The 1,153,433-nt window shown below is 40.4% G+C and overlaps 10 protein-coding genes, 1 long non-coding RNA gene, 3 other non-coding genes and 1 pseudogene across 20 annotated transcripts; 10 read left to right on the forward strand and 5 right to left on the reverse strand.

Annotated features, from left to right (window-relative positions):
- Window positions 1–8,772: 8,772 nt before the first annotated feature.
- Window positions 8,773–9,684, forward strand: LOC134349769 (sin3 histone deacetylase corepressor complex component SDS3-like; annotated as a pseudogene).
- A 1,208-nt stretch (window positions 9,685–10,892) lies between these two features.
- On the forward strand, window positions 10,893–42,391 carry actr10 (actin related protein 10). The gene is made up of 13 exons (XM_063049534.1): window positions 10,893–11,063; window positions 17,008–17,080; window positions 20,737–20,819; window positions 21,721–21,829; window positions 25,183–25,290; window positions 26,818–26,885; window positions 26,975–27,054; window positions 27,330–27,365; window positions 28,695–28,774; window positions 28,857–28,930; window positions 31,621–31,702; window positions 33,148–33,349; window positions 41,475–42,391. The coding sequence occupies exons 1-13, from the start codon at window positions 10,987–10,989 to the stop codon at window positions 41,654–41,656; spliced, it is 1,254 nt and encodes a 417-aa protein (XP_062905604.1). The 5' UTR covers window positions 10,893–10,986; the 3' UTR covers window positions 41,657–42,391.
- A 2,068-nt stretch (window positions 42,392–44,459) lies between these two features.
- Window positions 44,460–57,521, reverse strand: LOC134347229 (F-box/WD repeat-containing protein 7-like). The gene is made up of 7 exons (XM_063049548.1): window positions 57,408–57,521; window positions 55,875–55,947; window positions 55,066–55,177; window positions 53,474–53,598; window positions 49,568–49,643; window positions 46,531–46,646; window positions 44,460–44,625 (listed from the first exon to the last, which is right to left on the reverse strand). Exons 1-7 carry the CDS (start codon window positions 57,476–57,478, stop codon window positions 44,497–44,499), a joined length of 702 nt encoding a protein of 233 aa, XP_062905618.1. The 5' UTR covers window positions 57,479–57,521; the 3' UTR covers window positions 44,460–44,496.
- Window positions 57,522–64,211: 6,690 nt separating this feature from the next.
- LOC134350474 (uncharacterized) lies at window positions 64,212–69,268 on the reverse strand. Its single transcript, XM_063056119.1, has 4 exons — window positions 69,041–69,268; window positions 68,229–68,407; window positions 65,412–65,500; window positions 64,212–64,243 (listed from the first exon to the last, which is right to left on the reverse strand). Exons 1-4 carry the CDS (start codon window positions 69,146–69,148, stop codon window positions 64,212–64,214), a joined length of 408 nt encoding a protein of 135 aa, XP_062912189.1. The 5' UTR covers window positions 69,149–69,268.
- Window positions 69,269–69,539: 271 nt separating this feature from the next.
- On the reverse strand, window positions 69,540–69,612 carry trnak-cuu (transfer RNA lysine (anticodon CUU)). Its single transcript has one exon. It is a non-coding gene; the product is annotated as a tRNA-Lys (tRNA).
- Window positions 69,613–78,897: 9,285 nt separating this feature from the next.
- On the forward strand, window positions 78,898–78,983 carry trnay-gua (transfer RNA tyrosine (anticodon GUA)). The gene is given in 2 exon segments: window positions 78,898–78,934; window positions 78,948–78,983. It is a non-coding gene; the product is annotated as a tRNA-Tyr (tRNA).
- A 264-nt stretch (window positions 78,984–79,247) lies between these two features.
- Window positions 79,248–79,320, forward strand: trnak-cuu (transfer RNA lysine (anticodon CUU)). The gene has a single exon. It is a non-coding gene; the product is annotated as a tRNA-Lys (tRNA).
- Window positions 79,321–88,957: 9,637 nt separating this feature from the next.
- psma3 (proteasome 20S subunit alpha 3) lies at window positions 88,958–125,738 on the forward strand. The gene is made up of 11 exons (XM_063049585.1): window positions 88,958–89,109; window positions 100,856–100,938; window positions 101,468–101,591; window positions 109,066–109,167; window positions 111,495–111,568; window positions 111,829–111,901; window positions 114,835–114,900; window positions 116,849–116,895; window positions 124,793–124,860; window positions 125,314–125,378; window positions 125,462–125,738. The coding sequence occupies exons 1-11, from the start codon at window positions 89,089–89,091 to the stop codon at window positions 125,504–125,506; spliced, it is 768 nt and encodes a 255-aa protein (XP_062905655.1). The 5' UTR covers window positions 88,958–89,088; the 3' UTR covers window positions 125,507–125,738.
- On the reverse strand, window positions 91,032–158,059 carry LOC134347247 (uncharacterized). Of its 4 annotated transcripts, none has more exons than XR_010018113.1 (4): window positions 157,862–158,059; window positions 141,921–142,092; window positions 97,974–98,097; window positions 91,032–92,839 (listed from the first exon to the last, which is right to left on the reverse strand). It is a non-coding gene; the product is annotated as an uncharacterized LOC134347247 (long non-coding RNA). The 4 variants fall into 4 exon arrangements; XR_010018116.1 differs by having other exon boundaries at window positions 97,917–98,097; XR_010018117.1 differs by lacking the exons at window positions 91,032–92,839; window positions 97,974–98,097 and adding an exon at window positions 125,511–127,126 and having other exon boundaries at window positions 157,862–158,057.
- A 161-nt stretch (window positions 158,060–158,220) lies between these two features.
- On the forward strand, window positions 158,221–277,864 carry arid4a (AT-rich interactive domain 4A). Of its 2 annotated transcripts, none has more exons than XM_063049562.1 (25): window positions 158,221–158,291; window positions 159,287–159,345; window positions 181,329–181,435; window positions 181,567–181,632; window positions 186,464–186,554; window positions 195,491–195,570; window positions 195,648–195,745; window positions 203,665–203,800; window positions 206,135–206,214; window positions 207,249–207,325; window positions 209,419–209,567; window positions 213,697–213,769; window positions 214,335–214,429; window positions 221,664–221,761; window positions 228,708–228,924; window positions 253,916–254,187; window positions 254,801–255,079; window positions 261,026–261,110; window positions 261,721–261,925; window positions 262,354–262,416; window positions 266,114–267,247; window positions 268,698–268,802; window positions 268,886–269,089; window positions 274,176–274,322; window positions 275,981–277,864. In XM_063049562.1, exons 2-25 carry the CDS (start codon window positions 159,336–159,338, stop codon window positions 276,082–276,084), a joined length of 3,975 nt encoding a protein of 1,324 aa, XP_062905632.1. In that variant the 5' UTR covers window positions 158,221–158,291; window positions 159,287–159,335; the 3' UTR covers window positions 276,085–277,864. The 2 variants fall into 2 exon arrangements, with proteins under 2 accessions (XP_062905632.1, XP_062905642.1); XM_063049572.1 differs by having other exon boundaries at window positions 158,240–158,287.
- An 8,137-nt stretch (window positions 277,865–286,001) lies between these two features.
- LOC134347266 (mitochondrial import receptor subunit TOM20 homolog) lies at window positions 286,002–305,363 on the forward strand. The gene is made up of 5 exons (XM_063049646.1): window positions 286,002–286,266; window positions 301,884–301,933; window positions 303,017–303,098; window positions 304,682–304,824; window positions 305,162–305,363. Exons 1-5 carry the CDS (start codon window positions 286,017–286,019, stop codon window positions 305,213–305,215), a joined length of 579 nt encoding a protein of 192 aa, XP_062905716.1. The 5' UTR covers window positions 286,002–286,016; the 3' UTR covers window positions 305,216–305,363.
- A 151-nt stretch (window positions 305,364–305,514) lies between these two features.
- timm9 (translocase of inner mitochondrial membrane 9 homolog) lies at window positions 305,515–318,947 on the reverse strand. 2 transcript variants are annotated; one of them, XM_063049669.1, is made up of 4 exons: window positions 318,927–318,947; window positions 308,569–308,646; window positions 308,363–308,458; window positions 305,515–305,653 (listed from the first exon to the last, which is right to left on the reverse strand). In XM_063049669.1, the coding sequence occupies exons 2-4, from the start codon at window positions 308,605–308,607 to the stop codon at window positions 305,516–305,518; spliced, it is 273 nt and encodes a 90-aa protein (XP_062905739.1). In that variant the 5' UTR covers window positions 308,608–308,646; window positions 318,927–318,947; the 3' UTR covers window position 305,515. The 2 variants fall into 2 exon arrangements, with proteins under 2 accessions (XP_062905739.1, XP_062905730.1); XM_063049660.1 differs by lacking the exon at window positions 318,927–318,947 and adding an exon at window positions 318,288–318,425.
- A 10-nt stretch (window positions 318,948–318,957) lies between these two features.
- On the forward strand, window positions 318,958–857,616 carry kiaa0586 (KIAA0586 ortholog). Its single transcript, XM_063049620.1, has 31 exons — window positions 318,958–319,209; window positions 321,152–321,234; window positions 341,212–341,287; window positions 350,291–350,357; window positions 354,207–354,384; window positions 358,523–358,759; window positions 372,088–372,292; window positions 374,580–374,747; window positions 420,807–420,927; window positions 528,794–528,950; window positions 534,449–534,487; window positions 570,033–570,259; window positions 589,779–589,851; window positions 604,691–604,954; window positions 624,996–625,182; window positions 626,927–627,127; window positions 641,466–641,644; window positions 647,517–647,633; window positions 715,239–715,322; window positions 733,761–733,951; window positions 737,506–737,618; window positions 739,185–739,372; window positions 746,448–746,610; window positions 757,989–758,226; window positions 768,331–768,575; window positions 770,815–770,891; window positions 775,753–775,881; window positions 792,075–792,258; window positions 800,939–801,069; window positions 807,596–807,680; window positions 857,208–857,616. Exons 1-31 carry the CDS (start codon window positions 318,993–318,995, stop codon window positions 857,345–857,347), a joined length of 4,764 nt encoding a protein of 1,587 aa, XP_062905690.1. The 5' UTR covers window positions 318,958–318,992; the 3' UTR covers window positions 857,348–857,616.
- irf2bpl (interferon regulatory factor 2 binding protein-like) lies at window positions 445,407–448,828 on the forward strand. The gene has a single exon (XM_063049634.1). It carries the CDS (start codon window positions 445,566–445,568, stop codon window positions 447,546–447,548), a length of 1,983 nt encoding a protein of 660 aa, XP_062905704.1. The 5' UTR covers window positions 445,407–445,565; the 3' UTR covers window positions 447,549–448,828.
- A 64,296-nt stretch (window positions 857,617–921,912) lies between the features above and the next one.
- dact1 (dishevelled-binding antagonist of beta-catenin 1) lies at window positions 921,913–934,030 on the forward strand. 2 transcript variants are annotated; one of them, XM_063066837.1, is made up of 5 exons: window positions 921,913–922,516; window positions 924,393–924,525; window positions 925,388–925,453; window positions 928,517–928,672; window positions 931,936–934,030. In XM_063066837.1, exons 1-5 carry the CDS (start codon window positions 922,175–922,177, stop codon window positions 933,804–933,806), a joined length of 2,568 nt encoding a protein of 855 aa, XP_062922907.1. In that variant the 5' UTR covers window positions 921,913–922,174; the 3' UTR covers window positions 933,807–934,030. The 2 variants fall into 2 exon arrangements, with proteins under 2 accessions (XP_062922907.1, XP_062922983.1); XM_063066913.1 differs by lacking the exon at window positions 925,388–925,453 and having other exon boundaries at window positions 921,915–922,516.
- The last annotated feature ends 219,403 nt before the right edge of the window (window positions 934,031–1,153,433 follow it).

The raw sequence follows: 1,153,433 nt of genomic DNA on the forward strand, positions 1-1,153,433 counted from the left end.
AACCCGACGTCGGCATGTAACATCATTTACACTGTCATAGCCAGATTACAAACCCAGCACCAGAGTGCCCTCATTACCATCTCGGCTGACTTCAACCATGATACCATGGCTAAAACACTGCCCAACTTCACGCAGTATGTGAGCTGTACAACCAGAGGGGAGAGGACTCTGGATTTGATGTACGCTAACGTTAAGGATGCATACAGCTCCTCTCCCCTCCCCCCATTGGGAAGGTCAGATCACAACCTGGTGCATCTAAAACCCTGCGACGTGCCTCTGGTGAAGAGTAAACCTGCAACCTCAAGGACAGTGAGGAAATGGTCGGCGGAGGCTTATGAGGAGGTCTAGGGTTGTTTTGAGGTGACAGACTGGCAGGCACTCTGTGAGCCACATGGAGAGGATATTGATCACTGATTACATCAACTTCTGTGTGGACTGCAATGTTCCGACAAGAACTGTCCTTTGTTATTCAAATAACAAGCCATGGATAACAAAGGACATTAAGGACATCCTGAACGCTAAAAAGAGGGCGTTTAGAGATGGAAACAGGGAGGAGCTGAGGGCAATACAGAGGGACCTGAAAGCCAGGATCAGGGAGGTTAAAGACAGGTACAGAAGGAAGCTTGAGTGGAAACTCCAGCAGAACAACATGAGAGAGGTCTGGAGTGGGATGAGGACCATCACTGGGTTCCGGCAAACTAGCAACAGAGGAGCTGAAGGCAGTGTGGACAGGGTCAACGAACTTAACCTGTTCTTTAACAGATTTGACATTGTGGCCCCTTCCCATCCCCCACATGAGTCATCTGTGGTCGGCCCCCAACCAACACATATTCCACTCTCCCTCCTACCCCTCCTCACAGTCCCCCACCCTGCTCTCATGACTATACCCCTTCCCCACACGAAACCACCACTGTGGGCTTCACGGCTGAACAGGTGAGAAGACAGCTGAAACGTCTCAACCCAAGCAAGGCTGCAGGACTGGATGGTGTCAGTACCAGGGTGCTCAAAGCCTGTGCCCCTCAGCTATGTGGAGTACTTTGCCATGTATTCAACCTGAGCCTGAGGTTCCAGAGGGTTCCTGTGCTGTGGAAGACGTCCTGCCTCGTCCCTGTGCCAAAGACGCCACGCCCCAGTGGCCTCAATGACTACAGACCGGTGGCATTGACCTCCCACATCATGAAGACCCTGGAGAGACTTGTTCTGGAGCTGCTCCGGCCTATGGTCAGGCCACACTTAGATCCCCTCCAGTTCGCCTGCCAGCCCCGACTAGGAGTTGAGGATGCCATCATCTACCTGCTGAACCGTGTCTACGCCCACCTGGACAAGCCAGTGAGCACTGTGAGGGTCATGTTTTTTGACTTCTCCAGTGCGTTCAACACCATCCACCCTGCTCTGCTGGGGAAGAAGCTGACAGCGATGCAGATGGATGCTTCCCTGGTATCATGGATTCTTGATTACCTGACTGGCAGACCACAGTACATGTGCTTGCAAAACTGTGTGTCTGACAGAGTGATCAGCAGCACTGGGGCTCCACAAGGGACTGTCTTGTCTCCCTTTCTCTTCACCATTTACACCTCGGACTTCAACTACTGCACAGAGTCTTATCATCTTCAGAAGTTTTCTGATGACTCTGCCATAGTTGGATGCATCAGCAAGGAAGATGAAGCTGAGTACAGGGCTACGGTAGGAAACTTTATCACATGGTGTGAGCGGAATTATCTGCAGCTTAATGTGAAAAAGACTAAGGAGCTGGTGGTAGACCTGAGGAGAGCTAAGGTACCGGTGACCCCTGTTTCCATCCAGGGGGTCAGTGTGGACATGGTGAAGGATTACAAGTACCTGGGGATACGAATTGACAATAAACTGGACTGGTCAAAGAACACCGAAGCTGTCTACAAGAAGGGTCAGAGCCATCTCTATTTCCTGAGGAGACTGACTGAAGTCCTTTAACATCTGCCAGATGATGCTGAGGATGTTCAACGAGTCTGTGGTGGCCAGTGTGATCATGTTTGCTGTTGTGTGCTGGGGCAGCAGGCTGAGGGAAGCAGACACCAACAGAATCAACAAACTCATTCGTAAAGCCAGTGATGTTGTGGGGATGGAACTGGACTCTCTGACGGTGGCGTCTGAAAAGAGGATGCTGTCCAAGTTGCATGCCATCTTGGACAATGTCTCCCATCCACTACATAATGTACTGGTTGGGCACAGGAGTACATTCAGCCAGAGACTCATTCCACCGAGATGCAGCACAGAGCGTCATAGGAAGTCATTCCTGCCTGTGGCCAACAAACTTTACAACTCCTCCCTTGGAGGGTCAGACACCCTGAGCCAATAGGCTGGTCCTGGACCTATTTCCTGGCATAATTTACATATTACTATTTAACTATTTATGGTTTTATTACTATTTAATTAATTATGGTGCAACCGTAATGAAAACCAATTTCCCCCGGGATCAATAAAGTATGACTATGACTAAGAAGCTGTGGCTGTCACCTGTAGTCTTGAACACAGTTTTATAGAAGGCCTTGTTTTAAAGATGGAGCTATATCTGTAATATTAAAGGATTATAGTTTGCTAAAATCATTAATGATCTGAATGGCCCTGAATTGGGTCCAATTCACAAACCTGCATTTGCAGAGTTTAACCACCTATCCTAAACTGTTATGGAGATCGAGGCCAAAACAATCTCATAATCCATATCTGGGTGACGTCCTCCCAGGCTGAGACTTGGCTTTTGACAGTGTCTTTGCTGGTCACTGATATTTAAAAATTAAAGCTAAAGCTGGAGATTAATTTTAAGAAATCACACTCTAGCCCTTAACTTTTGACTCGGGTTTGATAAACCATTGACATGATTGGGATTGTGCTTCTTATACCAACCACCCTAAATGTAAAACTGAGGGCGAATTGCAGGTTATTATCTGCACTCTGCTCTGGACTCCGTGGTATCGAGAGCAGAAAGAGAAGTTGAAAGTTGCATTACTCTCCTGTTTTAGCCAGTTCTCAGGTTATAAGCTGAATTTACATAAGAGTGAACTTTTTCCTTTGAATAATTGGATATCAACTAATTCTAACCTTCCTTTTAAAATTGTAAGAAACCAATTTACTTACTTAGGTATAACAATTACTAAAAATTATAAGTGCTTATTTAAAGAAAATTTTCTTACTCTATTGAATTATGTAAAAAGGACACTATCAAATTGGTCACCTCTTTCATTATCATTGATTGGTCAAATTAGTTGTATTAAAATGAATATTTTACCTAAATTTATTTATCTTTTTCAGGCATTATCTGTTTTTATCCCAAAATCTTTTTTTGATTCTCTTGATTCTATTATATCATCCTATATATGGAAAAATAAGTGTTCTAGACTAAACAAAATTCATCTTCAGAAAGCTAAAAAGAATGGAGGGCTAGCTTTACCAAACTTTAGGTTTTATTATTGGGCAGTTAATATACGCTATCTTACATTTTGGTTATATTACATTAATCGTGAGGATTGTCTGATGTGGGTTTCTTTAGAAGCTAACTCTGTTAATAAATTTTCTATTATTTCTCTTCTTGGATCCTCACTTCCTTTATCCCTGAGTAAGTTAACTGCTAATCTGGTAGTTAAACATACTATGAGAATTTGGGTACAATTCCAAAAATACTTTGGCGTATTGAGATTTTCTCTTTCAAGTCCCATTTTCTCTAATTATTTTTTTAAATCTTCTATGACAGATGTGGCTTTTAAAGAATGGGATAGATTAGGTATTAAATACTTCCAGGACTTGTTTGTGGAGGGAAGTTTCCTTTCGTTTGAGCAACTGTCAGCTAAATATAGCTTACCCAAAACTCACTTTTTTCGATACCTACAAATAAGAGACTAATCACGGTCTCAAATATGTACACTTCCTAAAAGTCCTGATAAGAATCTACTAGATGTAATTTTCAATTTGAAACCTTTTTATAATGGATCTATATCTAATATTTATAATGTGTTGCTGGGAATGAGAAGTGTTCCTTTAGATAAAATTAAAAATCTTTGGGAACAAGTCTTACAGACTTCAATTTCTGAGGGAACTTGGAATGAGATTTTTAAATTGGTTAACACTTCATCGTTATGTGCCCGTCACTCTCTCCTTCAATTTAAAGTGGTCCATATGACCAAGGATAAGTTGTCTCACTTTTATTTGGATATATCTCCTTATTGTGATAAATGTAATAATGGAGAAGCTTCACTCATTCATATGTTTTGGACATGTCCGAGTCTTGAAAAATATTGGAAAGAAGTATTTCAAACCTTCTCGGTACTTTTTAAAGTAAATTTTAAGCCTAATCCTTTGACCATTTTATTTGGTATTGTTAGAGGAAAGGATATTATTTTGGAGGAAAGGATATTATTTTGGAGAAATCTGATTTGCACGTTTCGGCTTTTATTTCTCTTATTGCTAGGAGGACGCTCTTGCTTAAATGGAAAGATGCAATCCCGCCCACACACATTCAATGACTGCGTGATGTGATGTCATGTTTAAATTTAGAGAAGATTCGATGTTCAATTTCTGAATCTAATCAAGACTTCCAAACATTGTGGGGACCTTTTTTGAATTATTTTCAAAACCTTTGATTTGCCGTTAAAGCACAGATGATGTCTAATAATATACTTTTCTTCTTTCTTCTTCTTTACTAATCAGCTTTGGTCTTGGTGGTGGGTTAAATTTTTTTTCCATATAATAAATTTACTATACTGTATTTCAATATTATGAATTAATCAATTTGTATGAATATAGAGTAAAGAGTTTATATGTGCGATTCAGTATAATATATTTGAGATATTTCTTTCTTGAACTCTGTATTCTCCTATGTAGAAAATCAATAAAAATATTGAAAAAGAAGGTTGCATTGCTGCCACCCCACCTCCAGTTTCCACCCTTCACTGCAAAAGCGTATAAGTGAAGAAGAGATAAAAAAGAAAACGGAAGGTAACCAGCGGTTACCGAACAACCCTAACCAAAGAAATGTAATTCACTCCCATTAAAGCTTAGAGAGAACTATTGGTTATGTCAGGATTGCCAATAGTTTCCATTTTGCTCAAACAATGAATGAGGGAATAACTTTCTGCCCTTTCTCTATTTCCCTATATATTATATACCTACATGATTATTTGAATTATCTTCTGCATTAAGACAGCGACTACTTCTGGGCGGCAAAAAACAAATCAATAGAAACAACCATTTGATTTATTAGTAACACTTTATTAATAATGATCAATGTTAAGGAGGAACATTGCCAATGGAAAGGCAAGCAGAGGCAAGCGGCAGAGGAGAGGGAGGCGCAGGCAACGCGTGGCCATGACCAGCAGACACCGAGTGATGGTGAAGGCGCAGGGAAGGTCTGGTCGTGGCCAGCAGACTCAAGACAGAGTTGTGGCATCCCCGAGAGCACGGGAAGTCCTGATATCCGATCGACTTAAACACCGGACTTAATTAGAAAGGTCGGGTAAGGTCCAAGTTGTGGTGGTGGGGTCTGGGCCCCAGAGCAATCTGAGAGTGCGGAAAATCCCAGTGTTTGGACGCTTTAAGTGCTGGGACAGATTGAAAAGGCTTTTGTGTCGGGACTGGAGGCAAAGCGACGGCCAGTTCTACTCACAGTTCTGCAAAGCTTACTCAGCTCTCCGCTGAACTACAATGCAGCTAGCGTGATGCCTGGCTTCACACCTGTGGTCTTGCAACTTTTACTTGGCTTTGTGATGAACTAAGGGTGTTGCCCGCACCAGCGCAGTGATGCCTGGCTTTGTGTCTTTCGTAAAACTCCAGTTCTGCAGCTATTTGCTTTCTTTTATTGTTTGCACGAGTTGTTTTTTTCTCTCTCTGCATATTGGATGTTTGATGGTCATTTTTTAATCAGTTCTTTTGGGGCTCCTTTGTTTGTGCTGCCTGTAAGGAGACAAATCTCAAAGTTGTATAATTATACATACTTTAATAATAAATATACTTTGAACTTTGAAAGCCATAACTGGCTTAGTTTTCTACCTTAAGAGGCAATGAGTTTATGCATAACAAACTTGAATTCCAAAAAGGACAGGCTCCAGGACAGCTTCTTCCACTAGGCCATCAAACTGATTAACTCACGCTGATTTGAGTGTATTTCTATGTTACATTGTCTGTTCTATTTATTATAAATTACTATGATTGCACCTTGCACTTTAGACAGAGGCGTAACATAAAGATTTTTACTCCTCAAGTATGTGAAGGATGTAAGAAATAAAGTCAATAATATTCCATTTCTACCATCCTTAATTGCCCATGAAAGGTGGTGGCAAGTTGCCTTCTTAAACTCTTGCCTTTCTTTGTGCTGGGCCATGGAGTGTTAGAGCACAATGAGTGAGTAGCTGCAGTATATTTTTGTCGATAGTATACACTGCAGTATATACAGAGAAGGAAACAAACTCTCAAGGGATAAAATCAGAGCTTAGCTTTCCATTCAAGTCGGGTTTATTAGCATATGTGCAAATATGGTGAGGTACAGGGACAACGAAGAATTTGCTTGAAGCAGTATCACAAGCATTTAGGTTCAGACAACAGTAAATATTCATACATTAATATACTGTATGGCCTGCAGTATAATAAGGGCCTACTTTATGTTGTAGGGACACGTCGTTGCATGCACTATTAGGCACGTATTGATCTGTATGTGTGTGCTGAGTTCGGTTTCTGTCAGTAAAGAACCATGAACCTTTACTCCCGTCTCCAGTGTATTTATTAGTAGCATTGCTGTGTAACCAGGCCACATACACAACAAATTGGTGACGAGTTTAATGAACCTACATGGTATTGGAACGCCGTGTTTTAGTTGATAACGACACTCAGAAGAAGAGCGCGAGGAACGAGCCAAGGAGTGGGAGAAGGAGGCAGAGCGAGGCCATGGGTCTGAAAGGAAGCAGGAGCACTGCTGGGGTTGGGAATGTCGGGAGACTAAGAGACACAGTCGGAGCCGCAGCACGTCAAGGCGAGACCACAGCCAGCGCTGACCCCAGGGACTGAGGGTCTGCCTGCCCCAGAAGGGAGATAAAAAGGAACGACACACGCACATCTAGACGGAGTGCGCTCGTGGCGCTAGCAAAAAGTACACGTGAGTCAGAAAGGAAAATAAGGGGAGAACAGGGCTTAATTAACATAACAAGGATGGTGATGATTGGAACCATTACAGCATTTGATAGTGGCATTGAAGACTGGGCAACTTACATTGAAAGAGTGGAGTTATATTGTGAGGTTAACGATGTTAAGGATGAAAAGAAAGCCAGCGTCTTACTCAGTATTATGGGAGCAAAAACATACGGCCTGCTGTGGAGCTTGTTAACTCCTGAAAAGCCAGCTGACAAAACGTTCAAGCGAATAGTAGACACTCCAACAACATTTAAACCTCAAACCACTGGTCATTGCTGAAAGATTTAAATTTCACAATCGGAATCAGAGTAAAAATGAAAGCACTTCTGAATATTGTGCTGAATTGCACAAACTATCAGAACATTGTCAATTTGGAGCTGGTTTATCAGACGCATTGAGGGACAGATTAGTGAGTGGCATGCACTGTGAAACCACCCGGAAAAAGCTTCTGTGTGAAAGAGACCTTACATTTGAGAAAGCGCTAAACATTGCAATATCATTGGAAACAGCAGCACGGGGTGCTTCAGAGATACAACAAAAATCTCTGGAATATGCTACGAATAAAATGTCACTGAACAGAAATGAAGGAAAGAAACGTTACCGTTGTGGGAACATGTCACATGACCCTGAGGACTGTTGGTTTAAAGACAAAGAATGCAGAAGCTGTGGCAAATGGGGCCACATTGGCAGAGTATGCAAAGCTAGTCAACAGCAGAAAAAGGTCAAAATACAGAGAAACAAGAAACCCCAGAAGGGAAAATACAACAATGTACACAAAATGAAAGAAAGCAGTTCTGATGAAAACGACTCAGACAAAAGTGAATTGTCCTGTCTGCAACTTCACAGCGTGAAAGAGACAGATGATCGAAGAGTAATATGGATCACTCCACAAGTGGCAGGCGTGAGACTGAAAATGGAGTTGGACACAGGCTCAGCTTTAACAGTGATCTCTGTACACGACTACAAACGACCGTTTTCTCACATACCTCTGAAACGAACTAAACTACTGCTAAAGACTTAAACACGAGGAATTCTGCAGATGCTGGAAATTCAAGCAACACACATCAAAGTTGCTGGTGAACGCAGCAAACCAGGCAGCATCTCTAGGAAGAGGTACAGTCGACATTTCGGGCTGAGATCCTTCGTCAGGACTAACTGAACTCCCATCGAAGAGAAGATTTAAACTTCTTCAGTGTAGGCACCACAGAAGAGGCTGTCTTCTCCTATCATTTTGGATCTCCCCCTCCCCCTCCCACTTTGAAATCTCTTACTAGCTCTTCCTTCAGTTAGTCCTGACGAAGGGTCTCGGCCCGAAACGTCAACTGTACCTCTTCCTAGAGATGCTGCCCGGCCTGCTGCGTTCACCAGCAACTTTGATGTGTGTTGCTAAAGACTTACATAGGACAGAAAGTGCACCCCAAAGGTAAAATTAAAGTGATAGTGACCTACAGAGACAAAACACAGCAGCTGAACGTCTATGTACTGAAAAATGGAGGATCACCATTGCTGGGACGTGAATGGCTCAGGAAAATCCAGTTGGATTAGCACACCATCAAGGCACCAGATGTGTCAACAAAGGAGGGCAGCTCAGCGGGGAAGATGTCCGCAGCTCTCCACTCACCCATTGTCGACTATTACAACGATGAGGAAGAGCTAGAGAGCATCGACAATGAGGACAAACGCAGTATCCATGGCCGCGACTCAAATGAAGATACAGAGGATGCAAGGAAGACAGATATTGCCAATAAGTAGGATGATGAAGACTACCTGGAAGTAAAAGAGCAGATGTACCAGGAGAAGTTGACGTCTCTCAAAAGACAGCTACAGCAGTTACAGGAAGGCACTTTACAGGAGTACCAGAAAAGGATGAAGAAACTAGGTCAACAACACATGGAAAGAATATGAAATGCTGAGCTTTTTCTGCAACTGGAGACAGAACAAGTTGAAAGGAATTATATTAAAGAGAAGAAAGCAGCAGTGAAGGAATCTGAAAATAAAAAGATTGAGTTAGAAGAAAAGAAAAAGATGATTGAGAATGAGAGGCTAACAATGGAACTCACAGGAGATTCTGTGGAGGTAAAGCCAATAATAACTAGGAAACTAAGGAGGAGACCTAATGACCCTGCTCCAATTACAGACAAAAGATGAAAACCTGCACCTGTGCAGTTAAATTACTTGTTAGCAGATGAACAGATAATGGAAGATCTTCGAACTCTCAATAAGCTTAAATCTCCGAAAAGACCAGCACCTCCGTCTTCTCCTGAGCATCTTCCCAGCACTCCTGCTGAATCACCAGCACAAAGATATGAAGCACAAATAGAAGATGGAAAGTTATATTGCGATAAGAGATGGTATCATAAAGGTCAGGCTATCTATTTGGAATCTAGGGAGAATACGAAGATTGGCTGTGTAATTAGCTCAGTTGGAACAAATGAGATATTGCTAAGGAAGACAAGTGAAAGCACAAAGATGCATATATATGTAGGACAGCTGCACAGAGGAGTCTTCATTATACGGAGGCGATCTACTGCCTAGAACTCTTAGCAAGTTGGAGGCGCACATCTTCTTAACTCCCTATGCTCATAGGTCAACTTTTCATGACTTTTATATGGAAATCTGTATTAAAACAAACAAATTTATTGACAGACGTTACCCAGAGAGGCAGAGTATACCCCCCTCCCGAGACTTGAGTTATAAATGAGTCTTAGACTAAAAGTAAAAAAAAGGCTTGTTATAATGATATTATTATGTTACTTTGTTGTGATTTGATATTATTAAGTTACTAAGTAAACAAATTGTAGGTGTTTGTATGTTAAGGGTAGACGTATTTGTTTAGCTTAATGACCCAGTAAAAAAAGTTGATACACTATTAAAATAAAAGGGGAGGAGTGCACTGTATGGCCTACAGTTATAATAAGGGACTACTTTATGTTGTAGGGATATGTCACTGCATGCGCTAATAGGCACGTATTGAGCATGTGCTATTAGGTGTGTATTGATCTGTACGTGTATGCTGAGTTTGGTTTCTGCCAGTAAAGAACCATGAACCTTAGCTCCCATCTCCAGTGCTTTTATTAATAGCATTGTTGTGTAACCAAGCCACATACACAACAATTAAAGTTATGCAAGTTATACTACATTATACAAGGCAATGAAAGAAATTGAGGAAAACAAGACATTGGTGCAACAAAAAACAGTTAAGTCCACAGTAGTACAAGAGATGTTATGTGGCTAAGGTGTGGTTCGTTTATGGAGTCATTGAACAGCAATATTCCTGTGACATACTTATAACATGCCCTCTGCTAAGCAATCATCACTATCTCACTGATCCAATTCGAGTTATATTTTTTTAAAAATGAAGCCATTTCGTTCGATAAGAAGTGCACTTGTATAAACATAAAATTGCAAGTTACAGCTAAACTTCGAGGAAAATCAATACATTGCTGGTCCTGTACATCCTTCACAAAATAACGCACTGCATTCAACCATCCAACAACCTGCAGCCATCAGCAGGTTGAACTTGACACTCCAAAACTCCCGTTCCACGTGACGCTCCACACTCGCCTCAGATGCAAAGAGAAGCTGATCTTTTAGTCTACATTAGTGCCTGAAAAAGTCGAAAATTCTCGATAAGTTAATCAAAAAAATTCATTGAGAAAGAACGCACACAAAGAGGAGAAGCTCTTGAGCAGTAGTGGAAAACGCAATCAGGCAGTAGGGAAGACAGATCAAGCGGAGGCTGAGGGTCCTGGGTGGGGTGGAGGACGGGGCCTACAGGTTCAGGCGGCTGCTGTTGTGGACGGTGTCTGCGGACCGGGGTGGGAGCGCAGCTGCAGCATGCCGCTGTTTGAAGGGCTGGGCACCGGGGGCGAGAAGACGGCTGTAGTGATCGATCTGGGAGCCGCATACACAAAGTGAGTCGCGGGATGCACGGAGGGTGGGCGCCTGTGGGTTAACACCGAATGGCCAGTATCCCTTTGTTTTCCAAATAATATATTAACATCAAACGTTATTGGAGACGGCGAAATTGGAAATGAATGGTAAAACCTGGGAGCATTTGCCACAGTTTCACCAGAGTGCGTTGTGCACAATTTATGGGCAATTGTTTATGATTCTCCCTGTTTGACACCGGTGTTATTTAACAGAGACCGGTTTAGTAAACATTACTGGATTTTGAATTTATTTTATCATAACGGGGTTTTCCAAGTTTATCGTTTTCTTTACGGAACATTTCGGTCCTGATTTTGAATGCAGTGACAATAGACAATAGGTGCAGGAGTAGGTCATTCAGCCCTTCGAGCCAGCGCCACCATTCACTGTGATCGTGGGTGATCATCCGCAATCAGTACCCTTTTCTTGCCTTCTCCCCATATCCCAGTGGAAAGTGGTTGTTGAAAATTTAACTGAAATGTTAATTATTGCGATGAATAGCTATGTTAGTATGCTGTTTATTGACCATAACTCAGCATTTAGCACCATCATTCCCACAGTCCTGATCGAAAAGCTACAGAATCTGGGTCTCTGTACCTCCCTCTGCAACTAGATCCTTGGCTTCCTAACCAGCAGACTATAATCTGCGTGGATTGGAAATAACATTTCCACCTTGTTGACGATCAACACTGGCACACCTCAAGGATGCATCCTTAGCCCACTGCTCTACTCCCTCTGTACCATGAATGTGGCTAGCCATAGTTCAAATACCATCTGTAAATTTGTTGATGATACAACCAGTTTTGGCAGAATCTCCGATAGTGACAAGAGGACGACAAAGCGTGAGCTAGTTGTGTGTTGTAGTAGCAACAACCTTGCACTCAACATTGTGGACTTCAGAAGGGGTAAGACAAAGGAACACAAACCAATCCTCATAGAGGGATCAGAAGTGGAGAGAGTGAGCAGTTTCAAGTTCCTGGGTGCCATATCTCTGAGGACCTAGCCTGAATGCAACAATGCTGCAGCTATAAAGAGAGCAGAACAGCGGCTATATTTTATGAGGAGATTTGGTATGTCACCTAAAACACTTGAAAACTTCTAAAGATGTACCGTGGAGAGCATTCTGACAGGCTGCATCACCGTCCGATATGGGGAGGCCAACTGCACAAGATTGAAGTAAGTTGTAAAATTAGTCAGCTCTATTATGAGTTCTAGCCTCTGTAGTAGCCAAGGTATCTTCAAGAAGCGGTGCCTGAGGAAGGTGGTGTCCGTTGTTAAGGACCCCCACCACCCAGGACATGCCCTCTTTGCATTGTTACCATCAGGAAGGAGGTACAGAAGCCGAAAGACACACACTCAGCGATTCAGGAACAGCTTCTTCCCCTCAGCCATCCAAGTTCTAAATAGACATTGAACCCATGAACACTACATCAACTACTTTTTATTTCTGTTTTTGTACTACTTATTTAATTTAACTATTTTATATATACATATTTTTAAAATTAATTATATATATATATATGCACATTTAATGTAATTCAGTTTTTTCCTATATTTATCATGTATTGCATTGTACTGCTGCTGCAAAGTTAACAAATTTCACGTCATATGCCGGTGATATTAAATCTGATTCTGATTCTAAATAAAGTTTTGAACTATTAGTAGAGACATTACTGGAGGAAATTCTGCCACATGTGATCTGCCAGCATTTGGATTGACAGAGTCTGATTAAGAGTCCACGTAGCTTTGTGTGTAGAAAGCCGTAGGTGGTGAATGTTTCATGGGTTTTCAAGGAGCTAACTGAAAAGGTAGATGACCGTTCGGTCTGTTTGAACATTTGCAATGCTTTCGACTAGATTCTGCTGGTTTGGAAGGTTAGGTTGCTTGTGGATCCAGGGTGAGCTGGTTTGATGGATTGAAAATTGACATGGAGGTAGGAAGTGGGAGGAGGTAACTGAAGACTTTCTCAGAATGGAGGCTGGCAACTTGTGTGCCGCGGGGGTTGATGTTGGAACCCTTGTTATTTGGAGGTTTTGTTGACCGTGAGCAAGGTTATCGTAAATTACAGGGGGATCTTGATCAGTTAGGGAAGTGAGCTGAGGAGTGCAAGTGAATTTTAATACAGTTAAGTGTGAGGTGATGTGCTTTAGAAAGTCAAACCAGCGTAGGACTTAATTGAACTATGAATGGTAGTAGGAAGTGTAATGGAGTAGAAGGACCTACCTAGGAATAGAAGTGCATAGTTCATTGAAAGCAGTGTCACTGGTAAGGTGATGGAAAAGACATATTTAGTGTGCTGACATTCAGCAGATGGGGGGGGGCAGAGGAGCAGCATCTTAAATTCAGTCTGGATAGCCTCCAACCTGAGGTATCAATACGATTTTTCCTTATGGTAAACAAAATCCATCCATCCCCCCTCTATTCCCCACTCTGACCTTTTACCTCTTCTCACCTGCCTATTACTTCCCTTTCTCCTATGATCCATTCCAGATTCCAATTTCTCCAGTCTTTGACCCTTCCTACTCACCTGGCTTCACCTATCACCTTCCAGCTAACCTCCTTCCCCTCCCCCCACCTCTATATTCTGGCATCTTCTCCCTTCCTTCTCAGTTCTGAAGAAGGGTCTTAGCCCATAACATTGACTATCTATTTATTTCCACTGATGCTGAGTTCCTCAATCATTTCTTGTGTGTTGCTTTGGATTTCCAGCATCTGCAGACTTTCTTGTGTTTATTGAGTATCGGAGTCAGGACATCATGTTATGGTTGTATAAGTCATTAGTGAGGCCGCACTTGGAGTAATGCATACTGTTTTGGCTACCATGTGGAAAGAGTGCAGAAAAGATTTGTGAGAATGTTGCCAGGACTAGTGTGCCTGAGATTGTCCAGGTTAGATCTTTCTTTGTAGGAGAATGGGAGGGTAACCTTGCCTATGCCTCTCAAAGTTTTAAACATTTCTGTGGGTTGGATGTTGGCAGACCTTTTTTTCCCAGGGAGGGGAGTTTAAAACTAGGAAGCATAGATTTAAGGTGAGAGGATAAGATTTAAAAATGATCTGCAGGGCATCTCTTTCTATGCAGAGGTGGTGAGTATGTGGAACAAGCTGACAGAGGAAGTGTTTGAAGCAGGTTTTCTAGGAGCCATGTATCTATTTTATGTCAGTATTTTGTGTTGCACATTTATCATGGGTAATTTGCGGTAGAAGCAAATGAGTATAGCTGCATGTTCTTGCTTTGTTCAGTTGAGAGGGAGTGAGCTGGGGGTAATTTTTTTTGTTGACTGCTTATTTTGCTTAGTTACGCATAATTACACTAATTTGAACACTAATTGCTTTTAATTCATTAAATCGCTAATTTAGTTTTGTTAGTTTTATATCGTCGTGCGATTGTCTTTGCTGGTTTCATAATAAGGGATCGAATAGAACTCAGTTACTTGGAAGTGCACTGTGCAGTGTCAAATCCCATACTCGGTCTCTCAGCGATTTTAGTATAATAGTTTTATAATAAGTTTTAGTATAATAGTGTCATTTAAGAAACACTTGGAGGGGTGGGGCTGAGAGAGATACAGCCCGAACAAGAGAAATCGGGACTAACTGAGTGGCACCATAATTGAAGTTGCTGGTGAACGCAGCAGGCCAGGCAGCATCTCTAGGAAGAGGTACAGTCGACGTTTCACGCCGAGCCCCTTCGACGGCCTGCTGCGTTCACCAGCAACTTTGATGTGTGTTGCTTGAATTTCCAGCATCTGCAGAATTTCTCGTGTTGGCACCATAATTGGTATGGACTCATTGGGCCAAAGAGTCTGTGACCATGCTGAATTACTCTATGACTTTATGACCCCAATTGTAACTTAATTAAATTGTCCTATTCTTTACTTTGGAAATCAAGACACCAACTAACGACCTTACCAATATACCTCAAAAAAGAGCTTTGTAATCATGTTTTCAAAAAGCAGTTTTGATTCTGTCAGTCATATTGAATGTTTTCTTCTGGCACTTTCACCATGTCCTTCAGATAACACATTCTAACATTGAAGTGGGAGAGGTGGGAGTTGTGTAAGGAGCAGATGGAAAATCTAGTATTGAAAATCTCCATAACAAATAAGTAGTTCAGAGTTCAGAATAAGGCTATGTATGTGGGGGAAGGAGTTATGAACAGGGCAGATGGAAGATCCAGTACTGAAAATATATATTAGCAAAAGAGGGTTAGGGTATTCATTTTGTTTCAATTGGTATTCTTTTGCAAAGAAGTGTTGTGCCATCACCAGTGTACTGTAATTCTTGCATTGCACTGTTCATGTGTTAGTCAGATATGGTATTTAGCAATTTCAGATACAGATTTCCCCCGCCATCCGAAGGTAGAGCGTTCCTATGAAACGGTTCGTAAGCCGAAATGTGTAAAACGAAGAAGCAATTACCATTTATTTATATGGGGAAATTTTGTGAGCGTTCGCAGACCCAAAAATAACCTACCAAATCATGCCAAATAACACATAAAACCTAAAATAACAGTAACATTTAGTAAAAGCAGGAATGATACGATTAGTACACAGCCTATATAAAGTAGAAATACTTTTCCACAATCATTGCCTGAACTGTTCTCCATAGCAAAAATCTCACGCAAGCACCGTCGGCAGAAAATCTCACGCAAGCGCTCTCCAGTAACCTTTAAGCTATGAAGCTACCAAATCATACCAAATAACACGTAAAAATACACAGCCAATATAAAGTAGAAATAATGTATGCACAGTGTAGTATCACTTATGGGAATCGGGAAGATAGCTTGCCGAGCACACTGATGATGGTGTGTTATACTGAGTTGGAGTTTGGGTGGTGCAGTGGCCCCCACCCTCCAGGCCGCCGAGCGATACATTGCTGCGAAGCATGCAGGGATACAGCGGTAGCTGGGAGGCACACAGCACATCCTTAAGAAAAAAGCCGAAATAAACAAGCTAATTAATTAGGTGCCGCCCAACACGTAATTGTCGGCCCAGATCAGTGACGTTTGCCGATTGCATCGCCTTTGATCTGGGCCGACATTTACGTGTGGGGCGGCACCTAATTAATTAGCATGTTTACCTGTGTGCCTCCCGGCTACCATTGCATTCACCACGAATCGGTATCTGTCCGTGGCCCGGGGGTTAGGATGGTGGGACACTGGGGTGTCATCTCGTCATCGTCTGTTTCCATTAGAGCAGGCAGGTCATCTTCTATCTCTGCCTGCCTCGATGTCGAAGGTCGAGGTTCATTGTCTGCTGTGGCTGATGTGGAAGGCTTGCTTGGCTGCTGAGCCTCACGCATTTTTCTATCACACAGTTCTTTGTAAGGACTCAAACCATCCTGCAAATATCCCCTAAACTGACGTACCCTTTCAAAATTAAAGTCGTACTTTATCATTACTCATTTGGTTTTGATTGTTATCCTTTTTTCTTCCAATTGCATCAGCTCTTCATCTGTCAGTTCTTGGTCATGGGATGCCAAAACCTCTTCAACATCATGTTCGTCAGCTTCCACAAGCCAAACTCACGTTGTCCTTACTTCATTCACTACAATCAAAACGCTTAATTATGTCTAGTTTTACACTAAGTGTAACACCCTTACGAGCTCTTTCAGGCTTTTCCGATACCTTAGAACTCACCTTGCAAACGGCTGCTCACAGGCTCGTGTTTAAGCAATGCCGGCGAGAATGCTGTTCCGAATCCGGGGGAGAGCGGCTGCTCGGGGCGCACGCTGCCTTTTATCGCGTGCTGATTTTTTCGCAGGCTGATTTTTAATCGTGCACTGATTTTATTTTTCGTAACAGTGAAAACACCTTCTGAAAGCGAAAACAGGGTACTAATGTAGGTCTTTCATAACAGTGAGGTTTCGTAAAGCGAACGTTCGAAAAGCGGGGGACACCTGTACATTGAACATTTTTTCTTCAATCTCTAGATGTGGTTTTGCAGGAGAAACTGGACCAAGATGCATTATTCCCAGTGAAATCAAGAAGCCAGGTGTATCCCAGGTAAGTTTTTCACCTCTATATTCTTTTAGTGTGAGAAGTTGCACACAAAAACAATATTTATAGCAACCTTGGAAACTAGACATTTTTAAGTTGCTTGCCATTTCAAACTTTGCATTTTTATCAAAACAATTGTATTTTTAATATCATTAGTTATTCATTTAATTTTGCCTACTCATGTTGGATAAGGTTAACATACACACCAGCACAGAATTTCGAAATGTGATTTTTTTTTTGTGTAGACTTGTGTCAGCAATCATAAAAATGATTATAACCTTGTAACCTACAACAATCTTCTACACCACCACCAACCGTCATGTCATCAGCAAACTTACTAACCCACCCTTCCACTTCCTCATCTAAATCATTTATAAAAATAACAAAGAGCAGGGGTCCCAGAACAGATCCCTGTAGAACACCACTCGTCATGGGCCTGTCAACAGAATACACTCTCTTCACTACCACCCTCTGCCTTGTGAACACTTTCATCAATTTGTTTTATCTCTTCCTTGAAAAAAATCAGTCAGGCTTGTGATACACAACCTGCCCCTTACAAAACCATGTTAATTATCCGTAATCAAACTATGCTTCTCCAAATGCTTGTAAATTCTGTCTCTAAGAATCCTCTCCAGTAGTTTGCTCACCACTAATGTAAGACTCACTGGTCTATAATTCCCAGCATCATCTCTATTACCTTTTTTGAACAAATGAATAACATTTGCCATCCTACAATCTTCTGGTACTACTTCAGAGATTCAAAGTACATTCATTATCAAAGTATATATGCAGTATACAATCCTGAGATTTGTCTTCCCACAGACAGCCATGGAACCTATTCACAGAAAACATCATGCCCCCAATACGCAAGAAAAAAGAAACCAAACAAACAGCAAAATGCGAGTGAATAACACACAGTATTAAACATCAAACCACAGAGTCCTTGAAACAGTGTGGGAATGTTCAGTTTAGATCAGTGACTGCTGGTCACAGAGCCAGTCCAGCCCAATCAATATCATGTAAAATAGCAGTTTTAAAAAAGGAGTAACCAGAATCACATAAACTGCAGAATCCTTTTTAAAAAAAAAATTGAGTCCAATCCACAAACCTTGGCCAAGACCCAAGGCTCCTGCACTTTCCTTTGGCTGCAGATATATCACTTGCGCCTCTCTTTTGCACTTTACGTATGTAAAGAAACTTTTGGTATACTCTTTAATATTATTGGCCAGTTGTAATTTGAAGATCACACCCTTACTACTGTTTGGGGTTCTGTATATAACTCCCATCAGGGTCTTTTTACCCTTACAATTCCTTAGCTCTCCCCAAACAATTCAACACCTTCTGACCCTATGTCACTGTTTCCAATAATCTAACTTCACTTTCTACCAACAAAGCCACGCCATCCCCTTTGCCATGCTGACTGTCCTTTTGATAACAATGTGTATCCTTGAACTTTAAGCTCCCTGCTGTAATCTTCTTTCGTCTGCAATTCAATGATGCCCACAACATCAAGCATGCCAGTCTTTAACTACAAGTTCATCTACCTAATTCCATATACTGCATGCATTCTATTGTAAAACCTTCAGTCCTGTATTCAGCCTTTTCGATTTTGTCCACCTTTTCGTTACAACTCATTGTGTTGACTGCAATTTTGCCCTATCATTGGCCTCTCTTTGTTGGCAGTCTCACTACACACTGCTTCTGTTTGTAAACCAACTACCTTATCACTCCAGTTTCCTTGCCTTGCCAAATTAGTTTAAACCCTCCCGAACAGCTCCGGCAAACCTGCCCACAAGGATATTGATTCCCCTCGAGTTCAGGTGTAACCCATCCCTTTTGTTCAGGTTGTACATCCCCAGAAGAGATCCCAATGATCCTTACAGCTGAACCCCTGACCCCTGCACCAGTTTCTCAGCCACACATTTATCTGCCAAATCATTCTATTCTTACCCTCACTGGTGTGTGGCACCGGCAGCAATCCAGAGATTACTACCCTGGAGGTTCTGTTTTACAGCTTTTTACCTACCTCCCTGAAATCTCTTTTCAGGACTTCCTCACCTTTCCTATCTATGTCATTGGTGCCAATATGTACCAAGACTTCTGGCTACTCACTCTCCCCTTTAAAATGTCATGGACCCTATCCAAGATATCCCTGACCCTACAATCCGGGTGTCTCTATCGCGCCCACAGAATTTCTCCTCTCTTCCGCTGACTGGAATCTCCTATCACCATAGCAGTCCTCTTCACCTGTCTACTCCTCGAAGCCACAGCAACAGACTCAGTTCCAGAGACCCAGGCACTGCACCCCCCCCCCCCCCAAGTAGGTCATCCCAGACATCCCACCTCTCCCGGAAGTTCTGGGAGTCTCCTGCATATTAATAGTGGCTCCCTGATGCCTGCAAATTATATACAATATCACAGAAATCAATTTTTTTGAGAGCGAGCAAGAGAAAGCGAGAGAGAGCACGGGAGTGACCACGAGAGAGAGTGCAAGAGCAAGCAAGCAAGCGAGAGAGCGAGAGTGGAAGCAAGCGAGAGAGAACGCCGGCGAGAGAGAGTGAGAGCACACCATGGCAGAGTGTTCCAAAAAATATATGAAACGTACGTCACCCCAGGCTACACTAAAGTGTACCCCTGCCTAATAGGGCTCAAAATAATGATGGTGTTGCTCGCTGCGCTGTTTGCAACAGTGACTTTTCTATTGCCCATGGTGGGTTAAGACTGTAAAAGACATGTTGAGGTGAGTTTGACAGGTGCCATTCGTTCATTAGCATAGCTAATGTTATTTAATCTAGCTGGCTAGCTGCTAAGGAGCTACTCTATTGCAGACATCCCACCTCTCCCGGGAGTCTCCCGCAAGTTGATGGTGCTACCTCCCTGAAATGAGTTTTTGCAGGGTGGGATGTCTGTCATCCCCCTCTACCTAGGGCTGACTACCTCTCTGTAGCTACTGTCTATCACCTCCTCATTCTTCCATGTGAGCCAAAGGTCATCGAGCTGCAGTTCCTGTTGTTTAATGTGTTTTCTGAAGAATTGCAACTCAGTGCGGCTGGTACAGATGTGTTTATCTGGGAGTCTGGAGGTCTCCCAGACTTCCCACATCCCACACACAGTACAAAACACTGCCCCTGGAGCCAGTCTCACTACACTACTAGGCCCTAACAGTTGAAGAATGAAGAATTAAGAGCAAAAAGACAAACTTACTTCACTGAAGCCTGATGGACAAAAGCCACACTAAACAATGTCCCACTCACAACAATGGCTGCTTTGCCAGCGCTTGCATTATTTTTATTCGCCCTTTCTAATGAATCCCGATCAGCGATTGGTCACAGTCCAAATCCAAAAAGCTGCCTCAAAGTTCTGCATTTTTAACCTCAAGTGTGAGCCTGTTTGAAAAGATAGCTCTCTTTATGTACTGTTGTAAACAACCATACCTTCAGTTTCTCACACAGCTTGTAAATGAGCAGCATTGCAGTGCTTTATGGCTAAGTAGTGGCAGTAATAAAGATGATTTGGTTGAGAGTACTTTAACTGTGTGGAATAGTTCTTCTCTGACCAATTCTTTCGGGACTTTAATCAGCATGGACCTGTAGTGATTTAAAACTTCCAAATAATCTTGAATGTTGGTAATTCGTATTTGTGCATGCATTTCTGTTTTGCAGGCTATTAAAGTAGTTCAATATAATATCAACACTGAAGAACTTTATGGTTATTTGAAAGAATTTATTCACATGCTGTACTTCAGGTAGGGTATATTAAAAAATTGATTTTACTAAGTTGATGTTTAAATATTATGCTGCATGCAAAACATAAATTTTAGTTCAGAGTAGAATCTTAATAACTGTAAAGTTTTTATCACACTCCAATTTAAAAAATGCATGCTTTCCTAAATCTCTATACAGTATACTTCATCGAGCTGCTGGAGTGTGCTTCATCTAGCTGCTAGAGCACGTAATTAAAATAAAGTACGTAATAAAATTACAGGTTGGGGTTGTGTGAAGGAAAATCTGATCTCTTGCCACAAGTCCATAGAAGATGGATACAAAAGGCCATATAAGATTTTTCTCCAGAGCCGTTTAAGCTATGGAAGAGCCCTTGTGGAATTTCTTCGTCACAATTTTTAAGAGCATCTAAGGACTGAAAACTTGTAATGGAGAATAGTGTTTTAAGACCTGCTCGGCTCTGTACACCACTACTCTCATCTCTAGTGTAAAATAAACAGTAACAACTGAACGTTTTTTAATATTCTGGTTACAGTGTACGTACTTAAGTCCATCACCCTACTGGGCATAGGCCACTGATAGCAGCTCGCCAGAGTCCTCTGTCCCAGGCCAGTCTTTCAAGTTGTCCCCAGATCTAGCCCATCTTCTTGGTGTATCCTCCCCTCCCAGGGATGGGGTCTCTGGAGCTTCTGTTGGCACTTTTGTAGCTCTAGGTTTTTATGGGATGGGGTTGCTAGCCCCATACCCAACCTGGTTTGGGACCATCTATGGTGGAGTTAATTACACTGTAGTTGCACCTTAATTATATGTCATCCATTAAATTTTTTTTAACTTTTTAAGCACATTGTTTCTTATTGACTGAGTTTTACTTGATAAGGTTTGTTTCATGAATGGTATCATTTTTTTTCTCCTTTTCCATAACAGACACTTGCTAGTAAACCCAAGGGATCGGCGAGTTGTTGTCATTGAATCAGTTCTGTGTCCATCACACTTCAGAGAAACACTCACTAAAGTTTTCTTTAAGCACTTTGAGGTAGGAAGCTGATGATAATGTTGTTCTAAGACCAAAAGAAGTAAAATGCAGTCAGATCAGTTTTTAAAGATGTATTAAAAAGCCACATGTAAAGTATAGCATACAGTTCTGGTCATCCTATTGTAGGAAGGATGTCGAGGCTTTGGAGAGGGTGCCAAAGAGGTTTACCATGGTGCTGCCTGGATTAGAGGGCATTTGCAATAATGAGAGGTTGAACAAATTTTGGTTGTTTTTTCTGGAGAGGTGGAGGCTGAGGGGAGATCTGATAAAGGTTTATAAGATGAAGGGAGGCATAGATAGAGTAGACAGACAGTATCTTTTCCCCAGTGTTGGAGCGTCTAATAACAGAGGGCATGCATTTAAAGTGAGGGGGGTGATTTCGGAGGAGATGTGAGGAGCAAGTTTTTTATGCCAAGAGCGTTGAGTGTCTGGCATGCACTGCCTGGGTTGTTAGTAGAGGCAGATACATTAGGGGCTTTTAAAAGATGTTTCAATAGACACATGAATGTGAGGTAAATGGAAGGATATGGACATTGATTAGGCAGGAGATTAGTTGGCCATTTGATTACTAATTTAATTGGTTTGGCATAACATGGTGGGCCACAGGGCCTGTTCCTGTGCTGTTCTGTTCTATTTTCTATTAACCCTTATGCAGTCATGAGTATGGCATATTTATCTGGAATTATGAAAAAATATTTTTCAGTAGAAGGTTGGTAAGCAAAATTTTGGGGCCACTTGTGTTCTCAAGGAAGTGAGATTTTTAGCATTAGGAACTTCTGAGAACAGATAATGTTCTCAGGCAGGGGATGGGAACCAGAGTGATAGAGCTGAGGATGAGGCAGTTGGCATACAAGTCGATGCATTGTTAGTGAGACTGTGAGGAAGGGCAGGCAGATGACCGGGCAAAATTGCAGTCACTGGGATGAGTTGAAGTGTAACGTAGTGACAAAATTCAAAAAGGGTGATGAATACAGGACTGAAAGTGTTAATATTTAACTGTACACAGCATGCAGAATAAAGTAGGTGATCCTGTGGTGCTGTTGGGGATTGGCAGGTATGATGTTGTGGGCATCACCAAGTCATAGCTGAAAGAAGATCCTAACTGGGAGCTTAATGTCCAAGGATACACTTGTATTGAAATGACAGACAGGTAGGCAGAAGGGGTGGAGTGGCTCTGTTAGTTTAAAAAAATCCTTAGAAAGAGGTGAATTGGATAGGGAGGTGCAGAATCCTTTTGGATAAGTACGAAATTACAAAGATAAAAAGACCCTGATGGGAATTATGTGGTGGCCTCTGAACAGTATCCAAGCTGTGGGATACAAATTACAACGGGAGATAGAAAAGGCATGTTAAAAGGGCAGTGTTACAGTAGTCACGGAGGATTTCAGTGTGCAGAAAGATTGGGAAAATCAGGTTGGTGCTGCTTGACTCCAAGAGAGGGAATTTGTAGAATGCCTACGTGATGCCTTTTTAGAGCGGCTTGTGATTGAGCCCACCAGGGGAATGCTAGTTTGGGGTTGTGTAATGAATCAGATTTGATTAGGGAGCTTAAAGTTAAGGAACCTCTTTACCTTACAGGAGACAGTGTTCATAATATGACAGAGTTCACCCTGCAATTTGAGAAGATAAAATCAGAGGCATCGGTATTACAGTGGAGTAAAGGGAATTATAGAGGCACGAGAGAGGAGCTGGCCATCGTTGATTGGAAGGGAACGCCATCAGAGTTGACGGCAGAGCAGCAATGGCTGGAGTTCTGGAGGCAATTCAGAAGGTGCAGGATAGATACATCTTAAATATAAAGATGTATTATAAAAGGAGGATGAGGTAAATGTGGCTGACAACAGAAATCAAAGACGGCCTCAAAGCAAGAGAGAGGGCATATAATATAACAAAAATTACTGGGATGTTAGAGGATTGGGAAGCTTTTAAAAACCAACAGAAGGCAACTAAACAAGCCATAAGGAGAGGAAAGACAAAATATGAAAGGTAAGCTGGCCAATAGCTTCAAAGAGGATACCAAAAGGTTTTTCAGATATATAATGAGTAAAAGGGAGGGAAGATTGGATATTATAATGCTGGAGAGGTCGCAATGGGGGCAAAGGAATGTTAGGTGAACTTGATAAGTATTTTGTGTCAGTCTTCACTATGGAAGCCACCAGCAGTACTGTATGCCTGAAATTCGAGAGTACTGGGGCAGAAGTGATTGTGATTGCTATTACTAAGGAGAAAGTGCTTGAGAAACTGAAAAGGTCTGAAGGTAGATAAGTCACCTGGACCAGATGGACTACACCCCAGGGTTCTGGAAAAAAAAGTAGCTGAAGAGATCATGGAGGCATTAGTAATGATCTTTCAAGAATCAATAGGTCCTGGAATGGTTCCGAGGCCTGGAAGAATGCAGATGTCACTCCACTCTTTAAGAAGGCAGAGGGTGATTTTCAAATAAGGAAATTATAGGCCAATTAGCCTGACTTCAGTGATTGGGACGATATTGGAGTCCCATTATTAAAGATGAGGTTTCAGGGTACTTGGAGGCACATGATAAAGTAAGCCTTAGTCAGCATAGAACAGAGATGAGAAAAAATTTCTTCAGCCAGAGGGTGGTGAATCGTGAATTCATCATCATGAACAGCTGTGGAGACCAAGTCACTGAGTACATTGAAAGCGGAGGTTCTTGATTAGTCAGGGCATCAAAAGTTATGGGGAGAGGGAATGAGAATGGGGTAGAGAAGGATAATAAATCAGACACGATGGAATGGCAGAACAGATTCAATGGGCCAAATGGTCTAATTATGCTCCTGTGTCTTATTATCAAGTAGCTAAAAAGATTACAGAAAATTTTAAGTTTTAAAATGGAACTTGTCAGTGGCACTAGTCTGATGCAAGTGCTGATACATGCTACTGCTTTCAAGGAGTTTGCATGTTCCTGTGACTGTGACTTTCCTCCGGTGCTGGAGTGCCTCCCACAGTTCATGGATGTACTGTTTAGTAGGAACAACTGGCCATTGTAAATTGTCCTGTGATTAGGGGCGGATTGAATCAGGCGATTGTTGGGCAGCGTGGCTCAAAGGGCTGGAATGGCTTGTTCCACGCTGTACCTCAATTTAAAAAAATTAAAAATCAATATTATATTTTATCTTGCAAGTTGTAGTTCTTTGATGTGCCACTAGATGGAGTGTTGCACATAGTTCCCTACGTGACTGGAATGCAAAACATGGAAAAAAAGTTTAAACAATCGTGATTTACTATTGAATGTGCTGCATTTATTGAAAAGTAAATATTTCAAACAATTGCATTTGAATTTTCCCTAGAAAGTCATCAATAAGTTGTATTAATTCCCCACTTTGTGTTTTTAGGTTCCTTCAGTGCTCTTTGCTCCATGCCATCTTGTGTCGCTGCTGACTCTTGGTATCAATTCTGCTGTGGTTTTAGATTGTGGATATACAGAAGCACTAGTATTGCCTGTATCTTTTTGAAAACAATTTTATGAAGGATGAGATGATTACTGGTTACTGAAAATAACTTGTTTGATCATCATCAGTGTACATTTTCTAAAAATTATGGTAATGGAAAAGCATGGTTGCAAACTAATGGGATTCTGATGTGGTTTTACAAAAATAGATATTCCTATAATGTGCCCAAACTTCCTCTGATTTTTTAAAAATAAATTCATTTACCCAAAGCAGCTTAATAAATATCCTCCTAGCCTCATTCTTAATGCGCTGTTGTATCTGCCAGTCACATTTGATGCTAATTGTTCATTACCTGCTTTTCCAGTTCTACAATTTTTAAAATTTTTTTAAAGTTTAAAAATTGTTGAGTACCAATTATTTTAAGAAGAAAAATAAAATAGATTTAGAAAAAGACAATATAAATGTATGAGAATGAAAGAGGATAAGGGAAGGCAGTCATTAGATGTAAAGGCTTTATACAGTATACTTAACTACTATAATTTTTTAATTGGTCTTTAAACATAAGTGATGTCCAATTTAGGAGTGTGCCAAATGTGACTTTTGTTCAGATTAGGAGACTGATCATGCTGAGACATTATGTACTATCCAGTATTTCTTAAACTGGTAAAAATATGTAGTATGAAGTAAAGCTGCTAGGTAGTTCAGAGGATGTGGAGATATGGAGTAGTGTGTAATACAGTGAGAACCAGATGGTACTTACTAAAAGACATTTGTACTTAAAATGTTCTGTAAAGAAACAGGGTAGATGAAGAAAATATAGTTAAAGAGTAAATAGATTTAAACAAGAGCTTCTCTGTTTATAAATAGAACAAATTGAATTATTTGTTTTCTAGGTCTATTGGAGAATGCAGAATCAAGAATGATGAACTTGTGCAACACTATGGTTAACATTATTGTAGTCGTTACTGTTTACATTCCAGTAATTTACATTATTACGGGATAGATATAATAGAAATTTTGGGTGCAACATCACTGGGATGTTTTCAGACATGAAAGATTATAAGAAGAAATGGGGTTTGAGAATTAATAATTGACTTCTGTGCCAGTGCTCAGAAGATTGAGCAGCAGCCAACTGGGGTTATTTAACATTTAGAAGGCTAATAATATAGATAGATAAAAGGTAATTGAAGGAACATCACAAAAAATATTCAAAATAAGTTAACATAATTTAGACAACTAACTTGCTGAATTATGTGCCACTCATCTTTATTGAACTTCCCATAAATTATTCTCAATGTTAATTGCTTGGAAAAAGAATATTTTAGAGTTTTGGGCAAACTGAGGAAATCATGAAGTCAAGGTGGGCCCTGAGATATTGAACTTTATGCAAAATTAAAATTAAAAGAATTGTTGGAAATCCCAAATAAAAATTTGCTTGGCACAATTGCCTTTATGGTACTTAGAGGGGAAAGATACCCCTGAGTCTGAGGGGAAATAGAAACTATAAGGCAATCAAGAAATAGTAAATAAATGTATTCACATTATATTCAGTACAAAATATAATCTTAGCTTTGTCAGATATATGAAGGAATTCTGATTTTGAATGCATGGGAAGCACTTCCACTGGGAGGAAAAGCAATCCATACGTAAGAATTTTAAATTATAATATGCATTCATTGTATTTGAAATTAGTTATGATTAAAGCTAAAAAAAGTTCAATGTTTTATTACTGAAGGGAGTTACAGTCTCGGTTATTAGAAGAATGCACTGTGGACACTGGAACTAACACCGGAGAAGGCTTAGCAGCTGTGATGAGTAAGGCTTAAGTGACATATTTTGATGGTATATTTTTCATAGTGGTAAAATTTCTAAATTTTAAAATAGAAAAGAGATGTCACTTTTTAATTTCAAAATGTATTGCATCTGAATAATCCATCTTTGGTAATTGCAATTTATAATTGCTTAAGATATTAACTCTATTTGCAAAGAAATCAATCTATTTTATATAATTGTCATTCATAATATAAATTTTAAATAGCGTAATGTTACACAGCTTCGGTTTAAAATTGCTCTGAAATGTTTTTTAACAGGCTCACTTCCAGAAGATACAATAGAGGATATAAAAGGTAAAAAAAAACACGTTTTGGAAAAAACAAGCTGCTAGAGGAACTCGGCAGGTCAAGCAGCAGCTATGAAGGCAAAGGGATGATGTTTTGGATTGTAACCTTCAAAAGGCCTGCGTTCCTCTGGCAGTTTGTGTTTTTTTTTCCCTCTAGATTCCAACATCTGGAGTCTTTCGCCCCTCAGTCTTAAGCTGCATTGTTGTTATATCTAGAACATTGTGAGGCAAATACAATTCCTTATCAAGTGAAAAAGACCACAATTACTGTAAATCTAGAATAAATCAATGTGGGGCTAAAAAATCATGATATGAAAGAAAAGAGAAGATAATTGCTTCTGATGTTTTTATTGTGAGTGTTTTGGGCTGACGTAGAAGTTAATATCTGCAGTTCTTAAGTTTGGACTTGCTATCCTCTTTCTTCAAATGCATGAAATAATTTCACAGACACGGAGCAATACAGCACAAGAACAGGCACTTCAGTCCATGATATTTGTGCTTATCCTGATATCAAACTAGTTTCATCTTGTCTGTACATCATCCTTTGCCTGTTTATATGCCTATCTAAAAGCTACTTAAATGTTATCATCTTATCTGCTTCCACCACCTGTCCTAGCAGCAGTGCATTCCAGACAAAAACCTCTCTCTCTCTATTTTAACATTCACAAGACTTTAAACTTCCCCCACTCCCCTCCTTAAAGCTATGCCCTCCTGCATTTAATATTTCTACACTGGCAGGGGAGAAAAGTAAAGCTTCTTGACAACCTACCGTATCTGTTTTTTAAAATAATTTTATATATACTTTTGTCAGGTCTCCCTTAGTTTCTAGTGCTCCAGAGAAAATGATCCAAGTTTGTCCAACTTCTCCTTGTAACAAATACTTCCCAATCCGGGCAGCATGTTGCCGAGCCTCTTCTGTACCCCTCGCCCCCCCACCAAGCCTCCACTTTCTTCCTGATTTTCAGCGACCACCGCTCACACGGTACTCCAAGTATGACCTAAATAAAGTTTTATACAGTTGCAGCATAACTTGGTGATTTTTATGTTCAGTGCCCTGACCAACCAATGAAGGCAAGCATGCTGTACCGCTTTGCCTACTTTAGTTGCCACTTTCAGGGACTTGCACCCCTAGTTCCTCTCTTCATCAATGCTCCGACCATTTACAGTATTCTTTTTTTCTTGCACTTGACTTTGTAACATACTGATATAAAATCTGATAGACTAAACAAAAATGGATAAGTTGTATGAAAGTAAAAGTACTCAATAAAACCTAGAATGAAGCAAAGTAGTGTTTTCAAATTTAGTCCCTAATTGTTTTGTTATGGATATTTTACAGTTCGTACTTGCTTTGTCAGTGATCTCCAGCGGGGTCTAAAAATTCAAGCAGCCAAGTTTAACATTGATGGAAAAGCTGAAGTAAGTATTAAGTAGTGGTGAATATAACTGATAAAGTACACATCTGACTATTGTTTAATTTTTATTTTGTATTTATTCATAGCGCCCACAACCACCACCTGATGTGGCATACCCATTGGATGGAGAGAGGATTTTGCATGTCAAAGGATCTATCAGGTTGGATCACTTGGTCAAATATTATAAAGTAAATAGTTTTTCCTGTAGGTTTTGATCTTTCAAAAATCTTTGGACTTTGGCATGGTGTCAGAGGACTGGAAAATTACAAATGTCACTCCACTCTTTAAGAAAGGAGGAAGGCAGCAGAATGAAATTGTAGACCAGTTAGCCTTACCTCAGTGGTTGGGAAGACGTTGGAGTCAGTTGGTAAGGTTAAGGTTATGGAGTACTTGGTGACACAGGACAAGATGGGATAAAGTCATCATGGTTTCCTTAAGGGAAAATCTTGCCTGAGGAGCCTATTGGAATTCTTTGAGGAGATTACACGTAGGATAGATAAAGGGGATCCAGTGAATGTTGTATATTTGGACTTTCAGAAGGCCTTTGACACGGTGCCTCATATGAGGCTGCTTACCAAGTTAAGAACCTGTGGCATTACAGTAAAGTTATTGGCATGGTTAGAGCATTGACTGATTGGTAGGAGGCAGTGAGTGGGAATAAAAGGATCCTTTTCTGGTTGGCTGCTAGTGATTAATGGTGTTCTTCAGGTGTCAATATTGGGACCATTTCTTTTTTGCTGTATATCAATGATTTAGATGATGGTATAGATGGTTTTTGTTGCCAAGTTTTCAGATGATACGAAGATTGGTGGAGGGATAGATAGTGTTGAGGAAACAGTTAGGCTCAGACGAACCAGACAGATTAGGAGAACGGGCAAGAGAGTGGTAAATTAAGTATAATGTTGGAAAACACATGGTCTTGCACTTCAGTAATAGAAATAAATGTGCAGACTATTTTCTAAAATCCAAAAATCTGAGATGAAAAGTGACTTGGGAGTCCTTGTGCAGAACACCCTAAAGGATAACTTGCAGGTGGAGTCGGTGGTGAGGAAGACAAATGCAATATTAGCATTCATTTCAAGAGGTCTAGAATACAAGAGCAGGGATGTGATGCTGAGGCATTGGTGAGGCCTCACCTTGAGTATTATGTACAATTTTGGGCTCCTTATCTAAAAAAGATGTGCTGGCATTGGAGAGGGTTCAGAGGAGGTTAACAAGGATTACTCCAGGAATGAAAGGGTTATCATACAAGGAGCATTTGATGGCTCTGGGTCTGTACTCATTGGAATTTAGAAGATTGGTGGGGGGGGGTGGAGAATCTCATTGAAACCTTTCAAATGCTGAAAGCCCTAGACAGAGTAGATGTGGAAAGGATGTTTCCCATGGTGGACGAGTCTAAGACAAGGGGGCACAGACTCAGGATAGAGGGGCGTCCATTTGAAACAAAGATGTGGAGAAATTTCTTTAGCCAAAAGGTGGTGAATTTGTGGGATTTATAACCACAGGCAGCTGTGGAGGCCAGGTCGTTGCGTGTATTTAAGGCAGAGCTTGATCGGTTCTTGATTGGACACGGCATCAAAGGTTACAGGGAGAAGGCTGAGGAGGGGGAGAAAAGGATCAGTCATGATTGAATGGCGGAGCAGACTTGATGGGTCAAATGGCCTAAATCTGCTCCTACGTCGTATGGTCTTACAGACACGGCGTTAAAAATGGAATGTAAAAATAGCCAATGAATTTAGAAGTAATTGAAAACAAGGGAATACAGGAACAGGGTTAATATGTATTAATAAAATATGTCTAAAATTCTCAACGTAGTAGGCCCATAAAGTACTGGAGGAACTCAACACGTCAGGCAGTACTTATGGAAATGACCAGTCCCAATGAAAAGTCTTGGCCCAAAAAGTCAACGGTTCATTTCCCTCCATAGATGCTGATTGGGAGTTCCTCCAGCATTTTGGGTGTTGTTCAGAGTTTTCAGCTTCTGCAGAATCTCTTTTCTCCTGTATAGAGGACTTGTCTTCTCACATCATATTCAGGTGGAAAATCTACAAATCATTAGAGCACACGGAATTGCTTTTAGAGCAAACTGAATTCAGCGGTTCCTGCTATGCCATCCATCTACGTGGAATTTGCTCATTCTCTTTATGCCTATATGGGTTTTCCCTGGGTGTTGCAGTTTGCTCCTGCATCCTGAAGATGTGCTGGTCAGTAGCTTAATTTGATGTCTTTGTCATAGTTGGCTAGAAGGAGAATCAGTACGGATTTGATGAGATGAGAGAGAAAATGAGTTGCAGGGAAATAATTCAGACATTTGGAGTTATGAGAATGATCTGAGAACGAGCATAGACTTGCTGGGATGATTCGCTGCTTCCCATTCCAAAGAAAAATTTAAAAATATGTAAGACCAGGGTTATCTTGCTCATATTGATCTGTGTATTAAATATGGATTTAAAGAGGAAAAGTAGAAAAAGTGTTTTCCATTTAACTTTACAACTTTAGGGGAGAAATGAACATAATATTTTGATATAATTGTCTTAAAGATGTCATTCGGTCAACAAAAGGTAACATTTTTATAATTAAAATTCAGTAATCAAATAAAATTTTCAAAAACTGACTGACATTTTATATCAAAGCAAATTGATTTGCTACAATTAACTTGGGATTTTTGTAACCTTAAAGTAACTCCATAAATGTTTCCTGCATTATTTTTTAATTGTAATTAAGGAATGGTACTGCTTCAAGTTTAATTGTAACCATTGACTTTTGGAGTAATTAAGATACTAGCTTACAGCCAATGTCAGAAGTAATAAGATTGAATTTTAAGGATATTTTTATTCCTTTTTGTTATAGAGATTCTGTAATTGAAATTCTTTTTGAACAAGATAATGAAGAAAAATCTATCGCTGCTTTAATCCTTGACTCACTTTTACAGGTAACATGGTACATTGTGCTGAATTTAATCTTTTACAAAGATTCTCAATTTCTTGATGCTATATTCTAGCTGGTCATTGTAGTATATGAAGAAATGACCCAAGTTAAAATCTTGTAATCAAAGTGACTTGTATTTGGGATAGATTGGGTCAGTAACCGGGGACAAGATGTTACACAATTTCCCCCAAACTTGCTCTTTAGTGATATTCTAGGTTATAAATCTGCATCATAAAGCATCAGCAATGCATTGTACTTCAATAATGATAAATTGTACTGGTAATGTACTTTGGTTACTGTTACTGTACAATAATTGAAGCCTCATGAGCAAATAATTCAGTCATTCACTGAAGGAAATTGTTGCCAGGAATACTGTCTTTCTGATGACTGCCTGGTTTTAATATATCAAATAGTTATAAAGAGTTTTATCTCAGTTTAAAGAGCAGTTGTAATTTTTCCCAATCTCCCTTTTGGACAAAGCACCCATTATCATTCCCTAAAATAGACGTTTCTACTTCCCCAAAAATTAGGCTGATAACTTATTTCATTTACTGTTGTTAGATCTGTCCTTTAACACTCACTACAAAATAAGTGGTGGACTCACAAATATTTTGCTGGGAGGAGATCTGGGAAATCTTGATGGCATGATAGGTATTATGTGAAAACAGGTTCTTGTAAAATGTAAATCAAGCCATACCCTAGAGCAGCATAATGTGGCAAAAGAGCCAAAAAAAAACGGCCTCCACTGTTTTGCTGGGGAGGTACTAGATATAGTAATACTCATTAAGGAGAATACAAATAGCATTTTGCAACAGAAAATAACAAGGGTTTCCTGGATAAATATACATGCATTGAAACACGTCCCTGGTCAGTTGTGCTGAATACATGTTCTAGCAATCATCATAATTTGTCCCTGCAGTTTAAATATTATTATTGAAGTCAAATGCATTGCTGCTGCTTTATAGTACACTTAGCACAATCAGCAGGGGATGAAGTAATTTGGGCAATAATATGTTACTATTTTTTCCCCTGTTGGAAAGCATTGCGAAGACTTCAACTTCACTTTACCCCACTACCTTTATGATTAATATTAAAGCTTCCAAGTATCTCTCAGTGGGGGATGAGGACACACAATATAATGAAAGCAGAAGTATGCTGCCTGTCTGTTTTCTAATATAATCATGGTTCATGTGTCCCGAGTGTCAACACCTCCCATAAATTTCCTTATATTCCAAAAATGTATTTTCCTCTTTAAATACCTCCAATAATCTAACTGCTGAATAGAGATGAAGATTTTGAATTATTCTGAGTCTGTTGGCCTCTAGCATATGTATTTCTGCCAGAGTGTGGATTGATCACTCATTTGGGCATAGGCAGAACATAGTTTTGAGAAAATAGGGGGCGATTAATGATATTTCTGTTTTGTTTTTCTGTAAACATTATTGTCAGTGCCCTATTGACACAAGAAAACAACTAGCAGAAAATCTTGTGATCATTGGTGGAACTGCTATGCTGCCCGGCTTCCTGCATCGTATTCTGGATGAAATTCGGTATCTGGTGCAAAAACCAAAATACAAAGATGTGTTGGCTACAAAGACTTTTAAAGTTCATACTCCACCAGCAAAACCAAATGCTGTGGCTTGGTTGGGAGGTGAGAATGAGTTCTGTGTAGCAAATGTATCAATAGACTATTTGTTTCAGAGAATGTAATGTGTGTTCAAAGTGGAAATGATACACAGTTCCACATCTGTCTCACTAACTGTGTGGTTATTTCTGTAGATCTCTGTCCTGCTCAATACTGAGTATATAATGGGGTCTCTTCTTAATGCATTATACAAGGGGTGATTGATAAGTTTGTGGCCTAAGGTAGAAGGAGATGAGTTATTAACTTCAAACTTTTTGCGTTATCCCTCAAAGAGTTGAACTGCACCTGCATGTAATGAGAGCTTCTTGGACCTCCAGGTGGTCCACAGCAGGGTTCAGGTGGTCCACAGCAGGGGTGATTGATAAGTTTGTGGCCTACGGTAGAAGGAAATGAGTTGTACAGCTCTCCTTACATGTACGTGCAGATCAAATCCGAGTGATTATACAGAAAGTTTGAAGTTAATAACTCATCTCCTTCTACCTTAGGCCACGAACTTATCAATCACCCCTGATGAATTATTACCATAGAACACTACAGCATGGAAAATAGGTCATTCAGCCCTTCTAGTCTGTGCTGAAACATTATTCTACTAGTCCCATTGACCTGCACCCAGTCCATAACCCTCCAGACCTCTCCCATCCATGTATCTATCCAATTTATTCTTAAAACTTAAGAGTGAGCCCGCATTTACCATGTCAGCTGGCAGCTCATTCCACACTCCCACCACTCTCTGAGTGAAGAAGTTTCCCCTAGTATTCCCCCTAAACCTTTCCCCTTTCACCCTAAAGCCATGTCCTCTCGTATTTATCTCTCCTAATCTAAGTGGAAAGAGCCTATTCACATTTACTGTCTATACCCCTCATAATTTTGTAAACCTCTGTCAAATCTCCCCTCATTCTTCTACGCTGCAAGGAATAAAGTCCTAACCTGTTCAGTCTTTCCCAGTAACTGAACTCCTGAAGACCTGGCAACATCCAAGTAAATCTTCTCTGCACACTTTCAATCTTACTGATATCCTTCCTATAGTTAGGTGACCAGAACTGCACACAATACTCCAAATTTGGCCTCACCAATGTTTTATACAACCTCCCCATAACATCCCAACTCCTATACTCAATACTTTTGATTTATGAATGCCAGGATGCCAAAAGCCGCCTTTACCACCCTGTTCACCTGTGACGCCACTTTCAGGGAATTATGGATCTGAACTTCCAGATCTCTTTGTTCCTCCGCACTCCTCAGTCCCCTACCATTTACTGTGTATGTCCTACTTTGATTTGTCCTTCCAAAATGCAACACCTCACCCTTGTCTGCATTAAATTCCATCTGCCATTTTCTGCCCCATTTCTCCTGTTGGTCCAGATCCCTCTACAAGTTTTGAAAGCTTCCTCGCTGTCCACAACACCTCCAATCTTAGTGTCATCAGCAAACTTGCTGATCCAATTTACCACATTATTATCTAAATTATTGATATAGACAACAAACAGCAATGGTCCCAGCACAGATCCTTGAGGCACACCACTAGTCACAGGCCTCCAGTCTGATAAGCAATCATCCACTACCACTCTCTGTCTTCTCCCACACAGCCAATTTCGAATCCAGTTTACAACCTGTCCATGGATACCTAGTGTCTGAACCTTCTGAACTAACCTGCCATGTGGGACCTTGTCAAAGGCCAAGTCCATGTAGACAACATCCACAGCCTTTCCTTCGTCTACTTTCTTGGTAACCTCCTCGAAAAACTCTACAAGATTCGTTAAGCACGATCTACCACGCACAAAGCCATGCTGACTATCCTTAATCAGCCCTTGGCTGTCCAAATACTTGTATATCCGATCTCTCAGAACACCTTCCAACAATTTACCTACTACTGATGTCAGGCTCACTGGCCTGTAATTACCTGGTTTACTTTTGGAGCCTTTTTTAAGCAACAGAACAACATGAGCTACCCTCCAATCCTCCGGCACCATACCCGTGGCTAAGGACATTTTAAACATTTCTGCCAGGGCCCCTGCAGTTTCTACACTAGTCTCTCTCAAGGTCCGAGGAAATATCATGTCAGGCCCGGAGGATTTATCTACCTTTATTCATTGTAAGGCAGCAAGCACCTCCTCGTCTTTAATCTCTATATGTTCCATGACACTGCTGCTTGTTTCCCTTCCTTCCATATACGCTATGCTAGTTTCCTGAGTAAATACCGATGCAAAAAAATTGTTTAAGATCTCCCCCATGTCGTGAAGCTCCACACATGGACAACCACTTTGATCTTTTAGGGGACCAATTTTGTCCCTTACTATCCTTTTACTCTTAATATACTTGTAGAAACCCTTCGGGTTTACCTTCACATTATCTGCCAAAGCAACCTCATGTCTTCTTTTTGCCTTCCTGATTTCCTTCTTTAGTATTTTCTTACATTTTCTATACTCTTCAAGTACCTCATTTGTTCCTTGTTGCCTGTCTCTCTTTACACCTGCTTATGCATCTAGCAGGTGTACACTATACACCTCTAGTGTATAGAGGTGTATACCGCTCTCTTTTTCTTAACCAGATCGCCAATATCCCTTGAAAACCAAGGTTCCCTATGCATGTTAACTTTGCCTTTAATCCTGGCAGAAACATGCAAACTCTGCACTCTCAAAATTTCGCCTTTGAATACCTTCTACGTACTGAACACGTCCTTGCCAGAAAACAACTTATCCCAATCAACTCTTCCTAGATCCTTTCTCATTTCCTCAAAATTGGCCATTCTCCAATTTAGAACCTTAACTCGAGGACCAGACCTATCCTTATCCATAATTAACTTGAAACTGGACATTATGTTCACTGGACCCAAAATGTTCGCCTACACATACTTCTGTCACCTGACCTGTCTGGTTCCCTAATAGGAGATCAAGTATTGCATCCTCTCTGGTTGGTACCTCTATATATTGATTTAGAAAACTGCTCTGAACACATTTGACAAACTCCACGTCACCTAACCCTTTCACGGTGTGGGAGTCCCAGTCAATATGTGTAAATTTAAAATACCCTACTATTACAACTTGCTGTTTCTTATTTCAGTCTGCTACCTCTCTACAGATTTGCTCCTCAAATTCTCTCTGACTATTGGGCGGTCTATAATACAACCCTATTGGTGTAGTCACCTCTTTCCCGTTCCTCAGCTCTACCCATAGACAAGCCCTCCAGGCTGTCCTGTCTATGCACAGCTGTGATATTCTCCCTGACTAGTAATGCCACTCCTCCCCCTTTTATCCCTTCCCCTCTGTCACGTCTGAAACAACGGAACCCCGGAAGATTAAGCTGCCAGTCCTGCCCCTCCTGCAACCGTCTCACTAATAGCAATAATGTTGTAATCCCACGTGTCAATCCACACCCTGATTAATTGATGAGTTATTAACTTCCAACTTTCTGCATAATCACTCTGCATGTAACGAGAGCTGTATAGCTCATCTCCTTCTACCTTAGGCCACAAATTTATCAATCACCCCTGCTGTGGGCACTTTCTGGAGGTCCAAGATCCGTATGCTCCACGACCGCTGGACTAAGTGTGTAAATGTAAGAGGAGACTATGTTGTAAAATAAATGTGCTAGGTTTTCTAAAATTGACTTCTTCTACCTGAGGCCACAAATGTGTCAATCACCCCTCGTACATTGTAGTGAACCAAAACTTTGCATAAATGATTTTTAACTACTTGCACATCAAAGGCTGAATATAATAATAAAAGTCCAATAAGGTGGATTTTGGAGCTGGACTAGCAGATTTTCCTGAATATTAGATGTTATTTCAACCCTTTGTAATTTTATTGCTTTTTTAGATGTTAAAGTAAGTTCTCCAGTAAACCAGGCATATGGGAAGGGTATGGAGGACTTCAGTCTGGGTGAATGCAAAGGGTGTATGAAACCTGGGCTTCAGTAAGTGGGAAAGGAGTGTGATAAACATTACCTATTGAGCTGGGTATCAAATCACTGCACAGCAGATTACTAGAGTTGCTATAAATAATATTTTTGTGACTCTTTTAACACTCAAAATAGAAACCATGGAACCATAGAAACTACAGCACAGAAACAGGCCTTTTGGCCCTTCTTGGCTGTGCCGAACCATTTTCTGCCTAGTCCCACTGACCTGCACACGGACCATATCCCTCCATACACCTCCCATCCATGTATCTGTCCAATTTATTCTTAAATGTTAAAAAAGAACCCGCATTTACCACCTCGTCTGGCAGCTCATTCCATACTCCCACCACTCTCTGTGTGAAGAAGCTCCCCCTAATGTTCCCTTTAAACTTTTCCCCCCTCACCCTTAACCCATGTCCTCTGGTTTTTTTCTCCCCTTGCCTCAGTAGAAAAAGCCTGCTTGCATTCACTCTATCTATACCCATCATAATTTTATATACCTCTATCAAATCTCCCCTCATTCTTCTACGCTCCAGGGAATAAAGTCCTATCCTATTCAACCTTTCTCTGTAACTGAGTTTCTCAAGTCCCGGCAACATCCTTGTAAACCTTCTCTGCACTCTTTCAACCTTATTTATATCCTTCCTGTAATTTGGTGACCAAAACTGAACACAATACTCCAGATTCGGCCTCACCAATGCCTTATACAACCTCATCATAACATTCCAGCTCTTATACTCAATACTACAATTAATAAAGGCCAATGTACCAAAAGCTCTCTTTACGACCCTATCTACCTGTGACGCCACTTTTAGGGAATTTTGTATCTGTATTCCCAGATCCCTCTGTTCCACTGCACCCCTCAGTGCCTTACCATTAACCCTGTACGTTCTACCTTGGTTTGTCCTTCCAACGTGCAATACCTCACACTTGTCTCCATCTGCCATTTTTCAGCCCATTTTTCCAGCTGGTCGAAGTCCCTCTGCAGGCTCTGGAAACCTTCCTGTCTACTACACCTCCAATCTTTGTATCATCAGCAAATTTGCTGATCCAATTTACCACATTATCATCCAGATCATTGATGTAGATGACAAATAACAATGGACTCAGCACTGATCCCTGTGGCACACCACTAGTCGCAGGCCTCCACTCGGAGAAGCAATTCTCTACTACCACTGTTTGGTTTCTTCCATTGAGCTAATGTCTAATCCAATTTACCACCTCTCCATGTATACCTAGCGACTGAATTTTCCTAACTAACCTCCCATGCGGGACCTTGTCAAAGGCCTTACTGAAGTCCATGTAGACAATATCCACTGCCTTCCCTTCATCCACTTTCCTGGTAACCTCCTCGAAAAACCCTAATAGATTGGTCAAACATGACCTACCACGCACAAAGCCATGTTGACTCTCCCTAATAAGTCCCTGTCTATCCAAATGCTTGTAGATTCTGTCTCTTAGTACTCCCTCCAATAACTTACCTACTACCGACGTTATATTTACTGGCCTATAATTTCCCGGATTACTTTTCGATCCTTTCTTAAACAACGGAACAACATGAACCACTCTCCAATCCTCCGGCACCTCACCTGTAGACAACGACATTTTAAATATTTCTGCCAGGGCCCCTGCAATTTCAACATTAGTCTCCTTCAAGGTCCAAGGGAACACCCTGTCAGGTCCCGGGGATTTATCCACTTTAATTTTCCTCAAGACAGCAAGGACCTCCTCCTTTTCGATCTGTACAGTTTCCATGATCTCACTACTTGTTTCCCTTAATTCCATAGACTTCATGCTAGTTTCCTTAGTAAATACAGACGCAAAAAACCTAGTTAAGATCTCCCCCATTTCCTTTGGTTCCGCACGTAGCCAACCACTCTGATCTTCAAGAGGACCAAGTTTATCCCTTACAATCCTTTTGCTCTTAATATACCTGTAAAAGCTCTTTGGATTATCCTTCGCTTTGACTGCCAAGGCAACCTCATGTCTTCTTTTAGCCCTCCTGATTTCTTTCTTAAGTATTTTCTTGCACTTCTTATACTCCTCAAGCACCTTATTTACTCCCTGCTTCCTATACATGTCATACAACTCCCTCTTCTTCTTTATCAGAGTTGCACTATCCCTTGAGAACCAAGGTTCCTTATTCCTATTCACTTTGCACTTCACAATCTGAAAAAATGCTGTAAAAACAAAATTGTTTCTGATTAATCCCATATATTAATGAAGTTTATAAATAAAAACCAATAGATTTACTCAGTGATAAATGCAAGCTTACATGTCTAGCAAACTGAAACAGAATAATTCAACCAGTGTATTTCATTTTCTTTGTCTTGTAGAATAGGTCTGTGTGTATATCAGCTGTTCAAAGTGGTTTTTCTCCATAACCATGCAAGCTTAGTTCTGTTCAAATGGATATCCAATTACCTTGAGAGTTTTTTGGGAATTTTACTACATCACCTGTGCTCTAGCCCGTAAATAGTCTCTACTTAAAATAACTTTGCCTCTTTTCATTCTAGAGCTATTTGGTAATTACTTTATATCTGTGACTGGTTATTAACTCACTTGCAAAAATAAATATTTCTTACTACTTGTTTTATCAAAACACTTTTGAATGTTCTTGCCTGTTTTGATCCTAGGAGAACTTTTCCACCCCTTCAAATCTTTTTTACAATTGTTGCTGATTTACATTCATATTCTAATTTTGGTTTTGCTATCTATCTTATCGTTCCCTTTTAAAGAGCCTAACATATATGCTGTTATTTTTGGTAGTGTAAGCCTTTTTCTTTAAATTAATACTGACTTCTCTTGTTAGTAATGGGTGTACCACTTTTCATGGAAGCTTTTGTGTTTTAAAGGAACTTATTTGTATAAACTATGTATTCTTTAGATGGCAGCTATACCTTTATGATTTTTACTTTTGCTTTAAAAGTAGGATGTGTTAGTTGACTATAGTAGATTCAGAAACTTCCCAATTTACTATAGTCAACTAATGCTTTATAATTTTATAATTCACTCAGTTTAGGAATTAAGTCTGTGGTTTCAATTGAATTAAATCACTGTCAATTTTATTATTAATTAACCCTCATTGATTCCTCTGACTACAAATCTAAAAATCCTTATAGATACACTATAAATTGCTTCTGTACAATATTACTGCGAACTCAGTCTCTTCCATAATTATTGCATTAACCTTGTTATATGCGCCCATTTCCAGATTTATATTCCATCCTTTGTACTTGCTGGTAATGCTATCCACAGATCTGTATGTTCATCCCAGGCCTATATTGATTTCTTTCAAATAAATGTATTTACATATCAAGGAACCGATTTGTAATAAAATGATGTATTGGGTACATTGTAAAGTGCCTTAAAGTGTTTGTTTATTATCTGCAGGAAATTGTGCATCTTTGCTGGCAGATAATAAGGACTTATTAATCAGGACTAAGGATAATAAAGATAATTAGGCCCTAACAGCATTTTCTGTTTTTCTACAGTAGTTCCACCAAACTGATCCTGTTTATTTTTATGAGTGAAACTATTCTTTTTTCATTGCCTGTCTCTATGTTAAATATACTGAAATAATTAAATCATAACTGTCTCAGTCTTAGATATTATATCTGTATTGCATTTCTTCATACCTTCAGCCCAAATACATAATCTCACAACTACTCTTAAATTTCATTTGCCGCCATGTATCTACTGATGCAGTCAATCTGTATTATGTTCATTCTTTTTCCATATGTCCAAGTTTGCTCTCATTGATAATTTTTAAAATACTTTTCTGTATACCAGTATCCATTTCATTTTTAAACCTCCTTGGAGAACGCTATTGTTCATTATCCTCTGGTTTTGAGAATTAACCATTGATTATGACTCATTATTTTCTGTCCCTTAAGTCATTTTTTTTTGTCTGAGCTGTCATTGCCTCTCCAATTCCATATTATATATCAGCTTTTGATGTGGTACTTTGTCTTGTTGGTTAGCTTTATCTTTGGTCTTCTAATATAAATGTATTTGTTCATTCCTAAGAGTTAATTATGTCGATCAATATGAAAAAGAACTAATTCAGTTTTTAAAAATCACTTTCCTTCTGCAATTCAGCTATCGTACACTATCGTATTAATAATTGAACAATATCAGATAGAAGACAGGATAAATGCACTGAGATTTATAAGGCAGAGAATATTATTTTTGATTGAATTTTATCATTAATCATTATTTTATTTAATTCTAGGAGCCATTTTTGGTGCTCTGCAGGACATATTAGGTAGCCGTTCAGTCTCCAAAGAATATTACAACCAGACAGGTCGTATTCCTGACTGGTGCTGCTTGAATAACCCACCGCTGGAAATGATGTATGAGACCAGTAAAGCTCCTCCTCCATTGATGAAGAGAGCATATTCCACGGAGAAGTAGAGAGCTTCATGGTCTCTGGCAAACTAGTTTCTAAGTTATGTACTGTTTTAGAATTACATTGTATGCCTAGATTTTCATAATAATGTTGCTCAAAATATCTACATATTATATAAATATGTTTGATCAGTTACTTGATATTCTTTAATGTTCTTAACTAAAACATTGCATGTTTCCAAAATGTATGTTACTATCTAAATGCTAAAAGCTTAAGAGAAGTATGGCATTAAATTAATGCTGTAAGTGCTACTGAAGATAATTTTTTTTGGGCCCGGTTGATGATAATAGTTTGAATTTGCAGATGCTTGACTGGAAGTCTATTCTGCTGCATAAATACTTTTTGGGTCCAAAGTTTACAAAAATAAAAGTTCTCAAGACCACACAAAATTTATCTTAGTTATGAAATGTAAAGCCATGTTTTCTGAATATTTGTTTGTTACTGTTCTGTGGAGTACAACATTTTCTTAATTGGGAAAACCACATTTTAAACAAATACGTACATTTACAAGATTTACATTCCTAAAAAATCAATCTTGACTAGTCAGTACATATGAGTATTGAAATTTTGCAGATCTTTCCATGACAAAGAAAGTTGGATTCCATTTCCTTATGTTTATGTCCCCTTTTTTCAAAAACCACTTCTTTCACCAAGGTCTTAGTCATGCCTCAGTCATCTCCTTTGATGTCTATTTTTGCTTTTTGAGCGATGTTGATTAAACCACTGAAGTAACCTATAACATTATGTCTTTCTTTCCTTGTATCACGAACGAGGCAGATTTCCATGGAACCTGAGTTATCTGATTTGGCTGAGTGCATATGGTATCAGACTTTACAACAGGTGGAAAATAGTTGTGGAAGTAAACAAGCACATTACAATTATCCTTGCTAAAGTGAAAAAACTGGGCAAAGGACAGTTAAATGCTCTTACTTATCCTGATTTCTGTTTTTTGGCAAACCACAACAGCCCTTTGATTTTGCAAAGTAAATCAGATTTTAGATCTTTAGATTACATATGATACCCATATAGATATTTTTAAGGATTATTATAATTGTAGCCTAAATGTAAATGAACCCAAAATAACTGATGTGGCATTACATCTTTGAGAAGTTGTCATGCATTTAATGCCAGTTCATCACTAGCCTCACTTCATTAAACTAAACTATAAATTGGACTTCTGCAGCAATTATTTCAGTCAGGACAATTCACTCAATGTGAACCCAATGAACACATTGCTTATAGTAGTACATCTAACAGTACGTAAACAATCATTCTTTCACTGGTTGATACCAGAACAACAACTTCCTGATTATTAAACCGTGTAAATCAAAATAATAGGGCAAATACTATTGTAATTTCTTATCTTGGATGAATGTCAAACTGAGGAAATGCATTTACAGCAGGTTGATCAGTTGTATAAAAATCAAAAGAATAATTTGTTAACGTTTTTAAAATGTGGAAATAATCTACAAAACTTCTTCAGTTCGTTTTTTTTTGTTTTACTGAATTATTCTGATTATATTGTGGCCTGTGTGTTCATCAATATTTCCATTTCAGAATTTCCTAATCAGAGATTTAAAATCACTGAAGTTACTACAGCGCTTAAGTGACAAATATGCTTTTGAAATTATGATGTTTTCCCCCAACAAAGTGGAACACCGTGTGCAGGATGGGTACAGTTTCATGTTTCACATATTTTCTGAATTGGGTTTGATATATGGAATAATATATTGGGCTGCTCACACTTTGATAACTGAATTTTGGAAATTGCAGGGTAGGCGCCGATAAACTGGACTCTGAAAACTTACACTCGTTCCTCAGTCACACTTTATTTACTTGCACACAAGGAGAACAGCTTGGCCCCTGTCACCAAACTGTTCTAAAGTTTAAACAAAAAAAGTGACATTTTTATACAGATATTAATCAATTGGTAGCCTTGTGGATGTTCAAATTCCTTATCTGCATAATCAGTCACAAGTTGCACTATAATATAGGTATTAATAACAAATAGAAACTACAAGCTAATAGCTAATTCTTCCTTAATTTTAGTAAACTAATGACCATTTGTCTGTGTGCCTTGCATCGTTGGCATGTATTCTTATCATGTCTTGGTGTGCCACATAGCTTCAGTCCCCTGCTTTGCAAAGAAATTATGCTTTTCAAAGATCTTTCTTACTTGGATTAATTGAACACTATCTGTAAATATTTTTGCCTGCACATTATCTTAACCCTTGTTTTGCTATAAATTCCACAATAGGTGTACTAGGTGTTTATGCTAAATTTGTGACACAATTATAGCTGAGCAGGAAAGGCCTTGTTGAAATTCAACTTCCATAAGGTATTAATTTATATTGGAAAATTGGTGATGGGGTAAGTGTCCTTCCTAGATTATAGTGGCTAATTAGAAGAACATCTGAGATTGCATAGTTGTTTTGGAATAGCCTTCATAATTTATTGTGCTATTTTACACACTCAAACCCTGTTGTTTATTGGAATTATTATTTATGAAAGCCCTGTTGAAGTGAATTAGGAGAAGTGACAGATTTTGGAAAGAATGTTTTCTTGATTTGCATAGCACAAAACTTGAAAGTTAGACTTGTTCAATACTAAGGAAAATAATGAAGGAAATCCACTGGAGTTTTGACACTTTGAATGAAAGATAACTTATAAATATAGATTTAAACAATTCTGTACATTATAGTCATATAAAAGAAAATTGAGGAGAGGGGAAAAAAAGCAAAGCCTGGAAACTCCTTTGGCCTTGTACAGAGTTAGGTATGTTTAAAAATCCTGTTTTTACAAAATAATTAGTAACTGATATCTCTAAACATCTAACTACAATAATTTACCAATAGCTCAGAATAGTTAAAATCCCAGGTGATTCTGGAGAAGCTGTAATGACCTTTGTCTCATTGACCCAAACTTTATGCAGAAGAGATGGATTTCTATGGATTACGTTAACCAGTTTCCCTTCCTGGGGGAAAAAAACATGGAAATCAAGGACATGAAGACAGCATAGAAATACAATAAGTTTCAGGAAAGTTTATGAACCCTCTGCAATTACCTGGTTTTCTGCATTCATTACTCATAACAAGTGGTCTGATCTTCATCCAAGTCACAATAATAGACAAACTCAATCTGCCTAAACTAATAACTTGTCTTTATTGAACATATTGTTTCATCATTCACAGTTCAGGCTGGAAAAAGTATGTGAACCCTTGTGTTTAATAACTTGTAGACCCTCCTTTAGCAGTAGTAACCTCCACCAAACATTTCCTGCTGCTGCTGATTAGCCTTGCACAACGGCGAGGAGAAATGTTAGATCATTCCTCCATACAAAACTGTTTCCGTTCATCAGCATTTTTGGGATACTCGCATGAGCAGCCCTCTTCAGGTCATGCCACAGCACCTCAATTGGATTAACATCTGGGCTCTGACTTGGGTCATTCCAAAGCACGAGTTTTCTTCTTTTTAAAACTTTCTGTTGTGGATTTACTCTTGTGTTTCAGATCGTCTTGTTGCATCATCTAACTTCTATTCAGGTTTAGGTGACAGAGTGCTACCCTGACATTCTATAAAATGTCTCGATACAATTTTGAATTTATTGCTTCCTCAATGATTGCAAGTGTCCAGGCCCTGAGGCAGCAAAGCAGCCCCAAACCATGATGCTCCTTCCACCATGCTTCACAGTTGAGATGAGATTTTGGTGTTGCTGTGGAGTGCCCTTATTACTCCAAACAAAGGGGTGTGCATTTCTGCCAAGAAGTTCAACTTTTGTCTGCTCTGTCCACAGAACATTCTCCCAAAAGTGCTGTGGAACATCCAGGTGGTCTTTTGCTTACTTGACACGTGCAGCAATGTTTGTTTGTTTGTTTGTTTGTTTTCGGAGAGCAGTGGTTTCCTTTGTGGTATCCTTCCATGAACACCAGTATTCAGTATTTTTCTTACAGTGGACATATAAACAGGGACTTTAGCAAGTTGTAGAGATTTCTGCGGGTCTTTTGCTGTTACCCTTAGGTTCTTTTTCACCTCCTTCAGCATTGCACATTGTGATCTTGCAGGACACCCAGTCCTAGGGAGAGTAGCAACAGCACTGAATTTCCTCCATTTGTAGACAATTTGTCTTACTGTGGACTGATGAACACTCAGGTGTTTAGAAATGCTTTTGTAGCCTTTTCTAGCTTCATGCATGTCTATATTTCTACTTCGAAGGTCCTCTGAAAGTCGTTTTGATCAAGGCATAGTGCACATAAGCAGATCTTTCTTGAGAAGAGCAGGCTCTGTCCATAAGCTGACTTTGTGTGCCTTTTTTACAGGGCAGGGCACCTCTACAACCCACACCTCCAATCTCATCTCATTGAGTGGAACACCTGACTCCAAATAGCTTTTGTAGAAGGCATTACCCCAGAGGTTCACATTCTTTTTTGAACTTAGACTGTGAATGTTTAAATGGTGTACAGAGTATCGATGAGAAGTAGTACAATTGCTTGTGTGTTATTAGTTTAGGCAGGCTGTATTTGTCTACAGTTGTGACTTAGATGAAGATCAGACCTCATTTTATGAGTGATTATTGTAGAAAACCACATAATTGCAAAGCATTCACAAATCTTCTTGCAACTGTATGTGTTGCAATTATTAAACTTGACAATTTAGTATAATTCAATTTGAAGCTAGTCAATTTAGTTAGATGTTTATTTCAGCATCAAAGTATATTCTCTCAGTAAGGCAGCTGAGAATGTATATTATATGAAGTTTCAAAATTAGAATGAATGTTATAGGTTCTTTGAAGGAACCCAAAACACAGGCAGGATAATGTAGATCATATAGAATTGGGTAAGATATGCATATGTGTTACATTTACACAAAGAAATATATTTACCACTACATCCCAGACTAATATCTTCTTTCTGTCACCTCCACTAACAAGTCGATTTCCATTCAGGTGTAGACTCCTCACCACCCCAATATGTTCAGACATAATGAAACGACATTTTCCTGAGGAAAGATTGGATATTCTTAAAGTACTTCCCTATTTATGGCACTAATGTCAATATCAAAAATTATTTTCAGTGCAACATTTAGTCAATTAAGTGTGAATTAACTCTTTAATATATGAACACCAAATGTTTTCCTCTTTTTGTTAGCAAGTGAAAGGGAAAAGATGGCAATAAGAAATTGTAATTTTCTTTGCTAGGATGAATTCTGAGTTGGTTGGTATTGTTCATCTACAATCAGCAAAACCATAGCTTTAAACTTTCTGTTTTCCTCATCGCTTTGGTTTATGTCAAATAACTACTCATGGCCAAGATAGGAGATGTGACTGCTCTCACTTCAGCCAACTGCAGTGTTTATTTAAAATCCCTTACTTACATAAGAAAATGGTACATGTTATTCATTATCCAGTATTACTGATAATATTATTGTCAAATTCTGATTTTGCTTTCTGGCTGAGATGTTTCATACTAGGACATGAGATGGATCTATATAATGTTTCTACTTACAGATAGCTTTTAAGTTCTTCATGAGCAATAGAAGCAAACCCCGAGGTTCCCTACTCTCCAAATAGCAATTGCACTTATTTATCAGAAATGTTTGCTCACTAGTTGTAGTTATGCAATAACCTACTATTAAAATAATCCCTCTTTCATCTTTGCATTTTATTTATGAACATTCTCATCACATATATGTGCAGGAGATCGAAACAACCGCTCCGGGGTGGGGGGGGGGGCGGGGAGTGGAATCCACATACTTCTAGTAAACATATTCAAAATAAAGGATTAGGAGATGAAGACCCATTTGGGTTTGATCTCAGTATAAATGCCAGGTGACCTTAAAAACTGATCCCATCAAAGTGCGAAGGATTAAGCTTTGCCATTGCTAATGGGGTTACATCTTTAAGATCTACCAATGTGGAGAGGTTTAAACTACTTTACACAGATTTCTTTGGTGATTAAAAATGAAACAGTCTGGGTACTAATGTTTCATAAATGTTAGAACTTTGTAAATCCTTGGACGCCCAGTCCAGGTTAACTGCAGTTGTCTTCTCGTGTATCAATATCTGTACCTATTTATATCCAGTAATATCAGAGGTTCTCTCCCTAAGTTTATACAAAAAAAAATGATAGAGCAGCAAGGAGCCTAACCAGCTCCTCATATAACTTGCACTCCTTTTGTAAGTTACCGTCTCCATATGTTTAAAAAAAAAACGGGAATAATCAACAAAATATTTGGTGGGCAGGGCTCTCCTGCATTCTTATCTTTCTCCAAATAGGTAGCCTCTCTGTTACAGGTTTACAATTGCGAGAAAATTCAAATATGACAATAGAGTTTGAGTATTAAAACACAGGATATTTTCTCTCTGAAAAATGATTTGATAAGACTACTTGTTTTATGTGTCTTTGAGCATTGTGAGATAAAAGTGGAAAATGATGGAAATCTTCTGCAGGTAAGGTAGCATCTGTGGAAACAGAGACCCTTCCACAATTTACCAATCTTGATGAAGGAACATTTAAAATTTTTATCCAGCAATTTCTATTTTTTATTTCAGGTACAATATTTACTGTTTGGGGATTTACAATTTTAAAAACTGAATTGAGATTCTGTATTTTGGATTTTAATATTATTCCCATAAGGGCAAGGTTGTATGGAAGACTGGCAGTTGCCCATGCTGCAAGTCTTCCCTCTCCACAACACTGATGTTGTCCAAGGGAAGGGCAAGGGCCGATACAGCTTGGCACCAGTGTCGTTGCAGAGCTCTGTGTGGTTAAGTGCCTTGCTCAAGGACACAACACGCTGCCTCGGCTGGGGCTCGAACTCACAACCATCAGGTCACTAGTCGAATGCCTTAATCACTTGGCCACGTGCCCACAACATATTTATTGTTTTTGCATATGTATGATAAAATAATAAAGCAAAATGTGAAACTCCTGGGAAATGGTAATTGAGATGAGAATTCATATTAATATAAACACCAATAAAGTGTTTGGGTTTTATTTGTTGTCCTTTGTAATTCTATGATCTTAAAAAGATGCGAGCCCATGGTATTACAGGACATATATTATCATGGATAGAAGGCTGGCAGGAGGCAAAGACTCAGGATAAAGGAAGCCTATTCTGGTTGGCTGCCAGTGACTGGTGTTCCACAGGGGTCAGTATTGGGACCACTTCTTTTCAACATGAAATCTTGAGAATTGATGGCTTTGTGGCCAAGTTTGTGGATGATATGAGGATAGGTGGAGAGGCAGGTTGTGTTGAGGAAGCAGGGAGTTTGCAGAAGGACTTAGACAGATTGGGAAAAATGGGCAAAGAAGTGGCAGATGGAATATGAGGAATGTTTGATGGTTCTGGGCTTGTATTTGCTGGAGTTCAGAAGAATGAAGGCGGATCTCATTGAAATCTATAGAATATTGACAGGCCTAAATAGAGTGGATGTGGAGAGGATGTTTCATATAGTTGATGAGTCGAGGACCAGAGGGCACAGCTTCAGAATACAGGGACGTCCATTTAGAACAGAGGTGAGGAAGAATTTCTTCAGCTAGAAGGTGGTGAATCTGGACTTCATGGCCATGGATGGCTGTGCAGGCCAAGTCATTGAGTATATTTAAAGGGGAAATTGATAAGTTCTTGATTAGTTAGGGCATCAAGGGTTACGGGGAGAAGACATGAGAATGGGGTTGAGAGGGATAATAAATCAGACATTATGCAATGGCAGATCAGTTCTGCTCCTGTGTCTTTAATGGCCTTAGTGTAGGTGCAGAGAAGGAATGAGGCCAAGTTGATCATTGTCAATGTTGCATAGCTTTTCAAAATTGTTCAATTTTATTTTTGGCTAAAATTAAGAACAACTTGCCCTGTATCTCCCATGCAAATATTTATGGCTTGAAGAAAAAGGAACTTGCAAATTTTTTTTTTCACACCTGTAAAGTCCCAGACTCGAATGGTGCTATCTGATGAACCAGAGCAGATTGACTTCTCATTAAACTTCAAACAGTACTGCAGGGAATAAAATCAAGAGGTGTGAGAAAGGTCATATATAAATTCCGGATAAGAATTCTGCGATTTTTGGAAAATAACAATCAAAATATCAAAGTATAACAAGGAGTATTTCTGGATGAAACTTAGAATGGAATTCTCAAGCAGAAGATGATAGGGAACAAGTATTTAAAGGATAGGACTCAAAGAAAAGTACACAAAGAAAAAAATCATGCTGAATATATAACGAGTCAGAGGTATAATTTGATGGTAATCATCAAGCAGTCAGTATGACAGATAGAATTTAAGTTAGGAAGAGTACTGGTTCTTCAGTAACAAGGTATAATCACCTGAAAGTCAAGGTTCTTCCACTACCATGACATCAATGGACAAAGCTTATAGTTACTGAGGGATCTTGTTTCTGAGTGATCTGATGTTCCCAAAGACTGGAAGGTGGTGAAAGTTTCATTGTTTAAGAAGGGTAGTAAGGAAAAGCCAGAGAATTACAGGCTGATTAGCCTGACATTAGTAGTGGGAAAGTCACTGTGGGATAGGATCTATCAGCATTTAGTTCGATGCAGTTTGATTAAGATGAATCAGCTTGGCTTTGTCAATGTCAAGTTGTGCTCAGCAAGCCTTTTAGAGTTTGTTGAAGAGGTAGCCAAAAAGGTAGATGAGGGTTCAGTAAAAGATGTAGTCCATTTGGTCTTTAACAAGAACTTTGACCAGGTCCCATATGGAAGGCTGGTCTGGAAGGTTAGGTTACTTGGAGTCCAGGGAGAGCTAATACATTTTACTTTAACATCTGAAGGTTGCTTCTTGGAATAGAAGCCAGTAACTGGTAGTGTGCCACAGGGGTTGGTGTTGAGACCATTATTTATGTAAGTAATTTGGATGAAATACACAAAGCTTAATCAGTACGTGTGGGTGAAACAAAATTGGATGAGTGCCAGAGGAAGTGGTTGCTGGATCACAGATGCTTTATGTTTGAAGAAAGAAAGAATACAGTAGTTATTATTATATAACCATCAGGTTTCTTAACTGGAATGGATAACTTCACTCACTACAATTCTGAACAGATTCTACAATCTACAAACTCACTTTCAAAGACTGTACAACTTCTGTTCTCAATATTACATTTTTCATTTGCATGATTTGTCTTTTACACATTGGTTGTTTGTTTGTCAGTCTTTATTTACAGTATGTATAGTTTTCTATCATTTCTATTTTATTTCTTTATTTTTCTGTAAATACCTGCAAAAAATGAATGTCAAGGTAGCAAATTGCAACTTGTACATACTTTGATAATAAAATTTACTTCTGTCTCTTTGTGGCATAAAATACTACAGGAATCACATGGGACTATGACTCAAGATAATCTTTAGAAGATCATTATTCTGAAGACTCCACATGTTGCTGTGTTTCAGCAGTAAATAAGCAGATGCAAGTCCTAAAGTGTGAGCTCAATATTACAGTGGAATGCTGTGTAAAGATTTCATGAGTTGTATTGATGCATACCACCTGCTCTAGGAAAATGCATATGTGATGTCAGCTTGGAGACAGTTGAGAATTCTCTTTTCAGAACACTGGGGCACTAATTTGGCAACATGATAATATTATGACAACAACCGCGAGAAAGTGAAATCCTTTCTTTATAATGGAAAAGAACAAGTCAGAATGTAGGTCCAAATCAGCACAATTTAAAACTCCTATAACTTCACCACTTTTATAGTATCCTACTGTGTCACTTGTGGTTGGTTGAAAGTCCATATTACACAAACAGATGCATTTTTGACTTTTTGTGTATATCTGTACATAGATTGCTGTATAATGTTAGTGATAGTCCAAGTAGCAAGAGTATTATACAAGGGAAACTCCTGCTTGAGAACTGACTTGTATCCGCTCCAATTTGCTTTACTGGATCAACAGGTCCACAGCAAATACCATCTCATTGGCTCTTCACTCAACCCTGAAATATCTGGACAGCAAAAAATGCATACACCAGGATGTTCTTTATTGACTACAGCTCAGCGTTCAATACCATCAACCCCTCTAAACTAATCAATATCCTTCAAGACCTTGGCCTCAATACCTCCTTGGGCAATTTCCTCACTTGCAGACCCCAGCCAGTTTGGATTGGCAACAACATCTCCTCCACAATCTGCTTAGCCTCTGCTCTTCTCAGTTTACATTTATGACTATGACTACGCACAGCTCCAATACTATATTTAAGTTTGCTGACAACAGCACTTTTGTTGGCCAAATCAAAGGTGATGAATCAGCATATAGGAGGGAGATTGAAAATCTGGTTGACTAATCTTAACCCTATCCCTAATGGATAGTGCCTCAACAACAACCTCTTACTCAATGTCAGCAAGACCAAGGAGCTGATTATTGACTTCAAGAGAAGGAAACCAGAGGTCCATGAGCTGGTCCTCATCGGGGGATCAGAGGTGGATAGCTTCAGCATTTTTAAATTCCTTGGTATTATCATTTCAGAAAACCTGTCCTAAGCCCAGCACATCAGTGTAATTATGAAGAAAGCACTTCCTTAGAAGTTTGCAAAGATTTGGCATGACATCTAAAACTCTGACAAACTTCCGTAGATGTGTAGTGGAAAGTATATTGACTGGCCCCATCACAGCCTGGTATGAAAATACCAATGCCCTTATACAGGAAATCCTACAAAAAATAGTGAATATGGCCCAGTCCATCAGGGGTAGAGTCATCCCACCCTGGAGCACGTCTGTATTTGCAGTTTGTTGTCCTTTACACACTGGTTGTCCACCCGGTGGTTGCAGTCTTTCATTGATTCTATTATGGTTATTGGATTTATTGAGTATGCCCGCAAGAAAATTAATCTTAGGGTTGTATATGGTGACATATGTACTTTGATAATAAATTGACTTTGAACTTTGAGTTTTGACTTATTCAGTTGGTATGTTAATTATAGTCAATGAGATATTTAGTGTCAATACATCATTGCAATTTTTTTCAATGCACCGGTAAATTTAGTGATGATGTCATTTCATGTTTCCTCTTCTTATCTGTCCAAGTATTATCTCAAAATGCAGGCTAGTTTTGCTTGCATGTTTTTGATCTTGTTTAAGAAATAATTTCAATATAGTGAGTTAATGACTATACTAAAATAGGAATCTTGCACATTATGTTAATATTGCACAGTGTGACTTCACCTTATGAGTGTTTTTGTGAAAATGTGAATGATGCAGGATACTTAATTGGTAATGTTTTGTGCTTATATCCTTCATATAAATGTCTATAAATGCCTCAGACAAGGTAAGTTCTAAAATAGAAAGACATTGTGTGATGCCATAGAGAGCAAAATATTGCTACAGGCACAGGGTCAGAATACTGGATTCTCCCTCGTACACTAAAATAAGAACAGAAAATGAAGGAAATGATTAAGTTAGGTAATACTAGTGTCTGTAGAGAAGAAAAGGAGATGAAAATGCTGAGATCAAATGTTATTGAACGAAAACGTTATCTCTCCCTCCAGATGCTGGGGATTTTCAGCATTTTCTGCTAGTACTGTCCTGATTTTCTTACAGCACACTCAGTGACTAGAAATGTGAATTTGTGGCGATATCATTACAATGTAATTTCGAAATTTGGCAGTGCTTCAGTTTTCATGAATACCAGTGGATGAACAGTACGTAAATTATTGGGTCTACAAATGACAACACATTTGACGGTGCTATCTCTTGGAGGAGATGTTTGTAACACTTTGTTTCACGTTGTCTTACTTTGTCTTTATATTCTCTCTTTAAATTTGAGAAAAAACATTACACTAATATATGGTTTTCATCTGCCACCTTATGGAAGCTACTTACCACATCTCCCGTGTGTCCTCGACACCTATGCAGCAATTTTCCACTGTCTACTGACCAGATAAGAACTAAGCAATCCCCTGCTCCACTCACCACGTATCGACAGTCAAATTGACAACAGTTCACCACTGTAGAGGAAAAAGTACACAAAATAACACAATACATTGCATATTTTAACTTTGATTTTTGTTAAGCTCTTTTCTGTTTTGGAAAAGGATGTGAATTAGTTTAACTCTGAGATTTACTGCCAGAGTTTGCTCTCAGTTTAACTTAATCTCAGGTCATACTTCTATGCAAAAGGTGAACTGGTCACTCAAGGCGACTTGATCTTCTAAGGTAAAAGAATAATTGTTCCTAAGCTATGTTATGAAGGAATACAATCAAACCCTTCATAAGGAATCCAAGAAATGTTGTGTGGGGCCTTATAAGAATATTAAGTCGAGCTTTCCTCCCAGCAACAAAAAGGCTGGAGGTGCCATTAGCCACTGGAGAACCACAACCACTTAGGACAAGATCCTGTAGGATTCTGTAAGACTATGTTCAACTAAAATCCACAGAAACGTCCATTTTTTTGGTTTTCATATTTTATCATTATTATTGGGTAGAATGTAAATAGACTGTATGCCATTTGTAATATCAGCTGGTATCTCTTAAAAATTGCATCATGTAACAATTGCCTTCTAAAAAGCTGCAACATTGTTTAGTGTAGAATTTTCCAAAATATCATCTGCCTTTGTGGGGAAAACAGATAGTTTCCATTGTTCACCTATTAAAGCGACAAAGGTGATTGAAGCATCAAGACAAGTACGGAAGTTTGGGGATCATTTGGGTGTTCTAGTGCTCTGCAGTCTCCGAGAGGATTCTGAGAGGCAGCAGCAGTGTGTACGAACCTCATAGCAGGCAGGACAGGGCGCAAGCCGATGTTTGGCTCCATTTGGCCGACTATAGCTTCCGTTTTTCATTGATTAAAGCGACGAGGGAGATTGAAGCATCATAGTGAGTGCAGAGGGTGAGCGCCAGCTGGTTGCCTTTTGATCAGTTGCTCTGGACCGGAGAGAGGAGAGCCTGCCACTCCGCCCAACAGGTCTTTTTCTGCATTTTGGATGTGGACTTGAATTGTAAACTCTTTTGTTCAGTCTTATAGTTATTATATTGTGCTTTTTCACCCGATCTTCTCGGGTTTTTTGTGTGGGGAGGGGATTTGGATGTCGACGTGCCTGATTCATTTTGTTTGTTTTTTTTTTGCAGGAGGAAGGATTTGGGGTTCAATGTGCCTGATCGGTTTTGTTTGTTTTTTTGTGCAGGAGGAGGGATTTGGGGGTTGATGTGCCTGATCCGTTTTGCATGGTTTTCGTGCAGGAGGAGGAATTTGGGAGTTGATGATCATGCTGCCTTTCTTTTTGAACTGAAGAATTTCAGAGATGTTTACTTTGATAATAAAATGAACCTTTGAACCTTTGAAAGGCACAGTGTTCATACAGGAAGCTTTTCTTTGTTTAGTAAAGTACCCTTGCTGTTGGTAATTTAAACTACTGTAGATTTCCAGCATTTTAGGGAAGGAGATGCTGAAAGAATGCCTACTTCAGTGTAATTACCTTCTGTATGGCCTTTTAGAACAGCTGTACATACTCCTCTCTGTACATTCCATATTCTTACTGTGTGGTCCCAGGATGTGCTGGCAACTAGATGCTCTTTCATCGTCAAGTGCTGTTTAGCAAGCAAGTGGTTAGTACAATCTCAAGCAAACATAAATATCCTCATCAAATGCAATGTAAAATACATTTACATTGGAGTGTGCTTCATAACAGTCCTGAGCCCATGAAGGGACACAGCTGAGAAATATCACTGCAGTTTCTATATCAATCACTAGGAAGGAAACAAGAACATGGAAAATGTTTTAATATTTTAAATATATATTAGAGTTATCTTATAACCCTGCTTAAAATACATCTGCCCTGTTGGCTATTATTTTAGACAAACAATATATAAACATTCAATGTTCACAAAATGATTTACTTAAAATCTCAATGTGAAATACTTTGGAACACTAGAAGACTGAGGATATTTGTAAAAGATTATCATCAGATTAGGAAGGATAAATAGGAGGTTGCTTCCACTTGCAGGTAATTAAAGGCTCAGGATACAGATTTAAAAATCTGGAGCAAAATTAAAAGGGAGAAAAACGTTTTAACTTTGAGAATAGCTATAGAATGTAATTCACTGACTTACAGGGCTGACATATCCACTAGCTGACCAGAGCAGGGTCTAATCTAATCTGTCTCACTGATGATAAAGTGTTAGAAGCAGAAAGAGATTTAGAATATAATGAGAACATTTTTGGAAAACATTATTCGAATTTTTGAAATGAATTTGAACTTACATAGTAAATTGATGATGACATTACCTGAATCTCATCTTCATGACCTCGGAGTATTTTCCCACACCGTCCATCCTGAACTGACCAAACTCGAAGAGTTCTGATTATCAAGAGATGATAGGATAAAGTAGTATACATCCTCACAAATTAATATAAGATTTCCAATTTTATACAAATATTCATTGTTGTATTTTGGTAATGGCCTTTTACTTAAAATTAATAAACATTTTAATGTAATTTGTGTTTACACAAATTTTAGTTGCATTGTACAGTTTATAATATAGCATAAAAAATTAAGTGCCAAGGCCCAATTCCTCTAAAGAGTTAACTGGTACTGATACACACAAAAAATGCCAGTTTTGACCTTTGATCTGTGCACCAGCCCAGCTCATCAAGAAAGGGAAAATATGTCTGGAATTCATGTTTCTGAGAACCGCATAATAATGCTGTATGGAAATATTCTTGTGTGTTTTGTGTGTTTGCAAAGATCCAGCATGACATCTAAAACTTTGACAAACTGTTATAGATGTGTGGTGGAGAGTATATCGACTGGCTGCATCACAGCCTGGTATGGAAACACCAATGCCCTTGAACGGAAAATACTTCAAAAGGTAGTGGATAGGGCCCAGTCCATTATGGGTAAAGCTCTCCCCACCATTGAGTACATCTACACGGAGCATTGTCACAGGAAAGCAGCATCCAACGTTATGGACCCCTACAAAACAGGTCATGTTCCCTTCTTGCTGCCTTCAGGAAGAAGGTACAGGAGCCTCAGGACTCACAGCACCAGGTTCAAGAACAGTTATTACCCCTCAACTAATAGGCTCTTAAACCCAAGGGGATAACTTCACTCAACTTCACTTGCCCCATCACTGACTTGTTCCTACAACCTTTGGAATCGCTTTCAAGGACTCCATCTCATGTTCTCGAGATATATATTTTTTTGCTTATTTATTTATTATTAGTATTATTATTATTGCTTTTTGTATTTTCACAGGTTGTTGTCACACTGCTTGAACATCCAGTTGGTTGGTTTTTCGTTGATTCTATTAATGTTATTATTCTGTCATGGATTTATTATGTCCACAAGAAAATGAATCTCAGGGTTGTATTTGATGACATATATGTACTTTGATAATAAATTTACTTTGAACTTTTGTGCATGTGCATAAATTATTGTATAAGTATGTATAATTGATAAGATCCTCAGCTGTAATGTTCTCCTCAAGTGTTAAAGCCAGTTATATTGCAAGGCTGAGAGAGTAAGAAAGTGGCAAGGCAAGAAAAAGATAGTTAGTTTACCTGACCTACTAGATTTTATAAGGCTGCAAGATGGACATAATATCTAAGTCTGAACGTACTATGCTGTCAATTTAAAAGTTGTTTTGTTCATGAATTGCAAACAGCCCTCCAGTTTGGTCTCAGATTGCTGTAAGGTATGAAGAAAAGAAAACATAAAATGAGGTCACATGTTATCCCTTCTGAATTTATGGACCCATTATTAACAACAATTTGTTAAGCTGTTGACAATGTTACTTTATTGTAAAATTTGAGTATTACCTATCTAAGCCGGCACTGATCACTTGTGTTCCATCAAAACATAGATGATCAATTCCTGAGCTGTGGCCCATCAATGCTCGTAGACAAGTCCCTGTTTCCAATTGGAAAATTCGAATCAAGCTGTCCGCACAACCTGTTACAATGACCTCTCTCTGAAAAACAGAAATTATTTCTTTAGCTTTTTTTAAATAACAATCATATTCAAAATTGGTTGCATCATAAAGTGAGTATTTTAAAGACAATTTGAGGATAACAGTTTTATTCAGTTTTCACTCTCAACCCATTCATCAGGTTATCAGTGAATTAGATCTGAGAAGGAATTATTTGGTGAGGTTCTGTTGGCCATCAGAGAACCAGGACCAGATGTGAGAAGAGGGGCAGAGAGCATTCCAAAGGTTAAAGGCTATTACAAAGGAAAACGTGCTAGGCAAACTCAATGGTCTTAAGGTGGATAAGTCATCTGGGCCAGATGGACTACAGGCAGTGGATGTCAATTACTTGGATTTTCAGAAGGCATTTGATAAGGTGCCACACATGAGGCTGCTTAACAAGATAAAATCCTATGGCGTTACAGGAAAGATACCGGCATGGACAGCGGAATAGCTGACGGACAGGAGACAGCAAGTAGGAATAAAAGGGGCCTTTTCCGAGTGGCTGCCGGTGACTAATGGTGTTCCTCAGGGGTCAGTATTGAGACTGTTGTTTTTCATATTGTTTGTCAATGATTTAGAAAATGGAATTGATGGTTTTGTTGCAAAGTCTGCGGATAATATCAATTGGTCGGTACAGGTTTTCAGTGCCCTACCAGATACACAACTAAAGCAATGAAAAGAGTGCTACGGTAATGTGGCGAATTGTGCAAAGCTATTAGACTTGGAGCATTGGAGTTCGGGAGTTCAATTCCAGCGTCCTCTGAGTGTTATACATGGTATATGGTAGGGCATTGAAGAATGCAGTAGAACAGAGGGATCTAGGAATAATGGTGCATAGTTCCCTGAAGGTGGACTCTCATGTGGATACGGTGGTGAAGAAAGCTTTTGGTATGCTGGCCTTTATAAATCAGAGCATTGAGAATAGGAGTTGGGATGTAATGTTGAAATTGTACAAGACATTGGCAGGGCCAAATTTGAAGTATTGTGTACAGTTCACCGAATTATAGGAGAAATGTCAACAAAATTGAGAGAGTACAGAGAAGATTTACTAGAATGTTACCTGGGTTTCTACTAAGTTACAGAGGTTGAACAAGTTAGGTCTTTATTCTTTGGAGCATAGAAGGTTGAGGGGGGACTTGATGGAAGTATTTAAAATTATGAGGGGGATTGATAGAGTTGACGTGGATAGGCTTTTTCCATTGAGAGTGGGGGAAATTCAAACTAGAGGACATGAGTTGAGAGTTAAAGGGCAAAAGTTTAGGGGTAACATGAGGGGGAACTTCTTTACTCAGAGAGTGGTAGCTGTGTGGAACGAGCTTCCAACAGAAGTGGTTGAGGCAGGTTCGATGTTGTCATTTAAAGTTAAATTGGATAGATATATGGACAGGAAAGGAATGGAGGGTTATGGGCTGACTGCAGGTCGATGGGACTAGATGAGAGTAAGAGTTCGGCACGGACTAGAAGGGCCGAGATGGCCTGTTTCTGTGCTGTAATTGTTATATGGTTATATAATACAACGATAGGTGGAGTGGTAGGTAGTGCTGAGGAAACAATGTGATTGCAGCAGGACTTAGAAAAATTGGAAGAGTGGGCAAAAAAGTGGCAGATGAAATACAGTATTGGGACATGTATGGTAATGCATTTTGGTAAAAGAATAGTGCAGACTATTATCTAAATGGGGAGAAGGTTCAAACATCAGAGGTGCAGAGGGACTTGAGAGTCCACATGCAAGACTCCCAGAAGATTAATTTACAGGTTGAGTCTGTGGTAAAGAAGACAAATGCAATGTTGGCATTTATTTCAAAGGGAACAGAATATAAAGCAAGGAGATAATGTTGAGCCTTTGTAAGACACTAGTTAGGCTGCACTTGGAACATTGTCAACAGTTTTGGGCCCTATATCTCAGAAAGGATGTGCTGTCATTGGAGAGAATCCTAAGGAGGTTCACGAGGATGATTCTGGGAACGAAGAGGTTAACATATGAGGAACATTTGGCAGCTTTGGGCCTGTACTCACTGGAATTTAGAAGAATGCGGGGGGATCTTATTGAAACCTAGAAAAGACTAGATAGGGTGGATGTGGAGAGGATGTTTCCTTCAGTGGGAGTATCCAGAACTAGAGGCCACAGCCTCAAAATTGAGGGCGACCCTTTAGAACAGAGGTAAGGAGGAATTTTTTTTTTTAGCCAGAGAGTAGTAAATATGTGGAATGTTCTGCCACAGACTGAGGTGGAAACCAAGTCTGTGTGTATATTTAAGGTGGAAGTTGATTGTTTCCTGTTCGATCAGGGCATTAAAGGATATGGCAAGAAGACAGGTGTATGGGGTTGAGTGGGATCCAGGATCAACCATGATGGAATGTCAGAGTAGACTTGATGGGTTGAATGGCCTAATTCTGCTCCTATGTCTTATGGTCTTATGGCTACGGAGGGAAAGATAACTGGTAATGGTCCATCAATAGGAAATTAGGGGTATTGGGGCACCACAAATTAGAACACTGAGACTTGGGGTCATCAAATAGAAGCCTCAAGGAATTGGGAAAGTTTCAATATTTAGGAACAGATGTTCAGGTCATTTGAGGGTCATCCCATCAGAGTAGCAAGCTATTGGGAAGGCAGGACCAGAGATAAAAGCAAAGCCAACTATATAGTTGGAATTGGTGCCAACTGGGGATTTGGGAAGGATGGTGAGGGAGAGGGGTAGATGGAGTGAGATCAATGGATAGAGAAGGGGTGGCTCAAAAATGTAGCTAAGTATGGATTTAACTAAAAATTTAATCTGTCACTGAGAGAACGTGTTTGTTCTTGGTCTAATCAATGACAATCCCTCCTGAGCTTAATCTCTTCAGCAATACTTTACTAGGCAGTGCATAAATTTCCCAAATTACCAGTGGAATTTCCATCCTTACAGTGATTTGGGCTTGAACCCAGCCCTCAAAATGAAACAGACATTGTGAAGCGACAATGATGCCCAACCATATCAATCATTTCTTTTGAAAATTTCTCATTGAATTGTATCATCTCAGAAAAAAAACAAAGAAATAAAAGGAGAGTTTGAAATACAGATCTGTTTGAAACTTTCCACACATAATTTCTCTGTAGTCTTTTAACAATTGTTTTGACTGATTTGACTGTGTCTTGATTCTGCCTTTTGAACAAGTTAAAGCCTGCTATCATTTTTTTGTTGTATAGCTATTCTTGCAAATAGCTGCATGAGAAATATTATTCTACCTTAATGCAAACACAGGTGACAGCATCTGTATGGTTATCCAGAACATGCAGACAGCATGCAGTGAAGAGATCCCATACACGGGCAGTTTTGTCTGAACTTCCACTAACCAGCCATTTCCCTGTGATAATGGAAGAGGCAGGAAAGATTTAAAATGGAGACAGTGGTGGAAGAAATCACTAATAAATTCAGCACCTTGTTCAAAAGATAGATTCCACATGGACAAGTTTGACATTTTTAATTTGCCATTAAAAGAACACTATACTTAGCAAAGTTATACAGCTATTAACATATCAATGTGCACCTCATGAAGTCATTGCTTTGCATGTGCAATTCATAAGAAAGTTTGACGCAAATTAGACTAGGCAGCTCTTGTGATCTTGTGTATGAAAGAAATTGAAATAAATAGAAAGAATAGTGATATGCAAGGTAGTTGTACTAAAATAAATGACACATATGGAACATTCTTTGCTTAGTGGTGTTATGTACTGAAGAGGGAACAGGTAGCATCATCCAGCACATTCAAATTGTAGAATTTATGGACTTAACATCATTGATCGCCAGAACAACATTTTAAATTTATGGCTTTATTCTTCCTTGAAAAAGCATAAGGCACCCAAAACAAAAACAATATACAGTAGTTGTAACTTCTTTTTACTCATTAACTATCCAGCTACTCTCACAGTCTTGGTTCTCATCTGAATAACAACTACTTAGTAAACTTAATTCAGAGTAACCAGTCTCCATGAACAATATACATAAATAAACTTACAAAAGGAACTTACCAGGCCAGGCAGAGTCTAGGAAAAGAGTACAGTTGAAGTTTTGGCCTGAAACATTGACTGTACTCTTTTCCTAGATGCTGTCTGGCCTACTGAGTTCCTCCAGCATTTTGAGTGTGTTGCTCAGATTTCCAGCATCTGCAGATTTTCTCTTGTTTATGATTAGTCCCTTTGAGACTTGTTTTCCAAAACAATTCACATGTGCATTATGTCATCAATTCAACAGCATCGCTTACAATGTGTCAAGCCACTTATGTTTTGTCCTTAAACAATGCATTCAGTTGAGAGGCTGTTACACTAGCCCAATCCTTCAGTATTTGGCAGACTATGGATACAAGAAAGAAAAATCCTTGCAATTCACTTCACTGTCTCTGTTCTTGCTGATTATCACTCACCATCACAATCTAGGCAATCCACTCTTTCTTGATGGCCTCGAAGTAAAGGTAGAACCGTATATCTGCCCAATTCCCAGTTTTGATTTAAGTGACAAGCCCTAATGTATATCTCCTTCCATCGACAGGTTGGAGACAACGATGGAAAATCAGAAAAATTAGGTCTGTTGTACCTGGGAGATGTGAGACCTGACAAAATAGAGAAGGAATTAACAGTATATTACTAAATCAAAGAATGAAATACTGTATGGTACTTCAGACTAGGCTAGTCCTGCTGATGTGATGTACTGACTGTCAGTGAAATCCTAAGATTACCTAATCACCACTGGAAATATCCAACTAAATAACCAGCTTTGCTGGAATGTTATTAATCTATAATGATATTTTGTTATAATGTCACCCAGATCTTGACAGCACAGATAATGAGCTTGAAACTGAAAACATGTAATATTTTTGATACAGCCTGATATAGGAACACCAATGCCTCTGAGCTGAAAATCTTACAAAAGATAGTGGATTTGGCCGAATACATCTCAGGTAAACCCAACCATTGAGAACATCTACATGAAACGTTGCCATGGAAAAGCAGCATCCATCATCAAAGATCCTCACCACTCAGGCAATACTCTTTTCTCGCTGCTGCCATCAGGTAGAAGGTCCAGGTGCCTCAGGACTCACACCACCAGGGTCACGAACAGTTACTACCCATCAACCATCAAGCTATTGAACAAAAGGGGATAACTACACTCATCTAAGGACTCTTTTAGTTTGTTATTTCATGCTCATTATTTATTGCTATTTATTTATACTTACATTGTCCATTGATCCTGTTTACAGCTATTGTTCTATAGATTTGCTAAGTTTTCCCACAGAAAAAGAATCTCTCTATGTGGTGGCATGTAGGTACTATGATAATAAATTTTACTTTGAACTTTGAATTTTTTTTGACACTGGTAGTTTTTTGTATTCTTAATACAAATGCAGATAAAAGCAGCATGCTGTATGCAGGTATAATACCACTGTAATTTGTTCATAGTGAAAACATATTCTTTTCTGATCATCTGACTGCATATCTGATGCTGTGAAACCACTTGCTGAATCCGAATAAACATAGAAAACCTACAGCACGATACAGGTCCTTCGGCCCACAAAGCTGTGCTGAACATGTCCTTACCTTAGAACGGCAGAATGTGGGATAACACACTGGAAGATTTGCCTTCTAATGCTGATACAGACAATGAGGTGATTACTTTGTTACTTGCTGTATCTATGGGTCCTTCAGTCTTAAATATGTCACTGTATTTGTTCCGTACTCTGCGGATTACATTAGCAATAGTATTCCATAAAAGAATTAATCCGGTCTGATATTGGTTGATTTTGGATATGAAGAGATTGATCGGCTGGCTAAGTGGTGTCACAACAACAACCTTGCATTCAGCATCAGTAAGATGAAGGAATTGATTATGGACTACTGGAGAGGGAAACAGGGAGAACACACAGCAGCCTTCATCAAGAAGTCAGCAGTGAAAGGGTGAGCAACTTCAAGTTCCTAGGTATCAACATCTCAGATTATCTATCCTAGGCCCAACACATTGATGAAATCATGAAGAAGGCATGCCAGCTGCTGTATTTCATTAGGAGTTTGAGGAGATTTGGTATGTCACCAAAGAGCATTCTGACTGGTTACACCACTGTGTGGTGTGGAGACACTGATCCACAGGATCAAAAAACGCTGCAGAGGGCTGTAGGTTCAAACAGCTCCATTCTGGGCACCAGGCTCCCCATGACCAAGGACAACTTCAAAGTGTGACGACTCAGGAATGCGGAATTCATAACATAAGAACCGCACCATCCAGGACACATTCTCTTCTCATTACTACCATCAAGGAAGAGGTACAGGGGGCTCAAGATGCACACTTTAGGAACAGATTCTTTCTCTCTGCCACCATATTTCTAAACGGTCCATAAGCCCATGATCTCCCTCCCTCCCATGATTGCTACCTTACTATTTTGCTTTCTTTTTGCACTTAATAAAAATATATATATTCTTACTGTAACGTAGAGTAATTTTTAGGTATTGCACTGTACTACTGCCACAAAACAATATATTCCATGATATATGTCAGTAATAATATACCTGATTCTGATTATGACTCAGGCTAACTCACCTCATCAGCAGCACATCATTTGGTTGGAAGCAAAATAAAGTGGTTGGAGAGTGCCCCCTCCCCGCCTCCATCTAACTCTTGCTCTACTCTAGAATATGCTTTTTCATTGCAAAGACTGAAAGTTTTTAAAAATTATATCAGAGACTTTAAAAGGACTGTATCGTTAATACCATCTGTGAACATACTTCTGCTATCCCAGCTATCACTCAGGAGCAGGATAAATTTCCCAACTCACTGTTGTGCAGGGAATGAAGTAACGTATGGGATTGCAAGGATGCAGACTTAATGAGCTCCAGCATAAAATGAAAGGGATACAAGTAGAGAAGGTAAATATCTTTGAATAAGGTACACTGTTTCACAGAGCTAAATGTGATATTGGGTCTTTATTATTTTTCCATATCAGCATAAATTATATTTTACTTGAAGATATTTTCAATAATTCAAAATAGCAGTTCATAATATTCAGATATTATGAATATAAGAGTAGAATTACCTCTTTGGCTGCTGCTGGCAAACAGACTCAAGTTCACTGTGCTTCTCTCAAGATTCAATTTTATTAACTATAATAATATGTATAATATTGGGTGTATAATAGGCAATTGATACTCTAGAGCCCATTAGCAATTGAAGATGGGTGTCTAATAAATTGTTTTGCTTCATTCAATCAATAGTGCAGTAACAAGATACCAATGACTGCAAGTTATCAGGATTTATGTGTTTATTTTAAATCAAAAATCTTCTTAACTTTTAATCAAAGACTATTTGGGATATTTATCACCTTACCATTCTGTACAAAATAATAGTCATTCTAGAGGTTCCAAAACAGATTCTCAGTCACAATCGACACTTTGTATTTCCAAAATATTTTCTGAATAATTCAACAATATTTAATGCAGTAATTTCCTTTTTGTTATGCTAAAATCCTTTTTACGTATAATTAAATATATCTCATACTTTAAAAGATGGTGGCATGCCTAGCTGCAGTGTCCACTCCTACTCCAACTAATGGTGTAAGTTGTTCGTCCTTTAAGTCTTTGCTATGCTTGTGTCATAACTGCACTTAATTATTTGTTAATTTATTAGTGGTAATATTACTTTATGTGTTGTGTTTGTGGGTTATCTGTAACCTGTAAGATACATCTGTTGTGCATCTTGTTCTGGAGGAACATTGTTTCATTTGGCTTTATACATGTGGAGAGTTGAATGACAATGAACTGAACGTGAAAATACATCCAGAAGTGAAATTTGACAAAAGTACTTGTCAGGTAATGTATGGTGGTTACCTGTGGGACTGTAACTGTACTGGTTTTTAGAGAAGAGTTGCTCGTCAGTGTCAAAGTTAAGCCAGTTTTTCAGAGCACATAATGGTTGCCTATCAAAAATAATTAAATAGCCAAAGATTACTTATGACAAATTTACTAAAAAGTAAACTTAACATGTAAACTATTTCTTCCTTTTCAGTTTTCAAAACTTTAATAGTGCAGAGACAGAATCTATGAACTTGAAAGAAAAAAACTATTAAAATTCTCCCTATCAAGGCCATAATTTATTCATCTGTAATGTTGTTATTTTCTATAAGGAAAGAACCTCATAGGTTTGTCTGCAAAAAAAACATAATTATTTTACCTTGATCAGCATTGAACATTTAAAGTATTTCTCATACTACAATATGAGTATCTTAAATTAATAATTTACACTTTACAGTATTAATTGCATATTCTTCTTGTGCACATCAGACATGACAGCAACTGACAGAAGCCGCCATAGTGCACTGACGAAATCCCACCAACCTGCCTTCATAAAACTCCAAATTCACTGACAAGACAGATGTAGAAATATCAGCATCCTCTCCCAGACTGACATTACCATTGTTGAGGCTTAGATCATATTCAACCTGATCCAATGCATAAGCTAGTGTATTGTCTGCGTACCTGACACCAGGCTTCCAGAACAGGCAATCCACTCTAATTCTGTCATGGAAAGCAGATCCAAATAGGACAGAGAAATCATTTCAAGACATCCTCAAAATCTCCTTGAAAAAATGCAACACCGTCAGAATCCCAGACCCAAAGCCACTAAACTGAATGGGAAACAAATGGGAAAGCACAGAGCTCTTGGAAGCCAAATACAAACAGTGGGAGGAACACACAACATCCCAAACATCCAAGCTACCCACTCCATCAAAACCATACCTGCCTCCCCGATACAATGTGTGGATATCAGACCCCACAGAAGCAACTCTGAACTCTGAGAAACTGCTTGAAAAGAAGATAATATTGTAGAGAGGGTACGTTGAATTTGTTTAATTGAAGTCAATGTATTTCAAAACATTTAGGCTTCACCTAAACTACTGTGGCTAATTATGACCATACAAGTATACAATTTAGGAGCAAGAGTAGGTCCATGGCTCTTCAAGCCTGCTCTGTAATTCAACAAGATCAGACTGCAACCACAACTCAGTATTCCAATCTATTCCCAGTAATGTTTCATGTCCTTGCTTAATGGCTCATTGCACCTGTGCATATAACAATAAACTCGAATTTGATCTTGAAGAATATATCTGAGACTGCTTTAAAAATATTCAAGCACTCTGTTTCCACTGCCCTTTGTGCAGATGAGTTCCAAAGATTCAACTCATTGTAAGAGAAAGCATTTTGCTTTATATTTTTCTGAACTGGTTGACCCACTACTTTTAGTGGCCTCCAGTTCCAGATTTTCCTACTAGAAAAGAAACATCTCCACATCCACCTTATCAAATCCAACTGAGATCTTAATATTTAAATTAAGTCACCACTTGCTCTTCAAAATAGGTGAACCTTTATTTATTTATTTATTTAGGGCAGAGTAGGCTCTTCCAACCCTTCATACTGCTCTAGTAACCTCCAGAAAATTCGATTAACCCTAACCTAATAATGGGACAATATACAGTTAACCTACTTGGTGCGTCTGTGGAGGAAACCAGAAACATATAACCTCCAAACTGATCATACCCTCCAAACTTTCGTTTTCACCACATCAAGGTTTATAAAGGGTGCTGAGGAGATACAACAGAGATAAAAGTTTTTAGCTTGGTGATGACCAAGAGAAGCTGCGATTGCCCTCTTTAGAGCAAAACTGAGATTTAATAGAAGTGTTCAAAATGATGAGTTTTAATAAAATAAGAGGATCTGCAGGCCACTGGTTGGAGAAGTAATAGCCAGAAACCTGTAATTAAAATGTATATTTACAAGCAACACACACAAAATGCTGGATGAACTCAGCAGGTCAGGCAACATCTATGGAAAAATACAGTTGATGTTTTGGGCTCAGACCCTTCAATCCTCCTTCCCCTCCCCATACCTTTTTATTCTGGCATCTTCCCCCTTCCTTTTCAGTCCTGAAGAAGGGGCTTAGTCTGAAACGTCGACTGTTTGCTAATTGCCATAGATGTTGCCTGGCATGCTGAGTTCATCCAGCATTTCGTGTGTGTTGCTTTGGATTTCCAGCGTCTGCAGAATTTCTTGTGTTAATAATGATTAGGATCTGTATTAATACTGTATACTTTCATTTTGTCTTCAAACTTTGTTTTTCAATAGATGATTTAAATGACCAAGATTCAAACTCAAGTTATCAGTCATCCAGTTATCCTGTTGCTTCACTTGTGGGCTAGGCATGCTGCCAGATCTGGGGTTGGATCTGAAACACCAAGGGTCACAAACATAGTAGGTTTGTGGCTATTGCAGGAGTCCAGAGTATTTGAATATTCCAATTCTTTTAAATTTGGGTTTATTGGAACACTTATGATATTAGCATGTAACATGTAAAAAAGATGAAACAAAAATGTGTTTGGGTATTGATAGGAATAATGTCCAATGGTTTGGGAATTCTGCTGATCTGACGTAATCAAAATATCAAGTGTGCTGAGTTATTGGAGTTTTACTGTGTTATAGAATAGGCTAGCATCAAACCCAATCTGTGCTGTTGTAATCTGTCTTTAACTGTCCTTTAAACTATGGTTGAAGAGTACAGTAAGTTTTTTTTCATGCCCAATAAGTACACGTGTTTGTAAAAAAAAACCACATGAACATGTAACAATAAAATGCTTAGAGATTTTAATTTACCATAGAATATTAGTGTTTGCGAATTCCCTCCATGATTTGTTACAGCACGCCATTCTGAATAGATCCTCTGCAGATAAATATGAAAATATTCTTTCCACCAACTCTCGGGGTAGCGTTGACACAAAATCAATGGATAACATGGGACACAATTCATTGTAGATCTCTTTCAGCTGTGGCAGCTAGAAAATAAAGGCCATCAGATGATTAGATATTCAAAAGTGGTGTGTTATAAAGTAATATTCAAAGACACTCAAACTCACTTATCTTTCTGTTGTCATGGTGTACAATGACTGACACAGACTTCTAGTAATAGTTCAATTTTAATATTCTCAGCCTTGCTTTAAAATCTCTCTTTACTGCCTCCCTTTCTTTACTCTGCATTCTGCATCACCGAATCAGTTCAGAGTTGAGTGAAATTATCCACGTCGCTTCTGGAGCTGATGTTGTAGGCTAATGACCTTTCCTGAACTTGGTGGTGTGGGACCTAAGGCTTCTGTACCTCCTGCTTGAAGGTAGTATCGAAAAGAGGGCATGGCCTGGATGGTGAGGGTCTTTGCTAATGGATGCTGCTTTCTTGTGGCAGCGCTCTATGTAAATATAGGGAGGGCTTTCCCTATGATGGACTGGACTGTGTCCACCAGTTTCTGTACAGTTTTTATACTTGAGATTTGGTGTTTCCATGCCAACCTGTGATGCACCCAGTTGGGATCAAACGATATTTGTTCAATCCCATTTGTTTGCAAGGTTTAATATGATAACGACTGTTTTACATTCCGCTACCGATCAGTGCACGACCTGAGCAAGACTCTCACCTGACAAGAGCGAAGTAACCGCGACATCACCTCACTCTGCTGCTTTACTGTCAGAGAGCTGAATGCAGAAGCGATCAGGTCCATTTTCTCCTCGGGTAACCCCTCCATTTCTGGACCCCGCACCTATGTGCGGCCGTACCGCCTCCAGGGCCCAACGACCAAACGACCAACCGCTCCCATAGCAACGGGCGACTTCGGCCCTGTACCTACCGCAGGCGAGTTCCGGGGCAAATCAACCCACTTCACAAGTAACACAAGTCGCTGAAAGCAATAACTATTTGTGTGACGCGCATTGGATTTTCATTCTGGTGTTTCCGATTAACTTCGATCCAGGGCTAGAGGGAAGGGAGGAATTCATATTTTGTTCTCTGCCCGGACACAATCGTCTGTCTTTGTATATGAAGGATGTGATCAGTGTGTTTCATATATTGAGACTTTTTATTCAAATACTAATTTTTTTTATTAAAAGTAGGTTTAACTATTTTTTAAAAAACCTCAACGCCCAACGTGGGGCTCGAACCCACGACCCTGGGATTAAGAGTCCCATGCTCTACCGACTGAGCTAGCCGGGCTCCGAGATCTTATTAGAAGGACTATCTGTGGTATATGAGGCATCTGATTTTTAATTGTATGGAAATATCAGTACTTCAGATATTTCACACCCCAAGCAGTTTTTTTCCCCCATTAATTTCTTGTGATGTGAGCATCAGTCTCAAGGCCAATCAAGTACTCTCATGAAGAGGGATATTAGCTGCCATGAAAAACTGCAAGTCACAAGAGATTCTGTCGACGCTGGTAATTCAGAGCAACACACTCAAAATGCTGGAGTAAACTCAGCAGGTCAGGCAACATCTATGAAAATAATAAAAAGTCGACGTTTCAGGCCAAACCCTTCATCAGGACAAAAATTGCAATAATTCTGCTAAAGGTATTATCACAGTCTGTTGCACTGGAATTCTAAGACTTAGATCCAATGAAGATAAAGGAAGCGTGATATATTTCAAAGTTGAAAGTAACTTTGTTATCAAAGTGCATATACTTGAGATTCATTTTCCTGCGGTCATTTACAGTAAATACAAAGAAATACAATAGAATCAATTAAGGACCGCACACAACAAGAAGGACAAACAGCCAATGTGCAAAAGACAACAAACTGCGCAAATACAATAATAATATTTTTTTCTCTCTCAGGGGAAGCCGGTAAAACCTGAGGTACCAGCATAGCCTAGCACACTCAGTTCTCAATTGCTAGGATCTTTTGGACTATTCTAGTTGTTAAAAAAAAAATCTAGTGGTGTTTAATAGTATTGTGGCTTTCTGAAGATTAACATAAATATTGCTGAGTAGGCCTAATTGTTTAATGCTATTGTGAGGTGACATTAGAATGATAGTAGTTGTAGATACTTCTATTAGGACGATGTTCCAGAGGCTTTCAATTTCCACTTTTAAAGTCAGCATATTTCTGGTGTTTTTCACTTATTAATTTCTGTATGTTGTGTGTGTTTGGAGTGGCTATATCTATTAAGTAAGCTACTTGTTTATCCTGTAATAGTATATCCAGACAGTTTATATGGATTGTCCTATCTGTAATAATGGATTGGTCATAATATAATTTGTAGGACTCTTACTCTAAAATTGGATCAGTTTGTATTTATAGTAAGGTATAGTGTCTTTTACGAGTTTGATTTTTAAAGCAAGATTTCGGTGCATGATGTTTGTCAATTGATTGTGTTTGTGTCAGTAATCAGATTGAGTTAAACTGCTGCAGGATCTTTTAATTTGTTAGATTGTTTCTAGTTCCCTTGGCATTTTTTGCATTTATCATCTTCAATTTGTTGGTCTTTTATTATGGTGTATTTTTGATAGTTTTTTTTTGTGTTAACCAGCTTCCTGGTCCTGTATTGCCAAGGAAACCCTCTGTTTCTGGGAAGAGGTCTTCAACTCTGAGCCAAGCGTTCTATACTTTGTTGTTGATGCCTAGTATGCTCAGATCATGGGGATGTCTTCCATGGAGGGTCATGCTCTTCCATCGGTTAACTTTTTCTTCTGTAGTGAAAATTTCTTCTCTTTTTGGGTTGTGCTTTTATATAAGTTTAGTGGTGTGTACTTCTTATCAGAATTACATATGTTCGCATGGCATGCTGAATCAGGCTGCTCTGTTTTATATTCTGCTAGCTATATTGCACCTTTCTTTGTGTTTAATGTTCTGCACTTATCTAGTCCAAAGTTCATGTTTATATCTTTAGAAAATAGTTGTACTATTTGAATTAATTGCTTCAGTTTAACTGATCAAGGACCGTATAATTTCAGATCATCTGTGTGTAGAAGGTGCATCAAGGTATAATTCATTCGTTTTTGATTTGATACCCTATTTTTGTCTGATTCAGTAAATTAGAGAGTGGGTTTAAAGCTAGACAAAATCATAGTGGGCTTAGAGAGTCACCCTGAAAATTGCCATGGTTTATTTTGATAATGGTGGTTGTTCTTTTTTGGTTGCCAATAGATAGAGTGATTATAGTACACCAAAGATTCATCAGATGTTATAGGAATTTCACAAGTCTTGGGTGTAGTTTATATACAGTATATTAAGAACTTACATTAACCATGAGTGTGAGACAGAATCAAATGCTTTTTGGTAGTCAATATAACAAAATGAAAGATTTCTGCTTTTCCTCCGGGCTTGATTTAGAATTGCGGGATCTATTATCAGTTGTTCTTTACATCCTTTCATACCCTTCCTGCTCTTTTGCAAGTATATTGTGGTTTTCTAAATGAGTGGTGATTAGATGTGAGATGCATGATGTTACAAATTTGTATGTAGTTTGTAAGCAAGTAATAGGACGATATTTTGTTGGGTCATTTGTGATTTCTCCTTCAGATAAAAGATATATTTTACTTTCAAAAATTCAGGCACCTTTTCAGTATTTTTAAGAAAATTGTTGACATGTATTAATAATTATGGATGAAGGCAAGTACATTTTTATACCAATAATTATGAGTATTATTACTGCCAATACTTGTCCAATTCTGGGTATTTTTTATAACTTCTTTTAGCATGTTCATTTTAACTTCAAGTGGTTGCATGTCTTCAATTGTGTGTGTGCATTCTTTCTTCTTCCTAATCCAACTTGCTTCTTGACTGTATCTGTTTGACCGGATATTAGACCAAAAGTTAATTATCTTGGTGTTTGTTGGTAATTCTGTGCTAGGGTTGGTAACATTTTGATGCATTGAATTTAGTTTCAATGTATAAACCTTTTCTGTATAAAACTTCTTCATTTTCATTTCTGTATAAACCTTTTTCATGTCAATAAAATTGAGAGAGTACAGAGGAGGTTTACTAAAATGTTGACGAAGGGTCTCGGCCTGAAACATCGACTGTACCTCTTCCTAGAGATGCTGCCTGGCCTGCTGCGTTCACCAGCAACTTTGATGTGTGTTACTAAAATGTTGCCTGGGTTTCACCTCCGAAATTACAGAGAAAGGTTGAAGAGATTAGGTCTTTATTCTTTGGAGCGTAGAAGGTTGAGGGGGGACTTGATAGAGGTGTTTAAAATTATGAGGGGGATTGATAGAGTTGACGTGGATAGGCTTTTTCCATTGAGAGTGGGGAGATTCGAACAAGAGGACATGAGTTGAGAGTTAAAGGACAAAAGTTAATGGGTAACATGAGGGGGAACTTCTTTACTCAGAGAGTGGTAGCTGTGTGGAACGAGCTTCCAGCAGAAGTGGTTGAGGCAGGTTCGATGTTGTCGTTTAAAGCTAAATTGAATAGATATATGGACAGGAAAGGAATGGAGGATTATGGGCTGAGTGCAGGTCGGTGGGACTAGGTGAGAGTAAGAGTTCGGCATGGACTAGAAGGGCCGAAATGGCCTGTTTCTGTGCTGTAATTGTTATATGGTTATATTTTTCCTGAACTGATCATTCTGTTTTCTTCATCTGTTGCATTTCATGTATCTATTGAGTCTGGCTTTGTATGCACCAAGCTTTTGTTTTAGTGTATAAATTCGACAATGCTTTAGTTAGGCTGATCATATTTTGTATGGACATTATATTTCCTTAGTATTTCCTGATCTTTTCTCTGAACTTTCTTGCTCAGGTCATCCATTTTATCCTTATCTGGATCAACTTTATCAACAGCATTCTGTGGAGGCTGTACATTTAAGTTGTTGCTATTACCATCAGGTTGTAGAACAGTTGTTGAAGTAATTCTATTTTCATCATTGGGGTGGGGGGGGGGGCGGCAGATAGCATCTTCATTATTTTCCTGTATAGCATTGTCGTTGTCTTCAGGTTGGTTTCTTTCTGGCTCTTGTGCAACTCAATGTATTACTTGGTTTAACATGTCTATAAAGATTAAGTATTTTTTAGAAACATAGAAAACCTACAGCACAATACGGGCCCTTCGGCCCACAGTGCTGCACCAAACATTAATTATCACTTTATGTTGATCTGCTATTTGTTGTAAGAAAGATAGATACTTTATTGATCCCAAAGGAAATTACAGTGTCACTGTAGCATTACAAGTGCACATATATTAGTATTAGAAGAGAAGCTGAAAGAACAAAAAATAAAAAAATACAAGTTACCACAAACAGTCCAACAAAAGGTGGTCATCATTTCCCCGGCTATAGATTGACTCATTATAGAGCCTAACGACGTCTTATAGCACTGTTTGGAGAAGCGCAGTTGTCTTAGTCTATTACTAAAAGTGCTCCTGTGTTCAGCCAAAATGGCATGCAGAGGGCGAGAAATATTGTCCAGATTTGCCAGGATTTTCCATAGGGTCCTTTGTTCTAACACAGCCTCCAGTGTGTCCAGTTTGACTCCTATAACAGAGCAAGTCTTTCTAATCAGTTTTTTGAGCCTGTTGGCTTCACCTGTGTTGATGCCCTTGTCTGAGCACACCACCCCATAGAAGACTGTACTGGCAACAACAGACTGGTAGAACGTGTGAATGAGAGGCCTGCATACTCCAAAGGACTATAGTCTTCTCTGGCCCTTCTTGTATCCAGCCTCTGTGTTGGCGCTCCACTCAAGTCTGTCATCTAGGTGCAGCCCCAGGTACGTGTAGGTCCTCACCACATCCACGTCCTCGACATCAACAGTAACAGTGAGCAATGCAGGCTCAGTCATCCTAATGTCCATCTCCATCTCCTTTGTCTTACTAATGTTGAGCTGCAGATGATTCAGCTTGCATCATTTAACAAAGTCCTCCACCAGGGCCCTGATTCATCCTCCCATCCTCCATTTATACACCCAACCATTGCTGAATCATCAGAGAATTTCTGCAGACGACATGACTCTGTTATATTGAAAATGCAAAATGTAAACAGGAATGGAGCCAATATAGCCCCTGTGGGACTGTATTGTTATAATATAGTAGTAAGTGGTCAATTGCGTTAAACTACTGCAGGATCCTGTAATGTGTTGGATTGTTTCTGGTTCTCTTGGCATTTCATGCATTTATCATTTTGATCTGTTGGTTTTTTTTTGATAATTTTTTATTCAGGATTCAGCACTCCATGCAAGCATATGTAACTCTGATAAGAAGTACACACCACTGAACTTAAAACGAAAGCACAACCCAGAAGAATGAAGAAATTATCACTAAAGAAGAAAAAGTTAACCAATAGAAGAGCATGACCCTCCATGAAAGACATCTCCATGATTTGACCAAAGTAGATGTTGATAAGAATGTGTTGAACACCCAGTTCAGAGTTGAAGTTCTCTTCCCAGAAACAGGATGAGTGTCATAGGGCAGTGGCTGGGAATGGGCCCAAGTGCAAGATACAGACACTGAAGTACTAGGGACAGGACTAGGATATAGGGTGAGAGCAAGGACATGGACATGAAAACCAGGAACCCGGAACAGGACTGGACAAGAGAGCTAGGAGCCCGGGCTTGGACTCCGAGCCAGAGACTGGACAAGGACCCAGTACCTGGGTCTTGCCTCTGGCTCGGACCCCAGAACTAGGCAAGGACGAGGCTTGGCTGGCAGGCAGGATGAGGCTGGAGTCTTAGAGACTTGAGGCGAGGCTTGGCAGGAGGCAGGAGACGAGGCGAGGCTGGAGGCAGGAGGCAGGAGACGAGGCGAGGCTGGAGACTTGTCCTGGGCAGGGCACGGAACACCGCCCGACAGAGGCAAGGGACAGGAAGGGACAGAACCAACCATAGGTAACGGCAATACGGCCTGACTTACCCGTCAGAGGCTAGGGACAGGAGGGACAGAACCAACCATAGGTAACGGCAATACGGCCTGACTTACCCGATGGAGGCAAGGAACAGGAAGGGACAGAACCAACCGTAGGTAACGGCAATACGGCCTGGCTTACCCAACGGAGGCAAGGGACAGGAAGGGACAAAACCAACCGTAGGTAATGGCAAGACAGCCTGACTTACCCGGCAGAGGCAAGTGACAGGAATGGAGCTAGGTACGGGGTGGCTACAGGACAAGACTGAAGGTGAGACAAGGTGAGAGTTACCATCAAGACCAGGCAAGGCTTCAGGCAAGGAAACAGAAGGCAGAGCAAGGGATACAAGGAGTAAGGACAAGAACAATCCAGCAACCACACCCTGGTCTCTGGAGGTATTTATGCAGCCAGCCCCAACGAGCATCAGCTGCCTCAATTAGAGCTCAACAAGAACAGAAACAGGGTAGACAGGAAAACCTGGAGCAAGTGTCAATGGACCGGACCGTGAACCGGAATACGGACTTCACGGACCAGACCATGACAATGAAATGGTTAACACAAAAAAACTATCAAAAATACATAATAAAAGACCAACAGATTGAAGATGATAAATGCAAAAAATGCCAAGGGAACTAGAAACAATCTAACACATTACAGGATCCTGCAGCAGTTTAACTCAATCTGATTACTGACACAACACAATCAAGTGGCAAACATCATTCACCAGAATCTTGCTTTAAAATGCAAACTCATAAAAGACACCCTACCTTACTATAAATACACGTCTGATCCAGTTTTAGTATCAGAATTCTAAAAAATTTAGGGTCTCGCCTCGCCTCGCCTCAAGTCTCCTGCCTCCAGCCTCGCCTCAAGTCTCCTGCCTTCAGCCTCCAGTCTCGCCTGAAGTCTCCTGCCTCCAGCCTCGCCCCGCCTCAAGTCTCCTGCCTCCAGCCTCACCCCGCCTGAAGTCTCCTGCCTCCAGCCTCAGCTCACCTCAAGTCTCCTGCCTCCAGCCTCACCTCAAGTCTCCTGCCTCCAGCCTCACCCCGCCTGAAGTCTCCTGCCTCCAGCCTCAGCTCACCTCAAGTCTCCTGCCTCCAGCCTCACCTGAAGTCTCCTGCCTCCAGCCTCACCCTGCCTGAAGTCTCCTGCCTCCAGCCTCGCCTCGCCTCAAGTCTCCTGCCTCCAGCCTCGCCTCGCCTCAAGTCTCCTGCCTCCAGCCGTGCCCCGCCTCAAGTCTCCTGCCTCCAGCCTCGCCCTGCCTCGTCTCCTGCCTCCAGCCTCGCCCTGCCTCGTCTCCTGCCTCCAGCCTCGCCTCAAGTCTCCTGCCTCCAGCCTCGCCTCAAGCTTCTGCCTCCAACCTCGCCTCAATTCTCCTGCCTCCAGCCTTGCCTCGTCTCCTGCCTTCAGCCTTGTCCCGCCTCAAGTCTCCTGCCCCCAGCCTCCAGCCTCGCCTCGTCTCCTGCCCCCAGCCTCCAGCCTCGCCTCGTCTCCTGCCTCCAGCCTCGCCCCGCCTCAAGTCTCCTGCCTCCAGCCTCGCCCCGCCTCAAGTCTCCTGCCTCCAGCTTCGTCCCGCCTCAAGTCTCCTGCCTCCAGCCTCGCCTCAAGCCTCCTGGCCCCAGCCTCCAGCCTCGCCTCAAGTCTCCTGCCTCCAGCCTCACCCCGCCTCAAGTCTCCTGCCTCCAGCCTCGCCTCGCCTCAAGTCTCCTGCCTCCAGCCTCGCCTCGCCTCAAGTCTCCTGCCTCCAGCCTCGCCTCGCCTCAATTCTCTAAGACTCCAGCCTCGTCCTGCCTGCCAGCCAAGCCTCGTCCTTGCCTAGTTCTGGGGTCTGAGCCAGAGGTAAGACCCAGGTATTGGGTCCTTGTCCAGTCTCTGGCTCGGAGTCCAAGCCCAGGCTCCTATCTTTTCTGTCCAGTCCTGTTCCAGGTTCCTGGTTTTCCTGTCCATGTCCTTGCCATCGTCCTGTACCCTGGTCCTGTCCCTAGTACTTCAGTGTCTGTGTCTTGCACTTGGGTCCCATCCCAGCCACCGCCTTATGACAGGTATACATTATCCCAATAGTAGTATCTCCAACTGGTATCATTCCAAAGTCACTACACAATAGTATTAGTCAATGTAGTCCTGTAGTCAATAATCAGCTCCTTGTTTCGCTGACATTGAGTGGGAGATGGTTGTTGTGGCACCATTCGGCCAGATTTTCAATCTCCCTGCTATATGATGATTCATCACCATCTTTGATTCGGCCAACAACAGAAGTGTAGTCAGGAAATTTAAGTATGGCACTGGAGCTGTGACTAACCTCACAGTCACAAATATTAAGCGAGAGCAGGGGGTTAAGCACACAGCCTTGTGGTGCGCCTGTGCTGATGGAGATTGTGGAGGAGATGTTGTTGACGATCCCTACTGACTGGGGTCTGCAAGTGAGGAAATCAAAGATCCAGTTGCACAAGAAGGTATTGAGGCCTAGGACTTGAAGCTTACAGATTAGCTTTGAGGGGATGATACTGTTGAATGCTGAACTAAGTCAACGAGGAGCATCCTGACGTATGCATTTTACTGTCCAGATCTTCCAGCGCTGAGTGAAAAGCCATTGAAATGGCAGCTGCTGGTGACCTGTTGTGACGACAGACACAAGTTAGGATGCTACGTGACTTAAAGAAAAACCCCTATGTAACATTTTCGTGCATCTATATTTCTATCCACCTGCTGCCCGTATCCTGAGTGATGGAGGTGTCGGTATTTTCAGAATGGCATTACTATCAAGCTGTGCTTAGTATTGGAATTTTGCTCCGAAATACATTTCCCACCCATGGATTAGCTCTGATTCTTCATCTGAGGAAAGGTAGTAGGTGATAATCAGAGGATATTTCATGGCTCGCGTTTGACCTGACACCATGAAACTTCTTGCGATTAGTGGTTCATGTTGAGGATCCCAAGGACATTCCTTCCTGCTTGTGTACTTTAGTACCATAGATGTTTGCTTGTCGGGTGAATTGCTATCTTAACTTTGAAGCGTGGTGGAGACTCAGTTGAACCCTGTGGAAAATTGGCTCCTGGAACTCCTAGAGGTAGGGGGAATGTAGGAGATGGAACAACTCACTGAAAGCCTTCATATTATGTATAGTTTATTCGGAAATATTGGCCAGTGTCTGGACTATAGTGGGTTCACACAGGATCTTTTGTCCTTGCCTGTACGATGAAACAGAGTTGGTTTTGCCAGATTATGCTCCAGACATTTTTTTTGGCAGGGAAGGATTTATGAACCTATATCCTGCAGATCTAAGGTGTGGCGGGGTGGTGGGGAGGGGGGGAATAGAAACTGGATTAGAATGATCTGCTGAAAAAGAATGAGTTGAAGCGGCCTTTTAGTGTATTGGTTTGTGATAATACAGTAACAATAGCAAAATCTACAAAGTATTAGGAAAACAATCTTTCGAAAATGGGGAAAATCAAATTTATGTTCGGTATTTAGATTTAAAATTCTATTAGTATGTACAAAAATAGTGTAATTTGACGATTAATTATTAAACGAACAAACGGCAGTTTGCAAAGAGTAGCAAATTCTTAGATAAGTCAATCAAAAACTATTGTGCAACACACTGAATAGAAATGAGTTGGCTTCATCCTTCTTAAATTCTTCTGAGCACGAACTTTCCCAGGCCTTCGATAGCTCAGCTGGTAGAGCGGAGGACTGTAGGACTTACAGAGATATCCTTAGGTCGCTGGTTCGATTCCGGCTCGAAGGACTTACTTTTTCCTTCCGTGAGAAGCTTAACTATGCTCGTTTTAAACATTTAATTTTTAGTATTTTTTTTCTCGCAATATTTATTTCATGCTCCATCATTCACACGGGCTAAAGACCACCAGCAATATCCTAGCGGCGACATCGGAACAGCTAAGGACACAAGTTAAAATTCTGTCCAAATCAGAATCTAAAGATCAGGAAACTAACGTATGCAATGACATCATAGACATCTCATTAGAATAGTGCGTTGAACTCCACATTCAGAGCCCGGCTAGCTCAGTCGGTAGAGCATGGGACTCTTAATCCCAGGGTCGTGGGTTCGAGCCCCACGTTGGGCGCTGTTATTTTTAATATCTTTCATTCTCAGTTTATCGTCTGTATTTTTAAAATGAGAATAAAGAACATTGATTTACTAATATTTAAATATTATTTTAATTTAAGATTTCCAGTATCTATCGTATTTAGAAATCATAAAATACTGAAAACAGCTAATTAGTAGGTATTTGTAGAAAGAGTGTAGGGTAACATAATTGGGAGAAATATACATAATTCACAAACACCGCTATTGAGCTGGGGTTTCGCTTTAGGAGGCTGGTGTCTGACGTGATGACGTTTTACGTAAGAAGTTTCAGCGCGTTTTTGTGTTTAGGTTTTGGAGTTGAATAAAATGTGTTACCGGTTTCATTAAACATAAAACGCCTCACTTCGTTTTATTTGCGAAAACAGGAGAAACAATTGATATTGCAAACTCTTCTTCATGTTAGTTGTCGGTCGCAGAAAAAAAAAGAGAGAACTAAGGAAATATCTCTGATACAGGGAAATCAGATGACCTAATGTGATTAAATAACAGTTAAAATAAAATTAAGCCCGTATAATATGTCGAAGCTTTCTCATATGGCACCTTTGGGGCCTGATTGGTGCCTCAACACAGAAAGTGCCTCGATCAGCTTCCTCTAAGCGCGAGAACTGTTTTTAAATTTGTGGGTTAGTTGTGGGACTCAGAGCCTACGTAAATTAAAATGCTGTCAGTCAGCTGAGATTGCAACAGAGCTATACTGTACTAAGATTGGGAATGCCTACCATTCCGTGCACAGACCGCATTTCGGGAAATCTGATCACTGGGTTGTCCTCTTACCTGCAATGCAGGCAGACGCTAGGGAACAAGGAACCAGAGTGTGACGATAAAAAGGTGGTCGCGAGAGGCAGAGGGATGGCTGCGGGATTGCTTCCAGTCGGTGGACTGAGCCGTGTTCAAGGAATCATCTGTGGATCTGAATGAATACACCACGGTCGTCGCGGACTTTATAAAAGTAGACAAGTGTGTTCCCACAAAATCATTCTGTCTTCACCAACCAGAACCCCTGCGTGTGCCGTGAGATCGCAATCTGCTGAGGGCAGATCGGAAGCATTCGAGTCTGGTGACTAAGAAGGTTACAAGTGGTCCAGGTACGATCTCCAGAAAGCCATCTTACGGGGGAAATGGCAATTCCGGGCTGAACTTGAAGGATGCTCAACAGCTGTGACAGGGCTTGAATGCTGTCACCTCCTACAAAGTGAAATCCAGCGACATGGGTGACACACAAAGCGCTGGAGGAACTCAGCAGGCCAGGTAGCATCTATGGAAAATAGTCGATGTTTCAGGCCGAGACCCTTCATTAGGGCCTGTCGAATGTTTCATCTTTTCCATAGATGTTGCCTGGCATGCTGGTTTGCATTTTGTGTCTTCCTTTAGATTTCCAGCACCTGCAGATATTCTCGGGTTTGTGACATAGGTGACAAGAAGACAACACTTCCAGATGAGTTCAATGCTCATTTTGACCATCAAAACGCACTCGCACAGCCCGCGATAACCCTGTGATTTCAGTCTCTGATGCTGATGTGAGAGCATTGCTCAGGAGGGTGAACCCACGGAAAATATCCAGCCCAGATGGAGTACCTGGCCGTTGCAGATCAACTGGCTGAAGTGTTGACCGAGATGTTTAAGATTTCGCTTCGGCAGTCTCAGGTGCCCACCTACTTCAAACAGGCTTCAATTATACCAATGCCTAAGAAGAACTTGGTAAACTTCCTCAATGGCTATCGTCCAGTAGCATTTACACCACAGTGAATGTGTTTTGAGAGGTTGGTGACGTAACATATCAAATCCTCCCTGCAAAGTGACTTGGATCCGCTCCAAATTGCTTATCGGCACATCAGGTCCACGGCTAGTGCCATTTCATTGGCTCTTCACTCAGCTCTGGAACATCTGGGCAGTAAAGGTGCACACATCAGGATGCTCTTTATCGACTACAGCTCGGCAGTCAATACTATTATCCCTTCAAAACTAATCAATAACTCTCAAGACCTTGGCCTCAATACCCCCCTGTCCAATTGGACCCTCTATTTCCTCACTTGCAGACCCCAGTTATTTCGAATTGGCAACATCTCCTCTACATGTCCATCAGCACAGGTGCACCACAAGACTGTGTGCTTAGACCGCTGCTCTACTCGCTTTACACGTATGACTGTGGCTAAGTACAGCTTTGATGACATATTTAAGTTTGCCGATGACAGTACTGTCGTTGGCCGAATCGAAGGTGGTGACCAATCAGCATATAGGAAGGAGACTGGAAATCTGTTTGAGTGGCGCCACAACAACAACCACTTAATGTCAGCAAGACCAAGGTTGTTGACTGCAGGAGGAAGAAGCCGTAGGTCCATGAGTCAGTCCTTAGCGGGGATCAGAAGTGGAGAAGGTAAGCAATTTGAAATTCCTTGGTGCTATCTTTTCAGAAAGCCTGCCCCGGCCCCAGCATGTAAGTGCAATCATGAAGAAAGCATAACAGCACTTCCTTAGAGGTTTGCAAACATTCGGCATGACGTCTACAACTTCATCAAATTTCTATAGATGTGCAGTGGCGAGTATATTGACTGGCTGCATCACAGACTGGTATGGAAGCACCAATACAATACTCTTGAACAGAGAATCTTACAAAAAGCCAAAAAGCAGTGGGTACGGCCCAGTCTGTCATGGGTTAAGCCCTCCCCTCCTTTGAACACATATGCACGTAGCATTGTGGCAGGAAAGCAGAATCCATCATTATGGACCCCTACAACCCAGGTCATGCTCTTCTCTTGCTCGCTGCTGTCATCAGGGAGGTCCAGGAGTCTCGGGGCTCACACTACCAGCATTCAAGAACAGTTATCACCCCTCAACCATCAAGCTCTTGAACCAGAGAGGATAACTTCACTCAACTTCACTTGCCCCCATCGCTGAACTGTCCTCGCAACCTATGAACACAGACACGAGGAAATCTGCAGATGCTGGAAATTCAAGCAAGGCACATCAAAGTTGCTGGTGAACGCAGCAGGCCAGGCAGCATCACTAGGAAGAGGTACAGTCGACGTTTTGGGCCCAGACCCTTCGTCAGGACTAACTGAAAGAAGAGATAGTAAGAGATTTGAAAGTGGGAGGGGGAGGGAGAGATCCAAAATGATAGGAGAAGACAGGAGGGGGAGGGATGGAGCCAAGAGCTGGACAGTTGATTGGCAAAAGGGATATGAGAGAATCATGAGACAGGAGGCCTAGGGAGAAAGAAAAGGGGGAGGGGGGAAGCCCAGAGGATGAGCAAGGGGTATAGTGAGAGGGGCAGAGGAAGAAAAAGGAGAGAGAGAAAAAGAATGTGTGTATATAAATAAATAACGGATAGGGTACGAGGGGGAGGTGGGGCATTAGCGGAAGTTTGAGAAGCCAATGTTCATGCCATCAGGTTGGAGGCTACCCAGACGGAATACAAGGTGTTGTTCCTCCAACCTGAGTGTGGCTTCATCTTTACAGTAGAGGAGGCCGTGGATAAACATCAGAATGGGAATGGGAGATGGAATTAAAATGTGTGGCCACTAGGAGATCCTGCTTTCTCTGGCGGACAGAGTGTAGGTGTTCAGCAAAACGGTCTCCCAGTCTGCGTTGGGTCTTGCCAATATATAGGAGGCCACATCGGGAGCAACGGACGCAGTATATCACCCCAGCCGACTCACAGGTAAAGTGTCACCTCACCTGGAAGGACTGTCTGGGGCCCTGATTGGTAGTGAGGGAGGAAGTGTAAGGGCATGTGTAGCACTTGTTGCACTTACAAGGACCTATGCAACCTATGAACTTAATTTCAAGGACTATTCATCTCATGCCCTTGATATATGCACGACCACAGTTTGAGCCGCTTCAGAGCTGTGTGTCAGACATGTCTAAAAGCAGCGCTGGGGCCCCCCAGGGGACTGTATTGGCTCCCTTTCTGATTGCCCTGTACACCTCGGACTTTAGATACAACACTGAGTCATGTCATCTGCAGAAATTCTCTGATGACTCAGCAATAGTTGGGTGTATCAAGGGGGGACGGGAGGATGAATACAGGGCCCTGGTGGAGGATTTAGTCAAATGGTGCAAGCTGAATCATCTGCAGTGCGGCTCAACAGCGATAAACAAAGGAGATGGTGATGGACTTTAAGAAGACGTTATTGAGTATGACTTTACTGGTAGGATGCTGGAGTCAATAATCAAAGAGGAAATAGATGATCATTTAGGAGATCCTAACACAATTACACCTCATCAACATGGTTTTGTTAGGTAAGTCATATTTGGCATAGTTGCTCAAATTCTTTGAGGATGTAACAAGAGGTCTAACACTTGCAGTGCATTTAGATTTTCAAACGGCATTTGTCAATGTACTACTATTAAGCTGGTGCATAAGTTAAAAGCCCATTAGAAGAAGTTTGTTCGTACGGACTGAAAGTTAGCGGTTTGAAAGAAAACAGAATTGGGATAAATTGTCTTTTTCAGACAGGAAGTAAGCAAGTAGTAGAGTACTGTAGCAATCAGTTTTTGGCTCACAGTTGTTCACTATTTACCTGGAGGAAGGAAAAGTATGTACATTTTCCAAATTTGCAATGATACAAAAATCAGTGAAAGGGCATGTTGTGACAAGGGTACTATGATTCTGCAGTGGGACTCAATGGCACCTTTATTAGGTAACCGCTACACCTACTCATTAATGCAAATATCTAATCAGTCAATCATGTGGAGGCAACTCAGTGCATTAAAACCTGTAGACATGGTCAAGGGGGTCAGTTGAAAGGGGTCCTTCCTGTTTAGAGTTGGCTTGATGTGTGCTGGTTGGTGGTGTTGGACTGTGAGTGGTGTGGGGATGTTGGAAATAGTGTAGGTTCAGGTAAAGGGAGGATCTGGAAAATGAACTGGAAATGGGGTGTTTGGGAGAGTGTGGAATGATGTTGAATCTAGGTCTGGAAAAAGATACATAATATTGGAATGATTTCTAGTGATGGAGGGGAAGGGTGGGAGTTTTTGGAGTGATTGCAGAAGAATTTTTATATATTTCTCATCTTGTGTCTTAATGATGGGAGGGAGGGGTACATGATTTAATGTTCATAGTGGTTCTGAAACTGCCGTAGATTTAACTTTAGTTTCAAACATACTGGCTGGAGTGAGTATGTGGGATATTATGGGTGATGAAACATTTGGGGAGTGATCATTTCCCTACATTTATAAGTTTGGGTTTGGATTTATATAGGTGCAGGAGGCCAGTTTTAGGAGGTGGAATTTTGGTAAAATAAATTGGGAGAAGTTTAAGGTTTTATGTGAAGAATGTCTCTCGGGGCTGAATGTTGAGGATGATGTAGATTTTTGTAATGAAAGGTTATGTCACATTATTCATCAAACTGATTTCTATTAAAAACAGCATAATAGGTGAAAGGCTGCACTATGGTGGACTGAGGAGTGTGCAGAGGCAATTAGGAGTGAAATGAGGCATTTAGGAAAGTTAAGAATTATTAATCTCCAAGTGATTCTAAGTATAAAAGTGCACTGGCTGCAGTGAGGAGAGTGACAAAGGTTTACTGGAGGTCATATCATGATAATGTTGGAAGGGATATTAAACTTGGTGATGTTTGGGGAACGATTAAGAAAATGGGTGGGATTCATCAGGATAATAATATTCCAGTATTGACTGATGAAGGTAAAATGATTGGTAATGGCATAGGGAAGGTTGTGTTACTGGCTAGGTCATTTGCTGCAATTCATAATCAAGATAATTTAAGTGCAGAAGTAGAGATAAGATTCTAAGTGAATACCTGATGTGCTGGAAGCCAGCTGTAGCAATAATAGTATTACTGATGAGTTCTCTTTGTATGAATTTAAAAAGGCTATTATTAATGCAGGTCAGATGTCTCTGGGAAAGGATGATATATGTTATTGTATGATTAGACATGTGATTGACAACTCTCTTGAGATATTAAAATTTTTGAATCTTATTTGAAAGTTAGGCCATCTTCGTTCCTCATGGAAAATGGCAGTAGTAGTGCCTCGTCTAAAACCTGGGAAACTCCCATTGGATCCCTCAAGTTATAGGCCTTTTATCATTAATGTTTCATTCATGTAAACTTATGGAATGTTTGGTAATAGAACTTTTGAATTATATTTTGGAAAAGAGGGGTGATATAGCATTTTATCAGCGCGGATTTCAGAAGGGTAGAATGCCATTTGATTCAGTTTTATGTTTGGAAGATGATATTAGGAAAGCACAGGCAAATAAAGAAATTGTAACTGCAGAGCTTTTTGATATTGAAAAGACGTGAGATATTGTGGAAGGAAGGATGTTTGATTAAATTATGGAAATTAGGAGTGAGGGGAATTGTATATCTTTTCTGTGTTTTTTTATTTGGACCGATCTATGTAGGTAAGGGTAGGCAAGGTATACTTGGGTTTCTATGAGATAAAGAATAGGTTACCATAAGGCAGCATTATCTAATATCATGATTAATGATATTTTCTCTCAGGTAGGTCCTGAGGTCAGTAAGTCACTATATGCAGATGATGAAGCTTTATGGATTAGAGGTACAAATTTCCATTTTACTATATAGGGTGCAATTAGTGATTAGCAAGGTTGAACAGTGGGATTTAAGATTTCAGTAGCTAAAACTCAAGTTTTGTGTTTTACAAAGAGGATTAATAGACTTGCGCTTGATTTTAAATTATATGGTCAATCTCCTTAAGTGTCAGTGGTACAATTTCTATCATCGGACTAGATATGTCCAAGCATCATCCCCGAAGAAGATGGCAGAGATTGTCATCAAAATGTCAGTTATAATCCATACCTGTACCTGGCTGGAAGCCTGAGAAGAGTTTATCAAATGATCATTTTGTTTAGTTTTGGGTGGCTAGGTTCTTATCATGCTAGGAATATGGGCTTGTTGGATCATGCAATATGTCCCACTGTAGTTTCTCGGTAACCCGTCTTGTTTTTTCCAATGACCTTAGTTGATTTTAGGTTACACAATTTAATAAAATCTAAGGATTCTGTTATGCCTGAATCTGTTGGTTCTTCAATATATTAAGGAAAATCATATTGTTAACCATTTTTACAGAGGGATCAAAAGATAATTTAACTGGGAATGTAGGTGTGGCTGTTTTTTAGCTTGAATTACAGGTAACAATAAAGAAACTACTTACCAACCATATATCAGTATAAACAGCTGAATTGGTTACCATCACTTTGGGCTTATAGTGGATGGAGGAAATTTGTCCTTACAAAGTTGCAACTTCTTCAGATTCCTTTTCAGTTTTGATGAGTCTTAGAACAGGTCGTTCTAGCAATAGGTCAGATTTACTGTTGGAAGCTCATCAAACATTATTTCATATTCAAAGTATTAGTTTACATGTTTGCTTCTTGTGGATCCCTGCACATAGAGCCGTTGAGGGGAATGAGCGGGTTGATTATTTAGCTAAAAAAGCTGTTTAAAAACTCAACAGTAGACATAGTCCTTCCTCTTGGCAAATCAGAAGCTAAGGGGTCGGTGTGGCTAAGAAAAAGGGGGTTGTAGCAATACATGTGGGGTAGTGGGCATAAGGGGAGATCCCTTTATAGAATACACAAAACTGCTGGGTTGATGGGAAAAGGGGGTAAAACAAGAAGGGAAGGAATTATGTTGACATGACTTGAAATTGGGCACACTATGCTTAATTATTCATTGTATCTTGGGGAAACATCATTCTGGGTTGTATAGATCTTGTCATCATTATGAAATGAAGATATATTATTACAGTGTGAAGCATATAAGGTTGAAAGAAATCAAATGCAGGCTTCATTACAATCTTTGGGACTTGATAGTTTTCATTTAAAAAAATTGTTAAGTTATGGGCATTACTTTAATTCACAGTATCATTTTTCACTACTTACAATCTATAGGGTTTTCTGGGGTAATTTAGCTTTCATTTGAAGAAAGTATTAAGGGTTTTCCCCCAATTCTCTACATCACACTCCAGTCCAGTTGGTGGTGGTAATGCACCTTTATGTTGGATTGCCAACCGCCATTAAAAGTCAGAAGAAGGTCAGTTATTGTTCAAACCAAACCTTAAAATGGAAGAAATATGATCTAAGTGACTGAGTGTAGAATGATTGTTGGTGCCAGATGAGGTGGTTTGAGTATCTCAGAAGCTGGTGATTTCCTGGGATTTTCCACACAATGGTCTCTACAGTTTACAGAGAATTGTGCTAAAAACATCCAGTGAGCAGCAGCTCTGTGGGCATAAATGCCTTCTTAATGAGAGAGGTCAGAGGAAAATGGTCAGACTGGTTCAAACTAACAGTAACTCAGATAACCAGTGGTGTGCAGAAGAGGATAAGCTGTAGTAGACCAGAGAGGGTTCACTCTGAACCTGATAAAGTGGCTACTGAGTGTAGATAGATTGAGTGAGTGGGCTAAACATTAGCAAATAGAGTTTAATGTGGGGAATGTGGTGAAATATGAGGTTATGCACTTTGATAAGGGAAATCTAAAAGCAAGTATCTAAATAGTGATAAGAGTATAAAGCAAGTTAAATACAGAGAGATCAAGGTACAGTGTTCTTGTGTCTGAAGCACAAAAAATCTAACAGGCAGGTCCAACAAATAGTGAAGAATGGAAATGGTGTTTTTCCTTCTTTTCAAAGGGGTTGAAGTTTTGGAACAAGATAATTTTGTTGCAATTGCACAGGGTGTTGAAGTTCTACCTAGAATATTGTTTTGGTTTCTTTACCTAAAAAAAAAGTTTAAATATTACAGGACATACTAAGGAAACTCATTAGTCTAATTCCTGGAATAAGAGGACTTACAGATAAAAAGTGACAAAACAATTTGGGCCTGTATACCTTGGAGTTTAAAAAAATGAGGTGAGCTTATTCAAACATAAATTATCTTAAAGTGGCCCAACAGCATAGTTATTTCAATATTTTTCACTACTGGAAGAGTCTTAAAGACGTCGTAATTAGAAGTGCCATTTAAAACTGAGGCACAGAAATTCTTCCATCAGAGTACTACCTAGATTATTATAAATACTTAAAATGGAGGTGACTAACTACTTGACAGGTCGAGAAATAGAGGTTTGGAGAACTCTCACAGAAGAGAAATAGATATCAGATGTTATCATAGTAAATAGTGACGCAGGCTTTATGGGCCCGATGTCCTATTGCTGCTCCTATTTTCTTGTGTTCATGAATGAAAACGAAGACGCAGTAACACCAGCAATTTCTGGGAGGAAATAAGTATCGTTTAGAAATCCGAACTAGATTTTTCTGAAACAAAATGCAGTTAGAACCCTGCAAGTCAGGCAGTAGGGGAATAAACAGTCAACGTTTCTGGCCGAGGCACTTCATCAAGACTGTTTTCATTTCTCTCCACAGATGCTGCCTGATTCTCAAAGTTCTTCCAGCATTCTGTGCGCATTGCTGCAGATTTACCGCATCTCTGCTGTCTCAGATTTCTCTGAAACAAGGATACCTGCCTGTAAGGTTGTCTAGTTCTCATCGACTGACAATCTTATTCATAAAATTGACTACAAGAAATTGAATGCAGTCAGTACATTTTCTTCCAGAAGATTTCAAACCATCGCAAGCACTTTGTCCCGACCTGGGATTTCCTCCCGTCAGGCGTCAGTTCGGCCCCAGCGTGTGCGTGCTGTTAATAGGCTCGGGGGTTTGCGGCCCGCGTCCAATCAGAATGCATGTTATTGGTGAAGCGGTCGGACCGGTGGAAAGGGAAGCGGCGGTTTGAGTTAGATTCTTGTTATATTCTTGGTCCGGAATGAGCTCCATTGGTACCGGGGTGAGTAGATGGGCACGGTGGGTTTATTTGGGATGCAATTGAGCCGTCTAGCAGGGAAATGGTTTTGAGAGTTGGGTGTGGGGGTTGATAATTGGGGTTTGGGCCTGCCGTGGGCATGGCTGCACGGTGCTGGGCCCTGGGCAACCGGGCTTCCCCGGACTCTCACTGCGGTTCTGTTCGTAGTAACGCGGCAGACACCGGCAGATCGGGGAGTCGGGCACCGCAGATAACTTGGCTGTGGACTTGACCCGATTGTCGCGATTCTGCGAATGAAGTTGCTGAGTCACTTAAAGGTCCGTGATGAAAGCGAAAGTGAGGACATGGACTCGGCTTCGGTGATGAAGCTAAGCAGCAAATTATTGCTGAGTTTGTGAACAGGGTGGAGAAGGCGAACTAATGTTGAACTGATGTAAATTTCATGTTGAAAATTCTGCTTCCCGAAATCTATTCGTGTTTAAAAATTCACAGGAGTGTCGATGGCATTTGTTTATGTACATTCTACGTTGATAGATTCATTTTTATAGCCCAGTTTATTGTGACAACTAAACATCTGTATTTTAAAAATATATACATTCCCAATTTTATATGTTACCAGTTTTTTCCCCACTTGTGTTGGACGTCATTTATGGAATTTTCGTCATCATTCGTTAGGCACTGACAAAGGTCGATAATACTGTTGCATGGAACAGTGTACAAAATTACATTTTTAAAAATCTTGAAAGAAGGGATTCAGCTGACTCTGCAAGCATAATTTTCTCTGGTCCCTCTCCCTATAGAACTACACTTTTCTCCTCTTAGGTTCTCAGTTTTCTTGTGAATACCTTAATGAATCTAATTCTGCAACATCACTTATGATGGATTCCAGATTCTGAACACTTGTATTAGATTGATCTTCAACTTATAATTAATTTCTTAATGTAAAACTAATTTGCCTGTATTTTTAGTTTCAAAGTAAATCGATGTTGTCTGACTGACAAATGGTACATACTGGAATATTATAGTATTTGTTTCAATAGTATGTAGAAATGTGCTTAGCTGGGAATTTGAAAATTGGAATAGCATTATCTGTTTGAGTAAGGAAGGTATTTCGTGCAGAGGAAAAAGGGAGCTTCAATTCAGAACCAAGATCCAGTGTTTGCATGTGCAGAGGCTGATCTTCGATGTTGATTTATTTGCTCCATAGAAGAGAACAGGCCTTGCCCTAAGCATTTCAAAATAAAGTTCCTTAGTGAACCTGTTCCCACAGTATAACTTTTACAAAAATAACATTTGCATTGGTACCTTGGTGATTGGAGGTACTGATGTGTTGTCATGGAAGCCAATTTCTTGGTGAAGGCCAACATTGATGAAGCAGTTTCACTCATCTCTACAATGATGAAGTGCTTTGAGAGGTTGGTTATGGCTAGAATCAATCCCTGCCTAAGCAAGGACCTGGACCCACTGCAATTTGCTTTTGCCACTTTAGGTTTACAGCAGATGCAATCTTACTGGCTTTCTACTCGGCCTTGGATTACTTGGACAATTGTAATGCCTATGTCTGGCTGCTGTTTTTTGATTACAGCTCAGCGTTCAACGCAATCATACCTTCAGTTCTAATCAGTCAGCTCTAAAACCTGGGCCTTTGTACCTCCCTTTACAACTGGATCCTTGACTTCCTCATCAGAAGACCACAGTCTGTGTAGATCGGAAATGACATCTCCTCCTTGCAGTCGATACTGGCATACCTCAAGGATGTGTGCTTAGCCCACTGCTCTACTCTTTCTACACCGACTGTGTGGCTAGGCATAGCTCAAACACCATCTGTAAATTTTGCCAATGACACAAGTATTATTGGTAGAATTTCAGAGTGACAGGGAGGCGTACAGGAGCAAGATAGATCAGCTGGTTGAGTGGTCAACAGCAAATCTTGCACTCAACATCAGTAAGACCAAGGAATTGATTATGGACTTCAGGAAGAGGAAGTCGAGGGAACACCTACCAGTCTTCATCAAGGGATCACCAGTGGAAAGGGGGAGCAGTGTCAAGTTCCTGGGTGTCAACATGGGCACCGTGGTAGCGTAGCGGTTAGTGGGACACTATTACACTTCCAGGTGTCGGAGTTTGAAGCTCAATTCTGATGACATCTGTAAGAAGTCTGTACATCCCCTCAGTGGGATGTATGGATTTTTTCCGGCTGCTCTGGTTTCCTCCCACAGTCCAAAGATATTCTGGTTAGCTGGTCATGGTAAATTCTCCCATGATTAGGCTCGGGTTAAAATGGAGTTTGCTGGGTGGCACGGCTTGAAGGGTCTGTTCCATGCTGTATCTCAAAATCAGGGGTTCTTAACCTTTTTTATGCCATGGGCCCCTTCTCAGAGTAATGTATTTAAATATATCAAATAAATATATAGGATACAAAAGAAATCAATTATATTGAAATATGGGGAACAACATTTTTTCTTTTCTTTTTTCAATATTTTTATTGATTTTAGGAATACAGGTTTCCCCTGCCATCCGAAGGTAGAGCGTTCCTATGAAACGGTTCGTAAGCCGAAATGTCGTAAAGCAAAGAAGCAATTACCATTTATTTATATGGGAAAATTTTGTGAGTGTTCGCGGACCCAAAAATAACCTACCAAATCATGCCAAATAACACATAAAACCTAAAATAACAGTAACATTTAGTAAAAGCAGGAATGATATGATAATTACACAGCCTATATAAAGTAGAAATACTTTTCCACAATCATTACTGAACTGTTCTCCTTAGCGAAAATCTCACGCAAGCGCCATCGGCTGAAAATCTCACGCAAGCACTGTTGGCAAAAACACGGCGCAAGCGCTCTCCAGTAACCTTTAAGCTATGAAGCTGCCAAATCATACCAAATAACATGATTGTGCCGTCTCTGATCTGGGCCGACAATTACATGTTGGGCGGCACCTAATTAATTAGCATGTTTATTTTGGCTTTTTTCTTAAAGATGTGCTGTGTGCCTCCCGTCTACCTTTGCATTCTCCGCGAATCAGTATCTCTCCGTGGCCTGGAGGTTGGGGTGGTGGGACACTGGGGTGTCATCTCATCATCGTCTGTTTCCATTAGGGCAGGCAGGTCATCTTCTATCTCTGCCTGCCTCAATTTCGAAGGTCGAGGTGCGTCGTCTGCTGTGGCTGATGTAGAAGGCTTGCTTGACTGCTGAGCCTCGAGCATTTTTCTATCATGCAGTTCTTTGTAAGGACTCAAACCATCCTGCAAATATCCCCTAAACTGACGTACCCTTTCAAAATTAAAGTCGTACTTTATCATTACTCATTCGGTTTCGATTGTTATCCTTTTTTCTTCCAATTACATCAGCTCTTCATCTATCAGATCTTGGTCATGGGATGCCAAAACCTCTTCAACATCATGTTCGTCAGCTTCCACAAGCCAAACTCACTTTGTCCTTACTTCGTTCACCACGATCGAAATGCTTAATTATGTCTAGTCTTACGCTAGGTGTAACACCCTTATGATCTCTTTTAGGCTTTTTCAATACCATAGAACTCATCTTGCAAATGACTGCTCACAGGCATGTGTTTAAGCAATGCCGGCGAGAATGCAGTTCCGAATCCGGGGCGCGCGGCTGCTCGGGGCGCACGCTGATTTTTTTTCGTAACAGTGAAAACACCTTCTGAAAGCGAAAACAGGGTACTAATGTAGGTCTTGCGTAACAGTGAGGTTTCGTAAAGCGAGCATTCGTAAAGCGAGGGGCACCTGTACAGAGTCCAAGAGAATACATATTATAAAACAAAAGAAAAAATATAATAATACCAGGTACAGTATATTGAATCACATTAACGAACTCCTTACTCTATATTCATATAGATTAGATTAATTAGTGTATTAGAATATAAACAATTTTATTTTTAAAAAAATCTACACCCACTACCAAAGTCGAAGCTGTTTGGGGGGAAAAAAGAAAAAAAGAACTTATCAGATAATAAAATATACTATTAGCCAACTTCTGTACTTTAACAAGAAGTCAAAGGTTATGAAAATAATTTTAAAAAGGCCATAACATCTTGTAACCACTGAGCATGATTAGGTGGAACAGCATCCTTCCATTTAAACAAAAGTGCCCTTCTAGCCATAAGAAAGATAAAAACCAGAATGTGCAGATCAGATGTCTTCAAAATGATATCTTTCCTTCCAGCAACACCAAATAGGGCAGTCAAAGGATTAGGCTTAAAATTTACTTTAAAGGGTACAGAAAAAGTTTGGAATACTTCCTTCCAATATTTTCCAAGACTTGGACATGTCCAAAACATATGAATAAATGAAGCTTCTCCATTGTTACATCTATCACAGTAGGGAGATATATCCATATAAAAATGAGATAACTTATCCATGGTCATATAAGCCCTATGAACCACTTTAAATTGTAGGAGGGAATGACGAGGACATAACGATGAAGTATTAATCGATTTAAAAATCTCATTCCAAGTTTCTTCAGAAATTGAGGGCTGTAAGTCTTGTTCCGAAAGATTTTCAATTTTGTCTAAAGAATAATTTCTCATTCCCAACAACATATCATAAATACTGGATATTGAACTATTATAGAATGATTGCATATTAAGAATTTCATCTAATACGTATATGAGATCGCAGAAAATCCCTAATATGTAAGTACCAAAAAAAAAGGGTTTTTAGTAAATTATATTTAGTTGACAATTTTTCGAACGAAGAAAGATTTCTTCCCACAAACAAATCCCGGAAACATGTAATGCCCAATCTTTCCCATTGTTTAAAAACTACATCAGCCATAGAAGGCTTAAAAAAAAATTTTTAAAACTGGGACTAGAAAGGGAAAATCCCAATAAACCAAAATGTTTCTAAATTGTATCCAAATCCTCCAAGTATGTTTGACTACCACATTTTCAGTTCTTACTTAAGGATAAAAGAAGTGAAGATCCCAAAAGGGAGATGATAGAAAATTTATTAACCGAGTTAGCTTCTGAAGAAACCCCCCTAGGACAGTCCTCGTGATTAATATAGTATAACTGCAGTGAGATCAGCTCTGGACTTGGGAGCAAAGGTTCCCGAGTTTGAATCCAGGTCAGGCCACCCCCGAGCACGCTTTTCATCCGTGCTGGGTTGAGTGTCGAGCTAGCCGCTTGGCCTCGTAAAAAAAAATACAGGGGTCGTGTCAGGAATGTTCATAACGTGACCCTGACACCACATGCCAGACGAGAATGGCTGAATGTCTGGTATGACACACTTAAAAAAGAACCAAAACATGAGATTCCGTATATTAGCTGCCCAGTAATAAAACCTAAAATTTGGTAAAGCTAAACCTCCATTCTTGTTAACTTTCTGGAGACGGACTTTATTTAATTGAGAATGTTTATTTTTCCATATGTAGGAGGATAAAATAGAGTCCACAGAAAAGGATTTAGGAATAAAAATGAGTAATGCCTGAAAGAGGTATATAAATTTAGGTAAAACATTCATTTTAATAGAATTAATTCGACCAATCAATGATAACAAGAGGGGCGACCAATTTGATAATGTTCTTTTTATATAATTTAATAAAGTAAGAAAATTTTCTTTAAATAAGTATTTATAATTCTTAGTAATTATTACACCCAAATAAGTGAATTGGTTTCTTACAATTTTAAAAGGAAGGTTAATATCAGTTAATAGCAAATTATTCAAAGGAAAAAGTTCACTCTTGTGTAGGTTCAGTTTACATCCAGAAAATTGACTAAAACAAGATAGTAAAAAAAAAAGCACAGAAGGTAATGAAGTTTCAACATTAGAAATGTAGAGCAATATCATCCGCGTAAAGTGAAACTTTGTGGATAGGCCCTTCCGTTAAATACCAGTGATATCATTAGATTCTCAAAAAGCAATAGCTAAAGGTTCTAAAGCCAGGTCAAAAAGCAAAGGACTCAAAGTGCAACCTTGTCTGGTTCCACGTTGAAGTTTAAATGGTTTAGAATTCTGAGAATTAGTAAGAACCCGAGCAAAAGGAGATAAATACAGTAATTTAAAGTTGGACCCAAAATTAAATTTTTCTAGGATTTTAAATAAATAATGCCATTCAACCCGATCAAAAGCTTTCTCAGCGTCTAAGGATATCACACACTCCGATATCTCCTTCAGAAGAAGAATAAATAACATTTAATAGTCGACGAATATTAAAATGAGAATATCGATTTTTAATTAAACCAGTCTGATCATCAGAAATGATAGATGGTAAGATATTTTCCATCCTACGGGCCAGAACTTTAGATAAAATTTTAGCATCAACATTAAGTAAGGAAATTGGTCTGTATGAAGAACATTCAGTTGGGTTCTTATTTTTTTTTAAGGATAAGTGAAATAGAAGCTTCATAAAAGATTGCAGCAACCTACCTGACTTAAAAGAATCTGAAAAAACTGAACATAAATGAGGTATAAGCAAAGAAGAAAAAGCCATATAAAATTCTCCAGAAAATCTGTCAGGACCTGAAGCTTTCCCTGAATGCAGTGAACGTACAGCCTTGGCTATTTTTTCATGAGAAATACATTGATCCAGCTGTTTTTGGTCATCAACTGAAAGCGTAGGGATATTTATTTGGTCTAAAAAATTATCCATTACAGTATTATCTTTAAGAAGATCAGAACTATAAAGTTTGGAATAATATTCTCTAAAAGTATCATTTATTTCTAAATAATCAGTTGTCCTAATACCGTTAGCTTTATAAGTTTCTTTAATCTGTCATTTAGCACTAGGAGTTTTAATTTGGTTAGCCAATAATTTACCTGTTTTATCTCCATGAATATAAAATTGACTTTTATCCTTTAGGAGTTGAGTTTCAATAGGGTACGTTGATTAAAAAACCATATTTAGTTTTAATTTCAACCCATCTTTTATATAAAACAGGATCTAAAGTCAAAGCATATTCTTCATCTAATTGTTTCAGCTGATTGGCTAAATTAATTCTCTCTTTATTAGCTTTTCTCTTAACACTTGCAGTGTAAGAAATGATTTGTCCTCTAATATAAGCTTTAAAGGCATCCCATATGACGAGGATAGAAGTCTCCTCCACCGTATTCTCAAAATATTAAAAAAAATAAAATTTGTGATAGTAAGATATGTGCTTTAGTTACACATTAAATAACAAGACTACATTTTAAAATATAGGCAAGTTTAAAATTTAAATTTTAAAGACTTATCAGTGTGAAGTTATTAGTTTAATAAGAGCAATAAACTGTGAGGTGATCTTTGACAAAGCAACTTACATGTCATATTTACAAGGTGAAGATATACTTCTCTCAAGGAACACCAGAATTTTTGAAGGCTCTTTGAGTTAAACTGCAAGAAGTTTTTTTTTGTCCTAAAATCAATGACGTCACCTTTGGCTAGATTAACGTTGTCGATACATTTATATCAGAAAGAAAAGGATTGCGGATCCATGGTTGAACTTTAATGCCATCAAGATGGAAATAACTTTTGAAATAGTTCTAAAGTGTTTCCAGGTGTTCACAGATGTCTCGCTTCTAAGAAATTGACAGCGAATTTTGTTTCTCATCTCTATCTTGGTAAAGCACTTCTCCAGCATTTGAAAGTTTGCAAAGTGTTGGCCTCTACTCTCTGCTTCCATATTGGCAGCTAGACAAGAAAGATTGTAATTTTTCAGTAGCATTGATAATGGTGACTTCACGACCTTGAATTGACAGATTTATTTCTTTCCCATGGTTAAAAATATCTGCCAGGTAAGCCAACCCATGGATACAGTCCTTTTTTTTTCCAAACCGTTCCAAGAGTGGGTTTTCTTTTTCTTTCAGAAAATGTGAAACTTCTGCCCTTGGTTAGAGGTTAGTGAAAGTAAAGATGTAAAATTTTTCTCCATTAAAATTCATGGGCTTCCAGAATCTATCCACAGACCCCCCTGTTAAGAACCCCTGCTCTAAATTAAATAGATAAACACCTCTGAGGATCTATCCTGGGTCCAACATATTGATGCAGCAACAAAGAAGGCATGACAACAGCCATGTTTCATTAGGAGTTTGAGGAGACTTGGTAGGTAACCATAGACACTCACAGATTTCTATAACTGTACTGTGTAAAGCATTCTAACTGATTGTATCACTGTCTGGTATGGAGGGGCCATGGCACTGGATCAGAGAAACCGGCAGAAAATTGTAAACTCGGTCAGCTCCCTCATGGGACACTTGCTGAAGAGTCTCGGCCCGAATTGTCGACTGTACACTTTTCCATAGATACTGCCTGGCCTGCTGAGTTCCTCCAGCATTTTGTGTGAGTTTCACAGAGGAAAGCTCTATTTCCATTCAGCCAGTTCTGGTTGGTGAGCTAAATCTTCTGCTGACTGATACTAGACTTCTAAATTAGATACTCCAGTACAGTGAGATGTCACTAGGAAGACAAAAAACTCTTCGAGGGTGTTTTTGTAGGCTCTTTGGAAATGTAATATCTTTCTGACTTAAAGCAATGTTTGGCCCATGAGTGATTACAAATGATAAATGAACATTGATAACCTTGAGTCTTTTCGTTAAGAACACGAAAACCTGGTGAAGAAATGTAATATCTCCCATTGACCCAGTCATCCATCCTCTCCAACTGACACTTGCCCGTATTTTTGGCAGGGTCTGCACATTCCATGTAGGCATCCTCGGTTTTTTTCCACCCTTCTGCCTTTTCCTTCTCCCTGGGCCTCCTGTCCTATGATCCTCTCATATCCCTTTTGCCAATCACCTGTCCAGCTCTTGGCTCCATCCCTCCCCCTCCTGTCTTCTCCCATCATTTTGGATCTCCCCCTCCCTCTCCCACTTTCAAATCTCTTACTAGCTCTTCCTTCAGTTAGTCCTGACGAAGGGTCTCGGCCCGAAATGTCGACTGTACCTCTTCCTAGAGATGCTGCCTGGCCTGCTGTGTTCACCAGCAACTTTGATGTGTGTTCCATGTAGGCCTTGTCAGTTACTTCTATGCCCATAAAACTGGAATGGAATCAAATGACCTTCAGTCCCTGTGAAAAGAAAGGAAACTGGTAGGTAACATAGAAATTGATGGCACAGTCTGAAAATTATAATATGCAAATACTTAAGTATCTTGGAATCAGGTTGATTATCACTGGCTTATGTCATGAAATTTGTCATTTAGCTGCAGCAGTACAGTACATGAAAATTACTGAAAGTTACAATAAATAGTGCAAAAAAGGAATAGCGAGTTTGTGTTCATGAACCATTCAGAAATCTGATGGTTGAGGGGAAGAGGTTGTTTCTAGAACGTTGAATGTGGATCCCATTCCTCACCTCTGATGGTATAATGAGAAGTGAGCATGACCCAGATGGTGATGAACGCCATCGTCTTGAGGCAGCAACCTTTGAAGATGTCTTCGATGGTGAGGAGTGTTGTGCCCATGGTAAAGTTGGCTGAATCTACAACCCTCTGCAGCCTCTTTTGATACTGCACATTGGAACCTCCATATCTGGTCATTTACCTCAGGAAGAGATCCTGCTAAATTTAATTCTGACCCAAATTTTAATACCAGGAGCTTGCACAAAAATTGTCAAAAGTGGAAAGTGATTTTAGCATTTGCCCAAAGCGATTTTAGGAATAGTGGATTCTGTTTCTTGCCTATTGCAGGAAGGATCTATACCATTGGTAGTAATTTGGTGCACATTTTATGCTGTTTGGAGTTGAGAGGCAAAGGAAGTAGCTACACTTCACCTGAACTAATCTGTTCACCAAACAGTGAATGTAATGTTCACCGTTTTAGTGGCCACACTACAGGAAGAACATAGTGTGTGTAAAAGTATTTTTGGGATTTTGTCTAAAATGGAAGGCTATAGTCATAAGGAGAGATTGGGTTTATTCTTACTGGATAGATCTTAAGATAAAATGGGAGAAAGGCTTAAAGAAACAAGACGAAGATGATGGGCATCTGAATAGTTACGGACCAAGTAAAGTGCATTTTGCTAAAGTCTATAACAAATTAAATATTGGGTTACCATGAATGAATGTTTAAAGAAAAAACTAAACTAAAACTAAGGTGGTTGTTCATCGTGTCAGATGATGACAAGGAACCTATGTGGGGAAAAGTGGAAAAGCTGTTGTATTGGGATAGTTTCATTCTCTTGACCTTGAAAGTCTGGGTTCAGTGGTATGACCTGGCGTCTTCCTTGGTTGTAGTAGATGACCATGACTACTTCTGTGCTTCATCATGTCTTTTGCTGTCCATGGAGCACTGCGGAACCACCTTCCTGACCATTGCATCTCACTGTAGATCTCATCCGCCCAGTCCATTGGAGCTGACTTCACATGCTAGGACAGCTGTGTCCCTATCTTACCAGAGTACATAGCCTCATACTAAGAAATACTAAAAGAGAAAAGGAAAGTCTACTAGCAGTCCTTGTGAAAGAAATGTGCAGTAATTGCTACAGTTTTTTTTAAAAGATAATTTTGCGGACTGAAAAAAGGGGTAGAAAGGTAGAAAAAAATAGACAAACCAGTAAATTGAAAAGATAACCCTTAAGGGCTGATGGCATGCATTCATGAATACTTAAACTAGGGATGAGTTAGAAACACTAGTTTATATTTTTAAGCATGACCTTTTAGAATAATTCCAGAGGACTGGGTAGTTTGCTGATTTTTAATGAAAGGACTTTGACAATGAAATGTTCACTTGATTTCTTTCTCCATAGATGCTGTTTGATCTGATTTTTTTTGGTGTTTCCTGTTTTATTTTGTTTTTTTACTACCACAGCATTTTTATTTCTGTTTGTTAGCTTCTTATTTAGAAGAAGAGGGTTGGAAACTATAAACTAGTAACCTACATGTCATTTTGTTAAAATGCTTTTGAATATAGAGTGAATACCAGATTTAACTCGCAGCCGAAAGTACATCAATGGGGTTGAGAGGGGGAGGCTGAATGGATTTCAAATAATAAAGAGATACTTAAACTAATGGAATTATTTCGGAGAAATGACAGAATAAACATAAATCAGTATCTGCCATGTAGTTGAGTTTCAAAAAGCCTGGTTTGACAGATAAAGGTATGTAAAATTGGGATTACAGCTGAATGGATAGCAATTTGGCCTAAATAGAAAGTGGACAGTAACATTAAATCATGTTGGAGAATGATTTTAAAAAGCACTATTTCGTTATGATCTTGGCACCACTGTTGAACTTACAGAAAAATGATATCAAAATATGTAGACAATACTAAACTTGGCTACTGAGGAAGAGTTATGTAATTCAATAAAATAAGTTTAGAACTGAGCAGTTAAGTAACTTTGAAGTGGTGGATTTTGGTAGGAAGAACAAGCAATGCCTTTAAGTGCAGACAGGGCGTAGAAGCAAGGAAGAAAGTGCACAAATAAAGTCTTAAAATGCAGCAAGAGTGAATGAGAGAAAATTCAGCTATTGGGAAAGATTGCATATGTTGGGACTTTTTCATTCCTACAGTAAGAGACGGATGATGTGAAAAGTCTTAAAATATTTAATTGAATAGATGAGATGATTTCCATGAGGTTAAAATCCAAACCCAGGGAAAAAGGAGATGATTTTTTTATTCATTTGTTAAATTGTGGCACCTACTAATTTAAGTAATTGAGGCACTTAGCATATAGCCTTTAGTTGAGACAGTTCATCTAAGGGAATTCTCAGTGGCCTATGTGGTTGGCTTCTGTCCTAATATTCTATGTAAACATTTTGTAATACTTGAATCTGAAGAGATCATTTTGATAGTTTGCTATACAAGTTGTTTTTTTTTTAATTTTCAGTATGATTTGTCAGCATCAACGTTTTCTCCTGATGGACGAGTTTTCCAGGTTGAATATGCAATGAAAGCTGTTGAAAACAGCAGGTAAGGAATTCTTGAGATTTAGCAACACTTTCATAAGCTTTACCAAGGGTTAGCTAATTTCAATTTTATTTCTGAGTGTTGATGTCTTGTTAGAGCATTGTTCCAATAGCGTTACTTTTTACAAGTGGCTGTTGTTATTTAACTGTGGAGAAGTGAGAGACCACATAACCAATGATGCTGTTGCTGCATATTAAATTCTGTATTTTAACCAAGAATGTGAATCTTGGAATGAATTCAATACCTAATTAACTTCAATCTTTTGGCAGTTTAATATCATTGCATCCCTGCAAAAGTTTTAAGCCACTTTGTTGTCTGCTAAATTTGATACAAGTACTTAATTATGTTCATTCCATATGATGAAAGTTGTCAAAGTCTTGATTTTCACCTTGTTAAATTTATAAATATTTGGTTGATAGATTAGAGTTGATGTTAAATTAGGAGTAATGTTTCCTTTTAAAATGAAAGAGCACACACACATTTGTGATCTCATACTTTAATCTGTTTTTGTCCTGTTTTGTTGATTGCACAGCACAGCCATTGGGATAAGATGTAAAGATGGAGTTGTCTTTGGAGTAGAGAAACTGATTCTTTCTAAACTATATGAACAGGGCGCTAACAAGCGTATTTTTAATATTGATCGTCATGTAGGAATGGTAAGATTTTTTTAAAAACTTCCTTAAAAATAGTACTTTTAATGTTGCAATAATATCCCAATGTTTCATAATGTTATTGAACAAAACATTGCCAACCAGTCACAAACAAATAATAGGGCAAATGGCTGTTGAATGAGGTTGGTCTTAAAGACTATTAAAGGAAGAATAAGCGATATATATTTTAGAGGAGAATTAAAGTGACAGGCAAAAGCATATTTATGAACAGTGCCAGAATTTTAAAATGGTGAATACTATTGAGGTTAATGTTAGCTGCACGTGTATGACAGACTGCTGGATGGTGTGCAAGACTATGGTGAAATTTGAAAGCAAGGTTCAGAATTTTGAAATGAAAAGGAGACTGGTAGGAATTGCCAAATTCAATGGTGAAGTGTGAACAAAACTTGTAGTGGATGTTTTAATTTCCTCAAGTTAACAATAGAGTAAAGCATGCCAGGCAAGAGTGTTTTCACAAATGAGGCACTGACTAGGGTTTCAGTTGCATCTGAGCTCAACAGTGTTAGGGAGATGAAAATAAATTGCCTCATTGATAGTGAGGATGAGGTTTGAAACTCAACGCAAAATGAGATATGACACAAAAATTGGTAAATTGGCTTAGTTTTAAATAATTTATGTGGAAAAGCACAATATGCATAGTTAGAGACTGAAAACATTTTGTTTTCCCAGTATATAACCTGGATGAAACGTCCTTTAATGCAGTATTGCATATTGAACAAGTTTAGCATATAAGCAATCTAGAGTTTTTGTTGATTGGCATTAGGTAACATTATGTTAGTTTGTAATGTGGAATGAAACATGGGCAACATAGTGGAATGGTTGTGGGAAAAGTAGATGTTAAGCCTACACCAAAGACAGGAACCAAAAGATTAAGCATGGCTGGAGTTGCATCTATTTTAATGCAGGGGGTATTGTAGGTAAGGCAAATAGGCTTAGAACATGGATCAGCATGTGGAATTATGATATTTTAGCCATTAGAGAGATTTGATTGCAAGAGGGGCCAGCACTGGCAGCTCAATGTTCCATGGTTCTGTTGTTTTAGATATGATAGAGAGGAGGTGGGGTGGCATTTACTAGTCAGGGAAAATGTCACGGGAGTGCCCAGAAAGGACAGATTGGAGGCCTTGTCTACTGAAGCTATATGGGGGGAACTGAGAAATAACAAAGGGATGATCATGTTAATGTGATTATATTGTAGACCATGCAATAGTCAGTGGAATTTAGAGGATCAAATTACAGTCGGCCCTCCTTATCTGTGAGGGATTGGTTCTGGAACCCCTCGCGGATACCAAAAAACGCGGATGCTCAAGTCCCATATTCAACGTGTCTAAATGCGGTGGACCTTAGGACCCAGCGGATCCCCGGACCTTATTTAAACTGTTTCAGTGCGGTGGACATTAGGACCCGGCGGCGGAGCTCTGAATCCACAGTGTTCCTGCTCATGAAAATAATCACGATCGCGATTTACAATATAGTGGAAATAATAAAGCGATCAGAAAGAGGTGAAACGCCAACAGTCATTTGAAAAGCGTTAGACTACAGTCGGTCAACGATCAGAACAATTTTAAAGGATAAAGTGAGAAAGGCCCTGCCCGATTAAAGCTACAATTATTACTAAGCAACTCAGTGGTTTAATTATTGGGTTTTGGAGTTTTGGGTTTTTGATCCTTCACATCAACCCAGCATGGATGGAGAGTGCGCTCGGGAGCGGTCTGTCACTGGATCGAACTCGGGAATTTCCGTTCCTGAGCCCAGCGCTGAAACATATAAGTGTTTTATATGCATAGAAAGGTAAAATATATACTATACTAAGACAAACGTGTGACTAACTGACACTAAATAATACCGGATATACCTGTTCTCTTACTTAGTAAGAGAACTTCCGCTTTTTTTTCAATCCCGATCCACGATAACCTACGCAGGTCCTCCCGTATACTTTAAATCATCTCTAGATTACTTATAATGCCTAATACAATGTAAATGCTATGTAAAATGGTTGTTATACTGCATTGTTTAGGGAATAATGACAAGAAAAAAAAGTCTGTACATGTTCGAACAAGAAGTTCTGGAGGAGCACTTCTGGGTTTTCTCGATTCGCGATTGGTTGAATTCGCGCGTGCAGAACTCGCAGATAAGGAGGGCCGGCTGTAGTAGAGATTGCAGACAGTTGCAAAAGATAAGATTGTGATATTAGGTGATTTTAACTTTCCACATAGACTGGGATTCTCATGTTGTAAAAGAACTGCATGGGATAGAGTTTGTCAGATGTGTTCAGGATAGTTTTTTTAATCAAAATGTAGAGATGTAGAGGTGCCAACTAGAGAGAAGGTGATACTGGATCTCCTGTTCTCTGTCTGTAGAGGAACACTTTGAATCTAGTAATCATAATTCCGAATTCCGTCATTTCAAGATAATCATAGAGAAGGATGAAACTGGTCTCAGGTTGACATCCTAAATTGGAGAATGGCCAATTTTGATGATAACAGAAAGGTTGTGGCAGGTGTGGATTGGAACAGGTTGTTTTCTGGCAAAACAATGCTTGGTAAGTGGGGAAAACTTTCAAAAATGGAATGTTGAGTAGAATCTCAAGGGCTTCTACAGATGTATTAAGACCAAAAGGATAGCAAGGGACAGAATTGGTCCACTTGAAGATCAGCGTGGTCATTTGTGGATGGAGCCGAAGGAGATGAGGGAGATCTTAAATGCTCTTCTTGCATTTGTATTTACTTGGGAGACAGACAATCTGAAGTAAAACAGCAGTGAAGTCTGGATTACAGAAAATTAGGTGCTTGATATCTTGAAGCAAATTAGAGTGGATACATCTCCAGGGCTTGACAGGGTATCCCTTTGGATCTTGTGCAGAAACTGCAGCGGCCCCTGCAGGCATACTTAAAGCATCCTTAGCTAAGGTGAGGTGCTGGAGGACTGCAGGATAGCTAATGTTATTATGTTATTCATGAAAGTCTGTAAGAATAAATCGGGAAGTTAGAGGCTGGTCAGTAGTGGGTAAATTATTGGAAAATATTCTTGGGGATAGAATATATAAGTATTTGTATAGAAGGGACTGATTAGGGGCAGTCAGCATGGCTTTGTGCATGGTACATCATATCTAACCAAACTGGAGAGTTTTTCAAGGAGGTTACCAGGAAGTTGGTGAAAGAAAGACAATGGATGTTATCGACATGGACTTTAGGAAGTCCTTTGACAAAGTTCCAAATGGGAGGCTGGTCCAGAAGGTTCATTGGCTTGGTATTCAGGATGAAGGAGTAAATTGGATTATCGGGAGAAGGCAGAGAGTGATGGTAGTTGTTGCCCCTCTGACTGGAGGCCTATTACTAGTGGTGTGCCGCAGGTATGAGTGCTGTGTCCTTCGTTGTCATCTATTTGAATGATTTGGATGGTAATGTGGCAAAATGGATCATGAATTCAGATTCTGAATCATTGGGACCTCTTTTGGGGCAAGAGTGACCTGTACAAAAAGGACAGGTTACACTTGAATCCCAGGGGGACCATTATCCTGGCAGGGAGGTTTGCTAAGGCTGTTAGGGAGAGTTTAAACTAGGATTGCTGGGGGGTGGGAACCAAACTAAAGAGGTGGAGGAAGAGGCAGTTGGCTCCAAAAATAGAGAAAGCTTAGAGACAGTGCGAGAGGGAGGATAGGTAGGTGATAGAGAAGGGACGCGCTCAGACCAGTGGTTTGAGATGTGTCTATTTTAATGCAAGGAGTATTATGAACAAAGCGGATGAGCTTAGAGCGTGGATCAGTATTTGGAGCCATGATGTTGTGGCCATTACAGAGACTTGGATGGCTCAGGGACAGGGATGGTTACTTCATGTGCCAGGCTTTAGATGTTTCAGAAAGGGCAGGAGGGGGGGGTAAAAGAGGTGGGGCGTGGCACTGTTGATCAGAGACAGTGTCATGGCTGCAAAAAAGGGGAAGACATGGAGGGATCGTCTACAGAGTCTGTGGGTGGAAGTTAGGAACAGGAAGAGGTCAGTAACTCCACTAGGTGTTTTCTTTTAAAGACCACCCAATAGTAGCAGGGACAACGAGGAGTAGATAGGGAGACAGATACAGGAAAGATGTAATAATAATAGGGTTGCCGTGGTGGGAGATTTTAATTTCCCAAATATTGATTGGCATCTCCCTGGAGCGAGGGGTTTTGATGGGATGGAGTTTGTTAGGTGTGTTCAGGGAAGGTTTCTTGACACAATATGTAGATAAGCTTACAAGAGGAGAGCCTGTACTTGATCTGGTACTGGAAAATTAACCTGGTCAGGTGTCAGATCTCTCAATGGGAGAGCATTTTGGAGATAGTGATCACAATTCTATCTCCTTTACCATAGCATTGGAGAGGGATAGGAACAGACAAGTTAGGAAAACGTTTAATTGGAGTAAGGGGAAATGCGAGTCTATCAGGCAGGAACTTGGAAGCATAAATTGAGAACAGATGTTCTCAGGGAAATGTACGGAAGAAATGTGGAAAATGTTCATGGGATATTTGCGTGGCGTTATGCATAGGTACGTTCCAAGGAGACGGAAAGGATGGTAGGGTACAGGAACCATAGTGTACAAAGGCTGTTGTAAATCTAGTCAAGAAGAAAAGAAGAGCTTACGAAAGGTTCAAAAAACTAGGTAATGACAGATATCTATAAGATTATAAGGCTAGAGGGAAGGAGTTTAAGAAAGAAATTAGAGCCAGAAGGGGCCATGAGAAGGCCTTGGCAGACAGGATTAAGGAAAACCCCAGGGCATTCTACAAGAGCAAGAGGATAAGACGTGAGAGAATAGGACCAATCAAGTGTGACAGTGGAAAAGTGTGTATGGAACTGAAGGAGAAAGCAGAGATACCTAATGAGTACTTTGCTTCAGTATTCACTACAGAAAATGATCTTGGTGATTGTAGGAATGACTTACAGCAGACTGAAAAGCTTGAGCATGTAGATATTAAGAAAGAGGATGTGCTGGAGCTTTTGGAAAGCATCAAGTTGGATAAGTCATCGGGACTGGATGAGGTGTACCCCAGGCTACTGTATGAGGTGAGGAAGGAGACTGCTGTGCCTCTGGCAATGATCTTTGCATCATCAGTGGGGACGGGAGAGGTTCTGGAGGATTGGAGGGTTGCAGATATTCTTCCATTATTCAAGAAAGGGAGTAGAGATAGCCCAGGAAATTATAGACCAGTGAGTCTTACTTCAGTGGTTGGTATGTTGATGGAGAAGATCCTGAGAGGCAGGATTTATGAACATTTGCAGAGGCATAATATGATTAGAAATAGTCAGTATGGCTTTGTGAAAGGCTGGTCGTGCCTTACGAGCCTGATTGAATTTTTTGAGGATGTGACTAAACACATTGATGAAGGTAGAGCAGTAGATGTAGTGTATATGGATTTCAGCAAGGCATTTGACAAGGTACCCCATGCAAGGCTTATTGAGAAAGTAAGGAGGCATGGGATCAAAGGGGACATTGCTTTGTGGATCCAGAACTGGCTTGCCCAACAGAAGGCAAAGAGTGGTTGTAGACGGGTCATATTCTGCATGGAGGTCAGTGACCAATGGTGTGCCTCAGGGATCTGTTCTGGGACCCCCTACTCTTTGTGATTTTTATAAATGACTTGGATGAGGAAGTGGAGAGATGGGTTATTAAATTTTTTGATGACACAAAGGTTGGGGGTGTTGTGGATAGTGTGGAGAGCTGTCAGAGGTTACAGCGGGACATTGATAGGATGCAAAACTGGACTGAGAAGTGGCAGATGGAGTTCAACCCAGGTAAGTGTGAGGTGGTTCATTTTGGTGGGTCAAACATGATGACAGAATATAGTATGAATGGTAGGACTCTTGGCAGTGTGGAGGATCTGAGGGATCTTGGGGTCCAAGTCCATAGGACACGCAAAGCTGCTGCGCAGGTTGACTCTTTGGTTAAGAAAGCGTATGGTGTATTGGCCTTCATCAATTGTGGGATTGAGTTTAGGAGCCGAGAGGTAATGTTGCAGCTATATAGGACCCTGGTCAGACCCCACTTGGAGAACTGTGCTCAGTTCTGGTCACCTCACTACGGGAAGGATGCTTGCAAGGATGTTGCCTGGATTGGGGAGCATGCCTTAAGAGAATAGGTTGAGTGAACGCGGCCTTTTTTCCTTGGAGCAACAGAGGATGAGAGGTGACCTGATAGAGGTGTATAAGATGATGAGAGGCATTGATCGTGTGGATAGTCAGATGCTTTTTCCCGGGGCTGAAATAGCCAACACGAGAGGGCACAGTTCTAAGGTGCTTGGAAGTGGGCACAAAGGAGATGTCAGGGGTAATTTTTTTACGCAGATAGTGGTGAGTGCGCGGAATGGGCTGCCAGCAACGGTGGTGGAGGTGGATACAATGGGGTCTTTTAAGAGACTCTTGGACAGGTACATGGAGCTCAGGAAAATAGAAGCTATGGGTAACACTAGGTAATTTCTAAGGTAAGAACATGTTCGGCACAGCTTTGTGGATCGAAGGGCCTCTATTGTGCTGTAAGTTTTCTATGTTTCTGTGAAATGTATGGATGACGTCAAGATTGGGGGTGTAGTGGATAGCAAGGAAGGGTACCAATGCTTTTAGTGGGAAATGGACTAGCTGGAAAAATGGGCTTAGAAGTGCCAGATGGAATTTAATGTAGACAAGTGTGAGGTGTTGCATTTTGGGAGGATAACCAGGGTAGGACATAGTAAACACAAGGGCACTGACATCTGTGGTAGAACAAAAGATTTTGGTATACATGTGCATAATTACTTGGAAGTGGTCTCATAGGTAGATAAGGTCATAAAGAGAGCTTTTGGCACATTGTCCTTCATAAATCAGACTATTGAGATTTTATGTTAAAGTTGTAGAAGATGTTGGTGAGGCCAAATTTGGAGTATTGTGTGCAGTTCTAGTCACCTTTTTATAGAAAAAATCTCAATAAGATTGAAAGAGTACAAAGGAAATTCACAAGGATGTTGATGAGACTTGAGGGTCTAAGTTATAGGAAAAAGTTGAGTAGGTTAGGATTTAATTTCCTGGAGTACAGTGGAATGTGGGGAGATTTGATAGAGGTATACAAAATTGATGGCTCTAGATAGGGTAAATGCAAGCAGGCTTTTTCTACTGAAGTTGGGTGACACTGGATTTAGAGATCATAGGTTAAGAGTGAAAGGTGAAATACTTAAGGGGAAGCTCGGGGGGAACATCTTCATTCAGAAGATGGTGTGAGTGTGGAACAAGCTGCTAGTGTAAATGGTGGATGCAGGTTCAATAGCAATGTTTAAGAGATGCTTGGATAATACATGGATGGGGAGAGTGTATGGAGTGCTATGGTCGAGGTGTGGGATGATGAAACTGTGGAATTAATTTGATATGGATTAGATGGACGAATAGCTATTTTCTGTGTTGTAGTACTGTATGATTCTAGGACCCTAAATGCTATTAATATTGCTTCATCCAACAGGCAGTAGCAGGTCTTCTGGCAGATGCACGATCTCTTACTGATATTGCAAGAGAAGAAGCTTCCAACTTTAGGTCCAATTATGGATATGATATTCCACTGAGGGTATGAGATCTACTTTGTAATGTTAGCATGGCTCTTAATTTCTCCCAGGTGAACTGCACAATTTAACACACAAAGCTTAAATATAAGTATTGAATAAACAATGTTTTCTCTCAAGTGTGCTTTAAGTCAAAGCAAGTGTTTTTACTTTCCACTAGTCCTGATCAAAATAGTTTTGGCTCAAAATATCAACTGTTCATTTCCCTGCATAAATGCTGCCTGAGTTACTGAGTTCCTCCATAACCTTGTATACGTTGCTGAAAATTTCCAGCAACACCAAAATCTCCTGTGCCTTTGTTACAGCTATGGTTGCGAGAAAAAAATTTGTGAACCCTTTGCAGTTACCTGGTTTTCTGCATTAATTACTCATAAAATGTGGTCTGATCTCCATCTAAGTCACAATAATAGAAAAAACACAATCTGCCTAAACTAACAACACACAAACTTCTTGTCAATATACTAAGTACAGCATTTAAACAGTCACGGTCTAGGTTTAAAAAAAGTATGTGAACCTCTGGAGTAATGTCTTCTACAAAAGCTATTTAGAGACAGGTGTTCCAATCAATGAGATGAGATCAGAGGTGTGGGTTGTAGAGGTGCCCTGCCCTATAAAAAAGACACAGTCACGTTACTGATAGAGCCTGCTCTTCTGAAGAAAGGTCAATTTATGTGCACCATGTCTCGATCAAAACAACTTTCAGAGAACCTTGAAAGAAGAATAGTAGAGATGCATGAAGTTGGAAAAGTGTTCATCAGTCCACAATAAGAGAAATTGTCTACAAATGAAGGAAATTTAGTACTGTTGCTGCTCTCCCTGGAAGTGGGCGTCCTGCAAAGATCACACCAAGAGCACAATATGCAATGCTGAAGGAGGTGAAAAAGAACCCAAGGGTAACAGCAAAAGACCTGCAGAAATTTCGAACTTGCTAAACTCTCTTTTCATAAGAAAAACACTGAATAAGAATGGTGTTCATGGAAGGACACCACGGAGTAAACCACTGGTCTCCAAGAAAAAAACATTGCTTCATGTCTCAAGTTTGCAAAGGACCACACCTGGATAATCCACAATGCTTCTGGGACAATGTTCTATGGACAGATGAGAAAAAAGTTGAACTTTTTGGCAGAAATGCACACCGCTATGTTTGGAGGAAAAAGGGCACTGCACACCTGCACAAAAACTTCATCCCAACTGTGAAGCTTGGTGGAAGGAGCATCAAGGTTTGGGGCTGCTTTGCTGCCTCAGGGCCTGGACAGCTTGCAATCATTGAGGGGAGCAATGAATTCAAAATTGTATCAAGACATTTTACAAGAGAATATCAGGGTAGCGGTCTGTTACCTGAAGCTTAATAGAAGTTGGATGTTGCATTGAGACAATGATCTGAAACGCAAGAGTAAATCAACAACAGAATAGTTTAAAAAGAAGAAAATTTGTGTTTTGGAATGGCCAAGTCAGAGTCCAGACATTAACCCAATTGAGGTGCTGTGGCATTTGAGGATGACTGTTCATACAAGGTATCCCAGAAATATTGATGAGCTGAAACAGTTTTGTATGGAGGAATTCCTTCTCACCATTGTGTAAGTCTGATCAGTAGCTGCGTGAAACATTTGGTGGAGGTTGTTGCTGTTAAAGGAGGTTCAAACAGTTATTAAATACAAGGGTTCATGTACTTTTTCTAGCCTGGACTGTGGACGATTAAACAATGTGATCAATACAAACATGAAAAGTACAATTGTTTGTGTGTTATTAGTTTGGGCAGATTGTGACTTGGACGAAGATCAGACCACATGTTATGAGTAGTTAATGCAGAAAACCAGGTAATTGCAAAGGTTTCACAATCTTTTTCTTGCAACAGTATATAGAGAATTTTTGCATGTACTTTTGGTACAAAAACATAAATGCTGAGTGGTTATTGAACTGTTTTCCAGTTTTGAAATGCATTAGTTATGTTAAGTACCTAATTTGCCTGAGAAATGAAGAATATATATATATATTTTATAAAGACAATTTTGCTTGTCATTTGTGAAATAAAAGATTGGACTTGCATATCTCTCATCTCCCGCCAAAATGATACTCTGAAAATTAGACTGGAATGGAATGGGACATAAAGTCCAGATCTTGAAGTATAAATATTGTATTGAAATCTGAAATAGTGCTAAAAACTGTTTAATCATTCTAATTTAAAGCAAAAATGAGTATCAGTGCATTGTACTGGGTATTTGAAAATAGTTTGAGAGGTCTGTCCTCAGGAATTAGGTACTTGGGCTGATTTGGAACACTGTATTGTAATCTTATACTTCAATTTTATTAAAAGATTACTCTTTCTTTAAAGCATCTGGCAGACAGAGTAGCAATGTACGTCCACGCTTACACGTTATATAGTGCAGTGAGGCCGTTTGGAAGCAGGTAATTTTAATATATGTTTCCATTAAGTGTAATTTTATCTTCTGTTCATATAGTTGATTTAAGCCACTGATTGTATCATTGTGTGGGAGAGTGGGGAATATGGGCCAACAGCTGTAATATTGTTTTGAAATATGGGATGTTTGATAAATACAGAAATGCATACTTAACTGTACAAAAATACTTCAACTATAATTAGATCATTTAAATCAAGTTGAAAATCTTTGACCAAAATTTATTCCAAGATGTTTTTCTCTTTATAGTTTTATTATGGGGTCTTATGACAAGGATGATGGTGCTCAGATGTACATGATTGACCCTTCAGGGGTGTCCCATGTAAGTGTCTCCAATTGCATATATAAAAAAAGTACAGCTTTCAATATAAACCAATGCCAGGAAAGCAAGTAGATATTATGGTAGTTTTGCATAGCGATGTACAACCAATAGAGCAGCCATGTGCATTTTTGAAAATTTCCTGTATTTGACATGTTTAAGAACTTCAATCTACAACTTGCACCTTTTGATTTAAAACATGTTCAGTATTGACCTGCATTTTGCCATTTAAAGTAGGTGTAATTAAACTTACTCATTTCAGAACATTGGGGGTTTTGTTAGCATTACTACAAGCAGCATCAAATTTGTAGTGTAAATTCATCCTAAAATTGGGTATACTTTTGGTATGGTGTCTCTGAACTGAGGTGATAGTTGAGAGTCAACTACACCAGTGGATTTGGAGTTAGAAATAGGCCAGACCAGGGAAGGATGGCAAATTTCCATCCTTGAAAGATGCAAGTGAACCCCAAATAGATTGTTAACAATCCAGTAGTTTCATAATTATTGTAACAGAAACTAGGTTTTTGAGTTCCATATTTATTTGAATTTGGACCCCTTAGTTGGTGGGATTTGAACTTGTGCATCCTGATTAGTGGTGCAGTTTTTAAGGTGTTGGTGTAGTTATTTTACCACTATTTCAAGAGATAAACCAACTATACTTATTTTGTGTATTTGGTTAAAAAGTTCCAAAGAGGACAAACATCTGGGGAAGATTCTCATCTCTATGCTGAATGTCGTATGAGACACATGTCCTATGGAGACACTGACCTTTATTTTGAGAAAGCCTTTTTAAGGAAAATATCAAGATCAGTTTGCTTAATCTCTCCTTGATGAGGCAGATTCCAACTTGGGGATCTAACTGGTGTGCCTTCTTTACATTATCACAAGCTTATTCTTTCTTCACAACCAAGCAAAGGTCTTAAGTCCTGCCATAAGTGCAGCAAGACTTCTTTACAAAATTTTGTGCAATAAAGGGCTTCATACAGATTAGCTTTTTAGTTGTTTTCGGGACATGGAAGTTAACCTTCAGCAGTTTGTATATAAAGACACCAGGTCCCTCATTACACAAGCATTTTTCAATCCTTTGCTACTTAAAAACTCTCTTTATATTTTACAAACAAAATGGACACCTCACACTTTTCTGCATTAAATTCCATTTGTCATGAGCTCGCCACTTTTACTTAGCTTGTCCACAATCTCTTAAAGCCCTCTGCACCCTTCTCTCAATCTACAGTAGCCTCAGCTTAGTATCATCAACAAACTTGGATACATTACATTTGGTTCCTTCATCCAAATACCAATATGGATTCAACCCGTCAGATCTATGCCAGATTCCAACAGGGCAATCCCATTAGTGCTCTTTCCTGGTACCCTCACAACTTACTCTTTCTCACATTTTCAACTCCATTGATTCTGTTTTGTCACTTCAAAGTACCTTCATTATCAACGTATGTATACAGAATACAGTCTGTGTTTCCTGCTGCAGCCCATGGGGAAAATATGCCAACTCTATGCAGATTGAACCTGGGTTCTTGAAGTTGAGGCAGTAGCACTAGTATACCACCCATTTGTTGAATATGTTTCCCTTTCATAAATACATGCTGACTCTTCCCTACCCTATTATTATTTCCTGTATGCCCTGTAATCACTTTCAGCATTTTCACTAGTATCTTCAGGGAAGTTGATCTATAGTTCATAAGGTTATAAGAACATGCAAACTCCTGACATGTAGTTCCATGTTTTCTATGCCCTTTTAAAAAAAAAATTGACTGTTTCTAAAGTATGGGAGCCATTCTAGAATCTATAGAGTTTTGGAAATTGATATCTGTGTATTCACTATCTATGTATCTACCCTTTTCAATTTCCAAGTACTCTTTTTTTAAATACTGATTTCATTCATCTCTGGATTCATTTTGAGCTTATTGTTCTGTATTACATTTCTGGGACACCATTATGTTTATGAAGCACTTTATCCTATATTATTTTCTTTTAGTTTATTATTGTATGCCCAAAAAGAGCAAGCAGATGTCTGGTTCAATAGTGCAGCCAGAGTTTGATAAGGGCAGTAGCAATGTATTATCCCTGCAAGTGGCCAAAGTGCTAGATCTTCCCATTCACTTTCTCTTTCACCTTGATTCAGGGTCCCAGACAGTCCTTCCAGGTGAGGTAACACTTCAGCTGCAAATCTGCTGGGATCGACTATTGTATCCGGTGTTCCTGATGTAGTATCTTCTGCATTGGTGAAACCCATGAAGTTGAGGGACCACTTGGTCGAGTACCTCTGCTCCATCTGCCAAAAGCGGAACTTTCCTTTCACGTTCCAACATGTCGGTCCATGGCCTCCTCTTGTGCCACGAAGAGGCCACCCTCAGGGTGGAGGAGCAACTGTTGTATTCTGTCTCAGTAGCTTGCAACCTGATGGCATGAATATCGATTCCTCCTTCTGGTTTAAAAAAAAATTCCCCCCCCCCCTTCTTCTATTCCCCACTCTGGCTTCTTACCTCTTCTCACCTGTCTATCCCCTCCTGGTGCTCTTCCATCTCTCCTACCAGATTGTTTCCTCTCCAGTCATTTACCTTACTTGTCCACCAGGCTTCACCTATCACCTTATACCTATCCTTCTTCCCCTTCTCCCACCTTTATGTTGTGGCATCTTCCCCCTTCGTTTCCAGTCCTGAAGAAGGGTTTCAGCCCGAAGCATTGACTGTTCATTTCCATGGATGCTGCCTGACTTGCTGAGTTCCTTCAGCATGTTGTGTGTGTGTGTGTGTGTGTGTAACAATTTATTAACCTGATGGAGCACTTTAAAACCTGTACATTCAAGATATTGTAAGGTGCTATAAATTATAAACACTTTTGTCCTTGTGATTTCCTTTTAAAAGGTACCGTGCATGAAAACTGAAATGTTGTAACTAAAATGTTTATTGTTTCCACAGGGTTACTGGGGATGCGCAATTGGAAAAGCAAAAGAAGCAGCAAAAACAGAAATTGAGAAGTTGCAGGTATGCCAGAGATTTTGAATGAGTATAATCTTAGGGTAGAGGAACAAACTATCATATACAGTAATGATTTTGTTATTGAGTGACTGATCTGACAAGTAACTGAAGAACTGATACTGTTGAATATCTAAAATGTTTTTAACATGTGACACTGTACCTACTAGATCTGTTGCGTTGTGGAGCCAGAGACTCCAATTCGTGTTCTGACCTTGGGTGCTGTCTGTGTGGAGTTTGTATGTTCTCCTTTGACCCTATGAATTTCTAGGTGCTCTGATTTTCTTCCACATCTCAAAGGTGAGCAGGTTGGTAGGTTAATAGGCCACTAAATTATCTGGGTGAGAGGTAAACTCTTGGGGATGGAGAGTTAATGAGAATATAAAAAACAATTAAAGTAGGATTATTGTAAATGTAAATTATTGTAAATTGTTTTATTGTAAATGGGTTGTTTCTGTTTAGTGTGGACATAATGGGTTGATGGACTGGTTTCTATGTTGCATCTGACCTTTGTTTCTTTTTTTTTAAAAATGACAAATCAGAATGCTGAATCAGTTTTACTGATATCACATTAAGCCTTTGAAACTAAAGCAAATCTGAAATTTCTGTGCATGTGTCTGAAAATCTGGTACTTAATGGTGGGCTTGGAACATTTAAATCTGTCAACGAAGCTCAGCCCTCCTGGTTGGCCTGAAGCAGCTTTTGAAACTCTAGTGGTCTCCATTCCCATTGAAACTGAGATTTAGATTCCAAAGTTGGGTGCAAGTTACTTGCTAAAATTGTTTTACTTTATTTTAAGGTTTTTAATTGTTTGTATCATAGTTAAAATATGAAAATGTTATTTATAAATGATATTTAAAAATAGTAAAATAGTTCACAACTTTTACAGCTCACAAAGCTCCACACCTAGCTTTACTGGCATTTGGTGATGGCAGGATTCTGTTTGCAATGCAAAGGCCACCAAGTCAATCCGTTCAGATCCAGCAGGTTCATTGGGCAGAGTCAAACTATGAAGCAGTGACTCCAGGCATTAGAAACAGACCACTACAATTAGACCTTTAATAATAATACATAGTGTTCTTGGATTCTCTTTTTAAAAATATTACAGAATTCACAAGTTTAATACAGTACGTCATTGGGAGAGATACTGCTACTAAATTACTTGGATTTGCAATGTTATGCAAATATCATGCAACAAGTACTAGATATGTAATTTTGAAAACTAAAGTTTTACCATTCATCAATTATATATAATTGTGTTAAAATATTAATTAAGAACAATTTTAGATAGTTCCCTCAATATCCTTGAAAAGTTAAGTACAGATAAACCTTCTGTGAGAGTAATCAAATTACACAATTTTGCTATCAGGATGTATGTTATGGAAAAATCTAATTTGATTTTTTTTTGAAGGATACTCTGTCAATTTGTAATAAATTGCTTATGTATGTCAAGTCAGTATACCTTCTGCAAGCTGATGGTTTATTACTAGATTTAAGTCAAATCAAAACATTTCACATTAGAAACACTTAATAATATGGCTTCAAGGTGGAGGATGAAGTATGTTGGTGTCTGGGTTGAATTATCGCTTGACTGCTTCATACAAAGATTATTTTTATTTATCTTTTTATTTAGAGATATTGCACAGTAATAGGCCTTGTTGGCCCAGCGAGCCCGTGCTGCCTAATGACACCCATGTGACCAAATAACCTACTAACCTGTACATCTTTGGAATATTAGAAGGAAACTGGAGCACCCAGAGGAAACCCATGCAGTAATGGGGAGAATGTACAAACTCCTTCCAGACAGCAGCAGAATTGAACCTGTTGCTGTAATCACTTTATGCTAACCACTACACTGCTATGCCACCCTAACTGGACTTGTTTTGGAATGTACTGAAAATCAATGACTATCAACTGCTCACTAGAAATAAAAATTACTTTTCTCAATTGATTTTAGATGAAAGATATGACTTGCAGAGAAGTGGTTAAAGAAGTTGCAAAAATGTAAGTTTGTATTTCAGCCATTCTTAAGAAACTGCATAGACACTTTCTGATTTACCTGCAATAGAAAGCTGATTTTTTTTAATTCACGTGTAGGCTTGGCTGGTGCAGATGTACATCTTATTATGTTGTGTGAGGTGTCAACTATGAATTGATCCTTTTTCACAATTTCTGTGCAGAGGTGAAGCAGAGACATGGAGTGTGAAGTTTGTCTCTCAAATGGGTCATAATTGGCTGATATCAGTATATTGGGAATAATAGGTATAAGGCCAGGTTCTCTTTGGCAATCCCTTGTAGCAGAATAAAAAATTGTTCGCCTCTCATGGTATAACATCACTCCATGTGCATATTAAATATACTGTATATCACCAGTGTTTGAAATGGCCTGAAGTTTTTAACGCTTAAACAGTCTTTTAAACATTGCTATTGTACCTGCTTCTACACCTCCCCTCACAACATGCTCCAGGCACCTATTACTTTTTAGAACATAAACATGGATAGACCATTCAGCTCACAATGTTATGTCAATCTTGATGCTGATTTATACTATATGTCCTCCTCCTTTGTATCATCTATATCTCTCCATTCTCTTCATATTCATGTGTCAATCTAAAATAGTTAAGTTCCACCAAACTTCCTAATTTGACTACCATCCCTGGTAACCTATTCCAGATATTTACCATTCTCTAGGATTTAACAAAAACTTGCCCCTCACATCACCTTTAAACTTCTCCCCCAAAGTTCTAAGTATGTATACTATATACAAAGTTCAAAGTAATTTATTAAGTACGTATACTATATACAACCTTGAGATTCATCCTCTTGCAGGCAGCCATAAAACAAAGAAACACAAAAAACATTTTAAAAAATCCACGCAACAAAGATAGTTAAAACATCCAATGTGTGAAAAAACTAAATTGTGCAAACAATAAAAAAGTAGACAAATAATATACAGAAAATAAACTGCAGAAAGTGAGTCCACAGCCACAGAGCCAGTTCACTGCTGAGATAAGTGCTGACCGTTGAAGGCCACAGCTGCAGAGTCTGTTCAGCACGGAAGCGAATAAACCTCATGAAGTAGTGAGCTGAACACTAGTTTGTCCTTTACCCTTGGCTTTGATACCTTGATCTTTTTAATCTGGCTTGACACATAAATCGACCAAACATTGGTTCGATTCTTGCTGTCAGGCCTGGGCCCCAGCACTTCGATCTGCCCCAAGTTTGCTCCAGCAAGCCTACAATCCTTAAAGGTGTGTTCTTAGGTGTCTGATGTTTTTGTCCTGCAGAAAAGTTTCTAACTGTCTATGCCTCTCATAATTTAAAAAAAACTCCCCTCAGCCGATGACACTCTAAGGCAGGGCTTCCCAACATTTTTTTTCGCCATGGATCAACACCATTAAGCAAGGGGTCAGTGGGCCCTAGATTGGGAAGCCCTGTTTTAAGGGGAATAATCCAAATTTATGCAATCTGTCCTTGAAGCCCACAACCTCTAATCTAGCCAGCATCCTTGTAAACCTCTTCTGCACCCTCTCCACCCCCTTGCTATAATGGGGCAACCAGTACTGCACACTATACTCCAAGTATGATCTAGCTAAAATTTTATTTAGCTGCAGCATAACTACCAAACTTTAATGCTGAACATTCCTACCTACCAGTGAAGGCAAGCATTCCATATCCGTATGCTTTCTTTACCAACTTGTCCACTTGCATAGCCACTTGCAGTGAACTATGGACCTGGACCCCAGGATTCATCTGTGCCTCGATGCTATTAAGACACCTACTATTAAATGTATACTTTCTCCTTCAGTTTGACCTCTCAAAGTGCAACAATGCACACTTGCCGAGCTTTAACTCCATCTACCACTTCTCTGGGAATTGCAAGATGATTTCTTCTATCTGATGTTCAGCTGGAGATCAAAATAGTACTGTAATAAGGACTATAAGCTACAATTTATTTATGTACATAAGACAATATTACTTTTGAAGATGTTTTCCTTTTGGCATTGAGATCCATAATAGATTTAAGTGACACTCACAACACGCTGGAGGAACTCAGCAGGTTGGGCAGCATCCGTGGAAAAGATTGGTCGACGTTTCGGGCTGGAACCGTCTGCCATAGATTTAAGTGACTTGAGCTTCACTCTTGAAATTGAGCAAAAGACAGCAAACTAAATCACTTCCTCTCACATTAAAAATCATCGTTTCCCAAAACAAACTAAGGCTAGCTTTTCAGATGGCAGATGCTTTTGTGTAATCTAAAAGCACCTACTGTTTGACTGAAGATCAGTTTTAACAATGTGCGTTCAATTTTATCTGATGCCCTGGGGAACCCGGCTGATTTTCTCCTCATCACTCCTTCCCCCCCCCGCCCCAACTTTAGAATTATGTTTGATTTGCTGCAGCTCTTCAGTCTAGTATTCAAGTTTGTGATTTTTCTGGAAAATCTGTATAATGTAGTCAGTACTATGGTTGAATACAGGCTAAATTGTCAGGATTGAAGTAGAATAAGTTACCTGATTAAAGAGAGAGATTACTAAGTCAAAGAGCAAAAGCTCAGTAATGTTATCCTTTCCCCTAAAATATCTAGGTTATAACTCTCCCAGGCATAAATTCATGTGTTCATCTCTGCCATTAAAAACTTACCATTAAAAAATCACTTGTTTATTGGTGGATGACTATCTACAGTACCCAAATTAGAAGCATGATAATTTGGCACAGGAGGCACTGGTTATAAATTGAATAAACAGGTCAGTCCTATGCCTGCACAGCTGCTACAGAATGAATTTGTGGGCTGGTTTAGAGGATCTCTACTACACGTAGTAAATTCATAGATGCTACTATCTACATTTTGCTTAAGAACTAGCTGGTGCTTCCCTTGAGTGATTATCTTGGTCTAGTGGTCTTATTACCAGAAAGAAGCAGTTCTTGAAGCTGTAAGATTTCAGACTTCTGTACCTCTTGCCCCATGGTAGCTGCAAAATAGATGATGTAGCCCTGATGGTGGGGATCTTTGGGTGTTGCCTTGTGGCAACATGTCCTGTGGATACTAGTGATGGTGGGGAGGTGTTGGGCCAAGTCCACTACTCTCTGCAGCTTTTATGTTCCTGCACCTTGGAATTGCCTGTCCACACCATAGTGCAATCAGTCAGGATACTTTCAGCAGTACAACTATAGTGGTTTGTTAATATTGTCCAACTTTTCATCCAACCTTGAAGGTGATATCAATTATCCCTAGACCCTACTAGTAAAGCCTCTGTTTTTTGTTTTAAGACTTTAATATTCTTAAGTGACCAGAATGGAATGCATTACTATAGTTGTAGCTGTATCTGTTTGCACAGGTTCGTGCTGACTTCCCTATTTTTGAACTCTACCTTCACCTGGATACCTCCATACACTTTATTAACCACCATACAACCTTCCACTATGATGCAATTTCCATTTAGTTCTGGTCCTGCAGACTTTATAGAAAGTATGCTTTTCAATCTACTCAATCTCACTTAACATTGCATTAAATTTAATCTAATAATTGCCTGTGCACATTTAGTAGTTGTCATCCTGCAGTTTACTACTGTCACTATTAAAGTTTTGCCTTTCACAAATTGTTTTACTCTCCCTCCCTGCACCAACCAATCCAATCTGGTATTAAAAGGCCTTGGTTTCAGGGAATATAATGTACCATCATGTTAAGAACAGTTTGTCCCTATTGTTTCTTATTATGCTGTATCTCAGTGGTTACTCATTTTGGCAACCATCACCCTGCATATTCATCAGTGTATAATGGTCTCAAAAAGCTCACCACAGGCAATATTTTTCAAACTTGTTGGTGTAGCAAACCTACACACCTGGTTCCACCACGAGGATCCTTGTAGTTGCACTACAGTAGAAGCATAATCAGTTAAGTGACTAGGGCATGCTCAGTGAAGCAAAAAAAAATACTGAGCATTTTTGGGGCCACGAGTGTTTAGCTTGTCAGTAATGCCGCTGTCTGTTTATAGTAAATACTTAGTGGTAATAGAAAATACTGGAAATGGCAGAGCTATGTAAATGAAAACCTGGATGACACAGTAGATGCTATGAAATCCCAGCATTTCATATTTTCAGCACCTGTATTTTGCTTTTGTATTTTCTAATGAGTGCATAGAGCAGCCTTTCTCAACCTTCTTGACCTGGAGGAACCCTTTGAATAACTTTCAGGTCTCTGGGAACCCCTGCGGTTTAAATAAATAAACAAATAAACAAATAAAAAATAATACAATACCTACAGCTCACGGTACGTTAGTGTGGTCAGTCAGCTTGGAGATACAATAATCCAAAAATAATTGTCAATGCTGTTTGAATAGAGAATGAATTTTTAGCCAACCTTTCTTGGAAAAAACAGTTAAGCTTATCTTACCTTTCTTGAAATTAATCTCTTTCTTTCCCTTTCATACATTTTAGAAACTTATAAGGCAAACATAATAAATTTCTGTTAAATGACTGGCTTAAGCCAAAATGGGATTTAATTTTTCTAACGGTAAGCTCGGTAGATTTAATTTAAATAAAGGTTGTAAATTGATTTTAATTAATGCTGTTTACATGAAAATTTATTGACAATGTTGAATAGTAAAGCTACTAAAAACCATAAGCCAAATCAGTATGAATAAAAATATAGCCTAAGTTAATTTTATGCAAAGTTTTGAAAAAACGTTTTCTTACTAAGTGACATGATAGGCTCAAATGTAGCCTAGCATGTGAAACCTGTGTTTGGATTTTACTGCACAAATACTCAATTCTGGGTCAGACTTGAGTTAAGCACACATGAGTTCTACCTTTTTCTGAAATGAGACAATGTATATCCTTGCTCCTTATGCTTGTTAAACAAGAAAAAAATTGCTCACAGATGTAAGAGGTTGAAAATTGCAGCTACATGTTCATTGCTTTCCTATGAATGGCAGGATACTCTTCTTTCAGAGAAATCCAGAACTTCTCCAGGAGCAGGTCAGTAAATCTCATCTGGAGTGTACATTCAGACTGCAGCTCACAAAGTTCTTCCTGTTCAAAATCAAGTTCTCAGGCTGAGCAGAAGATTCAGAAAAAGGGTCCCTCACCCAGTCATACACTTGTGTTGAAAGGGAGGGAAAATACTGATGAATCTTGTTTTGCAGTTCTTCCATGTGGCTTTCAATAAGACTCAAGACTTTCTGATATCCTTCCTCACTCTCAAGGCCAAACAGCAGTGGAAACATTTCAAGATTTCCCTTTGCAACATGATTTTTCTGAAGATTCAGTTTCCTTTTAAATCCAAGAATCTTGTCAAGCCAAGTCACTTTTTTTTGTCATTTCGACCATAACTGCTGGTACAGTACACAGTAAAAATGAGACGTTTTTCAGGACCATGATGCTACATGAACAATACAAAAACTACACTGAACTACGTAAAACAACACAAAACTACAGTAGACTACAGACCTACACAGGACTGCATAAAGTGCACAAAACAGTGAAGGCATTAAAATAAATAATAAACAAGACAATATGCACAGTAGAGGGCAGAAGATTGGTGTCAGTGCAGGCTCTGGGTATTGAGGAGTCTGATGACTTGGGAGAAGAAACTGTTACATAGTCTGGTCGTGAGAGTCCGAGTACTTGAAGTCAAAACATTTTCTCCAGGCCTTGCAGAGATTGTTCAACTGGCTCATATGATGAATAATGTCTGCTAAGTAGGCTAGTTTCTGCAGCCATTTTTCATCTTCAGACTAGCAAAATCTGGCCTACTATTTTCTTGAAAGTACTCCTGGAATTCAACTTTCAACTCAAACACTCTGTTGAGAACTCTACCTCTGCTAAGCCACTGGATTTCTGTATGTAGCAAGAGATTGGTGTACTCTTTGTCCATGTCTTCATTCAGTTTTTTAAACATTCTCGATTGAACTGGTATTTGTTTAATAAAGTTAACCAATTTTGCAGCATCATCCAGAACCTTTTTTTTCATTTCATCTCCCAAGACTTTTTAATGTCAGCACTTCTCCGTGAACAAACAGTTTGTTGTGGCAATGTCAGAATTTTTTTTTAACAGGAGAAATAAAACTCACATGAAATCAACCATTGATGGGGCAGTTCCTCCAAGACAGACCTATTGTTTCCAGATATGAAAACAAAACGTTAAACATATCTTGGCCTTTGCTTGTTTTGGGCAGTTCTTTGCAACAGAAAAAGTTTTCTTTAATTTCATCATCATTTATAAATCCTACAAATGCTACAACATGACATTTCTTGGTGAAATCTGTTGACTCATCAACCTGGATAGAGAAGCTGTTGTTCTTCGGTGTATCACACATAACCTCTTCAACATCATGTGACGCCATTAATACATCGACTTATCCCACTGTTTGAGAGTGAAACCTTTTCAATTTCTTGTACTGCATCTTGTCCTTGCATTTTACCCACAATAATTTTACGTAGGCATTATTAGGTTCCCACCAACCATGTGACTTTTCCTTTTCTGTGTAATAAGTTGCTTTCTGCTTTTCTTTTACTGACTGTGACTTTATTAATAAAAACTTTACTCTATTAGAGATTCCAATAGCTGTTTAAAATAATCAGCACTTCTACGTGTCATATGGCTGTGATTTGTAGTTAAGTGTCTTTTACAATTTTGCTGGAGCCATTGCTGCATTTGTATGTTAATTGCCACAGACTAGGCACAATGGAATAGGATAATGGATCACCAGTGCATGTAAAAACCTGTCGATAGGTAGTTTATCAGTAAATAATCAGCTTGTAAGTAAAGACGGACTATTTTTGTGTCCATTGTTGCACTAGTGCAGTGAAATGACTCATAAGATTGTAATTTTTTACCATTAACATCAGCAGAATTGTTCATAGGCCGAGGCCTAGAATCCTCCTCTTAAAAAATCACCACATTGGACCGCCTTTAGAATGACTATTTCCTACTACACCGGTTGAGTTTGTTCGCTCTTTTAAGTCCGGAAGTTGGGGGAGGTAATTTGGGACTCAACCAAATAAACATAGTTCTACTGCACACTGCCATACTGGGCTGAGAGATCTCTAATGAGATTGCTAACGGGGCTGCTCGGTCACTGCCCACCACTGTTGTTTTGAACTTGGCACAACACTCAATGTTAGCACTCACAATTTTTTTTTTAAAAATCATGATCTCTCGTGGAACTCCAGGGTTCCACAAAGCCCTGGTTGAGAAACCCTGGCATAGAGATTAAAATTGCTCAGTAAAGGAAATGAAATCTCTTGCTAATGAAGGAGAGGTTGTAAAGATAATGAACAGTTTAGAATTCTGCACCTATTTTTGTGTTAAAACTGCTTTACACCCCATCATAACATTTCTGCTTTACAAAGAATGTTATTTTAAGCAGTGTTTTTTTAGATTGAGATTTAACTGCTAAATCCAGAAAATTGTTTGATCTTGCAGTTGTTTAATCTCAGTTGATCCAGCAGATGGAGCACTTGCTAATTTGTTCAGACATGTCAGTGGCGCCACGGGTGCTTGTGGCTGAGATTAGAGTTTTCACAATGCATTTCTGTAAGTGAAATTTAAGTACTTGGGGATGTATGATTAGCACCACCACTGTCTATAACAACAAGTTTGACACCATGATTTTTTTTAACTTCATTTGATGATGAAGATGATTGAAAGTATGTCTGGGACAAAAATCAATTTTAGGACTAATTTTTAAAATGTACTGTAAGTTTTCAACGTATTTAAAACTTATCTGGATAAATACATGGATTGAAGAGGTTTAGAGGGCTGTGAGCCATATTCAAACAGATGGGACTAACTTGTTGGGCACCACAGCTGCATGAATGAGTTGGGTGGAAAACTATGTTGTTTGATGAAACTTTATGCAAATACACTAATTTAAATTTTTTTTTATCTTATCTTCAGAATCTACATTGTCCATGATGAAGTAAAGGATAAATCTTTTGAGTTGGAGCTCAGCTGGGTTGGAGAAAGTAATGTAGTTTTCTTAATTCAATCTTTGTAAATTAATAATACTCATTTTGAGTATTCATGTTTAAAACATTAAACACATTTCGAGTTTGGTTCACCAAATGCACAGAGTGACTCTGCATATAATTTTATCCAATCTTTAAGTCTTTAACTTAATTTATATTTTGGAGTCATTTGAGCAATTTTGTCACTGTACCAGATTAAAGAACTTGCTGCCTTGTAGTACAAGTTCAAATTGATGAGAAGTTTGGATTGTTTTTTGTCAATGCATACACTCTTCAAAGGTCAGAACGTTTACAAACTTAATTCACATGGAACTGGCTTATTTACATGCTTAAAGGCAAAGTGGAATTCATGAATAGCCTCATGTATTATACCAATGATGATTGAATTCAGCAGTATACCTCTGCATATATACTGAATTGTAAAATATATTATTCTTATTTGTTTTGCAGTTACAAATGGCCGGCATGAACTTGTACCTAAAGATATAAAGGAGGAAGCAGAAAAATATGCCAAAGTAATTTCAAATATTATTCTTATAAATTTCAATAAGTGTAGCTTTTTGGAATGACTCCTCACTGGATATTTTTTCTTCCTTAGGAATCACTTGATGAAGAGGATGAATCTGATGAAGACAACATGTAATTAGTTTATTTTCCAAATATATACAGTTTGTAATGACTCCTGACTTTTTATTTTTAAAGTTGAAATCATAGTATCAAGTTTAAAGTGTTTTCTCATGTTTGTAAATTTGAACTTGACCAAATTCCTGTAGAAATGGAGCTGGAGACAACTTCTTGCTGTTTAAAAAAAGTAATATTATTGGTCAGATTCTGACCAGAAATAAAAAATTGTCCATTGAGTTGGATTTGCTTAATAGGTCTATTTGTAGTGTGTTTATTGGTAATTTGGGACTAATATATTCAAAATGTGCTCAGTGTGTGGCTAAGCTTAGTATGATCTTTCTACTTGCAGCATATTTCATCTTTGTAAGAAAATTTGTGGTTGTGGGGATAGGAACTGCTTTTTGTAGCAATTGTTACCAGAAATACTTAGAATTCAAGTTAGAATTAACTACAAAATTTAACATGGCAATATTGCTTCATCTTGAAGCTGTGAAACAATATTGCTAGTAAGTGCATTTAGTTTCAACATTAAGGTGTCAAAGTTAAGGGCTAACTGGTGTACTGTGATATACCAGTTAGACATATTAGTCTATATAAAGACTTAATCCAATACAGTATTCCTATAGAACTCTTTGAGTATCAAGCAATGGCTTTTCTTCAGTCGTCTGCAGTATTACATACACTAGCAGCCTAGCATTCAGCAGCCACGGCCTTACTTCTGCAATGTTCTTCACAAATGCTGTGGTGCCCAAAAAGTGTTATAAATTAATACATTTAAAACAAATATTCAAAGACTTGAAGTTATTGGGGAAGATGCATAAAGTGCTTAAAGTAGCATATGAAATAACTGTATTCTGCACTTCAGCTGAAAAGGAATAGAATGCTCAGACCCTATGAAACAATAGTGATAACGTGCATTATGTACAATTCTGTCACCAGTTAGTTATTAAAGAATATTCCCAGAAAAAGGGAATTGATTACAAGAGATGCTAAAAATGGAGAGGAAATTTAACTGAGATTATAAAATTGAAAGATGAAAATAGGAGATATAGGAAAGACAATTTTCCTTTGGCAAACATTTATAGATCAGAAGAAGGTTTTATTGAAATTGGAAATGCAGTAGGGGGTTTAGAACTCACTTACAGATGGAATTTCACAGACATAAAACAAATCTAATTTACAATGTCTCTGGAAGAGAACATGAATCCATTAGGTTAAAGAGAACTGAAAACTCCCACAGCTCCCGATGATCCTGTGATTTCAGTCTTTACGCTGACATGCAAGTATCCCTCAGGAGGGTGAACCCACGAGTAGCATCCAGCCCAAGTGGGGTAGCTGGCCAAGCACTGATGACCTGTGTTGATCAACTGGTTGGAGTGTTCCTCTCGCTTCGGCTGTCTGAGGCACACACCCGCTTCAAACGGGCTTGCTTCACTTGTACTGATGCCCAAGAAGACTGGTTACCTGCCTCAGTGACTATCATCCAGTAGCACTTAAATCCACAGTCATGAAGTGTTCTGAGAGGTTGGTGATGAAACATATCAACTCCTGCATGAGAGGTGACTTGGATCCACTTCAATTTCCTTATTGGCATAACAGGTCCACAGCAGATGTCATTTCATTGGCTCTTAACTCAACCCTGTGACATTTGGACAGCAAAGATATATACATCAGGATGCTCTTTATCGACTACAGCTCACCATTTAATACTATCATCCCTCAAAACCAATCAATAAGGTTCAAGCCCTTGGCCTCAATATCTCCTTGTGCAATTGGATCCTCTATTTCCTCACCTGCAGACCCCAGTCAGTTTGGATTGGCAATAACATCTCCACAATCTCCATCAGCACAGGTGCACCACAAGACTGTGTGCTTCGCCTCCCCAGCTCTACTCATTTTACACTTAGGACTATCTGGCTAAGCATAGCTCCATGCCATATTTAAGTTTGCTGCCATTAGAAAGAAAGTACAGGAGCCTCAGGATTCACACCACCAGGTCCAGAAACAGTGTTTACCCCTCAACTCTTGAACCAGAGAGGGTAACTTCAACTTCACTTACCCAACACTGAAGTGAGCCTATAACCTATGGACTCACTTATCTCATGTTGATATTTATTGCTTATTTATTTGTTATTATTTTATATTTACACAGTTTGTCTTTTGCACACTGGTTGTGCACCCAGTTGGTGTGGTCTTTCATTGGTTCTAGTCATACTCACACCACCGGGGTCACGAACAGTTACTATCCATCAACTATCAAGCTATTGAACAAAAGGTGATAACACAGTAGTCATAGTCACAGTCATACTTTATTGATCCTGGGGGAAAGTGGTTTTCATTACAGTTGCACCATAAATAATTAAATAGTAATAAAACCATAAATAGTTAAATAGTACTATGTAAATTATGCCAGGAAATAAGTCCAGGACCAGCCTATTGGCTCAGGGTGTCTGACCCTCCAAGGGAGGAGTTGTAAAGTTTGATGGCCACAGGCAGGAATGACCTCCTATGACACTCCGTGTTGCATCTCGGTGGAATGAGTCTCTGGCTGAATGTACTCCTGTGCCCAATCAGTCCATTATGTAGTGGATGGGAGACATTGTCCAAGATGGCATGCAACTTGAACAGCATCCTCTTTCAAACACCACTGTCAGAGAGTCCAGTTCCATCCCCACAACATCACTGGCCTTACAAATGAGTTTGTTGATTCTGTTGGTGTCTGCTACTCTCGGCCTGCTGCTCCAGCACACAACAGCAAACATGATCGCACTGGCCACCACAGATCTTTTAAGGTTATTGGATTTATTGAGTATGCTTGCAAGAATATGAAAGTTACTGTACTTAAGTAATAAATGTACTTTGAACTTTGAATAATCCCAAGTTCCATTTTTGTCTGACAGGGACAAAATGGCTGCCTTCTATGATTTTATAATTTGTTGGAAAGGTCAATTTTTATTCATAACATTTAATTGTCCTTAAGAAGCTGGTGGTGATCTGATGCCTTTAGCAACTAAAATTCTTTTAAGTATGAAATACTTCTATTTTAATAGCACTTTGATTTCTGATTACACCTATAATGAAATGCAAATGTGAGCCCAGCGCACATAGCACTTGGGTCTAGAAGTATTCCTGCGAATGGAACACTGCAAGTGGTTTAATTCATGTTAGCAGTACTTGGGTCATTTGCAGTACAGCCCCCATTCCAAAGTTTAAGAGCTTCCACTCAGAGACTTAGCTTCATGGATGGGTGGAAGAGTGATCAATCAGTAGATGGACAAATGGGTGCATAAACCCATTTGTTATAAAAGCCTTTATGTGCAGGCAATTGAGAGTGTGTGTGGGTCATTACATAATATGCCCTATTATATATAATATTTTCCAGTTATGTCAAAAGGCCATAAACTGTTCAATTTCTTTATGGTTTGTCCCTAATCTGCAAAGATGTTTGACGATCTGTTTAAGTCTCAGTAAAGTGTAAATTTTATCTTTTAAATTAATCCAATTAAAAATACTTTGCATTACCTCCCCTTTAAAGCAGTGTTGGAAGGCACCTCTTTGTCACTCCTTTTGCACCCTACTTCTGCCAGGATGGGAAATAGAAATTGTTCTAGTATACATATGCAGAGTTGATTCTTGCTCTATAACTAAAGTGGACCATATATTCTCAAATTACAATTTCTAATCCCTTGTAAATCATTAGATCAAATTAGGTTCTTCAAGTTATTGTAGTTAGAATTGCAGTAATCATCCTAAATGAAAATGTATGAGAATTAGGTTAGGATTATTGTTCAGATACTGAAACACATAGAAGGTCTTATTCTGGATTCAAACATGTACTGTATGCACAATTCTTTCTGGATATTTAATGTCCAGAGAATACCCAAATATAGAAGACATGAGGCTTTCATTTAATTAAACCAATGAGATACTTATAAAAATCCCCTATATAACATTGTTATATTTTAATTACTTTAAATGATAAAATGTGATGGGGATGGGGGAAATTCAAGGGGCCTGTGCTCTCAAATTGCTTGCAATAAGGTCAGTGTCCAATATCCTGCACATCACTTGTGCCAGCAAGTCCCTGATTTCAAGATTTTTCTGATTTTTAAAAAATTCTTCCACATTTTACTTAAGACTTTAAAAAAACTTGTCTTCAAGTTCCAAAACTAATAAATTGTTCAGAATTTGGTCTAGCCAAGTTCCTCTTCCACACAAGCTGTCCTTTCCACAAATGAGACCACGCCCTCAGAATTTACAATCTCACCTGATGAAATTCCTCACTCCTGCACCCTTCATGTGATTGCAGAATATCCTAAATAGTACATCTTGTAAAGTGAAAAGCAGAGAATCTTTTGAGCATGAGGAATATGGTAATGGTGGTGCTAGTTTTCACCTCCAGATTTAGTAGTTTGTGCAAGTTTGAGGGAGCAAGTATTTAAAATTGTCTAATGTTTTAGTGCAAGTTAGCGTTTAAAAATATTTTTAGCCTATTGTAAGTTCGTCAATGTTATCTCAAGAATGCTGCTCGTCAGTTCTAGGAGTTGCTAGGAGTGTGTATAGCAAGATTGACCAGAGTTACCATGCTTGCTTAAGTTTCTGCCAGTATACATCCAGCTTATAATACAAAGTGGACTGGAGATTCTATTGACACACTAAGGACAAGAATCAAAAACCAGGCATAAAGATTTAAAGTTACAGGTAGAAAGAAGCAAGAAAGTCGTGAGCTAGTATCTTTTGCCCAGGGGGTCTGGAACTTGCTGCCTGTAAGGATTATAAAATTAGAAATCCAAACCTTGGTAAGGCTATTGATTTATGTTGGTCGATTTTTTTCCCCCCTCTCCTCACCCTCCCCCCTTGAATGGCAGAGATATGACAGGCTGGTTGACATTTTTCCATATTGCAAAATTTCAATTACTTTTTTTTTCTTAGAGGTGGACTACGTGGATGGTTTGATTTAGAACATGCGAACTCTAGGAGAGAGGGAGGATTACTATGGTGTTGGCCTGACTGACAATGAAAGTTACTTAACAGTGGGGTATTATACAATTTGTTGGAGAGAAAAACTTCCAGACAGTTATGAGGGGTATCTTGACCTAAGAGGATATCTTAACACAAGTGGTGGACGTAATCATGATGGCTAACATTAGGATCAATATGGGAAGAAGTAAGCACTAATTCACTAATTCTCAGATGAAGGTTTTCCTAAGCTAAGGCAACATTTAAAAAAAAACACAAGACCTCCAGGACTGTTAAATGCATTTATTACTCAAAGTAGCAGAATGCTAAAATTAGTCTGACAGACAAGGCATAAAGAAGTGTTTAAAAGAGCTACTTTACCACATGAGAAATGGGTATCTATACTTGTGGAAAATGAGGAAATGGAGTTTTATTTTTACAAGTGCATAGAGTAAAAGAAATAAAATGGATTAAGTTTCAGATGTAAGTGTGCAAGATGGTAGGTTTTTAAGAGCCAGCTGAGACTTGAGGGGCAGAATGGACATAAGGAAACAAAAATATTTTTGAAAGGCAGACTTTAACTTTGAATTTTAACTTTCACACAGATTGTGAAAAGTTGACTTGTCAGCACGGAGCATTTCCCCAAGTATGTACATGATATTTTTGTACATATTCCATAATCAAAAGAATAGCATGCCATGTCCAATTTGATAAGCCAATAAACGAGCTCTATAATTAACCTAAAGATGCAATCACATTTAACCGAAGGTGATTACATGACGTGAATGTCACGTTTGAAAGGGAGAGACAAAAAAAAAGCAAGCTGATAAAGTAATTAAGGCTATGGGAGATACGCAGAAGGGAATTTAATGAAAATCAGAAAGTTTATACCACCAATAGGTACAACTTCTACTTCCCTAAAAGCAGTACCCCTCCCCCAGATACAAGTAAAGGAAAATACAAAAAGAAAATGCCGAAGATAGCAGTGAACCTGCTGAAAGCCATATTACAAAACAAGTCATACTTTATTGATCCCGGGGGAAATTGGTTATACCAAATGGAGTACAAAAAGTTTGAAAAGATTATCAAAAGTAATACAATTTTAAAGAAACAATAGGTTATATTCACCCTGGGCTTCCTGTAATGAAAGTGAAAATAAGGAAATGAGGCAGGGGAAGTGTGTTCAGGAGACATGTTGTAAGATAAGCAGACAGGACAGTGTCAGATTAAAAGGAATACTGAATTAGAATGATGACTTGCAAAAATAAAGATATGCAAGAAATGCAACAGTATAAAGAAAATAATGAATTGCTTTAATTAATTACCAGGATCAAATAGTTTCCCAGAGTTTTAAATGAAACTAGATACACTAATAAACTTCCAAAATTCTCCTGAATTGCGAATCATTGTTTTAGTTCAGTAAAATCACTCTATTTAAGGCAGGCAAGTAAGGGAAACCAGTATGTTACCACAATTTTACCTAACATTTATTAGAGAGAAATTACTTACGTCTATAATTAAGGGTAAGTTCATTCAACAGCATGAAAAGTTGCCAAGGCAGCATGGATTGAACTTTCTTAGAAGGGTGATAAAATTACTGGATAGAACTTTGGTCACAACATTGTGGACCAAAGGGCCTATTCTTATGCCAGTGATATTAAATCTGATTCTGATCATACAGCATATGTTGGGGAATTTTTAACTTTACAGCAGCAGTATAATAAAATAAATGAGGAAAAAATGTTACATTAATAGATGTCTATTAAATAGCTAAGTTAAAATAAGTAGTGCAAAAAAACAAATAAAAAGGTAGTGAGGTCGTGTTCATGGGTTCAATGTCCATTTAGAAATCAGATGGCAGAGGGGAAGAAGCTATTTCTGAATTGCTGAGGGTGTGCCTTCAGGCTTCTGTACCTCCTTCCCGATGGTACCATTATGAAGAGAGCATGTCTTGAGTGGAGGGGATCCTTAATGATGGGCACTACTTTCCTAAGGCACTGTTCCTTGACGATGTCTCGGATACTACGGAGGCTAGTACCTATGATGGAGCTGACTAATTTTACAAATTTCTGCTCCTTATTTCAATCTTGTGCAGTAGTCCCTCTACACCAGATGGTGACGCAGCCAGTCAGAATGCTCCCCATGATACATTTGTCTCAGTTTGAGTATTTTAGTTGACAAACCAAATCTCAAATTCCTAATGAAGTATAGCTTTCTTGCCTTCTTTATAGCTGAAGCAAAATGTTGTCCAGGTGCGGTCCTCAGAGATATTGACAAACAGGAACTTGAAATTGTTCACACTCTCCACTTCTGATCTTTCTATGGGGATTGTTTGTGTTCCCTCATCTTACCCTTCATATGTTAATATCTACAAATGTCATTTATATGGACTTCCAGAAGGCAATATGATAAAGTCACTTGTAAGAGACACTGTTGCTGAAGTAAAAGCTTGAAAGTTGAAGGGAAATCCATGCCCTGATTAGGAAATTTGCTAGTCGGAATAATGGACAGCCAATTTAATTGGCATATGAATAATGGTGTCCTTCAGTGAATGGAGGAAGGGAAAAATAGACACTGTGTAATGAAAACCAAGTTTTGCTGATGATATAATAATAGGGAGCATATGTAGCAACCAAATCTGTGGAAGGGAAGATTTTAATAAATTAAACAGTTATGAATAACTTGCAAATTCAATTCAATGCAAGCAAATGGCATTTTACTTCAGTTTGTTCCACAAAATAATAGAACTGAATGCTTTCTAAATGTTGCAAAATTATAGGCACATATCTATGCACATGGATTTAACAGAGATACAAAAACATCTAAAAGGCTAATTAAATGTATGTTGGGTCTAATATCCAGAGATCCACGGTTAAGAATCAGTTTTACAAAAGTAGTTAATCATGGAAAATACTATGTATTTCTGGACATCATCTCAATACAAATTAGCCAGATGAACCTGACCAAGGGTTAAACAATGACGACCAATTACAAGAATTGGGACAAATAAAGAAATGCTAGAAGAACCAAGGCGGTCATGCAGTATCTGTGGAAAGAGAAAACTAGTTAATGTTTCAGAGCTGAAGGGTCTTCAATTCCAGCATCTACAATTTTAATTGTTTTCCATTACACAAACTGGGAGTGCATTCCCTGTAATTTGTAAAGCTGTGACTGGATTAGATTAATTTTGAATATATTAAAAGGGAACGTTAGAATAGACAGAAAATACCTGTAGTGAATACAGGGCATAACAATTAGAGCTAGTCCTTTTAAATTTAGAGGACACTTATAAATGTAAAGACATTTCTAATAAAATTATTACGCACAACCGAAATGAACTGAAACAGGAATATACCGAGTAGGCAGTGGAAGCATTTATAAATGGGCTCTGTTTATATCGAGGTTCATATGATCTTATCCAGAATTTGGAAAATACACCAAAAAATCACTCCACTGGTAACCATACCTTGAATTGAACTGGTTGCCATGAATGGTATCAAAAGCATACAAGTGATAAGGAAGAACAATTACTGATTTTTATATCTAATTATGGATGCTTGTTCATATGTATGGGTGTCCACAACTCAGTAATTCTTGACCTATATACTGTATTTTCAATCTGGCACAGTGAATAAGCTTCATTTCTGCTAAGTAGTCATTATCAGTGAAATTCTGGGCAAAGGAAATTTTTGCTTATTGCAAACTATATTGATTGATTTTCCATAATATAAAAGTTCAAATGTCATCCAAAGAACAACAAATTAAGATTTCCAGTCTGCAATAGAAAAGGTTTATTTGTAACATTACATTTACTAATATATACAATATATGGGAGATTAACTTGGCACAATTCCAGTGTAAACACCTATAGCATTTTAACCTTATAACAATATTTATTCCATTTTAATGACAGACTGCAACTTGATCTTTGTGCATCACAATAAAAAATTTCTAGCAAAAATTACTTCTAAAATTAGGATTTAAACAAGTGTAGAAGGTTACAGTAGACATTTTACATTGGAAATTTAATACCTTTAATAAAGTTATTTTGGTAAAGGCCACTCTCCATGAAGCTTGATCATGTACTTTCTCACCCTAGAGCAGAGCTACAATTGAATTAAGCTTGTGTAGAGTAGGCATCTGTAATAAGTACAATTACTCAAGGTGTGTGGGTATTCAGTGAGGAAGGCTGTTATGACTTGCAGAGGGATTTGGAAAAGCTGAAAAAATGGCAGATGGAATTTAATGCAAATAAGTGCGAGGTGCTGCAGTTTGGTAGGACCAACCAGCGCAACTCTTAACACTGTGAACAGTAGGGCACTGAGGAGTGTGGTAGAACAAAGGGATCTGGGAATACTGGTCCATAATTCATTGAAAGTGGCGTCACTGGTAGATAGGGCCATAAAGAAAGCTTTTGGCAGATTAGCCTTCATAAATCAATGTATTGAGTATAGAAAATGGGATGCTATGTTGGAGTTGTACAAGACATAGGTGAGGCTTAATTTGGAGTGTTGTGTGCAGTTATGGTCATCTATCTACAGGTAAAATGTAAATAAGATTGAAAGAGTATAGAGAAAATTTACAAGGAGTTATAAGGAAAGATTGAATGGGTTAGGACTTTATTCCTCAAAACGTAAAAGCTTGAGATTTGATGTATACAAAATTATGAGTGGTATAGATAGAGAAAAATGAAAGCTGGCTTTTTCCACTGAGGTTGGGTGGGACTACAACCAGAGGTCATGGGTTAAGGGTAAAAGGTGAAAAGTTTAAGGGGAAGAGGAGGGGAAACTTCTTCACTCAGAGGGTTGAGAGCATGGAATGAACTGTCAGCAGAGTGGTGCATGTGAACGTAATTTTAACTTGGATAGGTAAATGGATGGCAATGGTCCTAGTGCAGGTCAATGGGAGTAGCACTTTAAATGGTTTCCGCATGGACTAGATGAGCCAAAAGGCCCATTCTGTGCTGTACTTTTCTACGACTCGATGACTGTTAAGAATATCAATTTCAATCATCTCCCTCCCAACCCTGTTAAGACTATGTCTTGTACAATTTTTAAAAATATCTTTAAAACAGCTATCAGATTTTAAGCTGAGGGAAAAATGACATCTATATTGAAGATTTCTTCTACCAGACTGAGGATACCTGAAAAGATTAATCTGACAGAGAAAGAGCAAATACAACCATTTCCTTCAAGTTCAAATGAGGCAAATTACTTGAAGGCAAAATCTATTTTCTTTACCATGTGAGAAAGGAGACCATCAAACACTACAAAATGAAGCACTGTCATTCTAATAAAGGTCTTAATTTTAAAATCAAGTAAACCCAAGGAAAACAAGACAGCAAAAAAACTGTCATTTTGTGGAGGCAAAGGACGATCAATGCTTTGGGTCAAGCCTCTGCACAATCCTGATGCCTCCACAGATGCTGCTTAACTAGCTGAGTTCCACCAGTTTTTTTCTTTGCTCCAGATTACAGCATCTGTAGTCTGTCTCTATTAAAAGAATGGAACCTGGTGGAATGTTAAGGAGGTCAGTATCCACCTTTCATTTATAGATGAATGATGGGTTTGGTGGCAAGAGCATGGGTCATTTGAAAAAGAAAATTGCAAGGATCGTGACAAAGGGATAACATGGGTGCCATGGAAGAGAGTTGCCACGACTCAGATATTCATTAAATTCAGCCTTTTAATTCCACTACAAAACACCACTCCTTCAAATGCAAGACAAGTTAAATGAAGAATTTAGGGGGAGAGAAACAGAAGAAATACAGCTTATTTTAATCTCCCTTGTCCACTGATATACTTACACTAATAATTAGCTTATGTACAAAGACTATACTTTTTCCTTTCAGTAGTGACCCTATTTAATAAAGTATTATTTAGCTGTTGAGTTTTGAGATAACATGCAAATAAGTATTCATGTTTATGAGTTAAATTTAATTCATCTGCATAGTCAAGGGCTGATCTAATTCCTGCAAATATTTTAGCTGCATCCTTCCACTCAATCCTCATTAATCAATTTGTTTTTCATGGTTCTTCACATGAGGTAGCACCCAGGCCACACTGATTTTTCTAATAAATACATCTTTAACATATACATGTCTATGCAAATACAATCATCCCATTTCCAGAACACCTGTGCCAAATGGCTCCCTGCTGTGAGATGTTCTTATAAAAGTACTAATTGAATGTGTCAATGGAAATAGTTAAAAAATCTAACTTCAACATTCAAGTATTTTAATGCATTAAAGTTCATTTATTCTTTTAAAACAGCACAAATTTACATTAATTTTGGATTGGGGATATATTAGGTACAAAGGAGAGGGCCCTGGTTAGATCTACATTGTTTTTCTGAAGAAAGTCTTGTGCTGGTATATTTTAAGATATATATACAGGTCATTCACATGGATTAAATTAAAGACACTATGATCAGTAAAACGAAGCTTCTTCCAGGTGGAGGACTCCAGAAATGGGAGTATTGCTGAACTATTATACAGAATATGGCACCAGCTTTAAGATTAAATACATAATAAGACTGTTAAAAACTAGTCTGGTATTTTACAACTTGGCAAAATTACTGCTCTTTCAGGGACTGGGCCTCTTACTTTTTGGCCACTGCAACAATTTATTTAAATTTCTTCCCATCTGATCAAAATACAGGACTGCATACATGTATAAAAGTTTTTTTTCCACTTCCAAATTTTAGTAATTTCACTAAGAGTAAAATGTATTGTTTTATTATTAGCTGTATTCTATTTTCTTAGACCAGGATCTAATGGAGATACTATTTTGTGAAACAGTTTTTCAATTTTGAAATATTGGTTCTTGGACATCCAAAATACTCTTCAGTTATAACTCATTAAAAATAGTCTCAAAATATCTCAGCCAAAATGCACTGTGGAGTGAGTGTTGCATCCCTTAGAGGATTAAAAAAGTATACCATTTCTTGGACAGATGGCAAATCATAATTAAAACAACTACACAGAATATGAGAATGTTAAAATGAATCAGGGTGTATAGTTAATGCTCAAATGAAGCAAAAATTACTATCTAAATTTTTGTAGAGGTTCATTTGAAGAAGCAGTAATTTTTATTGCTTATTTGTAGCAAACTACCTTTTAAGTATCCACTCTACATTGTTAAAATCTTGAAGTTGTTGGCAAATTCTGCACAATAGTTCAGCCAAGTGAAACTCTCACTTTCAGGGTACAAAACCCAGAAGGTTTCCTTTTCTGATATACGACAGTTTTATTTATTGTCATTAGTAAAATGTCAACAAATGTATTCACAAGCAGGTTTTCTTCTGTTTATAAAGTTAATGATATTAAGCATACCAATTAAGATAGATCACCTCACTGCTGTCAGAGGGCAGCAGTGAGTGTACATGCTATTACTGAGGAGAAGGTGCTTGGAAAGCTGAGAGGTCTGAAGGTAGATAAATCACCTGGACCAGATGGACTACACCCTAAGATTCTAGAATGTTTCCAGAGGATTGGAAGAAAAAAAAATCACAGATGTTACTTCACTTTTTAGGAGAGGGAAGCAAGCAAAGGAAATTATAGGCCAGTTAGCCTGAATTCAGTGATTGGGAAAATGTTGGAGTCTATCAAGGATGAGGTTTTGGAATACTTGGAGGCATATGATAAAATAGGCCAAAGTTAGCCTGACAAATCTGTTGGAATCTGACGAAATAACATGCAGGATAGACAAAGCTGATGTTGTTTATTTGGATTTTCAGAAGACCTTTGACAAGGCGCTGCACAGGAGGCTGCTTAACAACAGCCCATGGTATTACAAGAAAATACTAGCATGGATAGAAGTTTGGGTGACTGGCAGGAGGTGCTTTTTCAGGTGGTTGCGGCTGACCAGTGGTGTTCTGCAGAAGTCTGTGTTGGGACCATTTCTTTTTACATAGGTCAATGATTTGAGATGGCTTTGTGGCTCTGTTTGCGGACGTTATGAAGACAGGTGGGTGGGTAGGTAGTGTTGAGGAAGCTGGGAGTCTGCCGATGTATGTATATAGATTAGGAAAATGGACAGTGACAGATAGAATATAGTGTAGGTAAGTGCATAGTTATACACTTCGGTAAAAAGAATAAAAATGTAGGCTATTTGCTAAATAGGGAGCAAACTCAAAACAGATGTGCAAAGGGACATGGCAGTCCTATTGCAGAATTCCCTAAAGGTTAATTTGCAGGCTAAGTCAGTGATAAAAAAAAAGGCAACTGCAATGTTAGCATTCATTTCATTGAGATTAGAATACAAAAGCAAGGATATAATGCTGAGGCTTTACAAGTCATTGGTCAGACCACACTTGGAGGATTGTGAGCAGTTTTCAGCCCCTTATCTACGAAAAAGTCCAGAAGAGGTTCACAAGAATGATCCCGGGAATGAAAGGGTTATCGTATGAGGAGTGTTTGATGGCTCTGGGCCTGTACCCAGTGGAATTTAGAGAAATGGAGGTGGGGAAATCTCACTGAAGCCTATTGAATACTGAAAGGCCTAGAATGATGTGCTAGGATGTTTTCCATATTGGAGGAGTCTGGGATCAGAGAGATCAGCTTCAGAATAGAGAGGTGTCCATTTAGAACAGATGAGGAAGAATTTCTTTAGCCAGAGCGTGGTGAATCTATGTAATTCGTTGCCACAGATTGCTGTGGAGGCCATGTCTTGGGTATTTAAGATGGAGGTTGATAGGTTCTTGATTAATATGGTGTCAAAGGTTACAGGGATAAATCAGGAGAATGGGGTTGAGATGGATATTAAATCAGACATGATGGAATGGCAGACCAGACTCAATGGGCTGAATGGCGTAATTCTGCTTCTGTGTCTTATGGTCTGTAAAGGGCATGTGGCAAAATGAAACTAATACAGAAAGAGGAATTTCAATAATATCACAAATAATGAAAAAAATGTTGCAAAAGCTTAAGACATAGGGAATTACTATGACCCTTCAAAACCACAATTCCAAACAAACTCATCTCCAGACTTCTAAAAAGAGGACTCAGCACTTCCCTTTGCAGCTGGAAACTTGATTTTCCTGACCATCAGACCACAATCAGCATGGATGGGCAGCAACACTCTCAGCACTGGTGTCCCATAAGGCTGCCCACTCATTACCCTACTTTACTCCCTTGTGTTTTCAAGTCCTTGTGGCCCGATTCTACATAATATACACTTTTGGATAGTGGGCTGGATCTCAATGACAAGATGGAGTACAGGAAAGAGAGAGTCAACTGGCATGGTATTATGACAATTCTAAGAGATCTCTTGAAAGGATTCTATCCAAATGCATACAACTTGGTATAGCAATTGCTCTGCTCAAGATTCCAAAAATTGCAGATAGTTGTGGAGTTTACTCTTATGAAAACCTGCCTCTACTCCATTAACTGTTTACACATCACTGCCTCAGAAAATAACATAAGACTCCTCCCACCCACTCACCCAATTACACCAGGCAAGATAAAGCTCGAAAATATGCACCACTAGACTCAAGGACAGGTTTTAATCTCTAGCATGTTAAAATTGAAGTTCTGATCTTATATTCTACCCCCACATGGCCCTTACACCTTATTTAGCTGCAGCTCACAATATGCAAACGTAACATACATTCTGCATTATGTAATTGCTTCTCATTTGTACTACCTCAAGGTACTTATGTTTTGAAATGTGTATGGATGGTATCCAAAACTTAAGTTTTATGCCATATCTCAGCATATCTGACAAGAGGAAACCAATTCCAAAGAATAGTCTTATTGACTACCTCTCCAAATATTACTTTATTTAGTCTTATACAGGTTGAGTACCCCTCATCTGAAATCTGAAAACACTTCTGGCTCCAAGTATTTCAGATATTAGAATATATGATATATAGCTTGGGACCGCCATCATTTCCGACTGAATTAATGTGCTACTGGTAAGCAACCTTTGTCTTGCATTTGCTCATCACACATACAGTTATGTACTTAACAATAAACATTATTACGTATCATTAATATAACAAAAATATAACGTGTGCAGGGTAACAAAAACCGCAACAGGCTTTCAGTCTGCACCTAGATGCCTTGTTTTCAGTAAAAGGTTACAGTACACTATGTATTTTTTTTTAGGTTTTGTGTTAAGAATAAAAACATTCAGCATTGTAGACTTGTTCTGGTTTTAGATATTCATCAGTGACAACCGTATCAATGCATTTCTCTGCTGCTCCATAATCAGCAAGCGCTTTATTTTTAATTTTTTTTAAAAATAAATCTTTAAAAATTTAATGGCACTCCTTTTCTTAAATTTCTGCAACCAGTCTGCTGAATATTCACAACTGCATTCAATTTTAAGTCTGTTGTGATAGATCTTTGCTTGTTTCATGATCAGCATACTACTAAGCGGCATATGATCACTCTCACACTGACAAATCCATTCTTTCAATATACGATCGATTTCTTAATTTTTCACTTAATGCAGTGTTTCAAAAACTTTTCCTTAACTTATTATTCATATTAATATGTTATATTAATATTCATTACATACACGAGATCACTTCTAAGGATTGTCTGTGCTGCGCAGAGACCTGTTCGTTGCCTGAGAACCTTCCCAGCACCTTATGGAATTTTTCATTTGGGACATCATGCAAGCACTCAAAAAAAAAAATCAGATTTTGGATAGGGGGTATTCAACCTGTATAATTAAACTTACTTTTGAATTTTTTAGTTCTTTAATCTTAGTCGAAAGAAGGAAATAAAGGTATTACTAACTGTGTTTGAAATACAATTAACTTGTGGCATCATTAGCTGATCAAGCTGTGAAAACAGTTTATGACAATTTGGCCTTAGGCAGTCTTCAAGAATATCATAAAAGGAAACTGATTGAAGAAGATGTACTAGTCCATTTTCTTACTGAAAATGAAACAGGACTCTCTAAAAACATACCCAGGTCAATTTTCTGTTTTTAATTTACTGGAATCTATAAAACTGGCTGAAATTATGCACTTTGTCCCAATTAGGTCATATTTAGAAACCAATCAGTAAAGATTTTCAGTGATCATCCCTGACAGATTATAAAGAATTAACTTTAAGAAGCTGTGGCAAAGGGATAATAGTCAAACAGAATATAGCAGAAAGCAAAATTGAATCTTTGAATGGAAAATAGGTGGTAATTACTGATCCATGAGAGTCTGCACACTTAAATTATATGGACTTAGGAAAAGACAAAATCAATATGCGCCAATGTCAAACTTCCTGAAATTGGATGTTAATTTGTTTATCACAGTGAGGCCTTAGAGCCATCAGGGAAGTGTAAGTTTAATGCAAAATCAAAATATCTCTATTTCCTATACTTTTAAAATGGGATAGAGAAACATTCATATATACAGACCACTAAAAATGAGACAATACAGTTAAATATTTTTAAATTGTTTCATAAAATAGTAATGATAGATACAGGTCCTCCCCACTTTACAAACATCTGACAGCCCATACATACGAACAAGTGTTTGGGGGACTGCCAGAATGGATTTGCTGATTGGTGCAGGACTGCAAGCACCTTCTTCCATGTGGGAAGATGGTTTGTGGCCACATTTCTGACTTGCGAACTGCTCAGGTTACAAACAGATCATAGGAACTGAACCTTGTCGATGAACTCTGCTGAGGAAGATCTGTAATAGATAGAAAAAAATTGATAAAACTTCTGGAAATCTGATATGAAAATGAAATGCTAGAAACACTCAGCAGACTACACAGTATTTGTGAAAAGAAACCCGTTTACTTGTTTGACATCGCAGTGAGTTATTATTTTGAAAAACAATGTTTAGAGGTGGAATGTTACAGATCTGGATTAAGATAAAGGGAAAAATTGTTAAAGATTTCATAATCCTTTTTCTCAGTAAAATGCAACATTGGCTAATCTTTGTTACAATTCCAATTCCAAATATATCAATAGCCAACCCCACCCCCCACGATGACTCAGGGGTATTAGCTGAGTACTAGATTGGGTTTAGCTTTGATATCCCCTCCAGGGATGTGATTAACAGACCACACCCTATCTAGGCTCCTGAAATGAATGGTTAGTATGTCATGCATGTGGACTTTAAAAATTACCACACATTATCAAATAACAATTTCTTTAGTAAAATTAAGCACTGTGCAATTAGTGATGGCATAGTGAAAAAAACTAGCAAATAACTGTTTCGCTAGAATGATTCCATAGGGTTGATGTCATTACTGGTCTTTTTAAACAAATGTTAAACATTTGTATGTAGGTAGGTTAAAGGGCTATATTTCCAAGATTAACGATAATCAAAACCAAGAACACATTATAAATAAAAATAGTAACAGAAACAAGTAAAATGAAAATGAAACAGAATTTAATGAAAGAAAACATGAAGTAATTTATTATGCTAGAACAAGACTATATAAATTAAGTGGCAGAAACTTAAAATTAACACCAAGTATACAAATTGTTAAAAGCTGACAGGATAAATCGAAAGGCTGTTAAAATGCAAACTGGATATATGGTGTTATAGAGAGGTGGCATAGAAACAAAAAGTTATGCAAAGTCTTCATAAAATAGTGCTACCAGTTAAAAGGCTCTTGAGAAGATGTTGTAATTTATTAAATGTACTTTTGGTGCTATTCTAAGTTATGTAGTGGATAACTGGAAAATTTACAGCTTCAGAAGCATGCAATTAAGTTCTGGTCCATTTAAAAAAAATCCAGTAGCAGAAACTCAGATTACAAGAAAGACTTCAAGTAATTAGAAGGGAAACACTCTACAAAATGTTTTCTTGCACCTCAGGACTGTTTGTTGGTGAGATTCATCCAGGAATGACTTGACTTTCATACAGCTTTTGTTTAAAGCATATTTTCAGAAGCAATCCCAAAGATGATTAAATTGGTTACTTAAAGCTAAGTAGAAGATCTTGAATGATAGTATAAATGCAGATTATATTTGCCTCCTATTTAGATTTGATTAATGAAAGAAAATGCAGGTGTATTTAGTTCAAATTTTCTTGGTGCAAATCCATGGCATCAAGTATGCAAATCTTGCCCTTGGTTCGAGCTTTGTATTTTCCATAGCAGAGTGACCCAATCCTGGAGCGTGACAACTAAGCGAACAAGATTGAGGATTAAGATGTTTGAAGCCCGAAATTTATATCCTGGATCAAATTGTTATATCATTCTCCTATGGCCTCAGTTCGTACTAACTCGTTAAATTCACCTTTTTTCCCCTCTTTTTCGAGGTACCAGACAAGGTTGTCCTCTTAGTCCTTTATTATTTGATATTGCATTAGAACCTCTTGCAATTGCTATTCGAGAATCCCCTAATATTATTGGTATAACTCATGGTTTAAAGTCTCAAAGTAACACTTTATGCTGATGACTTACTTTTATATATTTCTAATCCTCAAAAATCTATTCCTGCAGCTTTAGATTTATTAGCACAATTTAGTCTTTTTTCAGGTTATGTTAAATCTCAGTAAGAGTGAACTTTTCCCGATTAATAAGCAAGTTCCCTTATATCAGAACCTCCCGTTTAAATTGGTTAATAACCATTTTTCATATCTTGGGATTAAAATTACCTGTAAACATAAGGATTTATTTAAGACTAATTTCCTACCCTTAATTGATCACATTATACAACTTTCATTTAAATGGTCTCCACTTTATTTAACTTTGATTGGTCATATTAATGCTGTTAAGATGTTTATTCTGCCAAAATTTTTATATGTATTTCATGCATTACCAATTTTTGTTCCAAAATCCTTTTTTGACTCTAAAATTTCTTCATTTGGCAAAATAAAAACCCCAGACTGGGTAGAATACATCTACAGAAAGCTAAGAGAGATGGAGGTTTGGCATTACCTAATTTTAGATTCTATTATTGGGCAATTAATATTCAACACATGAAATTTTGGTTACTTGACCAAGATACACTATCCATTCCTAAATGGGTAGTATTGGAATTACAATCTGCTCAAGGTAATGCACTTAGCTCCATTTTAAGTTCTTCTCTTCCTTTCGATTTGAAATGCCATAAACAGGTTTGTAATCCGATAGTTAAACGTACCGTACGCATTTGGTTTCAATTCCGAAAATCTTTCAACCTTAATCAATTTGGGCTAGCGATTCCTATTTTAGGCAATGTATTCTTTCCCCCTTCCTCTACAGACCGTGCCTTTCAAATTTGGAAGACCAATGGTATATCACGGTTTTTGGATTTACTTTTAGATGGCTCCCTTATGTCTTTTCAACAAATATAACTTACCAAGAATACATTTTTTTTAGATATCTCCAAGTTAGAAATTTCCTAAGTACCATACTTTCATCCTTTCTGGCGTTACCCCCTACATATATTTTAGATACTATAATTAACTTAACCCATGTCAGAAAGGTGTAACGGCTATTATTTATAATATCATCATGAAACTTAGGAAAGCTCCATTTGATAAGATTAGGTCAGATTGGGAAAAGGAATTGGGCTTCACTATTTTGGCGGATGACTGGGTGCATATTTTACAACTAGTCAATACTTCCTCTATCTGTTCCAAACATTCCCTAATTCAATTTAAAGTTGTTCATAGAGCACATATGTCTAAAGATAAATTAGCTCGTTTTTATTCTCATATTAACCCTCTTTGTGACAGATGTCATGGGGAGATAGCTTCCTTAACTCATATGTTTTGGTGCTGTCCTACTTTGGAAACTTTTTGAAAGACATTTTTAATATTATCTCAAAGGTATTGCATTGTTATTTCTCCCCATCCTATTACTGCTATCTTTGGATTACCTAAAACTTCCAGTAATCTTTCCCCTTCAGCCCGTAGAATGATTGCATTTCTTACATTAATGGCAAAAAGATGTATTTTACAACACTGGAAGGAGATTAATGCCCCAACTACGTTTTTTTTGGTTTTCTCAGACGATACTATGTTTAAATTTGGAAAAAAATCAGAAGTAATCTTTATGATACTTCAGTTAAATTTGAACAGACCTGGAGATCTTTTATTCAACATTTTCATTTAATGTAACTTTTTTTTCTCTTTGCCCATATTTACATTCCCTTCTTGCTTTTTAACTGTTTTTAATGGAGGTCAGGTTTGAGGATGTGATTGTTTTAAGTTGCTTAAGTCTACGTGATACCTAGTTAGCCCATTGCTTTGCTTTTTAGATTAGTTGCACGGTGGGGTTTTTTTTGGGTTTTTTCCTTCTCTTTATTGATATATATGGAAAATTAGTATATTATATTACCTCGTTATTTTATAATTAAACTGCACTGTTTGTACTACTTTTTTATGTATTAATATCTCTTGTAAATTTATATCGCAACAGTGTATTAGTTTCTACATGGTCTACCTTTTGTGTACTAATTCAATAAAAAGATTTAAAAAGAAAGAAAAGATGTTTGAAGTCCGCTTCAGTTATGCCCATCCATATTAATACATCCTAGCCTGGATCAACAGCTATCCCACAGTGATGGTGGTGCAGGAAGCTTTAAATGTTACCAGCCCAGATATTCACTTGGGTGTATGAAGAAATTGAGACATCCAATTCTGAAGTCAGTCTTCCTTAGAATTTAAGTACATTTTTACTTTATTATAAGCAGATTTTGAAACTCCATTTCTGATCCCACATCATTTAAGAAAATAACAGTAGCACCTTGGTGTTTCATCTCTCCTCATCCTATTCTACTGCCATGTTACAATTAATCACATCATCCTTTCTCATCAACTTTTCACTGTTGTCAAAAAACACCTGATCTAGTTTAATTTACCCATTCAATAAATGTATCTCCCCCTTTCAGGTTGCAATATGTCTCATACTGCATCCTTAGCAATGTAGACTTGCTTAATTGTAGAGTTTAAAGACACAAGGAAACCAGTACATCAAGAATTTGGTTTTAACAGACACTGAATAAAAAAAAATGTAATGTGATGTTTTAAAGTTTTTCTTGTCCAACCTCAGAATTGCAAGTAGACAGAAACATCTCATTGCAGACAATACCATTCACTCAAAATTAAGGACACTAGCAGGTGTGCCACTATAGTTAAAAAGTCTGCAGAATCTCAACTACACCAGCTTTAAACTGATTTATGAAGGCACTTTGAAAGGGGTAACTGGATGAAATCAAATGGAATCAGAATTCTAGAGATTACTTTATACCCATGAAAATGTAATAACCCAGAGGAGACTCATTGCATTCAACACCATCATCCTGTCAGTACTAATCAACAAACTTCAAAACCTGGGACTCTGCATCTCCTCTGCAGCATGATCCTTGATCTCATTGCGAGACCACAGTTAGTGCAGATCAGAAATAATATCTCCCCCTTGCTGACAATCAAAACAGGTGCTCCTCAAGGATGCCTGCTTAGTCCACTGCTCTATTCTCTCTACACTCATGACTGTGGCTACACACAGCTCAAACACCATCTATAAATTTGCCAATGACACAACTGTTGGTAGAATCTCAGATGGTGATGAAAAGGCGTATTGGAGTGAGATAGATTGGCTGGTTGACCTTGTACTCAGCATAAGACCAAGGAACTGATTATGGACTTCAGGAAAGGGAAGTCAGGAGTACACACACTAGTCCTCATCAAGTGGCAAGGGTGAACAGCTTCAAGTTCCTGGCTGTAAACATCTGTGAAGATCTATCTTGACCCAAACATATTGATGCAATCAAGAAGGCATGCCTGCAGCTATACTTCATTGGGAGTTTGAGAAGATTTTGTTAAACCCTCCATGAATAATTTAGTTTTTAAAAAATGGGGCAGGTTGGGTATTAAATGTTTTTGGGATCTGTTTGTTGGAGGAAATCTTTTCTCATTTGAGCAATTGTCAGCTAAATATAGCTTAACCAAAACTCATTTTTTTTTTAGATATTTACAAATCAGAGACTTAAGATCTCAATTATGCACATTTCCTATAAGCTCAGATAAGAACTTACTGGACATAATTTTCAATTTGACACCTTTTCATAATGGTTCAATATTTAATATTTATGGCATGTTACTGGAGATGAGGAATGTTCCTTCAGACAAAATTAAGAATCTCTGGGAACAAGATTTACAGACATCAATATCTGAGGAAACTTGGAATGAATTTTTTTTTTAAAAACTGGTTAATACTTTATCATTACGTGCTCACCATTGCCTCATACAAATTAAAGTGGTACATAAAGTCCATATGACTAAAGATAAGCAATCTCGTTTTTATTCGGATATATCTCCCTACTGTGACAGATGTAATAATGGAGAAGCGTCATTAATTCCTATGTTTTGGACTTGTCCCAGTCTTGAAAAATATTGGAAGGAAGTTTTTCCAAACTTCTTTACTTTTCAAAGTCAATTTTAAGCCCAATCCTCTGATGGCCCTATTTGTTATTGTTGCAGGACAAGATATCAAGCTGAAGACATCTGATTTACATATTTTGGCCTTTAGCTCTCTTATAGCTAGGAGGGCACTTTCATTTAAATGGAAAGATGTTTTCCCTCCTACCCATGCTCAATGTTTATGCGATGTTATGTCATGCTTAGATTTAGAGAAGCTTCGTTGTTCAATTTCTGAATCTCGTCAAGACTTTCAAACATTGCAGGAACCTTGTCTGAATTATTCTTAAAACCTTCAATTCGCTGTTTAGATTCAGATGTTGGCTATTATTATTTTTTATTATTATATGAGAAAGTATTTTACTTTTTTTCTCCTTAAGAAACAGCTTCGGTCTTAGTAGGGGTTAGATTTTTTTTTGTAATAAATTAGTATATTTCAATACAACTACTGATTAACTTACATGAACACGGGGTAATGAGATTGTTATGAATAGATATAATGTAATTGGTAGTTTTTTTAAAAAAATCTTTTTTAACCTTTTATATATACTGGTCCACAATCCCTTATCCGAAATTCTTGGGGCCAGTTGCATTTCGGAATTCAGAAATTTTTTAGATTTCAGACCCTCCCCACCCCACCCCACCCCAATACCAAAAAGTACGTATGCTCAAGTCTCTTATTTAACCTGTCTCAGTGTGATGGACTTTAGGACCCAGCGGTGCACCAAACCTACACACATCCTCCCATACACTTTAAATCATCTCTAGATTACTTATAATACCTAATACAATGTAAATACTATGTAAATAGTTGTTATACTGTATTGTTTAGGGAATAATGACAAGAAGGAATTTTATTTCCAACAAAAACATTCAATAAAACATTAAAATATACAGCTTCAAACGAACTGAATCAAACCCATGGTAACTGACTTACTAGAATAAATGTAGAACGTCACTGTCACTATAAAACTTCAGTAACTTGTCTTTCTGTTTATTTAAATCATATCCAGTGGTAGTTCCAACACTACTTTCTTCAGTAAGACACCACACAGACACACCACGATCAAGCTTCTGCAATAACTCCACTTTCTGCGTTATTGATAATGATAGGTGCTTCCTTCTCTTTTTCTCATTGTTACCCATAGGGGTATCTTCAGCTCTTTTTGACATTTTCACAGTGAAATTAAACACAAAGTCAACAGTGAACACAAAATATCAGTGAACAGCAAATTTTTTTTAAATTTCAAAACATACTTTATTCAAAAATAAAATTATATACAACAAACCATTCAATAACTTTTCATCCTTTACATACGTTCCCATTATAGTCAGTACATATCCGTACCTATGGCCACTCATGTGGCACTCCATTGGTTCACCTTACCACATCATTGTTGAGGGGTATACTCCCGGCCACCCGACCACTCCCACGGGTGGAGAAACCTATACTGTGGTCCTTCCCCACCGGGCCCTTGCGGTGGCTGCACCAAGTTTCAGTGCGTCCCTCAGCACGTACTCCTGCAGCCGAGAATGTGCCAGTCGGCAGCATTCTCCCACGGACATCTCCATGTGCTGGTAGATCATCAAGTTTCGGGCCGACCAAAGAGCGTCTTTCACCGAGTTGATGATCTGCCAGCAGCACAGGATGTTGGTCTCCATGTGCGTCTCCGGGAATAGCCCGTAGATCAGAGACTCCTCTGTTATGCAGCTGCTGGGGATGAAATGTGACACTAGCCCATCCATCCTCCTCCACACCCTCTTTGCGAACTGACAGGGTGCAAAGAGGTGGGTCACAGACTCCTCCTCACTGCAGTCCTCCCGTGGGCAGCGGGGTGTGGAGACGACATTCCGGGCGAACAGGAGGGATCTGACGGGGAGGGCCCCTCTCACTGCCAGCCAGGCGAGGTCTTGGTGCCTGTGGTGAGATCTGGCAACGAGGCATTTTGCCAGATGAACTGGACAGTCTGCTCAGGGAACCACCCCACTGTGTCCATCACATCCTTCTCCTGCAGTGCCTTCAGGACATTACGTGCCAACCACTGCCTGATGGCCCTGTGGTCAAAGGCGTGCTCCTGGAAGAACTTTTCTACGTAGGACAGGTATGCCGGCAATGACCAGCTGACTGGGGCGTTGCGCGGGAGTGGGGCCAGACCCATCCTTCGTAGCCAGGGCGACAGGTAGAACCTGGGCACGTAGTGGTACTTGGTGCCCATATACCTGGGTTCTACACACAACCTGATGCAGCCACATGCGAAGCTGGCCATCAGGGCGAGGGCGACATTGGGGACGTTCTTGCCCCCGTTGTCCAGGGACTTGCACATGACGGTCCGTCTCACCCACTCCATCTTGGATCCCCAGATGAATCTGAAGACAGCTCAGGTGATTTCTGCACTGTAGGAGCAGGGGACGAGCCACACCTGCACCAAGTACAGCAGCCCTGAGAGCACCTCACACCTGATGACCAGGTTCTTGCCCATTATCGACAGGGAGCACCCTCCCCACAGTCCCAGTTTCTGTTTCACCTTGGCAGTCCGTTCCTGCCACTTCTTGTTGCACACCTCAGCCCCTCCGAACCAGATCCCCAACACCTTCACGAGATCAGACCTGATGAAGAGGACACTGGATCGGTCGGGCCAGTTGCCGAAGAGCATGGCTTTGCTCTTCGTGCAGGTGACCCTGGCCCCCGACGTCAGCTCGAACTGTTCGCAGATGCTAATCAACCTGCGAACTGACCTCGGATCAGAGCAGAAGATGGTGACGTCGTCCATGTACAGGGAGGTTTTCACTTGGGTCCCTCCACTGCCTGGCAGCGTCACCCCTCTTATGCCCTCATCCCTCCTGATGGCTTCAGCAAAGGGCTCTATGCAGCAGACAAACAAGACAGGGGAGAGGGGACAGCCCTGCCTGACTCCAGACCTGATGGGGAAGCTGTCTGTTTCCCACCCATTGACCTGGACTGCACTACGGATGTCCGTGTAGAGCAGTCAGATCCAATTCCAGATTCCCTCCCCAAATCCCATTTTGGAGAGCACGTCTGCCATGTACGTGTGCGATATCCTGTCGAAGGCCTTCTCCTGGTCCAAGCTGACCGGGCAGGTGTTCACGCCCCTGTCCTGCACCTAGGCGATGGTGTCCCTCAGCAGCGTGAGGCCGTCTGAGATTTTCCTGCCTGGTACAGCACAGGTTTGGTCCGGGTGGATCACTTGTCCCAGGAGCAGACTTGACCCTGTTGGCAATAGCCTTGGACAGGATCTTGTAATCCACATTCAGGGGAGAAATGGGTCTCCAATTTCTAATGTCCTCCCTTTCCCCCTTCTGCTTGTAGATGAGGGTGATGATGCCCTTCCTCATGGACTCTGACATACTGCCGGCCAGAAGCATAGCGTTGTACACTTCCAGCAGGAACAGCGAATGCACGTGTAACCAGTATGAGTGCTGAGTGACGGCCTCAGCTGGTGCTGCCACGTCACACCTGAGTGAAGTCAGCTGTTGGATTTCAGAGTTTTGGATAAAGGAAAGCACCCGTACTTTCTTATACTCTGTATTCTTCTATGTAGAAAATAATAGAAAAAAATTGGAAAGAGAAGATTTTTAAATTTCTACAGATATATTGTGGCGAGCATTCTGACTAATTGCACCACTATCTGGTATGGAGGCTCCAATGCACAGGATTAGAAAAAGATGCAAATGGTTATAAACTCAGTCAACTCCATCATGGGCGCTAGCCTCCCCACCATTGAGGACACTTTGAATATGTGATGTCTCAAGCCATCCATCATTAAGGACCCTCATAATCCAGAGCACGCAGAGGTACAGGAGCCAGAAGACACACACTGTTTTATGAACTGCTTTTTCCCCTCAGCTATCAGATTTTTGAACAGACCACGAATACTACCTCAGTATTTGCTCTTTTGCAGTAATATTTAGTGAAAAACTCATTTAAAAATTTATTTTAACATGCTCATGTATTGCACTGTACTGCTGCTGCAAAACAAGTGTTACGACATGCGTCAATGATAATAAACCTGATTCTGAACTGGGATATAAATTTTAACTTCAATTTGTTGAAGGGTTCAAGGGAAGCTGAGGGCTTTATTTTTAAAATTACACCAGTGAGAATCAGGATTTCTGTCTGCATGTATTGTAGGGGTAGGAATTGACAACACTTTAAATGGTACCAAATTAACAGGGGAATTGTAACCCACAAGGCTCATAAATAAATATCTCAGTCTATTGCTAATTTAGACGTATGTTTGTTTGCAATTTTTTTGCATTTATGAACGCACTCTCATATCAAAATCTGTATTCCTACAAGGGATATTCCTAAGGGACTAGATATACAAATATTTCAATAGACATGGACTGATTACAGATGGTCCAGTATAGCTTCGTGTGTACTAGATCATGTCTAACCAATCTTAGGAGTTGCTTGAGGAAGTTAAAAGAAAAGTGGATGAAGGAAAGGCAGTGGATGTTGTCTACATGGACTTTAGTAAGGCATTTGACAAGGTAGTAAGTTGGATTAGACATTGGCTTTGTGGGGAAAGGTTGACAGTGGCAGAAGGTTGCCTCTGACTGGAGGCCTGTGACCACTGGTGTGCCACATGGATTGGTGCTGGGTCCTTTGATGTTTGTTTGCAATCTATATCAAGGTCTGGATGATGTGATGAACTGGATCAGCAAATTTGTGAATGACATCAAGATTGAGGGTGTACTGGACAGTGAGAAAGGCCATCATGGCTTGCGTCAAATGGCAGATGGAATTTAATGCAGACAAGTGTGAGATTTTGCACTTCAGTAAGACCAAGCAGAATAGATATTCTACAGTGAACAGTAAGGCACTGAGGAGTGCGGTAGAACAAAGGGAACTGGGAACACAGGTACATAATCTGTTGAAAGAGGCATCACAGATAGATAGGGTCAAAAAGATTGACCTGCCTAAATCAATGTACGAGTAAAGTGGGATATTATGTTAAAGTTGTACAAGACAGTATTGTGTATGAAGTATTCTGTGCAGTTTTGGTCTTTCTGAGGCATCACTCCTTGAAGATGTCTTGAATACTTGGTCATTTAGCACAGAACAGTCACTTTGGCCCAACTTGTCCTTACCAGCCAAGGTGCCCATCTAAGCTAGTTCAATTTGCCTGCATTTGGCCCATATCCCTCAAAAGGTTTCCCCACACATAAACTTATCCAAATGTCTTTCAATCTTAGTATACACCAAGTTTTACATTAACATGAAGAAAGCCATTTTTTCCTTTAAAGTTTCTGATGCGCAAGTTTGAATGCTAATTTAATAAAATTTAGGTTGTCAAACAAGGTTATACGTTTCGGTATAGTACCAATGAATTGATCCACTTAACACGAAACAGGAGTGTGTGGGCCATGGCAGTCAAAGCTCAAACTGGGCAGGGCACCTGATGATGATGATACATTTCAGTGATCTTTCCTAAGATAAATATTGATCTATTTGAACGAGACAAAAATCTCACCTACATCTTGGTACCATTGGTCTCTTCTGTTTATATCAGAGGAAGTATTGAATGATAGTTAACAATTTATTTTTGCATTCAGTAAACACTTTACATCTGCAAATTCACAATAAAACAATTCTGTATTTATTTCAACTTTCACTTCCTTTCATAAGGAATTGCATCCTATTTCTTAAATTATGTTGGTAACATTTGAAACAACTTAACTTAAATAGAGCTAAGTTTATGACTTTCTATCTATAATTCCTCTAGGGTATTTAATCGTTAACATCATGGAACAACATCTGAACTATTGTAACAGAGGACTTTCACCACTAAGGCTGTTGGGCAGGAAGCTCAGGAATATAAACCAGCAGCTCTGGTGGAACAATACTAAACTTCTACCTCAGGATATTCCACTGCAGCCGTTCTTCCTTCATCTTGGTAAATTGTAATCATACATTCAGAAATTGTTTCTCCGATAGATTGACAAGCACTGAAGTTGCAATACGCACCCAAGTAAACCGACAGTTTTCCGTCACTGTCCAGATTTGTGCCTTGAAGACAGTGTCAGGGTTTCAGAAGTTAATAATAGTCACTTACCTGAACACAATATTAATCCCACCTGTTCCTGAAGGCTCTCTATATGGGTTTGATTGGACTAGTGAACTTCACAAACAGGTGAACCCCAGTATGTGGATGGCCAGTAAGCACCAAGGGGAGATGGCTTGACTCTTCAAAGATGGGTCACACTTACTCAGCATAAATGCTTACTCACCCAACAGCACAAGGCTAAAAATTTCTTGTCTTTCACAATTGGACTGGACTACTTAATTTCTGGTTGAATAGAACCAAACAAAAGCAACAGCATGAATTCCCTTCTTCTGAATTCATGACCTGGAACTCATTAATAAAGCAAAGGTAGTTGGGCTGAAGGCATTGCTCCAAGATTATCTGCAACAAACACCAATTGAAATAACTGGCCATAAACAACTGTAAAGGCCTTCTTTTATGCTAGACAGGATTCCAACAATTGTAACATATCCCATTTTCTACTAATTTTCAGAATCAGATTTATCACCAGCATGTGACGTGAAATTTATTAACTTAGCAGCAGTTCAATGCAATATATAATCTAGCAGAGAAACATAAAGCATAATAAATCAATTACATATATTGAATAGATTTTAAAAATGTGCAAAAAATACTGTATATTAAAAAAGTGGGTGTGTCCAAAGCTTCAATGTCTATTTAGGAATCGGATGGCAGAGGAGAAGCAGCTGTTCCTGAATTGTTGAGTGTGTGGCTTCAGGCTTCTGTACCTCCTACCTGCTGGTAACAGTGAGAAAAGGGCATGCCCTGGGTGCTGGAGGTACTTAATAATGGACGTTACCTTTTTGAGACACTGCTCCCTGAAGTTGTCCTGGGTACTTTGCAGGCTAGTGCCCAAGATGAAGCCGACAAGATTTACAACCTTCTGCAGCTTCTTTCGGTCCTGTGCAGTAGCCCCTCCATATCAGACAGTGATGCAGCCTGTCAGAATGCTCTCCACTGTACAACTATATAAGTTTTTGAGTGTATTTATTGACATGCCAAATCTCTTCAACTCCTAATAACGTATAGCCTTCTTTATAACTACATCAATATGTTGGTTCCAGGTTAGATCCTCAGAGATCTTGACACCGAGGAACTTGAAGCTGCTCACCCTCTCCATTTCTGATCCCTCTATGAAGATTGGTACGTGTTCCTTCGTCTTACCCTTCCTGAAGTCCACAATCAGCTCTTTCGTCTTACTGACGTTGAGTGTAAGGTTGTTGCTGTGACACCACTCCACTAATTAGCATATCTCACTCCTGTACGTCCTCTCGTCTCCATCTGAGATTCTACCAACAATGGTTGTATCATCAGCAAATTTATTGATGGTATTTGAGCTATGCACAGCCACAGTCATGTGTATACAGAGAGTAGCGCAGTGGGCTAAGCATGCATCCCTAAGGTGCACCAGTATTGATCATCAGCAAGGAGGGTATGTTATCACCAATCTGTACAGATTGTGGTCTTCTGGTTAGGAAGTCGAGAATCCAATTGCAGAGGGAGGTACAGAGGCCCAGGTTCTGCAACTTCTTAATCGTTCCTTGATACTGTTTCCAATCAAAAGCTTTTCTGACATCAGCACCAGAAAGGACAAGAGTTTATAGTATGGAGTAATGTGGTCTTGGAGGAATCCAAATGGGGTGCTTGTGACCAGATAAATGAATGCTGTCTGATAGGTTGTCATGACACTTTCTAGTACTGCTCTGGAAATTGCAAGTGGCAAAAAAAGTGGTAGTTACCAAATGTAGGCAAAGCACACCCAATCATAGTTTTATTTTGTTGGGCTCCTACCCTGGAGAAATCTGATGAGGTGCAAATGACTCCAGCATGTGTTCATCAAGACAACCAGAACCTTGTATAACACACAATTAAATCAAGACCACCTTCGCAGACAATGGCAGTTTCTGAAGAGCGACGACTGAGATGAGCTATCAGTTCTGCACTTTCAATATATACCATGTGCTCATCATTCCTTCAGAGTCCAATGTTCCTAACTTTCCCAGATGTTTCACCAGCTATGCAGTGCAAATAACACCCCAGCAGCTCAATATAGTTCAGACAAGCCATAATTCCATTTTCAATTCATTTACTTGCTTAAAAAAAAACTTTAAAAACTTGAAACCTGACTAAAGATTTTCTTACACAGAACATCAAGGACTGTCCAATACATTTTCACTTTTCAGTCACATTTAGAATGGGATTTTACAAATCAATCTGCACATATCAAGGCCCTACAATCAGCCATGTGATAATGACTAATTAACCCTCTTTTTGTGATGTTGATTGAAGAACCTGTTTTGGATCCAGGGAAAGTTGAGATATTCATTAAGCATTATTCATTATTCATGCAATTCTGACAAAATGGATAAGAGTATTGTAGATTTCTGTCTTTTTCACAACTACGAAATATAGTGAACTATGACATTTGGTTGAAACTTAGTCTACCACTAATGTTTATCAGTATGAAGACGAAAGGGACAACAGTAAGTCAGTTCCATACTTCACATTTGGCAAAACTATCTGGCAACAGCTCTCCTCTAGGAAAATATCATACATATGTACATTTAAATACTTGCATGTTCTTTCAGCTTCAGATTTTAAACAAGGTCTAGGCTTACAGATTGGAAGTTACTCTTTTGTAACTAGAATTCCACTAAAACCAAAGTACTCTATGTACGATATAGTACTATCACAAAACAAAACCCCAGGACCTCTCACCGAAGAGAAACTGGCCTGGCAAGTAGAAGGTACAATTTAAAATAGTCTAGGCTCAGTTGGGCAGAATGTTTTACTTCAGTCTAATACAATTACTTCCTGCCACTAAAATTTGACAAATTTACATTATCCTTCACATGCAGCATAGCTTAACAAGCAAAACATTTAGGACTAGGTTAACATTTAGAAGAAATTGTTTCCCAGATACTTAAGTACTTTTTCAATATAAAATTTATATTTAACCACATGACAATTAACCATGTGAACGGAGAGAATTCCAGATTTATTGGCATGATGGTGTCAAGGGTATACAGTTTCTTTCTTAGCCTATCTAGAGATAGCAGCTTTTGCTGTATCAGAATAACACTAGTCCTAATCCTGTACTGTGTACATATTGTATAATGAGTTGATTAGTCAGGCACCACGACTTCTGTATGCAACATTGCATGCATTTGAGCAGGACATAAAAAAATCTATAGCATTCAATCGATGGATATGAGGCAAATTCTCACTGGGATTAGACAGTTATTCTTCAACCACCATAACAAAAACAGAATTCTTTCATTGTTTAATTTATTAGTGTCTAGGAACTTTCTGTACAAGAGTAGACTGCAAGGTTTCCTATTATATTACGGGTGACTAATGTTAAGAATAATTGACTGACTTTAAAACGCAGCTAAAATATTCAGAGATGAAGACAGAATTTGCTTGTTTCTGGCTGGAAGGTAAAAATTCTTTCCAACTTTCCCCAGTAGACCTGCTGCAAACTCCAGTGAAATAAAAGCTTAGGCTGTTTTCTTTCCTTTTTAATTTGCGTAGTGCAAGTACATGAATATCGTCCCAGTTAGGAGAGAAACAAATACCTTAAATGAAGAAACACGTTGATAGAAATACTAGTATTGATCTGAAACGCTAACCTGTTTATCTTCCCGTATGATACGAGCCGCCCTGCTGAGCACTTGCAGTATTTTCCCCAGTTTTGTTTTTTAGCAATGCTTTCCTCGCTTGAAGTGAGATTGTGGCCCGTTTCATTCCGGGCAGGTTTCTGCAGCGACCGGCCGTAGTAACAACTCTGCCCGGCTGACAGCCGCGAGCCGCGAGCCCCGGCCCCGGCCCCGGCCCGTGCCGCGTGCACACTATTTACAGCGGCAGCTGTTTCCGGGTACGTAACAGCTCAATGACGCATCAACAGCTCCAGACGCCATTGAACCCAACCAACTCCCCAATGACGAGAACAGAAATAGCCTTCGTTTGACCTTTTATATTTACATCTCGCAAGCTTTTTCACTCTCCATCACAATCCTAAAACTTACTTTAGGCAGTATCCTTGCGTCCTGGATGGTAAAACAGCAGGCAGCGCGACGACGAGCAGCTAAAAGCCGAGAATTTCCTGACCCACCTCATCCTCCGCGCGCTCGCTACCTCTTCGACAGAACCTCAAACAGCAAAAATCGCCACCAAGATGGCGCCGAAGCGCCTCTCCCCTCTGCGCTTGCGTACGGCTTGAGCGCCGTCTCTGACTGGGGAACATGCGCAGAAGGAGGGGAATGCGCTGCACCCTGGGCCCGAGCCGCCGCTCGGACCCGTTTCCATGTGACCGTGCAGCCAATTAGTGAGCTGTGCGGTCGCCTTGCTCAACATTCAGCCAATAGGAGATCGAGAAGGGCAGGCTCGCTCAACAGCTTGTTATTTCGGTTTTCGCTGGGACCTAGGGAAGTGGACGTTAGCGGTGGACGTGTGTGAGTATGTAGCTCCCCGATCTCCCTTTTAGCCCTTACTTCTGTAGTATTAGAGCATAAACAAAACTCCAGCTATTAGATTTCGCGTTGTGGGTGGGGGTTTGGTTCTCGGTTCCGGAGCTGAGGTGAATTGACTAGAGCCCTTTCCCCCTTCTCTCGGTTTAAAGTGAACGTAGGTGGGCATTGAATGGCAGTCAGCTCCGACTTCTCGTACTCGCCTGTTCACGCATTTTCTTGCTCCCCTTAGACCTGCAGTTCAATTGAAAACCACGGTTTTATTCTGTTGGGACATTAGAAAGGTGACTTGTACGTTTGCGGAGGTTCCTTGATTTTATTTTATTTATGTGTGAAACCTCGATCGTCGCGATTTTTGTTAAAGCGCCTTTATACGTGAGGGGGGACGGGCTTGAAAGGCGGTCCGAGGTAGCAATCCTCTTTTTAACTTCGCCACTGTTTCCCATCGACCTGTTTTAAAGTACTGGCCTCACTTGCTCTTCCCCAGATGGTACGCTTCTATAATCGCTTCGAACGAAAAGTGGCGCAAAATGAGCGATTTCTGTTCGGAGGGAGGGTGCTGGAGGGGGAGGGCGCGTTTCGTTGTCGATCTATGAGCGGAGAAGGCGACTGATTTGCCGGGACACCTCCATAATTGTACTACAGGATCTGAGCTTGTTGAACTGACATGGTGCAGAAAGCGAGAGAGCAATGGCGACGTGACACAGGATGGAGGAGCAAGCGGGAAGGGGCAGTTAAATTGTCCTCTAAGTCCACTCTCCTTTTTAATTGTATCTTCATTGATCTATAATTAGATTGTAAAATAATTTCAAGGATGTGAACTTCATAGCTTCGCCTTCTTGAGACGAGTAGTGGAGGTCGAGGTGAGCGGGGGATGGGGAGGGCAAAATGTTATTTACATTAGAACCTTGTTCATGTACTTTTAGTTTTTGTAGATTTATTCGTACTGAACGAGTTAAGATCATATCCTTGTCTTAACTGCAGTGATCACCACTTCGAGCTGGAACGACCCAAGTGAACAGGACACCCGAAAATGAAGGCAAGTTGTTTGCATTGACTCCATTACTTGTTGACTGTTTCATTTTTGACGAACGGATATATGTTGACCATTTTTGTCCAGAGTATAATGTTAGAATGTCTTACGGTGATTAATATTCTTTATTTTACATTTAGCCGTAGGATGGACCAAATTGTACTAACATTAGGGCAAATGTTTGAGCTTTGTCAAAGATTTCAAAATGAATATTGATCATACCCAATAACAGACCAACTCAAGTACACTTAGTGAAACTTACAAAAGCATCTCAGAACATGAAAGAAAATCTAATAAACTTAGATAAAGTGAAAGAGGAAAAGGTAAGAGAAGAATTGAGAAATTTTGTTGAGAATCTTTCAAGTTTATTCGTAAATTGGGAACTTCTGGTGTCTTTTAAACTATCTTGTCATGTCTCTGGAAAGAACTTACTCTATTTTTAATTTTTTTCCTAATTTGCGTTTGCAAAGTAACAATTGAACAGGTAACTATGAATCCAAATGCTTTCCACTCACCTAAAAGTAATTTTGAACTGACCATTTGCCTTGTTCTTTGGATTTGGATTTTTGTTTTGCCAAGTTTAAAGTTGATGGTGGTGTCATTCAGAATTGTTATAATGGAAGATCATTGACTTGAAATGTTAACCATGTTTCTCTTTCCACAGGTGCTGCCTAACTTGCTAAGTATTTCAAGAATTCTTGTCTTATACAGTTTAGTAGCAGTGTTTATGGGATAAATATTGATCAGCACGCAGGGTGAATGTATGTGCTCTTCCTTTAATAATTGAACTTTCTACATTTCCCAGGAAGATGTCTCCTTGATTTAACATGTTATATAAAAAGGAAGCTTTTACTTTGGAAGATAGAAGAAATTGACTTTGAACTATGAATGCTTTATTTATTTCTACTCAATCTTCTTGTTATCTGTGGATCAGTCTGGTACTGTTATCACTAGGTCAGAGGATTTGTTTTCAACCTCTATTCTTAGCATTCAGCTACTTGGTGCCATATTGGATGAGTTATTGCTGAGATGCTGTCTTGTAGTTAAATAAACCACCTTCTCAGATCATAGAACACTCCTCAAAGCAAGGTCAATATTCTGTCAGTTATCTCTCATTGTTACAGAAACAGATTCTCTTGCAATGTTGTTTGTAGATCCCTCTATTTACAACATGACAATGTTTCCTACACTGATTGTATGTCTTGGTTAAAAACTCTTTGTGGTGGTCACTAGAAAAGGTGCAAGATTTTTGGGATTGGAATAGTTTCATTACTGTCACATGTACCAAGATACAGTGAAAAGCTTGACTTGCATGCTGTTAATACAGATCAATACATTACACCCTGCATTGAGGTAGAACAAGGTAAAACAATGCATAATAAGGTGTAACAGCTACAGGAAAAGTGAAGTGCAAGAAAGCAATAAGTTACAGGATCATAACAAGGTAAATTGTGAGATCAAGAATCTTTTTTATCATAGTAGAGAGCCATTTAATAGTTTATAATAGTGAGGTAAAAGCTGAGCTTAAGCCTGGTGGTGCATCCTTTCTATGCTGGAAGGAGGAGAAGAGAAAGTGTCCAGAGTGGGTGGGGTCTTTGACTATGCTGGTTGCTTTGCTGAGGCATCAAGAAATATAGACATGAGGGAGGTTGGACTCCGTGATGTGCTGAACTGTGTCCACAACTCTGCATTTTCTGGTGATCGTGTGCAGAACAGTTGCCATACCGAGCTGTTAAGTATCCAGATAGTTGCTCTCTATCGTGCATCAATTAAAAATTGGTAAGGGTTGATAAGGACATGCTAAATTTAATTGGCAAATGTAATTGAATTTTCTGGCCCGAGTGTATGGTTACTATTAAGTATTTTGCAGCTGCTAGGGTGATACAAGTAAATATTCTTGCTACCTTTGGACCTCAAGATTGGATTGCTACCAAATTTGACAGGTGATATTTTTCACAGAAAACTCTATTCCTTTTTTAGAATTATGATGGAATTTCATTGAAGCTAACTGTATCTTTCAGATTTTACCTAATTGTCATCAGCTCATGGGAAGTCCTTTTCTGTTTAATTTAAGCTCTTAGTCATTTGGTATTTTTATTATAAAAAGAATGAATGATATATTTCATATAATTAGATAATGTAGCCCAGCTGTCAAAATGCAGTTTCATTTGGCTTGTGCTCATTTTGTTTCAAGGAAGCCCAAATTGTAGTAGTAACAATTCACTTTGTCTTTGTTTACAAGTATAATTAGTTGTGTCTGAGGCACTGATTTATGACAATAGATAGATGAGTTTGAGGTTTATTATTGAAAAGTTTATTATTTAGAAATGGAATGATGGGAAGTCTTATCTATGGAAGCTTTTGTGCTGTTTTTGGAATTAAAAGTTTGTGAACTATCTTGCAAGAGGAGGATAAAGTAAAATTATCGGGCTGGATATATGTCAGAAAGTGTGGCATAAATGCAAACTTAACATTCCCTGGAAAATTTACTTAATCATTAATTTCCTTCCATTAGAAACAGACTCCCTCATGATGTTAAATGAAATATTTTGGTTTTAAACAGTAGATTGGTAATTGTGTTAAAATTAATATGGAAAATAGGTTTGTTTTGTTGCCATGAAGACCACAGACATAAACATAAGAAATTCTGCAGATGCTGGAAATCAAGAGCAACACACGCAAAATTTGCTGAGTTCTACCAGCATTTTGTGTGTGATGCCCCACTCACATCACACAGCTTTAGTTTAAAAACCACCTTCAGAAATCCACAAGTTGATTTGGTAGATAATCCCAGGTTACCCAGGTACGGTTAACTCTGGGGTTAGTGCCGCAGTGATAGTTCTTAATAGAATATTTGGACACCAAGTTACTTCTAAGTAAGTCTGTTTTTGCATAAGGTAGAACAGTTGCAATGAATTAGAATATAAAAGTTAAGATAACAAGTGCTGATAATGTATAATGGGGGGGGGGGGAAGAATTTTAGGTCTTTGTCGTAAATCCAGTTGACAGATCTGAGTTTAATTGGTATTTTATCAATTTCTGCATGAGATAGAATCTGATGAAACAGTCAGAAAAAAAACAAAAGGAGACATTTGTTTTGTTTAAAAATAACATTTTGCCAACATCGTAAAGGCAACACTTCTGTCATATTTGCAAAAGCCATGCCATTGACTTAAACTATATCAAGTCTGTGTTCCTCCACACGTGCTTTAAGACAACATTTCCAGAATTTCTGTGCTTATTTCTTATGTCATAATTGTTCCTGGATCTCTATAGTTTGAGGACATTGTGAAATGTTGTCCAGTTTTCAGCACTAACAAAAGCAACTTCTGTTGAGATCTGTACATTTGAGTAGAGTGATTTATTTTATTTTAGGACCTATTTTCTGTTGCTTTTCTCAAAAGATGATTGACCCTTTTATCTCATGTAACAATTAAACAACTTGTTGGATTAACGGGGTGCCTGGGGTGTCTAGGGAGGGGTAGCACCTCTGGTGGGGGGCCTGCCGTGCCCTTTTTCAGGAGAAAAATTGTCCGCCAACTGGAATTTCCAGATGCAACCTAAGACGAGCGAGCTGGATTAACGATCTATAATAAAAATAATTTGATATGATTAGAATATCTCATGTTATTATGAACATGCATTGAGGTTCTAAAATAATTTCTGTGCTTTAACCTCCAGTAAATTACTTCAGATTTTTTATTTGAGTTTCTGGTAAAGTGCATGGCAGATCCCAGTGAAGGAGCTGAGAATTTGTTTGGAAATACCTTGGGTGGCTGCTAGAAAATTACAAACATCTTTGAGAGTGCAGTTGTTCAGATTTGTTCAATAATTAATAGAAGATAGAACGGTATAGCAAAGAACAGGCCCTTCAGCCCACAATATTATGTAGAACAAATTAAATTAGAACTCAGATGCCCAACTAAACTAATCACTCTGCCCACACAATGTCCATATCATTCCATTTCCTGCACATTTATCTGCCTGTCCAAGGGCCTCTTGACTGCCTTTGTTGTATTTGCTTCCATCAGCACCCGTGGCAGTGCATTCTCTGTGTAAAAGAAAGCTTGCCCCAAACATCTTCTTTGAACTTGTCCCTTCTCACTTTAAATGCAAACAAAATATTCTGCAGATGCTGCGGTCAAAGCAACACGCACAGCATGCTAGAGGAACTCAGCAGGTTGGGCAGCATCCATGGAAACGAACAGTCAACGTTTTGGGCCGAGACCCCATCTGCAATTTCTCCACCCATATGTACCACGGCACCAGCATTCTTCATGCCATCTGCAAACTTACCAACTCATTCATCTTCCTAATAGCTTTGTATACAATTGTAAAACATTTGTCCTGATTAAGGGTCTCAGCTCGAAACATTGACTGTTCATTTCCACAGATGCTGCCCAACCTGCTGAGTTCCTCCAGCGTGTTGTGCGTGTCACCTTAAATGCAAGCTCTCTGGTAATAGACATTTCAACTATGGGAAAAAAAATACTGTACTATATGGCTCTTATGATCTTATAAATCTCTACCAGATCTCCCTTCAACCTCCGTTGCTCCAGAGAAGGTCTTTCTTGCCTCTCCTGATAGCACATGCTTCCAATCCAGGTAGCATCCTGTTAAACACCTCTCCAAAGCCCTAACATCCTTCCTATAATGGGACAACCAGAACTGAATGCAATACTCCAGATGTGGCATCAATAGAGTTTTTATAAAGTTGCAGTGTTACTTCCTGACTCTTGAACTCAATTCATTGACTAAAGGTAAGCATTACAATACACCTTTACCACCCTAACCAAATTTCAGGGAGCTATGGACTTGGATCACAATATCCCTCTGCACCCCAGCACTGTTAAGAGTCTTGCCATAAGCAGTGTACTGTCCCATTACATTTGATCTGCCAAAGTGCTAATGTCCTATTAGATCAGGTTAAACCCCATCTGCAGTTTCTCCACCCATATGTACCACAGCACCAACATTCTTCATGCTGTCTGCAAACTTACCAACTCCTAGTAGCTTTGTATACAATTGTAAAACATTTTTCTTTTATAGTTATATGCGACAATGATGGCTCAGTGATTTGCAGCTGAACTATGGCCAAGGTATTTGCCCAAAGACAGAAGGAAGAGATTCTAAGAACTGAAATGCAGCCCATTGAGTTCTGTACTTAAAAAGTATTTGACATAATAAATTCTCGAGCTGTTTGATGTAAATGCATATATTGACATAGTTTGTTATAGGCATAAGTCAACTTTTTGTTTTAGAAGGATTAAGTAACAAGTTAAGTCCTAAATTCAGGCATAACGATTCTCAGAAAACTGGAATAGAAACAATCTTTGGTAACAAATTATTAGTATGATTAAAACATTCATGGCTACAATCATAAAAGGTAATTTTGAGATGAGTTACTTGAAAGGTACTATCACTAGACCATGATAGGTTGAAGGTTTTGCCTCTGTACTGCAGAACCTTACATGTTTAAAACTGTTCACTGTATTATTTTTGAAGGGGAAGTTAAATATTCACATAAGCTGTGAATGTTTTGAAAATCAGTACTGTTGATAGCTGAAGGACAAATTTTAGGGATAATTTAAGTATTTTTCTTAACTTGAAGTTTTTTTCTCCCCACAACTGACATTGCATTGGGAAAGTGGGCCAACCTGAACATGCACGTTTTCCAGTTTAAATACATAACTTAATTTTCACTAGCTCAAGTAAACATTAATGTGCAATTATTGCTATCAGTGTAGTGATCTGTTAAGACCATCTTAGCCAGTTTTAACCCCAGTTTTAAAAGTCATTCTCTGATGCATGGAAATGGTCATTTTATTCATGCTCAAATGTTGTTAGATCTCTCCAGAATATATAAGAAAAAGCAATACAAACAAAATACTAGATAAACAGGTGGGGGTGAGGGGAAGGAAGATAGCTAGACGGTGATAGGTGAAGCCTGGTAGGTGAGAAAGGTAGAGCTGGAGAGGAAGGAACCTGATAGAAGAGTGTACCATAGGAAAGGGGAAAAAGGAGGGGCACCATGGGGAGATGATAGGCAGATGAGAAGAGGTAAGAGGCCAGAGTGGGGAAAAGAAGAAGAGCAAAGATGGAGGGAAAGAAATTTTACTGGAAGGAGAAATCAATGTTCATTCTATCAGGTTGAAGGCTACCCAGACAGAATATGAGGTGTTGCTCTTCCACACTGAGAGTGGCCTCATTGCACAAGGGGCCATGAACCGACATGTCAGAATAGGAATGGAAATTAAAATGGTTGGCCACTGGGAAATTCTGCTTTTGGTGTAAGTGCTTGACAAAGTGGTCACCCAGTTTATAATGGATCTCACTAACGTAGAGGAGGCTGCACCAGGGGCATTTGATGCAATTGATAACCCCAACAGATTTGCATGTGAAGTGTTGCCTCACCCCACCTTATCCCTTCCTGGAAAGGGGTCTTCCCCCTTCCTTTCCCTTCCTGGAAAGGGGTCTCAGATGAAAAGTTGACTTTATTCGTTCCCACTGATGCTTCCTGACCTGTTGAGTTCCTCCAGCATTTTGTTTATGGTGCTTTTGGTTTCCAGCATCTGCAGGATTTCTTGTGTTTATGTAAGAAAAACCTTTGTTATGATTTATCTGATTTTTTTTTTGTTCCCATACTTGTAGTATTTCCTGCACAGTAATAATAGAAAGATTTAATGCAGCATTTTAAGGCTACTGATATGTGTGTGATGAATATCATTGGCTCACTATATTCTTACATGCACATTAATTAAACTTCAGGAGTATAGTCAAAACATATATAAATATTTGTTGTTCAGATTTGTGGTTCAATGTTTAGCTACAGTAGTTCACAGTCCTTTGGTATAGCCTGCTTCTTGGTTTATTTTATAGTGTAATAAGCTTTTAAGATGTACTGCAATTGATGTTTTTTAAAAAATTTCAACCCTTTCCATTTGCTTGAAGCTATTATTTTGATAAATGTTTTTATAAAATTGCAGCTTACATGAAATTCAGATTTGGTGGCTTAGAGTTGCAGGGTGAATAAACTGGCAGAGAGAGATTATGTAGTAAGTGAATGCAGATGTATCAAAATCTGAAGGATAAGTTTTGTACATAACTGTTTGAATATGTAGGTGCAATTGTGTGAAAATTATATGATAAGCTTCAGAAGTGCTAATATTACAACAGAATCTAATTAGAGATCCTTAGTTTGGGCATGCAACTGTAAATTTGGAACTTAATTGTTTATTAAAAATGTGTATTTTTTCATTGTCAAGGCATGCATTATCGTGTTCTGGGCTAGCTAAAGGTAAACCATCATCATTATCTTCATTATGTGCTGTGTCATATGACGTGGGCGATCATGGTCCCACGACCATGCTAGTTCTTGGCATATTTTTCTACAGAAGTGGTTTGCCATTGCTTTCTTCTGGGCAATTATCAATACTCTTCAGAGCTTGTCTGCTGGCATCTGTCGTCACATAACCAGGACTTGTGATGTGCCCAGCTGCTCATACAACCATCTACCTTCTCCTCCTGCCCTATGGCTTCAGGTGACCCTGATTTTGGGGGGGGGCATGGGTGGCTAAGCAGGTGCTGCACCTTGCCCACGGGTGACTCATACCTCAGGTAGCGATGTATTTCCACCCGCCACCCAAAGGCAAACCAATTTTTTCATTCCTCCATTATTAGGCATCTTAATCTTTCTCTGTCCCTTCTACTAAATAAAGTTCAGAATTTGAATAAGGTTTATTATTGCTGACATATGTCATGAAATTTGTTGTATTTTGGGCAGAAGTAGAGAGAAAAACATAAATAATTGCTATTAAGTTACAATATAAATATAAATAAAGTGAAAGAGGAGTAGTGAGGTTGTGTTCATGGGTTCATTGACCATTCAGATATCTGATGGCGGAGGGGAAGGAACTGTTCCTAACATGTTGAGTATGGATCTATAAGCAGAGGGTCTCCCCCGGGTGGTGAATATCCTTAATGATGGAAGCTGCCTTCTTGCTGCACTGTCTTTTGAAGAGGATAAATGCGTGGCTGAGGGATTGGAGCAGGGGGTGGGGTTTCAGATTCCGGGATCATTAGGAACACTTTTGGGACAGGCGTGACCTGTACAAAAAGGACGGGTTGCACTTGAATCCGAGGGGGACCAATTTCCTGGCAGGGAGGTTTGCTAATGCTGTTGGGGAGAGTTTGAACTAGAATTGCTGGGGGGCTGGGAACCGAATTGAAGAGATGAAGGAAGGGGTTGTTGGCTCTCAAATAGAGAAAGCTTGGAGACAGAGCTAGGATAGGCAGGTTATAGAGAAGGGACGAGCTCAGACCAGTGGTTTGAGAGGTTGTTTGTTTAAATGCAAGGAGTTTTATGAACAAAGCGGATGAGCTTAGAGTGTGGATCAGTACTTGGAGCCATGATGTTGTGGCCATTACAGAGACTTGGATGACTCAGGGGCAGGAATGGTTATCTAGAGTGCCTGGCTTTAGATATTTCAGAAAGGACAGGGAGGGAGGGAACAGAGGTGGGGATGTGGCACTGCCGATCAGAGATAGTGTTACGGCTGCAGAAAAGAAGGAAGTCATGGAGGGATTGTCTACTGAGTCTCTATGGGTGGAAGTTAAAAACAGGAAGGGGTCAATAACCCTACTGGGTGTTTTTTATAGACCACTCAATAGTAACAGGGACATTGAGGAGCAGATAGGGAGACAGAATGAGTCCTGACGAAGGGTCTCGGCCTGAAATGTCAGCTGAAACTCTTCCAATAGATGCTGCCTGGCCTCAGCAACTTTGATGTGTGTAATAATAACAGGGTTGTCGTGTTGAGAGATTTTAATTTCCCAAAAATTGATTGGCATGTCCCTAGAGCGAGGAGTTTCGATGGGGTGGAGTTTGTTAGGTTTCTTGACACAATATGTAGATAAGCCTATAAGAGGAGAGGCTGTACTTGATGTGGTTTTGGGAAATGAACCTGGTCAGGTGTCAGGTCTCTCAGCGGGAGAGCATTTTGGAGATGGTGATCACAATTCTATCTCCTTTACCATTGCATTGGAGAGGGATAGGAACAGACAAGTTAGGAAAGTGTTAGTTGGAGTAGCGGGAAATATGAGTCTATCAGGCAGGAACTTGGAAGCATAAATTGGGAACAGAAGTTCTCAGGGAAATGTATGGCAGAAATGTGGCAAATGTTCAGGGAATATTTGCGTGGTGTTCTGCAAAGGTACGTTCCAATGAGATGGGAAGAATGGTAAGGTACAGGAAGAGTGGTGTACAAAGGCTGTTGAAAATCTAAGTCGAGAAGAAAAGCTTATGAAAGGTTCAAAAAAAACTAGGTAATGACAGAGATCTAGAAGATTATAAGGCTAAAGGGAAGGAGCTTAAGAAAGAAATTAGGAGAGCCAAAAGGGGCCATGAGAAGGCCTTGGCAGACGGGATTAAGGAAAACCCCAGGGCGTTCTACAAGTATGTAAAGATCAAGAGGATAAGATGTGAGAGAATAGGACCAATCAAGTATGACAGTGGAAAAGTGTGTATGGAACCGGAGGAGATGGCAGAGATACGTGGTGAATACTTTGCTTCAGTATTCACTATGGAAAAGGATCTTGGCAATTGTAGGGATGGATTGAAAAGCTTGAGCATATAGACATTAAGAAAGAGGATGTGCTGGAGCTTTTGGAAAGCGTCAAGTTGGATAAGTCTCCAGGACCGGATGAGATGTACCCCAGGCTATTGTGGGAGGCGACGGAGGAGATTGCTGAGCCTCTGGCAAGGAGAGTTCTGGACTCCTCACTACAGGAAGGATATGGAAACTATAGAAAGGGTGCAGGGGAGATTTACAAAAATGCTGCCTGAATTGGGGACATGCCTTATGAGAATAGGTGGAGTGAACTTGGCCTTTTCTCCTTGGAGTGACGGAGGATGAGAGGTGACCTGATAGAAGTGTACAAGATGATGAGAGGCATTGATCGTGTGGATAGTCATAGGCTTTTTCCCAGGGCTGAAATGGCTAACACGAGAGGGCACAGTTTTAAGGTGCTTGGAAGTAAGTACAAAGGAGTTGTCAGGGGTAAGATTTTTCATGCAGAGGGTGGTGAGTGTGTGGAATGGGCTGCCAGTGACGGTGGTGGAGGCGGATATGATAGGGTCTTTTAAGAGACTCCTGGATAGGTACATGGAGCTGAGGAAAATAGAGGGCTGTGGGTAACCCTAGGTAATTTCTGAAGTAAGTACATGTTTGGCACAGGCGGAAGGGCCTGTATTGTGCTGTAATTTTTCTGTGTTTTTATATACATGAGAGTGATGTGGGCGAATTAAAGGACAGGCCAGAGTCCTAAGTCTACGCTCTGCTTTTGAAAGTCAGTGACACGGACATGGGACATCCGTAGATTGGGCCAGGATGTCCGGCTGCATATCTAGCTGACAGAGTAGTGAAGATGAAGGCTGGTGAGTCGTCCAGGGTCAGCAAGTCCGCAGTTGGAGTTCCACTTGGGCTTGAGATAATGCCCGATGACCTCCTGGGTTCACAGATCGGTGACACCTGAGTTCTAGACCTGGTGTTCGGGATCCCATTATTCGTGATTCTGAGGTTTGAGGCCTGGTGTTTGTTCAGTGATCAACAGGTCCAGTGGTTGAGCTGGGGTTGGAGGCCTGATTTGATCTGAATCGGAAGTCATAAAGTTAGAACACTGCAGCAGAGATACTGGCCCCTTGGCCCATCTAGCTATTAATCTGCCCAGTCCCACCAGGAGTGTTGGTTGTTAATGTTAATGCAAGTGATGCATTTCACTGTGTATTTCAATGTCTACGTGATAAATAGAAATGAACCTTGAAGTATAGCCGCTGATCTGCCTTCTTTGTGGTTGCATCACAATTTTGGGCTTCAGATAACTTCTCTGAAATGTTGACACACAGGAAATTGAGGCTGCACACCCTTTCTTTCCATCACTGATCCCTCAATGAGGACTGATGTGAGTTCTCCCACTTTATCCTTCATGAAGTCCGCAATCATTTCCTTAGTCTTGACATTGAGTGCAAGGTTGTTGTTGCAGTGTTGCTCAGTCAGCCAATTTATCTTGCTCTTGTAGGCCTCCTTGTCATCATCTGAGATTCCGCCAACAATAGTGATGTCTTCAGCGGATTTATAGATGGTGTTTGAGCTGTGCCTATACACAGGGTTGCAAGTGTAGAGAGTAGAGCAGTGGGCTAAGCACCATCCTTAAGGTGTGCCTGTGTTTATTGCCAGCAAGGAGGAGATATTATTACTGATTTGCACTGATGGTGGTCTACCAATGAGAAAGTCAAGAATCTAGTTACAGAGACCCAGGTTTTGAAGCTTGTTGATTAAATACTGAGGGGGTGATGGTATTGAACCTTGAGCTGTAATCACTAAACTTCAACCTGATGTCATTATATAGATTGTCTATTTTGGTCTTCTGCAGTTACTTAAATGAGCTGTGATCCTGCATTTCTCTTCTCTTTACTCCATTGCATTATGTCCATAGGACAATATTTCATTTAAATGATCCCATTCCCCACTAAACTTCAGATTTATTTTATTTTTGTTGGTAGGAATTGCAGATTATTTCCCAGGCTTCTCCATAATGCTTCTTAAAAATTGTTGTTAATAGTACCCCATATTTGATTTTTCTTGTAAAAATGTGCTCCTTTTTTGACCTAGAACACATAGAATTGTAACAGCAGAAAAAGAGACATTCAGCTGATCAAATCTGGACATATTCTTGGCTTTGCCCTGCCTCAATCCCATCCTCCTCTTCCTTATTGTAGTATTAAACATTTTTTTTAAACTTAGAAATGTTTATCTTCATTCTTGAAAGCCATTCTTTTCAAGCAATGCATTTATTTTCACATCCAAAATATCAAATGACCTGCCCTGTAAAGTCATATATTATCCATCATTGACTGACCTCTCTTAGCTTCTGGCTTATTCAACCATGCTATCTCTCTCAAGTATTTACTTTTGTTTAATTCTATTCTTTTCTACAATAATGTAGCCGACAATCTCTGGCAATGTTTCTTTTTTTCTTTTAATCACACATCTGCAGTTCCCGAACGACGAGTCAGAATGTTTCTTCACTTAAGTGCTTGAAGGAAATGTTTCCCTTGGAGAAGCTGAGTCAGGTTTGATATTGTACAGTGGTAATACCAAGCTTCATCTCCATGATTTCTTTCATCTCCTTCACTACAGCAAGAGTTGCAAGAAAAAGTTTGTGAACGATTTGCAATTACCAGGTTTTCTGCATTAATTACTCATAAAATGTGGTCTGATCTTCTAAGTCACAATAATAGACAAACAATCTGCCTAAACTAATAACATACAAACAATTGTACTTCTTCTCAACAATACTGAGTACACCATTTAAATTATCACAGTCTGCGTTCAAAAATGTATGTGAACCTCCTGGGTAATGCCTTCTACAAAAGCTAGTTGGAGTCAGGTGTTCTGATTAACGAGATGAGATTGGAGGTGTGGGTTGTCGAGGTGCTCCGCCCTATATAAAGGACACACAAGTCTGGTTACTGACAGAGCCTGCTCTTCTCATGAAAGACCTGTTTGTGTGCACCATGCCTTAGAAGAAGAAGCTGGAAAAAGGCTCCAAAAACATTTCTGAAGATCTGAGTGTTCACCAGTCCACAGTGAGAGAAATTGGCTACAAAATGGAAGAAATTCAGTGCTAGGAGAGGACATTCTGCAAAGATCACCCCAAGAGCACAATATGCAATGTGGAAGGAGGTGAAAAAGAACCCAAGGGTAACAACAAGAGACCTGCAGAAATCTCTGGAATTTACTGGAATTATGGAATTTCTCTGGAATTATGTCTATTTTCATAAGAAAAACACTGAACAAAAATGGTGTTCATGGAAGGACACTACAGAGGAAACCACTGCTCTCCGACAATGAATTCAAAATTGTATCGAGATATTTTACAGGAGAATGTCAAGTTAGCATTCCATCACCTGAAGCTTAATAGAAGTTGGATGATGCAACAAGACAGTGATCCAGAACACAAGTAAATCAGCAACAGAATGGTTTAAAAAGAAGAAAGTTTGTGTTTTGGAAAGGCCAAGTAAGAGTCCAGACCTCAACCGAATTGAGATGCTGTGGTATGAACTGAAAGTTTTGTATGGAGGAATGGTATAAAATACCTCCTTGGTGTTGTACAAGTCTGATCAACAGCTACAGGAAGCATTTGATGGAGGTTATTGCTTCTAAAGGAGGTCTACCAGTTTTTAAGTATAAAGGCTCTCATACTTTTTCCAGCCTGGACTGTGAGTGATTAAACAATGTATTCAATAAAGATATAAAAAGTACAAGTGTTTGTGTTTTATTTAGGCAGATTGTGTTTGTCTATTATTGTGACTTAGATGAGGATCAGAACACATGTTATGGGTAATTAATGCAGAAAACCAGGTAACTGCAAAAGGTTTACAAACTTTTTCTTGCAACTATATGTTGTTAGACTGATTTACATTTTGGAGTACATTGCAGTTTAATCAGGGAAAACATTGCATATTTATCTTCACAAGTAAATGCAGAAAAATTCAACATTCCTCATCACAGGAACTCCTTTTGGTTTTTGTTACTCCTTTCCTGGTCTTCAGTGTCTCCTAACTGTCATCTGGTTTTCAGCTCATCTATAAATGCTGCATTAATTCCTGGTTGAGACAGTAATTATGCCATAAGATACAAAATAATATCATATGGCTGAGAGTGTCTCAAGGACTGTAAAGGGGATTCGTACAAATATTTCTCCCGATTGGCTTTGAGCAACTTCAACTGTTTGTATTGTAATTTGGCTATAAGGCATCACATTTGCCTGAGACAGAGTGAATGATACAGCTGTTAGTTTTCTTCAAGATAAGTTAGTTCAGCGCCTATTCCTTACATGTATGTTCTATGTGAGGTTTTGCCTCCACCTCGATTATTCCAAACAACATAACCTTGTATTCTTTTTGTTTGCATGCTGCTCTCCCCATATCTGTGGTGTTTGCCTCAAACATTTAATGGTTGTGGCTTCCATATTCTTGGCACTCTTAAATAAGTTTCTTATGAATTCCTAATTCAATTTATTGGTGATTGATATTAGACAATAGACAATAGGTGCAGGAGTAGGCCATTTGGCCCTTTGAGCCAGCACCGCCATTCACTCTGATCATGGCTGATCATTCACAATCGGTATCCAGTTCCTGCCTTATCCCCATAACCTTTGATTCCGCTATCTTTTAAGAGCTCTATCCATATCTTTCTTGAGAGCATCCAGAGACTTGGCCTCCATAGCCTCTGGGGCAGAGCATTCCATATATCCACCACTCTCTGGGTGAAAAAGTTTTTCCTCAACTCCGTTCTAAATGGCCTAATTCTTAAACTGTGGCCTTTGGTTCTGGACCCACCCATCAGCATGAACATACTTCCTGCCTCCAGCATGTCCAATCCCTTAATAATCTTATATGTTTCAATAAGATCCCCTCTCAGCCTTCTAAATTCCAGAGTATACAAGCCCAGTCGCTCCAATCTTTCAACATATGACAGTCCCGCCATCCCGGGAATTAACCTTGTGAACCTACGCTGAACTCCCTCAATAGCAAGAATGTCCTTCCTCAAATTTGGAGACCAAAACTGCAAATATTTGCAAATTCTTCTGGAAAAGAAATAAGGAAATTCAGAATTTCTAAGAGAAATATTTTTTAATGTCAATAAATTTGGATTTCCTTTTGCTCTGCAGATTTTTCTGTTTTTGCAGTTTCTTTTTAAAGCGTCTTACACGTCCTTTGCTTTTTAATTGTTCTCTCCTTGCAGGTCTTCTCCACAAGATGGTTCATGAAGCCTTTGATTTCAGTTCAAGTTTATTTTTTCCATTTCACTCATTTTCGGATTTGTTTGTTATGCACCTCTGAAGCATTATGCCCTGTCAAAAAGAATATTGTGCTCTTAAAGATACAGTTGTTAATTTGAAGATAATTAGTCTTTTCTGTGTCATTTTTGTAAAGCTTTTCTGTTTGTTGCATTTCTTTTATGTACATTGCACTGATCTCAACTTTGATTTAATGAAGGATATATGAAATTTAACGGGAGCTATCTGCTTCTGCTTTCTGTGTCTATGGAAGTGAATCCTAGCACCACTTTTACATTTATATGGAGTTATTTATCTGCACTGCTCTTGCTTGAACAAATGTCTACTTTCATTGTTCTACCCTGTCCATGTACAGGTTTCCTGAACTTATCCATACTGTCAAAATGTGATATTTTGCTTATCGTGCTGAAATTTATTTAGTAATTTATTTTTATTTTTTATTTTTATTATATTATTTTAGTTTGAAACTGTACACCAAATTCTCCCACCATAATCATTAATTTACCTTGCAAAACAATTGAATGTCACTTTTTGTGCATCCATTTCTTTCTAAATAGTAGATGCTTGTTTTTCATTTAGTTGTTGGTCCCTGGATCCAGGCATCCAAATGGTCTCAAATCTTCTGTTTTATTGAAAGCTTTTGAAAAATCAAAATACATTTTGGTGTCTATTACATTTCAAACATCAACTGCCTGAAGAATTAAGAAAAGCTGGTCAAATATTTTGTTCTCTTTTGCTCTGTTTTAATTTCAATCTTTAAATTCTCTGCTACATCATTGAGTGGGGATTGAATTGTTTTCTGTGTCATCATCACCATTAACTCTATCTGCCTGAATGTAGACCTGATTTCCAAAGACATTCTTGGGAAGTATGCTGATGAAGTGATGTTGGTTTTGGCATGAATATTGAGAAGATAGAAACTCTTCCTTTATGTCATGCTTATCTGAGAAGCCAGATGGTTTCTTGACATAACCTTTCAACCAAAAGGTAACAGTTTTAACATGAAAGATTGCAGATGCTGGAAATCAGGATAAACAACAAAAAATGCTAAAGGAATTCAGCAAGTCAGACAGCATCTATGGAGGGAAATGAATGGTCGATGTTTGTGGCTGACAGTTGAAGAGTCCCGATGAAGGATCTTGGATTGAAATGTAAGCTGTTCATTTTCCTCTGTACATGCTGTCTGGCCTGTTGAGTTCTTTCAGCATTTTGTGTGTGTTGAGGTATTTTATAACCTGTCTTTCTATCCCACTCTTTCTCTCTCTCTCCCGCTGTATCCTCTCGTTTTTCTTGCTATATCTTTCCTGTCTCCCAATGTATCTCCTCCCCCCTCATATATACACACACAGTTATGTATAAGTGAGAATTATTTTTTACTCTGGCTCACCATTCTTGAAAAGAGTGGAGTTCTGTTGAGGTTTTCTTGTTAGTAGTTTCTACTTTTGCATCTGCTTAATAAATGATTTAGTCCATAATCAAGAAAACAGTCTGACTTCTTGGATCCTAGGTGACGTGCAAGAGCAGAATATTTTGTTTGTTTGAAATCAATCAGCAACTGCCTGTAATTGTAACAAGCTCCACTAATATGCTGGCTATGACTGAAATTTGCACATACAAAGGCAAATCTGAGTGTTGTCCCTTTAACACAGCATTTAATTGATGTCCATTGCAGACAGTGGTTTGAAATTTACTGAATTGACAACAATAACTTCCTGTTGCCTGTACGCTAAGCTTGGCAGCATACCTAGGTGATGTGTACTTCCAGTTTCCAGTTTTAAATGTATACAGTTCTAAAATTTACAGTCATTAAGTTAATGCATAATGTTCCATTCAAGCATGATTTTTCTATAATGATTTTTACCCTGAGATATAAAATGTTTGATCAGCATGTTTAGATTGTTTTCCAATCTACAGATATGTTTTTGTTAGCTGTTGATGTGTAACCTTCTGGAGTTTTGTCATAATTTAACCATTATATATATCAATTCATTGGAGAAATACAAGCCTAAATCTTAGACTGTCAAACAAGAAATAAGTTTAATTAAGTTAAATACAGGAGTGAACATTAGATATATTGGGGTTTAGTTTGTGGCAGTTTGTTTTGAGTGGTTTAGTATTTCACGAGAGAGTTGTCATTGTTGCGGCAAAGTTCCAATTTTGTATCTATGGTTTCTTTAGTTTATTTGGCTAGTGAGAATTCGATATGGTTCACAGTTAAAGATCTCAGTCCTCATGTTGGTCATTAACTGATGTATGTTCAAGGATATGAATGTTTTGGAGCTTTAGGTGATTGCTTTTGTAAGCTAAAGGAATCCAGTGGCTTTTATTTAGCAGCTACCAATCATGTCCTGACGAAGGGTCTTGGCCTGAAACGTCGACTGCACCTCTTCCTACAGATGCTGCCTGGCCTGCTGCGTTCACCAGCAACTTTTGATGTGTGTTGCTTGAACTTCCAGCATCTGCAGAATTCCTGTTGTAATCATGTTTCACTTACTGTTTTTATTTATGAGTGATGTATTTACTAATAGCAGATGTTTAGGCTTGTTAATTAGGACTGTTTGTTTTAACGAAGAGAGAGCAAGAGAGAATTCTGTTATAATTACATGTTTGATCAGTTTTTTTGGCAAAGGCAATAAAGCATACATTCAGCATCTAAAGATCAGTTCTTAACTAGAAGGTAAGCATAGCTGATTTATCTAAATGGTAAACCCAGATTCTGGGCTTGAAGAACTTTCCAAGGAACTTCGATGTATTTTATTTATTTACAAAACAACTAAGATACTTTGATAATTTAGTGTTAGCTATTTTTGGGTTAAATATAGTAAAAGTGTACAAGATGTAATAACAAAATAGCGATAGTTTTCAAATGCAGGTGGGGAAAATGAGAAAGCAAGACAATTTAAAAAAGAAAGTGAAGGTTTTCAATGTGTCTATGTTTCATACAGATAACAATGAATAACAATATAAAGTTAACAACAGCGATTTTCGTCATAACCTTTAGTTCAGGTTCAAGTTTGTTATTCAGCCGTATACATGTATGCTGCCAAACTAACAAACACTCCTTTGAACCTGCATGCACAACACATAAAGTAATATTACCACAAAATATTAATATATATTCCAGAAGATTGACATTTAGCACAAGGTGCATTTACGTCACAAGTTTAAAAAGTAACTGGAACTTCGTGAGTGGTGAGACCTGGGTGGTGACAGGGGGTTCAGATGTATCATGGCCTGGGGGAAGAAGCTGCTTCCCATCCTAGCAGTCCTTGTCCTAATGCTACTGTACCTCCTGCCTGTTGGTAGTGTGTCAAAGAGATTGTGGGATGAATGGGAGGGATCACTGACAATTCGAAGGACCCTGTGATACTCATGGTCCTTCAGACCACATTTTATGAGTAATTAATGCAGAAAACCAAGTAATTGCAAAGGGTTCACAAACTTTTTCTTGCAACTGTATGTGCAAATTAGGGACAGCTTGTTCAGATTATTAAACGTTGGTGGTTCTATTTCAAACTACTGGCCACAATTACTAAGATTTAACCAGTGTTTCTGCATGCCAAGTACAGTGGATTCCAGTTAACTGGGACACATCAGGATCAATACATTTTGGCCCAATTAAGTAGCTGCTCCAACTGGCTGAGGTTTCATAGAAATAGTTCAAATTTTAACTGAGTAACAGATTATGTACTTAAGTGAAATACAGAACACAGCCAATACCTCTACAGTACTATAATACTGTGTATTAGTTCCTAATAATAGTTATCAAAGGCGGAATTCATCAAGTGTACACTGCCGTGTTTTTTTGATTAACTGCAAATGAACAAATTGGGCACAGACCCTGAATGTAGATAATGGTCTGCCTTCATACAAGTTTTGACAATTGCACCTCCAAATCTTCGTTTTCATTATAACGTTCAAGATGATTGTCGATTCCTTCAAATACTTCAGAGTTCCTAACCTGTTGAAGTAGTGAAATAGTTCCATTTTCACTCCCTGTCGTTTCTGACATCTCCAAGCTTGAGAGCTTGAAAGCTTGAAAAAGCAGTGAGCAAAACAGTTCTGTATTATCTTACTGCTTATTTCCCACCAACTATCAGTGACAAAATCATTGATTTTTTTTAACACAAGCACATGTAGCTGATGCTATTTTCGCTCTTAGCATGGTATAGCGACTAATGGTAACACAAATGCTTGTGTCTGATGCCAGTTAGAAACTGTTTGGTAACAATCTCCTGTCCCAATTAAGTGGCATAGTATCCCAAATAAATGGCTGCCATGATGAACTGATGACCGAATTAACCAGGAAACAAAAGTTGTTCTAATTGAAAATGCACTTTGTTAAGGAATTTGAATGCTAAGGGAGGTAATATTGCATGCTGAGTTAATAGGCTCTTCAGTGATAACTGTTTTCCATTTATGTAAGAAATTTAAAATTACCAATAATGTACTCTGCAGCTTCTTAAAGTTGTGATTTGTACAATGAATACACTCAAACTCGGTGCTAATGCAAATTAACTGAACAATGCATGTGTCGAAGACATAAGATAAATTTGAATTGACTGTGTAATATGCGCAGGATTTTTGCAGTGGCATTTTTTTTACACAGGTGAAGAGCTGGTGTGCATATTTATGCTGTTGATTCTTTATAACTTCACTTGCACCTAAATATAGTTTTTGTGTAAAATTGCTGACTAGTGGCAGCTGCTTGAAATGAAAGTTGAACATGATTGGCTGTTTAACTGACAATTTAGGGTCTCTAGGCAGTAGGAGAAAATATAACTTTCAAAGAACATAGTTTCCTCACTCATAACTATTGAGCTATAAGTGAATAGGGAAATAAGGAATTGTGTACTTTCCATTTGTTTCTTCTCCCCTGAAGGCACACTAGTAAGTAAATTGCATCATCTGCCAATTTGTGTACATGTGACATTAGTGTCAGCAAGTGTTATGTCCATCTGAGGTTATGATAACTGTGTCTCATTAAATCAAAGTTAGTTAGAGATACAACACGGTAACAGACTTAGTGGAAGGAGGCAGAACTAGTATTAATTTGTGACTTGATGTAAATCTGAGGCAGAATTTGATAAACTGGGCTTCTTTTTACTTCATATAAACATGGAAAATGTTTGAAAACTAATTTGTAGATTTTTCAACCTTTCAGTGGGATCTCTGGAAACATTGTATCATGTATTGCAGGAGTCCCCAAAGCTGACTCATATCATTTCATATCGCCAAATCATGTTGTTTCCTTGCGGCCCAGTAGCACATGCTTTGTGGCCCGGTACTGGTCCGCGGCCCGGTGGTTTGGTTCCACTGATGTACTGTATATGTACTCTAGCAGTCTAGAATTTTAACATGCACTATATTAGCATATGGCATCAAGCTTCTTTGAGAAGAGCAATAGATTTTGTTTTTTTTTAATTTAGGGTCAGTTATATTTAGGAATCTATTTTCTTTCCCTTCTTTGAGCAAAGCAGAACCTCTGCATTTACTTTCTCCCGTATCCATTTCCTTGAAGTCTTGCAACATTGTAATGGTCATTATATGTCCCACTCCCATCTGTTGATTTAGTTAATGACAGAGTGAAACAAGAGGCTTATTTCCTCAAGTATATTGACTTCTGGAATCAACAGTGGAAAACGGTGTGCTAGAATTCTGTGCTTCTGCACATTTCAAATTACAGGTTCCCCCTCTATCCGAAGCTAGAGCGTTCCTATGAAATGGTTCATAAGCCGGAATGTCATAACGTGAATAAGCAATTACCATTTTTTAATATGGGAAAAATTTTTGGGCGTTCCCAGACCCAAAAAATAACCTACAAAATCATGCCAAATAACACATAAAACCTAAAATAACAGTAACATTTAGTAAAAGCAGGAATGATATGATCAATACATAGCCTATATAAAGTAGAAATACTTTTCTGCAGCACTGTCTAGCGCAGCGAAAATCTCGCGGAAGCACTTGTGGCAGAAACACCCTCTCCAGTAACCTTTAAGCTATGAAGCTGCCAAATCATACCAAATAACACATAAAAATGCACAGCCTATATAAAGTAGAAATAATGTATGTACGGTGTAGTTTCACTTACTGGAGTCCGGAAGGCTCCAATAAATTACAGTTTCGTCACAGTTAAACACTTGCTTATACGAATAAACACCTGACACAATCGGCAATCGCCTCTGATTTGGGCCGACATTTACGTGCCGGGCGGCACCTAATTAATTGGCTTGTTTGTTTCGGCTTTTTTCTTAAAGATGTGCTGGGGTGCGTTCCGATTACTGCTGCACCACTGCATTCTTCACGGCCCGGAGGTTGGGGACCACTGCTTAAACTATGAAGCTGCCCTCGCCTCAGAAACTAATCAAACCACCCATGACTACCTTTAAATTCCACTTTTGCAACATTTTCATCACTATCGTCCTGTTTCAGCTTATTAAAAAGACTGACTGATTTCTCCAGAAAACTTAATGGAACACCACGCTTTGTACACCCATCAATGCGCTCAAGCAATAGACTTTCCATTTTATCCATTATTGGATGCCGACTAAGAGAGACCACTTTGCTACGAGCAGAACCAACAGTAACATCGGCAGCTTTCAGGGTTCTCTCTCTCTCTATAAATAGTGGGAATAGTGGACGCAGGCAAGTTCAACGCGCAGACAATGTCCTTACTTCACTCACCACGATCGGAACGCTTAATTATGTCTCAGTGTAACACCCTTATGAGCTCTTTTAGGCTTTTCCAATACCTTGGAACTCATCTTGCTAACAGATGCACAAAATAAATCGAGATAAAGCACGTGTTTAAGCAATGGCGGTGAGAATGCAGTTCCGGGGGAGCAGCTTGGCTGTTCGGGCGCGCGCTGCCTTTTTTCGTAACAGTGAAAACACCTTCTTTTAGCGAAAACAGGTAACTAATGTAGGTCTTTCGTAACAGTGAGGTGTCATAAAGTGAACGTTCGAAAAATGGAGGCCACCTGTATGCCAAACCATTTTCAGTAAAGTATAAACACATGAAATTCTGCAGATGCTGGAAATCCAGAGTAATAAATACAAAAAATGTTTAATAAGTATTGTGATTAGCTTTCCAGTAAATTTGGATTTGTGTTTCTGAATTACAGGCAGCTGATGAGCCTGCCTATCTCACAGTGGGTACAGATGTTAGTGCCAAGTACCGTGGTGCCTTCTGCGAGGCAAAGATTAAAACTGTGAAGCGACTAGTAAAGGTCAAGGTATGTGGCTTACTGATAGATGAAATTTCAAGCTTTATCAGCTAATTTTGATTTGAATTTCAAACATAATAACTTCTGATGAAGGATATTTTATAGTATGCTAAGTCTATTTTTGGTATTCTGTTGTCTAGGTGCTCTTTAAGCATGACAATTCTACACAAGTTGTCCAAGATGACCAAGTAAAAGGCCCATTGCGGGTATGTACTGCTTTTTACTGATGCTGTGCAAGAATTCCTCCAAGAAATACACAAAATTTGTACTTGTGCAGAAATCTACTTTATACCAAGGCACTTTCTTCCTCTTCTGCCACATTAGCTGGTTGTATCGAAATCTCTCTGCAATTGCCAATGTGAAAATCTATTCTCCAGATGCTGCTTTTCTCCTAGGATTGACCCTCTTTTAAATTTTCAAAAAGAGCCATGAGAGATATTTTGCATTATCTAGCTGGCCTATAACTGGCCCTCAATGAGCTGCACTTTGAAGTTCTGGATTTAATCAAAGTGAAAATAGTTAATATTTTTCTGTGTTTGATTCAGATTGGAATTGTGTGGGGAAGTAAGTTTCCAGGATACTGAAATAGTGTATTTATGAACAGAGCCCAGTTTATTTATTTGGTAGTCTGGAGCAGAAAGATTTATGTCTCAAATAAAACTAATAGATATAGTGAAATCAAGTCCTGACGAAGGGTCTTGGCCCAAAACGTCGACTGTACCACTTCCTAGAGATGCTGCCTGGCCTGCTGTGTCCACCAGCAACTTTTATGTGTGTTGCTTGAAATTCCAGCATCTGCAGATTTCCTCGTGTTTGCGTTTTGAAATCAAATTTGATGATTTGGTACTGCTAAATTGCATTCAAAATAACACCATTGATTAATCTGGCTTGTGACAATGTTAGGCTATTGAATCCATAAGACGTAGGAGCAGAACTAGGCCATTTGGCCTATAGAGTCTGCTCTGCCAATCAATCATGGCAGATTCTTTTTTATTCTTCCCCAGATCCTGGCCTTTTCCCCACAACCTTTGATGCCATGTCCAATCAAGAACCTATCAATCTCTGCCTTAAACACACCCAACGACCTGGCCTCCACAGCTGCATATGGCAACAAATTCCACAAATTCACCAAACTTTGGCTAACAAAATTTCTCCGCATCTCTGTTTTGGAAGGGCGCCTCTCTATCCTGAGGCTGTGCCCTCTTGTCCTAGACTCTCCCACCATGGTAAATATCCTTTCCATATCTACTCTGTCTAGGCCTTTCAACATTTGAAAGGTTTCAATGAGATCCCCCCTCATCCTTCTGAATTCCAGCGAGTACAGACCCAGAGCCATCGTATGATAACCCTTTCATTTCTGGAATCATCCTTATGAACCTCCTCTGGACCCACTCCAATGCCAGCACATCTTTTCTAAGATGAGGGGTCCAAAACTGTTCACAATACTCAAGGTGAGGCCTCACCAGTGCCTTATAAAGCCTCAGCATCACATCCTTACTTTTGTATTCTAGACCTCTTGAAATGAATGCTAACATGGCATTTGCCTTCCTCAACACCGACTCGACCTGCAAGTTATCTTTGGGGTGTTCTGCACAAGGACTCCCAAGTCCCTCTGCATCACAGATTCCTGGATTTTCTTCCTGTTTAGAAAATAGTCTGCACATTTGTTTCTACTACCAAAGTGCATGACCATGCATTTTGTGACATTGTACTTCATTTGCCACTCTCTTGCTTGTTCTCCTAATCTGTCTAATTCCTTCTGCTTCCTACCTGTTTCCGCAACACTACCTGCCCCTCCACCAATTTTCGTATCATCTGCAAACTTGGCAACAAAGCCATATATTCCATTATCTAAATCATTTATATATAGCATAAAAAGAAGTGGTCCCAACACCAACCCCTGTGGAACACCACAAGTCAATGGCAGCTAAACCAGAAAAGGATCCTTTTATTCCCACTTGCTGCCTCCTACCAATCAGCCAAAGCTCTAACCATGTTAGTAACTTTCCTGTAATACCATGGGCAGTCTCATGTGTGGCAGCTTGTCAAAGGCCTTCTGAAAGTCCAAATATACAACATCCGCTGCATCCCTTTTAGCCATCCTACTTGTAATTTCCTCTAAGAATTCCAACAGTTCATCAGGCAGGATTTTCCCTGAAGGAAACCGTGCTGACTTTGTACTTTCTTGTCCTGTGTCACTAAGTACTCCATCACCTCATCCTTAACAATTGACTCTTAACATCTTCCCAAGCACGGAGGTCAGGTTAACTGGTCTATAATTTCCTTTCTGCTGCCTTCCTCCTTTCTTAAAGAGTGGAGTGATATTTCCAATTTTCCGGTCACTTTTGAACAGGTCATACCTCCCCTAGAAGAGATCCCAATGAACCAAGAACCTGAAGCCTTGCCCCCCTGCACCAACTTTCAGCCACGCATTTATTCGCCAGATCATCCTGTTTCTACCCTCACTGGCATGTGACACAGGCAGCAATCCAGAAATTACTACCTGGGAGGTCCTGCTTCTCAGCTTTCTACCCAGCTCTCTGAATTGTCTTTTCAGGACTTCTTTGCTTTTCCTTCCTATCTCATTGGTACCAATATGTACCAAGACATCTGGGTACTCTCCCTCCCTAAAATGTTGTGGACATCATCTGAGACGTCCTTGACCCTGGCACCTAGGAGGCAACATACCATCTGGGTGTCCCTTTCATGTCCACAGACTCTCCTGCCTGTTCTCTGCATTATTGAGTCCCCCATCACTACAGCTCCCTTCTTCTCTTTCTTTCCCTTCTGCACCATGGACCCATGCTCAGTGCCTAGAACCCGGTTGCTGTGGCATTCTCCCAGAAGGTTGTCTCCCACAAAAGTATCCAAAGCGGTATACTTATTTTTGAGGGGAATGGCCACAGGTGTGCTCTGCTCTAACTGCCTATTTCCATTTCAACTGACAGTCACCCCAGCTACTTGCCTCCTGCAACTTCAGGGTGAATACTTCCCTGTAGCTTTGATCAGTTATTTCCTCAGTCTCCCGTAAAAGTCAAAGGTCATCCAGTTGCTGCTCCAGATCCCTAACATGGTCTTCAAGGAGCTGCAGCTGGATGTACTTCACACGGCTGTAGTTCCCTGGGAGACTCTAGGTCTCCCAGTTCCCCCACGTCCAGCACAAAGAACACATCACAACCATTTAAATAGTACAATAAGAGAGAAAAAAAACAAAAAGGAACCCTTAACAGATGCTTTACACAGAGCTGATGCCTCTTCCGAGCTGAAGCCTCTATTGAGCCAAAGGCTGTTGCTCCTACTCTCGCCACTGGCCTCTGCTGCTGACAATGGCCCCTCTGCTTATCCCTTCTGTACTTTTATTTAGTTCACAGAGTTCTGTTGACGCCGCTGATAGGCCCCGTACAATCGACAAACGCCCGCGAAGCTCTCTTTTTAAATATCACTGCTGACCTGCGAGAAGCACCTCTTCCAATCTTGTTATTGGAAGTCACATGGGGGGCACAATAGACTATATATATTGTGATATGTATCAATTGCACATGTCCATTCATGATAACAGAAAATTGTATTTAAAAAAGTTATAGTGAAACCATATTTAACATCTGGTGATATTATCAAACCACCTTAACTTCTTTTAGATATCATACTTTGTGTTTGAACTTCAATATAATGCCTGAAAACTTGTTGAAGAGATCCAGTTATCAAGTATGATTTTGTTTCAGCCTAATTCTGGGATTAGGTTACCAGGTTTGTTATTGATAAGAGCAGAAAATGGCTTCTGTTAATCATTAGCTTTTTTTAAAAAAGGCAAAGCTGCTTCATGAGTTTGTATGACGTAGATTAATGTAGTGGGTTTATTGCGTTCACTTTCCAGAAGTGTCTGCGTGACCTTGGCTTCACTAGAAGAGAGATCAAGTCAACCAGCAGGGCTGTAGCTGAGGCAGCAGAGAAAGGATCAGCATGGGTGTGGACCAAGTATGTCCAGAGGGGCAGATAGTCGGACAGTGTATACATACCTTGCAAACCGTTCAGTAGTTGCATAGACACCTGAAGAGTAGACTATCTGTTGGATAGAAGTGACCAACAATTCTGATAGAGGCAGATGCCAAGTTTTTAAGCTCACCAGTGGGAGGTGGTGCTTTAGCACTGCTGGCCCACCACCTCGAGGGAGTCTTGATCATAAGTGGGCCGAAACTCCTGAAGACAGGTGGCAGATCAACTGATCCCACTGGTGATAGCACAGGACAGTTAACATCTTAGTCCACATGTATTTTTTAACTGGTGTTAATACATGTGTCCTTTTTACCCACCATGGTCATGACATTTAAAAACAACCAAAATTGTACGCATACACTAAAATGCTTGACCGCCTTTGCCACATTTTATATCTGTTAGTGTCATTTTTTCTACCATGCCACCAGATTAGCTAAATAGAAAGAATTCTTGATCTGATGTTTTTCCAGGTCATTTAATTTTCTATGTAGAATGAACTGCCTTTGTGTTGGGATTGGTATAAAAGACAAATTTCTTTCTCACTACAATTATTAAATGCAAGTATTTTGGGTTTACTGAAGGTACAAAGATAGGTGGCGCTGGAAGATGAAAGAGTTGATCTGCAAAGCTATTACAGGTTAAATGAATGGACACCGGCATGAGAAAATATTTAAGGAGTTGTTCTTTGATTTTTGTGTTAATATGAAGTGATCGGGTACCTAGGCTCTTTGCAATGTAACATCAATTCAGTGCTGTAGAAATACTTTAGATAACTGTAAGAGAATGCCACACTTGATATAACACTCATTTCTTTAAAATCGGCAATTTATTTACTGCAGTCCAAATAAAAGAAGTTTGCATGACAATTGATGTAATTTGTAGTGATTCATGTTTTATGTGATGTAATTCTTGAAGGTGGTAATTTTGTTCAGTTTTGGATAATTGTTAGATTGCTTTATATGATATACCGTATAGTTTCATGTATCTCATTGTATGATTTGCATAGTGCATTTTTGTTTCAAAGTGCTTTGTATTATGCTGCAGATTGGAGCTTCAGTCGAGGTGAAAGGATCTGATGGTTCTTACCAAGAGGCTGCCATCAATAAATTGACAGATGCAAGCTGGTATACAGTAGGTGAGGGAATAGTTCGATGATTCTCTGTTGGTTTACTATTATTTGTACGTGAATTATGTTTTGGTATTAGAGTACAAATTTTGGACTTGGAAGTATCCAATTTGTTTTGTGATTACCTGTTTTTCAGGGTTGCATGACTAAATTTAATCCATTTTGATTCAGATGTCTGGACCAATGGGTTTAGTACCTGTTCCATCTGAATTTAACTTAATCTTCCAGAGAGGTGATAATTAGACTAGCACCTGTACCAAATGGGAGGGAGGAGGTGAGAGGTGCTGTAAAATCTGAAATATTTTTCTCTGACCTTGTTAGATTATTAAAACTGGTCCATGGCTCATGCTGCTGATGTCCAGTTTTGAATATGTCGTCCGCTTGTGTTTTTGTAAATGATTTGTTTATTTGTTTAATTGTTTATTGAGAAGATTTACCCAAAGGAAACCTGAAAGTTAACTTCATTATTGTCAAAATGGTATTCTTAGTTCTACTCTGATAACTAGTAAAAATAAGTTATTTTGTTTTAAAAGCACATTTAGAATAGAACAGTACAGTGCTATATGGGCCGTTCAGCCCACAATGCTATGCAAATCTTGATGTAAATTCAATTAAATGCGCTCCTCCTGAGCATCATCCATCTCCTTCCATTTCCTTCATATTCTATCTAAAAGCTTCTAAGAGTCCACCAATCTGCCTACTTCCACTACTATCATGGTAATCCATTCCAGGCACCCAATACACTATGGTTAAAAAAGAAAATGTTGCATTTAAGTTTCCCCCTCCTAACCTTAGAATCATGACCTCTGGTATTGGATATTTATATCCTGGGGAAATGATCATGACAGTCTATGATGCTTCTCATGATTTAAAGTAAATATCAGGTCTTCCCTCTGACTCTGACACTCTCGTGAGAACAATTCGAGACAGTCCAAACTTTTCTTGTAGCTTATACCCTCTAATCCAGGCAGCATCCTGGTAAACTTCTTATGCACCCTTTTCACAGTCTTCACATGGTTCCTAAAATGGGGTGACCAGAATTATATGCAATCCTCCAAGTGTGGTCTGGCTGAAGTTTTATATAGCTGTGGCATTATACCTGTACTCTTGTACTCAACACCCCAGCCAACAAAGGCAAGCATGCCATATGCCTTGTTTACCTGCCTATCTATTTACATCCCCAGTTTTACTGAACTATGGATCTAGACCCCAAAGATTGCTCTGTACATCAATGCTATTAAAGGGCCTACCATTAACTTATACTTTCTCCTTTCATTTGATGTCCCAAAGTGCAACACCTCACGCTTGTCTGGATTTTAAAATTGGGAGCTCTAATTGAAATTTGCAGGTAGCAGTAGGATTCATATTCTGGGGGCGGGGGGCATAAGGTAAAGATTATTCTAAGTCTAATAATAATGCTGAACGCCTTTAATTATACTTTGCAACTTTGGTGCAGGGCATAGGTAGCAGAGTAAAGTAGCAGGGTAGAAGATTGGCTGACTGGTAGGAGGCAAAGAGTGGGAACAAAGAGTGCCCTTCCTGGTGGGCTGCCAGTGATTAGTGGTGTTCCGCTTGATTCAGTGTTAGGACCATTTCTTTTCACATTATATGTCAATGATTTGGATGACGAAATTGATGGCTTTGTGGCCAAGCTTGTGGACGTTACGAAGATAGACAAAGGTGCAGGTAGTGTTGAGGAAGCAGAAAGTCTGCAGAAGGACTTAGAAGTGGTGAATGGAATATGGTGTAGGGAAGTGTATGGTCATGCACTTTGGTGGAAGGAAAAAAGGCACAGATTTTTCTAAATGGCAATTTTTGATTTTCAAAAATCAGAGATGCAAAGAGATGTGGATGTCCTCATGCAGGATTCCCTTAAGGTTAACTTGCAGGTTAGCATTCCTTTCAAAGAATAGAAAAGCAAGGATGTAATGCTGAGGCTTTGTAAGGCATTGGTCTGACAGCACTTGGGGTATTGCGAGCAGTTTTGGGTCCCTTATGTAAGAAAAGATGTGCTGGCATTGGAGAGGGTACAGAGGAGGTTCATGAGAATGATTCCGAGAATGAGAGTTAATGCATGAGCGTTTAATGGCTCTGGACCTGTACTCGCTGGAGTTTAGGAGAAAGAAGGGGAGTCTCATTGAAACCTATCAAATATTGCAAGGCTGAGATAGGGTGGATGTGTTGAGGGTGTTTTCTGTAGTGGGGGTGTGTAGGAGCAGATGGCACAGCCTCAGAATAGAACAGTGTACATTTAGAACAGGGATGAGGAGTAATTTCTTCACCAAGAAGGTGGGGAATCTGGAATTCATTGTCACAGATGTCTGTGGAGGCCAAGTCATTGGGTGTATTTAAAGCAGAGGTTGATAAGTTCTTAATTAGTAAGTGCATTGAAGATTGTTGAGAGAAGGCAGGAGAATGGGTTTGAAAGGGGTAATAAATCTGCCATGATGGAGTTGCGGAGCAGACTGGAGTTGCTGAATGGCCTAATTCTGCTCCTGTGTCTAATGGTCTTATGATCTAAATAGTTAAATTTGCACAGAAATGTTAGAGATATTATTTATTCATTTTCCAGAGAAGTAAAATGAATTCATGTTTTGTTTCCACTGAAGTCCACTATGCACTTGATCTAAACTTTTCCAAAGTTTATTTGCTTATGCATTGTCACCAAATGCATGTCTTTTAATCCAGCATGAATTGAAGGAACAAGTTAAACATGTTTGTTGTAGCCATGGCATATATTCTGAATTTAATTAATGATAATTCAAATAACCAGTTCCCCTTTTTTGCCCCGTCTTTGCACCTGTATCTGCTTTATAGTTTTTTAAAAATATGTATGTATCCAATCTCAAATCATCCATGATAGCACCGTGACACCGTTTGTGCTATTGGTTGTTCCTTGAAATCTTTTTTACCTTTTGGTGTCAATTTCAATCTGCTCTCATTTCTGATGAATTTTGATGAAAGGTCATTGAAGTGATACAGAAACTGTCCCATGAGACTAAAGTGTTCTTACAGTAAACTGTAATCAGTTCTCAACAGGAAATTGAGATATATTAGGTAGATACTTCCTTTGACAATAGGGTTCTAAAATCCTAGGCTGACCATATAGTAGTTATCTGTTCTGTATTATGCTATCATTAGGTATAATATTAGAGTTATGTGTTCAAATAGTTACTGCTTTTCACTGCTGCATGTTCCATAAATTTGAGTGGCTGTACAACACCTAGAAATAGATAACTGCTTTTAAGTTCATTATGCAGTGTGGCATTGAAAATATAGAAGGGTAAATTTATAGCACTAGCAGTTCACTGTGATATAATATTACAATATGAATGGGATAATTATATAAATTTCAATATGAGTTCAAGTTTCCATTGGCTTCATTAAACATATTTGTTGCCTTCAATTTGGAAATCTGCACTTTATTAACACCAATCAATGTATTCTTTGTTATCGCTAGTTCTGTTATGAAGACATTTGAGTGCATTTTAAATACATTGCATACATAGTATGAATAGATTTATGTCTTAATATATTGCTGAAGCCACTTTTCTTTATAATTCCTCATACATAACATTTTTCATCGTGCTTTCAAAATAGTGCTGTCGTACTGCATTCCAGAAGTACTTTTGGCAAGATTTAAAAGCTTGATGAGACAGTTAGTGTCAAGGTATTTCCTCCAGATGAATAAACTTGTTAACAAATGCCATTTTGCACTTTTAAGCCACATGGTAACTGCGACATTGTTCTGGACCTTTGTTGTTTATGCTGACACTTTCTAGGAACTAAATGGGGATTCTTGACTTTTAACTGATATATAGAGGTAGTAGGTGAAATAATGTTTACTTTGAAATCCACATCAAAGTTGCTGGTGAACGCAGCAGGCCAGGCAGCATCTCTAAGGAAGAGGTACAGTTGACGTTTCAGGCCGAGACCCTTCGTCAGGCTGCCTGGCCTGCAGCGTTCACCAGCAACTTGGATGTGTGTTGCTTGAATTTCCAGCATCTGCAGAATTCCTCGTGTTTACTTTGAAATCCAGTTGGTTAGTTTGGTTTACATCAAAAAAACTTTGAATCTTCTAAATGGGAGAACGTGCGTGTGAATAACAACTCTGCAGACATGTCATTGTGTGGTTAGTGTGTAAATTTAAGGAATTATTTCCAGTTGGTTTTATCCCCACTCAACTTGGGCTTAGAACTAAAAGTAGGCATTCATTGACCAGTGACCTTTGCCTTCTAAAAGCTGGGAGGTGGGACTTGCATTCTGGGGGGAAAAAAACCTTTATCATGATTTTCCATAATACAAAATCCTGTCATCCGCACATTTCTAAAGAAATTGGAATTGAAGAAAAGTCTACTTAATCACTTGTACCACGTAAATTCCACAAGTGCAAATTTTATTGTGTATCTGTAAAATTTGGGTAGTGATTTGTGAATTTGAATTTGTCTGCACTGAAACCTTAATGGGTTGAGCATGGTGTGGAGTTTTCTAAATTTTGCTTTTTTAAAATCTATTTTCTGATTCTTGGCATCTCTGGAAAGCATAACATTTATTGCACATTCCTTATTGCCCATGAGGTGGTGAAGGGCTCCACCTTCTAAAGTTGTTAAAATCCTGCTAGTGACAATGTTGTTGTTATGCTGATGAGTATCTACTCGCAGGGTGTGGACTCGACATTGATAATGATTGGCAATGTTTTGTCCATGTACCTACTGCCCATGTCCTCAAGAAAAATGGTGATTGCCTTTGATAGCACATTGGATGATCACTTGGCTGATTGAGAGTAGACTAATTAGGAAGTTAATAACCTGTGGGTCCTGCCCATAGTGAACTGAACATACCAAGAAACCTTTCCACATTTTAGAGACAAGTGATGAAATGGAACATGTTGTTGAGAAGCATAGCTGATTCTGGACTTGGGTCTTTAGTATTAAAGCTGTGAAGTTGTCTGGTCTCGGCCTTTACTCCACAGACGTTGTTTTACTAAGTTGTATTTGAAAACATCCAGTTCATGGACTTATTTTTAAATGTTATGATACTTTAATGTTTCTTCATCATTTCTAAATATCTCTGATCACAGAAATTTATAATTAATGAAAAATGCCTTTTCTCAGCAGGCCATTGTGATGGCTATTGGTAAGAGTTATAATTTTCATTAATTGCAATAGGAATAAGAAAATTGAGTTAGAAAGAGCAGATATGTTGATATTAAGATGCAAGTCATGGCAGTAAGATATGGAGAGCAAGCTGTGGCCCATGCAGCAGGCTTCCCCTTTAAGCGTAGCAGATGATGAATCCAAAAGGATGGCAGAATCTGGCATGACAGGAGTTGCAGGTTGGCATTGAACTCAACATAGGATTGTCTTAGAGACTCCAGCTCAGTCCTGCTGAAGGATTTCAACCCGAAACATCAACCGTACTCTTTTCCGTAGCTGCTGCCTGGCCTGCTGAGTTCCTCCAGCATTTTCTGTGTGTCGCTGGATTTTTCCTTAGGGTTTACTCTCGAAGCCTTCTCTATGAATGGGTACAATCGTAAGGCAGCAGAGGTTTGAGATCAGAGATTTCCCTCTCCTAGATGAGCTGCCAACTGCAGCTGACAAGCCCCATCTGCCTGAAGTGACTGGTTTTAAGTGCCTTTAACATGCCTTTTGTACCTTCTCCTGTCAGTAGAAACAATTCCACCAGGCTTAGTAACGAAGCCCACACATGAAGGCCAGAAGCTGGACTTGGTTGTCAGAGGCTTTTTGAGATGCATACCATTGGGAGCATTTAATGTAGTAGGAGTTTATCCCCATTACCTTCCCTGGCTATAACAACCGTAAGGAACCAACTATGTCAAAGTTAAAGATGAGGTGGTTGAGATGCTGGGTAGGATAATCAGAATTACTAGATTGTCTGGCAGTACTCTTCTCCAGATCTGAAGGGGATAGATTGTAGTTTGCTTGGGAACGTGGAGACTGAAATTCTGGAGGCACTGGCTACAGATTCTAATTAGAGCTGGAGAAAGGGAAAGTAGCAGACCATGGGGAATTGCAAGTACACTGTGTTCTGGTTAACTCTGTGCCATTAGTTAATCAGGGCAGTTACTTATTTGGGACAATTCTTAAAGAACAAGAACTAATGAAGAAATTAGCCATGATTCACTTTGTTTATTTGAGACACTATGCCACTTAATTGGGACAAGTGACCATTGTGAGCATTTTCTAACTAGTGGCAGTAACCTGCACTTGAGTGGCTATTAGACAATTCACAGTGCTTAAAGTAACAGTTTTTAAATGGCATCTGTTGCATGTGTTTGTGTTCAAAAGCAGTGATTCTTTGTCACTGATAGTCAGCGAGAAATAAGTAGTAAGAATTGTTTTGCTCATAGCGGTTTCAAGCATTCAGGCTTAGAGATGTGAGAAACAGCTAGAAGTGAGATTGTTTCATTTTCACTACTTCAAGTTAAGAACTACAAAGAATTTGAAAGTATCGGCAGTCATTTCGATTGTTACAATGAAAATGAAGATTTAGAGGATTCAGTTGTGAAAAGCATTGTATGAAGACAGTCCATAATCTACATTAGGTATCTGCACTGATTTTGTTCACTTACAGTTAATGAAAAGAACATGGTAACGTAGACTGGATTAATTCCTCTGTCAATAACTGTTAGGAACTAATACAGGTTGAGCACCCCTTGGCACCCCTTGTCCGAAATGCTTGGAGCAGGAAGTGTTTTGGATTTCAATTTATTTGTTTATTTTGGAATATTTGTATCTCTATAATAAGTTATCTTTGGGATGGGACCCAGGTCTAAACATGAAATCCATGTATATTACACACATAGCTTACACATACAGTACCCTCAAGGTAGTTTTATACAATTTTAATAATTTTGTGCATGAACCATTAGAAAGATAAACTATCACAACCTCGGCCGCCCTGGTGGGCAATCAGTGGCTGTTTGGCATCACCATCATTCCCGACTCTGAATTTATGTGCTATCAGTAAGCAGTCTTTGTCGTACACTTGGTCATCACACATGTACGGATGCAGCCATGTAGCATGTTATATTTTCGTTGATGATGATCTTAGCAAATTCACCAATGGATTTCTTGCTGCTTTGTGATCAGCAGATGCTTTATCACCATGGATCTTTAAAAAATTTAATATGGTGCCTTTTCTTATTTCTTCAATCATCCTGCTGAATATTCACACTTACCTCCAATTTTCAGTTAGTCGTGATCCATCTTTGCTTGTTTCAGGATCAGCGTACCATTAAGCAGCATATGTTCACACCAACGCTGACAAATCCACTATTTCAATATACAATCAAGGTCTTATCTTTTCACCTTAAGCAGTGTTTTCTATTTTTCAATAACTTCTTTTCGTTACTTTTGTGAAGTCACTTCTCCGAACTCTCTGTGTTGTGTCTCTGTGTATCGCCTGGGAACCTTCCCAATGCTTGTGAAGTCTTCCAGTTGTGATGTCATGTTAGTGCTCAAAAAAAATTCAGTTTTCAGATTTTGTAATGTCAGATAAGGTGTTCTCAATCTGTACTGGTAGTGTTCTGACTTATTCTGTATTTCATTTAAATACATGATCTGTGAACAGCTTGCTCTCCAAATCATACTGCCCTGGCTTGCATTTTACGTAGGCATCTGGGACGCAACATCCATGGTCGATCCTGACCAACAGACTGCCTCAGTAGAATATGATACTCAGTTAAAGTTTTTCTTTTCTATACCATTTTAACTATTTCCATGAAATTTTGAGTAATTGGGACAGCTGTTTATTTGGGCTAAAATACACTGGTCCCAATGTGTCCCAGTTAACTGGAATCCAATGTATTGAGTACTTCATCAAAAAGGATGTAAGGATAAACAACTGGAGATGCTCAGGCATCCTGCAAGAAATAATTATTTGGCAAAAAAAGTAGATAAGTATGTATTGAAAAGGAATGATGAAGGTAATGATTAACTAAATTGAAATTTGTTTTTTTGATGAATCAAGATGATTGATGTCTCATAATAATTTGGTCAGTAAATTGATATTAGCACTGTCGAAGAGCAGTGGCAAAATGGGCAAGTTTGTTTTAGGGCAGGAAATACAGTGCAGTTGTCATCTGCATGTTATTAGTCTGGAGGAAAATATAAAGTGGTGTTCCATTGAGTCCTGGGTTAACTTTTTTTGGTGTACAGGGTATCCCAGGTAATGCAAGGGAGCCATTCCTAAATTTTCTGTAAGTCAGAAACTAACAATTTTCCCTAAAAACATGATGTGAAATCTTTAGCGTTGGCAGCTCTTGGGGACTGATTTGCAAAGAGTTGACTGAGGGAAGTCAATATAGGTGATAGGAATTGTGACCAGCAGGTGAAATGTGACAGATGTTTGTCTGACTATAGCCTTGGTGGACTGATCGAGGAGAGAGGGGGTAGGGTTTGGAGCTGATCTGCTGAGCAGTGAGAAAACCGTTGGCATTTTAATGATGGTATGCAATAATAAGAAATGGTCCATGGTTCTTAACGTTTGATCTTACCTGAAGGAGAGTTTGGAAAAGGCACTGGCTTTTTCAGTGGGTGATCTCTGCATTGCTTCTCAGTGAAGAGTTTCAAGTACTATTTCAGTGACAATATAATTCTCTGAATGGTGTTCTTGGACTGTTTTGTCAAAAATTGAGCTGTACTGTTTAATGTGTATAAATGTGTAACATACATAAAGCAGAAAGATTTAAGTCCTGTATTCTTCACTTATGTTGTTTACAACAACAAAAATGCCAATATAACTATTTTAGATTGGTACATGATACTATTCTTGAATTATCACATAATTTAGAGGAAATTTACGTTAATTTTTTCGATTGATGATAGCAGGAGTTGCAGCTAATCTGTTCTGATATGCAACAAATGCATATCAGGGTATAAATTTGTAGGTTATTTTTGATTCGGTGAATCTTCTTCCTTTAGTGTTTGATGATGGTGATGAGAGGACACTTCGACGAACATCTTTATGCTTAAAGGGAGAGAGACATTTTGCTGAGAGTGAGGTGAGATATTGCTTTCTAGTTGATGCCATGTGTTAATCTTTATAATTCAGAGCAATAATTTTAATACTTGGTTTTAGACCCTTGACCAGTTACCACTTACAAACCCGGAGCACTTTGGCACACCTGTAATTGGAAAGAAAACAAATAGAGGAAGGAGATCATCGTCTGCTCCTGCGTAAGTACAATTTTACTAATCAGTAATGTCTTGTTTTGTACCTCTGCAACATGAAGTAATTAAAGATAAAAGTGTTATAGGAAATGTGCTGCAGGAAATGTTAACGAAGATGTATTTAAACTGAGCAGTGATGATAAGAGTGATGTTGATGAACAGTTAGTTTTATAAGATATTCAAAGCAGTTTGGAAGTTTTAGTGGCCTCTATAAATATGCTTGTGCTTTTGCCAATTATTTCTATCATTTCAAAGGTTCATTTAATCATCAAAGTATTTAGCGTACATACAACCCTGAGATTTATCTTCTCCAGATAGCCATAAAATAAAGAAAATCCATGGAAGTTGTTGAGGAACCCCTCCCTGCACAAAAATGTAAAAGAAACAAAACTTGCAAACCTAAAAACCCTCCCCAGTCACTCCCTCGCACAAAAACTAACAGATCTCTCACCCAGACAGGGCAACTAAAACATCAAACCCCTAACCCCAAGCTCTTTCCGCGCAAAAAAAAGTGACAATAACATCAAATACCCAACCCCTCCCTTACCCAAAAAAGTAATATATTGCCCACCCGCTAATCGGCAGCAAGAAAGAAAACATAGAAAAACTGAAGGAGACCAATATAAACTACAATCCACATATGTCTCAGAATTTCAAAAACATCCTCTGTCAGCGTTGAGAAGAGCAACAGCTCGAACCAATCCTTCCATGGGGCCTCCATGCACCGAGACACAGCCTCCCGTGGGAAGTGACCCCCAGCTCGACATGACCTCTCAACCCCCAGCGTGACCCGGCCTCTTCCGCATTTGCCTGGATGTTTCAATTTTTTTCAATGCTTCGATCAGCGAGAAATGGAGTCAAACATGGTCCTGCATCTCACCTCTGGTCTCCTGTTTGGGACAGCTCATGCTCATGGTCCTCTCTTGGAAATCTTTTAGGGATAGCAGAGTGCTAGATCACTCGATTGAACTCCAAACTTCAAGTCACAGGCTCCAGCAGTTTTGAAACATAACTAAGATTAAAATGTGTAAGTAAAAGGCGTAGAAAATGTGAAATAATTGACTCTGTGGTAGATGCCGCCTGAGGAATTGTTGTTTGTTGGCGCCATCTCCACCAGATTTCTGCCATAGAATGTATTTGAAGGAAATGGCAGCAAGGTATTTAGAAATCAGTAATAATATTGGTGGAGTCAACATGGATTTATCAAAGAGAAATCATGTTTAACAATCCTTACTTTTCCAAAGTAGTTACTAGTGGAATAGATCAGGGAGTATCGGGGGTGTGATACATACGTGGATGATGCAGTAGTGTGGACAGTGGATTTGTTAACTGACAGAAAACAGTTGGGGGGGAAAAACAAGTATTCTTGGGCTGGGGACTCTGATAGTAGGGTGCACTGTAGATCAATTCTGCGTCCCTACTGGTTCCTATCAATTGCAATAATTCAGATGAGTAATGATTCAACTGTAATATTCGAAGAAGCAAATGGTACAAAGCAAGGTGGTATAATGAGATTGCTGACAGCTTTGTTAAAGGGATATAGACAAGTTAAATCAGTTGGTGAAAACATGGCAGCTGCAATATAATGTGGGAAGACAAGAAATTGTTGACTTTTGAAGAAAGCAGTTTATATATATATATATATTTATATATATATATATATATATATATTGAGAAACTGATTGTGTCCTTGCATGTAAATCACAAAGTTGATGTGTGGTTACAGCAAGCAGTTAGGATGACCATTGGTATGTTGACTTCTTTTTTGACAAAGATCTGAATACAAAAGTCGAGAAAATGCTTGTATGTTGGAACCTAGGGGGCTGCCCTAGGAATATTGTGTCAGGGCCTGGTCTCCTTACCTATGGAAGATTATATTTGTAACAAAATAAATACATCAAAGATTCACCAAATTGATTCTTGGAATTAGTAGAGTGGAGAGAAGTGTTGAATGGTGGAGCAGACTTGAGGGTCTGAAAGTCCTTTCCTGCTTCTAGTTCTTGAGTATGTGTCGCACTTGGTATGAGCAAGCACTTGCCATTTGCACCAAGTGAGTTACTTTTCTTTCATTCTACAAGGCTGATTTCACTGGCGAAGATGGTTCTGAAATGAGTGAGCTAGAATAAGTTGGATAGGCAAAATTGTTTTGCAAGCCTTTATCAGTTTGCAAAGTTTGTCTCCCATCTTTGATATTTTTCAAAGCTGTTAATGGAGAAACAAAATGTAGATTGGGATAACTGCTTTCCAGAACACCTGCATTGAGTATGTCAGATGACCCTGTTTCTTGTTACTTACCATTCTAATTCTCCTTTAACTTTCCACCATGGCCTATTGTATTGTTGCAGTGAGGCCTAACACAAGCTTGAGGAATAGTACTATCTTCGATTGGGCACGTTGCAGCCTTTCAGATCCAGTATCGAGATCGAGTTTTGTAACTTTAGATAAAACTCATATTCTTCTGCCTTTGACTGTTTTCCTCCTTTCCATTAGCATAATGTGACCTGCTGAGCATGTTAGAGAGTCCTACACTGCACATTTTCCTTTGTTATCATACTCAATGGTGCCATTAATGTATTGACCTCTATGTACTGCCTTGCCCAATCACAGTAATCTCCTTTGCCTTATTATTCTTTCCTCCACCTCTGCAACTGAAGAATACTCAGCATGAGGCATTAAATCTGTTTGATTTCTCGCAAATGTTGCAAAGTTTTGCAATGTTTTCCGTCTTCTGTTTTTTGATGTATTCAGACACTTTGAAAATCGTTAAAAATTTAAAAATAATTTCCAAAATTTTAAGAAATGAAAAAAACACTTGAAATATATTGTAAAAATTAGAGGAAAAAGAAATACAGGTCGACCTTCACTAATTCGACTACCTGTAATCCGGTTCCTTCGATAATCTGGCACTGATTATGCTTAGTGTGATCCTTCCGTAATTCGGCATTTTCACTAATCCGGCACTCCTCAGGTCCCAATGGTGCCGGATTAGTGAAGGTTGACAATATAATGGAAAATTATAACTTGTCTAATTTTGCCATTTCTTTCCTGAATCTTTAGAATTCAGAAAGTCTGAATCTGTGAGCATTTTGATTAGTGTTAATGTTGCGAAGTCTAGTGCTCAAAAGTAGGTGAATGGGCAAAGAAGTGACAGATGGAATACTGTGTAAGGAAATGTATGGTCATGCACTTTGATAGAAAGAGTAAAAGCATCGACTGTTTTCTATACAGGGAGTGAATTCAGAAGTCAGAAGGGCAAAGGGACAAGGGTGTCTTAGTACAGAATTCCCTAAAGCTTAACTTGCAGGTTGAGTTGGTGGTAAGGAAGGCAAATGCAATGTCAGCATTCATTTTGAGAGGACTGAAATGTAAAAAATAAGAATGTAGAAAAGAAACTTTATAAGGCATTGGTCAGACCACATTTGAAATATTGTGACCAGCTTTGGGCTTTGTATCTAAGAAAGGGTGTGTTGACATTGCAGAGGTTCCAGAGGAAGTTCACAGGAATGATCCTGGAAATGAAAGTGTTAACATATGAGGAGTGTTTGGTGATTTCTGGCCTGTACTCACTGTAGTTTAGAAGAATGTGGGGGGGCGGTGCGGGGAGTGAATCTCATTGAAACCTACTAATATTAAAGGGTCTGGATAGAGTGGACATGAAGTGGATGTTTCTGATAGTGGGAGAGAATAGAACCAGAGGGTCATGGCCTCAGAATAGAAGGATGTCCTTTCGCCCCTTTAGAACAGAGATGGGGAGGAATTTCTTTAGCACGCAGGTAGTGAATCTGTGGAATCATTACCACAATGGGTTGTGGAGGCCAAAGCAGAGATTGATAGTTCCTTGATGAGTAAGGGTGTCAAAGGTCATGGGAGAGAAGGCTAGGAAAATGGGTTTGAGATGCATAATAAATCAGAAATAATCAAATTGTGGAGCAGACTCAATGGCCAAATAGTGTAATTCTCCTATGTCATATGGTCCTAAAGTAGTCAAGAATCCTGGGATAATTGACCTTTAAATTCAGGTTAAGTGCATTTGACAATACTGCTGCCTCCAGATCAGAATGACATCAGTTCAATTTTATTCTTGGGGTTAAATGTGTAATCTAAGTTAACAGTAAAATTCATGCCGAATGAGGGAGATAAAATCTTGAGTGCGAGGTAGCAGTCAGCCCTTCAAGTGGACATAGAAGAAAGAACTGCAAATGCATTCTCCCAGTGTCACATTCAACCACTGTCATTTAAGAGTACTATTGAATTTACTGATGATAAAATGACTAATCTTCATTTTATTTCTGTATGAAATATTGTTTAAATTGCTTAAACTTGTCTTGAAATTTATTTTATTTAAGTTTATTCATTTATGGAATGGCCAGTATTTATTGCCCATCCCTAGTTGCCCTTGAGAAGGTGGTGGTGAGCTGCCTTGAACCGCTGTAGTCCCTGAGGTGTAGGTACACCCACAGTGCTGTTAGGAAGGGAATTCCATGATTTTAACACAGCGACAATGAAGGAATGGTGATATGTTTCCAAGTCAGGATGGAGGATGACTTGGAGGGGGATTTACAAATGGTGGTGTTCCCAGGTATCTGCTGTTCTCATCCTTCTATTTGGTAGTGGTCATGGGTCTGGAAGATGCTGCATTAGGAACTTTGGTGTGTTATTGTAGTGCATCTTGTAGAAGTACACACTGCTGCAACTGTTTGTCGATGGTGGAGGGATTGGATACATGTGGAAGGGGTACCAGTCAAGGGGGCTGCGTTGTATTGGATGCTGTCAAGTTTCTCGAGTGTTGCTGGAGCTGCACTCATCCAGGTGAGTATTCCATTACTCTCCTGACCTGAGATGGACAGGCTTTGGGGAGTCGGGAGGTGAGTTACATGCTTCAGGATTCCGAGCCTTTGACCTATTCTGGAAGCTATGGTGTTTATATGGCTAGATCAGTTCAATTTCCTGTCAAAGGTAATCCCCAGGATGTTGATAGTAAGGGATTCAGTGACGATTTGCCACTGAATGTTAAGGGACAGTGATTAGAGCCTCCCTTGTTGGAGATGTTTATTGCCTGGCACTTGCATGGCTCGAATGTTACTTGCCACTTGTCAGCCCAAACCTGGATATTGTCCAGGTCCTGCTGCATTTGGGTATAAACTACTTCAGTATCTGAGGAGTCACGAATGGTGCAGAACATTGTGCATTCATCTGCGAACATCCCCACTTCTGACCTTATGACAGAAGGAAGACCATTGATGAAGCAACTGAAAGATGGTTGGTCCTAGGACTCTTCCCTGAGGAACTCCTGCAGTGATGTCCTGAGGGTGAGATGATTGACCTCCAACCGCCAAAACCATCTTCCTTTGTGTCAGGTATGATTCCAACCAGGAGAGGGTTTTCCCCCTAACTCCCATTGACTCCACTTTAGTTAGGGCACCTTGATGCCATACTCAGTCAAATGTTATTTTGGTCCAAGTTTGGACGAAGGAGGTGATGAGGTCAGGAGCTGAGTAGCCTTGATGGAACCCAAGCTGGGCATCCATAAGCAGGTTATTTCCGAGTAGGTGTTGATAACCCCTTCCGTTACTTTGCTGATGATTGAGAGTAGGCTGATAGGGTGGGAATTGTCTGGGTTGGACTTGTCCTGTTTCTTGTGTACAGGCCGTACCTGGGTAATTTTCCACAATGCCGGGTAGATACAGGTGTTATAGCTGTACTGGAACAGCTTGGCTAGAGATGTGGCAAGTTTTGGAGCACAAGCCTTCAGGACAATTGTGGGATTTTGTCTGGGCCCATAGCCATTTCTTGATATCACGTGGAGTGAATTGGATTGGCTGCATACTGACATCAGGGATGCTGGGGACTTCTGGAGGAGGCCGAGCTAGATTATTTACTCGGCACTTCTGAATATTGTTGCAAATGCCTCAAACTTACCATCTGCACAGGTGTGCTGGGCTCCTCTCATTGGGGATGGGGATACTTGTGGGGCTTCCTCCTCCAGTGAGTTATTTGATTGTCTACCACCACTCACGGCTAGATGTGGCAGGACTACAGAGCTTAGATCTGATCAGTTGGTTATGGGACCACTTAGCTCTGTCTGTTACTTTCTGCTTATGATGTTTGGCATGCAGGTAGTCCTGTATTGTGGTTTCACCAGGGTGGTGTTCTTGGCCTGCCCTCCTGCACTCTTCATTGAAGTAGGGTTGATCCCCTGGCCTGGTGGTATTGTTAGAGTGGGGGATATGCCACCACGTCTCATAGATGCCCAGTTTTAGGCTGCTAGATCTGTTCGAAGTCTATCCTATTTAGTATAGTGGTAGTGCCTTGCAACACGGTGGAGGGTTTCTTCAATGTGGAGATGGGACTTAGTCTTTACAAATACTGTCTGGTGGTCACTTTTACCAATGCTGTCATGGACAAGTGCTTTCGCGGCAGGCAGGTTGGTGAGAATGAGGTCAAGTGTATTTTTTCCTCTTGATGGTTTCCTCATCACCTGCTGTAGTCCTAGTCTGGTAGCTATGTCCAGTAGGACCTGACCAGCTTGGTCTGTGGTGGTCCAACCGAGCCACTCTCGGTGATGGACATTGAAGCCCCCACCCAGAGTACATTCTGTGCCCTTGCCACCCTCAATGCCCCCTCCAGATGCTGCTTAATATGGAGAAGTACCAATTCATCAGCTGAGGGAGGATGGTACCTGGTAATCAGCAGGAGGTTTCCTTGCCCATGTTTAACCTGGTGCCGTGAGACTTCATGGGGTCCAGAGTCAATGTTGAGAGTTGCCAGGGCAACTCTCTTTCTACTGTATACCACTGTTCCACCACGTCTGCTAGATCTGTCCTGCCAATGAGACCGTACATACCCAGGAATGGTGATGATGGAGTCTGGAATGTTACCTGTAAGGTATGATTCTGTCAGTACAACTATGTCAGGCTGTTGCTTGACTAGTCTGTGAGACGGCTGTCCCAACTTAGGCACAAGTACTCAGATGTTAGTCAGAAGACTTCACAGGGTCGACAGGGCTGGTTCTGCCGTTGTCGTTTCTGGTGTCTTAAGTCGATGCTGGGTTATCCATCCAGGTTCATTCCTCATTATTTTCTTTTTAGCGGTTGGATACAACTGAGTGGCTTGCTAGGCCATTTCACAGGGCATTTAAGAGTCAACCACATTGCTGTGGGTCTGGAGTCACACATAGGCCAGACCAGGTAAGGATGGCATGATTCCTCCCCTGAAGGATATTAGTGAACCAGATGGGTTCTTACAACAATCGACATGGGTTCATGGTTATCAGATATTTTTATTGACTTCAAATTCACCATCTGCCATGGTGGGATTCGAACTAATGTCCCTAGCGTATAATTGGGTCTCTGGATTACTGATCCAGTGGTAATTACCACTGTGCTAAATTTAAGGTTCCTTAAATTTCCAAGATTCTTTTGCCTCTCAGGATTCTTAAAATTACTGATTAATTCATTCTGATTATTTAACATGCTGTTACTTGAATTATGAGTGTTGCAATAAGTGATGGTTTTTGCCTTGGTGATTTTCAGTAAACAATGAAAGATTTGTTATTGGATATTTTGCGATTTGTGTGCTTTAAAAACTGGTATTTATAGTTTATCATTCTTGTTGAACAGGGTTCTGTTTAGAAATCCTTCAGTAATACAGTAACTCTAATTATTCAGCTGAGTGTAGTTTCAGATGCTGTTGGTAGGTGCTTCTAGTTGTGCTACTTGTATTCCTTAAGTTTTTATGTGTACTGTATTGTTCCTATGTCATTTTTGTACAATGTAATATATTAGATAATGTAATTCTGTATTAATCAGCACTTCTCATTCCTGGTTGCTAAGGGCAGCGGTTTTTACTGTATGTAATTTTAGTATTTCTTAAAATGTAAACAATGATTCATTATTAAGAAGTTCATGACTTAAATATTTTTACAGACCTGAAGATGAAAGGGAGGAAGAATCAAGTGAAGAAGAAGATGATGATAAGCGACGTCTTAATGATGAACTTTTGGGCAAAGTCGTTTATGTAGATTGCAATGTGGATAAAAGAAAAGGCTGGTATCCAGCTTTGGTAAGTGAGAGTGCATAATTTATTGGTGTTCTTTTTATCGTTGTAAGCTGCACTGTTATTTATAATTTTTAAATAGTTACTTTGCATGATTATTATCATCAGCACATTCAGGATTGTTTGACATTTATACCTTGAATTAAAATAATGTGTGTTTATATTGTATATCAAGTTTGTAATTAATATGATATGCACTGCAAGGTTCAGAATGTGTTGCTGAAAATTGTACGCTAAAACTAAATTGTAACAATCAAATCCATGTTAGTCCTAAGGTGTCAGCAGCTTTTGGAACACTTGTTGAATGCAATGTGCTTCACATCATGAGTGAACTTTGGGCAGGGGCGCCAAGTAGTACCCATCCTTTTTCCTACAACCAGCAGTCTTGCTTCCATCTAGGCAGGCCTGAGCTTGATTCTCTTCTTAGATCAGATGTTTGCAGGCTCACTGCTACTGCAAAATCCATTCTCTGAAATAATCTGGTCAGGTTGAATTAGAAGTCATACAAACAAATGAATTAAGAGCAGATTAGGGCACTCAGTCCTTTAATATTCCTTGAACTTTAAATAAAATCGTGGTTGATGTGATTTTAACCCCAACTCAGCCTTTTTGTCTTCATGTGGTAACATTTCACAGCTTGTTTATCAGATATATATTTGCCTCTACCTTAACAATATTCAAAGATTCTGTTTCCACTATACAGTAAGACAGAGAGTTCCAAAGAAACTCAGTCCTCAGAGGGGAAAAAAGTCTCACCTGTCTTAAATGTCTGATCCCTTATTTTGAAACATTCATTCTAGATTTTACCACAAAGCATATCTTCAGATCTACCCAATCAAGATCAGTCTGGTTCCAATCAAGTTGCCAATCACTCGCCTAAAAGTTCATTGGATACAAAGTTAGTTGTGTTGTCTTTCCTCGTAAGATAACATGCCCATTCCAGATATTTGGCTTATAAACCTTTACTGGACTACTCCTAGTACTTTTATATCCTTCCTTGATTAAGGAGGGCATTAGGATATGCAGTATTCCAGACAGCCTTAAAAATGGCTTATGTAATTCAATCATCACCTCACAATTTTTGTATTCAAGTTTACTGGCAATAAACCATAAAATTCTATTAGCTTTATTTTTAGCTGCTTTCTAACCATTTGTAAAACCTGTACTAGAATCAGGTCTCTCTGAATCTCAGAGCCTCGCAACCTCTCATAATGTTTTACTTCTCCTGCCAAGATAGACAATCTCACATTTACCCTTATTATGTCCATTTTGCCAGACCTTTACTCACTTAACCCTCTTTGTAATCCTCTTCACAGCTTACTTTCTTACCTGTCCTTGTGTCATCTGCAAATTTAGCAGCCCTACCGTCAGTACATTCATCTGTCTTTAATATAAATTATGAGGTCCCACCCCCAATTCCAGAGTCATGCCAGTCATTACATCTTGCTAACCAGAAAAAGTCATAGTTATATCCACTCTTTTTTAATCATCAACCCTCTATCCGTGCCAATATGTTACCTCCTGCATTATGAGCTTTAATTTTTTGAATGCCCTGCTGTTAAAAAAAATGACTTCTCACTTCATTCAGAACTCTGTGAAAAAGAGGATTAAAAACTAATTTCCATTGAAGAGAATTTATTTTTAGTTTGAGGCTGATATACTTCACATGTAGTTAAGAAAATGTTTCCTTTTCCATTTTCCTCTTTCCATCCATCCTAAATATTTTGCAATTAGTAGTGATTTTATTGAGCTGAATCATCACATCAATTAGGAATATGTTGCAGGGCCGGAAGAAAGCCCATTTTCTCAGATCACCATGTTAGATCCTGAATATTTTGCAATAGCGTTTTAACTTCCACCCACATTTTCTCACTAATAACATGGGTGATCATTAGAGTATAGAGTACTGCTTTATAAAACTGTGATTACAGTAAATGGCATCCTGTAAGCCACTTATACATTTTGTGTCCAAATTTGATGTCAGCCAATCAGCTGTTAAAAAAAGATTCATAAGTTGTCTGTATGTTTTCTGAACAGTGTATGGAAATTGTTTCATATTGGACTAAAACTGAAGGATCAGACTGACCGTGGTTTTGTTTCTGGTTGCTTAAGTTTGAGAAAACTTGGGTAACTTCTTAGAATAGTTAACCTTTGACTTGAACTTAGACAGAAGAAAATCGAAAAAACAAAATTCCATTTGGATGATGTTCCCATGGAGAACATTTGTATATGAGCAATGATTTTCTTAAAATTATATTTTTTTTCCCTTAGGTTCTTGGCATTTTGGTTTTGGCTTATTGCAACTATTTTAAATTTCAGAAAAACTTCATTTCATTACAGGTGCTGTCTCCAAGTTGCAGTGATGAAATCACTGTGAAAAAGGATCAATGTTTAGTACGATCTTTTGCAGACTCCAAATTGTAAGTTTCAATGTGAAACCTGGAAAAACAAAAATATTTTCTTTAGCATGCAAATATTTGAAGTCTGTAAACGTATAAAATAATTAATGTTGAACTCCCAAAGTACTCTGTACTGGGTTTAGATTATATTCAACATTGATTTTTTAAAACTTTTGGATTTCTGATTTTCATTGTAAAGTGAAGATGAACTATTGACTTAATTCCTCTTTGGATATTAAACTTTACAGTAATGATTCCTTGTCTCAAAGGAGGCTTATGTAATTCACTAGAAACAAATTTAAAACTTCATGCCTTCTTTTTCATGCAAGAAAAAATGTACAAAATATTGCTCATATCTTTTGATAGAATATTTAATGGCAACGACAAGGCTATTCATCAGATTTGTTTACTATTAAGAATCTTAAGGCTTACGTGACATTTAATTATTTTTATCCTCATGCAATTATTTTCATTTTCATACGTTTTGGAATTATAATTATTGTTGCTCTCATTTGTAAATGGTTACTTAAAAATTTATTTGGCTGTATTCAACCATTTGGTTATACACTCACAACTGCTAAAGCCAGAACTAAATCTATGAAGTTATTCCATCGTAAGGTGCTGTTTGGTAGTTAAGGTAGTTAATTTCATATTGGAGTCCACTTGAATGAGTAAACTAACTAAATTTAGCTCTGTATTTTAAGGTGTTCCACTCTGGGATGTTCATAGATTGATGGGTATTCTGCGCAAATCATTCAGTTCATTGCTAAGCAATACAGTTAGTGGAACACTAAATCTAACGATTCTGGTAGGCTTATTTGAAATGTTGTATTGGTTTGCATGTTGTGCTTATTTTTCCAAGTCTAAATGTGCATATTAACAGTGAGAAATCACTGACGTTGTTAATAAATGGAGACATTTAGTATAAGTGATTTATTGAAATAGTTTGCTTTGTGGCAGGTACTATGACTGCTAAATCTAGCAATATATTCTGCAACAATCCTTTTCTCTTTATATTAAATTAAATTTTGGTATCTTTCTTTTTAAAACGACAGTTATCCTATAGCAAGAAAGGATATAAGAGAGCTAGATTGGGACAAAGTTTCAAAACCAGATCTAGTCGTTAAACAAGGTAAGGAAATTGACATGTGTAATGAAGTGAATTGCTGTAATTGGAGTTACTTCTTGTGATCAGTAAACTTGAATCCTGCAATTTGAGGGTTATTGCCTTCTTGTCTTATGAAACCTTAATGAAAAGCATTGTTTTCTAGATTATGGTACTGGTTTGATGCATTGTCTGATTTAGTTGGTATTGTTTTATTTCTTAAGATATAGGGTTGACCAGTCTTAGTTGACAGTAGTGAATTTAAATTTCTGAAACAAAACTGTCTATAGATATACTATCTTGTAGCTTCATTCAGAAGCAGCAAACAATGATACACCGTTGAGAATAAACGTATGATTCTGGAACAGTGAAAATCTTCTGAGAGGGGTAGTGTATGTATAACTTCAATAATGTCTTCAACCTGCGCAATGTTTGTCATAGGCCCTAAGAGCGTAATTTCTCTAATGGTGACATTCTGCACTTAGTGGGGGAAAAAATTGTAGAGTCTGCTTTATAATACCATATTGTAAATAAAGGCTGGGTAGCATTCATTCTTTATGTTAAGGAAGTTGTTGCTGCACATGAAAAGCATCATAAACAAGTATAGCAAATGTATTATTGGCTTTCCCTATGCTTGTACTCTTTGGAACACCTTTAGAAGAACGATCTTTTTTGTTATACGTGGTCTTAGTGGGAATTATGAATCTCTGGAAATTATACCAAGTCATTAATTGTGTTCTAGGCTGGGATGGATTGGACAATAAAATAGAGTTGAAACCAAGTATCAGGTCAACCATGATCACAATGAATAGCACACCAAGCTTGAAGGACTATGGCTTAGTCTTCCTGTTGTATTGTTTTTGTGACTTCTCTAATTGTGTTTTCAAAGAGCATCCAGTAATGTTGATCTTAACATGCATACTATTAACTTTGGATTTGTAAAGTCAAAAAACAAGTAAAACATTTCTAGTGGGATAGAATTGAAAAAGCAGAAAAATGCATGCTATTAAAGCTTAGGTAGATCACGTATGAAATTGTGTATGGCGTTCTGTTCTTTACTATAGAAATGATACAGAGACATTGGCAAAGATGCAATGGTGTTTTTACAAGTATTGTATTAGAACAAGAGGGAAGCCAAATATGTTTTTTATTGGTGTGGCTTCTTGCCATCCTCTTAAGATGTTCACTGATAAATCTGTAAAGAATTCATAATAACCTTTATAGTGATGTGGTCCAAGAAGTAATTGAAATGATCACTGAAGATGGGGGAAAGTTTGATTAAAAATTTATGAGAGAGTACAGCTATGCTGATAGATTTGTTAAAGATATTTGAAGAGAGGTTTGTGTGAAGCATAAAGACTAGTTTGGAGTACTTTACTAAATGACATTCCTCTTTGCCAGTTCCATAGAATGCTTCAGAAAGTAATATTCACAAACATGCATACTTTTTTTTTGGCCATCATGTTCCAAGGTAAATGCAAAATAATTCACAAGGAGTATCCAGTCTCTTATACAGTAAAGTTATATTGGTCTTGTAATATAGGGAATAATTTCTGTACATGGTGAAACTTGCTTTGTGAATGTGGCTCCATGTGTACTGATATTTGTATCAATACCTCACATGGGTGTCTCACTATGCCTTTAGGCCCACATTGTGTAGAGAGTTAGCTTGAGTATCCCTCTGGCCTAGTTAAGTGCAGGTGGGTGCAGATTGTGGGTGGTAAGCACAAACAGTGGGTTGAATCCAGTTTGTTTTGGTCTTTTGGATGTTGGACATCTTTTGGGAGGAGGATAAATCTGCTGCAGGTGTCCACTTGATTGGCATTGGTCCATGATCTACTCTAGTCTGTAGAATCAGATCTCATCAGTGTTATTTCAGAATATTGTTACAAGTGCAGAAGAAGCAGATTTAATCTTGCCTTTCAAAAATTAATTATGTACTTGCATAGGGAAATAAATTGCAAAACTGTGTGGAGCAATTGAGACAGTGGAAATAATTCAAAATCCCTTTCAAAGTACGTGCTTGGGTATGATCAGCTGATTGGCTGTGATGTACTGTTAAGTTCTGTGATTTTATTTTTAATGATAATCAGCTACTCCAATAAAAATGTTACTTGTAGCACTGGAAGAAGCTCTCAAATTCCATCAGCAACGGATTGTTCCTGAGAGCTGGAAAGTAGACATGAGTGTCATCTTAGAATCCTCAAGTAGTGATGAAGAGGAAGAGGAAACAGAGAATGATGAAGACCACGAGGAAAAGAAACAAGAGGTAGGCCAGTTTTTCAGTTTGGATTATTAAGTGATTTTTCTACCTAAATTCAAGCTCTGAATCTGTCATGTGAAATCAGTTGCTCTTTAGAATGATATATAAAATGAAGCATCCACAAGTAATTTCTTTCAGTAAAATGGCTTTTCTAGTTGATCCTGAAAATTTTTAAAATAATTTTGTTAACTTTTTATAATTGAAGTTACCATTTGCTTGATTCTGGGCATAAAGAAGCTATTTTATGAGTTAAGATTGGGATTTCATCCTGGAATTTAGAATGGGTAATGATCATAATGACATGTATGAGATCTCAGTGGAGTGAGACTGTGGTTCCCCGAAGAGGCATAGCTGCTAGAGAAGCGTTGCCCTTTAAAACTGAGAGGAGAGGAAGAAGTCTGTTCTTTCAGTTGTCCGCGGAAATCTGAGATTTTTGCTTAGAGATTTTTAGACCCTGGGTTTGTAGGGGTCAGGCAGAAAAATGGAGCTGAGATTAAGAACTAATTAGTTGTGACCTTAAAGACTGGGAAAACGTGCTTGAAGTTTTATAGCCTTCTGTGCTCTCATTTGTTATAATATTTGGCTTGAAGTTTCATTATTTTTGGATGTAGCTGTTGTGTCTTTGAATTACAGTAAAATCTGCAGTCAAGTGGGATGAAGAAATAACACAATGGCATTTCATAAATATTCCAACAATAAATACCCCAAAACATTGAAAGCTACTTCATTTTAAGCCCTTGGCGGTAAAGTTAGCATTTGTGAAATTAGCAGATCCAAGTGGTCTTAATCCCAGTGAAGTTCTTAAGTTTAGATTTTCAAATGAATGTACGTGATGATGCGTATTAATTCATATGCACTACATTTTGAAAGTAAAATAAGTTGAAAGCAGAGAAAATGGCATCCATTTTCATTCTCAAGTAAACAATATCGAATTGACTTTATTCTTACATCCTTCACATACATAAGGAGTAAAAATCTTTACATCTCCATCTAAATGTGCAATGTGCAATCATAGTAATTTATAATAGTTTGTAATAAATAGAACAGTCAATGTAATACAGAGTACACTCAAATCAGCGTGAGTTCATCAGTCTGATGGCCTGGTGGTAGAAGCTGTCTCAGAGCCTGTTGGTCCTGGCGTTTATGCTGTGGTACCACTTCCCGGCTGGTAGCAGCTGGAATAGTTTGTGGCTGGCATGACCTGGGTCCCCAATGATCCTATGGACCCTTTCTATACACTTGTACTTGTAAATGTCCTGAATCATGGGAAGTTCACAACTACAGATGCGCTGGGCTGTCCGTACCACTTTCTGGAGTCCTGCGATTAAGGGAAGTACAGTTCCCATACCTGGCAGTGATGCAGCCAGTCAGGATGCTCTGTAGAAAGTTTTTAGGATTTGGGGGCCATACCAAACTTCCTCAACCGTTTGAGGTGAAAAGGGTGCTGTTGTGCCTTTTTCACCACACAGCTGGTGTGTACAAACCACGTGAGATCCTCGGTGATGTGAATGCCGAGGAACTTGAAGCTGTTTACCCTCTCAACCCCAGATCCATTGATGTCAATATGAGTTAGCCCATCTCCATTCCTCCTGTAATCCACAACCAGCTCCTTTGTTTTTGCGACGTTGAGGGAGAGGTTATTTTCTTGACACTACTTGGTCAGAGAGATGACTTCTTGACTGAATTTTGACTAAATTACTTTTTTTTGATTATGTGAAACAGAAGCTTTTATATTATCAATGTAACACCAAGCCTCAGGCCAGGGAAAGCCTTGTTCCTTGAATAAAATTATAATCAAGACTGCTCTATAGGAGTAAATTTTGTTTGTACACTGCTATGTGTTCAATCTGCAATAGTTGGGTGTCCACTTCCTTTCAGGTTTCCTAAGCAAGTTTGCTGGAATGTTACTGGAGACATTGCAGCAGTTTCGCAGACAATGTGTGGGTGTTTGCCATGTTATTAAGTAGTCTTTCTATGACTTCAAATTAATGTTCAGTTCACTTTTGCAGGCCCAAAGAGCAAGACTGAAATTTAAAAAGCAACATTTCTAAACTAATGAAGAAATGCTTGTGGAAAGTTTACGCTATATATGATTTTGTACCCTAGATTGCATTTTAACTTTAATGTTGTATAATTTTGAAATAATAAAATGTTTTTGTTCTAATTACCTTTAATATGATTTAGCAATAAAATTGTCATTTGTTTCTAGTTACCCTCAGACAATGAAATTTTTACTTTTAACATATTTATCTCATCTCAGTATTGCATGTGCCACATTCTAAAAGTGGTTATACACATATGTCATCTGATTTTTGTAATGTGTTTACAATAAACTGGGTAAAGAGAGATAGCCAATGGTCTTTCCTGAAGTAATAAATTGGAATTGTTTATGCAGTGGTCACTTTAACATGTATAGGGATAACTAAGTAATAGTTCGCCTTGAATTTCGCCAGCACTTCCCTCTGGAGCAGTTGGAGGATCAAATTTCTACTGCAGTCTTGTTAAATATGGTGCAGTTAAAAATAGGCCAATGTCAACTACATGATTTCTACAAGATAATTCCATTATGTCTTTGGGGAAATACCTGTTAAGTTGTAGCTACTCAACTATTTTTAGGATCCATTTTATAATTGGCATGCTGATTATAATCCAGTGCAAACTATTTATGATTAGAGTGGAGGACGAGTTTGAATGCACTTAGAGTATCGTGCATCTCTCGTTGCCATGCTATAGGAAGGATCTGGTTGTGCTGGAGAGAGCACTAGGGTGATGCCTGGTCTGGAGGAGTTTAGTTATGAGAAGAGATTGGATAGGATGAGTTTGTTTTCTTCACAAAGGAATGACCTGATAGGTGTGGAAAGAGTAGATAATTGGAATCCTTTTCCCATTGTAGGAGTATCAGAAAATAATGCATAGGTTTGGGGGAGGGAGAGAGGAGTTTTAATGGAAATTTAAAGGAAATAAATTTCACAGAGAGTGGATAATACCTGGAATGTTGTCAGACAAGATGGTGGAGTCAAATATAATCAGTATGTTTACGAGAGTATAAATATTTAAATAAGCAAAATATAAAAGCAGTTAATGCAGGTAAATGGATTTAGTGTGTGGGTAAAAAGGCCAGCATGGATGCAGTGTTTTCTGTGTTGTACAACACTTGGAATTTGACCAGTAGCATGAGGATCTTCCAATAAAATATAAATTACTGTAACTATAGGCTGTCTGACTTTTAATAATGGTTGGATTAAGATAGTAAGATACCCATTTTGCAATTGACAATTTACACAAAGGTCTGCTTTCTGAGATCAATGCTTACTTTGGTTGGAAAATGTATTTAAACAAGATACTAAGCTGTACCAATTTGGCTACTGAATGCATTAACAGTAAACCTCTGGTAGTTTATGTAACGGACTTTCTTTGTGTTTTCCACATCTCTAGACCAAAACAGAAGGGAATTTGCATGTTCTGTTGATGAATCAGCTGTTTGGTTTATGATGGCACATCAATTAAATTATCAGTCCGGTAACCCATATCCCACTTTGGCAACTGGAATTTACACTTGGTTACGTCCTTATAATGATGACCATATTGGCAGGGAAACCAATTCGGTAATTCCTCCTAGAGATAGGAAACTCATGTATTTGGTGTTACCAGTATGTGAGTGGAGACCTATAGTATTTTGAAATCAAGCACATTGTGCAATTTCACATTTTCCTGACATCATTTTTTTTTGTTGAATGTGGATGTGTAGTTAAACCCCTCTGCGATCTCTATAGCCTGCTTATGTTATCTTGCATTTCTACTCTGGGGTCTTTCCTTGAATTCCATACTTCACTGAATTGTGCAGTTACCTTCACCAGAAGGACTGCAGTAGTTGATGAAGATGGCACATCACCATCACCTTTGCCAATAGAAATGGGTAGATCCTGCTAGCCTTGCCATTGATGCTTAGTATCTGTAGAATAAACTGTAGTGTATTACTTATTTGATTGTTAAACTGTATTCCAGTATCAGCAGAGTCTGATAGCTGTGCAGGATGTTGTAATTGGATTTATAAATACCCTATCAAGTGATAACTTCACAGCACTAGACCAGATGCTTTTTTTTAATATGTGATGGTTAATATGTCTATCACTAGGTAGAGGAGGAGCTAGATCCAGAAGAGAGAGACAATTTCTTGCAACAACTCTACAAATTCATGGAGGATAGAGGTAAGGACTTTTCTTAAAATTGAAGTCAGTATTTGTATTGTGTGTGCATATTTTTAAGTATTAATGGTACAATGTTTTTAATTTTGTTCAGATAAACAGGTGAAAGTGATGTCAAAAGTACTTTTGTGATTGTAGGGCTTTTTTTGGTTTTCACCTAAGTTTTGTATTTAAGTTTGTAGTTAATTTGTATACATAACACTGTATTCTAGACCTAAAGGAAGCTTTCAACCCATGCTGCTTTTCAATGATACTATGATATCAGTACCATAAATGTTGATAGTGGATCCTATCCAATTTTTAAAAATATTTCATTCACCACAAAATAGATTAATTTGCGAAAACTTAGCTGAGTGATGTGCTCAGCTGTGGTTTACCATCAATATACTTGGACATTATAACCGTGATGTTTGATGTACAGTATGTGAATACTTCCATCACTATAGTTAGAATAAATACCAATATGGTTGATCATATTATGAACTCTTGGGAACAATATGACAATATGTTTATTTCTTCGTATTCAAAAAATCTTTAAATTGGTAAGCAATTGTATTATATTTTCCAGGAACACCTATCAATAAACCACCAGTACTAGGCTACAAAGACCTGAATCTTTTCAAACTCTTCAGACTGGTGTATCAACATGGTGGATGTGACAATGTGAGTTCAATTTAATTTTACAGTGCCTTGAAAAAGTATTCGGCCCCCACAACTATTTTCACATTTTACTGTCTCATTTTCTTAATTTAAAATATATTGAAGTGAGAATATTTGAACTAATTTCAAAACATTGTGCATCATGTCAAATCAAAAGAAAAATTCCAAAACCTGTCATCAGTTTACTAAAAATTGAAATCCAAAATTGTGTGGCTGAAAAAATATTAATTCTGTTTGTAATTACAAGCTAATTTTTCTCAGGTGCAGTATGTGTATTAGATAAACAACTCACCCGATCTGTTGATGTAGAAAGTTGGAGGATGACCTGTTTTTCAATGAGTTTGTAAGAATAAGTACCCCTTCTCTCTGTAAGCTCTGTATGATAGATTTTCAACAAACAAAACCAAAAGGAAGACAAAAGTGTATTGCAAGTCAGGGAAATGATAATAGAGAAGCACAGATCAAGGGAATGTACAAGACCATCTCAAAGGCATTGAACATATCTGGGAGCTCAGTGCAGTCCATCGTGAAAAAGTGGAAAAAATATGAAACCACAGCCGCACTGTTTAGGTAAGGCCATCCCTCTAAACTTAGTCGCCAGAGAAGAATGGCACTTGTAAGAGAGGCTACGATGATGCCAACAATCACTGTGTGTGAGCCACAGAAGTCAGTGGCTGCAACTGGAGATGAATTTCATAGCTCCACAATCACTAAGGCGTTGCACGAAAAGAGTTTTTATGGGAAAGTGGCAAGGTAGAAGCCATGGCTTTAAAAAAACATACCCACTGCCCATAAAGACTTTGCAAAACGTCACTTAGAAGATACTGTAAATATGTGGAAGAAGGGCTTATGGTCGGCTGAGACTAAGTGGAACCTTTTTGTCTTAACACTAAGCAATACGTGTGGCATAAATCTAATAGTATCAGCCAGATAATAACATCCCTATTGTAAAGCATGGTGGGGGTATCATCACGCTATGGGGATGCTTTTCAGCAGCAGGGACTGGAAATCTGGTCAGGGTTGATGCTGGTAAATACAGAGAAATCCTGGATTAAAAACCTGCTAGCCTCTGCCAGAAAGCTGCAACTGGGGAGGAAGTTTCTCTTTTAGCAGGGCAACAGCCCTAAGAACACTGCCAGACCATCCATGCGGTGGCTTGAAATGGAGAGAATTGATGTCCTTATGTCAAGAGTCCTGATCTTAACCGATGAAACATCTTCGGCAAGACCTCAAGATTGCTGTCCACTGCTGCTCGCCAACTAACCTGGCACAGTTTGAACAATTTTGCAAGAAGGAATGGGCAAATCTTGCTTCATCACATTGTACAAAGCTAATAGAGATTTATCCAAAAAGATGAATGGCTGTAATAGTTGGTTCAAGTAAGTACTGTGGAAATGGGCGGGGGGGGGGTGAATACTTAACTGCAGACATTTAAGTTTTTGAATTTTTAGTTTTTCGTGCTTTACAAGTATCAGTTTTTTTGGGGCTGTACTGTGAAATAGCATGTGATTCACAAATAAAAATTCTCAGTTAAATTGTTCAAGATCTCTAGTTGTAATACTCATGTGAACAAAGGTTTGGGGGCTGAATACTTTTACAAGGCACTGTACTTACTCAACTGAAAATGTACAGCTATATTATTGAACTCCAGATATTGAAGATGATTTTTACTTTTAAAAATAGCTATATTTTATTCTACTTTCGACAATATTTTGTATTCTACATTATATAGAATTATTAAAATAGTAGTTGCAGTTTACCAGCTAATGGCTAAATTTTCACTTTTTAAAAAGTATGTCGTGTTGTGAGCTCTGTCTAATGTTCTATTTCTATTTATTTGAATTATGTGTGAATGCCTTAATACCAAATCATGTCAGCTGTAATCCTTAGCTACATACACTGACACATAGATATGAATAACGGAAGTCTCGTTCCATTTAGTTGGGCTTCGTGTGATCTTGAGGGTTGTCAGGAGCTCTGAGTGATGAAATACAAAATTTTTTTGGATTATTCCATTGATTTCACTCTGTATTTTATAAAAGCCATCCTGGGAGAAAACTATAACAATACAAGTCTTAAATCTGCCAGAGTTTAAAGGGTTGAATCTTACTCGTTTGTTGCATGCACATGCTTTTCATAAACACAAACTAGAATTTTGATTGTTTGTAAAATTTCATGTTCATATCAAAGAAGCCGCAGAATATGGAAATCTTAAACAGAAAATTTTGGAAACATTCAGCTGGCCAGGCAATATCCATTGAAAGAGAATTCACATGTCAGGTGTGAAATTCTTCATTAGAAAGGTTGAGCTTGAAATATTTACTCTGTTTCTATTTTGTCAGATACTGCCTGATCTGCTAAGTACTTCTAGTATTTTTGGTTTTCGTTTAGATAATACATGTTATGTTTCATCCTTTTATAAGTATAACAAAAAGAGATAGACTAATAAAGGCTGTCTAGAGAAACTGCTCCGTAACGCATTGTTGATTAATAATTTTTTTTTTCATTTAGAGATATGGCTACACTGACACTGTTTTATCCAAATTTGTATTTTGTTAGTGCAGTCTTCAGATAATGTATATAAACTAGACAGGAAATATATTTAATGAATAGACATATGCCAATATTTGGTGTTAATGTTTTCAGTGTCTTACCCCAAAGATTATATTTATGACATAATTTAATTGGACACATTGCATCTTGGTTCACTGTTTTAGTTTTGCCCACACTTACAGACAGCAGTTAACAAATTCAGTACTGATAATGTTAACATTCTGATTTTTTGTGGACCAAGCTGTCTGTTCAGTACAACTTTTGGCTGTTTGCAACTATCTTGCTCTGCTTTATTTTATTGAGCAAACGCTTTTCTGTTTAATTAATTTGACTCTGATGACCTTCCTTATAATGATTCAGAAATTTGATGTTTTTAGCTCTTTAGCGTAGTATTTTAACAGATAACAATAAGAGTAATCATGGAAATAAAGCACACACAAATGTCATAACATCTGTCCATTGCTTTTTTTTTGCCCTTAGCAACAAATACAAAAATCTCATCACTAGCATGAACTGCAAATGCAAGTGCTGCCTGGTTCCTGTTCTGCTCTGCTTGCACTTCAGGACACCAGAAAGTGATGGATTACCTAAAGCTAATGATAAAAGATTTCATAAATCAATACCCTCAATAAAATTTCATTCACCAGTAATAGTTCCCCACATTTTCATTTTTTTTTTAAACTATACGTGTATATCAAATGATGAGGGGTCTGGACCAAGAGGAAAATGGGAAGCATTTTCTTTTTGGTTGAAAACTAGTGGTTACTGTTAGAAAATAAAGGAGAAAAGAATAAAGAATTACATGAGGAAACACTTTTCATGTAAGGTTTGGTTGGTATCTGTGGTGCACTGCTTACTCACTGTGGCCTTCAAAAGGGAATTAGGTGAATATGATGGACAAAACATTGCAAGGCCATAGAGAAACAGTTAGTAAGTGGAACTAGAGAGTTGTTCTGGTGGTGACGACATTGACATGAAGAGCTGAATGGTCTCCAGTACCATCAAAACCACTCTTTGAAATCTCACAGTTCGCTATGCCTCCCAAGTTTGTGTTATCTGGGGATACAGCCGATAGTGTCCTGGGTGCCAAAGCCCAAATCATCAAAATCAAGCACAGTAGTAGTTCTAATACAGATCCATTGGGAGCCTTGCATTGTTTTCCAATCTGGAAGTTACTCTGTGCTGTTAGTTTTTTTAGTTCATGAAGCCAGTTTTCTAACTGTCTTGGTGCTGCCCCTTTTATTCCATAGGCGCCTTCTGAAAAAAAAAATATATATACTTTTTAAACATCTTCCTTTGCTGAGATTCCAGCAGCATAATTTCCTATGGTATCTCAGCCATATTCTCTCCCCTATGAATAAATTTCCATTTTAGTCTTAATTTGTTTCCTCACCACTCTTTTCCTATTCATGCGCCTATGGAATATTTTTGAATTCTCTTTCATGTTGGTGCTAGTCTTCTCATGTTCTGTTTTCCTTCGTTATTTTTAAATCTTCTTTGAACATTCTATGATCAGCATGGTTTTCATGTAACATCTATCATATTTTTAGCTCTGCCCTTCTGATTATACAAAATTGGGACTTCATTCCTTCATACATAGAAGATTGAGAGAAGATTTGATGGAGATATACAGAATTATGAGGGGTGTAGACAGGGTAAATGCAAGCCGGCTTTTTCCACTGAGGTTGAGTGGGACCACCACCAGAGGTCATGGGTTAAAGGCGAAACATTTAAGGAGAACATGAGCAGAAACTTCTTCACTCAGAGGGTTGTGAGAGTGTGGAATGAGCTACCAGTGCAACTGGTGCATGTGAGCTCGATTTCCGTGTTTAAGAGAAGTTTGGAAAAGTACATGGATGGTAGAGGCATAGAGGGTTATGGTCCGGGTGGAGGCCAATGGGAGTAGGCAGTTTAAGTGGTTTGGCACAAACTAGATGGACTGAAAGGCCTGGTTCTGTGCTGACTTTTCGGACTCTAAAGAGCTCAAACTTTAACTTACCTACTCTTTTCTATCACAGGAAATATCTGAGCTATACCCAAAACATCTTTCACTTAAAGGCTTCTTGTTTAGTAACATCTTTGTCTTCAACCTTTGTTTCCAGTTTATCCAGGTTGTTCTCATCCCAACTAATATGGCCTTTTGCTTTACCCTGGAGTAGTTTACAGTGGTGCTAGAAAGTTTGTGAACTTCTGAGAATTTTCTCTATTTCTGCACAAATGTGACCTGAAGTGTGATCAGGTCTTCATGTCAGTCCTAAAACTAGATAAAGAGAACCAATTAAATAAGTTATGCAAACAACCATTATACTTATTTATTTATTGAGAAAAATGATCCAATATTACTTGTATTTGTTGGAAAAAGTATGCGAGTCTTTACTTTCAGTAACTGGTGTGACCCCCTTGTACAGCAATAACTTCAACCAAATGTTTCCGGTGACTGTTGATCAGCTTGGAGGAATTTTAGGCCATTCCTCACAAAACTGCTTCAACTCCAGGATGTTGGTGGGCTTCCTTGCGTGAACTGCTTGCTTCAGGTCCTTCCGCAACATTTCTATAGGATTAAGGTCAGGACTTCGGTTAGGCTATTCCAAAATGTGAAATTTCTTTGTTTTAACCATTTTTTGCTAGGCTGACTTGTGTGTCTAGGGTTGATATCTTGCTGCATGACTCACTTTCTCTTAAGCTTCAGTTCACGGATAGATATCCTGACATTTTCTTGTAGAATTTGAAGATATAATTCAGAATTCATCGTTCCATCTATGATGGCAAGCCATCTTGGTCCCGAAGCAGCAAAGCAGGCCCAAACCATATCTCTGCCACCACCATGTTTATTAGATGAGGTTCTTATGCTGAAATGCAGTGTTTGTTTTTGCCAAACAATGCTTCTCATTTAAATAAAAAAGTTCTACTTTGGACTGATCTGTCCACAGAACATTCTTCCAATAACCTTCTGGCTTATCCATGTGGTTTTTAGGAAACTTTAGACAGGCAGCAATGTTCTTGGAGAGTAGTGGCTTTCTCCTTGCAATCCTGCCATGCACACCATTGTTGTTCAGTGTTTGCCCGATGGTAGACTACTGAACACTGACATTAGCCAATGCAAGAGTGGCCTGTAGCTCCTTAGATATTATCCTGGGGTTCTTCATGACCTCCTGGAATATTACACACCTTGCTCTTGGAGTGATTTTTGTTGGTTGACCTCTCCTGGGGAGAGTAACAATGGTGTTGAATTTCTTCCATTTGTACACTATCTGCCTGACTGGATTGGTGGAGCCCAAGCTCTAGAAATGTGGTTTATATTCTTTTCCAGCCTGGAAAGCATCAAGAACTTTTTTTTCTGAGGTCCTCAGAAATCTCATTTGATTGAGACATGGCACACTTCCAAAAACCTGTGTGATGAAGGTCAGACTTCGATAGTGAAGATCCAGGTTTATGTTCTTTAAGTAGGGCAGGGCCTCCCACACTCAACTTGATTGTCATCCCTGAAACACCTGACTCTAATTTTCCCTTTAAGTGAACTGATAATCCTAGAAGTTTGCATACTTTTTCCAACAAATACATGTAATATTGGATCACTTTTCTCAGTAAATGAACAAGTATAATTTTTCTGTGTTATTTATTCAATTAGGTTCTCTTAATCTAGTTTTAGAACTTAAATGTGAAGATGTGATCACATTTTAGGTCATATTTATGCAGATATAGAAATTCTAAATGTTTCACAAACTTTCTAGCACCAGTGTATATATTTATTTACATAATTATGCTAAATCCTGTTCATTACAATCACCATGTCTTAGCAGTTTCCCCTCTTGGTACCTGTTTCTTTTGGCCTGCCTCATTTCCCAGAACAAAGTCAGGCAATGCAGCCTTTATTTTTGGGAACAGAAGCATACGGAACATTCACCTGAAAGTTCTTCAGAAGCCCCTTTCTGTTTTTGCCTGTTATGTTATTGCTTCAGCAAATTACTTCTTCATCATTGTTCTAGCTGTGCCATTTTCTTCACCTTGAACTTTGTTACTTGAACGCTTTTTGTGCCAAGTCCTACAAATGAAGTTTTAAAATGAACTAGTGTGCTGCCTAGTTAATTTTGGCAAAAGAAGTGATACACTGACTTACTGGTCCATTAGTATACTGTGGTGTGGAGTGTGAAAGTGACGATAGTTGTCAGTTCAAGTGAATCACTCTGTTAACTAAGAGTGATTAAGTCATCAATAGAATATTTGTATAAAGCTCTTTGTGTACTCATGACACTTCTTGTTTATTGAAATCATTTTAGCTGAAAGTGCTTTTGCAATTTTTTTCCCTAATCTACATGTTTTAAAACTTGTATGCAAGATTTCTTTGTATACAGTTTCAGATTGTATACTTGGAAACTTGGGCATATATATGTTTGCACTAACATTAAGAGTTCTTGGTAATATTTAAATAACAAATCCTTGAGCAATATTACCTCTGATATAAAAACAAAAAAATGCTGGAAGCATCTAGCCACATCTGGGAAAATAGAAAAGAGAGTTAATGTTTCAGGTCAAAGACTTTTTGCTGAAACTTTATTTCCAATTGACTAGAGTCGTGTGATTGCTTGTACTGGTGTAGAAAATTAGATTGATTAACTATTTTAGATTTTGACTGTTGATGAAAGATATATGCAATACAGCCATTAAGTTCTGCTTATTTCTGCAGATTGACAGTGGTTCTGTATGGAAGCAAATCTACATGGACCTCGGTATTCCAATTCTGAACACTGCTGCATCTTATAATGTGAAAACAGCATATAAGAAGTAAGTGGTATCGATGGACCTAAGTTTTCCATGTAAAGTATGGTTCAGTTATTGGCTTTCCTTTAATGTACAAATTAAAGCATTTGTGGTTCTCATGCACCATTTGCACTTATATTGTCCTCACCAATACTGCTGTAAACCTTGGGATGATAGGGTGATAGTGGTAGTAAAATAGTTGAAAAGGAGGATCACAACAAAGACAAGCATAACTGCAAATGAACTTACTTGAAGCAACACATAATTACAGAACAAATCGTGCTGTTGTGGTCTGATTTGCATTGTGCCGACTTCCCAAACAACACATTCTTTAGAGCTTGCTTTAAGTTTGGTTCTGTTAAAACTAAATACCATTATCTACACTTAACACTCAGCAAGATGGTCTTGATCAATAAGCAGAATCACAAATATTTTTGCGATTTCTTAAGTTGCATTTTGATGATATGAATAATGTAACACTTCAATTTATATCTTTGACCAGAAGGACCCTAATGGGAGGTAATTTTTGTGCTTAAACTCGCATATTATGCTAAGAACCTCTTCCAAGGAAAATGACATCAAGGGGAGAATAGACGAATACAATAAGTAGTTCCTTTGCTTTTTTAAAAATGTTTCTCCAGTGCTTTATGAGTCCTCTTTAGTACTGTTGCATAATATTTGGATGGCTATTTAAACACCAGTTTTCCTAAGCTCTACTTCTTACCATGGGATTATTATTTTCTTGTGCTGATAATAGATAATTCGGTTACAAATGAAAAAGGAACAGTAACCGCATAAACATAACTACTACTACAACAACTCTTTTTTAAAAAAAAATGTTTTGAGGCTCCTTCCATAAAAGGTGCCTTTAGCAATATGTTCTGATTTTAAGGGTTGACCATTACATATTCCTGAAGAGGAAAGTAGACTATGGCATAATCTATAAACGCTAAGCATTTTTAGAAACAATGTATAGCGCCTTTTATGTCCCAAAGCTCTTTACAAACTGAAGTGTTTGCAACTATCAGCATGAGGTACTAAATGGATGAGCCTTCTCTGCCTCCTCCTGAAGTCCTTATCATCACGGATGCCAGTCTTCAGTCAATTCGTTTCACCCCACATGACATCCGAGAAACGGCTCAGCAAAGGCCATGTGTCCTGACAGCATCCTGGCTGTAGTGCTGAAAACCTGTATTCAAGAACTAGCCACACCCCTAAGTTAGCTGTTCAAGTACAACTAAAACACTGGCATCCACCTGACAATGTGGAAATTTGACCAGGTATGTCCTGTCCACAAAAAACAGGACAAATCCAACCTAACCAATCACTGCCCTCTTAGCCTGCGCCCAGTTGTTAGCAAAATCATGTTAGTTGAAATGATGTGAGTAAAATTCTCACCGCTGATTTTCTTCCCAGTGCTCATTTAGGTTAATGGGACCACTTGGTTCCTGGCCTCATTACAGTCTTGGATACAAGGATTGAATTCTGGAGCCAACATAAGGGTGACTGCTCTTGATATCAAGACAGCACTTGATTAGAGGCAGTGCTAAGGAACCCTACTGATAGTATTATCAGTGAGGAACAGAGTGAAAATCCTGGAATCATACATAGCAGAATGGAAGATGGTTATGGTTTTTGCAGGCTAGTCTTCAAAGCTGCCAGAACATAGTCCTTGTGGCAGCATCCTTGGCTGAAGTATCTTCGACAAGTTCATTAGTGACTTGATTTTCTGTCAGAAGTGAAACTGATTGTAGCTTGAAAATGTCCATCTCAAGGAAGAGAACCTAGTATTTTTTAGTAACTTGATGTTTTGTGGCATTGCTGCTGCTGTGTTCCTCTTTAGCAGTATTCTGCAATCCACCATCAGCCAGATTGGGCTAGTCAATTAAGTCATGTCTACAAGAGCAGGTTAGAAGCTGAATGTTCTGTGCTACATTGCTTATCTAATGATTCCTCAAATTATTTACAAGGCTTCATTTCTTAGGTGGGCACAGTTGCAAAAATAGAAATTTGACATTATGGAAGATAAAGCACTTGGTTGCTTACGGGTGTCTCAGCATCTGTCCTGGTCATGGATTTGGACTGCAACAATGTTTCTATCCTTCCCACCCCTGCCCCAGCCCCCGCCCCCCCCAGAAAGCAACAACTTTCCTTGGTTAGTAAGTCAGTGGCAGTAAGATGATGGGATCATCAAGTTTCCTGCCAAGTCTTTCAGCATCTTGACTTGGACTAGTGTTCCTTTCTGTGATTTTTTGCTATGTTAAAATTCTAAAATTTCCAGAGAGCATTGTGGAAATAACAGCAGCTTATGTAAAGAACCGCCATAGTCTTCACCATCTAGGGATCAGCAAAATGCCTTGCCAATGATGCCCATGTTGTGAAACTAATTATTAAGGAATTAAAAGATTGAAGGTAGTAATTGTAACTTTGAAATCAGGCCAGTGAATGGATGTGACAAAAACAATGACTTTAAATTGTTTGCATTTATGGATCCTTGGAGTACAGAATGTGTGAACTGATTTTTTTTTATGCAAAGCTAGAATGTGCCCTAATATTAAGACATTTATCAAGATCTTAAGGCATTATAAGACTCATTTGAGAAGTAGACGTGAATAGTTTATGTATTGTTCACAATTTATCACCACAGTCACACATTGCTGAGTTACTATCATCTTAGTCGTATTGCATTATATTAAATTATCAGTAATAATTCATTGTAGAGGATTGCTGATGGTTCAGAAGCTGCAGCTAGAAGATATTGAATTTAGTATCCTATGGATGCATTCCTTGGGGGAATATATATGTGTGTGTGTGTGTGTGTGTGTGTGTGTGTGTGTGTGTGTATATATGTGTGTATGTATATTAAATAGTTAGATTAAAAATAGTGCAAAACAGAAATAATATATATTTTTAAAAAGTGAGGTAGTATTCATGGGTTCAATGTCCATTTAGGAATCGGATGGCAGAAGGGAAGAAGCTGTACCTGAATCGCTGAGTGTATGCCTTCAGGCTTCTCTACCCCCTTCCTGATGGCAACAATGAAAAGAGGGCATGTCCTCGGTGATGGGTGTCTTTAATGATGGACGCTGCCTTTTTAAGGAACTGCTCCTTGAAGATGTCTTGGATACTATGGAGGCCGGTACCCAAGATGGAACTGACTAATTTTACAGCTTTCTGTAGCTTCTTTCGATCCTGTACAGTCGTTCCCTCCCCCCGCCGCCCCCCCCATACCAGACAGTGATGCAGCCTGTCAGAATACTCTCCACAGTACATCTGTAGAAGCTTTCAAGTGTTTTAGGTGACAAACTGAATCTCTTGAAACTCCTAATCAAATATAGTCGCTGTCTTGCGTTCTTTATAGCTTCAGGTTAGATCCTCAAAGATCTTGATACCCAGGAACTTGAAATTGCTTGCTTTCTCCACTTCTGATCTCTTTGAGGATTGGTTTGTGTTCCCTTGACTTGCCCTTCCTAAAGTCCACAATCATCTCCTTCGTTTTACTGATATTGAGTACAAGGTTGTTGCTGCGACACCACTCAACTAGCTGGTATATCTCGCTGTTGTACGCCCTCTCATCTCCATCTGAGATTCTACCAACAATTGTATCATCAGCAAGTTTATAGATGGTGTTTGAGCTATACCTAGCCACACAGTCATGGATAATAGAGGGAGTAGAGCAGTGGGCGAAGCACACATCCCTGAGGTGTGCCAGTGTTGATTGTCAGTGAGGAGGAGATATTATTACCAATCCGCACAGATTGTGGTGTTCTGGTTAAGAAGTCAAAAGATCCAGTTGCAGATGCAGGTGGAGAGGTCCAGGTACTGTAGCTTACTGATCAGGACTGTGGGGATGATGATGTTAAACACTGAGCTATAGTCAACAAGCTGCATTCTTACATTAGGTGTTTGTATTGTCCAGGTGATCTAAAGCCGTGTGAAGAGCCATTGACATTGCATCTGCCGTAGACCTATTGTGGTGATAAGCAAATTGCAGTGGGTCCAGGCCCTTGCTGAGGCAGGAGTTGATTTTTGTCATGATCAACCTCTCAAAGTATTTCATCACTGTAGATGTGAGTGCTACTGGGTGATAGTCATCAAGGCAGCTCACACTACTCTTCTTACTTTTTAGCTAGCACTTACTGAAATGTTCTTCTATTTGAGCATATTCTGCTCAATTGCAGCTACTTATCTGATTTTCTAAGTAATCAATAGGGGACAAGAAAATAATAAAATGAAGCCATGACATAAGCATTTTTGACAGATCTTCGTGAGTTCAGCATTGTTTTACTAACTTGCCAAATCTAAATTCTAATACCTTCTGATTTCCTTCCATTTACATGTCCTAAGTTTGTCTTGTATTCCTTGCATTTCTTGTGACTGAAAATATATTTAGATCCACCACTGTAATGAATGTTCAAAATAAAAGCTATATTCAATCTCATGTGGAAATGCACTGCTGGACATACCATCCATCAAGGTCTCATCTGTTCTCTCAGGTGAATGAGAAAGATCCATGACATTATTTTGAAGAGCAGGGGGGCATCGCTGGTTTTCTAAGCCAATATTTACCATCACTCAATACACCTAAAACAAGTAATCTGACTATTATCTTAATACTGTTGACAGGTAAACACCATGCACAATTTTGTTGATGTGTTTCCAACATTGTAATAGTAATTACATTTTTAAAGTACTTCCTGGGCTGTAAATTGCTTTGAGATAATGTGAAGGGATATTTCTCAGGCAGTGTACTGGGAATAAAAAGGTGTAATGTATAATGAACTTGAACATTTTACTCAGTGTAAATTAAAGGTTGGAACATAGTTGTGAAGGTAGGACTGAAGCAGCACTATAATAAAGTAATTGTAATTATTGCTCTTGACATAGAGAATTATTAGGAAATGTGAGCATGATGGAAAATCTGAATGAAGTGAATGAAGCAAGTTCAAGAGCTTCATTCTCAATCATGGGTGTTCTTCATGGCATTGCTTACAAATGACTGACTTGTGGAGAAATCTGTTCTCAGCAATGGAACCCTTTGAAAACCTGTACTATTCTCAACAATCTGTCATTGCTTCATACTATATTAAATTAAATTGTTGAAAAATTAAGGAAGCATGAGATTGTAAGCAAGAAGATTACCTACTGGATGCATGAATTTGGAAATTACACTTCTAACAAGTTGTGGAGGTAAAAAGTAAAATCCCATGTAATGAGCTCAAATTCCAGAAAAGGATTGGCAAGGATGTGTGATCTTGTCTTTGACACCAGTATGCTCAAATTAGTGTTGATATCTTAATCTACTTTAGCACTTTTGCTGTTGAGGAAGCAAAATGATTTTATCTGATAAGTTTGTTTCAACTTCCACTCTTTCCCTTCAGATTCAGGGTAAGTCATAGTCATGCTCCATGGAGTGAACTCTTTGGTCCAGTGTGTTGTTGCCCACCATTAAGTACCAATCAATACAAATCCTATTTGCCAATACTTGGCTTGAAATCTTGTATGCCATTCATATTCAGGCTCTTTTTAAAATACCCACCTATTTGGGAAGTGTGTTCCAGATTCCAACTACCCTCTGCATCAGCAAGTTATCTCTAGGATCCTCTGTGCCTTCTAGTTTTAAGCCGTAATAAAAGCTTCCCACTATCTATACTGTCTCTGCTGCTCAGAATTTTGCATATCACTTTCAGGTCTACCATCAGCCTCCTCTGCTTCCAAGAAAATAGCTTAGCAAGCATTTCCTTTATACTGAAATATTCCACACCAGGAAACATTGATAAATCTTGTCTTTGCTTTTCTGACAGTGTGATGTCAGAACTATATGCCGTATTCCAGCTGTGTCCTAAATAATATTTTACAAAGATGTACCATAGCCTTCCTGGACTTGTACTTTGTGCCCTGGCTGATGAAGATAGGCATCTGATAGATTTTCACCAACTTATCTGCTTGTGGTTTAACTGTTAGAGATATCTGGATTTGTACTCTGCTTCCTCTTCTTCATTATCCTCTTGTTAGGTCTTCCCCTTGTTAGTCCTCACAAGTTTGAACACCTTATGTTTATAAAGATTAAACTTCATCTGCTGCTGTTCTATCATTTTGACAATAGATCAATATCATCCTGAAGTTTAACACTGTCCAACTTGTAATCAACATCATCACCAGTTTTTAACTATTCATAAACTTGCTAATCACCCTTGCTATGTTCATATCCAAAGAGTAAAGATGCTCAAGTTGATTCCTATGGTTCACCACTAGTTGCCAACATCAATCACAATGAACATTCAACATCATCCTCTGCCTGCTGTTACCGTGCTAATTTTAGATTCTGTTTTCCAGTTTGCCACTTGAGTGCCATGTTCTCTAACTGTACCAGACTGATCCCTTTTGCAGTATTTCAATTGAAGATGTTGCTTTTTCTCTGACAGCACTGCAGATTACATTACAGCTGATTTGCTGGTTTCTAAAATCACTTAAGGATATTTTCAGACCTACAAGTTATGGATTATTTATGTGAATCTCCACAGTTTAAACATGTCTGTGTAAAATCTAAAGATCGTCTTGAATTGTCAGCAATAAATGTACTTGAGAATATCGATCACTGTTTAAACTGAATATGACGAAGGTGAATATCATGGTCAATAGATACTCTGACATACTTTTAGTACCAACAGCCAAGGACATGCTCTTCCCCTTGAATTTCTGATGATAGTCTTACCTGAACAATACTAGTAAGTCATAATGAAAGCACAGTTCAATCTAATTATGTAGCTGTGAAATGTAGTGACTGAACATGAATTGTGTTGATGCCAAAGTTTTCCTGCAAATTTAACTACAATAGTAGTGTAATAGTTTAGTAACTCTTTATTTCCTCACTATCATTTTTGATGTGATCAGGTTTGAATCTTGGACAGTCATGGGCTTTCTTTAATATCAGTTTTGTGCCTTTCCTTTGTACCTGACTAAATTCTAGGTACTTGTATGGCTTTGAAGAATACTGTCGTGCAGCTGATCTTCGCTTTAGGACCATTCATCATATGGAACCTAAAGGAAAAACATTGGAAAAAGGTGAAGAGAATGGTGCATATGATCCAAAGAAAGTATCTGGAGCTTCAGACGAAGAAACAGATTTTGAGAAAAGTGATGAAGCTGCAAATGAAAAAGAGGAAAAAGAAGTCATAACTCCAAGAGTAAGTAATTCGTGATCTTGATATTGCAGTAGAACTAAGGAAAGCCAGGAATATTCTCTGCATGTTTCAGATTGGCATCAATTGTCATTGTTTGAATCTTTTAACATCCTAATGTGGATTTGTATTCTTAAGTATAAATCACAGTGGTGGTGTACTTTAGCAGCATTTTGTATTGTAATTCTGATTGTACATATTTGCAATTTAAAACAAAAATTCCTTTATTTGAGACATGACCATAACTTCCAACACCAGCATTAATGTCCGTTCCCTATTGCCCTTGAGAAATTGTGGTGAGCTAGATTTTTTTAAATTGCTGTGGTCATACTGTTGAAATATTCCCAAAACGCCATTGGGCAGGGACTTTCAGCATTGATATTCAATGTTGATGAAGGAATAGTAAACTGTTTCCAAGTCAGGATGGTGTGTGAGTTTGACAGAACCAGCAGAATGCTGCCCATGTCTGGTGGTAAGGATTTTGAAGGAAAGTGCAGTCGAACAATTGCATATTTTGTAGATGACTTCCCCTTTAGTCACTTTATGTCAGTGATGGATGGAATAAAAGTTAAGTGTGGTGGATTGAATGCCATGTTCCAAATGGCACTGAGCTACTTGCAAGTTGTTTGGATTGCTATCATCCTGGCTATTTGGATGTATCCTGTTGTACTCCTGACTCATTCCTTGTAGGAAATGGAAAGACTTGGGGTATTGGGGGTTAACCACTCACCACTGGATACCTAGCTTCTGAAGTGGTTGTGTTTATTATCAGAGAATGTATACAGTATGCAGACATCCGCGAAAAACAGAATAACCCCAAAAGAATGAATAACAAAAAAAATTTGAAACCCAAAGCCCCCTCCCCCTCCCCTGCACAAGCAGCAGCAGGCATCAACACATCAACCTTCCCCCTTTCATCTCCCACCCATTTCAGCAAAAAGTATCATCGCCTACCAAGCAACAGCAGAGCACCCAAAGAGAGACCATGATCTGCAGTCAACAAAACTATTGTCTACCCAACAGTTCAACATGCCACAGTCTCTCGCTCTCGCTCTCTCATTCTCTCACTCTCTACAAGGCACAGAGATATAACACCCATTTTCACAGTGAAAGGGGAGACTGACAGTTGCTGTTATGATATTACAGTATGGTGCATCGTTTTCCCATACTCATTTGGCAACACTAGCCTGAAATCGGTCATCACAAGGGCAGTACCCCGGAGGCACCATCTTCCAGGACGTGCCTGGAGAATGTTGGGAAATGGTCGGCCAACAAGCTCCAGGAACAGGAACTCATCCACCATAGTAAAAAAAAATGCAGTTTGAGTGCCACTTGCAGATCAGGACCTCAATAGAACCCCACCCACCTTGAAAAGGAAATAAAGAGACATTAAGGGGAGGAATTAAGTTGGTTTTTGCAGAAGAGCTCAAAGTTGCAGCCACTTGATGCCATCTTAACTCCGCCCACACTGACTTATTATTATAATTGAGCCTGTTGAGTTTGTGGTTACTAGTGATGCCCAAGATGTTAGTGATGAAGAAGTTAGTGATGTTAATTGAATTGAATGTCAGGGATAGACGGTTGGATTCTTGTTCCTAACAATCATTGCTTCATATACATTGCACAGTGTTATTGATGCTTCCATCCATGTCTGAATGTTGTTAAGGTCTTGCTTTGCGCAGACGTAGACTGCTTCATTTGTTGAGGAGCTGTGAATAAAATTTATCATTTCCTGATCATCAGTGACCATTTCCACTTAATGGCCTCGGACAATGATGATTCTCCTTTAACTTGGAGAATATCCAGGAAACTACTGGTTGCTTAGGTTGTGTCAGTAATATTGAAAGTATAAGGGAAAAATTCTATCAAATAAGATTATGATCACTTTCTACGGACTGATGATGGGGAAATGGCATGATTTGTGCATGAGAAATTCTGCTTCGCCAATCTGAATTTTTGAGGGACTTTAGTAAGGATTTGGCACCGTCTTACATGTAAGGCTAGTCCAGGAAGCTAGGGCACATGCATTCCAGAGTGATTTGGCCAAATGGATCTAAAATTGGATTGGTAATATGAGGCAGAGGGTAGTTGTGGAGGATTGCTCAGGGAAGTCTACAATCAGTGGTGTACTGCAGAAATTGATACCTAGACCTTTGTAGTTTGGAATATACAGGTTTCCCCCGCTATCCAAAGGTAGAGCATTCCTATGAAACGGTTCGTAAGCTGGAATGTCGTAAAGCGAAGAAGCAATTACCATTTATTTATATGGGGAAAAATTTGTAAGTGTTCGCAGACCCAAAAATAACCCACCAAAATCATGCCAAATAACACATAAAACCTAAATTAACAGTAACATATAGTATAAGCAGGAATGATATGATAAATACACAGCCTATATAAAGTAGAAATACTTTTCTACAATCACTGCCTGCACTGTTCTCCCTAGCGAAAATCTCACGCAAGCGCTCTCGGCAGAAGCACTCTCTCCAGTAACCTTTAAGCTATGAAGCTGCCAAATCATACCAAATAACGCTTAAAAATACACAGCCTATATAAAGTAGAAATAATGTATGTACAGTGTAGTATCACTTACGAAAATCGGGAAGACAGCGCCTAGTGCACTGATGATGGTGTGTTAGGCTGAGTCATCGGAGGTTGGGGTGGTGCAGTGGTCCCCACCTTCTGGGCAGCAAACCGATACCGATCCGCGAAGCATGCAGCGGTACAGCGGGGTGGCCGGGACGCACCCAGCACATCTTTAAGGAAAAAGCCGAAATAAACAAGCTAATTATTTACGTGCCCGGCGGCACCTAATTAATTAACTTGTTTATTTCGGCTTTTTTCTTAAAGATGTGCTGGGTGCCTCCCGGCTACCGCTGTATTCTCCGCGAATCTTATCTGTCCGCGGCCCGGAGGTTGGGAGCACTGGGGTGGTGGGACACTGAGATGTCGTCTGTTTCCATCAGAGCAGGCAGGTCATCTTCTTCTATGTCCGCCTGCCTCAATGGCGAAGGTCGAGGTTCGTCATCTGCTGTGGCTGATGTGGAAGGCTTGAAATACGATAGGATGCTTGACTGCTAGCCTCGCGCATTTTTCTATCATACAGTTCTTTGTAAGCACTTAAACCATCTTGCAAATATGCCCTAAGCTGATGTACTCTTTCAAAATTAAAGTCATACTTTATCATTGCAGCGAAAATCTCACGCAGTTGCTTCACGTTCAGTTCCTGGACGACTTCACTTTTGGTCCATTCGCTACTGCATTCAGTTTTGATTGTTATCCTTCCTTCTTCCAATTGCATCAGCTCTTCATCTATCAGTTCTTGGCCATGGGATGCCAAAACCTCTTCAACGTCATCTTCGTCAACTTCCACAAGCCAAACTCACTTTGTCCTTACTTCGTTCACCACAATCAAAATGCTTAATTATGTCTAGTTTTATGCTAAGTGTAACACCCTTATGAGCTCTTTTAGGCTGTTCCGATACCTTAGAACTCATCTTGCTAACGGATGCTCAAAATAACTGGACATAAAGCACAAATGCTCACAGGCACGTGTTTAAGCAATGCCGGCTAGAATGCAGTTCCGAATCCGGGGGAGGAGCGGCTGCTTTTTTTCGTGAGCTGCCTTTAATCACGCGCTGCTTTTTTCATAACAGTGAAAACACCTTCTGTTAGCGAAAACAGGTAACTAATGTAGGTCTTTTGTAACAGTGAGGTTTCGTAAAGCGAACATTCAAAAAGCGGGGGACACCTGTATATAAATGACTCGGATTAATCCGTCTTTGATGTACTAAGTAAATTCGTGACATGGAGATTGGTGGAGCTGAAGGTAGTGAGGATAGTTGCCCAAGGATCTTGAAAAGTATAGATAGGGTAATCATTTTCCAAGTGTAGGGGAGTCCAAAGCTAAAGGACATACAACATAGAACAGTACAGCACTGGACCACACAGTTAGCCTATGATGTTGTGTTGCTCTTGATGCTAGTTTATACCAAATGCCCTCCTTGTGTGTATCATCCATAGTCCTTCATTCCCTCATGTTTATGTGTCTATGTAAGGGCCTCTTAATCTCCATCAAATGGTCTTTTTCCACTGCTAACCATGGTAACCTATTCCTGGCACCTACCAATCCATGTGTAAAAATAAAACTTGTCCCCCTTTTCGCCTTTAAACTTCCCCCTCTAACCTTAAAAGCATGTTTGACATTTCTACATTAGGGAAAAGGTTCAGACTGTCTATGAATGACATAACTTCCATCAGGTTATCCCTCAGTCTCCAACATTCTTGGGTAAACATCCCAAGTTTGTTCAACCTTTCTTTATAGTTCATACTTGCTATTCAAGCAACATCCTGGTAAACTGCTTTTGCACCCTCTCCACAGTCTCCATGTTCTTCCTTTAATGGGGTGGGGGTATTCCTAGTGCAGCTGACAGAATTTTTATACAGCTGCAGCATGGCTTCCTTTACACCCTTACCAATGAAAGCAGGTGTGCCATATGCCTTCTTTACCATCTTATCCACTTGCATAGCCATTGTCAGTAAGCTAAGGACCTAGACCTCAAGATCCTTCTGTTCCTCAATTTTGTTAAGGGCTCTAACTATTAACTGTATACTTTCTCCTTATATTTGACCTCCTAAAGTGCAATACCTCACTCTTGCCCAGATCAAAGTCTGCCACCTCCCTGCCCATAACCACAACAGATCTATATCTTCCTGTATTTTTCAATAGTATTTAGCACAGTCCACAACACCCCTATTCTTGGTGTCATCCACAGTTTGCTTAACTCACACATGTACATTTTGCGTTAGTCTTCATCAAGGAAGACTCCAGCACTCTGCCAGAAATTCAAGAGTGCTGGGAGTAGAAGTAAGTGTAGTCAGTATTACTAAGGAGAAGCTGCTTGGGAAGCTGAAAGATGTGAAAGTGGATAAGGCAGCTGGATTTGGTGGACTACATTTCGGGGTCTGAAAGAGGTAGTTGAAGAGATTATGAAGGCATTGGTGGTGATAATTGAAGAATCGTTAGTGTCAGGAATGATTCCAGAAGAGTGTAAAATCGCAAATGTCACTCCACTGTTTAAGAAGGGAGGTAGAAGACAGGAAATTGTAGGCCTGTTAGTCTGATTTCAGTGGTTGATAAGATTATGGAGCCCATTGTTAAGGGTGAAGTATCGGGGAATTTGGAAGCACATCATAAAATATACTGATGTCAGCATGATTCCCTTAAGGAAACGTCTTGCCTGACAAATCTGTTGGAATTTTTTGAGGAAATAACAGATAGGATAGACAAAGGAGAGTCAGTGGATCTTGTTTACTTGGATTTTCAGAAGGTTTTTGACAAGGTGCTGCACACGAGTCTGCTAAACAAGAAATTAGCTCTTGATATTACAGGAAAGGTATTGGCACAGGCAGAAGATTGGCTGACTGGCAGAAGGCAAATGTGGGATTAAAGCAGGCCTTTTCTGGTTGGCTGCTGGTGACTAGTAGATGTTTAGCAGGGGTTGGTGTTGGGTGTCCACTCTTATGTTATACGTAAATGATTTGGATGACAGAATTGATGGCTTTGTGGCCAACTCTGCAGGTGATGCAAAGGCAGGTAAAGAGGCAGATAGTATTGAGGGGACAGAGCATCTGCAGAAGGACTTGGACAGGTTGGGAGAATGGGCAAAGAATTGGCAGATCGAATACTGTGTAAGGCAGTGTATGGCCATGCACTTTAATAGAAGGAATAAAAGCATAGACTATTTTTTGAATGGGGAGAGAATTCAAAAATTGGAGATGTAAAAGGGCTAGAGGGGTCCCATGCAGGATTAGCTAAAGATTAACTTACAGACTGATTTAGTAATAATGAGGGAAAAACAATGATGGCATTCATGTTGGGAGGACTAGAATATGAAAACCAGAATGTAGTGCTGAGGTTTTGTAAGGCATTGCTGAGACAATATTTGGATATTGTGAGCAGTTTCGTAGCCCGTGTCTAAGAAAATACAGTTGCAAAAAAAAGTTTGTGAAGCATTTACCTGGTTTTTCGCGTTAATCACTTATGATCACTCATGAAATGTGGTCTCATCTTCATCAAAGTCAGAATAATACACAAACACAATCTGCCTAAACTAATTATGCACAAACAATTGTACTTTTCATGTCTTTATTGAATACATTGTTCAATCATTCACAGTCCAGGCTGGAAAAACTATGTGAACCTTTGGACTTAATAACTGGTAGAACCTCCTTTAGAAGCAATAACCTTCACCAAATGTTTCCTGTAGCTGCTGATCAGACTTGCACAATGGCGAGAAGGAATTTTAGATCATTCCTCCATACAAAACTGTTTCAGGTCATCAATATTTCTGGGATACCTTGTATGAGCAGTCCTCTTCAGGTCATGCCACAGCATCTCAATTGGGTTAACCTCTGGAGTCTGACTTGGCCATTCCAAAACACACATTTTCTTCTTTTTAAATCATTCTGTTGTTGATTTACTCTTGTGCTTCAGATCATTGTCTTGCTGCATCATGCAATTTCTATTAAGGTGACGGACCACTACTCTCAACATTCTTCTGTAAAGTTTCTTGATACAGTTTTGAATTCATTGTACCCTTCATGATTCCAAGCTGTCCAGGCCCTGAGGCAGCAAAGCAGCCCAAACCATGATGCATTCATCATGCTTTACAGTTGTGATGAGGTTTTGGTGTTGGTGTGCATGCCTTTTTTCTTTCAAACATAGTGATGTGCATTTCTGCCAAAAAGTTCAACTTTTGTCTCATCTGTCCAGAAACATTGTCCCATAAGCGTTGTGGAACATCCAGGTGGTCTCTTGTAAACTTGAAACATGCAGCAATGTTTTTTTTTGGAGAGCAATGGTTTCCTCTGTGGTGTCCCTCCATAAACACCATTCTTGTTCAGTGTTTTTCATGTGTGCACATGAACAGAGATTTGAGCAAGTTCCAGAGATTTCTGTAGGTCTTTTGCTGTTAACCTTGGGTTCTTTTTAACCTCCTTCAGCATTGCGCATTGCGTGCTCTTGGTGTGATTGTTGCAGGATGCCCAGTCCTAGGGAAAGTAGCAACAGTACTGAATTTCTTCCATTTGTAGACAATTTCTCTTTCTGTGGACTGATGAACACTCAGGTCTTTAGAAATGTATTTGTAGCCTTTTCCAGCTTCATGTATCTCTACAAATCTTCTTTTAAAATCCCCTCTGAAAGTTGTTTTGATCAAGGCATGGTGCACATAAGCAGATCTTTCTTGAGAAGAGCAGGCTCTGTCAGTAACCTGATTCTGTGTGTCTTTTTTATAGAGCAGGGCACCTTTACAACCCACACCTCCAAACTCACCTCATTGATTGAAACACCTGATTCCAAATTGCTTTTGTAGCAGGCATTATCCCAGAAGGTACAGAGTTTTTTGAATCTGGACTGTGATAGTTTAAATGGTGTACTCAATATTGACAAGAAGTACAATTGTTCATGTGTTATTAGTTTAAGCAGGTTGTGTTTGTCTATTATTGTGACTTAGATGAAGATCAGGCCATATTTTGTGAGTGAAGTGAGGCCTCCTTTGGTCAGAGTTGACTATGGATATTGCGTCCTGGCTGTCAAGCCTGGGCTGTACGATATGGAGAGCAAGTTCTCCCTGTCCACGTATCTGATGAAGCCAAAGGAATGGCAGAGACCAATACTGTTTGGTACCAGGAGCATTGCAGGAGTTGCCAGTCAGCATTGAAGTCAATGTAGGACTGCCTTAGGGAACCCAGCTCTGGATTTTTCCCTCTGGGTTTATTCCCAAATCCTTCCACATGAGTGGGTATAGGTGCAAGGCAACAGAGGTTTGAGATCAGTTTTCCTTCTCCTAGATGAGCTGCAAAACACAGTGAGCCCCAAATGCCCAAAACAGGCTAGTTTTAATGCTCCAGTAACCCTCTTTTGCCCTTCCTCCTGTCAGTAGTAATGGTTCCACAGAGCTTGTAGCTTAGCCACATGTGAAGAACAGGAACTGGACTTGATTGTCAGAAGCTATTTGAGGTGCACACCATTGGGGGCATTTAATAAGTAGTGGGAACTTGTCCTCATTACCACCCCCGGCTATAACGACCTTTTATGAGTACTTAATGCAGAAAAGCAGGTAGTTGCAAAGGGTTCACAAACTTTTTCTTTCAATTGTATGTGCTGATGTTGGGAAAGGTCCTGAGGAGGTTTATAAGGATGATCTTGAGCATGAAAGAGCTAATGTATGAGGAGCATTTGAAAGCTCTGGACCTGTGCTCATCAGCGTTTAGAAGGATGAGGGGGATGATCTCATTGAAACCTACCATATATTGAAAGGCTTGGATAGAGTGAACAAGGAGAGGATGTTTCCAATTGTAGGAGTGTGGAAGAGCAGAGAACAGTCTCAGAATAGAAGGATGTTTCTTTAGAACAGATGTGAGGGGGGACTTTCTCTAGCTAGAGGGTGGCGAGTCTGGATTTCATTGTCATAGACTGCTGTAGAGGCCAAGTCACTGGGTATTTTTAAAGCAGAGACTTTATGTTGTTCTTGATTATTATGTTCTTGATCAGTGAGGGTGTCAAAGGTCATGCAGAGAAGACAGGAGGATGACTTTGAGAGGGAACAATAAATCAACAATGAGCAGACTTGATGGACCAAATGGCCTTAATCTGTTCAGATGTCTTATAGCAGGGGCAGGCCAAATCCGGCCCGCGAAGGTATTTTGACAGGCCTGTGAGCAAATATTGAGATACTATGCATATCCGGCCCGCGAGTGATTTTTTCTCATTCTGAGTATTTCACGCGACCACACTGATGGACGTGCATTGCGTCCTGTTACACTAGCCCCAGGTTCCGTTTTGTTCCAAACCAAAGACTGGTATATACGAATGACAGGAAGGCAGACTACCTTATTAATATGTATTAGATACTGTCCGTGCACGCGCAGATTTTCAGATGGGATCGTTCAAATTTGTAAACAGAAACAGCGACACTGTGTTTTAACAAGAAATCCACACTAAATATCCAGATATCTACATGTGCTATGATACTTGTTGAATAACTTGCATTTCGAAATAAAATCAAAGAAAAAATTCCAATGGCAATGAATGCAAAACAGGGGAAGGTAGACGCTGAGTGCCGAAAAAGCAGTGAAAATGAAGGAAATACCCATGCCAGCTATGAAGTCTCAAAATGTATTGTAGAAAAGATGAAGCCTTTTACAAATGGAGAGTTTGTCAAAGAATGTTTACTGGCAGTGGTGATATTGTTTGTCCTGAAAAGAAATCTTTATTTGCATCTATCAGCCTGTCAGCAAGAATGATCACGGCGAGTTGAAGAAATGTCAGCAGATGTTAAAAGTTTTTTAAGGGATGCCTGCAACGAATTGCATTTTTTTCAATTGCGCTCGATGAGAGTACAGACTTGAGACATTGCTCAACTTGCAGTGTTTGTGCGAGGAGTGACCTCAACTTTTCAAATTTTTGCAGAGTTTATTCAATTAATTCCAATGAAGGACACGATTGCTGGAGCAGACATTTTTGAAGCTTTGCTGAAAATGATGTCAGAAATGAAACTTAATGTGTCGAAGCTAATTGGCATCACAACTGATGGGGCACCAGCAATGATGGGACAGAAAAACTAAACTGAGTTCTTTGATTACTAATTGGCATCCTTGGTTAAGCACAAATGATTTTCTAGCCTGTGTTATTCATTAATTTGAGGCAAAACATAACTAGATGTAGTTAAATGTATAATTCCTATATTTTAAGTTTTTTATGGCATTTATCTGGCCCACCGTCCGCTCATTAATACGCAATCCGGCCCACAGAGGCAAAAAGGTTGCTGACCCCGTCTTGTAGTCTTATAAAACCTTCAGAGAGATATGAGGGACAGATCTTTCACACAAAGCGTGGTGGGTAAATGAAATACGTTGCCAGAGGAGCTGTTATAGACAAGTACAATCATAGATGGATAGACACATGGGTAGAAAAGAAATAGGGGTTTGTGTTAAATGCTGGAAAATGGGATTAGCGTAACTGGGTATCTCAGTTGGCAGAGACCACTTGGGCCGAAGAGTCTGTTCCTTACCTGCATGACACTGACTTTGATACATCTAATGAGTTGGTCTCCACCACCATCAGAAGCAAAGAAATTTAGAGATTCACTCGCCTCTGAGAAGAAATTGCGACACACATGCTCAATGCTTTTGATTGGTGATTACTGCAATATTTTCACAGTATTGGCAAGATTAGGTGAGTCGACTGTGGTGATATACTGCGTCCGGTGCTCCCGATGTGGCCTTTTATATATTGGTGAGACCCGACGCAGACTGGGAGACCGCTTTGCTGAACATCTACACTTTGTCCGCCAGAGAAAGCAGGATCTCCCAGTGGCCACACATTTTAATTCCACATCCCATTCCCATTCTGACATGTCTATCCACGGCCTCCTCTACTGTAAAGATGAGGCCACACTCAGGTTGGAGGAACAACACCTTATATTCCGTCTGGGTAGCCTCCAACCTGATGGCATGAACATTGACTTCTCTAACTTCCGCTAGGCCCCACCTCCCCCTCGTACCCCAGCTGTTACTCATTTTTATGCACACATTCTTTCTCTCACTCTCCTTTTTCTCCCTCTGTCCCTCTGAATATACCTCTTGCCCATCCTCTGGGTCACCCCCCCCCCCCGTCTTTCTCCCTAGGCCTCCTGTCCCATGATCCTCTCATATCCCCTTTTGCCTATCACCTGTCCAGCTCTCGGCTCTATCCCTCCCCCTCCTGTCTTCTCCTATCATTTTGCATCTCCCCCTCCCCCTCCAGCTTTCAAATCCCTTACTCACTCTTCCTTCAGTTAGTCCTGACAAAGGGTCTCGGCCTGAAACGTCGACTGCACCTCTTCCTATAGATGCTGCTTGGCCTGCTGCGTTCACCAGCAACTTTGATGTATGTTGCAGGAAATGAGAGTGTGTGCTTTTCATTTCTAAAGCAGTCCTTTGGTGCCGACTAGAGGCTGATACAATAACTGTATGAGAGCCTTGAAGATCTATTAGAGCAGGTATCAAGTGAGCCTTTGATATTTACAGCTGTTAACTGCTGTAGCCTGCCAGCATTCCAAAGTTATTGATTTAATGGAGGTGTGCACTTCCACTGATCTGGTAGTTTTCTGATTTGCTGATTCCCCCTTCTAAGATATTGATCTGTCCATCGAGCTCAGAATCTTTGTAAAATTGTTTTTTCTTGGCAGTTAATTGCAGCTAACTGCAGTTCGGGTAGCAATGCCACAGAGTAAGTTGGTTCATCTGGACAGCTGAAAGACAGTCCTGGTGTTGAGTTTTCAAGGTTAGGAATCTGTAGGCTGCTTAATTCTTCACAAAGAAAATAAAAGCATCAAGCTTCCTTTGGAATCACAGAGTATACTTTTTTGTTCACTCTGCAATTAGCCAATTGAAGGTGCCCACACATTATGCTGTATATTCTAATCTATATCGAAGTCGGATTTTAAAAGTTCAGAATAAATTCTTATTTTAACAGAAATTGCATGCAGTACATTATAACTGATAAAATTGAAACAGCAAAAATAATTAGCTATTTTTAAGATACGTACACATGTACATCCAATGAAATCATCATTATAATTTGAACTTCATCTAAGCTGAGAGGAATTTTGAGATGGGAGGAAACCACAGGTGATGCAAATAACAAATTGAATTATTACATTTTCCGTGAGCTTAATTTAGGAAAAGGATCATTTCTTTTCACTTAATTGATATAATGTGTGAATTTTCAACCAGATTACAAATTAATCCAGCCAAATTTGCAGTTGTTTCTTGGAAAGTTTCATTCTCAACTCTTAAGTTCCAAAGTACTTTTTTGAAAAGGGAAAGTGTAAATCTGCTTCAAATTTCAGGAATAGATCTATTTCTGGTTTTGCATTTAGCTTTCATATAAACTGGTGCATAAATTGTCACTGACTAGCAATAGTGCTAAATATGGTATATTTCTACCTGTGTTGCTTATTGAGAGTGGAACATCTATTTAGGCAAAAAGGTCTCAAGTATAACATTTTATTTGCCCATTGTTGATCGAATTACAAAATTTAATGGATATCAAAAAGTAGAAGTTAAAAGTCCTGTAAAGAATCAGGCCAAACACGGGTTTACTCATGCAAACATGCAGATGCTGGAATTTCAAGCAACACACATAAAAGTTGCTGGTGAACGCAGTAGGCCAGCAGCATCTATAGGAAGAGGTACAGTTGACGTTTTGGGCTGAGACCCTTCGTCAGGACTAATTGAAAGAAGAGCTACTAAGAGATTTGAAAGTGGGAGGGGGAGACCCAAAATGATAGGAGAAGACAGGAGAGGGAGGGATGGAGCCAAGAGCTGGACAGTTGATTGGCAAAAGGGATATGAGAGGATCATAACATATCAGAATGGGAATGGGACGTGGAATTAAAATGTGTGGCAGACATATCAGAATGGGAACGGGATATATCCTCGCCTTCTATATATTGGCGAGACCCGACGCAGACTGGGAGACCGTTTGGCTGAACACCTAGGCTCTGTCTGCCAGAGAAAGCAGGATCTCCCAGTGGCCACACATTTTAATTCCACGTCCCATTCCCATTCTGATATGTCTATCCACGGCCTCCTCTACTGTAAAGATGAAGCCACACTCAGGTTGGAGGAACAACACCTTATATTTCATCTGGGTAGCCTCCAACCTGATGGCAGAACATTGACTTCTAACTTCCACTAATGCCCCACCTCCCCCTCATACCCCATCCGTTATTGCCCATCCTCTGGGCTTCCCCCTTCCCCCTTTCTTTCTCCCTAGGCCTCCCGTCCTATGATCCTCTCATATCCCTTTTGCCAATCACCTGTCCAGCTCTTGGCTCCATCCCTCCCCCTCCTGTCTTCTCCTATCATTTTGGATCTCCCCCTCCCCCTCCCACTTTCAAACCTCTTACTAGCTCTTCCTTCAGTTAGTCCTGACGAGGGGTCTCGGCCCGAAACATTGACTGTACCTCTTCCTATAGATGCTGCATTCACCAGCAACTTTTATGTGTGTTACAGGTTTACTCATAGTTTTTTTTTCTAGTATTGAAATGGCACGTAAACATAATGGAAAATTAAGCATTAACACTTGGATAATTTTCAGTGTTCTGAGATGCCTTTAATCCTGACACAACGTCATCCATATTTACCAAGTCAGCAATTGTAGGATTCCCCAATGAAGAGTGTTATGTTTTGTAACTTCAAAACATTAAATTAATTCAAAGGAAGACACAGGAGTTCGAAATGTGTCTAATTTGTTGTTTTACTTTAAGTGAGGTGCACCCGTATCACGTGGTTGCATGATGATGTATTCAAGTCACACATTTTCACACATCAAAATTCAAAGTAAAATTGAGAATATAAACATGTCTCCACATACAGCTCTGAGATTTTTTTCTCTTGCGGGCATACTGAACAAATTTATGGAGTGGTAACTGTAAATGGGATCAATAAGAGAGCAAGAGCATAGAATACAACAACCTATTGAAATGCAAATATAAATAAATTACAATAAATAATGGGAGCACGAACTGACAAAATAAAGAGTCCTTAAAGTAAAATTATTGGTTGTAGGAATATCTTACTATTTGAGTATAATTATCCTCTTTTGTTCATAGTCTGATGGTTGAGCGGTAGTAACTGTTGAACCTGGTGGTGTGAGTACTGAGGCTCTTGTACCTTCTGCCTGATGGCAGCTGCAAGAAAAGGGCTTGGCTTGAGTGGTGAGGAATTTGATCGTTTCTGCTTTCCTACGACAGTGTTTCATGTAGATGTGCTCAATGATTAGGAGGGTTTTACCCATGGTATATTGGGCTGAATCCACTATCTTTTGTAGGATTTTCCATTCAAAGGTATTGCTGTTCCCATACCAAGCTGTAATATACCCAGTCAGTAAGCTTTCCATTACACATCTATAGAAGTTCGTCAAAGTTTTTGATGTCCTCCCAAATCTCCACAGCCTTCTATGGAAGTGGAGTCCTGTCATGCTTTCTTCGCAATTTCATTTATATGAGAGTCCAGGAAAGGTCCTCTGAGATAGTGACACCCAGGAATTTAAAGTTGCTGACCCACTCCACCTCCGATCCTCTGATGAGGACTGGCTCATGGATCTTTGGTTTCTCACTGCTGAAGTCCACAATTAGTTCCTTGGTCTTGCTGACATTGAGTGAGAGTTTGTTGTTATGACACCATTCAGCTAAACAGGTTGGCATCAATACCTGTTCGTCCTCTGTTGGGCAATGGTTCAAGGTGTACATATAACCCATAATGAATTATTTAAAACAAACAAGAATGTTTTAATCAAACAATATATTTTCGAATCTTACTTAAATATTAAATACTCAGCACTTCTCCCTGCTTAGCTGTAAACTGCTCCATAATAGAAGATGCATTTCAACTACATACACAGTGTATTATATCATGCAACTAACATATGCTGGCATTCAAAACTGTCCCATTCAGGCCAAAAGATTCAGTCACTGTGAGATAACGTCTTTCCTTGACAAAGGTGATCATTCTGCTTGGCTGGTGAGACTTATGGCTGTGAAACAATCTCAGGTTCTGGGGCCTCCTCGGTGATTGTAGGAGTTGACTGAGACTGCAGGAAGTATTTCTGACAGCAGTAGCCACCTTTCTTGTCCTTTTCTCAGCTTTTCTCTCTGGATCTACTTCAATCTTTGTTTCTCTTCTGGCTCTAGCTCTTTCTCTCTCTTTTTCCTTCCTCACATTCCTTCTCTCTTTCATGCCATTTTCTTTCTCAGTCACGTTTGTTCTATCTCTTTCCTCTTTTTTTAAATTTTATTTTTATTTGGATAAGGAGTTCACAATTATCATGTACTTTTTTCACACATATAACCTTTTCCATTTTTTTATATGTATAAAACTACAATTATTTATACATTCTTAAGTACACATTGAGATGATATAAAAGCAAAATAAACATTTAAATAGATAGTTATGTACTGTGGTAAATCTAACCTATTAGGCTAAGTAATGAAATTAATTGTTAAGAAAAATGGTAATAATAGTTTCCATACAACCCTTCTGTACCATTTCCACTGGTCCAAAATGTTGCATACAAGCCTATATACCAACCATTGTAGGTGTTTATATCCCAATTTGTTCGTGCTTGTTCCTGCCCGCAGACATAATTATCCAATCCCTATGTACTTATTTACTTAATTTTTTCATTTTTTTTTTATCCCTTTCCCAAATCTTTCCCTTTACTTGTGTTAAATCTCTATTTTCCAAAAAAAAACAACAAACATTTAGACTAGGGGTGCTTACATTAGCAATATTACTGTCTTGTTGAGAAGAGCAATATAAATCATTAGAGTCATCTAAAGTCTGCTCGCATTGGGGTTATATATTCAATCCATTTATTCCAGATTTGATAAAATGTTTCTTTTTGAGTTCTCAGGGAGTAGGTCAACTTCTCCATTTTAAATATTTCCAAGATAATTTCGTACCAATCTTCTAATGTAGGTGGTATTGGATTTAGCCATTTTCTAGTGATTGATTTCTTACTTGCCGCTAAGAGGGCCTGCAGCAACTTTATATCTTCCTTCTGTTCAAGGAACAATACATGCCCCAAATAGAGCGTCTCAAAGTTCAGAGGTATCTGGGACCTAAGTACCTTAACTAATGTTCTATGAATACCTTCCCAAAATAGACTTAATTTAGGGCAATCCCAGAAAATATGAAAATGATTTGCCTCCTTAGAGCCGCACCTTCTCCAACACATCACATTTGTATCTTTATATTTTTCCTGATATGGGGTCTTGAAGTATCTTATAATGTTTTTCCAACAATGTTCTCTCCAAGTCAAAGAATTAGTCGAGGACCATTGAAAGCTGCAGATTTTCCCCCAAGCCTCCTCTGAAAGTACCAACCCCGCTTCTTTCTCCCACTTCTCTTTAATATACAGTGTATTTACATTTTTAGCATGGGAGAGTGCATTATATAGGCGAGAAACTGATTTACTAGGTATTGAACTGCAAGCCGAATTCAGAATCTTGAAAAATTCTAATTCTACTGTTGATAGGTCTGTATATCTACAACTCTGGTTAACATAGTTTCGTATTTGAAGGTACCTAAAAAAGTCATTATGTTCTAGGCCATGTTTGTCCTGCAGGATTTGGAAACTTTGTAATACTCTTATCTATAAATGAGAGGTAGGTTGTAAGACCTTTCTTTATCCATAGCTCAAATCTTTTATCTCCTCTGTTGGGAAGGAATTCGGTATCATATGCACACCATCTAAAGAGTTTTAGCATGTTATTAATTCCACATGAATTAACCACCTTCTGCCATACTTTTAATGTAAGATTTATCCAAGCATTATTAAATTTTTCCAACTGGGCCATCAATCCTTTGTCAGCTATTGAGGCCTGAAGAGGAAAACTGTCAACTAATCCAAATTCTATTTCCTTCCATCTAGCCTTATATTCCCTATTACACCAATATAACAGAGAGGTTATCTGTGAGGCATAAAAATAATTTCTCAGGCAAGGAAGAACCATACCTCCTCTTTCCTTCCCTAACTGTAAGGTGTTATATTGAATTCTAGGTTTCCTTCCTTGCCAAATGAAGCGGGAAATCCATTTGTCCCATTCCCTGAATTGATTATCATCCACCTCCACTGGTAAAGTACGGAAAAGATATAATAACCGAGGAAGAATATTCATTTTTATAGTATTTATCCTTGAATTTAAACTTAAAAAGGGGATAAGATTCCATCTATGCATATCTGCTTTTATCTCTGAGATTAATGGCCCATAATTTACCTGTGACAGTGTTGAAAGATCCTTCGGCAGGGTTATTCCTAAATATTTTAATGATTTAGCTTCCCACTTAAGATCGTATGTATCCTGCAATTTTTTGGATGGTGTATAATTTAGGGACATAACCTGCGTTTTCTTTACATTTATTTTATAACCTGATATTTTCCCAAAGTCATCCAACAGTGTAAACAATCCTATAAATGATTTTTCTGGTTCACTCAGATAGACCAAAACATCATCTGCGAATAACGCCACTTTCTGTTCAATCCCTGCCACCTTGATACCCTTTACGATTTCGCTCTGTCTTATTAGTTGGGCAAGTGGTTCAATATATAGCGCAAAAAGGAGAGGAGAAATTGGGCATCCCTGTCTAGTGCCTCTCTCTAAAATGAAGGAGTCAGAGAGGTCCCCATTTATCTTAATTCGGGCTGTTGGGCTGTCATATAGAGTCTGAATTACTTTAATAAACCTTTCCTGAAAGCCGAATCTTCCTAACACTCTGTATAGGAATGCCCAACTAACCGAATCAAAAGCTTTCTCAGCGTCCAATCCTACTACCATTGTCTCTGTCTCGTTCTTATTAACCTGTTCTAATATGTGCAGAGTTCTCCTTATGTTGTCCTGTGTTTGTCTTTGTTGAATAAATCCAGTCTGGTCTAAATGGATTAGGCCAGGTAAAAGCTTTTCCAATCTGCGCGCTAATATAGATGTAAATAGTTTGTAATCTAAATTAAGAACACTAATTGGCCGATAATTGCCACATTCTAGTTTATCTTTACCCTCTTTAGGAATAACTGAAATAATCGCTTCTCTCCAGGAAGGTGGAGTTTCTCCTCTCTGCAAGATCCAATTAAAGGTGTTAAGTAGTAATGGGGCTAACTGTGTCTTCAGGGACTTGTACCACTCTGAGGTAAACCCATCAGAACCCGGGGACTTTCCAGCCTTTAACCTAGAGATGGCCACGTTCAGTTCTTTGACAGTTACTGGTTCTAATAAACTTTCATTTTGTAAATCTGTAAGTTTAGGTAGATCTAAAAAATTCAATACACTGTCTATATAGGGCTCATTGGGGGCCCAGGGTTGGGAGTACAGCTCTCGATAATACGTTTCAAAACTCTCTTGAATTTTCCCTATTGTACTCTCCACAAGCTTTGTCTTTGGATTCTTTATTTTATGAATTGTATTGTCTGCTTGTTGTTTTCGTAATTTATATGCTAATAATCTAGCTGATTTACCTCCTACTTCATAATTCTTTTGTCTCAGGTAAAGAAAGTTTCTTTGAGTTTCCAACGTATAAATATCATCAATTTCACTTTGCAATTTCCTAATTCCCTGTTTTCGGTTTGAATTACTTTTGTTGCTATCTCCAACTTGAAGTTGTTTTAATTTTCCTTGAAGGTCTGCTAATTTTTGTGCATTGATTTTTTTCATGTGAGTAGTAATGGAAATAATTTTCCCTCTCAGTACAGCTTTCAATGTATCCCATAAAATCACTGGTGATGTTTCTCCCGTGTCATTAAGGTCTAGATATTCTTTGATTTCTCCCCTTAATCTCTCCATTACTTTTGGGTTATTAAGTATATGTGAGTTTAGCCTCCATAGTGTTTTCCTCATTTTCCTTTCCAGGATTAGAGACATAGAGACTGGGCTATGATCCGACAGATCAATTGTTGCAATATTACAGTTTTTTATCCTGAGTCTATCTGTATTAAAGATAAAGAAATAGTCTATCCTTGAATAGGCTGAATGAGGGAAAGAGTAATATGTATAATCTTTACTACTAGGGTGTAATTCCCTCCAGACATCTATAATTCCCAACTCCTCCATCAATGAATTCACTTTCCGAGTCAGAGGTTTATTCTGAGTAACTATTCTTGAAGAATCTAATATAGGATTTAATCTAATATTAAAATCCCCTCCACAAATTACTACCCCTTGAGAACTGACCATTAGGTCAAAAATGTGTCTATAAAATGACCATTCACTACCTGGAGGAGCATAAACATTCAGCAATGTTATTTCTGTACCTTCTATTCTTCCTGTGATTTTTACAAACCGTCCTTCTTTGTCTCTAGTCTCTGAAATATGTTCATAATTAAGAGTACTTGATATTAAAGTAGCTACCCCTCTTTTGTGACTCAATTTATATGATGAATAAAATACATGCTTAAAGCCCATTCTTTTTAATTTTCCATGTTCAGATTGGCTCATATGTGTTTCCTGGAGGAAAGCTATTTGTGCCCTCTCTTTTTTCAATTTAGACATAATCTTATTTCTTTTAATTGGATTCAAAACCCCATTAACATTATAGGAAATTATTTTTACCAATTCAGTTTGCATTTTTCTCTAGTAGAAAAAAAAGCACTCTCCTTTTCTAACCAAACAGTAAGCAATCCCTTCTCAACAGTAAACCAAGACATATAACCACACCCTAGACATTTCTGAACGTATAACATTTGAAAATTTTCCCCGACTTCCCACAGTGAGGCCTGAGCACCGACCCGCCTCAGTTCAGAGGGATAACCTCTATCTTCACCATGTGTTAGAGGGCCCTCAGCAGTTTGAATTATCATAGAGAATTTTCTCCTATTTATGTCTCGACCATATTGCTATCATTCAAGTTATTCCGCCTAGATTATTTTCAGTTACCAGTTTTCATTTTACTTTTAAGTCCGATTTACTCTTTTCAGTCATTTCTCTTAATTAATCTGTATTCTCTGTACATTCGCGTCTGAATATTTGCAGCTTTTCCTTGTAGTTTGACACTCTGTTTCAAGTGGAGCGTCCTCGCCCCACTAACTGCCACGACTTCTGCCGAATCCTCTCCAGTAGCGACTCCGGTTGGGTGATAACTTTAATAGGTAGTCCCCGGTCCGCCAGGTCCGACGTTGCCTCCTCCACCGTAGCGTAAGTTTTTGTCCCTTCGTCGTAAAAGACTCTCAGCCGAGCTGGATACAGGGTCTGGAATCTGATGTTGTTTTCCTTCAGGACTCTCCGTGTTTCCGTATATTCCTTCCGTCTGGCAAGAATCCCCGGTGCGTAGTCGTGGTCTAAACTGATTTTACAGTTGTTCCACATGAAACCTTTCTTTTGCCATACTCTTTTAAGCACCTCTTCCTTCGTTCTGTAACTGAGAAATCTGATCAGAATCGATCTGGGCTGGGCGCCTGCCGGAGGCTGTGGTGCCAACGTGCGGTGAGCCCTTTCTATCTGTAGGTCTTTTGCGGCCGGTATATCAAGGTTCTCTCTAAGCAGCTTCTCCACGAAGGGAATCATCAATCCGGGTTTACCTTCGGTTCCTTCGGGAACTCCGTAGATCCTCACATTTTCCCTTTTCGAGCGGCCTTCTTGATCTATTAGTTTCCACTGGAGTTGGTCTTGTAGCTTCAGCATTTCTGCTATCACTTCCTCGGCATTTTGTAGCTTCTCTTCAATTCCAACAATCCTCGCTTCGGCTTCATCTATCCGTGAGTTAGTTTTTACTATTTCTCCTTTAATATCTTCCAGCTGCTTGCTGTTATCTTGTCGGAACTCGCGAATCTCTCCGAGAATCAAAGACTGAGTCACCGATTTCCCCCTCATTATCTCCGTCCTGGCTTGCCGTGGGAGAGCTAGGCCCGTCGCCTTGCTGCATCTCTTTATGTTTATCAGCCTTCGAAGCGGACTTTTTATTCTTGTTCTTAGACATCATCCTTGCCCCTTTTATTAATATAGTTATGCAATATTAAGTATTTGTCTAAATTCGATTTTGGGGCAGTTTACCTTCTTTTTTGTCGAGAGACCTTTTCCTTACGCCGCCATTCCCTTGATGACCCAGAAGTCCTCCTCTTTCCTCCTTTTCAACTTCTTGTCTTTCTTTTTCTTGCCTTCTGTTTTCTTTTTTCTGGGATCTTCTTTCTCGATCTTTGGGAAAGTACGTTTAGTTCACTGGAGTATTCCCTTGTTAATCCTTCTATTGCTCCCTTAAAGATCTGATCTCTCCCTGTGGTTTTCTCATCCACAACATGATCTGATGAATCCTCTGTTTTCATATCTCCATTATCTACTTTTACAAGCAGCTTATTGTCTTCCACTTGAAATTCATGCAGTAACCTTAATGCATGCAGAGTATATTATAGTTCTTTATACTCACAAAAGGTGAATGATTGCAACTTTCCTGAAGCTTGTTGAACTTTCTTACAGCTTAAAACCAAGTCACATTTTGCCTGATTAATATATCACAAGCTTTCTCAGATATGTTAACTTCAAAAACTGTTGTAATCGGACCACTGTTTTTGTCACTTTCCCGATTCCAATATGGTCCAATATGCTTTCTCGCCAGAGGCACAGAGGTTGGCACCGATACCTGTTTAGCCTCTGTTGGGCAATGGTTCATGGTGTACAGCATGGAGACAGTTGTAGCATCATCCAGTACCTTAATTTGCTTTCAGTCTCTATTGCAGGGAATGTGGCACGCATCTCTAATCATGTTGTAGTTGTCTCAGCCATTCACATCCCCACAATGCTGGTCCTCCTGTTTTACCACATACAAGGTGCTCAGTGTGGCTTGCTGGTTGTTGTATTTCACTTTTATGAATGTCATTCCCACAGGAGTTACCTTTTCTCCAGTTGGCTATGTACAGGCTTCAGTTCAATATCTTTGTAATGCTGTTCAAACTTATTTTGTGGAATAACTGAAACAGCTAAGCCAATGTTCAATTCTATTTTAATTAATTTTCTGTTCACTTCTGGTATAAGCCATATTGTTTGTGTACTTTTAATTTTCCACACTTATTTATTAAGGCCGCACAGTCCTGTGTCACCTTCATTGTTATCAGATTATCACAGTGTGCAGATTAGTGTTCTTTTTGAAACTGCAACTTGACTTTGTATCTTTTCCTCATCCCTGTGCAGTCCATTTATTTTTGTCTGCCTGACATGCTCCATGTATGTGTCCAACTTCGTTGCATTTTCTGTAGGTTTGGTCCTTAAACCTGCATTGGTCTCATGTATGTGAGCCACTGCCACAACGGTAACACAATTTGTTCAGCCAGACCAGTTTCTGTTAAGACGTTACAATTTTGTTCATGCTCAATTTCATTCTTGACTGCAACTCAATTGCTTCTCTGTCTGCAGTTTCCATTGATACAGTGATTTCAGCTGCTCTTTTAAATGTAAGTTGTGCTTCAGTTGTAAGGTTCCACAAACTAAATGATCTCTCAGTTCATCATTAAGACTATTATCGAACTGACAATGCTCAATTTCTTCAATTCAACCACATACCCTGAAATGGACTCCCCTTCCTTTTGATTCTGCTTATGAAACCTAAAGCGTTCTGTAAGCAAGAATGGCTTTGGTTTTAAATGTTCCTGTAGTACTCTGCCTCTGACAATATCAGCAAAGCTCATTTCTGCTGGTTGGTTTGGAGCAGTCAAACTTTGAAGCAAACTGTATGCCTTCAAATACAGTACACTCATCAAAATTGGTACCGATTTCCAATTGGCTCTTTCATTTGCTTCAGAATACTGCTCAATTTGCTCAATATATAAAATCTATTATCTGTTGTGTAATCTAACATGTCAGTCTTTCCAAAGTAGGCAGTCAATTCTGCTTTTTTTAAAATTATTACTATTGCCCATTACTCACTCTTTCTGAACCAATGGATTCTTTAGCTTACTGCCTTTTTTAAAAAAACACTTGATTGTCTCTGCACATATGGCTGTTACTTGCCGGTCCTTGGTGCGTTTCAACAAGTTGGTAATCGTCTTGGGTTCATTTTAAAATACATCGTCACCACTGGCATGGTTTTTAACTTCAAAACATTAAACTAATTGAAAGGAAGACATGAGAGCCCAAAATATGAGACTAACTTCAGGTTTTACTTGAAGCAAGGAGCTCACATATCAAAGTTCAAAGTACATTTATTATCAATGTATGTATACATTATACAACCTTGAGATTATTCTGCTTACAAGTAGCCACAAAACAAGAAACCCAAAAAGAAAAAAAACGAATTGTACAAACAAGAAAAACAATCAAACAGCATTCAGAAAGAAATGGAGTCCGTAGATACGAAGACCGGAGCAGTGAGCAGAACTGGCCAACCCTCACCTCCGGTCCCGACACCCTGCCTTTTCAATCCATTCAGTCTGGCGTTTAAATCATCCAAACATCAAGCCATTCCATGCTTAAAGACCCGAGCCCTGTCGCATCAATATAGTCTGGGGCTGGACCCCACCGCCACATTGGGGCCCGTGTCCGACCTTTCCAAATCGGCCTGGTGCAAAACTCCTCCACTCTGATTTTTCTCCACTTTGCATGTCCAGACTCCATCTCGAACATGCCTTGACCCCTCTCTTCTTTCCAACTGTGATAAAACTGCTGAACGGATCCTGACCCGGATCTGGGCCGTACCCTCCAAATATCCGGACCTGCTTCTTGGTTTTTTTTGCACTACCTTACTTTCCCTTTTCTATTTTCTATTTATGATTTATAATTTAAATTTTTAATATTTACTATCGATTTGTGCTCCAGGGAGCGGGAAGTGCAGAATCAAATATCGCTGTGATGATCATACGTTCTAGTATCAATTGTTTGGCGACAATAAAGTAAAGTATTTCTTGCTTTGGGAACCATCGGTAAGCTGTCGCTCATCCTCAGTAGCACCGTCTTAAACATGGTGAAGTATGGCGTATGCAATTCACGTATATTTACATATAAGCAGTTATGAATTATTGAAATGAACAAGAATGCTAAATCAAACAATATATTTACAAGACTACTTAAATATTCAATATACAGCAAAGAGGATGGCTGAATGGGATTACAGGTTTGGCACAGAGAATAAATGACATTGTAATTTTGGAGGTTTCCACTAAAAATGAATGGTCTTGCTCATTTCCTTTTAAAGGCAGTGATGCAACAACGAATGGGATATTTCCCAGTTTTCCACTCTCCCTTCCCAATTTGTTTGCTAGAATAGCAGTCCACAAACACTGTTTCTTCTCTATACCTTTTTCAGGTTGCACTTCTTCTTGTATGAATTCCATGCACAAGGCACGGTTGAAACTTCTCATGTCTCATGTAATGTAAAATAGTTACAAAAATCTGCAGATGCTGCAAGTGCCCAGATTGGACAGCACCTGTTTTTTTTAAAAAGAGCAATAGTGTTAGCGTTTCAAATTGATGACTCTAATAAATTATTTGATAGCAGAAGCAGAATCAGGTTTAATATCACTGCCATATGTCATGAAATTTGGTGTTTTTCAACTGCAGTACTTTGCAATATATAATAAAAAATATAAATTACAATGAAATGTATATAAAAATTAAATTATGTAAATAGTGCAAAAAGAGAGGAAAAAATATTGAGGTAGTGTTCACTGCTTCATTGACCATTCAGATGTGTGATGGCGGAGGGGAAGAAGCTGTTCCTGATATGATGAGTGTGTGTCTTCAGGCACTTGTATCTCCTCCTTGGTGGTAGTGAAGAGAAGAGGGCATCGCCTGGGTGGTGGAGGTCCTTAATGATGCATGCCGCCTTTTTGATGCATCTCCTTTTGAAGGTGTTCTTTCTTGTTGGGGTGGCTTGTGTCCACTGAGTTTACATAAGAGAGGAATTTTTTTCATTTTCTATTTTCTTACAAAAAGTTGTTTGTAAGGCTATGTGCAAGCCTCAGCTAATTCCTTGCACCACAAATGGTGAATTTACCCTGAAGTTTTCCAGTTCAGTCAGGTAACTAGTCTCTTATCTGATAGCCATGCATTAATTTCTGCCGGAGCTTAATCTTGTAGACCTTATTTTCATACATTGAATTATTGACACTGAGTTACAATAAGTATTTGAACATTTGTTTTCCAAATATATTATAACTTAATGGTTCACATCCTTTTAACTGGAGTCTCAATTCCAGTGCTCCCTTTAAACTTCATAGATTCATTGCAAACTATATTATTCCACAGTGTAACATTTATTTTAAAGGTGAATTAAAAGTGTCATGGAATACTGATACAGCAACAGTTTGGCAAATCTGTTCTTAAAAGGATTGTGGAACTTGCCACAAATTAGTGAAGTAGGTTTATTCAACAAATTTCTGTTGAAGTTTTTCTAATAAGTTACAAAATTGACTTTTCATTTTACGAATTGGTGAATTAATTGTACTGAATTTTAATAAATTACTCACCTTTAGGGCCGAAGGAGAAATACTACGCCTGCCAAAAAAGAAATCAAAGAAACAAGTAAAGAAGAAATGTTGAATGAGGAAAACAATAAAGAAAATAAAGACTCTAAAGAAGACTTGAAAAAACAAGAGAAAGAAATGGATGCAGCACAGCAGAAAAGTACATCAGTGTCCAAAAATAGAGGAGAGAAGAATAAGAAAGATGAACCTGAGAAGAAATCTGAGGAAGGAGAGGAATATAATGAAGGCAGAGAAGAAGACCATGGGAATAGACAAAACAAGTATGTGTTGCATTAAATCTTGTTCTTTTGCATGTTAAATGTAAATGTGTTTATGGTGAAGTATACTTTGTTCAAAAGAATATTTTAAAAGTGCTTTGTTCAGAGGTAGTATTCAAGAAAATATGAGCTACTTGTGTATTTGTAAAACATAATCTTGTTGCTTGAATTTTCTTGGACAAGAATTTTTTTTTAACTTAAAGGCTGTTGTGAATGATCTTAAAACTAAAAACTTTGGGTTTTTTTTGTTGCCTTTCACAAGGTAAGGATGCCCATAAACATTTCCCTCGCCTTGACTTTCTCCTTCTGTGCAGGGATATGTGGTAAACAATTTGCACACAGCACAATCTCATAAAGCAAGGTAACTGACTCGTAAATCTGTCATGGCATTGGTCAAGAAATATTACGATAGGATGCAAACAAATTCGTGGCAATCCATCAGCCTGAGATCTTTCACATTCTCTGAGTAAACCTGCGTTCTTTGATGCTGGGGCAATTGTTCTGCAGAACAGTAGCACATATAATAATTTTATGATTGTGGAGATCTACAAATACATTTGGCAAATGTGCAATGTCACATTTTTGTTCATAATTTTCTCCCTTTTTCATTAAATAGAGAAGCAGATGAAAGTAAAAAAGATGGCGATGATGAGGAGGAAGATGGGGACGAGGAGGAAGATGACAATGAAGGAGAGGAGGAAGAGGAGGAAGAAGAAGAAGAAGAGGAAGATGAAGAGGAAGATAATGAATTTGAACGATTCCCTTCTGGAACAAAAGTTAAAGTAAAATATGGGCGTGGGAAAAATCAGAAAATCTATGAAGCCAATATTAGAAATTCTGAAGTTGACGATGGGGAGGTGGTCTATTTGGTGCATTACTATGGTTGGAATACAAGGTAATAGAGCTGGTTAAAAAGTTATTACAATTAATTTAATTTATTTCTATATTGTTACAGTAAGGACTAAGTGGAAATTTTCTTAAAACACAACATTGGTCTCTGTTTTAAAACTTACTTGGTTAACCTATAAATATCTCTGCTGCAGTATGAACTAGTACAAGTATGGCCAGAAATGGAATTACCAGAACATTACTTTGAAGGTTATGTCTGTGCTTTTTCCCCCTCTTATGAAAACTAAGGTCTCTAATGACAGAAAGTGAAAGAAAAAATAAACAACTTAATATCCTAGGAAAGTTATGAATAAATGTCAGAAAGCTTCCAGATTTTTTTTAAATGTATAAAATTAAATGGAAAGCCTTAAAATGAACCGACATTATTTGCCATATAAGATGCAGTAAAAAGAAACACCCAGTGTGACATTTCTGTGGGCAAAATCACCTTATTAATGAGAGAGGTCAGAGGAGAATGGCCAGAGTGGTTTAAGCTGACAGAAGATACCTAATAAGATGGTTACTGAATGTTTATTACATTACAAGTGTCACCCCAAACAAATTAATAGAATTGGGGCAAACACACGGCTTGGACTGAACATTGATATTGGATAGAAAGCAAATTGTGGAATTAAGAGATCTTTCTGGTCTTGACTTGTGAAGGTCTGCGGGGTCTGGTTTTTTGGTTCCATCTATTCACAATCAATATTAATTATTTTGCTAAGGTGACCAAATGTCATATTTTCAAGTTTCCTGATGATGCTAGACTAGGTGAGATTACAAGTCCAGAGGAGTATGTGAAGAAACTACAGGCCATATGAACAAGCAGAGTGTGTGGCCAAGAATATGGCAGATAGAATATCACGTGGAAAAATGTGAAGTGATCGTCTTTGGAATTGGAATTCAATCCTGATAAGAATCATGTTTATTATCTCTGTGAAATTTGTTGTATTGTGGCAGTAGTATTGTGCAAGACACAGAAGTTACTATAAGTTACCTGAACGAAGTGCAAAAGAGGAATAACAAGGTAGTGTTCATGGATTCATAGACCATTCAGAATCAGAAATCTGATGGCAGGGAGGAAGAAACTGTTCCTAAAAAGTTGAATGTGGGTTTTCATGCTCCTTTACCTCTTCCCCGATTGTAGGGGAATGTCCTGGATAGTTGGGTCCTTTAGTGATGAATATTGCCTTCTTGAGGCACTGCCCCTTGAAGATGTTCTTGATGGTGGTGAGGATTGTGCCCGTGCTGGAAATAGCTGAGTCTAAAACCTTCTGCAAACTCTTTTGATCTTGCACAATGGTATCTCTATACCAGCCAGTGATCCAACCAGTCAGAATGCTTTCCTCTGTAGAAATTTGCAAGAGTCTTTGATCTATCACATCTCTTCAAATTCATAAGGAATTAGTGTACCTGCCATGCCTTTTTCATGATTGCATCAATGTGGTGAAAGAATAAGTCAACATGATAGATCATCACAATAGAATATCAACACCCAGGATAGATCCGCTGACATGTTGATGCCCATAAACTTGCAGCTGACCTTTCCCAACTTGTGTTCTTCCAACTTCTCTTTCCTGAACTCTGTGAACAGTCCCTCGGTTTTGCTATTGTTCCATGTGAGTTATTGTTGTGATACTTTTGAACAAGCTGATCTATCTCACTTCTGTATGCCTCCTTATCATCATTTGTGATTCTGCTAACACCAGTGGTATCATTGATGAATTTATAGACAGTGTTTGAGCTGTGCCTAGCCACACAGTTATGAGTGCAGACAGAGTATAGCAGTGGGCTGGCTAAGCATGCATTCTTGATTGCACCTGTATTGATTGTCAATAAGGAGATGTTACTATTGATCCACGTTTGCTGTGTTCTCTCAATGAGGAGGTCGATGATCCGGTTGCTCAGGGGCTCAGGTTTTAAAACTTTTAAATTAGCACTGAGGAGATGATGATGTTGAATGCAGAACTGTAATCAGTACAGCACCTTGATGATGAATATACGCCATTATCTAGGTGCTCCAAAGCTGAGTAGAGAGCCAGTGAGACTGCATCCACTGTGGACTTGTTGTAGCAGAGCCAAGCTGCAGTGGGTTCAGGTTCTTGCTCAGGCTGGAATAAATTCTGGCCATTACCCAACCCCTCAATGCATGTCATCACAATAGATGTGATTGCTACTGGTCTGTAGTTGTTCATGCAGTTCGCCATGCACTTCTTGCACACCGGCATGATTGATGTCCTTTGAAGCAGGTGAGAACCTCCTGATTGCAGCAGTGAGAGATTGAACATGTCCTTTAACACACCCAGCCAGTTGATTGGCACAGGGTTTCAGCACCCAGCCAAGTATACCATCAGGATCTGATCCCTTGGTAATGGTTCACCCTTTTGAAGGATGTTCTGACCTCAGTCTCTGAGACCGAGATTACAGGATTGCCAGAAACAGTGGGAGTTTACACAGATGTAGCATTATTCTCCCTTTCTAAGTGTGCATGAGAGGTTTTAAGCTATTAGGAAGTGAGGTGTCACTGTCATTTATGCTGTTAGGTTTGTCTTTATAGGAAGTAAAGGCATGCACCCCTGCCCCAGCTGTTAATGCATCTTTTTGTGTCTAATTTCACATGGAATTACCTTTTTGTTCTCATGATGACCTTCAGTAGGTTGTTCCTGGACTCCCTTCGAGGTTCTGCATCGCTTGTGAACACCAGAGATCTAGCCCTTGACAGAATGCGAATATCCTGGTTCATCCAGGGCTTCTAGTTTGGAAAGATTCACTATGTTCTCAAAGGCACATACTTATCCATGCAGTTCTTGATGAAGTGACAGATCTGAAGATAAATTCCTGAATTGTTCCAATCCACTGATTCAAAGCAGTCTTGTAAATGCTTAGAAACACAAAGAATTCTGCTGATACTGGGAAACTGGAGGAAATCAGGTCAGGCAGCATCTATGGAGGAAAATACTGTCAAAATTATTATTTTGCCATGTTATTGGCAAGTTTGGCACCATTATGACTTTTTGTTTGATCATAATTCTTTTCACATGCTATGTCATTGCTTTTGAGTAATGAAAATGCACACAATGCATCAGCAAATGCATTTTGACAGTAATTTAGTTTTATATTCCATTTGGATCATTTTGACCTCTTCTGTGTTCCTTGACATGGCTGTTAGCCAAGTTCTTTAAGGTGTATTACCAAGTATGAAACTGGGATGTTGAAATAGGTTTTCTGCTTCTTATTCTTGCAGTGGTTATTGTTTGCCAGTAGATTATTAGCACTGAAGTCTCAGTTCACAATCTTAACTTCAAAAATTCAATACTTGAAACCTTGAGTCTGAGTATATTTTAATTTAAGTAGCTAATACAAATGATCCAGCAATATTGCGTTCAACCTGAGCACAGCTTTCAGTTGAACAACTGCCACTTCAGTTGCAGATTATATCTTAAACCCTGAAATGCACTGACAGTTGCTGGAGAAAGATCTCAGCCGAGTGTGTTTAATTAATGCTCTAATGGATGTGAATATTCATTTTTTAGAAGTGGCCTTAGATCAACAGCTACTAAGTTTCATCAGCTTTTACCTACAGCAGACATCTCACCCTGCAAAAACTCATTTCAGGGAGGTAGCAACCCCCCCGCCCGGCACGTAAATGTCGGCGCAGATCAGAGATAACGCTTGTTTATTTCGGCTTTTTTCTTAAAGATGTGCTGGGTGCATTCTGGCCACCGCTGTATTCTTCGTGGCCCAGAGGTTGGGGACCACTGAATTATAAGTCAATAGCATCATAACATTTTAAGTAACATTTGGATATTAAACACACAGCGCATATTTTCCTCGTATGAACATATAAAATCATTGCAACACACCAATATCGCTGAATCAGTGGGAGCCCTGGGCTTGTTTTCCTGCGACAACACAGTCCGATCGAGGGGTGATGGGAGACAGCGATACTTGAAGGGGGTTCCTTATGTCCAGTCTATTCTGCAATTTAGTTTTCGTTGCATTCATTGCAGAAAACTCCACTTCGCAGCGATATGATGGTGGAAATGGAAGCAAAGTTTTCAGTGCTTTCGTGGCTATCTCAGGATATTCAGCCTTGACTTTGATCCAGAATGCCGGCAGAGCTGTTATGTCAAATGTACTTTTCAGCCCATCGTCATTTGCAAGCTCAAGGAGTTGATCTTTTTCCCTCGCTGACATGCATGATTCACCGGGGACATTCAAAAATGGGTCACGGACCCATTCCTTTGCGCATCTTGGGTCACTGATGACCTCGCGTGCACTAAAATTCAACAGTGCGTGACAGGGAATGAGGAAAGGTGTAGCTGACTCATAACATTTCATATCACCAAATCATATTGTTTCCTCGTGGCCCAGTGGTTGGGGACCACCCTTAGCACGAAGAGAGACCAATCAGGATGCTCGCTCTCCCTCTCCCTCTCAAAAAGAATCTATTTCCGGGATATTATATATAATTTCCGGGCGTCAGGGAGCCACTATCAATATGCGCGAGACTCCCAGAACTTCCAGGAGAGGTGGGATGTCTGCTACAGTCAGAGCACAATCTGTAAACTATCATATTTTCTATTTTCTTAAATTTCAGTTTTATTTGTCTTGCCTCTTTAGAATCTGTGAAAAAAGGTCAATCACATTTGTGTAATCTTTTGTTGAATACATATTGGAGTGATCCTGTAGATATTGGAATGATCCACACAAAATGCTGGAGGAAATCAGCAGGCCAGGCAGCATCTATGGAAAAGAGTATAGTTGATGTTTCAGGCCAAGACCCTTCATCAGGCTGACTGCACTCTTCCATAGATGCTGCCTGGCCTGCTGAGTTCCATCAGCATTTTGTGTGTGTTGCTTGGATTTCCAGCATCTGCAGAATTTATCTTGTTTGATATTGGAGTGATCATTTTCAGTGTAATTGTCCATTGAGATTAAATGGAAGTTGTAGGTTGCAAATGTGTGGATCGGGACCTCAAATTCTGATGCTGGAAATCTGTTGTTTGCAATAAATTGAATCTGACCAAGATTTGAATATTCTCAAATCCTCCATCACATATTCTAACAGCTTGGTTTTTTAAAGTGTGACTGTCCATATCTGAAATACATGAAAGCTTAAACAGCATAATGGAGTTTTTAAATGGGTTTTCCAGATCTTTCTCACTTAGAAAGTTACGTTCTGGCTAGCTTACAGAAAACTTTATTTTGCCTGAGCTGAGGCTTTTGACTTCTAACATTGTCAATTTCTGAGCTGATATTCCTTTCCAATCATTTATGCCTTGCACTGCTTACATCTCTTTATTGCATCTTCATGTCAAATGTACAAACATCTGAACTGTTCTGTTTTTCTTCCTGCACAGACTAAAATTTGTATTTGTCATGCTTAGTAAGAATTGCAATGCATATGATTTGTAGTGCATCAGCATCTTGAAAGGTGGATATTGTGAATTGGTGAGCAAACAAAAAAAAACAGGGATTCAAAACAAAAAGAGAAGTTGCACTCAAATTTATTACAAAAGCATTTAAGTGAAGTCAAATGTATTCAGATAACAAAATTTTTTCACATATAAAGTGGATCAAAAAAAAACAAAAACCACTGACCAGAAAATATAGTTTTGATGTCTCTTATTTCTGTTTACCTTGGAATCCCATGACAGATTATAATTTCAATGCTTCTGTTCTATTTCTCTTGTGATTCTAAGTGCCTTTTTTTTTGCTCGTATTGAGAACTTGCTTGTTCGTTATTTGTCCCTGTTGGTGTAAAACCATATTTTATGTTTGGTTTTAGACTATTATAGTTTCTTCCTTGGAATTTATTTACATTAAATGTGAAAATATAGTTTAAATGGTTGGACAGGTGTAATTAATTCCAGCTATTATATTAGTCTTAATAATTGTATTAACCTTAATTGTATGGTTCTGAAAGTTTAATGTACCTTTTTACATTCAGGTATGATGAATGGGTAAAGGGTGATCGAATTATCTGGCCTTCAGAAAGAGGTGCTCCAAAGGGGAAGCACAGAAGAAAATTGAAGGTAAATCCTATTCTAATGAAACCATGTTGCCTAATTCTGTGCTGCATTATGAAGAAAATTTATATGTGTTGACAAAAGGAAGTAAATTAATGTAGCTACATGTTCAACGGGTGTTGTTGATTGCTATACAAAATAATACATTTTCACTGTGTCGAATTATTTTGGCCTTTCTTCTGTGAGAATTTAGGAAATCAATCCTTCTGGCCCATTCTGTGTTTCAGTTAGATGATGAGCTGAAAGGAGCTTGCACTCCATTTATCTCAGCTATTATATAATTATAAAATATAGTTTTACAAGTTCATTGTAAAATAGATATTAAATGTGACCTATTCTAAAGTGTTGAAAGTAGTACTTTCAGCAGTTGGAGCAAGAGACTGGGTTTTTCCCATTGTGATTTGGCTTGTGTTCAGCTGACCATTTTTTAAGGTCGAATTCCCTTCCTTATCCGTCTCTGCCTTCCTTTAGATACTGATTAAAATTAATTTCCATCACCAAGATTTTCCTTAGCTGTTTTAATTTTTTTTGTAGCTCATTATTTAAGTTGACAACTCTTTTGTGACAAATCTTCAAATGTCTTATTACACAGAAAAATTCATTTGCTTATTTGCAGAGTAAACAGGATCGTGAAAAGGATGAGAAAAAGGATGATGATAAGCAAAGTAAATCAAAACGTGGTCGTCCTAGTTTGAAATCCATACCAACTGCCAATTCTCAGCGGAGTTTATCCAGGACCCCAGGCACCGAGGGGAAAAGTGGCACCAGAAGTGGGCGGAGTAATGCATCTGAATCTTCACCTCTTCTTAATGGAGTGGAAGGTATAAATTATTGAGTGGCACAGTCTACCCTCTGAAATTTTCAGCTGTCTTGTGTTCATCTTATGTATCATTGCTGAATATCTAATTGGAAATTGCAGTGTAAGTAAGCTGATGGAGGTAGCAGTAATTGTATTATATACTTTAAATTGCATTTTTCCACCTCTTTCCCCCACCTCGTAAACTTGTTCAATGTCATAAACAATTGGGTAAAACTCCACAGATGCAAATAATCATTATTTGCTTCATTGTTGGTCTTCTTGACAAACTGCTATCAATTAATAATGTTCAACCTTGAAATTTTCTTAAATGGGTTTTGTATGATGCTTTTCAACTGACAAAGACAAATGTGCTTAGCTTTGTTGTGTTTGAAAGCATTCAAAATAGAGTAATTATATTTTTCTAATTGTTTTGATGTCTGCTTTCTCCAGGTCTTCCTCGAAGACGCACCAGGCGTAGTTCTGGAATATATGATTCAGACAAAGCATCAAATGGTACACATAATTGTTTATTAATTTAAAATCTTTTGTGATTTGTATTTTAAATCAACAGTCAACTCATTTCCTACTTTTTTTATTTGCTGGTACTCATTTTACAAACTTGCCTCATTTATTCACTGTACTGGTAATTGTGGCTGTGCTGCCATTTGGTGAAATTATGGGTGATCTGTATCTTAACACCATCCATTTCCCTTGGGTCCATTCCATAGTGTACGAAAATCCAGCAGAAACCATGTATCATAGTCCAGCAGAAATATGTTGACCTCTGATCTAAGCTACCATTCAATGCCTTTTTTTTTTGGGTGTGTGCGAGTCTGTGCATCTGCGTGTGCGTGCGTGCTTCCGTGATGTCTTTTTCATGGGTTTTTACAAGGCGCGGAACGAGAGAGAGACTGGCGCGCCACTCCTCACATAGACACTTTCGCAGTATTTTCCCTTTATTTTACGAGGTTGAGTTGTGATCCCGACACTCAACCCGGCACGGATGGAAAGCGTACTCGGGAGCAGACCCGACTGGTTTTGAGCCCGGGAATCTCCGCCCCTGGGTCCGGCGCCGATGTCGTTGCGCCACCAGCCGGCCCTCAGTGCCTATTTTTAATGAAGAGAGCACATGTGAAGGGAAGTAATGTTGTACTTATGAATAATCTGACTCTAATTTTTAAGGCTGTGTCTCTATGTTCTGAAATCCTGAGGTTTGCTGACACATTATGTGCTCAGAGGCAGCCCTTATTTTAATACATTTGCTAATGTCCACAGTATTAACAGTTTGAAAATCACATGTGGCCTGAACATTGAGACTGAGGATTGGCAGAATTAGTTCCTTTGTAATAACAGTGTATTGTCCCTTGAGTGCATTATCCATAAAAGTGAGCAGTTAATTAGCTTATTGGAATTTTACGTTCTCATCATGAAATTGTTAGCTTACTTGCACTACAGCTTCTCATTAGAGACATGCATCTAGAACCAGTGTAGTAATTTACATGCCTGATGTATAATGAAAGGTTATGTCTTTTGAAAGCAATCAGAGGACTGCTTGTAAGGCAAGAGGTGAATTTTGTGAATTTATCAGACTGAAATATTTATCCGTATTTAAGTTTGCTGATGACACCACTGCCGTTGGCCAAATCAGCATATAGGAGGGAGATGGAAAATTTGGCTGAATAGTGCCACAGAAACAACCTCTCACTCAATGTCAGCAAGACCAAGGAGCTGATTATTGACTTCAGAAGGAGGAAACCAGAGGCCCGTGAGCCAGTCCTCATCGTGGGATCAGAGATGGAGAGGGTCAGCAACTTTAAATTCCTCAGTGTTATCATTTCAGGGATCTGTCTTGGGTCCAGCAAGTAAGTGCCACTATGAAGAAGACACCTCTACTTCCTTAAGAAAAGAAGTTTGCGAAGCTTTAACGTGAAATCTAAAACTTTAACAAGCTTTTATAGATGTGTGGTGGAGAGTATATTGTCTGGTTGCATCATGGCCTGGTATGGAAACACCAATACCCTTGAATAGTAAGTACTACAAAAAGTAGTGGATACGGTCCAGTTTGTCATGGGTAAAGCCCTCCCCGCCAATGAGCACATCTACATGGAGCACTGTCACAGGAAAGCAGCGTCCATCATCAAAGACCTCCACCATCCAGGTTTTCTCTTCCCTTCTGGAAGGAGATATAGGAACCTCATGACCCACACCACCAAGCTGAGAAATAGTTGTTACCCCTCACCCGTCAGGCTGTTGAACCAGAAGGTATAAGTTCACTCATTTTCTCTTGCCCTATTACTGGATTGCTCCCATTACCTGTGGACTCATTTCAAGGTTCTGCATCTCATGTTCTGAATATTTATTATTTATTTTCTTCTGTATTTGCACAGTTTGTTGCCTTTTGCATGTTGGTTGTTTGTCCATCCTGTTGGGTGTGGTCTTCCATTAATTCTGTTGCGTTTCTTGGATTTACTGTGTGTGCCCGCAAGCAGATGAATCTTGGGGTTGTGTATGGTGACATATATGTACTTTGATAATAAATTTACTTTGAACTTTGGACATGACTAGAATGGCTGAAGTGGTTTCGTATTACATACCCCATTAATTGACATAAGTTTGAAAAACTCAGTAAAATATAACTTGTTCATTTCAAAGCAAACAACAATAAGGCTTCAGGTGGGGCTGATCTGTGGAAAGAGAAAAATAGAAGTTTTGTTGGCACAGACCAAGTGATAGTTTTGATCTTTTCCTTAGCCAATGGTATAGCAATATGTGGAGCACCTTACACAAAGCTGCATGTTTGGCAGTTAGCTTAATGTTGTTCATACGAACATTCTCATTATGTCAATTTCACTTGTATTATTATCAATTAATATAGCTCTTGTGCCAGTGGTTGTCACCCAGTGAAACCAGGGCTTCAGATAGTCTCTTACGTTCTCCCGATTGTTAGTGTGGAATGCCTTCTTCAAAGCAAACAGTATAGCAAGATTTTAAATTAAGGGTCAAACATTTGTCATCTTGGTAAATAAAAAGAGTTCTCCACACTATTGATGGGCTGGGGTTGGGTGTGGGACTGATGGTTTTGTTTTATTATTGTCATGTGTACTAAGATACAGTGAAAAGCTTGTCCTGGGTACTATTATGTACAGATCAAATCATTACACAGTGCGTAGAGCTAGAATAAGGTAAAACAATGCTGAAAAAAGTGTCAAAGTGCAGTGCAGATAAATGATAAAGTGCAAGATCATAACAAGGTAGATTGTGAGGTCAAGAGTCCATCTTACGTACAAGAGGTCCATTCAAAAGTCTGTTACCAGTGGGATAGAAGCTGGTAGTATGTGCTTTCAGGCTTTTGTATCTTCTGCCCAATGGAAGGAGAGAATGAGAAGAGAGAATGTTTGGGGTGGATGGGGTCTTTGATTATGCTGGCTGCTCTTCTGAGTCAGTGGAAAGTATAGATAGAGACCACTGAGGGGAGGATGGTTGCCATGATGTGCTGAATTGTGTCCATAGCTTCCTGTATTTCTTGAGGATATGTCAGTTGCATTATCAAGTGGTTATGCATCTGGACAGAATCCTTTCTATGGAGCATTGATAAAAATAAGTCAAGATCAATGGGAACATGCAAATTCTTTAGTGTCTTGAAGAAGTAGAGAAGCTGGTGAGCTTTCTTGGCTGTGACATCAACGTGGCTGAACCAGGACAGCCATTAGTAATGTTCGCGGCTAGAACGATGTCACTCTCAACCTCAACACTGTTGAAGTAGACAGAATCACGTGTACCACATCATTAAGCTCCTTATCTTCTTCCTGTCCTCTATGATTCATCGTAACTTGAGATGTAGCCAACTACAGTGGTATCATCTGCAAATTTGCAGATGGAGTTCGAGCAGAATCTGGCCACACAGGCATTAGTGTGCAGGGAGTAGAGAAGGGGTTTGACTGTTGTTTATTGTCAATGGTAAAAAGGAACAAAAGTCTATTTCTGGTAGCTTTTCAGATTTTATCATGAACTAGTTGTGACCACCATGCTCTATGACTTGCTTTTAAATGCCTTTTTGGTTTTGTGCACAAACTCAATTTAAAAAAATGTTCTATCATGTGACCGCACGTTTCCTAGATTGGATTTTTAAGATGTATTTAGATGCATATGATCATCCATTTTAGTTTTTCATTCTCAATATAACATTGGAAATCATTGTGTTTTATTATAGGGTCTACCAACTCCTCAGATGAAAGTGAATTGGAAGCTGCAGCAAGTAAGTCTGTGAAAGAAGAAGGTGTTTCCATAAAAGATGAAGAAGAGAAATCAGAGGGGAAGAGACTCAAAGATAGTTGTTTGCAAGAAGCTAAAGAATTACCATGTGACGATGATGTGAAAGCAGTGCCTGTGAAGCAGGAGACAGAAAATACACAACCTACAAGCAATGATGAGATAGTGGTGTTTCAAATTGAAGATGTACGTAAAGACTTGATAGAGAGGTCTCCAAAAGGCAAGGGAAGAAGAACTAGAACTCGAGATAATTATTCAGAAAATAACAAGCCTATTCTTGCTAATCACACAGAAGCAACTACTGAGAGTGAACTAAATACGGAAAAATTGGTAGTCTTAGAGGACAACCAGCTAGCAACCCCTAGTGCACCTGAAGAAGAAATTCCAATTACAGATACTGCATTGTCAAATGAAGTTGTAGATGATGAGAAGAAACCAGGGAAAAGAAAATCTCCAGAACAGTTAACACCTGATAAAAGGCTTCGGAGGGATAGTGAAGATGAAATGCAAACTGCGAAAGAGGAAGATACTGAGAAAAAAGAGCTTTTTGGCAGTGAATGTAAAGAATATAAAATGATTGAAAGGTTAGAACTTGAAAATGGTGATGTTTCTCCATCAGACATTGTTACAGGCATGTGCATAAAACAAGAATTGGAAGCTCCCTGTTTAGAAATTGAAGAGGATATTTCATTGAAAACTGATGAAGATACAATGCCACCGATTGGGCCTGAAGCTTTAGTTTGCCATGAGGTAGATTTGGATGACTTGGATGAGAAAGAAAAAAGCAGTAGTGAAGATATAGGTGCAGGAAATTCGAGATCCAATTCTCCTGAATTAGTTATTGCAGTTGTGTCTACATCAATGCAGCAGGTTTTGCCAATTGCATCACCCGCACCTGTTCATCAGGATGAAGTTCGTAGCGTCAAAAGTGAAAGTGATATTACTATTGAAGTGGACAGTGTTGCTGGTGAATCACAGGAAGGATTATGTGAGAGTGAGTCTGTCAACGGGTTTGATGCCAGTACGAGCTCAAGTAGCAGTGTCACAGTACAAGAAGCTGAGAACAAGGATAAAGGTAGGGAATTATAAGTATGCTGCATTATTAATTGAAGATTAAACTGAAAGAAATTATATTTTGGGTTGTCTGTCTTGTCTTTTGAAGGTACATTTTATTCTGAAATTTCATTAATTGGTATGATTTTTTGAATGAGCAAATGACTTGCACAGAAGCCTATGCCTTAAAATCTTGAGGATCTTCTTTGCAGAATATTCTGAATTTTCACTTCTTCCCAAGAATGAGTTTGATTTTAATGATGTTCAATATGCTTTTGTCTTTCTTCATGCTTATTAATTTATTTTCATTGAAATCTTACAAATTTATTGTTATTTTGCACATCTCTAAGTATTTTTCTTCCTCCTTTGAATATGTTTAATTAATCTGGGGTATCTAGTATATACACTAGCTTTAAGGATTTGTCATGCAGTGAGAGATTTTGAAGCAAAATTATTAATCCCTGCAGGATCAGAAGGCAACTGGAAGCAATAATGAATTATATAAAGGAGGGAAAAAACCTTTGGGAGTTTTTAGAGCCATTAGGTTTTAGAAAACAACTAAATAGGAATGACATGTTAAGCAGAGCCAAGAAGCACAGATGATGTTTTTACATGGTTAGGGTTTCAACAAAATAGTAATGATTTGATTTCTATCAGATGTATTAGGAACTATTGAAGATGAAGTTGAATTTAGGTTCAAATGCCAACCAAGGTTTGGTCGTAAAGTTCACTGCTTTTACAAAGTTAATGATGGGATTATTTTCTTTTTAAAGAAAAACTTTTGTTGGCTGAAAAGATCATGAGAAGTGCAGCTAATCTCTATGGGGTTGCATTCCAGAAATTACAGTGAGTCTCAAAAACTGCAAGTACCAAAATCAAGTATTATGTTATAACTCTGGTGCTTCAGTAGTTGACACTAGCTGCCAGCGGCCATGGATTGTGAGTTAAGTCAGACTCGATCCTGTAAGGCTATAGAAGATGAAAACTACACATTTTGAAAGGGATAAATATTCAAGCTGAAACACAAAATTTATTTATCACTTGCCGTTATTGTCACATGGACATACGTATGTGCTGAAGAGTCACCCCTCATCTCCCCGCCCCATTTTCTTCTGCATCATCTTGTCAAAAAGATTTCAGTTTTGCAAGTTTTCACACACTTTGAAAGTATTCCCTAAAATATATCCTCCATTATGAATTTGTTAAGTAAATGTTAATTTTCTGGGGAAATCTGTAATTCCTTCCTCTTGTACTCAGTCTAAATGGAAGTTTCACTTTTTGAAAAGTTTAAGAATAAATTTCATTTCCTAAGCTCTTTCTGAAAGAACCTTGTATTTATGGATATGAATGTGTAGGATATATATGAAACTAGTAAGCTACTGTGAATGATAACTATAATCATTACTCAGTGATGTGAACATGCTGTAGTGTTATCAATTACTTTTACTTTCAAATGTTTCAATTACATATAGGTCAGAAAAGAATAAGCGATAGCAATAATGGGACACCAGCAAAGAAACAAAAGCGTAGCCATAAACGGTCAAATGTATCCAGTAAAAGTGAAAAGAATGGAACTGGTAAGTTTTGAAGCTGGAACTTAGCAAGTTGTAAGCTGTTTTATTGAGACATTTTTTAATAATAACAATAATATTTTTTGAAGGCAACAGCAGTGACAGTGAAGACCTACCAGTCACAGACAACTCTAATAAATGCACTCCAGTGAAGACTTCAAATAAGTCTCAAAAATTTGGCAGGTCCCCATCAAGGTTGATTTCTCCCAACAATAAAGATGGCGATAAAGATAAAGAGAAAGATGGAAATGATAGTACGTCACCCAGGACTTATAAATGGAGTTTCCAACTTGGTAAGAAAAGCATTGTTTTGTAGTCCAGATTAATTTTAATTTATTTTAGTGTCAGTTGTTTTGAATGCAGTAGCTTTACTTGATGTACCAAAAGGCCTAATTTGCCTATCATTTCTAATTGATGTAAGAGGATAAAAAGTGATACATCTTTCAACAGATTCATTTTTTAGTCCTTTATGGCCATTTACAGTTCCTGTTTGTAGTGGTTGCTTGTTCACTGTAACTTAACTGCCATCTTGAAGCTGCTTTAGCTGCTATGTTGAATGAAATTTTGTAAACTAACGAAGAATTTGTGGTTCTAATCTAATTATTAAATGAAATAATAATTTATGGAATCTAATCAGAATAAGAAATCTTGGGACCAGAAAATTTTGCTTGAGAAGTAATTTTCTCAGCAAGATTACTCCTCTGTGGTGGAAGATCTAAACATAGCTATGATTCTCAAGTCGTCTGTCGTATGTGTATCATATGAAATTTGCCGAACACTGTTCAATGCATTTGTAAATGACTAAGAATAAGTTGACCAGCATCAGTGACATCTCCCAAGGCAACATCCCCAGCATTAAGGCCATAATTGTACTCAGCCTGCTCTGTTGTACAGGCCATGTTGTAGAACATTAGACTCCTGAAACAGATACAGGCAGGCAACTCCTGTATTACAGCTGTTTGGGAAAGGGAAATTCACCCATACAGAATTCACAAATCACTACCCATAAATATGAGGTATGGAATAAAATTTCCTCTCATGGAAATTAAGTGGAATGTACGTAAATGAACATAAAACATTTCTTAACATATGAGCAGATGATGCAGATCATTTTCAAGTAGCATGGAGGTTTCCTCCGCTCTGGTTAGAGCTACATCATAGGAAGAGGTGACCAGATGGATAGAGGAAAAGGTGCAAGGATAAGTTCAAAGTCTGTGAAAAGCTGCAGCATACCAACAGGCTCCTGGCTCTTGACTGCTCAAATTGTACAAAGGGCTATTGGGATGGAATTGAGAACCTCTATCCCATCTGTTGGGAGCACACAGTTACCCTGCATAAATGGTGGAACAAGAGCTCCATTTATAAGCAACTTATCTATATGTCCTTTTAGGCACTTTCTTTCCTATGTATAGAAGAGTCGGTGATTCGCGCATTGACATCATCAGTCATCTCAGATCTCATAAAAAAACTGGAGTGAAAGCAAGGTATCCTAAGGTTTCTAAGAACAGTCTAAGAAGGAGGAGGATAAAATAATATAAAAGCAGATGGCTGGTGGCTTTGGCAATTTGAGGCACCCACCTGCTTCAAACAGGCTTCAATTCCAAAGGGATCTTACCACTAGACATATCTTTACCTCTCTTCTCCCCCGACCCCCAGCTTCCCCTAGGATCATTGCTCCCTCTGGGATTCTCTTATCCTTTCGTCCCTCCCCACTAATATCCCTTCTGGTATTTATCCCTGCTAGCTACCTAAGTGCCACACCTCCATACACCACCTCCATTCAGGGCCCAAGGCAGACCTTCCAGGTGAGGCAACACTACCTGCGAATCTGCTGGAGTTGTCTATTGTGTCCAGTGCTCCTGATGCAGCCATCTCTACAACGGTGAGACACATTGTAACTTGGGGGGAGGGGCACTTCGCTGTGCTCCTCCTCACCATCCATCACAAACAGGACTTCCCAGTGGCCAAACATTTTAATTCTGATTCCCATTTCCATTCTGACGTGTTGGTCCGAGGCCTTCTCTTGTGCCAGGATAAGGCCACCTTCAGGTTGGAGAAGCAAACACATTTCCCTCCACTTCCTCTATTCCCCACTCTTCTCACCTGCCTATTACTTTCTCCTGGTCCCCTCCTTCCCTTTCTACCTTGGTCTACTCTCCTCTTCTACCAGATTTCTTCTTCTCCAGCTCGTGACTTTTCCCACCTGCCTTCACTTCACCTTCCAGCTAGCCTCCTCCCCTTCTCCCCACCTATTTATTCTGGCATCAACCTTCTTCCTTCTCAGTCCAGAAGAAGGGTCTTGGCCCGAAATGTCAAATAGGAGCAGGAGTAGGCCATCTGGCCCGTCGAGCCTGCTCTGCCATTCAATAAGATCATGGCTGGTCTAGCCATGGACTCATCTCCACATACCCCTACTATGCAAAAATCTATCCACCCTTGTCTTAAGTATATTTCCTGACGTAGCCTCCACTGCTTCTTTGGGCAGAGAATTTGATAGATTTACCACTCTCTGAGGAAAAGGAGTTCCTCCTCATCTCCATTCTAAATCTGCTCCCCCGAATCTTGAGCTATATCCCCTTGTTCAGTTCCATAGATGCTGCCTGACCTGCTGAGTTCCTCCAGCATTTTGTCTGTGTTGCTTTGGATTTCCAGCATCTCAGACTTTCTCAAATCAATTATACCAGTGGCTAAGAAGAACATGGTAACCTCCTGCCTTACTGACTATTGTCCAGTAGTACTTACATCCACTGTAATGAAGTGCTTTGAGAGGTTAGTGATGAAACATATGAATTCCTGCCTGAGAAGCCACTCAGATCCACTCCAATTAGCTACCATCACAACAGGTCCATAGCAGATGCCATTTCATTGGCTTCTTCACTCACCCTTGGAACATTTGGACAACAAAGATGCGTACATCAGGATGCCCTGTATTAATTACAACTTGGCATTCAATATTATCATCCCCTCAAAGCTAATCAATAAGCTTCAAGATCTTGGCCTCAATACCTCCTTGTGCAATTGGATTCTCGATTTCCTCACTTGCAAACCCTTGTCAGTTTGGATTGGCAACAACATTTCTTCCACAATCTCCATCAGCACAGGTGTGCTGTATGGTTGTGTGTGTAGCCCCCTGCTCTAATTACTTAATACGTACAACTATGAGACTAAGCACAGCTCCAATGTCCTATTTAAGTTTGCTGTTGACACCACTGTCAGCATATAGGAGGAAGATTGAAAAGCTAGCTAAGTGGTGCCACACAACAACCTCTCACTCAGTGTCAGCAAGACCAAGAAGCTAATTATTGACTTCGGGAGGAGAAACTAGAGATCCATGAGCCAGTGTTCATTGGGGGATCAGAGGTGGAGAGGGTCAGCAACTTTAAATTTGTCGGTGTTATCATTTCAGAGAATTGTCCTGGGTCCAGCACATAAGTGTCATTATGAAGAAAACATGGCAATGCCTTTACTTCCTTATGAAACCCCTTTTTACTAGGCATCTCTGGGGATGCAGCTCCTTAGCCCCTCACTAACAGCCACTGGACTTAGTGGTGAGAAAACCACCTTTCCTAGACTCTGTCCGTCTAGGGTCAATGTGACTTGGGTCCCACCAGAACCAGGAAGTTGAGATGTCTCACCCACCCGAACCCTGATCTGTGTGACTATTGTGTAACTGCTGCCTTCATGCAATTGCCCATCAGCAAGAAATAACAGATTGTACACTGCATACAATTATAAAGAAAGTACATTTATGAATGTTAACTTAATCGTTATTAAAGAAGAAAGAAAAAAAGAAAAGGTCCCATCATAATTAAAACAGGCGAATGTGCACAAGTTGATCCTCAGATTCACTGATCACCGGTAGGATTTCCCCTTTTGGATTCCATTGAATTCCAGTATTCCCATTGTATCAAATCCTATGGCCGGTTCTCTCGCTTCTTCTCTGTCCATGTCCCACTGAGCAGGACTTCGACCAACCCCCAACCCCTTCAGTGTCCATAACAAAAATACCTCTGGCCCAACATTCTCTTGAACCTTCTCCCAATTCCACCATCTGACTGGATGATATGACATTCCTAAGCATCACAACCCCTTATCTTTAATGGTAACCCTAACACTACCAACAGAACACACTGCTTCTACAGAAAACCATTAAGTGAAACACCTTACAACATTAGCAGTGAGGAGAAGATACGTTATTGAGGACAGACTCAAGAAATTTGAAAAAATCTGGCAACCATTACTGTTGTATTTAGAAGAGACCGACAGCTGGACTAAGTGGTGGGCGGTAGGACCTAAACAGCACATACGGGAGGGGTGAGGGGAGGGAGGGTTGGGAAAGGAGAAGGGAGACGGAGTGGTAGGGTTTCCTTTGCTTTTTGCTTGTTACTATACATACATTCATTTGATTTTCATTATGTTGTTATAAGAAACAAAAGGAAAAAGAAGCATTGTACTTTAGGACATTGTTGGTTGTGGTTAAGCTGATGTTGCTTCACAATAAAAAACATTTGAAACAACATTAGCAGTAAAATCTATAGATGTGTGGTGGGGTGTATATTGACTGTTTGCATTACGGCCTGGAATGGAAATACCAATGCCTTTGAATGGAAAACCAGACAAAGAGTAGTGAATACGACCCTGTCCATCATAGGTAAAACCCTCCCCACCATTGAACACATCTACACAGAGGTGATGCTGCATCCATCATCAAGGACCCCCGTCACCCAGATCATGCTCTGTTCTCACTACTGCCATCAGGAAAAAAATTACAGGAGTTTAGGAAGAGTTATTATTCTTCAGCCATCAGGCTGTTGAACCAGAGGAGTTCAAATTCACTTGCCCTATCACACTGAACTATTCCCACAACCTATGGACTCACTTTCAAAGTCTCTTCATCTCATGTTCTCAATACTTAGTGTTTATTTATTGTTTTGTTTTTCTTTGTATTTGCACAGTTGGTTGTCTTTTGCACATAGGTTATTTGTCAGCCCTGTTGGATGCAATCTTCTAATGATTCTATTGTGTTGCTTGGATTTACTCTGTATGCCTGCAAGAAAACAAACCTCAGGGTTGCATATGGTGGCATGCATGTACTCCATAATGAATTTACTGTGAACTTTGAGCATGAACTTTGCGATGGTTAGTGCAATTTGTCTGATGTGGCCAGAGACAATGATATGGATGAGTTAGTAGCTTAATTGGTCACATGGAGGTAATTGGGCACTGTGGGCTCATTGGGCTGGAAGGGCCAGTTACTATGCTGTATCTCCAAGTAATAAAGATAAATGAATAATGCACATTCTGTTTGAGATTGTTGACTTGTTTATTTATCACAGTGTAGTTTATTTATGTGCATAAATTTAATATTCTTTTCCTCAGCTGATCTTAATAATCTGACAAGTGCTGAACGGATAGCTTTCCTACAGGACAAACTACAGGAGATCAGAAAATACTATATGTCTTTGAAATCGGAAGTAGCATCCATAGATAGGAGAAGAAAGCGATTAAAAAAGAAAGAGAGAGAAGGTAATGATTAACATGATTGATCCTATTAACATCTTTGATAACAATGTTTATGATTCATTCTGCTTTTGAATAGGAGTAGGCCATCAAGCTCTTCCAAATCTTCAACATTGTTCAGTATGGCTGAATGATATTTCAAACCCACAAACATTTATTATGCTTCCCTTGATACCCTGAACCAATTAATTTTTCAATCTTTTCAATTTCGAAAATTTCTCTTCACCCAGATCCTTTTGGGGTATGATGTTCCAGATTTTAGATTGTCGCTTTTTGTGTGGAAATGTACTCCCAAACTTTTATCATCAAGTTAATCCTCTTATAATTCAAACAATTCTATTAGAGTTAATTTTCCTTAGTTGCAGGTGGGTGGAATGTAAAGTAAATTTATATGGATTTGATTTAAAATGTAACTCTATAATATTCCAGGTTCACATTGGTAAGTTTGCATTGCAATCCATACAGGGCCAATATATCCTGTCTTGTGTACAGAACCAAGCTAAGTGCAGGAGTCCAGGTGGGGTCAGGCCATGGCCATGTGCAATTGAGGCATCACTTTATCCCCTATACACTCTGTAGAAATAAAGGCAATTTTTCATTAATGCATTTTGCATACATATTGTAGGTTTTAATAGCCTGGGCACTGAAGGTCAAATCTTCTTTATTTCAATTTTTAGTTAGCTTATTGCTGTGATTTCTTTGTTCAAAGAGGTTGTCCTTGTATATTTCAAGAATTCCAAGTGTCAGTTTTGCACATTTCCTTTTCGAGTTTTCCTTCTTTTAGCTCTGCAGTTATTTTGTTTTCTAAGTTATATTTAAATGTGGCTTACATTTGTTCCTTCCATCATGTTTTTATTATGTATGTAAATGATGAAACCCTTTAGAAAGTTGAGTGATTTACTTCTGGAAGACGGTATAGAATATAAGAGTAGGGATGTGATGTTGAGGCTCTATAAGACACTCGTGAGATCACACTTAGAGTATTGTGTTAGTTTTGGGCTCCTTATTTTAGAAAAGATATACTGACATTGAGAGGGTTCAGAGAAGATTCATGAGAATGATTCCAGGAATGAAATGGTTACCATATGAGGAACGTCTGGCAGCTCTTGGGCTGTATTCCCTGGAGTTCAGGACAATGGGGGAGGGGGGGGATCTCATAGAAACATTCCGAATGCTGAAAGGCCTGAACAGATTAGATAAGGCAAAGTTATTGCCCATGGTAGGGGAGTCCAGGACAAGAGGGCGCGACTTCAGGATTGAAGAACGTCCATTTAGAACAGAGATGCTGAGAAATTACTTTAGACAGAGGGTGTTAAATCTGTAGAATTTGTTGCCATGAGCAGCTTGGAGGCCAAGTCAATGGGTGCATTTAAGGCAGAGATAGATAGGTTCTTGATTAGCCAAAGGGCATGGGGAAAAGGCAGGGGAGTGGGAATGACTGAAAGAATTGGATCAGCCCATGATTGAATGGCGGAGCAGACTCGATGGGCTGAATGGCCTACTTCTCCTTTCTCTTATGGTCTTATTGTATTACATTAAACAATTTTGCCTAGTAAGGTTGAAGATCTTACAATGAGTGTCAGTATTAACTGAAGATTGTACTGCCATTTCTAGAATATGTTATATAGATTTTTTACTAATTTGTGTTCTCTTCTATTATCCAGTTACACTTGCAGCTCCAGGTACATCCTCAGCTTCTTCAGAAACTGGAATGAGTCCCACTTCCTCTTCACCAGCCCAAAACAGTGTGGCAGTAGAATGCAGGTGATGATGCGCCTCCATACCCTTCCCTATCCTTTTCCCAGCAGCCTGCTGCCATGACACAAGTGCTAAATACCCTGGAACATTAGCATAGGAAGCACTCAGCTGATTGGACTTGAGTATTATCAGTAGGATTCAAGCAAAAGTTTCCCACTCTGCCTGGTTAACTTCCAGTTCCTTTAGCACTGCAAAGCACGAAGTTGAATGTAATTTGGAGATGAGACATGCTTCACTGATGACTACTGTCCACTCTATTACATGAAATGGCACTTTGTGGAAGACTCTTGGTGATTGAATAAAATGAATGTGACCACCTTCCTCTGAAGACACTCACAGAACAATAACTGCAATTGAAAAATAGCTTTGTTGGTAATGGAACCGAGGGAGCCTAGCCCAGTCAGCTCAGTTCATATGTTGGGTTAATAGTTCCAGTTCAGTCTTAGTTGTGGGAGCATTAGCTATCTTGAACTGCCAAAGTACACGGTGAGCAGAGTGCCCTATTTTGTGTAATTTGGAAATGGGACAAAATAGATTGTTACAGGAAATTTAGTGTATTGAAAACTGATACTGTAATGAAAAAGTCTTCCGCTATATTGCTGTTGGATTTTGAGCACAGTTATGCAAATGAGATTTCTTATTTAAGTTTTGTAATGTTTACAGTCATCGGAGAAGTTGGTTTTCAGTAGACTAATTTCTGTAGCAAGACTATTTTGTCTCTTTTTATATGTAATTGCAGAGTTTTATTTTATTACAAAAAAGTTTCAAATATATCACAACAATGAAGTTATTTAACAAAAAATTTCTAGACCTGAAAAGAATTTTGTGTAAAATAAAAAAATGTATTATCTTGCAACTTGTGAAGTATATTTATTCAGACAAGGCAATGGACATAATACTTGTATTTTTTATGTATTTTTAAAACAAGAAAGAAAGATATTTTCAGACTTGGTTCGGTTTTCCAGGTTTGTTCGCTTTAATTTACGAGATGTTACAAACCTTGAATTATAATTTCAGTCATTTCAAAAGCAGGTTCGCTTTCCTGAATTACAAACCTTGTAGAGTCCAGTTGGCTAGCTTTGTGGTCACACTGCCTAATGGTAAAATGTGTATTATTTGCCCCGTTAAACAAAGTTGGTTGGTCCAACATTTAAGTCTATGCCAAGTTGTCTACTATCTTCAATTCAATTACAATGTTTGGGAAAAACAAATGTAGCACAACTACTACAAGGAGTGACGGTTACCGTTAGGTGGCTGTGTTGTATTTCCAGATCATGGACAAGGCCATGGTGTCTCCATTGCATACTTTGTATATATTAACTCTTCCAGAACCATGTATTTAAAGATACAGTTTGCACATATATTGTGTACAGATGTGATTATTTTATCAATTTTTATCCACACGTACTGTACATTGTAAGGAATTGGTGTCCCTTCCCAATGTTTAATATACTGTAGAGTAATAGTGTGAATGCTCTAGACTGTTTGTATATTATGATACTGTGGTTCAGAACAGCAGTGGGCCTGAGATGGATTGTAATAGTATTCCATAGAACTGCTAACAAATCAATGTCCATTCATTTTATGTTTGAGATTTTTTTTGTATTTCTTGACAGCGTGGAGTTGTAGTAGTTATTACAATGGATTTTTTTTTCTTCCACATGTAACGGAAGAGAATAATTTGACAATGGCTTAACTTTCTAAAAGCAGAGCATTTTTTTCCTCTCCACTTGCAAAACTGGTGTATTGTAATGTGAAATAAAATGGAGCTCCGTACAGAATTTAATAAAGGCCAAGTTTTAAGAAAAAAATTTGAATTTATTGTCACGTTTTCTGCATGATCCAATACTTCTTAGCTGAGAGTGGTCTAGCAGTCTGTTTCCAAAGCCTTCACCTTTTCTACTTTCTCTGATCAGAAATTGTTTTGCAACAATTCAAGTGGCATTTGTTACTCCTCTATTAATAATGAATCAATTGTGATCAAGATGAATGTCATTTAGGAGTGTGGCACAAATGAACAATTTGACAACTTTAAAAAGAAAGTAATTCTTATAATTCAAACATTTCCAGTTTCTGTAAGTTTGTCCAACAGTCATGCCTCATTTACAGTAATGGCAGTTTTTCCTTCCTTGAGTGCAATTTAATCTATCAAACAATAGTAAACCCCCCCCCACCACCCTTTTCTCCCTCTCTCTCTGTGATCAATATTTAGGCTAATGGTAATTTGGCTTTGACTTGGTGTCCACATACTTTGTAAAATTAAGTATCCTGGATATGACATGCAAAATGCTGGAAGAACTCAGCAGGTCAAGCAGCATCTATGGAAAGGAATAAGGAGTTGATGTTTTGGGCAGAGACTCTTCATCAGAACGCATTTTGGATATTGCTATGTAAAGTACACACATAAATTTTGTTGAGTTTAGTTCAATACATTTACCAAAAAATTAGAAGCATTGGATATGTATGTGCTGTAGGTTGTTCTGAGTAATTGTTCCAATTGACATTAAGTACTTTGCTGGAAACATTTTTTTCAATATTTGCAGAGAGATGAAGGTAAGGTAAAGGTTCTAACTGATTCTCATAAGTGGGAATTCTTCCAATGATCTCATCCTAACATGAAACACTATTTCGTAATGATGTTTAAAATACTACAGGAGAAAAATAATTTCTCCAGGTTGTTGCAAAACAACTCCACAATAGATGGTTGCAATTCTGGCTGCAAAAGGAGGAGGGGTTGGGCATGGGGCTAGCAACTGCATCCCAGTGCTACAGAAACACTAACAAAAGCTTTAAAGACCACATTCCTGGGAGAGGAAGGATCTTTAATGATGGACTACTCCTGGGGACAATTTGAAAGACTGGTCCAGACAGAAGATTCTGTCGAACTGCTGTTGGCAGCCTATGTCTAATAGGGCTTCAGATGAAGTTGCAAAACAGTTTTGGGATTAGAGAAACTGATTAAAAGTTATTTTTTTTTAAACACGGAAAGCTGAAAATTATATTGAATTGTAAATTAATGTCAATTATTTTTAAATGAGTGAAATAATGGCTAAATATTTCTTTTAGTCTGCATCAATCACCTTACTCAAGTATTCATACATTAGATGAGAATGCTGGATGGCTGTGATTCTGAACCCTTTGGAACTTCTGCTATGTTGTATGAATTGTCATCTGGTATTTTAGTTTCATACTAAGCAGATTATCTTGATTTGTGAATGGGTTAAAAACAGCACCAACTGACTACTAACTCTATAAGTTAAAGTGCACCACTACAAGGCTATTTGGCTCTCAGTTCAATCATTTAGGGAGTCCAAGATTATAAATTTTACTTAAAAACAGAAAAAAGGTGTTAAAAGGCTAAGCTTGTGGTCTATTGAACAGCCATGACTCATCCTTCAGTTTATGGGTGACATCTACAAACTCTGATAGTTCTGCTATAATATGATACAGTACTTGCATTGCTAAGAAATCTCATATTAAAGAAAATAGCATTATAAAATGGCTATGTCGGTGGGGAAAGTATGATTAGGGTATAGAGAGGTTAAGGTTTGCAATATTAAAAGCTTTTCCCCCTACACGATATTTAAAAAATAAATATTTATAATAGCTGTCAGTTTATTACTGCACATTAAAAAGACTAAAAGACTGAGGGTTGCTTAATAGTTTTATTGCAAAAGTATCAATAAAAGCAATTACTTGTCAATTTCCAATGGCCTCCCACAGTGAAACTTAGCAGCCCTTATTCTTTAGAGACTGTGTCTAATTACTGCTGAGAGAGCACACATAAACTGTCAAGAAATTCTGCTTGTGATGGAAATTTTGAGCAACACAAATAGGAAATTACAGACCAGTTACCCTGACATCAACAGAAGAGAAATTGCTATTTTTAATTAATGAATTAGTAACATTTGTAATCAGGAGGTCTGAATTGGAGGGGTCGTGACTGTCACGTGACAGCACTGCCCATTTACCTGGCCGAAAGACATGCCACCTGCCAATCAAGGTTTGACCCCTCCTCGCCCATCAATGCACACCTAACCATTGGCCCCTTTAATTAGCCTTGTACTTGACCTCAGGCAGTTGGCCTTTGTAATCGGCTTAACTCTGCTGGCACCGAGCCATTGGCTTCCCTGTGAATCACCTGGACTGGACTCATCAGCCCTGCTGCACTATAAAGGAAGCCACGTGTGCTTGACCTTTTCTCTTTTTTTTTGCTATCTTCGAGTAGGGTTGGGAGTGTGGATATCGACCCTAAGTAGAAGAGCTGTACCCGCACAGAGTCAAGGGGTGCGGGTATCTTATTGACTTTTCCCTTGGTTGTGTGTGCGTGTGCTTCGTTCCCACGCGATTTTATTAATTGTCCGCGTGTGTTTTATTGCTGATCCGACTACTGTGAATTGTGTGTGTGTTGCTTCTGTTGCCACTTTCCCACGTTTGCCTTCTGTAAATAAAATCCTTTACTACCAAGACTGTGTCCAGAGTCCTCGCCTTTGAGACCTATCGAATCTGTTTCCTCACTTACAACAGGGTCGTATTAAGAGTGAATGATATTTCAATGAATTACAAAGAGATCTTGATCAACTGAGAAATGATGCATTATGAACATTCAAACCAGAGTAGGGCATACACAGGGAATGGTTGTCCTATGATGGAAGACCTGGGAGTACAAGTGCAAAGTTTGCTGAAACTGGCTGTGCAACTAGAGTGGGAAAGAAGACATTTAGTATGTGACCTTCATCAGTGTGCACCGAGTGTAGGAATAAACTAATGGTCCTTATTCTGCAGGTATACAAGTTGGTGATAATGTACTTAGAGAATTGTATACGGTTTTGGTCGCCCTGTTGTAGGAAACACACTGTCAAGCTGGAAAGTGTGTGGAAGAGATTTACAGGGATGCTGCTGAGACTAGTGGCATGAGTTATAGGGAAAGGTTGGTCATGCTGGATCTTTATTCCTTGGAGCCTAGAAGAATGAGAGGTGACCTCGTAGAAATTTTAAAAATCATGAGGGATATGGATAAGTTGGATAGATGGTCTTTTCCCCAGGGTTGGTGAGTGTAAGCCTAAAGAGCGCAGCTACAAGAGCGAAGAGATCTAAAATAGACAGGAGAGGTAACCCCTTTGCACAAAAGTGAGTGCCTGGAATGAGCTTCCATTCGTGGAGATAGCTACAATTGCAACATCTGAGAGGCATTTGGCTAGGTACGGCGCAGAGAGTTATGGGTTAAATGCGGGCAACAGGGACTGGTATAGATGATGCTGTGGTTGGAATGGACCACTTGGGCTCTAGGCTCTATTTCCATGTTGTATAGTTCTATGCTGGGGGAACACAGTGGGTCAGATAGCATCTGTGAAGGGAAATGCATAGTTGATGTTTCAGGCCAAGACCCTTCCTGATGAATTCAAGTCCTAATGAAGGCTGTTGCCCAAAATGTTGACTGTTTCTTTCCCTATATTTGTGTTACCTGGCCTAGTGAGTTTATTCAGTGTTTTTTATGTGTTACAGGTAAAGATATTTTAGCAGCAATTTTCCCCCATTAGCTTTTTTAACTGTTTGTCGATTTCCAAAGTAACTCAAGTGATTCTCCAGTTGTCCATCGAAATTGCATTATGGCTAATTCGGCCCGCCTAATACAGATAGTGTTGCCAAATGTATCCGTTGCCTTATATCTATTTTACGGTATGGAGACACATGTTATAGCAGAATGACATGCATGTAGTTTAACAACATATAACACAGGTTAGACCTGTCTCTGTAAGTTATTCCACTGGCAGGGAAAGGCAGTGATCTCACACAGCAATGTCCCTATATCACTGTCTGATCAGTAGTGTTAGGGGACTCTAGAGTTAGAGGGTCAGACAGGCGATTCTGTGGACACAGGAAAGAAAGGCGGATGGTAGTTGGCTTCCCAGGTGCCAGGATCCGGGATGTTTCTGATCGCATCCACGATATCTTGAAGTGGGAAGGAGAACACCCAGAGGTCATGGTACATATAGGAAGGAAAAGGGAGGAGGTCCTGAAAGCAGACGCCAGGGAGTTAGGCAAGAATTTGAGAAGCAGGACTTCAAAGGTAGTAATTTTGGGATTACTGCCTGTGCCACATGACAGTAAGTATAGGAATAGATTGAGGTGGAGGATAAATGCGTGGCTGAGGGATTGGAGCAGGAGTCAGGGATTCAGATTTCTGGATCATTGGGACCTCTTCTGGGGCAGCTGTGACCCGTACAAAAAGGAGTGGTTGCACTTTAATCTAAGGGGGACCAATGTCCTTGCGGGGAGGTTTGCAAAGGCTTTTGGGGAGAGTTTAAACTAGAGCTGCTGTGGGGTGGGAACCGAACTGAAGTGATGGAGGAAAGGGAGGTTGGCTCACAAATAGAGCAAGCTTGGCGACAGTGCGAAAGGGAGGATAAGCAGGTGATAGAGAAGGGACGCACTCAGATTGAAGGTTTGAGATGTGTCTATTTTAATGTGAGGAGTATTATGAATAAAGCAGATGAGTTTAAAGTGTGGATCAGCACTTGGAGCTATGATGTTGTAGCCATTACAGAGACTTGGATGGTGCAGGGGCAGGAATGGCTACTTCAAGTGCCAGGCTTTAGATGTTTCAGAAAGAACAGGGAGGGAGGTAAAAGAGGTGGGGGCATGGCACTGTTGATCAGAGATAGTGTCACGGCTGCAGAAAAGGAGGAAGTCATGGAGGGGTTGTCTATGAAGTCTCTGTGGGTGGAAGTTAGGAACAGGAAGGGGTCAATAACTCTACTGGGTGTTTTTTATAGACCACCCAATAGTAACAGGGACATCAAGGAGCAAATAAGGGAACAGATTCTGGAATGGATTGATAAAAACAGGGTTGTTGTGGGAGATTTTAATTTCCCAAATATTGATTGGCACCTCTCTAAAGTGAGGGGTTTAGATGGGTGGAGTTTGTTAGGTGTGTTCTGGAAGGTTCTTGATATAACACGTAGATAAGCCTACAAGAGAAGTGGCTGTACTTGATCTGGTATTGGGAAATGAACTTGGTCAGGTGTCAGATCTCTCAGTGGGAGAGCATTTTGGAGATAGTGATCACAATTCTACCTCCTTTACCATAGCATTGGAGAGGGATAGGAACAGACATGTTAGGGAAACATTTAATTGGAGTAAGGGGAAATATGAGGCTATCAGGCAGGAACTTGGTAGCATAAATTGGAAACAGATGTTCTCAGGGAAATGTATGTTAGAAATGTGGTAAATGTTCTGGGGATATTTGCGTGGGCTCCTGCGTAGGTACCTTCCAATGAGACAGAAAGGATGGTAGGGTACAGGAAGCGTGTACCCTATAAAGGCTGTTGTATATATAGTCAAGAAGAAAAGAAGAGGTTATGAAAGGTTCAAAAAACTATTTAATGATAGAGATCTGGAAGGTTATAAGGCTAGCAGGAAGGTGTTTAAGAATGAAATTCGGAGAGCCAGAAGGGGCCTTGAGAAGGCCTTGGCAGACAGGATTAAGGAAAACCCCAAGGAATTCTACAAGTATGTGAAGAGCAAGAGGATAAGATGTGAGAGAATAGGACCAATCAAATGTGACAGTGGAAAAGTGTGTATGGAACCGGAGGATATGGAAGAACTACTTGGTGAATGCCTTGCTTCAGTATTCACTACGGAAAAGGATCTTGGTGACTTGCAGTGGACTGAAAAGCTTGTAGATATTAAGAAAGAGGTTGTGCTGGGGGTTTTGGAAAGCATCAAGTTGGATAAGTCACTGGGACCGGACAGGATGTACCCTAGGCTACTGTGGGAAGTGAGGGAGGAGGTTGCTGAGCATCTGGCTATGATCTTTGCACCATCAATGAGGACAGGATAGGTTCTGGAGGATTGGAGGGTTGCAGATGTTGTTCCCTTATTCAAGAAAGGGAGTAGGGATAGCTCAGGAAATTGCAGACTAGTGAGTCTTACTTCAGTGGTTGGTAAGTTGATGGAGAAGATCCTGAGAGGCAGGATTTATGAACATTTGGAGAGGCATAATATGATTAGGAATAGTCAGCATGGCTTTGTGAAAGGCAGGTCGTGACTTATGAGCCTGACTGAAATTTTTGAGGATGCAACTAAACACATTGATGAAGGAAGATCAGTAGATGTATATGGATTTCAGCAAGGCATTTGACAAGGTACCCCATGCAAGGCTTATTGAGAAAGTAAGGAGGCATGGGATCAAGGGGGACATTGCTTTGTGGATCCAGAAATGGCTTGCCCACAGAAGGCAAAGAGTGGTTGTAGACAAGTCATATTCTGCATGGAGGTCAGTGACCAATGGTGTGCCTCAGGGATCTGTTCTGGGACCCCTATTCCTCGTGATTTTTATAAATGACCTTGATGAGGAAGTGGAGGGATGGGTTAGTAAATTTGCTGATGACACAAAGGTTGGGGGTGTTGTGGATAGTGTGGAGGGCTGTCAGAGGTTACAGTGGAACATTGATAGGATGCAAAACTGCGCTGGGAAGTGGCAGATGGAGTTCAACCCAGATAAGTGTGAGGTTGTTCATTTTGGTAGGTCAGATATGATGGCAGAATATAGTATTAATGGCAAGACTCTTGGCAGTGTGGAGGATCAGAGGGATCTTTGGATCCAAGTCAATGGGACACTCAAAGCTGCTATGCAGGTTGACTCTGTGGTTAGGAAGGCATGCCATGCATTGGCCTTCATCAATTGTGGGATTGAGTTTAAGAGCCGAGAGGTAATGTTGCAGCTATATAGAACCTTGGTCAGACCACACTTGGAGTACTGTACTCAGTTCTGATTGCCTCACCACAGGAAAGATGTGGAAACCATAGAAAGGGTGCAGAGGAGATTTACAAAAATGTTGCCTGGATTGGGGAGCATGCCTTATGAGAATAGGTTGAGTGAACTCGGCCTTCTCCCCTTGGAGTGACGGAGGATGAGAAGTGACCTGATAGAGGTGTACAAGATGATGAGAGGCATTGATTGTGTGCAGACATCCCATCCTGCAAAAACTCATTTCAGGGAGGTAGCACCATCAATTTGTGGGAGACTCCCGGAACTTCCAGGGGAGGTGGAATGTCTGCAATAGACTATCTCCTTAGTAGCTAGTCAGCCTAATGAACGAATGACACCTGTTAAACTCTCAACATGTCTTTTACAGTCTTAACCCACCATGGGCAATAGAAAAGTCACTGTTGCAAACAGCGCAGCGAGCAACACTGTCATTATTTTGACCCCTATTAGGCAGGGGTACACTTTAGTGTAGTCTGGAGTGATGTACATTTTATATTTTCTTTTTTTGTAACACTCTGCCATGGTGTGCTCTCTCTCTCTCGTGGTCGCTCTCGCTTGCTTTCTCTCTTGCTGTCTCGCTCGCGCTCTCTCGCTTGCTTGTTCTCGCTCTCTCTTGCACGGGCTCTCTCTCGTGGTTGCTCTCGCGCTCTCAAAAAGATTGATTTCCGGGACATTGTATATAATTTGCTGGCATCAGGGAGCCACTATTAATATGCGGGAGACTCCCGGAACTTCCGGGAGAGGTGGGATGTCTGCGCGTGGATAGTCAGAGGCTTTTCCCCAGGGCTGAAATGGCTAGCACAAGAGGGCATAGTTTTAAGGTGCCTGGAAGTAGGTACATAGGGGTTGTCGGGGTAAATTTTTTACACAGAGAATGGTGAGTATGTGGAATGGGGTGCCGGCGGCGGCGGAAACGATAGGGTTTTTTAGAGACTCCTGGAAGGATACATGGAGCTTCGTCAAATAGAGGGCTATGGGTAAGCCTAGGTGATTCTAAGGTAGGGACATATTCGACACAGCTTTGTGGGCCGAGGGGCTTGTATTGTACTGTAGGTTTTCTGAATTTCTATATCGTGTGCAGAGAATTCTTAGTACGGGCGAGTCAGATAGAAAGCGAAGGAAGATTCACAAGGGAGGATTCGCGCCGCGCGCTTCTTCCAGTCATAAAGATGGCGGCGGCCAAACTCTCACGCCGACTGAGGGCAGAGGGCAGCTGGGGTGAGGTTGACGTCCGCCCGGTTACACTTCCGGGCCGGCTACGGGGGTGGTGTCGAAACCGACAGCGGGTCGGAATGCTGCAGGTTGGGAGGACGGGGGTAATCGTGGCCGGAGTCTTTGGGGCTGCATTCATCGGTTACTGCATATATTTTGACAGGAAAAGAAGAAGAGCCCCTGATTTCAGAGTAAAATTGCGCGAAAGTAAGTGTTGCTCCGCCCACTGTTACCAGCGACAACTTGGTATTACCATTTAATGGTGGCGGCCGGGACGTGTGGGAGAAGCCCCGGCGGCATTTCTCAAACTTGTTCTGGTTTCGGCGAAGTAGCAAGATTCTGGGAGAGTAGTGTCAGAGATAAATGCTGGAAATCCGATATCTGCTGGAAGCAGTAAGTAGGTCAGGGAGAATCCTGGTAAACAGTTAATGCTTCAGGTGGAAGGGAACAGGCTGTTTCCAGCATTTTCCATTATATTTATAGCAGCGTACAACTATTTTATAAAGTAAATTATGTACCCGATTCAGGATTGAAATAAGCGCGTTTTGCATCAGCATCTACTTTTTATCGTAAATTTTGGCTAATTCTAAAACATACTGTCAGAATTTATTCAATGTAGAATAATTGGATCGGTAGGAAATAGAGGTTATTGCATGAGGATTCACAGGTCAAGGACTGATGCAGCTTGATTAGCTTTGGAAGTTTATACAAGTGTACCGAAATACAAGAAAATATATGAACTGCAAGCTTCTGTTCAATTATCCATAGAACTTGGAGGAGTTGTAGGTGATGCAGCACAGCTAAAGAAAAGTCCCCGGAGGTGCATATTCAGGAGACCTACCAGGATTGTTGTGTGTTTAATATTTGAGAAATATTGTAAATATTTTGATTATGTATTCTGTTGTTTACATCATGCGCTGCGGTGAAAGTGCGTAAATGGCATAGGTCATCACGCCGCCACGTCATATGCGCACACCTTGCTTAAAGTACTAAATTGAGCTAAACTAAGACTCATGTCTTTTAGCTCCCTTGTTTTCCTTTCAGTTAGTTTTATGTTTTGGAGTTTAAAAACGTAACAGTGGCGATGGGGCATTTTTAAAACAAACCCGAGACGACAACCTACTTGCTGAAACCCAGCGAGAAACAGTTGAATTTTTAAAAAATCCGCGATTCCATTTCTAAATGGACATTAAACACCACCTCACCAGCTTTCTGCACCACTTTTTAAATATTTAATATACATATATACACTTTTCCCTATACTTATCATGTGTTGTACTGCTGCCGCAACGTTAACACATTTCACGACGTATACCGGTGGTGTAAACTTGACTCTGAAAAAGCGCAGTACTTTTTTTTCCTCATCGGAGCAGCACGTTTCTTTCACAAAAGTAAGGAGATCGATTTTTAAAAAAAGACAGAAAGCGGGTTAATAAACAGTGAGTACCGGGTGATTTTTTTTTAAGAGTAGAAATGGCTGGCTACCTTGGAAAGACTGATGTATTTCATCACACAAGAGATAAAATTAATGATGCACTGATAGATCGTTTAGTTTGTTGAATCTTACAAGAAAACATTCAAAAACGGTTCCTAACTGAAGCACAACAAAAGAGCAGTTGAAATTGCTGCATTAATAGAAACAGCAGACAGCAATTGAGTTGCAGTTGGGAATAAAAGTGACTGCACTGGGAAGAGAAAAAGATAAAAAGTCAAAATTCAGTTTTTAAGAAGAGCTGTTGATAAAATCTGATGAGAGTGACATAGGACCGAGTAGCCTTCAGATTTCAATGTGAAAACTAATAATAGCCTATATTAATAAATGTGGCTTACACCAAAAGTAAATGGCAAGTTAATTAAAATGGAATTGGACACTGGCTGAGCTGTTTGTCATTCCACAGTGTGAGTTTGAATTGAAGTTTGCAGATATCCAACTAAGAACTGGTACTGGAGCAAAGCTAACTCCTGTGGGAATGGCATTTGGAGCAGTGAGATCTAACAACCGACAAGCCACATTGTGCTTGTATGCGTTTAGAAACGGGAGGGCCAGCAGTGTGGGGACGTGATTACCAACCACAACTTGATTGGAGCTCTGCTCATTAGTTGCATCCCTTGCAAGAGAGTCAGCTGAATGCAAACTAAGATAGGTACTGGGTGATGTCACAATTGTCTCCGTGCTGCACATCATGAACAGAAGGCAAATGGGTGTTGGTGCCAACCTCTGTGCTTCTGGTTGGAAAGCAAATGGGATCAAGAAAGGAACATGTTGCTCAGAAATCATGAAAGTGACAAAAGCAATGGTCCAACTACAACTGCTTTTGTAGGCAACGTATCTGAGAAAGCTTCTGATAATAATCATGCAGTTACTTGCAAAATGCAGTTTGGTTTTAAGCTGGAAGAGAGTTTAGGAGCTTCAGGAAAGTTGCAAACATTGTTTTTTTTTGTGAGTATAAAGAGCCAGAATCTACACTGCGTGCATTAAGGCAAGAATTTCAAGTGTGAGACAAAAAGCAAACCATGAAGAGAGATCAGATTGTGAAGGGAGCAGTAGAAGGATCAATAGGAGAATACTCCAGTGAATTAAATGCACCTTCCCAAGATCAAGATGCAGAAAATAGAAAAAAAGAGGATGCCTTAAGTGCTATGGAAATGGAAGAAAATAAACGAGACAATTTCTTGAAATTAGCAAATGCAGAGGTATTGACAAGAAAGTAGAAGGAAAAGGAAGACAAGAAATAGAAAAGGAGAGATAGAGAATGAGTGAGAGAGAAGGAATGTGAAACAGAAGTAGTGCAGGATAAGGAGAAAAGTTGTGACTGGGAGAGAAGCGAGGATCAATGTAGATCCAGAGAATAAAGCTAAGGAAAGGTGAAGAAAGGTGTTCAGATCTGTCAGAACCACTTCTGGCAGTCTCAGAGTCAACTCCTACAAACACCATGGAGGAGGCCCCAGAGCCTGAGATTGTATATGTATTATATAGTATATTGTATATGTAAGTTGTGATGCATTCTACATTGAGGTGGAGGTAATAGCTGAGAAAGGGGAAGAGTTGTGTATTTAATATTAAAGTAATATTTGAGCAACACTAATATATTGTTTGATTAAGCATTCTTCGTTTACATATTATCGGTTAAATGTAAGTACGTGAATGCAATGCGTCATGCTGCAATGTCATATGCGTGCGCCTTGCTTAAAGTAAAAACTGAACCAAGACTTGCACCCCTCGGCTCCCTTGTTTTCCTTTCAATTAGTTTTATATTTTGGAGTTACAAAACATAACAAGGATGACTAGCTTTTATTTTATTTCAGTGGGGTGTGTTATGTGGGATTGGAGTAGGTGTGGGAAACTTTAGACAGAATGAGAGGGTGTGTAGTTCATGAAGTGCTGCATTATTTTGCATTATTCACACTGATCCTGAGGTATAGTACTGTGCAAATGTGTTGGGCACATGGATATAGCTAGGGAGCCTAAGAGTTTTGCACAGTATTATAATTTTATGTATGAATTCTATGACTACTACTGCTGCAGCAAAAAAAACTTAATTTTATGACATTTGTGAGTGATGATTGAGAATGGGAGAGGAGCACCATTGTTGGGAAAGGAGGAAGGGAGAGGGAGCAGAGGGTACCAGAGACATTCTAGAACGATCAATAAATCAATTATTTGGAATCAAGTGACTGTCTGATGTCTCACAGCTGGGTGCGTCTGCACCTATACCACCCCATTGCCCTGGCACTCCTCTGCCACCTGTCTCACCTCCCTCCTGCGGTGCTCCACCCTGGCTATTCCCAACATGCTTTGCTTCTGCCAGGTTCACAAACTCTCTCCTCTCCACATTGGAAAGTACAGTACTGTGCAAAAGTCCATGGCATCTCAGCTATATGTACCTGCTTAAGACTTTTGCACAGTACTCTGTAGATTAGAGAATCTTAGTGCCATGCAAATCCTTTTTCATTTTGAACATTCATAGTCTACCCATTCACAGGATTCAGTGGGAACTGAAGTTTTTTTTTAACATGCTTGGAGAACATCCTTGAATCTTTTCCACTGTCCACATCTTAATCTTGCATAACAGCTTGGAATAGAAAGTCAGGTGTCAGCTATGTTATTAATGCGCCCCAAAAGAGCCTGTTGAGCACAATTCAAAACTCAGAAGGCAATTCAATATATATTCTGTGGGTTTTGAAAATTCTCTGACAATGAATGTTATGAGGCTATTTGTATTGAAGGCTCCTGATTGCTTCTATGCATCCATAACAAATTTCCTTAACCTTGTACACTCAATGGTCACTTTGTTAGGTACATCTGTAAACCTCATTAATGCAAATATTTAATCAGCCAAAGATGTGGCAGTAACTTAGTGCATGAAAGCATGTAGACATAATCAAGAGGATTAGTTGTTGTTCAGACCAAACATCAGAACAGGGAAGAAATATGATCTAAGTGACTTTGACTGTGAATTGGTGCCAGATAGAGTGGTTTGAGTATCTCAGAAACTGCTGATCTGCTGGGATTTAAAAGCACAACAGTTTCCAAAGTTTGCAGAGAGTTGGGGCAAAAGAAATCCAGTGGACGTAAACAGCTTGTAATAAGAGGTCAGAGGACGAGTTCAATCTAACAGGATGTTAGAGTAACTCAAATAACCATGCGTTACAACAGTGGTATGCAGGAGGGTATCTCTAAACGCACAACACATCGAACCTTGAAGTGGATGGCTATAGCTGCTGAAGGCCATGAACATGTCTCCTGTACATAACATAGTGGCCTTAACATAGGACATTTCCCCAAGGATCTTCCTTGTAGTCTAATTGGACAGGAAACACTAAGCTAAAGGAGGAGATAATTATTAAAAGAAGCCTGCATTACACACCAGAATCTACAGTTGAGAAAGCTGGATGGATGACCACTTCATCAAGTGCGAAGGGAATCGAGGATGCATAACGGCTGCGGTGATGGAAAACGCAGTCCTTAGATTATATAAATATAAGAGGCTTCAGTGACAGTGAAGTCATGAAATCATGAAATGTTATGGAAATGGGAGGAAGAATTTTGAAATTGAAGTGGAAGTCAGGTGAATAAATAGATGGTAGTTGGCATGAGTTAACATATAGCAGAGGATGGGTGTTCCAGTTTAACAAAGATGGCTTCGTTAACCCCTCTTTCAAACCAAACCACCTGTTTTCCCTGACCAATGTGTGCACATTGTTATCATCAAAGGAGTCTCCCTTGTTCTTTAGGATCCCACAACCAAACATAAACAGTGCAATATTGTATATGCTATCCAGTGCAATGAGAACTGTACAGATTGTATATTGGTGAGACAAAACAACCACTTCACAAATGGATGGCCCAACACCTCGGTTCAAGACTCGGCTGTATATCTACACCTAAAGGGCACCTCCATTCATGCAAAGATAAGACTAATGACCCTGTCATTACCTCTACAATTCTCAGCAACCCTCATGTGATTGCTATACCTTTAAACAACTCAGAGTTTATAAGCTGGAAAACTACTCACCATGGATCAGAACTGAAGAAGCCTCCTGGATGAGTGGCAAAATGTTTAGAATTCTAGAGAACACAGCAAGTCCAGTTGCCTTGATTTACTACTGCTTGATACATTGGAGCATTCAGGTTTTGAGGTAACGTATGTGGATGAGATTTTCAGTATTTAAGCTATGACAGTAGTGGACATGCGTGACTATGATGATGTAATAGCTTACCAACAGAATATAAAAAGATTAGCTTTTATAAATATTAACTTTATTTGTCACGTGTCCATCAAAACATAGAGTAAAATGTATTGTTTGCATCAGCGACCACCAACAGTCCAAGGATGTACTGGGGGCAGCCCACAAGTGTAGCCATGCTTCCAGTACCAACATAGCATGTCCACAACTTAGTAACCCAATCTGTTTGTCGTTGGAATGTGGGAGGAAACTGGAGCACCCACAAGAAATCCATGTATTCACAGGGAGAGCCTTGTACAGACAGTGGTGGGAATTGAACCCCAATTGCTGGCACTGTAAAACATTGCGCTAACTGTACAAAACAAGAGCAAGCCTGATGGCCCATGGTGGTCTGTGCTGACCATGATGCCTGTACTAAGGGACTAATCATATCTCTATGTAGCCTATATTTCAACATTCATTGCCTGTCCTTGTGCCTCAAACATTGCTATTATATATGTTTGTATCACTTCCCTGGCAGTGGATCCAGGCACCTATCACACTCTGAATAAAACAAAATCCTTATAAATTTCTTTTAAGCTATTTCCCCATTCATATTTTAGTTCTGCCCTCTGATACGTGATATTTCCAGCTTGAAGAAAAGACTGACCATTTGCCCTTTCTCTGCCCCTCATAATTTTAGATACTTATTATTGGTCACCCCTCAGCTTCCACTTCTCCAAAGCAAACAATCCAGGTTTGTCCATCCTCTCCTTATAGCTAATGCTCTAATCCAGACAACATCCTGGTGAGCCTCTTCTGCCTTCTACATTCACATTCTTCTTTGTATGTGACAAACATTACTGTGGCCTAACCAAAGTTTTATACGGCCGCCATTTGACTTTCCAACTTTTATACTCGACAGCCTGACTGATGAAGACAAATATGCTGTGTACCTATTTATCACCCAATCTACTTCTGTTGCCTTTTTTGGGTAGCTTTGAGACTGCTAACTGTAGACTTCAGTTTAAAAGGTGCAGTGAAAACTAAGACAATTTCTTCAGTGAATTTGAGCACGAGTCCCTCAAACACCTTGATTAATTTTTTCACTGTGTTCACTTATAATATTCCTTTCCTGCTCCATTTAATTTTATTTTGAAAGCTATTTCCTATTCTCATGCTGTGTTATTTGTATGGAATAAGGGCAGAAACCTCTTGTAGGTACCACACTTTTGTAGTCAACGCAACCCCTAAATAACTATAAATGTCCCCTATAATGCCCCAAAAGTTAACAAACAACAATAAGCACATTATAACATTTATATAGCAAAAGTTATTTCCTTGTTGGATAACAAAGTGCCATTTAGTGTAGTGGTACTTACAAGCAGTGATCTGCTGTGATTTCAGAAAGTAAACTCTTAAACAGTGCAGAGCAGGGAGCCTCTCGTCATGACTGGTTAAAAATCTGATCAGTAAGTATATAAATTTATATGATCAAAAAAAATTAACATGGACCCTGGAGTCAATCTGATTTGTACATGAACCTGTGTATATGTTGATTAAAACATTTTAATGAGCATTGGTAGAGTCGTGCAAGTTGAATGGGAGACAACTGAGAATGGAAAGGGGTTTAAAAACTCATTTGTGATTGCTTGAGCTGGCTAATTCCTCTGTCAAAAGCTGGTTCCATGGAGGTCTAGTCCAATACGATGAGCAGAGAATTTTAATTACAACAATTCCTTCTAAACTTAGATTAGATTATGAGGACACGCAGTCCCCTTTTATTGTCATTTAGTAATGCATGCATTAAGAAATGATAGTGTTTCTCCAGAATGATATCACAGAAACACAAGACAAACCAACTGAAAAACTGACAAAAACCACATAATTATAACATATAGTTACAACAATGCAAAGCAATGCCGTAATTTGATGAAGAACAGACCATGGGCACGATAAAAAGTCTCAAATTCTCTCAAAAGTCTCATCATCTCACGCAGATGGTAGAAGGAAGAAAAAAAACTCTTCCTGCCTTGAGCTTCCAGCGCCACAAACTTGCCGATGCAGCACCCTGGAAGCACCCGACCACAGCCAATTCGAGTCCATCCGAAAACTCCGAGCATCCGACTGGCCCTCCAATGCCGAGCACCATCTCTGCTGAGCGCTTCGACCCCAGCCCCGGCAATAGGCAAAGTCGAGGATTTGGGGCCTTCCCCTCCAGAGATTCTGTATTGCACAGTGGCAGTGGCAGCGAAGCGGGCATTTCAGAAGTTCCTCCAGGTGTTCCTCCGTGCTTCTCACGGCTGTCTCCATCAAATCAGGATAGTGCACGGTCCCTAGTTAACACATACGATATCACTCGGAAAGACCGCACGCGCTGCGTTGCGCCATCTTCTCCTCCCTCCATTATTCAGACTCTGTTTATTCAGACAACAATGGTAGCTTGCCTATTTTTCCAGTGTTTATTTTCTTGTTCCCAACCTACTGCTCATAGTTGCTTAGCAGTTATTAATAAGTATGCAATACTAGCTGACAGGAACAGTACAACACTGAATTTGCAGGCAACATTAGCAAACAAAAAAGGAAACTAATTGGGCAGCTTAGTAAAACCCTATTAAGCCCATTTTGATAATAGGTATTTCGAAATATTTTGTATACTAAAATAAATCAGCTGTTGTGAAATTTTCTTGAATAGTACAGTTTCTTTAAGCAGATTGTAGTTTCTGCTATTTTGAAGTAATTCCTTAATTGACCATGAGGGAACTAAAACTAAAAGTAGAATTTCAGTTGACAGGATATAGGTTTTATGAATTTATCTGTTTTGTTTCTTGTAATGGAAACATTAGTTACTTCTAATTTTATATATATTCTAGTGCAACTTTAACACAGTTATGCAACATTCTTTGTGATTAAAGTTGCAGCTTAATATTTTGGAACTAAATTACATGTCAGAACAAAATAAATTAGTAATCACAAATTCGGGGTTCTGAAAGTGGCAAAATCTAAAGATATACTGGAAGTATTTGTTATTTGACATTTAAGGTCTAATTATGGTTGCTAATTGAATACTTGTTTAATATATGCGCTTTCAGCTCTGATAAATTGAAGTAAAACTTTACAGTCGGTATCTGCCATAATAACAACTGTGTAAGGACAAATATTTAATTAATGCACCACAATGAAACATTTTGCTTCTCGCTAAGTATCTGCTCAGTTTTAAAGCTCATCTGATTCACTGCTAAGGCAGAGTATTTTTTTTTAATTATTGCCAAACAGTAAAAATACTTGAATATTCAACTTGTAAATAATGTTGCTTTATCTGTTACAATTATTCCTTGGCCAAAGCTTTGGGATGACTTTAAAATAAACCAGATTATTTAAAATTTACTACATGGTTAAAGATTTGAACTTTTTTTGTCAACTCAGATATGCATAAAAAATAACGAAGCTGTAAATGACCATTGTGTAATTGTGACTATTTATAATGGTGAACAATTTTTGAGCTTCATATAACTTGTAATCCTGTGAGTTAGTATGTACGGTTCCTCATAAATGTATTCAGCCCGCATTACTTTGTTCACGTAAATGTGTAGTACACCCAGGGATTTTGATCAATTTAACTGAGAATTTTTATTTGTGAATCACATGCTCATTTTTTTTCACAGTAGAACCTCTCTGAAAAACAGGGAAAATTGTAAAACATGCAAAACACTTCATTAAAAAAAACCCTTAATTGTCAGCAGTTCAAAATTACTCATCCCTCATTCCTCGGCCCTTCTTTGAACCACCTCTCACAGCTATTACAGTCAGTGGTTTTTGGATAAGTCTGGTACAGTGTAATGGAGCAAGATTTGTCCATTCCTTCTTGCAAATTTGCTCATGCTGTGCCAGGTTAGTTGGAGAGCAGCTGTGGACAGCAATCTTGAAGTTTTGCCAGAGATGGTTGATTGGATTAAGGTCAGGACTTTGCCTGGGCCACTCAAAGACATCAATTTTCTTCTTTTGGAGCCACTACATGGTTGTTCTGGCAGTGGGCTTTGGGTCGTTATCCTACTGAAAGATGCCCTTCTTCCCCAGTTGAAGTGTTCTGGCATAAGTGGCGGGGGCTGTGAACAGGAGTGAAGAGACTCAGGATAGGAGGGATGGTAAAAAGCAAAGGGAGCATGCAGTCAGACTGTCAGGAAGGGCAGGCAGATGATAGGACAAAATTGCATCCTGCAGGGTGAAAATCAGTGCTTTAGGGATGCAGAATCAAAAAGGGTAGCAAGCACAGTACTCAGTGGATGATCTTGTTGCACTATTGCAGATTGTCAGGTATGATGTTGTGGCCATCACGGAACATGGCTGAAGGATGGTTGTCGTCAGGAGCTGAATGTTCAAGGTTACATGTTGTATCGGATGGATTGGAAGATGGGCAGAGAGGGTGGTGTGGCTCTGCTGGTAAAGAATGGCATCAAATCAGTAGAAAGATGTGACATAGGATCAGCAGATGGTAAATCCTTGTGGGTTGAGTTAGTAAACTGCAAGGGTAAAAGGACCCTGATAGCAGTTACAGACAGACTTCCCAACGGTAGCTGGGACATGGACCACAGATTACAACTGAAAATAGAAAAGGCGTATCAAAAGGGCAATGTTATGATTGTCATGGGAGATTTCAACATGCAGGTCAATTGGGAAAAGTTGGTAATGAATCTCAAGAAAATGAGTTTGTTGAATGCCGATGAGATGGCTTTTTGGAGCAGTTTATTGTTGAGCCTACTAGGGGATCAGCTACACTGGATTGGGTGTTATGTAATGAACCAGAGGTGATTAGGGAGCTTAAGGTAAAAGAACCCATAGGAGACGGTGATCTCAATATGACTGAATTCAACTTGAAATTTGATATGGAGAAGGTCTGACGTAGCAGTAGAGGAGTAAATGAGTAAATGAAAAAGGAGATGGCTAAAGTAAATTGGGAGGAGATGCTGGCGGGGTGACAGCAGAGCAGCAATGGCATGAGTTTCTGGGAAAAATGATGAAGGTGCAGGACATGTGTATTCCAAAAATGAAGAAATACTCAAATGGCAAAATAGTACAACCATGGCTGATAAGGGAAATTCAAAGCTAATGTAAAAGCAAAAGAGAGAGCATACAACAAAGCAAAAATTAGCTGGAAGATAAGAGGATTGCGAAGCTTTTAAAAATCTACAGAAAGCTATCAGGACTTTGAGACTTTTTTTTACTGTGCCCATGGTCTGCTCTTTATCAAATTACGGTATTGCTTTGCACTGTTGTAACTATATGTTATAATTATGTGGTTTTGTCAGTTTTAGTCTTGGTTTGTTCTGTGTTTCTTGTGATATCATTCTGGATGAACATTGTATCATTTTTTAATGCATGCATTTCTAAATGACAATAAACAAGGGTTGAGTGTCCTCATAATCTTAAAAAAAAAGCAACTAAAAGAATCATTAGGGAAAAAGAAATATGAAAGCAAGCCAGCAAACAATATCAAAGTGGATAGAAAAAGATTTTTCAAGTATGTAAAAAGAGATGAGTGGATATAGGACCACTAGGAAATGAGGCCAGTGAAATAATAATGAGGGACGAGGAGATAGCAGATGAACTAAATGAGTATTTTGCACCAGTTTTCACTGTGGAAGACCCTAACAGCGTGCCAGATGTTGAAGGGTGTGAGGAAAGAGAAGTGAGTGCAGTTACTATAACAAGAGAGAAGCTGAGACTTAAGAGTACACTCTCTCCTCGTTATATGCGAGGGATACGTTCCTCGAAGTTGACGCCTAATGTGAAATCGCTTAATGTGAATAATTATTTAAATAGAGAAAATAGGGATGTGTTCCAGAGAGCTTCCTAAATATGTTTTATCTGTAATTTATTCACATTTTTATACCAATACAACACAAAAGCAGTACTACAAGACAACATTTATATTATATTTAATCAATTTAAGGTAATATTCAATGTAATAAATCATAGAAAGTTAACATCCTCTGGTGTACAGTATTCACCAACAGTGGCAGGTGTGTTCACTCCCGGAGATGAGTGGTGGTTGTGGTGTCAGGCAGCTTTACACAGATAAGGTGGATGGTTGTGGTTGTCAGGATAATATCAAGCACAGCAAGGGGTGAAGGGAGACTCAGAACTCTTTGAACTGCTGGCAGAAGGTGTTGCCAATTTGCATAAAATGATGAGGGTTGTTTGCTTGGCAGCATTTTGTTTTAAATTTGCTTGTAGGGAAGAAGGGTTGACGGCAGGGAACGACTGAAATGCTGACTCCGTTCTAAACTTGGGTCCATGTCCATTGCCATTTGTGCCAAGTGTTCCGACTTTCACCATTCCCTTACCGTTGGTAAACTCCCGGGATTTTCAAAGTCGTCTGTTGCTTGCAGCATCTGAGAGATAGTTTGCCGTAAAAAAAAATACGTACGCCTTGAATGTGGATCACAATGGTCACATGGTCGAATGGTTGAATCAGCAATGTTGCGTTAGGCGGCAGGAAATGCACTGTTATGTTAGGATGAATGCTGTCCAAATGTTTAGGATAGGCTAGCGCATTGTCAAGCAACAGAACTTTAAAGGCAAGATCCTGTTCTGGGCAGTAGCGTCCCAGAGCTGTGTTACCTTCAGCTGATGCCGCGCTGTTTATAATTTCCAACTTTTTTTTCAAGTGTTAAAGCAGTTCTCTGCTGCTCGGCTGACAGCCCAAGACATGACATCGGACGCTTAGGAGGCATAGTTAAGTATTTCAAGCGCAAAATCACTGCACCGTAGGTAAAACCAACAGAAGTTTGAGATTGCGCATCCACACCTTGCTAAAACCAATGCGAGAGTGACAGAGAGAGATTGTGAGGCACGCGCACCTGACTTGTTTGGTGGGAAGCGGTGCTTCTCGTCCCAACAGTGAGACTGTGAGGTGTGCACGTGACTCGTATTGGCGGGAAGGCAGTGCTCCTCACATAACTGTGAATCTGCATATAACGAGGATAGGGTGTACATAAGTCATCCGGACCAGATGAACTGCTCCCTAGGATTCTGAAAGAGCTGAAAGAGGTAGCGTGAGAGATTGTGGAGGCATTAGTAAAGATCTTTCAGAAGTCAATGCACTCTGGCATGGTGCCAGAGAATTGGAAAATTGCAAATGTCACTCCACTCTTTTAAGAAAGGAGGAAGACAGCAGACATGAAATTATAAACGAGTTAGTGGTTGGGAGGATGTTGGAGTTAATTGTTAAATGTTAATTGTTAAAGAATTAAGTTATGGAGTACTTGGTGCCACAGGACAGGATGGGACAAAGTCAGCATGGTTTCCTGAAGAGAAACTCTTGCCTGACAAACCTGTAGGAATACTTTCAGAAGGCCTTTGACAAGGTGCCACACGTGAGGCTGCTTACCAAGTTAGAACCTATGGTATTACAGGAAAGTTACTGGCATAGTTAGAACATTGGCTGATTGGTAGGAGACAGTGAGTGGGAATAAAAAGATCCTTTTCTGGTTGGCTGCCAGTGACGAGTAGTGTTCTGCAGGGATCAGTGTTGGGATTGCTTTTATTTGTGCTGTATATCAATGATTTAGATAATGGAATATATTATTTTGTTGCCAAGTTTGCAGATGACATAAAGATTGGTGGAGGGGCAGGTAGTGTTGAGGAAACAGGTAGGCTGCAGAAGGACTTGGACAGATTAGGAGAATTGGCAAGAGTGGCAGCTGAAATACAGTGTTGGAAAATGCATGGTCATGCACTTTGGTAGTAGAAATAAATGTGCAAATGATTTTCTAAGCAGGGAGAAAATCCAAAAAATTTGAGATGCGAAGAGATTTGGCACTCCTTGTGCAGAACACCCTAAAGCAGTGGTCACCAACCACCGGGCTGCAAAGCGTGTGCTACCGGGCCACGAGGAAACAATATGATTTGACGATATGAAACAATATAAGTCCACTGCACCTTTCCTCATTCCCTGTCACGCACTGTTGAGCTTGAAATAACCTACCAAATCATACCAAATAACACAAAACCTAAAATAACACTAACATATAGTAAAAGCAGGAATATGATAAGATAAATACACAGCCTATATAAAGTAGAAATAATGTATGTTCAGTGTAGTTTCACTTAACAGAATTGGGAAGATTAAGCCAAAATGGATTTGTAGAAAAAAAATCGACACGTACACACATGCACACACTGGTGCCCGCGCAAGGCTTCATGGTCATGGTAGTCTTTTTTTTGGGGGTAAACACAAGTGTCCCGTATTTGAATGCTACTTTTGTCCCTTATTTGGGAGTGAGAAAGTTGGCAACCCTACTTCCTACTTGAACAACCGCCCCCCTCCGTCGGCCGCTCTGCAAGAGCAGTGTCAATATTAAACTGGTCTGCGGTGCAAAGAAGGTTGGGGACCCCTGCCCTAAAGGTTAACTTGCAGGTGGAGTTGGTGGTGAGGAAGGCAAATGCAATATTCACATTCATTTCAAGAGGTCTAGAATACAAGAGCAGGGATGTGATGCTGAGGCTCTATAAGGCACTTGTGAGGCCTTACCTTGAGTATTGTGAACAGTTTTGGGCCCCTCATCTTAGAAAAGATGTGCTGGTATTGGAGAAGGTTCAGAGGAAGTTCACAAGGATGATTCCAGGAATGAAAGGGTTATCATAAGAGGAATGTTTGATGGCTCTGGGTCTGTACTTGCCGGAATTTAGATGAGTGGGGAATCTCATAGAACCTTTTGAATTTTGAAAGGTGTAGACAGAGTGGATGTGGAAAGGATGTTTCCCATGGTGGGGGAGTCTAGGACAAGAGGGCACAGCCTCAGGATAGAGGAGTATCCCTTTAAAGCAGAGATGCAGAGAGATTTCTTTTGCCAGAGGGTGGTGAATTTGTGTAATGTGTTACCACAGGCAGCTGTGGAGGCCAGGTCATTGGGTATATTTAAGGCAGAGCTTGATAGGTTTTTAAATTGGACATAGCATCAAAGATAATGGAGAGAAGGCCAGGATGTAGGGCTGAGGAGGGGAAAAAAGGATCAGCCATGATTGAATGGTAGAGCAGACTGGATAGGCCAAGTGGACTAATTCTGCTCCTATGTCTTATGGGCTAAATGAACAGGTTTTTTTAATCCAGGATCTCTCAAAATTTTAGCAGCATTCATATTCTCATCAATTCTGACCATATTTTTACTCCCTTCTTGCTGAAAAACATCCCCATTGCATGATGCTACCTCTACTGTACTTTACACTATTGATGGTGTTATCTGGCTGATGCCCAGTATTAGATTTAATGCTGAGGCCAAAAAGTTCCACTTTAGTCTCATCCAATCACAAAACCTTCCACATCTTTACAGTATCTTGGTAATGCTTTGCAAAGTCTTTACAGGTAAGGATTCTTTTTGTGCAAGGTCTTAGTGATGGCAGAGCAATGAACTTCATCTCTAGTTGCAGCCACTGACTTCTGCAGGTCACATAGAGTGACTGTTGGCGTCACAGTAGCCTCTCTTACAAGTGCCATTCTTCTCCACTGACTAAGTTTAGAGAGGCGGCCTGACTGTGGTTTCATAGTTTTTCTATCTTTCACAATGGACTGCAGTGAGCTCCAAGGTATGTCCAGTACCTTTCAGATGGTCTTATTCACTTCCCCAGATTTGTGCATCTTTATGATCATTTCCCTGACTTGTCTTGAATACTCTTTTGTCTTAAGTTTGGTTTGGTCTGTTGGAAATCTACCATACTATTGGATCTTGCAGAGAGATGGGGTAATTATTCTTATTAATTCATTGAAAACAGGTGATCCTCCAATTTTCTACATCTACGAATTGGGTGAGTTGGTAAGGTAATATAGAGCAATGCACCTGAGGAAAGTTAATGTAGTAATTACAAAGGGGATGAATAGTTTTTCAGCCCCCAGTTTTTTTAAAATTTTAGTATATTGTTGACAGGTTTTGGATTAACATGATGCACAATGTTTTGTAGATTAGCCCAAACAAAATCCTACTTCAATATATTTTAAATGTAGAAAATGAGACCGTAAAATATGCAAATATTTGTGGGGGCTGAATACTTTTTCCAAAGCACTGCAAGTCCCTTTACATTGACTTTATTTGTGCTTACAAATTCTAAAGTCATGTTTCATATTACATTGTTTACATTTGTTTTTAAATAACTTACTTCAGGAAGAAGAAAACAGAAACAACAGGATAAAGCAAATGATTGTATTGGCAAGGTAATTCATCCTTGTATATTGGCAAGCAGTATAATGCATAAATTCACGAGAATTGTGTATGTATCATATCCGGTTCTGATGCATCACCTGATCACACTTAAGAATAGACAGTGCTGCTTACAGTAGTTTTATTTGGGATATCCAAAGGGTAGGGGCAGGAGGTACTTAAATTACATTGAGGGTATGCTTTGGCTGAAGTGTGGAGGGACAATACTTGAACTGCATTTAACACTCAATACGTGAATGATGATAATGAAGTAGTGTTTCTAAACAGGTTGTTTGATAGCCAGTTCTGAAAGAGTAGGAATTTCTTCATCCTATTAACAAGACCAGAACTATTGTATTCAGTCCTTGTTGAACTTCATTTCACTGTTTGAAAGTGAATTATATTTCTCAACTTTGGTGTCAAAGGTGAACCTCGATGTGCTTCAAAAAAATGCTTCCATGCTCTCACTAACAGCAGTGACTTCCTTTTCCTTAATATCTTCATTTGAGCTTTTTTTTAAACCCTTGGACATGAGTGTTTTAAACTATCTTTATCTTTTCATATTTCAAATTAAAACTCACTTTCCTTTATTTGCATCCGATCCTATCCATATTGCTTCTGAGCTTGCAACATTTTGTTTTTAAAATTCTCAATCTTGTTTACAGTTCCTTTGAGGACCTTCTCTCCTTTTGTCAATTCTATGACTTTGAAATAAATGTCTTCTTCCAAATTTGGCTTCTTAATCACCCCTGATTAATTACTGCATGGTTGCTGACTGTGCATTCAACTGCTTAAAATGTCATGCTCTGGAATAAACCCTCCTAAAAATCTTTACTTTTTTCTACTCCTACTTAAAACAGCTTTTGGGACGTCTGCTTATCTTCCCCAGTCTTTCCTCTGATGTTAGAATAATTTGCATATTCATACAATAATTTGTATATTAATACAGATTTTCATTGTAGCTTAAATTAATGATTGGTTAAAATTTATTACTTATGTGTATAAAATGAAACTTTATATAACTATAATGCACTCTTCACATTTAAGGTGAATATCAGTAGGCATGTATGTTTCTCAATGTCACGTTGTAATTTCAGTTACCTGACTTAAAAAATGTTGAAGCAGTACAGAAGTTTTTTCTTGAAGAGGTCCAGTTGGGAGAAGAATTGTTGGCAAGAGGTAAACCTGGATTGTTATTGTTCATCATCTACTTCAAAAGCCAGAGCAAATTTTGTTCAGATACTGTTTGATTGCCTAAGTGTTGCCCCAATAACACTATCAAAACCATCCAAGATCAAGCAGGCCACTTGTCTGACACCTCAACCATCAAGTCCAACTCCCTTTCATAATCCATGTGCCATGTCTAATGTGTATCATCTGTATTTGCTTATGTGAAAACAGAAAATGCTGGAAACACAGTAGACCAGGCAATATCTGTGGGAGGAGGAAGAGAACTAGAGGTAACATTTCAGGTCAAAGACCCTTTATCAGATGTTAACTGTAGTTCTCTTGCCACAGACGCTGCATGATCTGTGTATTTCTAGCATTTTCTAATTTATCAGATTCAATATCTGCAGTTTTATTGGTTTCTAATGTATTTACTTCAGGTCTTTCACTTTTAAGACCCTGGTTTCATATTGAACTAATCTAAAAAAGTAAACTACAAAGGCATGGAATCTGAATTGATTGTAAAGTGACATTTAAAAACATGCCAGTTGACAAATTGATAAATGTATTGTTTACAAGTCAACGTCCAAGGTAAAGTAAAAATTAAATAAGTGAACTGGTCTATTAGTGGCCATCAGGAGAAGTTTAAAATGGTATTAATTGTAGCAGGAGGTTTATGATATCATTAGGGGAGGACATAGACTTTGAAAAAGGGTGAAGTAGAATCTGACAGTTGTCTCCTGAAAAACAGAGATGGCCTTTAAGTTTCCGTAAATCACTATAAAAGGATATGATTGATAAAATGTAATGTGAGCCCCTTAAAGATTGAGATAGGAGAAGTTGGTGCCACAAAGATGGTGGATGTACTAGTTGTCATATTCCAAATTTTCATAGATTTTTATCATAAAAATTAGTGAATGTAACTCCAGTACTGAAAAGAGGAAGAGAGAAAGCAGGGAAGCAGGTTAACCTGGCTTCAATAGTAGAGAAGTTGCTGAAATCTATTGTGAAGAATATATTTTAAAGAAGTGACAAAGTAGAGCTCTTGGGGGGGAAAAAGGTTTTAAAAGACACACTTAATATTAGATTTCAACATTTTTCCTATTAGTGAAAGAGGCTAATAGCTGCTAGATGCAGTACCCCTTGTCTACCTGTCTTATTTATCATTTTGACAAAGTGGAAAGGAGACTTCCCTGTTCATCTGTGCAGGTATATTCAATTTGAATCAAGGAGCAGGTGGAGATTTCGTTCCTGTAGTTGTTGAGATTGGATTAGACAGAATGTACTGCAACTCTGATATGGTTGACTATTTAATTTTTTAAAAAAAAGGTTGGTTACTGTAGGTGGAGTTGCTTGGAATTCAAACTAGTCTCTTTAAAAATAGTTTTATGGAAATCAATATTATTGTGCTAAAAGCTTAGTCGTCCTACATATTATTGGAATGACCTAATTTTTAAAAAACCATAGAACGTGAAATTGACAGAAAGGGCACGTTATTTCCCTTCTCTATTTAATAATTTGACTGGGATTACATCATTGATCATCTTGCAGGACCATGGTTTTAATCAATGCACCACTCTTCACTGATTTTTCAGGTGACTATGAGAAAGGAGTTGATCATTTAAGTAATGCCGTGTCAGTATGTGGGCAACCACAGCAACTATTGCACGTTCTCCAGCAAACGCTACCACATCAAGTGTTCCAGATGCTTATCCAAAGATTGCCAGTTGTTAGACAGGTTTGATGGGATCCCTTTCTTTCTCCATACCTATTCAATTATTTTCTTCAATATCTAGCATTTACTGATTGTGATTTACTGTTTTCTATTTCTTTAAACATCTCATGATTTCAAAAATGAGTCAACATAATTTAAATCTTGATTCTATTTACCAAAGAAATTATTCTGAATCAGGTTGACTATTTTGAATTAAATGGTTATTTTTGAAAGCAATAAGTATGTGTCCTATTGATGTCAAGTAGTGTAAAGTGCAAATTGTATTTAAACAACTTTTTTCAAAAAGAATACAATGTGTAATTTATGATATTTTTAATAATTTCTCTTTCCCTCCTCACAGCGTTTTCTTGCAGGAATGAATGCACAGAATTTGGTAGATGATGATGTTGAATAAAATATTTACACTTTCTTCGGCTCCAACAAAGTTTATTCCATCATTGTGAACTCCTAACTTCAGTGATTTAATGTTGAATTAAGTTTACAAACTAAGTCAAAACTGTACCATTAACTTTCAAAATAAAACAGAAACCTTGGTCCATCAGTATATTGTATTCCTGTTTCCATCTACTTTCACTTGATTATAACACTCATTTCACTTGGAACCAGCATTGTGTACATTAAAAATGTGGTCATTCTTCAGCTAATACAAGTAGCTTACACTCCATTTATACCCTACCTCCCAAATGGTCCTTTGTTATACACGAGGTTGGCTAATCAGTCCTGCTTTTGCTGCTAATGCTTCATTTTGTTGAATATGATATTCTTGAAAACGCATTGATATTCTTTGGGTCATCTTCAAATATTTTTGAAGGCAGTGTTCTGAACAAGTTACCTGAATTTAAAATAAAAATCAAATTTTGCTCACAAAAATGAAGTTATCATATTCTGAAACTTTCTGCAGTATATATTTTAGTGTAAAAGTAAAATGTGCACAAATCTTCAGAACAATATTTGTAAATTTTCCCCATTTTTTGGGATTTGGTGTTCATTGGCAAGACAAGTATTTATACCTCATTTCTAAATGTCTTTGAAGTTGTGGTGGAATGCTGCTATTGGACAGATTGCTCAAAATATAGACTCAGGATTGATGAAGAAAGAGCACATTATTTCCAGGTAAGGTTGGTGCTCGACTCAGAAGGGAAACTCTAGGTGATGGTGTTCTATGTGCCGATTGTTTTCTCGGTGGTAGAGATAATGGATTTATGAAGTACTGTTGGAGTAGCCTCAGCAAAGTATTTTTGCAGATGGTACATGCTTCAGTCACCATATCTATGATATCTTCATATATATTGCCTCTGGCGATGACCTTTGCATCATCAATGGGGACAGGAGAGGTCTGGAGGATTGGAGTGTTGCAGATATTGTTCCCTTATTCAAGAAAGGGAGTAGGGATAGCCCAGGAAATTACAGACCAGTGAGTCTTATTTCAGTGGTTGGTAAGTTGATGGAGAAGATCCTGAGAGGCAGGATTTATGAACATATGGAGAGGCATAATTTGATTAGGAATAGTCAGCATGCTTTGTGAGAGGCAGGTCATGCCTTACGAGCCTGATTGAATTTCTTGAGGATGTGACTAAACACATTGATGAAATAGAGCTGTGGATGTAGTATATATGGATTTCAGCAAGGCATTTGATAAAGTACCCCATGCAAGGCTTATTGAGAAAGTAAGGTGGCATGGGATCCAAGAGGACATTGCTTTGCGGATCCAGAACTGGCTTGCCCACAGAAGGCAAGGAGCGGTTGTAGATGGGTCATATTCTGTATGGAGGTTGGTGACCAGTGGTGTGGCTCAGGGATCTGTTCTGGGACCCCTACTCTTTGTGATTTTTATAAATGACCTGGATGAGGAAGTGGAGGGATGGATTAGTAAATTTGCTGATGACACAAAGGTTGGGGTTGTTGTGGATAGTGTGGAGGGCTGTCAGAGGTTACAGCAGGACATTGATAGGATGCAAAACTGGGCTGAGAAGTGGCAAATGGAGTTCAACCTAGATAAGTGTAAACTGGTTCATTCTGGTAGGTCAAATATGATGGCGGAATCTAGTATTAATGGCAAGACTCTTGGCAGTGTGGAGGAGCAGAGGGATCTTGGGGTTCGAGTCCATAGGACACTCAAAGCTGCTGTGCAGGTTGACTCTATGGTTAAAGAAGGCATATGGTGCATTGGCCTTCATCAATTGTGGGATTGAGTTTAGGAGCCGAGAGGTAATGTTGCAGCTATATAGGACCCTGGTCAGACCCCACTTGGAGTACTGTGCTCAGTTCTGATCGCCTCACTACAGGAAGGATGTGGAAACCATAGAAAGGGTGCAGAGGAGATTTACAAGAATGTTGCCTGGTTTGGAGAGCAATCTTTATGAGAATAGGTTGAGTGAACTTTGCCTTTTCTCCTTGGAGTGACAGAGGATGAGAGGTGACCTGATAGAGGTGTATAAGATGATAAGAGGCATTGATCGTGTGGATAGTCAGAGGCTTTTTCCCAGGGCTGCATGAGATGGCACAGTTTTAAGGTGCTTGGAAGTAGGTACAGAGGAGATGTTAAGGGTAAGTTTTTTTACGCAGAGTGGCAAGTGTGTGAAATGGGCTGCTGACAATGGTGGTGGAGGCGGAAACAATAGGGTCTTTTAAGAGACTCCTGGATAGGTACATGGAGCTTAGAAAAATAGAAGGCTATGAGTAACCCTAAGTAATTTTTAAGGTAAGGACATGTTTGGCACAGCTTTGTGGGCCGGAGGGCCTGTATTGTGCTGTAGGTTTTCGATGTTTCTATATTTTACTGATGACTGAAAGTATTAGATTGAATTTGATCCACTTTTTCCATTCAGCTAGTGCTGTGAAAGTTCTATTAACCCTCCTCCCAGATGTATGGGAGTTTTCCAAAGGTTCACTTAATGTCAGAGAAATGTATACAATATACATCCTGAAATGCCTTTTCTTCATCGTGTGACAGTCACTGCCTTTGTTACAGACTAGACAATTCCAGCTTCTTTCATTATATTCCACATTAACATGTTCATCTAAACTCCGCTTAATGTCGTCCAACTTGTGCTTTATTTAAATTTGTTCATAAAGGTGGGTGTTGTTGGCCAATCGGTGCAGATGAAATGAATAGCTTGATAAAGTATTTTAGACAATTGCTGGCATCAAATTACTCAGGGTCTGGTCACAAAATGGATCATTTAGGTAAGAATGGTAGACATCCTTTCACAAAGTACAAAACTGAATACACAAATGAGATTTTAACATCTCTCTGGTAATTTCATGGTAACAAGACATTTTAATTCCTTTGAAAAGGTATTTTTAAAAATCCCACAAAATTGATCCACTTAAATTGGATGACTTAATGTTTAAAATAAATAGTTTATCTTGTCAAGACTGGCAAGAAGAGATCATTGGATTGCTTCACATTTGTGCAAGTTCAAACCAAAACAAGGCTGATATACCTTAAGCGATTTCATAAAATTTCGACTGAATATCTAAAGTAATTTAAATTGGGTTAACTTAAACCACTCAAGTAATAAATCAATACAGGATGTACCTCTTCTGTTTTCACATCCCTGGTTGTAAAATCCTTTACACAGTCCATAAAACAGTGCTCTGTAAGTTTGTTGTATGTACCCAGGAATTCTCTAAACTGCACATAGAAGAGAGAAAAAAATTATTAAATCCCAGACTGCCTCCATTGGAAACTCACAAATACATCAATTAACTTTCAGCAACAAGCAAACATTGGATGAAAATTACCTGTTTTATCTGGTCTGTTTCTGATATTTGTGTTGCCATTACAACAATGTTTTCAGGTCTTGGGAAATGTTACTGCATCTGGCACCAAAACAACAATTCAATATATAATTGGAAAGAGAAAGATATTAAATCTATGTATTGCCTTGGAGAACCAATTATGTCATTTAAGTAACTGATGATATTGAAAGGTTACCAAAATAGAGGTTAAATCACATGGAAAAAGAAATGAGATTGAATCCCTTTTCTTTAGTTTCAAAAGGTGAAGGGGTCATGGAAATCTTTCAGATACTGTTTTAAAAGTCTCCTTTGATGCTTCCTTCAGAACAAACAATCTCTGGCTATTCAAATTCTCTCCTGGGTCGAATACCAAAAGATTAGTCATGTATCCGTTTTTGAAATCTAATCATTATCACAAAAACAATTCAGGAAGGATAACTAGAGTTTAGGTATATTCTCACCAATGTTATAGTACCTAATGTCACAAAAATGCTTATAATCTGAAACTTTAAAACAATCTGAAAATTTAAAGGAAAAAGTCTCAGTCAAGTAGCATTTGTGGAGAAGTTAGAATCAGAAATCCAGAAAGATCCTACAGCAAAATCTGAGAAATGTTAGAAACAGACCTCATTTTAATAAAGGTATAGAACATTAAAAATAGGGGTGGGGGGGGGAGGAAGACAAATGGAAAAATAAACAGGAATGGTTAAATGGTGCGGATATCCACCAGAATGAAGGAAAACTGTGGAAAAAATTATTGTCAATCTGACAATAAAGGGGAAGAGTACTAAAGAATAAAGAAAAGTAGGCTGTGACGCTGAAAAGAATTTGAAAGCCTTTTGTACATAATAGCAGCTGGTCTTTTGAGAGGGTTTCCCCTGCTTTATACAGCAACCTGTTCCCCAGAGTCACAGCATTAATGTGGAAACTTGCTAGAAACTATGGATGAAATTACTTAGAACCTTTGGAACAATATCAATGGCTAAAGGTATGAGTAAGAAAGAACGTCAGAATTAAAATTGAAGATAAATCATATAGGCAACTTTTGTGAAGAGAATACTTTTTTAAAAATATATTTGTCAATTAAGTGATACACAACTTTGTATGACAAGATGAACAATCTAAATAATATAATTACCACTAAGGCAAAATATTGTCAGCACACTATTTTCAGTCATGCATACTGTATTAGGTAAAATAAGTACTTTTTTACAGTACCTATTGCCTTCAATACCTGCTCGCTGGAATACAGACAGTAAAATAAATGAACACCTAAGCTCATACTTTGTCACATTCATTTAAACAAGTTATTTGATGTTCATTAAGTAACATTTTTAAACCTTTTAAATCTTATTTTGTTACAAAAGTATAATTTAAATCATTTTTATTCTAAAAGAATGGATTTGTCATGAAGATACAAGGTAGTGGTAGAGGGATATTTTTATGACTGGAGATCTGTGACTAGTTGTGTTCTGCAAAGTTCAGTGCTGGGACCTCTAATTTTTAATGACTTGGATGTAAATGTAGATGATTGGATTATTAAATTTGCAGATGACAAAGATTGATTGTGGATAGTGAGGATACTAGGTGGAGAAGTGGCAGATGAAGTTTAATCTGGATGAGTGTGAGATGCATTTTGGTAGGTAAAATGAAAGAGGCTAAGTATAGCGTAAATGGCTTATGAAACTTGATGTACAGAGGAATCTGGAGGTGCAGAGGTGATTCTGAAAATTGCAACACGGGTAAGATGGTAAGGACCTAAGAAATGATTTCCTTCATCATTTGAGGCACTGAATATAAAAGTTGGGAAATCCTGTTGCAGCTGTATAAAACTTTAGTTATGCCTCACTTGATATACTGTGTGCAGTTCTGGTCACTACACTATAGGAAGGATGTGGAGGCTTTAGAGAGGATGAGAAGTAGTTAACCAAGTTGTTGTCTGGATTAGAAAGTATTAATGAAAAGGAAAGATTGTTTTCTGTGGTGTATTATATAGTCGTGGAATACTACAAATAAACAGTAGTCTGTGCCAAACCGTTAATCTGTCTGGTCCCATCCACCTGCACCTGGGCCATAGTCCTCCATACTCCTCCCATCCATGTACCTATTAAATTTCTCTTCAATGTTGAAATTGACTCTGCATCCGCCACTTGTGCTGGCAGCTTGTTCCACATTTTCGCCACCATCTGAGGATGAAGAAGTTTCCCCTCTTGTTTCCTTTAAACATTTCATCTTTCACCCTTAACCCATGACCTCTCACTCTCGTCTCACCCAACCTCAGTGGGAAAAGCCTACATGCATATACCGTATCTACACTCAATTTTGTATACCTGTATCAAATCTCCCCTCAATCTTCTACATTCTAGGAATAAAGTCCTAACCTATTCAACCTTTCCCTATAACTCAGGTCCTGAAATCCCGACAACATCCTTGTAAATTTTCTCTGTACTCTTTCAATCTTATTTGCGTCTTTCCTATAGGTAGGTGACCAAAACCGGACACAATACTCCAATTTAGTACTCACCAATGTCTTCGACAATTTCAACATAACATCCCAACTCCTGTACTCAATACATTGATATTTGAAGCCCAATGTTCCCAAAGCTTTATTTATGATCCTATCTCCTTGTGATGCCACTTTCAAGGAATTACGGATCTGTAATCCCAGATCACTCTACGCAGACACAACAGAAGTGTTCCCATGCAGGTCTGGCAAAGAGTTTTAAAAACCCAATCTCCATAAAAGAGGTATTGCCTAGTGGAGCAGTCATCGTTGGAGTAGGCTGAGGCAGAGTAGCAAGGCTTTGGTGAGAACAGCCGGAGGCAAGGTAAGTAGGTAAGTTTATTTCTTATTTAGATCTTGAGAGAATAGGGGATATGTCTGCAGAGCCAGTGTTCTGTCCTGGGGTGTCAAATGTGGGATTTCCAGGAAACTTCCAGCCTCCCCACTGGCTATATCTGTGCCAGGTGCTTCGAGATGCAGCTCCTTAGGAACTGTGTTACGGAACTGGAGTTGCAGCTTGATGACCTTTTGGCTTGTTAGGGAAAGTGAAGCAAGGATAGATAGGAGCTACAGGGAGGTAGTCACTCCAGTTCTACAGGAGACAGGTAAATGGATGACTGTCAGGAGAGGGAAGGGAGAACGTTACATAGTGATAAGCACCCCTGTGGCCGTCCCCCTCAACAATAAGTACTCCTTTTTGAGGACTGTTGGAGGACAACCTACACGGGGGAAGCAGCAGTGGCTGTGCCTCTGGCACTGAGGCTCAGAAGGGTAGGGAACTGAAGAGGATGGCAGCAGTAATAGAGTCCTCCACAGTCAGGGGGACAGGTAGGCGATTCTGTGGACACGAAAGGGAAACATGGGTGGTAGTTTGCCTCCCAGATGCCAGGGTCTGTAATGTTTCTGGATGTGTTCTCAATATCCTGGAAAGGGAGGGTGTGCAGCTAGACAGGTAGAAAAAAGGAGGTCCTGAAAAAAGAATACAAGGAGTTAGGAAGGAAGGAAACAGAAGCAGGACCTCAAGGGTGGTTATCTCAAGATTGTTGCCTGGATAGGAATAGAATGAGGTGGCAGATAAATGTGGGGCTGAAGAATAGGAGCAGGGAGCAGGGATTCAGATTTCTGGATAATTGGGACCTCTTCTGGAGCAAGTGGGACCTGTACAAAAGGGATGGGTTGCACTTGAATCCGAGGGGGACCAATATTCTTGCAAACAGATTTATTAGAGCTGTTGGGAGCAGTTTAAACTAATATGGCAGGGGGATGGGTACCAGTATGACAGAGCTGAGGATGAACCAGCATGTTTGTAAGTAGATGATGGGTGTAACATGAATGTAAGGAAGGACAAGCCAATGATTGGGTACAAATGCAGAGAGAGCAAAGAGTTGAATTTTGCCTCTGATACAATTTAAAAAGGCAAGAATGCAGGACTGAAGGTGTTGTATTTAAATGCACACAGCATTTGGAGTAAGGTGGACGAACTTGTGGCGCAATTAGATTGGTCGGTATGACATTATGGGCATCACTGAGTCATGGCTGAAAAAAGGACATAGTTGGGAGCTTAACAACAGAGGATATACTTTGTATCAAAAGGAAAGGCAGAAAGGCATAGGGAGTGGTGTGGCTCTGTTGGTAAGAGATGGAATTACATCTTTAGAAAGCGGTGACATAGAGTGACAATGTTGAATTTTTGTGGGTGAAGTTAAGAAAGGGCAAAAAAAAAATAGGAATCATATATAGGCCTCCAAATAGTAGCCAAGATGTAGGGTTGAGATTGCAAAGGGAGCTGGAAAAGTCATGTAATAGGGGTAATGACACAATTGTAATGGGGAACTTCAATATGCACAGGGATTGGGAAAATCTGGTTTGTCAGATCGCAAGAGAGGGAATTTGTTGAATGCCTACGAGATGGCTTTTTAGAGTAGCTTGTGCTTGAGCCTAATCTGAGAAAAGCTATCTTAGATCAGGTGTCGTATAATAACCCAGATCTTATGAGGGAAATTAACGTAAAGGAACCCTTAGGAGGTAGTGATCACAATATGATTGAATTATACTGCAATTTGAGAGGGAGAAACAGAACTCACGTGTATCAGTATCACAATGGAATAAAGGGAATTATAGAGACATGAAGGAGGAGCTTGCCTATGTGGATTGGAGGAGGATGCTGGCGGGATGACAGCAGAGCAGAGATGGCTGAAGTTTCTGGGAATAGATCACAAGGTGAAGAATAGATGTATCCCACAGAGGAAGAGGTTCTCAAATGGCAGGGGTAGGCAGCCGTGGCTGACAAAGGAAGTTAAGGACTGTATAAAAGCCAATGAAAGAGCACATAAGGTAGCAAAAGCAAGTGGAAAGTTGGATGATTGGCAAGCTTTTAAAATCCAACAGAAGGCAACTAAAAAAGCTATAACATGAAGTATGTCACTCCACTTTTTAAGAAGGGAGGAAGGCAAAAAAAAAAAGGAAATTAGGCCAGTTAGCCTAACCTCTGGTTGGGAAAATGTCGGAGTTTATCATTAAGGATGAGGTTTCCCTCTTTTTCGAGGTACTCGACAAGGTTGTCCTCTTAGTCCTTTATTATTTGATATTGCATTAGAACCTCTTGCAATTGCCATTCGAGGATCTCCAAATATTACTGGGATAACTCGGGGCCTAAAGTCCCATAAAATATCACTCTATGCTGATGACTTACTTTTATATATTTCTAATCCTCAAAAATCCATCCCTGCTGTTTTAGAGTTATTAGCACAATTTAGTCTCTTTTCAGGTTATAATTTAAATCTTAGTAAGAGTGAACTTTTCCCGATTAATAAACAACTTCCCTTATATCATAACTTTCCATTTAAATTGATTAATAATTATCTTTCATATCTTGGGATTAAAATTACTTGTAAATACAAAGATTTATTTAAGATTAACTTTTTACCCTTAATTGACCATATTATTCAACTTTCATCTAAATGGTTTCCTTTATATTTAACTTTGATTGGTCGTATTAATGCAGTTAAGATGTTTTTTTTGCCAAAATTTCTATATATATTTCAGGCATTACCAATCTTTGTCCCAAAATCTTTTTTTGATAAAGTTGACTTAAAAATTTCTTCATTTATTTGGCAAAATTAAAACCCGAGGCTGGGTAAAATACATTTACAGAAAGCTAAGAGAGATGGAGGTTTAGCATTACCTAACTTTAGATTCTATTATTGGGCAATTAATATTCGACATATGAAATTTTGGTTACTTGACCAGGATATACTATCTATTCCTAAATGGGTAGCATTGGAATTACAATCTGTTCAGGGTTATACACTTGGCTCTATTTTAGGTTTCTCTCTTCCTTTTGATTTGAAACGCCTCAAACAGGTATCTAACCCGATCGTTAAATATACCTTACGTATTTGGTTTCAATTCAGAAAATTTTTTGATCTTAACCAATTTGGGTTAGCGATTCCTATTTTAGGTAATATATTTTTTCCTCCCTCGTTTACGGATTGTGCTTTTCAAATTTGGAAGACTAAGGGTATTTCACGGTTTTTGGATTTATTTTTAGATGGTTCCTTATGTCTTTTGAACAATTATCTAATAAATATAATTTATCAAGAATACATTTTTTTAGCTATCTACAAGTTAGAAATTTCTTAAGTACTATACTTTCTTCTTTTCCTATGCTTCCTCCTACATACATTTTAGATACTATAATTAACCTTAATCCATGTCAGAAAGGTGCATCGGCTATGATTTATAATATTATTATGAAACTTAGGAAAGCTCCATTTGATAAGATTAGGGTAGATTGGGAACAGGAATTGGGGTCTATCATTTCCGTGGATGACTGGGGGCAGATTTTACAATTAGTCAATACTTCCTCTATATGTGCTAAACATTCCCTAATTCAATTTAAAGTTGTTCATAGAGCACATATGTCCAAAGATAAATTAGCTCGCTTTTATTCTCATATTAATCCTTTTTGTGATAGATGTCCGGGACAGATAGCCTCTTTAATTCATATGTTTTGGTCTTGTCCTACTCTGGAAACTTTTTGGAGAGACATTTTTAATATTATCTCCAAGGTATTGAATATAGATATCTCTCCTCACCCTATTACTGCTGTCTTTGGACTACCTAAAATTTCCAGTAATCTTTCTCCTTCAGCCCGTAGAATGATTGCATTTCTTACTTTAATGGTGAAAAGATGCATCTTACAACATTGGAAAGAGCTTAATGCTCCAACTACCTTTTTTTGGTTTTCTCAGACGACATTATGCTTGAATTTGGAGAAAATTAGAAGCAATCTTTATGATTCCTCACTTAAATTTGAACAGACCTGGAGATCTTTTATTCAATATTTTCATTTAATGTAATTTTTTTCTCTTTTTTTTGCTCCATATTTGTATACCCTTCTTGTTTTTTTCTACTGTTTTTAATGGAGGTCGGGATTGAGGACGTGATTTTAAGTTTTTTTTTTAACTCTGTTTGGTTCCAAGTTAGCCCATTGCTTTGCTTTGCTTTTAGTTAGTTGCACGGTGGGTTTTTTTTTGGGTTTTTTTTTCTTTTTCTCTATTGATAAATTAGTATACTGTTACCTTAGTATGTTATGTTTAAATTACATTGTTTGTATTATTTTTTGTGTATTAATATCTCCTGTAATTTTATTATATTCTAACAGTGTATTAGTGCTTATATGGCTTACCTTTTTGTATACTTATTCAATAAAAAGATTTAAAAAGAAAGAAAGGATGAGGTTTCAGGATACCTGGAGACTAATAATAAAATAAGTCAAAGTCAGCGTGGTTTCTGTAAAGGAAAACCTTGCCTGGCAAATCTGTTAAGAGTTCTTCAAGGAACTAACAAGCAGGGTGGACAAAGGAGAGGTAGTGGATGTTATTCACTTGGATTTTCAGAAGAGGTTTGATAAGGTGCCATATGAGGTTGCTTGACAAGATAAAATCCTAAAGTACTACAGAAAAAATTACATGGATAGTGGAATGGCTGACAGGCAGGAGGCAGCGAGTGGGAATAAAAGGGGCCTTTTCTAATTGGCTGCTGGTGACTAGTGGTGTTCCTCAGGGGTCAGTATTGGGACCACTACTTTTCACATTGTTTGTCAATAAGTTGGATAATGTCATTGATGGCTTTGTGGCAAAGCTTGCAGATGATATGAAGATAAATGGAGGGTTAGGTAGTGCTGAGGAAAAAATGTGATTGCAGCAGGACTTAAGACAATTTGGAAGAATGGGCAAAAAGTGGAAGTTGGAAGACTGTTGGGAAATGTACAAAAATGCATTTTGGTAAAAGGAACAATAATGTGGACTATTATCTAAATGGGAAGAAGGTTCAAGCATCAGAGGTGCAGAGGGACTTGGGAGTCCACATGCAAGACTCCCAGAAGGTTAATTTACACGTTGAGTATGTAGTAAAGAAGGCAAATACAATGTTGACATTTATTTCAAGGGGAATAGAATATAAAAGCAAGGAGATAATCTTGACCCTTTATAAGACACTGGTCAGGCCGCACTTGGAGTATCGTCAACAGTTTTGGGCCCCAAATCTGAGAAAGGATGTGTTGTCATTAGAGAATATCCAGTGGAGGTTCACGAGGATGATTCAGGAAATGAAGGGGTTAACATATGTGGAGCCTTTGGCACTTCGGGCCTGCACTCACTGGAATTTAGGACAATGTGTGGTGATCTCATTGAAATCTATCGGATGTTGAAAGGACTAGATATGGTGGATGTGGAGATGTTTCCTATAGTGGGGGTCTCCAGAACTACAGGGCACAACCTCAAAATTGAGGGATGACCTTTTAGAACAGAGGTAAGGAAGAATTTTTTTAGCCAGAGAATAGTGAATCTGTGGAATGCTCTGCCACAAACTGCAGCGGAGGCCAAGTCTATGGGTATATTTAAAGCGGAAGTTGATTGTTTTCTGATCGATCAAAGCATTAAAGAATATGGCCAGAAAGGCAGGTGTATGGGGTTGAATGGGATCAGGGATCAGCCACGATGGAATAGTGGTGCAGATTTGATGGGCTGAATGTCTTATAGTCACTGAAGTTAGGCTCACCGGCCTATAATTTCCTGGCTTATTTGTAGAACCTTTCTTAAACAACAGAACAACTTTAGCTATCTTCCAATCCTCTGGCATCCACCTATGGCTAAGGATGCTTTAAATATCTCTGCTAGGGCTGCTTCAATTTTTGCACTATCCTCCCACAGGGTCTGAGGGCACATTTTCAGGCCCTAGGGATTTATTCACCCTAGTCTGCCTCCAGACAGCAAGTCCTTCCTCCTCTATGATCTATATAGGGTCCATGACTTTGCAGCTGCATTGACTCTGTATCCATCTCCCAAATAAAAATAGATGCAAAAAAATCCATTCAAGACCTACCCCATCTTTTTTAGCTCCATGGTTAGCTTACCAGTCTGATCTTACAGAGGACTAATTTTGTGCAGCAGAGGAAAAGTGAAAGGAATGTTCGAAATCACATATTAGAAATAGTGAAAGTTTTGTTTAGATGTAATCATAGTGGACATATTGAAATTGGATACAATTCATCAATTGCAGGATGGAGGACGATTAAAAGAGAAACAATTGGTTGGTAGGGGAAGGGCAAGGCAAGTGCAAGGGAACGAAAGCTGAACTATCAGATGGAAACTTCAAACTGAAAAAAAATCAGTACAGTATAGGATTTTAACAAACGTAGACATTAAAGGAAGTGAACGGATATATCGGCGCTGAAAGTGAGGTATCCAGGGTTTATGTGAAGCGGGTCACTGAAACTATGACTAACTTTCATTACGACTACAAATATAACTACACATGGACGGGGCAGCTACACATAAGGTGGGGTCGTTGTTCTCGACAACGGAACCCTGAACTATTGAGCAGAAGCAGGTTACCCGGACCAGAAACCAAAGAAGTAAAAGGCAATTTGTTGTTAGAACTGAACGGGTCCAACAGCGTCCGTTCGAAATGAACACCAGTGTTTCGGGGAGAGACCCCCGTGTCCTTCGCTCTCACTCAAACATCTGCAGTCTATCTCGTGTCTCCGGGAACCAAAAGAAGAGATCGTCCTTTGAACCTAACACACAGTTTAAACATGGTCGGCAAGCATGAAACCTCTTCCCCACAGGGCGACCTTTCGGTGACGGCGGCCCTGCACCCCTCTTTGCTGACCGCGCCAAACACAACCAACGCCGCCTTCATCACCATGACTTACCTAAACCCTGCTCCCGCCGTAAATCTGGACTCGCGCTCGCACATTCACTACTACTATCGCAGAGGCAGAACAGCACGATCTTGTGTTGTTTTTAACCAGTGATCAAGGAATATTCGGCTAACAATTTTTTTAAACGATTAAAACACGTGAATAACTGGTGGATGATGGAAAGTCACTTTTGAGTCAGGGAGTAACTTTACGTCAGGTTCAAGACCCGGATGCGGCGCGAGACTTTTTTTGAATGTTAATCCCGATCCTCAGCCCAACTGCAGCAGCGGGCAGAAAGGTCTGGCTTTAGCCCCCGGGACTTCACATTGAGGTGGCTGCCCGAGCTGCAGAGAACGATCCGGGACCTAGAAGTGAGGTGCGGCGGTGGTGCTGTCCGAACCGCAGAGAAAAACCCCGCTCTGGGCTGACTGGGCGGAGAGTGTCTATTCCCTGGGCAACGGGGACGGGATGGGCACAGCAACTTCATGAAGCTCTTGGTGGGTTGCTGTAATTGAGAGAAAACTTGCCTCCCGACGCATTTAACAGTCAGCTGTGTACAATGCACTCAGTTTGAAACTGCTGTCGTGTAACGCTGAGGAGCGGGAAGAAATCGCTGGGACGCGGGACCCGGCAGGTTAGAGCGAATTTTACCTTGGATCCCATAGAGCCTATGAACGCACATCCACAACCAAAGGAACTGGATGCTGACGAGGGCAAATGGCGAAGGTATTTGAAGAAGATCGCACCTTCCCTTTTCGGACTGTGAGCGGAGTCCAAACTTCGGCAAAAAAGTTATGTCGAGTTACTTCTCCGCAGCATGTGGAGGACTTTGTTTACATCCCACCGGCTCTGCCAGAAAATAAAGCAAGCTTTGAACTTTTAGCACCAGCTGCGGATGTGTCAGAAGGAGGAGGAGGAGGAGGATTTTCTCAAGGTTAATAACAATTCTTCACTTAATGTGTTAGCTTGGATAATTTGGTAAAATGTAAAACATAGAACGACATCCAGTGATTGATTTGCACGATGGGTGATAGTCAGTATACAAGTGTAGTTATTTTGTAACTTGTTATCAGCATTGTCATGTCGGAATTTTCAAGTTTTGCAGTGTGGCAAAATTGATGTTAAAGGTATTCATAAACATACCTGAAGCAATAAGTTATTGATTTGATATTTGCTGATAAATTCCCCAACCTCTGGGGTTATCACTTCATTAAATCTAAAGTTTTCAATAGGATAAGGCAAAGATCAATATCTACTAAAAAGCAAACACATATTTTCCAGCAACACACATAAAAGTTGCTGGTGAACGCAGCAGGCCAGGCAGCATCGCTAGGAAGAGGTGCAGTCGAGGTTTCAGGCCGAGACCCTTGGTCAGGACATATTTTCCAGTCTTGAAGGTGACGTGCTGGAAGTAGGGAAAAGCTTGTAAGGATTAATCCTGTAGCAGACTTGAGGGACTGTCATGCTATTGAAAAGTCAATCTTCATCTTAACACCATTGATCTGTCTTACATAAAACACTATAATCAGGAACAGGGTTTTCAACCCACAATGTGTATACCAATCTTTGTCATTGAAGTCTAACCCAATGTTGTTTGCTCCATATCCTTCAATATTGTGAAATAAATCTGTTTCAGATTTTAAAATGTTAAGATGTGGTGACTAGAACATTCTAGGCAGTTATGGTGTAATCCAACTGAAACTGCACAGTTGGAAATTACTAGAATGATCACTGTTTTATATTTTAGATTTCTTCTTGTGACTTAAATTCTTAAAAATTTTTTTATTGATAATCTGCTTACGTACATAGCTTGTAATCTCTTAAAACATCCATTGTTATTACCTCTTCACCATAATTATTTTATCACCTGCCCTACAATTAAAAAAAGCCAGGAGAGAAAAGATGAAATATGAAGATAAGCTAGCCAATAATATAAAAGAGGATACCCAAAGTTTTTACAAATATATAAAGAGTAAAAGAGAGATGAGATTAGATATCAGACTGCTGAAAGATGATGCTGGAGAGATAGAAATGAGGAACAAAAAAATGGCGGACTTTGAACTTTGGTTTCATTTTTCATCCGTGCAGCACTACTGGTGTCATACAAGGAGAAATCCTCGATCATATCCTGCATTCTCTTATTTTCCTTTTGTTCTACCTCAGTGTACTTACTTACAGAGTGAGCTGCCAAGTGGCATACAAACAAAAGCTTTGCACTGTATCTTGATATACATGACAATATTAAACCAATTATCAATTCTTCCTAGCTTCCAGTGGTCCCCAGCAGCTAACCTGAAAATGCAGCTACTGTTTCATTGTGCACTTTTTTTGTATTATCATCCAGCTCTATTTCATTGCCATCTGGCTCCTCCATTAATTGTATATTTTCAGATTAGGTGAGCAACTATCCTCACCAGGCAAATACTATAAAGACTAAAAGCATTGTATTTGCTCCAGCATAAAATCTTTTCCATGGCACCAATTTCTTATCTCTTTCACTGGGATTCTCTGAAACTCAGCTAATCTCTGTCTATTCTTTGATATTCTATTCAACTTTAAGATGAGCTTTTGCACTATAAGAAGAAAAGTTGTAACATAGTCCTGTTATAGGAATTTCTACATTAGAAAACATTCTTTGAGATATGGTCTTTTACTGTTAATTGGACACTATTTGGATTCTAATGAAACAATAGTATATGGTTTTGTTAGGTTTGTTTTAATTATATCTTGGACTGAAGAAAAAACTTCAAGTGTGCGTAATTTTTGAAAGCTTATTCCTTGTATCTGGTTTTTGTGGATTTTTAAAATTAAATTTAAGATTTGCAACTCTTTTGTGAGGATTGTACACAATCTTATTTGCAATTATTTGATTTCAGTGCATGATTTGTCCAGAACAAAATCAACTAGTCAGCGGGCACAAGGAGAAGGTGGATGTGACCATTACAAGTCATCTCAATGGGTAAAAAAAAATCTTATTTTATTACCATTGCAATGACAGCTGTGCTATTTTGCAGTTTTCATAAGGGGCTTTACTTTTCTACGTTGTTTGGTCATATACACTAATATCTCTTGATTGAAAATTCTTGATAATTTTACGTAAATTAAATGAAAGTGTACTGTTTCAGCTTAGACGAATGACAACAACTTGAATGTTTAGTTTGGTGTTGACCGGAGGAAATAAGAAATAAAGGAGGAGAATTAAAATTAAATTGTGTGACTGCCATTTTTGCTCAGCAAATTGGTTTATTACTGTCACATACACTAGGTTACAATGAAAAACTTGTCTTGCATATTGTCCATACAGATCATTTCATTATGATAGTGCATTGAGTTAGCACAAGGTAAAACAATAACAGAGTGCAGAATAAGGTCATAAGACACAGGAGCAGAATTCAGCCATTCAGCCCATCGAGTCTGCTCCATCATTTAATCATGGCTGATTTACTTTCCATCTCAACCCCATTTTTCTGCCTTCTCTCCGTAACCTTTGATGTCCTTACTAATCAAGAATCTATCGACCTCTACTTCTAAATATACCCTGTGATTTGGCCTCCATAGCCATCTGTGGCAGTGAATTCCACAGATTCACCACCCTCTGGCTAAAGAAATTCCTCCTCACCTCTGTTCTAAAGGTACATCCTTGTATTCTGAGGCTGTGCTCTTTTGTCCTAGACTTCCCCCACTATAGGAAGCATCCTCTCCATGTCCACTCTATCTAGGCTTTCAATATTCAATGAGCTCTCCCCTCCTAACACCTTATTCTTGTCATAAAGTGTTATAGTTACAGAGAGTGCACTGCATGGAGTTAATAAGGTGGAGGGTCACATTGAGGTAGACTGTGGGTCAAGAATCCATCGTTCTGTACTAGGGAACCATTCAATAGTCTTATAACCACAGGATAAACACTGTCTTTGAGCCAGGTGATACATGTTTGCATGTTTTTCTAAGCAAAGGATCATTGCACTGAAGCCATAATGGACGTGCAACAGATCAGTCAGTACCTGGGCAGTGAGAGAATGGTGGCAAGAATGAAACTTTGTGGGATCATAAAGATTAATAGTTAATACCATGAGCTAATATAGATCAACAAAGATGGGCAATAATTGTGTGGAACTTTGTAATATAATATGCTTTATGGGTGAGAAGGTGAGCTAATATTTTGGAAGGTAGGGTAGCTGGCCAAGAAATTATCAGAGTAGTCAAGTATGGAAATGACAAAAGCAAGGCAGAGTAATATCAGCTTTGGCAGGTGAAGTGGTAGATGATATGAAAGTGGAGGTAGATTGTCTTGTGCTGGGTTAGATATGAGATAAAAAATTTAACTTGTTGTCAAAAAGATTGTTGAAGTGGTGAGTGTTCCTTCTCAGTTCAAGTAGTGACAGGCACCCCAGACAAAATGGATTGACTGCAAGAATAGAGTTAATGAGGGAGATGGGAGATGGTGCCTTTTGTCCTGTTATTAACCAGGTGTCTTACAAATTTTGTAAAGTTGGGTTGAAGGGGTACCTGACAACCTAGGCAAGGGTGGTTCGAATCAAGTGTTGGAGAGTTGTAACTTGGATCTTCAATTTTTTACTAAGCTGTCTGTTCCCCTGCCAAATTAGAATGTTTTTAGAGTATGATTGTGGGTAATAGTTGGCATCTATGTCTGGAGTCAAGGTTCTGCAATTTGTTCCAATTTGTTTTCCTTTTAAGGTGGTCTTTAAGTCCCAGCTCAGTGTTTGAACTTTGAATGGATATCTTATTCCATTTGTTACATGGTTTGTAACTTCTCTGTGAGGTGCCTGGAACGTTTTTCTTGTGTGTTAAAGTTACTTTATAAATGCAAATATCCATCGTAAAAGATACTTTATATGGTTGTATATAGTTGTTCTTGCTGTATAATGCATAGCCAGGAAAATATAGGCCTCAACTTTTAGTTGATAAAATTAACTTAGTTAACAAATAAATTAGTTAATAATAACCACATTTGCATGGTTCAACATTAAACATTCTGATCCTTAGATCTTATATCGTTTCTCACTATCACCTTGATCTCATCTTTAATTAAGAGTGCTACCCCACCTCCCTTACCTTCAGAATCAGAAACAGGTTTATTATCACCGGCATGTGACGTGAAATTTGTTAACTTAGCAGCAGCAGTTCAATGCGATACGTTATCTAACAGAGAGAGAGAAAAAAATATAATAATAAATAAAATAAAACATAATAAATAAACAAGTCCTGACGAAGAGTCTCGGCCCGAAATGTCGACTGTACCTCTTCCTAGAGATGCTGCCTGGCCTGCTGCGTTCACCAGCAACTTTGATGTGTGTTGCTTAAATAAACAAGTAAATCAATTATGTATATTGAATAGATTATTTTAAAAAATGTGCAAAAACAGAAATACAGTTGGCCCTCCTTATCCGCGAGGGATACCAAAATATGCGGATGCTCAAGTCCCTTATTCAACCTGTCTCAATATGGTGGACCATAGGACCCAGCGGAACCCCAGACCTTATTTAACCTGTCTCAGTGCGGTGGACATTAGGACCTGGCGGCGGAGCTCTGAATCCGCAGTGTTTCTGTTCACGAAAATAATCACGATCACGATTGAAAATAGGATGGAAATAATAAAGCGATCAGAAAGGGTTGAAACGCCATTGGTCATTGGAAAAGTGTTAGGCTACAGTCGGTCAACGATTGGAACAATTTTAAAGGATAAAGTGAGAAAGGCCCTGCCCCGATGAAAGCTACAATTGTAATGTACAATGAAGCAACGCAGTGGTTTAATTATTGGGTTTTGGGTTTTTGGGGTTTTGATCCTCCACATCAACCCAACATAGATGGAGAATGTGCTCGGGAGCGGTCTGTCACTGGATTGAACTCGGCAACTTCCATTCCCCAGCCTGGCGCTGAAACATAGGTTTCTTAAGTGTTTTATATGCATAGAAAGGTAAAATATATACTATATACTAAGACAAACATTTGACTAACTGACGCTAAATAATACCAGATGTAGCTGTTCCAACTTACTTAGTAAGAGAACTTCCGTTTTTTTTTTGATCCCGATCCATGATAACCTATGCACATCCTCCCGTATACTTTAAATCATCTCTAGATTACTTATAATACCTAATACAATGTAAATGCTATGTAAAATAGTTGTTATACTGCATTGTTTAGGGAATAATGACAAGAAAAAAAGTCTGTACATGCTCGAACAACAAGTGCTGGAAGAGCACTTCCGGGTTTTCTGGATTCGTGGTTGGTTGAATTCGCGCATGTGGAACTCGCAGATAAGGAGGGCCGACTGTACTGTATATTAAAAAAGTGAGGTAGTGTCCAAGGGTTCAATGTCCATTTAGGAATCGGATGGCAGACAGGAAGAAGCTGTTCCTGAATCGCTGAGTGTGTGCCTTCAGGCTTCTGTATCTCTTACCTGATGGTTACGTGAGAAAAGTGCATGCCCTAGGTGCTGGAGGTCTTTAATAATGGACGCTGCCTTTCTGAGACACTGCTTCCTAAAGATGTCCTGCATACTTTGTAGGCTGGTACCCAAGATGGAGCTGACTAGATTTACAACCTTCTTCAGCTTCTTTCAGTCGTGTGCAGTAGCCCCTCCATACCAGACAGTGATGCAGCCCGTCAGAATGCTCTCCACGGTGCAATTATAGAAGTTTTTGAGTGTATTTGTTGACATACCAAATCGCTTCAAACTCCTAATAAAGTATCGCCGCTGTCTTGCCTTCTTTATGACTACAGGCAGTCCCCGGGTTACGAACGAGTTCCGTTCCTGAGTCCGTCTTTAAGTTGGATTTGTACGTAAGTTGGAACAGGTACATCCGGTATTATTTAGCGTCAGTTAGTCAAACGTTTGTCTTGGTATATAGTATATATTTTACCTTTCTATGCATATAAAACACTTAAGAAACGTATGTATTTCAATAATTAAATCAGTGCGTTGCTTAGTAATGATTGTATCTTTCATTGGGGCAGGGCCTTTCACATGCTCCATTATTCTCACTTTATCTTTTATCCTTTAAAATTGTTCCGATCGTTGACCGACTGTAGCTTAACACTTTTCCAATGACCGATGGTGTTTCATCTCTTTCCGATCGCTTTATTATTTCCACTTTATTTTCAATCGTGATCGTTTTCCATCAACGGAACAGAAACACTGTGGATTCAGCTCCCCTGGGTCCTAAAGTCCACCAGCACAGAAACAGATTAAATGGGACAAGTGGGGGCGGTGCTGACTGGAAAAGGGTGGGCAGGGTGAATCTTGCTAAGAAAAATTTAAGCCAAATACAAAGTTACACACTCAACACAGTGTTAATGGCAATGACTTAAAATGGCGGACGGCATCATGATCCGACTTAAAATGACGGACGGCGTTCTCCTTCCTCTGTTCGTAAGTACGAGTTGTTCATAAGTCAGACGCTTATAACTCGGGGACTGCCTCTACATCAATATGCTGGGACCAGGTTAGATCCTCAGAGACCTTGACACCCAGGAACTTGAAGCTGCTCACTCTCTCTACTTCCTATCCCTCTATGAAGATTGGTACGTGTTCCTTCGTCTTACCCTTCCTGAAGTCCACAATCAGCTCTTTCATCTTACTGACGTTAAGTACCAGGTTGTTGCTGTGGCACTATTCCACTAGTTGGCATATCTCACTCCTATACGACCTCTCGTCACCACCTAAGATTCTCCCAACTATGGTTGTATCATCAGCAACTTTGCAGGTGGTGTTTGAGCTATATCTAGCCACACAGTCACGTGTATACAGAGTGTAGAGCGGTGGGCTAAGTACACATCCCTGAGGTGCGCTAGTGTTGATCGTCAGCGAAGAGGATATGTTATCACCAATCCCCACAGACTGTGGTCTTCCGGTTAGGAAGTCAAGGATCCAATTACAGAGGGAGGTACAGAGGCCCAGGTTCTGCAACTTCTCAATTAGGATTGTGGGAATGATGGTATTAAATGCTGAGCTATAGTTGATGAACAGCATCCTGATGTAGGTGTGTGTGTTGTCTAGGTGGTCTATAGCTGGGTGAAGAGCCATGGAGATTGCTTCTGCTGTTGACCTGTTGTGACGATAGGCAAATTGCAATGGGTCCAGGTCCTTGCTGAGGCAGGAGTTCAGTCTAGTCATAACCAACCTCTCAAAGCATTTCATCACTGTCGATGTGAGTGCTACCTGGCGATAGTTGTTAAGGCAGCCCACATTATTCTTCTTTGGCACTGGTATAATTGTTGCCTTTTTAAAGCAAGTGGGAACTTCTGCCCATAGCAGTGAGAGGTTGAAAATGACCTTGAATACTCCCGCTAGTTGGCTGGCACAGGTTTTCAAAGCCATACCAGGTACTTCATTGGGACCTTCTGCCTTGCGAGGGTTCACTGTCTTTAAAGACAGTCTAACATCGGCCTCTGCGACAGAGATCACAGGGTCATCAAGTGCAGAAGGGATCTTCACAGCTGAGATGTGTTCTGCCTTTCAAAGCGTGCATAGAGAGCGTTGAGTTCATCTGGTAGTGAAGCATCGCTGCCATTCATACTATTGGGTTTCACTTTGTAGGAAGTAATGTCTTGCAGTCCCTGCCAGAGTTGCCGTGCATCTGATATCGCCTCCAACCTTGTTCAAGGTTGTCCCTTCGCCCTTGAAATAGCCCTCCGCAAATCATACCTGGTTTTCTGGTACGGGCCTGGGTTGCCGGACTTGAATGCCACAGATCTAGACTTCAGCAGACAACGTACCTCCTGGTTCATCCACGGCTTTTGGTTTGGGAATGTACAGTAAGTCTTTGTAGGCACACGCTCATCCACACAGATTTTAATGAAATCGATAACAACTGCAGCATATTCAGCCAGATTCAAAGATGAATCTTTGAATACAGTCCAGTTCACCGATTCAAAGCAGTCCTGTAGGCACTCCTGTGCTTCCCTTGTCCAAACCTTCTTGGTCCTCACTGCTGGTGCTGTGGTTTTCAGTCTCTGCCTATACTCAGGGAGTAGAAGTACAGCTAGGTGATCAGACTTCCCGAAGTGAGGGCATGGAATAGCACTGTAGGCGTTCTTGATGGTGGTGTAACAATGGTCCAGTGTGGTGTTTCCTCTGGTTTTGCAAGTAATCTGTTGATGGTAATTGCTTAGTGATTTTTTTCAGACTAACCTTGTTAAAATCTCCCAAAACGATGGTGAAGGCATTAGGGTGCGCTGTTTCGTGCATGTTGATCCCATTGCTTAGATCATCCAAAGCCTGCTTGACATTGGCCTGAGGTGGAATGTAAACAACTACCAAAATGACCCCAGAGAATTCCCGTGGTAAGTAAAAAGGAAGACACTTTACTGCTAGATATTCCAGGTCTGGTGAGCAGAATTGGGACAGCACTGATATATTTGTGCACCAAGAAGAGTTGATCATGAGGCATACACCTCACCTCTGCTTTTGAGAGACTCTATCGATCTATCCTGACGGTGTATAGTAAACCCGTCGATCTGAATCGCTGCATCCAGTATGGAAGGGAAGATCCCTGCTGCACCTTGGATATTTAATTCCCAATCCTGTCCGCCCCGCAACCACAGTTCTGTAATGGCCACTAAATCACACGCCCTTGTGCTGATTTGTGCCACAAGTTCACTGACCTTGTTTCGAATACCACGGGCATTCAAATAAAGTGCCCTTACACTCATTGTACTTTAAAAATCTTGTAATCTTGTACTCCCTTGCACTTGACTTTTCTTCACTCCACTCTCACTTTCCTCTTTTTTATCTTTTGTTTTTTCTTTATGTTTATCTACACTTTTCTACTTTACTTCTGCAATCTGTTGAACCCATTCCCCCTACTATTTAGTTTAAAGCCCTATCCACAGCCCTAGTTATGCAATTCACCAGGGTCCAGGTCCCATTATGGTTCAGGTGGAGCCCATCCCATTGGTACAGCTCCCTCCTTTTCCAATACTGATGCCAATTTCCCGTGAATTCAAACCCACTTCTCTCACACCAATCCTTGAGCCACGCATTTAACTCGCAAATCTTCTTGACATGCTAATTTGCACATGGCTCAGGTAGTGATCTAGAGATTACCACCTTTTTGGTTCTGCTTTTTAATTTAGTCCTTAGCTGCTCAAATTTCCTAAGCAGAACCTTTTCCCTCATTCTACCTGTGTCATTGGTCCCACATGTACCATGACAACTGGATTTTTCCCTTCCCGCTGCAAATTCCTCTGCAGGTCAGATAAGATGTCTCGAACCCAGGCACCAGGCAGGCAACACAGCCTTCAGGACGCTGTATCCTTGCAACAGAGAATTCTGTCTATTTCCCTGACTATGCTATCCCCAGTTACCACTACATTTCTCTTCTCTCTTCCCCTCTTTAATCACTCCCTGAACTATGGTGCCACAGTTAGGTTGCTCATCCTTCCTACAGCCCCAACTCTCATCCACACAAGGAACAAGAATCTCAGACCTGTTTGACAAGCTCAAGGGCTGAGGCTCCTCCAGCGCTGTCTCTTGGATCCCAGTACCCTCCCCACTCACAGTCATACCCTCTTGCCCCTGACCACAGACCGAATTTGAGGCAGCTAATCTAATGGCTGTGACTACCTCCTGAAACAGAGAATCGAGGTAACTCTCCCCCTTCCTGCCACAGTGTTTGAAGCTCATAATCCAGGTCTTACTTTGAGCCTGAGTTCTTGACAAGCCAACACTTGCTGCAGATGTGGTCACCAGGAACCACAATGGGGTCCACCAGCTTCCACATCATGTAGCTGCAGCACATCACCTGATCCTGCATCATCCCTTTATTTAATTAGCTGCAATTTAGTGTCTTTTTTTTCAACCACTAAAAAAGCCTTACCTGCTACTTACTTGTGCCTCCTTGCTGAAGCCTCTTGAGCCAAAGCCTCAAGTTCCCACTCCTACACTGGTTCACTCACACAATGGCTGCTCTGCTTTACTTTTATTTACTCCTGCTAATGAATCGCAAATCGATTGGTCCACCACTAATGCACCAAGCCCTGTGAAACGCTTCTGTTTTGAACTCTTCTCCCCAACCTCTGTGCAGCTCTCTCTCTGTGAATCAGTTGGTCTGACTCTAATGCGCTAAGCCCCGTGAAACAAAATTCTTTTGCCCGACCTGTGCGAAGCGCGCGCTCGCTCTCTCTCTCTCTCTCTCTCTCTCTTCCCCCTCTTCCCCCTCTTCCCCCTCTTCCCCCTCTTCCCCCTCTTCCCCCTCTTCCCCCTCTTCCCCCTCTTCCCCCTCTTCCCCCTCTTCCCCCTCTTCCCCCTCTTCCCCCTCTTCCCCCTCTTCCCCCTCTTCCCCCACCCCGAATTGATTGCTTTGCCACTAATGCTTATTATTTCAAAATCTTTTATTCCTCTCCAAGATTTATGCCTGCTAGTTTTAAATGCATCTATGGTAGGTCACCCCTCGGTCTCTCGTGCTCCAGGGAAAGCATACCAGTTTGTTCTCATAATTTAAATAGTCCATCCCAGGCAACATCCTGGTGAATTTCTCTGCATCCTGTCAGATGCAATCATGTGTTTATTATAATGTAGTGACCAGAAATGCACATGATATTCTCAGTGGATTGTCACCTTTTCGTGGTGGAGAGGCTTGTGTGGTCCTGAGACCCTGAGAGCAATGCCTCTGGAGCTATGCTCCTGGTAGGGTCACCCATGGTGGTAAGGTTGAGGGTGAGGTCCCTGACAAAGAACAATCCAACCAAGACCTCAACGGTGGAACAGGCGGATGAAGTTACTTCGAACTCAATGGCTGTGAAGGCAGATGAAGGCTGCAACAAATCCGTCAGCTCCAATCATCGTTGTTTCCATGCCATTGGAATCAGTTGGTTGATTTGTGAAGTATGATGTGCTTCTTGGAGTGCAACATCAAGTACACATTAAACAAATACACGCACAGGCGTCTTTGCTCTGTGGGCCACTTCTTCAAGTCTTTCGGTGATCGGGGGAGGGTGACAGGAGCAGGCAATGTGATACTTGAGAGCCCATAAGTAAATCAACAGAACGAAGACCTTCATCCTCGACCTCGAGGGATAGCCACGATGACGACGATTCCAATTACAGTCTAACCTTGTTTATAAAGCTGTACCATAACCTCTTTACTCATAATCTAATCTAATTTTAAGTCACATCTAATGGCAAGTATCCCAGATGCCTTCTCTACCACTTTTTCTACCAGTGCTTCCACCTTTAGCAATCTTTGGACTTGTATTCTAAGGTCCCTCAGTACTCCCTAATGCTCCTGCATTCTTTTGTTAAATGTTATTCTTATTGTTCCTTGGTGCTTCTGCTCGTACTTATGAGGACTAAGTCCTGCCTGCCGTTCCTCTGTCCATTTTGCTAACCAGTATCATCCTAAAACTTACAACAATTCTCACTGTCAACAGAATTATCAATTTTCATGTCATCTACAAACTTATTAATCATTTGCCCTCATTCACAACCATATTGTTAATGCATATGAGACAACAATTGAAATTGGTTTGCTATCGTCACATGTACCAAAATGGAGTGAAACTTTTCTTGCTTATTGTTCATGCAAATCAGATCATTACAGTGCATTAAAGTAAAACAATAACAATTGTAGAATAAAGTACAATCGTACCATTTCCTTTGGTATGTCATTGGTCATAGGCTTCCAATCACATAAGCAATCCTCTACCATTAATCTCTATCTCCTGTGACTAAGCCAATACTGGATCCAGCTTTCCAACTTGTTCTGGATCCCATGGGCTCTAACCTTTTCGATTTGTCTCCCATGTTGGACCTTGTCCATGCCTTTACTGAAGTCCTCATCAAAACATGTTGTTACCTCTTTGAAAAATTTAATCACAGTAGACAAACAGGATTAAAAAATTCCATGTTGGATGTCTTTGATCCTCACTTTTCCAAGTGTAGAGTAATCCTGGTTCTCAGATTTTTCTCCAATAACTTTACAATGACTGAAATTAGACTGTAATTACTTGATTTATCCTTCTGGCCCTCTTGAATCTGTTGTCCTTCAGTCATCTAGCATTTTTCATGTTACTTACTGCCCACTACACCACTTGGATTTACGGTGGCATGTAAGCCCTCCATCTCTGTCTGTCTCTCCTTCGCTATCTTCTCTATTGTGCCCCAGGGATCAGGATCCCCATTTTTGTCTCTACAGAAAATCACCAAGTTGTCTTCAGTGTCTTGCTTTTCCTCTGTCCTTCAGGGGTTCAATAAAATGCTGTCTTGATGATGTGACCTCTCTTCTTATCCCATTTCCAACCCATATCCAGTGTTTCCTCATGATGATTGTGGCCATGTTCTCTTGCTGACAGTAAAGAGGAGTAGGGCATGGTTGGAGATATTTCTTGGCCAGAAAATACCGAGGATCTTCCAGAGGCTTGGAGTGTGGAATGATGGTAGCTTGGCAAGATTGATCTCTGTCATGCGCCAGCATTCTGACCTGTACAAGAGTGAGGACAGAACACAGCTCTAGTACAGCTTCACCATGGTGTTCACACTGTACTTGGTTGATCCCCGTCTGTTGCTATTGACCTGAAGATCAATGGGTGAATCTGCTGGTGCTGGGTAAGTTAATCCCATATGCCTTGACGGGAGGAGGAGACTTTACATTGAGGGTCGTGGTCTCAGTCTTTCTTTGGCTGACTCTGAGTCCAACCTGTACACAGGCATTGAGTTTTCTCTTGCATGTGCTGATGTGTATGTGATAGTAATGTGAGATCATCCCAGAGCCAAGGTCTTCTCATGTTGTTTGCCTCATAACCCAGTCAATCACTAGGTTAAACAATATCACCAGTCTGTGCACTACTCTATGATGTTATGCAGTATGAAGATCTGGTCAGCACAGTCTCCTGAAGCCAACTTGCTTCTTCCTCAGCACACATTAACAGTATCTGTAATCTGTTGGACAATGACTTTGGTGAGAAGTTTAATGGGCAAAAGTTTGAAGCCACATTGGTTCTTGCAATCATTTGGTGCTCCTTTCTTGGGGATCCTAACAATAACTCCCTTTGTCCAGTTCTTGAGTACTTGTCCTCATTCCCAAATTATAATAAACAGTGTTTGCAGGATGGGTGCTGCAACTTTTGCTTCAGTTTTGGACAGTTCGGCTTTCAAATTGTCATGTCTGATGAAGGGTCTCGGCCCGAAACGTTGACTATATTCTTTTGCATAGATGCTGTCTGGCCTGCTGAATTCCTTCAGCATTTTGTGTGTGTTGCTTGGATATCCTGGAGCTTTGCTGTTCTGTACTGATTTAATCGTAGCAACAATCTCTTCTTTCTTGGGTGGATCTGTGTTGATGCCAAAGTCCTCTGCTGCCTTTTGTACGTCAGATTCTTCCTGTGGTGGTGTCTATTCAAAAATATTCTGAAATACTTCGTCCATCTTACCTCTTGCTCTTTCTCAGTTGTCAAAAGCTGACCATTCTTAACTCTCATGGGCCCACTGGATCTGGTCTGGTACTTTCCACATACTAATTTTGAAATCTTGTGCATATTTCTTTGATCACCTTGAATGGCTTCTGCTTTGGCCTCCCCTGTAAGGTCTTCCGTGTAGATGCTCTTACCTTTTTAACAAATCTCTTCACTTTGATGTTAGCTTCAGTATATGCTAGTTGAATTTTCACGTTAATTTGTGTTGACTTTGCCTCTAACACTTTATTCTTAATTTTCTGTCTTTCCTCTAAGGCTGTCCATGGTTCCTACTGTATCCACTCATTGTTCTTTTTTCTAGCTCTGTATCCTAGACAAGCCTTGCTTCTATCCTTGAAGACTGTGGGAATCTGTTTCCGCACTGTGTCTTTCTTGTCTACTGACGTATCCTTGTCAAGGTCTTGCAAGCCCTGAAATCTGTTCTTAAATTGAATAGTGAAAGCAGATCTCACACTGGTCTCACACCTTGAGCTTCTCAACATCGAAGTGTCTTTGTACATGTGTTCTGGTCCCAGTGCTTCTCAGTTTGAGTTTCATCACTGCTACAACAAGCTGGTAATCACTTCCTGTAACTGTTTCTGTCTTCACCTTTACATTCTGCAAGGATTTTCTCCACTTACCATTAGTCATGAAATAGTCCCTCTGAGGATCCCAGGTACTCACATTCAATTGACTGCTTTTCCCACCACATTCTATGCGCCACACTGTCTGCTATGAGGAGGTACTTGGTGTCCCTGTCCCAGTCGCTGCCTCAACTCTGGGATTCTCTCTGCCACCTGCAATGAACCTGTCTGATACTTTCAATCGACGGTTCTTTGCTTTTCTCATGTTCAGCAAGGATTTGAAGACTGTAGAACCTGCCACTTCCAATGCTGGCAGTGACAGGTGTCCCCAGATCATGATCCCTGCAGCTGACTTCGATGGTTCCAATGATCCTGAGCAGATTAAGAACCCAGATTCCCCTGCCAACAGTGTGGGTTCCAACAATCCTGGACACCTTCAGAGTGCCTATTGTAAAACCTTTAACACCGATTCCAGCATGGACCTTAACCGACAGCACGTCCAGGCAGAGATTTTACGCACTGCCGCTGGAACCCCAGTCTCCCCTTCCCCCACCGCTCCACACTCCCATGTGTCTCAGGTCCCATTGTCAGCTGTTGGGTCCTCAGAGACTCTATCTTACTCCCACTCCACCTTCCCTGAACACCCCAACCCTCCCCTCTCCTTTGACACTACCAACCCTTTCCTTCCTCTGATTCCAGCTCTCATTCGTGCTGGGTCTTCACAATTCTCTCTGACCTTACCCTTTCTGATATAAAACAATCAGTCCTCAGTAAAGGCCTCACCTTTGTCCCCTCGCGCCCGCACTTCAGTGAGTTCTGTGCTCGCCATGACACTGACCCCTTCTGTTGCCTGTCTCTGTGCCTATTTCTTTGGCAAGGAGTTTCCAGCCTGCACTGATGACCCTTTTCCCTGTCTTCAATCCTCCTCCTCTTCCTGGATGCCTGCCAACGGGACATCAACTGCCTTGACTTTGCCACTCCTCTCTCCAATTCTAACCACACTCCTTCTGAACATGCTACTCTTTGCACTAATCCTAACCTCTCCATTAAATCTGCAGATAAGGGAGGGTGCTGTAATGGTCTGAAGGACTGACCTCTACGTTGATGAGGCCAAGTGACAACTCTTAAGACTCCTCCTCTTACTTACCCCTCGAACAGGACCCCACTAAGGAGCACCAGGCTATTGTCTCCCCCACCATCATCAACGTTATTGACTCTGGGGATCTCCCATCCACTGCCACAAACCTCATGGTTCCCTTGCCTTGCACCTCCTGTTACTATCTCTTACCCAAGATCCATAAACCTGTCTGTCTAGGTAGACCTATTATTTCTGCTTGTATCTGCCCCACTGAACTTATGTCTGCATATCTCAACTATTTTATTCCCCCAGGTTCAGTCCGTTCCTATCTACATCTGTGACATTTCACACTCTCTGGATCTTTTCAATGACTTCAAGTTCCTTGGCCCCCATCATCTCATTTTCACCGTGGATGTTCATGCACCCCCCACCCCCCCAATCAGGAAGGCCTTAAAGCTGTCTGCTTCTGGATAACAGACCAAACCAGTTCCCTTACACCACCACTCTCCTCCATCTGGCAGAATTGGATACCCTCTATAATTTCTCCTTCAGCTCCTCCCACTTGCTTCAAACCAAAGGTGTAGCCATGGGCACTTGCAAGGGTCACAGCTATGCTTGCCTTTTCATTAGCTATGTAGAACAGTCCACTTTCCAAGCCTACACTGGTATCGCTCCCCAACTCTTCCTATGACTGCATTGGTGCAGCTTCTTGCACCCATGCTGAGCTTGTCAGATTCATCAAATTTGCCTCCAATTTCCACCCTGCCCTCAAATTTACTTGGTCCATTTCCGACACCTCCTTCCTCTTTCTCAATCTCTCTGTCTCTATCTCTGGAGGCAGTCTATCTATTGATACCTTTTATAACCCACTGATTCTCACAGCTACCTGGACTATTCTTCTTCTTACCCTGTCCCTTGTAAAAATGCCATCCCCTTCTCTTAGCTACTCTGTCTCCGCTACATTTTTGCTCTCAGGATGAGGCTTTTCTTTCCAGAACAAATGGGATGTCCTCCTCCTTCAAAGAAAGTGATTTTCCTTCTTCCACCATCAATGATACCCTCACCTGCATCTCTTCCATTTCACGAATGTCTATCCTCCCACTGGCACACCAGGGATGGGGTTCCTCTTGTCCTCACCTACCGTCCCACAAGATTCTGTGTACATCATATAATTCTCTGTAACTTCTGCTATCTCCAATGGGATTTCACCACCAAGCACATATGTCCTTCCGCAATCCCTTCCCCCACCAACTTTACACTTTCTGTAAGGACTGCTCCTTCAGCGACACCCTTGCACGTTCATCCCTTGCCACAGACCTCCCTCCTGGTACTCATCCTTGCAAGCAGAACAAGTACCACTCTTGTCTCTACGCTTCCTCTCTCACTAACATTCAGGGCTCCAAACAGTCCTTCTAAGTGAGGTGACACTTCACCTGTGAGTCTGTTGGGGTCATTTACTGTATTTGGTGCTCCCAGTGTGGCCTCCTGTATATCAGTGACACCCGACGTAGACTGGAAGACTACTGTCGAGAACCTACACTTAGTTGACCAGATAAAGCAGGATCTCCTGGTAGCCACCTATTTCAATTCTATTTCCTATTCCTATTCCAAAATGTCACTCCATGGCCTCCTTTACTGCCCTGATGAGGCCACACAGGTTGGAGGAGCAACACCTTGTTCCTCTGGGTAGCCTCCAGCCTGAAGGCACGAACATCGATTTCTTAAACTTCCGGTAATTGCCCCCCACTTCCCTTACCATTCTCTATTCTTGTTTCTCCTTTTCACCTTATCTCCTTACCTGCCCATCATCTCTCTCTCATGATTCACCTCCTTCCCTTTCTTCCATGATCTTCTACTTCTATCAGGTTCCCCCTCCTCCAGCCCTTTATCTCTTTCACAGATGGACTTCCCAGTGCTTAACTTCACCCCCACCCCCACACCCAGTTGCACCCATCACCAACCACCTTGTATTTCTTCCTCCCCTCCCTCACCTTCTTACTCTGACTTCTCATCCTTTTTTCCAGTCCTGATTGTTAGAGTGACTTTTGGGTTCAGCACATTTACATTTAGCAAATGGCTACAGCCACCAATCTTCAAATCTGAATATGAATTGTAGATTTAATTTGAAGTGCAGCTCTGAATAAAGAGTTCCTAAAAGCCTTAAATCACAGACCAGATAATGCTAGTTAAAATTAATTTAGATGTTTGTGGTGTGGCTGTGAATTAGGAGGTGTGAAGTTTGTGTGTAGTTTCATGGAAAGCATTGTGGAAACATTTTAAATATGGAATTGCCCTTTGATGTTTAGCACATAAAATATCAAGCCCCATGTTGGGCCAGACAGACCTTTTCCACCGAAAGCGTCTCCATATGATGCCTGATGTATCGTGTTTTGTGGAATAAAGAAGCTGCTTTGTATCTAACAGTATTTTTTCCAGTGACTTAATTCATGCAGCAAACCTGATGAAGGGTCTCGGCCTGAAACATTGACTGTTTAGTCTTTTCCGTAGATGCTGCCTGGCCTACTGAGTTCCTCCATCATTTTGTGTGTGTTGCTTGGTTTCCAGCATCTGCAGATTTTCTTGTGTTTATGATCAAACGGTTAATCTGGTTCTTGTCACAACCATTGGATGAGTATCATGTTAGTTTGTATATTTCATGGTGCAGAAAGGGGATCCCGTCTATGATCAGATTGTTCATGGCACAGAATTCCACCAGTCTTCCATCATTGTTATTCATCATTCCACATCCATGAGTGCTCGTGATCCTAGTGAAGTGTAAGTTGTTATTTCCCACTTTGGCAGTTAGATCTCCCATGACGATGATTATATTATGGCATGGTTAACTCTACCTCAGATTGCAGATGCTCGTAGAAGACATCCTTTTCTTCAATGTCACTATCATTAGTTGGAGCATAGCACTGGATCGCTCCCGTGTTCACTTGCTTCCCTTTCAGCTTACTTCCGCTCCAGCAAATACTTCTCAATGCATTTTTTCAAAATGACAACTACACCATCATGATGCTGACTGTCTTCCTTTCCTGAGATTAAAACCGTTTCACCAGTTGCTGCCTTTAGTTAGCCGGACCCTGTCATCTGCTTTCATTGACGCCCAGTATTTGTAGGTTGTAACAACACATTTCTGTAATTATTTGTGCTAACTTGGTGGTTTGTACATTCCAAAAACCAATTTTGGTCTTGATCTTGGTGCCATTTCGGGCTTCCTTCATCATGCCATTAGCTTCCTCTTGGTTTTCACTACTGTCAGCCATGCAAGTTCTGGGTGGAGACCTAGGCATACCATTACACACAGGTGTAGAAGGATTCTTCATTGCTGTTTCTGTAACAATTATTTTTGAACCAGTCAGGGTTGTTAGCCCTGAGCTGAGCACCCGAACCTGGAGGACCAGTGGACCACTCTTCGTCAGGCCTCTACTCTTTTACCTGTTTGGCATGGGTGACTTTACCAAGAGCACAAGTCCCTGACTCCAGCCAACAAAGCTCTCTGGGTCTTTCAGGCATTCAAGCCTTCAATCCTGCAAACAAATTTATGGTCCTCTTGGTGGTTCTTCCATGCAGTCAGCAAAGATTTAGAAACCTCTATCAGTGCCTCAGCTATCTCGTTCTTTGCAGTTTGAGATATATCTCAGTAGTCCCTGAGGATTTCTTGCTAATACTGTACCATTTTTGTACAGTTCCTTGAAAAAGTATTCTCACATTTTACTGTCTCATTATCTAAATTTAAAATGTATTGAAGTAGGAATTTTTGAGCTAATCAACAAAACACCGTGCATCATGCAAATCAAAAGAAAAATTTCAAAACCTGTCAACAATTTACTGAAAATTTAAAACCAAAATTATGAGGCCGAAAGAGTATTCATTCTCTTTGTAATTACTATGTTACCTTTTCTTAGTTGCAATACTATATATTACCTTACCAATTCAATCAATTTGTTGATGTAGAAAATTTGAGAATCACCTGTTCTCAATGAATTTGTAAGAATAAATACCCCTCTCTCTGTAAGGTCCAACAGACCAAACCAAAATGAAGACAAGAGCATTCAAGACAAGTCAGAAAAATGATCATAGAGAAGCAGTAATCTGGGGGAGGGTACAAGACCATCTCAAACGCACTGGGCATACCTTGAAGCTCAGTGCAGTCCATTGTGAAAAAGTGGCAAAAGTATGAAACCACAGCCACGCTGCCTAGATCAGGCCGCTCCTCTAAACTTAGTTGCCTGAGAAGAATGGCACTTGTAAGAGAGGCTACAATGATGCCAACAGTCACTCTGAGTGAGCTGCAGAAGTCGGTGGCTGCAATTGGAGATGAAGTTCATGGCTCCACAATTTCTAAGGCCTTGCACATAAAGAGCATTTATTAAAGAGTGGCCAGGAAGAAGCCCTGGCTTTAAAAAAGCATATCTTTGCCCGTAAAGACTTTGCAAGCGTTACCAAAGATAGTAAAGTGGAAGGAGGTCTTGTGGTCAGATGGGACTAAAGTGTAACTTTTTGGCCTCAACACTAAGCGAGTGGTGGGGCACACATCTAATACTGCACGTCAGCCAGGTAATACCATCCCTACTGTAAAGTATGGTGGAGGTAGCATCATGCTACGGGGATGCTTTTTATCAACAAGGACTGGTAATCTGGTCAGGATTGATGTGAAAATGAATGCTGCTAAATACAGAGATCCTGGATAAAAACTTGCTAGCCTCTGCCAGAAAGCTTCAAATAGGGTAGAAGTTCGTCTTTCAGCAGGACAGTAACCCTAAGCACACTGCCAGAGGAAACGTGGAGTGGCTTTAAATGAAGAAAATTGATGACCTTGATTGCCGTAGTCAGAGTTCTGACTTTAACCTAATTGAACATCTCTGGCGAGACTTCAAGATTGCTGTCCACTGCCACTCCCAATTAACTTGGCACAGCTTGAGCAATTTTGTAAGAAGGAATGGGCAATCTTGTTGCATCACATTGTGCGAAGCTTATAGAATCCTATCCAAAAGGGCTGTAATAGCTGCAAGAGTTGGTTTAACTAAGTGCTGAGGAAAGGGGGATGAATGCTTTTAAACTGTTGATATTTCAAATAAAATTTTAAAAATATTTTATATGCTTTGCAATTTCCCCTGTTTTTGTTTAGCTCTACTATGAGAAAAATGAACATGTGATTTACAAACAAAAATTCTGATTGTAATACTCATTTATGTGAACAAAGGGTAGGAGGCTGAATATTTTTACATGGCACAGCATATTCTGGAATTTTGTTGTTTCTCCCTTCTCAGTCATCTCGAACTGCAATGCCCTTTAGTGAAGAAAGATGAAAAGTATTCATGCAGAACCTTATCTGTGCCTTATGACTGGCATAGGGTTGGTCCACACTGGGTCCTAAAATTTTGTGATTATCCTCTTGCTGTTAATCTACTTATAAAATGATTTGGCCTTTTTCTTAATCTTGTCCACCAATGATATTTCATGCTCCGCTTTAACTTCCTAATTTCTTTGATCAGTACCCCTTTATACCTTCTATATTTCTGTAGGCTCCCCTTCTGTTTCAGTTCTCTAGACCTACCATATGCTTCCTCTTTCTTTTTATCCAGTCCTCCATTTCCTTGATATTTAGGCTTCCTTGAAAGTATTCTCCATACCTTCTAACTCTTATGGGATCATGACAGCTCTGAACTCTCATTGAATGACCCACACTTATGTGAAGTCGATCTGTCTGAAAGTAGCTGCTCCTTGTCTTCTTGTGGCAGTCTTGTGGTATTTTGAAGTGAGAAGATGGGAAGTGATAGTTGGAAAATGTAAATGGCTGAAGAAGGTATCTGATAGGAGAGGAGAATTCTCCGTGGAAGAAAAGAAAGGAGGATGGGCACCAGAGGAAGGTGATAGGCAGGTGAGGTGAGGTGAAGAGTAAGAGGGGAGCCGGAATGGAAAAGGAGAGAAGGGGGTGGGGGGGGGGGAATAACTAGAATTTGGAAAAATTTATGTTCATGCTCTCAGGTTAGAGGCTACTTAGGTGGAATATGGATGTATTGCTTCTCCAACTTTAGAGTGCCCTCATCGTAACAGTAGAGGATGCCATGGACTGACATGTTGGAATGGGAATGGGGAGTGGAATTAAAATGGTTGGCCACTGGGAAATCCTCCCTGTTGTGGTCCCACCCACCTTCCTTCCCCCTCACCTGGCTTCACCTATCACCTTCCAGCTTGTACTCCTTCCCCTTCCTTTTCCTTATTCTAGCTTCTCTCTTTCTTTCCAGTCTGGATGAATGGTTTCAGCACAAAGTGTTGACTCTTTTTCCCTTTCCATAAATGCTGCCTGGCCTTCTGAATTCCTCCGCCGTTTTGTGTGTGTTAAATGTGATGATCCTCAAATATGCATTTTTTTATTTAATTGAGGGAAAGTGATTAAATCTCTAACCATATTGCCAAAAAAAAGATCTTTAGGTAATGTCCTCTGAGCATGGAACATGCACTGATCCCTTGTCGGAGCAGCATCATCAACAATGGTCTAGAGTCACTGCCTTCAGGCGCAAGATTGAAGGGCCTACCTGCCATGATATTGTCCAGTAAATGAAAGAAAGGAATTTGCTTCTGTCATGCTGACCTGGGGAGGAAAAGATGTGGGGTGGGCTGGGTGGTGCTAGTGGAGGGAATTGATTGGGAATTGTGGCATAACGTGGAAAAAGGAGGGCAGGTCAGATGTGTCTCTTCTCTCTCCCAGTCTCTCTTCACTACTACTGCATCCCATTCTCCCAGCTCCAAAAAGAGGCAGTTTTTCAGAAAATAATTATTGTCTTTTTAGGTCTGATGCATTTATGCAACTTCATTGTAAAATTTTACTTATTTTTGTATTTCATGAAACCAGCGTTCAAATTCAAGTGATGTACACGGAACTGTAGAAAACCTTTCAACAGCAGCAGCAGATGGCAGCAAACTCAAAGGTATGACTAAGACAATTCCTTCCAAGTTGCTTTAGCATTACTTTGACAATGAATCATAAGGACACGTATTTTACCAAGCAGATATTGATTGATTCACCAAGGAATTACATTCCAGACAAAGTTGTGTTAAGTGACAATGCATAAATTGCAAAAGTCTGTACCTTTAGTCTCAATGTAAAAATTCTGGCTGCTCTCCTGAACTCAAATTATGGTGGGAACACATAAGCTCCTAAAGAAACGTCAATGCAAGTACATAAAATGATAAAATATTGTTTTATTAGTAACTAAAGCTTTGGGTTATTACTAAGATTCAGGGTACATGTCAAGTGAAGCATATAGGATGTCTTTCTGTATATCTGTCTCTTTTTTTCCTTCCAGCTTTTGCTCCCCTGGTCATCTCATACTCCCCTAGCTTTTGCTTTCTCTTTCCCCACCTATTCTTCCATAAAGTCTGTATGACCCACTTTACCCTTCAGCTGCAGTTGAGTTTGCTTGCCATGATTTGCTATGATTACTCTTCCTTAGTCCACAGGAAATTCAATATCCCAGGAATAAGGTAGTTAATAACATTCACTACTGCTATTGTGTGTGTTATTTTTACTAAAGATATGGTATTATTGGTGTTGCAATATTTGATTGATTTTAAAAGCTGAAACAGGAATGCAATTAGATCTTGCAAACCTCACATTAAATTATATTGTTTTCATCTGTGACATCTTCATTTACTCCACCCTAATGAAACCTAATGATTTCTTGATCCTTAATACTTGCCATTTAAAAATTGGCAAGTAGTTTTGAATTTTTCTATGTACCTACCTGCAACAGCATTTAGGTAATCAGTGTTCCAACCTTACACTTGCATGTGAAGAGCCTAGTTTTAATTTTAAGTTTATGCTTCAATGTTTTGAACTCACTCATCCATTATATCCTTTCAAATCATTCATCCCTTTCGAAGAGGTTAATTAGACCTGTCATCTTTTACTCTGAAGCAAATATTTGCAAGGTCTTTTCAGCCTGCCTGTTTGAATCCATTTTTTGCCCTATTGTAATCTGGTGAATAAATGTTCTGTTTCCTATAATGTCAGTAAATATTTCCTAGAGAGAGATCCTCTGAACTCAGTCCAGTGTTCTTAAGACTGTGGCAAAGACTCAGACTATTTATACTGTAAGCCTGTGATATAAATTTTATCCTTCTGCACTGAAAATTCCATGAGAAAAAGGTTAATATTCCCTCAGCCTTTGGGAATTCTTGTGCATATGTGCACAGTTTACATTCATTTATATACGTGGATCCCTAAATTTCTCTACTGCTTCAGAATATTTAGTTTCCATCCATTTGATCTACAGCCATTAAATATGACTGTCAACTACTCTTTGAGACCATGAGTTGTAGTCCTCTGAGTGAAAAGAAGATTTATTTCATTAACACAAAATACTTTGCAGATGCTGGGGTCAAAGCAACACTCACAACATGCTGGAGGAACTCAGCAGGTCGGGCAGCATCCGTGGAAACGATTAGTCAACGTTTCTGGCCGGAACCCTTCGTCAGGACTGAAGAGGGAAGGGACAGAGGCCCTATAAGGAAGGTGGGGGGAGGGTGGGAAGGAGAAGGCTGGTAGGTTCCAGGTGAAAAACCAGTGAGGGGAGAGATAAAGGGGTGGTAAAAGGGAAGCAGGGAGGTGATAGGCAGGAAAGGTGAAGAAGGAATAGGGGAAAACACAATGGGTAGTAGAAGGAGGCGGAACCATGAGGGAGGTGATAGGCAGCTGGGGGAGGGGACAGAGTGAAATAGGGATAAGGGAAGGGAGCGGGAGGGATTTACCGGAAGTTGGAGAATTCTACTGCCATGATGAGGCTAAACTCAGACCAAATACAAATTGAATAACCAAATAACAATTGAAAACAAAGAAACTTTGGAATGTATGCCCATAGATCCTTAAAGGTAGCAGGACAGGTCAATAGGTGGTTAAAATGCCCTTATGATGCTCTCCTTTCTTCAGAATGGCTAAGAACAGGAACAGGGAACTTATGCTGCACATGACACAGCTTGAATACTGCAATGATTTCTAGAAACACCATGGTAGGAAAGATGTGTTTGCACTGGAGAAGACGCAGAGGTGATTTAAGAGGGTTTTACAGGACAAAAAAACTGTAGGATTGAAGAAAGACTTGATATGTTAGGGCTACACACACACACACAAAATGTAGGAGGAACTCAGCAAATAACCATATAACAATTACAGCAGGGAAACAGGCCATCTCGGCCCTTCTAGTCTGTGCCGAACTGTTACTCTCACCTAGTCCCACCGACCTGCACCAAGCCCATAACCCTCCATTCCTTTCCTGTCCATATAACTATCCAATTTAACTTTAAACTACAACATCGGACCTGCCTCAACCACTTCTGCTGGAAGCTCATTCCACACAGCTACCACTCTTTGAGTAAAGAAGTTTCCCCTCATGTTACTCCTAAACTTTTGCCCTTTAACTCTCAACTCATGTCCTCTTGTTTGAATCTCCCCCACTCTCAATGGAAAAAGCCTATCCACGCCAACTCTATCTATCCCCCTCATAATTTTAAATACCTCTATCAAGTCCCCCCTCAACCTTCTACGCTCCAAAGAATAAAGACCCAATTTGTTCAACCTTTCTCTGTAACTTAGCTGATGAAACCCAGCTAACATTCTAGTAAATCTCCTCTGTACTCTCTCTATTTTGTTGACATCTTTCCTATAATTTGGTGACCAGAACTGTACACAATACTCCAAATTTGGCCTTACCAATGCCTTATACAATTTCAACATTACATCCCAACTCCTATACTCAATGCTCTGATTTATAAAGGCCAGCATACCAAAAGCTTTCTTCACCACCCTATCCACATGAGATTCCAACTTCAGGGAACTATGCACCATTATTCCTAGATCCCTCTGTTCTACTGCATTCTTCAATGCCCTACCATTTACCATGTATGTCCTACTTTGATTAGTCCTACCAAAATGTAGCACCTCACATTTATCAGCATTAAACCCCATCTGCCATCTTTCAGCCCACTCTTCTAGCTGGCCTAAATCTCTCTGCAAGCTTTGAAAACCTACTTCATTATCCACAACTCCACCTATCTTAGTATCATCTGCAAGGTTTAAAGTAATTTGCCAGGGGGACGAGAACCAGAGTGGTAGGAGAAGAGCTGGTTTAAAGGTAGGTACAATCTGTAGAGAGACTGTGAGGAAGGATAGGCAGTGGTTAGGGTACAATTGCACTCGGATGGGTTGAAATATATTTACTTTAATCCGAGAAGTATCAGGAACAAAGGTGATGAACTTAGAAGGTGGATCAGTACATGGAACTATGATGTTGTGGCCATTGTGGAGACTTTGATGTCACAAGAGCAGGAATGTTCTGGGGTCTCAGATGTTTCAAAAGCGATAGGGAGAGATGTAAAAGAGGTGTGAGAGTGGCATTGCTAATCAAGTATAGTATCAAAGCTGCAGAAAAGAAGGACCTCGTGGAGGGATGATTTACTGACTCAATATGGGTGGAAGTCGGAAACAGGAAGGGAGCAATTACTCGGTTGGGAGTTTTCTATAGGCCTCCCAGTAGCAACAGGGACAGTGAAGAGCAGATCAGTAGGTAGAATTTAGAAAGATGTGAAAATAATGGTTGTTGTCATAGGAGACTTCAACTACCTTAATATTGATTGGAACCTCTTCAGTATGAGATGGGGCAGAATTTGTTAGATGTGTCCAAATAGGATTCCTGACACACAATATGTGGACAGGCTGATGAGAGAAGAGGCCATACTGGATCGAGCAGTAGTAAAAAACCTGGTGAGATGCCAGCACCCTCTGTGGATGAGCGTTTCAGAGATAGTGATCATAGCTCCTTAGCTTTTAGCATAGCCTTGGATAGGGGTAGGTGCAGACAGTATGGAAAAGTGTTAATTTGGGGGGAAGACTAATTATGCTATTAAACTGTAACTTGGAAGTGTAAATTGGGAACAGATGTCTCTGAAAAATGTACAATAGAAATGTGCATGTTGTTTAGGAAGTGCTTACATGGGGTTCTGAGTAGGTCTGTCCCATTCAGGCATGGAACCATAAGTGAAGGAACCATGGAAGAAGGATAGAAGAAGGAACATACTTGAGGTTTAGTCAGGACTCTTCATAGTTAAAAGTTAGCCAGGAAAGAGCTTGGACTTAGGAGAGCTAGAAGCGGACATAAGAAGGCCTTGGCCAATAGAATTAAGGAAACCCCAAGGTGTTTTACACATGTAAAGAACTGAATGAAGACTGTAAGACTGATCAGAGATAAAGGAGGAAATATGCCTGGAGTTGGAGGGAGTCAGGGAGGTCTTTAATGAATATTTTGCTTCAGTATTCATCAGTGAGAGAGATCTTGACATATGTGAGGTCAGTACAGAACGGGCTAATATGCTGGAACATGTTGTGGTTAAGGAAGAGGATGATTTGGAACTTTTGAAAAATATTAGGATGGATGAGTCCCTGAGGCAGGATGGAATATATCCTAGGTTACTAGTGAAGAGGGAAAAGATTGCTTGGAAGTTGATGATGATCTTTGCTTCTTCACTACTCACTGGATTAGTAGCAGAAGATTGGAGGATGGCAAATGTTATTCCTTTTTTTCAAGAAAGATAATAGGGATAATCCTGGGAATTATAGACCAGTGAGTCTTGGAGAAAGAGATACAATTTACAAGCACTTGGAGAAGCATTGTCTGATTAGAGATATTCAGTGTTGCTTTAAGAGGGGCAAGTCAGACCTCATGAGCCTGATGGACTTTTCTGAGAAAGTGACTAAATTAATTAAGGTAGAGCAGTGGATGTAGTATGTATAGATTTTATTATGGCGTTCAAGCAGTTTCCTTTTGGTAGTCTTATTCAGAGGTCTGGGGGCAAATAATCCAGTGAAACTTCGTTGTGTGGACTCAGAATTAGCTTGCTCACAGAAGGCAGAGTGTGGTAGTAGATGGAGTGTATTCTGCTTGGAGGACCGTAACTACTGGTGTTCTGCAGGGATCTGTCCTGGGACCACTGCTCCTTGTGATTTTTTATAAATGACTTGGATGAGGAAGTGGAATGGTATGTTGATAAGTTGGCAGATGATGAGAAGGTTGGTAGTGTTGTACATAGAGTAGAAGGTTGTCATAGGTTGCAACAGGACATTGATAGGATGGAGAGCTGGGTTGAGAAAAGGCAGATGGATTTCAGTCTTGGAAAATGTGAAGTTATTAAGATCTAACGAAGGCAGAGTACAAGGTTAATGATAGGATTTTTAACACTGTGGAGGAACAGAGCAGAGGTTTCTTGAGGTTCAAGTCCATAGATTTCTCAAAGTTGCCATGCAAGTTGTTAGGAAGGTTAAGAAGGTAAGTGGTATGTTGGCCTTCATTAGTTGGGGGCGGGGTGAGTTCAAGAATCACGAGGTAATGTTGCAGCTCTGTGAATCTCTTGTTAGAGTACACTTGGAGTATGTGTTCAGTTCTGGTTACCTCGTTATAGGAAGGCTTTGGAATATTTAGAAAGGGTGCAGAGGAGATGTATTAGGATATTGCCTGGATTAGAGAGCATGTCTTATGAGGAAAGATTGAGCACGTTAGGGCTTTTGTCATTGCAGCAAGGGAGGATGAGAGACAACTAGACAGAAGTATATAAGATGGTGAGAGGCATAGATAGAGAGGACAGCTAGCACCTTTATATGGTTCCTTAAGATTGTCATAGTCAGGGGAAGTAGTGGGGATAAGCTCCACTACCTACTAAATGCTCCCAATGGTGTGCATCTCAAATAGACTCTTTCCTAACTTCTGGTTTAAGATGGTGCTGGTAAAGCACAGTGATGACTTGCTGGTAACAAACAAAAGTATAAGTTACTGTATTAATCAGACTTTTTCCTCAGATACGATCACTGCAATCAATAGCCTGTAACTTCCCTTTCAGAGTTGAGCTTTTGAACCACCTGGCATTTTTGTAGTGTGAATTGAAGTCTTGAATGTGCAGCAGTGAAGCTGTCAGGGCCCAAGGCGAGGGACAGGCCCGGTGTTCAGCTCACTGCTCCATGAGGTTTACTCTGTGCGGAATTGAAGCCTGGGCTGCAACTAACGGGCTCCTGGGTCAGCTGCAATGATGACTGGCTTCGTGGATGTGGACTCACTATCATGAACTTCCGTTCTGAATGTTATTTGCTCATTTTTATTGATTTATACGATTTGTTTTTTTTCTACACATTGGCTGTTTGATGGTCTTTTCAATGGTTTCTATTAGGTTTCTTTGTTTTGTGGCTGCCTGGAAGGAGATGAATCTCAAGGTTGTATATAGTATACTGTATGTGCTTAATTTAAACTTTGCACTTTGACAGCTAAGTCCAGCCCCTGGCCTTCATGTGTGGCTTTAGCTACCAAGTCCAATGGAACCATTTCTACTGATAGAAGAAGAGGAAAAGGTGCCTTAAAACCAGTTACTTCAGCCAGATGGGGCTTTTCAGCTGTGGTTGGCAGCTCACCTAAGAGAAAGAAAACTCTGATCTCAAAGCTCCGCTGCCTTGCGGCTATACCCACTCATGGGGAAGGCTTTGGGAGTAAACCCTAAGGAAAAATTCTGAGCTGGAGTCCCTAAGAGAGTCCTATGTTGAGGACTGCAACGCCGGTGGTGCCAAACTATATCAGTCTCTGCTCTTCCTTTGGATTCGTCAGCTGTGTGGTGAGGGGGAGCCTGCTGCATGGGCATCAGCTGGCTCTCCAGATCGTAGTGGCCTGCCTTGTGCATTGTCTTGTGTATCACATAGACAGCGAAGATGCTATGGTTGACCCTGACCAACGGAGGACCCATAAGTAAGTTTATGGAATGCACTGCCAGGACATTTAGGAGGCTGTTGGATAGGCACATGGATGATAGAAAAATGGAAGGCTATGTGGGAGAAAATGGCTAAATTGATCTTGGAGTAGGTTAAAATGGTCGGCACAACATTATGAGCCGAAGGGCCTGTACTGTGCTCTACCGTTCTATGTTCTGTTCAGTTTTCTAATTTGCCATTTGCAGGCAAGGCGTTTGTTGCCCAGCACTTGTATTCCTGAGGATGGCAGTAAGCTATTGATTTTGACATACATGGACATTTTTTTCCCACACGTTAGAATGTGTATTACTTGGAGAGGAACCTCGAAGTGGTGCTGTCCCCAGGTTTAATGGGCTAGGCAGATACAGATGGAGTATCCCATGTGAACAAATGCACTCAAATTATGTAATATATAATTTGGCAAATTACATATACTAAAGCCATAGTGTACTGGTGAGAAAGGGAATAAATGTTTAGTCTGGCAGGTAGGAGCCTGTCAAGCACACTCTTGATTGTTGTTGGAACTGTGGTTGTCCAAGCCAGTGGAGAGTATTCTGTCATTCTGTTGACATGCTGCTTGTAGGTAGTGAAAGGGTTTTGGGCTATCATGAGATAGGTCATTTACTGCAAGCTACCCAGTTTTTGCCATAGTTTTTATGAGTTATCCAGGTGGGTGATTGTGTTTATATTTGTTGGTAAACCCAGGGTGTTGATGGTGGGCCTCTTGATAATGGTAATGCCATTGATTATCAAAGACAGGTAATTAAAATATAACCTGCTGGAATTGGTCATTGCCTTTTTTTTGTTTGTGGAATACACTTTGCATTTATCAGCCCATGCCTGAATATTGTATGGTTTTTAATTTGCTGAAGAGTTGTAAATGGAAATTAACTTTGCATGATCATCAACTATATCTATTCTTGCATATACATTGGAAGAAGGCACATTGAAGAAGCAGCTGAAGATGGTTAGGCCACTTCTATGAAGAATCAAATCTCTAGTCAAGTTTATTGTCATTTAACTATATACATGTACACCACCAAACGAGACAACATTTCTCTGGACCAAAGTGTAAAGCACAGTAGTACATATAATGCACAATAACTTAAAAATTAAATTTACAAATGAATTGCTGGTAGATAAACATAGTAAAGTGCATACATTAAGTATTGTAGGGTACAGTACAAATTATCTGGTGACACTTCGAATGCAATGTTGCAGGAAGTTCGAAAGCCCAGTGGCCTGAGGGAAGAAGTTGTTTCTCATCCTGACTGTTCTTGTGTTTGTGCATCGGAGTCTCCGGCCTGATGGTAGAATGCCAAAGAGAATGCTGGATGAATGGGTGGGATCCTTAATAATGCTCAGTGCCCTCTGTACGCAGTGTTCCTGGTAAATATCCCTGTTGGGTGGTAGGGAGACCCCAATGATCCTCTTGGCCATATTTACAGTCCTTTGTAGGGACTAACGGTCTGATGCTCTGCTGCTGTCATACCAGATGGAGGTAGAACTTGTCAGGACACTCTCAATGGTGCACCTGTAGAATTCATTTAAGATAGAGGGGAGGGAAGCCTCACTTGCCTTAATATCCTCAGGAAATGGAGGTGTTGCTGTGCCTTCTTATTCAGAAAGGTGATATTGAAGGACCAGGTGAGGTCGTCCATGATGTGAACTCCCAGAAATTTAGTGCACTTGACTCTCTCTATGGAGGAGCCATGTATTTGCAGAGGTGGGGTGGTTCATCTGAACCTTCTGAAAGTGCACAATCATTTCCTTGGTCTTCTCCACATTCAGATTTTGGTTGTTTTTCTCATACCAGTCCTGCTTCCTCTCCACTTCCTCGGTGTACTCTGACTCATCGTCGTCGTTGATGAAGCCAAGCATCATTGCGTCATCCAAATTACTTGTTTATAATTTTACCTGCATATAATGTTTTTACAAGACAGTAGTTGTGTTGTAGACTGAAGGAAACAAATCAGAGCATAGATTGCTGTTGTAAATTTCATTAGTTGTAATTACAATATTTTGATTTTCTTTTTTGCAAACCTTTTGGTTGGCAGTACATGAATTATCAATGACATATGTTGAAGAATAAAATTTTTTTGCTATTTGCTGTGGTAGTTGCAAGAGGTATAAAGTGAATTTGTATACCTTTCAGGAAATGATATTTTGATCTCCCACTACACAGGAGGACAAAACGAAGCAATGAAAGCTATTGTTCAGCGGTAAGTTACAAAGTGATCATTTTTAACAGCCCATCCAATTTTTTTAGGGTGAAAGGAGCAACATAGAATGTGGTAACACACATAAAAGTTGCTGGTGAATGCAGCATATCTTTACTTAAATTCCTGTTCAATAATGTAATTTCTGTGAACAGTGTAAGAGTTGTTTCTTAAAATTTAATCGCTTTTAATATGCTATTTATGTGCTACCTCAGTATACCAGCAGGCCTACTTTAAACTAGTGTCCTAATTGATTCAAAGTTCATCTCCATTGATGCAAAAACTTGCATTAGGTAAGATTTTTGAGGATCTCAATGTTCCAAATAATTTTCGAACCACTTTAAAATTAATCCATGAAAAATGGTGCTGCTAATTTGTGTATAGCAAGCTCACTGAACAACAATATCCAGATAATTTTATTTAGTTTTATTGATGATTTAAGGAATAAATATCACAGCCCTTACTTGGAGTAGTGCTGTGGATTCTGAAACATCTATGTAATAGAGCAGTTAAAGGTCTTAGTTTAATATCTCCTCTGAAAGATGATGTCTCTGACAATGGAAGTGTTCTACAAAGCAGTTGTTAGGGAGTATTCTTGAGTTGAGTGAGTATCGGCAGCAATTAATTTAAACAAGAACCACAGCTTCATTTCTTAATGTGGATTGTAAATTGCAAGCAGTAAATTGAAGTTAAAAGTATGCCTTTGCTCTGTCGGTGGAGCACAGGTTGCCCACAGGCTAAGACAGATGGTTTGCAAAATGGTGACCATGAGATGTTTGCATATGCATCAGCCAAACATTAAGACAATGGGAGGTTATTATAATTGACCGTGCATCAAGCCAGGCAACATGGGCTAAGTTATTTGTACCATTGTGACTTGTTCAAGCTGGCAAACCAGGCTGATGATGTCACTTAGCATATCAAACAATCAATAGCTGTTGGAACAATCAATAGTTCCAATCAATAGCTGATGTATTGTGTACTCTGGTATCTGGCTGTCTGTCTTCATCTGTTTTTAGAATATCTTTGTTCTAGCATGGGTGTTTGAACATTAGAGGTTGATATGTAATTCAAAGGAAGCATTGTTAACCCAAAATATTGAAGTAAACGATGTTATTGTAATTATTGAAATTACATTGTATCAGTTACTTGTTCTGTTTGATCTTAAAGGTATTAAATGTAATGTACTATGAGTTTGTGAGACTCTAGCATGAGTGTCTTCACAAGAATGCCTGGTGATTAAAGATTCCTTCAGTGCCTCTCCAGTGATTTTGATCACAGTAACAACAGCAGTCACCTTATCTGTGCTTGTACTTCCCAGTGTGCAGAAGACAATATTATGAGTAGTGGATATAGTGTACTAACTGAAAGGAGTGCAAGTAAATTTTACTTCTCTTGCATTGATAGTTTGGGATCACGGGTACTAAGAGGGGAGGAGCTAAAATGACCAGTCATGTATTTTCTGTGATGGATTGGAAGAGTGATTCTGATAGTACTAAAAGGCATTATCAATGTAGAATGTTGGAAAAATAAGAGAGGGGTGGTTATGCCAGGTAGGCTTGGAGATATTGGATTTAATTTGACAGGCATGAATCTTTTCTCAGTAAAATTAATATTTAAAAATTAAAACACATTGCAGAATTTCTGTTTTGCTCACATAATTTCTTTTAATTCTCTTTATATCTAAAGCATTTTTTGGATTCTTTGTAATAAATTTAAATATTATTTATGCTTCTTGATTGATAAACTGTGTCCTTGCAATGAATTTTGCATTCATTTGGTTAAGAAGCTGATAGTCTTATTTCGGTGATCTCTTAGAGGAGTTTAACAGCATTGGTTCTAATGGATATTTCCTGCAACTGAGAAGTCCAGTGTTGGGGCATTGTGGAAAAGCTAAGTGTGTAATAATGCAGCTTCTTAGAGCAATATCCTTTCATTCAGCGTTTTAACCTGAAGAGGTGTCTTACCATCTATTAATTAATAAAGCAATGCTTAGGGAAAGGCAAAAGCATTTGTACAGTTGGTCTATGTTAATGTCAAGCTGACAATTTATTACACAAAGTGAAATATATTATGTGTAATCAATGCAGTGGCACAAATTAGTTATAGTTGTTGCCTAAGTTATACTTTTAACTTAACTAGAATAGGAACAGGAATGAGCAAATTGGCCTTCAAGATTCCACTGCCATTCAGGTACAATCATTACAGCTCTGATACTAAATTAAAAAATACTTTCTTAAAAAATTCGGTGATCCAGTTATGAAATCATCTCATGAAGTAAACCTTGAAATTTAAATTTTGAGTAAACTATATCAAAATTTTAAACTGTAGTTTTATTCATGATTTTAGTTTGTAGGGTGGTATGCAATATATGGATGCATGGTAACATGGAGTTTTGAGTAACGCTTTACAGCATTAGTGATTCTGGTTCGATTCCCCTGTTGTCTGTAAGGAGTTTGTACTTCTCCCCATGACCGTGTGAGTTTCCTCCGGATGCTCCAGTTTCTTCCCATATTCCAAAGATGCATGGGTTAGGTTAATTGGTTACATGAGTATACTTGAATGGCACAGGCTCATTGGACCAGAAGGGCCTATTACTATGCTGTAAGTCTAAATAAAGTTGTCATGTTTCCTCAGTTGAAATGGTAATGAAAAACAAAAGATTTTTGGAAGCGTTGGAAATTATGTTAAAAAATTTCAGTTTTGGAAAATTATAGGTCTGTAATAAAGTATGCCATTATTTTGGTAGAATAACTGATTAAAATCAATTAATTGGAAAATTTAAATTTTCTTAAAAGTAATTCAATTCACAGATTTCACTCAATCCTAGAAATCTGGGCATTTTGACCTTCAGTTGCTAAAACATATAATCTTTACTTGATAACTGCAACTTGTGAAACATATTAATAAACTGCCAATTAGTGATTTGTATTGTCATATTAATTTACCTTTAAAACTTGTAGAAGAAAATTTTGAAGCATGCCTAGTCTACAATGGATGCTACAAGTTAAAACAATTCTTTAAACAAAACTTCTGCAATAGATACTTTTTCCTTAATAAGACCTTTTTCAGCTGATCTTAAATTATTTACTTCAGTGTTGAAATCCCGCAAGTGGAATTTGTGCATTATTGATCTTAATTCCAAATCTATGCTAATTATCTCAGATCTAACTGTTAATCCTCCTGCTTGTCCATTAGATATAGGAGCAGAATTTGACTATTTGGCTCTGCCATTCAACTATGCCTGATTTTTTTCCAATCCTATTCTTCTGCCTTCACCTCATAATCCTTAAACCCCTTACCAATTAAGAATCAGAAATGCACCCAATGACTTGGCCTCTGCAGCATTCTGCAGAAACAAATTCCACAATGTCACCACCCTGTATCTGAAACAATTCCTCATCTTAGTTTTAAAAGGATATGTCTTTATTCTTGGGCTGTGCTCTCACATCCTAGGCTCTCCTACTAATGGAAGCACCCTCTCTGCACCCACTCAGGCCTTTCATATTTGATTGGTTTCAGTGAGATCTCTCCTTGATATTATTGGTAACCATGCTGTACAGACTGCAACCATAAACTTCCATTTCTTTTGCATTTGCTTGTTCGAAAAGACAGTGGTATCCCTTTTGGTAAGTTATGCATGTTGCTGTTTTAAAGTAACCTCAGCTAGCTTTGTATTAATATACAGTATACCTATGTAAATATAATGCTTAAAAACACCGCAGAAGCATTTCCATCACTTATCTCTCTTTCACTCACCATAAAATAGACATTATAAATAGATATAACATTAGATTTAAAAAGTAACAAGTTATATGTCAAGGTTGTTTCTGTTTTCCCTCATTTACACAGAAAACGGCAGAGTAACCCCAAAGGAAAAAACATTAAAGTACAGCTTCTGCAGAAGCCTTCTTTTGAAGACACAAAGTCATTTATACAGGGTGCTAGAGAGATCAACTGTAACTCCAATTCCATTACGACAGCAGCTGCCACTGCCGCAGCCATTGCTGCAACTGCCCCTCTGATTAAGGTTGGTGAATCTTTAGATGATACATTTATAATGGTAAATAAGAGAAAATCTGCAAATGCTGGAAATCCAAGCAACACACACAAAATGCTGGAGGAACTCAGCAGGCCATGCAGCATCAATAGCAAAGAGTACAGTCGATGTTTTGGGCCGAGACCCCAGGGTATAATGGCAACTTAGTACCTTATTACTTTAGCAATGGTTAATTCCATTGTTCAGCCAATATGAGCTTTAGAATGTTTTTGCAAAAGTCATTGTAAGGTTTTTAATACTGCTATTTTCATAGAAATAAAGAAACAAATTGGCCACTGTTATTAATCATAACCCAGGAGCAGGTTGATTTGCGTATAGAATCATAGTTGAGTTCTCAAGAGGCTGCAAATGCTGGAAATCTGGAGTAACACACAAAAATGCTGAAGGAACTCAGCGTGACAGGCAGTATCTGTGGAGGGAAATGGACAGATGACGCTTCAGGTCAGGCCAATAGATTGGTCTGGGGAGAAGGAGGGGAGGTAGCTAGTATAACAAGATGGAGGAAAGGGGTGGCGCAAGAGCTGGGCGGGTGATAAGTGAGAAAGATGATCGACAGATTAAACATAGAAACATAGTAAACCTACAGCACAATACAGGCCCTTCGGCTCACTAAGTTGTGCTGAACATGTCCTTACTTTAGAAATTACCCATTAGATGAGGAATGGTGGAGACTGGGAATGATGGAGGAATGGGCGAGACAAGGAATGATGTAAGAAGCTGGGAGGTGATAGGTGGATGTAATAAATGGCTGAAGAAGGTGGATGCTGGTAGGAAAGGACAGTGGCTAGTTGAGTTCTTACTGTAATTTTCATATTTCATATTCAAACTGAATCATTAAATATACAATATGATGAAAGTTGGTTGACAACATTTCTGATAAAATTCTTGTCTTGCTAGACATTGACTTCTTTTGCTAAATGCTTTATCCTTATTAAGGTTTAATTGCATAATGACTCTAGTGAATAATTCTGCTGAGATTAAATGGTAGAACTTGATCCTTATCAATAATTCCCAAAATACTGAGTTTTTGTATTTTCACTTGCTCAAGCTGCTCTTAACTTTAGCGGATGATTATAGAATGGCATTGACAGGTGTTATCTTTCCAACATATGGGGAGCAGTAAAATCTGTCTAAAGAATGGAGTGAACAAATACAAAATAACTTGGCAGAGAAATTCTAAGCTTTGGGCAGTTTAGTCACCTTAAGCAATTAGAACACTTTTGGGTTTGAAGAATTGTTTTCTTTGGTAAATTTCAAATCTTTGAGTAATTGAGTTGAAAAGAAACAGAAGTCAGTGGTGGATTTTTATAAAGTGATGTTATGAACATACACTATAGTTTTGATAGGAATAGAGAAAAGCAATGGTTTACAATACTAATTACCAAGGAAGGTAAGTAAGCAAATTCAATATCAGTAACTTTGTGGTAACAGCAAGTAACTGGTCTTGATGTTATGTACCTGGAATTGGCACGAAGTGTATAAGTGAGAAAGATGTAACTTTAAGTTCACAGGGAATTCTAAGCAAGCTTGACTTGTTGAGGAAACATTTAAAAAAAAAGAAAAGCAAAATGTATAAAAAGAACTCCAAGTACAAAAAAATGGAGAGTCCCTTATCCTAATTTGTGAAGGGGTCAGAAAGGTGTGACTTGTCAGAAAAGATTTTTTTAAAATTTGAGAATGGATTATTAGGTGTATGTTCAGGTTTAGATGAAATGTGACATATGGATAAACAATGGATGATGTCTTTTGAGGAGAGAAATTTTATTTCCTTTAAGATAGCTTACTTATTAGTTGATATGATTGCAGCTGGGTTAGAGGAAGCATGATTATTCATGCAAATAAAACTCACACTGCCTTTTAAAATTAGACTATCCTTAAATATAACAGTAATCTATTATTCTCCTTCTACACTTGCAAACGAAATTTGAACTAGTGTTTGTCTAAATGTCTTTCAACTGTTGTAATTGTACCCACTTCAATGACATTCTTTTGCAGCTCATTCCACTTACCTCCACAATCTCTGGAAAATTTGTCCTTCAACACCTTTTTAGCTCTTTCCCCTCTCACCTGAAACTTATGCTCTCTAGTGTTTGACTTCCCTGCCCTTGGAAAAAGACTGACCATCCTGATTTTGTAAACCTCTCATTCCAAGGAAAACTGTCGCAGCCTATCCTGTCTCTCTTTTTATCTTAAACCCTAAATTCCCAGCATCATCCTTACATTTTCTACCTTCTCTAGTTTAATAGCATTCTTCCTGTATGGCTGTTAGACCTGCTCACAGTACTCCAAATGCAATCTTATAAACACTTTGTATGTCCGTAACATGATGTCCCAAGTCTTGTACTTACTGTCCTGATAATTGAAGGCATGAAAGCCATGCACATTCTTCACCGCCCTGTCTAATTGTATTGCCACTTTCAGAGGACTATGTACTTGTACCCAGGTCTCTCTTCTCTGCAACACCCACCAGGGCCCTGTCGTTCACTATGTCTGCCAAGCTTTAGTTTAACATCCCAAATTACGTCATTTAAGGGGATGCAGCACACCACTGATCACGACCTCCAATCTGAAAATAATGTGTCATCTTAAGTTTTTGAAAATCCCAACAATTCAGCATCTGACTCATCAGTAATGATGCCTGTGGAAAATTTATGATATTACTGTGTAACGTCTAACAAAGTGTGTAGGGATAATAGTTGAGTAGTGGGAGAAATCTGTTAAGTCTGTCCCACTCAAGTCTCGAGAGTGCTAGCTTATTGGAATTTCACTTTATATATTCAGAACTCTCCTACGGCTCACTGCTCCAATGAACTGTTGAGACACAAGTCCAATTAATTGGCTGTTGCACTTTCTTGAGAGCAGTTTGTATATCAGTGGTCCAGTTGTCAATATTTCTACTGGTGAATGACCAGTTTACCCTTGCTGACATAGTGTCTTATTGTATAACTGTATGCTGACTGAAGTTCTTGTCCTGAATTTAGTTATTCTGTATATGGTGAAGGGCATTTTTAAGGTAAAATATTTCCCTTATCTGATCAACTATTTTAGATGTGTAGTGCAGAGTACATTGACTAGCTGCATAACAGCTTGGTATGGAAACAGCCTTGAATGAAAAATTGTACAAGAAGTAATGGATATAGTCCAGTCCATTGTGGGAAATGCCCTTCCAACCACTGAGCACATCTTTTTGAAATGCTGTCACAGGAAAGTAGCATCCATCATCAGAGACACACTTTCTTCTCACTGCTGCCATCAGGAAGAAGGTGCAAGAGCCTCAAGACTCACACCACCAGGTTAAGGAACCGTTACTTGTATCACCTGAATTTAACTATTAAAATGTAAAAAAAATTATAGCACATTTTCAAATGAATAAGTAAGTTTTTAAACTTCCCAGCACCTGCTTTCTTATGTGAAAGGAGCCATACACAATCCATACCTACTGTATGTCATGTATAAACAAACAACTGCTACTATCAATATTCCCAAAAGCTCTCGAGGATAAAATTCATCCGTAAGATGTCTCTATTTTAGGAAGTTATTGTGCAGGCAAGCTCTTTGGATAAATAAGTACTCCAGATGGCTAGACTTGTTGACTCCTTGCTGTCACACATCTGTTCTGTTTCTCAGAGACCAATGTCTCCATTCAGAGCCTTCTATAAGTTTGCTGCTCCCAAAACATGACAAGGAGCTGTAATACTTGGATTTATTTTATACTGCACTGTACTGGCAAAGACTCCAACCTTGTTAAAGTAGATTCTTCTTCCTCCTCTCTGATTAAAAATAATGCAAATTAATTCTGGGGTTTGCTTGAAATCTCATATTGATCATTCATTTACTATGCTGATTGCAGAACCGGAGACTTGGACTCAATAGCATCACCTTAGTGGAGTTAGGAATGTTTCAAAATGCAGACTTTCACCATAAATCCCAATCCTAAAAATAAAGTACAAACCTCAAACATAACCAAATACCATGGAAATTATTTGACTGATGTCATGAGTCCATCATTTGATATAGTATTGAATATCATGGTTTGTTTGATCTGCACAATTAAATTTTTGAGAATTGTGTTAGGTCTTTGTAGTTAATTGAAATGTATTAAATATAGGCTCAGAGTGACCTTGGAGCTAAGATTGCTACTGTGAATGAGTTGGTGACTAAACTCCAGGAAATGGATCAACAAGTAAAACAGATTGCTGAAGAGCAAGCAAAGGCTTCAACTCAGGATCCAAAGTCCAAGAAGCATACAGAAAGAATCAGGGAATTGGAGGCGCAGTTAAGCATGCTTTTAAATCAACGACTGAGCCATCTGGAAAAAATTCAAGAACATCAGCTAGAACTTCAGGTATTTTTTAAATTCATTTTCCATGGTTTGGGCATTGATGGCAAGGAGAGTATTTATTACCTATCTCTGATTAATCTTGGGAAGGTGATGGTGAGCTGCTACTTTAAAACTAGTTTGGTGAATGTAAGATCTAGGATTTGAACCCTGTAACACTGAAGGACAAGTCATATATTTCAAAATAAGAAAAATGTTTGACTTGAATGGAAACTGCAGGTAGGTATTCCAATCTGGTTATTGTCCTGATTTGAGAGGTAAGGGTTGCTGTAACCTGGTGGTGTTCCTGTGGAGCATTTTGTATCCTGTGCCACTAAGGATGTGAGTGATTTAGGGTGGTTAATGAGCTGCCACTTAAATGTATAATTTCTTTCTTGGGTGCTGTTGAGCTTCTTGAAATTGGAGCTGCTTTCATCCAGACAAGTGGAGAGTATGGCATCAGACTCGTGAGTTGCAGCATCTGTTGAGGCAAAGGATGTAAATTGACACTTTGACACTGTGTCAGGACTGAGTGGAAAGAGGAAAGATTGCCAGCACATAGCAGTAAGTGGAAGGGTGGATGGGATAGATACTGATAGGTGAGGATAGTTAGTTGATAGTTAGGTGGAATGGAGTGAGAAGACAGATGGGAGAGGGGAACAAAGGAACAAGAAAACTAGGTGGTTAGGTAACTTTGTGTGAAAAGAGAACACCAGGGTGTGTGGTACCCAAAATTGGAGAATACATTATTCATGCCATTAAGCCATTCAAATGGTGTATATGATGTTCTTCTAATTTATATTGGATTTTCCAATTTAAATTTTACTTTGTTGTACAGTGATTTGTTTCCAGTGAATTTAAAGGGATTGGAAAACTGAGACCCTGAGAGTTTGGAGGGAATGTATATAGAACATATAGAATAGTACAGCACAGTACAGGCCCTTTGGCCCACAATGTTGTGCCGACCCTCAAACCCTGCCTCCCATATAAGCCCCCACCTTAAATTCCTCCATATACCTGTCTAGCAGTCTCTTAAACTTCACTAGTGTATCTGCCTCCACCACTGACTCAAGCAGTGCATTCCACGCACCAACCACTCTCTGAGTAAAAAACCTTCCTCTAATATCCCCCTTGAACTTCCCACCCCTTACCTTAAAGCCATGTCCTCTTCAACTGAGCAGTGGTGCCCTGGGGAAGAGGCGCTGGCTATCCACTCTATCTATTCCTCTTATTATCTTGTACACCTCTATCATGTCTCCTCTCATCCTCCTTCTCTCCAAAGAGTAAAGCCCTAGCTCCCTTAATCTCTGATCATAATGCATACTTTCTAAACCAGGCAGCATCCTGGTAAATCTCCTCTGTACCCTTTCCAATGCTTCCACAACCTTCCTATAGTGAGGTGACCAGAACTGGACACGGTACTCCAAGTGTGGCCTAACCAGAGTTTTATAGAGCTGCATCATTACATCGCGACTCTTAAACTCTATCCCTCGACTTATGAAAGCTAACACCCCATAAGCTTTCTTAAGTACCCTATCCACCTGTGAGGCAACTTTCAGGGATCTGTGGACATGTACCCTGAGATCCCTCTGCTCCTCCACACTACCAAATATCCTGCCATTTACTTTGTACTCTGCCTTGGAGTTTGTCCTTCCAAAGTGTACCACCTCACACTTCTCCGGGTTGAACTCCATCTGCCACTTCTCAGCCCACTTCTTCATCCCATCAATGTCCCTCTGCAATCTTCGACAATCCTCAACACTATCTACAACACCACCAACCTTTGTGTCGTCTGCAAACTTGCCAACCCACCCTTCTACCCCCACATCTAGGTCGTTAATAAAAATCACGAAAAGTAGAGGTCTCAGATCAGATCCTTGTGGGACACCACTAGTCACAATCCTCCAATCTGAATGTACTCCCTCCACCACCACCCTCTGCCTTCTGCAGGCAAGCCAATTCTGAATCCACCTGGCCAAACTTCCTTGGATCCCATGCCTTCTAACTTTCTGAATAAGCCTACCATGTGGAACCTTGTCAAATGCCTTACTAAAATCCATATAGATCATATCCACTGCACTACCCTCATCTATATGCCTGGTCACCTCCTCAAAGAACTCTATCAGGCTTGTTAGACACGATCTGCCCTTCACAAAGCCATGCTGACTGTCCCTGATCAGACCATGATTCTCTAAATGCCTACAGATCCTATCTAAGAATCTTTTCCAACAGCTTTCCCACCACAGACGTAAGGCTCACTGGTCTATAATTACCTGGACTATCCCTACTACCTTTTTTGAACAAAGGAACAACACACGCCTCCCTCCAATCCTCCAGTACCATTCCCATGGACAACGAGGACATAAAGATCCTAGCCAGAGGCTCAGCAATCTCTTCTCTCACCTCGTGGAGCAGCCTGGGGAATATTCCGTCAGGTCCCGGTGACTTATCTGTCCTAATGTATTTTAACAACTCCAACACCTCCTCTCCCTTAATATCAACATGCTCCAGAACATCAACCTCACTCATATTGTCCTCACCGTCATCAAGTTCCCTCTCATTGGTGAATACCGAAGAGAAGTATTCATTGAGGACCTCGCTCACTTCCACAGCCTCCAGGCACATCTTCCCACCTTTATCTCTAATCAGTCCTACCTTCACTCCTGTCATCCTTTTTTTCTTCACATAACTGAAGAATGCCTTGGGGTTTTCCTTTACCCTACTCGCCAAGGCCTTCTCATGCCCCCTTCTTGCTCTTCTCAGCCCCTTCTTAAGTTCCTTTCTTGCTTCCCTATATTCCTCAATAGACCCATCTGATCCTTGCTTCCTAAACCTCATGTATGCTGCCTTCTTCCACCTGACTAGATTTTCCACCTCACTTGTCACCCATGGTTCCTTCATCCTACCATTCTTTATCTTCCTCACCGGGACAAATTTATCCCTTACATCCCGCAAGAGATCTCTAAACATCGACCACATCTCCATAGTACATTTCCCTGCAAAAACATCATCCCAATTCACACCCGCAAGTTCTAGCCGTATAGCCTCATAACTTGCCCTTTCCCAATTAAAAATTTTCCTGTCCTCTTTGATTCTATACTTTTCCATGATAATTATAAAGGCCAGGGAGCGGTGGTCACTGTCCTGCAGATGCTCACCCACTGAGAGATCTGTGACCTGACCCGGTTTATTACCTAGTACTAGATCTGGTATGGCATTCCCCCTGGTCGGCCTGTCCACATACTGTGACAGGAATCCATCCTGGACACACTTAACAAATTCTGCCCCATCTAAACCCTTGGAACTAATCAGGTGCCAATCAATATTAGGGAAGTTAAAGTCACCCATGATAACAACCCTGTTATTTTTGCACCTTTCCAAAATCTGCCTCCCAATCTGCTCCTCTGTATCTCTGCTGCTACCAGGGGACCTATAGAATACCCCCAGTAGAGTAACTGCTCCCTTCCTGTTCCTGACTTCCACCCATATTGACTCAAAAGAGGATCCTGCTACATTACCCACCCTTTCTGTAGCTGTAATAGTATCCCTGACCAGTAATGCCACCCTTCCTCCCCTTTTTCCGCCCTCTCTATCCCTTTTAAAGCACTGAAATCCAGGAATATTGAGAATCCATTCCTGCCCTGGTGCTAGCCAAGTCTCTGTAATGGCCACTACGTCATAATTCCGTGTATGTATCCAAGCTCTCAGTGCATCACCTTTATTTCTGATGCTTCTTGCATTGAGGTACACACATTTCAGCCCTTCTACCTTACTGTCTTTACACCGTTTATTCTGCTTCTCTTTCCTCAAACCCTCTCTGTATGTTAGATCTGGCTTTACTCCATGCACTTCTTTCACCGCTCTATCGCTCTGGGTCCCATCCCCCTCGCAAATTAGTTTAAACCCTCCCAAACCATGCTAGCAAACCCACCTGCAAGGATATTGCTCCCCCTCGAGTTCAGGTGCAACCCATCCAATCTGTACAGGTTCCACCTTCTCCAGAAGAGATCCCAATGATCTAAAAATCTAAAACCCTGCTCCCTGCACCAACTCCTCAGCCACGCATTCAACTGCCATCTCCTCCAATTCTTACCATCTCTGTCACGTAGCACTGGCAGCAATCCTGAGAACGTCACCCTTGAGGTCCTGTTCTTCAGCCTTCTACCTAATTCCCAAAACTCATCCCTCTTCCTGCCTATGTCATTGGTCCCAACATGTATTACGACTTCTGGTTGCTTTCCCTCTCGTACCAGGATGTCGTGCACCCGGTCAGAGACATCCCGGACCCTGGCACCCAGGAGGCAACAAACCATGCGGATGTCCTTCTCACGTCCACAAAATCTCCTGTCTGCTCCCCTGATTATAGAGTCTCCAATGACGACAGCTCTCCTCTTCTCCGTCCCACTCCTCTGCACCACAGGGTCAGACTCAGTGCCGGAGGCCCTGCCACCGTGGCTCACATCTGGTTGGTCGTCCCCGCCAACAGTATCCAGGATGGTAAACTTATTATTCAGGGGAATGGCTACAGGGGTGCTCTGCATTACCTGTCTGCTCACCTTCGCTTTTTCCTCCTCTGACTGTCACCCAACGACCTGCTTCTGACAGCCTAGGTGTGACTACCTCCCTGTAGCTCTCATCTATGACTGCCTCATTCTCCCTTATGAGTCGAAGGTCATCCAGCTGCTGCTCCAGATTCCTTACACGATCTTCCAGATCACAGAGCCGTATGCACTTCTGGCAGATGTGACTCTGCAGGAGAGGGGCGTTCCCCGAAGACTGCCACATCTCACATGAGAGGCACATCACCATCTCAGGAGACATTGTAAAAACTAACTGCGAGCTAGCTTGTCCTCCGCCTCTTCTCGTCAAAGCCTCACAGCCCCACTCACGCTCTGGCCGCTTCGCTTGAGCTCCCCCTCTATTTATCTGTTTGAGCTTTTCAAAATGTTTGGTCACCTGACCTTGACTGCCCAATCAGCTGCTTTCTGCTGAGTCTGAGCTATTCAAATCTTGATTGTCTAATTAACGGCTTTCTGCTGATCTATTCAAATCTTGATTGACTTGATCGCACAGACCAACTGCCAAAACTGCCAGAATCTCTCGAGTCAAAGCCTCAAAGCTCCACTCCTTCAGTGGCCCACTCATGCTCTGGCCGCTTTCCACTGGAATGTGGGAAACAAAAGCATTGTGGATGAGCGTATGGTGTGGGGTTGATAAGTTAGCTTGCGTTACTGGGGGTGAGGGCCACTTGGGGGAAGGTCAGCTTGTTTTGGCCTCGCTGGACATAAGTTTCATCTACATACTTGGCTCACTAGTAATATGTGATCGACCTTGTTGATATTCAGATCCACAAATAGTTTGAAGTTCAAAGTAAAATTTTTTTATCAGAGTACATATATGAATAACAAGGGCTTAGCATACAAATGAATAAGCAATTGGATATTAGATTATTACTATTTTACTGTAGGCGGTGGAAAGGCTTATGGGTGCTGAGAGGTATAGGATAACCTACTTTTGATCATGTCTTATAAATGCTGAAGATAGTCCAGCTGAATTTCTGGTCAGTGGAGATCCCCGAGTTGTTGATGAGTTTCAGTGACCAGATGCCAGTGACCCAGGTTTGATACAGACCTTCAATGCTATTCCTTGATTACCACTGGCACCATGATGCAGCTGGTAGAGTCACTACCTTATAGCATCAGACTCTTGGATGCAATCCTAACCTCAGGTGCTGTCTGTCAGGAGAATTTTACAGTAGCCAGTTAACCTGTCGGCACGCAAAACTTTTGGGGTCTGAGACAAAACCAGAGCTCAAAGAGAAATACCAAAGTTGCTGTGTTGCACATTCTGTGAAGTGCATGGTTTTGACCTATGTACCTCCAAAGACACACTCCTAATAAATCTCAGTAGATCAAATCATTTTTCTTTTTTTTTGTTATTTATTTTTTTATTGAAGTTCATCATCAAACAAACATTTCCATAAGATGTGTTTCAGATACTGTACATATATATCATATAACCATATTTGTCACAAATCTCCACATAATATTTATCTGAGGTATCACTTATAGAAAGGAGAGGAAAGAAAGAACAATTGAAAGAAGAAAATTATGTACAGAGTAGGGAGTGATTTTTTTTTACAACATATTCATTGACTTGTGAGAATAAAATCAGGCCTATGAGGTGTTATGTAGTTAAACCATTTTTTCCAGTATGAATAAAATTGTTCCAATTTAAGATTAACAGATGCTGTTATCTTCTCCATTTTGTAAATGTCCATTGTAATTTCCATCCATACATTTAAAGTTGGGCTCTCCTGAGATAACCATTTCCTGGTAAGGGTCTTTTTACCAGCCACCAGCAGTATATTCATTAAATATTTATCTCTTTTCAACCATTCTTGAGGTATATACCCAAAATATATGGTCTTACTCTCTAAGGGTACTTCACATTTAAAGATGTCTGGTAGGGCATTATGTATCCTACTCCAATAGTCTTTGATAATGGGGCATTCCCAGAAAATATGATAATAGTTTGCATTTTGATTTCCACAATTTCTCAAACAAGCAGGGGAGTTACTATTATAATAGGATTTCTGACAGGGTGTAATAAAATATCTTAATAAGTTTTTCCACCTGAACTCCCTCCATTTCTGTGAACTGGTACACTTCCATTGATACCTCCAGTCTTCTTCAGATATTATTATCCCTCCTTTCTTCTCCCATTTTGTTTTAATATATGAAGTCAAATGTGTTTTAAGATTTGACAAACCCTTATAAACGCTTGAAATTATTCTACTACCGTTGTCTGAATTATATGCTTTTCTAAGTAGCTCTATCAGACATGTACTCGCCTTAGTTACATTTTTAACCATCCTATTAACATACTGTTGCATCTGTAAATACCGGTAAAAGTCTTGTTTTTCTAATAAGTGTTTCTCTTTGGGCACTTCAAAACTGAAGTGTTTCTTTTTTCATTATATTGCAAATAGCTGTTATTCCTTTAGCTGTCCAGTCCTTAAATCTAGCATCCAGTTCATTCGGCATAAAATCCGAGTTATATGCACACTATTTAAGAATTGCAATGTCTCTCTCTAGTTTATATTCTTTTATAATAGTTTTCCATATTTTAAGAGTCCATTTCACCCACGGGTTGTCAATATTATTTATGTAACTTTGTAGGTTGTTATCAGCCAAAATTGCCTGTATGGGGATGGAAAGTATCCTCTCCTCAATGTTTTTCCATTGAGCACCATATGATGGGTTGCACCAGCATATCACAGCCTCTCAACTGTGCTGAAAAATAATAATCTCTGAGAGAAGGTAGGCCCCATCCCCCCTTTTCCTTGGCTAATTGCAAAGTTTTGAGATGAACCCTAGGCCTTTTATCTTGCCATATATATCTTGATAGCATCTTGTTCCATTCATTGAATTAATTTTGGTTAATCTCTGTTGGTAGGGTCTGAAAGAGATTATAGTAGTCTGGGCAGTATATTCATTTTAATAGATTCAATCCTTGAACTGAGACCAAGAAAAGGAATTAGGTTCCATCTTGTTATAGCTTCTTTAATTTTTTTATATATAGGCTGATAATTGCATTCTGATAATCTTGCCAAATCTTTTGGCATAATGATGCCCAAATATTTGACGGACTCTGTTTGCCATGCCCAAGGATATCTACTTTCAATTTCTCTTGGTGGGCTATAGTTATATGAAAGTAGTTGGGTTTTATCTATGTTAATCTTGTATCCTGATAATTGGCCATATTGTTCAAAGGATTGCATCAATTTAGGTAAAGAGTATGTTGGTTGCCCTAGATAGATCAAAATGTCATCTGCTTAACAGGCCAATTTATGCTCTGTCCCTTTAGTAGTAATTCCCCTGATGTCTTCATTTTGTCTGATGCATTGAGCTAATGGTTCCAGATATAATGCGAAGAGTAGCGGTGACCATGCACAACCTTGTCTCGTGCCCCTTTCTAGGGTAAATCTATTAGATAAATATGGATTGATTTTAATCCTGGCAGTAAGATTGTCGTATAGTGCCTATATAGTTTTAATAATTGTGTCGTGTAGACCAAATCTATGTAAAACTCTGTAAGGAAAATTCCAATTAATCAAATCAAATGCCTTTTCAGCGTCCATGTTTATCACTATTGCTTCAATTTCATTTTTTAAAATATGATCTATAATATGAAGTGTTCTTCGTATATTGTCTTGTGTTTGGCGTTGTTGTATAAAACCTGTCTGATCATTATGTATCAGTGTGGGTAGAAACTCTTCTAATTGTTTGGCCATGATGGAAGTAAATATTCTATAATCCACATTAAGAACAGATATTGGTCTAAATGACCCACATTCCATTTTATCCTTGCCTTCTTTCGGTATAGCTGAGATTATCGCCTCCTTCCAGCTGGGTGGCATTTGCACCTTTCTTAGGGCCCAGTTCAGTGTGGGGAGTAAAACAGGAATTAACTCACTTCTAAACTCTTTATATCACTTTGCCGTATATCCATCTGATCCTGGTGACTTGCTTAATTTAAGCCTACTAATTGCAGTTTATAGTTCAGCTTCAGTTATGTCAGCAGTCATCGTTCTATTTTGTTCTTTGCTTAAAGTGGGTAATTCTAAAGAATTCAGGAAGGTGTCAATTTGTGTTGTGCTTCCCCATGGAACTTTGGAATATAGAGTTTTGTAAAACATTTCAAAAGCTTCTTGAATTTCACTTGGCTTATTTTTTATCTTTTTTTTCCAGTTTCCACGCCAGTATTTTCATAGATTTAGATCCACTTTCGTAGTGTCTCTGTTTCAGAAACATTAAATTTTTTCTGATTTCTTGTGTAGCCAAACTATTAATTTCATTTCTAATTTTTAAATTTCCTCTAGTGTATCCTGTGCCAAGCTCAATTTGTGTTTTTTTTTCTAGTTCCTTCAGCTTATTTTGTAATCCCTCTAATGTTTTAATGTAATTCCTTTAATGTTTCATTTTTTTTAATATGAAGATATCGCTATAATTTTCCCTCTTAAGACAGCCTTCAGAGTATCTGATAGAATGGGAGGTGAAACCTCTCCATTATCATTGTATTCTAAGTAAAGACCAATTTCTTTTTTAATTTATTCCTTAAAATTGGGATCATTGAGTAGACTTGAATTTAGTTTCCAAATAGTATTCTTTGGTTGTAGATCAAAATCAACAGACAAATATATAGGTGCATGGTCACTTACATCTGTTGTCCCAACTCCACAGGTGATTATTTTGTCTCTATCTTTTCCAAATGTTATGAAATAGTCTATTCTTGTATATACGGAATGGGGAGGGGCAGAATAATGAGTATAATCCCTTCTGTTGGGGAAAAGGTCCCTCCATATATCAATTAGTCTAACATCCTCAAAAAGAGTGTTAACTTTCTTATGTAAGGACTTTTTTTCATAAGTTTTCCTATTGGAAGAGTCTAGCTTTGGTTGTAATTGTAAATTTAAGTCTCCCCCACATATCAAGAGACCTTCTGTTTCCGTTACCATAATATTAGTAATTTTCTGGAAGAAACTAGTATCACTTCCTGGGGGTGCGTATATATTCAATAAAGTAACTGGATTTCCATCTATATTCCCCCTTACCAGAATATATCTGCCCTCCTTATCTCCCAGTTTGAAAACTGTTTCAAAATTTAGCTTACTTGAGATGAGAATAGCAACTCCTCTTCTATGTCCTGATTTATATGAGGAGAAAAACAAATTAGTGAAGCCCATTCTCTTTAATTTTCCATGCTCATTATCACAAAAGTGAGTTTCCTGTAAGTATACTACATTGTTCTTTTGTGCTTGTTCTTTTTTCATTTTTGATAAAATTTTACTGTGCTTGACTGGATTCAACAGCCCATTGACATTAAAAGAAATGAATTTTACTTTGTCCTTAGCCATGTGTATTTATCATTGAAATTTGCAGAATATAACTTAATTGATCTACTCCCTGAACAAATAAGAGCCAAGAAACACGAATAATAAAAAAAAGATAAGGAAGGTGTGATTCCAAGGCTGGGTCTCTAGATGACCCTGGGTTGGGCTGGAAGAAAAGTTTAGCTGTGGGGGATAGCCCCTCCTACCTGTGGGTTGAGGGCCCCACTGCAGTACCTATAAAAGTAAGTAAACAAAAAAACTATGTCCATTACACAGAAATGATTTCCCTGTATATTACTCCCATGTATATATTCTCATTTAGGTGGAGAAAAAGGAATGAATAAAGGAATTTTAAAAAATTGAGTAATATAAAATCCACATTATAACACGTATTTCTCGAGATAGGTATATCACCGTCTATTTTTGCTTCCGTTTAGTTTATCAGCACTTTTAAAGTTAGCCAAACCTTATGGCTCTTCTGGAGGAGGTGAGGGCTGCCCTTGGAGAACTGACAGTCTCTTTCTAATATCCTTCTCTCGTCCTGCTCCCGGCTCCTGCTTTCTGGGTTCTCTTACTATTTCCCAAGCAGCTCGGGACAGCTGCTCAACCAGACTTTCTTTCCCTTGGTTTGACCACGCTAATGGACAGTCCTCTGTTGTTCATGTCTGTAGTCGCCTCCTCCACCGTCTGGTACAGTCGCATCCCTTCTTGGTGAAATACCCTCAGTTTAGCAAGGTATGGGGTTTGGAATTTAATCTTTTCTTGCTTTAATATTTGCTTCGCTTCGGAATATTCCTTCCGTTTCTGTAGGACCACAGGGGGGTAATCATAATCGAAGTATATTAACTTCCCGTTCCAAAAAACCCTCTTCTTACCCAGGCCCTTTGTAGAATCTCTGCCTTGATCTTGAATCGAAGGAATTTAAGTACTATTGAGCGCGGTTTACTTTCTCTGTCTTCAGGAGGCTGTGGGACGAGCGAACGATGTGCCCTCTCAATTTCAGTCTCCATAGTCTGGGGAATCTCCAGCGCTTCCCGCAGCAGCTTTTCTACAAAGTCCATCACCCCTCTGCTCCTTCGGGAACATTATAAATCCTGATATTTTTCTGTCGCGATCTTCCTTCCTGGTCAAGCAACTTACTTTCCTGTTGATTTAATATTTTTATCGTCTTACTTAGTATCTGTTCCACGTTTTGCACCCGATCTTCCACCTTTTCAATTTGAGTCTCTGCCACCGCTATTTTCTGATTGACGTTGGCGAGCTCTAACTTAATATCATTGAGTTGCTGCTTTATATCTTTCTGGACTTCCCGTATCTCTTCCAGAATCCCTATCATACTTGCCGCTTCGCCCAAACGAGGCCCATCGTCAGCTTTGCCGCCACGCGCACATGTAGGAGAGTCGCGCGCTGTACCTCTCTCTTCCATAGGCTCTGCAGTGGTGCTTTTTTTATCTCCATTCTTTCTCCCCACTCTTGCCCCCCTTATCAATTCAGATATTCTCGAAAGATCTTATACTTGATGGATTAACAGGGCAAAATATGCGTTTTTCTGGAGGAGCTGTTGATTTAAGCTGCCATTCTGAACGATGACGTCACCGGAACCGATCAAATAATTTTTCAATGAAAATGGCAGGCTTCACCCTTGAATGGCTTTAACAACTGGTGAGGCTTTGTCCCCAGGCTGACTGGGTATTAAAATATTATTTTAAATATATGTACACATAGATTAAAAACCTGACTCTATTTAATATAGCTGAAAGCTGCTTTTTGAATTCAAGTGAAATCTATGTTGTGACTTCATTAAAACAGATTTCATTTGATAACTTGTGTTTCCAATGTAGAGTTATGTCATATTTGCCTTGTTCACTGTATTGAATTGAATTGACTTCATTTCTTACATCCTTCATATATGAGGAGTAAAAATCTTTACGTTATGTCTCCATCTAAATGTGCAATGTGCAATGGGTAATTTATAATAATTTATAATAAATAGAACAGTCAATATAATATAGAGTACACTCAAATCAACGTGAGTTCATCAGTCTGATGGCCTGGTGAAAGAAGCTGTCCTGGAGCCTGATGGTCCTGGCTTTTATGCTGCAGTATCGCTTCCTGTATGGTAGCAGCTGGTATAGATTGGGGTTGGGATGACTTGGGTCATAATCCCAAGGGTCCTTTTTACACACCTGTCCTTGTAAATATCCTGAATCATGGGAAGTTTGGAACTACAGATGTGCTGGGCTGTCCGCACCACTTTCTGGAGTCCTGTGATTAAGGGAGGTAACAGTTCCCATACGAGGCAGTGATGCAGCCAGTCAGGATGCTCTCAATTGAGCCCCTGTAGAAAGTTCTTAGGATTTGGAGGCCCATACCAAACTTCCTCAACCATCAGAGGTGAAAGAGGTGCCGTTGTGCCTTTTCACCACATAGCTGGTGTGTACACATCATATGAGGTCCTCGGTAATGTGGATGCCGAGGAACTTAAAGCTGTTTACCCTGTTAACCCCAGATTCATTGATGTCAATATGGGTTAGCCCATCTCCATTCCTCTTGTAATCCACAACCAGCAGCTTTGTTTTTGCGACATTGAGGAAGAGATTGTTTTCTTGACAGCAGTGTGTCAGAGAGATAACTTCTTCCCTGTAGGCCACCTCGTTATTGTTTGAGATAAGGCCAACCAATGTAGTTTTGTCAGCAAATTTAATTAGCAGATTGGAGCTGTCGGTGGTGAAACAGTCATGGTATACAGGGAGTAAAGGAGGGGACTCCGTACGCAGCCCTGAAGGGCTTCTATATTGAGAGTCAGAGGGTTGGAGGTGAGGGAGCCCACTCTTACCACTTGCTAGCGATCTGACAGGAAGTCCAGGATCCAGCTGCACAAGGCAGGGTCAAGGCCGAGATCTCTAAGTTTCTTGTCGAGCCTGGATGGAACTGTGGTGTTGAATGCTGAACTGTAGTCCAAGAACAGCATTTTCACATAAGCTTCCTTCTTCTCTAGATGTGTAAGGACAGTATGTAGAGTAGTGGCTATTACGCCATCTGTCGCAATACAGATTCACTGACTGAGATTGAGGATGCAAAACCGCAAACACGAGGAAATCTGCAGATGCTGGAAATTTAAGCAACACACACAAAAAATGCTGGTGAATGCAGCAGGCCAGGCAGCATCTATTGGAAGAGGTACAGTTGACGTTTCCTATAGGTGCTGCCTGGCCTGCTGGTTCACCAGCATTTTTTTGTGTGTGTTCAGGATGCAAATATCGATGGATGTGAGAGCTTTGACATTGTAATGTTGAGTTTTTTTTTTGGGAGAGTTTTGCATTACAATGTTAATACCCCAGCAGCAGAGCTCTTGGGAGCTCTGGTGGTTAGGGCAGCAAAATTGGTATAATATATTGCTCAGTTAAAAGAATCATTGCATAGTGACTATTACTGGTTCGAATTTTTGCCTGTCTTTCAGTCACGAATGTTTACCTCAGCATTTACAACAAGCCGCATTCACCGAGATGGTGCATTTCCAGCACATTCTGATACATTGTTGCGATGTTTAGAAACATGTTCTAAAGCACAGACACTGAATCAAGGACTCCAGAAGTTGCCTAGCAACAGCATAAATTACATATCACTCAGTGATGTGCCATCTGACGTCCCTACAGCAACACAAGGTGAGAAGTGCAAACAATTCAATGTGACTTGGAACAATTGCTTCTTTATCTATTTCAGTATTGTTGAAATGGCTTGGAATCTCAGTGATTTTGAAATTTAGCTGAATGTTTGTTAAAGGGTCATTAATGGGAAACTTTATATTAAAATAACTGATGTTGCATATTTTTATAATAGTTGTTATCAAGATAAGGATGCTTTATTAAGATTCATTTAGGTGTGAAAATTAAATTAAGTTTTAGTTTCTTCCAAAATTTGGACTTCCAGGTGAAGTCCACATCCACAAAATAGAAAACAGTTTAGCTGACTAAACTACATTCCTAAAAGCTTATCCAACTGTCTAACTAATCAAGACCTCCAATTACTTTTTCAATGACCCTGACCTTTCTGAATTGGTGAAACAACTTTAAAAAATCTTACTACTTTAAAATCAATTAAAAAAAGAAAAGTTATTCAAATGCTACATAAATTGCTCTATATATGGTCCCTTGTAACTGTTCCTGTACTTGCAATTTTGCAGGCTGATTCCCTGGTGTGACTGTTGAGGAACTGAGCAAGTTTGGGAATTGTAGGAGAATTGGGTTTTACTAGGCTACATGAGTGATGAATTTATGTCATGATTTAAGGATTTATGGTTTAGAGCTTTCTGTTTTGATATATGGTTTTGTCAAATAACACCTCAGAATTTGATTTCAATTCACCAGCAAAAATCTCAGAATTTCATATTGACTTGATTTGACTTAAATTTAACTTGATTTCAAATCAGTCAAATTGGGGAAGAAGTATTAATGGCAGAACATTCATTGATTGATGTAATTTAGTCCCAATAAATGCGAGATGTAAGGAAAGTAGGGGTAGGGCATACAGTATATAGTAAACAATTGGGTGACAGTGGGATCTGGTTCAAGTCCATCATTCCCTGAAAGTGGTAACAATGGGAATTTTTGGGATTCATTATCCTGCAGGACTGTGGCTGAATAATTGAGTTAATTTAAAACAAAGAATAACAGATTTCTGAATTCTAAGGGAATCAAGATAAATGGTGATAGCACTAAGAAAATCAGCCATAATCCTGGTTAATGGTGTCATCTGCTGAATGGATAGCTCTTGGTCATGTTTCGTAGGAAGTCTTTTAGTCTTAGTCATGAGTTGTACAGCACAGAAACAGGCTCATGCCAACTTTTTGCCACATCTATACTAATCCCCTTTGTTTGAAATGGTATGCATCCTTCTATACCTGGCCTGTTTAATTGTCTGTCTATATGCCTCTCAAACATAGTAATTGTGTGATTCCACTACCCCTGCTGGCAGCATGCTGCAGTTATCAAACACTCTCTCATGTCCCTTTTAAAGTTCCTTCCCTTCACCTTAAAATTATACTGTCTTGTTTTTGATGCCTAAATCATGAGGAGAAAGAAAAAGATTCTGAATATTGATCCCATCTTTGCTTCTTATAGTTTAATATACTCCTATCAGATCACTTCTCATCCTCCTTCATACCAGGCAAAATAAACAACCTATCCTATTTCTCACCATTACTGAAGTCCTGCAATTTAGGGAAAATTCTGGCTAATCTTTCTCTTGTGCAGTCACATCTCCTATTTATATACTGGTCAATATTGCATGAATATTGTAATTTCTTAAATGGAAGATTTGCATTCTTGTAAAATTTTTCTTGATGCTTTGAATTCCATTGGCTACAGGTCTGTTCTGGGTGACTATTATAAACTGGTGGTAACTTGTAATTGTGAAAATGGAAGCTATGCAAAAATTATCTGAGCATTTTTTAAAATTCCAAATAATGATGGTTATAATGTTTAGTAATGCAGGGAAAGAAAGGATTTTGGTTGTTTGCAGAATCATAATGCCACTTTTAATAGTCCTATTTAAAATTTGCCAATCAACTTCACTCCATGAAATTCTTTGTTATATTTGAGTTATAACTTGCTATAATTGATAATGCGATGTAAGGAGTAAGCATCATCTAGAAGATTAAGACCATGGATATACGTTTAATCTTTGAATCTCCAAAGTTTGGAATACACTTTTTTTTGGAATATTTCAGAGCAATGATATTGAACTTTACAAAACCAAGGACAGTGAGGTGAAGGAGTTGGCGCAGGATTGAAATAGCAAGTGACTTGGAAACTCATGGCCCTAATTGCAGACAGACGTGTTAAGCGGTCAATCAAATCCAATTAATATTGCTGTTATGAAATTCAAGGCATTATTTTCTTGGGCTAACACATTTATAGTTTTGAAGCACTTAAATTCTGCATTTAATTTCAGCTTATCAGAGCCGTCCTGGTGCATTTGGCATGGGAAATTCACTGCAGACCCCAGCACCTCGCAAGTCTGCCCCTGTGCCAATGTCTAAGGATGTTCAGGTTCAACAGAAGATGAAGTCTGCTGTTCAAAAATCCAAAGCAAATGCAAATATTTCCACAGCTGGACAAGGTAATAGCAAAAGGATTATTGTAAAAAACAATGTCTGTTTAAGTTTAAAACATAATTTTGGTAGTATCAAATTACATTTTTGTGGATGGAACAAGTCCAAGAAGTATTATTGTTTGATGGCATTGAAGTGCAGATATATAACATTAACTGTTTTTGAGTCTAGTAGTCCTGATGTGGATGCTACATAGCCTTCTCCCTAATGGGCATAGGGCAATAAGTCCATGAGCAGGGTGGATGGGATCTTTCATGATTTTACTGGGCCTTTTCTGGCACCTTTCTGTATACATGTCCTTGAAGGTGGGTAGGCTGGTACCAGTGATGTGTTGGGCAGTTTTAATTATCCATTATAGAGCCCTTTTGTCCACTGTAGTGCAGTTTCCCTACCATGCAGTGATGCGGCATGTTAGGATACTTTCTATATTGTATGTCTGTAGAATGTTGTGATTTTGGATGTGTGTTGTCTGTCTCTCTTCAGACTCCTCAGAAAGTAGAGGCATTGGTGACTTTTCATGATTGTACCATGTGATTGTGCGAGATGTGCACTCTCAGGAGTTTTAAACTACTTGCAGTTTCCACTGCTGTGCTGCTGAAATTAAAAGAGGTATGATTGGTATGAGTACTCCTGAAGTCAATAACCATCTCATTTGTTATGTTGACATAAAGGAAGAGGTTATTTGCTTGGCACCAGACCTTGAACTCTTCCACTTCCTCTTTGTAGTGTCTTATTTTTGTTGGTGATGAGCCCCACCACTGTTGTGTCACTGTGATTACTCAGGTGTTTGACTGTGCAGTCATGTGTGAGCAGAGTGTACAGCAGTGGGCTCAGCACGCTGCCCTGGCCGGGGTGGGGGGGCACCTATGTTGAGGATGATGGGGAAGGAAGAACAGTTGTGCATCTTGACTATCTGAGGTCTGTTGGTTAGGAAGTCCAACACCCGGTTGGACAGTGGTGTATTTAGACCAAGGAGTAGGAGTTTAAGCACCTGCTGCTGTAAATGTCTTGGATAAAGGAAAATTCACATCCAGAGATGCGCTGGGCTGACCTTGGTGAACAATGTTGAAAACCAAACTGACATCTAGAAGCAGCATTCTGAATTAAGTGTCCTTGTTTTCTCGGTGTGTTAGGACCAGGTGCATGATGGATGCTATGGCAGAGATATCTGTCATAGAGCGGTTCTGTCAGTAAGCATATTAGTGAGTGTCTAACATGGCAGTAATGTAATTTTTGATATGTGCTATTGCTAGCTATTCAAAGCACTTCATGTTGATTGGTGTCAGTGCTACTGGATGGCAGACGTTTAGTTCTGAAGGTGGAGAGTACCTTGGTCGCTGATTTGTAGCATGTAGGGACAGCAGCTGGATGAGTGAATTGTTGAGGACGTCAGTGTGTTGGTGTACACACTCCCTGAGTACTTGGCCTGGGCGCCTTGTGGGGGTTGACTCTTTGCTGAGTCTTTCTCTTGTCTACTGCTGTTACAGAAAGTGGCTGCTCACCTGGGAGGGGTAGCTTTTGTGGACAGTGTTATGTTACAGATCTTGAAGTATGTATAAATGTTCTTTAGAGTGTTAGGGAGGGAGGTGTCACTGGTGCACTCAACACTGTTTTTCCTTGTGTAGTCAGCCAAGGTTAAGCAATGTCAATAGTCCACTGTTAATAAATCTCAGATTAATCTGGATCAAATTCTTTGTTGGGATCATCATTAGTGAAACCATAATCAAGGTGAAATGATGGAGCAGTGCAAAAAGCTTGTAGAGCTGTAATAGAAAGTGACATGAAATTATAAATAGCTGATGAATTATACCCAGGCAACAACTCATAGTGTGCAATATTTCCGGTTTGTTTAGTTTACATAGATACGTCTCCCAATCAGTGAGTAACTTGATAAAATAAGATAGGAAAGGGAATTTTAACTCTTACAATTCAGTGCATGCTATTACCCTGTTTGTTCCAAATAGCCATGCAAATTATTTGTATTTGAAGTTATATTTGATTCCCTTTGAAAATATGTTTGGAACCTATCAATAATTCTGCTGCTGTTAATCTGCAACTTTTTATCATTAATGCTCAGTTTAGAATTACTAGGTCGATTTTTAATCCATCTCATTTTGTATGGTAACGATCGTAAGTAATGCAAGGTTGCATAGTGAACTGACTTGCTGGAGGAATGGGGCATAACCAATGATTCATCTGGAACGTTAACAGAAATTTTCTATTTTTCTCCTTTGACTGTTTGTGTACCAACACTCTCAGTCCACAAGTGCTTTTAAGGACCATTTGGCAGGATTGATTTGGCCTTTGTGGCTGAATTAGGTGCTTGGGTTGTTGCAGGTTGACTTAATACAGATATATTTTTGTTATGTTTTGTCATGGCATTTTGGTTATTAAGGCATTGCTGTGTGGTGAAAAAAGCACGACAGTGCTTCTTTCACTTCAGAAGGCTGAAGAAGTTCGGCATGAGTCCCCAAGTCTGCAGGACTTTCTATAGGGGCATCATCAAGAGCATCATGACTGGCTATGTCATCGCCTGGTACGGGAACTGTACTACCTCAATTGCAGGGCACTGCAGAGAGTGGTGCGGCCAGCCCAGCGCATCTATGGATGTGAATTTTCTTACATTCAGGACATTTACAGCAGCAGATGTGTAAAAGGGGCCCAGAGGACCATCAGTGAGCCACCCCAACCACAAACTGTTTCAGCTGCTACCGTTTGGCAAATTGTACTGCAACATTGCAGGATTAAGGCCAGGACCAACAGGCTCTTTCACCAGGCCATCAGATTTATCAATATACATTGATCTGATTGCATATCTGACTATTCATACATGTATACAAAACAATTATATATACAATCTCCCACATTTCCCTTCTTTATTGCTTGTACGTTGCAAAAGAGACACAGCATGAAGATTTTTACTCGCTTAGATATAAGAATAAAAGTAAAAAATTTTGGAAAGTAGTTTGAACTCAACTGCATTACAGCTGCATTGGAGCCACAAATGGGATCCCTTTCTTCTCTAAAAGAAATTAGTACCAAAATAAGATTCTGTAATTGTCATCATGACTGACATTTTTGCAATTGCAACTTTTTTTTGTTAACTAAATTCAAATTTACAGCACCCAGGGAAAGATTTGAATCCATGTCACCGAATCAGGCCTCCAGATTATTAAACCTGTTACCAGCTGGCCAATACTTTCCTACCTCTTCAGCTTCTTAAAATAACTGCTTAAAAAATCCTGAGTGCTGAAGAGATCAAACCCAAAAACTCCAGTTTTTTCACTCTGAATTGTAAATTAAGAGTTCTGGTTTAAGAGGCGCTGGTGAAGCTCAACGACTACCTATTGGTGGCAAATAAATTAAAGAATACAACCAAATACTTTATTAATAACCTTTTTTTTGGTAAACAATCACCACAAACCATGTAGAGGCAGAGTTGAGGTGAGCAGAGGGGAGGCAGAGATGAGGTGAGCGAGTGTGAAACAGAATTGAGGCAAGGTCGAGGCTGAATTGAGATGACCAGAGGTGAGGCAGAGTCAAGGTGAGCGAAGAGGAAGCCATCCACTAAAACAGAGAGTAAAGAAAGACCTGAGGTTTGATCAATTTAAGCTGTAGGCTGATTTGGAAAGGTCAAGTACGGGCTGAAATGTGGCAACGAGGTCCAGGTCCAGAGTGTATTGATGCAACAGGCCCCAGGTTCTACAGCAAGGAACGATCTGATGATTGGTCGATTTAAATGCCAGGCCAGATTGAAAAGGTAGAGTGTCGGGACCGGAGGCAAGGATTGGGCCGGTAGTGTTCGCTGCTCTGCAACATTTGCTTGGCTCTGTGCTGAAGTGAGGCTGTGGCTTGCTCCAGTTGCAGAGATGCCTAGCTTCTGTTTGTAGACTCACTTTCATTCTGAATGATGCTATTTACTTACTTTCATTTGTACATTTATTTTTTCTCTCTCTCTGCATTGGTTGTTTGACCATCTATTTTTTAGTGGGTTCTATTGTGTTTCTTTATGTTTGCCTGTAAGGAGACGAATCTCAAGGTTGTATAATATATACATAATTTGATAATAAATGTAATTTGAACTTAAACTTGTGCTGTTTAACTAGCATTGCTTTCAATTACTGTTAAATTTCCTCAACCTAAACATCAGAAAGGTCAAAACTATTGTCTTTGGTTTCTGCAATGTGTTCTAAATTATCTATGGCTTTTTCTTATCTGAAACTAGCTTGTCAATCTTAGTAACATGTTCAATCCAAAATATAGTTACAGATTTTACAATAAGTCCTTTTATGCAACAGCATGCTTTTTCATTTCTCATCTTTTCCTACCACTATTCTTAATAACAGTTAACTTATACTAATCTCCAGTGCACAGCATATTAAAATTAAAAGTTGTTAATTTGTTTAAATCCTTCGAAGACCTTGTTTCTTCATCTTTGTAATTTCATATAGGAGACAATGACCCCAGCTTGGACTCTGCCATTATGACTCTGATCTCTTGTGTGTTCCAATTTTTTTTCGTGCAATTTCCTTTCCATTGGTAGCCATAATTTCAGACATCCCAAACTTGGAAATTTTGTTGAACTTCTTGGTGACCACCTTTGATTTTGGCCAACAACAGTGGTCTTGTTAGCAAACTTAAATATGACATTGGAACAGTTATAAGTACAAAGTGAGTAGAGTAGGGAGCTGAGCACACAGCCTCATGGAGCACCTTTACTGATGGAGATTATAGAAGAGATGTTGTTGCCAATCCAAATTGACTGAGGTCTACAAGTGAGGAAATCAAGGATCCAGTTGCAAAAGGAGGTATTGAGGACAAGGTCTTGAAGTGTGTTGATTAGCTTTGAGGGGATGATGGTGTTGTATGCTGAGCTGTAATCGATAAAGAACATCCTGATTTATGCATCTTTACTGTCCAGATATTACAGGGTTGTGTGAGGGGCTAATGGAATGGCATTTGCCATGGACCTGTTGTGCTTGTAGGCAAATTGGAGTGGATCCAAGTTGCTTCTCAGGCAGGAGTTGATGTGTTTCATTAACAAACTCTGAAAGCACTTCATCACAGAGGATGTAAGTGCTATTGAATGATAGTCATTGAGACAGGTTACCACTTCTTAGGCACAGGTATAATTGAAGCCTCCATGAAGTAGGTCGGTACCCAGGTATCCCATCTTGGCTGGACGCTTTCCATGTGTTCACCCTCCTGAAGGATGCTATCACATCAGCTTCAGAGACTGAAATCACAGGCTCAGTGGAGGCTGTGGGAGTTCATGAAGGTTCTTCCATGTTTTGGTGGTCAAAGCAAGCTTAGAAGCTTATCTGGAAGTGAAGTCTTGTTGACACCTAAGTTGCTTGGTTTCACTTTGTAGGAGTAATAGCATTTAAGCCCTGTCACAACTGTCAAGCTGACTTTCCAGAGATTGTACCTGGACCTCTTGTATCTTACTTGGTCACCAGACCTGAATGCCACTGATGTGATCCTCAGCAGATTGGAGATCACATGGTTCATCCAGGGCTTCTGGTTGGGGAAGATTCTGAATGATTTTGTGGAGAATACTCGTCTATGACTGTATTTATAATGTCTATGACTACCATGGTCTATTCATTCAGATACTTTGATCAGTCCTTGAACACGACACAGTCTGCCAACTTGAAGCAATCCCATAGCCACTCCTCTGCCTCCTGCGACCACCTCTTCAATGTCCGTGCCTCTGGAGCCTTGCTGTTTAGCCTCTGCCAGTATGCAGGTTGGAGAAGGACAGCCAAGTGATCAGATTTCCTGAAATACAGTCTGGGCATGGAGTGGTAGGCATTCCCTATTGTAGTATAGCAATGGTCTAGTGTGTTAGGGTCCCTGGTGCTGCAGGTTATATGTGATAGTAATTGAGGGATTTCTTCAGACAAGCGTGATTGAAGTCCCAGAATATGATTTGAAATGCTTTGGTGGACTGCTTCTTGTTTGGTGATGACAGCAGTCAATATCTCTTTTGGCAGTATGTAAACTGTGATCAGGTTCATAGTGGAGAACACTCTTGGAAAGTAGAAAGGTTGGCACTTTATGTTCCAGGTCAAGGGTACAAAAGTATGACAAAATCGCCACATCCGAGTACCACGGACAGTTTATCATGAAACACAGAGCCCACATTTTGCCTTCTCCAAATCATCAGTTCGGTTCACCTTGTGTATCGAGAAATTCTGAGGTCTGGTCACCAAATCTGGGTGAGCCATGTCTCCGGTAAAAACAGAACATAGCAATTCCTTATTTCCCTCCAATACAGCAATCTTGCTCTTAGGTTCTCAATCTTGTTCTCAGTGACTGTACGTTTGATAACAAGATGCTGGGTAGGGAGGGTCTCATCCCTCTGTGTTTCCACCTGGCTTGGAGCCCTCCCCTTCTCCCTCTCTTATGGTCATAGCAAAGTACCTTTTTTCTCTCAAGGGCCTTACTGAAGTCCATGTAGACAACATATACTGACCTCCTCAAAAAGCTGAATGAAGTTCATTGTTTGATAGACAAGATCTGCACCACATAAACTATGCTGACTATAGCTAATAGGCCCATGTTTTTAAAAACGTGAGTACATCCTTTCCCTATGAATTCTTTCAAATAGCTTCCCTACCACTGACGTCAGGCCCATTGGCTTATAATTTCCTTACTTATTTGTATTTTCTTTAGACATTGGCTACTCTCTAGTACCCTGGGTCCTCGCCTGTGGCTGGATCGGATACAGAGATCTTTGTCAAGGACCCAGCATTCTCCTCTCTTGCCTCTCATTACCATGAGGTAGATCCCATTAGACCCTTGGGATTTGTCCATCTTGATGTTCTTCAGTAGGCTGAACACCATTTCCTTCTTGATCTCAACATGTCCTAGATTATTAGCACAGCCCACACACTGATCTCACAATCCCCCATGTTGTTTTATTTCATGTCAGCTGCTTGTCCAGTCCATCACAGGAAGGAATTTGCATCAAAAAATTTGCAAATGTTTGCTGACATACAAATATCCACAAACTCCTAACGAAGCAGAGCTCCCGTTGTTCCTTTCTCGTGATTGCATTGATAGACCCTCTGAGATGTTGACATCCAAAGATTTGAAGCTACTCATTTTTCCACAGCTGACTCTTGAATGACCATCAATAGTGACCTAAGTACAAAGTATATACAATAATCTTTCAGTTCTTTTTGTTTCATGTTTTGTTCTTGGATTAATTAGTGTTTGTTTGGTTTTTGCCACCTCTTATGATCCACGTTGAAACCTTTAGATGAGATTTCTGTCGATCTTGTTTTCACCAATCCAATCTTGTGTAAAGATCTTTTGTAGTTTAACTGAAGTGATTATAAGACCATAAGACAAAGGAGCAGAAGTAGGCCATTCGGCCCATTGAGTCTATTCCGCCATTTTATCATGAGCTGATCCATTCTCCTATTTAGTCTCACTCCCCCGCCTTCTCACTATAACCTTTGATGCCCTGGCTACTCAAATACCTATCAATCTCTGCCTTAAATACACCCAATGACTTGGCCTCCACTGCTGCCCGTGGCAACAAATTCCATAGATTCACCACCCTCTGACTAAAAAAATTTCTTCGCGTTTCTGTTCTGAAAGGGCGCCCTTCAATCCTAAGTTATGCCCTCTCGTACTAGACTCCCCCATCATGGGAAACAACTTTGCCACGTCCACTCTGTCCATGCCTTTTAACATTCGAAATGTTTCTATGAGGTCCCCTCATTCTTCTAAACTCCAAGGAATACAGTCCAAGAGCGGACAAACGTTCCTCATATGTTAACCCTCTCATTCCTGGAATCATTCTAGTGAATCTTCTCTGTACCCTCTCCAATGTCAGCACATCCTTTCTTAAATAAGGAGACCAAAACTGCCCACAGTACTCCAAGTGAGGTCTCACCAGCACCTTATAGAGCCTCAACATCACATCCCTGCTCCTATACTCTATTCCTCGAGAAATGAATGCCAACATTGCATTTGCCTTCTTCACTACTGACTCAACCTGGGGGTTAACTTTAAGGGTATCCTGTACGAGGACTCCCAAGTCCCGTTGCATCTCAGAACTTTGAATTCTTTCTCCATTTAAATAATAGTCTGCCCATTTGTTTTTTCTGCCAAAGTGCATAACCATACACTTTCCAACATTGTACTTCATTTGCCACTTCTCTGCCCATTCTTCCAATCTATCCAAGTCTCTCTGCAGACTCTCCGTTTCCTCAGCACTACCAGCCCCTCCACCTATCTTCGTATTGTCAGCAAACTTAGCCACAAAGCCATCTATTCCATAATCTAAATCGTTGATGTACAATGTAAAAAGAAGCGGCCCCAACACTGATCCCTGTGGAACACCACTGGTAACCGGCAGCCAACCAGAATAGGATCCCTTTATTCCCACTCTCTGTTTCCTGCTAATCAGCCAACGCTCTATCCACGTATGTAACTTTCCCGTAATTCCATGGGCTGTTATCTTGTTAAGTAGCCTCATGTGTGGCACCTTGTCAAAGGCCTTTTGAAAATCCAAATATACAATATCCACTGCATCTCCCTTGTCTAGCCTACTGGTAATTTCCTCAAAAAATTGTAATAGTTTTGTCAGGCAGGATTTTCCTTTAAGGAATCCATGCTAAGTTCTGCCTATCTTGTCATATGCTTCCAGGTACTCTGTAACCTCATCCTTGACAATCAACTCCAACAACATCCCAACCACCGATGTCAAGCTAACAGGTTTATAATTTCCGTTTTGCTTCCTTGCCCCCTTCTTAAATAGCGGAGTGACATTTGCAATCTTTCAGTCCTCCGGAACCATGCCAGAATCTATCGACTTTTGAAAGATCATCGCTAATGCCTCTGCAATCTCCACAGCTACTTCCTTCAGAACATGAGGGTGTATTCCATCTGGTCCGGGAGATTTATCTACCTTTAGCCTATTCAGCTTCCTGAGTACTTTCTCTGTCATAATTGTGACTGAGCACACTTCTCTTCCCTGCCACCCTTGAGTGTCCGGTATACTGCTGATGTCTTCCTCAGTGAAGACTGATGCAAAATACTCGTTCAGTTCCTCTGCCATCTCCTTATCTCCCATTACAATTTCTCCAGCATCATTTTCTATCGGTCCTATATCTACTCTCATCTGTCTTTTACTCTTTATATACTTGAAAAAGCTTTTAGTATCCTCTTTGATATTATTTGCTAGCTTCCTTTCATAGTTAATCTTTTCTCTCTTAATGACCTTCTTAGTTTCCTTTTGTAAGGTTTTAAAAACTTCCCAATCCTCTGTCTTCCCACTAATTTTTGCTTCCTTGTATGCCCTCTCCTTTGCTTTAACTTTGGCTGTGACTTCTCTTGTCAACCATGGTTGCATCTTTTTTCCACTTGAAAATTTCTTCTTTTTTGGAATATACCTGTCTTGCACATTCCTCATTTCTCGCATAAACTCCAGCCACTGCTGCTCTGCTGTCTTTCCCGCCAGTGTCCCTTTCCAGTCAATCTTGTCTGTTCTATATGTAAATCACACTGTTAGTTAATGCACATTTAAGATCATTTGTGTATTATGCAACAAAGAGCCAATGACATTTTCTGTTCTCAAGAGAAGCAGAAGTATTTATTTCAATTATTCTGAAGTCTGCAGGCTGGAGAGAGGCCCATTTACCTTACTAGGTGTAGACCATACAATTTTCCCAATTGCACAAAAGATTAAATTACATATTAAGCAGATCATACACTGTCTTCGACTAAAGTATAGGCATACAGTTACTGGCACAGAGCTAGTCAGGTACAGATGCGCTTCTGATCAGTTTTACCTTTCTTCATTAACCCTCCATGGTAAGTCTCCTGAAAGTCCTCCAATTGTGGTCATATGAGGCGGCCTCCATTACTTAAGTATGTTACTGATTACATGGTACCATACCTGTTATTTTCCTTTGTATCAACACACACACTGCTGAATCTTGTACCTCCCAATAGTTGTTAGAATGTCTCTAGCAAAGGACATTACATGTTATTTGTCTTTTTGTTGTTTTTCCTATTGTATTATATGGACTCAACTCATGCCTATGGTTTTGGTTGAGATAGAGGTATCATTTGTTGTATTTGGTGTTTTATAACATTATCCTCGAGAGTTGCTTTTCCACCTTTTCAGTGAGCTAGTGATGCCACAGGTGAATTATTCCTTAGCCATGGAGATGGCCCTGGTTGTTGCACTTATGCCTTTCACTGTGATCTTGTGTAGAGTATGGTACCTTGGGCTTACTAGTCCGGTACAGATTGATGTTACTGTTATTACTTAGGATTGTCATGGACGGTATGTATTTGGCACTGTAAATATGTTGCTTTTGTTTTTTCAAATCTGCTACTGCAGAAGTTTTAAATAGTAAATCAAAGTCTTCTTGAACAGATAAATTAATATCCATCTTTATGCTCAATCTTTCTTTAATTTCCCCCAACGTCTATCCCTGTCCCACTGGTATTTTCTAATTTCCCTCTTCAGTCCCCCATTTCTCACTTGTCATTTATATTTTTAAACAGAAATAGGAATATTAAAGTGGGAATTGATTGATTGAACAGTACATATTGTACTGTCATTAGAGACTGCCACTTGGGAAACCATTCTATTAGATAATGAGCTGTGGCTGATGTTCAGTAAAAATCTCCAGCGCATTGTGCCTGGGAAGTTAATTGCTGCAATGACAAATAGTTATATACAATGAAACACTCTAAACTGTCGCCATCCTTCTGATTTTTGGCATTATACAAAGATTGGATTCACAAATTCTCATTGCTATTTATATAACCTGTGACCACCTATCTGACAGAAACAAGTTCATCAAAAATTCTGCATCCCTTCTTCTAATTTGCAAAAAGTCTTGTTCTAAGTAAAAAACTGTGATCACTGACTTAAATCAGCAAATCAGCCCTACTTTGGCAACATTTCAATTTAAAAGTTGTCAAATTTGTTTCATATTTCTCCATGGCCTTACCTCTTCATTGCCCTATATTCTTCTCCAGTTTACAATCCTTTGACTTGCTCCTTTAGTTGTGGTCTCTTGCTGATCTCCTGTTTTTAGTGGCTCCAACACTGGTAATCAAGCCTTCTGTAGTCAAAACCTCCTCACTAGAATATCCTTCCCTAATCTCTCATTTAGGTCATATTCCTTAATATCTAGTTCGGCATTAATGTTGTTTAATTATGCTCCTACAAAATACCTCAGGATAAGTTCACAATATAAAGGGCACTATGCAGACTGTTGTCAACATTCAGATCTAATACACCAGCCATCTATCACAGTATCACAGTGTGCTTACGGATATATAACTTGAAGTCATTTATTATAATCCCTCCATTTTAAGACATTTCATTATAATTGCATTCTGATTTAGCAAGGCAAATGAGGGAGTTCCAAAATCATGGTTAATGACAACTATGTACTCTCCCACCACATACTGATGTGTGTGCTAATTCACACCATATATTCGCATATCATTTCTATTCCTTCAAACATTCTTTTGGAAATGATGCTTGACAGGAGAAACAGACTTAATGCTTCCCTGGATGGGGTGTGGAACTATTGGTTATGCTTTCAAAATAAATTGTTAGTAATCCAAGATAGATTAGCATGAGCTTCACCATCTAAAGGGAAAGGACTCTCCAGAATTCTTCATCCAAGTGAACCGTGGAGGCTCAGATGCTCTGTATGTTTTTAGTTATTAAATAGATTGAGGAATATAGAAGCAGTTCTGTATGCAGGTATTCAGGTATTCCATGGCAGAGCAAGCACAAAGGACTGAATGACCTATACTGCTGTTTCTTACGTTCTTTCATCAGAGTTGTTGCATAGTGAACAACTGGAGTTCTGACCCATGTAATAGGCTTCCATATTGAAGATGATTCCATCTTTGATAAAGTAAACTATTATATTTAAATGTAGCAATAATTTTCATCAAAGTCATGATTTGTCTTGTGGCTTACAGCAGATTTTGTTTGTTTGATGAGTCCTGTGTTCTGTTATCTGTTACTACTAGAAACATCCCTTGTGCGTTATATAACATGTAAGACCATATTTTGTGAAAACATTTAAGACTACTGGCAGTCACTGTTGTAGAATAATATGCACGATCAAATACAGAAATCAGGAAACTGTTATCTCATTTGGTCTTTGTTGCTACAAGCGTTGCTCCAGCAATATTTCATTGAGAAATCTAACAACACATAAAAGATCAAGCTGAGATGTAATTGCTCTTCAAGTTCTCTCCAAACAGGTCAGCACAAATTTATCTGTCCAAAATCCGTCTGTGCAAATTGTAAATGGTTTGATAAGTTACTTCTACAAATAACTGACCCGCACTGAAAATGAATTTTTATAAGTGTTGAATTTCATTGCTTCATATTTCCTTTAATCCTATATTGCTAATTATTTTGCTTCCCATGCAAGATTTTAAATTATAGTAGATATTCCACTTTACTTTTCCTGGTTCAGACTGTGCTTGTTTCAGGTGCTGCAGAAAGTTGGAGACATTTCATAATTTGAATGCCCAGAAAGTCAAATTACTAAATTAATAATGGGATCTTGCTGAAATAGATCTTATGAATTACCAAAAATCTTGTAATTAGTATAAGAGGCTGGTCAAAAGGCTATAGAAACTGCTTGGGCAACTGTAAGTGAAATGAAAATTCAGCATAAGCTAATATTTTTTCTATTATTGCAGTGAAATAGCGTTTCCTACACTCTGTTTATTTTAATAGCACCTCACCATTTTAATTGATTATGACATTCAATGGCTTGCTAATCACCCCACCAAAATTCATTAATTCCTCCTTTAATGTTCTAAATGCCTATGGAGGTAATCTCATTTTCTTCTATCTTCAGTGCTCTTGTGCATTATCAATCCAAAACCAGATGATATATACTGAACAGAATTTTTGTTGTGTCATTGCCTTGTAAAAAAGCATGTCGTCTTGTATTTTCAGTAATTGTTAGTCTTTTTAGCTCAGATGATAGGTCTCTTGACATTACATCAGAAGCTCAGAGCATTCTGAGCCCTTTTCACCACCTTTTCCTCCACTTGTCATTATGAAGAACTGGTTTGTTGTTGGAAAAGCCTTTCTATGTGATGAAAAGTTCTTTGATTTTTTTTGATTGGATCTATGCCACTATAGAGTTTGTTGGTTGCTATGCTTATCTGCCCACAGTATTTAATTGGTTGAAATGCAGACTGGTGTGTTGTTAGGTCATGATTATTTTATTTAGTTTTCCAAAAATAGTACTATAATATTAATTTGACAATTGAAATATGTTTGTGTATGTTTACAGGGTGGAAATGAGGGATAAGATATGATTCAAGAGGTATGGAGACGAGAGACTACAGATGCTGGAAATCTGGAGCAACACACAAAATACTGGAGCAACTCAGCAGATCAGACAACATCTATGAAGGGAAATAAACAGTTGATGTTTCAAGCTGAGGCCCTCTATCAGGAAGGGTTTCATTCCCTCCCTAGATGCTGCCTGACCTCCTGAATTCCTCTAGCACTTTGTATGAGTTATATCTACTAATGGCGTGCTTTGTTTTATTTATAGTTAATAGCCTGGAGATTACTGAGTTAATAGAGATCCTGTTTTTACGTCTTATGACTTCCTCATTAATGAGAGCAGTCACTGAATATTGTATAATCAAAGTTGGAAATGAATCTTTTACTTTCCAATATAGAGCTTCTGGAGATTTTTTAAGCAAATGGCCTAACTTCTAACTGCAGTATCGTTGTAGAGAATTTGATCACCCATATACAGAATGACGGTTTGATGTATTGCACTGGTTTGCTAATTGCCATTCTGAGTTTCCTTCATATTGGAAGGAGCTATGAACACAATGTGAAAAAGTGAATTGATATTTTTTCTGTAGTTTTTTTATGTGTGAACAATTCATTCAGATTCTTTGTACATGTACAGTTTGTTATTTGTATACTAATTTATTAATTTCACTCACTTATTATTAAACAGGAGTTCTTCAAACTGTTCACTTCAAATCCAATCCCTTTCAGACCTTACAATTAACTGTGTTCTTAAGAGTACCAGCTCCAAATTTAGTAAGTAAATATAAAAGACATTGCCTCTTAATATATAAACTGTTTTTAGAGACCATGGTGACACAGTGAGATTTTGGCATGTCACCATGTAGCTGCCTGCATGAAAGGTAATGTCTATATTTGCATAAACTATTTGAATGCAAAATCTTCAAACTGAATAAAATCAGCATAAAGCAGTTATTTTGCATGCTCCCTTTTAAAAGAAATGGTAACTTTATTTAGGGTATTTGTGATTTTTTAAAAAAATATATATTTCTACAGTTGCTTATTCATGTTTTTACTTGCAAAGACTGCAAGAGAAATTTAAGTCTCCTGGTTGTGGTATATTCACCAGTGCATATTACATGTCTGTACAGAGGTGTACCTGTTTACTCCCTTCCAAAAGCAAAGGGTTGAATTTGTAATTAAACTGAGGATGCATACTTCGCTGACTGATGATCACTTTTTGGATACATATATCTTGTTCCCAGGCAGTTCTGATTTTATTGAAAGGGGCACGCCTCAAAATCACTAACTTATCCCGAATAGCAGATATTAAACCTTTACCCAGTGGATTGATACAAAGAAACAAGTCCAGAACATTTTTCTCAGGCATCTCAGGAAAGTTTGATATCAAAGGGTTAATGAAATGTCTAATTTGAAGATATCTAAAGAAATGAATATTAGGTAGATTAAACTTTACAGACAATTGTTGAAAAGTTGCAAAACGATTATCTATGGATCTTCAAAGCGCCTAATACCCTTTCTATGCCAATCGTAAAATGTTGAACCCTGCAAATCAATTTTTGGATACAAATAGGGTGAAGGCTTAGAATCAAGAGATAATTGGACTCCAACATAGGTTTTGATAAGCTATACAGTTATTTGAAACAAAAACAGACTTAACGAGGGGCTCTTAGTTCAAATTTCTTTATTTTTCAGATTGTATAACTAAACAGTTGAATAGCTAGGGGGCACACTATATTTGTGATCCTCTTGTTTGAAAGTGGTTTGAAGAAACAAAATCAATATTTTCTTGGTCTTTTAGCAGTATGTCAGGGAGGTATGGAGGCACAATCACTGAGTTAATTCAAACTCCAAAATCCTAATAGTTTGGCATCTGGTTTACCTAGTTCTTACCAAGCCTAGTTTCCAAACTAGGACCATAAAGGGGTATTAAGAAATAGGTGAAACTGAAATCTTTAATGGCTATAGGAAAATTGCCATTTGGGTACCTAACTACGTAACTACAATTATAAGGTTTTAATATTTTAGAAATTCAAGAACCATTTGATAGATCTTTCCTGCATCCAGTATTTCATTATTAGTCTGCTGCCTAGAGACTTGAAAACATTGGTGCATTGCTTTATTATTGTCACATATGCAAAGCGAGGCTTCAGTGAAAAACTTCGTCGCTTTCACATGCCATCCATTGCCTCAAAACAGAGCTCAGGTTTCTTTTAAATCCTCTCAAACAAGTTAGTTGGCAATGAAAGACAAAACACTTTATTTAGCTTGTAACTACAGCAAAAATAAATCAAATAACAAATAATCACATGAAATGCCAGATCTTCAGAGGGTGTTGGTGCAAATCAGCTTGCAACTGTTATTATTTTGCATAAGGTTTGCAATAAAATTCATTTTTGAGGATATTTTTGTATATAAAAATCATCTTTATTTTTCCCAGTTGCATGAGAATTCCTTTTGAATAAATACTGGATAAAGAAGAGTTACTGCATCATTTTAAAGTCATTCACAAAATGAGTAAAATAGATATATTGTATACTTACTCCTTTACTGTTGCCATCTCAGGTTATAAAAATAACTAACTTTCTCAAATTAACATTGGCAAGAATTTAAATTCAAGCCTTATTAAAATACCATGAACATTTCTGGAAGCATGGAGTACAAACAAATTCAAGGGCATGGGTGACATTAAAGGAAGACTTGTTGTTTATTTAAATGCAAATAAGTCTATTTATGGTGTTAAAAGGATAATTATAACAATTCTGCAAATGGGCAGCTTTCAGCAGATCAACACAGTTTCTGATTCTGCGGCATCAAATGGAATAAATTAACAATGTGTGTAAGATTTGGGATGCTGTTACTTCCTTCTCTTTGTTTTGCTGTCTTGTGCAAAAGAGAGTTGTTTAGTGACTTGTTTTGGACCAACATATAACAGATTCATCTGAATTTTTGTTTCACAGACACATGATACAGTTTAATTTTTCTTTGTAAACCATGGTTTACAACTGAGAATATTTATAGGTAATAATTTTGCTGCAGCCACTTTATATTTCTTAATAAACATTTGTTCCATTAATTGCTTGCATTTGTACCTGGGTTAGTTTTATTCAATATTGTTGCTTTCTATTGGTGTTCCTGGTGTGGCCTCCCGTATATCGATGAGACCTGATGTAGATTGGAGATCACTTCACCAAACACCTGTCCTTTGTTCACCAGAAAAAGCGAGGTCTCCCAGTGGCCACCCATTTTAATACCACTTCCCATTCCCATTCCGCTATGTCCATCCATGGCCTTCTCTACTGTCACTGAGGCCACACTCAGACTGGAGGAACAACAGCTTATATTCCGTCTGGGTAGCCTCCATCCTGATGGCATGAACATTCATTTCTCAAACTTCTGGTAATGGCCCCCTCCCTCCTTCACCATCCTCCATCCCCTCTCCCCTCTCTCACCTTATCTCCTTGCCTGCCCATCACCTTCCTCTGGTGCCCCTTCCCCCTTCTGTCCTCTCCTGTTAGATTTCCCCATCTCCAACCCTGTATCTCTTTCACCACTCAACTTTCCAGCTCCTTACTTCACCCTGCCCCCTGCCTGTTTCATCCATCACTTGTGTATCTCCTTCTCCTCCCCCCACCTTTTAACTCTACTCCTTATCTTTTTTTTCTCCAGTCCTGCTGTCCTGTGAAACTTGACTGTATTCTTTTCCATAGATGCTGGCTAGCTTGCTGAGTTCCTCCAGCATTTTGTTTGTGTTGCTAGGATTTCCAGCATTTGCAGATTTTCTCTAGTTTGTGATCAAATGGTTAATCTGGTTCTTGTCATGTCCATTGGATGAGCATCATGTCAGTTTCATGTTATGGCAAGGGGATCCCTCCTATGATCAGATTGTTCATGGCACAGAATTCCACCAGCCTGTTGAGTTCCTCCAGCATTTTGTGTGTGTTACTAAGATTTCCAGCATTTGCAGATTTTCTCTTGTTTGTGATTTTATTTTCATTAATTCTTTGCACTGTTTATGTATATGAGAAAAAGTTAATGATTCTAAGATCATTAATCTGAAATAATGAAATATTTAACTTACCACAAATAACACAATCACTACAAATTTATGTCAGTGAAAAAATAAAAATCACAAAAAGTAGAGGTCCCAGAACAGATCCTTGTGGGACACCACTAGTCACGATCCTCCAATCTGAATGTACTCCCTCCACCACGACCCTCTGGAGCATGTTGATATTAAGGGAGAGGAGGTGTTGGAGTTGTTAAGATACATTAGGACGGATAAGTCCCTAGGGCCTTATATTCCCCAGGCTACAGCATGAGGCGAGGGAAGAGATTGCTGAGCCTCTGGCTAGGACCTTTATGTCCTCGTTGTCCATGGGAATGGTACCGGAGGATTGGAGGGAGGCGAATGTTGTCCCCTTGTTCAAAAAAGGTGTAGGGATAGTCCGGGTAATTATAGACCAGTGAGCCTTACGTCTTTGGTGGGAAAGCTGTTGGAAAAGATTCTTAGAGATAGGATCTCTGGGCATTTAGAGAATCATGGTCTGATCAGGGACAGTCAGCATGGCTTTGTGAAGGGCAGATCGTGTCTAACAAGCCTGATAGAGTTCTTTGAGGAGGTGACCAGGCATATAGATGAGGGTAGTGCAGTGGATGTGATCTATATGGACTTTAGTAAGGCATTTGACAAGGTTCCATACGGTAGGCTTATTCTGAAAGTCAGAAGGCATGGGATCCAGGGAAGTTTGGCCAGATGGATTCAGAATTGGCTTGCCTGCAGAAGGCAGAGGGTTGTGGTGGAGGGAGTACATTCAGATTGGAGGATTGTGACTAGTGGTGTCCCACAAGGATCTGTTCTGGGACCTCTACTTTTTGTGATTTTTATGAATGACCTGGATGTGGGGGTAGAAGGGTGGGTTGGCAAGTTTGCAGACGACACAAAGGTTGGTGGTGTTGTAGATAGTGTTGAGGATTGTCGAAGGTTGCAGAGAGACATTGATAGGATGCAGAAGTGGGCTGAGAAGTGGCAGATGGAGTTCAACCCGGAGAAGTGTGAGGTGGTACACTTTGGAAGGACAAACTCCAAGGCAGAGTACAAAGTAAATGGCAGGATATTTGGTAGTGTGGAGGAGCAGAGGGATCTCGGGGTACATGTCCAGAGATCCCTGAAAATTGCCTCACAGGTGGATAGGGTAGTTAAGAAAGCTTATGGGGTGTTAGCTTTCATAAGTCGAGGGATAGAGTTTAAGAGTCGCGATTTAATGATGCAGCTCTATGAAACTCTGGTTAGGCCACACTTGGAGTACTGTGTCCAGTTCTGGTCGCCTTGCTATAGGCAGGATGTGGAAACATTGGAAAGGGTATAGAGGAGATTTACCAGGATGCTGCCTGGATTAGACAGTATGCATTATGATCAGAGATTAAGGGAGCTAGGGCTTTACTCTTTGGAGAGAAGGAGGATGAGAGGAGACATGATAGAGGTGTACAAGATAATAAGAGGAATAGATAGAGTGGATAGCCGGTGCCTCTTCCCCAGGGTACCACTGCTCAATGCAAGAGGACATGGCTTTAAGGTAAGGGGTGGGAAGTTCAAGGGGCATATTAGAGGAAGGTTTTTTACTCAGAGTGGTTGGTGCGTGGAATGCACTGCCTGAGTCAGTGGTGGAGGCAGATACACTAGTGAAGTTTAAGAGACTACTAGACGGGTATATGGAGGAATTTAAGGTGGGGGTCATATGGGAGGCAGGGTTTGAGGGTCGGCACAACATTGTGGGCTGAAGGGCCTGTAATGTGCTGTACTACTCTATGTCTAAAACAACTTTTGAACAGGATACTTGAAATTTCAGTGTGTTAGTAAGTGTACAGGCCAAATTCAGTTACTGTTTTTCATGCACATGTGAGGAATGAAACTTCTTTCAGTTCTTAAAGTTGGCAAAGTGTGTTTTTTCTAACTATTCATTGTTTCCTTTCTTCTGATGTTATCATTAAACAATCTTGAATCTTGAGCAGAACACTACTATAAATAAGATGAAAGTAACTCGGAGAATGACTTCTTTGCAATTTTACTGAAGTTATCAAGTGCTGCAGAGTGTCTGGAAGCTTACTGAACAGTTCATTGGCATCCATCTCCTACTTCAATGTATTGTAAGACTGATTGCAACAAAGAATCAGAGGGGAAGTGAAAATGAAATTGAGACACAAAGCAAATATATGAGAAACGTTAGTTACAGAAATGGAAATCTATAAGTGTTCTGTAGGCATATAAATAGTAAAAGGGTAGTAAATGAAGCCGTGGGGACAAATAAGGATAAAAATGGTAACTTGATGATTGAGGGCATTATGAGACTAAATCAGTACTTGTTATCTGTTCTCAAGAGGAAAAAGTTACTTTCAAAGTAATCAGAAAAGTGAAGAAGGTGTCTGGATGTGTTTAAAAACTCTTACTCTGAGATATTAGGAAAGTTTGCTGAACTTTAAGTAGGTATGTCACCAGGATGCCCAGATATGATGAATCTGAGGATTTTGAGGAAAATTTAGCAAGAAATCACAGGGCTACTGAATTTAATCTTCCAATGATTTTTTGGGTATGGGAATTGGTGCCAAAAAACTGTGGTGCTGTGTAGTAGGTGCTGTTCCATTATTCAAAAAAATAAATTGGGGTAAGCCCAGCAAATTGGCCAGTCAATTTTGACCTGGTGGGGAAGTGTTTAGAGACATTGATTCTGATACAGTTGATATTTATATGGAGGAAAATAGATTAATTAACACAAGCCAGCATAGAATTGTTAATTGTGTATTTAAACAACTTGATAGAGGTTTTTGATGAGGTAACAGAGTCAATGAGGGTAATGCAGTTCATGTGATATACAACCAGAAATTTTTTGTCAGATGTTAGTGTCATTTGGAAAGTTTTTAATCTATATTAATGACTTTGTTTTGAATTGCAAACCATGATTTTTAGATTTACAAATGTTTTAAAACATGGTGACCTACAGAGAGGATGGTGAAGGATTATAGGTGGTTATAAGTGGGCTGGTAGAAATAAGCAGATGTATGGCAGATGATTAATGTGAAAAATTGTGAGGGGATTCATTTTGGTAGAAAAAATGAGGAGAGATAATACCATAAGATATAGGAGCAGAATTAGGCCATCTGGCCCATCGGGTCTGCTCCACCATTTCATCATGGCTGATCCAATTTTCCTCTCAGCCCCAATCTCCTGCCTTCTCCCTGTATCCCTTCATGGCCTGACCAATCAAAAATTTATCAACCTCTGCCTTAAATATACATGAACACTTTGCCTCCACAGCTGTCCATGGCAAAGAGTCCCACAGATTCACCACTCTCTGGCTAAAGAAATTCCTCATCTCCATTCTAAAGGATGCCCCTCTATTCTGTGTCCTCCCTGTCATCAAGTCTTGTACTCTCCCACCATAGAAAACTCTCCACATCCAGTCTATCAAGGCCTTTCACTATTGGATAAGTTTCAATGAGGTCACCCCTTATTCTTCTGAATTCCAGTGAATACAGGCCCAGTGCTATCAAATGCTCTTCATTTGACAAATCATTCAATCCTGGAATCATTTTTATGAGCCTCCTTTGAATGCTGTCCAGTTTCAGCACATCCTTTCTAAGATAAAGAGCCCAAACCTGCTCACAATACTCTTAAGAGAGGCCTCACCAATGCTTTATAAAGCCCTAACATTACATCCTTGCTTTTATATTCTAGACCTCTTGAAATGAATGCTAACATTTCATCTACCTTCCTCACAACAGACTCAACCTGCAAATTAACTTCTAAGGAACCCTGCACAAGGACTCCCAAGTCCCTTTGCACCTCAGTTTTTTTGTATTTTATCTCTATTTCAAAAGTAGTCAGCCCTTTAATTTCTTCTACCAAAGTGACTGACCATACACTTCCTGACTCTATATTCTATCTGCAATTTGTTTGCCCACTTTCCTAATCTGTCTAAGTCCTTCTGTAGCCTCCTTGCTTCCTCAAAACTACCTGCCCCTCCACCTATCTTCATATAGTCTGCAAACTTTGTAATGAAGTCATTGATTCCATCATCCAAATCATTGACATTGAAAAAGAATTGGTGCCAACACAGACCGCCTCCCGGTGGAACACTGCTAGTCACCGGCAGCCAGTTGGAAAAGGCTCCCTTTATTCCCACTCTTTGCCTCCTTCAAATCAGCCACTACTTTATCCATACTAGAATCTTTCCTGTAATCCAATGGGTTTGTAGCTTGTTAAGCAGCCTTGTGTGGCACCTTGTCAAGGGCCTTCTGAAAATCCAAATACACAACATGAACCAATTCTCCTTTGTCTATCATGCTTGTTACTTCTTCAAAGAATTCCAACATATTTGTCAGGCAAGATTTTCCCTTGAGGAAGCCATGTTGACTACGGCCTATTTTATCATACAGCTATAAAGAAGGCAAGACAATACCTATATTTTATTACGAATTTGAAGAGATTTGGTGGTACAGAATAATGGACAGTGTTGAACAGAATTGCCTTGGGGTATGCATGCACAAAACACTGAAAATAGCATGGTAGATTTAAAGAGCAATTAAATCATCCATATTTTAGGCTTTATCAACAGAAGAATAGAGATTAAAAGAAGGGAAGTTATGTTGAATTTTTATAAAACACTGGTCCAACCTTAAATAGAGTAACGTGTGCATGTCTGAATCCATGTTCTAGGAATGATGTGAAGACATTTGAGAATGTTCAGAAAAGATTTTCAGTAATGTTCCTGGAATAGGAGATGCTGTTACAAAGATAGTTCAGAGCAGCTAGTGTTTTCTGTGAAGGTGAGAAACCTAATGATAAAAATGATATAATTGTGGTGTTGGGCAGAGTTGATAGAATGCTTCCTTTGGTGGAGAGGACAATGATTAGAGGTCACAGTATAAGATGAAGGGGTAGAGAATATGGAAAGTATTACCTGCAGATTGGTGGGGCCAGGTTTGATTGTGGCCTTCAACGGGGAACAGAGGTGTATAAGACGATGAGAGGCATTGATCGTGTAGATAGTTAGAGGCTTTTTCCCAGGACTGAAATGGTTGCCACAAGAGGACACAGGTTTAAGATGCTGGGGAGTAGGTACAGAGGAGATGTCAGGGGTGATTTTTTTACGCAGAGCGTGGTGAGTGTGTGGAATGGGCTGCCGGCAACGGTGGTGGAGGTGGATACGATAGGGTCTTTTAAGAGACTTTTGGATAGGTACACGGAGCTTAGGAAAATAGAGGGCTATGGGTAATTCTGCAGATGCTGGAAATTCAAGCAACATACATCAAAGTTGCTGGTGAACGCAGCAGGCCAAGCAGCATCTACCCATGGGCTATGGGTAAGCCTAGTGATTTCTAAGGTAGGGGCATATTTGGCACAACTTGTGGGCCGAAGGGCCTGTATTGTGCTGTAGGTTTTCTATGTTTCTATGTTTCTAAATGTTTTAGAAAAAGGATTTAGAAGGCTACAATGAAAGGATTGGTGAGTAGAAGAACTGGTGAGTTGCTGCAGTTGAGAATGTTGTGAGCATGTCAAATGAATACTGACTGCTCTAACCATTTTATGATCTTTGTATTTTACGTTTATGAGAATTTATAGTGCTTCTGTTCTGTTTTCCGTTTAATTTGTAATGGAAATTATTTTACTCATTGGATTCCAGAATTTTATTTGATGCCAAATATTCCTTAATGTGTAACCAACTGACTTATTAGTTCCAAATGAATAACTTGGGCCTTAATTAGACAGTAGGCTTAAGTGTCAGGATTTTGCTCTACTTTGACATTTAAATATATATTGAAAGGTTAGGCTGAAATTATTCTTGGGTTATCTACCAAAAATATATCAAATTTGAAATGTCAAATGGATTTCCAAGGAGATTAAACCCAATAGATAGCTCCATGAAATACAAGGTAATGTAAAAATACCTTTAGGTTTAAATAGGATATGACTCTTAATTTTCTTTTATGAAGATTTTCCAGAATCCAAAATATAGCTGGAATTAAGAAGCATTTTGAGAGCTTTTTTAAAGATACTGTTATATCAGTTGAAAAAAAATTTTGGCTTTAAGGTACAAAGAAAAAAGCAGTTTTGTTTCCTCCATACACTTTGTGTGTTTAACCTAGTTTGATTCTGGGGAAAACCAAATGCTAATCATTTGTATGAAACATTGATAAGTTTGATTTAAGCAGTTGTGATACATTTTCCGTGCTTCATAACCAGACAAATTTGAATGCTGATTACCTATTATTCCTTAGCTAAAATTATTGCTCACCAAATTATTTACACCATTTTCTCTTTCTTTCTTTTCATCCTAGAGATTCGATATTAAACATTGATGTTTGGTGAATTTAACTAAATAGCTATTCAACTTTGCTCTAGTAAACAGGAAATAAGAAATTCAAGCCATTGCATGTACATCTTAACCAGAAGCAATATTCCTGGGTCATATTGGTCAATCAATGCTCTCTTTGAAATATGGTGACAATGCTAATTCAATGTATGGGTATTATCTGTATGTTGTTTGCAAGCAGTATAAAGTGTTAAATTTTAATCTGCTTACTGTTATTTGGATGACTGAAGGCGCACAGTAGCATAACGGTTAGCTCAACACTATTACAGTATGAGACGTCTGAGTTTGGAGTTCAGTTCCAGCACTGCCAGCAAGGAGCTTGTATATCCTATCCATGAGCATGTGGGTTTCCTTTGGGTGCTCCACTTTCCTCCCAATTCCAAAGACGTACCGGTTACTAGGTTAATTGGTCATTGTAAATTGTCCTGTGATTAGGCTAGCCTTAAATAGGCATGCTGCTGAGGCAGGCTCATTGGATTGGAAAGGCCTTTTTCACACTGTATCTCTAAATAAATAAATTGTTCGGAGGCTGATTATCATGACTTTGTTGTTTGACTAGTTGTATCTATTGCTGAATATAGAAATATTGACAACACAAAATTTCCAAGTTGAATGAATCTACTAAGTGAGAGGCTTGGGAAAAATGCGTCAATAATTAAGGAAGTACATCTTCCAGCACTATGATCATGCAGGTCAGTCAATGTTTGCTGGTTCATGAGTGATCTCTGGACATGCACATTGAAAAGGGAGGGAAACAGGGACTCTATGATCAAGTGGCTGCCTGAAGAGAATTTAACCTGCTGATGTAGAAGTAGATCTTAGTGCTGATTGGAAAACCAATCTAACACTATTTTCCAGCAACTAACCTGCTATAACTAATTGGCTCCCACAATTGCTTCAGTGATGAGCACCTCAGGAGGACAAGGTTTTGACAACACTGTCAGGGTGACGGTGAACAATCTCCACAACGTGAACTTCTTTATCAAGAAGATCCTGGTAGAATGCAGTGAGATTGAGAAGAAGGACATCTAGAACTTCCACGACTTCCTAGGTAACTGGTGCTTCATTATCTTGAAGCAGCCAGTAGGAATGCAGATAATGCTACAGGAGTTTCGGCTGAAAGGGAGTGAAACTGCACGTTTGCTATCATGAGTGTAACCATTCTTCATCCTCCCTGCCCAAAAGGAGCATATAATAACAATGCTTATGTTTAATCCACATGTGCCAATTGTGGATTGCTTCACCCACTGGCTTGTTTTGATAAGGGAGCAGGAAACTGTGTGGACCTGTTTGGGATCTGGATGGTCACGCTCAGTGTGGATGATAAGGGAGCCATCATCTACCCACCCACTGTGTTCATCATCGGAGGGAATCATGGGCACATGGCATATGCAGGACAATCTGGGATATGCTGCATCTGCAAAAAAACTGGAAACATGGTACCCCAATGCATTGCATACATCTGCAAGCAGAAATGCCACCAGACCAATGATTGCAGGGCAAGGAAATATTGCAACTGGTGCAGGGAGGTAGGCTATCTCTACAAGGCCTGCCCAAAACATGCCTGTAGCTATGCCTAGGTAATGAGAAGAGGAAATGGCATCAAGAATAATTTACTGACGAATGCCAACACACCCCGACTAGAGCAGTGCTCCCGGCAGAGAACAAGACCAGGATGAGTGAGGAAAGCCCAATGTCCTTGAGCTAGAGACTCCAGCCTCCGAACTCCAGGAGACTGGAAGCAGTGCAGAGGACTTAGGCCCCCTGCTTGGAGGATACACACCCTTCAGGGCTAGAACAGGAATGCAGACTGACTACCCTCTGCCTCCCCCTCCCCCCACCCGATACTACCAGTAACACCATAAGAGTACCTGAGAGAGATCACTCTCAGTACTGGAGCCCAAAGACGGTACTACATTTCACCAAAACTGTGGGCATGAGGGCTCAGGCTTATTGATAATAGGATGTGTACTTTTGAACCCTAAACTCCAAATAACCAAGGAGATGAAATTGGCATCACTAAACGTGCACAGTGAAGTGTATTGTGTGATGTTTTAATGCCTTGAAATATCTTGTCAAGGTCAAGGTGGATGTGACTTTTCGACAAGACTGCAGTCTGTCACACCTCTTTATTTATAAATTGTTGTGATGGTGGTCCCATGGATTGTCTATATGATCGGGGATGGAGTGGGAAGATTATTGATTGTTGTGCGTCTGGCCTGGGTATTCTGCTGTGGGGAGGCAACCTTTGAGCCATTTTAAGCCAAGGAGATGGTTGGTGCTCCTCACCTCATGGTAGACATGATGTACCGTGATACTCTTCTCTAATCGATTAACTCCTTTATGAGCTGGCTGTTGCTTCCCTGGTAACTTCAACTGCATCATCAATACAGATGGATGACAGGAGAATGGACAGCAGCACCAGACTCCTCATAGAAACAGCGAAAGATACAAATTTATATGAAGCTTTCAGCGCCTCTGCAGATGGAGCACAGCTGCAACAGAATTGCTCGAGACAGGATGGCTCAGCAGGGTTCAGACAGACTTCCTTTTCCTGTTGAAGGCAGTTGTAGTCAGATCCACCAGCATCATGCCACTGTTCTCTGACCACAACCTCCTTTGGACTTCCTGTCACCTACTGTACAAAAGGACCAGAAGTTGAATATCAAGCTGCTGATTCCAGAGAATGTCAAGGAATTAAAGAGGGATTACACAAGTTGGAGAACCATGAAACCTCTCTTTGACTCTCTCATTCACTGGTAAGAAGCAAGCAGGGAGAATGTCAAGAGATTCTTCATTCTCAAAGGTGTTCAGAAAGCAAGACAGAGTCAGAGGGTATTATGCCAATCCTGGACAAATTTTCAGCATTTTCTTTTTCTGTAGGAAAGGGAGACAGATGTGAGAGAGGAACTTCAAAAAGTGAAGAGCTGGCAAGCTGCATTCTTTGCCTCAGAGTCCTCCAAGATCACCTCATGGAGCAGTATGGGACATGCTCACACTTCTTCCAAAAGGTTCTTGGGAAACTCTGATCTACAGCCTTGAAGAAGATAGCTCAGTAACATCTTCACAATGGACATATGGAGGATTTGCAGATCCTTCAATGCCACTCTGTATGATAATAGGTCTACAGGCAACTCAGGCCCTCAGAACTCCTTTCCTCAGGAAGTAGCTATTTAAGCAAACTTCCCATGCTGCTTGCTTAAGTTTAGATTGTTTCAGGTATCTTTTCCCAGCACTTTCTCTTAATTTGAAGTAATGTGCTATAAGTAATAGAATGATCATAGAATCCCTAAGCTGTTTTAATTGGAAGATACTAGTAATCAATGTAATAACATTTAAGAATTTCTACCAATATATCTCATACATCATAATGATACATTGGCTAACATTATCAAACAAAGGAGCTGTTTGTGGATTACAGGAGGAATGGAGACGGGCTAACTCCTATTGACATCAATTGATCTGGGGTTGAGAGGGTAAACAGCTTTAAGTTCCTTGGCATCCACATCACTGAGGATCTCACATGGTCTGTACACACCAGGTGTGTGGTGTAAAAGGCATAACAGCGCCTTTTTCACCTCAGATGGTTGAGAAAGTTTAGTATGGGCCCCCAAATCCTAAGAACTTTCTATAGGGGCAAAATTGAGAGCATCCTGACTGGCTGCATCACTGCCTGGTATGGGAATTATACCTCCCTTAATCGCAGGACTCTACAGAGAGTGTTGCAGCTAGTCCAGTGCATCTGCAGTTGTGAACTTCCCATGATTCAGGACAATTACAAAGACAGATGTGTAAAAAGGGCCCGAAGGATCATTGGGGACCCGAGTCATCCAAACCACAATCTATTCCAGCTGCTACCATCCGGGAAGTGGTAGCGCAGCATAAAAGGACAGCTTCTTCCACCATGCCATCAGACTGATTAACTCATACTGATTTGAGTGTATTTCTATGTAACATTGACTGTTCTATTTATTGTAAATTATTCTAAATTGCTATGATTGCACATTGTACATTTAGTTGGAGGCGTAATGTAAAGATTTTTACTCCTCATGTATGTGAAGGATGTAAGAAATAAAATCAACTCAATTCACTTCATTCCACACAGTGGTTTTCATGCCCTTCAATTAAACAAGATTGGGGGTTCTCATGTTATTCTTTCTGTTATATATTTTTCTACAGGAACTAATGTGACATGAAAAGGTTGGCAGAGGGGAAGATCAAATGGCATGCTTGATCCTGTGCAATTTTTCTGCATGAAGCACCATCATAAAAACATGGTGCTATTGGTATATCTGGTATATATGGTTATTGAACGGAATCAAGCTGACTGAAGTGGGTAGTTCTTTAGCAAACACCAAGCTCTCAGATGTCCGGATGTTAGCAACATTCTGGGGTTCCATACATGCATGGCAAAATTCAGAATTCTGGGACAAGAGGTATCCTCCATTGTGCTTTCTCACTGGACTATTCAGTAACTCCACTGGTAGAGCACTAATGTGCTGAGAAGGGTTGGATGGATTCTGCATCTGGTTCAGCTTTACACCAGGAATGGTCAATATGTGAATGCCAACCCTGAAGAGTGTTGAAATGCTTGTCTTTTTTTTAATTGTTTACTTGTCTTTACTAATTGTTTACTTTAATAGCAACTTAAATTGGTGAATTAGTTTATTATTGTCACACATATCAAGGTACGGTGTTTACTTGTCTTTACTAATTGTTTACTTTAATAGCAACTTAAATTGGTGAATTAGTTTATTATTGTCACACATATCAAGGTACGGTGAAAAGCTTGTTTTGCACATTGATCAACACACACAAAATGCTGGTGGAACGCAGCAGGCCAGGCAGCATCTATAGGAAGAAGTACAGTCGACGTTTCAGCCGAGACCCTTCGTCAGGACTAACTGAAAGAAGAGATAATAAGAGATTTGAAAGTGGGAGAGGGAGGGGGAGATCCAAAATGATAGGAGAAGACAGGAGGGGGAGGGAAGAAGCTAAGAGCTGGGAAGTTGATTGGCAAAAGGGATACAGAGTTGGAGAAGGGGGAAGGATCATGGGACAGGAGGACTAGGGAGAAAGAAAGGGGGAGGGGAGCCCAGAGGAAAATGGAGAGCAGGCAAGGAGTGATTGTGAGAGGGACAGAGAGAGAAGAAAAAAAAGGAGAGGGGAAATAAAAATAAATAAGGGATGGGGTAAGAAGGGGAGGAGGGGCATTAATGGAAGCTGGAGAAATCAGTATTCATGCCATCAGATTGGAGGCTACCCAGATAGAATATAAGGTGTTGTTCCTCCAACCTGAGTGTGGCTTCATCTTGACAATAGAGGAGGTCATGGTTGACATTATCAGAATGGGAATGGGACGTAGAATTAAAATGTGTGGCCACTGGGAGATCCTTCTTTCTCCGGCAGACAGAGTGTAGGTGTTCAACGAAACGGTCTCCCAGTCTGTGTCGGGTCTCACCAATATATAGAAGGCCACACCCGGAGCACCGGACGCAGTATATCACCCCAGCCGACTCACAGGTGAAGTGTCGCCTCACCTGGAAGGACTGTCTGGGGCTCTGAATGGTGGTGAGGGAGGAAGTGTAAGGGCAGTTGTGGCACTTGTTCTGCTTACACGGATAAGTGCCGGGAGGGAGGAACACACCTTATATTCCGTCTGGGTTAGCCTCCAACCTGATGGCATGAACATTGATTTCTCTAACTTTCGTTAATGCCCCTCCTCCCCTTCTTACCCCATCCATAATTTTTGAATAAGATTGCAAGACATACGAGGGGTGATTGATAAGTTTGTGGCCCAAGGTAGAATAAGTCAAATTTAGAAAACCTAGCACATTTATTTTTCAACATAGTCCCCTCCTACATGTACACACTTAGTCCAGTAGTCGTGGAGCATACGGATCCCTTCTTTGTAGAAGTGGTCCACAGCAGGGGTGATTGATAAGTTTGTGGCCTATGGTAGAAGGAGATGAGTTATTAACTTCAAACTTTCTGCATTATCACTCAAAGTGTTGAACTGCACGTACATGTAACGAGAGTGTCTTGGACTTCCAGGTGGTCCATAGCAGGGTGATTGATAAGTTAGTGGCCTAAGGTAGAAGGAGGTAAGTTATACAGCTCTTGTTACGTGCACGTGCAGTTCAACTCTTTGAATGAAAATGCAGAAAGCTTGAAGTTAATAACTCATCTCTTTCTACCCTAGGCCATGAACTTATCAATCACCCCTGCTGTGGCCCACTTTCTGGAGGTCCAAGACGTCGACTTCTGCAAAGAAGCGATCCGTATGCTCCATGACCGCTGGACTAAGTGTGTAAATGTAGGAAAAATAAATGTGCTAGGTTTTCTAAAATTGACTCCTTCTACCTTAGGTCACAAACTTATCAATCACCCCTCGTAGGAGCAGAAATAGGCCAGTTGGCTATCGAGTCTGCTCCACCATTCAATCATGGCTGATCCTTTATTCCCCTCCTCAGCACCACCACCTGGCCTTCTCCCCCATAACCTTTGACATCGTATCCAGTCAAGTACTTACCAATCTCTGCCTTAAGTACACCAAACAACTTGGCCTCCACAGCTGCCTGTGGTAACAAATTCCATAAATTCACCACCCTCTTGCTAAAGAAATTTCTCCGCATCGCTGTTTTAAATAGACGTCCCCTGTCCTGAGTCTGTGCCCTCTTGTCCTAGACTTCCTCACCATGGGAAACATACTTTCCACATCTGCTCTGTCGAGGCCTTTCAGCATTCGAAAGGTTTCAATGAGATCCCCACCTCATCTTCGTAAATTGCAGCAAGTACAGACCCAGAGCTATTGAATGTTTCTTGGAAGATAACCCTTTTATTCCCGGAGTCATCTTTGTGAATGTCCTCTGAACCCTCTCCAATGCCAGCACATCTTTCTTAGATGAGGAGCCCAAAGCTGTTCACAATACTCAAGGTGAGACCTCACCAATGCCTTATAAAGCCTCAGCATCACATCCCTGCTCTTGTATTCTAGACCTCTTGAAATGAATGCTAACATTTCATTTGCCTTCCTCACCACCACCACCAACTCTACCTGCAAGTTAACCTTTAGGGTGTTCTGCACAAGGATTCCCAAGTCTCTTTGCATCTCAGATTTCTGGATTTTTTTCTCTGTTTAGAAAATGGTCATGCACTTTGGTAGTAGAAATAAATGTGCAGACTATGTCTGTAATGATCAGATATTTACAAACACTTCAAAAGCCTCTGGCAGTAGTGATAGGGGTATAATTCCTCATGCCTAGTTGTTGCCTGGAGGTCACTCTATATTTCAAAGCAATCTTTGGCCACCTTAACCCAGTTAAAGTAAATATGGACTCATGGACAAGTGAAGTGCTGGGTGAGGCCTGGTACAATATAGTGCACCATCTTTTAAAATACTGATACTTTAATAGCAATTTCTGCAGCATTTTCATTTAGTTGAATAATATTGTTGTCTTCCATTTTTGTTGAGCAGCTAGATTGACCTATTATAATAAATCTTCATGTATTTTGTAAGTATGATCTAAGCTAATTCGCTTTCATAATTTCCTGGGTTAAATGCTATCCCTTTAATGTTCATGTACTAATTATGTATTCTGTGTACTGATCTATATCTTTTTTTGCTTAATGGGCTCCTAAGGAGTAAGGTATAAGAGGGTTTTCTATATCTGATTAAAATTATTTCGTATTTTCTGCGCTTTAACTTTTCATTTCTGGAATTGAGAATTTTTTTTGATTCGGAGCAAGAAGGCTGTGAGTGAATGGCTGATTTTTCGGAGCGAGGGGAGTTTCTTACTACTTGGGGTAAAAGAGAGGCGAGACTGCGCAGGCGGGTGACGTCAGCCAGTAGAGTGCGAAAGGTGTAAAAAGAAGACTGCCATATCCAGTGGGCAGTGAAGTGAGAGGCAGCAGAGTGGTAGGGCTTTGGCTCAACAGACTTAGCCGGTAACGGGATGAGGCGAAGTAGGTTTAACTGTGTTAATTGCGGGAAGGAGGTAGTATGAGGGTGAGGCCAGTTTTCTGTGCTCAGTGTCAGATGTGGGGGGGTCCTGGAGTCTCCCAGCCTCCCAGATGGCCATATCTGCACCAGGTGTGTCGAGCTGCAGCTCCTGAGGGACCGAGTTAGGGAACTGGAGATGCAGCTCAATGACCTTTGTCTGGTCAGGGAGAGTGAGAAGGTGATAGAAAGGAGTTATAGGCAGATGGTCACACCGGGGCCACGGGAGACAGACAAGTGGGACACAGTCGGGAAGGGGAAGAGTCAGGTACTAGAGAGCACCCCTGTGGCTGTACCCCTTGACAATAAGTACTCCTGTTTGAGTACTGTTGGGGGGGGTGGGGGTGGACAGCCTATCTGGGGGAAGCGGCAGTGGCCGTGCCTCTGGCACAGTGTCTGGCCCTGTAGCTCAGAAGGGTAGGGTAGGGAAGGGAAGAGGAAGGCAGTAGTGATAGGGGACTCTATAGTTAGGGGGTCAGACAGGCGATTCTGTGGACGTAAGAAAGAAACTCTGATGGTAATTTGCCTCCCAGGTGCCAGAGTCTGGGATGTTTCGGATCACGTCCAAGATATCCTGTGGTGGGAGGGAGAACAGCCAGAGGTCGTGGTACATATTGGTACTAATGACATAGGTAGGAAAAAGGAAGAGGTCCTGAAAAAAGACTGCTGGGAGTTAGGAAGGAAGCTGAGATGCAGGACCACAAAGGTAGTAATCTCGGAATTACTGCCTGTGCCACGCGACAGTGAGTATAGGAATAGAGTGAGGTGCTGGATAAATGCGTGGCTGAGGGATTGGAGCAGGGGTCAGGGATTCAGATTTCTGGATCATTGGGACCTCTTTTGGGGCAGGTGTGACCTGTACAAAAAGGATGGGTTGCTCTTGAACCCCAGGAGGACCAATATCCTGGCAGGGAGGTTTGCTAAGTCTACTGGGGAGAGTTTAAACTAGAATTGTTGTGGGGTGGGAATTGAACTGAAGAGACTGGGGAAAAGGAGGCTGGCTCACAAACAGAGAAAGCTTGTTGACAGTGCAAGAGGGAGGATAGGCAGGTGGTAGAGAAGGGATGCGTTCAGACCGAAGGTTTGAGATGTGTCTATTTTGACACAAGGAGTGTTGTGAACAAAGTGGATGAGCTTAGAGTGTGGATCAGTACTTGGAGATATGATGTGGTGGCCATTACAGAGACTTCGATGGCTCAGGGACAGGAATGGTTACTTCAAGTGCTGGGTTTTAGATGTTTCAGAAAGAACAGGGAGGGAGGCAAGAGAGGTGGGGGTGTGGCACTGTTGATCAGAGATAGTGTCACGGCTGCAGAAAAGGTGGACACCATGGAAGGATTGTCTACGGAGTCTCTGTGGGTGGAGGTTAGGAACAGGAAAGGGTCAATAACTTTATTGGGTGTTTTTATAGGTTGCCCAATAGTAACAGGGATATCGAGGAGCAGATAGGGAAAGAGATCCTGGCAAGGTATAATAATAACAGAGTTGTTGTGATGGGAGGTTTTAATTTCCCAAATATTGATTGACATCTTCCTAGAGCGAGGGGTTTAGATGGGGTGGAGTTTGTTAGGTTTCTTGACACAATATGTAGGTAAGCCTACAAGAGGAGAGGCTGTACTTGATTTGGTATTGGGAAATGAACCTGGTCGGGTGTCAGATCTCTCAGTGGGAGAGCATTTTGGAGATAGACAAGTTAGAAAAGCATTTAATTGGAGTAAGGGGAATTATGAGGCTATCAGGCAGGAAATTGGAGGCTTAAATTGGAAACAGATGTTCTTAGGGAAAAGTACGGAAGAAATGTGGCAAATATTCAAGAGATATTTATGTGGAGTTCTGCATAGGTACGTTCCAATGAGACAGGGAAGTTATGGTCGGGTACAGGAACCGTGGTGTACAAAGACTGTAATAAATCTAGTCAAGAAGTGTGAATCTAGTCAAGAAGGGTGTGAATTGGGGTGATGTTTTTGCAGGGAAATGTACTATGGACATGTGGTTGATGTTTAGGGATCTCTTGCTGGATGTTAGGGACAAATTTGTCCCGGTGAGGAAGATAAAGAATGGTAGGGTGAGGAACCATGGGTGATTAGTCAGGTGGAAAATCTAGTCAGGTGGAAGAAGGCAGCATAAATGAGGTTGAGGAATATAGGGTAGCAAGAAAGGAGCTTAGGGGGCTGAGGAGAGCAAGAAGGGGGCATGAGAAGGCCTTGGTGAGTAGGGTAAAGGAAAACCCCAAGGCATTCTTCAATTATGTGAAAAACAAAATGATGACAGGAGTGAATGTAGGACCAATTAGAGATAAAGGTGGGAAGATGTGCCTGGAGACTGTGAAAGTGAGCGAGGTCCTCAAAGAATACTTTTCTTTGGTATTCACCAATGAGAGGGAACTTGATTATGGTGAGGACAATATGAGTGAGGTTGACAATCTGGAGCATGTTGATATTAAGGGAGAGGAGGTGTTGGAGTTCTTAAAATACATTAGGACAAATAAGTCCCCGGAGCCTGATGGAATATTCCCCAGGCTGCTCCACGAGGCGAGAGAAGAGATTGCTGAGCCTCTGGCTAGGATCTTCTTGTCCTTGTTGTCCGCAGGAATGGTACCGGAGGATTGGAGGGAGGCGAACATTGTCCCCTTGTTCAAAACAGGTAGTAGGGATAGTCCGGGTAATTATAGTCCAGTGAGCCTTACGTCTGTGGTGGGAAAACTGTTGGAAAAGATTCTTAGAGATAGGATTTATGGGCATTTAGAGAAACATGGTTTGAGCAGGGACAGTCAGCATGGCTTTTTGAAGGGCAGATCATGTCTAACAAGCCTGATAGAGTTCTTTGAGGAGGTGACCAGGCATGTAGATCAGGGTAGTGCAGTGGATGTGATCTACATGGATTTTAGTAACGCATTTGACAAGATTCCACACGGTAGGCTTATTCAGAAAGTCAGAAGGCATGGGATCCAGGAAAGTTTGGCCAGGTGGATTCAGAATTGGCTCACCTGCAGAAAGCAGAGGGTCGTGGTGGAGGGAGTACATTTGGATTGGAGGGATGTGACTAGTGGTGTCCCACAAGGATCGGTTCTGGGACCTCTGCTTTTCGTGATTGTTATTAACGGACGGGATGTGGGGGTAGAAGGGTGGGTTGGCAAGTTTGCCGACGGCACAAAGGTTGGTGTTGTGGATAGTGTAGAGGATTATCGAAGTTTGCAGAGAGACATTGATGGGATGCAGAAGTGGGCTGAGAAGCGGCAGATGGAGTTCAACCTGGAGAATTGTGAGGTGGTACACTTTGGAAGGACAAACTCCAAGGCAGAGTACAAAGTAAGTGGCAGGATACTTGGTAGTGTGGAGGAGCAGAGCGATCTGGGGGTACATGTCCACAGATCCCTGAAAGTTGCCTCACAGGTAGATAGGGTAGTTAAGAAAGCTTATGTGGTGTTAGCTTTCATAAGTCAAGGGATAGAGTTTAAGAGTTGCGGGGTAATGATGCAGCTCTATAAAACTCTAGTTAGGCCACACTTGGAGTACTGTGTCCAGTTCTGGTCGCCTTGCTATAGGAAGGATGTGGAAGCATTGGAAAGGGTACAGAGGAGACTTACCAGGATGCTGCCTGGCTTAGAGAGTATGCATTATGATCAGAGATTAAGGGAGCTAGGGCTTTACTCTCTGGAGAGAAGGAGGATGAGAGGAGACATGGTAGAGGTACACAAGATATTAAGAGGAATAGATAGAGTGGGCAGCCAACGCCTCTTCCCCAGGGCATCACTGTTCAGTACAAGAGGACATGGCTTTAAGGTAAGGGGTGGGAAGTTCAAGGGGGATATTAGAGGAAGGTTTTTTACTCAGAGAGTGGTTGGTGCATGGAATACACTGCCTGAGTCAGTGGTGGAGGCAGATACACTAGTGAAATTTAAGAGACTACTAGACAGGTATATGGAGGAATTTAAGGTGGGGGGTTATATGGGAGGTAAGGTTTAAGGGTCGGCACAACATTGTGGGCTGAAGGACCTGTACTGTGCTGTTCTATTCTATGTTCTATGAAGAAAAGAAAAGCTTACAAAAGGTTCAGAGAGCTAGGTAATGTTAGAGATCTAGAAGATTATAAGGCTAATAGGAAGGAGCTAAGGAAGGAAATTAGGAGAGCCAGAAGGGGCCATGAGAAGGCCCTGGCAGGCAGGATTAAGGAAAACCCTGAGGCATTCTACAAGTATGTGAAGAGCAAGAGGATAAGACGTGAAAGAATAGGACCTATCAAGTGTGACAGTGGGAAAGTGTGTATGGAACCGGAGGAAATAGCAGAGATACTTAGTGAATACTTTACTTCAGTAATCACTATGGAAAAGGATCTTGGTGATTGTAGTGATGACTTGCACCATCCTGAAAAGCTTGAGCATGTAGATATTAAGAAAGAGGATGTGCTGGAGCTTTTGGAAAGCATCAAGTTGGATAAGTTGCTGGGACCAAATGAGATGTAACCCAGGCTACTGTGATGTGGTGGGGTGGGGGGGGGGCGGCAAGGGAGGAGATTGCTGAGCCTCTGGTGATGATCTTTGCATCATCAATGGGGATGGGAGAGGTTCCAGAGGATTGGAGGGTTGCGGATGTTGTTCCCTTATTCAGGAAAGGGAGTAGAGATAGCCCAGGAAATTATAGACCAATGAGTCTACCTCAGTGGTTTGTAAGTTGATGGAGAAGATCCTGAGAAGCAGGATTTTTGAACATTTGATTAGGAGTAGTCAGCATAGCTTCATCAAGGGCAGGCCGTGCCTTATGAGCCTGATTGAATTTTTTGAGGATGTGACTAAACACTTTGATGAAGGAAGAGTAGTAGATGTAGTGTATATGGATTTCAGCAAGGCATTTGATAAGGTACCCCATGCAAGGCTTATTGAGAAAGTAAAGAGGCATAGGATCCAAGGGGACATTGCTTTGTGGATCCAGAACTGGCTTGCCCACAGAAGGTAAAGAGTGGTTGTAGACGGGTCATATTTTGCATGGAGGTCAGTCACCAGTGGGGTGCCTCAGGGATCTATTCTGGGACCCTTACTCTTCATGATTTTTATCAATGACCTGGATGAGGAAGTGGAGGGATGGGTTAGTAAGTTTGCTGATGACAAAAAGGTTGGGGGTGTTGTGGATAGTGTGGACGGCTGTCAGAGGTTACAGTGGGACATTGATAGGATGCAAAACTGGGCTGAGAAATGGCAGATGGAGGTCAACCCAGATAAGTGTGAAGTGGTTCACTTTGGTAGGTCAAATATGATGGCAGAATATAGTATTAATGGTAAAGCTGTTGGCAGTGTGGAGGATCAAAGGGATCTTGGGGTCCGAGTCCATAGGATGCTCAAAGCAGCTGTGCAGGTCGACTCTGTGGTTAAGAAGGCGTACGTGTATTGACCTTCATCAATCGTGGAATTGAATTCAGGAGCCACAAAATACTCTGCGGATGCTGGGGTCAAAGCAACATTCACAACATGCTGGAGGAACTCAGCAGGTCGGGCAGCATCCATGAAAATGATCAGTCAATGTTTCGGGCTGGAACCCTTCATCTCCTTCCCACCCTCCCCCCGCCTTCCTTATAGGGCCTCTGCCCCTTCCCTCTTCACTCCTGATGAAGGGTTCTGGCTTGGAAACGTTGACTGATCATTTCCATGGATGCTGGCCGACCTGCTGAGTTCATCCAGCATGTTGAGTGTTGAATTTAGGAGCCGAGAGGTAATGTTGCAGCTATATAGGATCCTGGGCAGACCCCACTTGGAGTACTGTGCTCAGTTCTGATCGCCTCACTACAGGAAGGATGTGGAAGCCATAGAAAGGGTGCAGAGGAGATTTACAAGGATGTTGCCTGGATTGGGGAGCATGCCATATGAGAATCGGTTGAGCGAACTCAGCCTTTTCCCCTTGGAGCGACGGAGGATGAGGGCTGACCAGATAGAGGTGTATAAGATGATGAGAGGCATTGATAGTCAGGGGCTTTTTCCTAGGGCTGAAATAGTTGCCACAAGAGGACACAGGTTTAAGTTGCTGGGGAGTAGGTACAGAGGAGAGGCCAGGGGTAAGTTTTTTAATCAAAGAGTGGTGAGTGCATGGAATGGGCTGCCGGCAACGGTGGTGGAAATGGATATGATAGGGTCTTTTAAGAGACAATTAGATAGGTACATGGAGCTTAGTAAAATAGAGAGCTTTAGGTAAGCCTAGTAATTTCTAAGGTAGGGACATGTTCGGCACAACTTTGTGGGCTGAAGGGCCTGTATTGTTCTGTAGGTTTTCTTTGTTCTATGCTGTTGTAACTGGAACAAGAGTTCTTGTTAGCAAGTCCAGTGTTTTGTCTGAAACATTGTGAGATTTCACATGTTTGAAATCCCGGTGGTTCAGCATCTTGCTCACCAGGTAATGTTTCCTTGTCCACTTACCTGGGTCCCAGTACCTGTATTTTCTTTCCATGCCCTGATTTACCCCCACTCCCTTTCCAATATTATTCATCTCAAGCTCCTGAATAAGTGTGGATAACATCACTCACCTCAGCACTGAACTGAATTGATTCCGCAACTTATGGACTCACTTTCAAGGACTCGACAACTCATCTTCTCAGTATTATTTGTTCGTTATTATTTGTTCTTGTATTTGCACAGTTTGTCTTTTCCACATTTTTGTTTGTCATTCTTTCTTTGTGAATAATTTTTCATTTTTTCTATTGTATTTGTTCTTCCATGAATGCCTGCAAAAAATAAACCTTAGGGTAGAATACGGTGACATAAATGTACTTTTATAATAAATTTACTTTGAGCTTTGAAATAATTTAATATTAGAAATACAAGTTCCTTTTTGCAATAATTCATTTTTAATTGGTGGACATTATAAATATATAAAATAGCTTTCAGCATTTGCCTCTAATCCTCTCAAGGTAAGTAGGGTAAAACACTAATCCCATAACAGTTCAAAACATACCAAGAAAATTATGGAAATAAAGGAACAGTTAAAGGAAAAATCTAAACACTTCAATGTGGAGTTCAAGTCAGCACCAGCAATGATTGTGGTTTGTCACTTTACGTAATAGGCAAGTCACATCAGTGAAAAAGCAGTTCTCATACTAACCTACATCACTGTGTGGTATGGAAACTGCACTGCGATGGACAGGAGGGTTCTATAATGGGTAGTTAAAACTGCCAAATACGTCACTTAGCACCAGCCTACTCGTCATCAAGGACAAGTATATGGAAAGGTGCTTGAAAAATACCAGCAATATCATGAAGGATCTTATGGACTGTACCCAGCATCACTTTATGTACATACGAAATCAGTCTATGTTGTGTATTTATATTTATTGTGTTCTTTATACTTTTTTTATGCTGCATCAGATCTAGAGTAACAATCATTTCTTTCTCTACACTTCTGTACTGAACAATGACAATCAACAATCTTGAATCTTCCAACTTTGAAACCATTCGTGTCGATTTTGCTGTTAAGAGCAGATCAGATCAGCAGAGAATGTCTCTCGAAATGTCATTTGTAGAATCTACTTTAGAGTGGCACTGTTCTTGCTTGAGGTTCTTAATAAAACCCACAAGCCAAGGCATTTTCTCATTTGAAGTTAAAGGAAGATTTCCAATCTCATACCACCTGTCACATCCTTTAAAGGTAATTGTTTTGATTCAGATGATTGAAATATTTCTAAAATGTGATCACTGTTGTAGTGTAGCTTACAACTCATATTTATTTATTTCTCCTATGTACTTTGAAACATCCAGAGAAAGGTGTCTTGTGTTGACAACCAACGCAACCTAAGGATGTGCTGGGGACAGCCCACAATTGTCATCACACATTCTGGCACCAATCTCCCCCACAATGTTCAGTAGAACAACAGAAGCAACAACAAAACAAAATAATAACAGCAAAACAAGATGCTTTCCCACCCTGCCATCCACACACTCACACATACAGACAGGTCTCCAACCCCAGGGCAGGCTACCTTCTGTCTCTGGCCCTGAGGTCTCAGACTACAATCCTGTGTTACTGATTTTTTCCCATCTCAGCAGATTCCCTTCTACCCGATTGAGGTTCTTATTTTATTCTCTGTAAGTAAGGCTAATTTATTCAGTCATCTGCTAAAGAATATTTTCCAATTAACTACCTAGTCTGAAAGTTTTCTAAAGTATTATGTTGCATTCCTCCTTGGTGTTAGTTATAAAAGGAATAGAATGGCACTCTTTCATCGTTGTCAGTTTATTCGTTGTTCATCTGTAGTTTGAAACTACTCTCAAGCAATGTTACTAAATGGCAACCTGTTAAATTAGTTGTTTTTGAATGAAATAATTCTTGATGAATGACTACTTGCCAGCATCAGACACCACAATAGTGGCAGCCTTTCTTATTAAAAAAATACCAATTTTCTGATAAAAGATACCTGACTAAACAATACTCAAAAATAGCAAATTATCCTCAGATATTTTAGTGATGCAAAACATTTCTATGAAAAAGAATTCAAAGAACCTCTTTCATTATGGAATCCATATATGAAAAATCAAATTCAAAATACCTCTATTTCAGTATAGAATACATTTGCAAGATATTATCTATTTAGCATTTTTTTTCTTTCCTGCCCTGAATCCAGACAAAACTCCTTGGTTGGCAGGGTTAAGAAAAAGTTAACTTGTTACGTTCTTGATCCAGTTGAGCTGAATTATAATAACGCTAGTTTGATGCCTCTAATCAGATGGTGCATACTCTCGGATCAATGTGATAGAATTGCTTACAAAATAACTAATGATGGGTTTCAGATATATTAAAAATGAACATTGTAACTAACAGGTACTTTTTTAAAAAACTTCCATCAGTTCATTAACAACTTCAGACACATGTTTTGAAAGGTTTGGGGTGGGTTTTTTGTAGGAGGATGAAGTTGCATGCAACGGAAAACTGAAGGATGAATGTGAATACCACAAGAAGATACCAAGCAAAACCTCTGACAAAATTTCTTGAATCTCAAGAAGCCAGTTAATTTTTGAAAACTATTTCTGAGAAGTTGGTGGATAGAGAAGAGAAGAAAACTTTGAATTCACCAACTTGGAACAACACTGACTTCAATCATTGCTACTGCTCATAAATGGTAGTAGGTGCAGATATCTTCCAGTAGATGGCACAATTCTGTATTTGTTTATTTGGTAACTACAATCCCAAGGAAATTGTTCCTTAAAGGTTATTAATATTTTCTAATACCAGAGCCTTCAAAAGTTAAGAATATGATCTTGATGGGAAAAGTAGGAATAATTGCCCTACTTTCTCTTGCCATGCAAGTTTTAAGTACACATAATGACACAATTATGTGTTTTGGCTTCCTTTAAGAAGTAATACTCTGCCTAATTGTTATAAATTAATTCACCTCTATCTGCATGTATGAATATGTTGATAAAATTTGTATAGCATAATGCAACGTATGCAGACCCTGCACAGCAAATATATTTTGTCAACATGGTTGATGAGAGTATTGCCACTAGGAAATCCATTGTCATAATTGCAAAAGAAAATAATAATTTTAATCCTTTGGTCCAAAGATCCTTGATTAATTTACTATCAATAGGGAAGAAAAATAAGTTCAATGTTTTTTTTAAAAGAAATTCCTGAATATCCTCACCTTTATATTGCTATATAATTTCTTGTATCACCATTGGATGTTTTGCACTGCATAAAATATTAAAGTGGGTGGTGTTTCTTGGAAAATGTGAACTTAAAAGTGATATTCTGTCATTCTGTTTAGTGTTTTCCTTGTACATATAATTGGCAGTCATATTAGAGGACTATTAGCATCAATAAAATCCTTACACATGTTTCAATGGTTTTCGACCATTTTATGATTATTGTGAGGTTCAGTGATTGGTATGTACATCCTACAAAAGGCAACAAGTAGAGTGTCGTTATCGAGTCACGGTATCTATAGCACGATAAGACAGAATCTTGGTTGAACAGTTAATCAGAAGGATAGCAACCGTGTCAGAGAGAATCTAGTTTGTTGGTTAATGTAAGAAATTCTGTTTTAAAATGATATATGTCTCTGTCTATATTATTGAATTAGACACAATTATTGATTCACTGATGTAATTGTTGCAGAACTACACTTGACTGTCAGAGCTTAGTATAGGTTTAAATCCATAATTAGATATGAGAGTGAAACTAACGGAGACAAGCTCTTCATAGTTGGGCAAAGTGATGCAGCTGGTAGAGCAGCTGCCACATAGTGCTGGAAACTCATTCAATCCTAACCTCTGTGGATTTTACATGTTCTCTTTGTGACTTCCAGGGAAGGAAACCTGGGTTTCCTCTTGGTAAATCATAGAATTGTACATTACATTTTAATCAACCTTATTCTTATCGCCATGATGCTAATCTGTATTAGGAAGGGCAAAGAGGGATGCAGGCCTATCTAAGTACCTGTCCAAATTTATTTTGAACAGCACACTTTGTGGAAAACTTGTTCTTCAGACCTTTAAATTTCTATCCTCTCACCTTAAACCTGTTGTGCCTTTTTTATTTCCAGACTCCCCAGCTCTGGGAAAATGACTCTGACTATCCATTCTATCTATGTCACTCATAATTGTATGAACTATTATTAGGTCACCCCTTTACGTTCCAGTGAGAATAGGCCTAACCTATCCAATCTCATAACTAGGGTGCTCTATTCCAGGCAACATCCTGTTGTATCTCTTCTGCAGTGTCTTTGCAGCATGCTTCCTGTATTGTGGTAGCCAGAACTGTTCAAATGTGGTCTAACTAATGATTTTTTCATCTGTGACATGACGTCCCAACTTACTCAATGCCTCGGCCTCTGTAAAGCAGGCATTCATCACTCTTTCAGCAAGCTATGGATTTGCACCCCAAAGTCCCATGCACATGCTGCTAACTTCTCTGCTATTTACTCTATATGTCGTACTATTAATTGACTTAAATTATCTCACACTTGTATAAATTAATTTCCATCTGTCACCATTCTGCCCAAGTTTACAGCTGATCTATGTCCTGCTCTATCCTTGGACAACCTTCTTCACTATCCGTAGAACCAGTTTCCTACCATGTCCCAACGATATGCTGGTTGGTAGAACACTGTAAATTGTACCTAGTTTGTAGGTGTGTGGTATAATCAAGGGAGAATAAATTGGATTAATACGGAATTAATGAAAATGGTGCATGAATTTGGTGGGCCAAAGGGCCTGTTTCTCTCACCATCTCAGTGATTGTTTAATGCATTCCTGCAATATGGGCAATACCTGCAAGTCCAAACTTGATCATTATTCCTAATTATCTTAAGATGCTGGTGAGCTCTCTTCTTTTTATGTTGTAGTCCTCATGATGACAATACTTCCATGTTTGATAGGGAGTTCAAGCACTGATCAAAGAACAGTAATATAATACCAAACTAGTATAGCATGACTTGATTAGGAAGTCACAAGGCATTCTTGCTGCCCTTAGTCTTTGAGACAGTAGAATTGTTATTGATGCCAAAAGAAATTACTATGCAGCATTTTGTAAATGGTACACTACAGTGCACTGTGCTTAAGGGAACAATTGTTTAATGTTATCCTCTTGACTTTGGGCTGTGTGGAATGGGGAAAAAAGGTTTTCGGGAGTTGAGAGGAGAATCAGTTACCACAAGTTAGCTAATTCTTGACCTGGCTCTAATTTATCAGTTTAAAATTTTTGAATTAAACGTGTTTTTCTTTTTATTGTGTTATTTTCATAATATTCTGTGTCATCTGGGAAACAATTGGCACTTTTGCAAGTACTTTATGACAAAACAAACCACACCATATACATTCCCATATGAATGTTTTGTTATTCATATCAAATCTTAGTTTTACATTGTGACATTAGAGGTTATGGACATAAAGTATTTTAATTCTACCTTTTGGTCATAGGACCTCTTTTTACTTAATTCCACAGGTACATGATTTATAAAAGTTGGGAGGCCACATTGTGGTTGTACAGGATTCTGCTGAGGCTGCACTTGGAGTATTGTGTTCAGTTTTTTGTTGCCTTGCTATAGGAAAGATGTTATTAATCTAGAAAGTGTGCAGAAAAGATTTACAATTATGTTGACAGGACTTGAAGGACTGAGTTATAGAGAGATGTTGGACATGTTAATGACTTTATTCATTGGAGCATAGGAGATTGAGAGGTGATTTTATCGAGGTGTGTAAAATCATGAGGGTCATGAATAGGGTGAATGCACTCAGGTTTTTCCCCTGGGCTGGGGAATTAAGAACTAGAGGGCACAGGTTTAAGGTGAGAGAGGAAAGATTTAATAGGAAATTGAGTAAACTTGTTTTTCACAACATTTTTATGCAAATTCCATAACCTACATATCACTTTCAAGGACTCTTTACAATGTATGTTCTCAGTATTATTTTTTATTTGCACAGTTTGTCTTCTTTTGCACATTGGTTGTTTGCCCATCTTTGTCTGTTATGTGTAGTTTTTTGTAAAATTCCATTTATTTTTTCTCTGTAAATACCTACAAGGTAATATATACATTTGTCTTGAATTTTGAACGAAACGTGGTGTGTGTGTGGAATGAACTGCTGGAGAAAATAGCTGAAGCAGATACAATAACAACTTTTAAAAGACGGTTGGACGGGTACATGGATTGGATGGGTTTAGAAGGTTATGGGCCAAACACTGGCAAACAGGATTAGCTTGGATGGGACATCTTGGTCAGCAAGGACCAGTAGGACTGAATGGTTTGTTTCAATTTTCTATTATCTAAGTTTTTATTATTGTGCAGTGTGTGTGTGTGTATATATGTGTGTACAATTAAAAGAAATATAGAGAGAGGACTCAAATTTTATTTTAAATTAAGACTATTAAAATGGAAGTGAAAATCATTTCAAGTAAAAATTGATAGAAGCATCGTTTTCCATCATTGGTTATGACACAGGCTGTTTTTAAATTGAGAAGAATATTGAGGTTTATGTTTTATAAACTTCAAATGAAAAGGAATCTACTAACCTTGGTGCTAATAAAAATGAAAATATTTAGGTTGCTGCTTCAGTCAATAGGTATTAATTTGCACAATATTTTAAAGATTGCATTCGTGGTTAATGAAAGTAATTTAAATTTTAATCCATTTATCAGTAGATAGTTAATCATAGTGATACCCACAAGAAACTGAGGCCAGGCAGACGGTTCAGATTAAATATTATTAGATGCATTAATTGGATTAGACCAAAATGTACGAGGATGTAGTAGATGAAGAAGGATGAGGCTGGGGGAGATATTGGGGATGAAAATGCATTCCTGATAGAGAAAGCATGTTTATTGGGGTTAGACATGTATTAAATCTGCTCTTTGGGAATAGTTTGTTATTGGAATTCTATTTAGTAAGGAAAATACTAATAGTAATATGGATGCTGTCAATGAATGGGGTTGTATTTGTTGTAAAGCTGGTCATTGGGTAAGGGTGAAGAATTTGGTAGATGACTTATAAGCCTTGAGATGCCATTTCACCATTTATGTATTTACCAATATGTGTTACTTTTGCATCTCACACTGGACTGCTGCCACCAAACAATAAATTTCACGAAATATGTCAGTGATAATTGACATGATGATGGGGGTCATTAAGGCTGAGGTGGAGATTATTTTGTTTTATTGATTTGAATGTGTTTCTTTTGCCTAAGTTCAGTTCTGGGATTTATTATATATGGAGCTGTTTCTCATCAATCTACTATAGGCTCATTGGTTCATTTTTTTTCAGCTTTACCCTTTTTATCTTGTTAATGTATTTTGTTTCATGTTGGGCAGTATTTTGCTATCCCTGCACTGCCACCTACAGATGGAATTAAATTAGGCATGCCTATCCCTTTTTAAAATTCTGGTTTATTGTTGATTAAACAACTATTTTGGAAAGCTTTCATTCTCTTCAGAGCAAGTATCTATGTTTTAGAAGCACAGTGTTACCCTTAGCTGAAATGGTGGTGTTTAGGTAATGTGAGTGACAGCAGGGAGTTTTGCTTTCAGCTGTGCATTTTATTTTGTTCAAGGAAAGCAATAGTCCCATGTGTGTCCAGCTTTTCTCTAATGATATATGCTTTTAAAATTATATTTAAAATGGTATCATTTGTGATTCTTTTACTATTCACTTTTTACTAATGGGGGTATGTTCTATTGACTTAGCATGAAAAGCTAAAACTGATTGCTGAAGTAAAATTAAAGCATGTATGTCATTTTATTTTTGATTTCAAATTAATGTGCTTAGCACTGGTAATTTAAACAAACTTTCATGGTTTTGTTTTCCACGTGGATTAGCCCCAGTACCATGACCTAGATTTACAGAGTAGACAATTATTTGTTTACTTCAGCAAATAGTGCAGGTAACTGCAACTTTGTTTTTCTTTGTTCCATTGCAGGAAATAGGAATTTTTTGGAAGACATTCTAAATAATCAGGAAACTCCAACAAGTGAGATGCATGCTGTACAGAGGTCCAGTGTTGCCATGACGACTGCCGGCAGATATCCAGAAAGGTCCAGGTAAAAAAAAAATCACTGTTAGCTTCATGTTCTCAGCAATGTTTTTTCCATAATAGGAATTAACTGAGTATATATACTCCAGCTGCAAAGCCATAGACTCTTTGGCTTTGAGGCTTTCTAATGCTAAATATGTGTGGTGCAAATACCTAATGAAAGTGAACTCAATTATTTTTTTGCTTCTCAAACCGAGATAGGAGACTAGATTACAAGGCCATTCTGATATCCTGTTTCTATGGTTACCGTAACGGCATTTATCAGTTCCTTATGAGAGAAGGCAAAGCAAATCTGTATGCACGTGGCAAGGTTCCAGCATTTCAATTGAAAAAGCACTTTGAACTGCTGCCAAGTTTATAAGAAGCATAGCTGTCAAGCCTGCTTAATGCTGGCAGTTTGTACTTGGCAAGCTTTCATTTCCCATCATTCTTCATTTGGCTATTCTCCATGTACTTAGCGGAAGCTAAAAATTAACCCATGAAGTTGATTGCACAAACTGAGGTTTTTTAATTTCCATTGCTATTTAGTGCAGTTTAAATTATGGTAAGAAACACAAGGTCAAAATAAAATAAATAACCATTTTCAGTTTCTGTTAGCTGATACATTATTTCAAATTTTCCAAAATAGATGTTTCAATAGTGATGTAGATTGTTTTTCTGTTTGCATACAGTTTTAAAATGAGTGCAACAGGGAGATGAGCATTATTTCTCTTAAATGTTAGATTTTTTGTGGACTGTCCACAGTTTCTAGAAACATAATAGGTTTATTACAGGGTGGGGGGGTGCAGAGAGAGTTATTAAAAAAATATGCTGGCATTTCAACTGGATTAGATAATCCCGTCTGCTATTTACCAGTTTCTGGTATAAATGGATTCAAAATTGTTACTCTGGCAGCTGGAAGGAGCTCAGGAAAATTATGCTTGGCACAGAATGTAAAGAAAGGCTTCTATAAAACCAAGTGCATTATCTGCAGGATGTTTGTGCTGCACCATGAGAGAGTTGTTCATTGTTCTTTCCTTTTTCACCAAAGTATATTAAGTAATCCTGAATATTTTTATAGTGTGCTCATTGAATGGTGATAATTTTCATCCACTGTTTTAAATTATGAAATTTTTCTTCATCCATGGCTGTGTATGTGTGGAATTCAATATGCACATTGATTTTAAATACTTGAATTTGTACCTCCAGTGAAAAGTGTATGTTAAAATCAGGTTACTTTATTATAAAGACATCAGTCACCATAATATTGTTTTGCGATTTAGTTTATTCATTGACTTGTAACTGGGAAATACAATTTTCACATTTCCATATACAGAAAGAATATTGAGTTGAACCAAGGAATAATTCGATATAAGAAATGACCATCAAGTTCAGTAACTGAGCAGCATTGTGGCTTTAATTTATTTTCATTCAACTATGTAATTTCTTTTTGAAAGTTCTCTTGAATAAGTTGTCATCACTCTTTTGAGGCATGTATTCCAAATCCATCCTTGTTGCATAAAAATATATATTCTTGTGTTGTTGCATATAATCAATGTAAATCTGTCTTTTAAGTGTCTTTTTTTTAATCACGAGCAGTTTCTTCTTATTTATTCTAACATAATTATTTTTAAAATATGCATAAAATCTCTTAACATCTTTAAGGAGAACACGCTCCAAGTTTTTCCTGTATTACTCAAATCCTTCATTCTTGCTATGAATATAATAAATATCTTCTACATTTTCTCCAAGATGTTGATACGCTTCAGTAAGAAGAGTCTAACCCTACACATAACAAATTTGGCAAAGTCTAACATGAAGTTTTACTAGTACTACTTTCACTATATGCTTTTAATTGTCAAGCCAAAAGTTTCATATTTTAATGATCTTCTCAACTTAAAATGCCACCTACAAAGATTTTTCTGAATAAAGTGTTTGTTTCTGCATCCTCTGAAGATAGTAACATATGATTTACAGTCCTTCTGATTCTGCTACCAAAAATGTATTGCTTTACTTTGTGATGCTAAATTTAATTGGCTATGTGCCTGCCAGTTTCATTTGTCTATCTATATCTACCTGAAGTCCATTACTGTGCTTTCCATTTTACAGTACTTTTCTAATTTACAAATTACCTGCAAGTTTGGCATGGTACCCTGCAAGTCATTAATATACACACAAAAAAAAGCAATGATTCTTATGCTCATCTGAGTTACCAGTGAACTCTCTCCCTACTGAAACAACTATTCAACCCGGTGCTTTGCTTTCTGATCCTTTAATCCTATAGATTTTCTTTCATTAAATTACTCTTGAATGTGTATATAAAAATAAAATCAACCACATTCCCTCAACAACTCTACAATACCTCAAATTAATCAAATGCAGTTTGATTGCAACAGATGTACTAATTTCCATTGATACATTTGTACTTTTTACAGGTGTCAATTTTTTTTTGTCTCAAGGTTGATCTTTTATGCATCATGTACTATTTCATCTCTTCAATTTTGTCATATACATTGACTAAAAATGTATTCTTCATGTTTATCTACAACATGTATTCTTAAGACATTTGTTTTACCTATAGGCTTACCTCATTTTCAGTTATGAGTGTTCAGATTTTACTTTTTCCTTCGCTTAACTTTTCTTGAAAACGTTATAAAATTACAATAATTTTTGATCTCTTTATAGAAATTTGTTTTTGCAGAAATTGAAAGTTATTGGTTCTTTATTTACTAGGAATAAGTAGTACAAATAATTTTTTTATCTTTGCAGCATAGTGAATTGCTTTGATTTGAAGGTTTATGCTATGGGAAAGCAAATGCTATTCAAAGCAAAGCCAGATGATTTCATTGTGCGTAGTTTGTCGTACAAATTAAACACACTCAGCTTCCAGGCAATTTGTGCATTAAACATAGCTTTTTTAATTTTTTGTATGTAAATGAAATTATTCTTTTCATTCTTTTGGGAAGGCTTGTGTGTTTAGGCATTTAATATTACAGGAAATGAATCTATTTAAGTATCCTTTTATCGTGGGAACCTACATTCAAACCCAACCATACTGATGAAGAAATAAAACCAGAAAGTGATGGAAACACTCGCCGGTCAAGCAACATTTATGGAGAGCAAAACATACTTTAGAACATAGCACATAGAACAGTACATCACAGCAAAAGCCCCTTAGCCCACGATGTTCTGTTGACCTTGTAACCTACTCCAAGATCAACCTAACCTTTCCTTCCCACAAAGCCCTCCATTTTTATTTCATTCATGTGCCCATCTAGGAGTCTCTTAAATATCCCTAATGTGTAAAGTGAAGGACAAGTTAGTTGCAGTGAGGTTGGTGGAGGGATGAATAAAACACAGAAAATATTCTAATATGGTAAGGCCAGGGATACCATGGTGAGAAACTGGTTGATAGATTAATAAAGACAGATAGAGATGGAGTACAGAAACAAAGAGGCATGTAAAAGCTACAAAATACAGGGCTGAGAAAATGCCCACTAGGTCAGGTTGTGTTGATGAAGGGAGAAATCTTAGATCGATGATCTACAGCAGTCCTGCTCACTTTCTGTACAGAACTGCCTAATGTTGCTCAATTCAGTACTGAGACAAGGTGCAACTTGGGTCTTGTTATAATAGTGCTGGAGGCCACAGATGAAGAATTGAACTGACAAATGATGACGAAATTAGAAAAAAAAACAAATTCAATTCCTGTACACAGTCTGCGGTTAAGCTGGGATGTGCAACATTAAAACTGCCCATTATTCAACATTAATACATCCATGCTAACAAGAACACCTACGATTGGAAGTAGAAATTTCCACTGATACTGAGTACTCTTATGCTGGGGTTAATGCATATTGTTGTAGCTGAGCAAAGGTGATTTTTAAAAATACATTTAATCCCTACTATAATATAAAAGTGGACACAATGTTATTCTTTAGTATTGAAAACAACAAACATGTTCAACTCCGGGATCGTGAATATTCATGGCTGCACTCAAAATCACGCCAGGCATTGGAAGTTTATTGATAATAGTATGTTGCCTCACTCCCTAGATTTATCTCAGTAGTTTTAGTGTAATGTGTATTATATATTTTAGGAGTACTCAAGTTGATTATGGCAGCTTAGAGTCATTGTGTGCAAAGAACCATAGAGTGTGGTGCATATATAAATGTATATTTAATATTTACTTTGTATAAAATCCAGTGTGCGAGTATGAAATAGCTTGTACCAGCATCAACATTCTGACTCACTGGATCTTTGTTCTATTTTTATTCAGCTATCTAACATCAAAATTCATTTAGGGAGGGCATTAAACTCAAATTCTTTCTGATAATGGCTGATCATTTAGATCGCAAAATTTTAACGATCCATATAGCTAATGTGTCCAACAACACTCTCCTGGAGCTGCTGTCATTCCCAGTTTTTCTGCTATTGCTGTTGTTAACATACACTATACAGTTTTGTCATACTGTACTCCCGTAGAACCATACTCATTATCATGTTATCATTATGAAAGCACCTCAAGTAATTGCTCATCTAGCACTTTTCCACTCACCAGGATGCATGACAGATTTTTATCCTGGGTCTTTTTGTGCTCCTCACCGGTACGGAGGGAGATACTATCTGTATGTTTCTCACCCTCCTCTCCCTTATGCAGGATTGTTGTTTTATGATCTTGCCCCTCACTGTTGGATGCGTTTAAGTCTTTCAAGTGCACTGGAATGTGACCATCAAATTCCAAGGCAACCTGTTGGGGTTTAATTGAATAATACAGAGCCATAGCATTCTTGATCAATATGGAGTGCTCAGCTGCTCACTCGCATGATCTCTTTTATTTTCATCATCAACAATATTTGCAGAATACTTTCTCATCCTGTAGGGAATGTTTGAATCCAAAATAAAACATTATCTCTGGGAAATTTTTTTTTGATATATAGATCTGAGTACTAACTTGCTGGTTATATTAAATAAAGTAGAAAATCTCTGATTAAGTGTAAGAGTTCAATACTGATGTACTGTATCAGGCTGAAAACCTCTTGGACAGTGATGTATCACTGGCATATGATCTTTCTTAATTCTGTGAGAATTTTAAATATTCATCTTTCATGATATCAGCTTTAATACATTTGCTTTATTCAGCAGCTTAGAGAATTATTGTCTACAAAAAGCAAGAGTAGAAAAATTCTAGTATGGCTAATATTTTGTGTAAAGTCCAGAGTCTGAGTATGAAATAGATTGTATTAGATTCAACATTCTGACTCATTGGATGTCTACTATTTTTATTCAGCTACCCAATAATCAAAATTTACATTGTGGCAAGAATATTGGTGTGCAGTTAAGCATAAAGTTGGAATTTACCGTAGTCCTGTAAAAGGTTCACTCTTATAGACCTTGCTGAGAGATTCCAGATTCAAACATATGAAGGGGTGAAGTTGCCTAATTGGGCACTAAACATACAAACATATGTTACATTATATCCATTTAAATTAAGGTAAATTTTAAGATGTCATATTATTAATGCCAATTAACACCTGTGATATTGAAGGTCCAAGTCTCATTCCCACTGACTGCCAAATCATTGTTCATTTTTGATTTTACTCAACCATTTTAATTTATCTTTATGCATATATTGGGCCAAAGCAACCCCACATCCATCCCTTGCAGTATTTAAATTTATGATTGACATGTTTTTATTGCTTCATGGTCTAACCACCTTTCACTGAAACTTTCCCCAGCCCCAACGTCATGAGTTCGTCTGAATGCAAAACAGAGAGACAACTATAGGAAGAGTTGTTTTTTTTTTTAAATGCTCTTCATCCTTGAGCAACTACCCAGTGAATGAATTAACTGCTGTAATGCTGTGGTATGCTTTGGCCATGTGAGTGTAAGGTGTTCAAGGAGAAAATCAATTCCATTTCAGTGTGTTGGATTTACTTAAGTTCATTTTGAACTATGAGATCTCCTTTCTCTATCTGGTATTCTCTAATATTTCCATCAATAAAATATGATGCATAATAGTCTTAGGCACATATATCTATATCTAGGGACTTTTGCACAATACTATATTTGTCAATGTGGAGTGGAGAGTGGGAGCAAAGGACGTTGGGAATGGCAAGGGTGGAGCATGCGGGAAGGGTGCAGGACAGGTGACAGAGAATGTACCAGGAGTTTGTGGGGGGGGGGTGTTGGGGGTGGGGAATGGCATGGTACAGGCACACCCAGCCTGGAGACACTGGGTAAGGTCATTTGATACCAAACAATAGTTTATTCATCATTACAGAATGTCTCTCTGGTGCTTCCCCTCTCCCTTCCCCTTTTTCCAACCATGATTTCCCTTCCTGCTGGCCACAACAGAGACCCATATCAGAATCAAGATCATCATCACTCACGTGTCACAATTTATTTATTTTTTTCTTTTTTCTTTTTTTATTTTTTTAAACACATGCACACTTTAATTTGGCTTTTGACGACCCTGATCCACAGAAAAGACTCTTTCATGTCAAAATGCAAACAAATTTCTACAAGTGGGTCTAAATTTATTACAATTATTAAACACAAAATAACTGATTGCATAATTACTCACCCCTTTCAAGTCAGTATCTAGTAGATGCACCTTTGGCAGCAATTACTGCCTTGAGTCTGAGTGGATTGGTCTCAACGGCTTTGCACATCTGGACACTGATATTTCCACATTCTTCTTTACAAAACTGCTCAAGCTCTGTCATATCGTATGGGGATTGTGTATGAACATCCCTTTTCAAGTCACACCACAAATTCTCAGTTGTATTGAGGTCTGGACTCTGACTTGGCCACTCTAGGACATTAACTTTGTTGTTTTTAAGCCATTCCTGTGCAGCTTTAGCTTTATGCTTGAGGTCATTGTCTTGCTGGAAAGCAAATCTTCCACCTAGTCACAGTTCTCTTGTAGACTGAATTAGATTTTCCTCCAGGTTTCCCTGTATTTTGCTGTGTTCATTTTATCTTCTACATTCACAAGCCTTCCAGGGCCTGCTGCAGTGAAGCATCCTCACAGCATGATGTAGCCACCACTATGCTTCATGATAGGGATTGTGTATTTTTGATTTACAGTGTTTGGCTTATGCCAAACATAGCATTTAGCCTGATGGCCAAAAAACTCAATTTTGGTTTCATCAGACCATAGAACCTTCTTCCAGCTGACTTCAGAGTTTCCCATATGCCCTCTGGTGGGCTCTAGCCGAGATTTCATGAGTTTCTTTTCCCCCCAACAGTGGCTTTCTCTTTTCCACTCTCTCATAAAGCCACAGTTGTATGCACAGTATCTCCCATCTCAGCCACTGAAGCTTGTAACTCCTTTAGAGTCAGCATAGGTCTCTTGGTGGCCTCCCTCGCTAGTCCTCTTCTTGCACAGTCAGTCAGATTTTGAGGATAGCCTGCTCTAGGCAGATTTATATTTCCATTTCTTGATGAATGACTTGACCATCAGTAAGGGATATTCAGTGACTTGGAAGTTTTCGTGCTTCTATCTCCTGACTTGTGCATTTCAGTAACCTTTTTGCAGAACAGCTTGGATTGTTCTTTTTTTCTTCTTCATGGTGTAGTTTTTGCTAGAATACTGACTCACCAACAGTTGGACCCACCAGATTCAGGTGTATTTTTACTACAATCAATTGAAACACCTTTACTGCACATAGGTGATCTCCATTTAACTAATAATGTAACTTCTAAAACCAATTGGCTGCACCAGTGATGATTTGGTGTGTCACGTTAAAGGGGAGGGGGGTTGAATACTTACGCAATCAATTATTTTGTGTTTTATATTTGTAATTAATTTAGATCACTTTGTAGAGATCTGTTTTCACTTTGACCTGAAAGTCTTTTCCTGTTGACCAGTGTCAAAAAATGCAAAGTTAAATCCATTATGATTCAATGTTGTAAAATAATAAACCATGAAAACCTCCGGGGGGGGGTTGAATACTTTTATAGGTACTGTATATATGTATTCCTAAGACTTTTGAATAGTAATATATCCCTGCAAAGTAATGTACAAAAATATTTATTTGTCAATTGCCCAGGAGAAGAAAATTACATACCTTGGAACAGAAAATCCTCTAACTTTGTGGATTGATAGACAGTATATATCTGTATAACTATTCATATTCTCTGTAATGTCCTTTGCAATGTGGATGGCATATTAATGTTAGAAACACTACAACTTTAAGGAGGTTGGCACTAACTTGAATACCTTTTGTAAGGAAGAATTACTTGTACAAATTGTTTATACCAAAAGTAGTGTAGCATTGAGTGAGGAGAGGGCTGATTTGACTTAATATCTTCTGAGACCAGTGAAAAGCTATTGGTATTGCTACTTGTCATTCTAATTGATTGTACTTTTTTTTGTCTCTGAGCCAATGGATAATTGCTGTTACATTAAATAGACAAATTCTAGATGGATACAGAGTACAGAAATTTATCCATATTCACAGGAGTTTGTTTTAATTCGCTACAATAGGTGTGCCCATCATATATTGAAGATTCAAGAAGATTCTACATTTATTATCAAAGTATATATGGAGTATACATTTTGAGATTCCCCACAAAATGCTGAGTAAAAATAAAGTGATTTCTCTACTTCGTTAAGAACTGTGAAGAATTTGCATGTATTACCAATCATCTTGAATATTACAATGAAATTTAAAATTTGAAGGATGCAATCAATGTATGAAGGCAGTCCATTGTCTGCACTAGTTGTCTGCACTAATTCAGTTAATTTACAATCTTTCAAAAGAACATGGCTGCATGTTGGTTGTTTGTCGGATCTGACATGACAGTGAAAACTGTGTGGGAGAGATTTTAAAAGTAGAAAAACCTTTGCACTCGGACAAAACCTTTCCACTCTCTTCACCTCGGAGCTCCGGGTTGTGTGATGCAAGTAGTTGTCTTCCTTGGTTGCAGTGGATTACCATGACTTCTCTGTGCCTTATCATGGCTTTCACTCTCCACGAGGTGTTGCAGAATCGCCTTTTTGGCTGTTGGATCTATTGATCTCATCTACCCATTGTACACTGAGCTGACTTCACATACTAGGACAGGCATGTACCCCTGTACTAGGTACTCCTATTTCACTGGGGTACCCTCACCTGGTTTAGCCTGCCTGTCAAAGCAGTGTAGCAGGGTGTGGCCACTGTCGCATGCAAACAGCTACTTAGAGTCACAGGTGAGTAGTGAGTGTCTGGTGGAGACCAAAGGTGAGTAAGCTGCCCCAGAATGGACACAACAAGCCCCTTCACCAGAGTTGCTACCCCTCCCTGGACACCCCAGACATGGCAGTGTACAATGGATTAATTTCTCCGTCGATAACTATTAGAAATTCATGCATGTTTTTATATTACAGTAGTAGCATTGGTAGTGTTCTCATTTGTTCTGTATTTCATTTAAGTACATAATTTGTGACTTGATGTGTCCCAGTGAACTAAAATCCATAGTATATTCCTTCTACATGAATAGTGACCATGCAGCTACATTTACCAACTTGTAGCTATTTTGATTTAGTGACTTAAAAGGAATCTGCAAACACATAGATTTTAGTAATGATTATCATAGATTGTGGAGTATACAACAGAGAGCACCACTGGGCTCCATATAATGGAGTATAGCATTGGCCTCTGTACACTCTCTACGTAATCAGTCTATGGGAATTGTGCGTGACCAGGCCAGACTAATATTTAATACTCCATCTTTTATCGTTCTTTAACTATTGTCAGTTGTTTAATTATTTGATTGTGAAACTGTCCCTTTAAATATGTAGAGTAACACGTACAAAATGCTGGAGGAGCTCAGCAGATCAGGCAACATCCATGGAAAGGAACAAACAGTTAACGTTTTGGACTGAGACCCTTCATCAGATCCTTATATATGTACCCTTTAAACATGTTATTGATTTATGCCCTCTTCCTCTTGGATATTTTTGCATAAAAATTTGTAGAATGTCACAGACCAAAACACTTGGCTGCTGTATTGGTTGCTGTGACGGAACTGTGCTGTGATTTTAATTTTCAATTTCAACTGTAAAGTTTTCAGAAACAGTAGAAATTAATTTATTTGGTGAAGTAGATAGCAGGTAATTGAATCATAGAGTTATACAGACTGAAGCAAGCTATTTGGCCCATCTGGTCGAAGCCAATCAAGATACCCCATCCTAGCTAGTCCTATTTGCCAGCATTTGGTCCACAACCATCTAAATCTTTCTTTTTCAATATTTTTATTGATTTCTGTATAGAAGAATACAGAGATCAAGAGAATACGTATTATAAAACAAAAGACAAAATATAATAATACCAGATACAGTATATTGAATTACATTAACGAACTCCTTACTCTATATTCATAAGGATTAGATTAATTCGTATATTAGAATATAAACAATTTTTCTTAATAAAATCTAAATCTTTCCAATCAATGTATTTGTCCAGCTGGCTCAACCATTCCTCTGATAGTTGTTCCACATAGATACTGCCCATCCTGTAATATAAAAAAATTGTCCCTCTCACCCTGATGCCTGCTAGTTCTTGATTCCCCAGTTCTGGGAAAAAGACAGAGCACATTTACCCTATCTGTGCCCCTTATGATTTTATATACTGTACCTTAATAAGATCACCTCTGTAAGAGTTTTGGAGTTGGGACATTATATTGCAATTGTATCAGTCACTGTTGTGGTCTCACTCGGACTACTGTGCACAGTTTTAGTCACCCTGTTCTTGGAAGGATGTGATTAAACAGAAAAGAATGCAAAAAGATTTACTAAAATTGCAGGGGATTGGAAACCAGAGTGCCAGAACAGAGGTTGTGAGGCTGTAAGAATCCACAAAGTTAGGAATCAAAAGGTTGAGCATGGTGCAACTAATGTCTGGAGCTGCATATATTTCAATCGTAGGGAAGGCAGATGAGCTCAGGGCATGGATCAACACCTGGAAGTATGATATTGTAGCCATCAGCGAGATTTGGTTGAAGGAGGAGCAGGAGTGGCAGATCAATATTCTGGGCTTCTGTTGCTTTAGAGTGGGAGGGATTAAACGAGGATGGATGGCGTTACTAGTCAGGGAAATTGTCACAGCAGTGCTCTGTCAGGGCAGACTGGAGAACTCGTCTAGTGAGGCATCGTGGGTGGAACTGAGAAATAAGAAAGGTATGACTACAATAATGGGGCTCTATTACAGACCACCCATCAGTCCAAGGGATTTAGAGGATTTACGTGAGGCTGACATCAGTAGTGGGAAAGTTATTGGAAGATAGTCTAAGGAACCGGATAAATAAGTATTTGGATAGACATGGACTGGCTAATAGACATAGAGGTTGGTTAAGAAGGTTCAGTCGCTCGTCTTCAAGATGAGGTAGTAAATTGGATTAGACTTTCACCTTGTGTGAGAGGCCAGAGGAAGGTAGTAGAGGGTTTCTTCTCTGACTGAAGGCCTGTGACTAGTGGAGTGCTGCAGGGATTGGTGCTGCTCTGTTGTTGTTTGTCATCTGTGTCAATGATCTGGATGATAATGTGGTTAACTGGATCAGCAAATATGCAGATGACTCAAGATTGGGGGTGTAGTGGGCAGTGAGGAAAACTTTTGTGGATTGCGGTAGGATCTGGATTGGCTGGAGAAATGGACTGAAAAATGGCAGGATGGAATTTAATACAGTCAAGTGTGAAGTGTTGCACTTCGGTAGGACCAACCAGGGTAGGTCATATACAGTCAATTCTAGGGCACTGAGGAGTGTGGTAGAACAAAGGGATCTGGGAAAACAGGTACATAATTAATTGAAAGTGGCATCACAGGTAGATAGGGTCGTAAAGAAAGCTTTTGGCACATCGGCCTTTGTAAATCAAAGTATTCTGTTCAGGAGGTGGGATGTTATGTTGAAGTTGTGTGTTGATTGTTTTTAGAAGATTGTGTGCAGTTTTGGTCAACTACCTACAGGAAAGATGTAAATAAGGTTGAAAGAGTGCAGAGGAAATTTACAAGAATGTTGCCCAGTCCGGAGGATGTGAGCGATAAGTAAAGACTGAATATGTTAGGACTTTATTCCTTGGGATATAGAACTTTGAGAGGAGATTTGATAGTGGTATACAAAATTATGAGGGTATAGGTAGGATAAATGCAAGCAGGCTGTTCCACTAAGGTTAGGTGGGACCACAACTAGAGGTCATGGGAAAGGTGAAAAGTTTAAGGGGACCATGAGAAGAAACTTCTTCAATTAGAGGATCGTGAGAGTGTGGAACAAGCAAACTTAATTTCAATGTAGGTACATGGTACCCGTGTACCACAGACATCCCACCCTGCAAAAATGCATTTCAGGGAGGTAGCACCATCAATTTGCTGGAGACTCCCGGAACTTCCGGGGAGGTGGGATGTCTGCAATAGAGTAGCTGCTTAGTAGCTAGTCAGTCTAATGAACGAATGACACCTATTAAACTCACCTCAACATGTCTTTTACAGTCTTAACCCACCATGGGCAATAGAAAAGTCACTGTTGCAAACAGCGCAGCGAGCAACACTGTCATTATTTTGACCCCTATTAGGCAGGGGTACACTTTAGTGTAGTCTGGAGTGATGTACATTTTATATTTTCTTTTTTTGTAACACTCTGCCATGGTGTGCTCTCTCTCTCTCGTGGTCGCTCTCGCTTGCTTTCTCTCTTGCTGTCTCGCTCGCGCGCTCTCGCTTGCTTGTTCTCGCTCTCTCTTGCACGGGCTCTCTCTCGTGGTTGCTCTCGCGCTCTCAAAAAGGTTGATTTCCGGGACATTGTATATAATTTGCTGGCATCAGGGAGCCACTATTAATATGCGGGAGACTCCCAGAACTTCTGGGAGAGGTGGGATGCCTGGTACCACGTAGGTACATGGAGGGCTAAGTGCAGGCTGATGGGAGTAGGTGGTTTAAATGGTTTGGCATGGAGTAGATGGGCTGAAAGACCTGTTTCTGTGTTGTACTTTTCTATGACTCTATGAGGATGTTTCCAGTGCTAGAGTGCCTGAGTTATAGTGAGAGGAGAGCCAGGCTAGGTCTTTAATCTTTGGAGCATTGGACAAGATATTATAACCTTCCATAAGGTGACCTTAATAGAAGTTTGTAAAATCATGAGAGCACAGATGAGATGGATGGTAGCAGTCTTCCTGCAGGGTAGGGGAACCCAAAACTATGGGACATACACTCAGTGGATACTTTATTAGGTACTGTACCTCCTGTACTGAAGTGTATGTTCATGGTCACGGTAGGCTTATTCAGAAAATCAGAAGGCATGGGATCCAGGGATGTTTGGCCAGTGGATTCAGAATTGGCTGGCCTGCAGAAGGCAGAGGGTCGTGGTGGAGGGAATACATTCAGATTGGAGGGTTGTGACTAGTGGTGTCCCACAAGGATCGGTTCTGGGACCTCTATTCATGATTTTTATTAACGACCTGGATGTGGGGGTAGAAGGGTGGGTTGGCAAGTTTGCAGACGACAGAAAGGTTGGTGGTGTTGTAGATAGTGTAGAGGATTGTCAAAGATTGCAGAGAAACATTGATAGGATGCAGAACTGGGCTGAGAAGTGGCAAATGGAGTTCAACCCGGAGAAGTGTGAGGTGGTACACTTTGGAAGGACAAACTCCAAGGCAGAGTACAAAGTAAATGGCAGGATACTTGGTAGTGTGGAGGAGCAGAGGGATCTCGGGGTACATGTCCACAGATCCCTGAAAGTTGCCTCACAGGTGGATAGGGTAGTTAAGAAAGCTTATGGAGTGTTAGCTTTCATAAGTCGAGGGATAGAGTTTAAGAGTCACGATGTAATGATGCAGCTCTGTAAAACTCTGGTTAGGCCACACTTGGAGTACTGTGTCCCGCTCTGGTCGCCTCGCTAGAGAAAGGATGTGGAAGCATTGGAAAGGGTACAGAGGAGATTTACCAGGATGCTGCCTGGCTTAGAGTGTATGCATTATGATCAGAGATTAAGAGAGCTAGGACTTTACTCTTTGGAGAGAAGGAGGATGAGAGGAGACATGATAGAGGTACACAAGATATTAAGAGGAATAGATAAGACTGGATAGCTAGCGCCTCTTCCCCAGGGCACCACTGCTCAATACAAGAGGACATGGCTTTAAGGTAAGGGGTGGGAAGTTCAAGGGGGATATTAGAGGAAGGTTGTTTTACTCAGAGAGTTGGTGCATGGAATGCAGTGCCCGAGTCAGATACACTAATGAAATTTAAGAGACTGCTAGACAGGTATATGGAGGAATTTAAGGTGGGGGATTATATGGGAGGTAGGGTTTGAGGGTTGGCACAACATTGTGGGCCAAAGGGCCTGTACTGTGCTGTACTATTCTATGTTCTATGTCTTCTGTTGCTGTAGCCCATCCACTTCAATAGCTGACATGTTGTGCATTCAGAAATACTGTTCTACACACCACATTGTAACGTGGTTATTTGAATTACTGTTGGCTTTCTGTTAGCTTGAACTGGTCTTGCCATTCTCCTCTGTCCTCTCTCATTAACAAGGTGTTTTCACCCACAGAAATGCCACTCACTGGATGCTTTTTTGTTTTATTACACAATTCTCTGTAAACGCTAGTGATTGTTTTGCATAAAATTCCCAAGAGATCAGCAGTTTTTGAGATACTCAAACTGTCCCATCTGCACAAATAATTATTTAACCTCGGGTTACTTCGATCACATTTTTCCATATTCTGATGTGTGGTCTGAAGAACAACTGACTATGTCTGCATTTTGTGCATTGAGTTGCTGCCACATGATTGGCTGATTAGATATTTGCATGAATGAGCAGGTGTTCCTAATAAAATGGCATTGGAATGTAGATTAATGATGAAAGGGGAAAGATGTAAAAGCAACTTGAGGGGCCAAATTTTTCACAAAAAATTCTGAGTATATGAAATAATCTATCGGACAAAGTGATTGAAACAGGTACAATAGCACAATAGGCCATACCAGCACCCCGTACAACCACATCATGAGCCCCATACACAGTGCCTTGACTTATGAAGGCCAGTGTGCCAAAAGTCTTTTTCACCACCCTGTCTACCTGTGACTCCATGTCTGGGGAACCATGTATTTGTACTCTGTTCTACAACACTCCCATGATCCTGCTATGCACTGTAAAATTCGTACTTGGGTTTGATTTTCCAAAATGCAACGCCTCACATCATCTGATTTGCCATTTCTTGGCCCAGATACTCATCTGTTCAAGATTCCCCAGTAGTTTTTGTTAACCTTCTTCATTCTCCACTATACCACCTATTGTAGTGTCATCTGCAAATTTGATAACTATGCTTTGTATATTCAAATCCAAATTATGATAGGGATGATGAGCCTAGCAGTGACCCTGAGACACAATTCTACTCATGGGCATCCAGTCAGAAATACAGCCTTCCACCATTCTGCTTTCTGCCATCCAGACAGTATCCAATAAGCCTGCTCTCACTGGAGCGGGTAGTACAGGTTAACAATCCCTTATCCAAAATCCCTAGGGCCAGTTGCATTTCAGAACTCAGATTTTTTTGGATTTCAGACCTCCCCCCCACCCCCTCCCCATACCAAAAAACACGTATGCTCAAGTCCTTTATTTAACCTGGCTCAGTGTAGTGGACTTTAGGACCCGGCGGCGCACCAACCCTACACACATCCTCCCGTATAGGTTTAAATCATGTCTAGATTACTTATAATACCTAATACAATGTAAATGCAATGTAAATAGTTGTTTTACTCTATTGTTTAGGGTATAATGACAAGAAAATTTTTTATTTCCAACAAAAACATTCAATAAAACATAAAAATATACAGCTTCAAACGAACCAAATCAAACACATGGTAAATGACCTATTGGAATAAATGTAGAACATCACCTTCACTATAAAACTTCAGTAACTTGTCTTTCTGTTTATTTAAATCATATACAGTGGTAGTTCTGACACTATTTTCTTCAGTAAGACGCCGCACAGACACACCACGATCAAGCTTCTGCAATAACTCCACTTTCTGCGTTATTGATAATGATAGATGCTTCCTTCTCTTTTTCTCATTGTTACCCATAGGGGTATCTGCAGCACTTTTTGACATTTTCACAGTGAACACACAATATCAGCGAACAGCAAATGCACGTGTAACCAGTACGAGCGCTGAGCCACAACTGACGTCTGGCAGTCTCTGCTAGTGCTGCTACGTCACACCTGAGTGACGACAGCTGTTGGCGAAAAGAAACTTTGGTTTTCGGAGTTTTTTGGATTTCAGAATTTCGGATAAAGGAATATGCACCTGCAGTAAATGGTGGCATTAAGAAGGCCTAATTTGTTTTGTGCTGTAGTTTCAGTCATGGGAAACTTCTCTGAGGGTTTGAATCCAATTTCTTGGTTTAATCCTATTGTTATTAGGGAGTTGTATGAATCCATATTGCTTTTGATCAAAATATGCTTGGATTTTGCTGGCAGTTAAGAAGAGAAGCACATGAGTTTCTGACTTCTGAGGCCATGCACTGCGGTGTGGAAATATAAAGCATATCGGCAGGCAAATGCCAGCCCATTTTATCTCCTGATAAGAAACTGGAATTGACACAGAGTTTAATGTGAATCCTGACTGTATTGAGCTACAGGGCTAGAAACCCTTCTCATCAGTCCCCTCAACCTAACACCAATCATGTCTGGCTTTTCTAACACTGCTTTGCTAGTCACCTACCCAGATGGAAAAGGTACGTGGTTTGTTTCATTTTTACTTTAATAATTAATTGTAATTTCTATTATTTAAACTGCATTGAAAACAAACTTAATATAAAAATCTTAATGCTCTTCTTGCGGAATGTGGGAAGGCAGGGAGACCTCCAGAGTCCCTGACGACAACTGCAAGAAGTGCATCCAGCTTCAGCTTCTAATGCTGCATATTAAGGAGTTGGAGTTGGAGTTGGAAGTGGATGAACTCCAGATCATTCAGAAGACTGGGGGGGGGGGGGGCGCGGGAGGGAAGGTGATAGATAGAACATACAGAGAGTTAGTTACACTCAAGATGCAGGAAACAGGAAACTGGGTGACAGTCAGGAAGGGAAAGGGAGTTAAAACAGCCATTGCAGAGTACCCCTGTGGTGATTCCTCTCAATGGCAGGTATTATCACTTTGGATACTGTTGCGGGGAGGAGGGGATGCGGAGGAAAATCATAGTGGTCTGGTCTCTGGCACGAATTTGACTACTACTCAGAAGGGAAGGGGGGAAGCTGTGGTGATAGTGGATTCATTCGTTAGGGGAACAGAAAGGAGGTTCTGTGGATATAAATGAAATTCCTGGATGGTATCTTGCTTCCCGGTTACCAGGGTCTGGGATATCTCGGTTTGAGTCCTCAGCATTCTTAAGTGGGCATGTGATCAGCCAGAGATCGTGGTCCAATGACATAAGTTGGAAGAGTGACACAGTTCTGCAAAGGGAGTGCAGGGAGTTAGGTGCTACATTGAAGGACCTAAACACGAGGAATTCTGCAGATGCTGGAAATTCAAGCAACACACATCAAAGTTGCTGGTGAACGCAGCAGGCCAGGCAGCATCTCTAGGAAGAGGTACTGTCGACGTTTCGGGCCGAGACCCTTCATCAGGACTAACTGAAGGAAGAGATAGTAAGAGATTTGAAAGTGGGAGGAGGAGGGGGAGATCCAAAATGATAGGAGATGACAGGAGGGGTAGGGATGGAGCCAAGAGCTGGACAGGTGATTGGCAAAAGGGATATGAGAGGATCATGGGACAGGAGGCCCAGGGAGAAGGAAAGGTTGGGGGACCCAGAGGATGCGCAAGGGGTATTGTCAGAGGGACAGAGGGAGAAAAAGGAGAGAGAGAGAAAGAATGTGTATATAAATAAATAACGGATGGGGTACGAGGGGGAGGTGGGGCATTAGCGGAAGTTAAAGAAGTCAATGTTCATGCCATCAGGTTGGAGGCTACCCAGACGGAATATAAGGTGTTGTTCCAACAACCTGAGTGTGGTTTCATCTTTACAGTAGAGGAGGCCGTGGATAGACATATCAGAATGGGAATGGGACCTGGAATTAAAATGTGTGGCCACTGGGAGATCCTGCTTTCTCTGGCCGACAGAGCGCTCTGTCGGCCAGAGAAAGCAGGATCTCCCAGTGGCCACACATTTTAATTCCAGGTCCCATTCCCATTCTGATATGTCTATCCACGGCCTCCTCTACTGTAAAGATGAAACCACACTCAGGTTGTTGGAACAACACCTTATATTCCGTCTGGGTAGCCTCCAACCTGATGGCATGAACATTGACTTCTCTAACTTCCGCTAATGCCCCACCTCCCCCTCGTACCCCATCCGTTATTTATTTATATACACACATTCTTTCTCTCTCTCTCCTTTTTCTCCCTCTGTCTCTCTTGCTATATCCCTTGCCATCCTCTGGGTTTCCCCCCCTCCCCCCTTTCCTTCTCCCTGGGCCTCCTGTCATATCCCCTTTGCCAATCACCTGTCCAGCTCTTGGCTCCATCCCTCCCCCTCCTGTCTTCTCCTATCATTTTGGATCTCCCCCTCCTCCTCCCACTTTCCTATCTCTTACTAGCTCTTCCTTCAGTTAGTCCTGATGAAGGGTCTCGGCCCGAAACGTCGACTGTACCTCTTCCTAGAGATGCTGCCTGGCCTGCTGCGTTCACCAGCAACTTTGATGTGGGAAGTTAAAGGACCTCCAGGGTTGTGATCTCAGAATTGCTACACATACCAGGTGCTAGTGAAGCTAGAAATAGTAAGATTTTACAGTTTAACACGTGGCTAAGGATTTAGTGTAGGAGGGAGGGCATAAGATTTTTAGATTTTTGGATCATTGGGCTCTCTTCCAGAGTAGATGAGACCTGTACAGAAGAGAAGGTTTGCACCTGAACTGGAGAGGGACTAATAACTAAGCGGGAAGATCTGCTAGTGCTGCATGGTGGGGTTTAAACTAGGGTTGTAAGGGCATGGGAACCAGAATACCAGAACAGTTAGTGGAGAGGTTATGGAGACAGATGTTGTTGAAAGCTCAGACAAAGTCAGGAATCAAAGGATTGAACATGATGCGACTAGTGCCCTGAGCAGTGTATATTTTCATGCAAGAAGTATCGCAGAAGAGGCAGATGAGCTCAGGGCATGGATCAACATCTGGAATTATGATATTGGTGGCATTAAAGGTCAAAGTTCTAAGTAAAATTTATTATCGGAGTACATACATGTCACCACATACAACCGTGAGATTCTTTTTCTGTGGGTGAGACTTGGTTGCAGGAGGGGCAGGACTGGTAGCTCAGTATTCCAGGGTTCCGCTGTTATAATTGCGACAGAATGGAAGGGATTAAAGGAGGAGTGTTTGTCAGGGATAATGTCATGGCAGTGCTCAGTCAGGACAGACTGGAGAACTTGTCTACTGAAGTGTTACAGATACAACTCAGGAATAAGAAAGGTATGACCACATTAATGGGGCTATATCAACCAACACTCAGAGGGATTTAGAGGAACAAATTTGTAGAGATCGCAGACAGTGGCAAGAAACATAAGGTTGTTATAGTAGGTGATTTAACTTTCTACATATTGACTGAGACTCCCATACTGTAAAAAGGCTAGATGGGACAGAGTTTGTCAAACGTGTTCTGAAAGTTTAGGTAATCAGTATGTAGAAATCCCGATGCGTGAGTGTGAGATATTTGATCTGCTATTAGGGAGTGAGATGGGGCAGTTAGAGAAGTTTGTGTAGGGGAACACTTTGCATCTAGTGACTACCATGTCATTAGTTTCAAAGTAAAACAATAGGTCTGAATTCTAAATTGAAGAAAGCCCAGTTTTGATGGTATCAGAAAGGATCTGGCAAGGTGGATTGGGACAGGCTGTTTTATGGCAAAGGTGTACTTGGTAAGTGGGAGACCTTCAAAAGTGAAGTCTTGAGAGAACAAAGCTTCTATGTGCCTGTCAGAATAAAAGATAAAGATAACAGGTGAAGGGAACCTTGGTTTTCAAAAGATATTGAGGTAGTGGTGAAGAAAAATAATGAGGTGCATAGCAGATATAGGCAGGTAGGAGCAAATGAAGTGAGAAAGAAATCAGGAGGGCGAAAAGAAGGCATGAAGTTACCCTAACAAACAAGGTAAAGGAGAATCTTCAGGGATACTGCAGAAATGTTAAGAGCCAAAAGATTGCAAGGAACAAAATTGGTCCTCTGGTGACCAAAATGGTAATCCATGGGGGGAGCCAAAAGAGATCTGGGGAGATCTTAAATTATTTTTTTTACATCTGTGTTTACTCAGGAGACGGACACAGAGTCTCTAGAAGTGAAGCAAAGCGGCATCAACTCCATAGACCCTATACAGATTACAGAGGAAAATTAGGGTGGATAAATTCCTAGCGCCTGACGAGGTATTCTTTTGGACCCTAGAAGAGGCAAGTGCAGAAATTGCTGGTGCTTTAGCAGAGATATTTAAACCATTCTTGACAACAGGTGAGGTATCAAAGGATTGGAGGATAGCCAATGTTGTTCCACTATTCAAGGAAGGCTTTAACAATAAATCAGGAAATTATAGGTTGGTAACCCTGACATCAGTAGTGGGAAAACTATTGGAAGCTATTCTAAGGGACTGGATATTTAAGTATTTGGATAGACATAGACTGATTAAGGATAGTCAGCATATCTTTGTGCGTGGTATGTCATGTCTACCCAATCTAATAGAATTTTTTGAGGAAGTTACCAGGAAAATGGATGAGGGCAAGGCAGTGAATGTTGTCTACATAGACTTTAGCAAGGCATTTTGACAATGTCCCACATGGGAGGTTGATTAATAAGGTTCAGTCGCTTGGCATTCAGGATGAGGTAGTAAGTTAGATGAGACATTGGTTTTGTGGGAAAACCCAGAGAGTGGTAGTAGATGGTTGCCTCTCTGACTGGAGGCCTGTGACTACTGGAGTGCCACAGGGATCAGTGCTGAGTCCTTTGTTGTTTGTTATCTATGTCAATGATCTGGATGATAGCGTGGTTAACTGGATCAGCAGATATGCGGATGACTCAAGATTGGGGGTGTAGTGGACAGTGAGGAAGACTACCATGGCTTGCAGTGGGATCTGGATTGGCTGGAAAAATGGACTGAAAAATGGCAGAATGGACTTTAATGCAGACAAGTGTGAAGTGTTGCACTTTGGTAGGACCAACCAGGGTAGGTCTTACACAGTCAATGGTAGGGCACTGAGGAATGTGGTAGAACAAAGGCATCTGGGAATACAGGGACATAATTCGCTGAAAGTGGTGTCAGAGGTAGATAGGATCATAGGGAAGCCTTTTGGCATGTTAGCCTTCATAAATCAAAGTATTGAGTACAGAAGATGGGATTGTTATATTGAGGTTGTATAAGACGTTGGTGAGGCCTATTTTGGAGTATTGTGTGCAGTTTTGCGCACCTACCTACAGGAAAGATGTAAACAAGACTGAAAGAGTGCAGAGAAAATTTACAAGGTTATTGCCGGGTCTGGGGGAATCTAAGGAAAGATTTAATAGGTTTGGGCTGTTTTCTATAGAATGTAGAGGATTGAGAGGAGATTCAATAGAGGTATACAAAATCTTGAGGGGTATAGATTGGGTAAATGCAAGCATGTATTTTTCACTGAGATTGATGGACTACAACCAGAGGTTATGGCTTAAGGGTGAAAGGTGAAAAGTTCAAGGGGAACATGAGGGGAAATTTCTTCATTCAGAGGGTTGTGAGAGTGTGGAACAAATGGCCAGCGCAAGTGCTGCATGCCAGCTTGATTTCAACATTTAAGAGAAGTTTGGATAGCTATGTGGATGCAGGGGTATGGAGGACTTTGGTTCCAGTGTAGGTCAATGGGAGTAGGCAATTTAAATGGTTCGGTATGGACTAGAAGGCCAAAGGGCCTGTTTCTGTGCTGTATTTTTCCATGACTCTATGTAATTTTTACTTGAATTAAATAAATGCCGAATCCTTTTTAAATATCTTGCTGAAAATATCTTTAACAGCATTTAAGCAACACACCCAAAATGCTGGTGGAATGCAGCAGGACAGGCAGCATCTATTGGAAAAGGTACAGTCGACGTTTCGGGCCGAGATCCTTAGTCAGGACTAACTGAAAGAAGAGTTAGTAAGAGATTTGAAAGTGGGAGGGGGAGGGGGTATCCAAAATGATAGGAGAAGACCGGAGGGGGAGGGATGGAGCCAAGAACTGGGAAGTTGATTGGCAAAAGGGATATGAGAGGATCATGGGACAGGAGGCCCAGGGAGAAGGAAAGGGGGGAGGGGGGAAACCCAGAGGATGGGCAAGGGGTATAGTCAGAGGGACAGATGAGAAAAAGGAGAGAGAGAGAGAAAGAATGTGTGTATATAAATAAATAAATAACGGATGGGGGTACGAGGGGCATTAACAGAAGTTAGAGAAGTCAATGTTCATGCCATCAGGTTGGAGGCTACCCAGACGGAATATAAGGTGTTGTTCCTCCAACCTGAGTGTGGCTTCATTTTTACAGTAGAGGAGGCCGTGGTTAGACATGTTGGAATGGGAATGGGATGTGGAATTGAAATGTGTGGCCACTGGGAGATCCTGCTTTCTCTGGCGGACAGAGCGTAGGTGTTCAGCCAAACGGTCTCCCAGCCTGCGTCGTGTGGTTTTACTGATCAATACATAGCATGAAAAGTCCATTTAAATCATTTTTAATTTGACAAAATATTGAACATTAGCAGAATGGTTTTTTGAACAGGTTATTTTCTTGTGCCCCGGAAGAGACTTTTTCTGATTTAAATTCAACATTGGAAATGGGAAATTAGTTTTAAATTTAGAAATCTTTTAAATGAAAAAACAGTTTCAAACAATCGGCAAATTTTTAACAATTTTAAACTGACAAAACATTAAACATTAGCAGAATGGCTTTCTGGACAGTCTTTTTATTTGGAGTTCTGGACGATATTTTTCCTGATTTAAATTCAACGTTGAAAATGGGGAAATTGTTTTCAGTTCAGAAGTGTTTCAAATGAAACAACAGTTGAATGTAATCCGCAATTTTTAACGGGTTTTGAAAATCGTAAATGGATCCTCTACTTCAGTCCATGACGGAGCGCTAATCTAATGGTGATAGGGAAAATTAGTAAACTATTAGGTTTTCCCGACGCCTTGTTAATATATATATATGTATATTCCGATATCGTTGCAAGTTCAAGTTATTGTTTCATTTTTTAATCAAACAGTACCTAAATGATTATTCACTGTGAAGTGCTGACGTAGCCTTCGAAATTGATGGTTTACGTCTGTATTAATGATTGAACCGTACTAGAAAAACAAGCAGCAACTCTCTCACCTCGGGATACGCACTATCAGACAATTACTTTCATGAGAAGTAAAAACAAATGTTCATTGGGAGACACATTATCATTTTGAATTGCCGTTTCCCCGCAGCAAATTGCACAACAGGGAACTGGCATTGGATTGGTTAGTTTGGGTGGAAGTTGCATAATTAGTTGACAATATGGCATAACGAGCTTTTTACATATTGCAATTTTTCTTATTCTACAATATCTATTAATCATTTCAACCGTATATCTTTCGGAGTACATTTACTTCGATTTTAATGTAAATGCTTTATGGTAGGGAAACAGCAGATACCCGCTTTGCTAGTGTAGCAATGCTTTTTAAAATGGTTTGTTTTGAATGGATCTCCGCCACTATATTGGGAATTTACAAAGTGGCTTCAAGCTAACAGTAGAAAATAAAATGTGGGCTCGGTTTGTGAGTGATATGGCGCAAAACGCCTGAGAGTTGCGACATTGTGAAAAGAACTGAAATAGAACAGGCCCTGACGTCATGGGGAGGGACTGTAGTTGCTGTTGAAAGCTGCAGCTGAGAGGCGGGGGAAAACCTAGACAACATTGCAAACACTGCCATAACATCCCCACAATTTAAATATGCTATTTATACAATAACCACTTTATTATCAGAAGAGTTGTATGTTTATGATGGTTAAAGAAACTCTTCATCGCAATTTTGTTTTCGGTAATTAAAAAAATGTGGTTAGAGGTCACTTGTTCGGCAAAGTAAATATTGTTTAGGCCCTCTCGGGCTGACTTTTAGTTTAAAATCTGATTTTAAGATGGTGTCGAGTTCCGAGTTAAATGCGCCTTTTAGCTAGTGCGCGACGCGAGTTATTAACATTGTACAACCCATATTTATCTTAGATGTATTATAAGAGGGAAAGGTTAAGCATTACCATAAAAATACATGGGCTTGAAATCAAGACACGTCACCTTTCAGCTGAAATTGCTTGGTGAATTCAAGTACAAGCTGATTCACGCGAAACGAGCGTGGGGGGGGAGGAAGGGGAAGGTGCTTGCGTTGCTACCTAATGCGTTAGGCCTCTGGTAAGCAGAGATTTCAGATTTTACGGACCAGAACACACCAGTGGGAGAGGCAAAGGGGGGGGGGGGTGGGGAAGGCGAAGAATGTGGCGGTGCGCCTGCGCGTTAGCCCTGTTACAGGCTGCAGAGCGCGGCTGACGTCACGTGGTGCTCGGAGCAGCTCGGTGGCGCGGCCGAGAGAAGAGAGGAGAAAGCAGAGAGGGAAGGCGAGTGAGCCCGGGCCCGGCCACACTACGGAAGGAAAGGGCCTACACTCCAAATCTAGCGTCGAAAATAATTTAAACATCCGCATCATGTCCGCTGCCCAGGTGTCCTCAGCCCGGAGACAGTCGTGTTACCTCTGTGATCTGCCCCGCATGCCATGGGCCATGATCTGGGATTTTACCGAGCCCGTGTGCCGGGGTTGTGTAAACTACGAGGGGGCCGATCGTATAGAGTTTGTGATTGAAACGGCGCGCCAGTTGAAGCGGGCTCATGGATTCCAAGAGGGCCGCTCCCCGGGACCGCCGCCTGTCAAAGTTCAGTCGTTAGGTGCCAGCAAAGACCCGGGTCAACAGCTCAACCACGTCGACGGTCCGAATAAGGGGCCGCAGCCGCCTCTGGATCGCTACTCTCTGAGCGCGGAGAGACCTCGGTTCGAATACCCGGGGCTCGCCCACGCAAGCAGGCTTCCTAATGGCTTGAATGGACCTAATGGATTCCCCAAATCTGAGGATGTCCCGCCGGAACTGAATCGGCAGAGTCCTAATTCATCCCGTAGAAATCACGGCATCGTGCCCCCAGGCCCGGTGACGGTGCCGCCCAATCTACTGCCTCAGACTACTCTAAATGGCCCGACCTCAGGAGCCGTCAGCTCGCACGGTCTGCTTGGCCGGCCATCTCCCTCCACGAGCCTGGCCGGGACCTCGCTGACCGTCAGCAGCCAGGTCCTGAGCGATGTCAACAAACGGCCGGGCTCAGTGTCCAGCAGTGACCAGGAGAGGGAATTGAAGGAAAAGCAGCGTAATGCCGAGACGCTGGCAGAACTTGGCGAGAGCTTGCGGAACCGCTCCGAGGACTGGGTGAGCAAGCCCAAGATCGTGCGGGAGACGCTGCTCACACTGTCCAACTGTAACCCCTTCGACGTGCGCTTTAAGAAGGACCACTCTCTGCTTGGTCGGGTGTTCGCTTTCGATGCCGTTTCCAAGCCCGGGATGGACTACGAGCTGAAGATCTTCATCGAGTACCCGAGCGGCTCGGCCAATGTCTTCTCCAGCGCCTCGGGAGTGGCCAAGCAAATGTACCAGGACTGCATGAAGGATTTTGGTAGGGGCCTCTCATCGGGCTTCAAATACCTAGAGTATGAAAAGAAACACGGTTCAGGGGATTGGCGGCTGTTGGGTGACTTGCTGCCCGAGTCGGTGCGTTTCTTCAAGGAGGTTGTAGGGGCCGACATGCTGCCACAGCCCCACATTGACGCCAATTGCCCCATTTTGCCCACCGCTCTGTGCAACCTGTCGCGTCCGCCTCCCAGCAGTTCCAGGCCTGGGATGCGCAAACGGAAAGCATCTCCCGAGCCCGACTCGGAAACTGGCAGCGTTAAGGAAGAGCGGCAGCAGCAGTGGTTGCCGAACCAAAATGAAGCCTTAAAGCTCACCATGGCGGCATCTGGTGCCTTTGGAGCAGGCGGAGTGGCGCATGGAGCTCCCCCTCTTCCACCGAATCGGACCACCCCTCCTGAATGCAGCCCCCAAAACGGACAGTCCCCCATGGCCGCTCTCATGTCTGTTGCTGACACCCTTGGAAATGCCCACTCGCCAAAAGACGGCAGCAATTCAGTACATTCAACCACTACAACTAACACCAGGCGGAACAGCAACAGTCCGGTGTCCCCAGCGTCGGGAGGCAGCCAGCGCCGCATGGTGTCCAGGAATGGAGATGTTTCTCTATCTGTGGCCCCTCCCAACAGCCACCCCAATCCCAGCATTGATCCCGTTCACCCCCCAAACATTCCAGACTCTCCAATGGCCAGCAATGGCCCCCTGTGCTGCACCATTTGTCATGAACGTCTGGAGGACACTCACTTTGTGCAATGTCCGTCGGTGCCCAATCATAAATTTTGTTTCCCATGCTCTCGGGAGAGTATCAAGGCTCAGGGGGCAAATGGAGAAGTTTATTGCCCCAGTGGAGAAAAATGCCCATTGGTAGGTTCAAATGTTCCTTGGGCATTCATGCAAGGAGAAATTGCTACAATCTTGGCCGGGGACGTTAAGGTTAAAAAAGAGAGAGACCCTTAATTTTTGTTTAAACTTCACTAATTGAAGTCAAATGTGAATAAGAACTAAACATTTAGTCTTATGTACAGACATTTTTCATTTTACGTCGTATGTTTCTATATTTTGAAACAAGGTATGTACTCTTCTTCAATTGAAGGATGACCCTGGTTTTATTAAAGAATATCCGATATTATTGCTTAATACTGTTTTCACTTATTGATGGCAGTGTGTTGGCTAGGTACAGAATCATAGCACTTAGCAATTAACGCTGCTGGTGTGTTGTAAATGTATGCACTTCGCTGAATTGCCAAGGCCAGTGTTGACGCCTGCAGAAATGCAAACAAATTGTTACAAAGAATGGTTACAGTTATGTTACAAGCCCTGGGGATAGTCTCCTAAGTGACGTTTTTTAAAAAAAGGTGAGGGGTTCTTTTTATTAGTTTCCAAGGGCAAATATTTCATTTTATGATTCAGTGATCTGAATTTTTATAATGTGTTTTTTTTGCTTTATGGATGCACGAATGCTTTAAATAGTAGAGCAAAATGCTGTACTGTATATGAAAAATTGCTCTTGTTTGTTCTTTATACATTTCTGTAGTAACAGAAGACTGTAATGTGCCTTGGAGCTGAATAAATTGTAATAAATTCAATGAATAAGCTCCCTGACTAGTCAATTTCTTTACAGACTACAAAGTTCTAATGCATATACTTGTGAGGGAAACTGGTTGTGTTTATTGCTATAATAATAGCATTTCCTTAAGATGTTAGAGAAGCCATTCTGATCAAATGCTATCATTCCAATATTGGCAACGAGCCCACTAACATTACATGACTGTTTAGGTGCAGTACTAACCTGCTGATTCAGGTTTTACCATTCATTTTTTTTATTGGATTAAATCCTCATGCCTTCTAGGTTATAATTTATTCATTAAAACATGATCTTAAATAATTGTTCTTGGATTAAAGAAGCTTGATTGAATGTTACTTTGTTAGGACTAGCTATCTATAGTGGTCCAGATAATTGTTACAAGATTGATCACAGATGGTAGAGTGAAAAAAAACTGTGACTTAGCTTGAACAGAGACAGCATAAACCCAGTTTCAACTGATAGGCACTTTGAACAGTTCAATATTAATTGCAAATGTTCAAAAATTCTTCACACAAATATGAATAACAATTTTTAAACTAATGGGATTTTCCTCGCATCTACAATGTTGACATTGCTGGTAGGCTGTTATCAATTGTGTTGGTTCACACTATACCTATTAAATAACCTATGGTTAATGTTTTCTTAGTTTTGCATAGTGGAGTTTTTGTATTTGAACTGCACTTTCTCTGAATATTAATATGTTTGAATTATTCTCAATTTTGAAAAGTTATTGACAAAAATAAAATGTGTGCCTATTGGCTAAATTAACTTGAGAGATGGAGTAATGTTTGGTATATTTTTAATTGAACCTGTTGTATCTCCAATCTTAAGTAAACTATCAAGATTTTATCACCTTTTAAATGAAATGTAGGGAAAATGTGAGAGTCCAGCATGTGATTTAATCTTAACTCACTAGAAATGTTTCTTCACTTGGCAGTTATACATTTTAATAGTCATAACTTTCTCAACTATGTTGCATGCATTTCTGTCAGTGACTGACAAAGAAAAGTTCCTTGTAGCTGATGATATTTTTAAGGAATAACTAAATCTTTTGTAGATTTTTTAAAATTTGGAATTGTGCAAGTTTGTTTATTCAGCTGTTTTATCAGTTGTAGATTTTGAAGGCACAGAGTTAATCATGTTCATGTTTTACTTACAATTATTTTTAAAGTTATGGGTATTTGAAAAGACATTGTAAACCTTGAACTTGGTTTGTAAAAAAAAAATTGCATGTTTCCAAGACCCATGGTATAGAGAATAATTACCACTAAGATCTTAACCTGACACCAATGATCATTTTAAGTGTGTGTTTGCAAATTTTCTAGAGTTAATTGGGTAAAGGGACAGAGCCAAATGGGATGTGCCTTGTTTTTATTTCACCTACTAAAATGTTTTCATTTTGTTATATAATAGCCCACTGAAACAGATCTTTAAAATTTTTTTAAAAACTGGTTCTCTCTCTATCTACTTAAGGTTTTTGCTTAGAGCTGTATAAGAACAACTTTTATTTTTAAGGTGAGTTAACACACCAAACTGTCCAAAGATGCATATACAAGAGTGTTGCTAAACAGGTATCAAGCGTAAGAGATGAGATGAGGACAGATGACACAGTGATAGATTTTAAGGGAAGAAAGTGATGCAGAAAGGTTTGAGGGGGAAATTGAGCCTTGGCATGGTTACCATTGGTGAAGTAACTGCCTACAGTTGTTTTTAAACAAAGTAAGATTTGTACCTGCATCTGTGTTTTTAATGTATTCAGGATTAATCAGTACTTTTTTTAAATAGAAGCAGCTACATGCAGGAAATTACTTGCAGTTTTTGGAGAGTAATTTTTAAAAAATTAATGCAGAGTTTTAAAAATTTGAACAAAGACTTCTTGTGCTTATGTACATATATTTTCATTTGTTGTTCTCTTAAACATCGCTAAACAGAAAAATAGCAATCTGTATTTCCTTCCACGTGTAACATCGTGTTATGCAATGAAATAGCCCATTACTCACCACAACACCAAAACAAATTCAAATGGAATACAAGGGGGCTACTTCTGTAGTATTCGATGTGGAAAAATGACCTGGTACTTACTGCATTGTAATTCAGATATGTAACCATGGAGCTTGTCGGAATCTAATAAGATAAATTTCTGTAGTGATTGATAATGGAAACTTAAAATTATCAGGAAAGAGTCCTATGGGAACAAAGTTGAAAATCAGCTTAAAAAAGATAAAGGTGAAGGAAGTAAATTTGATCATATTTGGCTATTTTAAGCTGTAAAAATATATAAAAAAGGGCAATAACATTTTGTGAATTATTTCATGCACATGAAGTGGAAATGATGAGTGTGTTTAGGTCTTCAAGATTTGCTATGAATAAAACAGTTCTAATAAATACTAGTCCAGTTTAAATCAATAGCAGGTGAACTTTGTTTTATTAGTTCATTTGATCTGAGCATGGCCAGATCACCATTTATTGTTTGTCACTGATCATGAATGAAATCGGGCATTTTGGAGAGCCACTACAGGTCAGGTCAGGTACACAGCTGTGCAGTTACAGTATCGGGTTTTGATGCTGTTGCTTTTGGTTTGTCAGTGCAGCAGTTGAATTTTCATGATAACATATTAATTTAATTATGGGCTGTACAATTGTAACTTTTTTTCAGATACCTATTTGTAAAGTCAATTCATTCATAATTATAGCAATGAATAATAGGTTTTGAATTTGTGCCTCTATTTGTATTTTAGTAACAGTCAATACGATAGAATAATGATTAAGTTACTAGATTACTACTTGGAACTTCTCACTTGATACAGAAGATTGAGTTAGAGTTTGTATTGGGGTTTGATACAGCTGTGGGCGATGAAAGGCTGGTGGATGCAACTAGGAAAATTAAATTTGAATAATTTGGATTGGTTCAGTAATCATGACTGTAACTTGAGTTGTCATAACATCCATCTGAATCACTAATGTCCTTTGGGGTAGGAAATCTGCCATCTCTTTACCGGCCTATATGTAACTCTGGATGTAGAACAATATGGTTGACTCTTCAATTGAAGTGCCTAGACGACGGTATCGTATCATGTGAACAAGCTTATTAAGTTATTTGACTCCAATGTATTTTAGAAATACAGAATAATATTTTTGTAAGAATGTGACATAATTATACTGCATATTCAGCCATAAGAAACTAGGAACTCTTGCAAAAGAGTTACCATGCAAGAACCAGTAAACAGTGCTGTATCAAGACCTATTTAATATGTGGAAGGATGTTATTTATATTTTTAGTTGATTATTAGGAATATCTGAAATGCCATGTTTATTAATCCTTGACTTTATTTTCTGTACGTTAAACTTTGAAGTATTTAACTTGGGTATAATTTCTGCCTAGTTTATGATTCTGCTTTTCCTACTGTTCAAGGATTGAGAATGTTGTCTATCAGCTTTTGCATTTTTAAATTTTAGCCCCAAATTATTCCAATTTTGAAAAATATTATTGTGAATTAGTAATATGTGGTTAGTGCAACACTATTAGAACTCTGGCTTTGGAGTATAGTTCAGTTCTAACGTCATCTGTAAAGCGTGTACGTTCTCTCCATGTGCACGTAGGTTTCCACAGTTCAAAGACCTACCAATTTGTAGGTTAATTAGTTATGTAAATTGTCCTGTGATTGGTTTAGGGTTAAATTTGGGGTTGCCAAGGCTGTGTAGCTCAAAGGGCCTATTCCGTGGTGTATCTCTAGATAAATCAATTTCTTTATTTGCATCTAATAAAAAGTAGAATAAATGTTTTGGTGTTGTAGATATAACGCGTTTAGATTATCATTTGTTCTCCAACTATTCTCATTTAAGTAGATTAAATTGATTTTTGCAGTATTTACTGTGCAAGAAAAAATAATCCAAATACTTGGACTATTCATAAAACTGTTAAAGATGAGTTATTCTAAATCTGCTTGGAACTTGGAGCAATAGGAAACTAACCACGTGCCAGCTCTTTCCATGTAATTTTGTCATTGAGCTTTTTTCAGAGTTGGGTGGCTTATGAACAATGTTCTATGGAGACAAATCAGAGACGTAAAAGATTGCCTGCAGCTCCAAGTAAACCATTATTCTACAGGAACCTACATAACTGCTGATGTATTATGATTTATAGAAGCAGTGTTTTCAAAGTTTATGTATAAGGCAATTGCACTTAACGATCAGACCCAATAATTGAAACATCTTGCGTGTGGAATTCATTAAAATTTTGAACTAATAAGCACATTAAAGGTATTTCCTGAAAGCGCTCATTTCCTTCTGTCTTCCTATTTCTGTTGAATGTACATGACTAGAAGTGTAATATTATTTATTGTTGCATTTTTAAAAAAAATTAATGAAATGGTGTTTTAATTTTTTTCTTAAGAAATGTGCTCTCACCAGCAAATAACTTGACTGATGAGCAGCTTCTCATTGGGAACAGCACTGAGTGCAACTTCTATTGTAAATGCTTCATAAAGATTTAATTTGATGAACAAGCTTCTTGTTTTAACCAGAATAGAGTTAGACATTGTGGACTAATGGAGGCTATTTATGTGCAGTAATTTCATCCGTAGTGATACATTTATTAAACAAATGACTTTATTGTCTGTACCTATTTTTGATATTCTCAATGGCATTTTGGTACAGGTGGATATAGTTAGAAAGGTGTCTGGAGTTAGCATTTCATTAATGACCGTTTCCAACTGTAAAAAAAAACCCTTCCCTGTGCCATTTTAGTGATCATGTTACTAAATTAATGCATAAGCAAAATGGCCACTTTTCCCTTCTTGGATATTACTTCACAGTAAAGTTTGGCATGGCCACTTGGGTGTATTTTCCAGATACTCTTAAGGTGCACAAATTATTAACCTAGTTTGCTGGAGGCCTACATGAGATTACTTTCTCAGCTGGAATTGACCCATGATGCATATGAAACTTGAAGCAAACTGTAGAAAAATCTTAAGATAATTCCATGTATTTTTTATTTAGCTATTTCAACACTTGCGCAGAAGTGGTTATGAAATGTATGACAGATTCTTTGGTGATTACCTACTTTCCAGTCTAAACATGGAAATTGGTGAATGCTGCTGAACACCAGCTACAAAACATAATAACATGTTAAGAGTTCTGTTTCATTAACAATATATAAAAATGGCATTTTCCAAGAAAGATTTTCATCAAGTGGTAAATTTAGAGTTAAACTACTTGAGCTTTTGTCTTTTTATGAATAATTGCTTTCCAGAAGTACAGGTTATCCTTACAAAACAAAAAGTTAACCCTGTGGTCAATATATAAATGTTTATATTTTAAGGTTTCTTTCAAAGAAAGAAGAATCACTTTTTTTAATGCAGCAACCAACTTGTAACATTGAATAATTTCACCACTGGGGGACATTGTTGTTTCACCTTCTAGTAATGCATTCTGGGAAAGATACTAATTGTAGCCAGTTTGTGCTCGGCAGTCATACTAATAAAACCTTCCGGAGAGTTTTGGCTTAAAAGCAAAACTATGAACCAGAATTCACTGTAATGTTTTAATGGCAAAGCCATGGAACATGAATAAACCCAGAATGCACTGCATGAAGGAAGAGTAATGATCTCTGACTGCTGGTGAGAAAATGTAGCATTTGTAGCAGCTGATTCAGAAGACTTAAGGTGGTGATTAAGTATATATGATTTTAAAAACAAAAATATGAAAAACTACAGATGTGTTAATTTTCCATTTTAACTTGATTATTAACCAATATTGCAATTCCAGTAACAGAAAAGTTATAATTAGAGAGGGGTATAGGTTAGATTAAGAGTGTAAATGTTTTCATATACTGTTAATTACTGTACTGCCAGTAAACAAGTGCTGCATTTTAAGTGATCCATTAATGTTTAATAGTAGTATTTATTTAATTATTTATTTATTGACATCCAATACCGGAATAGACCCTGAGCCGTGATGCCCAGCAATCCCCCAATTTAATCCTAACCTAATCATGGGACAATTTACAATGACCAATTAACCTACGAACCGGGAGGTCCTTGGTAGGAAGGACTGTGGTAGGAAACTGGTGCACCCTGAAGAGATCCGCATGTGTCTAAATACAGGCAGCACTGGTAATTGAACCCAGGTCACCGGTACTGCGAAGCATTGCGCTACCATGCCGCTTAATAAAAGAAAGGATGTAATGCTGAGGTTTTTTTATGGCATTGGTCAGACTGCACTTAAAGCATTGTCAACAGTTTTGGCTCCTTGTCTAAGAAAAGATACGCAAGAGGAAGTTTATAAGATTGATTCCAGGAATGAAAGGATTAATGTGTGAGGAGCATTTGAATTCTCTGTGCCTATACTCGCTGGAGTTTAGAAGAATTGGGGAGGGGGGTCATTGAAACCGATCAAATATTGAAAGGCTGGGACTGAGTGGATGTGTCATAATGGGTGAATCTAGGACCAGAAGGCACAACCTCTGAATGGAGGGACATTCCTATAGAACAGAGATGAGGAATTTCTTTAGCCGGAGAGTGAACCTGTGGAGTTCTTTGCCATTGGATATATTTAAAATGGAGAATGATAAGTTTTTGATTAGTAAGGGCATCAAGGGTTATAGAGAGAAAGCAGGGAAGTAGTGTTGAGAGGAATGGCGAAACAGACTTGATGGGCCAAATAGCCTAGTTCTGCTCCTATGTCTTATTGTCTTATTCCATGGGATACCTAGCAAAATTTTGTAGCTTTGTGAAATTTGGCTTAGTTTAATAAGACTTATGATATCACATGTTTAATCTTTTCTCACAATTTATAGTCAAAAGCTACTTGTTGACTGCTCATTTAGGCTGTATTAGGCTAGAATTTGAATATATAGTGACAGTAGTACTATTGTGTTCATTATTACGCTGAAGCGGACAGCAAATTTTTTAGATTCTTGTGTACTATATTTTGTTTAATTTGTAGTTTTGAAAGTTGATGTGAAATATTCAACATACCTTCACTAGCTACAGTCTCTACCTAAATAGCTTGAACTTCCTTCATAGCATGTTGCACCAGACAGTCAGCCATTCTTGTCTGGCGTGTAGTGTCAGGATTGGTCTCCTTTTGGATTAACCGGGTCACGATATGAATGTTCTTGACTCGACCCTTGTTTTTTAAGAGGCCAAGTGGCTAGCTCGACGCTCAACCCGGCACAGATGGAAAGTGTGCTCGGGGGGTGGCCAGACTTGGATTCGAACTTGGGAGCCTTCGCTCTGAAGTCTGGCGCTAATGTCACTGCGCCACCAGCCAGCCAATAGCTTGAACTGATGTAAATGTATGGTTTTATCAAACTGGATCCTCTGCAGAATAACCCTAAAAAGTTAAATTTTTAATGTTAAAACAAAAATAACAACTGAATAATCTGTCTGGTTCTGGTTTATTTTTTGTGTATTGTAATTGACATTTTGAAATTTAGGAACTGTAAAATCACTTTTGAGAAAATTTTGTTTATATTTAGCTTCTACTCTTATGCGTAAATGGATGCTCCAATCCCTGTAATCTTTCTGAAGTTTGTCTTCTATATGTAAGAATTAGTGATTGGCTGCTCAGCCAGCTTAATGACATCACAGTTGCTGGGTGTCTGGGATCATGTTGAAAACTAATCCTTGACAGTAATGGGTGTCAGGAAAGAATTTTTTGCTCCAGATCTCTGGATACAATGAACAAAATAAAATGAATAAAATAAATTAATTGAACTGTTTAGTTTCTGAGACCGAGAGATTATTATAAAATCTTTTCAGTGGTCATAGGTATGCTTCCGAATGTAAGGAAAATCTGCCATTTAGTATCCAGAGGTCTGATTTTAGCAGATACCCTTTTTGGGAGGGAAAGGATGCTACCCATGGCCATTTTTAAAAATCGGGCAACAAGATTTGTTTTACTCAACTTCACTTGCCCCTACATTGAAATGTTCCCACAAACAATGGACTTGCTTTCAAGGACTCTTCCTCACGTGTTCTCTATTTATAGCTTATATATTTATAATTATTATTTCTTTTTGTATTTCCACAGTTGTCTTTTGCACTCTGAACACCCTAATTGGGTGGTCTTTCATTGATTCTGTTGTTAATATTCTTATAGATTTATTGAGTATGCCTACAAGAAAATGTATCTCAGGGTTGTATATGGTGGTAACATATGTGTACCTTTTACTTTGAACTAATCTTTTGAAATCAAATCTTTCAAGAAGCAGAACTATACTAATTAAGTTATCCTAAAATCTATTATAGAATAAATTTAAGCAAAATATATAGGCCAGACAAGCAAAAACTTTTACAGCTTTGCAATAGCACACAATATTTTCTGAATGTAAAAGTATTGTATCTGGTTTTGGAAGTTTAAGCTGAAAAATCTGGAGTAGACATAACTTCAACTAATTTTGCTAGCTTACAAATAAAAGCCATTTCATTTATTTTATCCAAACGAAAATGATTTTGAAACATCTTAGTTGTATTTTCTATAAGTCTTTCTTTATCACTACTATATCATGAATTCATTCATCAATATATATCCTACATATTTCACTTGTATTATAGAAGGCTTTTAAGAAAAAGCTGTAAAAAAATATGTTCTCAATGAGATTTTATTTCTTGGATACTAAGAGCATGACTGTATGTTGTGTTTTTGGCCCAAAGCAGAATTACGTAGGAATGAGTTTGAGAAATATTTTCTGACTATTAAATTTGTTTTTCTTTGATCCTTTATGTGGACTACAGTTTGGAAATGGCTGTTTAGATAAGCAAGAAGATGATCTCAATGCTTAGACAAAATTTAAGTTTTACTACCTGCATTAGTTTCTTGATAAATAATGATTAAAAACCTGATAAGGCAAATACAGGATATTGTTAGCCTGAATTGAAAGGTATTTTTGTATAACACCAAATCAGAGCTCTTCTATCGCTTTTATTTTGGAGTTCAATGTTTCAAGGATCCCCAAATATTGAATGGAAACAGTCCAACTCTGTGCAAAACTTTCCATTAGCTAATTGTTTATATTTGGTGAATGCTATAAGATATGCATGAAGTTGATGCTTCAATAAATGTCTGTCCAAGCCAAGCTCTTTTAAAGGGTGCTCTTTAAAAGGATGCCCATTAATTGAATCCCAGTGCCAAAAATAGTAAGTTTCTAGCTGGATTGTGCTTCATGAATATTCCCCCTTCTGTTTTTTTTGTATTTGTGCATCACAGTTATTTCTGCTTGGGAAAGGAGCTGTAGCATGCAGGTGTCTTAAGATGTCTTATTTATTTTCCACTTGTGTTCTTTTAGAAACAGTATATGTTATAGAAGTTAATATTTTGTAAATACTATGTATATTTTTGGCCTGCCAAGTTCTTCCAGCATCATATATTTTCTAATTCCAGCATCCACAGTCTCTTTTGTTTTCAAAATATATTTCAGTTTTGGTGTAACACAAATTAACATTTGAAAGCCTTGCTGTGAATTGGATTCACTTCTAATTGACTCTCTTGACATGTTGTGTAAGATCTAAGAGTTGACCAATTTATTTCTCTATCGTTATGTCTACTTTTGCTACAATCTTTGTCACAAGTTGCAATATATGTAACTGTAGCCTCATCACTTGGCCACAGCCTGAAATCTGAAATTTTGATTTGTTTGCAACATTTTCAAAATTACTTTGTCTTGTTTGTTATAACATCAGAGGCTCTACCTACAGTACGCTGCTTACAGTAGTTTAGCCGTAGCGGTATAATTGCCACATGAAGTAAGGGGAGGTAAATCTGCAAGGTAAAGCTAATTTATTCATAGTACTAATCCTGCATTTTTTAAAGAATTGTTATATGTTAATTTGTGCTGCACTAAAACTAAAATGCATTTTAATGACAAAAGAGACTGCAGATGCTGGATCTAGAGTAAAAGCAATGCTGGAAGACCTTGGGTCAAGCCCCATCTGTAGAGGCAAAAGGTCAAAGTTTGTTTCCAGTTGAGATCCTGCGTCAGGTTGGAGAGAATAGGAAAGATAACAGTGGGGAAAGTGGATGGGGTTGGTTGCTGATAGCTGGGAGCAGATGAGAAGGAGGTCATGCGCAGATGTAATTAGGTGGGGTGAGGGGATGGGAAGAATGAACAAAGGGAGAATTAAACTAAGTGGGTAGGCAAGTGTATGTGGAAAGAGAGCACAGGGGGTGTGGGTTTCCTGAAAATGAAAAATTCAAGTCATACATCGGATTGCAAGCTACCCAAGTCAAATATGAGAGCTTCTTCTGATCTACATTTCACAACAAAGGAGATTGATGACTGGCAGGTTGGTTTAGGAGTCTAAAGAGAGTCACAGTGACGTGACTGAAACATCGATATGGCTGCAGCAGACAGTGCTTGACAGTGCAAAGTAGTTGCTGGATATATATTTTGTTTCTACAACATGGAGAAGATCATGGGCACTAAAGGAAGTTGACCAGGTTGAAAGTGCAGGTGACACTATGCTTCACCTGAAAGTGCTGTTTCACCTGGATGGTTGTGATGGAGAAGGTGAAGAGACAGTTGTTGCAGCTTCAGGGGGAAATGGTGGAATTGCGAGAGGTGGCTGGAGAGAGATTAGTGGATTAAGGATTCCTGAAGAGCACTGTCAGTGCAGAAAGCGGATTGGGAGATTGGTTGATGCGGGTGCAGATGATGTGACCTGGTCGGATTGCATTGGAGCTGGCAGGAATGATGGGATGATCTATTGCATAAAGGAGGCAGGTAAGGTGAAAGGCAATCATATTGCTGTTCTTTCTGGGGAATGGTTGGGGTGGGGGAAATCAGAGCAGACATTTGGAGATTTGCTCTGACTTACTAAAATAAAAGAAGGAATGACATTGTTATCAGGGGTCTTGCATCCTTCCCACTTGCATTTGACTTCATAGCCTGTGCCATGTCATTAACTTTCAAATTCTTGGTCCCACTGACTCATCTTAATCATAAATGTACAATCTCTGTACAATTCCATCCCCTATCAGAAAAAATCTTATGGTCCTGCATTCCTTTCTTCACCAAGACCCAACCAGCTCCCACTAACATCCTCATCAGTTATCCTTGCCTTCAACAATTTTTCTTTTAAATTCCTCCCATTTTCTATGATCAAAGGGGATAGCCATGAACTTCCAGGTGGGTCCTAGTTACACCTGTCTTGTTGTTGGCTTTGTGAAACAGATTGTGCTTCAAGCATGTTTTGGCAACCCACACACCACCCCCCAGCTCTTCTCTGCTGCATGAAATACTGCATTGGTGCAGAGCTCATCAATTTCACTACCTGGTTTGCCCTCATATTCATCTGATGTATATATGGTAGTTTTTCTGGATCTATCTCCAACTCAGGAGATGGACTTGTCACTGACGTCTATAAACCCAGCAGCTGTTACAGCTACCTTGATTATGTCTCCTGTATGCATGCCTTTCCTTTTTTGCAACTTGTGTATTATTTGGTCCTACTTCCATACCAATTTTATATGTATATAAAAAAAAATGCTTGCAAACTGATAAGATAGCGACAGAATATGAGGATGTGTATTAAAAAAGTAGCAGAGGTTGGAAAAAAATGCAACTGTTGCAGTTTCTTTGCACAATTAATTTATTGAAATATGCCAATATTTCTTCAATTTGTGCAACACCTTTTCTGCCTTGCATTTTTGAGCGTAAAACTTAGGCTTATTTATAAATTTTAGCTTTTTTACTTGTTCCAAAATGCTTTGCATTCGAAGTTTTGATCTTTCACTGAAGGTTGAGAGACCCTATAAAATTGCATGCAGTAGTTTTAGAAGCAGTAATATGATAATAAACTATTTTTGATTTTTGTTGAGAGATAGACATTGGCTAAATCACCTTGGAATATTCATCTACTGACCTCTTACATCTGGCTGAGGTGATTCAAGGGGCATTGTTTTAATGCCTTAGTTTCAGCACACTCTCAGTACAGCACTTGAGCAGCAATCTAGGTTGTGATATATTGTTATTAGTTTGCTTTACTATTCTTTTCCCCTCTCTTTTTGCCACATTTTGTTGCTTAACCTGTGAGGATGTATATAACTGCGGTGCAACCTGGCACATTTTTTTTTTCTGCTAATGGCAATTCCTTCTATGTAATTTAAAACTGGGACAGCAAAAGGAATGTCAAGGCATGTGGACACAGATGGAATTAACTATGCTTGACTGATACTGGACTAGACGGTCATGTGATGTAGTTTTCATTCCCAGTGGCATTTCTGAAGGAGCAGTTGTTGTCAGTACATGCTGGATGTCTGTACTTCTGTAAATCAGATAACAATCTATTATCATCAGCCCCCCTCTGTTGAACAAAGATGAATGGCTTGTGCAGTAGTCTACAACCATGCATGTACAGTAGTAACCTCAGATTTATTTCCTGGGTTTTAAAAAAAAATCAGAATTACTATTGGTATTAGTCTGTGTCACTTGGGGTTATCTACTGTGCACCAAGAATGAAGATAGTCTTTTAAATAGAGTCTGAGAACTCACAGATTGCTACCAGGGCATTAGAAATAACCAATGAAAGCAATTAAGCACTTTACTGGAAAAAATATTGGTTAATTTGAAGGTTTTTTATTGTATGACTGATGTTGTTTTCTACCGTGCTGCAACAAAATGTGAAATATAATACTTTCAACTGGGTAAATGTTCAGTTATAGTGCTTAGACCATTTGCTTTATTGAGAAGAAGCAAAAGATAAATTTAATGGTAGATTTTTTATTCTGTGTATAAATGTATTAATAGAATAATGGCTGATTTAAAAAAAAACTGGTGACAGAATGCTCATCAGATTTCAGAGCTCATTGGGTTTGATTATTCCAGTTTGCATAAGCAAACAGAAAATGTAATTCACTGTGAAGTTAATCTTAAGTTAAAATATTTAAAGCAGAAACATTAAATTGGAAGTGTTATTCACAAATTATTTCATTGTTAATTCATGTTTCTAACATCTTCCATGTTTGTATAGTATAAAGTGTAGAAACTGTAGAGCAGCTCTTTTGTGACTGCTATGCTGCGAAGGCTAATTCCATCGGTGGCTTTATTTTTAGCTGCTCTGTATTCTGGCAGCTGTTCTGCCTTTCATTTAAGTTGGCTTTTATTTCTGTGGCATGTGAGTAGAATACTGCACAGTCTGAGAAATTGATTATTCTGCAGAATGATGCAGTGGAGTTTCAAGTGCAGGATAGCTAGGTGTTGAATTTCAAAGATAGTTGTGCTAAACTGGCACACAGATTTAATGGCTTCTATTTTGCCCACCTTCACGTAATAAATATATCTTACAAAAATGGGTAGATGGTTGTCAGAAAGAAATACTGTAGCATTTTTTTTTATGGTTTGGGTCGTGTTGGTGTTTACACAACACTTTTGAATCTTGTGCTCCCGTACATAAAGAAGTAAGCAAATGTATACTTCTGAAATGTCATTTGGTACAGGGTTTTAAATAGCAATGGTAATTGAACTGATACGTATAAATATTAACAAGTAATGTTGGGACAGTATGAGATGCTGGTTACTGTATTCATGAATACTACCATATTATAATTAATTCCTGGTAATGTTTATCATCAGTAATATTGATAGACACTTCTCTCAAAGCTATTACACAGAAATACATGGCTGTTTTTTTTGCTTGATCTAGATTTGAGATCAAGCACCATCTAAAAATACTAACACATTTCTGCTGTATCATATACCAGCTGGGGAATCTAATCTGGAAATGTGTGATTTAATTCCCTAGTGCTGGTACATGGGAAGTAGACTTACAGGCTTTTATTTCACTCATCCTGACAGAAAACCTTTTCAATGCAGTAACGGGTATTGATTTGGGGCTTATTTCATAATTTTTTTGATAAAGGGAGAACTTTAGGGGGATAAAAAGATGCAACATTAAACACAACCATCAATGTTCTTACAATAGCAATAGACAATATGCTTCTGCAAATCCCATTAACACATTGTATATTTCTAAGAATGTAAGTCTAATATTCATTAAAATATTTAAAAGAACTGATTACACTAAGGTTAAAAGAACTGATTACACTAAGTCCTGATGAAGAGTCTTGGCCTGAAATGTCAACTGTACTCTTTTTCCATAGATGCTACCTCATCTGCCGAGTTCCTCCAGCAATTTGTGTATGTTGCTTGGATTTCCGGCATCTGCAGATTTTCTTGTTTGTGATTACACCAAAGACCCTTTTATCCCCTAAGGGTGAGACTACTATGGCTAATGCAGACAGTAATACTATACAAAATTAATGCAAGGGGCTAGGTTCTCTTCCTGCTCCCACCCACCCCGTTCTTAAAACAAAATGCATTTCTGAGCTCTGTCGCTGGTGTATGCTTGATTGAGGAAACAGCTGTTCTTGCTAATGGAAAATAGTATTTGAGTAAACAAGCCAAGGAAGCTTGAATGCCTTGCATGAAGTATGATTTTGTTTTCACATGAAGCTGAAACTGTAAATGCAATATTTTGGCTTACAGAAACACATTTTATAGTGCACCAGATTACTGCTCCTGTGCTTGTTATGCATCAAGTTCTCAAAATGTATTTGTTTTAAATACAACTTTAGAAACTATATGGTAATCTTATACCACTGTGGGAAATATTTCCAAAATTTCTATTGATGCAAAAGCCATCTAGCTAAATGATGTGTTCATTTAAAAATACTGTATTTAAAGGGGAAGGTAGATATAGGCCACAGCTATGTTTTATTTCTATAAATGTCAGCCATAAAGCTGTGCCAGGCACTGTTGCTATGTGATACTTGAGCTGGGCGTGTTCAAATTAACTGCTGATTCAGATTTGTCGTCCCCTTAAGCAATTATCTCAATTTTTGTTTAGACTTCATGTTCAAGCAGTAGCATGGTTCTTTTGTATTATACAGTTCAAGCGTGAAATGTCCTGACTCACCCATTCTTCAAATGTTTCACGGGCATTCTCATAAGTATTTGATTTCATTTATATCAAGAAGGGTGATCTGAATTTTGTATCTTCAAATGCTGTTGAGATCAATATTTGTAATGAGGTTTGTCGTGATTCTTACATGCAACTTATCAGTATTAATTGGAGGAGCTTGTCTTCTTCTCCACTTTGAATTAAAATTAATTCACCAGAGCTTGCTTTCTCACAGCTTCAGCCACTCAGTGTTCAATTCTGACCTATGGTGCTGTCTGTATGGAGGTCACATATTCTGCCTGTGAATATGTGGGTTTTGTCCAGATGCTCTATTTTACTCCCACATTATAAAAGCAAGCTAGTTGTCAGGTTCATTTTCTATAGAAAATTGCCTGTTGTGTAAGTATTAAATTGGGGGAGGGGTTGTTATGGTGTGTTAGTAAATATGTGAGAGAATGGGTTGCAAGAAAATGGTGGGAAATGAGATTGAGAGCTAGCAGATACTCTGAGCCAAATGGCTGCCTCCTTTTCCTTATGAAATTAGCTCAAAGGTTTTGTAAATGCAAAATTCATTCAATTCTCATTCCAGTATCAGTACTACCATTCTCACCAATTTTAGATTGTGCAAATGTAAGTCAGCATTTATGTGCATATTATTTGGACTGTTTTCAATATGAAACCATCTGTGGTGACACTTTGGAATGAATGTTGTGGCTTTAAGTATGAAGGAAAGATTTGATTGGCATAGAGAGAGACAGAAGAAGCTCCTGTGTTTAGAACAGAGATAGTCCAAGGGTTATTTGGTAGTAGTTCAAATTATAAATTGTTTTTGAAATTCACGTGTATTGTTTATAATGTGTCTGTAACTAGACAGCACCTATTTATAGTTATTGTCAAAAGAACTAAGGGAGCATTTCAGCTCATGCATTGTTAGGATATGGAGAATGCCCTCCTGAAAGGTGCTCGAGGCAAGCTCATAAGTTTCTTTCTAAAGGTGAGTAAATAATTTAAAATATTTTTAGGAAATTTTTCTGAAGGTTAGGGGAATAGGAAATTGCTAAATTTTCCAAATATTTGGGATTGGAATTGTTGGACCCAAGGGTGGTCTTCCAATCTATATTATTCTATAACTAAAGCTAGTTAGTGTGATCATTTGCCACATCATTTGTAGAACTTCCCTGCTGCCAAGAATGAAAATCACTCAATTGATCCAAGTTAGTATGAGCCTGCATCATAACATTTCCTTACATTGGCAGACTTTCACAAAAGTACCATAAAGAAAGATGATGTAGGCAATGGGTAATGACACTTAGTAAATGAGGAGGGCTGTTCTAAGTTATTAGTTGTGTCACAGTAGAAGGGAACCAGAATACATTTGTAAAAGTGTTTTGCTTGGCCAGGAATCTGTTTTTCTGGTGCTCAAAATAGAAACATAAATTCTTTTCCAAGCATTGGCAAACTCTGTTTTGTGTTTTTACAAAAACTATTAACCAATTAATAGTGATGCACAAAGATTGAGTAAATTTGCTCTAAATTTAAAATGTAAATATTGGAATGTGCAATAGATTATTGTCCCTCAAATTCTGAGCCGCTTAAAATGTTTTTTTAAACCAAAATATACTTTGCAATGGACCTTCTTAGTTATGGCTTTTGAGATGTACTTTCACATTTTTAAATATTTGCAGGACACTATAGAAATCTTATTCATTATATATCTGGCAGTATGCCAAATAGTTTATGTAAGTAATTCCCAATTTTTTCTGTTGGAAAGGCAATAGTTAATTGTTGCTTGAAATACTGCTGAAGATTCTTAGAGCAGTTTGGATCACATTTGAAACTAGCATTGACTATTGGAGAAAATAAGGATAGTGTATGACAAAAATTATGTGAAATGATCATATGAGACAAGGTTGTTGCTGCAGCCTGCAGCAGTTAGAAATTAATGATTGTAATATTCCTAACTGCCTTCAAGGCACACTCCAAGAGGTGTGCAATATTTTGCTCCATAAATTTCTGCATTCTCATAGCTCTCATTTTGTAACTATCTTTGTTTTTTTTTAACTTTGCAAAAATGAATATAACAGATTTGACTCATTTCATTGCTGTACCATTGCATCTGGCAACCAGCCTTCCAAAGAGGATGGATTTATTCTGGAATGCAAGGGTACAAAAGCTCCAGCAAGAGCACTAGGTAATTAACTTCTCGTGTACCAAAGTTTTTTTCAACTCTGCTACAAAAAGTACCTTTACTGTGTTTATTTTTGTGCATAATTGATTTGGATAATTATACACCATATAGTAAGATGAAAAAGGAGTTGGTCTCCACCTCAGCTGAGAAATATAAATGCATGATTTTTGTGCCACTATTTGCATTAGTTGTAGCTTTATGGCAAACCATTTACTGACAATGATGTCAGCAATCTCCTTTAGAGCCTGGGGCTTCTTGACTGGTATTGTGTGCAATCTAAAGCATTTCATTTGACAGATAAGCTACTCAAGGCTAAGGCAGTGTTTCATGACCTCTTTAAACATGTGGGCAGTGAAAGCTTTTTCCTATTCCTTTTTGGATTAAAAAAAGGTTCTAATTTATTTGATTTGCTACTTTGTTTTTCTTCTATGCCTTTTAAAATTCTGACTATGATAGCTTTTTGCAGATAACCAAAATAATAGGCGTTGTATATGGAAGAGTACTTTTATCCGAAACTATATAGCAATTAACATAGCTTCAATGCTTGTCACCATTGTGCAGAGGACAAATTGTGCATGTAATCACAGTCAAATAAATTCCATTTTGCATTTCATTTGTAGACGGTATTATCCAGAAACATCCTTTTATTACCTCCTTTTTGACAGAAATTCATATCCTCTTTTAAGCCAGTCTCGTCCCAAGGATTAAAGCAGAATTGTAGAGGTAAATATTTGAATAAAATTTATGTACTTTATCCATGATAGTATAGATAATATAAGAAAGTACTGTATATATTTTGTTTCTAAATCCCTGTTTTTGACCTTGGCGTAGACAAAAAAAAAAGTATAGGCATAAATTTGGCTTGTGGAATCTTATTAAGGCAGCATTTAAGTATATATTTTTGCATATATCTTGGAACTTAAACTCATCTTAAGGAGCTTCAGCACCTCTTTCAGAATTGAAATATGCATGCAATTTGGATCATAGGATACAACCATATTAAATTTCTGAAGGGAGTTTTGCCAGTTTCCTGAAGTCATTCTAGGGATTTGGTTGTTAGGTTTTACTATTGAGAGACTTTCAAAAATATTACAGCGTGTTCATTTGACATTTTCATTTTGTATTTCACGAGTTTTGCTTGTCATTTAGTTGGATGGAAAGAAAGCTTAAAAAGCCATTACACTATTCTAATTCTGGCCCACCTATTACTAGAGAAGAAATAACTGAAGCAATGAAAAGCATGAAACATGGTAAAGCCACTGCACCTGATGGAATTTCAGTGGAAATGATACAAGCCCTAGAAGATCTGGGCATAGATATTCTTTTTGAACTGTTTAATGGCATATATGAGTCTGGTGTATTGCCTGACGATCTCTTGAAATCAATATTTATAACTCTGCCAAAAATTCCTGGGACTATTGACTGCGAAAATTATAGAACAATCAGTCATGAGTCACATCATAAAAGATTTTTTTGAGAATTGTTCTGAGTTGAATTAAAAACAAGTTAAGACCAGAAACTTCTAAACTGCAATATGGGTTTATAGAGGATAGAGGAACTAGGAACACAAGTTTCATACTAAGAATGCTTTCAGAAAGGGCAATTGAATATGAAAATGATATCTTTTTATGTTTTATTGATTTCACTAAAGCATTCGACAAAGTGCAACTTGAAAAATTATTTCCAATTCTTGCTAAAGTAAACATTGACGGAAGGGACTAACAACTGCTTCAAAATTTATATTGGAATCAAACAGCGGCGGTAAAAATTGATGATAATACAAGCAGTTGGACTAAAATTCAAAGAGGAGTTAGACAGGGATGTGCTGCCTCACTGGAATTATTTAATGTCTATAGTGAAATGATTCTCAGAGAAATAGATGACCTAGATGGGATAAAAATTGGAGGTGTTAACATGAACAATAAAAGATATGCAGATGCTGCAGAAGACCTACAAATTCTCCTAGACAAAGTAGTACGAACAAGTGCAGATTTTGGTCTAACCATCAACTTTTAAAAAAAAAAATACCACCAAATGTATGGTAATGTCAAAACAGTAGGATACTCCCAACTGTGTATCGGTAATCAAGAGATTGAACAAAAGACCAGTTTTAATTACCTTGGTAGCTTTATATCACAAGATGCTAGAAGTAACTACTACTACGTCAACTCAGGCCTAGGGGGCCAGCATCGGGCATGATGACGGACTCTCCACTTCTCCCTCTCCCTCATCAGTGTGTTCAGTTCATCAACATTAGCCACGCCGCTGTCTTCTAGGAGCGTGTTGACCATAGTCTTGGGAGGGCACCTAGGGTTCATCCTCCCATGCTTGGGCTCCCATATGACTAGGCTGGCAGGTAGCTCGGGGTGGCGTAGACAGTGCCCGGCTAGTTGTAGTCTTCTCGCCTCGATTTTAGTGGTGAACATCAGTAGGTCATCACAGAGCTCGACGTTTGTTATGTGCTGTTGCCAACTCACGTCAAGAGCCATCCGGAGCATTCGTGTATAGCAACCATCTAGAGACTTTTGCGTAGTCTTGGTGAGTATCCACGCCTCACATCCGTATGTGAGAATGGACTCTATGACTGCTATGAAGATCCTCTTTTTAAGCCCTCTGGTCAGGTTCGACTTCCAGATTTCCTTCACGTCGTTCATAGCCCAACATGCCAGTGCCTTCCGTATCTTTATGTCCTTCTCCGAACTCATCATTCTTGACCCGAGGGACTTGTAGTCAAAGGCTTTCTTAATGGTATCATTCTTTACGGTCTTGAGAGTACCTTTGTTGCAGTTAAACGCTATGTATTCTGTCTTTTTAGTGTTTAGGTGAAGTTCAACTTTAATGCACTCAATTTCCGCTTTCGTCAGTAGCTGCTGTGCTTCCTCCATCTGATCAGAGAGCAGGACTATATCATCTGCAAAATCGAGATCTGTAAGCGTAACTGGTCTGACCCTTTTGGTTCATCCTGGTTTTATGGTAAAACCAAGCTTGTCATGATCTTTGATAGCTTGACGCAGAGCGTAATCAAGGACAATTATAAAAATGTAGGGTGCCAGAGTGTCTCCTTGCAGCACACCAGCTAGAAGCTCGAACACTGCTGTTTCTCCGTCTGGTGATACAACTTTCGCCATGGTTTTGGTATAGCTGGACTCTATTGCCCTCAGTAGATGGTCTGGCACTCCATAAGCTTTCAGGATCTTCAGGATTTTACCTCGGTGAATGGAGTCAAAAGCTTTGCGAAAATTGATGTAAGTAAGCGCGGCTGGTAGGTTGTTCTTCTTGACTTCCTCGATGATTCTACGGAGAGCAAGTATTTGCATTACTGTTGCGTGCTTCTGTCAAAAACCATTCTGATTATTATGATGACAGGCTAGAAGTAAAGTAGAAATAAAAAGAAGAATTGCCATTGCCAAAACCAAATGAAACCCATTTTTACCAACAGACACATTTCTATGCTTAGGCTACTAAAATGTTACATATGATCAATCTTGCTGTATGCTTCTGAAACATGGATTATAACACCAGAACTCCAAAGAAACTTAGAAGCAACAGAAATGTGGTTTCTTAGAAGAATGCTGAAAATATCATACAGAGATAGGGTAACTAATGAGACAGTACTCCAACGTGCTCATATCAAAAGCTCTTTAGTGAGAACATTAAATGAGAGGAAACTTAAATTCCTGGGCCTTGTCATCAGAAAGGGAGAAATAGAATGCCTTACATTACAAGGCTATATGCCTGGGAAACATGGTAGAGGAAGGCAAAGAAGAAAATATATGGACACTGTGAAAGAACTAACATCTAAGTGTGTGAGATATTATTGACTCTGTGAGGGATCGTTCAATGTGGAGAGCCATGACCGCTCAAGTGTGTAACACGCGCAAGGCACATGAAGAAGAAGAAGAAGAAGAAGAAACTAAGCTGATTTAAAAAAAAGAATTTTATTTGCCTTGCATCATCAATTATGGCATTCTGTGTGCAGGATATTTATTTATTTAGAGATACAGCACTGAACAGGCCCTTCTGGCCGAATAAGCCACACTACCCAGCAGCCCATCTACTTAACCCTAGCCTAATTACAAGACAATTTACAATGATGGGTACGTCTTTGGAATGTGGGATGAAACCAGAGCAGCCGGAGGAAATCCAGGAGTACATACAAAATTCTGGTCTGCTTCAGAACTGAAAGCAACCTGTGGGTGAAATGCATTTTGGTCTCGTTGAAATGATGCAATGAAACCTGGGCTGAACGCCTGTTCCTGTGTTGTACTGTTCTATGTTAAATGCTACCATGTAGCTTTTAAAACATTCAAAGAAAACTAGCAAGTATATTAAATAGGGCTTAAAAGTAAATCTGTAAAACAAAAGAAATACTTGCTTGAAAAATATGGTAATACCTATTTAGATTCCTTAAGGCAAAAATCTAAATGTCTGTCAGTACAAAGGTGAACCATTTTAACTAGCTTTACACTAACTTGCCTAAAGATTTTGTTTACCCAGTTTTATGAGCATAAAAACAGCCTGTGTATGAATATAAAGTAATAGCCATGTGGAATTTTTCACACTTCCAGCAGGGGTCATTGAATAATGATCAACAGCTGGAAGTTTGCCCAGTTTTTGCCTCAATTCAGATCACTGGCGTTACTGCCTGAGCTAAAACCAGGTAATCAACCAAAAAGTGGTTTATTAGTACGATAGGCCAGAATTATTTATTATGATAAATTTCATCTTATAACATTTATACACACAGGAAAACAGCCATATAGACAAGAACAGCAGCTTGTATTTATAGTTTCTTGAATAACATTGACTTGTATTTCTATGTGAATTAGCAGTATGTTCTAATAAGTTTCACGGGATTTTTTGTTACCAAACAACTAGTGATTGATGGTTAAGTCACAGTTCAGCAGAAATGGCTCTTTGGTCCAACTTGTGCATGCCAAGCATGTATCTTCAATGTACCTGTTTAATTGACTTTTAAACTTTATAGTTGTACCAACTTCTGCCACTTCTTGCATTTGGTTTCATATACATACCTACTACCCTCTGTGGAAAAACGTGCCCTTCACGTTCCTGTTTTAAATACTTCCCCTCTTGCCTTAAACATATGTCCTTTAGTTTTAGGCTCCCCTACTTTTGGAGGAAAAAGTATTTTGTAACAACCTGTCTCATCTATTCTTATTATTTTATAAACCCCGAGGAGGTCTCCCCTCAACCTCCTTCATTCTAGGAAAACGTCCCAGCATTCTCTGTCCTTGCAATTCTGGCAACATCCTTTTGAATCTTTTCTGTACCCTCTAGCCTAATCACATCCTTCCTGTAGAATGGTTACCAGATGTTCTTGGTGTGGTCTCCCTAATGTCTTGTACAAGTATAACACGACATCATAGTGCCCCATCTGATGAAGGCAAACCACACTTCTCGACTCTGTCACCATTTTCAGGGAATGATGTACTTGTACCCTATGTCTTTCTGTTCAATAGTACCTTGTATAGTACAGTACAAAACCCTTGTCATGCACTATATATATCCTGCCCTGGTTTAACTTCCCAATCTGGATCACTTTGCACTTGACTAATTTAAATTCCATCTGTCATTCCTCAGCCTACTTTCCCAGTTGATCTTCACTATGGTTGGTTGGAGAGTATTTCTCCTGAATTAGTACATGATGTCAGCAAGCAACTTGACAATTAAGAAAGAGCAGTATCAAGAGAGAAGATGGCGAGGTGGAACTGAGTGAGCGTTATCAAGCTAATCTGTGTTTTCGGATTATTTTAGTGAGCAGCACAGGTGGATAAAGGCCAAGAATGCCAGAGGTAACAATGTCAGTTTGGGAAAATATATAGTTGCTTGTTGTTCTCTGATTTCTACTAAGCGAATATATGCAGAACCATGTAAGTGTGGTCCCACCCAAGTTTACAAACAATGAGTAATAAGGCCAGGAGCCAAAAATGACGTATTTGGATTAGAACTATTGAAAGTACAAGGGTGAGTGTTGTAACAATATATTAAAAAAAAATAAGATTTTCATTTCCCTTTGAAGAACTTGGAAAGAATCAAGATGCATCATTTGATCCATTGAAGGCTAATAGAGTTAGTCTTCAATGGATCAAATTTAGGGCTAAATAAACAATAAAGATATAATAACATTTAATCATATTTGAATTATTTGGTTATCACTTATATTTGACAGTCATAGGCAACAGTTCCAACAAGTAGCTGTTGATGTGATTTTAACTGTATTTTACAAATTAAAATGAGCGCTAAATATCTCATAATTTAAGGGGAACTAAATTTGACAACGTTAGAAAATGTGTATTTGCATGATTAGTGTTCCATTTAACAAAATTACACAAAGATGGTTAACAAAACATTGAAAAATATATCAGTATGTCTTTGATATTTAAACAGTGAGATGCCATTATGAATGTTCTGGCAAGTCAAGCACTACTATTCCCAGTACACTTCCTGAAGGTGAAAGAGTAGACATAGTTTCAAACCCTTTTAAGCCAAATACAGGTTTAATTCCTTTGTGGCTCCCTAATAGAGTAAAACAAGGGGTGGAATTATATTGTGGCAAGTTTAGATTGGAATTTTTATTTTTGGGTGTGAATTTTATCAGAAAATTTTAAATGATTAACTTGTAGTTTGGAAAAGTTAAGGCACATTGACAAGTGACATTGAGAAGTTAAGGCACATCTGCTGTTTCACTGCTCCTGTGACCCAGGTTTAATCCTAACCTTCAGTGTTAATGGTGTGCAGTTTTCATGTTCTTCCTGTGACAGTGTGGGTTTTGTCCAAGCGCTCTTGCTTTTTCCCATATTCTAAAGATGGGGGTTAAAAGTAAATTGCCCCTAGTGTGTAGGTGAGTATGAGAAATTGGGTGGAGATGATGTGAATGTGGCTTGTTGGTCAGCATGGGCTTGTGGGGGCAAAGTGAATGTAGCTGCTGTATTATTATGATTACAATGACCATGTCCATAAGTCATGAACTATTTTTGAACTGAGTGTTATTTGGAGATAAAGTTCAAAATTTATACCTATTTCATTAAATAAACCTAAAACAGCTAGAGCATTAAGAAATTTGTATCTGTGTGTGCTAACAGTGTAGACAAATTCCTAACGAAATGGACATCAGTAGGAAGACGTGCAGTATACAAAGCAGGAGGGATAGAAAGAGGAATTAATTAATTTTAGGACAGTCTTTAAAAGAGCAGAGATGGCTGAAGGGAGGTTTTTTTAAGATCTGGGAATTTATGATGGTGGTACATAAATTGCTACTAATGGGAGGATAGGGTGGAATTGAATCTGGTGACTACAGAGTTGATATGATTCAGGTTCTTTAATGGAAGATACATTTTTGAATGCATGAGTCTTTAGAATTTGATTGGCTTAAGCTGAAACGATGGAAATACAATACCAAAAAATGAAATTGTTGAATTTGTGACTGACGATTATTCTGGCATGGGACTTTTACATTTCAATGCACATTGGACACATTAGTTAATTCAATTTGGAAATAAGGAGTGTTGTGCGCTATACGGTAGATATTGGCAGGAAAATAAGGCAAAAGAATCAAGTGACATTAAAAATTCTTATTACAAGCGGTGTAGGATTTGGAATGCATTGCAGGGGGATTGTAATGGAAGCACATCCAATTGCAGCTTTGAAGAGGGAATTGGATAAGAAATCTGAAAGGAAAGGATTTATGGGTTTGGGAAATGACAGGAAAGCGAGCCCAGTTGGAGTTGAATGTATGTAAAGCTGGTATGAGCTTAATGGACCAAATCACCTTCTGTAATGCAGAAACTATTTTGAGGTACTATGAAGTGAAATTTGAAATGATACTTTAAGAAACTTGTATTGAATATTTAAAAAGTTGCAGATGCTGGAAATCTGAAACAAAAGCAGACAATGTTGGAAACATTAAACAGGATAGTGGAGTTTATGGAAGGAGAAGCAGAATTAGAATTTCACATCGGAAGGGTCCTCTTGAAATGTTAACTCAGTTTCTTTTTCTACAGATGCTGTCTGACCTGGTGCGCACCTTTAGTATTTTCTATTTTGTTTCATTAACTACTGTTACTTTCCATATTTGACATAAAACAAAGATTGACTAATGATATTTTAAAATGTTGGTTATTTTGATGAGGCAATTCTTTTCTCAAAAAGGAATTCTTTGTATTTTAAAATGATTAAAAGGCATAAAGGGACAAAATTATCAAATTCATACAATGTTCAGTTTTATTAGTTTTCAGCAAATATCAACTAATTTTATAACAGTGAGAAGTTCTGCCAACTCCTGCACATCTGTTTCCATCAGATTTACATGCAAAAATGGATTCAGGAAATCTGTGCCTTTTAATTTTGGTGGTTTTGTGCAATCTAAACAAATATACAAAGTTTGTACAAAAACATTTATTTTTAATGGAAATTTAAAACAGAAAATCTTTCAGGTTGATACAGTTGTTAAGTCAGGAGTTAACTACTATGTATGGTTTTGCCCGTTCTAAAGACGTTTTGAGTCTGTGATTTCATATACCTACTACTGAGTTTGTAGAATTACTGTATTTACAGAATAATGTTAAAAGATAATTTATTTCTATCTATTTGAACAACAAAAGATGTTTCTGCATCTGATTTTACAGTGTTTCTTGTAAATGTCAATTTTTTAAAAATTCAGAGTTTTGTTTTTTATAAAACCTATTTTCCTTCCTTGGCTTTGTTTCGGCTTGACTAGCCCTTCCCCCACCAGTCTCTGGGCCCCTTAAATGATACACTCCTTTGGCTTTGAACTGAAACATGCACTGTTTGATGCCTTTCCAGTTTTTCAGGAGCAGTGTAACTTGGCTTTGTATTCCTGTTTTGTTTGAGCCTTAAATTCAGCAATGACAGATTTTACTCCTGATTCTGTTTACTCCTGAAAACATGGTGATCGATGGTTACTGAATGAATCTGTGTTGCTGTATAAGCAGCATGAATTCAATTTGCTGGCATTCACGATGCCTCATACACTAATTCTACCACACAGAATTTATAGTTTACAAACTTTTGTACATTATGGTTACAGTACTGGAAACTTAAATAGTGACAAGTGAATAGGGAAAAAAAAGGGAAAATAGAAACCTTATGTTGAGATCATGAGATTAATTGAGACAGCAAGCCTTCATGAATAAAAGTAAAGTAATCTAAAACTGAAATTAACTTTTTTGCTTAAATAGTATTGCTGCTGTGATTAAATAAAGAATGCAAACTCCTTTATTGCTTCAGGCTTGCTTTCATCAAAGGTTGCCAGCCATTTTGGCTTGAGAGACTACAAATTCCATTAGAGCCTCAGAGTTATACCAGTTACTGGTTGCATCATGCAGTCTTTTGCGTTTTATCAGGCTGAAATGAGTCCTAATTTCTCCCTTCCCTCATATATAATTAAAGTCAAATCTCTACCCACTAACTGCCATTTATCATTCGAGTCATTCATACCTATCCTCTGCTTTTTGTATCACATCATGTGACCACCTCTGAGACAGTTCAGTCGGTTAATCTTTCATGAGAAGCAGGATGTGAAGCCACAAGCTATGACAGCGAAAGAATTAGAATTACTGAAGGCAAGGTCAGATCTGGGCCATTCATTGTCCACATTCTGGCCTGCAGCCATCACTCAGAAAAAATATTTGCATAACAGGAACTTCAGTAGTTAAGGCAACATGGCTTGTAGGGGGAGGTGAGGCAGTTGCCGCATCATCATTATCTGACAGATTTGTCAGTAGGTGTGACTTGCGATCATTGATTTTGCAAAGCTGTAATATTTTGCCTATCCCAAATAGAGTGCTTTCCAAGTAGAAGTTTAAAAACTAATTAATCTGAAATAAAGAAAACTTGCAAAAGTATACTACAGACATTTTTAAAATTTGAAATTGAGAATATTGTCCTTTAACAGACTTTCAAATCTGATTTGTAAGCAATTGTTAAGTAGCTGCACGGAGGTACTAAGGTAAATAGCCTCAGGTAAGGGAGTCTTTTCCAGTAAGTTCTGTCCCAGGGTTGACTGAGGAGCCTGTCCTAGGCATCAGATGTGTATCAACTCATGATCAAGGTGCACAAAACTAAGCCAAAGAGGAATTAACAAGATTTGCATGCTAACCTTCAGTTTGAATGGATAGATTGCCTTTTGTTTCTCTAACATCAAAATTTAACACTTCTCTTCCTAGCTTTAAAAAAACTATTTATTGCCCATCACTATAATTTTTTTGCAAAAGTGTTATTTAGAGAAATGCATACATTGTAAGAAAATATTAAATGTGAACCCTTATTCTCTTGTGTGTTAATTATTTGTTTTTTGAGGTTTCTTTTACATCCTCTAACTTGTACATTTGTAATCATTATTTGATAGCTGTTCATCACTTGAATTAAGTTAAAATATGATGGTATCTTGATATGTGAGTTTGAGCATGCAGGTTGTCAATAGTGAGTACAGGACACTCGATGTCAATAAGACCAGGGAATTATTGTAGACTTGAGGAGGGGGAAGTTGAGAGAACACACACCAGTCCACGTTAAGGGATCAGAAGTGGGTAGGGTGGTTAGTTTCAAGTTCTTGTGTGTCAGTGTCTCTGAGGATCTACCCTGGGCCCAGAAGACATGACAGTGGCTACATTTTATTAGGAGTTTGAGAATTGGTATGTCACCTAAGGTGCTTGCAAATGACAACAGATATATGGTGGAGGGCATTCTAACTGGTTGCATCACCATCTGGTATGAAAGGGCCACTGAACAGGAATGGAAAAAGTTGCAGAAAGTTGCAAATTCTGCCAGCTCCATCATGGACACTAGCCTCCTCTGCATCCAGAACACCTTCAAAAACTGATGATTCAGAAAGATGTCAATCATCGTTAAGGATCCCCATCACCCAGCACATTCCCTCATTTCATTGCTACCTCCAAGAAGAGGTACAGGAGCCTGAAAACACACACTCAATGTTCCAGGAATGGCTTCTTTCCCTCTGTCATCAAATTTCTGAATGGACAATGAACAGTACCTCACTATTTTATCTGTAACTGCTGTTGCCGCAGATCAGTAAATTTCACAACATATGCCAGTGATATTAAATCTGATTCTAAGTAAGGTCATATCTATATCTGACCTTCAGTGTATTCCATATTTCTGCTATCTGGAACGTGTTGCAGCTAGCTGGAGTTTTCTGTGGCACCAAATCTAGCTGCTTGCACAATCTGAGCCTTGGTTTTTTTTTGTGTGTCTTTTTCATAGTCATAGTCATACCTTATTGATCCCGGGGGAAATTGGTTTTCTTACAGTTGCACCATAAATAATAGTAATAAAACCATAAATAGTTAAATAGTAATATGTAAATTATGCCTGGAAATAAGTCCAGGACCAGCCTATTGGCTCAAGGTGTCTGACCCTCCAAGGGAGGAGTTGTAAAGTTTGATGGCCACAGGCAGGAATGACTTCCTATGACGCTCTGTGTTGCATCTCGATGAAATGAATCTCTGGCTGAATGTACTCCTGTGCCCAACCAGTACATTATGTAGTGGGTAGGAGACATTGTCCAAGATGGCATGCAACTTGGACAGCATCCTCTTTTCAGACACCACCGTCAGAGAGTCCAGTTCCATCCTCACAACATCACTGGCCTTACGAATGAGTTTGTTGATTCTGTTGGTGTCTGGCACCCTCAGCCTGCTGCTCCAGCACACAACAGCAAACATGATAGCACTGGCCACCACAGACTCGTAGAACATACTCAGCATCGTCCGGCAGATGTTAAAGGACCTCAGTCTCCTCTACTGTACATGCTCAAGTATTCCAATACTTGAGCAGGTATTCTGGGCTAAGGTTTTGATGCCATATCAAAGAAGAATTATGATTTTTAATAAGACTATTCAATTAAACCAATATCTGGAGCAGTGGGAAAAAATGGTTACTGTCCTGGCTTATCTTTATCTCTAAACTAACATTAATTATAGGGTCATCAATCTGCAGTTTGGGGCAAAAATTGCAAGTTGTGCTTTTCAAAAGGCATCTTAAAAGCCTGAAATCTTCTATCTGAAATTTTTATTGATACTCTTTGTACAGATGCTTCCTTTCTTTCTGAATATTTCCTTCATCTGTAGTGTTTTGTCTATTTCTTCAATCAGAGGTTTCAGTACAAAAGGGTTGAATTTCTCTGGGAATTGTGCTGAGGTCTGACTAGAATGGCTGTGGGGAAGAATGTACTGGTCCGTTCGGCATGCCGTAGGATTTGCAGTAATGATATAGTGGCTGTGAAGTGGGACATAAGGTTGCATTGATTAGGATTATATTCCCCGAAATATGGAAGATTAAAAGTTGATTAAAGTGAGGTGCTTAAAATGAAATAATTTTATTGCATAGATGGAGATGAGCTATTTCTTCTGGTGGAAAGCTATTATTATACACCCTTAGTATTGGAACTTCAGAGGTAACATTGATGAATGTTAGGCAACTATCTGGGATGAAGGTGGATAGCTAGCATTAAAGTTATGGATTAACCACACTTTAATTCTCTGGCATAGGAAGAGGCTGAATAGTTTATCTGTTTTCATGTTTCAACGCTGACTAATCATTTTTTGACTTGTGGGATTTTCTGAGGTAATAAATCACAATGCCATATTTGTGCTTTTTAAAAAAATAGATTGATGCCCCACAAGCAGAATATTTTTAAACTTATGATTTGTTTAAAAATAGCACTGGACAGTTTAATAGTAAACAGAATGGTTTCTGGAGGTGCGAATATTGGATTGAATATAATACTAATGTGAAATTTAAATAGACTTTGAGTTTGTAAGGTTTGAAGTGTCTTTCAGCTTTTTGAAAAATTTTGCTATTTTGATGTGTAAGCTTTTGTGAACAGTGAAGTTGAATGGTTTACAAATGGAGCTAGTAAGCCAATAAAAATTAACAGTCAGAACCACTGATTTGGGTTTTGCATTTGAGAGATTTTTCTGAAGCTGCTGATTGATCCTTGGATATGGTAGCAGATGTAACACAGAAAACCTACAGCCCAATACAGGCCCTTCTGCCACAATGCTGCACCGAACATGTACTTACTTTAGAAATTACCTAGGGTTACCCATAGCCCTCTATTTTCCTAAGCTCCATGTACCTATCCAGGAGTCTCTTAAAAGACCCTATCATATCCACCTCCACCACTGTTGCCGGCAGCCCAATCCACGCACTCAGCACTGTCTGCGTAAAACAACAACAACATACCCCTGACATCTCCTCTGTACCTACGTCCAAGCACCTTAAAACTGTGCTCTTTCGTGTTAGCTATTTCAGCCTTGGGGAAAAAAGCCTTTCACTATCCACATGATCAATGCCTCTCATCATCTTATACACCTCTATCAGATCACCTCTCATCCTCTGTCGCTCCAAGGAGAATAGGCCAAGTTCACTCAACCTATTCTCATAAGACATGCTGTCCAATCCAGGCAATATCCTTTTAATTCACCTCTGCACCCTTTCTATAGTTTCCACATCCTTCCTGTAGTGAGATGACTAGAACTGAGCACAGTACTCCAAGTGGGTTCTGACCAGGATTCTATAGAGCTGTAACATTACCTCTCGGCTCTTGAACTCAGTCCCATGATTGATGAAGGCCAATGCACCATATGCCTTCTTAACCACACAGACAACCTGCATAGCAGCTTTGAGTGTCCTATGGACATGGACCCCAAGATCCCTCTGATCCTTCACACTGCCAAGAGTCTTAACATTAATACTATATTCTGCCATTATATTTGACCTACCAAAAATGAACCATCTCAGACTTATCTGGCTTGAACTCTATCTGCCACTTCTTAGCCCAGTTTTGCATCCTATTGATGTCCCACTGTAACCTCTGACAACCTCCACACTACTCACAACACCCCCAACCTTTGTGTCATCAGCAAATTTACTAGCCCATCCCTCCACTTCCTCATCGAAGTCATTTATAAAAATCATAAAGAGAAGAGGTCCCAGAATAGGCACACCACTGGTCACCGGCCCCCATGCAGAATATGACCCGTCTGCAACCACTCTTTGCCTTCTGTGGGCAAGCCAATTCTGGATCCACAAAACAATGTCCCTTTGGATCCCATGGCTCCTTACTTTCTCAAGGTGCCTAATTGGCAAAACTTAGTCATGGGCTAGTTATAACTGAGAACTTTTGAATGCATTATCCTAGATTCATTATCTGTGGGGATTTTTGATTTTATAGATGTTGCCTCAAGTTGATACTTTCAATGGTGATGATGGATATGCTCTTGTTATATTGGGCTTTTGTTTTTACTGACGTTGAGTAAGAAACTGCTGTTGCTGCACCATCTGTGTATTGTTCAACAACAGTGCTGTTGTTAGCGGATTTGTATATGTCATTGGAATTGAGCTTAGCCACGTTTTCATGTTTCTAGGGACTAGAACAGCAGGCTAAGTGCACAGTCTTGAGTTGCCTGCACCAGTGTAGATGGTCAGTGAGGATTGGTAACAGCATCTCCTCATTGACTGACATCTGTCTATGAGAAAGTATAGGTTCCAGTTGCAGAGGAGAGGTAGAGAGGTCCAAGTCTTGAAGTTTAGATGGGATCATTGTTTTGAAGGCTGAGCTGTAGTCAATAAACAGCAGCCTGACATGCGTTTCTGCATAAAATCGTGAGACCACCACCAGCTGGAAGTTTTCCTCCAAGCCACACACCTTGGAAATGTATTGTTGGGTTAATATAAAGATTAATTTATTATCAAAGTATACAACTCTGAAATTCTTCTTCTCCAGATAGCCACAAAACCAAGAAAGAAAAGAACGGCGGTAATGAAAACCAATTTCCCCCGGGATCAATAAAATATGCCTATGACTAAATCCCTCCTTCCTGCACAAAAATATGAACAAAAACGGAACAAGCACATTGATCCCCCTCATACCCTCTCCCCCCTGCACACACAAAAAAAAAAGATCAGGCAAAAAACACAATATAAAAAAACGATAAGACTGGGAAAAAAGTCCATAGCCCAATCCATCCCCTCCTAACAGTTTTGTGGATATATAGTAAATGTTGGAAGAATTCAACAGGTTGAGAAACATGTTTGGAGGGAAATAGTATCAAAGAAGTCCTGATGAAGTGTTTTGGCCTAAAATGTGGACCGTTTATTCCTCCCCGTAGAAGCTGCCTGTCCTGAGTTCATCCAGCATCTGGTGTTTGTTGATCAAGATTTCAAGCATCTGCAGAATCTCTTGTGGATATATCCTCACCTTGAGTACTGTAGTGGTTCAAGAAGACACCTTGCCCCCACCTTCTTGAGGACAGTTTAGGACGGGCAGTTAAATGCTGGATCAATCTCAAAGCCTGTTTCATTTGAATGATTTAAAAGAAAAGATTCCTGAATTTTTTTTACCTGCTTATTTTATGGTATTAAAGTATGCTGGGAGGATATATTAGATATGGAAGATGCTGGTTAAAACTCATGCAATAAATATAATTATGTATATCAAATATGTGGGTTTGAAGTGAAGTATTTAGCCAGGTATGTTACAAAGCATTCTATTAACAAATTATTATGTTGACAAAATTAGCTACAAAGAGACCAGTTGCTTAAAATGTGTTGTGTGTTGCAAATGCATTTGTATTATTTCATCCATGATGTGTGACCATCGAGATATTCTGCGTCCATTGAGATATTCTGTGTCCTCTGAGGGGACAAAAGAAAAGAGTATTAAATAAAAAATCTACAGGTCTAAAATACTTTTCATAGTAAAACAATGACATATTCCTTGCTTTTTATTCAAGAAAATCATCATACAATCTTGCAATCTTGGCAACATTATGCATACACGATTTATCTTGCAAGTCCTCATGCGTATGTTGTGTTGTTTGCTTCTTAAGAATAATTACGCCAAGTCTGTCATGTGTTGCCAGGTGTTTGAAAGCCTTCAGGCTATGATCTTTCAATGCTTTGAGGATCCAAAAACAGAATTTTCAATGTTTATCATTTGCTAGACATTGAGACTGATCTTTTAAAAAAAAATAGATTGTGTACATTTTAATGTAATTTTATTTTTGCAGACCTTGGCACTGTAAAATATTAAACTGATGTGTTTAACTTAATTGTTTTTGCTAAAAGGAAAATTCAGTTTTTTTTGTGGAGATATATTGGAGAAGCAGTTGCTTTGGAAAAAGGTATTCACAAGCATGATTTATTTTAGAAATTCCTTTTAAAATAGTAGAAATTGGTCATTAAAATGTGAGATTTGTAAAATTGTGCATCTTTGCATCAGTTCCTAAAATTTTTGAAGAAACAAACACATGAGCTGGATGTTTGTGCAGAGACTAAACGTAGATTCTTATTGTTCACTATTAGAAGAAGTATTAGAATCATTTAGTTTTTTTATAAACCAATCATTCATTTTACAAGAGTGTCTTAACACTAATAAGAACCAACTCCAAAATACTAATAAAGCAATCTTTAGGTCTGCTAGGATTTATGATTTGTGTTAAGCTGTTTTCCTTTGAGTGATTACATATGTATTATCTGCAATATGCTCTCTTTTTGTTGTTGAGAATCCATCAGTTTTGTGATATGTGATTTTTAGTTGTAAGGAATTCATTTTATTTTTATTTGACTTTTAGCATGATGGACATTGCAGTTTCACTTTTAATTTTTTCATTATTTTAGTAAAAACTTCGTAAGTATTTATTTTTACCCATGCTATGTTCACTTAGACTACTGCCAGAAAAGAATGTTCTGGATGAATGTATCACAGGAATTTTAAATGTCTTTGACAGCTAACTAAATTAGAATTCAGGCTTTCCACATGTTAAAATCCTGTTCAGTTGTGTCTGTTGAAGCTTAGGGTATTATGCATGCTTGAGTGGTTATTTATTGAATGGAGGGGGAGGGTGTTTACTGGAAAAGGATTGAATGTCACTGTGATGAGAGAGCATAAATGAAGGAGGTTGAAATATTGTGGCTCTGATGTTCTTGTGACTGGTCATCAGCCTGAAGAATCTCAGCTGTTCTTACTTGTGAAAATCATGGGTATGGTTGCCTAGATACAGATGCTTTTGATTAGCTCATTCTTCCCCTGAGATTCTGCACCACCCCATTAATGGAAGACAGCAGCAATAGAAAGTGAGAAAATGGCCTCCCATAAATGTATTTTTGTCTGTACAGAAGCCGCAGCAAGGATGAAACACACTGATTTGCACCCCCAGGCTGACTTTATTATTCTAGAGCTGACATTGAATGTAAACATTGGATGACTCATCAGTCAGACAACAAATGTCACTGTCAGGGATTATCTTTAACTGAGAATTCAGAACGCCCACTTGTCATCTGCTGTGTGTATTGAATTATGAATTATTTACCTTTGCATGAAGTGAAATGAGTGTAAGAGTAAGATTTGTTTTTTTTAAATAGGTGCTAATGTATTCTGGAAAAATAACAGTTTATAGAATATTTCACTAAATCTTCATCTACAGAAGCATATAGTTTGGTTTGTAATACATAGCAGTGGTTTGTACAACTGCTATTTTGCTATGACAACATTGAACATTGATCATTGTAATATCACCCCCATAAAAATTCAGAAATTCATATAAAAGGATTATTAATGCAAATATGTTTATTACACAGAAAATGCAAGTATTATGGAGCAAAATGTACAGGATTCCAAATCTCTGGGAGAAAATATGAATATGAGAGCTGCAGAGCAGCTTTCCATTAGGGTAATTATTTGTTATATTCACATTTGTATTAATCATTCCAGGACAAGAAGGGGAAAATTAAAGGTGCACATAACCATGAAATGTAGTTACATAATAAGATACCAATGCAGAAAAATCCCTTCCTCCACCATCAACTCTGCTCTCAAACGTATCTCCCACATTTCACGCACATCTGCTCTCACCCCATCCTCCCATCACCCCACTAGGGATAGGGTTCCGCTTGCCCTCACCTACCACCCCACCAGCCTCCAGGTCCAACATATAATTGTCTGTAACTTCCGCCACCTCCAATGGGATCCCACCACTAAGCACATCTTTCCCTCCCCCCCCCCACCGCTTTCCGCAGGGATCGCTCCCTATGCGATTCTCTTGTCCATTCGTTCCCCCGCCCCCATCCCTTCCCACCGATCTCCCTCCCGGCACTTATCCTTGTAAGTGGAACAAGTGCTACACATGCCCTTACACTTCCCCTCTCACCACCATTCAGGGCCCCAGACTGTCCTTCCAGGTGAGGTGACACTTCACCCGTGAGTCGGCTGGGGTGATACACTGTGTCCGGTGCTCCCGATGTGGTCTTCTATATATTGGCGAGACCTGACGCAGGCTGGGAGACCGTTTCGCTGAACACCTAAGCTCTGTCCGCCAGAGAAAGCAGGATCTCCCAGTGGCCACACATTTTAATTCCATGTCCCATTCCTATTCTGATATGTCTATCCACAGCCTCCTCTACTGTAAAGATGAAGCTACACTCAGGTTGGAGGAACAACACATTATATTCTGTCTGGGTAGCCTCCAACCTGATGGCATGAACATTGACTTCTCTAACTTCCCTTAATGCCCCACCTCCCCTTCGTACCCCATCCGTTATTTATTATTATTTTATATATATATATATTTTTCCTCTCTTTTTCTCCCTCTGTCCCTTTCACTATACTCCTTGCCCATCCTCTGGGATTACCCCCTCCCCTTGCTTTCTTCCTAGGCCTCCTGTCCCATGATCCTCTCATATCCCTTTTGCCAATCAACTTTCTAGATCTTAGCTTCATCCCTCCCTCTCCTGTCTTCTCCTATCATTTCAGATCTCCCCATCTCCCTTTCAAATCTCATACTGTCTCTTCTTTCATTTAGTCCTGACAAAGGGTCTCGGCCCGAAACGTCGACTGTACCTCTTCCTAGAGATGCTGCCTGGCCTGCTGTGTTCACCAGCAATTTTTATGTGTGTTGTTTAAAACTGACAACCCATCTTTTTAATTTGAAAATTGGATGTTCTTGGGCCGGCTGGTGGCGCAATGACATTGGTGCCGGACCTGGGAACGGAGGTTCCCGGGTTCGAAACCAGTCAGGTCTGCTCCCGAGTACGCTTTCCATCCGTGCTGGGTTGAGTGTTGGAATTGCAACTTGACCTCGTAAAATAAAGGGAAAAATACTGTGAAAATGTCTGTGTGAGGAGTGACGTGTCACACAGACTCCCTCTCGCTCCACACCTTGTAAAGGCCATGCACACGCACAGACACGCATGCAGGCACACGCCAGAAAAAAAAGGGATGTTATTATCTTCTTGTTCTACGTAGATGCTCTACATATTCTGATTGATAGAATGGGTAGCTCAGCTGCTCCCCAACCCAAGATTCTTGAAAAAGATATTTTGAGATGGGCTTAATATCAGTAGTTTTGCCACCAAGCAATGAGTTGTGAAGAGTCTATATGATATCATAACAATGCTGAAAATCCACAGGAGCCCACTTTCCAGTGTTACATACCCCGTAACTGGGTTGCCAAACCAGCAGAAATGGACCACTTAGTTGGAGTCTGGATTACTGGAACTAAGAAAGTTTTATTAAAGAAATAAGTAGCACAGTACTCAAAACGTAAGGATATAAATGCAACGGGTTAGCAATGATAAAACACACATGTACACAGAACTAGGATAATAGGAATCAATCAAGCTCTATCGCAGTCTAGGGGTAAAATGATCGGTCTCAAGTGACGCAGAGTTCAGTTCAGTTTAGTTCAGTTTGCAGTAATCGCTGTTGAGCCGTTGGGGAGAGAGAGTGAGAGAGCGAATGATGATATTCAAATTGGATTCAAACAGAGCTTTGATATTCCTCGCAGTTAGCTTTCGAGCGAGCCCTTTGTAATGTCTTCTGAGGTCACCAACTGTGACCCCTCCGTTCTGGATACGGTCGTTCTTCTGCGGTGAACCCGGCACCCAGGCAAGGGCGGACACAAACACCAGGTTCCCACCGATCGTACCTTCTCACCCTGTGCGTCTATGGTCAGTCCTGTGACCAGACCTCCAAAACTCCCACCAACTTGTGGGGGGGGGGGGCACACTGCACTTCCAGGATCTCGTGGTGTCATGGTGTGTCGCTTGCCTTAGCGAACCTGTTCCTTTTATCCCCCTGCTGGGGTATCGCCTGTCCATCAAACTTCAAACAGTTCAGGTTCAAAGCAACTGGTCTGACAATACTCGGAACTGTGTCTCTTTTCATTAATCTCTCTCATCTCTCATATTAACATTTTGAATGTTTCCCCATTGTCTCTCTTATCGGCATCAATCTTCTGATAACTTGGTCTTTTGTCACACCAGTGTAAACGTTAGGATGTTCCCACCCTTGTTTATTGCTACTGAGCCTATCTATCTAAAAAAAGAAATTGGAGGATAAAACCATTTTAGCACAAAATCAACAACTGTAATCAGTATCCTTTTTATTCTGCTATTATAGTTGGATTCCAGGTGCTCTACAGTATATACTGTACATTCTAAGTTATTGATCTTTGCTACTAGTTATGCTCAGAGTTTTGCAAGTTTTAAAATTCCATACTTCTGGCATCCTAATTACATGTTTACTGACATAGCTGAACTGGAAAATTCAGGCTATATGGCACATTTTTAATGCCTTTCAGAAGGTTATACAATGGATTCCAGTTCACTGGGACACATCAGGATTTTGGCCGAATTAAATGTCTTTCCCATTTAGCTGAAGTTTCATGGAAATGGTTAAAAAGGTATTTAAAAAAAACACAAACTACCATTTACCTGAGTGACAAATTATGTATTTAAATGAAACACAACTAATTAGAACACTACCAATACTACTACAGTACTATAAAACTGTGTATTAGTTGCTAATAGTTATCAACGGAGGAATTTATCCTTTGTGCACTGCTGTATTTTTGACTGACTGTAAATGAACAGAATGTGCAGACACCTAGGCAGGTGGTACTGCCTTCATACAATGCTTTCAACGATTGCATCCGCCAAATCTTCATATTCATTGTAGCATTCAAGGTGATTGTCGATATCTTCAAATTCTTCATAGTTCCTAATTTGTTGAAGTAATGACATTGTTTTATTTTCACTCCTGGTGTTTTCTAGCATCTCTAAGCCTGAATGCTTGAACTCAGTTCTGAATTGTCTTAACTGCTTAAAAAAGGATTTGGTGCTTTCCGGATGTATATGACGAATAAACTCCTCTCTGGTTTCCAGCTGGGTACAAGTATTGATTGTAACCGTCATTTTGATGATCAACTCTGCCATTTTCATCAGGGATGATGCCTGGACATACATAGCCCAGTGGTTATTTATGCCCCCATAGTCCATCCCTCCTGATTAGTTGGTACTCATCCCATCAGGTTTCACTCTCTCACCGTTTACAATTGACTTTCAGTTCTTACTTACAGCGAGACCTTCATCTTCGTTAAGAATCTTTCCCTCTAGTTTTATTTCAATGGCTTCCTTTACCAGAGAATTCCAGCTGTTTTGTTTTTTGAGTTGTCCCAAATAAATGGCAGCCCCAATTAACTGGAATCCACTGTGTGTGTGTGTGTGTGTGTGTATACACACACAGTCGGCCCTCCTTATCCGCGAGGGATTGGTTCCGGGATCCTTCACAGATACCAAAAAATGCGGATGCTCAAGTCCCTTATTCAACCTGTCTCAAAATTGGTGGACCTTAGGACCCAGCGGAACCCTGGACTTCATTTAACCTGTCTCAGTGTGGTGGACATTAGGACCCGGTGGCGGAGCTCTGAATCTGCAGTGTTTCTGTTCACGAAAATAATCACGATCATGATTGAAAATAAAGTGGAAATAATAAAGCGATCAGAAAGAGGTGAAACGCCATCGATCATTGGAAAAGCGTTTGGCTACAGTCGGTCAACGATTGGAACAATTTTAAAGGATAAAGTGAGAAAGGCCCTGCCCCGATGAAAGCTACAATTATTACTAAGCAACGCAGTGGTTTAATTATTGGGTTTTGGAGTTTTGGGTTTTTGATCCTCCACATCAATCCGGCATGGATGGAGAGTGTGCTTGGGATCGGTCTGTCACTGGATCGAAATCGGGAACTTCTGTTCCCAAGCCCAGTGCTGAAACATAGGTTTCTTAAATGTTTTATATGCATAGAAAGGTAAAACATATATACTAAGACAAACGTTTGACTAACTGACGCTAAATAATACCGGATGTACCTGTTCCAACTTACTTAGTAACAGAACTTCCGGTTTTCTCGATTCATGGTTGGTTGTATTCGTGCATGCAGAACTCGTGGATAAGGAGCGCCGACTGTATGTATAGGTATGTGTGTGTGTATGTATGTATGTATGTATGTATATATATACACACACATACACACACACACAAAACATATATATTGTGTGTGTATATGTATATATATATGTATGTGTGTGTGTGTGTATGTGTGTATATATATATATATATGTGTGTGTGTGTGTATGTGTGTATATATATATATATATATATATATATGTGTGTGTGTGTGTGTATATATATATATATATATATATATATATATATGAAAAGTATATTCCCCATATCTTTCTCTTATTTGTTCAGAATTTGTTTTTTTTTCATGATTTCTAGTCCATCCCAAGTTTCTGTTCTACAGTACTGATCTCCAAAAACCCCACATAAATGCTGCCAAATCTCGGTGTCATTCTTTCAGTGCTATCAAATGATTTTGCCTGTAATGTTAAACGTCATTGATTTATCTCAGTTTCCTACTCACAATACTAATAAACATCAGGTAACTATAACTGACATATCTTGTGTACTATTCTCAGTTTAAGAGTATAATGGCCTAAATATTAAAAGTGTAGGGAAAATGAACATTAAATAAAAATCAGAAATACTTAACAGCTGATGTAGAATTTGAAATATATATTGTGTTACCTATATAACTTTGCAATTGGTTGAATCATCAGATCAGCATTCTAAGTGATTGTTCAGAACTTAATAAAAATAAATTATGTAACAAAAATGATTTATGGAAGAATGTTTAAGGCTGTAATTCCTTCTTTTCTCTGCTGAGGCTTATAAAGGTTTCAAGGTCTGTTAATCTGGTTTATGACATCATTGTAACTGCTCAGTTGAATTACAGTCAACCATCAGTTAGACCAGCAATCTTCTGTTTCATTCTTGTCTAAGCAGCTCTCATGTTTCTTGAAATGCTGCATATGGATAATTTGAAGTCACTGTTTTATCAGTGTAGGCACCACTGAGCCATTTTGTTTCTCTTTAGCTTGAAGTTGTCTTCCTTATCCTTGTTTATGACTGGATTGAGTTTTCCAAACTAATTCTAAGATGTGGGAACTACTGATGGGGCAGCAAACTTGGCGCTCCTGAGATAATGGCGAACCTTTTTTAAGAACTGCCTATTGTGTTTTGTTACAACTTCGTGATATGGACCTGTTTAGACTTGCATTTTTTCCCCCTAAAGGACATCAGTAAGATTTTCAAATCCCCATGATAGCATAGAACAGTACAGTATAGTACAGGCCCTTCAGCCCATGGTGTGGTGCTGACCTTTAATCTACTCCAAGATCAATGTAACCTTTCCATCCCACATAGCTCTCTATTTTTCTAAAAGTCCGTCTATCTAAGGGTCTCTAAAATATCCTGAATATATCTGCCTCTACCATCCCTAGCTGTACATTCCATGCACATACCATTCTCTGTGTATTTAAAAATAACCTACCTCGCCCATCCTTGCTATACTTTCCTCCAATTACCTTATAAGTATGTTCTCTCATATTAGTCATTGCTACCCTTGGAAACAATTAACTAACAATTACTTTAACAATTCAGTTAACTGGTTCTTTCATCCAGTTTTTGCCTAAGTGATCGTGCAGGGCACCTCTTAATAGAGTGGGGCAAATCCATTTATTTTCAATTCTAACAGCATGTTGTGACTTTACGCTTTATTCTTTTGAAGTGAAATAATATGTGTGTAGTATTAGTGACACATCTGTTTGGGTTAGAATACTCGAAAGTCAATCAATCTAGTAACTGTTCTGCTATATTATTTTGCTGAAATACTAAAACTCCAGGCAATATAATGAATAATATCTGACAGTTGGTATTGGGCAATACTTCATAGAGTGATTGAATTTAACATCTGTTCTTTATGACATCATATTTCTTAAAATGTGTAATAGCAGCAATTGCTTCCAAGTTCATGTCTTTAGTAATTTGGATTGGCTTTAGTTCTATGTTTAGTTGATAGAGCATATAAGAGTGAACAATCTGGCATATCTATTTCTAGTTTTCATGGTGGATGGAAATTAGGTTTTTCAATTAATCAGTTCCTATTCTAGATCAACTATCTTTATGTTGTATTGTTCAGAATTCTTTATTACCATATCCACCCATGCTTTAATTTCATCTATCCTCTCAGAACAGAAATGGTTAATTATATTGTTCCAGTCCAATTCTGTCTTTTTCCACTGAGATTAGTTGTCTGCGAATTTAAGTTACACCACAACAGTTTTGTTGCAAGAATATCTTGCCAAATGACTCAGGAGTCAGCAAGACTATGAAGCTGAGGTCTGAATGTAATTTATTTTTAATTTAGGAATCCATTTTCAATTTCTCTTTGCTGCCTCTTTCATCCCTCTCTTACATTTCTTATCTCTTTTTCTGTGTGTGATTTCTTATTAAATCTGCTGTTGATGTACAACTGGGGTTGGTGATGAGCAGAAGAGAGATACTGTCCTTCAGCTAAGGAGGAATAAAAAGGTTTCTATAATGAAGCCTTGGCTGTAGCTGTTGAATGGTCAGCTGCAACACTTTCTACTGTGCCCTCACTGTCAGTACTGAACATGCTTTCATGAATTAATCATTACACAACACTTGGGAGAGGTGAATAAACTCAATACCTTAGTGAGTTAAAAGATCTGTATCTCAACAGTTTGGGGTGGGGGAGATGGAAAAGGAGCAGGGGTGTTTCTAGCTGTATAACGTGTATTGGCGAACGCTAAGCTTCCCGATTAGATGGCTCAGGCTTTTAAATCACCTGGTTGTAGATATGGCCTCCACAGATTTCCCAGCTAGCAATGACAAAGGAGGTGGGACTGAAGATCAGTGTTATCTCTGTCTCACTAGCCATCAATGATGAGTACCACCTTGCTACCTTATGATGTGATTAAAACATATCATTGACTTGAGCAGTCATGCTGAACGTGACAACAGTGGGTGAAATAACACTTTTAAAAGGCAACATTTTTAACATCATTACAAATTCATTACGGATTGTGTCATGATTTTCTATAATGTGATGCTATCTTGTGCGTCAGGGAATGTGAGCTAAAAAAACTGTTGAATATGTTTATTTCCTTTCATATTCATTCTATGGGAGTAAATTTTATTGAGCATCTTAAATTTTGGATACTAATTTGTGAATTCTGTAAGGGTGAATTTTATTAATCTAAATAGCTGTAACACAGGGTCACTTGAATTCTTTCTTTCACAGTCTTTATATGTGCTGCAAGAGTCTGTGGATCCAGTGGACAACTAATCTCAGAAGTGCAAACCGTTCATGGTTTCAGTACCATAGTATTTACTTCTACTAAGCATCACCTCAGGTCCACACACTGACGGGACCTGTCGGACAGGGAAGTTGTTTTTTTTGATTATTCACACTTCACGTGAGCAACAGCAGGTACTTGTGGCAGGCACTGCTGTGGAGAATGTCTGCTCAGCTATGCACAGTATGCTGATAAGTCTTCCAAGAATCCTTACTCTCACTGCATTCTCCCACTTGTGTGAGTGGGTTGATATTGCAGTATACTGCAATGATATTTTCGTGAATGGAGATCTAATCCATGAGATAGCAAATGGGACCATGCCTTGATCATACAGCTTATAGACTTGATGTCAACATGTCTAGTACTAAAATAGAAAGACATATATCAGCTTAGTCTTGTGACACCGCACTGTTCTGTGCCAATGTGTTCTCTGGCAAAGCAAGCTGGTCCGTGGAAGGGATGATAATGAAATGCGATACTTAAAACAGAGACTAGATTGAAACCAATTTGTATGTTCTGGCTGGTGCATACTAGAATGTCAGCAGCTGTATTTGAATTGATCTCATCAGAGATTAAACTTATATAATTCCTTGTCTTATTTAACAGTTTATTTATCACCCATGTATATTTGTGGGTGATTGATTGGGCATCCTTAGCGCCTTCAGAAGAGCTTTAGACATAAGTCATTTTGGTATCTGCTCACAAATTCTGGTCCATTGCATGAAACTGATTTTCTACTTGGAGGCTGCACACAGTTGATGTGACAACTTGAATCTTCTGAAACACTACTGTTTGGTATAATAAGGGAACCTGGCCTTTCTTCATATTTCCTGTGTAGTGGACAATGTTTCTTGTAATATGAAGCCCTGATTTGCCTCTGTTTCTGATGTTAAACTGCAGGCTTCTCGCCGGTACATTTCTGCTGATATTCTTGTTGCTGTTGATTATTTTGCTTAATGTCTGTGATCCAGTTTAAGGCTTTCAAGCTGCCATCAATGCTAAGTGATTCAGTAATTTACAAATAAAAGTGCTGTGATTATACCCATTCCCACAAATAGAGTAAATTATAGCTGAGAATACTTAATATTTATTACAATTCTTGCATAACTTTTTAGCCATACTGCCCAAAATTATTGTTGAAATCGTTGATTAGTTTCAATGATGAGTGTCTGGAGACTAGAGAAACCTATGAATGAGATGATAAACTTAAAACTTTTGCTCTGAAAGCTTGCACAACCCAGTTTGACATTAAGTGTTGTACAGTGCCTATAAGAAGTATTCATCCAGCTTGGAAGTTTTCATGTTTTATTGTTTTACAACATTGAATCACAGTAATTTAATTTGGCCTTTTTGACAGTGATCAACAGAAAAGACTCTTTCGTGTCAAAGTAAAAATAAATTTCTACAAATTGGTCTAAATTTACTACAATTATTAAACACAAAATAATTGATTGCATAATTACTCACCCCCTTCGAGTCAGTATTTAGCTGCACCTTTTGCAACAATTACAGCCTTGATTCTGAGTGGATAGGTCTCTATGAGCTTTGTACATCTGGACACTGCAGTATTTCCCCATTCTTCTTTACAAAACTGCTCAAGCTCTGTCATATTGTATTGGGATCATGAGTGAACAGCCCCTTTCAAGTCCAGCCACAAATTTTCAATTGGATTGAGGTCTGGACTTTGACTTGGCCACTCTGGGACCTGTGGTTTTTAAGCTGTTCTTGTGTAGCTTTGGCTTTATGCTTGGGGTCATTGTCTTGCTGGAAAGCGAATCTTCTCCCTAGTCACAGTTCTCTTGTAGACTGTATCAGGTTTTCCTTCAGGTTTTCCTGTATTTTGCTGCATTCATTTTATCCTCCACCTTCACAAGCTTTCTAGGGCCTGCTGCAGTGAAGCATCCCCACAGCATGATGCAGCCACCACCATGCTTCATGGTGGGGATGGTGTGTTTTTGATGATGTGTGGTGTTTGGCAGATGCATATGCCAAAGATAGCATTTAGTCTGATGGCCAAAAAGCTTAATTTTGGTTTCATCAGACCAGAGAACCTTCTTCCAGCTGTCTTCAGAGTCTCCCACATGCCTTCTGGCAGACTCTAGCTGAGATTTCATGTGAGTTTTTTTCAGCTTTCTCTTTGAGCTGCGACTGATAAAGCACCTGGGCAACAGTTGTTGTATTCGCAGACTCTCCCATCTTAAGCTTATAGTTCAAGTCTGTCCCAAGCCTTGTAGGCCATCAGGCCAGTGCTTATGCCGGTTTCTGTGGCATGAAGCGACTGAGAGTATGAGACTCCCACCCCCCGGATAGGATGCCAGTCTATTGCGAAGTTAACCCCCAGCATTTGCCGGTACTCATTTTCAGCTAGGTGGACTGGAGCAGTGTGTGGTTAAGTGTCTCGCTGCCTTGGCCGAGACTCGAACCCACGACCTTCAGATTGTGAGCCCAACGCCCTAACCACTTGGCCACGTGCCACACACTGAAGCTTATCATTGGTCTCTTGTGGCCTCCCTCACTAGTTCCCTTCTTGAACGGTCACTGTTTTTGAGGATGGCCGGCTCTAGGTAGATTTACAGTTGTCATATTCTTTCCATTTCTTGATCGACTTAAATGTACTCCAAGGGATATTCAGTGTCTTGGAAATTTTCTTGCGTTGATCTCCTGACTTGTGCTTTTCAATAATCTTTTCACGGAGTTGCTTGAGTGTCCTTTTGTCTTCATTGTGTAGTTTTTGTCAGGATGCTAACTCACCAGCAGTTGGACCTTCCCGATACAGGTGTATTTTCACTACAATCAATTGAAACATCTTGACTGTACACCAGGTGATCTCCATTTAACTAATTACATGACTTCTAAAACCAATTGGCTGCACCAGTGATAACTTGCAGCATCATATTGAAGATGGTGAATACTTATGCAATCAATTATTTTGTTTTTTTATTTGTAATTCATTTAGATTACTGTGTAGAGATCTGTTTTCACTTTGACCTGAAAGAGTCTTTTTCTGTTGATCAGTGTCAAAAAAATGCCAAATTAAATCCATTGTGATTCAATGTTGTAACACAATAAAACACGAAACTTCCAAGGGGGTGGGGTGAATACTTTTTATAGGCACTGTATATGGAATTTAGTTGTGGAAGATGGAAGGCTGAAGTGGATTCTGACATATTCATTCGGATGCAAGTGGGCGTAGTGGAATGCATCACCTGCATTCATATATATTTGCCTCCGTCTCCCCCACTTATCCCCACACCACAGCTAGCCCAGTTCTCTCCCTGGCATGAGCTACTCTCTTTATTTAGGTTTATTTTAACATCCACAGAATGTAAATGTCTAAGCATTGTGAATAGCTATTGCTTTTCTTTAATCCCTCCCCTGTGCTGATGTACTTTGTTGCTAAATTCCTCTCAACATTCTTTACTTCTACTATCGTAAGCGTTAGCCTTGTATGTCAATCCTCTCATTTGTTAGTTTGAGATATTGTAATAAATAGTTAATACTCAAAACAAAATTGTATTACTCAATATAAAAAAACCCATTTATTTTGGACAAATGTATAGACTGGATGTGGGTGGTGTGTTTCGACCTGACAAAAGTACAAGGACTTTGGCAAACCAGTCTCAAGTTGCCTGCAACTGGGCTTACCTTGAATTCTTTAAATTATAACAACTGAACAAAGAAATTCTATGCAATTGTAGGTTTGTGCATTGGTTTATATTTTAGCTGTAGAATTGATTTCATTGAGTTACAGCATAGAAGCAGGTCCTTTGTCCCACAACATTATCGCTGATAATTGAGCACCCATCCACAATATGGTAGATAAGTGTTCCTTTGACACCCCCCTCCTGATTCTTTTGTCACTCATCTAGTCTATGTCTAATTGCCTGCATTAGGCCCATGTCCCTCTACTTCTTTCTCATCTGAATACCTGTTCAAATGCCTTTTAAATGTTGAATTTATGTTTGCTTCCACTACCTCCTGTGGCAGCTTATTCTACGTAACTGGCACCCTCAAGGTGAAAAAACTTGCTCCCTAAGATGTAGCAAGTGTACAATGATATTAGCATACAATTTTATTGGAAACTACTAATGCATTTTGAGTTGTATCTTTAAACACTAAATAATTCACTTGTAATAGTATTCACAAATAAACTGAGATACCAAATACTGCATTTGTTTTTACTATGGAAGAAGACACAGAACTAAAGAAAGTAAATGGGGATGTCTTGATAGTCCGCTTTACAGTAGAGGAGCTGCTGAATGACTTCAAAGGTACGAAGGTAGACAGGTCTCCAGGGTCTGACTAGGTATATCTAAGCACACTCTGGGAGGCCTAGCTGAGATATTGTTAGGCACAGGTAAGGTGCCAGTTGATGGGAAAGTAGTGCTTTTATTTAAGAAGGGAACAAAGAAAAACTTGAGCTATGAACCAGTAAAGTCTAACATCTACTGTAGGTAAGTTACTGGAGAGGATTCTGAGGGATATAAGATATGCATTCACCTGGAATTACGGGTTGATTTGGAATCATCAGCATGGCTTTGTGTGTGAGAGATCGTGCCTTACAAATTAGATTGAGTTTTTTTGATGTGACCAAGGAAGTTGACAAGGGCAGCTTAATAGACATGGTTTATATGAACTTCAGTAAGACCTCTGATGCAATACCACATGGGAGGTTGCTCTGAAAGGTGAGTTCCATATGGAATCCAGGGAGAGTTGGCTAACTGGATACACAATTGGCTTGATGGCAGAAAGCAGAAGATGATATTGGAAGATTGTCATTCAAACTGGAGGCCTGTGGTAGGTGATCTGGCTTAGGGCTTGGATTGAGCTGGGCCCGTATATTAGTTTGTCATCTATCTCGACTCCTTTTTTTTCCCAAGAGATTTGTACATTGTCCCAATATATAGACAGATGAAATGTAATGCAGCTCAGGTTTCAACTTTGCCTGCACCATTCCAGTGTATGTTCAAAATGTTCTTCATGAGAACCAGATTCTTTTATCCAGTGGAGAAGGAACAGCCCCAGTTCTGCTTCACCTTATTTCCATGTCTCATCCAGTTCTTGATTCTTGCCTGGGCTCCTCTAAACCATATTCCCAATGCCTTCAAGTTCTTGGATCAGATAGTAAAGTGAACAGATGGTCACTTGCCAAAAAATGGATGGCCTCACTTTTGCTGGATGGAAGTTAGCTTGATCCTTGGGGGCATTTCATACAGTTTACAGATACTCATCAATCTGCAGACCATCAATGGACCCAAGTAGAAGGCAACAACATCATCCCTGTTTTAGTGCATGATATCTGTCTACATCCATGTATTGCAGATAATATTAAAATAGATGGTGTTGTAGATGGTGTAGAATGTTATGAAAAATTACAGGTGGATCTTGGTCAGCTGGGTGTGTGGTGTGGACTGAGGATTGGCAAATGGCTTTCAGTCGAGATAAATGTAGCAAATTGCATTTTGGGACATTAAACCAGGGTAGGATTTGTACACTGAGTGGTAGGGTCCTGGGTGATGTTAAAGAACAGAGGGAATTATAAGTGCAGGTGCATAGTTTGCTGAAGTGGCATCAATCACAGGAAGACTGACTGGTGAAGAAAGCATTTGGCAAGTTGACCTTCATACCTTAATTAATCGGAGAATTGAATATCAGAATTGGAAAGTTAAGTTGCAGTTATACGTGATGTTGATGAGGCCACACTTAGAGTATTGTGTACAGTTTTAGGCATTCTGTTATAGGAAGTATGTTATTAAACTAGAAAAAATACAGAAAAGACTTACCAGCACATTGTCTCAACTTGGGGCTTGAGTTACAAGGAGAGCCTATGTAGATCAGGATTTGATTTCCCTGGAATGTAGGAAATGGATAAATGACCCTATTGAGGTTTAAAAGATCATGAGGGGTATAGGCAGAGTGAAAAAATGTAATCTTTTTCCCTGGAATCTGATGCTTAAAAGAGGGCATGCATGGTTTAAGGTCAGAGGTGAGAGGCTTAAAAGGGGTATCAGAGGCAGCAGCTTTGTGTAAAGCATGGTGTGTATTTAGAATGAGCTCCAGAAATAAAGATTTAAGATTTTTTTTTGTCACATATACATCAAAAGGTTGTGCCTTCCTCCATTTGCCTCCTCAGCACCCAATTTTGAGTATATAGTATGCATAGCACCTTTGATGGTACAAACGGTCAGTTTTAATATGTGTATTTGTATTTTAAATTACATCCATTAATTCTTTTTGTATTTGTTATCTATAGTGAGTATTTAATATTATGTTTAACTATATGTAGTGTGGTGTTCTGTAACTTAAGTTCCATGTTGTCCTTTTACCGCTACACAAACGAAGTTCCTCACGAAAAATAAAGTGAATTGAATTGAAATATGTGTCATTTGCATCAGTGACCAACACAGCCTGAGGACGTACTGGGGGAAGCCTGCAAATTTTGCCATGCTTCTGGCACTAATATAGCATGCCCACAACTTACTTAACCATAAGTTGTATGTCTTTTGAATGTGGGAGCACTGGAGGAAACCCATGCAGGCACAGGGAGAATGTACAGCCTTACAGACTGCTGTGGGAAATGACCCCAGATTGCTGGTGATGTAATAGTGTTACGCTAACCACTATGCTATCATACATCTAAATGCTGTCTAGTTAAGTACACTATATGGATAGGGAAGGTTTAGAGAGTAATTGGGTAGATGGGGTCTAGTTCACTGGGCAATACAGTCTGCATGGACAAATTGAACTGAAGGGCCCATTTCCATACTAAATGACTCTATATGGAACTTTTGACCTGAATGCCTCACACTACTAGTGTTGTTAGGGAGCATTCTGGAGTTATGTGAATATAACAGATACTAATTCAAGCATGAACTAGTCTTCAATACTTATTGAAAATATAAGCAAGTTCAGGAAGCTTACAGTTAGCTTTCCCAGATTGAAGAGATTACGTATATGATAGCCAAATGTTAAAACAATGGGGTTGTGTTAACTGGCCTGTATCAAACCATACAAGATGGGCTAAGTTACTTGAACCATTGTGACTGAGTTCAAGCTGCCATAGAGATGGATGTTGTCACTTAGCATATCTAACATGGTCGCAGGTGTAGGCAATCAGTAGTTTTTGTGTACTTATGATATTTTTGTACTCAGACACGGTCCTGACAGCATTAATTTTGGCTGTCTGGCATTTCTGTTTCCAGAAGCTTTTGGACTATTTGTGTGAATTACTTTGCGACAAAGGTGTTTGAACATTCAGAGTTGTCTGTCGCTCTAGATATGCAATTCAAAGGAAACATTGTCAACTCAAAATATTGAAGGAAATGATGTCATTGTAACTATTGAAAATGTATTGTATCAGCTACTGTTACCCTCGATCTTAAAGGTATAAAAACTATGATGTAGCTTTGGGTTTGTGAGCCTCTACTGAGGGTATCTCCAGAATGATTCCTACTTGTTGTGATGAATAAAAACTTCTGTTTCACCAGCTTCAGTGTTTCTCTGGTGACTTTGATCATAGTCAGAACAGTGTCATCATCCCTCTTATGCCTGTATCCTTCCTGGTTCTTGTGGCAAATGTAATACCTCTTCCAAAGAAAACATAAATTTGTTTCATTTATTCCAAGAACTGGACAATGAGTTACTATGGTGACCTTGGAATCCAGTGACCTGAGTTCAAATAACATCATAACAGCTAGGGAATATAAATTCATACATCGGTCAGAAATTTGGACAACTAAAATACTTCAGTTAGCATTGGAGCCCTTCTTAAGGCTGATTTATACTTCTGCGTCAAATGGTCGCTGTAACCTACGTAAGTGGCCTACACGCGTTGTGAGCATTTATACTTGTGCGTTGGTGTGTCTGTGTCACTGGTAATTTGCGCATGTCACGCATGCGCACACATCCCCGTGCAAGGCTTCATGGTCATGGTAGTCTTTCTCAGGGTAAACAAGTTGAAAGCGAGCGTCTTTTTTCGTAAAAGCGAAATGTGTCTGCCATAATTTCGGAGGTCTGTAAAGCTTTATGGAAAGCATTGAAGCCAGAGTTCCTTCCCTGCCCTTCAGTCGCCCAATGGGAAGCTATTGCAGCATAGGAGGAAATGTGATGCTACCAAGCGGACCAATCACAGTTGTTGCGGTCTGCATTGCTGCGACGCGTAATTACATTTTGGGAGAGGTGCGTGTCAGGCTACGGCGTAGGAATCCGCGTAGGCTCTGCGTAGCGTTCGCAGCTACGCCGTACCTACGGTGCCAATTTGACTCAGAAGTATAAATCAGCCTTTAGTCTAACCTATAATGCAACACCAACCCACTCCATGTTGTTGACTTTTAAATTCCTTCTGAAATTTCTTAGCAAGTTCAAGAACAGTCAGGAATGGGCAATAAATAAATACTGACCTTGCCAGCTAACACAGAATCCAAAAGGTTTATTTAAACAAAACTTTGACCCTGTGCCACCTCTAAATTCTATGCAATCATAAACGTCATTCATTTCATTGGGGACACACTCTGCATGTGAAGTGGCCGAGGATAAGGGACAAACATGAGAAAATCTGCAGATGCTGGAAATCCAACAATGCTGGAGGAACTCAGCAGGCCAGGCAGCTTTTATGGAAAAGAGTAGACAGTCGATGTTTTGATCCGAGACCCTTCCTCAGGACTGAGAGAGGAGGAGCAAGATGGAAAAGGATAAGAGATTTTTTTGAAAAGCTGAAAGGCTAGCTTGCTTAAATTTAACACTCTTAACTGTTTTTAAGTGTGTTTATTTTTGTTGTTGATCTTAGATTTTAGAGATGTCTGGCTTATAAGTATTTCTAAATGTAAGAATTATTTTATAATCCTTGAAGTAAAATTGCTGTCTTGGAAGCCAGATCTCTTTAATCCAGCCCTGTCTGTTTGTCATGGCATCAGAGGGACAATTCCTCTGCATTTCATTGCCTGAGGCTCAGTTACATCTGGACCCTGCCACTTGACACAAGGGTAGAGAGCAAATGGTCTATTTAGTGTAGGCATATGGGGGCAGTGGATGTTGACTCTGGGAAGTAGGCTGTGCCTAGGGCAATCTGGGGCAACATTTACCAATTTATAATTGTTTAGAGACTTCACTTTGTGCAATTGGTTTTGGTGATTTGCTACATTATCACAGTGACTGTATTCCAAACATGCCGCAATGACCATAAGATCCTTTGAAAATGTTCTAAGGTCAACTGGTGATGTAGTTATTTATTTCTAATACTGTAATTTTTTTGCAACAAGTTCCAAAATAGCACATACTGTAACTTGCAAATTTTCTTTAATATTGCTGCAGCTGCAAGGGAATGATTCATACTAAGTTGCTTGTAAAGAAGTGTCTGTAAAACATACAGCGTGTTACTCATTTTACTGAATGAATGGTTGTCTTGAAATGATCATATTGGTTATTCACGTTCCATATTCAAGCTCTTCCCTTCAACCTCATAGATTTTATAGAAATATGTTGTTTCTATTTTTACGAGAGATGTAATTGCTTATAAAATAATTATTTGCCTGAAAAAATGAATATTCAATTTCTAACCTGAAATTTAGATACTTTTCTCACAAAACAAACTGTTTATATTAAAATTCCAGCACCTGCAGTCTTCACTTCTTGATCACTATATTCATGATTCATGGACATATCATTTGACACCAGTTGTGCCAGCTTTTTTGTGGTTTAGTGTACCAGTCAATATATTATTTTCAGCACTGCATAGCATAGCACTGTATAGCAGGCAAGAAAAATCTCTGACCAGTGCTGTTTATATAGTCATAGAAGATCAGTTGACTTTTATTACAATTCTATAAAGATGCATGCTCTGAAGTGGAGTTGTTTCTGGTTGCAAAAGCCTACATGTGGTAATACAGTTGGTGCTGAAGGCCTCTATGCTGATAGCAAGACTTTTAGACAAAGTAGTTGTTCCTAGATGCAGTGTGTCTGTTAGCATTGCAGTTGGAATGCAACATAACTGCATGAATGAGCAGAGATATACAGAGCAGGAGAAGCTGTGAAAGAGAAAGGGAGGACTGTCGGCTAGAAACTATATCTGCCCAGGCAATTCAAAAAGCAAATCTCTTAGGTTGAATCTCTGAGAACATATTGCAAATGGCTTTAAGGTGACAATGACAATAATTGTTTTATGTCTGACTCATTTCTGGCTGGAACAGGGGATAATTCCAACATCTTGAAATTTGTGATTCTATATTGTGCATGGAAAGTCACAATTCTCTTTATTTGAAGTGTTAGTTAATCCTCCTTCTCTCTTGCTAGAGACAGCAGTCAGAGAGTGAATAATCCTTTATTAATAAATCTGCATATTCCTAGATTGTGTGAAGTGCCGTTAACTCATTCAAATCACCTTTGATTTCCAACTGGTGCTGGACCATAGGTAACACATCATACAAGGTGATTTTTGGCAGTAATTATGACTCATTTTGTATTTGTCTGCTGTGCAAACAAAATGGTGGATCATGGTGGTGGGGGTTAGCTGTAACAAAGTAGCTGTTGCTTCTCAAACAAGAGAAAACCTGCAGATGCTGGAAGTCTGAGCAACACATACAAAATGCTGGAGGAACTCAGCAGGCAGCGTATATGGGGAGAAAAGTACAGAGGCAGGTGATGGGTGGGCAAGGAGATAAGGTGAGGGAGGGAAAAGGGTATGGGAAATGGTGAAGGGGGGTGGGAGTTGAGAAACATTACCGGAAGTTTGAGAAATCAATGTTCATGCCATCATGTTGGAGGCTACAGAACAGAATATAAGGTGTTGTTCTTCCAACCTAAGTGTGGCCTCATCACAACAATGGAGGACATTATGGATGGACATATGGGAGATCCTGCTTGCTCTGGCGGATGGAGCGTAGATGCTCGGCAAAGCGGTCTCACAATCTACGTCAGGTCACACCAATATACAGGAGGCCACACCGGGAGCACCAAACACAGTATATGACCCCAACAGGCTCACAACTGAAGTGTTGCCTCTCCTGGAAGGACTATTTAGGGCCCTGAATGGTAGTGAGGGAGGAGGTGTAGCACCTGTTTTGCTTGCAAGGATAAGTGCCAGGAGGGGCAAATGGACAAGGAAGTTCCGTCGGGAGCGGTCCCTGCTGAAAGCAGAAAACAGGTGGGAGGGAAAGATGTGCCTGGTGGTGAGATCCTCTTGGACGCGGAGGCTGGTGGAGTGGTAGGTGAGGACAAGAGGAACCCTGGCCCTGGTAGGGTGGCGGGAGAATGGAGTAAGAGCAGACATGCATGAAATGGAAGAGATGCGGTTGAGGGCAGTGTTGATGGTGGATGAAGGGAAGCCCCTTTCTTTGAAAAAGGAGACCATCTCCTTCGTTCTAGAATGAAAAGCTTCATCCTGAGAACAGGTGTGGCAGAGACAGAGGAATTGTGAGAAGAGAATGGCATTTTTACAAGGTGCAGGGTTGGATGAGGTATAGTCTGGGTAGCTGTGAGAAACTGTGGATTTGTAATGGACATCAGTGGATAAGTTGTCTGTGGAGATAGAGACAGCAAGATCGAGAAAGGGAAGGGAGGTGTCAGAAATGGACCAGGTGAATTTGAGGGCAGGGTGGAAGTTGGAGGCAAAGTGGAGGAAGCAGCACCAATGCAGTTGTTGATGTGGCGTAGGAAAAGTGTGGGACGGTCACCAGTGTAGGCTTGGAACATAGACTGTTCCACATAGCTGACAAGCAGGCAGGCATTGCTGGGACCCATGCAAGTGCCCATGGCTACCCTTTTGTTGAAGGAAGTGGGAGGAACTAAAGGAGAAATTACTTAGATTGAGTTCAAGTTGCGCTAGGCAGAGGAGAGTGGTGGTGGAGAGGAACTGGTGCCCAGAAAAAAATTGGAGAACTTTGCGGCCTTCCTGCTGGGGGAATGGGGGGTATAGGGACTGGACATCCATATTAAAAATAGGATGATTGGGGCTAAATAACTTGAACTCCTTGAAAAGATCAAGAGCGTGTGAGGTGTCACATATATAAGTAGCTTGTTTTAGCGAGCTGTTGCTTCTGTTGCGTAGCTGCACAGAAATGTCAACTATGTCACAAGGTGAAATCTGATAGAACAGAGCATTGATCTACTGAAATTCTCAGTTTCACTGATACCCAGCAAGAGTTGACAGTGCATCAGGATTCAAGATGCTATTTTTCCAGGGGTTACGGTGTTCCTTTATGCAAAGCTTGACTCTAGATACTGGTTTTTTCCTCCCTTAATGCCCATTAACTTCAATTTCACCAGGGCCTCCTTATGTCACACTCTAGTCCCCTTCACTCTTAAGCCCAAATTTTGACTAAAGCTGTACTGAACTCTGAAATTATTTAGTCCTGATTAAACCAAAATGGAGCTTTATGTTGTGGATAGTAGGGGAATAAGTACTGCTTGATAATTGCGATCACAGAACGAAAAATGTAAAGAAGAATTTTTTAAGGAAATTGTAGTGGTAACTTCATTACAGCAATATATGTTCATCATTGTGATTTATAGCTCCTTACATACTGAAGATGCATTAACATCTAATTTGCCTTTCCCTAACCAAGGAGTGCTTAGTCTTGCAATTTCTTACTGCTGTTGCAATTAACACCTGCTATTCTAATACAGAACCATAAGTGAATTGTTGACTATCTTCTAGTTTCCTGTACCAAAGGGACGGATTACACCTGAACCTGAGAGTGACCAATTTCCTTCCTGGCAGGTTTGTTACAGCTGTTGGGTAGGGTTTACTAAATTGGCAGAGGGATGGGAACCACAGTGATAGAGCTGAGGATGGAGTGGATGGGGCAGTTGAGGCAGTGTGCAGTGAGACTGTCAGGAAGGACAGGCAGATGATGGGGCAAAATTGCAGTCAGTGGGATGAATTGCAGTGTAACATGGGGAGAACATCTAAAAGAGTGTTGAATACAGGACTGAAGTGTTAAGCTTGAATGCACACAGTATATGGAATAAGGTATATGATCTAAGCTTGGTAGGTATGATGAAGGGTCTCGGCCTGAAACGTCGACTGCGCCTCTTCCTATAGATGCTGCTTGGCCTGCTGCGTTCACCAGCAACTTTGATGTGTGTTGCTTGAATTTCCAGCATCTGCAGAATTCCTGTTGTTTGGTAGGTATGATGTTGTGGGCATACTGATCAATTTCAAGTTCCTGGGTGTTAATATCTCGGAGGACCTAACCTGGTCCCAACATATTGATTCCGCTATAAAGAAAGCAAGAAAGTGGCTCTATTTCCTTTGGAATTTGAGAAAATCTGATATGTCACCTAAAACACTTGGAAATTTCTACAGATGAACCATTGAGAACATTCTCATGGGCTGCATCACCATCTGGATGGGGGTGGGTGTGTCTACCACATAGCATCGAAATTGATCAGAGTCAGCTACATCAAGGGTACTAGCCTCTATAGTATCCAAGACATGCAAACATCTTCAAGGAGCGGTGCCTCAAAAAGGCGGCGTCCATCAAGGACCCCCACCACTCTGGACGTGCCCTTTTCTCACTGTTACCATCAGGAAGGAGGTGCAGAAGCCTGAAGGCACACACTCAGCGATTCAGGAACAGCTTCTTCCCCTCTGCCATTCAATTTCTGAAGGACATTGAACTCAATAACACTACTTCACGCCTTTGTTTTTACTCTTTTTGCACTAATTATTTGATACTTACTGTAATTCACAGTTATTTCCCTCTATTGTTATGTATTGCATTGAACTGCTGCTGCAAAGTTAACAAATTCCATGACATATGCTGGTGATATTAAACCTGATTCTGGTGTTGATCACTGAGCTGTGGTTCAAAGAAGATCATAATTGGGAGGTTGACATCCAAGGATACACATTTCAACAAAGGACAGGCGGGGCGGGAGTGGCTCTTTTGGTAAAAAATGAAATCAAATCTTTAGAAAGGGATGACATACTATAGGATCCGAAGATGTAGAGTTCTTATAGATAGAGTTAAGAAACTCCCAAGGGTAAAAAGACCCTGATGGGGATTATATACAGGCCTTTGAACAATAGCCAGGTTGTGGGCTACAAATTACAGCGGGTGATGGAAAACACATCTTACAGGCAATGTTACAGTAGTCATGGAGAATTTTTTTTAGTTTTGAACCAATTGACCTTTGACTCAGAGACACTGAACCAAAATTAATGCTCATTTTCAAAGGTTCATTTTATTATCAAAGTATGTATACAGAATACAACTCTGAGATTTGTCTTCTCCAGGTAGCCATAAAATACAGAAAACATTGAAGTAGTTGAAAGAAAGACATCAATCACCCCCTCGCACAAAAACTAACAGATCATCCAAACTGCAGCCCGCCAATTGGCAACATGAAAGAATGGGCAAGAACATGAGAGAAAAACATAGAACTGAAAGAAACCAATATGAACTACAGTCCAGTCCATAAATCTCAAGAGTTTCAATAACCTCTCCAAGAGCATCAAGACCCAGTGGTCTCTATTTCAATATGTAGGTAGATTGGGGAAATCAGGTTGGTGCTGGATCTGAAGAGAATGAATTTGGAGAATGCCTACGAGATTGTTTTATAGAGCAGTTTGTGGTTGAGTCCACTAGAGGAAAGGCTAGTCTGGACTGGGTGCTCTGTGATGAACCAAATTTGATTAGGGAGCTTAAGGGAATGGAACCTTTCGGAGGCAGTGATCATAATATGAAAAACTTCACCCTGCAATGCGAGAGGGAGAAGCTAAAGTCGGATGTATTAGTATTTCAGTGGAGTAAAGGGAATTATAGAGGCATGATAGAGGAGATGGCCAAAATTGATCGGAAGGGGACACCAGTAGGGATGATGGCAGAACAGCAGTGACTGGATTTTCTGGGAGAAATTTGGAAGGTGCAGTATAGATACAGCTTAAAGAAGAAGTAGTATTTTAAAGGCAATATGGTACAACCATGACCAGAATATACTTTACTTTACGTTACACTTTATTGCCGCCAAACAATTGATACTAGAATGTACAATCATCACAGCGATATTTGATTCTGCGCTTCCCACTCCCTGGATTACAAATATTAAATATTAAAAATATTAAAAATAATAAAAATTAGTAAATATTAACAATTTAAATTATAAATAATAAAAGCAGGGATATAATGCTGAGGCTTTATAAGGCATTAGTGAGGCCTCACTTGGACTATTGTGAGCAGTTTTGGGTCCCCTATCCAAGAAAAGATGTGCTGACATTGGAGAGGGTTTAGAGGAGGTTCACAAGAATGATTCTGGAATGAAAGATTTATCGTATGAGGAGCGTTTGGTGGCTCTCAGCCTGTACTTGTTGGAATTTAGAAGAATGAATGGGGATTTTAATGAAACTTATCAAATGTTAAAAGGCCTAGATAGAGTGGAATGTGCAAAGGTTGTTTCCTATTAAGGGGAAGACTAGGACCATAGGGCACTGTCTCAGAAGAGAGGTGTGTCATTTTAGACTGGAGATGAGGAATTTCTTTAACCAGAAGGTGCAGAATCTGTGGAGGCCAGGTCATAGGGTGTATTTAAGGCGGGATTGGTAGGTTCTGGATTAGTCAGGGTGTGGAAGGTTATGGGGAGAAGGCAGGAGAATGGGATTGAGATGGAAAATAAATGAATCATGATGAAATGACAGAGCAGACTCAATGGGCTGAACAATCTAATTCTGCTCCTTTCGCTTATGGTCTTTTTTGCACTACTTAGTTAATTGATATATATACTATAAATTGCAATAAGTTTGCAAAAAGTAAGTGTGTGTGTAAAATTTATTGTAATTTATAGTTTTTATTGCTATGCATTACAATGTTCTGCTACTACAAAACAACAAATTTCATGACATCTGCTGGTGATATGAAACTGATTCTGTGTGTCATCTTGACATCTACCTATGCTAGCTATTGGTATTCTTTTAATAAAGTATGATACCTGCAAGCAAATCATTTATAATTATTTACTGTTTTCATTATATCTTTGAATAGCCATTTCTGGCATTGAGAGGGGATATCATAACTGGCTGAACTGGTTTTATTTGGACCTTCTATGCACTGATAATTTTATAAACTATTTCTTTGTTGGAGTCATAGATATGTATCTATAGAGAATAAATTTTAAATGACTTGCTAGGGAATTTAAGGGGAAGTTAGACAAACAAAATCTAACTTCCACAGAGCTTGTCTAGAATTTTAAGTTTCTGCCAGAAGATTTTTGAAGTGGAATTATTAAACTTTATTTTAAAAGGCACTGGATAATTTATTATAAAAGAGGATTCCTTAGTCTTGCTTGCGTTAGTAAAAAAGATTAAAATGAAGTTTAGTGAATTGATGTGTTGAAAAAAAAAGCAAGTAATGATGATTATGTTTTAGAATTTAATAAAAATATCAGTGAATGCATTGGTATTAAGGTGAATCATTAGATGCAGTAATGAAACGTGCCTGCATTATTTGAATTTGAAGGCCAGTTTATATCTAATCCCCTACTCAATAAGATTTTTTAAAAATTCAGATGATCCTTCTTGCATAACTATCCATCTCACTACATATCAACCGCTTCATATAATCCAATATTGTAGAAATATTTTAAGTGATGGCAGTGGAAAGTAAAAGTAAGAAACTGCAGTTTGAATATGGGGACAGCAGTTTGAAATCAAAGTCAAAAGAAATGTATGTCTCTGAACTAATTGAACTGGGAAAAATAAAAAATTGCACAAGGTAGGATTTGGCAAGAGGTTTTGCTGGAGTTGGAATGGATGTGTGGTCATTAGTGTTATGGTGCATTGAGGAGAGAGTTTGGCGAAAATGGGCCTGGCAAATGCTGAGTTGTAAATGAGAATCTCAGCAGTGGGCATGGAAGTAGAGTTAGTTAATCTAAGTGATTGCTCTTCATAGGATTTAAATTTAATTTGGGAGAATACAGGTTTAAAATAATTTTGCTTAGCTTGAGTAAGTAGCTGCGAGCAGCAAAAGAATCGGTGGCAACTGCTAGCATTTCTTGCAGGGATAAACAGGGTTGGTCCTGGTAAACTTGAGCTGGAGGAAATTCAGCATCCTGTCCAAAGCAAAATAGCATTATAAAAGAGAAATATCACAGAGTAATTCACTTCCTTTTTAAAATTCCACATGATTGTCAATGATGTATGTGTATTTTCAATAAATATTTGTAAAAGACTTCAGAAATAACAGATATCCAAAACTAGCCAGAGCTTAGGAAAATCAAGTGGATCTTAAATTGCTTTCAGACTGTTAGCAAGTTCTTCCAGATGTATGAGAGGCTTGTGGTATACCTTTAATAATAATACTCAAAGAATATGTTGTAATATTTTCCGTTTTATTAACTAGTCCTCACAAATGAATGTACATTTTAAAAAAAATGACATGATGTGAACATCATGACTAGAGTTAATTTTTAGTCTGGGTCTTTCTTTCTTTGTAATCAGACAAATGGAATGAAAGAGTTTTTGGCAACCTGGATAAGAAATTGGCTAAAGAACAGAAAGTAGAATATGTAATGGTGAACAGTGGTGTTCCTCCCTCCTCAGTCAATGCTTTAACCACTGCTTTTTATTTGAATGTGTATTCCTTTCTTTAAATTGGGTATGCAGAGTAAATTTTCAATATTTTGCAAAACAGGGAAGTATGATCACTGGAGAAGAGAATTATATTGATCGTAAGATGACATAGAATGTGAAGTCAGGTAGCAGATGAAATTTAATCCAGGAAAGGGCAAAATATGGCTCCGGACGTTGAAGAGTTTCCCATTGCCATTTACATCAGTTTTGCCAGGACGCCTTTATGTCACATTGGGTCAAATATGTCTTGATTTCAAGAACTTTCATTCTTATCTCATCCAGTTCCAGTACATGTGTGGGCTAAGACTGTGATGAGCTCTACCACTAAGTGAGCCTGGTGAAACCCAAACGTAATACGGTGGATTCCAGTTAATTGGGACACATGGGACCAGTACATTTTGGCCTCGTTAAGTGCTGCCCCAATTAGCTGTAGTTTCATGGAAATAGTTAAAAAGGTATAAAAACAAGAGAAACTACTGTTTAACTGAGTAACAAATTATGTATTTATATGAAATATAGAACAAATTGGGACACTACCAACAAGATGGTGGTTGTCCGTCATATCCAACGATGACAGGAAATCTGTGTGGGAGAGTTTTAAAAGTAGACAAGCTGGAGCATTGCACTCTCTCAACCTTGGAAGTCCAGGTCTGGTGTTATGAGTAGATGTCACAACTGGCATCTTCCCTGGTTGCAGTGGATGACTATGACTGTTTCTGTGGCTTGTGCCTTCGCTCTCCATGTAATGTTGTAGAACCACCTTCCTGGCCATTGGTTCTCACTGTAGATCTTATCTGCTCAGTCTGCTGGAGCTCAGTTTGCATTCTAAGACAGGCATGTCTGTCCTTATCTCACTGGGGTATGAGACCCACCAGCTACCTTCACCTGGTTTGGCCTGCCTCTTGAAGTGGTGTAGTAGGGTGAGGCACTGTCATATGCACACAGCCATTTGGAGCCACAGATGAGAGCTGAGTGTCTGGTGAAGACCAAAGGTGACATTCAGGATGATTGTCAATACACCCTATCCTCGTTATATGTGTCTTCAGACAATGCGGATTCACAGTTATGCGAGGAACCTATTTCTACCAACCTCTCGTTATATGTGTCCAAAACTCAGTTATGCGAGGAGCACTGCTTTCCCGCCAATACAAGTCATGTGTGCACGCCTCTCAGTCTCACTCCCGCCAGTCTCGCATTGGTTTTGGCAACGCGTGGATGTGCGATCTTGCGCTCTTAAACTTTTGTGTTTTTACCTATGGTGCAGTGATTTTGTGCTTGAAATATTTAACTATGCCTCCTAAGCGTCCGATGTCAAGTCCTGGGCCATCAGCCAAGCGGCAGAGAACCGCTTTAACACTTGGAAAAAAAGTTGGAAATTATAAACAGGGTGGCGTCAGGTGAAGGTAACACAGCTCTGGGACGCTACCCTGTGCAGTTGCAGGCTATGATAGCTGAGTTAGGCATCACACCAAAGCAGGTGTTTAATGCAGATGAAACCGGGCTTTTTTGGAAGCGTATGCTGAAACGCCACTTAACATAAGTAAGGATAAAAAAACTGCATCAGTCTTCAAGGCAGCAAACGATTGACTTTGCTTATGTGTTCCAATGCCGAAGGAGACTGTAAGATGAAGCCTCTCTTAGTTTACCGTTCACTAAACCCCCGTGCTCTTAAGGGCTTGAGTAAGAATATGCTTCCTGCCCATTGGGCAGCTAACAAGAAAGCATGGGTCACTGGTCAAATCTTTGAAGATTGGTTTGCTAATCATTTTGCTGTTAAAGATCTTTTGTTGCTTGACAATGCGCCAGCCCATCCTAAACGTTTGGACAGCATTCATCCTAACATAACAGTGCGTTTCCTGCTGCCTAACGCAACATCGTTCGACCAAAGTGTGATATCCACAGGCGTATTTTTTACGGCGAACTGTCTTTCAGATGCTGCAAGCAACAGATGATTTTGAAAATCCCGGTAGTTTACCAACAGTGAGGGAATGGTGGAAGTCCTTCAACATCAGACATGCCATCAACAACATTGATGAATCATGGAAGAAGGTCAGGTCTTCCACTCTGAAGCGACTGGCAGAATTTTTCAGGCTGCGGAACACTTGGCACAAATGGCGATGGACATGGACCCAAGTCTAGAACGGAGTCAGCATTTCAGTCCTTCCCTGCAGTCAAGCCTTCTTCCCTACAAGCAAATTTATGCTGAAAAACAAAATGCTGCCAAGCAAACAATTCTCACCACTTTCTTCAAACCGGTGTCATCTCCTGCTGCCAGCAGTACTGAGAGTTTTGTGAGTCTTCCTTCACCCCTTGCTGTCCTTGATGATCCTGACGACACAGGACCATCCACCATATCAATGTAAAGCTGCCTGACACCACAACAACCACTCACCTTCCAGAGCGAACACACCTGCCACTGTTGGTGAGTGCTGTACACCCTAGTATGTTAACTTTCTATGATTTATTATGTTGAATATTACCTTAAATTGATTAAATATAATACGAATGTTGCCTTGTGGTACTGCTTTTGTGTCGTATTGGTATGAAAATGTGAATAAATTACAGATAAAACATGTTTAGGAAGCCCTCAAGAACGCATCCCTATTTTCTCCATTTAAATAATTATTCACATTATGCGTCGACTTTGAGGAAAGTATCCCCCGCATATAATGAGGATAGGGTGTATCTTCAAATTCTTCGTACTCCTAACTTGTTGAAGTAGAGAAATCATTTCATTTTAACCCCATGCCATTCCTGGTATTTCCAAGTCTGAATCTTGAAACTGCAGTGAGCAAAGCAGATCTGAATTGTCTTGCTGCTTACTTCTTGCCAACTATCAATGACAAAAATTACATTTTTAAACACAAACACACTCAGCTGACTCTATTTCAAAACTGTTCGCTCTAAGCATGATGTACGACTGACGCTTGTTGGAAGCCATTTGGCAAATCTGCTGTCCCAATTAAGCAGAGTAGTATCCCAAATAAACAAAGGAAATCCCAGCTATTTTATCGATTAGGTTTCGTTCTTTGAATTATCCCAAATAAGCGGCTGCTCGATTAACTGAAGGCTCAATTAACTGGAATCCACTGTATCGGTATAATGGGAGAGTTGATGTCACTTGATAGCATTGTTGACAACAGCTTCCATCACTTTACTAATCATTAATAGTACACTGATGAGGAAGTAATGAGCTGGATTAGATTTATCCTTCCTATGAGCAGGCCATACCTGGGCAATTTTCCAAATTGTTGTAATAGTACTGGAGCACTTGGCTAAAGGCATGGCTAATTCTGAAGTTTAGTACCATGTACAGAATATTGTATCCTGAGGGATAAATTCAGAAAAAAATCAGTCAAAAAAAAACTGCAGGGCTACAGAATAAAAATGGAGGAATGGAATGATAGGATTGCTGCACAGGGTGCTGGCATAGAATCAATGGAACAAATATTCTCCTTTTGTGCTGCATCAACTTTATGATTCCATATACTACCTCAACAGCCTGGTAGATCTCGGTCGTTATTTTGAAAACCAAGGGTGATATTTAGATTGTCTTGGTGTCTTGCTGGAATTTGTGTTATGAATCAATCATTTGACCCTTTGAGGATTTTTTTAAAAAGGCAGGCTTGGGTCATAAAAGGGAAAAATAGCACCGAAAATGATAACCAGTAATCAAGTGCACTTCGAATAATTTTCATCAAAATTTGAATTAAATAATGGACAATACATACTTATAGAGTCAATAAGAGTTTTCCTTGTATTTATAGAACATAGAATAGTACAGCACAGTACAGGCGCTTCGACCCACAATGTTGTGCCGACCCTTAAACCCTGCCTTCCATATAACCCCCCACCTTAAATACCTGTATATACCTGTATGGAGGTATATACAGTTATGATCTTTACTATGTGTGGAATTCTTTAAGTATGTTTTGTATTTTCATAAAAAATAAAAACTAGGTAGCTGTTATCCACTATTTTTGTTACTTTCATCTTTACAGCGTAGGAGCTGAATATGATTTCATCAGTGGGAATAACATTTAAAATGTTAATTAGTCAAAGAAAAATGTCAGTAAAAATGTGTTTCCTTTCCTCCACTAAGATTCTACACTTCCTTTCCTGTTTCAACCACATGCTAAATTTCAAGCTTATATTAATGGATAATGAACTAGGATCAAGAACCTACCAAGTATTTCCCTTTGCAGTGAAATGTTCAATTGCCTCAGCCCAACCTCTGGATTTTTCCTGCTCAATGTCCTTACAGATGTGTAATCATTTAAGGTGTTGATTGAAATCTATCTTTGATCAATCTTTTCTTTGTCATCTCTATAGCTGCCTCCTTTTTTGGTCTTGGTGCCCAAACTTGCTGAGATGAAACAGGGACGTTTTACAATATTTACAGTTTTGTATGGCTCAGATGTTCACTGGACTTATTTACTGAGCCATCTGCTGGGCATGACAGACCAAATAGTTAAAGCAAAATACTGCAGCATTTTGCCTAACCTAAATCTGGAATTTTTTGTGGATGCTTGTAATATAATTGAAACTATTTTTATGAGATTAGGCTCAACTCTGGCCCCCAAAAAGAGCAGACATTTACTTTCATTGCTGAGTTGAAATGTTGTGCTCACTAAAATTCAAATTCTACCTAAGGGAAAAGAAATCAACTTTGTTTTTACATTATTCATCGCTATAGAATGAAAAAAATTGAACCCACCTAGGAATAAACTAGAAGTTCTGAATGTTGAAAGAATCCATTTTGCAGTACTATAGCTTGTGGGTTTTGCAGTGAATTTTGAGTAATATGACCTGCCCATGAAGTAATCTGCAGTTCCAACAAAGGTTTGCTTCAAAAACAAGATCGAGAAATATAAAAACATCTTGTAATTTTTTAAAGTCCGGAACTCAAGCTCATAATTCTTTACATACATATGGTTATTGTAGCTTTGTATTTGCTGGACACATTCTAAAATAATTTCTCTAATTGTATTGAGTTTTGTCTTGCGCTTTGACTTGCAAATATTTTAGGGTTCTATTTATTGTCTGATGGAAGCACTTTTTCTTTGGCAGTTATGACAATGGAGAAAAATGCTACATCCATCCCTACCGGGTAATTTCGTTAAGCTTTGTTTGAAATCTCAGAACACAGAAACACACATGACTGTCATACAGAATTAAATTCAATTCTGAAAGAATCCATTTTTTCTGCAGAATTATTCAGGATAATTTCATTTTTCATTACATTTATTTTAATTTGCTTGGCTTTTGCTGGTACCCTGAAACGTGATACAGCATATTGTCTAGATTTGTATATTGCCACCACCTAAGTTTCATTTATGCAGATAGAGTGTGATGAGTGTCGTAGAGCTAGCGGATGGCTTCAGACAGACAATCTGTTTGATGCTTAGATATACAGCATATATCCACAAAATGTTTTTCGTGACTGAAGTGTAATGTGATATGCAGGACTTAAAACCTGGATTCACTGACTGATGAACCATTTAACATGCAGTAAGTAAATTGTGTATAGAGGATTGCAAGGCACATTTTAGTCTGTTATTGGAAACTGCTTCCAACTGAGTGGAAATTCCCCTGAGGCAAAAGCTGTTTACTATTTGCAGGGGAATTGAAAGTGCTGATTTCAATCAGATTTCCACAGCAATACACTGATGCCTCTGGATTTCTTGTATCGAAAAACAAATGAACAGAAAAAGGCAGGCAACAATATTGCAGTTAAATATTTTGTTGCCTACAACTGGCTTGGTAAAATTACATTAAATACAACTAAAAACTTAGGTAAATAATCAGTTTCAAAGAGATAATTGAATGTAAATTGTTGGGAATGCAGCCTAAATACTATTTTTAGTATGCATGTTTTCTCACATTTTTATATTCTTTCCTCTCCATAGAACATTGAATACCGTTTCTATAGGAACCAGACATGTGCTCTGAGCTTCAATGAGCTTTTCAGTTGTAATGGGGGCACTCCATCACTGAATCTCATTGGGTATCCACTCACATTAAATTCCAACAGGAGTTGCTTGATAACCATTAAAATAAGAATCATGGTCAATTTCCAAACCTCTCATTATTTAGATTTTCAAGCTACTGGCATCTTGTAAATCTTTAAGATAAAATACAGACACCACAGATTTTAGTAGCTAAACTTTCCATGTAATTGAAAAAAAACACTTGCTTTTCTAATTGACCCAGAATTATTGAAGGAAACAACTAGTCTTGGCAGGGTGTGTATTCAGTATTTCAATGTATACAACTCAAAGGTGACAAACTACATAAATGGTTAATTCCTTGGTACAAGTTATACTGTAACTGCAATTGAATACCAATCAATTGCTGGAGGAACTCAGCAAGTGGCGTAGCATATATGGAGGGGCATAAACAGTTGATGTTTCCAGCTGAGACCCTTCATCGGACAGGGAAGGAAGGAGGCAGAAGCTAGAATAATGATGTGGGGGGGAGAGGAAGGAGTAGATAGATGAGACAAGGTGAGGGGAAATGTGTGGGTGGAGGGGGGCGGTATGAAGTAAGAAGCTGGGAAGGGATAAATGAAAGAGGTAAAGGACTGAAGAAGAAGGAATCTAATAGAAACAGTGGTCTTTGGAAGAAAGGAAAGGAGGAACGGAACCAGAGAGAAGTGATGGGCAGGTGACAAGAGGAGTGGTGAGAGGGGAACCAGAATGGGAAATGGAAGAAGAGAGAAGAAGAGAGGGGGGAGAAATTGTCAAAATTAGAGAAATCAATATCCATGCCATCGGGTTGGAGGCTACACAAATGGTATTGCTCCTCCAACTTGAATTTGGCCTCATTGTGGTAGTAGAGGAGGCCATTGATTAATGTGTCAAAATGGGAATGGGAAGTCGAATTGAAATGGGTAGCCACTGGGAGATCCTGCCTCTTGAGGTGGGCAGAGCAAAGACAATTGACAAAGCAGTCCCCCAGTCTATATCGGGTCTCACTGATGTAAAGGAAACCACACTAGGAGTACCAGATACAATAGACATTCCTGACAGACTAACAGATGAAGTGACGCATCTCCTGAAAGAACTATCTGAGACTATTTGGGGATCTAAATGGTGGTGTGGGAAGAGGTGTAGGGGCAGGCAAAGCACTTGTTACATTTGTTAGGATGAAGATCTGTTAGGAGGGATGAGCGGGCAAGGGAATCCCTAAGTGGGGAGGGGAAAGATGTGCTTAGTGGTAGGATTCCGTGCTGTAGATGGTGGAAGATATGGAGAATGATGTGCTGGATATAATGAGGCTTGTGGAGCGGTAGGTGAGGACATGACGAACCCTATCTCTGATTTGATAATGGGAGGATGGAATGATGATAGATCTGTGGGAAATGGAAGAGATGCAGGTGAGTGCAGCATTGATGATGGTGGAAGCGAAACACTGTTCTTTGAAAAATAGAGGTCATACTAGATGTTACAGAATGGAAATCCTCATCCTGAGAACAGATCCAGCAGAGACTAAGGAAATGAGAAAAGGGAATAGCATTTTTACAAGTGACGGGGTAGGAGGAGGTATAGATAAGATAATAGAGACAGTCGGTAGATTTGTAAAAGATGTTAGTGGATAGCCTGTTTCCAGAGATGGAGACAGAGATTGAGAAAAGGGAGAGAAATGTCAGAGATAAACCAAGTATATCTGAGTACAGACAGTGTTAATGTTGGTGAAACTGACGAGCTCAGGAAGCAGCACCAGTGCAGTCCACTGTAGTGGAGAAAAAGTTGGGGGGCATTGCTAGTGTAAGCTTGGAACATGGGCAGTTCACTGTTGCTAACAAAAGAGCTGGCATTGCTAGGATCCATGTGAGTGCCCATGGCTATAGCTCTGGCTTAGAGAAATTAGGAGGCACTGTAAGAGAAATTGTTGAGGTTAAGATCCAGTTCTGCCAGATGGGTGGTAAGGTTTGTTCTTCTGAAAGAGGTGGGTAGATTTAAGGCCTTGTGGATGGGGGGGGGGTGGTGGAAGTGTATAGGGTCTGGGCCTCCATGGTGAAAAGAAGGCCAGGAAACTGAAAGTTATTGAAGTGATGGAGAGCATGTGAAGTGTAGGTTAGATGGTATTGAACCAAGGGGGACAAAATTGAGATGAGGTATGTAGACATGAGTTCAGTGGGGCAGAAGCAGGCAAAAACAATGACCTTACTGGGACAGTCAGGTTTGTGGATCTTGAGTAGGAGATAGAAATGAGCAGTGTAGTGTATGAGAATTTTGAGGTTTGTGACAATGGATGTGAGATCTACAGAGGCAATGAGGTTGATGATAGTGTGGGAAAAATGGCCTGGTACTCCTTGGTGGAGTCCTGTGCAAAAGGTAAGCAAGACAAGTCTGAGAGCTACTGCCTGGTCACAGAGAGGTAGAGGTTAGTCCACCAGACCATTTTAGCAAGAGACGCTACTGACAACACCACTCTTGTCCGTGGGTGTGGTGGTGAGGTTGGGATTGGCACACAGTGAGTGGAGGGCAATGCGTTCATAAGGAGGTGAGGTTAGAATAGATGAGAGGAGTAGTGATGTTGAGACGGTTAAAGTCTCATCGGTAGTTAGAGATGAGAAGATCCAGAGCAGGGTGTCCAAGAAGACAAAGAGGGTTGAAAATGGGGCTGGGTTTAACTGGACAAAGATTTGCCTTTGAAATTTTTAGCAAGAGATGTGACTGACAGTTCTATGACTTTAAAGGTCATCGGTCTCCAAACTTGCTTGTGTACTTTTGCCGATCATTTTTGTATGAGAAATTTTGTAATTATACAGTACTTCGTCCATAATCTGAGATAAACCAATTTACAACAATGGTGATTTCTATATCCATTAGGTTTGTCTGCCTGTGCCTCAGCTTGATTTAAATTCTGCTGCAATCGTTTCATTTTTCTGAAGGCAAGTAATACTTTTGAAGTTTGACCTTTGAATCCTCCTAACAGCTCAGTGTGGAAATATCCAGGTCAGCCTTCTCTGGTACTGTGGGGCCTGTTAACAGAATCTGTGAAATGACAGTTTGTTGCTGAAGCTGTCAGTTAATGCTGCCAGGAATGTTTTCAATCTGTGCACATGAATCTATTTTTCTTCCTTGGAATAAGCGCACAAGGCACCTAGCAAGGTAGAACTTCAGGGCAATTGAATATAGAAGATGTAATGAGATTTAGTTGCATTGATGGTTTTCATTTACATTTATGAGCTTTCATTTTTAAATGTACAGGACAGGTGACCTCAAGTTTCAGTCATTTGGAAACAGAATTCACCTTCACAGTATTCATAAATCACTGCTGAAATTTTCGAGATAAGGAAGAAAATTGCTCTAATGGAATTTATGAAATAAAATAAATAAATGAAAGAGTTTTTGGCAACACATACAAAATGCTGGAGGAACTCAGCAGGCCAGCCAGCATCTATGGGAAAAAGCACAGTTGACGTCTTGGGCCGAAACCCTTCGGCAGGACTGGAGAAAAAAAAGCTGAGGAGTAGATTTGAAAGGTTGGGGGTAGGGAGAGAGAAACACCAGGTGATAGGTGAAACTTGGAGTGGGAGGGATGAAGCAAAGAGCCAGAAAGTTGATTGGTGAAAGAGACAGAGGCCATGGAAGAAAGAAAAAGGGTGGGAAGAGGAGGAGCACCAGAGAGAGGCGATAGGTGGGCAAGGAGACAACATGAGAGAGGGAAAGGGGATGGGAAATGGTGAAGGGGGGGAGGCATTACTGGAAGTTTGAGAAATCGATGTTCATGCCATCAGGTTGGAGGCTACCCAAACGGAATATAAGATGTTGTTCCTCCAATCTAAATGTGACCTTATCACGACAGTGGAGAAGGCCATGGATGGGCATATCGGAATGGGAATAGGAAATGGAATTAAAATGGGTGGCCACTGGGAGATCCCGCTTTTTCTGGTGGATGGAACATTGATGCTCGGCAAACTGGTTTCCCAATCTACGTTGGATCTCACCAATATACAGGAGTCCACACCTGGAGCATCGAACACGGTATATGACCCCAACAGACTCACAGGTGAAGTGTCACCTCACATGGAAGGATTGTTTAGGGCCCTGAATGGTAGTGAGGGAGGAGGTGTGGGGGCAGGTGAGTAGCACTTGCTCTGCTTGCAAGGATAGGTGCCAGGATGGAGATCAGTGGGGAGGATTGAATGGACAAGGGAGTCGCATAGGGAGCGATCCCTGCAGAAAGCAGAAAGTTGGGGGGCTGGAGGGAAAGTCGTGTTTGGTGGTGGGATCCAGTTGGAGGTGGCGGAAGTTTCGGAGAATTATGTACTGGGCGTTGAAGCTGATGAGGTGGTAGGTGAGGACAAGAGGAACCCTATCTCTGGTAGGGTGGCAGGATGATGGGGTAAGAGCAGACATGCATGAAATGGAAGGGATGTGGTTGAGGGCAGCATTGATGGTGGACGAAGGGAAGCCCCTTTCTTTGAAAAAGGGGGACTTCTCCTTTGTTCTAGAATTGAGAAAAGGGGTGGTGTTTTTACAAGTACCAGAGTAGGATGAGATATAGTCCAGGTAGCTGTGAGAATCTGTAGGTTTATAATAAACACCAGTGGATAAGCTGTCTCCGGAGATAGAGACACTGAGATCAAGAAAGGGAAAGGAAGTGCCAGAAATGGACCAGGAGAATTTGAGGGCAGGTGGAAGTTGGAGGCAAAGTGGATGAAATCGATGAGTTGAGTATGGGTGCAGGAAACAGCACTAACGCTGTTGTTGATGTAGCGTAGGAAAAGTGCAGGATGGTCACCAGAGTAGGCCTGGAACATAGACTGTTTCATGTAGCTGACAAACAGGCAGGCATAGCTGGGACCCATGTGAGTGCCCAGAGCTACTCCTTTTGTTTGAAGGAAGCGAGAGGCTAAAAGAGAAATTATTTAGAGTGAGGACAAGTTCCGCTAAACTGAGGAGAGTGGTAGTGGAGGGGGACTGGTTGGGTCTGGTGTCTAGAAAGAAACGAAGTCTTAGAGGCCTTCCTGGTGGGGGATGGATGTGTATAGGAACTGGATATCCTTAGTAAAAATAAGATGATGGGGGCCAGAGAACTTGAAATCCCTGAAAAGATCAAGAGACTGTGAAGTGTCACAGATGTAGGTAGGAAGGGCCTGAACTGGGGGGAATAAGATAGAGTCGATATATGCAGATATGAGTTCAGTGGGGCAGGAATAAGCTGAAACAATGGGTCTACCTGGACAAGCGGGTTTATGGATCTTGGGTAGGAGGTAGAAAAGGGAGGTGCGGGGTGCGGGAACTATGAGGTTGGTGGCAGTGGATGGGTGAACCCCAGAGTCAATAAGGTTGGTGATGGTGTGGGAGACAATGGCCTGGTGTTCCTTCGTGGGGTCCTGTTCGAGAGGTAAGTTAGAGGATGTGTCTGGGAGTTGGCACTGGGCCTCAGCAAGGCAGAGGTCAGTATGCCAGACGACTACAGTACCTCCCTTATCTGCGGGTTTGATGGTGAGGTTAGGATTAGTGTGAAGGGAGTGCAGAACCAAGCATGCGGAAGGAGTGAGGTTGGAATAGGAGAGAGGAGTGTTAAAGTCTAGATGGTTAATCTTCCATCGGCATTCTTCCAGCATTTTGTGTGTGTTGCTCGGATTTCCGGCATCTACAGATTTTCTCTTGTTTGTGAAAGAGTTTTAAAACTGGATTGTATTAACTCATGACCAGATTATGTGGCTTTTTTAGAATATTGTGATAGGGACCATTTTCCAAAAATGCAACTCTTCCCTCAGCAATCGTAATGCAGTGGTTGACTGTACTGAACATACATATGGGGCATCACAGAAGCATGGTGGTTAGTGTTACACTGCCACAGTGCCAGTGACCTGGGTTCAATTCCACCACTGTAGTAAGTAGTTTGAACATTCTCCCCGTGACTGCGTGGGATTCCTATAGGTGTGCTGGTTTCATCCCACATTCCAAAGATACACAGGTTAATAGTTTAATTGGTCACATGGGTGCAATAGGCAGTGGGATCTCAGACTGGAAGAGCCTGTTATCTCTAAGTAAAATAAAATTAATATATATTTGTATCATCTTAATCTTCATGTCGTTGCACCAAATAAATACTATTTCTGCAGGAGGTGAAATGTAGGTTGATAATTGTTACAAGCTTAATTATAACTTGATTTCCCCATTAAATGTAGTAGAGCAATAAGTTGGACATTTGAAAACTAGGTTGATATGGGCCAAGCACAAGCAGATGGAGCTAGCCCATTTAGAAATCTTGGTCAACATTGAAGAGCTGGGTTGGCCGGCCTATTTCTGTGCTGTGTGATTCTATGACTAAGTTAGGGTGAAAGAAGCATATTTTTGACAGGTACCCTAGCTGGTTTCTGCCTTTCTTTACATTGTTCATTTTAGAAGTTCACATTATATTCTCAGTTCTGATTTTTGCTATTTCTCCACAATCTTTTTGGCTTTACTTCATACATATTCCAAAGAATAAAGTTGCTCTACTATGCATTATTGGGAAATGTGTTGGAACTTCACCATTATTGAGCTACTTAATATTTTATTCCCATCTGTACACCCTGTCAAATCCTAATTACTGCCTTTTTTTTTGGAAGACTTGAAAAACCGTGAGCTTGAAATGCAGTAAGCTGTGGATGTGGATTTTGCACTTTATCTTTCGATTGAAGAGTGTTCGTTGTTGTTTGAGACAAGTTTTTTTCATTCCCTTTGCATTTTCAACTTTGTCCTCATGTGAGCATTTACTGCATCATTTATTTTACTACTCTCAGCAGCTGAACTTCACTTAACTCAGCTTTATTAGACTTCGTCAAAAATATTAATGGTTTAAAACTGGAAAATATTGGAAAAGTACATATTAAACCACCTGAAAGAGAAAAAGCCAATGTTTTATATTTTATAAAAGTGAAAATCTTTATTCCACTCATACTATTGAAATAAATTGCTTTAAGGAAATAAAGCCTTAATGGATTTAACAAAGCTCATGTATTATATGATGTAATGAGTTAAGCTTTCATTGATGATGAACTGACTTGATATGCAACAACATGAATTATTTGTAGTTGGCCCAGAGAGGTATAAGACATTAGATAGCTGTTCAACATTCCACTGATTCTGTAGCTTTTCAAACTTTGTTGACATGGATTGGATTTTATTAATTAGTCATTATAAATATAAAAGTGGTCAAAAGATTTAGCATAATAATCCAGGAAATTGATTCATTGACTGAAAGGAAAGGTTGTAATTGAAATGGGCTATCTTTATTTTGCAGTGATGCTCAATGTTTTTTCTTGGAAATCTAAATACCTGTAGGTTCTTGAAATCGGAAATAAGCACAGAAAATGCAGGAGACAATCATCAGGGCGGGCAACAAGAGAAACAGTTAGTATTTCAGATTAAAGTTCCTTTGTCATAACTGGGAAAGAAATAAAATACATTAGTTTTCAGTAGCAGGGAAGGCGGGGGAGGAATAAACAAGGAGAATATCCATGTGGAGACAAGGCCAGGATTGATGTGGCGAGAAGTTGTAAACAAGTTTTTGTGGTCAATAGGTTAATGTGTGCAGCTAGTGAGAGAGAACATGAGCAAAGGAACAGGAAAGCTACGAAATGAGGCAGTTAGTAATAATACAAACAATTGAGTATAAGTTGCTGCAAAATGTAGGTTTGTTGATCATGCCTAGAAGTTCTGGTTGAAGGTAAGGTGGAGAGAATAAAATTTACCTGATATCTTATAGATGGCCTGTTGTGGTACAGACAGAAAATAAATTACTTGAAGTTGTAGGATCTGTATTATGTTTATTAGCACTGACATATGTTGTGGAATTTGTTGTTTTGCAGCAGCAGTACAGTGCATTATAAGATAGTGAGCAAAATGGTGAGATAGTGTTCAGAAATTTGATGGTGGGTGCAAAGCTGCTCTTTCTAAACTATCAAGTGTGTGTATTTAGGCTCTTGTAGCTTCCTCTCTAGTAGTAATGAGAAGATGGTGTGTCCTGGATGGTGAGCAACTATTGAGTCCAGCAATTATTGCCCAGAGGATGAGGTGCTGTTCCCCAAGGTTATCTTGAATCTTGTAGAATTGCAGAAGGCCACAGACACTTATAGGACAAGGTATTAGTGAATGGAGGATGAAAGTGGCAGACAAAAGGAAGCTCTTGGTCATTGCTATGGACTGAATACAGATACTGCATAAAGCAATCAGCCAGTCTCAATATATTGCCTTCTGTACATTGGAGAAAAGAATACAAAGACTGAATGTGGTACTCTAGACTCTAGAGTCCAACTAAATTGTTGCTTCACCTGGAAAGAAAATTTGGGTTCCTGGATCTTGAGAAGAGGTGAATGATAGGTGTTGGATCTTCTATGATTCCATGGGTAAATAACATGAAATGACAATGCCAGATAGAAATAAAAGCATAGGAAAAGGAGTCACAAAGGGACTGATCCTTTTGAAATGCTGAGAGAGGTCACGAGAGGAATATGTGTATACAGCATAAAGCAATTTTGTTGGAGCTGGCAGAAATTGTGAAAGATCTATTGAATGCAGAAGGTGATGAGACTAGTAATCTCTGTTCTGTCCCGGAGGAGAGGAAGTAAGACTGGGGTTGCAGAAGATGGTTGAGACAAATCCAGGACTCTGGTAAAGGGAAAACCACAGATCTGAAAGGAGGAAGATATCTCAGAGTTACCTGTGTGGAAAGTTTTATCATTAGAGCAAATACAAATGATAAAGGAATTGGGAGAATGAAATGGACTCATGGGAGAAGGTAGTGTTGGAGAAGTATCCAAATGCTAGCTGTGGAGAATTGTAGACTTGTAATGGACGTATGTTGCCAGTCTATTCCCTGAGATCAAAATGGAGAATCCAGAATAGGAAGGAAAGGGTCATGGCTTGTTCCCTGTTCCAAGTAAGAGCAGAGTGGAAATTGCCAGCAAAAGTAATGAAAATTTTTAAGCTCTCTGATTGAGCTTGAAGAAGATTGAAATAAAGACAATGGAGAGTGCGGATGCTGTCATCTGGAGCATCACACAAAATTCTGGAGGAACTCAGCAGGTCAGTTGTGTCTTTGCTGGAAAATGCACAGTCGATGTTTGGGTCAAGACCCTTGATGTAGACCAGGGGTTCTCCAACCTGGGGTCCATGGACCTCTCAGTTAATGGGAGGGCTCCATGGTATATAAAAGGTTGGGAACCCCTGATCTAGACTGAAACATAGTTGGAAGTTGTCCAGTAAAAGGAAATAGAGAGAAGAGTTTGAGCAAGAGCTGGTAGGCGATAGGAAGATCCTTGTGAAGAGGGTGATAGGCAGATAAAGTGGTGGGGGCGGGGGCGTAGAAGAATGGGAATAGTGTGAGAAGGTGAGAGGTGATTGATATGCGGGAGTGACAAAGGATTGAAGATGATGGACTCTGATAAGAGAGGAAGGTGAAGCATGGAATAAAGGGAGGGAGTTGACACAGTTAGAGGGGAGTAGTGGGGAAGGGGAGCCACTGGAGGAGTGTGTGAATGATGTACAAATGGGGAAGCTGTGGAGGAGAAAGAGACAGTACTAGAGTGGGGAAGAGAAAAGGGATAGATGTTTCTTTCACTGTCTTCCCCCCCCCCACACCCTCTCCCATCTTCACATTAAGTACACACACCTCCCATTGGTTTCCCTCCCCATCTTCTTCCTTCTCTTCTCTCCAACTTCCCTCTCTTTATTCCATACTTCACCACTCCATCATTCTCATGCCCCCACCTGGATCCACCTATTACATGCCAGCTCTTGCTCCATTCTCCTATTCATACTGGCTTTCTCCCCTTTATCTTTCACTCTAGGTGAAGAGTTTCAATGCAAAGCATCAAATGTCCATTTCTCTCCATAGAAGCTGCCTAAATTGCACTAATGTTTTGTGTTGAACAAGGACAAGGTTAGCTTGGTCCACATCCTTGCTGATAGAATCATAGAACATTACCGCATGGAAGCGGGGGCTTTGGCCCATCTAGTGTGACAGTATGGCCCGTGTCCATCCCACACATGAGCCATCTGTTGTCGGCCCCCAACCAACACATATTCCACTCTTCCCTCCTACCCCTCCTCACAGTCCCCTACCCTGCTCTCATGACTATACCCCTTCCCCACACGAAACCAGCACGGTGGGCTTCACAGCTCTACAGGTGAGAAGACAGCTGAAACGTCTCAACTCAAGCAAGGCTGCAGGACCGGATGGTGTCAGTACCAGGGTGCTCAAAGCCTGTGCCCCTCAGCTATGTGGAGTACTTTGCCATGTATTCAACCTGAGCCTGAGGCTCTGGAGGGCTCCTGTGCTGTGCAAGACGTCCGGTCTCGTCCCTGTGCCGAAGATGCCGCGCCCCAGCGGCCTCAATGACTACAGACCGGTGGCATTGACCTTCCACATCATGAAGACCCTGGAGAAACTTGTTCTGGAGCTGCTCCGGCCTATGGTCAGGCCACACTTAGATCCCCTCCAGTTCGTCTACCAGCCCCGACTAGGAGTTGAGGATGCCATCGTCTTCCTGCTGAACCGGTCTACGCCCACCTGGCCAAACCAGCGAGCACTGTGAAGGTCATGTTTTTTGACTTCTCCAGTGCGTTCAACACCATCCGCCCTGCTCTTCTGGGGGAGAAGCTGACAGCGATGCAGGTGGATGCTTCCCTGGTATCATGGATTCTTGATTACCTGACTGGCAGACCACAGTACGTGTGCTTGCAACACTGTGTGTCTGACAGAGTGATCAGCAGCACTGGGGCTCCACAGGGGACTGTCTTGTCTCCCTTTCTCTTCACCATTTACACCTCGGACTTCAACTACTGCACAGAGTCTTGTCATCTTCAGAAGTTTTCTGATGACTCTGCCATAGTTGGATGCATCAGTAAGGGAGATGAGGCTGAGTACAGGGCTACGGTAGGAAACTTTGTCACATGGTGTGTGCAGAATTATCTGCAGCTTAATGTGAAAAAGACTAAGGAGCTGGTGGTAGACCTGAGGAGAGCTAAGGTATAGGTGACCCCTGTTTCCATCCAGGGGGTCAGTGTGGACATGGTGGAGGATCACAAATACCTGGGGATACGAATTGACAATAAACTGGACTGGTCAAAGAACACTGAGGCGGTCTACAAGAAGGGCCAGAGCCGTCTCTATTTCTTGAGGAGACTGAGGTCCTTTAACATCTGCTGGACGGTGCTGAGGATGTTCTATGAGTCTGCGGTGGCCAGTGCTATCATGTTTGTTGTTGTATGCTGGGGCAGCAGGCTGAGGGTGGCAGACACCAATAGAATCAACAAACTCATTCGTAAGGCCAGTGATGTTGTGGGGATGGAACTGGACTCTCTGACGGTGGTGTCTGAAAAGAGGATGCTGTCTAAGTTGCATACCATCTTGGTCAATGTCTTCCATCCACTACATAATGTACTGGTTGGGCACAGGAGTACATTCAGCCAGAGACTCATTCCACCAAGATGCAGCACTGAGCGTCATAGGAAATCATTCCTGCCTGTGGCCATCAAACTTTACAGCTCCTCCCTTGGAGGGTCAGACATCCTGAGCCAATAGGCTGGTCCTGGACTTATTTCATAATTTCCTGGCATAATTTACATATTACTATTTAACTATTTATGGTTCTATTACTATTTCTTATTTATGGAGCAACTGTAACGAAAACCAATTTCCCCCAGGATCAATAAAGTATGACTATGACTCTGACTAGTCCGGGCCAAACCACTAATTTGCCTAGACCCATTGATCTGAACCTGGACCATAGCCCTGCTTTTCCCTTCCTGTCCATGTAGCTATCCAAATTTCTCTTAAATGTAGAAATCAACACCATACCCACCACTTGAGCTGGCAGCTCATTCCATATTCCCACTATCCTCTGAGGGTGAAGAAGTTTCCTCTCATGTTCCCCTTAAACATTTTACCTTTCACCCTTAACTCATGATCTCTAGTTGTAGTCTCATCCAACCTCAGTGGAATAAGCTTGCTTGCATTTACCTTATCTATACCCCTCATAATTTTGTATAACTATCAAATTTTCCCTCAATCTTCTACATTCTAGGGAATAAAGTGCTAACCTATTCAATCTTTCCTTGTAACTCAGGTCCTCAAATCCCAGCAGTATCTTTGTAAATTTTCTCTGCACTCTTTCAATCTTATTTAAGTCTTTCCTGTAGGTTGGTGGCCAAAACTGAACATGGCCCAAATTAGGCCTCACCAACGTCTTATACAATTTCAACGTAACATATAGACCAGAACCTCTGGCCGCTCACCCTCCCACTTAAAAATGCTATGGACTTGTTCTTGTCCACAGAATCTCCTTTCTGTTCCCCTAACCAGTGATCCCCTATCACTACAGCTCGCCTCTTCTTCCCCTTTCCCTTCTGAGCCACGGTCAGACTCTGTGCCAGAGACCTGACCTCCTGACCCCCCCCAACCGCCTCCAGTGTCTGTAACTTCAAAACATTAAACTAATTCAAAGGAAGGCACAGGACTCTGAAATGCGGGGCTAACTTTGTGTTTTACTCTAAGCGAGGCTCGCACCTATCACGAGGCTGCCTGATGATGTATACAATTCACGTATTTATGCATATAACCCATATATGCATAATCCTACTATTTTATATATATATATATACACACACATACATACACAATCACACAAGATTACTCAAATATTGCTGAAATATTAAATACACAACACCCCAACAGCATCCAAAGCAGTATCTGTGTTGTTGAGCGGAACAGCCACAGGATACTTTGCACTGGCTGCCTTTTCCCTTTCGTCCTACTGACAGTCACCCAGTTACCTCTGTCCTTCTGTTTGAGTGTCATGACTATCAACCCCTCAGCCTCCCAAATAATCCAGAGTTTATTCAGTTCCAGCTCCAAATCCTTAACATGGTCTGTTAGAAGCTGGAGCTGGATGTACTTCTTACAGATATTGTCATCAGGGACAATGGAGGTGTCCTTGTCTTCCCATATCCTGCAAGAGGAACAGCTGCATTGCTTTAAGTGTGCAATAACAGACACATAAAGGATAAGTAGTGAAGAAAAAGAACTATCTATGGCCTTTGCCTTTCCTAAGCCTTGATGAGCCAAAGCATCAATTCCCCACTCTAACATTGGCTTACTCACACAATGGCCATCCTGCTTAAGCCTAACTCCTTTCTATTGGTCCTTGCCAGGTGCCTAATTATGTGCAACGCAATGTCTCTTCTGGAACTGTGGCGTGCAAAAATTGCTGATTACCCCCGCTTGCTTCTTTTAAACTTTCTCACCATCTACTCAATCTGGTGCCCCCTCGAGACTGTGGCGCGCAAAAAGTGCCGACTGCTCTCACTTGCTTCTTATAAACTTATTCCCTCTATACAATCCAATGTCCCCTTGGGACTGTGGCAAGCAAAAAGTCTGATGTGGGATGGAAGTATGGAGGGATTTTAACATCTGTGGTTGAAGATTAGTCTACTTACACCAGGAAATTGGGAATGTGAAATGATGGAGACTGTTTGGGATGTCACAGATACAAATGGAAATGGACTGGACTAGAATGAAAACCAGAATGCCAGGTATAGAAACAGCAATGCCCTTGAACAGAAAAGCCTACAAAAAGTCTTGAATACAGCCCAGTCCATCATGAGTAAAGCCTTCCCCACCTTTGAGTACATCCACATGGGGCACTGTCACAGGAAAGCAGCATCCATCATCAAGGACCCTGACCATCCAGGCCACGCTCTCTTCTCACTGCTGTCATTAGGAAGGATGTAGAAGAACTTCAGGACTCTTACCACCAGGTTCAGGTACAATTATTACTTCTCATCTGTCAGGCTTTTGAGCCAGAGATGATAACTTCACTCAACTTCAGTCAACCCAACACTGAACTGAACACAACCTATGGACTCTGCATCTTTCAAGACTCTGCATTTCGTGTTCTCAATATTTATTGCTTTTTTTTTGTTATTGTTATTTTTTGAATTTGCAGTTTGTTGTCTTTTGCATATTGGATGTTTGCCCATCTTGCTGTGTACTGTCGTTCGCTGATTCTATTGTGTTTATTTGTATTTACTTTGAATGCCCACAAGAAAATAATTCTCAGGGTTGCAGCTGGTGACATATACAGTATATACTTTGATATGAAATTTACTTTGAACTTTGAAGGATGGAGTCAACATTGATAAAAGGGCACTTGGTGATCTGGAATAGGATGAAGCAACAAAACTGACAGACAGGCCTATTCCTATTTTTTTTGTGTAATAATTATGTTTATTAGTCAATCACTATTTGTAGTTAGCATGGTTTTAAATTTCTTCGAACATTGTAATATTTATAAACATGTTAAAAGTGCACTAATATGTTAGGGGTTAATATGTACAGTATCTGTATATAACTGATGTCAGTTTTCAGATGGTGAATGTCATTTGCTTTTTTTTAGCTCAAGCAACCCGCTGACTGAATCGTTTGCAACCTTTGTAGACCCCTCTAGGGGTTCTCGATCAGCAGCATGCAAAACTAAACCAGATGTACAGAGAGCTGCTGATGTACTGCATGACCTTGGAAAACTGAATGGAGAAATGCACAACATTCTACAGGTAATGAAACAATGACAAGCACACGGCCTGAAATTACAATCCTTTACTGCAAGATCTTGTTAAGAAATATGAAAACAAATATAAAAAATGCTGCAGTGGAATCTTACAAAAATAGCTGGACAGGATGCTCTTGATAATTGATAATGATTAAAATGATTAAATACTCATAGGATACACTCACCATGTATGCTAGCAATGATGTAAAAAGTTGATTTGCATTTTATATTCTTTCATGTTCCTTTCATGGTGTCTCAAAGCCTTTTACTGACAATGAAATATTTTCAAAGGGCAGTTTCAGTGGCATTGTAGGAAACATAGCAGCCCGTGTGGGCACTGCAACTCCTAGATACAATAATTTTCAAATGGCTCCTTAATCTATTACAGACATGGTTAGATTATCTATTATAGTAATGGATGCCTCAGTTTTTTCTGAGAATGATTTTATGGTGTTTTGACATAAACTGAATAGCACCATCATTTCCTTAGTTTAATGCCTCTTCCAAAAGAAGGCACCTCTCACAGACCAGCTCAAGTATAAGCACAGAAATCTGTGCTCTGGAAGGGGACTTCAAATAGCAATTGTCCAACTCAAAGACAAAAATACTGCAGTAAGTGCTGCAGGTGAAAGAGGTCAAGACACAGCTGAATGGAGTATTAACATTTTGGGTCAATATTTTGTCCAATTAACATTAACTGTACCTTCAGATGATGCCTGTTGAGTTTCTTCCGCACTCTCTGTCTTAATTTCTGAGTTCCGACATCTGCAGCTGTGTACTTAGTTACAAACTTTAAAATTCACAAGGCATCTATTCACATCTGTAATTTATCCTCCAGCTATTTGTCAGTTAAAAGAAAATAAATATGATTATATTATTATAAACAAGAGAAAATCTGCAGATGCTGGAAATCCGAGCAACACACACAAAATGCTGGAGGAACTCAGCAGGCCAGGCAGCATCTATGGAAAAAGTACAGTTGACGTTTCCGGCTGAAACCCTTTCGCAGAACTGGAGAAAAAAGCTGAGAAATAGATTTGAAAGGTGGTGTTGGGGGGGGGAGGTGAAGGAGAGAGAGAACCACCAGATGATAGGTGAAACCTGGAGGGGGAGAGATGAAGTGAAGAGCTGGGAAGTTGATTGGTGAGATGAGGTGAGAGAGGGAAGGGGGATGGGAAATGGAGAAGGTGGGGGGAGTATTACTGGAAGCTTGAGAAATCGATGTTCAGGCTACCCAAATGGAATATAATGTGTTGTTCCTCCAACCTAAGTGTAGCCTCATCACGACAGTGGAGGAGATCATGGATGGACATATCGGAATGGGAATGGGAAGTGGAATTAAAATGGGTGGCCACTAGTAATCCTGCTTGTTCTGGCGTACAAAGCGTAGATGCTCAGCAAGGCAGTGTCCCAGTCTATGTCGGGTCTCACCGATGTACGGGAAGCCACACCGGGAGCACCGAACACAGTAAATCACCCCAGCAGACTCACAGGTGAAGTGTTGCCTCAACTGAAGGACTGTTTAGGGCCTTGGATGGTAGTGACGGAGGAGGTGTAGGGGCAGGTGTAGCACTTGTTCCGCTTGCAAGAATAAGTGCAGGAGGGAGATCAGTCGGGAGGGACAAATGGACAAGGTAGTTGCATAGGGAGCGATCCCTGCGGAAAGCAGAAAGTGGAGGGGGGAGTTTGGTGGGGAGGGAAAGATGTGCTTGGTGGTGGGATTCTGTTGGAAATAGTGAAAGTTTCGGAGAATTATGTGCTGAACGCGGAGGCTGGTGGGGGGTGGGTGAGGACAAGAGGAACTCTAACCCTAGTCGGATGGCAAGAGGAGAGGGTAAGAGCAGATGTGCATGAAATGGAACATATATGGTTATCCACTGATGTCTATTACAAACCCAAGGACATGCTCTTGATCTTTTCAAGGATTTCAAGTTCCTTGGCCCCCGTCATCTCATTTTCACTTTGAGTATCCAATCCCTCTACACCTCCATCCCCCACCAGGAAGGCCTCAAAGCTCTCTGTTTTTTCTGGACACCAGAGCTAACCAGTTCCTCTCCACCACTACAACACAAGCTGACTTGTCCTCACTCTAAATAATTTCTCTTTTGGCTTCTCCCACTTCCTTCAAACAAAAGAGGTAGTCAGGGGCACTCGCATGGGTCCCAGCTGTGCCTGACTGTTTGTCAGCTACGTGAAACAATCTATGTTCCAGGCCTGCTCTGGCGACTGTCCCACACTTTTCCTATGCTACATCAACGAAAGCATTGGTGCTACTTCCTGCACCCATGCTGAACTCGTCAACGTCATTCACTTTGCTTCCAACTTGCACCCCGCCCTCAAATTCACCTGCTCCATTTCTGGCACTTCCCTTCCCTTTCTCGATCTCACTGTCTCTATCTCTGGAGACAGCTTATCCACCGATGTCTATTACAAACCCATGGATTCTCACAGCTACTTAGACTACACCTTGTCCCACCCTACTACTTGTAGCAACGCCATCCCCTTTTCTCAATTCCTCCATCTCCACTGTATTTACTTGCAGGATAGAACGAAGGAGATGTCCTCCTTTTTCAAGGAAAGGGCTTCCCTTCCTCCACCATCAATGCTGCCCTCATCCGCATCACTTCTATTTCATGCATGTCTGCACTTACCCCATCGTCCTGCCATCCTACCAGGTACAGGGTTCCTCTTGTCTTCACCTACCACCCCACTAACCTCCGGGTCCTAAACTTACACCACCTCCAATGGGATCCCACTACCAAGCACGTCTCCCCTCCCTACCTCCACCCCCCCCCCACTTTCTGCGTGATCCCCTTGTCCATTCGTCCTTCCCCACCAATCTCCCTCCTGGCACTTATCCATTCAAGCAGAATAAGTGCTACACCTGCTCCCTCACTACCATCCAGGACCCTAAACAGTCCTTCCAGGTGAGGTGGCACTTCATGTATGAGTCTGTTGGGGTAATTTTCTGTGATCATTGCTCCCAGTGTGGCCTCCTGTACATTGGTGAGACTTGATGTAGGCTGGGAGACCGCTTTGCCAAGCATCTATCCTCCATCCGCTAGAACAAGATGTAGCATGAACATAGATTTCTCCAACTTCTGATAATTTTTTCCGCTCCGCCTTCCCACTTTTTCTCTCTGGCCTCTCTTCTGCTCACCAACCTGTTATCTCCCTTTGGTGCCCATCCTCCTTTCTTTTCTCCCATGATCAATGCTTCTCTCATATCACATTCCTTCTTCTCCAACCCCTTACTTTTTCCACCCATCACCTCCCAGCTTCTTACGTAATTTCCCTTCCCTCACCTATCTGGCTTCTATGCCCTTTTAGCTTGTTCTCCTTCCCCTCCCCCTACCTCCTTAATTTGGCTTCTTCCTGTTTCCTTGACAATCTTGAAGAAGGGTCTTGGGCCAAAACATCAGCTGTTTATTCATTTCCTGAGATGCTGCCAGACCTGCTGAGTACCTCCAGAAGTTTGTGTGTGTTGCAATAAATTGAGGAGAATATTAATGATCTGGGTGGTTTTAATAAAATTAGGGATTTGAAACTGCCTCACATATAATGTATAATAAAAATACAAGATTTTGCTTTCATATTTTATGGTAATAATATATTTTCATTGTGTTTCCATTGATGTACAAATCTACATCACAAATATTTTGAGATTACTCTCTGCTTTAATCACATAGTTTTGAGCAATTTTCAAAAAATTATTAGTATTGTGGCGAGCATTTGGTCCATAATGACAGACGAGGAAGCTCATTAACTCAATAACAGTTTTATTTTTTATTAGCAAAATATACTTTATTCAAAAATGAAATTATGTACAATAAACCATTCAATGACTCTCAGTCCTTTACAGACGTTTCCACTACATTCTATACATTTCCACACTTTCAGCCACTCACGTGGCAGTCTGTTGGTTCATCTTTACACACCTTTGTTGAGGGGTTTATTCCCCGCCACCTGACCCCTCCCACTCCTACAGGAGAAGAACCCTAAACCATGGTCCTTCCCCACCGGGCGGTTGCGGTGGCTGCACCAAGTTTCGGTGCTGTTTTTTTAAATTTTTTAATTCAAAATATACTTTATTCAAAAATAAAATTATAGACAATAAACCATTCAATAACTTTCCATCCTTTACATACTTTCTATTATAGTCTGTAGATATCCATACTTTTGGCCACCCACGTGGCACTCCAATTGTTCACCTTATCACATCATTGTTGAGGGGTATACTCTGGCCACCCGACCCCTCCCACTCCCGTGGGTGAAGAAACCTATACCATGGTCCTTCCCAACCGGGCCCTTGCGGTGGCTGCACCAAGTTTCAGTGTGTCCCTCAGCATGTACTCGTGCAGCCGAGAATGTGCCAGTCGGCAGCATTCTCCCACGGACATCTCTTTTATTGCGATAAACACAAAACTGACTGGGCACCATGACGTGGAGCGTGAGCCTAGCCAGTCTCACACAGATGGGGGAGGTGACCATCACACACCCCGGTTAGAGTTAGGGTGACCCACGAATACACAAGCAAATAACTGTATAACCTAAGCTAAAATGTTACAATAAATGATCTGGAACTTCCTACCGTCCTACCGTAATCCCACAAGAACAATAAACAGTGCTGATCATTAGAAATGCAAGGGTGGGCGGTCAACCACCCCACCCCCCAGAGCGTCACAGTATGTAGCCACCAAATCAACTGAAAAAAATGTTGACTGTCTGTATAAGGGTGTTACTTTCTTCACACTCTTGAGATAGCAATTTGACTTATTTCTAGTTATATATCAGATTATTTAAATTCTTTGTAATTCTCTTGCAAATATGTTAAATTACATAGATGTGGAAACTTGTTAGAACCCAGAATTGAAGTGAGTACACCCTGGTCTTAATTGCCCTCTATGCTTTTCCTTGTCAAGTTCAGAGTTCAAATTAAATTTTATTATCAAAGTACATATATGTCACCATATACAACACAGAGATTAATTTTCTTGTGGGCATACTCAATAAATCTATAGAATAATAATGATAGCTCAATCAATGAAAGACCACTCATAGAGGGCGTTCAACCAGAGTACAGAAGACAGCAAGCTGTGCAAATACAAAGAGAAGAAATAATAATAAATGACTTAATTAATAAACTAATATCGAGGACATGAGATGAAGAGTCCTTGAAACTAAGTCCATTGGTTGTGGGAACATTTCAGTGATGGGGCAAGAGAAGTTGAGTAAAGTTATCCCCTTTGGTTCAAGAGCTTTATGCTTGAGGGGTAATAACTGTTCCTGAACTAGGTGGTGTGAGTCCTGATGCTCTCGTATCTTCTCCCTGATGGCAGCAGTGAGAAAAGAGCATGTTCTGGGTGTTCGGGGTCCTTGATGATCAATGCTGCCTTCCTGTGACAGTAATTTACTTAGAAATTTAGAACCCAGCAAGCTGTATATTAAAATTATTCTGTTTTTTTGGAAGACTTAACTATAATCATGTTTTTTTTCTTTCAGGAGGCAGAGCAGTGGCAGTCTTGCATGCAAGGCATTAAGGTTTGATTTCTGATTTTTCTTAAAATATTCACAGTATTTTTAGCTGCTTGGTAATGCATTGAGACAGGAATGAAAATCACGGAAAAAGGTCATAAGATTTAGTGGTGTTTTAGTTATTCCTCCTCTTCATTCCCTTTCTCACAAATCGAGTGTGAGTGCCAGTCAGAGCAACAGCTGCAAGCCTATTGACTCACCACCTCTGCAATATCATCTGGTAGGTTGCCATGGAAATTACTACACTGTTCATCACCACTGTATGTTCAGCCCTGACTTCTTCCCCCATGAGATTTCTTGCTTTTCATATTGGTATATCTCCAGTACATTTCAGTATCTTTATGCTGTACATGGGACTATAAATTTGCATTGAAGAATTCTCCTAAGTTCTTCTTAACAAAAACTGTGTGCCTTCTCAATTTTTGATAATTAGCTGCAAGTTATTTTTAAGGCATGCACTTCTCGTCATTATTAATCTCCATAAAGGCCTTTGAAAAGGTGCCGCACATGAGTCTGCTAAACAAAGTTTAGAGCCCATGATATTACAGGAAAGGTACTAGCATAGATAGAATATTGGCTAGCTGGGAGGAGACAAAGAGTGGGAATAAAGGGGGTCTTTTCTGGTTGGCTGCCGGTGTCTAGAGGTGTTCCACAGGGGTTGGTGTTGGGACCGCTTCTTTTCATGTTATGTGTTAATGATTTGGGTGACGTGGCTTTGTAGCCAAGTTTGCAGACAATACGAAGATAGGTGAAGGGGCAGGTAGTTTTGGGGAAGCAGAAAGGTGGCCACAGAAGGACTTCGACAGAATAGTTGAATGGTCAAAGAAGTGGCAGGTGAAATATAGTGTAGAACGTATATGGTGAAGCAGTGTGGTAGAAGGAATAAAGGTATTAGCTATTTTGTAAATAGGGAGAAAATTCAGAAATCGTAAGTGTAGAGAGACTTGGGAGTCCTCATTCAGGATTCCCTAAAAGTCAACATACAGGTTGAATCAGTGGTAAGGAAGGCAAGTGCAATGTTAGTGTTCATTTCGAGAGGACTGGGATATAAGAACATGGATATACTGCTGAGGTTTTATAAGGCATTGGTCAGTCTGCACTTGGAGTATTGTGAGCAGTTTTGAACTCCTTATCTAAGATAGTTTGTGCTGGCATTGGAAAGGGTCCAGAGGAGGTGCACGAGAATGATCCCAGGAATGAAAGGGTTGATGTATAAGGAACATTTGATGGCTCTGGCCCCTTCTCTCTGGAGTTCAGAACGATGTGGGGGAATCTCATTGAAACCTATTGAATGGCCTCAGTAAGGGTGGATGGGAGGAGGATGTTTGCTCTAGTGGGGTTGTCTAGGACCAGAGGACAAAGCTTCAAAATAGAAAGGCGTCCCTTTAGAACAGGGATGAGGAGGAGCTTCTTTTGCCAGAGGTTGGTGAGTCTGTGGAATTCAATGCCACAGATGGCTGTGGAGATCAAGTCATTTGGTATACTTAAAGTGGACGTTGATAGATACCTGCACTAGGTGCCTGCGCTGATTTTGTTCATTTGCAATCAATGAAAAGAATGTCAGCATATGCTGGATGAATTCTTCCACTGATAACTATTAGGAATTAATACACAGTTTTATAGTATGGTAGTTGTATTGGTGGTGTTTTAATTTGTTCTGATTTTCATTTAAATACATAAGCTATTACTCAGTTAAATGATAATTTGTCTTTTTTATACCTTTTTAACAATTTCCTTGAAACTTTGGCTAATTGGAGATGCCATTTAATTGGATGTACTGGTCCTGATATGTCATTGCAGCATCTGTAGATTTATATGTATATGACCATATAGAAGGTCATAGATCTTGAAACTCATTTAACGGTGAGGCGACATCTCGGTTTTCAAATATCCTCATCTTCAATTGACAAAGACTATGCTTTTGCATTGAATTTGATGATTAGTTATGTCATACATATCTGCCTTCGCATGAGGTGACTTTCAAGGTACCGTACAGTGCAAAAGTCTTAGGTACTGTACTGCTGCAAAAGGAATAAATTTCATGATATATGTGAGTGATGATAAGCCTGATTCTGATATGGGTCATCATTGTGGACTGAGAGTGAGAAGGGTGCAGAGAGAGGGGAATCATAGTTGGGAAAAGGGGAAGGGAGAGGGGAGAGAGCAGAAAGCACCAGAGAGACATTCCGTAATCATCAATAAACCAGCTGTTTGGAATCAAATGAGCTTGACTGATGTCTCAGGGCTGGGTGTGTTTGCACCCATGCCATCCCCCCGCTCCTGGCACTCCTCTGCTATCTGTCCCACACCCCTCCCTTGGCGTTCCACCCTCACCATTCTTAACATCTTTTGCTCCTGCCAGATTTGCAAACTCTCTTTCCACTCCATGTTTACAAATACGGTACTGTGCAAAAGTCTCAGGCACCCAGCTATATATATGTGCTTAAGATATTTGCACAGTTCTGTATCAAGGGACTCAAATTTATAGTTTCCTGATTAGGTGGTGAAGAGAATGTATCATATGCATACTTGCCTTTATTGGTTGGGACATGGAATATGTAAGTTGGAATGTTCTACTGCAACCTTACCAAATACTCACTTGGAGTTAGCCCTCACTTGGAGTTTCATGTGCAGTTCTGCTTGGATTGGAGAGATTCACCCAGAGAGTGGTGGATATATGGAATGCTCTGCCCCAGAAGGCTGTGGAGGCCAAGTCTCTGGATGCTTTCAAGAAAGAGATGGATAGAGCTCTTAAAGATAGCGGAATCAAAGGTTATGGGGGTAAGGCAGGAACTGGATACTGATTGTGGATGATCAGCTATGATCACAGTGAATGGCGGTGCTGGCTCGAAGGGCCTATTGTCTATTGTCTATTAACACCAGGGAAATTCACCAGGATGTTGCTTGGTTATGGGGAGAGAGTGTTTAGCCTTGTTTTCCCTGGAGGCAAGAAGACTGTGCAGTGATAATGAAAGACGTATTTAGTGTGGATGGTCAGAATCTTTTATCCCCATGGTAGAGATCAAAAAGATGAGGTCATAATGTTAAGGTGAAAGGAAGACATTTAAAAGAGGATCTGAGGGGTGAGTTTGTTACACTGCATTTGATTGATATCTGGAGCATATCACCTGAGGAGGTAGTAGAATCAGATAAAATTACTGTGTTTGAGAGGCATTTGAATAGGCACTTAATTAGACAAAACAGTGAAGGATAGCGATGTAAGCAAATGGGATTTGTGTCGATGGATAAAACCGACCTGGCTATGGTGCGCCATAGGGCCCATTTTTGTTCTGTAAATGCTATGACTGTACAGGAAGTAGTCCATGTTTTTCAGTGTGCTGCTATGAACCTTTATTGTCAAAGTGCAGTGTAGTGCTGTGGGGGCAATTTGGTAAAGAGGTATCATATGGAAATTGAGTTTAAAGCCCATCCTTTACCTGTTAACACTGGCTTGGAGCTTGGCCTTCCTAATATGTCTAAAGTAAGCATCATGTGCAAACTGCAGATGGAATACAGGGGTTGGAGTAATTTTAGTTCTTGAGTGTAGCTGCCCGCAAGTTGAAAAGTACATGTTTTTAGATCTAGAGTACTTGTTGGCACCTTAAGGCACTGGAAGCTATCACTAACAGTGTGTCTGCAACATCCTCCAAGATCATTAGAATGTGAGTAGCTAATATCAGGGTCTTCTCCAAGGCCAACATACCCAGCACTGGGGTCCTAATTACATTGTCAGCAGCCATAAGCAGGCTACTTTGTTTTTATGCCTACACCAGAATTTGGGAGCTGCCAACTATTCTGGGCTCATATGGGGAAGAGATTACCAATCTTTCTTGAAGACAGTACAACATTCCCACTCATACTTAGGAACCTCTGGCTTATGACCAGTCAAAGTGCAGAAGTATTTTTAATTGCATGGATGCATTCAGAAGGTCTGCATAAGTGGGAGCAGCAGCATACCACCTTAGGGGCTACCCTTTTGCTTGAACTGTCAGCACCTTGTGCCTCAGAAGACTCAGACATAAAAGAATCTGCAATTTCCATATTCTTAGTATGAGAATTTACACAATCAGATTGGAAATGTAATCTTCATTCCTTAGGGACCACCTAAGTAGAAACTATTCACGTATTCTTTTTTTCTTTGAGGAATCAGATAATTTTACTATTTAAAATTATAGTTACATCCAAATTTTAAGTTAAGCAGTTTATACAAATTCAAAATCCAAGTTACATATTACTGTGTTTAAAAAAAAGCTTGCCATGAAGCTCCATAATGCACAGTAATTGCATTCATTACTGTGTTTCTTGGCACATTCTAAAATCCATTAAAAGTTTAACCTTTCTTTAATTCTGCTAAAACTGTAAGGAAGCTGTTGCTTATTTGGGTGCCATAATTATATGAAATGTAAGACTTAAATCTTGAGTTCAATTTGAGGAAAATTATTCACTTGGCCAAATACCAAATATGGAAGTTAACTTGCTTGCAAGTAACTGACTTCCCTTCCAAAGAATTGACTGTGAGCAATTCAAAAAGACACTAGTTTAGCCATGCAGAAGCTGGTGGTGTTTGCACAGAAAGCAGGTGCATGCTGTTTTGTTTGCAGGTGTTGTAAATTAAATGCTCAGTCACAAAAATGGTATTTTCTGCACCATAATGTTAGAACATAGAACAGTATACCATCAGCGCCTGATGTTTTGCCAAATTGACTAAACCAATGACTCTTAATTAATCTAATTCCTTTTCCCCATGCATTGATCATATCCCTCTCTTCTCTGCATATTCATGTGCCCATCTAAGGGTCTCTTAAATGTTCCTGTGCTTACTGCCATCACCACCATTCCTGCCAGTGTATTTCAGGCCCCCACCTCTCTGTGTCAAAAAAACTTCCTTGGAATATATAGATCCAGTTTGTATCCAAAATCCTCTATTTGAAAATTGAAGGAAATAGTACAAAAGGGAAAGATTTCCTTTATGCAACAAGGCCATGAAACTGTTAATTAAAAAAAACAGGGTTGTGCTTCTTAAAACGGAGTACACAACAGATTACTCTCTCTGCAATGACCAACATAAATATTTGATGCAGAATGAAAATGCCTTGACAACTTTTAAAGTAGCTAGAAAAACTAAGAAGCAGGAATATACAGTTAAACTGAGACAAAAAAAATGGTTGATTCAAAATGCTATGCAAACGATTGTATCTCTGCTTCCAATAATAACCATCAGCCGTTTTTTCATTTCATGTGTTATCTTGTGCACTCGTGTGCCAGCAGTCTTTACTCGGAGATAAGGTGGATCATTGGATAAAAATCACAAATAAATAGCCTCGGTTTGTAAAGGTGGAGATTTTCTCAGGTTTGTAAATAATGAAGTAACAAATAGATGTTGATATTCCCAAAAGGATTAACACCTTCAATTGGCTCCCAAAATGGGGGAAGGATTAAAAGTGTAGTGGAAGAATTGGAAAGTTACATGTAGCTATCTCTATCAGATTTTAATATTAGCATAATGAAAATTTAGATTACCAGGTAAAAGAGTTTGTACATTATCCAGATTAAGCAAGTATGCTGGTCTGCAGACGTATTGATCTGTTAAGTTGTTGTGGTAATTATTAGTTATGAATTGGCTTCCTACATGAAACTGTGGACTATCTGTTTTAGCATTTGCTAGTTGCTGAATAACAAACATGGAGGTAAACTACTCCATTAAAAGTGCATTGAATTTTCCCGCCTGCTAGCATAGACAAATTCCTGGAAGAACCTTGCACTGGGATTTAAAAGCAGCAAAAGTCTAAACTAGCCATTCTGGAGAATAGCCTTTAAAGGCCATGGACTCCTAAGGTTGTCTTCATCTTGAAGGGTTGCAATAAATAACTTTATTAATGCTATTGCTCTATTTTCACATTATCTTTTATATCCATTGTCATAATTTGGGTGTTACTGTCAAAGCCACCATTCATTGCTCATCTCTGATTCCTCTGGAGAAGACATTGGTGAGTCAGTCACCTTCTTAAAGTTCATCTGGTGAAAGTACATCACTGTTTGAAAGTGAGTTCCAGGATTTGGAGCCAGCAATGGTGACAATTATTGTACAGTTTGAACCAGAATCTGCAGGCGTTGTTTCCAAATCTCAGCCCTGCTCTTCTTAGTGGTAGTGGTCATGAGTTTGAGAGAATTATGCCATAATAGCAAATTTCAGGAGTTTGGTGTTGAGCAGGAAGTGATGTGAAAGGCCCAACAAAGATAATTGACTGGCCCTACATAGCTGATTGAGAATAACTAAGGCCTTCATGCTGCCCAACCTTTGAAGTGCAGTAACTCAGAGTCTACTGGACACAATAGGGACAAAATTTGTACAGGTACTTCTTGTCCTTAAAAACGAAGATAAAATCTTTCAGTCTAATTACTAATCCTTCGACAATGTGTTCAGAGATATTGTAAAGTGTGGTACCAAGAACCACTTAACCACCAGTAAACTATAACCTGTTGATGGTTGCTCAGCATTGGTTTCACTCAAGTTTGCCTGACTTTAGACCTCATCATAGCTTTGGTATTGCATGGACTTGAAGGCTCTTTTCCAGAGGTGAAGTGAACATAACTGTAATTGACATTAAGACAGCATTTTAGAAGCTGTTGAGTGGAGCTAAACCTCATATAGAACATAGAACATGGTTTTGGTTGTTGGGTAACATTCATCCCTCCCTCAAAGCAATGTTGCAAAAGTTCATCAGGACAGTTTTCCAACTCTTTTGATCATGGTCCTTCCATCATAAGGTCAAAACTTGCTGATGAATACATAATGTTCCATTCCACCTGTAATTCATCAGCAAGTGAGGCAGTCTACCCCTGAATGTAATAGGACCTCAAACATCTTGGGCTGATAAATGCCAAGCATCAGTCACACCCTTCTTCTGGCACTTCCTTTCACAGTACTTGTCCTTTTGCGTTTTCTCTTTCCATCACCCATGTATCCAAACAGTCGTTACAGGTGAAGCAGAGATTCTCATGCATTTTTTTTTGCAATCTAGTGCCCTGCATTTAATATCCACAGTGTTGTCTCTATTACATTGAAGAAACTAAATGCCAATTGGGTAATTGCCCCTGTGGTCAGTCCTCAGGGGTGACGGTGAGCTTCCTGTAATCTGTCACTTCAATTCGCATCTCACACTCACTCTGACTTGCTGATCTGTGGTCTCCTGTCCTTTTATAATGAAGTCCCATGACAGTTTGAAGAACACTACTTCTTCTTCTGTTCTTCACCTTTCCATCTCACCACTCCCCTCATTATTCAGACTCATCATCCTCACCCACCTGAATCCATCTGTTCAGCACCTATATAGTCATTTTACATTGCATCTTGTTGTCTTCCTGCACTGCACTTTCTTTGTAACTGTAATACTTTATTCTGCACTCTGTTATTATTTTACCTTGTACTTCCTCAAAGCACAGTTGTAATTAATTGTCTGTATAAATGGTATACTAGAAAAGTTTTTCACCATACCTCAGTGCATGTGATAATAATAAACCACTTTAGCAATTTACCTGGGATTCTTCTCTCAGTTCACCTTTCATGCCCATCATCCTTCCTTCATTTAGTTTCATCCACCACCTACAAGTTCCTGTCTCTACCGTCTGCCTCCCTCACCCTGAACCATCTGTCCACTGTTTCCCTTTCATCTGGTTCCACCTGTAACCTACCAGCCTCTATCCCACTCCACCCTCTTACTTCAATATACTCGCTCTCTTCTTTCCACACAGTGTCCTGATGCAAAGTCTCATATTGAAACATCAACTTTCCCTTTGTCTCTACAGATGCTGCCTGAGCTGCTGAGTTCTTCCAGCATTTAACTTTTTGCTTTCAGTTACAACATCTGCTATCTCGTGTATCTCCTGTCTTAATTTTTTCTGTATCAGTTCCCTATCTGTGATATTAGCTCATCTTATTTGTGTATTTTCACCTCATTTGTCATTTTTCTTCCTCTCTGGGAGTGGGCGACAAGCCCGGCTTATACACATGGGCATGTCTTCCTGTTTGTTCCTCCATTTTACTCTGCCACATTATTGTCTATCTAACTAACTGCATCTATCTCTCAATGACCAGATGACGTAATGCAGTGGTCCCCAACCTCCGGGCTGCGGACCGATAGATTGCCGCGAAGAATGACTCGGAACGCACCCAGCACATCTTTAAGAATTAATTAACTTGTTTATTTTGGCTTTTTTCTTAAGGATGTGCTGGGTGTGTTGTGAGTACCGCTGCACCACTGCATTCTTCGCGGCGATATGTCGGTCCGCGGCCCAGAGGTTGGGGATCACTGACGTAATGTGTGAGCTTATCCCCACACCTCTTGCCAATGCTTAAGAAGTTTCTTTAGTCTCCTTCTCAGTTCTGATGAAAGATCTTCAACCTAATTTGTTAAGTTTGTTTCTCTTCCCACAGATGTGGACTGACCTGCTGAGTGTTTCCTGCACTTACTGTTTTTAGATTTTCTGCATTTTTGAATTTTCAAATAAATGTACTCTGGTTTCCTTCCACAGTCCAAAGACATACCAGTTAGTAGGTTAATTAGTCATTGAATATTGTCCTGTGATTTCTCTAGGGTTAAATCGGTGGGTTTCTGGGCATTGGGGCTTGTAGGACCAAAAGGGCCTGTTACACAGTTTCTATAAAAATAAAATAAAGTCAGGCAATGCATTTCTTAGCAAGGAAAAAAATTAATATTGAATGGTAGTACAAGTATCCCACCTACACCTTAGACTGAGAAATGGATGAGGATGGGTACTAATTAGGAGGTGGGGATTCTTACTATTGGCAAAAATATTTAACAGGATCAGCCACATACAGATGACTCTGCGTGCAGGTTAGAAGCTGGGTATCTGCAGCAAATGCTTGACTCGCCAAATTTGCCAAAAATTTTCCATAATCCCCAAGGCAAATGTCAAGTGTGCAATAGACTATTCTTCACCTCCAACAACACTCAAGAACCACAAGACCACTGAAAACAAAACTCCTTTTAGAAAAAAGTACCCTCAGTTCCTCTAATCTCTCCCATATTCATGTGTTTCCCAATCTTCTTTCTTGAGAGATCATTGAAAATGTTTGCTTCAAATTAAATTTCTATTTGACTTCCATCCAGCCTGTGGAATTGAAACTGAGCCTAACAATGCCATAAATTACATTCTTTGCAACTGTAATTAGTTATCTTAATGTATTCTACTCAATTTCTGTGCCTATGACACCATAAACAAATAGTAGAAACACTAATATTTGTACATTGCCTTTCACTGCCTCTCAAAGTCCCAAAACTCTTTACAGCTAATAAATTACATTTATTTGAAATGATATCTCCTTGGGAAGGCCCACAAATGGGAGGGAATGCAGAAATAGGCCATTGTGCCAACTAATCTATGCAGGTGTTTGCACCCCATTACATTTTCCTCATTTCAGACTAGCAGAATCAATGAAAGATCGCCCAACTTGAGTGTTCAACCAGAGTGCAGAAGACAACAAACTGTAAACACTAAATAAATAAACAAACAAACAAACAAGCAAGCAAGCAATAAATCTGGAGAACATAGATGAAGAGCGCTTGAAAGATAGTCCATTGGTTGTGGGAACATTTCAATGATGGGGCAAGTGAGGTTAAGTGAAGTAATCCCCTTTGATTCAAGAGCCTGATAGTTGAGGGATAGTAATTGTTCTGAGCCTGGTGGTGTGACTCCTGAAGCTTCTGTACCTTCTTCTTGATGGCAGCAGCGAGAAGAACACGTCCTGGGTGGTGGGGGTCCCTGATGACGGATCCTGCTTTCCTGCGACATTGTTTCATGTAGATGTGCTCAGTGGTTGATCCTGTTCCATGATCCTCTCATATCCCTTTTGCCAATCACCTGTCCAGCTCTTGGCTCCATCCCTCCCCCTCCTGTCTTCTCCTATCATTTTGGATCTCCCCCTCCCCCTCCCACTTTCAAATCTCTTACTAGCTCTTCCTTCAGTTAGTCCTGACAAAGGGTCTCGGCCCGAAACGTCGACTGTACCTCTTCCTAGAGATGCTGCTTGGCCTGCTGCATTCACCAGCAACTTCGATGTGTGCAGAAGGAGTTGTAGTGAGAGGGACAGAGGGAGAAAAAAGAGAAAGAGAAACAAAGGGGGAAAAATAATATATATATAAATAAAAATAAGTAAGTAAGTAAGTAAGGGATGGGATACGAGGGGGAGGTGGGGCATTAACGGAAGTTAGAGAAATCAATGTTCATGCCAACAGGTTGGAGGCTACCCAGACGGAATAATCAATAATCAGTTCCTTAGTTTTGCTGACATTGACTAAGAGGTTCTTGTTATGGCACCACTCAACCAGATTTTCAATCTCCCTCCCTGATCGGAGGCTCGAAGTTTTTGGACGACTCAGAGTCAGACTGTGGTCAGGCATGGCAGGCAGAGTTTTCTTCCTTCTCCCATCTGCGTGAGATGTGGGACATTTGAGAGACTTTGAACTTTTTTACTGTGCTATGGCCTGTTATTCATCAAATTATGGTATTGTTGCACTGTTGTAACTATATGTTATAATTATGTGGTTTTTGTTAGTTTTTCAGTCTTGGTCTGTCCTGTGTTTTTGTGATATCACACCGAAGGAATATTGTATCATTTCTTAATGCATGCATTACTAAATGACAATAAAAGAGGACTACGTGTCCTCATAATCTAATCTAATCTAATGTAGTGATTCATTATACAACAGTGGTGTTGTCAGCAAACTTGAATATGGCTTTGGAGCTGTGCTTAGCCATATAGTCATAACTGTAAAGTGAGAAGAGCAGGGGTCTAAGCGCACAGACTTCTGGTGATGCCATCTGCTGTGGACCTGTTGCTCCAGTAGGCAAAATGGAGCAGATCTAAGTCGCTTCTCAGGCACGAGTTGATATATTTCATCACCAATCTCTCAAAACACTTCATCACTGTGGATGTAAGTGCTACTGGGCGATAGTCATTAAAGTAGGTCACCATGCTGTTCTTGGGCACTGGGTAATTGAAGCCAGGTGGGTACCACATACTGCTGCAACAAAAGGTCTCACTCAACACTGCCACCAGTTGATCAGTACAGGTCTTTAGTTCTTGGCCAGGTTCCCTGTCTGGGCTGAATGCTTTTCGTGCTCGCACATTGGCCTCAGAGACAGATGTCATAGGATCATCGGGGGATGTGGGAGTTCGTGATGGTTACTCCGTATTTTGATGGTCAAAGTGACTATAGAAGGCATTGAGCTCATCTGAAAGCTAAGTTAGAACATAGAACATAGAATAATACAGCACAGTACAGGCCGTTAGGCCCACAATGTTGTGCCAACCCTCAAACCCTGCCTCCCATATAAGCCCCCACCTTAAATTCCTCCATATACCTGTCTAGTAGTCTCTTAAACTTCACTGGTGTATCTGCCTCCACCACTGACTCAGGCAGTGCATTCACGCACCAACCACTCTCTGAGTAAAAAACCTTCCTCTAATATCCCCCTTGAACTTCCCAACCCTTATCTTAAAGCCATGTCCTCTTGTATTGAGCAGTGGTATCCTGGGGAAGAGGCGCTGGCTATCCACTCTATCTATTCCTCTTATTATCTTGTACACCTCTATCATGTCTCCTCTCATCCTCCTTCTCTCCAAAGAGTAAAGCCCTAGCTCCCTTAATCTCTGATCATAATGCATACTCTCTAAACCAGGCAGCATCCTGGTAAATCTCCTCTGTACCCTTTCCAATGCTTCCACATCCTTTCTCTAGCGAGGCGACCAGAGCGGGACACAGTACTCCAAGTGTGGCCTAACCAGAGTTTTACAGAGCTGCATCATTACATCGTGACTCTTAAACTCTATCCCTCGACTTATGAAAGCTAACACTCCATAAGCTTTCTTAACTACCCTATCCACCTGTGAGGCAACTTTCAGGGATCTGTGGACATGTACCCCGAGATCCTTCTGCTCTTCCACACTACCAAATATCTTGCCACTTACTTTGTACTCTGCCTTGGAGTTTGTCCTTCCAAAGTATACCACCTCACACTTCTCCGGGTTGAACTCCATCTGCCACTTCTCAGCCCACTTCTTCATCCTATCAATGTCTCTCTGCAATCTTTGACAATCCTCAACACTATCTACAACACCACCAACCTTTGTGTCGTCTGCAAACTTGCCAACCCACCCTTCTACCCCCACATCCAGGTCGTTAATAAAAATCACGAAAAGTAGAGGTCCCAGAACAGATCCTTGTGGGACACCACTAGTCACAACCTTCCAATCCGAATATACTCCCTCCACCACGACCCTTTGCCTTCTACAGGCAAGCCAATTCTGAATCCACCTGGCCAAACTTCCCTGGATCCCATGCCTTCTAACTTTCTGAATAAGCCTACCGTGTGGAACCTTATCAAATGCCTTACTAAAATCCATATAGATCACATCCACTGCACTACCCTCATCTATATGCCTGGTCACCTCCTCAAAGAACTCTCTCAGGCTTGTTAGACACGATCTGCCCTTCACAAGTTCTGCCACAACTTTTGAACATCCTTCATTGATTCAGGTTTAGTCTGGAATTGCCATTTTGCCTGTGAGTTTGCTTTCTGGAAATCATACCTGGACCTCTTGCACTGGATTTGAATGTCTCTGATCTGGCTGTCAGCAGATTGTGGATCTCATGGTTCATCCAGGGCTTCTGATTGGGGAAGACTCTGAATGATTTTGTGGGGACATATTAGTTTACAACTGTTTTGATAAAGACCATAAGACATAGGAGCAGAATTAGGCCATTTGGCGCATTAAATCTGCTCCACCATTCAATCATGGCTGATCGTTTTCTCCCCTCCTCAGCCCCGCTCCTTGGCCTTCTCCCTATAACCTTTGATGCTGTGTCCAATCAATAAATTATCAAGCTATACCTTAAGTACATCCAATGACTTGGCTTTTATAGCTGCCTGTTTGTAATAAATTCCACAAATTCACCACCCTCTGGCTAAATAAATTTCTTCACATCTCTGTTTTAAATGGGCGTCCCTCTAGATCTTCCCACCATGGGAAATATTCTTATCACATCTACTCTGTCCAGGCCTTTCAACGTTCAAAAGGTTTCAACGAGATCCCCCTCACCCTTCTAAATTTTAGTGAGTATAGACACAGAATTATCAAATGTTCCTTGTATGATAAGCCTTTCATTCTCAGAATCATCCTTGTGAACCTCCTCTGAACCCTCTCCAAGGCCGGGACAGCTTTTCTTAGATGAGGACCCCAAAACAGTTCACAATACTCAAGATGAGGCCTCACCACTGCCTTATAAAGCCTCAGAATCACATCGCAGGTCTTGTATTCTAGACCTCTTGAAATGAATGCTGATATTGCATTTGCCTTCCTCACCACCGACTCAACCTGCAAGTCGTTTAGTGTGTTCTGCACATGCACTCCCAAGACCCTTTGCATCTCAGATTTTTGGATTTCTTCCCCTTTTAGAAAATTGTCTGCACATTTATTTCTTTTACCAAAGTGCATGACCATGCATTTTTCAACATTATATTTCATTTGCCACTCTCTTGTCCATTCTCCTAACCTGTCTAAGTCCTTCAGCAGCCTACCTGTTTCCTCAACACTACCTGCCTCTCTGCCAATCTTCATATCATCTTCAGACTTGACAATAAAGTCATCTTCTTCATCATTTAACATAAAAACAACATAAAAAAACATAAACAACATTAAAAAAGTGATCCCAATACCGACCCCTGTGGAACACCACTAGTCACTGGTTGCCGACCAGAAAGAGATCCTTTTATTCCCACTCGCTGCCTCTTACCAATCAGCCAATGCCCTAACTATGCCAGTAACTTTCCTGTAATGTCACAGGCTCTTAATTTGGTAAGGAGCCTCACGTGTGGCACCTTGTCAAAGGCCTTCTGAAAGTCAAAATATACAACATCCGCTGCATCCCCTTTATCTATTCTACGTGTAATCTCCTCAAAGAATTGTAACAGGTTCATCAGGCAAAATTTTCCCTTAAGGAAATCATGCTGACTTTGTACTACCTTGTCCTCTGTCACCAAGTACTCCGTAAGCTCGTCCTTAACAATTGACCAACATTTTCCCAGCCTCTGAGGTCAGGCTAACTGATCTATAGTTTCTGTTCTGCTGCCTTTCTCCTTTCTTAAAGAAAGTCTATTACAACCATGATATATTCATTCAGATGCACAGATGAGCCCTTGAACAAGGTCCAGTCTACTGACTCAAAACAATCCTATACCTGCTCCCCTGCCTCTCATAGCTCTCTGGAGCTTTGTTTATTAGCCTCTGTTTGTGTGCAGGTTGGAAAACTACAGCCAACTGATTTGATTTACCAAAATGTGGTCTGGGCATGGAACAGTAGGCATTCCTTATCTTAGTATAATAATGGTCTAGGTGTTTGGACCTCTGGTGCTACAGGTTATATGCTGATGGTAATTGGGCAAGGTTTTCTTCAAACAAGCCTGGTTGAATTCACTGACTATGATTTTAAATGGTCGGGATGGACTGTTTCTTGTTTGGAGACGTTATCGTGCAGTATCGCAAGCATATCCTTCTGTTCCTTTTCTCTCATGTAGTTGTCTAGTTTCCTATTGAAAGCATTTAACCTGTGTGTCTCAGCCATACCTTGCTGGTCAGTTCCATGCCCTACTCTCTGAGCCAGGAAATTACTCTTATTTCCTTATTGGATGCTTTGCTAAATATTATGCCGCACTTAGCCTCTGGTTTGAATTTCCCCACAGGTGGAAATATTTTCTCAAACTTGATAATAATTTAAAAAATTTCCATCAGCCCATTTCTGAGGTTTTATGTACTTACTTTAACCACATTAAATTAGCCAGTCCCAGTAAAATATGGCAGGTCCCAGTAAGTCCCATTAGACTTGTTAGGCCTCTCCTTATTTTCCTGTTGTTTTTGCAGTTTAGTCTCTTCCTAATGACCATTAGCTAGCTTTTCTGAACTGGATAGTTCCACCTCTTAAACTTTTCCACGGCTGTAATTTTTAACTTCTAGCATTATCTTTCTAATTCTTTCTTACTTTATCATAGTGTTGCTGTTTCCTACAGTAGCACAGGCACCAGAAATATGCACAGCATTCTAAGGGTAGACTGACTGAGGTCTTACATCAGTTCAATGTTTTTCCTATTATATCCTTAGAAATAAATCTCCTTGTTAGTTGTTTAAATTACTTAGCTTAATTTCAATATCGCTTTCAGAGATTGGTTTACTTTTAACCTATTAGTAAGGACCCCTACCATCTCTTCTCCTTGCTACCATCAGGTGTACAGCAGCCTAGAGATGCACATTGAACAGTTTAGGATCAGCTTCTTCCCTCTGCCATCAGGTTTCTGAATGGCCAATGAACTTATAAATTATCTCACTATTCCTCTTTCGCACTATTTATTTCTTATTGTAACCTATAGTACCTTTTTAATGTCTTGCACTGTACTGCTGTCACAAAACAGCAAATTTCATGACGTCAGTGATGATAAACCTGATCCTGATATCCCCTTATTTTTCATGTCCCTCGCTTCTTATTATTCAAGCTATTGGTATTGTTGCTATTACTTATTATTTATCTCTCTGAAAGTTTACTTCTGTACAGAATGTATATTTTCCAATATTATTTTGTAGAGCATTCTATTCTTTTTCAGTATTAGCTACACATACCCACTTTGAAATGATCTGCAAATTTTGGTATAATGGTATCTTTTCCCATCAAAATCGTTAACATAAATTTTAGTTATTGGTCTGATCCTTATAGAGTCCTGTTTTCTACCTTCCTCCAATCTGAATAATAACCCCGTATGCCAAACCTTTGCTTTAGATTCTTATGTCAATGTGCTGCCAATACTCTTGTCACAGTGTGCTCAAGTCATGAGCTAATTGTGTGGTATTCTTCTTCAAATGCCATGTTCAATGCTTTTCTACCCATGGTTCTCCTGGTTTTATTTGCTTAAATCTAAAGGTCTTGCAGTGATAGCGGAATTGAGAACATATTAATCAACCCTGTAAATTCAAAAATTTGAGCGAAGTAGGAAAACCAAACTGACTAGTCATTTGTCACTTTTAGAAAATTTTCTGTTCCATCCCCATACAGGCAATTTTGGCTGATAACAACCTACAAAGTTACATAAATACTATTGATAACCCGTGGGTGAAATGGACTCTTAAAATATGGAAAACTATTATAAAAGAATATAAACTAGAGAGAGACATTGCAATTCTTAAATGGTGTGCATATGACTCAGATTTTACACCGAATAAACTGGATGCTAGATTTGAGGACTGGACAGCTAAAGGAATAACAGCTATTTGCAATATAATGAAAGAAGGAATACTGTTCAGTTTTGAAATGCTCAAAAAGAAACACTTATTAGAAAAACAAGACTTTTACCGGTATTTACAGATGCAACAGTATGTTAATACGACGGTTAAAAATGTAACCAAGGCAAGTCTGATAGAGCTATTTAGAAAAGCATATGATTTAGACAATGGTAGTAGAATCATTTCAAGCATGTATAAGGGTTGTCAAATCTTAAAACACATTCAACTTCATACATTAAAACAAAATGGGAGAAGGAAGGAGGGATAATAATATCTGAGGAAGACTGGACAATAATATGGAGGTATCAATGGAAGTGTACCAGTTCACAGAAATAGAGGGAGTTTGGGTGGAAAAACTTGATAAAATATTTTATTGCACCCTCTCAGAAATCCCATTATGATAGTAACCTCCCTGTTTGCTGGAGAAATTGTGAAAATCAAAATGCAAACCACTATCATATTTTCTGGGAATGCCCTATTATTAAAGTCTATTGGAGTGGGATACATAATGCCCTACAACACATCTTTAAATGTGAAATACCCTTAGAGAGTAAGACCATATATTTTGGGTATATACCTCAAGAATGATTGAAAAGAGATAAATATTTAATGAATGTACTGCTGGTGGCTGGTAAAAAGACCCTTACCAGGAAATGGTTATCACAGGAGAGCCCAACTTTAAATATATGGATGGAAATTACAATGAACATTTACAAAATGGAGAAGATAACAGCATCTGTCAATCATAAGTTGGAACAATTTGATTCATACTGGGAAAAATGGTTTAACTACATAACACCTCATAGGCCTGATTTTATTCTCACAAATCAATGAATATGTTGTAAAAAAAAGATCACTCCCTACTTCATACATAGTTTTCTTCTTTCGATTGTTCTTTCTTTCCTCTCCTTTCTGTATGTGTATACCTCAGATAAATATTATGTGGAGATTTGTGCCAAATATGATTATATGATATGTATGTACAGTATCTGAAATGCTCTTATGGGAATGTTTGTTTGATGATGAACTTCAATAAAAAATAAATTATAAAAAAAAAGAAAATTTTCTAGCCAGACCAAGTCCCAGATTGTTATTTTCCTGCAAAACAAAGGTTTTTAGTTGGACTAAGCCGTCTCCATAATCTATACCCCAAGGCATACTAATGGTCTTTTGTTGTAATTGGAATATGTTGTATATATAAGGGCAATATAGTTATGTTTACCATTAATTAATAGCTCTAATAGAGTCTACAATTGTTTATTATGTGGGAGTGATTAGGAATTGTTTTGTCAGAGATATGAATGTGAAAATTAGGAGCAGCACTAGGCCATTTGGCCCATCGGGCATGCTTTGCCATTCAGTAAACTTACCGTGGATTCAGCTCCAACTACCTTCCTTTTCCCTATAACCCTTAATTGTCCTCGATTATGTCATCAAAGATTCTCACAAATTTCTACAGATATAACATGGACAATATTATTACTGTTTGCATCACCGTCTGTATGGAGAGGCCAATGCACAGGATCGAAAAAAGCTGCAGAAAGTTGTAAACTTAGCCAGCTCTATCATAAATACTAGCCGCCCCAGATTTGAGGACACTTTCAAAAGGCGATGCCTCCAAAAGGCGGCATCCATCATTACAGCTCATCATCCAGGACATTTGGCGCCATGGTATCACAGCGATTAGCATGACACTATAACAGCTCAGGGCATTCCAGAGTCTGAAGTTCAATTCCAGTGCCATTCCGTGAGGATTCTTTGTAAGTCCTCCCTGTGGAATGCTCGGGTTTTCCCTTGGTGCTCTGGTTTCCTCCCATAGTTTGAAGACGTACCGGGTAGGTTAATTGGTCATTGTAAATTGTCCCATCATTAGATTAGGCTTAATTGGGGGTTGTAGGATTGTTGGGCATCGACTATAGTTCAGCATTTAATACCATAATTCCCACAATCCTGATAGAGAAGTTGCAGAACCTGGGCCTCTGTACCTCCCTCTGCAATTGGATCCTCGACTTCCTAATCGGAAGACCACAGTCTGTGTAGATTGGTGAAGCATATATCCTCTTTGCTGACAGTCAACACCAGCGCACCTCTGCTCTGCTCTTTGTATACACATGACTGTGTGGCTAGGCATAGCTCAAATATTGTCTATAGATTTGCTGACGATACAACCATTGTTGGTAGAATCTCAGGGAGCAGTATCTCAGAAAGGCAGCGTCCATTATTAAGGACCTCCAGCACTCAGGGCATGCCCTTTTCTCACTGTTACCATCAGGTAGGAGATACAGAAGCCTGATGGCACACACTCAGCGATTCAGGAACAGCTTCTTCCCCTCTGCCATCCGATTCCTAAATGGACACTGAAGCTTTGGACACTACCTCACTTGTTTTAATATACAGTATTTCTGTTTTTGCACATTTTTTAAAGCTCTACTCAATATACTTAATTGATTTACTTGTTTATTATTATGTTTTATTTTATTTATTATTTTTTCTCTCTGTTGGATTATGTATTGCATTGAACTGCTGCTGCTAAGTTAACAAATTTCACGTCACATGCTGGTGATAATAAACCTGATTCTGATTTTAAATAACTAGTCATGCCCTCTTCTCATTGATATCATCAAGGAGGAGTTACAGGAGCCTGAAGACACACATTCTGTGTTTCAGGAACCGCTCTCATTTTATATACATAAAATAAATTAAATAAGTAAATAATATATTTAAAATAAATTTGTATATACGTATTAATTTAAAGGTTTTTTTAATGTATTGCAATGTGCTGCTGCTGCAAAACAAAAAATTTCATGGCATATGCCAGTGATATTAAGCCTAATTCTGGTTCTGATTCAGCTATGAAAAGATCATCTAACTGTGGCTTTGATATATTCAATGAGTAGACTTTACAACTTCCCTGGCTGAGGCCTCTATGGATTTACTACTATCTGGGAAAAGCAGTCTCTCCTCATCTCTGGTTTAAATTTATTCCACCTAAACTGGAGGCTTGCTCCCCTAGTTCCAGTCTCATTTACCAATGGAAACAGCTCTCCTGCCTCCACTTAATAGATTTCTTTCACAATTTTACAAGTTTCTGAAGATCCCCTCCCATTCTTCTGAATTCCAGCAAGTATCGTCACCAGCGGCTCTCCTCATAGGCTAACCCCTTCATCTCCACATGTGTTGACTACCCTTTCCGCTTTTTCCTTCACTACTTAAGGCATTTAGAATTTAAAAAAAAATTCACACAGAAACTAGCGGAAAAATTTAAAAGCTCAAGGGAAAAGTATAGATTTTAAAGGCATAAACCTGGTTATGATTTTTTTTGGGATATGTGGTACATTATCCACATTCCCTTGTGGTACATTCTGATTTATTTACATTAGTTTCTACTGAGCAATTACAAAGAGGATAATACTGGAATTTTCAGCAACCCATGAGATCATTGTCCTTCTGCATGGAACCCAGTCAATTTTTCAAACTGCTTCATATTAATTCTCCACTTTTTCACAGAGACGATCTTTTAGCCCTGCATGTTAATACTGATACTTGAAAATAGCCTGGCATATTTCTTCTTCAGTTGGATTACATCTATGCTAGCATCACATTCAAACTTATAATTTTATATCATTTTTATTTGTCAAACCTGAACTTTGTTTCGGTTCCACTGTCCAAATAAAACTGGTATATTTTTCTTCTCTGAATTTTTTCTGGTTTTGTTGGCTTTCTCTTTCAGCTGTCATTGATATCCCCATCCCTCCTTCCCCATCCGCTACCTGTTCATGCTTCTTTACTTCCTACATCTTTAAGCCACGTTCTTAACTCTTATGAACCATTCTTAAGAATCTTTCTTGTCTTCACTTCTGTCCAGTTCTGTTCCTATTTCGTTTGTTACCATTTGTTTTGTTTCTCTAAGTTCTCACACTTCAGAGTAACACTCTCTAAATGCCTACACCTCTGAATAACATTCTATTGGTGTTAAGAAGGTAATGCTAGAAAGTCCTTTCTTTAAGGGCCAAGGTGGAACATTGATCCATTCAATTTTGTGACCCTACTGGAAGGTAGATTGCTAGATACCCTATAAGGCTCTTTTATTTTTGTCATATATAGCCTGTGTGTGCAGCCTTGAATGAGTAACATCTTTGATTGCAAGACAGAAGTCATAGCTTCCACTACAGCACCCAGATAATGGTTGGCTTCCATTTATGCTAATGTGGAAAATGAGTGCAGGCTTTCGAGTACTGCATTATGATTGGATCTACAAGAGTGCTAATGTAATTTCTTGCCATTTTCAAGTTGGAGAAGATGAGTATCAATCTCTGTACAAAGTCCTGTAGGTGCCAGGCTCGTCCACCCTCCAGATGTTAACTCTTTCATACCTGTTAACAGGACCCAGTCTTCCTGGCAGGCCCAGTACTGTACCAAGCATTTTGATACCTTAAACCATCCTCGAATAAACTCTTCTCGGGCTTTCAGCTGGGTACAAGTGTCAATTTAACCACTGTTTCGATGACAAACTCTGTCATTTTCATCAGGGATGATGCCTGGTGGTATATATACCCGCATCGTCTGTCCCTCCTGATTGGTTGGTCCTCATCCAATCAAATTTCTGCTTATACCACCTTGTTTACAATTGAATTCTAGTTCTGACTTAGAATGAGACCTTTGTCTTTGTTAAAATTCTTTTTCTCTAGTTTTATTTCAATGGCTTCCTTCACCAGACGGTCCCAAAAGCCATTGGTGCGGCACAGTAGTTTTGTGCCATCAAAGTCAATCCTTTGGCCGTTGCGAATACAAATGTTCTGCTAGCACTGATTTCTTCAGGTGACCCAAACAGAAACACCTCCTGTGCTCTTTGATACGTGTTTCCAGCGTGTGCCCCATCTGGTCGATACATGCTGCTCCACATTCAGTGGGAATTCTTTAAATGCCAGCCATCCTGAATCCCAGGTCATCTTTGACCCGCATAAGCCTGTCTTGCCTATATTTCCACGGTTTCTGAAAGGATCACCAGGATCTTGAAAAAATACCCGATTAATACCATCCACAAACCTGTAAGGAAACTCAAATCACAGCTTATGTGGCTCAAAGGCGGTTGCTGGAAGCCCGATAAGTTTATTCGTCATACAGGCTGGGATCCTTTTCTCTTTTGCCATCCATTTCTCCCACTGAAGTGAGACCACAATTGGAATATTATATTGGTTGTCTTGCTGTAGGAAGGATGTAAGTAAACTGGAACATGTGCAGAAAAGATTTACAGGAATGGTTGCCAGGACTATAGGACTTGAGGTATAAGGAGAGACTGGATAGGTTGCAATGAAGGAAGCTGAGGGTGACTTGATAGAGGTTTACAAAGTCTGAGGGAGGGACACGGATGGATAGTGAAATCTAAAACTAGAGTGCACAAGCTTAAGGTGAGAGGGGAAAATTTTAGAGGACATGAGGATCAAGTTTTTCTCGCACAGGATGGACTGAGCTGTCAGAGAAAGGGTAGAGGTGGGTATAATTGAAACATTTAAAAGGTATTTCGACAGATAAGGGGATAGGAAATACTTGGTGGGTATGGGTTAAAAGTTGACAAAGCACTTTGGTCAGTACAGCCAAGATTGGCCAAAGGGCCTTCTTCCATGCTGTGTAGGAGTATTTTAGGTCATGATGTGCAGTAGCTAAACTTGTTTTGCATGTCAGGCAAAGGGGAAATTTGAGTACAGAAAACGCTAGTGGTACTGATTGTAAGGTAAAACCATAACGTTTCCAGGGCACTCAAGGTCAAAAGGAAGTGCTGACCACTGATATGCAAGTACAAGCCTCTCATTTGATCTTACCAGTTATATAAAGTTGTTCTCTTACAATGTTAAAAATAAATCTTTCTACATTAAACTTTTTTTAAACCGCAATGTAGTTTCAAATGACAAAAATAGGAGAAAATTACCAGTGTATCCCATAAAGATTAGTTGCAATATTCTCCTACTGTAGCTCCTTGCCAAGACACTTTGTTTCCCATGGGTGCAGCATATCTGTCTAGTTGACTTTCATTACTCTCAGAGCTCCTTTGTACTTCAGGAACCAGCCTCAGACTAGTTAGTGCATAGTGCACACTGTGCCAAGTTATGACAAGCCAACAGTGTATAGATCATCCTTTGCCAAAATTGAAATAAGACATCTCCTGACCTTTATTGGAAAATTTCATATATTCTTTTATCCATGCAAAGGCTTTTAGTAATATTGGCTTGCTTTTATACTGTTCCATGCCCGGTGACTCATTCCCTTTCATTTTTCCTATTATTATGCTTTCCATCTCTACAAGTTCAATAGCATATTCCAATATATCCAGTAGGGATTGCTATTCATTTGGAATCAAGAACTGAATTAAGCAGCCACAGTCAGGAACTCCTGCCAGGATTTAGACTGTTGCTGAAGCTCGTCAAATTTCTTCCCTATGTTTACTCAGACCTGACTCTAGTCCCTCCCTATTCACAAACAATATAATAAAAGTTGTTTTTGTGTGCTGAATTTATCAAGTCTGCAGTCCTATCTTTTCACAGGCTGGATCAACCAGGTTTCCTGTTCATAATTTCTGTCGCCTACTGTAGTTTTAAGGTATGCAGTGATTTCTGTAATTGGGCCATCTGTTAATTGGGGCAGCCGCTTATTTGGGATAACTCTGAAAAAACAACAACTAATTGAGAAAATAGCTGGGAGTCCCTTCATTTGTTGGGGAACACTATGCTGCTTAAGAAACTTTGGCAACAGGAGACAGTTAATGAACAGTTTTTAATGAGTGTCACTCATGTGTACTTGTGGTCGTTAGGCACTACACCGAGCTTTTAAATGGTGTCAGTTGCGTGAGCTTGTGCTCAAAAAGCGGAGATTTTTGTCACAGATAGTAGGTAAAATATAACCAATAAGACAATTCAGAACAGTTTTGCTCACTGTCGTTTCAACCATTTGGGTTTGGAGATGCCAGAAATGGGCAGGAGTGAAAATGAGATGATTTCACTACATCATCTACGAAGAATTTGAAGGTATCGACAATCATCGTAAGTGTTACAATGAAACTGAAGATCTGGAGGATGCAACCGTCGAAAGCATTGTATGAAGGCAGTTCAGTATCTGTTCTAGGTGTCTGTGCTGATGTTGTTCATCTATAGTGAATTAAAAGAACACTTCAGTGTACACTAGATGAATTCCTCCATCAATAGCTATTAGAAACTGAAGCACAGTTTTATAGTATTGTGACATTGGTGGTGTTCTAATTTGTTCTGAATTTCAGTTAAATACATAATTTGTTACTCAGTTAAACAGTAGTTTATCCTTTTTATACCTTTAGTTAAGGTATAAAACTAAAGGTAGTTGGGGAAACTTTGACTTTATTGGGCCAAAATGAACTGGTCCTGATGTGTCCCAATTAACCGGAACCCACTGTATTTTTTGACAAGATTGGACATGGGTTGCCATGAGTAATATCTTCTGCAGAAATTCTCTGATGACTTAGCAATAGTTGGGTGTACAAAGGGAGGACGGGAGGATGAATAACAGGGTCCTGTTATCAAATGGTACAAGCCGAATCTTCTGCTGCTCAACATCAGCAAGACAAAGGAGATGGTGATGGACTTTAGGAAGACTAAGCCTGTACTGCTCTCTGTTACTATTGATGGTGAGGACGTGAGCTCTGGAGCCTGGGCCTTTGCACTCAGATCTGCAGCTGGATCTTCAGCTTCCTCACAGACAGGACCTAGGCTGTAAATATAGGGGACAAACTCTCCTCTACAATCACTCTGAGCACCGGTGCCCCTCAAGGCTGTGTACTCAGCCCCCTGCTATACTCACGGTACACCCACGATTGTGTAGCCAAGTTTCCATCAAGCTCAATATATAAGTTTGCTGATGACACAACAATTGTAGGCCGTATCTCGGGTAATGATGAGTTTGAGTACAGAGAGAAAACTAAGAACCTGGTGGCATGGTACAAAGACAATAACCTATCCTTCAACATCAGCAAGACGAAGGAATTGGATGTTGACTTCAGAAGGAGTAGCGGACCGCACGACTCCATTTACATGGGTGGTACGCAAGTGGAACAAGTCAAAAGCTTTAAGATCCTCGGAATCAATATCACAAATGACCTGACTTGGCCTGTCCCCTAAAACCCTCACTAATTTTTATAGATGCACTGTAGAAAGCATTCTTCTACGGTGCATCACAACCTGGTATGGAAGTTGTCCTGTCCAATACCGGAAGAAGCTGCAGAAGATCTTGAACACAGCGCAGCAAATCACACAAACCAATCTTCCATCCTTGGACTATTTTACACCGCACGCTGTTGGAGCAGTGCTGCCAGGATAATCAAGGACACGACCCACCCAGCCAACACACTTTTTGTCCTGCTTCCCTCCGGGAGAAGGCTCAGGAGCTTGAAGACTCGTATGGCCAGATTTGGGAACAGCTTCTTTCCAACTGTGATAAGACTGCTGAACGGATCCTGACCCGGATCTGGGCCGTACCCTCCAAATATCCGGACCTGCTTCTTGGTTTTTTTGCACTACCTTACTTTCCCTTTTCTATTTTCTATTTATGATTTATAAGTTAAATTTTTAATATTTACCATGTACTTGTACTCCAGGGAGTGCGAAGCGCAGAATCAAATATCGCTGTGATGATTGTACATTCTAGTTTCAATCGTTTGGCGACAATAAAGTATAAAGTATGTGGTGAGGACCTACACGTACTTGGGGGTGCACATGGATGACAGGCTTGCGTGGAGCACCATCACAGAGGCTGTGTACAAGAAGGGCCAGAGTCGCCTCTACTTCCTGAGCAGATTAAGGTCCTTTGTAGTATGCAGGCCTCTCCTTCAGATTCTACCAGTCTGTTGCCTTCTATGTGGGGATGTGCTGGGGAAATGGCATCGACACGGGTGATGCCAACATGCTCAATAAATTGATTAGAAAGGCTGGCTCTGTTATAGGAGTTAAACTGGACACACTGGAGGCTGTGGTAGAACAAAGGACCCTATGGAAAATCCTGGCAATTCTGGAAAATGTTTCTCACACTCTGCATGCCATCTTGGCTGAACAGAAGAGCACTTTCAGTAATAGTCTAAGACAACAGTGCTGCTCCAAAGAGCACTATATGAGGTGATTCTTACCCTCAGCCGTAAGGTTCTATAATGAGTCAAACTGTAGCCAAGGAAGTGATGATCCCTCATCTGTTAGACTGTTTGAGGTAGCTTATTTTTTATTTATTCTTCTTGCTTCTCTTCTAATATTTATATCTGTGAACTTGTAATGCTACTGTGACGCTGTAATTTCCTTTGAGATAATTAAATATCTATCAATCTATTTATCTATCTATCTGTCTATCTGTGCTTTTACAGTTATAGTATGATATAGCATAGAAGGAAGTCTTCAACCCACAAATTCTATCCAGAGTAATCTATTTTGCCATTACCTGGTCAGTGTCTTGATGATTTAAGTTTTCTGTTAAATATTTTAATGTGAGACTCTGCCTCTATCATCTCTTGAGTGAAAAACTGTTCCTCTTGCCCCTTAACCTAAACCCATCTCCACTGGTTTTAGTCATCTATGTTATGACAGAAAGTTTCCTTTCATCCATTCAACACATGCCCCTCCTTTAATTTTGTCCAATCAGGTCTCTCCGTAGCTTTCTCTGCTGCTGGGAAAGTAAATGCAGCCTATACTGTCTCTCTTCATAAGTCAAACACTCTATGCCAGTTGATGGAGACAAATATTCCATGTACTTCTTTAACATCTTATCTATGTAGGTTTCCACATTTAGGATTCCTTGGATGTATGCATCCCAAGATCCCTCTGGCCCTAATACTTCTCCGGGCCCTATCTTCATTGTATATACCCTATCCATTTTAGTCTTGCCATAATACATTCACTTATCAGGATTAAATTTCATTTCCATTTCTCTGCCAACCTGGTCAATATTCTCCCCATAAACTAAAACTATATTCCTCACTATCAGTAGCACCACCAATTTTTGTGCCATCTGCAAACTTACTAATTGTACCTTGCATGTTTGTACCTAAAATATTATGTAGGTAACAAACAGGAAGGGTCCCAGAACTGATCCCACTGGTCACAGGCTTCCAATAATGAAAGCAACTTTCCTCCATTATAAAGTCAATTTTTAGAGTATATTAAATGTGTGTAAACCACATTATAAAGCAGTCTAGTATCCAATTTGCCACCTTGATTGGATCCCTTGTGTTCTAATCTTATTGAGCAATTTTTCATGTGAGACCTTGTCTAAGGTTTTACTTAAGTCCAGTGAAGAAATCAACTGCACTGCCCTTATTAATATATTTTATTACCTCTGTAAAATTCAATTAATTTGGTCTGAAGATCTTCCCTAACAAAGTCACGCTGGATACCTTTGATTTACCCCTGCTGCAGAATATTGTCCAGCTATTTCCTTACCCTACCTGACATCAGGCTTTGTCTGCCACAGTTCATGAGCAAAGGTGATGCATTTGTTGTCCTCCAGTCACTTGGGACCTCACCTTGGCCAAAGAAGGTGTAAAAATCTCTGTCAGGACTTCAGCAATCTCTTCCCTTACCTCCCAGAGCCTAATCAGGCTGGGGTGATTTACCCACCTTTCAGTCTGCTAAGACATCTAATAACTCCTTTTTTAATGATAACTAGAATCTCACTCTGCTCCTCTCTGAATTCTCCAGCTACATTTTATTTCTCTTCAGTTGATATATATACAAAGTATTCATTTAAAACATCACCAGCATACTGTGACTGCATACATGGATTGCCCCTTTGTCCAGCTATCTTCCCGGCTATTCTCTTGCAGTTAATATAAAATACTTGTAAAATGCTTTGAGGGTTTCCTTCATCCTGTAGTCCAATGATGTTATGTGTTCCTCGTTGCCATCCTAAGTTCATTTGGAAGTGCTTACCCTACACTTTACTGAAGGGCCTCCCGATTAATATTTGCTATTGGCTTCCTCTCATGTTTTATTCAACCCTCAATTTCTCTTAGGATTCCCTGAATTTGCTGACTTTACCTTTCACCATTACAGAAAAAATCTTTGGCCCTGAACTCCCTTTATTTCATTTTTGTATGAGCCTCGCTAGCTGGATTTCAGCGAGTTGACTTTGCTAGGTTCTGTATTATTATATTAAAATTTGTCTTCTCCCTATTGAATAACTACCTTGAAACTTGCAGTGAGATAGTCACTATCCCTGAAATGCTTTTCCAGTGACACATCATTACTTGTCCTTCTAGTTGTAATCCCCAACTACTACAAGCCCATTGCTCTTACAAATTGTCCTCGTCTGTATGCTGCAGTAATAGAATCCTTGATCAATACTGCAACACCAGCCCTTTTACCACCCTCTCTGTCATGCCTGCAAATTCTGTACCCCAGAATGTTGAATTGCCCTTCTTTCACCCTTATCTCTGTAATTGCAACTGTATAATATTTCCAAGTGCCTATCAGTGCCTTCCATTCTCTATTCATAGCGCTGTCTGAAATGCCTACTTAACTGACTCAAGTTTTGTTCTATATATGACACTACCTCCCCACCAGCTGTACCAACTCTGTGTCTTATCTTTGCCAAATTAGTTTAAACTTTCCCCAACAGCCCTAGCAAACCACCTGCAAAGATGTTGGATACATTCTTGGACAACTGCCCAAGATGCCAAAGAGTTTTCTGCTGAAACCTGAAAATGTGCCTGTTGGCAGCAATGCAAGTAAAACTGTACACCAGCCAGATCGAAAAAAAGGGGGGCGGGTAACACCTTCAATACAAAAATAAAATATTTTTCATGACACCATATGTCATTTGTTTTGAAAAGGCATATTATTTCCAGTGCTTTCTTTGAATAAAGTATATGCATTTAAAAAATTAGTTCATGTAATTTAATAAGGATCACTTTGGACTTCTGTTAACTCAGAACTCACCCTTTGCCTTTGTATTCACTGTTGAGACAGTTTCTTTTGTAATTCTTCAGTTGTTTTCTCGAGAGAATAAATTTTTCAGTGGCACTTTATGGAAGTTTGAAATTGCAGGATTCTTTCAAGCCTTTTTTACTTGAGGAAAGGGAATTTATGTTCATATAAATATTTATCACAATTCAGAACATATCTGTACATTTTGAGAATAGTAGCTTTCTATCACAGTTTAGGAAATAGAGCTGTTAATAACGAATTTCATCATAATTTTCCATATGTTTACCATTTATTGAAAATTTGAAATACAGTATAGTTTTGTGCATCTTCAGTGCAGCATTGAAGTCCCTTCTTGCTTCTAGAATTCCAAACAATGGTGAGCATGAATTCAGAATCATAAAATCATTTTGGTACAGAAGAAAGCCATTTGAACCATTGGTTTTATGTCAGCTTTTAACAGAGCAAACAGTCTCATTCCCTACTTTTTCCTTGTGCATCTATAGAATAATTCCTTTGAGGCCTTTTTAAATTCGTTTTTGAAAAACCCTAGGCTCTATTCAAAACCTTTCATTTTCCTGATATTCTAGAAACATAGAAAACCTACAGCACAATACAGGCCCTTCGGCCCACAGAGTTGTGCCGAACATGTCCCTACCTTAGAAATTACTAGGTTTACCTATAGCCCTCTATTTTTCTAAGCTCCATGTACCTATCCAAAGGTCTCTTAAAAGACCCTATCGTATCTGCCTCCACCACCGTTGCCGGCAGCCCATTCCACACACTGACTACTCTCTGCTTAAAAAACTTAACAAGATCACAAGACAAAGGAGCAGAAGTAGGCCATTCGGCCCATCGAGTCTGCTCTGCAGCTCCCCCATGAGCTAAATATTCACCCATCTAGTTCCAATTTCCGGCTTTTTCCCCATATCCCTTGATACCCTGACTAATTAGATACCTGTCAATCTCCTCCTTAAACACCCTCAATGATCGGGCCTCCACAGCTGTATGTGGCAACGAATTCCACAAATCCACCATCCTCTGGCTAAAAAAATTTCTCCTCATCTCTGTTTTAACTGGGTACCCTCCAATTCTAAGACTATGGCCTCTTGTCCTGGACTCACCCACCAAGGGAAACAACCTTTCCACATCTACTCTGTCCAACCCTTTCAACATTCAAAATGTTTCTGTGAGATCCCCTCTCATTCTTCTGTACTCTAATGAATACAGTTCAAGAGCCGACAAACGCTCCTCATATGTTAGCCCCTGCATTCCAGGAATCATCCTCGCAAATCTTCTCTGAACTCTCTCCAACATCAGTACATCCTTTCTAAGATAGGGGGCCCAAAACTGCACACAGTATTCCAAATGAGGTCTCACTAATGCCCCATAGAGCCTCATCAACACCTCCTTACTCTTATACACTATTCCTCTTGAAATGAGTGCCAACATATCATTCACTTTCCTTACCGCCGATCCAACTTGGTGGTTAACCTTTAGGGTATCTTGCACGAGGACCCCCAAGTCCCTTTGCACTTCCGATTTTTGAATTTTCTCCCCATCTAAATAATAATCTGCCTGATTATTTCTTCTTCCAAAATGTACAACCGTACATTTGTCAACGTTGTATCTCATCTGCCGTTTCTTTGCCCACTCTCCTAAACTGACTAAGTCTCTCTGCAACCTTTCCATTTCTTCAACATTTCCTGCTCCTCCACCTATCTTGGTGTCATCCACAAACTTAGCCACAAAACCATTTAATCCATAATCCAAATCATCGATATACATCGTAAAAAGAAGCAGCCCCAACACCGACCCCTGCGGAACACCACTAGTAACCGGCAACTAATCAGAATAGGATCCCTTTATTCCCACCCTTTGCTTTCTGCCTATCAGCTAATGCTCCACCCATTTCAATATCTTTCCTATAATTCCATGGGCTCTCATCTTATTAAGCAGCCTCATATACGGCACCTTATTGAAGGCCGTTTGAAAATCCAAATACACAACATCCACAGCCTCTCCCTTGTCAATCTTATTCAAGATTACCTCAAAAAATTCCAATAGGCTGGTGAGGCAGGATCTTCCCTTCATGAAACCATACTGGCTCGGTCTATCTTGTCATGCACCTCGAGCTATTTCATAACCTCGTCCTTGAGGATTGACTCCAATATCTTTCCAACTACCGATGTCAGACTAATAGGTCTGTAATTTTCTTTTTGCTGCCTCCTTCCTTTCTTAAATAGCAGAGCTACATTTGTGACCTTGCAGTCCTCCGGAACCATGCCAGAGTCTATTGATTCCTGGAAGATCATTTCCAATGCTTCCACAATCTCCAAAGCCACCTCCTTCAGAACTCTTGGGTGCACCTCATCTGGACCGGGAGAGTTATCTATTCTTAGTCCACTTAGCTTCCCAAGCACTTTCTCTCTATTAATCTTGACTGTACCTAATTCTATTCCCTGATACCTCTGGCTATCAGGTATTTTGCTCATGTCTTCCACTGTGAAGACTGATGCAAAATACTCATTGAGTTCCTCTGCCATCTCTTTGTTATCCATTATAATTTCTCCAGCATCATTTTCAATCAGTCCCGTATCTACCTGTGTCACTCTTTTACTCTTCATATATTTAAAAAAACTCTAGTATCCTTTTTTATGTTAATCGCCAACTTCCTTTCATAATTCATATTTTCTTAACTAATGACTTTCTTAGTTTCCTTCTGTAAGTTTTTAAAGGTCTTCCAGTCCTCATTTTTCCCACTAATTTTTGCTTCCTTGTACACCGTTGCTTTTGCTTTTATTTTTGCCTTAACCTCTCTCGTTAGCCACATTTGTGCCATTTTTCCATTCATGATTTTCTTTTTTCTTGGAATATATTTTTCCTGCATTTTCCTTATTTCTTGTAGGAATTTCATCCAATTCTGCTCTGCCGTCCCTCCATTTAGCTTACTTTTCCAATCGACTTGGGCCAGTTCCTCTCTCATACCACTGTAATTTCCCCTGTTCCACTGAAATATTGATACACCTGATACCAGCTTCTCCTTTTCAAATTTGAAACTGAACTCAATCATATTATGATGACTACTTCCAAGGGGTTCCTTTACCTCCAGCTCCCTATTCGCCTCAGATTCATTACACAGCACCTAATCCAAAACAGCCGGTCCCCTGGTAGGCTTCTGGACAAGCTGCTCCAAAAAGCCATCCTGTAGGCATTCTACAAATTCCCTCTCCTGAGATCCATTACCTTCCTGACTTTCCCAATCCACTTTCATATTAAAATCCCCCATAATTATCTTGACATTTTCCTTCTGACATGCTTTTTCTATTTCCAGCTGCAACTTGTAGTCCACATCCCGGCTGCTGTTTGGAGGCCTGTATATAACTGCTATTAGTGTCTTTTTACCCTTGCCATTTCTTAATTCTACCCATAAGGATTCTACCTCTTCTGATCCTATGTCCCTTCTTTCTATTGATTTGATATCGTTACTTACCATCAGGACCACGCCACCCGCTTTACCTACCTTCCTATCTTTCCTGTACACTGTGTATCCTTGGATATTCAGCTCCAAATCACATCCATCATTTAGCCATGACTCGGTGATGGCCACAATGTCATATCTTTTAACCTGCAGCTGTGCAACAAGGTCATCCACTTTATTTCTAATGCTGCGTGCATTTAAGTACAGTACATTTAGATCAGTATCTGTTGCCAATTTTGCTATATTTCTATTTTGCTATATTTCTAACTTACCCCTGACATCTCTGTATCTACTCCCAAGCACCTTAAAACTGTGCCCTCTTGTGGCAGCCATTTCAGCCCCTCTGACAATCCATACGATCAATGCCTCTCATCATCTTATACACCTCTATCAGGTCACCTCTCATCCTCCATCACTCCAAGGAGAAAAGGCCAAGTTCACTCAACCTGTTTTCATAAGGCATGCTCCCCAATCCAGGGAATATCCTTGTAAATCTCCTCTGCACCCTTTCTATGGTTTTCACATCCTTCCTGCAAAGGGGTGGCTAGAATTGAGCACAGTACTCCAAGTGGGGTCTGACCAGGGTCCTATATAGGGTCCTATATAACTGCGATATTACCTCTCGGCTCTTAAATTCAATTCCACGATTGATGATGGCCAATACACGGTACGGCTTCTGAACCACAGAGTCAAACTGCGTAGCTGCTATGGACTCGGACCCCAAGATCCCGCTGATCCTCCACACTGCCAAGAGTCTTGCCATTAATACTATATTCTACCACCATATCTGACCTACCAAAATGAACCACTTCACACTTATCTGGGTTGAACGCCATCTGCCACTTCTCAGCCCAGTTTTACATCCTATTTATGTCCCACTGTAACCTCTGACAGCCCTCCACACTATCCACAACACTCCCAACCTTTGTGTCATCAGCAAACTTACTAACCCATCCCTCCACTTCCTCATCCACGTCATTGATAAAAATCACAAAGAGTAAGGGTCCCAGAACAGATCCCTGAGGCACACCACTGGTCACTGACCTCCATGCAGAATATGACCCGTCTACAACCACTGTTTGCCTTCTGTGGGCAAGCCAATTCTGGATCCACAAAGCAAGGTCCCCTTAGATCCCATACCTCCTTACTTTCTCAATAAGCCTTGCATGGGGTACCTTATCAAATGTCTTGCTGAAATCCATATACAGTACATCAACTGCTCTTCCTTCATCAATGTGTTTATTTGCATCCTCAAAAATTTCAGTCAGGTTCGTAAGGCACAACCTGCCTTGACAAAGCTATGCTGACTATTCCTATCATATTATACCTCTCTAAATGTTCATAAATCCTGCCTCTCAGGATCCTCTCCATCAACTTACCAACCACTGGAGTAAGACTCAGTGGTCTATAATTTACTGGGCTATGTCTACTCCCTTTCTTGAATAAGGGAACAACATCTACAACCCTCCAATCCTCTGGAACCTCCCCCGTCCTCATTGATGATGCAAAGATCATCGCTAGAGGCTCAGCAATCTTCTACCTCACCTCTCACAGTAGCCTGGGGCACATCTCATCCAGTCCTGGTGACTTATCAAACTTGATGCTTTCCAAAAGCTCCAGCACATCCTCTTTCTTAATATCTACATGCTCCAGCTTTTCAGTCCACTGCAAAGTCATCACTACAATCACCAGCAACACACTTAAAAGTTGCTGGTGACGCAGCAGGCCAGACAGCATCTCTAGGAAGAGGTGCAGTCGACGTTTCGGGCCGAGACCCTTTGTCAGGACTAACTGAAAGAAGAGCTAGTAAAAGAATTGAAAGTGGGAGGGGGAGGGGGAGGGGGAGATCCAAAATGATAGGAGAAGACAGGAGGGGGAGGGATGGAGCCAAGAGCTGGAAAGTTGATTGGCAAAAGGGATGTGAGAGGATAATGGGACGGAGGCCCAGGGAGAAAGAAAGGGGGGAGGGCTGAAGCCCAGAGGATGGGCAAGCAGTATAGTGAGAGGGACAGAGGGAGAAAAAGGAGAGAGAGAAAAATAATATATATATATAATAAAAAAAACGGATGGGGTACGAGGGGGAGGAGGGGCATTAACGGAAGTTAGAGAAGTCAATGTTCATGCCATCAGGTTGGAGGCTACCCAGACAGAATATAAGGTGTTGTTCCTCCAACCTGAGTGTGGCTTCATCTTGACAGTAGAGGAGGCCGTGGATAGGCATATCAGAATGGGAATGGGACGTGGAATTAAAATGTGTGGCCACTGGGAGATCCTGCTTTCTGTGGCAGACAGAGCGTAGGTGTTCAGCCAAATGGTCTCCCAGTCTGCAGACTTCTCTAACTTCTCTAACATTGACTTCTCTAACTTCCGTTAATGCTCCTCCTCCCCCTCGTACCCCATCCATTATTTATTTATTATATATATATATTCTATTTCTCTCTCTCTCCTTTTTTGTCCCTTTGTCCCTCTCACTATACTGCTTGCCCATCCTCTGGGCTTCACCCCTCTCCCTTTCTTTCTCCCGCGTCCTCGTGTCCCATTATCCTCTCATATCCCTTTTGCCAATCAACTGTCCAGCTCTTGGCTCCATCCCTCCCCCTCCTGTCTTCTCCTATCATTTTGGATCTTCCCCTCCCCTCCCACTTTCAAATCTCTTACTATCTCTTCTTTCAATTAGTCCTGATGAAGGGTCTCGGCCCGAAACATCGACTGTACCTCTTCCTATAGATGCTGCCTGGCCTACTGCGTTCACCAGCAACTTTTATGTGTGTTGCTTGAAATTCTAGCATCGGCAGATTTCCTCCTGTTTGTGTTTTTAAAACTACAGTCACCAAGGTCCTTTTCCATAGTGAATACTGAAGTAAAGTATTCATTAAGTACCTCTGCTATTTCCTCCGGTTCCATACACATCTTCCCACTGCCACACTTGACAGGTTCTATTCTTTCACGTTCTATCAAATTTTCTCAAGTTTTGCTGCAGTTAGAACATCCAAATCTCTTCCAGTCTAACCCTTTGCTGAATGTTCCTCTCCCTTGGAACTATTTGTGTAAATCTTCTGTGCTCCCACTGTGGCATCATGACATTCTTTCTGAAGTTAAGTGACCAGAATTGGACCCCTTAGTCTAGTTGTGGCCTAACTGGTGGTTAATAAAGATTGAACAATGCCTATATACTTTTGTATCTTTTCTCTCTATAACATAAAAATCTTACATGCTTTACTAATTGCACTCTCAACTATTTTGTCATGCTCAAATACATACAGTATGTACTTAAACAGCCAGTGCTGCCTTCTGTTCTTTCTTTTAAATATATATTGTATCTCCACATTCTTTCTGCCAATGTGTGTCATTTCACACTTCTCTGTATTTATTCTCTTCTGCCACTTGGCTGCCAATTCTGCCAGTTTATATGTGCCCTGTTACGATTCTGTTTTGCTTTTTTTCACAGTTTCAGGCTTCAATGAAAAGTCTTTAACCTGAAATATTAACTATGTTTCTCTTTCCACAGATGCTGCCTGACCTCCTAAGTGTTTCTATCATTCTGTTTTTTTTAAATTGTTAATGAATTTTCAATGATATTTTGTTAGGTAGCAGTGCAGTTTTACCATGCAGGTCACTGACAGTGGTATTTAGATTTCTGTTAATGTCATCACTGAAAGGAAGGCGCTTTAGTTGTTCTTTAGGCTTATAAAAGTAGGTATTTTATTCTTGAATAGGTGTAAGATATATAAATTTCAGTTTTTATTTCTAATTCCGTTTTAATCACTAAAGCATAATCAAAATTATTTTCATTTTTAGCTGAAGCAACCTACACTCAGTGCCAAAGGAACAGAATCTGGTTGTTCACAGAAACCTTCACTGATTGAGTCAGTAAAGGCACCAAAATCAATGTTTGAAGATGCTGAACAAATTTTGCGAAAGGTGCAAATGAACAAGAAATTTATTGAAGAAAATCTTGAAGCAATTGTTAGAGCAAAGGACCATTCTTCATTATATTCAATAATTGACTCCTTAACTGCAAACAGGTATGGAATTACCAGTGTGATGACTTGGAGCAATGTAGTTTTGATGCTTTGTTGGTAAAGGTGTTTTTTTCTGCCTGGTGAAAGTTGCTGATTAATGTTTGCTATTGGTAGAAACCTACAAGACTTAGATTATGATTGTCCGAACTTAGTTAATCAAATGTTCTTATAGTGTATAAACTGGAGATCTTCCTCTTAACATTTGAAACCAGGTCTCTGAGAAGAAAACAACCATTTAACATTTTTATACCCTTAATTAATCCTGTTTTGAGTTTAAGAAAAAAAATCAGAACTGTGATACTGTTGTTACCAATGATTGCTTCTCTCACTGATACAGATTTCTTTTTACATTTTCATCTCTACTTTGCCCCAAAATATATTGTTTTCCATTGCTGTACATTGATTTTATTAGCCACAAAGTTGGCTGTGCTTGTAGGTAAAAAGCTAACAGAATGCCAAGCATGAATGTAGCAAGCTGTAGCAAACATAAGCTGTAGATTAGGTGCTAGAAGCTTTCCAGAATTATAGTACTTTGAGCTTTATACTCTCTGGAAAGCAATGTAGGGTAATGTAAAGGGTGGAAGCATATGCATAGTTCACAACCACTGATACTGAGTTGGAGTTCACTTTAAGAGGCAGTAAGACCATAAGAGTGTTTAGGTATGGTGAATTTCTGTTGAACTTATGCTCCCCTTGTATGGTGCCCTTGAAGGCAATGCTCCTGGTCACATGCTTGACTGGTCAGCGAACATGAGCAGAGCATTTGATGATGACATCAACAAGCTCTTTCCAACGTGACCCTACTGGTGCACTCGCTCCCCAATGCCATTACTACCCATAGCCATTACTACTGATGCTTCACACTATGCTGTGGGCGCTGTGCACAAGCAATTGGTTGGAGGCATGTGGTAGCTGCTTGCCTTCTTCAGCCAGAAGCTCCGTCTCCGTGAAAGGAGTACAGCACATTTGACTGCGAGTTTCTCTACCTCTATCTGGTTGTCATTTTTATTTTCTACTAGTGGATCACCATTTCACAATATTTATTGACCACAAACCCTTCATGCACGTGTTGGCCAATATATCAGACCCTTGGTCTGCACGGCAGCAACGCCATCTGGACTACATACAACACACGACATACAACACATCTAGGGAAAGATAATGCCATGGCTGAATGCCTCTCGTGGCCAGCTGTTGAGGCCATACACATATGGGTTGACTATGCTGGCATGGCAGCCGACCAAGCTGCTGACTCAGATGTCCAGGCTTACTGATCAGCAGTCATGGGCAATTCAGGGAAGCTGGCGTCTCTCTCCTGTGCGATGTCTCAACCACTTTCCCTTGCCCCATAGTGCCCGCAAACTGGAGGCACACTGTTTTTAACTCCTTTCATGACCTCCCGCACCCAGCCAAGGAGGCCTCAGAGAAACTGGTTTGTGTGGCATGCCTTTAGAAGGGAAGTGTAATTGGACTGTAGCCTGTGTTGGGTGTCAGCAGGTGAAAATTAATCGTCATGTTTGGGCACCATTGGCACCTTCTGAGGTCCCTCTGCGACGGTTTGATCATGTCAATATGGACCTTGTTGGCCCTCTTATCCCTCCCATGGTTTTATGCACCTCCTTAACATGGTGGACTGGAGCACTAGGTGGCCAGAGGTCATCCTTCTAGCATCGATGAGGGCTACAAATGTGGTTTAGATGTTCATCAGCACCTGTGTTGTTTGGTTTGGCACTCCATCTGATTTTTCCTCTGATCGTGGTCCCCAATTCACATCAGACCTCTGGGCTGTGATGGCCCAGAGCCTTGGTGTTAGTTTACATCACACCATGGCATATCACCAACTGTCCAATGGTTTCTGTGAGCAGTTTCATCGCTCCTTAATGGCTGCTCTGAGGGCATCCCTGATGGATGAGTGCTGGCATGATCTTCTCCTGTGGGTCTGTTGAGACTTAGAATGGCTCCAAAGGAGGACCTGCGGTCATTTGCGGCTGAGTTGGTATACAGGGATCCGTTACAAGTGCTAAGTGATTTTGTTTCTGACACCATGATTGGTTGGTCAGCCTGTCAGCAGTGTTCAGCCGTGTCCAGTGAACTCAGTTCCTTTTTACCTCTTCCCAACTTCCATCATGGCGTACAGCTCTTTTTGGTTCCTGTTAAACAACTTTCGTTTTCGTCCGCCATGATGCACATTAACATCCCCTTAGTCCCTGTTACATACCCCGTAACTGGGTTGCCAAACCAGCAGAAATGGACCACTAGTTGGAGTCTGGATTACTGGAAGCTAATAAAGGTTTATTAAAGAAATAAGTAACACAGTACTCTAATCGTACGGATATAAATGCAACAGGTTAGCAATGATAAAACACACATGTACACAGAACTAGGGTATTAGGAATCAATCAAGCTCTATCGCTGTCTAGGGGTAAAATGATCAGTCTCAAGTGATGCAGAGTTCAGTTCAGTTTATTACAGTTCGCAGTAATCGCTGTTGTGCTGTTGGAGAGAGAGAGAGAGAGAGAGAATGCAAATTTGATTCAGCAGAACTTTGATGTTCACAGGTGGTTTTGGGCAGACCCTTTTATGTCTTCTGTGGTCACCAACTGTGACCCCTCCGTTCCAGATACGACCGTTCTTCCGCGGTGAACCCGGCACCCAGGCAAGGGCGGACACACACACCAGGTTCCCACCGATCGTACCCTTTTCACCCTGTGCGTCTACGGCCCGTTCCCGCGAACCAGACCTCCAACACTCACCAACTTGTGGGGGCACACCGCTCTTCCAGGGTCTCGTTATCTCGTGATCTCATGGTGTGTCGTGCCTTAGCGAACTTGTTCTTTTTATCCCCCTGCTGGGCTATCACCTGTCCATCAAACTTCAAACAGTTCAGGTTCAAAGCAACCGGTCTGTCAATACTCTGAATTGTGTCTCTTTTCGTTATCTCTCTCCTCTCTCATTAACATCTTGAACGTTTCTCCATTTGTCTCCCTTATCTCTCTCATCTCTCTCATCAGCATCAATCGTCTGATAACTTGGTTTGTCATCACATCTCCCTTATGATGGTCCACTCCACATTTTGAAACAGACAGAAAAAGTCTTTTATCATAGATAGGAGGGGTAAACGGGAATGCACTTCAGTAGATCACCTTAAACCGGCCCACCCAGAGTGGGAGGATTCTGCTACCATGCACTTGGCATCATGACATGACCATGAGCATATCAACGCACCTGTTCAAGCCAGAGGCACATGCTGTTCCTCCACCCATGGATCGTAGGACTCGAGCCGGCCTGATTGTCTAAGTGCCGGACAGGCTCACAATGCCGGTTTTAGTGAATTCGGGGGGTGGGGTGGTGGGGGCTGCATAAGGTGGAAATAATGCATAATTCACAACCAATGACGTTGAGTTGGGGTTCACTAGGAGGCCGGTCTGACATGATGACTTAATGACGTGGTTTTTTACCGTGCTTTATGCTCTGCAATTGGTTGACAATAAAGTGAATTATTATGGTTTCCCTTAAACTTAAAATTCCTCCATTTTATTTATGAAACCTACAACAATAACAATGCATGACGTGTGATTGGCAATCATCAAATGCAACATAACCACATTTTGTGTAGCTGGGTGAGAAAATAACCAGTCTAATCTCTCATGGTTGCAAGTATAATTGGAAACCAGAGGTTCATCCAACTATAGTTTCCCTGTATCAATGGCTGTTCTCAGACACCTGGTATACTTCTTACCTCTTGAAGGTAGTTGACCTCCCTTGTCCTTAGTTCATCTGTGTGGCACGGCTTTTTGTATTGATGTGTCTCTAAGGAGTTCATTGGAATGGAATTCATCCACTGACCATCCTTGGGTTAAGAACGCCCAGCTTATGAACACTTATGTATAATAATATACTCCCATAATATTATTAAATTCAAAAATATGACATGGATGTGTACATTTATTCCAATGAACATCAGAACTAGTTTCCTCTGCTTCTTCATTTATAGTGATTGTTCTTTCTCATCAGTCCTGTGTGCCTCTAATGCCATTCATCACAATACCTTGGGGATATGATTACTATTTGGACTTATTTTTGTCTCCTTTCCAATTTATGGACAAAATCAACTTATGAATATCTATAAAAATGGAACATGTTCATTAAAAGGATGATCCTTTGTCACCTGTCTCAAGGCTGCCTCATTTATATCAATAAGACTGCTGGCCAAATGATCCAGATGGCACAGTGTTTATGTTGCATTTACTCTATCCCACTATTGAACAACTGTGTCTGTATATGTGCACATGTTGAGAAACCGATCATTGTATTGTATATTGTAGTACAGGCCGACCTTCACTAACCTGGCAGCATTGGGACCTGAGGAGTGCCGGATTAGTGAAAATGCCGAATTACAGAAGGATCGCATTAAGCATAATCAGTGCCGGATTATCGAAGGAACTGGATTACAGGTAGTCGGATTAGTGAAGGTCGACCTGTAATAAGTTTTTAAGCCACTTTTGTTGAGTGGCTACCTGCTGGGAAATGACTGTGCAGATTGGTGATAATATCTCTTCCTCGCTGATGATCAACACTGGTACACCTCAGGGGTGTGTACTTAGCCCACTATTCTACTCCCCCTATACCCATACAACTGTGTGGCTAGGCACAGCTCAAATACCATCTATAAATTTGCTGATGATACAACTATTGTTGGTAGAATCTCAGATGGAGATGAGAGGGCGTACAGGAGTGAGATATACCAGCTGGTTAGGTGGTGTTGCAGTAACAACCTTGCACTCATTGTCAGTAAGATGAAAGAGCTGATTGTGGATTTTAGGAAGGGTAAGAAGAGGCAATTTAAACCAATCCTCATAGAGGGATCAGAAGTGGAGAGAATGAGCAGTTTCAAGTTCCTGGGTGTCAAGCTCTCTGAGGATCTAACCTGGTCCCAGCATATCAATGCAGCTATAAAGAAGGCGAGACTGTGGCTATATCTCAGTAGGAGTTTGAAGAGGAACATACTGGTGATAATAAATCTGAAAATTCTGAAAATGCAGCTGTTACCTCAGTATAGAATGATCCTTGTTTGAACCACTGCATCTTGTGATTTCAAAAACATTTGAATCTTGATTCTATCACTTCAATATAGGTTGGTTCTTGTTTATAAATATCCTATATAGATTTCCTAACATAGGACTATCAATTGCAGATTCCTCTTCTTCTTACAACTTATTTGGTATTTAATTAAATTTAGTCAGTTTTTTATGATTTTCTGTTGATTCAGATTCCCTAGTAATTTTCTATAAAATGTAAATATTTCTAAAGCCAACAAAGCAATTTATTGGCAGAGTTTGGCTATCCAAATATTAATAAGATTTCCACACCAATGACAACTGTTTAAGTGTTCAAAAATCAGAGAGCAACTGTGAGTCTTAGAATTGTCATTGTATATAAAATGATACCCCCCCCACCCAAAAAAACAATTGTTTTTATATCTGACTATGTTTTTTACTGTGTGCTTTTTACTTTTCTTTACTCATCTGTATTCTCTTCGGTTGGAAATAAATTCACAAATAGAATTCACATAATGTTGTAACATCCTCAGCTATCCTACTGAATTTTGATTGCCACACTAGCAGTCTTATTCTCTTAAAAACAGATCCACAGTGTCACCTGAAGCACTAAATTAAAATTTGGTAATTGAGTTACTTTGCTGTAGCAATTAATTTCTAAAGTACTTTAGATAGTTTATTGCTTTCCTCTTTGAAACATAGTCATTTAGTATTTTTTTCTTTTCACTTATAACTTGGATTAAAAAGTCCAAGCAGACTTAAGTTAACTTCCATTACATTTGAAAAGGAATTACATTGAAGATGGAGATTGAGTATACTTAGATAACTTCTTTAAATTTTGTTGCCCTTATCCTGATGACAGCAGAAGGTGCAGTACTGGAAGGTGTCACTAAAGTAACCCCAGTGAGTTGTGACATGTTGGTTAAAAGATTTGGTTATAATGCATCTTGAAAGTTTAGCTAAAGGAATGCTTTTAAGGAACATTGAATTCAAATTTTATCACTTCAATGTCACACATGAAAAAGATCTTGCAAACAGTGTTTTGAGGATCACATTTTCTGAATATGATCATAGGAGGAATGTTAGAAAGGATAAATTGGTTGTAGCTTAACAGGAGTTCCCTGCTCAGCCTGTCATTTTTATATTTCCTGAGTGCAGCTGGAATCAGTTGAATTAATTCAAAAATAATTCAAATTTGCCTGCTCAGATCAGTCTTAGAACACTTGGGAGCTTTTTGTAATTATTCTCCTCCAACACTAACATAAATTCATCTTTATTAAAGTGACTACAGTTTAAATTCCTCTTACATTCCCACAGATTATGCTTACCTGTGAAACCCGGTTATTTTTTATATAACACAGACTAGATTGACCAGCCAGAGATAGCATTGTTGTTCTTTGTAGTCCAGAGACACTGCTAGAAAGGTGTTTCTTTGCTGTAGCCAGCAGTTTCTGTCTTCCTTCTTTGGTTGATTATCCTAGTGATATTAAACCCTTGTAGTTCTATACAATCTGTAGTTACTGCAATTTGAGGACGCTATCAAACAAAATGCAAAATCTCTTGTAGTTAGAAATTGTTGTGCTGAAACTTGTACCTATGAATTGTATACATTTAAAAATATTCTTGTGATGAAATGTGAAAGGTGGCTGTGATTAATCAAAAGGAAACACAAAAAAGGCAAAAATCACAAGATATTGCTTAGTATTGATCTCTGTGAGCCCATATTTTAAATACAGTTTGTCCAAAGTCCGGTTTGAAGTCCATTCCAATTGAACAAGGAGCTATGAAGCCCAGTCTACAAGGATAGAAAGTATCAGACACAAAATGCTGGAGGAACTCAGCAGGCCAGGCAGCATCTATGGAAAAAAGTACAGTTGATGTTTTGGGCTGAAACCTGTTGAGTTCCTCCAGCATTTTGTGTGTGTTGCTTGGATTTCTAGTATCTGCAGATTGACTCTTGTTTATAGAAAGTATCAGTTATGCTAAGTCAATATCTTATTGAGAATTGTGCTATTACTAAGTTCCTTTTTTTTTTGCAACTTATAGCTCTAAAACTGTTATCCTACGTTCTTATGTATGTTTACTGAAATCAGTAACATTCATTGCAAATATGGAATCTCTGTAGTTTTCATATTGTTTCAAATGTAGCATGCTTTGGTGCAATTATTTTACATTGCATTGAAAGAGAGAATAGTTGCTTCATCTCAGACGGAATTCACTTTAGCAAGTGGATACAAGTTTTAGTTCTATGTACTTAAATTGCTGAAGTCTATTGTAGCTTCCAGTGCAAAAGTTTGAATTTAAGGCAAATAATTGCTTTAAAGTTTGTTGGAGATTTATTTGTCCACAGAGATAAATACCAAAGTCTCATTGGATCACCGTCAGCTAACAGATTAGGAAGTCACTTCAAGCAAAAGCCAAGGAAGGATTGAGTCGTCTTGAATTTGAATAACTCAGTGGCAGCGATATCACCTTCAGTGCATGCCAGGATTGCTTGATGTTTCCCGGCTTAGTCTGCTATTACCAACAATAATGAACTCCAGAAGATGTAAGAAAATTGCTCTAAAGCAAAATAGAATTTCAGATGTTTGTTAAATTCAGAAAGAACAGCTTGAATATTTTAATGCACACATGGAATGCAAAGTCCTGACATTAGGCCCAGATGATGCAAATGTTCAAGCAACAATCCATCATCGATATCTGTATATTGATTTGCCATTAGCAAGCTAATACACATGCGCAAATAAAACCAGAAAATGCTAGGGATAATCAACAGTTTTGGGCTGTATTTGTCAAGAGAACACAATTACTTTTCAGGTACCTGCTGTATAAGCCCAGTATGTTCTGCTTTTATTTAAGATTTCTATCATTTATAATTCTGGACTTGTCCAAAGGAAGTTAAGATTGCCTCCTTCATGTCAATTCTAATGACTACATACAAACATCTTTACCAGTTTTATTGCCCAGTGACAACACATGCACACTGAGTAATTTCTTCAATAAAAACAGTATAAATAAGCCAATTCTAAAATCTGCAGACAAGTCATTGGAAACTCCATGTTGTCAATATCGTCCACATCAGAAAGCGGAAAAGGAAATGTGATTATGTACGATTGTGAAATATACTTAACGTGCCAATGAGCAGAGGGTGACAACCTTTTGTGTGCAGTTTAACTTCCTTTGTGCGCTAGTAGCAAAAGGTGTGTGTGCGTACACCATACACCTTAGGAGGTACATTGGAATCTAGGACCAGAGGACACAGCTTCATAGTACAAAGAGGTTCCTTCAGAACAGAGATGAGGAATTTCTTTAGCCAGAGTGCAGTGAATTTGTGGAATTTGTTGCCACAGGTGGCTATATGGAGGCCAAGTCATTGGGTATATTTAGTGCAGAGGGTGATTGGCTCTTCATTTCTAAGAGCATCTATTGTTACAGGAGGAAGTTAGGAGAATTGAAGTTGAGAGGGATAATAATTCAGCTATGATGAAATGATGGAGCCTACCCAATGGACCAAATAGCCTAATTCTCTTCCTATATTATGATCTTTATGGTCCTGATACTTCTGCCACTATTTTCATTATTAAGAGCTGAAATTCACATACGTGTGAGCAAAGTTATTAAATTAACATGCTGCATTACATAGGCGCATGGACTTTAACTCTTTTATGATGATCAAGTATTGTTTTCTCAAATTTTCTCAAAGTTTGTATGATTTCCAGTTATGTATTTTTCAGCGAGCTGGAACTGGGTAAACATCAACATTGACATTGCAGACATTGCTCGGCTAGATCAACCGTGTTCTTAATTTTAATTTTTATTTAAAGATACATCATGGTAACAGGCTCTTCTGGTCCAATAAGCCCACACCGCCCAATTACACCCATGTAACCAATTAACCTTATAATCCGTATACCTTTAGAATGTGTGTGGAAACTGGAGCATCTGGAGGAAACCCACGCAGTCAAAGGGAGAATGTACAGACTCCTTGCAGACAGCAGCAGAACTGAATCCAGATTGTCTGCATTGTAATAGTGTTACACTAACCGTTATTTTGCTGTGCTGCCATTATAGAATGGCAGAGCAGACTCGATGGCCTTGGTGGCCTGCTCTTGCTCCTATTTCTTATGGTCTTATGTTCCCCACTTGCATATGTGTGAGTAGATTTATATATGGGCATTTTTGTCAGGTAGAATGTGGGTAGAGAGAGTCTGCTGCTTGGCTAATGAAAGTGGATTGATGAAGAAACAGCTCACCAGAGGGGATAGGAGTTCTGGCAGTTTTGTGCCAATCACAGTAAGTAAAATGAGAATGTTTGGGTAGGTGGCATCAGGATAATACAGGCTGAGCACCCCTTATCCGTGATGTTTGTTTCAAAGTGTTTTGGATTTTAGATTTCGCAATATTTGCGCTATATAATGAGACACCTTGGGGATGGGACCCAAGTCTAAACTCAAAATCCATTTACACTACATATACGGCTTATACACATATCCTAAAGGTAGTTTGATATAATATTTTTGATAATTTTATGCACAAAACAATAATGTGTATATTGAACCATCAGAAAGGTAAGCTATCACTACATTGGCTGCCCATGTGGGCAGTCAGTGGCTTTTTGTTATCACCATTGTTTCTAACTCTGAAATTATGTGTTACTGGTAAGCAGTCCTTGTCTTACACTTGTTCATCACACAAATAGTATCTACTGACACAGCCATTCAGAGTGTTATATCTTTATCAACGACAACTGTGGTAAACTCATCAAAGAATTTTTCTGCTGTGTTGTGATTACCGCAAATCTTTAAATCTGTTCTTAAATTTCTGCAAGCAGCCTGCTGAATATTCACAATTACCTTCAATCTTTAGTTCATCATGATGGATCTTTGCTGTTTCATGATCAGCATTCCGTTAAGCGACATATGTTCACTCCAGAACTGACAAATACAGGATTGAGAACCTCATTTTTCACTTTGTGCAGAGTTTTTCTATTTTTCAAGAACTTATGTTATTAAATGTGTGAGGTCACTTCTCAGAACTGTTTGTGGTGTGCAGAGTCCTATGTATGGTCTGGGAACCTTACCAGCACTTAGTGAAAATTTCCATTTGTAACATCAAAAAAACTTTGAATTTCGAAGACCTTTGGATTTTGGGACTTTGGATTTAAATACATAAATTGTTAAACAGTTTAATGTCAGTTTGTGTTTCTATTACACTTTTTAACAATTTCCACGACATTTTGGCCTGTTGAGGCAGCTGCTTAATTGAACCAAAATGTACTGTCCTAATATGTCCCAATTATCTGGAATCCATTGTCCTTTATAACTGCATAAGGGTCCTCTTGCGATGACAGTACCTTAATTTGCACAAACTATTGAATGCCACTTCCAGCAGCTGCTTTGACTGTCTATTTTAGGGTCTTTGCTAATTTTCTGCGTATATCACCAGTATGGCCCGGTAGTTTAGATGAAAATGATTACATATCACCAAGGTATAACTCATCCAGGTCTACTGTGTGTGATTTAAAATCCAAATCATTAAGTCTGAAGTTAGTTTTATTGAGACAGTGAAAGTGGAAATGATGGATGATAAAAACCAAATAATTGCTATATTTAAAGGCATCAACCCAAATATGGGTAAATACTACCACAATTAATATGAAAATATTACTGCCACAAGAACATAATAAACCAAAAAAAATCCAGATATTTATTAAATTTCATGATTGACATCACAGAATAGACAGGGCTGTAATAGAACCTTTATATCCAAGTTATGAAAACTACAAATTGCACAGGGAGGTATCCACGTTCCATTCCCATTCTGACATATCTATCCACGGCCTCCTCTACTGTAAAGATGAAGCCACACTCAGGTTGGAGGAACAACACCTTATATTCCATCTGGGTAGCCTCCAACCTGATGGCATGAACATCGACTTCTCAAACTTCCGCTAATGCCCCATCTCCCCCTCATACCCCATCCGTTATTTATTTATATACATACATTTTTTTTTCTCTCTCTCCTTTTTCTCCCTCTGTCACTCTCACTATAGCCCTTGCCCATCCTCTGGGCTTTTTTCTCCCCCTCCCCCTTTTCTTTCTCCCTGGGCCTCCTGTCCCATGATCCTCTCATATCCTTTTTGCCAATCACCTGTCCAGCTCTTGGCTCCATCCCTCCCCCTCCTGTCTTCTCCTATCATTTCGGATCTCCCCCTCCCCCTCCCACTTTCAAATCTCTTACTAGCTGTTCTTTCAGTTAGTCCTGACGAAGGGTCTCGGCCCAAAACGTCGACTGTACCTCTTCCTAGAGATGCTGCCTGGCCTGCTGCGTTCACCAGCAACTTTGATGTGTGAGACTCAGGTTCCATAGCTCATCGATCAGGACTGTAGGATTGATGGTGTTAAACACTGAGCTGCAGTCAACTAACAGCATCCTGCGATAGGTGTTGCATTGTCCAGCTGACGTAAGGCTTTGTGAAGAGCCATTGAATATAGAACATTGAACATAGAAATCTAGGGCCGGCTGGTAGCGCAATGACATCAGTGCCGGACTCTGGAACGGAGGTTCCCGGGTTCGAACCCAGCCAGGTCTGCTCCTGAGTACGCTTTCCATCTGTGCTGGGTTGAGTGTCAAGATCGCAACTTGACATCGTAAAATAAAGAGAAAAATACTGCAAAATGTCTGTGTGAGGAGTGGCGTGTCACACAGTCTCCTTGTAAAGGCGTGAAGAATACATCGTTCCGCCAACATTGCACATGCACGCAGATGCGCACGCATGCATGCACGCACACACCAAAGAAAGAACATAGAAATCTATAGCACATTACAAGCCCTTTGGCCCACAACGTTGTGTTGACCATGCAACCCACTTTAGAAACTGCCTAGAATTTCCCTGGCGCATAGCCCTCTATTTTTCTAAGCTCCATGTACCTATCTAAGAGGCTCTTAAAAGACCCTATTGTATCCGCTTTCACCACCGCCACTGGCAGTGCATTCCATGCACCCACCTCTCTGTGTGTGAAAAACTTACCCCTGACATCTCCTTGGTACCTACTACTAAGCACCTTAAAACTATGCCCACTCGTGTCAGCCATTTCAGCCCTGGGAAAAAGTCTCTGGCTATCCTCACGATCAATGCCCCTCATCATCTTATACAGCTCTATCAGATTGAAATCAGCTACAGATTGGCAAATATGACATTGTGGCCATCTCTGAAACTTGGCTAAAGGATGGCTGCCACTGGGAGCTTAACGTCCAAGGATAGACGGTATATCGGAAAGATAGGTTAGTCGGCAGAGGTGTGGCTCTGTGTATAAGAAATAATATTAAATCATCGGAAAGAGATGATACAGGATTGGAAGGTGTAGAGTCTCTGTGAGTTGAGTTAAGAAACGACAAGGGTAAAAGGACCCTAATGGCAGTTGTATACCATTAATATTATATTCTGTCTTCAAATTTGACCTACCAAAATGAACCACTTCGCACTTATCTGGATTGAAGTCAATCTGCCACTTCTCAGCCCAGTTCGGCATCCTATCGATGTCCTCAATCTCTAGACTATCAACAACACCCCCAACCTGTGTGTCATCAGCAAACTTACTAACCCACCCTTCTACTCCTTCATCCAGGTCATTTATAAAAATTATAAAGAAGAGGGGTCCCAGAACAGATCCCTTGTGAGTGAGTGCAACTGGACAATAGTTATTAAGGCATCTCACACTACTATTCTTGGGCACTGGTTTAATTGTTGCCCTTTTAAAGCAGGTGGGAATTCCAACCATAGGAATGAGAGGTCGAAAGTGTCCTTGAATACACCTGCCAGTTTGTAGAGACAAGTTTTCAGAGCCTTACCAGGTACTCCGTCTTATGAGGATTGACTCTCTTGAAAGGCAGCCTGACATCGGCCTCCGAGACAGAGATCACAGGGTCACTGAGTGCAGCACAGATCTTCACAGCTGTCATTATATTCTCCCTTTCAAAGCAGGCATAAAAGGCGTTGAGTTCATCTGGTAGGGAAGCATCACTGTTATCCATGCTAATGGAGTTTGCTTTGTAGGAAGTAATGTCCTGCAAATCCTGCCAGAGTTAACATGCATCCAACGTCACCTCCAACCTCTCGGTTTCTTCGCTCTTGAAAAAGTCATCCGCAAGTCATACCTGGTTTTTTTGCATAGGCCCGGGTTGCCAGACTTAAATGCCATAGATCTAGCCCTCAGCAGACGACGAACCTCCTGGTTCATCACTGGCTTTTGGTTTGGGAATGTCCAGCAGGTTTTTATAGTCACACAATCATCCACACAGGGCTTAATGAAGTTGGTAATAACTGTGGCATACTCATCCAAATTCGAAGATGAACCCCTGAATACAGTCCAGTCCACCAAGTCAAAGCAGTCCTGTAAGCTCTCCTGTGCTTCCCTTGTCCATATCTTGGTCTTCACTATTGGTGCTGCAGTTTTCAGTCTGCCTATGCTCACGGAATAGAAGTACAGTCAGGTGATCAGTCTTTTCTGGTGTAGCTGTGAAAGAGCATGGTAAGCACTCTTGATCTTAGTGCAACAGTGGTCCATTGTGGCTTCCTCACTGCAAGTGATTTATTGATGGTAATTATTTAATGACTTTTTCAAGCTGGCCTGGTTAAAATCTCCCAAAATGGTGGAGAAGGCATCAGGATGCGCCGTTTCGTGCATGCTGATCACATCTGTCCGATCATCTAGAGTCTGTTTAATATTGGTCTGAGGTGGAATGTGCATCACTACCAAAAAGGTCACTGAAATCTCCTGCGGCAGGGAGAATGGACGGCACTTAATTGCGAGGTATTCCAGATCTCATGAGCAAAATTGGGATGTCACTGATCCATTAGTACACCACGAGGAGTTGATCATGAGGCATACACCTCCACCACTCGACTGTCCTATCTTGATGGTGTCTGGTGAACCTGTCAATCTGAATTGCTGCGTCTGGAATGTAGGGGTTAACCAGGATTCTGTGAAGCAGAGGACACATGCTGTCCTAATGTGTGCCTGATACAGCACCCTAGTTCTGATATCATCAGTTTTATTTACCAGAGACTGTACATTTGCAAGCAAGGTAGTCAGCACTGAAAGTTGAAAACCTTGTTTTTTAAATGCACTTGTAGCCCTGAACACCAGACATGTTTCTGACGAGGAGCCCTCCTAGCGAAGATATTATGGCCACAGTCAGCATTATTTGCACTGGTTTTAAGCAGCGATAGATTGTTTTCAATCACATTAAAACATTTATTCTTTATTAACTGTGCAGACCTTGGTTGCAGTTCTGATTCTTAGCTGTAGCAGGCTGAAGCAGGAATATTTAATCATATGCATTGAGCTGTACTGCCATGAGTTTGCCTTTTTATAGGTGCCCCAGAAGTAAGACCTAAGAGCTGACTGTGGACTTCAGAACGGGTAGGATGAGGGAACACGAACCCAATCCTCATAGAGGGATCAGAAGTGAAGAGAGAGAACAATTTCAAGTTCCTGGGTGTCGGGATCTCTGAGGATCTAACCTGGTCCCAACATATCAATGCGACTATAAAGAAGGCAAGGCAGTGGCTATATTTCATTAGGTGTTTGAAGAGATTTGGTTTGTCACCTAAAACACTTGAAAACTTCCATAGATGTACTGTGGAGAGCATTCTGACATCTCTGTCTGGTATGGGGTGGGCGGGGGTGGTCGGACACTGCACAGGATTGAAATGAGCTACAGAAAGTTGTAAAATTACTCAGCTCCATCTTGGGTACTAGCCTCCATAGTATCCAAGACATCTTCAAGGAGCGGTGCCTCAGAAAGACGGACCCCCATTACTCAGAACATGCGCTTTTCTCATTGTTACTGGAAGGACGTACAGAAGCTTGAAGGCACACACTCAGCAATTCAGGAACAACTTCTACCCCACTGCCATTCAGTTCCTAAATGAACATTGAACCCATGAACACTACCTCACTTTTATTATTTCTGTTTTTGTGCTATTTTTAATTTAACTATTTAATATAGGTATATACTTACTGTAATTGATTTACTTAGTTATTGTTTTCTATATTATCATGTATTGCATTGTACTGCTGGCGCTAAGTTAATAAATTTCACAACATATGACAGTGATATTAAACTGACTCTGATTCTGAGACTCCCTAAACTTATTTTGGTGGATATTGAAGAAGCCTTTAACTATAAAGCCTGAATGTTATGTACCGAATATCAGGCAAAATAGACATTTTCAGACTATCCAAATCTTAGAGTTTACATGACTGTTTCTACATTGGTGATTTTTTAGTAACATTGATGACTGAACTCTGGAATGGTTGGAAAAGTGTAGAGTGAAACACATCATTATGCGAATCAGTAGTGTGCATAGTATAATTTAGGTAATTAGATTTATGCTGTTTCTGGCTTTTGAATAGCACAGCAATGTTGGTGCCAGTATTCATAAAAGAATATTTTAATGAGATTGAAGATCTCATGTGGCATGGTCAATCTGGCAGCATTTTGTTTTGTTCCTGAGAACTGTAGAATTTGTGTTTGGAAATAACGTGGCTTTTAGTGGATTCAGGCATAGTTAACCATTATTTTATTTCAACCAGTCCATATTAAGATTAAGAAAAAATAAAAATCCCCTGTTCATTACTTCCAATGCACATATGTCATTTGGGCAATATTTCTACTGCCATGTATTTCCTGGTTTTATCCTATCTAATCTCTCCTTTGTAACACATTGCAGAATTTCTGCACAGTGATAATCTGGATTGTACTTGAAATTTTGAGGCTGCACAGAAATGAGAAGATGTCTTTGGCTTGTGGGATGTAGTTACACTTCACCATCCAGCTTTAAAGTAAATAGCCAGGAGGCAGAGGAGGATAACAAAAATGTTGCATTTCTGATTGCCAATTTTAACGAACAAAATTCTTTGCTGACCAGGTCATATAATTTAATTCATCAAATTAAAGCAAAATAAATTATTCGAAGATATTTTTCATATCAGGGCAGAAAGTGTTTTTGGAAAGGACAACCCTGTAGGTTTGATCATACCTATGTTTTTTCATTAATTACTTTTTGATAGTTGTTCTATAATGGTAAGTTTGGTAAGTTTGTAGATTGTAGAAGCATTAGTTTCGTGGTTTGAGCCTATAGCCAATTTTGAAATTGGAAAGGTTGTACTACAAATCCAGACCAGTGAAATAAAATGCCTTGAAGCTATTACTATGATTTTTACTGATGAGTTGAAACAATGTGTGGCAGTTCACTGTTCATCTTTCTCAGATTATGCTTTTTAATTCAGATAGTAGCTTCTATCACACTCAGAATTAACATTTGAAGATCATATTGAAATTGAACTTGATAAGTCAACTCTTAATAAGTGTATCTTGCGGCATCTAAAATTAATAAATAGCATATGTAATACAGTAATTATTTTGCTACTGTACTGTTGTATGGCCATTATTCTGTTGTTGTATTATGTGCCCATTTCTTTTCAGAAAATGAAAAGATTTTAATGAACATCTGATTATCTTAGCCATCTTTCTCTGCTGCATTTATAAACTTAGCCATGTTGCCATGAACAACAAGTCAGCAGAAGCTGGGCACTGCTCAAGAACTGAATAATAAGTTATACCCAGCCAATGATATTTGATTTCCAGTGCACGCTTAATGTATATATAGAGAGAGATGATGCTGCTTTATCTATTAAAATATAGTGATCATTTTTACAAATGAAAATAAATGATATTTGAAGTTTTAAATTTTCATATTTAATCTGAAAGTTATTAATGGACCATATTCCTTGTTAACTTTAAATTTGTATTGATTTCATATGTGCTAGGAAATGTGAAATGAGGTGTTGGGGAAAATCCTTCTTCCAACAAATTATAATGTTTGACATGAATGCTGACATAATTTACTTAAACACTACAATTTCACAAATCAAACCTTACTTAGGGGTTATATTTAGAGCAGATACTCAGCCACATAGGTTGCCAAAGAAGCCTGTGCTAGCATGCATTGTATTTCCATTTTACCTCCTGCTTAAAGCCGTTGCCTAGTAACCTGAGCTCAGCTACATTTTAGATAGTTTCCTGAATAACCCAAGTTGATAGAGCACAATGGAAAAATCCACTCATTAGCATTTAGTGCTTCGAGTGCACGTAAGAAGACCACTAAGTCCATCAAGTCAGTCCAATTAGTTGAACAAGCTATCCAGCAATTTTTCGCATCTGCCACAGAAACCATTAATGGCTTGAACTGGTCTAATGTTGGAGTTCAAATCCATTCCTGGGAAAATATTAGCTTGGGCTGCCAAGAGTAGATCAAAGATTTATTCTACTGTAGAAAGTGCTGTAACCTTAAAGTCTTTCCTGGAAATGAACGTTTATAGCAATGTATTGTATTTTTTTACTGTCCAGACTAGTTTATTGCTATGCATAAGCTATATTTCAAATGGGCCTTTTTGACTTGTAACAATTTATTTGTAGAAGCTCTGTGCTAGTTTCTAAAAGACTGTCAGATTCACCTTTGTGTTTGTAAGTTGGGCCGATGCCAGTTTTCCTATTTCATTGTTGATGCTCAGTTTCAGAAATTCTTTAGGTCAATAATTGACGTGACAAACCTTACTGCTTAAAAACAAGCAACTAAAGTGTGCTGCTCAGTTACTGGGTCACATTCCCAAAAAATTAATTTGTTCCACTGCCTTCACTTGTATGCGGTTCATTGCATAGAGGAAAAATAATGACGCAATCATAAATTCTGTTTAAACCCGCTCACATGTGGCTTGTTCTATGGACCACTGATAACATAACCGCATATGAAGAATGTGTGGAATTGCACATACTTTGAACATTACTCAGTAGTCAGTTTACTTCTTGGAATTATCAAAGAAAGGTTATAAAATGAAAAAGAGAGTGAGGTCAAGCAGCAGATCAGATCTCGTCCTAAACTAATATTTGGAATGGGGAAAACTGATTCAAATGACTTGTCTGGGTTTAGTGAGATCATGGCTGGGTCAGAGGCACCACAGTATTTGCCAAACAAGAGCCTGCATCCGGAACAGATGCCTTTCCAAGTCAGTTTGCCAAGCCAGATGGGACCAGTATGCAATGCATGCAGTTTTTCATCCAGCAAAAGGCCAATCAGAATGCCAATACCTATAAAGTGGAACCTAGAAAAAATGACTGCTACTAATGACCTGTTTAAGTGAAGTATGATTAGTTAGCTTATTCTCTTTATATCTTTTACAAACTTATCTTTGAAACATGTTTTGTTTACTCAGCAAAATACAAAAATATACTTTAATGTTTCTCCTTCCTACAAGACATACCTGAATAAGTTCCACAGTAATCTGCCAACTCACTGAGCATGTTAACATGTGGAAATAATTTAGTTTGAAACAAATAAGAAAATGTAGAACATAATGAAGTATCGTTGTGGCTTGTGAATTGGTCAAAGTATAACACTAAATCATTTCTGTCATCCAAACTAGTGTGATCTGAGTTTTTTCTCTGGAGGGTTGTATAACTCCATTTGTAGGTAGTGATTATTTCCTATTCCTTTTAATACTTCAATGGATTATACAATTTCTGTAGTAGCCAAATGCAAGATGCCTGAGCTGTGAATATAGGTTGAAAAGAAATAAACTTGCAAGGAGTAATTTCAGAAATAATATATAAACAACAATTCAAAATAATGAACTAATGAAAAATATGATGTATCTTCTTTTACTTCTTTGTGACATACTAAATTCTCCACAGTGAATTAATGTTAAATAAGAAGTACACCAGCTAATTTAAGCAATATGATATCTCAGAAACAGTGGTGAGATAAATTAAGCTGATTTAGTTTTATTAGTCTCGAGATTGACAGTTTGACAGTGGCATTCAGAAAGCTCCCCTTTGCTTGAAAAATGCCACAAGAAATTAAGCTTTTGTTTTCATTAAAAGCAAGCAAGCAGTGCTTTGGTTAAATGTCATTTGACAAAAAACAACCTCCAGCATTGTCCCTGGATATTGAATCCTATTGTCATTCTGCATTATGCTCTCAAGTGTCTGACAAAGAGGTTAAGCATGCACCTATTGGTTCTAAGGTGAGTCCTTGCATTGTGCCAATAATAACCTTGAAATAAGCGCTGTGCTGTCAGTTTTGATCTTTCACAGTACTTGGAATTCAAAACTGATGATTTAAAATAAAATGTTATCCACTATGCCCAATTTATTTTTGAATCTGAAGTAGTTTGCAGACCTATGGCTATGATAAGTTTGATTGAAGACGATTAACAACTGAAATCGTAATCCTGTACACTTTGTGGGCAAAAAGCCATTTTCTATTAATATGCAAACTGAATGGAAAAAAAAGGACAAGCATCATCATGTGCTTTCATTTTATGATTCAAAGAGACTAATATATTAGAGGGGAATGCAGGTAAAAAGGATTATTGATAATTAACTGAATTATCTTTCAGTGATGAAGCCGAGAAGATTCGTATTGGAAAGACTGTTGATGCCTGGATCACAGTTATTAATAAGGATATCCAGGTATGCCAAGAGATGTTGCATATCTTCGGAAGTTTGTTAATCCTTTGATGGCCTAATATTTTTTCTTAGTACAGTATTTTAAAAATTAACTCACTGGTTTATCAAATTATTTTCTGAAAAAATTGGATGATTATGGAAAAGGATTTTTAGAATTAGAATTTTAAAATTGTATCTTACCTCTTTACTCCATGCTGTCTTAACTGGATATAAATATTTGTGTTGTTTAATTATGTATTATATAATTGCATATTCAGTTTCAAATTATCATTTTGAAGTAATCAGAAATGTTATATTAAAAACATGAATACCTAACTGGCATTTTTGTGCCCAGATAAATTTAGCTTGTTTGAAGGCATCCAATTATAATGGCTCTGACTTGTAAATGGGTCAGATCTAATTTAGCAAGATCTGAATTAACACTAAAGACCTACCTTAACCAGCATTTGTATGTTATAATACTCCCAGCATAGGATAATCTTTAAACAGGGTTTTCGGACATTTACTGGATTATAGTTGTCACGATTAAAATTTCTCACTGAATCAACTAAACTTTTACTGTGCTCATGGACTTCTTTATCAAGTTATGGTATTGTTGCACTGTTGTAACTATATGTTATAATTATGTGGTTTTGTTAGTTTTTTTCAGTCTTGGTCTGTCCTGTGTTTTATGATATCACACCATGTATCATTTCTTAATGCATGCATTACTAAATGACAATGAAAGAGGACTGCGTGTCTTCATAATCATAAACTAAAGCTACTAGGCTGATAGTACAATGCTACCAGGTGCATTGTCTTTAAAAAAAATCATGTCAACTGGACAAATAGCCTCCTGACACCTACAGTGGCATGCAAAAGTTTGGGCACCCCTGGTCAAAATTTCCGTTACTGTGAATAGTTACGTGAGTAGAAGATGAATTGATCTCCAAAGGTCATAAAGTTAAAGATGAAGCATTCTTTTCAACATTTTAAGCAAGAGTTGTGTATTATTTTTGTTTTGTAGAATTTTAGAGTGAAAAAAAGGAAAGGAACACCATGCAAAAGTTTGGGCACCCCAAGAGATTTGAGCTCTCAGATAACTTTTACCAAGGTCTCAGACTTTCATTAGCTTGTTAGGGCAATGACTTGTTCACAATCATCATTAGGAAAGGCCAGGTGATGCAAATTTCAAAGCTTTATAAATACCCTGACTCCTCAAACCTTGTCCCAACAATCAGCAGCCATGGGCTTCTCTAAGTAGCTGCCTAGCACTCTGAAAATTAAAATAAATGATGCCCACAAAGCAGGAGAAGTCTATAAGAAGATAGCAAAGCGTTTTCAGGTAGCCGTTTCCTCAGTTCATAATGTAATTAAGAAATGGCAGTTAACAGGAACGGTGTAGGTCAAGTTGAGGTCTGGAAGACCAAGAAAACCTTCCGAGAGAACTGCTTGTAGGATTGCTAGAAAGGCAAATCAAAACCCCTGTTTGACTGCAAAGGACCTTCAGGGAGATTTAGCAGACTCTGGAGTGGTGGTGCACTGTTCTACCGTGCAGCGACACCCGCACAAATATGACCTTCAAGGAAGAGTCATCAGAAGAAAACCTTTCCTGCATCCTCACCATAAAATTCAGCGTCAGATGTTTGCAAAGGAACATCTAAACAAGGCTGATGCATTTTGGAAACAAGTCCTGTGGACTGATGAAGTTAAAATAGAACATTTGGCCGCAATGAGCAAAGGTACGTTTGGAGAAAAAAGGGTGCAGAATTTCATGAAAAGAACACCTCTCCAACTGTTAAGCATGGGGGTGGATCGATCATGCTTTGGGCTTGTGTTGCAGTCAGTGGCATGGGGAATGTTTCACTGGTAGAGGGAGGAATGATTTCAAACAACACACCGTCTGTAAAAAAAGCTGAAGATGAAAAGAGGATGGCTTCTACAACAGGATAATGATCCTAAGCACACCTCAAAATCCACAATGGACTACCTCAAGAGGTGCAAGCTGAAGGTTTTGCCATGGCCCTCACAGTCCCCCGACCTAAAAATCATCGAATATCTATGGACAGACCTCAAAAGAGCAGTGCATGCAAGACGGCCCAAGAATCTCACAGAACTAGAAGCCTTTTGCAAGGAAGAATGGGTGAAAGTCCCCCAAATAAGAATTGAAAGACCCTTAGCTGGCTACAGAAAGCGTTTACAAGCTGTGGTACTTGCCAAAGGAGGTGTTACTAAGTACTGATCATGCAGGGTGCCCAAACTTTTGCTTCGGGCCCTTTTCCTTTTTTGTTATTTTGAAACTGTAAAAGATGGAAATAAAAAAGTAACTTTGCTTAAAATATTAAAGCCATGTGTCATCTTTAACTTTATGCCTTTTGGAAATCAGGTCATCTTTTACTTGCTTAGTTATTCACAGTAACAGAAATTTTGAACAAACTTTTGCATGTTGCTATATGTCAAAGCAACTTCAGTTGCAGTGAAATTCAGATGGTTTTCAATATTTAGTGGATTCCAGTTAATTGGGACACATCGGTACCAGTACACTTTGGCTCAATTAAGCGGCTGCCTCAATTAGCTGGTTTCGTGTAAATAGTTAAACAGGTATGTAAAAGATTAATTACTGTTTAACTGAGTAACAAACTATGCATTTAAATGAAATACAGAACAAATTAGAACACTATCAATACTACTGGAGTACTATAAAACTGTACATTAGTTCCTCAAACATGAGGAAATCTGCAGATGCTGGAATTTCATTCATTGATAGAGGAATTCAGCATACGCTGTCATGTTCTTTTGATTAACAAAGTCAGTGCAGACATCTGATGTAGATAATGGACTGCCTTCATGGAATGCTATTGACAGTTTTATCCTCCAAATTTTCATCTTCATTGTAACATTCAAGATGATTGTCGATACCTTCAGATTTTTTGTAGTTCCTAACTTGCTGAAGTAATAAAATCATTTCATTTTCACTCCCAGCTGTTTCTGGCATCTCCAAACCTGAATGCTTGAAATCACAGTGAACAAAATAATTCTCAATTGTCAGTTTAAAAAAATCTCTGGTTTTTGAACACAAAAACATGCATTCGTTATTACTTAAAAACTCTTCACTCTAAGCATGGTGTGGTGTCCAACGGCCACACAAGTGCACAAGTCTGATGCTAGTTAGAAACTGTTCAGCAACAGTCATCTGTTCCAATTAAGTGACATAGTGTTGCAAAAAGAAGGGCATCCCAGCTGTTTTCTTGATTAGTTTTTGTTCTATAAGAGTTGTCCCAAATAGAGACTGTGCTGATTAACCAATGGCCCAATTAACCGGAATCCACTGTAATTGTTTTACAGTTGCTCCTACTAACTAAATCCTTTCTTTAAATTTTTACGTTTTCCTTGATGATCACAACTTTTAAAGTAGTTTACAATAAGCAGAATAATATTGTAAGTTACAGAAATACAAAAAGTGAAGTAGGCATAGTTGCAGTGAAAACAGCTCTTCATGGAGCTGATTGCTGTTCGAAATGTCAACCTGACTGCAAAACTGTATTATAACAATGTCTTTATCACTGTTCTGATCTTTAATGGCAATGTTGGACACACAGATTAACTGCAGGTCTAGATTTTGTTGAAGTCTTGTTCCTGATATTGTTATTTCTCAGTGCCTGATGTCACAAGTGAAGCTCTGGAGGAATTATTAGGCAGGAAGAACATGTCACTATTTTCAAGAAGTCAAGTAGCAGTTACAAATTACTTGCTGGCTTGTCCTTTTTGCCTGATGGTTCAATATCTGGGCATTTTTGACCTGCATCTCACTTCACAATATTAAATTTAATTATGGGGGAAGGATTTCTGGTGCTGCTTCTAAACAATCTGATAGCAATTATGGCGGCTTATTTAGGCCAATGTTGAGATTGGAAGAAGGTATTCTGGAAAGCAGAGGGAAGGTAGAAGAAGTAGTGACAGCTTTGAAAATCTGTAAGACATTGTGGTGGAGCATGTGTCTATCAACTGTCACGGAGTCACCATATCAAAGTGGATTTATTATTGAAGTGTATATATGTCACCATATATTGTTACGTAACCGGCAACAACAATGAATATTAATCGAGACAGGTTTTATAAAAACAACCAAACATTTTTTTAAACATGTATAAACGATAAGGAAAAAAAAAACAAAGGGAAACTTTAAACGGAGGCTAACAGGTACGCAGCCATTCACCAACTTGCCACTCGGCTCTGGTTCTTAAAGCGTTAAATGCGGAAACAGTTCTTAAAGCGATACAGTCAGATATGGTTCTTAAAGCAATAACTTCGAAAGTCCAACAGTTTTACACATTCAATTGGGAGAGACTTCTCTGGAGAAAGATTTCTTCACCGACGCACCTTTACTGCTGGTTCCGTCCACAGGATTCCCGATGCCGAAAATAAACAGTTTAAATCACCTGACTTAAATTCCTTTAAAGAGAGAGAGCACCTTTTTGCATGAACTCATTGCGCTTTTGCAACAGTTATCTCGATACAGGTTCTCTCCAATGAAGACTCAATAAGGTTGATTCTTTATTAAACTGCCAGACGATGCCGACTTCTCTCGCTCCTTCACTTCGATGAATTCTTCACTCTCTCTTCAAAACTGTTGGAATTGAGTAAATTGGCACTTCCAGCCACAAATTTCCAGTTCAATAATACAAATCTTGTAAGAGAACGCACCTTCTGTTTTAAAAATGAAATTTCGTCACAAAAACAAACACACAACAGAAACAGAGGCACAACACGTTCTACCTGGAAATCTACAAACTCAAAAACTAACTGCGTCACCTGGGTCGACCCTTATATAGTCACAGGGCACATGTCATCACGTGACCTCACATTGGCGGGAAAATCACATCAGGTGACCTCCAAAAGACCATTACATCATTCTCACAAAAAAAAACAGATCTCCTTGAGCATGTAACAATATAACCCTGAGATTCACTTTCCTGTAGGCATTTACAGTAAAGAAAAGAAACACAATAGAATCAATGAAAGTGCCCTGAATAGGATGGACAACAACCAGAGTACAAAAGTCAACAAACTAAAAATACAAAATGAAAGTAAATAAATAAATAGAATGATTGATTGATCGAAAAAGCAATAAACAAATATGCATTGGTAACTTGAGCTTGGCACCGCTACACTGCTCCCGGTCCATTACCGTTTTGGTAGGTTTACGAGTCATCCTCCAGCAGTAACATATAAATAAGGACAACTGAAAACTGTTGTGCTTATGTGACAGGTGTTCCAGAATCTAAGATAGACAGCACTGTTACATTGCCTTTCAGACTTCTCATCACCGTGCTGGAATTTTATCAGCTAAAATGATGGTGCCTCCTTAGTTTACTTCTGGTTTGTGACCGTGGTCAGAACATCATGTAGATTCATAGTGGTGCTTAGACAAAATATTCATTTACCTTGTGCTGTTGTCTTCCTGAATGCTAGTATGTCAGACTGCACGCTGGCAGGTGGATGATTAGGACCTTACAGACGCTGCTTGTGGCTCCCAACACTATGATATACACCAGGGTTCCCCCAATTGGTTTTCCACAAGGGCCAAATTATGTCAAGCATGCCAAGCCAAGGGCCAAAACATCCAGGAAGTTGTTTTATGGGCAGATGTTGTTGTTGCTGCTATTATTATTATTATTATTATTAGTGGTAGTAGTAGTAGTGGTAGTAGTAATAATTTAGGCCTGGGATTCTCAAAGCCTGTGTTGTGGGTCACACAAGAAAAAAAATGCACTCTTGAAACAGAATAGATCTAAAACCAACCATTTAATTATGACTCTAGCTATCACAACTGTCAGCTGTCACATTGAGAACTCATCTGGGACTTAAAATACACAACACACACACACACACACACTCACTCACACACACACACACACACACACACACACACACACACACACACACACAGTAAACATGGTAGTCTTCACCACTTCTCTTCCACACAAAGAACACTTCTCCACCACACAGAGTTTTAGTAGTATTGCCTTTTCCACTGTTTCTGTTCTCTCATTTAATCTATTTGTTCTTTTTAATTAAACTATGTAGCATTTGAAGTATGAAGTGTAGCTATAAATGAAATTATCAGTATTATTGTTGTAATGTTATTATACCACAATAAGATGGACAAATGGACAAAAATAAATTGATTCACTCACCAATCAGTGAGAGAAGTGACAGCGATGGGATGAGGCAATCCTACTGATGTCGGGCCTGTATTCTGTTGTGGCAATCCTGAGACACTGGCCAAGATGTGCATTGGAGAGTCTGTTTCGGTCCTGGTTCTTGATAGAGTTCATTGAAGAAAACGATGACTCACATATGTACGTGGAGGGGAACAGTATGAGTAGGAGCATTGCAATAGCTCTCGTGTTTTTGAATTGAGCTTGGGGAACCACGTTGATCCAAAAGTCACTCACCCCAATGTCGTTGCATTGTGCTTTGAGCAAATCAGATGTTCCCATTTCCAAGACCTCCAACTGAAGAGTTGCCTCATCTGTGGAAGGCACCAGCCTTTTGGCCTCTACAGTCCACTGACCGTCAGCCGAAACAGAGAACGGCTGTCTCAGGAAGAGGAGGATGTCACCTGAGAGTTTAGGGGAGCTTTCAAATCGTTCCCTGAAGTTTTCTGCCAGGCTCGTCATGAAATCCTTCATCACTGGATCCTCCCACATTTCGTTCTTCTCGCAATGCTCCCACAGACGTGGAAAGTGCAACTTTCTCCTGTGAATGTCTCTCTCCAAAAGGTTCAGCTTTGACTGGAAAGCGTCAATCGTGTCCGCAACAGTGTGGTTGTTGCCTTGTAATTGCAGATTAAGTTGATTTAGATGGGACATGATGTCACACAAAAAAAGAACATGTGCCATCACCTTGTTGTCACTTAAAAACCTCTTAAATCCTTGGGCTTTTTGGCTCTGCAGACTGGATAAAAATGACACAACCTCATTGCACAGGTCGCACACCCTGTCCAACACAAGGCCTTTGCTCAGCCAGCGAACATCATTATGAAGCAAAAGATCTTTGTGTTCCGCTGACATTTCCTCCAGCAATGCTCTGAAAAGGCAATGTTGCAGACTAGAACTCTCACGAACGAAATTTACCAGTCTCGTTACAGTATCCATTGCCTCTTTCATTTCCCCACACAGTTTAGTGCACAGCACTGATTTGTGAATAATGCAATGAAATGCCAAGAGTGCTGGTAAACCTGCCTACCAAGCTCTTGTGTTTTACCACCATCAACGGAGCCCCATCGGTGACAATGGACACAATTTTGCTCACATCTAAGCCATTCTTCCCAACGAACTGCATCAATTCGTTAAAAATTATTTCCCCAGTTATATGCCTAGGTAGAGGAAGCAAACAAAGTAGCTCTTCCTGGAAGGTCTTCCCATCAAAAAATCTTGTGAACACAGATAGCTCTTCCATATCAGTTCGGTCACAGGGCGAGTAAATGGCTAGTGATATGGCTTCTGCTTTCTCTAAATCAGTGAGTAGATTGGAAAAACACTCCTCCGCTAAAACTTCTACTCCTCTTGTTGCCGTAGCTGACAATGGCGCCGTCTGTAATAGCTCCACAACAGTGTCCTTGGTTTCCTCATCATGACTTAAAACTTCGCCAACCATATCAATTGCACACGTTTTAATCAACTTGGCATCGCACGCTCTATGGGGGCGTAGGTCTAGTGGGCGGTGTGGGATGAGGTTAAAGTAAATTAGAGCAGCGCACGCTTTACTTACATGTTATGACAGGTGCATTCACGTAAGTGCCAATGGGTCGGCGCAGTCCAGACATTTGGTTCTCACGGTCAGGACCTGGCCCGCGGTCCACCTATTGGGCAACACACATCAAAGTTGCTGGTGAACGCAGCAGGCCAGACAGCATCTCTAGGAGGAGGTACAGTCGATGTTTCGGGCCGAGACCCTTCGTCAGGACTAACTGAAGGAAGAGTCCGCCTATTGGGCTTGTCTGATATACACAATTGTAAATCTATAATGATTTAATCTATAATGAGATCCCAACCGTGAGCAAAATCACATTCAAACAACAAGCTTTTTATGTTCAGAACCGTAATTCAAATTACTATCCTCACTACAACTAATCATCTCTCTGTGGTTCGTTCTCAATGGATTGTCCTTTAACTTCTTATAAATATAGCCTCCAGAAGTAAGTTGAGGACAATTTAATGCAGTAGCCCCTCAGAGAGTGCTATATTAGGTAAGCCTGTATATCCCATTAATGGCACTTTCTAATGAGCCAATCATGTGGCAGCAACTCAATGCATAAAGGCATACAGATATGGTCAAGAGTTTAAGCTGTTGTCTAGTTCAAACATCAGAATGGGGAAGGAATGTAATGTAACTGACTTTGACCATGAAATGATTGTTGGTGCCAGACAGGATGGTTTGAGTATCCCAGAAACTGTTCACCTCCTGGGATTTTCACGCACAGTAGTCTCTAGAAGTGATAGAGAATGGTGCAAAAACCAAAAAAAAAAATCCAGTGAGCTGCAGTTTTGTGGGCAAAAGTGACTTGTTAGTCAGAGAGATGAGAGGAGAATGGCCAGGCTGGTTCAGTCTATCAGGAAAGTGACAGTAAATCAACAGCCAAGCATTGCAATAGTGGTGTGCAAAAGAGCATCGTTTGACACAGAACACATCAAACCTTGAAGTGATGGGCTACAGCAGCAGAAGGTGACACCGGGGTTCCACTCTGTACCTAATAAAGTGGCCGAGTGTGTATTTAACAGTAACGAGAAATAATTGTGGATCACTATGTTGTAAACTTTAATGTACCTGTGTGTCTTCTGTTTTTCTTTACTCCTGTGCTGAATATCATTTCTTGAACTGCTGCAGTCCTTGAGATGTGGGTCTACCCACAACGCTGTTACAGACGGAATTCCAAGATTTTATCTTGACAACAGTGAGGGTACAGCAATATTTTCTAGTTAGGATGTTGTGTGGCTTTAAGGGCAATCTCCCAGTGGTGGTGTCACCATGCTTATGCTGCCTTTGTCCTTCTAGCTGGTAGGGGTTATGGGCTTTGGAGATGCTATCTTAGGAATCTTTTTATTTCTTATTTAATATTGCATTATCTCATTAATTATACATATTGATTACAAAGTTCAGATCCTTAAAAATTTATAGCATTTTCCTTTTAATTAATGACATACTTCTATAGATGTACAGTGGAGTGTATCCTGCCTGGTAGGGAAATACCAATGCCTAGGAATTGAAAAGTCTATAGAAAGTGTTGGGTACATCCCAGTCCATCACAGGCAAAACTCTCCCCACCACTGAGCACATCTACAAGGAGCACTGCCACAAAAAAGCAGCATCTTTCAAGGACTTCCATCATCCAGGCCATACTCTCTTCTTGTTGCTGCCATTGCGAAGGAAGTACAAGAGCCTTAGGTCCCATGCCCCCAGGTTCAGAAATGGTTACTACCCTTCAACTATCAGGCTCCTGAATCAGTGTGGATAGCTTCACTCATTGAACGGATTCCACAATCTATGGGCTTACTTTCAAGGACTCTACAACTGATGTTCTCAGTATGGTGGATACTGGTTAACTGGGACACCTCGGGACCAACACATTTTGGCCCAATTAAGCGGCCACCCCAATTAGCCAAAGTTTCATCGAAATAATTAAAAATGGTATTTAAAAAAAAGCAACCATTTAACTGAATAACAAATTACGTATTTAAATGAAATACAGAACAAATTAGGACACTACCAGTACTACTACAGTACTATAGAACTGTAAACACGAGGAAATCTGCAGATGCTGGAATTTCAAGCAACGCACATAAAAGTTGCTGGTGAACGCAGCAGACCAGGCAGCATCTCTAGGAAGAGGTACAGTCGACGTTTCGGGCCGAGGCCCTTCATCAGGACTAACTAAAAGAAGAGATAGTAAGAGATTTGAAAGGGGGAGGGGGAGATCCAAAATGAGAAGAGAAGGTAGGAGGGGGAGGGATGGAGCCAAGAGCTGGACAGTTGATTGGCAAAAAGGATATGAGAGGATCATGGGAAAGGAGGCCTAGGGAGAAAGATTTTTCTCCCTCTGTCCCTCTCACTATACCCCTTGCCCATCCTCTGTTTTTTCTCCCCCCTTCCCCTTTTCTTCCTCTTTAGGCCTCCTTTCCCATGATCCTCTCATATCCCTCTTGACTCCATTCCTCCCCCTCCTGTCTTCTCCTATCATTTTGGATCTCCCCTTCCCCCTCCCACTTTCAAATCTCTTACTAGCTCTTCTTGGAGTCCCCCACTCCTGTCTTGCTGCTGGTCATGGTGATGAATGTTTGTCTGCATAAAGGTGCCGGATCTGCTTGGTCCACTGAGGCCTTCAGAAGACAGTGAAATCTGTACAGCATTAAGTTCATTTTAAAGTACATTGCTTAAAAGGAAATTACATGCCACAGGTTGCAGTGAAAGCCATTTAAAGGAAGTATATTTTGAAGTTTTGTACGTAACCTACAGAACATTGCCGTGGTTCATTGCAACAACCTTTGCTATCAATGCACCTGTCCCTGCAGTATACCACTTGTTACAGTCTTGCAATCATTTTAAAAAAAGCATCCATTGCTATCCTCTGCCTCCTATCACCAAGCAAATTTTAGATCCAACTTGCCAATATTCTTGGATCCTTTGTATCTTAACCTTCTTGGTTAGACTACCATGTAGAACCTTGTCAATAGCCTGTCTAAAGCCCATGTAAATCATGTCTACTCTGTCTTCACTTTCTTAGTTGCCTCCTCAAAAACAATCAATCAGACTCGTGAGACATGATTTCCTGTACATAAGCTTTTCTAAAGCTTCTTTCATAACACATTAAACACTATTGTAAACTAATTGAGTGATATTTGAACATAAGGGGGTGAGCTTTAAATTCCTTGGTGTTTCATTTCAGAGCATCTGTCCTGGGCCCTGTATGTAATTGCCATGACAAAAAAAGCACAAGTAGCATCTCCAATTTCTTAGAAGTTTGCGAAGATTTGGCATATCATCTAAAACCTTGACAAATTTCTGCAGATGTGCGGTGGAGACTATATTGACTGGCTGCATCAGGGCCTGGAATGGAAACACTAATGGCCTTAATGGAAAAGCCTACAAAAGGTAGTGATACAGACAGCCTAGTCCATCATGCTTAAAAACCCTCCCATTTTGAGCCTATTTAAATAGACCGGTGTTGCAGGAAAGCAGCATCCGTCAACAAGGACCCCCATTATCCGGGCCATGTTCTCTTATCGCTGCTGCCATCAGGAAGAAGGTACAGGAGCCTCAGAACTCACACCGCCAGGCTCAGGAACAGTTATTACCCACAGTGGAAATAACTAATCTGAACTTCACTTGTCCCATCATTGAAATGTTCCCAAAATCTATGGACTCATTTTCAAGGACTCTTTATTTCATGTTCTCGATACTTATTGCTTATTTATTTAATAATATTATTTTTCCTTTGTTTTTGTTTTGCACAGTTCGGTATCTTTTGCACACTGGTTGTTTTGTCCCGTTGGGTGCAGTCTTTCATTGATCCTGTTGTGTTTTTGTATTCGCTATTAATACCCACAAGAGAATGCATCTCAGTATTGTATATGATGACATACATGTACTTTGATAATAAATTTATTTTGAACTTTTGAGCTCTTCTCCATGACATCCATACTAAACCCTTTTAACCTTTCTACATTTTTTCGTGGATCCTTTCCACATTAACATTTACTTCCACTCCTGTTTTTTGGCTTTTGACATGACCAATAAGGGCAATACATACTCTTTATTATATGGGGTAAAATGTGTGTGAGGGGGTATGTAGTGGTCAATTTGTGTAGAAGTGCATTTATGCTGCTTCCTTGGGGTTTTTGATGCACTTTAAGCATAGCCAGAAGATCTCAATAGCATCCCAACTGCATCTCTCTTTGAATGGTTGTGGGCTAGAGACTCTAAGGATTCAGTAGAGAGGTTACATTTCTCCAAGGAAGCTTTGAGCACATCCTTTAACCATTTTTTTCTGTCTGCTTGGTATTATCTCATGATGTAGCTCAGAATAGAGTGATTGTTTTTGGAGTTTGGTGCCACAATGCTAAGAACTTCTAACTTTCCCAATAGTGATTAGGATTGCTTTAGCGCAAGCAGCTTAGATGGGGCATAATTTAGTAACTATATCCAAGAAAGTGTTTTCAAGGTAATATGTAAAGTGATGGCAGAAATAGGGTAGAACTAGGACTTATCGTAGGAAATAATGTTTGCCTATCCAACAGAGCTACTTGAGGGTAACTAGAATTTCAGTGATGGAGCTGTTTGCCTGAGAGAGGATGGTAATATAATTTTGCTTGTCTTTCCAGTGAATTTGGAAATATTGTATGGTAGCATTGATTGTGTTTTCCCTGTGCACTGAGATGTCTGGAGGGGAAGGATTGCTACTGCTCAGTAGGCCGTGAGATTTCTGACAAGTTTGAGGTCTTGACCATCAAATACCCTTTCCTAAGAAACCATTGACCTAAGGCAATGCTGAATCTTCAAGTTTGATATGTGCTTCTTAAGGCATGGGAGGTGGTCCAGAATCTAACCATAAACATTTATAATTAAAGGTCAACATTGCTGATAAATAATTTTTTCCTTCCAGGTAAAGTACCTGGGAATCAGGCTCTACAGCCCACCAAGTCACAGTGACCATAGTACACCCCTTACACCATAGGTTTCCAACCTTTTTAATGCCATGGACCCTTATCATTGATGCAGGGGTCCATGAACCCCAAGTTGGGAATCCCTGCTTTATATACTCCCTACCATCATATTGACGACCCTGGATTTTACAACTTATACACACACTTGGGGCAAAGTGTAGCAGCCACTTAACCTATCATGTTAAGTATATGCCCCATCCCCTTGTATGCTTTGGTGAACGAGCCAATAATGTAATGGAGCTTGTCAACTGAGTGAATGGAAATGCAAGTACCATATATGTTTTGGGCAAATTTGTTTTTGGAGTGTAGTTGCTGTAGGTTGGACATTTTCTGATTTGTTCTTGACAGAGAGGTTTCTAAAGCACCATAATATGTAGTTATACTTTTCAGACACTTGCTATTAATTACAGGCATTTTCAAACCTCAAGGCTAGGATGAGTTCATCACTCAATTATTAGAAACAATAGACTAGCTCTAAAATAATTCAAGGCTTTGTTGAAAGCTTATTAAAATTTAGTCATATTTGTAAAAACAAATATTTTTGTTGAAGTATAGCATAGAAATAAAATATCAATATGGAGTTTCATTTTCAAGAATTAGGCCATTCTGTGTACGTGTTAAAATATTATAAATATATATATCAGATTCAACTTTATTGTCATTATGCCGATTACAGATACAAAACCAATGAAATGCAATTAGCATCTGACCAGAAGTGCAAAAGAATAGTATGTCTTTACACGCACACACACATGGGGTGATTGATAAGTTCGTGGCCTAAGGTAGAAGGAGATGAGTTATACAGCTCTCATTACATGCACATGCAGTTCAACGCTTTGAGTGATTATACAGAAAGTTTGAGATTAATAACTCATCTCCTTCTACCTTAGGCAACAAACTTAGCAATCACCCCGATGAGTTATTAACTGATGAATTATTAACCTCAAACTTTCTGCATAATCACTGAAATCGTTGAACGGCGCGTGTATGTAACGAAAGCTGCATAAGTCATCTCCTTCTACCTTAGGCCATGAACTTATCAATCACCCCCGCTGTGGGCTCTTTCTGGAGGTCCAAGATCGGTATGCTCCATGACCGCTGGACTAAGTGTGTAAATGTAGGAGGGGACTATATTGAAAAATAAATGTGCTAAGTTTTCTAAAATTGACTCTTTTTCTACCTTAGGCCATGAATTTATCAATCACCCCTCGTATATATGTCTTCTGCTTTGTGTTACTAGGGTTCATGATTGATTTGCTTTTAGATGTTTTTATCACCAACTGTTCATATGTAATTGATTATAAGCAATTTGGAATTCTGATATTAGGTTCTCACTAATTCTTTATTGAACTTAATTTTAATTAGATGTTAACATTGATATACTACTGTATCTTATTTTTCAAATATATTTTCTGTACAGGAAGTTGTACTGATTATTTTAGTATCATACTGGAGGATGAGTAAACTCCTTATAGCACAGTTGATTTGACTTTGAGTGGATCCTGGGCTTGATTAAGAATATTTCTTGGGTTATTTGCTTTCACATCCATTAGAAATATACACTGTTTTCATCGGATAAATGCTTAGTTATATTTTACATTGTCACATTGAGCAATTTAATCATAGCACTTCTGTATTTCTGATTGTGCATGGACTTAACAAACCAATTGAAAATCCAAAACTGTTTTAAGTGGACTGAAAGCCAGAAGACTTTTCAATCATTTCTTCAATTTCATTTAATAATTATCCTTAAGTAAGAGTAAACATGATGGGATATATTCAGCACCATATGTAACAATATTCATAAATGTATTAATAATTATTCTCCTGACATAATTGCAACACAGTTTTTTTGCTGATGAATCCTAATGGCTGTTTTTATGAAAGAATTTCCCATCCTAAATTTCAACAGGTTTGGTGCCTTAAAAGTGGAGAATTAAGAAGTTGAGTGTAGTCCCACTCATATGCTCTGATATTACTTGCATGAGTATGGCCTTGGGTGATCAATAAATAGTGATTGATAAAAAGTGGAACTGCATATCAGAAATAAAAATGAAACTATTTATCATTTTTCTGTCCTAATGTTTATTCTAAAAGTATACCAGCTCTTAGGCAGAAATATTTTATTTTTCATTTAGGGTGAAATTGCAAGGAAGAATTATCTTCAAAGTAAATCAAAACAACAAGAATTGAGTCTTACAAGAAAAGAACATGATGTCAAGGCTATCAAATTTAACAAAGATATAAAAGAGAAAGCACAAAATAAACCAGAATCAACTATAGACGGACCCAAAAGCACAGCAAGAACAGTGTGGAAGCAACTCAAGGAGGATTATGGAAATAGGAATCAGGGAAACATGGCTGCCACACAGTCATTGCAGAAGAAGGAACAGAAATCAAAGGTGAATGTTATAACAAATATGAGAAATACTTTTTGAATTTTATACAATCGTATTACAAAAATATAATATAAAGACCTAGTATAAAGTTTTTTTTACCTGAATCACATATAATGTAATTCAGCAATATGAATAATTCTTGCAACTGGTTTTGTTGCAATTTTAAGACGGACAGTAAAACTTCAATAATCTGTTATCATCTCTCTTACTATTTGCCTGAGTTGCATACTCTTTTCTGTGGGGAGTTCAGTTGGAGGATAAATGCACTCAAAATGCTAGAATAAATTCTGAATTTAAAATGAGCTTGGATTACTACATTAAAGCAGCCACCCTCTGAAGTTGCTGCTTACTGAATTTAGCAATCTTAGTGCGAGAGATTTGATTCCAGCTGTTGGGGACTATTCTTCATTTCCTCTTGTCTTCATTATTTTAGAGCTTCTTTATAGGTATTCCTTGGCATTACTCTCACCTCACCTCTGACGTCAACATGTTCTACTAGAACCCAAACTGATAGTCATTTGATGAGAAACTATCACTTCATCACACTATCAATCTATTATACTTTCCATCACATTATTTGCAACCAAGTATGGGCTGATGGAGCAGTAACTGACAAAATGGATTGATTGAATAGCATGTATCTAAAGAATGTTCGAAGTTGTTAGGTCAATATCAGTTTTAGCCACACAGGAACAGTTTGATGAAAGGAATATCTAGTTCAGGAGAATATTTTCAGTAATACAACAAGGACATTGTTTATGACTATAGTTATTGCTTTGTCCAAAGCCTTCAGATGTTAATTGATATCTTATTGAGTGACTAGAATTAGATGCTTTCTGTGATGATGCAGTTCTTGATGAGCCTGAGGTGAATCTGTCCAATTGGCACTTCTGGCTGAAAACAGTTGTAAACATTAGTCTTTATTCTTTGCATTTGTGTATTGGGTTCCACAGTAGTAAAGGAAGTAGAACTTCAAATCTCATCAAAGTCAGATGGTCTTTTCATGTCTAGTCCTGCAAAATGCTAGATAATGAACAAACAAATAGGATGCTATAATAGCATAAATACAGAGTTCGGACCTGTCTAAGAAACTCCCAGTGTGGCTGTGCTGCCATGTCTGGTGGGGCTGTTTTGCTGGTGGGACAGGAAATTCTTTGTCTCCTGCAAGTCAGCCAATCTTCTATCCATGGTAATTTCTTTTCGGGCTGTTATCTTGTCAAGCAGCCTTACGTGCACGTTGTAAAAGGCCTTCTGAAAATCCAAATAAACAATATCCACTGACTCTCCTTTGTCTATCTTGCCTGTTATTTCCTTAAAGAAATCCAATGGATCTGTCAGGCAAGATTACCCCTTAAGGAAACCACACTGTCTTTGGCTTATTTTATCATGTGCCTCAAGTACCCCAAAACCTCATCCTTAATAATGAACTCCAACATCCTGCATAAGGACTCCCAAGTCCCTTTGCACCTCGGATTTTTGAATTTTCTCCCCATTTTGAAAATAGTTCACACCTTTATTCCTTCTAGTCTATCTATCAATTCCATGCCCATCTTGTCTATGTCCTTCTGCAGCCTTCTTGCTACCACAACACTACCTACCCCTCCACCTATCTTCATATCGTCCACAAACTTGGCCACAAAGCCATCAATTCCATCATCTCAATCATTGACATACAACGTATAAAGAGATGGTCCTAACACTGACCCCCGTGGAACACCATTAGTCACCAGCAGCCAATCAAAAAAGGTTCTCTTTATTCCCGCATTTTGCCTCCTGCCATTCAGCCAATGCTCTATCCATGCTATTACATTTCCTGAAATACTATAGGCTCTTCTCTTGCCAAGCAGACATGTAGAGCACCATGTCAAATGCCTTCTGAAAATCCAAGTACACAACATCCATGGATTCTCCTTTGTTTATCCTGCTTATTATTTCTTCAAAGAAATCCAACCAACTTGTTAGGGAAGATTTTCCCTTAAGGAAACCATGTTGACTTAGGTCTACTTTATCATGTTCCTCCAAGTACCCTGAAATCTCATCCTCAACAATCGACTCCAACATCTTTCCAGCCAATGAGGTCAGGCTAACTTGGCCAATAATTTTCTTTCTTCTGCCTCCTACCCATCTTGAGCAGTGGAATGACATTTGCAATTTTCCAATGCTTTGGAACCATGCCATTAGTAATGATTCTTGAAAGATAATTTCTAATGCCTCCATAATCTTTTCAGCCACCTTTTTCAGAACCCTAGAGTATTGTCCATCTGGTCCTGGTGATTTATCTACTTTCAGACCTTTCAGCTTCCCAATCACCTTTTCCCTGGTAATAGCAACTGCACTCACTTCTGCCTCTTGACATTTGAACTTCTGTCATGCTGCTAGTATCTTCCACGGTGAAGGCTGATGCAAAATGCTTATTCAGTTTGTCCGCCATTTCCTTGTCCTCCATTACTACCTCTCCAATGCCATTTTCCAGCGATTTGATATCCTCTTTGATATTATTGGCTAGCTTCCCTTCATATTTCATCTTTTCCCTCCTTATGGCTTTTTAATGGCCTTCTGTTGGTTTTTAAAAGCTTCCCAATTCTCCAGCTTCCCACTAATTTTTGCTATATTATATGCCTTCTCTTTTGCTTTTATTTTGCCTTTGACTTTCCTTGTCAGCTATGTTGCATTATCCTTCCTTTAGAATACTACTACTACTTTGGGATGTATAAGACCATAAGATATAGGAGCAGAATTAGGCCATTTGGCCCATTGAGTCTGCTTTGCCATTCCATCATGGCTGATCCAATTTTCCCCTCAGCCCCAATCCCTGCTTTCTCCCCATATCCCTTCATATCCTGACCAATCAAGAATCTGTCAACCTCTGCCTTAAATATACATCGCAACTTGGCCTCCACAGCTGCCTATGGCAAAAAAAAATCCACAGATTCACCACTCTCTGGCTAATGAAATTCTTCTTTGTCTCCGTTCTAAAAGGATGCCCCTCTATTCTGAGGCTGTGTCCTCTGGTCTAGACTCTCCCACCATAAAGTGTGCACTTCCCCCCCATCAAGGCCTTTCACCATTTGCTAGGTTTCAATGAGGTCACCCTCTCATTCTTCTGAATTCTGGTGAATACAGATCCGGAGCTATCAAATGTTCTTCATCTGACAAGCTCTTCAATCCTGGAATTATTTGCGTGAATTTCCTTTGAATCCTCTCCAGTTTCAGCACATCTTTTCTAAGATAGGGGCCCAAAACTACTAACGATACTTTGAGAGTGACCTCATTACTGCTTTATAAAGTCTCAACAATTACATCTTTGCTTTTATAGAAACATAGAAAACCTATAGCACAATACAGGCCCTTCAGCCCATAATGCTGTGCTGAACATGTACTGTAGAAGTTACCTAGGGTTACCCATAGCCCTCTATTTTTCTAAGCTCCATGTTCCTATCCAAGAGTCTATTAAAAGACCCTATTATATCCGCCTCCACTACCGTCACCGGCAGCCCATTCCATGCACTCACCACTCTGCATAAAAAACTTACCCTTGACATCTCCTCTGTACCTACTTCCAAGCAGCTTAAAATTGTGCCCTCTTGTGTTAGCCATTTTAGCCCTGGGAAAAAGCCTCTGATTATCCACATGATCAATGCCTCTCATCATCTTTTACACCTCTATCAGATCACCTCTCAACCTCTGTCACTTCAAGGAGAAAAGGCCAAATTCACTCAACCTGTTCTCGTAAAGCATGCTCCCCAATCCAAGCAACATCCTTGTAAATCTCCTCTGCACCCTTTCTATAGTTTCCACATCCTTCCTGTAGTGAGGTGACCAGAACTGAGCACAATACTCCAAGTGGGGTCTGACCAGGGTCCTGTATAGCTGTAACATTGCCTCTTGACTCTTGAACCCAGTCCCACGGTTGATGAAGGCCAATGCACCATTTGCCTTCTTAACCACACAGTCAACCTGCGCAGTAGCTTTGAGTGTCCTATGGACATGGACCCTAGGATCTATCTGATCCTCCACACTGTCAAGAGTCTTAACATTAATACTATATATTAATACTATTTTTTGCCAACTCTTAACTAAAAATGAGATCAGGGCAATAGTGGGAGAAGATGTAAGATCTAAGGAGCAGAATGTTGAATCCATCTGGGTAGAGATTAGGAACAGCAGGGGGGAAAATCACTGGTGGGAGTTGCCTATCACCCACCGAATAATATTACGTTAGCATAGGCAATAAACAGAGAAATATCTGAGGCATGTAACAATGGAACAGCAGTTATCATGAGGGAGTTTAACTTGCACACAGATTGGGTGAATCAAGTTGGTTGAGGCAGTCTTGAGGAGGACTTCATGGAATGCTTCCGTGGCATCTTTCTTGAACAGCATGTTACTGAACCTACAAGGGAACGTGCTATCTTAGATCTGGTCCTGTGCAATGAGACAGGTAAAATTAATGATCTTGTTGTTAGGGATCCTCTTGGAAAGCGTGATCACAGTATGATTAAGTTTCTCATACAGATGGAGTATACAATAGTTTGATCTAAAACCAGTGTATTATGCCTAAACAATGGAGACTACAGTGAGGATTTGTTTAGTGTAGGCTGGAAACACAGGCTCTATGGTGGGATGGTTGAAGAACAGTGGAAGACTTTCGAAGAGATTTTTCATGGTGCTCAACAAAAGTATATTCCAGTTAAAAGCAAGGACAGTAAGGGAGGGGAGAGCCAGCCTTGGATAACTAAGGAAGTAAAAGAAGGCATCAAACCATAAGCTCGTACATATGAAGTCACCAAGAGTAGTGGGAAAGTGGAAGATTGGGAAAACTTTGAAAAGCAACAAAGAACCACTTAGCGAGTAATAAAGGAAAGCTAGATTATGAAAATAACTAGCACAAAATATAAAAATGGATAGTAAGACCTTTTATAATCATATAAAGCAGAAAAGGATGGATAAAATAAATGTAGGTTCCTTGGAGGATGAGAAGGGGTAATTGATATTGGGTAATGAGGAAATGGCAGAGACTTTGAATGACTATTTTATATTGGTCTTCATGGTGGAGGACACATCTAACATGACAAAGAGAGATGTTATGGATATGATGGGAGGTGAGGATCTTGATACATTAACTATCACTAAAGAGGTAGTGCTGAGCAACTTGTGGTCCTGAAGATAGACAAGTCCCCTGATCCTGATGGAATGCAGCCCACGGTAACTGAAAGAAATAGCAGAAGATATAGTAGAGGCTTTGGTGATGATTTACCAAAATTCACTGTACTCTGGATAGGTCCCAGTGGATCGGAAGACAGCAAATGTCATGCCACTGTTCAAAAAAGGATGTAGACAACAGACAAGTAACTATAGGCCAGTTAGTTTAATATCTGTAGTTGGGAAAATGCTTGAAGCTATCATTAAAGAAGAAATAGCGAGGCATCTGGAAAGTAATAGATCCATCAGACAGGCACAGCATGGATTCAGCAAAGACAGGTCCTGTTTGACAATCTTACTGGAGTTCTTTGAAAATATAATGAGCTCAGTGGATAGAAGGGAACAGATGGATGTTATTTACTTGGATTTCCAGAAGACGTTTGATAAGGTGCCACATAAAAGACTTATCCATAAGATAAGGATACATAGAGTTGGGGCTGATGTATTAGCATAGATAGAGGATTGGTTAACTAATAGAAAGTAGAGAGTTGGTATACATTTTTGTTACTCTGGTTGGCAATCAGTGGAGAGCGGTGTGCCGCAAGGGTTGGTGCTGGGCCACAACTATTCACAATATGCATTAACAATCTGTAAAAAGGGATTGAGTGTAGTGTATCTAAGTTTGCTGATGATAATAAATCGTGCAGAAGATATGGAGAGTCTGTAGAGAATGATAGGTTAAGTATGTGGGCAAGGGTCTGGCAGATGGAGTACAATGTTGGTAAATCCACTTTAGAAGGAAAAATAAAAGAGCAGATTATTATTTAAATGGTAAAAAATTGCAGGGTGCTCCTATGCCGAGGGACTTTGGAGTGTTTGTGCATGAATCACAAAAGGTTGGTTTGCAGGTGCAGCAGGCTGTTAAGAAGGTAAATGGAATGCTGGCCTTCATTGCTAAAGGCATTGAACTTAAGAGCAGGGAGGTTATGCTGCAGCTGCACAGGCCACACCTGGAGTACTGAATGCAGTTCTGGTCTCTTTACTAGGGTTGGAGGAGGTTCATCAGGTTGATTCCAGAGATGAGGGGTTAGACTATGAGGAGAGATTGAGTCGCCTGGGACTGTACTTCCTGGAATTCAGAAGAATGAGAGGAAATCTTATAGAAACATATAAAATTATGAAGAGGATAGATAAGATAGAGGCAGGAAAGTTGTTTCCACTGGTAGCTGAGACTAGAACTAGGGGACATAGCCTCAAGGTTCAGGGGAGTAGATTTAGGATGGAAATGAGGAGGAACTGCTTTCCCCAGAGACTGGTGAATCTGTAGAATTCTCTGCCCCGTGAAGCAGTGAAGGCTACCTCAGTAAATATATTTAAAACAAGGTTGGATAGGTGTTTGCATATTAGGGGAATTAAAGGTTATGGGGAAAAGGCAGGTAGGTGGAGGTGAGTCCATAGCCTGGTCCGCCATGATCTTATTGAATGGCAGAGCAGACTTGACGGGCCAGATGACCTACTCTTGCTCCTATTTCTTATGGTCGTATGTTCTTACTTTGTGCTTACCTTCTTAATGACTTTTTAGTTGCTTTATGTTGGTTTTGAAAAGCTTCTCAATCCTCTATCTTCCCACTAATTTTTGCTCTATTTGCCCTCTCTTTGGCTTTTATGTTGGCTTTGACTTCTTTTGTTAGCCACAGTTATGTCTTCTTTCCTTGAGAATACTTCTTCCTCTTTGGGATGTATTTATCTTCTGTCTTCCGAATTGCTTCCAGAAATTCCAGCCATTGCTACTCCACTGTCATCCTTGCCGGTGTTCTTTTCCAATCAGTTCTGGCTATCTCCTCTCTCAGGCTTGTGTAATTTCATTCAGTCCACTGTAATACTGATACATCTGACTTTAGCTTGTCCTTCTCAAATTTCAGGGTGAGTTCAATCTTGTTATGATCACTTTCCACTACAGGTTCTTTTACCTTAAGATTTCCAATCAATTATGTTTCATTGCACAACACCCAAACCAGAATAGCTGACTCCCTCATGGGCTCCACCATGAGCTGCTCTAAAAAGCCATCTCATAGGCACTCAATAAATTTCTCCTCCTGGAACCCAGCACCAACCTGATTTTGCCAACCTGCACATTGAAGTCCCTATGACTGTTGTAACATTGCCCTTTTGGCATGCATTTTCTATCTCCTGTTGTAATTTATAGCCCACATACTGGCTACTGTTTGGTGGCCTGTATATAACTCCCATCAGGGTCCTTTTACCCTTACAGTTCCTTGACTTTATCCACAATGAATCTATACTTCTTATTTGATTTCGTTTTTTACCAACAGAGACACACCACCCCCTCTGCCTACCTGCCTGTCCTTTTGATACAATGTGTATCCTTGGATGTTCCGCTCTCAACTATAACCTTTCATCTGCGCCTCAGTGATCCCCCCCAACGTCATACCTGTGAATTTCTAACTCTGCTATGAGATCATCTTCCTTATTCCATATACTGTGTGCATTCAATTATTACACCTCAGTCCTGTATCCATCACCCCTTTTGATTTTGACCCCCTGTTAAACTGCAACTCATCCCACTGGCTAACAATTTTGCCCTATCATCTGCCTATCCTCCTAACAGTCTCACGACACACTGCTCCTGCTTGTATACCAACTGCCCCATCCTCACTGGTTAGTAAATTAATTTGTCGTTGTAAATTGTCCTGTGATTAGGCTAGGGTTAAATCGGTATGTTCCTGGGTGGTGCGGCTTGTTGCGCTGTTCTAGGCTATATCTCTAAATAAATAAAATCATACCTTAATGGGCTCCTGCAACTTCTTTGCTAGCATACATAGTGTTAATCACATCTGCTAAAACATCCAGAAGATTAGCTGCTGCACTGGTGGCATCCTTTTACTTGATACCCCAGGGGTTTACCATCTGTGTTCTGCTGAACAGAGCTTGCCCTGTACTGTTTTTTCCAGTACAAGTTTTATGCCGTGTTCCTTAAGTCTGTTCTTGCTTATGAAATGCAAGTTACAAATTGCAACTCATTTCTATCTCACAGAATGCTTCAAATTGTGAATAGAGCTAAATAGGTGGAGCATCCTCAGGTTCGGAAACTTCCTCTGAAGAATCATTATTGTTGTCTCTGGGCAAGTCAGATTGTTGAGATAAGAATGTTAGTTATCATTTTGCACTTGTTGCTGACTTGAGTTCACAAGGATGAGTGCTGAATGAATGTAACTAAGGGTTATTAGGGTCCCATCTCTAATGTCTATGTTACCTCTAAGGGTAAATTGTTTTTTTATTGTCACATACCCAGAATGTGCCATTGCACTCATTTTTACAGATCTTCCGCACTGAATCCACAATAGTGTGATTATCTTCCTACATCCCACTTATGTAGTCATGTTTTCTTGGTCTCATTATCCAGCGTCTTCCTCTGATGAGGAAGAAATATCGGGGCTACATTACCTGACCTGCCTCTTGCTGGCTATTATCTAGGTAATTTTAACTGCAGTGCAAGCAGTTCCTTAGTGTCTTGCTGGTAGTTTAGGCTGTATTTACAGCAGGGCACAGGCATCAACAATGTTTAAAGAAGACAAGATAATTATCCTTCATAAATGAAATTGTAACAGCAACCATGGCAACAAATAGAAACAAAAGTAAAGAAAACTAAATCACATAGTCAAGCAGATAGTAACGGATACGTAACTAGAATTAGATTATTATAACTGATATATGACTTGAAATTTGTTGTTTCACAATAGCAACACAGTGCAACAGCATAAAAACATACAAATTACAAAAAAACTGCAAAAATGAATAATAAGGTAATGTTTGTGGGTTCATAGACTGTTCAGAAATCTGATGCGAAGGGGACAAACCTAAATTGTTCCTAAAACATTGAGTGTGCGTCTTCAGGCTCCTGTACCTCCTCCCTGATAACAGTAATGAGAAGAGGGCATGTCAAGAATGGTTAGTGTCCTTAATGATGGATGCCAACTTCCTGAGTCACATCTTGAAGTTGATGATGGAGAGGGTTGTGCCCATGATGGTTTAGGCTCTCTGCAGCCTCTTGTGATCCTGTGCATTGGATGCTCCATATCAGGCTGTGATGCAAGCATTTAGAGTTTACTCCACCTTACATCTATTGAAATTTGACATACTGATCCTAACAAAGTAAAATCACAGGGATGCTTTCTTCCTGATTATCTTGAGAATGATGCAATCATGATGAAGAAGTGCTGAAGACTGTGGTAGTAATCTGGAACTTTTCCACAAATATTAATGGATTTTTCAAGATTCAAGTTTATTTATTATTTGTACATTGAAACATATCATTTGCATTAACAACCAAAGTTAATTTAAAATCTAGAATAAACAGATACCTGTTATTTGTTAATCAAATACAGGTGTATATGAGGGTATAGATAAAAGGCACATGGAATAGAAGACTCGTTAACTGCCATCTTATTAGATTGTAGAAGAGGCCTTCTGTAATTTAATAGCGTACATCAACTTCAGTGTTCCATCTTCTTCAAAGGTTCGAAGGTTCAGTTTAATGTCAGAGAAATGTATACAATATACATCCTGAAATGGTTTTTTTTTCGCAAACATCCATGAAAACAGAGAAGTGCCCCAAAGAATGAATGACAGATAAGCGTAAGAACCCCAAAGTCCCCATCAGCTCCCCTCCCTCCAGTGCGTAAGCGGCAGCGAACAATTCCCCCTCCCCCTCCAGCAAAAAAGTAAGCATTGGTACTACCACCGAGCACTCAGTGTGAGCAAAGCAATAGCAAAGACACAGACTTACAGTTACCCCAAAGATTTGGCATTTCATCCGGCATTCGACATACCACAGATTCTCTCTCTCCCCAATAAGGAAGAAAAAAGCGACTCCATTTTTCACCAGTGAGCAGGGAGACATAACAAACAACTCGCTGGTTTACGATGTTACAAGTCCATTACGTCGCTTTTTCAGAGCTCTGTGCCCGAAGATCATGAAGATCTCGGGTCTTCGGTCCCACAGCAGAGATCCTGACTCCCCCGACGCCACACGTGTCTCCTCCCATGACACTGACCCTTGATCCGCCCGTCTCCAGAACTCCGAGATCTTACACTTCCGAATTTGAGCCGGACTCTCAGGCTGAACCCTTGATGTGCCAGACAACGGCCAGTTATGGAACCCCGAGAATGCGTCCCATTCCCGCAAAGAACCGAAGTCAGCGTGTAATTCCAGGTCAGGGTCTTCAAAAGAACCCTGAAAGAGAAAAACAAAGATATTAAAGATGGAAATAGAGCTGTTTCCGAAGATGCAAGGAAAGGAGTCGCCGTTTAGCACCATCTTAACTTCGCCCTACCTTAACTTCTTAGGCTGTGTAGCATGTGTTTATTCAATATTTTTTATTTTAAATATTAATTTATAACATTAAAAGCAATAATAAACAGCACTGTTCGTGAACAGATTTGTTCCTTCTGAAAAACTTCTTATTACAAATTTAACTGGAAGGAAGAACGATCAAAGTTTTTCATTGCAAAACTTAATTCTTCATTCTGTAATGTACAATATGAGTTTGTAAATGTTGTAACTAGGAAAATGAAAATGGTGATTTATTTTAATAAAAATCTCAGTATGGCTTACAGCCTTAGTATATACAAGCATACTATTAAAACAACCAAAATCAGTCATAGAATCCAATGTAACTGGAATTACCAGAAAACATGATTGTAATTATAATAATAATTAAAGAACAAAACAGTAGTTGCTAAAGAATTGGACAATGAGTTCCATACCTTTCCGATTGCCAAATACACTGAAAAGTGTCCAGTCTGACTGGAATGGTGTTAATGGAAGATATCCTAGTGATAGGAAGATACAAAAAATTATGATGATATGCTGAGTTCCAACGGGAACATGGCAACTTGGCAAGGGACTCGTTTGATTAATGTAGGAAGTGCAAGTCAACTATTCAGTGACCACTGAGTCTCTCACCAAACTGACCTTTTCTAACCTGAACATCCACGGTTATAATATTCATGACCAGTCAGTGGTCGGACATTCTGATCAACCGTGTCCGTAAAATCTTGAGATGGACTACCAGATCTGAGGACAATTGGCTTATTTGCACTGATCTGCTATTCTGAAACCCCTGAATCTGTCAATTGATGTTTGTAGTGTCCTTAGTGGACCTGAACCTCAACCCTGAGTCACTGACATCCAGCCTTTTCAACTTCATTAGCTACAAAACTTGGAAGTGTATTAGTGCATGGCTTACCTTTAATAATAAGCAATACTTAAAAATGCAATTTTTTAAGATTTGGAATTCTTTATTAAAGCCTTAGCTGCTTTGCCCAGTCTGAATATAGCCTTTGCTGAGTGTATAGAAACTTTTGGATTTGAACTACCTCATTATCCACTACCTATGTACATTGAAATGTTCAAAATTCAGTGTTGCTGTCATCCGAAATCATTTTAATAAGTTGTGCTAATTAGTAAGTTAATTTTCTACTATATATTGTGGTGGGGTGGAGAAGTGGGGTGGGATTAGTGTAATGCATGATTGATGACCAGCGCTCTTACGTTGGGATAAAGATGCAGGTTTTGCCCTATGTGATACTATGAATGTGCACTCAGCCGAGGTGGACAAAGGCAGCCTGAATGAAGCTTTCAAAAAGTTAAAATTTATTAAACTTTTCATTTTGTAAAAGATTTTAAATGTAGTAGTAGGAATAGTCCCCGTAATTATAGACCTGTGAGCCTTACGTCTGTGGTGGGAAAGCTGTTGGAAAGGATTCTTAGAGATAGGATCTATGGGCATTTAGAGAATCATGGTCTGATCGGTGACAGTCAGCATGGCTTTGTGAAGGGCAGATCGTGTTTAACAAGCCTGATAGAGTTCTTTGAGGAGGTGACCAGGCATATAGATGAGGGTAGTGCAGTGGATGTGATCTACATAGATTTTAGTAAGGCATTTGACAAGGTTCCACATGGTAGGCTTATTTAGAAAGTCAGAAGGCATGGGATCCAGGGAAGTTTGGCCAGGTGGATTCAGAATTGATTTGCCTGCAGAAAGCAGAGGGTCATGGTGGAGGGAGTACATTCAGATTGTAGGATTGTGACTAGTGGTGTCCCACAAGGATCTGATCTGGGACCTCTACTTTTCGTGATTTTTATTAACGACCTGGATGTGGGGGTAGAAGGTGGGTTGGCAAGTTTGCAGACAACACAAAGGTTGGTGGTGTTGTAGATAGTGTTGAAGGTTGTTGAAGATTGCAGAGAGACATTGATAGGCTGCAGAAGTGGGCTGAGAAATGGCAGATGGAGTTCAACCTAGAGAATTGTGAGGTGGTACACTTGGGAAGGACAAACTCCAAGGCAGAGTACAAAGTAAATGGCAGGATACTTGGTAGTGTGGAGGAGCAGAGGGATCTGGGGGTAAATGTCCACAGACCTCTGAAAGTTGCCTGACAGGTGGATAGGGTAGTTAAGATAGCTTATGGGGTGGTAGCTTTCATAAGTCGAGGGATAGAGTTTAAGAGTCGCGATGTAATGATGCAGCTCTATAAAACTCTGGTTAGGCCACACTTGGAGTACTGTGTCCAGTTCTGGTCGCCTCACTGTAGGAAGGATGTGGAAGCATTGGAAAGGGTACAGAGGAGATTTACCAGGATGCTGCCTGGTTTAGAGAGTATGCATTATGATCAGAGATTAAGGGAGCTAGGGCTTTACTCTTTGGAGAGAAGGAGGATGAGAGGAGACATGATAGAGGTGTACAAGATAATAAGAGGAATAGATAGAGTGGATAGCTAGCGCCTCTTCCCCAGGGCACCACTGCTCAATATGAGAGGACATGGCTTTAAGGTAAGGGGTGGGAAGTTCAAGGGGGATATTAGAGGAAGGTTTTTTACTCAGAGAGTGGTTGGTGCGTGGAATGCACTGCCTGAGTTAGTGATGGAGGCAGATACACTTGTGAAGTTTAAGAGACTACTAGACAGGTATATGGAGGAATTTAAGGTGGGGGGCTTATATGGGAGGCAGGGTTTGAAGGTCAGCACAACATTGTGGGCCTAACGGCCTGGACTGTGCTGTACTATTCTATGTTTCTATGTATCAATTGTAGGAACAAATTTTAGATTTACCATTCCAGATGGAAATTGAGGAGCATTAATTTTTGCCATATTTAGTTGAATAGTTTGGAAGTATTAAGTTGAAATTGACTTTATTGCGTAAAGAGTTAAACATTTGGCGCAGATAATCGGGATTTGGAAAAAATATATATGGTGGATAATGTACAATGACTACTGTTTAAAGCATCATCATGTGACTTGCAACAAATACATACTGTATTCCCTTAAGATGCAATAAAATTGAACAGGAAAAGTAGAGTATCTGTGGCTAATAAGATAAATATACTATGAAAATAAAAAGAAAAGACTTAAAGTATTGCCAAATAGAAACCCCGAAGATGGAGGAAATTTTAGAATTTAGTTCTGTAATACACTCTCTTTAAGAAGAAAAGGAAAGTGAAGTGTTGAGAGTAATCTGGCAAGAAGCATAAGAATGGATGGTAAAGGCTTCTGGAGATATTTCAAAAAGGAGTATGAATCCTTTGGACTGAGACAGGTATTGCGGAAACTGTAAAAGGTGGAAGTAAAAGAAGTAACCTTGCTTAAAATATTAAAGAAATGTGTCATCTTTAACTTTATGCCTTTTGGAAATCAGGTCATCTTATACTCGCTTAGCTATTCACAGTAACAGAAATTTTGACCAGGGATGCCTAAACTTTTGCATACCACTGTATAAGCAGCCAATAACATGTTAGAGTAAGGAGTATGGTGTAAAAATATGGAGAATTCTTTTTGAATGATGTATTTGATATAGAGGCACAGATTAAGGGAATTTTCATTTTAAATTGCTTTGGAATATTGTATTTTTATGTTACCGAAAATAAGTGTAAGAACTTAAGAAGACTATAGGACCATAAGTCATGGGATCAGATTAGAGTATTTGGCCATTTGTGTCTGCCCCACCATTTTATCATGGCTGATTTATTATCCCCATCAATCCCATTCTTCTGCCTTCTCCCCATGACCTTTGACGGCCTGACTAATCAAGATCCTACCAACCTCTGCTTTAAACATACACAATGACTTGGCCTCCACAGCCGTTGCAGGCCGTGATTTCCACAGATTTACCATCTTCTGGTAAATTCCTCCTCATCTCTGTTATAAATGGACTTTTCTCTATTTCGAGGCTGTGCTCTATGGTCCTAGACTCCCCACTGTGGCAAACATCCTCTCCACGTTCACTCTATCTAGGCCTTTCAATATTCAATATGTTTCAATGAGATTCCCCGCATTCTTTTAAATTCCAGTGAGTACAGGCACAGACCCATCAAATACTCCTCATACATTAATCCGTTAATTGTTGGAATCATTCTCATCAATCTCCTCTTGGCCCTTTCCAATGCCAGCACATGTTTTCTTAGATAAGGGTCTCAAAACTGCTCACAATACTCACAAAGAACATGCACTGACTCTCCTTTTCTATCTTGCCTGTTATTTCCTCAAAGAGTTCCAATGGATTTGTCAGGCAAGATTTCCCTGTAAGGAAACCATGCTGTGTGTATCATGTGCTTCCAAGTACCTTGGCAACATCTTGCCAACTACTGAAATCAGGCTATCTGGCCTTTAATCTCTTTTTTTTCTGCCTTCCAACCTTCTTAAAAACTGGGGTGCTATTTGCAATCTCCCAGTTCACCAGAACCATTTTAGAATTTTGTGATTCTTGAAAGATCACTATTGAAAGAATAGCAAATCCAGAATTCCTCTACAGGGCTCAACAAGCTGCTCTAAAAAGCTATCTTGTGGGCATTTTACAGATTCTGTCTCTTGGGATCGAGCACCAATCTTATTTTCCCAATCTACCTGCATATTGAAATCTCCCATAGCTGTCTTAACATTGACCTTTGACATGCCTTCTCTATTTCTCCTTGTAATTTGTATCCCACATCCTAGCTACTGTTCGGAGGCCTGCAAATCACTCCCATTAGGGTCTTTTTATTCTTGCAGGTTTTAAACTCTATGGACAAGAATTCTACATCTTCCGAGCCTATGTCACTTCTTTCTAAAGATTTGCTATCTTTTACCAACAGACCACCCACCCTGCTTACATACCTGTCCTTTCGATACAATGTGTATCTTTAGATGTTCAGCTCCTAACCAATATAATATTCTTTCAGCTACAACTCAGTAATGCTGACAATGTCATGCCTGCCAATCTCTACAAGGTCATCTATCTTATTCCATAATTGGCATGCATTCAAATATAGCACATTCAGTCTTGTTTTCATCGCCCTTTTTGATTTTGTCTCCATGTTACACTTCAATACATTACACTCACTACAATTTTGCCCTACCTCACTACACACTACATCTACTGCCCCATCAGTCCAGTTCCCATCCACCTGCCAAATTAGTTTAAAACCCCTCCCCAACAGCTCTTGCTCACCTACCTGCAAGAATATTGGTGTAACCTGTCCTTTTTGTACAGGTCATACCTTCCCTGGAAGAGATGCCAATGATCTAGAAATCTGAAACCCTTCCATAGAACCATAGCACATTACAGCACAGAAACAGGCCTTTTGGCCCTTCTTGGCTGTACCGAACCATTTTTCTGCCTAGTCCCACTGACCTGCACCTGGACCATATCCCTCCATACACCTCTCATCTGTGTATCTGTCCAAGTTTTTCTTAAATGTTAAAAGTGAGCCCGCATTCACCACTTCATCCGGCAGCTCATTCCACACTCCCACCACTTTCTGTGTGAAGAAGCCCCTCCTAATGTTCCCTTTAAACTTTTCCCCCTTCACCCTTAACCCATGTCCTCTGCTTTTTTTCTCCCCTAGCCTCAGTGGAAAAAGCCTGCTTGCATTCACTCTATCTATATCCATCATAATTTTATATACCTGTTTCAAATCTCCCCTCATTCTTCTACGTTTCAGGGAATAAAGTCCTAACCTATTAAACCTTTCTCTGTAATTCAGTTTCTCAAGTCCCGGCAACATCCTTGTAAACCTTCTCTGCACTCTTTCAACCCTATTAATATTCATCCTGTAACTTGGTGACCAAAACTGCATGCAATACTTCAAATTCAGCATCACCAATGCCTTATACCAGTGGTCTCCAACCACTGGGCCGTGGACCAGTACCGGGCCACAAAACGTATGCTACCAGGCTGCGAAGAAACGATATGATTTGGTGACGTGACTGTGTTGCCGACTTGCTGGTTGGTGCCTTCTTGCCCAGACTCTTGGCTGCAGAAATATTGCCAAATGTAACTGACCAAAACACATTTTTCTTAAAGGAAAATGTTTTAGAAAAAGGATGGTATGTAATTTCTGTGCAGATAAATTTAGCATGTAAAAAAACCAGGAAAAAGCCAAAAAGCCAAATGACTTTTCAGATGCCAGCCAAATTGAGAAAAAGCCAGATTTCTGGAATTGGTCAGCCAATCTGGTAACCCTTAATGAGTCAGCTGCACCCCTGTTGAACTTGAACGCATGCATCATCCATGTCAGCGCAGGAAGAAGATCAACTCCTTGAGCTTGCAAATGACGGCGGACTGAAAAGTATGTTTGACATAACATCTCTGCCGGCATTCTGGATCAAAGTCAAGGCTAAGTATCCTGAGATAGCCACGAAAGCACTGAAAACGTTGCTTCCATTTCCAACATCATATCTCTGGCAAGCGGAATAGACTAGACATAAGGAACCCCCTTCGAGTATGGCTGTCTCCCATCACCCCTCAATGAGACTGTCTTTTTGCAGGGAAACAAGCCCGGGGCTCCCACTGATTCACCGATATTGGTGTGTTACAATGATTTTATATGTTCATACGAGGAAAATGCGTGCTGTGTGTTTAATATCCAAATGTTACTTAAAATGTTATGATGCTATTGACTTATAAGTGACATAATTGACTTATCACTATATTCATGAGAGGAAAATTATTGTGCTGTGTGTTTAATATTAAATTTGTTAGATAAACTTTTTAGAAATGAAAATGAGTTTATTAGCCACTTATAATTTACTTATAGTTGACTTATCACCTATATTCCAGTCGTGATTAACACCCCCCCCCCCCACCCCCCGTCGGCCGGTCCACAAGAATATTGTCAATATGTCAATATTAAACCGGTCCGCGGTGCAAAAAAGGTTGGGGACCCCTGCCTTATACAACCTCACCATAACATTTCAACTCTTATACTCAATACTTTGATTTATAAAGGCTAATGTACCAAAAGCTCTCTTTACGACCCTCTGCAACAGTTCCTCAGCCAAGCATTCATCTGTCAAATCATTCTATTCTCTTACCCTCACTGGTGCTGTCACAGGCAGCAATCCAGAGGTTACTGCGCTTGAAGTCCTGCTTTTTAGCGATCTACCTAACTCCCTATTTTCATCCTTCCAGACCTATCTCTTTTCCTACCTACAGTATGTCACTGCTACCAATATTTGCCACGACTTCTGGCTGTACACCCTCTCCCTTTAGTATGCTGTGGACCTGAGCTGAGGTATCCCTGATCCTGGCATGTGGGAGGCAACGTACCATCTGGGTTTCTTTTTCACATCTACAGAATCTGCTGTCCACTTCTCTCACTAGGGAATCTCCTATCGCGACTGCACTCCTCTTCTCCCCCTTTCCCTTCTGAGTCACTGAGCCAGACTCTTCCAGCCACCCCTCCTCCCCCACAAAGAATATCCAATGCTGTATACTTGTTATTGTGGAGATGGCCACAGGGATACTCTGCACTGGCTGCCTATTTCCTTTCCCTCTACCAACAGTAAGCCAGCTACCTGCCTCCTGCAACTTATGTGACTACCTCCCTGTAGCTCCTGTCTATCACCTCCTCAATTTCCTGTACGAACCGAAGGTCATCCATTTGCAGCTCCACTTCCTTAACACTTTCTCTAAGGAACTGCAACTGAATGCACTTCTTGCAAATGCAGTTATCAGAGAGATTGGACGTCTCTCAGAGTTCCCACATCTTACACAAAGAACATATCGTTTACCTTGGATACATCCTCAATGCATTAGCTATGTACGAATAGACAAAGAAAAAAACTTACTAGAAGCTTACTTAGAGTCTCCGCCTATTCTTGCTGAAGCCTTTTGAGACAAAGTCTCCCACTCTAAACCTGGTTCATTCACAGAAGATAAGAGCAGACTAAGTTCATGGGGTACGTCAATATTTACCCTGCCAATTGATAAGATCGTGAATAATCTGCCTCTTATCATGTCTAATTCTGCTAGTTCTACATAGCCGTCAATTAATGACCATTCAAAATTTATCAACCTCTTTCTTCTACATCTCCAATTTTCTTGTCACCACAACATTTTAGAGAAGAGAATTTCAGAAATTTATCGAGCGCTGTGATAAGAACTTCTTGTGCTTCTCCATTTCAAATAACTGCCCCCTTATCTTGCAGCTATGCCCCTTATTTAGAATTCTTCCATTAGTGGAAACATCTCAACAGCCACCTTGTCATGCCCTCTTAGGATTCCTTAGGATAAGTTGGCTGCTCATTTTCTCTAAAAGACAATGAGTACAGGTCTAACATTTTTAGTCATCCCTCAGTCTGTTCATTCCAGAAGTTAACGTAGCGAATCTAGTACGTAATTCTCTTACAGCATCTGTAGTGCTTGTCTATCTTTCATTAAGTACGAAGACCAAAACTGAGCAGTTCTCCAAGTGCAGCATCTCCATTACCCTTTACAATTGTAACAATGTTTCTTTACTATCGTCCTTCCCTATAAAAGACAATATCCTGTTTGCCTTCTTAATTACTCACTTCATCTGTATGCTAACTTAGGTTTTGTATATAGGAACATTTAAATGGTTTTGTACTCCACTGATTTGCTGATTCTCTCCATTTTGATTCCTTTTACTAAAATGCATGACTTTCCAACATCAAACTCTGTTTACTCTGTTTTTGTCCATTTACTCAATCTATTATATCCTATAGCAGAATTGGGATATCCTTATCACAGCATGACCTCCCACCTATTTTGTTTTGTTCAAACTTCAATATCCTGCACTCTGCTCCTTAAGTCAATATAGATACCGAGTGTTTGAAAAGATAAGAATAATAGAATGATAACTGAATAAGTAAATAATTTAAGGCTGAAAACACTAAGTGTTGGAAATGGTTAGCAGTTCAGGCAGCATCTGTGGAGAGAGAAAAACAATGAATGATTCAGGTCAAATGACCCTTTCTTCAACTGGAAAAATGGTGTATTTGAGGCTGCAGAGAGAAGAAGAGGTGGGACAAGCATTGTAAGAAAGGTTTGAAGCTTCAAAGGGGTATTTCTAACTGAAAACAGCATTAATGACAAAGAGAAGCAGTATTTTCTAACTCCAGAAGTACTAATATTTGAATTTAGTCCAGCAGAACCAAAGAAAAGCAGTTGAGGGAGTTTGTGGCGGGAGTGACAGTCACATCTTTGCTTTGAAGCCAAACATCTATTCTTTCTGCTTTCTACAAGTGCTGTCCCCTTTCTGACTATTTTCCCAACCTTTGATGCAGCTGGTAAAGAGTGATGGAGCTTGTAATTATCCTTCTTCCTCATAATAATTTATCTGCAGGTTGGTGAGTAGCCAACATTATTCATGATGATTGCAGAGAAAAATATCTGCATAATTTGAAGACAAAAATTCAACAGGTGCTCTGCACCTACATCACTAAACAAATGTATCTATTTCCTTTGCATTTGCCCACCCGCAGATTCACATTTCTAGAAATACTGGCGAGGAGCAGAATAGATAATTGCTTATGACTTTTGTGAATAATTACCCCTGGAAATTGACAATAATGCACAAAGCTAATTTTGTATTTTCTAATACAGATATCTATGGATGGGATTATGCCACCTACCCCAGTGTTAAAAGGTGAAGATTACCTCCAAAAAGTATATGGAAAGGCACTTTATCAGGGGCATCGCAGTACATACAAAAAAGGGCCATATTTAAGGGTGAATTCTCCAGTCCCTAAATCCAAAACGCAAAGGCCTAAAATAATTGAGAATACTAAGGGTGAGTGATTTGTTGTAATTTAAAGTATGTTTGATGTTTTACCAATGAGATTGTTTCTCACATTTGTTCTGCTATGTGGCTTTAGCAAATGTCTTGCAAATCTGGTTTTGTTTAATCATTCAGCCAGGACTTGCACATTTCATTCTGATTCTCATTCCAATTTGAATCTGCATTTAATTAAATGAAGAGACGATAATTAAGCTGATTTACCAGTAAGTAGGTCATTACCAGATGTGTTTAATTACAGCAACAATGAATGGCTTGGAAATACATGAGGATGTCTGCAGTAATTTATTCATTTTTTCCCCTAATCATGTACATATTTATGTTCTGGGGAGAAAAATATTACCAAGTTCACTTCAAGGGAAACACAAATGGATGCACACTTTCCAAATGTTGCTGAGATTCATGTAATCTATTATAGTACAATTCATTTTGTATTTTTAAAGTAATTTATGTATGCTTGGGTTGTACTTACTGAGAATTTTTATCAATTGAAACCTCTTGTGAAGAGTAAGTAAAACACTACCGTGCAAATGCATCAATCAGGATTATTTCTTGTCATTTTAAGGTTGAAGGAAAATGTAGGGCTAAAAATTAGACTTCTACCAATAACAACAGGAAATTGTTTTTATGTATGTATAATTTAAAAAACAAAGCAATGTAGTTAGAAACTCACCAGAAGCAGGCTGTTAAAGGAAATGTGGAATAGATTATTATCAGATCAACCATGCTTTACTATGTTGTGTAGCAACTCATTAGTGGAGGTATCACCAAAACTAGTTCAGCATACCATTCATATTGCAACTGCTGAGAAATGTAGCATTTTCTATGTATATTTTCAAGTGAAATGGGCTGGATCACCCTGAAGTGATCTATTGCCCAGACTCCCTGCCTGCTCACCATATTTACATTTTCTGGATATGGAGAGTTAGAAAATTTGACCCTCCATTTGAAAAGCTGGATAGACTCCAAGCAGTTTTCAGGTCTCAAGTATCTTATCCTGAGCCCCTGCCCCCAAACATCCTGTCAGGCAGACATTATAACTTAAAAACTTAAAAATAAAACTTAAGCTTTAGAAGATGTAATTAATACAGCAATGTAATTGAAAACATTTGAAGTGGTGTGATATAATTAAAATGCTCACTTCACAACTTCCCTTGCCTTTTACCATACAGTCAATGACTCCGATTAAGTGAATGGAGTTGTCATCCTGATGTTAATGTTCCTTGTTGTAAAAACTTTTTTCACCATTCCATCACTGTGATCCATGTTGACTCCAGCGAAGGAGCCATGTCATCTTCTGACCTTAGAGTATCTCAAACTTGCATGTTTGGCCAAACAAGTCCAAAATTTTCTGGTCCATAATCAGCTTAGGCTCTGATATCGGTACAATTTGACCATTGATTCTATGGAAATAAATGAAAATAGTCGTGAAATTCTTAAATGAGTGTTCAAATCTTCAGTCATAATTGTAATTAATGGGAAAAATGGGAAAATTAAAATGACTTCAAACATTTACTCTTCATATATGAATGAGTTTGGAATGCTAGTATTTTGCTTAGTGTGAAACTGCACATATGACCTCTGGGATACTGCACTTCAAGTATTCAGAAAAATATTTTTGTAATAATAGTCAAGTACGTAAGGAAGAAACACCTATGCCCTTTGTAAGGAATTCTTTAAACTAATGTACTGTAGTTACTACAGAAGTTTCATACCTGTTTTGCTTCTATTTTAATAGGTGTCAAGGTGAAATCTGCAAGAACACAAACTATTCCCTCTGTATTCAAGCCAGACTTAATTCTCCCAGTAAGGCAGCAGCCTCCTGCTCCACATTTTCAGAGCGACCAGTATCTTTTTAGTCCTTCTCATCAGATAATGTCTGGATCCATCATTTCAGGCCCAGTTGAAGGGCATCTTGTCCCAATGGCAATTGCCTTAGGTATGTTCAATGTCTAGTCTAGATTATTATTTCAAAATGTTAAGATCTAGCTTGTCACACAAACACGAGGAAATCAGCAGATGCTGGAAATTCATGCAACACACACAAAAAATGCTGGTGAACGCAGCAGGCCAGGCAGCATCTGTAGGAAGAGGTACAGTCGACGTTTTGGGCCGAGACCCTTCGTCAGGACTAGCTGAAAGAAGAGTTAGTAAGAGATTTGAGATGTCGATCCTAGAGCTTGGCCAAAACTCGGAAGTCAATGCCTTTCATTGTCCCAATGATATGGCGAGAGTAGAAGGATCACGTGACAGACAGCTACTTCTGTCTGACCAGTGTGTCTGGTTTCTCTGCTAAAAACAAGAAATTTTTTGAATACCCAATGTCCTGTCAGCCATGGGACTGTGCCGCATGATGACAATCTTCCAGTACTGCAGACATCAGAGACATGGAGTCTAGAAGAGGCAGACGAAGATGTCACGATGCATGAGCCAGGAATGGAAAGCGACACAGATTTTGAACATTTATGTCAAATGAGCCTCATCTGATAACTCAATCTGAGTTAAATGATCTGGTCAGAGAATTGGGTTTGTCAAAGGCAAAAGCAGTATTACTGGGGTCAAGACTGCAAGGATGGAATCTGCTGTCACCAGGCACAAACATTGCTGTGAAGGATTCCGATATTCGAGATAGATGTTTCCCAGAATAACTGATGCCAAGATTAAGGAAGACATTTTGTTGGTCCACAAATCAAATGGTTATCAATAACAGGCAATTTGAAGAACTTCTGGTGGAACTGAAAAAAAGGCATTCAAGGATGATGTAGAAGATTTTCTTCGCAACTACAGAGCACCAAATTATGTGCAGCTGGTTGACAACATGCTTCCAGCATACAAAACCATGAAGCGCAACATGTCAATAAAGATTAATTAATGAATTCCCATTTAGACTTCTTCCCTGCAAACCTTGGCACTGTTAGTGAAGAGCATGGTGAAAAGTTTCGCCAGAACATGGTCATAGAGAAATTGTATCAGGGTAACTGGAATCATTCAATACTGGCTGATTATAGTTAGACACTTAAGCAAGAAACCTTAGACACTGAGTACAAATGAAAATCATCAACAAAATATTTTTAACTTCGTTAAACTATTACAAAGCGCCAGTACTATTATGCAATTAAATGTATTATATTCAAAAATAGTTAATTTCTTATTTCTCCAAATTCCTACGTGATACAAGTAGTCTGAAATTATATTTGGTGTTCAGCTTCAAGCAGTCTGAAAATATTTGCTGTCCAGTGTAATTAAAAGAAGAACAACAAGGTGGGGAAAGGGATTTGAAAAAGGAAATTGTAAATTAATTAGATCAACGTAAATTTTATGTCAGGGACAAAATGTACTGAATAGGACAAAATAAGTTAAAAGGGGATGCAGGAATTAATTGAAAGTATCAATGAAGGGAGGAGGAGATTTAAAAATGTGTTTCTATTGCTCAGTGACTTCAGGCATCCGATAACAGGAGATTTATTGATGTTTCTTACTTTGAGTGTTAATATTATGTTTCAATGTGGAATTTTAAACACTTTACCAGAAATTATTTTATTGTGACAACTTTGCATTGAAGATCTAAAGCAGTAACATTCAGCCACAGATTTAGCCTATGTTGACACAATTCCCTTTTCATGTATATTTTCAACTAAAGTTACTTTTCAAATGTGGGTAAACACTGGCATGTTTGATAATCATTTGGTCTGTTAGATTGTGTAGTTCAGGTGCTTCCAGCCCTCTTGAACTTCTGCTGAAATGCGTCAAACATTCTTGCTAATCCCGATGGTAGCACAATTCAAAAGTTGTTTTGAGAGGTGGAAAACAACTCATGTGGCATTTTGGCACACCATTTATCTTCTTTAGAAAAATAAGATAAACTGCAGAATATTTAAGAAAACCCTGTTGAGGCATTGCCCTCATTAAATGCAATGGTAAAGTGTTACTGGTTCCAGCTAATGCTGTGCCATTGAAGGTCATTCAGCTACCCTGCTGCCAAGCTTCATTGAAGAGCCATTGAACTTTAGTCTTAAGCATTAATACAGAGGCTCCCTGTATGTACACATGAAATTCATGAAGGATATTAGAAGCAATTGAAGTTTTAAATTAAAAAAAAGAAGCAAAGGCATGTTAAATTATCAAATTAAATACTAATGGCAGGAATTTGAGTAAGACACGTTTGCATTTTTAATTGTTTGTACTGAAGGATTCTCTTGCAGATAAGTGTTCAGGAAATTTCATTTTTTAGTTAGCAACAGTAATAATCAACAGTAGATACTTTGGAAAATCAACACTTTTTAGTTTCTTAGGATTTCAACTTCCTTAATATAAACTGGGGCCTTCGTATTGCAAGGAGTTTAGATAGGGCAGAATTTGTTCAGTGTGTCTAGGCGGGTTTACTTAGTCAACTTGCAGATGGTCCAACGAGAGGAGGACCTATACTGCACTTGCTGTGGGGTAATGAGCCTGGCCAGGTGACCAACCTTTCAGTGGGTGAGCAGTTGGTGAACAGTGACCACAGCTCCATTGCTTTCAGGATAGTGGCAGGTAAGGATAGGTATGGTCCTTGCAGGAGAGTTTTAAATTGGAGTAGGGCAAATTACGAAGGCATTAGGCAGGAACTAAGAAGAGTTAATTGGGAACATCTTTTTTTCCGGCAAGTCCACATCAGACATGTGCAGGGTGTTTAAGGATCAATTGCACAGAGTACAGGAAAGATATATTCCTGTTAGGACAAGGATGGAAAGATAAGAGAACCTTGGATGTCCAGAGAGGTGATGATTGCTGGGCCCTTGACCAGTATCTTTGTGTCCTCTCCAGCCATAGGCAAGGTCCTGGAGGACTGGTGAGTGGCAAATGTTGTACTCTATTTAAGAAAGGAACAAGGGAAAATCTGGGAACTATAGACCGGTGTGCCTCATGTCAGTTGTAAGGACTGGAGAAAATTCTTAGTGATACGATATATGAGCATTTGAAAACCCATGGCCTAGCTAGGGAGTGCTAGCATGGCTTTTTATGTGGCAGGTCGTGTATTACCAACTTGATTGAATTTTGTGATAAGGTGTTGAGAGAGATTGAAGAAGGTAGGGCAGTGGATGTTGCCTACATGGATATTAGTACAGTATTTGACAAAGTCCCTCAGGGGAGGGTAATCCTGAAGATTAAGATGCATGGGTCCACGATGAATTGTCTGTGTGGATTCAGAACTGGCTTGCCAATATAAGACACAGGGTAGTGGTTGAAGGGACTTATTCAAGCTGAAGGTCTGTAATTAGTGGTGTTGCACAGGGATCTGTACTGAGACATTTGCTCTTTATGATGTATATAAATGACCTTGTTGAAAATGTAGGTGGGTTAGTAAGTTTGCGGATAATACTAAGATTGGTGGTGTTGTGGAAGACTGGCAAAGAATACGGTACAATGTAGATCAGTTGCAGATACGGGCAGAGAAATGGCAGATAGAGTTTAACCCAGATAAATATGAGGTGTTGCTAATGCAAGGAGACAGTGCATTGTAAAGGGCAAGATCCTGAACAATGTTGCTGAGGAGAGAGATCTTGTGGTCCAAGTTTAAAGCTACCTGAAAGTGGCTACACAGGTCAGTAGGGTGGTTAAAAAGTCTTGTGAAATGCTTGCTTTTATTAGTCAAGGCATTGAGTTCAAAAGTCCAGAGGTTATGTTGCAACATTATAAAACTCTGGTTAGACCACGTCTGCAGTATTGCATACAGTTCTGGTCGGCCCACTATAGGAAGGATGTTGAAGCCTTGGATAGGCTGCAGAAGAGGTTTACCAGGATGCTGTTGCTTTAGAGGGCATGTGCTATCATGAGAGGCTGGACAAATTTGGGTTGTTTTCTTTGGATTGGCGAGGCTGATGGGAGGTCTGATAGAGGTTTATAAGATTATGAGTGGTTTAGAAATGTCTAATACTAGGGGGCATGCATTGAAGGTGAAAGGGGTAGGTTCAAATGGGATGAGAAGGGTAAGATTTTTTTACTCAGAGAGTGGTGGATGCCAGAAATGCACTGCCTGGTATGATGGTAGAGGCAAATATGTTTGAGGCTTTTTAGAGGCATTTAGTTAGGCACATGAATGTGAGGATGATGGAAGGATATGAACATTGTGTAGGAAGCAGGGATTAGTATTTGGGAGTTTTTGATTTACTTTTTAGCTGGTTTGGCTGAACATTGTGGGCTGAAGGGCCTGTTCCTGTGCTGTAGAGTTTTATGTTTTACGTTTCTAACCCTGAATGAATGAATTAGATTAATATTCATTTTCATTGAATTCAATTTGATTTACAAAATAACTCAAGCTGCACTTAGATTTTTGCAAAACAGGATCTCGAATATATGTTGTTGAAGATTCTGTAACTGGAATTTTTACTATACTTGTGTACAAGTACTCTACTATTTTACATTTCTATTCTGTGTAAAAAGATTCTTACTATGTATCCTATTTATGGCACTCATAATTCTATTAAGTCACCCCTCAGCCTCCAGAGAGAACAGTCCAGCCTCTCCTTATAGCTAATACTCTCTAATCCAGAGAATATCCTCATAAGCCTCTTCTGCACCCTCTCCAAAGCTTCCACATCCTTGCCGTGATATGGCGATCACAAGTGCATGCTATACTCCAAATGTGGCATAACTCAGGTTTTATACAGTGCACTGCAGGTTTAAAATACCTCATTTATCATATGAGCAAAAAGAATCTTTATAATATTCACTGCTTAACTCCTAAATAAAACTACTACCACTACGTTGACTCAGGCCTAGGGGGCCGGAGTCAGGCACGAAGATGGACTCTCCACTTCTCCCTCTCCCTCATCAGTGTGTTCGGTTCATCTATATTAGCCGCGCCACTGTCTTCTAGGAGCATGTTGACCGTAGTCTTGGGAGGGCGCCCGGGGTTCATCCTCCCTTGCTTGGGCTCCTATATGATGACTAGGCTGGTAGGTAGTTCGGGGTGGCGTAGACAGTGCTCCGCTAGTTGTAGTCTTCTCGCCTTGATTTTAGTGGTGAGCATCGGTAGGTCACCATAAAGCTCGACGTTTGTCATGTGCTGTTGCCAACTTGCGTCAAGAGCCATCCGGAGCATTCGTGTATAGCAACCATCTAGAGACTTTCGCATAGTCTTGGTGTGTGTCCACGTCTCACATCTGTACATGAGAATGGACTCTATGACCGCTATGAAGATCCTCTTTTTAAGCCCTCTGGTCAGGTTTGACTTCCAGATTTCCTTCAAGTCGTTCATAGCCCTCCACGCCAGCACCTTTTGTATCTTTATGTCCTTCTCCAAACTCATCATTCTTGACCCGAGGTACTTCTATTCAAAGACTTTCTTAATGGTATCATTCTTTACAGTCTTGAGAGTACCTGCGTCACAGTTAAACGCCATGTACTCAGTCTTTTTAGCATTTAGGTGAAGTCCAACTTTATTGCACTTAAGTAAAAAGGACCCTAAAATAGTGCAGTGACCAATACAGGCTTTGCAAATGTTCAGCTGCCTGTAGAGGTTCAGGCTACACTAAACATGAGACTGAAAGTTTAACTAATTAAAATCCATTGCCAGTCTGTAATTATATCTGCAATGTCATGAAGTCATTAGTCTGTAGTTGCCACAGTGTCACTGTTGACACTTCTGTGCTTAGTGGTGTTGACAGCTTTGAGGCAGCCATGTCTTGGCAAAGTGAAGCATTTCATTTTTTATTTTGTATTGGTCTATATTTAGAAGTTAATTGTAATGCTTTGCCTACATATAAAGCTGCAAAATGACCAAAATGGAATATGATCTATTCCTCTCAGGTTGATTTAGGAACAACTAATTATCATAAAGGAGTAGAAAACATCGGAACATGTGATCATAAATTAATTAGCAATACTGTCACAAAGAAAAAATCTTGCAAGTCTTTACACCCCAGTTATGTAAATTCATTTCTTGACAGATGTAATGAAGTGTGGCCTTAGTTGAGGGCTTTTGTTCTGGCTTTGATGTAAGCGTAAACTCATGATTGACTGCTTTATATCATGCAATTGATATATTACCTTCCAATCAATTTACTTCAACAAAATTTGTAAGCATTGGAAGTCATATTCAGACAATGCAAAATAATTGGTTTATCATGTGATTAAGAACAGCCTAGCAAAATTATAATTATTAAAAGTGAATGATTGGAAAAAACCTGGAGTGAAAAGGCAAAATGAAATATAACAGCGGTTATATTTTGGTCACAATTTAATGATAAGGACCTCTCTTTAGCAAGGACAATATCCATGTGGGGAAGTTAGCAAATCCATAGGGGAAGGGGCAGCATGCATGTGGTTAAGTTACTGGACTAGACACCCGAGATCAGGAGCATTGGTTGAGAATAAATGTGTTTGAATCTCTCCACAACAGCTGAGGCATTTAAAGACAAACAAATAAAAATCTGAAAATGCAACATAAAGCTAATTTTGATAATAGGAGCTTTGAAATGTTTGATTGTCTTAAAAACTAATCTGGTTAACAGATGTCCCTCAGGAAAGAAAATGTACCATCCTTACCCAAGCCTAAATGTAACTCCAGACCTTTATGGTTGACATTTATCTGCCCCTTTATTTCGGGGCAATTAGGAATGGACAGTAATTGCCAAAGTATGATTGCTGGAGGACTTAGAGGGTCAAGCATCTGTGAGACAAAAGGAAACTGTGTCAACCCTTGTTTGAAACTGAACAGAGGGATAAAACCAGAAATTAGAAATCACTTAGCCCAACAGTGGTAGACTAGTGTTTAGAGGCATTAATTGAAACAATATTAGCTGACAATTGGAAAAGTGTATGCTAAGTATTAATATTCAGCTTGTATTTGTTAAAGTCAAATTGTGTTTGACTAATTTAAATGATTAACAAACAGTTGATGAAGGTAGTACAGTTGCTTTTATGTACATGGCCTTTCAGAAGCCCTTACAACGAAGCAAAATTAAGGCTCATTGAGCTGGGGACAATAACAACATGGATATAAAATTGACTACAGAAAACAGTATCAGTGAACTTATTATTTTTTAATTTACAGGATGGGACGACATTTATTGTACATTTTTAATTGCCCTTGAATTTCAATAGACCTGGTGAAAGTATGCCTGTAGTACTGTTTAGTAAGGTGTTTCAGGATTTAGATCCAGCAGTGCTAGAGGAATTAAAGTATATTTCCAAGTCAAAATGATGGTGATGTCAAGACTTTAAGTTTAAATGTTTAGTTGACAATGTTGCCTTGTGCCTGCTGCCTTTGTTCCCATTGAGGTTAAAGATTTGGGAGAAGCTCTTGATTTAACCAAAGCTAGTAAATAACCACCTTATATGCCATTTTTCATCTTATCAAACCTCTGAAGAAAAAAATGTGTTTGTTAGGCTGACCCAGGGAGTTGTCATGCCTTTGAAATGCTAGGCTGGGCTTAGCAGTGTGTTTTTTTCCTCCAATTATGATGGCTGAATTAAACTGCTAATTTCATCTTCATTATGCTGACCTTCCAAGATCCCAGGGGTAGATTTGATTTTTCTATGTTATCTACTCAAAACAGTTTTCTATATTTTACATTTGCCCCTTTTTCTTATGAGGTTAAGGTAAGAGAATTACAATTCTGTTTGCTAGAGTACAGAAGAATGAAAGCAAAAATTATTAAGGTTTTCCAAGTCAATAACATTTGGGAATAGAGAGAATAGGTCAAAGAATTGAAAAGAAATTGTAATATAAAATCAGGTAATTTGGCTCAGTCACTCAGTATTTATATTTATTCTTCATCCAAACAGCAGCTCTAATCCCCTGCATTCAGTGTTTTCAATACCTTAATCCACCTCTGCTATAACAGTTTATCTAATTTATTCTTAATGCGGACATGATTATTCATTAACTTAAATAATGCATTCCAGAGCCATACAATGATCTTTACTATGCATTTCATTTATTCCTTTTTCATTTACCTTTATAGCTCATATCTGGTTCATATCTCTCAAGCCCTAAAGCAATCTGTTTATATCTACCCTATCCTGTCACTTCATAAATTTAAACATTTCCATTAAACAAAACCCATAAAATCTTCTAATGAAAACAGTTAGAATTGATATGCCATTCTTCATATTTTTATTTCCTGATACCTGGCATAATCCTGATGAGGGCTTGAGTTTTAAGGAGATTGCTCAGCTGGGGGCATTTTTCTCTGGTGCATAGGAGTCTGAGGAATGTGCTTACATTGGCATGCAAGAGTTCGGGCACCCCTGGTCAAAATTTCTGTAACTGTGAATAGCTAAGTGAGTAAAAGATGAACTGATTTCCAAAAGGCATAAAGTTAAAAATGACACATTTCTTTAATATTTTAAGCAAGATTACTTTTTTATTTACATCTTTTACAGTTTCAAAATAACAAAAAAGGGAAAGGGCCTGAAGCAAAAGTTTGGGCACCCTGCATGGCAGTACTTAGTAACACCCCCTTTGGCAAGTTTCACAGCTTGTAAACGCTTTCTGTAGCCAGCTAAGAGTCTTTCAATTCTTGTTTGGGGGATTTTCGCCCATTCTTCCTTACAAAAGTCTTCTAGTTCTGTGAGATTCTTGGGCTGTCTTGCATGCACTGCTCTTCTGAGGTCTGTCCACAGATTCTCGATGATGTTTAGGTCGGGGGACTGTGAGGACCATGACAAAGCCTTCAGCTTGCGCCTCTTGAGGTAGTCCATGTGGATTTTGAGGTGTGTTTAGGTTCGTTATCCAGCTGTAGAAGCCATCCTCTTTTCACCTTTGGCCTTTTTATAGACGGTGTGATGTTTGCTTCCAGAATTTGCGGGTATTTAATTGAATTCATTCTTCCCTCTACCAGTAAATGTTCCCCGTGCCACTGTCTGCAACACAAGCCCAAAGCATGATCGATCCACCCCCGTGCTTAACAGTTGGAGAGGGGTTCTTTTCATGAAATTCTGCACCCTTTTTTCTCCAAACATACCTTTGCTCATTGTGGCCAAATGTTCTATTTTAACTTCATCAGTCCACAGGACTTGTTTCTAAAATGCATCAGGCTTGTTTAGATGCTCCTTTGAACCTTTTGAATAGAACTTTTTCACCAAGGCCTTCTCATGCCGCCTTCTTGCTTCGTTTATACCAGTGCCCAAGAAGAGTGTGGTGCCCAGTAGCACTTACATCCACAATGATGAGGTGTTTTGAGGGGCTTGTGATGAAACTTATCAGCTACTGCCTGAGAAATGACTTGATCCACTCCATTTTGCCTACTGGAGCAACAGCAGTTGCCATCTCATTAGCTCTTCATTCAATCGTGGACCATCTGGAGAGCAAAGATACATACATCAAGATGCTCTGTATTGATTACAGCTCAACACTCAATACGATCATCCCTTCAAAACTTATCAATAACCTCCAAGACCTTGGCTTCAATACCTCTTTGTGCCATTCGATCCTGGGTTTCCCCAACCAGTTCAGATTGGCAACAACAACTCCTCTACGATCTCCATCAGCACAGATGCACCACAGGGCTGCGTGCTTTGCCCTCTGCTCTACCTGCCTTACACCTGTGTCTAAGCACAGCTCCAATGCCATATTCATGTTTGCTGATGACATCACTGTTGTGGGCTGTATCAAAGGTGCTGATGAATCAATATTCAGGAGGGAGACTGAAAATTTCGTTGAGTAGTGTCATAACAATAAACTCTCACTCAATGTCAGCAAGACCAAAGAATTGATTATAGACTTCAGGAGAGGAAGCCAGAGGTCCATGAGCCAGTCCTCATCAAAGGATTAGTGGTAGAGAGAGTTAGCAACTTTAAATTCGTGGGTGTTTCAGAGGATCTGTCCTGGACCAAGCACATAGTGCAATTGCAAAGAAAGCATAGCAGCGCCTCTACTACCCTAGGAGTCTACGGAGGTTCAGCATGACATCTAAAACTTTGACAAACTTCTACAGATGTGTGGTGGAGAGTGTATTGACTGGCTGCATCACAGCCTGTAGTATGGAAACACCGATGCCTTTGAATGGAAAATCCTACAGAAAGTAGTGAATATGGCTAAAGCCCTCCCAACCACTGAGCACATCATCATGAACCACTGTCATAGAATAGCAGAATCCATTATCAGAGATCCCCACCACCCAGGCCATGCTCTTTTCAAGAGCCGTAGGACAGCCAATACCAGGTTCCAGAACAATTACTGCCCCACAACTATCAGGCTCTTGAACAAAAGGGCTTAATTACACTCACTCACCCATCCATTGAGATGCTTCCACAACCATTGATCTCACTTTAAGGACTCTTTATCTTGTTATCTCATGTTCTTGTTACTTATTGCTATTTATTTATATTTGTGTTTGCATAGTTTGTTGTCTTCTGCACTCTAGTTGATCTTTCATTGATCCTTTTATAGTTATTGTTCTATAGATTTGCGGAGTATACCTGCACGAAAACGAATCTCAGGGTTGTATATGGTGAAATATATATGCAAGAGATACTGTAATAAAATTTGCCTTGAACTTTGAAATTTACTTTGAACTTTTCAACTTTGATACTGAAACTGCTTTTCTACATCTGGAGAGTACAGTTAAATCTTTACTTTTGCATTGATGTATATAAGTCCTGTGTTCGTTTGGCTGAAAACGTAACATTAAACCTGCATAATCAGTCCAAATCTGAGATCAAGGTGCAGAAAACCAAAGCGGTTTTATAAACTCCCTTTGTCTTAGAGTTCAGCTTAAATTTGACAAATGGCTGGTCTTTGATTTGCATGCATGTAATTTTTTCTTGTTCTTTACCCAATATCTTAACTATAAGAATATGATTTTCCAGTCCAATCAATACAGATGGTTTCTTGTTAAAGTGTACTTTCCCATCTGCACACTCTTACCACTAATGTTCCCCTAAGGATCTACACATGGCTTCCTGCTAGTTCCTTTATAGTATGTTGGTCCCACCACTGTTGAATCACCCACTTTCCAAACTCTCTAGCTGCTTCTTTTTCATGCCAATTCTGGATGACAAAAAATTTCACCCAACTGATTTTACGGAAGCTCTCATTTTTTGATCTCCATTGCAAACTCAATTGCATAGATACTTTCCCTGGAAGCTGCCTGAGATTGAAATAAGCTAATTGCAACATTGATGTTGTTGTCCAGTCCTTAGTGAGCTATGCACCACACATCTGCACCATTTCCATTTTTATAGTATTGCCTGATTCAAAAATCAGAATCAGATTTAATATCACCGGCATATGTATGGCCTGAAACGTCGACTGTACTTTTTTCCATAGATGCTGCCTAGCCTGCTGAGTTCCTCCAGCATTTTGTGTGTGCTGCTCAGAGTTTCAGCATCTGCAGATTTTCTTTTGTAGTGAAATATGTTGTTTTGCATCCATAGTTCATTGCAATACACAAAAAGCTATAAATTACCATACAAAATATACATATAAAACTGTATACTGTATAAATTAAACAAGTAGCGCAGAAAGGAGTAAAATAGTGAGTCAGCGTACAGGAAGGGAAGGAAGCTGTTCTGAAATGTTGTGTGTGTGTCTTCACGTTCCTGTAACACTTTCTTGATGGTAGCTATGAGAAGAGGGTATGCCCTCGGTGACGGGGGTCCTTAATGATGAATGCTGCCTTTTTGATTGAAGCATCACCTGTTGAAGATATCCTTGATGATGGGGAGGCTAGTACCCATGATGGAGCCGTCTGAGTTTGAAGCTTCTGCAGCTTTTTCCGATCCTGTGCAGTGGCTCCTCCATACCAGATGGTGACGCAAGCAGTTTAGAATGCTCTCCACAGTACATCTGTAGTAATTTGCGAGAGTCTTTGGTGACGTACCAAGTCTTCTCAAACTCTTAACGAAATATAGCCGCTCTCATGCCTTCTTTGTAATTGCATCAATATGTTGGGACCAGGATAGATCTTCAGAGACATTGGCAGCCAGGAACTTGAAATTGCTCACCCTTTCCACTGCTGATCCCTTGCTGAGGACTGGTATGTGTTTCCTTGATTTCTCCTTTTTGAAGTCCACAATCAGTTCCTTGGTCTTACTGACATTCAGTGCAAGGTTGTTGTTGCAACATCACTCAACCATCTGATCTATCTCATTCCTGTACGTCTCCTCATCGAGATCTGTTATTCTGCCAGTAATAGTTGTGTTGTCACCAGATTTATAGATGCTGTTTGAGCTGTGTCTAGAGGTGTCGAGGAGTGGGCTGAGCATGCATCCTTGAGTGTGCCAGTGTTGATTGTCAGCGAGGAGGAGATGTTATTTCTGATCTGCATTGATAGTGGTCTCCTAAAGAGGAAATCAAGGATCTAGTTGCAGAGAGAGGTACAGAGGCCCATGTTTTGGAGAGTGTTGATTAATACTGAGGGTATGATGGTATTGAACTTGAACTGTATCCAATAAACAACAGCCTGATGTAAGTATTGCTATCATGCAGGTGATTCAAGACTGGTTGGAGAGCCAGTGAGATCGCATCAGCTGTGGACTTATTACGCCAATAGGCAAATTGCAGCAGGTCCAGGTCCTTCCTTATTCTGGTTATTCTGGTCTTGAGATGGGTACCTCAGACTGCTGCAGTGAGAGATGGAGATGTCCTTGAACACTCGCCAGTTGGCTGGCACAAGTTTTCAGTGCCTTACCAGGTACACCATCATGACTTGATGCCTTATGAGGCTTCGCCCTCATGACTGCTGCTGTATCTGCCATTGTTCTCCCGGAGCTGACCACTGACCTACCTCTCTTGTTCTACCCTTGATAACACTAGACAACAAATTTTTTTGAAAGTGTTGCTTCCTCAGAATTTTTTTTTGTTTTCGATAGACAGTTTGAACCTGAACACAAACATAATTTCAGACTACTTATGTCACATTGGAATTTGCAGAAACAAGAAATTAATATTTATTGAATATAATGTGTTTAATTGCATAATGGTGCTGAAACTTTGCAATAGTTCAACTAAGCTAAAAATGTTTTATTGATGATTTTCGTTTGTACTCAGTGCCTGGGGCTTCTCGCTTAAGTCCCCAACACTAATCAGCCAGCATTGGTGGATTCTCGTTGTTCTGATACCACTTCTCCTTGACCACAATGCCCTGATAAAACCTTTCACCATACGCTTTACTGACAGTGCCAAGATTTGCAGGGAAGAAATCTAAATGGGAATGCAGTAAATTAATCTTTAGTGACATGTTGCTCTTCATGGTTTTATGTGCTTGAAGAATGTTGTCAACCAGCTGCATGTAGTTTGGTGCTCTGTAGTTGCCAAGAAAATATTTCAACAGCATCCTTGAATGTGTTCCATGCGATTTTCTCCAGCCACACCAGAAGTCTTTTGAATTGCCTGTCATTGATGACCTGTTTGATTTGTGGACCAACAAAAATGCCTTCCTTAATCTTGGCATCAGATATTCTGGGAAACGTCTATCTCAGATATTGAAACCCTTCATGGAAATTTTTTTTCCTGGTGACAGCGGATCCCATCCTTGCAGCCTTGAACCCAGTAATTCTGCTTTTGCCTTTGACAAACCAAACCTAAGTCTTTGACCAAGTCATTTAACCCAGACTGAGTTATCAGATGAGGCTCACTCAACACAAAGGGTTCAAAATCTGTATCAGCATCAATGTCATTTTTCATTCCTGGCTCATGCATCATGACATCTTTGTCTGCCTCTAGGCTCCATGTTCTGTTTTTCTAATACTTGGCCTGCCATGCAGCATTCGCCCTGCCTAAGCATTTCCAGGCATGCCTGGACAAGATGGAAAACTTTCCAGCTTACATTGTGGGCAACATTTTAACTGATTTTGAAAATGAATGGAAATAACACGTATAGGTGTTTTTTAAAAGAAAATGGTACATGATAGGGAAATTTCATGGTGATTTCTATGATCAGCAGCCCAAAATCCTATATTCCTTACCTTCATAATATCTTCTACCCGAGGTAACTCCCTTCCACCCTGATGTCTGCCTTCCTATAACTCTTATCGACTTGATCCCTGAATTTAATTCTCACCATTAGCAGCACTCTCTTCAGTTACCAATATCTTAATTTCTCCATTTACTTCCTTGAGATTCTCCACATGTCAGTTTCTGCCTTGAAGATGCTTCTTAAATGTACTATTTCACCAACCTTTGGATAATCTGCTCTATTTCAAGATCATATCCTTTTGTGGTTTATTGTCAGTTCTTATTTCATAAAAATCTTGCAAAACAGATGGGAATATTTTGTAACTTTAAGGATGATATATATTTAGAAGTTGTTACTGTTTCTCTCATAGCTGAATTTTCTTCTGTCTTCTAGGTGTGCCCCGGGTGGACCGTGCTGTTCCACGACCTGCAGATTTGATTATCAGCAATGCACATCCAACTACGTTAACAACGGCCTCATCTCATCAGATACCACAGCCTGAGATGAAAAAAAACATAACTGTCATACACATGAAATCTGAAAAGAAGGATCCACCCAAGCTAACTGTACAGGTGTGGTGCTACATGAGATGCATGTTGTACTGGACAGCTACCATACTTTAGCCACAAAAAACCAGCAAAACTTGGCTTGAGGATACTCTTAAAGTACAGATTTCTCAAATGTACATTTAAATTTTAGGATATGGGGATGTTGAACATCATGGGATGTGAGGAGGACAAATTTTGTGCTCCATCAAAGCCCATAAGCTTTAGGTCCATTTATCTAATTGATCTCATCCTTCCTGTTCTTCTTAATGGTAGAAATAGATGGGAAATCATCAGCATTGAGATCTTGAAAATTATTTCCACATTCCCCACTCTCCCCCGGCTCCTCTGTTGTCTCATTGACTCATCATATCAGTTAGACATTAAGCAAGAATGTCCGGAGTACAGCAATGGCTAGAGTTTCAGGAAGCAATTTGGGAGGCATAGGATAGGTACATCGAAAACATGAATTATTGTAAAAGGAGCACAAGACAACTGTGGCTTACAAGGGAAGTCAAAGACAGCATAAAAGGAAAAGAGAGGGCATATAATATAGCAAAAATTAGTGGGAAGTCAGAAGATTTGGATGCTTTTAAAAACCAGCTAAAGAAACCATAAGGAGAGAAATGATGAAATGCAGGTAAGCTAGCCAATAATATAAGAGAGTATATCAAAAGTAAAAGAGAGGCGAAAGTGGATATCAGCCTGCTGGAGAATGATGCTGGAGAGGTAGTAATGGGGGTCAAAGAAACAGCAGATGAATTGAATAAGTACGTTTGTATTTTGCATTGGTCTTCACTGTGTAAGACACTAGCAATATGCCAGAAATTTGAATGTGACAAGGGGCAGAAGTGAGTGCAGTTGCTAAGGAGAAGTTCTTGGGAAGCTGAAAGGTAGATATTTCACCTGGACCAGATGGACTGCACCCCAGGGTTTTCAAAGATGTAGCTGAAGAGAATGTGGAGGGATTAGTAATGATCTTCCAAGAATCACTAGATTCTGGAATGGTTCTGGAGAACAAGAAAATTGCAAATGCCACTCCATTCTTTAAGAAGGGAGGGAAGCAGAAGAAAGGAAATTCTAAGCCACACTCATAACACGCTTTGAGGAACTCAGCAGGTCGGGCAGCATCCGTGGAAACGATCAGTCAACGTTTCAGGCCGGAACCCTTTGTCAGCACTGAAGATGGAAGGGGCAGAGGCCCTATAAAGAAGGTGGGGGGAGGGTGGGAAGGAGAAGGCTGATAGGTGCCGGGTGAAAACCAGTAAGGGGAAAGATAAAGGGGTGGGGGAGGAGAAGCAGGGAGGGGATAGCCAGGAAAGGTGAAGAAGGAATAGGGAAAAGCACAATGGGTAGTAGAAGGAGGTGGAACCATGAGGGACGTGATAGGCAGCTGGAGGAGGGGGCAGAGTGAAACGGATGGGGGATGGGAGGGGGAGGGAATTACCTATCTGCAGATTATTTTGTGTTTAAAATTCTAGGCCAGTTAGCCTAACTTCAGAGGTTAGGACAATGTTAGGGTCCATTATTAGGGATAAGGTTTCAGAGTACTTGGAAGCGTATGATAAAATAGGCCAAAGTCTCCATGGTTTCCATAAGGGGAAATCTTGCCTGGCAAATCTGTTGGAATGCTTCAAGGAAACAACAGGCAAGATAGACAAAGGAGAGTCAGTGGATGTTGTTTATCTGGATTTTCAGAAGGCCATTGACAAGGTGTCGCATCAGAAGGGGCTTAATAATACAAGAGCCCATGGTGTTATCAGGGGGAATCTCATTGAAACCTATTGAATATTGAAATGTTGGGATAATTGGATGTGGGGTGGATGTTTCATATAGTGGGTTAGTCTAGGACCTGAGGACTCAACCTCAGAATAGAGAAACATCTATTTAGAGCAGAGATGCGGGGGAATTTCTTTAGCCAGAGGATAGTAAATCTGTGGAATCCATTGCCACAGGCAGCTGTGAAGGCCAAATCATTGAGAAGTTGTTAGGTTCCTGATTAGTCAGGGCATGAAAGGGTACGGGAAGAAGGCAGGCGAATGGGATTGGGAGGGATAATAAATCAGTCATGATGGAAAGTTAACTAATTGCATGACACATCCTGGTGATACTAAACCTGATTCTGAAATCAGCCATGATGGAACAGTGGAGCAGACTTGCTGGTCTGAATGGACAAACGATGCTGCTTTATCTTATGACCTTAGACTGAAAATATCAAAATATTTCATGTACAGTGACTTTTTTTTGAATTGGATGTTTATATTGGTAGCATGGCTTGGTAACTTCACACTAAATCAGGGAAGCTAGGGAGACATAAATCAAAAAGAATTTAATTTTTAATATGTGCTGTGCTTGACATGTTTTGAATCTGTTCATAGTTCCATGTACAGGTATATTTATCCAGACACTAATAAATATTGGCAATAACCATAATCTTTTTTTGTATTTTGAAGCAAAGTAAATGATTTGGGAAAGTCCAAATATTATATGGGCCCAAATCATGCTCAGTCCACCTTCCTTCCCTTCTCTCACCCCTGTGCACTTGCTGCTACTCACCAGGCTCGATGCAAGAGGTGTTGTTGCCATGCACTTGACACCATAAAATAAGAAAAAATGTTCAAAACATAAAATGAAATAATGAAAAAAATTTCAATCAAGGTTGGTGAACCCATTTTGATAAATGGGGGATATGCTATATTCACAAGCTTTGATTGGCATAAATCCATAGAGAACATCTGGCCCCTCAGTTCTGTATACATGTGCTATGCTCCTAGTCTTAATACTGAGACTAGGTTGGACAGGAGGTCAGAAAAGTATCTGGCTCCAGCTCATCTCTGAATTCCATGTTGACCAGAATGAAAAGCATACAAGCAGATCCACAGGGCAGAGTTCACTATCATTTATTGCCATGAACCTCCAGAAAAAGATAATTACCCTTAGGCCTATTAACTTTCATGCTTACCCTTTTGGAGTCTAGGAATCCACAGGTTTTGATCTTTACGGGGTTGCTGATAATTGGCTACAAATTACATTGCTACAGTTTTGCTCTTTAGTCAGACAACTCTAGAAGAAAACCATTGTTTATTATATACATTTATTTAATTTAACAATATAGAAGTATGTTAACTCGTATCTCTAGTGAATGGAATGAAAAAAACAGGTAGCATTCTATAAGGCTTCTCTTGGTGCCAATCTGTAGCTTGCAATTCAGAAGCAGAGACAGAAAATGGAGACAAACTTAATTCCTTTCATTCCTACTTCTGCAAATTTTTATATTTTGGGCAGCTTGACAGATTTAAAATTTTCAGATTGTGGACAGTATTACCCTGCAGTGTAAGCGTATTGTATTAGTGTGAGGCTCTATCAGTCTGCCGAGAAGCAAATGTCTGCTTTGTCATAGTATTAATGGCGTACTTCAGATCAGACATTTAAAACCATTATAATAAATACCTAAAATATTTTTGAAATTTAGCAATGCAGTAAACTTCTTGAAACAAATAAAATAGCTAACAACAGCAAAGTATGATAAAACAATGTTCTCCTTTACCTCATAACCTGCAGGCCTACAAACCCTGCTGAAGGCACCTGGGTCTCAGATCTGACACAAATCTTGAATAACTGCACTTTTTGTGATTTTGTAGGACTGGTGCAAAGTGGTCTGGAAGATGAAAGGGACAAGGCCTCAGACAGTGTACATAAAAACATCCTGAAGTAGTAGAGATTAATTAAAATCCTGGCACTGATCTGAGAATTAATTCCCCGGCATGCAGCTGGGGAGTCCCAGCAAAATTGACCCCCTCCCCCCAATGTGCTGGATTTCATATGGAGTTCAGGAGTGGGGCTCAGTGACAGATGTGGCACCATCTGTTAATCACTAAATCCTGAACTTCTGTGCTTGTGAATGACATGCTCAAGTCTGGGACTCACAACCGTTCAAATGGCTGAACACCAGTGGTTCTAGTCAGAACATTGTCTAACCTTATGTATTTGGCAAAGAGACAATCGGATAGACATAATATTGATAGGTGAAATTAGAAATGACCTAAAATGAACTAAATTAGAAATGAACTAAAAAGGAGTATAATGTAATAAAATTACTCATTATAGATTTGCAAAAGGCATTTGATTAAGTACATCATTATAGACTAATGCAGAAGACCAGGAGATAAGTAGCTGATGGCTCGTTGGTTACAAGATTGAGAAGAAAGTGGATTGGGAAAGATAATCATTTGTTGTGGAGTAATGTGGGAAGTGGGAACTGGAGTTCCCTGAGTATTTAGGCTTTGAAATTAGAACACAGTATCTTTATGTATATATTTATGCATGCACAGAGGGAAATCAATCAGATAAAGCTCCAAGAATCTGACATCCTCAGGAGCTTGATGTACCATATAGGCAGATTTTGCAGATTATTTGATATTACTCCTATTAATGCCCAACACTTTTTTTTAGAAGTTATATAGTAGTTTATTAAACAAATTATATTGGAGCATTATACACTTCCCAGAGAACTCTGAGTTTAAAGGGAGCGTAAGGTCTGGGGCAACCACTCGTTTTAAAGGGAATACAGGAAATAGATCCCTCTGAGGCTAGAGGAACATGAGAAGCTGCTCTGTTTAAAAGGTGTGTGGGAAACAGGTGCTGAACCATTGGGATTTCCAATGAATGGTTTAGTGGATTAGCAGAGTTTTTCTGTGCTGTGTTGCGCTGTAAAATAATTGGAAAATGCACTAATTAATTTTGATGTAGTCAAAATGAGCTATTACATTGGTCAAATACAACTTAGAAAATATAAATCAAAATAGGGTAGTGCATGAAAAGGATCTGAGGCAGAAATATGCAAGTGACTTAAAGCTGAAATGAAGATTAATATGACTATTAGTGGAAGCAAATCATACTAAAGTTTCATTTCTAGAGGGACACAACTGGGAAATAGGATGTTTTGAATGAAGGTGAGGCAAACTTGAAGGACAGAGTACACCTTAGGTTACTCTGAAGGTATATTGAAAAGGATTTGGAGGTACTAGAGGGATACACAAAAAATCAGGTTGGTAGCAAAGCTGCAAGTTGACATATCAGTTCACCTGCTGGTTCCTTTGACAAGAGAAGGCTGAGTGTTTGTTTAATAAAGGTTATCAGAAAAATAAGTTTTGATAGTGAAAACAGGGAATATTTGCTCTTTTGGAGAAGAGAACATTTGAACAACATCAATTTAATAATTAAGCAGAGACTTCAGAGTAATAAACATATGATCAAGGCTATTGTTACTGATTTAGGGGAAACGAGGAATATGAAAGTGAGGGCTATATTGTTCTGCTGATGGAGGTAGGTATAGAAGGAGGTTTGAGCAGAGTCTGAATGATGACATGTGTTGGCTGGGGTGATGGACCATCTCTGTTCATTAATTCAATGAAACATTGTGGGTTGGCACCATAAATGCAATGCCAGAGGGGTTTTCTATATTGATCTTATCTGGCCTACTTACCATTTAAGTCATATATCACGTCGTTGGCACTAGTTGTTCTTGGGTAATGAAGGATGGACAATAAATACTACATTGTGAGTGTTACCCTCAACCCCATAAAAATTTGGTTGCTGTAATACATTATTGGTTTTTGGTATTTCTAGAAATCAATAATAACTTTATAACTCTCCTCATAGCAAATAGAATGTTTTGGATATAAGCTACAAAGCAAACAATAAAATCAGCAAAAAGCAATTTAAATATAAAAGGCAAATCACCATAATTTACTATAACATTAAAAAGTTGTTTCATAATCAAATTTTCAGCAACTCTTAGAATATGTATTTCAAAGGTTTTTGTACAAAAAGAACCATTCGTAAGTTGTCTCATTCTTAATTTTTTCTTCATATAACTGGATGTGAAAATTGTCTTCAGGTATTGCCCAATGTGGATATTGATAGTCTTCCAAGTATTAGTCCAGAAAGAAGCCAGAGATCACCGAGCCCTGAGCAACAGCAGATGATGCAACAGACTGCACCAACTCTGAAACAGGTACCATTATTGTTGTCAGTGTTTGTAAATGTTTTTCTTTCTGATTGAAGGCATACTCCATTTATAGTATAGCTTTGTTCAGAAATATTTCCTTAGAATGAATATTTGGATGGCATTCCACTTGAACTTCCCTCTTAACTAAGACATTAAGCAAAAGGACTGATATCAGAATAAATTGGCACTGGATGTAAAACATAAAAATTTAATTGAAGTCTTTCACATCTTGATGAACAACATTTCTGTGGTCTGCTGGCCAAAACTACAAAACTAAGATATTATTTGAAGTTTTGTTTGCTTAATAGAGAGAGCAGTTACACTTGCTTGGAAACATACCCACTAATCAAATCTAGAGGATTTAGCTATAAGAACAAAGGCTTATGGCATTCATCCCACTGCATCAACTGTGTTTGAACAGATTAAAATCATATGCATAGAAGAACATATAGTATACATTTTAAAACCATGGCTGGCAAAGATACTTAAACCAATAGGAAGAATCATCCAGTGATGGCTTCTGAACTATGCTATATGGTTATTCACCAGTAATGCCCTGGAAACCTACAGATCTATCTGACTGTTATTCAAAACAATAAATGCTGGAAATCCTCAGTAGATCAGGCAGCATCAGTGGATAGAGAAACAGAGTTAATATTTCAGTTTAATGACCTTCAAAGAAATTCTGATGAAAAATCATAAACCTGAAATGTTTGACAAGGGGCTGCAGATGCCGGAATATAGAGCAACACTGAATCTGCTGAGGGAGCTCAGCGGACTGAGCAGCATTGCTGGAAGGAAAGCAATTGTCGACATTTCAGGTTGAAACCTTGCATCAGTACTGAGAGTGGAGAGAGAAGGTGGCCAACATAGAGAGGAGAAGGAAATGGCAAGCAAGGAAACTGTGGCAGCTTTTTACTATGTTTGTCAGTGATTTGGACTATGGGATTATTAGATTTGTGGCTAAATTTGCTGATGATACAAAGATAGGTGATAGTGTTGAGGAAACAGAGAGCCTGCAGAGAGACTTAGATAGTTTAGGGGAATGGGCAAAGAAGTGGCAAATGAAATACAATGTTGGAAAGTGTATGGTCATGCACTTCAGTGGAAGAAATAAACGGGCAGATTATCATTTAAATGGGGAGAGAATTCAAAATACAGAGATGCAAAGGGACTTGGGAGTCCTTGTGCAGGATACCCTAAAGGTTAACCTCCAGGTTGAGTCAGTGGTGAAGAAAGCGAATGCAATGTTGGCATTCATTTCTAAGGGTATAGAATATAAGAGCAGGGATGTGATGTTGAGGCTCTATGAGGCACTCATGAGACCACACTTGGAGTATTGTGTGCAGTTTTGGGGAAAAGGATGCAACCATGGTTGACAAGAGAAGTCAAAGCCAAAGCCAAAGTTAAAGCAAAGGAGAGGGCATACAAGGAAGCAAAAATTAGTGGGAAGACAGAGGATTGGGAAGTTTTTAAAACCTTACAAAAGGAAACCAAGAAGGTTATTAAGAGAGAAAAGATTAACTATGAAAGGAAGCTAGCAAATAATATCAAAGAGGATACTAAAAGCTTTTTCAAGTATATAAAGAGTAAAAGACAGGCGAGAGTAGATATAGGACCGATAGAAAATGATGCTGGAGAAATTGTAATGGGAGATAAGGAGATGGCAGAGGAACTGAATGAGTATTTTGCATCAGTCTTCACTGAGGAAGACATCAGCAGTATACTGGACACTCAAGGGTGGCAGGGAAGAGAAGTGTGCGCAGTCACAATTATGACAGAGAAAGTACTCAGGAAGCTGAATAGGCTAAAGGTAGATAAATTTCCTGGACCAGATGGAATGCACCCTCGTGTTCTGAAGGAAGTAGCTGTGGAGATTGCGGAGGCATTAGCGATGATCTTTCAAAAGTCGATAGATTCTGGCATGGTTCCGGAAGACTGGAAGATTGCAAATGTCACTCCACTATTTAAGAAGGGGGCAAGGAAGCAAAAAGGAAATTATAGACCTGTTAGCTTGACATCGGTGGTTGGGAAGTTGTTGGAGTCGATTGTCAAGGATGAGGTTACGGAGTACCTGGAGGCATATGACAAGATAGGCAGAACTCAGCATGGATTCCTTGAAGGAAAATCCTGCCTGACAAACCTATTACAATTTTTTGAGGAAATTACCAGTAGGCTAGACAAGGGAGATGCAGTGGATGTTGTATATTTGGATTTTCAGAAGGCCTTTGACAAGGTGCCACACATGAGGCTACTTAACAAGATAAGAGCCCATGGAATTACGGGAAAGTTATATACATGGATAGAGCGTTGGCTGATTGGCAGGAAACAGAGAGTGGGAATAAAGGGATCCTGTTCTGCTTGGCTGCCGGTTACCAGTGGTGTTCCACAGGGATCAGTGTTGGGGCCGCTTTTTACATTGTACATCAATGATTTGGATTATGGAATAGATGGCTTTGTGGCTAAGTTCGCTGACGATACGAAGATAGGTGGAGGGGCCAGTAGTGCTGAGGAAACGGAGAGTCTGCAGAGAGACTTGGATAGATTGGAAGAATGGGCAGAGAAGTGGCAAATGAAGTACAATGTTGGAAAGTGTATGGTTATGCACTTTGGCAGAAAAAATAAACGGGCAGACTATTATTTAAATGGGGAAAGACTTCAAAGTTCTAAGATGCAACAGGACTTGGGAGTCCTTGTACAGGATACCCTTAAAGTTAACCTCCAGGTTGAGTCAATAGTGAAGAAGGCGAATGCAATGTTGGCATTCATTTCTTGAGGAATAGAGTATAGGAGCAGGGATGTGATGTTGAGGCTTTATAAGGCACTGGTGAGACCTCACTTGGAGTACTGTGGGCAGTTTTGGTCTCCTTATTTGAGAAAGGATGTGCTGACGTTGGAGAGGATACAGAGAAGATTCACTAGAATGATTCTGGGAATGAGAGGGTTAACATATGAGGAACGTTTGTCCGCTCTTGGACTGTATTCCTTGGAGTTTAGAAGAATGAGGGGAGACCTCAGAAACATTTCGAATGTTAAAAGGCATGGACAGAGTGGATGTGGCAAAGTTGTTTCCCATGATGGGGGAGTCTAGTACGAGAGGGCATAACTTAAGGATTGAAGGGCGCCCATTCAGAACAGAAATGCGAAGAAATTTTTTTAGTTAGAGGGTGGTGAATCTATGGAATTTGTTGCCACGGGCAGCAGTGGAGGCCAAGTCATTGGGTGTATTTAAGGCAGAGATTGATATGTATCTGAGTAGCCAGGGCATCAAAGGTTATGGTGAGAAGGCAGGGGAGTGGGACTAAATAGGAGAATGGATCAGCTCATGATAAAATGGCGGAGCAGACTCGATGGGCCGAATGGCCAACTTCTGCTCCTTTGTCTTATGGTCTTATTTTAGAAAGGATATACTGACATTGGAGAGGGTTCAGAGAAGATTCATGAGAATGATTCCAGGAATGAAAGGGTTACTGTATGAGGAACATCTGGCAGCTCTTGACTGTATTCCCTGGAGTTCAGGAGAATCAGGGGGATCTCATAAAAACATTCCAAATGTTAAAAGGCCTGAACAGATTAGATATGGCAGTTATTTCCCATGGTAGGAGAGTTGAGGACAAGAAAGCACTACTTCAGGATTGTAGGACGTCCATTTAGAACAGAGATGTGGAGAAATTACTTTAGTCAGAGGATGGTAAATCTGTGGAATTTGTTGCCATGACCGGTGGTGGAGGCCAAGTCATTGCGTGCATTTAAGGCAGAGATAGATAGATTCTTGATTAGTTAGGGCATCAAAGGGTATGGGGAGAAGGCAGGGGTGTGGGTATGACTGGAAGAATTGGATCAACCATGATTGAATGGTGGAGCAGACTCAATGGCCAAATGGCCTTCTTCTGCTCATATATCTTATGGTCTTATGAATAGTGGACTGACAGGGACATCAATTGACTGGTAGGTAGTGCTAGGTATGGGAGGTGAGCAGGCGTGGAGCTGGGACACTATGGTAGATGAATGATAGATAAAGGGAGAGAAAAAGCCAAGAAAAAGAAAAATGATGACATTTGCAGCAAGGTTGAGTGGAGGCAAGTGTGAAGATGGGTGAAGGCGGTTGAAATGAGATAAGCAGGAACAGAAAGTATTTCAAAATTGGATTCAGATAATTGAAGAACGTGATAATTGGATTTATTAAAGTAGAAGGGAAAGTTGAACAACATTTGGAACCAGAGCAGGGATAGTCGGTGGTGGAACCTTCTGTGTGAAATGGATGGATGGAGCCAGGAGGAGGAAAGGGACAATGATGGGTGAGGGGATGGTGGGAAGGGGAACAAAATTCAGGATGACTAGAGGATCAGAAGGAGGAGATGGAAGAAAAAAGGGAGAGGGTGTGTTTACTTAAACTTATGAAACTAATATTCATTTCATTGGGTTGTAGAAATAAGGTGTTGCTCCTCTAGTTAACGGTGGGCTTCATCCTAGCAGTGGAGAATGCCAAGGATGGACAGCTACATGTGAGAATGAGGAGTGCAGTTGAAATGCTGGGCAACTGGGAGCTCAAGATGGCCATTGCAGACTGAAAGTAGCTGTTCTGCAAAGTAGTTGCCGAATCTGCGCTTGATCTTGGCAATATAGAGGAGGCACATCTGGAGCTACAGGTGCAGTAGACGGGGTTGGAGTAGATGCATATGATTATCCTCACCTGGAAGTACTATTAGGTTCTTGGATGATGGTGAAAGAGGAGATGTAATGACAAGATGCTGTCTGACCTGTTGAAGGTCTCCAGTATTTTTTGTTTTGATTGAAGATTTTCAGCATTTGCAGTTTTTCCACTTTTTAGTGGCACTGGTATTAAACAAATAATGTCACTAAGCCAGTCACTTAAGAACTAAAATGTGCAGATTAAGCCAAGAACACTTCAGATGTAGCATCACAAGCAATAAGCCATAAGGTACCATTTCTTTCCTCTTGAACAAGCACTATACTTCGATTGTTGTTCCAGAGGGCAGTTCAGAACAACTCTTGGTCATTTTGTAATTGAGTAACTGTAAACTGTAAATATACCGGTGTATCTTTTCATGCACACTTTATGTATAAGAAAAATTTATACAAGACAGTCATCTTTATGTGCCAACCATCTTGTATTTTGACTACCATGAATGATTTCTCTTCCAACATGCTAAATGGGTGATTTGTGTAGCTAGAGCTATGTCCCCTTGTAATTGTTCAGTCTAGCCACAAATAATTAAATGATTTATCCTATATGTGAGTCAGAGAAACCTTTCTAGTTAATCATTCTGAACCTTCAAGCAAAAGTGATTTCAGATGGGCTTATACGCTGGATATTTAACCTAATTGAGATATTGATATACATCCTCTGCAGTTCTTCATACACAAATTGTGAAGAATTATTTTCAAACTAATGGTGACATCCACCAGTCACTATGTATCAACAACTGAGATAATATTTCTTGATGGCACAATGAAGTAGAAATCTGTAAATGACAGATTTCTGAGGTTAGAAATGAATGGAAGGTGTTGGAATTGCTGGGCAAGCAAAAAGAATTTTTAAAATATCCTTCTGCCAATCTTGATCTTAACTGTGCATTTCTGACTTGTGCTTTATTTTAGTATGCTTGATTCTTGAACAGAGAACTGGATTACACAGTCGTTGAGAAGTTATTATACAAATTTTAAAGACGAGATTCTGCAGATGCTGGAAATCCAGAGCAGCATACACAAAATGCTGGAGGAACTCAAACAAGTCAAGAAGCATCTTCATGAATCTTGGCCTGAAACATCAACTGTCTATTCCTCTTCATGGATGCTATTTGACCTGCTGAGTTCTTCCACCATTTTGTATGTATTATCCAATTTGTTGCAATGTATGCTCTCATAGTTTCAATGTAATCTGGCAAGAAGCAATCTTTAAAATATGGAAGATTTAGCCATCCTTTTGATACAGGAATCCCAATACCAATCATTTTAACTGTTCACGGCAGAGGCTGAAATTCTGCACCCCACCATCCCCTTGCCATATTCATATACCGTAGATGAATTAAAATAGTCTAGATCTCATTTAGGCAAATATGCCATGCTCACCCTTCTCCTGGTCATACGAATTCTACTGAGGCATAATATTAGCTAAGAAAGATACAGTATAGGCCAATGTGTAGCTATTCATTATAGTTTCACCGGTACTCCTTTTTCTTGATGGTATTGATTCATAAATTTTCTTTCTGCTTATGAATATATATATATATATATATATAATGTATGCTGGATATAATGCAAACTTAGTGATCTGATATAATATCCAATTTACTGTTTGTACAGAAGCTTAGCTGTAGGCCCTTTGCTGTATATGGTGCCCTAAGTAATTAATATACCAGCTAATCAATGCTTCATCTAGAAAGAATGATTATACAATTAATATATAGTCAGTGCTTTTCATCTCTTTCTTGCCTTATATAATGCCCTTATTTTACAGTTTCTTGGGTTCATTTAAAATATTTCTGCAACCATAGATTTTGATTTTAAAAAAGCAGAATGCTTCAGGCACATTTTGAATGATTCGTTTTAGTGATGCAATGCATCAAGAATTTTTTTGAAATGTTTAAAGTCTGTTGAGACTGCAATAAAAAAATCAAATTAATGCATTCTGTTCCATTTTTCTCTAAAATATCTTGCTTACTTTAATGTTATGCGAATCTATGCCATTCCATTTCTGCCTTAGTGCAAGACTCCTTTGATCTTCTAACTATAAAATTGCTGATAGATGTGCTTATACAACTCACCAATGTCCTACTGTGTATGTCTTTTTTTGTTTAACTATCTGTGATCTAATAATTATTTTAGTTATGTACTGTATCAGTACAACTAAAAATCTGTGGTTAAAGTTTATTCTCTCCTTCATTTTATTTCTTTTTAAATGCTGGAGATATGTTGTCATTGTTTTGAAACACTAACTTCAATATTGACAGACTTGCTGAGGATATCTAAGCATCTCTGTATTTGTTTTAAAGCCGTGGTGTACAGCATACAGTCTAAACTCCAGAGAATTTTTCCGTTCGGCTCCCTTCGAAGAGCGGTAAGCTGCCCTTAGTTGCACCAACAATTTGGTCCCTAGAACCAGACATAGTGAACAATTGCAAAATGACATGTGTCTTTCTATGCAGTATGTACCTATATGTAGTGTCAATAGTGTGCAGTGAAGAGACCTCTGAAAAGTGGGTTTTCTCTCAAAGGAGCTCCAGTGAGCTCTAGATCAATGGCAGATCTATGCTCTTGGAATCAGCTAAAATGTTAGAGGCCAGACATTCAAATTTATGGAGCATTTACAATGTGAGTGACTTGAGGATTAATCATTTCAGGTAAATTGATAAATACAGCCTTGCTTTCAAGCAAGTATGAAAATGCTGCTCAAAGTCCCCCCCAAAAGTACAAGTTCATCTGCAGAAATGCATTTACAGCAAGTTATATAATGGTTTCAGACTAGCTGGCTCTCAACACGTTCCAAAGACTTGAATGTACTTTCAAAAATTTCAGATACTATTGAAATGATTTAAACTGGAAAAAGTTGAAAAATCATAAAACACTAAAAATTAAACTATTTTTGAAAGCTTCAAAATAATTAGAACACTTAAAATAGTAGTAAACACTTGCATCAAAATATATAACAATATATTGGAAGAGTAGATTACCTGAGGCTTGCCTGCCTCCTTTGGAGCTGACCTTCTCCATTAAAATGATTGAAGTTAATGACACAGTAAAAAATCCCTTACTCACTCTTCCTTCAGTTAGTCCTGACGAAGGGTCTCGGCCTGAAACGTCGACTGCGCCTCTTCCTATAGATGCTGCTTGGCCTGCTGCGTTCACCAGCAACTTTGATGTATGTTGCTTGAATTTCCAGCATCTGCAGAATTCCTGTTGTTTACGTTTAAAAACACAGTAAAGCTGCTGGGTTCCATGAGGAGACCAATGTTTGACTGAAATAACAGCAGCAAAAGCCTATCATGCAGGACTTGAGTACATTCACTTGGGTGGTCTTGCATGTGTTTCAGTCACATAAACAAATTGTATCATTTTAAATCATTTTGGAGTTAGCCTAGGTTCATGGTCCTGTTTGCTTATTTGCATTTAGACTAGTCAATCATTTGGGCAAGGCCTCATCATTTCTGCCAGTCAGGATTCTGATGGGAAACTGATTGTAGACATCACCAAAAATTATTTAACTGACCAAACTAATTTTTAACAACTCGACTTAAGGAAATTATTCTGATATTATGTCATTTTTGTAGTGATTTCTTCAGAATGTTTAAATATTTTTTGACCTCATGTACTAAAAACATCAACGAGAGATGTATCCCACTGATTTTTAATGGTGAAATAATGCACGATACCATTTGTAATTTAACAATTTTTCCACAAATTTAGTTGATTCATTTAAGTACAAGGATGGTCACCTTGTAATTTTTTCTCGTACATATACTTATCCAATTCCTTCTTTAAAGCCACAATGTAATCTGCTGCCATTACATGTACAGGTAGTGCATTGCGGATTCCAACATGTTGTGTAAAATGCGTGTTTCCTCATATCAATCTTAATTCCCTTCCCCTTTATTCTATACCTGTTGAATGAGCTTCAATCCTTGACCTCTTTGCCACAGGGAACAGCCTCTCCCTTTCCATTCCAATTGACCTCTCATCATTTTCAGTGGTATTTAACTCAGCCTTCTCTTCAAAGAAAACAATCCCATCCCCTCTAATATATCATTGTAATTTAGTCTCTAATCCCAGGAACCATTATTTTAAATCTAAATCCAGAATGGCCATCTTATAATGTAGCATCAGCATTGAACATAGTATTTCAAATGAGGCCAGGCCAATGATAGTTAAAAGTTCAACATAATTTCCCTGCTTTATACTCTATGCATCTATTGCTAAAGCCCAGCATCTTGTATGCCTTAAATAAATTGTTTTCTCAACTAGCTTGGTGCTTTCAATGAGTTGTGCACACATATATATCTCCATGAGTCTCTGCTTCTGCACTCCTTTTAGAGCAGCGACCTTATTTTCTAATATTGCCTCTCCTAATTTTTTGTATCAGATTGCATCATCCCTTCTCCCCTGCCCCATTGCATTAAATTTAAATGAAATGGCCATTCAATGATTTCTTATTAGATAAGACACTTCTAGTTGTGAATGTTGAAAGTAAGTATTGGCAGGCAATTCATTATCAGGTTGTTAAAGCTAAACCTAGTTCAATGCTCACCTGATATTCTCATGTGTACATTTTCCAGGTGTGAGAATTGCATTTTTATCTCTGCTATAGTCAGAAGGTGATGGAAGCTCTCATCAGCAGGCATATCAAATGGCATTTTCTCATCAGTATGCTAAGCTTGAGCTTTGCCCAGACTATTTAGCCCTAGATCTCATCACAGCCTTGATCTTCAGGACAGTGCCCTGATAAAAACCTGCAGTGATACCCTTGGGCTGGATTAAGGAACTAATTTCTAGAGCTGAAGTGAGAGTGACTGTTCTTGGTGTTAAGGTAGCACTTCCTCAAGTGTAGCTTCAAGGCATCCGGATAAAACTTTGAAGTCACTGGTCTTTAAAAGGGATAATACTCCAGTGGCTCGAGTCATTCTTCACACAAAAGATAGTCAGGAAGTCAATCATCCCAGCCCAAGGGTATCACTGCAGATTTTTTAAATCAGGGTACTGTCCTGGATCCAACTATCTTCAGCTGCTTGATCAATGACCTTCCTTCATAAAGACAGAAATTAGGATGTTTAATAATGATTGGACAATACTCAATTCCATTCAAAACTCATCAGAAAATAAAGCAGCATACTTACTTGAAGATTTTGACAACCTTCAGGTATGGGCTGAATTGCGACAGGTTGCTTTTGCACCATAGTAGTGTCAGACCATGACCATCTCCAACACTCTTGACATTCAATGATTTTGTCATTATTGCTTCCCTTCCACTGATATCCAGACGGTCACCATTCACTACAAACTCAACTGTACCAGTCTTGCTGAAAGGTTTTGAATTGAATTGATTTTATTTTATTACTTGCATCCTTCATGAGGAGTAAAAGTCTTTACGTTACGTCTCCTTCTAAATGTACAATTTATAATGAATAGTATGTACAACAGGACTGTCAATATAACATAGAAATACAATTGTGTCAGCATGAATTAAGCAGTCTGATGGCCTGGTGAAAGAAGCCTGTCCCGGAGCTTGTTGGTCCTGGCTTTTATGCTGCGGTACAGTTTTCTTGATGGTAGCAGCTGGAACAGTTTGTGGTTGGGGTGACTCAGTTCCCCAATGATCCTTCGGGCCCTTTTTACACATCTGTCTTTGTAAATGTCCTGAATAGTGGGAACTTTACATCTACAGATGCTCTGGGCTGTCCACACCACTCTCTGCAGAGTCCTGCAATTGAGGGAAGTACAGTTCCCATACCAGGCGATGATGTAGCCAGTCAGGGTGCTCTCAATTATGCCCCTATGGAAAGTTCTTAGGATCTGGGGGCTCATACCAATCTTCTTCAACCATCTGAGGTGAAAGAGGTGCTGTTGTGCTTTTTTCACCACACAGCTGGCATGTTCAGACGGTGTGAGATCCTCAGTGATGTTTATGCAGAGGAATTTAAAGCGGTTCACCATCCTATCAACATCAATGGGGTTGAGGTCTAGCCCGTCTCCACTCCTCCTGTAGTCCATGACCAGCTCCTTTGTTTTTGCGACATTGAGGGAGATCTTGACACCACTGTGTCAGGTTGATGACTTCTTCTCTGTAGGCTGCCTCGTTATTATTTGAGATTAGGCCAATCAGTATAGTATCATCAGCAAATTTAATTAGCAGATTGGAGCTGTGGGTGGCGACACAGTCATGGGTATACAGAGAGTAAAGGAGGGGGCTTAGTACACAGCTCTGAGGGACACAGGGACAAAAGTGAGGGAGCCCACTCTTACCACCTGCTGGCGATCTGACAGGAAGTCCAGGATTCAACCACACAACGCAGGATGAAGGCCGAAATCTCTGAGCTTCTTGTCGAGCCTGGAGGGAATTATGGTGTTGAATGCTGAACTGTAGTCCAAGAACAGCATTCTCACATAGCATGCTTCTTCTCCAGATGTTTATGGACGGTGTGTAGAGCTGTGGCTATTGCGTCATATGTCGATCAGTTGTGTCAGTAGGCGAAATGTAGGGGCTCCAATGAATGCAGTAGCAAGCTGCAGATGTAGTCCTTGACCAGCCTCTCAAAGCATTTGCTTATTATTGAGGTGAGTGTGGCAGGATGCCAGTCGTTCAGGCATGTTACCTTGGTCTTTTTGGGTATAGGAATATTTGAAGCAGGAGGGCACTCTACGTGGGAGAGGGAGAGATTAAAAAAAAAAGTCAACTGTTCTTTTTTCCATAGAAGTGTAATTTTGTGTCCCAAAGGGCAGATCAGAGAATGGGTGTCCTGCAGTGAATGACTCATCTCCTAATACCCCAGGCTCTTTCACCATGAACAAGTCACAGACCAGGAACTTAATGGAGTAACTTTCATTTGCCTGGATGAAGGCAGCTCCAACAACTCTCAGGAAGAACATTGTCCAGTACAGAGTAGTCCAGTTGAATAGAATCCCATTAACATCTTTAAAACATTATTATCTCTACCATCACCATGGTTGCAGTTTCCACCATATATGTGATGAACTGCAGTTCCTTGCCCAGGCTTCTCTGACTACACCTTATGAATCTGTAATGTTTACCACCAAGGATGAACACAGCAGATGTGTGTGGAAATTACAATCTGCAGGTCACCCTCCAGAATGGGTACTCCTATCCCGACTTAGAAATATATCACTGGTTTGACATAATTTATTGGTCTTAATCTTAGGCCACTCCACCAATTGGAGTATCTTCACTAGAAGGACTGAAATCCTTCAAGAAGCCAGCTCACCACCACCTTCTCATGGATGTTTAGAGGTGGGCAACAAATCCTATGCCAGCTATGCCTACATCCAGAAAAAGAATATATTGTAAAAGTATAATATCAAATACATTGAATTACAGAAAATATCTAGAAGGGTAATTTTGTGTAAAATTACACTTCTATTTTGATGGCCATTGTCCTGGCACTGTCACTTGTAAACATCAATTCTGTTTCTGGCGACACTTGGCTAAAATTAAGGGTGATCATGGGGTTACTTAGGTAGTGCAGAAGAGAAAGTGTTGTGTAACTTAAGAGTACAGGTTTCCCCTGCCATCCGAAGGTAGAGCATTCCTATGAAACGGTTCGTAAGCCAAAATGTGGTAAAGCGAAGAAGCAATTACCATTTATTTATATGGGAAAATTTTGTGAGCATTTGCAGACCCAAAAATAACCTACCAAATCATGCCAAATAACACATAAAACCTAAAATAACAGTAACATATAGTAAAAGCAGGAATGATATGATAAATACACAGCCTATATAAAGTAGAAATACTTTTACAGTCATTACTGAACTGTTCTCGGTAGCGAAAATCTCGCGCACGTGCCATCGGTTGAAAATCTTACGCAAGCGCTGTTGGCAAAAACACGGTGCAAGCGCTCTCCAGTAACCTTTAAGCTATGAAGCTGCCAAATCATACCAAACAACACGTAAAAATACACAGCCTATATAAAGTAGAAATAATGTATGTACAGTATAGTATCACTTACCGGAATTGGGAAGACAGCGCCGAGCACACTGATGGCGTGTTAGGCTGAGTTGTCGCAGGTTGGGGTGGTGCAGTGGCCCCCACCCTCCGGGCCGCCGACTGATACATTGCCGTGAAGCATGCAGGGATCCAGCGGTAGCCGGGAGGCACACAGCACATCTTTAAGAAAAAAGCCAAAACAAACATGCTAATTAATTAGGTGCCGCCCAGCACATAATTGCCGGCAGCACCTAATTAATTAGCATGTTTATTTCGGCTTTTTTCTTAAAGATGTGCTGTGTGCCTCCGGGCTAACGTTGCATTCTCCGCGAATCGGTATCTGTCCATGGCCTGGGGGTTGGGGTGGTGGGATACTGGGGTGTCATCTCGTCGTCTGTTTCCATTAGAGCAGGCAGCTCATCTTCTTCTATCTCTGCTCGCCTCGATGTCGAAGGTCGAGGTTCGCCGTCTGCTGTGGCTGATGTGGAAGGCTTGCTTGACTGCTGAGCCTTGCGCATTTTAGATCATACAGCTCTTTCTAAGGACTCAAACCATCCTGCAAATATCCCTTAAACCGATGTACCCTTTCAAAATTAAAGTCGTACTTTATCATTACTCATTCGGTTTCGATTGTTATCCTTTTTTCTTCTAATTGCATCAGCTCTTCATCTGTCAGTTCTTGGTCATGGGATGCCAAGACCTCTTTAACATCATCTTCGTCAGCTTCCACAAGCCAAACTCATTTTGTCCTTACTTCATTCACCACGATCGAAACGCTTAATTATGTCTAGTTTTACGCTAAGTGTAACACCCTTACGAGCTCCTTTAGGCTTTTCCAATACCATAGAACTCATCTTGCAAACGGCTGCTCACAGGCACGTGTTAAAGCAATGCAATTCCAAATCCAGGGGAGCGGCTGCTTGGGGCACGTGCTGATTTTTTTTCGTAACAGTGAAAACACTTTCTGAAAGCGAAAACAGGGTACTAATGTAGGTCTTTCGTAACAGTGAGGTTTCATAAAGCGAACGTTCAAAAAGCGGGGGACGCCTGTACTGAATAAAGATATACTAACTATGAGCTTTGAGAGAATATTTATCATCCAAGCGGGAAAAGACCAATCAAAAGAATTCTACCTATGATTTTATTTACAGAAGGTTAGCTATGTGAGGGCATTTCACCATTGCACTACATTTGATGTTGTATAAGCCCTACTGGAACACTTGTTCAGTGTCCTTCATTCCTTGGCTCTAGGAACACCTGAAAAGCACAGCATATTTGCAAACTAGTTTCCTTTTCATGTTGAGTAGCATCTGTGGAGGCTATGTGGATGAATGTTTTTGGTGCAGAACCTCCATCAGGACTGAGAGTGTTGAGGGAGCATGGTCAGTATAGTGAGGTGGGGGCTTGCAGGTGATAGGTAGAACCAGCTGAGGAGCTGGTTGAAGGGGAGATGCAGCTCGATGGAGGAGGATTGGAGTTGGGAGACAGCAGCTGCTGGGTGTTAGGTAGAGGAGGGAGAGGGAGAGATTATGGAGCCAGGTAAGGGAAGGTGAAGGATAAAGGTTGATGGGCTGGAAGATGATGTGGAGATTTAAGAGGCTGCCTATTCTCGAATATGGTGGTAAATACCTCCAGCAAAGGAAGGGAGGAACCAATTGGGGGAGGGGAATAGGAGACTCCTTATCAGCTAGCTGTACAATGTGTAGATGCAGGCAGATGGGAGCGTGGAGAGGGTAGAACTTGGGTGGATCAGGAGAGAGAAAGAATGTTACCTGTGATTGTTGAGTTCTAGATTACAGCATCTGCAGTATCTTGTGTCGCTAGTTTCCTTTTCATAGTTTAAATTGCTAGTTAGTGGATGTAAAAGGTACAATGCACTTACCAAGAAAGTGATTTAATGAGATGAATAGATACACAAATCATATGTAAAGTCAGCTCTTAATTTTTCCAGATAATTTTGTTCCATGTTAAAACAAAACACTGAGTATTTAATATTTGTTGTCTTTGCATTTTGCTGAGGCATTTTTTGAAAGTCCATTCTGATTTTCTAAAGCAATATTATCGTACTCTTAAAGTTTAACTTTTTTAGTAGATATTAATTGATTATACATTTATCAGACTGATAAGAAAAAGGCAGAGCAGATCAGTTAGTTTTAAAATTTAGGAGAAAATTGAAAAGCATTACTTGTTTCCATTTTGAATTCGTTGTTACCAGATTTAGTGTGTTTGATATTTGTTACGTTGCATTTTTGGCCTAAACATTTGTCTGGGAATCATATTGCATTATTGACAGTGTCTAGTTGTATATATATTTTCTGATTCTATTTCTATGATCACAGTACCTTCCCTGTACTACACAAGTAACTGTTGCACACTCAAAGACACTTGATCTTTTCATTGCTGTGAAAGTAATGAAAGGATCTATTATCACAGGATTATAAAACATAGGAGTAGAATTAGGCCACTTGGCCCATTGGTCTGCTCTGCCATTCCATTATTACTGATTTATTACTCCTCCCAACTCCATTGTCCTGCTTTCTCCCATAAAGCTTGATGCCCTGACTAATCAGGAACCTATCAACCTCTACTTTAAATATACCCAATGACTTGACCTCTACAGCCAACTCTGCCAATGAATTCTTCGGATTCACCACCCTCTGGCTAAAGAAATTACTCATCTGTTCGAAAGGGGTGTCCATCTATTCTGAGGCTGTGCCCTCTGGTCCTGGATTCACCCACTGTAGGAAACATCTTCTCCATGTCCACTGTATCTAGGCCTTTCAATACAGGTTTCCTCCACCATCCGAAGGTAGAGCATTCCTATGAAACGGTTCGTAAGCTGGAATGTCGTAAAGCAAAGAAGCAATTACCATTTATTTATATGGGAAAAATTTGTGAGCGTTCACAGACCCAAAAATAACCTACCAAATAACACATAAAACCTAAAATAATAGTAACATATAGTAAAAGCAGGAATGATATGATAAATACACAGCCTATATAAACTGGAAATACTTCTCTACAACGATTGCCTGCACTGTTCTCTGTAGCGAAAATCTCATGCAAGCGCTCTCGGCAGAAACACTCTCTCCAGTAACCTTTAAGCTATGAAGCTGCCAAATCATACCAAATAACATGTAAAAATACACAGCCTATATAAAGTAGAAATAATGTATGTACAGTGTAATATCACTTACAGAAATCGGGAAGACAGCATCGAGCACACTGATGGTGTGTTAGGCTGAGTCTCGGAGGCTGGGGTGGTGCAGTGGCGCCCACCCTCCGGGCAGCGAACCGATACTGATCCGTGAAGCATGCAGGGGTCCAGCAGTAGTCCAGCAGTAGCTAGGACGCACCCAGCACATCTTTCAGAAAAAAGATGAAATAAACAAGCTAATTAATTAGGTGCCACCCGGCACGTACATGTCGGCCCAGATCACAGACAATTGCCGATTGCGTCGCCTCTGATCTGGGCCAACATTTACATGCCAGGCGGCACCTAATTAATTAGCTTGTTTATTTCGGCTTTTTTCTTAAAGATGTGCTGGATGCCTCCCGGCTACCGCTGCATTCTCCGCAAATCGGTATCTGTCCGCGGCCCGGGGGTTGGGACCACTGGGTTGATGGGACACGTGTGTCATCTCATCGTCGATCAGGGCAGGCAGGTCATCTTCTTCTATGTCTGCCTGCCTCGATGTCAAAGGTCGAGGTTCGTCGTCTGCTGTGGAAGGCTTGAAAAACGACATTATGCTTGACTGCTTAGCCTCACGCATTTTTCTATCATACAGTTCTTTGTAAGCACTCAAACCATCTTGCAAATATGCCCTAAACCAACGTACCCTTTCAAAATTAAAGTTGTACTTTATCATTGCAGTGAAAATCTCACGCAGTTGCTTCACGTTCAGTTCCTGGACGACTTCAGTTTCGGTCCGTTCGCTGCTGCATTCGGTTTTGATCGTTATCCTTTCCTCTTCCAATTGCATCAGCTCTTCATCTATCAGTTCTTGGCCATGGGATGCCAAAACCTCTCCAACATCATCTTCTTCAGCTTTCACAAGCCAAACTCACTTCGTCCTTACTTGGTTCACCACGATTGAAACGCTTAATTATGTCTAGTTTTACGCTGAGTGTAACACCCTTACGAGTTCTTTTAGGCTTTTCCGATACCTTAGGACTCATCTTGCAAACGGCTGCTCACAGGCACGCGTTTAAGCAATGCCGGCGAGAATGTCTTTCTGAATCCAGGGGAGTGCGGCTGCTCGGGGCGAGCTGCTTTTTTTCCACGCGCTACTTTATCTGCACGCTTTTTTCGTAACAGTGAAAACACCTTCTGTTAGTGAAAACAGGTAACTAATGTAGGTCTTTCGTAGCGAACGTTGGAAAAGCGGGGGACACCTGTATTTGATAGGTTTCAGTGAGACTCCCTCATTCTCCAGCAAATACAGGCCCAGAACCATCAAGCTCTCCTCCTATGTTAACCCTTGCATTCCCAGAATCATTCTCATGTACCTCCTCTGGACCCTCTCCAAAACCAGCACATTTTTTCTTAGAAAAGCGGCCCAAACCTGCTCAAAATACTCTAAATTAGTGATTTTCAACCGTTTTTTGGTTACGGCCCCCTTAGGAGCTCTTCTCAGATTCCAGGGCTCCCCTTTCAAACAGGGATACAATACGAACAGATAGACAGAAAATCATTTATTATTGAACACCAAGAAAACATGAACATTTCAAACATAGAGGTTTAACAGGTCATTAAATCGTTCTTGCATATCCTTGTGTATCTGCTTGAGATGTTTCACATAAACGGTAAGATCATCGTCTTTCAGTGCCTCTGCGATCATCTTCAGGTTTGGAAATTGTAAAAATTCCTGACATCCCATAATGCGGCAATAGACTTCGAGTTTCTTAAGGAAAGAAACAATGGCTTCCTTACAATCTAAGAGTTTCTGTTTTTGCCCTGTAAGGTCTTGTTTAACAAATTAAGTTTCTGAAAGATATCTGCCAGATAAAATATGTCCGCCTTAGCATCAACGCGTCTTTCTCCATGCTCTTTATCAGACATGAAGGAAACTGGTGTCCCAGAGTGTAACAAAACATTGAAGAGTTTCCCTTGGAAAGCCACCTTACGTTGGTATGCAGCAGCAACATCCGGAAGACTTCATCTTTTTCTTCACTCAGCTGTCAGAAAAGACGATCCTGAAAGGCATGGGATTTGATGAGTTTACAGCCTTTATGGCAACTGAAAGCGAAAGATTGAGACATCCTCCTAAGATTTAGCTAATAGGTGCTCCCTGTGAATGACACAATGAATAGTAAAGACAGAAGGTGTAACTCTTTTTAGATTGGCGGTGAATCCTCTATCAACCAGCCATAGAAGTGGCACCGTCAGTTGCACAAGCAGTTATATTCTCCATTGGAATATTGTTCTCGCTTAAGTAAGTTCTGACTTCTTCAAAAAATAGACAGTCCCTTAGAATCAGTTTTAATCCTCCTGACAAACAACATCTCTTCTATCAGTTCGTTTCCATTCCAGAATCTCACATAAGCCATTAGAAGAGCATTGTTTTCTTGTAAAGTAGTTTTGTCTAATTGTAAAGAGAATTTCTTGGATTGTAATGAACTGACCAATCCCTCTTCAATGTCCCGTGCCATCTCATCAATTCTTCTGGCAACAGTAGAATTACTCTAAGGAATTGCCTGAATTGTTTCTTTGGCACCCAAATTCGTGACATCAGATATTATTATGGACACTGAAGGCAAGGTAAATGACTCAATGTTGTGAGCATTTCCAGTTTTAGCAATCAGTTTACTAATTTTGTATGATGCAACAAGACCTTTCTCTAAGTTCTGTGACGTTTGAGTAAGCATTTGTTTCAGCATTGGCCTTCCCTCGAAATTATCTAAGGTTTTTGAAGAAATCTAACTGTTTATCCTTCTTCTCTGTATGCAAGGTATCCAAATGTTTTTTTTCCCCCTATTTGCTTGGCGTCATATTTTCATTTGACAATGTAGTCATGCAGTTGAAACACATGGGCAAAGATGGGTTTTGCAGAGATGCGATGAAACCATACGACAAGTATTCCACTGAATACTGCTGACACTTTTTTCACCAAGGAACTCATGGGTAGAATTATTTCTGAAAATAATAAGCACACGAAATACAGATACATTGACAAAAAATGCTGTCACCCGGAGCCAGGGAGTTTTTTTTTGGTGACTTCATATGCAGTAATAAACACTTTTCACAACCTACCTTAACGTATAATATATCCAAACACATATACTTTAAAATTACTAGGCTAAAAAAGGCCTAGCAAGACACGCTGATCTTTGGAAAATGAAGTATGGCAATAATTGATGCGAGAACCCTTGATTGAATACGTTGACCCGGTGCAGTCTGATTCACCACTGACTCTGAAGTGAGGCTGTGTGGGAGGAGTTTAAGCAATGAATTTACCAGGTGTGCTGAATTCATACTGTGTTGGAAAGATATGAAAAATAGGAGGGAAACTATTGACTCCAATGAAAGTTGCTGCTTGGATATTTCATCGGTTCAGTTACCAGGGCCCCCATAAACCCTTGGGGCTCCCCTTCTCAGTTTTCAGTTGGTGGCCCCCTTCAAATGTGCCAGGGCCCCCAGAGGGGCCATATGGCCCCTGTTGAGAATGGCTAGAGTCTAAATGTTTTCTGATCAATGCCTTATAAAGCCTCAGCATTATATCCTTGCTTTTATATTCTATATCTCTCAAAATTAATGTTAACATTACATTTGCTTTCCTTACCTCTGCCTCAACCTGCAAGTTAAGATGAGGGAATCCTGTATGAGGACTCCCAAGCCCCCCTTGCACCTCTGATTTTTCAATTTTCTTCCCTTTTAGAAACAGTTTATGCCTTCATTCCTTCTACCAAAGTGCATGACCATACATTTCCCTGATGCTGACATATCCTAGGACACAGTGATGTAACAGGGGATTATTGGGTGTTTTGGGTCTTTCAACATCAGACACCCTTGCCCAAGTTGATCAAGCCCTGGCTTGTGTCCCAGCAGCATTGGTCACACCTCTTGATCCATAGTCACTTAGCAGCTTCTGTGATGATCTTGATGGCACTTCTCTTTGCAGCCCTTGTAATGCGTAGGAGAGATTAGGTTCTTCAGAGTGAGCAGCCAGCAAAACCTGTACACCCCACTTCTATAGGCTTGCATCATGCTCTCCATTTCTGTCTCTGGCAGTGCTCTACCAGCTCTTGGTATTTGGCTTTCTTAAGCACGAACACCTGCTCAATCCTGTCTTCCCAAGGCACTGTCAGTTCTATTGCGACCACCTGCTTCGAGGTTTCTGACAGAATGACCATGTGAGGCCTCAGTGATGACAATGCGATGAAGTCAGGGAACTTTAATTGCTTGCCAAGATTGACTTTTAGTTGCCAGTCAGACACTGTGGTGAGTAAGCCTGCTGGTGACCTGGGCTGGGGCTGAGGCTGTGGTTGGTCTCTGGCTTTGACAAAAGTCATGAGTTTTCTGGGTTGGCGGAGGTGCTTACTGTTGTTAATGGCAAGGAGATATTTGCTGCCACTGGCTTCAGCACTTGGGCAAAGCACCAGTGGTAGTGGCCTTCTCCCAGTGCACTGTATTCCATTTGCCACTTTTTTGCCTATTCTCCCAATCTGTCTAGGTCCCTGCTTCCTCACACTACCTGACCCATCACCTATCTTTTTATTGTCTGCAAATGTGGCCACAAAGCCATCATTTCCCTTATCCAAATCATTGACATATAACATGAAAAGTGGTCCCAATACAGACTCCTGCAGAACACCGCTAGTCACTGGCAGCCAACCTGAAAAGGCCCCCATCGTTCCCTCTTTTCTTCATGCCAGTCAGCCAATCTTCAATCCATGGTGGTATTTTTCCTGTAATACAATGGGCTCTTATCTTGTGAAGCAACCTCATGTGTGCCACCTTGTCAAAGGCCTTCTGAAAATCCAAGTACACAACATACACTAACCTTGTTTATCCTGTGTCATTACATATAATATAAAGAGCTCTTTTTCTTTCTCAACAAAAATGCATCTGTAATGTCAACTTAGGTTGAAGGAAGGGCATACTTAATTGATTCAAAGTTAATTCAATAATAATAGTGATAATCATGCAAAAGTGAAATATTGAAGATTGGAAGTAAAGCAGGAAATGTGCAATATCTTTGGAGAGTAACACAAGTTAACATTTCAGATCAATAATCTTTCATCAGTTGTGAGAAATGTCATACACAAATGACCGCAAAGGTCATTTTAAAAATAAAATGAACAGGTAATATTAATCCATGGGAATCCCAAAGGCAAGGATGTATATATACATCCAGTAGAACATATTCATGCTTTCCCTTTGTTGAATAAAAATAAATTAATTGATGGCAGATTTTCACGAAACTGTTACTAGGGTAATTTGTCACATGATATGTTTCTAACTGCAAATTGCATATCTTGCTTCCCATTCACTTATTACTGTATTCTTTGAACAGTATTAGTCATCGTGAATTGGATTAACACCAAATTTTTCAGACATTCCTTTTTGAAACATAATTATTGGCATAAGTACAAACATGCTTTTTGGATTTGGTATCCGTGGATTATTCATAATTATCCAATTGTATCACTCAGTGGGATAGCTGTGGGTTTATGCTTCTTTCTCGAGACTTGAGATCAAAAAAAACTTTGACTTACACTAACAAAGTAATGCACTGCAATGCATTCAACTGGATAAGGCATTCAACAGAAGTCCCTTCTTTATTTCCATTGGCACTGTTTTAAAGAGTTAAGAAACTAATCCTGAGCTTCTGGTCGATATTTGATTGATAAGCAGAAAGGAACAAAAGTAAAATTTAGGTTACTTGGCAAAAAGGGTAAAACATTCTAATTGTTGGTTGATAGTTGTGGTTGTTAGAAGGCAGTCACCCCAGGCCCAGGACTCTGCTCTATTTCCTCTGCACAGCATCCGATACTCATCTGTTTTCATCAGTGACCCTCCCATCAACCATAAGGTCAGAAGTGAGGAGTTTCATTGGTTGCACAATCTCCATTTCCTTCTGCAATCTTTCAGCTATAGATTACATTCAAGCATGGACTGATAGAGGTATTAACAGTTACACCATAAGATTTCTGACAATTACTGAATCCAACAAAGACTAATTGCCTATCAATGATCCTCCATTAACAACTCAGGTCTCAGCATGGACAGAAACACAACCGTGTAAATACAGTGCTTAAAAGATTTGTAGAAGCTGAAAGAGCACATTGCAAAGAATTTGCCTCATGATGCTCCAGTTGTTGAATGCGAAAGACATGTGCATCTCCCATAGCATTCAAGAAGCTCAACATAGTTGAGGATGAAAATGCAGTCTGGGTTGATATGCCACTCACCACCCTAACCATTCATTCCATCAACATCACTGCACTATTCTGTACCTTGTACTACCTACACAATGCACTTGGCAGGACACTGAAGCAGGGACCCAATCACAGACCAATTACTGTGAGCACAGTGATATTTGCTGAGTAGCAAATACATAGGGGCAACAAAGTTGGCATCAAAGTTCAGGCAGAGATCAAAAATTCCAGAAAAATCCAAAAACCAGAATTGGGAAACAGGCAGAGTTAATATTTAGACAGACATGGTTCAGGTATGAATGCTGGAAAGGCTCAGGAAAACTCACTGGTACAATCTGGCAACAAACAGTTGAAAATACAGGACTGAAATACACTGAGCAATAAACAGAGAGGCAGATGATAGGTGGAGCACAATGAGACACAGGTGGCAGCAAAACAGGTAATAATGAGACGGAGTACTCAGTAATACAGGGGCTGGAGTAGAGCAGGAGTGGGGGCAGGAGTACATGGCAATACAAAACCACAGACTGACAGCTAGGGGGAGAAACACACAAAAAGACAGAGTTCAACTACAGGTACTGAGAGTACCCCCCTCCCCCCAACCACAGACCCCTCCTGGCATCACTGCAGGTAGAGCTGGGTGCTGGCGATGAAAGTCCCTGATGAGAGAGGGGTCCAGGATGTTACAGGCAGGGAGCCAGCACCTCTCCTCAGGACCATAGCCCTCCCAATCCACAAGGTGCTGGAGGCCACAGCCCCAGCGATGAACATCCAGCAGACGACACACCGTGATGGCCTCTGAATAATTGATAAGCCGTGGGGAAGTGGGGGGGTTGTAGAGAAAGGACACAGGTGGTGGCTCATGAAAGGCTTGAAGCGGGACACATGGAAGGTGGGACGAATGCTGCGGAGAGTGGACGGGAGCTTGAGACGGACGGTAGCAGGGCTGAAGACTTTAGCAATGGAAAGGGGCCAATGAAGCTGGGGAGGCGCGATCTTGCAGGAATCCACCTTGGGGGCAGGTCTTGGGTTGAAAGCCACACACGCTGTCCCTGGTGGTAACATGGAGTATTGGAGCAATGGTGGTCAGCTTGATGCTTGATCCTAGCAGAGGCATGGAGAAGGGCAGAGCGAGTGTGCCTTCATGGCCGCTGACAACAGCGGATGAATGTCTCGGCAGATAGAATACCAACTTTCTCCTGGGCAGGAAACAGTTGAAGTTGGTAGCCAAGGCAGCACTCGAAGGGGAACAGACTGGTGGATGAAGACAGATGAGAGTTTATGGGGTACTTGGCCCAGGGCAACTGCTGACTCCACGCAGAGGGGTTCTGGGAGACTAGACACCGCAAACTGTTTCTAGCTGTTGGTTGGCCTGCTCAGTCTGGCCATTGGTCTGTGGGTGGAATCCTGAAGACAGACTTACGGAGGCACCCAGAAGATTACAGAATGCCCTCTAGAAGTTGGATGTGAATTGAGACCCCCGTCTGACATCTACAGGTAAACCATACAATTTAAAAACATGCAGTACTAGTAACTTGGCTGTTTCTTTGGCCAAGGGGAGTTTAGGTAAAGGAATGAATTGTACAGACTTGGAGAAACAATCAACTACTGTGGGAATGGTGGTGTTACCATCTGATGGGGTAAGACCGGTGACAAAATCTAGGGCCATGTGGGAGCAAGGTCTCTTGGGGATAGACAGGGGTTGTAACAGACCAGCAGGCAACCAGTTAGAGTTCTTACCTCGAGCACAGACCGAGCAGGCTGAGACGAAGTTGTGGATGTCGTCTCCCATGGAGGGCCACCTGAACCGCCGATTGATGAAGGCCTGAGTATGCTTGGTTCCAGGGTGACAGGATAACCGGGAAGGATGACCCCACTGCAATACCTGTGAGCGGACAGAGCTGGGAACATGAACACAGTTAGTGGGTCATTGACTCAGGGCTGCCTCACTCTGTTGAGCAGCTTACACAATGGATTCAGTGTCCCATCACGCTGTACCCATGAGACAGTGAGCTGGGAGGATGACATCGGGAGAGGGCATCAGGTTTTCCATTCTTGGAATTGGGGCAGAAGGACAGAGTAAAATTGAATCTTGAGAAAAACAGAGACCAACGAGCTTGATGGGAGTTGAGACTCTTGGCAGTACTGATATATTCCAGATTCTGGTCATCAGTCCAGACTAAGAATGGCATTTTGGCTCCCTCCAGACAATGCCTCCACTCCTCCAGAACTAGCTTCACAGCCAGCAGCTCCCAGTTTTGGACACCATAATTCCTCTCCGTGGGGTGTGAGGCGGTGAGAGAAGGCAGCGCAGGGGTGTACCTTCTCATCCTTGGCCAAGCACTGAGAGAGAACAGCTGCTATGCCAATGTCAAATACATCCAACTCCACAATGAACTGCTGGTCGGTGTCGAGTTGAATCAGAATTGGGGCAGAGGTGAAACGTTCCTTCAGGTCAGAGAATGCTTTTTCTGCAGCAGGGGACCAGGAGAATCTGACAGCAGATGAGGCAAGAGCAGTGAGTGGTACAGTCAGTGTACTGTAATTTCTGATGAAGTGGCAATAGAAATTAGCAAAGCCCAGGAAGTGTTGAAACTCCCGACGAGTCGAAGGTTGAGGGCCATTCGACCACTGCCTTGACCTTCTATTGATCCATCTGAATGGAACCGCCTGAAATTACATACCCGAGGAAGGAGACTGTATTGTGATGAAACTCACGTCTCTCAGCCTTCACAAAGAGCTGGTTCTCCAGAAGGCACTAGAGAACTCTGCGGACGTGACCTGTGTGTTCAGCAAGGGACTTAGAAAAAAAAATATCAAAATGTCGTTGAGATACACAAAAACAAATTGGTTCAGCATGTCCCTGAGATCGTCATTTACCAGGGCTTGGAAGACGGCAGGGGCATTGGTGAGACCGAATGGCATGACCAGATACTCATAATGGCCTGAGGTGCTGTTGAAGACTGTCTTCCACCCATCCCCTTCGCAGATGCGACCAAGATGGTATGCATTACGGAGATCAAACTTGATGAAAACTGAAGCTCCTTGCAGTAGGTCGGATGCAGAGGTCATGAGCGGAAGAGGGTAACGGTTCTTAACAGCGACTTCATTCAGTCCCCGGTAATCAATGCATGGATGTAAGGACCCGTCCTTCTTTTCAACAAGGAAAAAATTGGCACCAGCAGGGGAGGAAGTCAGCCGGATGAAGCCTGCAGCCAGAGGCTCGTTCATGGCTTCAGTTTCAGGTACGGACAGGGAATACAGGCAGCCCCCCCCCACCCACCCACCCACCCCACCAAGGGAGATGTGCCAGGCAAGAGGTCAATGGCACAATCATATGGATGACGAGGTGGCAGGGAAGTGGCCCAGGACTTGCTGAACACAGCCTTGAGGTCCACGTATTCAGGAGAGATGGCACTAACGTCTGGAAATTCCTCGGGGGGATCTGGGCTTGGAGACAAAGAGATCTGAGCATGGTGGAGGCAGTGGGAATGACAGAATGGACTCTAGCCTACAATCTTGCGACTGAGCCAGTCAATGTGGAGGTTGTGTTTAACTAACTAGGGATGGCGCAGGACAATGGGAGCTTGAGGAGAGTCAATAACATAAAGGGTTAACTGTTCATGATGGTTGCTGTATAAACTGAGACTCACTGGGGCCGTGACATGGGTGATGTTAGCTAGTCTCTGACCGTTCAAGGTGTTGGTCATCAACGGTGACTGGAGAGCAGATGTGGGTAACCCCCACTGGGCAGCCGAGCCAGAATCGATAAAACACCCCTTCGCACCAGAATCGACCAAGACTGAGTCTGCTCGCCATTGGATGCCCCACTCCAGAGAAGCAGGTATGAGAGTGAGTGGTATTGAGGAGAGTTGGACAGGGGTCACGCTCACCAGTACTCCTCGTCCTACTGGTGAGTGCTGGGCTTTTACTGGGCAGGTGGAGATGAAGTGGCCTGGTTGGTCACAGTACAGACAGGAGCGGGTGCTGATTCTCCTGGTCTTTCAGTTGGCATCAGGCAGGTATGGTCAACATGCATAGCCTCGGGCTGTGGAACGGGAATTGTAGATGGGGGCAAATGGCAGGGCAGTGTAGTCTGATGAAGAGCTTGGAACTCACCCAGTGCCCCAGGGACTCTCTGCAGCGCTGAAGGCATCAGTATGGATGGCCAAGACCACCAGGGCTTCAAAGGTGGCCGGAAGGTCCTGGGTGACCACCTCATCTTCGATGTCTTCGGAGAGGCCATTCAGGAAGGTGTTGTACTGTGCTTCCAAGTTCCAGCTGCTGGAGGTGGCTAGTGTCCGGAACACTATGGTGTAATCTGACACAGATCTACACACCTGGTGCATGTGCAGCATTCCACAGGCAACCTCTTTCCCATGTTTGGAACAATCAAACACTTTTCTCAATGCCTCAGAAAATATCTTAAAACTGATGCAGAAAGGTGAGCCTGCCTCCCAGACGGCTGTTCCCCATTCTCTCGCCCAACCGGACAGTTGGGTGATGATGTAGGCTACCTTGGCTCGATCAGTCAGAAATGTTGTTGGTTGTAATTCAAAAATGAGTATGCACTGGGAAAGAAAAGAGCAGCGGGTACTGGGCTCACCCAAGTACTTTTCTGGAGGAGGCAGACGGGGCTCTTGGACAGGAGGAGTAAGCGAGAACGCAGAGGGCCGGGCAGAAGATGCAGTCATAGAATGTTCATGGGCGCTCTGGAACAGCTGGAGTGACTGAGTCTGGGCCCCGAGATTGGTTGCATCAGTAGAAAGTGACTCCGCTCCCCTGAACACGGACTCCAGCTGGTTCTGGTGACTCCCCAGCATCACTCCCTGTTGTTCCAGAGCAGCTCTCAGACGACCAGGGTCTGCTGGATCCATTCTGGCTAGATTGTACTGTCAAGACAATGAAGCAGGGACCCAATCGCAGACCAATTACTGTGCACACTGTGATATTTGCTGAAGAGCAAATCCAGAGGGGCAACAAAGTCAGCATCAAAGCTCAGGCAGAGATCAAAAATTTCAGAGAAATCCAAAAACCAGAATCAGGAAACAGGCAAAGTCAATATTCAGACGGTCAAATGCTGGAAAAGCTCAGGAAAACTCACTGGTACAATCTGGCAACAAACAGGTGAAAACACAGGACTGAAATACACTGAGCAATAAACAGAGAGGCAGATGATAGGTAGAGCACAATGAGACACAAGTGGCAGCAAAACAGGTAATAATGAGAAACAGGTGAGGGGCAGAGTACTCAGTAATACAGGGGCCGGAGTAGAGCAGGAGCGGGACAAGAGCACATGGTGCATGAAAACAAACAAGAGCACATGGCAATACAAAACCACAGACTGATGGCTAGGGGGAAGCACACAAAAAGACTGGGTTCAACTGGAGGTACTGACAGCACTACAGTTACATGCCCAATTTAGATTGACTATTCCCCAAATTCTGACCTCTACTGAATTCTGAAGGACAAGGGCACGGGTGTATAGTAACACCTCTACCTGCAGGTTACTCTTCTAGTCACAAACTATTCTGACTTGGAAAAATATAGTGACAATCTTTCTTTGGCATTGAGTCCAACTCTGGAAGTCCTTACAGAACTGCATTGTAGGGTGACCTTTACCAGATCACTCCATCTGTTCAAGAAGGCTCACCACTACCTGCTCATGGACAACTAGGGATGGGCAAAATATATTGGCTTTGCTAGTAGCAGTTGCATCATGACAAAATGAACTTTAAAAAAAATACAGAAAGATCTCGTTATTACCATACTGCTGTTCATAGGATATATCTGTGCATAAGTTGGCTGCCACAATTCTTAGTTTATAAAAGTTTCTGTTTTCGAATTTTTGCTTTAGCTTGAAAACAGTGGGGATGTTGCCAGTATGTGAAAGATGTTGCATAACTTCAAATCTTTTGTTCACTTAACCAACACTGAGATGCACAAAGCATTCTCCAGCATTGTATACTAAAGTAGTAAACTTAGTATCCGTTGAGGTTTGTATATGACAGGTTGTAGCTACTTGAAAATCTCTGGTTAAATTCTTCACGTGTTCTCATTTGAGGGAAAAATATCCTCTATGTCCAGAGATAAGGTACACTAATACAGTACTTGTTGGCATTGCTGTGTAATCTGCAGTGCCCCAGGTAGATATTGTGCTCCTCAAAGCAACATGATCAACTTAAACTTTGATTCCTGCTAGATTATGAGTGATGCTTTTCCAATAAAGACGTCTGTCTTATTGCAGTAGAAATGATGTGTTGTAATTCGACTGTTGCAGCTGAAGTGTTTTCTTGCAATGTGATCTCTGATGTGATTGATTCTTATTTTAGGAGTCTTCTTTGTTGCTTGGTTTGTTTATACAATATTTGTCACTGCCATCTTTGAGGGAGGGCATCTGGGAGTGACAGAAATATGAGAAAGGTTCATAGAGATAAGCCTTGGAATTGAGTCTTACGTCAGTGGTGGGCAAACTATAGGAGACGATTCTTAGAGACAGAATTTAAGAGAATGTGGAGAATCATAATCTGATTAGGGATAATCAACATGACTTTGTGAGGGGCAGGTTGAGCCTCACGAGCCTAATTGAATACTTTGTGGGAGTGACAAAACAGGCTGATAAAGGTAGAGCAATGGATGTTATAATAATGGATTTTAGTAAGCATTCAACAAGGTTCCCCATGGTAATCTCATTCAGAATGTCAGAAAGCGTGGGGTCCAGGGTTGCATGGATTGAGAATTGGCGCACTCACAAAAGGCAGAGGGTGCTAGTAAATGGAATCTGTTCTGCATGGAGAACTGTGACTGTTCTGTTCTGAGACCCCTGCTCTTTGTGATTTTTATAAATGTAATAGATGAAGTGGGAAATTGGCTTAGTAAATTTGAAGGTAATACAAAGTACTACGTTGACTCAGGCCTAGGGGGCTGGCGTCGGGCCTCTCCCTCTCCCTCATCAGTGTGTTCAGTTCATCTACATTAGCCGCGCCACTGTCTTCTAGGATACAAAGGTTGATATCCAATTGTCAGCTGAATGAAACCTGAGGCATTTACCATTTAGACTTCTTTAGATCTTCACTATTGACTACCTTGAAATGAGTTTAAATTTACCTCACTTGGAATTCCATGAAGATTTTATTTTTGCATGGAAGATATATTAGTTCCATTCTAAAGGTGGAGGGTGAGTAGCTGGAAGTCATGGTACATAAAAGTACCAACAACATAGGTAGGAAAAGGGAGGAGGTCTTGAAGAAAGAATATAGAGATTTGGGTAGAAAGTTGAGAAGCAGGACCTCCAGGCTAGTAATCTTTGGATTGCTGCATGTGCCACATGCCAGTGAGGGTAATCTACTGCCCATTATGATGCTAGCCTTTAGGGTAGCAATGAAGGTCCACCATCTCTAGCGGTATTCAGGGCTTCCTTCATCATGTCAATAGCTCAGTTTTCACTACTGTCAGTCATGCAAGTTCCTGGTGGAGACTCAGGAATACCATTGCATTCAGATATAGGATTCTTTATTGCTGTTTCTGGAGCAATTTTGTTTTTTACCTGTCAGGATTGTTAGCCCTGAACTGAAACCCGGAAACTGGTGAACCAGTAGAGTACTCGTAGTCTGGCCTCTACCCTTTGACTATTTGGCATGGGTGACCATACCAAGCCAAAGTGTAAAGCCCTGACTCCAGCCAACATAACTCTCTGGGTTATTGAGGTACACAAGACTCCAAACCACGACAAGGTTATGGTCCTCTTGGAGGAGACAGGGTAAGATTAGGATGATTTGGCAGATGAATGAGTGGCTGAGAAACTGGTGCAGGGGACAGAGCTTCAGAATTCAGGATCATTGGAATCTATTCTGGGGAAGGTATGACTTGTACAAAAAGAACGTGTTACATCTGAATCTTGGAGGGGCAATATTCTTGTGGACAGGTTTGCTAGAATTATTGGGGAGGGTTTAAACTCATTTGGCAGCGGGATGGGAACAGGAGAGAACAGGCTGAAGATGGGCAGTTTGTATATAAGTACATGCAGTATGTAGTGAGACTGAAGAAGGACAGGCAGATGATAGGGCAACATTGCAGTCAATGGGATGAGGTGACATGTAATATGGAGGCAAAATTGAAAAGGATGATGAATACAGGACTGAAGGTGTTATATTCGAATACACGCAGTATATGGAATAAGGTAGATTATTTTGTAGTGCAGTTAGAGATTGGCTGGTATGACATTGAGGACAACATTGAGTTGTGGTTGAAAGAAGATTATAGTTGGGAGCTTAGCAACCATGGATACACATTGTATCAAAAGAACAGGCAGGTAAGCAGATGGGGTAGTGCGGCTCTGTTGGTAAAAATGAAGGCAAATTCTTAGAAAGGAGTGACATACTGTAGGATTGGAATATGTAGAATCCTTTTAGGTAGAGTTAAGGAACTGCAAGGGTAAAAAGACTCTGATAGGCGTGATATAGAGGCCTCCAAATACCGTTTGTACTATCCAGGATTTAGGATATAAATTGCAATGGGAGATAGAAAAGATAAGTTAAAAGGACCATGTTACTTTTGTCATTGGGGGGGATTTCAATAATCTATGCGGGTAGATTGGGAAAGTCAGGTTGGTGCTAGATCCCACAAGAGGGATTTCGTAGAATGCTTACAAAATGGCTTTTTAGAGCAGTTTGTTGAGCTTTTGAGGGGCATTCTGTTGGGTGTTGAGTAATGAAAAAATTTGATTAGGGAGCTTAAGGTAAAGGAACCCTCATAATATGATAGAATTCGTAAACACAAAATACTCTGCAGATGCTGGGTCAAAGCAACATGCACAATACGCTGGAGGAACTCAGCAGGTCGGGTAGCTTCCATGGAAACAAACAGTCAACGTTTCGGGCTGGAACCCTTTGTCAGGACTGAAGAGGGAGGGGGCAGGAGTGCTATAAAGAAGTCGGGGGGGGAGGGTGAGAAGGAGAAGACTGGTAGATGCCAGGTGAAAAACTAGTAAGGGGAAAGACTAAGGGGTGGGGGAGGGGAAGCAGGGAGGGGATAGGCAGGAAAGGTGAAGAAGGAATAGGGGAAAGCACAGTGGGTAGTAGAAGGAGGTGGAACCAAGAGAGAGGTGATAGGCAGCTGGAGGAGGGGGCAGAGTGAGCCTGGGATAGGGGGGGAAGGAATTACCAAAAGTTGGATGATAGAATTCACCCTGCAATTTGAGAGGGAGAAGATAAAGTCAGATATATCAGTTTTACATTGGAGTAAAGGGAATTACAAAGGCATGAGAGAGGGGCTGTCCAAAGTTGATTGGAAAGGACACCTACAGGGATGATGGCAGAAGAGCAATGCCTGTAGTTTCTGGGAGCAATTCAGAAGGAGCAGGATAGATACATCCCAAAGAAGAAGTAGTATTGTAAAGGGAAAACGCCGCAACCGGGCTGACAAGGGAGGTGAAAGACAGCATAAGTTCAAAAGAGAGGGCATATAATATAGCGAAAATTAGTGGAAAGTTAGAGGATTGGGAAGCTTTTAAAAACAACAGAAGGCAATTAAAAAAGTTGTAAGGAGAGAAAAGATGAAATATGAAGGTAAGCTAGCCAATAATATACAAGAGGATACCAAAGATTTTTTTTCAGATATATAAAGAGTAAAAGAGAGGTGAGGGTGGATATTGGACTGTTGGTACATAACTCTGTAAAGGTAGCAATGGGGAACAAAGAAATAGTGGATGACTTAATAAGTATTTTGCATTAGTCTTCACTGTGGGAGACACCAGCAGTATACTAGAAATTCTGGATTGTCAGGGGTAGTAAGTGAGTATAGTTGCTATTACTTAGGAGAAGGTGCTTGGGAAACTGAGAGTCACCTGGACTAGATGGACTATATCCCAGGGTTCTGAAAGAGGTAGCTGAGACATTGGTAATGATCTTCTAAGAGTCACTAGTTTCTGGAATGGTTCTGGAGGACTGGAAAATTGTTAATGTCACTCCACTTTTTAAGAAGGAAGGGAAGTAGAAGAAAGGAAATTATAGACCAGTTAGTAATATGTTGGAGTTTATTATTAAGGATGAGGTTTTGGGGTACTTAGAGACACATGATAAAATAGGCCAAGACAGCATGGTTTCTTTAAAGGGAAATCTTGCCTAACAAATGTGTTGGAATATCTTGAGGAAATAACAAGTAGAGTGGACAAAAAAGTCAGCGGATATTGTTTACTTGGATTTTCAGAAAGCCTTTGACAGGTGCCGCACATGAATTTGATTAATAAGATAGGAGCCCATAGTATTGCAGGAAAGATACTAGCATGGAAAGAAGACTGGCTGACTGGCAGGAGGCAGAGTGGGAATAAATGGGGCCTTTTCTTATTGGCTGCTGGTGGCTAGTATTTTTCCACAGGAGTTGGTGTTGGGACTGCTTCTTTACAGATTATTTGTCAATGATTTGGATGACAGAATTGATGGCTTTGTGGCCAAGTTTGCGGACTACACAAAGTTAGGTGGAGGAGTAGGTAGTGTTGAAGAAGCAGGGAATCTGCAGAAGGACTTAGACAGACTGGGAAAATGGGCAAAGAAATAGCTGATGGAATATTGTGTAGGGAAGTGTCCGGTCATGCACTTTGGTGGAAGGAAGAAAAGACATAGACTATTTTCTAAATGGGGAGAAAATTCAAAAATCAAAGGTGCAAAAGGACTTGGAAATCCTTTTGCAGGATTCTCTAAACGTTAACTTGTGGGTTGGGTTGGAAGACAAATGCAATATTAGCATTAATTTTGAGAGGACTAGAATTAAGGTCAAGGATGTAATACTAAGGCTTTATAAGGCATTTGTCAGATTGCACTTGGAGTATTGTGATCAGTTTTGGTCCCCTAATCTAAGAAAAGATGTGCTGGCATTTGAGAGGGTTCCGAGGAGGTTCACAAGAATGATTCTGGGAATGAAAGGAGTGCTTGATGGCTTTGGGGCTGTACTTGTTGGAGTTTAGAAAAATGAGGGAGAATTTCATTGAAACCTATTGAATATTGAAATGTTTGGATATAGTGGATATGGGGAGGATATTTCCTTTAGTGGGTGATTCTTGGACCGGAGGGCACAGCCTCAGAACAGAAGAATGTCCATTTAGAACAGAGATGAGGAGGAAATTCTTTAGGGTAGTGGATCTGTGGAATTCATTGTGATAGACGATTGTAGAGTCTTTGAGTATATTTAAAGCAGAGACTGGTTCTTGATTAGTCAGGATGTCAAAGGTTATGGGAAGCATGCAGGAGAAAGGTGTTGAGAGGGATAATAAATCAGTCATGATGGAATGGATGGCAGAGTAAACTAGATGTGCTGAATGGCCTAATTCTGCTCCTATGTCTTATGGTCTTATGATCTTGATATCACTGAAAGTGTATGAACATTATTACTTTGAAACAACCACTATTGATTTTGAGAGCAGACCAAGACAGTTGAAGTTTCAACTACTCTTCACCCCTGCAGAGCGGTGATCCTCCAAGTTATATATTGTTTATTCCCCAACATCAAGACAGTTGGTACGTTATGTACCATGCATCATACATCAGTAAAAAATCTTGCTGTATACTGTAGGGCGTGCCTGATTGATGCAGGCAAGAAAATATGGCCAAGAGGTACAAATGATGTTTTCTTCTTCTGTCCTGGTGCTTTGGTGACTCGTTGTATTGATGCGCGGCTGATATTTTTTTGGAATTGTAATGCTATTAAAATAATATGGTACATGAATTAACTATGTAAAGTGTCAGTAAAGCCTACATAATACAGCCAAGTAAATTGTAAGGGTGTACTTTGTTACCACCGGATATGACCACAACAGCAGACACTTGGCTAGCCTGCCATCTTACAACCTTACTGAACTTCCACAATTCCTTCATCTGTGTTCAGGTCCATTTCATCCATTAATCTGTGTCTGCAGAATCTTTGAAGAATCTTATCTTTATGTATAAATGTACATAAGCTCATTTTCATACAAGGTTGAGAGTAATATTCATTATATCTGAATATACAAAATGAAAACTTTAAGTGATTGATTATTTTAGAAACTCATGAATTTCATGAAATCATTTTTTCCCTTTGTACATTCAGCTTCGACATCACAGTTATCCTCGACTTCATAAAAGTCCACCTGTACCCCACCCCCCCTATTCCTGGCAGCTTTGTGAGGCTGAAGCTCACAAAATATACGAGGGGTGACTGATAAGTTCGTGGCCGAAGGTAGAAGGAGTCAATTTTAGAAAACCTGGCGCATTTATTTTTCCTGCACTTACACACTTAGTCCAGCGGTCATGGAGCATACGGATCGCTTCTTTGTAGAAGTCGGTGTCTTGCACCTCCAGACATGGTTCACAGCAGGGGTGATTGATAAGTTTGTGGCCTAAGGTAGAAGGAGATGAGTTATTAACTTCAAACTTTCTGCATTTTCACTCAAAGAGTTGAACTGCACGTGCATGTAATGAGAGCTGTATACCTCATCTTCTTCTACTGTAGGCCACGAACTTATCAATCACACCAGCTGTGGACCACCCGGAGGTCCAAGACGCTCTTGATACATGCACATGCAGTTCAACTCTTTGAGTGATAATGCAGAAAGTTTGAAGTTAAGAACTCATCTTCTTCTACCTTAAGCCACGAACTTATCAATCACCCCTGCTGTGGACCACTTCTACAAAGAAGGGATCCGTATGCTCCATGACCGCTGGACTAAGTGTGTACATGTAGGAGGGGACTATGTTGAAAAATAAGTGTGCTAGGTTTTCTAAAATTGACTCCTACCATAGGCCACAAACTTATCAATCACCCCTCGTACAAGTTAACAAGGATAAATCTGACGAAGGGTCTCGGCCTGAAACGTCGACTGCACCTCTTCCTATAGATGCTGCCTGGCCTGCTGCGTTCACCAGCAACTTTGATGTATGTTGCTTGAATTTCCAGCATCTGCAGAATTCCTGTTGTTTAAGGATAAATCTGAATGTGATTTGTTAGAAATGATTTATTTTGTTTATTTTTGCCAATTAAAACAACCTTGCACTGTTAAAATTTCTGCATAGCATGCCGCTTTGGTGATGCAGCCTGGAACTATTTTTCCCTTCATGTTTTTGAATCAGAGGCTGATTTTATATATTTTTGCCCCTGCTAAAGCTCCAATACCATTTTGTACCCCTGCCGAGACCACCTACTTCCACCTCATTATTATTGCCTATTCCGCATCAGTCTCGACTCATCTGCTGCTGAAATCATTAACCATGTCTTTGTTACCACTAAGCTTGACCATAGTAACAGACACTTGGCTAGCTTCCCAACTTACAATCTTACTGAACTTCCACAACTCCTTCATCTATCTTCAGGTCCATTTTATCGATTAATCTGTGTTTGCAGACTTGCATTAACTTCTAATTTGTTATACCTCAGTTTTAAAAGTTTCCGTCCTTGTTTTCAATTCATTTCACGTTCTATCCCCTCCACATCTACGTAATCTGCCTAGACATTTGTATTCCTTTAATTCTTAATTCTTATGTATTATATTTTAAATAACCTCAACATCGATTTAAATCACTTGAGCTGACAAATCCTGAATCTTTGGAAATTGCTGCCTAAATATCTCATCTTGCTTCCTTTAAGACACTTCTTAAAAACCAACCTGTTTGACTAATCATTTGGTAATTTGCCAGAATATGTGACTCACTGTCAAATTTTGCTTAATAATCCTCCTGTGAAGTGCCGTGAGATGCTCTGTTGCACTGTTGGAGTAGTATTGAGGACAATGTCTGGTATTTTAACACTATCCCTTAGGAAGTAAAGCGATTGAGTGCTTAAAATAGCTGAATATCATGAGCCATCTTATTAAAACTTTGCCTGTCTTGCATATTTGCTGCAAATTTGGTAAGATTTCTTTTGTTGTGCTGTATACATTCCTTCATAAAAATACCCTTTGATTATTGAAACTCATATAATGGCAAAATCAGTATGACCGTTCTTTTGATTTAAATTGCTTTTAAACATTGAATATTTTAAAATACTATCTAATCAAGAAGTGTAATTATTAACAATATAAATTAATCCATAACATTTTATATGAATGATCATACAGATAGAAACAATAGAAAAATCAATTCAGTTTATTCCAAATCAGCTCAGCTTTGCTAACTGGAAATGCAGAAAGCCAGAATTATACTATAACGTAGTTTCACAGTTACCATAGAAACTAGCATCTATGCTAATTGTGCCTTGAGGCATAAATTGGTCAGCTGTTTAGAACAGACAAACCATCCATGCACAAAACACTCAGTGTACACTAACATCAGTGCCCTTGCACATACACTGTTTTAATCCTTTTATTATAGTAATTTTTAAAGATTTTATATCTCTGTACATGTAGTATATGTTACAGAAATTAATTATAAACCAACATTGTTCTTTTTTTATTATTTTCTGTATTTTTTAAAAACTATATGTATCTGAAAAATTTTATAGAAAATAGTTATTGAACATATTATGCTGATAGCAGACTAAAATTGATTGAAGTATATTTTGGTTCAATTAGCCATTTTCTTGCTGAATTTGTATCAAAACTGTGTTTCTCTTCAGAATGCTTGTCCAGTGAAAAAAATTAAGCTGAATGGGTTTGCTCATCAGTAGAGCTATTCTAAATTCACATCCTCTCCTTCTGTTGTATAGCAATGACAAATTATGAACACTTCTAAATGTTTTTCATTTGTAAATCTCAAATACATTATTGTTCAGTTTTTGCCTGAACAATACATATCAGTTCTTTGAGCCTTCCTTCAAACACTTTATCCTTTGACCCCTTGGGTACTTTTACATATGATCTCTCTAGCTCATTCAGTTGATTTCCATAATGGTTTCAAGAGATCTATATGTTCCTTTTCATAACATTTGACAAATACTGTATGTAATGTCGGACAACAGGAATTCTGCAGATGCTGGAAATTCAAGCAACACACATCAAAGTTGCTGGTGAACGCAGCAGGCCAAGCAGCATCTGTAGGAAGAGGTGCAGTCGACGTTTCAGGCCGAGACCCTTCGTCAGTCCTGACGAAGGGTCTCGGCCTGAAACGTCGACTGCACCTCTTCCTACAGATGCTGCTTGACCTGCTGCGTTCACCAGCAACTTTGATATAATGTCAGATATGTTTTATTTTATGCATATCACAACCAATGTTGACTCAGTGCCTTGAGATAGCCAATTAATATGCTTCTCCAATCCATTTGCAGATCCATCTTGGTCAGTGCCTTTTGCTTACTCTTTCTGTTCATTCTCCATATCTGCATTATTTTTCAGTCTACTAGAATAATCTGCTTATACCAAATGATTGTCTGCCTCCCCCAAAATATTTGTCAAATGAGATCATTCTTCATTCCATTAAGCAACCACAAACAATGATATGGATTATCAGGTAGCCTCTTGTAGGTCATTTAATGAACTACCGTTCCAAATACCAAGCTTAGTGGATACCTTCCTAATTTCCAATACACACAAACATTATTTCCTTTTGTCCATTTTCTGTATGCTTTCACCAGTGTTTTGCTAATCTTCAATTTTGAACTCAACATAAAGCATCTTACTGAAAACCAGCTATATAACAAGTATATTCTCACTTATGAAGATCTTTCTATTCAATCATAAAATCTACCAAACTGCATTGAAACTGTGCAAACAACAGGAATTCTGCAGACGCTGAAAATTCAAGCAACACACATCAAAGTTGCTGGTGAACGCAGCAGGCCAAGCAGCATCTGTAGGAAGAGGTGCAGTCGACGTTTCAGGCCGAGACCCTTCGTCAGGACTAACTGAAGGAAGAGTGAGTAAGGGATTTGAAAGTTGGAGGGGGAGGGGGAGATCCAAAAAAAAATGTGCAGTTTTTTTTTGTTTTCATTTGCACATCAGGAAAAACAAGAATTTTCACAGCATTTTTTCTGTCAATGTGTTTTTTTTTGTCAATAGATCAAATGATTCTATTGCCTGCATTATTTTCCATTGTTTTGTTTGACAACCGCCATTTGAAAATGTATGCAGGGAAAATTGCTGAAAGTGGATCACTTTGTGATCTTATTTGACTTCAAGATGAAGGAGAAAAATACCAGTTGCATAAAATTATACACATTTAGGATTAGGCACAGATATATAAATAGTGTTTGAATTGTGATAGATTGTATCATAGCTGTGTTTTAAAGGGATGAAGCAACTAAGATAGAGATATTTTTCAGTACAGAGATGGATGCATCTTGAAAAGAACTTGGTGCTATGTTGCGTCATGATGTTTCCATTGTAATTCCAGAAATTTACTGGGACTACTGAAGCTTAGTTTAATGTTATTTAAAGGACTTTACCTGGTCCATTGAGAAGGATTCTGATCAGTTTACCGGTAAGTTATTCTTCAAATTTTATTTCCAAATGATTGCTCTTATCACAATTCCTCCCTTGTTGCAGATGTCCTGGGACAGTTCCTTTTAATGGTCTTCCCAAATGACCTCAACTAAGTACTTCTGATTATTTCCATGGGGTGTGAGAGTCCATGTCCTGTGATCTCCTTCCCTTTACTCTATTATGATTCTGCCCTTCATATAACCCATTTGCAACACTTATTGATCCTTGTCTTCCTGATTCTTAAACTTTTCCCTGCCAATCTATTGCCCAGTTCTCTTCCTCCTTCATCCCTACAATGGCAAGTTACCATGAAAGGAAGTCCGTATGTGCTGCAGGCTTGTGTGCTTTACACTAAATTTACCACGTAACACCACCTTAATATGCATGTGCTATACAATTTCTGCATCAATCTACTTTCCTTTATATCAGAATTATTAATAAACCTTTACAGGTTATGTTTGTTGATTTTCATTTTTTTCAACATTGGAATAAGCTAGTGGGTGTGAACTTGATTTATTTTTGGAATTATCTGAATATGAGACAAATTTTGGTTATATCTGCACCATTAAGACTGAAAGTTATAGACTGCATGGTTTTGTCTTATTAGAGTTCCAGAAAAATAGAATGAGAAAAAACTGTGCAGTCTATCAAATCATTAAGTTGCACAAATCACAGCAATGAATTTGACCAAACTAACAGTTAAGGGGAAAGCTTCCATTTGCCCTAAACAAAAATAGAGCATCAATCTTAATCTACAATATTTCAGTTTTCAAGATAAACTTTATTTATTAAAATATACTGTACATATATTGAAACAGTGTATAACATTCCTTGCATTTGTACAATCCAGTTTATACATTGATAATGTTGTAAAGTCTGCATGATTGTAGTGTCATTTAGTTAATAGATTTTATGTATGGGACATCAGGGTCATGCATGTGTCCTCCTTAAACAATACACCCTTCAAGTATCTGAGAGGTTATTAGATAAGACCCAGTCCTTCAGTGTCCATTGGTGGGGGAAGGATGATATTGCTGACCAATATGATAAGCTAAAAAAAGGTTGTAGACAAAAGAATAACCGTGTTGCAAAACACAGAGCAGAAAGGTATGGTCCTGACGAAGGGTCTCGGCCTGAAACGTCGACTGCACCTCTTCCTAGAGATGCTGCCTGGCCTGCTGCGTTCACCAGCAACTTTTATGTGTGTTGCAGAAAGGTATGGGTCAGATTGAATATTTCCTCCACTCCCAGAGGCAAAAAAAAGCATAAAGCAAGCTTTCCCAATATCACAGATTGACGACTGGTACAGATAGAAAACAAGATAACTGAAGTTATTAGAAGGCTTACTCTCTGGAATTTAGAAGAATGCAGGGGATCTCATTGAAACCTGCCAAATGTTGAAAGGACTAAATAGGGTGGATTTGGAGAGGATGTTTTACAGCCTCAAAATTGAGGGGCGACCCTTTAGAGCAGAAGTAAGGAGGAATTTTTTAGCCAGAGAGTAGTAAATCTGTGGAATGCTCTGCCACAGACTGCGGTGGAGGTCAAGTACGTGCATATACTTAAGGCAGAAGTTGATTGTTTCTGGATCAGTCAAGGCATCAAAGGATATGGCAAGAAGGCAGATGTGTGGGGTTGAGTGGGAACAGGGATCAGCCATTATGTAATGGTGCAACAGACTCGATGGGCTGAATGGCCTAATTCTGTTCCTATGTCTTATGGTCTTGTGACTGCAATGTGCCCAGGCAGAGGATGAGGTACTATTCCTCAAGCTGTGTTGAGGCCTTATTGTATCAGTACAGGAGATCACAGACCAGTAGGTCAGAGTTGGCACTGGGATGAGGAATTAAATAACAGGCAACAGAAAACTCATGGTCACTCCTGTGGAAGTAAAGAAGATGATCTGTAAAATGATCATCTGATCTACACTTGATTTTTCAGATGTTGAAGACACCCCATTGTGAACACCAAATGCAACACAGTGGACTGGAAGCAGTTCAAGTGAATTGTTGTTTCACCTGAAAAATTGTTTGTGCCCCTGGATGGTAGGAAGGGAAGAGTTGGAAGGATAAGTGCTGCACTGCCTGCCATTGCGAGGGGAAGTAACAAGGCCAGGAAGCATAGGAGCAGAATTTAGCCATTCGGCCTGTCACATCTAATCTGCCATTTGATCATGGCTAATTTATTTTCTCTCTTCACCCTATTGTCCTGCCTTCTCCCCATAACCTTAGAATCTCTTGTAGAAGGTGGGGGTGGGGAAGGAGGATAATTGGTGGGAATAGAAGAGCGGACAAGGGTTCACAAAATGGAATGGTCTGTGCAAAATGCTGAAAGGGGGAAAAGGAGAAGATGTGTCTAGAGTTGGAATCTCTTTGAATATGGTGGAAATTGCGAAAATAATCAGCTGAATATGGACAAGCAACACACATCAAAGTTGCTGGTGAACGCAGCAGGCCAGGCAGCATCTCTAGGAAGAGGTACAGTCGACGTTTCAGGCCGAGATCTTCGTCAGGACTAACTGAAGGAAGAGCTAGTAAGAGATTAAGTTGGGTGGAAGGTGAGCATCTGGGGTACTCTATTCATGTTCTGTCAAAATATATCACTTCCTTGTGGAGTGTGGATGAAACCAAGGTTGCAAGGCCCATGGCATCTCAGCTACAGTGTTGAAGTCATGTGCTGAAGAACTAATTGCCTCCGCTGTCGAATTATTCCAGTGTAACTGCAGCAATATGATTTAACTGACAAAAGTCAGAACAAATCCAATCGAGCAAACAACAGCCCATTGCCCTAGTCTTAAACATATCAGACTGATGGAAAGTGTGCTCTATCACTCATTTGCTTAAACATGTTCAGTGAACCTTTGCTCATTGTAGTCTTGTGAAAAGGTGGATGAAAAAATTGAGCTGAATTCTAAAGATTGATATTGATATTAAGGAAGTATTTAGTTAAGAATGACATCAAAATATACTAGTGAAATTGAAATTGACAGGAATTGTGGAAAAATATCTCTGGTCTGGATTAATACTTAGCTGAAAAACGTTGTTGTGATAGTTGTCAGTCAGTCATCTTTAATCCATAGATAGCATCACTGTTATCATGAGGCCAAAACTGCAGACTCTCACACACTGAGATTTGTAGTGTTTAGTTTCATTAACTAGACTGGACTATCTTCAGGATTAGTGGCAAGTGTCAAGCAGTAACTAAAATTCTACCTGAGAAAACCTTAACTACGTATCATTCTTATTCCGCACGGTTTCCATTATTGAATCCAATGCCATCAATCATACTGGAGTCATGATTTACATAGGCCAATCACATGATTTCTTTGGCTACAAGAATAAGAATGTAAATTTGGATGAGTGTCTCAACTCACAAATCCGCAAGACAATTCCATAAATTACGATGCACACAACTGGTTTGTGATGAAATACTCTACAGTTATTTGGATACTTGCAGTTCCAGCACTCTGGATGTGTGGTACAATCCAAGGTTGCCAACCTGTGCGTCACCACTAACATCTGTTCCCTCCATGTGTGACATATGTGAAGATATATAGATAACAAGAGTTTTAGAGGGATATGGGCCAAGTGTAGGGAAATGGGATTCAATTCCATATACATCTTGGTCAGCATGGACAAGTATGAGAAGGGGTTTGAAAAACTGGCTGGTTACATTGATGGAACTAGGTGATGGGTGGGGGGTGAGGCGCCAGGGGTCCAGGGGGATATAGCTGGGTGGATGGCAGAAGGGGTATAGGGAAATGAAAGTGGAAAATTCTAAATAAATTGGAAGGGGAGAGAAAGGGAAGGGGGAACATAATGGTGTGAGTTACTTAGAATTGGAAAATCTTATGTTCATACCATTAGGTTGTAGACTACACAGGCAGAATATATGGTATTGTTTTTCAAGTTTGCATTTGGCCTCCCCTCACAGGTTGGTGTGGGAGTTGAAATGACTTGTAAACTGGGAGCTCAGGGTGAGTGTTGCAGACAGAGTGTAGATTATCTGCAAACTAGTCCCTTAGTTTGCCCAGTGGACAAGGTTGCAGGAGGTGCATGTGAATTTTTTCCTCATCTAGAAGAGCTGGATGATGGTCAGTGAGGACAACCATTCCTTTCCTTATCAGATGTTGCCAGACTTGTTGAGTTCCTACAGCTGTTTTTTTTTTACTCCAGATTCAAACATCTTCAGCTGCCAGTTTCAGCTTTCCAAACAGAATATGAGCTGGTTTTAGACATCTAAAAGTGTTTTCTATGAGTAATCAATTTAGTTGAGAAAATTGGGTGTGATTTCATCTGATATAGAAACCATATTGGCATATTATCACAAGTTACAGTTATGATTGTGTATATAGAAACCATAGAAAAACTACAGCACAGAAGCAGGCCTTTTGGCCCTTCTTGGCTGTGCCGAACCGTTTTCTGCCTAGTCCCACTGACCTGCACACGGACCATATCCCTCCATACACCTCCCATCCATGTATCTGTCCAATTTATTCTTAAATGCTAAAAAATAACCCGCATTTACCACCTTGTCTGGCAGCTCATTTCAGACTCCCACCACTCTCTGTGTGAAGAAGCCCCCCCCTTAATGTTCCCTTTAAACTTTTCCCCCCTCACCCTTAACCCATGTCCTCTGGTTTTTTTCTCCCCTTGCCTCAGTGGAAAAAGCCTGCTTGCATTCACTCCATCTATACCCATCATAATTTTATATACCTCTATCAAATCTCCCCTCATTCTTCTTCGCTCCAGGGAATAAAGTCCTAACCTATTCAACCTTTCTCTGTAACTGAGTTTCTCAAGTCCCGGCAACATCCTTGTAAACCTTCTCTGCACTCTTTCAACCTTATTAATATCCTTCCTGTAATTTGGTGACCAAAACTGAACACAGTACTCCAGATTCGGCCTCACCAATGCCTTATACAACCTCATCATAACATTCCAGCTCTTATATTTAATACTTTGATTAATAAAGGCCAATGTACCAAAAGCTCTCTTTACGACCCTATCTACTTGTGACGCCACTTTTATGGAATTTTGTATCTGTATTCCCAGATCCCTGTGTTCTACTGCACTCCTCAGGGCCTTACCATTTACTCTGTATGTTCTACCTTGGTTTGTCCTTTCAAAGTGCAATACCTCACACTTGTCTGTATTAAACTCCACCTGCCATTTTTCAGCCCATTTTTCCAGCTGGTCCAAGTCCCTCTGCAGGCTCTGAAAACCTTCCTCACTGTCCACTACACCTCCAATCTTTGTATCATCAGCAAATTTGCTGATCCAATTTACCACATTATCATCCAGATCATTGATATAGATGACAAATAACAATGGACCCAGCACTGATCCCTGTGGCACACCACTAGTCACAGGCCTCCACTCAGAGAAGCAATTCTCTACTACCACTCTTTGGCTTCTTCCATTGAGCCATTGTTTAATCCAATTTACCACCTCTCCATGTATACCTAGCGACTGAATTTTCCTAACTAACCTCGCATGTGGGACCTTGTCAAAGGCCTTACTGAAGTCTATGTAGACAATATCCACTGCCTTCCCTTCATCCACTTTCCTGGTAACCTCCTCGAAAAATTCCAATAGATTGGTCAATCATAACCTACCACACACAAAGCCATGTTGACTCTCCCTAATAAGTCCCTGTCTATCCAAATGCTTGTAGATTCTGTCTCTTAGTAGTCCCTCCAATAACTTACCCACTACCGACGTCAGACTTACTGGCCTATAATTTCCCGGATTACTTTTCGATCCTTTTTTAAACAATGGAACAACATGAGCTACTCTCCAATCCTCCGGCACCTCACCGGTAGACACCGACAATTTAAATATATCTGCCAGGGCCCCTGCAATTTCAACACTATTCTCCTTCAAGGTCCGAGGGAATACCCTGTCAGGTCCTGGGGATTTATCCACTTTAATTTGCCTCAAGGTAGCAAGTACCTCCTCCTTTTCAATCTGTACAGTTTCCATGATCTCACTACTTGTTTCCCTTAATTCCATAGACTTCATGCCAGTTTCTTTAGTAAATACAGACGCAAAAAACCCACTTAAGATCTCCCCCATTTCTTTTGGTTCCGCACATAGCCGACCACTCTGATGTTCAAGAGGACCAATTTTATCCCTTACAATCCTTTTACTCTTAATATATCTGTAAAAGCTCTTTGGATTATCCTTCACTTTGACTGCCAAGGCAACCTTATGTCTTCTTTTAGCCCTCCTGATTTCTTTAAGTATTTTCTTGCACTTTTTATACTCCTCAAGCACCTTATTTACTCCCTGTTTCCTATACATGTCATACAACTCTCTCTTCTTCTTTATCAGAGTTGCAATATCCCTTGAGAACCAAGGTTCCTTATTCCTATTCACTTTGCCTTTAATCTTGACAGGAACATATATTTTTCATTTTCTCATATCTAACTGCCGGTCAACCATCAGAAGAATTTAATGAAGAGTTTATTTTCTAAGGGTGCCTGGGAACAACTTCAATACAGTGTTTTTATTTTGGGGTGTGGCTGAGCTGAAAATTGCTTGAGCTGTCCCATGAATGTCTATGATGTCATCATGATTGCTGGATGAAAATACTTCCCTTGTAATCAAGCTTGACAGTCATTATTCTATTGTTTTGTCAGAAGCAACAATACTGAAGGGAATGCTATAGCAATCTTTAATTGGAAGCTAACAAAAACTTGTATTTCCTTGTCTCCAAAAGGAACTTAAAGTATATTTAAAATTGCCTTTAATTGAAGTGGACAACAGTAAATAGTTATTTAAAATACAAGATGATTCATTTCAATTGGAATGGTAAACAGAACAAAGCATTCTACTGTAAAGCAACAAAGATTGTTATTTTGAATTCATTTTGTCTCTTTTGGTATATGGACTTCTACTTTTCTGTCTTGAAATTATTCTTCTGTTCAAAACAAATGTTTATATATACATACATATACACACACATACACTACTGTCTGTTTGTTTATTTATTTATTTATTCCTTCCTTCCTTCCCTCCTTTCTTTCTTCCTTCCTTTTCCTTTTTAACCAAATAATATCTTCCCAGATGTTAATGTGCTGGCTTTAAATACAATAGAAATCTTTTTCTCTTGGCATTGTTCCTGTTAGCCCTTGGGGTGGTCTCTCATCTGCAGTGCATTAATCACAACCACTGCATAAAAAAATGGGGTGTTGGCCAGACTGGTTTCCTGTATTTGGGATATGTATAATTAACAACTAGAGGGTTTGCATTTAGGTTTGATCATCTTCTGATTGTGAAATCATGCTATTGTGCTTTGAAATGTGTTGTTAATTGAAAAAATAGTGCACACAGCTATTAGTATGATGACTCATTAGTTTCTTTGTAACTTGTGATGATATGCCTTTTCTTTAAAAAACGGTTATCAAAGGTTTAACTCATTAGGTATATGTTTCAACATGACAGCCTGTAAGAGCTTCCAAAGGGCTCTGCCTTGCAGCTGCACGGTGATAATTACTAGTCTGCCAGAATTAAGTGCATGGTGAGTTCAATTAGCAGTCCCAATTATTACTTCATCACATTGTGCAGAGTCCCTCCTTATTAACATTTGTGTGTCGATCTGGTGTACGCCCCATGCCTCAGTGAGAGCTGAAGTAAAAGTATGAGAAATTTCATCTCAAATGTAAATGAAAGCAAAATAAAGAAATCAATTTCCAACCAGCATATCAAAGCAACAGATGGCATTTCATGTCTAAAATTTAATTTGGATAATACTCTTTCTTAATATTCTTATCATTCTTTTTACATTTGCATTTCTTCTCTGTTATTACCATAAACCTCCCCTCCCTCAACTCCTTGTCACTTCTGCCTCATTTTTTTTCCATCTTCTTGTGAAAAATGAAACATTTCCCACACCTGCATGTGCATATGTTTTACAGCCAGCCACACTACATTTAATTGTATTTCATAAAATTTGAAGTAAATTAGTTGAAATTCACTTCTTAATTCAATTTTAATATGAATTTGTGTTTGCATTATTTCTCACTTTAAGGAAGACCTCAAGAAAGATATTCATGAAGAATTTATTTTCAACTTAACATAGATTAATTGTAGAACTTGTTGAAAATGTTTTAAATGTGGGTGGGAGTGGGAGGGAGGCATTCTTGTTAAGTAATGCTTTGGTAGTATGGAATAAATATTGAATAAATCTTCAAATGTTCCATTTAGGAACAATCAGTAATACAGCTTTTAAATGACTTGGAGGTTGAGGATTAAGTTGTAGTTATCCTGCTGTTTGTTGAGAGAGTCTATCCATACAACCATTACCCCCTCCCCTTCATAAGCTATGCAATATCTGCCCATGAGAATAAGCCACTGTAAAGTGCCAGCATTGTGATGCTCCCAATGTAAATTTGCTGAGAAACACTCACTGTTGAGGCCTTTGGGTATGGAGGCCATGGAAGTTGTCTTGATAAATGATATAAATGGTCCAGCACCTGGCCACGTGGTATGCCAACAACAACCTGGCCCTTAACACCCAGAAGACAAGGAGATCATTGTGGACTTCAGGCATGCTAGGAGCCACACTCCCATCTACATCAACAGAGCTGTAGTGGAGCATATATCAAGCTTCAAATTCCTTGGTGTCCACATTTCCGAGGATCTCACCTGGTCCCTGAACTCCTCCATCCTGATCAAAAAGGCGCAACAGGGCCTTTATTTCCTGCAGAGCATCAAGAAAGCTCACCTCTGTCCCAGGGTACTGATGGACTTTTACTGCTGTACCACTGAGAGCATACTCACCAACTGTATCTCAGTGTGGTATGGCAATTGTCCCGTATCGGACTGCAAAGCACTCCAGCGTGTGGTGTAAACTGCCCAGCGGATTATCTGCACCCAATTGCCCACCATTGAGAACATCTACCATAAACGCTGCCTGGGCAGGGCGAAAAGCATTATCAAGGATGCATCGCACCCTAAACAAGGACTTTTTACTCTCCTCCCATCCGGTAGGTGCTACAGGAGCCTCCGCTCCCGCACCAGCAGGCACAGGAAGAGCTTCTTCCCTGAGGCTGTGACCCTGCTGAACCTCACATAACAGTGCTAAGCAGTATCGAATCCATATTGTACTGTCTCAGTACTTTTATATTTGTGTGCTGTAGCACTTACTTATTATTCGCTGTTATTTTGTAAATAACATTATTCTTTGCATTTCTGGTTAGATGCTAACTGCATTTATTTGGCTTTGTATCTGTACTCGGCACAATGACAGTAAAGTTGAATCTAATCTAATCTAATATCAGCAGGGTAGGAGGGAAGGGGTTAAAATACAGACAGAGAAAAGAAATTGGTCCTTTACACCACATTACCTCCTATGTGGCTATGTGGTTATATAAATTATTCAGACTCAACATACTTAATAGCAATAAGATAGATTCTTCATAATAACGTCTTTCAAGAAAATGGGCCTTCTTCACGAGAAAACTTCATTTGTTCCATTTATCCTCTATCAGATATAACAGAGTATGAAAATGGAACATGTTTCCCTGAAAATCCACTGGCTGTATCAATGACAATAGCAGATATATTCACTGGAGTTTGCAGAATCTATCTGAAATTAGTGCTTCACGTGGAGTGGTGCTTGCACTTTTGCTGGTGCACGTCCTGCATCAATGTGTCACTATAGTTGAAAGATATGTATCAGAACCATTTGTGTTGAGGTGGCCTGATCCTGAAACCTTGTTGCTTTTGCCCTTCTGCAGGACTAATATGTCTAATGCTGTGCACCTATTGACATCTTTAAATTTTGCATCTCATTGTATGGTGGACCTGTCTTCAAAAGTATGTTAGGCCCCATCAAGAGAACAGGATATCTGCCTGAGAAATTATAGTTCTGAAAATATTTGTCTTGTGTGGACAGGCTGTGGTTTCAAACCTCTGTCAGGAAGACTGGAAAATTCTTGGAATGTGATAAACCTACCACAATTAGATTGTGCAGTTTTTCATCTGTGATAGGAGTTCAGAAAAGCCCCAAGGAATTCTTTATCAAGGATTGTTTGCAAGAAAAAAAATCCTTTCTTCTTGGTTTTGAGAAGTGTGAGGTAGGGTTAAAGGGAAATAAGACATTTTGTGGTAGTAGCAACTATATTTTTGTTTGTAAAGAAAGCTTATTATATATATAAAAAAAACCTTTGACTCCATCAGCCAAGAGGGATCATGGAGAATCCTCCTGAAACTTATCTGAAAGTTTGTTTCCATCATACATCTGGAATACAATAACAAGTAAACCAACATACACAATCCCAGTGCAAACTGGGGTCAAACAAGGCTATGTCATCACCACAACTCTTTTCTCAGTCATCCTCACTGCAGTGTTGTAGCTCATTTTCAGCAGGCTCCCTGTGGAGCTGATCTACAGAAATTGCTTGACATTTGTTGTCGCCATGCCAAAACCAGGGTGAGTCACAGCTGCAATATTCAAACACAACTGGAAGCCAAACTGCAGGTCATCATTCCCTGAGTTTTCAAGAGAACGAACCTCTCAGTAAATATTTGTAAGGCAATCATCCTCTAACAATGCCCCTATTGTACAAAATTACCTCTAGGCAATAAAAATCCTGGAAAACATCGATCTCTTTCCAGATCTCTGGACCATCTCTCGGCAAGAATTGATAAGAATGACAAAAGTCACTACCATCTCTGGGATACCAGTTTGAGGAAAACAGTTTTTGATATGTACAGCAATGTTATAATCTATTGGACAGCAGTGATCTCTGGCCTCCGAGTCTTTTGGAGACAAGGACCAATTATCTTCAAAGACCAGGAACTTCAAGGCAAAGTCTCCTCAGACAGCCCGCCCTATCAAGCGATCCTGCCCCACCTCTTGCAGAATCTGTGATTTCCTCACGAGCTACAACTATCACCTTTTAATCTTCAAAACTGAGGATACGCAAGGTCTCCTTAATCACAAGTGCTGCCCAAGGCAAATAAAGATAGTCTATGCAATATTGTAATATTAATGTCAACCTATTATTTAATAATTCCAGACTGATAACCCTTCATTGTTTGAAATATTAAGGAATTATAAGTTGACGTACTAAGGAGACAGCACCCTCAACTGCACACTGATGATGGCTTCTTGACTGGAGCTGAAATGCCTGTAAACATTTTGCCAAGCTTGGTGATCAACCAAACTTCCAACCCTTCATTGTTTCCAGTATTCTGTTTATGACTATCTTGAGAACAGAAAATATTGGCCATGATTCTGTATCATGGAGCAGGTCATGGTGTTTAGGGTTAAATCGCAATTGTGCATTTGTAGCATGCTACATGCTATTTGTCAAATTGAACTATGCAATACTATGTTTACTGGAAATTTGCTGAGAAGTCAATTTGTGGTCAAACTTCATGTATTATTGATTTCATGCTTGCCATAATAGATAGGGCCGTGACCAACCAACTAATGCAGAATGTGAACCAAGGAAGAGAAAAATGGCAGGAAGAATTCCCTTTTCTTTGTTTAAAGGGACTATCAATTAGTTGTACATTTGAATCAGAATCATGACATAAAATCTATAAACTACTAAAATAAATAGTGCACAAAAATATAATAAAATAGTGGTGTTCATGGGTTCATGGACTATTCAGAAATTTGTTGGTGGAGGGGAAGCAATCTTGGATCTTTATCTTGAAACTCGAGATACCTTGTTTCTGCTTTCAAAAATGTATAGCAATTTACTCTGATTTATTGCTTTCAGTGGTACTTTATTTTATTGCCTTGACTACTTATTCCACTTCATAGATGCTGCTTGGCCTGCTGAGTTCCCCCAGCATCTTGTATCTGTTGCTCAAGATTTCCAGCACCTGCAGAATCTCTTTGTGTTTTTAGCTTTTACTTAAAGCAATCAATGTGTCGCCTCCAATCCACTGTTACAGAAGTGGTAGCTAATTTGTTTGTCTGTAGTTGTTTGATTGGTAGTCATCTAATGCCACAGAACTATTGAATGGAATTCATACAAGAAAATTAGTTGACATTTACGATAGAAATTTTGTCATGAGTTGACTTAGAGTTACCTCATAAAATTTTCTCTTAGCTTTTTTTTAAATTGACGAATTTAGTCTGAAATTATTGTACGAGGAGAAATATTCCACATGCCAATTTAAAAAACGGATATGAAGTCTAATGCTAGAAGTAACGAAGAAGCAGTTTCAATCATTTTCTATGACGCCTCTAAGTCAGCTTGTTCTTAATGTTAAAATCCAAAGGCTGACAAATAATCTAAATAATTTATTTACATAAGCCATGGTTTCATCAATCATTTTTCCAGCAATAATTATTTTTTGTTTTAATACACTTTTGCTTATAATTACAAATATAAGGTTTTAGTAAGTATTTATCATTTCAGTATTTCAAATATAAGATTTAATTGTTGTGCATTTCTATTAATTATCTGATCAGGTTAATCAACTTTAATTTAAATTGTTCATGCTTTATAATGTTGTCTGTGGGTTGCTGTACAATTTATTTATCTCTCAGTATTATTCTAATTACTATTTAAATAGATTTTATTACCTTAGTCGTGTCATATTGTTTTTGAAGATAATTCTGATTACAAACTTGAAACTTTTAAATCATATATTTATTTTATAATATTCAATTGATTCCAGGTAAAAATACAGCATTACACATAATATTGTGAGTGTAAAATAACAACCCTTCAAAATAAATATTTGTTTGTTATATCACCATAGTCTAAGTGAGGACAGTGACATGTATACAAACTCTTACCATATGATTCCAATAAAAAGACATCAAAGAATTATTTCCAAGCTCTTCATTTTCCTCTGAAGCATTCCTGATTCTCAGATTATTTTTCTACCTAATTTTTCTCCTGGTTGTCCACTTAATCAAACAAAATGATTAAATGAGTGAATGTACTCAAATTAAAGATCAGAGTAAATTTATTATCAAAGTACATATATATCACCATATACAACCTTGAGATTCATTTTCTTATGGGCAGACTCAATAAATCTATAGAATAATCATAATGGAATCAATGAAAAATCGCACCAACCAGTCTGCCGGATACAACAAACTGTGCAAATAGAAAAATAAAGAAATAATAATAATAAATAATTGAGCAATAAATATCGAGAACATGAGGTGAAGACTCCTTGAAAGTGAAAGTCCATAGGTTGTGGGAAGATTTCAGTGACTGAGCAAGTGAAGTTGAGTGAAGTTTTCCCTTTTGGTTCTAGAGCCTGATGGTTGAGGGGTAATAACTGTTTCTAAACCTGGTGGTGTGAGTCCTGAGGCTCCTGTAGCTTCTTCCTGATGGCAGCAGCAAGAAGAGAGCGTGTCTTAGGTGGTGGGAGTCCCTGATGATGGATGCTGCTCTCCTGTGACAGTGTTTCATATACAGTAGCTATGTTCAATGGTGGCATGTGCTTTATCCATGATGGACTGGCCTGTATCCACTACTTTTTGTAGAAATTTCTGCTCAAGGTATTGGCGTTTCCTTACCAGGCTGTGATACAGCCAGTCAAAATACTCTCCTCTACACATCTATAAAAGTTTGCCAAATTATTGTATTGTTAAGCAGTCGAGTAAGAAAAGAACTTGTGATTTGCAATCCGTCTACAAAAAATGTGAATGTTGTCCCGTCCCTCCTTTCTTGAGGTTATTTACTGCTCTCTGGATACCAATAGATATGTTGACTGTGTAGATCTTAATAATAAATTTCAGCAGTTTCTTGACAGCATTGTGAACTACTCATATAGCTCAATATTTAAATTGACATTGTTGCTGGTTAGGAACCTGTGCCAAATTTTCTGAACAATCATCTCAACTCATAACCATTGAGGACAATTGTACTTTCTGTGCAAACATGAAGCAATATTTTAGCCAACTCAAGCAACATTAGAGTTATTCACTTATTTTCAAGAAATGGTTGTAGAAGGTTAGGGAAAAGTGAACATGTGAACAAGTTGAGAAGTTCTAAATGGGATGCAGAAGCAAAGATCCAGTCACTTGACTTATGAAGAGTTACCACATCAGAGTTCTGAAATCAAAGCTTGTTGACTGGTTTTTGACACCAATATATATCAAACCCCAGTTTTAGTGGAGAAACCTTCTTTTTCTGCTTCATCTGTCATGTCACCTGATCCACTACAGCATGGTAACTGTCACCATGGGGGAATTGACCATAATTGTGTAAAAGTGAAGATCAATGGAGCTCTCAGTGAAATATCAACATTTCAACTAAAAACCTCATGATCCTATGGAATTAGTCACAATAGTAACTCCCAAGAAACTTATTTTAAAGATTTGTTGGCGTTTTCACTAAATTCTTTTTAGTTATTGGATAGCATCCTTTGTTTTGGTCCCATTTGAATATTACTGATCCACAAATTATTCCTCCATTTAATTTTTCTCTTCATTGACCGCCTAACCAAATAAAATGATTACAATATGTCAATGCACTTATATCAGTAACCTGCGCAACAATCTAGTAAGCAAAGTATTTGTAATTGGCAATTCATATTTCCACTTTTCCATTCTTAAGTAAATACTGAGTTTATTCTAAGTACTTCCAAACTTTGTTAATTGAAATCCCTTCCGACGACAGCCATTGTAGATGGAAGATTTCATCCCAAAATATAGTTAATTACAACAGTGAATTGTGAAATTAAACTGCATTTTAATTCAATTAAACAATTGCAGATGTTGGAAATTTGAAATAAAAACTCAGCAGATTAAGTGGCATCTAAGAAAATGGTCGTGGAGCACTACTGTACAGAAACAGGCTCTTCAGCCCATCTAGTCCCTGCCAAACTGTTATTCAGCCTCATCTCATCAGCCTGCATCATAGTCCTCCATATCCCTCCCATCCATGTTCTTATCCAAACTTATCTTAAATGGTGCATTTGAGCCCATATCTACCACTTCCACTAGCAGCTTGTTCCTCACTATCAACAACTTCTGAGTGAAGAAGTTCTCCCTCAGTTTCCCTTTAAACACTTTACTTTTCACCTGTAACTTATGACCTCTAGTTCTAGTCATACCCAAATTGGAACAAACACCTGCTTGCATTAATCTTCATAATTTTGTATAATTCTGTCAGATCTCACCTCAGTCTCCTACGCTCCAGGAAATAAAGTCCTAACCTATTCAACCTTTCCCTATAAGTCAGGTCCTCAAGTGCCAGCAACATCTTTGTAAATTTTCTCTGTACTCTTTCAATCTTATTGATGTTCTTCTTATAGGTAGGTGAACAGAACTCAACACAATACTCCAAATTTGGCCTCACCAATGTCTTATACAACTTCAACATAACATTCCAGCTCATGTACTCAGTGCTCTGATTTATCAAAGCCAATGTGCCAGAAGCTCTCTTTACAACCCTATTTAGCTGTGACACCATTTTCAAGAAATTATGGATCCCTCTGTTCTACTACACTCCTCAGTACCCTACTGTTCACTACGTAAGTCCTACCCTGGTTTATCCTTCCAAAAGGCAACACCTCACAGTTGTCTGCATTAAAAATTCCATCTCCCATCAGCCCTAATCTCCTGCCTTGTCCCTGTATCCCTTCATGACCTGATCAATCAAGAACCTATTAACCTCAGCTTTAAATATACATAAAGACTTGGCTTCCACAGCTGCCTGTGGCAAAGAATTCCACAGATTCACCACCTTCTGGCTAAAGAAATTCCTCCTTATCTCTGATCTTCAACTCTCCCATCATAGTAAACATCCTCTGCATATCCACGCTATCAAGGCCTTTCACCATTCGATAGGTCTCAATGAGGGCACCCCTCAGTGTTCTGAATTCTGGTGAATACAGGCTCAGACCCATCAGCCATCCTTCATATGACAAGGCATTCAATCCTGAAATCATTTTCATGTACCTCCTTTGAACCCTCTCCAATTTCAGCACATCATTTCTAAACTAAGAGGCCCAAACCTGCTCACAGTACTCCAGATGAGGCCTCACCAGTGCTTTATAAATTTCAACATTACATTCTTGCTTTCATATTCTAGTCCTTTTTGAAGTGAAGGCTAACATTACATTTGCCTTCCTCACCACAGACTCAACCTGCAAATTAACTTTTAGGGAATCCTGGACAATGACTCCCAAGTCCCTTTGCATCTCAGTTTTTTGTATTTTCTCTCCATTTTAAAAAATAGTCGATCCTTTCATTTCTTCTACCAAAGTGCAGGAGCATACACTTCCTGACACTGTATTCCATCTGCCATTTATTTGTCCATTCTCCTAACCCAACTAAGTCCTTCTGTTGCCTCTCTACTTCCTCAAAACTACCTGCCCCTCCAGCTATCTTCATATCATCTGCAAAATTTGCAACAAAGCCCTCAATTCCAACATCTAAATCATTAACATATAACGTAAAAAGAATTGGTCCCAACACAGATTAGTGATGTAGAACACCACTAGTCATGGGCAGCTAGTCAGAAAAGGCTCCCTTTATTCCCACTGTGCCTCCTGCCAATCAACCACTGCTTTATCCATGCTAAAATCTTTACTGTAACACCATAGGCTCTTAGCTTGTTAAGTAGTTTCACTTGCAGCACCTTGTCAAAGGCCTTCTGAAAATCCAAGTACATAACATTAACTAATTCTTCTTTGTCTATCCTGCTTATTACATATTTAAAGAATTCCAACAGGTTTGTCAGGCAAGATTTTCCCTTGAGGAAACCATGCTGACTACAGCCTATTTTGTCATGTAGCTCCAAGTATCCTGAGACCTCATCCTTAATAATGGACTGCAACATCTTCCCAACCACTGAGGTCAGACTAACTGGCCTATAGTTTCCTTTTTATGCCTCTCTTCCTTCTTGAAGAGTGGAGTGACATATGCAAATTTCTAGTCTTCAGGAACCATTCCAGAATGTAGTGATTCTTGAAAGACCATTACTAATGCCTCCACGATCTCTTCAGCCATCTCATTCAGAACTTCGGGGTGTATGCCATCTGGTCCAGATGATTTAACTACTTTCAGACCTTTCAGTTTCCCAAAAACCTTTTCTCTAGTTATTGGAGCTTCACATAGTTCATGCCCCCGACACCTGAAACTTCCACCATACTGCTAGTATCTTCCACAGTGAAGAATTGAAGAATGATGCAAAATACTTCTCAGTTTGTCCACTATTTCGTTGTCCCCCATTACTACCTCCCCAGCATTGTTTTCCAGCAGTCCAATATCCACTCTCACCTCTCTTTTACACTTAATGTATCTGAAGAAACTTTTGGTATCCCCTTTAATATTATTTGCTAGCTTACTTTCGTATTTTATCTTTACCTTCTTAGTTACTTTTTTTAGTTGCCGTCTGTTGGTTTTTAAAAGCTTCCCAATCCTCTAACTTCCCATTAATCTTTGCTCTAGTATATGCACTCTTTTTGGCTTTTATATTGGCTTTCATTTCTCTTGTTACCCATGGTTGTGCCATCTTTCCTTTAGAATACTACTACTTCTTTTGGTTGTATATATCCTGTGCCTTCCAAATTGTATCCAGAAATTCCAACCATTGCTGCTCTGTTGTCATTCCTGCCAGTGTTCTTTTCCAATCAATTCTGGCTAATTCCTCCCTCATGCCTCTGTAATTCCCTTTACTAATACATCTGACTTTAGCTTCTCTTTCTCAAATGTCGGGGTGAATTCGATCATATTATGATCATATTCCTCTAAGGGTTCTTTTATCGTAGGAGCTCTAATCAATTTTGGTTCATTGTGCAACACCCAATCCAGAATAGCTGATCATGTTCACCAGATTGATTCCTGGGATGGCAGGACTTTCATATGAGGAAAGACTGGATCGACTAGGTTTATACTCGTTGGAATTTAGAGGATTGAGGGGGGATCTTAATGAAACATATAAAATCCTAAAGGGATTGGACAGACTAGATGCAGGGAGATTGTTCCCGATGTTGGGGAAGTCCAGAACGAGGGGTCACAGTTTGAGGATAAAGGGGAAGCCTTTTAGGACCGAGATGAGGAAAAACTTCTTCACACAGAGAGTGGTGAATCTGTGGAATTCTCTGCCACAGGAAACAGTTGAGGCCAGTTCATTGGCTATATTTAAGAGAGAGTTAGATATGGCCCTTGTGGCTAAAGGGATCAGGGGGTACGGAGGGAAGGCTGGTACAGGGTTCTGAATTGGATGATCAGCCATGATCATACTGAATGGCGGTGCAGGCTCGAAGGGCCGAATGGCCTACTCCTGCACCTATTTTCTATGTTTCTATGTTTCTATCATCCAGTGGGCTCAACCATGAGCTGCTCTAAAAAGCCATCTCATAGACATTCTAGAAATTACCGCTTCTATAATCCACTACCAAAATGATTTTCCCAATATACCTGCATATTGAAATCCCCCTGACTATTGTAATATTGCCCTTTTGGCATGCATTTTCTATCTCCCATTATAATTTGTAGGCAACACCCTTGCTACTGTTTGGGTGTCTGTATACAACTCCTATCAGGGTGTTTTTACCCTTGCAGTTCCTTAGATCTATCCAGAATGATTCAACACCTTCCGAGCCTATGTCAAATCTTTCTAATGATCTGATTTAATTTTTTACCAACAGAGCAACACCACCCCCTCTGAATTCCTGCCTCTTTTGATACAATGTGTATCCTTGGACATTAAACTCCTAGCTATAATTTTCAGCCATGACTCTGTGATGCCTACGACATTGTACCTGTCAATCTGCAACTGTGTTGCAAGTTCACCTACCTTATTCCATATACTGCACGCATTCAGATACAACACCTTTAGTCCTGTATTTACCCTTTTTGATATTGTCGCACCATGCTTAAATTTCTGATTCCTAACTTTGTCTGAGGTCTTACCAACATCAGCCTCACAGCCTCTCCACTAACTGTTCTGGCACTCTGTTTCCCATCCCCTGGCACCTCCAGTTTAAATCCCACCATGCAGCATTAACAAACCTTCATGCTAGTATATTAGTCCCCCTCCAATTCAGGTGCAAACCATCCCTTCTGTGCAGGTCCCACCTTCTTGGAAGACAACAATAATCCAAAAATCTTATGCCCTCTCTCTTACACGAACTCCTTAGCCATGTATTAAACTGTATACATGTCCTAGTTCTGGCCTCACTAATACATGGCATGGGGTGCAATCCTGAGATCACAACCCTGGAGGTCCTGCCCTTTAACCTAGCACCTAACTGCCTAACCTCCTTACACAGAACCTCATCACTCGTCCTACCCATGTCATTAGTACCTACATGGACCACGACTTCTGGCTGTTCACCCTCCCATTTAAGAATGCTGAGGATGCGATATGAGATATCCTGGACTCTGGCACCAGGAGGCAACATGCTATGAGGGTATCTCAATCTTGCCCGCAGAGCCTCCTGTCTATTCTCCTAGCTAACAAATACCTTATTACCACAGCGTGCTCTTCTTCCCCCTTCCCATCTGAGTCACAGAGGCAGACTCAGTGCCAGAGACCCAACCACTGTAACTTTCCTCCGTTAGGTCAACTCCCCCCCACCCCTCCAACAGTATCCAGAATGATATACCTTTTGTTGAGGGGATATCCATAGGGGCACTGGCTGCTTAAGCCCTTTCCCCTTCCTGACTGTCACCCAGGTTCCTGTGTCCTGCACTTGGGTGTAACTACCCCTCTATATGCCCTATCTATCACTCCTCCTCAACCTCTCGAATGATCCGGAGTTCATCCAGTTTCTGGCAGTTCGTTAGAAGCTGCAGCTGGATGCATTTCTCATAGTTGTAGTGGTCAGGGATACTTGAGGTCTCCCTGCCTTCCCACATCCTGCATCTACTACCATTCCCTGGCTTCTCCCATAAAGCCAATGTTGAATCCAATTTACTACCTTATCCTGTACAACAATTAACTGTACCTTCTTGACTAATCTCCCATGTGGGAACTTGTCAAAGGCCTTGCTGAAGTCCATGTAGACAACATCCACTGTCTTTCCTTCATCAGATTTGCTGGTAGCCTCCTCGAAAAACTCTGACTGGTTATTTGGGGACATCCATCCTAATTTGCCTCAGGACAGCAAACACCTCCTCTTCTATAATCCAAATATAGTCCATGCCCTCACTACCATATTGCCTCAGTTGTATAGACTCTCTGTCCATCTCCTGAGTGAATACAGTTGCAAAAAAAAAATTCATTTAATATTTCCTCTACAGTGGCATGCAAAAATTTGGGCACCCGTGGTCAAAATTTCTGTTACTGTGAATAGTTAAGTGAGTAGAAGATGAACTGATCTTCAAAAGTCATAAAGTTAAAGATGAAAAATTCTTTTCAACATTTTAAGCAAGATTAGTGTATTATTTTTGTTTCGTACAATTTTAGAGTGAGAAAAAGGAAAGGAGCACCTTGCAAAAGTTTAGGCACCCCAAGAGATTTGTGCTCTCAGATAACCTTTACCAAGGTCTCAGACCTTAATTAGCTTGTTAGGGCTATGGCTTGGTCACAGTCATCATTAGGAAAGGCTAGGTGATGCAAATTTCATAAATACCCTGACTCCTCAAACCTTGTCCCAACAATCAGCAGCTGCCTAGCACTCCAAAAATTAAAATAAATGATGCCCACAACACAGGAGAAGGCTATAAGAAGACAGCAAAGCGTTTTCAGGTAGCCGTTTCCTCAGTTTGTAATGTAATTAAGAAATGGCAGTTAACAGGAATGGTGGAGGTCAAGTTGAGCTCTGGAAGACCAAGAAACTTTCTGAGAGAACTGCTTGTAGGATTGCTAGAAAGGCAAATTAAAACCCCCATTTGACTGCAAAAGACCTTCAGGAAGATTTAGCAGACTCTGGAGTGGTGGTGCACTGTTCTACTGTACAGTGACACCTGCACAAATATGACCCTCATGGAAGAGTCATCAGAAGAAAACCTTTCCTGCGTCCTCACCACAAAATTCAGCGTCAGAAGTTTGCAAAGGAACATCTAAACAAGCCTGATGCATTTTGGAAACAAGTCCTGTGGACTGATGAAGTTAAAATAGAATATTTGGCCGCAATGAGCAAAGGTATGTTTGGAGAAAAAAGGGTGCAGAATTTCATGAAAAGAACACCTCTCCAAGGTGTTCTGCTAAGCACGGGGGTGGATCGATCATGCTTTGGGCTTGTGTTGCAGCCAGTGGCATGGGGAATGTTTCACTGGTAGAGGGAGGAATGAATTCAGTTAAATACCAACAAATTCTGGAAGCAAGCATCACACTGTCTGTAAGAAAGCCGAAGATGAAACGAGGATGACTTCTACAACAGGATAATGATCCTAAGCACGCCTCAAAATCCACAATGGACTACCTCAAGAGGTGCATGCTGAAGGTTTTGCCATGGACCATACAGTCCCCCGACCTAAACATCATCGAAGATCTGTGGATAGACTTCAAATGAGCAGTGCATGCAAGATGGCCCAAGAATCTCACAGAACTAGAAGCCTTTTGCGAGGAAGAATGGGCGAAAATTCCCCATACAAGAATTGAAAGACTCTTAGCTGGCTACAGAAAGCGTTTACAAGTTATGATACTTGCCAAAGGGGGTGTTACTAAGTACTGAGCATGCAGGGTGCCCAAACTTTTGCTTCGGGCCCTTTTCCTTTTTTGTTATTTTGAAACTGTAAAAGATGGAAATAAATAAGTAATCTTGCTTAAAATATTAAAGAAATGTATCATCTTTAACTCTATGCCTTTTGGAAATCAGGTCATCTTTTACTCGCTTAGCTATTCACAGTAACAGAAATTTTGACCAGGGGTGCCCAAACTTTTGCATGCCACTTGTATCTCTTTCCAGTCCATACTGATCTTTGTCCCTTGCTATCTTTTTGACTTTAATATATCTGAGGAAGTCCTTGAGATTCTCATTCATCTTGTGTGCCAGAGCATTCTCATGCCTTCTTTTAGCTGCCCTGATTTCCCTCTTAAGGGTTCTCTTGCATTTCTTATCTCTTCAGACATCTCATTTGTTTCTTGCTGCCTCTACCTACTATGCAATTCCTTCTTTGTAACCAGACCTCAACAGCCCTCGATTACTAAGGTTCCCTAAATCTGTTAGCCTTGTCTTTTATTCTCATAGGAACATACAAATTCTGTACACTCAATATTTCTCTTTTGAAGGCCTCCCACGTACCATGCATCCACTTGCCAGAAAACAATCTATCCCAATCCACACCTGCAAGGTTCTATCGGATGCCATCACCAATTTAGAATCTCAACCCAAGGACCAGTTCTGTCCTTCCATAATTATCTTGAAACTAATGCAATTATCACTAGGTGAAAGTGGGGTCCCCCTAGATACGCTTTTGTCATCTGCCCTGACTCGTTTCCTAATAAGAGATCCAGTCGACCACTGTTTATCAGAGCTCTATCTGTTCTTCCTTCTGAAATTTAATTTTCTCTTTTCAAGTATTCTAGATATTTAAAAGATTTGCAGTATTTTCTGTCTCAGTTCGATAGCATATAATATCCACATGACTTTCATTGAAAACTCATCACCAAAATTTGAACATTACTGTGTCCCTTCTTACTGTATGTCCAAAAGTGTTGGATTTTATATTCCTTCCCAATACAATTGCCAGTGGAAATGTGCACCTGTGATATTGACCCTGATGGAATATCTTTGGCTGGCACAATTAAATATTTGGCATGCTGCCTGAATTACTTCTTCCTGTATCTGGGAACCTGCCAGTGGGTGAACTACTGCTGGGATGTTCAGATATCTACAAGATCATGATAAAGGCAGGACAGAAAAGAAGGGAAAAAATTACAGGCTGTGATGAATTGTTCAATATTCATTTATTACCATTCCTATTCTGATTGTTTAAATATTTGCTTCTATTGTCACTGCCTTAGAACCCCATTCTGTTCCAATTCTTAGTCCTCTGGGTTGTTGAAGTGCTGACAATGGAAACTGTAATCATGTTAGAACATAAGATGAAAAACTGATCAAATGGAAGACACTCAGCTCTAGGTGGATTGTTTAACAAGATGACAATTGGTCTTTTCTGCCCTAATCCCATACTCCCAGTTCATTTACTATACAAAAATCAATTGATCTTTGATTGGTATGCAATTAACGACTGAACATAGCCCTCTGGGGTGGTAAATTTCAAAGACTCAACACCTGCTGAGTAATGAAATCTCTCCCAGTTACAATTCTATATTGACCTATTCCCTTTGATCCCTAGTTCTCGATCCTTAGCCAAGGAAACATCTGCCCTTCAAACTCTCAGAATGTATTATATATTTCACTGAAGTCACCTCACTTTGTACTAAGTTCTGAAGAACTTAGGCTACTGAAACTGTCTACATAAATAAACTTTCTGTAACTTCCAAGTTGGAGTTAAGCTTTTGAACCGCCTGTATGACCTGGCATTTTTGCAGTGGGAACTGAAGTCTCAAAGGTACAGGACGGCTACGGCATGGTGTGTATGGGCTGAATTAGATGATGGGGTGTGGGCCGTAGAGGGGAATGAGCCAGTGTTTGGCGATTCCTGGAGTGAACTTGAAGGCAATTCGATTCGGCGGAACCGAGGCGAGATGAGCAGAGATGTGCAGAGTCGAGGCGGCAAGACCCGGACCCAGGCCTGAGAGCGAGGAAAGTTCCAAAGTTTGATTTTAGCACTAAGCTGAATTGAGGTAGTATGGCACTGACCAAGATCGTTTTGAAGTGGCAGGGTCCAGGTCTGAGAGCAAGGTCTGTACGATTTAATGACCAGGCCAGGGTGCAGAGGAGATTTACCAGGATGCTACCTGGTTTAGAAAGTATGCATTATGATCAGAGATTAAGGGAGCTAGGGCTTTACTCTTTGGAGAGAAGGAGGATGAGAGGAGACATGATAGAGGTGTACAAGATAATAAGAGGAATAGATAGAGTGGATAGCCAGCGCCTCTGCCCCAGGGCACCACTGCTCAATACAAGAGGACATGGCTTTAAGGTAAGGGGTGGGAAGTTCAAGGGGGATATTAGAGGAAGGTTTTTTACTCAGAGAGTGGTTGGTGCGTGGAATGCACTGCCTGAGTCAGTGGTGGAGGCAGATACACTAGTGAAGTTTAAGAGACTATTAGACAGGTATATGGAGGAATTTAAGGTGGGGGCTTATATGGGAGGCAGGGTTTGAGGGTTGGCACAACATTGTGGGCCGAAGGGCCTGTACTGTGCTGTACTATTCTATGTTCTATGTTCTAAAAAGGATAGGGGCGGCAGGGCTGGTTCAAATTGCTGCTCTGAGGCTTACTTGTCTCTGCTCTGAACTTCAACCTGTTACTCTACGAGATTTACTCATCTTTGCACTGAGCCGTGGCCTGCAACTGTCACAGTGTGAACTCGCTTCTGTGAACTTCAGTTCTGAATGCTATTTATTTGCTTACTTTTATTGTTTGCACATTTATTTTCTTTCTTTTTATTCTCTCTGCATGTTGGGTATTTAACGGTCATTTGTTTTAATGGGTTCCATTGGGTTTCATTGTTTTGTGGCTATCTGTAAGAAGATGTATTTCAAGGTTGTATAAAGTATATATACTTTGTGTTACACGAGCGTGGCGGTGGATGAACCCACGTGCAGAACACGGGCGTGGGGGCAGAGTGTGGGGTCATTATTGCCATAGTGAGCGTGGAATCGGTTTCCAGGAGAGTCTTTACCCAAAGTCTTGGGTTTGGAGAGAATCCAGGAGCAATGCTAAATGAGGGGATTGAGGCCCAATTCCTGAGGTAAATAGTAAGGTGGGGGATCGCGAAAAGGGACCATGACACTTTGATAATAAATGTACTTTGACTTTGACTTGCCATCTCAAGAATCAGTCTTCTGCATTCCCTTTATGGCAAGTATGTCCTTTATTTAGAAAAGGAGACCAAAATCATATGCAATTCCCCAGCTGAGGTCTTCTCATTGTCCTGAAAAACTGTAGGAAAACATCTTTACTCTTGCACTTCCAAAGTAAAGGCCAACAGACCTCTTAACTTCCTAACTGCTTGCTGCACCTGCAGCTTTCAATGATTAGTGTACAAGGACAAACATCGCTTTTTGAATATTAACACATTTCAGTCTGTAACTATTTTAAAAAGATTTGGCATTTTTCTGTTTTACTGAAGTGGTTAACCTCATACTTTTTCACATTGTGCTCCATCTGCAATATCCAGCTCACTTAAATTGCTTGAAGCCTCTTTCTATTCTTGTACTCACATTCCCATTTAGTTTTGTATTGTCAGCAGATTTGAAAATACTTCCCTTAGTTGAAATCATTGATATACTTATGTACTTAAGCCCATTATTCCTACTGGGGTATAGGCCACTGACAGCAGCACACCAGCGTCCTCTGTCCTGGGCCAGTCTTTCAAGTTGTCCTCTGGTGTAACCCATTGAAGATCCTTCCTCTCCCAGGGATGAGGACTTTGGAAGTTCTATTGGCATTTCTTTAGGACTGAGTTTTACGGGATGGGGTTGCTAGCCCCACGCCCAACCCTCTTCCTTTCGCCCCTGGGCTTGGGACCATCCATGGTGGAGGTCATTGATATCAGTTGTGAGAATCTGGAGACAGTGGTACTTCATCAGTCACAGCCTGCCAACCTGAGAAAGATCTGTTTATTCTTACACTATAATTTCAATATCTCTTAATGGGTATTATTTTACAGAAATACGCCAGCTTATTTTTGGAGATTTAGTTGAGGCATCAAACAGAAGCAATGCTAGAAAACCAAAAATTTGCATGAGCAGCGTTCACCCAATCTTCCAGCTCCACTACTGAGAAAAGTGGTAGAATATAGGCAGTGCCACTTTTTCAAGCATGTTTTCTTTATCAATGGTCCACAACTTTTTTTTAATGAGGTCTTCACCATGCCATTCATATTGTGCTCAAATGTTGGACTCCAACTATAGAAGAGTCAGTGTCCTGCAGCTTCCCAGCAGTTGCACTAGGAGATCTGGCCTCAGAAACTATTCTTGGTTAGTTCTGGTGCAGTGATTTCCTTCATTTCAATGGAGTGGAATAGTTTCAGAAGACAGATAAATTTCAAGTAGCTTACCCTTTTGAATTAATCAATATTTAAATATATTTATTCTTTAATTATTGAATTCTTTAACTTTTCCCCGAAGGAGGGCAGTGGGGGTTGGAGAAGAAGGGAGAATGACTGGGGTGGGAGGGGTCTTCGATTATGCTAACTGCTTTCCCAGGGCTGCAGGAAGTGCAGACAGAGTGCATGGAGGGGAGGTTGGTTTTCATGTTGTGCTGCAGCTCTCTGTAATTTATTTTATTCTTGGGCAGTGGAGTTGCCATTCTAAGCAGTGATGCTTCCTGATCAGTATTAAGGCTTAAGAACTTCAACATACCCAGTTGAAAGTGCAGTGCTGTTTCTTAAACTTATGGTAGATGTTGTCAAAGTGGAAGTGGGGCAGAGAATTACAGTTTCAGGGATTGGAAATTCAGGGCTGCAGTTATGGACTGATCAGAGGTGTTTTGCAAAGTAGTCCCTAAATAAGCAAGTGAAAGACAATATTGTAAAACTTTGTTGGTTCATTCAATTTAAGGACCAAACAGATATGTTATTGCTTTGTACAAATTTATAAACCATTGATTTATCATTGGGGCAAAAAGCAGATAGTGGAAGGGGGGATTTGATTGATTGCAATAACAATACTGAGTTTTTATTATTTACTGACATTGTGGATCTGCATGCTTGCAAGTTCAGCTATGTATTACAGGGATGTCGTCCTTTCCTCCAGTGCCTACTCCTGTGAATCCTGTTTGCAAAAGATGGATTTCATGCTAGCAAATTGTGAAATATCAATAATTGATCTGCACCCACATCTCCTCATCAAGACAGCTTAGCCCCCACCCCCACCCCACCACTAATTTGGCCCCAATGATAAACCAGTAGTTTGCAGTTGTATCCAATATCTGTCATACGATTAAAGAACCTAGACTGGCTGGCTATTTTCTCATAGATGCAATGTATGTTTTTAACACAAATTTAAAATCACATCAAGCTGACATCTTATTTCTATGATTTTGCATATCCTTATTCACCAATATTTTAGTAAACAAGTTAAAGAAATGCATTGAAATATGGCTGGTATTGTGGCAAGTGCAGGAATCCAGCATGTTGGTCAGGGCCAGGACAATGGGTAGTTTCACAGCAGGTATCAGGGTGCCTAATTTGAGTTGGGCGTGTGGTTGGGGTATGCAACACTGGGAGTAAGGAACATGTGTAGATTTACTGCTGGAATTTTGGAGTGTTGGTAGTTGTGCTGCTTGCTGCTATGGATGGTGAGAAGAGTCAGAAGCTAATCCATCTCCTCCCTGCAAGTAAATTTAAAAAAAACTGTTTGTTTTGACAAGCTGGAACTTACACAGAAGCTGCCATGTCCTTGGTAGGTGTAGTCTCCTGTATGGCATGGCAGCAGTCTTAGACTTATCCGCATACAGGTTTCCCCCGCCATCCGAAGGTACAGCGTTCCTATGAAACGGTTCGTAAGCCGAAATGTCGTAAAGCGAAGAAGCAATTACCATTTACTTATATGGGAAAATTTTGTGAGTGTTCGCAGACCTGAAAATAACCTACCAAATCATGCCAAATAACACATAAAACTTAAAATAACAGTAACATATAGTAAAAGCAGGAATGATATGATAAATACACAGCCTATATAAAGTAGAAATACTTTTCCACAATTATTACTGAACTGTTCTCCGTAGCGAAAGAAAATCTCACGCAAGCGCTGTTGGCAAAAGCACGGTGCAAGTGCTCTCCAGTAACCTTTAAGCTATGAAGCTGCCAAATCATGCCAAATAACATGTAAAAATACACAGCCGATATAAAGTAGAATTAATGTATGTACAGTGTAGTATCACTTACTGGAATTGGGAAGACAGTGCAGAGCACACTGATGATGGTGTGTAGACTGAGTCATCGCAGGTTGGGGTGGTGCAGTGGCCCCCACCCTCCAGGCTGCCGACAGATACGTTGCTGCAAGGCATGCAGGGGTCCAGCAGTAGCCGGGAGGCATCCAGCACATCTTTAAGAAAAAAGCCAAAATAAACATGCTAATTAATTAGGTGCTGCCCGGCAAATAATTGTCGGCCCAGATCAGTGCCGATTGCCGATTGCATCTCCTTTGATCTGGGCCGACATTTACGTGTGGGGCGGCACCTAATTAATTAGCATGTTTATTTCAACTTTTTTCTTAAAAATGTGTTGTGTGCCTCCCGGCTACTGCTGCATTCTCCGCGAATTGGTGCAGTATCTGTCCGCGGCCTGGGTGTTGGGGTGGTGGGACACTGGGGTGTCATCTCGTCATCTGTTTCCATTAGAGCAGGCAGCTCATCTTCTCCTATGACTGCCCGCCTCGATGTCGAAAGTCGAGATTCGTCGTCTGCTGTGGCTGATGTGGAAGGCTTGCTTGACTGCTGAGCCTCGCGCATTTTTCTATCATACAGTTCTTTGTAAGGACGCAAACCATGTTGCAAATATCCCCTAAACCTACGTACCCTTTCAAAATTAAAGTCGTATTTTATCATTGCAGCGAAAATCTCATATAGTTGCTTCACGTTCATTTCGCTAATGAATTCGGTTTCGATTGTTATCCTTTCCTCTTCTAATTGCATCAGCTCTTCATCTATCAGTTCTTGGTCATGGGATGCCAAAACCTCTCCAACATCATCTTCTTCAGCTTCCACAAGCCAAACTCACTTAGTCCTTACTTCGTTCACCACGATCGAAACGCTTAATTGTGTCTGGTTTTACGCTAAGTGTAACACCCTTACGAGCACTTTAGGCTTTTCCAATACCTTAGAACTCATCTTGCAAACGGCTGCTCACAGGCACGTGTTTCAGCAATGCCGTTCCGAATCCGGGGCAGAGCGGCTGCTCAGGGCGCGCGCTGCTTTTTTCGTAACAGTGAAAACACCTTCTGAAAGCGAAAACAGGGTACTAATGTAGGTCTTTCGTAACAGTGAGGTTTCATAAAGCGAACGTTCGAAAAGCAGGGGACACCTGTATTTTGTTAACTATGAAATCTCTGTGTACCCGTCTCTTGTGGGTATGGTATATTAGTGAATAGTTAACCAACAATATACTTTGAAGTATTTAAAAGAAGTGGACAAAAATAAGCTTCTTTGTTTGCTCAAAACTGTGAAGAATATCTGTTCTGATCAATTCTTTTCCTGTATTTCTAGTCTCCAGAACTGGTACAAGATGAGGAGGACGACAGCACTGAATTCCCAGGAACCAGTTATATTGCTGTTGCTGATTTATCAAAGGTAAATACAAGCTTGTGTTTATTTATTCACATCTTAATCCAACTTACTCTAATGAAGGATATTATTTCACAAAGTACTGATGAGACAAAAAGATTTGTATTCTTGCACTGCGGCAACATGAGATTCCATGCTGTTTAAAAAAAACAGCAATAGTTAAACTATTGCCAACTGTACTGAAAGCAATCACTGAAAATTGTGCAGAATGCATTCTAACCTCTTCCCTGTGAGATTGCAGTATCGGGAAATCTTCCCAGTAATGTATTTCTTTCTAACAAACGATAAGTTCTTGCATTCGGGGGAAGAACATTGTGCCATGTGCACCACAGATGGCAGAATAAGAGACCTAGTATATGTTTAGAACATAATCTTTGGTTGAAAATATAGATATGTGGTTTTACTGAGTGAAATGCTTATCACCTCAAGAATATAAATATTGCTTTAATGGAGGAATTTAAACATAAGTAGTATTGCATAACACATGGGGATTACCACAATGTGATAGAAAATTTGTTCATGCACATGAGATGAGGCGGTGCCTCCACCTGAGTTAATAAGCTGAACGGAACCAACTCCCCATGAGCTGCCAGTGGCTGAAAAGAAATTCAAGCAGCTGTGCACAACTTTCAACCGTGGTGTCAGTGGTAACCATAGCAATAGTCATCCGATAAGTACTGCTGAGTTTTCTACTGCAATGCTATCACACACAAAGCACATTTGTACAACATGGTTGCCGTTAGAGGACGCACAGCCTACCTGTTACAGTTTGGTCATAATGTTACATTGTGGAGCTTTGTTTCAGCTAAAATTAAGAACCAGTGCTGTTATTTATATGTTAAAAACCTCCGGTTGGAAATATTGAATATGATATTTGTTACCTTTAGAGGGAAACGCTTAGCATCGCTCTTGATGGTAATGGCTGATCATACACAGACTTTATGTATTGAGTTAATAGAATTTTTAACATCTTCCTGTTGTAGGCAATCTCTCTCTCTTTCCCTTCCCCCTTCCCCCCTTCCCTTCCTGCCCCATCTTGTCCGTTCTCCCTTTCTCTCTCTGACTCTTACCTCTTTCTTTCTTTTTCCCCTTTTTTCCACCTCTCCCCACAGCTGTCTTGCCCCAAATAAATTTAATGACACCTTCAATAATCTTGTCTTATTATTTATAGTGTAGCTACAGGCAGGCCTTGATAGGAGCAGATAGCTGCAGTCAGCTCCTGAAGATTCTGAATTCTAGCCCTAAATTGATGACAGGAATATTACTCTGCTATAAATTACCACTGAGAGAAATATCTGAATGTTGATAATGGAATTACTATAAAATAATTTTCTGACTCCTAACTAATATTAGTCACACAACAGAATTGTTGGCAATTAACAGTAAGTCATATCACATGTCATCTGTTTCTAGATGTTCTTCACTTTATGACATTACATTAAATTCATTTAAAGAGCAGTACTGCTCTATAAGTGAACTAAAATCTTTTAGTTCTAAGTGGGTGTGTGTGATCTTCTTCTTTTCCATATTTGGTATTTGCAAATTTATGAGATTTTAACGAAAAGCAGAAGAAAAATGATGACCAAAATGTAAACACTATTAGAATTCTATGGTAATGCTTTATAACTAGAATGTACCATCTTATTTCTTCTGCTGCAAATGGCCTCCAGACAAGCTTTTAATTTTTTTCTCCCTGATTCTCATTATTTCTCAGTCATTGCTTGGAGGAAATATTTTAATGAAATGCAGCAGTCAGATAGTTATTTTTAACAATTGTTAATGTGTGGGGAAGCAAGGCTCTTCAATCTGCAGAACTCTTAGACCAATCACCTTTACTGATAATACAGTGCAGAGCTCTTACACCAATCAACTTTTATAGTGCTGTTAGGTGGTCGCATAAAGTGAAACTCAGACCAATCAAACACTATGTAGCATTTAGGTTCATCACACTGTGCTGAATGACCGATTGTTTAGTGCGGATACTACAGCTCAGAGGTTCCCATATCCCTGAAATATAGGAAAATGTAGAAGCCGCATAATGCTGCAGTAAAATATTTACTCAGTTACTATGGATACAGACAGTCTGAAAATGCAGGGAACTAAGTGAATCAAACCACAACACTTGTGCCATATCTACAAAATCAAAAAAGCTTCCATTTACAGTCTTCCTCCTCCACAGACAAAACAAAACTATTTTGTTGCTCTGTGTCAGCCAGTATTATATTCTTCCTCTTACACTTTCTCAGCAGATTCTGTTGTGTAAAACTGGAGGGAAAGCAGCAGTTACCACTGTTCTTTGGTGATAATACTGGATCAAAATGCAAAATTGCTTTTTAAAAATTTACTTCACTTTCTGAAGTGTGGAGTTTTGCACAAACTTGCCAGGCATGTTTTCACTGGTGGTCAGGAGCCTCATAAATAACTTTCCTTGATGGCCATTTTTTGTGGATGGTCCAATCAAGCTAATTGAACATGGAGATAGCGTATCCTGTTCTCAAACATGGTTCTACCAGAAACTGCTGGATATAGCTCAGAAAAAAGAATGTCCCCCATCTTTCTTACCAACACAAAATTGTCTTTATATCCTACTGTCTTGTCATAGACCTTTAGATCAGTTGACAAATCAAATCCTGCATGTGCCTTAAAGCACAATTTGTTTTACTCTGTACAGAAGTACATCTGATAGTAGGATCGTTCTTTCCAGAACATTTAAAGCAGTAAAAAAATATATTTTTCAATTTTGTTTATCAACTGTGTACATTCACATATATCCAACTTTAAGTTGATAACTTACTTCATCATCTAACAGTTAAAGACATTGACTGTGTGTATCACAGATGTGGTGAGTTAAAGACATTGACTGCCTGCCAGTCCAGATGTCTGCTATCTTTTCCCTAATCAGTGATTAATTTGTGGAGCTCATCAAGGAAGTGAGTTTTCAGTGCCTTGGATGTAGGAGTGAAAAATAAACAGCCTAAGTCCCTACTTCTGATCACTGTTCAGTAATTTATTCTGGAAAGTGCACATGAAATTTTGTTGAGTTCCCTAGTTGATAAGGTTTGCAACGCTGTCTTGGCTGCTGTTAGAAAAACAGAAAAATGTTAGCTGTTAAGGCTGTGGGTAACTATCAACATGTACCCCAGCGCTTGATGAAATAATTTCAGATTTTAGCAGAAATGTATAAATGTGTGAAGTGGAGTGGATGTAAAAGTCATTTTAAACTTATTTAGTATAGTCACTCAAACCCTGAGAGTGTCAGGTGGACGCAATCTCAATGGGAGAAGATCTAGGCAGTGTTGTGTCTTAAGGTTTAGTTTAGTAATGGAATCAAAACCTGAGTTCTTTGGATGACAAAGAAGATAGTGAATATGCTGGCAGCCCTTAGTTTGCAAAAGGGTACTATTCCTGAAAATTATTTGTAACCCAAACTGTTTGTAATTTGGAAATAAGCAAAAACAGTGTGTGAAAGAGGATCACAGAAACAGTTGTGACAGGAGAATGACAAGCAGGGGGAAAAGCAGCTGCCAGCCAGTACTGATGTGGTGAGCAGGTGAATCTGCTGAATGCTCCCAACCCTGTCTAGTTTAACCCAGCCTTTATGGGTGTGGCTCATGGCAGTGTGAGGCAGGGGTAGAAGGAGCAGATCCATCCTCATTTACCTAGCAAGACTCTCAGATTACATGGGCTGTTCCTAAATTGGGAAGACAGATTAAACAAAAAAGGGTAGCATGATGGTATAACAGCCTATGGTCCAAGGATGATTTTGAACGATTGGTACAGGAATGTTAACTGTTTATCTTCTACATTAATCATGATTTTATGAATGTTGCAGGTATGTAGATAACTATGACTGCCATGGACATGATGGGCTGAAGGGTGTGTTTCTGTGCTGCATGATTCAGTGGGAACTTAGTGTTTAACAGTTTGGTAAATGTGACGGGAAATTTAATGCAGAAAATTGTGAAATAGATCATTTTGGCAGAAAGAACAAGCAAGACACTAAAGGTTAAATGCACATTTCTACTGGATACACAGGGTTAGAGACTTAGCTGGACACGTGCATAAATCTTGTGTCATGACATTGAAAGAGCAGTAAAGCATTGGGAGTCTGTAATTCACAACCAGGGCCAGGGCAGAGAGTACAACACACAATAATATTGCACTGTAACTTCTACAAGTCCTACAAGGTTCATTTGGATAGTTCCGGAAATGAAAAATTTTGGTTGCCAGGATGGACTGGTGAAGCTGTGGTTGTTCCCTTTAGGGTTAAGAACTTTGAGAGGAGATTTTATGTGTTCTACAGGGCATGCTTTGACAGAGTAAATAAAGGAAAGCTGTTCCCCCCACTCATGGTTTGAGGACCAGAACGCACAGGTTTAGAGTGATGACAAAAAGACTCTAAGAAGGAAGGGAAAATTTAAGGAAAAGCTTTCTTTAAGGAATAAACTCTTCTTGGGTTTCCAGCTGGGTACTAGTATCGATTATAACCAACGATTCGGTGACAAACTTTGTCATCATAATGCCAGTTATAATCAATACATGTACCCAGATGGAAGCTCAAGAAGAGTTTATTTGTCATATATGCTTGGAAGCACTAGATCCTTTTTCAAAAGCTTTCTTTGTTCAGAGTGTGATTGCAATTTACTACTTGTAAAAGGCTGGAGACAAATTTGTTAAAGGCCTCTCTGAAAGGGGGTAATTATTTGTAGGTTACAGGGAAAAGTTGGGGAATGGGACTGATGAATCTGCCGGACAGTTTACTGAATTACAATCTTGTGCAAGTGGAAAGAGTGAATGCTTTGCATGTATCTGTCATTTTTTCACTGTTATCTGAATAAAACATTTGATGCTGCATTGGTGCAAGGTTGTTGAAACTTAAGTTTTTTTCAACTATTTTGATTGCCTGATTTATAAGTCTCATTGAAGTATACCAACCAGCATTCTCTACTTCTGGAAATAAACTTTAATTGCTTTAAATAAATTTGTTTTTTAATGTGTCTGAATGAACTGAGCAATGCAGAACACAGGCATTTGCAGTCGATGTTTTACTGTGCACTAGTTTAATCCAATCTATATACATCCTGGGGGATGCAGTCTGAATGCTTTAACTTTGTAACAATAAAACCATTGCAAACTTGAGATGTAGGTTTGGGAGTATCTCAAAATATTCCAAAGTATCTCAGGTGTATGGTGTATAGACATGTTCACTGAACATTCTGATGGGGTAGAGGGAATACTGGAGATCACAGTGAACACTGGTGCCAATGGCATAGACGGAAAGATGGATGAGGTCTTGCAGAATGAATATATAGAGTTAGGCAGGGATAAAAGGAAGAATCTCTAGGGTCATAATCGAGGGGTGGCTTCCTGATCTACATGCTAACAAGGCTAAAAATGGGAGGATAGTACAGTTGAATGGTGGCTGAATATTTCTTCCCTCAAGCCTATTCCAAAAATGCATTTGATGGAATGCAGCTGACACTGAAGGAAATGAGAAATGTTTAGGACAAAATATCTTTTTGTATACTCCGTAATATAATACGGATTTGCAAGGGAGCTATAGCCCTGCTGAGTTTTTGTATAAAAGGTTTCACACCAGAATGAAGCCTGTGTGTTTAGTGACTACCACAGACTTTGCCAAAAATATAGTTTTAAGAATGTATAACAAACACAGTGCAAGCAGTTTGAAATTGTTTCTCAGGGAAACACGTTGATGTACAACACCTTGGCTGGAACGCTTAATCTAAAGGATTTATTTGGTGGGCCCTAGCAGTCAGAGAATGTATTTTTTACTATAACATAATACTTTAGTAAGGTAAATCAGGTTTTGTTTCAATCAATGTTGTCATGTTCCTGAGAGCACTGGGGACTAAATCATTAGTTCTCAAAGCTATGTAGTAGGCCTTAACAGATTTTCTGATTTTTTTTAAAGATAGTCTCTAAGATCATATGGACATTTTATTTCGAGGAAAATCCTTGTGTGGAACAATGCTCTTACTGTGTACTGCACCCTGCTGGGCAGTTGCAAAGCAGTATGAACAGAATTTCTTTAACATCTCGGGAAAAAAAACAGTTTTAGCAGTAATTTGGTTTTTGGACATCAAAATAGTTGATGATTATGGTTTACTTAACATTTCTGGAAGAAAATTCTGCAGGTAAAGAATTGATTAACAGAAATGTCTTTCAATAACTGATTTCAAGTTATTCCAATTACTTTATAATTACAACAGTTCTTCTTACTACCTAAAAGGATGCTGACGTAAAGAGTCATCAACAAACCATTATTTCTAGAATGTGTTTCATGTTTTCAGATAGTCTCTGACTATTTGATTGCCAATAAATTACTTCAAAAGTACTGTCCAATGACAGTTGCAGTTATTGGCAAATAAGCCATTTATTTAGTGTCCAACAAGGTTCCACAGATGATGAATTAATGATGTAGTTTTAATATTGCTGTTATAGGGGACATGTTGGCCAGAACGCTTTTAATATTCATTCAGTAAATATTTTAATTGTGAAATATTTTCCTGCTAAACTATGTGGAAGGTTATTTGTACCAATTGCTAGTAATATTAAAGCAAACATATTAGTTGCATGGAAAGTGAAATCTTTTCCTCTTTCACCATGAATAGAGGAGAGAGCCATAGAGTAATACAGCACAGACACGAGCCCTTTGGCCCACCAAACTAGTCCCATGTGTCTTTATTTGGCCCATGAATATATTCCCTCTCTGTGCCATGCTTCTGGATGAGCTGACCTCTGCCTAGTCTTGTGCCAACAGTTAAGTAAAACAGGAGATAATCAACTGCAATCCAGATCTTCTGACTGGTTGTGCCTCTGCTTACCATCTCATACAAGTAAATATCTTTTTTTAACAGTGGAGTCATGTGACATCAAACAAAAATTATAGCATATACGTCTTTCTATTAATTTTGCTTTTGAGCCTGATGGGGAACAGTAAATCTTTGAGACAGTTATTTCCATTTCATTTGTTGGCTGCTGGCCACAACAGCATGCATGTGCAGTTACTTAAAATTAATTCAAACTGTGTTGCTAGCAAGCCTAAAACTAAACAAATATGAAATAAAAAGATGGTGCATTATGGATTATTAGTTCTTTCCCCAATTACTTCAGAATTACCACTGTACATTTTATCAAATGAAAGATGAAAGAACTACGAGTTTTAGAATGCCTTTCATATCTTTATTCAACCCAGAGTATTCCACTGCCAGATTATTTTTAAACTATTGTCCCGGTATAGTTGCAGTTGCTGTTGTAAGCAAATGTGGAATTTATTTTGTATCCGAGTTCAACAAAAGAAGAATTAATCATTTCTTTTTAATGTTCCTCTATGCTCTAATATGGACTTCTTTGGACTAATTGTGTTCTTTCTTATAAAAATTATGTTTAAATTGTTTTTCTTGTGAATGCTGCCAATGGTATGCTATGTTTGTGATGCTGCTGCAAGTTTTTCATTGCAACAGTAGCACGGAAGTACTGTGCATATGACAGTAAACCCAACTTTGACTTTGAAGGGGAAATGTCTGAAACATTCTGCTGTTTAACTAGAGTAATGGGACCTTTTACAACTAACTGAAAGGACAGATCAATCAAATTGATTTTAGGACTCCAGAAAATGGGGCTACCAACATTGCTTTTTTTTCTATATCTTGATACTACAGTACAATGAAGTGTCAAATGGGATTTCAACATTTTTGGTAGAGCTAGTTACTCAAATTCAATGTATGATGAGCATATTGCCGTTGTAAATCAGTCATAATTTATTTTTCACCCCACCCTTCACCGGTGACAGAGGTGTCAAGGAGTATGCTACAATACTCTGGATCATTGAGCATATTTGCAAATATACTTATAGAACATGCAATATTTTGTATTCTTTGTTTATTTAATTTTCTTAAATTTATACAGTGGATTCTGGTTAATTGGGACATATCAAGACTAGTACATTTTGGCCCAATTAAGCAGCTGCCCCAATTAGCCGGAGTTTCATGGAAGTAGTTAATAAGGCATAAAAAAGGCAAACTACCTTTTAATTCAGTAAAAATTGATATATTTAATGAAATACAGAATGATTAGAACTCTACCAAAATTATGACTATACTATAAAACAGTGTATTAGTTCCTAATAGTTATTGACGGAGGAATTCATCCGGTGTTCACTGCCATGTTCCTTTGATTGACTGTAGGTGAACAAAATCAGTGCAGACACCTAGTGCAGATAGTAGACTGCCTTCAAACAGTACTGTCAATGATTGCATCCTCCAAATCTTCATTTTAATTGCAACGTTTAAGATGACTGTCGATACCTTCGTTCTTCATAGTCCTGACAAAGGGTCTCGGCCTGAAACGTCGACTGCACCTCTTCCTAGAGATGACCAGCAACTTTTATGTGTGTTTCTTCATAGTTACTTGTGTATTACTTGCCAACTAATTGAAATCCACTGTATGTATTCTTTGCCCACATGAATTTGTTTGCTTCATTTCTGTTTAATCTTTTCCTTCATTCTGTGTTGATTTTGTAATTTCACATCTTTTAATCTATTATTTGAGTTTATTTTCAGTATTTGTTTTCTTAGCAGTGCTTCCGTAGTTGTGGCTGTAGAAGTGGAAAGATATCAGTAAGGGTTTGACAGAATAGGGAGGTTGGCCAGAACTTAGTGTAAGCAGGAAAGGCAAAATTCAGGTCAGGAAAGAATCAAGTCTAAAAGACTGAAAATTCGATAACTTGCTGTATTTGGATGGAACAGTTGCGCAGTGTAGAAATAAGTTATGTTAATTGAGACTTGATCACACTGAAAATATCTTATTAATAATTGAAAAAAAACTGACTGTGAGGCTAAGCACAGTTCCAGTGCCATATTTAAGTTTGCTGATGACACCATTGTCATTGACAGAATCAAAGGTAGTAATGAATCAGCTTATAAGAGGGAGATTGAATATCTGACTGAGTGGTGCTACAACAACCTCTTACTCAATGTCAGCAAGACAAAGGAGCTGATTATTGACTTGAGGAGGAGGAAACCAGAGGTCCATGAGCTAGTCCTCATTTGGGGGATCAGAGGCAGAGAGGATCAGAAACAACTAAATGCCGCAGTGTTATTATTTCAGAGGATCTCTCCTGGGTCCAGTACATAAATGCTGTTACAAAAAAAGGACAGCAGTACTACTTCCTTAGAAGTTTGGGAAGATTCAGCATGACATCTAAAAATTGGACAAACATCTGTAGATGTGTGGTGGAGAATATTTTGGCTGGTTGCATGACAGCCTGGTATGGAAACACCAATGACCTTGAATGGAAAATCTTACAAAAGGTAGTGGATAGGGCCCAGTCCATCATTGGTAAATCCCTCCCCAATATTGAGTACATCTATATGGAGCACTTTCGCAGGTAAGTAGCATCCATTATTATGGGCCCCCACCATCCAGGCCATGCTCTTTTCTCACTGCTGCCATCAGGAAGAGGGTACTCAGGACCCACATCACCATGTATAGGAACGGTTATTGCTCCTCAAGCATCAGACTCCTGAACCAGAGGGGATAGCTTCGCTCAACTTCACTCACCCTATCATTCATCGCAGACGATCCATGCATAGCAACACAGGCTAACTCCTTCCAAGAAGTTGAAGTACGACTTACAGCAGTCCTTGAAGCAATGAAACAGTATCATGAAAAATGGTCTCTGAACCCAAATCCATTAAAAACTCAAGTGTGTGCATTCCACCTGAGGAATCGAGAAGCAGCTCAGAAACTCAAGATCTTCTGGTGTGGGAAGGAGCTCGAACACCATCCGACTCCAATTTACCTGGGCATGACACTGGATAGGAACGCTCTCATTCGCCACTCACATCCAAAAACTCTGAGGGAAAGTTGGCTCCCACAATTCTCTCTTGAAAAAATTAGCAAGCATGAAATGGGGAGCTAATGCTCACACACTTAGATCAACTGCCCTAGCACTCTGCTATGCACCTGCAGAATAATGTGCACCTGTGTGTGGCAGATCAGCCCATGCAAAGAAAATAGACCCGTTGCTTAATGAAGCCTGCCGAATAATCACGGGCACACTGCACCCCACACCCACTAACATCATTTACAGTCTTACAGGCATTGCTCCCCCAGAGATCCGAAGACACACTACAACAAAAGTTGAAAAAGGTAAACAGAACTCGGATCCACGGCACCCACTACATCATCATGTGCCAGTTTCCAACCACCTAAAATCGAGGAAAAGCTTTGCTACAGTGGAGGAACTACCACATGGCACATCGTCCCAAACATACAGGATTGACCTCTGGCAACAAACAGAAGCCAGAACCCCACCAAACAATACAGTGCAAGACCCCACAGAAATGTTGCCAGACGGGGCACTGCTTGACAGATGGAAGTGGTGCACTCTCAACAGAGCGATAGCGGGAGCTTGTAGGACGGGAGAGAATATGGTGAAGTGGGGTTTAAAGACCAGCGAATCCTGTGAGTGTGGCAAAAGGGTGCAGAACATTGAACACGTTCTACGCAACTGCCCACTCTCACCTGATTTAGCTGACACTGACCTGCTCAGCATCAACCAAACAACACCAGAGTGGCTGGCTGTCTGGTGTGACAAGCTATGATGATGATGCCTTATCACTGAACTGTTCCCTCAACCTATGAACTCACTTTCAAGGACTCTTCATCTCATGTTCTCCTTTTTTATTTCATATTTATTATTACTATTATTATTTTCTTCTGTATTTGCACAGTTCTTTGGCTTTTGCGCAGTGACCATTTGTCTGTTCTGTTGAATGCGGTCTTTCAATGATTCTATTGTTTTTCTTGGATTTACTGAGTATCCTGCTAGAAAATATATTTCAGGCTTGTATTGGTTATATATATGTACTTTGATAATAAACTTACTTTCAGCTTTGAACTAATAGCATGAAGCATAGACTTTATTTTACCCCAAAATAAAGCAGAAGAAGAAAGCCCTTAACTCCAAGTGGAGTCATCAGAATGCCGTCATGACGGCATTTTTTTTAGCAGGCTTTCTTATTTTTATGAGGCCGAGTTGCTAGCTCGACGCTCAACCAGCACAGATGGAAAGCGTGCAACGGAGTTGGCTGGATTCGAACTTGGGAGCCTTTGCTCTGAAGTCCGGCGCTGATGCCACTATGCCACCAGTCGGCACCCCAAAATAACACAAAAATTAATGCAGTGTTCGAGAAGGGTGCGTATATATAGCAATATATATCAGTGCTGTTTTGCACACTGCTTCAGAGTTAACTGTTTCAGTGCAATTGGATGTGGTGATTATGTGAGTTAAAACTAGTTCAACCATAACTTGAGTATTGTGATCAGTTCTGGCACCAGAATTGAGCAAGGTTATAAATGGCTTAGAGAGGTTGTGACAAAATTTTCCAAAATTATTCCAGGGAGGTGGTATTTTAGCTATGTAAACATGTTGGTGGAACTAGGACTGTTCTGCCTGGAGTAGAGGCAGTTGCAAGGGGATCTGATAGATGTAATTAAAATCATGAGGGATATAGATAAAGATGATAAATAGAAACTGGTCTTATTGGCAATGGGTCAAGAACTAGAGGACAAGGAATGAAGGTGATTGGCAAAAGAATAAAAAATGACATGAAACATTGTTTTTTAAACAGCAGCACGAATGCAATGCCAGAGGCAGTTGGCAGAGTTGAAGGCAACATACTGAAGGAATTTGGATAAATACATGAATGGAAAGAATTGCAGGATCATAGGGTGCAAGCAAGGCAATAGAACCTAATGGACTGCTCTTATTTAGAGCCAATGATGATTCGATTGGACCAATGGCGTCCTTCTGTACAGTAATCATTCCATGATTCTGTGAATTGAAATTTGAAGTGCTACATATTTGCTCATGACAATGACAAAACTAGTTGAATTGCAGGGATATACAAGACATATATTGAAATGATACTAGCAACAGACCTTTGCATCATGTGATCTGACTTACACTATGAGAGATGTTGATTGATGTGGACCCAAGGTAAAAGTTATCAAATAAAACCCAAGTTAAACTGAGGCAGCTAACTATGGCTTTGTTTTGCGCTGCACTGAATCTTAAAGCTTTCAGTAATAACATAAATCAATATTGTACCAGTAATTACATTAGGTCAGCAAAATAATTTGTTCAAAGCAGATAATATATGCAGAGGATTCTGGTTAATTGGGCCATCGGTTAATCAAGACAGCCGCATATTTGGGACAACTCTTAAAAAACAAAAACAAATCGAGAAAATAGTTAGGATTCCTTTGTTTATTTGGGACACTATGCTGCCTAATTGGGGCAGTAGACTGTTGCCAAACATTTTCTAATTGTGTGCATGTCACGTGACTGTTAGACACTACACTGTGCTTAAAGTGAACAGTTTTTAAATAGTGTCAGTTGTGTGTGTTTGTGTTCAAAAAGCTGTGATTTTTGTCACTGATAGTAGGGAACAGTAAGTCAATTTAGAACTCTTGCTCATTGTGGTTTCAAGCATTCAGATTTGTAGATGCCAGAAACAGCAGGGAATAAAAATGAAATGATTTTGCTACTTCAACAAGTTAAGAACTATGAAGAAATTGAAGGTATCCCCAATCATCTTGAGTACTACAACTGCAATGAAGGTTTGGAGGATGCAATCATCGACAGTGCTGTTTGAAATCAGTCCACTATCTGCACTAGGTGTCAGCGCTGATTTTGTTCATTTACTATCAATCAAAAGAACGTGGCAGCGGCACTTCAATCAAAGGAGTGTAGCAGTTTTATAGTACTGTAGTAGTATTGATAGTGTTCTAACTTGTTCTGTATTTCCTCTAAATGTATAATTTGTTACTCTGTTAAATGGTAATTTGTCGTTTTTAAATCTTTTTAACTATTTCCAGGAAACCTCAGCTAATCAGGGTAGCTGCTTAATTGGGCTAAAATGAACTGGTCCTGATGTGTCCCAATTAACTGGAATCCACTGTAAATACGTGAGAGGTGAATAATGGATCTGTATGACAGCAAAAATTATGATATATGTAAAGAGAGAAAGAAGGAAACAGATAAATTATAATTTGTGTATCCATCCAGAATGGGAGATATTCTGAAGAATGCATGCAAAAAGAATGAGTGAATCTCAGACAAGAAACATAACTCTAGTGATGCTGTTCCACTCAGGCAACTGAGGGAAGGCCAGCAGGAGTGGAACATGGATATGAAGCAGCAGCAGTAGTTTTACAAAGCAATGAGTAGTGTTGGAAATGAAAACATAACCAGAGACTTTTTTTTGTAGGAGACCTCCAGTGATCTCTTCATGGACCATTGGCTAGATTGCTTAAAGCCTGGGAAATCTGTGCACCATAGATGTTGTGCTCTACTTAGCTGTCTGATATACTCCATATCTGATCCTGATATGGATGTTCATAGAGGCTAACACCTGTTTCAACAAGCATCCGTGTAAAGTTGGAAGTAACCCACTTATGTCCCAATTTCCACTTCACACACTCTTCCATCAGACAATGCAGATTGCTGACAGGTTTTAAGTCTTTGTGTGAACTAATCTTGAACAAGATGTTAAAAGCTGGGTTGGTATTTTTGTCCTCTGCCAGCATGGACAGAAAGGCTTACATCTATTTATATTGTGCTTTTCATCACCTGAGGATGTTTCAAAGTTGTTTTTACCAACGAAGTACATTGATGAGCTGCAACTGTCTTAATCTAACGAAAAAAAAAATCAGGGACTAATTGCATGCAAATCATATTTGAAAATCAGCACCTCACTTTCAGTGCTGTGACTGGGTTGAACCTCTTGAACCATAGCATGAACCAGCACTTTGCAGTCCTCAGAATTTTGTTGAATAGTTAGAGCAGCAAAGTCATGATTGGACCAGGTTTTGTTTAAGTTACACATATGGTGAGAAATATTATTCTTGCTCCCGATGGGTACATATTTTAATTGGTTCAACATGTCACATCCTCTCTGTTCATATGGATGTAACAGATGTGATTGAATGAACATAAGTTATGTACATGTTTATTGTTCTAAGTGTGGTTTATTCTTGCTACATAATTGATGCATTCTTCTAGTGTTCCTTTAATTTTGCTTTTTAATTCCTGTAATTCCAATTCATAGTTTTCAATAAAATGGTCATAATGAGTTTCAAATATTAAAGCAAGTATTCCTCTCCCAAAACAAAATCAAAAGCATCTTAATATGTTTGAGAAGCATATGTAAATTTATTTTCCATAGCACTGCAGTGTACTTCATAAACTTTAATAAGGCTATGCTGTAGATTACATTTTCCTCTTAAAAACATTTATTAATCTGTAGCTCATGCCTTTGGCGCAATGCCTTTGGCACAATGCCTTTTTTCCATTGCCAGGCCAATAAAGTATTATGCTGATTCCAAATAGTACGACATGGATCTGACCAGAAAAAACAAAATGCTGTACTGAAGCCTGCGCCAGCTAAAACCACTCAGGTTTCCAGCACCAAGTACAACAGATTGCCCTTTCATTTTGCTTTGTAACTTCAAATGCAGTGTGCTTGGCACAAAAATGTTTGTCTGGAAATCTGTCTTGGCAAGAGGCCACAGCATAAAAATTGTGCAGACCTCATGAAAATCCACAACCCTTGCCAGGAAAGTTGATCTCTGGGTTTTGCATGGACTGTTGGAGTTTTTGAGTGCAATGTGCATTGGCAGTTCTCCTTGAAGCAGAAGTCTCTGTTACAAATAAATTTTAAAAGTAGGAGTTTAACTTTGAGCAAACTCTGAATGTTAATATCTGAGGTTTATTTGTGGACCAAAGCTGTTTATGAACAAAAGGGTTTAGCACTGTATAGAGTTGAAATGAACTAAGGTCATAAAATGAATATATTGTTTCAGTAGGTAGAGAGCACTCAATGTGATCATGAGGCGAAATCAGTGATTGAATCCATCATTCACGCAGCTTGAACTCAGCTTGTCAAGCTCATACAGACATGCCGTAACTTAGCCACTACTATAAAATCTTTGCTTCAGTTTCATCTTGTGTTCTTCAGGTCTTTTGTCAAACACAGTGCTTTTTGTTCGGTTACTTTCCCTTTCTCTCCTCCCAACCATATCACTTTAGATGCACCAAAACTATCTCTGAATGATTCCATCATCTGATTATTCTGTCCCATAAAAGTGCCCTACAATTAAGCAGTAAGGCGTACAGCAAAGCATGTTGAAGCACACAGAAAACTCTTACTTGTGCTGCCCATAAGTAGATCAACAGAACGAAGACCATCATCCTCGACCTCGAGGGATAGCCACGACGACTTGTGCTTTTCCTTGCTGCCACATGATATCTTTGCCTCATCTTTATGGTCATGTGATTTGATATATGCTGTTGTTATATTCACACTTGAAGAAGTCAGTAGACAAGAGAAAGAGTTTTACATTTAAAGGGGTATTAGCATCTTGTAAAGTGCTTCTTGTAATCACTTCCTAAATTTTTGGTTTGCCCATTGTTAAAAGTGTTTGTAATGATGTTTGTAAAATGGGTTACTTTTTTCGACTACAAATGGAAGGAGGGGAAGATGTGCTTGATTTTCCCCTTTCTTTTCTGTTTGGAACAGAAGCTGCTGAAGAAAGTGCAGCATATAGCCCTACCCATCAGAGTATATTTATCTGGAGTGCTGCCACAAGAAAGCAGCATCCATCATCAAAGACCCTAACCATTCAGGCCATGCCTTCTTCATCTACTATCATTGGGCAGGAAATACAGAAGCCTCAAATTCCACACTACCAGGTTTAGAAACAGGTATTACCGTACAACCATTAGCCTCCTGCACTGGAGTGGATAACGTCATTCACCACTAGTCTGACTATTCTACAGCCTGCAGACTTAGTATCAACTCGTTCTTAGTATTATTTTTCTCTATGCAATTTGTCTTCTTCTGTACAATGGTGTTTGTTAGTCTTTGCTTGTGTATAGTTTTTCATAAGATTCTGTTGTATTTTTTCATGTAAGCACCTGCATAAAATGAATCTCAAGGTAGTATATGGTAACATATACATACTTTGTTTGAATATGGTAACATATATGGTAACAGTATGTTAGAAATGGTGAAATGGCTGTAAGCATATTCTTATGCCATGATGTGACAAGGGGAATTTTATTGTTGGCCATGGAAGAGGGGAATAAGCTGAGAGCATCAAAATGGAAAGAACTAGTTGAGGGTGCTGTCAGTTGGAGTGGAGGGGAACCTGTGGTTGATGAGAAGTAAAGGACATTAGAAGAATTAACCATGAAAGATAACATTGTCCGAAAATTAGAACGTGCCCTGAATTCCAAATTCCACAGTTGATAGCAAAGATTTAATTTGGGAAAATGTCGCTAATTAATCATTTTCATGGCAAAACTGAGTACTGAAACAACCAGACCACTTGGCAGAGCATCTCTATTCATTCTCCAAGGATTATCCTGATCCTCCTGCTGTTTCTCATTTTTCATTTCCATCCCAAATCCATTCTGACTCCTCTGGTTTTGGTTTCCTATGCTGTGCGACTAAGCTTGAGGAACTGTACTTCCTCTTCATCTCAGTTTTTCAGCCCTTGGATCTCAATATTAAGTTCATAATTTTATATAACCAGCCTTTCTTGTTTAGACATAGGACATAGGAGCAGAATTAGGCCATTTAGCCTATTGAGTTAGCTACACTGGTGATTTATTTTCTCTCAAATCCCTATTCTCTTCTTTTCACCCCATAACCTTTGACAACCTTACTAATTAAGTACCTATCAACCTCCTCCTTAAATATACCCAATGACTTGACTTTTACAGTCATCCGTGGCAATGAATTCCACAGATTCGCTAACTTCTGTCAAAAGAAATTTCTTTTCCTCTCTGTTCTAAAGGAACTTACTTGTATTCTGAGGCTGTGCCCTCTGGTCCTAGTTTCTCCCACTATTGGTAGAAGGAATAAACCCATAGGCTATTTTCTAAGCAGGGAGATGGGAGAAAATTCAAAAATCAGAGATGCAAATAGACAGGAGTCCTCGTGTAGAATTCCCTAAAGGTTAACTTGCAGGTCAAGTCAGTGGTAAGGAAGGTATTTGCAATGTCAACATTAATTTCGAAAGGAAGGATGTAATGCTAAGGCTTTATAAGACATTGGTTGGAATTGCACTTAGTTATTGTGGGCAGTTTTGAGTCCCTTATCTGAAAATAGATGTGCTGGCATTGGAGAGAGTACAGAGGAGGTTCATGAGATTGATTCCAGGAATGAAAGGGTTAATGTATGAGGAGAATGTGACAGCTCAGGGCCTGTACTTGCAGGTGTTTAGAAGAATGAGGGAGGGATCTCACTGAAATCTATTCAATATTGAAAGGCCCAGATAGATGGACATGGAGAAGATGTTTCCTATAGCGGGAGTGTCTAGGACCGGAGGGCACAGCCTCAGAATAGAGGGACGTCCATTTAGAACAGAGATGAGCAGGAAGTTCTTCAGCCAGAGGGTGGTGAATCTGTGGAATTCATTGCCATAGACGGCTGTGGGGGCCAGGTCATTGAGTATATTTAAATCATAGGTTTTTGATTTGTCAAGGCATCAAAGGTTGTGGGGAGAAGACAGGAAAATGGGTTTGGAGGGATAATAATCAGCCATGATGGAATAGCAGAACAGACTCGATGGGCAGAATGGCCTAATTCTGCTCTATGTCTTATGGTCCTATTGTTTTACTGCAGTCATCCTCTGCACATACACCCTATTTAGACCTTTTATGTCAGATCTGATCAGTTCTGGTGTGAGATGATCTGCCTGTAACATTAACCTAGTTTTTTTTCTCTACAGGTGCTGAATATTTCCTACATTTTCTTATATTTTCAGATTTCCATCAAATGCTGTGTTCTGCATCTCATATTTGGCTTTTTCTCCTTTCTACTACTCACATTCATCTTCCTGTATTTACAACCCTTAAGCGTTAATCTGCCTGTCTTAGATGACATTAAAAGTAATCATATCACCTGAATATACTCAGTCTCGTCTCCACGCCCCCCCCGCCACCATTGTAACTTTAAGCACATTTATTTTTTCACTATTCTTTTGAAGGGCTAATAATGTGAAATGTTAACTTTGTTCCTCTCTCTGTTGCGTCATTGCGCTCTATTGCACTCTCTCAGAGCGTCATAGGAAGTCATTCCTGCCTGTGGCCATCAAACTTTACAACTCCTCCCTTGGAGGGTCAGACACCCTGAGCCAATAGGCTGGTCCTGGACTTATTTCCTGGCATAATTTACATATTACTATTTAATTATTTATGGTGCAACTGTAGCAAAAACCAATTTCCCCCGGGATCAATAAAGTATGACTATGACTTTTGATGCTGCCTTTGTTCTAATTATAATTAAGTAAAAGAACTGAGTTTATTTCACGACTTCTATTTAATCCTACTTGTTTTTATGTATTTAGGAATCTGAGATTGATACTGAGTATCAAGGATCACCCGAACGAGGGATAGAGTTAGAAGGCTTTGCTGAGTCCATCTCTGCTTTTAACAAGGGTCCATCGTTTCCTCCCTTTGTTCCTGCCGTTCAGCCAACTGTTGACATTGTTGGAGTAATAGAACGCAACATGTCCTTAGAAGATCAGTTGATCGAGAGGTAGTTAATATGCTTAAGATACTGAAATGTGAATTGTATATATTGATAATCTTAACTAAATTAGGGGATGCTGTGTAGAAAAGAATCTTAAATTGAAGTTCCATTTTATATTAACACATTGCTTGCTAACCCTTATTGGTGCACATTGTAATATCCAAACATATTCACTGACTCACTCACATGCTTCCATTGCTCAGTCCAATATATGTCAACTGCTTTCCTCCCACCACCCTCCCCATTCCTGAATCAAAGCTTGCTCCGTACCTTCCTCTACTCTCTGATCTTCTTCTGCCCTGCTACAGGGAGAGGTCCCTCTTCCTCTCATGCACTGCCTTCCTTCAGCTGAAATCCACCCACATTCCGAGCCATCATCTGTCCTATTGTCCTTTGTTCCCAACTGCATCTTGAAAACATTCCCAACCCATTTTGGTTGTAGCCAACTTGTGGCCCAGAGCTTCCAATCCCAGCCAAACCTGCTTGCCTGCTGCATAGCTGGCTGGGTACTCCTTGATGCTCCAGCTGTACACTTGATACCATTCCTGGCCACACTATGACTGCATTCTTGCCCATAGTCCTTCTGCATACTTCCCTCTGGACAGAGTCGCAATTCAACTTGTGATTCATGGCTCGAGCTACACAATTGTATCACAATCTTGGACATGCTTCAGCCCACAGCTCCCAGTTCCAACCACTCTCTAGCCACTGGTTCCATTTTCCATACCTGGCCCCAATCCTGACAATGCTCTTTCTCCGTACCTCATATGCATGTTGCCTCAGAAAAGCAGTAATCGTAATCAAAGACCCCACCCACTTTCTCTTTATCCTCTCTCCCATCAGACAGAAGATACAAAAGCCTGAAAGCACGTACCATCAGTCTCAGGAACAGGTTCTGCCCCGTTGCTATCAGACTTATGAACTCTTGTGCTATAAAATGGACTTTTCAGAGTCTACCTCATTATGATTTGCACTTTATCATTTGTCTGCACTGCACTTTTCAGCAGCTTTTACACTTTATTCTGCATTGTTATTGTTTTACCTTATTCTAGCTTAATGCATTCTGTAATGGTTTGATCTGTATGAACAGTATGCAAGACAAGCTTTTCACTGATTCTTGGTACAGCTGACAATAATAATCCAATACTAATATGTGGATCCATTTCCAAGGCATTCGGTCCACACATGAGCTCCTCTTCTCTGTTTGTATATCTGACTCCTTTCCTGGCATCTGATCACCTGCCCACAGACTGCAGGGGAGCAGCAGTGAATGGCGATGGCTGTCAATGCCTATGCAGCTTAAAATGAATAACACTGATACATGCTTGGACACTGGGATGTTATGTCGTAACCGTACAAAACATTGGTGAGGCCACACCTGGAATATTGCATGTGGTTCTGGTTGCCATAATAAAGAAAGGATGTGATTGAAGTAAAGTGAGTGCAGAAAAGTTTCACAAGGATGTTGCTAGAAGTGGAGGGTCTCAATTATAATGAGAGACTGGATATGCTGAGACCATTGTTCCTGGAAGAAAGCAGATGGAAGAATGATCTTGTAAAGGTTTAAAAAATCATGAGGGGTATAGGTAGTGAAACATTCATTTTGTTTTACCTTGGAGAAGAGAATCTAAAGCTAGAGATAATAGGTTTAAGGTGAGAGAGGAAAGAGGGGACCTGAGAGGCTGATTCATCACAGTGAACCTGATGGTACCCAGGGTACTTAAGGAGGTGGCTTTAGAAATCGTGGACGCATTAGTAATCATTTTCCAATGTTCTATAGATTCAGGATCAGTTCCTGTGGATTGGAGGGTGGCTAATGTTGTCCCTCTCTTCAAGAAGGGAGGAAGAGAGAAAACAGGGAATTATAGACCTGTTAGCCTGACATCGATGGTGGGAAAGATGCTGGAGTCAATTATAAAAGATGAAATTACGACACATCTGGATAGCAGTAACAGGATCGGTCTGAGTCAGCAAGGGTTTACGAAGGGGAAGTCGTGCTTGACTAATCTTCTGGAATTTTTTGAGGACGTAACTATGAAAATGGACAAGGGAGAGCCAGTGGATGTAGTGTACCTGGATTTTCAGAAAGCCTTTGATAAAGTCCCACATAGGAGATTAGTGGGCAAAATTAGGACACATGGTATTGAGGACAGAGTACTGACATGGATTGAAAATTGGCTGGCTGACAAAAAACAAAGAGTAGCGATTAACGGGTCCCTTTCGGAATGGCAGGCGGTGACCAGTGGGGTACCGCAGGGTTCAGTGCTGGGACCGCAGCTGTTTACAATATATATTAATGATTTAGATGAGGGAATTAAAGGTAACATTAGCAAATTTGCCGATGACACAAAGCTGGGTGGCAGTGTGAAACGTGAGGAGGATGTTATGAGAATGCAGGGTGACTTGGACAGGCTGGGTGAGTGGGCAGGTGCATGGCTGATGCAGTTTAATGTGGATAAATGTGAGGTTATCCACTTTGGTGGTAAGAACAGGAAGGCAGATTGTTATCTAAATGGAGTCAAGTTAGGAAAAGGGGAAGTACAACGAGATCTAGGTGTTCTTGTACATCAGTCACTGAAAGCAAGCATGCAAGTACAGCAGGCAGTGAAGAAAGCTAATGGCATGCTGGCCTTCATAACAAGGGGAATTGAGCATAAGAGCAAAGAGGTCCTTCTGCAGCTGTACAGGGCCCTGGTGAGACCACACCTGGAGGTCTGTGTGCAGTCTTGGTCTCCAAATTTGAGGAATGACATTCTTGCTATTGAGGGAGTGCAGCGTAGGTTCACAAGGTTAATTCCCGGGATGGCGGGACTGTCATATGTCGAAAGATTGGAGCGACTGGGCTTGTATACTCTGGAATTTAGAAGGCTGAGAGGGGATCTTATTGAAACATATAATATTATTAAGGGACTGGACACGCTGGAGGCAGGAAGCATGTTCCCACTGATGGGTGAGTCCAGAACCAGAGGCCACAGTTTAAGAATAAGGGGTAGGCCATTTAGAACGGAGTTGAGGAAAAACTTTTTCACCCAGAGAGTAGTGGATATATGGAATGCTCTGCCCCAGAAGGCTGTGGAGGCCAAGTTTCTGGATGCTTTCAAGAAAGAGATGGATAGAGCTCTTAAAGATAGCGGAATCAAAGGTTATGGGGATAAGGCAGGAACTGGATACTGATTGTGGATGATCAGCCATGATCACAGTGAATGGCGGTGCTGGCTCAAAGGGCCGAATGGTCTACTCCTGCATCTATTGTCTATTGTCTATTATCTATTGTCTATTGAATATATGGAACGAGCTTCCAGGGGAAATAGTAGAGGTGAGACCAATTACAATGTTTAAAAAACATTTGGATGTGTGTATCGATAGGAAAGCATTCGGATATGGCCAAATGCAGGCAAATGGGACTAACTCAAGTAGGCAGTGTTTGCAAAAAAGAGTTGAACCAAAAGGCCTATTTCCATGCTGTATAACTTTATGACCCTCTCTATGCACGTTGTAATACCTGCCTACACAATTATGCATTTTAATGTCATCAAATGTTGAAATTTTTATTCCATTAGAGTTGAACAAGAAGTCATGTCACGGCTTATGAGTAAGATGTGTCCTATACAACCTAAGTCACAAGTTATTCAGTCTGAAAGTGAGGAGAGTATGCTGTCAGACTCAGATATTGGTAAGTCTCACCTTACCATCAGTTTAAAATACTGTGTTAAATCATATTTACTCATACTTAATTAATGGTTTCTTCATTCCATTATCTATTACGGTGCTCATATTAGGATTTTGTAATTTATCTCTTATTCTCCATCTCTTTATTTTTCTCTGTTTGCTTTGCTGTTTCCATACAACAAATGGCTTTCCTTGTCTGGATGATGGACTTTAGTAGTGTATCTTTGAAGAACTGCCTCTGGCGAGTAAAAGGACCAGCTTCTGACCTTACATTTCCCCAGTGAAAATTCTTTGCTTTCCATTTTGTGACCAGTGGTGAGAATATGGGTAAATTTGCTAAATACACCATGTGGAAGTCGCAAGTTCAAATTCACATTTTCTGCAACACAATTAGTCATATGCTGATACATATCCTGACAGCCTTGCACAGCGTTCATTGTTAAGTGTTATCAATTAATCCAAATGCTCTGAACATGATTTTGGACTTATTGGTAGCTTTTTGGATCAATATTTCTGGAAAAGAATCTTCCCTTGATAAATGTGACATATCCTCATGATGCTTCTGTGGTTTTATGAGAGCCGATATTTTGTTTTCCTTCCCCAAATGTTTAAACCGTCACCATTAACAAAAAAGGCACTTTCATGAAAAAAGAATTGTTATGTGTAAACTAGGCATTTTTCATTTCTCTTGGAGCTGAGTAATTAATATGTAATTTTGTCTGCCTGATGTCTAATGGCCATTAAAGCTTTTCTGAGCAGATTTGGCATGTCAACAAATACACTCAAAAACTTCTATAGTTGTACTGGGGAGAGCATTCTGACAGGCTGCATCACTGTCTGGTATGGGGGGTCTACTGCACCGGAAGCTGCAGAGAGTTGTAAATGTAGTCAGCTCCATCTTAGGCACTAACTTACAAAGTATCCAGGATATCTTAGGGGAACAGTGTCTCAGAAAGGCAGTGTCCGTTATTAAGGACCTCCAGCACCCAGGGCATGCCCTTTTAGACCATAAGACCATAAGACCATAAGACAAAGGAGCAGAAGTTGGCCATTCGGCCCATCGAGTCTGCTCCGCCATTTTATCATGAGCTGATCCATTCTCCCATTTAGTCCCACTCCCCCGCCTTCTCACCATAACCTTTTCTCACGGTTACCATCAGGTAGGAGGTACAGAAGCCTGAAGGCACATACTCAGCGATTCAGGAACAGATTCTTCCCCTCTGCCATTGATTCCTAAATGGACATTGAAGCTTTGGACACCACCTCACTTTTTTTAATATACAGTATTTCTGTTTTCGCACTTTTTAAAAATCTAATTAATATACGTAATTGATTTACTTGTTTATTTATTGTTTTATTCATTTTTTTCTCTCTGCTAGATTATGTATTGCATTGAACTGCTGCTGTTAAGTTAACTAATTTCATGTCATATGCTGGTGATAATAAACCTGATTCTGATTCCATTTGTAAAAGCAGAAAATATAATTTTCTGTAGTGTTCTGTACAAGTATTCTGTTCTGAGAAAAGTTTCCAGAGCTAAGATGATGAGTGTTACTATTTGCTTCCACAGTAGTAAAGGCTGCTGGTGGAGGAGGCTTGCAGCTGTTTGTTGATGCAGGTGTTCCTGTAGACTCTCAAATGGTTCGACAGATTGTAGATGAAGCACTTGCTGAAACTATTGCTGTAATACTGGGACAGCACCAGAGTGAAAGAAAAGTACCGATACAGGAACTTACTCAACGAAGAGCACCTTCACCGGTAAGAAGTTCTATTGTTGCACAAAACATTGAAAATCTGAAGACATTAATCTCAATAGAGTGTATAAGAATGCAATCTGATATTGGGCCTGAAATCTGATCAAACATAAGCGGCTTAGTATGGAACTGGGGAGTGATATGATCGTGTCTTTTAGTTTCTTAGCTTGCATTGCGGTATGTGATGCACGTACATTTACACTTATTATTGCTGGAACTAAGCTGCAGCATCAGCAGTTGCATGTTTATTACTAAATCATGCCTAAAATTATGCTGGTGTTTCAAAACAATTATCTACTCCCCCAAGCTATCTGGCTAGATTGATATAAAAAGTGAACATAATTCACATTAAAATCAATGCAGGACTTTGTATTCATGTTATATGTTATATATCAATGAAAATACACCACTGAGCATTTTCTAATGCTTATTCCACTAGAAATACGTTTCAAGCTATCTAGATTAATTTGCCTAGAATCCTTTAAAGAAGAATGCATTAACCATTCTTATTAGAAAAATTCCTCAGGATAAAAATTCTACTCTACACTGTGTTTCTGAATCTTTCTATAATGGTCTCGGGGAGAAAAAGAGTTTAAGTATACCTACAAACATAAATAATTAGGAAGTATTAGAACAGATGGCCCCTTGAGCCAATTCTGCCATTCAATAAGATCATAGCTGATTCAATTTTAACTTCAAACCTGCATTTTCAACTGCCCTCAGTAATCTTTCAGTACCTTCCTGATCAAAGATCTATTTATCTCTGCCTTAAAAGTATTCAGAGTATTAGAAGTATTCTAATTCCACTGACATTTGAAGAAGATTTTTAAAGTCTCATGACCCTGAGAAAGAAAAATATATCATCTGATCTCTGTCTTAAATGGGTGACCACTTATTTTTTTAAACAGTGACCTCTTTATTTTTGTAATACAGCCACAACAGCTATTTCCACACTTAGCATCTGCTGTCATTCCAATCTCAGCACACTCCCTATGTGTACTAAAATTGACATGGGTCATTTGTAGAATTCAACTTAACCATATTATTGGAAGAAAATACTGCCATTCTTTGGGGCACTTTTTTAGCCCTTCTACACATGTTCACATCAGTAATATATTTTGGTGAATTGAATTAAAGCTTCCATCACGAGTTTATATTAACAGTCATCAGATTGTGCTGCATTTTGATACTTGGGGTTGAAGGACTGTTCTTATAAATCACAGTGTATCTTCTTTTGCCTCTTTCCAGTCATCAGATTTTGAGATTTGGTGGGGATTATTTTTATATACACCTTATATGTGATTAGTGGAACTAGTCTCAGAATTGTATTATATTAAAGAATCTTTCTGTAAGGAAGCTAATTGACCTTCATATGGCACTTCTCTGACAATCTAGCTTTGATAAAACACACGGCAGAGTGGAATTGTGAACTTATCATTCAAAACTACACACAAGATAACATAAAATTTAATTAATTCAGAATATATTCACATTGTTTACTGGTGACATGTTAAAATTGCACAGACCATTGGATAGAATGTATTACGTAAATTTTGGAGTCAATTAAGATTTAGACAGGCAAATATTTAGTAGGACTCACTTTATATATCAATGGAATAATTAATTAAGAGTATTTTTTTACTACCATTCTGATATTTTTTCAAATAATATAAATCTGTGGTGTATAAAAAGAGAGAAAACTAGACTCTTACCAGGTTTTTTACTTCAAGTAAAGTGCAGGCAAATGCTTTTCTAACTAACTGCAAACAAAATCTGTTCATTTCTAATTACTTCAGGCACATTTCCTTTCTTAGAATAGCAAATTGATGATAGAAAGCAGATGATTGGCCATAATAAACCTGAAATATTTTAGTCTTTTCCTTTATCAATTGATATCTTGGCCACGAGTGATGGAAAAATAAAGGTTTTAAAGTGCAAAATACAGAGTAGCATAAATATAATGTTCATATTTTGTGTTCAGCTTATTTTTGATTAAACTATGGGTATTTTGATTAAACTATGGGTAACTATGGGTAAAGCGGCCAGTGCGTGAGTGGGCCAGTGAAGGAGTGGAGCTTTGGGGCTTTGACTCGAGAGGCTTTGACGAGAAGAGGCGGAGGACAAGCTAGCTCGCAGTTAGTTTTTACAATGTCTCCTGAGACGGTGATGTGGCTCTCATGTGAGATGTGGCAGTTTTGGGGGAGCTCCCCTCTCCCGCAGAGTCACATCTGCCAGAAGTGCATACGGCTGGGTGATCGGGAAGACCTTGTAAGGAATCTGGAGCAGCAGCTGGATGACCTTCGACTCATAAGGGAGAATGAGGCAGTCATAGATGAGAGCTACAGGGAGGTAGTCACACCTAGGCTGTCGGAAGCAGGTCATTGGGTGACATTCAGAGGGGGGAAAGCGAAGGTGAGCAGACAAGCAGTGCAGAGCACCGCTGTAGCCATTCCCCTGAATAATAAGTTTACCGTCTTGGATACTGTTGGCGGGGATGACTGACCAGGTGTGAGCCACGGTGGCAGGGCCTCCAGCACTGAGTCCGACCCTGTGGTGCAGAAGGGTGGGACAGAGAAGAGGAGAGCTGTCGTCATTGGAGACTCTATAGTCAGGGGAGCAGACAGGAGATTTTGTGGATGTGAGAAGGACACCCACATGGTTTGTTGCCTCCCGGGTGCCAGGGTCCGGGATGTCTCTGACTGGGTGCATGACATCCTGGTACGAGAGGGAAAGCAACCAGAAGTCGTGATACATGTTGGGACCAACGACATAGGCAGGAAGAGGGATGAGGTCCTGAAGTGTGAGTTTCGGGAACTAGGCAGAAGGCTGAAGAACAGGAACTCAAGGGTGGCATTCTCAGGATTGCTGCCAGTGCTACGTGATAGTGATGCTAAGAATTGGAGGAGATGGCAGTTGAATGCGTGGCTGAGGAGTTGGTGCAGGGAGCAGGATTTTAGATTTTTAGATCATTGGGATCTCTTCTGGGGAAGATGGGACCTGTACAGATTGGATGGGTTGCACCTGAACTCAAGGGGGAGCAATATCCTTGCAGGTAGGTTTGCTAGCATGGTTCGGGAGGGTTTAAACTAATTTGTAAGGGGGATGGAACCCAGAGTGATAGAGCAGTGAAAGAAGTGCATGGAGTAAAGCCAGATCTAACATACAGAGAGGCTTTGAGGAAAGAGAAGCAGAATAAACGGTGTAAAGACAGTAAGGTAGAAGGGCTGAAATGTGTGTCCCTCAAGGCAGGAAGCATCAGGAACAAAGGTGATGAACGGAGAGCTTGGATACATACATGGAATTATGATGTAGTGGCCATTACAGTGACTTGGCTGGCACCAGGGCAGGAATGGATTCTCAATATTCCTGGATTTCAGTGCTTTAAAAGGGATAGAGAGGGCGGAAAAAGGGGAGGAGGGGTGGCATTACTGGTCAGGGATACTATTACAGCTACAGAAAGGGTGGGTAATGTAGCAGGATCCTCTTTTGAGTCAATATGGGTGGAAGTCAGGAACAGGAAGAGAGCAGTTACTCTACTGGGGGTATTCTATAGGCCCGCGGTAGCAGCAGAGATACAGAGGAGCAGATTGGGAGGCAGATTTTGGAAAGGTGCAAAAATAACAGGGTTGTTATCATGGGTGACTTTAACTTCCCTAATATTGATTGGCACCTGATTAGTTCCAAGGGTTTAGATGGGGCAGAGTTTATTAAGTGTGTCCAGGACCGATTCCTGTCACAGTATGTGGACAGACCGACCAGGGGGAATGCCATACTAGATCTAGTACTAGGTAATGAACTGGGTCAGGACACAGATCTCTCAGTGGGTGAGCAGCTGGGGGACAGTGACCACTGCTCCCTGGCCTTTAGCATTATCATGGAAAAGGACAGAATCAGAGAGGACAGGAAAATGTTTAATTGGGGAAAGGAAAATTATGAGGCTATAAGGCTAGAACTTTCGGGTGTGAATTGGGTTGATGTTTTTGCAGGGAAATGTACTATGGACATATGGTTGATGTTTAGAGATCTCTTGCAGGATGTTAGGGATAAATTTGTCCCGGTGAGCAAGATAAAGAATGGTAGGATGAAGGAACCATGGGTGACAAGTGAGGTGGAAAATCTAGTCAGGTGGAAGAAGGCAGCATACATGAGGATTAGGAAGCAAGGATCAGATGGGTCTATTGAGGAATATAGGGAAGCAAGAAAGGAGCTTAAGGGGCTGAGAAGAGCAAGAAGCGGGCATGAGAAGGCCTTGGCGAATAGGGTAAAGGAAAACCCCAAGGCATTCTTCAATTATGTGAAGAAAAAAAGGATGACAGGAGTGAAGGTAGGACCGATTAGAGAATACTAATGAATACTTCTCTTCGGTATTCACCAATGAGAGGGAACTTGATGATGGTGAGGACAATATGGGTGAGGTTGATGTTCTGGAGCATGTTGATATTAAGGGAGAGGAGGTGTTGGAGTTGTTAAAATACATTAGGACAGTTAAGTCCCTGGGGCCTGACGGAATATTTCCCAGGCTGCTCCACGAGATGAGAGAAGAGATTGCTGAGCTTCTGGCTAGGATCTTTATGTCCTCATTGTCCACGGGAATGGTACCGGAGGATTGGAGGGAGGCGAATGTTGTCCCCTTGTTCAAAAAAAGGTAGTAGGGATAGTCCGGGTAATTATAGACCAGTAAGCCTTACGTCTGTGGTGGGAAAGCTGTTGGAAAAGATTCTTAGAGATAGGATCTATAGGCATTTAGAGAATCATGGTCTGATCAGGGACAGTCAGCATGGCTTTGTGAAGGGCAGATCGTGTCTAACAAGCCTGATAGAGTTCTTTGAGGAGGTGACCAGGCATATAGATGAGGGTAGTGCAGTGGATGTGATCTATATGGATTTTAGTAAGGCATTTGACAAGGTTCCACATGGTAGGCTTATTCAGAAAGTTAGATCCAGGGAAGTTTGGCCAGGTGGATTCAGAATTGGCTTGCCTGCAGAAGGCAGAGGGTGGTTGTGGAGGGAGTACATTCAGACTGGAGGATTGTGACTAGAGGTGTCCTACAAGGATCTGTTCTGGGACCTCTACTTTTCGTGATTTTTATTAACAACCTGGATGTGGGGGTAGAAGGGTGGGTTGGCAAGTTTGCAGACGACACGAAGGTTGGTGGTGTTTTAGACAGTGTAGAGGATTGTCAGAGATTGCAGAGAGACATTGATAGGATGCAGAAGTGGGCTGAGAAGTGGCAGATGGCGTTCAACCCAGAGAAGTGTGAGGTGGTATACTTTGGAAGGACAAACTCCAAGGTAGAGTACAAAGTACATGGCAGGATACTTGCTAGTGTGGAGGAGCAGAGGGATCTTGGGGTACATGTCCACAGATCTCTGAAAGTTGCCTCACAGGTAGATAGGGTAGTTAAGAAAGCTTATGGGGTGTTAGCTTTCATAAGTCGAGGGATAGAGTTTAAGAGTCGCGATGTAATGATACAGCTCTATAAAACTCTGGTTAGGCCACACTTGGAGTACTGTGTCCAGTTCTGGTCACCTCACTATAGGAAGGATGTGGAAGCATTGGAAAGGGTACAGAGGAGATTTACCAGGATGCTGCCCGGTTTAGAGAGTATGCATTATGATCAGAGATTAAGGGAGCTAGGGCTTTACTCTTTGGAGAGAAGGAGGATGAGAGGAGACATGATAGAGGTGTACAAGATAATAAGAGGAATAGATAGAGTGGATAGCCAGCGCCTCTTCCCCAGGGCACCACTGCTCAATACAAGAGGACATGGCTTTAAGGTAAGGGGTGGGAAGTTCAATGGGTATATTAGAGAAAGGTTTTTTACTCAGAGAGTGGTTGGTGCGTGGAATGCACTGCCTGAGTCAGTGGTGGAGGCAGATACACTAGTGAAGTTTAAGAGACTACTAGACAGGTATATGGAGGAATTTAAGTTGGGGGCTTATATGGGAGGCAGGGTTTGAGGGTCGGCACAACATTGTGGGCCGAAGGGCCTGTACTGTGCTGTACTATTCTATGTTCTATGTTGTATTGTGTTTGAATGCTTAACGTTCAGGGCAATAAATTTGACATGATCCAATTTATAAATCTGGTGTAACTTTTTTTTTCCTTTGTAAATCAAAGATGTATTTATTTTTCTTTTTTTGCATAAACTCTTTGTTCTTTGTGAAATGATTTTAAATGATAGATAAAGCATCACAAAATATTTCAGAAGACCTCTGCTTGTTTGTCAATGGATAACCAAGTCCCCTGGTCTTATTCTAAGTCACGCAATCCTCTTCTTTGGTATGTGCAAGGTTATTTCATCTCATTCAGGGACTTCTGTCCCAGACTGGACTGGACTGAGCATCAGCGAGTACAGTAGTGCCTAGGACCTGGCTTAGATATACTGAGGGGGCAAGGTTGGGGAGAGTATTGCTGAATCCATGAGCCTTTTTTTTTACTTAATCATTTGTAAAATAAAATTATTCGAAGTGTTGAAAATAATCTAAAAAAATGAAATAAAAAACAGTGTTAATTGAAAGGATGTTAAATCCTTTATGATCAAAAAAGTATTGAAATAAAATAAAGGGGGGAAAAAGCATTTAGCTTCCCTACTGAAATGAAAAGTGTCTCAAATTCAACATTCTTAGCTGGAAATCTTGCCTCTGCCATTAGAAATCCTTCATTAGAACAAAGTGCCATATCCAGTGGTAACTCAATAAATCCTATCCTTAAGTTGGTCCATACAAGCACTTCAGACCTGTTGGCCCAATATTTTCTCAACAGTTCTCATTTACTGGATTTATGATAGATTTACTGTCAAATCTTTTACGTCTTTTCTTTGCTACTGTGCTTCCACATGGTCATATTGTTGAGTTCCAAGAAAGAAGATTGATAAACTTATCAAAGAATTAAATTTCAAAAGTCCTGTTACAATTACTCAGAATGAGTTGTCAATATCTTAAAAATGGTTTCCCCAAACATTACCACTCTAAATTCAACTTATCTCTGAACTCAAATCCAAACACTTAAAGAAGTTAAAATCATCACCAAATGTTGATCTGTGTGTCTGGTTCATTAGAACTTTACTATTCTTACAGACAATGCTGATTCCAACACCAGATCCAACCCCCAGACAAACCCCATCACCTCCAGCAAGAGATGATACCCGTATTCAAACCCCAGACATCACACCCCAAGATTCTGTTGAGAATGAATCAGGATCAGAGCCAGAATTGGAGCCTTTAATGAAATCAGCACTGAGTGAGTATGCTGCATGTTTTCCATTAGGTGCAAGTGAGTTTTTTTGGACATTTAAAATTCTCAAGCACATTATATTATATTTGAACAATTATTGTAATAATTATTGCATAATAATTCCTTCTTATTATCAGTCTATTTTTTGTGTATTCATGTCTGCTTGATCCAAGTTTAACTAGATGTGACTGAGTGTATGTTTAGTTTAGGTTGGTCAGGTCTATATTCTAATGATGCCTTTAATTTGGGAGAGGTGCTATTGGTCTGGGTCAGTGTTTTATCCAGGTCAGCCTGATAAACTTCCGTGAAGTTGATAGTTTCGGATGGATTTATTCGATATCTTGTTACCAAACAGATTACTACTATGTTCAAGGTTGTTGTGTTTATAATAATAAAGTTGAGCGTGGGAAATATTACTGCTGGGACTCACATCAGGTTCATATTGGAGTTGTGTTTTAATCTAATAATTTTCCATTCCCCATCAATATGTAAGTATAATTTTCCACGTGACAAAAAGAAGTTTTGGTTTTGTAGAATAGTGAAGTGCTATGTCGCAGCGGCCTTTCCGGATCCAATAAATGGTGCATATATGTGTCTTAAGCATATTTCTTGTGTTCGCAAGACCTTGTTAAACATTGGTAATATAAAATACCGCAAGTCCAGTTAATTGGTTCATTGGTGAGTGGGGAGCTGCGTGGCCTAGGTTGTGTAGACCAGGCCCTCATGCTGTGACATCACCTGTTACAGTCATGCAGGGAAAGAGGCGCTAGTGGTGGTGTAGGAGAGAACAGAGGCACAGTGCATGTACTGGAATCAGTGCTGAGTTGGGTACTGGCCTCTCTAGGTTGGCCCCTGCGGGCCAGCTCTCCCACTGGGGATCTTTTCCAGCATTCGTTCCCTGAAAAGCAAGTTGGATTGCCTTCATCTGCGGTTGATCAAGCGCGAGACAAGCTGATTTGCCTTAATCTGCAAATGACCCAATGTGAGATGAAGAACTGCTATGTGATTGTTCTTGCAGAAATGTGGCCCAGGAAAATATCCCAGGCACTATCTTCAGGTCTTGCAACTCAGGGACTTGTGACTGTATTAATATTATTTTTGTGACTATGTGCTATCATAACGATACAGTGTGTACTATGTTCTGTGTGTGGCTGTATGTACTGTGTTTTGCATCTTAGCCCCAGAGGAATGCTGCTTTGTTTAACTGTCTGTGTATGTATGGTTGAATGACAATTGAATTTGAAGTTGAACCTTTAACAAGCAGTGCACAAATAGGAAGTTTGTTTTTTAAGAGGAAAGAATGTACAGGCTCTCAAATTCACTTGGGATCCTCCTGATTTCCCAGTAGAACACCTATGAGACTCCACCGGAACCTACAGCAAAAGAGCACAGATAGCTTGAATAAACTATTATTTCCCCATATCTCCTGCCATATTTGCAGCCTTTTCATTGATGCTGAGAAGTTAGGTCATTAGTCTGTTGAAACATATTAAGTCTAACTGACAATGCACTTAGCTGGAAAATGAGCTTCGATTCATAGTCTGATTATATTTCTCAACATTTATTCAAGTCACGACAACATGAGTTCCATTAATGTAAGTATTCCATCAGGTTCAATGCTCCTGTCTATATTTGATCCAGTTTACCTCCCTATAATTCAAATTATTAAATGGAGGACTATTTCTAGCAAATGTAATCTTAAATAATTTTATTTCCTGTTCCTCTTAGAAGCTTACCAGCCACTCTACTTCTTGCCTATTAATTATCCAGCTGAGAGCTGTAGTGGATTTGAAATGTTGTCATTAGCAATCCGCTAAACTAGTGGTTCCCAAACCTTTTGGGTTACTGCCCCCTTGACTCGCAGACCACATCTTCAGCTTCCCCCTCAACCTTTCCAGTCGTTACATAAAAATTAAAAAGAATTTTGATTTATAATACACAGTGAAAGAAAATAGGAACTGCAATTTTAAAGCAGTGAAAAATAATTGCAAAAATTATTCAAATCTATTTAAAGCTTCAAATAAAATTATTTCTTTATTTCATTAGAGTGAAAATAATTTTTTCACTGTTTTCACTGTGCAATGTTGGAGTGCACATTACTAATCCAACTATTCACTACTTCTTTGCTTTTTCATCTTTCAATGAGATGGATAGGCTCGGTGCAGTGATATCAGCTTCTTAACATCAGACTGAATATCACTCAGAAGGAGTATCAGATTGCCATGTTCGGTAATTTGCAGTTTGTTTCATTGCTTTGAAAAAAGTTGGGCGATTGCACTGAAACCATGATCCACTAAGTGTGATGTTGGAAAGGCAATAAAGAACATCTTGACCTTTTTCCACAGTGCAGGACAGCATTTCTTTCTGCAACCAAAAATCTTGATACGATTATTTGAACTTCAGCTGAGTCATTTTGTAGTGAGCTCAGGTTTTCATCCTTCCTGTTAATATCTCATTACAAGTGTTCAGGAATGGATTTATTACCCAATCTAGAATTTGGATCAAGAGAAGGTCCTGAAATCTCTCAGTGTCTTTATGCATCTCAAATCTCCCAAATGTCTTTATGCAGCTCACCCATTAGGGATGAATGGTTACACACATATGCAGACATATGGCATTAGTGTAGATGGACATCATGGTCAGCGTAGACATGGTGTGTCAAATTACCTGCAATACTTTTCTATGTTATATTTTCAGAATGAAGATCACTTTTTTTTTAGTTTGGATGAGGTGAAATTTCTTCTTTCAGAGAATTATAATTATTTGGAAGTCTATGCTCTAGAAAAACACACTCGGAAAACTGGAGGAACTCAGCAGATTAGGGAACAACTAATCCCTAGGGGCGGGGAAAGAGGCTAGCTAGAAGGTGACAGGTGAAGACAGGTGGCTAGAGAAGTTCCGATAGGAGAGGAGTAACACACACAAAATGCTGGAGGAACTCAACAGGCTAGGCAGCATCCATGGAAAAGAGACTAGTTGATGTTTTGGGCCAAGACCTTTTGGCAAGACTGCCAAAGGTTTTCGGTCCGAAATGTCGACTGTACTCTTTTCCATAGATGCTGCCTGGCCTGCTGAGTTCTTCCAGCATTTTGTGTGTGTTACTTGAATTTCCGGCATCTGCAGATTTTCTTTTGTTTGTGATAGGAGAGGAGAGTGGACAATAGGAGAAAGAGACGGAGGAGGGGACCCAGGGAAAAGTAACAGGCAGGTGAGAAAGATAAAAGATGAGAGTGGGGAATGGAGAGTTTGTTCACTGGAAAAACTGATATTCATGCCATCAGGTTCGAGGGTACCCAGTCCTCCCAGGTGAGGCATCACTTCACCTGCGAATCTGTCGAGGATATCTATTGTGTCTGGTGCTCATGATGCAGTCTCCTCTACATTGGTGACACCCATCGTAGATTGGGGGACCGCTGCAGCAAGCGCATCTGCACCATCTGCCACAAGTGGGACTTTTCGGTGGCCTTACATTTTAATTCCAATTCCCATTCTGATGTGTCGATCCATGGTCTCTTCTTGTGCCAAGAGGAGGCCACCCTCAGGGTGGAGGACAATAGACAATAGGTGCAGGAGTAGGCCATTTGGCCCTTTGAGCCAGCACCGCCATTCACTGTGATCATGGCTGATCATCCACAGTCAGTATCCAGTTTCTGCCTTATCCCCATAACCTTTGATTCTGCTATCTTTAAGAGCTCTATCCATCTCTTTCTTGAAAGCATCCAGAAACTTGGCCTCCACAGCCTTCTGGGGCAGAGCATTCCATATATCCACCACTCTCTGGGTGAAAAAGTTTTTCCTCAACTCTGTTCTAAATGGCCTACCCCTTATTCTTAAACTGTGGCCTCTGGTTCTGGACTCACCCATCAGCGGGAACATGCTTCCTGCCTCCAGCGTGTCCAATCTCTTAATAATCTTATATGTTTCAATAAGATCCCCTCTCAGCCTTCTAAATTCCAGAGTATACAAGCCCAGTCGCTCCAATCTTTCGACATATGACAGTCCCGCGATCCCAGGAATTAACCTTGTGAACCTACGCTGCACTCCCTCAATAGCAAGAATGTCATTCCTCAAATTTGGAGACCAAAACTGCACACGGTACTCCAGGTGTGGTCTCACCTAGGGCCCTGTACAGCTGCAGAAGGACCTCTTTGCTCTTATACTCCATTACCTTTGTTATGAAGGCCAGCATGCCATTAGCTTTCTTCACTGCCTGCTGTACTTGCAGGCTTGCTTTCAGTGACTGATGCACAAGAACACCTAGATCTCGTTGTACTTCCCCTTTTCCTAACTTGACTCCATTTAGATAATAATCTGCCTTCCTGTTCTTACCACCAAAGTGGATAACCTCACATTTATCCACATTAAACTGCAGCTGCCATGCATCTGCCCACTCACCCAGCCTGTCCAAGTCACCCTGCATTCTCATAACATCCTCCTCACGTTTCACACTGCCACCCAGCTTTGTGTCATCGGCAAATTTGCTAATGTTACTTTTAATTCCCTCATCTAAATCATTAATATATATTGTAAACAGCTGTGGTCCCAGCACTGAACCCTGCGGTACCCCACTGGTCACTGCCTGCCATTCCGAAAGGGACCCGTTAATCGCTACTCTTTGTTTTCTGTCAGCCAGCCAATTTTCAATCCATGTCAGTACTCTGTCCTCAATACCATGTGCCCTAATTTTGCCCACTAATCTCCTATGTGGGACTTTATCAAAGGCTTTCTGAAAGTCCAGGTACACTACATCCACTGGCTCTCTCTTGTCCATTTTCATAGTTATATCCTCAAAAAATTCCAGAAGATTAGTCAAGTACGATTTCACCTTCGTAAATCCTTGCTGACTTGGACTGATCCTGTTACTGCTATCCAGATGTGTCGTAATTTCATCTTTTATAATTGACTCCAGCATCTTTCCCACCACCGACGTCAGGCTAACCGGTCTATAATTCCCTGTTTTCTCTCTTCCTCCCTTCTTGAAGAGAGGGACAACATTAGCCACCCTCCAATCCACAGGAACTGATCCTGAATCTATAGAACATTGGAAAATGATTACCAATGCGTCCACGATTTCTAAAGCCACCTCCTTAAGTACCCTGGGATGCAGACCATCAGGTCCCAGGGACTTACCAGCCTTCAGACCCAACAGTCTATCCAACACCATTTCCTGCCTAATATAAATTTCCTTCAGTTCATCCATTACCCTAGGTCCTTTGGCCCGTATTATATCTGGGAGATTGTTTGTGTCTTCCCTAGTGAAGACAGATCCAAAGTACCTGTTCAACTCGTCTGCCATTTCCTTGTTCCCCATAATAAATTCACCCGTTTCTGTCTTCAAGGGCCCAATTTTAGTCTTAACTATTTTTTTCCTTTTCACATACCTAAAGAAGCTTTTGCTATCCTCCTTTATATTCTTGGCTAGTTTACCTTCGTACCTCATTTTTTCTCCGTGTATTGCCTTTTTAGTTACCTTCTGTTGCTCTTTAAAAGTTTTCCAATCCTCTTGCTTCCCACTCGTCTTTGCTATGTTATACTTCTTCTCTTTTATTTTTATACTGTCTATTACTTCCCTTGTCAGCCACGGCCTCCCCTTACTCCCCTTAGGATCTTTCTTCCTCTTTGGAATGAACTGATCCTGCACCTTCCACATTATTCCCAGAAACACTTGCCATTGCTGTTCCACTGTCATCCCTGCTAGGGTATTGTTCCATTGAACTTTGGCCAGCTCCTCCCTCATAGCACCATAGTTCCCTTTGTTCAACTGTAATACTGACACTTCCGAGTTTCCCTTCCCCCTCTCAAATTGTAGATTAAAACTTATCATATTATGGTCACTATCTCCTAATGGCTCCTTTACCTCGAGGTCCCTGATCAAATCCTGTTCATTGCACAACACTAAATTTAGAATTGCGTTCTCTCTGGTAGGCTCCAATACAAGCTGTTCTAAGAATCCATCTCGGAGGGACTCCACAAACTCCCTTTCTTGGGATCCAGTACAAACCTGATTCCTCCAGTCTACCTGCATGTTGAAATCCTCCATAACAACTGTAGCATTACCTTTGCGACATGCCAATTTTAACTCTTGAATCAGCTTACACCCTACATCCAGGCTACTGTTTGGGGGCCTGTAGATAACTCCTATTAGGGTCTTTTTACTCTAATTTCTCAGTTCTATCCATAAGAGGAGCAATACCTTATAATGTGTCTGGGTACCCTCCAACCTGATGGCATGAATATCACCTTCTGATGAACAAATTACCCCCCACTCTATTCCCCACTCTGACCTTTCTCTTCTCCTCACCTGCCTATTACTTCCCCCTGGTTCCCCTCCTCCTTCCATTTCTCCTGTTATCTCCTCTCCTATCAGATTCGATCTTCTCTAGCCTTAGACCTTTCTCCACCCACCTAGCTTTGCCTATCACCTTCCAGCTAGCTTCTTTCTTCTCCCCACATCTTTTTATTCTGCCATCTTCCCCCTTCCTTCTCAGTCTTGAAGAAGGGTCTCGACCCAAAAGTTGTCTTATCTATTCATTTCCACAGATGCTGCCTGATCTGCTCAGTTCCACCAACATTTTGCGTGTGCTACTTTGTATTTCCAGCGTCTGCAGACTTTCTCATGTTTATGTTCTTGAGTGCTGTGGAGACAGAGACGTCGAATATATTCAAGATGGAGTTTGATCAATATTTAAGCAACAAGTCAAGTAGTCTGGGGAGAGTGGGAAAGTGGTGTTGAGATGACCAGGCTTGGGGGTGAATTGACTATTTGTGCTTCTGTTTCTTACATTTCAATGGAAAAAGTCTATACAAATTCATATGTATATTACTCTTAAGAGTTTAAGATGTTAGGGTTTATTCAGGAGTGATGGGATGATATATGCTTTCCACATGTTCCATCAGTGATAAAAAAGAGTTCATAAAATAAATAGAAGTAGATATTAGAAAACAATTACTTACAGAAGGTGCTTAGAATACAGAATTCTCAAGCAGAAACTGTAGTTGGGAAGGGGATTCCAAACAACACACATCAAAGTTGCTGGTGAATGCAGCAGGCCAAGCAGCATCTGTAGGAGGAGGTGCAGTCGACGTTTCAGGCCGAGACCCTTCGTCAGGACACCAGCAACTTTGATGTGTGTTGCTTGAATTTCCAGCATCTGCAGAATTCCTGTTGTTAGGGGATTCCAAAAATTGTTTTAAAAGGATTTGAATAAAGAGGAAGATTAACAACTATGGCAGAAGGACAGGACATGGGGATTAGACAGTGCGGCTTCTCTAGAGAAAATTGCTTGTATAGAGTCTAACTGAATGACAGTTACATTTTATGAATTTTTGAGCAGTAGAACTGTTTTTAACTGAAGACAGCTTTTCTATTTTTTGAATGTAATTTTGCAAAATTTTGTACTTCAGCTATTGTGGAGACTATTCCCAGAAGACTGTGTTACTATGGTAACTAGCTGCTCTATCAAATAGACTGGAGTAGATTGACACCAATAGTTTTCCTTCATGCTTCTCTTCCAGAAGCTTATGAGTTCAGTTAACCTGTCATGGAAACGCCAAGTTGATTGAAGGTGCTTCAAAGAGAAAAAGGGGAAAAATTATGTGTAGTTCTTGCACTGAGAAAGAGAAGGAGAAATGAGAACAATTACATATATAATCCCTCTATTCAGTGGCTGGAGAAGTAAATAAATAATTTAAGTATCGAGATTTTAAAAAGTAGGACAATTCTTTATTCTGTTACTTAAACAGGTTCCTGGTAACTTGGAAATCACCTTCTGTTTAATACTCTGAAAGAGATATTGAAAAGCTGCAAAGTTAATGAAGGAACAATTGTGATTCATAGTCATTCTGATAGAAGAAAAACTGAAAAAAGATGTGGGTGAAATTACAGGCAGATCAATGGTATCTGTTTCAGCAAAAATGTGTGGGCTTGGTTTTGTGTTCTTTAGTGCAAAACTGATAGCAATGCCTCACTGTGGAAATCTGTAGAATGGCATGCTCTCCCTGTGAAATGTGGGAGATTAGGGAATTGCCAATTGTCTCTGACTACTATGTCTGTAGGATACTTCTTGCGTGCATCTACCATAGACAAGGACATGGAAACTTTTGAGTTTGGGTTAAGGATCCATAGTATCTCAGAGCATGAGAACGCTATTTAGGAGGAAATATTGGATGTCCTGAAATGCAAAAAGGTGGTTAAGTCCCTGGGACAGGCCCAGCTATATCACAGATGTTATGGGAAGTAAGGGAGGAAATTGCTGGAGCCCTGGCAGAGATTTTTGTAACACACATCAAAGTTGCTGGTGAACGCAGCAGGCCAGATAGCATCTCTAGGAAGAGGTACAGTCAACTTTTCAGGCCGAGACCTTTCGTCAGGACTAACTGTTGTTAGAGATTTTTGTAACCTTGTTAGCCCTGGACGAGGTACTAGAAGACTGGAGTGGGGCTAATATTGAGCTTTTATTTAAAAAGGGCAGTGAATATAAACCAAGGGCTACAGGCTGGTGAACCTTATGTGAGTGGTGGAAAAGTTATTGGAGAGGATTCTGAGAAACCAGGGTTATTTGCGTTTGGAGAGACAGGAGCTGACTGAGGATAAACAGCATGGTTTTGTGCATGGGAAATCATGTTTTTCAAATTTGATTGAGTTGCTTGAGCTTGCCAATTGGATGCAAAATTGGCTTGATGGGAAGAGATGGAGGGTGGTAGTGGAGTGTTACTTTTCATGTTGAAGGTCAGTAACCAATGGTACATTACCAGGCTCAGTTCCATTGTTGTCTATCATGAGATTGATTTGGATGAGAATGTAGGTGTCATGATTAGTAAGTTTGCGAACATCACTAAAATTGATGGTATAGTGGGCACTGAAGAAGGATGTCTTCAATAAAATTGGATATAAATCCACTGGGAATATGGGCAAGGGAATGGCAGTGAAATTTAACTCAGACATGTGGAAGGTGGTGCATTTTGAGAAGTTAAACCAGGACAGGGCCTACACAGTAATGACAGGGTGGGGAGTGTTGGGTGCAAGTACTTAGTTCCCTGAAAGTGGCTACACAGGCAGACAGGGAAGTGAAGTGTGGCACACTTACTTTCATTGTTGAGGTTCTGAGTACAGGAGTTGGCTTGTCATGTTACAATTGTACAAAATGTTAGTTAGACCATACTTAGAGTATTGTGTGCATTTCTGGTCACCATACTGCAGGAAGGCTGTAATTAAGCTAGGGAGGATGTAGAAAAGATGCACAAGGATGTTGTCTGGATTGGAGGACTTGAGTTATAAGGAGACATCAGATGAGCTGAGACTTTTTCCTGGAGCAAAGGAGACTGATAGAAGTATATAAAATTATGAGAAGCAGAAATAAGGTTGATAGCCAGGGTCTTTTTCCTGAGGTAGGGGTGCCTAAAACTGGAGGGCATAGTTTATGGTGGGAGAGAAGGGGGTTAAAAGGGATCTGAGGAGTACATTTTTCACACAGAATATTTAGCATCTGCAATGGGATGGTGGAGGCAGGTACGTGAATGAGCAAGGGATCTGGACATAATGTAAACACAAAATAATCTGCAGATGCTGGGGTCAAAGCAACACGCACAACACGCTGGAGGAACTCAGCAGGTCGGGCAGCATCCGTGGAAACAAACATTGTACGAAAACCTCCACAACTTCCACCACCTTCAATAAGACCCCACCACTAAGCACATCTTTCCCTCTCTACTCCTCTCCACTTTCCGCAGGGATCATTCCCTCTGTGACTCCCCGGTCCACACGTACCTCCCCACAGATCTCCCACCCGGCACTTATCCCTGCAAGCGTAAATGCTACACCTGTCCCTACACCTCTTCTCTCACCACCATTCAGGGCCCCAAACAGTCTTTCCAGGTGAGGCAACACTTAATTCGTGAGTCTGTTGCGGTCATCTATTGCATCCTGTGCTCCCAGTGCGGCCTCCTCTACATTGGTGAGACCCGACGCAGATTGGGGGACCGCTTCATCGAGCACCTCTGCTCCATCCACCACAACAGACAGGATCTCCCGGTTGCCACCCACTTCAACTCTGCTTCACACTCCCATTTGGATATGTCCATAAATGGCCTCCTCTACTGCCATGATGAGGCCAAACTCAGGTTGGAGGAGCAACAACTCACATACCGTCTGGGTAGTCTCCAGCCCCTTGGCATGAACATTGAATTCTCCAGCTTCCGGTAATTCCCTCCCCCTCGCTTCCCCCATCCCAGTTTCACTCTGCCCCCTCCCCCAGCTGCCTATCACCTCCCTCATGGTTCCGCCTCCTTCTACTACCCATTGTGCTTTCCTCTATTCCTTCTTCACCTTTCCTGCCTATCCCCTCCCTGCTTCCCCTCCCCCACCCCTTGACCTTCCCCCTTACTGGTTTTTCGCCTGAAACCTACCAGCCTTCTCCTTCTCACCCTCCCCCCACCTTCTTTATAGGGCCTCTGCCCCTTCCCTCTTCAGTCCTGAGGACAGGTCTTGGCCCAAAACGTCGACTGTTCATTTGCACGGATCTGCCCGACCTGCTGAGTTTCTCCAGCGTCTGGACATAATGTAGGCAAGAGGGACTAGCATAATGATGAGCGTAATCCAGAGGGCTGAAGGGCCCATTTCTGTGGTGTACTGCAAGCAAATTCAGAATTCTTGCATAGATTTCTACATTTGCACCCAAGTTACCCAGCAACTAGTTATTGATAGTTTCACTGCTCAGCTCCATTAATTGTGAAGCAATCCAATGGTAGAATGTGACGTTGTGGCAATTCCCCAATAATTTCACTAAGAAATCGGCATGAGCAACTTGCTCAAGTTCAAGTAGAAAAATAGGGAACGTTTCTGCTTTGATACCAATGGAGGAGAATGGGTTTAAGAGATGAGGGTAAGTGTTAGTATTTTTAGATGTTTAAAGATGTTTAGATGGTTTGTGTTTAAACTTTTTGCATATGTGATTTTTCAAATGTTTAAATATATCAACAATTGTGACAGCCAGTAAAGCCAAAGGGCACAGCTTAACATTTTGTCAGTTTAGTTCACTTGGCCATCTCATGGTTTTTTTGTCAATCTAGGTGGCAGGATCCAACTCTGTCACAATCAACAGCACCCTGATCCTTCCCTACCTACCATACTGCTGTCCATTTGTTGCTATTTTTATATCATGACACTGTTCAGGGCCTCATCACTATAGTTGTTTAGCAAAGTTATCACTGCTTTGTACAGCAAGGTTTCAGAGATGGATGTAAAAAAAATGATGCTGATATAGTTCAGAGATCACCATTGATTACAAAATCCAGCCATTAATAAAAGTAAAGGTCTGTCTCAATTGTTCATTATTACTCTTACAGCTGTAACATAATCAATAATACATATTTCTTTTAACAAACAGTCGTGGATGATATCGGACTAAAACCTGCAGAAAAATCTAGCCCTGTTGTTACTCCTGTTATCACGCCAATTCCTACTCTTTCAAGAGTATCCACACCTTCGCCAATATCACATCCAGCCTTGAGGAGCAATTCAGTGCTGTTGCAGAAGCTTCCAAATCCCTGGGGAGATGCAGAGCTCCCTCTAGAGGAAGAAAATCCTAGCCCAGCCCAAGTAGCAGCACCACAGCAAAGAGGCATGTAAGTGAAAATGTAATGCTTCCTACCAGCATATCTTGGTATATGTAATCTTTTTTTTAAATCTTAATTGCTTATCCTATTAACTTTTTAATTATTCCATTCACATCTGTACTAATGTCATCAAATCCTCTTGATTGGTTAAATACCAGAGGGCACAACTGAAAATTGGCACAGACTGTTATAATAAAAATTAAAGTATACAGATACATTTTGACTACAGCCCAAATTCATGAGTATATGTAAAATTAAAAAAAATGTTTAATGGAGCCAAAGGAGGAAGAGAGTACACTGAAGGCAAGATATTAGATTAGATTCAACTTTATTGTCATTGTGCCGAGTACAGATACAAAGCCAATGAAATGCAATTAGCATCTGACCAGAAAAGCAAAAGAATAGTACTATTTACAAAATAACTGCAAATAAAAATAAGTGCTACAGCATACAAATATAAAAGTACTGAGACAGTCCAATATGGGTGCAATATTGCTTAGCGCTGTGATGTGAGGTTCAGCAGAGTCACAACCTCAGGGAAGAAGCTCTTCCCAAGCCTGGTGGTGCGGGAGTGGAGGCTCCTGTAGCACCTACTGGAATGGAGGAGAGTAAAAAGTCCATGGTTAGGGTGAGATGCATCCTTGATAATGCTTTTCGTCCTGCCCAGGCAGCATTTATGGTAGATGTTCTCAATGGCGGGCAATTGGGTGCCGATAATCTGCTGGGGAGTTTTCACCACCTGCTGGACTGCTTTGCAGTCCGATACGGGACAATTTCCATACCACACTGAGATGCAGTTGGTGAGTATGCTCTCAATGGTACAGCGGTAAAAGTACGTCAGTATCCTGGGACATAGGTGAGCTTTCTTGATGCTCTGCAGGAAATAAAGGCGCTGTTGTGCCTTTTTGATCAGGATGGAGAAGTTCAGGGACCAGGTGAGATCATCGGAAATGTGGACACCAGGGAACTTGAAGCTTGATACACGCTCCACTACAGCTCCGTTGATGTAGATGGGAACATGAGTGTGGTTCCTAGCATGCTGAAGTCCACAATAATCTCCTTGGTCTTCTGGGTGTTAAAGGCCAGGTTGTTATCGGCACACCACGTGGCCAGGTGCTGGACCTTGTCCCTGTAGGCCGTCTTGTCATCCCTTCTGATCAGGTCAACCACCGTGGTGTCGTCTGCGAAATTGATTATGGAGTTAGAACCGTGTATAGGAACGCAATCATAGGTGAAAAGGGAGTACAGAAGATGGCTCAGCACGCAGCCTTGAGGCACACCGGTGTTCAGTGTGAGAGTGGAGGAGGAAAGGTTGTCTAATTTAACTGATTGGGGTCTCTCCAAGGTCCAATTGCAGAGGGATCAGCTGATACCAAGCTGGCAAAGTTTGGCAATCAGTTTGGAGGAGATCACAGTATTGAATGCCGAACTAAAGTCAATGAACAGCATTCTGACGTAAGAGTTGGGGCTGTCCAGGTGGGTCAGGGCAGAATGAAGTGCCATGGAGATGGTGTCCTCTGTAGACCTGTTGGTGAGACAGGCAAATTGATGGGGGTCCAGGGTAGTGGGCAGACAGGATTTCAGATGTGATAGAACCAGTCTCTCAAAGCACTTTGCAATGATGGGGGAGAGTGCAACTGGACGGAAGTCATTCAGGATGTGGAATGCTTCGGCACTGGCACGATGGTGGCGATCTTGAAGCTTGTGGGGACAACCGCCTGGGCCAGGGACAGATTAAAAATGTCCGTGAAGACCCTGGCCAACTGCACTGCACAGACTCTGAGCACACGGCCAGGTATTCCATCTGGACCAGCTGCCTTCTGTATATTCAGCCTGCTCAGGGTGGCGCAAACATCAGAGGTGGAAAGTGAGAGAGGCAGTTCACCAGGTGGGAGATCCGCTTTGAGGGTGACCTCCTTGTTCCCTTGGTCAAAGCGAGCATAGAAGTAATTGAGCTCATAAGGGAGGGAAACAGAGCTGGATAAAATAAAGATAAAGGCATCCGTTAGTCTTGCGAGACCATGGATCTGCGCCTGGAAAGTCTTCACTCTCCAGGGTGCAGGCCTAGGGAAGGATGTATGGAAGACTGGCAGTTGCCCATGCTGCAAGTCTCCCCTCACCACAACACCGATGTTGTCCAAGGGAAGGGCAAGGGCCAATATAGCTTGGCACCAGTGTCGTCACAGAGCACTGTGTGGTTAAGTGCCTTGCTCAAGGATACAACACGCTGCCTCGGCTGGTCACAACCTTCAGGTCGTTAGTTGAGTGCCTTAACCACTTGGCCACGTGCCCACACAGATGGAAGGGAGCACAGTACTAGATGGTTTGAAGTCTGTAATAATCTGTATGCCATACCACATGCACTGGGGGTTCAAGGAGTTGAAATGCTCCTCGATTCTCTGTTTGTATATGTGTTTAGCCTGAGAGGTTCCCCTCCTCAGGCTGGCCCTGGCTGAGCTGTAAGCCTTCCGGTCTCCAGACCTGGAGGCTGAATCTCTGGCTTTGAGCAGGAGGCGAACCTTTCTGTTCATCCATGGTTTCTGATTGGGGAAAAATTTATTTGTTTTTGTGATGTCACTCTATCTACACACTTGTTGATGTGCTCAAGGACAGAGTTGGTCAATGTTAGTCTTAGAGTCTGTGGTGACATAGGCAGCAAATGTACTCCAGTCTGTATGCTGGAATTGGTGCCGAAGAGCAGAGTCAGCACCCTCCAACCAGATCTTAGTAGTCTTCATTGTGGTTTCACATGTTTAATGACCAGGCTATACTTGAGAAGCAGAAACAATGAAAGATGGTCGGACTTTCCCAGGTGGGGGAGGGTAGTGGCTTTGTAAGCATCAGCCACATTTGTGTAGACATGATCTATTTCCCCTTGTGGTGCATGATACATTTTGGTAAAATCTTGGAAGTAGGTTTCAATGGTTAGAGTCCCCAGCGACAATAAAGGCTCCGTCTGGATGCAATGTCTGCAGTTTGCTAATGGTGGCACTGAGGTGTTTCATGGCTACTTGAATGCAAGTCTGCAGTGTCCATACTAACTCCGGAGGTAGTTGGTTGAAGTTGAATGGATGGTCCAAAACTGTGTTGGTGCATTGGTAGTTAATGACCAAAAGTGACTGTTTGTTGTAAGTGTAGTTCACATAACTGAATCGAGCGAACACGCGGGAAACAAGCAGATAAATTAACACTATTTTTCAAAATCCGGTAAGACACTGAGCCTCACGATACACACGCACCGCTGCCATTTTAATACCGCACTGGACAGGATATTGACATGCAGAGTGATTATCTTGAGTGCTCAGAGTTTGACCAGACAGTTTAAATTTACCACTGGTCCCAAGAAGGAAAAGATGCATCAAAGCATTTATCAAGGGCACAAGGGTATGAGAACTTAGTGGCAAAATACATGGTGACCAACAATGGTGTCTGGGTCCAAGAGATCAGAATCAGAGAATGAGAGGACTGGATGATGGAAAAGGGAGAAAAAGATATTGGTTAGGAAGATAAAGGTTTAAAAATGTGGATACACACTAAAAAAAATGGGGTTCAGGTCATCAATAGAAATAGCAACAGAAAGTGACCCAAAGTTCTATGAAGAGTAGAAGATGCTGCTCTGGATAGGGATGCATAAGAATGGTGGGTACCAAATTTGTAATTTCAGCATCAAAGGAGAGAAGAGGAGATTGCCTGTCGAGGATAAAATATGTTGTCTGGCCTATATTACCAATGTACACTTATTTTTATGCAGAACAAACCCTGTGCAGAGATAAATGTTGTCACAGAAGTGGAGGTAGCTAGCTACATTTCTGCAGAAGATGTGCAATTGGCTTGATGATGTAAGAGGATGAAAGAAGAAGTTGGAATTGATGGGAAGGGTTTGGAATTGTGCACATAGTCAAAGATTTTTTCATTAGTAATCTAGATTGAATTTAGACTAATTCAGCACTGAAAACCAAATGAAGAACACAGACAAATAATAGCATATATTTATGTAACAATTGGAAGGGTCTTTAATCAGTGCTGATGTTTATACATTTAAAAAAATTTGTATCTTCCTTTGAGGAGAAATTGCAAATCTTAATATGGTGTTTTGTCCTAAGACTACTTCATTCTTGCCAATTTCTCTTGAATATACTATATGATGATAATTTTTTTTCAGAATCAGGTAAATTGAAGGAAAAATATTGCATTCTACTAAATTTGAATGTGCAAATGTTCACACATCATCAATATTCATAGAATTCCATTGCCTGCTAGTCTTACAAAGCTTTGGCATTTTAAAATTCACATTGAACCATCTCTTGTTCCTACATCGTTTGTGCTCTTCTATTTTCAGGCCTTGTATACCATCCAGATTCACCTTTAAAGCTTGAATTTTTCTGGTAAATGGAATGTAAAGAAACTGAAGATATGCTACAATGTAAAGAAGTGATGTGAATGCAAACTGTTGCTGTATTTATTTTCTGCTGCCTATTTCTTCCCATTTCCTTTCCTTTTTAATGCTGGGTGGTGGAAAATGTACACCTTGGTTCAACTCAGTTTTAAAGAACACAAACCAGTTAACAACAGCTGGTCTTTTACCTCCTGTCCAGTTTTATTTCCATTGAGCTTAATACGAATGAAAATCACGTGTAGTGTTTGACCAGCTGTCATGCAGATAGCGAACACTTTATGCTTTCAACAAAGTTTAAAATAACCACAATATCTCAAGTTGAATGTGCTGTATATTTGCTCATTATATTGTGAAGGTCACAGGAAAATAGTTTTTCCAGCTCTTTTATGTCCTAACCAGTATTCATCTTCACTTAGCAATCATCTCTGGAATATTACTACTGCAGGTAGTTGAAAGACATGTTGTGATCTGCTATTGTATACTTAGTGAAAAATGAAAATTAAGCATTTTAACAATATGATATCTGGCTGTAAAATTGGTCTTTGTCAATGTGCAAAACATATAGGAGCCACCATCTGACAGTTTTTGTTATGTTGTTGTGGTGCCACAATGGCAGTAAACTCTGAGTGACAGCTGGTACTTCATCCATTTTACTAATACAATTTAATTCCATAATCATTTGTGAATTTATAGTATCTGCCATGTTTGTCAAACTCCTGTAGCTTGTAGTAACATAAAATCTAGTATCATGACAATTCAAACCGTATGTTACAAATCAGTTTGGTACACATCATATGATTCAATTAAAGGAGCTTTCTGGCCATTATTATGCATCATCTGCAAAAACTGAATAAAAATGCCCTGTAAGAAGTGACTTAAATATCATACAGAATAATAGATTGATGAGCATAATTTAATACATCTTATTGCTTATGTGATACTGGTAAGCTCAGTTCTGATCGCTTCACTACAGGAAGGATGTAGAAACTATAGAAATGATGCAGAGGAGATCTACAAGGATGTTGCCTGGATTGAGGAGCATGCCTTATGAGAATCGGTTGAGTGAACTTGGCATTTTCTCCTTGGAGCGACAGAGGATGAGAGGTGACCTGATAGAGGTGTATAAGATGATGAGAGGTATTGATCGTGTGGATAGTCAAAGGCTTTTTCCCAGGGCTGAAATGGCTAACATGAAAGGGCACAGTTTTAAGGTGGTTGGAAGTAGCTACAGAGGGGTTGTCAGGGTAAGTTTTTACGCAGAGAGTGGTGAGTGTGTGGAATGGGCTGCCAGCGACTGTGGTGGAGGTGGATACAATAGGGTCTTTTAAAAGACTCCTGGATAGGTACATGGAGCTATGGGTAACCCTAGGTAATTTCTAAAGTAAGTCATGTTCGGCACAACATTGTGGACCAAAGGGTCTGTATTGTGCTGTAGGTTTTCTATGTTTCTCTGTTCTATGTCACTACCAGTTTATCTTGATACCCTGAGCTGTTACTGCTTTCTGACACAGTCCAGCCAAAACTTTCTCCTTCTTCTGTGTACTTAGTGTGAGAATTGGAGTAGTATTCGTGATTTAAAGTACTTTTTTAGATCTTTACTGGTTAATTGATCACCAGAAGATGAAGGAACTGAGACCAAAGGTGGACATAATAGGTCTGGAACTCACAGGACAACTGAACAGTCAGAATTGGAAATTGTGCAATAGAACAACTGTTAGGAGACGAAACATAGGAGGGCTCATCCACATTTTGGGTGAAGCTCCAAATTAAAACAGGTAAAATTATGCTGATGGGATTATACGATAGGCCCACTAGTAACCACTAAGGAGTAGAGGAACAGATATATAGATATATTATGGAAAAGTGCATGAACAACAGAGGATTGTCATGGTGGGGGACTTTAACTTCCCCAGTATTAATTGGAACATCCTTAATGCAAGAGGCTTAGATGATGTGGCTTTTTTTTCAGAAGGGTTCTTGAAACAACATTGGACAATCTAGTAGAGTTGAAAACAAGCAAGAATTGTTTTTGGGGAATGAGCCAGGCCAGGTGACAGACCTGATAGTGGGTGATCGTTTTGGGAATAGTGACCACAACTCATTATGTTTTAACATAGATATGAGTAAGAATAAAATCAAATCTTACTGGAAGGTACTAAATTGGGAGAGGACAAATTACTACAGGATAAGACAGAGACTAATGGGTGGTGACTAGGAGCAGCTGCTGTCGGACAATTCCATGTCTGATATGTGGGAGCTGGTTTGGGACCACTGATCAGAGATCAAGGGCAGTATGTTCCAAAAAAGAGTAAGGACGAGGACGATAATGTAACGGAACCCTGGAGGACCCAAGGGGTCCTAAATTTAATGAGGACATATACAGAAGGTTTAGAAAGCTAAAATCAGACTGAGCCCTTGTGGAGTATGATAGCTGAAAAGTGCTAAATTAGGTGATTGGGAGGCCACAAAATGTCCTTGGTGAGTAGGATCAAGGAGGATCCCAACATATGTTACACTTATTTTAAGAAAAAGAGAATAACTAGAGAGAGGGTAGGTCCACTCAAGGATAAAGGAGGGAATTTGAGCTTGGAGTCAGGGGAAAAAAATGGCTGAGGTATTAAATGAGTACTTTGTATTAAGAAGGATTTAGAGGATAGTGAAGGTAGAATGCCAAATGTGCTGGGGCATTTTGAGATTAAGGATAAGGTAGTGCTGGATCTTTTGAAGGTGTTAAGTTCCCAGGGCCTGATGGCATGTATCACCAGAATATTGAAAGAATCAAGTGAGGAGACTGGGGGCTTTGACAAAGATCTTTGTTATCACTACCAACTGGCGACGCTGGCAGGTAACAAATGTTTTGTGTTTCTTCAAGAGAAGGGGTAGAGATAATTGAGATACCTCTAGGCCAGTAGCCTCACATTAGAAGTAGTGAAGCTGTTGAAGAGGGCACATGGGATTGGATTTATGCACATTAAAAAAGGCATGGCCTACTTAGGAGCAGTCAGCATGACTTTGTGTGGGGCAGGTCATGCCTTACAAACTTAATAGAGCCTTTGAGGAGGTGACAAAGGATCTTAATGAGGGTAAGGTATTAGACATTATCTACATGGACTTGGGTAAGGCACTTGATAAGATCCCTCATGGTAGGTTGATTCAGGAGATAAAGATGCGTGGGATCCAGACTGAATTGCAAGTTTGGATTCAAAACTGGTTTTCCCTTAGGAGACAGAGAGTTGATGTGAAAGGTTGTCATTCTGCCTGGAGGTGCATAAAGAATAGTGTTTTGCAAGGACTGGTGCAAGAACCTCTGTTGTTTGTGATTTATATCAGTGATGTTGATGATAACGAGATGAGTGACTTGTAAATTTGAAGATGACACCATGATTGGTGAAGTTGTACACAGTGTAAAGGACCATCAAATAATACAGAGGGATGTACACACGGACCGAAAAGCCACAGATAGAGCATAATTTGGGCAAGTGATGTTGCACTTTGGGAAGTCAAATGAAAGGAAAAGGTATATAGTTAATGACAGGCCCTTTAATAGGTACAGAGGGCTTATGGAGTTCAGGTCCATGGTTCACTGAAAGAGACTACGCAAATGGATTATGTGGTAAAGAAGGCATAAAGCATACCTGCCTTCATTTGCTGAGGTGTTGAGTATAAGAATAAGGAACCCATGTTGCAATTATATAAAAATTCAGTCAGCCTGGACTTGGTGCATTGTGTACTGTTCTAGGCACCCCGTTATAGGAAGGATGTGGAGACTGTGGAGAGGGTGCAGGCATGTTTCCCTGGATGCAGCCTGGATTAGAGAGTATGAACTTTAAGGAAAGGTCAGACTGATTTGGGTTGTTCTCCCTAGAGGGTCAGAAGGTTAAGTTGAGATCTGACAGAGTTTCTTATGAGAAGTATAGATAAGGTAGACAGCCAGAATCTTTTCCGCAAGGTAGCAATGTCAAACACCAGAGGCCATGCTTTTAAGTTAAAGGGGTAAAGTTTAAAGATGAAGTGAGAGGCAAGTTTTTTTCAATGCAGATAGTATTAGGTACCTGAAATAGGTAACCAATGGTAATGGTGGAATCTGACTATGGTGGAGCTTAAGAGGCTTTTGGATATACACATGAATATGAAGGGAATGCAGGGATATAGATGATAAACAGGAGGAGGACATTTACTTTAAATTGGCATCATGATTGGCACAATATCATTGGCTGACACTCCAGGGAAAACAATCCCATTTTGTCCAATCTCTCCTAATAACCACTACACTCCAATCCAGGTAACATCCTGCTGAACCTCTTCTGTACCCTTTCCATGCCTTCACATACTTCCTAATAGTGACCAGATAGTCAAAATATTCAATTATAATAATCCAAACATGACTGATCCAAAACATTATACAGCTGCTACATGACCTGTCAACTTTCATACTCAGTGCCCCAACTAATGAAGCCAAGCATGCTGTACATCTTCTTAAAAACCCCAATAACTTGTGTAGTCATTTTTGGAACTTTTCATGCATCTCACCATTGTAACATTACTCAAATTATTTTTCTTGTCTGTGCTCCGCTTTTGCTTTTATTATCTTTACTTGACCATTTGTCATAAATATTTTATTTTGCTCGTTAAGTATACATCATTCAGGATTTGCACAAACCACACTACTAGTTTGATATGATTTTACTTGAACTTTAATTGTAAATTCTGTTTTGCTATTATGTTCTATTTCACTTTCTCACTGGTGAAATAATCTAATCACCGAAAGCTCACTTATGCAATTATTTGTTTATGCTTTTGCCTTCTTGTGTTTATTCACAAAATCGTATTTGCACAAGCATCTCACCTTTGTCTAAACTGACTTTTTTGGTAGTGAATTGCAGGCCAATCATCAACAAGTCTTTGTGTATGTCCTAATAGTTAATCCTTCAGAAAAGATGAGGTCACACATTAACTACATGCATGTCCCAGCTGTCAGCATCTGTCATGCTATCAGCCATCAACAAAGAAATTTGGAGACAAGTGTGTTCCTGATAGTCTTGTGATCTGAGAAGGGTCAAAAAGAGTACTTTAAAATAGCTTGATGCATGTTAGTGAGTTGCAATAAATGTGTCTTGCATGGTATTTTCAAAATTTCTGATCAAAAAGATGTGCTCCTTTTGCCATTATCTTATGAAAATTAGAAGCCTTTGTTTTCCTTTTAGGTAATCAATGTAAAGTTTTTTTGGCATAAGATGAAGTCAGCATAACAAATATATCACCTCGCCATTTCAATTGCCCTAATACATGTCAAATCTATTTAGTTTATGTCAGAGTCCCCTTTTCTATGAATTGCGAATATAAGACTTTGGAATTATCACTTCATTTGAAATCAATCTTAATGTCTTATGATTTTATATTTTATGATAGACTTGGTTTAGAACTAATAAGTGGCTGAGTTAGTCCTGTCCCAGTGGCAGGAAGTCCCAAGCAGTTAGAGATCAAAGCAGATAAAGGTATGACATGGGATAATGATGAACCACATCAACAGAATTTGGTCCATTAGGCTTTCAGAGTTCAGGTTTATCTCTTGAAATAAGTATTTATTTCTCATCTGGATTTATATATTTATAAGAGACATTACATTTATCTATTTATACTTACAGTTCTGAGCTATTTCATGAGCATTTTAATATTATTACTGTTTGTTCATTAATTTTTATTATGATCTGTTTCAGTATCATGTCAGTAGCAAAAGATGAAGAACCTGAGAACTTAATTCAGCCTCCTCTACATTCAACTGCCCCTGAGAGTCTTCCATCACATGTGCAAGCTCCAGCACCCCCTTGTCAATCACTGGCTCAATCTGCATCCACTGAGGAGAGTAGCTCAACAATCTCTGTTACTGAAACCGAGACTGCTGATCGAAACATTTCTGAAGGAGAGATCCTAGTAAGCCATGAGCAGATGGCTGCAGCAAACGGTATGACTATTGAAGACCATTAACAGGCCATTAATTATGTAGGAAGTAGAATGTTACACAGTACTGTAGAAATAGAATTATGTGCCGTGTTGAAAAATGCTAGCCATAGTTCACTGAAAGCTAAATAGATTAGAGACCTGGATGGTGCAGGGTATAAGCTATCTTTTCAGCTTATCATATGCTTGAATTGCATGCAGATGAATGGGTTGAAGGTTTAGTTTTTTGGTTGAGAAATGCTGAACAATTTCATCCATATGGTAGTGAAAGTAGATACATGATCTAAGAGTGCCCAGTTAAGGATAAATTACACTACTTCAAATCAGCCACTGAGAGAAACCAAAACACTTGTACACATGTTTTTGTGCACCAGATAAGCATAACAGATTGAGCTGTACGATTCAATACGACAGATAGGATCATAACGTCATACAGCATGGAAGCATGCCATTCTGCCCATAACATCCATGCTGACACGTGGGCACCCATCCATTTTAATTTCCATCTTCCAGTACTTGGCACATATCCTTCAATTTGTATACTTTTCAAGTATTTGTCCAGGCATCTCTAATGCCGTTGGTGACTCTGCTTCCACTGCTCTCTCTCTGACATTGTATTTCTTTCCTAAACTATTCCAATATCCTTTCGTCCTCGTGTTTATGACGTTGGTGGCTCCACTAAATGTAGAGGGAGTTTAGGAATTTGAGGGAATCTGTTGGATATGATTTTATGCCAGAAAGTGGCACCATTGATCAACTGTGGTATATTTGAATGGTGCAGTAGGCATGAGAAACAATGTCCTATCACTGTTTCTATTTCTTATGCACCTTTCCAGTACTTCTCTTTGCTTATATTCTCTGTAGAAGTTAATAAGTACATTGCAGTTCACTTTTCCTTGCCTATATGGGCATGGTGTCTAGGTGGTTGAAGACTTCTAATACGGGGTGACAGCTAATATAGCCAACATTAACAATGCTGCCTCACAGATCAAATAATCAAGTTCTAATTCTGACTCAAACAGATTGCACATTCTCTCTGTGATTATGTAGGTTTCCCAGAAGGATTAAAGTGTCTTCTCTCTTGTCAAAGATATGTAGGTTAATTGGCAACTGTAAATTGGCCCGAGTGTAGATGAGTGACATAACAACCAGGAGGGTATTGAAAAGGTGACAAAGAAATAAATGCGGGACTGGGATTGATGGAAATGTTGTGAGAACGAGCATGGACTCAATGGACTAAATGTTTTCCTTTGTGTCATAAAGAATTATGGGAATATCAAAAGAGAGGCAGATGTGCACAGGAGGCCAGAGTCTGGAGGGGTGAGATCATTAAGAAGCTTAAGATTTTGGATGAAAATTAAATTTAAGCACTGAGGCCAGCAAGAAAGGAACGAAGGATACATTGTTCTAGACTGGTATATGATAAGGTAGGCAGAAGTTTCTATGATCTGAATTTGATCAAAATTAATGCTCTTGGAGGATGGGAGATCACCTAGAAGAATAATTCTCCCAGTGGCCTTAGTTACACTTAGCATCAATGGCAGGCTATTATTTATATATTTGACACCAGGCTACAAAAATAGATACTCCAAGCCAAGCTTTGTCATGGCAAGAGGTTACCAGTGGACATTGACAATGCTTTATGATGTTCTCCAAATTTCCTTAAATTATGTAACATCTTCACTAACTCAGGGAATCCTTGGTCTTTGACCATTTCAGTGAAGATAAAACATTCTGGCTGGTATTGATACCCTTGAGTCCATTTATTGGGAGAAGAATCTCACAAACTACTCACCTGTCTATGCTGTCGAGCACCTCTCATGCCATCTTTGGCAGAATCTGTGGGACTCACATTAGCCTATCAGCCATTTTAAAACCCAGAGAATGGAGTGGAAGCAAGCTGTCTTTGATTCCAAAGAGCCACCTAGGAGAGGAGAGGGAGAGGCAGAGGCCTTAATACCAACTGAATTGAATATTTAGCAGATTGAAAGACTTTCAGTAGTCTGTTGGGATTAGATCTTAAATCAACACCAAAATGGTGTGACAGGCACTGCAGGAGTTTTGCCCTCGTATTTTCCAGTGAGTACTGAATAGACAATATATGTAATTATGGTATGTGTAGGAGGGAATCATTTTCATTTCAGAGAATCAGTATAATTTTGAATTTCAGAATGAGTAATTCTTATGCCTGTGTGATTCTGAATTTTCTCTGTTCTGGTGTGTAATTGTCATCATTTTTTCAGCCTTAGCAGAAGGAGGTATATTTCTTCCAAACCTCAGTGATAGTCTGTCTAGCACACTCCTTGATGCTCAAGAAATGGTAAGTTTGCAAAACATGTCTTTTTTTACAATTTGCCCACTGAATTCTTTGCATTAAAATTCACTGCTATCCTCACTATTTCTTAATTTTATTTCCTTTGTTTTTCCTCAGCATTCTGTTTCAATGTTTTTCTATTACAAAAGAGGAAATCAGCCAGTGTCTCAGCTACTAATTGCTACCTAATGATCCACTAGAAATGGAAGTATCAATGTCAGCAGTGGACAGGAACAGGCTCTGTAAAGAAATGCCTGTGTGCATTCACTGTATTAATTATGGTTAAATAATGGCAATTTGGCTGAAGTGTTGCAAGCTATAGAGCAGCTAAGGTATCCCCCCCATCTTAAAATTAATGTATTCAGAAAAAGAACAGGACACAGAATTAGCAAGAGAAACAGAGGAGTAAAATAAGATCTGAAATCTTATCCCTTTCCATTATCAACTCTAAGTGTCATAGAGCTTAAATGCTAGACATTCTTTATTTCTATTCCAACTGAATATTGAAAATTATTTATATAGCAGGCTGTGTCTTTTAGATGCATAAACAAATGGTGAACTCTGTTCTAGACAAAACTCTATTTTTGAAATGTGAATACATGCCAAAAATGAGAAGCTTGGTTTTTTAATGTCATCAATGAGATCATAATCAATAAATTGCCAAATTATCCCAAAGAATGTGAATTATCAGCAACACTTGATTATTACATTACCCTCAGAGACAAGTAGTCAGTAAATGTAAATTGATGCATTACTGTCATTAACTGTTTTTGATTGCATTCATATTCTTAATATAAAATGTCAAGAAAATAGACAACTTTACAGTAAATGTAATGGATGTAAAGGATTGCTAGGGGCAATATACAGGCAAAGTCTAAAGGGAGTTTTATATGCATTTAATAGGAATTTGGAGAAGTTAAAAACAGGTAGGTATCATTGATCTCCACAGGGCTCCAATCCCCTTATTCAACTTCCCTCATTGTTCTTCCTAGAGATCTATTGTACTTCTGTAAGTCCTAATTGCCACCGATGTGGTGAAGGCAAAGGACAGACAACATGTTACCACATGGTGCTCAATGATCACTGCAAACAATTGTAGCCAGACAAACTTATAACACTGATATGCTGATTTAGAATAGCACAAAACCTGCAAGTTTATTTAATTTTAAATGTAATTCTTGATATATACAGCAGGTGGTGTTATGAGTTCTCTTCTCACATTTTGATATCTTCCTCTGGTTCTTTTTTCATTTAACTTGGTGACTGGAACATCAGAAACCTAAACATCCAAATGCTAATTACTGCAGGTACAGCAAAATAAAATGAAAGCAAATATGCTAGAAGGAAATGCTCCTCTAACTATGAAATAATTCTAGTATTTACTCATTTCTAAAATCCAGACATTATGAAAATAAACAATTGTTTTAACCATTTTATTTTTCTTGTGTCATCTCTTGAAATTTATCCATTCCATCCCTCCATTAGACACATCCTCCTCCATCCCAGCTACCTAGTATTGAATGTATTAGCCAAGGCTCATGGGCCACCCTGCCAATATTTAAGCAGCCAGAAGCTCAGGAACAACAGGATGAATATGAGTGGTGCTGGGGGGGACAGTGGGGAAGGATGCAAGGTAGATTTATTTACTAAAATATTTTGCAGGCAGCAGGAAAGTCAGTATTCCAACCAAATTGATTTGCATTACAGGTATTCTCCCTTCCCCCCCCCTATCTCTCTCTCCTCTCCCCCCCCCCCCCACTTCTCTTTCATTTATGATGGACCAAACAATAAGTGGTCAAAGCTTCTTGGTTGGTGATTTTTTATTGTTATTTTTGCTCAGGGATATAGCGTGGTAACAGGCCCTTCCAGCCCAATGAGTCTGTGACCCCTATTACAACCAGTGACCAATTAACATCCTTTGGAATGTGGGACGATCCATAGCACCCAAAGGAAGTGCTTTGGGTCAGGCAGAGAATATATAAACTTCTTACAGACAGCAAGTCTCTTGAGTCTTGAGCTTGGCTGCAGGACCCTCGAGCCTTGGGTTCTTGAGTCTTGAGTTTAACTGCAGGATTGTCAAGGCTAGGGTTCTTGGAGCTCAGAGACAGACTGGGAACTGAAAATCAACATAGAGCCAGGACTTATCCTTCAACAAGCCAGGACTCATCTTTAACATGACACTAACCTGAGACAGGACAGAACATAAACAGAGTCAGGACTTATCCTGAGACAAGCCAGGACTCAACTTCATCTGCACACCAAGGTGGGACAGGTCTCTCCATCAGGTAACAGCAGAATGGCTAGACTTACCCAACAGAGGCAAAGCCAAGTCAAGACAGATTCCACCCCCCCCACACAGGGCAACAGCAAAACAGTCTGACTTACCCCACAGAGGCAAGGACAAGACAAGACAAGACCCCCATAGGGCAATGGCAAAACAGCCTGACTTACTCCACAGAGGCAAGGACAAGAGACAACACCAAAGAACAGACAGATAGATCCATCTCTGCTCCAGGGTAGCTCTGAGTCTCAGTTCAGCCAGCAACCTCAGCTGGCTACAGATACATCCAGATCCCTACCTAGCTCAGAGTAGCAGGCAGCCACTCAGCTGGCCCAGGAAACAGCCAAATCCATATCACAAAGACTACTCCAACAAGTGGCAACAAGGCTCCATGAAGCAGTGGTTCTCCAACCAAGCCTAGAGATCACAAATGGTTTCACTAGCAGATTGCTCTAAGGGGGACTGACAGGACAAACCAGCAGCCCACCCCCACCCCCAAGGCTACTTATATTGCAAGCCCAAAGATGGGAATCAGGTGCCTATGATTAACTCAAACAAGGGACAGCTGGAAGACCCGGAGTCCTGAGTCCACGGACCAGACCGTGAACTGGAATGCGGACTTCACGGACCGGACCATGACAGTACCTTAATATTGTGAATCAGGACGTACCTGCAGAATGGGATAATGTGCAAGAGACAATTAGGAAAGAGATCAGGCATCAGAAAGAAACAATGAGGGAAAAAAAAGTGATACATTCTGACAATCTGGTGACTTGCATCCTAAGGTTTTTGTTGAGGATGGCCATAATGTCAAAGTTCAATAGATTCTAGAATGGTTCCCACAGATTAAAAGGCAGCAAATGACATCTCATTATTTAAGAAAGGAGAGAAGAAGAAAATGGAGAACTACAGACCAGTTTGCCTCAGGAGTAGGGAAATGCTATTAAGGAGTACAATAGCATTAAGATTGGGCAGTATTAACATGCTTTTATGAAAGAAATTCCTGTTTTGCAATTCATATAGTGAGTTCTTGAGGTTGCTACTGGCAGTGGATGTGGTGTACGTGAACTGACTGAAAGCCTTTGATAAGGTGTCATACAAGTGATTATTAAAGAAAATGAGACTATATGGCTTTTGGGGTAATATACCGATTTGATTTCATGACAGAAAATAGAGAGTGGGAACAAAAGGATCACATTTGGCTTGTGAGACTGTAATGAGTGAGTGCTGCAGCTATTCATAATCAACGTCAGTGATCTAGCTGAAGAGTTCAAAGATAATGTATCCAGTTTTACTGACGCAAACCTGGTAGAGGTTGGGTTTGTGGTGATTGCAGACAGCAAGTCAAGTGAATGGCTCAGGGTATGGGAAATGAAGACAATGTGGGGAAAATGTAAAGTTATCTGTAATGGACAAAAAATAGAAAGTCATAATATTTTTAAACTGATGACAGATTGAAAGTTCCTGAAATTAGAAGTGACTTGGTGTTCTTATGCTAAAATATTTAGTGATAAAATTTGCAGGTATGGTATGCAATTAAAAAGGCAAGCTACATGTTAGTCTTTATTGCAATAAATATTTGAGTACAAAAATAAATGCATATTAGTAGAATTTTATAAAATGCTGGGGAGACCGTATCTGGAATATTTCGTACGTCTGGTCTCCCTTCTTAAGGAAGGACATACATGTGACAGAGGGACTATAATAAAGATTTACCAATTGATCCTTGGGCTGAGATCTTATCCTTTGAGGAGGCGTTGATAAGATTGGGCTTATATTCTCTAGAGTTCAGAAGACAAGGGGGTAATCCATTTGAAATTAGTAAATTCTTACGGGGCTTGACAGGATAGATTCAGGGATAAAAAAATAGAAACTGCAGAAAAATAGCTCAGCAAACCAGGCAGTTTTTGTGGGAACAGAAACAGTTAATGTTTTAGATTGAAGACGTGTCATCAGAACTGAGCAGAGTTCCGATGAAGGGACTTCAACAGAAAAATTAATTGTTTCACTTTCCACAGATGGCCTGATCTGTTGAGTTATTTTCCTGCATTTTCTGTCATTTCAGAGTTGCAGCACCTGCAACTGAGGAGAAAGGAACTGGGAAGATTTTTTCTTTGTCCTGAGGAAATGTTCCTGGATGAAAAAAAGAAGCAGCATTCATTCAAAGGAGAAAAGGTGGAAGAAATAGAAATTTAAGAGCATCTCCACCCTGAGCTAGAGAGCACTAGATTTTTTTGGTATGTGCAACCTGTAATTCTGTGAATTGGTTGTTAAACATGGAATAACTGTCGGGATTTTTGAATCATATGTCTTAAATTTATGTTCAGTGTTATCATGGTGAACTAGGCCTCATAGCTAAGACCCAAAAGTATCAAAATAACTTGTTACTTTACGCCAACAAAATGAGGATGCTCAATCTAGTGCTTTATACAGAAACCCAGAATTACAACTTGTTAACTGCAAATTATCTTGAAAATATAGTTCAAGCATGAAACAGGATGTTATTAAGGATATTATAGGAGTTATAAAAATGCTAACAGTTTATTTGCATTTCTCTCTTAAATTTAACTATTTTGGTTTGCTCAGGATGAAGATCCTCCCAGTGAGGGACAAGTTATCTCAAAGCCATGCAAAGGACTACACAAGTACTCACTTGGCAGAATGTTACCCAAAGTTAGCCAGTGTATATATCCTCCACAAGTACATCATCATGAGGTAAAATGTAGTGTACTTTGTAATAGGTTTGTTGCTTTGTATGGATTCTCCATTAACTATGTACTACACCAAAGTAGAGTCTGGATGCTACATGGAAAAATGCTTCAAGGATTCTGATGATTACTGAGAAAGAGAAAGGCCATTAGGAATCCATAATATTGCCTCCAGAAAAGAAAGCCATATTTTATAAACTTATTTAAATTTTTCTGAGAAAGTCATCGGGGGCAGGGGTGGGGGTGTTGGTGGATGAAAAAAATTCTGGTTGTTGCGTCTATCTGGAGGTCAAAGTCTGTTGTCAATAGGAATTTGACTCATTGATTAAAGAATTGGCTGCATTCTTGTAGGCAAAAAGTTGCAGAAACTCAACAGTTCCATTGCTTCCAAATTTAAATTTTCAGATTAATTTTTTTCACATTCTAACCCTAAGCTTTTTCCTTCCCAGGAGTTTGCATTGTTGCTAGTAGGAAGAAAGTCTGATTACTGATTACGTACAAATTAAATGTCCTCCATCATTTAATAATGTTTGTGACTGATTGAACTGTAACATCAACACTGCATTGCCATCAGTCCACAGTAACATTCAATCCCGTACTTATCAAGCATCTTTTTTTTGTTCTTTAAAAATATTAATGTTCAGCAACTTCTCCATTGTACTTTGAGGCAGTAGTGAGCTCTCTGAACCTAAGTAAAAATACTTATGTAATAGATTGATTCTTAGGATGGGAGGTTTGTCCTATAAGGAGATTTTAGGCATACCAATTTAATTATCTCTAGTATTTAATAGAATGAGAAGTGATCTAACTAAAACACAGAATATTTATATGAGGCTTGGCAGAATAGATTCAGGGCTGATGCTTCACCTAACTGGGGTGTCTCAAAATAAGTGGTACCATACAGTACTGAGATTTCTTCACCCTGAAGCTGTTATTACTGAACCTTTGAAATATCTTTTCCCAGAGAAAATCAAGACCCAGTCAATGAGTATATTCTTGACAAGGTTTGGTGCTTTTTTTGAATGGATATATACAGTGCCATGCAAAAGTTTGGGCACCCCTGGTCAAAATTTCTGTTACTGTGAATAGCTAAGCGAGTAAAAGATGACCTGATTTCCAAAAGGCATTAAGTTAAAGATGACACATTAATATTTTAAGCAAGATTACTTTTTTACTTCCATCTTTTACAGTTTTATAATAACAAAAAAGGAAAAGGGCCCGAAGCAAAAGTTTGGGCACCCTGCATGGTCAGTACTTAGTAACACCCCCTTTGGCAAGTATCACAGCTTGTAAACGCTTTCTATAGCCAGCTAAGAGTCTTGTCTGGGGGATTTTCGCCAATTCTTCCTTGCAAAAGGCTTCTAGTTCTGTGATATTTCTGGGCCGACTTGCATGCACTGCTCTTTTGAGGTCTATCTACAGATTTTCGATGATGTTTAGGTCGGGGGACTGTGAGGGCCATGGCAAAACCTTCAGCTTGCACCTCTTGAGGTAGTCCATTGTGGATTTTCAGGTGTGATTAGGATCATTATCCTGTTGTAGAAGCCATCCTCTTTTTATCTTCAGCTTTTTTACAGGGTGTGAAGTTTTCTTCCAGAATTTGCTGGTATTTAATTGAATTCATTCTTCTCTCTACCAGTAAAATGTCTTGCATGCCACTGGCTGCAACAAAGCCCAAAGCATGATCGATCCAACCCCGTGCTTAACAGTTGGAGAAGTGTTCTTTTCATGAACTTCTGCACCCTTTTTTCTCCAAACGTATTTTTCTCCAAGCTCATTGCGGCCAAATGTTCTATTTTAACTTCGTCAGTCCACAGGACTTGTTTCCAAAATACATCAGGCTTGTTTAGATGTTCCTTTGTAAACTTCTGACGCTGAATTTTGTGGTGAGGACGCAGGAAAGGTTTTCTTCTGATGACTCTTCCATGAAGGTCATATTTGTGCAGGTGTCGCTGCACAGTAGAACACTGCACCACCACTCCAGAGTCTGCTAAATCTTCCTGAAGGTCTTTTGCAGTCAAATGAGGGTTTTGATTTGCCTTTCTAGCAATCCTACGAGCAGTTCTCTCGGAAAGTTTTCTTGGTCTCCCAGAGCTCAACTTGACCTACACCGTTCCTGTTAACTGCCATTTCTTAATTACATTACGAACTGAGGAAACGGCTACCTGAAAACGCTTTGCTACCTTCTTATAGCCTTCTCCTGCTTTGTGGGCATCATTTATTTTAATTTTCAGAGTGCTAGGCAGCTGCTTAGAGGAGCCAATGGCTGCTGATTGTTGGGGCAAGGTTTGAGGAGTCAAAGTATTTATAAAGCTTTGAAATTTGTACCACCTGGCCTTTCCTAATGATGACTGTGAACAAACCATAGCCCTAACAAACTAATTCAGGTCTGAGACCTTGGTAAAAGTTATCTGAGAGCTCAAATCTCTTGGGGTGCTCAAACCTTTGCATGTCACTGTATGTGTGTGTGTGTATGTGTAATGTAATGATGTAAAGATGATGTAATGTTAGTAAGCCCCACCTGCGGAGGGGTAAAAATGAGGTTTATCAATTTTTTTAATAAAAGAACTTGGAAAAAAAAAGCTATGCAAGAATGGGCATGTCTTATGAGGCATGGACAAGCAACTGAAACGCAGCAAACTGTAGAAACTAGCTAAAAATACAAACTGTTAAAAATGGAACTAGTAGTTAGTATCTCTCCCTACTTAGTGGAAATCCTCAGGGTGAAACCCCTGGAAGAGAGATGATTTCAATAAAAGATTTATGAAGCTATGGCTATAGCAAGCACCAGCAATAGCGAGACGATATCAGCAGAGAGTAGTGTCCAAGATCTCTACCATGCAAGTGGGAATTAGTTCTGTTAAATCATACCAAGGGATTTGGTTGGTTTTTTTTTTGAGTATATATTGTGAATCATCTTTCTGTGGATACCCACCATTTCATCCAACAAAGCAAGAAACAAGACAGTGAGCCACCTAAGATCGAAGAACCAGTGCGGTAACGAAATGCTTCAAGATGTAGAGGATTTAATTCGGCTGGATGTATAAGTTTACTTCTCATGCGAAGGATCTGAATTTGCTTTTCAGGAAGAACTGATTTTTTTTGAAGACTTTGATAAGTGACTGAATGAGATTAATTTTGTTTAAAAGTTGTGATATTGGAGAATTTGTTGTGAAAGGAGTTAAGCTGTATATATTTTTTTGAATTTGAATTTGTAGACATACTGACCTGAAACTGAAACTGAGGTTAACCATAATACTAAAAAAAAATAGGAATTCAGTAAGTTTCCTAACTAACTAGAGATAAATAAAAAGGCAACTGTTAGTCTGTAAACTTTTAAATAAGGAATCACACTAGATCTAATTAGTTAAAGAAATTGGAGTAATAAAGGTTATTCTAATGAATCTAACTGATTCTAACTAAAAAGGAAGTTGGTTTTTGTTGATACCTGACATTTGGAACCTAAGCAGAATGTTTAAATTTTGAATGGTGCCTACTCATGTAAATATTTTGTTTATATATCTTTTTATAAACAAAACTTACCTTCAGAAGTATGTTTTCTATTCACTGCCTCCTTTCGATACCTAGAGCTTCTGATCAACCACTAGCACCTAGATTAGTACTACGTAATTAGATTTTCTCATAAAGAGTGCAGCGACCAGTTGCAGGAGATAAGACAAGCACTACACAGGTGTTATAGATAGCTGGAGAGAAATAAGCAGTAACACAATTCAGAACTGTTCTGCTCAGTGTGGTTTCAAGCATTCAGGCTTCAAGAATGCTAGAAATGACTGTGAGTGAAAGTGAAACAATTTCAATACTTCATCAAGTTACGAAGAATTTGAAGGTATCAACAATCATCTTGAATGTTACAATGAAAAAGAAGATTTGGAGGATGCAATCATCAAAAGCACTGTATGAAGGAAGTCCGTTATCTGCACTCGGTGTCTGCGCTGACTTTGTTCAGTTGGTGGTTGTCTGTCGTATCCACCGATGACAGGAAACCTGTGTGGGAGAGTTTTTAAAGTGGAGAAGCCGTTGCACTGGGGTAGTTCCACTCTTTCAACCTCAGAAGTCCTGGTTCAGTGGTCACAGATGGGGTCTTCCTGGTTGCAGTGATGACCATGATTTATTTTATGCTTTATTATTTGCTTTCCATGGAGTGTTGCAGAACTGCCTTCTTGGCAGTTGGATCTCACTGTAAATCTCATACACCCACTCCACCAGAAATGACTTCACATGCATATCACCTATATCACTGGGGTATAAGGCCCACCAGATATCCTCAGCTGGTTTAGCTCGCCCATTGAAGCAGTGTACCAGGGGTGTGGCCATCGTTGCATGCAAACAGCTACTTGGAGCCACAGGTGAGCGCCGAGTGTCTTGGGGAAGGGGAGAACCAAAAGTGAGTGAGCTGGCCCAGACTGGACATGACAAAGCCCTTCACCAGAGGTGATGCCCCTCCCTGGATGCACCGTACATGACAACATAGAGTGGACGAATTCCTCCATGGATAACTGTTAGAAATAGCACACTGTTTTATAGTACTGCAGAGGTATTGGTAGTGTTCTAATTTGTCCTGTATTTAACTTAAATACATAATCTGTTATTCAGTTAATCAGAAGTTTGTCTTTTTTTTAATACTTCTTTAACTATTTCCATGAAACTTTGGCTAATTGGGGCGGCAGCTTAACTGTGCCAAAATATACTGGTCCCGATGTGTTCCAACCAGAATCCACTGTATATCTTAGAGTCATAGAAAAGAACAACACAGAAACAGGCCATTCAGCCCATCTAGTCCATGCAAAAACCATTTAAACTACCTACTCCCATTGACCTGCACCAGGACCAGAGCCCTCCATACCCCTACTATCTATGTACTTATCCAAACTTCATTTAAACGTCAAAATCGAGCTCACATGCACCACATGTGCTGGCAACTCATTCCACACTCATGACCCTCTGAGTGAAGAAGTTTCCACTCATATTCCTTTTAAACTTTTCACCTTTCACCCTTAACCCATGACGTTTGGTTGTAATCCCACCCAACCTCAGTACGAAAAGCCTGCATGCATTTACCCTATAAAATCTCCTCTCAATTCTCTATATTCCAAGGAATGAAGTCCTATCCTATTCGATCTCAGGTACTCCAGACCGGGCAACATCCTTGTAAATTTTCTCTTTACTCTTTCAACCTTATTTACATCTTTCCTGTAGGTAGATAACCAAAACTGCACACAATACTCCAAATTAGGCCTCACCAATGTCTTGTACAACTTCAACATAACATCCCATCTCCTGTACTCAATACTTTGATTTACAAAGGCCAATGTGCCAAAAGCTTTTTTTATGACCCTATCTACCTGTGATACCACTTTCAATGACTTATGGACCTGTATTCCCAGATCCCTTTGTTCTACCGCACTCCTTGGTGCCCTACCATTCACTGTGTAAGAACTACACTGGTTGGTCTTACCAAAGTGCAAGACCTCGCACTTTGTCTGCGTTAGGTTCCATCGGCCATTTTTCAGCCCATTTTTCCAGCTGATCCAGATCTCTCTGCAAGCCATGATAGCCTTCCTTACTGACCACTGCACCCCAATCTTGGCGTCATCCGCAAATTTGCTGATCCAGTTAACCACGTTATTATCCAGATCATTGATAAAGATGACAAACAACAACAGACCCAGCAGCAATCCTTCCAGCACACCACTAGTCACAGGCCTCCAGTCAGAAAGGCAACCATCTACTACCACTCACTGGCTTCTCCCACAAAGCCAGTTTACTACCTCATCTTGAATGCTGAGCGACTGAACCTTCTTGACTAACCTCCCAATGGGACCTTGTCAAATGCCTTACCAAAGTCCATGTCGACAACATCCACTGCCTTGCCTTCATTTACTTTCCTGGTAACTTCCTTAAAAAACTCTATAAGATTAGTTAGACATGACCTACCATGCATGAAGCTATGCTGTCTATCTTTAATCAGTCCATATCTATTCAAATACTTATATATCTGGTCCCTTAGAATACGTTCCAATAACTTTCCCACTACTGATGTCAGACTCAGTGGCCTATAACTTCCTGGTTATGTTTAGAGCCTTTCTTAAACAGCAGAATAACATTGGCTATCCTCCAATCTTTTGGTACTTCTCCTGTCCCTAAGGATGTTTTAAATATCTCTGCTAGGCCCCCGGCAATATTTACATTTGTTTCCCATAGGCCCTGGGAATTCATCCACCCTGTTTTGCCTCAGGACAGCAAGACATCTCCTCTGTAATCTGTATAGAGTCCATGAAGTTGGTGCCACTTGGCCTTACTTCTATAGACTGTTCTGAGTAAATCCAGATGCAAAAAATTTAAGATCTCCCTTGTCTATTTTGGCTCCACACATGGATTACCATTCTGATCTTCCAACATATGGAATACCATTCTTCTCTTTCATGTGTGTCTAACAAACAGAATAACAGGGCATGTATCACCAGATTCAAGCTCAGCTTTTGAATGGACATCTCATGCATTAAAGATTAATTCTTGAAATCCCTATCTACCTTGTCACAGTCCTTGCACTTTATTTGTTGCCCTGCATTGCACCTTCTCTGTAGCGGCAACACCATATTTTGCATTCTCAATCTTTTTACTACCTCAGTATGTTTACATATGGCATTGTTCATCTGAGTGGCATGCTGCCGAAGTTTTTCTTCTCAGTGCAATTGACAATAAACCAATACCAATGGTGGACAGTTAGGAATAGAAGCTTGTCAGCCTCGACATGCTTAGCTGGAGGACATCAGCATCTTTTTGTTGTGATGAATTTGTATATCTGTGGATTGGTTGTGAAAACAGGAAGGCTGGTGGGAATTGCCAATCATGTGATCTAGATTTATTTTCAGGCTTATCATTGATGAACCAGGTTTCAGTAGCCAGGGCCAAAATACAAGAGTATCATGTTACTGTCCTCCAACAAAATTAGGATACCAATCCTAAACTTCTAAAATAGCCCCAGAATTACAATTTATTAAGTCGAAATTATACTGAAAATATTGTTCAAACATGAACCAGGATCCCATTAGGGATAAAAAAAAGTTATAAATTCTAACTATGTCTACTGAGACTTCAAGAAAGCATTGGATTTCACAAGTTGAAGTATACTATCTCAGCAGGAGTTTGACTCATTGGTTTGGGAATTGGTTCCATTCCTATAACCCAGAGAATTGCCCTCACTCAGTAGTCCTTTGCTTGTTACATCTCCCAGACTAGTTTACATTACATGAGGAGTTGGGCAATAACTTTCCAATATAATTGTTCACATTATGGTCTTGAGTTCTTTTTCTTTCTCCAGTAGTTTGAAAGAGGAAGTTATATTGTACAAAAGTACAATTTAAAGCTAATGCATCATTTAATATTTGCCTGCCACCGAAACAGTTCTATGGCTAATGTCATCTTTCTGGCCCTACACTCATTTCTGGAGCATCTGGGCAGTAAAGACACTAATGTTAGAATACTGTTAATTGCCTACACCTCCACCTTCAATACTATAATTCCACCCAAACTCAACTCCAGACTCCTAAACCTGGGACTCAACCCCTCCTTTTGCAACAGGATCCTTGACTTCCTGACCAACAGACCGCTAGCAGTAAGGACAGACAACACCACAGCCACAATTATTCTCAACACTGCTGCCCCACAAGATTGCATTCTACTCCCTGTAGATTCACAACTGTGTGACCATATTCTGCTTTAACTTCGTCTGCATGTTTGCAGATGATAACACCTCACTGCGACATATCTCAAATACTGATGAGTCGGAGGACAGAAAAAAGAGAGAAAGCCAAGTGATATAGTATGATGACTGCAACCTTTCCCTCAATGTCAACAAAACAAAGCACTGGTCAATGACTTAAGGTGTGGGGAGTTGTGTTGCAACGAATGAGGCGAACCCAAGCGCAGGACACAGGCACGGAGGATGTGTTTGGATGCAGACGCGGGCGTGAGCGTTGAGTGGCAAACAGGAGAGTGTGCAGGAAGGCAGGAGACAGGCAGAACTGATCTTGACACTGAGCGACTGAGTTTCACAGGTAAACCTCGGAACTGGAGTAGAACTTAGAAAACTTATCTTGACACGAAGAGACTGGGTTTCGCAGGTAATTCTTGGTCCTGAAGCAAAACTTAGAACACACAGTCCTAAGCGGCCGGGAAACGTTAATTACCACACAGGCAAAACCAACGATCTGGCAACTAGTGGATGTAAAGCTGGGGTTCTTATGCTGCAGGTCTTGATGAAAACCAGGTATGCCATCATCAAAGGGAATTAGCAGAAAATGGGGAATTAACGGTCAAGACTGTGTCAAGTTGTAGTGCACATATTTCTGTACTTGGTGCTGAAGTTGAGAGGTTTAAGTGTTTCAAGTCACTAGGAGTGACCATCACCAACAGCCTGTCACCAGCGCTTTTGCTTTCTTAGAAGGCTACAGAAATTTGACATATCTCCTTTGATCCTCACCAGTTTTTATCAATGCACCAATCTGGATGCATCACAGCTTGGAATGTCAACTGCTCTGCCCATGACCACAAGAAACTGCAGAGAGTTGTAGACAACAGTTCAGCACATGATGGGAACCAGCCTCCCCTCCATGGATTCTGTCTATACTTTTCAGTGCCTCTGTAAAGCGGCCAGCATGATGAAACATCCCACTGCTCCAGACATTCTCTCTTGTTTTACCTTGTACTACTTCAGTGCACTGTTGTAATGAATTGATCTGTATGGATTGTCTGCAAGATTAGTTTTTCACTGTACTTCAGCACATGTGACAATAGTAAATCAATTTACCAGTTTGATGCTTCATTTGATTGTAATGTCAATTATGGCTTAACCTTGCACCTCTCTGCTCACCATGTATTACACTACTTTAAAAATATGCAAAGATTTCTTCCACTTCTCTTTGAGAAAGAGAAATTCAAAGACTCACCACTATCTAAGAGAAAAGAAGTAATATTTCTGTATTAAATGGACAACCCTTAGTTTTGAACAGTGACCCCTAGTTCTGTGTTTTCGCACAAGTGAACTTGTCCACCTTGTCAAGATTGCTCAGGCGTTCATATACAAACGTTTGTATTTCAGTTTCACTCTTCTAAACTCCAGCATTATTCATCTTAGCCCGTGTCAATATTCCTCTTAGGACCATGTGCCTACTCAAGGTGTTAGTCAATTTCATTTCTTCTGAGCTGCTTCCAACACATTAAAATCAATCCTTAAAAAAGGAGATGAAGGTGATGGAGCAGTGATTGACCGGTGTGTTGTCTGGGATAGAATGGTTCAGTTAGGAGGAGAGACTGGATAGGCTAGGATTGCTTTCCATGGAGCAGAGGCTGATGGGTGCCCTAACAGAGGTACACAAAATTATGGGGGGCACAGATTCAGAGGAAAGTAGAAACGATTTCTCCATAAGAAAGATGTCTAAAAAAATGAGGCATTGGTTTAAATTGAGGAGTAAGGGGGTTAAAGGCAATCTGGGGAAGTTTTTTTCACTGGGATGATGTTTGCAATCTGTGTACTGCCAGAAATAGTAGTGGGGGGGTGGTATTTCACAACATTTAGGGAGCTGGCTGAGCACCAATTAACAAGGCATAGAAGGATACAAATCCAGTGTTGGTATTGTGATTAGGGTAGATGGTACTCAATGGTTAGCAAGGATATTTCTGCCCTCAGAGTATTACTGAGACCACACAGTCTTTGTACAAACTCTCTACTTTGATTCCCTTAGTGATAAACAATGAAATTCTCTTTGCTCTCCTCAGTACTTGCAGTACCTGCGCAAAAACTTTTTTTCAAATCATGCACTGGACCACTCCCATCCCTCCATATCTCTGAGCTCCAAAACCTCTCACCATTTAGGTAATATGCTTTTCTTTTCCCTGCCAAAATAGAGATTTGCATATTTTTGCACATTGCCAGCTTTTAGCCCACTTTGTGACCTCTTTATATTCTCTTTACCACTAATTTTACCATATGTAAAAAAGGATGTGCTGGCATTGGAGAGGGTCCAGAAGTGGTTTACCAGAATGATCACGGGAATGAAAGGGTTTAATGTATGAGGAGCATTTCATGGCTCTGTACCTGAAGTTGCTGGAGTTAAGAAAAGTGAGAGGGGATTCTCATTGAAATGGTGCAACTATGTGTCTTTCTCGTGATCTTTGGACACTGGTAATATAAAATACTACAAGTCTCGTTCATTGGTTCATTGGCGTGATTGATGGTGGGTGAGCTGCATGGCCTCGGGTCCTCATGCCATGGTGTCACCTGTGGCAGCCACCCAGGGGAGGAGATGCCAGGGGCGGTGGGGGAGAGAATGTAGGTGTGGCAGGCATTCTGGAATCCGTGCTGGGTCAGGGGTTGGCCCTTGCCGTCTATCTCTGCTGTCGGTGCTGCCCTCCAGTGTTCGCTCCTTGGGAGACATGGTGGCTTGCCTTTGTCTGCAGCTGGCCCAGAGCGAGGAAAGCTGATTTGCTTTCGTTTGCAGCTAACCCAGTGTGAGATGAGGAATTCCTTCATCCTTCTTGCAGAAATGTGGCTTCAGGACAACATCCTATACGCCATCAATCTTCGGGCTACGCCATTCAGGGACTTGTGCTAATGTTATTTTGTGACTGTATGTGCTATTGTAATTATTTGTGTTGTGTGCTGTGTGTGATACTATGTACTGTGCTTTGCACCTTGGTCCTAGAGGAACACTGTTCCTTTTAGCTGTATACATGTGTATGCTTAAATGACAATTAAAGTTGAACTTGAACCCTGCCGAATATTGAAAGGCCTTGATAGAGTGGGCGTGGAGTTGATGTTTCCAATAGTTGGAGAGTCCAAGACTAGAGGTGACAGCGTCAGAATAAAAGGAAGCCCCTTCAGAATAGAGATAAGGAAGAATACCTTCAGCCAGAGTTTGGTGAATCTGTGGCATTCATTGCCCAGTCATTTAAAGTGGAGGTTGATAGGTTCTTGATTAGAAAGGCCATCAAAGGTTACAGGGAGGAAGCAGGAGAATGTGGTTGAGAGGGAAAATCCGCCGTAATTGAATGGAAGAACAGATTTGTTGAACCAAATGTCTTATTTTTGTTCCTATGTCTTGTGGATACCCAGTCATCGTAACTGTTGGGCAGATTTAAGAATGTAACAAGATGTGTAACACAGCAGGATGCTATCCAGCCCTACAAGTCTGCTCCACCATTTGCCAATGTTGTGAGTGATCTTCTACATCAACATAATTTTCCTTTTCACCACCCCCACATCACTTGATTCTCTTAGTATTCAAATATCTTTTGATTCCATTTTGAACAAACTCGATCACTGAACTTCCGCAGTTGTTGGGGTTGTGGAATTCCAAAAACTCACCACCCTCTAAGTAGAGAAATTCAAATTCCAATCCAGTTTGGTTAATTATCATGTACACCATGAAATCTCTTGCTCACATGAAGCGCACAGAGTAACAGGATACAGGATAGTAATAAATAGCATAAATAGAGTAATGAGCACAAAATAACAGAATGATGCAAGATTGTAGTGTGATTTGAAGTATCACACTAAAGCAAATCAGCTTTCCTCGCACTGAGTCAGCTGCAGACAAAGGCAGTACTGATGGCAGAGACGGTCTGCAGGAGCCAACCCCTGACGCAGCACAGATTCGAGCATGACCACTGCATCTGCAAAAAGATATGCTGAAGTGACAACGACAAAGTGATGGAGAGAGGTAGGATTAATAATCCGACAACCTGGCAGCTCCCCTCCTGATGAAGGGGAAGTGAAAGAAGTGATTAGTTCAGAAGTCTGAAAGTAGTGGAGAAAGAAATACTTCTTAATCTGGTCATCCAGGATTTCAAACTCCTGGAACTTCTTCCAGAAGGTAGAAGAGAGAAAATGGAATCCATCCATCCTTGATGGGACTATTAGCCTTCCTGAAGCAGTGCACTGTGATGATAGACTGGATAGAAGGAAGTGAGGACTGGACTCTGTTTACCTCACTCTGCAGGTTTCTCATCTCAAACCTAAACAGTCCACAACTTCTTCAAAGACTTTGCAGGAAAGGGAGACCACTTTCCTATATCCCAGACTGTCAAGCCCTGTATAAATTTTCACATTTCAAATGGATTTCCTCTCATTTTTCTAAACATGAATACGTCTAGTCTACTCAATCTCCTCATTCAGTGTACCTACAGTCCATGGAATCAACCCCATGAACTTTCACTTCAAGAACAGCCATTCTTAGCGAAGGAGACTAAAACTGTACTTCAGCTGCATTGTCTGCAAGTGCAGCAAAAGGTCTGTCTTTCTGTATCTAAACTCTAAATGAATCCTAATAGCTAGTTTCATCTATATGTTGGCTTTAAGTGACTTGTGTCAAAATACATCTAAGTTTGTTTTTGAGCATCAGCACCACCCAGTGTCACATTTAAAATATGATTTTTTTTCCAGCTTGTACACTCAAGTAGTTAACTTAATACTCTTTTTTTCACGTTACATACTACTTTGTTCTTCACCATTTGCTCAGTTTGTTCATATAATCCTCAAAACCTCTTTACACCCTCCCTTGTACTCACAATCTCACCTGGTTTAATATCATCAGCACACTTGGAAATATAACATATAGTCCGTTCAGCATGATCATTGATACAAACTGCGAATAGCTGGTAGGCACACAGGTGCTGATACCCATAATGCCCACAAGCCTCTGCCTGCCATCTGAGAAGGATCCATTTATTCACGATCTTTGTTCTTTTTTCATTCAGTAGGCAACTCTCAGTCCATGAGAATATATTATCCCCAATTCCATCCAATCCAATAGTGCAAGATTTCCAAAATTTTAAATACATCATATTGCCTTCATCCTCCTTATCTATACAACTAATCACATCCTCAAACTGAGTAGATTAATCAAGCATAATTTTCATTTCGTAAATCCTTGCCAATTCTGAGTAATCCTATGATTCTTTTCAAGGTATTCTGTTCCTATGTCCTCTGTGTTTTCTCTCCTAATGATAAGTTAACAGATAGATACTTACATGAAATTATGGAGATGCTCTTGCTACCCCCAATTGAAACAGAACCTATTGAAGAATATAGAATTAGGAAGATGACAACTGAAGCATTCAATGTCTCTTTGAACACCTCTTTCAAAATTCTGGGTCATGAGTTGTCAAACCATTGCCTTTCAACTTCACTAACTATTCAGAGTGATTTTTTCTGGCAAATACTTATTACCTTCAATTCCTTAGTATTGCTAGACTTTTAATTCTTTAATAATTCTGGGAGGTCTTTTTGCAATTTCTTTCATGAACTATGTGGCCTTTCCATGTCAACCATACACATGTTTGTGGTATTGTGTATGTTGTTAACAGTAAGTGCCCAAACCAAGTTACTTCATTGTATTAGTAATGCATAATATCATTAAGTTAACATCATTGCAAATTGTACTTGATTCAGGAGCAAAGTTAATTCATATAAATGGCATCGAATGACTAAATTACGGAAGAAATACAATTCTAAATACCAATATAGTACATTGGGAGTTAATCTGAATTATAATCTTGGAAGTATAAATAAACAATTCAAATAGATTTGCAATAAATTGTTTTCTTTGGATAGATTTTAGCCGCTGATATATTTCCACCACCACATTGTTTGATCTGTGTATTTTGTGTGCACTTATAATTTACAAAACTGTCTGGAGATCACCCATTTCATAAACAACAGGAATTCTGCAGATGCTGGAAATTCAAGCAACACACATCAAAGTTGCTGGTGAACGCAGCAGGCCAGGCAGCATCTGTAGGAAGAGGTGCAGTCGACGTTTCAGGCTGAGACCCTTCGTCAGGAGACCCGACGCAGACTGGGAGACCGCTTTGCTGAACATCTACGCTCTGTCCGCCAGAGAAAGCAGGATCTCCCAGTGGCCACACATTTTAATTCCACATCCCATTTCCATTCTGACATGTCTATCCACGGCCTCCTCTACTGTAAAGATGAAGCCACACTCAGGTTGGAGGAACAACACCTTATATTCCGTCTGGGTAGCCTCCAACCTGATGGCATGAACATTGACTTCTCTAACTTCCGCTAAGGCCCCACCTCCCCCTCGTACCCCATCTGTTACTTATTTTTATGCACACATTCTTTCTCTCACTCTCCTTTTTCTCCCTCTGTCTATACCCCTTGCCCATTCTCTGGGTCCCCCCCCCCGTCTTTCTTCCCGGACCTCCTGTCCCATGATCCTCTCGTATCCCCTTTTGCCTATCACCTATCCAGTTCTTGGCTCCATCCCTCCCCCTCCTGTCTTCTCCTATCATTTTGGATCTCCCCCTCCCCCTCCAACTTTCAAATCCCTTACTCACTCTCCCTTCAGTTAGTCCTGACGAAGGGTCTCGGCCTGAAACGTCGACTGCACCTCTTCCTACAGATGCTGCCTGGCCTGCTGCGTTCACCAGCAACTTTGATGTATGTTACCCATTTCATAAAACTTGTCAAAGTGCACATTAAGAATAATTAAATGCTGAGTTTGCACATTTTGTGCATCATAATAATTTCTCAATGACCTGTAACTTAAATATTTTGGCCTGGTGTGTGATCATTGCTGCGCTCTAAATCCAGATATTGCTCTGACAATTGCCCTGTAAAAATATTAAGAAGTATGTGAAGCCTCATTTATAGTGGTACATTAGTAGCGTAGTGCGACGCTATTACAGCTTGGAACATCGGAGCTCGGAGTTCAGTTCCAGAGTCTTCTGTAAGAAAATTTGTACGTTCTTCATGTGTGCACAAAGGTTTCTTCCAGGTGCTTCAGTTTGCTCCCACACTCCAAAGGTGTGCTGTTTAGTCGGTTAATTGGTCATTGTAAATTGACCTGTGATTAGTCTAGGGTTAAATCAGTGGGTTGCTGGGCAGCGTGGCTTGGTGGACCAGAAGGGCCTGTTCCATGCTGTATCTCTAAATAAAATTAAAACATGTAATGTAGACTAGGAGCAGTACATGACTTATCTCTGCCATACAGCGAGGACATAATCGTCTTATGTGACTGAGTGATACCTCTGGCAAATTTTATGTTTGCTCTTGGGATATTGAAGGTGATATGTGATTTTATCAAATAATGACAAATTTAATATGTAGTTACAAAACGTATCAATTTTTAGTCACAAGAGGTACTGCAGATGCTGGAAATCTAGAGCATACACACAATGTGCTGGAGAAACTCAGCAGGTCAGGTAACATCTATGGATGGGAGTAAACGGTCAACGTTTCAGGCTGAGACCCAACATCAGGACTGGAATTTTTAGAGTGTTTTCAGGTGTTTCCATTGTCAATGACAGTCAAACTGTAGCCAGCTGCATTTTCTTCAGAGAAGTGACTATGTTATCAGATCAGTGTAATTTATTCTACATAGTATTAGTGTGGGCGTTTAATACTTCTATTATTAACCAGGGAGAACAGCTATAAATGATCTTAAACTATGATAAAATGATCAGACATTTAGAAACTGTTGGAAAACAACTATAATTAAAAACAAATTTTAACAAACTGATAAAATAAATTCAATATTTAACAAACATAATTTAATAATTGAATGGCCTAGTAATACAGGTATGCATCTAAGGTGATAAGGGGGAAGTTCAAAGGAGATGTGCAGTGCTGTTTTTTAATACTGAAAGTGATGAGTACCTGGAATACACTGCCAGGGTTGGTGGTGGAGGCAGATACAATAGTGGCATTTAAAAAGCTCTTAGATAGGCACATGAATATGAGGAAAGGAGGGATATGGATCCTGTGTAAACAAAAGGTATTAGGCATCATTTGCTTAATTAGTTCATAGATTGAAGAGCCTGTTTTCATGCTGTACTGGGTTAACTTCTATGTTCTAATACAATGCAGATGTTTTTTTCTGTGGTTAAACTGTATTACTCTGACAGTGCAAATAGGAATTTATGTTATGAGCTGTATATAAACTGATCTGATAATGATAAAATAATCCGTTTTAGAAATGTTTCATGCCCACCATAAATGATGCAATATTATTACATTTTTAGAAGTAAAATGTGTGAACTATTAATATGAAACTCAACACTTTATATCTATGGTTACTGAGGCTGTTACATTGTGCTTCGGTTTATTATTCCCCCTTCAAGATTTTACTTGTGTGCTATTTTCTTTTTGTCACTTAGAACTCTGATAATGATAGCAGCACGGGACAGATTAGTGAAGGCCAAATGCCCAGACTTACGAAAGCAGCAGAAAGCATCCTGATTGGACAGCCACAAAACATCAATCGCTCCTCAATAAATAATTACGTAAAAATGCCACAAGCAAGACGCTCACCATCACCTGGGCAATTCAATACTCAAACAGGTAATCAGTGCAAACTAGCTATTTTTTGAATATGGTCATTTGGAAAAAGTAAATTCTGTTCTACTTATCTATTGTCTGGCGTGCATCAAAACTGTGTTTTGTTTATTTCTTCGAGCTTCAGAGTTCAATAAACAAGATATCTTTTCTCATTTGGATACTGATTGGAGCTGAGTACATTGGTAGAAATGATTTCTCCATTGTAATTTTACCCCTATTTTACTACACTTGTTTGACATCTCTTAATGCATCCTAGCTAGAAGGTATGCCTAATAACCCAGAGTAAGGCACTGTTCTTTGCCAGTTTGTATATGAAAATTGTGCTTTAGTTTGTTTTTGTATTACTACGTATTCAGTAAGGAAGTAACAGACAAGGTTAAATGCTTTTGACAACTTTCACCATTCTCTTCTCTTGAAATCACTAATAGATTACCTTGAAACCTCCAGTAGATTCCATGTATAATCTCAGGAAGTGCAGGCAAAACACTCAGTGACCACTTTATTAGTTATAATAGAAGTTATAGAACACTACAGTACAGAACCAGGCCTTTCAGCCTATCTAGTTTGTGCCAAAACATTAATCTACCTAATCCCATCGATCTGCACCCAAACCATAACCCTTCATACCCTTTTCATTCATACACCCTTTCAAATTTATCTTAAATGTTGGAATCAACCCCACATCCACCACTTGTGCTAGCAGCTTGTTCCACGCTTTAACCACCCTCTTAAGGAGTTCCCCCTCCCTCATGTTCCCCCTTAAACATTTCACCTTTCATCCTTAACCCATGACCTCAAGTTGTAAACTCAACTAACCTCAGTGGAAAAAGTTATTTTGCATTTACCCTATCTATACCCCTCATTATTTCAAATAGCTCTGTCAATCTCTCATCAATTTTCTACATTCCAGAGTATAAAGTCCTAGCCTATTCAAGCTTTCATTTTAACCCAGGTCCAGAAATCCTGGTGATTTTCTTGTAAATTTTTGCTCCACTCTTTCAATCTTATTTACATCTTTCCTATTGGTAAATACTCAAAACTGCACACAATATTCCAAATTAGGCCTCACTGATGTCTTATACAACTTCAACATAGCATCCCAACTCCTGTAATCAATACATTGATTTATGAAGGCCAATAAGCCAAAAGATTTCTTTATGACCCTATTCACCTGTGACACACCTTTCAAGGAATTATGGATCTGTAATCCCAGATCACTCTGTCCTTCTGCACCCCTTAGTGCCCTCAAACTCATTGTGTAAAACCTACTCTGGTTGGTCCTTCCAAATTGCAGCACCTCACGCTTATCTGCATTAAATTCCATCTGCATTTTCCAGCCCATTTTCCCAGCTAGTCCAGAGCCTGCTGCAAGCTTTGATACTCCTCCTTACTGTCCACTCCCCCCTCCCCCGCCATCTTGGTGTCATATGCAAATTTGCTGATCCAGTTTACCACAGATTGTTGATATAGATGGCATGAAGGGATATGGGGAGAAGGCAGGACATTTGGGCTGAAAGGAAAATTGGATCAGCCATGATGAAGGCTCGATGGGCCAAATGGCCTAATTGGGCTCCTATATCTTATGGTCTTAAGGTTATAGATGAAAAACAACAATAGATCCAGCACCGATCCCAGTGGCATATCATTAATCGCAGGCCTCCATTCAGAGAGGCAACTTTCTACAGCCACTCTCTGGCTTCTTCCGCAGAGTCAATGTGAGATCCAATTTGCTAGCTCATCTTGAATGCCAAGTGACTGTACCTTCTTGACCAACTTCCCATGAGGGACCTTGTCAATGGCCTTGCTATGGTCCATGTAGGCAACATCCATTGCCTTACCTCATCAACCTTCCTTGTGACTTCCTTGAAAAATTCTAAAAAATTGGTTAGATACAACTTACCATATGCAAAGCTGGGCTAACTATCCCTAATCAATCCCTGTTTATCCAAATACTGAAATATCCAGTCTCTTCCAATAACATTCCCACTACTGATGTCAGACTCACCAACTTTTAATTTCCTGGCTTATTTGTAGAGCTTTCCTTAAACAATGGAACAATTTTAGCTATCCTCTAATACCCCAGCACCTCACTCATGGCGAAGGATGTTTTAAATTTTGCTGCTAGGGCCCCTGCAATTTCTGCACTAGCCTCTCACAGGGTCCACGTTGTCAGGCCCTGGGGATTTATTCAAGCTAATTTGCCTCAATTCAGCAAGTACCTCCTTCTCTGAAATCGGTATAGGGTACTTCACCCTGCTACTGCATTGCCTCAAACCTATCGTCTCTGTGTCCATCTTCAGAGTAAATACAGATGCATAAAAGCTGGGTCTCAATATCTCTCGAAAACCCAAGGCTCCCTAAAGCTGTTGTCCTTGCCTTTTATTCTGACAGGAACATACTAACCCTGTACTCTCAAAATTTCACTTTTGAAGGCCTCCCACGTATCAGTTACATCCTTGCCAGAAAACAGCCTGTCCCAATCCATTTGATGTCATCAAAATTGGCCTTACTCCAATTTGGAATCTCAACCCAAGGACCAGACCTTTCCTTTTCCATAATTACCTTGAAGTTAGTGGCATTATGATCACTGGTTGCAAAGTGTTCTTCTGCACAAACTTCTGTCACCTTCCCTGTCTTATTCCCTAATTGGAGATCTAATGTCACCACTCCCTCTAGCTGGGACTTCTATGTACTGATGAAGGAAACTTTCCTGAACACATTTGACAAATTCTTTCCCTTCCAGCCCTTTTACAGTTTGGGAGTCCCAATCAATATGTGAAAAGCTGAAATTACCTACTATCACAACCCTATGTTTCTTGCTATAGTCTGCGATCTCTCTACAAATTTGCTCCTCTAAATCCCATGGACTGTTAGGCGGTCTATAATATAATCCCATTAACGTGATCATACCTTTCTTATTTCTCACTTCTACCCATAAAGCCTTAATAAATGAGCTTTCCAGTCTGTCCTGATTGAGCACTACCAAGACAATTTCCCTGACTAGTAATGCCACCCCTCCCCCTTTAACCCCTCCCATCTACCCTGTATAAAGCAATGGAACCCTGAATTTTTAACTGCCAGTTCCACCCCTCCTGCAACCAAGTCTCACTAATGGTGTTCTTCTGATTGTCATAATTCCACATGCTGATCCATGGTCCAAGCTCATCCACCTTTCCTGCAATACTCCTTGCATTGAAATACAGTATATGCAACTCAGAACATTAGTCTCAGCATGCTTGACCTTTTGATTCCTGACCTCGTATGTAGGTTTAACAACATCTTTCTCCACAACCACTCCTCCATCTGTTCTGGCGCTCTGGATCCCATCCCCTTGCAACTCAACTAACCTGCCTGTGCAACACACGCAAAACAGTGCAAACCATCCCTTCTGTAAAGAATCCAACCTTCCCTAGAAGAGTGTCCAATGATGCGAAAATCTGAAGCCCTCCGTCCTGCACCAACTCCTTAGCTACATGTTAAACTGTATGATCTTCCAATTTTTGGTGTCATTAACACATGACATGGGTAGCAATCCTGAGATTACAACCCTGGAGGTCCTACACTTTAAATTAGCACCTAACTTCCTGAACTTACTTTGCAGAACTTTGTCACCCATCCTTTCCATGTCATTGGTACCGACATGGACCATGACCTCTGGCTGTTCACCCTCTCACTTTAGAGTGCTGTGGACCCAATCAGAGATGTCCCTGACCCAGTCACCCAGAAGGCAACAAACTATCGAGCAATCTTGTTCTCATCCGCAGAAACTTCTTTCTGTTCTCCTAACCAATGAATTCTCTTATCACTACAGATTGCCTCTTCTCCCCCTTCCCTCCTGAGCCACAGATCCAGACTCAGTGCCAGAGTCCTGACCACTGTGATTTTCCTCTGCTAGAACATGCCCCCAACAGTATCTAAAGTGGTATACCTATAGTTGAGGGATACAGCCACTGTGGTACTCTGCACTAGCTGCCTATTGCATTTCCCCCTCCTGATGGTCACCCAGTTACCTGTGTCCTGCACCTCCCTGTATGTCCTGAGTATCAACCCCTCAGCCTCTCAAATGATCTGGAGTTTATCCAGTTCCAGCTCCAACTCCTAAACACGTATTTAGAACATAGAACATAGAATAGTACAGCACAGTACAGGCCCTTCGGCCCACAAAGTTGTGCCGACCCTCAAACCCTGCCTCCCATATAAGCCCCCACCTTAAATTCCTCCATATACCTGTCTAGTAGTCTCTTAAACTTCACTAGTGTATCTGCCTCCACCACTGACTCAGGCAGTGCATTCCACGCACCAACCACTCTCTGAGTAAAAAACCTTCCTCTAATATCCCCCTTGAACTTCCCACCCCTTACCTTAAAGCCATGTCCTCTTGTATTGAGCAGTGGTGCCCTGGGGAAGAGGTGCTGGCTATCCACTCTATCTATTCCTCTTATTATCTTGTACACCTCTATCATGTCTCCTCTCATGCTTCTTCTCTCCAAAAAGAGTAAAGCCCTAGCTCCCTTAATCTCTGATCATAATCCATACTCTCTAAACCAGGCAGCATCCTGGTAAATCTCCTCTGTACCCTTTCCAATGCTTCCACATCCTTCCTATAGTGGGGTGACCAGAACTGGACACAGTACTCCAAGTGTGGCCTAACCAGAGTTTTATAGAGCTGCATCATTATATCGCGACTCTTAAACTCTATCCCTCGACTTATGAAAGCTAACACCCCATAAGCTTTCTTAACTACCCTATTTACCTGTGAGGCAACTTTCAGGGATCTGTGGACATGTACCCTGAGATCCCTGTGCTCCTCCACACTACCAAGTATCCTGCCATTTACTTTGTACTCTGCCTTGGAGTTTGTCCTTCCAAAGTGTACCATCTCACACTTCTCCGGGTTGAACTCCATCTGCCACTTCTCAGCCCACTTCTGCTTCCTATCGATGTCTCTCTGCAATCTTTGACAATCCTCTACACTATCTACAACACCACCAACCTTTGTGTCGTCTGCAAACTTGCCAACCCACCCTTCTACCCCCACATCCAGGTCGTTAATAAAAATCACGAAAAGTAGAGGTCTCAGAACAGATCCTTGTGGGACACCACTAATCACAATCCTCCAATCTGAATGTACTCCCTCCACCACAATCCTCTGCCTTCTGCAGGCAAGCCAATTCTGAATCCACCTGGCCAAACTTCCCTGGATCCCATGCCTTCTAACTTTCTGAATAAGTCTACTGTGTGGAACCTTGTCAAATGCCTTACTAAAATCCATATAGATCACATCCAGAGATCACATCCAATTTAAATTTGTATTTGTATTTGTAAGTTACACCTTACCATTTTCACTGTATGTGTTCAGCTCATTGAGGAAACTGTCATACTCGGTTCCAATAATTAATGCATTTGTGTTATCTAACACGCTTGACATCAGTCTAAACTCTCTTGTGGCCATCAATCCTGACAATGCCAGCAATGTCAACACACAAGGGAGGTATGAGAAACTTAACAAAACAGGTCAACCTAAAAATCCATTTATGGAAAGAGCCTTAGTGGAGTATATTTTTTGGAAGGAAAGAAGATTAAATTCAAAAATGATCCAACCACCTTCCTCCCCTCCCACCAGCTCGCATGTTATAGAGTAGATGTCCTGGGTCCTTTCCCAAAGGAAAGTATGTTGTACATTGCAAGTAAGAGGACATTGTAGCTGCATTTTAAACTGCATTTGTCATAAAGTTACTGGCTCTGCTGTTTTCAAAGAGCAATATATCAAACTACTGGCTATAGACACTTGTTTATGGTCTAAGGGGTATGTCTTTAAGAACTAACAGAATCAGTAAATGCAAGGATGTGTTACGTGGTCTTCAAGGCCAGCAGCATGGTATGAAAACCATTCAAGTTGACTGCTGAACTCCATCGGGAATTCCTCAGGTACGCTGAGAGATGGGTAAATTGTATGTATGACAGTTGAAACTACTTACAAAATAGCTGCTGACCATCCCTTCGGTAGTTCTGTCCAATTGCTTTAAACATGTTAGAGAATTTTCACAGCAGCACTTGACTTTAAGAGAGTCAAGAGAGGATAAAAACTGTTCTTATGTTGTAAAGCAGATTATTAAATGCCCTCTATACCTGTGGAAATTCCTGTTTTTGTAACCAAGTTATTCACTTCGTATTGTAAAATAGGATTTATAATAGCCCAATATGATTCTTCAACTAACCATAGTCCATGCCCAAACATGTGTAACTTACACAGTGCAGTTAAAGCTAATTAGATATATCACGGAGGAAATTTGTTGCAATAATAGTGGGACTGAGGCTTTATTAAACTGTCTTCTGCAATGTGAGTTATGGAATTTCTTTGATCAGGAATGTTTCAAAACTTCTGATGGGTAATTACACTGATCTTATGAAAAGCTATGCATGCTAAAATTTCTGGAATCTAATCAGCATGGCATAACATTAAAATCTAATTATGGCCATTGAAAATCACTAAGCAATTTGGATAGAAGAAAATGAGGATCGAATACAATCAAGATTCTAAAAGTGATTATTTTTGTTAAAAATGTGCCAAAAATAAAGTTTGATGCTGTGAAGCAATTGTCTTTGCATGTTTTCAAAAGTAAATTTATGGAAATGTTTCTCTTTTCAGATAGGTATTTTGAAAATATTGAGTTCAAATAATGACAATGAAAAAAGGCTATAAAATACAAGAAATAGTGACATTAGGATGTCCTGTGCCTCAAGTCCCTATATAGAAATCTAAAGATGTAGGAAAATGACCTCTAAGGTCTCTTCTATTTCATCAAGACAAAGCTAAGGGGGCTTTGGTTTATACAACTTGAGAATAGCTCAAAAAATTTAATTCATGATCGGTAATCTGTCATTGTAAAACTGATCCATTTTTGGCAACGTGCATATTTTCTCAAAAGAAGACAGCATAAGTATTACATAATAGCTGCACCAACCCTACCAATAAATTCATGGCCTGTTTACTTTTCTTTCCAAGCTATGTCCTTTCCAATGTATTTTTAATGAACTTATGATGCCAGAGCAAATGTTGACTAAAATTTGATGCACATTTTAATCATGCCTCCTATATTAATACAGATGTTGCTTCATGTTTGCAGTAATAAATTTTTGTCCAAAGTATTCTAGTAAAAAATGCGTTCATTAACAGCACTAATTAAGGCGATTGTTAATCTGCTTTAAATTCAGTTGTAGCTTTGCTAATAGTGAATTCTGGTTAATTGGGTCATCGGTTATTCAGGGCAGCTGCTTATTTGGGACAACTTTTAAAAAACAAAAAATCAATTGAGAAAATAGTTGGGATCCCCTTGGTTTTGTTTGGAACACTATGCTACTTAATTGGAGCAGGACATGTTGCCAAACAGTTTCTAACTAGTGTTAAACGTGTGCACTTGTATGGCCGTAGACATCACATTATGTGTAGAATGAACAGTTTTTAAATAGCATCAGTTGCTTACATTTGTATTCAAAAAGGAGTGATTTTTTATCACTGATAGTTGGTGGGAAATAAGTAGTAAGACATTTCAGAACTGTTTTGCTCACTGCATTTTCAAGCATTCAGGCTTGGAATTGTTTGTAACAACCAGGACTGAAATGACATTATATCACTACTCCAACAAGTTAGGAACTTTGAAGATTTGGAGGATGCAATCGTGAAGTGTATTATGTGAAGGCAGTCATTATCTACTCTGGGTGTCTGCACTGATTTTGTTCATTTACATTCAATCAAAAGAAGATGCATTAGATGAATTTCTCTGTCAAAAACTTTTAGGCACTAATACAGTTTTATAGTACTGTAGTTTTCTAATTTGTTCTGTATTTCATTTAAATACGTAATTTGTTGCTCAGTTAAACAGTCTTTTGTATACCTTTTTAACTATTTCCATGAAACTTGGGCTAATTGGGATGGCTGCTTAAGGAAGCTGGGGCAGCAGGCTGAGGGTAGCAGACACCAACAGAATCAACAAACTCATTCGTAAGGCCAGTGATGATGTGAGGATGGAACTGGACTCTCTGATGGTGGTGTCTGAAAAGAGGATGCTGTCCAAGTTGCGTGCCATCTTGGACAATGTCTCCCATCCACTACATAATGTACTGGTTGGGCACAGGAGTACATTCAGCCAGAGACTCATTCCACCGAGGTGCAATACAGAGTGTCATAGGAAGTCATTCCTGCCTGTGGCCATCAGACTTTACAACTCCTCCCTTGGAGGGTCAGACACCCTGAGCCAATAGGCTGGTCCTAGACTTGTTTCCTGGCATAATTTAAATATTATTATTTAATTTTTATGGTTTTATATTGCTATATTTATACTCTATTCTTGGTTGGTGCAACTGTAACAAAACCCAATTTCCCTCGGGATCAATAAAGTATGACTATGACTATGACTATGACTTAAACGGGCCAAAATTACTGGTCCCGATGTGTCCCAATTAACTGTAATTGGCAACAAACCATCATAAGTTAGACTGCTGCATCTCCGATCTTCGGTAAGAATTTATGTCGCAATTTGTTAGAATAACAGCAGATGTGGGTAGTTTGGGAGATGCAGGATTTGTTACTATTTCAGCAATCCAGTATTTCATCACACAGTATGCTATATGATTTTTGATACTTTGAATTATTTTTATAGTACGAGTGGTTCTTTTTTTTTAGAAAAGAATGGAAGAGAGTCTGAAGCCAGCTATGGACCTCTGACCTTGGGGGATCTTGAAGTATACCCAGTCTCGGCACAACAGGTGAAAGTTGTGCCCTGGAAGACTCTTGTGGTGGGCAATCAGGGACAGGTAATGATCCAAGAAGCCTTAAGCCTCTTATTCCTGTTGTAATTGGATATTTAAACAAGAAATAAGTATTATTTGGAGCAATTTGAAAGTCATTCAGAGATTTAGGATTTAATGTACTTTCAGCATACAATGAACAGGCAAAATTTAAATAACGCTGTGAAATGTTAGCAAATGCTTTTCTCTCTTAACCTTGATTGTGCATTTTATGGTGGCTAAAAATTCTAAATAGACCGGAATAAGAAGCAGAAAGACATTGAAAGTTAGAGCTGGGTGGGGGTGGGGGGGTGTTGCTACAAAATATCCTATCTGACATGATTTTTATTAATTTGTTTTGTGGACATGGATGACTTCTATAATAAAATTTTATTGTAACACAAAAACTTACAGAAACTTCATTTCCGATGAAAGTCACTCCATGAAATCCCATTTGTGCTGAAATGCCCATCATTAGTCCCTTTTCAATGCAAAAAAGTGCACAGATTTGTGAAAACAAGACCCATGAATGTGTTAGCTTTTTGGTTGCAAGACATTTGAAAATTGTGGCTTATAATCTGACATTTGTAATATGTGGTAATTCATTTTACTGGTTCCCTGCTGTTACAAGTATTTCGCCCTGGTTTTTAATTCTTTCAATATTAGGGTTAGGGTTATGTTTGTTTCAAAACATCTATTGAATCTCTCACTGTTTTTTATGTCTACGTTGAATGAAAAGCATTTGGTCTCATTAGGTTTAAGAGGATTCCTGTTTGGGTCTAATAGTTAGGGCATCGTGTGTTAGTTATAAATTGTGCTGGCAATGCTGCATAAAAGGTAATAGACAGAGAGTCAATCCATGTTCTGTGCAAACAGTTCTACTGCATTGAGATTTGTATTGACTGGAGGACTCTAGGTTGTAGAATCAGTTTAAACGTGCACAAAGGCCTTGACTTGACTGCTTTCACTTTTTGTGGAGCAAATGGAAGAAGTCTGGTAGGTCACAGGTTAGGTTATTGGGGTTCATTTGAAAGGGAATTGTCATGGCATCGACTGGAGGGCTGAGGGAAGATCAGCAGCATAAGTATTCAAGAGTCTAATAATAATAGGATAGAAGCTATCCCTGAGTTTGGTGATTCATGCTCTTAGGCTTTTGTATCTTCTGCCCGATGGAAGAGTGAAGAAGAGAGAATGTGGGAGAAGTGGAAGGGGTCCTTAATTATGTTGGCTGCTTTCCCAAGACAACAGGAAGTGTAGAGGGAGTCAGTGGAGGAGAAGTTTGTTTGCGTTTGGAGTGAGTTGTGTTGACAACTTTCTGCAGTTTCTTCAAGGATTTAAAGTACATTTATTGTCAAAGTATGTATGCATTTGATAAAGTGAAGCACAATAAGTTATTTGAAATATTACAGAAAACTCTAGATCTAGATTCAAAAGACCTCCGCCTAATCAGAAATCTGTACTGGGAACAAACTGCCGCTGTAAGAGTAGATGGAGAAGTGAGTCAGTTTATGAAAATCAAGAGAGGTGTTAGACAAGGGTGTGTTTTCTCCCCTGATTTATTTAATGTGTACAGTGAAACAATATTACAAAAAATAAGAGACATCTTGGGAATCAAAGTTGGCGGTGAAAACATCAATAATTTAGATATGCAGACGACACTGTGTTAATTGCAAGTATGGAGGAAGAACTACAAAACTTAATTGATATAATTGTTGAAGAAAGTGCAAAAATGGGTCTATCTATCAATTGCAAAAAGACAGAATATTTGGTGATATCCAAAAAAGAAGGAGAATCCTATCTGCAGGCTGAGAATAAATGGGGAAGACATAAGACAAGTAAAGAACTTTTGCTACTTAGGAAGCTGGGTGACATCAGATGGCAGGTGCGACTTGGACATCAAAAGAAGAATAGGGACGGCAAAAGACACCTTTACGAGAATGAAGAGTATACTGACCAATACTAAACTAGGCATGACAACCCACCTCAGAGTACTGAAATGTTACGTTTATCCTGTTATGTTATATGTCTCAGGATGTTGGACAATATCTAGTAATATGAGGAAACAAATTGTAGCAGCAGAGATGTGGTTTTTGAGGAGGATGCAAAGAATATTATGGACGAAATCTAGTGTTGAAATTGCGGGGGCCCTGGCAGAAATATTTAAAATGTCGCTGTCTAGTGAAGTGCCGGAGGATTGGAGAGTGGTTCATGTTGTTCCGTTGTTTAAAAAAGGATCGTAAAGTAATCCAGGAAATTATAGGCCGGTGAGTATAACGTCAGTAATAGGTAAGTTATTGGAGGGAGTACTAAGAGACAGAATCTACAAGCATTTGGATAGACAGGGGCTTATTAGGGAGAGTCAACATGGCTTTGGGCGTGGTAGGTCATGTTTGACCAATCTATTGGAGTTTTTCGAGGAGGTTACCTGGAAAGTGGATGAAGGGAAGGCAGTGGATATTGTCTACATGGACTTCAGTAAGGCCTTTGACAAAGTCCCGCATGGGAGGTTAGTTAGGAAAATTCAGTCGCTAGGTATACATGGAGAGGTGGTAAATTGGATTAGACTTTGGCTCGATGGAAGAAGCCAGAGAGCGGTGGTAGAGAATTGCTTCTCTGAGTGGAGGCCTGTGACTAGTGGTGTGCCACAGGGATTGGTGCTGGGCCCATTGTTATTTGTCATCTATATCAATGATCTGGATGATAATGTGGTAAATTGGATCAGTAAGTTTGCTGATGATACAAAGATTGGAGGTGTAGTAGACAGTGAGGAAGGTTTTCAGAGCCTGCAGAGGGACTTGGACCAGCTGGAAAAATGGGCTGAAAAATGGCAGATGGAGTTTAATACTGACAAGTGTGAGGTATTGCACGTTGGAAGGACAAACCAACGTAGAACATACAGGGTTAATGGTAAGGCACTGAGGAGTGCAGTGGAACAGAGGGATCTGGGAATACAGATACAAAATTCCCTAAAAGTGTCGTCACAGGTAGATAGGGTCGTAAAGAGAGCTTTTGGTACATTGGCCTTTATCAATCGAAGTATTGAGTATAAGAGCTGGAATGTTATGATGAGGTTGTATAAGGCATTGGTGAGGCCGAATCTGGAGTATTGTGTTCAGTTTTGGTCACCAAATTACAGGAAGGATATAAATAAGGTTGAAAGAGTGCAGAGAAGGTTTACAAGGATGTTGCCGGGACTTGAGAAACTCAGTTACAGAGAAAGGTTGAATAGGTTAGGACTTTATTCCCTGGAGCGTAGAAGAATGAGGGGAGATTTGATAGAGGTATATAAAATTATGATGGGTATAGATAGAGTGAATGCAAGCGGGCTTTTTCCACTGAGGCAAGGGGAGAAAAAAACCAGAGGACATGGGTTAAGGGTGAGGGGGGAAAAGTTTAAAGGGAACATTAGGGGGGGGCTTCTTCACACAGAGAGTGGTGGGAGTATGGAATGAGCTGCCAGACGAGGTGGTAAATGCGGGTTCTTTTGTAACATTTAAGAATAAATTGGACAGATACATGGATGGGAGGTGTATGGAGGGATATGGTCCGTGTGCAGGTCAGTGGGACTAGGCAGAAAATGGTTCGGCACAGCCAAGAAGGGCCAAAGAGCCTGTTTCTGTGCTACAGTTTCTATGGTTCTATGGTTCTATGGAAACGAATATCTAACGAGGATGTCATGAACAGTGCAAACACAAAAAGAGACATGATGTATGAGATCATGAAAAGGCAACGTAACTTCATTGGAGATGTGATTAGGAAAGAGGAGTTAGAATGCACAGTAATTATGGGAAAGATTGAAGGGAAGAAATCAAGAGGAAGACAAAGACAAATGATGATGGAGACAGCAGCCAGAGAATTGGAAATGAATACCAATGAATTGATCCACTTGACCTGAAACTGGAGTGTCTGGGCCATGGCAGTCAAAGCTCAAACTGGGCATGACACCTGATGATGATGATGATGTATGCAGTACACAACCCCGAGATTCGTCTTCCCACAGCTAGCCACGAAACAAAGAAAACCATGGAACCCATTTAAAGAAAAACATCAAACTTCCAACTCGCAAAAGAAAAGAACAAATTGCACTAATGCCAAAAAAAGAGCAAAAAACACAGAATACAAAACACCAAACCACAAAGACATCAAAAGTGTCCAGGCGTTTTCATTCAGCTCAGTTCAGTTCAATCCAGTGCCACATCGCTTGCTATCTGTAGGCTGCAGCAGCTGCCCACCCCAATCAAAATCGCACAAAACAGCAACAAAAAAGAGCAATCAGAAAGCAAAAACAAATCATAACATGAACAACGAAGTCCAATCCACAAACCGCATCAATTAAACCTACCCAAGGCCCAGAACTCCAGCAGCATCAAACGAGAGGCAAAGACAGACCATTAATACGCAGGCATTTTTCTCTGGGACAAGTGTGAGACCGGTCACATGCAGATAGATGGCACTGAACACCCGCCCACCTTCCGTCCTTAACCTCACTGTATATCAATCTTCCTTGAAGCTTTAATCAGCGGGATTGGCAAGAAGTGGAGTCTATCATAGGCTCAGACCCCATCTCCAGGCTTCTTTGCCTCCAGGCCATACACTTTACTCAAAACCTTATCGAACTCCCTCGGAGACAGAAAAGCTCCAAATTGCTTAACCGTCCTGAAAATGCACCACCAAAATGTAGATCGCGGTCTCCAACAGTAGCACAACCACATTTGAAAGAGAAAGATGAAATAAACAAAGTGAAAGAAGTACTTCCATAAACTGTCTGAAGGATGTTGCCCTTGTTAGTTGGTGCCATCTTGTTCCGAATTTCTCTTCTTGAGGTCTTGGGCGTTTAAAGCTGTGATGTACCTCAGTAGGATTTTCTATGGAAAATCTAAGACCCCCACACTGAGCAAAAATTAATAATTTGGAGAAGACCTTGGGCACGGGCAGTTTTAAGCTCCAGACTGGCTGGTTTGTCCAAAATTGTTTCCATCATCGTAGCTGTTATTGACATTCTCTGTGATGTAACATGGAACTTTAAAGACATAATATATGGAGAATGTGGTTTTGATACTCCAGTATATTAGTGAGATGGATTTTCAACTTTACTTGAGTGATAATCTCACAAAATGGATAACCTGCTCTTTAAGAAGTAGAATCAATGAATATGAGGCAAGTTCTGTAAAGGTTTGGTAATCTGCTGTGTGTAATATATCCAGAACTCTGTAGACAAAAGAAATCAGTCTAAATATGTTCACTAGGAAATGCAGTATTCTTATAATTTTCAATCCATCAGTTAGGAAAGATATATGAACAAAGAACCCAAGGTGAAGGTGCAGTAAATAAGTTCTGTGCAATCCAGTTTCAGAGATCTGCTGTAGTTCACTGGAAATTCACACACTAAAAGTAATGCAATTCGAAAAGGTAGCACACTTTAGAATCTCAGAATCAGGTTTGTAATCACTGACACATATCATGATACGTCTTGTTTTATGGCAGTAGTACAGTACAAGATGTAAAAAGTTACAGTGTTACAATTCAAAATGAATGAATAAATGGTGCAAAAGAGGTAGTCAGGTAGTGTTCGTGGACCATTTACAAATCCAGTGGCTGTTAGAAAGCTGTTCTTAAATTGCTGAGTGTTGGTCTTCTTGAGATACCACCTTCAGAAAGTCCTCAGTGGTGGAGAGGCTTGTGCTCATAATGGAGTTGCTGAGTTCACAACTCTCTGAGGCCTCTTTCAATGCTGTGCATTGAATCCTCCATACCAGGTGGCGATGAAAACAGTTAGAATGCTTTCCATGGTACATCTGTAGAAATTAGTGTGTCTTTGGTGACCTACCAAATCTCCTCAAATTCCTAATAACGCTTAGCCACTGGTGTGCCTTCTTCATGATTGCATCAGAAATCCATATTAGTGAGCCAAGTTCTACATGGAACAAATCTAAATAATTTTTTATATAATCTATTCATGATGTAATAATCTCACTTGACTTTAAACAAGTCTCCAGTTCTGGGGCAGGGGCGGTTCATCTCATTGAAAGGGTGTTCTACTGATTTAACTAAATGTAAGGGAATAATTCCAAAGTTGACCTGTACTTCAATGAAAAGTGTAATGCTCTCTGCAGTTCTCTATTCCTATAATTTTAGATTCCTTGCTGTGCAATTACATTATGTACATAATTAAGCTACATTACAGAAAATTTTGTATTCTTATTATCTTGTCAATGAATCAACCATTTTACCCTCTTAACTCCACTGCAATAATAATGGAACATGATAATCTAACCTGACTTGATGACATTCTGATCATGCTTTTATTCAGACAGTCAAGCAGTAGATTTTCCTTTTGTTATACATTGCAGTGTGTGCGTGTATGTGTGTATCTTCAATCTAATGTGATTTTTTTTTAAAGTGAGGATATTATTTAGCCTGCATAAATGAACAATGTATGAGATTGACATGTAAAATATCCAAATCAGAATTGAATTCTTAATAAAAACCACTTTTTTATTCAGAGTGTTTGGAAAAGTGATTTAGATCACATTATTTTTGGACATTGATTTAGGGTGATGATGTAGCAGTAACAGAGCAGAAACAAACAACTGCACGAGTGATACAAGTGGAAAGTAGAACCAAGGATTTATGGCCAGGTAAGACAGTTTATTTTTTCTTATATTGACTAAAGTTCTGGTAGTAATAATAAATAATCTTACGTGCATAGAAAGCTTTAAAAGTATTGAGCAAAATGCAGGTGAGTATGAAAACTTCTGGATTTATTTATTGCAGAGTTCAGAACTATGTAGTTACTATTGCTGCATTAAATCTTATCTATTCTTGTCTTGTCCATACTGCACCAACTGCTGCCGCTGGGCTATAAACGTGCAGGAGCAATGTGTGGTTAAGTGCCTTGCTCAAGGTCACAACATGATGCCTCAGCTAAGGCTTGAACTGACAACCTTCAGATCACTAGTCCAACACCTTAACCACTTGGCCACCTGCCAACATTCCCATAACAGTCCTCCGTCTTTCTGTTGTTTCCCCATGACTCGCCTGCTCTCTCCACCTTTTGCCATGACACAGCTGCTGCTCCCCTTGGGCTTTGTTTCTCCTTCTTATCATATGCTAAATGCCATTGTCATTTGTTCTTTTTCTCTTACAAATCATCCTGCTCTCCATAAAGGCCAACTGTTACCATGTTGTCTTGACTTTAATGTTGGCACTCACCTCCAACATCCCCTTGGTCTCCAAAGTTCATGAGCATGTCACCACCACCCATTTCTCTGCTCAATATTTAAAATTCCCCTTCACATGGCACTGCAGTAGCCCCAAGTCAAATTATGAACAATATCCTATTGGAGATATGCTTAATATGCAAATATGCTTAAAGTGTCATGTCAACCCCAATGTATCTAACAACATTTTTGAATAACAAAGCAGGTACATGATCTTATTCTTTATTCATAATAAAAACTGATTCTGATAATTATCTGGGTAGAATGTAGTCTTGCATAATCTTTATTTTCTAACTGCATTCTTCAAAAATGCAGAAAGCCTGTGTCAGCATGTCTAATATATACAGTAATTTGTATACAGATTTAAAACTGCTGTGATATGATTCTTATGTCACATGGTAATTCATTTAGATATAAGCAAAACTTACAACTCTGGATCATGAAGGATGAAAAGTAACTTTACAATGGAGACAACATCCTCAATATACCAAGCTCCTAAGTTAGAATATGTAATAAGCACATTTGATTATATTAGTGATAACTTTTGGGAATGGATTTCATTACATACTGTCTAATTTTTCGTTTACTATCCAAATCCAGATCATTTAAGAATCAATAACTGATTGCTTTTTTTACCCATTTATTCTCTAGTTTTCTACTGTATATGAAAATCAATTCCAGTGATCCCATTCCCCCAGAATTTCCATTCACTTAACTAAACCATGTCGGCTGGAAATAGAACTGAACTCTTTTCTGGGCTTCTTAACTCAAAACCACACCAAAAGGGAATCTACTTACAGATCCAGTTAGAGGTTCAATCTATATTCAATTAAGAATGTCAAAATTTCAAGTTATTTCTCAGTGCTGGATGATTGAATCAATTAACTTCACCTCTGCCTCAGTATAGTGTAAGGCCGCTGATCTTATTTTAAGTGTAGGTGAGCTGTTGTGTGCAACATGTACATGTTGCAGAAAATCCTACAAAAGGTAGTGGATATGGCCCAGCCATCCTGGATAAAGCCCTCCTCACCAGGGAACACATCTACACAGAGTGTTGTCACGGGAAAGCAGCATCCATCATCAGAGACCTGCACCACCCAGCTCATGCTCTCTTCTCAGTTGCTGGTGAACGCAGCAGGCCAGGCAGCATCTCTAGGAAGAGGTACAGTCAACGTTTCAGGCCGAGACCCTTCGTCAGGACTAACTGAAGGAAGAGTTAGTAAGAGATTTGAAAGTGGGAGGGGGAGGGGGAGATCCAGAATGATAGGAGAAGACGGGAGTGGGAGGGATGGAGCCAGAGCTGGACAGGTGATTGGCAAAGGGGATATGAGAGGATCATGGGACAGGAGGCCCAGGGAGAAAGACAATGGGGGGGGAACCCAGAGGATGGGCAAGGGGTATAGACAGAGGGAGAAAAAGGAGAGTGAGAGAAAGAATGTGTGTATAAAAATAAATAACGGATGGGGTACAAGAGGGAGGTGGGGCATTAGCGGAAGTTAGAGAAGTCAATGTTCATGCCATCAGGTTGGAGGCTACCCAGACGGAATATAAGGTGTTGTTCCTCCAACCTGAGTGTGGCTTCATCTTTACAGTAGAGGAGGCTGTGGATGGACGTGTCAGAATGGGAATGGGATGTGGAATTAAAATGTGTGGCCACTGGGAGATCCTGCTTTCTCTGGCAGACAGAGCTTCTTGACTCCATCCCTCCCCTTCCTGTCTTCTCCTATCATTTTGGATCTCCCCCTCCCCCTCCCACTTTCAAATCTCTTACTAACTCTTCCTTCAGTTAGTCCTGACGAAGAGTCTCAGCCTGAAATGTCGACTGTACCTCTTCCTAGAGATGCTGCCTGGCCTGCTGCGTTCACCAGCAACTTTGATGTGTGTTGCTTGAATTTCCAGCATCTGCAGAATTCCTGTTGTTCATGCTCTCTTCTCGCTGCTGCCACCAGGAAGAAGGTACAAAAGCCGCAGCACCCACACCACCAGGTTATTACCCCTCAATCAATAGGCTGTTGCAACAGTGGGGATAACTTCACTTGCCCCAATCGGTGGACTGATCCCACAGCTCACTTTCAATTCCTAAAAAAGGGAAAGAATGTGGGACTGGCAGAAGGTAATATGGCTTTCCATATAATAGGAGGGACAAATAGCAGTTCTAGGGAAATTGTTGTATTAGAAGTAGGCTACACTGAGCACACAGCATCGAAACAGATCATTTGGCCTAACCAATCTGTGCTGGTTACTTTGCTTCCCTCAAGCCATCTTCTATTCTTTTTAATGTCAGCCTATCAGCATTTCCCTTGTTTTCATGTGCTCTTGAATACTTATCCAGACGCAACATGAATGCATCTAAACTGTTTACCTTAGCCTCTCTCGGTGCTAGTGAGATCAACATTCTCATTGCCCTTTTGATGATGCTTTCAGTTCACTCTGTAGAATCATACAGCACAGAAGTAGTTCCTTCAGCCCTCTATGTCCATGCTGACCATTCAAGTACCTGTCTATACTCTTCCCACTTATTAGCAGTTTGCCTTTGCTTATCTTTAAGACAATTGAATGACTTGCCAAATGCTTCTTAAATTTTGTAAGGGAACTTGCCTCCACCCCTTTCTTGGATTGTGTGTTCCAGATTGTAGCCACTCTCTGTGTGGGGGAAACAAGACATTTCTCAGATCCTCTCTAGATATCTTACTTGCTTAGACCTATGCCCTCTGGTTTTAAACACCTCTGTTTGGAAAAATGTTTCATATCATCCACCTATCTATTCATTTCAAGATTTTGAAACCTTTACTTCTTCTCACCTGCCTATTACTTGCCCCTGGGTGCCCTCCTCTTTCTCTTTCTCCTATGGTTCACTCTCCTCTCCCATCAGACTCCTTCTTCTCCAGCCCTTGACCTTTCCCGCGCACATGGCTTCATCTATCACCTTCCAGTTAGCCTCTTTCTCCTTCCCCTATCTTTTTATTCTGGCATCTTCCCGCTTCCTTTCCAGTCCTGAAGAAGGGCCTTGGCCTAAAATGTTGACTATCAGTTAATTTCTATAGATGCTGCCTGACCTGCTAAGTTCCTTTAGCATTTTGTGTGTGTTGCTTTGGATTTCCAACATCTGCAGACTTTCTCGTGTTTATGATTTGTACCTGAATCAGGTCTGCTCCAAGAAGAGCAAACCTATCCCTTCTCATAATTGAACCATTCCATTCCAGGGAACATCCTGGTGAATCTCCCTGCAACATCTCCAGTGCAATCACATCCTTCCTATAGTGTTATGGCTAGAACTGCATTCAAAAGTCCAGCACCAATGTTTTTATAAAGTTGTTCAAGACTTTATTATATTATATGATTGGACTAATGAAGGCAAGCATCCCAAATGCTTCTTCATCATCCAACCTACCTGTGCTGCCACCTTCAGGGTTCTTTGGACTTAGACTCTCAGGTCCTTTTGCTCCTCAGTGCTCCCTCCACTCATGGATACATATATGTCCATTACCCTAGTTAGACAGGAAAAATATCACTTGTGATCTCATTGAATGGTGGAGTAGACAAGTAAGGCTAACCTAAGTTTCTTACATTTTACCTTATTTATTTTACCAAAATGTAATACCTAACACCCATGTTTAAATGCATTCATTTAAAGAAGGTGGGGGAGGGTTGGACCACCTTCTTTATAGGGCCTCTGCCCCTTCCCTCTTCAGTCCTGACGAAGGGTTCCGGCCCGAAATGTCGACTCATCATTTCCATGGATGCTGCCCGACCTGCTGAGTTCCTCCAGCGTGTTGTGAGTGTTGCTTTGACCCCAGCATCTGCAGAGTATTTTGTGTTCTCTTAACCGCTTACTGCTGTTATCTGTTTTGTGTCCTGAAACCAGACAACTATTCACTCTGCTGCGTGCCTCAAAACTTTTACATGGGACCTTATCAAAAGATCTTGAAATAAAGATAAAAGTACATTTACAGAATTACTCACATGTATTTGCAGTTCTGTGTGGTGGGGGCAGAAAGCACAAAAGAAACTGCAGTCGTGGAACAAAGTATTTCTGAATGAAGACTGGTCAAAACACATAAACTTGTTAAAATGTCATTATTTTGATTCTCTGTATGTTTTGGATTATTTAAATTTGATATTTAACTGTGAGCATCAAACAAATGGCCTATAGGATATGTTCCAGTACAGTATGTGTAAACTGAGACAGTTTCAAAGGGCCATACATCAAAGTTGCTGGTGAACGCAGCAGGCCAAGCAGCATCTATAGGAAGAGGCGCAGTCGACGTTTCAGGCCGAGACGAACTCCTGACGAAGGGTCTCGGCCTGAAACGTCAACTGCGCCTCTTCCTATAGATGCTGCTTGGCCTGCTGCGTTCACCAGCAACTTTGATGTATGTTGCTTGAATTTCCAGCATCTGCAGAATTCCTGTTGTTTACAGTTTCAAAGGGATAGCTTCTGCCTTGTAGGTAATGTTTTTGTTTGAGTTCTGTATTTTAGCTACAAATTATTGTCTCCACTCACACACTGAACACTGCAGGTGTGAGACTCTGTAAGTACAACATCCATAGGCCACGGTGAATACATTTATTTTCATAAGAGTTAGACGGATTAGAATCTAGCTCATGACAAAAGGCATACTGCTGGAGATTCCCCATTTTCTTTCTAAAATTAAATTGTTTATTAAAAAGAAGTTTAGTACAGCTTGACTGATTTAATGCAAAGGAGAATTATTACTGTTCAAACCATAAATTTAATTGTGTTTTCCATTTTCCCTGTTCATTTAAAGCTTATTAATTTATCCAATGCAAAAACAAAAAAACAGGCTAGGCAGTATCTGTGGAAAAGGAAATAGAGTTAAAGTTTCAGGTTGACTAATATTCATTAGAATCATCAACTCTTTTTCTTTCCAGAGATATTGACTGACCAACTCTCTGTAGCATTTTCTACATTGTTCTAGCATCCTCAGCTTTTTATTTTTATATATTGCTGTGATTTATGTGTTAAATAATTCAAAACTAATGACAGCAATGGCCCATGTGCTACCTAGGCACTAAGGGTTCAGACGACGACGAATGACAGCAATTCTGAAACGTATTGTTTTATCATTCAAAAAATTAGTTAGAAATTCATTTGTCAGGAACTTCTGCTGCTGGTGTTAGTAGGCATTCCAGAATTAAGCTAATGTTCCTTGATTTGCATTGATGCTATATCTGGAACATTGCCCTACATAGGAAGGTCTGAAAATAAAGCATATGAATTCCACACCCATGTCAATATTCTTTGCCTGAAAAATCTTATGTCATCTTGGACATATCTCTGCTGGGTTGTAATAAACTGATACTGATTTGACGCTGTTTGTGTTGCACTAATTTCCTACGATAGCCACAGTCATGCAAATTTTTGATTCACAGAATTCAATCAGCTTTGCCTTTTTATATAATGCTTATTTTGACCAATTATAAGATGTCTTCACCTATTAGACAAGTGGATGCAAGATAGGGACTATAGGCATCTGTTAGTCTCGTGAGACCATGGATTTACACCTTGGAAGGTTTCCAGGACGCAGGCCTGGGCAAGGTTGTATGGAACACCGGCAGTTGCCTATGCCGCAAGTCGCCCCTCTCCACGCCACTGATGTTGTCGAAGGGAAGGGCACTAGGGCCGATACAGCTTGGCACCCGTGTCGTCGCAGAGCAATGTGTGGTTCAGTGCCTTGCTCAAGGACACAACACACTGCCTCCCTCAGCTGAGGCTCAAACTAGCGACCTTCAGATCACTAGACCGACGCCTTAACCACTTGGCCACATGCCAAGACTATGTGAACTTCAATTCGGAATAAGAATCACCCTTATTATCAGACATATGAATTTAAATTTGCTGTTCTACAGTAACAGTAGAATGCAAAGGCAAAATCTACAAATTACAAAAGTAAATAGTGCAATAAAATGAATAATGAGATAGTGGTCATGGCTTCATAAACCATTCAGAAATCTGAGGGCAGAGAGGAAGAAGCTGTTCCTAAAACGTCTTCAGGACCTTCTCCCTGAGGTGGTAATGAGAAGAGGGCATGTTCCAGATGGTGAGGGTCTTTAATGATATGTGCCACCTTCTTCGGGCATTGTCTCTTGAAGATATCCTCAATAGCATGCTTGGTCGTACCAGTGATAGAGCTGGTTGAGTCTACAACCTTCTGCAGCCTCGTGTGATCCTGTGCACTAGAGACTCCATAGCAGACAGTGATGCAATTCAATCAGAATGCTCTCCACCTACTGAAATCTGTAAGAGTCTTTGGTGACATACCAGATCTTCTCAAGGTCCTACCAAAGTAGAGCCATTGGTGTGCCTTCTTCTTGATTGCATCAGTATGTTGGGTTCAGCATAGATTCTCCAAGATGTTGATATCCAAGAACTTGAAGCTATTCATCCTTTACACTCTTGACCCCTAGATGTGGACTAGTATGTGTTCCCCTGACTTCACCTTCCTGAAGTCTACAACTAATTTCTTGGTCTTGGTGACATTGAGTGCCAGGTTATTGTTCAGACCAACCAGCCAAACAACCTTGCTGCTGTAAGCCTCTTCATTGCTATCTGAGATTCTACCAACACTGTCACTGGTGAATTTATAGAAGGAGCTTGAGCTTTACCTAGTCACACAGTTTCAAGTGCAAAGAGAATAAAGCAGAGGGAGGTATACCTGCTTTTCTGCTGATTCTTATTAATTTCTAGGTAGTTAAGATCAAAAGTAAGTAATTGAAATACAAATTAGGAACAATGCAATTGAACTGGCCTGTAGCATTCATGAGTTTATGTTTATGTTAACATCTTTGAAATGTTCTTCTACAAGTCCTCCCCAGTTTATGAATGCCCTGTGTATCTTCATTTCATAACATATGTTTGGGAGAGTGGTGAGATGGATCGGCTACCTTTAATGCGAGGGGCCAGTTCATGGCGGCATTTCCAATTTATAAGCTGTTAAATTTACAAGCTGAGCCCAACCATAACGTAAGGAGGACCTGTATAGTAATGTTTGAAACACATAATTTTAATTATATTATGATTAAAAGATTCAAATTTATATCTGTGCATTAGTATTTTGTTAGAAAATTAAAACCAGCCTAACAAAAATTTATTGCAGATTGTGGTAACTTTGTTTATTCATCCAATGGCGAATATTTTCATTTGCTATTTTCTGCATTACCACAAGATGGCAGGTGTAGTCAACCATAATGTTGGATATCACAAAAATTCCCAAACCCTGATTTGATTACCATGTGAACGGCAAGATGATTAAGATTTCTATGAGGTAATCTTTCATTTAAATTCTGATTCTTTGCTGTTCTATGGTTTTACTAATCCATCCTTCTAGTAAGGTAGTTGCTTGTCAGCACTTTGTTCGTGCTGGTATCTGACATGCGGCATTAGATTCTGAAAATACTACAGCTGACCCCTCTGCAATTCAACTGCTATTGAGCTTAAAATTTAATAAATTTTTATTAGCTTTTGTGAATAGCAGATAGATAATGTTGTCTACTATTGGTGCAACAGGCTTCTAAGTTTAGCTAGTAACTTTTCATAAACTATACTGGTATCTGTCCCCCACGTTTCCTTCGCTACATCGACGACTGCATTGGCGCTGCTTCCTTCATGTCTGTTGAGCTCGTTGACTTCATTAACTTTGCCTCCAACTTTCACCCTGCCCTCAAGTTTACCTGGTCCATTTCCGACACTTCCCTCCCCTTTCTAGATCTCTCTGTCTCTATCTCTGGAGACAGCTTATCTACTGATGTCTACTATAAGCCTACGGACTCTCACAGCTATATAGACTATTCTTCTTCTCACCCTGTCTTTTGCAAAAATGCCATCCCCTTCTCGCAATTCCTCCGTCTCCGCCACATCTACCCTCAGGATGAGGCTTTTCATTCCAGGACAAAGGAGATGTCCTCCTTTTTTAAAGAAAGAGGCTTCCCTTCCTCCACCATCAACTCAAACACATCCCTCCCATTTCACGCACAACTGCTCTCACCCCATCCTCCTGTCACCCTACTAGGATTAGGGTTCCCCTTGCCCTCACCTACCACCCCACCAGCCTCTGGGTCCAACATATAATTCTCTGTAACTTCCGCCACCTCCAACGGGATCCCACCACTAAACACATCTTTCCCTCCACACCATCTGCTTTCCATAGGGATCGCTCCCTACGCGACTCCCTTGTCCATTCATCCCCCCCATCCCTCCCCACTGATCTCCCTCCTGGCACTTATCCTTATAAGCGGAACAAGTGCTAACATGCCCTTACACTTCCTCCCTCACTACCATTCAGGGCCCCAGACAGTCCTTCCAGGTGAGGTGACATTTCACCTGTGAGTCGGCTGGGGTAATATACTGCGTCCTGTGCTCCCGATGCGGCCTTCTATATATTGGCGAGACCCGACACAGACTGGGAGACCGTTTCACTGAACACCTACGCTCTGTCCGCCAGAGAAGCAAGATCTCCCAGTGGCCACACATTTTAATTCCACATCCCATTCCCATTCTGCTAAGTCTATCCACGGCCTCCTCTACTGTAAAGATGAAGCCACACTCAGGTTGGAGGAACAACACCTTATATTCCATCTGGGTAGCCTCCAACCTGATGGTATGAACACTGACTTCTCTAACTTCCGTTAATGTCCCACCTCCCCCTCCTATCCCATCCGTTTTATATACATATATTTAAAAAATATATATATATATATAAATAATGTAGTAACTCCAAAAACATGTTCACTGTTTTCATGAGATTTGGTGGCTTTTAGCAAATCAGTCTTTAAAGGTAGTTCTGAAACTGCTAGCCATGGGTATTTCACCATCTGCTTCTGCAATACCATGCCAAAATATTTACCTCGAGCAAAAAATATTAATGTCTATTGGGTCAACCAATAAATAACACAATTACTATTGACAATCTAACAATGCAGCATCACATCTGTGTAAAAACTTTAAATCGGCTTATTAATTTAAATAGAGAAAGAGAGAACCTGTGGATTGCCGAATACCAGATGAATTGCGATAGTCTTTGGGGTAACTGTAAGGTCTGTGTTTCTGCTATCGCTTAGCTCGCACTTGTGCTCAGTAGCGGGTGTGGTTTTTGTTGTGCCAGTGGGGGGAGGGGAGATTGTTGCTCGCCGCCGCTTACGCACGGGAGGGAGAAGCTGGGGGTACTTTGGGGTTCTCACATTTAACTGTCATTCATTCTTCGGGGCATTTCTCTGTTTTTGTGGATATTTTGCAAAGAAAAAGCATTTCAGGATGTATATGGTATACGTTTCTCTGACATTTAATTGAACCTTTGAAATGTTATCTTGGTTCCAATCTTTAGAAATGTCATCAAACTTAAACATTAATAATATTTTGCTCTCCACATATACTGCTTGACCTGATGAAAGTATGCAGTAGTTTCTGATTTTAAGTCAGATTTCCAGCATCTGCAGTTTTGTTTTTTGCTTCATTATCTACTATCAAACATGAAACAGGAAAGAAAGTGAAATAAAAAAGAAGAAAGGTGTCATGCTTTTGCAGAGATGGCAGGACACTCCAATGGGCACAGCAATATATATATATATATATTTCTTTTTCTCTCTCTCCTTTTTCTCCCTCTGTCCCTCTCACTATACTCCTTGCCCATCCTCTGGGCTTCCCTCCTCCCCCTTTCTTTCTTCGTAGGCCTCCCATCCCATGATCCTCTCATATCCCTTTTGCCAGTCAACTGTCCAGCTCTTGGCCCCATCCCTCCCCCTCCTGTCATCTCCTATCATTTTGGATCTCTCCCTCCCCCTCCCACTTTCAAATCTCTTACTAGCTCTTCTTTCAGTTAGTCCTGATGAAGGGTCTCGGCCCGAAATATCGACTGTACCTCTTCCTATAGATGCTGCCTGGCCTGCTGCGTTCACCAGCAACTTTTATGTGTGTTAACTTTTCATAATGCTGATCTAGATCTCAGCACTAACAGAAAATGGATAAACAGGAAGAAGGCAGCCTAACTAATCTCATGCTCCTGTGTGTTTAGTTCTGGAGTGTATTTGGAAGTACTGCTGTAGCAAGTATTTTACTTATCCTTTTAATTGGGGAATAACTAAGAAAGTAATATTTAAATGGAAAGAAGGTACACAATTGATGGATGAAAATGTATTTTTTGTGAACCTAGATGCCGTGCATTTAAAGTTGCTGATGGTGTTGATTGAAGAAGACTTGCAGATTAGGGTGGTGAAAGATCTTTTTTTTGTGTTTAGTAGAGTCACAATTCTCATTGTTTGCTTGAATCATCAGATTGACAGAGGAGGTTTGGGTAATTTCATTAACAGTCCTTCTGACAATACTGTGTGCCATCACTGCAGAATGGCTCGTACTGAACAAAGGTCTATGTGAAACCCTTCACAATTTCAGGACACCCAGAAACATATTAGCTTTTGCAGCTAATTAAGTACTTTTGAAGTGCAGTCAATGTTGTAATGATGGAAACATGGCAAATTTACACAGTGATAATGATCACATAATCTGTTCTGGTGAAGTTAATTGAGCATTAAATCTTAGCCAGCACACTTTGGAGAACTAATCTGTTTTCCTTGTAAAAAGTTCCAGTCGGATCTTTTATGTACACACGTATGGGAAACTGGAATCTTGATTAGCACTGTATTAGAGTGTCAGCCTAGATTTTTGTGCTCAAATCTGGACCCTGAATACACAACTCTTGAACACAAGGAGTGTGAGTACTTCCAACGGAGACACGCAAAATTACAAGCTCATATTCAGAGGTGAGCTTGAACTCGTGCTTTTCTGGTTTACAAAGTTAAGCTGGAACAAGAGTTGCTTTCTTCGTACTTATTCGTTGTTGAAATTGTTTATCCTAGACTTTGGGATAAAATCACAACCATCATAATTGTACTTCTTATATCCTACCTGCACATGACCCTTCAGGAAATAATCACCATCAAATGTCTATGAAAGATGGTCAACAGGTAATATGCTTAAGAAGATTGGGAAGGCCTCCCTTTATCAAGTTCCATTTTGCAACTTGCACTATATTTGTAAAATTCGTTGCTGGAGGATATCAGACCATTAATGTGGGTCAGGGCTGTGACTTGAGGAAATTCATCAGTTCTGTAGCTCCAGAAAGGGTACAGAAAAGGAGAATGTGATTCAGTAAAGCAGGAAAATGACTACCTCTGATCCTAACTTATACTCAATGGTTGATTACACAGACCTATAAATTTCTGTTTATTTCATCAAATAATGTGTTCTTTTGGTTGGGTGAAAGAAACTATTGGATTGTCCAAACAAACTGCAATCTGACAGAGAGTTTCCTACTTTACAAATGTTGAATATTTTGCCTGCAAAATACTTGCTTTTACAACACAGAGGGGCCATTCAGCTCATCAGAGCAATTGAATCATTTTGATTCGCCCACTTTGTTTTTTCACTATGGCCGTACAGCTTACTTTGTTCCTCATTCCCATCAACTCCCTGTTGATTCTTTTGCCACTTACATATACTCTGAGTAATTTGAAGTAGCCATTTAACCTACCAACATGTCTATGGAATGTGCAAGGAATTGTGGAATATGCATCAAAAATCTTGCAAACTCAATGTAAACATTACCCAAGGTCAGAATTGAAGCTACCTTCATTGAGCTGTGAGACAACTGTGCTAATTGCTGTGCCCATTGGAGTGTCCTGACATCTCTGCAAAAGCGTGACACCTTTCTTCCTTTTTATTTCACTTTCTTTCCAGTTTCATGTTTGATAGTAGATAATGAAGCAAAAAACAAAACTGCAGATGCTGGAAATCTGACTTAAAATCAGAAACTACTGCATACTTTCATCAGGTCAAGCAGTATATGTGGAGAGCAAAATATTATTATTGTTTAAGTTTGATGACATTTCCAAAGATTGGAACCAAGATAACATTTCAAAGGTTCAATTAAATGTCAGAGAAACGTATACCATATACATCCTGAAATACTTTTTCTTCGCAGAATATCCACAAAAACAGAGAAGTGCCCCAAGGAATGAATGACAGTTAAATGTGAGAACCCCAAAGTACCCCCAGCTTCTCCCTCCCGTGCGTAAGCGGCGGCGAGCAACAATCTCCCCTCCCCCCACTGGCAAAACAAAAAACGCACCCGCTACTGAGCACATGCGTGAACTAAGCGGTAGCAGAAACACAGACCTTACAGTTACCCCAAAGACTATCGCAATTCGTCTGGTATTTGGCAATCCACAGGTTCTCTCTCTCTCTATTTAAATTAATAAACCGATTTAAAGTTTTTACACAGATGTGATGCTACATTGTTAGATTGTCAATAGTAATTGTGTTATTTATTGGTTGACCCAATAGACATTAATATTTTTTGCTCGAGGTAAATATTTTGGCATGGCATTGAAGAAGCGGATGGTGAAATACCCATGGCTAGCATTTTCAGAACTACCTTTAAAGACTGATTTGCTAAAAGCCACCAAATCTCATGAAAACAGTGAACATGTTTTTGGAGTTACTACATTGACAATGTTGTGCTTCACTGGATTAAGATAGAGGAGAAGTAGTCTGGCATAAATTGAATTGAATTAACTTTATTACTGACATCCTTCATATACATGAGGAGTAAAAATCTTTACATTACGTCTCCATCTAAATGTGCAATGTGCAATTTATCGTAATTTATACTAAATAGCATGTACAACAGGATAGTCAATATAACATAGAAATACAGTTGTATCAGCATGAGTTAAACAGTCTGATGGCCGGGTGGAAGAAGCTGTCCCAGAGCCTGTTGGTCCTGGCTTTTATACTGTGGTATCGTTTCCTGGATGGTGGTAGCTGGAACAGTTTGTGGTTGGGGTGACTCTGATCCCCAATGATCTTTCGGGCCCTTTTTACACATCTGTCTTTGTAAATGTCCTGAATAGTGGGAAGTTTACATCTACAGATGCGCTGGACTGTCCACACCACTCTCTGCAGAGTCCTGCGATTAAGGGAGGTACAGTTCCCATACCAGGCAGTGTTGCAGCCAGTCAGGATGCTCTCAGTTGTGCCCCTGTAGAAACAGATGTTTATTTACCTTATAATTTTTGTACTGCAAGTTAGAGACTTCCATTTTCATTATAAGAAACGCTTTCAAATGGGAATAATGTAGCTTTAAGGATTTTCAATATATTTTTATTAGTTTTCCAAGCTGTGGTAAGTATTTCTTTAACAAATGCAGCAAAGGAATGTTAATGGAAGCTTTCCATAGAGCTCCCATCAGTGTCCTGTTTAAACTCTGGTGACTTCTCACAATACCTGAAAACGTGTATGTATATATATCAGTGTGAGATTGTAGACTCCATATCAAATGCTGATAAAGGTTTATCCTGACTAAAAATCCACAATCCATAGGAACAGAACAGTCTTTTTGTTTGAAGTAGTCGAGATTGATACTGCTGTTGTCCTTTCTTGATTGACTAAGGTTATGGGCTAGTCATGTGAATGACTTGATTGTTTCTTTGTACTGGCTTCATCTAAACCTCATCTGTTTTACATCAGTAAAACTTCACAGCCAAACACTCTGCCCTTCCTCAATCCTGACACTTGTAGGCCCCTCTATTATCAAAGTAAGAACAAAAGGACTGTTTGGGTTGGTCTTACAGTTGTGCTTTGCAGCTTGGAACTATTAACAGAAAACAAGCAACATAGAACTTGAACCAGTGCATATTCACATTAGTTCCATATGTGCTGTGAACTCTTCCGTCAACAGGTTTGAGATTAAACACAGTGTGTTTGGGTCAACATATAAAATCATTCAATGACTAATTGTTTTTTATATTTCAGTTCATAAGAGCTGCAGTTCAACATGCTTCTATCTTTGTTTACAACTTCCTTATTTGCTTTTGCCACTTCCTTAATTTTCTCAGACTGCACAGAGTTCAGCACAGAGCCAGGCTGCAAAGCACTGCTGATACCTCTCAACTCAGCAACAAAAAGAACACCTTGTGCAATGAGATACATGGTCCAGGGTATGTGAAAGCATTACTGACTGATTTTTCATGATGGTGCATTGACAATTATATTAGTGGTGTTCCTTGCACTTACACAGATTGCAAAATATTGTCATTTGCTGCTTTCTGTTCTGCTCTTACCTTTAAATCTTCCACTTCTTGGTTCCTCTGGCTCGGTAAAGTTAGTTATAAGCATTCACAGTAAGCCCACAAGCTCCCACAGCAATCTCAGCTATAGTTATTCCCTGCCCTCCCCACCAACCCAACCTCTCATAAGTTCTTCATTCCTATTCTCTGTCTCCGTCTCTTTCATATCTGCTCCATGATTGGACATTCCCTACAAGTGTCTATGAGGTACCTTCCTTCTTCCTGAACTATGCTTCTGGTTTCCCCTCAAAACAGAGTCCTTGTTTGATTTCCCTCATTTCTGCCCTCATACCTCTCTTCTAGAAAGAACAAAGCTAGGATTATCCTCACTTCCCATTCCACTGTCCACTGGATTCAGTGGATCACCCTTTGCAACCTCTGCCAATTTCAATAGTATTCCACCTCTAGAAATACATTTCCTCCTCTGACACTTCAGCATTTTTAATGGATCCACTTTTCCACCCCTTATAATCGCACTTGCCCATCCATCCATAAGAACTAGAAGCAGAATTAGGTTATTCGGCCCACTGAGTCTGTTCTGCCATTCCATCATGGCTGATTTATTATCCTTCTCAACTCCATTCTCCTGCCTTTTCCCTGTAGCCTTTGGTGCCCTGACTAATCAAACTCCTCCTTAAGTACACGCAGTGACTTGACATACACCGATGTCTGTAGCAAAAAATTGCACAGATTCACCATCCTCTGGCTAAAGAAATTTTCCCTCATCTCTGTTTTAAATGGACGTCCCTGAATTCTGAGGCTGTGCTCTGGTTCTAGACTCCCCCACTATAAGAAACATCCTCTCCACATACACTTTGTCTAGGCCTATTAATATTCCTTAGGTTTCAATGACATTCCCCCCCCCCCATTACTTCTAAGCTCCAGTGAGTACAGGCCCAGAGCCATTTAACAGTCCTCATATGGGATCATTCTTGCAAACCTCCTCTGGACTCTCTCAAATTCTAGCATGTCTTTTCTTAGGTGAGGGGCCCAAAACTGCTTGGAATACTCCAGGTGCATTCTGACCAATGCCTTATTAAGCCTCAGCATTGCAACCTTGCTTTTGTGTTCTAATCCTCATGAAGTGAATATTAACATTGCCTTTGCATTCCTTACGCCGACTCAAACAGCAAGTTAACCTTTAGGGAATCCTGCATGAGGATTCCCAAGTCCCACTGCACCTTTGAATTTTGAATTTTCTCCCCATTTAGAAAGTAGTCTATGCCCTTGTTCCTTCCACCAAAGTGCATGACCATGCATTTCCCTACGTTATATTCCATCCACCACTTCTTTGCCCATTCCCCCGATCTGTCTTTCTGCAGACACCCTGCTTCTTCAACACTATCTGCCCTACCTATCTTTGTATCATCTGCAAACTTGGCCACAAAGCCATCAATTCCTTCATCCAAATCATTGACATACATCCCAAAAAGAAGCAGTCCCAACACCAAACCCCTGCAGCACATTTCTAGTTACTGGCAGCCAACCCGAAAGGCCCACTTTTTTCCCATTCATTGCTTCCTGCCAGTCAGTCAATCTTCTATTTATTCTAGTACCTTTTTCATAATACCGTGAGCTCTTATTTTGTTAAGCAGCCACATGTGCAGAACCTTCTGAAAATCCAAATAAATAACATCCATTGACTCTCCTTTGTCTATCTTGCCTGTTATTTCCTCAAAGAATTCCAAAAGATTTGTCAGGCAAGAAAACATTTAGAAAACCATGCTGACTTTAGCCGATTTTATCATACACCTCTGAGTACACTGAAGTCTCATAACAAGCTCCAATTGGTTTTGTTCCTAACAACCTCACATGCAGTGAGTTCCAGATCACAGCCACTCCTGCACTACATTTTTTTTGCCCATCACTTTGAAATCTCTCGTCATTGAACCATTTTTTTTAGATTATGAGGACACGCTGTCCTCTTTTATTGTCATTTAGTAATGCATGCATTAAGAAATAGAAACCATAGAAACCATAGAAACTACAGCACAGAAACAGGCCTTTTGGCCCTTCTTGGCTGTGCCGAACCATTTTCTGCCTAGTCCCACTGACCTGCACACGGACCATATCCCTCCATACACCTCCCATCCATGTATCTGTCCAATTTATTCTTAAATGTTACAAAAGAACCCGCATATACCACCTCGTCTGGCAGCTCATTCCATACTCCCACCACTCTCTGTGAAGAAGCCCCCCCAATGTTCCCTTTAAAGTTTTCCCCCCTCACCCTTAACCCATGTCCTCTGGTTTTTTTCTCCCCTTGCCTCAGTGGAAAAAGCCTGCTTGCATTCACTCTATCTATACCCATCATAATTTTATATACCTCTATCAAATCTCCCCTCATTCTTCTACGCTTCAGGGAATAAAGTCCTAACCTATTCAACCTTTCTCTGTAACTGAGTTTCTCAAGTCCCGGCAACATCCTTGTAAACCTTCTCTGCACTCTTTCAACCTTATTTATATCCTTCCTGTAATTTGGTGACCAAAACTGAACACAATACTCCAGATTCGGCCTCACCAATGCCTTATACAACCTCATCATAACATTCCAGCTCTTATACTCAATACTTCGATTGATAAAGGCCAATGTACCAAAAGCTCTCTTTACGACCCTATCTACCTGTGACGACACTTTTAGGGAATTTTGTATCTGTATTCCCAGATCCCTCTGTTCCACTGCACTCCTCAGTGCCTTACCATTAACCCTGTATGTTCTACGTTGGTTTGTCCTTCCAACGTGCAATACCTCATACTTGTCAGTATTAAACTCCATCTGCCATTTTTCAGCCCATTTTTCCAGCTGGTCCAAGTCCCTCTGCAGGCTCTGAAAACCTTCCTCACTGTCTACTACACCTCCAACCTTTGTATCATCAGCAAACTTACTGATCCAATTTACCACATTATCATCCAGATCATTGATATAGATGACAAATAACGATGGACCCAGCACTGATCCCTGTGGCACACCACTAGTCACAGGCCTCCTCTCAGAGAAGCAATTCTCTACCACCACTCCCTGGCTTCTTCCATCGAGCCAAAGTCTAATCCAATTTACCACCTCTCCATGTATACCTAGCGACTGAATTTTCCTAACTAACCTCCCATGCGGGACCTTGTCAAAGGCCTTACTGAAGTCCATGTAGACAATATCCACTGCCTTCCCTTCATCCACTTTCCTGGTAACCTCCTCGAAAAACTCCAACAGATTGGTCAAACGTGACCTACCATGCACAAAGCCATGTTGACTCTCCCTAATAAGCACCTGTCTATCCAAATGCTTGTAGATTCTGTCTCTTAGTACTCCCTCCAATAACTTACCTACTACTGACGTTAAACTCACCGGCCTATAATTTCCCGGATTACTTTTCGATCCTTTTTTAAACAACGGAACAACATGAGCCACTCTCCAATCCTCCGGCACTTCACCCGTAGACAGCGACATTTTAAATATTTCTGCCAGGGCCCCTGCAATTTCAACACTCATCTCCTTCAAGGTCCGAGGGAACACTCTGTCAGGTCCCGGGGATTTATCCACTTTAATTTTCCTCAAGACAGCAAGCACCTCCTCCTTTTTAATCTGTACAGTTTCCATGGTCTCACTACTTGATTCCCTCAATTCCATAGATTTCATGCCAGCTTCCTTAGTAAATACAGACGCAAAAAACCTATTTAAGATCTCCCCCATTTCCTTTGGTTCCGCACAAAGCCGACCACTCTAATCTTCAAGAGGACCAATTTTATCCCTTACAATCCTTTTGCTCTTAATATACTTGCAAAAGCTCTTTGGATTATCCTTCACTTTGACTGCCAAGGCAACCTCATGTCTTCTTTTAGCCCTCCTGATATCTTTCTTAAGTATTTTCTTGCACTTCTACACTCCTCAAGCACCTGATATACCCCCTGTTTCCTATACATTTCATACAACTCCCTCTTCTTCTTTATCAGAGTTGCAATATCCCTTGAGAACCAAGGTTCCTTATTCCTATTCAATTTGCCTTTAATCCTGACAGGAACATACAAACTCTGCACTCTCAAAATTTCCCCTTTGAAGGCTTCCCACCTACCAATCACATCTTTGCCAGAGAACAACCTGTCCCAATCCACGCTTTTTAGATCCTTTCTCATTTCTTCAAATTTGGCCTTCTTCCAGTTCAGAACCTCAACCCTAGGACCAGATCTATCCTTGTTCATGATCAAATTGAAACTAATGGCGTTATGATCACTGGAACCAAAGTGCTCCCCTACACAGACTTCCATCACTTGCCCTAATTCGTTACCTAACAGGAGATCCAATATTGCATCCCCTCTAGTTGGTCCCTCTATATATTGATTTAGAAAACTTTCCTGAACACATTTTACAAACTCTAAACCATCTAGACCCAATGATACAATGTTCCTCCAGTATGATATCACAGAAACACAAGACAGACCAAGACTAAAAAAACTGACAAAAACCACATAATTATAACATATAGTTACAACAGTGCAAAGTAATACTGTAATATGATAAAAAACAGACCACGGGCACGGTAAAAAAAGTCTCAAAGACTCTCGAAAGTCCAGTCATCTCACGCAGACGATAGAAGGGAGAAACTCTCCCTGCCATGAACCTCCAGCGCCGCAAACTTGCCGATACAGCACCCTGGAAGCACCCGACCACAGCTGACTCTTGAGTCCGTCCGAAAACTTCGAGCCTCCAACCAGCCCTCTGACACCGAGCACCATCTCTGCCGAGCGCTTTGACCCTGGCCCCGGCAACAGGCAATAGGCAAAGCCGAGGATTCAGGGCCTTCCCCTCCGGAGATTCTTGATTGTACAGTAGCAGCGGCAGTGAAGCAGGCATTTCAGATGTTCCTCCGTGCTTCTCACGTCTGTCTCCATCAAATCAGGATTGTGCACGGTACCTACTTAACAAATATCGATATCATTTTGGAGCGGCCGCGCGCGCTGCGTCGTGCCGCCATCTTCTCCTCCCCTCCTTTGCTTATGGAAACAGCTTTTCTCTCTATGTAGGATTTTAAATAACGGATCATGAATCATTAAAGTACTAGAAATTCTAAGTGGGAATACTTTGTGCTAATTGCTCCATTTTCAATTCTGTTAGTAATTTTTCAAAAGCTGAAGTGTAACTTCAATTACATTCATTCATGGGCTGCACAGGTGTCAGGCATTCCCATGCTTAATCATCTATAAGTGACTTGTTACTGATGTCCTCTTCACCCAAGTCTTCCATCATCAACATCCTGAAAGGGGTCACCACTGACCAGAAACTCATCTGGTCAGCTGTGATCACATAACAACCCTCATAAATACTGTGGCTATAAAGATCAGATGAGAGCCTGAGCATCCCGTGACAAATGACTTGCATTACCTTTCCATCATCTACAAGGTTCAAGTCAAGAGCTGGATGAATGTAGTTCCTGCAACACTCGAGAAGCTCAACAACACCCAGGACAAAGCAGTTTGCTTTACTAGTAAACAACAGGAATTCTGCAGATGCTGGAAATTCAAGCAACACACATCAAAGTTGCTGGTGAATGCAGCAGGCCAAGCAGCATCTATAGGAAGAGGCGCAGTCGACGTTTCAGGCCGAGACCCTTCAGTTAGTCCTGACGAAGGGTCTCGGCCTGAAACGTCGACTGCGCCTCTTCCTATAGATGCTGCTTGGCCTGCTGCGTTCACCAGCAACTTTGATGTGTGTTGCTTGCTTTACTAGTACCACTTATACCAACTGAATCATTTCCTTCCACCATTGACAAATCATGACTAAACTGCACCATTTGTAAAATTCACTGGACTTATTAGTCAAGACACCTCCTATAGCAGCTCCCATATTGATGATTCCTACCACTAAGTATGACAAAGGTAGCAAATGTATGGAAACACTAACATCTCCAGGGTCACTTCTAAGTTTTACGACATCAGGACTTCAAAATAAAGCATCACTACTGCTTTATCATCAATGATTCTAAATTCTGGAACATGCCAGTTAGCAAGACCTTCACTACTAGGGTTGCAGTATTGCAAGAAAGCTGTCTTCTCAAGGGTAGATAAGGATGTACAATAAATATTTAACATTCCCATTTATATTCTGAAAAATTACTTAAAACATATTAGACTACATAATACAATTTATTACTGCGTAAATGCTGTAATACCTATTATCTGGTATTTGTAGCTGGACAGACCTTGAAGGAAGTGGTATGTAAGGGTGAGAGCAAAAGAAATTGTGTTTTTAACTTAGAAGTTTCTTAATTTTTAAAGGCTTTGAAAGGTGATTTGGAACTGGCCAAATTTAGTAGTACCAGCATTGCCCCCAATCCTTTGCAAAGATATATTAATTAGCTATAATGTGCACTAAAGAGAGAAAGCTTGATTCTGGTTGACACAGTGAAACAAATTTGAGCAAGGCCAGAAATGAGCAAAGGATGTATGGTCAAGGAAGAGCCAGCTGGAGTACCTGTCGATTTGTATTGGATCTGGATCATTTATGGATCCAGCGATTGAAGTATTTAAACTGGTATGTGAGGGGAGAAAAGGAAAGCAGACGATTTTGATCTTTCAGAGATTTCCAGTTCCCTGTCTTAACACCTTGATTAGATCAAGAGGATGTTGGAGTAGAACACTATTGTAAGCTACCAAGAATGAGCTGTCCACAGTCTATAATTATATTCTGATATTTATGGTAGCATTTGCAATTCCCAGGTAAACTGCTGGAATAGTGTTAAAATCTCACACCCACAACCTCATAGTATTTTTTTATTGAGCTTTTTCTTCCAAGAAATAATACCAGTTCTTCCTGTTTAATTTTGTAGTTTAAATCCCTCATGCCTGGAACTGATCCATTAAAATTTTACTGCACCCTCTCTCAACATTTACATCTTAAATTCCGGTAGTGACAAGAATGAGGCATAGGACACCAGCTCAGGCATAACTTATCTGATTTCTTTGCTTTCAAATTGATATTAGTTTGCACAAATATTCTCTGTTGTTAACTCTTCAACAGTAATTCCAATAATGTTAACATAATTGTGATCAAATGTTTTATTGCTTAAAGGCATAGACAAAAAAATCACATTTCATAGATTAACTACTTCTAATCTGGTGAATGGTCAGGGACAGAGCAATGTGCATCAGCAAGGGAGATGAGGTTGAGTACAGGGCTACGGTAGGAAACTTTGTCACATGGTGTGAGCAGAATTATCTGCAGCTTAATGTGTAAAAGACTAAGGAGCTGGTGGTAGACCTGAGGAGAGCTAAGGTACCGGTGACTCCTGTTTCCATCCAGGGGATCAGTGTGGACATGGTGGAGGATTACAAATACCTGGGGATACGAACTGACAATAAACTGGACTGGTCAAAGAACACTGAGGCTGTCTACAAGAAGGGTCAGAGCCGTCTCTATTTCCTGAGGATACTGAGGTCCTTTAACATCTGCCAGACGATGCTAAGGATGTTCTACGAGTCAGTGGTGGCCAGTGCTATCATGTTTGCTGTTGTGTGCTGGGGCAGCAGGCTGAGGGTGGCAGACACCAACAGAATCAACAAACTTATTCGTAAGGCCAGTGATGCTGTGGGGATGGAACTGGACTCTCTCATGGTGGTGTCTGAAAAGAGGATGCTGTCTAAGTTGCATGCCATCTTGGTCAATGTCTCCCATCCACTACATAATGTACTGGGTGGGCACAGGAGTACATTCAGCCAGAGACTCATTCCACCGAGATGCAACACAGAGTGTCATAGGAAGTCATTCCTGTCTGTGGCCATCAAACTTTACAGCTCCTCCCTTGGAGGGTCAGACACCCTGAGCCAATAGGCTGGTCCTGGACTTATTTCATAATTTACTGGCATAAATTACATATTACTATTTAACAATTTATGGTTCTATTACTATTTATTATTTATGGTGCAACTGTAACGAAAACCAATTTCCCCCTGGGATCAAAAAAGTATGACTACTACTACTATGTGACTGCAAAAGATGAAGGTGAGTGATTCCAGAGGAGCTTCAGTCTCATCCGATAGGTATAAGGCTCCTGCTCCTTGTGTGGATGAGGGTGGAGGCTTTTGAGAGGATGTGCAAACATGGCACAGGGGGTTATTCATGTGGGGAGGGGGAAGATAAACATAGCAGGCACAGTTAGGGAACAGTTAATGTTCCTGTCACAAACACAAAGTCCCAAAAGTTGTGTCACTTGCCTGGTACTAGGATTAAGGACACCTCATGTTGGCTGAAGTAGAACTTGGAATGGGAGGGGGAGGATCCAGTGGTACTGTTTCACATAGGCACTAATGATAGATAGGAAAGAGGTTCTGTTGTGGAGCTCAGGGCAAAATTGAAAAGCAGGACAATAAGGGTGATTGATAATTTCCAGATAACTACCTGAGCCACATGCAAATTGACAAATGGTAAACAAGAATAGAGAAGTAAATGCAGGGCTCAGAATGTGATGTGATAGAAAATAGTCTTCAGGTTAACGGATCAATGGCACCATTGGTGGGGAAGGAAAGAGCTGTTTTGTCAGGATGGACTTCATTTGAATCATGCTGTGGCTAGTATCCTGGCAAATCTTGTAGGGCACAATCCTAATCATTACAGCTCAGCAGCACTGTGACCATTTTGATAATTTTGCACTAAAATTGACTTCTAATTGTGTTCTTTCTTCTAAAGTTGTGTACAGTTATGTTTGATTTCTGGGTCTTGTGAATGTTGCCCATGATGCTGCTGCTAGTAAGTTTACCTTTGCAGTATGCATACTTAACGGGAGGGGTAGGGCTTCAAAGAATGGGATTTGTAATAAATCAAGAGGTTATGTGAGATTGGAAGCATAGGATAATAAAGGGAAAAATTGACGAGTAAAATGTGACAGACTGGGCAGAAATAAAAGAATGTAGTATGGAACAAATCCAGAGTTTAAAAACTGTAAACAAAGCATCCATGCTTATATTTAGATACACACTGCATTTACAATTATATAGATGAATTGACAATACTGATATCAACTTGCATGTATGATCTAATAGCTACATATATTGGAGATGTAATTGCACAGTGAGTAGGACTCAATATTCCAAGTTATTTAACGCTCCAAAAGAATGGGTCATAAAGCAATGGAGGCAAGGTAGAGTTGTTCATCCAAGAATACATCACAATGGCATTGGGTTGTGATTTAGAGTCGGGAATGGTAATATATAGTCAGATTGGGTTGAAATCATGAATAGCAGAGGAAAGAAGACACAAATGAGAGTCGTCTACAAGCTCCCAAAGTGTGACCTCTTCAAAGGGTGAAGTATAAATGAGAAGCAAAGGCCACAATATGATAGTATTCCTGGTTTGAGACTGAACATCACAAGACCAAAACCACTGCCTTCATTTTAAATAAGCGCAATGTCTCAGGTGGACTGGGAAAATAAACCAAGAGACAAGTCAGTAAATGAACAATGTCAGATATTCAAGTAGCTAATCCATTAGCCTCAGCAGGAATTGATCCTAATTAGTTCAAAGAATTCCACAAGAAAGGTGTACAATCTGTGGTTAACAAAAGAGATCAAAGATCATGTTAAATTGAAAAGTGCAGCATAGAAAATGGAAAAGGATAGTAGTAAGCCACTGGGCTGAGATTTTTTTAGAATCTTGCATTGAAAGTCCAAAAGGTCATCAGAAGGGAAAACAGTGACTTTGAGAGAAAACTTGAATGTCATATTGAAATAAACAGTAAGAATTGTTGTGGATATATAAGTAAGGAGAAGGTGGCCTAGGCTGGTGTGCTATATTTAGAGACTGAGCTTGATGGATTAACAGCAGTAAGCAAAGAGTGGCAAATATGTTACATTTTTACATCACCATGAGGAGAGCTACAAATATGCTAATAATAGCAGAAGGGCTATAACGTATAGGGAGGAACTTGTGAAACCACAATCACGAGGGAGAAACTCATGGAGCTGAAGGTAGTCAATTTGCTTGGACCTGATGACCCATACCCGGAGGTTTTAAAGGAAATGGCTACAGGGCAGTGGACCTATTGGTAGAAATTTTTCAAACTTGCTAGATTCCATGAAGATACCAGATGATTGTGAAATAACCTATGTGACTCCCTTGTTGAAAAAGGGAGGGAGACAGAAGCTGGGGAACTATAAGTCAATTAGTTTATTTTCTATTGTTGGCAAGGTGCTGGAGTCAATAATGAAAGAAAAATTGCTGGTCTTTTAAGAAAGGTGAATGTAATCAAATCTGGTCAACAGAGACATGTGAAAGGTAAATGACAAATTTGCTCTAATTCTTTGAATATGTGGTTTAAAAAGATAAAGCCCAGGAACTGGTCCTTCAGTTCAAATCATCTATGCCAATCAAAATAAACACCTAGACTCTAGTTTCATTTCTCTGTATTTAGACCATGTCCCTCTAACCCTCCTCTATCCATGTACTTGTTCAAACATGTTTTAAACAGTTTAATTGTAATTTGCCACTGCCATCCTGTGGCAGCTCGTTTCATATATTTACCATTCTCTGTGTGAAAACTTGCCTTCAGATTCCCTTTAAATATTTCCCCTCTCACCTTAAATCTAGGCCTTCTAGTTTGAGAATCCTCTACCCTAGGAAAAAGCCTGTGACTATCCAATCTATACCCCTCATAATTTTATAAACTTTGATAAGGTGACCCCTTCAGTCTCATTTGTTCATGATAAACCAATCCAGCCTACTTAATCGCTCCTGATAACTCAAGTCCTCCAATCCAAGCAACATTGCTGTAACACACATCAAAGTTGCTGGTGAACGCAGCAGGCCAGGCAGCATCTCTAGGAAGAGGTACAGTCGATGTTTTGGGCCGAGACCCTTCATCTGGACTAACTGAAGGAAGAGCTAGTAAGAGATTTGAAAGTGGGAGGGGGAGGGGGAGATCCAAAATGATAGGAGAAGACAGGAGGGGGAGGGATGGAGCCAAGAGCTGGACAGTTGATTGGCAAAAGGGATATGAGAGGATCATAGGACAGGAGGCCCAGGGAGAAGGAAAGGGGGGAGGGGGGGAAACCCAGAGGATGGGCAAGGGGTATAGTGAGAGGGACAGAGGGAGAAAAAGGAGAGAGAGAGAAAGAATGTGTGCATATAAATAAATAACGGATGGGGTACGAGGGGGAGGTGGGGCATTAGCGGAAGTTAGAGAAGTCAATGTTCATGCCATCAGGTTGGAGGCTACCCAGACGGAATATAAGGTGTTGTTCCAACAACCTGAGTGTGGTTTCATCTTCACAGTAGAGGAGGCCGTGGATAGACATATCAGAATGGGAATGGGATGTGGAATTAAAATGTGTGGCCACTGGGAGATCCTGCTTTCTCTGGCGGACAGAGCATAGGTGTTCAGCAAAACAATCTCCCAGTCTGCTTCGGGTCTTGCCAATATATAGAAGGCCACGTCGGGAGCACCGGACGCAGTATATCACACCAGCCGACTCACAGGTGAAGCGTCGCCTCACCTGGAAGGACTGTCTGGGGCCCTGAATGGTGGTAAGGGAGGAAGTGTAAGGGCATGTGTAGCACTTGTTCCGCTTACAAGGATAAGTGCCAGGAGAAAGATCAGTGGGGAGGGATGGGAGGGACGAATGGACAAGGGAGTTCGCATTGGGAGCGATCCCTGCAGAAAGCAGAGAGAGGGAGGAGGGAAAGATGTGCTTAGTGGTGGGATCCCGTTGGAGGTGGCGGAAGTTACGGAGAATAATATGTTGGACCCGGAGGCTGGTGGGGTGGTAGGTGAGGACCAGGGGAACCCTCTCATATCCCTTTTGCCAATCACCTGTCCAGCTCTTGGCTCCATCCCTCCCCCCTCCTATCTTCTCCTATCATTTTGGATCTCCCCTTCCCCCTCCCACTTTCAAATTTCTTACTAGCTCTTCCTTCAGTTAGTCCTGATGAAGGGTGTTGGCCCGAAACGTCGACTGTACCTCTTCCTAGAGATGCTGCCTGGCCTGCTGCGTTCACCAGCAACTTTGATGTGTGTTGCTTGAATTTCCAGCATCTGCAGAATTCCTCGTGTCAACATTGATGTGAATCTTTTCTGCACCCTCATCACCCTCATACTTAAATTTCCAAGAAGGCAATTTACAAGGTGTCTCTTAAGAAGTTGTGCTCAAATTAAAAGTCCACTGCACTGGAGGAATTGTGTTAACATAGAAAACTAGTTGACCCATAGAAAACAAAGAATTGAAATAAATGGTCCTTATCAGGCTGGAGAGATATAACTAATTAAATATTCCAGGAAGGAGAGAACAAAACGTAAGGTTTCCAAGTTTGCTGAAGAAATGAAAATAGGTGGAGGGGCATGTTATGATGAGGACTTTGTTATTCTCAGAATCAGAATCAGAATCAGGCTTATTGTCACTGGCATATGTTAGGAAATGTGTTGTTAGTCCAAGACATAACAAATTACAGTAAGTTACAATAATAAATAAATCATGCAGAAGAGGAATAGTGTAGTGAGACAGTGTTCATGGGTTCATGAACTGCTTTCTGCACAGGATATAAATAAATCAAGTGATCATGTGAAATCCGGACAAATGGAAGTTAATGTGTGCGAAGTGTGAGGTCACGCACTTGAATAAGAGGTATCATAAAGTGGGCTATCTAAATGGAGAGAGACTGCAAATGAGTGAGGTTCTGAGGGATCTAGATGTTCTAGTTCATGAATTACAGAATGTTAGTAGTCAGATCCAACAAATATTTAAGAAGGCTAGTGACATATTGGCCTTTATTGTGAAGGGGTTGGAATTTAAGAAAAGGCTACACAGTTGTGGTTCTCTTTCCGAAAAGACAATATAATTCCAGGGATAGAATCAGCTGAAAAATCTATCAAGAGAGGACAGACTATTTGCTTCCATATTCCTTGGAGCTTGGAAAAGTAGAGGATGACCTTATTCATTCATATAAGATCCTAAGGGGCTTTACAGGCAAGATATTGAGATTTTTTCACTAGTGGGGTAACCATAAATAAAGGGGCATAGCTGGAAAATAAGGCCTGGGAATTCTAAACTGATGTCTATGAAAAGATTACAAGTTTGCCAGTGATACTAAAATTCACTACTCTCCTATGGTAATAAATCTCTGGAATTCTCTGCCCTCGAGTGGAACATGTTTCAGTAGAAGCCAGTTCATTGGATATAGTTAAGGTGGAGATAGATAAATATTTGAAAGCTAAGGAATAATGGGGAACTGGCACAAAAGATCGATTAAAGCCAGCCTAGGCCAGCCAAGTTTATATTGAATGACAGGACGGACTTGAGGGGCCTGCTTCTTAAACTCTGGACCGCACCTGGACCCAACCAACGAGGCCCACCACGTTCCCGGAGACCCGCGGTCTGTGAGCAGTTTGGTCCCGTTATCTAAGAAAGGATGTGCTGACATTGGAGAGGGTTCAAAGGAGGTTCACGAAAACGATTCCAGGATTGAAAGGCTTGTCATATGAGGAGTGTTTGGTGGCTTTGGGCCTGTACTCACTGGTACTCAGAAGAATGAGAGGGCTTTGAAACTTACTGAACATTAAAAGACCTCAACATAGTTGATGTGGGGAGGATGTTTCCTATGGTGTGAGAGTCTAAGACCAGAAGACACAGCTTCAGAATAGAGGGACATCCATTTAAAACAGAGAAAAAGAGGGATTTCTTTAACTAGAGAGTGGTGAATCTGTGGAATTTGTTGCCACAGCCAACTGTGGAGCCAGGTCATTGGGTATGTTTAAGGTAGAGGTTGATAAATTCTTGATTAGTCAGGGCATGAAGGGCTACGGAGAAATGGCAGGAGACTGGGAGAGGGGGAAATGAATTAGCCATGATGAAATAGTGGAGAAGACTTGATGGGCCAAAATCTGCTCCTATAGCTTATGAAATATATCATGTATCATATATAAGACTATATATCTTTATGGTCTTAATTATCCCTAATAAGTCCCTGTCTATACAAATACTTATATATCTGGTCCCTTAGAATACCATCCAATAACTTTACCACTACTGATGTAAGGCTGACTGGCCTATAATTTCCTGTCTTATTCGTAGAACCTTTCTTCAACAATGGAACAACATTAACTATCCTCCACTCCTCTGGCACCTCACAAGGGTGTTTTAAACATCTCTGCTGGGGTCCCTGCAAATTCTGCACTAGCTTCAAGACAGCATACACTTTCTTTTCTGTAATCTGTATAGGGTCCATGACTTCGCTGTTGCATTGCCTCATATCTATAGACTCCGTGTCCATCTCCTGAGTAAATACAGATGCAAAAAATCGATTTAAGATCAACCCCATCTCTTTTGGCTTCACTCGTAGATTACCACTCCGATCTTCCAATTTTGCCCCTTGCTATCCTTTTGCTCGTAATATATCTGTAGAAGCCCTTAGGATTCTTCTTCACCTTGACTGCCAGAGAAACCTCATACCATTTTTTAGCCCTTCTGCCTTTCAAGTGTTCTCTTGCATTTCTTATACTTCTCAAGTCCCTCATCTGTTCCTGCCTGCCTTTACCTACTACGCACCTCCTTTTTCTTAATCAGGGTCTCAATATCTCTCAAAAACCAAGTTTCCCTGCACCTGTTATCCTTGCCTTTTATTCTGACAGAAACATACAAACTCTGTTCTCTCAAAATTTCACTTTTGAAGCCTTCCCACTTACTAAGTACACTTTTGCCAAAAATCAGCCTGTCCCAATCCATACTTGCCAGATCCTTTCTGATTCCATCAAAATCAAAGGACCTTACACAAACTTCGGTTAGTTGCCCTGTTTCATTCCCTAATAGGAGATCCATTTTCACACTCGCTCTAGCTGGGACTTCTGTGTACTGATTAAGGAAACTTTCCTGAACACATTTGATAAACTCTTTCCCAAACACATCTGATAAACTCTTTCCCATCCAACCCTTTTACAGTAATGGAGTCCCAGTCAATACATAGAACGTAAAAATCACCTACTATCTGAACCTTTTGTTTCTTGCAACAGCTTGTGATCTCTCTACAAATTTGCCCCTAAATCCCACAGACTGTTGGGTGGTCTATAATATAATCCCATTAAAGTGGCCATACCTTTCTTATTCCGCAGTCCTACCAATAAAGCCCTACTAGATGAGCTCTCCAGTCTGTCCTGACAGCATTGACGTAACATTTTCCCTGACACATTTTCCCTGACACATTTTCCCTGTCCCCCTTTAATCCCTTCTGCTCTATCACATCTAAAGCAACGGAATCCCAGAACGTTGAGCTGAGAGTCCTGCCCGTCCTGCAAGCAATCCTCACTAATGGTTGCAATGTTATAATTCCACACATTGATCCATGCCCTAATCTCTTCCGCCTTTCCTACAATACTATTAAATATATGCAGCCAGACCGCTAGTCCCACCATGCTCAACCTTTTGTATGTAGGCTTAGGAACATCTTTCTCCACCACCACACTACTATCTGTTCTGGTGTTCTTGTTCCCATCCCCCTACAACTCTAGTTTAACCCCCCACCCACAGCAACACTAGCAAGCCTTCCCACTAGGATATTAGTCCTCCTCTAGTTCAGGCGCCAACCGTCCTACTGTACAGGTCCCACCTTCCCTAGAAGAGAGCCTAATGATCCAAAAATCTGCAGCCCTCTGCACCATCTCCTAAGCCTAATGTTAATCTGTATGATCTTCCTATTTCTGGCTCATTAGCACATGGCATTGGTTGCAATCCTGAGATCACAACCCTAGAGGTCCTGTCCTTTAACTTAGTACGTAACTCCCTGAACCCACTTTGCAGATCCTCCTCACCCCTCCTCCCCATGTCATTGGTACTGACGTGGACCACAATCTCTGCCTACTCATCCTTCCACTTAAGGATGCTGTGATCTTGATCTGAGATGTCCCTGGAATCATTTTCACAGACCTGGCATCCAGGAGGCAACATACCATCTGGGAATCTTGTTCTCGTCTACAGAACCTCCTTTCTGTTTCTCTAAACAATGAATCCTCTATCACTACAACGCACCTCTTCTCCCCTCTTCTCCCCGCTTCCCCCTTCCCTTCTGAGCCACAAAGCCAGACTCAGGGACCTCACTGCTGGGTCATCCCACCAATAGTTTCCAAAGCCGTATATCTGTTGTTAAGGGCAATGGCCACCTGGGTACTCTGCACTGGCTACCTACCCCCTTTCCACCTCTTGATTGTCACCTGTGTCCTGTAATTTGGAAGTTCTGTCTATCAGCTCTTTAGCCTCCTGAATGAAGGAGTTCATCCAGTTTCAGCTCCAACTCTTTAACACGCTTTATTAGAAGCTGCAGCTGGGTGCACTTCTTGCAGATGTAGTCATCAGGGACACTTCGGGTCTTGCTGTCATCCCACATTCCGCAAGTACGGCATTCCAGTATTCTGCCTGGCATCCCCACTGGTCTAAATGTGCAATAATAAAGAAAGAAAGAATAAATAACAAAAAAAATCTAACTATGGCCTACACCTCTCCTTGCCAAAGCCTCAACTCCCCACTCTATCGATGGCCACTCCACTTAAACCTAACTTCTTTTTATTGGACCTTGCCAAGTGCCTGATTATGTTCAATCCAATGTCTCCTTGGGAACTGAGATATGTAAAGTGTGCCAACTGCCCCCACTCGCTTCTTTTAAACTCTCTGTCCCTCTACGCATTCCGATGTCTCCTTGGGATCTGTGGCACACACAGAGAAAGGATAGATAGTCAGAGTATTTTTCCAGTGTGGAAATGTCAAATACTAGACAGCAAAAGCTTTAAGGTGAGATGGGGAAAGGAGATTCCCAAAGCAAATTTTTTACACAGTGTGTGATAGGTGTCTGGAATGCACTGCTTGGGGAAGTGGTGGACGCAGATACAAAAGAATATCAATGTTTAAGGGGCACAGACAGACACATGAACAGGCAGGGAATAGAGGGATATAAACCATGTACAGGAAGATGGGATTGGCTTTGACTGGCATCTGACTGGCTGTATTGTTTTATGGTCAGTGTTCTATGTGCTGTCATGGCTGATCTTTCAACTCACCACTATCTTCCTCCCCTCTTCCCCTATCTTTTGTTCTTCTTTAGTATTCAGACTTCTATTGATAAGAGCAAGGCCCTAGCCTACTCAGTTTTTTTCTCATATGGTAGATTAACCATCCCAAAAACTAGCTTGCAAATCTTAGTTGCACTCCTTTTATAGAAAGTACACCCTTCCTTAGGAATTGGTTACAATACTCCAGATATGGTCTCCCCAAGACACTACGTAATTGCTGTAAGATACATCGAAAATGTAAATTTGTACTCAAATCCTCTTTCAATAAAGTCCAGTTCACTGTTTGCCTTCTTCACAGTCTGCTGGACCTGTGTGTTAATTTTCAGTGACTTCTGTACAGGACATCAAGGTCCCTTTGAACATCAACATTTCTCAAGCTCTCAATATTGAAATAAATATGCAGGTTTTCTGTTTCGTTTACTGAAGCTGAAAACTTTGCATTTTTCAGTTTGTTCTCCATCTGCCCTATTGTTGTCAGTCAGTATCCCTCTCTCTGTTTTTCACAGATTGGTCACGATGCATTGGCTTTAGAGTAAACATTGTGAGTAAAATTATAAAATATGTGTTTTGCACAGTCATAAAGCAAAGATCCAGTTACACAGGAGTGAAACTGGACTGAAAAAATTGGCTGCTAAGTATTAAAAGGAAATCTGGGGTTGGGGGCAGGGGGGAGGGGAGGAAATTGGATAAGGATGCGAAAAGTACAGCACTGCCAGGAAAAAAAACAATATGGGGGGTGTGATTTAATGGGGCTTAATACAACTGTGCTACTAACCTGGGGAATGCAAAGCAGAAGTTAACAGAACTATAATAAAAGTGACCGTGTTGACTATAATTCATTTAAATGCTAAGCTGGCAGGAATCCTTCTTGGTTACACAGTGAATGTTTGTATTTGTAAGATATTCAGCAGTGTGCTCATTATTAATTTGTGGAGGCCCTGTTGCATGGTTCATAATAAGTTGGTGTCCAGTAGTGCTGCCCTGACTGTCCATTTTGTCTTCATTTTTTTGCTTGTATTCGGCTTGGGCTTCTTGCCTCTCTCCTGTTTTTTCTCTCCCTTTGCTGTTCTTGCCCTTTGTTTTTAACTGCTTTCCCTCCAAGCTTTGCTTATATGGATTTCATTTTTGAAGTTTTCTTAAGCAGCATGTTTTTCATGGTTTCTTCTTGAAATTAATTTAATATGTTTTCATTTCCATATAATTTTCCTGTATTTATTTCATTTGTTTTCTCTTCATATATAACAGATGTTATGCATTTTAAGCAAAGTAACAGCAGGAGAGGCAGCAGCCAAGGCAGTGTTAGCCCCTTTGAGGCTCAGAGTGGAAAGTCATGAAAAGTCTATAAAAGGTTTTTGGAGTCGAGCCAAAAATACAGGAGGCAGTGGGAGACAATCTAAGAAGCAGGCAGGAAAGCCTAGGGCTACAAATGCAGCCTAATGTTAAATCCTTTGCATATAATCATGATGCTGCACAGATCCCAGTGTGTTTATTGTTAAGTTTTGTCTGCACAATGCCAAGGCCAATATATATGGTTTATACTACGGCCTAACTGCTCCCCGTGGATATAAAGAATGTGAATTCTTATTTTATTTTATTGAGATGCAGTGTGGAATAGGTCTTTCTGGCCCTTCGTGCCGCATTGCCCAGCAATCTCCCAATTTAATCCTACCCTATTTACAGGACAATCTACAATGACCAGTTAACCAAGCAATGTCTTTGAATTGTGGAAGGAAACTGGAACACCCAGAGGAAACCCACAGGGTCACAGGTAGAAAGTACATACTCCTTACTGGCAGTGGCAGGAATTGAACCTGGGTCAAGTCAAGTCAAGTCACTTTTTATTGTCATTTCGACCATAACTGCTGGTACAGTACACAGTAAAAACGAGACAACGTTTTTCAGGACCATGGTGCTACATGAACAATACAAAAACTACACTGAACTACGTAAAAAACAACAAAAAACTACACTAGACTACAGACCTACCCAGGACTGCATAAAGTGCACAAAACAGTGCAGGCATTACAATAAATAATAAACAAGACAATAAGCACAGTAGAGGGCAGTAGGTTGGTGTCAGTCCAGGCTCTGGGTATTGAGGAGTCTGATGACTTGGGGGAAGAAACTGTTACATAGTCTGGTCGTGAGAGCCTGAATACTTTGGTGTCTTTTGCCAGATGGCAGGAGGGAGAAGAGTTCATGTGAGGGGTGTGTGGGGTCCTTCATAATGTTGTTTGCCTTATGGATGCAGGGTGTTGTGTAAATGTCTCTAATGGCGGGAAGAGAGACCCCGATGATTTTCTCAGCCTACCTCACTATGTACTGCAGTGTCTTGCGATCCGAGATGGTGCAATTTCCGAACCAGGCAGTGATGCATCTGCTCAGGATGCTCTCAATACAACCTCTGTAGAATGTGGTGAGGATAGGGGGTGGGAGATGGACTTTTCTTCGCCTTCACAGAAAGTAGAGACGCTGCTGGGCCTTCTTTGCTATGGAGCTGGTGTTGAGGGACCAGGTGAGATTCTCCACCAGGTGAACACCAAGAAATTTGGTGCTCTTAACGATCTCTACGGAGGAGTCGTCGATGTTCAGTGGAGAGTGGTTGCTCCGTGTCCTTCTGAAGGCAACAACCATCTCTTTTGTTTTGTTCACATTCAGAGACAGGTTGTTGGCTCTGCACCAGTGTATTAGCCGTTGCACCCTGTATGCTGACTCATCGGTCTTGCTGATGAGACCCACCACGGTTGTGTCATCGGCGAACTTGATGATGTGGTCGCTTGTACTGTAAAGTGTTGGGCTAACCACTATACTATCATGCCATCACTAAGTCATGGATTTGGTTAGGACTATATTATTAGATTATGTCTATAGTGTAACAGAATTATTTTAACCAGCATTTGGATGGACTTGGTAGAAGTACACTTTCATTATGAATGGATTCAACTATTTCCAAATGTTCAGCAATTTGGGAACAGTATTATTGATAAACCTGGCTTTACTGGCATGCCAATTATTCATGTTTTAATTTCATTACTCTGTATTTTTAATTATCCCCTTGCTGTCTAGGTGTCAGTGATGGTTACCCTCCACTGATAAATCCAAGTATAGGTGACTGATATACAGCTGAAGCCTTGATCCCATCCTAATTTGTGTAATTTTATGTGAACTGTGTAATTCTGTGTGTACATAATAAAGAACTTCAGTTCCCAGTGGGCAATGTGGCTGATTCACCCGGAACTGGAAGTGATATCGGTGAAGGGGACACACATGCTCTTGGCAGGCTAGAGGGTCCTGGAGTAAAATGTGGTCAAGCTGAAGCCATTTTGAAAATCTGTTAATAAAATAGTTCTAGTGTTTTTATCCATGCAAGTTTATCTTTGGTAAAAAAGATACGTAACATGGTGTCAGAAGTTGGTGTGAGGTCTAACTATGAAGCGCAACTGAAAACCCAAGCGACTAAGAAAGAGATACTAGGTTCCAACGGAGAGAAGCTGCTGGCAAGAGAGTACGCTGTTTCGAAGCTCACAAAGAGATTGAGGTGAGAGCCCAAAAATCCCCTCAATGGATAACTGAAGTCCCCCGGCAGCTATGCAGTTTACTGGCAATTTAACTGATAACTGGAAATGTTGCAAACAGCAGTTCAATATATATTTAGCAGCAACCAGAGCCAGCGGGGCAAAGGAAAAATTAAAAGCGTGTATCTTTCTACACGTAAGATACTTTGGATATCTACAGCGGCTTTCAAGTTGATGAAACAGACTTAAATTTGGACACTCTGATGAGTATTTTGAGTATTTTGTCCCAAGTTAAAACATCATGTTTGAAAGATATTAATTATTTTCCTGTGAACAGAAACAGGGTCTTAACTTTGACCAATACTTAGCTGAGCTTCACATATTGAGTAAGTTCTGTGAGTCTGGAAATTTGAGAGACTCACTAGTTAGAGAGAAAATAGTTTGTGGAATCCCAGATAATGTTCTCAGAGAAAAATTGCTCCATGAAGAAAATTAATGTTAGAAAAGGCTGTGAACATGTATGGGACAGCAGAGCCCCCACAAAAAAGAATGGCATCAAATCAGTAGAAAGATGGGACATAGGATCAGAAGATGTTGAATCCTTGTGGGTTGAGTTAAAAAATTGCAAGGGTAAAAGGATGTTGATGGCAGTTATATGCAGGCCTCCCAACAGTGGCTGGAAGTTGGGCCACAGGTTACAACAGAAAATAGAAAAGGTGTGTCAAAAGGGCAATGTTATGGTCGTCATGGGAGATTTTAACATGCAGGATGATTGGGAAAATCAGGTTGGTAATGGATCTCAAGAGAGTGAGTTTGTTAATTGCCTAAGGGATGGCTTTTTAGAGCAGTTTGTCATTGAGCCTACCAGGGGATCAGCTATACTGGATTAGGTGTTATGCAATGAATCGGAGGCGATTAGCGAGCCTAAGGTAAAAGTACCCTTAGGAACCAGTGATCTCAATATGATTGAGTTCAGCTTGAAATTTGATAGGGAGAAAGAAAAGTCTGATGCAGCAGTATTTCAGTGGAGTAAGGGAAATTACATTGGTGTGAGAGAGGAGTTGGCCAAAGTAAATTGGAAGGAGCTGCTGGCAGGGATGTCAGCAGAGCAGCAAAGGCGTTCATTTCTGGGAAAAAATGAGGAAGGTGCAGGACATGTATATTCCAAAAATGAAGAAATACTCAAATGGCAAAATAGTACAACCGTGGCTGACAAGGGAAGTCAAAGCTATTGTAAAAGCAAAAGGAAGGGCATACAACAAAACAAAAATTAGTGGGAAGATAGAGGATTGGGAAGTTTTTAAAAACCTACAGAGAGCAACTAAACAATTCATTAGAAGGGAAAAGATGAAGTATGAAAGCAAGCTAGCAAATAATATCAAAGTGGATAGTAAAAGTTTTTTCAAGTGTGTTAAAAATAAAAGAAATGAGAGTGGCTATAGGACTGCTAGAAAATGAGGCAGGAGAAATAATACCGGGGGACAAGGAGATGGCTGATGAACTAAATGAGTATTTTGCATCAGTCTCCACTGTGAAAGACACTAACAGTATGCTTGATGTTAGAGTGTGTAAAGAAAGAGAAGTGGATGCAGTTACTATTATGAGAGAGAAGGTGCTTAAAAAGATAAAAGACCTAAAGGTACACAAGTCACCCGGACCAGATGAACTGCACCCTAGGGTTCTGAAAGAGGTAGCGGGAGAGATTGTGGTGGGCATTAGAAATGATCTTTCAAAAATCATTGGACTCTGGCATGGTGCCTGAGGTCTGGAAAACTGCAAATGTCACTCCACTCTTTAAGAAAGGAGGAAGGCAGCAGAAAGAAAATTATAGACCATTTAGCCAGACCTCAGTGGTTGGGAAGATGTTAGAGTCAATAGTTAAGGATGAGGTGATGGAGTACTTGGTAACACAGGACAAGATAGTACAAAGTCAGCATGGTTTCCTTCAGGGAAAATCCTGCCTGATGAACCTGTTGGAATTCTTTGAGGAGATTACAAGTAGGATAGATAAAGGCGATGCCATGGATGTTGTACATTTGAACTTTCAGAAGGCCTTTGACAAGGTGACACACATGAGGCTGCTTACCAAGTTAAGAGCCCATGGTATTACAGGAAAGTTACTAACATGGTTAGAGCATTGGCAGATTGGTAGGAGGCTGCGAATGGGAATAAAAGGATCCTTTTCTGGTTGGTTGCCAGTGACTAGTGGTGTTCCGTAGAGGTTGGTATTAGGACCACTTCTTTTTATGCTGTATGCAAATGATTTAGATGATGGAATAGATGGCTTTGTTGCCAAATTTGCAGATGATACAAAGATCGGTGGAGGGGCAGGTAGTGTTGAGGAAACAGGTTGGATGCAGAAGGACTTGGCCAGATTAGGAGAATGGGCAAGGAACTGGCAAATGAAATACAATGTTGAAAAATGCATGGTCATGCACTTTGGTAGTAGAAATAAATACATGGACTACTTTCTAAACAGGGAGAAAATCTGAAAATCTGAGATGCAAAGGGACTTGGGAGTCCTTGTGCAGAACACCTAAAGGTTAACTTGCAGGTCAGGCTGGTGGTGAGGAAGGCAAATGCCATATTAGCATTCATTTCAAGAGGTCTAGAAGGATGTGATGTTGAGGCTTTATAAGGCACTGGTGAGGCCTCATCTTGCTTATTGTGAACAGTTTTGGGCCCCTCATCTCAGAAAAGATGTGCTGGCATCGGAGAGGTTCACATGGATGATTCCAGGAATGAGAGGGTTATCATACGAGGAACGTTTAATGGCACTGGGTCTGTACTTGCTGGAATTCAGAAGCATGAGGGGGAATCTCATTGAAACCTTTCGAATGTTGAAAGGCCTAGACAGAGTAGACGTGGAAAGGATGGTTCCCATGGTGGGAGAGTCTAGGACAAGGGAGCACAGCCTCAAGCACCCTATCAAAACAGAGATGTGGAGAAATTTCTTTCGCCAAAGGGTGGTAAATTTGTGGAAGTTGTTGCCACATGCAGCTGTGGAGGCCAGGTCGTTGGGTGTATTTAAGGCAGAGATTGATAGGTTCTTGATTGGACATGGCATCAAAGGTTACAGGGAGAAGGCCAGCATCTGGGGTTGAGGAGAAGAGAAAAAACAAGGATTAGCCATAATTGAATGGCGGAGCAGACTCGATGGGCCAGATGGTCTAATTCTGCTCCTGTGTGTTATGGTCGTACGGCCTAATCTCAAGCTAAAGAGCTGCACAGGGCAGAACCAACAGTGCATGCTATGAAGACAGAGGGGCAGAGCACAAGGTGTTTCCCAAAGCAACAGCATAGTAAAGAAGTGGGATCAAGTGGTAACTGCAGTTAATTCGGAAGAGGAATCATTCCGTAAAGTGCAGCAAAGCTACCAAGAGAAAGGTGCACACAGTTGCTGAGGAGATGGAAGAACTCTTTGTAGATTCTCTGCAGACTGTTGGTGAGACAGAATGGATTGTTCCAGTGACTGCAAATGAGACAATAATTCCATTCAAGCTTGACACAGGAGCCCAGGTGAATCTGTTATCCATGGATGATTACAAGTCCCTCAAAGTAAAGAGCAAGATTTACCCAGTGAAGTTAAAAGTGACTGTCTATAATGGAGAGAATGTTACAGTAAAAGGATTTGTATAGTGACCTTGAAGCACAAGGGGCAGCGCCTAAAGGCATGGCTACTGGATGTAGAAAAGAGAATCCAGCCAATATTAGAAAAGTGTGAAAAGCTTAACTTTTTGTGAAGAGTTTTTGTAGGGGCTTAACAGACCAGCGATGACCAGGCAATACTCAATAAAGAGTACGCAGATGTCTTTGAAGGGCTCAGATGCTTACCTGATTTAACTCAAGAAACTTATAATAGCATTCAGGAGAGATCCAGAGGGGTTGTACAGGAGAAGCAGAAGAACTCTACCTTCCAGAGACATCTGTACCAGCTACACCACCACGACAGTCAGGATTCCAGTGTGGAACAGAGTGATCATGATGAAGAAGTCGCCAGTTTTGCTACATCACACAGCTGTAGTTTAAAATCTGTCTCTCATCGACTCCAGTTTAAGACTGGAAATCAAAAATATCTCCACGATTCTCTCCGAAGTTGAAGAGGAAAAATAAAAAAAGAAGATGGGTGAACACACAGGTCAGAACTATAGCAACAAGTCAGCACAGACCGACAGGAGGAGTTGCAGTCTATGATATACAGCGAACAGAAGGAGCTCCGTTAATTGAGACAGACTCAGTTGGAACTTGTGCAAAGATTCACTGATCACATGGATGTATTCCAGGGCTCCATTATGAGGCAAGAACAACAAGAACAAAAGCAAAGGCGAACAGATAAAATCTTGGCAAAAGGATGTGAAAGAATTGAACACATAGATCAGAGTTCTCAAAAGGACACTGGTATTAATGCAGCAAGTGAAAGCAAGATATCAGTGGAAACAAATAACAATCCTAAAGGGTTCGTTAAGCCGCTACAGTGACAGATTGAGAGTGGCTGAGTGAATGGGGGACTGTATTTGCTTATTACAATTGAAGTTAATGTAAAAATCTTAGGAAAACATTATTGTGCTTTGCAGACTTATGAGGACATTGTATTGTGTTTGTTTTCCTTTAAAGGGTGATGGTGTGTTATTATGTGTGTACATGGTAAAGAACTTCAGTCAACACATACAAAATGCTGGAGGAACCCAGCAGGTCAGGCAGCATCTATAAAAGAGTGTAAACAGTTAACATTTCCAGCTGAGACCCTTCATCACGACTGGTTGTGGGTTTGGGTGAGCATATGGTCGAAAGTCGGAAGGCAGCAGAGATTACGGGGGGAGCAGTGAGAGAGGGTTTTACTGAAATCCCGTCAAAGGGAAGAGACTTTGCAGTGTAGCAGTAGTACAAAGATGAGAAAATCTGCAGATGCTGGAAACCCAAGCAACACACAAAATGCTGGAGGAACTCACCAATACGTTGACTGTTTGCTCTTTTCCTGGCCTTCTGAGTTCATATAGCATTTTGTGTGCAGATTTTCTCATTAAAGAACTTTAGTTCCCAGTGGGCAATGTGGGTGGTTCACCCGGAACTGGAAGTGACATTGGTGAAGGGGACACATAGGCTCTTGGTGGACTAGAGAGTCCTGGAGTAAAATGTGGTCAAGTTTAAGCCATTCTGTAAACTGTAAATAAAATAGTTACAGCATTTTTACCCATGCAAGTTTGTCTTTGTTAAAGAACAGACATAACATAAATGACTGGGCAAACATGGGTTGGTTTTATTGATATGTATATTCAATGCCATGGCCCAACAGTAAAGGAAATCTCCCTGGAATGTAAGGAATTTAAACAATTTGATTGCATTACTCCCAATTTTAAGTTGCATTGATTGTGTTTAAAATGCTCTGTCCATTTTAGCTAGACTAGGATCAGTATTCAAAATTGCTGTTGTCTTTTTCAATTTAGCTATCCCGTTTGCTGTAAAAATGAAGAAAATGCCTTTTAGTACTTCCTAGTTTACAGAAGTATACGCAGTATGTTACTGCTCAAGGCCAGGTGGGATGGGAAACGGAGTAGTCAGCTCCAACAACTGATGTGTTTATTTATTTATTAATTATTATTATTTTTCTTTTTCTCTTCTATATTACGTATTGCATTGAACTGCTGCTGCTAAATTAACAAATTTCATGCCAATGCCGGTGATAATAAACCTGATTCTGATTCTGAATTGCAAAACGTACAATGATGTTTGAATAAATCATAAATCCTTATGCACTACGTCTAATATATAAAATTCAGAAAACTTTTAAAATGCATTTCATCACCTGTGATATAATTTGTATTTTATGCACAACAGGGAAATCAGTTTGTAAAATCAAAGTTAATGCAGAATAGCAGTTTTCATATTAACAAGTGACACATATCAAATGTATATGAGCAAAATGCTTTTCTTGTAACATAACTAAGGAGAAAATGTGATCATCAAAGAAATGCAAATTGCATTGAGAGAGATGTTTTGAGGTGACCTATTCTACTTCAGAGTGCCATCTGGCTTTCAAAAATATCTTGTAATGATGAACCACATATCAGCTAGACTTAGTATGCTCAAGGAACTGTTGGAAGGACAATCTGTCAATGATCCTTGAAAGTTGGATAATGTTGCGTTAAATGGCCCCAGGTGCTCCATTCAAGCTTAAGAAGATAGCATTTGTACTTCGAGAACACCATCTGTGACAACAGGTTTGTTAGGTATTTAAAGTGTGTAGTTGAAAGCGATTGATGTCAAAGTCAGTAGAATCGAGTATTAAGAGAAAACATGTAAATAATATTGTTCCAAGTCTTTCAGAGTGGGAATGATGCACAATTTCTCACAGGTGCTAGTAATTTGCCTATTTGTTTGCAGGAAGTTGTAGCCTTAGATAATTTTTTTGATTTATGAAACATCTTGACAAGTGACAGCATAGCTTAGTAAAAGAGCTTTTAATGCCTTCAAGATTGTAGGTTTTTAATGGATCGGACAGTGATATAAACTTTACAAATAAACAAACTGCTGGAGTAACTCAGCAATCAGACATCATCCATGACGGTAGAGAGATAGTCAATGTTTCAGATTGAGACCCTACATCAGGAACTCCCTGACCTGCTGAGTTCCTCCAGCAGTTTGTTTTTTTTCTCTCTCTTTGCTTCAGATTCCAACATCTGCAGTGTCTTGAATCTCCATATAAACTTTGCAAATATTTTTGTAATCAAAGTGTTTGGACCTTTGCTCTTGCACCTTATGTAGCCGTATTGAGCCTGGATCTGGAGTATTGAGCTCCTTACCTGATGAAAAGGGAGTGCAGCAAAGGTTCTCCAGGCTTTTCCTGGGATGCTGAGTCCATCATATGAAGAAAGATTGAGTAGGATGGACCTTTATCCTCTAGAGTTTAGAAAAGTGATTGGTCTCCTTATGTGACATGTTTATTTAGTGGACAACCAGATGACTTCGGGGAGAATGTTTCCTCTCTAAGGAGTCTACCACTAAGTGTCACAATCTCAAAATACAGGTTAGGCCATTATGGAACAAACTGAGGAGAAATTTCTTCACTCAGCTAATGGTGAATCTTTGCATTATTTGGATGTTTGTGGAGTGAAATGGGGACTCCTCTTTTTCCCTTATTAGGGAGAGAGAGAGAGAGCCTGTGGCATGTCGAATTACCCGGTGAACAAGTAGTCTTTGGGGTACTGCAAGTCAGTGTTTTTATTGATGCTTTGCTAAATGCCTAAGTGCTTGGTGGAGGGTGCAGATGCTGTTTTGCTGGTGGGGGGGGGTCGTCATTTGCTGCTGCTTATGCATGGGAGGGGGAGCTGGGGGGGCTTTGGGGTTCTAACATTTAAGTGTCATTCACTATTTGGGGCACTCCTCTGTTTTCGTGGATGTTTGCGAAGAAGTAGAATTTCAGGATGTATATTGTACATTACTCTGACATTAAATGTACCTATTGAAACCTATTGAATTAATTACATTCAAAACTCAATATATTTCTGAATATCAGTCATCAGGAGATTTGCATGTAGGGTAGGAAAATGACACTGCGATAGAATATTGCATAAGATCATGTTGAATGGAAGACTAGGTTCAATGGACTGAAAGACCTACTCTAATTTTTACACCTTTTGTGTCCCTGTTATGCTCTTATTTACCTCCATCATTTTCTGAATAAAAAATTATTCAGTCATTTTATTTAGTAATCAAAGTAGCAAGGTAAAATGGACAATCAAAAAGTAATTGAGTTAAGAGTAGAGTGCTTCCACCAGAACAATTGTATTAGCTGAAAGGATATTTAGGTGATTAATTTGGTCAATCCATAATGGATAACCACAGATCTTATTTTTACAACTTCCAGGTGATCCATTATGCTCAGATGCAGGAACAAGGAAGTGCCTCCAAATATTTATCTGTCCGCTTTCAGATCTCTGTAAAAAGAACAGTCTAGGTGCTTTTCTTAATGGAAGCAGAGATATGTTTGCTTATAAAAAATAAAATAATTCCAATTTCTTGTTGCTGAATAGATAATTGAATTCAAGTGCAATTGAAAATGCTTCAGGAGTTTGATTTTAAAATTCCAGTTATTAATCTAATACTTTTGTACAAATGCTACCATTCTGCATATTTATAATTCCGGCCAATTTTTCATTTTTCCATTCTATTTTTTTAATCTTTTCTACAATTAAAAGTATTAACTACTTTCAAAATTATTTTGATAATACTTGAAATATCACAGCTTCCTGTCTCATCTTTGCGAAGGAATATGGAAGTCTTTAGGGTGTCTTGAGAAAGGAGGATGAAAGCAAGGTTTACTACCTTAAGTACTCCCTTTGAAGTTGGTTTTCTAAAATGAATACAGGTTGAGTACTCCTTATCTGAAAATCCAAACTCCGTAAACTTCCGAAATCCAAAGTTTTTTTGGGTGTTAACGCGACAGCACAAATTTCACAAAACACTAGGAAGGCTCCCAGGTGATGCGCAGGTCTCTGCACACCACAGACATTTCTGAAAAGTGACCTTATAATGAACAAAAGTTAATGAAAAAAATGTAAAACATTGCATTAAGCAAAAAATGAAGAGCTTGAATGTGTATTTGTCAGCGTCAGAGTGAACATACTATATGGTGGCAACATACATCAAAGTTGCTGGTGAACGCAGCAGGCCAAGCAGCATCTATAGGAAGAGGCGCAGTCGACGTTTCAGGCCGAGACCCTTCGTCAGGACTCTGACGAAGGGTCTCGGCCTGAAACGTCGACTACGCCTCTTCCTATAGATGCTGCTTGGCCTGCTGCGTTCACCAGCAACTTTGATGTATGTTGCTTGAATTTCCAGCATCTGCAGAATTCCTGTTGTTTATACTATATGGTGGGACAGTTGAGGAACAGTGGAAGACTTTCAAGGAGATTTTTCACGGTGCTCAAGAAAAGTATATTCCAGTTAAAAGCAAGGACAGTAAGGGTGGGGAGAGCCAGCCTTGGATAACTAAGGAAATAAAAGAAGACATCAAACTAAACGCTCGTGCATACAAAGTTGCCAAGAGTAGTGGGAAAGTGGAAGATTGGGAGAACTTTAAAAAGCAACAAAGAACCACTTAGCGAGTAATAAAAGAAAGCTAGATTATGAAAATAAACTAGCACAAAATATAAAAATGGATAGTAAAACCTTTTATAATTATATAAAGCAGAAAAGGATAGATAAAATAAATGTAGGTTCCTTGGAGGACTAGAAGTGTGAATTGATATTGGGTAATGAGGAAATGGCAGAGACTTTGAATGACTATTTTGTGTTGGTCTTCATGGTGGAGGACACATCTAACAGGCCTAAGAGAGATGTTATGGATATGATGGGAGGTGAGGATCTTGATACAATAACTATCACTAAAGAGGTAGTGCTGAGCAACTTGTGGATCTGAAGATAGGCAAGTCCCCTGATCCTGATGGAATGCATCCCACGGTACTGTAAGAAATAGCAGAAGTTATAGTAGTACCACTAAGCTTGCAATAAAGAAAGGGAAGCTAGATTATGAAAAGAAATCTAGCACAAAATATAAAAACGGATAGTAAAAGTTTTTATAATTATCTTATAAAGTGGAAAAGGGTGGCTAAAGTGAATGTAGTCCTTTGGAGAATGAGAAAGAGGAATTGATATTGGGTAATGAGGAAATGGCCGAGGCTTTGAATGACTATTTTGTGTCGGTCTTCACAGTGGATGATACATCTAACGTGCCAAAGAGAGATATTATGGATGCGATGGGAGGTGAGGACATGGATACAATAGCTATCACTAAAGAAGTAGTGCCAAGCAAACTTGTGGGCCTGAAGATAGACAAGTCCCCGGTCCTGATGGACTGCATCCCAGGGTACTGAAGGAAATAGCAGAAGTTAGAATAGAGGCTTTGGTGATGATTTACCAAAATTCTCTGGACTCTGGGCATACCCTGGCAGATTGGAAGCTGGTGAATGTAACACCACTGTTCAAAAAAGGATGTAGGCAAAAGTCAGGTAAATATAGGCCAGTTAGTTTAACATCTGTAGGAGAAAATGCTTGAAGCTATTATTAAAGAAGAAATAGTGAGGTATCTGGAAGAAATGGATCCATCAGGCAGATGCAGCATGGATTTAGCAAAGGCAGGTCCTGTTTGACAAACTTACTGGAGTTCTTTGAGGATATAATGAGCGCAGTGGATAGAGGGGAACAGATGGAGTTATTTCTTGGATTTCCAGAAGGTGTTTGATAAGGTGCCACACAAAAGACTTATTCATAAGATAAGGATGCATAGAGTTAGGGGTGATGTATTAGCATGAATAGAGAATTGATTAACCAATAGAAGCAGAGAGTTGGGATACATGGGTGTTACTCTGGTTGGTAATCAGTGGTGAGCGGCTTGTTGCAGGGGTCGGTGCTGGGCCCACAACTGTTCACAATATACGTTAACAATCTGGAAGAGGGGACCATATGTAATGTATCTAAGTTTGCTATTGATACTAAATTGAGTGGAAAAGCAAATTGTGCAGAAGATATGGAGAGTCTGTAGAGCGATATAGAAAGGTTAAGTGAATGGGTAAGGGTCTGACAGATGGAGCGCAATGTTGGTAAATGCAAGGTCATCCACTTTGGAAGGAAAAATGAAAGCAGATTATTATTTAAATGGTAAAAAATTGCAGCATGCTGCTGTTCAGAGGGACTTGGGAGTGCTTGTGCATGAATCACAAAAGGTTGGTTTGCAGGTGCAGCAGGCTGTTAAGAAGGTAAATGGAATGCTGGCCTTCATTGCTAGAGGGATTGAATTTAAGCGCAGGGAGGTTATGCTGCAACTGTGCAGGGTACTGGTGAGGCAGCACCTGGAGTACTGCATGCAGTTCTGATCTCCTTACTTGAAGAAGGATATACTGGCTTTGGAGGTGGTGCAGAGGAGGTTCACCAGGTTGATTACAGAAATGAAGGGGTTAGACTATGAGGAGAGATGGAGTCACCTGGGATTGTACTCGCTGGAATTCAGAAAAATGAGAGGAGACCTTTTAGAAACATGTAAAATTATGAAGGATGGATAAGATAGAGGCAGGAAAGTTGTTTCCACTGGTAGGTGAGACTAGAACTAGGAGACGTAGCCTCAAGATTCGGGGGAGTGGATTTAGGACGGAGATGAGGAGGAACTGCTTTTCCCAGAGAGTGGTGAATCTGTGGAATTCTCTGCTCAATGAAACCTCAGTAAATATACTTAAGACAAGGTTGGATAGATTTTTGCATAGTACGAGAATTAAGGGTTATGGGGAAAAGGCAGGTAGGTGGAGATGGGTCTGTGGCCAGCTCAGCCATGAACTTATTGAATGATGGAGAAGGCTCGATAGGCCAGATGGCCTACTCCTGCTCCTATTTCTTATGTTCTTGTACACCACTTAAATGTGTGCTGATCATGAAACAAGCAAAGATCTATCACAATGAACGAAAATTGAAGATATTTGAATATTCAGCAGGCTGGTTGCAGAAATTTAAGAAAAGGCACAGCATTAAATTTTTAAATATTTGTAGTGATAAAGCGTCAGTTGATCATGAAGCAGCAGAAAAATACATTAATGAGTTTGCCAAGATTTGTCAGTGATGAAAATCTAACATCAGAACAAGTCTATAATGCTGGTTGTTTTTATACCTTACATAAAACCTAAAAAAAAGTAAAACACAAATATAGTATAGTGTAACCTTTTAATCACAACATGACATTGTAGTGGATGCTGAAAGACCTGTTTGTTGTTTGTTGTTGTTCAACAGCTGAGTCCAATGCCGCTATGCTGCTTTTGTTACCCTCCACACATTATATTTGCATTATATTAATAGTATGTAATAATTTTTACTGTTAAGTACAAATGTGTGATATGTATAAGACTGCTTAAATTCAGAGTCAGAAATGATGGTGCTCCCAAGCTAGTCAGTATATACTCCAAAATCCAAAAACAACTGAAATTGAAACACTTCTGTCCTCAAGCATTTCAGACAAGGGCTACTCAAACTGTAATACTATTGTAACATGAGGCAATATCCATACTTTGTGTTTTTTTTTGTTTTTATTAAATTCAAAAATAGATCTTGTCTTATGGAATTTAAGTATCACATGAAATCCAAATACTTAAAATTAATTGTGACTAGCAACACAAATCTGGTGATTTGATAACAGCTCTTGCCCTTCTGGCATGATGTTTAATGAGTAAATGTCCATAAGAAGCTTTGTGCATTTTATGTGACATTTTTGACAAGAGTCAAGATTTTTCTAATGATCCACTCCCTGTAATTAAATGTTCAGCTCTACACTAGATATTGACAAAAGACTATCATGGAATTTTCACTATCTCTGCAAAAACCACTGGGAAGCCAGTGTGGTCACAAGACAATGTCATTGCATTTTGCTGGATTACTAACTGTTCTACATTGTCCAGTGTTAGTTCAGTGAAAAAAATTCTTTAATAGAAATGACAATGATGATGATAACAATAATAAAAATTTAATTACAGGACCGTATGTTAGATATTGCAATATCGTCATCAGAAGCAATGAAGAGTTGGTTAAATAATATCTGAGCTACTTTCTGATACACTTGAAACAATTTTACATATCAAACACCTGGTGCTGATCAAATAAATGCTTGCTCGTAGAGAATATACTGTTTCTTCTCTATGTTGCTACACGTGCTGAATTATGGTGGCAGATAGTTGGTGATTTTGAATTTACAGAATGCTATATCTGAATTATTTTGACATTTCTTTTAACATAATACTGCTTTCTTTTCAGGACAGAATTTATGTTTTTTGGGTGTGGGAGATGAAATAATGAATGGTTAAAATTGTTACATTTTAAGAGCTCTTCCACTTAAAGCATTTAATGGCTGCAATGAAATCTAACATTTACAGCAGCACCATACCCTAAAAATCATTGTATTGCCAATGAGAAAATGTGCCAGGGTTGCTTAGTTTTTCAGATGTAATACTGTCAATTTTTTTTTTTAATTCTTTGACATCTGGCCCTAATGCCTGGCTCACTACTGCACATCAAAAGCAACTTTATGTCAGCTACCTAGACCATGTTCCATTCCATCTGGACCTAATGGGGAGTGCAGGATGCAACAGCTGTGGGGCCAGCAGTTTATCCTCAAGCAATTACCCTACTGGCCATCCAGTCCCAGGAACATTGGTGCATGAATCAAGCCTGGAGACTGATTTTTTGCACATGCTGCCCATCACACCAGACCCCATTAGGCCATAATGAATGACCATTTGCAAGACAGCAGCTCTCCTGGGAAAAATGACTATCAGATATTTGTTTTATCATCTTATGAACATATGTCAATGATGTAGAGTATTCATAATGCTCATGATCCTGATGTTCCTTTGATAATTTTTGGTGTGCATCTGCTGAGGTCAGTAATGATCTACTTCTCCTCTCTTTGGACAGTAAACAAGAAGTAGCAATCAGTTTTACATTGCTACCTTTCACAGATTTATTATACTGCATATTTTACGACTGTTGTAGGACATAGAACAGTACAGAATCATACAAGCTCTTCAGCCTACGATGTTGTGCCAACCTTTTAACCTACTCCAAAATCAGTCTAACCCTTCCCTCCCAGATAGTCCTTCATTTCTCTTTCATCCATGTGGCTATCCAGCAGTATCTTAGATGTCCCTAATGCAGAGATTCCCAACCCCTTTTATGCCATGGACCAATACCATTAAGCAAGTGGTCCATTGGACTCCAGGTTGGGTATACCTGCCCCAATGTATCTGCCTCTAGCACCACCCCTGACAGTTTGTTTTATGCACTTGCTGGTCTCCATATAAAACCTATCTCTGATATCCCCCCCTCTACCTTCCTCCAATCACTTTAAGAGGATGTCATCTCATATTAACTATTGCCATCCTGGGAAAAAGCCACTGGCTGTCTACTCGATCTATGCCACTTATCATCTTATACAGCTCTCTCAAGTTGTCTCTCATCGTACTTTGCTCCAAAGAGAAAAGCCCTAGCTTGCTCATCCTTTTCCTTTGATCTGTTATGTGATATTCAGGTGAAAATGGCCAAGAAAACCTTATACATTTTCTCCATAAACTGGGCTCAATCTCAGCCATCAAGTAGGCGTACAATGATCGTAGAGCTAAGGAATTCTCATTTATTTCACGCATGTAGATAAGAAAATGAGCATCATCCTAAGTATGTTTAGTTTTTCATTTATATGGAATCTGATATGTTCTTTTTCTCCCTTTATTCCTAAGGTACAGAAGTTGAAGGGTCTCCTGAACCTCAGGCGGGTCCTTTGAAAATGTCTGTAACTCTGCCCTCCATGAATGAAGACCAATCTGGCAGCATAAGCACAATAGATGGTGATGATACTTCCGGGGCTGAAATATTTTGAAGCTTGGCAGCATTTTCTTATAAAGCACTTCTAATACTTTCCATTTTTCTAACAATTGTTTAAAGACAACATAGATTAACATTTTAATATGCAGTTTTGATAACCTATTTATCTTGCAGTCTCAACTTATAGCTACACTGCTAAATTATTTTCTTAAATTGAGGATTATGATTTATCATGTTAGAATCTATGTTTATAATTGTGTTTTGGTCACTTATGAATAATAAATTTGGAGTTTTTTATCAATGGAAAGATTGATAATATTAGTCTTTGTGGAAAAGCATTAAACTTTAATATAATGTGTGTTAGTAGATTTCCTTTATTCTGTCTCAGATCAATATATTTTTAGTAGTAAAGTACCAATACCAATCGCCACTTAAAGATGGTGAGAAAAGCAAACAGATGTCTGTTGCTGCTAACAGTTCACACATTCTGTCGACAAGCTGGCAAAAATTTATTCAGGAAACATGTTCATCTTACAAATCATTTTAAATTCATTAATTTTTTGACCAACAATCATTATTACAAAAATTGAAAGTTCCTGAATATCTGTGCATCAGTAAAAAACTAGTACACTAAACATGACCAAAGTACTTCTTATTGCCATAGTCTATTCTTTTATAGTTGGTGTAGCTTGCAGACTAATTGCACTCAGATACGTTTTGTTGCTTTAACATTGGAAGATGCACCTTGTATCAAGTACTGACCATAAAAGAGGCTTTGTAGCATATGCATAGATTTGTCCAGCATAACTTCGGACACTGCACATAAGAATTATATATGCCTTTATTCAGACATTTTGCAATGCATTGCAAAACTGGTGTGCTTGTAATCTTCCTGTATTCTACAAACTGTTTTCTCAATTAAGATCATTTGAGCATTATGCAAAGTAATGCTGTTGATAAATTGCATATATTGTAGGATGAAGAAGAAAAGTAAAGTTTTAAACTAGATTGAGAAGATGATTTTAAAAACATTGTTATACAAAGCTTACGACTTGAAACATCATTCAAAATTAATCAGAGGAACTCTTCAGAATTAAGATAAAACGAACTAACTTCATTAAAATTGTAAGAACAGCCAACAGGCTCCGATTTCAGCATTCAGTAACAAAGCTGACATCGTCACTGCAGCCAGCGTTGTTATTTCATGGAAAATCATTGGCACTGGACACCCATATTCTCTTAGAAAACTTAGGAATAATGCAGAAGTGATTTTAATTTTAGATTTTAGTAATACAAAACTTTCATGACTAATGAAGAAAATTCTAATTTCACAGTACAACGTGCAAAAGGATCTAAAAATTCTCCACGATGCAGCTTCTCTCTCAACAGAACCATAAATATGGAAGATAAATGACAACTAGCAATATCTGTTTACTGTGTTTTTATAATGAAGATATGAAAGAGGAACATCGGACCTGATAAAATAAAAAAACAACTTCCAGTACAACATGCTACAGCATTATTGTGATAGATACAATTTCTTCCATATCTTTGCATCATTTATTACAAACATCTCGCAAGCCGATAGTCGAAATAGGAAGAAAAGGGTATTTTTATTGACAATTTCACCATTCAAGGGGATGGTTCATTGAACAAAAGTCTGATGGAATAATGAGAACTTGAAGGGAAACCAACCACTGTTTAGTGGTTATTCTATAGAGATTTTGAACCAGTGTTTTCTTTGAAGATAAGCAATGTTTGCAGGATATAGCAATCTGCAGATCCTCAAATTGATACTCTAAGAATTATGCTCAGTGGCTATTTTATTAGTAGGTATCGTTAATGCAGATATCTAATGAACCAATCATGTAACAGTAACTCAATGCACAAAAGCATGTAGATGTGGTCAAGAAGTTCAGTTGTTGTTCAGACCAAACATTAAAATGGTGAAGAAATGTGACCGTGGAATGATTTTTAGTGCCAGATGGGGTGGTCTGAATATCTCAGAAACTTCTGATCTCATGGGATTTTCATACACAACAGTCTCTAGAGTTTACAGAGAATTATGCAAAAAAACAAAACAAAAAGCATCCAATGAGCAGCAGTTCTGTGCCCAAAAACGCCTTGTTAATGAGAGAAGTCAGAAGAGAATGGCCAGAATGGTTCAAGCTGACAGGAAGGTGACAGTAATTAAACTAACCCCACTTTACAACTGTAGTGTGCAGAAGAGATTCTCTGAATGCACAACACATCGAACTTTGAAGTGGATGGGCTACAGCAGCAGAAGACCTCGCACATATACGCAGGCAATCTTTGGCCTGCAAAACAATTTAGAGCTTCTACAAAAGACATGATGTCAAGCATCTTTATTCATTTTCCCACCTCAAGAGTAAGGTTAAAAGAAACACCAGAAATTTAGTAATGGTTTATTGAGGTACAGTGAAAAAATTTAGTTTTGCGAGGCATGCATACAGATTAATTTAAAATACAAGTAGTTTGAGGGCAAAACAATAACACAATGCAGAATTTAGTGTTACAGAGAAAATACAGTGCTGGTAGAAAAGAAGGTGAAAAGGCCATGATGAGGTAGTTTATGTGGGATAGAAGCTGTCTTAGAGCCTGGTAATAAATATTTTAGAGCTTTTGTATCTCCTGTACAACGGACAAGGAGAGAAGAGAGAATGCCTACAGTGGGAGGGAGTCTTTGATTATGCTGGCTGCTTTTCCAAAGCACTGAGGGGTAGTAGACAGAGTCCGTGGAGGCCAGATTTGGTGATTCTACTATTTACTTCATGTATGCCAGTCTACAAGTGATGAAGGTAAGTCTGATTCCAAAAATTGTAGTTGCAGAAACAATTACTATAAAAATGAAATCATTGGAAATCTAGAAGGCTGAGGCTGCAATAATCCCAGACTGTGATCTTATTCTGGACGGAAGTGCCAGAAACAAATTACTCACAAATCAATTAAAACTGGTTTGCAACATAGTAATTTTAGTACAAGTCACCATAATGGTCTGTATTTCATGATGAGCTCCCAAAATTTAAATATTGCGTAGCCTTACAAATCAACAGCTTGCTGAAGTCCTTCATATCACCTTGATATGTACCAAACAGATTTTTAAAGACTATTGAGTAGGATGGAGTCCAGAAAGCCACTATCTCTGGGAATAATTAGTTATGATGCAGTGCATGAGTTTAGTATTTTTATATAGATTTTACAAAGTGGATTGTTAGCAATAAAAATACATGTACTGAAGTTCTATGTGTTTCGTAACACTCAAATTTCTGAATGTTTTCTTAGCTACCCCTCTCCTATATCTTTACTGATATTTTAATGAAACAGCAATGAATAGTTTAAAGCATCAATACAAACTGTAGGAATCTATACCTACCATTATCATCTATGTAAATCCTTAGATACACCTGTATTTAGGTCTTAAAATGTATGAGTAAAAATCATCATTCTGTATGTAACTTCACTTTAGGCTCTCCAACACATAAATGGAGTTAAATGAGCTTGATCTAAAAGTCAGAACAAAGATGTGATTGTCTTGTGATCAAGGTTCAAAGATAAATATTTCAGGAAATAATGTTTCGAAAGGACAGACGAAATGCAAGAAGAAAGATGCCACTCATGATAATTAAGGATGATAAACCAGCACTTGTGGAAAGTGATCTTGGGATAGAAGATTAGCTAGTAGTAGTTGAAGATAAAAGATAAAAAGGTACAAAAAATACTGTTGCGACTAGTTTATAGGCCTTTTTAACCAATTAAGAAACGGACTGTTTTAGATCTTGTTTTGTGTAACATGATAGGTTTAATCCTCTAGAGAAAAGTGATCGCAGTATGAAAGAACATTACACTGAATGAGAATGACCCACCAAAGTCAGAACTAGAGTTATAAAATTGAGCTAAGGCAATTGTATAAGAATAAAGAATATTTGGCTGAGATAGATTGCAAAATTAGACTAAAAGGAGAATATGTAAAGAACAATGGCTTTATTTTTATCATCTGCCCATTTGATTGAGAAATAAAACTCTATCATAAACGTAATCCAAATGAAATGACAAAAGAATTTTAAAATAGTTAATTAAAAGGGATGTATGATGTTTCCAAGCGGTGTTGTAAGCTGAGAACGAGGACCAGCAAACAAGAACCAAAAAAATGATGACAGAAGTCAATAAGTAAGAATAAATTAATAGAATTCTTTTTTTTAAAATTTGTAGTGTTAATACCAAGTTTACAAACAAAAAGTAGCAATGTAAAAGAATTGTTTGGAGGGAGTCAGGATGGATTCTAGCAGGGTCTAGTAGATTGGAACGTGAAATATGAAGGACAGAAACAGGCCACTTGGTCCTTCACATTGACTCCACAGTTTAATATGATCAGTGTTGATCTGCTATCTCAATACCATATTGCTGCCCACTCCTTAAGTCCCTTGATATCATTTGAATTTAGCTATCTCTTTCTTATATTCAATAACTTAGTCTTTACTACCTTCTATGTTGGAGAATTTCACACATCTGCTAGTCATTGAGTAAAAAGAAATCATCTCAGTTATAAAGCCTTGTTACATATCCTCAAATGTAACTTCTCCTTCTGGATTCTTGTCTAGTGGAAACATCTTAGCCTCGTTAAGTCAGTCTAGCTCTGTCAGAATTTTGTTTATTTCAACGAGCTTACCATTTATTCTTCTAAACTCTAATGAATACAGCCCTAGTTGAATCAATCAGTCTTCATTGAATTCTATAGTACGTATATCTTTTCTTGGGTAAGGGGGCACGAATTAGACACAATAATCCAGGAAAGGTCTGACCAAGGCCCCGTAGAGTTGTAGCAAGAGTTTCTTCTGCGCCCAAAAGATCTTGCAGTGAAGATCAGCATACCAGTTACATTCTTATATGCTTTGTTTCGGTAACAAGTGTGCAAGGATTCCCACATGCATCAAAATTTATGAGTCTGTCACAATTTAAATAATATGCTGCCTTTCTGTATTTCCAACCAAAATAGATAACTTCACATTTATCTACATTGTACTGCATCTTTCATCTATTTGTTCATTCACTCAACTTGACCTTGATAAATTTAGAAATATTAAATTTAGTTCCCTCATTCAAATTATTGATACATACTGTGAATAACTAGGGCCCAAGCTTCAATTCTTTCAGAACACCTGTCTCTTCCATTTATTCCTGTTCTTTTTGTGTCTTACACCAACTAATTGTCAATCCATGCAAGTATAACACACCCAATCCCCATATACATTAATGTGGGGCCTTATCAATTGACTAATGAAAATAAAAACATGCCACATTCGATGATATCAGGTTATCTATTACCACGTACATCCTCAAAAACCTCCTGTGGGTTTATCAAACACAGTCTCATTTACATAAGTCCAGGTCCACTTTACCCACTCTTTCTGAGTATTTTATAATTACTCTCTCTCATCCCATCCTTTATTATTCCATTTTTTTCTGATGTTAGGCTGAACAATCTACAGATCTCTGTTTTCTCTTTTTTAAGTAGTGGAATTACACTTGTAACCCTACAATGTGCAGGAAATTTGCCATAGTGCACAGGATTTTGGAGGATAACAATGAATGCATTTCTTGTTTCCTTGGCTACTTCTTTTAGCACTTGGGGTAAATCCCAGGGCCCAGCCTGCATCCCCACTGTACCTCTAAATAAATAAATGTAATGGTTTCACCACTTTTTGCTCTCCATTATAATTTCTCCTGCTTCTCACTTTAAGGAACCTGCATTTACCTTCAATAGTACTTTCTTTTTTAAATATATGTAGAATCTTTTGTTCAAAGGTTCAGTAATTATCAAAGTATACAACTCTGAAAATCTTCAGTTCTCCGGGTAGCCATGAAACCAAGAAAGAAAAAGAAAAGAAAGGCAGCACAGTCATCAACCCCTAAATCCCACCTCCCTAAAACAAAAGCAGAGCAGGTACATCAACCCCCAAATCCCCCTGGGTGCACAAAAACGGAGCAAAATGGATCGGATCTGTCAACCTCCAAATCCCTCCAGCACAAAAACCAAGCAAAATGGATCGGGCATGTCAACTTCCAAATCCCTCCTCCCGCACAAAAAAAAAACATAAAACTGGATCTGGTCCCACTTTTATGTTTTTCCAAGTTTGCTCTCACATTCTGTTTTCCCTCAATCAAACCCTCAGTCCTTTTCAGCTGAGTTCTAAACTGCACCCATCCACAGACTTTCTGCTTTTGACGGGAACATTAAGTGCCACCTCCATGGATCTAAGACTGTCTAATGTAAGCCATAGTTGGGTCACTTTTCCCTTTGTGTCTGCGGCAGAAAGGTATGTATTGCTGTTGAAGTTCCTGCATTCATTCCTCAAAGTAATTAATATGATTTAAGAATAATTATATTTATTTATATAAGATGTTCCTTAAATTTAGGAATATGAAAGTAAAGTTTTCAACTTCATGACTTTTAATCAAGCGCCCCAGTCAATTATAGGGTTACCTTCATAGCTTTGCTTAGGCTCAGAACTCAAATTCTGGATTGAACAACATCAGTTTTCATTTTGAAGAATTCTATCATGTTGTGATCACTCTTCTCTAAGGGAACTCACACAAAGTTATTAACTGAAAATCAAAAATGTCCAGTTGCTAGAAAGCTGAAGTAAAACAGACAATGCTAGAAACAGCATGTCAGATCAGACACAGTGTTTGAAGAAGAGAAACTGGAGTTAACATCTCACTCAAAGACCCTCCATCTCTACAGAACTAATGAAAAAGGTCTTCAACTTAAAATGTGTACAGGTTCTTTCTCCACAGAAGATTATTAAGAAACCCTTTCTCTGAATAATATCCAGTGTAGGATAGCCTGTTGCCCAGCTGACTCCTCAGGGTATTAGTCTAATAAAATCATTTTGTACACACTCCAAAAAATTCATCCTTCACACTACTTTTCATTATAATTAATTATGGCCATTCAGTGCGTAGATTGAGATCAGACATTATCACTGAATTACTCTCTGTATGTGACTTTCTAACTTCCTATTATGATACTGTTCCCTACATAAACACTACTGTTTGAAAGCCTGTGGACAACACAAGGTGTCAAATGTAATACAGTACTACTATTGAAGAAAAGTGGGAGAGGGAAAATAGGGAACTATCCATCAGCTTGCCTGCACAAGCTTGCTGAAAAATTGCAGTAATCCATTGTTAAACTAGTAATAAGAGAGAAAATCATAATACAACTAGACAGTATAACATGATTTTTTACAACAAAATCTGATAACTTTCTGAGGGTATAGTGTTGAAATGTGTTCAAGGGGAACTAATGAATATAAAATATCTGGATTTTCAAATGGTACTTAAAACTATTATTGCAAAAGATTGGAAGATAAGAGATTACAAGGTTGGGATTGTAAATTGACAAGCAGAGAGGACTAGTTAAAAAATAAAATAGAGATTTGAATAAATTGGTCATCTTCAGATTGATTATTCTTGCTAGGGCGGTGTTTAATTTGAGAATGATAATAAAAACATAGAAACATAGAAAATCTACGGCACAATACAGGCCCTTTGGCCCACAAAGCTGTGCTGAACATGTCCTTCCCTTAGAAATTACCTAGGGTTACCCATAGCCTGCTATTTTTCTGAGCTCCATGTACCTGTCCAGAAGTCTCTTAAAAGACCCTATCGTATCCGCCTCCGCCACCATCGCTGGCAGCCCATTCCACGCACTCACCACTCTCTGCGTAAAAAACTTATCCCTGACATCTCTGTACCTACTTCCAAGCACCTTAAAACTGTGTCTGTGCGAGCCATTTCAGCCCTGGGAAAAAGCCTCGGACTATCCACACGATCAATGCCTCTCATCATCTTGTACACCTCTATCAGGTCACCTCTCATCCTCCACCATTCCAAGGAGAAAAGGCCGAGTTCACTCAACGTATAAGGTGTGTTCCCCAAACCAGGCAACATCCATGTAAATCTCCTCTGCACCCTTTCTATGGTTTCCACATGCTTCCTATAGTGAGGTGACCAGAACTGAGCACAGTATTCTAAGTGGGGTCTGACCAGGTCCTGTATAGCTGTAACATTACCTCTTGGCTCCTAAACTCAATCCCATGATTGACGATGGCCAATGCACCGTATGCTTTCTTAACCATGCAGTCAACCTGCGCAGCAGCTTTGAGTGTCCTATGGACTCAGACCCCAAGATCTGTCTGATCCTCCACACTGTCAAGAGTCTTACCATTAATACTATATTCTGCCATCATATTTGACCTACCAAAATGAACCACCTCACACTTATCTGGGTTGAACTCCGTCTGCCACTTCTCAGCCCAGTTTTGCATCCTATCGATGTCCCGCTGTAACCTCTGACAGCTCTCCACACTATCCACAACACCTCCAACCTTTGTGTCATCAGCAAATTTACCCCTCCACTTCCTCATGCAGGTCATTTACAAAAATCACGAACAGTAGGGATACCAGAACAGATCCCTGAGGCACACCACTGGTCACTGACCTCCATGCAGAATATGACCCATTTACAACCACTCTTTGCCTTCTGTGGGCAAGCCAGTTCTGGATCCACAAAGCAATGTTCCCTCGTATCCCATGCCTCCTTACTTTCTCAATAAGCCTTGCATGGGGTACCTTGTCAAATGCCTTGCTGAAATCCATATATACTACATCTACTGCTCTACCTTCATCAATGTGTTTAGTCACATCCTCAAAAAATTCAGTCAGGCTTGTAAGGCACGACCTGCCTTTGACAAAGCCATGCTGACTATTCCTAATCATATTATGCCTCTTCAAATGTCCATAAATCCTACTTCTCTGGATCTTCTCCATCAACTTACCAACCACTGAAGTAAGACTCACTGGCCTATAATTTCTTGGGCTATCTCTACTCCCTTTCGTGAATAATGGAACAACATCTGCAACCCTTCAATCCTCCGGAACCTCTCCCATCCCCATTGATGATGAAAAGATCATTGTCAGAGGCTCAGCAATCTCCTTCCTCACCTCATACCGTAGCCTGGGGTACATCTCATCCGGTCCCAGTGACTTATCCAACCTGATGCTTTCCAAAAGCTCCAGCACATCCTCTTTCTTAATAGCTACATGCTCAAGCTTTTCAGTCCGCTGTAAGTCATCTCTACAATGGCCAAAATTCTTTTCTGTAGTGAATACTGAAGCAAAGTACTCATTAAGTACTTCTGCTATCTCCTCCAATTCCATACACACTTTTCCACTGTCACACTTGATTGGTCCTATTCTCTTACGTCTATCCTCTTGCTCTTCACATACTTGTAGAATGCCTTGGAGTTTTCCTTAATCCTGTCCGCCAAGGTCTTCTCATGGCCCATTCTGGCTCTCCTAATTTTTTTCTTAAGCTCCTTCCTGCTAGCCTTATAATCTTCTAGATCTCTATCATTACCTAGTTTTTTGAACCTTTTGTAAGCTCTTCTTTTCTTCTTGACTAGATTTACAACAGCCTTTGTACACTGATAGTGTAGATGAGAGCACATGACACATAAATTTAACATTTCACAATGAATTGTAGTGCCCTGGGGAACATTGTAGAGCCGAGGGACCTATGAGTGCAGGAATATAGTTTGTGGAAAGCAGTATCACAGGTAGACAGGTAGTGAAGAAGCCATAAAAGATACTGCAGATGCTGTATTCATGAGCAACACTTACAAAATGCTGGAGGGATTCAGCAAGTCGGGCAGCATCTGTAGAGAGGAATAAGTAATCAATGTTTGAAGATGAGACCCTTAATCAGGTGAAGTAGGGGTTGGGTATGTTGGCCTTCATAGTCAGGGCACTGAGAATAAGTGTTAGGACATTATGCTGCAGTTATACAACATGTTGCAGTCACATTAAGAGCACTGTGTGCAGTTTTGGTCACCTCGTCATAGAGAGTGTGTCGCTTTGCTGGAAAGTGTGTAAAGAAGATTTACAAAAATGTTGCCAGGATTTAAGGGCCTAAGTTATAGGAAACAATGGGAGAAGCTAGGAGTTTATTTCTTGGAACATAGGAGATTGAGGGGACCTTACAGAATTGTATAAAATCATATGGGACATAGATAGGGTAAATGCACAAAACCTTTATTCTCGGGAAAGGGACTCGAAAACTAGCAGCTTAAGGTGAGAAGGGAAACATTTAAAAGGGGCCTGATGGACGTTATTTTGTTAGAAGGTGGTGCATATATGCCATGTGCTGCCAGAGAAAGTAGTGGTGGCAGGTACAATAATGACATTTAAGAGACATTCAGCTAAGAATATGTAGAGGGAAGGTTTAGAGGGCATACTGGCCAAACGCAGCAAATGGGCTTAGATAGCCATCTAATTATTATTTTCTGTAACTCAACATAGAATTATCTAGCTCTCTCATATTCCCTCCGTTCAAATGAATGGAGAAGAATACTTTGCTCTTCCTTTGATGTGGTTTAAGGTAAATTCACTAACCCAGGTGGTGAGAAATCACTGTGACATTGCTCTCTTGCTAAAGACCAGTGCATCCCACAGCCTACTGCTCAGCAGAAAAACAGCAACTTCTTCGTTTTCCACATTCACATGTCCAGTTACCCTCAAGTGGCTATCGTTGTTGCAGAGTTACAAAAACAAATGCTGAAAGTTTAGCTGTTATTCTAAAAAAACAGGTATCATTCACTTAAACGAGAATATATCCTCATGTAGGGTGTACAACTACTAGAGGAAGAAAACTAGAAATACACTTTGGTGTTGAGTGACAGGATGAATCACAAGTTCACACTTTGGTAAACATTTACTTGTAAGGATAATTCAGCTGTCTGAGATTTAAAAGTATTCAATCTGATAGTAATTATGTATATTACTGCACGCTGTGAGAAATTTTGTGATAATGAATTTTGCTGTTCAAACTATCCGCAAAACATAGAAATTCAATTCCTAGTTTAATTGTCATTGTACCATACATGAATACCGTAAATGAAACAGCATTACCAGCATTACTCCAGGGCCATGGTGCAAAACACAGTACTGTACCAATAGTCATACACAGCACAAGACACACATAGCACATATAACACAGCAGTAAAATACAGTCACATAAAGAGTGAGGTATATAGTCCAAGTCCCTGAGCCCATGAATGTTGCAGCAGTCTGCAGTTGAACACAATACATCTTGTCTTCTGCCGAGCGAACACTGGAGGGCAGCACTGACACCAGCCTGTAAGCTGCTCCACACTCTGGTATGCCTCTGTGACACAGACAGAAGCACGATCTGCACCACCCAGCTCCTTCAGTTTCTCCACCAACAAGCAACTTACCGATGGGGTAAACATGCAGTACTTTAAGTTCTTAATATCCAGCAGGGTCTTGCAGTCGTTAAGTATATGTTCAAAAAAGACAAAAACACCTTTGGATGGCCCCGTAAAATCAGCTATGTCTGAGCTGCCCCCATCTTACCAGAAGTTATAATATAAACTATGTTTAAATTGACCACATGCACCTCTTGATTGGACTATCCATAAAATCACACCTGCTCTTTTTTATCTAAATAACTTATTGTCCCTAACTTATTTCATTATCTTAGAGTAATTTGGAACTAATGTTATCCCTCTTTTCCTCCAATAACCTCTTCTTCCTAATCTTATAAAAGTCTTGTCCTTGCAAATCAGCGGACCAGTATGGATACATACATAATTATGCAATCTATTAAGATATCACAACAGCTATTGTTGCTTCCATCACTGCAAAGTATTTATTATACCGATCTAGCAATTCAATGGTTCAGTTTAATGTCAGAGAATATATACAGTATACAACATGAAATCATTACTTGTCACAGACATCCACAAAAGGGAGAGAAAAAAAACGAAGAATGAATGATAATAATCACCGGACTGCAAAATATAGTTTTAATGTGTTGAGATATTTTTAGCAATACAACAACTAAATACAAGTCTTCCTCTTCTGAGAGTGGAACCCATCGAAATCAATGTTCAGGTTTCACATATAGTTGCATAAACAGAACTACTGTACATGTCAATTGCAATGGAAAATGTGACCCTAGGAATCATCACAGCAAAGTTTTATAGTCTTCATTCAGAGCCTACTTCTGGAAAGAGCTGGATAGGAATTGGTAGCAGGGACTCCGGCTGACTTCACTCTTCCTGGTTAGACATGCTGAAGCCTTTTCTAGTATTCTTTGCCTAAACACTCCTGTTTAATTTGTTTAAGCCCAACACTGACCAGGAGTTGAGACCCAAGCTTTCCTGCTTTTTATTGGCTCAGGACCATTACAGCTTGTGCATTTAACTACCTAATCAATATACTAGATATTCAAAACTATTGTGGCTAATTTGGAAGGTTAATGTATGTGATACTCTTAAGCCTCACATTGACGGTATTACGTTTGATTTGCAACGTGCTAAGTTATGGTACATTTCTCATTGTTTTGCTTATTGATAGGCTGAAACCACCTTAACCAATTTTATTGCAGTATTGCTATTTACCCTCTTATTAAGAGAAGAGCCTTTTAGATTTTTGCTCTGCATGAAGCTGTTGTAATAAACATCACACACAAAATGTAACTGGTTAAGTTCAAAGTATTAGTAATCCGAACCATCCTTAGTCCTAAAAACCATGGTGTTGATCATATATTGTATAAAATGTTCTTGTTAAAAGTCATGAGATAATCTATTTAAAAGAACAGGTTTCAATTTAAGGAATTACTTTTTCTTGTTGAAGGTACAATCATATTTTTTCAACTCAGACATATACTATCAGGTTGTTTTAATTAATATCTCATAAGTCCATGCAGAACCTAACAGATGAGCTCAGATCATTCTTGAAAAGCTTGTGTTTTTACTGCAGTAACTGGAGAAGAGGATAGAACTGATGCAAAGAGGAGAGGTCAGGAGATCAAAGCAACCCATTGAATGGTTTTACTTCAAACCAAAGTGACATTTAGCTCAGAGATCATATTTTACTGCTCACTGCTTAGGGGATTTCAAGGCAGCAGCTAAATGCGTCTGAAGAACTACACAAGCTGTCTCGTGTGATTTGTGTAAAGTATTGATGCACCTTCCATAGAGCATTGTCACTTTTACAAACTCATAAATATTTAGAAAGCAGAGCCTTTCATTTCAGTTATGAAGATTTCTTTGGTCCTGCAGCTGAATTACAGTCAGTCATGCTGTCTTACTAATGGGTCCTTTTAAGTATGGATATCAATGAAGAGGTGAATGAGATCAGCACTTTTTCATATTTTTGCACTTTGATTATCTTTGAGTTCATACAAAAAGGCTAGCAATAATCAACCAGAACAAAGGGAAAATAACCATCAAGAATTGTTAGACACGTTGAGAGCTATTTCTTCAGAAATAAGATGAAGCCTAAAAAGAGGTCCTAAAAATAAGTTTAATGTTGAGAAAATATTTCCATTTTGGGCCAAATCAGAAGAAAACTGCCAGTATTCAGCTGCTCCTGTGTTCAGCTTTGCCACGTTCCAGTGTCCAGACACAGCTGAGGTCTCCTTGGACCTTTTGCATGTGCCCAGGGTACTTGCAGGCATGCAGGGGACCAGCTGACAAGCAGAATGCAACTCATTCAGAACAATATCAAATGGATTCATTAATGCTAGGGAAGTCTAGATAATAATTAGTGGGCACGTGGCCAAGTGGTTAAGGCATTCAACTAGCGATCTGAAGCTCGTGAGTTCAAGCCCCAGCCGAGGCAGCGTGTTGTACCCTTGAGCAAGGCACTTGTTAGAGTGGATTTCTTTTGGGTAGATGAATTGTTTACACTTAAATGACTTTGGCTACCAGACTTCTATTTTAACGGTTTGACAAGGGACTATGGATTGAGTCCACCACAATGGGCTTCCTAAAAGGTGTGAATACCAGATGCTTCTGGTAGTTTGGCCTGATGTTGTAGTTTCAAAGGCAGTATCACCTATACATTATAAATATTAATTGTCTTCTATGTTAGGACGGGATATGCCAAATAAATGTATCGTAGACTTAACCTACATTCCTAAAGGCTGTGGATACCAACCGAGACATGTTGGCGCCGGGAGGAAAGGATGGTATGATATTTTGTATGTAGCTTCAATAGGAAGCATTGTCTATGCATTGTCTATAACTTTAAAGTAGCGATTGCCTTTGTGTTTAGCATATAAATATCGAGCCCACATTGAGCTAACAGACCTTTCTGCGGAAAGCATCTCGGTATGTAGATACCTGCTGTACCTTGTTGTGTCAAATAAAGAAGCTGCTTTGTATCTACCTGTGACTGTCTCTCCGGTAATTTCATCCACGCTACAAAAGCACTTAACCACACATTGCTCTGCGACAACACTGGTGCCAACTTGTATGAGTCCTAATGCCCTTCCCTTGGACAACATTGGTGTCGTAGAGAGGGGAGACTTGCAGCATGGGCAACTGCCGGTCTTCCATACAACCTTTCCCAGGCCTGCACCCTGGCGAGTGAAGACTTTCCAGGCTCAGATCCATGGTTTCACAAGACTAACGGATGCCTTAAAAAAGATAATAATTAGAAACTGAAGGGGATAATTGTAGGGTGGGAAGAGATTCATGTGGAGTATGAATCTAGTAAAGACCATCTGGGCCATATTTCTGTGCTCTGAATTCTATTTCAGTGGAGTTTCACTCATGAGGATGTTTAGCAAGCATGTTATTTCTGCGCATTATGTATTCCCCATTAACAAATACTTAGGCAATTTTGGTTATCAATCAATTGAAATATATTGATGCAAATGTTTTATTTTCTACAGAGGTGCTGCTGCCAGGAGATGATAATACTCGCAACACACATCAAAGTTGCTGGTGAACGCAGCAGGCCAGGCAGCATTTCTAGGAGGAGGTACAGTCGACATTTCAGGCCGAGACCCTTCGTCAGGACTAACTGAAGGGACAGCTAGTAAGAGATTTGAAAGTGGGAGGGGAAGGGGGAGATCCAAAATGATAGGAGAAGACAGGAGGGGGAGGGATGGAGCCAAGAGCTGGACAGGTGATTGGCAAAGGGGATATGAGAGGATCATGGGACAGGAGGTCTGGGGAGAAAGACGTTGGGGGGGGAACCAGAGGATGGGCAAGGGGTATAGTCAGAGGGACAGAGAAAGACAAAGGAGAGTGAGAGAAAGAATGTGTGTATAAAAATAAATAACGGATGGGGTACGAGGGGGAGGTGGGGCATTAGCGGAAGTTAGAGAAGTCGATGTTCATGCCATCAGGTTGGAGCCACACTCAGGTTGGAGGAACAACACCTTATATTCCGTCTGGGTAGCCTCCAACCTGATGGCATGAACATGGACTTCTCTAACTTCCACTAATGCCCCACCTCCCCCTCGTACCCCATTTGTTATTTATTTTTATACACACATTCTTTCTCTCACTCCCCTTTTTCTCCCTCTGTCCCTCTGAATATACCCCTTGCCCATCCTCTGGTTTCCCCCCACCCCCCTTGTCTTTCTCCCCTGACGTCCTGTCCCATGATCCTGTCATATCCCCTTTGCCAATCACCTGTCCAGCTCTTGGCTCCATCCCTCCCCCTCCTGTCTTCTCCTATCATTTTGGATCTCCCCCTCCCTCTCCCACTTTAAAATCTCTTACTAGCTCTTCTTTCAGTTAGTCCTGACGAAGGGTCTCGGCCTGAAACGTCGACTGTACCTCCTCCTAGAGATGCTGCCTGGCCTGCTGCGTTCACCAGCAACCTTGATGTGTGTGGCTTGAATTTCCAGCATCTGCAGAATTCCTGTTGTTTGAGATGATAATACTCATTTTTTTTGTCCTACAAGAATCTGTGATTTACATAAAATATTTACAGCTAATCTGAAATTTATAGCCTTCTTTAGGGTTTTGATGGGTAGATTGAGAGTAGCTGCTTCCTTCTGGCCAAAGTCTAGAGAATAGGGTCAAAGATTTCGGTAAAGGGATTCTGAGGGATAGTACCGCACACCCTGGAAGTTTGAAAGAGAACAGAAAGTGCTGGAAACACCCAGAAATTTCAGAGAAAATATTTCAGGGCAATGTCTTCAGAACTGGGATAAGGAGTCTGCTGTTTAGGACAAATATATTGAGATTTTTTTCACTTAGAGGTGAAGAAATTCCTATCACAGAAATCCTAGTCTTCAGAAGCTGAGAATGTTCAGTACTGAGATGGTTAGATTAGTACTTAGAAGATTCAGGAATATGGACTGGAAACGTAAAGTTGATGAGTATAGTCAACCATGACTTTATTGAAATGAGTAAAAGGTGAATAGCCTAATCCTACTCCTATCTCTGTTGTTTATAAGAATTAGTCATATCCTGTATATGGCAGATGCAAGTGCAGGACAGAGACTGACAATCATAGAAACCATAGAAGAACTACAGCACAGAAATAGGCAACAATCCTGCAATATGACTCACTTTCTGACACTTCAAAGCCCCTCTCACTATCTTGAGAATGCAAGTCAGGAGTGTAATGTAGTACTCATCACTTGCCCGAAGTACGTACATCTATTCTCGCGTCATTCTGTGGATACGCACTAGAGAACATCCTAACAGGCTGCGTCACTGCATGGTAAAGAAACTGCACTGTGGTGGACAAGAAAGCTTTATAATGGGTAGTCAGAGCTGCTCAATGCATCACAGGCACAAGCCTACCTACCATCAAGGACATATATACACAAACTGCTGGAGAAGGACCAGTAACATCATAAAGGATCACACCCACCCTGCTCAAGGACTGTTTGTCCCACTCCCATCAGGGAGAAGGCTACAGAGCATCCACTCCAGGGCCACCAGCCTCAAAAACAATTACTTTCCCCAAGCAGTAAGGGTGATCAACACCTCCACCCAGTAACCCACCCTTCCACACCCCCAACCATCACTGCTTTATCATTTCCTGTCAGAGTCACCTTATATACAGACACTCCTGTGCCTAGCGTCACCTTTTAGACATACAATCAATATATGTATATAAGATATCTTACATATTTATATGTATTGTGCTTATTTTGTGCTGCATCAGATCTGGGGTAACAATTATTTCATTCTCCTTTACACTTGTGTACTGGAAATGGCATTAAACAGTCTTGAATCTTCAATCTTGAACCTTGCCTTGATTTCACTTAATTTAGAGCTGGCAACAATTAATAATCTTAACGCCATTCAGGACAATGTAGTCCAATTTATTTGCTCCTAACACATCCTAATAAGCACACTTTCCCTCTGTCACCTCTATGCAGTGCGTACCATGCATTTGCCGGCCCAGTCCATCTGGGGCAAGCGCCACAAGAATTGCACTGACTCATGAAAGCAGCTGACCACTAGCTTCTCAGAGGCAATTAGGAGCGGTAATAAATTCTAACCTTCTCAGCCTGGTCTGCCTCCTGAAACTGAATAAAAAATAACTATTTTTGTACCAAAGCCACTTCCAATTTCTGTTTTGGTGATTGTTTTACAGAGTATCCAAACAAAGCAATTTAATTAGTATTAGTTTTGTACAAATAAATTATGTATTTTGTTACCACTGAATCTATATAATAACCTTGAAGCGGCCGTATCAGGGAAGCTGCATCCTAAAAACCCCAGCAAGGTGTCCACAATCTCAAAATACCTCTGATACATTTAATTTTTTTCCTTTTGTTTGTTCTCAGCATCTCTGACACAGCCAGTAGTTTATGACAACTGCCAGTTATCATTGATAACATGGTGGGTGAGCCACATTCATAAACTGCTGAAAGTGAACTGCTGTGGTGAAGATACTCCCACAATGCTGTTGGGTAGGGAGTGTTAGGATTTTGACCCAGCAATAGTGAATCAATGATGTTTTCCAAGCTAAGATGATGTGCGACTACCAGGATATTTTAGATAGTGGCATTACCATGCACCAGGAGCCCTTCTTCCCAGTGGTCAAGGTCATAAGCGTAGGAAAAATAGACAAGGTGACAGATGTTGGGTGGTTGCTACAGTGCTATACGTTCTATACATGATATACATTCAAGTAATGCTGTGGCACTGGTGGGTTGAGTGAATGTTGATGGATGCCAGTCAAACAGTTAGTTTTCCTGGATGGTGACAAGCTTCCCGAGGCTGCACGCATCCTCCAGTCACACAGAGAATATTCCTGCACTTGCAGCTTGGAAGTGATACTTGGGCAGTCAAAGCATTTTCATAAGAATGACCATATTGAGGTAACTTTTCTGACAGTGTCAGCACTGTTGCAAATCAAAGAGAGCTGGTCAAATACACTGAGACTTCCATGACACAAATGTTACTTGCCACTTAGTGTATGCAACAACTTCCAACAGCAATTGCAACAACACTGCACATGGCCCTATTTTGACCAAATTTCTAGTCCAACAGATATAAATTGTGTAAATAAATATTATGTTTTTAACTTTACATTCATCTTTTAAAACAAAATTAAAGCATTTTCCACAATCTGCACTCTTAAGTATTCTTTATTATCCTGCTGCACTTTTGGCTTGGCCGTCGTTCAGCATCACATTCTAAGATATTGCTCAAGTTTTGATCATTATTGTGTCAGCCACTGTTAATACTGGGCCGACTCAGAAAAACAAATCTGCAACATTTTGAAACTTTCCACTGATATTGATAAAATAGGAGTTTCACAATGAATGCTACCAATCTTTAGTTGAAATAAGTTTGGAATTCTTTGAAGATCAGCTTACACATTTGGTTGTGGTTACCTGCACTGTATTTTCACTTAATTTAAATCAGGCAAAAAAATAAGGAAAACTCTTTAATCTTAGAGCATAATCATTGGTATGGATCAGTTGGACTGAATGATTTCTGTACTATAAATTCTTCATAAGTTATTTTGATTAAAAAGCACCCTGTACTGCCTATTCTGGGAAACCAGATTCTATCGTAACTTCCTTTAACCCCTCCCAGCCTATAAAAAGACGTCTCTTTGGTTTGGAGTTGCAGTAAATGGTGTAATTATTTTTTTTAATTTAAAGGAATTCGTACAACATGTTGCACCTACCTATCTAGCCTTCAATGTTTCTGGCTACCTATCCAATTAAATAGCAACCTCTACATTGGTTGTCCTGGCAAAAAGATTTTAACTTTGCAGAGTGCATACATATTTACCCCAGTTCATCATGTTTTTAACTGTAATCAGCCTTGTCTTGAAGTTAAAGGTCTTATCTGAATAAATAATCTTATCACTTTGCTTCTGGACAGCGAGTAAGGTTATGTGAGGTGACATCGAAGCTTCGAGACTCATTAAATGACAATATCCAGTGAGCTACCGTGGCCTAATGCGATGCTGCGTATGACTGCTACGAAGATGTCGGCCTTGGCTAAAGGGAAGCTGCTGAGCCAGGATTATGAGAATAATCTCCACTATGGGGACTTGAGCCCTCGATAGAGACAATTTCTCTGGTGCAGTAGTCAGGGGCTGTGTGTGAATATCAGTTCCATCTCCATATGGACGCTGTGCAGCAGATAAGCAGGCCTGCTCTGTTATACAACATCCACATTGTGATGGAACAGATATTCTTTATCCTTTAACAATACAAACTAAAGGAAGTAGGAACAGGGTGCATAGGGGACCTTTCATGAACTCAGGATGTTCCAATGCATTCCCACCTGCAAGCTACTCGTGTGCTGTGCCGTCTGCTCTTATGGAGGAGAACATGGTGTCAAGTTTGCTCACAAGCCACCACAACCTGAAATATGAAAATAAGCTCTTTTACAGATGCTTTCAAGGAATAAAGGTTGGCCAGAGCAATGTGGTTACTCCACACTCTTCGAAAGACACCGTACCATAACTTACATCCAACCCCTGACTACTGCCTCTATCAAAGGCTTAAGCCCATGTAGCGCAGATTGTTCTCATAACCTTAACGACTCCCATTTAGCCAAGACAGACATCTGTGTAGCAGTCGTACACAGAATCACATAAATCTCCATCGCTACAGTCTGATCCCATAGATTTTGCTGCACCCGGGAACTCTAGCATCCCTGAGGTGACCTGGAATGAATAACATCAGCTTCCTTCAGATACAAACAGCAGAGCTGGAAACACAAAGCACAGACAGAAAGCGATGGGAATCCTCGGTAGGTTAGGCTGCACCACCGGGAAAAGAAACAAGATGAACATCTCAGGAAAGAACACCGGCTGCCTGATGAAGCGTTAACTCCATTCTTTTCCACCAGATATGGCCTGACCTGCTGAGTATCTGCAGACTTTTTCAGTTTTGAGTGACATCTGTGATGGTTGGGATCCCAAAAGGATGACAAAGTTGTGACTATTTCAGCTTTACCTTTGGCAATTACATGCTGCAGCCTGCCATTGATGGGAGTGTAACTTGGAACATTAACTGTTAGAATAAAGGGCAAGGCTACCATGCTTAGCCAATCTTGGTTTTGAGGTCCTGGTCATAAAGAAGAAGGAGATGCTTAGCAGGTACAGGCAGCAAGGAACAAATGAGGTGCTTGAGGAGTACAAGAACTGCAAGAGAACACTTTGGAGAAAAATCAGGAGAGCTAAAAGAAAGCATGAGGGTATTGTGGCAGACAAGGTGAAAGAGAATGACAAGTTTTTCTACAGATATTTAAGAGCAAAAGGATGGCAAGGAACTAAATTGGTCCAGTTGAAAATCAGCATGCTGAAAGAGATGGGGGAGTTCTTATATGGATCTTTTTATCTGTATTTATTTGGGAGACTCACACAGAGTCTATGGAACTGAGGCAAAAGAGTAGTGAGTATAGACCATATCCAGTTTACAGAAGAGGAGGAGCTTGCTGCTTTGAGGCAAATCAGTGAGAATAAATCCTCAGGTATCCCCTCAGACCCCCTGAGAGGCTAGAGCAGAAATTGAAGGGCCTTATTAGAGGGATTTAAAATGCCTAAAGTCAGTGAGTGATGTGAGGATGTGAGGGCCTCCGTCTGTCAGAATTGACCATGGATACAGCGTGCTTGCTGTCTAGATATCCAAGCCTGGGCAGAGCGAGCAGTTGCCCATGTAGCAAGTTCCCCCTTTCCACGCATCTGATGAACCCAAAGAAACGAAAGAGACCGATACAGTTTGGTACCAGCAGTGTCACAGGAGTTGCCAGTCAGCATTGAACTCATTGTAGGACTGCCCTAGGGACTCTCGCTCCAGATTTCTCCCCTCGGGGTTTACTCCTGAATCCTTCTCCATGAATGGGTATAGCCGCAAGGCAGTGGAGGTTGGAGATCAGAGCTTTCCTTCTCCGAGATGAGTTGCTAACGAGCCGCATCTGCCTGAAGTGATTGGTTTTAAGGCACCAGTAACCTGCCTTTGCCCCTTCTCCTGTCAGTGGAAACAGCTCTGCCAGGCTCAGTAGCTAAGCCACATGTGAAGGCCAGGAGCTGGGCTTCATTGTCAGAGACTACTTGAGGTGCATGACATGGGGAGCATTCAATTGGTAGTGGGAGCTTGTTCCCATTACCACCCCTGGCTGTAACAACCTTAAGGAACCAAAATGTCTGAAGAGTAAGCTGGGAAATGATAGGCCCGTGAGCCTGATGTCAGTAGTGGGTAAATTATTAGAATGTGTTCTAAGGGTCAGGATATTTAACTATTTGGATAGACAGGGCCTGGTTATGGATTGTCAACAAACATCGTATTATGTGGGCAGGTCATATCCAACTAATTTTGTGGAGTTTTTCCAAGGAGGTTACTAGGACTGTTGATGAGGGAAAGGAAGCGGATGTTGTCTCCATGAACTTTAGCAAGGCCTTTCGCAAAGTCCTCTATGAGAAGCTGGTCCAGAAGTTCAGTTACTTAGCATTCATGAGGAAGTAGTAAATTGGATTCAACACTGGCTTACTGGGAGAAGCCAACAAATGGTAGTAGTTTGCCTCTCTGATTGGTGGCTCGTGATTAGTGGCGTGCTGCAGGAATCAGTGCTGGGTTAGTTGTCGATTGTCATCAATATAATAATTTGGATAATAATGTGGTAAACTGCATCAGCAAATTTGCAGATGACACCAAGATTGGAGGAGTAGTGGACAGCAAGGAAGACAATCAAGGCTTGCAGCTGGACCAGCTGGAAAAATGGGCTGAAAAATAGAAGATGGAATTTAATGTGATGCCTCCTCTACTGTAAAGATGAAGCCACACTCAGGTTGGAGGAACAACACCTTATATTCCGTCTGGGTAGCCTCCAACCTGGTAGCATGAACATTGACTTCTCTAACTTCTGTTAATGCCCCTCCTCCCCCTCGTACCCCATCCGCTATTTATTTATATACACACATTCTTTTTCTCTCTCTCCTTTTTCTTCCTTTGTTCCTCTCACTATACCCCTTGCCCATCCTCTGGGCTTTTTCCCCCCTCCCCCTTTTCTTTCTCCCTAGGCCTCCTGTTCCATGATCCTGTCATATCTCTTTTGCCAATCAACTGTCCAGACTTGGCTCCATCCCTCCCCCTCCTGTCTTCTCCTATCATTTTGGATCTCCCCTCCCCCTCCCACTTTTTAATCTCTTACTAGCTCTTCCTTCAGTTAGTCCTGACGAAGTGTCTCGGCCCGAAATGTCGACTGTTCCTCTTCCTAGAGATGCTGCCTGGCCTGCTGCGCTCACCAGCAACTTTTATGTGTGTTACCAGCGTAAAGTGTTCAGTTTGGGACAACAAACTAGGGCAGGAGTTACACAGTGAACTGTAGGGAACTGAAAAGTGTGGTAGAACAGAGGGATCTGGGAACACAGATCCATAATTCCAACGTAAGTAGATAGGGTCATAATGACAGCTTTTTGGCATATCGTCCTTCATAAATCAACGTATTGAGCACAGGAGTTGGGATGTTGTGTTGAAATTGTATTGGGCATTGGTAAGGTGTAATTTGAAGTATTGTGTCCAGTTTTGGTCACCTACCTAACAGGAAAGGTGCAAATAAGTTTGAAAGAATACTGAGAAAATCTACAAGGATGTTTCCAGGACTTGAAGACCTGAGTTAAAGGCAAAGGATGAATAGGTTAGAAATTTATTCCCTGGTGTGTAGGCAAATGAGAGGAGATATAAAACAAATATACAAATTATGAGTGGTATAGATGTGAAAACATGCATTTTTCACTAAAGTTTAGTGAAACTAGAACTAGAGATCATAGGTTAAGTGTGAAAGGTCAAATATTTGAGTGGAACATCTTCTCTCAGAGGGTGGTGTGAATGTGGAATGAGCTGCCAGTGGGAGTTGTGGATGCTGGTATGATTGCAACATTTAAGAGAAGTTTGGATAAGTACATGAAAAGGAGGGGAATGGAGGGCTATGGTCCAGGTGCAGGACAATGGGACAAGGCAGAATAACACTTTGGCATGGACAAGATGCATCAAAGACTGAAATGTTTTTGTGCTGTAGTGCTTTATGACACTATGAGTCAAAACACAAACAGGCTCAATTTCTCACACCATGTACAAGTAGATATGGAAGGTATGTAGAGGTTTGATCTGTTCTGTTGGTTATGGGATCACTTAGCTCTGAAAATTGCACGTAGATAGTCCTGTATTGCAGCTTCACTAGGCTGGCATCTCATCTTTATCAGGTATGCCTGGTGCTGCTCTTAACATGACTTTCTGCATTCACAGTAAGCCAGGACTGATTCCCTGGTCTGGCTGTAATGGTAAATTGAGGGAAGTTCCAGGCTTACAAGTTACAGATTGTGGTAATGGACATTTCTGCTGCTGCATCAAGGATGCCCTGTTTTGAGCTGCTGGTCTATTCCATTTGGTACCATTGTCGTGCTAGTCAATAGAGGCAGCCCTCAGTGTGAAGGACAGACTGAAGCTTCTAAGGACTATGCAGATTTCATCAAGGCATAGAAGGCTACAAAAGGAAGAATCTGAAGTCTCCCAGGTCTTGGAGACCTCTGGGATTGGTAAGGGTAAGTGCATTAATCAGCATGGATATGGCGTTCTGATGAGCCTTTTTCTATGCCATTCCGTTTTCTTCCTATCAGTGTTACCGTGAATAAATGCATCCATCACAAATTAGGAAGAGGCCAGGTGGTATATCCCACAAATTGGTGCATGTTCTAGTTCCTGCAAGCCTAGTCTAACAGCCAGGTCATTTAAGACTTGATCAATTTATCAGTGGTGTTAGCAGACTACTCTTGGTTCTGGACACCTCCCATCCTGTGATGTATCTGACTCAGAAACCAAACATCCTAAACATTCAAAGCATTCAGGTCTCAGCCTGAAGTATTGACTGTTCATTTCCTGCCATAGATGCTACTTGATCTGCTGAGTTTCTCCAGCAATGTGCATGTATTGCTCAAGATTTGCAGCATCTGCAGAACCTCCTGTGTGTCTGTTCAGAAGTGCTACTCCTGTCAGTACTCCTTCCAAATATTGTTCAACATGAAGGAGCACTGATTCATCAGCTGAGGTTGGTCAGTAGGTAGTAATTGTGAGGAGGTTTTCTCATCCCTGTTTGAATCCATCACTGTCTATTCAGGCTGTTTACAAGAAGGGGATGAGCAGACTTTGTTTGCAAAGGAAGCTGCAATCCTTCAATGTGCGCAGCGGAACGCTGGAGATCTTTTTCCAGTCTGTTGTAGCGAGTGCAGTCTTCTTTGCAGCTTTATATAGGGGGAACAGCACTGGTGCTGGTGATGCAAAAAGACTAAATAAACTCATTAAAAAGGCTGGATCCATCCTTGACTACAACCCGGACTCTTCTGAGTTAGTGGTGGAGAGGAGGGCACTAAACAAACTGGACAATTCTGGACAATCTGGCACATCCTCTCCGTGACCTACTGAACAAGCAGAGGAGCCCCCTTTCAAACAGACTCATTCAGCTCCACTGTCACAAGGATCATTACAGAAAATCTTTCCTACCAAATGCAGTAAGCATATACAACAGCTCATCTCTGTGTGACAGGAAAACACCCATCATAGTATAATAGTCTGTTTTATTATTTTGTAAATCATTATTTCACATTATTGCACATTGGTAAATTATTATTGTGTATATTACTATTCTCTACTTTATTATTAGTTAAACCTGCACACTGCTAAGTGTGTTTTTAAATGTTGCTGTTGTAATGAAAGAATTTCGCACTCAGGATCAATTAAGTATTTTATTATTGTTATTATTATTCACTAGCCCTCCCTGCCATTATTATGCCTTCCCTGTATTTGCCTAGGATTCCTTTTCTTTCAAGAAATTGTCCAGCACCATACAGACAGGAATCTCTGGAAACAGTTCAGCTTCGATGGAACCAGATTTTATATCCCTAAATATGATTTGACCACCTAGTTCTATTCTTTATTGAAGCAAAAAAAAATTAAAGCCTTAAACTTAATCTTGTGTTCCACTTGGCAGGCAAACGTGAGGTGGTTGGCTGCTGAGTGATTGGTTTTCCATGACCTCAAGCTGAGTTTTGTGATGGGCCATTTCCACAGCTGGACTCACTGGACTGAGCTCAGGAATGGTGCAGGTTCAGATCGGGTCTCTTGAGCAGAAAATGGAAAATTCACCCATTATCTCCTTGTTATTCTTTTCTTGTCTGTGCTATGCAATTTTTCCTGCAAAAGGGATCAAAAATCCTCTATATCAGAGTTACTTTCTGTCCCCAACAAAACTTGTTCTTTTCAATATGAACCCACAACCAGAATTGCTCAGATGTTTGATTTATAAGGCAGTCTTTGTACATCTTGAATAATTCTCCTGTGTGCTGATGCTTTAAAAAGGAGCCACTGCACCCTGCCAAATCAAACTATTTTTCTTACCAGGCCTGGAAGAATTACTGTTGTTGTTGCTTCTCTACTGTTCTGTGATTTTTGAGGCCATTCCAAAACATATTTGTTCTTCAGACACAACACCTTTTCCTCATTTAAATAGGAAATTCCTGAATTGCAGAGTGCTGCTACAAATTGCTGATTAGAGCTATTTGTCAACTGCAGCAATTGTGTGATCGGGGGCCACGAGCAACAGGAAGCTGAATGCTGTTTATCTGGCACACGTCATCTTCAAATAATAGCTTTTGACTCCATTTCTTTGATTTGCACAGGAACTTCAAGTAGAAACTTAGACTGAGGCTTCAGTCATATGGTAGCACAACAGCATTCATATCATTAGTGATCGTCGGGATTAATTTACAGAATCATGACTATAAAGCCAACACATAGACTGACCCTGTGGAAGTCATCTGTTGATTGGTTTACAACCTAGCAAGAAGCACAGTCTCTGAAGAATGTATTTTTGAGAATGTACTGTGCCTATTTGAATTTCTTTGCATGACAAAGAAGGTAAACAGTCACACAGAAGGAAGCATTGCTGGGCATACAGTACATCATATTAAATATTTGAAAGCACTTTCTAGAGTCTCCACAGATCAGAAATTAATTCTGTTTTGACAGGTTTACAGTAAATATAAGAGAGAATTTCCAGCTGTTTCCTTGGAGTTTAAAATGTCAAATAAGTTAATCCAAAGAACTCTGAACCCAAGACAAAATTAATGTTTATCATTTTGAGCTCGGTTATTTAATGACGTGCAAGTCAGAATGCTAAAAAAGAACATTTCTACATTTAGGGCGTAAAACCAAGGTTTGTCACAAGGGTTTTATCCAATTTGTTGACTTTCTCGCTTAAGCTAGATCCTATTATAAAAGACACAATTTACAAGCAATTACACTGGTTGAATCCAATTAATAATTTTCTATCTCTGTCAATAACTGTATGAAAAGATACTTAAATTTGGAATGCGTACTATGTTTATGTGCACAGAACAATCACTGGCTGTCATGTGATAGCATCTTTTTAGTGAGGGCAAAGTCTATATGCATGGGAAATTTTGAAGACACAGTTCTGTTGATGGTAATTCAGAGGGGACAGAGTAGTTCCAATCAGTGATCTGTTGCACTGGTTTAGGTGAGTTGAAAAGGTGTGATGTGCACTTGTGGCCAATAAACTTAACTGATTTTCAAGGATATCCACTTACCAGTGTGCATTTTTGCAACACCAATAGAATACAAGTTAAATATGATCTTGCATTTTAGCTCAGTCTCTTTGCCTCTTACAGGGTCACATACTGCAGTCCTTCACTTTGAAGAAGTAACGTGCTGAGGGATAAAAGGCAACCGGAGAATATATATTGCTTAGAATTCTAGAATGCATTTAATAAGGTGTCATGTGAAGGGTTACTGGGGAAAATAAAAACTCATGGTATAAGAATTAACTATTGGAGTGTAAACAAAAGAGAGAAAATAGGCAGTGTAGGCCTAAATAGGTGTTACTAGCAAATTATATTAAGTGGAGAGCTGCAGGGATTGGTGCAAGAGCCACAATATTTTATAATTTAAATTAAAGAATATATTTCATTCGCACATTTTACAGTTTACTTCCCCTGATGTGCAACTCGTAGTTAAACAAGATTAAACTTACTGCTAACACAAATATTAGTTGGTAACTAAGTTGTGAAGAGGACACAAGGGTGTTACAAAGGGATATGGATAGATATGTGATTGGGTAATGGTCTGGCACATGGAGTATAATATGGAATAATACAAAATTATCCACTTTGATACAAAACTTTTAAAAAACAGAACAAATTAGAACTACCAATACTACAATAAAACCGTGTATTAGTTTCTAATAGTTATCGATGGAGGAATTTATCCAGTATATACTCCCTTGTCTGGGCTGTCCAGGGAGGGGTAACACCTCTGGTGAAGGGGCTTGTCCTGTCCATTCTGGGGCAGCTCACTCACCTTTGGTTCCCAGCGGACACTCAGCCCTCACCTGTGGCTTCAAGTAGCTGTTTGCATGTGACAGCGGCCACACTGCGGTCTGCTTCGACAGGTAGGCTAAACCAGGCGAAGGTAGCTGGCAGGCCTCGTACCCCGGTGAAACAGGGACACACCTGTCCTAGCAGGTGAAGTCAGCTCCAGCGGACCGGGCAGGTGAGATCAACAATGAGATCCAGCAGACAGTTCGGTGGCTTCTGCAACACTTCTTGGAGACCAAAGGGCATGATAAGGTGTAGAAGTCATCATGTTTATCTACTGTAACCAAGAACCCAGTTTCTGATCACTACTCATACCACTGGGCCCAGATTTCTGAGGTTGAGAGAATGGTACCGTCTCAGTGCAACAGATTTTCCACTTTAAAACTCTCCTGCACAGGTTTCACTGGCATTGTCGGACACGGCAGACAACCAACACACACCCACGTTCTTTTGGTTGACTGAAAATGAACACAATTAGCGTGGACAACAGAGTGCCTTCATGCAAGCTATCAATGCTTGCATCCTCTAAATCTTCATTTCCATTGCAATGTTGAAGATGATTGGTGATGCCTTCAAATTCTTCATAATTCCTAAGTTGCCGAAATAGTGAAATCATTTCATTTTCAGTCCCAGCCGTTTCTGGCATCTCCAAACCTGAATGCTTGAAAGTGCAGTAAGCAAAATAGTTCTAAATTGTCTGTTTATTTCTTGCCATCAGTGACAAAAAAAAACCTCTTTTGAACACAAACACACCCAAATGATACTACTTAACATCTATTCGCTCTAAACACGCTGCAGTGTCTAACGATCAGACAACTTCACGTGACTGACGCCAGTTAGAAACTGGTCAGCAAAAATCTCCTGTCCCAATCAAGTGACATTGTGTCCCAAATAAATAAGGAAATCCTGGCTATTTTCTTGATTAGTTTTTGTTCTTTAAGAGTTGTCCCAAATAAACAGCTGTCCTGATTAACCAATGGACCAATTAATAGGAATCCAGAGTACATCACGTTTATTGGTTTACTCCTTTCAATTCAACTCATCACAGCCTCACAGAACACCTGCACATTAATCAATGCAATTTTCCTTTCATAAATCCATATTGATTCTTCTTAATCCTAATATTCTTTTTGAGTTATTTTGTTATGACAACTTTATTGTAGATTTCATGAACTCTTTTTTGACTAACAGGCCAGTAATTGTCTGTTTTCCTTCTCTCTTTCTTAAACATTGGGATCACATTTGCAAACCTCTAATTCACCTGAATAATTCTAAAATCCTTAGAAATCTGGAAGGTGATACTTAAACATCCACTATCTCTAATAGTGCTGAGAGAGAAGCTTTTCACTGAAACACTAACTTTATTTTTATTTTTCCATAGATGTTAGCTATTGAGTGTTCCAGTATTTACTGTTTGTATTTTCCTTCGGGATTAATAAAGTTTTAACTTATTTTATCTTATTTCAGGTTTCCAACATTAGCATTTGTTTTATTCTACCTTTATCCCTCTTTCTTCTTTATTTTAAAAACTCAGTTTATACTGAACAATTGAGTCAGGGTCTGGTCCAGTTCCAATTCTGTTGGGTGCAGTCTGATGTTCATTGTAATAAAGGGCTAACTATATGGAAATTGTCAACTTCGATCATAATAAAATTCAATCATAACAAATTCCAAAATGTAAACATAGCTAAAAAATCAGGTTACGTCGGTTTTATATAGAGCAAACAAAACACAATGAAAGTTGTTTGATTGCCAGAAAAGCTCAAAGAATCCACTGTTTACCTATAGGAAGAGAACCTATCTCCTAGTTGCTGACTAGCCTACAAGTACCATAACATGATTAATTCTTCAGGCCCTTATGACACCCATGGCTAAGCAAATACTTTGACAATTTTGCCTGCATAATAAGAACAAAAAAAACTTCACAATGTCATTGTAATAAACAATTGGGGTTAATTACTTGCAAAGTCTTTTAAAATTTTGATTTGGCATCATTGAGTTTTCCAGCAGCTCCACTGCCTATGTTTGTACAGAAACTTGCGAATTTCATGGCAGCATACAATGAAGAACATGCAAGGAGCATGTACACTAAGGGCAAATGGCAAAGTCAATTAAATATTTGTTCCACAAGCCTGGTATTGAGGAAGGTGTTAAAGGTAGGCAGAGAATAACAAGAGCCAACTAGTTGGAGACAATTGAACGTAACTTACTTATCTTACTATTTAGAGATACAGTGTAGAATGGGCCCTTCCAACCCAACAAGCCACACTGCCCAGTAACCCCTAGCCATACCACAGGACAATTTACAATGATCAATTCAGCTAATAACCGATACGTCTTTGGACGATGAGAGGAAACCGGAGGAAATCCACATGGTCAAGGGGAGAATGTACAAACTCCTTACAGACGAATTGAACTCCAGACTGACATCTTAAGCTGTAATAGCATCATGGTAACCGTTACACTACCATGGCACCCCACTGTCAGCTGAAAGATTAGAGTTACAGCCAGAAGTAACACAAATACAAAAAGTTAGGAGTTGCTAGAATCCAATTACCTCAGTGCTACATTTAAATCACAGTTTGAGATGGTTAGGGTTATATATTCCATATTTTCTGTATGCCTACCACATGGTGTTGAATTACTCCTGTGTAAAATAATCCTATCCATAAATAACTTGCAGGAATACATTTCTATTTTGATTGGAAACCTCATATAGTTTATTAAATCCATGTATAAAGGCTTTTAATCAAATGATACTTCTAAAAGCCTCCAGAGTACTGATCTAGGTATTTTCTTTCTTGATCATTTATTTTAAATTGAACTTGAGGGGGAATTAAATATTAAAGAGTTAATGATTTTAAACCATTGAATAAAATTAATTTAATGGATACAAGGCTAGAACAAAATGCTTGTTTGCTGGAAACTTGCTATAAGTTAATAAAAACTGCAGTGGTCAGATTTGCAACCGGAGTCATCTGAGATTAGCAGTAAGAATCCTGAAGTTTCTTTCCCAAATTCAGATATGCAGACAGTCATTTGAGAAACCCTTGTTCTGGTAGAGATTCAAGACTGAATGTGGTCTGCATGGTTTAGTTATTCCTTACTTCGTATCCACTTACTGTACAACTGCAGAAGATGCATAAGTGTACTGAAAGCATGAAAGTTCTAATTTTTTGAAAATTTCTGAAGTCCACTGATGTGTTGCAACATTCTATATGTTTATAAGCCATGCAGATGAAACAATCTTCTTTATTTGATCTCCATTCCATGACACAAATGTTCTGCCTCTCAACGTCCAGGTTGGGATAAGACCTCTGAAAAGTACCTCTTCCTCAGAATATGGGAAAGAAGTTCTAATTTATAGTATGACTCGATCTGAAATTCAGCATGAGACCCAATCATCTAGCAATGAGTACCATTTGATTGGGTCAAATACTCGGAGAAGCAGCAGCAAAGATTGATGTTAATATCAATGAATTCACTTGGTGGAACTCAGTTGGAGGCCTGCAAATACACTCAGTAGTAACTTCATTGGCTACCTCCTGAACCTGATAAAGTGGCCACTTAGTGTATGTTTGGGTTTTCTGCTGCTGCAGCCCATCCACTTCAAGATTCAACATGCTGTGTGTTCAGAGATGCTCTTCTGCAAACCACTGTTGTAACACGTGGTTATTTGAGTTACTGTCGCCTTCCTGTCAGCTTGAACCAGTCTGGCCATTCTCCTCTGACCTCGCTCATTAACAAGACAGTTGCGCCCACAGAACTGCCACTCACCGGATGCTGCTTTTTGTTTTTTTGCACCATTCTCTGTAAACCCGAGAGATTGTTGTGTATGAAAGCCCCCAGGAGATCAGCATTTTCTGAGATTCTCAATCCACCGTGTCTGGCACCAACAATCAATTCTTGAGCAGATCTGCATGGTTTTATGCATGAGTTGCTGCCATGACTAACTGATTAGATACGCAAGCACGAGGAAATCTGCAGATGCTGGAATTTCAAGCAACACATAAAAGTTGCTGGTGAACACAGCAGGCCAGGCAGCATCTCTAGTAATGCTAGCTCTTCTTTCAGTTAGTCCTGACAAAGGGTCTCGGCCCAAAACGTCGACTGTACCTCTTCCTAGAGATGCCGCCTGGCCTGCTGTGCTCACCAGCAACTTTTATGTGTGTTAACTGATTAGATATTTGCATTAATAGCATTCCTCAAAGTTCAAGTTCAATTTATTATCAGAGTACATACATGTCACGACGTACGACCTTGACATTCTTTTTCTGCAAGCATACTTGGCAATACAAAGTGGTCACTTAGTGTACATCTCCATAAAGAGAGGGGCATGCCCTCGAGCTGATCAATCACCTTTTAAAGGGTCTGAAGAAAGCTGGAAGATCACAGTACTTCTCACATTTTACAATACTTCCTGATCACATATGAAGAGTGTTTGATGGTTCTGGACCTGTACTCACTGGAATTTAGAAGAATGAGGGATACTTCATTGAAACCTACTGAATATTGAAAGGCTGAGATAGAGTGGATATGGAGAGGATGTATCCAATATTGGGAAAGTCTAGGACTAGAGGGGACAGTCTCAGAATGGAATGATCAGAGATGAGGAGAAAATTCTTTAGCCAGAGGGTGGTGAATCTGTGGATTTAATTGTCACAGAGGCCCATGGAAGCCAAGTCATTGGTACATTTAAAGCAGAGATTGACAGGTTCTTGATTAGTAAGGGTGGCAACAGTTATAGGGAGAAGACAGGAGAATGGCATTGAGAGGGAAAATAAATCAGCCACAACAGAATGGTGGAGAAGACACAATGGGCCAAATGGCCTAATTTTGCTCCAAAGTTTTATGGTCTTATGGAGTGATGCAGGAAGAGGAGGGTGAGAAAATTTCCTCTTGGGTAAGAGTAGAGCCAACTCTAAGATATTGTTTGGTGATTGTATCTTCCGGGAGACTGTAGATTTAATACCTCTTTGTCTACCTTAGAACCGCAGATGAAAACATGAATGCGCTGTTAGTTCTCGAGTGAATAGGTTGCATAGGTCGGGGATTTTTAAGCGGGTCAACTCTTGAACATAAGCTCTGTGCGTCGCTATCCAAACCCCAAAATTAATATGATAACATGGGAACGGCAAATCGGTTCAAACCCCATCTGAAATTTGCACCACTTAGTGCGAAGATGCACAAATCCTTTAGATGTTGCAAGGATCGGCTAATACCTTGCTTCCGCACCCGGTACATTTCCGGTCTTCAAGTCCATGTCATCGTTGTCATCTTTTATCTCCCGACTTCATTCTTGGAGTTTGAAATATTATCTTTTCCGCCGTTTTGGAGAAAAGAGTGTTCAAAGCAGAGCAGTTGAAAGTGTTTGCTTTCGATGTAACTGGTGTGAAGAAACGCAAGACCAAAAAGATGAACACTTGGAGAGCTGCAGTCGGCACCACAAATTGGATCTAGAAATATGTCAATTGTCCCACTTCCAGTCACTGTTAAAATGAAAGTGTAGGCAGCATTACGATGAGACTAGTTGAGCCTTCAGCTAGGCGGTGAAACGGGAGCCGCAAATCTACGTGACAACGAGTGGATCATCAAAACAGAAATATTGCAGCTTTAAAATAAACAAACACAGCAACAAAGAGAGGGATAAACCCGAGGAATGGTTGCTTGCATACCTGTGTCTTAACTGCTGGAAAAAATCTGATTTCCTAAGCAGATTCATTCAACACATCCAAAGATATTTTGGTTTCTCCAACGCCAGGTGGAGAAGGATAACAAATGAAAGGGGCAGCACTGGCACTCTCTAAAAATATTTGTGTTTGTTCACTCTGGGTGGGAAATCTTCTTAGTCCTTTTACAACAAAAACAAATCTGCCTTTGCAAATGAAGAAATGAAATCGGGAGCAAGTTGAATGCACCGACAAGAGTGAACATAACAAAACTGAGGACGATGTCCCTGACTCTCACAAGATATTTATAGATTATTGTGGTCAATAGGAGACAGAACCGGAGCACCACGTTATCAGCTCCTCTGAATTACATTGCGTTGCGCTCGCTGCTGATTTCTAGATTGAATTAGTGGTGCTGAGATTCAGCTCTATAATTGCTAACCTTTCTTTTAATGTGAAGTTTACTAACACTGCTGCTCAGCTTTTCAGCTTCATTAGTGAACCGAGCACATGGGCAATTTTGTCCTGGAAGTGCTGCACATTTCCCTGATCTCGACTGCATTTCACTTCTCAATTCTCTCGCATAATCTGTCTGGTCAGTGATCCCCAAAGTTTCCGAGTTGGGTCCAGTCGCCATTTACTTTGTCCTGGCAAGTTACACACGGCATGTTCGGGAGAGTGCGGTGGTATTGTTCTGTGACCATACGTGAAAAAAAACCCAAAGTGAATTGATCGAGCTCACTTCGTGATTCGCAGTGAGTTCACAATTTGCATCGTTCTCGTGCTATCGGATCAACGTGCAAGATTAGTTAAACCTACAAATACGCCATTATCTTCCCGAGATGTTACAAAGCCTGAATGCCCACTCAATGACATTTTGCCAGTGACTTAAGTAATAATTAAAGTGCAAACAGCTACTTATAGATAAGTGAGGAAACCCCCGAGAATTAATTATCTGATAATTATATGGGAGATGCAAATGACTAATTACATCAGAGACTGAGAATCCTTCCTTCCTTATAATTTCAGGAGTTGATTAATTTTAATATCTGTCCGACAGGGAGCTAATTTAATGATCTTGCAATTCGTATTTGAATAATGATGGCTAAAATATAACATGGTCACCCCGACGTCTGAATCTTTACGTCCGTCCGCCCGGCATAAGATTACTTGGCTGTGCAGATTGTAGTGCGAGCCATTCTGAAGTCCTCATCAGCATAATGCACACAGAATAACCAACTCCAGTTTCATAACTGCCGCGGGTGCATGAATTACAAATGGTCACAAATTAGTTCTCATCTTGAGTACATCAAATAATGGTGGCCCTCGATTCTCTCCTTTCTGTTAATTCCAGCTTTGATGTAAGCTAACGACTTCCACTCTCAAAATACTCGATTCAAAATTGTTAAAGACTGCCTTTTAATAATTCTGCCATCGTTTTCTCCGCATTGCAGTTTCATATTGCAACACGTGCTGTTCCCGTTTACAAGCTTCAGGGGAGAGGGGTTTGCGGGAAATGAAAAAGTGGGGTTCCGTACGAAGCTCCGGTTTCTAGTTCTTACTGCTCTAATCTAAATCACGGCATCCTGCCATTTACACAGAGGTAGTTGAAATGAAGCTACAGCAGAATGCACATTCCAGGTCATTAACCATTTCAGAATCCATGCCTCACAGTATCACCAGGATTCCAGATTGCTGCATTGCTCCGTCTGCGGGGAGTGCTACACATAGAGCGGCAAACTAGAAATAAACGCTGAAAAATTCGGGACAGCAGACGAATTGCAGCATCAAATTTACTGTCATGTAGATTTACACTGATGTTAACAGTTTTAAGTGAAAGCGAAATAAACAAATGGGTGAGAAAGAGTGGGACCAATAGAAAGAGAGGTAAAGTGGTGGCAACCAGCCAATTGGGCTAAATAGCTCGTTTAGTGTAGGGCAAATCTTATGTAAATTATGTAAATCGTATGTAAATTTACCTAATAAAATCTACTTAATATGCTATTATATTACAACAAATTGTGTGTGATCTGATTTGCAAATAATGAAATAAGATACCCGAGGTTGAGGTTAATTTGCCACTGTTGACGGCCGTTGAAAACTACCTTTTGCGTGCAGAGGAATGGCAAGATCTAGGAAGAATTGAATGAAATGTGGTGGGAATTAAGAAAGGGGTCATTTGTAGGACTGGTGTAGATGACTGCTTCATGGTCAGCACAGACTCGGTGGCCCGGAGTTTCCGAGCTGTATTTCCGCTAAACTCTGCCTCGGTGATCTCGAGAAGTAACTGAATACTAAGAAGAGAGGTAAGAATGTTAGTGAAAAATCATTTTGAATGGGAAGGTTTTAGATGGTATTCTCAAGGTGCGAAAGAAAATGATAAACTGACCACATATCCTTCAAAAGTAGGATTTGTCAGTTGTTTACAAAGTAAACATTGAGAAGGACAAGACAAGAACTGAGCTCCATGGGCGGCCATCATTCAATTAACAAATGTAATTTATTGTTTGGAGAGAGAAATGAAGTCACCTTCATCCCTTGACGGTGGCCTACTCAATCAAATGGTTTCTCACACAGAGCAGATTTTCCTCAAATCTGTTCAAAGGGATTTGTTAATTCATTTACATAGATAACGTTGTTCATAGTCAAAAATAAAAGCAGAAAATGCTGGTCAGGCTGCTTCTGTGGTGAGTTAACGGTTCAGATCAAGGACCCTCCCGCAGGGCACAGTCAATCTAGAATTCTGTGTGCCCTGAGACCTCGAACTCCATGAAGCTTACTTCCTGAAGTGGCAACTTCAACTAAACCACCCCAACGCAACCGGATTGTGCATTGACCGGAATGTTCTATTTGCCAAACACAAACTTTGTGTTTATTCCTATAGGGGTCCCCAGGAATACACTGCAAAATCAAATTATTATTACGTCATTCTGTCACACTGGCAGGGCATAGGGAGCGAGGGTGGACCCAAATGCAAGACACGTCTTGTGAGGTTAATTAAATTTAGTTTATTGTTCGACATCAGGAGAGTTAGGCAGGAGCAGGAGTAGCGAACTGGACAAGGACTGAGGACTACGACTAGGCTGGGACCAAGGGTTTGGGCTAGGACTCGGAATCGGCTCCCAGAACTAAAGGAGACATGAAGAGGCTAGGGTATGGACTCCGAGCCAGAGACTGGGCAAGGACCCAGTACCTGGGTCTTGCCTCGGGCTCAGACCCCAGAACCAGGCATGGACATGACATGGGCTAGGGAGAGGAGTAACATGGGAACACAGAGCCTCGGTCTTGGGAGAGCAGGTACATGGAACCATGGACACATACACAGAACAGAGAGTTGGGACCCCTCCTTGGGTACAGGACATAGGGCCGGGACTCACACACAGAACAGAGAGCCAGGACCCCTCCTTGGGTACAGGACATAGGGCCGAGACTCATGACCCTCCGCGGGGCAACGGCAAGACGGCCTGACTTACCCCCATGGAGGCAAGGACCAGACAAGACAAAACATGACCCCCCCGCGGAGTAACGGCAAAGCGGCCTGACTTACCCCACAGAGGCGAGGACAAGACAAGACAAGACCAACACGAATGAACACCAGACAGTACCTATCTAGCTCCGGTGATGGAACTAGACCGAAGTGCAGGCAGTGGCTGCAGACGAGGGCTAGAGGCGAGAGGGGCAGAGAAGGGATTCAGCAGGGGGGTAGGACAGGAATCACAGACCGCCAGGGCAAGGACTTGACTCAGAACTGGGAAGCTGCCAGGGCCAGGACTTGACTTGGTGCTTGAATGCTGCCAGGACCAGGACTTGACTTGGTGCTTGAATGCCGCCAGGACCAGGACTTGACTTGATGCTTGAATACTGCCAGACCCAGGACTTGACTTGATGCTTGAATGCCGCCAGATCCAGGACTTGACTTGGTGCTAGATTGCCGCCAGGGCCAGGTCTTGACTTGGTGCTAGAATGCCGCCAGGGCCAGGACTTGACTTGGAGCCTCCGGGTAGTGGTGAGCTCTCGACACGGCCGGGAACAGTAGACAGCGGTTCTAGATTCCTTCCGGCAGGTTAACTGACGGACCCACCTCAGTGAGGAAACTTTGCAGGCTTGCTTTGCGAGGTAACTGGACAGGGTTACTCCGGTGAGGAGAGGCGAATTACCGGCACTCGCTTTGGCAGAGACTAGGCTTGCTCCGGCCAGATGACATTGGTACACCATACCTTGGATGACTTTGCAGATGCTCCCATGCCGAACGGCTGAAATCCGGAGACTATAAACTACCGGTTCAGCTGAGCGTTAATTGCCTCTAATCACCAAAGTCGAGGGACACGGGAAAACGGAATCAATGGTCCGGATCGTAACATAAACAACGTAAATTTAAAGGGACCCCAATCGGACCATAACACATTCTCACTCGCTCCCTTAGTCATGAGGTCAAACAAGCCCTTTGCCACACCAAGTCCGTACCAACAATTAACCACTCATCTCCAACCCTACATGAAATCCATTTTATTCTCTCCACATATCCATCAACTCCTCCCAAATTCTACCACTCAACATACAAACTAAAGAAAATTGTAATGGCCAATAACCTAACATGTCCTTGGGATGAATCCCGAACAACCTGAGGAAATTATATATAGTCACAAGGAGAATATGGAAACTCCACACTGTCAGCAGCAGAGGCCAAGATTGAACCCGCGTTTCCGGAACTATGAGCTAGAAGCTCTCCCATGCCATGTTCCCATCACCAGCAGAGCACTAAGCCTGGTAGCAGAGTAAGTGTTGTACAAATTAGTATGCTATCCCCAGTCAATTCCTAATCACCACACAGCCTTCTCTGATGCCATCTCACACCAGACATCTGTAACTAAAACCTTAAAATTAACCTAGATTAAACACAAATGCCAATCAAGTCATTGTGAGCAGAGCATCATCAAAGATTATGACAAATTCATAACCAATCTGCAAACCTAATTTGTCTCATGTAAATTGAAGTGGAGATTTGTAAGACATATTAAGAGCAGGACAGAGTGATATCGCCCATTATTTTTTTTTAAATGGCTCAATACATTTACAGCCAAAGGTGGATTTGAGGTGCATCTGGTGCATTGTGGCCAAGATGCCCATTTCTCCTTCAAATCCTCTGTTGAAATTAATGAGGCATGGGCAGCAGGAACATGAAGTGCTCCTTGAAGCCATAGTCATAGGGATTGTAATGGATAGGTACTTGCAGGTTACATTTTGACATTGTACTGAGTATCTCAACCAGCGAGAGAGATGTGATATGTAACAGCATTGAAACCATTGCTTTGGGTTGACTTTAAGGTTTTAATGACCGTCTGCATAATCAAGCTGAGCTGCCTATCAGAGTTGTTCCAATTAATAAACATTGCAAAATTTCCTTTCACGCCAACTCAAGTCTCAGAGGCCCTATTGTTGTTGTTGCTTTTCACACCTTGTGGCACATCAGGCAGGACTTTTGCCAGTTAACTGTTTTTTTACAAGGCTGAGTTCAAACCAGCATGGATGGAAAACGTGCAAGTGGCCGGCCATATTTGAACTCAGGACCATTTGCCTCAAAGTCCGATGCTGATGCCACTGCACCGCCAGCCGGCACTATGAGAGGGCCTATTGGTGCACTGCAGGAAGCCTGAGAACTTGGTGCCATACTCCTATAAATGATTGAAGACTACCAGCAATATTAGAAACTGAAACCTTATCCCAGGACCCAGCAAATGTTATTTTAGCATTTGATGCAAAAGGTAAGGCTCGGATCCATCTCAATTATATCCACGTTGTGAAGGTAAAGTGGCGGATTAAGGACACCCACACATAAAGATTATCTTCAAGTTCAAACAATTAGCCACATTGTAACTCTGTGCCCTAAGCACTGCAGTGAGGGGAATATTTGAGGTGATCCTGATTATGTCTTTACCAGAAGCATTTTCAGCAGGATGACCATAGATGATTAGTTCATTCTCAGGATCGAGAATCATGATTCTTCCAGAAGTTGAGGTCAGCTTTAATATCTCAGAAGTGGGATCAGATAACTCAGCACTCACTGATGATTAAGCAGAAATATTCCTAGAATTAACAGTACAAACACACAATGAACAAAGTCTTTACCAACTGAGTCATTGGAAAAATGTTTTTATTTTAACTGCGACGGTAATACTAGTTGGAATGGCAGTTACATAAGAAATAGGAGCAGGAGTAGGCCATCTGGCCCGTTGAGCCTGCCCCACCATTCAATAAGATCATGGCTGATCTGGCCATGGACTCACCTCCACCTACTTGCCTTTTCCCTATAACCCTTAATTCCCCTACTATGCAAAAATCTATCCAACCTTGTCCTAAATATATTTACTGAGATAGCCCCCACTCCTTCACTGGGCAGAGAATTCCACAGATTTTCACCACCATTTGGGAAAATCAGTTCCTCCTCATCTCCATCCTAAATCTACTCCCCCAAATCTTGAGGCTATATCCCCTAGTTTTAGTCTCACCTACCAATGGAAACAACTTTCCTGCCTCTACCTTATCTAAACTTTCATAATTTTATATGTTTCTCTAAGATCTCCTCTCATTCTTCTGAATTCCAGTGAGTACAGTCCCAGGCGACTCAATCTCTCCTCATAGACTAACTACCTCATCTCTGGAATTAACCTAGTGAGCCTCCTCTGCACTGCCTCCAAAGCCAGTATATCCTTCCTCAAGTAGGAGACCAGAACTGCACACAGTACTCCAGGTGCAGCCTCACCAGTGCCCTGTATAGTTGCAGCATAACCTCCCTGCTCTTAAGCCTGCATGCTTTATAAAATTATAGCATAATTAGCTCCTGGGTGTTTGAAATCTCCCTAAGTACAAAAACACTGCTTTTTTGAAGTATTATTGATGACATCCATCGTCCGCCATCGTGGACCTCAATGAACAATGTACTATTCATAATATTTAAAGTGAATACTGGTATATACAAATGGAGTACGTAATTAATTTATAAAATACAGATTCATTGCTATGTTCTGTTATGAATTTAATGCTAGCTGTGTGTCAACCTAAACAGGTTTTACTTCAACCTTGTAAATCCCTGGGGTGCATCCAGGTGAGAGACAAGCTGATGCTCCTAAGTTAGGGTTGAAGGGAACAAAATCCTCTTGATCGGCAAGGAAGGATGAAGGAAATCTGAGCTCTGTGGAGCCCTCTTCCTTGGAACACAGCTTTGTCATAACCAACATGTTACTTCAACAGAGAGCACTCATGATATCATCTGTTATTCAGGGATTGGACACTTACCATCCAAGGGTGTCCACAAAACTTAGACCATAATGAATACTGATCACCTAATCTCCGCTGTTATCTCCATTAGCCAGTCTCCAAAACAATGTTAGCAATGGAAGCATTGGTGCAAGGAAATGATAATCTAGGGTCTTAAGAACACACAAAGAAAGCTTCCCACAGACGACTCCCAACAGAAGTTATAGATTGCCCACAATGCCTGCAGAGCAGTGGAGTCCAGCTTAATGATCACATGTAAGGAAATCTAGATCCTAATGAAGGGTCTCGGCCCAAACTGTCAACTGTTTATTTCCATAGATGCTGCCTGACCTGATGCAGTCCTCCTGCATTTGTGCGTGTATATTTATATAAAGTAAAGCTAGCAACAGGAGTGTCTGTACATAAGGTGACCGACAGGAAATAATAAAGAAAATAGAAATCTACAGCACATTACAGGCCCTTCAGCCCAAAAGTAGTAGTGTTGCAGGATGTGGAGGGGTAGGTTAGTGGGTGGAATTACTGATCACTCTTACTGCCTGGGGAAAGATACTATTTTTTGAGTCTTGTGGTCCTAGTGTGGATACCACATAGCCTCCTCCCTAATGGGACGGAGACAACTGTCCATGAGAAGGATGGGTGGGATCCTTCATGATATTACTGGCCTTTTTCCGGCACCTTTCTGTATTTATGTCCTTAATGATGAGTAGACTTGTGCCTGTGATGTGTTGGGCAGTTTTGACTACCTTTTGTAAAGACTTCCCATCTGCTGCTGTGCAGTTTACGTCCCCTACAGTGATGTATCATGTTAGGATGCTCTCTACTGCGTATCTGTAGAAGGTTGTGAGTTTTGATCAGAATCAGAATCAGGCTTAATATCACTGGCATATTGTATCATTTCTCAATGCATGCATTACTAAATGACAATAAAAGAGGACTGTGTGTCTTCATATGCCGTGAAATTTGTTGTTATGCAGCAGCAGTACAATGCAATTCATAATAATAAAAACTGTGAATTACAGTAAGAAGTTTATACAGTATATTAAAGTTAAGTAAACTAAGTAATGAATAAAAGTAGTGAGGTAGTATCCATGGGTTCAATATCCATTCAGAGATCAGATGGCAGAGGTGTAGAAGTTGTTCCTGAATCACTGAGTGTGTGAACAGAGTCATCCTGTTGAGCTGAATGCCAAGTCGGGCATGTTGTTGTTTAACCATGTTTCGGTGAAAACCGGAATGCAGCAGTTTCTCATCTCTTTCTATGTGTTCATTGTCAGACCTCCAAGGTAGTGATCTCTGGATTACTCCCAGTGCCACGTGCTAATCAGGGCAGGAAAGGGATGATACTACAGATGAACGAGTGACTGAGAAACTGGTGCAGGTGGCAGGGTCTCAAATTTCTGGATCATTGGGACCTCTTCTGGGGAAAGTATGACCTGTAAAAAAAAAGGACAGGTTACACCTGAACCTGAGGGGGAACCAATAATTATTTTTATTTTTCATTTTGCAATATGGCATGGAGTGGGCCCTTCCAGCTACATTGCCCTAGCAAGGCCCAGCAAACCTGATTAACCCGTAACCCGAATCTAATCACAGGACACTTTACAATGACCAATTAACTAAACGGGTAAGTCTTTGGACTATGGGAGGAAACGGGAGGATCTGAAGAAAACCTAGACAATCCATGAGGAGGACGTACAGAGCCAGAATTGAACTACAAACTCTGGAATGCCCCAAGCTGTAATAGTGATGTTCTAACCTCTATGCTACTGTGGCACCCTATATCCTTGTGGGCAGGTTTGCTGAAGCTGTAGGGGAGGGTTTAAACTAAGTTGACAGGGGGATGGAAACCGGAGTGATAGAGCTTAAAATGGAACAGTTGGTATACAAATCCATGCAGTGTGCAGAGATATGGCTCCAGGGTGACCAAGGATGGGAGCTCAGCATTCAGGGATATTCAATATTCAGGAGGGATAGACATGAAAGAAAAGGAGGTGGGGTAGCATTGCTGGTTAGAGAGGAGATTAATGCAATAGAAAGGAAGGACATTAGCCGGGAGAAAACGCTGGTGGGAGTTGTGTACAGGCCACCTAACAGTAGTAGTGAGGTTGGGGATGGTATTAAATGGGAAATTAGAAACGCGTGCAATAAAGGAACAGCAGTTATAATGGGTGACTTCAATCTACATATAGATTGGGTGAACCAAATTGGTAAGGGTGCTGAGGAAGAGGATTTCTTGGAATGTATGCAGGATGGTTTTTTTGAACCAACATGTCGAAGAACCAACTAGAGAGCAGGCTATTTTAGACTGGGTATTGAGCAATGAGGAAGGGTTAATTAGCAATCTTGTCGTGAGAGGCCCCTTGGGTAAGAGTGACCATAAAATGGTGGAATTCTTCATTAAGATGGAGAGTGACATATTTAATTCAGAAACAAAAGTCCTGAACTTAAAGAAGGGTAACTTTGAAGGTATGAGACGTGAATTAGCTAAGATAGACTGGCAAATGACACTTAAAGGGTTGATAGTGGATATGCAATGGCAAGCATTTAAAGATTGCATGGATGAAGTACAACAATTGTTCATCCCAGTTTGACAAAAGAATAAATCAGGGAAGTTAGTGCACCCGTGGCTGACAAGAGAAATTAGGGGTAGTATCAATTCCAAAGAAGAAGCATACAAATTAGCCAGAAAAAGTGGCTCACCTGAGGACTGGGAGAAATTCAGAGTCCAGCAGAGGAGGACAAAGGGCTTAATTAGGAAAGGGAAAAAAGATTATGAGAGAAAACTGGCAGGGAACATAAAAACTGACTGTAAAAGCTTTTATAGATATGTGAAAAGAAAAAGATTGGTTAAGACAAATGTAGGTCCCCTACAGACAGAAATAGGTGAATTGATTATTGGGAGCAAGGACATGGCAGACCAATTGAATAACTACTTTGGTCTGTCTTCGCTAAGGAGGACATAAATAATCTTCTGGAAATAGTAGGGGACAGAGGGTCCAGTGAGATGGAAGAACTGAGGGAAATACATGTTAGTAGGGAAGTGGTGTTAGGTAAATTGAAGGGACTAAAGGCAGATAAATCCCCAGGGCCAGGTGGTCTGCATCCCAGAGTGCTTAAGGAAGTAGCCCAAGAAATAGTGGATGCATTAGTGATAATTTTTCAAAACTCTTTAGATTCTGGACTAGTTCCTGAGGATTGGAGGGTGGCTAATGTAACCCCACTTTTTAAAAAAGGAGGGAGAGAGAAACCAGGGAATTATAGACTGGTTAGCCTAACATCAGTGGTGGGGAAAATGCTAGAGTCAGTTATCAAAGATATGATAACAGCACATTTGGAAAGCGGTGAAATCATCGGACAAAGTCAGCATGGATTTGTGAAAGGAAAATCATGTCTGACGAATCTCATTGAATTTTTTGAGGATGTAACTAGTAGAGTGGATAGGAGAGAACCAGTGGATGTGGTGTATTTGGATTTTCAAAAGGCTTTTGACAAGGTCCCACACAGGAGATTAGTGTGCAAACTTAAAACACACGGTGTTGGGGGATAAGGTATTGATGTGGATAGAGAATTGGTTGGCAGACGGGAAGCAAAGAGTGGGAATAAATGGGACTTTTTCAGAATGGCAGGCAGTGACTAGTGGGGTACCACAAGGCTCAGTGCTGGGACCCCAGTTGTTCACAATATATATTAATGATTTAGATGAGGGAATTAAATGCAGCATCTCCAAGTTTGCGGATGACACGAAGCTGGGCGGCAGTGTTCGCTGTGAGGAGGATGCTAAGAGGATGCAGGGTGACTTGGATAGGTTGGGTGAGTGGGCAAATTCATGGCAGATGCAATTTAATGTGGATAAATGTGAGGTTATTCACTTTGGTAGCAAAAACAGGAAAACAGATTGTTATCTGAATTGTGGCCGATTAGGAAAAGGGGAGGTGCAACGAGACCTGGGTGTCATTATACACCAGTCATTGAAAGTGGGCATGCAGGTACAGCAGGCGGTGAAAAAGGTGAATGGTATGCTGGCATCATAGCAAGAGGATTCGAGTACAGGAGCAGGGAGGTACTACTGCAGTTGTACAAGGCCTTGGTGAGACCACACCTGGAGTATTGTGTGCAGTTTTGGTCCCCTAATCTGAGGAAAGACATCCTTGCCATAGAGCGAGTACAAAGAAGGTTCACCAGATTGATTCCTGGGATGGCAGGACTTTCATATGGTGAAAGACTGGATGAACTAGGCTTATACTCGTTGGGATTTAGAAGATTGAGGGGGGATCTTATTGAAACGTATAAAATCCTAAAGGGATTGGACAGGCTAGATGCAGGAAGATTGTTCCCGATGTTGGGGAAGTCTGGAACGAGGAGTCACAGTTTGAGGATAAAGTGGAAGCCTTTTAGGACCGAGATTAGGAAAAACTTCTTCACACAGACAGTGGTGAATCTGTGGAATTCTCTGCCACAGGAAACAGTTGAGGCCAGTTCATTGGCTATATTTAAGAGGGAGTTGGATATGGCCCTTGTGGCTAAGGGGATCAGGGGGTATGGAGGGAAGGCTGGTACAGGGTTCTGAGTTGGATGATCAGCCATGATCATACTGAATGGCGGTGCAGGCTCGAAGGGCCGAATGGCCTACTCCTGCACCTATTTTCTATGTTTCTGTACAGTTACAAACAGTGCAACAATACCATAACGACGAAGAAGTCCATGAGCACAGTAAAGTTCAAAGTTTCTCAAATGTCCCACATCTCACGCAGACAGGAGAAGGAAGAAAAACTCTCCCTGCCATGCCGACCACAATCCGACTCTGAATCGTCCGAAAACTTCGAGCTCTGATCAGCTGTCCGACACCGAGTACTGAGCGCCATCTCTGTCCAAACAATTTGACCTCCTTCTTGGTCGCCAAAAGCAGGCAAGGCCAGGGATTTTGAGGCCTACCCTCAGAAAGATTCCCAACCACACAGTAATGACAGCAGCAAACGGGCGTTTCAGAAATTTCTCCAGATGTTCCTCTGTGCTTTCATGTCCATTCTCCATCAAATCAGAATTGTCCATGGCCCCTATTTAACAGATATGATATCATTTTTCGCCGGAGGGCTGCACACATGCAGGCACGCCACCATCTTCTCCTCCCACCTCCTGAGTTCTGTGTAATGAAATAAATTTGATTAAGATGCTTAAAGCTAATAGGAACCTTTCGAAGGAAGTGATCATAATATGATAGAATTCACCCTGAGGTTGAGAGGGAGAGGATTAAATAAGATGTACCAGTCAGAAATAAAGTCAGCTGACGATGGAGTAAAGGTAACTTCAGGGGCATGAGAGAAGAGTTCGTCAAAGTTGATTGGAAGGGAACACCAGCAGGGATGACGGCGGAACAGAAATGGCTAGAGTATGTGGCGACAATTTGGAAGGTGCAAGATAAATATATCCCAAAGATACAGAAGTATTCAAAAGAAAGGATGAGAAAACCATGGCTGACAATGGAAATCAAAGACAGGATAAAAACAAAAGAGAGAGTATATAATAGAGCAGCAATTAGTGGGAAGTTAGAGGATGGTAAAGATTTTAAAAACCAACAAAACGTAACTAAAAAAAAGGGATAGAAAGGATGAAATATGAAGGTAAGCTAGCCAAAATTATCAAGAATATACCAAATGTTTTTTTTCAGGTATATAAAGAGTAAAAGAGAGGTGAAAGCAGATACCGGACCACTGTAAAGAGGAAGTAATGCGAGACAAAGAGATGGTGGACAAACTTAGTAAGTATTTTGCATGTCTTTGCTGCTGAAGACATGAGTAGTTTGCCAGAAATTCGAGAGCATGGGGGTTCAGAATAAGTGTAGTTGCTATTACCAAGGAGAAGGTGCTTGGAAAGCTGAAAGGTCTGAAGGTAGATAAGTCACCTGGACCAGAAGAACTACACACAAAGGTTCTGAAAGTGACACCTGAAGAGACTGTGGAGGCTTCAATAATGAACTTCAAGAAACACTAGATTCTGGAATAGTTCCCGAGGACTGCAAAATTACAAATGTCACTCCATTCTTTAAGAAAGGAGGCAGAAGAAAGGAAATTATAGGCTAGTTAGCCTGACTTTAGTGGTTGGGAAGATGTTGGAATTCATTATTAAGGATGAGGTTTTGGGGCACTTGGAGGATAAAGTAAGCCAAAGTCAACATGATTTCCTTAAGGGGAGGACAAAGGACAGTCAGTGGATGTTGTTTACTTGGATTTTCAGAAGGCGTTTGACAAGATGGGCTGTACATGAAACTACTTAAAGGTAAGGTACTAGTATGGATAGAAGATTGGCTGATTGGCAGAAGGCAAAGAGTCAAAATAAAGGGGACCTGTTGTAGCTGGAAGCAGCTGATAAGTGGTATTTCACAGAAGATGGAGCTGGGTCCACTTCTTTTCATGTTATATATCCAAGCTTGCAGATGATACGAAGATAGGTGGAGGGACAGGGAGTCTGCAGAAGGACTAGGACAAAGTGGGAGAATGGGCAAAGAAGTGGCAGATGGAATATGGTTGAATTGAATTAAATTGACTTTATCACTTACATCCTTCATATACAGTACAAGAGGAGTAAAAATCTTTACTTTGTGTGTCTGTCTAAATGTGCAATGTGCAATTTATAGTAATTTATAATAAATAGTATGTACAACAGAATAGTCAATATAACATAGAAATACGGTTGTGACTGCATGAATTATTCAGTCGGATGGCCTGGTGGAAGAAGCCTTTTGGTCCTGGCTTTTATGCTGTGGTACCGCTTCCTAGATGATAGCAGCTGGAACAGTATGTGGTTGGGGTGGCTTGGGTCCCCAATGATCCTCAGGCCTTTATTACACACCTGTCTTTGTAAATGTCCTGAATAGTGGGAAGTTCACATCTACAGATGTGCTGGGCTGTCCGAACCACTCTCTGCTGGGCCCTGTGATTGAGAGAAGTACAGTTCCCATACCAGGCGGTGATGCAGCCAGTCAGGATGCTCTCAATTGTGCCCCTGTAGTGTAGGGATGTGTGTGATAATGCACTTTGGTAGAAGGAATAAAGGCATAGACTATTTTCTGATAGGGAAAAAATTCAAAAATCATGGCTGCAAAGGGACTTGGAAGTCCTTGTGTAGGATTCCCTGAAGGTTAACATTCAGGTTGTGTTGGTGGTAAGGAAGGCAAATGCAATGTTAGCATTCATTTCAAGAGGACTAGAATATAAGAGCTAGGAGGTAATGCTGGGACTTTATAAGTCATTGGTCAGACCGCAATTGGAATATTGTGAGCAGTTTTGGTCCCCATATCTATGATAAAATGTGCTGGCATTGGAGCAGGCGCAGAGGAGGTTCGTGAGAATGATTCTGGGAATGAAAGGGTTAATGTTTAACAAGTATTTGGTGCCTCTGGGCCTGGACAAGAGTTTAGAAGAATGATGGGAGAACTCATTGAAACCTATTGAATATAGAAAGGCATAGACAGAGTGGATGTGGAGAGGATATTTCCTATAGTGGGTGAGTCTAGGACCAGAAGGCACGGCCTCAATATAGAGGGACGTTCATTTGGAACAGAGATGAGGAGGAACTTCTGTAGCCAGAGGATGGTGAATCTGTGGGATTCATTTCCATGGACTGCTGTGTAGGCCAGGTCATTGAGTATAGTTAATGCTGTAATTGATAGGTTCTTGTTTAGTCAGGGCATCAAAGGTTATGGGGAGAAGGCAGGAGAATGGGGTTGAGAAGGATAATGGATCAGCCATTTTGGAATGATGGAGTAAGCTCAATGCACCAGGTGGGCTAATTCTTCTTCTATGTCTTATTGTCTTATGGTCTTATCAAGAAAATTTGTATATTTATGACACCATGCTGCTCAATTAGGATAGGAGGCTCTCATGCAGTTGTGTGGCTATTAGAATCTGCACTGTGCTTTGAGTGAAGGGTTTTTATAGCAGTTGCTGCATGTATTTGTGTTCAATTATCAGTGATTTTTGTCGCTAATAGTCAGCGAGGAATAAGGAGTAAGAGAATTCATAACTGTTTTGCTCACTGTAGTTTCAAGCATTCAGGTTTGGAAATCCAGAACTACTGGTAGTGAAAATGAAATAATTTCACTACTTCAACAAATTAGGAACTATGAAAAATTTGAAGGTATCAACAATCATCTTCGATTTACAATGAAAATGAAGATTTGGAGGACACAATCATTGAAAGCATTGTATGCATTGCATCAATCAAAGATGGTGATGAATCAGCATTTAGGAGAGAGATTGAGTGATGCTTCAGCAACAACTTCTGATTCAATGTTTGCAACACCAAGGAACTGATTATTGACTTCAGGAGCAGGAAAGCAGAGGTTCGTGAGCCAATCCTCATCAGAGGATTAGAGATGCAGAGGGTCAGCAGTTTTAAATTCCTTGGTGGTATCATTTTGGAAGATCTGTCCTTGGTCCAGCACATAAGTGCAATTATGATGAAAGTATGACAGTGCCCCTATTTCCTTAGGAGTTTGCAAACATTTTGAATGACATCTAAAACTTTGACAGACCTCTGTAGATGCATGGTGGAGAGTATATTGACTGCACCAATACCCTTGAACGGAAGATCCTACAAAAGGTAGTGGATAGAGCCATTATGGGTAAAGCTCTCCCCACCATTGAGTACATCTACACGGAGTATTGTCACAGGATAGCAGCATCCAACATTATGGACCCCTACAACACAGGTCATGTTCTCTTCTTGCTTCTATCAGGAAAGAGGTACCGGAGCCTCAGGACTCACAGCACCCAGCGTCAGGAGCAGTTATTACCCCTCAACCAACAGGTTCTTGATCCAAGGAGCTAACTTCACTCAACTTCACTTGCCCCGTCATTGAATTGTTGCCACAACCTATGAACTCACTTTCAAGGACTCTTCATCTCATGTTCTTGATATGTATTGCTTATTTGTTTATTATTATTTTTTCTTATTATATTTGCACAGTTTGTTGTCTTTTGCACACTGGTTGAATGTCCAAGTTGATGTGATGTTTCATTTATTCTATTATGATTGTTACTCTATTATGGATTTATTGAGTATGCCTACAAGAAAATGAATCTCAGGGTTGTATAAGGTGACATATATGTATGTTAATAATAAATTTACTTTGAACTTTTAAGGTAGTCCATTAACTACATGAGATGTCTGCTGATTTTGTTCATCTACAGTCAATTAAAAAATACAGCAGCATACATTGGATGAAATCCTCCTTCATTAACTGTTAGGAACTAAAACATAGTTTTATACTACCGTAGTAGTATAAGCAGTGTTCCAATACATTCTGTACTTCAGTTGAATGTTAGTTTGTCTTTTTTATACCTTCCTAACTATTTCCATGAAAATTTAGCTAATTAGAGCAGCCACTTAATTCGGCCAAAATGTACTGGTCCCGATGTGTCCCAATTAAATAGAATCCACTGTATTCAGAATTAAATGCTGGACATAGAACAAGATATTGTCAGGGATCTTCTTAACTAACTGTTTTCTCTAAATGTCTAGCAGTAGAGAAGAACGTGTGTTGAAGCTTGAGGTCTACTTCCTGCCTGGAGAAGGGGCCTAGATTGCTGGGGTGCCTAAAGATATCACAAATGCTGTCTTTGCAAAAATCATCCAGGTCCATGAGCAAAGTAAGTGAACCGATGTCAACATGCTCTTTGCAGTACTGAGGACCTAATTCTAGTCAGTTGGCTCGAATGGACTGTCTACTAATTCACATGGCAGATGGCAAGTTCCTAGAATAGACCTTGTACTGCAACCTCTGTCACAGCAAGTGATTACCAGGTATATAATGGGGATGATCAAGGAGTCACCTTATACAAGTGTAACAGCCCCACTGTCTCAGCAAATCTCTGATCACCAGCCAGTCAAGATGGAGAAGAAACATTGGGATGGCATTGAGAACCAGAACTAGAGGCAGATTGTCCTCAACCACGAGGTACTGCTGAAGAAGACGACTCAACACTCCTTTAGTTCACATGTGAAGATTGACCATGTAAGAGATATGCTGAAAAATTGCCATTCTTAGAAGTGTGGCCAAGCTTATGGTAATGGGGGGGGGGGGGGAATTCAATGGAATCAAGATACAAGGAATGCTCTATAATGAACAGCAAACACCAAATAAAGCAAAAATCTGGATTGTTATATTTTCTAACCAAAGGAGACAGAATGTTTGCAGAATGAGCAGCTTTGAGAAGGGTTGCTAATTTGAAGCTTTCCACCATGAAGAGCTCTTCCTTTAGGCGGCATGTTGTTGTCATAGTAATTATGTATAAATGCACTTCTGGTTGCTTTGAATGTGAAATTGCCTTAATCCTTCAAGTCTTTCCAGACAGGTCAACCAATGCTAAAAATGTGGTTCATCAAAAATGTAAGAAAAAATTCTCCCTAGTATGTTGCAAACCAAGCAAGAAGAAATTGATATCAAACCACTGGAAGAGAGATAAGGACAATAAATGAAAAAGTGATGGGTTTTGGAGAGAATCCAAATGGAGCATAGGAGGAAGAAGGTTATAGAAAATTAAGGAAAAGACTACAAAAATGAAGGAACCACAAAGGACATTTAGGAGGACAGAGAATTTTGGAGTTATGGAGAATGGGTAATAAGTGTGAAAGTGGAAAAGATCTATTGGGATAGATGGAGGAACTTAAACACAAGAATGTGAATTTTAAATCTGAAACATCCATGATCACCGTGAATGGCGGTGCTGGCTTGAAGGGCCGAATGGCCTACTTCTGCACCTATTGTCTATTGGAACTGGGAACCATTGTGTGTTAGTGAGAACCAAGGTCAAGATAGGAAGGATTTGATGCTAGATAGGATGCAAGCCACAGTTTTGAATCACCTTGTATTTAAAATGAGGGGTGGAGGCTAATCTGGAAAGCACTGAAGTAATTGACTCTGGAAATCACAAAGGCAGGATGAAAGTTTCAGTGGTGAATGATCTGAGATGAGATAAGGTTTAGCTCAAAATGATCAAGGTGTTGATTAGCCAAATGAGTTGTGTGTGAGATGGAAACTGAAAATAGTGTATTTCATCTTTCTACTAGTCTTCTACCTCAAAAATTTCAACAGTTTATACCATTGCCTCAACCATCTGCTGCTAATCCCTCCTCCATTACCTGGTTATGTCCTGACATAATGAGTCCCAACTGACCTTTCAGTTTCCACCCTCCATAACATTATGCTCAGCCAAAACTGTTTCCTCTGCCCCATCCTGAAGGATAGGCTGCCTCCAAGGCTCTACCAATACTGACAGAGTTTCTCATCTGTGGTGTTGACTAACCACCAGTCCTACCGGAGCTCAGAAATTGAGCGTTTGAGAATCTCTTTTCTGAAATTTGTGACAGGGATAAAAATAAAAACTGGTGAAAAGTCATCAACTTGAAATGTTAACTTTTCTTCTAATCCACAGGTATTACCTATCCTGCTATTGCCCAATATTTCATGCCCTTATTTAATATTTTCAAACTTTGCTTTTCAATGAAGCAGAATTCTCTGGAGATAACTGAGTTTTAGCAGCAGGTGGGTTGAGACAGTGATACTTGAGTGTGGGGTCTCAGATCTTCTACTGCTAAACGCTAAACAGTACATTAAATGTTGGGTTATCAGGCAAGCAAAAAGATAGTTGTTGATGCCAACGCAAATATGAAAAAATCCAAAATATTCCTAACCAGATCAGATCAGGGAAAATTATCCAACATGCAAACTCAATTTTTCTGCAGTGGTTAGAGGAGATTATAATGACGTATGGGATAAGTAACGGAACTTTAGAAACTATTTTACTGTCATGCAGATAATTTTCTGTAGCGTTCCATAGGCTAATGACTATGTTGGCAACACGTTTAATACTGCAGGTCCGACTCACTGACTATGACCATAACTAAGTTTTCATTTTAATTTTTTAATGTATTTTTTCTCACTAACTTCGGAAACTTTTCTTGTATTATTGAAGGTGACCTTTATTTTTAAGAAAGAATACAGCTGTTTCAAATTAAAAGGCACCATTTAAGTGGTGCAAATTTGTTTACTTCAATCTTGGTTGCGAATAAAGTTTCCACATCTGGTTGCCATTTTAAACCTGCTCAAAAACGAAAGGATGCAAATCAATCTAGTGTAAACAGATTAGGGTCTCTGCTTTTCTAAAGCTCATGAACCTCGTGTTCCACAGAACGTGTGTGGAATGGTAACCCGAGACAATGCCTTGTGACTTTTCAACTGCTCTAAGGCAGGGTTGTAGGCTGCTCAGGATATTGTATTCACTAAGGCTAACATCGTGCAAGAGTATTGAAATTCCTTCTGACTCTCATTCGCTGCTTTTCAGGTCGCTCCAGTTCGCGGAGAAAGCGTCCTACCAGGGGCAGTAGGAACTGGTGAAGGAACACATTTCGGAAAGATCCACTTTGATTTCAACACCTCCCTCTTGAGACAGGACCTCGAAGTCCAGCCCATCTTCTGACAGAGGAGCATGGTCGTTACCTGCTCAAAAATACGGAAGGGTGGGAATAAACTTAAAATGTAACATCTTTTTTTCCCAGAAAATACAACAATTTCCATTGTGTTGCATAGGTAATGAATAAATTGCAGCCGGTAGTCCTTGGGAGTGCACGTAAAACAACAGAGACTAAACCATCTCACTGAATGAAATGAAATAATTATTAAACTACATCATGACAATTCGCACCCGTTTTCAAATGAGTGTATTGCAATTTTTGTAGTGGCGAAGCTAAATGGGAGAGGATTTAGATCACTGGTTCCCATACTTTCTTGGGTTCGCCCCCATGGCCACTAAACGATATCCCCAGCGCCCCTTCTCCTTTTCCGCCCATTACGTTAAAAAAATGATTTACGATGCATAGTGAAAGAATAATAGGAACTGCAAATTCAAAGCAGTGAGAAATAATTGCAAAACGTACTGAAATCTATGTAAAGATACAAATAAAAGTATTTTTTAAACAAATGTCATTAACAATTTCAGAGGTTGCATTAGTAGTCAAACTATTGAATACATATTGCTTTTTCACCCTTCAATGTGATGGATAGTCTTGGTGCAACGATATCAGCTTCTCAACATCAGGCTGCATGTCACTAGGGAGTTTCAGTAACTTGCAGTCTGTTTCATTGCTTTGAAAGAAGTTGGGCTGCTGCACTAAAACTGCACTCCACTAAATATGTTATTGGAAAGGCAATGTAGAACATCTTGATTTTTTTCCACAGCGCAGGATAGCATTCAGAGATTTACTTCCGCAACCAAAAGACTTGATATGATTTTTTTGAACCTCTGTTTCAGTTCAAAGTCATTTTATTGTGAGGTCAGTTCTTCCTCCATCCTGCCTGTTAATTCCTCATTACATATGTTCAGGAATGAATTTATTACCCAGTCTGCCAATTGGATCAAGAGAAGATCCTGAAATCTTTCAAAATGTCTTTATGCAGCTCACCCAGGTGGGCGTAGTGTGCTTGAAGGTCATGATCTTGTATTGTTTCTTTCTCTTGCAACTTAGAGATGCTTGGGAATTGGAGAAGGTCATGACGGCCAATGCTGCACTTCAGTAGGGTTGACTTGGACAGAAATGTGAAGATGATTGAATTGTCTTTGATAAGATTCACAACACGCCCTTATAATTGAAGAATGAGTACATTAAACTTCTGAATAATTCTGAGAAATACACAATGCCATATCTAATATTCTTGAATTGATTGCTGAATGAAACATTTGAGTTTTCAAAGAATTTTATCACTGTTTCACAAAGTGCATAGAAACATCTCAGGCAGTTTCCTTTTGAGAGCCATCTGACTTCTGTGTGCAAAAGCAGGCATTCAAACTGTTTGTTATTCTCAGTACAAAGTTCTCAAAGTACTCAAGAATTAAGAACATGGGGCTTGATTTTAGCTGCTGCTATGATAATGGTATTTAATGATTTGTGCAGCCGATCAGTTAGGTTCTTTGTGATAAGATGTTGTCTGTGAATTACACAGTGAATGGTAAGTAGGTTAAGTACAGCTTTTTTTCAAGAAAGTAATAACCCCACAGTGGTGTCCTGGTGTCCCATCTGTTGCAGAAGCAAGAATGTTGGTGAGAGGAATTGTGAGAAGAATCATTAGGAGGGAAAAGATGAAATATGAAAACAAGCTAGTAAACAACATCAAGGTGAATAGAAAACAAAAGTTTTTTCAAGTATATAAAAATAAAAGAGAGATGAGAGTGGATACAGGACCGCTAGAAAAAGAGGCTGGAGAAATAATAATGGGGGACAAGCAGATGGCAGATGAATTAAGTGAGTATTTTGCATAAATTGCTTAAAACGCTGAAAGACCTAAAGGTACATAAGTCCACCCTGACCAGATGAAGTGCACTCTAGTGTTCTGAAGAGGTAGCAGTAGAGATTGTGGAAGCATCAGTAATGATCTTTCAAGAATCATTGGACTCTGATGTGGTTCCAAGGACTGGAAAATTGCAAATGTCACTTCATTCTTTAAGAAAGGAATGATGCAGCAGAAAGGAAATTTTAGACCAGTTACTTGACCTCAGTGGCTGGGAAGATTTTGGTGTCAATTGTTAAGGATGAGCTTACAGAATTCTTGGTGATACAGGACAAGATAGGACAAAGTCAGCTTGGTTTCCTTAAAGGAAAATCATGTTGGAATTCTTTGAGGAGATTACAAGAAGGATAGATAAAGGGGATGTAGTGGATGTTTTATATTTGGATTTTCAAAAGGCTTTGACAAGGTGAGGCTGTTTACCAAGTTAAGAGCCTATGGTATTACAGGAAAGTTACAAGCATTGGCTGCTTGGTAGGAGGCAGCAAGTGGGAATAAAAGGATCCTTTTCTGGTTGGCTGCCGGTGACTAAAGATGTTCCACAGGGGTTGGCGTTGGAACCACTTCTTTTCATGCTGTATATGAATAATTTAGATGATGGAATAGATGGCTTTGTTGCAAAGTTTACAGATGATATGAAAATTGGTGGAGGGGCAGGTAGTATTGAGGAAATAGGAAGGCTACAGAGGGACTTAGACAGATTAGAAGAATGGGCAAGGAAGTGGCAAATTAAATACAATGTTGGAAAATGCACTATCATGCACTTTGGTAGAAGAAATAAATGTGCAGACTATTTTCTAAATGGGGAGAAAATCCAAAAATCTGAAATACAAAGGGACTTGGGAGTCCTTGTGCAGAACACTCCAAAGGTTAACTTGCAGATTGAGTCAGTGGTGAGGAAGGCAAATGTAATGTTAGTAATGCAAACAACAGGAATTCTGCAGATGCTGGAAATTCAAGCAACACACATCAAAGTTGCTGGTGAACGCAGCAGACTAGGCAGCATCTCTTGGAAGAGGAACAGTTGACGTTTCAGGCCGAGACCCTGACGAAGGGTCTCGGCCTGAAACGTCGACTGTACCTCTTCCTAGAGATGCTGCCTGGCCTGCTGCGTTCACCAGCAACTTTGATGTGTGTTGCTGTAATGTTAGTATTCATTTTAAGAGGTCCAGAATATAAGAGCGGTGATGTGAATGCTAAGGCTTTATAAGGCACTAGTGAGGTCTCACCTTCAGAATTGTGAACAGTTTTGGGCTTCTTATTTAAGAAAAGATGTACTGGCATTGGAGAGGGTTCAGAGGAGGTTCACAAGGATGATTTCAGGAATGAAAGGGTTATCATATGAGGAATGTTTGATGGCTCTGGGCCAGTACTTACTGGAATTTGGAAGGATGGGAGGGGGGGGGATCTCATTGAAACATTTCGAATGCTGAAAGGCCTAGGTAGAATATATGTGGAAAGGATGTTTCCCATGATATGGGAGTCTAGGATGAAAGGGCACAGCCTCAAGATAGAGGAGTGTCCATTTAAAACAAAGATGCGGAGACATTTCTTTAGCTGGAGGGCGATGAATTTGTAGAATTTGTTACCACAGGCAGCTGTGGAGGCCAGGTTGTTGGGTGTAGTTAGGGTGGAGATTGATAGGTTCTTGATTGGCCATGGCTGAAAGGTTACTGGGAGAAGTCCAGGGATTTGGACTGGGTGGGGGGGAATAAAAGGATCAGCTATGATTGAATGGCGGAGAAGACTTCATGGGCCAAATGGCCTAATTCTGCTCCTATGTCTTATGGCCTTAAGGTTTCTTTTTGAAAAATTGCTCAGCAACCCAAAATATTGACTCCCTCTTCATATCTGTTTCTAGTCTTCTTGCAAATAACAACTCTTGAATCATGTTTTCATCTTTTATGAAGTGAGCATAACCAAGAAGCAAAGATTTGTTGCCTGGCAAAGTTGACTCATCCAACTGCAGAGCAAATTCTGTTGTTTTAAGTATGTTGCACAATGTGTCTTCCACATTCCCAGACGTATCATTTATTCATCGCGCGCAGCCTCTCCGGTGAATGATATTGTATTTGTAAGTAGGATGCTGTGCACAATTCTGATTTGATGGAGACAGACGTGAGAAGCATGGAGGAACATCTCGAGAAACTTCTGAAATGCCCGGTTTGCTGCCACTGCTACTGTGTGATCGAGAATCTCCGGAGGGGAAGGCTCCAAATCCTCGGCTTTGCCTGTTGCTGAGGGCTGGGGCTGGGGTCAAAGCGCTTGGCAGAGATGATGCTCGGTGCTCGGTGTTGGAGGACTGGTCGGAGGCTCGGTTTTCGGACGGACTCAGAGTTGGACTGTGGTTGGGTGCTTCCAGGATGCTGCATCGGCAAGTTTGAGGCACTGGAAGCTCATGGCAGGGAGAGTTTTCTTCCTACTCCCGTCTGCGTGAGATGATGGGACATTCGAGAGACTTTGAGATTTTTTTTACCGTGCCCATGGTCTATTCTTCATCAAATTACAGTATTGTTTTGCACTGTTGTAACTATATGTTATAATTATGTGGTTTTGTCAGTTTTTCAGTCTTGGTCTGTCTTGTGTTTCTGTGATATCATACTGGAGGAATATTGTATTATTTCTTAATGCATGCATTACTAAATGACAATAAATAGGACTGCATGTCCTCATAATCTAATAATCTAATAATCTTCTTTGAACAGTATTATCACTAAGTGGAATTGCTTTAATTATTTGGTCTGGTAAGTTTTGCAAAACCATACTCAGAACCTCCCTTACTGCTGGCAGAATCAGTTCTTCTGCAATTATATGGGGACTTCCAGATTTAGCACTAAGCAATTAAATGTTGTAAGAGCCTACAAACTATTGCCATTTTGTTGTGAGGTGCTGGCAAACATGTTTTGAAGTGTTTTCCATTTCTGAAAGTTTCCACAAAGTGACTGAAAATAATCCACATTCTTTTTTGCATTATTGGAGTGTGGTCACTTCAAATATTCAAGGAGCCCAGACAGTTTCATTGCCCCATTCGAAAAAGAACTTTTTCACACAACCGATACATTGGCTGCTGTTGGTTTCTTGGTGCTAGAATAAAAACATATTTTTGATAATCCACACAATGCTGTCTACACTTTTTAGTTTGGTCTGCTTCTGTCATTTACATTATAGATTAATGACCACTGTTAACAGCCTATTGTTTAAGTCCAACCTCAAATGCTGCGATCAATAAAAGGGAAAGTTATAATGTTATCATAGCTCAGGCAAAACCTGACTCTTTGCCTCAAGGTACATAAAGTGAGGCGGCAATATCTCATTTGGGCTGAGGACTAGGAAAATGTGGCCAAGACCATTTGAAAGGGCAGATTCTGAAATTTACCCCAGTGAACACCATACACCAAGTCAGAGGACTTGTGTAGCTATGGGAATAGTACTAGCTAACACTCTACTACAGTAGTGAATGGCAATATGCGCGGGTCAGGCCCAGAATAACAGGATTTCCTCAGTCCAGATTTCTCATGATATGCCAAATAAAGAAGTGTCACATTGCTTTTCAATAACTATAACATGCTTCGAGCAAAGTCTCAGAGAACAGTGGGTTAGCAATTGGTGAGGTGATCATGTGATTAGTATAACTAATTATGAGGCATTGAGGATCAAGTGCATACAATAAGTAACTCATTTCTGAAATTCAGACTGTAATCTCTTGCTACCTCTGCTTGCTATCAAACACCCCCATACCCTTTATTGTCACCTTAGGAATTCCCCAGGTGGTTGGGTAAAGCAAGTACCTTGTTACACGACCTGTTTACGTACAACTCAGTTCTGCATACAGTGGGGATGTATGCAAGACCTCATAATAAATTCATTAGGTGAAAGCCGCCAAAAAGCAATTTCTCCATTTTTATGAGGATATTTTAAATATGAAATACACTGAATATTTGAATGAAATTCTGGGGGCTGTGGTGGTATGAAAAAATTGAATTGTGAAGAAATAGTTATCTACATTAATATGAAAGTTATCCCTTTCTTTTGCATGGATAAGATGGGACTAGATGAACAACCCTCCTTTTTCCTATTTTATGATATTATTTGAACTACACATAATTGTACAATTACAAGAAACCGCAATAGGGCTTAATGAATCTTACTATCATACACAGGAAACTATACATATCAGTTCATCGACTCAAGGGAGAGTTATTGTGCCACAGTATCCTGTTCCAAGAGCAGGATGGGATTGTATAGGTTTCCAATAAGAATATTTGTGAAAAGGAACAAAGCAGTCCTGGAGGCAAGTTTCTAAATGTAAAGTATTCTGTATTGTAAACAAAGTACTTTTTGAATGTTCCTTTTAAGTAACTGACCAGAACCCAATATTCGAACAAACATTGTCATGTTAAATATTTACAATATGTATTAAGTAACTATACTGTCATAAGGGGGAGTTGGGAGCAGACCCAAATGCAAGACACAGACACTGAAGTACTAGGAACAGGACTAGGTTTATCAAGAAAGTAAGGGAAATTGGGAAGAAATGACTCTGGACATTGACACAAGCCCTGGACGAGACTAGGACTTGGACTAGAAATGCGGGAGCCGGATGTGGAACTAGGAACAAGGAGCCTGGACTAGGAAGAAGGAACTCCGGAACCAGAGCCTGGACAAGGACGTGGAAGCGGAACCCGGGACTAGGCTAGGACTCGGGACTAGGATCTTGGCAAGGACAGGACGTGGCTAGGCTACAGGACTGGACGTGGAACTCCTGCTCAGGACAAGGCATATGGACAGGATGAGAACACAAAACCTTGATTGGACAAGACGAGGTTCTTGGACGTGGCTTGGACTAGACGAGGTTCTTGGACGTGGCTTGGACTAGACGAGGGACTCCTGGACAGGATGAGGAATCTCCAGCTCAAGACAAGGAATCTCCAGCACCGGACTGAGTGAGGAACTCCAGGGCTGGGCCAGGAACTCCAGCACAGGGCGAGGAACCCCAGCACAGGACGTGGCTCTTGGACTGGGTTTGGCTCGTTTCTTGGACTCGGCTAGATTAGGCTCTTGGGTACGGAGCCAGGACCCTCCTTGGAATGCAGGGCTGGGATGACTGCCAAGGATACATGCCGAGGTGACTGCTGAGGAAACTGTCTGGGATTCAGATGGGGAGGGGAAGGGAACAGTCCAGCAGGGAATCCTTGGTTCGCAGAGGTACTTATGTGCAAGCCCAAAACGAGAATCAGGTGCCTCAATTAAGGCATCCAGTGGAACAAAGGAAAACAGGAAAACCCGGAATAAGGATCAATGAACTGGATTGTGAACCGGAATGCAGATTTCACGGACTGGACCATGACGCCTACAGATTATCACAAAGCATAAGAAATTTATAAACACCTTCCACGAGATTCCATGGAATTGGATAAGCCTCAAATTTGCTAGTCTTAAACAAGGCATCTTTTTATTGTTCTTCCATTCCTAATTTATAAACAATTTTTTCTGACAATGTTGAAGATCCTGTTTTTGTCCGTTATGTATAGTTCTGGTCATTTCAGAAAGGGTTTATGTTTGTAGTCGGAATTGATAATAAAAACTTCTTGGTTGAGTGAATTTCTACTTCAAGTATTACCTACTACAGCTGAGACATTACCAAGATTTAAAATCATGCTTTTTTTTGTAAAATTGGGCAGTGTAGTACAAAGTGCTGAATAATAGAGGAACCTTGCATCCTAACTGGAACTGGCCTGTAGTTTTCAATGTGAATACCCTCAGATTACAGTTTAGAAAGTAATACACAATGAGATCATTTGGTCGAGTTTGCGTAGATATGTCCTTTGAATAGATAATTAAATCACTAGATTCAATTGCATTGCATGCAATCTTTATGACCCCTTTGAGTCCCAAATTGTCATTAACAGCAGTTCCTGTAACTTATTTTCTTTAGACTTTTAAAATTCCTTAAATAATCTTTATTCATTAAAATATATCCACGAAATACAAAACAGTAACAGCTTTTTTAAAACTTATACAGCAATGATCAGACTATGCATTCACAGTTGTTAAGTCTACACATTGGTAGGGTTATCAATTTAATACATTTTAAAAACATAGCACCAATACTAGTCAGATGACCTCCGAACAATACACCTGTCAAGAGTATGTGGGACTGGACGCTGAGGGGCTTAGACGGTTCTACAAACAGCTTGATGCAGCCACACACAAAGGTGGCTACTTGGAGGAGGGCAACACTGATATGATCCACCATTCCTGCTCCAGCGACTTGAGCGTCGCGATCCATGTTGATCCGCAGTTGAAAGGGGAAATGGCTGCTGCGACAACACGCGCGGCATACAGGAACAGAGAGAGCAGGAATTAAGACTGCTTGCACGTTTGAAATAAGTTTCGTAAAAATCGTGTTAGTAGCGCGAACCAACGTAGATCACAAGTCATAGTTTAAAGTTGCAATGCCTATCACGAGCAAAATAACAGGCGGTCGCTTGTTGAGTTCTCGGGAGAAATTGTTCGATCTGGTAAAACATAGGAGAAATTGATTGATCTGGTAGACTAGTGTCATTTTTTTTATGAATGCCTTACATTTCTGTGAGAACATCACCTTTGGGTTGCACTCAATAGGAATAAGAACACAAACACGAGGAATTCTGCAGATGTTGGAAATTCAAGCAAAACACATCAAAGTTGCTGGTGAACGCAGCTCTTCCTTCAGTTAGTCCTGACGATGGGTCTCGGCTCGAAACGTCGACTATACCTCTTTCTAGAGAGGACTAAGAACACTTGGCAGAACTATAGGAGCAGGTCGTTTCTCCTTTAAAGTAGCTGCCAAGGTCGCCAATTTTGTAGGTGTGTTCAATCCAGATTCATAAAATATGTAACTTCAGTGTATTCATAATGAGCTCCTAAACAGTATGAAAACCACACCGAAGCCTTCATCCCAACTCAACGTGTTGGTGACGTCACGTGAAAGGGCGCAATGTCCGAAAGAATGGTTCACCCATCAAGTTTGCACTGTAGCCGGTTAAAAACAGAGGTCGCTGTTCATTTTATTTGTTTCTTGTCACGAAGTGAAAATAAATAATAGAAATTATTTCTTCGCTTTTGTGGCGTGACACATCTTAACCATCGCACAGACAATGACATTGTGAGATGTCGTGATTTCTGTCTGTGGCAACTGAGAAAATATACCATTGAATTGAATTGAATTGACTTTATTACTTACATCCTTCACATACATGAAGAGTAAAAATCTTTACGTCACGTCTCCATCTAAATGTGCAATCCGCAATTTATTGTAATTTATAATAAATAGTATGTACAACAAGATAGTCAATATAACATAGAAATACAGTTGTTTCAACATGAGTTAAGCAGTCTGATGGCCAGGTGGAAGAAGCTGTCCCGGAGTCTATGGTCCTGGCTTTTATGCTGCGGTACCGTTTCCTGGAGGTAGCAGAACAGTTTGTGCTTGGGGTGACTCAGTTCCCCAATGATCCTTCGGGCCCTTTTTACACACCTGTCTTTGTAAATGTCCTGAATAGTGGGAAGTTCACATCTACAGATGCGCTGGACTGTCAGCACCACTCTCTGCATTACGACTTTAAAGATTTGTGACAGGCTTGGCTGGGAAAAAGGTAATTGCACTTATAAGGGGCCCTGCATGATCCCATTGGCTTTGTTATCCAGCGAAATGTCCATTACTGGGATTGTTGCATATAGTCGAAATGAACATTTCGGCAACGGGTACTCGGTAGAACAACTGGAGTTGTCCCAAATACCACAATTGCTGGGTTTTATTGTAAATTATAACGGAACAGTAAACAGAAAATAAATTTGGAGGGGATGGGGCTTGGTTGTAGCCTCACTTTGGAAAGGAACCTCTCACAAGCTTTCAACGCGTTCATTATTTAACTTCACTTCATTGTCAAAACTTTCCCGCATTCCATCGATTATTACTTTGGATAAGATTGTCAATTGGTGAATCTACTGTACATTTCCCCAGTATCTGGGGTTGGGTGGATGTTATCTCTCTTAATCTTCATGTCAACTTCAAACCGCTTGAAGTTTGGAAGGAATTGACATCACAGTTTGACATCGAGTTCTCAGCTTCTTTATCGCGAATAGTCTGCTGTGAACATCCTGCCCGGCTGATTACCTTCCCTTTCGTATTGCCGATGTGTTTTCTTAAAGAGATGACATGTTATTTATCAAAATTGCTGCAATATCACCTAAAGTCAAACTCGGGCGTCAGTTGTTGGTTGTAGTCAGGAAGCTGTGATGCACACTTGGCGATTGGGAGAGAAACTGCTCATATTAACATTGATTAGGCCAAATTACAGGATGATCCAACAAAGGGATTGCAACGCAAAGAAATACTGTGTAGTTTGAACTATAGGGCCCATGGTTACTTATCGTTCAAAAACTAAAATACTGCACGTGCTGGAGACCTGATAGGAAACGGAAGAGCTTGAAATACTCGACAGGCCAGTAGGCTGTTTCTGTTCATAGATTGGGAGCTAACTTAGGGAAAGATGTGACAAGTATTAAGATGCAGAGGAAGCGGTGTGGGGGAGGAAAGAAGAAAAAGTGATGTTTGGGATAGATTGAAGGACAGATAGGAACCTTCTCGCCCATGAGATTTATCTTGTTCAGTGAAAGCGAACAAGATAAACCGCGTGAGGGAGAAGAGTAGACCTTCTCCTAGAACAGAGGTGCCAATGCTGTTAAGATTATCCAGAAGCACAAGTTCCGCTATAATGTAAAAAAGATGCCCCATTCTTATTTGAAACAAGAGAAAATCTGCAGCTGCTCGAAATCCAAACAACATACACAAAATGCTGGAGGAACTCAGCAGCCAGGCAGCATCTAATGAAAAGAGTCAACAGTCGACGTTTCGGGCCGAGACCCTTCATCATCCCTATCGTTTCTTTCACCTTCTCTTTGAGTCCCTTTCTTGCGCCTGCCATGTTTGACCCTTAACATTTCCCATTTCTGATTAAAGGTCATTTCCCTGAAACTTTAATTCCAACCCTCTCTCCACAGATGCTGCCCGCCCTGCCGAGTATTTTTTTTGTGCTTTGTACCTGACATTTACCAGAATGAGATGCCGATCCGGAACCGGCGAAAATCACCGCGACTCTGCCTATAGACTCACGCCGTTATGCGTCGTCAGCTAATCCACTGAGTTTAAGCAATACAGTTTCTACTTTATCATGCACTTTTAGTATTATTTACCCGAGCTTCCGTCTAAATGCGCAAATGCATTTCCCAATCTGTTATAATCGAATAACACAAGTCTGATTTTGAAAATCATCAGTTATCGAAAATGGATTTTAAAAGTGTCCACCCCCTGGGTCTCATATGTTTTTTTTTAAAAATTATGATGATAAGAACATTCTTATTTAAACGAAGAGTGGCTGTTTATTCAATGTTCTGTTTTTAAGTGTTGAATACCGATCCTCCCCGCCCCCCACACTCCAAACAGGAGGTTCCCCTTTAACAAAGGTGGTGTCCCGGTGCTGTTTGATGTGGCCGCTCTGTTCTGCTATAGTTGATCACAGTTTGATTAGGATTAGAGCGGTGCTTGTGCCGGGGCGGCAGGACGTAAATTGCGGGCTCACGTACAAGACGCGCCTGGGTGCTTCTGTATTTGAGTCAAGGGGAGAGGGACAGTGGAGCTGTCAACGGTCGAGGCTGCCGCAACGTTTTGAGGAAGGAGTGTAGTTTGTGGTCTTCATCTCATTAACCCCGATCTGTCATCCCGGGAAAACACCCCGGCGGAGGGGATTAAAAATAGCTCTTCCAATATCTGAACAAAAGGACAAGACTGCGGGAAGCCAGCGTTAGCAACTGAAGCAGAGCCTTTTTTATTATGCTAAAACAGACGTCCGCTCTTTTAACGATGCCTGTTAACGGGATTCGGCACCCGATAAAACTGGAAGGGGAGACCCGAAACCGGGAGAAAGCAGAAGCTGAGAGCGATCGGTGCCGGACCCGAGACAGGTTCGAGGCTACCTTGGCTGGACTAGGAGAGCTGGATTTGCTGAAACACAGACAGGAGTACTTGGTTCGGGGTGCAATGGAATTACTGAAAGCTTCAGAGAACACTGCAGCTCTCAAAGGCGAAAGGAGAAAGGGATCTCAAGGGGAACTTTATTTGACCCCTGAGGAAAAGCAATTAGAAGATAACATTATCATGTTAAGGAAACAATTGGTGAGACATTAAAACGAACTGCTTCTAAAATAAAGATGTATTATTAGCGTGATACTCTTGATAATTGCAGCGGTATAGTGACATTAACTGTAAATCTCCCCAAATATCATCCTACATTTTAATTAGTCAATTCAGCGTCATACTTTGCAACGTGGCTTGTAAAATAATACTAGAGTCCATTATAGCAAAACAGAATCGAAGATTCTGGGAGACGCGTCCATTCAAAAAATGTAATTCTCTGGCATAGGTCTTTAATGATTTCCGCGTTTGCTTTGAGTGACCTTCGTGCCATATTAATTACTGGATTTACGTACTGCTGAATTTCTTGATCTTGCTGATCAAGCTAACGAAAAAGTGAAGGGTTTATTGGGAGCATAAACTTTTTTTTTGGCCCCTTGACTCTTCCGGCTCGGGATTGCAGCTGTGCGTTTGTATGTCTGTTTAAAAAGAAGTGGGGCGAAGTAGATCAGTTTCCATTTGCACAGAGTAACAATCAGACTGTACAATATTGCTGTAGAAGACGTGTGATAGAGGGAGCTGGTCGTTAATGGCAAATGCAGCTGGGGCATTTACAACGAGTTCGATTAGTCTTTTGAGATGGCAGAGAAGGAGTCGTGGCTATTTGTAAAAAAATGCAATAAATTGACTTCCTACTAATGAAATAACAGCATAATACTAATCTCCTCGGAGGAGGAGGAGGTCCGGCTGTACGTTTTAAACCCCTTTGGCCGCTTATAATAGACATAGTGACTTAAATGAACTTTACAAGCAGACCGCGGCTCTCCTGCAGAGCGAGGGGCTGGAATCTGCTTATGTTACCGATCAGCTGACCGAGATGAAGCAGACCTTGCCTCTTTCTGTGCAGTGTTGCTGCATCATTTAATGGAACAATAGAACGGACCGTAGCTTGACAAAATTGTACATTTGGTTATACTCCTGCCCCCAGATTACTCTGACAGTTGACTGACTGGAAATTGTACTGGACGTAACTGGGTTAGCTCTTCTCGAATTATTAAGCCCTAAATTTGTATATCTATATATACACAGAGGTGTGTGTGTCTGTGTGTGGTGGTGGTGGTGGGGGGGGGGGGGGAATGACCCGCTCTCTGTGGAGCTCTAGTTCCAGGGTATATTCTACACCATTCGGGAGGCATTTGGATAAGGTGTTCTGTCAACGCCTATTTTATTTAAAGGCATTAATTCGGCCATGCTTGACAATGGAGGAAAAGGCTAAGAAACTGTGTGTCAATTGCTAATATTTCACGGGTTTATCAATGACATTGAACTTTCTGCCACGCCGGATCTACAGACGATCGAATCCACTGCGGGCATTGGCGTTGCTCGTTTCTTTAAGATAGCTTTTTGAAAATAAAAGTCCACATTGTAATCGTGTGAGTGTGTGTAGATGGCAAGTTGCCAATAATGAAGTCTGTTCCCCCTTTCAGGAATTTCATCTTCTGCTTTTGAACCGAGGAGCTAACAGTATTTTCATTTTACTTCGTGGCTGTAATATTCTATGAATAACTGACTGCATTCAATAATTCTCTGGAGGGATCCGGGATATTTAACCAATTTTCTACATTTTAGCAACTTGTATTCATGTATTCCAGAATTTTAAAGACACAATACATGCTGCAAATATAATTTCATTGATTTAACTGAGGAGTGAAATAATTCACAATTAACTCCTTTTATAAATCAGCAATGTATGCTGCTATTTGCAGGAAACACACCTGAGGTTTCATGATGTGACTGGGATAGTGGAATGTTAAACATCAGTTAAAGGGCAGAATTAATAGCTTTCTTAGCATTCACTGAAGCCTGAATTAGTTATTTCTGCGATTGATTAAAATGTGTTGCTGCTTGATCTTTACAGAACTGTTTGAGGAGGAGAGATGCTGGCCTCATAAATCAGCTCCAGGAGCTGGATCGACAGATCAGTGACCTTCAGTTGGATGTGGAAAAGGGTCCAAATGACAACCTAGAAACAGACAGCAGACCCAGTTCAGGTCAGTCTGCTTATGGTAGACATCTGGATATGCACATCAAAGGATGATTCATATGAGTAGGAACACTTCCACACTGTTGGAATACCAAATATCCTCTGCAGTTCTTAAATCCTTCTCCATTTGATCATGTTGTTTTAAAACCTTGACGTTTAGAATCTGATTACAAACTGCAGTAGTTTGAGAAATTTTGTACTGTCGCTTTTTTCCTCTGTGCTCATGGACTTCAAAATGAAAAACTTCAGTTAATATCCTGCATTTCACCAAGTTGTGAGGATGCAAATATAGGTGATAATCCTACAATTACCGTAGCAAAATAGTTTGTGTTAAACAATTAATAAAATTGAGCAATACAAACTATTTGACTGCCAACTATTTTCTAAGAACATTACTGACATCCTTCACATACCAGAATATCCCAGAAAGAATTACATCTGATGTTTATTCTCTGTTGCTGTATACACAAATGTAACAAAGCTATATCCCACCAAGCAGTCAAGAGATAACGACAACTAGTTGATCTGTTTTGGCATTAAGTGCTCAGGACACCAGGAAAATGCTTTGTTTATCAAATTGTCTTCCATTACAATGCACCATGAAATCACTGACAAATGTCTGGAAGAAGGGTCTTGGCCCAAAACGTTGACTGTTCATTTCCATGGATGCTGACTGACCTGCTGAGTTCCTCCAGCATTTTGTGTGTTTTGCTATCTCATCTAAAAGGCCACTTCCAAAACTGCAGTACTGACGTATTGCAGATTCACCATTCTACATTATGTGCTCAAGTCTGGGACAGAGCTTGAACTCATGACCTTCTGATTTGGAGACCACCCTAAATTACATTTTTTTTCCTTTGTCCCTCTAGTTTTGGCAGGGTATTCCACTTTTTTAAAAAAGCTGTGCTGCTTTGGGTTTCCCAATGGCTTAGTAGGTAAGTGTATCATCCTTTGTGTCAGTAACCCACCTAGCGATTATGCATCTGAAAGGTGCATTTAACCCTTGGTCTGTGCTCATTAAATATGTCCAATAAGTGACAGAAAATTTAGAGTTTCAAGCAGCTCTGATAATCCTAATCACTATCACTCATATATATGTATTGATGTCAAGCAAGAACCCTATTGGAAATAGCTTATAATTGACACATGTACCAAGGTGCAGTGAAAAGGTCATCTTCCATACTATTCATATAGATCAAACCATTACATGGTGCATTGAAGTAGAATAAGGCATAGTGCATTGAAGTAGAACCATAGAACACTACAGCACAGAAAACAGGCCATTCGGACCTTCTAGTCTGTGCTGAAACATTATTCCGCTAGTCCCATTGACCTGCATCCAGCCCATAGCCCTCCAGACCTCTCCCATCCATGTACCTATCCAATTTATTCTTAAAACTTAAGAGTGAGCCCGCATTTACCATGTCAGATGGCAGCTCATTCCACACTCCCACCACTCTCTGAGTGAAGAAGTTCCCCCTAATGTTCCCCCTAAACCTTTCCCCTTTCACCCTAAAGCCGTGTCCTCTCATATTTATCTCTCCTAATCTAAGTGGAAAGAGCCTGTTCACATTTACTCTGTCTATACCCCTCATAATTTTGTAAACCTCTATCAAATCTCCCCTCATTCTTCTACACTCCAAGGAATAAAGTCCTAACCTGTTCAATCTTTCCCTGTAACTCAACTCCTGAAGATCCGGCAACATCCTAGTAAGTCTTCTCTGCACTCTTTCAATCTTACTGATATCCTTCCTATAGTTAAGTGACCAGAACTGTACACAATACTCCAAATTTGGCCTCACCAATGCCTTATACAACCTCCCCATAACATCCCAACTCCTATACTCAATACTTGGATTTATGAATGCCAGGATGCCAAAAAGCCTTCTTTACAACCCTGTCTACCTGTGACGCCACTTTCAGGGAATTATGTATCTGAGCTCCCAGATCTCTTTGTTCCTCTGCACTCCTCAGTGCCCTACCATTTACTGTGTATGTCCTACCTTGATTTGTCCTTCCAAAATGTAACACCTCACACTTGTCTGCGTTAAATTCCATCTGCTATTTTCTAGCCCATTTCCCCAGTTGGTCCAAATCCCTCTGCAAGCTTGAAGCCTTCCTCGCTTTCAATGCAATCTTAGTGTCATCTTAGAACAAGGTTAAATAATAACAGACTGCAGAATGAAGTACAACAGCTTAAGAGAAAGTACATGATCATAACACGATAGATTATGAGGTAAAGAGTCTGTCTTAATGAACTAGGGACCCATTCAATGTTCTTATAGAAGTGGGGTAGAAGATGTCCTTGAGCCCAGTGATATGTGCTTTCAGGCTTTTGTATATTTTGCCTGATGGGGTGGTGGGGGGGGGCGGGGGGGAAGAAGAGAGGATGTGCAGGGTGGGTGGACTCTTTGATTATACAAGCTGCTGAAGTAAGGAGCAGTATAGACAGTCCATGGAGGGGTTATTGATTTCCATGATGTCCTGAGATGTGTTCATGACCTTCTGAAGTTTCTTGTGGTCGCAGGCATACCAAGCATCTGGATTAGGTGCTTTCTATGGTGCATTGATACAATTGGTAAGGGCTGATGAGGGCATGCCAGATTTCTTTAGTCTTCCAAGGAAGCAGAGCCGTTGGTGAGCTTCCTTGGCTGTGGCATATTTGATACTTAAATATTGGAAGTCAATATTTGAGCTCCTAAAAAAAATTTAAAAAACCATTAGCTTTGTTTGTCACATGTACATTGAAACATACAGTGAAATATGTCAAATCAAATCAGCTGGGGGCTCCCACAAGTGTTGCCATGCTTCGGGTGCCAACATAGCATGCCCACAATTTACTAACCCTAACTGTACGTTGCTGGAATGTGGGAGGAAACCAGAGCACCCAGAGGAAACACGCGGTCACAGGGAGAACAGACAAACTCCTGACACCAGTGGGAATTGAACCCTGATATTGGCTGTCACTGGTACTATAAAGTAATTGCACTAATGCTATGCTACTGTGCCGCTGTGCTAAATGGCTTCTGCGCTAATAACTTGGGGATAGCCAATTAAATTCTAAATTGGGTGGGGGGGAATAGAAAAATTAAGAAAATGTAATAATACCAAAAATACTAAGCACATATAAATAATTTTAAATATTGCTGACCATCTTTGGTTTGCTTTAATGTTAAATCTTAAGCAATCAACTATTTTGTTTGAAATACTGCAAAGTAAGTAATATATGGTTTCCTTTAAGGAAGGTAGATGTTTGAAACTCTCAAAATATATGGAATGTATACTAAATACCATTAAGGTATTTGATTGATAAGAAGACCTTTAACTAATGCACATATCGACTCTACCACTTTTTTGTTTTACCATATTTGAATTATACTTTTTTCATTTATAGGAAAGAACCCAATTTGCTTACCTGATGTTAGCCAAAATAATACAAAAGTAAAATCTTTAACATGCTTTCACCACTACTGCCCTATACTTCAGAATTTCTAATTGCCTTAAAAGGTGATTGTTCTTCCCTGTGCCAATAAAACGCTGTTTCAGATACTTCTAATTTTCTCCTTTCTTTATTAATGTATTTTTATAATAATGTTCATTTGCTGCTGATGTCTTCAACCATATTGTAAAGCCTTTACATTTTTGCTTGCCTTTTAAGTACATGTTTATTAGAAATCTATTTTTTTGTCATGAAACTTCTGGTAGAAATTATCCAAACATTTTGATGTTACACCCAAAATAGAGTTCAACTTATTGCAGCTTTAACTGAAACAAATGATTTAAAAAAAAGAATGCTATTTTGTCACTTAACTAAATTTTCTTTTTAAGTATTTCGGTATCCTAATCAAATGTGATGATCTAATATTCTCTTACACTACACCATATACTGTGTTTATATTTTTGCAATATCTAGTTTATTGAAAGATTGAGTAGCTTCTCTAACAAATTTATGTGAACTTGGTATATAGAAAATTCATTTTGCTCTTTGATTTTGACAGGTTTTTACGAAATGAGTGATGGAGCATCTGGGTCACTTTCAAACTCCTCTAATTCTGTTTTCAGTGAGTGTTTATCCAGTTGTCATTCCAGCACCTGTTTCTGTAGTCCACTGGATGCACCACTGAACATTACAGATGGCCGCCCTAAGTCAACAGGTAAGAGACATGTAAATGGATTGTTATGACTGAAATTCCTCTATAATCTGGTGATCTGACTTGCAGTTAATATGGAGTTGGGTACCTTCTTGCTAATGCGGTGATGTTTGCATCAAATGTTGACCAGCAAAAAATGCCAAATTTAACTTTTTAGTTCATAACATTACAGTTGTGGTGGGAAGAACAGAGATGATTTCTTAGCATTTTTTCCCCTAAAATGCATCATCCGATTGCATATTTGCAACTAAAATACAGAGATGCCACACCTTGAGGTCTTTATTGATTGCTGAATACTTTATCAAGGAAGATGGGTAGTTGGGTTTATCTTGTCCATCTCTTGAATTGGGGACGATTTATGAAGAAGCTTACAAATTGGGATTTTGATATAACGTGGATGTACATGATTAAGCCAATCCCCTCTGTGCTAGTTTGTGATTTTAAAAAAACACATATTTTATATATGTATTGTGGATTCCAGTTAATTGGGACACATTGGAACCAGTACATTTTGACCCAATTAAATGGTTGCTCCAATTAGCCAAGGTTTCATGGTGTAAAAAAGACAAACTACCGTTTAACTGAGTAACAAATCAAGCATTTAAGCCAAATACAGAATAAATTAGAACACTACCAAAACTACTACAGTACTTTAATACAATGTATTAGTTCCTAATAGTTACCAATGGGGGAAATTCATTCAGTGTACGCTGCGGTCTATGGGATGTCCAGGGAGGGGTAACACCTCTGGTGAAGGGGGTTTGTCATGTCCATCCTGGGGCAGCTCACTTACTTTTGGTCCCTACTGGACACACAGCTCTCACCTGTGGCACCAAGTAACTGTTAGCAGCCACACTCCAGTACACTGCTTCGACAGGCGGGCTAAACCAGGTGAAGGTAGGTGGTGGGCCTCGTACCCTGGTGAAACATGGACATGTCTGTCCTAGCATGTGAATCCAGCTCCAGCGGACTAAGCAGATAAGATCAACAGTGAGATCCAACTGCCAGGAAGGTGGTTCCGCAACACTTCTTGGGGAGCGAAGGACGTGGAAAGGCACAGAGAATTCATGGTCACCCACTACGATCAAGGAAGATTGCAGTCTATAATGACTACTCATACCACTAGAGCTGGATTAGAACTCTCCTAGTGCAATGGCTTTTCCACTTTAAAAATATGTAGTTGCTCCAGTTCCAATGCAGCACAAAAAAACGTAATAATACATAGAATGCAATAATAACAAAAAATCCATGATAAATGTAAATACATAAGATAGCATATGTACATAGATTGTATGTCCATAAAGTGACACTGAGCACAAGAGTGTCTATACATAACGTGACTCTGACAGGAAATGATAAAGTAGTGGTGGTTTGGGATGTGGAGGGGTGGATTAGTGGGTGGAGGTGTTGATCAGCCTTACTGCTTGGAGAAAGTAACTGTTTTTAAGTCTGGTGCTCCTGGCATGGATGCTATATAGCCTCCTCCCTGATGGGTCTGGGACAAACAGTTCATGAGCAGGGTGGGTGAGATCCTTTATGATGTTATTGGCCCTTTTCTGGCACCTTTCTCTATACATGTCCTTGATGGTGGGTTGCCTGGTGCCGGTGATTCAGTGGGCAGTTTTGACGACCCTATTGTAGAACCCTCCGGTCCACTACGGTGCACTTTCTATACCAAGCAGTGACTCAGCTTTTTAGGATGCTGTCTAATGCACACCTGTAGAATGACATGAGAAGACATATGCCTAGACAAGTAGATGTTAAAATTGTGCTTTGTAATTTGTTTTTTTTAATGGTGTAAAAACGTAACATTCTAACAATTACACTTTAGGAAGCAAAAGGATATAATTTCAGTGTTGCTTCAGGGTTTGGTTTGAAGTCTTTGAACTGGAGTATTTCAATGGTCCAGACACTGCTATTCTGATTAACAATGTACATTTTTGCAATATGAAGACATAATTCAGCATTCATTTGTATATTTCACACTGTTACATGGTAACAGTGGATCATGATTTAGTTGATCAAACTCAGATAAAATTCTCTTATTTCTATATTGTTTGCTGTGACTCTACAGCCATAGCTGTACCACCTTTGATTCCATTAGTAATGGCCATGGTTCTGAGTTAAACAATTTGAATGTTCCTAGTCCCATACCAGAGAAATGAATATAAAACTGTAGGCTGGTGCTTTGGTTTAGAACCAAGGCTATGCTACAATATAGGTGGTACCGTTTCTCAAATGAGGTGAGTTGATCTATTTACCATTTGGAGATGGATATAAATATAATTTTTGAATAACAGAATTTATCTCCAGTGTCATGCCAATGATTTATTCTTCAGTGTTACTTGGAGAAATAGTTGTCCTTTTGCTAACACATTTTCCTAGCCATTTTCAATACCTAAGCTTCAGCAACTGCAAATGCTTCTGAGCAGAATGTTCACTTCTAAACAACCAGCTTGTAAAAGAAAATTGGAAGTCAACAAGAAATACAATTTATAAACTACCCTTTCAATATAATAAAAAAACCCAAAAGTGTTGCGTAAAAGCATCAAACACAATTCATAAACATGAGAAAGTGTGCAGGTGCTGGAAATCCAAATCGACAGACACAAAATGGTGGAGGAACTCAACAGGCCAGGCAGCATCTCTGGAAATGAATAAGCAGTTGATGTTTGTGTCTGAGACACTTCTTCAGGACTGAAAAGGGGAAGATTCCACTCAAGCCTCTCACTTCATCTAACCTGTCTATCTCTTCCTCTGGGGTGCCCTCCTCCTTCCCTTTCTCCTATGGTCCACTCTCCTCTCCTAACAGGTTCTTTTTCTCCAGCCTACCTGGCCTCACCTATCACCTAGCTATCATGTTTCTCCCCCCTCCCCCCACCTTTTTATTCTGACATCTTTCCTTTTTCTTCTTAGTCCTGAAGAAGTATCTCTGCCCAATATGTCAACTGTTTATTCATTTCCTGACCTGCTGAGTTCCTCCAACATTTTGTGTGTGTGGTTCAACTATAATTTGATGGTTGCATATTATGCTGACTGACTTCAAACTTTATCAGGGAGCTAAGTGTTGAGGGACCTCTTAAAGCAAGGTATAGCAAATGAGATTCTGGTATTTCCAAATGTTATGGAAAACCAAATTTCCCTCGGGATTAATAAAGTATATCTATCTATCTATCAGGTGAAAGGCATGGCTATAAATACTACAAGACTGAAATACTGATGTAAATAAAGTGAGACCTTTTAATGGCTGTTTTTTTTATTTGCAGAGGATTTCATTGGCTGGAGAGATTATGGAGAGGAGCTTTTTGAGTGCCAATATACTGGTGTTGTTCGACGTTCATTCTCTGCACCCTATTCTAGTTCCCTTGATGTGGTTACTGATATTCATCCCAAGTATCAATGTGACTTGGTTTCCAAAAACGGTAATGATGTGTATCGATATCCAAGCCCTCTACATGCAGTTGCCGTACAGAGTCCAATATTTTTTCTCCCTGCAACAGGGAGTGTTAAAGAGGAAGAGGAGAAACCTCAGTGTGGTGCAGGCACTTCATCAGTAGCATCAGAATGTGAACCCGTAAAAACCGACTCTGCTGTTCCAGCCTCCCAGAACAGTTCTTGCCCAGTGGTTCACCCTTCAACAATGAAAAGACTGGATAATTATATACTTGGCCTTGTTCAGAAGAAAATCCAACCTCTTAGACCAAATAAGCCAAGGACCAGCCTAAATACAGATCCGTTGAAGGGAATCTTGAGGCAAGGTAGTATCTGTGTCAAACAGACGATTGTACCCAATAACTCTGATTTGAAAATGCCCAAAAATGTTCACACCCATCCTCCTGCAACTAATGGGTCTGACTGCAGTGTAGTGTCCCCACAAAGGCAATTTCCAGGCAATGAAAATAAACAGAGCCAGAAAAACATGCAAGAATCTAAAATAGAATCTATAAATACCCAAATAACTGTTGTTCAAACTACTGTTAATGAATTTCAGCTGAGTAGCCTGCCTAAAAAAAAGGCCAATGTATTGACCAATGGGCTAACTAAATGTCCTGTGACTGTAGATTACCAAGAAGGGACTGGTGAATGTGGCTCTTGCACACCGAAAGATAATGCACATCAGCACTTCTCAGGACATGAAGACAAGGTCATGCAGCCTCTTAAGGTGGCGATTCCCAAAAGGCCGCAAAGACCACCAGTGGCTTCCTTTCCCGTGGAAGAAAGAGCACCACTAGATGCCAGGAGTGAAGCATCCTCTGTACAGAGTTTAGAAGATGATGGGCAATTAGTGAATAACCAATTCATTTCAGCTGAGCAACAAGTGATAAAATCTCACAAAGGTTCCAAAAATGTAAAGGTCAGCAAATTTAAGAGCTCCACATTGAAGTCCAGGCCCCACTGTGACAGAACTCTTCAATCAAATGTTCAGACCTTGAAACAAAAAACGAAAGTTACTCCAAAAAGATGTCACTTTTCTGATGACATTGATCATGTGAAACGAAACGTGAGGAGGCCCACATCCAGAACAAAGAAGTCCTTCCATACCATATCTGAGAACAGCGTTCTTGGAAGACAGACTGGGACCAAATCTACTAGGTGTAGTGGGCTTGGAAGGGAAGCTGTCCTGGTGAAGCCCAGGTACAAACAAAGGATTGATTACCGGAAATGGAGGTCCTCAGCTGAGGTTTCTCGTGAAGAAGCAATGAAACGCTTCAGAAGGCACAACAGAAAGGAGGTGCTCTGTCGTGTGCCTGGTGTGTACAGGCAGAACAATGGTGTTTATGCTCTACGGGGAAGTGATTCGGAGTATTCTGCTGAGTGTGAGTCTTTGTTTCACTCCACTGTGGCAGACACTAGTGAGGACGAGCACAGCAATTACACCACCAATTGCTTTGGAGATAGTGAGTCCAGTTTGAGCGATGTCGATATCGTAGGAGAAACTACTTCATCCAGTGACTCAGATGAAAATGGTGCACTAGTCTGGTCACAATTTACCCAGTCTCGGCCTGCACAAAAATCAGCTGCAGAGTTAAAGAAGTCTCCATCAAAGGCCTTTGTCAAAATCAAAGCATCGCACAATCTAAAGAAAAAGATTCTACGTTTCAGATCAGGTTCACTAAAATTAATGACAACTGTATAAGGGAATCTGACATTTATATTGAACTCCATGTGACGGGGCAGGATCTTACTTTGAATTGTACACTTATGGATTTAAAGAACCATTTCTCAGAACTAAGCATGTAGGTTTTAAACTATCAGTATTCTGTGCATGATATTATTGTTCAATATTGGCTCTAAATTGTACACTGCTGTTTGTATATAGTACCTGTACATTAATACAAGTTGTTTCATGCTTTAATAAATTGTTTTATCTTGAATCTTTAACTGTTTTGAAATTTGCTTCACTTTGTTCTTTTACATTGTGCAATATAGGTCTTCCCCAGGTTACAGTAGGATATTTTTTCCCTGAGAACTGTTCATAACCTGGACTGTTTGCAAGTTAGAAAAGAGGTTACAAAGTGAGTTTCCACACTGCAAAAGATGCCTGCAGCTCTAATGTCAGCTTTTATGTAAATACCTTACTTAAAATGGGTTTACGTGAATGGGGGAAGACCTGTAATATGAGATGGCTGGTTTTAATTAAAATGCATCCTTACACTTTAAGTATTGTTTGAGGAAAAACAGTTTATGTAAAAGGGTAGAAAAGATGACCAAAATTTGTCTCTGCTGCCAATGCAACATTCCTGAGATTGAAGCAATCAGTGAGTAAGTAATTAAAAGAGCTATAGAACAAAACTGGGGAATCTAAATGTCAATGTTTACACATGCCAGCTTGGCTCACCCTGCTGTTCTGACAATGAACCGTAGAATATTTCAGTGTTGGATAGAAGTACCTACATTCAGGAGGGGCATACACACCGGTTTGCTGCATTTAGTTTGCATGCCTGATCTTTCATTACATTATATAACTTAGTCATTTTCTGTAAGGTTGTGTTTCATTTGTGTGTTCTAAATTGCCTTTGGTATTTGCACCATAACTGTGGTGTTGTATTAATGGCTTTAGCTGGGCTGATGCATCAGAGAAACTTAACCTGTTGGCAAATAGTTTTAAAACTCCAGTGTGCTAGGATACACTTGGATCCCCCCTTCTGATCAGTGTTTTTTTCTCCCCCTTCTGATTGTGAAGCTGGTTTGAGGAAACTAAGCTTGGCCAACTTTTATTTATTAAGCTGGAATGAAGAAGTATTTTCAAGAGGTGAGGGGAAACATCTGGACACTTTAAGAATTTGATTCAATTCCTTTTTAATTTGATTTAGTGAAATATTTTACGGGTGTATTTAAAAAAAATCTTCTGGAGGTACCGTGCTTATTTTTTTAATTACGTAGAGAAGACAATAGGAACAGTCCTTCCAGCCCAATGAGACAACAACACCCAATTACATTTTCTGACCAATTAACCTACTAACCCACACGTGGGAGGAAAGCAGAGAACTCAGACTAGCAGAATTGAGCCCGGATTACATTAACTGCTGCACTACCATACTGCCCAACAAACTCTCTCATTAACACGGGAATAGAGAAAGTCATATAATCCCACGAGTCTGTTCTGTCATTTAAATAAAATTGTTCTGTCTCATCTTCACGTTTCTGTGCTTTTCCCATGTTCCCTGTTGCTCTGTCAATCACATTGGTTATTTTTTTTCTGCCTGTCTTTAGAGAGAACTATAATTTTTATCATTGGATTACTTATATGTGTTCTGATTCCATTTGCTTTATATTAAATACGTACTAATACTAGCAATTATCACCTTAATCACATGTAATATTGCAAAGGGGCTGGATTATCCTCTTTAGTCCTGTCCTGAAATAAAATTGAACAATAGGAGAGAATAAGTCAAAATGGGGATAGTGAAACTAATGCAACACACAGCATCTGCATCTGCAGAATTCCTGTTATATAGTGAAACTAATTCTACTTTACTACTTCTGCTTCCCTTTCCTCTGTTCCTGCCAAGGTTTCTGCTGGTAATGTTTTCACCTTGGGACAAGTGCAATTACAGGCAGGGAGACATGGAAAATAGAGGGAGCAGGTTGGAGCAGAACCTAAGCATGGTTACACCCACTCACCCTTGATTATTTACCTCCAGTATTCTTGTTGCCACCGATTTTTTTTTTAGCTATCAATAGTAAGTGGCAGAATCTTTTAAGTAGTTCCTGTAATGGACCAAATCTGTACTTGCACCTTGATCTGACTCCTCTCTTGTGTCCTTATCCTTGAGAACCAGACTCTGCTCATTAAAACAACCACCCAACATTTCTTCCTTCAAACCAGCTGCAATCACAAATAGTTCCACCACCTTTGGATCTACTGTCATCACTGTTATACCGCAGATAACAGGTGGGAATTGGGAATGTAAGAAAGCACACACATTTTATGACAACCTTAATTCCAAAAATACCATACGTTATCTGGTTGAAATATTTTGCTATCTAGACATTTTTAATAAAGCACAGAATAATTTTATATTGTTGAAGATAAATTCAAATACTTAGTCTATTCTATTCACTGACGCCACCCTTATCCTTGGTAATTATCTGGACTTTAATAAGAACATGCAGAGCCTGTGTTTTGTTTCTGAAATAATGTCATTGGTTAAGCTCTCCTTTACAACATTATGAAGATGAGATTCTGTAGATGGTGGAAATCCAGAGCAACACACACAAAATGCTGGAGGAACTCAGCAGTTCTGATGTGGTGTTTCAGCCCAAAATGTTGATTGTTTATTCCCATCCAGAGACGCTGCCTGACCTGCTGAGCTCCTCCAGCATTTCATGTTGTGGCCCTTTATAACATTATCTGGTTGTGTTCCTATCTCAGCTGATTTGCAGTTGAATTCATCACCTTTGTTACCTTTTGATTAAATTATACAAAGCACTCCTGGGTCACCTCCTTTCTACTTTCCGGAATTGTAAGACCATTCAAAAAATGCTTCCTGAGTCCTTGCCTCAAATTCCAATCATCCATTGTACTAGAGCTAGATGATACATTACCAAATGTTACCATACACTATGATTTAAATGTCAATTTTAAATCTTCAACTTAAGTAGATCTTCCATTGCCTTTTTCTCCATTTCTCTATAATATCCAACTCTGTAACACTCTTAAAAATACTCTGCAATTCCAGTCCCTTGAAAATTACTGCTTTAGTCCTCCATTAGTCACTAGACCTTCAAATACCTACGCTGAGTTAACAGTATAAGCTTCCCTGGATCTGTACCTCTTTATTCATCCTTTAGGATTTTCCTTAGAATTCGATGTTGGTCATGAGTCTCAATATCACTAATGTGGCACCATAGGTTTTGTTCTTTTATAATGTTCTTGTAAATTATCTTAATTTTTTTGCAGTTTGAAGGTACTACACAAAGGAAGATGTTATCCTTCGGTTTGTTTTCTACACTTTACGGCTGATAAATATTTCGAAACATTTTTATTAGGTGATTGGGCCAGTTGTGAAAGTATAATAATGATTAGATAACATACTCATTTTTTTATTCCAGTAAGGAATTAAAATCCAAGGGAACCTGTGGCCATAGTCTAATCAATTTGGCCTATTGTATTTGCTAGGTTTAAAAAGTCGTGATTAAAAATGAACAACACACATCAAAGTTGCTGGTGAACGCAGCAGGCCAGGCAGCATCTCTAGGAAGAGGTACAGTTGACGTTTCAGGCCGAGACCCTTCGTCAGGACTAACTGAAAGAAGAGCTAGTAAGAGATTTGAAAGTTGGAGGGGGAGGGGGAGATCCAAAATGATAGGAGAAGACAGGAGGGGGAGGGATGGAGCCAAGAGCTGGACTGTTGATTCACAAAAGGGATATGAGAGGATCATGGGACAGGAGGCCTAGGGGAAAGAAAAGTGGAGGGGGGGGGAGGAACCCAGAGGATGAGCAAGTGGTATAGTGAGAGGGACAGAGAAAGAAAAAGGAGAGAGAGAAAAAGAATGTGTGTATATAAATAAATAACGGATGGGGTACGAGGGGGAGGTGGGGCATTAGCGGAAGTTAGAGAAGTCAATGTTCATGCCATCAGGTTGGAGGCTACCCAGATGGAATATAAGGTGTTGTTCCTCCAACCTGAGTGTGGCTTCATCTTTACAGTAGAGGAGGCTGTGGATAGACATATCAGAATGGGAATGGGACGTGGAACTAAAATGTGTGGCCACTGGGAGATCCTGCTTTCTCTGGTGGACAGAGCGTAGGTGTTCAGCAAAGTGGTCTCCCAGTCTGTGTCGGGTCTCGCCAATATATAGAAGGCCACATCGGGAGCACCGGACGCAGTATATCACCCCAGCCGACTCACAGGTGAAGTGTCGCCTCACCTGGAAGGACTGTCTGGGGCCCTGAATGGTGGTGAGGGAGGAAGTGTAAGGGCATGTGTAGCACTTGTTCCGCTTACACGGATAAGTGCCAGGAGGGAGATCCGTGGGGAGGGATGGGGGAAACTCATTAAAAATGAGTTTGTTCCGAAGGGAACTACCAGTGTGGAGCTGCTCCTAGTAGAGTAAGCCCCAGACTTGTGCATTTGTTTCTCCACTTGGTCATTAGACTTCAAGAGGAGTACGGAGCTGGGATTTGTTGTTGTTGACATTCCTGCCCAGCCTAAATGGGAAAAGGTCAGCAGAAGTAATTTAACTTTATTAATGTTTCTTTAGTGTTAAAAATGCTTGTTTCTGTTTGCCTTTATCTATTGTTTTTTTTAAAGCAATCATCGTGATAGTTAAATATCTGAATACTAGAGATGCTTAAAGCTGTAGGAAATACATTCAGATGTGACATTTTTGTTTTTTTGTCAAAGGATGTCTAGCATACAGGGGTTGGGTCCTCTGCCTGTCTGAGGTGCAGGCACCAGTGAGGCTTCACTGGACTGTCTCCAGGGGCTAGAGGATTAGCTTATATTTGTGCTTAAAATCCTGCCTAAGTAATGCAAGGAAGGTAACCATAAGCCAAAATCAAACTGTTGCCTAATGAGTGCTGGTATGTTGTTTGTTAATAGGCAACTCTGCCAAACCTAATTGTGTCTTTGTGTTTTGTGCATTCAGTCCGTTGAATCTATCCTGGCTTTCACAGCCTTCCCATTTCCCTATTTATTTCCCATTTCCCTTTCTCTCTCACATGCTCGTCAGATCCCTCTGAATTTTCCTGCTATCCACCTACACAAAGAGCAACTTACAGTGGCCAATTCACTTACCAAGTGGCAATGCTTTGGGATGTAGGAGGAAAGCAGTGAATCCGATGAAGCCTATGTGGCTGTGTAAGGAAATGTAGTGGGAACTTGCAGGTTGTAGTGTTCTTGTATAGTTGCTGCCTTTGTCCTTTTTCATGTTAGAGGTCATGGGTTTGTAGGGTACTGTTGGACTAAGTGCATTTTATGAAAGATGCGCGCACAGTCACTATACTCCTACGGTAGTAGGGGTGAGTGTTTGTGATGGATGGGGTACTAATGAAGCGAATTGTTTTGCTGATCATTGAGAATTGTTAGTAATCATCCAGGGAGGTGAGATAGTAGACATGACTCCAGACTTGTGCTTTGCAGGAAATGGAAATCCCTTGAGGTGTCAGAAAGTGAGTCAGTACATAAAACCATAAAATCATAAGACATAAGAGCAGAATTAGGCCACTCAACCCATCAATTCTGCTCTGCCATTCCATCATGTTTAATTCATTATCCCTCTCAACCCTATTCTCCTACCTTCAGAATCAGAATCAGGTTTAATATCGCTGGCACGTGTTGTGAGATTTGTTTATTTTGCAGTACAATGCAATATATGATAAAATAGGGAAATAAATAAATAAATTGCAGTAAGTATATATGTATATTAAACAGTTAAATTAAAAATAGTACAAAAACAGAAATCATAGCAGTGAGGTAGTATTCAAGTGTTCAATTTCCATTTAGGAATCGGATGGCAGAGGGGAAGAAGCTGTTCCTGAATCTCTGAGTGTGTGCCTTCAGGCTTCTGTACCTCCTACCTGGTAGTAACAATGAGAAGAGGGCATGTCTTGGGTGATGGGGGTCCTTAATAATGGATGCTGTCTTTCTGAGACACTGCTCCTTGGATACTACAGAGTCTAGTACCAAAAACTGGAGCTGACTATTTTACAACTTTCTGTAGCTTCTTTCGATCCTGTGAAATAGCCATCTTCCCTCCCACCCCCATACCAGACAGTGATGCAGTCTGTCAGAATGCTCTCCATGGTACATCTGTAGAAGTTTTCAAGTGTTTTAGGTGACAAACCAAATCTCCTCAAACTCCTACTGAAATATAGCCACTGTCTTGCCTTCTCTATAGCTGCATTGATATGTTGGGACCAGGTTATATCCTCAGAGATCTTGACACCCAGGAACATGAAATTGCTCACTTTCTCCGCTTCTGATCCCTCTATGAGGATTGGTTTGTGATCCCTTGTCCTACCCTCTCTGAAGTCCACAATCAGCTCTTTGGTCTTACTGACATTGAGTGCAAGGTTGTTGCTGCGATACCACTCAAGTAGCTGGTTTATCTTGCTCCTGTACGCCCTCTCCTCTCCATCTGAGATTCTGCCAGCAATGGTTGTATCATCAGCAAGTTTATAGATGGCATTTAACCTACTACACTGTCATGGGTATAGAGAGCATAGAGCATTGGGCTAAGCACACATCCCTGAGGTGCACCAGTATTGATCGTCAGTGAGGAAGAATTATTAATACCAATCTGCACAGATTGTAGTCTTCTGGTTAGGAAGTCGAGGATCCAATTGCAGAAGGAGGTACAGAGACCCAGGCTCCGTAACTTATCGATCAGGACTGTAGGAATGATAGGCGGGGTGCGGTCAGGTAGTGTTGAGGAAACAAAGAGTCTGCAGAAGTATTTAGAGAGATTGGGAGAATGAGCAAAGAAGTGGCAAATACTGTAGATATAGCATATAGAAGTATATGGCCAGGCACTTTGACAGAAGGAATAAAGGTGTAGACTATTTTCCAAATGGGGAGAAAATTCAATAATCAGAGCTTGGAAGTCCTTGTGCGGGATTCCCTAAAGGTTAACTTGCAGGTTGAGTTCATACTAGGGAAGGCAAATGCAATGTTAGCATTCATTTTGAGAGGGTTAGAATATAAGGGCAAGGATGTAATGCCTTTGTTATTCCCTTTACTCTACTGTAATACTGATACATCTTCTTTTCAAATTGCAGAGTGCATTCTATAATATTATGATCACTGGCTCCCAAGAGTTCCTTACCTTTGTCACAGTCCGGTCTGTGAAGTCCGCATTCCAGTTCACGGTCCGGTCCATCGATCCTTATTCCAGGTTTTCTGGTTTTCCCTTGTCCTGTTGTGTGCCTTGATTGAGGTACATGATTCTCATTTTGGGCTGGCTACATAAACAGTTCCTAGGTTCAGCTTCAGTTGCTGGACTGTTCCGTCCCCTTCCCCTTCCTTCTGAAGCCTCGCCTGCTACCTTCGCCTGAAGCCTCGCCTGTTACCTTTACCTGAAGCCTCGCCTGTTACCCTCACCTGAAGCTTCGCCCGCTACCTTCGCCTGAAGCCTCGTCTGCTACCTTCACCTGTGTCCTCGCCTGTAACACCGTCAGATTCAACCGCCAGGGCAAGATTGGGGCCTTGCTGTGTCTAGATAAGGAACTGTCTTTCGTTGTTTGGAACTGTCTCTTTGTGTCCTCGCCTTCGCTAGGTATGTCCGGCTGTTTGCTGCTACCTTGAGTTGGAACTGTCTCTGTGTCCACGCCTTTGCTAGGTAGGTCCGGCCGTTTGCCGCTACCTTGTGTGGAGATCTGTCTCTCAGTGTTCTGTGTATGAGTCCCGGCCCTACGTCCTGCTCCCTAGGAGGGGTCCTGACCCTGTTGAGCCCCGTCCCCAAGTCCTGTTCCCAAGGAGGGGTCCCGGCTCTGTGTTCCATGTTCCTGTTCTCCCTAGACCAAGGCTCTGCGTTCCTGTTTACTTTTGACCCAAGTCAAGGCTTCGTGTTCTTGTCCTGTCCATGTACCTCGATCAGTCCTGTGCTGGGGTTCCCTCATCCTGTCCAGGAGTCTCACGTCCAGTCCTGTTGCCACACCACGTCTTGTCCTCGCCTGGATCTGGAGTCCAAGCCCGAGTCAAGACCCAGGTTCTGGGTCCCTGTCCAGTCTCTGGCTCAGAGTCCTTGTCCAGGTTCTTCTTTCCAAGCCTAGTCCTAGCCCAGGCCCTGTATCCTAGTCTCCTCCAGGGCCTGCGTCTTGTCCAGCGTCATTTCTTCCTTGCTTCCCTTGCTTTCCTGACACTCCTAGTCCCGTTCCTAGTACTTCAGTGTCTGTGTCTTGCATTTGGGTCTGCTCCCAGCGCCCCTGTTATGACAACCTTGAGCTCCCTTATCAAATCCAGTCCATTACTCAACCCTCAGTCCAGAATTGCCTTTCCTCGATTGGGCTCAACCACAAGCTGCCCTAAAAAGTCATCTTATAGCATTATCCTTAAAACACGCCTTTTCTATTTCCTGTTGAAATCTATATTCCAGATCCTTGCTACTGTTCGAGGCTCCTATCAGGGTATTTTTACCTTTGCAGTTTCTTAACTCTAACCACAAGGATTCCTCATATTCCTATTCTATGTCACCTCTTTCTAATGGTTTGATTTCATTTTTTATCAACAGAGCCATCACACCTCCTCTGCCTAGCTGCCTGTCCTTTTAAAACAAGGTGTATCCTTGATGCTCTTCCCAACTATGATCTTCTTCAAGCCATGGCTCAGGTTTAAATAATGCCATACCTGCCAATCTCTAACTGCTCTACAAGATCATCTAGGTTATTGTGTATACTGCGTGTATTCAAATATAACTCCATCTTTCCTGTATTCACCACCCCTTTCAATTTTGCCCCTATGTTGCACTTCACCTCATCCCACTGACTCCAATTTTGCCCTACCAGCTGCCTGTCTATCCTTACAGTCTCAACACACATTCCATCAACTTGTGTACCAACTGTCCCATCCTTAGCCCTATCACTCTGGTTCCCATCCCCCTACAACTTAGTTTAAACTCTCCCCAACACATCTAGGAAACCTGTCCACAAGGATAATGGTCCTTCTTGTGTCCTGGTGTAACCCGTCCATTTTGTACAGGTCATACCTCCTCCAAAAGAGATCCCAATGATCCAGAAATCTGAAATCTGAAATCTGAAATCTGAAATCAAGAAATCATTCACCTGTATCATCATCTCATTGCTGTCCTGACTAGCATGTGGTACTGGGAGTAATCCGGAGATTACTACCTTGGATGCCCTATTCTTCAACCTTTCCTAATTCCCTTATTCACTGCACAGTACTTCTTCACCGTCTCTACCCTTGTCATTGATGCCAATGTGCACCACAACCTCTGACTGCTCACCATCCCTCTTAAGAATCTATTGCAGCCGCTCTGAGGCATCCTGGACCCTAGAACCTGGGAGGAAACTCACCATCCTTACTTCCCTTTCGTGCCACAGAATCTCCTGTGCGTTTCCATAACTGTCAAGTGTCCTATCCCTACCACCCTGCCTGACTTTACTCCTGCTGCTGAGCCCCAGAACTGGCCTGGCTGCTGCTGCTGTGGTCTGATAGGTCAACCTTCCCCTCCCACCCATCAGTATGCAAAGGGGTGTACTTGTTTATGAGGGGAACCCTGCACTCACTGTTTACTCCTCTTGCTTCTCCTGATTGTCAGACATCTGCTATCCGAAGCCTGCACTCTTCGTGTGAGCACTCATCTATGACGTTTTCAGCCTCCCGACGGTCCTGAGGGCATCCAGCTCCAGCTCCACTTCCTTGACCTTGTTAGTCAGGAACTGAAGTTGGGTGCACTTCCTGCAGATATAGTCATCAGGGTACCCTGAAATCCTACATCTCACAAGAGGAGCATTCCACTACCTGAACTAACATGCTGCCTACACTTGTTATGCCTCCAACTTCTCAAATGTACTTCAAGTTCTAGCCTGTGTCTATTCTTGCCCAAGCTTGCTGACCCAAAGCCTGACCATTCTGACACTATCCACTCACACAATAGCTGCTCTGTTCAAACCCCACTTCTTTTTATTGCCACTTGCTAAGTAAACCTAGTTACCATTAACCCAAGCAGTCTCCTGCTCTGCAGACAAGTCCCCACAGGCCCGGTTTGATTTTTAAAACTGATATGTAAAGTCCACAAGGAACGGTCTTCAACTTACTCCATGATCTCCTTCTCTGCAGACAAGTCTACAGACAGTCATCATAGAATTGCCTCTGAACTTCCCTTGTAGGCTTGACTGGTCCAGTTGGGTTTCTGGTCTGACTCCAGGATGCAGGAGATTCTGTGATGAGTATGCCATCTTGCTGGAGAACCTCATTGACTGGAACATTTTTGTGGCATAGAAGCTGCTTGCCATGTTTCTAACATAGTAGTTTATTGTCCACGTCTTTTTTCATGCAATTACAGGATATTTTGGAGGCTCAGAAGTTGTGAATTGCTTTTAGATTTTTGCAGTTATTGATGAAAATTTCCATGTATAACCTATAAAATGGAAAAAAAGGTCATTTCTGAAGGAGGTGAACGTGGCTGGGTCTGTGTCATTGCTGTGAGGAACTCCTGCAGTGTTACGAGGCCAAATATGACTGATCGCCAACACTCACTACTGCTTTGTGTGATGTGTTGTTGGTGCTCTGTGACGCCAGACTGAGGGAAAAGCTGCCTTGGTATCACTGGCATCCATCCCTTTGAATTCGGCTCTTTGTTTGTGATGGGTCTGGAGAAGTGGCAAAACCCAGAAGGGACATTAATGAGAAGGTGTTGCTAGATGGCAGAGACAAAGATACTTTCCATCACATCTGTCGACGGAAAGGAGACTGATTAGGTGGTAACTGGCCAGATTAGATTTGCCCTGCTGTTGCAGACAGGACAGAACTGGGTGTATTTTCACATTATTGGGTAATTACCAGTGATGTACCGAAATAGCTTGGTTGGAGATGGAGCCGTTTCTAGAGCACAGGTCTTCAGTATTGCAAATTGGAACATTTTGTCCCATAACCTTTCCTGCAGCCCGTACTGTAGTTTCTTGAAATCATGTGGAATGAACTGAATTGGCAGCAGACATCTGTGATAATGGGACTCTCAGGAGGAAGCTAAGATAGATCATCTGTTCAACAATTTTTACTAATTATTGGCTGAATAATCCAGTCTGTATTTAGAGCTCACAAAACACAAACCAACTTGTATGTGCTTTTCATTCACCACTAGATGCAGATCCCTGATCTGATGCGCTGGTTTTCATGTTGTTTGGCTTGATCTGTTGCATGTTGTTTTGCATGCATTCATTTCTGTCATGCAGTTTCACCAGGTTAGTACCTTTCCATTCAAAGTATGCCTGGCGCTGCCTCCGGCATTCCCTTCTTAATAATATAAAGTTGATTACCCGCTTTGATAGTAATTGTGGTGCAAGGAGGTTATAAATTGGTAGCTTTATATACTAATGGCACCTTGCGGATCCTTAATTTTGAGCTGCCTCATCTGTTCTGCATCTAACTAATTTAGTACAGTTGGGGCACCACCCAATGGGATGAAATGTGTCCTTGATATGAAGATCGTATAAGAATAAACAGTGATTGCTTCTACAAACGTTATTGTAAACACATGCATCTGTTTCATACAGGATGGTGTGGATGAGCTCAAGTAGAGTTATCCCTCATTGATTCCCATGCTAGCTTTCAAAATGGTGGGCTGCTTATTTATCAACTGAAAGAGGGCAGTAGTAAATAATCATTTGTTCCCTTTGCCTGATTGAAATTATGTCAATAGTGACTTGAGGACTTAAAGGACAGTTGAGATGGAAGAGTCTGGCACATCTTAAGTACAAATGTAGGGCTGTTACTTGACCCATTTAAGGAATTGCTCTCCCAATTTATACACCGTCATTGGAATGTGCTGGGAATGAGTTTGCCTTTTCTGCATATAGTTCCTAAAGGATGCCAGGTGGTCCACCTGGTTTTTTACTTTCTCTGATGATTGCATTAATGGCAAACTGAGTAACTTGTTCTACCTTTTCTGAGAGCAATTCAGATGAAACCCTTTTCCTGGGCATCTCTAGAAATGGCTCTTTAGCCCCTTGCTAAGAGCCAATGGATTCAGCGCCCAGAAAACCCACCTTTCTCTGGCTTCGTACGTCTAGGGTTTGTTTATACAACTTTTGTTCCGTGAGATTTGGATGTCTCGCTTACCCAAACCCCAGTGTGTGTGAATGTCGTGTGATTTACTGCCCTGCAATAGCCTGTCAGCATGAAATAAGAGATTGCACACTGCATAGAATTATAAAGAAGTATATTTGTGAATATTAACTTAACCAAAGAGTTAGTAAAGAAAGGAAAGGAAAAAAAATAAAAACGGCCGATTATAATTAAACAGTCAAATGTACACAGTTTAGAGCTCAAATCTTCTAAAAGCCATATTCACTGATCCTCAGTAGACCTCCGTGCCTGGGCTCCATCGAATTGCATTTTTCCACCGGATTGAATCCTACAGCTGGTTCTCTCCAGCATCTTCTCTCTTCATCTCCTGCCAAACAAAAACAAACTTTGTGTCAGTCACAAAACCACTCCCCCAGCCTTCTCCAGAACCTTCTCCACTTTCCACTCTCCTGTTTGGATGGCCCACATTGCTAAGCATCCCTTATCTCTAACAGTAACCTAAGCACTGCTTCTACAGAAAGACCATTTCATGAAATACTGCTAATGTTATAGGGTAAAACCTTTACCAGGGATTACACAAAGTTAACCAGAGTAAAAGATCATTTGTAGAAGTAACAGAATTTAAAAAAAAATTTATTTAGAGATACAGCAAGTAACAGCTCCTTCTGGCTCAATGAACCCATTTTGCCCAATTACACCCACGTGACCAATTGCCTTCTGACCCATATGTCTTTGGAATGTGGGAGGAAACCAGAACACCTGGAGAAAACCCAAGTGGTCACAGAAAGAACATACAAACTCCTTAAAGACAGCGCCAGGATTTGAACCAAGGTTGCTGGCACTGTTAAAGCATTATGCTAGTTGCTGCTACCATGCTATCTCTAATTTTTTTTAATAATGACAGGAGAAAAAAATTTTTAAAGCATTTATTTTGGTTTTTGAACTTTCTGGATCGCATAAAATTAGGATTAACATATAAAACCATATAACAATTACAGCACGGAAACAGGTTATCTCGGCCCTTCTAGTCCGTGCCGAACTCTTACTCTCACCTGGTCCCACCGACCTGCACTCAGCCCATAACCCTCCATTCCTTTCCTGTCCATATAGCTATCCAATTTAACTTTAAACGACAACATTGAACCTGCCTCAACCACTTCTGCTGGAAGCTCGTTCCACACAGCTATCACTCTCTGACTAAAGAAGTTCCCCCTCATGTTACCCCTAAACTTTTGCCCTTTAACTCTCAACTCATGTCCTCTTGTTTAAATCTCCCCCACTCTCAATGGAAAAAGCCTATCCATGTCAACTTATCTATTCCCCTCATAATTTTAAATACCTCTATCAAGTCCCCCCTCAACCTTCTACGCTCCAAAGAATAAAGACCTAACTTGTTCAACCTTTCTCTGTAACTTAGGAGATGAAACCCAGGCAACATTTTAGTAAATCTCCTCTGTACTCTCTCAATTTTATTTTTGGGGGCAGATAAAATATAAGAAGTTAAAAATCTTTGATATGTAAGTAATAAACTGAGGAATTGTGGGACCTGGAGCCATGGAACTCAACGTTCCTCTGTGTCTGGAGAAATTGCGCCTGCCACTCCAGGTGGACAGACTCTCAATCCTCACTGGTGTTTGTTGGCTAACTCGCCCTCCCTCCTGTTTACTATGGATGACTACCTTTTAAGTGACCTAGGGCTTGTATGGTAGCAGGTTGTTTTGCCACATGGAACCACTGACCGATCAGCTCATCCACTCTCAGGGAGACTGCATTACTGTGAAATCCAGACGACAGTGTACTAATCTACTTGAGCTGTTTGCTACATTTCAAAGGATTTGTCTGATTTGGGTCTTTGTGTCCATTTTGATTATTATCAATGGAAGTAATATCTTATTTATCCATGAACGTAAAGTGAAATTGACAATTACCAGTAATAAATTCTCTCACGTAAGCTAATTATTAAAGAACTGGCAGGGGGAAAAACATATAAAATCTCTTAGATCTGGTATCAAAATACGGACAGTCAGCACTTTCTTCCTTTGTGTGAACAGTCACCCCGGGTAATTCTTTTCAATGTTTTCTCATTGAGAGAGCAATTGTTCTTCAGTGTCAAGTTACCTGATGCAAACGGAGGTTTTCAATTTTGTTTTAAACTTACCACAGACTCCTTTTTTTTCAATTATATAATTAGTAGACCAAGCGCATAAGGCAGCCCTCATCTTCTTTCACAATAATGGGGGAATGAAAGATTGAAGTTAACTGACTGACCTGAAAGCAGGTCAGCTGTCTTGATTTTAAGTGATTCTGTGAGTGCATCCGCAGAAGGCTGACCCAAAAGGTCAATGATGTGGTCAGCTTGTGGCCAGGTGGACAAACTTAATACCTGAACAACTGCTCTGGAGCTGTGCTAAGCTGTTGCTGATTCCCTAAAGGAAAATGATGTCAAGGGATTTGATTAGGAAAGATTTACAGTAAAAACATTATCCAGATTACCATCAACATGCCTGTGAGACAAAGTAAATCTAAGGGTTTTATGAGTAAGGTGTTGGTTGTTGCCGGATGTCTATTAAAAATTACTTACCATTAAATGTCCATCTTTAAGTGCTCTGAATGCTACATTTCTCATTGCAATGTGGATCTTTGGAATCTCTTTGTCCACAATGTTGAGAGTTATTTCAACAGAATAGTGCTATTAAATTGCTTTGTTCTGATGTACTGATGAGCCCATTTTACTTCAAGATTTTATTTTATTGTATTAAATTGATATCAAATAAACAGACTCCTTCCCCATGTAAAGAGAATTTTTCTGAGAGTCTTTGAGTGAGGACATTGTTTGAAATGCTTACCTGGTTATGGCGTCATTGTGTTTTTTCTCTGCCAATGCAGGGACGTGCCTAGAGATATAACTTCAAGCCTTTGCAGTTGGTGAATTCTTGATTTGTTTAATAAATCTGGAATTTTAGCAAAAAATCAATTTCATTAAAAGGGTGAAAATTTGCCCTGCTGGGGTGGTAGTAGAGGCAGATACATTGGAAACATTTAAGAAACTCTTAGATAAGCATATGGGTGAAATAAAAAATTGGGGGGGGCGCTATGTAGGAGGAAAGGGTTAGATTGATCTTAGAATAGGTTGAAAAGTCAGCACAACATTGTGGGCTGTACTGTAGTGTTGCATATTCAATGAAAGTGCTCATGAAATATTTCAATTATCATTAAAAATTCCACTAACTTAATGTATTACTTTACAAAAAGAGTTTGCTGCCTTTACCTGACCTAGCAGTGTGGTTTATCCTTAATGGACCCTTACGAGCTGGCTTAGTTAATCACTGGGTTGGATTATCCCTCTGCAGGTTACAGACCATGTACTACTCTTCCTTTGCCTTTGCTGGATTGAAATCCACGAACTCCCTGCCTAGCAGAACTAGAGTTATCATTGCCACAAAGACTATGGTGGTTCAAGAGCTAGACGGAACCAGGAATAAATCAGATTTTTTTCAGCAGTGCCTGCTTTCTGTGATTGAATTTAAACAAAAGTTTTGTAGGATGAAATGTGGATATCTGTGCCAGGTTACATGTAACAAAAAAATGTCTAGTATTTTGTTCTCAGGCCAGCCAGCATCCGTGGAGAGAAAAACAGGGTTAGCTGACCAGAGGTAGAGTAATAATTGAGAATCAATTTGGTATGATGGTGAAAAAAATGATGAGGAGAACTAATTGGTAGAATCTCTTGAAAGAGCAAACATTGAGGGAATTCTTGCTCAGACTTGCTTGTGATAATCCTTGTTATTAATGAAAATACTGAGTTTCATTGTCTTGCCTCTACCATTTGGATTATGATTAATTTAGAGTTGAATCCAGGGACAGTCAGTACATTCTTAGAATAGTTGGAAGATTCAAGATTGTTTAATACCATTTCCTGCACACAATCGTAAAGGAGAACAAAATAATTGTTACTGCAGAATCTGATGCAGCACAAAAAAACAGAAAAGATAAAAGACACAATAGATATCAATACATAAGATAGCTTCTACACATGTCCATAAGGTGACATTGGGCAGAGGAGTACCTGTACATGAGGTGACTGACAGGAAACAAAGTAGTAGTGGTTGGGCATGTTGAGGGGTGAGTTACTAGGTGGAGGTGTTGATCAGCTTCACTACTTGAGGAAAGTATCTAATTTTGAGTCTGGTGGTCCTGGCATGAATGCAATGTAGCCTCCTCCCAGATGGGAGTGAGACAAACAGTCTATGACCAGGGTGGTTGGGATCCTTCATGATGCTACTGTCCCTTTCTGTCGTCTTTTTTCATATACGTCCTTGATGGCAGTTTGGCTGGTGCCAGTGATGTGTTGGGCAGTTTTGACTACCCATTGTAAAGTCTTCCTGCTTGCTGCGGCGCAGTTTCTGTACCATGCAGTGATGCAGCTTGGCAGGATGCTCTCTACTGTGCATCTATAGAATGATGTGAGCATAGATGTGCATGGTCCAGCTCGCTTCAGCCTCCTCAGAAAGTAGAGGTTTTGGCCAGCTTTGCTGATTGTGTAGGATGTTTTCTGGGACCAAGAGAGGTTGTGTGAAATGTGCACTCCCAGAGTTTGAAACTGCTTGCAGTTTTCACTGCTATACTGCCGTTGTAAAAGGGTTCAGGGTGGGGGGTGGGGCAGGTTGTGAGTAGTGCAAGGCCTCCTGAAGTCGATAATAATTTCCTTTTGTCTTTTTGACATTGAGGAAGAGGTTTTTTGCCTGGCACCAGGCCGCAAACCTTCCTTCTTTCTGTAGGCTGTCTCATCATTGTTGGAGATGGGCCTCACTGAAAAATTTCCTGCTCATTTTACTTCAAGAACGAAGAATATAAATCATTAAATTAGTATTTTTATTTATCATTCTAATGCCCTGGTTAAGTTTTTACTGCTAATGCTGTAGAGTATTTCATTTAATGGTTTTCTGTAGAAGCAGTGTGCTCTGCTGGTTGTGTTTGGGTTACCGTTGTAGACGAGGGGTTGTGGTGTTCAGCTTCGGAATGTCGAGTCAGCCAATCAGGATGGTGGAATTGGGAGAAGGTTCCTGAAAAAACTGGGTGGAACGGTTTTTGTCATGGACACTACAGGGGCCAAGGTCCTTTTTTCCCGGCGGGAGATGGAGAGAGAAGAAGATCGAGAGAACTGGCAGTAGGATTTGATCCAACCAGAATGCACAATTCGATGGAATCCAAGATGAAAGTTCTATCAGTGATCAGTGAATAGGAGTTGGTGCTGTGAATACAAGAACACCTCCAGCTTTTGAAAGATTTGAGCTTCAACTTTGTACATGCAGTTTGACCAAATGGCAGGCAAAGACGTCGTTTTAGTTCAGACCAGCATTGATGTGACAGTAGTGGATCTGCCTGTTATGATTGGGGCATCTGGGGAGGCGAGGCCATGGGCTGTCCATGCTTTTAGAGAAGAGTGGAGTGTAGGTGAGGGTTGCAGAACTGGAAGTCGAGTTTCCCTTAGCTGAGGGAGGAGTCTTTAAAGACAAGTTGCCATGGGGAAATCAGAGGCAAGGCTATGGCTGAATAGAGCTATGGATCATTTGGAGGCTTCTGGTTATGCTATTCCACATGCTCACTGGACACTTGACTGCTCTGAATACGAAGCAGTTGCCTACCTTGAATCATGGGGAAGCGGTGGAAGCTCAGCAAGATGACCCTTGTAGAGGTACCGTTTGGTCAGCTGTTGCAGAAGGGGATATGGTCCAAGCTGGGAAGGCAAAACACCCTGCCATACCCCTATTGAGAAAATGGAACACTGGAGTTGAGGAACCAGGTTCTATACAGGGTCACGTCTCCTCCAGATAGGCCTCGGAGTTCCCAGTTGGTTTTGCCTGAAAAGCATCGGAGGATTGTGAAGAAGTCACTTCATGATGAGTCAGGTCATTTGGGGTTTGACAAGACCTATGGATTGCTCAGAGATCGCTTCTACTGACCCTGAATGAAGTCTGAGGTTGTAAGTCGTGCATTCAGTGTCTATGAGGGTCATTCCCTTATCCCATTTACAGAGTGCGGGACCACTTGGTTTAGTATGTATGGTTTTCCTCTCCAAAAAGCCTGATTCCAGCAACACTGCAGATGCCTTGGTTATTACTGATCACTACATCAGACAGGCTCAGACCTTCCCTAAAAAGGATCAGAGGGCATCCACCATGGCCAAAATGTTATGGGAACAGTATTTCGTTCATTATGGCCTTCTAAGATGGATACACAGTGATCAGAGAAGCGATTTTGAGAGTAGGCTCATTGATGAGTTACTGGGCATGCTTGGAGTTGAGAAGTTGAGGACCGTGCCTTATCACCTCCCAGGGGATCCCCAGCCTGAGAGGTTAAACTGGACATTACTAGACATGCAGGGAGCCCTGGATATCAGCAAGTGGAGCAAATCGAGCCAGCATATTGGGTATTCGGTCCACTGCTACAACTATACACAGAATGACTGGGTACTCACCATACGATTCGATGTCAGGCACGAAGCGAGATTGCATATAGACCTCTGTTTTGGGACTGGCAGGGACGACTTATCCCAGAAGATCTACCTTAAGTATGTGTCTGACATGAGGAAGGAACTGCAAAAGGCTTATGAACTAGCAGAGGTCTCTGCTACCAAGCAGAGTCAAGGAACCAAGAGGGGATATAATCAAAAGGTTAGGTTCTCCCAACTGACGCCTGGAGACAGAGTTCTAAAGAGGAATTTGGGGTTACCGCTGACCGCTGGGTGGCTATGCCGTGCGAGGTGGGGAGTCAGCTGATAAATGTGCCAGTTTTCCGGGTGAAGCCACAAGATGGAAATGGGTCTGCCAAAATTCTCCATCGGAATCACCTTTTACCTCGAGGGCAGGAGGTACGTATTGACCTAGAGCCTGACATAGACGCTAAACCTAGTAGGAGAACTCTGTGTAGAAGTGGGAGAGCAGAGAGGCAATCAGTGGAGAGACCCAAAAGGGACTCAGCCACTGAATGCTGTATAGACTCAGAGGACAAGGAAATGGGAGTGTGGTATATATTATCTTTTTGCAAACTCGCCAATAATTGATGAAGAAATTCCTGAACCTCCCCATGCTGACTCAGATGTAGTGGGGGTGGAGGAACTAGCAGTGGACAGGCAGGCTCGATGCCAGATAATGAAAGGAAGCTGTGCTCCAATGTAATTGGGGATGTAGCTGAACGCAGTCAAATGACAGGGAAACTTGAGTTGCCGGAAGGCATGAGTAATGGACAGGGGAATGCATCCCCAAGTAGACAGGAAAAAAACCAAGGAGTGCTTGGGGCTAAAGAAGCTGAAGATGGGATAAGGAGGTCTCAAAGAGTCAGGAAACCCCTGGAAAGGCTGGCCTATGAACAGAGTGTTGTGTCTAACCCCTTATTGATATGTCACTACCATTTACAAATGGATTGAATGTTCTTTGAAAACTGTGTTATTAACGATGGGTCGGTAAACTTCATGAGAGCATGACTATTTTTGGTGGGGGGAGTGCGTAATGCCCTGGTTAAGCTTTTACTGCTAGTGCTGTAGGGTATTTCATTTAACAGTTTTCTGTAGAAGCAGTGTGTTCTACTGGTAATGTTTGGATTACCATTAAAGATAAAGGTTGTGATGTTCAGCTTAGCAATTTTGGGTCAGCCAATCAGGATGGTGGAATTGTGAGAAGGTTCTCGAGAAAGCTGGGCAGAGAGGTTTTTGTGAAGGACACTAACGGAGTCAAAGTCCTTTTTTTCGGTGGGAGATGGAGAGGGAAGATTGAGAGAACCAGATTGCGTGATTCGATGGAGACCATGATGGAAAGTTGTATTGGTGATCAATGAATGGGAGCTGGCACCATGAGGACAAGAACACCTCCAGCTTTTGGAAGATTAGAGCTCCAACTTTGTGCATATTTGACTGTTTTAATTATAATGTGCTCTTTTATTTTCTTTCTTTCTTCTTTAATAACTGATTAAGTTGATATTCATAAATACACCTTTCTTATAATTATATGCCGTGTACAGTCTGTTATTTCTTGCTGATGAGTAATTGCAAGCTGGCAGCATTTACGTGTTACTCGTTCAGATTGGGGAGCGGGTGGTTGAAACATTCTGGCTCTCCTGGTCTAGTGGGACCCAAGTCATATTGACCCTAGACATGTGGAGTTCAAGAAAGGTGGTTTTCCCACCACTGAGTCCATTGACTTATTAGCGAGGAGCTAACCAGCCAGGTTTCTAGAGGCGCCTGGTGAAAAGGGGCTTCATCATTTAGCACAATTCAATCATGCTAATAAAAACAGAGGAACTTGGCATAAATATCTGTATTGTCAGATAAATTGGAACCTATTTTTAACCTGCAGTGGTACAGATGTAATTTAAGTTCGGACTATGGCAAAATAACAGACATTTTATTAATCAAAGCTTCAGTGTGTTTTTGAACAATTGCAAGACAAGGAATCACATGTCTCCAGTTCTAAATGGGAGCTAGATGACATGATCTTGCAGAACACATGTTTTGCGAAGTACAGTACTGTATATGGAAATGGAGTACTCAATGACTGCGTTAAAGCTTATAACTTTCAATGTCATTGCAGTGAGGGCAGATTAAGTTGGAGCAATACAGTATCTTCAAAGAGTATTAAGATAGCAATACATGTTCAGAAAAATGAACAGTAGTTTCTGCATATTGATTCATGTCTCCCTTGTTCCTGGCATTGATGCACTCTCAAGAACAACTTAATGACATTTTTGAACACAAATTAACAAAACATCCAGGTGGCTTTGACTGGTATTGTGCAAAAAGGGATTTGATTGTGAATCCATAAATCTGAAAGATTTTAGATTGCGAATACAAATTCTGGAGACAGCATAAGGCTTAATGTGGAAATTGGAAAGCAGTTGTCCAAGATGTCTGGCTCCACCAGATGATCTGATAGAATATCTTAAGTCTTAATCAGTACTCCAATTTCTTTAGCAGCATTGAATTCATGTACTTGGCTCAAAGTTACAAACTGAAATTTTCCACTTCATCACTCCCTTAATGGTGTGGAGTCTTAAATTTTAGTCAAGTAACATCCCCAGCATTAAACTTACTATTTGCAGGGTCACACTCTCATTGCTCTGGATCTTAATAATAAAGCATAAATCTAACTTCATGTTTGGTTCTTTTAATATCATTTCTCATGCTATGGTGTTCATATTCTGGTTCTCAGCCTGCCTGCCTCTCCTTTTATTTCACTCCTTTTGACTTGCTTTTCATGGCTTAACTTTGAGTGTAATATTCTGCTCTGAATCCCAGCACCTGCAGTCTCTCGTGTCTCCATTCAACTGACACTTCCTGGTTCTGACTCTGCACAGCTAATTAATCATTCTTAACTCTGACTGGCTACAGAGACGTGCTATTGCTTTTGTTGTTCAGAGAACCACGAATGCCCGCAGATGCTGTTTCAGGCTTTGGCTTTTTCTGACTGAAGGTACCAACGTGAAACTGCAGAAAGTCTATGAACATATTAATGGCAAACTTCCTATGATTCTATTTCAATGAATTTCCCCTCAATTGTCTCACTAGTTCTACGGTTGATTTGTATCTATAGGCAACTATGAAGTCATACATTCCTAGAGAGTGAATGCTCTGATTAGAAGATGTAAATGCTTATGACAACAAATTTGTTGCCAAATTCTAACATGGTTGGCTGTAAATTAAAGTACTGCTGCATTGTCTTTCAGAATATACTGTTCAAAGCTCAAAGTAAATTTATTATCAAAGTACCGTATACAAGCCTGAGATTCACTTTCTTGTGGGCATACACAGCAAATCTGAAAAACACAATAGAATCAATGAAAGACCGCACCCAACAGGCGGACAAACGACCAATGTACAAAAGACAACACACTGTGCAAATGCAAAAGAAAAAATAATACTAATAATATATAAAAAATTAATAAATATCAAGAACATGAGATGAAGAGTCCCTGAAAGTGAGTCCATGGGTCATGAGAATAGTTCAGCATTGGGGCAAGTGAAGTTGAGTGAAGTTATCCCCTCTAGTTCAAGAGACTGATGGTTGAGGGGTAATAACTTTTCTGAACCTGGTGGTGTGGGTCCTGTACTACTATCCTGATGACAACAGTGAGGAGAGAGCATGACCTGGGTGGCGGGGGTCCTTGATGATAGATGTGAGAGCACTCCACATAGATGTGTTCAATGGTAGGGAGGGCATTACCCATGATGGACTGGGCCGTATTCACTACTTTTGTAGGATTTTCCATTCAATGGCATTCATGCTTCCATACCAGGCCAATATCTATAGAGGATTGTCAACGTTTTAGAAATAATGCCAAATCTTTACAAACCTCGAAGGAAGTAGATGTGCTGCCATGTTTTCTTCATAATGGCATTTATGTGCTAGACCCAGGGCAGATCCTCTGAAGTGATAACTCTGAGGAACTTAAAGTTGCGGATCCTTTCCACCTTTGATCCCCTGAGGAAGACTGGTTCATGGACTTCTGGCTTCCTGTTCCTGAGGACAACAATCAGCTCCTTGGTCTTGCTGATATTGAGTGAGAGGCTGTTGTTGTGGTACCACTCAACCGCGCATTCAATCTCCCTCCTATATGCTGATTCATCACCACCTTTGACAGTGTCACTGATGCAGCCAATGATAGTGGTGTCATCAGCAAACTTAAAATGGAATTGGAGCTGTGCTAAGTTCACAGTCATAAGTATAAAATGAGTCAAGCAAGGGGCTAAGCATGGGCTTCTGATGCACCTAAGCTGATAGAGATTGTGGAGGAGATGTTTATGTCAATCCAAATTGACTGGGGTCTTCAGATGAGGAAACTGAGAATCCAATTGCATAAGGAAGGATTGAGACTTGTGCCTTGAAGCTTATTGATTAGTTTTGAGGGGGTGATGGTATTGAATGCCGAATGGAGTCAGTAAAGAGCATCCACATATTCGCTGTCCAGATGTTCCAGGGTTGAGTGAACAGTCAATGAAATGGCATCTACTGTGGACCTGTTGTAACAGTAGGCAAGGCAAATTGGAGCAGGTCCAGGTCACTTCTCAGGCAGAAGCTGCTACGTTTCATCAGCAACCTCTCCAATCACTTCATCACAGCGGATGTAAATGCTACTGGACAATAATCACTGAGGCAGGTTATTATGTTCTTCTTTTGGCATTAATATAGTTGAAGCCTGCTTGAAGCAGGTGGGTACCTCAGACTACTGAAGTGAGAGGTTAAAGATATTGGTGAACTCTCCAGCCAGTTGATCAGCACAGGTCTTTAGTACCCAGCCAGGTACCCCCTTTGGACCCAATAGTTTCTGTGGGTTCACCCTCCTGACAGAGCTCTCACGTCGGCCTCAGAGACTGAAATCACAGGGTCATCAGGGCTGCCAGAGTTCATGAAAGTTCCTCCATGTGACATGTCAAATATATTTGCAAGACATGACTCTGTCTAAGCTACCTGATAGGGTGGCCACCAATACATCATATAGAGAAGACATCACATTCATTGCTTACATTCATAATCAACTGGGTTTTAAAAAGGAATATCTTATTCTAGAAAAGATCTTCTTTTATGATTTTCCTCTTTTATTATTTTTGCTGTATCTGAAATGTATTTTCAAATATTATATTTTGGCTGTGGAGGACTCAAGCCTTTCAATTGAAAGTTAATATAAACAAATATGTATCATTGTGCTGGGAACTATATTGCATTGAAATTTTGTTATGCTCTGGACCCACTACTTGAACTTGTGTGGATATACTGGATTGAGCTGCTGTAAAGTGGGGCTAATTCATAAGTGGACAACTCTAAAATACAAACATTTGTGGATTTCTATTGTGCTGCATGTGTCTATATCAATAATTTCCTTCCTGGGAGACAAAATAATGAGAAAATAACACTGATGCAGCACTTTATTCTCAGGTCTACAGGGAGAGAATGGTCCATTTTTGTCACAATGACATTGTACATAGATGTTCTCTGAAGAGATTTAGGTAATTAAGTATTTGTCAGCAAATCTTTTCTTGACAATTTTGAATAACAAAAACAATGGATATTAGCGGATATTAGCTAGCACTTTTTGGAAGGGGGTGGGGGTGTTGTGGAATTAAGCATGGTTTGATGATTGTGGTGTGGTGGAATGTTAATCTATTAGTAATAAGGTGAATGTAGGACAGTGAATAGTTGATCTGCGTTTGGGTAGCCATTTGACCAACAAAGCAGTCTGGAAAAGAAAGAATAAGGATGAATCCAGAACATTCTTCATGATTTGTGTCTACACCAAATCACTTTAACATGGTCGAACTTGTAAAATTTGTAGCATGTTCACATCCTTGGTGTTTCAATGCATGATGTAATTCTCTGAAATGGAAGCCATTAGAGGATGAAGAATTAGTGGATCTTCAGTGAGTGGAAAGGAAAGCAGCTGCTGAAGTGAAACACACACAAAGTGCTGGAGGAACTCAGCAGGCCAGGCAGCATCTATGGAAATAAGTACACTGTCTGGCCTGCTGAGTTCCTCCAGCATTTTGTGTGTGCTGCTCGGATTTCTAACATCTGCAGATTTTGTCTTCTTTATGCTGCAGTGAAAGGGTATTTCTTCATCTCACAAAATGAGTGAAGCATTAATTTATTGCTTAAAATTCTGGAGAAGTCTGGAAAATTCTAGAAAATTCTAGGACCTATACGAAGGAGATTGTTTGGAGATCTAGAAATTGCATTGAATTCACCTTTCATGTTCATGTGCTCAACTGATGGAAACTTCTTAAAAGAGTAGCAAGTCACCGTACCAACAAGATGTTTCCCTGGTGAAAGGCTGATACTGCTCACACTAGGATATCTGTGCCTGATGGTAGATGGGAGCTTGAAACTGTGAACAGTAAGTTGTGTTTGTTTACATATTCACATTTGTGTATTTGGATTTCCCAGTCATTCTAGGAACTTCATTGTGCTATGTTTGGCCCTTTCAGAGTTTCATAGTGTGTGGGGAATAAATTGGAACATTTAAGTTCTTCAGATTTTTTCCTCCACTCTCTATAATCCCAATCCACAACTTCAAATCATCTACCCTTTAGACATACTAAGTCTGCTGTCATACAGGAACTTTAAAATTGATTCAATTAGCAGCATGATGTTGTTTTCTTGTCAACTCTCTGAAGAGCAATCCTATGCCCTTTTCTCACTGCTACCATCGGGCAGGAGGTACAGAAGCCTGAAGGCACACACTCAGCGATTCAGGAACAGCTTCTTCCCCTCTATCATCCAATTCCTAAATGGACATTGAGTCCATGAACACTACCTCACTTTTTTAATATATAGCATTTCTGTTTCTTGCACAATTTTTAATCTATTTGATATAAGTATTCTGTAATTGATTTACTTATTTATAATTATTATTGTTATTTTATGTTTTCTTCTTCTATATTTCTTCTTCTAGCATTCTTCTAGCGTGTATCACAACCTGGTATGGAAGTTGTCTTGTCCAAGACCGAAAGAAGCTGCAGAAGATCGTGAACACAGCGCAGCACATCACACAAACCAATCTTCCGTCCATGGACTCACTTTACACCGCACGCTGTCGGAGCAGTGCTGCCAGGATAACCAAGGTCACGACTCACCCAGCCAACACACTTTTTGTCCCTCTTCCCTCCGGGAGAAGGTTCAGGAGCTTGAAGACTCGTGCGGCCAGATTTGGGAACAGCTTCTTTCCAACTGTGATAAGTCTGCTGAACGGATCCTGACCCGGATCTGGGGCGTACCCTCCAAATATCCGGATCTGCCACTCGGTTTTTTTGCACTACCTTACTTCCCATTTTTCTATTTTCTATTTATGATTTATAATTTAAACATTTAATATGTACTTAACTATTTTTTAATATTTAATATTTGTAATCCAGGAGTATGAAGCACGGAATCAAATGTCGCGGTGATGATTGTACATTCTAGTGTCATGGTCTGGATCGGGGTCCCTTTAAATTTAGCTTGTTTATGTTACGATCCGGACCATTGATTCCCTGTTTTCCCGTGTTCCTCGACTTTGGTGATTAGAGGCAATTAACACTCGGCTGAACCGGTAGTTTATAGTCTCCAGCTTTCAGCCGTTCGGTGCAGGAGCGTCTGCAAAGTCACGGCGTGCCAATGTCATCCGGCTGGAGCAACCCTTGTCTCCGCCCGAAGCGAGTGCTGGTAATTCTCCCTTCCTCACCGGAGCAACCCTGTCCAGTTACCTCACCGAAGTGAGCCTGCAAAGTTTCCTCTTCAAGGTGGGTCCGTCAGTTAACCCGCCGGAGAGAATCAAGAGCCGCTGTCTACTGTTCGCGGGCCGAGTCAAGAGCTCGTCCTGGCTCCGGCGGCATCCAAGTACCGTGTCCAAGGCCTGGCCCTGGCGGCATCCAAGTACCACATCCAAGTTCTGTCCCTGGCAGCATTCAAGTACCACGTCCAAGTCCTGTCCCTGGCGGCATTCAAGTACCATGTCAAGTCCTGACCCTGGCGGCATCCAAGTACCATGTCCAAGTCCTGGCCCTGGCGGCATCCAAGTACCATGTCCAAGTCCTGGCCCTGGCGGCATCCAAGTACCACGTCCAAGCCCTGGCCCTGGCGGTATTCAAGTACCATGTCCAAATCCTGGCCCTGGTGGCATTCAAGTACCATGTCAAGTCCTGACCCTGGCGGCTTCCCAGTTCTGAGTCAAGTCCTGGCCCTGGCGGTCTGTGATTCCTGTCCTACCCCTCTTGTCTGAAACCCTTCTCTGCCCCTCTAGCCTCTAGCCCTCGTCTGCAGCCCCCACCTGCACTTCTGTCTAGTTCCATCACTGGAGCTAGATAGGTACTGTCTGGTGTCCATTCGTGTTGGTCTTGTCTTGTCTTGTCCTTGCCTCCGTGGGGTAGGTCAGGCCGTCTTGCTGTTGCTCCGCGGGGAGTCATGTCTTGTCTTGTCCTGTCCTCGCCTCCGTGGGGTAAGTCAGGCCGTCTTGCCGTTGCCCCGTGGAGGGTCATGAGTCCCGGCCCTATGTCCTGTACCCAAGGAGGGGTCCCAGCTCTCTGTTCTGTGTGTGAGTCCCGGCCCTATGTCCTGTACCCAAGGAGGGGTCCCGGCTCTCTGTTCTGTGTATGTGTCCATGGTTCTACGTACCTGCTCCCTGAGACCGAGGCTCTGTGTTCCCATGTTCCTCCTCTCCCTAGCCCATGTCATGTCCATGCCTGGTTCTGGGGTCCGAGCCCTAGGCAAGACCCAGGTACTGGGTCCTTGCCCAGTCTCTGGCTCGGAGTCCATACCCTAGCCTCTTCGTGTCTCCTCTAGTTCTGGGAGCCGATTCCGTGTCCAAGCCCAGACCCTTGGTCCCAGCCTAGTCATAGTCCTCAGTCCTTGTCCAGTTCGCTACTCCTGCTCCTGCCTTGCTCTCCTAATAGCAAACAATAAACTAAATTTAACTAACATCACAAGATGTGTCTTGCATTTGGGTCCACCCTTGCTCCCTATGCCCCCGCCATTGTGACATCTAGTACCAATTGTTTGGCGACAATAAAGTATAAAGTATTTCATTGAACTGCTGCTACTAAGTTGACAAATTTTACGATACATGCCAATGATAATAAACCTGATTCTGATTCCGCTATTCCCTCTTTCCAACGACATAATTTAATTCCCTGCTTTATCATTTATTCTTTCAGGGAAGTTGAATACTGTTTATTTCAGAGTAGAGATTAAGAATAGTAAAGGGAAAAAATCAGTGGTGGGAGTTGTCTATCAGCCATCGAATAATAACATTACACTGGCACAGGCAACAAACAGAGAAATATTTGAGGCATGTAAGAATGGAACAGCAGTTATTACAGGGGAGTTTAACTTGCGCACAGATTGGGTGAATCAAATTGGTCGAGGCAGTCTTGAGGAGGACTTCACAGAATGCATCCATGATGGCTTTCTTGAACAGCATGTTACTGAACCTACAAGGGAACGAGCTATCTTAAATCTGGTCCTGTGCAATGAGACAGGTAAAATTAGTGATCTTGCAGTTAGAGATCACAGTATGATTGAGTTTCTCTTAAAAATGGAGATTGCAATAGTTCAATTGAAAACCAGTGTATTATGCCTAAACAATGGAGACTGCAATGGGATGTGGGAGGAGTTGGCTGGTGTTGACTGGGAACACAGGCAATATGGTGGGATGGTTGAGGAACAGTGGAAGACTTTCAGAGAGATTCTTCACCATGCTCAACAAAAGTATATTCCAGTTAAAAGCAAGGACAGTAAGGGTGGGGAAAGCCAGCCTTGGATAGCTAAGGAATATAGAAGAAGGCCTCAAACTAAAAGCTCGTGCATAAAAAGTCACCAAGAGTAGTAGGAAGCTGGAAAATTGGGAAAACTTTAAAGCACAACAAAGAACCACAAAGTGAGTAACAAAGAAAGGGAAGATGGATTATGAAAATAAACTTGCACAAAATAGGAAAATGGACAGTAAAAGTTTTTATAATTATATAAAGCAGAAAGAGGTGGCTAAAGTGAACGTAAGTCCCTGGGGGGACGAAGAGGGGGAATTGATATTGGGTAATGAGGAAATGGCAGAGGCTTTGAATGACTATTTTGTGTCAGTCTTCATTGTGGAGGACATGTCTAACATGCCAAAGAGAGATGTTATGGGTGAGATGGGAGGTGAGGGCCTCAATACAATAGCTATCACTAAAGAGGTAGTGCTGTGAAAACTTGTGGGCCTGAAGATAGACAAGTCCCCTGGTCCTGATGGAATGCATCCAGGATACTGAAAGAAATGACAGAAGTTATAGTAGAGGCTTTGGTGATAATTTACTAAAATTCTCTGAACTCTGGGCAGGACCCAGCGGATTGGAAGATGGTGAATGTCACGCTACTGTTCAAAAAAGGATGTAGGCAAAAGGCAGGTAACTATAGGCCAGTGAGTTCAACATCTGTAGTTGGGAAAATGCTTGAAGCTATCATTGAAGAAGAAATAGTGAGGCATCTGTAAAGAAATGGATCCATCAGGCAGACGCAGCATGGAATCAGCAAAGGCATGTCTATTTGAAAAACTTACTGGAGCTCTTTAGTTCATAGTCATAGTCATAATCATACTTTATTGACCCCGGGGGAAATTGGTTTTCATTACAGTTGCACCATAAATAATTAAATAGTAATAAAACTATAAATAATTAAATAGTAATATGTAAATTATGCCAGGAAGTAAGTCCAGGACCAACCTATTGGCTCAGGGTGTCTGACCCTCCAAGGGAGGAGTTGTAAAGTTTGATGGCCACAGGCAGGAATGACTTCCTATGACGCTCTGTGTTGCATCTCGATGAAATGAATCTCTGGCTGAATGTACTCCTGTGCCCACCCAGTACATTATGTAGTGGATGGGAGACATTGTCCAAGATGGCATGCAACTTAGACAGCATCCTCTTTTCAGACACCACCGTGAGAGAGTCCAGTTCCATCCCCACAACATCACTGGCCTCAGGTATAGGAGGAAGCTTGAGTGGACACTCCAGCAGAACAACATGAGAGAGGTCTGGAGTGGGATGAGGACCTTGCTGATCTTTGGAGGTATAATGAGAGCAGTGGATAGAGAGGAACAGATGGATGTTATTTACTTGGATTTCTATAAAAGACTTATCCATAAGATAAGGATGCATAGAGTTAGGGGTGATGTATTAGCATGGATGAGAATTGGTTTAACTACCAGAAAGCAGGGAGTTGGGATACATGCATGTTACTCTGGTTGGCAATGAGTGGTGAGCAGTGTTCCGCAGGGTTTGGTGCTGAGCCCGTAACTGTTCACAATATACGTTAACGATTTGGTAGGCGGGACCAAATGTAGTGTATCTAAGTTTGCTGATGATACTGAATTGAGTGGAAAAGCAAATTGTGAAGAAAATATGGAGAGTCTGCAGAGAGATATAGATAGGTTAAGTGAGTGGGCAAGGATCTGGCAAATGGAATACAGTGTTGGTAAATGTGTGGTCATCCACTTTGGAAGGAAAAGTGGAAGAGCAGACTATGATTTAAATGGTAAAAAATTGCAGCGTTCTGCTGTGCAGAGGGACTTGGGAGTGCTTGTGTGCATGAATCACCAAAGGTTGCTTTGCAGGTGCAGCAGGCTATCAAGAAGGCAAGCGGAATGCTGGCCTTCATTGCTAGAGGGATTGAATTTAACAGTAGGGAGGTTATGCTGCAACTGTACAGGGTACTGGTGAGGCCGCACCTGGAGTACTGGAGTACTGAGTGCAGTTATGGTCTCCTTACTTGAGGAAGGATATACTGGCTTTGGAGGTGGTGCAGAGGAGGTTCACCAGGTTGATTCCAGAGGTGAGGGTGTTAGACTAGGAGGAGAGATTGAGTTGCCTAGGACAGTTCTCACTGGAATTCAAAAGAGTGACAGGAGGTCTTATAGAAACATATAAAATTATGAAAGGGATAGATAAGATAGAGGCAGTAAAGTTGTTTCCGCTGGTAGGTGAGATTAGCTGTAGGAGACAAGATTCAGGGGAGTAGATTTAGGATGGAGATGAGGAGGAACTGCTTTTCCCAGAGGGTGGTGAATCTGTGGAATTCTCTGCCCAATGAAGCAGTGGGAGCTATCTCAGTAAATATATTGAGGACAAGGTTGGATAGATTTTTGGATAGTAGGGGAATTAAGGGTTATGGGGAAAAGGCAGGCTCGAGGGGCCTGATGACCTACTCCTGCTCCTATTTTTTATGTTCTTATGAGTGCAGTTGGTCTAGTCACAAACTATACTTGCTGTAGGTAAGGTTGTTGCTCTTCTCAGTGCCATGTGGTGCACAGGTGGCAACCCTGCTGTTCCTTTAGCGTTTGTCTTTTATTTAGTGTTGGTATTTTTATGAGGCTGAGTTGCTAGCTCGATGCTCAACCCAGCTTGGATGGAATGTGCTCAAAGAGCTGGCTGGATTCGAAACCATAACCACTTGCCTCAAAGTCTGGTGCGGATACCACTGCACCACCAGGCCGCTATTGGTAAAGAGGTAGTTTGTTTTGTTTCATCTTTTACAGGATCTGGACATCATTGGCAAATTGGCAAGTTTTGTTCACTGATAATTTGGCATTTATTGTCTATTTCTAATCAAAGGAAATCCCTATTGATATTATTACTGTTAGTACTTCCAGATTTATTGAACAATTAAATCTAAATTCTCCAGCCGCCATGACCGGATCAGAGCTCATGTCTGTTTATCAATTGCCCAGGCCTCTGATTACTAATCCAACAAATGAACCACCATGTTTATGTACCTTTCTGGGACACAAATTGTATGTTCTGCATCAATGACCTGAACACTATATCTAATTTCTGCCTTCTCCTAGTAATCTTTCATTCCCCTACCTATCAAGAAACAAGAGTTACAGAGCTTGTGGAGTGTATTCCAGCATTTATAGCCTTGAAGATCAATGCACAGCTGTACATTGCGGAAGAAAGACCTTACTTCCTTATCCTGAAGCCAGAATTAACAGGTGAACTGAGGTCTTGAAGGATTGCTGGTTTGTTGGAAATCACTGATAAACAAACATTAATCACTGACGTACCTGAAATATGCTTTCAGAATTGAAACATAATCACAAACTCTAAAAAGCTGTGCAAAGAATTTTGAAATTTGTCAAAGATTTTTCTTGGTATAACTATGCAGTTATAATAAGACACTGATTCTTGCAATTTGAATACTTTCCATTCTACAATTAAACTTTCACAATTTTTTTAGTTCAACTGCACTCCGTAATACCCATTTTGGAAAAATGAGAGTGTGTCTGGGATTTGAGGGGCTCTGAAACAATTCATTTTTCTTATACAATTGTGCTCTTGTAGTACTCAAAAAGTAACTCCAGAATTTGGTTTCTGAATAACAATGTATAGCAAGCCTTCTCAACAGCTTAACATATGGTACAAGTGGTAGACATACTGAGTTAGCAACCTGATTTTTCATGCACAATTGTGCATCATAAGGTCAAAAACTTGGACAGCACAGACTTGGATGTTGACAGCTTGGGGACCCCAGGTAGTGCTTGTCCCTAAATAGGATGAATCTGTAGATTGAGTATGGTACGGCTTCAGAAACAGAATCAAAATCAAGTTTATTATCACCTGCACGTGTCGTGAAATCTGTTAACTTAGAAGCAGCAGTTCAATGCAATATATGGTAATAAAGAAAGAAAACAAATAAATAAATTAAATTAAATTAAGTGTATACATGTATATTGAAAAGATTAAAATAGTACAAAAACAGGAAACTGTAATATATATAAAAAAAAAGTGAGGTAGTGTTCATGGATTCAATGTCCATTTAGGAATTATACGGCAGAGGGGAAGAAACTATTCCTGAATTGCTGGATTTGTTCCTTCAGGCTTCTGTACCTCCTTTCTGATGGCAACAATAAGAAGAGGGCATGTCCTGAGTGATGGTGGTCCTTAATAATGGACGTTGCCTTTCTGAGGCACCACTCCTTGAAGATGTTTTGGGTACTACTGAGGCTAGTGCCCAAGATGGAGCTGACTAATTGTACAAATTTCTGAGGCTCCTTTCAGTCCTGTGCAATAGCACTCTCCTCCACCCACCGCCCCATCAGACAGTTAGGCAGCCTGTCAGAATGCTCGACATGGTATATCTGTAGAAGTTTTTGAGTGTTTTAGTTGACAAACCAAAACTCTTCAAATGCCGAATGAAATATAGGCCCTCAGAGATCTTGACACCAAGGAACTTGAAATTGCTCACTCTCTCCACTCCCAATCCCTCAATGAGAATTAGTTCATATGCGTATCCCGTGTCTTAGTCTTCTGAAGTCCACAATTGACAAGTCCTTCGTCTTACTGACACTGAGTGCGAGGTTGTTGTTGCAATGCCACTCAGCTAGCTGGTATATCTCACTCCTGTACGCCCTCTCCTCTCCATCTGACATTCTAACAACAATGGTTGTATCATCAGCAAATTTATAGATGGTATTTGAGCTATACCTAGCCATACAGTTACAGGTATTGTGAGAGTAGAGCAGTGGGCTAAGCCCACACCACTGAGTGCACCAGTGTTGATCATCAGTGAGGAGGAGATGTTATCACCAATTCACACAGATGGTGGTGCTCCAGTTTGGATGCTGAGGATCGAATTGCAGAGGGGAGTACAGAGGCCCAAGTTCTGTAACTTATCAATCAGGATTTTGGGAATGACGGTGATAAATGTTGAGCTATAGTCAACAAACAGCATCCTGACATACGTGTTTGTATTGTCCAGGTGATCTAAGGCCATGTGAAGAGCCATTGAGATTGTGTCTGATGTAGACCTATTGTGGTGATAGGCAAATTGCATTGGGTCCAGGTCCTTCCTGTGGCAGGAGTTCATTCTAATCATGACCAACCTCTCAAAGCATTTCAAAGGTGCTGATGTTGTTGGTAAAGAAAAAAATAATTGTAACTCTTTGATTCTCCTCTTGGATTAATGTTTATTGCACAGTATGATAAATGTACTCATCATACTTGGTTTCTCTGTGTACGTGTACAGTGCATCTTTAAATCTACAGTAGTTCTTGCACAGATTTACACCTACAAGTGCCCTTATTTCTTACCTTTTTTTGCTATTCCTCTCTAGTTTTAGTAAGCTATTCAACACCAACTAGAGTGCATAATATGTTCATAAATCATCAACAATCAACAGCTTGATAATAAATTATTCCAAGAACATAATCATGAGAATGTCTTTACTGAAGCAAATGACTTTCACATAAAGATACTGAAAAATATTTAAATGGATTTAAAAAAAACCTTGAGTTCTAATGCACATTGGTCATTAAGTGCGTTAGATGGTTGGCCTCGGAGGATCAGTTCATTTAATGATATACCTGGGATAAAATTACCTTCAGTGTGTGGGACATGGAATCGTTTTATAAGTGTCCAGCATTTAACTGTAGGAGATTTCACAGGGCAAAGGTTTGTACAAGGTACCACCTGATTGATTGACATCACAGACAACATTTTAGTTGCTTCTAGTTATCTTCATTCTCAAGAATATAAGTCTCAATTTGATGGGGTAGTAATTTGACCATTTTCTGATCTACCAATTCCCATTACTCTGGGCTCCTTTTGAAAACTTCGACCCAATTTTCTTAAATTAATGTAAGATATTTTGTATGAGTAAAAAGATTGAACTTGACCACAATTTTAGAACTTGGCAGGAAGCTGCCATGAACATATTCTTGGGGGAATCTAGTAATCTAATGAATAGAATAATAAGGGGTCAATGTTTTTGCTCTTTATATTGAAAAGTTTTCCATTGGGATTGAGATGATGAAGAAAATGATGGCACTAATGATAAGCTATCAGCAGGGTATAAAGGATGCAGTTCATAGTTGTGATGTATTGGATGACAGCTTCATAGGGTTTCAAATCCTGAGAGGTCCCTTGAGAATTCAGTCACCTCTTGAGGTTTTATGTTGTGTTTGGGAATAGTGATTAGATATCTTGCTAAGCAAAGAGATAAATTAATTAGTGCTTGCAGCATTAGCTCAGTTGGATACCTTATTACTCTATGGATAGACTTTAGACTGGAAAAGATAACAATGGATAATTTCTTAACATCAAGTTTTCAGGGGATAAAGGTATGCTCGCTTGCATTTGCTTTTGCAAGTGGTCAGTGATCCTTTTCTCAGTGGGCATTCTTCATCCTGTAACATGCTGTCAAGATTGCATGGCCTGCAAATGGGGAAGAAATGGTAACACATTAACAATTTACAGCAATAAGCTATATACCTTGTCAGGATTTCTTTTGTTCGTCCACCTTAATTTTTTTTAGCAGGCGGCTTTAGTATTTTTAAGCAACACATTGGCCTTTACCATCATTGTAGCTTATTTAAGTAGATGAATGAGCACACAGATTTGAAACCATTTACACTTTCAAGTACTCTTCATCTTATGTTCTTGATACTTATTGCTTATTTATAGTTATTATTTCTTTATTTTTGTATTTACACAGTTGGTTGTCTTTTGCGCACTGGTTGAAGTTGTTGCGGTCTTTTGTTGTGTTATGGTTATTATTCTACTGTGGATTTATTGAGTCTGTCCGCAAGGGGTGTATATGATGACGTGTATGTACTTTGATAATAAATTCACTTTAAACTTTGAACTTTTTGCTGTGTTGCTGTAGCCAAATAGAAAAGATTGCTTCTCTATTAACTCAGAGGGTTGAAAGAGTTGGGCAAGGTGGATTACTTCTGTCATAATATCCCGCGAATCCCAGATTTTAGATTTTAAGTGGTGATTTTAGACTTTGATAAGAGCAACCAAAATGTGGGTGGGAGATGGGAGAGGCTTAATTTCTGTAGAGGTGATCAGAAAAATTTGGAGGTGTTGGGCTTTGATTAACTGAGGGGGGGTGATTGGTGTGGAGGGATAGATAGCAGTGTTTGCTGGTTAACTGATTAGGTTTGTTCAATAGATCTCCGGCCATAAAATTTAGACATTAAGTATACATATTTATGACATTATTTCTCTGTGTTGATGCATTTGCTGTGAGTGCATCGATGCTTAATGTGTTAAAATTCCACAAGAGCCATTCTTATCTATTTGAAGGTTAAAATTTTGCCAACAGGGTTTTGTCATTTGTGCAATAATTTGTTCTTGTTCCACCTGAATCAACTTCAAACCACTGCACCATTTAAATGCCTCTAATGACATTTTCCATCTTTCAAAAGAGCAATTGAAACAACCTCCTTGACCATGGGTACTCACTTTGTGTTTTGAAATCCCAATAGGCATCTGTGAGTTCAACTCCCCTCCCCTGTTAACATCAATTATTTATAGAAAAATGACAATTGTACTAATTCTAAACCAGCATGGAACTGAAGTAGAAATACAAATGGAATTTTATTGGAATCATTTCAATGAATCATATTTATTTTTCTATAATGCTAAAGCTTTCAATAGATTATGCATCTTTTCAATGTCCAATAGGTTTTGGATTTTGTTTCACTGCTGGCTCTCTTTACTAACCTTTTACTGTCAATTGATGACAAGTCTATTGTGTGGGGTCCAGCTGGTCTCAACAATATCCTATGCTTTTGTGTACAAGAATGTTTTTAAATGAACGAATAAAAGATTAAATCTGTGACACAATCTGACTCTATCTCCTTGGAGACATGAGTGGACACTCTATATATGACAATTAATTGTCGGTGATTTTGCGTGGTACTCGTTGCATGCAGTGAGGGCAAATCTTTGGCGTCATTCAGTAATTGCAGCAGAGCCGAAGTTACACCGAGTCAGCCCATGCTGAGCTTGTCAGAACTCCTAAACAGATGGCAGCACAAATGAGGGCTGCACATTGTGACAAGATGCCCTGATTCCAAATACCTCCTGGACTATTAGTCCCTTTCCTTCCACACTGACTAGATATTTTTAAATCCATGCTTTTCAGCCTGATGCATATTGTATTTTCGCAAGATGTCATTTCTGACAAAACATATTTAGGAAAATAAATGTGAAGCTTTCAAATAAAGTCATTGCAGCCATCGATGCTGTTAAGTGTTTGACAGAACACTTGACTCTCAATCAGAAGATGCATACACAACAATAAAAAAAAATTGGCAGTTGAGAATAAGAGATTTGGGAGAATTACACAGATAGACTCTGTTGCAAAAATAAATAAAATACTTTAAGGATTGAGGAATGTGGAAGGAAAGTATCTGATTCTGTGAAGAAGCATAGCAAAAACAAGACCATAACTCACTAAATGAGAAAAAATGAATGTTTAAAGTTGAATTTGTTGTCACATGCACAGGTGCAATAAAAATCTTGCTTGCAGCAACAAACAAGATTTTCATTGCACATGGTATCATACAAGCAGCATTCACAAGAAAATAACACATTCAGTAAATTATAAGACCATAAGACAAAGGAGCAGAAGTCGGCCACTCGGCCCATCAAGTCTGCTCTGCCATTTTATCATGAGCTGATCCATTCTCCCATTTAGTCCCACTCCCCCGCCTTCTCACCATAACCTTTGATGCCCTGGCTACCCAGATACCTATCAATCTCTGCCTTAAATACACCCAATGACTTGGCCTCCACTGCTGCCTGTGGCAATGAATTCCACAGGTTCACCACCCTCTGGTAAAAAAAATTTCTTCGTGTCTCTGTTCTGAATGGGCACTCTTCAATCTTTAAGTCATGCCCTCTCGTACTAGACTCCCCCACCATGGGAAACAACTTTGCCACATCCACTCTGTCCATGCCTTTCAACATTATTTATGAGGAACGGTCTCAGCCCGAAACGTCGACTGTACTTCTTCCTATAGATGCTGCCTGGACTGCTGCGTTCCACCAGCATTTTGTGTGGGTTGGTTTACTAACTGAATAGTTTAAGGGAAGAAACTATTTTTGAACCCGTTAGTGTGGGACTTCAGTATTCTGTAGCACCTGCCTGATGATAGCTGCAAAAAATGCTGTGCCTTGGATGGTGGGGATGATTGGGTGTTGCTTCCTTGAGGCAACATCCTCAGTAGAGAGAACAATTTAACGGGGAAAACTGTCTCCATGATGTATTGGGCTGGGCCCACTTCGCTCAGCAGTTTCTCGTGTTTCTGTACATCCTCACTACAGGAAGGATGTGGAAATCAGAGAAAGGGTGCAGAGGAGATTTACAAGAATGGTGCCTGGATTGGGGAGAATTCCTTATGAGAATAGGTTGAGTAAACTCGGCCTTTTCTCCTTGGAATGACGGAGGATGAGAGGTGACCTGATGGAAGTATGGTATATAAGATATTGAGAGGCATTGATCATGTGGATAGTCAGAGGCTTTTCCCCAGGGCTGAAATGGCTAGCACAAGAGGGAACAATTTTAGGGTACTTGGAAGTAGGTATAGAAGAGATGTCAGGGGTAAGTTTTTTATGCAGAGAGTGGTGAGTGCGTGGAATGGGCTGTCGGCGATGATGATAGCGGTGAATACGATAGAGTCTTTTAAGAGACTCCTGGATAGGTACATAGAGCTTAGACAAATAGAGGGCTATGGGTAACCCTAGTTAATTTCTAAGGTAAGGACATGTTTGGCACAGCTTTGTGGGCCGAAGGGCCTGTATTGCGCTGTAAGTTTTCTATGTAATTGCTGTACCAGACTATGAGAGTAAGGATACTTTCAACAGGTCATTTGTAGAAGTTTGTTACAGTGTTTGGTGATGAGTCTAACTTCCTAAGAAAGTAAAGACACTGGCGTGCCTTTCTTGTGTTTACATCTATGGGCTGGGGCCAGGACTGGTTATCTGATATGTTAACGCCCAGGAATTTAAAGCAGCTGACTCTCAAAATATTTGTGAAATATGAAGACATTAGAAAAAGTAGCAGCAATAGAGATATAGATTCTAGTGTTCAGTGGGGTGAGTTTAGAGATGGATGTAGGACTGAATGAATCTTTATATCCACTCACTGAAGGCATTGATTGTTTTGTCAGTCTTTGTCTGTTAATATATAGATTTGCATAAAATTTTCTTTTATTTCTTTTTTCCTCTAAATGTTTGCAACAAAATGAAGCTCAAGGTGGTATATGGTAATATATTCTTACTTTGATAATAAATTTACCTTGAGCTTCAGAAGCACAAGGGAAAACGTAAAGCAGTTATCTTTTTCAAATTGTTTGGCGATTGGAGACTGTTTAAAACAATGAAATAATTTGTAAATGCAAGTATTCTTAATTCTGTGTCAGGTATTTTATTAAATAATTTAGGCAATCAATCAAAAATATGCCAGTAAATATAACAGTGTTAATGGTTAAGTGGATTGAAGTCAACACCTTAAGTGTTATTTCCTCTTTTTTCTCCATGTTGTCAGCAACTTATGACTTTCTTCTTTGCAGTTTATTAACTTCAACTAGTTCAGTCAGAAATGGAGTTGCTACAGTAATCAGAAACTAAATGACTCAGAGACCTCCAGTTTTTCTTGCTTTTATTTAATTCTGTGACCTTTTTGCATTTCCAGTAGAAAATAGAAGTTGAAAATAACCTTGCATCATAAAGTGCACAAAAGACAAAGGGCTGCATTTTAATAGTTCCTAACTTCGCCTAACCTGATCCTCTATGATAGGATTTGCATTTCTATCACCTTAGGTTTTCAAAAAGGAATACAAGTCACTTTCATTACAGTTTCATTTATGTGTTTTATTTATGTTCTCCAGTGAAAAGGAGATGTGTATTTGTGAACTTTACTAAAGGTTCAAATTTATTTGCTAAACTCTGTTCCTACACCACAGATGAAGCAATATTTGAAAGAACTAATTAAGTTTTGGAGATAACTCATGAATTCCATTAGGGATCTGTACAGATAAAAGGCCTTTGCTTAATTTCATACTTACAGCAAGAAATGAATTATCATATGTGAATTTAAAAACATCGACCAAATAGAAAGCAGTTGTACATCAATGTTTCTATTAATGGTCTTTTTACTGCTTGTGGATAATTTGATTTTAATCCAGTCTCTAACTACCTATTTAATTAATAAGAGAACGACCATTTATGCCCATCTGTATTATTATGTTGCACTTTGCTGGAAATTGCCATTTTGAACTACTGTACAGTGAAGTATTAGTATCATTGAATTCAGCATTTCCCACACAAATGTGATAGCCCCGAACTTGCTGTTCTTTGCTAAAGGTATGTCACTGCTCTGACACAGTCTCTTTGACTCCACAATGTCTTGTGGAGTCAAACTTGCGATATCTTCAGGCTGGAGAACAGGCTATGCTTGGGTGTGTGATTTAGCTGCCAGTCAGCAGGTTTTCTTCAGCTGCTTAGGGATTAAGTTTGTTCTCGAGTCCCCATTGTGATAATATTTCATGTGGGAATCGAGCTTCACCATTCAGGAGCTGGTAGTCCAAGAAGTAGAAGTTAATAATAGTGGATGGGTAAGTGATGTATTTACTACCTAGACTGGCAGACTGTATGCCAGAAACACATGCCAAATAGCTGACATTTTAGTCTTTTGGGTAGATATGTTATTAATCTTATGTTTTCTGAGTGACGGAGGAGCCGATGTTTAATAAGGTCAAATTCTACACTGATGGGAGAAATTACCAGGTTGTAGTCTGGATTGAGAATAATTTCCATTCCTTCCACCCTCCCTGAACAACAACACATGCAAAACCAGGCAGCCCTTCCTAGCGAGAGATTGAATTCCTTGTTTAAATCTTATCCAACCTGGGTGGCTTAGAGCCTTTTGGCAACAGAAGACATTTTTAGAAAGTAAGTGGGAATACAAAAACTGAATTGCATAGTTGATTTTCATCTGAAGTATTAACTTGGACAAAAATCTTAACACACAGTCTGTTTTACCCTTTTTTCTTTAAAGAGATTTTATTTGAAGCATTTCCAAACTGGAACACTTGGTAAAATTCACTTCCATTCTTGTTTTGCACAATTGTAATTAAATGACTTGCTTTTTCATTAAAGTCACCACTTTCCTCACATGAGATGGTGGTGGCCTTGTGGAAATAAATTTGTTTGCTTAAAGATCATCTGACAAAACAAAAGCTGTTCATGCAGAATCTGGGAGTCCAGTCGAGAACAGTCTAGTGTTCCAGCTGCTCTGATAGACAGCCTCCCAGTAAGCAGAGGATGTCTCTTACTGTGTATGGGGGAGGGATTGTTTGCTCTGGCCATATGACAGGGAAGAAAATAAGAGGTAACAGATGTCTCTTTCAAGAACAACCGCTTAGAAAGTGTGAAAATACTTTGAACTGATGGCACCCACCCATGTCTTTTTGTCAAAACAATCAGCAATCAGAATCTAAACATTTCAAAATTGGAAGTTTCTATTAATGAGAGAATTCTACATTTTGTCTTTCACTTAATTGCTTTGCTCTTCCTTTTGAAATGCTGAATACAAATGAATGTCAACGGACCTTTTTTTAAAGAATCCATTTAAAGCAGCACTGGTCAGCTTGCTTCCTCTGTAAAAGATAAATTCTGGTGAGACAGCAGGTGTATGGGCCAGTGAGGTAGCTTTATCACAGGACTCCTTGGTCCACCCCCTCAAATACTTTCACAGGTCAATGTTGATTTTCAGAGCCTGGCTGTGCTGAGCCATTACCTTATATGCAGTTTGTCAGGAGTCCGCACCAGAGCACGGAAGCTCTTAGAAGAGGGCAACCCCTACTTAGAAGGATGATAATAAAGGTCAGTGTTATGTTTTACCACTCCAAAGCATAGAACAAATTGCAAGGAAAAGACGGGAGCCCAGGAGAACATGTCTGAGTTTCGTTTTCTCATTAAGCGAGGCATGCTCTTATGATACTGTGGCATGATGACATAAGCTATTCATGCACATATAACTGGTAGTGAATTATTTAAGCAAAAAGAATGCTTACACAAACAGTGTATTTACAATATTACTCAACTCTTACACAATACTCCTCCCTGCTTAACTATAAACTCCAACTCAATATAGAATGCATCTCAACTATATACAGTACACAAACACACACACACACACACACACACACACACACACACACACACACACACACATATACTATACTACTATACTATATAATTTAGCTACTACATAGACATCCACAGCACAGTAAATTTGTCCCATTCAGGTTTAAAGATTTAATTGTGGAGGATTTCTTACTACTGTGGGATAATGTCTTTCCTGACAAGGGGGTCACTCTGCTTGGTAAGAGAGGCTTGTGGCTGTGAAACAATCTCAGGTCCTGGGGCCTCCTTGGTGGCGATTGTCGGAGTTGACTGTGACTGTAGGAAGTGGTTCTGACAGTTCTGAACAGCTTTCTTCTGAATGTGTTGGCTTCCTGAGCTGTGCATGGGAAGCTTCACTGGACGATGTGGATCATAATGTGTGAGTACAATTTCCTTTGCATTTTGGAAAGTCAACTCACACTGTTTTGTCCATTGCCGTTTCTTCCCGATCTGTAGTAATGAGTTCAAGGGGTGGAGCAGAGTAGCCAGATTTGGCAGAAACCAATTTTAGTAAGTGACAAATCCTAAAAAAAGAACCACAACTGTGACACATCTTTTGGCCACTGCTTGAACTTTCTCAGCAAACTTGTGTAATTTTTGTGCGTCAATAGTGTGACCACAGTAAATGATGCTTAGTTTAAAGAATCCACACTTGTCATGTTGTGCTCTGAGTCTATAGTCTTGTAATATTTTTAACACTGTCTTGAGATTTTGGAGATGTCCCTATCAGAAACAATGATGTCATCCAGGTAAGACAGAGTGCCTGGACAGCGTTGTAGCACCTGATTCATGGATTTCTATAGGTGTGCAAGTGCAGATGCTACTCCAAAGATAGTCCCATTATAGTGATAAAGCCTTTTGTGAGCACTTACAGTGCGAAACGCATTGAACTTTTTTCCATTTCCATCTGCAGGTAGGCCTAAGTCTACTTTGCTGAAGTGCTTTCCTCTCGAAAGGTTTGCAAAGATATCCCCTATCCTGGGCAGAGGGTATTGATCTTCTTTCAGTACTGGGTTGGTAGTGACCTTAAAATCACCACAGATAATGACAGACCCATTCTTCTTGCCCATTGGGACCACTGGCATTGCCCATGGGCTCTACTCAATCTTGGAAAGAATTCCTACAGCCTCCATGTGATCCAGCTCTCTGGCTACTTTATCACAGATAGTATAAGGAACCAGAAGGGCTTTGCAAAACTTGGGTATGGCATTTTAATTTAACACTATTTTACCCTTGACACGTTTGAGCTTTCCAATGCATCCTTGAATACTGCTGTGGTATCATCTATACCTTTTGTAATTTGCTTTAAATTGACTGTATTACAGGGGATTGACTTGCAAATGGTGGATGGATCTCCAATTAAGTTGTAGTTGTCTCATCCAATCATGGCCCCACTTTGCTGGACCTCCTGATTTTACCACATACGAGCCCAATGTGTTCTGTTGGTTATTGTATTTCATTGTAAACAATATCATTCCCACAGGAGTCATCTTTTCTTCTGTATATGTTCTTAACTGCATACCTGCAGGCTTGAGATTAGTGTCTTTGACATACTGTTCAAACTCATTTTGTAGAATGACAGAAACAGCCGAGCCAGTGTCCAATTCTACTTTAATTAATGTGCTGTTCATTCATGGTTTATGCCATATTGCTCATTTCATGTTGGTTTTCACATTGTAATTCTCAAGGCTACTCAGTTCTGTGTCACTCTCATCACTATCAGATTTTTCTTCAACAGTGTGCAGATTAGTGTTCTGTTTGAAACTCCCACTTGACTTTTCATCATTTTTGCTTCCCTGTGCAGTCTATTTATTTTTGTCTGCCCAACATGCTCTTTGTATGTGTCCTACATTTTTGCGTTTTCTTCGGGTAGTGCCTTTAAACCTGTATTGGTTTGGTGTATATAAGGCCCTGCCACGATAGTAGCACAATTTGTTCAGCCTGTTTACCCTCACTTCTATTCCTGACTGCTGCTCATTTGTGTTTCTGTCTTCCGTTTCCATTGGTACAGCTATTTCAACTGTTAGACTCATTTCGGGTTTCCAGCTAGGTACAGGTATCGATTTTAACTGGTGTTTGAATGACGAACTCCACCATCTTCATCAGGGATGATGCCTGTGCATGTCTAGTCTGGTGGTCCGTCTGTCATCCATCCCTCCTGATTGGTTATCCTCAACCAATCAGGTTTCCACTGCCCCACCTTGTTTGCAATCGAATTTCAGTTCTTACTGAGAGCGAGACTTTCATCTTTGTTAAAATTCTTATTCTCTACTCTAAATTTTTACCAATGGTCACCAAAGTCAATCCTATGGATGTTGTGAATGCAATGTCCTGCTACTGCCAAGTATGGTATTTCTTCAGGATGCTGCCAATCTTTCCAGAAACCGTGGAACTATAGGGAAGACAGGTGATAATGATGGGTTCCTCTTCATTGTTAGATTTCCTGTTTTTTCTGTCAGTCCTCTTAGGGAGCTGATTGATTTCCTTTGTCTTGTGGGAACATCATCTTATTTTCTTGTGGAGACTCTCCGGGTCCAAAATACTTTTTGCATGGTTAATCGAAGTAGAAAGAACCCCAGATGGGGTGCACAGTGGAAACCCACATCAAGGAGTGTAGGAGGTGTATCCATCTGGATTACCCGGAGAAATCAATGGTAGCAGAACATTGTATTTACAATGGCCATGGAATTGACTTTGATGGCACAAAACTACTGTGCCATGCCAATGGGTTTTAGGACCGCCTGGTGAAGGAAGCCATTGAAGTAAGACTAGAGAATAATTATTTTAACCAAGATGAAGGTCTTGCTCTAAGTAAGAACTCAAATTTGATTGTAAACAAGGTGGGAGAGTGGAAACCCGATTGGTTGAGGACTATCCAATCAGGAGGGATGGACAGTGGGGTATAAACACCACCAGACTAAATGTGCCTGGGCAGCATCCCTGATGAAGATGGTGGAGTTTGTCATTGAACTGTCAGTTAAAATTGATACCTGTGCCTGGCTGGAAGCACGAGAAGAGTTTATTCGTCATATATGTCAGGAAAGCTCTAGATCCTTTTTATTTCAACTGTTCTTTTAAATGTAAGTCATCAGTGAGGAATGCTCTTTGAATTCTTTCTTCTGAGATACTACAAGATAAATGATCTCTCAGTGCATCATTAAGCCAACTACCAAACTGACAAAGCTCAGAAAGTGTCTTCAATTCAGCCACATATGCTGAAATAGACTCCTCTTCCTTTTGATCCCACCTATGAAACTTAAAGGGGTCTACATCAACAATGGTTTTGATTCTAAATGTTCCTGCATTACTTTCACGATATCAGCAAAGCTTATTTCAGATGGTTTGGTTGTAGCCATCAAACCTCTAAGCAAACTATATTCCCTTAAACCCAAAGCACTCATCTTTCATTTGCTATTTCACTTGATTTTAAATACTGCACAATTCACTCATTACACATATCCAATTGTCTCTTGTGCTATTGAATGTGTTTATCTTTCTGATAGCCTACAATTTCTGCATTTAAAAAAATTATTATTATTATCATGTCACTGTTAATGTTTCACTGTTTATGAACCCGTGAATTTGTCTGTTTTTTACCTTTTTTTAATTCAGCCATATCTTCCCTTCCAAAGAACATGAGCTGTGATTTTTTTCTTAAGTTGAACATTTCACTGCATTTCATCAGGTAGGTAGTTGTCTTGGGTTTGTTTTAAAACTTCCTCATCACCACTGTTCTGTTTTGTAATTCCGGAACATAAAACTAATTGCAAGAAAAAGACAGGAGCCCAGGAGAACAGGTTTCAGCTTCATTTTTACTTTAAATGAGGCATGCTTGTATGACATGGTGGTGCGATGACCTATGTCATTCATGTACTTTTACATATAACCCATAATGAATTATTTAAACAAACAAGAATGCTTAATCAAACAACATATTTACAATATTACTTAAATGTTACTGTATTATTAAAGACAACAGTCAACAAAGGCCTGCTTATGACTCCCAGTCCTCATATGGCACCTGGAATTATTCAAATAAGTCAGGGAAATATCACCCACCATATGATTAAATTCCTCCCATTTGTCATCCCTCCCAACATGTGTAACTTCTCTCCCTGTCACACCTACAACCTGCCCATTCCCACTCTTAAACTCTGACTCCAGCAACTTATGCTGCCACCCACTTCTTTCACCTGTCAGTCTCAACCAGTGGTTTCTGATGGCTTGTTATCTGTATCATAGGGTATTTAAAAAAATCTGGTTTCTCTCGCCTAACGTTTGAACTCCCACCTCTTCTATATCTATTTTAGGCTTGTGCTGTTGAAGCTCTTTGGGATGTCTTTCCCCTGTTAGAAGATGCTGTATAATTCCATTTAATTTACTTGTTTGCCAACTTGTCACCTGTTTATTAGTTGAGGCCCTAATGCACCCTATAGTGGTGTATTTACGTTGGTTCTTACTGAAGCTGGTCCAAATGCAGGGTGGATTTATTTGTTCCTTTTAGTCTATATTTTTTGGTAAACAAGTTAAAGTATAAAAAGCGAAGTCCCTTTCTAAGGTGCATAAAATACATTTCCCAAAATCTGCTGGCATAGTTATTTTATTAAATTGAAAGTTGATTATTATAACTGTAGAAATTAATGGCTAGAGGGCAAAGGAAGATTGGCAGAAATATTCTAACTACAATTGTGTAAGTAAGAGCATCAAACTAATGCACTTCCTGTGAATAGGGGGAAGATGTTGGAAATAAATACTGTAGTATGATCACAGTATTGAAAACAGCAGGCTACTGATTATAATTACATGGCAGGTCATGTTCCTTCTGATTTTGTTCGACTGTTCCTGCAGACTGTGAAGATCAATAATGTACCAACCTATTCAAAAATCTTGGAAGTGAAAGTCTAGATTGGATTTGGGATAGTAGTATGTTTGAGCTAAAAATTTCAAAGGTTAGCCAATAGGTCAGCCTTCTCATCATTGTTATTCCCATATTCAAACAAGGTGACTCAAAATAGAGCTACAGTTAATGAACAAATAGGGTAGACAACAAAACTATTTATAAATGACTGGCTGAAAAAGCAGCATTGAATCCGTAAATAAATGAGTTCAATGTGATCTGGGTCACATAAACACCATTCATTAAACTCTTTAGCTTTCTTCTCTTCAGTGATAATGTAATATACAACAGTAATTCTTGAGAACTAGGTCAGGCCAAAGACGTCCAGAAATACATACGGCTAAAATGAACATGATTCAAATTAGCCCTTTTCACGTAGATGGCATCTATTCTAACAGTGATCAACCTATTTGGATGCAAAATATAAAGAAAAGCATCTGTGCACTCCTGCTTCCCTGGTGTAAATTGATTTGCAACAAAATGTAATGGGGAAAAAATCAATATATTTTATTCACACAATGAGTGATTTAACCTTTTTGAGAGGTATTTCAGAAGCTAAAGGTATCTTGCCCAGCCTAGAGTGTTCCAAAGTAGGAGATAGTTGGAGCAAGGCAGAAGGTCAGGTTGGCAAGGAATAGACGGACCAATGGGCTGGTTTCTATGCTGAGCTACTTTATGATTCCATAAGTTATTGATGAAATGTTTCAACAACTCCATGGCTTTTAGTTATTGTAGGACTTTCAGCTGAGTAGTACAACAGTAATGATAAAATACTCTTGAGTATAAGCTACTTAAGACATAATTTATGCTGATGAAGACAATTAGAAAGAAGCTTCTGTGGACCATAAACCGTTGTTTACCAGTGGCTTGTTCCTTTCTTATAAATTGGATTCTAATGATGTAATTCAGCTTGATGAAAACAGTCTCAGACTGGAGATCCCTCTGTGATATATTTGTTGGTGATATTATAAATAGGCTTATATTATAATTATGAAATTTTTGATTTCGCTGTAAGTTGCTGGTATCTGCTTACCCTCATGGAAATTGAACTTACTTTAATAAATTAATCAGAATCAGGTTTATTATCACCAGCATGTGACGTGAAATTTGTCAACTTAGCAACAGCAGTTCAATGCAATACATTTGAAGGTATGAGACGTGAATTAGCTAAGATAGACTGGCAAATGACACTTCAATGATTGACGGTGGATATGCAATGGCAGGCATTTAAAGGTTGCATGGATGAACTACAACAATTGTTCATCCCAGTTTGGCAAAAGAATAAATCAAGGAAGGTAGTGCACCCGTGGCTGACAAGAGAAATTAGGGATAGTATCAATTCCAAAGAAGTAGCATACAAATTAGCCAGAGAAAGTGGCTCACCTGAGGACTGGGAGAAATTCAGAGTTCAGCAGAGGAGGACAAAGGGCTTAATTAGGAAGGGGAAAAAAGATTATGAGAGAAAACTGGCAGAGAACATAAAAACGGACTGTAAAAGCTTTTATAGATATGTAAAAAGGAAAAGACTGATAAAGACAAATGTAGGTCCCCTGCAAACAGAAACAGGTGAATTGATTATGGGGAGCAAGGACATGGCAGACCAATTGAATAATTACTTTGGTTCTGTCTTCACTAAGGAGGACATAAATAATCTTCCAGAAATAGTAAGGGACAGAGGGTCCAGTGAGATGGAGGAACTGAGCGAAATACATGTTAGTAGGGAAGTGGTGTTCTTTTCTTTTTAAATCTTTTTATTGAGTAAGTATACAAAAAAGGTAAGCCATATAAACATTAATACAATGTTAAAGTATAATAAAATTCCAAAAGATAACAATACCAAAAAGAAAATACTACAAACAATGTAATTTAAGCATAAGAAACCAAGATAACATAATAGTATACTAGATTTTATATATATCAATGGAAAAAAAAAGAAAAAAAACCCCCCAAAAAAAAACCCACCGTGCAACTAACTAAAAGCAAAGCAAAGCAATGGGCTAACTTGAAACCAAACAGAGTTAAACTTAAAATCACGTCCTCAATCCCGACCTCCATTAAAACAGTGAAGAAAAAACAAGAAGGGTAAATATTACATTAAATGAAAATATCGAATAAAAGGTCCCCAAATCTGTTCAAATTTAAATGAAGAATCATAAAGGTTACTTCTAATTTTCTCCAGATTCAAACATAAAATCGTCTGAGAAAACCAAAAAAAGGTAGTTGGAGCATTAAGCTCTTTCCAATGTTGTAAAATACATCTTTTCGCCATTAAAGTAAGAAATGCAATCATTCTACGGGCTGAAGGGGAAAGATTACTAGAAATTTTAGGTAGTCCAAAGATAGCAGTAATAGGGTGAGGAGAGATATCTATATTTAATACCTTAGAAATAATATTGAAAATATCTCTCCAAAAAGTTTCCAAAGTAGGGCAAGACCAAAACATATGAGTTAAAGAGGCTATCTGCCCCGAACATCTATCACAGAAAGGATTAATATGCGAGTAAAAACGCGCTAACTTATCTTTGGACATATGTGCTCTATGAACCACTTTAAATTGAATTAGGGAATGTTTAGCACAAATAGAGGAAGTATTAACTAATTGTAAAATCTGCCCCCAATCATCCACAGAAATGGTAAGCCCCAATTCCTGTTCCCAGTCTACCCTAATCTTATCAAATGGAGCTTTCCTAAGTTTCATAATAATATTATAAATCATAGCCGATGCACCTTTCTGACATGGATTAAGGTTAATTATCGAATCTAAAATATATATAGGAGGAAGCATTGGAAAGGAAGAAAGTATAGTACTTAGGAAATTTCTAACTTGTAAATATCTAAAAAAATGTATTCTTGATAAGTTATATTTATTAGATAATTGTTCAAAAGACATAAGGGAACCATCTAAAAATAAATCCAAAAACCGTAAAATACCCTTAGTCTTCCAAGTTTGAAAAGCGCGATCCGTAAAAGAGGGAGGAAAAAATATGTTACCTAAAATAGGAATCGCTAACCCGAATTGATTAAGATCAAAAAATTTTCTGAATTGAAACCAAATGCGCAAAGCATATTTAACTATCGGGTTAGAGACCTGCTTAAGACGTTTCGAATCAAAAGGAAGAGAGGAACCTAAAATAGAACCAAGTGTATAACCCTGAACAGATTGTAATTCCAATGCTACCCATTTAGGAATAGATAGTATGTCCCGGTCAAGTAACCAAAATTTCATATGTCGAATATTAATAGCCCAATAATAAAATCTAAAGTTAGGTAATGCTAAACCTCCATCTCTCTTAGCTTTCTGTAAATGTATTTTACCCAGTCTCGGATTCTTATTCTGCCAAATAAATGAAGAAATTTTAGAGTCAACTTTATCAAAAAAAGATTTAGGAACGAAAATTGGTAATGCCTGAAACACATATAAAAATTTTGGCAAAAAAAACATCTTAACTGCATTAATACGACCAATCAAAGTTAAATATAAGGGAAACCATTTAGATGAAAGTTGAGTAATATGGTCTATTAATGGTAAAAAGTTAGTCTTAAATAAATCTTTATGTTTACAAGTAATTTTAATCCCAAGATATGAAAAGTAATTATTAATCAATTTAAATGGAAATTTATAATATAAGGGAAGATGTTTATTAATCGGAAAAAGTTCACTCTTACTAAGATTTAATTTATAACCTGAGAAAAGACCAAATTGTGCTAATAACTCTAAAACAGCAGGAATGGATCTCTCAGGATTAGAAATATATAAAAGTAAATCATCAGCATAGAGTGATAATTTATGGGACTTTAATCCCCGAGTTATCCCAGTAATATTTGAAGATTCTCGAATAGCAATTGCAAGAGGTTCTAATGCAATATCAAATAATAGGGGACTAAGAGGACAGCCTTGTCGAGTACCACGAAAGAGAGGAAAAAAAGGTGAGTTTAAGGAGTTAGTACAGGGAAGTGGTGTTAGGTAAATTGAAGGGATTGAAGGCAGATAAATCCCCAGGGCCAGATGGTCTGCATCCCAGAGTGCTTAAGGAAGTGGCCCAAGAAATAGTGGATGCATTAGTGATAATTTTTCAAAACTCGTTAGATTCTGGACTAGTTCCTGAGGATTGGAGGGTGGCTAATGTAACCCCACTTTTTAAAAAAGGAGGGAGAGAGAAACCGGGGAATTATAGGCCGGTTAGCCTAACGTCGGTGGTGGGGAAACTGCTGGAGTCAGTTATCAAGGATGTGATAACAGCACATTTGGAAAGCGGTGAAATGATCGGACAAAGTCAGCATGGATTTGTGAAAGGAAAATCATGTCTGACGAATCTCATAGAATTTTTTGAGGATGTAACTAGTAGAGTGGATAGGGGAGAACCAGTGGATGTGGTATATTTGGATTTTCAAAAGGCTTTTGACAAGGTCCCACACAGGAGATTAGTGTGCAAACTTAAAGCACACAGTATTGGGGGTAAGGTATTGGTGTGGGTGGAGAATTGGTTAGCAGACAGGAAGCAAAGAGTGGGAATAAACGGGACCTTTTCAGAATGGCAGGCGGTGACTAGTGGGGTACCGCAAGGCTCAGTGCTGGGACCCCAGTTGTTTACAATATATATTAATGACTTGGATGAGGGAATTAAATGCAGCATCTCCAAGTTTGCGGATGACACGAAGCTGGGTGGCAGTGTTAGCAGTGAGGAGGATGCTAAGAGGATGCAGGGTGACTTGGATAGGTTGGGTGAGTGGGCAAACTCATGGCAGATGCAATTTAATGTGGATAAATGTGAAGTTATCCACTTTGGTGGCAAAAATAGGAAAACAGATTATTATCTGAATGGTGGCCGATTAGGAAAAGGGGAGGTGCAACGAGACCTGGGTGTCATTATACACCAGTCATTGAAAGTGGGCATGCAGGTACAGCAGGCGGTGAAAAAGGCGAACGGTATGCTGGCATTTATAGCGAGAGGATTCGAGTACAGGAGCAGGGAGGTACTACTGCAGTTGTACAAGGCCTTGGTGAGACCACACCTGGAGTATTGTGTGCAGTTTTGGTCCCCTAATCTGAGGAAAGACATCTTTGCCATAGAGGGAGTACAAAGAAGGTTCACCAGATTGATTCCTGGGATGGCAGGTCTTTCATATGAAGAAAGACTGGATGAACTGGGCTTGTACTCGTTGGAATTTAGAAGATTGAGGGGGGATCTGATTGAAACGTATAAGATCCTAAAGGGATTGGACAGGCTAGATGCGGGAAGATTGTTCCCGATGTTGGGGAGGTCTAGAACGAGGGGGTCACAGTTTGAGGATAGAGGGGAAGCCTTTTAGGACCGAGGTTAGGAAAAACTTCTTCACACAGAGAGTGGTGAATCTGTGGAATTCTCTGCCACAGCAAACTGTTGAGGTCAGTTCATTAGCTATGTTTAAAAGGAAGTTAGATATGGCCCTTGTGGCTACAGGGGTCAGGGGGTATGGAGGGAAGGCTGGGTTCTGAGTTGGATGATCAGCCATGATCATAATAAATGGCGGTGCAGGCTCGAAGGGCCGAATGGCCTACTCCTGCACCTATTTTCTATGTTTCTATGTTTCTATAATCTAGCAGAGAGAGAAAAAAAAAGATAGACAAAATATAATAAATAAGTAAATTAATTACATATATTGAATAGATATTTTAAAAGGTGCAAAAACTGAAATACTGTTTATTTAAAAAAAAACTGAGGTAGTGTCTATAGCTTTAATGTCCATTTAGGAATCAGATGGCAGAGCGGAAGAAGCTGTTCCTGAATCGCTGAGTGTGTGCCTTCAGGCTTCTGTATCTCCTACCTGATGGTAACAGTGAGAAAAGGGCATGCCCTGGGTTCTGGAGGTCCCTAATAATGGACGCTGCCTTTCTGAGATTTTATTGTTAAGCAGTTATGCCCAATTGTCTGTAAGATGTTTAATCTGAAACTTAAGCAGAAGTTTTCTGTGCACTTTAAATATATAATTCCAGCATGATATAAATAACATAATCACAATCTATTAAGCTTAATGGGTGTTTCTCATCTCCCTCTCCTTTGATCCCTTGATTGGGTGTCAACATCTGAGAGGAGATATCTAAGGCTCAAAACATTGATGCAATCACAAAGGAGGCACACCAGCAGTTCGACTTCATTAGGAGTTTGAAGAGATTTGGTACGTCACCAAAATCTCTTGCTGATTTCTACAGATGTACGGTGGATAGCATTCTGACTTGTTGCGTCACAGACTGCTATGGTGCCTCCAATAAACAGAATTGCAAGCGGCTGCAGAAGGTTATATCCTCTTTCAGGTCCATGACAGGCACCACCTTCCCGCTGTCAAAGACATCTTCAAGAGGCACTGCCGCATCATTAATGATCATCCATCACTAAAGACCCTCACCATCCATGAAACGCTCTCTTTGCGATAGTAACATTGGAGAGGAGGTATAGAAGCCCTAAGAACCACACTCAATAATTTAGGAACAACTTCTTCCCTTCCACCATCAGATTTTGGAACAGTCCATGACAACTACCTTTTTATTCTTATTTTGCACAATTTATTTATGTTTGTAACTTGTAGTAATTGTCATATCCTGCACTGAACTGCTGCTGGAAAACAACAAATTTCATGACATTATGTCAGTGATAATAAATCTGATTAATATCAGTAATGTAATATCAAATCAGTAATTTTGAGAGCTAGATCAGGCCAAAGGTAAATAGAAGTGCATTTAGTTAAACCAATAGTTCAATTTAGTTCAATTTGAATTTTACCAATTTAGTTCAACTTACGAAATTGCTGCTACCATCTCAATAACTCTTCTATCATTCACCACATTCAGCTCAATTTTGGCTCTTTCATTTTACTCTGTTGCTTCTGCTGACGTGAGGATAGCTTTCACAAACAACGTGCTGATAACTTTTCCATTATCTCCTTTAGACCCTTGGACTGCTTGCCTGACAATCAGGTGTGAACAAGAACAAAGTTCATCCTTTTTAGCACTTTTTCTTGGGCGCTTCAGCAAACCTTATGTCCAGGTTATTGATTCCATTTGCCTAATTGCAGTACTAACTCTATGTTTGGAAACTTTGTATTCTGTCCAACTGCAACATAAACTTCAAGCCTACAGCCTCTGCATTCTTAATAGTTTCTTGCCCTCCACTTCAATCTACCCAATGCAAACATGCACATGCACGTTTTGTCAAAGCTATGGATGCATTCTCCTGGCCAGCATCTCATTTTTCACCCTCCTATAAACTTTGGCTCATTCCAAATTATCTCACATCAATTTCTCTTGTGTCACATTAGCGTTGTTGTGCTATAATAGCTGCAAATTTAAAATTCTCGTACTTTAAAATTATTCTTTCGTACTCTTCAATAGCCTCCAGTCATACAACTTCTCAGAAGGATTCATAATTCTTGACCCCAGTGATTTAAGCAACTCTGTACTCTGCTAATAGTTGGAGTGTCTTCAGCCACACTTAATACTTGTTCTTTTGAATTCCCTTCCTCAATCCTTGCACCTCTCTGCCTCAATTTAAGTCCCTATTTAAAATCTTCCTTTATTTGCTTTGACATCTCACTAGCATCATAGGGCCCAGTAGAATGTAATCTCTTCATCCTCTAAAAACTTTATTTTATGTTACAGAATGTTCATAACCAATAATTGAAAACACTTGGTTTGTGTTAGCTGCTCTCGATGATATTTAAAATGTCTCCTTCAAAATATGGGGGAAACATGGAAAAAGAACTTTCACAACCTTGGAGCACAAGGTTTCGGAGCCAGGGAAGTGGACGTTGTGCTTCAGAACTGTAGATGTTAAGGCAATGTAGGGTGCACAGTGGCAAGTTTCTACTCAGCAAGAGGCTGCCAAAAGTAAGAATGGAGACCAGATAATCTGTATTTCAGTTGTTGGTTGATAAGTGTGGGCCAGAACCCATGCACCTTGTAAATTCATTTGACGGTATCATTTATATTTGTCTAAGAAGGTTGACAGTGCCTTGGTTTTGTTCCACCTGAAGGATGATACATTTAACAGAATGGTATACTTTCTCTACTTGAAATGAAATGTTTGGCAATATAGTGCTCAGGATGTGCAGAAGTACCTTGGCATCAAGAGGTAAATGTACTATCATCTGAGCCATGTCCATTCATGTCATTGTCTCTGTGTCTTTTAAGCAATCACAGATCTGTCGTTAGAAACCTCACTTGAGTCAAAATGGTTCATACTTGAAATATGCATGCAAATTTTGATTTCAGTGCTGGGCACCAGAACTGACACGTGGAAAGACTTGGAAAAGGTCTTATGATGGTCCTGAGCTGCAATGCCTATTAGGGTCATGGCTAAAGTTGAGTTGTTTTTGGGTTTGGAGCAGCGCAGGAAACTAGGAGACAGGTTAGGGTTTAGAGACAGGGCTGATGAGGAATTAGAGATCAGGAACAGTGAATAAAGAATCAGGGGCAGAAACTGGTGGCCAGAGTCCAGGTTGAAGCACTCTAAAGTCAAAGCCAGCGATCTCTGTGGAAGAATGCTGGGTCTCAGGCACTGAGGAGGAAGACCAGCAATCACCCATGATCAATGATTGAGGTCAGCAGGTCCCATGGACAAGGGCTGGTGACTCTTTCATGGCCCCACCCCCATGGTTGATGAGTCCTGGAGGCAGAGGTCTGTACAGGCAGGAGGCACGAAACATGGTGACACCACCACCACCACCCCCAGGTCAGTGTGCTTTGGAGTTGAGGTCCTATTGAGTCCAAAGTTTGAGCATCATATATCGAAGTCTTGTGATCAGCGAGTCCTGGGATTGATATCCACCGATAGGTAAAATCTAAGGTTGGAATCCTGGCATCAATGAGTCTGAAAGTCAAGACCTGAAGGTCAAAGCAGACCTCTGCAATTCAGGGCCAGGGATTGGAGGCTGGAAGCCCAACGTTTGCATGTCTGAGAGTCCAGGGCCAAGGGCTAGTGGTTGGAGACCTGGAGGCTGCCTGTTCTGGGGTTGGAGGTGTGTGTGTGTGTACGGGAGAGTGAGGAAGGGGCATTGTTTGCTGTTATTGTTTTGTTTTGTTCTTGTTGCTTGTGTTGTACTGATGAACATGGTGGATATGCTGTGTTACCCCTGGAATGTGGATACTAACAACCAGCACATTCTCAGGTTGTGTTGGTTGTTAATGCGAAAGACGCATTTCACTGTATGTTGCGTTGTACCTGGGATCAATAAATAACTGTATCTGAATGAATGTGAAATATGATCAGAATGGAAACAACCCAAAGTTGATCCTTTCTGTGTTATGTTTAAGAAACAGTTAGATAGGTAATTAAGAGTTATGGGGAAAAGGCAGGTAGGTGGAACTGAATTTACGGACAGATCAGCCATGAGCTTATTGAATGGCGGGGCAGGCTCAATGGGCCAGATGGTCTACTCCTGCTTCTATTTCTTATGTTCTTAAATTGCTTTCCAGTTGTATGTTTTACTCCTAGTGTATGGGGGACGCTTTATTTTGATGTCTTGGCAATGCTAGTTACTGCTGGAGAACAATGCAAAGATTTTCACACATGTGGGAACTATTTTGCAAAAGATTAAAGGGAGATTTTCTGATATTTGGACTCTTGGTTTGGAGTTTTGTCCATTAAAGCTGGAAGTAAGATATTTCAAAGATCGTGCTGATCACAAGAGTGTCAACCCCACCCTACCCTGAAGTGTATTCATAGCAGATGTGGTTGTATGTTGAAATTGTGAATTGAGAAAAGTTGCTCTTTACAAAGCAGGGTTGTAGAGTTGAATTGCAAACTAAGAATATTAACTTTCCCTACTAGCAACATCTTTCTATATTTGCGAGGTGTCTTTCTGAGACCAATGCAGTGCCCTAGTCAGCCAAATACCACTTTTGATCCAATCATTGATATCTGATATGGAAAGTCTGAATTTCAATTTGTTGCCTAGGTTTTGGCTCAAAGTCAGAGTTGGGGTTGTGAAGCTGGTTTTGAGGAGCTCACATTGATGCAAGATGGAGCAGAGTTATTACCAACTCCAGCTTAATTGTTTTACAAGTGCTCCAGTTTTGATATCAATCTCTCATGCAGCAGCACAGTAATATTCTCCATGGTTATTTTTCACTTCCTCCTGAGTGAATGTAATCAGGAGAACCAATCTAAGTGATCTGGTCTTGGAAATAATCAAGGCAAGTCAAAGTTATTGTCATAGGTAGTGAGGTACAGAATAATGAAAAAAATCTTGCTTCACGGCACATGGTGTTCAGCTTCTATCGCGCTGCAATAGGAAATATGTTATTAAAGTGGAAGGATTGCAGAAAAGATTTATAAGGATGTTGCCCAGACTTGCCTGAGTTATAGGAAGAAGTAGGATAGGCAAGGATTTTTTCCTTAAAGTGTCGGATATTGAGGGGCAATCTTATGGAGGTGGCACAGATAGAGTGAATCTACTCTGTCTTTTTCTCAGAGTTGGGGAATCGATAACGAGAGGGCATAGGTTTAAGGTGAGGGGAAAGATTTAATAGCAACTTGAGGAGCAACTTTACTTACACAGGGTCATATGTAAATAGAATAAGTTATTAGAGGAAGAGGCAGGTACAATAACAACTTTTATAAGACAGTTGTACAGGTACGTGGTAAGGAAATGTTTAGAAGAATATGAGCCAAAGACAGGCAAATGGGAATTGGACAGCATGGACCAGTTGGGCTGAAGGGCCTGTAGCTGTGGGGTATTACAAACTCTAGGACACAGGCATGCAGACTGAGACAGCACACAGAGCATAAATTTCACATAAATTGTACAAGCCAGCAAAGATAAAAGATTGGGCAAAGTGAGATATTAGTCCAAAAATTACAATCAGAGATGTGCTGACAGAAGAGATTGAACTGGAAAATTCACAAGGATGATTCCAGAAATGAAAGGGTTATCATATGAGAAATGTTTGATGGCTTGAGGTCTGTACTTGCTGGAATTCTGAAGCATGTGTGTGTGTTGTGGGGGTGGGCAGGGGAATCTCATTGAAACCTTTCAAAGGTTGAAAGGCCTAGACAGAGTAGATGTGGGAAGGAGATTTCCCATGGTGGGGAAGTCTAGGACAAGAGGGCACAGCCTTAGGATAGGGAGTGTTCATTCAAAACAGAGATACAGAGAAATTTCTTTAGCCAGAAGGTGGTGAATTTGTGGAATTTGTTGCCAAATGCACCTGTAGAGGCCAGGTCATTGGGTGTATTTAAGGCAGAGATTGATAGATTCTTGATTGGCCATGGCATCAAAGGCTACGGGGAGAAGGCCGGGAAATGGGTTTGAGGAGGAGAAAAAACAAGGATCAGCCATGATTGAATGGTGGAGCAGACTCAATGGGCCAGATGGCCTAATTCTGCATCTAATGGTCTTATGGAAAAGGAACAGGTTGGTCATTCCCATACTTCAGTTGGAGTGGGTGTGTGGAGACAACTGGAAGCTGGACAAGTCAGAATGGAGACAATGGACGATAGCACTGTGACTCAGCTGGTGGAGCAGCTGATTTGTACCTCCAGTGACCTGTGTCAATCCTGGCCTTTGTTGCTGTCTAGGTGGTGTTTGCAGTTCTCTCTGTAACTGCTTCAGTTTCCTCTATATGCTCAGGTTTCCTCCTACCTACTTGAAGCATGTGGGATGGTAAGTTAATTGACTCTTTTAAATTGCCACGACTGTGTACATGAACAGTAGAAACTAGGGAAATAGTCGGGAAGGATAAAATGAGTTACCTCAAGGTTAGTGCTTTAAAAAAATAAGATGGCTAATGGTCAGTGCAGACTCAAAGGGCTGACCGGATGCCTTGTGTACTTAATCTCTCTGATCTATGACTACAATAGATTATCCATAAATGCCAACCCTTTGAATCTTATGTTGAACAGAGACAAATGACTCAGGGGCTGTTTTCGGTTTTCAGCTGCTGCTGTAGACAGGGTAATAACGGGATGAAAATTGACAGAAAGCTTCAGACTTGTTGCTTTAGTGCAGCCTGGACTGATTTCCAGTCAGATTGCAGTGCCTGAAATTGAAAAAGGTCCCCTTGAATATACATGGATATGGGGAGAATACTTTTTCAAACTAGCAACAGTTGGAAGAAATGTTGCTGTACAGCATTAGATTATGGGCTTCAGCTACATGAGGAATTTTAAAATGTTTTGAATGCTTATTCAACCCCCCACCCCCCCAACATATTTCAAATTTAAGGATGGCTTCTAACAAGATGGGAAACAGCAATGGCGAATGAAACCAGCAAAAACGAGAACAAAGGTGTGTTTTCAGGAATCTTGAACTTCCATACAGAGTTTACAGCCCAGCGTAACATACATAGAGTTTATTGAGGAACCATGTATAAAGAGGTTTGGGAAGGCTGTGAGCCTTTTGTGGCATCTTAAGATTTGGAACTACCCACTACAACCAGCACTATATTGTGTCTTTAGAATCAAACTTAATACAGCTCTGCATTTCTTGCCTTCTGTGACAACCTGAATGAAGAAGGAGGCATGTCTAAACAGGTGGTAGATGCCATGTTCCTTGAAAACTCAATGACTTCATAAGCAACAAGTGCTTTGACCACATTAATAGTCCCCTGGTGTGTTTATCACTATTGCATCAGAATCAGAATCAGGTTTATTATCACCGGCATGCAACATGAAATTTGTTAACTTAGCAGCCGCAGTTCAATGCAATACATAATCTAGCAGAGAGAGAAAAAAAATAATGATAAATAAACAAGAAAATCAATTACGTGTATTGAATGTACAAAAACAGAAATACTGAATATTAAAAAAAGGTGAGGTGGAGTCCAAAGCTTCAATGTCCACTTAGGAATCGGATGGCAGAGGGGAAGAAGCCGTTCCTGAATCGCTGAGTGTGTGCCTTCAGGCTTCTGTACCTCCTACCTGATGGTAACAGTGAGAAAAGGGCATGCCCTGAGTGCTGGAGGTCCTTAATAATGGACACTGCCTTTCTGAGACACTGCTTCCTAAAGATGTCCTGGGTACTTTTTAGACTAGTGCCCAAGATTGAGCTGACTAGATTTACAACCTTCTGCAGCTTCTTTCGGTCCTGTGCAGTAGCCCCTCCATACCAGACAGTGATGCAGCCTGTCAGAATGCTCTCCATGGTACAACTATAGAAGTTTTTGAGTGTATTTGTTGACATGCCAAATCTCTTCAACTCCTAATGAAGTATAGCCGCTGTCTTGCCTTCTTTATGACTACAGCGATATGTTGGGACCAGGTTAGATCCTCAGAGATCTTGACGCCCAGGAACTTGAAGCTGCTCACTCTCTCCACTTCTGATCCCTCTATGAGGATTGGTATGTGTTCCTTCGTCTTACCCTTCCTGAAGTCCACAATCAGGTCTTTCCTCTTACTGAGGTTGAGTGCCAGGTTGGTGCTGCAGCACCATTCCACTAGTTGGTGTATCTCACTCCTGTACGCCCTTTCGCCACCACATGAAATTCTACCAACAATGGTTGTATGGTCAGCAAATTTGTAGATGGTATTTGAGCTATGCCTAGCCACAAAGTCATGTATATACAGAGAGTACAGCCGTGGGCTAAGCATGCATCCCTGAGGTGCGCTAGTGTTGATCGTCAGCGAAGAGGATATGTTATCACCAATCTGTACAGATTGTGGTCTTCCGGTTAGGAAGTCAAGGATCCAATTGCAGAGGGAGGTACAGATGCCCAGGTTCTGCAACTTCTCAATCAGGATTGTGGGAATGATGGTATTAAATGCTGAGGTATAATTGATGAACAGCATCCTGATGTAGTTGTCCAGGTGGTCTAAAGCCTTGTGGAGAGCCATTGAGATTGCGTCTGCCATTGACCTGTTGTGGCAATAGGCAAATTACAATGGGTCTAGGTCCTTGCTGAAGCGGGAGTTCAGACTAGTCATAACCAACCTCTCAAAGCATTTCATCACTGTCGATGTGAGTGCTACTGGGCGATAGTCATTAAGGCACCCCGCATTATTCTTCTTAGGCACTGGTATAATTGTTGCCTTTTTGAAGCAAGTGGGAACTTCTGCCCACAGCAGTGAGAGGTTGGTTGGGACAGGTTTTCAGAGCCTTACCAGGTACGCCATCGGGACCTTCTGCCTTGCAAGGATTCACTCTCACAATCTAACATCAGCCTCTGAGACAGAGATCACAGGGTCATCAGGTGCAGCAGGGATCTTCACAGCTGTAGTTGTGTTCTCCCTTTCAACGTGGGCATAGAAGGCGTTGAGTTCATCTGGTAGTGAAGCATCACTGCCATTCATACTACTGGGTTTCACTTTGTAGGAAGTAATGGCTAGTGTCCATTATCCCTGCAACTGTATTTGTTTTCTCCAGTCCTAAACCCTGCAACCGAACATTGATTTGTAAGGGATCAAATTACAGATTATCTGCAGAGCAATAATTCAGATGGTGATGAGGAGACAAACCGAAGTGAGATAGATCAGCTGGCTGAGTTGTGTCACAACAAACAACATTGCACTCAACCACAGTAAGACAAGGGAATTGATTGTGGACGTTAGGAAGTGGAGATCGAGGGAACACTCACCAGTCCTCAATAAGGGATCTGCAGGGGATAGGGTGAGCAGTTTCAAGTTCCAGGGTGTCAACATCTCTGAAGATCTATCCTGAGTTCAATATTTTCATGCAATTTTAAAGAAGGAAATGACAGTGGCTATATTTCGCTAGGAGCCTGAGGAGATTTGATATGTCACCGAAGACTCTAGCAGAGTTCTACAGTTGCATCATGATGGGGAGGATTCTTGCTGGTTGCATCACAGTCTGGTATGGAGAAACCACTGCACAGGATTGAAAAAAGCTGCAGAAAGATGCAAGTTCAGTCAGTTCCATCATGGAAACTAGCCTACCCAGCATCAAGGACATCTTCAAAAGGCAGAATCCAGCCTATCACCCAGGGCATGCCCTCTTCTCACTGCTACCATCAAGGAGGAGATACAGGAGCCTGAAGACACACATCAATGTTTTAGGAACAGCTTTTCCCCCTCCACCATCAGATTTCTGAATGGACAATGAATCTATGTACACTACCTCACTATATCGTTTGCTCTCTGTACTACTTATCCAGTTTAATTTTTATATACTGTATATACAGTGGATGCTAGTTAATTGGTTTATTGGTTAATCAAGGTAGTTGTTTATTTGTGACAACTCTTGAAGAACAAAAACTAATCAAGAAGTTTGCCAGGATTCCCTTCATTTATTTGGGACACTGCTGTTTAATTGAGACAGGCGACTATTGCAGAACAGGTTCTAACTAGCATCAGTCACATGCATTTCTGTGGCCATTAGCCGCTATTCTGCGCCTAGAGTGGACAGTTTTCAAATAGTGTCAGTTGTATGTGTTTTTGTTCAAAAGCAGTGCTTTTTGTCACTGGTAGTTGGCAAGAAATAAGCAGTTATGACGATTCAGAACTGTTTTGCTCACTGCAATTTCAAGCAATCAGGCTTGGAGATGCCAGAAATGGCTGGGAGCAGAAATGAAGTGATTTCACTACTTCAACATGTTAGGAACTACGAAGAATTTGGAAGTACCTAGAATGTTACAATGAAAATGAAAATTTGGAAGATGCAATTGCTGAAAGCATTGTCTGAAGGCAGTCCATTGTCTGCATTAGGTGTTTGCACTTAATTTGTTCACTTATAGTCAATCAAAAGTACACAGCAGTGTACACTGCATGAATTCCTCCATCGATGGCTATTAGGAACTAATACACAGATTTATAGTATAGTAGTAGCATTGGTGGTGTGACAGTTTGTTCTATATTCCATTTAAATACATAATTTGTTACTTAGTTAAATGGTAGTTCATCTTTTTTATACCTTTTATAACTATTTCCATGAAATTTTGACTAATTGGGGCAGCTGCTTTTTTGGGCCAAAATGTACTGGGCTCAATGATCCCAATTACAATTTCTTATTGTAATTCGTAGTTTTTAGAAGTTGTGTATTACATTGTACTGCTGCTGCAAAACAACTTATTTCACGACATATGCCAATGATATTAAACCTAATTCTGATCCTGACTTGGTCATTTATCCATTAGATCTACCAATGCATTCAAGATGAAAAAATATAATGCTGCAGATATCCCGGTTGTGCAAACGCTTGGGCAATAGGTTGTAAACTCCAATCCTTTTACCCTTTTATATTTGTGGTTTATTATGTAGATTTATGACTGACGAAGATATAGACCTGTGTTGCTTTTTTGTTGCCACACCTGAACTTTGGACAAGCTTAGAACTAAAGTTATTAACAACATACGAAAGCATTGCATAACATTGTGAGTCAAAAGGCATGTTCCTGTATTCCTCACTGTCTTAATTAAAAGAACTCTTTTGATTTTCTTCACTCATTATCTCTTTGTCTTGTGTCACTTTGTACAAACTCTTCCAGGTTTGAGGGATAATACATTGTGAATTCTGGATTTGAACACATTGATTGATGTGTCACTTGGAGTCACCTAATAATTCCACACCGATATTTGCGTGGAGAACTTCCACTGGGGTGACCATGATTGTCACAGACTATTGATACTGTCCTGTGTATAGAATAGAGTCCATTTTGCACTCTGATTAGCTGCCACTTGAATTATCTTTTAACCTAATTCCACTATGTTATTCTCTATGAATCAAAAAAGTGAACAGCCAGCTTCAATATATTTAAAAATGTGTGGTGACTTGATTTTTGTGATGGTGTACTAAAGAGTGCATGATCAACCTGAGAGGCACCAAACAAACCTAGAAAACGTAAGCAAAACACACCAAAGTTGCTGGTGAACACAGCAGGCCAGGCAGCATCTCTAGGAAGAGGTACAGTTGATGTTTCAGGCCGAGACCCTTCGTCAGGACTGAAAACGTAATATACTCAGGCCTGGATGTTGGTGTCCATAAACATGAAGTATTGATAGAACCACCAATGACTGAACTGATTAAATCCAAAAGGGGAATCTAGTGTGAGGTAAACTATTTTGGGAGGATTAATAAGGTTGGCATATGCAGTTAGTGTAGGACCTATAGAAGTATAGGACCTATAGGTGTAGGCCTTGGTGTGACCACACCTGGAATATTGAGTGCAGTTTTGGTCCCCTAATCTGAGGAAAGACATCCTTGCCATAGAGGGAGTACAAAGAAGGTTCACCAGATTGATTCCTGGGATGGCAGGACTTTCATATGAAGAAAGACTGGATGAACTGGGCTTGTACTCTTTGGAATTTAGAAGATTGAGGGGGGATCTGATTGAAACGTATAAAATCCTAAAGGGATTGGACAGGCTAGATGCAGGAAGATTGTTCCCGATGTTGGGGAAGTCCAGAACAAGGGGTCACAGTTTGAGGATAAAGGGGAAGCCTTTTAGGACCGAGATTAGGAAAAACTTCTTCACACAGAGAGTGGTGAATCTGTGGAATTCTCTGCCACAGGAAACAGTTGAGGCCAGTTCATTGGCTATATTTAAGAGGGAGTTAGATATGGCCCTTGTGGCTACAGGGATCGGGGGTATGGAGGGAAGGCTGGTGCAGGGTTCTGAGTTGGATGATCAGCCATGATCATAATAAATGGCGGTGCAGGCTCGAAGGGCCGAATGGCCTACTCCTACACCTATCTTCTATGTTTCTATGTTTCTATGTTAAATACTGAGGAACAGACAGACTTTGTTATAAGTCCTAGGGTCCTTGAAGGTAGCGGCACAAGTAAATAAGATGAATAATAAAGCAAAGAGGATGATAGACTTTGTTATCTGGACTTAGAATACAAGAGCTTAGGTTGTAGCTGGAGTGCTGTGTGCAGTTCTGTTTTTGTAACTTAAAACAATTTTTATGTCTTGCACCGTACTGCTGCCCCAAAACAAAAAATTTCAAGATGTTTGTCAGTAGGACGGGAGTAATGGCAATGGAGAATGCGGAGATTTGCCAAGGTGGTTCCTTATATAAGATACATACATCAAAGTTGCTGGTGAACGCAGCAGGCCAAGCAGCATCTATAGGAAGAGGCGCAGTCGACATTTCAGGCCGAGACCCTTCGTCAGGACTAACTGAAGGAAGAGTGAGTAAGGGATTTGAAAGCTGGAGGGGGAGGGGGAGATGCAAAATGATAGGAGAAGACAGGAGGGGGAGGGATAGAGCCGAGAGCTGGACAGGTGATAGGCAAAAGGGGATACGAGAGGATCATGGGACAGGAGGTCCGGGAAGAAAGACAAGGCGGGGGGACCCAGAGGATGGGCAAGAGGTATATTCAGAGGGACAGAGGGAGAAAAAGGAGAGTGAGAGAAAGAATGTGTGCATAAAAATGAGTAACAGATGGGGTACGAGGGGGAGGTGGGGCCTACTTCTCTAACTTCCGCTAGGCCCCACCTCCCCCTCGTACCCCATCTGTTACTCATTTTTATGCACACATTCTTTCTCTCACTCTCCTTTTTCTCCCTCTGTCCCTCTGAATATACCTCTTGCCCATCCTCTGGGTCACCCCCCCCTTGTCTTTCTTCCCGGACCTCCTGTCCCATGATCCTCTCGTATCCCCTTTTGCCTATCACCTGTCCAGCTCTCGGCTCTATCCCTCCCCCTCCTGTCTTCTCCTATCATTTTGGATCTCTCCCTCCCCCTCCAGCTTTCAAATCCCTTACTCACTCTTCCTTCAGTTAGTCCTGACGAAGGGTCTCGGCCTGAAACATTGACTGCGCCTCTTCCTATAGATGCTGCCTGGCCTGCTGCGTTCACCAGCAACTTTGATGTATGTTGCTTGAATTTCCAGCATCTGCAGAATTCTTGTTGTTTGCCCTTATATAAGATATCTTGATTATGGGGAGAGACTGGATTTGTTCTCTTTGGACCAGAGGATGCTGAGGGGTACTTGACTGAGGTTTACATAATTATAAAGTGCATAGCCATGGTGGGAAGCGATAAATATTTTTCCTTGGTGATGGGAAATTGGATTGGTGTAGAAAGTACTTGAAGGGCCTTTTACAGTGTGCTTTGTGGCACTGCTGCTGTAGGATGATTGGTTGTGAATGATTGGGCATGGAGGATAAACCATATCCTTGTACCTTCAACCTACCCTCCTGAAGAAGCATTGATAGATGTGGTCGTCATATTTTTCTTAAAGATCACTGCACTGTCTGGTTTAGCCAAAACTGTTTTCACACTGAGAGTATTCTCCTCAGTGATATGTGGCATTATTAACACACTAAATAATTTAGTTATCGAAATACTTTGTAAATTGAAGGTAGTCATCCATGAGGCACTATGGGCCACCGGTATCAACAGAGCTGTATTTCCCTTCATTTCTAACATTGCAACTCAGAGGAATCCTCCATCTACCATTGCCATCAAGTTACAGTACCAATGTTTGTTCAACAAGCATTGCAGAGGGGCACATTACTATTGCTAATGTACTGGATGAGGACTGATAACTCTTGGTGGCTGATCTCATGACAAAAGTTAGAATCCCACCAACTATGAAATTTGAATTCAATTAATTAAACCTAGAACAAAAAAGCTTGTATTTGTGATTGTGACTGTGACCATGGAGCAGGTTACTATAAAAACTGCTGTGTTCCAGTCATGTTATTTAGGGAGATCTGACAACCTTGTCTGATCTAGTGTCTATGTGATTCCAGATTCATGATGATGTGATTGATTTGGAAATAGTTTAGTTTATGTCTGAAATGGACATAAAATGCTGGCCTAAGCAGTATGCTACTTCCTTTTTACCAAGTATGTTTTTATTACACAAATGCCTTCATAGCAGCAAACTAAAATGGGTACAAATGCATCAATTCATTGGCAGCATAGTGACGTAGGTAGTAGAGTGGCACACAGCTCAAGAAATCTGGTTCAGTCATTATCGCCCGAGTTTGCACATTCTCCTTGCAACCTTGTGCTGTGGGGAGTGAGTTAACAGGACCCTGTAAGTTGTCCTTAGTGCATATGGTCGCCAATCTGTGCAGGGCACAGTATCGCAAGCAATGTGATCAAAATCAATCAATCATTTTTCAGAAGTGTTGGTTGTAGAATGGATATTACATTGGTCTTCCTTCCAGTGGTAACTTTTTTGAAATGCATGTGACTTTGTGGTCCACCTGAGAAGAAAGGTAAGATCTCAGTTTAAATTCTCTTCTGAAGCATTCCAAGCCTGTCAACGAGGCCCTTCTCCAGGGTCACCAGGATGCTTCTCTTGATTTCTTTGTTTCTGTGGTCAATTCTTGTGAGTGGATTTGAATCTACAGCTTTCCACTCAGATGAGAGCACTTCCCATTCAAACATTAACATTAACAACACCTATTTTTTTCGTTTATGGTGCCTCTGATATGGTTGCAGACAGTTCAGAATGCTTCACAATTTTTTTTCAGACGAGATTTAGCACTAAGATGCAAGATTGATGACCAAGAATTTGACCAAAGAGGGAAACAATTCTCCGCGATTATTTTGGAAGTGAAGAGAAAGTTTATGCCGAAGAGGCAGTTGGAGAAATTTCTTTATAGGTTGCAGATTTACTTGTGCATCTTTGAAGCCGAGCTTGCAATGCAAGTGGAATATTTAATTTATTACTAGTCCAGATGGCAATCTTGGCTCACTTGCAAAAGACTCCAGGAAATCTATCATTAGCATTTCTCACAGCAAGAGAGATTCGACCATTAATAAATAGTAGTAACAGTAGTTCTTAACATATGGTGAAATCCAAAGATATTTGTAGTATTTCCTTTTGGAAGATGTATATTTTGTTTTTATTAACATTGGGAAAATATTTAAGGCAAGAAACAGTCTATAATGGATCAAAATTCAGCCCAGAATTATGATATAAGACCACTTCTAAATGCACGTATCTGTGGATTAAACAATATATGTCCACGCCAATTGTTTAACCCTTTCAATTAGTCTTGTCTATTGTTTAGCATGAAAGTCCAGGTAGCTAACGGAGCATCAGTCTTACTGTCCAGAGATCTTCAAACTTAGATCCATGTTACCACCTGCACATCATTGGGTGATTGATTCTTTTTTTCCGACAAACTTCCTGTTCTTACTTTCCACTCACAACGTCCCGTTAAAGAAGTATCATCAGGAAAATCAATGAAGCCACTCATTGTAAAAGGATTACTACAGAAAAGTAGCAATATGGTCATGACAAATGTCACCTCCAAATGATACAACATTCTTCCATTTTGAGGCTGCACCCATACTAATTAGTGCAAATTTATATTTGCCTTCTTAATCCTTTCAACATTTAATTTTTCCACCCTATTGCAGAATTTTCCTTGTGTGTAAGCAAATAAACCTGCTATATGTCTAATACATGGCATTTCTTACATGAAAATTCATGAATATTTACTGTTTTTGTTTGAATGATACATCAATAAGAGAGTTGTCATAGTGGGTGACTTTAGTTTTCCTTGTATTGACTGGGAGTTCCTTTGTGCCAGAGCTTAGGTGAGGTAAAGTTTGTTGGGGCATGTAAGAGAACTCTTGACACAATATGTAGATAGCACAAGCAGGGAATGGGCCATTGTAGACCTTGTGTTGGGAAATGTGCTCAGCCAGATGATCAGAGTTTCAGTAGGAGACCATTTTGGGAACAGCGATCAGAACTCTAAAGTTTTATGATAAGTAAGAGACTGAACCGAGGTGGGGGGAAGGGGCAGGAGAGTGGTAAATTAGGTTAAAGCTCATTACAATGGTATTAGGCTGAAAGTGGAGAGAGTAAATCTGGAGCAGTTGTTTTTGGGAAAGTCCATTCTGACGTGGGAGTCATTTAAAGGTCAACTGCTCAGGATTCAGGTTCGGCTTGTTCTTGTATGGAAGAAGGACAAGGATGGCAAGGTTTAGGAACCTTGGATGATGAGATATTGTAAATCTAGTCAAAAATAACATACTTTGTAAGGTTTAGAAAGTAGAAATCAGACAGGACCTTGGGGAATATAAAAGAAGCAGGAAAGACTGGAAAGTGACCATAAAATTACCTTAGTGCCTAATATTACAGAAAATCCAAAGGCAGTTTACACAGATGTTAAGGACAAAGGTAACTAAGGAAAGGTTAAGACCAATTAAAAGCAAAGGAAGGCGTTTATGTGTGGAGCCAGAGGAAGTTTGTGAGATACTACAAACATTTGTAAATGAGTACTTTATAGCAGTATTCATCAAGGTGAAGGACAAGGAGGAGAAGTGTAGACTTGGGGTAGACTAGGGGCTGTGGATGTTGTCTACATAGACTTAAGTAAAAACAGTTTGCAAGAATTTTCATGTTAGGTTCATCTAGAACTGTAAAGCACATGGGATCTATAGTGACTTGGTAGACTGGGTTCAAAATTGGCTTGACCACAACAGACAGAGGCTAGTGGTGGAGGGGTGTTTTATCTGACTGGTCATCTGTGACCAGTCCTGTTCTTCAAGGACCAGTGCTGGAACCACTGGTAATATTGGAGCTGTACAAAATTTTGGTTAGGCTACACTTGGAGTTTCATATGCAATTCTCTTTGCCACATTACTAGAAGGATGTGGAGGCCTTAGAGAGAATGTAGAAGAGTTTCACTAGAATGTTGACTGGATTAGACAGGGTAAGCTATCAGGAGAGGGTGAACAAACATCGATTGTCTTTCTCTGGAGCTTCAGAGACTGAGGAGTGATCTGACAGAAGTGTGTAAAATTACGAAGTGCGTAGATCAGGTAGGTAGCCCTTTACCAGGGTGAAAATGTCAAATAGCAGAAAGCACAGTTTTAAGGTGTGAGGGGTAAAGCTTAAAGGAAATTTATGAGGCAAGTTATTTTTACAGAATGGTAAGCACCTGGAATATGCTACCAGGAGAGTTGATGGAAGCCGGTACAATAACAACATTTAATAAGTATTTAGGCAGACATCTGAGCAGGCAGGGAACGGAGGGACATAAATCACATGTCCCTTTACGGATTAATATAATTTGGCTTCGTGGTTGTCACAAATGTGATGGGCTGAAGGGTCTGTTCTGTGCTATAATGTTCTATATTCTATTTTGTTCACGTTAACCGGATTCCTGTCTCAACAATACTCTGTCCCTCTTTATAAAAAAAACTGCCTAAATTACCACTCACTTAATCCTTCTCATTCATCCTCTTTTGTTTGCCTTCGAGTTCTTTTTTGCCGATTTGGAGCACATTGGAACTGCTTTTCAAGATACAATGCAATTCGAAGCTTTTGGTGTAAATATGCAACTCAAGGCAGCCTGCCGGAAGCACTTGGTGGGGTGTGGGGGGGGGGTGGGTGGGGGGGAGTCTCTTTCCGTACTATGTACTTAATGCATGTTGAATTGCTATTAATGTGCAATTTACATTATTGTGTGCAATTAATGTGAAAATCAACTTGTATTTGGCAAGTTCCCGCATATGGTAGACTTGTTTTCTGTTTCATGTTACTCACATCTAAGGAGAGCTATTTTCTTTCCAAATTTGTAGTATATTCTGGGATTTTCGAAGTCCATATGTTTTGTAACTCTTTTATAAAGTATGGTGCCTCCCATTACACAGCAGATTTCCACCAGCCTCACCTGTAAAAGGACGAGTGGGGTCTGCACAGGATGTTGAACACATGCCTGTGTGGTTTCGAGGCAGCAGTGCTACCGAAAGAGCCAAGACAGTACTTTGAGCATGGGTTGGTAGGCTTTTAAATCTGCTTTATAAGGTGGAATGTATTAATGGTTTCTACTTCTGAAACATTGAATGCCAATAAGGTTTTAGCTCTGTTTTAAAGAACACAATGATTTAATATGTAAAATTGCTATCAGCTTGTTTTGAATTGTTATCAAATAGAGAAAGACAATTGACTGTAAAATATGAGGAAAAAGCATTAAATGAAATATTAACAGTAGTTTCTGTGCGCATGATGTACTTAAAAGCCCTGGCTCATTTGTTAGCAATTCTGACTCTGGTTGGGTGGAACAACAAGCAAGAAGTAAAGGAAGATCAAAGGGCAGAAAGTTTGGGATTGGTGGGCCAAAAAGAGGCTGCAGTTTGCCACATGTTTTCTTGAGGAGTTGGAAGCAATGCTGTAACCTTTAGATCCGAAAGAAAATCTTTGCTATGGCATTCCTAAACCCTCTAAACCTCAATGTTTCTTTACCTGTGGGTTGTTGATCTGGCCCCCTTCCACCACCACCACCACCTGGAGATCCTTCTCAGTTGACAAGGGAAGTCCCTAATGGTCCTTGGCTTTCTTCCCAGACAACTTGCTTGCTTCCAAGGGAGAAATAGCATTAAAAATTGGGAGGTCTTGCTGTTATATTTGGCAGCATCACTGCATTCTCAGGATTTCCATTTTCCCAGATTAACTCCCACCTTCCTACAGCAGCCTTCCCCCCTTCCTCCTTGTGGGTGTCTGCCCTGTTTTGTTTGTTGCAGCTCCAATGTCTCCTATCGCCCCCTATATTTCAGAACTACAAATATTTCACTTGGCTTTAATTGCTGCTGGACATGAACAAAACTGTTCTGAAATCAACACGTCCTTGCAGCATGGTAGCATAGTCGTTCTTGCAACACTTTACAGCCGATCGGGGTTCAATTCCCGTCTCTCTCTGTAAGGAGTATGTACATTTTCCCTGTGATTGCGTAGGTTTCCTCCGGGTGTACTGGTGTCCTCCCACATTCCAAAGAATTGTGTTTTGGGTTAGAGTTAGCGAGTTGTGGGTATGCTATGTTGGCACTGGAGGTGTAACGACCTTGCGGACTTCCCCCAGCGCAACCCTCTGACTGTGTTTGTCATTGATGCAGACGGTGGATTTCACTGTGTGTTTTGATGTACGTGTGACAAATAAAGCTAATCTTTAATCTCATCTTCAATATGTCCTGGAAGAGCTGTGAAACTTATTTTGTCAAATGTCACTTGGTTATATTGTTCAATGACTGCAATTTCTCTTAAGGAAGGAATAAATAACAACAAAAAAAAAATCACCCCACAAGATTTTGGCCACTTTCAATTCGCAAGGCAGTCCTTTATGCTATTTAAAGAGAAGTCTAAAAACCATTATTTCTGGATTAGAATCCTTTTGTGTTGCCAAATAGCATATTGTCCGCAGCTAAAGAAGATAAGTTGCAGTGGAGTTAAATTACCAAACCAAAGACTAGTAAAGCTTAAGGATCTCAAAGGACTCTACTTCTAATCCATCAAAGCTCTGAAATTTCTAACGTCATTTTGTTCCCTGTGCTAATTCTCTGTGATGCTGATGTTGCTGCAGCCATTTGTTGTGCAAACCTTTAGAGATCTGAGGTTTCCACTTGTGGGAGCTGATAATGACTTTGGCCACCAACTGGCTCGACCAGTGACGCACTGTCTTGAGAAGAAAGGGAATGAGTCATGCTGTCCCTGGAAAGCGAAATCAAAAGCTAACTGTAAACGAATGGAGAATCCAAATAACACAGTGTGTCTTTCATCTTCCAGCACCCTAATGACCTGCTAATGAAGGTCTTTTTTTATATAAAAACTTTTCAATGACTATGTTGCTAATTGTTTCTGCTGTGTGATGGTATACTGACTGCAAAATGTCGTTTTACAAATGAAAACTGCAGTAGCATGCTTATCACTGAGAATCAGTAAATGTCCTGTTTCAGCATCTATCAGTGTTACAATTAACCAGAATAGATCTTTTAAATAGTATAGTTTCTAAGATAGCCACTAGAAGCAAAAATTAGATGTGAAATACGGTGAGATAGCTTTTGAAAACGTGGCATATTGAGTGCTGGCTAACTACCGCGATAACAATTCAGTGATTAATATGTCTGATCTACGCTTCCCTTAATCCATTACATTAACGGCTTCTTAGAGAGGAATGAATGAAATGTGTGTTTCAGCCATCCTGAAGCTTCAGACACCCCTGAACGTAGCATGAAACTTCAGTAAACTATGCTGTAGAGATTATCCCTAGTGCTTTCATCTCTGGCTGGTCAGGGGCCAAGGAGGTGATGAGGGAGAAGATGCTTGCAGTGGAAAGTGGAAGTGTGAATTTTATTGCAGATCACATGTTTCACTGCAGAGACATATGGAATTCATTTAAAAATTTGTTAATTGCCAGTTTGACAGATCCCAGCAAGTGAATGTTTGTAGATAATTCAACCCACTAAATCAGAGCTTTACAATGGCCTGATGAGGATAGGCAGTTACTAGACACCAGTTCACCATAGCTTCTATTTGCATAGGGAGCTAGTTTCAGTCTGAATATTATCATTTGATAGTGAAACAGTCAAGTAATACTGAAATAACCAGTCACTGCTGTCAATCTCTATCAATTAGTTCATAACAGCCAAATTCACGGCGTGAGGAAGAACTGCCAGCAGTGAAAGTGCTTGTACACTCTTGGTCAAATCCTCCTCTTTCTCTCAAATATGCTATACTTCATCTTTTTTTCAGTCTGTTTTGCAATGTCCCAAAGTATTTTCTGGGGGAAATCAGTTTAATTTGCATTTTATCAATGTATTCACTCTGCTCGAGATACATTATTTGCTCACCATTCACGGAACTCCAAACGAGCACTCTCCTGTTGTAAGCTTGTGGGCATTTTTTGATTGCATTTGTATCCAACAGAAAATTCACTTACACTTTTTAAAAAATTCTTCCTCGTTTTTATAGGTTCATAGAACATTACAGCACAGTATAGACCCCTTCGGCCCATGATGTTATGCTGATCTTTTAGCCTATTCCAAGATTAATCTAACCCCCTACCTCCACATAGCCCTCCATCTTCCTTTCATTCATGCGCCCATCAAAGAGTCTCTTAAATATCCCTAATGTATCTGCCTCTACCACCAACCCTGGCAGTGTGTTCCATGCACTCACCACTCTGAATATAAAAAAATCTACCTCTGAGAGCCCTCCTATACTTTCCTCCAATTGCTCTAAAATTATTTCCTCTTGAATCAGCCATTGCCACCCTGGGAAAAAGACACTGGCTGTCTACACGAGGAAATCTGCAGATGCTGGAATTTCAAGCAACACACATAAAAGTTGCTGGTGAACGCAGCAGGCCAGGCAGCATCTCTAGGAAGAGGTACAGTCAACGTTTTGGGCCGAGACCCTTCGTCAGGACTAACTGAAAGCTGTCTACTCTATTTACACCTCTCATAGTCTTATACGCCTCTGTCAAGTCACCTCTCATCCTCCTTTGCTCCAAAGAGAAGCCCTCTGCTGGTAAATCTCTTCTGCATCCTCTCTGAAGATTCTACATCCCTCCTATAATGAAGCAAGCAGAAGGTGTAAGTTGCAGGTTTGTCCTTGGCATGCTCCGCTAGGGGGGGCCTGTCTGTGTCCTTTTCTGTAACCTCTTTGTTGTACTTTTCCTCATCTCTGAATCTCCAGGAACACTTGCCCACCCCTCTTACTTCCTTGTATCGTCCATTCATTGAGTATCCGCATTTCCCAACAGCTTTCAGAGTGCTGCATGTATCACAGCATGTCCTGAGTTGCTGCAATGATTGCATCTGTCACGTCAAATAGTGACAGCTGCCAGAAACTCTAACACATCATTAGTGTAAGCTGCACTGAAAGGACCATATTGCATTTAGCAGAGCGCTACCTGAGAATGCTATACTCTTGCAATGTAAGTACTTGCTCCTTACGTGACTTTCACAACCATTAATAGGCTGACCATCATGCTACTGCAACATGGATAAAATGGACTACAGCAATTTGTAGGCCTATAAGTTAACTGTATACATACTCACTTTCAAGCAATACTTTATTCTGAGCATGATGGAACTTCTGCCATGATGTGCAAGACTCAGTTCCATATAAAGTTTTAACCACCATAGCACTTAATCTTCCCTTTGCTGACACACAGTAGCTGCTGATGTACTTTGTACCACCTGCAAACCACTCTGCTGTTACTTGCCACAGCTTTTTCAGCAAGATTGAAGAAGGTTAGCGACTACATGGGAACACCATCCAAGACATGCGTCATCCTGATTTAGAAATACATCGCTGTTTCACCATCTAGATCCAGGAGCAACATCGAGGGATTATCTTCACAAAAGCTGTGTGTGGTTTCATCCCAACTAAATTCAACTCAAGGGCAGGTAGGAAAAAGCAATAAATTCCCAGCCTTCCCAGTAATGTACAAAACAGAAAATAAAAATTCAAAATAGCAAGCAAATGACAGGGTGTTTAATGATCCAATGCTGTTTCTGTGCCGCTGACTGAGGAAAGGCTCAGTTTTGCAGCAATTTGAGAGTCACAATTCACCATAACTTGCTGGCTTGTATGCATATTAATAACAGCATGTGGTGTTCTTTATAGTAAATTCTAGGCCAACATTCCCATTGTGTCAAATTAATAGAAACATACACCTAATCACAAGTACTATGCTGATTTTACTTTAATGCAGGGAAGCATGTACCACTATAGGCTAATTAAACTCATTTCTTCTCCCTCTATTTATCTGCCCCAAAACAAAAGACCTAAATGTTTACTGTGCTGAAGGAAGGGTAAGTTGGAATACAGTAAAAAGGAGTTGAAGTTGAAAATTTGGGGTTCATTTTTCAGCCAAATGATTTTTGTTTAACTTTTTGATTTGGAAAAGTTTAAATTATGAACCATTTTTAACAGTACAATGCTGACTAATAGCAACCTAATACTGCCAATTGTGCTTTTAATGTCTGCAGTCACTATTTAGCTTGACACCTTCATGCTGTGACTAAATATTTATAATCTTGCAATTATTTCAAAATTCAGTTGCAGTTTTCAGTCATCAACTAGAATTGTGTGTAGGTGAAATATTGGCCTCTGCAATGCTAAAAAGGCATTGTTGCTCTTTTACCCCATGGATCAAATCTTGACAAATTTATTAAAAGGTCTATCACCCCAGAACATAATGTAATTGCAAAATTAATAATAACAGCTGATATAAAATTCTTCTCCAGGGCAGTCTTCTATTCTTACTGTGTTGAAGCTGCTGTAGGATAGTTTTGGTTAGTTATACACAATGCTATTCTGTAAAAAAAAATCAGATCTCCTAAGTCCATATTTGCACACGTCTGCATAGCTGTTGTTTTAAAAAAATGCTCTGTCTTTTTCGTCACACTTTCATAATAAATTTCTATCCCCAGGCTTGCTATTGTAATAGTGGATCCACTTTTATTTGCAAGACTTTTGAATGGTCATTGGCTTTGCCAGCTTTGTTGAAATTGAGAGCAACGCAAGGTGCACTCAATAAATTCAATAACCATAATTAACCAATCAATGAAAGACCACACCAATCGGGTGGGCAACCAGTGTGCAAAAGACAACAAATTATGCAAATACAGAAGGAAAGAAATAATAGTAAATAAATAAGCAATAAATATCAGAACATGAGATCTCATTGTTATTAAGAGTTCCAATGGGCCACAGCTGACACTTCATGGGATCAATTGTTCACTTTCATTGGAAGGACCGAGGTCAGTTGCTTCTTCTAATTCCTTGTACTCTCACGTTGTTAAGGTCATGCCCTCCTGACACGATTAAGAGGATGCTGAGAACAGAAAATATTTATTTTGCTGCTTCTCGAGTTGATTCCAAAGGTGGAGCTTGACTCCAAGTTCTTGGCTCAATTTCCTTTGCTAAGTTTTGACCTTGAATTTTGTCAGGCGTGTTCATGATCTCAAAATGATAGCAATAAACAGAAACAGAGACAAGGAGAGATAGAGAGAAAGACTGATGAGAGGAACATAAAGTAAAATGGGAGCAGATGGAGAGTGAGAATGCAAAGAAAGAAGTGCAAACGAGGTAAGCTCCAGAGCTGTAGAACATGTCCAAGAAATTAGACTTTGCAATAGGAGCGAGCAAAACTGGGCCAATTTTAGAAATGGACTGGCTAATTCTGACGGACAAAGACAATTAGAAAATTAATTTGTTGAATTCAGTACTGACTCCGGAAGGCAATGTGCAAAATTGAAGATGAGGTGCTTTTCCTTGAGCTTAAATTGGTTATCACCATAGAAATACGACATCATATGTACATAGGTCACAAAAAAGCTTTTGGCACATTGGCTTTCATAAATCAAAGTATCAAGTACAGGAGATGGGATGTTATGTTGAAGTTGTATAAGACATTGGTGAAGCCTAGGTTGGAGTATTGTGTGCAGTCTTGGTCGCCAACCTACAGGAAGGACGTAAATAAGGTTGAAATAGTACTGAGAAGATTTACAAGGATGTTGCCGTGTCTGGAGGACCTGAGTTATAAGGAAAGGTTGAATAAGTTAGCACTTTATTTCTTGGAACGTAGAAGATTAAGAGGAGATTTGATAGAGGTATACAAAATTATGAAGTGTATAGAAAGGGTAAATGCAAGCAGGGTTTTTCTACTGAGGTTGGGTACAACCAGAGGTCATGGGTTAAGGGTGAAAGGTGAAACATTTAAGGGGAACATGAGGGGGAACTTCTTCACTCAGAGGGGTCATGAGAGTGTCGAATGAGCTGCCAGCACAAGTGGTGCACGCGAGCTCAATTTCAACACTTAAGCAAAGTTTGGATAGGTACATAGATTGTAAGGGAATGGAGGGTTGCAGGTCGAAGGGAGTAGGCAGTTTAACTGTTTTGGCATGGACTAGATGGGGCAAAGTGATTGTCTCTGTGCTGTACTTTTCTATGATTCGAATACAAGAGACCATAGATGGATACATTAAATTGCAAGCAGGATGAAGAATTGAAATACATGAAGCTCAGGGTTATTCATGCAGATTGAACTCAGGTGTTCTTCAAAAAATGCAGTCTGTAATTTGTTTCCTTTAACATACCTGTATAACAAGGCAAGAGCTGCCTTCACTATCATCTTTTGTACATCACCAGCCCGGTGGGTACAGAGCAGAAGCTTTCTCCTGTGTTGGCATTAAATGGAAGTGAATTAATACTATAGTCACTATTGTAAGAAAGGTCAATGTCTGTGATTGTGCCCCATTTTTTGATGGCTTCGGGAAAATACAAGTAACTAACTCTCACATAGAGAGCTGTAATTTCTCTTTTTCAGAAAATGATTGCAATTGTACCAGAAAGAACAGCTCAAAGATATTTATGAAACTAAACAGGGTGTTACATACATAGGGTATGTCTGAAGAAAAAGGTGGTTGGACTCACTTAGCACCTTAGTGCACAGGTGTTTATTAGGTGCATCAAAAAGCAAACTTACAAAAATTAGCGGAAATAGTGAAAAGATAACTGCCAATACTTACAAAAAGATACCTACCAGAAAACATAATTACAGCTCCATAGTTTGTTCAGTGTGAACTGCTGACAACCCAATCTCTCTCTCCCAGTGAGAGCGAGCCCCATTTACTAGGCACCAGGACATACCATTTTCAATTACCCACTTCTAACTTAAAACACATGAATTAGAATACGAAGCACTGTAGTTACAATCAAATCAAAAAATGTATAAATTATACAACCTTGAGATTTGTCTACTTACAGACATCTGCAAAGCAAGAAACCCGAAAGAACGCAATTTCATGCAAATTGACTTAGTTTAGGTTCTAAATATCAATGGAGCAAATGTATATGTGGGCATCCAGCTTTGTAGTATTCTTTAAAAGGAGGTTCCTTTCTGACTGTAAATTTAAAAAAATTGCATTTAGATTTTTTTGTTACAGCTGTTGCTTAACTGAGTACAATAACATTCTTTATATTACTATATAACTTCAGATATTAAGTGTCTCTGAAACCTTTGCCAGCACTTTATCCTTAATTCTGAACACTCTTGAGATCAGAAAATGTTTTTGCTTATCCATGAGTCGATGCTGGATGCCAATGAATACCAGATTTTGCACTGTATATTAAGCGAGGAAGGCGTATCATTTTTACTGTGAGAGTGCAATTGGTTTCCTGCCAAGTGAATCTCAATGCTAATCATCGAAACGCAGCTGCTCCATTCCATTTACCCCCTGTTATTGACTAACAAAGGCTCCAAAAACATCCTTGAATCTGGGGTGGTAAGACTTATCACTGGAATTATCAAAACAAATCTCCAAAGTCCAATGCACTGTTTATTTATGTTAGCTGTGATTACTTATGTCTCCATTCTGGCAGGATTACCATGGGAAGTGAAGGGCTTTTAGTAATTATACTTGGGTCACCTTCTCTCCTTGCTTCTTAGTTTAAACATTATAATTATTGACAGATTTTGCTAACAGTAAAGAGTTCAGGAGTTCAATGTTAATTTAGCTGTGTCTACAATTAATATAGAATGTTACATCTCTATATAGAATGCATTGGAGACTGAAATGCATTGAATGCATTTTCTTCAATGTTACAGTAATGCAATCTCAGAAAAGATATTTAAACAGGCAACTTTAGGTTTTTTTGCATTTAATATTACAGGTTATGCTTGCTGCATGTGTGATATATTTCATCTACTTCAAAGCATTTTAACTCTAAGAAAAACATGAGTTTGTCAGTTTTGTGTCTCTGGAGAGTTTCTGTGAATTAGCACACACAAAATGTTGGAGGATCTTAGCAGGCCAGGCAGCATTTATGAAGGGGATTGGACTCCATTCAGGGCCCCAAACAGTCCTTCCAGATGAGGCAATACTTCACCTGCTAATCTTTTGGGGTTGTCGACAGTATCCGGTGCTCCCATGCAGCCTCCTCTACATTATTGAGGCCCGACATACAGTAGATTGGGGGACCGCTTTCTTGAAAATCTTTGCTCCATCTGCAAAAAGTAGGATTTCCCAGTAGTCAACCATTTTAATTCCAATGCCCATTCCCATTCCGGTACGACGGCCCATAGCCTTCTCTACTGCCATGATGAGGTCACTCTCAGGTTGGAGGAACAACATCTCATATTCTTTCTGGGTATCTCCAACCTGATGGTATGAACATCAATTTTTCCAACTTCTGGTCATTTTCTCCCTCCCCTTTCCACTATTCTTCAATTCTCCACTCTGGCCTCCCTCATTCCTCTTCTTCTCCTCACCTGCCTATTACCTCCCCCTCATGCCCCTTTTTCTTTCCTTTCTCTCATGGTCCACTCTTCTATCCTATCAGATTCCTTCTTCTCCAGCCCTTTAACTTTTTCACCTATCATCTCTTAGCTTCTTACTTCATCCGCCTCGCCAACCTGACTTCACCTATCACTTTCTGAATTGTAACTCTTTCTCCTCCCCTCACTTTCTTATTCTGGCTTCTTCTCCTTCCTTTCTAATCCTGATGATGGGTCTTGGCCAAAAAGATGGTCGGTTTGGATCAGAACTACATGGGAGCTGAATTCTGAAGAAACGCAGTTTTTTTAAAAACTTCTTCGAGTGCAAGAAGGACGAGACTGCGCAGGCGCGTGACGTCAACAGGACAGCGCGGAGAGCTTAAAGAGGAGACCACCCTATACAGCAGGCAGCTGTTGGAGCGGGCAGCAGAGTGTAGGGCTTTGGCTCCAACGGGCTTCGGCGGTAAAGGGGAAGAGGCGAGAGCGAGGCATGGACTCTTTCTTTCTCCCCCACCCTTTCACGAATCGGCCCAGACAGGCAGGAACAGCAGGGCTCTCACAGCTAATGGTACGAGCTAACGGTTTAAAAAGTTCCTCTGTTTAGCGAGGTAAGTGGGTGAGTAGACTTATTTTTCCTGTTTCATTCCTGTAGAATTAGATAGCATGCCTGCAGGGTTAGTGCTTTGTTCAGGGTGTCAGATGTGGGAATCCTGGGAGACCTCCAGCCTCCCTGATGGTCACATCTGCGCCAGGTGCACCGAGATGCAGCTCCTCAGAGACCGTATTAGGGATGCACCTTGTGACCTACTGCTTATCAGGGAGAGTGAAGAGGTGATAGACAGGAGCTACAGGGAGGTAGTCATCCCTAGGCTACAGGGGTCAGAAAACTGGGTCACTGTCAAGAGAGGGAAGGGAAATGCCTGGATAGTGGAGAGCACACCTGTGGCTGTCCCCCTCAGCAACAAATATCTTGTTCTGGAGGTTATTGAGGGGGATGACCTGAAAGGGGATGCCCACAGTGACCGGGTCTCTGGCACTGAACCTGGCACTGTTGTGCAGGAGAGAAGGAGGGAGAAGAGAAATGCGGTAGTCGTAAGGGATTCCATAGTCAGGGGAATGGACAGGAGATTCTGTGAGCCTGACAGAGATACCCGCATGGTGTGTTGCCTCCCAGATGCCAGGGTGTGGGATGTCTTGGATCGGGTCCTGAATATTTTAAAGGGGGAGGGTGAACAGCCAGTTGTCTTGGTACGTGTTGGTACCAATGACATAGATAGGACAAAGGAGGAGGTCCTGAAGAGAGATTTCCAGGAGTTAGGAAGGAAGCTGAGAAGCAGGATCTCCAGGGTAGTAATCTCGGGATTGCTACCTGTGCCACATGCTAGCGAGGGCAAGAATAGTAGGATCAGGCAGATGAATGCGTGGCTGAGAGACTGGTGCAGGGGGCAGGGCTTCAGATCCTTGGATAATTGGGATCTCTTCTGGGGGAAGTATGACCTGTTCAAAAAGGACAAGTTACACCTGAACCTGAAGGGGACCAATATCCTGGCGGGAAAGTTTAATAGAGCTGTTAGGGAGGGTTTAAACTAATTTGGCAGGGGCATGGGAACCGGAATGACAGAGCAGAGGAAGGGGAAAACAGAAATAAATCTAAGATAGTGAGCAGTAAAGATATCAGGAAAGACAGGCAGGTGATGGGGCAAATTTGTAACCATTGGGATGAGTTGCAGTGCAATAATGTTGCAGTGAAATCAAAGCGAAAAGTACCAAATACTGGTCTTAAGGTGTTATACTTGAATGCACGCAGCATAAGGAATAAGGTGGATGATCTTGTCGTACAGCTACAGATTGGCAGGTATGATATTGTGGCCATCATTGAGACCTGGCTAAAGGATGCATGTCTCTGGGAGCTGAACATCCAAGGATATATGGTGTATCGGAAGGATAGGAAGGTAGGCAGAGGGGGAAGTGTGGCTTTATTGGTAAGAAATGATACTTAATCATTAGAAAGAGGTGATATAGGATCGGAAGGTGCAGAATCTTTATGGGTTGAGCTAAGAAATTGCAGGGGTAAAAGGACCCTGGTGGCAGTTATTTATAGGCCTCCAAACAGCTGCAGGGATGTGGACTACAGATTACAAGAGGAAATAGAAAAGGCTTCTCAGAAGGGCAGTGTTATAATAATTGTGGGGGATTTTAACATGCGAGTGGATTGGGAAAATCAGGTCGGCACTGGATCTCAAGAGAGAGAATTTGTAGAATGCCTGCGAAATGGCTTTTTAGAACAGCTTGTTGTTGAGCCCACTAGGGGATCGGCTGTACTGGGTTGGGTATTGTGTAATGAACCGGAGGTGATTAGAGAGATTGAGGTGAAGGAACCCTGAGGAGGCAGTGATCATAACATGATTGAGTTCACTGTGAAATTTGAAAAAGAGAAGCCGAAATCTGATGTGCCGGTATTTCAGTGGAGTAAAGGAAATTACAGTGGCATGAGAGAGGAACTGGCCAAAGTTGACTGGAAAGAGACACTGGTGGGAAAGACGGCAGAGCAGCAGTGGCTGGAGTTTATGCAAGAAGTGAGGAAGGTGCAAGACAGGTATATTCCAAAAAAGAAGAAATTTTCGAATGGAAAAAGGATGCAACTGTGGTTGACAAGAGAAGTCAAAGCCAAAGTTAAAGCAAAGGAGAGTGCATACAAGGAAGCAAAAATTAATGGGAAGACAGAGGATTGGGAAGTTTTTAAAACCTTACAAAAGGAAACCAAAAAGGTCATTAAGAGGGAAAAGATTAACTATGAAAGGAAGCTAGCAAATTATATCAAAGAGGATACTAAAAGCTTTTTCAAGTATATAAAGAGTAAAAGACAGGTGAGAGTAGATATAGGACTGATAGAAAATGATGCTGGAGAAATTGTAATGGGAGATAAGGAGTTGGCAGAGGAACTGAATGAGTATTTTGCATCAGTCTTCACTGAGGAAGACATCAGCAGTATACCGGACACTCAAGGGTGGCAGGGAAGAGAAGTGTGCGCAGTTACAATTACGACAGAGAAAGTACTCTGGAAGCTGAATAGTCTGAAGGTAGATAAATCTCCCGGATCAGATGGAATGCACCCTCATGTTCTGAAGGAAGTAGCTGCGGAGATTGCAGAGGCCATTAGCGATGATCTTTCAAAAGTCGATAGATTCTGGCATGGTCCCAGAGGACTGGAAGATTGCAAATGTCACTCCGCTATTTAAGAAGGGGGCAAGGAAGCAAAAAAGAAATTATAGACCTGTTAGTTTGACGTCGGTGGTTGGGAAGTTGTTGGAGTCGATTGTCAAGGATGAGGTTACAGAGTACCTGGAGGCATATGACAAGATAGGCAGAACTCAGCATGGATTCCTTAAAGGAAAATCCTGCTTGACAAACCTATTACAATTTTTTGAGGAAATTATCAGTAGGCTAGACAAGGGAGATGCAGTGGATGTTGTATATTTGGATTTTCAGAAGGCCTTTGACAAGGTGCCACACATGAGGCTACTTAACAAGATAAGAGCCCATGGAATTACAGGAAAGTTACATACGTGGATAGAGCATTGGCTGATTGGCAGGAAACAGAGAGTGGGAATAAAGGGATCCTATTCTGGTTGGCTGTTGGTTACCAGTGGTGTTCCACAGGGGTCCGTGTTGGGGCCGCTTCTTTTTATATTGTACATCAGCGATTTGAATTATGGAATAGATGGCTTTGTGGCTAAGTTTGCTGATGATACGAAGATAGGTGGAAGGGCCGGTAGTGCTGAGGAAACGGAGAGTCTGCAGAGAGACTTGGATAGATTGGAAGAATGGGCAAAGAAGTGGCAAATGAAGTGCAATGTTGGAAAGTGTATGGTTATGCACTTTGGCAGAAAAAATAAACGGGCAGACTACTATTTAAATGGGGAAAGAATTCAAAGTTCGGAGATGCAACGGGACTTGGGAGTCCTCGTACAGGATACCCTTAAGGTTAACTTCCAGGTTGAGTCAGTAGTGAAGAAGGCGAATGCAATGTTGGCATTCATTTCTAGAGGAATAGAGTATAGGAGCAGAGATGTGATGTTGAGGCTCTATAAAGCGCTGGTGAGACCTCACGTGGAGTACTGTGGGCAGTTTTGGTCTCCTGATTTACGTTGGAGAGGGTACAGAGAAGATTCACTGGAATGATTCCGGGAATGAGAGGGTTAACATATGAGGAACGTTTGTCCGCTCTTGGACTGTATTCCTTGGAGTTTAGAAGAATGAGGGGAGACCTCATAGAAACATTTCAAATGTTGAAAGGCATGGACAGAGTGGATGTGGCAAAGTTGTTTCCCATGATGGGGGAGTCTAGTATGAGAGGCCATGAATTAAGGATTGAAGGGCGCCCATTCAGAACAGAAATGGGAGAAATTTTTTTTAGTCAGAGGGTGGTGAATCTATGGAATTTGTTGCCACGGGCAGCAGCGGAGGCCAAGTCATTGGGTGTATTTAAGGCAGAGATTGATAGGTATCTGAGTAGCCAGGGCATCAAAGGTTATGGTGAGAAGGCGGGGGAGTGGGACTAAATGGGAGAATGGATCAACTCATGATAAAATGGCGGAGCAGACTCGATGGGCGAATGGCCGGCTTCTGCTCCTTTGTCTTATGGTCTTTATGTTCCTCCATAGATGCTGCTTGACCTGCTGAGTTCCTCCAGCATTTTGTGTGTGTTGCTCTGGATTTCTAGCCTCTGCAGAGACCGTGTGTTCTGTAAATTCATTTTGGCTCAATTTCTTGTTTTTTGCAGATGAGTCTTCATTGTATCATAGCAGGATTAAAGGACATTAACTTCAGAATGGGGGGCCGAATGAATCTAAGGTCCACACTCTCCTGTGCCATCAGGATGGCAAAGTATGAGTATGCACAAGACACTTTTGTGACACCAAGGACATGTGGCGTAAGTGGCAAGATATACAAACTATAACCGAATATTTCCACCCTGTGTGTTGACAGTGACACCTCTGTTTCCGATAGGTTGAATGCTTTTCATGTGCGATTTGACCAGTTGAATGATGTGACATTGAGGAAAGCCACCTCTGTTCCTGAGGAACAGGATCCCTGTCTGGCTGCAACTGAGGTGAAGAAGACCCCAGCCAGGGTAAACACATGCAAGGCTGCAGGGCCAAACAACATACCTAATCAGGTGCTGCAAGATGGTGTGGCCCAGCTAACAGAGGTCTTAATAGACATCCTTAATTTCTCACTGAAACAGTCCACTCTTCATGCAGGCTTCAAGGCAGTCACCATCATTCTGGTGCCCAACAGAGTGACGGATAACTGGCCTAAATGATTGCTGCCCAGAGGCACTGACTTCAATGATCATGAAGCAAAATATTTTGGTTTATATGGAGTGTTTGATATATATTGTGTGGGTGCGCCATGGTCCGGGGGAACATTGTTTCATTTGGTTGTATATATGTACAGTCATATGACAATAAACTTGAAAATTGAACCATTCTATTGTTTTGTAGTAATGACATTTTGCAGTAAAGTTCTAACAAAAGTTTTCTCAGCACCAATTTGATGGTGCACTGTAATTGCTGAGATCTGTTCATACTGGGTTCTGAGCCTTATTCATAAATATAAATTTGAAACTATATTTTCTGAATGGGAAAGTTTATTTCACATCACAATATAAGAAAGGGTAAAGTGAGGTCTTAAAATCAATAAGAAGTAATTTGCAGTCAATAACAACATAGGAAGAGAATCTTCCTCTCCGCAGTTGTGCACTACCAGGGCAAGAAGTCAGCATGTTGAAGATGCCTCATTGCCTTGCCTAGAATAATCAGCTCTCACTGAATATGCTCCTCCACACCATGAATGTTGGCAAGGTTGTTCCTTTGAAGCATAACTGGGATTCAGTATCTTAGCATTGACAAGCTCACCCTTAACGGTGAGAATCCCACCCGATGCTCTCAGAAGCACTTAATTAGTCTTTACCAAGACGTCAGAGAGAGTGCCGTGTTTATACACACTCTGGTCCTGGGGATTTTCTTTCAGTTTTAATCTGCATTCACAGATGAAGACTCATTTCTCCCTACTGATAACAATTTGTGGAAGGTTATGTGTGCATTCTGGAATAGTACTGTAGAAGCCTGGACGTGATCTAACTTCTGTATTGCACAATGAATGGTGAATTGGAATTGCCAGTTGGCTCAATCCAGTCTTTTGTGTTCTCCTCTTTTCCCTGCACATTTAAAGATGTTTTGCTCAAACTTTTACAAGTTTTAATGAAGGATCATTTCAATCACTTATTCTGTTTTTCCTCTCTCTACATAAGCTGTCAGTCTTGCCATGCATTTCCACCATTTAAATGTTTTAATTATCTCAGATTTTTGATGTTTATAGTAGCTCGCTTTTGTGTTAATCACAGAAGTAACGATTGAATTGTCCATTAAATTGCCCTTTTGATCAACAGGAGAGACATTTTACAACTAAGATGAATGCAAAGAACCACACGGGTGATTCATATTAGATGACTGACGTTTGCCTTGCTTTTATTTCTTTTGTGCGTGAAAATCCCTTCCCTGTATCTCATTGTGGTAGTTACTGCTTCTTTGATATGGCTGACTTAGAATAAATCCTGTTCAATACACTTGAGGAGATTGAACTTATCTTTATAATGTTAGTTCAAATTTGATTGGAGGGAAATGCAATGTGGTTCATTGTTTGACTTCTCTTCTATCATAAGATCAGAAGTGGGGATGTTCATTGATGAATATTCTGCCAACAGCATCCCAGAGGTCAGACATGAAACTGAAGCAGACCGACCGGCTTTATAAATACAACCGTTACTAGACAAGGTTATTTGCTGGGTCAAACTGTGGCGAATGACAGCCAAAGTTCCCTCTAATTTGTAATGACCAGTGTGCGCAAAAATCCTGTTCTGTGCAATTTTTTGCCCAGTGACAACAACATGCGTGCACTGAATTTTATATGTATATATAGGTATTCATTTTAAAAGCTAGCAAAACACTGTCAATAAGAACTTTGATCTCCTCTAGGTTTGATTGTTTTTGCTCTCATTCATCTACACTCTCACAAAGCGTATGCAGCAGCCCTGCAGCGAGTAATGAAGGATTTTCTCACTGGAGCTTTGGCACAGCGTCCGTATGTGATTTGCTTGCAAAATGATACTTTTAAAAGTTGCTTCCAAATATCACTCCACTTCTTCCCACTTGCAAATTCTCCAGCAACTTTTGCATTGTGACAATGCACACAGGTAACACCAGTTTCTGTATTGTACATAAACATTTCTCATAGTTGCACGTTCCTGACCTCATGAGCTTTTGGTGTAGCAGTTTCTACTATTTCATTAAGCCATTCTACCTTAAATGAACTAGCATTTTTTTGTGCTCCACTCCCTTTGCTTCTTTGGAATTCGACATTGTGAATTAATAATTTCTTCAATAAAAAGAATATAGATAAGCCAGTTCTAAAATCTGCAGACAAATCATCGCAAACTCCATGTTGTTAACACCGTCCGTATTAGAAACCGGAAAAGAAAATGCGATTGCATATGATTGTGAAATACACTTAACATGCCAATGAGATAGAGGGTGACAACCTTTTGTGTCCACTTTAAATTCCTTTGTGTGCTAGTAGCAAAAGATGAGTGCATGCACACACCTTAGGGGGAACATTGGTGACATCTCAAGTCTCCACCTCCATTTAAGGAACAAGCCAAGAATGTGATAGAATACTATTTTCTGATGGGCATGGTTCTAACAATATTCAACAAAACTCATTTAATTGATGCTCATCTACCATTCATTCCCTACACCACTAAAACACCTTGCCAACAGTATTGTACTATTTACAAAATGCACTGCAGTTACTTTTCTGAGCTATCCTGGCATTTATCATCATGAAGGACAAACACAGAAATCCAGTAGTTTCCACTCAAAATCTTAACATCATTCTGACTTTGAAATGTATCATTAATCCTTCATTGTCATTACACCGAAATCCTGGATCTGTCAACTCATTCGACTTGATGAATAGTCTCATCCTAAGATGTCACCTGTTTATTCCCCTCCATAGATGTTGCCTGGTCTGCTGAGCTCTGCAGCATTTTGTGTGTGTGTTGCTCATCTCAAAGGTACTGTGCAATTGTTTTTGATGGTGGCTCACTGCCATCTGCATGTAGGTAATTCCCTGCATCCTGAAAAATGAATAAATAAAAACAGTCTGCTGTTTAATCTTGAGCAGTAATTTGGGTTAATTTGGTTTGTATTTTATTCATGGATAAGATCACCTCATGCTGATCCCCTCTCTTGGATGGGAAGACCAGGTATCACCAATGACTCAGGATCTAGACATGGGGTCAACATCATGATTCTTCTCTGCATTAATTGGATTCTCTTTACGACTTTGTGAGCAGACGTGAATGCTATATTCACAAACAAGAGAAAATTTGCGGATGCTGGAAATCCGAGCAACACACACAAAATGCTGGAGGAACTCAGCAGGCCAGGAAGCATCTAGGAAAAGAGTACAGTCGAAGTTTCAGGCTGAGAGTCTATGGCAGGACTAGACTTTGAATGTTGAATTCATTGGGCAATATGGCTAGAGCAGTTTAAAGTTTAAGCATAGAATCCCATGATCAATATTCTATTTTTGTTGTATATATCAACATCTCATTTTCTTTCTTGATTGCATTGGTTGGGCATTTCAAAACTCTTTTAAATTTCCCCCATAGCTACTTGGCAGTAATTGGTGCAGAAAGGATAAGCCAAATGGTCATCTTTTCTGTGATATCAGCACCATTCATGAAATGTATGCAGCATCTGTGTTTCATTCCTTGATGACTACTCGAAATGAAGGAAATTGGAATGGAATGGTCTTGAGTCCAGTTGTTAGGAGCACACAGAAGCCTAGTGCAAATGGTGGAAGGAATGCAAAATCTCCCAAACTGCCTGACCAAACACTTCCTGGCCCCACTTGTGTCAGGATCTGCAGGCTCCACATTCGGCTTCATCAATGATCTCAGAAGTCTTAAAGGAGTGAGGGTTAAAGCAAGTCATCCTGCATCCTAAAGGACTGCTGAAGAAGAAGGTCAGCTAGCTGTGACTAGTGGGGTACCACAAGAATCAGCGTTTGGAGTACAGTGATTTACAGACTATAAACATGTTTTTCAAGCTTGCTTGTGAGAGTTGATGAGGATGCAAAGAGAATTTATGGTTTTATTAATGTACTCAGACAGTGGGCAACAACATGGAAGGTGGAGCACAAGTAGAAACATATAAAGTTTGCTGAGTATTTTTTAAATGGAGAAAAGCTGGAAAATATTGAAGTTCTAAGGGGCTTGGCTATTCTTGTGTTCAAATCACTGAAAGCTACCATGCAAGAGCAGTCAATTTGGCAATCAAATGGTAAATTGGCCTTTATAGCAAGAAGATTTGTGTACAAGAATGAAGATGTCACCATTTGTTACAATGCCTAGAGGGATATTTACAATATTGACCACGTTTCTTAAAAAGGTTGTACTTGCTATAGAAAATACAATGAAGATTACTCAGCTTGGTTCCTGGAGTGATAGGTCTGTCAGATAAGGAGACGCTGATTGGGTTAGCCATTATTGCTTAGAGTTTAGCAAAATGAGAGGTGACCTGATTGAAACATGCAGAGTTCTTGCAGGTCTTGAAAGGGTTGCAGGGAGGATGTTGCTTTCCCTTGACTAAGGAACCTAAAGTTCAGGATCACAATCTCAATATAAAGGGTGGACCATTCAGGACACAAATGATAAGAATTTCTTTCAGTAATGTTGGTGAATCTTTGGAATTCTTTTCCCTGGGATTCTGTGGAGAATGAATTGGTCATTTTAAATAGAACCAGGGCTCAATAGATTTCTGGATATTGATGGGAAAGAGGTTTGGGCAAAAAGTGGTGTTGAGGTAGATTAGTCATGATGTTATTGAACAGCAGGACAGGTGTGGGGCAAAATGATCTACCAGCCATAGACTTATTACTTTCTATTCCCCATGTATTACTTCACAATCATCTGTTTTCACTGCTCCCTTTAACTTGCTGTTATTTGAAGGTGCAAACAGCTTGAGTCAAACCTCTATTCCAGTTCTAATGACTATACACAATTTGAAGTTTGACTCAAAATTGTCTGACTGCAGTTATTGTTTGAAGTATTTATTTTCCCCTTCTAGTTAACCAAGAGAGCAGAAACAAATAGTATATGTGATAAATTAATTTAAATCTTACTCATTCTTTTCCTTTCACTGTACGACTCTGCTTAGTAAACTTTTACACCTTGCAGCATGTATAGGGTTAACTCCTAAAGCTACACTGTATTTAGCAGAAACTCATCCATTTAAACCGGTTTGTTTGTCTACTAGATTTTCCTTAAGGTTTTAGCACAGAAGGTCTGAGGTGTTGATTGGTGAATCATCATAAGGAGCTGTTCCTTACAATCTCAAATATCTCATGGTATTGTTATAAATAGTCCCATGCTCCCTCACTGTGAGAGTTTGCTTGTTTAAGGCGTTGTTCTATTCAAACTGCAGAGCAGGGTGCAAAGGGGATTCCACGAGGCACTCTAGCCACACATCATGAGGAAAGATCCCAACCTGGGCTTGGTCCTTCAACTGAAAGGAGAGAAGCATTTGCACTATGCTAATTATTCCGATGTCTGCCAGTCAGTCATTTCTTTGGATAATGTGCCTACTGCACTTTTGATCAGAATGGGTGGAGCAACTTTATTGTGGAGGCCATTCAGTATGAAAGGTAAAGCGGGAATATGCACACTAATTTGAAGTTGACTGCTTTTGGAGAGGTGCATGAAATTACTGAACATTACACCCCTGTGTGTGTATGTGCATCTTGTAATGTGTATAATTATTATTGCCTGGTAGGGAATGGTGGGTGGCCCCACAGCTCTGCTGCCTTCATCCACCGTCCACGGTCCCTGAACAGGAGGAATGTGAGAGGGAGGGCTGCAGAAATCTGTCAACTAGTCAGTTCCTTACCACTTGAATCTTCTTTTCATGTGCTCATTGATATTTCAAAATTGCTTTAGCATCTCCAAGTTGCCATTGGAAGTTATTTCCATTTCCAAGAGGCACTTAGGCCCTGACCAAAATGGTGACATCTTGGATGTTGGCAAGAACAGAGTGGGAAGTGAGTTGAGGTTGGTTTATTATATCGACACTTGAACTTATCCAACAGAACACAACTACAACTTTCCCCTGAAGAGGTTGCTGGAAATGGTAGAGTTTATCCTGCATTTTCAAAGTTTGCCTCAGAATTACCAAGTAATGGTCAAACCACTGTACCACATCATAAACTATTTGCTGACTCCTATTATTTTACAATATTAGAGGTTTTAATTGATTATAAGTACAATTTGTGTGCTATGACATTAATAACTAACTGTTTTTGGAAAGAATATCTGTTTTTCAATTCCTTACCCTTTGGTGAATATGAGCTAAACTAAAACTAAACCATAGTGATTAGGATTTTACCATTGTTTTAGCTGTTCTGGAACATGATGGTGTGGGACTTCAGGCTCCTGTGCTTGCCCAATGACAGCTGTAAGAAGATGGCATGGCTCGGAATGTGGGATTCTTGATGGATGTTGCGTACTTGTGGCAGTATCTCCTAGCGATACTACCAGTGGTAAGAAGGAGGCACATGCAGAGTCCTCTTTTCTATGCAATTTCTTGTATTCCTGCACATTCGAACTGAAACCAGTTAGGATACATTGAACGGTACATCTCCGCAATGCTGCAGTTCAGTGATCGACAAAAAAAGTGCTTGACGATATACCATTTAAAATGTCTATTTCATTTATATTTCTCCTTCTGAAAAACCCTTACTTTGAGTATTTTGCCTGTTGTGAGCAGTACGATGACTGTGAGCAAATTCTTACTTGGTTTCATGTTAATCCAACTTGTCACCAAAGCTGAAGACACAAAAGTCTGCAGGTGCTGGAATCTGGAGCTAATAAGAACTCAATAGGTCAAACAGCATCTGCAAAGGCAAAGGAACAGTTGTCATTTCGGATAGGGGGTGAAGTCAGATTTGTATAGACAAAGGCGAGCAAGTGGATGTTGTTTACTTGGATTTTCAGAAGGCCTTTGACAAGGTGCCACACATGAGGCTACTTAACAGGATAGGAGCCCATGGTGTTACAGGAAAGAATCTGGCATGGAGAGAAGATTGGCTGATTGGCAGGAGGAAAAGAGTGGGAATAAAGGGAGCCTTTTTTGGTTGGCTGTTAGTCACTAGTGGTTCGCACAAGGGTCGATGTTGGGACTGATTCTTTTCATGTTGTACGTCAGTGATTTGGATGATGGAATTGATGGCTTTGTGGCCAAGTTTACAGATGATATGAAGGTAGGTGGAGGAGCAGGCAGTGTTGAGGAAGCAGGGAGTCTGCAGAAGGGCATAGATTAGGACCATAGTAAAGACATGGCAGATGGAATATAGTGTAGGGAAGTGTATAGTCATGCACTTTTGTAGAGGGAACAAAGGTATAGACTATTTCCTAAATGGGGAGAAAATTCAAAAATCAGAGGTGCAAAAGGATTCCCTAAAGGTTAACTTGCAGGTTGCGTCTGTGTTAAGGAAGGCAAATGCAATGTTAGCACTCATTTTGAGAGGACCAAAACATAAATGCAAGGATGTAATGCTGAGGCTTTATAAGACATTGGTCAAACCACATTTGAAGAGTAGTGAGAACTTTTGAGCTATTTTGCTGAGAAAAGATGTACTGGCATTGGAGAGAGAAGGTTCAGAGGAGGTTCTCGAGAATCATTCTGTGAATGAAAGAGTTAACATATGAGGAGTGCTTGATGGCTCTGGGCCTGTACTCACTGGAGTTTAGAAGAATGAGGGGGATCTTACTGAAACCTAACAAATATTGAAAGGCCTAGACAGAGAGGATGTGGAGAGGATGATTCCTAGAGTGGGTGAGTCTAAGACCAGAGCAGCCTCAGAATAGACAGATGTCCATTTAGAACAGAAATGAGGAGGAATTTCTTTAGCCCGTGTGTAGTGAATTTGTGGAATTCCTTGCCACAGATGGCTGTGGAGGCTAAGTCATTGGGTATATTTAAAGTGTAGTTTGTTGGTTTCTTGATTCGTCAGGGCATCAAAGGTTATAGGGAGAAGGCTGGAGGGTGGGATTGAGAGGGATAATAAGTCAGCCATAATGGAATGGTGGAGCTGGCCAGATGGGTTGAATGGCCTATTTCTGATCCTGTCTCATGGTGTTATGGTCTAATTCAGGGTTTCGAACTGCATCGTTGAATATCTCTTTACTGCTCAGATGCTGCTTGACTTGATGAAATGTTCTTGCAGTTCATTTCTGGGACAATACCATTGCTGTTTAATGTTTGTTTTCATCTGCTTAGAAATGGTGTGTTTAAGGTTTAATGTGAGATGAAAGGTTAAATTTGCTTTTGCCACGTATAATGAGATTTCATACTGCTAACCAGTTAATCTTTTGAATGTATCACCCATGTATGTGATAGCAGACTCTCACTTCCAACTTAATCTTGTGCATATGAATTTAATTTGGATTTGGTTCATTTTTGAATCTATTTAATCCAACTCCATTTATTGACTGGAGCTGAAACGAATTATTTTGCCAGTTGTTCAAAACCATCTTAAGAATGAATTCATCTTCAAACTATTAAAAGAGGAAACTTTGCTAGATCTACATATAAAGATATTGGACTATCTTTAAAAACTGTGTACTTGTTTGATTGACTATGTTCAGATGTATCTGAATGGTTGTGTTAATAGCACTGACAGTTTTCTCTGCTTGGTGCTATTCTACATATAGATTCCGCAGCGGATGAGTAAAATGAACATATGTACAAAACAATGATTATTGAAACAGCTGTGATACTGTAATGTTTTTGAACAGCTGCTTTTTATTATTGTTTTGAAAAAATTAAGAATATTTTGGTTCGGATCCCATTTACCACCCAGAACTGCGTCTGTAAAATAAAATTATCCGAGATGGTATTCTCTCTCATTGTCTGGTGGCCAATTTTTAACATCTTGTAGGCACCTTGATCAGTCTAAAAATTTTTGCTACATAGTTTTATTGTATCTGCATTTAAATTTATCTTCCCTGTATGAAGTCAAATCTTCCTTGGAACCTGTTTTTCTCTGTTTGAGAAGGTGAATAAATAATTTTCGACCATCTTCAGATGTATCTCTCAGACAATATAGTTAGAGATGCTGAAGTTTACTTCAAACACAATTATACTAAAATGGAGAGTAACCAGTCTTGAAATTATACTCACAGGAGGTCAATTCATGTTCTGCCATTTGACATTGGGTCAGTACTTGTCACCAAAGCTGAGATGTCCATGATCACTGCTGATGAATGTGGATTTAATATTTACACTTTTTGCTTGGCAGTTTGCTAACTGAAGCTATTATGGTCATAAATTGTGAAGGACATGCGGTTTCTGGGTTATGTGAGATATGATAGTACCAAGAGGGGGTAATAAGGTTGTCAACAGAATGGTCTAAAAGAGGTGGCTAAGCCATGCTTGTAGGTGTGTTGGGTGTCAAGCACATAGAATGCTCTTTGATGTCTCTGATATTCAGGAATATTAAAACATGTTTATGTATCCATGTTACAAACATACTCTAAGGTATTTAATAATTTTAATATATTTCTGAGAATTTTATAACTTTGCAATCTTTTGTCATGTCTGAGAGAGGTGAGTAGGAGTGGGTGGAGTTACAGGATGCCTTTATAGAAACATAGAAACATAGAAAATAGGTGCAGGAGTAGGCCATTCGGCCCTTCAAGCCTGCACCGCCATTTATTATGATCATGGCTGATCATCCAACTCAGAACCCCGCCCCAGCCTTCCCTCCATAACTCCTGACCCCCGTAGCCACAAGGGCCATATCTAACTCCCTCTTAAATATAGCCAATGAACTGGCCTCAACAGTTTCCTGTGGCAGAGAATTCCACAGATTCACCACTCTCTGTGTGAAGATGTTTTTCCTAATCTCGGTCCTAAAAGGCTTCCCCTCTATCCTCAAACGGTGGCCCCTCGTTCTGAACTTCCCCAACATCGGGAACAATCTTCCTGCATCTAGCCTGTCCAATCCCTTTAGGATCTTATACGTTTCAATCAGATCCCCCCTCAATCTTCTAAATTCCAACGAGTACAAGCCCAGTTCATCCAGTCTTTCTTCATATGAAAGTCCTGCCATCCCAGGAATCAATCTGGTGAACCTTCTTTGTACTCCCTCTATGGCAAAGATGTCTTTCCTCAGATTAGGGGACCAAAACTGCACACAATACTCCAGGTGTGGTCTCACCAAGGCCTTGTACAACTGCAGTAGTACCTCCCTGCTCCTGTACTCGAATCCTCTCGCTATAAATGCCAGCATACCATTCGCCTTTTTCACCGCCTGCTGTACCTGCATGCCCACTTTCAATGACTGGTGTATAATGACACCCAGGTCTTGTTGCACCTCCCCTTTTCCTAATCGGCCACCATTCAGATAATAATCTGTTTTCCTATTTTTGCCACCAAAGTGGATAACTTCACATTTATCCACATTAAATTGCATCTGCCATGAATTTGCCCACTCACCCAACCTATCCAAGTCACCCTGTATCCTCTTAGCATCCTCCTCACAGCTAACACTGCCACCCAGCTTCGTGTCATCCGCAAACTTGGAGATGCTGCATTTAATTCCCTCATCCAAGTCATTAATATATATTGTAAACAACTGGGGTCCCAGCACTGAGCCTTGCGGTACCCCACTAGTCACTGCCTGCCATTCTGAAAAGGTCCCGTTTATTCCCACTCTTTGCTTCCTATCTGCCAACCAATTCTCCACCCACACCAATGTCTTTCATGATAACACTTGGGGGTCTACTAGGCCTGCTATCTGCCACCTTGCTGGCAGTGGTTCTCTCGCTGGATCTTATGCCTGATTCTTTGTGGACCTTCACAGATTGCTGAAGATTTTCCTGGAGTATGTGGTCCTATATATTCCAAATGCCAAGCATAAAACCGCTTCTACAAAAGATATGGTGTCCTTTTCCTTTGACATGCTAGCCTCCACGGTCTATAGATTTGGAAGCTTAAAAAAATTCATTTTCCAAATACAAAAAGGAAGGAACCTTAATGAATTAAAAACTGGCAAGTGGGATTAATTTTCTTTTAGGTTTGCAGGCATCAACTTGATGAGGCAAATGAATATTCTAAGTCTAACCTTTTTCAGTACACACCGAGTGAAATCTCAAGCAATAACCCACACCATGATTCTAACTCTTCTGAAAGAAGTGCACCAACGGTACATTTAGGGTTGCTTCATTGCTGGTTAGTGGAGCCAGGTGTATGAGATCTTCAAGAGATGTGCTTTGATAATAGCACATTATCAATAGTTCAAATGTCATTAGAAACGGGGATGGTGCTGGAGGATTGGCGTATTGCTCATGTTGTTTCATTGTTTAAAAAGGGTTCTCAGAGTAAACCTAGCAATTATCGGCCTGTGAGTTTGACGTCAGTGGTGGGTAAATTGATGGAAAGTATTCTTAGAGATGGTATATATAATTGTCTAGATAGACAGGGTCTGATTAGGAGCAGTCAACATGGATTTGCGCGGGAAAGGTCATGTTTGACAAATCTTATTGAATTTTGAGAGGGGACTTAGTAGAGGTATTTAAAATTATGAAGGGGATAGATAGACTTGACGCGGATAGGCTTTTTCCATTGAGAGTGGGGGAGATTGAAACAAGAGGACATGAGTTGAGAGTTAGAGGGCAAAAGTTTAGGGGTAACATGAGGAGGAACTTCTTTACTCAGAGAGTGGTAGCTGTGTGGAACGAGGCAGGTTTGATATTGTCATTTAAAGTAAAATTGGATAGCTATATGGACAGGAAAGGAATGGAGGGTTATGGGCTGAGTGCAGGTCGGTGAGACTAGGTGAGAGTAAGCGTTCGGCATGGATTAGAAGGGCCGAGATAGCCTGTTTCCATGCTGTAATTGTTATATGGTTATAATATAGAGAATGATACCCTCTTCACTGTAAACAGTAGGACCGCAACATCATGTTCTCAATTGATTGCTCAACTGAAATTGTGGTGGCCTTGTAATTTAGCTTATTGCTGTCACATATGCCAAGATGGAGTGAAAAATTTGGTTTTGCTCACCATCCATATAGATAATTTCAAAACATAATAACATCAAGTAGTACAAGGGAGAAACAAAAACAGTGCAGAAAAGAGTTCATAGAGTAACAATGCAGATAGAAAATAAGGTGCAAGGGCCATGGTGAGGTAGATTGTGAATTCAAGAGTTCATCTCAAGTGGTTGGGAGGGTGGGGGGAGTTGTGCAGGGGCTGATGTCTGGAAGTTCAAAATGATAGTAGGTTGTGATGGTGGGCTGAGGCTTGTTGAAGGTAGGTGGGGGTTTAGTGGGGACTTAGAGGCCAGGGATAACCAGACGTTGGAAGATAAGAATCAAAATATGAAGGCTGGGATGTGGATTAGATCTTGGGGTGCAGGTGATTAGGGGAGTTGTGGGGATGCTGCAGTTAGGAGTCGTGGAGGGATGTAGTGGTCCTGTGGTCTGACCAGTTCTATATAGGGTCAGCTAGGATACAAAAGTAAGTAGAGGGATATAAATTGCATTGGTCTTCCTCCTTTACACAGTGTTAATCTACCCCCTCCAACATAGCACTCCATTTTTTTCATCCATCTGCCTAGCTAAGATTCTCTTAAATGTCCTTAATGTACCTGCCTCCACCATCACCCCGGCATCTAAAATGCTCTGTATTAAAAAGCCTGCCTCTGACATCCCCTCTATACTTTCCTCCCAACACCTTAAAGTTATTCCCCCTTGAACTAGCAGCCTTTGCTTCCTTCATCAGAGAAGCTTGGCGATCAAAAGATTGGCACGAGCCTGAAACATGACAGGAAGAGGCTGGTTGCATTTATCACTGCATTGTGATTATAACAAAAAACATTGCAACTGCTGTTTTGTCATACAAATTGACTTTGGCCTAGATATGTTGAAATAATGGGATCCTTTTGGGCCTCTATAGGTAAACTTATTCTCGTTTTTCATATTGCTATTTTCTTACATGCAACCACATTTAATGTAGCTTTGTCTTTTTGTGGACTGTCAGAATAAAATGAAATCTTGGCTGGTCTTGTTGTGCTGAGCGAACCCTGGAATGATTAACTGGAACAAATGATGAGATTACCATCTGCAGTACTACACTGGTCCTACAGTGGCAAGGGGATGATTACTGTTACTGGAAGGGAGGCCCAGTTTAAGCACTCTCCAAAGGTGGAGGCTCAATAAATCCATAACGACATGCAATATATTGTGCTGTGTTTGCAGAGTAGCTGAGAATAACCTTGTGGAAATGCTGGCGTGCAAAAAGCAAGCAAAGCAAATAACAAGTATTCCAAGAGGAGAAAGACATGGGTTGAAGGGTATGTTGTCAATATTGGAGTTAAAAGGAAATGAGAATAATATTTTACTTAGAATGTTGCAATGTAATGATGTACTATGAAAGTTACAGTTTTGTCCTCCAATTCACCATGTGTTAGATATTATTTAATTTGGAGGGGTCAGGTGCTTTGCACTATCTGTTCAGCATCTGCAATATTGATGACGGCGAAGAATGTTGATTAATGTAACTGTAACTTCAGTAAGTAAAAATTTGACAGGATAACTTTATAGTCAGTGAACAGTTTAAACATCACAAAGCAAAATGTACAGTTCTTCGGGCTTTGATGGCAGTTTTCTCAGAAAAGAAAATGTGCACCTCATTTCTGGCAAACTGAAGACCATTGTGTACTAGGGAAATAGGGTGGGTAGAGTGAGAAAGGGACACAGCCTGAGGAGGAAATTTTTCTGTCAGAGCCATACTTCCTGGCTTGATATATGAGGATGCTTTGATGCTGCAGCTCTTTAATACAATGCGTCATGATATTGAGTTAGTATTAAATGTGTATTTCTTTATTTGAATCCAAGTATACCTTATGGAATACACATGCATTTGAAAAGAAATTTGAAGGAAAATAACTCGTTCAATTAAAGTTTACTAAATATTGCATGGAGATTTACTGTGAGAATAAACTAAGCGAAGCTCAGCTGTACAACTGTGTGTGATAGCAGCTGAAAACCTTAGGTGTGAATGTTAATCTGCACTGCATTAACTAAACTCATCTGCCAAGGCAATTGGGTGCTATAATGAGCCTCAGTGGAGTGGAAACATTGGCTGTGTTCCTGATCACCACTCTGATTGCCTCCGGAGAAATGTCAGTATTTGAATGGCAGATAACAGCTGAGACAAGCCTGAAATCAGTCCACACCCACAGCACTTTCCAGTAGCCTGACAAGGTTCTGGTTGTGAGTTTACACAGAAAGATGCTCTCATAATATGGAACTGCAGGGCAATATGGAACTATAGAGCTAATCAGAAAATATCAAACAAGATATACAATTGTTATTTAAAATAGATCTTAAAGTGTTTACCTTCATTAGTCATGTAGTATAAATATATTTCCTGCAACTATCAATCATACAAATACTTCCAACTTGATGAAATTGGCTAATAACTCCTGCTTATAATTTGGAAGCAAGTACCCCAAGCATTAATATGGCAGACAGGAGAATAACCGAATAAACATTAAAACGGAATTTTAAAAATCTTCCACTTATTTGATTCATTCTATAATCTCTTCATAAGGTTCCAAAGAACTTTCGTATTTCAAAACAGGATGTAGTCTCCATTGTGATTTAGGAAACTTAGCAGTTAGATTGTGCATAACAAGCTTACATGAGTGGTGGTATGTTAATGAAAACCCTGTTTTGTTTTGATTGAGGCCAGTCACAAGGGATAACTCCTTTGCTCTTCTATGAAATATCGTCATGGGATCTTTCATGCCCACTTGGAAGGACAGATGGGCACAGGTTTAATCTCTGACCTGACACTGATGCGTTGAAGTGGAAATACTTGAAGGGGTTAGAGGAAAGGGGAAAGGGGTGAGTTGATGGAAATGTTTTAGGGTCATGTACGCTTTCACTAATTTACAAAATCACCAGAAGTACAGGAAAGAGGGAGCTAATTCAGTGAATCCAGTACTCATTGCCTCTATGCATAAGGAATTCAGTTCATCCCATCCAATGTATTTTCCCATTTTGTAGTTGTCCAGCTCCCTTTGGAGCATTGTAAGTGTAGCTGGCTTCACTATTTGTCCTGTTAGTGCATTCCTGAATTCAGATATTACCCACTGTGTGTATGAGTGAGAGTGAGAGAGAGAGAGAAGCCTTCTGTCACATCACTTTAGGTTTCCTTTAGCAATCATCTTCATTCTATATTCTCTGGTTCTTCTGACATTGGGAACAGCCACTCTGCCTACATCCAAAATAACTATAAATGCAGTGCCTTGAAGAAGTATTCAGCACCCACAATTATTTTCACATTTTACTGTTACATTTTCTAAATTTAAAATGTATTGAAGTAGAATTCTGAGCTAATCTACAAAACATTGTGCATCATGTCAAATAAAAAAAATTCCAAAACCTGTCAACAATTAAAAATTAAAAGTTAAAATTGGGATGTTGAGAAATTATTCATCCCCCTGCAATTATTATGCTAACTTTCCTCAGGTGCAATACAGTATATTACCTTACCACCTCACCCAATTTCTTGAAGTAGAAAATTGGAGGATCACCTGAATGAATACCCCCTCTCTTTGTAAGGTCCAATGATAGATTTTCAATAGATCAAACCAAAATGAAGACAAAAGAGCATTTAAGGCAGGTCAGGGAAATGACAATAGACAAGCACAAATCTTGGAAAAGGTTACAAGTCCACCTCACAGGCACTGCACATACTTCGGAACTTATTGCAGTCCATCTTGAAAAAGTGGAAAAATATGAGTCCACAGCCATCCTGTCTAAGGCCGCCCTTCTAAACTTAGTCACAGGAGAAAAATGGCACTTGTAAGAGAGGCTACTGTGATACCAACTGTCACTCTGTGTGAGCTGCAGAAGTCGGTGGCTGAAACTGGTGATCCACAATCTCTAAGGTATTTATGGAAAAGTGACAAGGAAGAAGCCCTGGCTAAAAAAACAGAAGCATATCCTTTCCTATAAAGACTTTGCACAGCTTCACTTAGAAGATACTGTAAAGATGTGGAAGAAGGTCTTGTGGACGGACAACACTAAAGTGGAATTTTTTGGCCTCAATGCTAAGCGTTACGTGTGGCATAGATCTAATACTGCACATCAGCCAGGTAACACCATCCCTTCTGTAAAGTATGGTGAAGGTAGCATTATACTATTGGGATGCTTTTCAGCAGCAGGGACTGGAAATCTGGTCAGGATTGGTGGGAAGATGAATACTGCTAAATACAGAGAGATCCTGGATAAAAACCTTCTAGCCTCTGCCAGAAAGCTTAAAATGTTGAGGAAGTTTGTCTTTCAGCAGGAAAGTGACCCTAAAAACACTGCCAGACGAAACATGGAGTGGCTTTAAATGAAGAAAAATGATGTCTTTGAGAGGCCCAGTCAGAGTCCTGTTCTTGACCCGATCAATCATCTCTGGCAGAATCTCAAGATTGCTGTCCACTGTCACTCCCCAACTAACCTGTACAACTTGAGCAATTTTGCTAGGAGCAATAGGAAAATCTAACTCTATCACATTGTGCAAAGCAAATGGAGACTTATCCAAAAAGACTACTAGCTATAATAATTGCGAGATGTGGTTCAATGAAGTACTGAGGAAAGGGAGATGATTACCTTTGAACCTTCTACAAGCCCACTGACTCTTATATCTACCTCGACTATACCTCTTCCCACCCCACCACATGCAAAAATGCCATTCCTTATTCCCAGTTCCTCTGTCTCTGCTGCACCTGCCCCCAGGACATCTCAGATGTTCTCTTTCTTTAAGGATCGTGGTTTCCCTTCTGCCGTCATCAATGATGCCCTCACCCGCGTCTCCTCCATTTCCCACACTTCGGCCCTCACCCCATCCTCCTGCCACCACAACAGGGACAGAGTTCCCCTTCTCCTCACCTACCACCCCACCAGCCTCCGGATCTAGCACATTATTCTCCGCAACTTCCACCACCTTCAACAGAACCCCATCACTAAGCACATCTTTCCCTCTCTGCTTTCTGCAGGGATCGGTCCCTCCGCAACTCCCTGATCCACACGTCCCTCCCCACGGAGCTCCCACCTGGCACTTATCCCTGTAAGCGTAAGTGCTACACCTGTCCCTACACCTCCTCTCTTGCCACCATTCAGGGCCCCAAACAGTCCTTCCAGGTGAGGCAACACTTCACTTGTGAGTCTGTTGGGGTCATCTATTGTATCCGGTGCTCCCGGTGCGGCCTCCTCTACATCGGTGAAACCCGACGCAGATTGGGGGACCGCTTCGTCGAGCACCTCCGCTCCATCTGCCATAACAGACAGGATCTCCCGGTAGCCACCCACTTCAACTCTGCTTCCCATTCCCATTCGGATATGTCCATACATGGCCTCCTCTACTGCCATGATGGGGCTAAACTCAGGTTGGAGGAGCAACACCTCATATACCGTCTAGGTAGCCTCCAGCCCCTTGGTATGAACATAGAATTCTCCAACTTCCGGTAATTCCCTCCCCCTCCTTTCCCCTATTCCTATGTCACTCTGCCCCCTCCCCCAGCTGCCTATCACCTCCCTCATGGTTCTGCCTCCTTCTACTACCCATTGTGTTTTCCCCTATTTCTTCTTCACCTTTCCTGACTATCACCTCCCTGCTTCCTCTCCCCCACCCCTTTATCTTTCCCCTTACTGGTTTTTCACCTGAAACCTATGAACCTTCTCCTTCCCACCCTCCCCCCACCTTCTTTATAGGGCCTCTGCCCCTTCCCTCTTCAGTCCTGACAAAGGGTTCCGGCCCGAAACGTTGACTGATCGTTTCCACAGATGCTGCCTGACCTGCTGATTTCCTCCAACGTGTTGTGAGTGTTGCTTTTACCTCAGCATCTGCAGAGTATTTTGTGTTTACTTTTGAACCTGACATTTCAATTTTTGAATTTTAAAAAATGTTTCACATGGTTTACAATTTTCCCTCCTTTTTGGGTTCTGCTGTGAAAAAAGGAGCATGTGATTCACAAATAAAAATTCTCAGTCAAGTTGATCTAAATCCCTGGTTGTAATACTCATTTAGTATGTGAACAAAGGGTTGTGGGCTGAATACTTTTATAAGTCACTGTACTTCAATCAGATATGTTCCAAAGATTTTAAATCCAGCTTCTGTCTATCCATATAATTAAAATCCTTCATCCTTAGAATTAAGCTAGTAGATTTCCTATGTATCTTCCCCAAGGTCTTCACATATTTCCTAAAGTATGATATTTAGACTTTTTTTCTAAGAGCAACAGACAGTGCTTAAAGAATGATGGAGAATGGACATGAAAGCACAGAGGAACATCTGGAGAAAATTTCTGAAACGCCCGTTTGCTGCTGTCGTTACTGTGTGGTCGGGAATCTTTCGGAGGGTAGGCCTCAAAATCCCTGGCCTTGCCTGCTTTTGGCGACCGAAAAGGAGGTTGAATTGTTCGGACAGAGATGGCACTCAGTACTCAGTGTCGGAGAGCTATCAGAGCTCGAAGTTTTCGGATGACTCAGAGTCGGATTGTGGTCGGCATGGCAGGGAGAGTTCTTCTTCCTTCTCCCATCTGCGTGAGATGTGGGACATTTGAGAAACTTTGAACTTTACTGTGCTCATGGACTGCTTCATCAAGTTATGGTATTGTGCACTGTTGTAACTATATGTTATAATTATGTGGTTTTGTCAGTTTTTTCAGTCTTGGTCCATCCTGTGTTTTGTGATATCACACCAGAGGAAATAATGTATCATTTCTTAATGCATGCATTACTAAATGACAATAAAAGAGGACTACGTGTCTTCATAATCCTAAAAGAGTTGTCCTGACTTACTTATTCTTGCCCACTTTGCCTCTACACTGTATAACCCAGGGTTTCATTTATCTTCTTTAGAAATACTTTCTTAGCCATACCTTGTTTATATTGCCTCTCCTATTTCTCCTGTTAAGTTTCATCTCTCCATCATGTATCCTCTTGAAAAGTCCTACTATAATCCTTGCAGTTCCCTAAGCTTCCCAATTTTGTGCCAGTGTAGACTTAATAAATGTCTTATATACCCTAGTCCTCTGAACCACAGTAAACACTGCTGTAACATTTCCCTCCCATTTGAAAAACAATCTTTCATTTCCTGTATTCTGTCCACTTAGCTAATATTCTATCTATCTTGCCCCTGTCTCCTTAACTGCATGTGATTCAATCATTATTCCAAGCTTATTAAATGCTATTCCATCAGAACCCTCTTGGAAGTTCAGGTACATTCCAACCTCATTCACCTGGCTAAACTAGTGTTAACTCCTCAGAAAACAATGTCAAATTAAACAATATTTGAATTTAACAGATCCATTCTAGATATCTCTTTAAAAAAAATCACACTTCAAGTGTCTGTTAAGTGGTAGCTCGATGTTCCAGCAGCTTATTTTTTATTTACCCAACCAGTATCTCAACATCTTTGTTTTCTGAGATCCGAACAGAATGTTTTCCTTGTAAATACTAGTGTAAAGTGGCAATGTAAGACCTTGGCTTTCTCTCTCCTTATTGGTCTCTAACTGGCTTCACTTTCTTTCTGCTACTGTTACATAAATTTCATAGATTTTTATGTTAGCTGCCAGTCTTTTCTCTTACTTTTTCTTTGCCTGTATTACAGCTTGGTGCTTTCTGCCTCATTATCTTCAACCTAACTGCTGTTAGAGATTATTTTTCCCTTTTACCTTTATTTTTATCATTTTATCTCTTTGGTCTTCCACACAGTTCTGGCTTTAATTTCCCAATCTTTCTTTGTTAGAAAATAGAAAGTTCTACATTAACCATTTCCTCAAACATTTTCTCTTGTTTCTTTTTGGTTTTGCCAGACAATCTTTGATTATTACTTGGGTCTAATGAGTTATTTTGGTTCATTGAAGTATTAATCCATGATGAAGATGGCAGAGTTGTTGTCAAAATGTTGTTTAAAATCGATACCTGTACCTGACTGGAAGCCCGAGAAAAGTTTATTCATCATTTACACCAGGAAAGCACTAGATCCTTTTTAATTAAAGTGTGTTTACAAATGAAAGGGGAACTGTCATATGGCAAAAAGACAAAGAGGCTACAGCAGCTATTGCTAACAAAATTAGCAGATCGGATGTGAGGGGTTGAACGTTTCTTTTTGTTTTGAGTTCATTTCAATGTTTTGCTCCTGTCTTCATTCCTCTTCTTCCCCTTGGACGGCTGCAGATTTGTTCAATGGTTCTGGGTTTTCCAGGTTGCCAAGGTTTCCCGGTGTTTCGAAGACATTTAAATACGCTGCAATCTAACTCTTGTGACCGTGTTTACTGAGTTCATAGTCAAATTAATATTCATAAGATTCTTCATAAAATCTATCAGCAACTGTCACAGCTAATGTTAATTTCAGGAGATTGCTTGTCTTTTGTTCACTGTAATCTTCAGTGATGCATTAGTGTATCGTGATGATATGAATATGTGATAATTCTTGTAGGAATAACATTTTTAGGTTACATTATAAAAACATTACAGAATCTGCTGTACGAACAGCATTCATTTCCTAAGAAGTATAGAAAACAGGAACTGTAGTAGGCTATTCAACCACTCCAAGTCTTCTCCAACATTCAACACTATCATGGTGATCATCCACCTGACATAAGATAGCAGAGACATTGAATTTATTACTGCTAGTTTACTGTGTGTAAGTTGTGCATAAAAGCAAGTTAATGCAGTTTAGATCAAGCCAGCAACATTCAGTAGGTCAGGCAGCATCTGTGGAAGGAGAATCAGAATTATTGCTTCAGGTCAAAGACCCTACATCTAATGTGCTGCAGTCATGTGCATAACAAGTTGAATGCTGCTGACATAATTTGGAGCCTTTGAGTGTAATTTACAATTTTGTCAGACAAAAGCATTACGCCAGAACTTCTAATTTTGCAAAGATTTCTTATTTCCTAACCATAAGAAAGCAGGGCGTATGGCCCATTGAGTGTATGCCAACTTGCAGAGCAACCTCATAAATCCTCTCTCCCCACCAGCTACTTACACCAGATTTTATGGGTGGGGGCATTATTTATAAAATTTATTTAGGAATTGGATTGTGTTGCTGGTAAGGAATCCTAAGCCATTGTTGCTGCTTGAGAAAATATGGCATTTATGTTCTCGGACTTTTTAATTGGAATCAGTCAGTAGGTTGTGTGCAAAATATTTAATAATAATAATACAAACGTTCTTTATTGATCTGGAATGGGAAACTCTTTTATTACAGCAGCAAAATTTAAAAACACACTTAGCAGTGTGCTTAACTAGTAATAAATACGGTATAGTAATAGTGTAAAAATAGTAATAATATAAAAATAGTGTACCAATATGCAATAATGATGTACAAAATAATAAAGCCGAGATTATTGTACTATGATGTATATGTTCACTTGTTGCACAGGGATGAAATGATGTATATTCAGAATTATTATCTGAATCTACAGAGCTATTCGCAGCAGAAATAGCCACCAACTGGAAGCATAGTACATCATGGAAACATAAATATAGAACAGTAGAGTACAGAAACAGGCCTTTCAGTACGCTGGATGAACTCAGCAGGTTGGGCAGCATCAGTTAGAAACGATGAGTTGACGTTTTGGGCCGGAACCCTTCGTCAGGACTGAAGAATGAAATTTGGGGAAGGATTTGAAGAATGCTTGTAGCTTCAGTTGAAAGACCGGTAATTTGAAAGACAAAGGGGTGGGGGAGGGGAAACATTGACGTCATAGCCCTGAAAACAATGGGTGGTAGAAGAAGGAGGCGGAACCATGAGGGAGCTGGGGGAGGGGGCAGAGTGAAATAAGGATAGAGGAAGGGAGGGGGAGGGAATTACCGGAAGTTGGAGAATTCTATGTTCATACCAAGGGGATGGAGACTACCTAGACGGTATATGAGGTGTTGCTCCTCCAACCTGAGTTTAGCCTCATCATGGCAGTAGAGGAGGCCATGTATGGACATATCTGAATGGGAATGGGAAGCGGAGTTGAAGTGGGTGGCTACTGGGAGAATGGGAAGCAGAGTTGAAATGTGTGGCTACCGGGAGAAGATGAAGCTACAAGCATTCTTCAAATCCTTCTCCATCTTTCTTTCTTCAATCCTGACGAAGGGTTCCAGCCCGAAACGTCGACTCATCATTTCTAACTGATGCTGCCTGACCTGCTGAGTTCATCCAGCGTACTGAACGTGTTGCTTTGATCACAGCATCTGCAGATTATTTTGTGTTTACAGAAACAGGCCTTTCGGCCCACTCTGATGTGCTGAACTAATTAAGCTAATGGTGTCTAATTCAATTAATCCATTCTACCCGCACATGGACAATATCCTTCCAATCTCTGCATATTTGTTTGACCTTCTAAGAAGCTCTTAATCTCCTTTGACATATCTGCCTTCACCACCACTGCCCTGCACATCTCCCATTGAACTTACCCATAAGACAAAGGAGCACCATTGGGCCATTTGGCTAGTCGGGTCTAACCTGCCAGTTAATCATCTGGGATTCATTATATTCAATATATCCAGTCTGTTTTCTAAGACCAAATGATGTTAAAAGTCACTGGAGTTTGGTTTGAACACATTACTAACTGCTCATATGGAAGAATTCCCCTAGAATCCCTAACTACATTATATTTCCTTTTGCTCTTTTCCCTACTCAATGAAGTCCCAGGGAATGCTACAACATTACGTTTTATTTTGTTATTGGTTAAATAATTAGGAAATCACTAGGTTAATAAGGGTTCCAATCCTGCGAGATGTTCATCAGAAATGTCTGTTTTCTGTAGTTACCAATATTGTATATCTCTATATGTTCTTCCTATAAATCTTTCATTTCATTGGATAATCGCCCTCATACTACCCATAATTAAACTAATGGAATATATCCCATATTCAATCATTAATGAGTACCGTGAAACTATTATTATTATTATTATTATTAGACTGAAGAATGGAAGAATTTATATGAAGTCAAATTTCCATACGTCAGGGTCATTCGTAATTTGGAGCTCGGAAAAGTCTCATTTCCTCACTTGTGTTAATAGATTTGCCCTGAACGGAAAGCAGCTCTGCAGCCTAACCTGATTGATCCAGAACTTGGAGCCCTACAGATTTTAGATGGAAGCGTAACCTGTTTAATATCTCATGTTTGGTGTAAAAAGAAATGTCTCTATCTTGAATGCCATGTCAGCATCCAAAAGCCGGCAGCGGTGATGTAGGGAAATAGGTACTGTAGTCGGAAGCACAGCTATTCTTTTTGATGTATGAGTTTACTTTGTTGTTTTCAGAGAAGGCAGTTAGCAAGGCTTGAAAACAAGCACTTTCCAGCTGAGGAGGCAGGATGTACTGATTCACTTAAAAGCATTGCTGGAGGGAGTCGGCAGAAGTAGGAACAAGAAAGAGCAAGAATGTGATAGTGCTCCTATTTATAAAACAGGCCTGTCCTGAGGGTGTGTCACCCCAGAGATTAACCAACGGATTAGTGCCTGCCCAGTTTGTTAACGGCTTATTGTTTCTTTTTCAATGTCTGACCTTTCTAACATTTAGTTTGATTTTTGTTTTGATCTTCATTCCATCTTTTTTCTTCCTGCTGCCTTTCATTCAGTAGTTTCATCATTTTGCTGCTTAATACTATCTTAATATTTACTTTGTCTAGTTTCTGCTTTTTATTGCCTTCCTCTTTTTTAATATCTTTCAGGATTCACGATGAAAGATTTTTTAATGTCATTTCCAGTACACAAGTGTAAAGGAGAATGAAATAATTGTTACTCTGGATCTGAAGCAGCATTAAAAAAAAACACAAAAAGATAAAGAGCACAATAATAAAAAACACAACAAAGTGACACTAGGGGCAGGAGTGTCCATACATAATGTGGCTGACTGGAAATGATAAAGCAGGGGTGGTGAGAGGACTATGGAGGGGTGGGTTAGTGGGTGGAAGTGTGATCAGCCTTACTGCTTGGGGAAAGTGCTGTAACTGTTTCTGAGCCTGGTAACTCTGGCATGAATACCGCGTAGCCTCCACCATGATGGGAGCGGGACAAACAGTCCACGAGAAGGGTGGGTGCAATCCTTCATGATGTAACTGGCCCTTTTCTGGCACCTTTCTGTTTATATGTCCTTGATGGTGGGTCGGCTGTGCCAGTGATTCATTGGGCAGTTTTGACCATCTGTTGCAAAGCCTCTCTGTCTGCCGCAGTGCAGTTTTCATACAATGCATGTTAGGATGCTCTCTACTGCGCATTGTAGTATGATAAATGAATGTAGATGTGCATTGTTCAGCTCTCTTCAGGCTTCTCGTAAAGTTGAGTTGTTGGTGAGCTTTCCTGCCTGTGTGGAATGTGTTCTGGGACCAGGAGAGATTGTGCAAGATGTACACTCCCAGGAGTTTGAAAGTGCTCACTTGCAGACGCTTCCCAATTTTCACCCCTGAGAAGGTGCTATTTCCTACTGAGCTGCAGTTCCTTGAGAGCCAAATGCTGGCCGGTATCTATCTATCCACGCCTAATGTGTGAATCTTGCACAACATTCCCAGTAATGCTTGCTGCTGAAGAGGATGCAAAGCAGAAAACAATGAAAACCAATTCAAGAAAGGCTCGTTAATATTCCACTTTTAAAGGAATACCAGGATTAATTTTTCAACCAGGGCTGCTGGATGCTATATTGCTGATATTGCATTTTTTCTTCAACTCAAGGCATTAAAGCTTATGAAGTTATCCTGTTAATTGAAATTCTGACTGCAGTTTGATATGAGATCTGCCACAGATGCTCGGAGAGAGTCTATGCAATGCACATTTTTAAGACTTTAAGCTATCACTTGTCATTGGAAGTGTTTTAATTTGGCTTTTAAATGAAAGTGAGGGAGTCAAAGAGAGAGATAGCAGGGAACCAGACTCTTAGGTTCATTGACTTTGTGCTGACCATCAACTATCAATGTACACAAATCTGACATTAATCCCATAGTTTTCAGTCTCTCCGTGTTCTCACTTGCACCGCTCATCTACATACTAGGGGCAACCTTACAGTGTTAACCTCACAATAACCTACCAACCTGCCCATCCTTGGGACGTGGAAGGAAACCCAGGCACCCAGAAGAAAACAACACAGTCACAGGGAGAATGTGCAAACTCCATATTGATTGAACCTTGGGCTGGTTTGGCTCTATGAAGCAATTGTTCTATGAATTGAGCACTGTGCTGCCCTAGTGTTCTAATCTCCTTTTTTCATATAGATTCTTATTTCAGCTTGCTTTATATTTGAAAACTTCACTCATCCAGGCTGCTGTCCCCACATGCTTCAAATCAGCCAACATTATCCCTGTACCAGTGAACTCTACACCTTCAGAACTGAACAACTACTGCCCAGTGGCACTGAGGCCAATCATCAAGAAGTGCTTTGAATGGCTGGTAATGGCACACATCAAAAACTCCATTCCTGCCACATTGGACTCTCACCAATATGCTGATCGCCAGAACTGCTTGTCAATAGATGCCATAGCATCTGTCATGCACCTGTCCCTGACACATCTAGAAAACAATGACACTTATGTCAGAAAGCTCTTTCTGGATTTCAGTTCGGCATACAACACTGTTATCCCACAGACCTTGGTGAACAAACTCTTACTGCTCAGTCTAAATACACCATTGTCCAACTGCCTAACCAACAGACCTCAGACAGTCAGGATGCACAACTGTTCCTCCCTCCCCATCACTCTCAACACAGGCGCTCTCCAGCGCTCTGTGCTCAGCCTATTGCTCTAAACTCTGCTCACAAATGACTGCACAGCCAAACACCCGAGTAATCACACTGTCAGGTTCACTGATGATACGACAATGGTGGGGCTCATCACACACAATAAGGAGATGGTTTACAGAGAGGATGTGAAACAACTTGAGGCCTGGGTCCAGCAAATAACCTCTTCCTCAATGTCAACACTAAAGGAGATGGTTATCAACTTCAGGAGAACTCACACCATTCACATCCCTCTTTACATTGGCTGCACAGAAGTTTAAAACACCTGGGAGTGCGCATCTCGCACAATCTTTCACCATCCCAGAACATATTCCACATAATTAGGAAAGCTCACCAATGCTTTTACTTTCTGAGGACGCTGGAGAGAACTGGACTATGTACATCTATACTCATGCCATTCTACAGAAGCACAACAGGGAGTCTCCTAATGAGCTGCATCTCTGCACGGCACCTGAACAACAGGAAGACTCTACAAGGGGTAGTCAAAACTGCCCAATGCATCACCGGCACCAGCTTACTCACCGCCGGGGACATATATACAGACAGGTGCCGGCAAAGGATTCCACCCATTCTTCTCATGGGCTGTTTGTCCCACTCCCACCAGGGAGGAGGCTACATAGCATACATACCAGGCCAACCACTCAACGACAGTTACTTTCCCCAAGCAGTAAAGTTCATCAACACCTCCCACCCACTAACCCACACCTCCACATTCCCAACTACCACTGCTTACTATTTCCTGTCAGCCATCTCATATACAGACACTCTTGTGCCTAGCGTCATTTTACAGATAATCTATGTACATAAGTTATCTTAGTATTTATACTTACTGTGTTTTTTTGTTATTGTGTTCCTTACCTTATTGTATTTTTTTGTGCCACATTAGATCCAGAGTAACAGTTACTTCATTCTCCTTTACACTTGTGTACTAGAAATGACATTTAACAATGTTGAATCTTGAGTTTCTAAAATATTAAAAATAATCAGGCATATTCTTACTGCTACAATTCCATCAATTATCTTAGAAGGAAATAGAATGAATCGCAACATGAGTACAACATGCAATTCCCCCTCCCCCAACTTACCATATGGCCAAACCTCTACAGACAGCTTATAGCTGACCTCGGAGAAAACACTCCACAAAAAATATAGTCATCTCTGTGGCAAGAAGTTGCTTTTTCCAGATAGTGCTTGTTTCAGGCAGCAGTTTAATGAGATTCCTGCTTCCCAGCTGTCATGTTATCATCAAATTGTCTGGAACAGTCAATCACATTAAAGAATTCTCATAACCAACCTAGAAGTAAAATGCATATTTTTAAAGTAACTTAAAAGTAACGCAGAGTAGTAAATATATCTGGCAATTGATACATGAATGTAGTCGAAGCTGAGATATCATTAAAGTTAAAATCAGTCCTGATGAAGGTTCTCGGGCTGAAACATTGACTGTTTATTCCCCTCCAGAGTTGCTACCTAACCTATTGAGTTCGTCCAGCATTCTGTCTGCATTGCTCTGCATTTTCAGCACCTACAGAAGCTCTTGTGCCAATAAGATTAAAGCTCCTTACATCTGAAAAAATTGCCATGACAAAATTACAGTAACCATCTCAGGGCCAGATCATTTTCTAAATGATAATTTTTGCATGGTACTCTTCTAAAATCTCATACAAACCTTCTGACCAAAGATGAGATTCACAGTGTACATTATAGTAGAGTCAGCTTGTAAGTACTGTTGATGAGAATTCTCTTGACTGTTGTAGCAAAGGGTGTAAAGAACACGACCAAAGAAGGGATTCTCTTTTTTTGGCACGTGCCTGCGTGCGTGCGTGATGATGTCTTTTTCATGGCTTTTACAAGCGAGAGAGAGACTGTGTGACATGTCACTCCTCACACAGACATTTTCACAGTGTTTATCCCTTTATTTTTATGAGGTCGAGTTGTGATCTCGGGCACGGATGGAAAGTGTATTCGGGAGCGGACCCGACTGATTTTGAACCTGGTAACCTCTGCTCCCAGGTCCGGCGCCGATGTCATTGTGCTACCAGCCGGCCCCAAAGAAGGGATTCTAATCATCGATAGAGGTTATGCCATTTTGCATGAAACTTTGGGTGAATATCTCAGAGCTGTATCAATTTCACAGAGTAATAAAGTGAAAACATTTGAATTTCACAGAATATTTATTTAATTTAATCAGTTAATTTAATTCCATCACCTGTAGAGGTCTAGTCTCCCTACCTATGAGAAGATACACTTTGCAGTAGAGGGAGTTCAGATTGACACCTAAATTGTTGGTTTTGTTGTGTGAGGACAGATTAAGCAGACCAAACCTGCCACTCTCTTCTGTTGAAAAGAATGAGAAGTGATTTGATTGAAATATATAAGGCAAAATATTAGGTGTGCTCCATATGGACTTTAGTAAGGGATGTTTCTCGGTCTCGCACAATAGTCTGGTCCAGAAGGCCAAGGGATCCAAGGAGAGGTGGCTAAGTTAGCCTGTAGATGTGAAGCAGAAGGTAGAGATGGAAGGATGTTTTTCAGACTGGATGTCTGTGACCAGTGGTGTACTAGGAACAATGCTGTTGAGAGTGATGTGCATGTATTAATGACTTGGACTTGAATGGTAGGAAGCATGATTAATAAGCTTACGAGTGACATGAAGTTGGTGGTGGTGTGAATGGAGAGGAAGGTTGTCTAAGGCCACAGCAGGACGTAAATCAGATCAGATAAATCACTATGTATACGAGACTTTTAGCCAGGTACCATGATGCAGGCAAATGGGTAAAAAGATCAGTATGGATGCAGTGAGGCGAAGGACCCATTTTTGTCCTGCAAATCTTTGACTCTGACTCTTTGGAGAAGGCAGCGAGTAGTGACTTTGCTGTTGGCTGCAAAATCTGGGCCGATGTAGCTCTGGTCTGATCTGTACTTCATAAAAATGTTGAAAGACAAGAAGGCTAAACATCCCAGATGGTATTAATAGTTAAGGACCATTGATTTGAAATGTTTGGCTTGTGTGTAATGGAATGAAATTCCAAATTCATACTTATTTCCTTAAAGTCCTACATATCATAACAGCCATTAATCAGCATCTTAATTATTTTGGACAGCGCGATAGAGGCTTTTGAAACAGACATGTGGAGACTTATACACTCTAAACACATGCCTATGGTAGAAGAACTACGTCAACTCTTTATTCTGCCATTTCAAAATATAGGATCAAGTTTTTGTTGTTCTTTCCTATCTTGGAGATGGTGTCATAGGAAGGACATATCCTTTCTACTTCCTGCCTTGAGCTGATTTTGGACAGAGATCGCAAATCCAGTAAAATAACAATGTAGAGTCCCAGCTCACTCTTTGAACTGTGTAGGTCCCAGCTCATTGCTTGCACTGTGAAACCATGAGAAATTAAAATCTCAGCCTGTATACCTATCCATCCACCCGCTTTTAGGATCAAGTATGCACATTTTAAAAGAATCAGCATATGTATAATTCTAATCCTTCGTGGACTTGTAACTACATTTTCCAAACCAGGGTTTGTTTTCTTTCATCTAATCTTCGAAAGTTGAAAGGGGCAGAATAACAGAGTACAGAGTACAAATAGTCATTAATCCTTTTCAATATTGTTATTAGTTTCTACATAGAAGAATACAGAGTACAAGAAAGTATATATATAGAAAGTCAAAAAAAACATTGTATCTATTCATAATAACAATCTCATCACCCCGTATTCATGTGGGTTAGTCAATAGTTATAATAAAATATACTAATTTATTACAAAAAAAGAGTCTAACCCCTACCAAGACCGAAGCTGTTTATTAAAGAGGAAAAAAGGTAAAATACCTTCTCGTTTAATAAAAATTAATAATAGCCAACATCTAAATTTAAACGGGAGGAGAAGATGGCGATGCGACGCAGCTCGCAGCAGCTGCTCTGGTGGTGATGTCTGTTATTTGTCAAGTGGGGTGCCGTGCACAATCCTGATTTGATGGAGATGGACATGAGAGCACGGAGGAACATCTGGTGAAACTTCTGAAATGCCTGCTTCATTGCTGCTGCTACTGTGTGGTCCAGAATCTCCGGAGAGGAAGGCCCCGAGTCCTCGGCTTTGCGTATTCCTCGGCGGCCGGGGTGGGGTCAAAGCGCTTGGCAGATGATGGTGCTCGGAGAGGCTGTGTTGGAGGGGCTGGTCGGAGGCTCGAAGTTTTTGGACAGACTCGGAGTCCGCTGCGGTCGGGTGTTTCCAATGATGCTGCATCGGCAAGTTTGCGGCGCTTGGAGGTTCATGGCAGGGAGTTTCTCCCTTCCGCCACCTGTGTGAGATGATGAGTCGATCGGGACTTTGAGACTTTTTTTTACCGTGCCCATGGTCTGCTCTTTATCAAATTATGGTATTGCTTTGCACTGTTGCAACTATATGTTATAATTATGTGGTTTTGTCAGTTTTAGTCTTGGTTTGTCCTGTGTTTTTCTTGTGATATCATTCTGGAGGAACGTTGCATCAATTTTTAATGCATGCATTTCTAAATGACAATAAACGAGGACTGAGTGTCCTCATAATCTAATCTAAACAACGAATTGAGGGTTTTGAAAGTTTTGAAAATAATTCAGAAAGGATCCCCACAATGTTTGAAAGTCTTGATGAGATTCAGAAATTGAACAACAAATCTTCTCTAAATCTAAGATAAAGATAAGCTATCACGTTTTTATTTGGATATATTTCCCAACTGTGACAGATGTAATAATGGAGAAGCTTCATTAATTCATATGTTTTGGACTTGTCCATGTATTGAAAAATATTGGAAGGAAGTTTTTCAAACTTTTTCTTTACTTTTCAAAGTCAATTTTAAGCCTAAACCTCTGACGGCCCTATTCGGTATTGTTGCAGGACAAGATATCAAGCTGAAGATATCTGATCTACATATTTTGGCCTTTAGCTCTCTTATAGCTAGGAGGGAGCTTTTGTTTAATTGGAAAGATGTTTTTCCTCCTACTCATGCTCAATGGTTATGCGACGTTATGTCATGTTTAGATTTAGAAATAGCCATTAATCAAATCATTTTCCTACCTCATTATTTTGAATATTGTGTCTAACAAAGAATGAAGCTCTGGACAACCATGTTCCTCCTCTCCTTATGTCATGTGTTGTCTAAGGCTAATGCAGCCCAAACAAAATTCCTGCTTGTTTTATTTCTTCATTTCTATGAACAGGTAATAAGGGGCAGCCAGACTATGAGGCTCCAGACTGCAAAGCTTTGCTTCTAGCATCCTATCCTCATAAATGCAAAGCTGTCAGCGGGAGAGTTGAGTAGCTGGAATCTATAAACAGCTGATGTGGATTTTTTTTCTTTAAGCTGTGACTTAAATGTGGTTTCTCTTGGAGATGAAAGGGACCATATTCCCTCTCTGTTGGCCTTTCTGGGCCGTGTTTCAAAAGCACAAAATATACACCACATTATTATTATAAATCTATTCCTGCTGTTTGTTATAAAGTTTTAAGTGGCTATATCTTTTTTTTGTTACATTTATTAGGAGTTGTGATTTCATAGGCTTGGTGCAGGAATCTGGTAAAACACATAATATGCCAGTGTGTTTAGTGAAATGATTACTAATTCAATTTGTTCAGCACAATATTGTGAGCCAATGGGCCTGTAGCTGTTCTGTACTGTTCTATGTTCTATGTTCTAAAACACAGGTTTATGAATTGCTTACTATTAAGAAAGAGCAATATTTTAATGAAACATTATCAGTAATGGAGACACACATATCAAATTTGCTGGTGGACACAGCAGGCCAGGCAGCATCTCTAGGAAGAAGTACAGGTGACGTTTCGGGTCGAGACCCTTCGTCAGGATTAACTGAAGGAAGGGCTATTGAGAGATTTGAAAGTGGGAGGGGGAGGCGGAGATGCAAAATGATAGGAGAAGACAAGAGGGGGAGGGATGGAGCCAAAAACTGGACAGGTGATTGGCAAAAGGGATATGAGAGGATCATGGGACAGGAGGCCCAGGGAGAAGGAAAAGGGGGAGGGGGGAAAAAACCCAGAGGACGGGCAAGGGGTATAGTCAGAAGGACAGAGCGAGAAAAAGGAGAGAGAGAGAAAGAATGTGTGTATATAAATAAATAACGGATGGGGTACGAGGGGGAGGTGGGGCATTAGCGGAAGTTAGAGAAGTCAAGGTTCATGCCATCAGCTTGGAGGCTACCCAGACGGAATATGAGGTGTTGTTCCTCCAACCTGAGTGTGTGGCTAAAGGGATCAGGGGCTATGGAGAGAAGGCAGGTACAGGGTTCTGAGTTGGATGATCAGCCATGATCATACTGAATGGCGGTGCAGGCTTGAAGGGCCGAATGGCCTACTCTTGCACCTATTTTCTATGTTTCTATGTTTCTATGTTTCTATGTGACCAGAAGTAAATTGAGACTTAGAGGATGCGATAGAATACACTGGGGATTTTAATACCCCTATTGCAAAATTCCAGCTTATTGTTTCTATTAATCCTCCATTCCAAATTCTTAGAAGTTTCATCATTGCTAACTTTTGATGCCAGTTTCTGTTCATTTCTGTGCCGAACATAAGTGTCAAAACTGCTTGCCAAACTAACACCAGATTAAAGGGTTTTTGCTATTGTTGATGTGCAAGTCTTGTAAGTATCATCAGGCAAGGCCAGAAGTATAATTAACATTGCAAACAAGAAGCAGCTTCTATGTGTGCCTCTGCCATCAGATTTGCAACAATATTCTCTCCTGTCATTCAAATAGACCAAATGATGTCAAGCTCCTGTGAATGCAAGTGCAGCGTTTCCTGAAAAGACAATTTTCATTTCAGGCTAAGTAACCTTACGATGAAGTGATAAGTGATGGTTACAGTTGGCTGAACCTTCCAGCTCCAATGATTAACTATTACAATTCAACAGTCATATTCCTATGGATTTTAAATATTCTTAGATATTAATAAGAATAAAAGCTTAATCTTTCATTCTTTCTTTGCTTATTTAATTTTTGTCCATTCAATTTTTTATTCCATAGTTCCTGAATTTGTGCTAATGTATTTTTCCATATCTCGCATTCTCGTTCTTTTCCTGTCATGTTTAGCGAACAATTGGACCCTGTGTCAGACAGATTAGGAATGTAGTTTCAAATAGATGAACAATATGACCTACCTTGAGAACTAAGGGAGACTGTAGATGCTGGAAATCTAGCTCAACACACACAAAGTGCTGGAGAAACTCGGTGGGTCAGGCATTATCTTTGGAAGAAAACCAGCAGTGGATGGTATGGGCCAAGACCCTTCATCAGCACTAGAAAGAAAGGGGGCAGAAGCCAGAATAAAAGACTAAGGGGTGGGGAAGAAACAGGATCTGGAAGATGATAGGTGATTCCAGGTGAAGGAGAGGGCAGGAGGGTGGGGAAGGTGGTTCAAACGCAATAATATAAAAAACTGGTTGGGGAAGGCAAAGATCTGAAGAAGAAGGAATCTGACAGGAAAGGACTATGGAATAAAGAAGGGAGGTGGGAGCCAGAGGGATCTTTCCAAGATGGCACCAAGTTGTGACCTCTGTTGAGTTGTAGCTCAGATTTAGTTGCTTTTTTAATTATTTAATTTTGAATTGTTCATTTTTAATTTTTTTTAGGTTCATAAGGATGATCTTGGAGACAGAGAGGAGAGTTAGGGGTCAAGTTTGGGTTTAAGAAAACAATGTGGGGGAATTAGAGGACAGGATGGAGACTAAGTCTCCACTCCATCTTCGAAGACCAACGTCACACATCTGCGACATTCGTGGCTGTATGTCAGATGGTGTACCAGCAGAAAGTGAATGAGTCCTCCCCTCCCAGGTCAGCAAATCGTTGATTGGTTCAAGAGTTGGCAAATCCTGAGTCGACAGCTAGACCTGTTGCCCAGGCTGCAAAACGGGGAGTAGCCTTTATTCAGCCTTCTAGGCAGAGGCTAACAAATTCTCCCTTGTCCTAGTCCATTTCTCCTTGCGGCATTGGACTAGATCTTTGGCTGCAGGAACCCCAACCTCGGTCTCCTGCTCCAGGAAGAGTAGCGGAGAATACTCAAACTGGCACTCAAAAGGGTCATTCCATGCGCTGAATGCCGGAAAGTGTTGTGTGCGACCTCTGCCCACATCAAATGTTTGCACCACTCGTCTGGTCTCTCAGAGGCCTGGCACCTCAGGGTTCGTCCTAAACCTTGGTTCACCTGCTCCACCTGACTGTTGGACTGCGGGTGAAACCCAGAGGAAAGACTCACTGTTGCACCAGTCAACTTACAGAATGCCCTCGAAAAATGTGATGCAAATTGCAGACCACAATCTGATGCAATGACCACTGGAAAGCCATAGATCCTGAAGATCTGGTGCAGGACAATTTCGGCTGTCTCCACCACAGATGGTAGTCTGTCCAAGGTGGTGAATTTGCAGGCCTTCAAAAACGATTCACAATTACCATGATAACGGTCTTCCCCTCGGAAGGAGAAACACCCACAACAAAGTCCATGGAGATGTGAGCCTATAGTCTTTCCGGAACAGGTGAAGGAGCCCTTAAGGTTGGGTGTGGGGCTCCTTGCTCCTTGCACACACTTCGCATGCCTGCATGTATTGATAGACTTCCCTCGCCATTCCAGGCCACCAATATCTTCTCTTAATGAACTCGGGTCCCTGAGTGAGCAGTCATTCTCAATGCCAGGCCCATTGAAGAACTTGTGACCGAACGGGACTAGGAGTGAACTGCACCCAGACGGCCATTCTGAGGAATCTCCCCTTGCACCAGGCCTTGTGAACAAGTGTGTTGATTCCCCAATGAATTGGTGCTATCAATTTGACTAGGGGCAAAATTGTGTTAGGCTGCTTTTCTCGTTCAGGTTCATCGAACTGATGGGACAAGGCATCTGGCTTCTGGTTCTTTGACCCTGGTTGATAGGTCAAGATGAAGTTAAAATGGTTAAAGAAAAGAGACCACCTGGTCTGCCGGGAATTCAGTCTCTTGGCCTCCTGAATATAAGCCAGGTTCTTGTGGTCCATCCATATGATAAAGGGACCTTGTCCCCCTCAAGCCAGGACGTCATTCCTCCAGAGCCAACTTGACCGCGAGCAGCTCTCTATTCCCAATGTCATTATTCACCTTTGCCCGGGATAGTTGCCTGGAAAAGGACGCACACGGGTGCAGTTTATTGTCTGAAGATGTCCGTTGAGACAACACTGCACCCACTCTGTTGTCTGAGGCATCCACTTCCATGATGAAGAGAAGGTCCGGGTTAGGTGCAGCCAAAGTGTGTGCTGTTGTGAACTGCTGTTTAAACCCTGCAAAAGCAGCCCCCGCTTCAGTACTTCAAACAAAGGGGCCCATGGATCTCTTAGTTAGCGCTGTCAGCAGTCCTGCCACTGAGCTGAAGTTTCTGATGTACTTTTGTTAAAAGTTAGCAAATCCCAAACTCTGTGCTTATTCGTTCATGCCTCATCTGTTGGGGCATAGTGGACTAATGAGATTTAGTACTGTGCGTGGGAGGTGGGAAGTCTGGGAGATCTCCAGTCTCCCTGATAAATACATTTGTACCAGCAGCACCGAGTTGCAGCTCCTGAGAGAATGTATTAAGGAACTAGAGTGGCAGGTCGATGACCTTCAACTCATACGGGAGAATGAAGAGGTGATAGAGACAGGAGCTACAGGGAGGTAGTCACCCCTAGGTTGGAGGACACAGGTAACTGGGTGACTGTCAGGAGAAGGAGGGGAAATGCACAGCCAGTGCAGAGTACACCTGTGGCCATTCCCCTCGATAATAAGTAGACATCTTTAGATACTATTGAAGGGGATGACCTACCAGGGCAGGGGTGGGGGGTGGTGGTTGGGAGCCACAGTGCCTGGGTCTCTGGCACTGGATCTGGTGTTGTGGCTCAGAAGAGCAGATAGGTGAAGAGGACTGCAGTGTTGATAGAAGTTTCTTTAGTCAGAGGTTCTATGGACGCGATAGAGACCCCCAGAGGGTATGTTGCTTGTCTGGTGCCTGGATCAGGGATATCTAGGATTGGGTGCATGATATTCTCAAGGGCAAGTGTGAGCAGCCAGAAGTTTTGGTGTATATTGGCACCAATGACAGAAGTAGACAAGGAGAGGATGTCCTGAAGAGAGTTTTTGGGGAGCTAGGTAGAAAGTTGTGAAACAGGACCTCCAGGGTAGTAATCTCTAGATTGTTGCCTGTGCCACGTGCCAGTGAGGGTAAGAATAGGATGATTTGGCAGGTGAATGCGTGGCAGAGGAAATGGTGCAGGGGGCAGGGTTTCAGGTTTATGGATCATTGGGATCTCTTCTGGAGACTTCGGAATCCGTGGGGTTTCAATATCCTTGCGGGCAGGTTGGCTAGAGTTGCTCGGGTAGGTTTAAACTAATTTGGCAGGGGGATGGGAACTGCAGTGATAGTGCTGAAGATGAGGTAGTTGGTTTACGAACAGAGGTAATATGTAGTGAGCCTCCTAGCAAGGACAGGCTGATGATAGGTCAACAGGATGACTTGCAATGTAAAGGTGGACAAAATCGAAAAGGCTGAATACAGGATGGAAGTGTTATATTTGAATGTGCGCGGTATATGCAATAAGGTAGATGAACTTGTAGCACAGTGACAGGTTGGCATGTACAAAGTATCATGTTGTAGGCATTTCTGAATCATGGCTGAAAGAAGAGCTTAATGTCCAAGGATAGACACTGTATTGAAAGGATAGACAGGAAGGTAGAGGGGTGGGGGAGGTGGGAGGCATTGCTCTGTTGGTAAAAAATGAAGTAAAATCATTAGAAAGAGGTGGCATAGGTGTGGAAGATGTTAAATCATTGTGAATAGAGCTAAGGAACTGCAAGGGTAAAAAGATGGGAGTTATATACAGACCCCCTAACAGTAGTAAGGACGTGGTCTACAAATTACAATGGGAGATAGAAACTGCATGCCAAAATGACAATGTTACAATAGTCACAGGGGGACTTCAATATGCAGGTAGATTGGGAAAACCAGGTTGTTGCTGGATACCAGGAAGTGGAATTTCTAGAATGCTTATGAGATGGCTTTTTAGAGCAGCTCATGGTTGAGCCCACAACAGTATCAGCTATTCCCGACTGTGTTTGTGCAATGATCGAGAATTGATTAAAGAGCTTAAGGTAAAAGAACCTGTAGAGGAAAGTGTTCATAATATGATTGAATTCACCATGAATTTTGAGAAGGAGCAGCTAACGTTAGATGTATCATTATTACTACGGAGTAAAGTGAATTACAGAGGTATGAGAGAGGAGTTGGCCAAATTGAACGGAAAAGAACACTGGCGGGGATGACGGCAGAGCAGCAATGACTGGAATTTCTGGAAGCAATTCGAAGGCACAGGATATATACATCCCAAAGAGGAAGGAGTATTCTAAAGGAAAGATGACACAACTGTGGTTAACAACAGAAGTTGAAGCCAATGAGAGAGCATACAATAGAGCAAACATTAGACGGAAGTTAGAGGATTGGAAAGCTTTAAATAGCAACAGAAGGCAACTAAAAAGTCATTAAGAAGGTAAAGATGGAATACAAAAGTAAGCTAGCTAATAATGTTAAAGAAGTTACCAAAAGTTTCTTCAGATACATAAAATGCAAAAGAGAAGTGAAAGAGGATATCAGACCGTTGGAAAATGGTGCTGGAGTGGTAGTAATGGGGTACAAGAGTAAGTATTTTACATCCATCTTCACTGTGGAAGACACGAGCAGCATGGTGGATGTTCCAGGGGTCAGGGGTCAGGAGTGTGTGGTTTCAATTACTAGGGAGAAGGTTCTTGGGAACCTGAAAGGTCTGAAGGTAGATAAGTCACCTGGACTAGATGGTGTACACTGCAGGATTGTGAAAGAGGTGGCTGAAGAGATTGTGGAGGCATCAGTAATGATCTTTCAAGAATCACTAGATTCTGGAATGGATCCGGAAGGCTGGAAAATTGCAAATGTCACTCCATTCTTCAAGAAGGGGAGAGGCAGAAGAAAGGAAATTATAGGCCAGTTAGTCTGACCTCAGTGGTTGGGAAGATGTTGGAGTCGATTGTTAAGGATGTGGTTTCAGGGTATTTGGAGGCACATGATAAAATTGGTTATATTGAGCCTTGTTTCCTCAAGGGAAAATCTTGTGATAAATCTGTTGGAATTCTTTGAAGAAATAACAAGGAGGATAGGTAAATGAGAATCAGTTGTGTTTTAGAAGGCTAAAAATGAGGCTGCTTAAAAAGCTACGAGCCCATAGTATTACGGGAAGATTCTGGCATGGATAAAGCACTGGCTGACTGGCAGGAGGCAAAGAGTGGGAATAAAGGGAACCTTTACTAGTTGGCTGCCAGTGACTAGTGGTGTTCCACAGGGGTCTGTGTTGGGACAGATTCTTTTTATATTATATGGGGTAAGTGATTTGGATGATGGAATTGATGGCTTTGTTGCAATGTCTGCAGACGATACAAAGATAGGTAGAAAGGAAGTAGAGAACCTACAGAAGGACTTAGAAAGATTAGGAGAATGGACAATGAAGTGGCAGATGGGAAGTGTACAGTCATGCACTTTGGTAGAAGAAATAAAAAGGGTTGACTATTTTCTAAATGGAAAGAAAATGCAAATAAGTGAGGTGCAAAGGGACAGGAGTGTGTGTGCAGGATTCCTTCAAGGTTAATTTGCAGGTTGAGTCGGTGGTAAGGAAGGCAAAGGCAATGTTAGCATTCATTTCAAGAATGAGAATATAAAAGCAAGGATGTAATGTTGAGACTTTATAAAGCACTGGTGAGGCCTCATTTGGAGTATTGTGAGCAGTTTTGGGCCCCTTATCTTCGAAAGGATGTGCTGAAACTGGAGAGGGTTGAAAAAAGGTTCACGAAAATCATTACAGGTTTGAACGGCTTGTCATATGAAGAGCATTTGATGTCTCTGGGCCTGAAGAATGAGGAGTGACCTCATTGAAACCTATCTAATGGTGAAAGGCCTTGAAATAGTGGATGTGGAGAGGATGCTTCCTGTGGTGGGAGAGTCTAAGTCCAGAGGACACAGCATCAGAATAGAGGGGCGTCCTTTTAGAACGGAGATGAGGATGAGTTTATTTAGCCAGAGAATGATGAGTCTGAGGAATTACTTGTCATAGGCAGCTGTGGAGGCCAAGCCTTTATATATGTTTAAGGTAGAGGTTGATAGATTCTTGACTAGTCAGGGCATGAAGGGATATAGGGAGAAGACAGGAGATTGGGGCTGAGAGAAAAAGGATCAACCATGATTGAATGGTGGAGAAGACTAGATGGGATAAATGGCCTAATCCTTCTCCTATGTCTTATGGTCTTATGGTTTTATGGACTGCCTGAGTCTACTAGGGTCCATCTTGGGATTGCCATTAGAGATGATGGAACCCAAAAATGAAATGGTGGTTACGTGAAACTTGGGCTTCTCCAGCTTTATGTAAAGTCCATGATCAAGAAGCCTCTTTACAATCTCTGATGCGAGCGATCTGTCCTCCATGGATTTTGAGAAAATTAGGATGTCATCCAAGTAGATGAAGGCGTACTTTTGGAGAGCATCCTGGAGCTGTCGTTTATAAAGGCCTGGAAAATTGCTGGCATGTTTACAATGCCAAAGGGCGTGACAGATACTCATAGTGTCCTGTGTCAGTGTGTTGAATGTCATTTTCCACTCGTCACCCTCCTTTATGTGAACCAGATTTGAGAATAATCTTGCCCCTTGGAGAATCTCAAAGGCAGTGTTCATGAGTGAAAGAGGGTAATGATTCTTGACCGATATGCGATTCAGCACTTTATAATCAATACCTGGCCACAGGCTCCTGTCCTTTTTCTGTACAAAGATGAAGCCATCACTGGCTGGAGAGGTGGAGGTCCAAATGAATCCCAGGACAAGAGTCTCCTTTATATACTCCTCCATAGCTGCTAGAGTTCCAGAGTGCTTTGGCAGCTCATTAGTTTGCTCCTGAACTAGAGATGGCTGGAGCTGGCTTGTCTGCCCTTGAAAGCAGATCTGAATTTCGTGAAGATTCTAGGTTACCCCGAACAGAAGTCTGCCCCTTCGACGGCTGCTGGTCACTGGAAAGTTTGGGGGGCAGAGCACCAAGCTAAAAATATACCCTCTTGCAGCGACTGGATTATCCCTTCCTTCTAGTGCATGGATGGGTTTTGCTGGGACACCCAAGGGTGTCTGAGGATCAGGGGTAGGTGAGGAGACTCAATGATATAGAAACTAATGTTCTCCACATGATCCTCTATCCTCATCCGCAAGATCAATGCCTGCTGCCGAATCTGCCCTGAACTAAACGGACGGCAGCTCAAAACAATTACGGACGTGAGCTGGCTCAACTCTCCCAGTGAGCCATGGGCGGTTCCCAAGTCCAGGAAATTTCCAGCTGCCATCACAGTCCTCCCAACACCGGGCGGACTTGACAGTTCTCCCGACGGCAGTAGCTTTGGACATTCAGCCCGCAGGTGACCTGCTTCCCCGCAGTAACAGCAGCAACCTCGACTCTGACACTGAAAGCTCTCATTGGCGGAGATTCTTACGTGGCTGATTTGCATGGGCTTGACAGGATCCTGAACAGGAGTGGTCATGGACTAAGATCTGGGAGTGGAACTATGATGTGTTGAGGCCGGGCTCAAACTCGCCCTCTTCGACTTCTTGATGTAGTCCCTCTCGCGCTCTGCCAAACAATTAGAGACAAATGGATTGACTGATCAGAACCTCTAGGTCCTCTGCTGGCTTTCTGAAGGCGAGGGCATCCTTCAGTTCATTTTGGAGTCCTTGGCGATACAGAATGGGCAAGGCCTCCCTGTTCCAGCCACTCTCTTGGGTCAAGATCTGAAACTTGATAGTAAAGTCAGCCACTGACCGTCCGCCCCGTTGAATCTTCATCAGATAGTCGGAGCCTTGGCTGGCTCCAGCAGGATAATGGAGCACCTTCCTCATGGCACCCATGAATTCCTCCGAATCCAAGCAAATCTCTGACCTCTGTTTGCAATATGCGGTGGCCCAGGCGAGGGCTCGACCAGTCAAAAGAGAGATAATGAAGGCCACCTTTCCGCGCTCCAAAGGGAACCGGGATGGCTGGAGTTCAAACACAAATGACCATTGAATGAGGAAGCTGAGGCAAGAGCTTGTGTCACCATTGAATCTCCCCAGGGTTTATGATTGAGCACTGAAGCTCAGTTCAGGTGCTCTTTAAATGCTCAATCCTTGGTGCCCAAAACATGGCGCCAATTGGCAAGACAGTCCTGAATCCTTAAAAGGGCCATGCCAGCTATTCATGCTCCGGAGAGTTAGAGCATCTAAACCCCGGAAGCGGGCGTGGTTGGGTGTGCATCGTAACAGAAGGCGATTGGTAGGGAGGGATGAGAAGATCGGGAGTTGCTGGGAGAGAGATCCCTGAGGAAAACAGAAAGGGGACAGAAGGAACAAATGACGTCTGGTCATGGGAACCTGTTGGAGATGGCAAAATGTGTGGGGAATATATGTGGATATGTTTGCCAGGAGCATAATGTGTTGAGTGTAACTGAAGTCTCACTGCTGGGGATTTTCGCCTGGGAGAGGATGCTGCCATTGATTATGCTTGGACGTAATTTATCATCACATAAAGTCATCCTAAAATCATTGGAAGGATAGAAAAAAATCTATTTCCATAGTTCCTTTCAAATTTCCTTCAGGGTGTCACAAAGCAGGTTATCAATGCATTCTTGACCCACATTGTTTTCAGCCTCTATCTTCTAGCCTTCCCCCTTCTACCTCATCTGATTCCTATCTGGTTCTACCTATCACCTACCTGCCATTGTCTCAAAGTTTAAAGTTCAAAGTAAATTTATTATCAAAGTACATATACAATATGCTACCAGAAACTACCTTAGATTCATTTTCTTGCAGGCATTCACAGCAGCAGAAAGAAACACAATTGAATCAATGAAAAACTACACACAAAGACTAACAAAGAACCAGTGTGCAAAAGAAGGCAAACTGTGCAAATTTAGAAATAATAATAATGGTAACTTGCTTACAAAGTATATTTAAAATTGTAACATCTTGCATCTTACAACTAATCACCACTTACTTAGATTATCACAATATACTTACGGAAGGATGCCATAAGGGTCTGAAAGGATGTAAAGAACAACTGTGAATAGATTCTGTAATTCTAAACCAAATCTGGCAGAAAAGCAGAAATGTTTCCTGTTGTTATATTGACTACTAAAAGCATTTGATTCTGTCTGACACACGTGGTTAATAGAAGCTGTAACTATATATAAACTACACCCAATACTTGAGAAGTTCCAAAATCTGATGAAGTATTGGTAAACTCTAATCACCCATTTTATTAACAGCCAAAAAAGAACAATCACGGATATCAAAATAAACAGAGGCATTTTCCAGGGCGACTCTCTAAGCCCACTATGGTTTTGCCTAGCTTTAAACCTGCTCTCTAATTTAATGCAACATACATCAAAGTTGCTGGTGAATGCAGCAGGCCAAGCAGCATCTATAGGAAGAGGTGCAGTCGACGTTTCAGGCCGAGACCCTTCGTCAGGACTAACTGAAGGAAGAGTGAGTAAGGGATTTGAAAGTTTGAGGGGGAGGGGGAGATCCAAAATGATAGGAGGACAGGAGGGGGAGGGATAGAGCCGAGAGCTGGACAGGTGATAGGCAAAAGGGGATACGAGAGGATCATGGGACAGGAGGTCCGGGAAGAAAGACAAGGGGGGGGGGTTGACCCAGAGGATGGGCAAGAGGTATATTCAGAGGGACAGAGGGAGAAAAAAGAGAGTGAGAGAAAGAATGTGTGCATAAAAATGAGTAACAGTTGGGGTACGAGGGGGAGGTGGGGCCTTAGCGGAAGTTAGAGAAGTCGATGTTCATGCCATCAGGTTGGAGGCTACCCAGACGGAATATAAGGTGTTGTTCCTCCAACCTGAGTGTGGCTTCATTTTTACAGTAGAGGAGGCCGTGGTTAGACATGTCGGAATGGGAATGGGATGTGGAATTAAAATGTGTGGCCACTGGGAGATCCTGCTTAGGCAATAACGCTTTTGCTATACCCATATTAACATTTTTTTGCATATCTTGGTATGAATCCGATCTGGAAAATTTACAAAGAAAAAGAAGAACTGAGATGTCAAATTTTAGAAAACATTATGTTCAATCAAACAACTTAGATTATCACTACCTGGGAGGAAGAAGAATAACAGACAATTTACACAACAGTCAGAAAATACTTCTAAGGATATAATTTCATCAACAAAAACAGAATTTAGCACTCCACGTGAGCATATGTAATTCTGGTAAGAAATACACATAAATAAGTAAGTAAATCTTATTCAGTATACTTTATACAGTATACGTATATTGAATAGATTAAAAACCATGCAAAAAAGAGAAATACGATACTGTATATTAAAAAAGTGAGGTAGTGTCCAAGGCTTCAATGTCCATTTAGGAATCAGATGGCAGAGGGGAAGAAGCTGTTCCTGAATTGTTGAGTGTGTGGCTTCAGGCTTCTGTACCTCCTACCTGTTGGTAAAAGTGAGAAAAGGGCATGCCCTGGGTGCTGGAGGTCCTTTATAATGGACACTACCTTTCTGAGACACCGCTCCCTGAAGTTGTCCTGGGTACTTTGTAGGCTAGTACCCAAGATGGAGTTGACTAAATTTACAACCTTCTGAAGCTTCTTTTGTCCTGTGCAGTATTCCCCCACCCCCCATACCAGACAGTGATGCAGCCTGTCAGAATGCTCTCCATGGTACAACTATAGAAGTCTTTGAGTGTATTTGTTGACATGGCAAATCTCTTCAAACTCCTAATGAAGTATAACCATTGTCTTGCCTTCTTCATGACAATATCAATATGTTGGGACCAGGTTAGGTCCTCAGAGATCTTGATGCCTAGGAACTTGAAGGTGCTCACTCTCTCCACTTCTGATCCCTCTATGAGGACTGATATGTGTTCATTCATCTTACCCTGAAGTCCACAATCAGCCCTTTCATCTTACTGATGTTGAGTGCCAGGTTGTTGCTGCGGCACCACTCCACTAGTTGGCATATCTCACTCCTGTATACCCTCTCATCACCACCTGAGATTCTACCAACAATGGTTGTATTGTCAGCAAGTTTATAGATGGTATTTGAGCTATGCACAGCCACACAGTCATGGGTATATAGAGAGTAGAGAAGTGGGCTAAGCACACAACCCTGAGGTGCGCCAGAGTTGATCATCAGTGAGGTGGAGATGTTATCAGCAATCTACACAGATGGTGGTCTTCCAGTTAGCAAGTTGAGGATCCAATTGCAGGCGGAAGTACAGAGGCCCAAGTTCTACAATTTCTCAATCAGGATTGTGGAAATGATGGTATTAAATGCCGAACTATAGTGGATGAACGGCATCCTGAAATAGGTGCTTGTGTTGTCCAGGTGGTCTAAAGCCATGTGGAGAGCCATTGAGATTGCATCTGCTGTTGGTCTTCAGGTGAAGCAGGGATCTTCACAACTGTGGTTGTATCCTCCCTTCCAAAGCGGGCATAGAATGCGTTGAATTCATCTGGTAGTGATGCATTGTTTCCATTCATGTTATTGGGTTTTGCGTTGTAGGAAGTAATGCCTTGCAAACCCTGCCAGAGTAGTCGTACATTTGATGTTGCCTCTAACCTCAATTGAAATTGGCTCTTTGCTCTTGAAATAGCCCTCCGCAGGTCATACCTGGTTTTCTGGTACAGGCCTGGATCACCAGACTTGAATGCCACAGATCTAGTCTTCAGCAGATGACGTACCTCCTGGTTCATCAACGGCTTTTAGGTTGGGAATGTGTAGAAAGTCTTTATAGGCACACACCCATCCACACAGGTTTTAATGAGGTCGGTAACAACTGCAACATACTCATCCAGGTTCGGAGATTAATCCCTGAATACAGTCCAGTCCACTGATTCAAAGCAGTCCTGTAGGCAATCTTGTGCTTCCCTTGTCCATACCTTCTTGGTCCTCATTACTGGTGCTGTGGTATTCAGTCTCTGCCTGTACTCAGGGAGTAGAAGTACAGCCAGGTGATCAGACTTCCTGAAGTGAGTGCGTGGAATAGCACAGCAGGCATTCTTGATGGTGGTGCTGTGTGTTGTTTCCCCTGGTATTGCAAGTGATCTGTTGATGGTAATTGCTTAGTGATTTTTTCAGACTGGCCTCGTTAAAATCTCCCAGAACAATGGTGAAAGCGTTAGGGTGTGCTGTTTCATGCACGTTGATCACATTACCTAGATCATCTAAATCCTGATTGACATTGGTCTGAAGTGGGATGTATACTGCTACCAAAATGACCCTGGAGATCTCCCATGGTAGGTAAAATGGACGACACTTAACTGCTAGATATTCTAGGTCTGGTGTGTAGAACAGGTATAATCAAATGGCAAACAACATTCACCAAAATCTTGCTTTAAAATACAAACTCATAAAAGACACCATACCTTACTATAAATACAAGCTTGATCCAGTTTTAGAGTCAGAGAGCTAGAAATTATATGACCGATCCATTATTACAGATAGAACAATCCATAATAACTGTCCGTCTATAATAATACAAGATAAACAAGCAAGAACAACTCACTTAATAGATATAGCCATTCCAAGCACACACAACATACAGAAATCAATGTGAAAAACACCAGAAAAATGCTGACTTAAAAGAGGAAATTAAAGGACTATGGAACATGATCCAGGTATACATTAACCCAATAATAATATCTCCAGCTGGTTACTACACAATAGCATTAAGCAATTAGGCCTACACACTAATATTTATCTAAATCGCCAGAAAGCCATAATACTAAACACCACTAGAATAGTCCGAAAGTTCCTAGCAGTTGAGAAATGAGTGTGCTTGGCACAAACCCTCCCTCTCACTTCAAATTACTATGCTGAGTTCTTTTACTTTGCCGAAGCCAATATAACACTGTGAATTTTGGTTGAGGGATGAATATTAGGTTTGAAACTAGGGACACCTTCCTTTGTCAATTGAAAAGATGACATTAACTCTTCTATCTCCCACTTGGGAATAGCGGAGTGCTTTCTCTGTACCTCATTTAGTGCCAGGCTCTTTGTATTTGCTCAACTTTCTGAAGTGGGATTGGAACCCAGCACTTCTGAAAGCAATAATGATGCCAACTGTGCCATAACCGATGTATGTCGAGGTTCCGATTGAAATCAGAACACCAACGTTCAACCACATGAAAGTATTTCAGTTGATTCTATAGCAGACACATAAACTGCAAAGAACCACAGCACTTAAAATTGTAAAGATGTGGCTGAGAAGGACAGAACTTCTCCATCACTAAGCACTTCACATAACTGATGATTCTTTAGACGCCTCTGCTTTACCGAATGTGTGCATTTGGTAGCCTGTAAATTGTTTTGAAAGTATTGGCTCAGGATGACCATTGACCAAAACATCAGAAAACTTTCTGACTTTTTCAGGATTTTCTACATTCCTATTGCCACAATTTCACCTTAAAGAATGTATTCCTGAAAACACTATATCAGTTTAGCTCTGAAGCATCTATCTTTATTCTAGAATATATGGTTCTAGAGTGAGGCCATAAACCTACCTTTTTCTTTCAGCGTGGAGGGTGTTGCACAATGCCAATGTAAAAACTGATGGGTGAACATTGTCATGTAAGAACCTTGATGCTGGGCTACAATTCTTGTTTCATATTGCTTACCCAATGTAGGGATGTGGTACAAATGAAAATAGATGACATTGCAGTTTCTCAGAGGTTTCTAACATCTGGTTATCACCAGTTACATCAAAGAGGAATCAAAACTTCAAATTATTTTAAAACTATGAAAGTCTTAAGCATTTTAAACAAAAGCTTCCTTTGATCGACTTTCCAACCTGAACTGGAACCACATGGAGCAGTGAACATCTTACAGTTCTTCATCTGAGTAAACTTTCCTGAAATCTCTCTAAGATTACTGTAGAAATGATCTACCAGAGATAAAAGGATTTACCTTGGACCAAGGCCATTCATCTGTTACAATACCACATACAGCATAAGCTGTTCGGGGGCCATCAGAAGGAATAAATGACCAACTCCAATCTAATATGATACCATTGCGATCCAGAATTTAAATAACCATTTTAATCATTATCCAGAATAATGCTTATTCCTTCTAATGAACAAAACCCTGAGTTTTGGCTTCTCTGTTACTGTGAGGGAGAACACTTGGTAAACACACCCCTTACAGATGTTTATTTACACACACACACACACCTTGTCTTGTCATTGCACTAAGTGTTTGCCCTTCAATGTTCTTCCCCTGGTATATTCTCATCATGGGTCCTAAACTAAGCTGATGTGCTCGAGTTGGCTTTATGGTGCATTTCCCACCATACAGAACACAACATTCCATTTCTTTAATAACGGGGCTATATAAATGTGTATATGTTGTTTGTAGAATAAATTTAAGTAGATATTGTTGTGTCTGTACAACTACGTATCATTTAAAATAAAGAGCATGCATGACGGAGATGGCTTTAACCGGTGCATTCACATTGGGGAGAGAGAGAGAGAGGTAACTTATCAATCCATTGGTAGTACTAAGGGGAGTTATTGCTCTAAAAGAAATGTAAGAGTGTATATGTAGCAAAACATTTAGCTTTCCTTTAAAAAATCATATTCAAATATGCATGCTTTCTCAGTAACAGTCCATAACTAACTTTACTATACTAAAGATTCAGTCTTTTGGGTGGCACTCTGTTTCTTTCAGGATAGCTCCTCTGGACCTGTGGAGTGGCATCAGGTTTGGCCGGTGTCCTGTCAAAGACAACTGTCCCTGTTGCAGGTGGCATGTTGCTGTTAGTGACATGATCATCACAGAGAGGTGATTCCAGCGGATGTAATGTGTCCGCCTTGTTGGATGCAGTTGACTCAGGTGTGTTCTTCAGCTGAGCACCCAGTATCAAGTCCACATGACATCTCTATGTCTGATCTCCAACATCCACTGTGTACATCAATGGTCCAGTTCTTGTAGCTATCCTACCAGGTATCTACTTGTCTTTTCAGTAATCACATGCAAGGACTTCCAGTCCAACCTCAAAGCTATTTGCTGCTTCACTTGGCAACAACTGAACTGTTTATTCCCTCTTTAGATCTGGTATCAGGAGGTCTATGCGAGATCTCAGATTTCTACTCCTGAATAGCATTGCATGAACAGAGATCTGATACACAAACAGAAAGTTGTCCACCTTGTGCTATATCCTCCTTGATCATAGCTTTAATGGAATTCTTGAAGTTTTGGATAAACCTTCCAGCTCTCCTATTCATTGCTCGGTGGTGAGGAGCTGACTTGAAATGTTTGATGCCATTTTTCTTCATGAATAGTCTGAACTCTTTTGATGTGCGTTGAGGTCGGTTGTCACTCACAGTTTGTTCAGGTCAGCTGTTTCTGGTGAGGATAGTCCTCAGAAGGGAAACAGCCTCTGCTGAGGTGGTTGACTTCATTTGTATGACCTCCGAATGAGCATCCACAGCAATCAGAAACATGGAGTCCATGAATGGCTCAACAAAGTCAATATGCACTCTTTGCCATGGTGAAGACGGCCACTCTCACATGTGTAACAGTGCCTGTGGGGGTGCATTTTAAATCTTGTGTATCCCAAACAGCTTTTGGTTAGGTCTTCTATCTGTCTATCTATTCCCAGCTACAGCAATGAGTTTTCATTCTTGAAAAACTCATTTTTCTCTCTCTTTGTGCGCAGACCATACTCACTCAGCCTGGTAAGCACTTTACCAAGGTTCTGGAGGTACTCTTCATCAAGGTAACATTGTGTTCCTGGGGTATCTTGGAGCACTTGGTCCATTGCTCTTTGCCAAACTGCTGGGGCTGAAGTGATGCCAAAGATGAGGTGATTATACTAGAACAGTCCCTTGTGAGTGTTGATGGTGAGGAACTTCCTGCCTTTGCAGATAGACTCGTGACAAGTCAATCCTTGAAAACCCCTGCCTGCCTGCCTGCCAAAGATGCAAAAATGTCTTCTATTTGTGACAGGGGATACTGCACAGTACCCAGCACAGGGTTGATGCTCAGTTTGAAGTCCCCACATATGCGAACAGCACCAGCCTTCCCTTTCTTGATCATCAGGACTATGGACGTGGCCCAATCATTCCAGTCAACCCTGGAGAGAACGTCAGTGAGAAGGATAAGTTATCAGTTCTGCAGTTCAGCATTCACTTTAGGACAGAGTGCGTAAGGCACTGAACATGCTCTATGGAATCCTGGTGTTGCCGCTTCATCCAGTTCAATTTATGCCTTTATGCCTTAGAGTTTACCAATACCCTTCACAAACACCTTTTCATTAGAATTAAACAGCTGTGACAGTCTCTGGTTAGTACTACCATTTGGGCTGCAGTTGCCTGTTAATGACTCATTGAGAGCTTTGATTGAGTGCCAGTCTGGTTGGATTTCTCTCAGCCATTCATGTCTGAAAAGAGCTGGCTCTCCACTTTACAAAACATAAAGCTCTAATAGCTGTGTTTGTCCTCCATATGTTATATTCACTTTCAGTTTGCCTTTGGGAGACCCTTTTTCACCTATGAAAGTCTTTAGCATCACTGAGGTCTTTTTTAATGATAGCTTAGAAAACATTCTGGTGTAGTCAGCCTCTGAAATTATGGACAAAGCTGACCCTGTAACCAACTCCATTTTCAGTTTTACACCAGGCACATCTATTGTGATCCATATGATTTTGCGATCTGCTTTAATAATGCTATTCATTTCTAGGCATGACAGCTCTCTTTTGTCGGACTTCGTGTTGTCTGATTTTGTTGCACATTTGGTCACTTCATGCGTTTGTTTGGTTTTGTGTTTGACACTTTTCACTCTGTTTTCTTTTCCCTCTTTGGTTGTGATTTTTGTCTGATTTGCACTCTCTCTCTATGTGACCTTGTCTGTGACACTTTCTGCAAACTTTTTCTTTGAACCAACAGTCATTTGCATGATGGGAAGATTTGCCACATCATAACATTTTTGTCTTTTTGCACCATTCAGGGATATTTTGTATGTTTCACATTATAAGCTCCTTTTCTGTAGTTCTGCCTCATCCCTTGCTTCAATCTCTAATGATATTGCAATGGCCAATGCCTGTTCTGTTAGGTCTCTTTCTGACAGTAGCCTATTTGAGTGCGTTGACTATGCATGCCACATACAAGTCTGTCCCTTAATGTATCAGAAAGTCTATCTTTAAAGTCATAGAAAGTATTGAGAAAGTTTGTGCAGTTCTGCAATGTATTTAGAAATGCTTTTATCCTTTGACTGGTTCCTTTTGTAAAACCTAAATGTCACAGCTATTACCAGTAGTTCAGGACTCAAGTGATTTTGTAAAATTGTAACAATTTCATCAAGTGTCTTACTTGCTGGCTTTTCAGGAGTTACTAAGTTGAATAAGAGCCTGTAAATTTTAGCACCCATTAAGTTAAAAAGCGTGGATACTTTCTTTTCCTCATCCACGTCATTCACGTTACAATGTTCAACCCTCTAGATATACGAATCACAGTCCTAATTATAGCTATTAAGTTAATCAATTTTCCCGTCTAAGGTTATCATCACGTTCTTTTCACTTTAACTTTGCTAGTTGTGCGCCTTTCACTGTGCACCATGCAGTTACTCACATGTCCCTTTGTTAGGATCTGTGACGGCCTTCTCCGTACTGATTAACACTTTCCTCTCACTGTCTCTCTCTGAAGTCTGTCGTGCTGTAACTGTCAGTGCCATCGGTGATATTTGCTGACATTTAGGTTCATACTTGCCACCAATTTGTTGTGTCTGTGTACAACTACATATCAATTAAAGTAAAAAGCATGCACATGAGAGATGGCTTTAGCTGGTGTATTCAAATTGCAGAAAGAGAGAGAGAGAGAGAGAGAGAGAGAGAGAGAGAGAGAGAGAGCACATGCCTGGACAACAGATCAATGCACATAGGTAAGCCATCAGTCCATCAGTAGTGCTAAGGGGAGTCATTGTTCTGAAAGAAATAGATCCATACATTACATGTACTTCTGTTTATTTTGTGATATGATTGTAATTATATTGTGAGGTGCATCATATTCTAATTCCTGTGCAGTCTTAAGTTAACTTTGTGGCTAATGAAAGATGATATGTGCTGGTGCCTAATAATTGGAGCTCTTTGCTCTTAGTGGGAGAGAGAGTTTGGGGTGCCCAGGAGATCACTCTGTACAAAAACAGAATGGAGATATTATTCCACAAACATGAGAAAATCTGCAGATGCTGGAAATCCAAGGAACACACACAAAATGCTGGAGGAACTCAGCAGGCCAGGCAGCATCTATGGAAAAAAGTACAGTCAACGTTTTGGGCCGAGACCTTTCGGCAGGACTGGAGAGAAAAAGATGAGGAATAGATTTTAAAGGTGGGGGAGTGGAGAGAGAAACACAAGGTGATAGGTGTAACCAGGAGGAGAAGGGATGACATAAAGAGCTGGGAAGTTGATTAGTGAAAGAGATGCAGGGCTGGAGAAGGGGGAGTCCGATAGGAGAGAACAGAAGGCCATGGAAGAAAGAAAAGTGGGGGGGAGGGGCAGTACCAGAGGGAGGCGATGGGCAGGCAAGGAGATAAGGTGTGAAAGGGAAAAGGGGATGGGGAATGGTGAGGGGGGGGCATTATCGGAAGTTTGAGAAATCGATGTTCATGTTATCAGGTTGGAGACTATCCAGACAGAATATAAGTTGTTGTTCTTCCAACCTGAGTGTGGCCTCATTGCGACAGTAGAGTAGGCCATAGATTGATATATCGGAATGGGAATGGGAAGTGGAATTAAAATGGGTTGTCACCAGGAGATCCTGCTTCTTCTGGCGGACAAGGTGTAGGTGCTCTGCGAAATGGTCTCCCAATCTACTTTGGGTCTCACTGATATACAGGGGGCCACACTGGGAGCACTGGACACAGTATATGACCCCAACAGACTCGCAGATGAAGTCTCGCCTTACCTAGAAGGACTATTTGAGGTCTTGAATGGTAGTGAGGGAGGAGGTGTAGGGGCAGGTGTAGCGCTTATTCCGCTTGCAAGGATAAGTGCAGGAGGGAGATCAGTGGGGAGGGATGAATGGACAAAGAAGTCTCATAGAGAGCGATCCCTGTGGAAAGCAGAAAATGAGGGGCGGGAAGATGTGCCTGGTGGTGGGATCCCGTTAGAGATGGCAAAAGTTCCAGAGAATTATGTGCTGGATGCGGAGGTTGGTGGGGTGGTAAGTGAGGACAAGAGGAATCCTATCCCTGGTAGGGTGGCAGGAGGTTGGGGTAACAGTAGACGTGTGTGAAATGGAAGATATGTGGTTGAGGGCAGCATTGATGGTGGAAGAAGGGAAGCCATTTTCTTTGAAAAAGGAGGACACCTCCTTTGTTCTAGAATGAAAAGCATCATCTTGAGAGCAGATGTGGCTGAGATGGAGGAACTGAGAGAAGGAGATGGCATTTTTACAAGTAACAAGGTGGGAAGAGGCAGCTATGAGTCTGTAGAGGTAAATGTGTGTAGGTATGAAAATTAGCACGGCAGGGAAATGGTTAACAATTAGGAATTTGTGGGCCTGTTATGTTGTTGAGCAGATTGACCCTTGATACTAGATAAGGAGAGAACAACATGTGACTCTGGTCTACTGGATAACCTGCTCGAGAGCACGCTAAAAGTGCTGATTTGTGTAAAAGTAATTAATCACCTTGTCTCTAAAGAATGTTTTTTTACATTGTTTGGTTGTAAGATTAATAGGATGTATTGTCCCTGAGGGGGAAAATGCCGTTTGTTACAGGTCACCCGACCGTGGTACTTGCAGGTATGAAGGATGTACGTTGGCTTAATACGTGGCCAGGACTTGGACTGGCCCAAGTTAGGGTCGTGTAAGCGTTCAATTGGATGCCTAGCCCCTCCCAGCTGGACTGGGAGGTGGTGATAGTGCTATAAAGGTGGAAAAGTTCTTTCCTGGGTAGACCACTCGCCTGGCTCCCACCTTCAGGCCGAGCAGCTGAACCGATTCCGAGGACCTCCACCCTAGCCGGTCCATGGTCGATCGCCCGCTTCAGGGACCAAGCAGACGTTGCTATGTATACTCAGCGGTGTAGACTACTAGGGGTTGTTTAAGTTAGGCCCCACCTATTAGTGGTGTAGGCAGTGTACAATATAAAGCATTTCTTGCAACTCTCTATTTCCTTCTCTGTATTAACAATAAAGTGACTCTCGGAGGAACTACCGAGTCTGGGTCCATTTGTTCAAGCGAAACCAAATAGTTGCAGCATCCACCCATCACGGTTATTCTTACTGGGTATCAGTTTTGTGGAACTGAGTCCATGGGTTTATAATAGACATCAGCAGATAAGTTGTCTCCAGAAACAGGGACAGTGAGATCGAGAAAGGGGTGGGAGGTGTCAGAAATGAACCAGATAAATTTGAGGACAGGGTGGAAGTTGAAGGTGAAGTTGATGAAGTTGACGAGCTTGGCATGCATGCAGGAAGCAGCACCAATGCAGTTGTCGATGTAGCATAGGCAAAGTGGGGGACAGACACCAGTGTAGGCTTGAAACATAGACAGAACTTGAAATCATTGAAAAGATCCAGAGCATGTGAAGTGTCATGGATGTAGGTAGGGAGGGACTGAACTGGCGGTGGCGGGGGGGGGGGGGGTAGGAATAAAACAGAGTTAAGGTACGCAGATATGAGTTTAGTGGGGGAGGAACAAGCTGAACAATGGGTCTGCTTGGACAAGTGGGTTTTCCCTGTCTCATCTTATCTCCTTGCCCACCCATCACCTCCCTCTGGTGCTCCTCCCCCTCTTTTCTTTCTTCCATGGTCTTCTGTTCTCTCCTATTGGACTCCCCCTTCTCCAACCCCGTATCTCTTTCACCAATCAACTTCCCAGCTCTTTACTTCTTCCCTCCCCCTGCCATTCTCACCTATCTCGTTGGTTTCTCTTGCTCCCTCCCCCACCTTTTAAATCTGCTCCTCGTCTTTTTTTTTCCAGTCCTGCCAAAGGGTCTCATTCCAAAATGTCGACTGTACTTTCCGTAGATGCTGTCTGGTCTGGTGAGTTCCTCCAGCATTTTGTGTATGTTGCGGTGAGATATTATCGTGTTTTCTGGTACATAACTTTTTGTAAATAATGGCAGTTTTTTTTCACTATTTTTTTCTAATTTTTTTTTGATGCATCTAATAAGCACCTTTGCACTGAACTTCTCAGTGAGCCCAGCTATTTTTTTCTTTTGGGCATATTTAACAGTGACCCATATCTGTTACTCTACCTTCCTTTTCCTCGCCATTTGATAAATTGATTATCCTCCAGCTTTGCCTCTTGCCTCTGCCCAGTTCCATGAGACTGTAGTTCTCTTCTTTCAATCTTACCTACCTTTAAGTAAACGTTTCACTTCAATTTGCTTCCACTTCCGACCACAATGTAGTCAAATCTGGAGTCCACTGAGAAACTCTCCTTGCCCTCACCACAATCCCCTTCTCCCACAAGCCCATTTCTCTCTCTATTTGAATACAGAAACCAGTGACAACATATGAAGGGTATTCACATGTATGGTTATAATGCCCAGCTCTAACTTTTCATTTTTGCCTTGATCCTTAACCAGCTTTTTCTCTTGTGTTGCCAGACTTCATCTAACACCAAGTTCTGGAAATATTTAACTTTCAGGAACACATTCTTGGGAAGCACTAGATAATCATATTTTAAACACAAGACAGCATGCCAATAAGACCAGAAGACATGGGAACAGAATTCGGCCATTTGGCCCATTGACTCTGTTCTGCCATTCTGCCATGGCTGATTTATTATCCTTCTCAACCCCATTCGGCTGCCTTCTCCCCATAACATTTGACACCCATCTTTAGGTCCTGAAGAAGGGTCCTGGCCTGAAATGTTCAACTATGTATTCATTTCCATAAATGCTGCCTGACCTGCTGAGCTCCTGCAGCTTTTTGTGTGTTTTGGATTTCCAGCATCTGCAAACTTTGTCGTGTTTATGATTATCTACCTTCAGATGTTCCCAAGCAGCTTCTCCTTAGTAATAGCAATCAACTCTGCCCACTGACACGTTCGAATTTCTGGCATACTGCTAGTGTCTTCCACAATGAAGAATGTCACATATACTGATTAAGTTTGTCTGTCATTTCTTTGCCCCCTCTGACCACTGTTCCAATGTCATTGTCCTGTGGTTTGATATCCTCTTTTACTCTTTACATATCTGGTATCCTCTTTTATATTATTGGCTGGTTTACCTTCATATTTCATCTTTTCTCTCCTTTTGGCTTTTTAGTTGCCTTCTGTTAGTTTCAAAAACCTTCCCAATCCTGTAACTTCCCACTAATTTCTGCTATATTAAACACCCTCTCTTTTGCTTTTTGTTGTCTTTGACTTCCCTCCTCAGCCATGGTTGTCTGAATTTCCCTTTAGAATACTTATCATCTTTGGGATGTATCTATACTACACCTTCCGAATTGCCTCCAGAAACTCCGGCCTTTGCTGTTCTGCAGTCATTCCAGCTAGTCCCCACCCAATCAACTTTGGCCAGCTCCTGTCTCATGCCTCTTTAATCCCCTTTACTCCACTGTAATACTGATACATCTGACTTCATCCTCTCTCATGCAGACTGCAGGGTAAATTTTATCTTATTATGATTATTGCTTCTTAGGGTTTCTTTACCTTAAGCTCCCTAATCAAGTCTGTTTCATTATGGCACACCCAGTCTGGAATAGCTGATCCCCTAGTGTGCTCAACCACAAGCTGGTCTAAAAATCCATCCCATAGTCCCTCTGCAAATTTCCTCTCTTGGGATGCAGCACCAAACCGATTTTCCCAATCTGTCATCATAATGAAAACCCCCATGACATTCATAACATTATCTTTATTACATGACTTTTCTATCTCCTGTGGTAATTTATATCCCACATCCTGGCTACTGTTCAGATACTGGTATATAACTCCCATCAGGGCCCTTTTACCCTTGCAGTTTCTTAACTTTGACCACAAAGATTCTACACCTTCTGGTCCTATGTCACCTCTTTCAAAGGATTTTATTTCATTTTTTTACCAACAGAGTCAACCACCCCTCTGCCTACATTCTTGTTCTTTCAATGCAAGGCATATCGTTGGCTGTTAAGCTCCCAACTGTGATCTTATTTGAGCAATGTCTCAGTGATACCCACAACGTCATACCTGCCAATCTCTAACTGTGTTATAATACCATCAACCTTATTATGTACACTGTGTGCCTTCACGCCTGTATTCATCATCCTTTTCAATTTTGTCCCAATGTTACACTGCAACTTATCCCACTGATTGCAATTTTACCCTATCATCTGCCTGTTCTTCCTCACAATCTCACTACACACCGCATCAAATTGTATATCAACTGCCCCATCTTCTGCCCAGTTACTCTGATTCTTAACTATTGAGTCTCCTATCACTTCACTCTGTCTGACTTTACTCTTCCCTGCTGACCTTCAGATCTGGCCACAGTGCCACTGGCCTGGCTGTTTATGCTGTACCCTGTTAGTTCATCTCCACCCCCCACAGCAGCTCCAGAGGGGTGTACTTGTTGCTGAGGGGAATGCCCACAGGGGAGTCCTGCACTGACTGTTTATTCTCCTTACACTCCTGGTGGTCACACATCTACCGTTTGAAACCTGCTCTCTGGGTGTGATTGCCTCAGTAAAGGTCTCATCTATGAGGTTTACAGCCTCCCCGGATGGTCCTGAGTGCATCCAGCTCCTGCTGCATTGCCCTGACCTTGTCTTTCAGGAGCTGAAGTTGGATGCACTACCTGCTGGTGTAGTCATAAAATATGGGATTTTAGGTACCCCGAAATCCCACATCTCACAGGAACGTTCCACTGCCTGAACTAGCACCCTGCCTTCGCTTGTTATACCTCTAACTTCTCAAGCTTAAGTTCTAGTCTGCACTTGTTCACCCAAGCCTGTTGAGCCAAAGCCTGGCCACTCTAACACTGCCCACTCCAACACTGCCCACTCCAATATTGGCTGCTCCGCTTACACCTGTCTTCTTTTTATTGATCCCTGCTGAATCTCTAGGAGAAAATATTATGATTGCAGTGCATAGAAAATTTCCAAAATGCCTCAAGCTCTTTTTATACCTCATGCTACCTCACCAACAAAAGACTTCTCGCGATGATTGCAGTCTGCCAGAATCTGGAAGTCTAGCGTAACACATACAAAATTCTGGAGGAACTCAGCAGGTCAAGCAGCATCTATGGAGTGGAATAAGAGACTCGTCATCAGGACTGAAAAGGAAGGGGGAATAAGCCAGAATAAGAAGGTGGGGTGAGTGGAAGAAGTTCATTCTGTTAGGTGACAGGTGAAACCAGGTGAGTGGGAGGATAAAGTAAGAAGATGGGAGGTGATAGGTAGAAGAGGTTAAGGGCTGAAGAAGAAAGAATTTGATAGGAGAGGACAGAGATGTTTCTGCGAAACCTTCCAAACCCACTGGCATGATAGGTTAACCAAAATCAGTGTGCTCTCCCAGACCAACAATTAACTTGGTGAGCTCCAGTTAACTCAGCCACATCATCTGCAGAATAAAGCTCTCTGCTCAAACTGTGTCAAGATGACATATTTTCAGAAAAGAGGAAACAATTCACAGATGTTTTCAAAGACTTCTTGAATAAAGGTGACCCTGCCCCTTCCCCCCATTGATTGGCAGGGATCATTAGTCTGAGATTTCTACATTAGTGAATGACCATTTGATATGTTACAGAGCACCTGGGGTCTCTTCATGAGGACACAAAAGATACTGCAGATGCTGGAGATCTTGAGCAGCACACACAAAATGCTGAAGGAACTGAACAAACCAGGCAGTAGCTCTCTAGGGGAATAAACAGCTGATGGCTGGAAACAGGTGTTTTTTTTCCACGCAATGATAATTGGTATCTGGGAATAAGCTGCCAGGGATGTGGTAAAGACTTGAAAAGTCGCAACGTTCAAAAGGCATCTGGAGAGATGCTTGAATGAGCAAGGCATAGAGGGATATGGAATTAATACAGGTAAGTGGAATTAGAATAGTTAGCACGCCAGTTGGCATTGATGTGCTGGGCCCGAGGATCTGTTTCTATGCTGTACAACTCTCTGACTCCATGCTAATGAGATAGAAGTTATAAAGATTTACTATATATGAGTTGTTAAAAAAGCATGCTCCTTTGGATGCATTCTTTTAGGTTGCTGCCGCTAAGAATTTCATAGCTTTAAATCCTAGAAATGGCACATTTGCTGGCATACTTATTTCACTCATTCAGTACAAACTGGTTTAAGTGACACACTGCCTTTTGACCAATGATAGCTTTCCTCTGTCTTACCTTTTCTATCTGCCTGTCTTTCTTCTCACAGCCCATGATGATCCATGATGCAAATTATTCCATCTGTTGGATACAGTTCTGCCTTTGGAGTCATGGAGTTGATCCAGATTAAATTTTTATTTGTAATGTGAAGTAATATCACAATTTCTCTAAACATGTAATTCATGTTATTTATCGTGGACTGATTGTTGTATGAGTTGTATGATTGTGCACAGACAACAATATCTCCCACCATGCACTTGTCTATTATTGTTTGTTGCTTCATGGAGTGTAACAATGCAAGTTCAAAGAAAGGTCATTTTAATAGCATTTATACGTTACATTCTGTTCATAAACAAAAAAAACCCATTACATTTTGATGGAACTATGCCCCACTATGTACAGTCCTGGAGGTTTTTGTTTTTTACTTTGAAACTGGGGACATGCCAAATCCAGACTAATCAAGCAGTTGAGTTATTCAGCTTCTTTTTTGAATTCAGTTAAGTCAGCCTTTCTATGGAATAGACGCTGACTTCTGACTTCAAGGTGTGTGTATAACACAACATGTCCTAGAACTCAAACAACAGGAATTCTGCAGATGCTGGAAATTCAAGCAACACACATCAAAGTTGCTGGTGAACGCAGCAGGCCAGGCAGCATCTATAGGAAGAGGCGCAGTCGACGTTTCAGGCCGAGACCCTTCGTCAGGATATGCTGCCTGGCCTGCTGCGTTCACCAGCAACTTTGATGTGTGTTGCATGTCCTAGAACTACAGCTACATGCCTTAGTAGTTTTATTACATCCCCAGTTCTTGCCTTGCATTATATAAAGAAAGTCACCTTTCAGGATAATGTTGGAAAAATATAGAATTGTTGTACTTTGAATTCACGACTGTGATGCTAAGAGAATTTTCTCAGATCACTTCCCAACAAATTTTACTGCACATTTGTGGTTTAAGCTGAACATCAGTCAAATGTCTGGTACAAAAAATAAACTACTGGAGGTAGTTCGTTGATGGAAGTAGTGGTTGTTGTCTCATCTTGTTACCCTGCATCAGGACTCTGACACAAGGTCACAACCCAAAACACTGACTATCCCTTTGCCTCCACAGATGCTGCTTGCCCACTGAGTTCTTCCAGCAGTTTATATTTTGCTGCAGATTATACAAACTGCAGTCTCTTGTACCTCTATCAAATGTATGGCATTATACCTAAATGTTTATAACATTGCTTAATGTGATAAAAGCAACAATGTGCCTTTGCTTTTTTCTGTCAAAGGTAGTAAAAGTGCTTAAAAGGAGTATAATTGTATTAAGTTGCCACTAGGATTACATTGAGATATTAGGCTGGAGGTCATCCAATAGGGAACTCCAGATAATGGGTCATAAATATAGAAGAGATCACGGGAATACTCCAGCGGCCAAGAGGCCACATGCGCTTGGATGAGTTGATGATTTGAGTTGTCAAGATAGTTATTCATCATCTCTCTGTAAAGGTGTTCCAAAATGACTACATTCAACTGGAATTCAGAATACCCCCTAAATTTTGAAATGACATGCCTGCTTGTTTAAATGACAGCAACCAACTGTGTTCCAAACTAACTTGGTAAATAAAGAAGCAGTGAACCTTTGGTGAGTGGATAGAAGATCTAGATTTTTCTCCATAAAACTATGATGGTCACCAAAGATGTAGTAAGTGATCAGTCTTGGTATACAAGGGGTGATTGATAAGCTCGTGGCCGAAGGTAGAAGGAGTCAATTTTAGAAAACCTTGCACATTATTTTTCCTACATGTACACACTTAGTCCAGTGGTCGTGGAGCATATAGATCCCTTCTTTGTAGAAGTCAGTGTCTTGGACCTCCAGAAGTGGTCCACAGCAGGGGTGATTGATAAGTTCGTGACCTAAAGTAGAAGGAGATGAGAAGAAGCTTCAAACTTTCTGCATTTTCACTCAAAGAGTTGAACTGCATACGCATGTAACAAGAGCTGTATAACTCATCTCCTTCTACCTAAGGCCACAAACTTATCAATCACCCCTGCTGTTGACCGCTTCTACAAAGAAGGGATCTGTATGCTCCACAACCGCTAGACTAAGTGTGTACATGTAGGAAGCGACTATGTTGAAAAAATAAATGTGCTAGGTTTTCTAAAATTGACTCCTTCTACCTTAGGCCACAAACTTATCAATCACCCCTCTTATTTTGGAGTTAAAACTCCAAGGACTTAACTCTCTCAAATCTTGGTCCTGTAGATGTTTTCTGCCCCAGAAATCAGTTCTAGGTGGCTGCTGATTGATTTTCTTATGATAGACAGTACTATAATTGCTCAATGGAATTAGCTCTGACTGACTTTATGTATGTCCTGGATTTGAATGGATCTGCTCTAGACCTGGAACATAATGATAGATCTTGTTGCATGTGCCATTCAGAGCTTCTGTTGAACTTGGAGCTGGTATAGGAATAGAAAACCTTCTTGATTTGTATGTGGGCTTGTTAGAGAATATTCTGGAGCAATGTGAACATAGCAGATATTAATTCATGCAATAGCCAGTCTTCAGTTTTCATTGTAAATTGGTAGCAGTAAATTGAAGTTAAAAACCCAGGCTGCCCCAGGGACTAGGAGATATGGCTTTCAAAATGCTGACATGAGATATTTGCATATGCATCAGCCAAACGATAAAACAATAGGGTTGGGTAAATTGGCCTATGTCAAACCAGGTAACATGTGCTAAGTTATTTGCACCATTGTGACTGAGTTCAAGCTGGCAGACCAGGCTAATGCTGTCAGTTAGTATATCAAACTTGGTCACAGGTATAGGTCCAATCAATAGCTTGTGTATGCAGAGCATCAGCTCACACAAACATGAATCTTGGGTGTTTGGCTTTCTGTCTTCAGAAGGGTGTAGAATGTTTGTGTCAATTGTTTTTGTCCCAGCCGGCTGTTTGACCATTCAGAGGTGTATCCCACAGATATGTCATTCAAAGGAAGCATTGTGAACCCAAAATATTGAAGTAAACGATGTCATTGTGACTATTGAAATTGTATTGAATCACCTGCTGTTAGCATAACTCAAATTGACACCTTCCTGAATTCTTTAGAATTACCCACTTTAAGCAAAGAACAAAATAGAGTGATGACTGCTGACATAACTGAAGATGAACTAAAAAAACTGCAATTAGTAGGCTTAAATTAAGCAAGTCACTGGGATCAGATGGATATATGGCACAATGGTATAAAGAGTTTAGAAGTGAGTTAATTCCTGTTTTACTCCCCACACTGAACTGGGCTCTAAGAAAGGCACAAATGCCACCCAACTGGAAGGAGGCGATAATCTCAGCTATACCGAAAGAAGGCAAGGATAAAATGGAATGTGGGTCATTTAGACCAATATCTGTTCTTAATGTGGATTATAAAACATTTACCTCCAGGACCAAATGATTAGAAGAGTGTCTACCCATACTGATACATAATGATCAGACAGGTTTTATACAACAACGCCAAACACAAGACAATATACGAAGGACATTTCACATTATGGATCATATAAAAAAAATGATTGAAACAATAGTGATAAACATGGACGCTGAAAAGGCATTTGATTCAGTTAATTGGAATTTTCTATACAGAGTTTTACATAGATTTGGTCTACATCACACAATTATTAAAACTATACAGGCACTATATGACAATCCTACTGCCAGGATTAAAATCAACGGATAATCATCTGATAGTTTTACCCTAGAAAGGGGCACGAGACAGGGTTGTGCATGGTCACCGCTACTCTTCGCATTATATCTGGAACCATTAGCTCAATTTATCAGACAAAATGAAGATATCAGGGGAATTACTACTAAAGGGACAGAGCATAAATTGGCCTGTTATGCGAATGACATTTTGATCTATCTAGGGCAACCAACATACTCTTTACCTAAACTGATGCAGTCCTTTGAACAATATGGCCAATTATCAGGATACAAGATCAACATAGATAAAACCCAACTACTTTCATATAACTATAGCCCACCAAGAGAAATTGAAAGTAGATATCCCTGGGCATGGCAAACAGAGCCTGTCAAATATTTGGGTATCATTATGCCAAAAGATTTGGCAAAATTATCAGAATACAATTATCAGCCTATATATAAAAAAATTAAGGAAGATATAACAAGATGGAACCTAATTCCCTTTCTTGGTTTCAGTTCAAGGATTGAAACTATTAAAATGAATATACTGCCCAGACTACTATATCTCTTTCAGACTCTACCAATAGAGATTAACCAAAATCAATTCAATGAATTGAACAAGATGCCATCAAGATATATATGGCAAGGTAAAAGGCCTAGGGTTCGTCTTAAAACTTTGCAATTAGCCAAGGAAAAGGGGGGATGGGGCCTACCTTTTCTTAGAGATTATTATTTTTCAGCACAGTTGAGAGCCGTGATATGCTGGTGCAACTCATCATACGGCGCTCAATGGAAAAACATTGAGGAGAGGATACTTTCCATCCCCATACAGGCAATTTTGGCTGATAACAACCTACAAGATTACATAAATACTATGGATAACCCATGGGTGAAATGGACTCTTAAAATATGGAAAACTATTATAAAAGAATATAAACTAGAGCGAGACATTGCAATTCTTAAATGGTCTGCATATGACTCGGATTTTACACCAAATAAAGTTGATGCTAGATTTAAGGACTGAACAGCTAAAGGAATAACAACTATTTGCAATATAATGAAAGAAAGAATACTGTTCTGTTTTGAAATGCCCAAGGAGAAACACTTATTAGAAAAACAAGACTTTTACCAGTATTTACAGATGCGACAGTAGGTTAATAGGACGGTTAAAAATGTAACCAAGGCAAGTACATGTCTGATAGACCTATTTAGAAAAGCATATAATTCAGACAATGGTAGTAGAATAATTTCAATCGTGTATAAGGGTTTGTCAAATCTTAAAACACATTCGACTTCATATATTAAAACAAAATGGGAGAAGGAAGGAGGGATAATAATATCTGAGGAAGACTGGACAATAATATGGAGGTATCAATGGAAGTGTATCAGTTCACAGAAATGGAGGGAGTTCGGGTGGAAAAACTTGATAAGATATTTTATTACACCCTCTCAGAAATCCCGTTATGTTAATAACCTCCCTGTTTGCTGGAGAAATTGTGGAAATCAAAATGAAAACCATTATCATATTTTCTGGGAATGCCCCGTTATCAAAGTCTATTGGAGTGGGATACAAGACATCTTTAAATGTGAAATACCCTTAGTGAGTAAGATCATATATTTTGGGTATATACCTCAAGAATGGTTGAAAAGAGATAAATATTTAATGAATGTAATGCTGGTAAAAAGACCCTTAGCAGGAAATGGTTATCTCAGGAGAGCCCAACTTTAAATGTATGGATGGAAATTACAATGGACACTTACAAAATGGGGAAGATAGCAGGATCTGTTAATCATAAGTTGGAATAATTTTATTCATACTTGAAAAAATGGTTTAACTTCATAACAGCTCATAGGCCTGATTTTATTCTCACAAGTCAATGAACATATTGTAAAAATAAAAGATCACTCTCTACTCTGTACATAGAACATAGAACATAGAACAGAGAATAGTACAGCACAGTACAGGCCCTTCAGCCCACAATGTTGTGCCGACCCTCAAACCCTGCCTCCCATATAAGCCCCCACCTTAAATTCCTCCATATACCTGTCTAGTAGTCTCTTAAACTTCTCTAGTGTATCTGCCTCCACCACTGACTCAGGCAGTGCATTCCACGCACCAACCACTCTCTGAGTAAAAAACCTTCCTCTAATATCCCCCTTGAACTTCCCACCCCTTACCTTAAAGCCACGTCCTCTTGTATTGAGCAGTGGTACCCTGGGGAAGAGGTGCTGGCTATCCACTCTATCTATTCCTCTTATTATCTTGTACACCTCTATCATGTCTCCTCTCATCCTCCTTCTCTCCAAAGAGTAAAGCCCTAGCTCCCTTAATCTCTGATCATAATGCATACTTTCTAAACCAGGCAGCATCCTAGTAAATCTCCTCTGTACCCTTGGAGTTTGTCCTTCCAAAGTGTACCACCTCACACTTCTCCGGGTTGAACTCCATCTGCCACTTCTCAGCCCACTTCTGCATCCTATCGATGTCTCTCTGCAATCTTTGACAATCCTCTACACTATCTACAACACCACCAACCTTTGTGTTGTCTGCAAACTTGCCAACCCACCCTTCTACCCCCACATCCAGGTCGTTAATACAAATCAGGAAAAGTAGAGGTCCCAGAACAGATCCTTGTGGGACACCACTAGTCACAATTCTCCAATCTGAATGTACTCCCTCCATCACCACCCTCTGCCTTCTGCAGGCAAGCCAATTCTGAATCCACCTGGCCAAACTTCCCTGGATCCCATGCCTTCTAACTTTCTGAATAAGCCTACCGTGTGGAACCTTGTCAAATGCCTTACTAAAATCCATATAGATCACATCCACTGCACTACCCTCATCTATATGCCTGGTCACCTCCTCAAAGAACTCTATCAGGCTTGTTAGACACGATCTGCCCTTCACAAAGCCATGCTGACTGTCCCTGATCAGATCATGATTCTCTAAATGTCTATCGATCCTATCTCTAAGAATCTTTTCCAACAGCTTTCCCACCACAGACGTAAGGCTCACTGGTCTATAATTACCTGGACTATCCCTACTACCTTTTTTGAACAAGGGGACAACATTTGCCTCCCTCCAATCCTCCGGTACCATTCCCGTGGACAACGAGGACATAAAGATCCTAGCCAGAGGCTCAGCAATCTCTTCTCTCGCCTCGTGGAGCAGCCTGGGGAATATTCCGTCAGGCCCCAGGGACTTATCTGTCCTAATGTATTTTAACAACTCCAACACCTCCTCTCCCTTAATATCAACATGATCCAGAACATCAACCTCACTCATATTGTCCTCACCATCATCAAGTTCCCTCTCATTGGTGAATACCGAAGAGAAGTATTCTTTGAGGACCTCACTCACTTCCACAGCCTCCTGGCACATCTTCCCACCTTTATCTCGAATCGGTCCTACCTTCACTCCTGTTATCCTTTTTTTCTTCACATAATTGAAGAATGCCTTGGGGTTTTCCTTTACCCTACTCGCCAAGGCCTTCTCATGCCCCCTTCTTGCTCTTCTCAGCCCCTTCTTAAGCTCCTTTCTTGCTTCCCTATATTCCTCAATAGACCCATGCTTCCTAAACCTCATGTATGCTGCCTTCTTCCACCTGACTAGATTCTCCACCTCACTTGTCCCCCATGGTTCCTTCACTTTCCCATTCTTTATCTTCCTCATCGGGACAAATTTATCCCTTACATCCCGCAAGAGATCTCTAAACATCAACCACATGTCCATAGTACATTTCCCTGCAAAAACATCATCCCAATTCACACCCGCAAGTTCTAGCCTTATAGCCTCATAATTTGCCTATCCTCAATTAAAAATTTTCCTGTCCTCTCTGATTCTATCCTTTTCCATGATAATGCTAAAGGCCAGGGAGCGGTGGTCACTGTCCCCACATGCTCACCCACTGAGAGAGTTGTGACCTGACCCGGTTCATTACCTAGTACTAGATCTAGTATGGCATTCCCCCTGGTCGGCCTGTCCACATACTGTGACAGGAATCCATCCTGGACACAGTTAACAAACTCTGCCCCATCTAAACCCTTGGAACTAATCAGGTGCCAATCAATATTAGGGAAATTAAAGTCACCCATAATAACAACCCTGTTATTTTTGCACCTTTCCAAAATCTGCTTCCTAATCTGCTCCTCTGCATCTCTGCTGCTACCAGGGGACCTATAGAATACCCCCAATAGAGTAATTGCTCCCTTCCTGTTCCTGACTTCCACCCATATTGACTCAAAAGAGGATCCTGCTACATTACCCACCCTTTCTGTAGCTGTAATAGTATCCCTGACCAGGAATACCACCCCTCCTCCCCTTTTTCCGCCCTCTCTATCTCTTTTAAAGCACTGAAATCCAGGAATATTGAGAATCCATTCCTGCCCTGGTGCCAGCCAAGTCTCTGTAATGGCCACTACATCATAATTCCATGTATGTATCCAAGCTCTCCGTTCATCACCTTTGTTAATGATGCTTCTTGCATTGAGGTACACACATTTCAGCTCTTCTACCTTACTGTCTTTACACCATTTATTCTGCTTCTCTTTCCTCAAAGACTATCTGTATGTTAGATCTGGCTTTACTCCATGCATTCCTTTCACTGCTCTATCGCTCTGGGTCCCATTCCCCTCGCAAATTAGTTTAAACCCTCCCGAACCATGCTAGCAAACCTACCTGCAAGGATATTGCTCCCCCTTGAGTTCAGGTGCAACCCATCCAATCTGTACAGGTTCCACCTTCCCCAGAAGAGATCCCAATGATCTAAAAATCTCAAACCCTGCTCCCTGCACCAACTCCTCAGCCACGCATTCAACTGCCATCTCCTCCAATTCTTACCATCACTGTCACGTAGCACTGGCAGCAATCCTGAGAACGCCACCCTTGAGGTCCTGTTCTTCAGCCTTCTGCCTAGTTCCCGAAACTCACACTTCAGGACCTCATCCCTCTTCCTGCCTATGTCGTCGGTCCCAACATGTATCACGACTTCTGGTTGCTTTCCCTCTCGTACCAGGATGTCGTGCATCGGGTCAGAGACATCCCGGACCCTGGCACCCGGGAGGCAACAAACCATGCAGGTGTCCTTCTCACGTCCACAAAATCTCCTGTCTGCTCCCCTGACTATAGAGTCTCCAATGACGACAGATCTCCTCTTCTCTGTCCCACCCTTCTGCACCACAGGGTCGGACTCAGTGCTGGAGGCCCTGCCACCGTGGCTCACACCTGGTCGGTCGTCCCCGTCAACAGTATCCAGGACGTTAAACTCATTATTCAGGGGAATGGCTACAGGGGTGCTCTGCACTACCTGTCTGCTCACCTTTGCTTTCCCTCCTCTGACTGTCACCCAACGACCTGCTTCCGACAGCCTAGGTGTGACTACCTCCCTGTAGCTCTCATCTATGACTGCCTCATTCTCCCTTATGAGTCGAAGGTCATCCAGCTGCTGCTCCAGATTCCTTACACGGTCTTCCAGATCGCCCTGCTGTATGCACTTCTGACAGATGTGACTCTGCAGGAGAGGGGCGTTCCCCCAAGACTGCCACATCTCACATGAGAGACACATCACCATCTCAGGAGACATTGTACAAACTAACTGCGAGCTAGCTTGTCCTCCGCCTCTTCTCGTCAAAGCCTCTCAAGTCAAAGCCTCAAAGCTCCACTCCTTCACTGGCCCACTCACGCTCATAGATTTCTTCTTCTGATTGTTCTTTCTTTCCTCTCCTTTCTATAAATGTATACCTCAGATAAACATTATGTGGAGACTTGTGACAAATATGATTATATGATATATATGTTCAGTATCTGAAATGCATCTTATGGAAATATTTGTTTGATGATGAAATGCAATAAAAAATAAATTACAAAAAAAAGAATCACCTGCTGTTACCTTTGGATCTTAAGAGATAAAAATGTGATGTACTTTTGGGTTTGTGAGATTGTGAGTTGAGTGTTTCCATAAGTGCCTGCTTGTTCTGCAGAATAAAGACTCTCTATCACCAGCTTGACAGTGTCTCCGGTGACTTTGGTCACGGTCACAACATATGGAGGCTCGTTCAGGATACGTTCGTGAGCCTCTGTGTGGCCAGTCTAAGGCAGTGAGTATTTTTAAGAGTAGCGCCCCATGCTTTCATCTGTTCAGGTCAATGACTATGAGATCAAGAAGTATCAAAGAACACCACAAGAGCTGAACTGGTAGATATAGAAATGTGTGTGTGTGTGTGTGTGTGTGTGTGTGTGTGTGGTTGTGTAAGGGAACAGCTATCAGAAAGTTTTGGGTAGGTTGATGAGACAGGGCCACCAGATGCAAAAGCTGGTTATTGACCATCCCGGATGGCAGATTGTTCGTGTATACTCATTTGGGATACTGCATAGTAGTATACAGTACTTGTTTGTGAGTACAGAGTTTTATATGGAAAGGAATACAACAGGCATCATGAGCCCAGCAGCACGTATGTGGATGATTGCAGAGTACATATTCTGTGGTTTTAAGTGTGCACTGATCGCGTTTATCCATCCCTTCCACTTTCCTTAGTATGGGAATTAGTGTAGGGGGATATAAGGAACAGTTTATACCCAGGTGTATCTATTGGGATGGCGCCTATTGAGGTGAGACAATGGCAGGTTGAGAATACTGATAACCCAAACCAGCCATTGACCCTGATTACCACCATTCATAAGCCCCTCACCCCTGTGGGGAGAAGCAGAACCTTTTGTTAGAGCTGCTCTCACTTAAGGTTGCTTGTAGGAATTCAGAGTTCTGGTGTAAGATCTGTGAAGAAATGATTGAAATGCACCAGACGCACCCAAAAGATATAGATGTGTCAGTGAAGGTGAAATGCCCGAGAAATATGTGGGACAGTATGGCCCAGGGAGTGTGGGATGGTGCATGGATGCTAGTAATGAGGAGAGATATCAATGCTTTAAGGGAGAAGTAAGGTAGCGACTAGAGGGAGGTGAGAGTAACTGGGGAATCATAATATCAGTGGTTCAGAGAGCTGATGAGCATGCCATGGATTATGCACAGCATAAATGTCGAGCATATGAGGAGCATTCAGAGCTGAACAATCCGGGGAGGAATAATCCTATCTTCCTGAAAATTCTGAAGGAAGGCCTGAGCTCAGACCACCAGGAAGTTTGAGATTTGGGGATAACAGTGGGATCAACCTACCCAGCGTTCTTATCATGGGCTGGTGAGATGGATCAGAGGAGGGGGAAGAGAAGAGGCTGAAGCTGCTGTGAAGACACAGAGAACTTGCTTTGCGCGCTAGCAACCAGGACACCTAGCAAGGAACTGCTGGAATGGACGTAGAAAGGAGGTGATATGTTACAGCTGTGACCTATCGGGACATAGTTGGAGACAGTGTCCTAAAAAGGAAGGAAGGTGTGAGAATCACTCAACAAAACAGGCAGAAATGACAGTAGTGCCCTCCCTGTTGGACTAGACTGCTGACCAGATCATAGAGCTCGTGAGGCCAGCATCCACGTCAGACAAATGGCTGGCGGCTGCCTCCATTGCCAGTACTAGTCACCCTCAGATGTACATAAAAGGTTAATTAGCAGGCCATGTAAGTGACACAGTGTCAATAACTGATCTACCCTTGCCCGTGACTGGAGAGATAATTAACATTACGGTGCAGGGGGTGAACCAATGAGGACAGAGACAAGTGAGCCACAGATACCTGAGATTGAGGGACTGCAGCTTCCTGTAGATTTCTGGGTGTGGCCAAACAATGATAGTACTTCCTGGGGCTGGACACACTCAGTAAAACAGGTTAGATTAGATTCTGAGGACACGCAGTCCTCTTTTATTGTCATTTAGTAATGCATGCATTAAGAAATGATACAATATTCCTCCGGTGTGATATCACAGAAACACAGGACAGACCAAGACTGAAAAACTAACGAAGACCACATAGTTATAACATATAGTTACAACAGTGCAACAATACCATAACTTGATGAAGAACAGGCCATGGGCACAGCAAAAAAGTTCAAAGTCTCTCGAAAGTCCCACATTTCATGCAGATGGGAGAAGGAAGAAAAACTCTCCCTGCCATGCCCGACCACAGTCCAACTCTGAGTTGTCCGAAAACTTCGAGCCTCCGACCAGCCCTCCGACACCGAGTACCGAGCACCATCTCTGCCAAACGCTTCGACCCCAGCCTTGGTCGCCAGCAGTAGGCAAAGCTGGGGATTTTGGGGCCTTCCCTCTGGAGATTCTCGATTGCACAGTAACAGCGGCAGCGAACCGAGCATTTCAGCAGTTTCTCCAGATGTTCCTCTGTGCTTCTCACATCTGTCTCCATCAAATCAGAATTGTGCATGGCATCCTACTTACAAACACGATATCATTTCACCGGAGAGCTGCGTGCGCTGCGTTGCGCCGCCATCTTCTCCTCCCGCTCATAGACTCATGAAAGGGAGAAATAACATGGCTAAATTAGGGATAGTGAACGTGTGTGACCCACAGATCAGACAACGTGGCCCACAGAAAGACAGAAACCACAAGCAGGGACAGGACATGGGACATGTGTGTGAGTTGTGTCAGGACGTCCCGAGGGCGGAGGCCACAGAGAAGAACTGTCAGAAGTAGTGCAGTTGCCTGCAGATGAGGCAGCAATTAAATTAAAGGGACACCTGAAAGGGGAGAGTAAGGGCAGAAAGGGAATGTGTGTGAAAATCACAGGGCAAAGAGAGCAAAGGAAAACCATATGACAACAGAAATTGCAAGTATGGAGGGAGAAAGCTACTAGAAGCAACTTAGTAAGATCAAAGGAGATGTGAAGTGCCATTGTAACCAGGTTATCACAGCAGAACTGCAGTAACATTTGCTGATCAGAAAGAGCCAGAGGGAGAAAAAAATCCTCTCATAGCTGGGTGACCAAGTCGTGGTAAGGCAGCTGCCTGAAAAGGCAGGGTTGGCTCCCAGGTGGATAGGACCACAGATGGTGCTTTTGATAAACGTTGTGCTGTACAAGGACATATCAATTAAATAAAAGCACACATGCAGGGGTGAAGTTAACTGCTATATTCACTTTGCAGAGAGAGAAAGAGAACAACAGATCAATGTACATGGCTAAGTTATCAGTCAATAATTAGTGGTAAGGTGAGTCATTGCACCAAAAGAAAAAGATCTGTACATTACACTTGCGCCTCACTCCTGGATGAGCTAAAGGTTTTTTATGCTTGATTTCAGGTTGATAGGACTGAACTCCCGAGGAGAGCCGCCAACAAGATCTGCACCACGGTCATCTCCGAGGCTGAGCTATATAGCACATTCCAACTTGTCAACAGACACAAAGCAGCGGGGTCGGACGGCATTCCAGGGCGCGTTCCTAAAGTGTATGCAGAACAGCTGACCAGTGTGTTTACGGACATTTTTAATCTCTCCCTCTCCTAGTGCGTAGTTCCCTCCTGTTTCAAATCATCCATCATTGTCCCTGTACCTAAGAAAACCAAGGTAGCATGCCTGGATAATTGACGGTCTGTCGCACTCGGCTCAATTATAAGCAAATGCTTTGAGGGGCTGGTGAAAGACTACATCTGAAGCATGCTACCACGCACATTGGACCCCCTACAATTCGCCAACTGACAGAACCAGTCTACTGATGACACCATAGCCACAGCACTACACACTGTCCTCACTCACCTGGAGAAGAGGGTTGCATATGTTAGATTGCTGTTCCTGGACAACAGTTTAGCATTCAAAACCATAATTCCCTCCAGACTTGACAGGAAGCTCAGAGATCTCAGCCTGCATCCTAGACTTCCTATCGGATCGCCGACAGGTGGTAAGGATGGGCTCCCTCATCTCTGCCCCTCTGACCCTCAACACAGGTGCCCCCCAGTGTTGTGTTCTGAGTCCCTTTCTCTACTCCCTTTACACCCACGACTGCTGCCACACACAGCTCCAATCTGCTGATCAAATTTGCAGATGACACGACTTTGATTGGCTTTATTTCTAGTGGTGATGAGACAGCCTACAGAGGAGAGGTTGACACTCTGACACAGTGGTGCCAGAATAACAACCTTTCCCTCAATGTCCAAAAAACAAACGAGCTGATTGTGGATTACAGAGGAACGGAGACAGACTCGCCCCGATCAACATCAATGGGTCTGCAGTTGAGAGGGTGAGTAGTTTCATGTTCCTCGGTATATACATCACCAAAGATCTCACCTGGGCTGTACAGACTGGCTTTGAGGCAAAAAAAGCACGATAGTATCTCTTCCACTTCAAGCGACTGAAGAAGTTTGGAATGGCCCCCCAAATCATCAAGACCTTCTATAAGGGCACCATTGAGAGCATCTTGACTCTCTGTATCACTGCCTGATTTAGGAAGTGCATCAATCTTGATCACTGGGCACTGCAGAGAGTGATACGGACAGCCCAGAGCATCTCTGGATGTGAACTTACATCCACTGATGACATTTATAGCAGCAGGTGCAGAAAGAAGGCCAGTCACCCCAACCATAAACTGTTTCAGCTGCTCCCGTCTAGCAAATGCTACTGCAGCATTGAAGCCAGGACCAACAGGCTATGGGGCAGCTTCTTTCTACAAGCCATTAGACACTAAATTGACATGTCTGTGCATTGCAATGGAGTCATAACGCAAAGATTTTTACTCCCTCGTTGTGGAATGTGTATAAGATTTAAATAAATTCTAAATTCTAAATTCCTCCCCTTTTGATTAATGTAACATAAAGCTATATATGTAACAAAACATTCAATTTCCCTTTAACAAACCATATTCATATAAGCATGCTTTCACAATAACTGTCCATAACTAACTTCACTATACTAAAGATTCACTTATGACAATGTCGGGTCATTCCTTCTTTCTCTTTGTATTTCAGAATTTGTAACTAGCAACTGGTCCACCAATTCTGTGTGAAATACCTCTGCTGGGACACGGAATGAAGATTTCTCTTCTTCAGATGTTAACAATGGAAGATATGACAAAGCATCAGCATTGCTGTGTTGTTTGGTACCCTTGAACTCTATGTCAGAAGGGGTGGGCTCTTGGGAAAATTGCTCAACGTTGTAACTGGGTAGCAGGCATCACTGTGGTTCCCTTCCTGGGTTTGAAAATGGACACAAAGGGCTGGTGGTCTATCACTAGAGGAAACGTTTGTCCATAGAGATAGTGGCGGGACTTCTTCAGTGCCCATACAAGACTAAGGGCCTTTTGGGCGACCTATGTGTTGCTGCATTCTGCACTCTCCAGTGATCTTGAGGCAAACAAATTGGACATTCAGATCCGTCTTTCATAGTGTGTGACAAAATGTCTCCAATGCCGTAAAGGGACACATCACACACCAGTCTGATGGGCACAGATGGGTCATAATCGGTGAGTAGTTCATCTGATGTTATTAGTCTTTGTATTTCCTTGAATGCTCTTTCACATCTTTCTGACCATTCCCACTTCGCTCCTGTCCATAACAGTGTGTTCAATGAGTGCAGCACTGTAGAAATGTTCGGGAGAAACTGGATGTGCTTTATGGAATCTCGGTGTTGCTGCTTCATCCAGTTCAATTCTGGCCTTTATGCCTTTGAGTTTAGCAATACCCTTCTCAAACACCTTCTCATTAGCATTAAGCTGCTGTGACAGTCTTTGGTTACTGCTACCACTTGGGCTGCAGTTGCCTGTTGATAATATATTGCGAACTTTGATTGTGTGCCAGTCCAGTTGGATTTTTCTCAACCATTCATATTCGGAAAGTGCTGGTCCTCCACTTTTCAAAACATAAAGCTCTAACTGCTGTGTTTTGCCTCCGTATGTCACCTTTACTTTCAGTTTGCCTTTGGGAGACGTTTTTTCACTTGTGTAGCTCTTTAGCATCACTGAGGTCTTCTCTAATAGTAGCTTAGAAAACAGTATATTGTAGTCAGTCTCTGAAGTTACAGGTAAAACTGACCCTGTATCCAGCTCCATTTTTAGTTTCACAACAGACACATTTATTGTAATCCATATGAATTTGCGATCTCCTTCAGTAATAGTATGCAGTTCCAGGCATGACATCTCACTTTTCTTGAACCCTGTGTTGTCTGATTCAGTCACTTTGAGTATTTGTTTAGTTTTATGTTTGAACTTTTTCATTCTGGTTTTTCTCTTTGATTGTGCTTTTTGTCTGACTTGCACACTCCCTTTATGTAACCTTGTCAGTGACACTTTCTGCAAACATTTTCTTTGAAACAGGAGTCATTTGCATCATGGGAGGATTTGCCACATCATAACATTTTTGGCTTTTTGCATAATTCAAGGTCATTGTGTGTATTTCACATTCTAAATTCTTTTTCTGTAGTTCTGTTGCATCATGTGCTGCAGTCTCTAGCAATAATGCAATAATCAATACCCGTTCTAAGGTTAGGTCTCTTTCTGACAGTAGCCTCTTTTGAGTGCTTTGACTATGCATGTCACATACAAGCCTGTCCCTTAATGCTTAGAAGGTCCATTTCTAAAGTCACAGTACTGGGAAAATCTGTGCAGTTCTGCAATGTATTCAGAAATGCTTTCATTCTTTGACTGGTTCCTTTTGTGAATCTAAATCTCTCAGTTATTACTAGTGGTTTAGGGCTCAACTGATTTTGTAAAATTGCAACATTTTCATCGAACGTCTTGCTTGCTGATTTTTCATGAGTTATTAAGTTGTGGAAAAGCACCCATTAAGCTAAGAAGTGTGCTCCTGCCCCACCGAACTCGTTTCTGCATACCTCGACACTGTTTTATCAGCCCTTGTTCAATCCCTTCCGACCTATGTTCGTGACACTTCTCACGCTCTTAAACTTTTCGATGATTTTAAGTTCCCTGGCACCCACCGCTTTATTTTCACCATGGATGTCCAGTCCTTATATACTTCCATCCCCCATCAGGAAGGTCTCAAAGCTCTATGCTTCTTTTTGGATTCCAGACCTAATCAGTTCCCCTCTACCACCACTCTGCTCCGTCTAGCGGAATTAGTCCTTACTCTTAATAATTTCTCCTTTTACTCCTCCCATTTCCTCCAAACTAAAGGTGTAGCTATGGGCACCCGTATGGGTCCTAGCTATGCCTGCCTTTTTGTTGGGTTTGTGGAACAATCTATGTTCCGTGCCTATTCTGGTATCTGTCCTCCACTTTTCCTTCACAACATCGACGACTGCATTGGCCCTGCTTCCTGCACGCATGCAGAACTCGTTGACTTTATTAACTTTGCCTCCAACTTTCACCCTGCCCTCAAGTTTACCTGGTCCATTTCCGACACCTCCCTCCCCTTTCTAGATCTTTCTGTCTCTGTCTCTGGAGACAGCTTATCCACTGATGTCTACTATAAGCCTACTGACTCTCACAGCTATCTGGACTATTCCTCTTCTCACCCTGTCTCTTGCAAAAACGCCATCCCCTTCTCGCAATTCCTCCGTCTCCGCCGCATCTGCTCTCAGGATGAGGCTTTTCATTCTAGGACGAGGGAGATGTCTTCATTTTTTAAAGAAAGGGGCTTCCCTTCCTCCACTATCAATTCTGCTCTTAAACGCATCTCCCCCATTTCACGTACATCTGCTCTCACTCCATCCTCCCACCACCCCACTAGGAATAGGGTTCCCCTGGTCCTCACCTACCACCCCACCAGCCTCCGGGTCCAACATATTATTCTCCGTAACTTCCGCCACCTCCAACAGGATCCCACCACTAAGCATATCTTTCCCTCCCCCCCCTCTCTGCATTCCGCAGGGATCGCTCCCTACACAACTCCCTTGTCCATTCGTCCCCCCCATCCCTCCCCACTGATCTCCCTCCTGGCACTTATCCGTGTAAGCGGAACAAGTGCTACACATGCCCTTACATTTCCTCCCTTACCACCATTCAGGGCCCCAAACAGTCCTTCCAGGTGAGGCAACACTTCACCTGTGAGTCGACTGGGGTGATATACTGCGTCCGGTGCTCCCGATGTGGCCTTTTATATATTGGTGAGACCCGACGCAGACTGGGAGACCGCTTTGCTGAACATCTACGCTCTGTCCGCCAGAGAAAGCAGGATCTCCCAGTGGCCACACATTTTAATTCCACATCCCATTCCCATTCTGACATGTCTATCCACGGCCTCCTCTACTGTAAAGATGAAGCCACACTCAGGTTGGAGGAACAACACCTTATATTCCGTCTGGGTAGCCTCCAACCTGATGGCATGAACATTGACTTCTCTAACTTCCGCTAGGCCCCACCTCCCCCTCGTACCCCATCTGTTACTCATTTTTATGCACACATTCTTTCTCTCACTCTCCTTTTTCTCCCTCTGTCCCTCTGAATATACCTCTTGCCCATCCTCTGGGTCACCCCCCCACCCTGTCTTTCTTCCCGGACCTCCTGTCCCATGATCCTCTCATATCCCTTTTGCCAATCACCTGTCCAGCTCTTGGCTCCATCCCTCCCCCTCCTGTCTTCTCCTATCATTTTGCATCTCCCCCTCCCCCTCCAGCTTTCAAATCCCTTACTCACTCTTCCTTCAGTTAGTCCTGACGAAGGGTCTCGGCCTGAAACGTCGACTGCGCCTCTTCCTATAGATGCTGCTTGGCCTGCTGCGTTCACCAGCAACTTTGATGTGTGAAGCTAAGAAGTGTGGAGGTTTTCTTTTCCTCATTCATAAGGCCATAAGATATAGGAGCAGAATTAGGCCATGTGGCTCATCGAGTCTGCTCTGTCATTTCATAATGGCCGATCTAATTTTCCTCTCAGCTCCAATCTCCTGCCTTTCCCCATATCCCTTCATGCCCTGATCAATCAAGAATCTATTAATTTCTGCCTTAAATATACATAAAGACTTGGCCTCCACAGCTGCCTATGGCAAAGAATTCCACAGATTCACCATTCTCTGGCTAAAGATATTCCTTCTCATCTCTGTTCTAAAAGGACAACCCTTTGTTCTGAGGCTGTGTCCTCTGGTCATAGACTCTAACACCAGAGAAAATACCCTCTCCATATCCACTCTATCAAGCCCATTCACCATTCCATAGGTTTCAATGAGGTCTTCCCTCATTCTTCTGAATCCTAGTGAGTAGAGGCCATCAATCACTTTTCATATGACAAGCCATTCAATCCTGGAATAATTTTTGTGAACCTCTTTTGAACCCTATCCAATTTCAGCAAATCCTTTCTAAGATAAGGGGCCCAAGCCAACTCACAATGCTCCAAGTGAGACCTCATCAACTCACATTACTCCGAGACTTCATCAAAATTTCATAAAATTTCAACATTACATCCTTGTTTTTCTATTTTATACTTGAAATGAATGCAAAAATTGCATTTGCCTTCCTCACCACAGACTCAACTTGCAAATTAACCTTTAGGGATTCCTGCACAAGCACACCCAATCATTTGCACCACAGTTCTTTGTATTTTCTTTCCACTTAGAAAATAGTCAACCCTTTCATTTCTTCTACAAAAGTACATGACCACACACTTCCCAACACAGTATTCCATATGCCATTTCTTTGCCCATTCTCCAAATCTGTCTAAGTCCTTTGGTACCCTCTCTACTTCCTCAAAACTACCTGCCCCTCCACCTATCTTCATATTGTCTGCAAACTTTGCAACAAAGCCATCAATTCTATCATCCAAATCATTCACATATAACATAAAAAGAATCGGTCCCCACACAGACCCCTGTGGAACACCACTAGCCAGTAAAAACTCCATTTATTTCCACTCTTTGCCCCCTGCCAAACAGCCACTGCTTTATCCATGCTAGAAGCTTTCCTGTAATACTTGTAAAGCAGCCTCATGTGTAGCACCCTGACAACATCAACCAATTCTCCATTGTCTATCCTGCTTGTTATTCAAAGAATTTCAACAGAATTGTCAGAGAAGATTTGTCAGAGGAAACCATGCTGACTATGCCCTATTTTATTATGTGCCTCCAAGTACCCTGAGACCTCATCCTTAATAATTGACTCCAACATCTTCCCAACCACTGAGGTCAGACCAACTGGCCTATAATTTCCTTTCTTCGGCCTCTCTCTCTTCTTGAAGAGTGGAGTGACATCTGCAATTTTCCAGTCTTCTGGAACCATTCCAGTATCTAGTGATTCTTGAACGATCATTATTAATGCCTCTGCGATCTCTTCAGCCACCTCACGTTCAGAAGTCTGGGATGTACACTATCTGGTCCAAGTGACTTATCTACTTTCAGACCTTTCAGTATCCCAAGAACCTTCTCTCTAATTAAGGTAACCACTCACTTTATGACAATTGACACTTGGAACTTCCAGCATGGTGATCCAGCAGTCTGATATCCACCCTTGCCTCTCTTTGACATTTTATGTATCTGAAGAAACGTTTGGTATTTTCTTTACTATTATTGGCTAGCTTATATTGAAGTCTGCCATGTCTGTTGTAACATTGCTCTTTTGGCATACTTTTTCTATCTCCCATTGTAATTTGTAGGCTAGATCCTTACTACTGTTTGGGGATTTGTATGCAACTACCATCAGGGTCTTTTTACCCAAGCAGCTCCTTAGCTCTATCCACAATGATTCAACACCTTCTGACGCTATGTTATCTCTTTCTAATAATTTGATTTCATTTTTTACCAACAGAGCAACACTACTCCCTCTGAATTCCTGCCTCTTTTGATACAATGTGCATCCTTGGACATTAAGCTCCCAGCTATAATCATTCAGCTATGATTTAGTGATGCCTACAACATCATACCTGCCAATCTGGAATTGCAGTGCAGTACCTTATTCCGTATACTGTGCACATTCAAATACAACACCTTTACTCCTGTTTTTACCCTTTTCAGTTTTGTCCACCTTTTATATTGCAACTCATCCTGTTGACTGCAATTTTGCTACAGCCTCTATCAACAGCTTCTCCTCACTACATTTTGCCACTGTTTGTAAACCAGCTACCTCATCTTCAGCACTGTCATCTGCCTTTCCTACAATATTTCTTGTATTGAAATTCAGGCAGTTCAGGACACTAGTCGCACCATGTTCAACCTTTTGATTCCTGTCTTTGACTGAGGTCTTACCAACAGCTCCCTCCACAACCTCTCCAGTAACTGTTCTGGCACTCTGGTTCCCACCCCCCCCCCCCACAACTCTAGTGTAAGGGGTTTCTTCTTTTATGTTACTGCGTAGGCTAATCAAAATGGCTTCTTTGTTATGTTAACTGTTGAGAAATTTCTCTCACTAGCAGCTTGTTTGGGTTATAGAGTGAGTTGGACTCAGTTGCTAACCAATTGGGATAGACGTTATTTTTACTTGTGTGTCTGTAAGCTATTGTGGTGCGTGGATGTTTGGGCAGAAGGTGTGATGGGGAGAGAGAGAGTGGACGTGATGCTGTGAGCGGCCGATGGGACAGACCCCGAGCTAGAGTCCGAGGTCCAGGGTCTTTGGCGAGGAGAGGAGATGAAGACAGACTCATGTGGAGCGTCTGGTCGACCACCATGGTTGGCCCCAGGCGGTGGGTCGAGGTGGTCAGAGGGGATCGAAGGGTGAAAAGGGGATCGTTACTAGAGCTCCAACTGTTGTGCACGAAGAGGTTGAACTTTGATAAGTTTGGCGCCTTTTACTTTCCTTTTATTTTTTATCTCTATTAATTATATAGTTCCAGTAATATCTATAAATTGTAATCATTTAATCGTATATGGTGTAGTGTCTTGTTATTTGGCAGGGTGGGGTACAATCACATAGCATCCACACAAACTTGATTACCCAATTTGGCGGGGCTGAAGGCTGCTTCTCCTAGACGACAGCGAGCTGAGGGGGAGGCTTACCAGAGGGTACACTAGTTAAACCCACCATGCAGAATTAACAAACCTTCCCACCAGTATATTAGTAATTTTCCAGTTCAGGTGCAAACTGTCCCTTCTGTAAAGGTACCACCTTCCCTGGAAGAGAGCCCCATAATCCAAACATCTTATGCCCTCCCTCCTACACCAACTCATAGCCATGTATTAAACTGTATAATCTTTCTAGTTCTGGTCTCACTAGCACATGGCACGGGTAGCAATCCTGAGGTCACAGTCTGGAGGTCCTGCCCTTTAACTTAGCACCTAACTCCCTGCACTCCCTATTCAGAACCTCGTCACTTGTCCTACCCATGTCATTGCTACCTACATGGACCATGTCACTCACGTTACAATGAAGTTCAACCCTCTCGATATACAATTCCCAGTCCTCAGTAGCACAGTCAAATTTGTCAGCTTTCCCAACTAAGGCCATCATCACATTATTTTCACTTTAACTTTGCTAGTTGCTCATCTCACGCATCCTTTTGTTAGCGTCTGTGACGGCCTTCTCCGTACTGATTCACTCTTTCCTCTCTCTGTCTCTCTCCCTTCCTCTGAGTTCTGTTGTCCCGTACGAACATTCAGGTTTGTACTTGTTGCCAATCTGATGTGTCTGTACAACTACATATCTGTAAGGGGGTTTCAATTAAATAAAAGCACATATGTGGAGGTGAGATTCACTTTGTAGCCAGAGAAAGAACACAGATCAATGTTATTAGTCAGTAAGTACTACTAAGGGGAGTCATTGTGCTAAAAGAAAAAGATCTATACATTACAATAAATCACACCTGTCTCTGTGTGCAGATCTGGCGAGGCAGCCAGTGGAAACAATGGACTCAGGTTAAACCGTATGACTCACCTTCTTGTCACCCTCGCAGACAGAATAAGGGATCAAGTCCACACAGTAACAATGTCATTGCAGGGAATTTAAATGAAGAACACCACCCTGTAACTTTACATATATCCGGGCCTGGTGGAAACAGACTTGTGGATGAAAGAGTGGGAATGCAAATGCAGAAGACAGAGTGCGTGTCTGCAAGCCATGAACGGTGTGTTAAAGTATAATGGTTCCTGTACTTTGTAATAGAGGCTGGTTCTCTGGGGGAGATGGTTGCCATGACATGGAATGTGAACTATTGCCTGTGATCCTGAACCTAGTTACCTTGCTGGTGCCCCTGCACACAGAGCAATTACTGAGCTTTAGCTACCAGATATTAAAAGGGTGAAGATGAGGATATGTAAACCACAATGCACCGGCAGGGAAGGAGGCATGGTCATGCATGAACAGGTCATGCTCTCTTCTCGCTACTGCCTTCACGAAGAAAGTACAGGAGCCTTAGGACTCACACCACCAGGTTCAGGAACAGTTACTATCCTACAACAAATGGGCTCTTGAACCTAGTGGCATAACTTCACGCAATTTCACTTGCCCCATTGTTGAAATGTTCCTGCAACCTATGGACTCTGTTTCAAGGACGCTTCGTCTCAGTTTCCTCCTCCTGTAGTCAATAATCAGCTCTTTGGTTTAGCTGACATTGAGTGAGAGGCTGTTGCCATGGCAACACGCTGCTAGATTTTCCGTCTCGCTCCTATGTGGTGTTGTCAGCAAACTTGAGTATGTCTTTGGAGTGGTGCTTAGCCACACAGTCATGAGTGTAAAGTGTAAAGCAAGCAAACAGGGCACTAAGCACACAGCCTTGTGGTGCACCTGTGCTGATGGAAATTATAGAGAAGATATTATTTCTAATTTGAACTGACTGGGGTTTGTAAGTGAGGAAATTGAGGATCCAGCTGCACAAAGGGGTATTCAGAACAAGGTCTTGAAGCTTAATGATTAGTTTTGAGGAGATAATTGTATTGAATGCCAAGATGTAGTCTATAAAGAGCGTTCTGATGTTATGGAGTCATAGAAATATACAGCACAGAAGCAGCCGCTTTGGTCCAACTAGTCCAGGCCGAACTATTTAAACTGCCTACTCCCATCGACCCGAACCATAGTCCTCAACACCCCTACCATCCATGTGCCTATCCAAACTTCTCTCAAACGTTGAAATTGCAATTGCATGCGCCACTTGTGCTGGCAGCTCATTCCACACTCTGATGACCCTCTGAGTGAAGAAGTTTCCCTTCTTGTTCCCCTTAAACATTTCACCTTTCACACTTCACCCATGAACTCTAGTTGTAGTCTCAACAAAACTCAGTGGAAAAAGCCTGCTTGCATTTACCCTATCTATACCCCTCATAAATTTGTATACTTCTATTAAATCTCACCTTAGTCATCTGCATTCCAAGGAATAAAGACCTAATCTATTCAACTGTTCCTTAAAACTCAGGTCCTCAACTCCTGGCAACACACTTGTAAAATTCCTCTGTACTCTTTCAACCATATTTACTTCTTTCCTGTATGTAGGTGATCAAACTGCACCCGATACTCGAAGTTAGGCCTCACTAACACCTTATACAACTTCAACATAACATCTCATCTCCTGTACTCAATACTGTGATTTATGAAGGCCATTTTCCAAAAGCTTTCTTAATGACCCTATCTACCCGTGCAACTTCAATGATTTATGGAGCTGTACTCCCAAATCCCTTTGTTCTACTGCACTCCTCAGTGCCCTACCATTCATTGTGTAAGACCTGCCCTGGTTGGTCCTGCTGATGGGCAACACCTCATACTTGTCTGCATTAAATTCCATCTGCCTTTTTTCAGCTGGCCCACAACCCACTGCAAGCTCTGATAGTCTTTCTCGCTGTAACACTAGCCCCCCCCCCCCAAATTAGTGTCACCTACAAATTTGCTGAGCCAGTTAACCCCCAGTCTTGATGTGACATGCAAATTTGCTGGTCCAGTTAACCACGTTATCATCCAGGTCAGTGTTTTAGTTGACAAGCAGCACTGGAACCAGCACCAATCCCTGCGGCCCTCCACTAGTCACAGGCCTCCAGGCACGGAGGTAACCATCAACTACCACTCTTTGGCTTCTCCCACTGGATTGGGTGTTACGTAATGAACAAGATATAATTGGAGAGCTGAAGGAAAAGAAACCCTCAGCAAACATAATATAACAGAATTCACCCTGATTTTGAGAGGGAGAAGATAAAGTCAGATATACTATAGTGGAGTAAAGTGAATTATAGAGACATGAGAGATGAGCTTGGCAGTAAGATGACGGGAAGGGGATACTAGCAGTGATGACGGCAGAACAGCAATGGCTGGAGCTTCTGGGAGCAATTCGGAAGGCACCAGATAGATACACCCACCCCAAAGATAAAGAAGGATTCTATAGGGAGGATGAGACTGCAGTGGCTGACAAGGGAAGCAAAAGAGAGGGCAAATAGCAAAACGTAGTGGGAAGTTAGATGATTGAGAAGCTTTTATAAACCAACAGAAGGCAGCTAAAAAAGCCACAAGGAGTGAAAAGATGAAATATGAAGATAAGCTAGCCAATAACTTAAAAGAGGATATCAAAATTATTCTTGTGTATTAAGAATAAAACAGAGGTAAGAATGGATATTGGACCACTGGAAAATGATACTGGAGAGGTAGTAATGGGAGACAAAGCAATGGCAGATAAACTTACTAAGTATTTTGCCTCAGTGTTCACTTTGGAAGACATGAGCAGTATACCTGAAATTCAAGAGTGTCGGGAGCAGAAATGAGTGTAGTTGCTATTACTAAGGAGAAGGTGCTTGGGAAGCTGTAAGGTTGGAAGGTAGATAAGCCATCTAGGCTTGATGAACTATACCTCAGGATTCTGAAAGAGGTAGCCAAAGAGATTGTGGAGGCATTATTAATGATCTTTCAAGAATCACTAGATTCTGAAATGGTTCTGGAGCACTGGAAATTTGTAAATGTCAGTCCACTCTTCAAGAAGGGAGGGAGGCAGAAGCAAGGAAATAATAAGCTAGTTAGCCTGAGTTCAGTGGTTGGGAAGATGTTGACATCCACTATTAAAGTTGAGGTTTCAGGGTGCTAAGAGGCACATGATAAAATGGGCCAAAGGCAGCATGGTTTCCTAAAGTGGACACCTTGCTTGACAAATCTGTTGGCATTCTTTGAGGAATTAACACGCAGAATAGACAAAGGAAAGTGGTGTTCTGAAGGGGTCAGTGTTCAGACCCACTTCTTTTCACATGTGTTCATGATTTGGATGAAAGAATTGATGGCTTTGTGGCCAGGTTTGTAGACAATATGAAGGTAGATGGAGTCTGCAGAAGGACTTAGATAGATTGCGAGAATGGGCAAAGAAGTGATCGATGGAATATAGTGAAGAGGAGTGCACGATCATGCACTTCAGCAGAAGGAATGAAGGCATATTTTTGTGCCTCCAATTCTCCGTTGGTATTCCTATGTATAACTCTATGTGGGATCCTGCTGTTCCTTCGCACCTAGGTTAGGTCAATGCCAGTGCTTACCGTCCTAAGCATGGCCTGGATGGTGGGGATCCTTCATGACAGATGCTGCTTTCCTACAACAATGCTCTGTGTAGATGTGTTCAATGGTATGGAGGGCTTTAATCATCGTGGACTGGGCTGTATCCACTACTTTTTGTAGGATTTTCTCTTTAAGGGCATTGGTGTTTCCATGCCATGCTGTGATGCATCCAGTTAATATACTCTCCACCACACATCTACAGAAGTTTGTCAAAGTTTCAATGTCATGTTGAGTCTTCGCAAACTTCTAAGGAAATAGAGGAGTAGAGGAAGGTGGAATTTTCTTTAGCTGGGGGTTAGTGAATCTGTGGAATTCATTGCCATGGACGGCTGTGGAGGCCAAGTCATTGAGTATATTTAAAGTGGAGATTCATAGGTTCTTGATTAGTCGGAGTGTCAAAGGTTACAGGGTGAATGGTGAATGGTGTTGAGAGGGATAACAAGTCAGTCATGATGGAATGGTAGAGCAGACCTGATGGGCCGAATGGCCTATTTCTGTTCCCTATGTCTTATGGCCATGCATACTTATACATTAATCTTTCAAATAACATTTTTTAAATATACATGTAAAATTTAATTTTTAAAAATTATTTCACTACTCTTACGTTTTAAATATTTGAACGCTTAAAAAGCTCTTATAAAACATTGACTGCTTTGGTACAAGATGAAGCCCCACCCCTTACTTCCTGTCAAAGACTTTTAGGGTGATTGTGGTTTGGGGGAGGGAGAGGGCAGGACTCTAGCTGTACAACACCTGAAGCTTAATTGATGCGGAGACCCAGCTTCATCTTCCTGGACACCTCCTTGAGCACAGGAAGTCAACTTGTTCAATCCGCTACATCCAGCTGAAGTAAACATGTGCCAATCAATATATTCTATGTGTGCAGGTGGGTTCTGAGAGTGGCCCTTCCAGCTGGAGGGTTGAATCAAGCTTGATTAAGAAAAATGAAGTTATCAATTAGAAATAGGGAAAATATTTTCCTGAGGTCTTCTGCTAACTATATTAAAATACACTATCATGAGTATATCTCTAACAGATACAGGTTTTCATGTTCTCTATCAATAATAAACTGCCTATAAAATCTCAGCATACATATTATATTAGTTATTACTGGATAAGATTGGATAAGACCACTATTAACAAAATTTGTGGATTCCCAGTACCTTGATGCCGCATCAAGTTGTGTTATTGATTACATTTAGTTGTCTATCAGAGTAAGTAAGAAGTTGGGAAATATTGAATTCTTATTCATTATATCCAGTATCTAGATGAGATGCAGGTGGCACAATTCATAAGTTTGTGGGTGACACCAAAATATGTGGTGCAGCGGGCAAGAGAATCAAAGACGGAATTTTACTCAAGTATGAAGAGATGCATTTTTGGAAATTAAATAGTGCAGGAGATATACAGTGAATGGCAGTGCCCTGGGGAAAATTGCTGAACAGAGAGATCATGGGATAGAGGTACATAGTTTCCTGAAAATGGGAATACAGGTCGATAGGATGGTGAGGAATGCATATGAAATGCCAGCCTCTATTAGCTGAGGCACTGGGTATGAGAGTTGGGGTGTCATGTTACAGTTGTACAAGACGTTGGTTTGCCTGCACTTGGAGTATTGATGAGGCCACAGGAAGGACAAGATTAAGCTAGAGAGGGTACAGAAAAAATTCACATGGATGTTGCCTGGATTGGAATTCTTGAGTTACAACAGGTTAGACGGGCTGGGTCTGGTTTTCCTGGAGCAATGGAGACTGAGAAGTGACATGGTTGAGAAATAAAGGACTATGAAAGACATAGACTGGATAGATAACAACTATTTGTTTCCCATGGTAGGGCTTCCATAAACTAGAGGGAATTGGGTTGGATTAGAGGGAAGAGGTTCAAAGGGGATCTGAGGGGTAAGATTTTCCACACAATCATGAATAAGCTGCCAAAGAAGGTGGTGGAGACAAGAACAGTAGCGATATTTATGAGATATCCAGACGGTTACTGGAATGCGTGAGGCATAGGGATATATGGAATGAATGCAGGCATGGGATTATTACAGGTGAGCATGATGGTAGGCATAGATGCAGTGGGCTGAAGTTCCTTTTTCTATGCTGTAAAACTCTCTGCCCCTATGATATATATATATAAAAATTATGGTTTCCCTGGTTCTTTTTATAAATGGACTTTAAAGTCACAGATTTGTAGAACATAATGACAGATATAACATAAATTTATATGGAAATTTGCTTTTTATAATCTCCTCACATTAATCAAGCCAAGGTTCACAAAATTCATCTCTTTGTTTATGATTTTGCCAAATTTCTTCATTTGTTTTTTGGCTGCTGCGCAAACTTATGTTGCTTAAAGTTCATTCCAGATGTACAATTTGGTAAGAAATAATTTATCTGAAAGCTGTCTTACTTGTGCCCTGTGAAAACCTCATAAAATAGACCAATAACTCTCAATCTTGATGTGAAAAACTAGTATTACATTTGAATGTGAAAGATTAACTCACTCAATCTTCCAGCATCGGGTAATTCAATCTTTGTCAAAAATGCATTTCTGTATTTCTTTTGAATAGTCGTAGAACCATAGAGCACTACATCACAGAAATGGGCCCTGCAGCCCATCTAGTCCATGCTGAACTATTATTCTCCCTAGTCCCATTGACCTGCACCTGGACCATAGCCTTCCATATCCCTCCCATCCATATACTTATCCAAACTTCTCTTAAATGTTGAAATTGAAGCTATATCCAGTACTTTAGCTGGTAGCTCGTTCTACACTGTCACCATTCTCTGAATGAAGAAGTTCCCCCTCACAATTCCCTTAAACATTTCCCCTTTTACCCTTAATCCATGACCTCTAGGTCAAGACTCACCCTACCTCAGTAGAAATAGCCTGCTTCCTTTACCCTGTCAATACCACTCATAACTTTATCTACCTTTATCAAATTCCCTCCGCCCCCCCATTCTCCTACACTCCACGGAATAAAGTCTGAACCTATTCAACCTTTCCTTACAGTTCAGGTCCTCAACTCCTGGCAAAGTTCTTGTAAATTTTCTCCGTACTCTTTGAATCTTATTGATACCTTTCTCGCAAGTAGGTGACTGGAACTGTGCACAATATTTTGGCCCTGGTTAAGAATGAAAAGGAGGTGCATAGAAGGTATAGGCAAGCGGGAACAAGTGAGGTGCTTATGGAGTATAAGAAATGGAAGAGAACATTTAAGAAGGAAATCAGGAAGGCTGAAAGAAGATATGATGTTGCCCTCACAGACAAGGTGAAGGAAAACCCCAAGGGATTCTACAGATATTTTAGGAGAAAAAGGATTGCAAGGGAAAAAATTGGCCCTCTGGAAGATCAGAGTGGTAATCCATGTGTGGAGCCAAAAGAGACGGGAGAGATCTTAAACAATTTTTTTGCATCTGTATTTACTCAGGAGACTGACACAGAGTCTATAGAAGTGAGGCAAAGTGGCATCACCTTCATTGACTCTACAGATTACAGAGGAGGAAGAGTCTGCTGCCCTGAGGCAAAGTAGGGTGGACAAATCCTCAGGGCCTGACAAGGTGCTCCCTCAGACCCCTTGGGGGGCAAGTAGAGAAATTCTCGGGGCCCGAGCAGAGATATTTAAATCGTCCTTCGCAACAGGTGATGTGCTGGAGGATTGGAGGATAGCCAATCTTATTTCACTGTACAAGAAAGGGTCTAAAAATAAACGAAATCATAGGTTGGTGAACCTGATATCAGTAGTGGGAAAGCTATTGGAAGGTATTCTGAGGGACCAGATATATAAGTATTTGGATAGACATAAGACCGATGAAGGATATTCAGCTTGATTTTGTGCATGGTAGGTTATGTCTAACCAATGTGATAGAGTTTTTTGAGGAAGTTACCAGGAAAGTTGATGAAGGAAAGACAGTGGATGTTGTTTACATGGACTTTAGCAAGGTGTTTGACAAGATCCCACCTGGGAGGATGATCAAGAAGTTGCTTGGTAGTTAAGATGAAGCAGTAAATTGGATTAGACATTGGCTTTGTGGGAGAAGCCAGAGAGTGGTAGTAGATATTTCCCTCTCTGACTGGAGGCCTATGACTAGTGGAGTGCTGCAAGGATCAGTGCTGGGTCCGTTACTGTTTGTCATCTATATTAACGATCTGGTTGATAATGTGGTTAACTGGATCAGCAAATTTGTGGATAACACTAAGATTGGGGTTGTAGAGGACAGCGAGGAAGAATATCATGGCTTGCAGCACTAGCTGGACCAGCTGGGAAAATGGCAGATGGAAATTTAATGCAGACACGTGCGAGATGTTGCAGTTCGGTAGGACCAATCAGGAGAAGTCTTACACAGAGTATGGTAGGGCATTGAGGTGTGCGGTAGAACAAAGGGATCTGGGAATATAGGTCCATAATTCATTGATAGTGAAGTCACAGGTAGATAGGGTCGTAAAGAAAGGTTTTGGCACATTGGCCTTCATAAGTCAATGCATCGAGGACAGGACGTGGAATGTTATATTGAAGTTGTATAAGACATTGGTCAGGCCTAATTTGGAACATTGTGTCCAGGTTTCATCACCTACCTACAAGAAAGATGTAAATAAGTTTGAAAGAGTACAGAGAAAATTTACAAGTATGTTGCTGGATCTGGAGGGCCAAAGTTATAAGGAAAGATTGAATAGGATCAGACTGTATTCCTTGGAATGTAGAAGATTGAGAGAAGATTTTGTAGAGGTATACAAAGTTATGAGGGGTATAGATAGGGTAAATGCAAGCAGGCATTTTCCTCTGAGGTTGTGTGGGACTACAACCAGAGGTCATGGCTTATGGGTGAGAAGTTTAAGGGAACATGAGGGGAAACTTCTTTACTCAGAGGGTCATGAGGGTGTGGAATAAGCTGCCCACAAGTGGTGCATGCAAGCCTGATTTCAACATTGAAGAGAAGTTTGGACAGGTACATGAATGGTAGGGGTATGGAGGGCTATGGTCCCAGTGCAGGTCGATGGGAGTAGGCAATTTAAATGGTTCAGCATGGACTAGATGGGCTGAAGGTCTTGATTCTGTGCTGTACTTTTATGTGACTATGACTAATACTTCAAATTAGGCCTCACCAACATCTTATACAACTTCAAGAGAAAATGCCAACTCATGTACTTTGACTTATGAAGACTAATGTGCCAAAAGGACACTGCCTGTGATGTCACTTTCAGGGAAATACTTTATACTTTATTGTCGCCAAACAATTGATACTAGAACGTACAATCATCACAGCGATATTTGATTCTGAGCTTCCTGCTCCCTGGATTACAAATATTAAATATTAAAAATAGTAAAAATTAGTAAATATTAATAATTTAAATTATAAATCATAAATAGAAAATAGAAAAATGGAAAGTAAGGTAGTGCAAAAAAACCGAGAGGCAGGTCCGGATATTTGGAGGGTACGGCCCAGATCTGGGTCAGGATCCGTTCAGCAGTCTTATCACAGTTGGAAAGAAGCTGTTCCCAAATCTGGCTGTACAAGTCTTCAAGCTCCTGAGCCTTCTCCTGGAGGGAAGAGGAACGAAAAGTGTGTTGGCTGGGTGGGTCGTGTCCTTGATTATTCTGGCAGCACTGCTCCATAAATATGGATAATTATGAATATTCTGCTGATCTGGAGTCCCTGGTTATATAAAGTGATTTAATATTTTCAGAAAAGTTTAAAAGAGATTATGTTATTGCTCTTGTGGTCTCGTTCTTGACTACAGTTCTCAATGAACTATTCACTCTTAAATGACCAGGAGTAGCACCATAAGACCCATGCGACATAGGAGCAGAATTGGGCCATTAGGCATATCAGGTCTGCTCCACCATTCCATTATGGCTGATTTATTATCTCTGTCCACCCCATTCTCTTGTCTTCTCCCCATAACTGTTGACAACCTAACTAATCAAGAGCCTATCAACCTTGCCTTTAAATATAACTTATGCATTGGGCTCCAGAGCCATCTGTGGCAATGAATTTGTCACAAAGGTGGGGGACTGGGAGCAAGGGTGGACCGAAATGCAAGACCCATCTTGAGAAGTGACTTAGGTTTAGTTTATTGTACAATACCAGGAAAGCAAGACAGAAGCAGGAATAGCGAACAGGATAAGGACTCAGGACTACGACTAGGCTGGGACCAAGGGTCTGGGCTTGGACTCGGAATTGGTTCCCAGACCTAGAGGAGACATGAAGAGGCTAAGGTATGGACTCCAAGCCCGAGACTGAGCAAGGACCCAGTACCTGGGTTTTGCCTAGGGCTCGGACCCCAGAACCAGGCATGGACATGACATGGGCTAGGGAGAGGAGGAACATGGGAACACAGAGCTTCGGTCTCGGGAGAGCAGGTACATAGAACCATGGACACATACACAGAACACAGAGTCGGGACCCCTCCTTGGGTACAGGACATAGGGCCGGGACTCATGACCCTCCGTGGGGCGACGGCAAGCCGGCCTGACTTACCCCACGGAGGCAAGGACAAGACAAGACAAGACACGACTCCCTATGGGGCAACGGCAAGACGGCCTGACTTACCCCACGGAGGCGAGGACAGGACAGGACAAGACAAGACAAGACAAGACATGACTCCCCGCGGGGCAACAGCAAGATGGCCTGACTTACCCCACGGAGGCGAGGACAAGACAAGACAAGTCATGACTCCCCGCAGGGCAATGGCAAGACGGCCAGACTTACCCCACAGAGGCGAGGACGAGACAAGACAAGACCAACACGAATGAGCACCAGACAGTACCTATCTGGCTCTGGTGATGGAACTAGACCGAAGTGCAGATGGGAGCTGCAGATGAGGGCTAGAGGCGAGAGGGGCAGAGAAGGGATTCAGACAAGGGGGTAGGACAGGAATCACAGACCGCCAGGGCCAGGACTAGGCTCAGAACTGGAAGCCGCCAGGACCAGGACTTGCCATGGTACTTGAACACTGCCAGGGCCAGGACGTGGACGTGGTACTTGGATGCCGCCGGAGCCAGGACGTGGACGTGGTACTTGGATGCCGCCGGAGCCAGGACGTGGACGTGGTACTTGGACGCCACCGGAGCCAAGACGTGGTGCTTGGAACCTCCGGGTAGTGCCGAGCTCTCGACTCGGCCCGGGAACAGTAGACAGCGGCTCTTGATTCTCTCCGGCGGGTTAACTGACGGACCCACCTTGATGAGGAAACTTTGCAGGCTCGCTTTGGTGAGGTAACTGGACAGAGTTGCTCCAGTAAGGAAAGGTGAATTACTGGCACTCGCTTCGGGCAGAGACAAGGCTTGCTCCGGCCAGGTGACATTGGCACGCCGTGACTTTGCAGACGCTCCCGCACCGAACGGCTGAAAGCCGGAGACTATAAACTACCGGTTCAGCCGAGTGTCAGTTGCCTCTAATCACCAAAGTCCAGGGACATGGGAAAACAGGGAATCAACGGTCCGGATCGTAACAAACAAGGTAAATTTAAAGGAACCCCGATCCGAACCATGACAGAATTCCACAGATTCACTACCCTCTGGCTGAAGAAATTCTTCCTCATCTCTTTTCTAAATAAAGTCCCTCTAATCCAAGGCTGTGCTAGACTCGCCACTGTAGGAAACATTGGCTCCATATCCACTCCATCTGGCCCTTTCAATATTCAATAGATTTCAATGGGATCACTCCTCATTCTTCTAAACACCAGTAAGTAATGGTTCAGATGCATCAAATGGTCCTCTTACTTTAACCCTTTTATTCTCGGGATCATTCTCGAGAATTTCCTCTGGACTCTATCAAATGCCAGCACACTTTTTCATAAGGGTTCCAAAACTGCTCACAATACTCCAAGTGCAATCTGACCAAAGCCTTGTGAAGCTTTAACATTACATCTTTGCTCTTATGTTCTAGTCCTCCTGAAATGAATGCTTACATTGCATTTGCCTTCCTTGCCATTGACACAACTCGCAAGTTAACTCTAGGGAATCTTGCACGAGAACTCCCAAGACCCTCTGCATGTCTGATTACTGAATTTTCTCTCTGTTTTGAAAGTAGTGCAAGGATAAAGATGGGAATATTTGCTTGGATACGGAGAATGTGAGTGAGGTACTTAATGAATACTTTGCCTCAGTATTTACCAAGGAAAAGGACATGGAGGACCTGTAGATCAGTGCTGGGTGTATGAACATGTTAGGGCATTTAGAGGTCAAGGAGGAGGAAGGGTTAACATAGAAAACATAGAAAAACATAGAAAAAAGGTGCAGGAGTAGGCCATTTGGCCCCTCGAGCCTGCACCGCCATTCAGTATGATCATGGCTGATCATTCAACTCAGAACCCTGTACCAGCCTTCCCTCCATACCCCCTGACCCTTTAGCCACAAGGGCCATATCTAACTCCCTCTTAAATATAGCCAATGAACTGGCCTCAACTGTTTCCTGTGGCAGAGAATTCCACAGATTCGCCACTCTGTGTGAAGAAGTTTTTCCTAATCTCAGTCCTAAAAGGCTTCCCCTTTATCCTCAAACTGTGACCCCTTGTTCTGGACTTCCCCAACATCGGGAACAATCTTCCTGCATCTAGCCTGTCCAATTCCTTTAGAATTTTATACGTTTCAATCAGATCCCCCCTCAATCTTCTAAATTCCAATGAGTATAAGCCTAGTTCATCCAGTCTTTCATCATATGAAAGTCCTGCCATCCCAGGAATCAATCTGGTGAACCTTCTTTGTACTCCCTCTATGGCAAAGATGTCTTTCCTCAGATTAGGGGACCAAAACTGCACACAATGCTCCAGGTGTGGTCTCACCAAGGCCTTGTACAACTGCAGTAGTACCTCCCTGCTCCTGTACTCGAATCCTCTTGCTATAAATGCCAGCATACCATTCGCCTTTTTCACCGCCTGCTGTACCTGCATGCCCACTTTCAATGACTGGTGTATAATGACACCCAGGTCTCGTTGCACCTCCCCTTTTCCTAATCGGCCACCATTCAGATAATAATCTGTTTTCCTGTTTTTGCCACCAAAGTGGATAACTTCACATTTATCCACATTAAATTGCATCTACCATGAATTTGCCCACTCACCTAACCTATCCAAGTCACCCTGCATCCTCTTAGCATCCTCCTCACAGCTAACACTGCCGCCCAGCTTTGTGTCATCTGCAAACTTGGAGATGCTGCATTTAATTCCCTCATCCAAGTCATTAATATATATTGTAAACAACTGGGGTCCCAGCACTGAGCCTTGCGGTACCCCACTAGTCACTGCCTGCCATTCTGAAAAGGTCCCGTTTATTCCCACTCTTTGCTTCCTGTCTGCTAACCAATTCTCCACCCACACCAATACCTTACCCCCAATACCGTGTGCTTTAAGTTTGCACACTAATCTCCTGTGTGGGACCTTGTCAAAAGCCTTTTGAAAATCCAAATACACCACATCCACTGGTTCTCCCCTATCCACTCTACTAGTTACATCCTCAAAAAATTCAATGAGATTCGTCAGACATGATTTTCCTTTCACAAATCCATGCTGACTTTGTCCGATGATTTTACCGCTTTCCAAATGTGCTGTTATCACATATTTGATAACTGACTCTAGCAGTTTCCCCACCACCGATGTTAGGCTAACCGGTCTATAATTCCCTGGTTTCTCTCTCCCTCCTTTTTTAAAAAGTGGGGTTACATTAGCCACCCTCCAATCCTCAGGAACTAATCCAGAATCTAAAGAGTTTTGAAGAATTATCACTAATGCATCCACTATTTCTTGGGCTACTTCCTTAAGCACTCTGGGATGCAGACCATCTGGCCCTGGGGATTTATCTGCCTTTAATCCCTTCAATTTACCTAACACCACTTCCCTACTAACATGTATTTCCCTCAGTTCCTCCATCTCTCTGGACCCTCTGTCCCCTACTATTTCCGGAAGATTATTTATGTCCTCCTTAGTGAAGACAGAACCAAAGTAATTATTCAATTGGTCTGCCATGTCCTTGCTCCCCATAATCAATTCACCTGTTTCTGTCTGTAGGGGACCTACATTTGTCTTAACCAATCTTTTTCTTTTCACATATCTATAAAAGCTTTTACAGTCAGTTTTTATGTTCCTAAGGTGGATAAGTACCCATGGCCTGATGGGATTTACCTCAGGTTAATGAGGGAGGCAAGAGATGAGATTGCTGGGGTCTTGTCCACTATCTTCATGTCCTCTCTAGGCACAGGCAAGGTCTCAGAGGACCGGCAAGTGGCTATTGTTGTATCTTTATTTAAGAAGAGAACAAGGGAAAATCCTGGGAACTACAGACTAGTGAGTCTCATGCCAATGTAGGGAAATTGCTGGAGAAAATTCTTTGGGATAGGATATATGAGCATTTGACAACCTGTGGCCTAATTAGGGAGAGCCAGCATAGCTATGTCTGACCAACTTGATTGAGTTGTTAGACAAGGTGACGAGAGAGATTGATGAGGGTAGGGCTGCAGATGTTGTCTACATGGAATTTGGTAAGGTGTTTGACAAAGTCTTTCATGGGAGGCTAATCCAGAAGATTAAGATGCATGAGGTCTGTGGCAAATTGTCTGGGTGGATTCAGAACTGGCTTGCCAATAGAAGACAGAGGGTAGTGGTTGAAAGGACTTATTCAAGCTGGAGGTCTGTAATTAGTGGTGTTTTGCAGGGATCTATGTTGGAACCTCTGCTGTTTGTGATGCATATAAATTACCTGGATAAAAATGTAGATGAGTGAGTTACTAAGTTTATGGATGATACAAAGATTTCTAGAGTTGTGGATAGTGTAGAAGACTGACAAAGAATATAGTGTGATATAGATCATTTGCAGATATGGGCAGAGAAATGGCAGATGGAGTTTAACCCAGATAAATGAGAGTGTTGCTCCTTGGTAGGGCAAATGCAAGGAAACAGTACATTGGAAAGTGCAAGTTTCTGAACAGTGCTGCTGAGCAGAGAAATCCTTGGGTCCAAGTTTATAGCTCCATGAATATACTACACAGGTCACTAGGGTGGTTAAGAAAACTTATGGAAAGCGTGCTTTCATTAGTCGAGGCACTGAGTTCAAAGATCAAGACATTATGTTGCAACTTTATAAAACACTGGTTACGCCACATCTGGAGTACTGCATACAGTTCTGTTGTCCCAATATAGGAAGGATGTCGGGACTTTGGAGAGGGTCCAGAAGAGGTTTACCAGGATGCTGCCTGGTTTAGAGGGCATGTGCTATTATGAGAGGCTGGACAAACCTGGGCTGTTTTCTTTAGAGCGACATTATGGGACCAAGGGCCTGTTCCTCTCCTGTCCTGTTCTATAATGTGAAATGAAACAGTCCTATAACACCAACCTCTGTACAACACCACTAGTCTCTGGCAGCCAACCAGAAATGGACCCCTTTATTCCCACTCTTTGGCCTCCTGCCAATCAGCCAATCTTCTATACAAGCTAGTATTTTTCCTGTAATGCCACGGGCTCTTATTTTGTTAAGCAGCTCATGGGCAGCACCTTGTCAAAGGCCTTCTGAAAATCTAAGTAAACAATTACCACTGACTCTCTTTTGGCTATCCTGCCTGTTATTTCCTCAAAGAATTCCAACAGATTTGTTAGGAATGTTTCCCCTTAAGGAAACCATGCTGACTTTGGCCTACTTTATCACGTGCCTCCAAGTAAACTGTAACCTCATTCTTAATAATGCAGTCCAACCACTGCCTCCCTCCTTTCTTACGGAGTGGAGTGATATTTGCAATTTTCTAGTCCTCAGGAACCATTTCAGTATCTGGTGATTCTTGAAAGACCATTGCTAATGCCTCCACAATCTCCCCAGACCTCTTTCAGAGCTCTGGACTCTATTAGCAATTATACTCACTTCTGACCAATGCCACTCTCTAATTTCTGGCATATTGCTAGTGTCTTCCATAATGATACAAAATACTTATGAAGTTCGTCTGCCATTTCGTTGTCCCCCATTACTACCTCTCCAGTGTAGGGTAACATAATTGGGAGAAATGTACATAATTCACAACCACCGACATTGAGATGGGGTTTCGCTTTAAGAGGCTGGTCTGACGTGATGATGTTGTCATGTAAGGAATTTTAGCTCGCTGTGGTGTTTAGGTTTTGGCGTTCAATAAAATGTGTTACAGGTTTTATTATACATAAAACGCCTCACTTCATCTTATTTGTGAAATCCTACATTGGTCACCTCGATGTGATACTTTCAGTGTCTGCGCAAGCCTTTTGGACTGAAAAATACAGCACAGAATTTCCAACAGCTGAAAGACTCTGTATTGAAAGACTTAGATTTTCTTTTTGTTTACGTAGATGACATTATGTCGCTAGTGCTTCCAAATCTGTTCATGTATCTCATCTTTACATACTTTTCAAAAGCTTCAGCCAACATGGGTTGATTATTAACCCTGCTAAATGCCAATCTGGGTTGTCAACCATTGACTTTCTCGGCCATCACATCTCTGCAGAGGTTGCGAAACCCCTCCCATCAAAGATAGCTACTATTATGGATCTCCCATCGCCCCTCACTACTTAGAAACTACAGGAGTTCTTAGGCGTGGTGAATTTCTATCACTGCCTCATTCCACAAGCTGCTGAACTTATGTTCCCCTGGTATAGTGCGCTTAAAGGCAATACTCTTAATCAAGTGCTTGACTGGTCAGTAGACATGACCAGGGCATTCAATACTATAGTACCAAACAAACTCTTTCTAATGCGACCCTACTGGCACACCCGCTCCCCAATACACGTAGTCATTACTACTGATGCTTCAGACTATGCTGTGGGTGCTGTGCATGAACAGTTGGTTGAAGGTGTATGGCAGCTACTTGCCTTCTTCAGCCAGCAGCTCCATCTCCCCTGAAAGGAAGTACAGCACGTTTGACCGTGAGCTTTTTGGTCTCTATCTGGCTGTCTGACATTTTCTTTTTCTTCTAGTGGGATGCCATTTCACAGTGTTTGCTGACCACAACCTCCTCATGCACACGATGGCCAAAATATCAGATCCTTGGTTTGCCTAGCAGCAATGCCACCTGGCCTACATATCTGAGTTCACAAGAGATATACAACATATTAGTGGGAATATTACTGTTGTGGCTGATTGCCTCTCATAGCTAACCGTTGAGGCAGCACACATAGAGGATGACTATGTCGGCGTGGCAGCTGAACAACTTACTGACCCAGAGGTCCAGGCTTACCGTACAGCAGTCATGGGCTTGTGGTTTGCTGACATTAAGTTCAGGGGAGTTGGGGATTCTCTCCTGAGCGATGTCTCAAACGGTTGCCCTTACCCCTTCCTGCTCGCAAGTTAGAGATGGACTGTTATTGTTCCGTACATGTCCTCTCACACCTGGGCCAGAAGGCCTCACAAAAACTGATTGCAGTTTGGGACGGCCTCTGAAAAGATGTGTGTGATTGGACTGCAGTCATTGTAGAGTGCCAGCAGGCAGTAAATTAACCGTCATGTTCAAGGCACCATTGGCACCTTTTGAAGTCCCTGAGTGACGGTTTGACCATGTCAATAGGGACCTTGTTGGTCCTCTTCCCCACTCCCATGGTTTCATGCACCTTCTTACTATGGTGGACTGTACCACCAGGTGGCCAGAGGTTGTCCCTCTAGCATTGACAACGTCCATAGGCATGGCTCAGGTGTTCATCAGCACCTGAGATGCTTGGTTTGGCACCTTACCTGTTATTTCCTTTGACTGTTCAACAACATTCCACCCTCCTCAGTAAATTCAATTCCTTTTCACCTGTTCCTACCTCCCATTATGGCGTACAGCACTCTTGGGTTTCTGTTGACCTGCATTCCACCTCATCTGTTTTCATCCACCATGACGCACACCAGCATCCCCTTAGGCCCCCTTACGATGGCCTGTTCCACATTTTGGAATGGGGAGAAAAGATTTTTGTCACAGATAAGAGGGGTAAACCTGAACATATTTCAGTAGATCGCCATAAATCAGCCCACCAAGATTTGGAGGATTCTGCTGCCACGCCCTGGGCGTGCCAACGTGACCATGAGCATGTCATTGCACCTCTGGATGAGCTCGAGACAGGGTTACAACAATGCTAGTTTTACTGAGTTCTTGGGGGACGTGTGTAGGGTAACGTAATTAGGAGAAATGTACATAATTCTCAAACATTGCCATTTAGCGGTGGTCTGATATCCACTTTCACCTCTCTTTTACTTTATATATCTGAAAAACTTTTGGTACCCTCTTTTATATTATGCACTAGCTTACCTTCATATTTCATCATTTCTCTTGGTATGGATTTTTTTTAGTTGTCTTCTGTTGGTTTTTAAAAGTTTCCCAATCCTTTAACTTGCTACTAATATTTGTTATATTATATGCCCTCTCTTTTGCTCTTGTGCTGCCTTTGACTTCATTTGTTAGCCATGGTTACATCACCCTTCCTTTAGGATACTTCTTCACCTTTGGGATGTATCTATCCCGCACCTTCCAAAATGCCCCCAGAAACTCCCACCATTTCTGTTCTGCTTTCAGCCCTGCTAATGTCCCCTTCCAATCAACTTTGGCCGGCTCCTCTCTCATGCCCCTGTAATTCCCTTTTCTCCACAGTAATACTGATACATTTGACTTTAGCTTCTCCCTCTCAAACTGTAGGGTGAATTCTATCATGTTATGATCACGGCCTTCTAAGTTTGGATCAAGATCCACTGACTGCACCATCTCATAAATATGTAGCGTGCTGTAAGGTTTCACTGCTAAGGTAATGGTTTCTCTGCAGCAGCAATGTTTGGGATATGACTAGAGATAACGGGACCTTTGGAATGTATGTTAGCCAATGAGCAGGATGTTGTTCTTTCTTGCAGGTCTGGGAGCAGGGATTTGCGGTCTTATTGGCGAGAGATGAAGAGGGAAGATGCATATGGAAAGAGCTGGTAGACCACCGGACAGAGTGGATGGGGAGTGAGAGTCTGAAGGTCAGCAATACTCAGAGGAGGTCAATGGTGGACGAATGGTCTTATCAGTGAGCTCCAACATGCACATTCGACTTTTTCCTTACAATGGGCCCTTTTTTTTATTATTTTCTTTACTAACCCTATATTCAGATTAAGATTTATAAAATTCAATCACTTAATTGCATATGGTGTACCGTCTGATATTTTGTGGTTCGGATTTGTAACCAGGCAACACATCACGCAGCATCCACACAAACAAGATTTCATAGTTTGGCCGGGCCCGAGGTTGTCTTCCCCTAAACAAACGCGTGCTGGCCGAGCCTGAGGGTTACAATTGTGGGGTATCGTTCCGGGATTGATTCTGTTGGATGCTGTGCAATTACCCTGAGCATTGAACCAGTGGGTTGTGTGTTTAAACCTGTGCTGGTGTGGATACTGAGGGTGTGAGGACACCCAGCAGGACTTAAAAAGAAACAAGACCTGACAAAGGGCAGTTGAGCTCCTTGTGAGCCGACGGCCATCTTCCGTGGAAGAGATTAAAGCCTCACCACGTATCTACGAATCGTATGCTATGCACCTAGGTAGAAAAGACATGATGAACTTGGGCACTGCACCGTGTGCCTGGACCTGCCCAAGGAAGGGCAGAGCTCGAAGAAGCGGCCGCGGCTGGAGGCCGACACGGCCTTGGGTTCGAGTTTGGCAGAGGCGGTGGCTGGTGGTGCCAAGGTGGCCAGTGAGAACAAACTGGAGGAGAGGCTGTACTCAGTGCTGTCACAAGATCGAAGAAGATGGAGGTGCATAGCCACCAACCCCGGATTCGGGACGGCACTCACTGACTGACTGGTGTGGATACTAGCGGGGTGGAGAGCTGGTATGCCTCCGTGGGGTTACTGGTAACTAATGCGTGTGTGTTGAGTGGGGTAGATATTCGTACCCTGGATGAATTGTTAACTTGACTTTTGAGTACGGTTAAAGCTGTTAGTACAGTTGAGGTCGTAGCGCGGAGATTTGATAAAATGGCGGGCTCAGACCTTGTTTTAGTTCAGACTAGTGCTGACGTAACGGCGGTGGGACTGCCGGCGTCTATCGATGCCCCAGGTGAGGTGGGGCCATGGCCTGTCCATACTGCCAGGGAGGAGGGGAATGTAGCAGAGTGGCCGAGTCACAAGTTGAACTTCCCGTAGCTGGGAGCGGAAACTTCAAAGACAGGGTTCTATCGTTTCTGAGGAGTGAGGGGAAGGAGTGGTCGGATTTGGAATGTCTATTTAGTCCCCGTCCCCCAGTTAAGAGTGAGAGTTCTGAGCTGGCATCAGCCCTTACCCCTCTGGTGAACAAGTGGCCCAGTGCACAGACGGAGGGTTCCCAATGGAAGCTAAGAATATTCTCTAGAATAACGTCCACCCCGGAGGGGATGAGGAATATGAGACTTGGGTGGAGCAGACCTATCAGTTGTTAGATGAGTGACAGTGCTCTAATGACATAAAGCGACAGATTGGTTGAAAGCTTGAAGGGGTTGGCTGCTGACATGGTGAGAGCTGTGAGAACTTGCCATCCCTCAGCTGGCCTTGCTGAGTATCTGGGCGCATTGGAGAGCGCTTTTGCTATGACAGGGAGCCTACTGAGCTCATGGTGGGGTTTCAGAACATGTGTCAGGAGAAGGGGAGAAGCTTTCTGCTTATATTTTTTGGCTAGAGAGGCAGCTAAATTGTTTGTGACACAGGGGGGTCATTCAGGCGGCTGAGGTGGATCAGTGAAGAATGGACCAGTCCCAGGACATGATTGCTTGGGGTCTCCGACAGTCCTGTGCTCCCCCCTCATTTGTTGAGCTGATCAGAGAGGTATGGGAGGAGGAGAACATGTCGGAGGCGGGGAGGGCTCTGTCAGCAGGGTACGGTCCTTGGTAGTAGCCCCTTATGGTGAAGTGACTGCGGCTAGCCCAACCCAGGGGATGGTAAAGAAGATTGTGGCAGAGCTGAGAACTGAGGTGTTCCGGATGTTAACAGTGGGTGTGGTGGACCACCCGCCCTCCGTATGATAGTACTGGTAGAGAGGGGGACCCCTGAAGGGGACGGACTATGCAGAGGGCTGCGGGTGGCTGGAGTTCTGTGGAAAGCAGGGGAGCGGCCTATATTGTCAGTTACAACTGTGGTGAAGAGAGACACTTCAGGCGGGAATATGAGTAATAGACAATAGACAATAGACAATAAGTGCAGGAGTAGGTCATTCGGCCCTTCGAGCCAGCACCGCCATTCACTGTGATCATGGCTGATCATCCACAATCAGTATCCAGTTCCTGCCTTCTCCCCATAACCTTTGATTCCGCTATCTTTAAGAGCTCTATCCATCTCTTTCTTGAAAGCATCCAGAGACTTGGCCTCCACAGCCTTCTGGGGCAGAGCATTCCATATATCCACCACTCTCTGGGTGAAAAAGTTTTCCCTCAACTCCGTTCTAAATGGCCTACCCCTTATTCTTAAACTGTGGCCTCTGGTTCTGGACTCACCCACCAGCGGGAACATGCTTCCTGCCTCCAGCGTGTCCAATCCCTTAATAATCTTATATGTTTCAATAAGATCCCCTCTCAGCCTTCTAAATTCCAGAGTATACAAGCCCAGTCACTCCAATCTTTCGACAGATTCGAAGAAGGAGTCTGAGAGTCTGAGTGGGAGTGCCGAGAAAGAGATTTTTGAAATTTTCGTTATTTTTTTTTCTCCAACGGCTTTCTGAGAGGCGGGACTGCGCAGGCGTGTGACGTCGGGCAGTGCAGTGCGGCAGATTTAAAAGGAACAAAGCCTCATAGAGCGGGCAGCGTAGTTTGCGGGCTGCGGAGTGAGCCGGGAGCAGAGTGAAGACTTAAGGGCTTCGGCTCAATGGGCTTAGGCGGAGATGGGCGAGGCGAGGAAGGTTTGACATTCATTTTCTGTTGCTATTTGAGGAGAGGGGCAGTATGAGTGTGAGGGCAGTTTGCTGTTCTCGGTGTCGGATTTGGGAGGCCCTGGAGTCTCCAAGCCTCCCAGACGTCTACATCTGCGCCAAGTGCATCGAGATACAGCTCCTAAGGGACCGCGTTACGGAACTGGAGCTGCAGCTCGATGACCTTCGTCTGGTCAGGGAGAGCGAGGAGGTGATAGAGAGGAGTGTAAGGCAGGTGGTCACGCCGGGGCCACGGGAGGCAGACAAGTGGGTCACGGTTAGGAGGGGGAAGGGGAAAAGTCAGGTGATGGGGAGTACCCTGGTGGCTGTTCCCCTTAACAACAGGTACTCCTGTTTGAGTACTGTTGTGGGGGACAACTTACCCGGGGGAAGCGACAGTGGCCGTGCTTCTGGCACAGAGTCTGGCCCTGTAGCTCAGAAGGGTAGGGCAAGGAAGAGGAGGGCAGTTGTGATAGGGGACTCGATAGTAAGGGGGTCAGATAGGCGATTCTGTGGACGCAGTCCAGAGACCCGGATGGTAGTTTGCCTCCCTGGTGCCAGGGTCCGGGATATTTCTGATCGTGTCCAAGATATCCTGAAGTGGGAGGGTGAGGAGCCAGAGGTCGTGGTACATATAGGTACCAATGACATAGGTAGGAAAAGGGATGAGGTCCTGAAAGGAGAATATAGGGAGCTAGGAAGGGAGTTGAGAAAAAGGACCGCAAAGGTAGTAATCTCGGGATTACTGCCTGTGCCACGCGACAGTGAGAGTAGGAATGTGATGAGGTGGAGGATAAATGCGTGGCTGAGGGATTGGAGCAGGGGGCAGGGATTCAAGTTTTTGGATCATTGGGACCTCTTTTGGCGCAGGCGTGACCTGTACAAAAAGGGCGGGTTACACTTGAATCCTAGGGGGACCAATATCCTGGCAGGGAGATTAGCGGGGGCTACTGAGGTGACTTTAAACTAGAATGGTTGGGGGGTGGGAATCAAATTAAAGAGGCTAGGCGTGAGGAGGTTAGTTCACAACAGAGGGATGGGAACCAGTGCAGAGAGACAGAGGGGTGTAAAGTGAGCGTAGAAGCAAAAAGTACAAAGGAGAAAAGTAAAAGTGGCAGGCCGACAAATCCAGGGCAAGCATTAAAAAGGGCCACTTTTCAACATAATTGTACAAGGGCTAAGAGAGTTGTAAAAGAGCGCCTGAAGGCTTTATATGTCAATGCAAGGAGCATTCGTAATAAGGTGGATGAATTGAAAGTGCAGATTGTTATTAATGATTATGATATAGTTGGGATCACAGAGACATGGCTCCAGGGTGACCAGGGATGGGAGCTCAACGTTCAGGGATGTTCAATTTTCAGGAGGGATAGACATGAAGGAAGGGGAGGTGGGGTGGCATTGCTGGTTAAAGAAGAGATTAACGCAATAGAAAGGAAGGACATAAGCCGGGAAGATGTGGAATCGATATGGGTAGAGCTGCGTAACACTAAGGGGCAGAAGACACTGGTGAGAGTTGTGTACAGGCCACCTAACAGTAGTAGTGAGGTCGGAGATGGTATTAAACAGGAAATTAGAAATGTGTGCAATAAAGGAACAGCAGTTATAATGGGTGACTTCAATCTACATATAGACTGGGTGAACCAAATTGGTAAAGGTGCTGAGGAAGAGGATTTCTTGGAATGTATGCGGGATGGTTTTTTGAACCAACATGTCGAGGAACCGACTAGAGAGTAGGCTATTCTGGACTGGGTTTTGAGCAATGAGGAAGGGTTAATTAGCGATCTTGTCGTGAGAGGCCCCTTGGGTAAGAGTGACCATAATATGGTGGAATTCTTCATTAATATGGAGAGTGACATAGTTAATTCAGAAACAAAAGGTTCTGAACTTAAAGAGGGGTAACTTTGAAGGTATGAGACGTGAATTAGCTAAGATAGACTGGCAAATGACACTTAAAGGATTGACGGTGGATATGCAATGGCAAGCATTTAAAGGTTGCATGGATGAACTACAACAATTGTTCATCCCAGTTTGGCAAAAGAATAAATCAAGGAAGGTAGTACACCCGTGGCTGACAAGAGAAATTAGAGATAGTATCAATTCCAAAGAAGAAGCATACAAATTAGTCAGAGAAAGTGGCTCACCTGAGGACTGGGAGAAATTCAGAGTTCAGCAGAGGAGGACAAAGGGCTTAATTAGGAAGGGGAAAAAAGATTATGAGAGAAAACTGGCGGGGAACATAAAAACGGACTGTAAAAGCTTTTATAGATATGTAAAAAGGAAAAGACTGGTAAAGACAAATGTAGGTTCCCTGCAGACAGAAACAGGTGAATTGATTATGGGGAGCAAGGACATGGCAGACCAATTGAATAATTACTTTGGTTCTGTCTTCACTAAGGAGGACATAAATAATCTTCCAGAAATAGTAAGGGACAGAGGGTCCAGTGAGATGGAGGAACTGAGTGAAATACATGTTGGTAGGGAAGTGGTGTTAGGTAAATTGAAGGGATTGAAGGTAGATAAATCCCCAGGGCCAGATGGTCTGCATCCTAGAGTGCTTAAGGAAGTAGCCCAAGAAATAGTGGATGCATTAGTGATAATTTTTCAAAACTCGTTAGATTCTGGTCTAGTCCCTGAGGTTTGGAGGGTGGCTAATGTAACCCCACTTTTTAAAAAAGGAGGGAGAGAGAAACCGGGGAATTATAGACCGGTTAGCCTAACGTCGGTGGTGGGGAAACTGCTGGAGTCAGTTATCAAGGATGTGATAACAGCACATTTAGAAAGCGGTGAAATGATCGGACAAAGTCAGCATGGATTTGTGAAAGGAAAATCATGTCTGACGAATCTCATAGAATTTTTTGAGGATGTAACTAGTAGAGTGGATAGGGGAGAACCAGTGGATGTGGTATATTTGGATTTTCAAAAGGCTTTTGACAAGGTCCCACACAGGAGATTAGTGTGCAAACTTAAAGCACACGGTATTGGGGGTAAGGTATTGGTGTGGGTGGAGAATTGGTTAGCAGACAGGAAGCAAAGAGTGGGAATAAACGGGACCTTTTCAGAATGGCAGGCGGTGACTAGTGGGGTACCGCAAGGCTCAGTGCTGGGACTCCAGTTGTTTACAATATATATTAATGACTTGGATGAGGGAATTAAATGCAGCATCTCCAAGTTTGCGGATGACACGAAGTTGGGTGGCAGTGTTAGCAGTGAGGAGGATGCTAAGAGGATGCAGGGTGACTTGGATAGGTTGGGTGAGTGGGCAAACTCATGGCAGATGCAATTTAATGTGGATAAATGTGAAGTTATCCACTTTGGTGGCAAAAATAGGAAAACAGATTATTATCTGAATGGTGGCCGATTAGGAAAAGGGGAGGTGCAATGAGACCTGGGTGTCATTATACACCAGTCATTGAAAGTGGGCATGCAGGTACAGCAGGCGGTGAAAAAGGCGAATGGTATGCTGGCATTTATAGCGAGAGGATTCGAGTACAGGAGCAGGGAGGTACTACTGCAGTTGTACAAGGCCTTGGTGAGACCACACCTGGAGTATTGTGTGCAGTTTTGGTCCCCTAATCTGAGGAAAGACATCTTTGCCATAGAGGGAGTACAAAGAAGGTTCACCAGATTGATTCCTGGGATGGCAGGACTTTCATATGAAGAAAGATTGGATGAACTGGGCTTGTACTCGTTGGAATTTAGAAGATTGAGGGGGGATCTGATTGAAACGTATAAGATCCTAAAGGGATTGGACAGGCTAGATGCAGGAAGATTGTTCCCGATGTTGGGGAAGTCCAGAACGAGGGGTCACAGTTTGAGGATAGAAGGGAAGCCTTTTAGGACCGAGATTAGGAAAAACTTCTTCACACAGAGAGTGGTGAATCTGTGGAATTCTCTGCCACAGCAAACTGTTGAGGCCAGTTCATTGGCTATGTTTAAGAGGGAGTTAGATATGGCCCTTGTGGCTACAGGGGTCAGGGGGTATGGAGGGAAGGCTGGGGCGGGGTTCTGAGTTGGATGATCAGCCATGATCATAATAAATGGCGGTGCAGGCTCGAAGGGCCGAATGGCCTACTCCTGCACCTATTTTCTATGTTTCTATGTTTCTATATGACAGTCCCGCCATCCCAGGAATTAACCTTGTGAACCTACGCTGCACTCCCTCAATAGCAAGAATGTCCTTCCTCAAATTTGGAGACCAAAACTGCACACAGTACTCCAGGTGTGGTCTCACCAAGGCCCTGTACAGCTGCAGAAGGACCTCTTTGCTCTTATACTCAATTCCCCTTGTTATGAAGGCCAGCATGCCATTAGCTTTTTTCACTGCCTGCTGTACTTGCATGCTTTCTTTCAGTGACTGATGTACAAGAACACCTAGATCTCGTTGTGCTTCCCCTTTTCCTAACTTGACTCCATTTAGATAATAATCTGCCTTCCTGGTCTTACCACCAAAGTGGATAACCTCACATTTATCCACATTAAACTGCATCTGCAATGCATCTGCCCACTCACCCAGCCTGTCCAAGTCACCCTGCATTCTCATAACATCCTCCTCACATTTCACACTGCCTCCCAGCTTTGTGTCATCAGCAAATTTGCTAAGGTTACTTTTAATTCCCTCATCTAAATCATTACTATATATTGTAAACAGCTGCGGTCCCAGCACTGAACCCTGCGGTACCCCACTGGTCACCACCTGCCATTCCGAAAGGGACCCGTTAATCGTTACTCTTTGTTTTCTGTCAACCAGCCAATTTTCAGTCCATGTCAGTACTCTGCCCCCAATACCATGTGTCCTAATTTTGCCCACTAATCTCCTATGTGGGACTTTATCAAAGGCTTTCTGAAAGTCCAGGTACACTACATCCACTGGCTCTCCCTCATCCATTTTCATAGTTACATCCTCAAAAAATTCCAGAAGATTAGTCAAGCACAATTTCCCCTTCATAAATCCATGCTGACTTGGACCAATCCTGTTACTACTATCCAGATGTGTCGTAATTTCATCTTTTATAATTGACTCCAGCATCTTTCCCACCACCGACATCAGGCTAACGGGTCTATAATTCCCTGTTTTCTCTTTTCCTCCCTTCTTGAAGAGAGGGACAACATTAGCCACACTCCAATCCACAGGAACTGATCCTGAATCTATAGGACATTGGAAAATGATTACCAATGCATCCACAAATTCTAAAGCCACCTCCTTAAGTACCCTGGGATGCAGACCATCAGGTCCCGGGGACTTATCAGCCTTCAGACCCAACAGCCTATCCAACACTATTTCCTGCCTAATATAAATTTCCTTCAATTCATCCATTATCCTAGGTCTTTTGGCCACTATTACATCTGGGAGATTGTTTGTGTCTTCCCTAGTAAAGACAGATCCAAAGTACCTTTTCAACTCGTCTGGCATTTCCTTGTTCCCAATAATAAATTCACCCGCTTCTGTTTTCAAGGGCCCAATTTTAGTCTTAACTATTTTTTTCCTTTTCACATACCTAAGGAAGCTTTTACTATCCTCCTTTATATTCTTGGCTAGTTTACCTTCGTACCTCATTTTTTCTCCGCATATTGCCTTTATAGTTACCTTCTGTTGCTCTTAAAAGTTTCCCAATCCTCCGGCTTCCCACTCGTCTTTGCTATGTTGTACTTCTTCTCTTTTATTTTTATACTGTCCATTACTTCCCTTGTCAGTCATGGCCTCCCCTTACTCCCCTTAGGATCTTTCTTCCTCTTTGGAACGAACTGATCCTGCACCTTCCACATTATTCCCAGAAACACTTGTCATTGCTGTTCCACTGTCATCTCTGCTAGGGTATTGTTCCATTGAACTTTGGCCAGCTCCTCCCTCATAGCACCATAGTTCCCTTTGTTCAACTGTAATACTGACACCTCCGAGTTTCCCTTCTCCCTCTCAAATTGTAGATTAAAGCTTATCATATTATGGTCACTACCTCCTAATGGCTCCTTTACCTCGAGGTCCCTGATAAAATCCGGTTCATTGCACAACACTAAATCTAGAATTGCATTCTCTCTGGTAGGCTCCAGTACAAGCTGTTCTAAGAATCCATCTCGGAGGGACTCCACAAACTCCCTTTCTTGGGGTCCAGTACCAACCTGATTCCTCCAGTCTACCTACATGTTGAAGTCCTCCATAACACCTGTAGCATTACCTTTGCGACATGCCAATTTTAACTCTTGATTCAACTTACACCCTACATCCAGACTACTGTTTGGGGGCCTGTAGATAACTCCCATTAGGGTCTTTCTACCCTTAGAATTTCTCAGTTCTATCCATACTGACTCTACGTCTCCTGATTCTATGTCCCCCTTGCAAGGGACTGAATATCATTCCTCACCAACAGAGCCACCCCACCCCCTCTGCCCATCAGTCTGTCCTTTCGATAGGACGTATAGCCTTGAATATTCATTTCCCAGGCCCTGTCCACTTGAAGCCATGTCTCTGTTATTCCCACAACATCATACTTACCAATTTCCAACTGTGCCTCAAGCTCGTCCACAGTAGCAGGAAGCCCCTCGGAGAGTGAGCCCCTGGGCACCGAAGCAGGGAGAGGTGTCGGGAAACTTAGAGGAGACCCAGTGAGGGAATGGCCTGGTGTCTCTGGGGGAACACATTCCCAGCAATGTACCAAGGAACCCCCAAAAGTGAAAGACTCTATTCCTGAAGGCTTAGTGGGACCATGCTCCAGTGTGTCACTAGGGATAGAGGGTATTTATGCTAAAGCCATACTCGACACCGGGTCGCAGGTCACATTGTTGTACCGTTCGTTTTACAACTGGTGTCTGAAATATTTACCATTGACACTTTTCAGGGCACTGGACATCTGGGGTCTCAGTGCTGGTGATTATTCATACGAAGGTTATTTGTCAGTGAAGCTGGAGTTCCCGGAGCCCGATGTGGGACTGTTGGAAGTCCTTGATACATTAGTGCTGGTTTGTCTGGATCCCACTGTTTCAATCCTGGTGGGGACCAACACCCCTCTTGTGAAGAGGCTCATGGGAGCCTGCAAGGAGAAGGCTGGCAAGAGCCGTCTGGGGACATCGTCTGTGCTCCCAGTGGTTCGAGCTGCTTTTGAGGAAGTGTGTGGCTGCATTGGGCCGGATACCGAATTTAAACGATGGACTGTGTGGTTCACCCAGTTGAAGCCAATGGTGATACGGCCTGGGGAAGTAGCAAGAGTGATGAGGACCCCCCAATTTCCCGGAGTGCCTGAGGGTGAGGTTCTCTTAGTGGACGCTCCGGAAGACCACGAGGGAGAGTCGGGATTTCCTGCTGGGGTACTGGTGAGGCCCGAATTGCAGAAGCCCTCGGTTGTACAGGTGAGCAGGATGGCAGTGATTGTCAGGAACACTACGAAGAGGCAGGTCACCTTCAAGCGGGGGATGCCCCTGGCGCACCTGTTCCCAGTGATGGTAACGTCTAGTGTCCCTGTGAGCCGGAGTCTGTCGCCCTCTGAGAAAGACTATCCCACGCACAAGTTGGAATTTCTGGCGTTGAAATGGGCGGTGCTGGATAAGCTGAGTGACTACCTCTACAGGGCCAAGTTTGAGGTGAGGACGGACAACAACCCCCTAACTTATATTCTGACGTCAGTGAAACTGTATGCCACAGGCCATCGGTGGTTGGCAGCGTTGTCTGCCTGATTTCAGCCTGAAGTCCCAGCTGGGAAGCTGGAACATTGATGCTGATGCTTTGTCCCAATGGGTGCATGAGGGCCTGGACAGGGACGAGGAGTGGGAGAGCATTCCCGCCCCAGGGATGAAGGTCATGTGTCAGTTTGCCATCACCATGAAGGTAGAGGAAAAGAGGGGCAGGATCGAGTGGTAGATCAATTGGGAACTTCTGATGACACTATTCCCCAAGTTTACTGTAGCCTGACTGTTCTGAAGACACACACATAAAAAATGCTGGTGAACGCAGCAGGCCAGGCAGCATCTATAGGAAGAGGTACAGTCGACGTTTCGGGCCGAGGCCTTTCGTCAGGACTAACTGAAAGAAGAGATCTGAAGACAAATCAGCTGCTGGAATTGAGTTCTGGGGAAGTGGCAGCTGCTCAGCGAGATGACCTGGGCATTGTATCATTTGGTCAGCGGTCGAAAAGGGAGACATGGCTCAGGCAGAGAAGACAAAACATATGGCGGTATCTCCATTACTGAGAGAATGTCCCTGGTTGGAGTTGCGGAACCATATCCTATACCCGGTCATGTCACCCCTGGACCCTTATCAATGAATTCCAACGTGCACATTTGACTTTCTCCTTTTTTCTGTATATTTTCTTTACCATCCCTATATTCAGATTAAGATTTATGAAGTTCAATCATTTAATTGCATATGGTGTACTGTCTGATATTTTGCGGTTCGGATTTGTAACTGGGCAACACGTCATGTAGCATCCACACAAACGAGATTTCTCAGTTTGGCCAGGCCAGAGGCTGTCTTCCCCTGACCTAGACGAACACGTGCTGGCCGAACCTGAGGGTTACAAATATTTTCCATTTTGGCAGGAACTTAAACAAAAGAACTCTCATTAGCTCAGTTAACTTACATGTGAAATACTGTATATGGCAGATAAGCAGCCAGTGTTAATCTGCAAGCTGCTTTATGCAGATTATAAAGTAAGTGTCTAGTTAGTAGGAACTTATTGTCAGGAGCATAATCATAGCAAAACTCAAAGTAAATGTATTATCCAAGTACATACACTGAGTGACCACTTTTTTTTTGTACCTCCTGTACCTCAAGGGGAAATTTTGCCTGACAAATTTGTTGGAATTCTTTGAGGAAATTACAGGCAGGATAGTCAAAGGAGGGGCACTGGATGTTGTTAAATTGAATTTTCAGAAGGTCTTTGAAAAGGCACCACACATGTGGCTACTAAACGAGATAACAGTCCATGATATTTCAGGACAGATACAAGCATTGATAGAAGATCGGCTGACTGGCAGGAGGCAAAGTGTGGGACTAAAGGGAGCCTTCTCTGGTTGGCTGCCAGTAACTAGTGATGTTCTGCAGGGGTCGGTGTTGGGACTGATTCTTTTTACATTATACGTCAATGATTTGGATGATGGAATTGATGGGTTTATGGCCAAGTTTGCGGATGATATGAAAACAGTTGGAGGGGCAGACAGAGTCAAAGAAGCAGGGAATCTATATAAGGACGTGAATCTGCAGAAGGATTAGGAGAATGGGCAAAGGAGTAGCAAATGTAATATAGAGTAGGGAAGTGTATGGTCATGCACTTTGGTAGAAGGAATAAATGAGCAGACTATTTTCTTCTAAATGGGGAGAAAATTCAGAAATCAGACATACAAAGAAACCTGGAAGTTTACGTGCTTGATCCCCTAAAGGTTAACTTGCAAGTTGAGTTTGTGGTAAGGAAGGAAAATACATTTTGAGAAGACTAGAACATTTAAGCAATGGTGTAATGCTAAGGCTTTTTAAGTATTGGTCAGACCATACTTGGAGTACTGTGAACATTTTTCTTAACCAAGAAAAGATGTGTTGGCATTAGAAAGGGTCCAGAAGAGACTCAAAAGAATGATTCCATCAATGAAAGGGTTAAGCTATGAGGAGCGTTTGATGGCTCTGGCCTATACTCGCTGGAGTTTAGAATAATGAGAGGGGATTGCATGAAACCTATCCAATATTGAAAAGCGTACAGACAGTGAATTTGCAGAAGATATTTCCTATAGTGGGTGAGTCTAAGACCTGAGGGCACAGCCTCAGAATAGAGGGGCATCCCTTTAAAACGGAGATGAAGAATTTCTTTAGCTGGAAGGTGTTGACTCTGTGGAATTCATTGCCACAGACAGTTGTGGAGGCCCAGTCTGGCTATATTTAAAGCTGAGGTTGGTAGGTTCTTGATTTTTCAGGGCATGAAAGGTTACAGGGAGAAGGCAGGGGAGTGGGGTTGGGTGGGATAATCAATCAGCCATGATGGATTGGCAGAGCAAACTTGATGGGCTGTATGGTCTAATTGTGCTTCTATATTTTATATTATTATAGTCTTATGTTTGTGGTCTTCTGCTGTAGCCCATCCACTTCAAGATTCAACGTGTTATTGGTTGAGAGATGTTCTTCTGCACAGTGCTGTTGTAACTCGTGGTTATTTGAGTCACTGCACCTTCCTGTCAGCTGGAACCAGTCTGGCCATTCTCCTCTGACCTCTCTTGTTAACAAGGTGTTCTTGCCCACAGAATTGCCACTCACTGATTTTTTATTCTATTCTCTATAAACTTTAGAGGCAGTTGTGCAGGAAAATCCCAGGAGCTCAGCAGGTTATGAGCTATTCAAACCACCCCATCTGGCACCAACAATCATTCCACGGTCAAATTCACTCAGGTCACTTTTTTTTCCCTATTCTGAGGTTTGGCCTGATCAACAACTGAACCTCTAGACCACGTCTGCATGATTTTATGCATTGAATTGCTGCCACATAATTGGCTGATTGGATTTTTGCATTAACGAGCAGGTGTACAGGCGTACCTATTAAAGTGGCCACTGAGTGTATATGTTATCATATGCTACCTTTAAATTTATTTTCTTGCAGGCATTTACAGGGTAAAAAAGAAATATAATAGAATTTCTAAAAAGCTATACTTAAACAGACAAAGATCAATGAACAAATCAATGTGCAACAGAAGACAAAATGACCAAATAAAAATAGCACTGACAGCAACTTGTAAAGAGTCCTTGGAAGTGTGTCTGTGGGTAACAATCAATTCAGAGAAGTGCTGTTGTAAGTTACCCATGTCAGTTCAGGAGCCTGATGGTTGTAGGATAATAATTGGTCCTTAACTTTGTGGTGTGGGATTCTAAGTACCTCCTGCTTGACGGTAGCAGTGGAAAAAAAACATAGCCTGGACAATGGGGTTTTTGACAATGAATGCTGCTTGCCTGTGTCAGTCCCCCATGTATATAGATTCACTGGTGGAGAAGTCTTTGCCTGTGATGAACTGGCCTTCATGGCAAGAGGAATTTGGCCTTCATTGCTAGAGGGATTGAATTTAAGAGCAGAGAGGTTATGCTATGCCTGTACAGGGTACTGGTGAGGCTGCATCTGGAGTACTGCAAGCAGTTCTGGTCTCCTTACTTGAAGAAGGATATACTGACTTTGGAGGCGGTGCAGAGGAGGTTCACCAGGTTGATTCCAGAGATGAGGGGGTTAGACCATGAGGAGAGATTGAGTTGCCTGGGACTGTACTCGCTGGAATTCAGAAAAATGAGAGGAAATCTTATAGAAACATATAAAATTATGAAAGGGCTAGATAAGATAGAGGCAGGAAAGTTGTTTTCACTGGTAGGTGAGACTAGAACTAGGGGACATAGCCTCAAGATTTGGGGGAGTAGATTTAGGACAGAGATGAGGAGGAACTGCTTTTCCCAGAGAGTGGTGAATCTGTGAAATTCTCTGCCCAATGAAGCAGTGGAGGCTACCTCAGTAAATATACTTAAGACAAGTTTGTGTAGATTTTTGCGTAGTAGGGGAATTAAGGGTTAAGGGGAAAAGGCAGGTAGGTGGAGATGAGTCCATGGCCAGATCAGCCATGATCTTATTAGATTATGAGGACACTCAGTCCTCGTTTATTGTTATTCAGAAATGCATGCATTAAAAAATGATACAATGTTCCTCCATAAAGATATCATAGAAACACAGGACAAACCAAGACTAAAACTGACAAAATCACATGATTATAACATATAGTTACAACAGTGCAAAGCAATACCGTAATTTGATAAAGAGCAGACCATGGGCACGGTAAAAAAAAGTCTGAAGTCCCGATAGCCCCATCATCTCACGCAGATGGTAGAAAGGAGAAACTCTCCCTCTCCCTGCCATGAACCTCCAAGCGCCGCAAACTTGCCAATGCATTGGAAGCACCCGACCGCAGCCGACTCTGAGTCCGTCTGAAAACTTTGAGCCTACGACCAGCCCTCCGACACCGAGCACTGAGCGCCATCCTCTACCGAGCGCTTCGACCCCGCCCCGGCTGCCAAGCAACATGCAAAGCCGAGGACTCAGGGCCTTCCCCTCCGGAGATTCTGGATCACACAGTAGCAGCGGCAGCAAAGCAGACATTTCAGAAGTTTCACCAGATGTTCCTCCATGCTCTCACGTCTGTCTCCATCAAATCAGGATTGTGCATGGCACCCTACTTGACAGATAACAGATATCACCGGAGTGGCCGCTGCGAGCTGCATCGTGCCGCCATCTTCTCCTCCCGCCGTAGAGGTATTGAGTGGTGGAGCAAGCTTGACAGAACAGATGGCCTACTCCTGCTCTTATTTCCTATGCTCTTATGTTCTTAGCCAGGCTGTGTCCATCACTGTTTGTAGTTTTTCCATTCCAGTGGTTTGGTGATTCCATACCAGGCCATGATGTAACCAATTAGGTTACTCTCCACTGGGCATCTATAGAAGTTTGTCAAAGTTTTTGGTGACCTGCTGTATCTATACAAACTTCTAAGAAAGTAAAGGTGCTGCCATTCTTTCTTTGTGATGACAAGTACATGCCGATCCCCGGACAGATCCTCTGATATGCACTGGTGGCGCCAGAGATTTTTTCTTGCTGGTGCTACGGAGGGGCTGAATTATTCAGTGATGGTGCTGAGGGATGCACTGTATGGTAATATGTATTCACAAGGCCAGATGCGTGGCGTTCAAAAGTCAGTTTCAAGCATTATGTGCCTACTATAAACGCCTCTGTTGATTCACAAGCAACAGCAATTGATAGATCTAATATAGAATTGAACTGTGACAGTGTCAGCAGCATCGGAGACAAGCCGGGCTACACGGAGCATAAACAAACAAACCAACAGAGCATCCGACCCACAGCGCACAACGTGAATCACGCACCAATCCCACAATCAGCGTCAAATGCATGCTTTTCAACTGAAAAACACAACACTAACCCACAATGTCCACTGCTATTCACATTACATAGACAGACAATGCCAAAAGATACATTGTGATTAAAGTCAAATAAGGCAAACAGCAGATGTAAGGCTTTACCAGGAGTTGGACAAATCGTACTCTGACCATGTAATACCTCAATTAATTCGGCTACCGAATTTAAAACAAAAATCACCGCTTGGAAGTCTAAGCAAAACCAGTAGGCTTAATAGCAGTAAATGTAATATTTTAGGATTTGCAGGAAACATAAGGACTATGGGGGATCCATCACAAAATAATAATTGTAATCAGCATTAGTCTAGGCACAAATTTTTAAAAAATCAACTGCACTCACCATTGATGCTTTCAGAGAAGCACAATCCGTCTGTTGTTGTGATTGGTGGCAAAAACATCAATGATTTTCTGGATGTCAAGTGCTTTGGTCCTCTGGCTGTTTATGGCCAACAGGGCCAAGTTGCTGTTCCGAGCATCGCTGCTGCTATTCCTTACATAATCTTTGAGGTGTCTGAGACGAGAAACTCCGTTCGCAAGAGTCAGATGTCACAGGCAGAGTCAGTGATATGCAGATTAGATTGTATAAATCTATAAATGCATCGCGGTAGGGTCTCATTAGAGCTAGAAATTCCACTGTGTCATTCCCTGTCTGTCCTTGCTTTTGTTTTGTTTCCAGCAGATGCCGAACCTGATGTAGCTCTGCAGTCAGGTTCACTTCAGTCACCCCATAGTATTGGGCCATTGGCCAAAGACAATTCTTGTCTAGTAAGGGCTTGTGTTTGGGACTCAATGCTGAGACTCCAGTCAGAACACCCCCAGTCTCAAATGAGAACTGCCTTTTCATTTCAGTCAGAAGTCTGTCTATAACCGGATAGAAACAGTGCTTGCGAAGGTCATCAGAGGATGTGACAGGTATATGTTCAGTTTGGGCCTCAACAACAAAATCATGTAGGCAGCAGGGTGGCTGGGCCTGTCTCCTTTCATGTGGTCTGCTCTGTATACCGGCCTTGATGCACAGTTCCCTAGCTCTTGCCTGGATTTCACTCCATGATTCCTCTCCCTGTTTTGCTGAGAGTGCATCAATAACAGACTGAGCCAAGTCCACAGCGGATGAAAGCTCCAAACTGGGAGATTGTAGCTGGTCTGACATGAACTTGGTGACTCAGAATAAATCCTCAAACAGAGTGAGAAGTAAAGCAAACTGCTCGTCAATCAGTCCATTTACAGCTCTGGCCTCCGTTTTCCTCTGTGCATTTGGTTGACCCATAATATCCTGTAGTGTAGCTAGAATGGCAGGGAGTGATTTCCTCATAGCCCACAAAACTGTATACTGCCATGCCCAGCGTGTATCTGACAATTTCTTCAACTCCACGGGCAGTGCCGTTGATTCCAGTTTTCTCTGTTCCTTCATGAAAAGGTCGTGGGCAACAGAGTTTGAAAAGAAGTTGTAAAGCAGCTGCACAGTTTCAAAAAACTCACTCGCCCGCTTGTTGTACATTGCTCACAACATTCACTAAAACAAGGTTAAGTCTGTGAGCATGACAGTGTATATATAATGTCTGTGGAACCTCTTTCCTGAACCTCTCTTGTACCTCGTTATTGCACCTGGACATCACTGCTGCCCCGTCATAACACTGAACTATACATGCGTTCTTATCAATAACACACTGGGCAAGAGTCCGTTCAATGCTTTTAAGAAGCGACTCTGTGTCCAACCCTTCTGCTGGAGTGAAGTGCAAGAATTCTTCAAGCACTGTTTTGTTATTCAGATACCGCACCACCACTGATATTTGCTCCTTTTTACTCAAGTCTTTGCTTTCATCCACCATGATCACAAAATGTCCAGCCTCCTTGATTTCTGCACTTATCTGACGTCTGACCACATCTGCCATAATACCCATAACCTGCTGGGAGGGGGGAGAAGATGGCGGCACGACGGCAGAGCACAGGGCCACTTTGGTGATGATGCCTGTTATCTGTCAAGTCGGGGACCGTGCACAATTCTGATTTGATGGAGACAGACGTGAGAGCACAGTGGAACATCTGGAAAATTTCTGAAATGTCTGCTTTGCTGCCGCTGCTACTGTGTGGCAACCGGAATCGCCGGAGCTGAAGTCCCCAAAATCCTCGGCTTCGCTTGTTTCAGCTGCCGGGGACAGGTTGAAGGCGCTCAGCAGAGGATGGCGCTCGGGAGGCTGTATTGGAGAGGCTGGTCGGAAGTTGGAAGTTTTCGGACGGATGGACTCAGTGTTGGCTGTGGTCGGCTGCTTCCAAGGTATTGGCAAGTTGACGGTGCCTGGAGGTTTATGGCAGGGAGTTTCTCCCTTTTGCCGCCTGCTATTGGGGACTCAGGAGTCGATGGATTCGGGGAATTTGAGACTTTTTTTTTACTGTGCCCATGGTCTGTTCTATATCAAATTATGGTATTGCTTTGCACTGCTGTAACTATATGTTATAATTATGTGGTTCTGTCAGTGTTAGTCTTTGGTCTGTCCTGTTTTCTGTGATACCACTCCGGAGAAACATTGTATTATTTTTTAATGCATGTATGCATTTCTGAATGACAATAAAAGAGGACTGAGTGTTCTCATGATCTAAATTTCATTTTGGATATCATGATGGGTGTTTTTTGCATTTCCAGGATTGCCCTCTATTTGTTTTAGCTACAGTTTTATCAAACTGCCCAATTACACTGAGCAACTCAACAAAGTTTCCCCTATTGCCAGATCCATCGTCCTCCCGGTGTCCTTGCTGGGCAATGCCTTGGCACGCAGTATAGCATAGAGACTCAACTACTGCTCTCATATACTCACGATTTTCTTGAATAATCTTTGCATGTCCTTCATCAAGCATATTTCGCAATCTTGAACTGTCTTGTTTTTTCAATCTGAATTTGGCCCATGCCTCCATAGCAAACTTATGAGCTGCACTTACATGGTGATATGTTAATCCTAAGGAAATTAAAGTTGCTGACCTTCTCCACCAGAGGAAGTTAGACCATAAGACCATAAGATATAGGAGCAGGAATAGGGCATTTAGCCCATCGAGTCTGCTCCACCATTTCATTACGGCTGATCCATTTTCCTCTCAGCCCCAGTTTCCCGCCTTCGGCCCATATCCCTTCATGCCCCAACACTAATCAAGAATCTATCAACCTCTGCCTTAAATATACCCAATGACTTGGCCTCCACAGACACCTGTGGCAACAAATTCCACAGATGAATCACTCTCTGGTAAAGAAATTCCTTCTTATCTTCATCCATAATAGACGTCCCTCAATTCTGAGGCTGTGTCCTCTAGTCTTAGACTCATCCATCACAGGAAATGTCTGCGCTACATCCACTTTGTTGAATCCTTTCAACATTCATGGGGTTATAGAAAAATTTTACATGGAAAAAGGACCTTTGGCCCATCTACTCCATGTCGAACCATTTAACTGTCTACGCTGGGACAATGGCCCTTGATACTCCTATCATCTATGTACTGATTCAAACTTCTCTTAAACGTTGAAGTTGAGATTTCATGCACCACTGTGCTGGCAGCTTGTTCCGCCCTTTCACAACTCTTTGATTGAGGAAGAGTCCCCTCATGTTCCCCTTAAACTTTTCACCTTTCACCCTTAACCTACAACCTCGAGTTGTACTCCCACAAACCTCAGCGGAACAAGCCTGCTTGCATTTACCCGATCTATACCCCTCATAATTTTTTATACCTCTATCAAATCTTCCTTCAACATTTTGTGTTCCAAGGAATAAAAGCCCTAACCTATTCCATCTTTCCTTATAACTCAGGTCCTCCTGGCCCAACCACGTCCTTGTAAATTTGTCTGTACTCTTTCAACCTTATTTACATCTTTCCTGTACGTAAGTGACCAAAACTGCACACAATACTCAAAATTAGGCCTCACCAATATCTTACTCAATACCAACATAATATCCCATCTCCATACTCAATACTTTGATTTATGAAGGCTAATGTACCACCAGCTTACTTTATGACCCTATCTACCTGTGATGCCACTTGCTATGATTTATTGACCTGTATTCCCAGATCCCTTTGATCTACCACATTCCTCAGTGCCCTACTGTTTTCTGAGGAAGATCTACCCTGGTTGGTCTTACCGAAGAGTAACACCTCGCACTTGTCTATGTTAAGTTCCATCTGCAATTTCTCAGCCTATTTATCTAGCTGGTCCAGATTCCACTGCAAATCATGGTAGTCTTCCTCACTGTCCACTACACACCCAATCTTGGTGTCATCCATGGATTGTTGATCAAAATGACAAACAACAATGATCTCTGCACCACTTCACTAGTCACAGGCCTCCAGTCATTGAGGCAAACATCTACAACCACTCTCTGGCACAAAGCCAATGTCTAATCCAATTTACTACCTCATCTTGAATGCCGAGTGACTGAACCTTCTTGGCCAACTTCCCATGTAGGACCTTGTCAAATGCCTTGCTGAATTCCATGTAGACTACATCCACTGCCTTGCATTCATCAACTTTCCTGGTAACTTTTTCAAAAACTCTGAAAGATTGGTTAGACACAACCTACAATGCACAAAGCAATGCTGACTATCCTTAATCAGTCCACATCTATAAAAATACTCACATATCCAGTCCTTTAGAATACCTTCCAATAACTTTCCCACTACTAATATCAGGCTCACCGGCCTATAATTTCCAAGTTTATTTTTGTAGACTTCCTTAAACAGCTGAATAAAATTGATTATCCTCTGATCCTATGGCACCTTACCCGTTACTAAGGCTGATTTAAATATTACTTTTAATGTCCCTGCAATTTCTTCACTTGCCTCCCACTGGGTCCAAGAAACAGTAATTTGCCTCAAAACAGCAAACACATCCTCCTCTGTAACCTCCAAGAAGTTGATGTCTCTTTGCCTCACTTCTATAGACTCTGTGTCTATCTTCTGAGTAAATACAGATGCAAAAAAAATGCAATTAAGATCTCACCAATCCCTTTTGCCCCCATGCATGGATAACCATTCTGATCTTCCAGAGTATCAATTTTGTTCTTAACATATCTGTAGAAGCCCTTAAGATTCTCCTTCACCTGTGTTTCAATGAGATTCCCCATCATTCTTCTGAATTTAATGAGTACAAGTCCAGAACTATCAAATGCTCCTCATCTGGTAAGCCTTTCAACCTCAAAATCGTTTTTGTGAAACCTCCTTTGAACCCTCTCTGAAGCCTGCATATCCTTTCTTCGATAAGGGACCAAAAACTACTCTCGATACCCCAAGTGGCTTATAAGTCTCAACATTACATCCTTGCTAATATATTTTAGTCCCCTAGAAATGAATGCTAACATTACACTTGCCTTCCTCACCATCGACTCAACCTGCAAATTAACCTTTCAGTCCCAAGTCCCTCTCTACCCCATATTTTTGAATTTTCTCTCCATTTAGAAAATAGTCTACGTTTTATTTCTTCTACCAAAGTGCATGATCATACACTTCCTGACATTGTGTTCCATCCGCCACTTCTTTGCCAATTCTCCTCATCCGTCTAAGTCCTTCTGTAGCCCCTCTGCTTCCTGCAAACTACCTGCCCCTCCACCTATCTTCGTGTCATCCACAAACATGACCACAAACCCATCAATTCCGTTATCCAAAGCATTGACATATAACGTAAAAAGAAGTGGTCCCAACACAGACCCCTATAGAACACCACCAGTCACCAGCAGGCAACTGGTAAAGGTTCCCTTCATTCCCCCTCTCTGCCTCCTGCCAATCAGCCAATGATTTATCCATGCTAGTATCTTTCCTGTCATACCATGGGCTCTTAATTTGTTAAGTAAATCTATGTGTTTAATCTAATGAGGCAAGATGACTTTGGGGAAGGTCTCATCAATTTGTTTCTTAAATCCATAAAGATCACTTGAAAGTTATTGCCTAGTTAGCCATTTAGGCATCATAGTAATTTGCTGTCTTTTGAATTCTGCAGGTGCTTGAAATCTCGAGCAAGCACACACAAAATGCTGGAGATCAGGCAGCATGTATGGAGAGGAATAAACCACTGATGTTTCAGCCTGAGATCCTTCATTGGGATTGGAAAGGAAGGGGGAAGAAGGTTGAATATAGTGGAAGGAGAGGAAAGAGTACACACTGGCAGGTATTAAATGAAACCAGGTGTGGGGCAACGTGAGTAGGTGGAAAAGGAGGTGGAATTAGATAGCTGCGAGGTGACAGGTGGAAGGGGTAAAGGGTTGAAGAAGTAGAGATCTGATAGGAGAGGACACGGGAGAAAGGGAACAGGAGGGGTACCATAGGAAAGTGATGGGCAGGTGAGGAGAAGAGAAAGGGGTAAGAGGAAAGCCAGAATGGGGAATGGACAAGCAGAGAAGGATGAAGAGGAAGAAATTACTGGAATTTCAAGAAATTGATGTTTATGCCATCAATTTGGAGGCTACCTAGAGGAACAAAGGTGTTGCTCCTCCATTGATATAGTTTGGATTGTATGGAGCTGCTATATTTATAAGAAGTACTGTGACCCCTGTCAGATTTAGAGAGGGACAATGAAGGGTTAATAGCTTATGTCCCATAGACTGTAGATGAGCAAAGATGAGCAAAGATTTCTGCTGATGTGCAAATGGATGTGCCTGAACCAATTCTCCTGATGTATGGTGGTGACATAAATTTGATTTTAAAAAATTCTTGGCAAACTCCTCACTTCAAATGCGACCTTCACACACATTGAGTTGTCTAAAGGTGACAATGAATGAATATGTCTTATTTTAGTTGTCTGTTTCAGAATGTTAAAACATGTACTTTAATGTCAATTCGATTCAGCAGTCCACTGCAAAATATTATCTCAAAGCCTAATCCTTCTGAACAATTTTCCACAACTGCTTTGTAAATCATATTTTGCTTGATCTCAATTATCTTACTCTGTCCTTTGGGCTATATGCACAGACAAATATCCAACCTGGTCAGTTCTAAGCTGTCTGTTGAACATGGTGAAGTTTCAAACTCTATCAAGAACTGAGAGCATTATTTTGCAAGTACTGATTTGCTAAAAATTATAAGAAAATGTAAGAACTGGTCAGCTTTGAACAACATTCCCTCTAATTTTTTTTTACAGCTGTGCAGACCAACCATTGCTCTGAGCAAGAAATTTTTACACAGCCTGAAAACTGCGCGGCACTTTACATATTTTATTTTGTAATATGCATACTATGAATATTGACTAGATGGCTCAGTGGGCCGGTGGTTTATTAACAATGAGCTACTGACTTCCATTCTGTGTTTATTGTTACAATTTGTAACAGTGCAGTCACTTGAAAAACTGACAATGTAAATATGTTGAAGCTCTAAAATTTTTCAAAGTAGAAGTTGTGGTACATTTATTACTTAGAAAATTTATGGATTATATTCATTTACATAATTAATTACAGGGTATTTCACAATTATATTAACATATATTTCAAAACTATGCTAGCATAATTCCAGAATTATATTAACATTATATAAATGAAAATTCCAGCTGTGCAGCAAGAAAGGCTATGTGTGTGAGAGCATTTCAGTTACTGCGCTGCAGTAGAGGCAACAGTGGCTTTGAACTGTAGCTGTTTAGTGCTTATGTTGCTGAACTGAATATTGAATAAAATGAACCAGAGACATAAATTTAAATCCCAGATTAGCTGGAGAATTTAAATTCAATTAATTAAATAATTCTGGAATTAAAAAGCTAACTTCAGTAATGGTAATAAAAATATTTAATTGTCATTAAAACCTCACTAATATCCCTTAGGGAAGGAAATTTGCTGTGTTGGCTAATCTATTCTATGTATGATTCAAAAATCACAGAAAGAGAAAGTCATACAGTTCCAGGACAACCACAATAAAAAGAGACTCTCTAAACTTTCCTCATTCCTTCTAACAGAAACCCTTGAGGTCTTTTGATTGGTGCTGGAAATCTTGGCAGTCAGGGTTGGAATTTATGCATACATTCTGTCCGTCATTTATCAAGATGCATCTTGGCAGTCTACAGAGCTGTGTGTTTGACCCCCTTTGTTGGAGATGTCCTCTATCCACAGCTTTGTGAAGACCTACCAGATACATGCTTGGAAGGCATTGGGAGGAGACAGGTCAGTACCAAATGCCTAAATATTAACACTCAGGACCTGGATGCTGTTCCTCAACATGCTTGGAAAATATTAGTTAATGCTTTCTGCACCAGTCCTCCCTCAAACCCTTTTGAATGCCTTCCAACATCATGCATCCAATGTTCTTAATTAGTCTGCGTTATCAGTTGCTGAACTATGAAGCTTGTATGCTCTTTATAGTCATGTCACCTAGAAGTTATGTAACACACATTACCCCCTTTCCTTGTCAGTAGTTGGTACTTAATCAACAGCAGTAGCAGTATATTACTGGGTATAAGTGCCTCTGCTGTACCCCATCCCTGTGAAAGAGACATTCCTATCCATGAGTAGAGCAGTTCTGATTAAAGTATGACCAATGGAGGGCTGCAAATGTTGAAAGTGACAGTATTAAGATGATTTTAATCTTTCTCTCATTGGCCTTTCCTCCTCCACCTCATTGCATTAGCTCAGATGGTGCAAGTACGCACTGCTAACTGAACTCTTCCCTTTCTGCACATCCACCAATTCCGGTACGACAACTATAACCTGCAACTTTCTCCTTTGCAGTCAAGAACTGCAGCCTGGCCAGAGAGGGTGTGAAGAGAGTGAAGAAGAATACACATCATCACTTGATTTTACACTTTTCAACCAACAAGCCATGTACCGATAATTGACAATGTACATGTTAGTGTAGAAGTGAGTCACCAGTTACAACCTGGCTACAACTGGGGTCAGAGGGGCATAGGGAAGAGTAGCCAGGTACACTCCCTCCAGCAGGTGATGTCACTTATGTTCTCCTTGAAAGAACTTAGAAAAGTCCTCTGGAGGGACAACCTATGGAAAGAGGCTGACAGATACGCTGGATGAAGAGCTTGGTGTATTAGCAAGACTTCCAAACAATCTCAGTGCAATGTCAAGGAATATGGAAGAGTTTCTACAAAGATAAATCTTTGCTCAAAGTTGCAAGCTCATCATACCTAACTGTATTATGCTCTTGTGGATCCAGTCATGATGTGGCATCTGGGGGCCGATGTCTTTGCATCCAGTTCAATACAAGTAAAATCTACCTAATATCTTCCTGCTGTGGCAGATTATAGACTTCATCCATTATGGTTCAAGATATTGTATGTTAAGAGAGATTTGGAGTCATAGCATTTTAGCAATACATTCTTCAACAAGTTATGAAACTTACTGAAGCCCCTCATGGGCCAGTAACTGTGGGTCTATCCTTTATCAGGACCTCATCATTGGTTATCTCACCACTGCTGAGTCTGTCCAGATGTCTGCTGGCTGTGGAGTCAAGAGTGTGCAATTCAAAATCTGGGACTTTCTTGCAAGGGCATGTGTTCTCTTCCACTGTAAACCAGCAGGTTTCTGCAAGCAGTGGGATTGCACTGCAGAGGAGCACAAGCAGTGGAATAGGCAGTGTAAAAGAACAGGAATGGTATACACAGAGGTGATTTGTTAATTTTATGGATGTATTTAGCATGGATACTTGCCCTGGTTTGGTATAGTTCATGTTTTTTATTCCCCTTGTGGCCAGGCTTGTACTGTAGTCAGCAACAGATAGCAGGAAAGAAGGAATTATTTGTGTTTATTTCTGTTTACTTTTTTTCTTTCTCTTGCACATCAACTGTTGGTCTTTTTGATTTTTATTCTCTTTTTTCTTTAATTGGGTTCTTTTGGGTTTCTTGCTTTGTGACTACCTGTGAGCAAGCAAACCTCAAGCTTGTGTAATTTATCCATTCTTTGATAATAAATGTTCTTGAATCTTAAAGGCAAGCCCATCTACTGTTGGTGGTCTTCTTTTTCTGACTCTTCCTCACCTGTCATGGAATTTCTGGTTATTATTGAGGTGGTGCAGCCTTTGCCTATATTTCAAGAGTTCTCCAGGAGGTATTTCAGGACTTCACTGGAGAAGTCCAGGAAACAGAGGCTCTGGTTGACCACACCAATAATCTGTTCCGACTTTCTCTATGCTACTATTGATTTCATTGAGGGGTTGCTGCTGAGTCGTGCATGAATTGCTCCTGGATCCGGATCAGGAGCCAGTTTTTCATGGGCTAAGCCTTGTTGTCCAGTTATCGGGCTTGTATGGAAAACCTATTACAAACAGCTGTATTGTTCTCAAAACTGATGTTATGTATACTCTCGGGAGCCTTGCCTTCAGAATGTTGAATGCGGTGGTCTGCTGATATGTGCCAAAGATAATACTTTTGCTGTTCACTGCTGCATAGCAGAAGGGAAGGAAAGACCTGCCAACAGGTTGTGGGCACCTCCATTTGTCTTGTTTTATAAATGAAACTATAATAGACATTCGCTTCCTTGGCCAGTAAGACTCTTGGTTATGTTTGCTAATCTTGTTTTCTAAACACAGCAGCTGCCACTTGTAACACATAACAGTTATAAGTAAACTTCCAACTAATATTGCTTTGTTTAGTTTCGGGTCATCAATCTTCAGTTGTTAAAATGGAAATGGAAAGCTGTAATCAGTTTGAAGTTAACACAAAGTATTATTTGCAGATGCTCTATCTGTGAAAAGTGTGATGGTAGCTCACTACACCTGATATATTACTGCTGGAGAAATGCAATGTAAGACTATTTGGCTTACTTCCAACAGACAAGCTGACTAAGTTGCTTAATTCAAGGAAGCTTGCAGACCAGCTGGATAATATCACTTAGTACATCAATAAATGATGTGTTTATAGTTGGAAGATTTATGTACTCTAAAAGTTAGCTTTATAGAATAAGCTGGTAACTGTGCCTCCAAGATGCTTCGAAACTTTTTGTGTTAAAAGTGTATCTGAGGATATATCAAATATGTGCGAATTCATCCAAGTGGTAGAGAAACATTATAAATGTAGAAAGCAGTTCAGGCTTATTAGGAATGGGGTACGAAACATCAAGCAGCATGGAAGAAACACGGGGTGAACTAGAATCCATTCCTCTGGTTTGAATTTCTGCGACAGACAATTTATTTGTTTGCAGTTTGTTGGTATGTCTTTTCAGTTGAGAGGAATTGTACCTGTGCTTTGGAAATCCTTTGTCCTTTGCGGTTTAGAAATGGTTTGTAATTTGCAAATGTTTAAAATAGTACTCCTCTGAGTTTTAAATATATTCTAAGAATGCTGTCTGGATCATCACTGAAAATAGATAAACTACTTTGTTAGACCATAAGACCATAAGATACTGTATAGGAGCAGAAGTTGGCCATTTGGCCCATCAAGTCTGCTTTGCCATTCAATCATCGGCTGATCCAATTCTTCCAGTCATCCTTACTCCCCTGCCTTCACCCCATACCATTTGATGCCCTGGCTAATCAAGAAATTATCTGTCTCTGTCTTAAATGCACCCAATGACTTGACCTCCACAGCTGCTTGTGGTAACAAATTCCACAGATATACCACCCTCTTACTAAAGTAATTTCTCTGCGTCTACATTCTAAATGGACGTCCTTCAATCCTGAAGTCATGCCTTCTTGTCCTAGAATCCCCTACCATGGGAAATAACTTTGCCATATCTAATGTGTTCAGGTTTTTTAACATTCAGAATGCTTCTATGAGATCCCCATCTAATTCTCCCGAACTCCAGGGAATACAGCCCGAGAGCTGCCAATAACCTCATACAGTAACCCTTTCATTTCTGGAATTATTCTTGTGAATCTTCTCTCAACCCTCTCCAATATCAGTAAATCCTTACTGAAATAAGAAGACCAAAACTGTAAACAGTGCTCCAAGAGTGGTCTCATGAGTGCCTTATAAAGACTCAACATCACATCCCTGCTCTTGTATTCAAAACCTCTAGAAATGAATGCCAACTTTGCATTCGCCTTCTTCACAACTGACTCAACCTGAAGGTTAACCATTAGGGTATCTTGCACAAAGACTCCCAAGTCCCTTTGCATCCCTGCATTTTGAATTCTCTCCCCAGCTAAGTAATAGTCTTCCTGTTTATTTCTTCCACCAAAATGCATGACCATATACTTTCCAACATTGTATTTCATTTGCCACTTCTTTGCTCATTCCCCTAAACTATCTGAGTCTCTCTGCAGGCTCTCTGTTTCCTCAAAACTACCTGCTCCTCCACCTATCTTTGTATCATCGGCAAATTTAACCACAAATCCATTAATACTGTAGTCCAATTCATTGATATACATCGTAAAAAACTGGATGTATCTTCTCCTTGGTAGGGACCCACTGTTCAAATAGTAGGTATTGGCAGCTAAACTCATCATAGAAACATAGAAATATAGAAAATAGGTGCAGGAGTAGGCCATTCAGCCCTTCGAGCCTGCACCGCCATTCAGTATGTTCATGGCTGATCATCCAACTCAGAACCCTGTACCTGCCTTCTCTCCATACCCCCTGATCCCTTTAGCTACAAGGGCCATATCTAACTCCCTCTTAAATATAGCCAATGAACTGGCCTCAACTGTTTCCCGTGGCAGAGAATTCCACAGATTCACCACTCTGTGTGAAGAAGTTTTTCCTCATCTCGGTCCTAAAAGGCTTCCCCTTTATCCTTAAACTGTGACCCCTCGTTCTGGACTTCCCCAACATCGGGAATAATCTTTCTGCATCTAGCCTGTCCAATACCTTTAGAATTTTATACGTTTCAATAAGATCCCCCCTCAATCTTCTAAATTCCAGCGAGTATAAGCCTAGTCGATCCAGTCTTTCATCATATGAAAGTCCTGCCATCCCAGGAATCAATCTAGTGAACCTTCTTTGTACTCCCTCTATGGCAAGAATGTCTTTCCACAGATTAGGGGACCAAAACTGCACACAATACTCCAGGTGTGGTCTCACCAAGGCCTTGTACAACTGCAGTAGTACCTCCCTGCTCCTGTACTCGAATCCTCTTGCTATGAATGCCAGCATATCATTTGCCTTTTTCACCGACTGCTGTACCTGCATGCCCACTTTCAATGACTGGTGTATAATGACACCCAGGTCTCATTGCACCTCCCCTTTTCCTAATCGTCCACCATTCAGATAATAATCTGTTTTCCTGTTTTTCCCACCAAAGTGGATAACTTCACATTTATCCACATTAAATTGCATCTGCCATGAATTTGCCCACTCACTTAACCTATCCAAGTCTCCCTGCATCCTCTTAGCATCCTCCTCACAGCTAACACTGCCGCCCAGCTTCATGTCATCCGCAAACTTGGAGATGCTGCATTTAATTCCCTCATCCAAGTCATTAATATATATTGTAAACAACTGGGGTCCCAGCACTGAGCCTTGCGGTACCCCACTAGTCACTGCCTGCCATTCTGAAAAGGTCCCGTTTATTCCCACTCTTTGCTTGCTGTCTGCCAACCAATTCTCTATCCACATCAATACCATACCCTCAATACAGTGTGCTTTAAGTTTGCACACTAATCTCCTGGGTGGGGCCTTGTCAAAAGCCTTTTGAAAATCCAAATATACCACATCCACTGGTTCTCCCCTATCCACTCTACTAGTTACATCCTCAAAAAATTCTATGAGATTCATCAGACATGATTTTCCTTTCACAAATCCATGCTGACTTTGTCAGATGATTTCACCGCTTTCCAAATGTGCTGTTATCGCACCTTTGATAACTGACTCTGGCATTTTCCCCACCACCGATGTTAGGCTAACCGGTCTATAATTCCCCGGTTTCTCTCTCCCTCATTTTTTAAAAAGCAGGGTTACATTAGCCACCCTCCAATCCTCAGAAACTAGTCCAGAATCGGAAGAGTTTTGAAAAATTATCACTAATGTATCCACTATTTCTTGGGCTACTTCCTTAAGCACTCTGGGATGCAGACCATCTGGCCCTGGGGATTTATCTGCCTTTAATCCCTTCAATTTACCTAACACCACTTCCCTACTAACATGTATTTCCCTCAGTTCCTCCATCTCACTGGACCCTCTGTCCCCTACTATTTCTGGAAGATTATTTATGTCCTCCCTAGCGAAGACGGAACCAAAGTAGTTACTCAATTGGTTTGCCATGTCCTTGTTCCCCATAATCAATTCACCTGTTTCTGACTGTAAGGGACCTACATTTGTCTTAACCAGTCTTCTTCTTTTCACATATCTATAAAAGCTTTTGCAGTCAGTTTTTATGTTCCCTGCCAGCTTTCTCTCATAATCTTTTTTCCCTTTCCTAATTAAGCCCTTTGTCCTCCTCTGCTGCACTCTGAATTTCTCCCAGTCCTCAGGTGTGCTGCTTTTTCTGGCTAATTTGTATGTTTTTTCTTTGGAATTGATATTATCCCTAATTTCCTTTGTCAGCCATGGGTGCACTACTTTCCCTGGTTTATTCTTTTGCCAAACTGGGATGAACAATTGTTGTAGTTCATCCATGCAATCTTTAAATCCTTGCCATTGCATATCCACCGTCAACCCTTTAAGTATCATTTTCTAGTCTACCTTAGCTAACTCACATCTCATACCTTCAAAGTTACCCATCTTTAAGTTCAGAACCTTTGTTTCTGGATTAACTATGTCACTCTCTATCTTAATGAAGAATTCCACCATATGTACTAAAGACTGGATGAACTGGGCTTGTACTAAAGACTGGATGAACTGGGCTTGTACTCGTTGGAATTTAGAAGATTGAGGGGGGATCTGATTGAAACGTATAAGATCCTGAAGGGATTAGACAGGCTAGATGCAGGAAGATTTTTCCCGATGTTGGGGAAGTCCAGAATGAGGGGTCACAGTTTGAGGATAGAAGGGAAGCCTTTTAGGACCAAGATTAGGAAAAACTTCTTCACACAGAGAGTGGTGAATCTGTGGAATTCTCTGCCACAGCAAACTGTTGAGGCCAGTTCATTGGCTATGTTTAAGAGGGAGTTAGATATGGCCCTTGTGGCTACGGGGGTCAGGGGGTACGGAGGGAAGGCTGGGGCGGGGTTCTGAGTTGGATGATCAGCCATGATCATAATAAATGGCAGTGCAGGCTCGAAGGGCCGAATGGCCTACTCCTGCACCTATTTTCTATGTTTCTATGTTTCTATATTATGGTCACTCTTACTGAAGGGGCCTCTCATGACAAGATTGCTAATTAACCCTTCCCCATTGCTCAATACTTAGTCTAGAATGGCCTGCTCTCTAGTTGGTTCCTCGACATGTTGGTTCAGAAAACGATCCCGCATACATACCAAGAAATCCTCTTCCTCAGCACCCTTACCAATTTGGTTCACCCAGTCTATATGTAGATTGAAGTCACTCATTATAACTGCTGTTCCTTTATTGCACGCATTTCTAATTTCCTGTTTAATGCTATCCCCAACCTCACTACTACTGTTAGGTGGCATGTACACAACTCCCACCAGCGTCTTCTGCCCCTTAGTGTTATGCAGTTCTACCCATATCGATTCCACATCCTCCCAGCTAATGTCCTTCCTTTCTATTGAATTAATCTCCTCTCTAACCAGCAATGCCAGCCCACCTCCTTTTCTTTCATGTCTATTCCTCCTTGAATGTGGACAATTCTGATTTGATGGAGGCAGACGTGAAAGCACAGAGGAACATCTGCCGGAATTTCTGAAGTGCCAGTTTGTTGCTGCTGTTACTGCACGATCAAGAATCTTCCGGAGGGAAGGTCCCAAAATCCCCGGTTTTGCCTGCTGCTGGTGACCGAGGCTGAGGTCGAAGCGCTTGGATAGAGATGGTGCTCGGTACTCGGTGTCGGAGGCTTGAAGTTTTCAGACGACTCAGTGTCAGACTGTGGTCGGGCACAGCAGGGAGAGTGTCCTTCCTTCTCTTGTCTGTGTGAGATGTGGGACATTCGAGAGACTTTGAACTTTTTTACTGTGCCATGGCCTGTTCTTCACCAAGTTATGGTATTGTTGTACTGTTGTAACTATATGTTATAATTATGGTGGTTTTTGTTAGTTTTTCAGTCTTGGTCTGTCCTGTGTTTCTGTGATATCACACCGGAGGAATATTGTATCATTTCTTAATGCATGCATTACTAAATGACAATAAAAGAGGACTGCATGTCCTCGTAAACTAATCTAATCTAATCTAATCTAACGTTGAGCTCCCATCCTTGGTCACCCTGGAACCATGTCTCTGTGATCCCAACTATATCATATTCATTAATAACTATCTGTACTTTCAATTCATCCACCTTGTTACAAATACTCCTTGCATTGACACACAAAGCCTTCAGGCTTGCTTTTACAACACTCTTATCCCTTATACAATTATGTTGAAAAGTGGCCCTTTTTGATTTTTGCCCTGGATTTGCCTGCCTGCCACTTTTACTTTTCACCTTACTACTTTTTGCTTCTGCCCTCATTTTACATCCCTCTGTCTCTCTGCACTTGTTCCCATCCCCCTGTCACATTAGTTTAAATCCTGCTGAACAACAATAGCAAATGCTTCCCCTAGGACATTGGTTCCAGTCCAGCCCAGGTGCAGACTGTCCTGTTTGTAACGGTCCCATCTCCTCCAAAACTGTTTCCAATGTCCCAGAAGTTTGAATCCCTCCCTCTTGCACCATTTTTCAAGCCACGTATTCATCTGATATATCATAAGATCATAAGACCATAAGACAAAGGAGCAGAAGTCGGCCATTCGGCCCATCAAGTCTGCTCCGACATTTTATCATGAGCTGATCCATTCTCCCATTTAGTCCCACTCCCCCGCCTCCTCACCATAACCTTTGATGCCCTGGCTACTCAGATACCTATCAATCTCTGCCTTAAATACACCCAGTGACTTGGCCTCCACTGCCGCCCGTGGCAACAAATTCCATAGATTCATCACCCTCTGGCTAAAAAAGTTTCTTCACATTTCTGTTCTGAATGAGCAGCCTTCAATTCTTAAGTCATGCCCTCTCATACTAGACTCCACCATCATGGGAAACAACTTTGCCACATCCACTCTGTCCATACCTTTCAAAATTCGAAATGTTTTTTCTAAACTCCAAGGAATACAGTCCAAGAGCAGACAAACGTTCCTCATATGTTAACCCTCTCATTCCCGGAATCATTCTAGTGAATCATCTCTGTACCCTCTCCAACGTCAGCCCATTCTTTCTTAAATAAGGAGACCAAAACTGCCCACAGTACTCCAAGTGAGGTCTCACCAGCACCTTATAGAGCCTCAGCATCCCATCCCTGCTCCTATACTCTATTCCTCTAGAAATGAATGCCAACATTCGCCTTCTTCACCACTGACTCAACCTGGAGGTTAACCTTAAGGGTATCCTGTATGAGGACTCCCAAGTCCCGTTGCATCTCAGAACTTTGAATTCTCTCCCAATTTAAATAATAGTCTGCCCGTTTATTTCTTCTGCCAAAGTGCATAACCATACATGTTCCAACATTGTATTTCATTTGCCACTTCTCTACCCATTCTTCCAATCTATCCCTCTGCAGATTCTCTGTTTCCTCAGCACTACTGGCCCCTCCACCTATCTTCGTATCGTCAGCAAACTTAGCCACAAAGCCATCTATTCCATAATACAAATCATTAATGTACAATGTAAAAAGAAGCTGCCCCAACACGGACCCCTGTGGAAAACCACTAGTAACCGACAACCAACCAGAATAGGATCCCTTTATTCTCACTCTCTGTTTCCTGCCAATCAGCCAATGCTCTATCCACATATGTAACTTTCCCGTAATTCCATGGGCTCTTATCTTGTTAAGTAGCCTCATGTGTGGCACCTTGTCAAAGGCCTTCTGAAAATCCAAATATACAACATCCACTACATCTCCCTTGTCTAGCCTACTTGTAATTTCCTCAAAAAACTGTAATAGGTTTGTCAGGCAGGATTTTCCTTTGAGGAATCCATGCTGAGTTCTGCCTATCTTGTCATTTGCCTCCAGGTACTCTGTAACCTCATCCTTGACAATCGACTCCAACAACTTCCCAACCACCGACGTCAAGCTAACAAGTCTATAATTTCCTCTTTGCTTCCTTGCCCCCTTCTTAAATAGCGGAGTGATATTTGCAATCTTCCAGTCCTCCAGAACCATGCCAGAATCTATCGACTTTTGAAAGATCATCGCTAATGCCTCCACAATCTCCACAGCTACTTCCTTCAGAACACGAGGGTGCATTCCATCTGGTCCGGGACATTTACCTACCTTTAGACTATTCAGCTTCCTGAGTACTTTCTCTGTCGTAATTGTGACTGCGCACACTTCTCTTCCCTGCCACCCTTGAGTGTCCGGTATACTGCTGATGTCTTCCTCAGTGAACACTGATGCAAAATACTCGTTCAGTTCCTCCGCCATCTCCTTATCTCCCATTACAATTTCTCCAGCATCATTTTCTATCGGTCCCATATCTACTCTCACCTGTCTTTTACTCTTTATATACTTGAAAAAGCTTTTAGTATCCTCTTTGATATCATTTGCTAGCTTCCTTTCAAAGTTAATCTTTTCTCTCTTAATGACCTTCTTAGTTTCCTTTTGTAAGCTTTTAAAAACTTCCCAATCTTCTGTCTTCCCACTAATTTTTGCTTCCTTGTATGCCCTCTCCTTAGCTTTAACTTTGGCTTTGACTTCTCTTATCAGCCACGGTTGCATCCTTTTTCCATTCGAAAATTTCTTCTTTTTTGGAATATACCTGTCTTGCACCTTCCTCACTTCTCGCATAAACTCCAGATACTGCTGCATTGCCGTCCTTCCCGCTAGTGTCCCTTTCCAGTCAACTTTGGCCAGTTCCTCTCTCATGCAACTATAATTTCCTTTACTCCACCTCGAGCACATCACATTTCAGCTTCTCTTTTTCAAATTTCACAGTGAACTCAATGATGTTATGATCACAGTCCCCTACAGGTTCCTTCACCTCAATCTCTCTAATCACCTCCAGTTCATTACACAATACCCAATCCAGTACAGCCGATCCCCTAGTGGGCTCAACAACAAGCTGTTCTAAAAAGCCATCTTGCAGACATTCTACAAATTCTCTCTCTTGAGCTCCAGTGCTGACCTGATTTTCCCAATCCACTCGCATGTTAAAATCCCGCACAATTATCATAACACTGCCCTTCTGACAAGCCTTTTCTATTTCCGAAGGTGAGCAGACAGGTAGTGCAGAGGTTTTCAGTGGATTTCAGTGCTTTAAAAGGGACAGAGAGCGCATAAAAAGGGGAGGAGGGGTGGTATTACTGGTCAGGGATACTATTACAGCTACAGAAAGGGTGGCTAATGCAGCAGGATCCTCTTTTGAGTCAATATGGGTGGAAGTCAGGAACAGGAAGGGAGCAGTTACTCTACTGGGGGTATTCTATAGGCCCCCTGGTAGCAGCGGAGATACAGAGGAGCAGATTGGGAGGCAGATTTTGAAAAGGTGCAAAAATAACAGGGTTGTTATCATGGGTGACTTTAACTTCCCTAATATTGATTGGCACCTGATTAGTTCCAAGTGTTTAGATGGGGCAGAGTTTGTTAAGTGTGTCCAGGATGGATTCCTGTCACAGTATGTGGACAGGCCAACCAGGGGGAATGCCATACTAGATCTAGTACTAGGTAATGAACCGGGTCAGGTCACAGGTCTCTCGGTGGGTGAGCATGTGGGGACAGTGACCACCGCTCCCTGGCCTTTAGCATTATCATGGAAAAGGATAGAATCAGAGAGGACAGGAAAATTTTTAATTGGGGATAGGCAAGTTATGAGGCTATAAGGCTAGAACTTGCGGGTGTGAATTGAGATGATGTTTTTGCAGGGAAATGTAGTATGGACATGTGGTCGATGTTTAGTGATCTCTTGCAGGATGTTAGGGATAAATTTGTCCCGGTGAGGAAGATTAAGAATGGTAGGGTGAAGGAACCATGGGTGACAAATGAGGTGGAAAATCTAATCAGGTGGAAGAAGGCAGCATACATGAGGTTTAGGAAGCAAGGATCAGATGGGTCTATTGAGGAATATAGGGAAGCAAGAAAGGAGCTTAAGAAGGGGCTGAGAAGAGCAAGAAGGGGGCATGAGAAGGCCTTGGCGAGGAGGGTAAAGGAAAACCCCAAGGCATTCTTCAATTATGTGAAGAACAAAAGGATGACAGGAGTGAAGGTAGGACCGATTAGAGATAAAGGTGGGAAGATGTGACTGGAGGCTGTGGAAGTGAGCGAGGTCCTCAATGAATACTTCTCTTCGGTATTCACCAATGAGAGGGAACTTGATGATGGTGAGGACAATATGAGTGAGGTTGATGTTCTGGAGCATGTTGATATTAAGGGAGAGGAGGTGTTGGAGTTGTTAAAATACATTAGGACAGATAAGTTCCCGGGGCCTACGGAATATTCCCCAGGCTGCTC

Source organism: Mobula hypostoma, chromosome 1 (assembly GCF_963921235.1).
Source record: "Mobula hypostoma chromosome 1, sMobHyp1.1, whole genome shotgun sequence".
In the NCBI taxonomy this organism is placed as follows: Eukaryota; Metazoa; Chordata; class Chondrichthyes; order Myliobatiformes; family Myliobatidae; genus Mobula; species Mobula hypostoma.

Coding starts and splice junctions, on each gene's coding strand:
- timm9 (XM_063049669.1), bottom strand. CDS start 308,607: ATGGCAACACAAATATCAGAAACAGACCAGATAAAACAG. Junction 308,459..308,568: donor AAACAGACCAGATAAAACAG/GTAATTTTCATC, acceptor TTCTATGTGCAG/TTTAGAGAATTCCTGGGTAC. Junction 305,654..308,362: donor GGGATGTGAAAACAGAAGAG/GTACATCCTGTA, acceptor TTTTAAATTCAG/GTAACTTGTTCAGAACACTG.
- LOC134350474 (XM_063056119.1), bottom strand. CDS start 69,148: ATGGAGGGGTTACCCGAGGAGAAAATGGACCTGATCGCTTCTGCATTC. Junction 68,408..69,040: donor GGTTACTTCGCTCTTGTCAG/GTGAGAGTCTTG, acceptor TTTATTTTCTAG/CTGCCACAGCTGAAAGAGAT. Junction 65,501..68,228: donor GCAAACACTAATATTCTATG/GTAAATTAAAAT, acceptor TATTTTTGATAG/GCAACCATTATGTGCTCTGA.
- psma3 (XM_063049585.1), top strand. CDS start 89,089: ATGAGCTCCATTGGTACCGGG. Junction 101,592..109,065: donor TTGATCGTCATGTAGGAATG/GTAAGATTTTTT, acceptor TTCATCCAACAG/GCAGTAGCAGGTCTTCTGGC. Junction 114,901..116,848: donor CAGAAATTGAGAAGTTGCAG/GTATGCCAGAGA, acceptor AATTGATTTTAG/ATGAAAGATATGACTTGCAG.
- dact1 (XM_063066837.1), top strand. CDS start 922,175: ATGCTAAAACAGACGTCCGCTCTTTTAACGATGCCTGTTAACGGGATT. Junction 925,454..928,516: donor GTTTCCCAATGGCTTAGTAG/GTAAGTGTATCA, acceptor TGATTTTGACAG/GTTTTTACGAAATGAGTGAT. Junction 928,673..931,935: donor TGGCCGCCCTAAGTCAACAG/GTAAGAGACATG, acceptor TTTTATTTGCAG/AGGATTTCATTGGCTGGAGA.
- LOC134347266 (XM_063049646.1), top strand. CDS start 286,017: ATGGCGGCGGCCAAACTCTCACGCCGACTGAGGGCAGAGGGCAGCTGG. Junction 286,267..301,883: donor CAGAGTAAAATTGCGCGAAA/GTAAGTGTTGCT, acceptor AACTTACTTCAG/GAAGAAGAAAACAGAAACAA. Junction 304,825..305,161: donor GATTGCCAGTTGTTAGACAG/GTTTGATGGGAT, acceptor CCCTCCTCACAG/CGTTTTCTTGCAGGAATGAA.
- actr10 (XM_063049534.1), top strand. CDS start 10,987: ATGCCGCTGTTTGAAGGGCTGGGCACCGGGGGCGAGAAGACGGCTGTA. Junction 25,291..26,817: donor CAGAAGCACTAGTATTGCCT/GTATCTTTTTGA, acceptor TAGCTTTGTCAG/ATATATGAAGGAATTCTGAT. Junction 28,931..31,620: donor CATGTCAAAGGATCTATCAG/GTTGGATCACTT, acceptor TTTTTGTTATAG/AGATTCTGTAATTGAAATTC.
- LOC134347229 (XM_063049548.1), bottom strand. CDS start 57,478: ATGGGCCACAGCTCAGGAATTGATCATCTATGTTTTGATGGAACACAA. Junction 55,948..57,407: donor ATCAGTGCCGGCTTAGATAG/GTAATACTCAAA, acceptor CTTGATAATCAG/AACTCTTCGAGTTTGGTCAG. Junction 53,599..55,065: donor TCTAAAAGGCCATACAGAAG/GTAATTACACTG, acceptor TTTCCTCTACAG/TGGTGAACTGTTGTCAATTT.
- irf2bpl (XM_063049634.1), top strand. CDS start 445,566: ATGTCCGCTGCCCAGGTGTCCTCAGCCCGGAGACAGTCGTGTTACCTC.
- kiaa0586 (XM_063049620.1), top strand. CDS start 318,993: ATGGCGAAGGTATTTGAAGAAGATCGCACCTTCCCTTTTCGGACTGTG. Junction 319,210..321,151: donor AGGAGGAGGATTTTCTCAAG/GTTAATAACAAT, acceptor ATTTGATTTCAG/TGCATGATTTGTCCAGAACA. Junction 733,952..737,505: donor GAAGATCAGTTGATCGAGAG/GTAGTTAATATG, acceptor TTATTCCATTAG/AGTTGAACAAGAAGTCATGT.
- arid4a (XM_063049562.1), top strand. Junction 195,571..195,647: donor GACATTTTGCTGAGAGTGAG/GTGAGATATTGC, acceptor ACTTGGTTTTAG/ACCCTTGACCAGTTACCACT. Junction 228,925..253,915: donor AAGAAGTCATAACTCCAAGA/GTAAGTAATTCG, acceptor ACTCACCTTTAG/GGCCGAAGGAGAAATACTAC.